The 1020119-nt window shown below is 41.1% G+C and overlaps 7 protein-coding genes, 1 non-coding gene and 2 pseudogenes across 22 annotated transcripts; 9 read left to right on the top strand and 1 right to left on the bottom strand.

The window, feature by feature from the left end:
* Positions 1 to 30235: 30235 nt before the first annotated feature.
* Positions 30236 to 114277, top strand: LOC144260723 (macrophage mannose receptor 1-like). Its single transcript, XM_077809435.1, has 30 exons — positions 30236 to 30296; positions 35717 to 36118; positions 37624 to 37797; positions 44332 to 44496; positions 46804 to 46917; positions 48941 to 49087; positions 52400 to 52582; positions 58232 to 58389; positions 60397 to 60510; positions 61614 to 61729; positions 66956 to 67104; positions 68467 to 68666; positions 69262 to 69383; positions 71543 to 71630; positions 73002 to 73146; positions 75152 to 75193; positions 75287 to 75450; positions 76635 to 76702; positions 78646 to 78746; positions 83268 to 83410; positions 86463 to 86577; positions 90735 to 90904; positions 93659 to 93761; positions 94600 to 94829; positions 95771 to 95936; positions 101351 to 101500; positions 105134 to 105250; positions 111146 to 111313; positions 113592 to 113633; positions 114027 to 114277. Exons 1-30 carry the CDS (start codon positions 30236 to 30238, stop codon positions 114275 to 114277), a joined length of 4368 nt encoding a protein of 1455 aa, XP_077665561.1.
* Positions 114278 to 128589: 14312 nt separating this feature from the next.
* On the top strand, positions 128590 to 183904 carry LOC144260724 (macrophage mannose receptor 1-like). The gene is made up of 30 exons (XM_077809436.1): positions 128590 to 128650; positions 129645 to 130046; positions 131853 to 132035; positions 133272 to 133436; positions 133759 to 133872; positions 137764 to 137907; positions 138726 to 138908; positions 139119 to 139276; positions 143944 to 144057; positions 146212 to 146327; positions 147410 to 147558; positions 149272 to 149471; positions 149894 to 150015; positions 152339 to 152426; positions 154611 to 154755; positions 155564 to 155599; positions 155700 to 155869; positions 157115 to 157182; positions 161382 to 161482; positions 164556 to 164698; positions 166880 to 166994; positions 167581 to 167729; positions 168921 to 169023; positions 170319 to 170551; positions 174163 to 174328; positions 175783 to 175935; positions 179460 to 179576; positions 181762 to 181929; positions 182902 to 182943; positions 183660 to 183904. Exons 1-30 carry the CDS (start codon positions 128590 to 128592, stop codon positions 183902 to 183904), a joined length of 4353 nt encoding a protein of 1450 aa, XP_077665562.1.
* Positions 183905 to 193495: 9591 nt separating this feature from the next.
* On the top strand, positions 193496 to 232883 carry LOC144260199 (macrophage mannose receptor 1-like; annotated as a pseudogene).
* A 5107-nt stretch (positions 232884 to 237990) lies between these two features.
* On the top strand, positions 237991 to 299409 carry LOC144260200 (macrophage mannose receptor 1-like). Its single transcript, XM_077808755.1, is given in 33 exon segments — positions 237991 to 238051; positions 245170 to 245571; positions 246515 to 246688; positions 248926 to 249033; positions 249036 to 249089; positions 250006 to 250119; positions 251678 to 251824; positions 254196 to 254378; positions 255125 to 255282; positions 255700 to 255795; positions 255797 to 255814; positions 260402 to 260517; positions 262345 to 262493; positions 272096 to 272298; positions 272634 to 272761; positions 275164 to 275273; positions 277762 to 277884; positions 277887 to 277915; positions 278858 to 278925; positions 279937 to 280035; positions 280883 to 281027; positions 281187 to 281301; positions 283923 to 284108; positions 284524 to 284605; positions 284700 to 284775; positions 286734 to 286836; positions 289318 to 289550; positions 290480 to 290645; positions 295174 to 295326; positions 296243 to 296359; positions 297462 to 297629; positions 298803 to 298844; positions 299195 to 299409. Coding segments are annotated over 33 exon segments (4341 nt in total).
* A 45346-nt stretch (positions 299410 to 344755) lies between these two features.
* SLC39A12 (solute carrier family 39 member 12) lies at positions 344756 to 379263 on the top strand. The gene is made up of 13 exons (XM_077809440.1): positions 344756 to 345028; positions 350103 to 350384; positions 353287 to 353494; positions 358046 to 358248; positions 361559 to 361730; positions 364158 to 364330; positions 366065 to 366217; positions 367460 to 367570; positions 369811 to 369871; positions 373499 to 373657; positions 375678 to 375865; positions 377128 to 377203; positions 379190 to 379263. Exons 1-13 carry the CDS (start codon positions 344756 to 344758, stop codon positions 379261 to 379263), a joined length of 2133 nt encoding a protein of 710 aa, XP_077665566.1.
* Positions 379264 to 419457: 40194 nt separating this feature from the next.
* CACNB2 (calcium voltage-gated channel auxiliary subunit beta 2) lies at positions 419458 to 830135 on the top strand. 5 transcript variants are annotated; one of them, XM_077809441.1, is made up of 14 exons: positions 419458 to 419562; positions 434481 to 434573; positions 686424 to 686543; positions 768734 to 768856; positions 773456 to 773592; positions 780767 to 780843; positions 786142 to 786275; positions 789826 to 789906; positions 790267 to 790325; positions 793459 to 793568; positions 808287 to 808438; positions 809479 to 809574; positions 824465 to 824650; positions 829641 to 830135. In XM_077809441.1, exons 1-14 carry the CDS (start codon positions 419458 to 419460, stop codon positions 830133 to 830135), a joined length of 1968 nt encoding a protein of 655 aa, XP_077665567.1. The 5 variants fall into 5 exon arrangements, with proteins under 5 accessions (XP_077665567.1, XP_077665569.1, XP_077665568.1 ...); XM_077809443.1 differs by lacking the exon at positions 786142 to 786275 and adding an exon at positions 786422 to 786441; XM_077809442.1 differs by lacking the exon at positions 786142 to 786275 and adding an exon at positions 786887 to 786948.
* Positions 830136 to 837142: 7007 nt separating this feature from the next.
* On the bottom strand, positions 837143 to 893657 carry NSUN6 (NOP2/Sun RNA methyltransferase 6). Of its 9 annotated transcripts, none has more exons than XM_077808183.1 (12): positions 893524 to 893657; positions 890692 to 890791; positions 889528 to 889683; positions 888043 to 888122; positions 886600 to 886709; positions 882449 to 882602; positions 875060 to 875141; positions 863827 to 863946; positions 847113 to 847257; positions 845178 to 845326; positions 842871 to 842996; positions 837143 to 840018 (listed from the first exon to the last, which is right to left on the bottom strand). In XM_077808183.1, exons 2-12 carry the CDS (start codon positions 890764 to 890766, stop codon positions 839806 to 839808), a joined length of 1410 nt encoding a protein of 469 aa, XP_077664309.1. In that variant the 5' UTR covers positions 890767 to 890791; positions 893524 to 893657; the 3' UTR covers positions 837143 to 839805. The 9 variants fall into 9 exon arrangements, with proteins under 9 accessions (XP_077664309.1, XP_077664317.1, XP_077664310.1 ...); XM_077808191.1 differs by lacking the exon at positions 893524 to 893657 and adding an exon at positions 893054 to 893511 and having other exon boundaries at positions 890679 to 890791; XM_077808184.1 differs by lacking the exon at positions 893524 to 893657 and adding an exon at positions 893108 to 893188.
* A 195-nt stretch (positions 893658 to 893852) lies between these two features.
* ARL5B (ARF like GTPase 5B) lies at positions 893853 to 918065 on the top strand. Of its 3 annotated transcripts, XM_077808193.1 has the most exons (7): positions 894589 to 894715; positions 897685 to 897976; positions 905421 to 905481; positions 906805 to 906952; positions 912544 to 912627; positions 914395 to 914546; positions 916900 to 918065. In XM_077808193.1, exons 4-7 carry the CDS (start codon positions 906809 to 906811, stop codon positions 916946 to 916948), a joined length of 429 nt encoding a protein of 142 aa, XP_077664319.1. In that variant the 5' UTR covers positions 894589 to 894715; positions 897685 to 897976; positions 905421 to 905481; positions 906805 to 906808; the 3' UTR covers positions 916949 to 918065. The 3 variants fall into 3 exon arrangements, with proteins under 3 accessions (XP_077664320.1, XP_077664318.1, XP_077664319.1); XM_077808194.1 differs by lacking the exons at positions 894589 to 894715; positions 897685 to 897976 and adding an exon at positions 893853 to 893983; XM_077808192.1 differs by lacking the exon at positions 897685 to 897976 and having other exon boundaries at positions 894549 to 894715.
* A 14713-nt stretch (positions 918066 to 932778) lies between these two features.
* Positions 932779 to 932917, top strand: LOC144261697 (U2 spliceosomal RNA; annotated as a pseudogene).
* Positions 932918 to 936549: 3632 nt separating this feature from the next.
* On the top strand, positions 936550 to 936740 carry LOC144261691 (U2 spliceosomal RNA). The gene has a single exon (XR_013345393.1). It is a non-coding gene; the product is annotated as a U2 spliceosomal RNA (small nuclear RNA).
* Positions 936741 to 1020119: the final 83379 nt, after the last annotated feature.

Below are 1020119 nucleotides of genomic sequence, written 5' to 3' on the forward strand. Positions count from 1 at the left end.
TACAGAATCTTTTTAACTGGGATAAGGCAATACGCCGCATTTATTAAGAGTACAATTTAAGCATTAAAATCAGCATATGCTTCCATTCACACACACACACACACACACACACACACACACACACACACACACACACACACACACACACACACACACACACACACACACACACACACACACACACACACACACACACACACCCCCCCCCCCCCCAAAAGGTTCTGCAGCTGAATCTTAGTTACCAGTCTTTAGTGTTGCTTGGTCAATTCCAGTGGCCAGCTGAAACTGCACAGGAGGGAGGGGAGCTGGGCCTCTGTCCAACACATTCAAAGTTCCGATGCTGATGCAGAACGAACCTAAAGTCCCATGGCAATACACCCTGCTTTTATAGTAATAAGTTCCCATACAAGTCTATGGCACAGCGGAGCTGTTAGTTAAGGTTGCTCCCAATCAGGTGGTTACTGGGAGTATCCACAGCTGTTTCTTTTGTCTTGTCATATAACTTGGACAGTGATGTATCCTGTTAGGGTGTTTGTGTATACATATGATTCCATAGGCTTATACCATTCTGGAACATAAGGGAGGAAAATATTATTTCTATGTCTGCTGAGAAGAGGGGGTTAAGGCAGACATATCCTTGGCTCGAATCCAATCCATCTCTCTTTCTGTTAAAACAATGGCTAACAGGTGTTGCTCAGAACACCATAAGGCTATAGGTGTTTTGTCAGCTATGTCTTGCATAGTGGCATAGTAAGCCCAAAATGTATGATTGATGTGGTTCCAAGTGTACCACTGTAGATTTAACATATCCACCCCTGTCTGTACCAACTCAGTGATCTGGGTGTTCTTGCCCTTGTACTATTGTGTGGGGCAAAGCTTCTATCGCACTGGTCTTAGTTTTTAATGCTTCCCGATCCACTGAATTTAATATTCCTGTTCTGGCTCCTACGCCTCCCAATATAGAATTGTCTAGATCTCTCTTCCCATGAAGGGGAGAATGTTTTTGTTTCAAGGAGCCATACCAAGCGTTGAATAAGGGGGTGCTGTATGGTGCACGTTCGGGCCGCGTGGTGGTTAAATTATTCTTTGTCCAATTAACTGTGATGTGTAGCGTTGTTATCATGGGTGCCATGTATGCCTTAACGGGCGGTTGTTTTTTAAGTAAATGTGGGTAGGGTCTTTCCATTATTGGAGGACCATTTAACAGTAGCACTGTTATATTTGCCCACAAAAATAATTTTGTCCTCCCACACTGTAATCATGCGCACCTCTAATGGTCCTGGAGTGAAAGGTGTATGAACCAGGTTCACTGGATTCACAAAAAGGATTAAAATCCATGATTGGCTCCATAGGGGTTGTCACCTCAATCACGCAGTCACGATCCTCATTGGTTATATTGACCCAGGCTTGCAACGTAATTTGTGTGAAGGGCCCATGCACAGTATTGTTATGCATGGGTATTTCCTGAGCCCTGTTCCACTCTGTCCAGTTAAACCATTGTGGCCCCCAATGTGTGTATGTTATCCCTGACCCCCAAAAGCTTATGAAAATAAAATAACATCTTGCCCTTAGCAGGTTTCTGGCTTCTGGACTCCCTTAGGATCCAGTAGTGTGTGAGGGAATTTCTATCAGGAGGAATTCACGTGATCATTGGCAGGTATATAGTTCTAGTCCATATTCAATACCTGTAATAATTAAACACAAATAAATTAGGAAAACAATGTTATCTGTGACACATGAACCCATTTAAGTTTGACATCTTTTTCAATATAGTACACTAGTGGGCTAAGACAGTCAACTGTGGAATAGGGACCTGTCCACTTAGAATCCAGCATGTGATCCTTTTTCCCTAGCTTTCAGTACATTACCTGGTCATCAGCTTCCCATAGATCAGAATTGGTGGCTTTTCGCTTGTACAATTTTGTATTCATTTGTTCAATGGCTTGATTCACCCTATACTGTGAGGTAGTTTTGTCTTCTTGCAATTGTTTAAGCCACCAAAAGTAGTCATGCTGGGTTGCTATAGGGTGTTCTTCAGTGAGGCTGTCATAAATATAAAGGGAAGGGTAAACCCCTTTGAAATCCCCCCTGGCCAGAGGAAAATTCCTCTCACCTGTAAAGGGTTAAGAAGCTAAAGGTAACCTCGCTGGCACCTGACCAAAATGACCAATGAGGAGACAAGATACTTTCAAAAGCTGGGAGGAGGGAGAGAAACAAAGGGTCTGTGTGTCTGTCTATATGCTGTTTCTGCTGGGGATAGACCAGGAATGGAGTCTTAGAACTTTTAGTAAGTAATCTAGCTAGGTATGTGTTAGATTATGATTTCTTTAAATGGCTGAGAAAAGAATTGTGCTGAATAGAATAACTATTTCTGTCTGTGTATCTTTTTTGTAACTTAAGGTTTTGCCTAGAGGGGCTCTCTATGTTTTGAATCTAATTACCCTGTAAGGTATCTACCATCCTGATTTTACAGAGGTGATTTCTTTACTTCTATTTCTATTAAAAGTCTTCTTGTAAGAAAACTGAATGCTTTTTCATTGTTCTCAGATCCAAGGGTTTGGGTCTGTTGTCACCTATGCAAATTGGTGAGGCTTTTTATCCAACATTTCCCAGGAAAGAGGGGGTGCAAGTGTTGGGAGGATTGTTCATTGTTCTTAAGATCCAAGGGTCTGGGTCTGTAGTCACCTAGGCAAATTGGTGAGGCTTTTTACCAAACCTTGTCCAGGAAGTGGGGTGCAAGGTTTTGGGAAGTATTTTGGGGGGAAAGATGTTTCCAAACAGCTGTTCCCCAGTAACCAGTATTTGTTTGGTGGTGGTAGCGGCCAATCCAAAGACAAAGGGTGGAATATTGTGTACCTTGGGGAAGTTTTGACCTAAGCTGGTAAAGATAAGCTTAGGAGGTTTTTCATGCAGGTCCCCACATCTGTACCCTAGAGTTCAGAGTGGGGGAGGAACCTTGACAGAGGCATTCAGGATTAATCATTAACCGCATTGGCTGCCCAAACAGGTATGGCTGGATTTTTGTCCTCAGCCTGTTACTGCTGCGCATGGCAGCTCGGACTAAGGGCACCTTTTCAGGCCAGTTCTTACCGGTGCGATCCACCACCTTTCGCAGTGCCTCTTTAATAGTGCGAAAAGAAAAGGAGTACTTGTGGCACCTTAGAGACTAACCAATTTATTTGAGCATGAGCTTTCGTGAGCTACAGCTCACTTCATTGGATGCATATCGTGGAAACTGCAGCAGACTTTATATATACACAGAGAATATGAAACAATACCTCCTCCCACCCCACTGTCCTGCTGGTAATAGCTTATCTAAAGTGATCATCAAGTTGGGCCATTTCCAGCACAAATCCAGGTTTTCTCACCCTCCACCCCCCCACACACAAATTCACTCTCCTGCTGGTAATAGCCCATCCAAAGTGACAACTCTCTACACAATGTGCATGATAATCAAGTTGGGCCATTTCCTGCACAAATCCAGGTTCTCTCACCCCCTCACCTCCCTCCAAAACACACACACACAAACTCACTATCCTGCTGGTAATAGCTCATCCAAAGTGACCACGCTCCCTACAATGTGCATGATAATCAAGGTGGGCCATTTCCAGCACAAATTCAGGTTTTCTCACCCCCCCACCCCCATACACACACAAACTCACTCTCCTGCTGGTAATAGCTCATCCAAAGTGACCACTCTCCCTACAATGTGCATGGTAATCAAGGTGGGCCATGTCCAGCACAAATCCAGGCTTTCTCACCCCCCCCCCTTTTTTTTCCCCCCAGGGACACACACACACACACAAACTCACTCTCCTGCTGGTAATAGCTCATCCAAACTGACCACTCTCCAAGTTTAAATCCAAGTTAAACCAGAACGTCTGGGGGCGGGAGGGGGTAGGAAAAAACAAGGGGAAATAGGCTACCTTGCATAATGACTTAGCCACTCCCAGTCTCTATTTAAGCCTAAATCAATAGTATCCAATTTGCAAATGAATTCCAATTCAGCAGTTTCTCGCTGGAGTCTGGATTTGAAGTTTTTTTGTTTTAAGATAGCGACCTTCATGTCTGTGATTGCGTGACCAGAGAGATTGAAGTGTTCTCCGACTGGTTTATGAATGTTATAATTCTTGACATCTGATTTGTGTCCATTTATTCTTTTACGTAGAGACTGTCCAGTTTGACCAAAGTACATGGCAGAGGGGCATTGCTGGCACATGATGGCATATATCACATTGGTGGATGTGCAGGTGAATGAGCCTCTGATAGTGTGGCTGATGTTATTAGGCCCTGTGATGGTGTCCCCTGAATAGATATGTGGGCACAGTTGGCAACGGGCTTTGTTGCAAGGATAAGTTCCTGGGTTAGTGGTTCTGTTGTGTGGTATGTGGTTGTTGGTGAGTATTTGCTTCAGGTTGGGGGGCTGTCTGTAGGCAAGGACTGGCCTGTCTCCCAAGATTTGTGAGAGTGTTGGGTCATCCTTTAGGATAGGTTGTAGATCCTTAATAATGCGTTGGAGGGGTTTTAGTTGGGGGCTGAAGGTGACGGCTAGTGGCGTTCTGTTATTTTCTTTGTTAGGCCTATCCTGTAGTAGGTAACTTCTGGGAACTCTTCTGGCTCTATCAATCGGTTTCTTTACTTCCGCAGGTGGGTATTGTAGTTGTAAGAAAGCTTGACAGAGATCTTGTAGGTGTTTGTCTCTGTCTGAGGGGTTGGAGCAAATGCGGTTGTATCGCAGAGCTTGGCTGTAGACGATGGATCGTGTGGTGTGGTCAGGGTGAAAGCTGGAGGCATGTAGGTAGGAATAGCGGTCAGTAGGTTTCCGGTATAGCGTGGTGTTTATGTGACCATTGTTTATTAGCACTGTAGTGTCCAGGAAGTGGATCTCTTGTGTGGACTGGACCAGGCTGAGGTTGATGGTGGGATGGAAGTTGTTGAAATCATGGTGGAATTCCTCAAGGGCTTCTTTTCCATGGGTCCAGATGATGAAGATGTCATCAATATAGAGAGTTGTCACTTTGGATGAGCTATTACCAGCAGGAGAGTGAATTTGTGTGTGTGGGGGTGGAGGGTGAGAAAACCTGGATTTGTGCTGGAAATGGCCCAACTTGATGATCACTTTAGATAAGCTATTACCAGCAGGACAGTGGGGTGGGAGGAGGTATTGTTTCATATTCTCTGTGTGTATATAAAGTCTGCTGCAGTTTCCATGATATGCATCCGATGAAGTGAGCTGTAGCTCACGAAAGCTCATGCTCAAATAAATTGGTTAGTCTCTAAGGTGCCACAAGTACTCCTTTTCTTTTTGCGAATACAGACTAACACGGCTGTTACTCTGAAACCTTTAATAGTGCGATTCATTCTTTCCATCTGTCCTGAGGACTGGGGTCAGTATGTGATATGAATCTTTTGTTTAATTCCCAGAGCATGCATCATCATTGTAAAGATTTCCCCACAAATGCACCCCCATTGGTCTGCATCTATAACCTCAGGGGTCCCATACCTACATACCACGTCTGTATCCTTTCCATCAGCTGCTTTCCACCCATACATCCAATATGGTATCCCCTTCACACAAAAATCACTATCAGCATAGATATACACAGGGGAGCCTTCATACTTTTTTAAAACTTGGTATGTCAGCATGCTGTGCAGACATGTGGTCCTAATGTCCCTGAATAACCTCCTTCTCTAGATTGATAGCATATTTAACCCATCTTTCCCCTTTAATCACCATTGAACTCCCATCAGTAAACCAAACATATCCTTCCTGGCCTACAGTATCCAGTTCCTCAAGAGGGGGTGCTTGCACTAAAGCAATCCTCTGTTCCACAGTGATCTCTGGGCACTTGTGTTTATTTCCTTTTTCAATTAAAGCATGCATAAGCATGTCTGGTTTGGATACTGTTTCAGTAGTGACTCCTCTGTTAACTAGAATGAGTGTCCACTGGGCCATGCGGGTATTAGAAACCTTACTTCCATCAGTTTGCCTGACAAAATATATTTAAGGGAGGTGTGGGTACCTTGAATAGTAATGGGAGCTGTGTCTGTGAGTGATTCAAAGGACTGTACTGCGCGGCAGCTGCTAGGCATTCACATTCACAAGGATCAAAATTTAATTCTGTGCCTTGTAAATCCTTGATTTGTAGGGTACTGGCACTAGCTTTCCTTCTTTATTATTTTGCAGTAGAGTAGCTGCTAGTGCTACTTCTTTAGCAGCCAGACAGATAACAAATAGCCTTCACTTGTCTGGAAAGTGTAAAGCTGGAGCTCCGGCTGCTTTTTGTTTTAAAGTACTTAGGGTGAAATCCTGTTCCGGCCTCCTATTCCCATTGAGTCTTTTTCTTTAACAGTTTCCATAAAGGAAGTGTAATCTCAGCATACTTGTAAATGTGTGGCTGCAGGAAATTGAATCCACCCAACAAGACTCGTAAGGAGAGTACATCTGTGGGGCCTGACATTTCTAGCAGTGCCTTTTCTCTGGTCTACTTGCCTACCCTCTCTCCTGATTACTATACCCAGGTACACTTAGCTGGACTTAGAGGCTGGAAGTTGATTAAGATTTGCCAATTATTACGGTGTTCCCCCCCCGCCCCCGGTAACCAATGTTTTCACATACCCTTCTTTTCCTTGGTAATTTTATTTTGTGCTTAAAATTTATGTTCATCATTTTTTTTCCCAAATGCAGTATTCTCTCTCTCTTTTTAAAAAAACACAATACACAACAATGCTAGCAAAAAGACAAACATAAAACATAATTTTTGTTGCCACAGTAAATCCATGGTATTCTGAGTTGCTCCTCAGCTGGTACCATTTTTTCCTGAAGTTCTGAAAGACAAGAAAAACATTTTTTCTACCCTCTTGGGGGTGTGTGTGTGTCGCAGTTTATTGCTTAAAAACACTTCTTCTTCTTCTTCTTTCTTCTTTTTTTTTTTTAACACATTTTCTTGCTGATTTGTGCGAAAAACACAGGAATTACCCCCATACTTTCCTGTGTTTTTCTTCTATGGGTAGGCCATGTTTCAATGACTTCCACCTTTTAAGGGTTTAGGGTGAATTATCCCACTGTGCAGTTATTAAATTTATGAGGTGATGTACCTCAGCTTTCCTTTTTATACAGCAGACCAGATTTGTAATAGTCTTTCTGCTAGGCTAAGCTTTAAGTTTACAGGTAATAGCTGAGAAGCATTATTACTCTAATGCCTTTTTGTGTGTGTGTGCTCACAGAGTTTTCATATACTTTTATTAAAGTGACAGTGACAATCTGATTACTAAGAGCCATCTTAAGGCTCAGTGTTTCTAACCTTGATTCTTTGTGCACCTTACACCTGCTGTTGCTTCAGAAGGCACTGTCTTTTTACTATATTTTTTTAATTTTTACTGCAGCCCTTGGCTGCCCCTTATTATATCCCTGACTTTGGTCTTTATTTACAAACATATTAAACTTTATAAAGCACTTTGGTACCTTAAGGGTTAAACGCTGAATACCAAAGCCAAACAACACTAATTACCTGTGTGTTGCAAAAAGTGTCTGTCAGTTTTGCAACTTTGAATGAAAGATTCAAATGGATTTTTAGTGGCACTATTTAAAAACAAAACAAAACCAATTCATCTTAAACCTGCAAACCAGGGTTTTACAAACCAGGAGTGTTGGTTTAGGTTCTTAAAAATTTACATTCTTTTTTAACATCCCTTGCACTGTTTTAATTATTTTACACAGCTGTACATAAATTACATTCCCTCTTATATGTTTGGGGGCAGTTAAATTCCAATACCACCCCCCCTTATGTTCTTTAGTAAATTTGATTAAATTGTTCATAGTCAAATGATTTAAATCAGATTATTTCTCTGCCTCTAACATTTTTACAACATTCAGCTGCTTAATTCCTTTCAGCCTCTGCAGAGTTAACTTCTCACTCTCTTACTTAAATCACTTGCTTATCTCCCAAAATGACAGCCCAGATATCACCATTTCAAGTATTGTCCCAGGGATTTGAATTCCCCCTGCTTGTACTTACTACTTCCCTTACTCCTTGCCACTATGCCCCTCAGGGATCCCAGCAAGTTTTCCAATCTCTATCGGTTGCCTGCCAGCTTGTCTGGGCCTGATCCTGCTTTCCTTGCAGAACCGTCCCTTTTCATGGACACAGGTTTTGTTCCACTACCAATTTAGCAAGGAGCCCACACACTTCCTAGTCCCTTTTCTTAAACATTTCTCCCCTCAAAATTGTGAAATCACACAATATCGCTCAAAAAAAATACTACATTGCCCAAACTCCTATATCCTTCAGAGTTTGGTTTAACACAGAAAATACTGCCTAAAACTCTTGTAGCCTTCAGAGTTTATTCCGGTTCAACAGAGAGCAAGAAACTCCAAGTTCTTCTCTTACACAAAATAGTATTTGCGCAAAACTCCTATATCCTTCAGAGTTGGGTCTCACATAGAAAATACTGCCTGAAGTTCCTCTATCCTTCAGAGTTTACTCCGGTGCTCGGGTTAGAGCGAGAATCTCTAAGTTCTTCTCTTCTTTTACTCGGCTCGCTACGACCAAGGGTATGCACACCAAATTCTATAATGATTGATCAGTTTATTTTATGCAAACTCTTATACTTCTACCACAAGCACGGCATCTCTCCTTGTTCCCCACACTACAATTCTCCACCAAAAATGTTATGCTTATAAGAAGCACGTGGAATCTTTTTCAAGGGGATAAGGCAATACACCGGGTTTATTAAGAGTACAATTTAAGATTAAAATCAGCATATGCTTCCATTCTTACCCACACCCACACACCCCAAAAGGTTCTGCAGCTGGATCTTATAGTTACCAGTCCTTAGTGTTGCTCGGTCAGTTCCAGTGGCCAGCTGAAACTGCACAGGAGGGAGGGGAGCTGGGTCTCTGTCGAACACATTCAAAGCTCCAATGTTGATGCAGAATGAACCCAAAGTCCCATGGCAATACACCCTGCTTTTATAGTAATAAGCTCCCATACAAGTCTATGGCACACCGGAGCTGTTAGTCAAGGTTGCTCCCAATCAGGGGGTTTCTGGGAGTATTCACAGCTGTTTCTTATGTCATTCCTCTGGCTCCGCTCTTTATCTTGTCCTTGGGGCGTATGCCTTTGCTTTAGGGTCATCAATCTGCCATCTGGGTGATTCCTCTCGATTTCTCCACTCCCCTCCTGACCATCCGGCCCATCAGTACTGGTCTCTGTTAGCACGTCATACATGTTCACTTACACACAAACAGTAAATAATTTCAAAAGCAAGAATTGTAGCCATAACACTTCTATCCTTCTAAAAACAATCAATAACATGTAAAGCAAAGAATAAAACCAAAATAATTTCTTCTTATTAATTCAAGGCTAACAAAATAAGCAAAATGGAGTACAATTTACTAGAGACAATTTCTCCCCATTAGGCTTTTGGCCTACACCTGTGCATCACAGAACTGTGCAAAACACTGCTAGCAGAAAATAAATTGTTGGGTAAAAAATTTTCCATTCTCTTACCACATACATTGTCACTGTGAGCTCAACATGAGACTAGCAATGGGGTTTCTCAAAATGATCTCTAATAATAATAAATAATTATAACACTTTGCCCTTACTAGCTCCTAATGAAGTCGGGGGAAGACTTGCATTGACTTCAGTGGGAGTTGAAAAACAGAAGGAAGGATGGGGCCTGAAGGCCTTCCATAATGAAGAAGACGAAGGGACTATGCAAGTTAAGTGGTTGAAGAGGAAGGGAAGGGAGATGATGGGCTTCTTCAAAAGGATGGCCCTTCTGTTAAAAATCATTGCTCCTAGATATGCACAGATGCTTGATATACAAGGGGATGATCCAGATAAACCAGCAGTTCTCAGGAAATCAAAGTCCATTTTACAGTTAATGAAATAGGTTGCAAATTCTTTTGCAGAAATTATTACACATGATACACAAATAAATCTGGTCCTGAATGAGTTCAGAATTATGAAATATTCTGTAGCATTAAGAGATTGTCCTTGTATCTAATAATTGTCCCCTCTTAAGCAATGTTTTCAATGAGAATCTTTTAAAAGGTACATGCCAACAATTCAAACAGAATTCTAAACTATATTACAAGTAATATAATTCTGAACACGTAGAGGTTCCATTCTGCAGTTTACAATATCACTGCATTTATACCTGGCTAACTGATAGTCAATAAAAAGTCAGTATTTTTTATTGAATCTGTTCACATTATTTGAGATGAAATGCAGGAAGTAAGTCTGGATTATGGGAAATTTCTTTAAAGAAAACACAAATATCAAACCTCCCATGAATTGTTGGAGTTGGCAAACTATTCTACAGGAAAATGGTATTTATACCAACAACAACTATAAGTTTGTGAAAGAAAAATATCATTGTTACTATTTTACTCTAGTAGGATAAAATAATTTTCTTTTTTTAAATCTGAACTCTCCTGATTAATTTGTGTGGAAAGCTTGGTTTCCTAATGACCTCATGAGGTCTATAAATGTAGGACTTCAAATTTCTGATAAAACTACTCAGTAAGTGTGGGTGGGCCACCAGACATTCCTCTGCAGCCAAAACAAAACAAAGAACCTTTCCTACACTGAGAGTCCTTGTTGGTAGCTTTAAGTATTGCCAAAACAAAGGATATTGGACTTATAAGAACATAAGAACTGCCATACTGGCTCAGACCAAGGGTCCATCTAGCCCAGTACCCTGTCTTCTGACAGTGGTCAATGCTGGGTGCTTCAGAGGGAATGAACAAAGCAGGTAATCATCGAATGATCCATCCCCTGTTGTCCACTCCCAGTGTCTGGCACGAAGAGGCTAGGAACACTCAGAGCATGGGGTTGCATCCCTGACCATCTTGGCTAACAGCCATTGCTGGATCTATCCTGCATGAACTTATCTAGTTCTTTTTTGAACCCAATTATAGTTTTGGCCTTCACAACATCCTCTGGTAATGAATTCCACAGGTTGACTGTACATTGTGTGAAGAAATACTTCCTTTTGTTTGTCTTAAACCTGCTGCCTGTTAATTTCATTGTGTGACCCCCTGGTTCTTGTGTTATGTGAAGGAGTATATAACACTTCCTTATGCACTTTCTCCAGATCAGTCATGATTTTATAGACCTCTATCATACCCCCTCTTAGCTGTCTCTTTTCCAAGTTGAAAAGTCCCAGTCTTTTAAATCTCTCCTTGTATGGAAGCTATTCTGTACCTTTAATGGTTTTTGTTGTTTCTCTCTGCACCTTTTCCAGTTCTAGACTCAGATGATCTGCCTACTGCCTCTGAGATGGATACTTGGATACAAACTCAGGAAACACCAGTAACGCCATATACAATGTAGGACCTGATTCCCAGGTCTCCCTAAGTAGATTTTTCAAGATAGGTTCTTTTTGGCAGCCCTCTTTGACCTCAGTCAAACTGCCATGGAAAGATTATAATTCACTTAAGTGGGAATTGGATCACACGTTGAGCCCTTCCATTAGGAACTTGGGATGGGGTGCATAAGGATAATGAGTAAGGCCCCAAGAAAATGGCAGATATCTTTTAGAAAATTCACAGCAGTGCCACAGATAAAGTAACAACTTTCACAGGATATGCATGGAGCAAAAGCTCACTGCGGACTCAGCAGATGTACTTTATAGCGGCAACACCACAGCCATGTGGAATGTGAGCAGTCATGGCCTCAGCGGGGAGGTGGAATGGCACAGCTGCTAAGTCCTTCACAAACTGCTTCAAATTTTCCAGCAGCAAGGAGGAGGAAGCGGGCAGCCATGTGCATCTGATCTTGTGCTCAGTGAGCCTCTTAACGTGTGGCAGTATCACGTCGAAGCAGCAGTTTCGGGGACTCAGCAACCAGTTTTATGTGATGCTTGGAACTGCTGCTCTGACGCGATGTTGCTGCGCCCTACAAACTGCATCGAGCAGGGGCCCAGCATGCGTGGATGGCAACGTCCATCTCCCTTCTGTTGGAAAAATCACAATATTGGGCTGATTTCTGTGAAACTGTGCTTTTCTCAGGGCCTCAATCACGAGGGCCCTTTGAGGCACACAGTGTTACAGCAAATCTTTAAAAACAGTGCAACTCAGTATTTCATTTAAAGAGTAGTTATCTCCATTGCTTAAAAAGCAAATAAAACTATAGAATTCAATAATAATGGTCCAAAAACCGAGTAGAGTGTATTACTACAATGTTTGGGACTATGACTGTTAAGAAAATTTTAAAAAAAGTCGCTAACATATTAGTTTTACACTTTAGTGAGTCCAGAGGTGATTGTATGACAGCAGAGGTTGGGACCACAGAGAAGTCTTGTAATTGGGGTACTGCTGTCATGGCTTGCATTCCCTCCATGTGCTCATTTGTAGCACCATGTAAGATCCAGTTCAGGGGCTGTTGAGTTTCTGAGCTGATTGCATTAATCTCTGCATTTCGCAGCATTATTCAGGTCCCTCCCTCACTTCTGCTTGCTGTCCACACTTTTGTGTTTCAAACAAGTTGGCCTTTCGGGGGATGCACTTGGTGTTATGGGTAGTATTATGGTGGTAATTATGTAATACTTGGGATTATGGTAGTTTATTCAACATATCAGGTAAAGAGAAAGGTTATAAGGGGGTGATGGTTCAGATTTTATCGCACAGATTAATGATTGTACAGTAATTTAAGCAGGGTGGTATAGCTAAGGCACCAGTCTGGGAATCAGGCAGTCTGGGTTCAGTTTCAGGCTCTGTCATACGTTTCCTTTGAGCTAGTCATATACCTACCTCCTTTTTGTCATAATATTTGCTTACATGTCTGACATGAGTGGTTTAAGTTCTTTGTTATCCTCTGAGGAAAGACAAGCTAAATAAGTGCAAAGCAGAAATATTTTATTTTTATTCTCTAGGAACTTTACCATGCCGATAGATACAGTACTGAAACCATTGCAAGCTTTGGAACTTTAAAAGCAGCACTTGAGGTAGGAAATGCATGTTGTTTTTTATTAATCAGTGTTTGGGTCATTTACAAAAGGGAGGCAGGAGATAAAGGCCAAGGTGAAAAGGTCCTGAGAGGTGCCCCAGGAAATATTAATGTGAATATATTATAAATTGGAAACTATAATGTGTTGGAATTATTCTTTTATAGCCTAGAGTGGAATTTGCTCCTTAATCATCACCTAAGTTAAACTTTGATTATATATTTTAAAAAGGATAGCCTCATATTGTCCTTTTTCACAAAAAATGGCTTTCCTGCCTGTGGAAAAAATACTTACAAAATTCCAAATGCAGGGTTACCCCAGAAAGCTGCACCCTTATGAAAACAGGGTCTGGAGGCTCCCTTCATAGTGGAACCATTGCTACTGAGCCATGTCAGTGGGGTGGGGAAGAGCTTAGGGGGCATGCAAAGCTACTCACCTCCACGGGGTATGTCTGTGTCCAGGTTTGCAGCGGGCTGGCCCCAGGAGGTGGTGCCAGAGGATACCCTGCTATGTGGATACTACTGCAGCACTCTGTGTTCTGGAAGGAATAACTCCTCCCTCTCCTGCTGTGGAACAGGACGGCGCTCAGGTTGTGTTCTGCTGCCCAGTACTTGGGCCTTCATGAGGTTTCCGGCATTTCTAATTTGGATATGCCCCCTCTGCCCCCTTCAGGGTTTGATAAGTCTTGATCTGGTTTTCAGCAAGAAGTACACATGAAGCTCTCATCACAGTACTTTGCATGTGAGTTTCTATAACTAGGAGTATTTCATAAGTGCTATAAATGAATCACCATGGTCCGTACAAATATCAGTTACCCCAAATAATACCCTTCTGCGTGTTTGTTACATTGGTAAACTGAGGCACGAAGCGATTGTGATTTGCCCCAGGACATTCAATAAATTATGACAGAGGCAAGAGTAAATCCTAAGAGTCCTGAATTCCAGCCCTGTGTGCACACATTGGACCACGCTTCTTCCCAGCAAGTGATTGTTGCATAAATGCTTTTGAAATCTCTTGGCTTAGATCCTAGGCATCTAAACTATTTTCTTTTCAGATTTTATGCATGTTCTGAATGTTACCTTTATAAATATTCCCAAGAAAATTCCTGTTGTGTCTGTTACATAGTGGTACTAGTTCTGTTTTGACATCTTGCTTTTAAAAAATGTTTTAAGTATTACAGTTTAGTTCTAGTGATGGAAAAATAGCTGAACAAATAGCAATGATGAGAGCTATGTTCTTCTTATGCACAGATCAGATACAGCCTGGACTGGGACTGTATCCATTTCACTACCCCCAGGAAAGTGCCAGTACCCTAAAGTGGTTCAGTCTTTGTTTATTCAAGCCATGGCATTTCAGTTGAAACTGTAAACCAGACAGACATGCCAAACCCGCAAAAAACCCACAGAAGTTGGGCTTGTTTTTGTCTTAATTGGCTTGTGAGTTGCTTGTTGTCTAGTTTTTGCCTTGTAGCTTGTTGCTTATTTGGCTTGTAGCTTGTTGCTTGTTGTAGCTTATTGCTTCTTTTTTTTTGATCGGCTCCCAGCAAGCAGGGGCTGGGGAGGGGGAGAGAGTCACAGGTGCACAGCGGGCCTACCACAGTCCCAGACTGCCTGCCGGGGGGTATCTAGTCACATAGCGTGTTGGGGTTCTTAGGGATTGGCTTGTTATCGCCTTGTTTTGAAATGGGATTCGCTTGATTTTTGACCTATTGTGAAAGTCGGGGTGCTTATTTACCATGTGAAAGTTGGCAACTGTGAATCCAGAGAGTCATTTGTGGTGATGGCTTCTGTGAGGTGGGCATCTGGTGGCCTGAGGTCACAATCCATTTCTCGTAGGGCACTGACAAGCTGTGAGACGGCAGGTTACTTGGGCAACATAGAGGTGGTTTTGTATTTAATGTGTTCCCACATTTCTTACTAATTTTTGCTCTTTCTGCCAATTTTTGTAAATTTCTGGAAAAGGATGGTGAATTTCCCAGAGCCGTTGATTAATGGACTCTGGCCCAATCCAAAAAGTCTGTGCAGGAGCCAGGGCAGGTGAGTGAAGGAGCAACTCACTGCTGCATCTGCCATCCCCCCTCCTACCTACCCCCTCATCCTCATTTCTCTCTGGCTCAGTGTTGGGGGCAGAGGCAGGGGAGCAAGTTCAAGGGACTGTGTAGATGGGTTTGCAGCCTCTTGGAGCAGTGCTGTCCTGAAGCTGAGTTGTGGGCAGGTGGAGAAGGAAAGAATAAGCCCACCACTCTTACCTCACCTTACCAGAAGTCTCCCTCACTCCCGGTCCACCACATCCTCATCCAGCCCAGGGCCACACACAAAAGCACCCCTCACTCCAGCAGCCTCCTTCATCCTACCAGGTCCAGCCTCCCACCCCAAGTCAACCCTTCTCACACCAGCAACCAATATCACCCAAGTCTTTGCTCTACCCCAACCCCAGGAGCACCAACCCCCCAGGCCACAAACTACCCGAATTCATGTACATTTTTTCAGTTTATAAGCCATAAAATTGGCTTCTGATCTTCATTCCACAATTATCTTTACTTGCAAAAGAGGGTTGGTTGCGGTGGGTCGTTGAATGGGTTTTCAGCCATGTTGTGGGTCACAGACCTAAAAGGATTGAGAAAAACTTTATCAGCAGGAAAATGTGATGTATTTTTTTGTCCAAACTGACATTTTCTGGGGCAAACTGTTGACTTACTTTTTTTGTTTTGGTTTGTTTAAATATTTCAGTTTGGAGATTGGAAAATTCAAAAGAAAGATTTTGTTTAGAGTTGACATTTCAAAATGAAAACGGATTGTATTTCAATTTAAAATATCACTTTGTTTTAGGGTTTTGGAAGTAAAATTGTATTTTTTCATTTTTGGTTTTAGGATTTGGGGGTTTCCCCTTTCTCTCACCCTTTTTACTTTCTGCCCCCGGCCACCTTTTTTCCTCTGGAAGAAGAGAAGGGGGAGGTAAAGTGTGAAGTTGGGTCTGTGTAGGGGGGAAGAACACTTTTCATCTTTACTTACTGCTTTTCACCTGGAAAGAGCTGGAAAACAGTAAGAAAGTGGGGAAACCAGAATTTTGAGTCTATAAAATAATGTATTCTTTCTTAAAGTTTTTTAAACTATTTTTTCAATGTTTCTATTTTTTTCATGTAACAGGCCCCAGTGATTAATAGCTAAATAATACCTTCACTAATCTTTCAGTCTTTTTAATTTAATAGTTGATATCACTGAAAAACTTGCTAAATTTTCTCTGAAAGAAAGGCTCAAGACTCAAGTAAGATTCTAATTTCTACAAAACTGTAAACCAATATGTACACTTACATTAGAAATCATGCTTATTATGAAGTGTTGAGACTTTTTATTGGTCTTAAAAAGAAACACATACAGGAAAATATTATTTCCAAATATTTACACATGCTAGTGAAATTACAAGGATAATTAATATATACATAGAAACTAATAAGTATGATAAACGGCAATATATAGCCTTAATATATAATTACACACAAAAATATTAGAAGAACATTATTAAGGTTTCAAAGTCAAGCCCTCAAAAGTTAGGAAGTGCCAGAATTAAGGTTGCCTATGCAACCGTAGTTCCCTCCCATTGTGCATATGTGTTAGGGCATGGTCTTTAATTACATGATCACATATAATTTTTGCCATAGGACCCCTGTGCACAATATGGACAGTGCTCATTTGATGAGTAGGTATTCAATATTTTGCATTCTCCTCATTGTTCAATGTGTGGCCCCAGGCCTTATTTACTGCACGCTATTCAGACGCTACTCGGGAGATAGAATTATTAATTTCCTCACAGGCTTTTGTATGGTGCCCTTTGCTGTAGTATCTGAGTGCTTCACAAACATTAATAAAATAATTTTCATAACATCCCCATGAGATAATGGGGGATGGTGGTTCCTATTTTACAGATGAGAAACTGAGGCACAGAGAGATTAAGGTCCAAAGTATCCACTAATTTTGGGTACCCAATTTGAGACAACTTGAACCTGTCCCCACTGGCTCCCAGTCCCCCTTCGCAGGCTCTTCATCCAATCTTAGTATGTTGTGTCCCCTACCTTGTCGCTATCTCTTCTTCTGGTCGGTCCCAGTTCTCCCCCAGCTCCTCATCAGATCTCAATATCCTTCACACACACTGGCTCCTAGCCACCCTCCCCCGTTCCTGTTTACCTCCTCATCTCCCAGTTGCATTCCCCCCTGCCAGTCTTTATTCCCAGTCTCCACCAGCAGTCTCTTTGTCTCAGGGCTTGTCTACACTACGGCTTAAATCAATGTAAGTTACGTTGCTCCTGGGTGTGAAAAAGCCACCCTTCTGAGTGACATAAGTTACATCAACTTAGCGCAGGGTGTGGACACCGCTCTGTGTCAGCAGGAGATGCTCTCCAGCTGACATAGCTTCCACCTCTCATCAAGGTGGAGTAATGTGGCTGACGGGAGAGTGCTCTCCCATTGGCATAGTGCGTCTTCACCAGACATGCTATAGCGGCACAGCTGCACCAGTATAGCGTGATAGTGTAGACTAGCCCTCAATCTACTTCTCCTGCTCTATAAACAAATACCCCCAGGTCAGGCTCTTGTCCCCTCTGCATTTGTATCAGGAAACTTTCTCCTCCATGCTGCCTGGGCCCAAAGAGGTCAGTCCTTGAGAGCACAGGAGAGACAGGCTCCCTGCTCTAATTTCTGGTGCCCATTTTGGTCTGATTCTACAGCAGCCCAGAACTGCAATTGCAGGGAAAGTCTTCCTTGGCCCTGGGCTGGAGTATGCCCAGTTTGGACAGTATTCTTCAGGGAATTTAGCTGCGAATCTCTAGCAAGTCTCTACTGAGCATGTGCAAACTGCAGGTTTTCAAGATATTACAACTTGGCCAAATTTGGGTGAATTTTTCACAGGGTCAGTGCAAGGCACATCCTTTACACAAAGGTCATTCTCTTACCAAATTTAAAGTCCCTTCTCCAAAGCACTTGTGTACTAGAGCATTTCAAATAAAAGGTTACCTGAATTTTTTTTTAACATGGTCAAAACAATGTATATTTCACCTTGTTCTCAGAAAAAGCTGAAAAATTTGGCTGAAATTTTCCAAAAATATTCAGCCTGAGGCAGACATCTGGCAAGAATTTTTTTGTGTCCAAATGGTTAAAAGTTTGGCCAAGTTATAAACCACTGAAAACAGAGTCTTATAATGGGAACTATTGAGCAACCTTAATAATAAGTGGTGCTCCCAGTCCTGCCTATAATTTTAGCTCTACACAGTGAAACACTGATGTCTATGTAGATATAAAATCTTATGTTCTTTGTAGCCAGCAGCTACAGAAAAGTGATTAGACACACTGAAGTCTAACATCTAATGTATCCAGGGGCTTGTCTACACTTAAAATGCTGCAGTGGTACAGTTGCACTGCTGTAGCGCTTCAGTGAAGATACTACCTATGTTGACAGGAGGGCTTCTCCCATTGGTGAAGGTATACATCTCCCTGAGAGGTGGTAGCTAGGTTAATGAGAGAATTCTCCTGTCGATGTAGCACTGTGTACCCTGGGGGCTAGGTTGGTTTAACTGCATCATTCGGGGTGTGGATTTTTCACACACCTGAGTAATGTAGTTATACTGACCTAATTTCCTAGTGTAGACTAGGCCTAAGATGGGTGTACCATGTAACCACTAGTTGGAAACAGTGCACATACAAATTTTGTGTCTGATCCTCAGAGGTACTGAGTGTCTCCTGGGAAGTTCTGGTCACCCTGAATTCCCCATGACTCTGGAGGAGTGACACATCCAATGCATTTATATAATAGGTAAAACATAAGTAAAGTAATTATTAGAGCTGTGCAAATGGTCTTCTGGCAATTCTGAAAAATGAAGAAATGCGTTGGGGTTGAAGAGAAAATTAAATTTTTCAAAATTCTCGGAGAATCAAAAAGTAAAAAAAAACAAATAAATTATTTCAGGTCCAATGAAACATCTTTTTCAACCTGAAACACAGTTTTCTGCTTTGATTTTGAGCCTTTTAAACATTAGAAAAAAAAAAGAGGAAATTTCCAAACAAAAAATCAACAAAAATAATTGAAATGTTTAATTTTGAAAAATTCAAAATGAAATGATTTGAGGGTTTTAGAATTTGTTTAGGTTTCATTTCAACTGAAATAATTCAGAAAAATCTACATGAATTCGCAAAAAGTTCTGGTGTTTGTAAATCTGCATTTTTCTCCAAAAAATCATCTCGGAAAAAAATGTCACTTACTGTAATAATGATATCCAGTGTTGGATATGCTGGAGACTGCCATATTGTGGATCTTTCATGTATTTAAAAGGATATAGATTAGAGAGAAGCAGAGGCAGAGATAGAGTTGATTGAAACTCAGAATTTCTGTTCTGCAGGAAATTCCAACATTTTGAATTTTTGTTCTTGTTCCAAATTGGAATGAAAATTTGAAAATTCAAAAATTCCTGTGAAATTAAATTTCACAAACATTTTGTTTTGGAAATACTGAAATGACCTTATTGAAATGAAACATTCCAATACTATTTAGTTGACAAAAATTTGTCAGTCAATTCATTCCTGCGTTTAATCAAATCCATGTTTTTCAAGTGAAAAATGTCAGAAAATTTCCAGCCAGCTCTGAGCAGAGGGAGTTCAAGAGTTCTCTGAGTAAAACACTTAATCTGGCATTGTCCATTAAATTGATGTAACTGCAATTGTAAATACATTCTACTGAAACCCGAGACAGCATTTTCCCTTAGACAATGTTACACATTGTCTATACTTCAAATACTGAAATATGTTAGCATTGCTTGTATTTAGTTTAAATTCCTATAATAAGGGCAAGCTCTTTCTCTTCTTAATTTTTTTCCTTATTGTTTAATATAATAATCCCTTTGAGATGAAACTGAGATCTGTTTCCTTACCCAAATAAATGCCATCTGTCAGATGTGCACAATGGATTGTTAAACAGTTGCTGGTCATGAGAGTGAAGTCGCTGGCATAGATTTTTATTTCACATATGAAAAGGACATTGCAATGTTCTTGCTGTTCATGCATAGCCAATAGGATATGACTTTTTGACTCGTACATTTCTCAGGCATTTTCTTGTCACACAGGAGCATACAAATTGCTATACAGGAGCAGATCTGTTGTCTAGTTAGTCTGGTATCCTATCTGTGATGTTAGCTAGTACCAGATGCTTCCGAGGAATGTGGGAGAAAAAAAACCTGTAACTGACCATTATGGGAAAACCTGCTCATGGGGAAACTTCTTCTTTAATCGACTCAGTTAGAGGTTGGCTTTATATCCTGAAGGATGAGGGGAGTCCACCCTTTACACATTTTCTTATCCTATTTGGTGTAATTGTGGATGGTCTCATTCATATAGCTGTTTGTTCTTTGCTTGAGTTCTAAACACCGTTGGCCTCTGATACCTTGTGGCAATGGGATCCATGGATTATGCTCCAAGTTAAAACTGATGAAAGAAATATATTTTAATTTTGCTGCCTTTAAATTTCTTTGGTAGTCATCTTGTTCCCGTATTATGAGAGGGTAAATAGGAGTGCCTGACTAACCTACTCTATACCATTCACTACTTTTTGTCCATCTATCATGTCCCCTCTTTCCCATCTCCTCTTTAAACTGCCTTTTCATTCTCTTCTGATATGGAAATATCTTCATGCATTTATTCATTTGTCTCATCTTTGAACTGCTTGTATTGCCGCTTTATCTTTTTTTCATATGGGTGACCAGAAGTGAGCAAAATATTCAAGATGAGGGAGCGTTGTTGATGTATATAATGATGTTACATTAATTTCAGTGTTGTTGTCTTTCTATTTCTATTGCATCCTCATATTCACTGACTTTTGATATTTGAAACTCCTGTTGATGTTATGTGTAAGGTAATCTTACAGACACCATTGCTACACTGATAAAACTGTACTGCAGTTTATTATTGATGACTAAACATATAAACACAGTTCATATAAAGTTGTAAGTTTGAAAATTATGGACTATTTACTAGGCCACTGACACATTTAGTGTGTGAAGTAAATCTAGTAACTCTGGGCTTTACTGGAAGGGTACACAAATCCCAGGAAGGGTACAAAAACTGAGCACAGCAAGTGAAGAAACCAGAAGTGCAAGAGGGCTATGGAGAGGGAACCCTTGTTTGTTTGTTCTTACTTTCATAGGCCATCTACAACCTGAATCTGAGAAGTTAGAAACTAGAACTAGATTGTAGAAGCATTTCACAGTCTTTGATGTATTTATGTAGTGTTTAAAACAAACAAAAATGCAAAAGTCTCACTCTCCTCTTTGCAGCAAGGGGATGATGTTGGAAACTACTTTCTTTTTTTTTTTTAAGATCAGGCATAGTGGATAAAATGGGTTGAATTAGTTCAGTCCAAAACGGCTATCTCTGCCCAATGGGATGTTAATGGAGCTCATGATAGCTCAGATATCGCTGGTAGTGGAAACCAGTGCTTTGATTGTCTTTTTCACTCACAGAAATATTTCCCTCGAAATTCTTCTTAGAATGAATGATGTCCCCCATTCAGTAAAAAATGATTTGCTAAAATAAGCCCCAAAATAACATTCAGATAAACTAATAATCCTCCTATCTGGCTTGTACAGGACAGTTAACTTTGGCAGTTCCTGACTCTTCAATTTTAATTTACTTTTAACATAGGGTTATTTTTTATTTGAATTACGTATATAATATACAGACTTGACTAATGCATTTTTCTGTTGACTGTATGTTCCACTACAATGTGAAAGCAAAGTGATTAAGAGCAAATCATCAATGTAGTCCTCTTAGAGGTATAGGCTTAGGCCTGGCATCAAAACATATATCTAGATATACACCTGGGAGACTTGGGAAATAATTATGTTCACACTGAAGCAGAATGGACATTAGGCTTTAGGTCTGGGTATGATTTTAATTATACAGATCTTTCCATTTTCCTGTTGACTGTCAAAAGTCAAGAGCCACTTTGACTTCAGTCACACCTTTCAGCATACTTTGCCAGGGACACTGTCATTCATTGTAAATACAGGCTGTTCCAGAATTAGAGATGGGCTGACCTGCTTCAGAAAAACGTAGGCCCTTCCAGTCCAAACATGATCTGGAAGAGGTGGCTTCCTACGCCCAAGAGAGAGCTGAAAAGTTTATATCTATCTAGAGTATGTGACAAATGCTGTCCCGTCATTACCTGTTTGTTATACCAGACTTGAGGTGTGTTGGTGCCTCCATTTTACTAAAACCTGAGACTCAGTTGGACCCCTTGGTCCTTAGGTAGCTCTCCCAGGACAGCTAAAAAGCCACTTTTGAGCTACATGAATTCAGAATAAACAAGCATGCAGTAGAAGTTGCTCTTTCTTTATCTTGTATTGTCCATCTGTAGGCTTCACACGTATGCCAGTCTACTACAGCTTCTTCATATCCCCTCAGAGTATGAGTTATTCTTCTCAACAAACCCACTGAATGCCATATAGGTGTAAGTTACTTCATCACTTACTTTCATTTCCTCCCCATGTATGTGTTGCATACATGTGGCTAAGTCATGTGTAGCTAGCCTCACTAATTAAATCACCCAGATCTGATCAAGACACTTCCATGGGAATTATACATATTTACACCAAGGTTGAATATAGTACAAAGTGCCCACCCCTCCAATGACCTATAGCCAAACAAATAGCAAGAGTCTCCAGGCTTGAAGGTCGGGTCTCACAAATGTGTACGGCTAGGACAGCTGCATTAGACACTCCTCCCCATTAGGAATGCTCGGAATAGCTCGTTCTAGCAAAAGCTGAATTTTCTTGGACTGCTAGCAGTTGGTAAAAAATGGCAGGATAGTTTAGGAAAATAATTTCCCTCCTCTTTCAAAGAGTCTGTGAATACTTTTCAGATGAAATCTGAATGCATGGGCTTTTCCAGTGTGGTGGATTATGTGGGAAATGCTCATGTCTGTACTGTACGGTCTGTATTTGAGTTAGAGGATAGACTCTTAAGGGCATGGCTACACTTGCAGATGTAAAGTGCTTTGAGTTAAACCCGCCTTCAGAGAACGCAGTAGGAAAAACTCTCCAGTCTCTCCACGCTGACAGGAACAAGCGCACTGGCGTGGCCACATTTGCGGCACTTGCAGTGGCATTGGGAGCGGTGCATTATGGGCAGCTATCCCACAGAGCACCTATTTCCATTCTGGTGCTGTGGCTTGTGGGAAGGGGGCGGGAGGTGTGGGGCATTCTGGGTCCAGTCCCAACGCCCCATGATGCATCAGTTCGCATCCCAGCAATCCCTGTGCTTCCTTCCACATTTGGCGCCATCTTTCAAAGTTTTTTGTACTGCGTGCTCTGTCTTCCCTTTTGGTCTGTGGGAATGGAGCCTGAACTGCTGAGGAGTATGCCGATGAGTCTCGCCAGCACATCACGTTTGGCAGTCGAGTTATTCCTTATGATCCAAAGTGACAGTGAGGGCTCCGGTGATTATATCAACTCGAGTAACGCATATGACATGACATAAGTTTGCTTATGGTATTCACAACGCTGCTTTTGGGCTCGGGAAACGAGCACTGAGTGGTGGGATCACATCGTCATGCAAGTCTGGGATGACGAGTAGTGGCTGCAGCACTTTTGGATGAGAAAAGCCACTTCCATGGGACTGTGTGATGAGCTTGCCCCCACCCTGTGGTGCAAGGATACGAGATTGAGAGCTGCCCTGATCATGGAGAAGTGGGTGGCTATTGCAATCTGGATGCTGGCAATGCCAGACAGCTACCGATCGGTCCCTAACCAGTTTGGAGTGGGGAAGTCAACCGTTGGAATCGTGTTGACGCAAGTTTGCAGGGCCATTAATCACATCCTGCTCAGAAGAACCGTGACTCTGGGTAGCATGCATGACATTATGGCTGGCTTTGCGCAAATGGGTTTCCCTAACTGTGGAGGGGCGATGGATGGCACGCATATTCCAATTCTGGCACCAGCCCACCTAGCCTCTGAGTATGTTAATCTCTATGGTTCTCCAGGCTCTTGTGGATCACTGTGGGCCTTTCATTGACATTAACGCAGGCTGGCCCCAAAAGGTGCATGACACACACATCTTTTGGAACACTGGCCTGTTCAGGGAGCTGCAAGCCTGGACTTTTTTCCCAGACCAGAAGATCACTGTAGGGGAAGTCGAAATGCCCATTGTGATCCTTGGAGACTCTGCTTATCCTTTAATGCTGTGGCACATGAAACCCTACACAGGGAGCCTTAACAGCAGCAAGGAGTGGTTCAACAACAGGCTGAGCCAGTGCAGAATGACTGTGGAGTGTGCTTTTAGCTGTTTAAAGGGCCGCTGGTGCTCTCTGCATGGGAAGCTGGACCTGGCTGATGACAGCATCCCCACGGTTATATCCGCATGCTGTACCCTCCATAACACTTGTGAAGGGAAGGGTGAACGATTCACTCAAGCATGGAACTCGGCGGTTCAACACCTGGAGGCTGAATTTGAACAGCCAGAGAGCAGGGCTATTAGAGGGGCCTAGTGCGGGGCTTCAAGGATTAGGGATGCCTTGAGGGAGCAATTTGAGGCTGAAAGCCACCAGTAATGTCTGGTGCCCTGCACGGGAGTGAAGTGCAGTGGTTCCAATATTAGTAGGAATCTGTGTTTGCTACGCTGACTTGCAATGCCTGTTTCTTTCCTGGGCTAAGGTATCTTTTATTTTATGCAGTAATAAAGAATGTTTTCAAAGCCAAAAAATCCATTTATTGGAAAGAAAATTCATTGATTGAAAAGAAACACAACTTCTTGGGAAACAGAAAGGGCAAGGGAGTGGGATGGAGAACAGTACAATCACAGATTTGCATATGTCCTGTTATCATACTGAGCCTTCCTGTCTGGAGTGCTGTGCAATGCGTGCTGCACGTCAGGATGGCTATCCTGCATGGTGATGGGGGTTGAGTGCAGTGGGTAAGGGTTGTAGTTTTCAGGGCTGGGTGGTGAAGCTACAGGTGTTGGAGGCAGCTGGTGGTGGTAAGAACCTGGATGTTGGGGAAAGTGGGTTGGAGGTGACAGGGGGCACAAGGGAAAGAGTGTTGGGACAAGAACTGCAGCGGGGGGATCGGGCACGATAGTGCTCCACTGCATGGCTACAAGCACTTGAATCGAGTCCGCTTGGCGCTCCATTATGCTTACCAGCCGATCCATGCTTTGCTGCCAGAGCACCGTGATCTTGTGCTGGCAGTCCTCATTCTGCTGGTGGATCCTACTTTCACTGTCCCGCCACTCCTGCACTTTTTGATTTTCATTACTTGAATGCTGCATTACTTCATGCAACATGTTTTCCTTGCTTCTACGTGGCCTCTTTCTGATTCTTTGGAGTCTTTCGGTCGGTGATAACACGGACGGCTGAGATCTCAAGGTTGCATCTGTAAAGGCAAAATGCAACACTTAACAGAGGCAGCATTGTTCAGACCAGACAGAGCAATGATTCTGCCGTACTTAAGGGCAAGCACAGTCTACACAATAGCGTAATTTGCCCATCCCAAAGTGAGCGCACATAACTCATGGGAGCCCCAAAATGGTGAATAAGCACAGGGTCAAGCGTGACTGATTGTTTCACGGGTGTACTATCCTCTGGGTTTCTGTGCCGTGGGGAGAGCCAACAGTGGCAGGGGGCCCCTATACTGAACACTGTCCCCACGTTTTCCACAGGAGTTCGTCCTGGAAGATATCTCGCTGCTGAGGGTGACCTGGGAAGCAAGGGAGGGTCTTCTACTGCAATGCGGCTTCTGCCCTGGCCCATATGCAGCTTGTCTGTGTGCAGCAATGGTCCCCCGCCCCTCGTAGCACAGTGGCGTGGGCAAGTTAGCCTAACTGGGACAAGGACCACAGTGGCTCTCCCGAGAAACCTGCGCAAGCTCATTGCCCAAGTTCTGGATGAGGCCTTTGAAGAGATCACTGAGGCCGATTACCACGATGTGAGAGAGCACATCAATGCCCTACTCTGCATCTAGGCATGCATGCAGCCCTTACCCTCCTCACCCCAAGAGCCCGCACCGAATAACTTCCTTCCCAAAATAAAAGCCGCTTACCAGGAACCTCCTCTGGTGTTTGTCCTTCCCCAAGCACTGGCAGCCATGACTGGCTACCTTCCTCCTGGCTTGAGAACAGCTCCTGGCTGCATGCATGTAGGGATTCCGGGGTATCTTCCTCCAGCTCAGCACCCTCGCTCCCGCCTTGCTGCTCCTCCTCCCGCCTTGTTGAACTGGGCTCTGAAGTGTCCATGGTGGTACATGGAGTGGAGGTGGGGTCGCCCCCAAGTATCGCATCCAGCTCTTTGTAAAAATGGCAGGTCTCAGGGGCAGCACTGGAGCAGGTGTTTGCCTCACGGGCTTTGCAGTAGGCATTCCGCAGCTCCTTCACTTTAACCCTGCACTGCAGTGCGTCCTGGTCATGGCCCCTTTCCATCATGTCCCTTGATATCTGCCCGAAGGTATCGTAATTCTTATGGCTGGAGCGCAGCTGGGACTGGACAGCTTCCTCCCTGCAAACACTGATGAGGTCCAGCACCTCGCCATTGCTCCATACTGGGGATCGCCTGGCACGTGGAGGCATGGTCACCTGGAAAGATTCACTGAGAGCACTCCACACCTGGCTGAGCAAACAGGAAGGGGATTTTCAAAATTCCCAGAGAATTTAAAGGGCGGGTCTGACAGTTGGTCACCTGAGGGCAGAGCAGTAGAGTTCAAAGTGATGACCAGAGTGGCTAGCACAGGCATAGTGGGACACTTCTGGAGGCCGATCAGAGCACACTAACAGACCAGGACATCCACACTGGCACCTTGGCGCTCCAGCGAGGGTGCATCAAACCTTATTCCACTCGCCGAGGTGGAGTACCAGGAGTGCTCTAGCTGCGGAGTCAGAGTGCTCTACGTGCCTTGCCAGTGTGGACGGTAGTGAGCTAGTGCACCCGGGACTCCTTTAATGTGCTCTAACTCACAAGTGAGTACTGCATCTTCCTGTATCTCTGTACAGTGTTGAGCCCACGATGGGCATTCAGCGCACAATAAATAACTAATGCCTGGTGCATAGCCAGAAAGGGAAACTGTACAAATCCAAATAGTTCTTCAAGATGCAGTTTCCCAACTGACAATTAATATACACTATAATCTGGATTTTCAACTATGTGTATTTGACTATTGTCAGTAAAAATATGTCTTGCCAGATGGCCAGAAATACCTGCTTTTCAGGAAGGGAGTATTGTCAGATTTCTTTATGGTGAGAGTTAGTACCCCTGCTTAAGATGCCTAGAATGACCTCCTGCCTATCTCTTTCACACTCGTTTCTCTCCCTCTCTGGGCCAAAGTGTGCCTGATCATTTTGTGGGTGCATAAATGTGAGCGAGATCACAAGGAGGCCTCGCCTCACCCTCCTTGCATGGCCTGTATAAGGGCCAAGCATAATTAAAGTCCCTGAGTGAAATCCTGGCCCCACTGAAGTCAGAATCTATGTCTACACAGCAGCCAGACACCCACAGTTGCCCCATGCCAGCCGACTGGGGCTCCTGGGGCTGGGGCTTCAGGGCTGTTTCACTGCTGTGTAGACATCTGGGCTCAGGCTAAAGCCCGGTTCTAGGACCCTGCGACATGGGAGGGTGCCCAGGCTTGGGCTGCAGCCCATGCCAAGAAATCTAGCTTCAATGAAACAGCCCCAAGTCCTGCAAGGCTGAGTCAGCTGGCATGGGCAAGCCCTGGGTTTTTCTTTGCTGTGTAAAAATACCCTGAGAATGTTGTCATTGACGTTGATGGAGCCAGGAGTTCACTCTCTGTGTTCTAGGAAGCACAGGGGTGGCCCCTCTATTGTCCCCCTGTAGTGCCCTCAAGGGAACAGGGAGGAGATCATCTTTTTGCTTCCCTCCTCCATTCCAGTGCATACAGCGAGACCAGCTTGTAGGGGGCAGTGTGCTGCTCTCCAGGATGTTCACCCTGTGTGCGCTGGGGAAGTCTGCTTCCCAGTGCTCCTGCACAGAGCTGGGGCTCTCCCCTCTCCCCAATGCAGGCTGTGTTCTACAGGCACAACTAAGCTCTCTTCCAGTGATGTTTTCTGAATTCCTTGCAGATCACTGAACCTGGCTGAGTTTACAAAAACCCACCCACCCAGCAAGCAAGCTTGTGGGTGTTTTTTAAACTGAGATGCATTAGTCAGATTAAAATTTCTGTTAACTCTAGAAATAGTCACAGATATAAAAAGAGAAAAATATGTCTTCCTTTGATTTATCAAGGAGAGGTCAGGAGGCTTTGCTGAAGTGTTCAAAAGAATAGGTGCTCTCCTTGAACACTGAAAATTCCTGTTAACTTCATAAGGGGACACAAGGAAAAGAGGATCAGGCCCTCAGTAGTTAGCATTCTGACAAGTGCTTTACAAAAACAACAATAATCAGCAACTATTTTAATACAGTCTTGTAAGATCATGCTATGGTGGCCAGTATTTAAACATGTAATGCCACTGCATAAATCAGTCAATTGACATACCAAAAGCCTGCACATTCATATACTGAATGTCATTTCATTCAAGCACAATGTAATCTACGTTGTATCTTGAAAATTAATATTGCTGACTTGTAGATGGTTAGGGCTAGATTCATCAAGGGACGTAGGTGGTGTGACACTCAGCGTCACATAACCCCTAACTTTTAGGTGCCTGGGAAATCACTGGAATTCACAGAGCCTGAGTTTGGTGCTCCAGCTTCTTATACAATGAATGAAGGGAGACCGGAGATAGGAGCCTAAGATTGGGATACTCAAACCAGCTTCCTGCCTAAGACAGCCAATGGGTGATGCCGAGGACAGAGATGTGTCCCAAGCACTGGCCCTCTGAGGGAATTTGATGCCTAAATTCAGTCTGGAGGAGGCAATTATTTGTACTTGGGATTCTTAGCTGGGAACCCTCTGTTGGGGCCAGGCACCTAAAGTGTTTCTTGTAAGAAGCAGGCAGTAGAGGACTTTCTTTTTAACTTCCAGCCCAGCGGTTAGAGTACTCACTGGTTCAAGTCCCTCCTCCCCCTGAGCAGGAAGAAGATATTTGAACAGGAATCTCCCAAGTCTCACATGAGTGCCCCAGCCACTGAACTATGGGGTATTCTGATACCCCCAATCTCTCCTGTTGAAGCTGTTCCACTTTGGATAAATAATTAGTCATTGGGTCAGAGAGAGAACAAGCGGAGAATGACTCTCTGGTCTGGTGGTTAGATCACTAATCCAGCCCGTAGGAAACCCAGGATCCTGTTCCCCTGCTCCAACGCCTATTTATTCTCTCCCAAAATGGCATTCCATTTTGAATTACCTCTTTTCTTTTCAAAATGTGTTTTGGTTTTTTCCTTTTGTCCCTCACTTCCCTCTTAAATCCCTTCATTAGCTAGATGCTACTGGCTATTGCCCCCAACAAAGCAAAGAAATGTCAACTTTTATCAGGGTTGCTAAGAGAATTGCTGGGACAAGGGGAGTGTAGACATCCCAGAGCCTTTTGTACCATCTCTACTTTCCCCTCCCTGCTGCTTCCCAATGTCCTGCCTGTTTATGCTTCAGTATCACCCCATAAATGCTGTGGTACATACTCTTCACTTTTGCTGAGTGAACCTCTCAAATTTTTTTTTTTTTAATTTCACTTTTCAGCTGTGTTGTAATCTTCCTGTGCTACAAGGAAACATGCAATTTAGAAGAAAATTTTTTCACGCTCCAAGTATATTTATATACTATTAAAGGAAAGGAAGAGATATTTGATACTCTAATGTCTAAAAATCCCATATTACAACCATTTCTATATTCAGGAATAACGAGATTACAAGTCAGCATAGTGAGTATGTATTTGAAGTTTAAGGTTTAGCTGTGAAGGCAGGGGGGAAAATCTGCTCTTTCACTACTGGTTGGACACTTCATGCTCACCAGTGTCCTCTTTTGAGGGCTGATTTCCTTGGAAAATCACTAACAAAGTCCCTGAAAAACTGCCCTCATCTGTCATCACTTTATCACCTGCCTTTCTGTTGGAGACTCTTCCCTCAGCAGAGAAATTAGCTTAGGAAAGCAAAGTTTGAACTGTGAATTCCTGTTATTTCAAAACACCCCATGTGACAGGATATTTCCTTATCATTTAGAGCACAGAGATTTCCCCTGATCCATCAGCCCTTCACAAGTGCTGAGGACCTGCTACCTGGCTCGCTTCAGAAATATCCTCATGATAGAAACCGATTACAGTTCTTCACCTTTTATTTTTGTGGTGGGGAAGAAAATAATCAAACATTTGTGATGACTCTCTCCCTGCTCCTGGTTTTTCTCTCTCTCATTCAGAGTGCCTTTCAGCTGCTTGGTAAGTCTGCTCTGTCTGTGCTGTGAATGTGGATGTTGGTGTGAAAGTGCATCTGTTCTCATGCTTTAAGACACACTTTGTGTTGCAGAGTCTGATCATTCTCTATTTGTTATCAGCCTTGATGTACACATTTTAAACTAATGTGGTAGAAATGTTTGCCCCTCTCGCTGTGATCTGTGGAATCCTCTGTCAGGTGAAGGGAAGGATTTACACGCACAGCAGTGATGAGCGGGAGCAGAGCTGGGGGGAGGGGCAGAGACAGAGACTCTTGAAAAGGCTCCTTCTGGGGGAACAGTTAGAAGCAGTTGTGACCCTGTCAGAGTGTGGACTGTATAATATGCCCCTTCCTATTCAGAGGAGCCATGAGTTGCAAGTCATGTACACAGCTCTGCTGCCACTGCTTTGCTACTTCTAAAGCAATAAAACAAGATCTTATTTTGGAGTTCTGGAGACCGCTCTTCTATGCCCTTCTCCATTATCTCTGCCGTGCCCCCCCCCCCCAAGTTCTGCTGTCTCTACAAGCTCCTCCCTCAGCTGCTTCTCCTGTTCTCCCTCTTGATCATCTGCCCCCCTTCTCCTTTCTCTCTTGGAGCTCTAGCTGCACTCCCTTACCTTTCCCCACAGCACTGAGGGACCAAGGAGGAAATGCCTCTGGATTTCTGAGAGGTTTGAGCCTAGCATCGTGTAACTTTTAGCCCAGCAGATAGAGTCACAACTTCAAGGCACCTATTTCCTCTGTTCTCTGACCTGTTCTTCACTGAAGAAGCTCCTCTCTCACACCCTATGCATTGGCTGAAATGTTTCCTTTATCTTCCTACCGCTAGAGTTGTTCTTTCTATCCCATTCTCTCATTGGTACAGAAGCAGAGTCCCTTCTTTTCCAGTCTGTGCCAAGCTAAGAATTTGAATGGCTTCAGATAGATCAAGCAGCTACGTGTCTGTCGGAGCCTCTCACCAGCAAAGCACAATTCTGATTTCCACTAACAAGCCGCCACTTTGACTAGATCTGTGACCTCTGTGGGATGTGACACTAAACACTATGGGCCTAATTCTGATATCCGTTACACCAGTATAAAACCAATGTAACTTTACTGAAGTCTGTGGTGTTACTGCTGATTTATACTGGATCAAAAAGGTCAGAATCGGGCTCTAAGTGCCCGAAGTTGCTTATCCGACTTTGTCCAGTGGTAGAATCTAGACTAATCCCTGAATCACACCACAGAGGGGATTCGTGCCTAAATAATGTGCTGTAGGGATATGTGGTGATCTCTTACTTAGCTGGCTGGATATTTTTCAGCAGCTGGATTTGGGGGGGGGGAGTTTGGTGCTGTTTTTGTTTTTTTAAACCTATTTCTATAAATATCTGCAGGTTTATTAGAAGCACAACTCAAAACACACGCACAAAGGGGATTCAGAGGTAACAACAGAGGACCAGAGGTCCTCCAACTTTCAAAAGCTGAGGAACCCTATTTTGTGTAAGCCTCCCACTACTCTGTGAATGATCACAGTTTTGTGTAAATTTGTGGTTAGATGCTGATAGACATTTGGCTGCATATGGCTGTTCCCCCTGTGTGCTGGCCCAGCCCTGCGCAGACAGCTGGCATGGCAGACCTTGAGCGAACCGCCCAATGACCACACAATCTGTTAAGGGATGAAGGCACCCAGCCAGGTTTATTGTCAACAAAGCACAGTACTAGTATCCTGCAGACTCTACCTGACCGCTAATACATGTAAGCTAGTAACAATGGACCAGCTCAGTGAACGGTGTGACTTTCCGTTCCTCTCTAGGCCAGACAAAGATACTCCCTCTGAGATGCATCTTTATACCCTGATAAAAACAAGTTAGTTACTGCTCCCTGACATGGCTAGTTATCACCCATCACCTCGTACATGTTGGTTCGATCAAAACATCTCTGTTGTTTACTGTCATTCTGACCTTATCTTTTAGGAGGGGTCCTTGTGTTCCTGTTATCCTTGGGGAATGTTTTTATACCATCCTTGATACTGGGATGTTTTGGTACCACTTGATATCGGGATGTGTTTGCATGAGTACTCTGTCACTAGCACTCCTTAGGAATGTGTATTTCTGCAATATCTGTTCTTGCCAGATTCTGTGAGCAGGTCCTGCCTCATACCAGGCCTCTGATACAAAGGTTTATGTCTTAGGCTCTCTTCCTACTACAATCTTTAACACTGAAAATCTAGGCAAGTTGCATCCACTCCCTTAACTCTCCTACAAAGTCTTCACTGACCCATTGGCTGCTTGGGCCTATCCAGTCTGAGAACTACTATAGTACAGCCTTATTTAAATAGTAGATTAAAAAAATTAATCGCGATTAATCACACTGTTAAACAATAATAGAATATCGTTTATTTAAATATTTTTGGATGTTTTCTACATTTTCAAATATATTGATTTCAATTACAACACAGAATACAAAGTGTACGGTGCTCACTTTATATTTATTTTGATTACAAGTATTTGCACGGTAAAGAAACAAAAGAAATAGTATTTTTCAGTTCACCTAATACAAGTATTAAGTGCAATCTCTTTATCATGAGAGTTGAACTTACAAATGTGGAATTATATACCAAAAAACCTGCATTCAAAAATAAAACAATGTAAAATTTTAGAGCCTGCATGTTCACTCAATCCTACTTTAGCCAGTCGCTCAGACGTACAAGTTTGGTTACAATTTGCGGGAGATAATGCTGCCCACTTCTTGTTTACAATGTCCCCTGAAAGTGAGAACAGGCGTTCACATGGCACTGTTGTAGCCGGCATTGCAAGATATTTACGTGCCAGATGCGCTAAAGATTCATATGTCCCTTCATGTTTCAAACACCATTCCAGAGGAATGACTAGTGACTTCAAATAAGGAAAAGAAAAGGGGTGTTTCAATTGTAAACATTGCATATACCAGTTTACAGTAACTTTGTGTTAACTGCTAGTACAAAAGCATAATAAAAAAATGTATCACTAGTGATGATACTTATACATTTCCTTGTATTGTCTGCAAGTATAACGAATTGGCAAAAGGCAGCAGTTTGTCTCCAGTGCTCATCAGTTTTATGCGGCTTCCTAAAGAGTTGGAAGCCAGAGGACAAGAGAAGGAAACCAAAGAATGGATGAGATAAGTCCAGGTCAGCTTTTTATTGAAACAGCAGGTTATTCATCTCTGGGTTATCCTTCCTCCAAAGAGTATAATTACTTACACCTTGGAGTCTCAACAAAAAATACAATGCAATATATTTTGGAGCTAACCTGGCACCCCCCAAAGTATTCGCAATTTATGTAATTAATTTTATTTACAATTATTTTATTCAATAATTACCAATTATTCTGAATGCCTTAAGTCATAAAAAATAATGAGTCTTTCTTACTGCATATCTGAAAGGGCATTTTAAGTACTGTACCAGCTTTGAATTATGTCATTAACCATCAGACTGAACTGTTAAACAGGGCAATACCAATTTTAAAATTCATGTTAAATGGATCACGGGTGACAAACTCTTGAGCTGTGGGCCAGATCTGCCCAGCTGGATATAGTCTACGGGTCACCATGATAGATTTAGATATAACGTAAAGCACGGGGTGGGAGAGGAAAGGAGAAGGAAATCTCTAACTGTTATGGTTGTGGAGGAAACCTTGAAAATGCAAACTGAGTGTGAACCTATGCATAAGGCCCTTTGTTTTCTGTTTTTACTGCTTTCTACTGAAAATTTCCCAGGTTTTACAAAAGCCGTTATTTGTTATTTTAACCAATCTTCACCCAAATTTTGGAAGTGCTGGAACTCGCTGGACCCAGCTCCCTATCTGGTAATTGCCATCTCTCCTTCTGGAGCAGGGAGCCAGCTCAGAAGAGGAAGAGGGGCAGGAGGCGAGGGTGCCATCTCCTCACACTGTTTCCTCCTCTTTTTCCACCTCCAGGCCCACTCTGGAAGAGTGGTAGCAGCTCAGTTACCTGCATGGCCCAGGTTACCAAGCGGCCATCTCTCCTTCAGGAGCAGGTCAGAAGTACAGAACAAGTCGAGTGCTGCTGCTGTCAATCTCATGCCCACCACGTACACATGACTGGCTTTCTAGCTAACGTGGATAGTTATCAGCATTCAACACAAATAGAAGTCCTTTAACTACTTTTTGAGCTACAATGGGTTGAAAATGAAAAATTGTATCTATGTTTCAGAATATAAGGGATTTTTTTGAATGTTGAAGAAAAACAGAAGAGTGATATTACCCAGAAAACTGTGAAGTTAACATTTTTTCATCAATTTCCAGCCATTTTTTTTTTAAATTGTAAGAAATTCTGGAACAATAGTTCAGGCAGGTGTTAATGACAGTACTCTGTGGTGATAGTTAAAACGTCAACACTGTTAGCTATTTCATTCCGTGTGAAAGCATGTGGGAAAGGAGGATGTGGGGATCACAGATCTGCACAATTTACTTGAGTGATATATCATTTGGGCACCATGAGTGGCTGATATTTGGCAGGTACAACCACTCCCGTTAAAGAAGGAAGCCCAGGGACCTTAGCATAGATTGTCAGGGCATCAGACTCCCCCCCCACCCCCTGAGGGGGGATTTGATAGCTGCTTTCAACTACCTGAAAGGGGGTTCCAAAGAGGATGGCTCTAGACTGTTCTCAGTGGTAGCTGATGACAGAACAAGGAGTAATGGTCTCAAGTTGCAGTGGGGGAGGTTTAGGTTGGATATTAGGAAAAACTTTTTCACTAGGAGGGTGGTGAAACACTGGAATGCGTTACTTAGGGAGGTGGTGGAATCTCCTTCCTTAGATATTTTTAAGGTCAGGCTTGAGAAAGCCCTGGCTGGGATGATTTAGTTGGGGATTGGTCCTGCTTTGAGCAGGGAGTTGGACTAGATGACCTCCTGAGGTCCCTTCCAACCCTGATATTCTATGATTCTAAGGGGAAGCCAGGGCCAAGGAGTCCATGAGTACTTTCAAACCCCACTGAATGGGAGCAATCTCAGAGAGCCCAGAGATTGCGCACAATCATATTTTGAAGAGCTGCACAATCTATGGTGCATGGTGAATGGCTTTTAATGACTTCTGTGGTCACAGCTTTTTTTCTTTTTTTTTTTTTTCCCGCCCTTCCAGTTTGACTGCTGATTTAGGTCTCAGGGTCTGACTCTCCACTGCCTTCCACCTTTTGTATTGTCATTTACACATAGGCAAAATGTGTAAAATCAGAATTAGTAGCATTTTGCGCATACGTTGAATAGGGGAAATGATTACTTAAGGTGCAGGGCACTAGAGAATCATTCCTAGTTTAACTGAACAGTAGATAGGTCTTAACCCAAAGTCAAGCATCAAAAGGCCCTTGCTTGAGTCAAAAAACCTTTACGTCTACCTAAAATCATCCCCATGCAATATTATTGTTGTGGTTTTTTTTGTTTTACAGATACCAAACTATTTTTAATATATAATGAAGACCACAAGCGCTGTGTACAAGTTCTGAGTTCTAGTTCAGTTACAACTGCGAATTGCAACCAGGACAATGAGTCTCAAAAATTCAGGTGGGTCTCTGATCACCAGCTGATGAGCGTAGCACTGAAGTTATGCTTAGGAGTGCCGTCAAAGAAAGACTGGGTTCCAATCACTTTGTATCCGTGTGATAAGGCAAGTGAACTCCAAAAATGGGAATGCAGAAATGAGACCCTTTTTGCAATCCAAGGTGAAGATTTATTTTTCAACTATGGCAACAAACAGGAAAAGAATATTATGCTCTACAAGGGATCAGGAGTATGGAGTAAGTGGAAGATCTATGGAACCAGAGATGATTTGTGCTCCCGATTCTATGAAGGTAATGTTCTGAAAATTAATCTCTTCATTCTGAACTAATTTCTTAGTGTACTTATTAGAGCATTTTGATGCCTATTAATTTTCTTAGTCTTGTAACTGTTCAGTGAGCAGAACTCCCAATGAAATCAACTGGAGTTTTGAGAAGGGTCATTTATTACAGAATTGGGCTCTATTGGTGAACTCACGTTCTAAAAAGCAATTGTGCCAAATAGTAGCACTAATTACACAAGATAAGAATATAACTTTACAAATATAGTATTTAATGCTGCTGCTGTTTGTACGTGTGTAGGAGCGTGTACAGAAACTCTGAGAATGCAAACTCAATCACTGTTATGTAGGCATTCCCTCTTTGGGAATAAATATAGACATATACTCTGTTTATCTTGGAGTTTGTGTAACTGTTCATCTTTTAGCTCCCGGACACTGAAAATTACTGGCTCATTACTTGAGGCAGTTCCCAGAGCGGATATTTGTGGAATATGTAAATAAACTGGATATTTTAATGAATTTAATTGTACAATGTTTTTGTTGATATAAATATATAAAATAATTGTGGCTGCTTCTTTAGGATTTTTTTTTAACACATGAATGATTATGGGTCAGACTCTGATCAATTTCAGATGAACACACAGGAAGGAGGCATGTAAGATTAGCTGCCCTTTCACTGTTTGTCCCAGGGCTGGCTAATCACAGTAGCACTCCCTAGCCCAGGGGCAGAATTAAAGCCCAAGGGAGCACGTTGCTTGAAAGCAGGCAGGAAGGAGCTGGGGTCATGGCCCCACCATCCCTGTGCACTTGACCATTGGTATCTCAAGTGTATACCAGGATGCTCTGGGACAGATTATACTTCCTGAGAAACAGTCTGTCCCAGTACTCCCCCATGGATAATGCTGCTCTGTACCTCCCCCAACACAGGGCTGCATGCAAATCACACACCCACCAGCCCTATGCTATTCATTTAGTTTAGTAAGCCAAATCCTGCAGTCCTTACCAGGCAAAACTCCTTTAGAAATAAATGGGAATTTTAACTAAGAATAACAGAATTTGGGCCATTGTTATGTATAGACCCTTCCAATTCATCATTACATGTATTCTCCCCAACTACTGTAGTCAATAACTGAATTGGTTCATAGAACAAATGTACTTTGTGTTACAGAAGTACAGTAATGATATTCTTAACTGGTAGTAGTAATAGCTCAGCCCTACTGACTTTTTGTATACTTATTAATACTGTACTCTGAAATTTTGAAATAGGAATGCTTGGTTAATTCTGTTCAATGAAAATTTTTAGTTTTTTACTGACACTAAGAACTCAAACTGAATTTCGTCATAGAAAAGGAGACAGGAAGTTTGAGAATAAGGAAATAGAATGTGGTATTATTGGCAACGCATTGCTTGCACAGATTACATCCTGTGGCACGATGTTCTGTCTACCATATTATAACCACAAACTTGGGCAGACATAGGTTCCATATTTCATATTCTTTTATTATTCGATCTCCTTAGGTATGTTTACCTTGCTAGGAAATGCCAATGGAGCACCCTGCGTATTCCCATTCAAGTTTGATAGAAAATGGTATGCTGAGTGTACAGATGATGGCAGGTCAGATGGCTGGCTCTGGTGTGGGACAACTGACGACTTTGATGCAGACAAAAAATATGGATTTTGTCCGCTGAAATGTAAGTTTTGTATGTTTTTTAAGACTTTCTGACATCGCATATTATTTAGCAAATTAATAATGCGGATGTGTCCCTCATTTTCATATCTTTACTGTACTATAAAAAATTTGAATTTTGTTATGTTTTTCACGGCCTTGATGTTCTTTCTAGGGAAGCTTATTAAATACTACATATATGTAGCTAGGACCCAGCTGTAAAAAGTACAGCCTCCAACTGCACCCATGCAAAATTATGAAAGCGTGTATTTGAGCCTGTAGTTATCAGATTTGCTCGTGTAATAGGACAATTAAACACAGATACTGTACTGTGTTTAAGCATGCAAAAAGGTATCTGCATAATTTTGAGCAGTAGAACTAGAAGCTAGGGTGTTGTCTTGAAAATGTGACCCTATGTTGTAGAAAAAGATGCAATTTAAACATAAAATGGTGCACACAGTTTTGCAGAAAACTTCTATTCAGTGTATTATACTCAAGTCTATTACTACTCAAATACAATAGTATGTCAGATTGCCTGGTGTTTTGTGATCCTGTAAGGAAAAAGCCAACTGCAATGTATAGTCACAGTTAAAATAAGGAAGCTTCACTCTAAATTTCCTGACTTTAGTGCAAGTTAAAAACCTTAGTTTTTTATTTAAAATAAAAAGTACAAGATAAAATGTATTTATTTAATCATCCTAATGCACTTACATTGAATGACTGTCTTTTTTTAAAAAAAGGCTGAAGCTTCTTCAAACATTTAAAAAGCTCACTTCTGTGTTGAGAAAATTTCTCGTTTTTATTACCTCAAATGTTAATTGGTAATTGTTTCAAAAGAGTCTCTGAAAAGAGGAGTTGAAAAGGAAATGCCCTTTCATTTTTAACTATGATAAAAACAAGTAATGAATAACTGAGTACATTTTAAAAAAATAATTCCAAATTGCCAAGCTAGATTTCAGAAGTGGATCATTTGGAGAGATAACCAAGTGAGGAACATTATATCTTCTATAGATTTCTATAGGATGATTCAAAAACCCTTTAAAGGGATGATGTGCTTTACAGGATTCTGGAGGAATTTCCATAGATCCCTATTTAGTTGTTATTGAACCCTACGGATTTCAAACTTGGTAATTTCTACAGGACTTGTCCAAAAGGTCCCAAGTCTTTAGAAGGCCTTTATAAACTTGAGAGACACTGAAAGATCACTAGGTACAAGCTACTCCCACTCGTGAAATCAGCTAGATTTACTGAGCCCTTGCTCCTCTGGCCTGCCTTCTTTCCACCGTGAGGGTGCTCTTCCTTTTTTTGGCCCAGTGCTGAGGGCCCTTTTTCCTTGTTGTGTTCTATCAGTAGAGCGTCAGCTGACTGTAGCCAGAGCCAAGAGAAACACCACTGTGTGGTGCTGGGAAAACTGTGGGCTGTGTTTATTCTGCCTTGATGACAGAATAAAACTAGAATCATTTCAGACAGGTTAGGATGTAGAGGTTTAGAACGAAAGCCTCATCTCAGCCTCATTTGTAGCATCATGACAGTGTTACCATAATAAAGTTAAGACTCTTTGAGAAAACCACAACAGTTACAGGTAACCATGCCTTCATTCTTTAAGGCACACTGTGCCTCCTCTTGTCTGCCTTGCATAATTTCCTCACATTGCCTTTCAGAAGAAATAATATTTGAAATTCTTTTTTTCCTCCATGTCAGTAGCAGCTCTCTTAAATTCAGTACCAATAACATTGCAAACCTTAATCCCATAAAGACATCACACTAAACAGGACTCACTTTATGTGTTAATTGCCTAGGACAGGGGTGGGCAAACTTTTTGGCCCGAGGGCCACATCGGGTTAGTGAAACAGTATGGAGGGCTGGGTAGGGAAGGCTGTGCCTCTGCAAACAGCTTGGCCCCCGCCCCCTATCTGCCCCCTCCCACTTCCCGTCCCCCTCAGAACCCCCAACCCATCCAACCCCCCCCCCAGCTCCTTGTCCCCTGACCGCCTCCTCCCAGGACCCCTGCCCCTAACTGCCCACCCGGGACCCCACCCCCTATCCAACCCTCCCTGCTCCCAGTCCCCTTACTGCTCTGACCCCTATCCACACCCCCGCTCCCTGACAGGCCTCCGACCCATCTAACCCCTTACCCCACTCCTTGTCCCCTGACCGCCCCCTCCCGGGACCCCCATCCCTAACTGCCCCCCCAGGGCTCCACCCCAATCCAACCCCTCCTGCTCCCTGTCCCCCCCAAGGGACCCCCAGACTCCTTGGGACCCCACCCCCCATCCAACACCCCCCCGCTCCCTGTCTCCTGACTGCCCCCGCCCCGAACTTCCGCCCCATCCAACCATCCCCTGACTCCCCCCAGGACCTCCCTTATCCAACCCCCCACCCCCGCCCCCTTACCATGCCGCTCAGAGCAGCTGGACAGGCTTATTGGAAAGCCTGAGAGGTGGGCGGGCAGAAGCCATGTGGCTGCAGGGGAGGAGGGACAGTGTGGGAGGGGCCGGGGGCTAGTCTCCCTGGCTGGGAGCTCAGGGTCCAGGCAGGACGGTCCCGTGGGCTGTAGTTTGCCCACCTCTGGTCTAGGATGCTCTAAATAAAACAGATGAGGCAGCATCTTGAAATTGTTAAAATGGTATTTGGTTCTTTGACATAATTCGCGAAAATTCATTCAGATGATTGTTTTTGCAAAGAACTGCATTATGTTGATTGCCTTCATGTTTGCTTCCTGGTTCTTCAGTACTAGAATTAAATATGATGTTTATTTGTTTGGTACATTTTAATTAAAGACAGGCCTGAGCTGCAGAATTCGTATTCAGATCCAGTTTTGAACTCACCATGTTATTGCATACTGTTTGGATCTAGGGTTTACATCTGAGCCTATTTCAATCCTATGGGTGGGAATGCTCTGGCCTAACAACTTCTTTGAGCTGTATTAACTCCTTTGTAACAAAACAATTGATTTGATTTTTTTTCATCCAAAATAGGCTTTCTTGCAAGTCTTGACAGATTTTTTCTAAAATGCCCCAAAGCCATAGTGGACTGTAAATTGATGTTCTTGGGTATCAAAAAAGGTGGTATTCATGGCAGGCTTAGTTATATCTAAAAGCTAAAGAATAATAGCATCACAACAGAGCTTTTTAATCATGGGACAATGTACTCAAATAAGAAAGGGCTATTACTCTGTATTAAACTGCCCTGAGCAGCTATATAAATTGAATGTATTCAGTGCAAGCAACTAAACTATTACGTTTTTTCCATGTAAATTTAGTGCTCATAAAAAAGATGCTGGCTTGACAGCAACGGAGACGACAACTCTGTTCACAGAACAGTCGGGAGTGGGGAAGCTTGTTGCTATTTGTGTGTGTGTGTGTGAGAGAGAGAGACAGACAGACATTTTACAGATAAATAAGACATAGTCCCTGCCCCAAGGAACTTACAATTGAGGTTAGATGGGACATTATGTGGGAGAGCCAGAGAGCACCTCAGGCAATGGGGCTTGGGAAGGAGTCTTGTTATATAGTGTAAGGTCATGAGTGGAGCTGGCTGAACAATTAACCATAAGCAATTAATTTTGTGAAATTGGATATCTCTGGATCCACTCACAAATTGTCTGTGAAATACCTACCATTATTACAGAATTTTTCACTGTTGGCAATTGTTCAGCTGTTTACTGCAAACAGATGTTTAGCCTATGGATTGCTCATGAACAGTTCATTGCAAGTGTATTTGTGATTTGAAACTTGTGCTGTATAACTGGTCACTCAAGTCATATCCTATTGTTTCTTTTCATTCATGTGGATGACCTAACATTTATAAACAGTCAGAGGGACCTGATAAATTTATCTGGGTCTTGGATTCTCTCAGCGAGAGGAAGGGGAAGAGCACTTCAACGGAAGAGAGCTAGGAGATAAGCAGAAGGCAGATTTTGGGACACTTCAGACATTTTTTTGTTTTCTTTTCTACCTGAGACAGCACTGTGTTTAGCCACATATGTGGAGTCCATATATAAAAATAGCTGGGTTCCTTCCTGACTGTGGGAGAGATATAGATATAAGCCAAATTTATTGGCTGTGTAGCAGAATTGTCTCTTGATTTCCTCTTGTAATGATGCTGCCCATGGTGTGACTCTATTAAGCATGCTAACAAAAGTGTCCGTTGTCGTGCTTGTTTTGAGAGTGGTAGCATCTGTATACTGGGAAGTGGACTGAGACCACTGGCTTCCTCTCCGTAGACCACTGAGCCGCTGGTAGATGGTAAAAATGTTACTACTATTACTGATACGGGCTGGAGTTGAACTTGCAATCTTGTGGTGACAGTTTGTGCTGTTGATAAGTCCTCCAGGAAAAGTAGAGAGGACACGCTTCCTGTACTCTCTAAATGCAGTCTTTGGTTTCCCATGACACTGTTCCTGCTTGGAGCAGAAACAAAGAAAGTAGCTACACAGAGCAGCAGAAAGTTTGTGACCTGATTTCTGTACATAGTTTCTGTTCCTAATAAAGGGTTTATCTTGACTCTGGTCTGCTCATTGCTAAGATGCAACGAAATGTTAACATCCCTTGATGTTATATCTACTATATAATTGTGGGGTGCTTGTTCTGACCTGTAAAAGTTCACGTTGCATTAGCTTCCATCAGAGCACTAACTATAACAATAAATATTTGTGCTCACTAATAACTTTCGGAAACAGGGTCTTTAGGGCTGAAATTTTCCATGCTTGGTCTCTGCCCAAAGGTATTTTTTTGTTTTTTTGTTTTTTTTAAAGATTGAGTATTTTTGAGAATAAGGAAAATGTGACCTTATGACTTTTTTGGTAAAATATCTCTGAGGCCCTCAAAGACAAATACTGCATGGACTTGCTCTGGAGGAAATGGCCAGGTTTCAGTGAATTAGAGGTGTTTGAAAATTGCCCACTGAATGTATGCAGCAGAGTTGTGTTTGTTTATTAAGTGTGCACCTTAAGAAAAATGTGTTGTACACGCATGTGTAATTAAATTAGTTTAAACATTAAATCTGCATCATTCCCAGAAATCGTAATCTTCCCCTTCTTCCTGAAGTTCTGGTACTCTGGGTAGCTCCAATTCTAAAAGATTGCTGAGAAGGCTTCTGAGATTCAGGCCTGTGGAGGCTGGAAACCTTGTAATTGAGTTGTTCTAAGGGTATATCTACAATTGGGAGATGTCATTGTAGTCTGTTCAGATCTAACTAGATAAAATCTAGCTTGAGTAACAATGGCATTGAAGCCTGGGCAGCTTCCCTCAGTCCCAGGGTTCAGAACTGAAGCTTTGTTCTGTGACGCTCCTAAGCTCTGCAAGACAAGAGCTTTTGGAAGATTTTAACCATAAAAAAAAATTCCTTTGATTTTCAAATGCATTTTCTTTCCTATCCCCCTGTAGTAATTGTCTTGTAGAAAAGTAGCTGCCAACAGGCCAGAGCATATTAATGCACCTAAATTTTTTTAAAAACACTTCTTATCGTGTCAAACGTATTTTTTGGAAAAAAATAAGTAGTAACATCCGGTATGATTTAATTTTCTTCCTGTTACCTCAAGTCAATACTCGCTGTGCCCCAGTTCAGGGTGCTTTTTTAAACAGAACATATGATACTAAAAAGATTATTCTTTCCTGTATTCATAAAACATCTTGGACATGGTCTTGTTTTAGATACTGATATTAAAATTTGTCAATTTCCAGGAAAATGTATATTGCAACATATATTTTTGTTTCTAGTGTGTCAGGCTAATTTGAAACAAAGCATTTTATATTATCTGCAGGCTACCAGCTCCAATTCAGGAAAAAGTGGAACTGGCTACTGACCTACTGACACTTAACATATACTCTCCTTTGTCTTCAGTGTTGTTTATTGTAATGCTTTTCTCTGATTCGCACACTAAAGTTTTCTGAGCTCTTCTGAGATAGGAAAAGGAAAAGACCCCTTTCTCTCAACTGTTTCACAGCTTACAAATGGAGAGCCTCTGATTTATGCTGCAGGAATTTCAGCTCTTTTCCCATGATCAGCAAACATACAAGTTTCAACTCTTCGAGGCAAGAATTTTAGCACAGTCTAAGGCTCGTATTTTATTACTGAAAAGAAGATTCAGAGTGAGAAAATTAGAAGAAGTTAGGTGATGTAGGCCATTAGGCTCTGTTCTGTCCCATCATCCAGAGGCATTGTCTTGACTTGGAAAAGTGGTCAAGTTGATTCTCGCTTTGCTAACCCGTTCTGGTTAAGCCCTACCTAAGCCCAACCTTTTCCCTCATGTAGATGCAAGCTAACTCCTCAGCATGTTTTTAGCTGGTCATGTTCAAGCCTAGACAGGGGCTTTACACTGCCTGAGTAATTGGCTAAGAGTCTGGCCTATTATATGTAATGAGTAGTTCAGTCAATTCTACTGTCCTGGCTTAGCTATGGACTATATATATTAATACACCTGTGATCCTCAGATCATTTTAGATCTGCCCAGTACTACAACAGTGGTGTTTGTACACTTAGTCTCCATAATTTATTCTATGTTTCATTTGGGTCACTCATAGAAACCAACAATAACATACCTATCTTATCTCTACAGTTAAAGGCATTGACACACTGTGGTATACAGATCCATTGACAGGAGTCCACTACCAGATAAACTCCCAATCAGCCCTAATGTGGCACCAGGCAAGGAAAAGCTGTCAGCAACAGAATGCAGAATTATTAAGTATCACAGAGTTGCATGAGCAAACATACCTGGCAGGTAGAGTAATAAAATGATTACTACTGCAAATGCAGCAGTTTTTTTTATTCTGTACATTTTAACTATTACACTTATATCGCACATTATATCTTTAAAGTACTTTATGCATGTTAATTCATCCTCATCATACTGTGAGGTAAGTAAGAAAATATTCTGAGCATGTTACAATAGCCAGATGACAAACTTGCCTGGGCTGTAAGTGTCTTCCATTTTTTAAGCTTAGAAAAAGGATTATTTTTTCTAATAACTGTATCTAATAATATTTATAGCATATTTTCCATTAAGTTTTTATTTTTGAGTTAAAAATCCTGTCGAACACAGAAATCATGGCATAGGTAGGACCTCCATGGTTTCCTGACACATTAAGTTCTTGATTTATTGAACCTCGTCAGATTTCTTTTAGATTACCAGAATATGAACAAAAACAACAGGGAGTCTGGTGGCACTTTAAAGACTAACAGATTTATTTGGGAATAAGCTTATGTTGATAAAAAACCCACTTCTTCAGATGCATGGAGTGAAAATTACAGAAGCAGGCATTATTATACTGACACATGAAGAGAAGGGAGTTACCTCACAAGTGGAGAACCAGTGATGACAGGGCCAATTCGATCAGGGTGGATGTAGTCCACTTCCAATAACTGATGAGGTGTCAATTCCAGGAGAGGCAAAGCTGCTTTTGTAGTGAGCCAGCCACTACCAGTCCCTGTTCAAGCCCAAATGATTTTTATCCACAAAAGCTTATGTCCAAATAAATCTTTTAGTCTTTAAGATGCCACCGGACTCCCTGTTGTGTTCGTGGATGCAGACTAACATGGCTACCCCCTCTTAGTTGCGAATATGAATAGTCTTGCATCGTATCATCTAGCACAGGGGTTCTCAAACTTAATTGCTCTGCAACCCTCTTCTGACAACAAAAATGACTACCCAACCCCAGGAGGAGGGAACAAAGCCTGAGCCCACCCGAACCCTGCTGCCCTGGGTCAGGGGGGCCAAAGCTGAAGTCCAAGGGCTTCAGCCCAGGGTTGGGGGCTTGTAACCTGAGCTTCAGCCCTAGGCTGTGGGGCTCGGGCGTTGGCTTCAGCCTCAGCCCCCAGCAAGTTTAATGCCAACCCTGGCAACCCCATTAGAACAGGGTTGCTACCCATTTTGGGGTCCCGACCCACAGTTTGAGAAGTGCTGATCTAGTACATATTTAAATTGCATGATTGAGAGCATCAAAGGCATTTTGTTCTAGATATTCTATCACCATGATACTATACTGTTAGTAAAGCAGAAGTAAGTGACCCATATCAGTGCAATGTTTTTTCTGAGACCAATGAAGCCCTATGCTAAAATTTGACATTCAGTAGTCAGTCAAGTAACCTTCCAAAGCCTCAAAGTAAGAGGTAAACTATAGAATAATAGGCTCTAAACTTGCTAATGCTTACACGTGTGAGTAGTCCCATTGACTTCAATGGGACTACTTTTACTGGAAGTTACTTATGTGTATAAGTGTTTCCAGGATTGTGACCATAATCTGGAAATTGATTATGGTGATACTGACTTGATTAGTAGCAGGAGAATGTTTGTAGACCTGAAAGCAGGTGAAACAGAAGAAGGTGCAAGTCTAACTAAAAGAAAAAGACACAGGGATTATTTTTAATGTCTCTTGATAAAATATGAATAGTATTTTTGCATGCTACAATATCTTGTACATTTTAAGCTCTTTAAATATTTATAGTAATGTATTCCTGTTTTTCAATGATGCAGGTTGTGCAAGTGGATGAGTTAATATTTGGTGGTGGAATATTCACTTTTGCATTTCTGACCTATTGTGATTTAAACCATGCAACCCTAATGGAATATTAACATAAATTTTGCATTTTATAGTGTCAAGAGTAAAGTGGTTAGTCTTATCTTTGTGTGCATGTGTTTCTAGCAGGCACACTTAAAAAGGTGATTCAGTTTTAGATGCATTACTCATTCTAGCAAAATTCCCGGTACTTAAAATTGGGCATACTGCTGGAACCAGTAATACCTTTACTACTAAAATGAACTGTAAGTGTCTCCACTGCTTAAACTTCCCATACTGCCAAATAATTTGAAATAAAACTCACTTAATCCGTACAAATTCTGAGTACTCATGCTTTGTGCAGGGTGCTAAGCGATGAATGAGAGTGGATGGTGTTCAAGTCCTCAAGAGACAGGCTGGCTTGAAGCTGCAACAGAGCCCTTCTGCAGCCACTACCCAGTAGACTGGAATAGCATCTGCCATTGTTTTGCACCCCCATGGTGATCTTTTCTGTCTTTCTCTTGGTTATCTAGGATTAACTAGGACTTTGAGTTCTTCTCTCTGGTTTGGTCTTAACAGTTTGAATTTCAACAGTGGATGGCAATGGAGTGGTGGTAGCCCTTTCAGATACTTAAACTGGGTTCCAGGTAAGTATAAATAGGTTTGGTAATCAATTTTAGAGGCAAAATTTTGCTCTTAGATCAATGTAGTGGATTTCAGCTCCAGTATTCTACTCTTCCTATGTACATGGAACTTGTTTAACTTGTGTTAAAAGGAGATGAATGAGGACGTACAACAGAACTCATCTCGTGTTTCTCAAGAACAGAATTCTGCACTTAATAATTCAAAAATAAAAAATAGAAATCATAGCTTCTAAACCCAGAAAAATGTTTGAAAGCTCTATGGTATTTATATTTTGTTCACATGGCATCTAAATTTCCCATATGTCATATCCTATTTCTTGCCTTAGATATAATTAGCAAACTGCTGGTTCTTCATAGAAAACTTTGAACTGTGTTCTTGTTAGAGATGATGTTACTTGTACATTTGTCCTTCTTTTTAAAATATTTGGGACATTTCCATGACCACAGGACTTTCTTTTTTAAGCATAAATATGTTCCAGTGCAGTTAAATACACGAATCAATAGGATATGAATCACTTTATTTTAAGCAGCACAAAAATATTAAGTTCACTGGGTGAAATTCTATAGCATGTGTTATGCAGGAGGTCAGATATGTACAATAGTGGAGAAAGGAATAAATACTACCAGCTGGTGCAAGTACCTCCCTGCTAGTTATATCTAGTACAGGGGCTACACAGGGTGCAATATACTGAGTGCACCACAGAAAGAATCTACATGCCAGCCCCACATAGGTTGGTGGAAGGCTTTCATTGCTTGAGATGGAGGTGTACCAGCGAAGGGGACTGCTCATGGTCGTAAGACTTACATCCACTATATGTGTTTGTAGGATCAGTAGCAGCCTGGCCAAAATAAAATAAAATTAGATAATGAAAAAAACTCAGATTTTATATGGTAAGATGCCAACACATGGAGCTAGCCTGTGCCATTCACAGGAATATGCAGGGTAAGAACCAGTTTTCAGTTGAATTTTCTCATTTATTAAATCAACTTGCTGATTTTTATTTTATTTTTTATTTTTGATAATGACACCCACATCCTAGGGGAATGTGCATCATATAAATGAAAATACTACTAATAAAGTAATTACTGTGATAATAAAATAGCAGCAATAACATAAAACAATTTCAGTTGAGCATTCTCGCACATTAAAAAGTATTGCTTTGCTGTGATATATGAATTATATTCGTATCTACTTGTGTAGATCCTACACCTTTGGTGTTCAAAGGCTGAAGAGAAAAACAGGATTAGTGTAATAATATTAAAGCGGATTCAGGAAAACTTCTAATTTACTGTAGTGATTTAATCATTATACAGGAGTTTACTACTTTTCTCCTATAGGGTCCCCCCCGCGCCCCCCCCCCCCCCCTTCCTGGAAGTTCCTTGTTAGCTTCTAGCACAAATATCCTGTTATTGTCATTTGTTTGGACAAGCTGGCAAGCAACTTTTCAGATTGTCATCCGTTTTTGCAGTCAGCTAATTAATTACCTACCAAGTCTTTAATGTGAAAGTCAAACCATGGACTTGGCCAGTCCACTGCATCTCATTGAACTGGTCCTTTTCCTGGGCCTGGTAGACTGCCTCTTGTGCTCCAGAGTCTATGCATTCTTCTTTTGAAAAGGAAAAAAACAAGTGCCTAACCCTTGCAGTCGTAAAGAAAATCTTCAGAATCTAAACTGGTTAATAATCGGAGTGTGTAGACACCCTGGAAGAATAGCTTTGAGAGGTGTGAACAACCCCATTCATCTCAATCAACTGTTTACTCTGAATTCTAATTATTATCTAAATGTCTGCATTGCTAATTATTTCATTGCTGATCAAAGCAGACAAGAGAAAAAGTTGTTGGCATGATGGGGAAATGATTCTACATGTGTGTATTTTAGTCTGATCCCTGCGGATTCATGTTGGTAAAACAGTATGGGAATGAAATGACAAAAAATTACAGAGTAAGGGCCACAAAAATGTTTTCTTTAGATAGTGATGTGCTTATATGAAAGTTCTCTGGTTTTGTATCTATTTCTCATCAAAGGAAGTCCCGCTCCAGAGCCTGGGAAAATCTGTGCAGCTTTGAATCCTGGAAAAGGTGCTAAATGGGAAAACCGGGAATGTGATCAGAAACTTGGCTACATTTGTAAAAGAGGAAATGCCACTTTAGAGTCTTTCATTATTCCTTCAGGTAGGCTGGTTGATAAAATAAATCAATAATGGCAATTATTTTAAATGTGATGTAATTAGAGTCTGAAAAGATGAGGAAAGAGTAAGAGTGGCCTCAGGACTCTGCAGCTGATCGTGTAAAGGAAGATCTCACCTTTGAGTGAATGGGATTCCACCCCTCCTCCCACGGCAGTCCTGTCCCACCCACTCCCCACACAATTTGCCTTCTCCTTTGGCCTAAATCCCTGGACTAGCAGAAAGTGGCTGAGTTCCCTTTTCCATGTGCAAACAGAAGGGCCCCTCTGTGCACAGTTCCTGGGGGAATGATGTGGCCCAGAGATGTCGTTGTCAGTACCTGAAACAGGTTAAAGTATTTACTTTGAAAAAGGACAATGGAATTGTCTAAAACCTCACATTTTCATTTGCTGAAGAGAATCTTTTGCTACTTGTTATCACATTTGATACCTTGTAAAATAAAACTAAATACACTTAAAATGCTACAGCAACACAACTGCCGTGCTGCAGATGCACCTCTGTAGTGCTTCAGCAAAAATACTATCTATGCCTATGAGAGGGGTTTCTACATTCACTGTAATTAATCCACCTCCCCAAGAGGCGGTAGGTAGGTTGACGCTGTACACTGTGGCTAGGTCAGCCTAGCTATGTGTCTCAGGGGTATGGATTTTTCAAACCCCTTTGAGACGTGGCTATGTCAATGTAGGTTCCCAGTGTAGACCAGCCCTAACTTGCCAAGGCATTTTGGTATCGGGTGGCAATGGAATTTTTTAGAGAGAGTATTTTAAGAAGTATTTGTTTCTTAGAAAGAAGCATGCATATAGATCTAGAACCAGTTGAATGTATGTAGTGAAAACACAAGGCAGCACTGGGCAGGAAAATACCACCTAGCTTTAAAGCTATTCCTTTAAAATCTCTCTTTGTGCCATCTCCATATTTTGTCACTGTTTCTGTTCCCCTCATTATCCCCCCTCTCTTTCCAGAAAAATGCCTAGATGTCTCCTTAAATCCATATGGTTTTGTTTTCAGTGGCCTTTACTGCTAACCTTTTGACCAAAATGGTCTGCCTGAATTTCCAAACCTTTAATAGGTTCCAGTCCTGCAATCTACATATACAAAACAATATGCCTGCATACGCAGGGGTGGTAGGTTTGTAGAATTTTTGGTGGTGCCCAGAACAGGTCCGGGTCCAGGTCCTGCCCACCCCCCACACCTACCTAAGGCTCTGGGAGGGAGTTTGGGTGTGAGAGGGGGTTTGGGATGCAGGCTCTGGGACGGTGCTTGGGTGCTGGGTGCAGGCTCTGTGCTGGGGCAGGGGGTTTGGGGTGCAGGCTCTGGGAGAGAGTTTGGGTGCAGGAGGGGTGCGGGCTCTGGGAGGGAGTTTGGGTGCTGGATGTGGGCTCTGGTCTGGGACGGGGTTGGGGTGCAGGAGGGGGTGCGGGGCATGGGGCATGTGCCTCCTCCCCGCCTCCCTCCACAGGTGCAGCAGCTGTCTCAGCCTGCCCCCAGCTCCGCTCCCTTGTAGCCAGCAGCGGCTGGCAAGGGAGTGCAGTGCGGAGCTGCAGGGGCAGGCAGGGATGTTCGGGGGAGGCGTGTGGGGGCAGCAGGCGAGGCCGGGGGTCGCTACGGGGGAGGTGCGTGGGGGCGGCAGGCAGGGCCGGGGGAGGTGCGCAGGGGAGAGACCGGGCCCGTGGGCCCTGAATTTGGTGGAGCCCGTGCACCACCAGCCCATATAACTCGCTGCCCCTGTGCATACGAACAACAGACATCAGGCCCTCAGCTTCCAAATCTTTTGATGATCTAACCTTTTTTTTTTTAGTCCCTCTCCCACTTCGCCAATGTGTGGTCAGTGTATATTCATATGGAACACTGAACAATTCTTTAATGCTGGCTTTAATTAAATTATGCCTTCTAAAATGCTCCATCCCTAAGGTTGTATCTACACTACAAGCATGGTGGCAGCACAACTGCAGCTAGGCCACTGTAGTGTAGACGCTACAGCAACAGAAGGTAGGTTATACCCCTCATTATAGTTTGTCCACCCCCTCGGAGGAGGTAGCTTGGTTGACAGAAGAATTCTTCTGTTGACTGAATGGTGTCTACACTGGGGTTTAGGTCGGCGTAATGACATCTCTCAGGGATGTCTCTTGAGCCTTGAGAAATGTAGCGAGTTTGATAAAGTATTTGGTGCAGACAAGGCCTAAAGCACTTAAGAATGTACTTAAATTACATGGAAATTAGTGGGACTTAAACACATGTTTAAAGTTGCTTTCCTGCAACTATTGCTTTCCTGAATTGGGACTTAGTGTTACTATCACTCTACTGCCTAGTTTAACTTGTATTCTTTTTTTTAATAATGGTGACATATCTGCTAGTGATCAGTCTTGAGAAAACAAAGAACTTCTGAAAGTATAATACTAATTGATCATCAGAAATAAACTGTCCATGAAATACTGACTCGCACTGCATCTATTTTCCTGGTGAAGGAGCTGCCACTTCATTTCTTATGCTTCAGATTTAGCATCACCATCTCAGCGTAGCAGTAATGTGGAGGAGTAAAAGAAGGGAGACAAAAGTTCCTGACCACAAAGGAATCCCTGAGTAAATGCGATGACAGCAGCAATATGGTGCTGGCAGAGATGCACACAGTAAAGCAATTTACTAAATGTCCATTGGGAGTAAGAATCATGGAAGGAAGCAGGGTGTGATCTTCCAAAGCGCTGTGTATCCTCACTTTGATGTAAAGGGTAGTTGGTGGCACTCGGTGCCTTCGAGGACCCGGTCCCCAGAGAAGGAAGGAAAAAGTGGCCTAGGTCCCAATCCAACGGTGCACTTAAGCACATATTTGACATTAAGCGTGTTGGTTAAAGTCAATGCTGGAGATTATGGGTTGCATCTAGCCAAGCTGTGTATATGGGTTATGGGAGAGCAGAGTGCTCATTACATGACAGTCTATAACTAAGTGCAATCCAAATGATAGTACTGCAAACTGCCCAAACAATTTCAAGTACCCGTGTAGCCCTTTACTTTTGTAGAGGAAGAGGATTTTCATGAACTCAAGGAATATGCTGGTCTAATGCTGCAAAAATCTGTTTTTCCACTAGAGGACCACAGCAATCTAGAACAATAAATAAATAAATAAATAAATAAAAATGGGTGTGGCAAAGTCTGAGGGCTTCAAAGCATTTGGGATGACAGACTTTGCATCCTGACACTGATACGTGGATCAGCAGGAGACTATTAATTCCATGTTTATGTAATTTTCCTCTCCCTTTTTTTTGTACTGGTCTGAAATCTTTCATTGTCATTTTTCCTTCAGAGACTAATGTGCCTATTAAATGCCCTGCTCAGTGGATGTCATATGCAGGTCATTGTTACATAATTCAAAGAGACACCAAAATATGGAAAGATGCCTTAACTTCGTGTAGAAAGGAGGATGGCGATCTGGCTAGTATCCACAATGTTGAAGAGTACAGCTTTATTGTCTCGCAGCTTGGGTACAGTGAGTATTTCTACAGAGCCCTGCCAATATGTATATTGAAAAATGAACAATCTTCTAGTAATGCCCCAAGTACACTAGGTGCACTTCAGAAGTTCCAAAAGCTTGAAAGAATCAACTTGTACCAGAGAGATTCCTTATCTTTAAAAGGGGGAAATCCAACAAAACCAGTAGAATCTTTCAGAACGGTAGAACTTTCCATGTGTGTCTGATGCTGTGTTGCCGAAGAATGACGGCATTGCACCTTATGCGGGGTGGGGAGGACATTGTCCGGCTTGCTGGGGGAGAGGGAATAGCGCTTTAGGGGTGGGAAAGAGGTTCAGAGGCTGCTGCAAAAGGGGAGGGGTCAGTGTGGTGATGCTGACTCATCCCCCAGCAACTCGAAGGCCTGGGGAGTTGAAAAGGGACTAGCCCAGTGGGAGAAGGCTTTTTCCATGCACCAAGTAGAGCAGCACCCTCCCTTCCTCCCCCTGAAGGTGGCAAAATACCAGGTTTGGTCTGGACTTACTGTGGGTGTCTGTGTGCAATATCCTTTCATGGGGGGCTGGGAAGAAATTTTTCTCTCACCACCAGTTTGGCCTAGGTGGAGTGGGGTTTTGTTCGCCTTCCCCAAAGCAGGTTCAGGGAGGGCTTTGTTATGGTGAGCAGGGACGAGAGTTGCAACTGATTATGTAAGTGTGTGTTGGGGTGTCCAGTGCAGGTAATCCATAGGGAAGGGATACAGTGACCCATAGGTGATGGGCATAAGAAGCCATGGGAGCCTAAGCCTCCCCAGACAGCTGGCCTGTCGCCTCTGGAGTGCGCCGTCACTGAAAGGGTGCCCTGGCTGGGGCCCCACTGGCGCTCTGCCCCGAGGCCCTGCCTTCCCTCTGCCTCTTTCCATCCCTGCTCTGCCCACAGGGAGGCCTCTGGGAGGGGGCGAAGAAGCATGAACGGTGGGTTGGGAGGGCTTGGTGTTAGGGGGCTGAGCGGGGCCACAGGTGGAATGTGGGCACGACTTTGGGGGAAGGAGGCTGAGCAGCAGTGGGCCTTGAGGCAGGGCCACAGTCCGGGCGCACCCAGCCCCCTCAAATGGAGGAGTCATGCACCACCCATGCAATGACCCGATAAATGGTTTGGTGAAGAACTTAGGTGTTGGTTATAGGAGCAAAAGGCGGGGTGGTGTTCGGGGCTCCTTTGACTGGCACAGCAGGGAGCCAACCCCCTTTCCATATAGCCCACCTTAACCCTCCTTTGAGGCAGGGGTGATGGTAAGGTCCCAGCTGGGGGACTTGGATGAAAAAAGTTCAGATTCTGTTCTCATTTATTTGCAAGGTGTAATTCAGGGAAACTGTGAAGTCAGTAGGGGTATTCCAGATTTAGGCTGGTGTTAGTGAGAGCAGAATTTTTGTCCCAGAATTTTGCTTTTACCTGTTGTTTAAAGGAAGAGAATGTGTTTCAGAAATTTATCCTGTGCAAAAATGGGTGAAAAGTTGTTTAAGTTAAATCTCAGAATGTTGGAAGCAAAATATAAAAGTATAATTATTATAGATAACAAAATTTTAGTTCAGAAGCTGTGATAAAGTGTTTGCAGTGTGTAGTTGTTAACTACATCAGACTCAACATCTTATTCCCCAGTCCCTTCCTGCCCTCTTCCCTCCACCCAGAGTTGATGCAAATAACTTCCATCTTTTTAGAGACTGAGATCTTTACTATCAATGTATAGGAGTAGGTCAGAGGAAGCAATGTCTGTTGATTAATGTGGACAGGACTGGAAGTCAGAAGATCTGGGGTCTGCTACCAGATCTGCCATGTGTTCACTGAGCATCTTGGGGAAAGTTATTTAATTTCTGTCTGCCTCCATTTTCTCATTTGTAATATAGGGATGTTTTATCGATCTGTCTATGCATGGCACTTCAAATGCACCTGTCACAATAGTATTTCGGCAACTCCCATGGGATTCTAAGCAGAATCGTTTGTTTTTGGTTCATGAATAGATGTTTGATTTTTCTCCTCTCACTCCTGGGCGATGTTCTTCTGAAATGTGACAGGTGTTCAATCTTCCTTTTAAGAGTGTGTGTGTGTGTCTTCCCTCCTGCTGGGGAATTAGATCTTCTCAAGGAAGTATGACTTGCATTTAGATCTAAAGGAAGATAGAAAAGAGGCTCATTTTCATCTTTGATGGGGACAAAATTGATATATTCCTGACAAACATTTAGATTTAGTTAAATAAGCATTTTCCAACAGAAAACTGTTCCACTGGAAAATTTTAGCCTGGGATCAGAAATCTATGCTGCCCTCTGTTACTACCTTAATAGTTTTTTCTTTTGGCAGTAATGTCACTAGGGGTATGTCTACACTAGCAAGTTTCTGCGGAACAAGTTATACCACTTCTATTAAAGCGCTGGAATTAAACCGCTGTTGCGTGTCCACACTGTGCTCCTTGTGACAGTGGAGTGCATCTACATTAGCAGCTCTTGCAAAGGCAAAGAGAGAAGTGCACTGTGGTATCTATCCCACTGTGCAAGTGGCTGCAGGGTGTTTTGGGAAAGTGTTTTGCAGTGCCTCATGGGGCAGGCACAAAGTCACATGATGCAGGTTTCCCAATCCTATTGTTCCATGGGCATCCTACTACATTGCCGCTTTTCAATTGGGGGGGGGGGGGGCAGACTGTGTGACTGGGAGTGTGTGTGTGTATGGAGTTGGGGAGAGACGGTGTGTTTTGGGGGACAGAGAGTGTGTCAGCATGATGTCTTGTAAGTTCAGACAGTGGCAGGAAGCACCCAGTCCAAAGGCAGGGGGAGGGGGAAACTCGGACATCAGCCCCTGCCTCCGTCCCCAGCTCTTTGCACAGCAATCTCTCTTTCTCTCTCTCTCTCTCTCACACACACCTGACTCTGTGTTCAACAGCACAAACATTCCACATGAATGGTTTGTTTTGTGTCCCAGAGCAGATTAGCACAGCATGCAAGGGCTATCAGAAATGGAGCTTTGAAAGGGGAGGAGCACATGTCTCCAGGGCAGCCGAGTTCAAAACAGTGAGCAGAGCAACCACTTGAGGGATTATGGGACACTTCTGGAGACCAGTTAATTGCTTTCTGTGCTGTAATGTGTTTACACCGCCAGTACAGCGCTGGAGCCTGTGCGCTTTAAGGCTTATGACTCTCATCGAGGTGTTTTTTTGTCTCTACGAGAGTCATGAGCCTTAAAGCACAGTCTATGTATATGACAGGTCACAACAAGTGGATACAACAGACGGGGAGCACAAGGTAACAGTGAGAAATTTATGATTCACATACTAAGCAGTGGTCACACAGCACATCAGACATCTAACCATGGTCATGTATTTTGTAGGCATCATAGTTGAGTTGAGTTATAGGAGAGATCTGAAGGAGAATAATGTGGTGGCTTTGTGGATTTTTATAGCTACTCCCCACACATAAACGGGAGCATGGGGAAAAGTATTAAGGTGTTTGTGGGAAAAATGGACTGATAGGTGATAGACTGGCATGATTGTCGGAGTGAAGACGGGTCAATGGCTCTATATCACACAAGAGACGACAGATAGGGTCTAGATAAGATGTGAAGGACTTAAGAAATGAAGACAAATAGTTTTCCTTGGTGTGGAGGCATGTGAAGAGGGGGAAATCTAAACAGCTCCTACTGCACATTGTAGTTGGGAGAGTAATAAAGTATTCTCAAGAATAGGAACGACCTGCGGTATGTTGGGAAACGTGACAAGTATTTAGATTGTCAACATTACAAGATAATGTATAATTTTTTTTTAAACAATGAGAATGAGGACAATTCTGCTTTGCTCATTGTTTGTACTGAAGAGTAGTAACATAAGGAAAGTACGTACCTTGTTTTAAAAAGGCCATTTTTAGAAATTCATGAAAGGCTATTTAGGTTGCAGCAATTTACAAGAAATCTGAACCTGGAAAGCTGAGCTAAAAATAATTAGGAGTCCGGTAGCACCTTAAAGACTAACAGATTTATTTGAGCATAAGCTTTTATGGATTAAATACATCTGTTAGTCTTTAAGGTGCCATCAGACTCCTTGTTGTTTTTGTGGCTACAGACTAACATGGCTACCCCCGATACTAAAAATAATTGTTTTAATAATAATACAGTTTAGATAAATTAGCATTTTGGAGGAAATCTGAGACCCAGCTGTTGTAGTCAGGTTATCTCCCCACTTTGGGGGATGACCTTTCCTGATAACAAAAGTAGACATATGAGGAACAGCCAGCATGGTTTCTAAAGCAGAGACTTACTTCCAGAAGCTGTTTCTTAACCTTCCTGTAAGCGGGGGAATAGTCCCGCTATTGTGGGGAACTTTCCTGGCTTCTGCACTACCTCGGTGAAGTGGGCTAGCGAAAGGATCTGAGTCCTCGCTCCCACTTCCTTTACCCAGTGGCCTCCCTGCCTTTGAGGACTCCCCTTCCACTCTCCTGTCTGGCAGAGTCCTCGTAACCCCAACAAGGCTGGGTCCAGAATTCCTGGGGGCCTTGACCCCCAACCCTGCTGTGGTCACCTAAGACACGGGATAGGGTGTCCCCACTCTGGGGTACTCTCTCTGCACTGGGCACTTCTCTGACCCACTGACCATTACATACAAGTTAAAGCAAATGCAAATTATTTAATCAACAATTAATTTTAAAAAAGAATAAGGAAACATGGGAAAAGTTAAAGGAAACACATCACCCCGCTCTGTGGCAGGGAACATCACAAACAGTGTCTCTGGAATGTCCGGGCTGTTCAGTCTGTTCCTTGTAAGTCCCAGGCCCCCTGCTCAGGCCCTGGCTGTGCTGCAGGGATGCTGTGGGTTGGACACTTGCTCTGGCGGTGGCCACATGCTCTCAGGCTCTAAGTGGTAGGACCCTTCTTCCCACTGTCGCCCCCGCCCTGTTGGGGTTACGATCCAAGCCTGGCCTGCAGAGCCTCTTGGCTGAGGCGTCTCCCTGTGCTGGGCCCGCTGCCCAGGGTCCCCCTCCCTCTCCCCACTGCTCACTGCACCCAGGCCCTGACTGCTCCAGCCCCAGCTCCACCACTCAGTCTCTGCACTGCTGCTGCTGCTCTGCCTCCAGCTCCCTGGGCTGCTTCTTTGGCCCCTCTGGCTCTGGTTGCTGCAGCTCTGCTCCCAGGACAGGTCTGCTCTGCAGGCTGCTTCTGTGACTCTGCTCCCAGCACTGACCTGCTTCCTGGGCTGCTTTTCTGGCCCCTCTGGCTCTGATCGCTGCACCTCTGCTCCCAGGACAGGGTCTGCTCTCTCTGGGCTGCTTTTCTGGTCCCTCTGGATCTGGCACAGCTCTGCCCCCCAGCTTAGCTCGGACCCCTGCTTTCTCCTTAGCTCGGACCCACTCTGTCTGACCCAGGCAAATCCAGCTCACACAGAGGACGGGATCTCCCTGTCCTCCTGACTCCCTGATTAGTCCACTGGCCCTGTCATTCAGGCTGACCTGGAGCATTGTTCCTGGGGGCTGTCAGTCTCAGGGTCCTGATTTTCCATCGACCCTTCCCCCTTTTTAGTACTGGGAGCTAGCAACTAAAACACCCCAACTGAATGTTAGTAAGGGGGTAACATGGGCATAAATTCCTCACTCCAAAATGGAACTGAAAGTTCATACTGTATAGAATGATTATTAGCAAATCTCCTAATTTGATTTTTAGAGCCAGCGGATGAGCTGTGGATTGGACTGAATGATCGTAAAGTTCAGATGTATTTTGAATGGAGTGATGGAACTCCTGTGACATACACCAAGTGGCTACGTGGCGAACCAACCCATGCGAACAACAGGCAAGAAGATTGTGTTGTCATGAAAGGACAGGTAAAGTAATCCAGTTTTCTGTTTCTTGTCAGCCTGTTTTTCTTTTGATCCATTTTTCTGTCCAAGAGCATGGGAATTGGGGGTAATATTATATGAACTAACTTTTGTTGTTCCAAAGGTTTTTAGAGTTACTTTTAGAGGAATCTAGTCAGTGTTTAAATGTGCTATGAAGTTGTTTTAATTAGTTTCATAATAAATGGGCAAGAGAGGCCATACAATGACTTTTCGCAAAGCTTAACTCCTTGTGTTGCTATGGCACTCTGAATCCACTACTCTGAAGGTCTCCTGTGAATTTGGGCTTCAGAAGAATACACCTACCTATTCCTTGAGACACATGAACATGTGTGACTGTGGCTTCCAGGAGAATGGGGGGTGGGGAATTAGTTTAAGACTTGGGAATTTTTCTGCTTTGACTGGGCAGAGGCTGTATAACTTAACAAATTGCACAGATTTATGAACTTCACTAAGAAAATATATTAAGGAGAAATCCTGTTAATAAAAGAGCCCAGATTTTCTGGAAAAAACATTTGGATCCCAGACCTTGGGTTTATGTGGGCTAGATATTTTGCATGAATTTATTATAAATTCTCTGTTGGGTGTGTTCTGTTCATTATATATGCAAGAAAAGGGATTATTCAGTGTATTAAGACAAACTGTTGCAGAGAAATCATGTAACTACTATTGTCAGGCTGCTTTGATTAGGGCTACTTGTTAGCACTACTCCCAGAAAAATGAGGTACAGTGACAAATATGATAGGCAAATAGAAGGAGCTTAGATAAAAGAGTCATGCAGGGCACAGCTATATGACACCAGCAAAAAAAAATTTTTTTTGCCAGATCTATGATGGTGTGAAATACTTGTACTTACCACCCACTGCAGGTTCACCTATTTATCAAGGCAAAAATAGTTTTCAATAGCAAAACCTGCTTTTCATTTAGCAAAATATCTCACCATTGGTGAGGGAGCTAAAGGTGAAAGAGGAGAAATAAATATACAATACAAATCATCTTTTCAGCTGTCCTGAAAGCCACACAAGGCTTATATATGGCAGACCACTTAGGCCTAGAGCTAAAGAAATATGAAGGAAACCTCACCGCTTGCTTCTAGTTTTGACAGGTTTTGAGCTAGAGGATCTGAGTACTGGAATACATTTATACATTTAAAAAACTCTTAGGTCATTTTTTGTAGGTTTTTAAGTCTGTCTCTGGGGAAACAAACAAGTGAAATTTTGTATGTATTTTCATATATGCCTTTGACAGCATTGTCAAAGGAATACTATACTTTTTTTTTAACCTCTCACGTCAGTCTACATCCTGAAAACAGATGCAGTTTAGTGAGACAAACACATTTCATGGCAGAGATCCAACATTTCAATAGGAGCATACCTAAGCACTGTCATCCTGGCAGCAGTATGATCACCTCTGTTGCTTAGGGAATTAATATTTCGATGTTTGCTTATGAAGCCCCTACATTTAAAAAGGCTATGATGGTAAAACCAAACTCTAAAGTTCATAAATTAGCAAAAAGGATTTTGTTTATTCAATTTATATTTGGTCAACACTATCACAGACAGCTGTTTCTAAATGAGACAGTGGTGTGTAGTGGGTGTGTGTGTGTAAATATGTATGCAGTGGGTACATCTCATCCAAAGTATTTAACACAAATGAAATAAATATATATATAATATCATTTGAATGATTACTTTTATTTCTTACTTGTCATATTATATGTATATACACTCACCAAAAAGACCATGTTAAAAAGAGTTGGTCATGTAATTACTTACATTAAATTCAGTAGTCAAAACTGGCTACCGAAGATTCATTTACTCATACTGTAGATGGAATAACTTAAAATAAATCACAGATCTAAGTTTTCCCCTTTCATAGCACTACAAAAATAAATATCCATGAACGTTGTTAATATTAAAGAACTAATGAAATTTCTTTTTGAAAGAGTATAAGGCCCACTTGATGGATAAGTTTCTCTCCTTATGCCATTTTCAGGATGGATACTGGGCAGATCATGCTTGTGAAAAGAAACTTGCATACATCTGTAAAAGGAAACCTTTGGCAGAAGCTAGTGGGGAAGAGGAGATCATTGATCCAGGCTGTCAAAGAGTAAGTGAAAATAAGTTGTGTGAATTGAATAAGCATGGAACAATCGAGACATTAAATACAAACCAGATTACTGTGAGGATAAGGGTGGACAGCCAAAAGTTGGTCTGTGTTGGCTTTACTGGTGCATGTGGCCTCCACAGTCTTTGTAATGTGTAGGACGTATGGCATACGTGGAAGAGTAAGTAGATCTAGCTTCCAGCTTCCCTTTGGCCCATGCTTCACAATTCTGTTTTAAGTACCTCAAACCTATAGTTCCTGAAGAAGATTATCACTTTCCTGCCCTGGAATCAAGTTCTCCTTGCAGGATTATTGAGGTGAAGTAATGCTACCCTGAGGCTGGGGAGAAGGCGTGAGCACAGGCATATCAGAAGCATTTTTAAAAACTCATTTTATGTGACATTTTGTTTCATGAAACACTATGTTATAAAGGGATGTTGTCCCTAGTTAAAAATAGATATAAATAGATTTATCAACAATTTTGTGGAGCCTACACGTGACTCAGAGATTAAAGTATCTGGCTTTGTTATAGTCAAAGTAGCTTTATGAGTCTACCATTTTTCATTAATGTGTATCTTATAGTTGATACAATACACTTTTATATATGTGTATTATACATTTAACATCCAAGTCCTTCTGGGTCTTGTGTGCTACTGAAGACCCACAATGCTTTTGCGTTGAACTAGATCCAAATTTCTGATAGAATATTCCACTTTGCTTCTCCAGTCTGTACATATAACTGAGGCAGTTTTACTGTTGGATAAGCAGACAAAGAAAAGATAACCCGAAGCTCTGCACTGGCTCAGTTTTTATTTATTTAATTTTTTTAATGTCCTTTAGGAAAGAGATATCGCTGCAGGAAAACTGAGTCAGCACCTCGCTGCTGAATAAACACTCCCATGTTCTACTTATTTCAAGGAAATATTTTGCTAACTTATTTTCGATCTCCGCTTGTTGTTCACATTGTGACCCCTTCATTCTTATTGTTTGTTAGTTGCCCCAGGGTCTAACAGTAACTTTGTGTTCTAAAAACAGAGACTAGAAATGAGTATTACATCACACTTTGCCAACAAGCTTGTGTGATTGCCTCATATTTATTTTGACAGGGATGGAAAAGACATGGCTTTCATTGTTACATGATTGCAAGTACGTTTGCATCATTTTATGAAGCAAATCAAACGTGTGGAAGGAACCAGGCTTACCTAGCTACTGTTGAAAACAGGTATGGAAAAGGCCGCTGTTCTGATGGCTTACAGAACCTTAGAAGGCTCAAAATCCTAAAATAGTCTAGATCATCAGAATAAAATTTCCAATGTTGAGCAAAGTCAGAGACGGGCTTGAGGCAGAAAATTAGAATGGGATATCGAACCTCTCAAAACCTGTGTGTAGGTGTGTGGGTGCCCAAATCCAAGGGTGTGGATCAGCCCGCTGTAGAGATGGGTGACTGCCATGAAATTTGAATTCACCATTATATTGGCCCTGGAGAGCAAATTAATCGCTCATTTACATCTGTGCAAACCTATTCCTGTCAGTAAGGTTGCCACAGGTGTGAGTGACTGGAAATTAGTAAACAATTCTGTTGCTGATGTGCACACACAAAAATAGAACTACATTTGCTCTGTCTGAGTCGTGTTGGCTCTGCAGAGCTTACAAGACTAAAAAGCTGAAAAAAACCTATTTTTGTTGCCAAATGAATAGCTAGGGCTCTGAATCCCACACAGGAAGCAGATCTGAGTGAGAAGGGGCTATTTTTATCTAGTTACCTTTTCTGGAGTAGAGCTGCTCTTTTAAAAAAAGTCATATGAGCATTTTCCGGCTATGGCCGAAAGGACAGGAGACATTTGATATGGTTTTAATTAGGCCACAACTTTATTGTTAGATGTTTGGGGCTACCTGGCAGATAAGTGTATAGGGCAGGTAACCCCATGTTCATTCAGGAATTATCCAGGGGGCTCCCCCTCTTTTTCCATGCAGGTCGCCCAGCCAATTCATTGCCAGGACCTTACCATCCACCCCCCGCCTTGTAGAAGGATTAAGGTGGGCTATAAGAAATGGGGGTTGGCTCCCTGCCATACCAGACATAGGAGCCCCAACAACCCTTTCCCCCCTCCCATTTCATTCCTTTAATGAACACCTCATTTTTAAGCCTTTTTCCAAACCATTTATCTGGTCACTCTCTATACTTTCTGCCACAAGGCGGTGCCAGCAATTAGCTTGGCTGCTTTCCCCCCAAACCCAGTTGGGTTCCCAGACATCTCCTAATACCCCCTTTTATATCGGCCAGAACAAATCTGCAGCAAAGGCTGGTAGGGGAACCCCATCATCCCTGAATAATTCTGGTGCCCCAGGTTGTGAAATTGCCAAGCTTCTTATGACCCCAAGGAATTTGGCATCACCCTGTTCACGTCCTCCTTGCCTTGTCCACCTAGATGGTGTTCCAACTCTCTGCCAGACCCTGCGTTAATGCATGTCCAACCATACATTTTTTATTTTCTCCTGGAGAAACAGAAGGATCAGCCTCAAGTCCCTTTTTGGGCATCAATTCAAACCATTACATCCCAAATAGTGGCATCCAAGGCGTGCCATTGTTATATCGGTGACCGCTGATGGGTCCCCACAGCGATCAGCAGTGGCATCAGCTGGTCCAATAACATGCTCCTCCTCCTATGCCAACTCAGGCTTGCCCTGTCACTGGGATCCAGTTGCGAACTCTCAGGGCTACTAGAATGTCTGTTTATGCATATAGAAAACAATCCTGTGTACATTTGGAATGAAATTACAACACATTAATATTGACTCACCACCTGAGGTCGCACACATGTTTTGTACGCTTCCGAATGCCAATGCTCTATTGTCCAAATTGCCTCTTTCCCCATACACAGCTGTATTGCTGCTGTTGTGGCCCTGATTCTGGATGAGTGGGAACCAAATTCCATGGGGCAGAACCAGGCTTACTGCCTTCCCAGACAATAACAGATTCTCCCCAGCCTCCTTGATCAGTAGTTGACTGTTGCAAGTTTAATACACTGGCAGGGACAAGCAGGGATATGTCACACAGTTCCAAGTTCCCTCCTGCAGAGCCCCTACAGAACCCAGGAACTAGCTCGCTGATCCCGAAAGCACCAAAAGTTGCTATCAAGAATGCTTCTTTGAACAAGACTGCCTAGATCTGTGAGAACGTTAACTGTGGCAGAACGATGGGACTCCTCCCTGGGGCCACTGGAATGTGACCACCGCACCAGAAACCTTTGAGTTAAAACCGCTACGTGGATATGGATAACCATTTAGTCCACTGACGAACGTAACAGCTGGGAGGCTATTCAAGATTGTTGAGGACACTGGTTGACAGGTAGCCAGCGACACCATGTACCGCAGCACTTGCTCCTCTGTAATGGGCCATTTGTTGACTGGCTTCCCCACCCCTGTAATTGCATGAATTCATTAAAACTTGTCTCATAGCTCTGCCATATGAGTGCAGCCAGCTGATCTCCACACTACTCTGATAACCATCCTACCCCAAGGTTCCATAGCGTTAGCAGCATCCACTCAGGTTCCTGGCTGGCTCCTGGTGCCAGCTCCCGCAACCGGAGCATCTGAAAATAAGGCAAGGTGTCTGCTATGCGAGTATCAACCCCAGAAATGGTGGTAATGTAATCAATATTCTCCTGGAGCATATTTGAGGACCATCAATTCAACCCATTCCCCCCGGGGGAAAAACCTGCAAGGGCTATACAGGCCGTTGCGTGAATGGCCCTGCCACGCTGCCCTCAATTCGTTCCTGTGGAATCATTTTCTTTACAACATAGCCCATCCACACCCATTACTTCAAAAAACATTTTTTTGTTTGTTTGATATCAAATTGCTCCTAGTCTCCATAAAGAGGATCCTAAAACATGAGCAAACTAACCCCATGTAGAGTTGATTTCTATCTGAAAGTCATAGAATCTAGAATATCAGGGTTCGAAGGGACCTCAGGAGGTCATCTAGTCCAACCCCCTGCTCAAAGGAGGACACAATCCCCAACTAAATCATCCCAGCGAGGGCTTTGTCAAGCCTGACCTTAAAAACCGCAAAGGAAGGAGATTTCACCACCTCCTTAGGTAATGCATTCCAGTGCTTCACCACCCTCCTAGTGAAAAAGTTTTTCTTAATATCCAACCTAAAACTCCCACAGCAACTTGAGACCATTACTCCTTGTTCTGTCATCTGCTACCACTGAGAACAGTCTAGATCCATCCTTATTGGAACCCCCTTTCAGGTAGTTGAAAGCAGGTATCAAATCCCCCCTCATTCTTCTCTTCTGCAGACTAAAGAATCCCAGTTCCCTCAGCCTCTCCTCATAAGTCATGTGTCCCTGTCCCCTAATCATTTTCGTTGCCCTCCGCTGGACGCTTTCCAATTTTTTCACATCCTTCTTGTAGTGTGGGGCCCAAAACTGGACACAGTACTCCAGATGAGGCTTCACCAATGTCGAATAGAGCGGAATGGTCACATCCCTCGATCTGCTGGCAATGCCCCTACTTATACAGCCCAAAATGCCGTTAGTCTTCTTGGCAACAAGGGCACACTGTTGACTCATATCCGGCTTCTTGTCCGCTATAACCCCTAGGTCATTTTCTGCGGAACTGCTGCCTAGCCATTTGGCCCTTCGTCTGTGGCAATGCATGGGATTCTTCCGTCCTAAGTGCAGGACTCTGCACTTGTCTTTTGTTGAACCTCATCAGATTTCTTTTGGCCAAATCCTCTAATTTGTCTAGGTCCCTCTGTATCCTATCCCTATCCTTCAGCATATCTACCACTCCTCCCAGTTTAGTGTCATCTGCAAACTTGCTGAGGGTGCAGTCCACGCTATCCTCCAGATCATTAATGAAGATATTGAACAAAACTGGCCCCAGGATGGAGTCTTGGGGCACTCCTCTTGACACCGGCTGCCAACTAGACATGGAGCCATGGATCACTACCTGTTGATCCCGACGATCTAGCTAGCTTTCTATCCAGCTTATAGTCCATTCATCCAGCCCATACTTCTTTAACTTGCTGGCAAGAATACTGTGAGACACCGTATCAAAAGCTTTGCTAAAGTCAAGGAATAACACGTCCACTATTTTCCCCTCATCCACAGAGCCAGTTATCTCGTCATAGAAGGCATTAGATTAGTCAGGCATGACTTGCCCTTGGTGAATCCATGCTGACTGTTCTTGATCACTTTCCTGTCCTCTAAGTGCTTCAGAATTGATTCCTTGAGGACCTGTTCCATGATTTTTCCAGGGATTGAGGTGAGGCTGACTGGCCTGTAGTTCCCCAGAATCTCATTCTTCCCTTTTTTAAAGATGGACACTACATTAGCCTTTTTCCAGTCTTCCAGGACCTCCCCCAATTGCCATGAGTTTTCAAAGATAATGGCCAGTGTCTCTGCAATCACATCTGCCAACTCCTTTAGCACTCTCGGATGCAGCACCCCATGGACTTGTGCTTGTCCAGCTTTTCTGTCCTTCACGTTCAACCAAATACAATGTATTTTACATGAGGAGATGATGCACAATATCCAATATTACATTTTGGAGGAACACAGAGCAGCAGTCAGAACTTACTTATATTTGGTCTGCGGGTCCTTTAGAATTTCTCATATTTGTTTCTGTAGCGTCTTAGTAGATCTGTATGCAAATTCTACGTGGCATAGATTGTATTTTCCTAGATATGTGTACAAGTGCATAGCACATTTCTGGTACAACTGTAATACAAATAATTAACAGCAAATTCATCTGGTCTTGGAACTAATAACAATAACAAATATGCAAACTTCTTTTAGATGTTTTGATTTTGCAAGACTCTCATCTCTATTGTATTTCCAATGAGCCTTCTATGTATTGCTGACTTTTATTTCTACATCTTCCCAGCCCCATAAGCACACATTGTTTATGTGAGGTTATTAGTTAGCAGATTTGATTTTCATGATTCTTAGTTGAAGTAGTGAATTTTTGTTTCGGTCAATACCACCCTAGACAGCATACTTTTGTTTACTTCTTCTGTAGTATGGCAAACCCTTAATTTGGAGTAGATACTTGTGGTTATTTTAACACCAAGCTGCTGTCTTTCATATAGCACCAAATATTTAAAATATAGAACTACTGTAAATGCTTTAAAATTAAGATTATATTCCACCAAGATCACACTAGGTGCCTTTCTTCCCCTTCACTTATTCACACTACTTCAGTCCTCCTGCATATAATTTTGTTCATTCTACAGAAGGAAAGGGGTGAGAGACATTACAAATTCAAAATATGCCAAATATGGCCTTTGTGAATGATTCCGCTTTATTCAGCTCTGCTGTACAAATAAATATGCCTAAACCACTCATTTAATATCTCTTATACTATAAACGATAATGACATGCAATGTACAAATATTGGTTTAACACCAATTTGACTATTGTCTTCTTTTCATACAGATATGAACAAGCTTTTCTAACTAGTTTGACAGGGCTGAGGCCTGAAAAATATTTTTGGATCGGTCTTTCAAATATACAAGAAAAGGGGACTTTCAAGTGGACCAATGATGAAGCAGTCTTATTCACACACTGGAATTCAGAAATGCCAGGTATATATAGTACTACAACGTTGGTTGGGGGGAGTACAGGGCCCACACTGCAATACTCAGTGTTTAGACTATATATATATATATATTTGTAATTCTCTTAACAATTCATTCTATATCCTTTGCTGGATTGTACATTGGTTGGCAGTTTTCAGATGCTTCTTTGGTGAAGGGTATCATCGTCAGAAATTTTGGTTTGCTACTTTGGTGTGAATGGTGTAAGTGATCTGCACGCCTGCATTATGTTTGCCTGCTGATTAGTGTTGACATGTGATTGTAGACAAACTTGGAAAAGGCTCAAATTGAAATCAGGGTTCTGATTTGCCATTGTAATGGGAAAGACTGAGTTAGTGTTGGAGGTGAGGTGACATGGAATACGTAGTGTGTGGTGGCTTAGAGAGAATGAAGATAGGAAATAGGGGGTGGGGTGTCTTGTGATGTACTTGACCCCATCATAATAAGTATGTTACCAGAGGGAATATAGCTAAACAGTTATATAGTTAGTTTGGGGTAACCTAGCACTGAATGAGTGGGGTCAAAAAATAGAATTGAAAATTAGCCTTGTGAATATTAGCTAAGATATCCTAAGTGTTCATCCTAAAAACCTGTTTTTTAATTTGAAAATATCATGCCATTCTGCTAACAAGCTGTCCCTAGGACATCTTGTTCTGTTAAACCCCAGATTTGTTTAGATCACTTTGTTATCTGAGGATATTTCAATGGATTCAATTCCATCTGTGTGGTTGTAATTCACCCCTTTGCAGAAGGCCAGCCCAATGGCTTGTGCAGCCCTTAAGTTCTGAAAGTAGGGTTTAAGTAGGACTTAGGGTGCTGCAAGACACAATGCTGACTGTTTGCTATGCCCACAGTGAACAAAATTCTGCATTACTTAACATAAGACCCCGTGGTTAGCCTTTATGTTCAAATGCTTTTGATGCGTATTGAAAAATGCCCATTGGCTTTGGTAAATCATACAAGGTATGTGTAAAAGAACTATGGGCCAAATATATACAGACACTGCAGTCATCAAAAGGGACCAAAACCGGGATCAGTTAAAACTGAGAACAAAGCACCAAAAACATAAGCCTCTACCACTTGAGTTCAGAGGAAAACTGTAGTTGTTAGAGAATAGAAGGTTGTGAAGCTGCTAGGGCCAGCCACTAAAAGGTAACAGGATGATATGTATTGACAAAGTATACTAGACATGTATGTACCTCAAATTCACTGAATGACCTTTGTGAGTTGAAAATTATCCATTTGAACATGTGCAGAAATATAACTCGTTTATATTAGGCCAGAACTCAAAGTTTATGACGTTCGAGATGATACACCATTTGGCTTTCACTTCTTTTTATATGTATAAAGGACGAAAGTCAGGCTGTGTTGCCATGAGGACTGGACTTGCCGGGGGATTATGGGATGTTGTGAAATGTGAGGAAAAGGCAAAATTTCTCTGCAAACAGTGGGCTGAGGGAGTTACACGTCCACCTATTCCAACAACAACTCCTGCCCCCACATGCCCGGAAGGATGGGATTCAAACAATCGTATTACTTTCTGCTTCAAAGTAAGTACAGCAAAAATTCTGCATTAATATAGACTCTGTACATGTTTGAAACATAGAAATGCAAAGAACTTAAACAATAATGACTTCCACGCAGACTAGACATGTCTACATTTTCTCTCCCTCCTGATAGGATCTCTGAGAGTTTTGTAAACAGGATTTACAAGATATAGGTAGGGGTCACCTCACCCATCACTGAAATGCAGACACCGTGACACCAGTAGCTATTTAATAATACACAACAATAGGCAAGAGATGCTCGCAACTGCTCCCTTCACTTCTCACCTCTGGTGTTCAAACCCAACTTTTCTTCTCCCACATCTCTAAGTCCTATTAAATTTTAGACTGTTTTTTTCCTCATTGTTTGTATTATAGTAGAGGTTGGTCTCACCAGTGCCCTCTGCTAGCTGTGGCTCAAATGTCTGCATGTCAGATTCTGTGTACAAGGCATTCTGTAATCTGTATAACACATTTTAAATTTTATACCGTCTGCTTTTTGATTTGTTAGATTGACATCATACCATAGGGGAAATAGCTCATGTTTTTGATTCTATGATGCATACAGTATATCTCTGATTTTAAAATATACTCTCATTAGCCTTTTTCAAGAGAACAAAAGAAAACATGGTTGGAATCTCAAGATTTTTGTAGAGCTGTAGGAGGAGATCTGGCCACCATTAATGGTAAAGAAGAACAATATGTTATTTGGCGTTCTGTAGTGTGAGTATCTATCTACCTTATGGTTATTTTTTCACTTTATCCATTAAATGAGAAAAAAATGCCTTTTGATCCTTCCTGCAATAGTTGGTTTCAGCTAAATATTCATACTTTGATACAATATTTGTCATCCAATTTAAAATATTTTAGAATTGTAATATTTACAATTAGTTAGGGATTCCAAAAGTGTAATGAATTAATGAATTGGTGTACTTTTGTCTGCGTATTATTTGGGAATTTATAAAATTGCCACAGAGGTAATTTGGTACAACATATGAAAATTTATGAAGAAGGAGAAAAATGTTCACATAAAACTGGTCAAGATTTTTATTGTTCCCTAGCTCTAACTAACCAGGTAGCTGAAACAATTTCAAAAAGTTTTGCTCCTATGCAGTGAATGTGAATGCAATTACTTGGTCTGTATTAAGGGAACTCGTAACATAGGGTAATACATTATCAATGTGATCAAATGTATTTTTTAAGTAAAGCAGCGTGCACATCACAGAACAGGGTTTTCTACTAATTGCATCTGGAAAAAATCCCCTTGTATTCCAAAACACCTAAATCAAGTATTATTGGCCAAATTTTCAAAGAGGCCTTAAATTATGCTTGTAAATTTTGTATGTGCAGGTTAGAGCTCTGGACCTGATTCAAAGGCCATTGAAGTCAAAGTCTTATCATTGATGTCCCCAGGCTTTAGAATACGTTGTGAATGCAGATAGGATAGTTACTCAGTTTTCTACTTTACTGCATGTGGAAATGCAAGCTGTGTGTGTAACTTCCAGAGGCAATTTTAGAGACCATCTTAACTTTCCATTATTAAGACACTGTTTTACCACCGTTATTTTCATTAATGATCACTATGTATAATATACTGAGCAATAAACAACTTTGAGTTTTCAATAATTTTACATGCACAAAAATACTGCATTTTTACCTGATTAAAATAAAAAGTTCCCCTTTTCTGCTTCTGTTCTGTTGTTGGCCTTATTGGGCAGGACAGTTTGTATGCAGGTTGATTCCTTTGAAATAAATAAATAGCAATAAAATCCCAACCATATATTTACATTATAAATGCTGACATACAAACTGCATATCTTCTGGTATATGGGAATACAAGTATATTCGATGTATGTACTCCTGTGCTTAAGGAGAGAGATGTTGTTTTGGGTGCCTCACCCCATCCCCATCTTCATTAAAGGAAAAACCAGCAGAGTGTGGGCAGCTGCGAGCTAGTGGGCTGAGTCCATGCCTGGGATATGTGGATTTTATTGTAGTCTTGATCTGATTCATTATGTGACTGTCAAAGATCCTGAATGGATGGGTTGGCTCCATCCATTCAGGACCTTTGACCGTCACACTAGTGCTCCAGTCAATAAGGTTAAAGTACTTTATTGATTCGGCCCCTCCCCAACTTGGGGGAAAAAAGGCCAGAACAACATTAAAACAAACAGTCAAAACTCCCCAGTGGGGAAGTTGTCAACATTTACAGTTTGACTAGGTAAATTTCAGACAATGAGGCCATTTTTTTAATGGTATTTAGCTGCCTAAAGATGCAGGTAGGGACCTAATACGATTTTCAAAAGTGCATAACTTTTATTGCAAGTCTAACTCATTTAGACACTTCTGAAAATCCCACTAGACACCTATGTGCATCATTAAACGCCTAAAAACCTTTGTTAATCTGCCCAAATACCTACTGGCCAGCCCTAGCCCCACTTTGTTCTTGACTCTTTGTTCTCCTCTTTATACCATTTGTACAATTTCTTGCTGCAGCGCAATCACAGTAAAATCACACCTGAAGTTAAACCAGTGAGACTTTATCATGTAGATAAGTCTTCACACTCATTGTTTCAATCAGAAAGTTTCATTGGGCCAATATATGGTAACTCAGCATTTGGGACCTCTCCTATTCAGAAATGTGACTCGGTATTTCAGTGCTATCTACCAGTCCACAGATGATCCTAGCAGTTGTAAATAGTTAATTTTAAATGATCAGGTTACAGATTCTCAATATTCAGATACTTTTCCAACAGATTTTAGGAGTATTTTCACAGAAAGTTTATGAAACTTCTTGATGTGATTTACATTTTTGAATCTTATTTCATATAAAAATGTTTCTCTTGTTTCTCTTTAATCTGTCTATATATCTTGTGTTTTAGGAAAAATGGATACTATCATCAGAAATTCTGGATAGGTTTATACTATTTGAATCCTGATGATGGATTTGCTTGGAGTGATGGGTCTCCAGTGAGTGATTTAGTTATTCCCCAGTTGTTTCCCCCCCCTCCCGACTCTGTAATTCTCATGCTTTTTAAAATAATTTTATTCCTGGTCATATTCCTGAACCCCTATTAAGCTGTCATGTGCAAGGCTGAGAAATAGCTATCCTATAGCCAGATTTTGTGTACAAGACACTATTTTTTTGGCAAAATGTGTTTAAAATAAAAAATGAAGAATAAAAGTGACTAATATGACCATAAAGATAGTCTGTGTACACAGAGGTATAGTCACAAAAGAGAAATTGCTCTGACTTCCCTACAGGAAGGAGATTTTTTTAATGTCTGTTTTTTGCCGGTCCATTTTTGGTGATGAAGGCTTGGTGAAATTGGTGTAGTTGTAAAATATAACAATGGTAGTTTAAAATATTGTCTGTAACACCTAGAGCCATGGATTGCTGCCCCTTTACCCTTCTGTTTTGTAAAAATTAAAAGGAATAAAACATAAGAGGAAATAGCTTACATCTTGTAAATTTACCCTTTTCCAGAGCTAATTTAGTACCTGATCCTGCAGAGTGCTGCACTTGATAGGTCATATTACTTGTATTCCAGTGTAACTCTGTTGAAGCCAAGGTGTAAAACTGAAGTAAATGTAGTGAATTTGGTTTTGTGTGTGTATTTTCCAGTAGAACTGGTTAAAAAAAGTAAAAAGGAAATTCAACAGAACATTTTTCATTTGGAAAATATGATTTTGTTGAAATTTAAATATTTTGTGGGAATATTTTGATTTCAATGCAATTTTAGCTGGAAAAAATTTTGAAAAGAATCTGAAGAAGAGCTCTGGGTAAGCTCTAAAGCTTATCTCTCTCACCAACAGAAGTTGGGCCAATAAAAAATATCACCTCACCCACCTTGTCTCTCTAAAAAGAATAATTTAGACTCTTTGTTTTGTTTCAATAAGGTAAAATGTTTTGTTTCAATTTTGTTTCAGTTCATTTTGTTTTGACTTTTATATTGCATTAAATATTAATGCTGTTATATTTTATTTAATATATTATCATAATATTTCAACATCATAAAAACAAAACATTTTGCCTTCTCAAAACAAAGTATTTTGATGTTCTCAAAATGTTTTGATGTTTCTGAATAATTGTGGGTTTTTTTTGGAATTTCCATTCTGCAAGAAATTTAGAAATTTTGACTTTTCATCCCAATTCAGAATGTGAACAAATTTTGAAATGTCAGAATTTCCCACAGAATAGAAATTCCATTTTTCTGACCAGCTTTATCTTCCATCTTGACACTGGAAATCCAACTTGGGTCTCTCTGGTTTTCCTGCTGCAATGAAGTTGCTATCTCTCTCTATGAAGAAAATAGTAATACAATTATATTTCCACTATAGATGATATATACAAACTGGGCCTATGGAGAACCCAATAATTATCAAGGAATGGAACTTTGTGCAGAACTCAGTGGAGATTCCAGCATGTTATGGAATGACAGGCACTGTGACTATGTATATGACTGGATCTGTGAAATAAAGAAAGGTATAATTACTTCCACCTTTAAATAAGAACAATAAACAAAACACAAGAAATGCATTTTTTGTCTAATTTAAAAAAAATAGTTTTGACTTCAGAATGTCACACGCAAGAAGTGACATAAGAACAGTGTGAGGGTATTAATTCATCAGTCTTCATTAAATTTAGAGATATAGAATATCTAAGGGGTGTCCTGGTATTAAGTCCATGAGTCTGCCTTACTTTTTTTCATGCCCTAAGGAAGAGAGTGTGATTCTTGAATTTCATTCATTTTATTCTAACAGGCACAGCTTTAATATTGAATTTCAAATTGAATTCAAATTTTCCCTTTTCATTTGTTCATGCTTTTCTCCAACAAATTCCTTTTGGATTAATATTTTCTGAGGTTTGATTTAAGTTTACTGGAAAGTTTCTTTTTCCTCGGGTCATTTCAATCATTTTTCTGGGCTTGTAAAATGTGAAAAATTGGTTCTCCTCTGCATCTTCAAATTAGGCCTTTTTTGGCCAGATAACTGAAGCTAAATATTGTAAATTGTGGTTATTTTGCGCATCTCTGTTTTGAGATCCAAGATTCTTGAAGCCAAACTGAAGAAAATCAATTCCATAGTTTTAAAGCCACTGTGCATAAGCAGTAGGATTTTTCTGGCATATGCAGTAGAATTTTTCTATTTCAGCTACTGAACCAAATTCCTTCAAACATGGTTTGATTTTTAGGTCTCAGAAATCTTCAAAACAAATGACATTTGAAGAAAAAAAGGTCAGTAGCTTTAAAGTTATGGCAACAGGTAAACATACCCAGAATTAGGATGACCTTATCAAATGCGTCCTGAATGTGTTGAACTCAAATTTTGGATGGCTGGCAACTTTATTAAGGAATTCTTTTTTCTTATGGCATCAAGCCAAAAGCTCCAAATCAAGGAAACTTCAAGTTCTAGAAGCAGCATACATAGCTAACTTTAAGTATTTCAGTGACTGCTTCAGCAATTGCCTCATCACAGCCTTTTGTTTAGGGAGAGCGTAGAGTGAAGGTCACATTTCAGATGAATGAGAGCAAAAAGTTAGACCAGAAAGATCCGCTTCTGATGGGTAAAGAAATTTCTGGGAAATTCAATAGGAAATGTCACTAAAAGGTTAACACTTTTGAGATTCTATTTACTCAGCAAGGAAAATGACTAAAAACAGATGACATAGAGAGACATCAAGTGTAGTGGAAAGTCATTTTCTGTAGTGCCAGCTATCAGGAAAATCCATTATATGAATAACAAAGCTCAGAGAGTACCTGTGGCCTGCCATTTATGCTACTGAGAAATCATCAGGAAAGTGTTAAACTGCACTGCAGTATATTGTGAGAGTTCTTTTTTCAGCTGGTACTATGCATGAACTGAAAAATTTCACAAAAAAATTGAAAAATTGTTTTCATTTTACAGGATTTGAAATGGACCCGTTGTAAAGCATATTTTTGCAACATTTTTCAAGTGGAAGTTTTATCAAAAACCTTACCTAAATGGTTAACATCTTTCATTTTCTGAAAACCCAGTTTCAGTAAATGAAAAATGTCATAATGGTTTTTGATAATATTTTCTATTTAAAAAAAATCAATTTTTTAAACAAAAACTGAGAGAAAAGGCCATTTTTCAATGAAAAAACTTCATCTGAAAAATGTTAAACCTAATAATACCTGTTGAGGGTTGTGCCTAGTCTGCCTCTTGTCTTCCACTGCACATACTAGTTTGCATACAAAATCAAAACTAAAAGGAGGCGTAGAAGCTTTCGCAGAGCAGGACAAGCATCTGCTGTGCCCCATGCCTCTCAAAACAGTTATAATTCAATTCTGACACACATTAAATTGGTAACTTACAGTGTATTTTGTATATATAAAGAATAACTGGAATCTAGTGCTTTGTTTTCTTTAAACTTTACCATATAAACTTGAGTATGGGCTGGAGTCGGGGGAGAGGTTGTGCTACGTGGCTATGAGATGTATTACATGTGGTTTTATTTTATTTTACAGGAGCAAAAGTAAAACCTGAACCAACGGAGCCTCCTAGTCCCAGTGAGTTTTTTTTAGTAATGTATTTTAATAATTATAATGAGAATAATATGTATGATAGGGACAATAAATATGGCCTCATTATTTACTTTACAGAATATAAAGTCACAGATGATGGATGGATTATACAAGAAGACAAGCAGTATTATTTCAGCACAGAAAGTGTTCCCATGGAAAAAGGCAGGGAGTTTTGCAAGAAGAATTTTGGAGATCTTGTTGTCATCGAGGGTGACAGTGAAAGAAAGATGCTGTGGAGATATGTGAGCAAACCAGGCCTTGCTTCAGCAATTAGTAATCTAGTACAGTGAACATGGTCACAGAATATTTCTCCTAAGAGCCTGATTCACTACTATGTCATTCCAGTTTTATGCCTGTGAAATGAATGAAGTTACATTGTCATAAAACTGCAATAATGCAGTGGTGAATTAGGCCTTTAATTGGCAAACTGGTCAAGAGAGGGACTGTCACTGAACTGTGTTAGCAATTGCTAGTGGATCTTAAACTTTAATTTGAATCAATTTATGGCTATAAATCAGCTTTTTAACAAGAACCAAATTGCTCCACAAAATAACAATTGCCAGAGTTAGCCACTGCTTCACTTGTCAGTCTCAAAAGAACTGAATAAAGTGGAAGTTTTCACCGAAAAGATGGGCAGGATCTGGCCTGAAATTACTGAGCTGCTAAGTTGCTTGACAACTTCAAAATATTCTGAGGCATGGATCCTGCAGAGCTGGAGATCTTCAATGCAGTACTCCAGATAAAATCAAAGCCTCATGGTCTTGTTGGTTTCAGCTTGTGTGTGTGTGACAGAGAGAGAAATAAAAGTGGAATTGCCAACCAACAGGTCTGTCCCCTATCTCTCAGCATTGTATGACTGGCGAAATCTTGAGAGGGAAGTGAGAATTTGGGGCATAGATTGAGACCCAGGGAAGAGCTTGTTTACCCTGAGTGATTAGGAAATTTGGGGTAAATTCTCCTGTAGCCTATGAGTTGGTCTCCATTTTATAAAATCAGCAATGTGCTTATAAGGCAGACTTTCATTAAATAACAATTTTGCTCAACTGACTAAAGAGCAATAGTGAAAAAAGATGAAGGATCTATCTCGAATTTAATCCAAATCATAGGAGAGAGAATGTCCGTCACTAGAAATTTCTCTAGATATTAAATCCAACAACTTTGAAGGGAAACTGAAATAATTACTCATGTGATGGCTACCCTCTTGGTCAATATATTGGGGATTGAACTGGGTACCTCCAGAGCTAAAAGCATGAGCTGCTACGACTTAAGCTAAAGAGCCGAAACTCTATTGCTGTGGGATGAAACAATTTATATCCTCTGTGGATCAGCACAGACGGGGACCTGTAACTCACTCTCCAGGCAGTTACAGTAAAATATTTTTGATTTATAAAGAGGAAAGTGTTTAAGTTTTATCTTTTTGTTTTAGATCTTGAAAAATGGCAAAGAAGATGCATATTTCATTGGTTTAGAACTGAGTTTGGATAAACAGGTTAGGTAAGTAAACAAGCAACATCAAAGCTAGTAACATACTGTAGTGAAACAAGTCTTGTACTGGACAAAGCTGTGATTATAGAGAACTTTAGGGTGAAATTGTGGCCCCGTCAAAGTCATTGAGACTGTTTTGCCATTGACTTCAGTGAGACCATGATGTCACCCTTAGTGTTTCCATTACTGAGGGTTGTAAAAATTTATTCTGAACTAAATATTGGCATAAAGATCTCAGTTCACAAGCATATTTCATTCAAAATTTTTAGAAAATCCCACACTAATTATTTATTATAGCATTTCTATATGATTGGTCACAATAATGGCTACTTTACATTTTCTGTAGCTGGAGGGGTGGGAACAGGGGAATGGAGTTGAATTTTGCTCTTAGTTACGCCATTGCTCTGAATCTTACAAAGTAAAACCACACTGAGGAATTTAAAAGAATATTTATCTATTGATACCGGACCAAATTCTGCCCTCATAGAAGACCAACTTTCCAATGAAATCAGTGACTTTTTCCATTGACTCCAGAAGGAGTTGGGTCAGGCTCTTAAACCCTTGCAAATCCATTAATTCCGTAAGAATATTAGAACATTAACCTTTTTTAAAAAAATAACCTTTTTAAAACAAAAAAAGAAGAAAAGTTCAGTAGTTCTGATGGATTTTGAAAAGTTGTACTTTGCCATTTGTTTTAAGATTAGTAGTGCATCCCAAAAGATATTTTAATTGAAGAGACAGCCCTGAGTTTTGAAGTTCTACAAGATATAAATCTTTTTTTTTAATTTGACTGGATTAGATCAATACAATTTCAGTTTACACCCATCTCTAGTTAACTCAAAAGAAAAAATGATTTTTTTTTAAAAAATAGCTGTTACTTAGAAGTAAAAGAAAAAGTGATGCTGGAGATAAAGCCTGGATTAGGGGGAAATGGGAGTGTCTGGATTCTGCTGTGCCATGCTGATCCCTAGCTTCCATAGTGGTCCTTTGGCTACATTCAGAATTGTCCTGGGTCCCAGGATTGGGAGGTACAGAGGTGTATTACTACTGCACAAATCAGGGGCAAAACTCAGCTGTAACGCAAGGTCTGTGCCTTTGTAGAAACAGTAGGTTTGTTTCTCACTCGTTACTTTTCAACAAAGTTCATAGTTATTTATAAGTACTTACTACCATATCTTCCATCCTTGCAGGGGGTCACCATGTATAATGATCCTTTTTGGCCAGCAGTTACCACATCGTGGTGTCTGAAATATTGCAGTCTTTTCCTGTATTAAAATAGGAAATACTTAACATATTCGATGAAGTGAGCTGTAGCTCACGAAAGCTTATGCTCAAATAAATTGGTTAGTCTCTAAGGTGCCACAAGTACTCCTTTTCTTTTAACATATCTTAGGTTTCTTATGATGGTAACTGTTGACTTTTTCATAGAAATCACTGTATGCACCTTATCATGTCTTTGTAGTTGTGTTTTTTCTGTATTAGTCATTATATAATTTGAAATCAGTCAGTTGTATACAGAAAAATAAAACACAAAAGAAAATAGGCAAGGAGCTAGAATATGAACCATAGTCGCCAACACACTTGGACTGCCTTGTGCTGCTCTAGCAAGGCAGCTAAGCCATGTTTATAGCTGCTTTGCATCACCAGACCTGTGCCTAAGCAGCTGGAATGTGTTAGGAAATATATCCAGATATTTAAAAAGAAAGTTAGTAGATCTATAGATACAGAATAAACACAGGGATAATCAAAGTAAAAATATATAAAACATATTTTCTCTTCTCAGTTAAGTCTTTAGCCTTCTCATAGCATTTAATGTTAATGGAAGTTGGACAAGTAAAGCACTCTACACTAAGTGGTCGATAGACTTCTTCAACATTTTGCAAAATGATTTTTTGTAACATGGAAGCAAATAAATGTATTCATAAATAGGTTCTGTTTTGTCTGATTTTAAGCTGGATGGATGGAACCCCTGTGAATTTCTTAGCATGGGCAGCACATGAACCCAACTTTGCAAACAATGATGAAAACTGTGTAGTCATGTATAAAAACTTAGGTGAGTAATATGACATTTCTAGATTTAATTTTTTTTTTGTGTGTGTAGGTCATTAATTTTTCCTTCTGTGGTTTATTTCTTGCTGCTTCTTCTTTTTTTTTTTTTTAGAGGTATTACAAAAAATTAACTTTCTTCATATGTGTTTGTATTGTATCCAGCACAATGGGACCTAACAGCGGCCACTGGGCATGGCTGCTATATAAATATATAATAATTATTATTATTGTTGTTATTAACTGAGCTAATGTGGTACTAAGAAATTCATGTTGATGACATAAATAACAAAATCTTCAAACCTTTCCATTGCCTTTCATCTTAAGGATATAAGAATGTCCGTGCTGGGTCAGACCAGTGGTCTGTCTTCTGATAGTGACCTGTGCAGGTGCTTCAGAGGGAATGAACAGAAAAGGGCAATTATCAAAGGATCCAGCCCATGTCATGCAGTCTCAGCTTCTGGCAGTTGATGGTTTAGAGATACCTGGAGCATGAGATTGCATCCCTCACCATCTTGGCTAAAAGCCATTGATAGATCTATTCTCCATGAATTTACACATTCTTTTTTAACCCAGTTATATAGTTTTGGCTTTCATAACATCCCCTGGCTGACTGTGCATTGTGTTTTTTTAAAACCTGCTGCCTGTTAGTCCCTTCCATATTCACTTTCTCCACCCCATTCATGATTTTATCATATCCCCCCATCATCATCTCTTTTCTAAAATGAACGGTCCCACTCTTTTTCATCTGTCCTTGTATAGAAACTGTTCCATACCCCTAATCATTTTTGTTGCCCTTCTCTGTACCTTTTCCAATTCTAATATATCTTTTTTGAGATGGAACTACCAGAATTGCACACAGCATTCAAGGTGTAGGAATATTCCTGGATTATGATATTTTCTGTTTTATCATCTCTTTAGCTATCCATCCCTTTCCTAATGCTTCCTAACATTTTTTGCTTTTTTGACTGCCACTGCACATTGAGTAGATGTTTTCAGAGAACTGTCCATAATAACTCCAAGATCTCTTTCTTGAGTAGTAACAGCTAATTTAGACCCCACCATCTTGTATTATTGGGATTATTTTTTCCAATGTGCATTATTTTTCACTTATCAACATTGAATTTCATTTGTCATTTTGTTACCCACTCACCCAATTTTGTGAGATTCCTTTCTTAACTCTTTGCAGTCTGCTTTGGACTTAACTATCTTGAGTAATTTTGTGTTACCTGCAGACTTTGCTACCTCACTGCTCACTCCTTTTCCCAGATCATTTATGAATAAATTGAACAGCACAAGTCCCAGTACAGATCACTGCGGGAGTCCACTATTTACCTGTTCCCATTGTGAAAACTGACCATTTATTCCTACCTTTTGTTTCCTATCTTTTCACCAGTTACTGATCCATGAGAGAACCTTCCCTCTTATCCCTTGACCGCTTACTTTGCTTAGAAGCCTTAGGTGTGGTATTTGCCAAAGGCTTTCTGAAAGTCCAAGTACGCTATATGAAGTGGATCACCCTTGTCCACATGCTTATTGACACCTTAAGAGAATTCTAATATATTGGTGAGGCATGATTTCCCTTTACAAAAGCCATGTTTGCTCTTTTCCAACATATCTTGTTCATCTGTGTGTCTGATAATTCTTTACTACAGTTTCAACCAATTTGCCTGATATTCATTCAAGAGTCCTGACAGGTATATAACCTTTTGGTCCTGGTGACTTATTATTTATCAATGCATTCCAATACTTCCTCAATTGACACCTCAATCTGGGACAGTTCCTCTGATTTGCCACCTAAAATGAATGTTTGGGAATCTGCCTCATGTCCCAAAGACCAATGTAAAGAATTCTCTGTAACAGCCTTGATTTCCTTAAGAGCTCTTTTAGCACCTCAGTCATTTATTGGCCCCACTGATTGTTTGGCAGGCTTCTGGCTTCTGAGCAACTTAAAAAAAAATTGCTGTTTGTTATTGGGTCTTTTGGTAGTTGCTTTTCAGATTTTTTTTTGACTTGCCTAATTACACATTTGCAGAGTGCTTATGGACAGAGTTTATGCTCCTTTCTATTTTCCTCAGTAGGATTTGACTTCCAATTTTTAAAGGGTGCACTTTTGCCTCTAACTGCCTCTCTGACTCTGCTGTTTAGCCACGATGGCATTTTGTTGTTGTTCTCTTTCTGTTTTTGTTTTGTTTTGTTTTATATGGGATGTACATTTAGTTAGCCCCTCTATTATAGTGGTTTTTAAATAGCTTCCATGCAACTTGCAGGCATTTCATCCTTGACTGTTTCTATTAATTTCCATTTAGTAAGTGTCCTCATTTTTGTGTAGTTTCCCTTTTTCAAGTTAAATGCTTCTATTGTGGGTTTCTTTGGTATTTTCTCCGCTACAAGGATGTTAAATTTAATTACATTATGGTCGCTATTACCAAGTGGTCCAACTATATTCACCTCTTAGACAAGATCCTGTGCTCCAACTTAGGACTAAATCAACAATTTTCTCTCCTCTTGTGGGTTCCAGGGCTATTTGCTCCAAGAAGCAATCATTAAAGGTGTGTAGAAATTTTACCTCTGCAGCCCTTCCTGAGGTAACATAGACCCACTCGATATGGGGATAGTTGAAATCCCGCATTGTTACTGGGTTTTCTGGTTTTTTTAGCCTCTCTAATCTCCCTGAACCTTTCACAATCACCATCACCATATTGGTCAGCAGTACATTCCTACTGCTATACACTTACCATTTAAGCATGGAATTTCTATCAATTGAGATTCTATAGTACAGTTTGATTCATTTAAGATTTTCACTATATTTGACCTTATGCTTTCTTTCATGTATACTGCCACTTTCCCACCACAGTGAGCCTTCTCTGTCATTGCTATATATTTTGTACCCTGCTATTACCATGTTCTGTTAATTATCCTCATTCCACCAAGTTTCTGTGATGCATATTATATCAATGTCCTCATTTAATATCAGGTTTCAGAGTAACAGCCGTGTTAGTCTGTATTCGCAAAAAGAAAAGGAGTACTTGTGGCACCTTAGAGACTAACCAATTTATTTGAGCATAAGCTTTTGTGAGCTACAGCTCACTTCATCGGATGCATACTGTGGAAAGTGTAGAAGATCTTTTTATACACACAAAACATGAAAAAATACCTCCCCCCCCACCCCACTCTCCTGCTGGTAATAGCTTATCTAAAGTGATCACTCTCCTTACAATGTGTATGATAATCAAGGTGGGCCATTTCCAGCGCAAGGTAACCTATTTCCCCTTGTTTTTTCCTCCTCCTCCCCCCCCCCCCCCGACATTCTTGTTAAACTCTGGATTTGTGCTGGAAATGGCGCACCTTGATTATCATACACTTTGTAAGGAGAGTGGTCACTTTAGATAAGCTATTACCAGCAGGAGAGTGGGGTGGGGGGAGGTATTTTTTCATGGTCTGTGTGTATAAAAATATCTTCTACACTTTCCACAATATGCATCCGATGAAGTGAGCTGTAGCTCACGAAAGCTTATGCTCAAATAAATTGGTTAGTATCTAAGGTGCCACAAGTACTCCTTTTCTTTTTATTTAATATCAGGCACTCAAGTTCACCCATCTTAATGTTTAGACTTCTAACATTTGCATACAAGCACTTATAATATTTGTCAGTATTTAGTTTTCTGTCTTCATATGATGTAATTGAATGGGACTCTTTTTCATCTGACTTTTTCTTTTCATTTCCTAAGTATTTTATTTTATCAACTTCTGTCCTAGCCTCTATATTTCGATATAGTGTGTCCCCTTTAATAAATACTCCCAAGATCTGTGTCTATCCAAACTATGTGCTCCTCTGCACCTGTTGGCTTCCCCCCAGCCTATGCTATAAAAAAAGACAAAGTTTTCAATTTTACATGCCAACTATCTGGTTCCGTTTTGGCTTAGGTGGAGCTCATCCTTCCTGTGTAGGCGCCTCCTTTGCCAAAAGCTTCCTCAGTTTTGTATAATCATTTACACATATGCAAAATGGGTTTTAAATGCCACCAGACACAATGGTGGCAATGTACACTACTTTGGCAGAGATGTAAAATACTACACAAATTGTGAGGCACTGACTCTTACTGTTAATATCCTTCAAATAATAGCACTGTAACTAATGTAACTATATTGAAATAATTTTTCATGCAACAGACATGGGGTGGGATATATTCAGTGTAGCTGTAGCCATGTCGGTCCCAGGATATTAGAGAGACAAAGTGGATGAGGTAATATCTTTTATCGGACCAACTTCCGTACTTTGAATCGTCCCTTAGAATATGTGCTAACCACTTACGTTAAATAATCAGATCCATCTTGCAGTTAGCTGTAACACTCAGAGTACCTTTCCAGACCTGAAGAAGAGTTCTGTTTGGCTCAAAAGCTGGTCTCTCTCACTAACAGAAGTTGGTCCAATAAAAGATATTACCTTACCCACTTTGTCTCTCATGGGATGGGTATTCATGACAAATGTGAGTCTCACCCAGTTATGTATTTATCTCATATTCAGGATTATGGAATGATATAAACTGTGGTTATCCAAATCCTTATATATGTGAAAGGCACAACAGTTCCATTAATGCAACACTTTCTCCTACAACATCTTCACCGCCAGGAGGATGTCCGGAAACTTGGCTTTTGTTTCAAAATAAGGTACAGTAACATATCCACAATGTGTTTGTATTTTAGACAGAGGAATTATGCATTTTTATATTTATTATTATGATACAGTACTGGAGAAAGAGGGCTGGATTTTCACAAAGAGAGGCCTTAGGTCTGCATACGTTATTCATTAATTCATTATTCTTTGCATGCAAAGGGGATTATGGCACGCATGACATGTTCATTTGTGATGAAATTGTATGCAAGCAACTTTCTTTACAAAAATATGCACCATTTAATGAAAAACAGGGTCTGATTTTTTTCAGTTATTGGTTGGTTGAGCTATTCTGGTAATTAATAAAACCATATTTAAATCCTTTAGGAAATAAATCAGGGGATATAAGCAGTGTAAGTTGCTGTAAGTCTTACGTACCTTTCACACGGGAATGATCCTGGTAGAATTTAATGTGTATATTTAACTGAATTTCCACTTTTTTCTGATTGATGCTTTTTTTGGAGATTTATTAGATAACTGAAAGTGAGTGTCAGCATCAGCCCTGAGTAGAGCATATGAAGAAGCCCATCAGAGTGTATTAGAGAAACGGTTCTGAACAGTAGATCATTTTGTTCAACAAATAACTTCTCTTCAGAATCCCTGCTCCCATTCCTCCAGGGGCTTAATTCATTCTGCAAGAGACTATGAATGTAGATGTTGTGTATGACTTTTAATACATTGGATTTTTTGTGTGTTTTTGTTTGTTCTTTTGCTAAGGTGGTGTTATATTACCTCTCCATGCTGATCCAGTGCGGCTTTACACATGTTATGCTAACCCAGTTTTCTGTGTCAGTGTTAGGACATTCAGCAGAGATAGAACTGGAATTTCAGGACCAGATTCTGATCTCAATCGCAGAGGTGTAAATCCAGTCTCAGTGGTGTTTCTTTGGATTTACACCGGTGTAACTGAAATCAGAATCTGGCCCTTAGTGTTCAGAATCGTGAATGAACGCCACGAGCATCAGGAACTTGTGAAAGCAAAGTCATTAGTAGTGTTGCCACAGCTGTATCCTAACAACTGCAAAGTCAAATCTCTCTAATAAAGATTTCATAAGCCTGATAGGAAGAATCTCCTATTCTGGTCCTAAAAGCACTACTGCATTCAAATTCATGTGGCAAGTGTCAATATACTTCCTATCCATTAAGTAAACTACCTGATAATTACTATCTCTAATTAGATGAATATATGAAGTTGGGAGCTTTCTCCAATGAGACCCAGAATCATACTTTTAATTCACACAAGTAGTCTTCACAACTTCTATAACAGTAATTTCCAAAGTGAATTCAAGACAGATTTCTTCCTTCTATCAAGTATCAAAATAGAATCTGTAGGAATACTGACAATGGAGAGCAGAGAAGTCACATGTCCAGTATTGAAATCTGTGAGGCAGCCTTGTGGCCATCAGTATCTAAATTCACCAAATTCTACATGTTGGTCATCTAATCTTTAGCCAGTACCACTTTTTGGCACAAGTCGTCTCCATATCTCAGTGCTCAGGGGAAGATAGAAGATACATATACTACCTTATTTTGGATGTCCATGTTTCAAGGATGATCCTGCTTCCCTTGCTGGAAGCATACTGGTGTAAAATCCCATTGTAACAGATCTGTGGAACTTAGTATGGTGAAGAATAGGAAAACTTATGTATGTTTACTTGAAAATGTCCATCCTGAAAATAATAAGATTCACAGATCCAGTCCACCCCGGAGACAGAGTTGGAAATTCACAAACAAAGTTTCAGGTTTGCTTCTTTAGGGAAAATTACCTCCATGTTCCACAATAGGAGAAACTATGCTTTCTCTTCCAAGTATAGTTAACACAATCAGTAACGTATGAACGCAAAATGGAATTACCCTGACCCTGGAAGTTGTATCAGTTGGATGGAACTTCAAGAAACAGACTTCGGGGGGGGGGGGAGAGAAGAAAACCTGGATTTGTGCTGGAAATGGCCCACCTTGATTATCATACACATTGTAAGGAGAGTGATCACTTTAGATAAGCTATTACCAACAGGAGAGTGGTTTTGGGGTTGCAGGGGGGGGGAGAGAAAACCTGGATTTGTGCTGGAAATGGCCCACCTTGATTATCATACACATTGTAAGGAGAGTGATCACTTTAGATAAGCTATTACCAGCAGGAGAGTGGGGCGGGGGGGGGGGGGGGAGGGAAAACCTTTTGTAATGATAAACACCCATTTTTTTCATGGTCTGTGTGTATAAAAACATCTTCTGTATTTTCCACAGTGTGCATCCGATGAAGTGAGCTGTAGCTCACGAAAGCTTATGCTCAAATAAATTGGTTAGTCTCTAAGGTGTCACAAGTACTCCTTTTCTTTTTGCGAATACAGATTAACACAGCTGTTACTCTAAAAGAAACAGACTATTTCTTTGCTGCCAGTGACTGACAGGTCTAGCTCTGTCCCCAAGTTCCAAGCAGGCTGAAGTACACATTGTAGCAGATCTGTTGACATTATTACTTGAAAAAAGAATGTTTCAGGTCAACACAGATACTTTTTCTGTTCCACAATGTACTACTAGGACTTCTTGTGCAAATTTCAGCCTCACAGACTACCAGACATTTCTTTTAAAAAATGTATTTATTTGCATTTTATCACAAAAATCACTGCTTTGTTCTGTGATTCAACCTATGCTTTGTATCGTTAAAGACACACACACAAGCTGGTTTCAATCATTGTGTAGCTCACCAAATATAGGCAGCTGGCCTATAAAAGCAGCCAGCTTCTGCTTTTTGTTTAAGCTGATTTCAAATCAAATCTGGTTAATACATTTTCTTTAACAACATACTTTTTTGGCATCCATATTTTTACTTTTCACTTTATAATCAACTGCATCACCTCAAAAACCTCATTCTAAATGGGTTTTTTTCATAAACTTTTTGTAGAACACAGTTTAGCATTCCTATGGTGATGCAAAGCTTTCACCTTCCTGCTTGAACATGGCAGTCATGTTAATTCAAAAAGAATGGCTTCCTATCTGCAGGGAGTATTGCAGCAAGTAAAATATTTACATGATTTATTCTTATTTCAGTGTTACAAAATGTTTGGCTCAAATGAAGATGAGCAGCTGTCGTGGCATGCTGCACGAACAGCTTGTATGAATTTAGGCGGAAATCTAGTTACCATCCCAAATGAACAAGTGCAAGGTACTGTACCAGATATCATTCAATTAATGTAAAGAATTATAAATGCAAGTTTAAAGTGTAAATCTTCAGCAGCAGTATATATTGTACTATTTTTTGTCGGTCACTGATTACATATAGAATTAAGAAAAATTTTAGTTACGTGAGAGAAATGTATATTTGAAAGCATATACTGTAGATATGAGTGCCGCTATATATTTTTTAGTAGTAACAAAAAGCTGCTAGGACCAAGTTACCATTCTATCTGGTTGGGGGACTGATTTGATTACTGTGTTTGAGATTTGTTATACGCAATTATTGTTATTTATCTGACAACTTTTAAAGATTGTCACCTGTAAATTTAATCAGTTGAGAATTTTCCTCCAAGTCACCCCCTCCCCTTCTGACTTTTTTGCTTCATAATGACTGTAATGTTGCTAGCTTCCCAATCCATTGTGCCAGAAAAGTAACACCGGGACTGTGTGAAGTTTCTAACAGCAAAGCATTTTTACAGCTGAAGTGACCCAAAACTGATACGAACTCTCCTGCTGCTGAGGACAAGTCCATCTCAAACTGCTTCAACTCCTAGTGTTGCTCCACTGGAAATAAGTTACTTTGCACTTCTTTTGGGGGAGCTACAGGGTGGGACAGCACATGCAGAAAACAAAAAGAAAGTGAAGCAGGAAAATGTGACACAGTCAGAGAAAGGGAAAGAGTTGTAAATGGATTAAAACACATAAGAAAATGTGAGAAATGCCCACACCAGAGGCACTAGAATCCAGGCGGTGCCTCCCTCCCTCCCCTGCCATGTGGCTCTGGGGCAAAATTGCAGAGAGCAGCCAGCCAGAGATGGGAAGCAGCTAAAGCAGGGACCTGTGGACATTGCAGTCAGAACTGCTGAATGTTCTGTGACTTTCTCTGCCCTGTGCTGATTGGCTAATTGCTCCAACCATCCCTCTCCCTCCTCACACTTCACTCCATACCTGCCCTGTCCCCCTCCCCCTCTTCCCTTCCCTTTCATTTTCATTTAGCTGCCCCCCCAACAACAACTTCCCCCCATCTTCCTGTACCATCGGATGCCTCTTGTTTTATACTTAGATTGTTTAAACTTTTTGGGAGAGGGATTGTTTTTTTGTTCTGTGTTTGTACAGCGCCTAGCACGGAGGAGTCCTGGTCCATGATGGCGGCTCCGAGGCACTACAATAATACAAATAATAAAGAACAACAACAAAGATAGGAAAAATGACTTTGAAAAACAGCTACTGCACCAAAGCAATAGATATGAAATTATGAAATTAAAAGAGCACAAATGGACAGACAGAGCCATAGTGAGAGAAGTAAATGAGGTTATATTCTGATATGTTCACAGTTATGTTACTGTAAAATCAGAGTAATTCCATTACCTTCATACTAATGTATGATTTTCCATGGTAGAGAAAATCAGACTCCCAGTGCGGAAAAAATTAGGGATCAAATATGACTGATCAAAATGTGGTTGAATTCCCTCCAAGGGAAACATTCCTATTGTGACCACATTGTACAGATTCCTGAAAGGTTGCTTATGCACAAGGGTTGAATTCTAGGTAAGAAACATACGAACAGTAGAACTGGTGGGACAAACCAATATTATTACTGGCAACAGAAGTGTGCAAGGAAGGGTTGATTTCCCATTGCACTTCCCAGCAGGACAACAGTACTAAGGTTTGGCACGCAAACCTACAGGTTTTAGTCCTGGCAGGATAAGGCACAGGTGATGTTCATATTAAGAAAATTTTGGAGGACAACCAGCTGGGAGAACAGAGAAACAAAAATGGTTATTAATTCAATGAGAAGAGTAAGCTCCTGGCTGAAACTCTACAAGCTGGTTAAGGTTAGCTTTGTGATAATCACCTGTTCCTGACCAGACAAAAGAACAGAGCTGAGGCTTGTGTACGCTACAACTTTAAGTCTGTGACAAGTTAGTGAGATGGTTGGCTCTAAATTTGGTTTATGTCTGCACAAAATATGATTGATGCTGTGTTTGTAACTTTGGCAGTCAGCCATGTTTCAGTCTTGCCAGGGGAGGATTTTGGGCCATGGTTGTCTTCCAATAACCAGAACACTATTATTTTGCTGAGTGGATGACAGCCATTTATCTGTGTAACCAGTTTGGTTGGTCCTCTTCCTTTCCAGCTCTCTGTGCAGTAGGGCAACCCAAAATACTTTGCTGATCATGCTACTCATGCCGCTGTTTGTGCATATCCCCTCTACATTCTATCACTGGCTGAGGCAGTTTGGGGTACCTACCTAGATTTTTCCAGAATGCAGAAATACAAATGTGGGTAGGCAACGTGGCAGGCGCAGATGCACGAGTGTGGTTGGCACATAGTTGTGTTTTCCACAAAAGAGCATTTACATTTAACTCAACCATATTGTAATCAGCTTAGGTGGAAGTATCAGCAACTGGTATAAAAACATGAAGGAACTTGTAATGTGAATGGGTCCCAGTGGTCCCCCAAGCAAACAAGGGGCAGGGGAGTGAGGGCAGTCAGGGCAGCATATGTTTCAAACACAAGATACTTGTTGACCCTAAAGCAAATATTTTTGATCATTTCCAGAGATGTGACTTCTAGCTTCAGTGCCAGCCGCAGCATCTCTTAAGTAAACCTTACCAACAAAGATTGATGCGCATATATCACACCTGTTCTTCATAAACTCTGCTGGCTTCCCATTTGCTTCAGAGCAGATTTCAAAGTCCTGGTCATAGGCTATAGGGCACTTGATGGAATAAGACCTAGGAACCTCAGAGGGGCAGCTTTACTAATCTGCTGTTGAGACTATTACTGTACTTGGAGAGTCAGACATACATCCAGTGGTGAGCTGGAGCCAGTTTGCTGGAACCAGTTGTTAAATTTAGAAGCCCTTTTAGAACCGGTTGTCCCACGCTAAAAGGGCTTCTAAATTTAACAACCAGCCAAAAGCGGTGCCTTAGGCACCAACTCCGTGGCTGGAGCACCCACGGGGAAAGTTTGGTGGGTGCCTCCTCCCCTGAACGCGCTGCCCTGTTCTCCTTCTCCGCCCCCCCCCAGCTTCGCGCTCAGGCCCAGGGAGGCGGAGGCGGAGCGGAGGTGAGCTGGGGGGCAGGGGGGCACAAGGAGGGCTGCCCACGCTGCAGCAGGGGGGCGCAGGGGAACTGCTCCTCGCCCCAGCTCTCCTCTGCTTCCCTGGGCCTGCTCGTGAAGCCACCGCTTGCTTCTCAGCCCTCCCAAGCTTCCTGCGCGAACAGCTGATTCGCGGGAAGCCAGGTGGGTGGGGTGGAGAAGCCAAGCGGGGCGGCACGTTCAGGGGAGGAGGCAGAGGTGGAGTGGAGGTGAGCTGGGGCTGGGCGCGGGGTGGGGCAGGGAGCTGCCTGTGGGTGCTCAGCCCCGGAGCACCTACCGAATCGGTGCCTAAGGCACCACTTTTGATGTGATCAGTGCGGGGAGCAGCTGCTACCCCGCCCTTAGGAGCCACAGGGACCTGCCAGATGCTTCCTGGGAGCTGCCCTAGGTAAGCACCACCGGGACTCCCCACCTCGCCCTCCGGCAGGTCCCTCTGGCTCTTAGGGGCGGGGTTGGCACCCACTATGGTGGCCCACGAGACACTCCTGCCCGGTTCTGGGGGCAGTCAGGGGACAGGGGAGGGGGATGGATGGGGCAGAGGTCCCGGCGGAGGTGTCAAGGAACGCGGGGGGTTGGATGGGGCAGGAGTCCCGGGGGGAGGGTGGGCCACGACCCCCTCGTGGCGTGAGGAGGGAACTGGTTATTAAGATTTTGGCAGCTCATCACTGCATACATCTGTGATAACTTGTACAAATAAAAAAATTGTACATCTGATTCCTTGCTCACCAAACTAACAACTTACCCTCCCCAAAGTGCCTTTCCAATTTTGTTCAAAATAAAAATCTTCCCATCTTGTTCTTTTTAGTTGTTTTTCTGTTTCTTTTAACTTAACGTTGAAATAATATCCATTTCTTTCACTTTCTCCACAAGACATTCATCTAAATTTGCAAACTGTCAGATTAGAAGATTTATAAGATTCAATACTACAAGAATTTTTTGGACCATGGCTGACCCAGTTCTGGCCACATCAGCAACTTCTCCGATGAGAAAAAGCTGTGTTCTACTACCCTTCATGTAAAATGTTTTTCTTCTTACTTTCAGCCTTTCTCACCTTCCATTTAAAGGATTCTGTGGTTGATGCTTGGATTGGATTAAATGATATAAACCATGAACTCAAGTACCTTTGGACAGATGGAAGTGGAGTCTACTTTACAAATTGGGGCAAAGGTTTCCCATCTGGACAAATGGCATTATATTCATATGATAGCCAGGTGAACATCAATTACAAATTGTTAAATAACTGTACCATAGTTACTGCTCAGTTTATTTCTGACATAGCGAAGACATTTACTGAGGCTAGAGCTGTGATACCGCAGAATTCAGGTCTTTCACAAGTGCAAAATGCATTTAAATCTTTGACCAAATATAGTTAGCAGAAGCCTGCTTTCAGAAGTTTATGGTGCTTGTCATAAATTTTTACACTGATGATTGGCTCAGCTTAAAAAAAACACATTATTACATCTGTACAGTAGGAATCCAAATAAAGGAGCAGCAAGTGAAGTAAGAGCAATTTATTACAGGACATCCAGTAAGAGCTGCACAAATAGGGTGTGTTGTGAAGGATTTCCAGCAGGATTAAGCTGCTGAGCTAGTTTAATAAAGGGCCTGGACTGCTATGTTGCAAGGAGGAGTCAGCCCTGGTTGAACCAAGTTTCAGGAAAGAAGAGCAGCTTTAACTTGTGCACGTCTCCATGGCACCCCTGCCTTGTGGTGTTTGCTTTGGGGATAAAAACTGAATTAGTGCATCGCTTTTATCATTCTGACAGTGGTCCTCCCTAGCTGGCATTCTCCCTTTTGGGGCTTTGGGCTCCTAAGGGAGTACAGGTTGCAGGGCCACTTGCACAACAACATCTTCTCTCTCTCCTCCAGACGGGCAGAGATGCTGCTGCTGTGGGGGAGAGGCATGTGTTACCCCAGCTTCTGTAAATAACCATTTGACTTGTCAGAAAAAATCGCTTCCTATATTTTCTCAGCATTCTAGAAAAAGACACATTCCATCCATCAAGTTCATCTCTCTGCTAATGCAAGATTATTTCATACTGTGTGGTGGAGTTACAGTAAGTCACTCCTTGGATAAGGAGTTGATCCGCCAAGGATTGCAGTAGGGGCAGGATCAGGCTTTAAAGTTGTAATGCAATTTCAATATAACCTTGATTTTGGCACCTTATGCACCTCTCCAACTTCCTGAAAACAGCACCTTGCTATCAGAAATTCTCATGTGTTATCCTGAACAGATGGAGAAGTGTTGGAGAAATTCTGAAGTTTATCAGACAAGGCATTTTTAAAATATGTCACTATGGAGGAAAAATATTTTTTCTTTTCTGAAAAGTGTACTGTTTTTATAAAGTCCTGTCCTAAGAGTGGCAAGGTCTGTAAGGTTTCATTAGTTCTAAATGAGAAATAGTTCATATGCAAAACCACGTGGTGGGGGAGTCTCAGAAGATTGTTTGCTTGGGGTAAGCATCAGAATGTGAACGTTTCTCTGACACAGCTACAGAGTACAAAAAATGCCATGCGCAACTTTTCAAAAATGTTTGCAGACGTAAAACATTTTTATGAAACACTGTGTGTTTGTTATAGGCTTACAGAAGCTCTGTGGATTTGGAAGTCAGGGGAATGGAAATGCCATCTCAAGTCAGGCATCTCACTCTCACCAGTGGACGTTCTTGAAAATCTGGGCCTAAGTTAGGGTTACCAACTTTTGAATTGCACAAAACTGAACACCCTTGCCCTGCCCGTCCCCGAGGCCCTGCCCCCCTGTCACTCCATTCCCCCCCTCGTCGCTTGCTCTCCCCCACCCTCACTCGCTTTCACTGGGCTGGGGCAGGGGGTTGGGATACAGGAGGGGGGTGAGGGCTCCGACTAGGGGTGCGGGCTCTGGGGTAGGGCCAGTAAATGAGGGGTTCAGGGTGCAGGACAGGGCTCTGGGCTGGGGCAGGGGATTGGGGTGTGGGAGGGGGTGCAGGATGCAGGGTCTGGAAGTGACTTAGGGTGTGGGAAGGGGCTTTCAGGGCTGGAGCAGGGGGTTTGGGATGCGGGCTCTGGGTGGTGCTTACCTCAGGTGGCTCCCAGGAAGCAGCGGCATAACCGTCCAGCTCCTAGGCAGAGGGCCCAGGGGGCTCTGCGCACTGTCCATGCCCACAGGCACTGCCCCCGCAGCTCCCATAAGCCATAGTTCCTGGTCAATGGGAGCTGCGGAGCTGGCGCTCAAGGTGGGGGCAGTGTATGGAGCCCCCATGGCCGCCCCTGCGCCTAGGAACCGGACATGCCAGCTGCTTCAGGGAGCTGCATGGAGCCAGGGCAGGCAGGCAGCCTGCCTTACCCCTGCTGCGCCGCCGACCGGACAGTTAGCGGCTGGTCAGCAATGCCAACCAGAGCCACCAGCATCCCTTTTTGACTGGGCATTCTGGTTGAAAACAGGAGCCTGGCAACCCTAACCTAAGTGTTTCTAGTTTGGCAGTCAATATTTTGCACAGCTGCAACTATGAATTTGAAAGAGGGAGAAAAAAATTCAGAAAAGTGCACTGCTCCTTGCCTGTCCAGAATTTCTTTGGAACAGACTGCGATACCCATGTGGAGGGATCAAGCCACTTTTTCCTTCCATGACCAACTTCACCCAAGACCTCCCTCTGAACTTTCCTGTGGCTTTGATGCCCTCCATATTATACAAAATGGGGATCGGAAGAGAATAGAATTTCTGCTCTTCCCCCTTCTCGTAGCCCCCCACAATTGTTTCACCAGATTGACCAGGGAAAAACCACAGGAAAGTTAAGAAGTAAGGGCAATACGAGGGGAACAAAAGCACATAGAAGTCACCAGCATAATGCCAGCATTACTGAATCTTAAAATGACGCAGGAATGAAATTTAAATATATTCATGTCTACAGATGTGAAAGGGGGAGGAGGTTTTCTCACTTGCTTCTGATTTATTTATTAACTGATTTGTGTATCCTTTTTCCCCCTAGGCTGACTGCGTCTTTATGAAAAATAGTCCTGTTAAGGAGGCAGGGAAATGGGTTGATGAAAGCTGTGGCAACAACAAAGGCTATGTTTGCCAAATTAACAAAGGTGCATTTTTCAGAAATCTCGTGCAACATTTTTTGATTTGCTTGAGGACTAAATGCTGGATTTCCACTTGCATTATGTCACCACTATCCTTCACTTCGGTGGCTACGGTTAGAAAAAAGTACTGTTTAAAAATATGAGCATCAAAATCTTGGTCTACACACTAAACCAGCTTTTAAAGGCTTTTCTGCATAGAGAAGTTCAACTCTGATCTGTTCAAAAAGCCAATTTAATTAAACCAGTGCAGACCCCTGTATATGATCACTGCCTATATCCACCCATAAATTTACCAACACCAGGTAAACCAATATAAGCCAGATGTAAATTGATTTAAAAGTGTTCACATACAAGGTTGCACCAGGTTAGCTAAATCAGTTTAAAATCACATCTTTTATTAAACCGAAAACTTGCGGAACTTTATGTGTATACCAAACCTAGACCAATGTAAATTAAACTGATGCAACTCCTGTGTGGACAAGCTCTTACTCCCTGGATATAGTCAGGGTCATAGTTTCCTTAGCCTTTTGTTACTTCACTTCAGCTCTGCTGAACTAGCACAGTAGCGAGCGCATAATTTGGATTCTATGCTAGCCGTTGTGCCATCATCAACGTTGTTAGATGCTGTCAAGGACAGTGTAATCTCTGCCCTCATTTTACACCTGTGAATCCTCACTTTCTTTGGTGGGTTTGCAGAGCTTTAACCAAGACCAGAAGTCAGGAGATAGAGGGGTCTCTTTTATCCATGCCTTGCAATCACATGCAGATCCAGCCACAACGTGGCCCTAACTAATTTTTAAAAACCCCAACGACTTTACGTTCCCTTTTTTTCTTCTCCCTATAGACTCCAAGTTGTACCATTCATCAACAGCAGTCCCCACAAACTTTATCCGTTATGGTAACAGTAGTTATTTGTTCGTCCATTCCAAAATGAAATGGGAAGATGCAAGGAGAAAATGCATACATGAGTCCTCTGACCTTGCCAGCATCTTAGATCCCTACAGCCACTCATTCCTATGGCTACGAATGTTAAAGTATGGGGAGCCTGTATGGATTGGTCTGAACAGCAATCTGGTAAGAACATCTTGCTACTTTTTGTGATAATACAACTCTCACATTCCTTATCTTAATTCATTTTTGATCTCATTAGATTACATAACTGCCCTACTTGTATATAGTATCATTGTTTAAAGGCAGGGAATGTGCTTAACCTTTAATCATTTAATAATTAATCAGTATTAATCAGGTTAAATCACACATTCTCTGGTCTTATTCTTTTTGGCATTATGCTCTATGTTTTTACAGGCAAGTTTTTTCTTCAGGTCATCTCACTATGGCTTTCTTCATATGAACACACTGTCATGATTCCCTTGGAAAAATATCCTAACTTCTTTAGGTGTGCGGTGAAAATGATTTATTTTTATCCAAATAAAATAACCCCTGAATTTATTTTAAACTAACACTATTATTAATATCAGAACTTCTGTGCGGCTGAGATGCTGAACAGCTGGTGAGCTATCCAATTTAATTTATATATATTGTGTTCCTCATTCTGGTATCTGGGGCCTTTACCAAGATTAAAATGAATGACTTTTGCAAACGGTTGGCACAGTCCCTAATTCTGCTTTCTGCACCCATTGACCGCACAAATTAAAGAAACACCAGCGTGAACAATGTCATGTACAACTTCTTCAAAACAAAACTTGGTCACGAGCTAACTGGAGGATGGAGTGATGGTGGATTAATTTGCGAACTTCATATGCCACAGCATAATAAAAAATTTGAGCCATCTACTTTTGTTCTATACTATTGAATGACAACCTCTGACAAAGGACGATGGACAGACTGTAAATATCTATCCACTGGCAAGGGACTGAGTCTTGGTATTTTTCTGTTTCATATCATGCCAGAGATGAGAAAGGTTAGGACAGTGAAAGAATTATTCTCACAAAACTGACTGCAAAGCAATTATGGATATCTGATTCATTGTTTCTATTAATTTATTTTGCTTTTAGACTCATGGACATTATGAATGGATTGATAACTGGAGGTTGAAGTATACTAAGTGGGCCAAAGGAGAGCCGAAACAGAAAATAGGCTGTGTTTATTTGGACCTTGAAGGAACCTGGAAGACAGCATCCTGTGATGAAAACTACTACTCTATCTGTAAATGGTCAGATGGTAAGCAATTGAATGTAACAATGGTAATAATGATGATTACTTATTTATATTGCATTGTGCTAGAGACTGTACAGATATATAGTAAATGACTGTTCCCTTTGATATTCAGTAACTAACAAATAACTGGAGAAAGTCGAGTCAAAGGGACTGAGTTTTGGAACTGAGTTGGGGGAAAATGGTGAGTGGGCACCAGGCCAGCGGGAATGGAAGCCAGTGGTGATTCCTATTTGCTTAGCTACTAAAAAAAGTTCACTGAGAACAATCATAGCTCATAAATCCAAACCCATCAACCGAGTTCATTAGTGTAAAACCAAAGTAGTTAGTAAAGCAGTACATTATTCTGCGTGTCCAGCTGTGTGCATAGGGATTGCCTTGTAAAACAGGGAAAACTAATAGGAAGTAATTCCTTTCAAATAGTGAATGTCAAGTTGCTGACGACCACAGTAAATTGTATGCTGCTTGAGTTAGAGACCATCTCTTCTTGGTCTTACAGCACACTGAGGGTATTGTGAATGTTTAACAGACAGTAGCATAGAACGGTAGAAGAACGCATTGCAGAGGCAGCACAGAGACAGCCTGAAATATTAGCAGTGGCAGAAGCAATACAGAAAAGGAGTACTTGTCACACCTTAGAGACTAACCAATTTATTTGAGCATAAGCTTTTGTGAGCTACAGCTCACTTCATCAGATGCATACTGTGGAAAATACAGAAGATGTTCTTATACATACCAACCATGAAAAAATGGGTGTTTACCACTACAAAAAGGTTTTCTCTCCCCTCACCCCATTCTCCTGCTGGTAATAGCTTATCTAAAGTGATCACTCTCCTTACAATGTGTATGATAATCAAGGAGGGCCATTTCCAGTACAAATCCAGAGTTTAAAAAGAATGTCTGAGGAAGGGGTGGGGGGTTGTAGGAAAAAACAAGGGGAAATAGGTTACCTTGCATAATGACTTAGCCACTCCCAGTCTCTGTTCAAGCCTAAGTTAATTGTATCCAATTATAACATTCATAAACCAGTCGGAGAACACTTCAATCTCTCTGGTCACGCGATTACAGACATGAAAGTTGCAATATTACATCAGAAAAACTTCAAAACCAGACTCCAGCGAGAGACTGTTGAATTGGAATTCATTTGCAAATTGGATACAATTAACTTAGGCTTGAATAGAGACTGGGAGTGGCTAAGTCATTATGCAAGGTAATCTATTTCCCCGATGAGCTGTAGCTCATGAAAGCTTATACTCAAATAAATTGGTTAGTCTCTAAGGTGCCACAAGTACTCCTTTTCTATTTCCCCTTGTTTTTTCCTACAACCCCCCCCTCCCAGACGTTCTTGTTAAACCCTGGATTTGTGCTGGAAATGGCCCACCTTGATTATCATACACATTGTAAGGAGAGTGATTACTTTAGATAAGCTATTACCAGCAGGAGAGTGGGGTGGGGGGAGAGAACCTTTTGTAGTGATAATCACCCATTTTTTCATGGTTTGTGTGTATAAAAACATCTTCTGTACTTTCCACAGTATGCATCCGATGAAGTGAGCTGTAGCTCACGAGAGCTTATGCTCAAATAAATTGGTTAGTCTCTAAGGTGCCACAAGTACTCCTTTTCTTTTTGCGAATACAGACTAACACGGCTGTTACTCAGAAGCAATACAGAAACTGAAAGAAGTTTGAACACAAAAGCACAGGCTTTCTACCTCTTGAGTTATACAGGTATCTTCATTAGCTGTCAACTGTATTAGCATGTGTTAGACTAGCCACTGACTAGAAAATGAGAGAAACGTTTGAATAAGTCAGATGTGTCCAACAGAGGGCAGTGGTGTACACAAACTACATGTAAAAATTAGGGCTCTCGATTAATCGGAGTTAACTCACGCAGTTACCTCAAAAAATGAATTGTGATTAAAAAAATTAATCGCAGATTTAATCACACTGTTAATAGAATACCAATTGAAATGTATTAAATATTTTGGATGTTTTTCTACTTTTTTATATATATTGTATTCTGTGTTGTAATTGAAATCAAAGTGTATATTATTTTTATTACAAATATTTGCACTGTAAAATGATAAAATAAATGGTATTTTTCAGTTCACCTCATACAGGTACTGTAGTACAATTTCTTTGTCGTGAAAGTGCAGCTTACAAATATAGATTTTTTTTTTGTACATAACTGCACTCAAAACAAAACAGTGTAAAACTTCAGAGCCTACAAGTCCAGTCAGTCCTACTTCTTGTTCAGCCAATCATTAAGACAAACAAGTTTGTTTACATTTAGAGGAGATAATGCTGCCCTCTTCTTATTTACAATGTCACCAGAAAGTGAGAACAGGCATTTGTATGGCAATTTTGTCGCTGGCATTGCAAGGTATTTATGTGCCAGATATGCTAAACATTTGTATACCCCTTCATGCTTCGGCTACCATTCCAGAGGACATGGTTTCATCCTGATGATGCTTGTTAAAAGAATAATGCACTAATTAAATTTGTGACTGAACTCCTTGGAGGAGAATTGTATGTCCCCTGCTCTGTTTTACCCACACTGGGATATATTTCATGTTATACCAGTCTCGGATAATGAGTCTGCACATGTGGTTCATTTTAAAAACACATTCTCTTCAGATTTCACAAAACGCAAGGAAGGTACCGATGTGAGATTTCTAAGGATAACTACAGCAGAGGTTCTCAACTTTTTCTTTCTGAGCCCCCCACAACATGTTATAAAAACTCCATGGCCCACCTGTGCCACAATAACTGATTTTCTGTATATAAAAGCCAGGGCCGGCATTAGGGGGTAGCAAGCAGAGCAATTGCCTGGGGCCCCATGCGTCAGGGCCCCCCACAAAGCTACATTGCTCAGGCTTCAGCTTCAGCTCCAGGTGGCGGGACTCAGGGACCTGGGCTTCAGCCCCATGTGGTGGGGCTTCGGCTTTCTGCCCTGGGCCCCAGAGAGTCTAATGCTGGCCCTGCTCGAGGCCACCTAAGGGGCCCTGGACCCCTTGATTGAGAACCAATGAGCTACAGCATTCGACCCAAGGTTTAAGAATCTGAAGTGCTTTCCAAAATGGGAGAGGGACGAGGTGTGGAGCATGCTTTCAGAAGTCTTAAAGAGCAACACTCTAATGCGGAAACTACAGAACCCGAACCACCAAAAAAGAAAATCAACCTTCTGCTGGTGGCATCTGACTCATATAATGAAAATGAATGTGAGTTGGTCCGTCCTGCTTTGGACTGTTATCAAGCAGAACCCATCATCAGCATGGCCGCATGTCCCCTGGAATGGTGATTGAAGCATGAATGGACAAATGAATCTTTCGTGCATCTGGCACGTAAATATCTTGCAATGCCGGCTACAACAGTGCCATGAGAATGCCTGTTCTCATTTATCTCCTGCAAATGTAAAAAAACTTGTTTGTTTGAGCGATTAGCTGAACAAGATGTAGGACTGAGTGGATTTTCAGGCTCTAAAATTTTACTTTGTTTTATTTTTGAATGCAGCTTTTTTGTCCATATTTTGACATTTGTAAGTTCAACTTTCATGATAAAGAGATTGCACTGCAGTACTGGTATTAGGTGAATTGAAAAATACTATTTCTTTTGGGTTTTTTACAGTGGAAATACTTGTAATCAAAACTAAATATAAAGTGAGCATTGTACACTATGTTGTAATTGAAATCAATGTATTCGAAAATGTAGAAAACATCCAAAAATATTTAAATACATGGTATTCTATTATTGTTTAACAGTGCGATTAATCGCGATTAATTTTTTAATCGCTTGACGGCCCTAGTAAAAATAGAACTCTAGTTAAGAGAATTATTCACAAGATGTACAGAACACTAGATAAAAGCAAGAAAAAAGAGCTTGATAGTTTAGCAAGACACAAGACAGAAGCTGAATGTTAAGTCTCTTCCAGTGCTTACTTGAGGGAAGGAGCTTTGGTTCATTACTGAAAGTCTGGTTAGTATAAAACACACAGTAACATCATCTGCTGGAGTCTGGGACTTATTAATTTTTGAGTTATCTGAAGAAAAATAACTGTTTTTCCTGTAAAATAATCTTCTGTTTCCTCAGATCTTGTGGGCAAAAGAGTGTAGGCATTTAATATTGAAGTCATTTGACTTATTTTCAGTGTTCTAGAGTAGTGCATTTTAAATATGGAATAATTGAATGCTCATTAAACAAGTTGAAGATCATCTTCCTTTGGCTAGATTAAGAACAACTAGTGTATTTTTAAATAGTTACGTTTTAATTGTGCAGTGTTGTTGTAGCCATGTCAGTCCCAGGATATTAGCGAGAAAAGGTGGGTGAGGTAGTATTTTATTGGACCAACTTCTGTTGGTCTCAAAAGCTTATTTCTCTCACCAACAGAAGTTGGTCCAATAAAAGCTATTGCCTCACCCACCTGGTCTCTCTAATGTTTTAATTAGTTATTTTTTAATGGAAGTGACAAGCTAAACCCATCTGCAATACATCCCCCATTAAAGGTGAACAAAAACATTTTATTTAAAAAGATTCTAAAATCTATTCACAACCCTGTTCATCATCACAATGCAAAAGCATTATACTTTTAAACAAAATATTTGAAAATCCCCTTCCATTTTATTTACCTGCCAAACCTGGAAGGATTTTGTGTTTTCATCTTCGTAAATTAATAGCATTACAACTGCCTGAAAAGATCATTTTCTCTCATGGCTCGATGATGATTGAAATGATAATAGCTATTGCCAGGGAAAACAGGAAAATCCTGAATTCACATCTAAGTAGATGAGTAAAATAAGAACAGATTTTCTTGATCCAGAATACTTGGTTTTAAAATATAAATGCATTCCTGATATTTAGGCTACATAATATATATTCTCCTACTTGTGTGAGATTTTAAACATTTTCTATTTACTGCAGTTTTTAAGTTAATCATTTTGGCCCTGTACTGTGCTGTTTTCATCTGCTCCTGAAACTTAGCCACTGATGTCAAATGAGCTGCTCTCTTGGTTCAAGAGTAGTATTGGTTTATGGCCTGATCTTACCAAATTTAGGCTCTAATTCAGCAAAGCACTTAACATGGGACTTAAACATGTTCTTAAGCCTGTTTAAGTGTTTGCTCAATAGGGATGGACTTATGAATGTGCCTAAAGATAAGCATGTGCTTAAGGGCTTTGCTGAATTAGGTGCTTAGATCATAAAATGCAACTGTAACACTAGTCATTCACCAGTCTGAGATTTTTCCACTATGGTATAATAACAAGGAATACAGATTTTCAAAGATTATGTTATGATTAAACAGCTGTTATGAGAGTTTCCAGGTGTCAAATTAGTATGTGCTAGTCATGGTAAAAGTGTGTGTGAGAGAAACCTGTTCATTAAAATGTTTTATTAATAACAAACTATGTCCCTTTTTTTAAACAGTTAAAGCCCCCACGGATCCTCCCCAGCTCCCCGGAAAGTGCCCGGAGACAGAACACAGATCATGGATCCCTTTCCGTGGTCACTGCTACTTCATTGAGTCTTCATCTACGAGAAACTGGGCCCAGGCCTCCTTAGAATGTCTTCGATTAGGTGAGTGTCCTTTCAAATTAGAGGTAAAATGCACACAAATCACACATCTATTTTTTTTAATACAGCACTATGAATGAATGTATCAGTGGCTATGAAAGTGCTAAGTATTAGCATAATTTAAAGACAAATTCCTTGTCTGCATTAATAATAAAATCTTTGTTTTTTTCAAATCTCATTTTACATCATTTATACTGTGGGCCTGATTTGCCACTAAAATACGTCAGTTATATGCCAATTGAATGAATAGAATTACAGAATCCTGACTGGGATAATGCACTGGGAAATTGAGACTCTTGTTTACCTTTTGTAATTTAGTTGTCTGGGGAAGTGAATCTTTATGTACAGTCAGTTTCAATGTCTGATTCTCATGTACTAGTTAAAACAGCTGTTGTATTTAAATTTCTAAAATTAAATTAATTCTTTGTTTTTGTTTTGTGGGTTTTTTAATCCTAGCATCCTGCTTATATCATGATTTGTACAATTTTTTTTATTAAAACAAGTTTTTGCCAAAAACTACTTCCTAGTGTCCCTTCGAAAACAGAAATACCCCCCAAATGCACAACTCTGGTTGTAGCATCTTTTTAGGGTTATGACAGGTGTCACCAGGCGGCCTACTTACACACAGTCTTCCAAGTTCTTTTTCTTAACATGAGAGCAAATGTTAAATCTTGGGACAGAATACTGTATGTTGTTAGTTTGGTTATGCACTGTGACAAAGTTCCTCCTCTGCCTTGGTGGGTGCTGCACTTTCTGGCGGATTTGCTCGCCTCAGAGGTTCATGGCAGTCCTCAGTTTGGCTCCTTTTGTTAGTAGCACAAACCTGCTGTTTGCTCTGCTAACCTCATCACTGGCCAGCATGGGGAAAAGGAGGAGAACAATCCCCGCAGTCTCTGCTGACCCACCTAGTGGGTCGGGGACAGGCCAGAGACCTTCCCCTCTGGTGGACCCACAGTCCAGGTCAACTCCTCTTATATCAGATAGGGAGTTGGAGGGTGGGGCGAATCCGGGCCTGCCCTCTACTCCAGGTTCCATCCCAGGGCCCAGTGGACTGCAGCTGTCTACAAGTGTCTCCAGTAACAGCTGCGTGACAGCTACAACTCCCTGTGCTACTTCCCCATGGCCTCATCCCAACATCTTCTTTATCCTCACCACAGGACCTTCCTCCTGATGTCTGATAATGCTTGTACTTCTCATTCCTCCAGCAGTGCGCCTACTCGCTCTCTCTCAGCTTCTTGCGAGTCTCTTGCTCCCAGCTCCTCGCATGCACCTCACTAATTGAAGTGAGCTCCTTTTCAAAACCAGGTGCCCTGTTTAGCCTGCCTGTCCTAATTGATTCTGGTAGCTTCTTAATTGGTTCCAAGTGTCCTAATTAGCCTGCCTTAATTGGTTCCAGCAACTTCCTGATTGTTTTGGAACAGCCCATTCTCTTACTCAGGGGAAAGGGCCGTGCTTAATCTGGGGCTAATATATCTATCTTCTATCACTCTCCTGTAGCCATCTGGTCTGACCCTGTCACAGCACATTTCTGTCTAGAAGGAGCTGTGCAGACAGCAGGAAAATTTGTTCTCTGTCTTGGTCTCTGACTGGAGTCAGTTCTTGATGCAGAGTTGCTACTTGGGAACTAGGCATTGGTATTGGGCTGAAATTCCTGAAAGAAGGGATTTCCTGTCTGTTGTTTGTCCATCTATGTTCAAGAACTGGTCTATGTATAAATCAAACAATTACACAAAGTTCCTCCTCTGCCTTGGTGGGTGCTGCACTTTCTGGCGGATCTGCTCACCTCAGAGGTTCATGGCAGTCCTCAGTTTGGCTCCTTTTGTTAGTAGCACAAACCTGCTGTTTGCTCTGCTAACCTCATCACTGGCCAGCATGGGGAAAAGGAGGAGAACAATCCCCGCAGTCTCTGCTGACCCACCTAATGGGTCAGGGGACAGACTCCACATCACTGATTTCCCCCCTCCCCTCTTCTGGGAAGCCAACCTGCAAGGCTACAGACACTTGCTGCTGCTTGGTAGAGTGCTGTCAAAAGTACAAAAATGTATAGCCCCAAAATGATATAGATTTAATCATTTGTGTGATACACCTAAACTTTTCAAAGTCCGTTTCCTTTTCTGCATTTGTGAAAGTGTTTCCTGAGACTGCCTATAATAATGACTGCAGTATAGAAGACTAAAGATTCATGTGTTTTTATATTTGGGATAAAAAATTCACACTGTCACGCCTCACCCACTGGGCTTCCTATATTTATAATCACTCACCGCCCAATTGGTATCCTGTTAATTCCCCACAAATAGTGGGATTTGTCCTCAATTATAATTGCACCTATGTGAGGGCAGAATTGGGCCCTAAATAAGTAGTAGTACTAAGTGCCTTTATTTTCTGTGATTATATATTACTTCACCTTATTTCTACAATTATATTTTACCTGAGATAAACTTCTCCAAGAATGAGAGCGAAATCAAAAATAGTTAATTGGGGCACCGTCACATCATGTCACATACTATCCACAGCCATTACTACACAGGTGATTCCTTGGTCCCAGCCACAAACTAAAAGAGAAAATGCACTTTATCAACCTTTAAAACATGCCAATCCTTACATCATTATGCTGCTGATTATCTTCCCTGGAATACTGTTGAACACAATGCCAGAATTCCTTGGCCGTGTCAGTACAACATGGAGAGTTAAAAGCTGTAGTATAATGACTAGAGTTACAGGTAGATAATTAACAGGATACTAATTGGGTAGCGAGTGGCCAAAGATGTGGAGCACAGAGGAGTGGGGAGGAACAATGCTGTATCCCCAAATATAAAGATATATGAATTTAAGAAAGGCTGTGACACAGATGAGTTATATAGAGGTTCAGAAAACAATAAAATTATAAATGTGCTAGTTGTATCATATACGGGATGAAGTGTGTATTGTTTTGAGGCTACAGAATTGATATGCATATTCTAATATTTGACTGCAAAAATGATAAACTTCATAAATCTCATGGGCAAAATTAATCCAAACAATGTCACAAAATTTATCCAGGCAATGTCAGTCTCACAACCTAGTGCAAACTTTACTGGGAATTTCTAGTCAAATCGTTTTTGTGAACTCACAGCACAAGTTTTTCCAGATACTAGAAAATGGTGCAGGTTTTTAATCTATTTTAAAACCATGTATCTAACACCAGAAAAGAAACGCTAAGAATTACTGAGCAGCCCTTCTATTGCCAGCTGCTATGAGTTTGAGACATATGTACGTAGCAATGCATGTATTCCAAAATCTTCAGATTTTGGCAATCTTAATCCTTCTATTATTGGCTTTCTACTCTTTTGTGTCTGTGCTGCAGTGCTTTTCTTTTACTGTCCCTAATTTCCAGTGCAAGGCCAAAGGAATATTCATTCTAAATCCACGCCACAGATGATTCATGTGCACTTACAAATTTCATATAATCTGTAGAAACAACCAGGATCTTTTAAAAAATAAATATTTTATACTCTCACAGGTGTAATGAGACTGAGAGGATAGTTGATTTAAAACTGTCACAACACTTGAAAAGACCAGAAAAGGCACTCTCAACAGGGGGAAATGTATTTCATTGTAAACTCATCTCCATAATGATTGTTTCCTGGTGTTTTGTAGGTGCCTCTTTGGTTTCAGTAGAAGATTTGGCTGAAGCCAACTTTCTGGCACACAACATAGAGCCACTTGAAGAAAAATCATCAACTTTTTGGACAGGAATGTACAGAAATGTGGATGGTAATTTTTTTTCCTGTAATACGTATTTCCAAATGAATATTTGTCATAAAGATACACTAAGTGTCAAATATTTCACATTACACTTTGGTGTAAGACATAAACAGATAAAGCAGGAAAGAAGATATTTTATATATTTTACCTACTGTTGTAGGAATGAAGATCATAGGTATGACGAGTCGCTTGATTGTAATAAAGTGGTTTGGAGGGCAAAGTCACTGTAACTGGTAAGCTATAAATGAAGAAATAAGTATCAAGAGTCCTTTCTCGAACAAGGGGTCAGGGTGGGGGAGGCTCTAGACAGAACCAGGAACTGACAGAGTGAACATAGGGCTCTTTGGACTGTGTGAGAGTTGAGCACTGGTGCAAGTAGGTTGCCTTAGTTGTTCAACTAATATAAAAATAATCCATGAATGTACGGCTAAATGTTGGCCTCTTACTTTATCTTTAAATTAAAAGGTAGATCAATCTAATCCCCACACAGAGTCAAAACTCCAGTTTAACTATGGCAGTCGAAGACCAGAAGCAGATCCATCAGGACGGCTCCTACCTTTTTTACTCCAGAAATTCTAAAACATGATTCTTGTGGCCAACTGGGGTGACGATGCATCTGGTTCAAGCAGCTCGTGACCCTCGGAGCACAAATGCAGCATCTTGGGGCTAGAGTTACTGAATCGGAGGAGCATTAAGAGATTAAATTATTTATAGAGATAACAGGCTTACCTACAACTGGCTGTCTTGATCTTCCATTTGAGGGAGTTGGTCTCATGATAGGTGGAAACCAACCTCACTGGAGCAACAAACTCTTTTTCTTGTGACCTATTTTCCAAAGAAGCTATAGGAGGTCTATCATAGAATCATAGAATATCAGGGTTGGAAGGGACCTCAGGAGGTCATCTAGTCCAACGCCCTGCTCAAAGCAGGACCAATCCCCAATTAAATCATCCCAGCCAGGGCTTTGTCAAGCCTGACCTTAAAAACTTCTAAGGAAGGAGATTCTACCACCTCCCTAGGTAACGCATTCCAGTGTTTCACCACCCTCCTAGTGAAAAAGTTTTTCCTAATATCCAACCTAAACCTCCCCCACTGCAACTTGAGACCATTACTCCTTGTCCTGTCCTCTTCTACCACTGAGAATAGTCTAGAACCATCCTCTCTGGAACCACCTCTCAGGTAGTTGAAAGCAGCTATCAAATCCCCCCTCGTTCTTCTCTTCTGCAGACTAAACAATCCCAGTTCCCTCAGCCTCTCCTCATAACTCATGTGTTCCAGACCCCTAATCATTTTTGTTGCCCTTTGCTGGACTCTCTCCAATTTATCCACATCCTTCTTGTGGTGTGGGGCCCAAAACTGGATACAATACTCCAGATGAGGCCTCACCAATGTCGAATAGAGGGGGACGATCACGTCCCTCAATCTGCTGGCTGTGCCCCTACTTATACATCCCAAAATGCCATTGGCCTTCTTGGCAACAAGGGCACACTGCTGACTCATATCCAGCTTCTCGTCCACTGTCACCCCTAGGTCCTTTTCTGCAGAACTGCTGCCTAGCCATTCGGTCCCTAGTCTGTAGCTGTGCATTGGGTTCCTCCGTCCTAAGTGCAGGACCCTGCACTTATCCTTATTGAACCTCATCAGATTTCTTTTGGCCCAATCCTCCAATTTGTCTAGGTCCCTCTGTATCCTATCCCTGCCCTCCAGCATATCTACCACTCCTCCCAGGTTAGTATCATCCGCAAATTTGCTGAGAGTGCAATCCACACCATCCTCCAGATCACTTATGAAGATATTGAACAAAACCGGCCCCAGGACCGACCCCTGGGGCACTCCACTTGACACCGGCTGCCAACTAGACATGGAGCCATTGATCACTACCCGTTGAGCCCGACAATCTAGCCAACTTTCTACCCACCTTATAGTGCATTCATCTAGCCCACACTTCTTTAACTTGCTGACAAGAATACTGTGGGAGACCATGTCAAAAGCTTTGCTAAAGTCAAGAAACAATACATCCACTGCTTTCCCTTCATCCACAGAACCAGTAATCTCATCATAGAAGGCGATTAGATTAGTCAGGCATGACCTTCCCTTGGTGAATCCATGCTGACTGTTCCTGATCACTTTCCTCTCATGTAAGTGCTTCAGGATTGATTCTTTGAGGACCTGCTCCATGATTTTTCTGGGGACTGAGGTGAGGCTGACTGGCCTGTAGTTCCCAGGATCATCCTCCTTCCCTTTTTTAAAGATTGGCACTACATTAGCCTTTTTCCAGTCATCTGGGACTTCCCCCATTCGCCACGAGTTTTCAAAGATAATGGCCAATGGCTCTGCAATCACAGCCGCCAATTCCTTTAGCACTCTAGGATGCAACTCGTCCGGCCCCATGGACTTGTGCACATCCAGCTTTTCTAAATAGTCCCTAACCACCTCTTTCTCCACAGAGGGCTGGACATCTATTCCCCATGTTGTGATGCCCAGCGCAGCAGTCTGGGAGCTGACCTTGTTCGTGAAGACAGAGGCAAAAAAAGCATTGAGTACATTAGCTTTTTCCACATCCTCCCTCACTAGGTTGCCTCCCTCATTCATTAAGGGGACCACACTTTCCTTGGCTTTCTTCTTGTTGCCAACATACCTGAAGAAATCCTTCTTGTTACTCTTGACATCACTCGCTAGCTGCAGCTCCAGGTGCGATTTGGCCCTCCTGATTTCATTCCTACATGCCCAAGCAATATTTTTATACTCTTCCCTGGTCATATGTCCAACCTTCCACTTCTTGTAAGCTTCTTCTTTATGTTTAAGATCCGCTAGGATTTCACCGTTAAGCCAAGCTGGTCGCCTGCCATATTTACTATTCTTTCGACACATCAGGATGGTTTGTCCCTGTAACCTCAACAGGGATTCCTTGAAATACAGCCAGCTCTCCTGGACTCCTTTCCCCTTCATGTTAGTCCCCCAGGGGATCCTACCCATCTGTTCCCTGAGGGAGTCGAAGTCTTCTTTCCTGAAGTCCAGGGTCCGTATCCTGGTGCTTACCTTTCTTCCCTGTGTCAGGATCCTGAACTCAACCAACTCACGGTCACTGCCTCCCAGATTCCCATCCACTTTTGCCTCCCCCACTAATTCTTCCCGGTTTGTGAGCATCAGGTCAAGAAAAGCTCCCCCCCCTAGTTGGCTCCTCTACCACTTGCACCAGGAAATTGTCCCCTACGCTTTCCAAAAACTTCCTGGATTGTCTATGCACCGCTGTATTGCTCTCCCAGCAGATATCAGGAAAATTAAAGTCACCCATGAGAACCAGGGCGTGCGATCTAGTAGCTTCTGCGAGCTGCCGGAAGAAAGCCTCATCCACCTCATCCCCCTGGTCCGGTGGTCTATAGCAGACTCCCACCACTACATCACTCTTGTTGCTCACACTTCTAAACTTAATCCAGAGACACTCAGGTTTTTCTGCAGTTTCGTACCGGAGCTCTGAGCAGTCATACTGCTCCCTTACATACAGTGCTACTCCCCCACCTTTTCTGCCCTGCCTGTCCTTCCTGAACAGTTTATAACCATCCATGACAGTACTCCAGTCATGTGAGTTATCCCACCAAGTCTCTGTTATTCCAATCACGTCATAATTCCTTGACATCACCAGGACCTCCAGTTCTCCCTGCTTGTTTCCAAGGCTTTGTGCATTCGTATATAAGCACTTGAGATAACCTGCTGATCGCCCCTCATTCTCAGTATGAGGCAGGAGCCCTCCCCTCACAGACATTCCTGTCTGTGCTTCCTCCCGGTATCCTGCTTTCCCACTTACCTCAGGGCTTTGGTCTCCTTCCCCCGGTGAACCTAGTTTAACCTATCATTCCTTAGATGCTAAAGAGATTACCCCTGGAAGGCAGAAGGGGTTACAATCATTAGACATGGCTGCAGTGGCTGAATCTTCTCTCATTAGAAACATTGATACTCTAGCTGAGTATGTGAGGATTGTCTGGGTATTTGCCTAACAGACTCAAAGATGGCGAATTTCAGGAGGCATCTAGACAGACCCTCTTCTGACTGCTACATTGGACCCCATAGTCACGGTAGACATTGGTACCAGTGATCAAGAGCAGTGGATACTACAAATCCTGGAAGCTAAATTTAGAGGACTAGGAAAAGGCCTAAGTAGAGGACCTTTGAGGGACTTTCTCTGAAATACTTGCAGTTCCGTGTGCAGGGCCAGCTTGATAGGAGAAATGTTAGAGTCTCACTGTCTCCCTGTGCAGGTGAGGAGATGTTTAAACGTATTAGACACTGGAGAACACTCTGAGGAAGGGAAAGCCTATATAGAATGGATAGGATCCACCTGCCGCAAAGGAGAATACTGGACTGCTGGCGCAGAAAACGGATGAGGTTTTGGGGGGATTATTTTAAGAGGGAAGTAGGGGGCATCTGAAATCTGAGGAGCACTCAACTCAGACAAAGATATCTTCTAGGGATGTCTGTAACTGAAAAGCATTTCTTTATCCAGCAAAGGATAGGGCAAGAAATACAGCCTAATTGGCAGAGGGAAAGAATGAGCTCATAGAGATAAGTTCCAGAAAAGAAACAGGCATCAGACTAAGGAGCTAAGGAAAAAAACGGATACCCTGAGAAAAATAAAAAACTGATGTAAGAGGCATAAATGCAAAAATAGAAGATCAACATAGAGTTCTTGGCAATGGAAGACATATAACTAGACCTGGGTAAGAGCCAGATTTTCCGTTGTGTGGGAAATTTGGCAATTTTGAATTTTTTTTTCTTTTCCTAAACTGAATGAAAACAAAAAAAAGTAGACATTTCCTGTGAAACAAAATGCCTCCTCTCCAATGTTTGAGGTTGATCAGTATGTTTTGTTCTGTTTTTGACTGTTCTTAGCTTTCATATATAAAAATGAATTTCGTTTTGAAAAGTCACTATGAGGAGGAGGATCAGAGTGTAATAAAAAGGAATAATAGGTTGTAAACTGGTCATTCATGAAAAAAAGGTTTAGAGAAGTAATTGCTTGACATCTTAAGTGACTGATTGCATCTTAAAGCACTTCATTCTAGAGCACAAAGAAGGAGGCTATTCTTGCTTTACGCTTAAGAAACACACAGGAGCTGATTCAAGAACTAACTATACTAAATAGTGACTATAATTAAGTTTATCATATTCAGGGAAATAAATGTACCAAAATCTAGCACAGTGACGCCAAGCAGGGGATTTCAAAGAAATGAGGAAGCTGGTTATAAAACCTTCAATTCAAAAGTAAGGAAATCTGTAGACTCAGCATGAAAGTTGTTTAAACACTATTTAAGGGCAATGAAAGAGGCATATCTGTAATGAAAAGGAAACAGCAAGGCAAACAAACGAGAAGTCCCAGTATGGCTAAATAACAAAGTTTAAGAAGTTTATTCAAGTAAACAGATAATCTGTCAGAAAATGGAAATTCAGCCCTGCTGAAGCCAATAGAAGGGAACATAAACTATGGCAAATAAAATGAAAAATGGAAATTAGAAAGGTTATGTGGGATTTTGATGAGTAAATAGTCATAAAAATAAATAACTTGTAAATCACAGAAGATAAGGACATTTCAGAGAAGCTAAATGATTTCTTTCCGTCAGTCATCACCACAATAAGAATAACTAAACAAAATAATAAAACAGAGGATATTACGAGGGATACCTTCCCTGAGTCTGCTTTTCTCAAGTAATCTACGAAAGTCGTGACAGGTTGAGGCTTTGAGACCTTCACACCTCTCTAATGAACATACCTCTTTTGGGGGGCATTTTTCAAAAACTATAGAAATGTGAAATTCTCTGAAGTGCCCTTGAATTTTTTATTCTGGTTGTCAAAAAGTGAATGACTATTAAACAACAGCTTAATGTTCAGTGTATTTCTAATTAACACTAGGACAGTGGTTGTGGCTAGACAACACTGCAGTGGATTTTGTCAACTGGAATGTTGGAGAACCCTCAAGTCAACAAAATGAGCACTGTGTTGAAATGTATGCAAACTCTGGGTACTGGAATAATATTTATTGTTCTTCCTACAAAGGATATGTTTGTAAAAAACCAAAAAGTAAGTGATGAGTTTAATGTATTGTGTTTATGGATTTGTTTAGCTAGTAATGTTTATAGTATGCATGCTCTTAATAGATATGTGCTGCGTGGGGTACATTTGTGATAGATATCCTTTGTGGTTTTATACACAATACAGAATTCACACATATACAGTATGAAAGGAAAGGGTCACGCTGTCGAAAAGTAGGTGCATTCAAAAAATGGACAGCCAAGCTCTGTTTCCGAAAATGCATGCCTGCAAATCAGGAAATTTGTACTTACACTTGCAGAATTGCCCGTAGAATTACAATAATTGTGTGTGTGCAATTGCATGGGCGCTGTTAGGGTTGCATTTTTTGCGCACAGAATTTGATCCATTCCTGAAAATTTTGTTCTCATGAAAAAATGCTTATATCTTAACCTAAAGCTATTCTGTATGTGTTTCTCTCTCATACACACACACGTGCGCGCAATCGACACTCTTTGCTGCTGCTTATATCAAATAAATATTCATTAGTTTCACTTCTTAGTATTGCAATATTCTTTCCTGAAGCATGTTAGGGGAAGATGAGTGAGCTGGAAAAGGAAAAATTGATCACGGAAAAGCAAATAGCATTGGTCTAAGTGTACAAAATTTAGAAAGTCCTTGAAATAATGGAATGTGCAAACTCAGGAACAAATCAGAAGCAAGCCTGTCCTGTGGGCTCGAGTACATATACTCCAGTACCCTGGTGTCACTGGTAGTGTTTAGAAAGCTCTGTGCTTTACCATTTCCACCTCTTGGGTGTCAATATTTATTTTCTTCATCCTACTTTGTGAAGATGGTGCCCGTTGCCCTATTAAGAATGGCTGCACAAATTAAAGTAACATGAGTACTACCTGGAAAATTCACCCATTATTTAAATGGAATCTTTTTTTGAGAAGCCAGACTCTTGAATTAACTTATTTTGTATCATTTCTGTACATCTCCAAGTGACGTGATTTTGTTATGAAGCAGAAATACGATGAACAATGTTATCTTTGCTGTCCTTCTGATGCAGGTCAACCAGGAAGCAATGGGCATTTCATAAGAGTGCCTATTTTTGCAACATTTCCTGCTCAATTCAATTTTTCAACCAGACAAATTCAGCTGAATCATTTGAGATTTGCCGCAACCAATCCTACCTCCCAAAGGTGCAAAAGGAGCCGAGTATGTGGCGAGAGCATTTCTCCCACATTGCATTGTAACGGCAAGTTTCTTGTGAACATGCACCAACTGTTGCAAAATGCATTCCGTATTTGAAATGTGCCTAGTTCCTCTATATGAAGTGAGGGAAATCCCATTATTCTTTTCTAGAAAGCTGCTCCTGAGTACACAACCATCTGATTTTCTCCTGACTGCTGATGAAAGATGTTTTTTATATTATACAAACAGCCTTGCAAAATTGTCACAAAAATGTAACAGACCATCCACAAAATCTACTCACCTGTACTTCAATGTGATGATTAACAATAGAAAAACAAATGATATTTTATTTACCTATCAAAAATAAATAATAACCCTAGGTGGGTGAATAAGTGGAATTTTGCAAGGCTGTGATAATTCTCCATTTTACAGTACAGAGAATTAATATAACCTGTCAGCATGTTAAATTTAAGCCTGCTTTTTCTTGAAGAGGCTGTACAACATAGATCTATAACTGCAGTCTTCCTTTAACTGAATATTTTCCATTGCACATGTTTACATAATTTCTACCCAGATTATTGAAAACCCTGGAAATATTTCCATTCTGTGTATGCAGTTGAACTTTATTTGATAAATAAGCAAAAAATATTGGGGTGTTAAAACTAATACAAAGATGTCACATAGGACCCAATCCTGCAAACATTTACTGCCAGGCCTAGTCCTTACTGTGACTTCTTTAGAATAGTAATCGCTGTGCCCAGTTGTAATCATATGCAGGATTAGGTTTATAGGCCACATTCCTACAAGCTGCTCTGTGAAGTGAAGTGCTGCGTATGCAGCACTCCATGGACTTCACTGTGGCTCTGCACTGGTGCAGGGGTCTGTCAGTGTGGAGCTCACAGCAGAATCGTTTCAGCTTCATTGCATGGTTTGTAACTACATTAGATTCATTTATCACATGTTGCTACTGATAAAAATATTGTATTTATTCAATACCAGAAAGTCCATGGCCCTGTTTAGGCAAAAAATGGTCATTTTTACAGTATATACTAGTATGTGTTAATGTACAATTTTCAGTATATAATAAAGACTTTTAATGATTCTGAGTAACTGTTTTTCTTCTGTTTTAAAGCTGTTGATGTGCAATCAACTGAGAAGCCCCCAGACAAGAAAGGTAGGGTTACTTTCTTTCAAATAAATGAAGAAAAAGCCCAAATAAAAGCATTAGTATATATTATACCAGATTGTCATATTTTATATCATAATGTCACATATATTTTTAGATGTTAAATGGCTATCAAATGCATTTCCTCAATAATAAAACATCCATAATACTCCATTTATGTCCAAATGCAGAACTCTTCCCTAAAATTGGATTGAAATGTTGTGTTAAGCTTTATTCATATGCTTTCTGATTTTGCCTTCTGCATTGTCAGTCACTAATTATCTGGAGATGGTAAAGCATTCATGCATAAGAATAAACTACTATTTCTAAGTACAGGATTGTGTTCTATGATCAGATGCCAAGTACATGATTTCTAGTTAACTGCTTTGCATTCGTTTACAGCAGTGAAAAAGGAGGAGAAGATTCCTGAACCTAGTCACAGCAAAACTGGGATTGTAATTATTGTGGTGATCCTTATCCTAGCAGGAGTTGGCCTTGCAGGCTATTTCTTCTACAGGAAAAGAAAGAACCACATGTCAACAAATGACAGCTTTGAGAACAACCTGTATTTTAATACTGACGCAGTTCCTGGAACTAGTGACACAAAGGATCTTGTGGCCAACATTGAGCGAAATGAACATGCTACTCTCTAGTCTGATAAATTAAAGATGGGCCTTGTTTTAATAAAATTATGCAACTGGGTTACCTGAAGGTTTAGGACAAAGCTATTTTCTCCTGTGCAAACCCTGTAGCAGTCACTTTTTCAGTGTCTGCATATTTTTTTTACGTACTAGCAGCAGCAATTACTTCATTTCATAATCATTCTATAGTTGTATAAGATTCCAGAACTACTTTAACAAGAGCATTTCTCATGAAAAATATAGCGCTGACTAATTATGAAATGGAACAAATGGATACACTTAAAAGAATGAAAATGAAACACAAGCCACTGTGAATAAGTCTTCAAAGCATTTGTTTCTTCACCATACCTGCATCACCCTCATGAGTGTCGGGCTTCACATCAATGCAGTCTCTCCAAACTGCTCAGCAAGCACTTGTCTCATTCTGTTAATAATGCACATATTCCTGGAAACCTCACTACAAGGGTTTGGCACTGGGTAGCTGATGGCACTGTATTTGAATACATCCCATTTAAAAAAATGCTGCATATGGCATAATTTCAGTTCCTGTAATCTCAGACAATATACAGAGCCAAATACGCAGTTCCCCTCCATCTCACACCCCCTCAGGGGCTACCCATAATCGGGGTGCAGGCCTCTGGAGTCCAAGCAATGTGACTGGCAGACACTACCAGCACCTTTTACTGGCCACAGAAGGGGTTTGTCTGGGTAGCATGATGATGAGACCTTGGCAATACCTTTCTGCGTACCAGCATAGATGTCATTGGTTGGAGGATACTGGCTATGCATATTCTAAAGATGCAGTAGCAATGGACAACTCTCATGATGCTCCTCTTGAAACACTGCCACTTAGATACTTTTTCTCCATAATACAGCTTAGCCTTGTAAGAGAGATCTTGGCCTATACAATGCAATAACTTTGCTAATGCACCTGTCATCCCTATTGCTCTAGCAGATCAGCTGTTTCTTTCTATAATGTTTTAAGAGTGAAATATTTCAGAAACTTTAGCTTCCCAAACGATCATTTTATAATCTGATTTTTGTATATCTTGTAAAATGTAAATCATGTGTGCATTACATTTTTTTCCTCACACAGATATGAATGTGTGAAAGGAAAATTTAAATGTTTCCTTCATTTATGCATTCAACTTTAGTTCTGTGAAATAAACAATAACAGACTGTGACTTTTTAATAGTTTTGCATTTTTAGAGTACGTAACTCACTATTCACATTGAAACCAGTAGGAAAAATAAAGAGTTATTCATTAACTAATACTGACCTGGAGCAATACCAGCTTGTGTTGTGATCAAGTAATATTAGTGCACAAGGCAACAGTAAATAAGAGGCAACATCCAGCCACCAAAGCAGAAAAAGAAAATGGATATGCCAACAATTTTTGTTTATCTTGCGCGCATATTTCATTGTGGCCTACTGGGTGGCTCCCTGAAACCTTTGGTGTTGTGTCCAGTCCTCAAATTGTCATATTTCTAACAATCTTATTGCTTATTTCACCTTTCCATAGTTCTTCCCTCTTTCAGAACAAGAGAGCTCTTAGAAGTTGCAGAAAGGCCCTTTTCCAAGCGGTGTCAGGAGTCCTACAGGGAAGGAGACCTGAAGAGAGAAACCTGTACTCTAAGAAGTTAATTTGGAGTGAGCGTTTTACTAGAGAAAGATAGGCCTCTCCTGCTAGAGCCTGATTCAAAGCCACCTGATGTCAATGAGGGTCTTTTTCACTGACTTCAATGAACTTTGGATCAGACTCATGGAGAGCAAGTCTACCATGGAAAAGGTGGTACCAGCCAGAAGAGATTTGAAAGGGATAATAGGAGCAGGAAAAGAAACAAGGCCATCTTTATTTTTATTGTAGTAACATCCAGAGGCCCCCATCAAAATCTGGGACTCATTCTACTACCTGCTGTACTGCAACAAAGGTAGACAAGATCTCTGTCTGATTTGAACCAAGACACAAAAAATGAAAGTGTCAATAAGAGAGAAGGAAGGAGAAGAGGATAAGGAGGGAATTAGCTTCTGTTTCTGAGTGCTCTGAACATCATCCCCACATAGAGTGAATTAGAATATACATGGAGTTGACAAAAGGAGGGATACATTTAGCAAGATTTGTATCCAGAAAAAATGGTTACATGCTCCTAACCACCAGTGAAATTCACCCCATGCAGAGGGCCTGCAGAAGGTCTATGAGCATTTGTGTCCCATCTGAGCCCTCAAGATAGTGCTTTTATCTGAAGTGCAGATGAAAAAGGCATGTTTGGCTATAGTTACTACCGTAGTATCAGGTTTGGGTCTAAAAATACTGAATGTATCATGCCACTATATAAATCAGTGGTACATGTTGATGTAGAATGTTGTGTTCTGTTCTGGTCACCTCATCTCTAAAATGATATAGCAAAAATATAGATATAGAGGTTCAGTGAAAAATAATGTAAATCATTCCATTTGAAGACAGATTAAAAACTCTGGATTGTTCACCCTAGAGAGAGGATGAATGAGAGAGGTCATGATAAAGATACACAAGATAACAAACTTTGAAGAGAAGGCATATCAGGATCTTCTGTTCACACAATCACTATACCAGGACAAGGGCGCATTCAATGAAACAGCAAATTTAAACAGGAATACTTTTTCACACAACACCAGTGTCATAAGATATGATCAAGGCTGAGATTAGCAGGATTCCAAAAGGATTGGATATTTATAAAGACAAAAATATCCATATTCCATCATTATAATAGTATGTAAAAAGACGAGCTTTGGGAAGGCTATAAACCAGTGGTGGGCAACCTGCGGCCACTTGTATGAGCTAGCCAGCAAGAAAGGGGGAGTAGGCAAATAAGGCCAGAACAAAGACTTGCTGCAGTGAGGGGAGAGCAGCTTGTCTTTGCAAGTTAGAAAGACAACCTTTAGCCTGCCCTGAAGGACTACAGCCAAAGGATTGATTTGGGATGTAAGCACACAGCCAGCAAAGGGAAATCAAGCACAGACAGTGCACGGTAAAGAAAAAAATAAAAAGTTTCCCTGTGAAAAAGAAGACCGCGGGGAGGGTGTGAAGTTCTAAAGGAGAGAAATGAAATGGCAACCTTTGTGGGCAATATTAGCGAATTTGATGAAAACCAAAAATCATGGGTGGTACCTCAAACGTTTTGAGCAATGTGTAGCTTGAAATTCTGTTCTCGACAGATGACTTTCAACCGTGCTAACAGTGATGGGTCCAAAGGCATGTGTACTGCTCCATGACGTCTGGATTCCAACTGTGCCTGGAGCTCCCACATATGCATCAGTTACTGCAGCAATGCAGGGACATTTTTCTCGTACCCCATTGATGACAGCAGACCAATATCACTGCCCTAAGAGACATCAGGGAAGTGGAGAGTCAGTAGCACAGTTCATTGCTGCTCTAAGGAAGTTAGCAGAACATTGAGCAATGCCCTGCGTGACTAATGAGTCTCTGAATTACACAATGACCAGATCTGGAAAAAGTTACTGCTGTATCAATTCTTTCATTCAAGAAGACTGTTGAGGTAGGTATTGCCATGGAAACTGCAGAGAATAAATGGACACAAATCTGACATCAAGAATTATAACATTCAAAAACCAGTAGAACACTTCAACCTGCCTGGACACTCAATAACAGACTTAAAAGTGGCAATTCTTCAACAAAAACACCTTCAGAAACAGACTCCAATGTGAAACTGCAGAACTGGAATTAATTTGCAAACTGGACACCATCAAATTAGGTCTGAATAAAGACTGGGAGTGAATGGGTCACTACAAAAACTAATTTCCCCCTACTGATATTCACACCTTCTTGTTAACTGTTTGAAATGGGGCACCTTGATTACACTGGCCTTATTAGCTCTACAAAAGTGATTTCCACTCCTTCTTGTTAGCTGTTGAGAATAGCCCACTTCCACCTTAATTGAATGGGCTCATTAGCACTGACCCCCTCCCCCCACTTGGTAAGGCAACCCCCATGTTTTCATAATGCTGTGTATTTATACCTCTCTACTGTATTTTCCACTCCATGCAAGTGGGTTTTAGCCCACGTAAGCTTATGCCCAAATAAATTTGTTAGCCTCTAAGGTGCCTCAAGGACTCCTCGTTTTTGCTAATACAGGCTAACACGGCTACCCTTCTGAAACCTGGAATTCAGTGTGACATAAGAAGCTCACCTCCTGAATCAGTGAGACAGAGGACCATGGGAATGTAAGGAATTTCTATGTGGCTGTTGTGCACAAACTATGCATGCTGAGAAGGATTACTTGACAGGCCAAGTCATTTGCAGGAAGTGCCAGAAGAAAGGACACATCACTGTGACCTGTCATACAGCTTGTCATAAAAATAAAGGGAAAGGTAACCACTTTTCTGTATACAGTGCTATAAAATCCCTCCTGGCCAGAGGCAAAATCCTTTCACCTGTAAAGGGTTAAGAAGCTAAGGTAACCCCACTAGCACCTGACCCAAAATGGCCAATGAGGGGACAAGATTCTTTGAAATCTGTGTGTGTGTGGGGGGGGGGGGGGAACAAAGGGTTTGGTCTGTCTGTGTGATGCATTTGCCGGGAACAGATCAGGAATGCAAGCCTTACAACTCCTGTAAAGTTAGTAAGTGATCTAGCTAGAAAATGCATTAGAGTTTCTTTTGTTTAATGGTTTGTAAAATAAGCTGTGCTGGAGGGAATGTATATTCCTGTTTTTGTGTCTTAAGGTTTTGCCTAGAGGGATTCTCTGTGTTTTGAATATGATTACCCTGTAAGGTATTTACCATCCTGATTTTACAGAGGTGATTCTTTTACCTTTTCTTTAATTAAAATTCTTCTTTTAAGAACCTGATTGATTTTTTCCTTGTTCTTAAGATCCAAGGGTTTGGGTCTGTGTTCACCTGTACCAATTGGTGAGGATTATTATCAAGCCTTCCCCAGGAAAGGGGTGTAAGGCTTGGGGGGGGGGATATTTTGGGGAAAGACGTCTCCAAGTGGTCTCTTTCCCGTTCTTCGTTTAAAACGCTTGGTGGTGGCAGCATGCTGTTCAAGGACAAGGCAAAGTTTGTACCTTGGAGAAGTTTTTAACCTAAGCTGGTAAGAATAAGATGGGGGTCTTTCATGCAGGTCCCCACATCTGTACCGTAGAGTTCAAAGTGGGGAAGGAACCTTGACACAGCTCAGCAACCAGTAACACAGGGTAACCATAAATCCAAGAAGATGCCTATGAAGACTGAACCTAAGAAAGGATGGAAGTTGGGAATCTATAATGCAGAGGGAGATGAGTTCTAGTGACACTGATAAAGACCTAGAACTGCATATGTTAGAAGCTGGAATCATACATGGCATCTGGCTCACAGCCTTGATCGAGGGAGTTCCTACAAGAATGGAGACTGATGTTGGAGCAGCTGTCCCACTGATTTCTGCATCTCCTATCACCAGACTTTGTCATAAGTTCCCCTGGAAGAAAATTCCACAGTTATGAAGACCTATACTGCAGGAAAGTTCCTCTTAATGGACAATCAGTCATTTTACCCCTACATGTGATTGAAGGAAAGTATCCACCATTATTTGGCAGAACTTGGCTTGCGAAGCATTTGGACTGAGGTGATCACAAAAACGCTTCAAAACCTTTAATAAATACTGGACATACTCTCCAAAGTTTTTGAAAAAGAGCTTGGACAGATAAGCAACATGTCAGTGAAGATCACTGTTAAGTCTGACAGCCAGCCAAAAGTTTGCAAGTTGTGCCTTATCCTCTGAAGCCTCAGGTGGAAGCTGATTTGGACAATTCGTGAAAATTGGAGTCTTGTCACTGATTTCACACAGTGAATGGGCTACACCCATCGTGCTAGTGATCAAGAAGGATAGCTCTGTCCAAATTTGTGGAGATTTCTAAGTGATGCTGACTCCAGTTTTATGTGCAGACCAGTATCCACCATCTCATGTTGAAGATTTGTTTGCTAGTCTTAATGGAGAGTCAAGGTGAGTAAGATAATGTATTTTATTGCGCCAACAGACAGGCCAATAAAAGATATTACCTCACTCACCTTTTCTCTTTAATATCCTGGGACCAACGTGGCTACAACAACACTACGAACAACTCTTAGTGGAAGATAGTGTTTCTTTAAATTGGATGTGCTCAGTGCATGCCTACAAATGAAGATTGACCTGGCCTCTTGTACGTATCTCACAATTAACACACAAAAAAGGCTTATTTTGCTACAACATGTTGCCTTTTGGTATCACTCTGAGCACCTGCCCTGTGGCAGAGAGCCATGGATGAGATCCTGAATGGAATGAACACCATTCATTTGGATGACATCCTTGTTACAGGAAAGCATCAAGAGGATCATCTTCAAAATTTGAATGCTGTCTTGCAAAGTTTTGAAGACCATGGGCTGGGAGTATGTCAAGACAAATGTGAATTCTTCTTTGAGTGCTTGCTCATATCCATTCCCATGTAAGCATGTGTGCCACAAGCATAGTCACATGGGTTATCTGTGAATTAAGGTTGTATCATATGGGAAATGTGGATGATCATTCCAAAATCATTTCAGTCTCTTGCTCTGGAAACTCTTCATGAAGATCATTGTACAGATGAAGGCCCTAGCCCGGAGACACATCTGGTGGCCAGGGATCCATGAAGACATTGAGAGGAAGGCAAAGTGCTGTACCACGTCAGCAAATTCAGCATGACCCTGGTCTGGCTTCTGACTCTTGGTTATGGCCTCAGGCTCTTTGCACACACATTCATTAGAAGGTTATATAGGATGTATATAGTGGGGCTACTCAAGGAGAACACGGGTTTAAAAAGCCTGCTTCTAAGCGACCAGAGGAGCTAGCAAACAGGAACAGCTAACAGGGGAGTTTTGTGAGGGATTTCTCCAGGTGAAGGACAAGTGGCTACGTGACTCTTGGGGTGAGTTTGTTGTCTGTAGTGTGCGTGTTTGTGTTGGTTGTATGCTTGGTGCTTGACTGAAGTACATAGTGTGATCTGTTTGTTTGGAGGACTATGTGCTGAGCCTAGCGGCCTGCTAGGCAAGGGTGAGAGCTTCTTAATGAGGCTTTGATCCCCAAACCCTTTAGTATCCATCAACCAAGGGGTGGGGCTACCCAGGGAGAACAGGAGTTTAAAAAGCCCACTCCTAAGTGAGCAGAGGAGCTAGCAAACAGGAGCAGCTAACAGCGAGTTTAGAAGGGGAGTGAGGAGGGGGCCTAGATACACTTCATAAATATTCTTTAAATTTAAGGCAATAAACACCCCCTAATAAAAACAAACAACAATAAAGAAAGAGCTGCAGGAGTAAAAAGATAATGCAGATGTAGGCAGAAGTCTAGCAACAGAGTGGGGGCTATCCAGTTTATTGCACTGAATGCAGCATGTATGATTACCTGCCTTATGGATTTGTGTGCATTTGGTGCAAGGAGCTCCTGGCCCTCAGAGACTGTGTATGGGCTTTGGAGATGACTGGCTGAACTGGAGGAGCTAAGGGAGACAGAGAGGTCCCTAGATAAGATGTTCAAGGACACTGTAGAATGGTCCCACCCCTGGTCTGACAGCCTCTGTGCTGTTGAGGTGTATGAAAGTCTCAGGGAAGGAGAACATCCAAGTGGAGCAGAGGGAAACAATCACATAGTTGGGACCCTCCTTCCAGACGATGCCATGGTATCCTCTCTCACTGAGGATACCTCCCTGTGGGAGGGAACTCCAGTTATTAGGAAGAGACAGATAATAGTAATGGGGGATTTTATCATTAGAAACATAGCTGGGTTTGCGATGACCGGGAGAAGCGCATGGTGACTTGCCTGCCTGATGCGAAGGTTGCAGATCTCTCAAAACATCTGGACAGACTTATGTGTAATGCTGGGGAAGAGCCGGTAGTCGTGGTACATGTAGCCACTGATGGCAAAGGGTAGTCGTGGTACATGTAGCCACTGATGGCAAAGGGAAGGATAGGAGAGAGGTCCTGGAGGCCAAATTTAGGCTGCTATATAAGAGATTAAAGTCCAGGACATCATGGTAGCATTCTCTGAAATACTTCCAGTTTTACACGCAGGGCCAGTCGACAGGCAGAACTGCAGGTGCTCAGTGCATGGATGAGATGATGGTGTATGGAGGAGGGGTTTAGACTTACTGTATTAGGAACTGGGTAAACTTTTGGGAAAGGGGGAGCCTATACAGGAAGGATGAGCTCCACCTAAACCAAAATGGAACCAGATTGCTGACACTTAAATTGTAAAAGGTCATAGAGCAGTTTTTAACCTAGGGACAGGGGAAAGCCAACAGGTGCAGAGGAGCACATAGTTTGGACAGAGATATCCCTTAAGGGAAAATCTATTAATGGAGATTCTCTATGTCCTACTAAGGAGGAGAGGATGGAAACCTGAAAATATGTGTAGGATCTGATGAGAAACAGTTAAATGAAAAAGAGTCCTATTCAATTACATCATGTAATGGGAGATAAAATATTGTCACTTTTTAGCTAAGTGCTTATATATATTAAAAGATACAGTGTAAAAAGTGAAATCCCTTGAAGTTGCATGGAAGCTTTTTAAAGATAACAAAATAGAGGCTCAATTTAAATGTATACCCAAAATTAAAAAACACTGTAAAAGGAACAAAAAAAAATGTCGCCATGGCTAAACTGCAAAGTAAAAGAAGCAGTGAGAGGCAAGAAGGCATTCTTTTAAAAGTGGAAGTCAAACCCTTTTGAGGAAAATAGACAGGAACATAAACTCTGGCAAAGTTTAAAAATGTAATTAGGCCAAAAAAGAATTTGAAGAACAGCTAATCAAAGACTCAAAAACGAATAGCAAAAAATTGTTTTAAGTAAATCAGAAGCAGGAAGCTTGCTAAACATCCAGTGGGGTCACTGGATGATTGAGATGCTAAAGGTGTACTCAAGGATGATAAGGCCATTGCAGAGAAACTAAATGAATTCTTTGCATGGGTCTTCACCAGTGAAGATGTGAGGAAGATTCCCCGATTTAAGCCATTTTTTTTAGGTGACAAATCTGAGGAACTGTCTCAGATGGAGTAAAGACAACCCAGGAAATTATAGACCAGTCAGCTTAATTTTGGTACCTGAAAAGATAATGGAGCAAATAATTAAACAATCAATTTGTAAGCACCTAGAAGAAAATAAGGTGATAAGTAACAGTCAACATGAATTTGTCAAAATGAAATCATGTCAAACCAACCTAATATTCTTCTTTGATAAGGTAACATGCCTTGTAGTTAGGGGGAAGCAGTAGATGGGGTATATCTCGGCTTTAAATCTTTTGATACTGTCTTACATGACCACTTCTTAAACAAACTAGAGAAATATATCCTAGGCCAGTGATGGGCAACCTGTGGGCCGCACGCAGCCCATCAGGGTAATCTGCTGGTGGGCCGTTAGACAGTTTGTTTACATTTGCATGGTTGCCCACACCTCCCAGTGGCCGCGGTTCACCGTTCCCGGCCAATGTGAGCTGTGGGAAGTGGTGCAGGTATGGCAGATTGGGGTTAATTGAGCCCAGAGGAGTTCTTTAACCCACTTTTAACTAGGGCAAGGAGCAGTTGTGCCACAAGGACTTTATGTGGAAAACTGTCTACTAGAAGCTGGTCTGAGATCACTGACTGAGATCATTTCCTCTAGGCCACAAAACATCAGTCAAGTGATGATACACAGCTGTATCTATGTTTAATGTGTTGCCACATTTCTTGCTAATATGTATTTAATCTTCATTTCCTCATTTTCTACAAATGTGTCCAGATTTTAAGGGAAGGTGGTGCATCTGAGTACTGTGAAAGTAAAGATTTCCTGTCCCCTAGGCAGATGCTGCTGATAGAACATGCTGAATCATTGCTATGCCCAGTAACCTTCTTCCCAGGTCCAGGCTTTAGGGCCCCACTTCACTCAATGGAAGGTAGATTTAGGCTCTGCCACTGCTACCTCCCTGAAGTGCTGCTGCTGGAGACTTGTGCTTCTGGGGTTTGTGCTTAGGGTTGCCAACTTTCTATTTGCAGAAAACCAAACTCCCTTGCCCCCCCCACCCCACCGCTTTTCCGAGGCCACGCCTCCTGCTCACTCCATCCCCCTCCCTCTGTCGCTTGCTCTCCCCCACCCTCGCTCACTCACTCATTTTCAGCGGGCTGGGGCAGGAGGTTGGGATGTCGGGGGGGTGGGGGAGGGCTCCAGGTATGGGCTCTGGGATGGGGCTGGAGATGAGGGGCTTGGGGTGCAGGAGAAGGCTCTGGGCTGAGGCAGGGGGTTGGAGTGTGTGTGTGTGGGGGGGGTGAGGGCTCCAGCTGGGGCTGTGGGTTCTGGGGTGAGGCTTGGGTTTGGGGTGCAGGAGGGGAATCTGGGCTGGGGCAGGGGGTTGGGGTGCAGAAGGAGGTGGGGGGTGCGGGCTCCTGGCAGCGCTTACCTCAGGTGGCTCCCAGGAAGCTGCCGGCATCTCCCTCCGCCTCCTAAGCAGAGGCGTGACCATGTGGCTCTCCTTGCTGCCCGCACCTGCAGTCACCACCCCCTCAGCTCCCATTGGCTGTGGTTCCTGGCCTATGGGAGCAGCTGAGCTGGCACTGGGGGTGGGGACAGTGCGCAGAGCTCCTGTGGCTGTCCCTCCAACTAGGAGCCAGAGGGAGATTCTGGCAGCTTCCCGGAAGTCACTCATAGCTGGGTAGGGAGCCTGCCTGTGCTGCCGACTAGCATAACTATCAGCATAACTTAATGACCCAGTCAGCAGTGCTGACTGGAACCGCCAGGGTTCCTTTTCGACCAGGCATTCCAGTCAAAAACTAGACACCTGGCAACCCTGTGGTGGCAAAATCAAGTATAGGCCCTGAGGTGAAAGACCCCCTAATATTTCTATTTATTTGTTATTAGCATCTCTCTACAGATCCTTGGTGCCTTTTAATATTAGCAACTACTTCTCCAAAAACTAATCAATCTTCAGAACAGGTTCACTTTCTCATCCCCCACTGTATTAATGTGCATTCTGTTACTATAAACCCCCTCTCTTGGCTTCTGTTCTGTTGGGGCTGTCTGGGACACTTGACGTCCTGTGCACCAGGCATGAGAATGGGAGTGATGGCAGAGGTTCTACTTTCCTACAACTCTCCAATTTCCTCCCACTGTCATCATCCAGTTGCCTCTGGTGCAACTTCTGCTGGCTCTGACCCTTGTAGAAGAAACAGAAAAACGCCTGACTAAGGAGATAGTGATTGTACTAGAAAAAGAGGGCCTTAATCAGGGGCCTCCAAAATAACCCAAATTACAATATCATATATATTACACACAAAAGTCATGCTAAAGGAACATTACAATTGCAAAGCTGAGCATTTCAAAGTTACGCAAGGCCAGAACAAAGGTTGCTTGTTCGTCCTTATTTTGAGTGCCTTGGGCATATACATTATGATACAATCTTTAATTACATGTATACATACTACTTTTTCCAGCCACTCATAGTCTCTTCCATCCACTGACTCCCAGTCTCCTGTTCCCTGCCCACCCCCATTTCCCCGCCCAGCCAGTCCCAGGCTCCCCTCCTCTCAGTCCCAGTCATCTTGTCCAGCCCATCCATATTCCCATTCACCTCCAGCTTCCAGTCCAAGCTTCTCTTCCCCCACACCTGCCAGCCTCCTGCCCCATCTATCAACCCCCCCGCCTCAGCTCCTTGTCCCATTCTATTCCCTGGTCCCTCCTCAGGGTGTGAGTCATGCCAGAATGTTCCAGAACACCATTCCAGCACTGCTGGAAGGGGCATTTCTTTACGACCAGCACTATTGCTTATGAATGAGAGTTCTTGAAGTACCAGAAATGCACTGTCCCTCCCTGATCTGGCTCTTCTCTCCTCTGCATTTGTCAGGTGGCTTGCTCCTCCCGGCTTCCTGGGACAGGAGAGAGAACACTGACAGCACAGGACTGAAAGGCTCCCTGTTCTCAGTTCTGGTGCCCAGTACCACCACTACAACCATAGGTGCCAACTCTGTGGGTGCTCTGGGGCTGGAGCATCCGCTGGGAAAAATTAGTGGGTGCTCTGCACCCACCGGCAGCCAAGCTCCCCTCTCTGCCCCTTCTCACCTCCACTCCACCTCCGCCTCCTCCCCTGAGTGTGCCACGTCCCCGCTCCTCTGCCTACCTCCCAGCGCTTGCCACCACCAAACAGCTGTTTGGCAGCGTAGCAAGCTCCGGGAGGGAGGGGGGAGGAGCAGGAACGTGGCACGCTCAGGGGGGAGGTGGGGAAGAGACGGGGCCAGGGTGGGGATTTGGGGAAGGAGTTGGAATGGGGTAGGGAGGGGATGGAGTTGGGGTGGGGACTTTCGGGAAAGGGTTGGAATGAGAGGGGGGCCAGGGACAGAGTGGGGTCAAGCACCCACCAGCGCGAGCAGACATCGGCGCCTATGCGTGCAGCAGCCAGGAACAGCAATTTCAGGGAAAGTCTTGCTTGGTACCTGTAGTCTCAGGATAGATCATGTTTACTGTAGGCAGAATCTTCTTGAACCTTTGCAGTTAAATTCTTCCAAGTCTCTACTGAGCATGTGTGAACTGAGATTTTTCAAAGACTTATCACTTTCAAGTTCCTTCTCCAAAGCCTGGAAGCACTTGAGCTTTTCAAAGAATTTTTTTAATATGACTAAACAATATATTTACCTAACCTTGTTCTAAGAAATGGCTGAACCCTTTTGTTGGAAACTTTCAAATAAAGAAGCAAATAACAGACACCCAGCACAGAACTTTTCAAACCAAATGGTTAGAGTATGGCAAAGTTATAAGCAAGTGAAAATAGGGTCTTATAATAGAAAGTGTCAGGCATCCTCAGTATTAGCTTGTAGCTTGTACTTATTATATATATTATATATTATTATATATTTTAAAGGGAGCAAGTGTTTAGAAAAGTGAGCCACTCTTCTAAAAACTGAGGTTGGTGCATATGGCATTGCTTTAACTCTCCTAATGGAAATTTTTGTTTGGGAATTGCCTCTAATTTTCAAAAATAGGAAAATAAACTTTCTTTCTTTCTTCATAACTTTACCTTAGAGTGAAAATTCCTAATCAAAATGTATTTAGCTGAAAAACTCAGCTAGACAAGGACAGGTCATGTCCCTTGGTCACTGTTCAAAGATAAAGCTCAAAGGAAGGGCTTGTACAGCTTTTAGAACTCTGTAGTCTCTCACCTGAAGAGTCTGAATTGCAAGCACCTGCTTCCAGCAGCCCAATAATGTAAAACTACCTTTACCCTGACCTATATAGGGCCTACCATCTTTTCATAACATTAAATCCCCCCAACTCCTGAAGATTTTTCAGGCAATGCCACTTTGTTGGAGCTCTACGGTTTTTCTATGAGGCAGTGATCTAGCTGCCCTCTACAGCATAAGAACAGCCATACTGGGTCAGACCAAAGGTCCTTCTAGCCCAGTATCCTGTCTTCCGACAGTGGCCAATGCCAGGTGCCCCAGAGGGAATGAACAGAACTGGTAATCATCAAGTGATCCATCCCCTGTCACCTATACCTATTTCCAGGCTCTGGGAAACAGGCTAGGGACATCATTCCTGTCCATCCTGACTAATAGCCAGGAGGGCTATTAGCACTATCACTTGAAACCCCACCAAATTTCTAGATCTGGTATTGTCTGGTATTGTCTGGTATTGTCTCTGTGGGTTCCCTCCATGGCTGCTACTAAGGTAGTCATCAGCCTCGTAGCTCCTGTGAGAGCATGGGCAATGGAGCCACGGAAGGGCCAGTTGTCAATGAAGACAGCTCTTGCTTCTGTAAATTTCCTCTTTTCTGTGAATCTGCAGGGTTGGGAATCCTCAGTCCCTGCTCACTCCAAGGTCACATCAACTTTGAATTTCATATTCTCTAAAAAGTGTAATGTTGGACTAATGCTTTTTCTCTTAAGTTAATGATGCACATTTACAGACTCATCTCTGCTTCCTCTTTCTCCCTCTCCTGGTCTTTTTTACTGTATTCTCACTAGAATGCTGATTGGCTTAGTAACCCAGAAAACTAGCCTTGTGTGACAACCATGTTCCCAGAATTCCACAATGAACTGCAAACATGAAGTGTGTGATTGACATTTCTGTAGAAGAACACACTCTTTCAACCCTAGAGAAATTAGCTTACGGATGCAAAGTTCTTACAATAAATGTATTTCAGAAATGTCACATGGGTCAGGATAGTTCCCTATTTAAAGCTGAGAACTTCCCTTTTTTCATCAACTCTTCCAAACTAAGGAGTACCTGCTAATCTTCTCATTAGGGAAGGATTTTCTTATGAGGCACTGATTAGAGCTCATTGTTGTTTTTGGTGAAGGGAAGAAGGGAATGAAACATTTGCGATGTCTGTCTACCTGCTCCTGATTTTTCTTTCCCTCGTCACAACATCAATTCAATTGCCAGGTAAGTTCCTGTCCTGCCTTTTTTTGAAGTGAGGATAAAAAAGTGCTTCTCTTTTCATCCTTTCCTTAGTTATTTTCTCTTTGGGGCAGAGTGAGATTATTTATTTAGTTATGCTCTATTTATTAGCCCTAATTTAAAACAGCTTCACTCAGTTTTGGTGGCATCTGGAGTCCTCAGATTTCGTTTATGGCATATAATCGGGTTTTAGACCAAGATATGGGTCAGAAACTGTGCGGGTAAATTTGGTCAAAGGCTGGGGGGTAATGCGTCAATGCTAATTCTTTAAGATAAATCAGGTGCCTTTGATACCATTGACCATGAGGAGCTGTTGCTATGCCTACAACCGCTAGTGGGGTGGACTAAGTCGTTTCTGAATGGCATCAGTCCTTTCTTTGAGAGAGGTTCCCAGAAGGTGATGTTTTGATTTTGCTTGTTGGCCCGAAGACTCCCTTGAGTCTCTCAGGTGGGATACTTCATGATTTTGTGGTGATAATTGTGGTGACATGCATTCGATGAAGTGAGCTGTAGCTCACGAAAACTTATGCTCAAATAAATTTGTTAGTCTCTAAGGTGCCACAAGTACTCCTTTTCTTTTTACACTAATTAATGTCTCTCTCTCCTGTCTGGTGGCTGACACAACTATAGAGGCTTGCAATGCAAATGCACAAGTATGACCTCACAATATGGGATACTGATGTACTAAGTGAGATCAATGCATGCAGCAACTTACAAGCACTGAATAAAATCTAAACACTCAGCATATTTTTATACTACTACATTTATTTTAATAATACACACAAGGGAGCCAGCCTAATTCCAGCTACGTATCTGTCAGTATCCAAGTGAGGCATGGGGACCTTGGCATTACCTGGCACCAGCTTTGCCACCATCACAACAACATCTTTCACTGCAGGAGGCTCAAATGTCCAATAAGTGACCAGCTTACCTCCTATTACAGCCTTCGCCATATATTTTTTCTCATTTTGTTTTACAGGTAGTGGAATATTTTTAATACACAATGAAGACCATAAGCTCTGTGTAAAAGCTCAAAACTCTAACTCAATCATAATTGCCACTTGCAACCAGGACGATGAGTCACAAAAATTCAAGTGGGTCTCTGGCCACCAGATTCTGAGTATGGCATTCAAGTTATGCTTGGGAGTGCCTTCAATGAAAGACCAGGCTGCAATCACTCTGTATCCTTGTAACAAGACAAGCGAACTCCAGCAGTGGGAATGCAGAAATGAAACCCTTCTCGCAATCCAAGGGGAAGATGTATTTTTCAGCTCTGCCCATGGAGAGGAAAGGAAAGCCATGCTGTCCAAAGGATCAGGCTCGTGGAATAGATGGAAGATCTATGGAACTACAGAAAGTTTGTGTTCTCAGGGCTATGAAGGTAAAGTTTTGAAAATTAATCTCTTTATTCTGAATGAATTTACCTGTTTAGCTATCAGAGTATTTTGCTTTCAATGCACCTCACCTTACCATCATTCCATGCACAGAACTACGATTGGCTCAATAGCAGAGCTGACTCCAGGTAGAGAATAAAATTGGACCTTTCAAGAACTGACCTTGGCAAGGGCAATTCCAAGTGCCAATTGAACTACATTAATGTTAGACTGCTACATTGTGTCAATCCGTATATAGGGAATGATTATTCTATTTGTACAACGATGAAAATAAAAGATCTGTGTATATATTGGTATCAGCTTGGCCCTTTGTGGAAGAAATGTGGAATTACATTGTATTTAATGTCCTAGGGTTGATATAACTTAATCTATTCAGTCGTTGCCCATGGAACACTACATTAGAGTAACTGGATGTGAGACCCAGCTCTTCCTGAGTTCAATTGCATACATGGTGGGCCAGCAGCATACGAAAAGGAGTTTCACTTTATGATCCCTATTCACTCACTATGTTTGCGTTTATAAGGGGAAAATACATTTAAAGGTGAAGTGAAATAATGTTTGTCAAAATAATAATTAAAAGAAAACCACTTAAATCCTAAGGACCTGAAGTTTAGTGTACAAAGAAACATATTTTAAAATGGATTCGGTAAAAAATAAGTGTTTTTTTTTTCTGCTTATCCCAGAAGTCTTAGCTTTGGAGGGGCAATTTTCACCTACTACTGTTGGTGTGACAGTCTGCTATAAACAGTGAGAGCATGCCTGAGCCTGTTCTTGGCTGCTCCAGCTGTTCTTTCGGCTCCTATGCTTTCAGAGGCCTGGAGTTAAAGTTCAGAGTTCATGTCATTAATTTAACAGTAAAGATCATTTCAATAACGTTTAACTACCAACAAGCAAACATTAGAAGTCAGGTGATTTGGAATTGAGGTTGCATTTAAACTAACCTCGGAACTTTGGAAACTCTTCCCCTTTAGCAACAGCATAAGAAGTGGAAATAATTACAAGAATTTTCTGTATTGAACAGCTAGATTGTAACTAGAGGAGTAAGGGGGAATAAAAACCATCCCCATCAGGTCTCTCTTTGGGCGACCCAACTCTTGGCTCCAGTCACAAAGAAATGAAAGGGGACTGCCTGCCTGTTTATTCCCCTCCCACAGCAAGAGGGCAAGGAGAAGGGTGCGTAAGTAGGAATGGACAGGGCTTTGGCTCCGCCCCACAACTGACCACAGCCATTGCTGCTGAGCTGTGAGAGGGGTTGTCATAATTTGCTGCTGGTAGAAGCCAGCCACAAATTATGATTCTTAGAGCAAAAGGGAAGCAGTCAGTGAAGTAATTATTCCAAATGTAAGATTTAGCTACAGATTTCTAGGGTTCTATCAAATATTCCTTGACTGAAAGAAAAAAAATCCTCACATAATTCAAAGCAGGTATTAAATATATAACGGGTCTGAACATTTTTGAAAATCTGGCCCAGACAGAGTTACAAAGAAATATGGTAGGTTGAAATGAGTATGAAGGCCAGGCTAAAGTTGTTTGGATGAGCTTAACTTTGCACATCTCTACTTGCTAAATAACTCTTTAAAATGTAACCTTAACTGAGAATTTCCTGGCTCCCTCAGCTTTGATTATGACAATGGTTTTAATGTAAGGATTTTTACTATGAAAATTAATTATATGTACTCTCAGCATCAACTCCTGCTTAACTAAGTTATTTGCATGGCATGTGGTTTATGATCAAACATTTTGGTGGACACTGGTTCACAATTATTGCTATCTCTATCCATTTGTTTCCTTAGATATGTTTACACTACTAGGAAATGCCTTTGGGGCACCCTGTGTATTCCCTTTCAAGTTCAATAGTACTTGGTACACTGAATGTACAAACGATAGAAAGGCTGATAACGAACAGGGCTTCCCCTGGTGTGCGACATCTACAGACTTTGATGAAGACTCTCTGTTTGGATATTGTCCATTGAAAGGTAAATTCTTCACATTTAAAAGAAGGGCCCTGATTTAGGAAAGCAGTTTAAGCACATACTTAACCCCCTATCACTTGCAGTCCCTGCCCAGGAGGCTTATTGGGTGGTATTGGGGAGGCAGTGGCCCCTTTTGATGGACTCCCAAAGATTGGTGATGGAGGAGGGAAGAGCAGCCAGGCATTCCCAGAAGCCAGTGGGAGGAACTAGAAGACACGTGTTATGGGGGAAACCAGGGCCTGAGGTTAGCTGTGGGGGTGAGGTGGAGATCAGCATACTAGGCAAGGAGGAAACATGGGGAATTGGGATAGCACATTGGGGGATGGGGCAGCAAACAGGGTCAGGGATAGATGAGATAATGGGTGGGGCAACAAATGTAGGAGCAAGGGCACATAGTGACAGCAGCCGTCTACCTTCAGAAGGTTGGTAATTCCAGGGGCCTTACCCCCAACTTGGACGTTTCTAGCCAGGAATAGAATTTTCCAGTGGGACATGAGGCAGCATTAGCATCTTTATCCCCTTTGCTGGCCTAAGGTGTGGGGAGCAGGTTCTCAACTGGTTGCGAGCAGCTATTCACATCTGTGAGGCAGGGGTGGGAGTTCTTACTGCTGCACAAGCTGAGAACTGAAACTTTCCCTCTGACTGTGTAACATCTCTGATTAAAACAGCGAGGAGTCCAGTGGCACCTTAAAGACTAACCGATTTATTTGGGCATAAGCTTTTGTGGGTAAAAAACTCCACTTCTTCAGATGCATGGAATAAATCTGTTAGTCTTTAAGGTGCCACTGGACTCCTCGTTGTTTTTGTGGATACAGGCTAACACGGCTACCCATCTGATCTCTGATTAGCTACCTTTCCCCAGTATGCAGAGGAAAAGCAGCCAATCAGATGGAGATTTCCTCACAGATCAGTTAAAGGGGTCTGAAAACCTAGTCTACAGGGAAATCCCAATTCATAATGTTGGAAACTTGGCAGGTCTTAAGAGAGGTTCGATGGGGTGAGGCAATGGAAGTGCAGAACAACAGATTATATATATATTTGGGTAGGTGTCAAAAAGTAAGTATTGAATGAATGGAGGGTGTGTAAGTGGGGCAATCACTGTGTGCAAAGCAATCTAAATATATGCAAATTGTTTCTTTATGTTAATTAGAATATACTGGGGGTATGGTTTCAAATCTTGGCAGGTATGATTGATTATATTTTCAATTAACGAATACTGTGCCATTCATCTCTTTACAGACAACATTGACAAAGACTTTTGGACTACAAACCCTTTAACAGGCACCCACTACCAGATAAACTCCAACTCGGCCCTAACATGGCACCAAGCACGGAAAAGCTGCCAGCAACAGAAGGCGGAATTATTAAGTATTACAGAGCTACATGAGCAAACTTATCTGACAGGTAAAGCTAAATAACAAGTCAATCTCTGGCACTTTCTCTACATCTATACACACAGACATACACCTGATTCGGGCATTTTTAGGAAGATGGGAGGGAACAAAGTTTATCCAACAAAATGTACATTAATATGCTCCAAAAATTTATTTCCTCCTTACCAATAACAAGGTGTTGCAGCATCTTTGTAAGATAGATGACTCTACATACCTGATTTTGTCCAAGACATGTAGTTTTCAAACTATTAGTTTTAATTAAAGCTTTGTACAGTCACTACAAAACCAACTCCGTTTAACAAATTGTCATTTTGTTTCTTTTGGTTACTTAGGGCTAACTGGCAGAGTGAATTCTGAACTCTGGATTGGACTTAACAGGTTGAATTCCAATGGTGGATGGCAATGGATTGGTGGCAGTCCATTCAGATATTTAAACTGGGCTCCAGGTAGGTGCACATCTGTTTAATGATGGTCAGTTTATGGGCAAAATTTTGCTCTTATATATGCATGGTGGGTCTGAGCTCCTATTTTCTGCTGTCTCCACATTCACAGAATTCCCACTGATGTCAACGGGACTATAAAAAAGGTAGAACACAAGAGTGCTGTGAGAGTAATTTGTCCTTACTTTGTAATCCAAAATGAAAGAGAAGATTCCCAAACCCGGAAAGCATTTAAAGACTAAAAACCTTTGCATCTTCTTCACACACCTGATTTTCCAGTAGCGATTTTCTTACATACTATTCAATTCAGATGGAAAACTCATTAAAAACATTGAAATACCTTCTGTTTATAAACATTACATACCATACATTGTAGATTTTCATTTTTTTCTCATTTTTAAAAACTATTTATAACATTTGAACAAAGGTCTTCACAGGTCTGCTATATTTTTCCCCAGTTAGATTTATAATCCTGTATCTGACAGGTTTCAGAGTAGCAGCCGTGTTAGTCTGTATTCGCAAAAAGAAAAGGAGTACTTTGTGCCACAAGTACTCCTTTTCTTTTTGCGAATCCTGTATCTGTGACATCATAATCATTTTTCATAAAGCATGTAAACTACTAACGAATCAAACATTTATTTCTTGTAAAGTCCATAATTAAATGACAAGGTAAAACACAACCACCAAATATCATACCCTCGATGCTGTTGCCACATCTGTTTTGAAACATCACTGATCTTTTTCTCTCATTTTCCCCCCACCTCAAAAAATAGTTGTTATAGGAAATTTTGTATGAAATGGTTGAAAACACCTCTATTTTTATTATGTGATTGTCCATATGACAATTAAAATACATTCGTCTGGCAACACATGAATGTATAACTCATAGTATGATTAGGAGTATGTATAAGAACTCATAGGATATACTGTATGACAGCACAAAAATGTTAAATTTACATTTAAGTAGTCCTATCAGTATGCACATCAGCTGATTTTGAAACAATATCAGATGTATAGTCCAACATGAATTAATGTAGCATTCCTTGGCTATCAGAGGGGTATGATGCCCATGCAATGCAGAGGGACATTTGAGAGCTTTTGAATCAGGGGTGTGACCCAAAGCCCATGTCATAACCATACAGCTAAGGGTAGCCTAGAATTCCTCCTTATCTGTAAGGGGTTAAGAAGCTCAAATAACCTGGTTGGCACCTGACCAAAAGGACCAATGGGGAAAGAAGATACTTTCAAATCAGGGTGGGGGGGGGGAGAGAAGGCTTTGTTTTGGTGTGTTCTCTTGGAAAGCAGAGAAGCATCAGGTCAGAAAACTCCTTCTCCTATAAACCAATCCTGAACCAGTCTCTAATATTACAAAAATAGTAAGTAAAGCCAGGCAAGGCGTGTTAGATTATCTTTTGTTTTAGCTTGTGAATTTTCCCTTGGTTAGACGGAGGTTTATTCCTGTTTTTTTTTTTTTTTGTAACTTTGAACTAAGCCTAGATGGAGTTCCTCTGTGTTTGTGAATCTTTTGTTATCCTGTAAAGTTATCTTCCATCCTGATTTTACAGAGGTGATTCTTTTGCCTTTTCTTTAAATAAAATTCTTCTTTTAAGAATCTGATTGGGGTTTTCAGTGTCCTAAAAACCCAAGGGTCTGGTTTACCTATTTGGTTGATATATTATTCTCAAGCCTCCCTAGGAAAGGGGGTGAATAGACTTGGGGGGAGGGGTGCATATTTTAGGGAACAGGAACTCCAAGTGGTCCTTTCCTTGATTCTTTGTCTAAATCACTTGGTGGTGGCAGCATACTGTTCAAGGACAAGGTGGAATTTGTGCCTTGGGAAGTTTTTAACCTAAGCTGGTAAAAATAAACTTAGGGGGTCTTTCATGCCAGTCCCCACATCTGTACCCCAGAGTTCAGAGTGGGGAAGGAACCCTGACAGATGCCCACGCAATGCAGAGAGATATTTGAGAGCTTTTGAATCAGGGGTGTGACCCAAAGCCCATCGAAGTTAACGTGAGTCTTTCCAGTGACTTCAGTATGCCTTGGTTCTGGCTGCAGGTGCATGGTGAAAGGTGAAGTAGAAATACCTATGAACAGTCGGTATTCTTTACAAGTGTCCACATGGTGCAGGCACCACCTCCACCTTCCATGGAGCCCTAGTCTGTGGTAGGAAAGGAGGGGAAACGTGGGCATGGTGAGGGTAACTGGGGCCCAGAACACCAATGGGCAGTAGATACTTTGTGCAAAAATTGCAGGAGTAACTAGAGCAACATCCTTGTAGCAGCCTGTAATCAGGAAGGAGTTGAAGTTTCTGTCACAGCTCTGGTCAAGCTCCCTCTTTCGAAACTCACCAGGATGCTGTATTTGGGTCCCATACACTGGGCCCATGTGCTTTAAAGCTTTTCTGTGTCTGAGTAGAGTACAGGCACTGCCTCTGGCTCACGGTTTCTCAGCATACTCTCAGGGTGCAGATGATCTTTTAACATCCCCTTCTGAAAGCTGAAATCTCATTGTCCAACTGCCCTTGGCTCTAAAACTCATTAGCTGTTGTGCCCCTGACTTGCTAGCTGCTTAAGCCCACCCTTCCCAGAGCCCCAGCCTTGTGGGCCCTCTGGCTTACCATTTACTTCTTCAGGGATGATATTTGATGCAAACTGACCCAGGCTTTCCAAAATAATTAGCTGTTACTTTAGGCAGCTCAAAAGAAGTACAGAATCATGAAAAATAAGATACAGCTAAATTCCATTTCCTCACTCAGTTTCCTCATCACTCTTGAGCATTCTTTGGGATATGGGTCACTGTTTTCTAAGGAGTCCCTAGCTGTTTTTAAAGGGCTGTCCCAAGACTTCAGTCTCTTTGTTCCCTTCTGGGGAAATACCACTGCTCTAAACCCTACTCCCTGTTGACCTCTTGGAATAACTGGATTATTCCAGGTCAGGTACCTCTGTTAGTATACCCATTGGCCTGCCAGAACACAGTCACTAAAATGTTAGTGTCTTCTTTCTTAGTTAGTTAGTTCTGTATTCTGTTATTCTGTAGCTTCTTCCAGACAGGGTGTGTGATAAATGGCATGGTCCTTGTCAGCCCCTGGCTGGTTTACTACACATTGCAGGTTAGCATTATACATACATAGGGCTCATAAAATCAATGAGAATTCATAATTTCTACATCAATAGATCCCCCAAATCAGGGTAGCCATTTCTCAGATATTAATCTTTTGCCTTAGGCTCTAGTATATTTCCTCAGCATGTCTCCTCCCATTTATGGCCAAAGTGGGATAAGGTTCATAAACTGTAGATGTTCAAAATTTTCAAATCAGCATATTGCCTCTGACTTGTGAAAATATATATATTTGGTCTATCTTTTATATTATAAAAATTAATCCAACTTTCTTCATAAATACAATATACTGAGTTTCCTCCTGGACACTGTTTCCCTGGGATTTCTAAAGGTCAGAGAGAGCAAGTGTGATGAACATCATGATTGACACATTGGAATTGAATCAGGGACCCCCAGAGCTAAAAGTATGGGTTGCTGCAGCTTGAACTAAAGCTTGCTACGTAGGGTTGTAACAGACTCATATTCCCTGCAGATGGGGCTCAAAGGGGGACTGTGACACACACTCACCAGTGGCTTAAATGTGGAACTATATAAGAATATCCAGTTATAGTCGGACTGTTTGGACTAATGGACAATAACTTTATAGCATCAATGTTGTTGGTCAGCCAAATAATTGTCATCTAGTCTTCTGTCCTTAAAGTGATGATTATTAGCAAATAATATGACAATGAATTTGTAAGTGCATGAAGACCCCCAACAGATTACTCCTTTAGTTGGTGAGATGAAGATGTACAGTGTTAATATAGAGATTCTCTGCTTTTTGTCTGTTTCTCAAAGGAAGTCCCTCTCTCGAGTCTGAAAAAATCTGTGGAATGCTACAGTCTCGGAATGGTAAATGGGAAAACCAGCAGTGTGATCAGAAACTTGGATACATCTGTAAAAAAGGAAATTCCTCTTTGGATTCCTTTATTATTCCCTCAGGTAGGCTGGTCAATACAAATAAAAGCTATTTATTCAAACTCTATAGAATGTCCTGCAATGAGCGAAAGATAACAAGTAATGCATCTTTCTACAATGCACATAACCTTCTGTCTCAATTGTCAAAACCAAATTGTTAGGCCTGTTGGTCAGTTGTAAACAGGTGTGGAAGAATTCCATGATGTCAGTTCTCTGAAGGTGTCTCAGTGTTGCTCCACTAAGACCACTTTGAAAAAGTTCCAGGAACACAAGCTCCTCAGAGAGCAAAGGCTCCTGCCCTGGGGGGACTAATCAGGACCTGAGTCCCTTGCATGTATGCTGAAAGCTGCAGAATATATTAGAGGGACAATGTACTGCATCAGGGGTGATCTGGAATGGATCCTGCACCTGGCCTCTGAGACCCATTGGATACATCTACACAGCTATAAAAAACCTGCTGCACCAAGTCTTCAACCCAGGTCAATTCACCTGGGCTCGTGGGGCTTGGGCTGCGGGCCTAAAAATAGCGTAGATGGTTGGGGTCAGGTTGGAGCCCACGTTCTGAGACATCCCACCCCCCTCACAGGGTTTCAGAGCTTGGGCTCCACCCAAACACAACTTCTACACTGCAGTTTTTAGCCCTGCAGCCCAAACCCAGTGAGGCAGAGTCAGCTGGCTCAGGCCTGTAGTGGCTGTACTGTGGGTCTTTCATTGCAGTGTAGATGTAGTCTGTCCTACTCTGGCAGGATGGGTCATAGCCTGCCTATGTAGCTGGAACCCTTCATTCCCACCTCTTTCGCTTGCTCTTCTGAATAATTGTTTGAAACTTTTTTTTCCTTTAGGTGACTTTAAGCCTATTAAATGCCCCAGTGGATGGATCCCCTATTCAGGCCACTGTTATATGATTTACAGAGCACCCAAAATATGGAAAGATGCTTTATCTTCCTGTAGAAAAGAAGGTGGAGATCTGGCGAGTATCCACAATATTGAAGAATACAGCTTTACAGTGTCTCAGCTTGGGTACAGTGAGTATTGCTACAGGGCAGTATTTTACCTGCATACATATTTATAATGTAGCCATTATCAATTCTGCAGTTCTGACAATGATGTTAACGTAAGGTCTTAAAGTCCAAGAAGGCAGATCCACCTTCATTACTCAGTCAGGAATGGACATGAAATTTAATAACACTATTCAAAGATGGGGGCAAATATATAACTGCTTCTTATGTTTTCAGAGCCTACAGATGAATTGTGGATTGGTTTGAATGACCTCAGGATTCAGATGTATTTTGAATGGACTGATGGGACTCCTGTGACATACACCAAGTGGCTACATGAAGAACCATCCCATGCGAACAACAGGAAAGAAGATTGTGTCATTATGAAGGGAGAGGTAAAATAATGCAATTATATCTACTGTTGGCATATTTTCTTTCAAAGGGTACGTCTACACTGCAGCAGGTAGCGTGCGTCCCGGCTTGGGTACACAGACACATGCAAGCTCTTCTCCAGCTAGGGGACTAAAACATAGCAGTGTAGCTGGTGGTAGCCTGGACAGCAGCTCAGACTAGCTGCCTGAGTACAAACCTGCCTGGATCCCCTGGATACGTGCTTGTGTAGCTAGCCCGAGCTGCTGCCTATGCTACCCCCATCTACACTGACATTTTTAGTAAGCTACTGTGTGTCTATCTGCCCCAGCTGGGAAACGTGCTGCCTGCTGCAGTGATAGTGACGATGAAATGCTAAGGGAGATTAGAGAGGCTATCAAAATAAAGAACTCAATAATAGTGGGGGGTTTCAATTATCCCCATATTGACTGGGTACATGTCACCTCAGGACGAAATGCAGAGACAAAATTTCTTGATGCTTTAAATGACTGCTTCTTGGAGCAGCTGGTACAGGAACCCACAAGGGGAGAGGCAACTCTCGATTTAGTCCTGAGTGGAGCGCAGGATCTGGTCCAAGAGGTAACTATAACAGGACCGCTTGGAAATAGTGACCATAATATAATAACATTTAACATTCCTGTGGTAGGAAGAACACCTCAGCAGCCCAACACTGTGGCATTTAATTTCAGAAAGGGGAACTATGCACAAATGAGGAGGTTAGTTAAACAGAAATTAAAAAGTACAGTGACTAGAGTGAAATCCCTGCAAGCTACATGGTCACTTTTCAAAGACACCATAATAGAGGCTAAACTTGCATGTATACCCCAAATTAAAAAACACAGTAAAAGAGCTAAAAAAGAGCCACCGTGGCTTAACAACCATGTAAAAGAAGCAGTGAGAGATAAAAAGGCATCTTTTAAAAAGTGGACATCAAATCCTGGTGAGGTAAATAGAAAGGAGCATAAACACTGCCAAATTAAATGTAAAAATGTAATACGAAAAGCCAAAAAGGAGTTTGAAGAACAGCTAGCCAAAAACTCAAAAGGTAATAACAAAATGTTTTTTAAGTACATCAGAAGCAGGAAGCCTCCTAAACAACCAGTGGGGCCCCTAGATGATCGAGATACAAAAGGAGCACTTAAAGACGATAAAGTCATCGCGGAGAAACTAAATGAATTGTTTGCTTCAGTCTTCACGGCTGAGGATGTTAGCGAGATTCCCAAACCTGAGCTGTCTTTTGTAGGTGACAAATCTGAGGAATTGTCACAGATTGAAGTGTCATTAGAGGAGGTTTTGGAATTAATTGATAAACTTAACAGTAACAAGTCACTGGGACCAGATGTCATTCACCCAAGAGTTCTGAAAGAACTCAAATGTGAAATTGCGGAACTATTAACAATGGTTTGTAACCTGTCCTTTAAATCATCTTCTGTACCCAATGACTAGAAGATAGCTAATGTAACACTAATATTTTAAAAGGGCGGTAGAGGTGATCCCGGCAATTACGGACCGGTAAGTCTAACGTCAGTACCGAGCAAATTAGTTGAAACAATAGTAACGAATAAAATTGTCAGACACATGGAAGAACATAAATTGTTGTGCAAAAGTCAACATGGTTTCTGTAAAGGGAAATCATGTCTTACTAATCTATTAGAGTTCTCTGAAGGGGTCAACAAACATGTGGACAAGGGGGATCCCGTGGACATAGTGTACTTAGATTTCCAGAAAGCCTTTGACAAGGTCCCTCACCAAAGGCTCTTACATAAATTAAGTCGTCATGGGATAAGAGGGAAGATCCTTTCATGGACTGAGAACTGGTTAAAAGACAGGGAACAAAGGGTAGGAATAAATGGTAAATTTTCAGAATGGAGAGGGGTAACTAGTGGTGTTCCCCAAGGGTCAGTCCGAGGACCAATCCTGTTCAACTTATTCATAAATGATCTGGAGATGGGGTAAACAGTGAGGTGGCAAAGTTTGCAGGCGATACTAAACTGCTCAAGATAGTTAAGACCAAAGCAGACTGTGAAGAACTTCAAAAAGATCTTACAAAACTAAGTGATTGGGCAACAAAATGGCAAATGAAATTTAATGTGTATAAATGTAAAGTGTAATGCACTTTGGAAAAAATAACCCCAACTATACATACAATATGATGGGGGCTAATTTAGCTACAGCTAATCAGGAGAAAGATCTTGGAGTCATCGTGGCTAGTTCTCTGAAGACATCCACGCAGTGTGCAGCAGCAGTCAAAAAAGCAAACAGGATGTTAGGAATCATTAAAAAAGCGATAAGAGAATAAGATGGAGAATATCTTATTACCCTTATATAAATCCATTGTATGCCCACATCTTGAATACTGCGTACAGATGTGGTTCCCTCATCTCAAAAAAGATATATTGGCATTAGTAAAGGTTCAGAGAAGGGCCACTAAAATGATTAGGGGGTTGGAACGGGTCTCATATGAGGAGAGATAAAGAGGCTAGGTCTTTTCAGCTTAGAAAAGAGGAGACTAAGGGGGAATATGATAGAGGTCTATAAAAACATGAGTGGTGTGGAGAAAGTGAATAAGGAAAAGTTATTTGCTTGTTCCTATAATAGAAGAACTAGGAGCCACCAAATGAAGTTAATGGTCAGCAGGTTTAAAACAAATAAAAGGAAGTTATTCTTCATACAGCGCACAGTCAACCTGTGGAACTCTTGCCTGAGGAGGTTGTGAAGGCTAGGACTATAACAGGGTTTAAAAGAGAACTGGATAAATTCATGGAGGTTAAATCCCTTAATGGCTATTAGCCAGGATGGGTAAGGAATGGTGTCCCTAGCCTCTGTTTGTCAGAGGGTGGAGATGGATGGCAGGAGAGAGATAACTAGATCATGACCTGTTAGGTTCACTCCCTCTGGGGCACCTGGCATTGGCCACTGTCGGTAGACAGGATACTGGGGTGGATGGACCTTTGGTCTGACCCAGTATGGCCATTTTTATGTTCTTACACATAGCCAGCCTAAGTGATTATTGTGGTTTGACTCATTGTCCAAGAGCAAGGGTACTAGTCTGAAGCCAACGATGTCTGAAGTAATCATGTTTGGAGATTTAGGTTTTGTGAAAATCCAGCTCTTAGGCCCTGATCCGAAAGTCTGCATTGTGAGCGTGGAGGCAATACATGGGTACAAGTAAGGTTTAACATGATGGGTCATGCTAAACCTTAGGCTAAGGCTTTGTCTGCTCTAGGGAAGTCGATTAAAGAGCACTGAGCATCCACTCACAAAATGTGGGATCTTCTTGATGGTAAGACTCTTGGTGCAGGGACTTTCTTACTTGTCTATAAAATATCTTGCACATCTATTGTGCTTTTCTGAAAAATAAATTACAACTTTGGAAGCCCATGTAGCTGGAGCCTCCTAACCAGGAAAAAGAAAAGGAGTACTTGTGGCACCTTAGAGACTAACCAATTTATGGTGCCACTAGTACTCCTTTTCTTTTTGCGAATACAGACTAACACGGCTGCTACTCTGAAACCTAACGAGGAAAGGCACCACATGGTTTGTGCTCAGTTTACAGCCCCTCATCATGGGTACGGTGGAGAGAGGACGACTACATTCCTATTAAATCTCTTATATTTTCACTTTACTTTGTTTTCCCCATCTTTGCTTTGCAGTTTTTAAAGAAAAAACTAAGATTTTTTTCTCAAAAACTCAGTTTGACCCATTGTGAGGTTTTCGAACTGCCACACACCCCTTTTCTTGGTTGGTGCAGCCCATAAGCCTAGTTTACCTTTATTATATTTGCTAAGAAAAAATCTACAAGACCCAGGCCAGTAGGTCCCATAAATCCAGAAAAACATAATGTGTGTGTACATTGGGGACATTCTTCTCCATACTCTTCTACTAGATCCTAACTTGTCCTTGCAAAAGCTCCCATCTCTCTCTTGGATGAGTGTTCTTATTGTCAGGAATGTGTCATGCTGTGGGCTAGCATGGGGTATTATAGTGTCCTTTCAGTCATAGGCCACCCCAGAAAAAACTCCCTCAGGAACTAAGAACTGCTTCAGATTTTACCACATTCTGTTCTGCGTGCAAGGCACACTTCTTTGACTTACCTTTGATAATAAAGACGCAGAGCAGAGCAGAAATTAAAGAAATATTTTTTGAAAATATTTCATAGTTTTTCTTCAAGGAGATAAAAGGAGAGAAAGACTCATACATGTCATGGCAGAGACTAGTCATGTCATGTAATGCACTTCTGCAAAGTGCTCAGATACTGCATTATGAGAATAGAATAAAATGTTGACTTGCTCAGCAGTCACTGAAGCCTTCATAAATGCCATTTAAACTCTGTGCACGCTGAGGATATGCACCCAGCACTAATAAGCTAATGAACTTTTGGACAGAGCAGCAGAGTCTCCAATGGAATTTCAAAGTTAAAGGGAGGACCTTTATTGATGGGTCACGGTAAGGAAAAAGAGAATTGTAGTCATGTGGAATGGGAGTTGAAATGACCCAAACCAAAGCTTAAAGGTGGTCTGGGTTCTGCCTGGAGACAGGTGAATGTTCAGTCTGGTTCTTATTTCCTCTGAATCTTTTTAAGGAAAACCCTAGAAAAAAGGAATAAGGAATGTTCTAAAGACCTAATCCTTCTTCTTCACTGACATTCCTTTCTTTTCTTTGCCATGTTCAGGATGGCTATTGGGCAGATGATGTTTGTGAAAAGAAACTTGGTTACATCTGTAAAATGAAACCTTTGGCAGAAGAATCTGAGGAAGTTGAGATCATTGTCCCAGGCTGCCAGAAAGTAAGTACAAAATATATATATATGGCAAGACATGAAGATCATTTGACTTATTGGCTTCACTCCTTTTAAAATTATGTTGCCTTTTAGGGGGCAATCTACGATAACTGCTTTTGACAAAGCTTGTTGTTCTTACCCTAGCAAATTGTTAATTTATGCACATTGATGATTTTCAGACCACTGGGAAAAAATTGCTCCCTCATTTAAGCAAAACCTGCTCGGAATATCTTTTTCAGTTACTTGTGCCTCCTTTTGTCTTTATTCTCTCTTCTCTGAATTGAGCAGACCTATGCAGTTTTGGTTATTCATGAGTCATCTGCTATATATCACTTAATTATTGTTCCACTGAAAGATTTTGCATCATCCAAATGCACAGCAACAATAATTTTCCTAGAAGTCAGCCTGCAGCCAACATCAATGTCTTTCTGGGACTTGCACAGCTCTGAAGGCCATGAGGTGTCATTAAAGGAGGTTGTGATGGTCTCCCCCTCCCCGGGCTGCCACCTGGCACTGGAGTACCACTGAGCCCTCTGACCCACTGGCCTGGGCTCCCTCTACACTGTGCTGCTGTGACAAGTTGCAAAGCCCTCCCAGCTTGCACTGTCATCAGCATTCATATGGGTAGGGATACACCCAGCTGCATTTACATGCAGGCTCTCTAATCACCAACTTCCCAGCCTGGGACGCCAGAGCAGAACCATCCTGCCCTGGTCAAATCTGACCAGTATATGGGTTTAATACCCAGTCCTCCTCTCCCTCAATGTGAAGAGAACAATGCACACTTGTGGTAACCAAGCAGAGATTTTCTCCAGACACCTTAGTCAAATGCACACTGGTTTGGATTAAAACATAAAATAAGTTTATTAACTACAAAACATGGATTTTAAGTGATTATAAGTGATAACAAAGAGATCAAAGCAGATTACTTAGTAAATAAACAAAACTGCAATCTGAACTTAACACGCTAGATAGGTAGGATATGAATTAGCAGATTCTCACCCTGAGTGATAAACAGGCTGGCAGATTCCAAAGGCACAATCTACCTTGGCTTTGCAGCTTGGCTTTCCCAGGTTTTCATACAGAGGTTAGCAGTCCCTTAGCCTGGGACCATCACTTCCCCCCTGTTCAGTCTTTATTCGTCAGGTGTTTCCAGGTGTGTTGTTGTAGGGAGAGTGAGGTACCCCCAGGATGTCATTTTCCCCCTTTCTGATCTTCTTCCCACTTGCTGAAAAGCTTTTTTTCTGTGATCTGGGTCAAACAGTTCCCATTATGTAGTGCTATCTATGAGAGATTTCTATTGTACACAGTTCCTGGGGTAATCCTGGTGCCTGTGTGTATTTCCTCAATGAGCCATTAACATTGTTTGGCCTTTTTACTGTTGCCCCTGAAAGGCTGCTTGTGGGTGTTTTCAACCTCACAACATGTTTCTGTAACACAGACATAGCCAAATTTCATAATTGCACATACGACAATAGCACACACAATCCAACAAGATATGAATGTCTTGCAGATCAAGACTCTTAGAGTGATACCTCACAAGGCATACTTTGTGCAAAACATATCCTAATTACATGACAGTGGTGAATATTGGGGTGCTAGGGTGTCTCAGATGTTTTGAAACATATTGATAAATTAAACAGTAATAAGTGACCAGGAACAGATGGCATTCACCCGAGAGTTTTGAGGGAACTTACAGAACTACTAACTGTGGTATGTAACCTATAATTTAAATCGGCTTCTGTACCAAATGACTGGAGGAAAGCTAATGTGACACCAATTTTTAAGAAGGGCTCCAGAGGTGATCCCAAACAAAAAGTCATATTTAACAGGCTTTGTATGAGAACTGTGCAGAGGTTGTGGGCATGTATTCCCGCCAACCCCTAGGCAAAATGTGCGACAGTCACACAAACACCACCATGGATTCTACTCCAGCTACTGGAGTTGCAGTCCCTACATACGTCCAGTCAAGGCATTTGTGGCCCCTACCACTGTTTGATTATCACATTATTTTTTTCTTTCATTGTTCCTTAGTTTAACTTCACGGTTGGGTACAACTTTAATATAATTTTTTAGAAGTGTAGTGGACAGTTATTGTGTGCTATGTCATTTCACAATCTGACAATAGCTCGTGTGCATGTCTGCTGTTTATGTTAACAGGGCTGGATAAGACATGGTTTTTACTGTTACTCAGTCGGACAGACATCTGCGACATTCTCAGAAGCAAAGAAAATCTGTGAAGGAAACAAAGGTTACCTAGTCACTGTGAAAGACAGGTATGAAAAAGACTGCCTTTGCTTTCAAATGTGTGAGCAGGATGGAAGACAGGAAGGAGGTTCCAAACTTGTAGTCAGTAATGACTGATGCATGTCAGGTGTCATTCATTGACTGGCAATCGCATTGTGGAGTTGAACAAGATTGCACCAAGCAGTATCACAAGGAACATCAGAAGGCAATTGTACTATCAGTCCTTGTTTTAACAAAAAAGTAAAAGATAGTCAAGCTCCTGTTACTACCTATCTGCAGTACTGCCAACCCCCAAAAGTAAAAGGTCAGCAGTCAGGCCCACCAAAATCATAAGATTGGCTTAAAAAGTAAAATCTGAAAAATAATACATTTTGGGTACTATTTATTTGTCTTCCAGTTTTTGAGTCTTTGAGGTTTAAATTTTCAATCTTTTATCTGGAGGGCTAGAACCTTTTTTATTATTCTATTTAATAAAAGCTGAAATTCTCTCATAACATAATGACTCCAGAAGCTGGGGCTTATCTCACGACTCATGATAAAATTGCAGGAGTTGGGGACACTGTATCTGTCCATATAAGGGATGCATACAACACCCATCACCTTGGTATCACAGCATTTTATGTACTAGAGTGGTACTGTGACATGCTTGATGCCACATTAACTTAGAAAAGAGTCTCAGTCCTGTGACATAAAATGGAGACCATGGTTCTTGAATACCACCTGGGGCAGCTATTCTATGACATAAAATGTTACCTTTGAAAAGTATTAGGCTTTAGCTGAGGAACTGCTTGTAACATGCAAGAAACAAAGACAAACCACAACACACTACAGTTAAAACTACCCTGTTGTGCATTGTTTGTTTGTTTATATGCTGAATAAATAAAATCTGCAAATCAACCCAAGTATTGCAGCTTAATTCTCTTTATTATATAGTACAAAAGAAGAAAGGAATTATTGTAGATTATGAAAGTATCAGCATTTGTTTAGGATATAAATTAATATGCCATTATAATATTGCCAACATTTGCATTATGACTGTTTTCATGAAAAAAAAAAGTATGATAAAATCTTGGTTTAAAATTGATTTGACACTTATTATTCTCCTTCCCAGATATGAACAAGCCTTTCTGACTGTCCTGATTGGGTTCAATCCCATGAAATATTTCTGGATCGCTCTTTCAGATGTTGGGGAACAAGGGACTTTCAAGTGGGCTGATGGTGAAGCAGTTCTGTTTACTCACTGGAATTCAGGAATGCCTGGTATGCACTGCCATGCTGTGGGGTGCATGTTTTGTTGGTTCTCTGGCAGTTCCAAAAAAAGATCAGTTTGGGTAGAACTGAATCTGAATTTTTGGAAAATCGACAAAGTACATGTTTCATTTAACCCAAAACATTTTGTTTCTGGGCATTTTTAAAGGGCTAGGTTCACAAAAGAGCTAGAGGAGGAGCTGGTGCGACCTCTCCCCACCCAAAAGCCACTGGTTAGGGCAGTCACCTGGGATGCGGGAAATCAAGTTCAAAACCCTACTCTGGAGCAGGGATTTAAATCCAGGTCTTCTCCATTCTAGGTGAGTGCTCTAACCACCAAGCTGTAGGCTGTTCTTGGAAGGGGCTTTCACAGTCTCTCCTGTTGAATCTGTTCCTGGGTCAGAGGTAAAGAGTGAGAATGACTTTACAGCATGGTTGTTAGAGCACTCCCCTGGGAGGGTAGAGACTCAAGTTTAAGTCCCTACTTCAATTACTATTTAATCTTCTACTTTCATATGGCAACTTGAAAGTAACATTAAAGGTCAATGTCCACGTTTGTTACTCAAGTTTGTCATTCCGCTGCCATGGAATGAATCAAGGCTATCCCTCCATAGATGGATCATAGAGAAGCAATTCATTAGGTATTCCATGGTTTGGATGTCCTCCTTGTTAAGTGCTTTGGCATGACCAGTGCCATCAACATGGCAACTGAACACTGATCCATGGTCTAAGAAGTAACTCAGCTGACTATTTAATTATTTATACAAATTATAACTACTTCAGTGGGAGAGACAGAGAGAAACCCATCCCAGAATAGTGCATGAACTGATGGTTAGGGCACTCAGTGGGGACTGGGATTCAAATCCCTGCTCCAGAAAAGGGATTTGAATCTGGGGCTCCCACATCCCAGATAAGTGCACTCACCATGGGGCTAAAAGTTATAAGTGGAGCACCACCACCACCTTCTCCACTGGCTATTTTGTGAATATGCCTAAATATCTGTGTGGATTTAGCTTAAAAAAAGGGTTTTGGCCAGAACTATTCAGTGAATTCATGTTACATTTGTGAATTGTTTCAGGTCGACCGAAAATACTTTTTTCAGCAAATAAACTATTTCTTCTGAAAAACTTTGCCCAGTTGTCAGTGTGGGGACAGCACCTCTGGAAATCGGGCACAAGGTGTCACATGGTGTCTTTCTAGACATCTAAAAAGTGAGGGTCTCAAAATTAGAGAACATTTCTGAAGGTCTGCCAGCATAAAACTAAAAAATTACATTATTGAAATGATTTCATTTGTACTAAAAATAAATACATCAGACTGGATATGCTAGAAATACCTTCCTAATACGCTATATGGAAATGCTGCTTTTGATGGACATTAGTTTTCCTTAACTCATTTGTTACTTGGGGATTTGAAGTTGGCTCAATCCAGCTTCTATATTTGTTAATGAAATTCTATATAACTTCTTCATTAAGTCTCATGATCAAAGTCACGACTATTTATTAATTTTCGTATTTATTTAAATCACACCATAGTTGCTGGTGGGTGTATGCATATGGAACACGTAACATTGAGTGATTTTGACTCTGCAGCAAAATTTATAGCCGCCACTTGATACATTTAAAAAAAAATAGAATAATAAGTACATACTTTGGGAAGAGATCATTAAGTTAATTCAAATAAGACTCTTTTAATTAGTTTTGTTTTCTTTTGTGTGTCATGAAGGAAGGGAGCCAGGCTGTGTTGCCATGAGAACTGGAACTACAGCTGGATTATGGGATGTTGTGAACTGTGAAGAGAAATCAATGTTTCTCTGCAAACAATTGGTTGAGGGAGTGACCCCTCCTCCTGTTCCAACAACAACTCCTGCCCCCTCATGCCCAGATGGATGGCATTCAAGTGCCCACAGTAGCTCATGCTTCAAAGTAGGTGTTAAACTCCTGAACACAAAGTACTCATGCTTTCTTATAACTGCATAAAGCAGATAAATTTGAAGAAACACTTGGCTTCAGTTGACCCAACAGCAACTTGCATTTACATAGCTCCTTTTATCCTCAAGGATACCAAGCATTTCCCAGTGGTTTAGGACAGAAAGTGAGGAAGAGCACCATAGTCAATTGAAACTACAGTAGGGATTCTTAGAGACTCAGAGAAGGAAGACTGGATGAGGTTGCAGTAACCAATTTCAAGAGATGACCAGGCATAGACCAACGCTTTGGCAGCAGTCACAAGGCAATGGATGAATGTAGGCAGTGTTAGACAGGGAGACTAAGATGGACCACAACAGATGTTTTTTCTTAATTTCTATGATGCCCAGCACAGTATTTAATTGTACAATTCTCTGTAGCATTTTCAGAATGGACGAAAACATATGAAAACATGGATTGAGGCTCGAGATTTTTGTAGAGCTATAGGAGGAGATCTGGCCACTATCCATAGTGAAGAAGAGCAAAATATAATAAATGGCTTGTGAGTATCTGCATTGCCCTTATTCCTTCACTTGAAATGTATTCCATGAAAATAACACAAAATATCCTTTCCGAAAGAGGTCATTTCAGCTGAAAATCTATATGTCTCTATCATGGTTCTTATTCAAATATAAACATTTGTGTTGCATTAAAAAGAGTGGGGGTGGGCTTTGGCAGCATTTGAAATTCATATTAAACAAAATTGGGCATCAGCTTTCTGATCTGTGCGGATTTCTGAGTGTCATTTGGGAGTTTCTAAAAGTTGGTCCAGAGTTAACTGAAGATAGTACAGCAATATATCCGAACAACAGACATACATTTTTATTATTATTGTTTATTATTTATTAACCATACTCAAGAATATGGTAGGGAGGTGACAGCAAAAGACAGGGCCCCTGCCTTTGGAGATCTTACAGTCTAGACTTTAGATATGATACTGTGAGTGAGGGTGATAAGTAAAGGGTGAAAGCGTTTTAGTAAAATCATGCAGTTACTCAGTTTAGCCATCTGTACATCTTTGTGGTTCTGACTTTTTTCTCATTTTTATTCTCAGATTTTCATACTAATTTTCTATGCATGTGAGATTGCAGACATAAGGTTTTTGAAGGGATTTGAAAGAGGAGAGGGGGTGGCTATGCAAACAGGCATTGAGAGGTGTTTCCATGTGTCAGGGCAGAAGGTATAGGGGAGTGCCAAAAAGGCAGACTCAGATGTACTCTCTGGGGCTAAGTGATGTAGGCTCTTGAAAGTGAGGAAAATTGGTTAGACTTGCTGTACAGATCTGTGGGGAGCTAGGAGTTGATGGCTTCACAGAGGTAGCAGTGGAAGAGATGATTTTGGCAGAGCATTGTGAGTGGAGAGGAACAAAGTGGGTATCAAAACAACTGGCGAGGAAAAGGTTGCAATAGTGAGCTGTAATTAGGACCTGGATCTAGAGTTCACCATTATGATAGATAGGAAGGGATTTTTAAATGAAATTCTGCGGGAAGCAATAGGCTTTGTTGTGGCTTGGATGTTGGGGGAGGAAAAAAGGAAGGTGTCAAAGATGACATTCAGATTGTGGCCCTGCTTACAGGGAGGAGGATGGCATAATCAACTAGAGTGGCATTCTTGGGTACTGCTGAAAATTTGGAACTCTGCATTTTTACCCATGTTGAGCTTATGCAGATGATGAGTCATCCAGGATGAAATGTCTGAAAGACATGGAGGAATGTGACAGTGATCTGTAGGAAATAGATGCAGTGTAGAGATGATCCAAAATGAACAACAACAAGAAAAAGAATGAGAGTAAACATTTCAAATCCCTTTACATTCCACAGGTTTGGAACAATTTTTCATTTATTCAATTTTTTTCATGAAAATTATAAAAAAAATGGTTTCAAAATGTTCATTTTAGAAAAAAATTCATTTTCTCAGTTTTTTTGGCTTTGGTTTTCCTGCCCTCTCCTCCCCGCTTCTCTTTTTTCTTTCCAATAATTTTTTCTCCTCTTCCCAACTTTTTAATTTTTTTGCCACTGGAAAAAGGGAAGGGGGAAGGAAACACAGAGATCTGGAGGAAGGTAGAATGAATGGGATATTTTTCTTGGTTTGTTTTTTCTGATTTTGTTGAATAAATGAAAAGTTTTGGAAAAAAAATTTATTTTGAAACAGGGCCATTTATCCACACAAAATATTTTTCATTAGAAAAATTTCAATCAGATCTAGCTCAATGAGTTAAAGTTTATATTTTGGGCCTGTCTATAATTAAATAAGTGGATGAACCATTTTTAAATAAAAGAGTAGTTCATATTCCACAAGGATCTTTTCTTAGTTAATAAAGGCAAAAAACCAATAGAGAGACTAAGAAAAATATTTAGGCATAGACCATGCCAAGCCTTGTATGAGTGCATGTAATTTAAGGCTCTGATCTGGCATAGCATTAAAGCACATGCTTAACTTTAAGCACGTGAACGTGAGTAGTCCCATACTCACATGCTTACGTTCTTTGCAGGACTATGGCATTAATTTGCATTTACCACTGCATCATTGTAGGTGGTAACTCAGCAGTTGGGGCCTTTCCTGCAAAGCATTGTATGACTCGAGCTACTGCCATGTGCAGTCCCAGTATATTTTGCTCGGGATGCTGGAAATTAAGTAAGTAATTAAATTATCGTGTTAGGGAAGCAAAATATTTCTTATGTCTTTAGTGCATATTAGAGATATTGAATAGGAAACATTCAAACTTATAGACATGCTGCAAGTCCTAAAATGTTTTGTGTATAATGATATGCATGCTTTGATTTATATACCATCCTCTCTATCTATATTTATATATAATATTTTAGGGAAAGAGCTCATGTCCATAAATCATATTGGATGGGTCTGAGTGCCTTTGATCCTGACGGAGGGTTTACTTGGAGTGATGGCTCTCCAGTGAGTAATTCATTGTTTTGTACCAGAGTTGGCTTTCTGAATTTATCCTATTGTTTTTATGCAGTCTTTACTCAACCTATTTCTGCTTCTGCCCTCCTTCCACGTTAAGCTACCCTGTTTGATCCCATAACAGCATTTACATGAGGCAATATATCTGTTACTCACTATTGCAGGATTTTTTACAGTGGCAGTTGATCAGTGATCATCACAATTGTAGCTGCATAATTTAGTAGCTTTAAACAGCTTACTTCAAGCATTATTTTCTTTGCATAAGCACTGAAAGATTTCTTACTGCTTTGGAAAATCTAAAACTTTGCCAGGGCCATGAAGAGATTTCCAACCCTACCAGCTGGAGCAGATGCAGAACTTGGATTCTTTGCAATAGTTGATGTCTAATATTTGGGGCCTTATAGAGAATATTCAGTGTCTTAGTTTGCAGATGTGGCCAAGGAGTGTCTAGTACAAAGTACAAGATTTTGCCTCACTGAAGAGGTCACATTTGGGAAGGGGCAGGAGCCCTATTGCTTGGGATGCTTTCAGCCAGATGACAAAGCACTTGAAAATACTCAATAGGGAACAATCCTGCACTAGGCCCAGGGGAGGATGTGATAGAATGCCGGAATAACAAGGTTTTTTCACCTCTAGCTTCTCTCATTCTCCCTGCTTTGCTGAAAGGTCCTCCTGGGGTGTGGCACTGCTCCCCCAGGGTGCAGGCCTCAGCTTCCTCCCCACTCCATTCTATGTATTAACTTTCCTGTCACTCTTCCAACCCTTACTATTAATATTGTTGAATGTTTATACTGAAGAAGTGCTAGAGGCTGTACAAACAGATGGAATGTGGCCATGATGTTTGCACCCTGGCTCTTGTGGTGACAATGGAACAGATATGTCACAGCTCCAGCAAAGAGAGACTGTTACAGGCAAAAGGCCGAAAATCACTGCACCAAAGTCCCCAGTGTATGCTGGGAACTGTGGCTGAACTGTTTTCAGAGCTGGGCTTGGCTGGATACTTTCTGAGACATCCCAGGATTGCCTCAGTTTTTAAGTTGTTTGTCTGGATTGCTAATGGCTCCTGGAAGGACTTCTGTGAACAGCCTAGTTTTCCATGTACTGAGTAGTATCAAACCCAGAAAGGGGATACTGAGCTCAAAGTGCTTTGGAGGATAGGTTCGTTAATGGCTATTAGCCAAGATGGTCAGGGATGCAAACCCATGATCTGGTATCCCTAAACCTCCTCCAACTGCTAGAAATTGGGACTGAACAACAGGGGATGAATCACTCAATAACTGCCTTGCTCTGTTCATTCCCTCTGAAGTGTCTGGTACTGGCCATTGTCAGAAGACAGGACACTGGGCTCTATGGACCATTGATCTGACCCAGTATGGCCAATCTTATGTTCTGAGTACCTTTCATGGTAGCCCTAAAGAGAGTACATTTGAGTAGTCTAGTCTGGAGATGACTGTCTAGCTATGGTGATCCCTGCATATAAGAGGAAAGGTGCCAACAAAGATGGTAAAAAGGCAATGCCCAAAAGTCATGGCAACCTCATTCCATCAAAATTAACCAATCAAAACACATTGGCTCCACTCATGGATGCTTTATTTCATCCTAGCAACATCTGAATTTGTTACTAAAACAATTTTTGTAACATTGTCAAAAGACTGGAGACTCCCTAATTGGTTCTGTTTGTTTAAACAAAACAGTTTGTACAAGTCTCTTTGTCTTAATCTTTTACTTACTGTTATAAATCATTGTATATCACGGGTCCAACTAAGCTTTTGTTACCTTTCGCCTATTTAATAGCCTGGAATCAGCAAAACCTAAACTGGAACTATACCACCCAATGTTAATCTTGTGTTGAATCATCCAAAGAGACAACCCTCTCCCCCATCCCAACAGTAGCAAAACTAGGCCATTGCCCCACGTTGCTCCATCTTTATAGCCCATGTCATGGCTGGTATCTTTGTTGATAGGGGCTAGGCAGAGCTGGAAGAGTCACAGGGTGTTCCTCCTTCACCTGGCAAGGACAGAGTATGCTGTTTCCCTAATAGTCCCAGCCTTGACTGTCCCCATGGGTGCGAGATTTAAGGGCTGAAATGAAACTGGGTCCCTCTGCCCTTGCAGAGCACAACCATTGTTCTTCTTTGAAAGGAAAATAGTCACAGAGTTGTGTTTCTACCAAAGGTAAACTATGAAAACTGGGCAGACGGAGAACCCAATAATTATGACGGAAATGAAAAATGTGGAATGTTCAATGGATACACTGCCATGCAGTGGAACGATATGTTCTGTGAAACTTTGGGTGACTGGATTTGCCAAATAAAAAAAGGTAGGATGACTTCCTTCTTTAATTTAGAATATTAAACACAAACAGTTGAGTCAGTTTCATGGACTGTTCATAAGGCTACATGCAAACAGAGCAATGTAACACAGTGGGTACAAAGTGGGAGGTGGTAATTCAAACCTCTGAATTAAATTTAGACATACAGATGATCAAAAGGCTCCCTTCCATTATGACTATGACCATGACTTCACTCGCTCTTCTTGGCCTGATGAAGAGACCACAACATAGCAGGGTCACCCAGCTGATAGTGCCAATTTAATGAAAAACTCTTGGCTCTCTGAAGGGGCTGGGAGGATTCTGAATGCTAACATCTGTTAGCTGTTGCAACTTCCAGATTTGATGGAAAGTATTTCAGTGAAAAGATATTGAAACCTAGTGTGTGCTTGAGGACATCAAAACACTTTATTCATTTCACTCTAAATGGAAGACACCGCTTCACTCTAAATAGGAGTCATGGATTTCATCACCTGAAACATGTTTTAGGACACACATTTTAAAGTAGCTTATGGTCTATACTTCGTATTATCAATATCTGAAATCCTACTTTGAGGACATGAATATGTTCTTTAAGCTTAACCATTGATTGGGCCTAAAATGATATTTTGTCGAATATTAAACATTGTCATATGTTCTTATGAATTGTATGTCAATACATGGAAAATGTATTAAATAATGCTGGGGTTTATTTTCTTATTCCACATTAAAATGATAATTACTGTAATAATAAATGTCATGGACAGAACATGCATGAGATATAAAACACATTCAGATTTGATTTTATTTTATTTTACAGGAGCAACATTAAAACCTGAACCAAGTACCACATTTGGTAGGTTTTGTATTTCCTGTTACCAGAAAAATGTTACCATGTAATGATTCTAACCTGTTGTAGAAATACTGTACATGTGTCTTCATTATTTATCTTGCAGAATATACATATAAAGTCAGTGAAGATGGATGGATTATATATGAGGACAAGGCATACTATTTCAGCCATGAAACTTTGCCTATGGAAAAAGCCCAAGAGTACTGCAAGAAGAATTCTGGAGATCTTGTTGTCATCGAGGGTGAAAGTGAAAGAAAGTTTCTGTGGAGATATGTAAGAAACATATTTACTATTTCAGAAATGGGTAATGCAGTGCAGCACACCCAGACACTTCTCACAATCTGCTTCTGAAACATTGTAAAGTGTGCACTGTCATACCATATATCTGCACCACCTTGTCAGGCTCTGAAGGTAACATCCAGCAAGGGTCAGGGCTTGTTTGCACCTGGAAATGTACTGAAATAAGTACTCTGGAACATTTATCTTGGTATATTTCCAAGTGTGGATAAGTCCTCAGCTTCTTTACAAGAAGTTTGAGTAGCAGCCGCGTTAGTCTGTATCCACAAAAAGAAAAGGAGGACTTGTGGCACCTTAGAGACTAACAAATTTACTTGAGCATAAGCTTTCGTGAGCTACTGGTACCTTAGAGACTAACAAATTTATTTGAGCATGAGCTTTCGTGAGCTACAGCTCACTTCATCGGATGCAGTCCACTCACAAAAGCTTATGCTCAAATAAATTTGTTTGTCTCTAAGGTGCCACAAGTCCTCCTTTTCTTTTTACAAGAAGTGAAATACAATGCAAACTAACTGTTGCTAGCTTCTAGAGCTGTTCCCTTTGTTAAACTCAATAACATTTTGACGGAATTAGGGATGCAAAATCTGACCTTGAGTTACTGAGCTATCAGCACATGTAAAAATTTTGAAGTGGTACAACAATGGGATGCAAGGGATCTGCTGAAACCTCATTCCATATAAAATCATGGAGTCACGGTCTTGTTCTGAAAGAGGCTTTTTCTCTGCTATTTTGCAACATAAATTGTGGTGAGGTAGAGGAGGAGAAGGTGAGCCATGGATTTACCATTTTAAAGGATTTTAACCCAGACAACTGAGACTTAGAGTTGGTTAGGAAATTATTTTTTGCAGCAAAACAAAGTATTTGGTATGTTTGTCAACAATGTTCTTTGCAATTTTGTTGAAAATCTTCAGAGAACTCTCCTAAACTCTTTCAAAATGTACTTTTGCTTCATTTTAAAATTTGCCAGCCTGGCAGGTTTTCTTATATCCTACCAGCTTTTCCTCTCCTTCATTTTCATCCTGCTCTACTTTTCTTTTTTACTTTAATATTGGCAATCAGGTGAAGGACTTGTATTCTTCAGATATAATCCATACTATGGCAAAATGCCTCCACCATCAGCAAGTTAACAAATCATTGCTGTCTATGCATGCGGTACAATAGGCACGAAACCAGAATTACATTATGTCATTACATTTAATTAAAATTTTATTTTTGTTTTAGAGCTTCTATTATGACTTTGGGGATTGCCTTTATATTGGTTTAACTGTGAGCCTTGATAAAAAGTTTAGGTAAGTAAACAATGAACATCAGGCTTGTAGAACATAGTACAACAAGTATTGTATTTAGCAAAGCTGTCCTTAAAGGGGTTATTACAGTTTCAATTTCAAAGGGGGGTGGGGGTAAAACTTGTTTGGGGCTCAATCTTGACACAACATTTCCAGAATATAATTTTTTTTATTTAGAAAATAAATAAAAACATGTATTTTATAGAAGTTAGTTAGGGGATAGCCAAGAATATTTAAAAGTTCAGCAATTTTGTTTGATCTGCAAAATTGTTTCTGCAAAGATACCCATCTCAGCTAATCCCCACTCTTGGATCTGTACCCCTGTGCAGAACTCAGTTCCAAATTCTAATCAGTTGATTCTCAGCAGTGAGCCTCTTGCATCACTCCCTCTTACTTCTCAAAGGGTCAGATCTTTTCTGGCTGTGGTTGATTACGGGTCTCTGTTGTGATTCCAACTGGCACTCCTAACCTCACCTCCACGACGCTTCATTATGTGGCTTCTCTGACCCTACATGCTCTTTAGGCTTTGATGTTGTCTCCTTACTGTGTTGAAAATCTTTTTTCTAGTTTCAGATTTTCACCTGGACACTAATTCTCATGTCTTGTGCTTCTGGCATAGTCAACAGTGCTGAGGCTTCATCTCCTTTTATTCAAAACCTGTGCAGCATAGATGGCAGGTATAATAGGCCAGGGGAGGCTAAGCCTCCCCTGCAGTGCAGCCACCAACTCATCAGCTTTGAAAGTGTGGATGCGTGGGCCATAGTGGCCCTGCCTGCACTCTGCCCCAAGGCCTCCTCCTACTTCTTTCCTGTGGCCCTGCCTGCCCTCCACCTCTTCCTATCCCTGCTGCGCCTCTCCCACGAGGCACCCGCCACTTGCCGAGTCCCTCCTCTCCTCCATCCCCCTTCCTTGAGGTGCTGGCCACTCACTGAATCTCTCCCCTCCTGCATGGAGTGGAGGGATGCAGCGAGCAGTGGGCAGTGGAGGTCTTGGGGGAGGGGGATAGAGCGATTCAGTGAGTGGTGGGCGGGGGGTCTTTGGGGGAAGGGCAAGGACTCAGTGAGCGGCAGGCGGGGGCACCTTTGTGAGAGGGGAGATGGAGGAGGAGAGGGACTTGGCAGGTGGGGTGGGTCTTGAGTGGGTGGAATGACTCAGCGAGCTGCAGGTGAGGGGGCCGAGTATGAGCTGAGCTGGGGGTGGAGTGTGGGTGAGGCCTCGGGGGAGGAGGTGAAGCCATGATGCAGGTACCAGGGGAGCTTCCAGCACCTGGGCCAGCCTCCCCAAATGCCAGAGCCATGCGACGCCCATGTTGTGCAGAATGTCTTTTCCCCATGCTGACATTGTTTCCCTGTATATTAGCATTCCAGCTTTGGCTCCAGAGTTCACTATGAGCCATCAGAGACAAAACTTAATATCTGTGAGCTCACATTCCTTACCTAGAAGGTTATTTTCTGGTGGCAATGGTTTCAACATCTAGAGCAGGGATCAGCAACCTTTCAGAAGTGGTGTGCCGAGTCTTCATTTATTCACTCTAATTTAAGGTTTCACATGCCAGTAATACATTTTAACATTTTTAGAAGGTCTCTTTCTATAAGTCTATAATATATAACGAAGCTATTGTTGTATGTAAAGTAATAAGGTTTTTAAAATGTTTAAGAAGCTTCATTTAAAATTAAATTAAAATGCAGAGCCCCCCGGACTGGTGGCCAGGACCTGGGCAGTGTGAGTGCTACTGAAAATCAGCTCCCGTGTTGCCTTTGGCACGCATGCAATAGGTTGCCTACCCCTGACCTAGAGTGAATAAGCTACAGGCTTTGTTGACTTATTTTTTTTCCTACAAAATTCTTCAGTGATTGTATGGACAGCCCCTGAATTTCTTCCAAAAGTGTTGGTTAATTATATTTTCCCATGTCAACGGGGATCCAGGAAGTCCTTCTCTACTCCCAAGGTCTGTGTTTTCATACATCTTTCTTTTTCCATCTATGGCCATGGACCGAGAGACAAAGTGTTATGGCGCCATCTACTGGGACATTTGGTTATGAGTCACAGTCACTCAGAGCCTCATCTTTAGCCACTCGCTCCACTACTCAGGGTGGCTCATTTGTGCAGATGGCTTTATTTGTATGACTTTCTTTAGCATTAATGGAAGTCCACTCATGGACAGTAGCTCCAGCTGCAGTCCTGCCTTTTGGAGCTACTGCTTCGTACACCCACTGTCTGGGCAAATTACTTACTGGAAATTCTGTTTGCTGCAGTCTATTCTTCTGCCATCCTGTATTTCACCCTCCTCCTTGACTGGTTATGTACTGCTACTTGTCACTTGTAACATTTCTCTCAGTTTCTTGCATACTGTTTCTTCCTCTATGGCTCTGGAAGTGTCTCTGACAAGAAACAATATGTTTACAGTTAAGCATTGTGTGTTGCATTTCCTGTTAGAATTTTACTTGTAGAGACATTCATGGAGTTGTGTTGGCTCCAAAACTGGGAATGTTCTGAGCCGGGTACCTTTGAAGAAAAGATACAAATTGCTCACCTGTAGCTGCTGCTTTCTGCTGATATGCAGCCTTGGCAGATTACTTGCCCATCTCCTCCCCAGAGAGCTGAGATTTTTTTTTCATTTTTAATTGCCTTTTATTTTGGGAGTATTTTACCAACCACTAAGATAAGAAGTGATTGTTGCATTGCTGAGAGCAGCATGCATACAGTGAGGGTGTCTGAGATGCCCCCTACTGGAGACTATCATTCTAGACCTGCTTGGGGCCAGTGGATTAGGCCTTTGAGTTGAGGAAACTTCCACTAAATCCACATGTAGGGACTCTGACCCAACAACCTACAGAGATGCCTGTAATTGTTGTTCTCTGGACACATACAAGTAATTATCTCAGCTAGCTGTTTTAGTGATGTGTTGTGATTCATGAACTCCTAGAAAATATGCAGGTGGGGAAATAGAATGCATCGACATGAAATGTATTAGTATATCTATCTAAATAAGGTACATATGACATTCGTTTAACACTGAGCTGTTATAATTTAAATGAATTTAGTTATTATGAACACAGGGCTAATATAAGTTAAAAAAACAAAAGAATATTCTCTACTTGAGCTCCAGGACTTTGGCCATATGATTTCCATTAATACGAATGAAAGTCACACATAAAGCTGTTCTTAGGTGTGTGTGTGTGTGTGTGTGTGTGTGTGTGTGTTCTCTGTGAGCTTCCCAGCTCTCCGCAGATAGTTGGCACAGCAAACCTCGATCGAACGGCCCGATAACCACAGACTCAGTTTGTAGTGAAGGCACTTGGTCGGGTTTATTGTCAACGAAGCACAGTCCTAATGCCCTGGTTCAATGGTTACAGGTACACTAACACATATGTGCCCGTTGCAATGGACTAGTTCAGTTAATGGTGGGACTTTCCATTATTCCCAGGCCAGTCAAAGACACTCCCTCTGAGACTTCATTTTATACCCCACTACAAACAAGTTACATATTGCCCCTCTGATATAGTTAGTTACTGCCACCTGACGTGGGTTGTTACCGCCCATTACCTTGTACATGTTGGTTGAATCAAAACATCTCTATTCATCACAGTTCAGAGTAGCAGCCGTGTTAGTCTGTATTCGCAAAAAGAAAAGGAGTACTTGTGGCACCTTAGAGACTAACCAATTTATTTGAGCATAAGCTTTCGTGAGCTACAGCTCACTTCATCGGATGCATTCAGTGGAAAATACCAATTCATCACACTGTCATCCTAACCTTATCTTTAGGAGGGGACAGTATGTTCTTGTTATCTTTGGGGGGGAGTGTTTGTACCATACTTGGTATGGGGTGTACCACCCTTCTGGAATGTGTTTGTGTGAGTGTTCTGTGCCTAGCACTTCTTAGGAATGTGTGTGTTTCTGCAATATCTGCCCTGTTCTTGCTAGATTCTGTGAGCAGACCTGTCTCTTGCTCACAACCTGACTTTGCTTTATATCAGCAAAGCTTTGACCACTACTTTAGCCCAGGCTTCTGGCCTCCTACCAGGCATCTGGCACAAGGGCTTATGTCTCAGGCTCTCTTCCTACTAAAAAAACCCATGTTCACCAAGCTGCTTTTTTGTTGTTTAGCTAGAATTTCTGTAATGTAAAATCAGATGATTAATGTGGCCTTAAAAAATAAAAATGGATCTATCCAGTAACTACTGCTACATTGTTTCTTTTAGCTGGACGGATGGAACCCCAATAAACTATGTAGCGTGGGCTCCAAATGAACCAAACTTTGCAAATAATGATGAAAACTGTGTGGTCATGTATACCCGTACAGGTGAGTATAGTAATATTTCAGTGTCATAACAGCTTTGCACTGGGTAACATAGGAGTGGGTGTGATACACATGTTTCATGTAAAGTCATCTATTATATTAAGTGGGTTGATACTGAGTGAGATTTTCAGCAGTATCTAAATGACTGTGGAGCACAGATCACGCTAAGACAGTTGAGGCACTTTTTTAAAAATTTGTCACCTTTTGTGGGCATGGCACTGGACTGGGACTCAAGAGATGTGGTTCAATTCCTGGCTTTACCAGCAACTTTCTGTGTGACCATGGGCAAATCAGTTAAACTCTCTGCCCCAGTTTCTATCAGAAAACAGAGACAATCACATTTTATTTCTCCTAAACTTTGTCTTATCTATTAAGAGCATAAGTTTTCAAGGACAGGAATAGTCTCTTACCATGTGTTTGTGTAGTCCCTCACAAAATAGGGCCCCGATCTTGGTTGGGACCTGTACACACTACTATAACATAAATAATTTAATAACAATTTATAAATATTTTATAATACAGAAGATGGGGGAGGAGAACTGATACCTAATATATCCAAGTCACTTTGTCTCTCTGCACCTCAGTGCCTCATGTGTAAAATAGAGATGAGAATAATACTACTACTTCCCTGTATTGCTAGGATAAAGACATTAAAAGTTGTGAGGTGCTCAGATATTATGGCGGGGGGGATCATATAAGAATCTTAGGTTGATAGTGATAGAGATAACATAGTAAAACAAATTGCAAAAGTAGTTAACCTATTGTAGTTCTATAGTAGAAAATGATTTATGTGCCTTTGCAGCTAGTGATGGTTTCATATATTAAATCACCTCAAGAAGCATCTTTAACCCGCATATCAAACTTTATAAGCTTTTCTGACATTGATTAGCATTGTTTGCTCCCTTACCCCACTTCCCTCCTTTTTTTTTCTCCATTCCTTTTTGATCTGCACTGTTCTTGAGTACTGGCTAGCTGTACAAAGCAACTCCCTGATAAATAGGTGTTCCCCTACAGCAGTATCGGAGTACAGCCACTGCATATGTTTGGCTATAGAATGAAAGCGGGCTTGTGGGGTAAGCACTAATTGATACTGCTTCAAAAAGGTTCTGAGATCACTATCCCAAGCATAGGACAATAGTGCTGTGGCTCTGTGGAGGCAAACACTTCAGGAGAAAAGCAGTTACAAGAGGTAACTTCTCTTTATTCTGGGAAACAGGAGGATTGTGTATGAAGTAACTCCTGTTTATGAAGATTGCCTTTAATCCAGTTGTATGTCATACATGGAGACCCTTTAACATCTTTCTGTTAGGGCTAGTCAAAAATTTTCCTTGAAAATTGTTTTTCAGTGGAAAATTGGGGTTTCAATTACACAACATTTTTTGCAAAAAGGGTCTCTTTTCATAGAAAATTTGGATTTTTCATCAAAAAGTGAACACTCAAAAAAAAGGGGGGGGCAGGGGGGTTGTCTGAAAATCAAAATATTTTTATTCTGAATGTTACTGAGATGCCACCTGAGAGTTGTAGTTTGGGAGCTTCATGTCCTTATTCTCCTCTATGGGCGGTGCCCCCAGCCAGACTTCATCTCTACTGATCCACCTGGGCCATGCAATTGTCATGATGCACTTTCCCTTCTCATCAAGAGATGTAGTCTGACCAGGAAGCCTGGCCTATAAAGGAGAATGGGTAGGTGTTCAGATGAAATATTATGCATTTAGGGTTTTTTGACAAACACTTGAAATTTTCCATGGAAATTATGAAAACAATCATTCTTTTTCAACAAAATTTTTCTGGGAGCTGTGACATTGGGGACTACCCAGATCAGTAAGTGGCTCTCTCACCACCCTGCCTTGTAAATTAGGGGCCTTAATACCATGCAACTATGGCTCAGGGCCCTGAAACCAGTAGCCAGCCCTCAAGTGTAAACGTCTCACCCTGGCTTCCACCGGCCTTGTTACTCCTGGCAGGGTGTCACCAACAGCCCTACTGGTCCTGAGTCTTCCCAAATCTGTCCTTCCTGAGTTTTTAACTACCAGACACTTGGACTTTTCCCTTTTGGTTCATCACCCCTGAAGGTGTGAAAAACAGCCCTCCCCCCGTTATCAGTTCACTTTCATACACGCACTCCAGACATTTTGTACAACAGAGACTTACTTGGGAGAAACCTAAACAAACATGTATTTAATAGAAAAATCACAGTTTCAAAGATGAATGAGTAAGAGGAAGCAAACACATACAGTTACACAGAAAATACACATAAAGATGCAAACACAGGCACTACACTTTCTAATCAGATAAATTCCCTTTTCTAGTACAAGTTACCTTTTGCCTTTGAAAAGTTTCCCAGCATGCTCCCTGTCAAAAAGTGGATCCAGCATTTCACATACTGCTTCTCACTTAAAGGTTGCTCCTCAGTTTCTGGATGCCTTTCCCTTCAAATCCCTTCCCTTCTTATATAGTTAGCATTTTTTTTTTTAAATTTTCTCTCAGATTATGGTGATTCAGAGTAGGAGAAATTCCTTCCTTTCTTAGTTTTCCAAGACTGGCATTTTCTTTTCAGTTTCAAGCCATTTCAGTGTTTTCCCGTTAACTTTAATGGCCCACCATTTGCCTTTTCCTGGGTTGTACAGTATTAGGTACTTGGAATACTCTCATCTGCCCCTTCCTGTCTGATTGTTTCACTGCCCTGTGGTGAGGTGGAGGTGAAGTTGCACCAAAGTTACAATTACAATTTTCTCTCTCTCTCTCTCTCCCAATATGCATACATTCATAACCATAGCTTGTATACATATCTTATAGTGACAATCAAGTTCAGAATATTACAAGCTTTCATAAAAGACCTTCCTTGATGTATTTTTATAGCACAATAACATTGTATACAACCAGCTGATTCAACTGTTTATTCTTTGAGATTCATATCCCCTGTTCTCCCCCTAAGGTGTCTGGACCCTAAATGTCGCCGGGGGAAAAAGCCAACAAACTGTACTTTCTATACTGTAATTAGCATAAGAAGGGGTAGATTTTCATTCCAGTCTTCATCTCGTCCAGTAATTTACTTTCCATATTTAATATGTTCCAGGTATGTGGAATGATCTGAACTGTGGCGCTCCAAAACGCTTCATCTGTGAAAGGCTCAATAGTACTACTCATTCAACCGTTGCTCCCACATCACCTGCACCTCTAGGGGGATGCCCTCAAAACTGGCTTTTGTTCAATAACAAGGTACAGTAGCAAACATCTTCCATATATTTTATTTGCAAAAGAAACTGAACGAAAAATTAAATTTTTGTCTTTTATTATTGTAGTATGGGTTTAGATTATCCGAAGTTGTATTCTGATTGTCTGATCAGGCCATTCTGGTGACATTATAGCCATATTGAAATCATCTAAGAAATGAGTTTGTGAGGTACTATAGGTTTTAAATGACTTAGGCCCCAATCCTGCAATCGCTTTGCAAATGCTTACTTTTAAAAAGATTGTATAGCTAACCAAATGTGCGCTATTTTGTCTGTAATTTATACTTGCTTTGATACATGTTCAGTGAGCAAAAGTGCCAGCTGTCAGCATGAACAGAGAATGTAAAGCTGCTTCTTAGCTAGAGTGAATTAGAAGGAAAAAAATCCATAAATCTGTACAAAGCTCCCTCTCTTTCCCAAAAGGATGTATTCAATATTGCAGATATAATGGGTGTCAATTGATTTGGAATTGTTCACTGTTGCACAAAAAGCAGATATTGATGCAAGTACTTTTTGTATCTCCACTGTGAGACAAATGCAGTGCAACTTTATATTCACTCCCCCTTGCCTTGTTCTCTAAGATGCTGGTACCAGTAGATCATGCAGGAGACAGTGGAACTGTACAGAGTTCACTGTGGTGAACGATCACCTACAAGGTGTTAGCAGCAGCAGCATGTGAGAACATTGTCTTCTAGTGGTGGTGCAGCTGTATCATCCTAGCAAACTCAAAGTCGCATTTATACCAACTAACAGTTCTTTGAATACAAACGTTTCAGCACTGTAGGAAGAACTTATTCTTACTACTGTTACGAATTATACCTGAGAGGACACACACACAACCGCTGCGAATTATACCTGGTAGGACACGCACACAAATGCTGCGAATTATACCTGATAGGTCACTCACAGTTCGAATCTAGGCTGAAGCACATAAACAAAGTCCACAACTGCAGAGTTCCCAAAAGACACTAAGTTTATTACCCTCGAGCATGGTGCCCCCCTGCTAGCCAGGAGGGGACCCTGAATACAGATTATACAAAGGTTATATACTTTTTAGCAAAGCATGTTGCCCTCGTGCATCGGAAACCTTAGCCAATAAACAAACCCTTTTCTTATCTACCGCCTATCCCTGCTTGGTGCATTCCTCGTGCTAAACTAGTATGTTAATTACACAGCATGGTCCTAAAGCCATGCATCAGTAACTTTTATTATCAGGGATGGGAGGCCTCACATCAAAGGCCAGGAGATAGGGAGTTAGAGACTGACAAAAAACAGATACTGGGAGTCAAGGCAGGCTGGAGACAAGGAGGAAGATTTTCACAGGGATGCAGTATCTAAGAATCAGTCCTCCTGGTGTATGATGTGCTTGCTTTTAGACAATGGTGGGCCACAAACCAAAATGGAGTCACATGTGCTAACTTTTCCTTAACACTACCCAGTATGTTATGGTCTGAAATGCTCAAACGAACAGAGACTGCGCAGAGGGATATTTGACAGGTTACCATTCAATGACTCATTCAAAATGTATCATCCACGTTCCCTGTCAGAAAAATGCACCGGGGGTACAAATAGTTACACTTTTACCATTGGTTGAAAAAGGATGATGGAAGAAATACAAAAAGTGAAAAGAAAAAACAAACTTTTACTTAAAATGTTCAGGTTAGATTCTTCCGTACTGCAGCTGCAAGAATGGGAAATTTTTTCTTTCATAGTGCTTTTACCTCTCTCCTCTCCCCACACTTTGCACTGGAATCTTCCCATTGGCTGAGGAGGGTTATTTATAGCCAGGAGCAAATTCTTTTGTTATTTCACTTCTAATATGTATATTTCCCTCACCATTTTTAACAGGCCAGAGAGTATTTCTTTATCTTTAGTCCTTTAATTGATAAGATAAAAGCTTTTCCTCCTCTTTTATTATATGCTTATGTTGTTATCTTACAGCCATATTCTGTTCTCCTAACCACTAAATTTCTCACTGGATGCTAAAGGAAAGGAGCTTTTATGTTAGTTATGTATATTTTCTTTCTGTAGATTCATATATTTTTAAGACCAGAAGGGTCCATTAGACCATCTAGTCTGACCTCCTGTACAACACACAAAATTGATCTTGTTAATTTCAAATGTTTTTGATGCGAAATGGCATCAAATTAATACTTTTCTCTTTCAGTGTTTCAAAATATTCGGCTCCAGTGAAAAAGAGAGATTGACGTGGCATGCTGCACGAACGGCTTGTGTAAATTTGGAAGGAAACCTGGCTTCCATACTAAGCGAAGAAGTGCAAGGTGCAATGTATAGGCTTTTTGGTATTAGATGAGACATCAGCTTGTCCCCCTAATATACAAGTTAAAGATGCAAAGCTTCAATTTTTACAATAGAGCCTGCTACTTTTGCTTAAAACTAATAATTAATGGACACTTAAGAGAGATGAGAAAAATGTAATTTTGATGATAACATTTGTGTGCATGCATTAGTGGCTTTCCTAAGTCACCTTTTATAAAGTCCCAGCCTTGGAAGAATTAATAGCAGATAGACTAGTGTTGCAAGTGCTGTAATGCTAAAATTTGACAATTGAAGTTTGTCCTATGATTGTTTTTTTAAAATCCAAACCCACGTGAAATCAGACTGTGCACATGCATAAGCACTATTCAAATTGATTAAATGTTGCAGAATCAGGCTTAGGGAAAATGATAGCTAGACACACCCAATTTCTGTTTTAACTGCCATGGAAACCATCTCAACTGTGAAGTTGCTGGTCTAAAGTGATAAATCCATTAAAACAATCTTGTTTATATTTTATAATTATGATTCTAGCTCTGGATATTCTGGTGTCTCCATGCTTCACTTGTAAAAATGTTTATTTTCCTTCAGCCTTCCTCATCACCCACTTCAAGGATGCCTCAACTGATACCTGGATTGGACTGAATGATGTAAATTCTGAGTACACATTCCTGTGGACAGATGGAAGAGGTGTCTACTATACAAACTGGGCCAAAGGTTTCCCACATTATCGCAGTCAGGTAAATGTGGATTGCAAATGATCATTAAACCATCATTCATTTGATAAGGTCAATCAAACCATATATAACTTGCACAGTTTATTTCTTATGTAGGCTTATTTCTGTTAACTTCTTGCTGTTGAGAGCAGAATGGTCATGCTGCAGAGTTTGAGCTCTTTTACTAGCAGAAAGGGATAGCTATGTCAGCTTACAGTAGAACCATTTTTTCGGAGCTTCATTTTCAAATATTTCTTTGCAAAAGCCCAGAAGTATATTTGGTTGGTGCTTTACTAGAAATAAAGTATTTGTAGATAGTAAATGTCACTCTGGGGTTTTATTTAAACTTCAGTTTTAGCTTTTCTCTATGATACAATATGAATCCAAACAATTGGATGGAATTTGCATATTCTGCAAACCTTACTCAAGTGAATAGACCCATTGACTTCACTGGGACTAGTCAGGAAATTCAGGAAATTCACAAGGTTACAAGATGGTCTGACAATAACTGTGTAACTTTGGAGCCTTGTAAAGGATTTTTAGAATGAATAATAAAATTAAGAGGATGGTGTGTATATATAAATATCAGATGCAGATATGCACTCTTGCTTAAGTTATCATGAAATACAATTGTATGAATAAAATCCTCAAACGAAGAGGAATCTGTGCCTCTTGTTTTCATCTTTCCCCCCCATACACTAACCACTAAACATTCCTTTGAAATTTTCCCCAGCATTATGTCAACTTATTTTAGTAATAAAACATAACTGGGTGTGATTCAATAATAAATGAAATGGCTAATGTGGAATAATGGCTGTAGTTCCATTTGTTGTGCTCTTACTTTATTGTCTTGACTAAGTATGTCTCCTTTTAAGAATAAAAACATATACCAGATAAGTGATCTGAGGAGAAGGGGGTGAGTGGTCACAACAGCACCCTGAACAATAGAGAAGTTGGTTTTAAAGGGCTGCCCTATGGGAGAAGACGTGATTTGGAAATGCCATCACAACAACGCAATATCAGTTCTACTGAAATGTGAAGCAATTCAACAGATGATTAGTTAATGTGGACCAGAGTGGATATAAATAGTGACAGACAGATACATAGGTGATTAAACTACGCAAGATATCTGGGTCTGCAGATCCAGAAGGAAGAGGATTGTTTCTTGTTTGCTGTTTATTTATTCTTACTCATTTATGTATCATTTTCCCCCAGGATGATTGTGTTGTTATGATAAAGGACCCCATTGAGGAAGCAGGGAAATGGAAAGATGCAGACTGCCAAACGAACAAAAGCTACATTTGCCAGAGGAACACTGGTGAGCTCATTCTCACCAAGCATCCAAGTTAATTGCATTAAAAACTTGACTGTGATTTTTAGATTGTCTTTATGGTTTAAATGCTGACTTTCCACATGCAGCACATCACCTTTGGCCTCTAAATGAAATGACAGGTTTCAGAGTAGCAGCCGTGTTAGTCTGTATTCGCAAAAAGAAAAGGAGTACTTGTGGCACCTTAGAGACTAACAAATTTATTTGAGCATAAGCTTTCGTGTTGCATCCGGTGAAGTGAGCTGTAGCTCACGAAAGCTTATGCTCAAATAAATTTGTTAGTCTCTAAGGTGCCACAAGTACTCCTTTTCTTTTTACATGAAATGAATTTCACAGCCTTATGTGTTAACATGTTAACAAAACAAACATGTACACTGATCTCTAATACATGTAGTAGCCTGGCCTATAGACGAGCCAGCATATGCCATGCAGCACCCTGCTCTTACATAGATACAAGAATGGGAGAGCACCAAGGGCCAGAGCTGTTTCTCCTGCAGCCTGGTCTGACCTGGGACCCCTCCTCACAATGACGAGCGGCCCAAAGGGAAGCTTTGTAAGAGCCCCCCTGCTACAACCCACCAGAACCATGAGGAGAGCATGAATTGCTTTGGATGGAATGATTAGATAGGGTGATGTGGAACGAGGTTGTTTTGAAAGGGTTGGATTAGGAGGAGAAGGAATTTTTTAAAGTGTTTAGTGCTCAGAGACAGTAGGGGTGGCTGCTTGGAGTCTGTTGACTGACGTTCTGTGTGAGAGAGGATGGTGGTTTGTGGACTAATTTGGAGGGCAGGGTGAAGGAGGTGTGGGGGAGGCTGAGGGATAGTGTTTGGGCCCCAGATTTTGAAGCCTTGCCTGGATTATATCCCCCCTTCCCATCCCCTCTCTGCCCATTTGTTGTTGGTGGGATGTATTGGCTCTGCTGATCTCCCAAGGGGATGGTTAGTCGGTGGGAAGATTGTGTTTCCACTTAATAAATACAGCTGCATTAAAACTAATCACAATCCAGTGCACAGGGAGCCAAATCAGTATAAATCCATGGGAGAGTCTGGCTCAGTAGTGGCCAGCCAGAGCAACAAGGACCATGGCTTTTTATAAAAGAACTCCCAGTCATGTTTTTTGTCACTGAAGTCATGGCTGGGACGTGCATCCAGTCTTAATTTCTGTTAGTGCTATCACTCTTAAGTGTTTGAATACTGCAGACATTTGTTGTTCAGTGGAACAGTAAGTCCATGTACTACAAAATGACCTTTCCGTGTGTGTGTGTTTGTTTTGTTTTACTACAGACCCTAAATTATATAATCCCCAAACAACAGTTCCAGTCTCAGGCTTTACCCTTTATGGTAACAGTGGCTATTCACTCATCAGTTCCAGAATGAACTGGGAAGAAGCACAAAAAAACTGCAAGGCTGAATACTCAGAACTTGCCAGTATTTTAGATCCGTACAGCCAGTCATTCCTGTGGCTACAAGTGTTAAAGATCGGGCAGCCTGTATGGATAGGTCTTAACAGCAATGTGGTAAGAACATCAAATAAGTGTGAATATGATGCTGATGCTCTTTCAAATCAGACCTCCCACATTCCTTACTCAAGTGTTGTCTGCAGTTATTACCAAGGGCTCTGTTTGATGTGCCTGCTTTTGTCTCATAGTTGAGCAGTGATTGTGAAAGAACTCCCACTGTTCCTGTTAGCATGCTTCAAAAGCAGTTTAAGCTATAGCTAGTGAATGGTGGGAGCCATGGAAATGGGCATGGGGGAGACAGAGACAAGGGTGTGTGAAGAGGAGACAAACTGTGGGTGGAATTATATACCTGTGGAAACACAGTAATGTGACAGGTTTCAGAGTAGTAGCCGTGTTAGTCTGTATTCACAAAAAGAAAAGGAGTATTTGTGGCACCTTAGAGACTAACAAATTTATTTGAGCATAAGCTTTTGTGAGCTACAGCTCACTTCATCGGATGCAGTGGAAAACCACTGAATGCATCTGATGAAGTGAGCTGTAGCTCACGAAAGCTTATGCTCAAATAAATTTGTTAGTCTCTAAGGTGCCACAAGTCCTCCTTTTCTTTTTACAGTAATGTGAGGAGACGAGTAGGAGAGTGGAAGCCATAAAAATGGTGGGGGAGGGAGAGAAGCCATGAAAGAACATGGGGATAGGTGCAGAGGGGGAATCCTGGGAATGGGAGAAGGGACAAACAAACAGCAGGTGAAAGGGGGTGTTTTCCTTTTGAAAAAAATTATTTAGCAAAATGGTTGAAGATCCCAAAAGCCTCAAGGCCTGATTCACTGAAGCTGGTGCCTGATTGATACTGCGGAAGGGCAGGCAGTGTTACTGTTGCTTGCCTTCCTTTGGAATTTCCACTGAATTGGAGCAATTTTAAAATCCAGGGAGAATGACAAGGGGATGCGTTAAATCAGCTTATCCCCTAGCTGTCCGGGCATCACACCATTCCCAGTCCATGCCACCCACTTTGCAGGTCACTGGATCCCCCAACTATTGGCAGAATGTGGGTTACAAGTGGCGTGGGCCACTTCAGGCATCCTCCTTAGCAGACTTCTCTCCACCAGGTGCCTGCAGAAGTGTGGGCCTCGCGCTTTGGAACTCTTTGGGCTGAATTTACTGCAGAGGCTCTGTCACTGCCATTGTCTGTTCCAGTGGCCAGGGCTATAGTGCTACCACATCTGTTTACTTACATTCTTAATTAGCGCTCACACCTGTTCTGTTGGGAAGCTTTAGTCCCTCTGTACTTGGAAGCAGGGGTTTAAATCTGACAGGGGCTGGGACCAAGGCTCTGCTACTTGCCCTCCCCATGACAATCTGCCCAAATTTGGCTGAGTTATTAGCCTCTGAACATCTCAGTTCACGCACGCTCAGCAGAGACTTGTTAGAGTTTGGCAGCTAAGTTATACAAAGATTCCATCTGCTGTGGGCATGATCCGTTCCCTCACTGCGACCATCCCTTCTCCACAGAGCAATTGCATGCGCTCCAGCCCTAGGCTGCAGGGCCGGAGCAAAGACTCTCCCTGCAATGCTTTGCCTGCCAATCAGGGGCCACCGAGGTACCAGGCACAGGAACCATGAGCAGGGAGTTGGCCTTTCTTGTGGTCTCCTTGCTTGGCAGTGAGCAGGAGGGGTAGGAGGAAGCATGGCTGAAATGCACAGGGCTGAGCAGTTGAGCCTGGGGGGAGGGGGACAAAGATACCGGGGTGGGGAGCGGGTGTCGGACTGGGACAAAGAGTTGGAAAGGGTGGGCAATGGAGCTGGGGAAACATGAGGGACTGGAACTGTGTCAAGAAGCTGTGGCAGGGGTAGCAAGGCTGGGTCAAGAAGCTGTGGCAGGGGACAAGGAGCCAAGGGAGGCTGGGGGTGGGGGAGATTGAGATAAGGGTGCTGGGGTTGAAGAAAAAAAAACTAGGATGAGGAGTTCAGGAAGGTGGAGAACTGGAACAAGAGGCCTGGGGAGGGGGGCCAAGAGCAGGCTGGAGAGGCCCAGGGCAGAAGGGGTCAGGTTTGGGGAGGTCAGAGGCAGAAAGTCTATGACCACTACCCAAGAGTCTTGAGCCTCAGCATTCCACTGTCGTCAGCAAATTGTGGCAAAATGGGCTGACAAATGTGTGCCTCTTCTCCCTGCAATTGCTGGCCTACACAGAGGATAACAACCTACTACTACTGTAAGTCACTCGTTAGCTCAGGTAGTGGAGGTCTGTGCTGTGGAGCCAAAGGTTCTAGCCCTACTTATAAGACCAGTGGGAGTCAATATGGTTCCACATGGTGGAATTTGTGTTTTTTCAGTTTGCTTTAAACAAACAAAAAACTAGGAAAGTACATTTAAAAAACGATGAATGTTAAGAATATTCTGTATGCAACCTTAATTTGGACTCTTTGCACCTATGTGCTATCCTATAGTCTTTAATCATATGATCACATGCTATTTTTTTCCCACAGTATCCCTGCTTAATTCAGTGCACAGCCTGGAAAGTGCTCATTGAATGACTTGGGGCTGTGCAGTGTTTGTGGCTGTTGTCTGTAGGACCACTGAGACATATGTTGCACACGTTGGAAGGTGTATGATTGCAAGGATGGTCTCATGGTTTAGGTAATAGAATACTCCCTTGAAGAAATGGATTCTGTCTCTGCCCCAGAGTTCCTGAGTAATGCTGGGCGAGTCACTAAATTAACATTTTCACAGGTGGTCAGTAAGGCCATATCTACACGGGGATACTCAGAGGTTAAGGCAAATCAACTAAAGGTGTGAAATCAATGTGCGCAAGTTAAAGTGCATTAAACCCCCCTGTAGATGCTCTCACTTAGGAGTAAAGTGACCTTAGCTCACTGTAACTTAATCCTCCTTTGAGCAGCCAAGTGGGAGTTTAATGTGCTTTAACTTATGCACATTAACTTCACACCTTTGGCTGATTTGCCTTAACTTTCCTGAGTATCCCAGTGTAGACATGGTTTTATTGTATGTGCCTGTTTTCTGGGTGCCCAACTTGGGATATTTGGGGCCTATTTTGCAGAAGTCCTGAGCACTCACAACTACAACTGAAGTCAATGGGATCTGTGGTAGGAACATATAAAGCGCTTTATAATGCTAAGTTACCTGAAAAATCAGGTCATATGCATCTGTCATGGACCACTCAAAATTAGGGCACACTTTTGACATTAACATCTTTGTGCACAGTTCCTGATCTGTCAAATGGGAATAATAATATCACTTCACCTCATTAATGTTTGTGAAGCACTCAGATACTATAGTGATGAGCACCATAAAAAAGCTCATTAGGAAATGAATAATTCTGTTTTCAAAGCAGAATTTGAGTACTGTGCCATAAATAAGGCCTGGGGACATATACTGAACAATGAGGATGAAATCTAATATTGAATAATTGCCCATTCAGTGAGCACCATCCATTCTGTGCTCTGAAAGAAGCAGGCATCCTGTGGAAAGAAATAGTGTGTGATCATGTAATTAAAGATCATGTCATAAGGCATAAACACAAGGGGGCTGAATTAAGGTTTTATAGACAAACTTATTTCTGACATTCCAGTGCATGAGTTTGTGACCTTAATAGTCTTTTTTTAAGGCAGTTTTTGGATGCAATATTATCTTAATTGTCTTTTGTTTTTAGACTAGTGGCCTTTACAAATGGACTGATAACTGGAGAATCAAGTACTCTAAGTGGGCCAGTGAGGAGCCAAAACGGAGCTTGGCCTGTGTTTACTTAGATGTTGATGGGACCTGGAAGACAGGGTCTTGTGATGAAAATTACTTCTCTGTCTGTAAAAGGTCTGATGGTAAGCAACTGAATTTAGCAATTTTAATTAGTGAGCTTCAAGTTTAAATGCATTCAAGTCTTGATTATGACTACAGTAGAACCTCAGAGTTATGAACACCAGAGTTACGAATTGACCAGTCAACCACACACCTTATTTGGAACTGGATGTACACAATCAGGTAGCAGCGGAGACCCCCCACCCACCCCACCCCCCCAAAAAAAGGCAAATACAGCAAAGTACTGCGTTAAAGGTAAACTGCTAAAAAAATTGAGGGAAAGTTTTTAAAAAAAGATTTGACAAGGTAAGGAAACTGTTTCTGTGCTTGTTTCATTTAAATTAACATAAAGGCAACATTCTTCTTCTGTGTAGTAAAGTTTCAAAGCTGTATTAAGTCCATGTTCAGCTGTAAACTTTTGAAAGAACAACCGTAACGTTTTGTTCAGAGTTATGAACATTTCAGAGTTACGAACAACCTCCATTCCTGAGGCGTTCGTAACTCTGAGGTTCTATTGTATATATAAATGATGAATGTGACCGTTGACGTGTACTCTGCTCCAATATTGGTTTCTATAAAGGAAATAGTCTTTGATACAGTTTCTTGGCGCTTGACAGACGCTAACTAGTGAATTCTAAAGATTTTTCAAAGTTTATTCTACAAACTAATTGGGGCATTATGCCACTTTGTTTTTAGCCTGTAAGCTGTGGACCCACTGTTGCATCCCTTACATATCCAAATACTCTGACATGAATGAGAGTTTTGGATGCTCAAGAATTTCAGAATTAGGCCTTTTCTACTCATCTACAAATCTGTCAATCCAACAGGAAGTATCAATGGAGATTTATTGGAAAGTCTAGTATCAGCTGCCCTGGCTTTTCGGTCCCCCCCCCAGAATAAGGGTCTATTCGCCTGTGGCTCCCAGCTGGGAGAGGGCTCCATTCTCATCCTGGCTTCCAGCCAGGAGTGGGGTCCAGCCAGCCAGCTCTCCAGAGGAGTGGGGTGCAGCTGGGCTCTAGCTATCTGGCTTTCTTGTCAATTTCATGGCTTCAACAGCCGATGTAAGTAACACAGTGTCTACACAGATGCTGTGTCACCCTAACTACACTGACATAAGCCCTACACCTCTTGGGGAGTTGGAGTTATTATGTCGGTGTAGTAGGGCACTTACATCAGTGGGACAAGGCTGTAGTATTGTAGACACTGACATACTTAGGCCAACATGAGCTGCCTTGTGTAGACCTAACTGTGTTGTATAGACCAGGCCTCAGCTAAAGTCAATGCAGTTACCCCAATGTAAAACCTCCATAGCAGAGTAGAGAATCTGGCCCAGATCATGAACCATGAATATCTGAGGTTCTTTTTCATGCTCTCATGGTCAAATTAGTAGTGGCTGCTTATGGTACAGTATATATGTGTTTTCAGTAACATATCTGAGAAGCCTTTATTGCTTTCATACAGCATGGTTTCTTATCAGTTGTAGCCCCTACTGAACCTCCACAACTCCCTGGAAAATGTCCTGCATCTGACATACGCAGATCTTGGATTCCCTTCCATGGTCACTGTTACTACATTGAGGCCTCCGAGATGGAAAGCTGGCCCCAGGCTTCCATGGAATGTGTTCGCTTAGGTGAGTGTCATCTTTAATTAGGACCTAACAGTTTCCTGTAGGCTCATTGCTTATTTTTAAGTGAAAAACTGGGGCACTGTAGGGAAGTGGGTGAGAAGGAAAGAGGTTGGTGGGGAAAGTGGAATTAAAGGAAGCCCTTTCCCCCCTTTCAGAATGAAAAACTGGAAAACTTTACAGTAAAGGTCAGGGTGAAACAAAACAATATTTATCCCTCTGACCCCAACCTTACTCCTCGTACTATCTACCTTTTAGCTTTCCTCAGTTGAAGAGCAGAGCCACCTTGTTAATTGGTTAATCATTCAGTCCTTAATAATTATCTCCCTAATTTGCTCCATGTGGGGATGCTTCCCAAATACTCGGAGTGGTGAGTCAGCCTAAGGCTACTCTCACTTGTCACAAGGCCACTGGTCTGAACCTGGCAAAGGTTGAGAGTGAATGAAATTAGTTGAAAGAAAAGGAGGACTTGTGGCACCTTAGAGACTAACAAATTTATTTGAGCATAAGCTTTCATGAGCTACAGCTCACTTCATCGGGTACATGCAGTGGAAAATACAGTGGGGAGATTTTATATACACAGAGAACATGAAACAATGGGCGTTACACACTTTACACACGTTACACACATACACACTTTAAGGAGAGTGATCAGGTAAGGTGAGCTATTACCAGCAGGAGAGAAAAAAAACCTTTTGTAGTGATAATCAAAGTGGGCCATTTCTAGCAGTTGACGAGAATGTGTGAGGAACAGTGTCGGGGGGGGGGTATTAAACATGGGGAAATAGTTTTACTTTGTGTAATGACACATCCACTTCCATCTCTCCTGCTGGTAATAGCTCACGTTACCTGATCACTCTCGTTACATTGTTTCATGTTCTCTGTGTATATAAAATCTCCCCACTGTATTTTCCACTGCATGCATCCGATGAAGTGAGCTGTAGCTCACAAAAGCTTATGCTCAAATAAATTTGTTAGTCTCTAAGGTGCCACAAGTACTCCTTTTCTTTTTGGGGATACAGACTAACACAACTGCTACTCTGAAACCTGAAATTAGTTGCTGTGTGATTACTGTTTGGCGGTGAGACATGGTGCACTGGCCATTCGGGGTTTGAGGAGGGAACACATATGGGCTAACAGCATCCTGGTCCCTGGAAATAAAAGCCACTACCCTGAACCTGTATCAGGAGGAACCAGGATCAACAAGGATTAAGAGATTTTGTTTACTTATCAGGTGGCATTTGGTATCCTGTCAATTAACTTAGCAGTAGGAGTTTAATCCGCTGACTTTCCAAAGGAAGGAAGCTGGGAGTTCAAGATGCAGGTCTGCAAGGGCTCTTGCTCCAGTACCTGGGAAAAGGAAGTCATGTTTTGGACCCTCTTGGTTTCCTTTTACTTGTTTCAATTTAATGACTGTAAAAGGAGTTCCTGGTCTGTGCCAAAATGAGAGAGGTTCTTGATATTTTATTCTGTTAAAGCCCTAATGAACAGAGCACTTCAAGAAGGGGAGACTTTGTTGTTAGCCACAACCCAGGATTTTATGTGGACTCTGTAAAATGAGTTGGTGGTCTCAGTTTAATACTTCTTAAACAGATGTTGGCACCCTAGTGTGGCAAATCCACCATAAAAGGAAAAGAACCTAGTGCTGATCTCTTGTAATAATTGGGCCTACAAATTTACCCTAATTGTGAGCTCAACTGTAAGAAGTGAGTAAAAGTTTATAAAATATCTCAACAACCTATGACAATAAATGCGAATGGGAAAGGGTACAAGAGGGAGACAGACTAAATTAGTCCAAACAAAAAGGCTTACTGGTACAATTCTAGGACTGTGTTGAGATGATGCCTGGTAAATAAGAGACATGTGGGACTGAAAATCAATTAACCAAAACTAGCATGTTGGTTATTAGGCCTAATTGGTGGATAAAATAATAAGGGGATGGGCTATTCCACCCAGTGCTCCCTTTTGTGGTCCTCAAAAAGAAACTTTTCTGGGAAAAGCTGGCTACCACTATGCTGGCTGTCTGAAAGATTAGAGAAGGGGAAGGAGCAAACTTTACCATCATGTCTGCCACCCACATCGTCTCCTGGGATCCTGGGAGTTACCAGGCCTCCACTGTAGTTTTGACACCCTGAGGGAGACCTTCATAAGACCAGGTCAGACAGAGGGACCCACATGACACTGTGTCACTTCTACCAGCTTTAGCGACATCCCAGCCACGACCTGAGATGTGACACTGTGTCTCCACCCCGCATGTGTCCTTTTCCTTCCCCACCTTATTTCTTTTTCTCTCTCTCTCCATTTTCCTTCTGCTTAATAAGGATCTGGCTTAGCCAGCAAAGACTGCATATTTTGCAACATGCAAATGCAAATGCAATGCTCTGGGCAGCCCAATAGTGGTACAAGTTTGCCAGGTCTCAAAGTGGCTGATAAGACCATGTGTTATGCCTGTGTTTTTCCAGTAGTGAAGTTGCAAGTGAGAGTCAACATCAGATACATAAACAGTATTTTCTGTTTTAGCTGTTCTTTCCTTCACCCTTTTGTTTTGTCTTCTAGGAAACAGAATTAGACTTTAAGAAGAGCCCCGCCCATTTCAAATAACTTTTTCTCTTTTCCCCAAAAAGAAGTTATTACCATTTTTAATACCATCCAAGAGACTGTCAGATGATGGGGGAGGGCAGTTCTTTTTAAAAACTCTCTCCACCTAGAGGGAAGGGTAACATGCGATATGGTTAAAATGGAAGACTTACTTAATACTTTACATTTCGCATGCTTTAACCTTTCCCCTTCTTGTTTTCTGTATCTTTAATAAAAGGTTAAAATATTTTAATGATGTGTTTGCCAAGGTACTGAGGAGTCTGAGGACTCTATATACTAGACCTTGTTTAGCTCTGTTTAATGTTGGACAGTGCAAGATCACGTTAATACCTTTGATTCTTAGGCCCCGCTTATTCCATCTACATTAATACAACAGGATATCAGTATTGAGGAAACGGGGACTATGATGGTAATAAGATCATCCCCTTAATTGGCGTATGATGATATTTCTTATTTCCCAAAACAGCTTCTCTCTTCTTTCTTGTTTTTTTTTTTTTTTTTTTTTATCCCCAGTGCAAGAGGGAATATATATATATATAAAAAAAAATAGCTGCATTTTTCTAATTGTGTTGTCTCCGGCACATTAAACAACAGGGAAGGATTGGGGTTAATTGCAAAAATGGAGCATACAAATACAGCATATTTGGCAAATGTGCTAAAACTAATATAAGATATGTATTGCCTGGAGATAACCAGCATAGCAGCTCAAAGAAAAGGATGTTTTCCTCTAAAGAGCAAACTGCAAGGGCTGTTACTGATCTGTTTCTGGAGCTCTGATGGACTTCAGTGACAAAAATTAATTACAGTCTATCGCTATTTTAAATGTATCAAAAGGGTTAAGAATATGTCATCATGATTGTTTCAAGGGGCAGATCATTTTCTATGGTGAAACATGCTTAAATTATGCTTCTTTATTAATTTATGTTTTGCAGGAGCCTCTTTGGTTTCCATAGAAAATAGGGTTGAAATGAATTTTCTCTTGCACCACTTGGATGTATTTGCAAGTGACTCAAGACCGTTTTGGATAGGAATGTACAAGAATGTGGATGGTAATTATTTAACTTTCAATAGTTATTTACAAATAAGTACTCAAACAGAAGATGGAAATCTGATGTCAAATGTTTAATATTTTTCAGTTATAGTACACAAAAAGGAGAAATGATTCAAAAAGGTGACTGCACGTTTTACATCCCCGTCTCTCTCTTGGAAATAGAAAATATTACATGCCTACAGTATTTCATCCAATTTATTTCATTTCACACTTTTCTTTCATTCCCTTGACATTTAACCAAACTTCACAGCACCTCAGTTTTTGAAGAAATCTTATAGTGTTAAGTATTTATTCAGCAAGAGGAAGATCTGAAAAGTCTGCTAAAGTCTTTTAAAGAAATATATTTCTGTATTTATTGGTTAGCATTGTAATGCTGTTTTGTGCCTATGAAGCCACAGCCTGTTATGGGGCGGGGATACGAGGAGGGTTTCTGTAGCAGCCACTGCTCTTGCTGGTATTTTGTTTGAGCTAGATGCAATATCTTCAGAAGCCTCGGAGAGCATATATAACAGCAGCCTTTGGTATACCATTAATTCCGCTGCAGTGTGAAGTGAGTATTCTGCTCCTTGCTGGCTGGTTGATCCTGGGTGGTGCAGAAAATAGACAGGAACAGGCCTCCTTACCGACGTACACCTTTTGGACCCCCCATTGGATGGTTTCGGCACAGTTGCTGGTACTAGACTTTCCGAGGCACTGGAACTACAGCTCCCAGGAGGCACTGCAACAGCATTTCTGAATCGAACTGTTCAGTTTTCAGTCACAAGTTTTGGCAAAAAGATGAGTTTTCAGTGAAATTATTTTGGTTTTTAATTTGCTGAAAACTTGAAAATTTCCATTAATGAAAACAAATGGATTTTCATTTTCCATCTAGCTCCAAGTCTGGGCACTGGGATTCCCTTCATCCTTGAGACACAGGAAGTAGCACCTAGTCCTGCTGGCCGGGCCTGAGTAAGGGAAGAGCAGAGATCAATAGGTGTATTTTTTAAGTCGTCCTGATACAATCAGGCAGAATAAACGATCCGAGCCAGACCTTGTAAGGGAGCTGATTTCTAGTCTTGGCTCTAATGCAGGGGCTGCTTGAGATCCTTGCATCTGAATGACCACAGAGAATACATTGTGGTGCTCCACCCACTATGCTGGCTCCCAGTGCAAATTCTGGTGCGAGTTCAAAGTCCTGGTCTTCGGGCCTGGTTACACTTTCAGATGCAGAGCGCTTTTGAGTTAAACCAGCCTTCGGAGAGCGCAGTAGGGAAAGTGCTGCAGTCTGTCCACACTGACAGCTACAAGCGCACTGGCTTGGCCACATTAGCAATTCTTGCAATAGCCACAGTGCTTTTCAGATGGGGGTGGGGTGGGGTGGAGTGTGTGGTGTGTATGTGGGGGGAGAGAGAGAGTGGGTTTTGGGGGAGCTGAGAGCATGTCAGCATTCTGTCTTGTAAGTTCAGACACCAGCAGACTCCCCCCACCCCTGCCCCTCTCACACACAGAACTCCACATGAGTGGCTTGCTTCGTCTCGGAGCAGATAAGCAGCCGGCTGTTAGAAATGGAGTTTTCAAAGGGCATATCCGCATTCCTGCAGCGAGTTCAAAACAATGAGAAGAGTGGCCACTTGACTTAAGGGGATTATGGGATGTTTCCAGAGGCTGATCAGAATGCAGTAATGCAACACCTTGTTCACACTCACGCCCGGGTGTTTCAGCCAAGGTGCAGCAAGCGTTAATATTCTCGCCAAGGTGGAGTACCAGGAGCGCTCTAGCCGTGGAGTCAGAGCGCTCTACATGCCTTGCCAGTGTGGACGGGTAGTGAACTAGGGTGCCTGGGGCTGCTTTAATGCGCCCTAACTCGCAAGTGTAGACAAGCCCTTAGTCTTCAAGGCTCAGTGGGCCTGGCCATTCCATTCCCAGTTCACTGAGGCAGCTGCGCTCCTCTAGGACAATGCAGCTAGCAGTGTCCAGGTGAAACCTTACAGACATAAGGCATTCTCAGTTGTGTCTGCCTGGAAGGAGAGAGAAAACGGAGTCCTATAAAATGTTAATGTATTGATTTAATAAATTAATGAATTCACTGCTCAGATACAACAGTGACAGGTGCCATAGAAATCATATGATATTGTTTTAATCTCTAGAAATGAGTGATCCTTAACCTGCCATTTGTTGTTCTGTATTTTTCATTTTAACTTTAGGAGAATGGACATGGGGAGACAACAGTGCAGTAGAGTTTGTAAACTGGAAAGAAAGAGAACCTACGGATGGTTATCATGAACATTGTGTTGACATGGATGCCTCAGATGGGGGCTGGAGAAGCTATTTCTGCTCTGCTGACAAAAGATTTATTTGTAAAATACCAAAGAGTAAGTGATATACTCAGTACAATGGGTTATTAACAATGACTAATATTTATGCTATAAAATCCTTTGCATTGCATATTCTGTACTTGCCTATGTTTGTGGTAGATATTCTGATCCTACTCCCATCGAAATCCCATTGAAACTCCCATTTAAGGGCAATTGCTGAAAGAGATGGAGTGGAACTCAGGAGTCCCGGGCTCCTATCACCCTTATCCTTAGTGCCTTAGAAGAGCAGGCACTAATCAAACCAGGCTCTGTTGGTAGGGAGGTGGAGAGGGTACAACCAGAAGGGTTTAGGAAGGAGGAGAAGCCAAAACAGAGGAGTTGCAGGTGGGATGTGAGGGGAAGAACTTGAGCGGAAGTTAACCGGGGGTGAGAGGACCCAGAATGACAGAGCTACTGCTGAAAGGGAGGAAGGAGATACTGCTGAGAAGCAGCAGTGGAAGGATACTAAGATGTATGTAACTGTGAGGAAAGTAGATGGGAGAATGTGCCTAGGACTCAATGGAAGGAAGAGGGGAATTGTGACCCAGTCTGTTTTTCTGTTGCCCCCTTGAGCTTGGCGTCCTAGACTTAAAAATGCAAATATGAATTTTCAGTTTTCCCCATACTTCAGTGTGAAAAATCTTCAGCTTCTCAAAATGTCATGAAGGCTTGACATTCTGAAGGTGTGAAATCATCCCAAATCAACTGGTAACATTTTTTTCATGCAAAAAAAAAAACAAATATAATTTTTTTTTCCTGGATCTAATTTTTAACTGGAATGTTTTGCTTGATTTGGGTAGATGATTCATTTAGATTAAATTAAAGGTGTTGTCAGATATTTTTCATCTCCATTATTTTACTTTATTTTAAAATGCAGAGTGCCCAACATAGTAATTCTTCAAACAGGATTTATTTACTCTGTGTGACTGTACAATCTGGTGTAAAATGGAGACTTAAAGACTATGAATATCTTTTTTTTTAATTTGAAAGTTACTGAAGTTGAACCAACTGAGAAGCCATCAGACAATAAAGGTAGGACTGATTTCTTATAAGCAAATTAAAGAGAGACCCAAATCAGGTTATAAATTTAAGAACATAAGAACGGCCATATTGGGTCAGACCAAAGGTCAAGTATCCTAGCCCAGTATCCTGTCTTCCGACAGTGGCCAGTGCCAGGTGCCCCAGAGGGAATGAACAGAACAGGTCATCCATTCCCTGTCGCTCATTCCCAGCTTCTGGCAAACAGAAGCTAGAGATACCATCCCTGCCCATCCTGGCTAATAGCCATTGATGGACCTGTCTTCCATGAATCTATCTAGTTCTTTTTTGAATATTTATTTTATTTTCTGAGAAAATTACTATTTGATACCCAGCTGTGTGGATGTTTATTTGAAATGTATTATTGTGATTATTATATCTCCAACCTGACTAAAAAGCAGCTCTCTCCCTTAAAACTCAATTTCATTTTGAATTAAGGTATTTAATTGTGTTTTGACTGGACCTCTGTATGATATATTTTGTGACTAGCGCGACAGAAGTTATCTGTAAACTGTAATGACGTGCAGCCATAAACCTCTGCCTTCAAAAATAAGGTCATTGGGCCTGATTTTCTGTTGATTCTCCACAGCTTACATTGACTTGGAGTTATAGGTGCTCAGAACTTTCGGAAATCAGACCCATTGTCAGACCCTAATATATATCATCATAATCCTTAGGATCCTGAGTAATTGCTTTGCATTCATTTTCAGTACCGAAAACAGATGAAGCTGTTCCTGCACACCACTTAAGTGGGATGGTAGTTATTCTTGTCCTTCTCATTCTAGTCGGAGCTGGTCTTGCAACCTATTTTTTCTACAAAAAAAGACACAATCAGCTACCAACAGATGTCCGCTTTGACAACACTCTTTATTGCAATAGAGATGCTGTTCCTGCAACTAGTGACACAAAGTATCTTGTGGCCAACATTGAGCAGAATGAACAAGCCATGCTTTGATTCACAAAATAAAAATGATTTTGATAAAAATTAATGCATCTGGACTACCTGAACCCTTAAGACAAAGCTGTTTTGTCCGGTTAAAATTGTAGTGCATTTTGCAGAGACCGCATTTGTGTGTTACATACATTCCTTCCATAGTCTTGCAAGATTCTGGATCTACTTGTAGAAGAATAGTTCTGTGAGAGGCTATTTAATAAATGCAGTCACGTAAAAGAACCAAATATGACTTCAAGCCATGTGAAAAACATTCAAAACTATTCCACTGTCTCTACATGTCGCCTGTATCCTTATCAAGCATGAAAAGAGCCAAGCTCATCATGCTGATTGTGAGAATAATCATTACAGACTCTTCAAAGCACTCAGAAAAGCAACTGTCTAGTTCTATTGGAATCCTGCACATCTCACTCCAGAGTTCCAGCACTCCGTGCTGGTGTCATTGTATTTCACTTCAGCATATAAAAAGAGACTTTTTTTGTTGTATAACTTCAGTTCAGATGACCTCACAACAGCTACTCAACATGTTCTCTTATAGGGCTTGATCCACTGAAGTCAATGGGATTCTTTCGACTGACTTTCCAGAACACTAGATCAGGCCCATGCTTGCTGTTCTTTCAGTTCTGCATTCTGCTTTTTGTAATATGTAAACAATAAAACGCTTCATAGGTCTTGAGGTCTTAGCTTCAAGAAATGTCATATAATCTAATGTTTATTCCTTTTGTGAAATTTCAATCATGTTTGAATTCAAATGTATCCCTCTGGAGATGAATGGCTGAAAGCAAAGTGTACATTGCTTTACCTTTTGCTGTAGTTTTGTAAAATAAGCATTAAAAGATAGTTTGTAAAGGTTTTGCATTTTTATTATGCCTTGTAAATAGGAACATTTTTTATGTAGTTCACATTTTTAAAAAGGATATAGACATTTATCAGGTTGGCTGGCAGACATAGCACCTTATGTTGTGTTTTTTAAAACATGCATTTAGTGCTGTAAGTTTCCACAACACTTTACAGAACATAAGTTGGACATGTTCAGCATATAGGCCTTGATCATGCCAACACTTGCTCACCTGTTTAACTTTACATACGTCCCAATATTGAAGATGCTCCTGACTGGAAGCTAGGCAAATTCAAACTGGAAGTAAGGTGCATATTTTAAACAATGAGTACAAGAGTGTCAATGGGAAAAATTAAAATCTCATTAATGCAGTAACACTTACTAAGAACATGTATTCTGTGATGAAGATTTTCAGAATACAAGGTAAGTGTGGCAGAAAAAAATATTCATATTATGGTATCAGATATACATGTGTAATTGGGAAAGGCAGAATAAGTTGAGGGGTAGAAAGGGCAGATGGGATGGTTCCATGCTGGGCAATCACTGTGGTGAAATTCTGGCTCAGTGTAGAAAAGGTGCAGGAATCCCTTTCTGTAGGTGCTGCATGATAGGGGTTGTATAGCCAGGAAAAAAAGGGTATGATTTATGTAAATGTGGGCTTGATCTAAACCACTGTAAACACTCACTGATTTCATAAATATGGAACCTCAGCTGAGTTAACCACATTCTATATATGAAGTGTCATAAACTGCATCCATAGGATGTGTGTCTTTATCCTTGGTAGAGAAGAAAACACAATGGAGCTACCCTCAGAGATGCTGGTGGCATAGAACAGTGTTTCTCAACCTTTTTGATACTGGGGACTAGCTTGCTGCCTTCCTAAACTGTGTCAGGAAGATCTCAGGGCCCGGTGCCAGTCAACAGACTGGTCATTGAGAAACACTGGCATAGACCACGTGCCAAGGTGGCCATTACTAGAGGGTGATGTGTTGGCTGCAAAGAATGCAATATCAAATGTTCCTCATCCTTTCCAGTGTCTGGCCTGGAATTCCACGGTGAGGATTTGACGAGGCCCATCAGCTCGCTGCAGGTACTCTAGACTTGCTTGAGAAGTCCATGATAGTATTTGCACAGAATCAGCCCCTTCTATGTGCGGATCTCAATGTACTTTTACAAACATTAACTAAGCTTCCCAACACCCCTGTCATAAATACAAAAGGGAAGGGTAAACACCTTTAAATCCTTCCTCGCCAGAGGAAAAACCCTTTCACCTGTAAAGGGTTAAGAAGCTAAGACAACCTCGCTGTCACCTGACCAAAATGACCAATGAGGAGACAAGATACTTTCAAAGCTGGAGGGGGGGAAACCAAGGGTTCCCTCTGTCTATGTGTTGCTTTTGCCAGGACCAGAGCAGGAATGCAGGTTTGAACTCCTGTAAAAAGTCAGTAAGCAATCTAGTTAGATATGCATTGGATTCTGTTTTCGTTAAATAGCTGATAAAAATAAGTTGTGCTGAATGGAACGTATATTCCTGTTTTTGTGTCTTTTTGTAACTTAGGGTTTAGCCTAGAGGGATTCTCTATGTTTTGAATCTGATTACCCTGTAAGGTATTTACCATCCTGATTTTACAGAGGTGATTCTTTTACTTTTTCTTCAATTAAAATTCTTCTTTTAAGAACCTGATTGCTTTTTCCTTGTTCTTAAGATCCAAGGGTTTGGGTCTGTGTTCAACTATGCAAATTGGTGAGGATTTTTATCAAGCCTTCCCCAGGAAAGGGGGTGTAGGACTTGGGGGAAAGACGTTTCCAAGCAGGCTCTTTCCCTGTTATATATTTGTTAGACGCTTGGTGGTGGCAGCAATAAAGTCCAGGGACAAAAGGTAAAATAGTTTGTACCTTGGGGGAGTTTTAACCTAAGCTGGTAAAAATAAACTAAGGGGGGTTTTCATGCACGTCCCCACATCTGTACCCTAGAGTTCAGAGTGGGGAAGGAACCTTGACAACCCCTTTGAAGCAAGTATCATTACAAGTGGCTAAAATATAGCCTGTAGTTTGCAGAATGTCGTATATAAGGGACAGAGCTAGGAACTGAGAGAATGAGCCCTAGCTTTGCTGTGTCCTAATATGCTGCTTTGTGCTGGTGGAGATGTACAAAGCTTTTCTACTTGCTGGGGATTCCAGTAGAATTTGGTCTGAGACCACACATTCATTTTGCAACTGTCCGTAAAACACATCTTTCTATATTCAGTTTGTTTCTACATTTTTTTTATAATTTTCTGTCTTTCATCCTCCAGATCTTCACAGAGTCCAGAGAAAGGAACGGGAAGTTTAAATCCTGCCAATTTATAGCCTTCCTCTTTTTAAGTCTCAGCTTTTGCAGAAGCTGGCACTTATTTTTGTTAATCATACAAAGAACCACCTAATATTTTTATTAGGGCTGCCCAGCGATTTAAAAAATTCATCATGGATAATTGCACTGTTAAACAATAATAGAATACCATTTATTTAAATACTTTTGGAAGTTTTCTACATTTTCAAATATATTGATTTCAATTACAACACAGAATACAAAGTGTACAGTGCTCGCTTTATATTTATTTTTGAATACAAGTATTTGCACTGTAAAAAACAAAAGAAATAGTATATTTCAATTCACTTAATACAAGTACTGTCGTGCAATATCTTTATCATGTAAGTTGAACTTACAAATGTTGAATTATGTACCAAAAACCCCAAATGCATTTAAAAATAAAACAATGTAAAACTTTAGAGCCTACAAGTCCACTCAGTCCTACTTCAGTCAATCGCTCAGACAAACAAGTTTGGTTACTTTTGCAGGAGATAATGCTGCCCGCTTCTTGTTTACAATGTCACTTCAAAGTGAGAACAGGCGTTCACATGGCACTTTTACAACCAACATCACAAGAAGTTATGTGCCAGATGCGCTAAAGATTCATATGTTCCTTCATGCTTCAAACACCATTCCAGAAGATATGCATCGAGGCTGATGACGGGTTCAGCTCGATAACAATCCAAAGCAGAGCGGACTGATGCATGTTGATTTTCATCATCTGAGTCAGATGCCACCAGCAGAAGATTGATTTTTTTTATTTTTATTTTTTTGGTGGTCTGGGTTCTGTAGTTTCTGCATCGGAGTGTTGCTCTTTTAAGACTTCTGAAAGCATGCTCCACACCTTGTCTCTCTCAGATTTTGGAAGGCACTTCAGATTCTTAAACTTTGGGTCGAGGGCCGTACCTATCTTTAGAAATTTCACATTGGTATCTTCTTGCATTTTGTCAAATTTGAAGTGAAAGTGTTCATAAATCAAACAATGTGTGCTGGGTCATCATCCGAGACTGTTATAACATGAAATATATGGCAGAATGCCAAATGTAAAACAGAGCAGGGGACATACAATTCTCCCCCAAGGAGTTCACTTACAAATTTAATTAATGCACTATTTTTTTAACGAACATCATCAGCATGGAAGCATGTCCTCCAGAATGGTGGCTGAAGCATGAAGGGACATACAAATGTTTAGCAGATCTGGCACATAAATACCTTGCAACGCCAGTTACAAAAGTGCCATGCAAATGCCTGTTCTCACTTTCAGGTGACATTGTAAATAAGAAGCAGGCAGCAGTATCTCCCGTAAATGTAAACAAACTTGTTAGTCTTAGCAAATGGCTGAACAAGAAGTAGGACTGAGTGGACTTGTAGGCCTTAAAGTTTTACATTGTTTTGGTTCTGAGTTCAGTTATGTAACAAAAAAAAATCTACATTTGTAAGTTACACTTTCACGATAGAAATTGCACTACTACTTGTATGAGGTGAATTGAAAAATACTATTACTTTTTTATCATTTTTACAGTGCAAGTATTTATAATAAAAATAATATAAACTGAGCACTGTACACTTTGTATTCTGTGTTGTAATAGAAATGAATATATTTGAAAATAATCCAATAATATTTAATAAATTTCAACTGGTATTCTGTTGTTTAACAGCATGATTAATCACGATTAATTTTTTAAATTGCAGTTAATTTTTTTGAGATAATCGTGTGAGTTAACTGCGATTAATCGACAGCCCTAATTTTTATCCATGTTATCTTACCTCCCCAGATCATCAGAATTAATATTCCCAGCTACTTTCTCAAAAAAAAGTATCTAATCTTTTCTGAATAGGTTAGTCTTCCATTCCCCTTTGTACAATTTTATCTGCCACTCCCCAGTTACCTTCTGTCATTACAAACAATTGCTCAGAACAGTGAGTCCACAGTTTTTCTTTCCCTAAAGGCATGTTACCATTTTTAATTCTGTGATAGGATGGAAAGGCATGAGCACCAGCAAACTGAGGATTTATTTCCTGCTTAGCAATACTGCAGGAGCAGTGGACTGGGGCTATGAAGCAGTGAAAAACAGAGGAAAGGCAGGAGAGTCTCTAATAAAATAACTCACTGGTAATTTGAGAGAGAGTACAAGCATGTGGGGAAGCGGAGCTCCACATTCTACCTGTCTATCCATCTACATATAAGCCTGTACACGTCATGTCCACTTGTACTGAGCGCCTAGTCCTTAAAGGCTGTAGTATAACCTAAGCAGGCTCTTTTCCCTAGAAAATGTAAAATTCTTTTGTTGTGTTTATTACAACCTGTGAACTCCCACACTTCAAAATAAAGATCTGGTGGAAAAGCTCTGGTGATGAAGGAGGTTTTGCGTGTGTTGCTGTTGTTTCAGAAGCTACATGTGGTGTTAGAATTTGGGGGTAGTGATGGAGTATTCATTGGGGCATCAGTTGAGCAGACCATAAATTCATTTAATCTGACGTATGAACCTATTCAAGACACCCATGATCTCCACAATTTCAAAAAGGTACAGCCATCTCAACCTCCAAAGCCTTTTTCCTCATCAAGAATTAAGGGCCCCAGTCCAATGCCCATTGAAATCAGTGGAAATACTCCCACTGACTTCATTAGATATTGGATTGGTCAGTAAAAGCATTGCTGCTCCAGGGAGAATCTGTGTGATGTTACATTCAGAACCCTCCCACCATTACCTCTGCATGTCTCCCTGGAATAAAGTCTGTCTTGTCCCAGTATACAACATACAATAGGGGAAGTAGTGTAGCCAAGTGGATAGTGCACTAATCTGGAACTCAGAAGGCCAAGGTTCTATTCCTGGCTCTGATGCTGGCCTCTTAGGTGACCTTAAGCAAGTCTCTGTGCCTCAGTTTCCTCATCTGTAAAATAGTGATAGTGACCTCTTTTGTAAGGTGCTGTGAGGTTCACCTATGAAAATCGTTATAAAAGAGTTAGGTATTATTATGGGTATATTTTATATTATAGGCATTATTAAGTCAAATGGGAGGACTTGTCTAAACAGTGAGTTAGTGTACAGCAAGCTGGGGTGCAAATCTACAACATACTAGTGTGTCATGCATTAACTCTCCGTATGGACCTTACTATCCTGCATGCATTAAAAGTTCCCCAATGCGCATTGACCTACTCCCAGAGTAGATCGAAGCACACTATATCACTTTTAATGCATGATAGCAGGATCCACATCGACAGTTAGTGAGCGGCATACTAGTGTGCTGTAGATTTATGCCCCCGCTTGCTGCCCACTACCTCCCCATGTAGCCGAGCCCTCATTTCACCTGAATAAGGACTTATGTTAAAAATTAGTAATAACCCTCAAGATTTGGATATTTTTTAAAAGTCTTATAACTTAGGTCTAAGTGAAAGTGACTAATGCGGGGGTTCACCGAGTGAGATCTTTGTCTTGTTTTGTGAATTATTGATATACATTACTGTCTCCTATGATTCTCGGAAGAAGCCTTCATATTAAATAAAACTGGAGGCACCAGTTAATGATGAGGAGAATAATTTCAAGACTGTCTAGAAAAAAATATCTGCCAGAACTCCAGTTGGGGCTTACGGTGGTGGTGTTTGGTCAATATTTAACAGTGTCCGATAAATTCTTGCGTAATGAGTTTTGCACTGTTGGGTCTAGGAGAAACCCTTAAATGTGAGAGCTTCTTGCTGAGGGTTCTGTAAAACTCAGCAAAGGTTTGAGTTATCTGGGTGATACTGATCAGGATTCTTACTACGGATAGGTGAAACGTTTCAACTGAAACTTTTTTTGGAGAAAAATGCAGATTCGGTGTCCAAGATATTTTTCAAATTCATATTGGTTTCAACTAATGGTTTTTGCCAAGAAAACCCTTAAAATCAGAAAACAATTAACATTTTCTTTTAACATTTCCAAAACAAATGTGTTTACATTTTTGAGCCAAAAGAGCTTTTCATTTAAAAATTTCCTTTAATTTCATTAAAAAGCAAAACAAAACATTTCATTTCCATTCAAACAAAAAGTTTTGTTCCAATCTAAAATTATTATTTTGATTGTCTGAGAATTTTGAAAAATGTTGTTTTCCATTGATGCAAAATGAATTTTTCTTTCAATTTTTGCAGAATTGCCAAAAAAAAGAGAAAAAGAAAAAAAAATCTGTTATTCACATAGCTCTGGTTCTTACTTATTTTTGTTTATGTTCTTATTCAATCAACATATTTTGTCCACAGTTGAAGAGTTCAAATTATATTCTTTCCCTTGCCTAATGTTTATAGTTGCTTGAGTTTCCATAGAGTTATATTATTCAGCAATTTATGCAGTTCCCTTTTTTAATTTTCTGGAGTTCCTTAAGGATCTTTCATTCCTTTTGAGATTTAAGTTGAGCTGTCAAAACAAATAGCTTATGTCTAATTTTTGCATTTAGGTCTCTGTTTCATAATCAAAGCAGAGACTTCTGAGTTTTTCTGCTGGCATAATTTCACTTTAGAATCTAATCTCTCAGCATTTTCCAACAAATACCTGCTATCTGCAATGGGTGTTTTAGCTCATATGACTTTATTTTGTGTTACAGCACTTCTCACCCGAAACACTAAGTGACTTTCTTTCACAAGAGTTTTCTGGTGGTCATACCTACCAGTGTATCAACATTGGCATGTGGAGTCAAGGCAGCTCAAAAATGCTATAAACATACAGTAAGTAGAGTGGCAGTGTAAAGGTGCTGTAAAATGAGTGCAGATAGCCTCCTGAGACTACGGGCTGGTGTAAAGGCTCTTCACCACCACTTTTCCCAGGCCTCTGCATCGTAAATATGTTGACTGTAGCAAGAGGTACGTACACTACTGCAGCTCACTTCTTCCCAGGGCCTACAAGTAGACTGAGGCTGCTCTGAGGAACTTGCAGAGCTCTGCACCTAGAATAGAGGGGGTGAGGTCCTTATTCCTGCTCCAGCCCCTGGATGCCAGGTAAAAGGGTTGACGTGATGTAAAGGGGCCCAAACGCCCCGGTTCTATAAGGGAAGGATTCACCTGGTGGAGACACTTCAGAAGACCTGTGAGGACCCCCTCCCCCTCAAGCTCTGGTGTAGGGGACATGTCAGGGGATAACCTGGGGGTGTGATTCATATGTGAGATGCGAGGCCACAGCATGCAGCACTGTGGAGATTCTGGGCAGGGCTGTGGGTCATAATGTGGCCCTGCAACTCTGCTTAGATGCACTCCTCACAGCTTTTAAAGTTACACCAGCAGCCCTGGAGCAGCCCGGGACTGAATTGTACAAAGCTTAAAGCCACCTTAGGGGCCCCACTCTCCCTGGGCTGTGCATTCTGTGCTGCCCCTCCTAGAGGCACAATGCAGAATCTCACCCAAGGAATGTTACCTTTGCTACACCCCTTCCTCTGCAGCCTCATGCAAAAGAACAAAGTAACTGCAAATTAGGACCAATATTCATGATGAGCCATTCACAAACAATCCCATGCCCATGTGTGTTTGGAAAAAGGATTCAGGGAACAATTCTGACCGATGAACAAATTGTAAAAAAAAAAAATGATTGGTTTGTGCATAATTTATTACGAGAAAAAAATGGCTCAATTAATCTAATAAATGTTTGCAAATATCGTTTCAATCAGTTGTATTGCTGCCTTACTATGGCTTCAGTCTCATCTTATTCACGCTCCTATTAAAAAACCCCTGTACTCATTTTTAAAATGTTTTCAACTTTCTCAATCTTTGGAAAGTTTGAATTTGGATCTGATTCTGGAGCTGAACTTTACAGCCAAATACAGTTTCTCTGAAACATGGGAACATGCAGACTACATCCCAACCTTACCATGCAGCTCTAAATAGGTCTTTATGGGGATGAACTATGGCATGAGAAAAGAGAGATCCTAACTTCTAATTCTTGAAAAAGGAACACCACATGTATTTATCACAGAAATTCTGAAGGATTTCTGTGACTTGGGGTATCATAATTCTCAGTATTAGAAGGACTTTTAAAGCTTATCCTAGAAGGAAAGGGACAAATTGTGCTTTTACTGCTGGTGCAGCATTTGCTCTCTGGAGAGCGGAAGACTTGACAACCTAAACATCTGACCTCTTTTTCACACAAACATGTCCCCAGAAAATCTGCACGGAACTGACACCACTTTGCTTACCGCTTGCATTTCTGTGGAAGAAGACTTTAGCCTCCGTAGGAAGAGATTCACTGACATGATCAAAGTTTGCTCTGTGAATTCCTGGTGTTTCAAAATGCCACACGTGACAGGATATTTCCTTATTTAGAAACTTCCCCTGATCCATCTGCCTTCAGAACTAAGGAGGCCCTACTATGTAGCTCATTTCATATGGATCTTTTAGTTTGTGATAGGAACTACTGACACATCAGAAGAAAGCAATTAAATAGTTGCAATGACTCTCTCACTACTCCTGGTTTTGCTCTCTCTTATCCATGAAACTATTCAGCAGCTGGGTAAGTCCCTGTCCTAGATCTGTTGTAAATGAGGATATGAAAGTGCTTCTCTTCTCATGCTTTTCCTGGGTCACTTTAATGCCCTTTGATGCAATCTGATTATTCTTTATATTTTATTTCTGAAATTATTAATTTGAATGGCTTATAGCAATAGAATAGGGATGCAGCTCTGTGTAACTGAGATGTGAAAAACAACATCTTGTCTGCTTAACCTTAAATGCCTCACAAATGTTCCCTATGGCGAGAGAGACAAGTTCTGATTGAAGTCACCTCTCCTTTACACAGGTGTAATTCCTTTAGCTTCAGTGGAGTTATTTCTGATTGACACTAGGATGCACGAGAGGCGAATCAAAGACTCAAAATTGGATTTGCAATAAAGGAAATGTGTCTGGAACATTATATAGTGTTGCCATGCCTGGAGCAGAGACATTGTCCCCTCAGGTTATGAACAGACCTCTATGTCCACACAATGCCAGCTGGTTCTACTTTGTGGAGCAGGGTAGCATTGGAATTTGACACAATGAGTTTTGAATGTATAAGGAATGTAGGGTTCAGCGTGAAAGATTTGACTAGAAATTGATATTTCTGAAAAATGAAGGTGGAAAGGTTCAGTATGGAGAATTAGAAATACTCTGTAGGAACCTTTCAAAAAAAATAACTGAAATAGGCAATTGGTTGATTTTCAGATTATTAAAAAAGTAAAATCAGACCAGGATAGCACAGTAAATGACAGAGAGGAGGTTAGATACTTTGTTGTTATAATAAAAAAATGATTGCCAGTAATACAACAAATTGCACAGCATTATTATTATTATTATTTTTTACAATAATGACACCAATGAATGGACAATCAGTGCAATGGAATTTGGTCTTAGGATTTGTCAAACTTTAAAATCTGAGTCTCTAAAATGGCGTTGTTGATTTTTATGATATATTTAAAATATATAAATTACCAACGTTGTGTTTCAGGCTGTACAAATGTATAAGATATTACCACAGACGTTAGTCTAGTTAATAAACATACAAAGCAATTTTAACACACTATACCCAGTGATATCATCTGCTTGAAGTTATTTTGATTTCTCACAGTTCATCTTTGAAAGGCTTCTTGGAAAAATGTCTTATGCATTTTATCTGTGCATGTATGTGAATGATTGCTTCTCTCTGGATGCATGAGTGACACCTGATTTCTTTCTCCTCAGTTATCCATACTGCAGAAGAAATTCCTTCTTTCTGCTTAGGTTTAACAGAACGTATAGTTAAGTGGTAAAAATCATGCTTCCTTCAGTAGGAAAAAATCTACTCTTCTGCTTACAAACCCCTCTGGCCAAAAAAATGTTTTTTCTCATGTTGTTTTTCTGAAAGTGGAATATTTTAAATATATAATGAAGACCACAAACATTGTGTACAAGCTCACAGTTCTAGCTCAGTCAGAACTGCCATTTGCAACCAGGACAATGAGTCACAAAAATTCAAGTGGGTCTCTGTTCACCAGCTTTTGAGTGTGGCATTAAAACTATGTTTGGGAGTGCCTTCAAAGAAAGACCAGGTTGCAATCACTTTGAATCCTTGCAACAAGACAAGTGAACTTCAACAGTGGGGATGCAGAAATGAAACCCTCTTTTCACTTGAAGGAGAAGATTTATTTTTTCATTCTGGCAACCGAGAAGAAGAAAATATCATAGTATCCAAGGGAGCAAGTGTAAAGAGCAAATGGAAGATCTATGGAACCACAGATGATTTGTGCTCCTGGGGCTATGAAGGTAAAGGTCTGAAAATTAATCCTTTTATTATTTTGCTAATTTCTTTGTGTATTTATTAGAGCATATGGACTCTTAAGCATTTGACCCCACAATCCTTGACTCAGTTTTGAATATGGATATATTGCAGAACTGGGCCTTGAGTGAACTGACCTTCCAAGTTGGTGGCTAATTTGAGAAAGGTAATTCTATCAAGTAAGTGTTAATAATTACACAAGGACAACTATGTGATTACACTGTAGATGCCGCGCTTAGGGAATGATGACTGCTACAACATGTAGATGAAATTAGATGCTGATCCAATAAAACACTTAAGCATGTGATTTGCTGCATTGGTATCTTAGTGATTGTACCTGCCTTCTTTGACAAAGAAATGTGAAATTACACTGTGTGTAAGTACAAAGAGAACAGGAGTACTTGTGGCACCTTAGAGGCTAATAAATCATCATCATCATCATCTTGTTAGTTTATTCAGCTACTCTGCATGAAAAATTACATTCTGCTCACTGGCTTATGTTTACTGCTTCCATCAAGTTTGGTGGCCCGAAAGGAAATTTTCTCCCATTCTTTCACTGTTTATGAATCTGGATAGAGAGAAGACATTGAAAGATGAATTTATATTTTAAACCAGTTCATATGTAGAACATAAATCCATCTCAAAAAATATTTTAAAAAATGAAATTAGTGAAAACAGGAAGTTCCCTCATTTACCTCACAAGTCAGTGCTCCTGGGAGTTTGGTTTTCAACGGCTGTAGCTAGTGATAGTTGTTACTATATACACTGACCAGGAGAATAATTCAGATGTTTTTCTCTCTAAAGTCCTGATTCAGAAAAGCACTTGAGCAAATGTTTAAATACATCCCTATTCCAGAAAGATCTTGAGCAGGTGTTTAACTCCCATTTGTTCAGTGGGACTTTGACACTTGCTTAACAAGTCAGGCATGTGCTTAAGTGCTTTGTTGGCTAGGGATGCTTTTGTGAGTCAGCATCCCTACAGCTCCTGCACTTCCCAGTTTTCTTTTGATAATAATGGGCAGCAAGTGTTGAGAGACCTTGCCTCATATTGCTATAAAGTTATTTATTTGGGGTCCAATCTTGCAGTCTCTTCTCAGTCACAACACCTACTTGCTATAAGGGGGAGTTTTCTTTGTTAGTTTTAGTATTGCACTCTTCGCCATAGTATCTGAACAGAGTTGGGAGCGTAGAAATTACCACTCTGGATCACGCCCAAAGTCCATCTAATCCAGTACTGTCTCTCTGACAGTGACTAGCAACAAATGCTCAAGAGGAAGGCATAAGAACCCTGTAGAAGGCAGATGCAAGGGGATCTGCCCCACACATTAGGTCTTATCCTGATCTCTAATGGTTAGAGACTGGCTAAAGCCATGAAGCATGATGTGTAATATCTCTTCCAAAATGCTTGTATTTAATTATAGTTTCTGGATATTCTTGTTACCTGTGTAAATATTCAATTCCTTTTTGAATCTCACTAGGTCCTTGGTCTCAGTAGCTTCCTGTGGCAGTAAGTTCTACAGTCTTTCTACCCATTATGTAAAGAAGTATTTCCTTTTATCAGTGTTGAATTTCCTACCTTTTAATTTCATTGAATGTCTCCTTGTTCTTGTGTACGAGACAGGGAGAACAGAAGTTCCTGATCTACTTTCTTTACATCAGTCTTTATTTTATGTACTCTTTCTTATTCATCTCCTTTCTATAGTAAACAATCTGAATCATTTCAATCTCTCTTCATAAGATAATTTTCCAGGCGCTTGATCATTCTTACTACCCTTCTCTGTACTGTCTAATTTTGCAGTATCCTTTTTGACAGGGGATGACCAATACTGCAAAAAGTATTCCAGATGAGGCTGCAGCATTCGTTTATATAAAGTTATTATAATATTTTTCGTCTTATTCTCCATCCCATTCCCTATGCAGCCTAGCATCTTGTTTGCTTTTTTGATTGCAGCTGCAAAGTGAGCCAAGGTTGTCACCAAGCTGTCTACAGAGATGCACAGGTCCCTTTCCTGATTTGATACAGTTAATTTAGACACCCGTGAGGTGTACAAGTCACATTGATGCCTCCAATGTGGATAACTTTGTGCATTTATGTACATTGAATTTCATTTGCCATCAGGGTGCTGTCACAGGGTAACTGACTTTCTGAGAGGGGCAGGCACCTAGCCGACCTAAGACAAGCTCCACTAAAGAGAATGAGCCAACCCAGATCTACCTGTAAGTAGTTAATTGCCTGGATGGCTGGGCTGCAGTTAAATAGCTAAGGAATTCCTGGTTGTAATAAAGGGTTAAGAGGGTCCAGTCAGGAAGGTCAGCAGAACAGAAGAAACTTTCCTGAGGGAAGGAGCTTCTCAGAGAGCTGGTTGGAGAGCCCACCAGAAAAGATGGACTTAGGAAAGGTGCTCCTGTAGGGAGCAGGTTCTGAGAGAGAAGGGCTATGAATGCCAAGTACCTAGGGAGGCCCAGTTTCAGCAAAAGGACCTTCCCATACAGTGGCAGGAGGTCCTGATCACTGGGGAACTGTGTGCTGCTCCAGAGAAGAGCTCCAGTGGTTTGACCTCTGCAGGGGCCCTGTGACCCAAGAAGGAACAGTTCTATTCCTCAGGTGGTGTCAGGAGGCCTGACTCCAGAAGAGGATCCCAAATCAAGATTTTGGATGGAGAAGAGGGATGGATTTGAATGATGCAGACAGACTAAGATTAATTCTCACTCCCCAGCTAGACTCTAGAGATGAAGACTTCCCTGCATGGCCTTTTGGCCTTTGATTAAATAAATGAGACCCCCCACACTGGAAGGGAAACTGTTCACTCCATAAAGCCTCACTGAACTTACTGAGAGCCCATAAGAGGAAACTGTCAGGCACACCCCCCCGCAGCTGCACACTGGCCAGCCAGGGAGTATGCAGGGTGATGCCAGCTTTGACACAAGTTAGCTCCAGAGATGAGGGCATGCTACAACAGCTGCTCAGTCATCTAGCTTTCTTAGGTGTTTCTAAAGTTTCTCACAGTCCTCTCTGGTCCTGACTAACCTAAAAAACTTTGTGCCCTCTGCAAATTTTGCTACCTTGCTACACTGTTCACAAATCATTAACAAATATATTAGGCAGTACGGGACCTAGTATGCATCCTTGAGGCACTGGCCTGTTAACCTTTTGCCAGGATAAAAATTGTCTAATCTTACTTTTTTCTTTCTACCTCCTAGCCAGTTTTTGGTCCATGACAATATTTTGCCTAATAACCCAGGATTAGTTCGTTTCTGTAGTAAACTCTTGTCGAAGGCGTTTTGGAAATCTATAAAAGTTATGTCAACTAGTTCTCTTTTATCCACTAATTTATTGACATGCTCAAAGAATTCTAAGAGATTAATGTACACAATGTTTCTTTGCAGAAGCCCTGCTAGTTAGACGTTACCATATCATGATCTTCCAGGTGTTTCATTGTTCTGTTTTTCATTAGAATTTCAACCAATTTTCCAAGTACACATGTAAGACTTACTGTTCTATAATTGAGAAAGTTTAACATTTATAATCAACTTCTTTTTTTTTAGGGAAAAATACTTTTCAGTGCTTTAATTATATTTGTTTGGGACACTACAATCTTTTCTACCTCAGTAGAAGGTTATTTTCAATTTTAGTTTTACGTTTTCCATTGAGCTGTATATTTTTTCCTGTATTTGCTCAGTGTTCATGGTCACTCAGGAACTGATGATTAGCTGGAAAATTGAATATCAATCACTCAGGCTTAGAGGGTATGTAAAGAAATTAGTCATTTTCATTGACTTCACTTTTTTTCCTTATGTGGTTTAAGTCTGAACATAAAGTCAATATTATTAACTATTTATATTTCATTCAAATTTCAATGTATTTCTCCAGTTTTTTTATATATCCATATCTATATCTATCTATAAAGCTATCTATCTATCTCTAGATATATATGTATGCTGTCAAGCAATTAAAAAATTAATTGCAATTAATTGCACTATTAAACAATAATAGAATACTATTTATATAAATATTTTTGTGTTTTCCACATTTTCAAATATATTGATTTCAGTTACAACACAGAATACAAAGTGTACAGTGCTCACTTTATATTTATCTTTATTACAAATATTTGCACTTTAAAAAACAAAAGAAATAGTATTTTTAATTAATCTAATACAAGTACTGTAGTGCAATCTCTTTATCATGAAAGTTGAACTTACAAATGTAAAATTATGTATGAAAAATAACTGCATTCAAAAATAAAATGATGGAAAACTTTAGAGCCTACAAGTCTACTCAGTCCTACTTCTTGTTCACTCAATCAGTCAGACAAACAAGTTTGTTTACATTTGCAGGAGATAATACTGCCTGCTTCTTGTTTACAATGTCACCTGAAAGTGGGAACAGGCATTTGCATGGCACTGTTGTAGCTGGCGTAGCAAGATATTTACATGCCAGATGTGCGAAAGATTTATATGTCCATTCATGCTTCAACCACCACTCCAGAGGACATGTGACTATGCTGATGATGGGTTCTGCTCAATAACGATCCAAAGCAGTGAAGACCAACGCATGTTGATTTTCATCATCTGAGTCAGATGCCACCAACAGAAGGTTGATTTTCTTTTTTGGTGGTTTGGGTTCTGCAGTTTTTGCATCAGACTGTTGCTCTTTTAAGACTTCTGAATGCATGCTCCACACCTCGTCCTTCTCAGATTTTGGAAGGCACTTCAGATTCTTAAATCTTGGGTCGAGGGCTGTAGCTATCTTTAGAAATCTCACATTGGTACCTTCTTTGCATTTTGTCAAATCTGCAGTGAAAGTGTTCTTAAAATGAACCAACATGCTGGGTCATCACCTGAGACTGCTATAACATGAAATATATGTCAGAATGTGGGTAAAACACAGAGCAGGAGACATACAATTCTCCCTCAAGGAGTTCAGTCACAAATTTAATTAACACATTACTTTTAAATGAGCGTCATCAGCATGGAATTCTGTCCTCTGGAATGGTGGCCTGGAAGGGAAAAGAAGGGTCAGATGTCCCCACAGACACCTGTGGGGGGGTACATATTCGGCAGGGAACTGCAGCGGCAAAAGGAGCAGAATGTGGGGCCCCCAGGTGGCCCCATGGCAGCAGCTCCTGTGGCGCAGCTGTACCGCCTCCAGCCCTTCCACACAGCTCTGTCTCCTGTCTGGGGTCTGCACAGCCCCCACAGATGACAGGGTTCGGGATGGGGGTGGGAGTGGTACCGGTTCATCCATGCCAGAGGAGCCGCCAGCGTGTGGCCTCACGTTCTTTTCCTTTCACCACTGCAGTTCCTGGTGCAGCAGGAAGACAGAGCCATGCCCCCAGGTAATGTGGGATGGGGAGGGGATGAGGAGAGCATGGGGTCCCCAGGCTGGGGGTGGGGAGGGGTCATGTGGGGAGATCACGTGCCTCCACTCCCCCTTTAATTGGTGCTCCCCTCTGTGTCCCTCCCATGAGTCGCCCAGTAGTAAATAAGAAGCAGGTGGCAGTATCTCCCATAAATGTAAATAAACTTGTTTCCCTTAGCGATTGGCTGAAGAAGAAGTAGGACTGAGTGGACTTGTAGTCTCTAAAGTTTTACATTGTTTTGTTTTTGAGTGCAGTTATGTAACAAAAACACCCTCCCCTACATTTGTAAGTTGCGCTTTCATGATAGAGATTGCACTATGGTACTTGTATGAGGTGAATTGAAAAACACAATTTTTTGTGTTTATCATTTTTACAGTGCAACTATTTGTAATAAAAAGAAATATAAAGTGAGCACTGTAATTTCTGTAGAAACACAGTTTGTAGTAGAAATGTGATTTGTAAATGTTAAGTTAGAAAAGTTTTCCTGTCAAGGCTAAGACTGTTTTATAAAATGAGTAGGCTAATTGAGTCTGAGAACTTGGGGAACCGAATTTTTCAAGAGAAGGAGGAACGAAAATTTGCAAGATGACCTGGAATGTGATGCTGTTCGGAAGGCATTCTCCAGAACGTGCTATATACAGTAGGCCCTGCTTACATTAATATATTATCACTTCTGTATCTTTATCATTTTGTCTCCTTAGATATCTTTACATTGCTAGGAAATGCAAATGGGGCACCCTGCGTATTCCCTTTCAAGTTTAATAGCAAATGGTATAGTGAGTGTACAGATGCTGGCAGGACAGATGGCTGGCTCTGGTGTTGTACAACCACAGACTTTGATGCTGACCAATTATATGGATTTTGCCCACTAAAATGTAAGTTCTGCATTAATATATTGTTTGCTACAGCACATTATTTAACAAACCAACACTAGCAAAATGTCACTGTCTTGCTAATGTTGAACAGTCTAACAGATAAAACTTCAGTATATGACTCATTCCCACATCCTGTTCTTCTTTGCAAGGCAGTAATACAAAATGTTGCATATGTGAATAGAAAAGGGTGCAATTTAAAAACAAAATAGCATGCAGTTCCTCTTACTTAAAGTCTTGCTGAAAAGCAGTATATAAGAATGTACCTCATTTACACCTTCCTATATTGTACTAATAGTATGTACATTGCCAAGTATTGTGTAATCCTGCAATGAGACCCTGTAGTAATGTATATACACATGAGAACAGAGTTACAGTTAATGTAGGATGCCTAGTTATGAATTTACTGACTCTAGAGATGTTAATATCTCATGTTGCAATAATCTAGTTTTATGCTTTCTAACTTGTGTGTTTTTTAATAAAACCCTCCATGAAAACCCGTTAGGCCCAACTTGTCTGAACTACTGCAACATTCTCCTTCCTCCACCATCTTCCCCACGTGCAATCTCTTAAAATTGCTGCTGCTAAAATTCTTCCTCTGCTATGGCTCTGCCTACATCAGTCCTTCTCCAAACCCTTTCCCTGACTTACCCTTGACTTTAACATGAACAACCAGTTTCTTCTCCTCACTTTCTCATTCACCACCTTACATCTCAGCTCTCACTGTCTCTCCGTTCTTCCCAAACTTCTCTTCCATCGTTGTGCCTTCTTCCATGATGCCTCTTATCCTTGAACTTCACTCCCTCTCCTATGGATTCAAAATGCTTTTCTATCATGATTCAGATCCCTGATTAAGACACACTTCTTCAAGTCTCCAGAGAGGGTGTTACAAACATCCAGCATAAAGGAATTCCCTCCATCTGCATTGGAGCAAACTGTTTCCACAGATTCACAGCCAACTCCATCATCAAGCCCTTCTAACCCAGTGTCCCCCACTTCACAAGTGGCAATAATTGTCAGATTCACATAATTGCTGGTGTGCTGACATTATTATCTTGTCTCCTTGGCCTACCTGAAATGTTCCCAGATTTCCTGTGGCCCTGGCACAATGATGTTTTACAAAAATATCAGACTCAGTTTGACTCCATAATTAATTTTACCTGGTTAGTCATTGTTACTAGTAACCAGACTGTATCTTTTGTTTCTCTGCAGGTAAAGATACTATCAGATTTTGGAAGATAGATCCTTCAACAGGTTTCCACTACCAGATCAACTCCCAATCAGCTCTAACATGGCACCAAGCAAGAACAAGCTGCCAGCAACAGAATGCAGAATTATTAAGTATCACACAGATGCATGAGCAAATGTATCTAAGAGGTAAAGAAACAACCCCCTAGAAAGCCCTGACTTGCATTCTGGGAATACTAGGCATAGTATTATAGCTACCTCCTGTGATAGTCTTTTTGGAGTGGTGGGATGGAGCGAACTTGTTTCATTTTCAGTGGTTAATGCTACTTCCAAGAGTTTATATAAAGGTGGTTAGCATGGTATGAATGGATGTATGTGCTGATGGTTCCAATAATGTCAAGAAATTTGGTATTTTAGGCTACTTTAGGAATCGTTGTCAGTGAACAGAAGAGCAGTTCTTAACCTCCAGTTTGGAGCAGGGTAATAATGAAATTGACCCTTTGTTAATGTGTTTTACATATAGCTTCAAGGCTGAGTTTACTCTATGGAAGCTTGCTCATGTTCACTTTGCAATTGCTGCCATAAATAAAGGCTTTATTTGCAACTTCTTGTCAAAATCTCAGCATGAAATGTTAATTAGCTTCTTATTAGCCTGTCTGAAATCTCTGCAGCAAATACATGAATAATCCACAAAGTATAATCTTTATTAACTGGTCCTGTCCGAAAATGGAATAGTGCAGCATGTCATGTAATTTCTTGTTTAGGGTTAACTGAAAGTATGGGTTCTGCTCTCTGGACTGGGCTTAACAGGCTGGATTTAAAGAGTGGATGGCAATGGATTGGAGGCAGTCCTTTCAGATACTTGAACTGGGCTCCAGGTAGGTATAAACCTGTTGAATATTTAAAACCAGAATTCTGTTTTCATATTACCACAATGTATCTCAGGTAGGGCTGCCAAGCAATTAAAAACATTAATAAGGATTAATTGTGTGATTGAACATTAATGGAATACCATTTATTTAAATATTTTTTGATGTTTTCCACATTTTCAAATATATTGATTTCAATTACAACACAGAATACAAAATGTACAGTGCCCACTTTATATTTATTTTTATTGCAAATATATGCACTGTAAAAAACAGAAGAAATAATATTTTTCAATTCACCTAAGTACTGTAGTGTAATTTCTTTATCATGAAAGTTGAACTTACAAATATAGAATTATGTAAAAAACCAAAACACCTACCTTCAAAAACAAAACAATATAAAACTTTAGCGTCTACAGCTCCACTCAGTCCTACTTCTTGTTCAGCCAATCGCTCAGACAAACAAGTTTGTTTACATTTGCAGAAGATAATGCTGCCTGTTTCTTGTTTACAATGTCACCTGAAAGTGAGAACAAGCATTTGCATGACACTGTTTTAGCTGGCGTCACAAGATATTTACATGCCAGATGCGCTAACGATTCATATGTCCCTTGATGCTTCAACAACCATTCCGGAGGACATGTGTCCATGCTGATGACAGGTTCTGCTCAATAGCGATCCAAAGCAGCGTGGACCAATGCATGATCATTGTCTGCGTATACCACAAGAAGGACCCAAGACTTGTCATGGGTTTTAATCAGGACCCAACTTTATTATATAGGTGTCTGGGACTACCCAGCAGATAAAGTGTACAGTGCAGGCAAATCCATGCTTATTCAAATCAATTCTCCAGGGCTTCCATGAGCTCCCCTTTGTTTAATCCATGCTTATTCAAATAAATTCTCCGGGGCTTCCACCCCCCCCCCCTTGTTTCCATCCAGGTCCCCCAGCCATGGCTTGGACCTTACCATCCACCACACTCGTAAAAGGGTTAAGGAGGGCTATGAGAACGGGGCGGGGGAGGGAGGGGGGGTGAGGTTGGGTCTCTGCTGTACCAATCATAGAAGTCCCCAACCTCCTCCCCTGTTCTGTTCCATTATCCATTCCTGTTCTGTTCTATTATTACTTCTTTTAAGTCCTTTACCAGGCCATTTATCTGGTCACTGGCTGCCCTCCCTATGGAGTACCTGCACTGAACACCTGCCCAACCTTACAAAATAAGTTGTGACATATGGTCTACCACCTTTTCTTCTCACCAGAAAAGGTCTCCCCAAAGCAGTGTGGACCGACGCATGTTCATTTTCATCACCTGAGTCAGATGCCACCAGCAGAAAGTTGATTTTCTTTTTTGATGGTTTGGGTTCTGTAGTTTCTGCATCAGAGTGTTGCTCTTTTAAGACTTCTGAAAGCATGCTCCACACCTCGCCTCCTCGATTTTGGAAGGCACTTCAGATTCTTAAACCTTGGGTCGAGGGCTGTAGCTATCTTTAGAAATTTCACATTGGTATCTTCTTTGCATTTTGTCAAATTTGAAGTGAAAGTATTCTTAAAATGAATATCCTATTATTGATTCACGTTGTCCTGGAGACCCCGAACAGAAATATAAAAGGCCCTCAGATCCAGGGGGTCTTTTCTAATATGCACCCCCTCTCCCTCTGCAAAAAAGCATCATTCACTGGAGTTAAGTACATCTCTTCAGGAAGGCACAAGAGGTGCTTGATGCTCAAAGACTAACTTTGGCATTAGACTGCACCCAGTGAGAGATTGCGGGGGAGGGGAACTTTGAACTGACGATGATCATTAATAATAACCTATAAGATAATAGCCTGTGCATACAGAGTTAGATATAGATATTTGTTTTTATTTAGATGGTTACATGTGGTTAAATACTCTTGGTAGAAAGTTATAGTGTGTATGTGTATTCGAATAATTATTTTTATTACATATACTTTTAATATATTTAATGTTATTGTAGATAGGTGGAATCCAGTTCCATTCTGGTTAAGTAAAATCCCTGTTATTTTTTGTTTTTGTATTTTTTGACTACCAGGTGTATTACTTTGTCTACTAATAAATAACCTTTTATCACAGTATAACTCACCCACCATCACAGACACACACATACACGTCTCACCTGCTGAATACATTATACCACCACTGTGACAGACAATTGCTAAATCTAGGTCAGGTTTTGGGACAGGGTAACCCTTTCATGTATTTCAAATTATAACACAATACCTTTACTCTGAGAGGTCACTTTACACATGTATAATTTTTACTGTGAACAAAAGCTTGTTCAAGAATCTATAGAAGACTACAATATTCCAGTACTATAAATGTTGAGTTAACTTCTGTCCTGAGAGTACATGGATGTAAGTGAGGGCAGGATCTGGCTCATTAACTATACTGCTAAGCAGTCGTATCAGCATATATTTCGACTTCTCTTGTAAGATATATCCGTTATAATACACTCAGAAATGTATGTGGGCGCCAACCATAAAAATAGATTTGCCTTTCCCATAAATTCAGTTTTTCTTGTTTCAAATCCTATTATGATGGGATTTTTAAGGTCAAAAGGATGATGGAACTGAATGAACCTCGAGTTCAGATGTTTTTCCTGTTCCTTAAACCTGAATACTACATATAGATATTTCTAAGACTGCAAATCTGAGTTTGGATTGAAACTGGGGAAAAAATGAGAATGTCCTGGATAACATTCATCCAGGAACAAGCTCCCCAGACATATTTAAAACTCAGAACTGTTCTTGACATACAGGGAGATTCTCTTTTTTTGTGTCTTTTTTTCAAAGGAAGTCCCTCTCCAGAGTCTGGAAAAATCTGTGCAGCTTTAAATCCTGGAAGAAATGCTAAATGGGAAAACTGGGAATGTGATCAGAAACTTGGCTACATTTGTAAAAGGGGAACCACAAGTTTAGATTCTTTCACTGTTCCCTCAGGTAAGTCAGTCAATAAAAATAAAGTTTGTTGATCTGTACTGTAGCATTACAGGCTGCCAAGGTGAGCAGATACAAAGATAAAATGCACTTTATCTATATGAAATTATGAACTGTTTTCAACAGGCAGGAATTCTTTTCCTAACATACACATACACTCTTCTGTTTTGTTGGCTTTCATTTTGCAACCACTCTGCCCTTTACCCTATTTAAACATCATGGGCTGGATCTTCTGACCCACTGGCACAGCAGTGAGTAAAGATGGGGGAGGAGAAAAGGAACTTAAAATCCACCTTTTCCATAGCATTTCTGCCAAAGCGTCACTGAAATATTCACAAGAGTGAACATAAGAAGGGGAGAAGATGGCTGAAACAAAGTGAATAGTTTTTTTCATAAAGGGGAAGAAAGTAAGAAGTGAAAAAGCAAAGGAAGAAAACAAGTGACACATCACAGAGGTGGTGCACAAGTTATTTTAAGGGAACAGGGCTTTTTCTTGTAATTTTTCCCTATATCCATATCTGGGAAGTTCAGGTAGTCCCATATATGGTCTGATGTTTCTTAGTGAAAGCATCTATTTTAAAAATACTCACTCCAAAGGCATTCAGCATTAGATTACAACAATTTCTGATGTTCAGTTAACTGAGAATCAGTTATGAAATAATATAAAAAAAGATGTCAATACCTACAGATTACTTAGCTGTAATATAGGAAAATCTTACATCTGACATTAAAAATAGTAGCTATATTCAAATGTGTACATCTTACAAATTGTAAAGTGCCCTCTTTTTAAAGTGTTTTAAAATGTTCATATTTTTAATCTTTCATTTGACTATACTGGTATTTTCTATAGCAGATTCTCCATGAAATATTAGACCTGACTTTCAGACTTTTGATAATAATGCACATTGTAGGGAGAGTGGTCACTTTGGATGAGCATCATGCACATTGTAGGGAGAGTGGTCACTTTGGATGAGCTATTACCAGCAGGAGAGTGAGTTTGTGTGTGTATGGGGGTGGGGGGGGGTGAGAAAACCTGGATTTGTGCTGGAAATGGCCCACCTTGATTATCATGCACATTGTAGGGAGAGTGGTCACTTTGGATAAGCTATTACCAGCAGGCGAGTGAGTTTGTGTGTGTCGGGGGGGGGGGGTGAGAAAACTTGGATTTGTGCTGGAAATGGCCCACCTTGATTTTCATACACATTGTAAGGAGAGTGGTCACTTTGGATAAGCTATTACCAGCAGGAGAGTGAGTTTGTGTGTGTGGTTTTTGGAGAGGGGGTGGGGGGTGAGAAAACCTAGATTTGTGCTGGAAATGGCCCACCTTGATTATCATACACATTGTAAAGAGAGTGGTCACTTTGGATGGACTATTACCAGCAGGAGAGTGAGTTTGGGTGGGGGAGGGGGGCGGAGGGTGGGAAAACCTGGATTTGTGCTGGAAACGGCCCAACTTTATTATCATACACATTGTAAGGAGAGTGATCACTTAGATAAGCTATTACCAGCAGGAGAGTGGGATGGGAGGAGGTATTGTTTCATGGTCTCTGTATATAATGTCTTCTGCAGTTTCCACAGTATGCATCCGATGAAGTGAGCCGTAGCTCACGAAAGCTTATGCTCAAATAAATTAGTTAGTCTCTAAGGTGCCACAAGTACTCCTATCCTTTAAACTGTGACTGTTGCTAAGTATCCACTAGGATGTGTTGTGCTGAACTTAAACATGGTTATCTAAGTATTGTGGTTGTTGGTCCCACTTCATCTCACTCATCTCCTACCACTGTAACCCTTCAGTTCTGCATTTTGCTTCTCCTATTCCTCTGCCCATTCTTCTTATTCCTGTTCCCTTTCTATTTTCCTCTCCTTCAGTTTACTTCTCTCTTTACTCATTCCCCTATTTCACATCAGCTATCTCTTCCAATCCTCTACTTGAACCCCAAGTATCCTCTCCCCAAAAGCTTCTATATTTCTGTAACTTAAAAAATATGTTGTACAATTCCACCCCCAACAAACACAGCAAGCTCTAACAACACAGCACATGTCTATCATGATCACTTTGGGCTAAACTGGGTTCCTGGCTTATGCATGGTACGGTGTGAGTGGCAGGAGTATGTACACATACATGTCTTGCATAGCCCACATAAATATGGGAAGACTAGTCATGCCAGGAGAAGTACACACTATAGAGGACTATAGGAAATTACTATCCATCTAGTACAATCAGGGAATGCCTCCAGTACTTTCTTGTTAATTGAGTTTGTCTAGTAAATATTTATCTATTTATGACTACAAAATAAAACCTCCATTGGTACTTTTTTCTCATCTGACTGCCAAAATAAAAGCACATTGATAATGGAACTTTTAGCATTTAGTATTCATACTGTTTTAGCTTCAGAAGAAATTTAATTTAAATTTATAAAATACTACAATAGAACTATGATGCAAGAGAAGAAGGCTCTTCAGAGCTGCAGAAACTGACTGGGGTTGGTTTCAGTTACACTACAACTCACCAGATTTAGGCTTTGCATGTGGAAAAATAATCAAGATTATGTCCATTTTATTTTATTGCATTGTTTTCATATAGTAGCTGGAAAGCAATCGTTTTCCTGTGAGAAGCACTTTTAAAAAAATCTGCATGTTCTCCCTGTCATTGAGGGATAAGATGAATGTTAACAAGAAACCTCTAAGTTGTTTGAATTCACAAAGGTTTTCAGCTCAGGTTTAGCAAAGTTTAAATTACAGATCCTAAAGGTTTGCTAGCCTTCCTATCCTTGCTTTCTTTCTGTGGGAAGATGAATAGCACATGAGTAATTAATATTGTTCAGATATGACAGCTTCCATTTGGTTTGCAGCATTGAATGAAATGTCCAGTTGATTTTTTTCTTTTTCAGTGTTTCAAAATATTTGGCTCAAGTGAAAGTGAGACATTGATGTGGCATGTTGCACAAATGGCTTGTATAAATTTAGGAGGAAACCTGGCTTCCATACCAAATAAAGAAGTCCAAGGTATAATGTGTGAACCCTTTGGTATTAAATGAAGCATCGACCAGTTCCCATAACAATTATAAATGAAGGCAAAAAATATACAACTGCAGTTATACATTCTACTCTTTTGGCCTGTTGTATAAATGTAACAAAAATTTTAGTTTGATAAGAAATGGGCCTTGGGATCATAGTAACATAGAAACTGCCATACCAGATTAGACCAGCAGTCCATCTAATCCTGTGTCCTGTTTCTGAGACTGCCCCAGTCACAGAAGCTTCAGAGGAAAGTGTCACAAACCTCATAGTGTACAGTTATGGAATAATCCGCTCACTCAGGAAATCACTTCCTAATCCCATCAGTTATTGGCTGTAATACAAAAAACTACATTAGGCCCTCAGAAGTTAGGAAATGTCAAAATTAAGGTTGCCTGAAGTTAGACTAGATGATCAGGTGGACGATAAGGTGGATAGAAAGCTGGCTAGATTGTCGGGCTCAACGGGTAGTGATCAATGGCTCCATGTCTAGTTGGCAGTCGGTATCAAGTGGAGTGCCTCAAGGGTCGGTCCTCGGGCCGGTTTTGTTCAATATCTTCATTAATGATCTGGAGGATGGTGTGGATTGCACCCTCAGCAAGTTTGCAGATGACACTAAACTGGGAGGAGAGGTAGGTACGCTGGAGGGTAGGGATAGGATCCAGAGGGACCTAGACAAATTAGAAGACTGGGCCGAAAGAAATCTGATGAGGTTCAACAAGGACAAGTGCAGAGTCCTGCACTTAGGATGGAAGAATCCCATGCACAGCTACAGTCTAGGGACCAAATGGCTCGGCAGCAGTTCTGCAGAAAAGGACCTAGGGGTTACAGTGGACGAGAAGCTGGATATAAGTCAACAGTGTGCCCTTGTTGCCAAGAAGGCCAATGGCATTTTGGGATGTATAAGTAGGGGCATTGCCAGCAGATCGAGGGACATGATCGTTCCCCTCTATTCGACATTGGTGAGGCCTCATCTGGAGTACTGTGTCCAGTTTTGGGCCTCCCACTACAAGAAGGATGTGGAAAAATTGGAAAACGTCCAGCGAAGGGCAACAAAAATGATTAGGGGACTGGAACACATGACTTATGAGGAGAGGCTGAGGGAACTGGGATTGTTTAGTCTGTGGAAGAGAAGAATGAGGGGGGATTTGATAGCTGGTTTCAACTACCTGAAAGGGGGTTCCAAAGAGGATGGATCTAGACTGTTCTCAGTGGTAGCACATGATAGAATGAGGAGTAATGGTCTCAAGTTGCAGTGGGGGAGGTTTAGGTTGGATATTAGGAAAAAGTGTTCGCTAGGAGAGTGGTGAAACACTGGAATGCGTTACCTAGGGAGGTGGTGGAATCTCCTTCCTTAGAAGTTTTTAAGGTCAGGCTTGACAAAGCCCTGGCTGGGATGATTTAGTTGGGGATTGGTCCTGCTTTGAGCAGGGGGTTGGACTAGATGACTTCCTGAGGTCCCTTCCAACCATGATATTCTATGATTCTATGATCACAATGGCTGCATCAATTTCTACTTCCAACTGGAACCTCCCAAGGGCCCCAAAATTTGACTAGCTACTCAGGTCAAAAAGGGGCAGCAGTCTGAAAACATTTGGTGAATAGTAACAAATTATGTAGAAATTGGGATAGGTTTGTGAAAGATTCTGTTAACTGTAAAAAAGGGCATACATTCGTTATGAAAATTATTCAGAATGAATTATTAGACCAGCTCTTCTAATAATGCTGCATTACTCATAAAAGGTCATCAGGTCTTTTTGCAGTGCTGTTGCACAACAACCTCAAACAAAAAAAACCAAAGGCATTGTGCATCTTATTCCTTCATTGGCAATATGAACCGTAAGGATTTTTTTGGGGGTGGGGGTGGGGGGGGCATATTTCAGCATACTCAAAACCTTCCTTTTCGCATTGGTTTTTAAAATTAAAATGTCTTGTTTCTTATAAGTTAATGTTTGAGTAGCGTATATTCCTTATGATTTCACCACCAAACACTATATTCAAGCCATAAAATGTGACATTTAGGGTAGGTGTACACCAGCTGTGCCACCGTAGAGTGTCCGGTGAAGATGCTCTATGCTGATGGGAAAGTTGCTCTGCTGTTGGCATAATTATTTCACCTCCATGAGAGGTGGAAGCTATGTCAGCAGGAGAGTGTCTCCCACCAACATAACACAGGCATGGACAGCGCTTAGGTCGCTGTAACTTGCGTCCCTCAGAGGGGTGTCTTTTTCACACCTCTGAATGATGCAAGTTAGATTGACTTAGGTGATAGTGTAGACCTGCCCTTACTTTCAAGCAGGTGGGATTTTGCAGAGAAATGTTTTTACCATGACCTCAGTTGTGGACATGTGTTCATTTTTTCTGTCTGGAGAAAATCATGTCGAGGTTCCCTTATTTAAAATGTTTGCTTCCTTTCAGCCTTCCTCTTCTACCAATTAAGGGAAGTCATGACTGATACATGGACTGGATTGAATGATATAAATAGTGAGTTATCATTTCTTTGGACAGATGGAAGTGGTGTCTCCTATAAAAACTGGGCCAACGGTGCACCTACGTACAGACGCACATACTCTTATTTTTATTATGATGGTGGTAATGATGATGATGACTATCAGGAGGTAAACCAATCATCATTAAATAGCCATGAATGGCTGTACAACTGTAATTGAGCCATCTTGTGAATGTGCATTATGCTTCAGTTTTTAATTACATGATCATGTACTATTTTTTCCACAGGGCTAGTTTTTTAAGAGGATAGCAAAAGGCACATCCTTAGTACAAAGGCTTTTCCCTAGCCAAATTTCAAATCCCTGCTCCAAAGCACTGAGGCATTAGAACTCCTCAAAGTAAAGGCCACCAGATTTTATTTTAACATCTAGCATCAGTCTCAGAAACAACTGATCTGTTCATGGCTGAAACATTCCAGAAAAATTCAGCCTGAGGCAGACAACCAATGTGGAAAATTTCATCCTGAATGGTTAAATTCTGGCAAAGGCAAAAAGCAACTGAAAATAGGGTCTTGTAACGGGAAGCACCAATCAAACTTAACTATTGGCAAGGCTGCCAGCTATGTCTGAAATATGATAATAGCTACACAGCCTGGGTGTACAATAAGTGATTTTTTTAACACTTCAAGTGCAGTTGTACCCATCTAACACATGTACAGACTAATGTTTTTAGTATGTAATTTTACTAAAATAAGTTTCAGTCTTTTCCTCTTTCCTGAAAATCCATTTTAATGATTTTCTGTACGATCAAAAGTTGGACCTAGATAGACATACAATAGATATTCTAGTCCATCACCCTTATCCGTACAGGAGTCTTTCCTATTACAGCTGATAAGAATTATGCTTTACAAATAACATTTGTTACAAATTTAGCCCCTTTTCTGGTGAGTAAATAATCTGTGAACTCATCATATTAATATTTTTATTTGTAAGTACTTGCTGTCTACAACTTCTGGCACTAGACAGCCCAGAAGTTGTGAAAAGGAAATGAGTCCATAGCCATTCTCTTTCCTCCACAATAGCTAAGAAAGGGGTGGGGCAGTCTTAGAAGGAAGTTTGATGATTGACACATGGGGTTGGCTGGGTGAGGCTAGGTCTGGGGGCCAGGGAAGGAAACGGGTGGAGAGGGAGACAGTGGATGATGGGTGAACTGAAATTGAATGAGAAGCCAGGGGAGAGTGGGACTGACAGGTCAAGAAAACTGGCAACTGGAACCAGTTGGAGGGGGGAGGAGGTGTAGGGAGGGAATACAGATCTAACAAGGAGCTGGGTTGCGTGGGAGATAACTGGGATTGGCTGGGCAAACAGACTGGGACAAGAAGCCAAGGGAGAGGAGGACAAGGAGTCTGGAGAAGGAGACTGGCACTGGGAGCCAGCGGGGACAGAGAGCATGGGCAGGGATAGGTGACTGGAGACTGGGGAGAGATGGGGGACACATCAGGGAGTGGTGGAGGGAACTGGGAATAGCTAGGCAGAGAGAGTTGGAGCAGGATGGGGGAGACATGGACTGGGAGAAACTGGCAGAGGGAGTCTGGAGTGGGAGACTAGGACTTGTACAGAAAGGAAATTGGGACTGGGACCAGTAGCCTGAGGCATGGAGACTGGGACTAACTAGATGAGGAGAATGGGCTTGGGACTGGGAGTCAGCACTAGGACCAGGGCAGGTTGAGGGTTCAAGACTGGGGAGAAAGGAATCTGTGCCCTCTAAAGCACACTCACCTTCAGAGCCTGAAATGGAACTCAAGATCCCTGAACCTCACCAGTCGTCTGCTGTCAGAGGCAATTGCCTGTGGGCATGGGTGAGCAAGAGTGGCAGAATCTGCCTCAAAAACAACAGCTCATCTGAATGCCCACCCTTCCCCTTTCACTTATGTTTAAGGCTACCCTAGATTTTGTGAGCAAAAACACATTTAAAATACCCACCCACCCCTAGCTCTCCCCCCTCCCTGAAAAAAAAATTCAGAAGTTTAGAAGACTATACAAAAATATACACTAAGAGAATTCAACTCCTGGTTTGATGTTAGTGTTGCTGTTGCTTTAGAATTGATGGTATTTTACAATTAATATCATACATTGGTGGACTCCGACAGATTTTGCATTCCATAGAAGCACAGACTGAATGACAGAGTCTATTTGGGTCAATCATAATTAATATTACATATGTTTCTTCCCTTTCCAGGTGACACTGAAAGATTTTGGACTGCAGATTCTTCGACAGGTTTCCACTACCAGATAAACTCCCAATCAGCTCTAACATGGCACCAAGCAAGGAAAAGCTGCCAGCAACAGAATTATTAAGCATCACAGAGATACAGGAGCAAACATACCTGAGAGGTAAAGTAACAAAGTAATCGAGACTGAAAACTCAAGGTGAAATCTTGGCTGCACTGAAGTTAATGGAAAAACTCACATTGATGTCAGTGGGACCAGGGTTTCGCCCACAGTGATTTTTCTGTTTTTGTGTCAATTCTAAATATATCTCAATAGTCTGAGAAACATTTTCAGTGAGGCAGCAGCATTTACGTCACCTTTTAAAAGGATAACACCCCCACCACCGCCACCACTAGCCTGCGGTACAGGAAGAGTGGCCATTCCCCTTTTGGGGAGCATAGTGACATTGGCCATGATAGTTGGTCTTATCTTGCATTCCACGAAAAACAAGAAGCAAGTCCTGGTGGAAAGGTTGTCTCCACATTCTCTGCTTCCTCCCACCACTGTTCAGGAGTAGCCATAACCTGAACCATAGATTAATTTCAAGTATCAGGGGGTAGCCATGTTAGTCTGTATCCACAAAAACAGCAAGGAGTCTGTGGCACCTTAAAGTCTAACAGATTTATTTGGGCATAAGCTTGTTTTACCCACAAAAGCTTATACCCAAATAAATCTGTTAGTCTTTAAGGTGCCACCAGACTCCTTGTTGCTTTTATAGATTAATTTGTTTCCTGTAATCTTTAGTGATTATTTATAACTCCAAGAGAATACATGAAGGCAGTCTCATCCTAATATGGGTGGATTTTACATGCTTCACCTTCCAATAATGCCACATGAAGTTAATGATTTATGCTCCTTGCAGAATGTTTATAAAGGTCATGAAGGAAGCTTCATAAACACCAGATTGAAACAGGACCAGAAGAGAGCTGATGATTCTTTAATGTGCTGTGTTTGTAACTTTCTTCCTTAGTTTACTCCATGGACTCACTTAGAGGATAATTTTGGAATAGCTCTTACCCTAATAAAGAAGCTTTTGTCATCCTGATCTCATCAACCTTTACTAAAGTTTAGTATTGCCATGTAAGATCAGAGAAGTAACCTCTTTCCCAAGTGCTGAAATGAAAAGTTCATTTATTCCTTTTGTTAGCCAGAAATCTCTGTAACCTTATACATATATGCTCACATGTATATTGTGTTCCTATTTTCATCTATATATTTTAGTAGTTGGACAAGCGATATTTTTATTGACTAGTTCTGTCTGAGAAATGTAAATTTCCTACTTTTAGCTTTACTTCTCTTGGTTCAAAGTTTAATTTAATTTCTTTTGTAATTTAGAGATAACTAAAAATATGGATTCTGCTCTCTGGATTGGACTTAACAGTTTGAATTTCAACAGTGGATGGCAGTGGGTTGGTAGCAGTCCTCTCAGATATTTAAACTGGGCTCCAGGTAAGTAAATCTGTTTATAATCATCAAAATAGATCTTCTGCTGGTGTAAAGTTGTATAGGTCCATTGAAGTCACTGATTTACACTAGCTGATGGTCTGCCACATCATTTTTAAGAGTAAAATTCTCAGATGCACATTATAGATTTCAACTCTAGTATTTTTTATCACTACAAGCATGGAACTTGTCTATAGAAATGAAGTATCATTTGGAGTTAATAATCACCATAAAGATCTGATCCAATTTTTTCCTTAAAATGTAATCCAAAAATGAAAAATATAAATTGAAGCTTCCAAAAGCAGCAAAATATTTAGGTTATAAAGGCATTGCGTCTTCTTCACATCTTCTAAATATTATACACCATTAGAGTAAAGCTGATGTTTCATCAAAAATCTTCAACACACTCTATTTAGAGACCAGGGGCCACTGCATCCTTCTAGTTTTATGCCAATGTAACTGGAATAATGCAGTAGAAATCAAGTCCATTGTTGCTTGTATAGTCTATTACATATTTTCTATTTTTTATTTCTAGGGATAGTTGCATGATAACTCAATTGTAACTTGTATGTGTTCATCTGCTCTTGTAGCCTATTCGTTGCTGAAATCAATAATCCAATGCCTGTAACAGGGTATGATTCAGGGGGGAACATAGTGGTTTCCAAACTGCTTCCACAAAATATACTCTGCCCATGTGAGTTGACAAATGAGCAGCTGCTCGTAGTAAATTGTGCAGATGTTCAAAATATGATCATGTGAACTGCTAGGCTTCTCCTCAGTGGGTCTTGAATATACCCCTGGGCTCATTGGGCTTGACTCTTTGATTCAAGAAAAAGAAAAATAAGCGGATCTATCTCCCAGACTCCACCCACTTTTGGCACAAAAATAAGACGTCATTCACAATAACTTGTGTGGATCCATCCTTCCCTCTCCACCCTTTCTGATATGTACAATGAAGTAATCAACAGTGTTGACATTTAAATTATCATTACTGGGTATCTGCATTAACACCACACAGAAATGAACAAGGAAGTTCAAACCACTCAGAGCTATTGCTCCAGGGTCTCTGCAGACACATCTCTGCAGCTTAGGCCAGGTCTGCACTACAGAGTTATGTCAACATAAGCCATCTTGCATCGACTTAGTTGTGCATGTGCCTGCCCTTAAATCTGTCTCCCGCTAATCTAAGTGCCCTGTTGTGGTGAAACAGTAACACCACCTCCCGAAGTGCCATTGAGCCATAGTCAATGTACTGAGGTCGATGCATCATGAGTGTAGACACTGCGTTTCTTTTGTCAACCCTAACAGTCCTCCAGCAGCTGTCCCACAATGCCTGACACTGATTGCTTTGGTCACAATTGTGAACTCCATTGCCCAGGGGTGATGGAGACCGGAAGGCCCCCTGCCCTTTTTTAAGTCCTGCCAATTTTTGAAAACGCTTTTTCCTGATTGTCCAGCTTGGTGAGCAGACCTAGCAGCTCCCACTGTTGTGTGTTGCTGCCCAACTGACCATGCCAGCTAGACACTCCAGTCGTGCTCCAGCTTGGAGTAGACAGGAGATATTGGACTCTTCAGCCTGTGGGCAGAAGAGGCTGCACAAGGACAGCTACTATAGAAACGTGGACATCTCTGAGCGGATTGCACGGGGATGCAGGTGGAGAGGCAAGATAGGGACCAGCAGCAGTGCCAGGAGAGAGCAAACGCTCTGCATCAGTCATATCAAAAGGCCAGGGAGGCCAACAGCTGATCCACTGCCAAGCCACGGACCTGCCACTTTTACAAAGTGCTGCACCCCATACTTGGCAGAGAACCCACCACCGCCAATATCTCCAAGGAGCCTAAGCCATAAGCTTCTGGTGTGAACAGTGAGAAGAAGGAAGAGGAGGAGGATGTGGGACATACGACTAGGGGTTCCAGCCAGGACCTGTTTGAGACTCCAGTCCACTCAGTCCCGGCAGCTGATCACAGGCAAGCCTGGTGCTGGGGAAGGAACCTAGGGTAAGTATGTAATTGTATTTCCCAATACAATGATGTCCTGATGGCAACCCCAACTTAACAGGACACAGCTATCGGCTTTTCATTAATTTACTCACATTAGAAGAGGTAGTGATACAACAAAGAGAGGCAGCATTATTATCTGCTTTTCATTCCCCTGTAAAGTTAGGCAAGGGGGGCAATTCGCAGCAGTTTGTTTCTGTACACAGGCATGTTCCTTGAATCCTCCTGAGAGATCATGAAACTCCCATGGAGATATTCTGCAATCCTCTCCCAAAGGTTTCTAGGGATGGCAGCCTTATTTCTTACTCTGTGGTAGGACATTTTCCCACTCCAGTCATCAATAATCGATCCAGCGGGTGTCGATTTAGGGGGTCTAATGAAGACCTGCTAAATTGATGGCAGAGTGCTCTCTGGTCCACTCGGGTACTTCAGCTCCCCGAGAAGAGTAAGTAAGTCGATGGGAGAGTGTCTCCCGTCAATGTACCGCAGTGAAGACACCGGGATAAGTTGACCTAATCTACATCGACTCCAGTTACGTTATTAACATAGCTGGAGTAGCATAACTTAGGTCGACTTACCCCAATAGTATAGACAAGGCCTCAGTAAACTTCTCTGCAAAACTCTACTTCTGTGCCTCATGCCTGCAGCTGGTTTTTCTAGTTTTGAGCCTCTCGTGACCAGAGATGTCCATCTGTACATTATTTTGTTGTAGTTTTCTATGTGCTTATTTAATTTATAAGAACAACCACAAAAAGTGCCTATCCCAGCCTCTATGTGCCCTGGCTAATATTTAAAGAGCACAAGTCCAACAGTAACCTCCACAATATACGGTATAACTAACAAAATTATACCCTCAAAAATCATTAACAGAGAAAAAATGTCTATTGGGAATTAAGTTAAGGACTCAATAACAGGTTATAGTACTCATCTGGGTGTGCAGGGACTTCATGTAATTTGACTGGCCTTACCCAGGTAGGGCCAATGCTCACAACCCAATTTTTCTCTAGATCTGCAGAGTAGGAAGTGGCTGGAGAACAGATGCATCCAAAACTCATTTGCGCTTATAGAGCCCAGAGGAAGAGAAAAGGTGTGGCTGGTAATGGGAAAATGCTGGACTCAGCTTGATAGCAGACTGAGTGCCACAGCTGGCACTAATGGAAGAACAGAAATTTGGGTCACAACCTTTACTCCCATGGCAGCTTTACATAAGGGAATCTCTGGCTGGCATAAAGCATTCCCCAGTTGCTACTAAAACTGGGTAAGCACAAAGGCAGCAGCATTAAGCCATTTTTGCCCTACCTTTTCAGGCCCTGCAATGAGCACAACCCAGCCAAGGTCTTTGTGTCTTATTTCTATATATATACCATCAGAGGGGGAACTCTGGTTTGGTTTTCTGTTTGTACCCCAAAGTTTTTCGATAGGATTAAACTCTGGAAAGGGAAGAATAAATATTTATTTGTTTAAAGAAAAGGAGTACTTGTGACTAACTAACAAGGCTGCTAACACAGCTGCTACTCTGAAACCTGTATTTATTTGTTTGTTTTGCTTGTCCATTTAGGAAGCAATTTGCCCCACCCCTGTGTACTCATATTTTGAGGATTTAAGTGGTGTCTGTATAGGGTGAATTTCACAGCTGGTTGGAGGGAAATCCATCCTGTCACAAGCACCCAGCTCATTTTCACTTGTGACCTAAAGTAGGTATGGATCCATAGCTCTAGATAAGAACCGCAAATACGATTCATCAAAACATATTTTTTATATTTCTTTGGGTTGTAAATGAGGAATGATTTTCACTTATTGCTTGTCCTGTCCCACTTAAGTTTTGTAATACTGCATTTATTTGTGGGGCAATGGTACAACTATCCGGGCCTGCAAAAATTTTCATTGTTTTTTTTTCCCCCCCAAAACAACAGAAGCTGATTTATTTCATTCCCCAGCAATTCCAACCTCAGACATTATTCATTATGGTAACAGTAGCTATTCAATTGTCCGCTCCAAAATGAATTGGGAAGAGGCATGAAACAACTGCAAGGAAAAATCTTTAGAACTTGCCAGCATTTTGGATCACTATAGTGCTTTACTCCTGTGGTAATATGTGTTGCAGTTTGGAGAGCCTGCATGGATTGGTCTCAACAGCAATGTGGTAAGAACATGAAACAGGGGAGAGGTTTGAATAGTACGCTGCCACTCCAAATAGAGCTTGAACTTTCCTTTAAATTTTGACCTTATCCATTTTATAGGACTTTAATAGGTACACTCTTGATGGTCTCAAACTGAGTATCAGGTTATGTAGGAATCCCTAACTCTTCTATGTCCCTGTCCTTCAAAGCTATCCTGAGAAGAAGCTAGAGTAGCGAGGAAGCCATAGTAGGAGAAAGAAGTAGTGAGTAGAAAAGGGGAGCAATAGAAATGGGGTGAGGAAAGCTGATCAGCAGTTGGAGGGGAAGTCTAGGAAATGTGGTTCAGATGGCAAAGACTGTAGAAAGTTCTTTTCTGTTTCTGAGGAAGCTGCAATTTAATAGATATAGCAAAAGCCTCACTCTTTGCTTGATGGTTGTTTATCCCAGCAGTTATGGCTGTGGTGGGTGCAAAGACAGACGCATTTAGTGTGGATGGGCAGAGGGGTATGTGGTGCTTGTGGAACTTTTTTCTTCTATTTGAGTTTCTGTCTGCTGCAGTTTTTTCAGTAACACAGTTGGGAGTATTACAGGTGGAAGCTTATGGTCTCATACTTTTAAATAGTGATTGTGGTGTTTTCCCAAATTAATGCTGGGTCCCCTTTTCCTTTTTAATAAAAGCTTTATTTTGTTCTACACAGACTCAGTGCTTGCGAGTGGGGAAGTATTTTCTCTGAGAGGTGCCTCAGGGTGGTTTTTAGTTTTCCCAGCTTGCTGGGTGGGGCTCAATCCGGCTCTACTTTGTATTATTAAGAAAAACTCCTAGATACTGAATACAGCCCTTGTTGCTGCTGACTCCGCCTGGCAGAAGGGTTACAAATGCATAACGCACACTGTTCTACATCACCCTCAAACCTGCTCAGTACTCATTTGAATGGTGTCATAATAACAATGGCATATGTGTGTTTCCTGCAAAAATAGGGCTGCATATATCCTCAGGGGATGTGTATGAATCCTCTGATCTGAAACAGGAGCTAGAGTGTAAACAGAGAGTATCGTGTTTGTGTCTATGAGCTGCCATTTGTTAATTCCGTTTGTTTTGCCTTTAGACTGATGGCTATTACAAAAGGACCGATAACAGGAGAATCAAGTATTCTAATTGGGCTAGAAGGGAACCAAACCAGAAAATAGCCTGTGTCTATCTAGACCTTGATGGAACCTGGAAGACAGCATCTTGTGGTGAAAATTATTTCTCTGTCTGTAAACAGTCTGATGGTAAGCAATTGAATGTAATAGTTTTAGTTTGGTGCCCTGGAATTTGAGAGCCTGCACTAGAGGTTGGATTTGGTTTTACAACGATATATACTATTTAACATATATTAACAGAGAGAGAACCCGTGTCTGTCAAGTACATAACCGTATTTTGCATTAATATTGCATTTTTTTCAAACAAGTACTCATTGACACAGATTGCTGTTGCTTTTTGGAACTCAGGAGACAGCTAATGAGTTATAAAAAATTTCAAAGTCATCCCTTAAAGCCAAACTGAACTTGTGCATTATTGGGATAAGTGTCAGTACTTTTAAAGTCTGTAAAATGGAGTCTCTTTATCCAGTTGAATGAATGAACAGGAGTTTATGGGAGCGGCTCTGATCAGTGAAGTCAAATTATTGGAGGAAACATTCTGTTCCTTCAAAATAGGCAACGTGTATACAGTAGCACAAACTTCTATTTTCTGCCCAATAATGCCATTACACTGCAACAGTTGGAGGGTAGCCTGGATAGTTCCATCTGGTTACTCCTATTAGCTACGGGAACAATGACTTCTAGTTGGCTAATGTGCTATAGGATGCAAAAAAATCCCTGGTGGGACAAGCAGAAATATCACACTGTAGTGACTCTATAGACTGCATATATAGGCATCATCTATAATAGAACCCAATCTCTTCTGCTTCAGAAAATCAGATCACTTGAGCTACAGGAGAATCACCATCAGCTATAGCAGCAGGAGGTTTAAAAGTGTGGACAACTCCACATTTTTGGCTCTAAAGTTGGCAGAACAAGCTTTTTGGTGTGTGTTTCAGCTCATGTGAGTTTGCATCCCCAAAGTTTCATTGGAATTTTAGATTTACCTGAAAATATGATTTATGTTTTCATTTTTGCAAGGTTTGCAAAGCTGTACTTATCATCCCTTTGTGAGCCAAATGATAGAATCACATATACCAATCACATAGATTTTAGCAGTTCTGAAATTACATCCTCTAGGCTGCTCTAACCTTTGTGAGCATAGCCAGAGTATGCTGTACTCCAGCCAGGCCTCCTCCCCATGCCTCTGCACCAGAGGCTGTGGGAAGGGCATCCTAGAGGTCATAGGAGTAGTTTATTTGTTTACATACCTGACCATTAGATGGCAGCCCCGAGCACAAGAACACAGAGCCCATTGATCCTAAAATGGATCACTAGGCCCCTGAAGAGGGAGGAATAAGGGATTCTACCACTCTTGGGGATTAGGGGTACTTTAAGAATGGGCTACACATACAAGGATTTTAGACTGATATGTATTTTTGTAGACTGCATGATATGCTCTGTTACTTATGTGGGATCTTTAATAGTCTAAATTTCTTGAGTGTAGGGTTCTTTTCTTTTCTTTTTCAAGGTCGTGCACTGAGCTTGATCTGCATATGCAACTCCCACTAATGTCAATGGGAGGGGCATGTACAGACTGACAGGATTACTGATTTGTGGCCTGACATTATTAATTGCAGAGTATACTGTGTGACAAGAGGCTGCAACACTAATATTTCACAAGTTTAAGATTGTTCCACACAATGTAATGGTTGGAACTGGTTGAAAATTTATGGCTGGCAGCTTTCCTGTTAGAAAAGCTGATTCAATGAAATCTATAGCGCCTACAGAAATGTGTCAATTTTGCTGAAATTTTGTTTTAAAAAAAATTTAAAAATATTTGTTTCAATAAGATTAACTGATTTATTTCAACCTTATCAAAGTCTTGTGTTTGGGCTTTTTTCTTATGAATTTGTTGATATTCGATTATTATTTATTTAAAAAATCAGAAGAAAACAAAATTGCAAACCCCCTCAATTTCCCATGGGATTGAAATCTGAGTTTTGCTCAGCTCTACTGATGATGAAGATTCTAATTTATATAGATTAGATTGTGCTGTTGAGCTGTGATTGGGAGCTTCTGCTGCTTGGTATCATTTTTGAGCTAGTAGTAGCTACTTACAACAACATGCTTAGCAGCTTTTTAAATAACTTTTAAAAATGCTATTTTTGAAGTCATTGTAGTCAATAGCAAAATTCCCTTTGACTTTAGTTTCTTAACTGTTTCTTAACAGTTATAGCTCCTACTGATCCTCCACAACTCCCTGGGAAATGTCCTAAATCAACAAACCACATATCTTGGATTCCTTTTTGTGGCCATTGCTACTTCTTTAATGCCCATAGTACCAACCGGGCTGAATCCTTTACCGAATGCATTCGATTAGGTGAGTATATTCTTTTATTAAAAGGTCAGACTTTACTGTTCACATAAAATTCACATTTAAAAATTCTTAATTGTATTACTAATATGGTAAAACCTTTGTGTGTAAAGACAAAGAATTTTAACATTTAATTTACTTTCCACCATTATTGCTGTTCGCTTGCTTTTTGCATTTCACTCACCTTAGACAATGAAACTAAGCTGATCAGTTTCCCTTGTCATTTATAGTCATCTCTGCTCTTTAGTTCTAATGCATGTATGTACTGCTACAATGCTCTTAGGTTTGGGTTTCTATCATCACATTTCATCATTTTATTTTAAAATCATAAATGCAAACCTCAGTTTTTGGCCGAAACCATTTTATAGATTCATAGATATTTAGGTCAGAAGGGACTATTATGATCATCTAGTCTGACCTCCTGCACAACGCAGGCCACAGAATTTCACCCACCACTCCTGCAAAAAACCTCACACCTATATCTGTGCTTTTGACGTCCTCAAATCGTAGTTTAAAGACTTCAAGGAGCAGAGAATCCTCCAGCAAGTGACCACAGAGGAATTGTGCTACAGGAAGTGTGCTACAGAGGAAGGCGAAAAACCTCCAGGGCCTCTTCCAATCTGCCCTGGAGGAAAATTCCTTCCCAACCCCAAATATGGCGATCAGCTAAACCCTGAGCATATGGGCAAGATTCATTAGCCAGATACTACAGAAAATTCTTTCCTGGGTATCTCGGATCCCACCCCATCTAATATCCCATCATAGGCCATTGGGCCTATTTACCATGAATATGTAATTACCAAAACCATGTTATCCCATCATACCATCTCCTCCATAAACTTATCAAGTTTAATCTTAAAGCCAGATAGATCTTTTGCCCCCACTGCTTCCCTTGGAAGGCTGTTCCAAAACGTCACTCCTCTCATGGTTAGAAACCTTCGTCTAATTTCTAGTCTAAATTTCCTGGTGGCCAGTGTCCTTATAAATTTAGAAACAGGAGCACACGCAAAAAAATTCCCAAACTGTGGTTATATCAATCAAAAGTGGGTTGCACTCATTGCCTGAAAGCTGCAAAATCACATATCAGTAGGACCCACCAGTAATCTGGGGAGGGATAGGAAGAAGCAGCTTTCTCCTTCCTTCTTCCTAATGGTGTTGCCTGTGCCGTGCTCCTTCCTCTCTCAACCACCAACCAATCCAAGAGCAGCTCTTCAACCTCCACACCACTCCATTCCAGGGTAGGGAAAGGAAAAGTGATGCTTCACGGGGTGGTGGGACCATCTGCAGAGCTTCCCAACATCCAGAGCTGCAGGCTGCACAGATCAGGGTAAGGAGGGAGACATTATCCCAGCCCGGGGGAATGAGCCCCTTCATCCCTAGCCCCTATCAAGGCCCTTTTCACCCCAACGCTTTTGGATCTCCAGCCCACAAAATTCCCCACAAACCAAATCCTATAACCATTTGCTGCAAAATACTATGGACTATAGTGAGTTCCATAACACACTTTTGGCTCACTTGCCAAACAAGAATGACAACCATCGGTATATATTGTCTATAAAAATATGCTTCTCCAATAGCCTCAAAATAATACTCTGTTTGTGTGATGTAACCTAAAGTTTTCAAATTATGCTTGCAGTGAAATCCACGTATCTTTATTTTCGATTACATCACTTAGGATCCACACTGTTCCCTCCCCTACAGTCTTCCAACCCGCTGTATTCTTTATTCATACACTCGCCTACACCTTATTAATTGCAGGGGCGTTTATTACAGAACCTTGTACTGTATCAAAAGCCATAACCTGAGACTGGTTTCTATGGCAGGACACAACTTATTTGTTTCCTAATGTTTTGCAGGTGCTACTTTGGTTTCAATAGAAGATTTAGCTGAACCCAAATTTCTAGCAGACACTATAGAGCCACATAAAGGAGGGACAAGTGGGTTTTGGACAGGAATATATAGAAATGTTGATGGTAATTATTTTAGTTTTGATATTTAATCGTACATATTCTGCATTAAATAGACTGAAAGCTGATTAAAATATGTCATAACTTAGGCTGTAATGAATAGAAAATAAAAATTCATCTGGAAAGATTACTAAGCAGTTACAAAAAATGAATTAGACCTATGGTATCTTAATCTGCAAATCTTACTTGGAGGTGTTGATTTCATCTAACAAAAGTATGTCCCATGAAATATTGTAAAAGAGAGAGATTTATGATTCTTCGGTTTGGTTTCAGTTTTAGGGCCCAAGCATGTAATAAGATCCAAATGGGTGGGCCCTTATGCCTGCATGGAGACCTAAGTAATTCAATGGCCTTATGCTTATTATCTACATTTTGTAATAAGTGTCTGAAGAGTTTAACAGGATAGATTGTCTGGGTATACCTCAAGAAGACCAGGAGACTTGTTATGGGTTTCAATCAGGCCGCAACTTTATTACATAGATGTCTAAGACTACCTGGCAGATAAAGTGTACAGTGCAGGCAAATCCATGCTTATTCAAATCAATTCTCCAGGGCTTCCACCACCCCCCTTTCTTTCCATCCAGGTCCCCCAGCCGACCCATGGCTTGGACCTTACCATTCACCACCTTCATAATATGGTTAACGAGGGCTATGAGAATGGCGGGGGGAGGGGGTTGGCTCCCTGCCATACTAATCATAGGAGTCCCCAACCCCCTGCCCTGTTCTGTTCCTTTATCCAGTACCTCCTTTTAAGTCCTTTACCAGGCCATTTATCTGGTCACTGGCTGCCCTCCCTATGGAGTACCTGCACTGAACATCTGCCACAAGGAGGCACCAGCCATTTTCTTGGCTGCCTCCCCACCCTCTAAAGCACACAGTCTGCCCACCTGCATGCGTGGACGCTTCCCTTTGGTCATTTCCCTCCCTCAGTCCATGAGGCTGCCCTGGGTTATGCCTTGGGTTATTAAATACACCACCCTGGGCATTAGCAGCCCCTGTACGTGTGGGCCCCCTTGCCCCTGCTGCAATGCTGACTGCCTTGGGTCCCCTGCCAGCCCTCGGGCTCCATTGGGGCTGCCCTGCACTACAGCTGCTGCCTCTGCTTGTCCCCTTTCCAGCAAAGGCTGCATGCAGACCAAAGGAATTCAATGGCCTTATGCTTATTATCTACATTTTGTAATAAGTGTCTGAACAGCTTAATGGGATAGATTCTCATACACCTCCTGAGATGCACAACACAGTAGGTGCAGTTCATAGGAAGAGGGGACAAAGGTGCCTTTGCGCTGCCCATATTCTTGGCTGTTATGGGGGCCAAAATTAGAGCTGTCCATAGAGGTCTCTCACAGATGCCTATGGACTGTACTGCAGTCCAGAATGCACATAGCTCCAAGTGCTCTGGCATGCCATCCCTTTGCATATCTCCTTATTCTCCCATCACTACCTCCACCATGCCTCCTACTGCTGTCCTGCAAGGGGGCAACATATCACATCATGCATCGCCCTACACTGCTCCTGTGCCAGGGAAATTCTCCCCATCCTCTTGCAGCCCCTTTACACCTCACTTGACCGGTGTGCAAGGACCAGAGCCAGGGCCAAATTTGGAAAGAAGCCCAAAGAGTCGTTTTACTTGCTGTCCTGACCTGTGCCTAAGTTCAGAAAGCAATGCGATCCTGGCTAGAGGATGTCTTCTTTCTGCAGCTGCTGACTAGTTAATCAGTACTGGTCATAAGCTGTAAGGAAAGAATTAGACTTATGGTTACCAGGAAAACAGGATTTTTGGAGAACAAAGAAAGAGAACATTGGAATGGAAGGGAGCAAAATTAGCCTCAGTCTAATGTCATCAGAAAGTTTTCTCCCTCCCTCCCCCCAATACTTCCAGTATTCTTACAATCTTTTAGAAACTATGATGAAAATTTTCAAACCAGGGTACTCAAAGTGTAAGTCTCTATATTTAAGCACTTCAGCAAAATTGGCTTTCTTTTCAGTGGGAGTTGCCTACATATGACTTTAGGTACTTAAATAAAAGTTGCCTAACTTTGTGGATTTAGGTGCCTAATACCCAAGTTTGAAACTTTTGTCCCATACACTTGAGAAATATGGGCATATATCATGGAAAACTAGAAAAGGTCATTCTCTATATCTAAGAATCATAATTTGCAAAGATAAAGGCAGCATTTCCTTTGGAAAAGAATAAAGGGAAGTAAAAATCTATTTGTATGTCATGAAATAAGTACCAGGACGATTTTTGTTTTAATTTTCTTTTTAGAAACTAAGAAAATTAAATATAAATTCAGACTGACACATATTACCCAAGATTGTCTGTAGTGAGTTATCTCTACTCTTTTAATGCATTTTGTCATTAGGGTTGTGGTTATGGCTAGACAAAACTGCGGTAGATTTTGTCAACTGGAATAAAGGACAGCCTTCAAGTAATCAGTTTGAGTACTGTGTGGAAATGTCTACATCGTCTGGGTACTGGAATACCATTCTCTGCTCTTCCCAAAAGGGGTCCATTTGTAAGAAACCAAAGAGTAAGTGATATGTTAAATCATATGACTTGATGCTGATGGTTTTATTTTAGTAGTAATGCCACAGTACATATACTACAAAATACATTCTGTTTGTGCTGTGTGAAATACAGTGTGTCCACATTTCTCTTTGCTGTTTGTGTTTACAACACAAAGCCAAAAATGTCTGAATATTCACATAAGGTAAATACCATAGATTAAAGGCCCTATTCACAAATATCATGTGCAAATATAATCTAGAGCCAGTTTTTCTGCATTTCACATTCAAATATCAAAAACCTCAACTCATTCTATGTGACTCTGTCCATACTTGACACTAAACTGGGAGGAGAGATAAATACGCTGGAGGGTAGGGATCGGATACAGAGGGCCCTAGACAAATTAGAGGATTGGGCTAAAAGAAATCTCATGAGGTTCAACAAGGACAAACGCAGAGTCCTGCACTTAGGACAGAAGAATCCCATGCACCGCTACAGGCTAGGGACCGAATGGCTCGGCAGCAGTTCTGCAGAAAAGGACCTAGGGGTTACAGTGGACAAGAAGCTGGATATGAGTCAACAGTGTGCCCTTGTTGCCAAGAAGGCCAATGGCATTTTGGGATGTATTCGTAGGGGCATTGCCAGCAGATCGAGGGACGTGATCGTTCCCCTCTAGTCAACATTGGTGAGGCCTCATCTGGAGTACTGTGTCCAGTTGTGGGCCCCCCACTACAAGAAGCATGTGGAAAAATCGGAAAGTCCAGCAGAGGGCAACAAAAATGATTAGGGGACTGGAACACATGACTTACGAGGAGAGGCTGAGGGAACTGGGATTGTTTAGTCTGCGGAAGAGAAGAATGAGGGGGGATTTGATAGCTGCTTTCAACTACCTGAAAGGGGGTTCCAAAGAGGATGGCTCTAGACTGTTCTCAGTGGTAGCTGATGACAGAACAAGGAGTAATGGTCTCAAGTTGCAGTGGGGGAGGTTTAGGTTGGATATTAAGAAAAACTTTTTCACTAGGAGGGTGGTGAAACACTGGAATGCGTTACCTAGGAAGGTGGTGGAATCTCCTTCCTTAGATATTTTTAAGGTCAGGCTTCACAAAGCCCTGGCTGGGATGATTTAGGTGGGGATTGGTCCTGCTTTGAGCAGGGGGTTGGACTAGATGACCACCTGAGGTCCCTTCCAACCCTGATATTCTATGATTTTATGATACTTAAGAGTGCAAGAGTACTATTTGCTCTAACATGCTGAGGTGATAAATGGGAGGGGAAAGCAAAACTTAAGAAAGAGCAAGTAACAAAATGTGTATGAGTCTTAAAAAAATATTCTAAGTTTTACAGAATTTAATGGGCCAGTTGAGTATTCCTCCCCAATTCTTGTGCAAATTTAATGTATGCCTCATATGGCTTATCCAAAACTAACTGCATGCAACTTCACTGGCTTTTCTTACAGGCTTTCCTTCCACCTACTGCTGTAGATGTTCCGATATCTTATTTATTACCTAGTATCAGTGACTGCTGCATAGATACATAAGTAATATCAAGATTTGGGTACCCTCCATGAGGTACTTCATACAGTTTCAGACTTTCCCACATAGTTTCACTCTGTGAGCATAGACCAAAGAATGTTCAAGTAATAACTCAGGTTGTTACTGAATTTGAAAATTCTTTAAACATTTATGTGGTTTTTTTCTTTCCTTTTCCAACCTTCTTTAATATTTTTTACCTTTGGAGAACAAGAACTGCATTTAAATGATTTTCTTTTCTTCCTCTTGCCACGTGAAGATACATGATGTACTGTGTTCCAGTGGCAGGGAGGAAGGCCAATTCCGGTTAAGCAATCGCTAAACTGGATCTTCATCCAGAACTCAAACAGAAACCTTTTAAAAACTAGAAAAAATGTTTTGGTTAGCATTTATCTTATTTCTGTGCAACTCAGCACCATCTGCCTTTGTCAGGAAGCAGATATATCAAAATATCATGAGCTATGCTACTCTTGTGGTATTTCTGACTCAACTCAAACAGCAAGTACTAGAAATATGATCCAAAAGCATGATTTCCTGTCCAATTTTGCAACCCACACAGATTGGTATAAGTTCTAAATTTTGTGAGAACCTATTATTAGTCTCTTCTCCTAAGAGGGTGCAATTGCCCCAGACATCAGCTTTTCATGCAAGCAGTAGCATTAGGGCCTTCCAGATGAGTGAGTGCCTGATTTGAGACAACTCTCCTACAATATAGAATCATAGAATCACAGAATATCTTTGGGTTGGAAAGGACCTTAGGAGGTCATCTAGTCCAACTCCCTGCTTATATCATGAGTTCATAACATTATAGACCAATAAAGGCTTACGTTTTGTTGCCAAATATATTGGAAAGTACTAAGTCAGTGCTGACACCTGGTTAGTACTTGTGGGACTGATTGTCACCAGCCCCTATGTGGAAGCACAATGTTGGGTGAACGTGCAAGGAGCCTTCCCACCCTTTTGTTCCCCAAAACAGGGCCCAGCCACAACTGAGACAGAAAGGGAGCATGGCTGTGATCACATCACATGGTGGTATAGTAGGCACATTCCCTCTGCTCTCCTATATGCACTGGAAGGCATTATGCCTCCCTCCAGGATGATGTTTCAGGGTGCTCCTGTTGGAGATGTGCAGGTCTGTATTTCTGTATTCCTGCTCAGGGCTGTGTCTGAAAGATGTAGTCTGCCCTTTAAGAGCAGTGAAATCCCACTGCCCATATTTGAAATCTGCACTTGAGTTCATAATCATCCAGTTGCCATCTAAGTATTGGTAAGTGGTGTTAATTTAACAGCCTGGCAGACAGCACCCTCTGTGTACAGCACAGAGAAATAGCATAAAGCAACTGAGCTGGTATAAATCAAGTGTTTGAGAACTGAACCCTGTAGATGCAAAATTTATGAGCTGCAAATACTGGAGCATGTTAAACTAAAACCTACTATGTCTTGAATAGGCTTTGTACAGTACAGAAAATCAGGGCATTTTTCATGATTCGAACATGCTAGGCCAGATTCTCTCCTGTACTGAGATCTCTTCAGTACAAGAGATTTGGGGCCATCAGGTAACCAGCTATGCCAGGGCTGAGTGGGCAGTTGGTATAGGAGCCTAATATATATCTCCAGCTCTGGAGTCTTTGCATCAGCAGACCCCTCCCACAGGGAGAATTCTCAGCTAGGAAGCTGTGGCCAGATCTGGTATCTTTGCACTGCCTAAGAGGTACAACAGGGAAAGTGGTCAGAACAGCAGGGGTGGGAGACTCTGGCCATTCTTTGTGGATTAGCGTTAAATCAGTTATAAAACATGACTGGTGCTTCACATGTTTTAAGTAATTCCCAAAACTTTTTGGCAGAATGACAATTGCAAATACCTGTGTTCATAGAAACAATGTTTAACTGTGAGCACGTGAGTAATGCCACTGAAATCAATGAGACTACTCACATGCCAGGGTCTCACTGTGCTTGGGTGTATTTGATTATTAATCAAGAAGCAAGTACAGTAAAACACTTTTATCACTGAAGTGTTTGGGTTCTACTACAATGAATGTCAAGTTAAAGTGGGTATCAGATTTTTCATCTTTGTCAGTTTCATTTAGCAAATGCATCTACAATAAATGTATAAAGCGGTATGATGAAAGCAATAATTGTACAGTGTGTGCTTTACTGCATATACAATTTTAAGGGTAAAATGCAGATGTTTGCAGATTTTGACTAAATGTGGGGTTGTTTTTGTTTTTGCATGTGATTGAAGCTCAACCAAGTGAGAATCTAATAACTAACAAAGGTAGGACACTTTTCTCACAAATAACTTCAAAGATAAATCCACATAAGTTCATAACTGTTATTTATTGTGTTTTCTGACATAATTACCATAAAATGCATTTCAGTGTCCTAAAATATTCATATATCTTGTTCATGCTTAAAGGCAGGACTCTCTCCCTCCTTAAGTGGAAGTGAGTTTTGAATAACGTTGGAGTGGGGGGGGGGCGCGGCGGCACGCGGGGTAAGGGTTATTCTTTTTCCATATTCTTCTTTCCATGGTGTCACTTCTTTACAGTCAAAAAAATACCTCTGCAAACTGAAAATATATTCAAACATAAAATACTGCCTTTCTGCTCCCCTGATCCTGGCCAGACAGGGGCTAATTGACCCCCAGGTTTCCCTTAGGCTATAGGCACCTATAAGGACTGTGGCACCGCCTGGGGATCCTGGAAAGTGCCATGTGCTCTGCCCCTCAGCCTGCCCTCTCTCCTCCCCAATATGCCCCTATGTGGAGGCCTCACAGGTGTAAATTGATTAGACCGAATGCTCCGTGCTCTCAGAGCTACACTCAACATAGGACTGTAGGTGGGCCCAAGGGGGTGGGAGAAGAAGGTGACTTTAAGTTCATCCCTAGCATGACTGAGAGCTACCTATGACCCCATGGGGCTGTTGTGGCGTCTCAGGATAGCTGAAGTGCATTGGCACACTGACTGTTTCCTCTTTATCTCAGCCATTTTCTCCATGCTCAGAGCCGGGACGGGATTGACTTAGACAAAATATGGTAGGCTGAGGAAATTCTAGGCTGGGGAAATCATAGACTGGTTGAACTAGCTTTCTGGCCCTTTTTTGCTGCCCAAACAATGCACAGGGGGTATAGGATGGTTGAGGGTACTTCAGAAAGAATTGATTCCTGATTTACATCAGTGTGAGTGAGAAGAGACTCAAGCCAATGTTTTTTTTCTAGTCTACTGCCTAATATCTATCATAACAATTGTCTCTCTAGTAATTATTTTGCATTTATTTTCAGAAGCACCTGCCCACAGCACAATTTGGATTCTAATTATTCTGGTCCTTATTCTAGTTGGAGTGGGCCTCACAACCTATTTCTTATTCACGAAAAAAAGACAAAATAAACTACAAACAGATGCCGGCTTCAATAATGTGCTATTAGAACACAGAGATACTGTAACTGAAGTGAGTGACCCAAAGGATTCTGTGCACAAGAAAGAGCAAAATGAACACACTGTCATCTAGTGTGATAAAATAACTGAATCGCATGTCTGATTTTGAGGAAAAAATTATGTAACTGGAATGTTTTGAGCTCCAGATATTTTGTATACCTACTAGCTGAGGAAATTATCCCTTTTGTAATTTTGAAAAAGTCCTCGAACAATTTCACAAGAGGAAGACTTTTGAACATATACAGTGTGACTAACTAACAAGTATGGCAAATAGACAACTGAAGAAAATTAAAATGAAACACATAGCTGTGTGAATTAACTCGCAGGCATCTTTGGTTTTTAGAGTCTTGCATCACCATTACCCATAAAGAGTGTCAAGACAGCTGAATAGTGAGAATTCTCTCAGCAAAGCAGGTATCCTATAAATGTCACTCGAAAGATTCAGCTGTTTAGACTATACATCAGTTTAACCTTTAAAAGACTGTAGTGTTATTTCAGTCAAGATAACTTTGATATATATAATTTTATATTAATTTATATATATAAATTAGATATATAAAATAGATCAAAATAATCTTACTTTTACACAAATTGTTTTATCCACTTTATTAGTTCAGTATTATAATCTTAGCTTGTGACTTTGTAATACGATTTCTGTAAGCTAATCAAATGTATGTCATGTGTGGATTAAAATATTTTTCTCACAATGTATGAATAGGTGAAAGTCAAATGTAAATGGTTTTCCCTCATTCATACGTTCAGTTTCAGTTTTGTAAAATAAATAGGGCTGTTTATTTTGCTACAGGCTTACATTTTTATAAGATTCTATGACTATGAATGTTTTTGTATCAGCTTCAAATTAACAACATTAAATATGTAAACAAAATGATCTGTTACTTAGATAAGCAATGATGAGCTTAGCATGCAGAGATGCTGATCAAATGAAGCATTAACTTGTGAAATGGATTGGCTGAAACTGTGGGGGAACAATAAAGTATCTACAACATATGCCTGTCTAAAAAGAGAAATAAACAGTAGGGCAGATGCAAAATAAAGCTGTCTGTGCCCATTTTTATTTCAGTTTGACTTGGGTTGTGCATTTCATTATGCACATTCATAATGTTCATTTCATTCATTCATTCATATTCATTTCATTCATTCCATGACTTTCTTTGGAAACTGTAACAATGCTTGAATTGAGATGCTCTGGACCAGTATGACATACCAAGATTTCTTGGTAGCATTCCACCTGACAGCCATACTGGACTCTCTTACCTTTCTGTAAATCTTAGCACATCTGTGCCAGATTGCAGAAAGACCTGTGTCCAAGGAACAAGAGAGAGCGGGATATCAAGTGTCCTGAGGAGAAAAACCTGCGAAACCGAACCCTTCTCAATGCAGAGCCCCTGCTCTAGAACTCCTTTTCTATGCAAACCCTCTGAGCCAATGTCTGGCTACTTTTAAAATATGACAGGTTTCAGAGTAACAGCCGTGTTAGTCTGTATTCGCAAAAAGAAAAGGAGTACTCATGCTCAAATAAATTGGTTAGTCTCTAAGGTGCCACAAGTACTCCTTTTCTTTTTAAAATATGGTACATGATACACCTTTATTTGGCTTTTTCCAAATAATGACATTTTAGTTAGGGTCCTTCATTGTTTGGTGGCTGGGGAGGGGGCTTAGGGCAGAGTCAGTTTCTGTCTCTTTAAGGACCGGGTGAAAGGGTGTGTTTTATTTTCTTTTGTGGTGGCACCTGGGTGACATGGTGGTAGGTACCTAAGGTAACCCTCATGCTAAATAGGTAAAGACAGGTTTCTGCATTTCAAAAATGGGTAGTTATGTTTTTGAGGTGAAAAAGAACATGATTTTTAATCTGGATTTTCTATGGCAGGCAAAGTCAAAGGCCAGATCCTCACGTCACCAGGGTTTGAATCCCCTTCCTCTTGTTTAAAGGAGGTTTGCCTAGAGAAGTTTTGATCCAGATACATGAACAAAACAAAGACAAAGGTGCTCACAAACACACAAGTAGTTTAATGTCCCACAATGAAGAAACAGTAACTTACGCCAGAAATAGAGAAAAAGGAAGCAGCACTTTTAAGTTCTTATGTAAGTTTAGAATACAGAGACCCGTTAGCAAGACTAGTAGAAACAGGAACTAGAAATACTGCGCCATCTGTTTCCTATCAAAACCAATAAGAACGGCCCTACTGGGTCAGACCAAAGGTCCAGCTAGCCCAGTATCCTGTCTTCCGACAGTGGCGAGTGCCAGGTGCCCCAGAGAGAATGAACAGAACAGGTCATCATCAAGTGATCCATCCTCTGTCGCTCATTTTATCAATAATGATAAAATTGCTTCCAATAGACAATAGAAAACAAATATTAGAAGTTCACATCGTAAAGTTCATAACATGAGACATCTCTGTAAGACTTAGAGTAGGAGGGACCCTCATTATTCCTTGGTTTCTGGCCTCAAACCCATTCCTTTTGTCATAGTCATGTACTTGTAAGCTAGTTCTGAGGTGGACGTAGCTTCATTTCAGACCCAGAGATCTACAAAGTGCTTTTTGATCTCAGGTGAAATTATGCTTTCCCTTGCAGCGCATCTTGCAAGAACTGACTTCATAATGGAATTGGTTGAAACTTTCATGAACATTTTTAAAATTTTTAGAAAAATAAATTGTCTACCCCTCAAAATAATTTGAAATTCAAAATATTTTAATGAGGTTGTCTTCATGGTTAAAGCTCATTTGCCCTTAATGTGGGAATTCAACTTATTTGTTGAGTATGAACAACACAGTGTATCCCCCCCTCAAACCCCCAGTGTATGTTACACCACTTATTCTTTGAGCGAAGAATGCATTTTCTGATAATTTAATTTGAAAGGGGACCCTTTAAGAAATCAGCTCTGTTTGTGGCTGAAATCAGTGAGTCTATTGCTGTTCTCTCTCTTAAGCCATATGATAAGCCTCTTAGTATGTGACAGTGTGGAGGCAACTTCCTGCTTAGCTGCCCTGCTGTTGTAAAAAAGGGTGTAGTGAAGCAGTCTGAAGCTGGCCTGGAGTGAACTTGTTGGTAGTCAGACAGGAAACAGCCAAAATCTTAACCTCCGTAGCTATTTTGTTTATCAGCATTTCTTTAGAATTCAGCAGCTTACCCAATGCCTCCCATTTTGCCAGGCTCCTTAAGGATTTTCCTTCCCTCTTGAGTTTATGTTGAGCCGTTATATCAGACAGCTTGTCTAATAAAGCTGTGTGGAGGATGGAAGGTTCATTTTGCAAAGAATTTTGAGATTTCAAAAACTGGCTTTTTTCTAAACTGGAACCACCCCTCTCTCCCCCCAACACCACATTGTGAAATTCTCCACAAAGTAGTCAGGTCAATTGAAACATTTCATTTTGATTCATACTTTTGTTTATTATTTTGTATGATAAGATATATTAATAATGTATCATACAAAACAGAAAACATTTTGAATGACGTTAGTTTGAAATAATTGAAATGTTTCATTCTGAAAATGTTATAATGCAACAGTCTTCTGAAACAGAATTCCAGCTAAGTTGACCTGATTTCTCAAAGCATTTAAATGTTGATGGAATATGGTTCAAAGTTTCTCTAACCAATTCTATTGTCTAATTCTTGCACTTGGACCTCTCCATTTCATTATTGCTGCATTGGTAAATCTGATTTTGGATTTTAATTCATGAGCACACAAATACCTACAGATACCTATCCACCTTTAATTCAAGTTACCGCTTCTCAAGTTACCTTGTACATGAGGAAGTATAACTATGTAGATTAATTGTTGAGTCACAACTCTTCTAGCATGTAGACAGATCCGTAATGTCCTGATTAGGTGTGTCACCACTGATTGCCAGGATCCAGTACAACTTTCCCTTCACCAAAGTGTGTCCTCATTGTTAGATGTGATGCCTTCACTCTCTAGCTGGCTGAATGCCTTTTGTCTTTTACATATTTTTCAAACAATGCAATCTCTAATTGTGAGAACTAATTCACAAAAAATATAAAATAATGCATGCTATTTCCCCTCTTCATCTCCCCCACCCCTGCCTTCCTCATTTCATGCTGGAAGAAATGTTAAACATACTGTGTAAGTTTACTCTTGGCTTGCACAATGTAAACCAGGTAGCAGGTCTGGTGGTGGAAGGTCAGCTTTGTGGAGTTTGTGGTGAATCAAGACAGCACGTGGGATGAAACTTTCAAAAGTACCTAGGAGCCTTAGTCTCTTTTTCAAAAGGAAGCTTTCTCTGGCAAATGGAGAATAAACTAAGATGAAGGCCAGCTGTAATGTTAGTGTTAGAACTTTAGTTATTTCCAAACATTTTGACATTCAGGATTTTGGTCTACAAGATTCTAAATGCCTAATTATTCAATTGCAGCATGGTCTAGGGGATAGGGTACATGACGGCACAGCCCTGATGACTTGCCTTCTCTGCTAAAAAAGGTGTATTTTTTACCTCAAGGAAACTAACGTACATGAGCTATCCTGAGATAAAAACACAGGGAAGAATAGGCATTTTTGTTTTGCCGTGAGATCAACTATGCAAGGTCAACCCCAGGAAGATGTATCGTGCTGACCTGGCTTAGCTTACTTCATGATACAACTAAAGTGCCTTGTCTTCATTTTAATATATCTGATGCATGTTAATTACCTTGAGGTAAAATATATATATTTTTAAAGTAATGACAAGGCCTAGGAGTCAGAAGACCTGTTTTCTATTCTCTGCTCCACCACTGGCTTTCTAAGTATGTTTTTGAGAATTAATGTTCATTTTTTAAGGAAAGGGAACAGCTTTGCTCTTTTATTCTGTTTGCTCCCCGATATCTTCACCAGAGAGTTGATTGACCTGACAGTCCAACAACTGATTCATCGGTAAAACTAAGATATGTCCAGCAAAACAGTATTGATCTGACACTACTTTATTGCCTGCATTTCTCTGGAAGGAAACTTTGTTCTTAGGAGCAAAGTTTACACTGTGAATTTGAGTTATTTTAAAAAGCCACATGTGACAGGATATTTCCTTATTTAGAGCCCAGAGCTTTCCCCTGATCTATCAGCCTTTTGAAACTGAGGAGAACCTGCCACCTAGCTTGTCTGAGAAGGATTTTATTGACAGCAACTAATTACAACGCATCTCTTGGTGGAAAGGAGTTAAACATTTGTGATGACTCTCTCCATGTTGCTGGTTTTTCTCTCTATTATTCATAGTGCTTTGCAACTACTGGGTAAGTCCTTGTTTTGTCTCCGCGATAAGAGAGGATATGAAAGTGCTTCCCCTTCTTGTGCTTTTCCTTTGACATTCTAGTCCAGTCTGTTTATTTTGAATTTATTATTAATCCTAATTTGAGTGGTTTAAAGAAATGGGCTAGAGATGCTTATCCAGATGTGTTGGATCCGTCTCAGAAGAAGGTAAATATTTACGGAAGCAGCAGGGTCCAGGCCTAACAGGGGAGCAGAAGTAACAGCAGAGGCAGACACACTCAGGTATGATCTTGAAGTTTCCTGTAGGATCTGATTTAATCAGCAACACATATCTATATAAAAGAATAAAATGTATTGGATGTGTACCTTCTTCCACTTTAGATGAGCTTGTAAAAGAAAAGATATGACTTGCAAATAAATAATTGAACGTTAAAGTGGGGCTATGTGGCTGTTGTTAGAAATATATAAGCTTGCGTGTAAGAACGTATCAAAGACATAGGCAGAAACTGGTTGTGGGCATTGACACGGGGCAGAGTTAAGGTTGTATGTGCATATTTAACTCTGAATAAGAACTTTCGGGCCAGATCATGGTTGGCCCTGCACTGATGGACTGGGGATGGAGAAAGGGTGCAAGCAGCCTTCCCCTATCCTTCAGTGGACCCCTGCGCAGGGATTGGACACAATATAACTTCTAAGTAGAGCTACTGCTCCTTATTAGCACTGCCAGATGCCATAGCCACCCAAAAGCGTGGCTTAAATGAGGATAGAGCCTGGCCTTCACCATCAGTCACCAGAGTCCATTTAAAAGGGTTGCAAAGCTGCAGCTGAAGTGTGAATTTCACTGGTATCCCAAGAGGAACTAATCATAGAATCATAGAATATCAGGGTTGGAAGGGACCTCAGGAGGTCATCTAGTCCAACCCCCGGCTCAAAAGCAGGACCAATCCCCAATTAAATCATCCCAGCCAGGGCTTTGTCAAGCCTGACCTTAAAAACTTCTAAGGAAGGAGATTCTACCACCTCCTTAGGTAACGCATTCCAGTGTTTCACCACCCTCTTAGTGAAAAAGTTTTTCCTAATATCCAACCTAAACCTCCTCCACTGCAACTTGAGACCATTACTCCTTGTCCTGTCCTCTTCTACCACTGAGAATAGTCTAGAACCATCCTCTCTGGAACCACCTCTCAGGTAGTTGAAAGCAGCTATCAAATCCCCCCTCATTCTTCTCTTCCGCAGACTAAATAATCCCAGTTCCCTCAGCCTCTCCTCATAAGTCATGTGTTCCAGAACCCTAATCATTTTTGTTGCCCTTCGCTGGACTCTCTCCAATTTATCCACATCCTTCTTGTAGTGTGGGGCCCAAAACTGGACACAGTACTCCAGATGAGGCCTCACCAATGTCGAATAGAGGGGGACGATCACGTCCCTCGATCTGCTCGCTATGCCCCTACTTATACATCCCAAAATGCCATTGGCCTTCTTGGCAACAAGGGCACACTGCTGACTCATATCCAGCTTCTCGTCCACTGTCACCCCTAGGTCCTTTTCCGCAGAACTGCTGCCTAGCCATTCGGTCCCTAGTCTGTAGCTATGCATTGGGTTCTTCCGTCCTAAGTGCAGGACCCTGCACTTATCCTTATTGAACCTCATCAGATTTCTTTTGGCCCAATCCTCCAATTTGTCTAGGTCCCTCTGTATCCTATCCCGGCCCTCCAGCGTATCTACCACTCCTCCCAGTTTAGTATCATCCGCAAATTTGGTGAGAGTGCAATCCACACCATCCTCCAGATCATTTATGAAGATATTGAACAAAACCGGCCCCAGGACCGACCCCTGGGGCACTCCACTTGACACCGGCTGCCAACTAGACATGGAGCCATTGATCACTACCCGTTGAGCCCGACAATCTAGCCAACTTTCTACCCACCTTATAGTGCATTCATCCAGCCCATACTTCTTTAACTTGCTGACAAGAATACTGTGGGAGACCGTGTCAAAAGCTTTGCTAAAGTCAAGAAACAATACATCCACTGCTTTCCCTTCATCCACAGAACCAGTAATCTCATCATAGAAGGTGATTAGATTAGTCAGGCATGACCTTCCCTTGGTGAATGCATGCTGACTGTTCTTGATCACTTTCCTCTCATGTAAGTGCTTCAGGATTGATTCTTTGAGGACCTGCTCCATGATTTTTCCGGGGACTGAGGTGAGGCTGACTGGCCTGTAGTTCCCAGGATCCTCCTTCTTCTCTTTTTTAAAGATGAGCACTACATTAGCCTTTTTCCAGTCATCCGGGACTTCCCCCGTTCGCCACAAGTTTTCAAAGATAATGGCCAATGGCTCTGCAATCACAGCCGCCAATTCCTTTAGCACTCTCAGATGCAACTCGTCCGGCCCCATGGACTTGTGCACGTCCAGCTTTTCTAAATAGTCCCTAACCAACTCTTTCTCCACAGACTAGTGGAGAAAGACTATTCTTATTATACCTTATTATTAGTACTAAGTAGCACCTCAAGGCCCTAACTAGCATTGGGGCCACTATGCTAAGCACTTTATAAACACATAATAAGAAATGGTTTCTGTCAATTTGAAGCTTACCATCTAAATACACAAAACTGACAGTGTCAAGGTTCCTCCCCCACTCTGAACTCTAGGGTACAGATGTGGGGACCTGCATGAAAAACCTCCTAAGCTTATCTTTACCAGCTTAGGTCAAAACTTCCCCAAGGTACAAAATATTCCACCCGTCGTCCTTGGATTGGCCGCTACCACCACCAAACTAATACTGGTTACTGGGGAAGAGCTGTTTGGACGCGTCCTTCCCCCCAAAATACTTCCCAAAACCTTGCACCCCACTTCCTGGACAAGGTTTGGTAAAAAGCCTCACCAATTTGCCTAGGTGACTACAGACCCAGACCCTTGGATCTTAAGAACAATGAACAATCCTCCCAACACTTGCACCCCCCCTTTCCTGGGAAATGTTGGATAAAAAGCCTCACCAATTTGCATAGGTGACCACAGACCCAAACCCTTGGATCTGAGAACAATGAAAAGCATTCAGTTTCTTACAAGAAGACTTTTAATAAAAATAGAAGTAAATAGAAATGAAGAAATCCCCCCTGTAAAATCAGGATGGGAGATATCTTACAGGGTAATTAGATTCAAAAACATAGAGAACCCCTCTAGGCAAAACCTTGAGTTACAAAAAAGATACACAGACAGAAATAGTTATTCTATTCAGCACAATTCTTTTCTCAGCCATTTAAAGAAATCATAATCTAACACATACCTAGCTAGATTACTTACTAAAAGTTCTAAGACTCCATTCCTGGTCTATCCCCGGCAGAGAACAGCATATAGACAGACACACAGACCCTTTGTTTCTCTCCCACCTCCCAGCTTTTGAAAGTATCTTGTCTCCTCATTGGTCATTTTGGTCAGGTGCCAGCGAGGTTACCTTTAGCTTCTTAACCCTTTACAGGTGAGAGGAGCTTTCCCCTGGCCAGGAGGGATTTCAAAGGGGTTTACCCTTCCCTTTATATTTATGACAGACAGAGTAGAAGAAAATGATTTATTATTATTCCCATTGTAAAGCTGGAAAACTGAGGCACAGAGAGATTAAATGACTTGTTCAATGTCACACAGGAAAATGGTGGGCAATTGACCCCATATCTCCTGATCCTAGTCCAGTACCTTAGTCAAAAGACCATCTTTCTTCACAGACCTTGATTACTTGGAGTTTTCCAGATCCTGCTCTGTGGTTTCTTCAACATTCTTCACCACAGAGCTGTGATGTTAAAACACAATCTAGCCCTCAGGAGTGGAAATCACTGGGAGCTGTGTGTGTTCTGGAGCTCTGAAAATGAGGCTAATTCCATTTAGATGCCTAAATGTGGATTTAGAACCCTAATTTTGGACACACACATTTGAAATATTTAGTGATCATGTAGCATAATTCCTCTTCAGTCTTAACTATACTTAATAGAATGTTTGGTAACAATAGTTGTCTATAGAGTTCTGTTCTATAAGAAATTCTGTTGTCACACTACAACTGCAGCATGGACTTGTGGGCAATGGACTTGTTTAAAATCACTGATCAGAGGTAGGGCTGAAAGGGCCAGGGTCCATTATACATCTAAAAGAGGTTATTTTTATTTAAAAATTCCATAAAGGTGTATTCAGTATATTCATTTGATTTAGAAAAGTTAAGATAACAAGATACACCTAACATCTATACGGGTGATTCAGGCAATTGACCCCCTTACTCCCGCCCCATCATTAGTTTTTTGTTTTGTTTTAGCTATTTAAAAACAATTTGCCGTCTTACTTCATTCTTCTCAGTGGAAGCTAAGAGGCCCCTGGTACTGACCACACAGGAATACACAATGAAAACAAATAAATGAGAAAAAGGCTTCCTCAGCTGATGCTCAGGCTCTTGGCAGCCTTGTCACTCATTCTGAGAGTTCGGATGGATCCTCCTCAGCTGGGTTGTGGTTTGGGGGTAATTGTTCTGCCTTGTCACAAAGGGGCTTCTGTGGCAGCCGCTCTGCCAGGCCAGGCAGCTGCTCTGCCTCTTCTATTGCTGAATTCCCTTGTTGGAGCTGAGCAGGGAAGGAACAGCCAGCGGGAGCAGGTGGTGGCAACATGTGAGGCAGCTCAGAACTGTCCCCAGGCTCCTCCAGCCAGACTCAACCATCCAGAAAGAACTCCCCTTACCCACCACCGAGCAACCATAGCCCTCAAGTAACAACTTAGCTACCCTCCCACTCCAAAACCCGAACACCCAGCCGTCACCCAACAGCACTCTGTTTACACCCAAAGAACACCCAGATACCCGAATCTCCTATCTACTCCAGATGACCTAACACTATGTCCTGCCCCGTGTCCTATCCTTGACATAGCTTGGAGCAGGGTGTGCTGACCATAAAATGAGATTTATGGTTATATGCAAATTATTTACAAATATAAAAATTAGCTCATTGAATAATTTGTATACAATGCCACACACAAGCTCCTTCAACACTTGTGTAAGCTCCAGAGCTAGAAGGCTTAGGGAGATGGAACACAGCTCTTTCTATAGAGGAAATGCCAGTTCTAGCCTTACCTATTTATGTGAATTGTAATGTTTCTTAACCATACTTCCACATTGTGTGTTTCGTTGCTGTAGTTGGAATTTGCCTATCATCTGATTGTATAAGTTATATTAGACTCTTGCTGTAACTGCACTAATGAAAGGACATAGGAATTTGGATAACAAGCTATTATTTTTGTATGCAGTGTAGCTGTAGCCATGTCAGCTCCAGGATATTAGAGAGACAAGCTTTAATTGGACCCACTGCTGCTGGTGAGAGAGAGACAAGCTTTCAAGCCACACAGAGCTCTTCTTCAGGTCTGGGAAAGGTGCTCCCAGTGTCACAGCAAAATGCAAGGTGGAACAGATTGTTTAGCTAGCCTAAGCAATTAGCACATATTGTAAGGGACCATTCAAGGCAGAGTGGCCTGTTAACACCTCTGCAGTCATGGGACAAAAAGAGAGGGTTAGTGGGTTACAGAGTTTTGTAATAAGCAATAAATGCCGTGTGTCTGTTCAGCCCATGATTTTTACTGTCTAGCAGAGTTATGAATTTAAGCTCCCAGACACTTTTTTTGAAAGTGTTGTGCAGGTTTCCTTTCAGGATGAGGCCTCCTAGGTAAGATATAGTGTGATCGTTTTGTGAGAAGTGTTCACCCACAGGTGATAGGGTATTTTTGTCTTTTATCATTTTCCTGTGTGAGTTCATTCGAGAGCGCAGTGATTGTCTGGTGTCACCCACATAGTTATTATTGAGGCATGATTTAGTGCATCCAGAAAAGCTTCTTGGAAAAAGTGTTTTTTTCGGGACAAAGTTAAAGGAAAAAAGAAAGTTCCATTATAATTATTGCTTTGTTAAAATGTGGTTGTCATAAATATAAAGGGAAGAGTAAACCCCTTTGAAATCCCTCCTGGCCAGGGGAAAGCTCCTCTCACCTGTAAAGGGTTAAGAAGCTAAAGGTAACCTCGCTGGCACCTGACCAAAATGACCAATGAGGAGACAAGATACTTTCAAAAGCTGGGAGGTGGGAGAGAAACAAAGGGTCTGTGTGTCTGTCTTAGTCTTCTTTGTCGGGGATAGACCAGGAATGGAGTCTTAGAACTTTTAGTAAGTAATCTAGCTAGGTATGTGTTAGATTATGATTTCTTTAAATGGCTGAGAAAAGAATTGTGCTGAATAGAATAACTATTTCTGTCTGTGTATCTTTTTTGTAACTCAAGGTTTTGCCTAGAGGGGTTCTCTATGTTTTTGAATCTAATTACCCTGTAAGATATCTCCCATCCTGATTTTACAGGGGGGATTTCTTCATTTCTATTTACTTCTATTTTTATTAAAAGTCTTCTTGTAAGAAACTGAATGCTTTTCATTGTTCTCAGATCCAAGGGTTTGGGTCTGTGGTCACCTATGCAAATTGGTGAGGCTTTTTATCCAACATTTCCCAGGAAAGGGGGGGTGCAAGTGTTGGGAGGATTGTTCATTGTTCTTAAGATCCAAGGGTCTGGGTCTGTAGTCACCTAGGCAAATTGGTGAGGCTTTTTACCAAACCTTGTCCAGGAAGTGGGGTGCAAGGTTTTGGGAAGTATTTTGGGGGGAAGGACGCGTCCAAACAGCTCTTCCCCAGTAACCAGTATTAGTTTGGTGGTGGTAGTAGCCAGTCCAAGGACAACGGGTGGAATATTTTGTACCTTGGGGAAGTTTTGACCTAAGCTGGTAAAGATAAGCTTAGGAGGTTTTTCATGCAGGTCCCCACATCTGTACCCTAGAGTTCAGAGTGGGGGAGGAACCTTGACAGTGGTATAATATAAATTGTTACATTTCTTCTTTGCTTGATTGGCTCTTTGTGTTGTGTATGCACAAGTCACACCTGATATTTTTTTTCCCTTTCCTACTCGGGCTCCTGAAGATACTGCCTCTGTGACTATAAGTGGGGGACTTGAACCCACAATCACTTGCCATGAGTAAAAGGCCCACTCTTGATTCAATAAAGCAACACCCCCACATATGCTTATGGTTTTCCCCTCAGCCTCTCTCCACCCAAACACATTAATTATTCTCATTTTGTTTTACAGATAATGAAATATTTTTAATATATAATAAAGACCTCAAGCGCTGTGTACAGGCTCACAGTTCTAGCTCCATCCCAACTGCCACTTGCAACCAGGATACTGAGTCACAAAAATTCAGGTGGGTCTCTGATCACCAGATTATGAGTGTAGCATTGAGGCCATGCTTGGGAGTGCCTTCAAAGAAAGACCAGGTGATAATCACTCTGTATCCCTGTAACAAGACAAGTGAACTCCAACACTGGGAATGCAGAAATGAAACCCTTCTTGCAATCCAAGGAGAAGATTTGTTTTTTAACTCTGGCAGCAGAGAAAAAGGAAATCTTATGCTGCAGAAGGAATCAGATGTGAGGAGTAAGTGGAAGATCTATGGAACCACAGATGATTTGTGCTCTCAGGGCTATGAAGGTAAAGTCTGAAAATTAATCTTTTCATTGTTCTGAACTAATTTATTTATGTGTCAGAGTAATTTGATTTATATTCATCTGATCGTATAATCAGCCACACTCAGTTCTCCTATGAGACTATGGTAGAGCATGACTGGTGGTTTATACATCCCAATCCTGCAAATACACTCTTCACTTTACACACGAATCATAACCATGATATGATTTGTTCAGCACCATAAAGGAAAAATGTGTTGTCTGTAAAGCAAAAATGGAATTAGATTATTTTTAATTATTAAGTGTAACTCTGTTAGTCTATTCAGCTGCAGTATACGTGCTAGTAAATTGCTTTGTAGTTACTGGATGAGAGGCACAAATTTATCTCTGCTTACTTCATACTTCAACGTTGATGGCCCATTAATATCAGAAAAGAAAATCAATTCTGTGTACAGTTCCTCCAAATGCTTTAAGTGACTTTAGAAGATGAAAAGTCCTTTTAAGGGTGAACTGAAAAGATATTTACTTAAAAATATACAATTATTAAAAATGAAGGTATATGAGGAACACAATTTTTTCAGTTCAAAGAAACTAATCTTAATATGAATTTAGTGAAAATAAGTAGGTGCTTCCACCAGCTCATGAGCATGAGTTCTGAAGGTTCAGTTTCCAGCTGCCAGGATGCATACGTTGAAGTGAACCGTAGCTCATGAAAGCTTATGCTCAAATAAATGTGTTAGTCTCTAAGGTGCCACAAGTCCTCTTTTTCTTTTTACTGAACAAATGTATAAGTAACACAGTGTTTCCTGGACTGTCTTATGCTGCTCTGAGAGTAACAGTGGGCCATCAGTGACCATGCATGCAGTGGCCCTCCCACATGTGATACAGAGGATTAGAGAGTTGGGCACTCAAGCTTCCTTATTTTTATTACTATTTCTATACTGACTTCTATCATTTTGTATCCTCAGATTTGTTTACATTGCTAGGAAATGCCAATGGGGCACCCTGCGTATTCCCTTTCAAGCTGAATGGTAAATGGTATGCTGAGTGTACAGATGCTGCCAGGTCAGATGGCTTGCTCTGGTGTGGAACAACTGCAGACTTTGACACAGACCAATTGTATGGATTTTGCCCATTAAAATGTAAGTTCTGGATGTTGATTTAGAATATATAATAGCACAATATTTAGGAAACAGAACAACACTGTTGAAATGTCACTGACAGCGTCATGTTCACAAGACAAAACTTGAACTGATTTATTTTGCATCATCCTCTACCTCCACCCTATAACATTTCTTACAGGGCACTAATGTAAAATCTAGTGCAGTACAAGGCAGTCATATAAAATATTACCTGTGTGCATCTATAATTATAGAAAAAGTACTCTGGTTAATTGGGGACTGTTATCAACTGCAGTGTTTTGAGCAGCATCTCTAGGCAACTCTAAATTCTACTGTAGTCAGCATAAAACCACCAGTGTATCAGGCAGCCACTATCAGGGTATGTCTTCACTACCCACTGGCTCGGCAGGTAGTGATCGCTCTATCGGGGATCGATTTATTGCGTCTCGTCTAGACGCGATAAATCGATTCCCGAATCGACGCCTATACTCCACCTCGGCAGGAGGAGTAAGCAGAGTTGACGGGGGAGCCGCCGCGGTTCACTCGCCACCATGAGGACAGCAAGGTAACTCAAACTAAGATACTTCGACTTCAGATACGCGAATAGCATAGCGGAAGTTGATTATCTTAGTTCGAACCCCCGCCCCAGTGTAGCTCAGGCCTCAGTTGCCTCAGGGGCTATTTCCCTCACTGCCAGCTATGGATAGCAGTAGTATATCACCTCTCCATCTTTTGCAGGCCAGATGTGTTGGAGTTGCAGGTTGGGTGACCAGATGTCCTGATTTTATAGAGACTGTCCTGATATTTGGGACTTTGTCTTATATTGGTGCCTATTTCTCCCCATCCTCTGACCTGATTTTTCACACTTGCTATCTGGGCATCCTAGACATAGGAGCTGGCTATGCTAGATGTATATCCCCTTGGGAGATGTCAGCAGTCTCCTGCGTGGCACAAAGAGAATGGAATGGGACACAGAACCTGGGCCAACATGAGTAAGGGTTGTAGAATGAGGCCATTACAATCGTCCTGGAAAGCCACATACTCAGTTGACAGCCATATGTAGGGTCAGGAAGGAATTTTCCCAAGGTCAGATTGGCAGTGACCTTGGATTTTTTCACCTTTCTTCACAGCATGTGGGTGCAGGTCACTTGCCAGGATTATCTGGTGTAGCTCACTTAATCATTTCCCGCCATTGCACAGGCCTCCAGCAATGGTGCACCTCGATCCATCGTAGTCTCTGCCTGTAGCACATAGCAGTCTAGTCTCCTGTGGGTTGTAATACTTTGATTTTATTTCAGTTATTGTGCTTAGTGTGCTGGTACTGGGTGTTGGTGGTGGCGGCGGCCTGTGATTTACAGGAGGTTAGACTAGATGATCTCGTGGTCCCTTCTGGCCTTAAACTCTATGACTCTGTGACCCTATTAAAATGGATACACACCTGAGGTTAGAGAGAAGGTCACACTAGGAAGATGAACTATGAATTTGCAGAACATAATGCAAATGCAATCTCAACCTTAATATTGCATCAATGTCATTATTTGCTGTTAATTTCCTTGCTTTTTCAGAATGAGAGAGAAAGTCAAAGACCAGATTCCCCAGTTTTCTCTGACTGTTTTGTGCCACTCCTGTGATGCAAAGCAGCTGTGAATTTGCCTTAACCAGCCAATGAACATCATAGTGCTGAATTTGGGCATAAAACTAAAAACCAGTAATTCCTTCCTGAGGGTGCAATGGCTGTTGGGTCAACTCTAATCCTTCCTTGGCCTGCCTGACCCCACCTCCCAAATATGGCAGCATGGGAATGCACAGGGAGCCACTCAAGAGTTGTGCTTTATCATGTATGAGAGTGTAGATACTGTGGGCATGAACCCCAAATTCTCATCTATTCTCTACTCCTTGTTGTGGAACCATGTTAAATCTATTATGACTAGGGCTGTATAGTGCCATGGAGGAAGGAGCAGGATTTGCACCATTGTATTTCTTTCTTTGGGAGATTGTCACATTTGAGCTATGAAACTGAATATATCAGGTGAAATCTTGGCCCTGTTGAAATCATTGGCTCATCCCATTGACTTCAGTGGGGTCAGGATTTAATCCATGGAGCAAAATAACAGACTCCCACTTTTAAAAAGAGGATTCTGTTTTCTCTGTTGGAACAGCGCGACTTTACAAGTACACTCACAGTTAAATTTTATCATTCATTTTATATGCATTAGTCATAATAAATGGCAACATTGCATCCCACTTCTCTCATGCAGATAATGAAACTCACAGATTTTGGACTACAGACCCTTTGACAGGCATCCACTACCAGATAAACTTCCAATCAGCTCTTACATGGCACCAAGCACGGAAAAGCTGTCAGCAACAAATGCAGAATTATTAAGTATCACAGAGATACATGAGCAAATGTATCTGAGAGGTGAATTATCAAAGCAATTCTGAGTGAAAACGAGTTATTTTTCTGTGTTGGATTGGATCACTAACTTTTTAGTGGTTTAATCAGTATTGTAATTAATAAGCGTATTGAATATTAGCAATATGTGCTAATGTGTAGGAAAAAAACCTAAACACAGAAAGTTATGTTTTTGAAACAAGATGTGGAATTACCATTCAAATGGCTTAGAAAGTATCTGATTCAATTCCCTTTACAGTAAATTCAAGGATTCCCATTGATTTAGTTGGGAGTTGGATCAACCTCAAAGAAAAGTAGTTCAGGAAATGTCCTTGATATGATAACACTGAAGGAAGAGCTATTTTGTTGCATATTACACTAGATACTGCCATTTATAAGCTTACAGTACTGGAAATTCAGCTGTTCCTCATATAGCAATTCCAATACATACAACATTCCGGGAATTTCCTTTCATATAAAGCACCTGACTGGATTAACCCTGTCAGCAGCTCACATAAATATTGTGCACATAAATATAGGCTCTTTTTGAATGAAGCCTTTCAATGATTTTGCATCAAAACTTAGAGTGAATTTAGCAATAAAAATATAATTTGCAGCACTTAATGCCTTTCTTTGCCAAAGCTTATTGCAAACACTAAATGTTATGGTGAATGGCGTCAAATTCAGATCAAATAATATGGTACTTGTATTTTTGTCATCCTCATCTCATAGATGACCAATAACTAAATTGCAATTAATGCTAAATTTTAAATAGTATATTTTAATAACAATTTAGCATATTTACTATGAGTCAACACAAAAAGCATGTTGACTTTTGGAAACCACTAAGCAGACAACTATTAGCCTCTTCAAAACATTGTGGCTGTAAAGTATTTTACAACAAATGTATGATGATGTATTTTCATTTCTTTTGGTTCTTTAGATTTGATTGATAGGATGAGATCGGCTCTCTGGATTGGGCTTAACAGTCTGAATTTCAACTATGGATGGCAATGGAGTGGTGGCAGTCCTTTCAGATATTTAAACTGGGCTCTAGGTAGGGGTAATTTTTAGAATGGTTTTAAGGATGAAAATCTGCAGCTAGAATGTTGAATGGATCTCAGTTACAATTTTGTACTTTTCCCACATATAAATATAGCATTTGTAATGAGAGCCATATGAATAGATCATAGTTGGAGCTGAGCTCCACTTTAAAGATCTGACAGTGGAGTTATACTTTTAATGTGTAATCTGAAAATAAAAAAAAACAGAAATCATCATCTTAAGGAAACCAAGTTCATTAGAAAAGTAAGAGAAAATCCTGTATCAAAAGTAAAATGTAATAAAATCCTATATAGCCTCTGTCAGGGTAACAGCTGGGCTGCATAAGGCATGTATTTAGAGGTAATGTTGAGCCAATTAAGACATCTAACATTCTCTTTGTGCCCCTTAAACTTCATCATTTCCATTTGACAACATCTCAACGTGTCAGCTCTCAGTGGCAGTGGGTTTTAGTCTCTCAGAGTTTTTCCTCCTTATTTTTGAGACTTTCTTCTCGTTTTTATCCTAAAGAGTCTTTGACCATGTGAGTTCCCGTGCATTTACATTCTAGCCCTGAAGTAATCTCTACTGTCGTCATAGTAACAATGATGTGGCTCAAATTCAAAACTCTTGTTATGATCTCAGCTGCCTCACAAACCCCAATTTTATTCAACATTATATTTGCTTCCTGAGCAAATATATTTGATTTTCTTTTCTCAAGCCTCACCAAGTCTTAAAGTTCCTTTAGAGTTGGAGTGTATGGCTACCTACCTTTCCTGACACCATGATTGGAGGAAGGCTCCAGAGTAGTCTGGCCTGCCTATATCTTCCCCAGGACTCCAGGGTTTGTCTGTTCCCTGCTGGTCCCATCAAACTTCATGCCCCACCTCGTTGATTCAAGAGGTAGGGGGGCATTGTGCCTTGGCCTCATACAGCCTTCACCCAGGTTGTTTCTGCATTCCCTTGACAATGGGTCATATAGGTCAGTAATAAAATTCTCTTATTTCCAATAATTTTAGCAAATATGATTTTCCACTTATCTTCTTTTACTTTCTAAACAGTAAATAGAATTTATAAAAGGAATATGAATGTTTCCCCTAAATGCATACAATTTCTCTGTATTGTTAGTGTCTGATTATTCAAACACTGGGGTATATTCTTCTTTCAATACATACATATATAATTCCTAGCATGAGCCAGAATTATGCACAAGAATCAATAGGAGAATATGCAGTGCACAAAAATATTGGGCCAGATTGTGTCCTCAGATTTCATGAGAGAACATGAGGGCAGAATTTGTCTCATTAAGTTGACTGTTAAGCAGTAATATCAGTATGAACTGACCCCAGTTGAATATTACATCAGATGTTATGGAATTCATATTTTATCATACATGTTTAAGGGAACATTGACCAGTAAAGAGCTATTTTTAACACATTTCTTTAGCTACAGTATAAAAATAATAATACCAGTGAAATGCTGAGTCCATAATCTATATGGGAAAAGGTACAAAAAAAATGAGGATTTGCACTGCCTACAAGGAAATTCACTGGTTTTGAATTCATTTCTTGAAGGAAACCCTTCTCTGGAACCTGAGAAAATGTGTTCAGTACTAAATCCTAGAGGAGGTGCTAAATGGGAAAACTGTGAATGTGATCAGAAAATTGGCTATATTTGTAAAAGGAAAAACTCCACTTTGGATTCTTTCTCTCTTCCTTCAGGTAGGTCAGTCAATAAAAATTATAGTAAAAGCTTTTTATTTAAATTGTATGGATTTGGTCTGCAGACATCTGTCACAGAAATGCATTTTTATTTATATGAAATGACAAACTTGCTTCATCCAAGAGTAATTCTTTTTAAAAATCACATATGTTCTATTTTGCTGGTTGCACAGAACAAACCATTCTACCCATTTTCCCTGTTTTAGACACTCTAGGAAGCATACCATTATTTAATCAATCTAAAGTAGGTTGTCTAAACTTTGGCAACTTTTCTAGAACTCAGTGCACACCTAAATTTAAATGATTTATTTTTATTTTATTTATAAAAACAGAGGTTACCATCTAAGCCAGGGGTGGCCAACCTGAGCAGAAGCCAGAATTTACCAACGTACATTGCCAAAGAGCCACAGTAATACGTCAACAGCCCCTCATCAGCTCCCCCCCAACCTCCGTTCCCAGCACCTCCGTCCCACCGGCACCTTCCCCTCCCTCCCCGCAACTCCCGATCAGCTGGTTTGTGGCATGCAGGTGGCTCCGGGGGAGGGAAAGGGGGGAGTAGCGAGGGCACTGCAGGCTCAGGGGAGGGGGCAGCAAGGGGTGGACTGGGGGCAGGGCCTGTGGCAGAGCCAGGGGTTGAGCAGTGAGCACCCCCCGGCACATTGGAAAGTTGGCGACTGTAACTCCAGCCCTGGAGTTGGTGCCTATACAAGGAGCCACATGTGACTCAGGAGCCACAGGTTGGTCACCCCTGATCTAAGCCATGGACATCCTGACATAATTTAACTTCACAAAGAAATAAAATGGATTGTGCTTCCCCGCATAAACCCAATAGGAGTTCAGGATGTTTAGCACCTGCTACAATGTGTTCTGGCCTTCCAAGAATGATTCCCCTTGACTTGAGTGGTCACTGGATCTGGGCCTTAGCAAGCAGCAGCGTGATCACTGGAAGCCCTGTAAAGACTGCAGTATAGGCTCATATCACCTCCTGATAAAGTCAAATGGAATTTGTCCCTAGGTATTAGATCCTGTAACTGGCAAAGGGAAAGATTTACTGCAGCACCACTTTTCTGAGAAAAGAAAGACAGCTATCCTGTCTCTGACAAATTATTTAATGAGAACTGTCATAAATACAAAGGGAAGGGTAACAACCTTCCTGTATACAGTACTATAAAATCCTTCCTGGCCAGAGGCACAATATCCTTTTACCCGTAAAGCGTTAAGAAGCTCAGGTAACATGGCTGGCACCTGACCAAAAGGACCAATAAGGGGACAAGATACATTCAAATCTATGGGGGGGTGGGGGGAGGGGAGGCTTTTGTCTGTCTGTTCTGTGTGCTTGCCAGAGAGAAATCAAGAAAGCAGGCAATACAACTCCATTAGAATTAGTAAGCACTAACAAGGAAATGCGTTAGTTTACTTTTGCTTTGGCTTGTGATTTTCTCTGTGCTGAGAGGAAGGTGTATTCCTGGTTTTATTTTTGTAACTTTAAAGTTTTGCCCAGAGGGAAATCCTCTATGTTTTAAATCTGATTGCCCTGTGAGATTAGCTTCCCTTCCAATTTTACAGAGGTGCTTCTTTTACCTTTTTTCTTTCTAATAAAGTTCTGTTTCTTTTAAAAGTGTGACTGATTTCTCTATTGTCCTAAGACCCAGGGGTTTGGGTCCGTGATTACCTTGTAACCAATTGGTTAGGATATTATTCTCAAGCCTCCACAGGAAAGGGGGTGTAAGGGCTTGGGGGGATATTTTGGGGGGATAGGAACTCCAAGTGGTCCTTTCGCTGATTCTTTGTTAAATCACTTGTTGGTGGCAGCGTACCCTCCAAGGGCAAAGAGTTTGTGTCTTGCGGAAGTTTTACCCTAAGCTGGTAGAAATTAGCTTAGGAGGTCTTTCATGCAGGTCCCCACATCTGTACCCTAGAGTTCAGAGTGGGGAGGGAACCCTGACAAGAACCTATGATGTAGAAAGTAAACATATGCTGAGAGGTAATTGCTACTGTTGCAATAATATGCAAAACATAATTAGATGCAATGCATTATGTGAAAATATTACATCTGGAATTATAAAACATAATGTGTCCAAATTTGCACATTTTGCAATGTTGATGTTTTCAAACTCTGAAGTCCATTTGGCATTGATCCCATTTTTTTCTGTCTTGGTTGAATATGTTTATATTTTCTACACCAAATTCTGTGTATCATAGCAGATAGATCTAATAGCCTTAGATATTTAACTGTAGAATGAGAAAAAAATACTTCCAGTACCTTAACTCTTCTTTTATTTTTAATTAATTTCACAATTAATTTCAAATTTAACCACATTTACTCCAGGCTCTAACTTGAATTGTTCTGAAATATTTTTATTTATTTTAGAGTTCTCTGCATCTAGTAAATGCCCAGAGGGCTGGTTGCCATACACAGGTCACTGTTACATGATTCACAGTGAGCCCAAAATGTGGAAAGAAGCATTGACTTCCTGTACAAAGGAGGATGGTGATCTGGCCAGTATCCACAACATTGAAGAGCACAGCTTTATAGTGTCTCAACTTGGGTACAGTGAGTATTTCTACTGGGCAGTAATGTGCACATGTGGATCATTTTAAATATTAGAAATTTTGTAGCTTTTTAATGGTTTATATTTAATTTATATGGATATTTACAGGTAAGCACACACATAAATATACAGGTTTCAGAGTAACAGCCGTGTTAGTCTGTATTTGCAAAAAGAAAAGGAATACTTGTGGCACCTTAGAAACTAACCAATTTATCTGAGCATAAGCTTTCGTGAGCTACAGCTCACTTCATCGGATGCATACTGTGGAAAGTGTAGAAGATCTTTTTATATACACACAAAGCAAGCTGAAGTGAGCTGTAGCTCACGAAAGCTTATGCTCAAATAAATTGGTTAGTCTCTAAGGTGCCACAAGTACTCCTTTTCTTTTTACATAAATATACATAAACTATGCTGGATGACTGATACTAACTTATCATCGCTGTTAATTTACAACAAATCTTTTGAAGGAAATCACAGCCCCAGTTACTGCAGCATTGGGTAACTGCAGGGGTCACAAAAAGAGCAGCTGATACTGCTGCTAAGTAGAATGATTTGCTTTCCTGGTGGTATTTCCTATCTCTTCTTGAATGAAGGGGGGAACATGAAATAGACATTAAAGTAGACAACATTACCAATTTATCTGGAGTGGCTTTGTAATGCAACGTAACAATTTCAGCTCATCATCATAAAATCCTGCTCCTGAAGATTATTACAATGTAGATAAAAACAGCCGAATTTATGTTCATAGAGCCAACTGATGAGCTGTGGATTGGTTTGAATGACCTCGGGATTCAAATGTATTTTGAATGGAGTGATAAGATGCCTGTGACATACACAAAGTGGCTCCGTGGAGAACCAACACATGCAAACAGCAGACAAGAAGATAGTGTTGTTATGAAAGGACAGGTGAAATAATGCAATTATATCTATGCATTAACATCATATTTTCTTTCTGTTTTTTATTTTTAATTAGATGTCCAAAAACTGGAGAACTTGTTTTAGAATAATACCATATGATGATATCTCTAGTTGCTCAATGAGTTTATGGTTTTAATTTTAGAGAAAATTAGATCAGTATTCAGATATGATAATGCATTTACTTCTCTAGCATATCCAGCAATCCTGGTAACTCTGCACCCCATGGTTCAAGACAACTCAATTCAACAGTTATAGCTTCTTTATAAATCAATTCATGAACTAGCTTCAGGGAAAAATAATAAGCATATTTCTTTTTACTTTTAAAGGAACATTAAAAAAAAAAGCAGTCGTGTAAAGAACTTTAGTTCCTCTTAACTAATAATCTTTTTCCCAAACTGCCTTCAGGATGGATACTGGGCAGACAATGTTTGTGATAAGAAATTTGGATACATTTGCAAAAAGAATCCATTGCAAGACACTCCTGGAACAGTGGAGTACATTTGATTCTGGCTGCCTGAAGGTAAGGACAAAATAAATTACATTTAGATCAGACAAAATCACCCTTGAAATAGCTTGGTATTTTTGTATTTTTGACTAGCAAGTTGCTCGTTTATATTTGCTGATGATTTTCAATCTGAAAAAAATGTGGTCCTTCATTTAAACTAAATTTGATTTGAATTCCTTCACACACACACACACACACACACACACACACACACACACACGCTCTATTTTCTCTCAGTACCCTCTCTGAATGAGACAGAAACTGTTATTGTAGCTTTGGGCATACATGATTCATGTTGGTGTACATATATTTCAACACTGTGTAATTAGCTATTGGGTCTCACAGTGTGGGGATTTCTGAATTGTGTGACATCACTTTCTCAGTGGGTGCAGAATGATGCTGTGTTCTACCAGTGGGAATCTGAATTTTAGAAAGGACTAAGCACTAGAACTGTATTAATGAAACCATTTACTGTGTTTCCTGTTGTTCTTTTTCTTCTTGCATTCATCTCCTTTTGTTTTCCTTAATATATCATAGAATCATAGAATTAGAAGGGACCACAAAGGTCATCTAGTCTAACCCCCTGCCAAAATGCAGGATTTGTTCTGTCTAAGCCATCCAAGACAGATGGCTCTCCAGCCTATTTTTGAAAACCTCCTGTGACAAAGCTTCCACAACCTCTGAGACGTCTGTTCTGTTGTCGTACTGTTCTTACAGTTAGGAAGTTTTTCCTGAGAGTTAATCTAAATCTGCTGTGCTATAGTTTGAATATAGTTTAAATAGCTGTGCTATTGCCTCTTGTCGTGACCTCTGTCATAAATGTAAAGGAAGGGTAACCACTTTTCTGTATACAGTGCTATAAAATCCCTCCTGGCCAGAGGCAAAACCCTTTCACCTGTAAAGAGTTAAGAAGCTAAGGTAACCTCGCTGGCACCTGACCCAAAATGACCAATGAGGGGACAGGATACTTTCAAATCTGGAGGTCGGGGAACAAAGGGTTTGGTCTGTCTGTGTGACGCTTTTGCTGGGAACAGATCAGGAATGCAAGCCTTACCACTCCTGTAAAGTTAGTAAGTAATCTAGCTAGAAAATGCATTAGATTTTCTTTTGTTTAATGGCTTGTAAAATAAGCTGTGCTGGAGGGAATGTATATTCCTGTTTTTGTGTCTTTTTGTAACTTAAGGTTTTGCCTAGAGGGATTCTCTGTGTTTTGAATCTGATTACCCTGTAAGGTATTTACCATCCTGATTTTACAGAGGTGATTCTTTTACCTTTTCTTTAATTAAAATTCTTCTTTTAAGAACCTGATTGCTTTTTCATTGTTCTTAAGATCCAAGGCTTTGGGTCTGTATTCACCTGTACAAATTGGTGAGGATTTTTATCAAGCCTTCCCCAGGAAAGGGGGTGTAGGGCTTGGGAGGGGGATATTTGGTGGAAGACGTCTCCAAGTGGGCTCTTTCCCTGTTCTTTGTTTAAAATGCTTGGTGGTGGCAGCATACTGTTCAAGGACAAGGCAAAGCTTGTACCTTGGGGAAGTTTTTAACCTAAGCTGGTAAGAATAAGCTTAGGGGGGTCTTTCATGCAGGTCCCCACATCTGTACCCTGGACTTCAGAGTGGGGAAGGAAACTTGACAACCTCTGTGGCAAAAGAGAACAACTTTTCTCCATCTTTTTTATGGCAGCCTTTCAAGTATTTGAAGACCACTATCATGTCCCCCCCCTCTTAATCTTATAAACATACCCAGTTAATTCAGCCTGTGCGCACAGGGCTTGCATTCCATCCATTTGAACGTCTTTGTCACTCATCTCTCGCTCCTTTACAGTTTCGTATGGTCATAGCAGTCTGCAGTGCTCTACATAACAATTGTGAAGCCAAGGGGGAAAAGTTTCCCCAGGGGTGGAGTGTTGAGGTGGATTAACTGGTGGCTGATTTTGAGCAGCCAGAAACCAGGGCTATTGGAGGGGCTTAATGGGGGCTATTTGAATCAGGGGACTTTGAAGCAGCATTTTGACACTGAGCCCCAATAATGTGTCTTCCTGTAATCAATTGAGCCAGGCATTGTTTACTTGCCACATTGGATGACGCTTGTAATCATTCCTGCCTGAGCTTTAATTGTAATCTGCAAGTGTGCCGATAGCCACTGTTTATGAATTTCTGCTGCAATAACCCTGTGTCAGTCACAAATAATCACTGTCTTTGTAAGGCTTCATTTTTATTAAACAGCAATATACAGATTAACGTTTCTTACAAGGGACATGACAGTGAGCAGCACTCTCTGAAGTGAGGATCTCATAGCTGTGAGTAAGTCCAGCTGTCATTATGGAAAATGTCCCTGGGGTAGAGTGCAAGAGGTACTGCAACGAACCGGGAATGTGAGAGGAATGTGTGTGTGGGGGGGGGGGGTTGGGGAGGGCAAGGAAGGCAGTTCTGTATGGACTGCAGGGGGAGTCGAGCACACATGTGTTCCACCTGTAGCACAATCAGGGCCCTCAGCATCTCTGTTTGGTCCTCCATGGATACCTGCTCCTGACCCTCTATTATGTACTCCTGGCCCTGTCTCCTCTCCTGGCTATCCAGTGCTAGTTTTTAATTTGTTTCTCTTCATGCTCACTAATGGCTTGATCTGATGATGCAGCACTTTGCAAAACATGTCTTCCTTACTCCTCCTCTTTCACCTCCCTATCTGACAGAGGTGCTCCACTGGTATGTAGGAGCTTACCATCAAGGGCATATCTGCAGAAGCAAAAGAAACAATACACAAAGTCTGTCTTGAATCATTAAAGTTACATATGCCTCTTTCTCACTTTCCCTGGGAAGCATGCAGCACAGCCAGAGCACTAAACATGGTGAGTTCTGACTGGGGAGTGGTGGTGCAAGATGGGACAAAGTGGGTGGTTTCAAAGGGGAGCAGTCCAAGTGTCTACGGACGCTATTCTGAATACTGGGACCATTTTCCATAGGTGGGTGAGATCGAAGCTGAAATCACATGACTGAGGGTAACTGAAGATGTAAGGGTGCATCTCCCGCATGTATGCAGCTTCAGACTGGGTCCATATGCCGCTTTGGTTCCTCCAGAAGTAATTCCCAATTTGTGAGGCAAAGTTTCCTACAACAGTGGAAGAAACAAAGCAGCTCTGCCAAAGAAATTTTGACAGAGGATTGCAAGGTATCTGCAGGAAAGTTTCCTCGAGATTTCTATGGAGGATTCCCGGGAGATCTCAGTGTGCATTAACAAACTAAATAAAGGACACCTCTACTGCATGTAACCGTGCACTATCATAGCAAAATGAGTACTTACCAGAGCTCCCCTCTCCTACTTCAGGCATGCCACAGCTGGATTGGTAGGACTGGCTAGACCCTTCCAGAGTAAAAAAGAGATTTTTGGCTTGCCATGCAACCAGATTACCCTGTCGCCTGTCCCACATCACCCTCCAACTTGACCTCCTCGTCCACCACTTTGTCCTTGGGGTTGACTCCACTGGCCGCTGCCTCCAGTCTGCCCAGAGTATCCACAGGGCTCTTGTCAGTGGAGGTGGGGTCACCACTGAGGATGGTGTCTAGCTCCTTTTAGAAGTGACATGTTTTTGGTGCCGCACCAGAGCAACAGTTGGCCTCCCTTGACTTCTGCCTCAGCTCCTTGATCTTAGCACAGCACTGTTGCATGTCCCTTTTGTGTCCCTTCTCATCCATACCACAAGTAATCTGCTTGTAGATGTCAAAGTTCCTATGGCTGGATCAGAGCTGCAACTGCACAGCACCGTCTCTCCACAGACCCAACAGATCCAGCAACTCCTGAGCACTCCAAGCAGGAGCACATTTGCTAGAGAAAGCTAATATGGTCAGTTGGGAAGATGCAATGTGAGGAAGCAGAATTTCAAAAATTCCTGGGGCTTTAAAGGCAGAAGGGTGCATGTCTGTGTACTTGGTTGCAAGGCAGCTGAGTAGAAACTGCTCACCAGAGCAGTCATGATGGGCATTATGGGACACCTTCTGGAGGCCACTTAGGGTAACACAAGCAACCGCAGCATCTACACTGAAACTGCCTTGCTCTAACTTTGTTGCAAAAAGCTCTGTGCAGCTTGTCAGGATGGTTTTATTATGTTGGCATAGCAGGAGCATTGTTGTGTGTACACTGCCCCACATTTGTCAACAAAACTGTGTAGTGTAGACAAGGCCTTAGTTAACTAGACAGAGGAAACCCTAACCAAATATTCCCATTTGTTTTGAGTTACTGTTCTTTCCACATCAACTATATCAGCACTTCACTACAAAACAAACACTCCCATCTTCTATTTTGATCAAGGACATTGATTAATTCATTAATTTATTTGTTTCTATTGTTGAATAAATTCTCTATTCTGTATGGTTATAACTTTTTTAACTGTAGTAACACCTATTTATCAGCTGTTAATTGTCAAAAGAGGATAATGCATCATCACTTTGATTTGTAGGTTTGTGGATGTTTACTTAGGCTTAGTTACTGTTGTAACTTTATTATTGGATTCCAAATTAATATATCATTTTGCAAGGTTAGAGTATAGTCCATATATTATATCACAATCTGTTACTAATTTATGGTCATTCCTGATTGATGTTGACAGGGCTGGGAAAGACATGGTTTTTACTGTTACTTGATTGGACATACATTTGTAACATTTTCAGAGGCAAAGAAAGCTTGTGAAAGGAGTAAAGGTTATCTAACAACTGTTGGAGACAGGTATGAAAAATACTTTTAAATTTGTGCTTTTTGATGGAATAATCTTAGACCATGCTAAAATACTTAAGAACTTTTCAAAAAAATTCTAGTGTTAAAACAGATAAATATAAATGGTTTGAATTAAAACCAAAAATGTTCTATTTCATGAGAAGTTACTCAGAAAATACATGGGTTTTTTTTCAGACTAAATATTATATTTTGAGATGTTCACTTTTGACAGTTCTCCAAGCCGGTAAAAAGTAAAACCGTTTGCATCTGTAGCTCCACAAAATTACATTTGAGAAGAAAAAAAAAAAAACATTTTCGTTTTGGAAAATTGCATTTCTGCTTTACCAGATACCACCCCATACCATGGCTGTCTCTGCTTTATAAGAGCTAGTGTTCAGTACAGCACAGTTACTCATGCTACAAACTATGTAGCTTAGAGAGGCATTTTTACATAAAAACAAATGTTATTGAAGCTAAATTTTACGAGTGTATCACAATAGCTTGGGGTGCTAGGTCCTTATAAAAAGGGCAGCAATACAAGGATTATTCAGATCCAAAACAAAAATCCAAATGCAAGTTGGTAAATTAAATTGAAGCCTAGGAGGGTTTCCCCTTTTAGCGTGGTGTCAGCATGAGACGATGGCATGATAATGAAGAACAAAGTGGGGAAAATAAGCAGAAGGAGAAAAACACAAAAAAATCAGAATGAGAGCTGGGAGGAAACGAAGGACCTACAGGTGAGAGCAGCAATCCTGGATGAAAGAGAGGGCTCAAAGGGGATAGTTTGAAAGGGTCTGGGAGAATGGAGAAAGTGAAAGAGGGATTGTCATAAATGGCAGGGTAACCACCTTTCTGTATACAGTGCTATAAAATCCCTCCTGGCCAGAGGCAAAACCCTTTCACCTGTAAAGGGTTAAGAAGCTAAGATAACCTCTCTGGCACTTGACCAAAATGACCAATGAGGAGACAAGATACTTTCAAAGCTGGCTGTGGGGGAGAAACAAAGGGTCTGTCTGTCTGTGTGATGCTTTTGCCAGGAACAGATCAGGAATGCAGCTCAGAACTCCTGTAAAAAGTTAGTAAGCAATCTAGCTAGAAACGTGTTAGATTTTCTTTTGTTAATGGCATGTAAAATAAGCTGTGCTGGAGGGAATGTATATTCCTGTTTTTGTGTCTTTTTGTAACTTAAGGTTTTGCCTAGAGGGATTCTCTATGTTTTGAATCTGATTACCCTGCAAAGTATTTACCATCCTGATTTTTACAGAGGTGATTCTTTTACTTTTTCTTTAATTAAAATTCTTCTTTTAAGAATCTGATTGCTTTTTTATTGTTCTTAAGATCCAAAGCTTTGGGTCTGTGTTCACCTGTACAAATTGGTGAGGATTTTTATCAAGCCTTCCCCAGGAAAGGGGGTGTAGGGCTTGGGGGGATATTTTGGGGGGAAGACGTCTCCAAGTGGGCTCTTTCCCTGTTTTTTCTTTAACACGCTTGGTGGTGGCAGCATAGGGTTCAAGGACAAGGCAAAGTTTGTACCTTGAGGAAGTTTTTAACCTAAGCTGGTAAGAATAAGCTTAGGGGGTCTTTCATGCAGGTCCCCACATCTGTACCCTAGAGTTCAGAGTGGGGAAGGAACCTTGACAGGGATATACAATAGCTTAGGGACATTGAAAACTGAAACACCATTAATGTAGCTATAGAGAGGGGATGGTGCCTCGCAGCAGAGAAGAAATATACCTGTTCCAGCACTTGATAAGCTTTTGAAATCGCAGTCATGTGTGGACATTACAAATTATGAGAAAGACAGGTTTAATCTCAGTTTGCCATTTCCTCTTTTTACAGATATGAGCAAGCCTATCTAACTAGTCTGATTGGGCTGAGGCCTGAAAAATATTTTTGGATCAGTCTTTCAGATGTAGAGAAACATGGGACTTTTAAGTGGACCAACGGTGAAGCAGTTCTGTTCACTCACTGGAATTCAGCAATGCCTGGTATGTTTTGTCATAGGTATTTTCCATGGGCTTGTCTACTTTGTGCAGCAATACACCCCACAGGTGTGTGAATTCTAATGCACATTGCAACAGGGCTGTCACTTTCTGAGCAGTCCCTCTTGGTCAGAGTGCCCATTGCAGTGGCCTCCCCTTGTTCTCCCCACTACAGGGCCACTTAGACTCCCCACAGCCTTTCTTATAAGTCCTACCACCCTCCACTTCGGGATGGTTTAATGCCCACAAACAGTCCTGCCCATTAAGTCCCATCGCTGCAATCCAATGGGTCACACTTATCTCTGGCTCTTCCACCATCCACACAGAGCTCTTTTTCTGCCACAGCCCGCTGTTCACAGGGTTGCTTCTCATAGCTGTCTCTCCCTGGAGTTCAGCTTTCTGGCTCTGGCTTCTTGTCTTGCCAGCATCTCCCCTGTTCCAAGGAAGAAGACAATCAATTTATGGTCCTACACCAGAGAGCTCCTCCCAATTGGCTGAAAGAGAGGGGAGCCCTGCCCCACCCTACATTCCATGGCTCCTGATACCGGGCCCTTAACAGAACAGCATCCTGGGGTTTTCCCTGCATCCAACTCCTTATTCCCTGGGACTGCTTCCTCTCTTCAACTACCAGGTCATTTCCTGGGCCTTTGTTCATTCCAGGTCCCCGGAACAGAGTGTTCTGGATCCCCTCTACTCTTAAAGAGCCAGTATACCCTGTTACATGCAGCAACATGAGGCACACTAAGTGGCTCGTGTAGACCCTGCTGGCATGCACTAAAAGTTCCCTAGTGCTGGTCAATGTAGTACTGTTTCAATGTTACTTCATTAATGTGTATTAGGGAACTTTTAGTGCATGCCAGCAGGGTCTACGTGTGCCTGTTAGTGTGTAACATGTTGGTGCACATTAGAATTAAGACCGGTGTGTATTGCTGTGCAATGTAGAGGATCCCCACAGCTTGAATCCATGTTTAAAAGGCTGAATTTTGAAATTCCAGTGAAATTTCATTCTTTAGCAGGGGTGATGTATAGACTGGTTAGCAACTCTCAAACATCTTCAGTGAATGGTGCAGTGGTTACAGGGGTAGCTGCATCTCTGTGCCCGTTACGGTTTCTCTGAGTGCTCCGGCTCAGGTATTAGGTCTCATGCCTTTACCTATTCCAGGGTAGAATTTTGCAATTCTTCCATTCTTTGACTTATCCTGTGCTACAGGACCCAGTGTATCAACTGCTATTACCTTGCAGGTCTGGCTGAGTTGGAGCACCTGCAGTTCTTCCATTGAGGAGATTGTGACCAGTGGTATACAAAGATCAGTTTACAGCTGGGGAAATAGTAAATTTGCCAAAAATGCATTTTGGGGGTTATCCAAACTATTTGGCCGTTTCAAAACAAAGTATTTTGACTTTTCATTCAGAAGCAGAGTTTCATTTTGAAAATTAGGGTTGCAGTTTTTCTTTTTAAAGCGTGGATGAAAAGACACCCATAACAAAAGGTAAAAGGTAAAGGTTTGTTTGCGTCAGGGAAGCCTGGCTGTTTAAAAATAGCCAGAGCTTCGCGAACCAGCTGAGCGGCAGCGAACCAGCTGAGCAGCGGGGACAGCAGAGCAGCTCACAGCAGGAGTTTGCCTGGGACTGGTAAGTATCCGAGTGTGTGTTTGTTTGCTTGCTGAGGAAGTATCCGAGAGTGTGTTTGCTGGGAGGGCAGTGTGAGAGCCTGAGTGAGTGTCTGATTGGCTGCTAGCCTGCAGGGGGCGGGCATTAGGGTGTCTGTTTGTTTGCGTCAGGGAAGCCTGGCTGTTTAAAAATAGCCAGAGCTTCGCGAACCAGCTGAGCAGCGGGGACAGCAGAGCAGCTCACAGCAGGAGTTTGCCTGGGAGTTCGCCTGGAGTGAGCCCAGTGAGGCTTACGTCTTGCAAACTGCTCTGAGGAAGCTCGTAGTAGGAAGGTGATATGGAAGGCGGGGGTTCAGCTGTTGTGACCTGCACTGGATGTGCCATGTTTGTCTTTCTTCCACAGGACAGAAGCGACTTTGTCTGTACAAAGTGCAAGCTGGTCTCCATATTGGAAGAGAAGATTGAAGGTCTGGAGATAACAGATAACGACCCTGCGTTGCATACGAGAAACTGAGGATTTTCTGGACAAAACTCAGGATAGGCTTCTAGGGGCACAAAGCTCTAAAGATATAGAGCAGGTTGCACAGAGGAGCCAAGAGGCCAGTGAAGAAGCTTGGCAACATGTGACCTCCAGAAGAGGTAAGCGGAATGTCCGGGTTCCAGTAACACAGACACAGGTAACTAACCGCTTTCATGTTCTCTCGGCAGGTACCGTTGCGGAGAGTGGACCAGATGATATGTCTGGGGCGAGAAAGCAGAAGGAGACTCCGCTGGTTGGAAGGCATGAGATGCAATGTCCTGAGGTTGGGGGTTCCACGACCACCACTCCCAAGAGGAGAAGGCGGGTGGTGGTGGTCGGGGACTCTCTCCTCTGGGGGACTGAGTCATCTATCTGCCGCCCTGACCGGGAAAACCGAGAAGTCTGCTGCTTGCCGGGGGCTAAGATTCGCGATGTGACGGAGAGACTGCCGAGACTCATCAAGCCCTCGGATCGCTACCCCTTCCTGCTTCTCCACGTGGGCACCAATGATACTGCCAAGAATGACCTTGAGCGGATCACTGCGGACTACGTGGCTCTGGGAAGAAGGATAAAGGAGTTTGAGGCACAAGTGGTGTTCTCGTCCACCCTCCCCGTGGAAGGAAAAGGCCTGGGTAGGGACCGTCGAATCGTGGAAGTCAACGAATGGCTACGCAGGTGGTGTCGGAGAGACGGCTTTGGATTCTTTGACCATGGGATGGTGTTCCATGAAGGAGGAGTGCTGGGCAGAGACGGGCTCCATCTTACGAAGAGAGGGAAGAGCATCTTTGCCAGCAGGCTGGCTAACCTAGTGAGGAGGGCTTTAAACTAGGTTCACCGGGGGAAGGAGACCAAAGCCCTGAGGTAAGTGGGAAAGAGGGATACCGGGAGGAAGCACAGGCAGAAATGTCTGTGAGGGGAGGGCTCCTGCCTCATACTGGGAATGAGGGGCGATCAACAGGTTATCTCAAGTGCTTATATACGAATGCACAAAGCCTTGGAAACAAGCAGGGAGAACTGGAGGTCCTGGTGATGTCAAGGAACTATGATGTGATTGGAATCACAGAGACTTGGTGGGATAACTCACATGACTGGAGTACTGTCATGGATGGTTATAAACTGTTCAGGAAGGACAGGCAGGGCAGAAAAGGTGGGGGAGTAGCACTGTATGTAAGGGAGCAGTATGACTGCTCAGAGCTCCGGTACAAAACTGTAGAAAAACCTGAGTGTCTCTGGATTAAGTTTAGAAGTGTGTGCAACAAGAGTGATGTAGTGGTGGGAGTCTGCTATAGACCACCGGACCAGGGGGATGAGGTAGATGAGGCTTTCTTCCGGCAGCTCAAGGAAGCTACTAGATCGCATGCCCTGATTCTCATGGGTGACTTTAATTTTCCTGATATCTGCTGGGAAAGCAATACTGCGGTGCATAGACAATCCAGGAAGTTTTTGGAAAGCGTAGGGGACAATTTCCTGGTGCAAGTGCTAGAGGAGCCAACTAGGGGGGCGCTTTTCTTGACCTGCTGCTCACAAACCGGGTAGAATTAGTGGGGGAAGCAAAAGTGGATGGGAATCTGGGAGGCAGTGACCATGAGTTGGTTGAGTTCAGGATCCTGACGCAGGGAAGAAAGGTAAGCAGCAGGATACGGACCCTGGACTTCAGGAAAGCAGACTTCGACTCCCTCAGGGAACGGATGGCCAGGATCCCCTGGGGGACTAACTTGAAGGGGAAAGGAGTCCAGGAGAGCTGGCTGTATTTCAAGGAATCCCTGTTGAGGTTACAGGGACAAACCATCCCGATGAGTCGAAAGAATAGTAAATATGGCAGGCGACCAGCTTGGCTTAACGGTGAAATCCTAGCGGATCTTAAACATAAAAAAGAAGCTTACAAGAAGTGGAAGGTTGGACATATGACCAGGGAAGAGTATAAAAATATTGCTCGGGCATGTAGGAATGAAATCAGGAGGGCCAAATCGCACCTGGAGCTGCAGCTAGCGAGAGATGTCAAGAGTAACAAGAAGGGTTTCTTCAGGTATGTTGGCAACAAGAAGAAAGCCAAGGAAAGTGTGGGCCCCTTACTGAATGAGGGAGGCAACCTAGTGACAGAGGATGTGGAAAAAGCTAATGTACTCAATGCTTTTTTTGCCTCTGTTTTCACTAACAAGGTCAGCTCCCAGACTGCTACGCTGGGCATCACAAAATGGGGAAGAGATGGCCAGCCCTCTGTGGAGATAGAGGTGGTTAGGGACTATTTAGAAAAGCTGGACGTGCACAAGTCCATGGGGCCGGACGAGTTGCATCCGAGAGTGCTGAAGGAATTGGCGGCTGTGATTGCAGAGCCATTGGCCATTATCTTTGAAAACTCGTGGCGAACCGGGGAAGTCCCGGATGACTGGAAAAAGGCTAATGTAGTGCCAATCTTTAAAAAAGGGAAGAAGGAGGATCCTGGGAACTACAGGCCAGTCAGCCTCACCTCAGTCCCTGGAAAAATCATGGAGCAGGTCCTCAAAGAATCAATCTTGAAGTACTTGCATGAGAGGAAAGTGATCAGGAACAGCCAGCATCGATTCACCAAGGGAAGGTCATGCCTGACTAATCTAATCGCCTTTTATCATGAGATTACTGGTTCTGTGGATGAAGGGAAAGCAGTGGATGTATTGTTTCTTGACTTTAGCAAAGCTTTTGACACGGTCTCCCACAGTATTCTTGTCAGCAAGTTAAGGAAGTATGGGCTGGATGAATGCACTATAGGGTGGGTAGAAAGCTGGCTAGATTGTCGGGCTCAACGGGTAGTGATCAATGGCTCCATGTCTAGTTGGCAGCCGGTGTCAAGTGGAGTGCCCCAGGGGTCAGTCCTGGGGCCGGTTTTGTTCAATATCTTCATAAATGATCTGGAGGATGGTGTGGATTGCACTCTCAGCAAATTTGCAGACGATACTAAACTGGGAGGAGTGGTAGATACGCTGGAGGGGAGGGATAGGATACAGAAGGACCTAGACAAATTGGAGGATTGGGCCAAAAGAAATCTGATGAGGTTCAATAAGGATAAGTGCAGGGTCCTGCACTTAGGACGGAAGAATCCAATGCACCGCTACAGACTAGGGACCGAATGGCTAGGCAGCAGTTCTGCGGAAAAGGACCTAGGGGTGACAGTGGACAAGAAGCTGGATATGAGTCAGCAGTGTGCCCTTGTTGCCAAGAAGGCCAATGGCATTTTGGGATGTATAAGTAGGGGCATAGCGAGCAGATCGAGGGACGTGATCGTCCCCCTCTATTCGACATTGGTGAGGCCTCATCTGGAGTACTGTGTCCAGTTTTGGGCCCCACACTACAAGAAGGATGTGGATAAATTGGAGAGAGTCCAGCGAAGGGCAACAAAAATGATTAGGGGTCTAGAACACATGACTTATGAGGAGAGGCTGAGGGAGCTGGGATTGTTTAGCCTGCAGAAGAGAAGAATGAGGGGGGATTTGATAGCTGCTTTCAACTACCTGAAAGGGGGTTCCAAAGAGGATGGCTCTAGACTGTTCTCAATGGTAGCAGATGACAGAACGAGGAGTAATGGCCTCAAGTTGCAGTGGGGGAGGTTTAGATTGGATATTAGGAAAAACTTTTTCACTAAGAGGGTGGTGAAACACTGGAATGCGTTGCCTAGGGAGGTGGTGGAATCTCCTTCCTTGGAAGTTTTTAAGGTCAGGCTTGACAAAGCCCTGGCTGGGATGATTTAACTGGGAATTGGTCCTGCTTCGAGCAGGGGGTTGGACTAGATGACCTTCAGGGGTCCCTTCCAACCCTGATATTCTATGATTCTATGATTCTAAAACAGAAAAAAATTATTTCAGGTTGAAGGAAATGTTTCTTTCTACTCAAAATCATTTTTCCCCATCCTTTTCAGGGAGAAAAAAAATGAAAAAAAAGATCATTTAAGTTCAAATGGAAGTGATTTTTTTTCAGATTTTTCAATTAAGTATTCACTCTACTTTCGATCAGACAGCCTTCTTTTTAAAAAAGTGTTGATTTGAACATTGTAGGAGCAAAGCCTTTTTAGAGTAAAAAGGATTTTAAAACAACAAACAATCTTCATGTATGTTTATCATAAATGTCTTGTCTTAGACCCTGATGGTAACCCAAGCAGGCCTAACTTCTTCCAACTCACCCAACAGTTTCTTATGTTTCAGTCTGGTTCCCCTCAACCAACTATTGCCTTGAGAGTGTGCCCCTCTTTCAACTTAGCTATTGTTCTTTTGTTCGTCTGTGTTGCCAGGCTTTGACCCTTCATGGTCCAAACCATTTTGCAGGTTGGCTGAAGAGGAGGCCAAACCATCCAAGCTAATAGTTCTGGCATTGTCTCTTAACAACTCGTGAATGTTTGCTGAGAAGTGGCTAGCTTGAGCCATTCTTTTCTTTCCTGCCTGTTTTCCAAGACAGTTCTCTACTGAGTTAACCCAATATATTAATACAGTAAACATCCCAAAAACGAGGTCAATATATATTATTCATAAAGTATTACAGAGCAGTTCCAAATCTGTCACAAATGGCTTTATTGCCAGTTTTGGTACCACTCTGAAAAATGGCATGAGTGATCTGCTGTCTACATCAGTTTAGTTGGCTTTTTAACCCACCAAGACAAAAAGCCAAAACGTAGGATCAGAATCCCGAAATTTGCTATTGTTTATGGACAAGTATCACAGACCACTAAGTACTAGGGGCCTGATCCTCCTTTGGCCTGCACAATACATAGCCATTTATATTAGGGTCAAGTGGGTGTAAAATGCTGTCATTCTGATCTGGTAGCATTTTCCATTCACTTTTCACTTATTTTTGCACCACTGCAAAGAATCAGGCTCCAGGTCTATGTAGTCCGTATCCCATTCACCTACCATGAACATCTAATAGACTTCTCCTTTCTCAGCTACACTCTCCTTAGCTTCTCTTGGAATTAAAAGGAGTTTCCCTTCTGCATTGTGATTCCAAACTATTTTCTGTTTGTCCAGCTAGCCAGGACCAAAACATTTCTCCTTAATGATGCACTATGATATTGTGTTTTTGAGAGACTAACCAAGACTGAATTATAGACTCATAGAATCATAGAAGATTAGGGTTGGAAGAGACCTCAGGAGGTCATCTAGTCCAACCCCCTGCTCAAAGAAGGACCAACACCAACTAAATCATCCCAGCCAAGACTTTGTCAAGTCGGGCCTTAAAAACCTCTCAGGATAGAGATTCCACCACTTCCCAAGGTAACACATTCCAATACTTCACCACCCTCCCAGTGAAATAGTGTTTCCTAATATCCAACCTAGACCTCCCCCACTGCAACTTGAGACCATTGCTCCTTGTTCTGTCATCTGCCACCACTGACAACAGCCAAGTTCCATCCTCTTTGGAACCCCCCTTCAGGTAGTTGAAGGCTGCTATCAAATCCCCCCTCACCTTTCTCTTCTGAAGACTAAATAAGCCCAGTTACCTCAGCCTCTCCTCGTAAGTCATGTGCCCCAGCCCCCTGATCATTTTCATTGCCCTCCACTGAACTCTCTCCAATTTGTCCACATCCTTTCTGTAGTGGGCCCCCCAAAACTGGACACAATACTCCAGATGTGACCTCACCAGTGCCGAATAGAGGGGAATAATCACTTCCCTTGATCTGCTAGAAATGTTCCTACTAATGCAGCCCAATATGCCGTTAGCCTTCTTGGCAACGAGGGCACACTGTTGACTCATACCCAGCTTCTCATCCACTGTAATCCCCAGGTCCTTTTCTGCAGAACTGCCGCTTAGCCAGTCGGTCCACCGCCTGTAGCAGTGCATGGGGTTCTTCTGTCCTAAGTACAGGACTTTGCACTTGTCCTTGTTGAACCTCATCAGATTTCTTTTGGCCCAATCCTCCAATTTGTCTAGGTCACTCTGGACCCTATCCTTACCCTCCAGAGTATCTACCTCTCCCACCAGCTTAGTGTCATCCACAAACTTGCTGAGGATGCAATCCATGCCATCATCCAGATTATTAAATGAAGATGTTGAACAAAATCGGCCCCAGGACCAACCCCTGGGGCACTCCACCTGATAGTGGCTGCCAACTAGACATTGAGCCGTTGATCACTACCCATTGAGCCCAGCAATCTAGTCAGCTTTCTATCCACCTTATAGTCCATTCATCCAATCCATACTTATTTAATTTGCTGGCAAGAATACTCTGGGATTGTATCAAAAACTTTGCTAAAGTCAAGGAATAACACATCCACTGCTTTCCCCTCATCCACAGAGCCAGTTATCTCATCATAGAAGGCAATTAGGTTAGTCAGGCATGACTTACCCTTGGTGAATCCATGCTGACTGTTCCTGATCACTTTCTTCTCCCCTAAGTGCTTCAAAATGGATTCCTTGAGGACCTGCTCCATGCTTTTTCCAGGGACTGAGGTGAGGCTGACCAGTCTGTAGTTCCCCGGATTCTCCTTCTTCCCTCTTTTAAAGATGGGCACTATATTTGCCTTTTTCCAATTGTCCAGGACCTGCCCCAATCACCACACATTTTCAAAGATAATGGTCAATGGCTCTGCAATCACATCCATCAACTCCCTTAGCACCCTCAGATACATTAGATCCAGACCCATGGACTTGTGCATGTCCAGCTTTTATAAATAGTCCTCAATCTGTTCTTTCACCACTGAGGGCTGCTCACCTCCTCCCCATAATTCCTTAAATATATACTGCAGTCAAAGGTATTTGTAGTTCTTCTTTCACAATCGTTAAAAGGGAAAAAGCCACCTTGTGTAGAGAATGAAAGGAGGATGGAAAGGAGTACTACAGAAAACTGGCTGAAAGATGTTGGCTAGTTTGCAGGGATGTCTTTTGCTGTCCTCAGGTGGTTTCTGTATCTGCTTTCCATGCTTCTATCTATTCATCCATTTTGTTCCTCTTATCTCTTTCTCATTGGGTTAGACACCTTGCATTAAGATTTCTTTTAAATAGTACAGTAAATATGATAAACAGAACCACAGCAAAGTTTGACAAAAACTGGTTGCTTTATGGAGGTGATCCATGGAATATTGTTCCAAATGGCTTTCAGGCTCTGAGACCACATACTGCCAAATAAAGAATGTGAAAGTCAGGTGAGTATGTGGGTGTGTGAGAATTTCAGAAGTTATTTGCAGGATCTTGACCATTTCAAGATGACAGACTACCGGCTACTTGCATTGTCACAGAAAAGACCTAGACAGAGTGTCCTTTAGATACCAATGACTGCTCATGCATTTGAGATTTAAAATTTTTGGAAAAGGAGTTAAGTTGCTGGATAACTCCAATCTCGTCTTTTCAGTTTACATGATTCACTTTGCAAAACTCCTTATTCGAGCAGCCAGATAACCATTACCCAACTCCAATACAGGTTTCACTCTCATAAAACATAATAAAATGAGATATGAAAATTACAGGGGGAACAAAAAGAAAAAAAGTGTGCATTTTAATTTCATTTACATCTCATGAAGGAAGAAAGCCAGGGTGTGTAGCAATGAGAACTGGAAGTGCAGCTGGATTATGGCATGTTCAGGACTGTGAAGAAAAGGCAAAATTTCTCTGCAGACAACAAGCTGAAGCAATGATCTTTCATCCTCCTGTTCCAGAAAAAAATTCTTACTCCAAATGCCCCATGGGTTGGGGTTCAAACGATAACATCAGTTCATGCTTCAAAGTAAGTATTAAATTTCCAAACTAATAATGAACTGGATACATGCAGATAGATACAAAGAAAGTCTAAACTGCAGAGATTCCCAGGCTATGGTACAAACATAACAAGCTAGTGTATAGACTATTTATAGGACTTGTTTCAACTGTCAACTATCAGCAAAACAGCAGACTATCTGAAGATGGCATTCTGTAATCCAATTTAAATATGTTTACTTTTATATGATTAGCTATTTGATTTCTCACATTGTCTTAAATCCCCATACAGGAAAATAGCTAAAATGTCTTTTTTAAATGCATATAGCATAATATACAGTGTTTAATTGTAAAATATATCATTAGCCTTTTGTGAGAGAAGGAAACCAAAAGAAATCATGGCTTGAAGCTCGAGATTTTTGTAGAGAGATAGGAGGAGATCTGGCTGCCATCAATAGTAAAGAAGAACAACAAGTGATACAGCATTCAATAGTGTAAGTATAGGCTTCATAATTGGTCTTCCAATATAACAATATTGCAGTATAACATGTTGTATAACAAAACTAAGAATGCTCTTGGATCCTTCCTAAAATAGTCAGTTGAAAATCTATGAATATGTTTAGTTAGGTTCATTAGAAAAAGGGTTGAGTCAATACACAAACTTCACAGGTTAAACAGAATTGTTATGTACTAATTTCTAAGTGTGGTTGGGGAGCTTCTAAAATTGGTTCAGATGGTACAAAAAACTTAAGAGCAATGGAAAAAATGAATGGCCAATGTTTCCATTTAGGACTCATTTCTAACTACATTTCCTAGAAATCTAGGACAGGAAGGGACCTTGAGGTCATCCATTTCCCCACACTGCGGCCAGACCAAATATATCTAGAGGCCTAGATCAGTGGTTCTGAACCTTTCCAGACTACTATACTTCTCTCAGGAGCCTGATTTGTCTTGCATAACCCCAACTTTCACCTCACTTAAAAACTGCTTGGTTACAAAATCAGACATAAAAATACAAAAGTATCACAGCACACTAGTACTGAAAAAAATCTTACTTTCTTATTTTTACCATATAATTATAAAATAAATAAACTGGAATATAAATATTTTACTTACATTTCAGTATATAATATATAGAGCAGTATAAACAAGTCATTGTCTGTAAGAAATTTTAGTTTGAACTGACTTCCCCAGTGCTTTTTATGTAGGCTGTTGTAAAACTAGGCAAATATCTAGATGAGTCGATGTACCCCCTGGAATACTTCTGGGTACCCCCAGGCGCATGTGTACCCCTGATTGAGAACCACTGCCCAAGACTATCCTATCAGGTGTTTGTTTAACCTGTTCTTAAAAACCTTCAGTGACAGGGATTCCACAACTGCCTTGGTGACCTATCCCAGTATTTAACAATCCTTATACTTAGAATGTTTTTCCTAATATCTAACCTAAATGTCCATTGCTGCAGATTAAGCCAATTACTTCTTTTCCTAACTTTAGAGGACGTGGAGAATAATTGATTCCCATCCTCTTTATAACAGCCCTTAACATATTTGAAGACTGTTACTAGGTTCTCCCTCAGTCTCCTTTTCTCAAGGCTAAGCATACCCATTTTTAAACCTTTCCTCACACTCAGGTTTTCAAAATCTTTTATCATTTTTTGTTGGTCTCCTCTGGACTCTCTCCAATTTGTCCACTTTTCTTAAAGTGTAACACCCAAAACTGGACACAGTACTACAGCTGATCCCTCACTAGTGCAGACTACAAAGGGACAATTACCCGCCATGTCGTACAGACGATATTCATGTTAATGTACCCAATAGCGATATTAGCCTTTTTAGCAACTGTATCACATTGTTGGCACATATTCAATGTGTGATCCACTATAGCCCCCAGATCTTCTGCAGGACTACTGCTTAGCCAGTTATTCCTCACTTGTATTTGTACATTTGATTTTCCCTTCCTAAGTGTACTTGTCTTTGCACTTGTCTTTATTGAATTTCATCTTGTTCGTTTTAGACCAGTTCTCCAATTTGTCAATGTCATTTTGAACTCTAACCCTGCCCTCCAAAGTTCTTGCAGCCCTTCCCTACTTGCTGTCATATGCAAATTTTATAAGCAGACTTCACTCCACTATCCAAGTCATTAATGAAAATATTGAATAGTAGTGGACCCCTCTACATACATCCTCCCAGTCTGACAGTAAATCATTGTTAACTACTCTGTGACTATGGTTTTTCAACAAGTCGTGCACTTTTAGCGGTTTCAGATAGATCTTATTTCCCTACTTTGCTTATAAGACTGTCCTGTGGGGCTGTGACAAAAGCCCTACTAAAATCAAGATATATCGCATCAACTGCTTCCCCTCTACCCATTAGGCCAGTAATCCAGTCAAATAATATTTGCTAAACTATTTTCAAACAAAGTAGTAGTTCATAATCTATGTGGAATTTTTTTCCCCTAAAAGAAGGCAACAATGAAACATTAAAAAATAAAAACAAGCTAACAATTTTTTTTCATCAGCATTTGTCACACAAGGGAATATTTTGTGTTGCTTTGATGATTATGAAAATTAATGGGGGTTAGATGCCTAACTGCACTTTCTGCTTTGAAAATCGCCATCAAAGTTAGTTGATGGTAATTTAGTACTTGAGATGTCTCCTATACAGAGGTGCGTGTCAAGACTTCACTACCATGTACCAGAATATTTATCTACAGATCCTGACACAATTAATTTAACTTATTAGGTTTAAAGTTCTGAGTATGCCTTTAAGCCTCCAACAGATATGAGAGCCTTAAAATTTGCTGAACTGCTGTAAGTACTAACATTGATTGTGTATAATGATGACCTATATCCCGTTATAGTTATGTGTTGTTCTATTTCTATCACACATTTTAGGGACAAAGGACTGTCTTTTCGGCCTTTCTGGATTGGTTTATTTTGCCTGGATCCTGATGAGGGCTTTTTTTGGAGTAATGGCTCTCCAGTGAGTGATTTAGTTTTTAGCCGTATAGCTATCTTTCTAACTTCATCATCCTTGGAGCGACTGGGGGCAGTTCATTAAGGGATATGGATTGAAGATGACTATAATCTTCTAGTAGGCCATCATCTCACTGGTGAAATGATTGGACAGCAATCCCCTCAGAGTGTTCTGGAATCCAGTGGGGCCCATTAGTCTTTAAGATTATACCATCAAAACAAGTGGAAGTAGGGGCTATTGAAGGACCCTGACTACTTGGAGGCAATTATATTACTGTGACAAAGATATACTACAGTCTCTCCAAAATGTATTTAGTTACTGCATGCAGATATATAATGCAGTTCCCTTTCCCCACTTAATTTTTAGCCCCACTTGATATCTCTTCTTACAAAAGCTGAATATGTTGCTTTCATAACACATCCATGTGCTGTTGGCACAAAAAGCAAGAGCCTGGCTTGAAATTAAACCAATTGTGTTTCTACTGTAGATGAGGTATAAAAACTGGTATAATTCTGAACATAGTAATGAGCATGGAAATGAACATTGTGGAACAGTCTAAGGTGCCACAAGTACTCCTTTTCTTTTAGTCAATGAAGAGTTTTCCATGGACTGGATTAACACACACTGTGAACATTTTAACGATTGGATTTGTCAAACAGAGAAAGGTAGGTTACTTTCTATTTTAAATTAGAATATTAGACAAAAAAAAACAATGACCAGTTAGCTGGACTAATTAGATTAAATTGGTGTGACCCTGAGAATCATTCTTTCCATAAGGGGACATGCAGCGAGACTGAGACACAATGGTATCTCACAGCTATAATGAGATGGAGTTAATTCAGACCTTAAAACAATGTCATTAAAGTAATTCATTGACCAAAAACACACACACAAGGAGACAGAAAAGAACAGAAAACACAACTTCTGTCTCTGGTGCTGAGTCTTACCTGAAGTCTCACTGCTGTAGATGCACAGACACAGCACCAGCTGTTATCAGCCACTCTGTGACCTGGTAAACTTCTATCAGCATCAGGTTGTTTAGGGTGTTGCTTTCACTGCCTCATTAGTCACAGGCTCACAAGAGTGGTGCAAAGTGGTGGAGTGGTGTCTTGGTTGCTTAAACTCATCTCTTATTAAACAAAAGGCAAAAAAGAGAGACAGAGAAAAGAGAAGAAATAAGGAAGGAAAAGGACACATGAGATAGGGTCTCACATTCCAGGTTTAGCCAGAAGGGGTGGAGGTGGCAAAGTCATCTGGGTCCCTCTCTCTGGCCCTTTCTGTTCAGCACATCTCTCAGGATCAGGACAGGGAAGCTCCAATGGTGGCACAGTGGATCCTGGTGTCCCAAGAGATGGTAGGGGTGGCAGCCATGCTGGTAAAGCTCAGTCCTTTAACTCCACTCTTCTAATTATTTTGACCCTCCCTCTGAAGTCTCTTTTAAGGACCCCAAAAGGGAATGATGGGCAGAATAGCCTACCACTTCATCATTTTGTCCACCAGTGAAGCCTAATTTCTAACACACCAGTTTTGGTCCATTCATTTCCAGTTCCAGCCTCCTCTGTTTACCAGTCGCAATCTCAGCACGGTCCTTGGGTTGTAGCAGTAGGCCTGTTTTTTGGACTAATTCAGTCTTCCTGGCTTTAACTTTTGATGACTTTCATAATCAACTTTATGTAACAGACTGAGTTGGGCTTTTGTTACTTTGGAGAGCTCTGAGTACAGGCCTCTGCACAACATCCCTCCCCTCCCCTCGGCTTTTAAGAAGGCAGCAAGCTGTCCCGTCCTGTCCTGTCCTTCCCCTGTTTACATCTTTGGAAGGACAATCGAAGTAGGTCTTTGTCTAACAAATCAACCAGTAAGAATGTTCAGTAGACAGGCTACCCCCCCTTTATCCAGCTGTAGGACTCAAAATCGCTGCAGGGCTGAGAGGTGCTAGGCCACCAGCAGTTGTACCTCAGTTCTGGAGCATCTTGAAGCCCTATAGTTAAAGGGCTAGCAGCAGTGGAAGAAATAGCAGAGTTCCATTTCTATTACTGCTAAAGTGGTAGGAGCTGGAGAGTCAATCTGAACATACCAGTGATTTGGAGCATACCACGTTCTGCATTGTATTTTCCCTCTTACTCTTCCCAAAGGCATACTTTAGTTTCACCCCCATAAAACACATTTTATTACACAAATATCAAAGTAATATATAGTGTAAGTCATATGATGGATTGCTAAAATCCAGTACATTGGAGGGATTCATGTTTTCGTTACACTTAAAAACTTGGGGGCTCAAAATAATATTTTGCTGAATGAAAAAATTCCTTTAATATCACGAGCATATGTCAAAAATATAGAAAATTAATTTTTCCTTTCCTTTACAGGAACACCACTTAAACCAGAACAAACAAGCTCTTCTGCCACTAAGCTCCTGTCTATTTCATCTTACCTGGAGAATAGTACAGTATAACAAGAAGAGCCTACCTTAATGCACACTAGGTACAGAACATGGAGTTTCATTATTTATCTTGCAGAATATGAAGTCACTGAAGATGGATGGATTATATATGGGGACAAGCAGTATTTTTTCAGCACAGAAAGTGTCCCCTTGGAAAAAGCTAGGGAGTTCTGCAAGAAGCATTGTGCAGATCTTGTTGTCACAGTGAAAGAAAGTTTCTATGGAAATACGTAAGCAAACACTTTATTACTTAATTCAGCATAGTCAGCATACGTCACATATGTTTATGAAATACAGGAGAATGTGCATTTTTACATGATTTCTTCACTACAGTGTCTAATAGATTTGAAAATTAATTGAAAAAGGACATATATAAGGCAGCTTCTTAACAGAAAATTAAATGTTCAGAATAATAGCTGGCAGATCCTGCTGCTGCTCCACTTATTAGGCTCAAAAGTCAACTATATCTGGTCTTAGTCAATTATACTCCTCAGAATCCAGTGGATGTTTTGCTTGGGTCAGGTGTTGCACAATCAGGCCCTTGAAACTTTCAAAACATTGCAAGTGTGGGAACTAACAGAGTTGCTAATATCATAAAGTCACTATTGCAAAAAAATCACTGCATTAGGCTGGTGCTTTTGGTGTGTGAGAGAGAATATGAACAAACAGAGAAGGGAGATTTTGAAGCACAGTTAATTAACGGATTGATCTAAAAGAAAACATGTAGGTGCTTTTTTACCCTGAACAACCTAAATAATTTAAACTAGATTCTTCCTGAAATTAAGGAAGGAATACTTACCATTCCCGCAGCCTCACCAGGGCAGTAATCTTCCGGGGAGGCATTGTGCAGCACTGCACACAGTGCCCCACAAAGCATTCTCTTAAAATCAGGAATGTGCTTACCAGGCTGGCCTGGATACATTTCTAACTGCTTTGATTATAGCAGTATGGCATCCAGAACTAGCTGGAAAGCATTCGAGCTAATGAGGAAAAAGTTGTATTCTAGCAGATGTGATCCATATTTCCACTGAGTCGCAAGTCATTGTCAGCTGTACAGACAGTCCACAAGATTATTCCAATCCAAATAATTTGAAAAGAATCTGCTTTTCATATCAAATAGTTTTTGTTATATATATGGAAGAACTTAATTAAAATCACATCCTTGTGTTTAGATTTTAAGAAATGGCAAAAAGGAGTCATATCTCATTGGTTTAATTCTGAGTGTCGATCAACAGTTTATGTAAATAAACAAGCAATATCTAGTTTTATTCCATGGAGTAGTTAACATCTTGTATGTAGTGCATTGATTTTAAAGGGACTTGTTAGGGTGCACAATCATCACCAGCATCCCCCCTTGTATCCTGGTGAGCTGTTGTAGTGGTTTTCACCTCCAGCAACCCTGTAGGCCTCTGGGTGCACTTCAGCTTTCCGGCTGAGAAGCAGCTAAGTCAAATCCCTTTTGGGGTAACAAAAGCTCAAACCTAATGTCCCAAAGTCTCTCAACAATCAGCCCTTCCTCGGGGCTCTGTTTTCAGTCTCCTTTCTCAGCTACTTGAGAGTCTTCTTCCCCAGCTCCAGTACTGGACACTGGCCCCTCCAGCTGCCTTCCTGAGGTATCTGTTCTCCTGCAGACTCTGTCTCAAGCCCCTTCATGGGAGTCACTCTGCTCCATGTGTTTCCTCCCTTCAGACTGAACTCTCTCCCTTTGATGATGCCCCCATGTCCATTAACTTATCACCGAATACTGCTTGGCCATGCCCCTCTGGCTGAGAAGCCACTAATTAATTACAGCATAAGTGCAACAGAGGTAACTAATTGGCTATAAACTACTTTCCAGCTAAAATGGGGTTTCATCCCATCACCTGACTCTTAAAAAGCAGTTATAAAAATGGTTTTAGGTAGTTATATGATGTGTTGAAAGGCAAACTCAGTGAATTTAATTATGTATTAAATGACCTGCATCGTAATGAAGGTTTTTTTTTATTGGGAATGTAAGTGCTATGAATACAGAGATAATCACCATGCAAAATAAAATGTGTACTGTATTCTTGACCTTATGTGCAGGGCTTTAGTTACCTTTAATTCTAACGGAAGTTGAGCCTAACGTCACATATGCAAAGTAGTGAATATACTTGTACACTTGTGATATTTCTATCAAATGATTTCTGTAATAAAACAAATGGATTTGCATTGTTTCTTTTGTAAAAACAAAGTAATTTAACCAGTAATTACTAGCCTTTTTGGTTTTTAGCTGGATGGATGGAAGCCCAGTGCACTACGTAGCTTGGGCGAAAAATGAGCCAGACTATGCAAATGCTGAAGAAAATTGTGTGGTCTTATATAAAAACTTTGCTGAGCTACACATTTTGACTTTTGTGTGTGTATATGTGTTTGTGTGGCTATATCTTTTCCCCATATGTTTGTTAACTGGCCTCCTCTCTTTTTATATGTAGAAAAGATAACTTTGGGAAAAACAATGTACCCATAATAAATGATTCTCACTCTTGGGGGTTATATACCACCCAGGCAAATGCAGTGCTGGGCAAAAGTGTAAGCTAAAAAGTTATGAGTAGAACCAGGTGTGCAGGGGAATCCAGCCCACTTTAAAAAGTTTACTGCTCTGCAGACAAATAGGGCAAAATCCAGGTCCCACTGAAGTTGATGGGAGTTTTGCCATTGACTTCACTGGAGCTAGGATTTCACCCCCAGCTGGTAACCAGAATAAGGCTGGCCAAAGAATGGGGAACACAGTTAAGTGCCTAATACACATGTTGAGGTTTGTGTTTAATCCTGTATTTCCTCGAAGTGAGCCACACACTGTCTCTTTTTTAGTTTGAGCTCTTGAGAATAAGGAAATGGGTGCCTAAATGCTTGAAACTTTGGCTCAGAGTACAGGATGACCGTACATTAATTGCTTAACTGTACGTCTCCCTCACATAATCTCTGTTCCCACTTACACTGGAGTCCAGATACCTAAATTGTGCACCACCCAAGGATTAGCAGGCTCAAAGCCTTTGTGCAAGCATTGCAGGTGGGATGTAGTTAATAAACTTTCCAAGTACAGGAACAAGTGACAGTTGACTTGACGCAAAGTCTGTGGCATTCCCAGGGGAAATAAAAACATGGGGAGGTGATAGATTTTCACCAGAAATGTCAAACTCATCCAATGGCTTATTTTCTATATTTAAATTGCTTTCAGGTTTGTGGAATGATATCAACTGTGGTATTCCAAATGCCTTTATCTGTGAAACGCATGGTAGTACTGTAAACTCAACATTTGCTGTGACAGCACCTTCTCCTCCAGGAGGGTGTCCTGAAAGTTGGCTTTTGTTTAGAAATAAGGTATGGTAGCAAACATCTCCAATACACTGTATGTATCATAAGAATAAGGGAAATTCAGATCTGAATTTGAACAATATATATTATAGTTAATACAATTCAATTAGCTTCTATTTTCTTTTCCTGATAAAGTAAATATCTGACTTCCCCCCCCCCCCCCAGTGTTACAAAGTTTTTGGCTCCAGAGATGAAGATAGAGTTATGTGGGTTCCTGCACGTAGAACTTGTGTAAAGTTCAGAGGAAACCTGGCAAGCATACCTAATGAACAAGTGCAAGGTACAGTACATAGACCCTTTAGAGATTAGATGAGACAACAATCAATCCTTGCAAAGAAAAGCGTGCCAAAAAAGGGGAGTGTGTATTATACTATCGCTTCCTGTTATTGTTCAGGTGAAAGAATTAATTGAACCTTCCTTCTAAGAAATATGTATTTTGATAACACATAAAAGTCCTTTATTATACCAGCCAGGCAGATGGAGGTGGCAAACATCAGGTATATTGGTTGATGGTGGTAGTTGTGGTGCTAAAAGTTTGTTCTCTGGGCTTACCCCATATTCCCATGCCACACCACATGGGAAGTGGTTTAGTCTAGTGGTGTACTCGGAAAGAAAGAAAGAAAGAAAGAAAGAAAGAAATGGTGGGTAAACTAACCGAAACTAAACTTAAGCTATGTCTACACTACCACTTACGTTGGTATATCTTATGTCACTCAGAGGTGTGAATAAGCCACACTCCCCGAGCTACATAAGTTACACCAACCTAAGCACTGATATGAACAGTGCTATGTCAGTGGGAGAGCTTCTTCCACCAACATACCTGCTGCTGCTTGTTGGGAGTAGATTAATTGAGTCAACAGGAGCTCTTTCCTGTCGGCTTCAAGGGGCTACGCTAGAGAGTTTACAGCAGCTCAGCTGCTTCAGTGTAGCCTCTAGTGTAGCCATAGCCTGAGAGAGACAAGGTGGGTGAGGTAATATCTTTTATTTCTCCAACTTCTCTTGCTGAAAGAGATGAGCTTTTGAGCTTCACAGAGCTCTTCTCGTGATCCAGTAAAAGATATTAACTCTACATATTGTTATTCTGGAAGGTGTTAATGTCTGCCATCAAGTGGATGTTTGATCTATATAGACAAATACAGACTTTTTAAAGTGGATGGGTACACTAAGAATCCTTCTGTCAGGCTCAGTGAAAGGAACAAATAAGCCCCCTTAATATAGTGATAGCTGGAAACAATAAGAGTCTACTGGCCAAGGCACTGGGCAACATGGCAAATCCTGGGAGTGGTTGCAAACACAGTGGCTAGAGGATTGACTGAGCTGTGTGCATGGGCACCTGGTTATATGGGTCTATGGAAAAGAAAGATGGCAGCTTGATAACCTGAACAGCCCAGGTTACTGAAACACCATCTTTCCTTCTGGAGATGGCCTAGAAGCAGAAGTGGTGGAGGAGACGAGGATGCCATCTCCTCATGCTGCTTCCTCCACATTTTCTGCTTCTGGGCCTGCTCCAGAAGGGGAGAAGGTGGCTCAGTAATCAGGTTGCCTAGCCACTATCTTTCCTTCTGGAGCAAGGAGCCAGGTCTGGGGGCTCCCATGGGATTCACCCAGATTACTGAGCCACCATCTTTCTTTCCAGAGTGAGGAGCCAGCTCCGCGGGTTCCCCCAGGGTCCACCCAGGTTACCAACCTGCCATGTCACATTCCGGAGAAGGGAGCCAGGCCCGTGGGGTCCCCCGGGGCCCACCCAGTTTAATAAGATGCCATTGCTCTTTCTGGAGCTGCATCCTGAGAATATTTGCAAATTTTTCTCCTCCTTGGGGGGGCTCCACCCCCAAGCTCCAAAGTATAGAGGACTTTGCTCCTTATATCTCCACTCAGGAGATGCCAGGACCCCACCAAAAATTTCACAGACCTGGCACCTATGTATGTGTGTCTGTGTGGGGCGGGAAAGGGGGGATGTAAAAAGCTAGCAAACAGCAAGAGAAGCAGTCATGAGGGCAACCCTGGGAAGGAGCAGAGAGCCAGAAATACTTGGACACAGGACTCACTGGCAAGATAAGTGTGGAAGTACTGAGCATGGAAACTACCTGTTGCTGTTGGTTTCTACTGTGCTCGGGGAAACAGGACTTTGTGTACTTTCTTCATAAATAGACAGGATTACACCAAAGAAACCCCTGACTTGTGTCCTCAATTTCTCCTCCTAATGGGAAAAAATCCTGAATTTTAGCTAACTGCTCAGGCCAATGGGCAACAATATTAATCGCAGCTGTTTCAATACAAGAGGAACTTCATGCACCATTCACCTGCCCCTACTGCCATTCATGCTCATCCTTAAATGTAGTGTGTTACAGTGCTATTCATTATGGGGCATCTCAGGGTGCCTTGCCATGCTAGAGAACTTTTAGTGCACCGTAGCAGCGTACATAGAGCGAGTTAGTGCACAGCAAGCTGCCGCACTGCAGAAACACATTTTGGCTTGCTGTGCACTAACTCACCACGTAGACACTGAATTCAGATACATGGATGTTAAATTCAAACTCATGAGTGGACAACAATATGAGCAGGCAGGACCTGGTAGATTTTCAGTGACCTTAGATATGGTGCCGTGCTTTGCCCTTACCCATGTTTCTCCACAGATCCAGGTCTTTTGTCCTCTGAGCCTTTTCCCAGCCAAGAGCCTGTTTTCATGGTTCTGGCCCAATTCTGCTCTGCCAGATACTAATCTAAAGATGTGAAATATTGCATTTACAAGATTATTTAAAATTAAATAATTAAGCAGGGTTTGTATGTTTTTTGTAACTGTGCCCTAATTCTGGACATGCTGGCATCTTCCTTGATTAGAGGAAGGCATGTGCCAGGTTTCCTTCCTTTCCTATAAACATTTATTTGGCTTTATTCCAGCTTTCCTTACTTACCACTTAAAAGATGCCAAAACTGATGCCTGGATTGGATTGAATGATATAAATTCTGAGCTCCACTTTGTTTGGGTAGATGGAAGTGGTGTCTACTACACCAACTGGATTGCAGGTTCACCTGTAGTTGGAGAAATCATCCTATATGATTCTCTGCAGCAACAATCTGCATCAGGTAAACATTAATTAGAGATTTCCAATAAACACTCCATGCATCTGAAGAAGTTGTTTTTTTATCCACGAAAGCTTATGAGCAAATAAATAGGTTAGTTTTTAAGGTGCTACCGGACTCCTTGTTGTTTGAATAAATTCATTGGAGAAGAAAAGGAGTACTTGTGGCATCTTAGAGATTAACCAATTTATTTGAGCATAAGCTTTCATGAACTTAAGCTCACTTCATCGGATGCATCCGATGAAGTGATCTGTAGCTCACGAAAGCTTATGCTCAAATAAATTGGTTAGTCTCTAAGGTGCCACAAGTACTCCTTTTCTTTTTGCAAATACAGACTAACACGGCTGTTACTCTGAAACCTGTCATTGGAGAAGGCAATCCGACTTTAAATAACTTGCTAAATTTATTTCTTATGTAGGCTTCTTTGTTTTCCTAGTGTTCATGTCTGTTGCATTTGGGAATAGAGTGGCAATATTGCAAGGTTCAGGTCTTCTGTTGATGTAAGAGGAGAGTTTAAATGGTAGCATTCATCACTCCCCTATTTCTCAAGTAAGAACAAAGTGAATTTTGAAAGGATGTTCTAAAATGTTGTAGGAGAGATGGGCTGACTTCAGTCACAATGATACAAGAGGAAACTATTAGCGATTTGTTTTGGAGAATATTTTTGAATGTATTACTGACATAAAAAGAGATACCGTCTGTTTTGAAAGAGCTTGTGGGTAACAAAAGAGAAAATGTATCTATGGAGCTGGGAAGAGACCACATGTATTTGACTTTTATTTTACTTCCAATCTTTTTAAAGAATAGTTAGTTTGAAGATATTTCAAAGTCAATAGACATTTCTGAAGTAGCACTGGAAGAAATTAGAAACTGGCAACCAGGTTCATTGTTTTATGGTGAGTTAACAATGGGAAAATCCTCATGCATCCCTGCCAACATTTGAAATAAAAAAATAGTATATTTTAATTAACACAATTTTGCATACACTTGCACAAATATATATTGATTTGTATTGACATATTGCCTATTTACCCCTCTTTCATCCGTTCCATGCATTCAAAACTTACATTTTCACACCACTCTATTCCTAGCCTTTCCACCTACCCACAGACACATTCTCCAGACCCAACTCACTCCACGCCTCTCCCAATTTCTTCTACATTTACCCATCCATTTATTTTTCGCATGCACACACATCCGGTACCTGCCCCTGATTGTTAGCTGTTACAGAATCTTTCCCTTGCTTAGTAAAACAGTACAAATGATCAAAAACAAAAGGAGAGTGTAAAATGAAGGAATATGTCGCTCTTATTATTTTTGTTTGCTACCAATTTATTCACTTTCTGATCCTCCCTCTCACCCGCATCCCCTCACTACATACACACACTTTACACATTTTTGAAATTGGGTGTAAATTATCTATTATGCCATCTTTAACCTGAGGGGATTTTATTTAAAATATCTGAGTTTTTACCAGTCTGATCAGTTGACTTGTCCTTCCCTCTTTGTGAACATTATTATCCAAAGACCTAACTAAATAGGAGATAGAATGGTCCTGACTGTGGTTAATTAAATGAGCAGCATGATCTCATGATATGTAGAACTACCCCATTAAGAACATCATTTTGAAAGGACAGTGACATCACAACAACTGCGGCCTTGTCTACACATACAGAGCAGCACTAAAGTAGTGCTGTAGTGAAGATGCTACTACACTGAGGGGAAAGCTTTTCCCGTCAGCAGTTAATCCACCTCAGCAAGAGGTGGTAGCTGTGTCAATGGGAGAAGCTCTCCTTTTGACACAGTGTTCTCTACACCAGAGGTTAGGTCGGTATAACTGTTGCGCTGGGGCAAAGGCAATGCATGGCGGGGGCATGAGCGGTTACATGATATGCTGCTTGGGTTGTACTGAGCATGCTCAGTGATACTGCTGAAGCCAGCTGCCCTCTCTCTGCTCCCCCACTATCAGCCGTCACGATCGTCTCTGCTCAGGGTGTGGACTTTTCACACCCCTGACCGACACAGTTACACCAATGTAAATTGTGGTGTAGATGTGGCCTAAGACTCAAATCCAAGAAGACAATGATGACTCTGACCGTCCTTTTGCCTTCTATCACTCTACATCTTCCTTTCACACCCCACCAGTACTTTCCTTCACAGTAAGAACGACTAAAAGTTTATTTTAAACATTTCCTTGCCATCTTGTCAATCCCTAAATTTAACTCTGAAATGTAATTGGTAACAAGCAAAGCTGATGGTGTGACAGAATGTTTCTAGTCCTATTTTAGTACATTTGCTTTTTGTATTTAATTCTCTTCTCAAGAATAGTAGTATCTCTCCAGTATCTCCAGAATAATAAAAATGTGAAATTGATAAGCAGGCAGAGGCTAGAGCTGAGGAAGTAGCTGCACTGAAACAGCCACTAGAAATAGCAGCTGCGTGTAAAAGAATGCCACGTGGGAGAAGGTGTTGCTGGATGTAAATAACACACCAAATACCAGCAGAATTCAAATGGGCAAGAATACAGGGACTGAAACTGCCCAGGACTATAGCTCCAGAAGGAGGAAAAGGCTTTCTTCTTTGTTGCTGACATTTTTTTAGTAATTCATATATGCTTTTTTCCCCTAGCTGGATTGTGTTGTTGTGAAAACAGGTCCTGTTGATAAGATAGGGCAATGGAAGGATGAACCGTGTTACGAAGCCAGAGGATTTATATGCCAGATGGACAGTGGTGAGCTCTGTTTCACTAGTTTTGCAAACTAAAAACACATTAAAAACTCATTTTGCAATTGTTTGTGGATTAACCGGGGTTTGTATGCACAGTAGATCAATCCTTTTCTTAAGTGAAATGAATTTCTCTGCCTCAACGATGCTAGTGCACACCATAAAAATAAATATATAGGGTCACATGTTCCCCTCTTTCCCATGGCACAGAAGGGAGCATTCAGAGTAACATTTTGCAAAATCTGTCCAGGTGTCTCTTTGTGCGTAAGCCATGAGTACATGGCATGTTCCCTGAAGCAGACATTCTACCACTGGAATGGAACCAAGGGGCAGAAGTACTGCAGTCCCTAATTTCTCCAAACTTTTGGTACCAGGAGGGTATAGGAATGTGGCTTCAATAGTCTCAGCTTTTTGAAGGGTTTTGACTTTAACATTTAGAGTGCTTTGTGTTTGCATCCCTCAGAGAGTGGATCTGCATAGGCGATATATACTTTAAGAACTACCATTATTAGTAAGTAAGCTTTCAGTTTTTGCAAATAATAATAAAAAAAAGCTAAATGATAATGAAAGCAACTAAGTAGCTAGTAAGATTTCCCAGAATTGGAGTGCTACTTTTCCCTTTTTGTTTTACCATGTGGGGATGTTAATGCTAATGATAAGGGTGTAATACAGTGGCACTTGTTTAATCTAGGCATGGCCTGGGCCAGTGTTATGTAAAGTTCCATAGCAACTGGAGTATACCTCCTGATGGGTCTAGAACAGTCTACTAGTCCTGATCTTCTCTTGAGCAGTGAAATCTAATTGTATCTAATTTAGTTGTGGATCTGTATTGGGAATAAATGACTTCTAGGGATTAGGGAAATGGTACTACACTCACTCTCACTTTTGGCCTACCCAGGTATGAATTCAAAATTTGAGATGTAAACCACTACTGCATTACTCCACTTTGCTTACCAGGCTACCCTCCCCAACCTCAAAATGTAGAGTTTTCAGTCAGAAGTGTTCACTGATGTTTTGAAAATAACAATTTCTCATGAATGTTCAGCGAGGAAGTTTTTTCATTAATAATTAATCATAGAATCATAGAATATCAGGGTTGGAAGGGACCCCTAAAGGTCATCTAGTCCAACCCCCTGCTCGAAGCAGGACCAATTCCCAGTTAAATCATCCCAGCCAGGGCTTTGTCAAGCCTGACCTTAAAAACCTCCAAGGAAGGAGATTCTACCACCTCCCTAGGTAACGCATTCCAGTGTTTCACCACCCTCCTAGTGAAAAAGTTTTTCCTAATATCCAATCTAAACCTCCCCCACTGCAACTTGAGACCATTACTCCTCGTTCTGTCATCTGCTACCATTGAGAACAGTCTAGAGCCATCCTCTTTGGAACCCCCTTTCAGGTAGTTGAAAGCAGCTATCAAATCACCCCTCATTCTTCTCTTCTGCAGGCTAAACAATCCCAGCTCCCTCAGCCTCTCCTCATAAGTCATGTGTTCTAGACCCCTAATCATTTTTGTTGCCCTTCGCTGGACTCTCTCCAATTTATCCACATCCTTCTTGTAGTGTGGGGCCCAAAACTGGACACAGTACTCCAGATGAGGCCTCACCAATGTCGAATAGAGGGGAACGATCACGTCCCTCGATCTGCTCGCTATGCCCCTACTTATACATCCCAAAATGCCATTGGCCTTCTTGGCAACAAGGGCACACTGCTGACTCATATCCAGCTTCTCGTCCACTGTCACCCCTAGGTCCTTTTCAGCAGAACTGCTGCCTAGCCATTCGGTCCCTAGTCTGTAGCGGTGCATTGGATTCTTCCGTCCTAAGTGCAGGACCCTGCACTTATCCTTATTGAACCTCATCAGATTTCTTTTGACCCAATCCTCCAATTTGTCTAGGTCCTTCTGTGTCCTATCCCTCCCCTCCAGCATATCTACCACTCCTCCCAGTTTAGTATCATCCACAAATTTGCTGAGAGTGCAATCCACACCATCCTCCAGATCATTTATGAAAATATTGAACAAAACCGGCCCCAGGACCGACCCTTGGGGCACTCCACTTGATACCGGCTGCCAACTAGACATGGAGCCATTGATCACTACCCGTTGAGCCCGACAATCTAGCCAGCTTTCTACCCACCTTATAGTGCATTCATCCAGCCCATACTTCCTTAACTTGCTGACAAGAATACTGTGGGAGACCGTGTCAAAAGCTTTGCTAAAGTCAAGAAACAATACATCCACTGCTTTCCCTTCATCCACAGAACCAGTAATCTCATGATAAAAGGCAATTAGATTAGTCAGGCATGACCTTCCCTTGGTGAATCCATGCTGGCTGTTCCTGATCACTTTCCTCTCATGCAAGTGCTTCAGGAATGCCACGCTACTTAAGTTTTGAAGACTACAGATGCTTGTTGTTCACTGGCACAAGACAAATCTATGCACCCAAAGTTTATCTTTGCATGTTTTGTTTTGTTTTGTTTTTTGCTACAGACCCTAAACTGTCTCATTCCCCAACAACAATTCCAGCCTCTGACTTTATCCGTTGTGGTGATAGTGGCTATTTAGTCATCCGTTCCAAAATGAAATGGGAAGAGGCACGAAAAAACTGCCAGGAGAAATCCTCAGAACTTGCCAGTATTTTAGATCCCTACAGCCAGTCATTTCTGTGGCTCCAGGTGTTAGAACATGGGGAGCCTGTATGGATTGCTCTTAACAGCAATGTGGTAAGAACAATAAATATGTTGCTGCTTCTCCAGGTAATATTTGAACTCTTCTTCCCTTTTTAAATGGTAGGAGCATCTATTATCACAAGACTGTTTTAGCTGCATCCTTTATGGTCTCACACTGAGCATCTGAAACTTCTATGAAATCCTGTCAGAATGCAAGGATGAGACCAGCAAGATATGAAGATGAGGGAGGCTACAGAATACGTGAAGGAGACAAGCAACAGGCAGTTATGGGTACAAGGTGTGGTGGAAAGACATAAAGCCATAGAAATGGGAAAAGGGAGAAACATAGAGGAGAGCAGCGAAGCAGTGGGTGAGGGCAGCCTTTGAAAGACTTGGTAGGTAAAGAAGCAGACTGTGTGGAAAAGGAAGAGCCACAGAAGTACATGTAGGGGCTGAAGACCAGCAGCAGGTAAAAGAGGTCATTTTTCTTTATACCACTTCTTAAACTTAGTGAACAGTAGTTTAAACTCTTCCTTCTCTGTTGTGTGTTTGTTTATCCCAGTGGGTAGCTCTGCATGTCACACATCTAAGGTTCCCTAATGGCTACTTAAAAAAAATTCCCAATGTAGACTCTTTTGGATTCTTTCTTAAATATACAATTTACAAGTTCTCAGCTTCCTAAAGAATTTCAGCTATAAGGGCTGCAACCTACTTTGTTTGTATTCTTTTATAACCTACTTTATTATTCTAGCTTATTTGTTCAGCACACTTCCCCCCTTGTACAGTTCCATAGTAATGTAGGTCCTATATAAATAATAAATTTATAATGTGACATTACTAATCTTATTATTCCTGTGCTGCTGACAAGAGGTGCTCACTAGTACACTTCAAATTTTAAATTATATATAGATTCTATACTACTTTAATACTATATAATGCTATAATTATGCTAAAAGCCACCCTTGAATTGATTTTGCTTCCAGACCAATGGCAATTACAAATGAATGGATAAATGGAGAATGTGGTATTCTAAGTGGGCCAGTGACGAGCCAAAGCAGACAATAGCTTGTGTCTATCTAGACCTTGATGGAACCTGGAAAACAGCATCTTGTGATCAAAAATTCTTCTCTGTCTGTAAACAGTCTGATGGTAAGCAATAAAATTTAACAATTTGCATTGTGGAGCCTGGAGATTCATTTAAATTCACTGATGAGTTGTATTATAAGCATTCGGAAAAGAACCCAATCCTAAACCATAATACAAGATTTAGAGGCTATCAAGTTCTAAAAACTCAAAATTCTTCCCAGAAGCCAATCAGTTTACTCACTATTAAGGTCACTTTTCAGTTCCTTTGGACCTGAGCAATCATCATGCTCTACACGTAGGTTATTTCAGCATCTGTCCAGGGTAATGGAGCTCAGAAGTATACTCTACATGACCTCGAACTGCAAGCGAATGCAAACATTTCTTCAAAATAAACAAAATTGTTTAATTGATTAAATCTTTTATTATATGAGTTCCTGGACATAAATAAAACCATATTGCTCTACAGTGAGGGACAATATTAATAGTTATGTTTAGTTTAGAATTGGCTTAAATTTTTCTAAAAAATATTTTTCAGTGAGAAATGGGTTTTGTCAAATAGTTCCCCCCCCCTCCTTTTTTTTACAACTAAATGTTTTTTCAAAAAAAATTAAACTAAAATTTTTTGGGGAGGGAAGGAATTTTTGGCATATTTGAAATTTTTCATTGTAAAATTGTGTGGAAATTCCCACCTTCTCTCAGCTTTTTACTGTTTCCCCCCACTGAATAGGTGAGAGGAAAAGTTGAAAAGGTGAGAGAGAAAGTAACACTTTTACTTTAAAGCCTTATTATGAAAAATTTTCATTTTTAACCGTAACACTTTCTTTGCAGTTTTTAATTTTCATTTTAAGTGAGAGAAGATAATTTGCTCCCAGTGGAAAAAAATATAAAATGAGTTTTCCCCACTTTTTTTAAAAATCCCCATACCCTCTCCCTCCCCCCACCAAAAAAATAATGCCCCAAATCAAAAACCCTTGAAGATCGAAGAAAACAAAACTAAACAAAATTATACCTTTTCTAGTTATTTTTATCATTTATCTAAACAATCACTCCCAAATCTACTTGGCCCATTTAATCAATCTGCAAAATAAAATAATAATAAAATAAATAATATGGGCCCAATTACCCCTTGCCATAGAAAAACCCATTCATTTAGATAAGTAAGTTTTATTGTGATTTCAGGATTTTAAACTTCATCTAAAAAAATAATTACAATCTCCCTAACAAAGTTCGGGAAGTTGGGATAGATGGTTTAGTTTTGTGCCATTAGGATATAATGGAAAAGCCAGGTTGGTTGTGGTTTCACAAAATCTTGTCAGACCATTCATAAAAGTAATATAGTTTCTGTGGTCCAGCATCTTCCACAATTTTGTACACCTGGGCTGCTTTCCTCTCTCTGCAGTTCAGACAGAAACTCCTTTTGCTCCTCATTCTCACAGATGTACCTGGAGACAAAAGATTCCCCTAGAGAAAATACTGGAATTGAGGTCTGGGGGGGAAGTTCAGAGGGATCTCAGCCCCCCCAAATCCACTGAATGACAGAGATCGCGTAGGCCTCCACCCAGAGCTGAAGCTAGGGGACAGGATTTCGTATTTCAGAGAGGAATGATTTTCATTGACCACAGACAGGGAAATAGTGAGCCAGGGATACTCCCATGAGCTAATACTCCCAGATGCCATCATTACCAGAGATCCTTTAAAACACAATCTGATCCAGAATGAAAATATCTCATCTTCTGGATATGGGAGTGATAAAAGCATGTTTTCTCAGAAGAAAGGTTCTCTGGGTTCTACTCCATCATCTTCTTCATTGTACAGAAACTCATGGGGGGTATCAGAACCATTCTCAACCTCCAAAGGCTGAAGAAGTGGATGAAGATGGTGGTGGTGATAATAGCCAGAGTCAGTCACAGGAAACTCACCTGTACCCCTTCCTGGACAACATTCTGATCACAGCTCCATTGCAATCAGCAGCACACAGGACCATGTCTAGGATGTTGAATCTCCTCCAGCCACAAGGGTTCATCACCAGTGCCAGGAAAAGTTCTCTGGCTCCATCCAGGAATTTATTTTCTTGCTCCAGAGCCATAGGAGGCCAACTATAGCACTATGCCTCCAACTGCTAGGACTTTAATGTCATGTACATGGATCATGCCATGAAGATAATCACACATCATAAATCTTTAAGCCTTTATACTAAAGGTGTGGGATCACTTCCTGGAACACATGAGAGATCAAGTACGGGTTCCAGCACAGGTGTTCAACACCTTACAGTGATAGTCAGCCCATTACCATGTCCACAAAGGCATGCCCATCTGCCTTCCAGATCTTTTAGTCTTCACAACCAATGCCAGCCTCAAGGACTGCCAAGCTCCCTTGGAAATCCAAACAACCTAGGGCATATAGAACCAGGAAGAAAAGGCTCACAGGATGAACCTCCTAGAGCTGAGAGTGGTGAAGCTAGCTCAACAAAGATTCCAGTCCATCCTAAGTAGGAACCATGTCCTGACTACAGTTGCATATTTCAAAAATCAAGGGGGAAACGAAGAGTTTGGCACTACAAACGAAAGCTGTGGCAATAATAATGTAGGCAGAACAGTTCCTCTTTTCCCTCAGTGATTCACCTCAAAGGGGACCTGAACTAAAAGGTGCAAGGTTCCAACTCTAAGTGTTGCCTGAATCAGGTTTTCAGTCTCATGTTCAGATGTTCGGCCTCCCTTCAAACAATCTGTTCTCATATAGTATGAACAAAAAGAGGCCAAAATACTTCACAAGAGAGGCAGACCTCAGATCCATGGAGACAGATGTTTTATTGCACAGTTGGTCCAGGGCCTACTTAGCGCATTTTGACCCTTGCCACTACTGGGGAAGGTGGTCCAGAAAATACAATGAGAACGGGCGATGGTAATACTGATTTCTCCTCACTGACCAAGGAAACCTTGTTTCTCAAACCTGATAGAGCAGACACTGGACCCCAATTCCAGCTTCAATGGAGACCAGACATCCTCTTGCAAGGTCCTCTTCTTCATCTGGACCTGAAACGGCTTCAGCTAACAGCCTGGCTATTGAGAGGGAAGTACTAGAAGGTCCCATTCTGTTCTCCAGCATCATTAAGACATTGCTTTCATGTAGAAGAGTATCAACACAAAAACACCCTGTCTGGGCCAGATTCAACAACTGGTGCCAAGAGCACAAGGTGTATCCCAGAAATCTGGGAATTCCAACCATTCTTGACTTTCTAAGAATGCATAGACAGAGGCCTTCAGCCCAGCACTATTGCACATCAGCCCTTTGCGCCATTGTACATTCATCCCAACACTATTGTCCGCTCTTAAGAGCATGCTATTCACAGGATTCTTGGGCTCCCTTGCAGACAGGCCACAGGAAGCCAGATTCCTCCAGTCTAATTAGCTAGACTGATAGTCAGTCCACTCTTCCCAAAATGAAACCTTCCACTAGTGTTGAGGGCTCTGACAAGCCATCTCTCTGAGCCTCTGACTTCAATGTCAGCCTTTTATTTATCAACTAAGACTTGTTTTTTAGTATCTGTCATGTGTGCCAGATGAGGTTTGGGGCTGACAGCCTTATCTATACCAGAGCCGTACCGCATGTTCCACAAGGAAAAGCTGTTGGTCAGGACATCAGAATCCTTTCTTCCCAGCTAAATTCGTCCTTCCATGCTTCCTAAGAGGTTGTGCTTCGTTTGTTCTGTCCAAAATGACAATATCCAATGGAAAATGTGTCACACCATAGATGTCCGAAGAGTCTTGAAAATCTATCTCAAGCATACAGAATCCATGAGAAGATGGGGGTCCCTATTCGTGTCCTTCCACCCAATGTGCCAGAGACTCAGAGCTTCCAAGTCCTCCATAATTAGGTGGCTTGACCTGTGTATTGTGGAAGCCTACAAATCATTAGAGGTCCCTGTCCCAGAAGGGATCAAGGCACACTCCACAACATCCATAGCATGGACAGAACAAGCAAGTGCATCCACTTCGGAAATTTGAAAAGCGGCCACTTGGTCTATCGTGAATACCTTCATTATGTACTACATAGTGGACCCTCCAACTTCTGTAAAGGCCTCCTTTGTCAGGAAGGTGCTGAAGGTGGTAGCCCTGAAATAATACAGATCTTTGAGCAAGCTCACAAAAAGGGGGGATTTCTTTCCTACCAAAATTTCATGGCCACTACTTTCCAGACATCCAGAATTGTGGGAGATGCTAGGCTGCATAATGGAAAAATTCTTACTGATAATTTTCTTTCTGCTAGCAGTGTTTCCCATGATTCTACCCACTCTGGGTAGCTCATGAGTCATGGTCATATATTAAGTGGTTAGACCATCTTCCTTGGTCTAACGTAGTTATTTTGTTACTTCTAGAATATTAATAATGCTGTTATGCAAGTTTTACAGCTCGGGAACAACTCATTGGGCAGCAAGCAGCAACAGAGGGGGCATGGTCAGACAATGGAGGCACCAAAACACTGATCTATCTCTGTGAGCTGCAGAGAGGAGAGCAGCCCAGATGTCCAGAATTATGGGAGACACTGCTAGAAGAAAGGAAATAATTGGTAAGAAATTTTCTATTCTTAACAGTTATGGCCCCTACTGATTCTCCACAACTCTTTGGAAGATGCCCTGAATCAGAGGAACACAGATCTTGGGTTCATTACCGCAGTCATTGCTACTACATAGAGTCCTCGTATACAATAAACTGGGCCCAGGCTTCCCGAGAATGCACTCGATTAGGTGAGTGTCATTTTTTTAAAGAGTGAAGACTTAGACACATGTAGAAATAATATTTTTCAAAAAATAGTAATCAAACTTTAGATCATTAAAAAAACAAATTGATTTTTTCAGTGTTAATGCTTTTTATATATTTACACACCTTGGACAACAAAACTAGATTGATTAGTTTCACTGTCTAGTTTTCATGCATTAGAAATTTCAGAGTTGTTAAGTCACCCAGATCAGGTGGAAGACTTTCAGTTTTGGGCACCTCCTCCCAAGCTGGTGAGCATCTGCTAGTGGCAGAGAAGGGAAACTGGGGGAGGGAGGAAGGAAGAAAAGCACTCTAACCCTCATCTCTATGGGTAAGTCTGGGAGAACTGCTCAAGGATAACTCATAGAGACTCTGCCTAGATGGTAATCCCTAACCCACCCATGTTTGCTTAATTGTTCCAGTATATTTCTGTCTTCTAGCCAGATTTTATAATGGATTAAATATCAGACACTATATTTCTGAGTGTTTAATAACAATTTAATCTCAAGAGTGCATACAAAAATTTCCAGTAGCACTGCATATAGTCGCTGGGAAGCAATAACAGTGTTGAGCAAATAGCAAAAATGGAGTATAAACAGGCATTTTACTCTGCAAGTGTGTTAAAAATAAACCTCTAGAATGATTTACACAAATATATGTAATTTAGTCACGAGGAAAAGGGTAATTTTACACTAACAAGCAAAATGCAAGAAGAGCTGTATTGTGCCATTGTAGCCCATGCAGAACTCCCATTCACTACAGTGGATGTTTTGTGCAAAAATCAGTGATATGACACAGCCTCAAGAATTAATTGCTTTCAGTTGTTCATAAAACTTAGAAAAGAAGCTTTTCTCCCAAAAGGCAGATTTGTTTCAATTATGCCTTGTTAATGCTTTTTTTCAGATGCCACTTTGGCTTCTATAGAAGACCATGCTGAATCCATCTTTCTGTCACATAGCATAAAGCCACTCGAAAGTAAAACAAGCAGCTTTTGGACAGGAATGAGCAAAAATGTGAATGGTAATTTCTTAACTTTCAGTATTCAATAATATAAATAGACACATATGGTGTAATATTTCATACCTTAGGAAGTTATAACATATAAAACAGATATTAAGAGACAATATTACACATTTTGTAGTATGTATTTTAATTTATTTATATGCATACAGCGCTGTAACTAAAGTGTTTATTAGATGTCTATAACAAGTTATTTTCCTTACCATAGTTTTCTCCCTATCGTTAACGTTAATCAGCCATTTTATCTTAATTTTAAAAGGAATCTTGGAGGATTAGCTTTTATCCCCCAATAAGACTCTCCTGAAATGTTTTAAAAAACACATATTTGAGTTCAGTATTACAGTTTTAACCCTGTACTGTGCTTTTTGTCAATAAAATTTCTGCTCACTTTAAGATTTTCCTATTGGCAACAATCCAGGTCCAGATTAAAGTGCCAGCCTTGCTTAGAAGATGGATATTTTTCAAATGACTCATTAATCTGTAATAACCAATAGGAATTTAGATCTGCTTGTGAGGAAAGCAGGATATGGGGGGGATGAAGTCAGAAAGATAAATAGCACAATGAAAATATGGAAGGGAGATAGACAAGAATAAATGCTATGTGAGTATATGAGGAACATAAAGACATTTTTTCCCAACAATTATTGCATACACATATCACAGTTTTTCTTCATACTTAAAATGGGAAATAATTATTGTAATGATGTGCTCTGTTTGGCAATTCCTAATCACTGTAGCTTTCTTAGACATAAGTTTGTAATTAATATATTATCCAATACAACATTCAACTATGATCTGATCTGTCCTATAAGACACATTTCCCTGAAACCAAAAACTCTAAGTAAAATGACTCAATCTGGATGCAGACCAGAGAAGGAGAGAGGCTACTTACTAGTACATTTGGTCAAGTAGTGATAGTCTTGGTTTGGTGATTAAATCAAAGCTTAAAATGTCTGGTGGCTGACAGAATGGAGGAGTCTGTTACAAATTCTGGGGCTCGATCTGTTGATATTTCTATTCTGGTATTTTAAATACTTCTAAGCCTTTCAACATGTTCTTTCAGTCTAAACAGTTGACCCCATATATTTCCTTTTAACATTAGGTCAGTGGTTATGGAGAGACAACACTGCAATGGATTTTGTCAACTGAATTGAGGGAGAGCCTTCAAGTTATGGTAATGAGAAGTGTGTCGAAAGGTATGCATCATCTGGGTACTGGAATGAGGCTCAATGTTCTTACAAAAGAGGATATATTTGTAAAAAATCAGAAAGTAAGTGATATTTGCAATATATTGTGGTTCTGGTTAATAATGTGTATAATGGGTGTATACAATAAAATGCATGCTGCACAGTATTATACCAGAGCACAGGCTCTGCTATAGTCAAGATATATACGTATTACAGATATTGTGTGTGTGTTTATATATATATATAAAATATATAAAACCATACATATTGAAGGTGAAGTCAAAGATCACTTCATTAAAGGCCAGATTTTATCCATGTTAAACACAAAACTTCCATTGACTTCAAAGAGATCAGGATTTCACCAAAAATACCACACACACCTGGGTTTAGAAGTAACAAGTTTAGTTTCACCTCATCTTAAATATATATAAAAATATTTTTGTGATGGACAGTCTCCCTTTAATTAAAAGTGTCCCTCTAATTTATGCTAGAATTGGATTTCCCTTCACCATCATCCTACCATGCTGAGGACAGAATTGTGATTCACACCCATGCCAATCTTGTAGCACTACACAACTCCTGTACTGTGAGGTCATTGATAAATAACGTTTATTAAAACATTTGCACTACTTTGGTATTAGAATAGTTTTGGGGGAAATACTAGGGATGACTGAACCAGTTCAAATTAAATAAGAGACAACCAACTGGAGCCTTCCTTCAGAACATGAAATAAACATGTTTTTCTGAGGATTAGAAAAGTGTGGTTAACTTCACATTTTTATATTTCTGTGCATCTTTGCACTACCTGGTGCTTTTAGGAAACAGAAATACCCTAGTATTGTGAGCAAAGATACTCCTGTGGTATTTCTAAGCCAATGGAGGCGTCCATTCAGGCAAGCCTCCAATTTTAGAAAGCACTTAAGCATGTGCTCAAGACCCATAGAGAGATGCTTAAAGATAAGACCATGCTAAGGTGCTTTCCTGTGCTGGAGTCTGATGCAGGAAGTATTGAAATCATGCAAGATCCTGATTTCCTGCCCATATCTCAACTGAAGAGAGTCTGATACTTACCAGAAGTAGACAGCCAAGCGTTCTGAGCTTCACACATTCTTAGCTCCATCTCTTAAGGAAGTTCAGCAGCACCAAAAGCAGAGTATGTGTAAGCCTCAGCTTTTCATGCTTTTGGGATGGCACCATCAGGACCCTCCATGTGAGTGTATCTGGAATAAATATCTTGCTTTATTTCTTTTTGAAAGGTATTAAAACAGTATTGACTGAGAAGCCACCAGAGAGAAAAGGTATGATTATTTTCTTTTTAATTAAAGTAAGGAGAAATCTAAATAGAGTAAAAGCATAATAATTATTTAAAGTAAGTTTCTGGACAGTATAATTATTACTGATAGCATTTAAAAATAATAAATCCATATGCATTATTTGTATCTAAATACAGAAAATTGGCTTTCATTTTTAATTGTGGTGTTTAATATAACTTATTATACTTCTCCTTCATCTCTGTTAGCAAAATATCTCCATATACATATGTTCATAACTTGATTTTTAAAACTGTGATTAGCAATATCAACTTCCACATTCCTGGAATCTCTCATATCATTCTGGTGTCTAGGAATTGCTTTGGGTTTATTTACAGGAGAGGAAAAGGATGAAGAGGTTTCTGGATCCTCCACCAAGGTCACTTGGCTTGTAATTATTCTGGTCATTTTGATTCTAGCAGGATCTGGAAGTGCAGCCTATTTCTATGTCAAGAAAAAAAACCAAGATCACTTCTTACCTATTGTAACTCGAATGAGTGATACAAAAGAATCTGTTGATAACCAGGAGCAAGATGAGCATGCTGTTGCCTAATGGGATAAAATGATTGAATAATATATCAAATATTAATAAAATTATGCAATTGGAATAAATGAAATCTTAGGCCAACATTGCTTTCTCTTACCAAAATAGTAGTCTGTTTCACAATCCCTGCATATATGTATACTTAACATAAATAAAATATACTGGTAGACATGATTATTCCTTTTATAGTCTTGAAGATTTTCTAGATCTACAAATTTCAATGTCAAATAAAACATAGTATGAACTATTTATCAAGTGGGCAGATGCATACATTTCAGAGATCTAAAATGAACCACACAGCAAGGTGAACTAGCATTAAAGCATCTTCAGGTTTTACAGAAATCTGATCTGCCATCATTCGAAGAGACATCCTGTTCATGCAAACAGTGAGAATTCCCTCTGCAAAGCACCCTGCCAACTTCAGTTCAAAGAACCAGCACATTCTTTTAGGACTGTATATCAGCTCTAAATACAAAAAACTCTGAATGAAATCCTGATTCCATTGAAGTCAATGATAAAACCATTGATTTAATGGGGGGTCAGCATTTTGCCCTATGCAGTTGTTTCAGTTAGGATAACTTTGGGATATCCATATCTACATCTCTAGAGAGAAGGAATACAGTAGCTCTGCCTTTATGTTAATTTTCCCCACTCTTTTAGTTCAGCATTATCAGTAATGTGCAAAGACTGAAATATTTACAGAAATCAAATTATAAAATCATATCAAACTTCAGCCACATGAATTAAAATATTTCCCCCCATCAATATATAAATAAATGTGTGGAAGCCAAGTGTAAATGTTCCTTCATTCATGCCTTCAACTCATGGTGTTTGAAATGAGACTGTAATTTTCTATAACTTTGCATTTCTATAATAGTCTGTGAATATGAACATTTTCCTATCAACTTCAAATTAACAATAAAAATCATTAAGAAAATGATCTGTCCATTAGAGAATAATACTTGGGACTGAGTTTAGGATGCTGAGATGCCACTTTTATATGATCTAGTGATCTATTTGTTTGTGCTTTTGGCCTCGTGCAGCATACAGGTCTCTAAATTAGAGAAATAAAAAGGATTCACAAATAATTTGTAATTAAAGTGTTTCCATGTTTCAAGTTGACTTGTTTGTGTATTTCAGTATAGGCCCCCCATGACTTTCCAATCAATTGGATGCTATAACAACGCTTGGCTTGAGATGGTATGGGCCAGTATGGCATACCAGCATTTTGCTGTAATAGGCCTATTCTTGGCTTCTTTTACCTTTCTGTAAATTCCAGGACTTCTGTTCTCTATGGCGTGTTGTAGAATGGCCTTTCTCTAAGTAACAGGAGGGGAGCTCAGCATCAAGGGGTCTGAAGAGAAAAACCCTCAAATGAGAATGCTCATCTAAGAAGGAACTATATGGGAAGCACGTGCTCATCAAAATACATCTGCGGTTGGGAACAGGTTTTCTCTTATGCCACTTTGTGGATATTGTGATTAGTCAGAATACTTGCTTTGTCCCTATGGATAAGTGACAAGACAACCTTGACAGACAGTCCTTTGCTCTGGTACTCCTTTACTCTGCAGTTCTTCTGAGCTCACGTCTGGTCACTCTTCGGGTATGGTGCCAGAAATGTGCCCAAGACTTGAGCTATGAGGGACCCTTGACTTCTTCAGGTTTGTGGCTCTGGCCTGTCCCTTTTGTGGTTGTCATAGAATCTCAGAAATGTAGGGCTGGAAGGGACCTCAAGGGGTCATCAAGTCCAGACCCCTGCACTGAGGCAGAACCAAGTAAACCTAGACCACCCTTCACAGGTGTTTGTCTTACCTGTTCTTAAAAAGCTCCAGTGGTGGGGACGTCACAGCCTATTCCAGAGCTTAACTACCCTGATAGTTAGAAAGATTTTCCTAATATCTAACCTAATCTCCCTTGCTGCATATTAAGCATATTACTTCTTGTCCTACTTTCAGTGGACATGGACAGAAATCAATTGTTCTCCTCTTTATATCAGTCCTTAACATATTTTAAGGCAGTTATCAGGTCCTATCTCAACCTTCTTTTCTTAGACTAAACATGCCCAGTTTTTTTAACCTTTCCTCACAGGTCAGATTTTCTAAACCTTTTCTCATTTTTGTTACTGTCCTCTGGACTGTCTTGAATTTATCCTCATCTTTCCTAAAGTGTGGCACCCAAAACTGGGACACAGTTCTCCAGCTGAGGCCTCACCAGTGCTGAGTAGATCAGGACAATTTCCTCCCATGTCTTACATATGATATTCCTATTAATAGACCCTAGAATTATATTAGCCTTTTTCACAACTGCATCACGTTGTTGGCTCATATTCAATCTGTGATCCACTATAACCCCTAGGTCCTTTTCAGCTGTGCTACCACTTTGCCAGTATTCCCCATTTTGTAGTTGTACATTATTCCTTAAGTGTAGAACTTTGCAATTGTCTTTAGTGAATTTCATCTTGTTGATTTCAGACCAGCTCCAGCTCCTCCTCACGGAGGGTCATTTTGGGGGCTGGCTCCCACTCATCACCCTCACAGTGCACGCAGCCAGGGCGCCCCTGCATACACAGCCCTGGGGTGGGGAGGCTGGAAGCAAGGGCCAGAGAGCAGCAGGGCGTGGGGGGAATAGTAGAGCTCCCAGCTCAGCACGGCCAGGGGAGAAGGAGCACCATTTCGGGAGGGTTGGGGGGAGGCATTTGTCCCTGAGTTTTGGTCCCAGAGGTCTGCTCGCGGTGTACACCCCAGACCCTGGTGGAGCTCTTAACTGCAGTGCTTCACAGTCAGACCCCCTGCTCCAGGAGCCAGGATTCTCTGGCTACAGCTCCCACCTGCAGTCATTTTCTTCCACTAGGGAGGAAGGGGCTGGCTGCCTGCTTGTGTGGCTTTCGGTGCAGACATATGGCAAAGGCAATGAGCAGCCTGAGTGTGGCATGTAATGAGTTCTGCAGAGGAGAGGTGCTCCTCCCAGCTTGCACCCCTGGGGCAGGGAGTCAGTATTCTGTTTATAAACAGAGCCAGGGTGATTAAGACAAGAAAAGGCTGGTAATTAAATTCAATTCAATTCAATTCAATTCAATTAAAGGTCTAGAAGTCATTAGATGAGCCAGTCACTCCAGTTCCTAGATCTGTCAAACAAGAATCCCTCTGTATGGGGGGTGCTGAAGAGAGATCACATGGGATGAGTAGTATTATCAGCATGGAAGAAATACAGCCAAGGTCACATTCAGAAAAGAGGGAGATAGGAGAAGGATAGGTAGAAAGAAGGGCCAGAACCAAGGGAAGGGATAGCAGTGGCATAAAGAAGTTCCTACTCTACCTGTGGTACTTATGAGGCCCCAGCATTGTAGTGTCTGAGCACCTCACAATGTCTAACCTATTTCTCCTCACAGCCCTCTGAGGTAGAGCAGTGCTGTTATCCCCATTGTACAGATGGGGCACTGAGGCCCAGAGAGACTAACAGCCAGATTTTAAATGGTATTTAGGCACCTCGTGGGATTTTCAAAAGCGCATAGATACCTAGCTGCATCTTTGGGTGCCCAAAAACCTTTGAAACTGTCCCTAAGGCATTGGCCTGAGGTCATACAGGAAGTCCATGGGGGAAGTAGGGATATGAACCCAGGTCTCTCAGGGCTAGCAAACTCTCTCTCTGCTGTACTCCACAGACATCCTACCCACCATGTAAGTCCCCTTCAGTTTACACCAACTGGCCTCTCAACAGCTGACTAATATTACAGTAGCACCCAAAGACATTAATTAGTAGTAGTCCCCATTTTGCGATAGGCACCATACAAACCATTAAGAAGGTCCAGTTCTTGCCTCACAGATGTCAATCTAACCCTTATAATTCCATAATGCAGGCAGGTAAGTATTATTATTCCCATTTTACAGCAATGGGAACTGAGATACAGCATACAAACATAGAATGGTGCTTAAAAAAAACATACAGTAGAACCTCAAGGTTATGAACACCAGCGTTACAAACTGACTGGTCAACCACACCCTTCATTTGGAATCAGAAATAAGCAATCATGCAGCAGCAAAACATTTTTTTTTAAATCAAGCACAGTACGGTGTTAAATGTAAATTACTAAAAAATAAAGGGAAAGTTTAAAAAAAAAGATTTGACAAGGTAAGGAAACTGTTTCTGTGCTTGTTTCATTTAAATTAATGTGGTTAAAAGCAGCATTTTTCTTTGGTATAGTAAAGTTTCAAAGCTGTATTAAGTCAATGATCAGTTGTAAACTTTTGAAAGAACAACCATAACGTTTTCTTCAGAGTTATGAGCAACCTCCATTTCCGAGGTGTTCAAAACTCTGAGGTTCTACTGTATGTACAAATGCTAAATAATAAGACAATTTTTTTCTGAACTTTAAAATATGTAATTTTCTTGGTTTGCTTTTAAATATTCTCCTGTGAGAACTACAGCTCACTCACTGTAGTGTTATGTTTAAGAGCCTAAACAGAAGTGAAAGAGACTTGAAAGTGTCAGTTTCAATCCTGTTCACAGTGGTTTCTAGTCTATTATTATTTGTAATAGGGTAAAACACCCCTAGAGTCCCAGGCTCCTGCAGTATAAACTCATGCGGCCTTGCCCTAGTAGGATGTTTCCAAAACTTAAATGATCTGTATAAAGTAACTAGCCTAAATCATAGAACGTAATCTAGATATTTCTACAATTACTTTAATTGTTGTATTCAAGAGTTAGTAACAAAGTAAGACCATACATTAAAATTTTAAACCTAACTAGTGTTCCTTAAGTGACTTGCCACAAGAGGTCAGAACATGTCAGTATTAGAGCTGAGTGGGTCTAATATTTATTTCATTTTCTTTCTTTATATAGGAATTTATTTAAGTTTCTTTCTTTCTATAGATACAGTGCTCCTGTCAGCTAATTTCTAAGTTATTATCTGCAAAAAAGCTGGCGTTTTTCAGGTGCCTAAGTAGTCCCTAGAATCAGAGTTAAAGTTGCCTCCCCCCAAAATGGTGCTCCTGAAAGGTGGTGCTTGGGCTGCGCTCCGCGCTCTGGCCCTTGCTCCCGGGCCTCCCCTTCCACCCTGGGGCTACGTGTGCAGGGGTGCCCGGGCAGCCCTTGATTTGACAAAAACACCAGCTTTTATATTGATGCTAAATTTCCATTTAATACATTTGAACCAATCCTCCCCCACCCCTAAGCACTTCAGCCAAGTAATAAGAAGTAAGAATATCGGACAGCTAAAAGTAAAGTAAGAATGCTATTTAGAGAGATGCAAGATTTTCTTTAGACCTGGGAGAGAGAGCTATTGGAGATGGGTCTGAACCCCATAAAGATAATACATAGGATCAAATCCTGCTTGCCTTATTCATGTGAGTATTCATGCTGAACTAACTGCTGCAATCACTGACAGCTGGGTTTAGGCAGTGGGACCTCAAGACGTGGCATCACAGAGGCTGCAGTAGAGAGGCCATGGCAGCAGAGAAGGCGCAGCGGAGTGAATGGCGGTGCAGTGATGCAGGGTGAATGACAGCAACTGTGAACCAGTTGCAGCTGTGGCATTGTTCGGTGCCTCCCCCTGGAGTGGTAAGTGAACTCACGTAAACGCACATGTGAACTCTGGGTCTTCGCTGACCAAGGACAGCAACTGGGAGTGGGGTGCAGTGGAGGGAGAGGGAAATGGTGTGTTAGAGGCATGTTTGTCAGACTTTCACACCACAAGGTAAGGAACTGAGGAAAGGACACTGCCCTATGTATGCTGGGGTGGGTGCTTTGCTTATGACATCATGCTTTTGAATATGGCTGTGGTGCTTCCCCAAACTAATGGTTTGATTCCCTTTCCCTTTTAATAAAAGTTTTCATTTGTTATACACAGACTCAGTGCTTGTGAGAGGGGAAGTATTGCCTCTTAGAGACATCTGGGGGTGGTTTTAAATTTTCCCAGATTACTGGGAAGGGGCTCGAGCCAGTTCTGTTTGGTATTGCTAAGAGCGGGGGTTCTCAAACTTGGTTCACAGTTTGTTCAGGGTAAGCCCCTAGTGGGCCATGAGATGCTTTGTTTACCTGAGCGTCCGCAGGTATGGCCGCTCGCAGCTCCCAGTGGCTGCGGTTTGCCATTCCCAGCCAATGGGAGCTGCGGGAAGTGTGGCCACGGTTCACCATTCCCGCACTGCTTCCTGCAGCTCCCATTGGCAGAGAACGGCGAATCGCAGCCACTGGGAGCTGCTAGCGGCTGTATCTGCAGACACTCAGGTAAACAAAGCATATCACGGCCCAACAAGGACTTACCCTGAACAAGCCGCGAACCAAGTTTGGGACCTCCTGGCTAAGAGGAACCTCTAGATAGTGAACCTGGCCTTTGTTGCTGCTGACTTCACCTGGCAGAAGGGAACTGAAGGGATTTCTCTTAGAAGTCACAGTGTGGGGTGAGTTCCTTGCTGCTCTTGATAACATCTGAATATGTCTGTGACAAGGTAAACGTGCTGCAGACTAGAAAGGTTAACAGGTCCCTCCCTGCCTGTCATATGGCTGCTTCATATGGCGTGAAGTATAAAAGGAAGGGGAAGCTAAGTAAAGGGAAACCGAGAAAAGAGGTCTGCCCTCTCCTTTCTTTATTGGTTACAGCAAGGAAAGCCTCTGGAATTATTGTCCAGTGTTTCACAATTGATTTGCTTTTGTTTTGTAGACACTAAAACAAGCCCTGAGGAAAGAGCCTTAAAAGACTAATGCGTGGAGCTTTATTTCCCACCCTGGCTGTGAAACTGCCCCCCAATTTATACTGTCTTTGTTTTGAAATTTGTGGTAGTCTCTCCCAGAGCATATTGATGGGGAGCAGATCCTCTGGTGTGTTAACTGTCAGGGCTTCATTAATTTTTATGGAGCTAAGAAAATTTATACTTGCTGAGGAACTGCCCTTGGTTTTTTATCAAATATACATATGTGTTTGTAAACAGGGTGTGCTGCATTCTTCCCTGACAGCTAGCTGGAAGGGGGAGAGACTTGAAGAGCAAACTGTAGTTGCTTAGATATCCAGCATATAAAGTGGTGTGCTGCTTAAAGTGATCAACTTTGGCTGGCATTGGGTTACAAATCACCTTAGTATTGAATGCAGCGGTAGTGAAATGCTGTTACAAATATTGGCAATATTGTGAATAAAGGGGAGCAGAATTGTGCTTAACTTGTCGCAAATGAGGGGGTCACCCTCATCTGAAAGGATCTCATTAAGGCAGGGGCTTGAATGCCAGAGCCCTGTGTAAGTAAGAGGGATGGGGACAGGTGTCCCAGCCAGGAGGTGTGGACCCCCCCGCCCCCAAGGGTCCTCCCTAGACTGTTTTAACCTGTCCCTACCCATTCAGAAAGAGTTAAATAGGTTTCATTAGGATCCTCTTTGTTATTTTAAATGCTCAATCAGAGCTGAAATCAGTTGTGGGAGGACTGTGTTTCTTGCCCTGCTTACTATGAGCTAAAAGTCACTGAGAGCTGAAATCACTTGAGATGGGGCAGTGTTTCTGCCCAGCCTGCAAAGAGCTGAAAATTACTAAGAGACTGATGTGCAGAGATCACAGCAGAGAGGCAGGTGGCAGCAGAAGGTGACTGACAGTTAGCTGGCAACGAGCAGCCAGCAGGGTGGCTGGCAGAGAGGCGCGGTGAGCTGCCAGCAGGAGCAGCAGACGGCTGGCGGGAGCGGCCAGCGAGTGGCCAGCAGGGCGGCTGACAGATAGGTGTGATGAGCCGCCAGCAGGGCGGCTGGTGGAGAAGGGCAGCGAGCGAGTTCCCAAGCAGCAGAGTGAGTAAAGTGCCTCTTTCCACACACACACCCCCGCCCTCGCATCCACCCAGGGTGGGAGGGGAACTTTACATAGTAAGACAGAAACAGTGTCTTGTTATTTTTCCTGTGAGGAAGCTAGTATACTATTGTGGGCTGTAATAACTAATATTTGTGACCAAAATGTTTGCTTCAGTGAACTTTCTCCAGCAAATTTTTTTCAAGTACATCAGAAGCAAGAAGCCTGCCAAACAATCAGTGGGACAACTGGATGTTCAAGATGACAAAAGAGCACTCAAGGAAGACAAGGTCACAGAGAAACTAAATGAATTCTTTGCATCGGTCTTCACTGCAGATGATGTGAGGGAGATTCTCACACCTGAGCCATTCTTTTTAGGTGACAAATCTGAGGCACTATCTCAGATTGAGGTGTCAGTTGAGGAGGTTTTTGAACAAACTGATAAATTAAACAGTAATAATTCACCAAGACCAGATGGTATTCAACTAGGACTTCAGAAGGAACTCATATACGAAAATGCAGAACTACTAACTATGTTATGTTAAATCAGATGGTTAGAGGATAGATAATATAATGCCAATTTTTAAAAAAAGGCTCCAGAGGCGATCCTGGCAATTACAGGCCAGTAAGCCTAACTTCAGTACCAGGCAATTTGGTTGAAACTATAGTAAAGAACAGAATAATCAGACACATAGATGAACATGATATGTTAGGGAACAGTCAACAGGGCTTTTGTAAAGGGAAATCGTACCTCACCACTCTATTAGAATTTTTTGAGGGTGTCAACCAGTATGTGGACAAGGACGATCCAGTTGATATAGTGTACTTTGACTTTCAAAAGCCTTTGGAGAAAGGTCTCACACCCAAAGGCTTTTAAAGAAAGTAAACATGGGATATGAAAGAAAGCCTTCTCATGGATCAGTAAGGGGCAGGGATGCTGGAATAATTTTTACAGTATGGGTCCTAAGAGCTATTGAACCAAACTGTAAACCCTGTATATAATGGAAACCACTTCAAGCCAGAGGGTGTGGCAGCACCCCTAGTTCCAGCACCTATGGTAATGGACTAAAAGATAGGGAAAAGGGTACGAATGAATCGTCAGTTTTCACAGTAGAAACAGGTAAATAGCAGGGTCACCCAAGGATCTGTACTTAGGCCCCTAATGTTCAACATATTCATAAATGATCTGGAAAAGGGGATGAACAGTGAGATGACAAAAATTGCAGCTGATACAGATGAGTCTGTCCTTAATTAACTACCTCCAGCCTAAATCTCCCCTGCTTGCAGCCTAATTAGCTGATTGGGCCCACCTGGCCTAATTCAGCTCTTTCATAGCTAGTGTGGGGAGTCCACCGCATCACATGTATTAAAAAATGAGCGTAAAAGAAGTGGAATGGTTAATTAAAGGTGGATCCCAACATTCATAAGTCAACTTACAACTTTTTTAAAAAATATATTTATATATCATGAAGGAAGACAGAGGAACTGTGTTGTCATGAGAACTGAAAATGCAGGGGATTAGGGAATGTAGAGAACTGTAAAGAGAAAGCAAAATGTCTTTGCAAACAACTAGCTGAAACAGTGTCCTCCTCCTATTCAAGAAGAAATTCCTGTCTCCAACTGCCCCAGAAATTGGGATACAAACAATATTAGTTCATGCTTTAAGGTATTAAATTTACAAACCAATAATGAAATTGATACATAACTGAAGCACACAGAAGTAAAGAGACATAATCTATATTTATATAGCTCCTTCCATCCAGAAGAATCCAAATCCATGGCACAAATATAAGATGTCAGACAGAATATAGATAGGGATCACTGGAGCTGTCATTCCATCAATGAAAGAGTAGATTGTATGAACAGGACATTCTGTAAGCCATGATAAACATGTTCACTTTTATATGATTTGGTGTTTGATTTTGCAGTTCAATGAAAATAGCTGAGATTTCTTTCATAATACAGTGTATTATACTGTGTTATCTTGTAAACTATATTATTTGCATTTTGTGAGAGAAGGAAAACAAAAGAAATCATAGAATCATAGAATATCAGGGTTGGAAGGGACCTCAGGAGGTCATCTAGTCCAACCCCCTGCTCAAAGCAGGACCGATCCCCAATTAAATCATCCCAGCCAGGGCTTTGTCAAGCCTGATCTTAAAACCTTCTACGGAAGGAGATTCCACCAGCTCCCTAGGTAACTCATTCCAGTGTTTCACCACCCTCCTCGTGAAAAAGTTTTTCCTAATATCCAACCTAAATCTCCCCCCACTGCAACTGCTTTAAGATCAAGATTTTTGAAGAGAAATTGTAGGAGTTCTGGCCACCATCAACAGTGATTCCTATAGAAAGAGGTAGTGGAAAAATCAGCAAGGTAAGCATCTGCACTGTATTGTAAATACGTTGCATAAGAATAACAAAAATGCTTTTCTGAAAGTTGGTTTCACTTGAAAAATGTATATATATGAAGTCACATTTATAAAAAACAGGGTCTAGATACTGCAAAACCTTCATGAATTAAACATAGTTTTCATGTACAGATTTCAGAATGTGGTTTTGGAATTTATAAAATTGGAATAGGGTTCTTTTTGACAGCATAGGAAAACTGACGATCAATAGGAAAATATTTAATGTGCCAATGCATTTATTTCTCACATATTTGTAACAATATTTACTGGATCATTTTTTCAGACAAAGGAGTAGTTAATAATCAACACAGGCATTTTCTTTACTTAGAGAATGTAAAAAAAAAAGAAGCAGCAAAGATTTTTTTTTTTATCATTTGCCACCAAGTTAATTAATGATAATCCAATATTTGGGTTTTATTAATTTAGGTGGAATATATGGACCGATGGTGTTAAAGTAGTGCAGTCACTGTCCAACACTAAACAGTGTTAAACAAAATTCAGGGTTTGGTATACAGAGACCTCCGCTTGCTTAGTACCATGGCAAACACACCATTAATAATCCTTTAAACTTTTTTTTATTAAAGATACATAAAAGAAGGAAAAGCAGTTAAAATAGTCAAAATGTAAAGTATTAAGGGAGGTGTTTATTTTAACAACTGTTCTTGTTCCTTTTCCCTTTAGCTGGACAGTTCTTAGAAGGAAAAACTCCTTGTTTGACAGTCTCTTGATGGTATCTAAGGTGTCAATAACTGTCCTTTTGTGTAACAGAGAAAAAGTTAGTTGAGATGAGTTGGAGCTACTGCTGTTGCTGCCGCTGTTAAAATCCAATCCGATTTCATCCCAAGTGGATCGGAATTCAGCTGGAGCAAGTAGGGTCGACAATGTGATCTGGGTCCCTGTCTCTCTGGCCTGGTCAGCGTATCTCTTAGTTTTAGGATGAAGAATGTCCAGGGTCCCAGGAGACAGTGGGGGTGCCAGCCTTGATAGCGAAGGTCACTATAGGAGCCTCCATCTGTTCTTCCTTCTTTTCCTCCTGAAGTCTCTTTTTTTAAGGGTCCAAAAGGGAGTGATGGGTGGAATCACAGAATCATAGAATATCAGGGTTGAAAGGGACCTCAGGAGGTCATCTAGTCCAACCCCCTGCTCAAAGCAGGACCAGTCCCCAATTTTTGCCCCAGATCCCTAAATGGCCCCCTCAAGGATTGAACTCACAACCCTGGGTTTAGCAGGCCAATGCTCAAACCACAGTTATTTTATCTACCAATTAGGCTTAATATCTGACACACCAATTTTGTTTAATTAATTTCTGGTTCCACTTTTTCAGTTTTTACCAAGTATGATTTCGGCATAGTCCTTAGTCTCTCTGCCTGGATCTCTTGCACCTGTTTATAAAATTAATTATTGAGAACAACTTGCCCAATTTAACATCAACATTTGTCTGTGAGTATCATAATGTAGGTGCCATGCACCAGAGTATTAGGTTTAAAACCCTAAATGATCCTTTACATCTCTACCACAGGTAACATATTTTTATAGAGAGTCTTCAGAGTTGTTGATATGATGCAAGTCTGATTGGTCATGATTCTCATTTACACTGTTACCTCACAAACCTCTGGCAGCGTAAACCCTTACTCTGCCAAAGTGGTGAAAAGGGGCCTCAGTATGAATGAGTTGTATGTGAAGACACATATCCTTTGTCTATATTTATATATTATTCTATGTAGAGACAATTTTTTTTAGGGAGAAAGGCCTGTCACTTCAGCCTTTCATTTCTTGAATAAGTATGAGGGATTTTTTTGGAGTTATAGTTTTTTGTTTGTTTTTAATGGTTTATTAAAACCATTAAAGTGAAAACAAAACCCTGCTAAGGTTGTTACATCTAAAAACCAATGTGAGCTGCCAATTATGATGTGATATGCAACAATGCACAGGTATTCTACATTTCAGTCATTTGACACACATTTTGATTGCTTGTGTCACACACTGGCACATTTAAATGTTCAGGCCTTTAATTGCAGGCCATAGAATTTCATCCATGGATTCCTTCAGGGGAGAGAGATTATTATTTTCTAGTATGTAAATCTAGTTTGTAAAGTTCAATAATTTGTCATGGAGCTAGACCATATTTTTTAGAAAATTAGGAGAGATTTTTCAGAAGCATCCAAGGGGCACAAATCCACAGAAGAACTGTGCTCCTAAATCCTTATGCACCTTTGAAAGTCTCCCTTGCAATTTCTGTTGAAAGACACCAAGTGATGATAATTTACTACTTCCCTTGGTAAGCTGTTCCAATGGATAACTATCCTCATTAGTAAGAATTTATCTCTTTATTTACAATTCTAATTTTTCTACCTTCAATTTTCAGACATTGAGTCTAGTTATGACTTTGTGTGACCCCCTAATGTCAGATATTGTCTACCTCTGTTGGTACTTTTATACATCGTAATCAAGTTGCCTCTTTAATTTCTCATGAATAAGCAACATTTATAGAGCTCGTTGAGTATGGTAGGTTTGTTGAAAGATCTTAGAATCCATGACGTTTTTGATTTTTCTCAGTGTGAAAAAACACTTGTGTTTACCTATGGAGAAAGTGGAAAAAAACTAAAATACCCACAAAGGTTTTATGAAATAAAATACAAAACACAAACTACACGATTCATTTGGTAAGTATGTTTATTCCTTAAATATAAAAACTTTGGATGATAAACATGCAATACTTCAAGTGAATCACAAAAACACAATAATCAAGTCTGCAATTTACAAACTAGCTAAGAACTCCTTATTTGATGCCACAAGTGGTTGAGCAAAGCTACACGGCTACCATTGTAAAACCAGCATATCTAGAAATTACATCAGCAAGTTTGTCACCAGGTGAAAGACAGCTAAAGGAGACAGAATATTTGCCCGTTTTTGCCCTGAGCACAGTGTCTGATGTCTGTCACTGACTGAGTCACATATCTGGAGCTGTAAAGAAGATAGAATACTCTTCAAATTAAAATACTGTACTTCATTCTGTTTCCAAGCAGAGGCAATTTGGATTTATCAGGCTATCTACCGCCTGCAAACTTCCACTTGTGTAGACTTCACAAGTGCTGTACTAGTAGAAAAGAATAACTTGGACTCCATGACATCAGTGGCAAAGGAATGTAAAAAAAATGCCTTCATCCGTTGCCAGTCCAGTGCGTCATGATGCATAGAACCATGGAACCAGGGTCCTCCTTAAAAAGAGATCTTTATCACACAGAACAGCTATACAAATAGGTTACCTACACAGCCTGAAAAAAAAGAAAAGGAGTACTTGTGGCACCTTAGAGACTAACCAATTTATTTGAGCATAAGCTTTCGTGAGCTACAGCTCACTTCATCGGATGCATACTGTGGAAAATACAGAAGATGTTTTTATACACACAACCCATGAAAAAATGGGTGTTTATCACTACAAAAGGTTTTCTCTCCCCCCACCCTACTCTCCTGTTGGTAATAGTTTATCTAAAGTGATCACTCTCCTTACAATGTGTATGACAATCAAGGTGAGCCATTTCCAGCACAAATCCAGGGTTTAATGTTGGTGTAGAGGGCTTCTACATCCATAGTGGCCAGGATGGTGTCATCGGGAAGATCACCCACTGAGAGTTACCAAAAGAAACTACAGCATTTGCTCAAGAAACTCCCTGAAAAAGCACAAGATCAAATCCGCACAGACACACCCCTGGAACTCCGATCTGGGATATTCGATCTACTACCCAAGATCCATAAACCTGGAAATCCTGGGCGCCCCATCATCTCAGGCATTGGCACCCTGACAGCAGGATTGTCTGGCTATGTAGACTTCCTCCTCAGGCCCTACGCTACCAGCACTCCCAGCTACCTTCGAGACACCACTGACTTCCTGAGGAAACTACAATCCATCGGTGATCTTCCTAATAGCACCATCCAGGCCACTATGGATGTAGAAGCCCTCTACACCAACATTCCACACAAAGATGGACTACAAGCCGTCAAGAACACTATCCCCAATAATGTCACAGCTAACCTGGTGGCTGAACTTTGTGACTTTGTCCTTACCCATAACTATTTTACATTTGGGGACAATGTATACCTTCAAATCAGTGGCACTGCTATGGGTACCCGCATGGCCCCACAGTATGCCAACATTTTTATGGCTGACTTAGAACAACGCTTCCTCAGCTCTCGTTCCCTAACTCCCCTACTCTACTTGCGCTATATTGATGACATCTTCATCATCTGGACCCATGGAAAAGAAGCCCTTGAGGAATTCCACCATGATTTCAACAATTTCCATCCCACCATCAACCTCAGCCTGGTCCAGTCCACACAAGAGATTCACTTCCTGGACACTACAGTGCTAATAAACAATGGTCACATAAACACCACCCTATACCAGAAACCTACTGACCGCTATTCCTACCTACATGCCTCCAGCTTTCACCCTGACCACACCACACGGTCCATCGTCTACAGCCAAGCTCTACGATACAACCGCATTTGCTCCAACCCCTCAGACAGAGACAAACACCTACAAGATCTCTATCAAGTGTTCTTACAACTACAGTACCCACCTGCGGAAGTGAAGAAACAGATTGATAGAACCAGAAGAGTTCCCAGAAGTCACCTACTACAGGACAGACCTAACAAAGAAAATAAGAGAATGCCACTAGCCATCACCTTCAGCCCCCAACTAAAACCCCTCCAACGCATTATTAAGGATCTACAACCTATCCTGAAGGATGACCCAACACTCTCACAAATCTTGGGAGACAGGCCAGTCCTTGCCTACAGACAGCCCCCCAACCTGAAGCGAATACTCACCAGCAACCACATACCACACAACAGAACCACTAACCCAGGAACCTATCCTTGCAACAAAGCCCATTGCCAACTGTGCCCACATATCTATTCACGGGACACCATCACAGGGCCTTATAACATCAGCCACACTATCAAAGGCTCGTTCACCTGCACATCCACCAATGTGATATATGCCATCATGTGCCAGCAATGCCCCTCTGCCTTGTACATTGGTCAAACTGGACAGTCTCTACGTAAAAGAATAAATGGACACAAATCAGATGTCAAGAATTATAACATTCAAAAACCAGTCAGAGAACACTTTTGGTCACTCAAATCTCTCTGGTCACTCGATTTCTGATCTCAAAGTGACTATCCTTCAACAAAAAAACTTCGAAAACAGACTCCAACGAGAGTCTGCTGAATTGGAATTAATTTGCAAATTGGATACAATTAACTTAGGCTTGAATAGAGACTGGGAATGGTTGAGTTATTATAAAAAGTAACCTATTTCCCCTTGTTTATTCCTTCCCCCACTGTTCCTCAGACGTTCTTGTTAAACCCTGGATTTGTGCTGGAAATGGCCCACCTTGATTATCATACACATTGTAAAGAAACTAATCACTTTAGATAAGCTATTACCAAAAGGAGAGTGGGTTTGTGGGGGGCCGGGGGGGGGAGAGAAAACCTGGATTTGTGCTGGAAATGGCCCACCTTGATTATCATACACATTGCAAGGAGAGTGATCACTTTAGATAAGCTATTACCAGCAGGAGAGTAGGGTGGGGGGAGAGAAAACCTTTTGTAGTGATAAACACCCATTTTTTCATGGTTTGTGTGTATAAAAACATCTTCTGTATTTTCCACAGTATGCATCCGATGAAGTGAGCTGTAGCTCACGAAAGCTTATGCTCAAATAAATTGGTTAGTCTCTAAGGTGTCACAAGTACTCCTTTTCTTTTTTCGCGAATACAGACTAACACGGCTGTTACTCTGAAACCTTACACAGCCTGAGTTTGTCTAATCTAGCTTTATATATAAAGGGTCATATATTGTCTGGAACTCTGTACAGCCCACAGTGACATCTAGTGATTTAATAAAATACTGCAAGTATATATAATTACAGAGAGTACAACTACTGTCCTTTGACAAGAAACAATAATTAAAGTTGTGTTTATACCATAGGTGAACTATAAAAATTAGCAATATACCCCCCAAAATAAACTCTGTGGAGTGGTCAGAACAGTATTCCATAAAAGGGGATGATATGGCACATGGATATTTTCTTAACTGGATTTCTCAAATAAAGAAAGGTAGGTTATTTTCTGTTTTAAATTAGAATACTAACAAAAAGAACTCAGTTAGCTGGACTAATTCGAACTGAAATAGGTGAGAGCCTCAGAATCACTTTTTTCCATAAAGCGAGATGCAAAGGGAATGAAACACAATGGGGCAGAACATGTAGTGAGAGTTGATTCAGACCTCATAATTAATTTCTAAGATTACAAACAAAGGGGCATCTTACTATTATATTTATGGTTAACACATTCTCTTTCTATAGCCTGATGAGAGGTATGGTCTTTTTCCAAAGCTCACGTGCTTAATTTATGAATATGTGAGTGTAACAAAACAGGGACCATCTTCATTTTGTGCTGTTTGTTAATTCTTTGTCCACCTGGCTAGCAGAATTATCACGTACACATCCCTCTTTTGGTTGACATTTGTCCATAATATATGCAGTTAATGTTGGTATGCAAAACACTACTTTTCTCCAGAAGTGTGTAATGGGGGCAGCAAGTGTAGTTCCCTGCACCCTGACAGTTGATTTGCTATGTGACAGTGGGCAAGTCGCAAACTCCAGGTGCTTCAGTTTCTCCTCTCTAATGAAGTGATGTACTGTGACGATTAAATAACTGTTTGTAAATTGCTTTGAAATCCTTGAATTATAAGACCTATTGAAATGCAAAGTATTACAATATTTTATTATTATTAATGATGTGGGACTGGCAACAATTCTCCTAGCTAGATTTCTAAACTTTTTATACAAGCCATCTCCTTATCCCTTCTGAGGAGGTATAATAGCTTACAACTCTCATTTTCTTTCTTACTATTAAGGGTGAAGGAGCTCCCCTGTGTCCCTGATACTACTTTGTCACAGCAAAGTTAGGGCATCATTCACTAATTCTCCATTATTTAATCTTAGATTTTTACCCCTTTTCATTCGTTTTATTTTTCCCATGCAGTATTTTCCAAAAGGTGAAATGAAACTATGCACTCGGAGGCAGGCTGGTCTTGGTGCATCATGGAGTTTTAGTTGCTGAAATTTCTTTAATCTCTCACGGTTTTTCCTAAATCTTAATGCTGGTATATATCATAGCCTTTATATTGTTTTCTTGGGTCTATTTTCCCCTCCCCTTGATTCTTCAGGATTTCAGCATGTAGAAAAAGTTAGCTAGTGGCTTTTTAAAAATTGTCATGAGTGGGGTCACAAGATGTTCATTACGAAAAACATGAGAGATGCCTAAAATGTTTCTGAAAGGATTATGACTGTCTCAGCTGTAGCATCTGCACCCAGATTTTGTGGGCTGTGTTCCCTATGCCAGAAAGCACTGTTGACTTCCACAGTGTTTCCAATAAGAGCAAGGGAGTTTTGTCTGTGCTAATGGGGTGTTAGCTCCCCAACACAACCAGCCTGTCACTTAAGCACTTGCCTCTGGGCTGCGCCAGGCCTTTCTTTGCCATGTAGGTTGATAAAAGGTTTACCTCAGCCCCAGATAGTTCCAAGCTAGTAATTCAATTGTTTCTGCATCAGAGTTAACTTTCCTGATTTGTCCTAGCACTTCTAAATAGCACAGGTAGCAGGACAAGAGATCCTTCTGGGGCCACACTTTGTGCAGAAAAGAAGGATTTACTTACTAGTACTCTTCAAGAGTTGCCTCTGTGCATTCACATCTTCCAAGTGTCACGCTGTGGTATCCAGCCCTGATCACTGGATATCCACAGAAATCCCAGATCCTCTGTTCCCAAAGGAACACTGTACCACAGTTCACCAGTTTTACCTTAGACCAGTGGTTTTCAATCTTTTTGCATTTTCAGACCCCTAAAAAATTCCAAATGGAGGTGCAGACCCTTTTGGAAATCTTAGACATAGTCTGTGGACCGTAGGTGTCTGCAGACCACCTGTTGAAAACCACTGTTCTATGGTGGTAACAACCTTTTGCAGAACCTTTAGACACTGTCTGCAGACCCCCTGGGGTCTGAAGACCAAAGGTTGAGAACCACTGCCTTAAACCACTGCTCCTCTATTACACATAGCATTGGAGTTGAATTATAAAACAAAAGGAAACTTATTTAAGAAAGGACAGAAACTCAAATAAGAACTAGTCTAATAGATCAGAATAAATGTTTACATATAAGACAACATCATAACACACATTCTAAAGCCCAAACTTAACTACAAGTTATCTTCCTGTCTAAAGAAGTTTATCTCACCTAAAGTTCTCGTCAGCATTTTCATCCAAGCCTGGTGGAGATCCCGTTTTTTATGAAGCAAACTTTCTGTCAGTTTACTTCCTATGTGAAAAATGCCAACGTGTCTGTTTGCACCCCCAAATATACCAGAATAGACCTTTGATGTACACCTCAGCAAAGGGTCCCCCCATCCACTGTTTACCTTTTCCTATTAGTTTCTTTCCGAAGTCTCCATCAACTCTTCATTAACATTTGACTTAGAATACTAAGTGACTGCTAAAAGAAAAGGAGTACTTGTGGCACCTTAGAGACTAACAAATTTATTTGAGCATAAGCTTCCATGGGCCACAGGTTGTCCACCACTGTTCTAGAGGTATACATTTTCATTTAACCATATTAAAATGTATATTTTTTGCTTGTGCCTATCTTACCAAGCAATCCAGATTACTCTTTATTAGTGACCTGTCCTCTTCATTATTTACCACTCCTCAATTTTTGTGTCATCTGAACACTTTTTCCATAATGATTTTCTTTTCTTCTAGGTCATTGATAAAAATGTTAAATAGTGTCGGTCCAAGAACCTGTAGAACACACTAGAAACACACCTGCTCAATGACAATTCCCCATTTATAGTTACATTTTGAGATCTTTCAGTTAACTAGTTTTTAATCCACTTAATGGCTGTCATGTTAATTTTATATTGTTCCAATTTTTAATCAAAATGTTGCATGGCATTAAGTCAAATGCCTTACAGAAATCTAAATACATTACACCAACTCTATTACCTTTATCAACCAAATTTGTAATCTCATCGAAAAGGTATTAAGTTAGTTTCACAGGATCTGTTTTTCATAAACCCATGTTAATTGAATATATTACTGTCCTTTAATTATTTACTAATTGAGTCCCACATCAACTGCTCCATTATCTTGCCCAGAGAACAATGTAAGGTTTCAGGCCTATAATTACCCTGGCCGCACAGTTTACCCTATTAAAAATTGGCATAACATTAGCTTTCTTCTGGTCTTCTGGAACTTTTCCCACTGTTTCAAGATTTATTGAACATCAACATTAATGATCCAGTGAGTTCCTTGTCCAGGGAGCTCCTCTATCAGCTCTTCTAAAACTCTTGGAAGCAGGAGTCTGGGCCTGCTGATTTAAACATTTCTAATTTTAGTAGCTGCTGTTTAGCATCCTCCCAAAATACTATGGAATAAAAAGAGTCCTGTCATCATCATATGATATGACCACATCATCTGTATTTTCCCCAGATAAATTATGTGAGGGCAGGGACTCTGTTATTTGTTCACCCATTGTGCAGTGCTATATGTCATACATGTATTATATAAATAAGATTAATAAATTCAAAAAGCTCATGTGGCATTATTTGTCTATTAATGATAGGAGAAAACTGTAGACTAGAAATTTAATATTATATACTGATGATTACTCAAAACTACCATGTAAGCTATTTTAATTTATTTTGCTTTTAGACAGATGATGAGAACAAATGCGTTGATAAGGGGAGAATGAGGTATATTGCTAAATGGGCCAGAGGGGAGCCAAAACAGACCATAGATTGTGTCTATATGGACCTTGATGGAACCAGGAAGACACCATCTTGAGATGAATATTATTTCTCTGTCTGTGAATCATCTGATTGTAAGCAATTGGATTTAACAGTTTCAATTATGGGACATGGAGTTTCTATAACTGCACTAAACACTGGATTTAATTATTGCTATATTAACAAAGAGCTATAATATAAGCCTTTGGGAAAAAAATACTTATATTATGGTTTAGGACTGGGTTCTTTCAAGAGGGAGGTCATTAGTCCAGAATCCTGTTTTGAGATTTGAGGCTATCTAGCAAGTTCTAAAATATTTCATAATTCTTCCATGCAATCAATCAGTGCATGCTCATTCTACAGTCATTTTTCACTTCCTTTTCACAACCTATGAATCTGATCAATTACAATATTCCATAGAGAATATCAAGACTATTAAAGCATTTGTTTGGATGAAGCAATATTTACAGAGCTTCCTCAGCTGGCAGCAGCCCCAAGCAACTCCCACGATGAAGTGGGAACTTTGGAAATGTAATACAGCCTCAAGCTGTATTCCTTCTTATCCAGTAAGCTTTCCTGTGTATAGGGAAGGGGGTGAGGTGCATCTCCTCCCTACCTGTCCAAAGACCACCCATTTCCCTTGTGTGGATTTTTAGATGCAAGCAGCACCATGTGCAAGGTCTCAGTGACATGGGGAACACTATCACAGAGGCCACTGCCCTCTTGCCCATTCATGGCACTATCAGGCCCAAAGTTAGGACAACCAAGAATGAAATGTAATGATTCAGTGGGCTACGTATATTAAGGATGCCAGCTAAACTATACACCTGCAACATCAGAAATAGAACACACTACCTCCTGCTTAAAAATACACAAGGAGAAGATAGGTATCTGCTAGCTCTAAGTCACAGAAGAGTGTATCTAGAAATATACGAAATGCTGCAGTTTCCAGGTGTCTTTTATTGTTGTTGTCATTCACTTGTGAATTCACTGCACATGGCACCCCAGAGGTCACTTGGCACTTGATGTCTGAACCAGCCAAAAAATTAGCAAAAAGCACCAAGCTTCATTCCTTTTTCGGGTAAAATTAGGGAAAGCCACCAAGTTGTGCATGGTTTCAAACAAAACCATAAATTCTTTCTGGAAATGCATGGGAAGAGATGGGTTTTACTTAAAATTTACAAACAATAAGTAAACTTTTGATAAACCTGAGCCAAATTTTGGATTTCAGATCCAGAAACCATGCAAGTTTTCATATAGTATAAGGTTTCATAACAGAAAGTCCATACAGTTGTTTATAGCCTGTTTATAGGCAGGACACCAGAGAATGCCAATCACAAGCACCTAAGTAGGTCTGATTCATACCCAGTAGAGGGCAGTGGTACACATGCAAACAGTAGAACATTACATTACATCACCACTATATCATCACACTTAACCTACAATGCAAGTTAAGTCTTTCCAGAAAATAGGTTTTGATTATTGTTGCTATTGTATATTATAGCATAAATATAACCCCTGCTCCCTGCATGTAAAATCTAAGGAATGGATATAACGGAGACATGATGCACTGGGAGATCCAGGGAACGATATTAATTCACAATAATGTTTTGTTTGTTTTTTCTTCTGATTTTACTCTCTCCTCATTTATAATATTGGGTTAGAGATGTAACATTGCTTAGAGACTGTCGGCATTGCAACATGTTCAAGTGAGTTAAGATACCCAATGAATATTCACTTAACTAAAAAGTCATTCTACCTTATAAAATAAATACATGAGAGTATTTTATCTTTCTTCTTCTATTTATCAAAACAAATATTTCCCTTTGGCAACTATTTTAATAACTGGTAGCCAAAAATATAGACAGCTTGGTTGTTTATTAAACCCCATGTGTGAGTCATGGGAATGAAGGCATGACTTTTTGCTTCAGAAACATAGGTAACTACTCTAGAGTAAATGATAAATCTTCTCTAGCTGTTGGATCGATTAGACTTTGTCTTTTTTAAAAAAATCAAACCAGCTGTAGCTAAAGAATGAGATTGTCACAAACATTTGAACAAGTCTGATTCTACACAGCAGAGGCCAGTGGTGCCGCATATTATAGTATGTGAATTATATAAAAATCTACTTTTTTTTTAAGATCATAATATCAAAATAGAAAAATAAAACATAAAAAATTATTCCAAATTAGAACCTTTTCTCCCAGCTTTCATTCCAACCGTCACAGTGGTTCTCATTAAATTGGACTCCAGATGCAAACTACTTTGTTTTAGCTTTCGTTTCACAAAATCAAAATTTCATTGCTGAGGTTTTAGAGGAACCAGAACTACTCTCATTTTCACCGTAGGCTGCTGGGATGAGATTCTACACTGGACCCCTTACGTATGAGTGCGTGCGAACATGTGTTTGCACACACACATACCCTATCTCGCGTCTCCCTTCTTAACTAACTCATTACTCAGTGAACACCTTGTCAAACTAATCCTCTCATACACCGTTTTATGGGGACTCCTGAAGAGCTTTTGAAAAATCCAAATCTGAAGTTTCTGTGCCAAGGTGATTGGGAGCTATAATGTGGCAAAAACAAAAAAGCATAAAGATTGCACCAAATGTGATTTACTTCTAGCTTTTTAGATGCCCATAATTTAGAAATAGCTTACCCAAATCATCACAGACTTTGCCAAAATGTCCTGTTCTAGTCACACCGTAAGCTTACAAATTTTGAAGTGGAAAGAACTGTACTGATGTTCGATGTGGCGTGGGTGGGAAAATAGGCTTATAATGAAAGCCAATCTCATCTTTTAACTAATGAGAAGTTATTGCCTCTTCATAATCATTTAAAGTTGTCAGACGATGGTCCGGCTATTAACACGTGTTTCTAAGAAGCACATAAGCATGTACTTAACTTTTAAGAATGTGCTTTGGTCACATTGCTTTCATACATGTTTAAAGTTAAGCAAGGGTTTTTGCTAGATTGGGGCCAGAGTGCTCAGCACCTTGCAGGATTTGAGCCTTTAATGTTTGACCAATATGTTTCAGCTAAAGCAAAAGCGGAGAATGTCTTTTCTGGCTTACTGTGAAATGTGAAGCTTGTTTTAACTTTAATCGACCTTTTTTTTTTTTTCCCTATTGAAAAAGAGCCACTACGCACGTTATCTCAAAGATTGAATTTAGATTAATAGAAACATGAAGAAGAAATTCCATATGCCACTCGCCATGAGAGTGTGTATCTCCCTGTTACATGCTGATTGCATTCTGCTTCTCAAAATGACAGAAAAACGTACACCCGCGACACTAAAACCATTTTATCTTTTAATTCTTTCTGCAGTAAAATATCAAATGGGAATAACTCTGTAAGTGGTTTCTGTAGTTTTGATGCAGTTGGTCTGCAGTGAAATGAAGCTTGGCATGTATTACATTTGGATGTGGATCTGGAACTGGGCCTGGACTCAACTCTCTGCCCAAAGGTAATGTGCCTTGGCTGTAACATCATTTTTCAAAGATTAACATTCAGTTTTTAATAAAAAATAATCGGAGTCAAAAGAAACGTAACCTCCTGATACAGATTTTTTTTTTTTAAAGTTTAACCTCCAGGTGCTAAGGCAATTAAGCCACTTACTATGCTTTTCCTTTTAAGCTAATGAGTGCCAATTGATTTATCCTGCTTTGTGTGGTTATTTTATGTTTTTCATTTGGGCTACGGGTTTATTCAAGTGCATCTATTTGCTTTTAAAATCAAAATTAATGGTCACTGAAATAGGCGGTGAAAGCTACTAACTTTGATGTTTATAGCACTCTAACACAGGCTTTGCAGACCTCTGGGACCAGTGCTGACTCCAATACAAGGGGGCCCAGGGATGGCTGGTAGTGAGAGGCTCATGGAGCTACGCCTCACAAATTTAATCTCCTCCCTTTTATTTCTTTAAAGCAAAAAAACCCTTTTGTTGCAGCTGCCTTTCTTTCCCTGTTCTCCCCAGCAGCACAATGGAGAGAGTAGCAGGGAGAGTGGAGGAGAGGCTGGCAGATTCTACCCCTTCTGTATAGCACAGAGAGTGTTGTCACTGGAGGGAGAGGCTCGAAGTTCTTGGCGCCATCCTTACATCAGAACCATCGAGAGCAATCTGGTAGCTGTACTGCAGATGGTGACTTCTAGGCCCAGATCCTAAGGCCAAGCCATACAAAAGAATGCGCTGACTCAACTAAGTCCGTTTCTAAATTGTTTTTGTTAAATTGGTACAGCTCCTTTGTGTGGATTGTCGGATGGTGGACTGGGCCCTTTAAGTGGGACTGGGTTCAGCTGCTCTGTGCCTCATTAACAGCCTCTCAGTGAGGCCTCATAGAGCACAGCTGGTCCCTATAAGAGGTAACAGGAAGCTGCAGAGAGAAGGTGATGCTCAGGGAGAGACAACCAGAGGAAGTTGTGGTAGAGTCTGCAGAAGAGCTGCAATGAGTAGGAGGATCTTGACTAGGGGAAAGAGTTTAGGCTGGAAGCCAGAGCCAGAAGGCTGACAAAGGCTGAGAGCCAGGGGGAGCAAATTTCATGGGATTAGAAAAAAAAAGACACCAGCCAGGTGGGCCTGGGACTGGGAAGGAAAAGTTTCATTAGTGTGGACTTTTGCTGGATTTTAATTTGGGATTTGGAGTTTCATTTTGAGTTTGCTTATAAATTTAGGCCCCAAGGAAGGGTAATTTTGGCCATAAAAAGCCTGTGTGGAGTTCGAGGAGAAAAGTGAAGGGGAAACTGAGGCAGGCTGCCCACAAAGCCACCCATGGCCATGAGTGGTGGGTGGAAGGTGGTTGGTCCTGTTACATGGACACGTAAGTCAGTTTAAGAGTGGCTAATATCACTTTAGATTAAGCTAAAGTTCCAACTTCAAACCAGTTAACTAAAGGTAGAATAAGAGTGAAGAATCAAGGAATGTAAACAGAAAATTCTTCAGTTGCCTATGTACCTATGCTAGAAGTCTGACTAATAGACAAGGAATTTGAAATACTCAAGTATTGAGAAAAATATGATCTAACTGGCATTACTGAACCCTGATAAGATGATTCACATATGGGAATTCCCTGATGGGAATGTTAAAGTCACTGGAGACACCCTATTTAGGAACAATAAAGTGGAAACAAGGGGAGTGGAGGGGCCTTCTACATTCAGAAGTACAGGAGTTGCCATGCTTATAGATCAATGTACTAACTGATAAATCACAAAACAAGATACTGGTGGGGTCTGCTATAGATGAAATTAGAAAAGGGAACAGCTTCCTAACCATATAACTATAATATGCGGGGAAACTGTGTTAATGTGGGGAATTAAAATCTATGGACTCATGTTGTTACTATTAAAACATTCCATTTAAATAGACGATAACTTTCTAACACAAAAATTATTGCAACCAACTTTGGATAAATCTATATTAGCCCAAAGTCTGATGGATAAAGATGAATTCATCACAGAACTAAAAATTGACAGTAGCCTTTGTGCAAGTAAGTGATCATGTCCTAATTTAATTTGTTATGTGCAAACAGAATAAAATCCCACCCAGTAATATATATATACACAGACATACACCAGGTTCTTTTAAAAGGCCAGTTTCCCAGAGCTGAAAACAAGCATGAGCAAAACTAAGTGTGAGTAAAAAGTTAAACATAGCATGTGAATGGCAACTGAGAATTGTTTGTTTTGTTAAATGCCCAAAACCTCCACAATTCTGCAATCACAAAAAAAGGCTTGTTTGGTTAAAAAAATCAACCTGGTTGAAAGTGTAAGCAGCATTAAAAATAATATATATAACATCTAAAAAAGAGGAATCTGGTAGCATTGAGCACAAATCAGTAGTTATGAAATGCATAGCATGGATAAGGGAAGCTAAATATATCAAAGCAAAAACGATGCTCAGTATGGTTAAGGACAACAACAAGGAATTCTTTAAATATGCCAAGAACAAAGAAATCATAGCCACGGCATAGGTCCTGTTGTAATAATTGGGGGCTAGCAGGCCTACTTTAATTTGAGCCTAACTGGTGGAAAGTGGGTAAATGTTCATGAGTTGTCACAATGATCTGTTCTATAAAAGTATTTTAGAAAAGATGTCAGAGACAGAAAGACTAAGTTAATTTAAATAGAGAAGGTCTAATAATACCACCAAGGACTGTGTTAAGATGAAGATTAGTAAATAGGGTTGCCAACTTCTAACCGCAGAAAACTGAGCACACTAGCCCTGCCCCATCCCCGAGGCCCTGCCCCTGCCATGCCCCTTCCCCCGAGGCCCTGACCCCGCTCACTACATTCCCCCTCCCTCAGTGGCTCACTCTCCCTGACCCCCACTCACTTTCACTGGGCTGAGGAAAGGGGTTGGGGTACCGGAGGGGATGAGGGGTCTAACTGGGGGTGTCAGCTCTGGGGTGGGGCTACAAATGAGGGGTTCAGGGTGTGGGAGGGGGTGAGGGCTCTGGGCTGGGGGTGCTGGCTCTAGGGTGTGGCTGGGAATGAGGGGTTTGGGGTGCAGGAGAGGGCTCCAGATTGGGGGGGTGGGGCCAAGGGATTCGGAGTGCAGAAGGAGGCTGTGGGTTGAGGCAGGGGGTTGGGGTGTGGGAGGGGGTGAGGATTCTGGGATGGGGCTGGGGATGAGGGGTTCATGGTGTCGGAGGGGGCTCTGGGCTGGGGCAGGGGGTTGGGGGGCAGGGGGAGTGAGGGCTTTGGGCTGGGGAGTGTGAACTCTGGGGTGAGGCCAGGGATGAGGGCTTTGGGGTGCAGGAGGGGGCTCCAGGTTTGGGAGGGGTCAGGGCTGGGGCAGGGGGTTGGGGCTCAGGCTTACCTCAAGTGGCTCCAGGTCAGCAGCACAGCGGGACTAAGGCAGGCTCCCTGTCTGTCCTGGCACCGCGCTGCATGCCGGAAGCAGCCAGCGGGTCCAGGTCCTAGGAGGGGGAGCCTGGAGGCTCCGCGCACCGCTCTGACCCACAGGCACCCACCCCCCCCAACTCCCATTGGACAGGAGTGGGGGCAGCGTGCATACCCCATGGCCTCCCCCCGCCTAGGAGCCGGACCTGCTGGCAGCTTCCGGGGTGCAGCGCAGTGCCAGGACAGGCAGGGAGCCTGCCTTAGCCCTGCTGCGCCGCTGACTGGGAGCCGCTCAAGCTAAGCCCATGCCCCAACCCCAAGCCTGAACCCCCTGCCCCAGCGGTGCTGACCGGAGTTTCGACCGGATATTCCAGTTGAAAACCGGACATCTGGTCACCCTGCTAGTAAACAGGGAAAGGAGGGGATCAGAAATTAATGGACCAAAACTGGTGCTTCAGAAACTAGGCCTCACTGGTGAACAAAATAGAGGGTGGATTATTCTACCCAACACCCCTTTTTCGGGTCCTTAAAAAGAGACTTTGATAGGGGACTACTATCCCTACTGCAGCTGCGGTGGTAGGATTTTGATTGCGATATCCAGATCCTGGCATACCAGTGGGGATGCTTGACCATCCCCCCTGTGCCAGTGAGGACCCCCAGACTGCTAGATGTAGACGTCATGCTTGGTCTTCCTTGCCATCATGTCCCCTTTTCTATCCCCCTCTATTTTTCTCCTGTCCTATCTCTTAGCTTTTCACCTGTATCTAGAATCAGCTGCACTGCATGGCACCAGCATGATGAGATAAGATAGCTCACCCAGCTCTGTTCAGCCTGAGAGAGGACTGAGGACAGATCAACCACATGATGTCCCCAGGGGTGAAAGTAACTTAAAGGACTTACGGGTACGCCAGAGTTCTGAGCGGGGGGCGTGGCCTCAACCAGAAGAGGCAGGGCCTTTAAATACCCGGCCCCTTTAAATCAAGATTTAAAGGCCCCGGGGCTCAGGCTGTGGCTGGGAGCCCCGGGGCCTTTAAATCACCCCTGGAGCTACCAGCTGCAGAGGTGGCTGGGAGCCCCAAGGCTCAGGGGTGATTTAAAGGGCCCGGGGCTCCAGCCGCCACTACTGCAGCGGAGCTCCGAGACCTTTAAATTGCCACTGGAGCCCTGCCACCCCTACCCCAGGGCTCCGACAGCAGGGCTTGGGAGGCGACTTAAAGGGCCCGGGGCTCCAGCCACTGCACGGAGCCCCGGGCCCTTTAAGTCGCCAGCCTGGGGAAGCTGGTCCGGTCTGGCACAGCATGCTGGCTCTTGCCGGTACGCAATACCGGCCCAGACCGGCCTGTCTTACTTTCATCTCTGGATGTCCCTGACCAGCAAGGCGAACTGGCATCCAGAGCCAAACCAGTATATGTGGCAGATTTTGCCTTTTTGCACAGTTCAGATGACGGTTGCACCTAGTGACACTTAAGGTGGGAAAAATACTGATTTTTGTACATGGTATCACACAAAGGTATTCCTCCCCACTATTGCCTCTTCATACAGATTGACAGGTTTCAGAGTAACAGCCGTGTTAGTCTGTATTCGCAAAAAGAAAAGGAGTACTTGTGGCACCTTAGAGACTAACCAATTTATATGAGCATGAGCTTTCGTGAGCTACAGCACACTTCATCGGATGCATACCGTGGAAACTGCAGCAGATATTATATACACACAGAGATCATGAAACAATACCTCCTCCCACCCCACTGTCCTGCTGGTAATAGCTTATCTAAAGTGATCATCAAGTTGGGCCATTTCCAGCACAAATCCAGGTTTTCTCACCCTCCACCCCCCTACACACAAACTCACTCTCCTGCTGGTAATAGCCCATCCAAAGTGACAACTCTCTTCACAATGTGCATGATAATCAGGGTGGGCCATTTCCTGCACAAATCCAGGTTCTCTCACCCCCTCACCCCCCTCCAAAAACCACACACACAAACTCACTCTCCTGCTGGTAAAAGCTCATCCAAAGTGACCACTCTCCCTACATTATCATGCACATTGTGAAGAGAGTGGTCACTTTGGATGAGCTTTTACCAGCAGGAGAGTGAGTTTGTGTGTGTGGTTTTTGGAGGGGGGTGAGGGGGTGAGAGAACCTGGATTTGTGCAGGAAATGGGGTGGGAGGAGGTATTGTTTCATGATCTCTGTGTGTATGTAATATCTGCTGCAGTTTCCACGGTATGCATCCGATGAAGTGAGCTGTAGCTCACGAAAGCTCATGCTCAAATAAATTGGTTAGTCTCTAAGGTGCCACAAGTACTCCTTTTCTTTTTGTTCATACAGATTGGGATCAGGTTGCTGGGTAAGAGGATTTTTTCCCAATGAACTTCTCATGTCAGTTGTTATTTTCCATACTATGCTGAATATAAGAATTGCTGTGGAGGATTAAACATATGGATTTTACTAGTTTTGAAAGCACAGATAATCTTGCCTCACCACTTACTGGGTCATTCACATGAGATATTTTATGCCAAAATTCATCAATTTTCATAGTGCTCTCGTATTCAGGAAGTGCATCACAGATTTGATCATCGCTAAATTCGGAAAGCAGAGAATCCATTTGTTGCACACTAGTCACATCAGGAAATTGATCAGTTTCACTTATATATCATGGAAAGATGCTGACAAATGACTTAACAGAAGCCAGGTTCTTAAGTACAGGATCTTGTAAGGTGTTGCCTCTTCATGTCATCCAGTGCTTTGCAAAAAAATTGCACAGCTTCAATCAAGAATGTTTTCCACGCTCTTTGTATTGCTCATGTTTTTCCTTGCTGCATAGTTACATGTCTCAAAGCCCACAAGCACTTCAGATGTCAGTAACTGCACAGAAGAGTGTAATTTAGTCCCATAGCATTTTGACTTGCAGCTATCAAAGAGGGTTGCACAGATTTCAAAAGAATATCTTCGTGTAGCATCATTGTTGCTGGGTACAAAAGGTTTGGAGGAGTAAATAGAACTTTTCAAACATGGGCAACACTGCATTCAAAAGCACTAAATACACCTTCGTCAAAAGATTTTTGAAACTCAGACGTATTCTTAGTTCTCGTGGTCCAGCAGCACCTCTTTGCTCTTCCTCATGCAAGGTACTGACAAAGTAGAAATTTAGACAATCCCAAGTAGCAAAGGTACATTCAGTAGTTCTCTCCAAAGACATCCAGTGAGTTTTCACACACTTCACAATTTTCTTCACACTGGTATTGTAAAATGCCTAGTACTCATTCAGTGATGCCACTCCTTTGACACTTCTCTGAAAGTCGTAGTAAATGTCAGTGATCAAATCCTCAACATTCATCTGCAGTATATCAATGCTCTGCCATTAAGTGCATGGTGGTAGGGGCAGCCCACAGCATACACTCCCTGGTTGTTTGTTTGCTTGGTTTTAATTCAAGACCATATACTGTTGTGCTTACCCTGAATGTTTGCAGCATTGTCCCCCAAGTACGTAGCACATTTATTCCAGCCAACATTGTGTTTTGATAACACATTGTTAGTTGCATCAAACAATTTCTGAGATGTATTCAACATGGAATAAATCATATCTAAAACGTCAGCAACAGTAAGGCCAGTTTCTGGATAGTCATATGTACCCAAGATTGGAAAACACTTCTCAATCTCGTCTGAACTAGCATCCTGTGCCAAACCTAAATATTGTTCGTGGCCTTCAGTCACATTCCATATGTTTTCAAGTACTTTAGGGGTGACTGTCCCTTTATAATATGTGTTGTTTTTGTGGAGGCGCACACACCACTCTCGGCAATTTTGGAGCCTGGGAACATTTCTCTGAATAAAGGTCTAACATGATCACTGCTACCAAGAGGAATGTTATTCTCCAAAATAAATCCTGTAAATAAAACTTCAGCTTTGATTATATTAGCACTCATTTTGCTTCAGCGGGGATGGAGGGGTAGCTGACAATGATTTTGACTGTGTCCCAGCCTTGGCACAGCTTGCTTGTTTATCCATAACAATGTGTCTTGAAATATCATTGTATCCTCCATAACCAACAGAAAAATCAGCTCCACATGACAAAAATCAAATGTCAGCCCTCGCCTAGACTTTTGTAGAAAATGATGCTCATGCTGTGCTCACCAAGAGCCCTTAAACTGACCATCTTTTCCGTGTTTTCCTTGGTGAAGCCTCAGTGACTTATCAGTCATCGCTCCTGTCGAGCCTTATCCAGGGCTGGAGTAAGACATAGGCAACCTAGGCTTGTGCCTGGGGCCTAACTTAAGCTCCAGCTGGTCTGGTTCAGATGCTGATGTAGGAACCTCTGTATTTGGCACTGGTGTGACCACTGCTGGAGTACTGTGACCACAATTCAGGAAGGATGTTGCTAAATTGGCAAGAGCTCAAAGAAATCCATAAGAATGATTAAAGGATTAGAAAACATACCTTACAGTGATAGATTCAAGGAGTTCAGTCTATTCATCTTAACAAAGAGCAAGTTAAGGGGTGATAGTTTATAAGTACCTACATGGGGAACAACTAAATAATAGTGGGCTTTTCAATATAGCAAAACAAGGTCTAACATGATCCAATGGCTGGAAGTTGAAGCCAGACAAATTCATACAGTACATTTTTAATGGTGCGAGTATTTAACCATTGGAACCATTCAGCGAGAGTTGTGGTGGATTCTCGATCACTGACAAGTTTGAAATCAAGATTAGATGTTTTTCTAAAAGATACACTCTTGGAATATTTGGGGAAAGTTCTATAGCCTGTGTTACAAAGGAGGTCAGACTAGATGATCACAGTGATCCCTTTCGGCCTTGGAATCTGTGAACTCCCTGTCATTCTGCAATATCCTTTTTTGAGATGGAGTGACCAGTGCTGTGCAAAGTACTGTAGACGAGGTTACACCCTCAATGTATATAAAGTCACTACTGTATTCTCCATCCCATTCCCTATGCAGCCTAGCATTTTGTTTGTTTGTTTTAAATCCAGCTGCACATTGGGCCAAGGTCATCACTGAGCTATCTACAGTGCTGTACAGGTCTCTTTCCTGAGTTGATATAGTTAATGTAGAACCCTGTACTCTGTATGGGTAGTTTCAGTTTTTCCCTCCAATGTGCATTACTTTGCATTTAGCAATACTGACTTTTATTTGTCATCACACTGCCCTTTCACCTAGCTTCATTAGGTCTCTTGGAAGTTGGCTAACTTAAATAACTTTGTCACATCCAGCACATGCTCTCCTCACTGCTAATCTGGCTTCCTGGAATTTTAAATACTTTTAAGTTTTTGAACATTTTGTTTCATTCTCTAAGGATAAATCATCATCTAATCTTCTATTATTCATATATTTCTCTTTAACACTAGGCAAGTGATGATGGCTAGACAACACCGCAATGGATTTTGTCAACTGGAATGAAGGAGAGCCTTTTAATCAGTGGGGTGAGCTCGGTGTCTAAATGTATGCATCATTTGGGTACTGAAATAATGCTTAGTATTCTCACAATACAGGCTATATTTGGTTTAAAATCAAATTGATTACTATATACTGGGTATATGATTAGCAATACCTGTAGTAGATATGCTATGAAATGTATGCTGTACAGAGTATACTGTGAATGTACCTATGTATTATTGATACTGTGTGTGAAGACAGAGTATATTTTCCCATTATACTCTCTGTGTGTTTGTGTGTGTGTGTGTGTGTAAAAGTATACAAAATGTAGTACCTAAGACACTACATGTTCTGTTCTCAAACTAGGTCATCTAAGGCCATCTACTACCCATGTTAAACATAAAACATAAGACGAACAAATTGCAACTGTTACATGTCCCTTTAGGTTAAATAACTATCAGCTGCAATTATACAGAAGACTGGAAAAGTTTGGCTAACTTTCTTTTTTTTAATATTTCTGTGCATCTTTACATTAACTGAAGTTACTAGGAAGCAGAGACATCACAGTACTGTGAGCAATGACATGCTTGTGGTAATTCTGACCTAATGGACACAAGAGATGAAAATCCTCCTGATTTCTTGCCCAACATCTCAACCAAGAGGTTCAGGTACATAGGAGAAAGAGACATCCAAACATTTGAAGTTCACAAGATCTTAGCCTCATCTCTCCAGGGAGGGCAATGACAAGAGCAGCCCTTGCAAAAGGTTTCTGCTTTTCAGGCTTCAGTGGTGGCCACATCAGGACCTACCACATGAGTGCTCCATTCACTCATATCAGAACAGAAACAGTTTCTGACCATTATGCAACACTGAAGGCTTCATTTTAGTTTCTGAATAGGTGGAAACGCTCTGACGGTGAGGAAATAGGTTTATCTCCTTTATATGTATGAAAGGAGAAGGAATCCCTCTGTTCACATTTGAAATCTGCATTCAGGCGGACAGCCATCCAGTTGTCTCCCACATGCTGGGGAGTGATGCTAATTTTTAAAAAATAGAGTGTAGTCATTGTCCAGGATAGGCAAACTGGCGGGGGGGGGGGGGGGGGAGTAGAAACTAGTGAAAGTCATGCATTTGAGAATACCACTCTGAAGGTCTAATTGCTGTTGGCTTCAAATATTGGAGGACGTTTAAACTAAAATGCTATTTCTTGAAGAGGCAGAAGTATATAATGAGCTAGGATTGATGTTTTGTATGAAATTAACATTTATATCTTCTGTCATCTTCTTGGATTGGAATTACTTTCAGACTTGACTGATGTTGCATGTGTTTTTAGTAATTTCCAATTACACTTGCCAGACAAACGTCAAAATATTTCTGTATCTAGAAAAATAATTGTCTGAATATTATATAATCTGATTAGTTAAAAATGAAGGGGAGGGGGTTCTCTTTGGTGTTTTGGCCCACTTTCACTGCCTATTAAGTTCACGTTTTTGTCACATTGTTCATCTTCATTGGTTTCAGTTCATAAATGCACCTACACTATGAACAAATGATTAATTCTGTCTTTGTTGCTGTATAGTTTTGTGTATGATGAAAATACTTACAAACTCAATATACATGTATTTTTTTCCTTTTGAAGGTTAATGAAGTGGAATCAACTGAGAAGCCGCCACAGGGGAAAGGTAGGGGTTATTTTATTTTAAATAAATTAAAGAGAAGCCTACCTAGAGTAAGTGTGATATGCATCCCTATTTGGAGGCCCAGAACACGAGCTATGCACCACCTAAGTCTTACTGAAGTCCTATTTTTGTGGCTGAGTTTCACCCTAGATGCACATATCTGAAGAATTAAGTGAGATTCAAGTGGAGTATAGGTCTCCCTTCAGGGTGACTTCCTTACGTGGGTAAATTTCATCCTTCAAACAAAATTATTTATTGTAATCTTTTGATATTAAAATTATAAAAATCCTATAACATCTTTATGCCTCATTTGTTTGTGAATGCAGGAAATTAGATTTCATTTTTAATTAAGCTTCATTTTATTTACATTTCAGATTTCCCCTTATATTTTGCCCTTATTTTAAAATGTTTCCATGGACTGGAAACATACAGGCATAATAAGCTGCTTTTATGATTAAGATTAGAGGTATTGCTTTCCATTGTCACTGTCACCATGCCTCCATGAGTCACAGCTGAGAATACCAAATTCAGGACAAACTGCTGAGAAATAGGGCAGACACCCCAAAGCTGGTGATTATTCTTCCATGAGATATACCAAACCAGCAACAAAAGTAAACTTCTGTCTCACCACACTGGCTAACAAGAAGACAGAAATGCATCTTCCTTAGGTATTCCAGTCCTGGATTCAACATGCAGACACTAGATTTAAAGATGAGTAGTTATTTAAAACCAATTTCATCACACAAAAGGGTTCTTCTGATCCCAAAGGTCAATATACAACTCAGATCTTACCCAATAATCACACTGTTGCCAATCCTTTAGTATCTAAAATCTAGAGGTTTATTTATAAAAAGAAAGAAAGAAAGGTGAGAGTTAAAATTGGCTAAAGGAATCAAATACATACAAGAATTGAAAATCTCTTGGATCAGGCATAGCAATGATGGAATAAACTGCTGGCTTGTTAAGTCTCTGGTTGCTTCCAAATTATTGGAAGGTCCTCAGTGTCTTGGTTAGAATGCTCCCATTAGTATAAGTTCATAGTACAGAAGTCTGAGCAGGAAAGAGGCAAAATAGAGACAATTCCAGGGCCTTTTGTAGCTTCTGCCATGTGGAGGGAAATCCATTGTTTCAAACAAAGCCCTCAGCACAGCTAATGGAAAATTACAGGTAGCAAGATGGTGTTTGGATTCCCAAGGGCAAGTCACATGTCTATGCATGATTTCACTTAGTCACAGCAGAAGCCATTACCTATACTCCAGATCAGGGGTCCGCAACCTTTGGCACGTGGCCCATCAGGGTAATCTGCTGGCAGGCCGCAAGACATTTTGTTTACGTTGACCGTCCGCAGGCACGGCCCTCTGCAGCTCCCAGTGGCCGCAGTTCGCCATTCCTGGCCAATGGGAGCTGCAGGAAGCAGAAGCCAGCATGTCCCTGCGGCCCGCACCACTTCCCGCAGCTCCCATTGGCCGGGAACAGCGAACCGTGGCCACTGGGAGCTGCAGAGGGCCGTGCCTGCGGACGGTCAACGTAAACAAAATGTCTTGCGGCCTGCCAGTAGATTATCCTGATGGGCCATGTGCCAAAGGTTGCCAACCCATGCTCCAGATGGAACCTTCACAGGAAAGTCCATTAAGTGTAGATAGGCATCCCCCATGGTCGATTGTGAGTTGTGTTTCTTGATGATCCACTTCATTTGAATAGTCCATTCAAGATGTGCAGACTAAATACCTTGTGGGTGCTACCCAGAAGCAAATATATTTGAAATACAGGTCTAGAGCCAATACTCATAAACTTCAAATACAAAAATGATACATGCATATTAACAGCATAATCATATTCAGCAAATCATAACTTTTCTGTTGACATCTTACTTGATACACTTTGTATCAGATTTGTTGCAATTATATAACAGTGGTAGCAACAATAAGCTACAAGGCCATATTTTAATCAGATAACATCACATTCCTAGAATCTCCCATATTCTTTAGCAACTGCTTTGCACTGATTTACAGGAGAGAAAAAGCATGGAGAGGCTCCTGAACCTACTCATAGTATGATTTGGTTTGTAGATATTCTGGTCCTTTTCATTCTAGTAGGAGCTGGATTCAGTCTACTTCTTCTACAGAAAAAAAAGGACACAGCCAACTACAAACAGACGATAGATTCTCTGACACACTAGTAAAATATGGCTTTGCTGTTCCAGGAGGCAGAAATGCAAAGAATTCTGTGGCCAACACCGAGTGGAATGAACAGTCTGTCCTCTAGTGTGATAAAATAAGAATCGTTCCTGAGCTGGATAAAATTATACAACTACAATCCATGAAGCATTAACTCTAAATTGTATTTCATCAGTTAAAATAGTAGCTGGTTTTGTGCCTTCTGTACACATTTTTTAAAATTTCAGCATAAACAGTTATTCTTTTTACAGTCATACTTATGAGGGGATATTTTATGGAACATTACATTCAGGCTGTTAAGTAGAGCAAATAGATAAACAAGACTTAAAAACGAAAATGTAACCCAGTAATTCTCAAACTTTTTCATACTGTGGGACCATTTCTTAAAATGAATCAACTTCTCCTTGGCTCCCTCCTCTCCCAAATCTTCCAACAGCAGCTATAATGCTTGGCTACATGAATAAGTAATATTAGCACAATATCGTGGAGAAAAAGTGTGGGGGGGAGGGGGGGAGGGGAGCTTGCTTTAATGCAATGAGATTGTCTGCTTGCAATGCTTAATTTGTGCCAGGGCTTGCCAGATTAGAAATTAAGCACTGACTGCTTGGTTACATTTCCTTCACATATAGGTGTTGTTGCTGTCATCTCCCTGATTGTAGGAGTTAGCATTTATTATTTAATTTTGATTCATTGCCCATAGCCCTATTGCTCTAAACTTTTCAGGTCATTGTCATGTGGTTCTGTATGCTAAGTCTCCAGTTTAATATTATTTACAAAGTTGATCATGGCTAAAAGCCCTCGAGAAATGTAAGTCCTGCCTTGGGCAACAACTAGCATCAAATCATCGCTGTATAAAGACAGACTCCTTCCTGTTGTGGTAGAAGTATCTTCTTAGATCACATAAGTGCTTCATGAGTCAGACTTTGAGAACAAGTGCTGTAAGGCAAAGCATTGTGGATAAGCACTGGCTTATCCTCAGTTTTTATTAGAGCTGGTTATTCAGTACAAAAGCGACTTATGATGTTTTTGTGAAGTAGCATAAGCTGCACAAAGGAACTTTTGATTTGCTCTCAAACACGTTATGATGGTTATCCCACAGCACTGACTTTCTGAAGATGTTATGCACATTGCTTAAGTGTATTCCCTTTCAGGTGGGAGGGTGAATCATCAAAATATAGGGTTAACCATGGATTTTTCAAATGTAAGCTAATGGTATGTGATTTATTTTTCATTCAAAATACAACTCAAAGCTCTATAATGATATGCTAAATGGTATAATTTTGTATTTGGTATATTAAAACCCCCCTTTCCTGGAAATGTGCCATTAAGGCATAAATAACTTCTGCTAGATAAAACATTGTTCACTAAATCAACTTTCTTTATTTGCTCATTAGAAATAACCTTGTTTGGAAACCTAAGGGAGCAGACACTTATTTGATATTACCAATCAATCAAAACTATGGCACCAAAGTAAACCAAAACCGAAAAGGAGTATAAACTCATTCTGCACATCTATGTAACTTAAATGGCTTTGAGATAGTGCAACCAGCTGGCCTGGTTGTTCAAGGACCATAGTATAATATTTGGATCCCCTTAAAATAATTAACTGTGCTGCCAAAGATGAGGCAATGAAGAACATTAGAACATAATTACCCTAAAAAATGTTGTGTGAACTGAAGAATAAAAATGAGCAGCAACATCCACTTGCAAATGCATGATATTGTTCCCTGCTAGTATAAAAGCCTTTTCAAATAGATATGTGTACATATTATGAGGGGATCATTACAGCTATAACTAAAGTAACTAAACAGTAGTCTCCACAGATAGATTGGGCCATCTTAACACTGGATTTATACCAGTTTCCACCAACATAAATCCTGCTGCAAATACTCATCAGTGGAAAGGCCATCAGAGAGGAAATTGCAGTGGCATCAGTATGTCACAATGTATGTAACTGTAGATGATCTCACTATCCACATACATGGTCAGTTCCTTTATTAATCCTTCTAGGTTCTTGTTCCAATGATATCTTGTGGCAATGAGTTCTACAAGTTAATTTTTCTTTAAAAAAAAAAAGTAATCGTGCCTACCTTTTCTGAGCATGAATCCCCTTTGCTTACCCATGGAGGTATAATAAGGCTCTCTGCACCAGGTTTAATGAATATGGTCTCTTGACTTTATTTTCAGCAGGTCTTCCTCTTTGCCCTTGTTGTTTTGGAGGACATATGTGACATCTGTTCCTCTCCTTGCTTCCTGTTGTTCTGGCTGAGGGGAAATGTTAATTTAATTACTTTGTAGTGAAGCATGTAATAGTGGGATTTGAGAGGAAGAATGGTCTTGTGATTCATTCTCTCTGGAAATATGGGTCTAGTTCCCTGCTCTGTCACAGACATACTGTTTGACCTTGGGCAAATCATTCCTTCTCACTGTCCCTCAGTCTGAACAATGGGGATAATAATACTTCCCTTCTCTTCCTTGTTTATTTAGTTTGTAAGCTGCCTGGGACAGAGACTGTTTTGTACTATCTCTATGTACAGTTACCTAGAGCAACAGGACTTTGATCTCAGTTAGGAATGACTGTAATACAAATAAATAACAACTTGCCTATCGATGAAAAGAAACTTCACTACAAGTGCAAAGACAGTCACCTGAAATACACTGCAGTATTCTTTTCTGCTTCAATATAAGTAGAGATTCCCTATACCTGGTTTGAAAATCTCATCACCTGCTGGCCAGTGGGAGAGCTCAAGAGTCCTGGACTAATACAGAGTATGCTCCAGAGCCATCCATAAATATGTACTTCCTATAAGATGCATGTCAATAGTATTAATTCATTTTAACTCACTGACAAACCTTAAAATATAACTAGGCTTGGAAGAATTAGATTTTTATTGGTAAACGTTGATTTCACTCTATGGGCACAAACCAATGACAAATATTTCAATTTATAATCATCTTAATTTACACACAGGCACAGTAAGAAAAATGCTGCTTGAGAACTTCTTAGAGTTTGATGTAAGGATATTTACTTTGTGAATTTTGACATGGGATGTAGACAATTTGTGTTTTAACGATGATAAAGCATTAACTTTTTCAGAGTAACAGCCGTGTTAGTCTGTATTCGCAAAAAGAAAAGGAGTACTTGTGGCACCTTAGAGACTAACCAATCTCCAGGTCTGCTGTCATTAAATAATTGTCTGACCCACCCACGCCCTGCATAACTTCCTGCAACTGTGAACATTTAATAAAAATTGGAAGCAATGTTTAAACATAAGCATTGATATTATCTGTGGAAATTATAAAAAAAAATAAAAATCAAACTCTGCCGAGCGTAAGTAAAACATATTGGTAGGACTGACTAAACAGGCCAATGAAGTGAATAGCCTAGGGTGATGTTAAAGCGCTGAAATTATTTATGGGAGCACTTCAGGATTAATTTATTGAACAAGATGTGATTTGCATTGAAATACAACTTGTATTGTGTGGAGAATGAAATCCTTTCATATTACAATACACTCCCTATGGATCTAATTACAGCAGACATTCACACATCACACTGATAATGTGGAGGAAATCAGCAGTTCCACAGGGTTCTCTCTTCATTTGATGTAATTGCTGTGATTAGTAAGGGGGCTCAAGGCTCATTTGCGTAGTCCATCAAAATACATTATTCAGTATTTAAGGAACAAGAGTTCAATATCAATAGCAGTTTTCATCAGTAAGTTGCAAGCTACCAACGTTTTTTTTTGCTAAGATGTTGCATAGATCCTCTCCCACTTTGCCATATAAATAAAATTAAGCTCTTTGCTAGGTTGGTGGCACTTACAGGAATGTTTCGGTTGTCTAAGAGCACAGTTCTATAAAGAGTTTTAATATTCCTACATTGTGGAATCATTGATCTTTTGACAACCATTAAATTAAAAGCAGAGTGCAGCTGTAAATGGCATTTAGAAATGGCTAACCTGCTTTTGTTCTCACAACAGGTGTGTAGGTGGGAGAAGTCTTACTAGTTCACTTTTGCAAAAATGAGTTACAAAAAAAAATTCTTGAAGCAAAGAGGGTAGCTGCAGGAACTTGTCGTGCCCCCTATCTGGTTACATTATTTTACATAACTATCCTCTCTCACACTCACTAAAAATAGAAGTTCTGACCATCTTATACAAACCCTTTGGGCCAAAAGGGTGAGAGAGCAGAATTTAGCCTTTAACGCCTGAAACTGGATCTGAATTTCAAGGAACTCCTGGTTTTTGTCACGCTTCTTCAGTCACATGCTTCTATTTGTGAACATCTATTAGAATAGATGTCCAGCACTTTCCAAACCTTTTTCCATGATACCTGTCCGACACTGACTGTATTTTTCCAAGATAGAATATCCCACCTGCCTCACTCTCAACCCTGGTCCTTACTGTGGCCTTGCTATCTGGAGAGATCTCTAGCTAAGTGTGGATCAACAGAATTAGAATAATATCTCATTTATTCATAACTTTTCTATCTTAGATCAGATATGATAACAATTCTTTATAAGAAGCAGCAAACACAACAATCTGATGTACACAGTCAACATCACATGCTATACTAGAAAGTCTTTTTGATTCAGAACATCTCAGTTCTCTAACATCAAAGTATTTAGTACTTAAACATTTTAAATATAAAATGCTATGTACAATGGAACCACAATTTACCCATTACCCAGAGGCTGGCAAGCAGGAAGGAACCCATTTAAGAAACTAAAAGAGTTTGAAAGGCTGGCAGGGTAAGCTATTACAAATAAAATAAAAGGCAACATCCATTGCAGTTCTGCCAAACCTAATTTAAGAACAATTGTGCTAAAGTACAATCAATTAGGCAACAACATTTCCTTCTCTAAAATAAATTATAAACGTGACCTGAAAGCTCTCTGCCACCCATAGCGCTATCCTACAGTAGCTACAGATTCGCTAATTTATATGTATTTGCCATAGTGCCCACGGTCCCTATCAAATTGGGTTTAAACACATGCAAGAGGTGGTTCCTGCCCATTGTTATCAGTGGCACTTTCCAGTAGGCATTATGTTGGTAGTGGGCCTTGATGAGGGATTTGAAGGAAGAGACAGTAGTGGTTTTACAGTCTAGTTCACCGAGGACATTGTATGCGCACAGGGTGGGGTGGTAGACGGCACAAAGAAACTGTGGGGAGAAATGAGCGATTGAGTGGCAGAGGCTGGCATCAAAGTGGACAGGGAAGCTCAGTACAATATTAATTTGATCCACAAGTGACATTGCCACAACACTAGTGCAAAAGTCATTTAATAAGCAGTATGACTTCAATAGGAATTGACTGTTCCTTTGAAAATCCCAGTCTCCATTGCCTATAACATTTATTATCCATTACTCTTTAACATACGGTAAATTTAGTCTTAGTAGCCTAACTTCTACAATGCAAACGTTAATATAATATATTACCAATATTTTTCTCCACATCTCCTTTCAACACCTCTCTGTTATAGTTTGTCAGATCTATACCTCTAAAAATACTGGCTTCTCTGAAAGAGTTAAAAAAAATCACCCTTTGTGTGTATACTCTTATCTGGACAAAACACATTCTCAATTTTAGTTTTTAAAATATGTTCAGAACATCTGAAATCACTGAGATTTCTATGGACAAATTTGACACCTTTTCCATGTTTACTCTCCATGTGAGCCATTCCCAATATTAAATTATGCAGGCTATTTACTTGTTATCTTGACATAGCATATAATCATAGAATCATGGAACTAGAAGGGACCTTGAGAAGTCATCTAGTCTAGTCCCCTGCACTCATGGCAGAACTAATTATCTAGACCATCCCTGACAGGTGTTTGTCTAACCTGCTCTTAAAAATCTCCAATGATGGAGATTTCACAACTTCCCTAAGCAATTTATTCCAGTGCTTAATCACCCTGACAGTTAGGAAGTTTCTCCTACTGTCCAACCTAAACCTCCCTTGCTGCAATTTAAGCCCATTGCTTCTTGTCCTATCCTCAGTGTTTAAGAAAAACAATTTTTCTTCCACCTCCTTGTAACAACCTTCTACATACTTGAAGACTGTTATCATGTCCCCTCTCAGTCTTCTCTTTTCCAGACTAAACAAACCCAATTTTTTCAATCTTCCCTCATAGGTCATGTTTCCTAGACCTTTAATCATTTTTGTTGCTCTTTTCTGGACTCTCTACAATTTATCCACATCTTTCCTGAAATGTGGTGCCCAGAACTGGACACTATACTCCAGTTGAGGCCTAATCAGAGTAGAGTAGAGAGGAAGAATTACTTCTCGTGTTTTGCTTACAACACTCCCGCTAATACATCCCAGAATGATGCTTGCTTTTTTTTGCAACAGCGTTACACTGTTGACTCATATTTAGCTTGTGATCCACTATGACCCCCAGATCCCTTTCTGAAGTATTCACTCCTAGGCAGTCATTTCCCAATTTGTATGTGTGCAACTGATTGTTCCTTTCTAAGTGGAGTACTTTCCTAAATGGAACATCATAGAGATGATGCTGTAGGAAAGCACTGAAGGTAGAGGAAGCACTTACAATTGTGAGTCCTTGTTTTCAGTTACTTATAAATTTCTGAAAAAAATCTCTTTGGGTTGAAATTTCCGTTTGTTCTGAGCACGCCAATGAATGTTTGTGGGTGTTTGGTATAAATCTGTTCACTCTTTTGTGATTTATCAAGCTTAAAATAAAATGTACTTCAATAAAAATGTCAAATATCTTTGCATTTGAATAACTAAAAATTAGGTCTGCTTTTAAAATATTAAAATGTCTAGCGAGCACACAAGTATTTGTGCATGCTCTTGTTTGCCATTACTTTATCTTATTGAAGTGGTTTGTTTGTATTTTGCTTTTCACTCAGGTTCAACTGTCCAGTTTCACTTTTGTTTGTAGTTGGTTTCACTTGCAGGTTCTCAGGAACTATCACAGTGCTGTTGTTAGCTGCTCAGATACTATAGTGATAAGCACAATATAAGAACCAATATAGAATAGAATAGAATTGTCTTTGTGTAGGAGAGGGTTTGCATTTAAAAACATATGCTTTTCACTATTTATGGTAACATTTCTGTTCATATTAAGTTAAATCCAGCCTCCTTCTCCAAAGGTTTTGGGGACCCTAGTCAGGGAGTATCGCTCACTCTGCATCCCCACACAGCAGGTTTGGGAGATAGGACAAGGATGAGCTTAGTAGCTCTGCCCCTATGAAGACCATTAGTCATTGACTTCTCTCTCACCCCTTTCTAGTTCAGGGACACAGGAGTGACTTGGGCTACTGAAACTGGAAGATTGCAGTTTCAGCCACAGAGCAACGTAAGATGACAGGGAGGGTTTCCTTGGCCTTTTTTCCAGTTCAGCATCTGCACCAAGCCCAGCTGTTCAAGTTTGGTGCAGGTGAGAGTTTTGATGCTCTCTGATTTTGTTTATTTTACCAAAGACTTTGTGTGGGGCCAATTCTCCATGGAGAGTGACCCTTTAAGAAAAAATGTGAGTTTCTACAGAGGTGCCAGAAAATATTTCTACTCTGATTTCACATTTGTGCCAGAACAAAGATTTCAGTTAAAACAGAAATTCAGGTTTTCTTCAGATGTTCTAAAACTGCTTACGTATTTTAATAATGTAAAGAAACTGGTGTTCTCATGTGTATTATCTACTATAAAGAATATTGTCAAGCAGATACCATATATCCTGCCATCTGCTGATGTTAATTAGGGAATGTTTACATAAAATGATAACTACCAAAATAATTAGCTAAATACATTCAATAATGTGATGCCTAAAACCTGCCAAGAAGAACATGTACTAATTCCTATCCACCTCCATTGTTACCTTAAGAACAGCTCTCTCCATAGCAACTGAAAACTTTTCAAGGCAGCAATAAACTAATCCTCTCCAGCTTCCAGAGCACCATCAAGGAATTTTAAAAACATCAGACTTTCCAGCAACTAAATACTTTTGGGGACTCAAAAGGCTACAAAGCTAGAGATACACAATCATTCATTTTTTTCTGCTGAAGGTAAGAACACGGTGTTAGAAATGGTTGTATCCCTATAACTGTGATGCTTTTAAATGCTAACTTATTTCTAAATGTTAACTTAAAGCTAAAATAAATTTTGAAACTTCAAAACCTTTCAGAGTGTGCTATACCATGCTAACTTTTATCTGAATGCATTCCAAGTTATAACTCAGCAAAAGTTTTTAGTTTACTCTACTTTAGCAATCTGTTAGCACAGCATTTTAAAAGGGGAAATCAGATCTGTATAATTTTACAGTGAAAAGAAGCAGATGTTGCATGTGGCTATTTAACATACGTACATATATTTCCAAAGGTCTGCTCCTCAGTAAAGGGAAAACTCCTTAGTGGAAAATAAAAGTTAAACTCCTTTACAACTGGCATGCTCCTATATCAAGATGGATTACAGTAAGGACAGATCCTACAGTACGTTAGGAAAGATTTGGCTAGGATAGTTTGGTTTTACTGTTTGGAACACTATCTTTGCATCTAGGATTATTAAAAATGAGAACTAGTTACTTTGGGGACATTTCTACATTTTTCAAGTTGTATGAATTACATAATTATGGCAATTTTGCAGCTCTTTCCTCTGACCATAAAGCATCATTAATTTCCTGTTAAAATGTTTTGGGTTTGTTTTCCCCCCCGCTTTATAGCTAATGTTAATTAATGAAGATGAAAACCACTGTAAGTCATTGCTTGGCATCAGTACTACTGAACTTTTATATCAGAATTCCTGCACAATGCTTTATTTGCTCTTCATATACAAGTACATCTACTAGCCCTTGGGAATCTGTTTCCTAATGGAGTAAAAGAGAAAGCAATTATATTTGTTCCTGTACTTACTAAAGGAGATTATGATCAAATATAGTAACATAACAGGGAAATGAAAAATGTGTATTATACTCAAAACTTTTAATGAGAAGGAAGGGCAGTCCGATTTAACCACTTATCAGTAATTCTACAGAATTTTTAAGGCCACTGTCATCTTTGTTTCCTGCTGTTTCAGGCTGTAAAGTCCCTACAAACTCCCTGTTGTTCAGAAACAGCTTGTCACTGCAAATCAGCTTAGCCAACCAATTAATAAATCCTTTCAAACATATTGCAGTCACTCTAATTAAATGGTTTTTGTTTTTCTTTACCATACAAATTCCTCAGGGTTCAACTTTAAGCTGTGAACTACGAACTACCGTTCAACTCTCAACAGGGACACGCACTTACAGGAAGAAGAGAAAATGTGTTTTCTGACCAAGCATCCAGCTTTTTGGATGGCATGTTCAGCTTTCATATTTGGTGTGGTCACTGCAGAAGCACAGCCTGGGAAAGAGCACAAGCAGGAAAGCAGCTATGCTCCCAGCCAAGGCTATCTGACGGAAGTTTTACGCATTCTCTCAGCTGACAACTACACTGAGCTCCACAAGAATCACTCAAGAAAACTGATCAAAATGCTACTGGAGAGAGCTGAATGTCCACAGTGGATTTATGGGATGCAGGAGGATTGTAATCTGGTTAGTGTATCAATTAATGAAGGGTACATTTAAAAGATGAGTTCAGTGAGTTCTGAAATCATTTATTCGGGTGAAACCATCCTAATGCATATCATGGGCACACACGACATTCATTTTTTCAAAAAAAAAAAAAATGAACGGCTACAATTGTTTAATTGCTAATGATTTATATTGCTTATTTATTCTTGTAAAGAGGGCCCCCCAATACTTCAAGTACACCTTAAAAACTTAATCAATTTATCTTTCACTTATTGCCAGATATTTCAGATATTCATTTTCAGACTAAGGTTTTTCTCTTTACTTCATCCTACAGTTATATCATTAGCTTGAATTTGAAACATGAAAAGAAATTTCCATTGTAGTTAGAGGTGGAGGGGCAGAAATAGGAATGGTTTTGTAAAACGTCATCATTCTGGTTGTTATTTTGCAAAACTCAGACATAGCCCGTGGTTTGTTCAGATCCATATGCCATTTCTCCCAAGTCTGCAAGGTTTAGGGGTGGTTTTGGAAAAATGGTTCTGGTCAAGGGAGATCAAGAGCAGATAAATGACTCTGCAAATCCAGAATCTGGGACTGGAAGAATTCCAGGGTATTCAAATGTTTAGAATCACAGCTCCATGCGGGGGCTCAATCCGCTAGTACATTCAGACTACTGACTGGGCTATTTCTTCCCACTGGTTTGACCATGGAAGGAAAAGGGGAATAGGATGCCAGATTCAGGTAGGAGGGAGACTATGCTGTGGTCGAGGGCCCAGATGGAAGGAAATGTAGATTTGGAAGATGCTCCAAGTTTGGATTGGGACCCCAGAAAAGTTGATGGATTTTGGCTCCAATTAATATTAATCCATCTTGTTCTAGGTCTGGTTTACTTCTAACAGCAGGGAATTATACAGACAGTCATGTGGCTTCATGTCAGAATCAAGAAGCAGCAGGTGGTAAAGGCTAATAATGGGGAAAGCAGACGTTTACTGTGAAAGTAAAATGCTCCCTGTACTCAACAGGACCAATGTATTGGAGAGGAGATTTCAGTCCTCTGTTGTAGAGCACCTACTCATTTAAATAGCCATAGTAACAAATGCTGACATTTTTCATAACTGCCACAGTGTGAATGATCATTGGTAAATAATGTAGGGCTCCATGCTTTCCTACAGGAGTTATTCCTGTATAGAGGAGTGGGAACTTCCTAGGAATTCTTCCATTATGGACCAAGGTTTTCCTTGTGTTTGTGACCTATTTATAGAAAGTGCAGGGATGATGGCAAAGGAGAGATTTTCTGAACCCTTTTCACGGTTTTTGCTGGGCTAGCCTGGGCAAATAGCAAGGTCCATGCAGTACAGTGGCTTTTTTATAAGTTTGAAATCCTGCAAGATGAGCTAACAAGCACCCAAAATGGAGGAAAACTCATGACAGCAATTGTTCATGAAACATCTCCAGTCTTTAGAATCAGAAATTAGCCCTCCTCCTTGGCATTGGAGCTAACTTCCCAAACAGTGGGGGTAGGGAAGCCCCAGATCCCTCCTCCCCACCAACAAAACAAAAAAAAAATGGATCAATCAGACTCACATGTCTCTTCTGAATCTTGGATCCCAGCCATCACAAACCATTGCTTTTTCAGACTATTTAATTTGCAAACAAGACTCCATCCTGCATTTAAATCATTGCCCTGAAGTTCTATATCTTTATTGGACCCTTTCTTTTTCTTTACTAATTGAGCCTCCAAATCCACGGCAATGTGCTTGATGCTCCTTAAGCAGTATCTGGCATTACTCTATCTCCCAAGTGCACAAAAAAGGCATGCCTTCTTCTGTATTGATGAAATCCTTACTAATAATCATTACAAAACAGGGAGTTCAGTAAAAAACACGCTGCTCCCATATTCGGAAAGGGACTTGTTTGTTTTAGAAAATAAGCATTCTGAAAGTAAGGTCATTCAAGTGTTTGTGACTTTAACATGTCGATAACAGCAAAATAACTTGTGATGAATCAATCTATATTCCCCTGACACCTTCTTTAAGTACTCCCAGTGGAGGATCCCACATGTTCTCCAATAACAGCAACTCTTTCAGTGCACCTGCTGCCCTCCCTGGAGCAATTTCCTTTTCAAATTTCTTGCTTGCCTGCGCCAACAACCTTAGTGACTTCAAGTTATCCTTACTAGACCTTGGGATGTAATTATAGAAATCTCTGAAAAGCCTCCACCCCATACAGTATGTGTGTCTTATCGCCCACTGGGTAAATTTAAAAGGATAGACTGGCTTAACATGAGGCCTTTAGGGAAATGAGCTAGAAGAATTCAATGTATTCCTCCTAGTCTAAAACAATAATACACAAAGACAGTCATGTTAATACATGTCATCAGTACAGAAAAAGGTATGCTTTCTTTGTACACTTGGGAGATAGAGTAATGCCAGATGCTGCTTAAGGAGTATCAAGCACATGGCCATGGATTCTGAGGGTCAGTTAGTAAAGGCTAGTATTGTAGATGTTGATAGCCATGTTAGATAGGACACAGGGGCTAGATCCTAATCTAATTTACTCACCAGTGTGAATGTTTAATTTGGCATTGGCACCCACAGTGCATAACCTTTTCTAACATTCCTCTTGGTGTGGATTTAGGTTGGGAATATTTCTATTAAAATGTGTCAGCTCACTCACTTGCTTATAGTTGAGGGAGCATATGAAACCTGAACTCCATAATCTGCATTTGATTCAAGTTTTTGGGGGGTAAACATTCAAGATGCACTAGTACATAATGTCTGTAGCCATAAACATAGTTTCACCCAGTAAACGAGGTTTTCTGGCTGCTTTGAATCATTGGAATGGGGCAAAATAGCTGAAGTGTGTTGGTGAATCTTATCTAGTGACTATGATTTAGGTGCTTCTGTCTACCTTACAGTCATAGATACTGGAACTCGGGGTACTGCCGCACCTCCTGGCTTGAAGTGGTTTCCATTATTTTCAGGATTTAATGGCTCTCAGCACTCCTACTATGAAAATTGTTCCAGCACCCCTCTTTATAGTCCTTGTGATCTGCCATGATAGTGAAGATCAACTCAAGTGCTGAAGCTACTCTTGGATTTAAACAGGAGGGAGCTGTCAGCATCCTTCCAATGGGACCAACTGATATGACCTACAAATCACAACAGGGACAGGATGTTTTCAGGAAGGGGCTTTCTGTTCTGGAACTTGCTCACCCATTTACCCGAGTCTGAGAGCACTTGCTGGTTTTCTAGGCACACTCTAAAGCCTATCTGCTCATAAAGCCTTTTGCCTGAGGTGATATTGGAAGGGGTCTGAGTGTGAGGAGAGATGGTGCCTTATTGGCATTGAGCTATTTTGTTTTTAAAAATTATACCTGCCCTTGGGGGGGAATTCTCCCCTGAGTAGAGAGCAGCACAGACCCATGCATGATTTCTGTCTCTCTTGAGTCCCGTTCTGATGACTTAATTGATGCATAGGCTTTGTGCTGACCAAATTTGCTGATAGCACAATTAATAAATATAAATAAATACAGCTCTAAAGATACAGGGCCCAATTCTGCTCCGTTAGCTTGTAAATGTGGAGTAACTCTAGTGTTTCCTTTGATTGGGATATGATCTAGATCAGTGGTTCTCAAAGCCGGTCCGCCGCTTGTTCAGGGAAAGCCCCTGGCCGGCCGGACTAGTTTGTTTACCTGCCGCGTCCTCAGGTTCGGCCGATCGCGGCTCCCACTGGCCGCAGTTCACAGCTCCAGGCCAATGGGGGCTGCAGGAAGGGTGGTGAGCACGTCCCTTGGCCCGCGCCGCTTCCCGCAACCCCCATTGGCCTGGAGCGGTGAACCGTGGCTAGTGGGAGCCGTGATCAGCCGAACCTGTGGTCATGGCAAGTAAACAAACCGGTCCGGCCCACCAGGGACTTTCCCTGAACAAGCAGCGGAGCGGCTTTGAGAACCATTGATCTAGATGACTTCTTGCGGCTCCTTCCAGCACTACATTTCTATGCTTTGTATGATTCTATCATTTACACTGGGATTTTTCAACCTATGGGTCATGACCCAAAGTTGGGTCGCCAGAATGTTTCAAAGGGTCATGTGGCAGCTCCTGTCGCTCTGGTTCCATGGGGCTTGCTAGGCTCAGTGCCCAGCTCCAGGCATTGTGACCTCTGGGGTTGCAGTGCCACTCAGGTTTATTCCTACTGCCCTTCCATCATGATGATAGGGGAACTGACCAGGGCCAATTTGATTGAGTGAAACAGGTCGCAACACTACTCAGACAGATTTGGCCCAGCTGGCTCCTCATCAGGGGCTGCAGTGCCACAGGATGAAACGTCTGGAGTGGGGAGCCAAGCTGAGCCCAGCCAGTCCCACAGGGCTTAGCCTCTTCCAGGCCTTCCCACTACCACCCCACACAGCCTATTTACTAGGTTGCAACAGGCCATCACCCACCTCCCCACAACCCTCTGGAGCAGGACCCAATCCCCACCCTTGGCCTATTTATTGGGTCGTGACAGGCCATCAATGTTTACAAATGGATCCTGACGCCAAAAAAGGTTGAGAACCACTGCCTCACACTGATATAACTCAGGTCCAAATTTGGCTTTTTCTGCCCTTCATTCTGCAAACCCACACAAGTGCAAGTGGAGGCCTGGCAGCAGTTAAGGTAAGGTTAAGCACGAGCTGTAGTCCTCTGCACTGAGGGCCACAATTAATGCCTAGTGATGTCAATAGGGGTCTTTACATGGACTACAACAGTCTTTGGATCAGGCCCTGAGTGGGAGTAAGTCTCAAATCCTTTGGGCATCTGCCCCCTTGCTCAGAAGCAGGCATGGTTTATGAAAGGCAGCACACAGAGTGATTTGTCAGCCATGCAGCAGCCCTCATTACTGCAAGATTGGATTTCCATGTGCTTTCCCTGCTGTCCCTATTGCTCATCACATTTTACCTTATACACACCCCACTCTGCATCTGTGCAGCCTCAAGACCAGTCTCTTAGCCATAAAGTTGAATTCTCCTACTCTGTTCTCTAATCCTATTTTGAGTAGATTACTAGTGACATATAATTTGAAACTAATTTTCATTTGTTTTAATTATTCGCAGTGCCTTGAACCAGATGCTTTGTTATTAATAGCCGGTGGAGATTTTGAAGACCATCTCAGTGAAGAAGTATTCCAGAGAATTTCCCTCATTCTTCTCTACTATATTATTCATCAAAGAGACATCTGTTCTTCAGAGCTCAGTCTGAGTAACAAGGATTATAAATTTTACCTACACAGCATGCTCAGTTTAAGGCGTGATGAAGACTGCTATTATTTCTCAAGGAATGAAACTGAAGACATTTTGGCTGCAATAAGGCAACATTTTAAAACTCCTGAAAGCCAGGTAAACACATACCTCCAACACTCCAAAACACTTACCACAGATCTAAAGGCTAAAACCTAGTTCTGCCATGAAATTGCAGTCAAATAATGTGGTCCCTAGAGGACCATATCCGCTTGGGACAAATTAGAGCAGCCCCTTGGCTGATCTAGCTTGCACTGGAGCTGGGGATGGAGAATAGAATCAAGTTTCTGTAAGCAGTTCCCTGCTGGTCCTTCACTGTACCACATCCATAAGATACTGGATGTAGCAGGGAATCTGCCCAAAGATGTGGCTGTTCCTTTGACATGCCAGATACATCCGAAGCTAATCTACCTGCCATAGTCAGTTCCTCCAGCAGAAAGAGTCATCCAAAGAAGACTAAACTTACATTTGGAGTGGCAATAATGTATTCGTTATATTTAGCTGTAAACAGCCTTTTAAAATCAGGAAATACACAGCAGGTATAACTCACCTAGTATTTATTGCTATTTATTTATGTCAGTGCCTAGGGACCAACCAAGAATAGGGCTCCATTGTGCCAGGCGCTGTACAAACACAGAATGATAGACAGTGCCTGCCCCAAAAAGTTTGCAATCTAAATAATCTATTTTCCTTACAATGTAGAGTAATCAAAACCACTTACCAGATTTTCAAGGTTAGAGAGTTGTCATAATATATATTGACCTGCTGTGAAAACTTCATCAGCCCTTTGGATGCTACACAACTATGTCCTAGTCTGGTCCTGACTCTCTAATTCTTCTTTTCTTTTCCATCTCGCTGCTCTTTAATTTACACCGCACAGTGGTAGCACACTCAAGGCAAATGGAAGATTGCTAGAAGTCACTAACTATGCAGCATAAAACAGAAAGTCTGCCATTCCTCTTTCTCTTCATGTGCTTTGTATAATCTTTTCCCGTCATAAATTATTCATTGACTAGTACAGTTAGTTCTAAGTCTCACTGAAAGTGCAGATTTTCAGGAACTCAAAGAGTATCTCGGCAGCTATAAAGAGGCATCGGTGGGTATTTGGCATGTCAACACGGAGTAACAATCCATACAGCGCCTTTCGGTGCGGTCTATTTGTTTATGCTGGCAGTGCACTCAGTATGTCTGTTTAGTGTCTGTGATTTCATTGTTCACAGAGAGGAGACTGGGGAGACTCTTTGTCAAAGGTAGTGAAATCATTATAGCCTGTCTAATGCTTTGAATCATGACATCTGTGGCTAGGAGAAAGGGTAGGTGATCCAGGGGAAGAAAACCATTTTGGTCAGTTTTTAAATGTTATGATTGTATAAAACTTGTTTCCTTCTCACCATAGCAACTAATAAATTCAATTTGGTAGGAAAGAAAAGTCTTCAGCTTGTACGGAGATATATTGGCAGTGAATTTGACATTAGAAATACTTGCTTTTCTTCATGGTGCACAGTGGGGTCCTGGTTCAGGATTGGGGCTTCTAAGTGCTATGAAGATACAAATAAAGAATAATAATAATAATAATAATTAATAAATGAATAATTAACCAGCTAGCCACTAGCCAAGGCAGGGGTCACATGTGGATGTGTCTATGGCAGCTGTCTATGTAAAATGGACAAGCCACTCAGAATGGGGCACTTATGAGGCAGCAACACATTTAAGGCAAAATGAAAATCTGGCCTTAAAGGTCTCTCATTCACAGCTGGACATGAAGACCTGAGGTTCATGCACAGAAATGCTCACACATTTGCAGAACTATGTTTGTGCACACCTCTACTGCAATGACACATGCAATTACTGGGATATTTTGATGGCTAAGTACACTTTTGCTCATGCACCTGTGATAGGTACATGTGCAGCTGAACTAAATGGACATGGAGACATAGGCGCACAAGTAGGCATCCACTCATTGGAAATCAATTTCTTAAAATTGATTTCACACTTTTTCTTCTTCATATTACATTAAGTTAGCAGCCCCAGGCCAAAATCAGGGCCTCACTGTGCAAGGCACTATACACATGTACTGTAAGAAACAGTCTCTGCCCCAAAGAGGCTGCAGTGTAACTAGATAAGAGAGACACAATGTCAGAGAAAGTGAATGTTATCACCCCGTTCTATAGATGGGGAGCTGAAACACAAAGGTATTAGGGGAATTGCCCAAGGCTATACCTGAAAGCTGTGGGAGAGCTGGGAATTAAATCTAGATCTACAGTGTTGCAGTCCAGTGCCTTAACCACAACATCCACTTCTCTTCTGCCACTTTTGGGGATTGTACTGGCCACACTCTAGGCAGCAAAAATCTTGGAGAAAAAAATTAAGCAGAAATGGCATGAAAACAACAATAAATAAAAATAACTTGAAGTAGCTAATTGAATGTGGTGTTTTTAACTGCTGCCTCAGGTTTTTCCCTCCTTCCCAAACTGGCTTCCTCCCCATTACGTGACTGAAACGGATCTCATGTTGGTCTCTAACCACCGCTTCATAGCATAATCTCAGGTCCTGTGTTCCATTCTCATTCTCCTTGAGTCTCTTCTACTTTTCACACTGTTGATTATAAACTCTGTCCTAACAACCTATCCGCCCTGGGCTTCTGCAATACTGTGTTCTCTTGCTTCTTTTCCTGCCTATCTGATCATTGACAGAACAAGGAGTAATGAGCTAAAGTTGCAGTGGGGGAGGTTTAGGTTGGATATTAGGAAAAACTTTTTCACTAGGATGGTGGTGAAGCACTGGAATGGGTTACCTAGGGAGGTGGTGGAATCTCCTTCCTTAGAGGTTTTTAAGGTCAGGCTTGACAAAGCCCTGGCTGGGATGATTTAGTTGGGGATTGGTCCTGCTTTGAGCAGGAGGTTGGACTAGATGACCTCCTGAGGACCCTTCCAACCCTGATATTCTATGATTTACACTCGTGACCAAGAACCGCTTAACTGAATTTTTATTCTGTCTGCAGTGTGTTGATGTAAGCGTTCTGGAGAAAGAAGCTGCCATATTGGACAGTGACGGTGCTGATGAAAATACACTTCCTCGCCTGGCTGCTACAATCATTACTCTGGCTCTCCAAGGAGTCTGCCTCGGGAGAGCAAGTTTACCCACCCCAGAATTCTTTATAAAATATATTTTCAGTTCTCTAAACAGCACTAATGAACTCCAAGTAACAGGTAGGGCTGTATATTTCAGGTTTGCCTTTTGTGTCAGTACATTTTAGGTACTTCTTAAATCAGGGTTTAAATCACTGTTTCACCTTTTGTATTTGATAGGTAGAACTCTTATAAATGTAAGAAGAAGGCTGGGAGACAAGCTCCTTCTTTATTTTCAAAATCATTTTGGGCCTTATAAAATAAATATTAATAATCAGATATAAGGTGACCTTAAAAAGAAAAGGAGTACTCATGGCACCTTAGAGACTAACAAATTTATTTGAGCAAAAGCTTTCGTGAGCTACAGCTCACTTCATAGCTCACGAAAGCTTATGCTTAAATAAATTTGTTAGTCTCTAAGGTGCCACAAGTACTCCTTTTCTTTTTGCGGATACAGACTAACACGGCTGCTGCTCAGAAAGGTGACCTCAGTTTGCCTAGGACAGCCATTTCTGGAGATTGTATCAGGTAGATGTAGATTGGGACACAGTGGGCTTCTCAAGGCAGATGAAGTTTGTTCACCCTGTCTTGACTGGATGTTTTCTGATCTTTACTCATAGCTCCTTTATGTATTATTTTTCCCTACCCACTTTCTGACATCACCAACCTCCAGTGAGAATGGGACACATAAAGTCCATTTGGTACAGAAATTCCACTTCAGTTCTAAAAGATCTTTTGCCAGATGCAACTAAACTTAACTATAAATAAGTAGGCCCAAGATTTTTTTAACAGGGCCTAAAATGAAGTAATCTAAACAAGTAGCCTCGTTTTCAACAGTGTTGAGCATCCATCTCCCATTATCATCACTGGGGAGCTGCAGGATGCTCAGCACCTTTGAAAATCAAACCACTTATTTAAGTGCCTACCAGGCCTTTAAGAACGTAACTTTAGGCACCTACTTTTCCTTGTCTGTGGTTCATTGACTAATGGTAGCTCTTTACAAGGATCTGAAAGTCTTTGAAAACATTAATTAATCTGTGTGATGCACCAGTGAGCTAAGTAAGTATTAATATCCCTATAATGTGTCTATTGAGTCACGAGGGGCGAAATGATCCCAGCTACGGTAACACAGAAAACAAGCTGCGTGCATAAAAGAATTCAAGCATCTTAACTCTTAGGCCTGTTCTCTAATTCGTAGATCACACTCACTCCCATTAACCATGGTTATGTAACAAACACTTTCTCTTAAACAATGTCAGTGTAGAACTCATAAAATAATTGGTTCATGACAATGAACAGAGCCAGTTAGAATGCAGAGAGGCACTGCACTATTTAAGTAGCTATCAAGAGTGAAATCCAGATCGGGGCCACTGAAGTCAATGGCAAAACTCCCGTTGACTTCAATGGAGTCAAAATTTCACCCACAGAATCCAGAGGATATTTTTAACCAGACTGGAACAGTGCCAGCAGATTTTAAACATAAACTCATTGGCATTCCTCTTTTAAATTATTTACATTTCAAATATAAACTGGAAAAAAGGGCTAGAATTGGCAGCATATAGGGAAAAATGAAAATAAAGCTGATTACAGTGACAACTTTTAGACAGAAGCTTTAGCTGACTTCAAAAGTATTTTTGCTCAAGAGATGGGAAGTAAATAGAAATCTTGGCATACATTTTTCTTTAAGAAAAAGGTCAACATTTCTTTTTTCAAGCACTGATGGGGGTAATTGTTGTAAATAACAATGAAAGTGAGAAAACAAAGTATTGCCATCATGTAGAAACATTCTTAACACCTATTTGGTAGCTAAATACCCTATCTGAAATTAATTGGTGGGCTCAGCCCAGTTCTTAATGGACAAGTCTCCATTTCACAAAAATCACCACAATGACCGCAATACTGCAAGTTATTCCATGTAGGCCCAGGGCATCCATCCACATAAATAACTTGCAGGATTGTGGCCACTATTTATCAGTACCTTGCTGATGATTTCGGCAAAGCTATGAAAGATTACATGGCCACAAAGGGTGAACTGCCTTCCTATCTCCTAGAGGTGTCAAGACGAAAACATTAATGTGGCAGTGTGGAGAAGTAACTGTTTTCTGTATAGATGACTTCATACCCTAGAGCTGTCAAGATGGGATCTTCACATTTACTGGAGAAAAAGGTTATTAAAAAAGTATTGTTAAATAAATCCTCAGTGCTGATTTTCAATCAATATTACAGCACTGGGGAAGTCCAGAAAACTGGAAGAAAGCTAATGTTGTGCCAATTTTTTTTAAATGTAAATGGAATGACCCAAGTAATTATAGGGCTGTCAGCAAGACCCGGGGAAGATAATGGAGCGGCTAATATGGGACTCGATAAAAAATTAAAGGAGTGTGATGTAATTCATGCATATTAGCATAGGTTTATGAAAAATAGATCCTGTCAAACTAACTTGATATCTTTTTTGATGAGATTACAAGTTTGGTTGATAAAATACTAAGAGTTCTGTAAGGTGTTTTGAGTTAGTACCAAAAACATTTTTTATTAAAAAATTAATTTACACGAGGCAATATTTTAATTGGACCAACTTCTGATGGTCAGAGACAAACTTTCAAGCTTATACAGAGCTCTTCTTCAGGGCTGGGAACCATATGCAGAGTGTCACAGCTAAATACAAGGTGGAACAGATTGTTTAGCATAACGTATTTCAAGGGACCGTTCAAGGTGAAGTTGCCCTTTAACACCCCTCCAGCCATAGGGTGGAAAGAAAGGGAGGGGGAAAAAGGCAGCTCAGGGGAGGGGGGCTACAAAAATAAATGAGCCTCTCCAAGCTCATCATGAGAAGCAAGTTCCCCAAAGACTGGGAGATACCAACTTAAAGCTGCACCTGACCCTGCCAGAATTATAGATGCAAAATCTGTAGACATATTTCCACTGCCATGATGATCAACACCCCCAGCAACACACTTTCAAGATCCATGGCTCCTACACATGTCTATCATCTAGTGCACTAAATGCCCCAATAACAACTATTTGATCAAATCAGACAATCATTATGCTTTTGAATGAACTCACACAGGAAAATGATAAAAGACAAAAACTCTATCTCACCTATGGGTGAACACTTTTCACAAAACATTCACTCTATATCTGACCTCTCAGTCCTCCCTCTCGAAGGAAATCTGCATAAACCTTCAAATGATGAGCCTGGGAGTGTCAATTCACAACTTTGCTAGCCACTAAAAATCATGGAGTAAATAGAGTCACTGGATTTATGGCTTATTACAACAGCCTATAACCCACTAACAGCCCCTCTGCCCTGCCTCCCAAGCTGCCTCCCACTTTCCTCCTTCTTGACAGACCTTCACTTTGAATGGTCCCTTAAAATACGTGGTAACTGCTTACACTAAACAATCTGTTCCACCTTGTATTAGGTGCAATACTCTGAGTACTTTTCCCAAATCTGAAGAACAGCTCCGTGTAAGCTTGACAGCTTGTCCCTCTCACCAACAGAAGTTGGTCCAATCAGAGATATTCCCTCACTTACCTTGTCTTTCTAATATCCTGGGACCAACATGATTGCAACAATAATGCATGCATAAAATTAACATGGCACACAACAAATGGATTAAAAACTGGCTAACTGACAGATCTCAAAATGTAATTGTAAATGAGGAATCATCATCAAGCAGGTGTGTTTCCAATGGGGGCCCAGAGGGACTGATTCTTGGCACTACACTATTTAACATTTTTATCAGTGACCTGGAAGAAACCACAAAATTGTCACTGACAAAGACTGCAAATGACACAAAAATTGAGATAGTGGTAAAAGTCACTTGTTCAGAGCAATCTGGGCACAAGCAAACAATATGTGTTTTAATATGGCTAAATAAATGTATATATCTGGGATCAAAGAATGTATGCCCTACTTACAGAATGGTGGACTCTATCCCAGAAGCAGTGACTCTGAAAAAGATTTGAGCTGAATACAAACTCCCAATGTGATGCTGTGGCCAAAGGGGCTAATGCAACCCTGGTATATATAAACAGGGGAATCTTGAATAGGAGCAGAGATATTGTATTATCTCTGTAATTGGCACTGGTGCGACCACTACTGGAAAACTGTGTCCAGTTCTGGTACCACAATTCAAGAAGGACGTTGATCAACTGAAGAGGATTCAGAGAAGAGCTACAAGAATAATTAAAGGGTTGAAAAATATGCCTCACAGTGATAGACTCAAAGAGTTCAATCTATTTAGTTTAACAAAGAGAAGATTAAGGGGTGACTTGATTGCAGTCTAAAAGTAGCTACATTGGGAACAAATATTTGATAATGGGCTCTTCAGTCTGGCATAGGAAAGTACAATTGGAACAATTCAGCAAGCGTTGTGTTAGACTCTCCATCACTGACAATTTTGAAATAAGATTGCGTGTTTTTCTGAAAGATACACTCTAGGAATTTTGGAGGAAAGTTCTATGGCCTGTGTTATTCAGAAGCTCCAACTAGATGATCACAATGGTCCCTTCTGGCCTTGGAATCTATGAATATGCTATATTTTGACATTTTGAACAATTGTTGTTTCATCTTTCTCTTTAATTTGTATTTATAATGAGGTAACACCACATTTTCTAATAAATTCCTAGAAATAGACCAACTCCTAAGAATGCTGAGGGATGGAAGGACCTGCAACGCAAATGGACAAATGTACAGTCACAAAGAAAGATGTCTTGGCATGACACTCAGAGATGTTGGATATTTAAATATTCCACTCACATCGAGACAAAAGAATGGGGAATATATTAGTGGTTATCATGAAGATAATGAAAACACTGCTGATTCGGATCAGGTTAATTTTTTTTTTTTACTCTCTTGAGTGGATAAAAGATGTACAACTGGCTTTCATTTAGTGTTCATTTTATGATATGAAGATGACACAATTGCCTTCTGATTCAGTGCCATCCTGACAGTTGTTTAGCTAAGTGATTTTATTTTTTTATTTTGAATTCATAGCCCGTCAGTATAATTATTTTCGTTCTGGTGGACTTCAAAAGAGAGTAATGCCAATCAGCCAAGTAGATGTTTAAAGCAAATGTGGCCCCAAAATAACTTTTAAATGAAGGTCATAGGCCAGTAATGATGCCAGGAGTACAAGGAATATAATTCCCCTGGGCAGAAGGCCAATTTACAAAACTGAGCGCTTTTTAGAACTTTTTTGAACTTGAACTTCCAAGACTGTCCTTGAATCAAAGGCTATGCATGCAGGGGAGTTATTCCAGGCATGGCAGTCAAGCTGAGAGCCAAAGTATTTTTGTGTAGCCTTTGAAAGGTATAAAGATACATTTGGAGAGAAGAGATTTGCCATCCTTTTCTGATATCTAGCTTCTATTTTTCATTCCATTTCTCTTCTTACTAACTATTTACATTTTCCTTGACAGATCGTTCCTTTAGAAGAATTTGTATTTAAATGTTATTGCTAATTTTATCTTCTGTTTTCCACATGTCCCTAAGATAGCCATTGTGTTCCATTAGTAACAGATGCTGTTACATGTGAGAAATGGACTGGTTTCTTGCTTGCTTCTGCCAGTTCAATTAAGGGCTGTAATTTAGTTTTTTCAGATATTAGCTTCATATTTTGATATATAATGCCAGAAAAGTAGGCAGTCTTTTTAAAAATCACCTTTGTCTTCAATGATTTTTAAAGTGCATATAAAACTTAAGTAAATAGTAAACTGAACTAATAAGAGCTATAACATTTAGTCACATAAAACTATATAACTCATGTCTATATGTTAATGTATGACTTCTCATTAAAGAAATCTGTGTGCGGGGAAAGGAAAGTCATGCATCTATCTGGTGTTTCATAAGAGAAAATGTAAGCTCTATTTATACTTTTCTGTATTATTCCCCTCAAAGACAATATAGATTTCTTTCATTAATAACAAAGGCCCTTATCTTTTCCTCCTCATGTTAAAAGGCACACAGGGGCCAGGGTTTATGGTAGAAGATGCAAAGTAGTCACCTACATTCATTTGGAAGGGATATAAACCCTTGTGCTTCAGGGCATAAGCCAACTTCTAATCAATGGGAGTTAATAACAGATTTCCCCATAGACAGGTTACGCCGGAACAGCCTGCTGCAAGGTTTCTTGTACCTTCCTCTGAAGCAGCTGGCCACTGTCAGAGTCACAGAACTAAACTAGATAGACCTCTGTTCACAATAGGGCAGTTCCTGTATTCTCCTGCTGGCAGGGCCACCTGTGCTCCTAGAAGACAAGGGTCCACAGGACTCATTGGTGGATTGATAGTCCTTTATTCACTCAAACTGTCACTAAAGTCCAAAGAGAGTTTTGCCTTGGTAAGGGATGAGCAAGGACAGAAGGGTTTCTTCCATTATTGATATTACTGAAGAATAACTAAAACCTTCTTTCATTTACATGGTAATTTCTTCCTAAAAGAAGCCAAATAGTTTTATAAGTTTAACTTATAAATTTTAATTAATAAAACTTATGTATAGGGATCATTTCACCATTAGTGATATGCAGCCACCTTTGGGGTGAAAAGCATAAGCATTTAACAGTGCACAGCAATGGGGACAAGAAATGAAGAGTACCTTTACCCTCTTCAATTCAGGGTGTATGTATGTAGTTAGAATACAACTCCTTGAGCTGGAATGTTGCCAAGATACTGGAATTAGCAACAATGTTCTTATGAAAAGTATCATGGGAACTTTAATAAGTACAAATGATCAGGACCTCCATTTAATGTCTCATCTGGTCAATGGTGCTGTTCCCCTAACATTATACTAGGGGACTGGTTCAGTTCTTCTGCAAAATAAAGAGTGACATCAACTAAGTAACATTTCTGCAGCATCTAATTCCCTCCCTGCCACATATACACACAAAGTACTGACTCAGACAGCAGTATGGAAATCCATGTTGTACCTGAATTGATCCTTATTACTGTCATGTAATGAATGAGTATTAGAATGCAAAATCTTTAGTCACTGTATTAAACCATACCCCTAAAAATAAATCTTAATACCAAAACTAGATTATCTCACCAATACTCGATGGAGATAAAAACAACAGGGCGTTTTCTAAAAGTAGGAGTAAACTCTATGCAATGCTTAATATACCTATGTTATGGTTCAACTAGTAAAACTTTATAACTTTAATTAGCTCTCTGTGTTATGAAGGGCACAGATATGCAGCACAAATACAGACTTCATTGCAATACTACCGCAAACTCTGACTGTTAACTTCCTAACTTTGTCCCAAACACACAAGTAGAAAGCCATGATGTAATGGATGTGGTTTAATTGGGTTGCAATTTTATTCATGTAGCCTATCTGAAAGTACCCAGCTATAAATCATACAGTGGGCAGGTCTTCATTCCTGCCTCACTTGTTTCTACCTATCTGGGAGAGCTGCCATCAGCTCTCTCCCTTCCCAATTTGTTTCAGACTGTTGCTGCGATCCTGCTGCCCTTCCCTCATTTGAGGGTAAAGGAAGGCTGGGGAAAAAGGGATGGGCTATCTCCCTACTGTACCAGATGTTAGGAGCCCAGGTCCTTTTTCCAGCTTCTAATTAAGGCTTTATAACTTCCATTAGCCCTGTATGTTAAGAAGGACACACACACACAGCACAAATATAGACCTCACTGCAAATATCTGGCCTGCTAACTTCTTAACTTCTACTGACTCTTAAAGAGTCAGCACGTGCCCTCTTTGAATACTCACTAGCAGTGAATGCCAGATGCTGTTAATAGTTTTAGCACTAAAAAGTCTTGATTGAGAAATATGCTATACACATATTTAGATATGATAATGGACCAGACCCTCAGGTGATGTAAACTGGCTTCAGTGGAAACTACACTGACTCACAGCAGCTGAGGATCTGGCCCATTAAAATGTGGAAGTGAAGATGATGTATAAGGTTTTCATCAATAAACAAAAACTTCATTATCTTTCATTTTAAAAGATTTCACCGAGGCAGCACAAATGGAAAATGTGACTTTTCTTTGGGATCCACTTTTCGTTTTCTTTAAAGTTCATGATTCCATGTCATTTAAAAAGTCCTGCAAATCCGCATTTAACCTGAGCATCAGACTCCATTAATCGTATCTATATTTAGTAACCACATATTCTTTCCCACATAGGCTTGCTTCTCTGCCAGCGAGCTTGTGAAGATATTTTTACAAAACAGTCCTTCGTCCATTTCTAAGGAGCATTTCAAGCAAATCAGCCCGGCGATCATTCAGCAACTACTGAGCTGTTCTTGTCAGCTTACAGAATCCAAGCAAACAAAGCTGCCACCAACAACTCTGGAAAGTGAGTTATGTTGTCATTGTACAGTATTGCATTGTGCTAATTCAGGTGAAGGGTTGCAGGAGTTTAGCTTTCTGGAGCCTTTGTATTCATTAGCAACTAAAAAACAAAACACCCAGATGTTTATACACCAAAGAATTTCATAGTGTGCATGCTTCACAGTACTATACAATGGGCAATTCTGGGATGCAGCTCCCGGTAACGATCTCTGTCTCTTATCAAAAGAACTCTCATTTGGGCCGATTTTTCTTCCTCCTTAGATGCTTGTCAAAGATACAGACAGTAGGCATAATGGCTATGGTGCCATGGGAGGCCCTCCCAGTAGTAGAGACGGGGGCCTACTTTGCCCCTCTGTTTCTCCAGTTTTACACTGGTATAACTTTATCGGTTTCAGCTGGTATGCTGAGGCATAAAACTGGAGTAATGCAATGATGAATCAGGCCTTGGTGCTGTAACATCTGTCATTTTACACCATGATGTACTGAATTAGTTGTGTTAAGATGCTCTCCAGAAAGTAAATGTGTATGAAAGGTGCCGATTTTCACTCTGTGAAATTTTCACAGCAAAAGTAAAGGTTTTTGTGAGATGTTGTTGTGAAAATAAAAAATAGCAGCTTTTCAGGCTCATCTACTGTCCTGTGCCCAGCAAAAATGAGCACCAGGTTTTGTACACCTTAGCCTGTAGAAAGAAATCAGTTATAAAAATTTCTCAGGGCACATATCAATCCACTCAGTTCCTATGTCTATTGTATTGTGCCTTACTCATCTGGTAAGCTCCACTGGGGGCTAATAAATGTTCCCCATGCATCCTTCCAGCCAGTCATCTGTCTGGGATAGACTGAACTACAATTTTTAGTCAAGATGGTCAAGGATGTAAACCCATCCTGTGGGTGTCCCTAAAGCTCTCATTGCCAGAAACTGGGGCTGGATGATAGGGGATAGTTCACTCAATAATGGCCCTATTCTGTTCATTCCCTCGAAACATCTGGCACTGGCTGCTGTCGGAAGACAGGATACCAGGCTAGATGGACCACTGGTCTGACCCACTATGGCCATTCTTAGGTTCTTAAACTGGATTAATTAGGCTGCTGATGGGAATGGACTGAACCACAGTTCCACATTGTACATTTGTACTGTCAGTGTGCATTGATTAAACAACATGGTAGCTCATTGGCTGGAAGGAGGTTTGTGGACATCCCACTACTACTCAAAGAAGACAGGAACCTACAAAGTAGCAAGAGGTACTGAGACTCCCCAAAAAGAGTTATTTATTTTCTTCAAGCCCCTGTTACTGTAGTGTCTCACACTCTTTCAAATATTCATCCTCAAAACATCTCCATGAGGTAGTGAAGTACTACCATCCACATTTTACAGCTGGGATACCAAAGCACAGAGAGGCTACCTGACTTGCTATGGCCACACAGGAAGTCTTTCGCACAGCTGGGAATTGAACAAGAGTCTTTTACAACTTAGGAGAGCATCCGAACCACCAGACCATCCTTCCTCCTCTAATGGAGATCTCTTTGGAATGAAAGAGACCATGTGTGAGAGATGAAGGCCTTTATGACCACATAGGTCTCTTTGCATGATTAAGGCCTACATTTGGGGAGTCTCCCAAAAGAGAAGACAGGCAAATGACCTGATGTAAGATAAAAGTAGCCTAATGACCTGAACCTAGGACTGGGAGTTTCATTCCCAGATTTTTCTGTTAGTTGCTGGTTGGTCTTGGGTAAGTCATTGAGGCCTAAGTTTTCAAAAGTGTCTGCTAATGTAGTGTTTGGGTGTGTAACTGGCGTTACATAGGATCTGAGGTACTGAGCACTCACAGCTCCTGATGCGTGGAAAAAAAACCATGATGCACCAAAAATTAGTGGACACCTTTGAATAGTTTGTCTTTAATTTCTTTGCGTCTGTTCCCCATCTTGTGACTTACCTACCTCAGAAGGGTGAAAGGTGTGGTATGAATTAGTTAGTTCATTTTGTACAGCAGCTTGAAAATGTAAGCACAAACATGTGAGTAACCTCCCAATCACTCTGTTGAATTCGGAAAAAGAGGCTATCACTCCTGATTGTATCCCTAAAGGAAGTGTGTCCATACTACACAACAAATATAATTTGGAACAGTAGGCATGGTGCGTTTACAGGAGGCCTATGACCTGTCTACTAAGAGAATATTTATCTCTTTAAGGCATGAAATCCAGTGGATTGGGCTTTTTTACCTTCAGATCCTTGGTCAATTAATGTTTTGCAGACCTTGAACCCCCTCTTCCCTCTGTTATGCTGCCTGTCCCTTATATATAGCAAGAAAATGTGGTACAACTCAAGAATTTCCCTCCTGTTTATTCACACAGCTCAGAATAGAGGGCCTCAAGTAATTAGACACTGAATTGTTAAAGCGAGACTTGGTTTTATTTTGATTCCTTTTCCTCAGAGTATGGCTACAGCACAGTTGCAGTTTTACTTATTACTATTGGATCCATGTTTGGTACAATCCTCATTTTCTTCAGCTCCTGTCAAGAAATCTACACACTCATTTTACAGCTGTTTGTGGGTTTAGCTGTTGGGACCCTCTCTGGAGATGCACTGCTACATCTTATTCCACAGGTAACATGCCTGTTTATATTTTCAAAATGAAGTATTTCTATATATATAAAGAAATGCGTACCTAGTGAAGCTGCATTCCTTTGATTTTCCCATAACACGGATTGACAGGAGCTCAGGTGCTCTCATCTTTAAAAAAATAAAGCTGTCCATGAGATCTGAGAACCAGAGGGCCAATACTCTAGTTACACTAGGGGCTGTGTAAAATCAGAAAGAGATTTCAGGTTGGGAAATAAAGAAGCAGAAGCCAAAGAATGATGAATGCTGAAGAAACACAGGTACTGTGTTAATACATAAATACTGTACTTAGTAATTAAAAGAAATGGGGGGGGGGGTTCCTCAGAAAATATATGATAAACAGGTAAGATAGGTCTAGCTCTAGGTTTGTGTGGGACTCTGTGTGAAGCCAATGGATAAGGTCTCAGGCATGCTTCAGTAACACACTCAGCTGGGCTAGGGAACAATCAGGAGCAGGATGGTAGATAGTTGGCTTGTGGTCACTTGTCAGTGGCAGGTGCCAGCGACTTTTCTCAGCTGGTGGAGTCAGGGAGGCTGTACTGCCATGCCTCCCTCCTCCCATCCCGGGGTTGTTCGAATGGAGTTCTGTAGCACAGAACTCATAGAAAACACAAGGCCTTATGCAAGCTGCACACTCCAGATATGCTTAAGGCAGGTCATGTAAGGAAAACTGATTCAGGAGAATGCTGTTCAAAGTTTTCCATGAGCATCAGCAGCCCCAGCCCCAAGTTGCTCTAAAGTTCCAGGGGCTTTCAGAGACATATGGCCCTGCTGTTATGAACTGCAATAAAAACACCTCAGTGGTAGGATTTTCCTTTAAATTTACAACATATATTTTACATACATGACAATGTAAAAGAAAAGACAAGCCTTTGATTAGTTATTCATTTGGTTTTGCTGCTTTTTCTCTGCATTGTACAACTCGAAATAAGTAACTGAAGGGTTCTAACAAAAGGGGGTTTAACAATTTAATTTACTTGGTAAGTTGGACAAAACACACTTCTGATGCTTCTCCATCTTGAAATGTTCGTTCTGGTTTAAGAGATAGTAAAAGTTCTTTGAGGTAGTCCATATAACTAAAACTGGGAAAGACAATCAAAACCAGTAATACTTCTGGAACTAGAGCTGGGAGAAATTTTCAAAAGCACCAAAGGGATTTAGGAGCACCAGGTCTCATTGAAAGTCAGTAGAATTTGTGCTCCTAAATCCCATGTGTGCTTCTGAAATTCTCCCCCTCAACTTTTAAAGTGCTGTGTCCAGTGTATATATCTTTTAAAGTGCCAACTTTCAAATGAAATCAGAACAGTTCCAAGGAAGGTTATTATGTTCTTTCCCAGCATAGAAACTGGAGCAAAGACCATGAGCAGAAGGGTTAATTGATTATTTTCTGTATGAATTTGACTTTCAAAGATGATCTGAACAATTTTTTAAACTGTAAAAGTCTAAACAAAATATACAAAGGAAAATCCTCTTGTCAATACAATTAAATCTGCCTCTAGCAATAATATTACTTTTACTGGCAAGAGATGACAGAAGCATAATGGAGGCCATTAATAATGAATTTCATTACTCTATACTGGTTTTCCAGCACAGCAACTTAAAATACAATTAAAGTCTTGAGAGTGGTAATTAAAGGAAAGTTGAGGGATAAAGCTATTAGAGCTTTCTCTAGCAAAAGTCAAAACAATGTTTCCCCTTCTATTTCACCTCTTTATCTAGATTCTTGGTTTACATAAGCATGAAGCTCAGGAGATGGAACACATCTATGAGGGAAAAGAATATGTTTGGAAAATGTTGGGAATGATTGGAGGAATTCATGGATTTTTTCTGATAGAAAAATGTTTCTTTCTTTTGGTATCACCAAGTGATCAGGTAGAACTTTCTTTTTACCCCTTTTAAAATCCTTTTTGTTTTTGAGATTATAAACTGCACAGTAAATTTATAAAAGTTTTTGGAAAAATAACTGCCTTGTTTACAAGTGAAATGAAGCATAAACTGCCTCTTCCCAAATTGCTCCCATCAGACTGATTTTGCTTTGTACGTACCATTTTGTTTTGGTGCATAAGTTTGATGTGTTTAACTGTAAAAAGGCCAGTTATTTTAATTATTGTATTCTATAAGCAGACTTCCGTGGCTAGCATGAGAACATGCAAAAAGCATGTCTCTCTATGAAAGAGTAATGAGAATTTCTTTACCTAAGCACTGTTTGAAGAGCTCAAAGATTCACATGTTATCCAAGGCTTTTTTAAATGACACTTTAAAGAATTATACTTTAAAATTTACCAAATTGCTTGTAATTTTCTACCCCAAAGGATTTTGAAAATTAGTATAAATGTTGAGCTCCGTAGACTCATGCATTATACTGGTACTGTCTCCTTGTTGGCTGCTATGCTCTCAGTAATTCTATTATTTTATCTCAGTGCGCTTTGTGTTTGAAAATGTCATTAGGTACCAGGATATAATGTAGCACAAAATGTGACCCTTCATTAAGTCTCTGAGTATGGGCATTTGCTGCTGCTGTTTTACAAAGGATGCTTAATCACAGGCCTAATGTAGATATCTAGGTCCCAATCCTGTATTCTTCATGTACCCAAAATACCTCCTACCTTTGAGGAATACAGGATTGAGGCATACAAATTATGTAAAATGAATGGAATGTGACTATTTTGCTAACTATGCCAGTATGTGGGTTTGCTTTTAAGATGTTAAGAGCAAAGCTGAAATCTATTATATAAAGAATAGTGAATAAAGAGAAAGGGACTTTATAATTTTTTTATGTCTTTAATAAACCCATTCAGTTGAGGGCCATCTGAACACTAAACATTAAGTAATTTGTTTATCTCAGCTTGTAACTCTAAACTTCAGCTTTAAAAAAATAATTTCCTATAATACCCTCTGGTTCTCACATATTTTTCTGGTTCAGTTTGCAGTTTTTGGAGCTGAAAGGGCATTAGCAAATGTTTATCACAGCTAGCATTTTTTTTTCAATTGTTTTTATTCTCAAGTCAACAACTTTCATAGGTCAAATAAAAGCTAAATCTGAACATGAAACTGACAGAAGCTGCACCTGTTTTCATCTGGCTTCAGAACTAATTGCAAAGCATCTTCATCCAGCAGGGCCTTTCATTAGTTAATGGGCACTTGGGGCATTCCCATGATCTTCCAGTGGAATCTGAATTAAATGACCACTCAGGCAGAGGCAAATCTACTTCAACCATACAGTTGGTAGGTTACTGATATGAAATGCTTTACTGACTTGATTTCCTTCTTTCTCTGTGTCTCAAAAAATAAACCCAATTAACTTCATAACCGAATAGTATTTTATTGATTTTTAATTTTTATGTTTATTGATTTTTTCCTTACTCCATGACCTCAAAAAAGAATGTATTGTCAGAAATCTGTACATTTGTTAGACCACAATAAGCATTTTCAGACATAATTTATTCACAAATATTTACAAAGCCAATCTATCGATATATCTCAGGTTGATGTAATAAACTTCTTTATATGTCATTTGCCCAGTAGATTTTTAAAACATCTGCTGTCTTCCTGGTTTTCCAATGTAAATCACATCTCAAAGGAGCCAGATCCTTCAGGCCTTATGCCAGCAATACTCCCTTCAATCTTCAAGTTGGAGTAAGGACTGCAAGATAGTGTCCAAAGAGATTACATTACACGTATAATTAGTTACCAGCTGAAAACTTGGACTACATGCCGTCATTTTTCCATTAACATGAATAATATGTAAACAAAACCAGATGGGCTGAAAATAGTGTTTTCCTGTTAGAAATTGTGTAGGTTCCCATTTGATCTATGGAGAGTGCCCAAGCAAGATGTTTGTTTGATAGATACACACACACATACTCAACTGCTTAAATTGATAGGTTTTAACATTTTTGCAAGCACAGTTTGTTCTTCATATTATGTGTAGTTTCAGGATATGCTAATTGTAGTCTTGTTATTTTAGTCAGAGAATCTCAAAATTTCCCATATTATGGTCCACGTCTTAATGAAGAGATGGTTATCAACAAGAGCCATATGATCCGCTATTGGTTCACAGAACACAGTTTGGGAACTGCTGACTGAATGCCTGTAGGCCGACCAGGGAAGATAATTTACTAAATTTTGACCAATATGGTCACTTCCTGTTTCTTCATTAAGTAATTAATCATTCCTTTCAGCTGGCAAACTGCAAGATCATCCTAAAGTTACACATTGATCATACGAACTAATGTGGCTTGGCTTGTTTGGATGAGAGCTCCCCATTTTTTCAGGATCATATGGGTAACAATGAGACAAAACACTGGCTGACAATGGGGAGATATTAAAAAGACTGGGACTTTTCAGCTTGAAAAAGAGATGACTTAGGGGGAGATATGATCAAGGTCTATAAATCATGAATGGTCTGGATAAGGGAGTGTAATTTAGCCTTGGGGTCAAATCTTCTGTCTAGACAAAGTCTAACAAAGCAAAGGAGACACCATGCCACAGTGAAGGAGACATACATCACTTCTCTCTAATCATTTTATCTCCCCTTTTATTGTTTTTTGGAAGGGGTCAGGATGCTATAGCAGTGACTGTGAATGCTGATGAAATAAAGCTTGCTGTGCTACAATTCTGATATAATTAATGAATTGGATACGAGAGAGTTTTCTATTTGCATCTCAAACAGCCCGATTGGCGCATTTTGAGGGATAGAAGGGGGAAATGGGAAGGAAAGAAGTATGTGAGGAAGGGCTGGAAGAGGGAATAGAGTACTAAAATCAGGGACCTTTGTTACCTGATCATGTGTGCACACTGTTGCTACCTACTGTCTCAATATCCAGGTGGCCAAGTATCTTAATATCTGCCTGGTTGCTGCCTATTTGTTTTCATCTCCTCAAGTCTTGCAATTTCACAGAGAAACTACTAAGAATATCTTAGGCCTGGCCTACACCTAAAACTTTCTACATCACTTAGAAGTGTGAAAAATTCATATGCCTCATGTGATGCTGGAGCATGTATCTTATCTTAGTGTAGATAAGCCCTTAGTTATGGACTCCAATCTTCACCATTTTTCTTTCAAGATCCTGTAGCTGCATACACAGTCGTGCGATACAACAAAACCCATTATCCCATGAGAAACTGTACCAAAATGCTGAATTATAACTTAATCGTTTTCAACTGCATTTCCAGCTCAAAAGTTTGTTTCATCCCTGAAATGTGTTTTTCTCAAGGTACCACAGTGCTACTGACTTGTTTTTGTTTGGGTCTGAACTAGACTGTAAGCTCCTGGGGGCAAGGACAATCCCTCTTGTGTGTCGAGTTCAGTAAATAATTCTAATGATAATAATGGTATATATTGTAGATGGCACTAGCTAACTTTTCCTTTAATGAACAGTGAATCTATTTAAGTTTTTACTGTTTAATAACAGCAGATTGAAAGAACCCCTCTATGCTGATCCAATATCGTTCCTTTTAATTAGAGAAGTCCCGAAGACTCGGAGTCTGAAGTTCCTCCAGACTGCAAGGCGACAAGCAGAAAGAGTAAGTATTGATAAAAGGATTAAACAAGCAGCATGAAAAACCTTAAGGCCTGAGATGGGATTGAAAGTGTGAAACTGGCTCAGCTCTGTGTTTTCTGTGTATTACGTCACCACATCTGATTCTGCCTGGCTACATAATTAAATCTCTGCTTAAAGACCTGTTTCCCCAGCCAACCAGACCCATAATTGTAAAGTTCATTAATCTTATACTGTCCTTGCTTCAACGTTTGTTTACCCACCCTTGCAAACTACTTGACTGAAGCCTTTTACTTAAAGGGAAACCCTCATATACTTACCACCAAACATTTTTTTTATAATTGTAGATCTTGCTTGGGCCTTTCCTTATTGCAAAGATATTGAAATTGTCATCGCTTCTCATTTTCTGGCTCTCTCACCACACTATAATTTCCCTTCTGACTCTTTCTGTCTCCTTTATGGTAATGAATCATGGTTATTAAAATCAGTGGTGACTTGTTCCTTATATGGGACTCTGGGCTCATAATACTTCTCAATCTATCAGTAGCTTTAGACTGAACTGATATCCCATTAAATGATTTTGAAATAGTTTTTACTTCTCTATTCTGCTTTTCCTCATTTTAAAAAATAAGAAAAAATGATGTGGACCTAATTCTGCTCTTGATTGCACTCATGTAACCCTGTTGAATTCAACAGAGCAGCACGAGTGCTGCTGGGAAATAGCATTTTACCTAAAATCTATATATTTATCTTATTCTACTCCCCTTTGTCGAGTGGCAATTAATTTCAGGACATGACCCTGAATTCTTGGTAGTCTCACTGTCTTCTGCCAGCCCTTCAGTGTTATTCTCTGATACTGTGGAATTCATTTCCATTTCAGGACATAGATCTCATTTTTGGAAAACTGGATTTCCATTGTTTGAATCTGACCTTCCCTTAAGCATACAATCTAGCCTCAGTTTCACTGTCTCTATCTACTCCATCTGTCATTGGTTCAGTGCTGTTCAGTCATCACTCTCTACTAATCATCTAAAACATATTCCACACAAGGTCAAGATTATCTGCTCCAAGTACAGCATGCCTGTATTTGGGAAAATTTCCCAATTATCTCTTTATCAGTATTCTCTGTTTGATTTCATGTTTTGGTCATAACTATCAATTCTCCTCTGCATTAGAAGTTTAGGAGTAATACTCGATTAAAAGTATGTTTTGAAAAATAATTAACTTTCAAAGGGTTTGTACTGATTTTTTTATCATGATCCCTTCTGTCAATATCAACAACCAATATTATCACTTTGTAGTTGTATTTCCTGATTCACATTAGACTAATCAGAAGTCCTATAGGCACTTAGTGTTAGCCCTGAAAACATTGAACTAGAGCCCTATGCATGAGCAAATGTAAGGGTTAAGCCATTACCTTGTTAGTCAGAACTTCAGAAGTGTGATCTATAGTAGAAATGCTACCAACCAGTAGCTCTATGAAAATTAAAGAGCAAAATTCCAATCCCTGGTTTCATGCAAATAATCAATTGAAATTTGCAAGTTAAATACAAGGTTGTTCAAAGAAGAAGAATTTGGATCCAAATACTCATTTTCTAAGAGGTACTATAAGATGTTTTACAGTCACAGCAGTAAAGTGCATTGACATAATTGCTAATAACCTGATTTAGTTTTAAAATAGAACTAAAATAAATGAGGTTAAAAGCACTCCAATTTTTTCGTGTATGTATTTACTTAAATTTCAGTCAAGTGTGTTCACATAGGTTACATTTGCACAAGCTTTAAAATGCCTAGCACTTCATCAAGTTAACCTGACTCCCCTTTTATACTATAGATAATAGGCTGGAATGAGTTCCAGCCATTATAGTAGGTTTTTTTCAACATCTGTTACTTAAATAAAACAGGCTAATAACATCTTGTGCCAGCCACAATTTCACCCTAGCCGGTGCATATTACAAATCACAAACTTAATGTAGTGCAGCAATCTGTTATTTCGATGTCATTCTTGTCCTGCACTATGGAATATAAACTGCCTATAGTGTTTAGAAAGAGCTATGCAAGCTGGGGACAGCCACGTCTGGCTCTGTGAGGTGGCAGGAAAATCTACCAAGCCTGCCAATATTACTGAATCCACAGAGCTTCCAGGCAACTGGAGAGGATTTTCTCAATACAGTTGTAAGACTTTATTTTCTCTGTGTTTTCTTTTATAATAGTTTTGAAGGCTTCAGTTCTAGGCAGTTTACATAAGAAAAACATCTCTCCCATCTCCTTAAGAACAGTCTCCTCTACAAAAATGTAGAGAATTTGCCCAATATTGCTTAACTGTATTTCAGCGTGCAAGCTACAAGATCACTTGTTTTCAGTGCCTCATCACACACAAGCAACATGAGCTTCAGTGCTAAAGGGAGGTCATGGAAAAATAGTGGAAAGAAAAACAGCTATCTGTATTCATGACTGATGTTACAGACAGGAGTGCTATGAATGAACAAAACAGCTATTAATTGATTAGAGCAAAGGTTAGAATTGAGTATGATGTGATACTACATCAGTGATGATGATCTGAGGTTGATTATGTTTTGGATTCTACCTCCTCTGAAATACAATGCTTAAAGATGAGAACATGAAAACATAATTTTTCCCTTGTTGACAACACTAAAAGAATCATTTACATGAGGCCTGGCAAGGATAAGGCCATGCAGACGCACTTCTCAGTCTGTTGATGGCCTCAGTCTGTTGATGAGCACAGCTGAGCCACATCAGCTAGGCCACCTGATGGATTGCTCCCCCTGACTGACTGAGGAAGCTAGCAGATCTGTCTTGAGCTCAGTGGCAGTGGTAGCTCACAGGCTGCTCAATTCACATGCCTGCAGATTTTCTGCCTCCATGAGCTAACCTTGCTCCAAGATCTGCTTCTGCCCTGCCCATAGCCTCGACCCTGCCCTGCCCCTCGCCTTGTTTCAGTCCTGTTCCTGCCTTGCTCTCACCTTGGAACCAGCCTTGCTTATGTCTTCCCTGACTCCAGGTAATCTGGTTCTGACCCTTGGCTCTGATTTCTGGCTCTGACTCTGTCTTGACATTTGGAGTCTGACTATGGTTCTGATCCTGAATCCGACTCTATCTTGAACGTTGGTTCTAGCATTTTGGACTCCTACTCTTGCTCCAACCACTCTACCAGACTGCCTAAGAGCTGGTCTCTTGACAAGGCCAAATTCTTCTCTTACTTATAGATGTGCAACTCTCTGACCCCCCAGGGTATAAACACCTGCCTTTCAAGACAGAAACGATTTGAGTTGGGAGAGGGGAGGGGGAATCTGAGCTTAGCACAGAGTGAGGTTTAGGAGACACTCAGAAGGTAAATTATTCAACTGGACTCAGACCAACTTTTTGTCTCAACAGTCTACCTAGTAGAAAAGGTACAAAGGAAGCTACTTCCCACTGTTTGCATCTCTGAACTATTCTATTAACTATCTTCTTATGCTGAAAATCTTGAACCCACTGTAATAAGAACAAATTGGGTAGGCTTTTATAGTCCTCTGCTTGTCTTGGCTTTTTGCAACACAAAAACTTTAGTCTATTGGGGAACAAATGTTTGTAGGAACCCGAAAGCCTAGGAAGACATGTTTTTCTTTTTATTCTTGACTTTGTTCCCTAGGCAAAGGAATTAGTTTGTTGGCAATAATGGTTTTGGTGGGTGACAGTCTTCACAATTTTGCCGATGGCCTGGTAATAGGAGCAGCATTTTCATCCTCAACAGAAACGGGTGTTACCACGACGATTGCTATCTTATGCCATGAAATTCCCCATGAAATGGGTAAGCAAATATAAATACACATTATTCCCAAGTGGCTCAAGTAAAGGAGCCATGGCTCTGTGTTTCTGCATTTACAGATACATTTAAGGCTAGATCCTGCCCTGTTCTAACACGAGTGCAGTGGGTGGATGAGGTAAAGAGGGCATGTATCTCCCTTTGTCCCATCCCCTGCATAAGCAGAAGAACAGGAGCTCTCCCTAGTGCTTGGTTACTGCTCCAAACCACATCCCCAAGCATGTATGGTCTGTCAGCCGGTGAGGATGGGGTTGGCACATCCAGTTTATATGCTAGGGTTTGTAGCACAATTTTTCCTGCATGTCATTTTTGATTGAAGCACTGCTGACATCACTCTGCTCCCTGCCCCTCACAGGATCGTTCCCTAATTGGGCAGGGGATGTTCTTTCCACTACATGTTAAATTTGTTTCACTGCAGCACAAAGGAAAGGAAAGAGTAAATAAGGACAGTACAAGCCCTGATCCTTAAAGTCCTTTCATAGTGCACAGCAGGGATCCCAACGATGCTGCGCTCTAGAGCAAGTGTGAAGGGAGACTATGCATGGGCACATAGGCATAATCCTCCACACAGTGGAATTGTCCTCTGTTCCCTTATTCTCAAGCACGTGAGTAAAAAAAGTGGTGAGATGTGGATGCAGAATGGGCATGTCTGAGGAAATATGGGGTTAAATGAGACACTTAACAACTCCCTCCCCACATTGGTCTTACTCCTGCCATTAGGAGTAACCTAATGTGACCAGACAGCAGTGCTCTCAATATTGAGGATGGGTTCCTGGCATTGCTCTTCCTGCTTATTACCTTTGCCATTGCATATGTATGCACAACACTCCACTTCTGTACTGTGGAGAATCAAACCCTTAGTGAACAAAATATCTGGTACCAGTGATGACAAATAATTGAACAGTTTTTCTAGCAGATAGAAAGAAGATCTGAAAAAGAGCTATGTGTAGTTCAAAAGCTTTTGTCTTTCACCAAGAGAAGTTGGTCCAATAATAGACATTACCTCACCCAGCTTCTCTAACTAGCAGACAGCCAACAAGATAAAATAGAAGTTTCATTGGACCTAAACTTTCCCTTTTTCTTCATTGTTTCCTCATACTACATCTTTTCAGAAGTTTGAAGCTATGCATCGCATTGCATTCACACACATATATATGGTGGTAGTTGGATCAGAACTTTGTATTTGTTTCTTTTCTTATGGACTTACAACTCAAATGTTGGATGTATGAATAACTTACCAAAACCTAAGTGTGTGTGGCTGGGGATTCCTGGAAAACATGCAGGTTTATAAAAACAAAAAAAAATGTGACAAAAATATTGAATAGCTGATACTGATATCAGACCAACTGGCATAGTGGAATTACACCAGTGTAAAACTGGTGTGAGATCAGAATCTGGTGCTCAGATACTTGTGCTATGTATTTGTCATGTAGTGGGTTCTTCTACAAGAGAAGTGTCCTGAGGGCTGATTCTGATCCAGTTTAGACCAAGGAAGAAATTTAGGAGTAACTCCACTGAAAACTACGGAATGACACAAGTGTAAAACCTGAGCTGCCACTGTGTTTCTCTTTCTGACATACAGCACCTATAAGTAAAGACCTAAAGCCCATGTTACAGACATAATCACATGATTTCTACGGGCAAGTTCCCAACCAAGAAAGATTTAGAAACTCCGGGAAAGCATGTGACTTCACATTTGCATGTATCCAAGTTGGAAATGTCACAGAACATTGAGAACTAGCGGAGAGTCCTCCCTTTACACTGTATGCTATCTTTAGGAGCAACTGAACAAATATGACTGGATATGTAACTTTCTACTAGCTACACGAATTTACAATCATTTCTACAGAAATGTAAGGGCAATCCTCCAGCATCCAATACTGTGTGTGTGTGTGTAATTCTATCTAAACTATTATCATCGATGTCTTACTGCCTTCCACGTAATCTTGAAAATGCTTTATCAACTAAATAATATCTTTTTCCCCCCTCTATTTTCTCTATGCAGGTGATTTTGCTGTGCTGTTAAGTGCAGGGCTCTCCACAAAAATTGCATTATTAATGAATTTTATAAGTGCCCTAACTGCTTTCATAGGACTTTACATTGGCCTTTCAGTATCAACGGACTCCTGTGTTCAGAACTGGATTTTTACTGTCACAGCTGGAATGTTCTTGTATTTATCTTTAGCAGAAATGGTGAGCACTATAGTCTCTTCTATTACATTTTTCTTTTGAGAACAGTCATGTCATAAATGAATATAAGAAAGGACTGTAAGCTTTTTGGGCAAGGATGGTTTTCTACTCTGTGTTTGTACAGTGCCTTGCACAATAAGACCCCATTTATGGTTGGTGCATAGCCAGTAATGTACTAAACATGATAAATAAGAAAAAGGGAAAAATAAAGGCTATAAAGCGTAAGAAATTAGATGAAATTGAGGGATCTACATTTCATAGTTCAGGAAAGAGTACAGAATAGTTCTAATTCTGATTCAAAATTTGAACCAAAGTGTTTTAAGTATTAAGATCCAGGGCTTTTGGTTTTGCTCTTTATTAAGATTCAGAACTTTAATTTGGAGCCAGACTTTTGAGATAGGGTTTTGATTTTGGCCCATCTCACATTTAAATATTTTTATCAAGTTTTGAAGCATAGAACAACAAATAAAGAAAACACATACAGTAAAATATCATGACTCTAGATCTATGTTCAAATGTTGATTTGGACCTACACATAAGAAGTTGATCAGAAAAGATCCATATGATACCGTTACATGAAAATAATAATAAAAAAGCTAAATTATATGCATCAGGTTCAGTCTCGTGTATTTTCACAGGCTATTGTGGGACATAAAATTAAGATACACTATCCTCAATACTGTGATTCGAGAGATCATGTAGGGTGTGTAAATAGCTTTTAATCTGATGCTAAACATTTGGTGCCTTTGTATCTGATCTAAACCTTATGGAGAAAAATATAAAAGGTAATTTTAAAAGCATAGTTCATGGATTATGCTTTTAATTTATGTACCCGCTAAAGGTCAAGTCAATAGGAATTTTGCCAATAATTTCAGTGGGAGAAGGATTGGTCCCTATATATAGTACAGAAACAAAATAATAAAAACTGCTTTATTCCCATAAAAAAGAAACACTAATTTTACCAAGTGTTTCCTTCCATGCAGTTTCTTTAAAAATATTGAGAAGTTAACACATTTTGGATCCTCATTTGGTAATTCTCTCTAATGTTGGTAAAAGATTCACGACGATAGAATTAGATCAATTGAAGTATTTCACTTTGAATAGTTGTGATAACATACAGTATGTGCTACAGATTTGCAACTATATTCAGAAACTCAGGATTTAAGTCTTTTTTTATAAGAAGTTTGTCAAGTTTTCCCATAAGACTTTTTTTCCCAGAGATGAATATATCTGGCTCTCATTCTGGTATCTTATTCTTTATTTAGCTTCCTGAAATGACTCACATTCAGACACGACGACCCTGGTTGATGTTTCTCCTACAGAACCTTGGATTACTATTAGGTTGGCTTTGCCTCTTTCTTTTAGCTATATATGAACAGAAAATTAAAATATAATGTTTCTACTGGAAATCTCTAAATATCAGTCATGAATTTGTATAGCATTATTTCCATTTTTTCATGCCTGGTATAGTCATTTATAAGTTAAGTCAGTGGGATTTTTGTATCTAAAGTTACGTAGGTAACAATTTCACTTTATTAACTTATTGTTCAGATTTTGTAATTTTTTTAAAACATGAATGTTTAGATTGATGTTTTATTTGTTATTGAGTTTACCAAAACTCTTATGATCAAACTCACAGGAGCTTCTCATTAGTTTATTGAGTCCATTCTAGTTAAATGCTTCAAGTGATCTCTGCTACTCTGATTGAAGAAAAGAATACAAGTTTTTATATACAGTAATCCAACTGAAAAGGAGCATCGTTGAAGAGTTTGAAGCATAAAATCTTGTTACCTCTTAATGCCAAGAATAAATTTCTATGAAACTGAAAAGTATACTCAAGCTGATTTACTGAGTTAAATACACACAATCTCATCCTAATACAATGTGCATTATCTACCTTCTGACGTATTGAAAACAGTTTTGCATCATGTCTTGCTGGCCCTCTGTCGCACAGTTAACAATGGCAAACAAGTGTTAAAGCCTGTGACAATATTAGAACACAGTTGAGCAGTGTCAGAATATCCACTCGTGTCTGCATTGTAAAGGATAGCTCGGTGGTTTGAGCATTGGCCTGCTAAACTCAGGGTTGTGAGTTCGATCCTTAAGGGGGCCATTTGGGATCTGGGGCAAAAATCGGGGAATGGTTCCTGCTTTAAGCAGGGGGTTGGACTAGATGACCTCCTGAGGTCCCTTCCAACCCTGATGTTCTATGATTCTATGTGTATGTTATGCATACTGGCATCTGTGAAAGCCAATCAGATCATTAGATAATGTCATCAGTCAGAAAGTAGTTTATTCATACAAGTACAGTATGCTTTAAATGAAAATCTGTTCCTACTGTCTGAAGTGTACATTGATCCAGCAACCCTCTCTCACTTGAGTGGTTTTACGCAAGTAGCCCCTATTGACTTCAGTGGGATTATTCCCCTCAGTAGACCATTCAGTTAATCTGCAGAATCAGGTAAACAAATTTTGACAATAACGGCCTGACTCTGAGGCGCTGTGTGACTCGGTGAGGTATTTTATAATTAAACTCTGTAATTTATTTAGCATAAGGATTCCCTCCCCTATTTATTTCTTTTCTGTAAACTAAATCACAGACTTGCTCTTTGATACAAAATGCTTATTTCTCTTATTTGCTGAAAGAGGGAGAGCCAGTTACTGAACAAATTATATTCTGTGTACAACCAAATGCACAACTTTCTTCTTTTCTCTGTCTTAGGTACTCATACAGCCCCCATTAACATAGTACTGGAGTGTCTCCCAGTCTTTCATGTATTTATTCAAACATCTCTGAAGTAGGAAAGTACTGTTATCCTCACTTTACAGATGGGGAACTGAGGTACAGGGGGGCTAAGGACAAGATTTGTAAAGGTATTTTAGGCTACTAGGGATGCAGACAGGCACCAGATGGGATTTTCGAAAGCGCCCATGTGCTTAACTCCCATTGATTTCAATAACTGTTAAGTATCTATGCACTCTTGAAAATCCTGCTGAGAATTTATCTACATCTTTAGGTGCCTAAATATCTTTTAAAAACCTGGCCCTGAGTGACCTACCCAAGTTCACACAGGAAGTCTTTGTCAGTGCAGGGAACAGCACCCAGGTGTCTTGAGTCCCATGCTAGCTCCTGAACCACTTGTTCTCAAGGGACATAAGATTCTGATGCTGCCTATTCTGTTACATTAAGTTTGAGAGATTCCAGTTTCATTGAGAAGCTGTGAGTGATGGCTCTCTGTCCCAAGTTTACATTTTCTAGGAGTTTGTGTTTAATTTTCATAAGGTGAGATTTAAAAAAAATGGATCTCTCAATATTTCATCTGCTAGTGATGGAGCTGAGTCACTTCATGACCTTCCACAGACAGTCAGTTCAAGCAGTTTCAGGACACCACTGGAGGTAAGAAAATATATTCTTGTTTCAGGAAGGCCAAGTGAATATTGGAAACATTTGTTATTTCAAAGAGCAGAGCTACTGTATTTTGAGCAAGGCTACCAACTGAACAAGATTTTGCATCATCGTTTGAAGTTGAATATTGAAATGTTTTTCTACCTGTTGTCAAAACGTTTTTGGAAAGAACAAGGTTTATATTTTTGTAGTATATTTTCCAAAATAAAATAATAGTATTTGCTTAAGTACTTGTGTGTGCTAGCAAGATTTGTGATTATAAATGTACCTGCCCTTGCTTAGAAAATATACTCTTTTGACTTAAAAAAAAAAAAACCTCAAATACACTGGTTTCACTGAACAACCAGACATATTTACACACCCTCTACCAAACACAAAATCTGATTTGTCAGAATACTGGATAGCCACCTGGTGTAGTCACTCAGATTCTATGACTGTGATATTTTCAGCAGATGAACAATCCAGTCACCAATTTTCACAACTGTTGACTGTATCACAAGCCTACAGAAGAGGATTTGGATACCTGTAGTACCCAAGAGAGCTGATCTACCTCAACATTTCATTAAGGCTGATCTTTCAGCGGTAATCCTTTTGCACCAAAGGAGACTTCAGTGGATTTCAGGAAACACTGACGATGAAGTATTACTATGATGTAGAATGCTAAACTATAGTTTAAAAAAAGATACTTTTTCCTTGATCATGATTAATATACTGGGTAGATTGATAGGAATTTGCCACATAGACTTCTACAATAAGTCACTCTCATCAAAAAAAGAACCATTCATATTACTCTACTCTTATCTTTTTTTTGTCACGGTGACCTCCAAGAACTGAAAAAGAAACAAGAGAATCCTGTTTCACCTCCATTGAAGGGAGAGTATAAAACTACTGTGGAACTGAACTCATTCTTTTCTTACATAAGGGATGGAGACTGTGTTTTGTCTGGCTCAAATTCTAAATAATTTTAGAAATTCTAAATAAAATTCTGCAGACCTTACTCAAAGACAATGTTTATTGTCTTTAATGGGCTCAGTACTGAAGTCCTTAGATAGTTCTTTCTGAAACAAAACTCCAATTGAATTCAAGGGGTCAGATTCTTCTCTATTACTCCCACTTTAAACTGACAGAGATTCTTCTCCCTTGACTTCTGTCAAAACATCTATCAAGGCAAATCCCAAGTAAATATTGCAGAATGTTATCACTTGTAGTCCTTAAATCAAGACTGCATAGTTTTCTAAAAGATGCACAATTGCACAAACAAAATTTATGGACTTGATGCAGAAATTACTGGATGAGGTTCTGTAGCCTGTGTTATGCAGGAGATCAGACTAGATGATCACAGTGATCACATCTGCCCTTAAAATTCAAGAATCTATAAATCTACTAACTTTGTTAGCAGAAAAGGGTTAATATTTCTTTTGTTCTTCCATACATTCTCAGTTTTCAGCCATTCTTAGGATTAAACACGAGAGGATCTCTCTCTCACACACACATACCCCCACCCCTAACCCCCCACAAAGAATATCTGTTCGGTAGAATTCTTTTTCCTGAAAGTTATATGGCAGAAGAACTCATAAAAAGTAGTTCCAGTTCCAAGCTCTCGGGTCTTCTAAGTGTTGGAGTGTTGACCCTGTTCATCCGTTCTTGTTTATGTTATGCATTACTCACTGGCTTCTAAGATAAATACTACCTTCCTTACAGCAGCTTTCTTAATGCCTTTGGAACATTTCTGGAGTCTATCCTTAAGTGTTAAACACCACTGTCTATTCCATCACTGAACTTTGTGCCTTCAACATGAACTTGGCATCTCTCCAGTGATAGAATAATGTACCAACTTGGCCTATAATGTAAGAAACAGGGTTAATTTTGATATTGTAATATGCTCAAATAAATTGGTTAGTCTCTAAGGTGCCACAAGTACTCCTTTTCTTTTTGCGAATAAAGACTAACACGGCTGTTACTCTGAAACCTGTAATCCAGCAGTTATACATACAAATAGGTTGACATATCTCAGCTTTGCCTCTCATTCTTAGGAAGACTGTCATGACTTTAATAGGGCTGAGTGTTCTTGGGCCTAGGAACCAATGTGCAGCAGTTTTATATCAAAGGCAGAGGAGAGCTGAGAACTTTATAATGAAGATGGGATGTACTTTTTGTCCAGTGTCATTAGTTTTCATTGCTTTACTGTAACCCTCTCATCCCTTCCTCTCAACTTAAAAAGAACCTGCTTCCTATTTTGAATGTATTCTTGTGTTATCTATAGCCAGATGCCTAAGAAAAGATTACACAATGTCTTTAACCAAAACAAGAAAATGCAGTTTAGTTCAACAGGAAAATTAATTGCCCTAGATCCTCAAAGTATTTAGGGACTTAACTTCCATTGAAATCAGTGGTAGTTGGAAGCTGAAATGCCTTTCAAGATTTGGACCTTTGCACCTATCTCCTGCCTGGGGGCACAAAGGAGGACAAAGGTGTAAAAAGCCTCTTCCTCAGATAAGTACGGTAAGAGGTGTAGCTAAGTACCTTACATAGATTTCATAAGATGTAGGGAAGTAGCCTAGATGACATACTGTGAGACTCTTCGAGCCTTAATAATGAACACCTCACCATACCAAATGCTGTGTACTCTCTCCAGGTGGATTCTAACACTTCAGTAAAGGCACACAGAAACCATAAATCAGATTTTGTTCTTCAAAAGATCTTGCAGGAAACTAGTTGGTGTGTTTATTTCAAGTATTTGGCAACTAGAGAGTGCCTGAGACTCCTGAGTAGATCTATCCGTAGAAGCAGATGCTTGTTGATGTTGTGTGAGAAAGTGCTTGAATCTTCACTCTGGCAAAAATATTACCAGAAAGTCAGGAACATTACTACCGTATATGCTTACTGCTCTGAAAGCAGAGGTGTGTTTTACCAAATACCAACAAGCACTGGTGTCAATATAACATTTAGCACCTGTCTAGAGGATGATTTAGTGCTCAGCAAGCCTGTGTGTGAATCTAAAATGCACAAGCCTGCACACTAAGTGGCCATGTGGACCCTGCTGCTGCATGTTCAAAGCTCCATAGTACATTGTGATATGGTGGTGTTTCAAACACAGTTTAAAACAGCAGTAGATCAAAGCACACTACGGAACTTTTAGTGAACAGCAGCAGGGTCCACATAGTGTGTGCCAGGCTAGGGTGCTGTAGATTAACACCTTGACTTGCTGCACACTAAATCACTAAATAGAAATGCCCAGTCTACTCTTATTTTCCTGGTGGTGCCAGTAACATACCTTGGGCTGGATTTCCCAATACATTGCAACTTGTGTAGTCATTTACATAATTGCAAACTGAATGCACAGTGTAAAGTACTACAAAATCATTTTGCTCTAACTTTGCTCAAGTGGAAATGGTTTCACAAGGAGTAAGGTACTGGAGAATCAGGCCCCTTTTGTAAACTACTGGGACAATGAGTACAAATGGCAATGTATTCTAAATTGCACAGTTTTACCATTATGTGATAGGGCAAAGGAAGTCTCATCCTACTTACAGGCAGAAAGGACAAAATCAGACTATGGAAGGATAAGGTGTGTGACCAGCCAGAACAAAGGTGTGTCAAGGAAAAATCTTTCAGCATATTGTGATAGTACAACTGGCCACAAAGAAAATACTGTAGCAAGAATATGTAAAATAAAGCTGCCCTTCCTCATTTAATTCATTCCCAGCAGCATACACAAAATCCACACAAAACTTCTGCCAGTGCTGCTAAAAAAAATCTCCTGTCTGACCAAGTACCATTTCAATATTTTAATTATTATGAAGCAGGCCCTTTTTATAACACTTAAATGAAAGACATGTATTGACAATATGATCCACATGTTCATAGCCATGTATTTTGGAAAATACATATTCATGCCTGATATAACCATAATTTTGTGTATATTATTTATATTTAGTAATTAGAGATGGAAAACACCTTCTCGGAGATATAGTTCTTCCCCCAGCACCTCCTAATACTACTAAATAAATAAAACTACTTTTTAATATGCCATTTTGTACTTGCAATTAGTAAGAGAAAATATGCCATTTCTCTAGACAGCAGAGTGTCTTACTGTCTAGCATAATGGTGTCTGGCATTATAAGAGTGGAGTGAGAAAGTACATGATAAGCTGTTGTAAATTATTTACTGGTGTGTGGTATTTTAACATACCATGAAAATACTTGTGTTGGATTTTAAATTACTAACTGTCCCTCTTCAATTGCAGTTCTCCCCCACGGAGCTATGTCTTTTAGAATAAGATATGATGGGATCCTCTTAAGGTGAAATCAAGTGAGTTTTCTTTTTCTTTCTGTGTTTTTTTTAACCCCCCAAAATTCACTGTGTGTTGAGTTTCACTATAAGTGGGGAAAAACTATCCTGCAAAAGATCTCCTTCCACATACTCCAGCCGTGGTGGCAAGACCATTCTTCCTCACTCCTTGAGTTTGTGCTGACAGCTGTCGATGAGGTCAGGCAACATCTGAAAGAAGAGTTCTTTGCTCCCATAGGAGACTAGCTATAGCAAGAGCAATTCCTGTTCACTTCTTGCTGGTAACACATGAAATAAGGCCTTGTCTACACACAAAACAAGCCCCAGTTTAATTAAAATTGAGTTTAAAAATTGGCACCCCTGTATTCACACCCTACACACGACTGCAAAAATATTTGTACAAAATATGCCTTGTGAAGTATAGGAAAGCTAATAACACACAGGTTATTAATATCGTTCTAAAATGCATGTCTTAATGTTATATGTGAAGTTATTAATTCTCTCTGTATCCTGTTACTAGAACGTGCTTAAGACCAGATAGCCTAGCTTAGGTAATGGTGATAAACAGGTCTGTCCTAGACAAAGGAATGTGAGTTTACCTCAATTGACATGTTTGCAGTAAACACAATCATCAAGCTTAACCTTCAGGGTTTAGCCTGATCCTGAACTTGAAAGGCAGAGAATAAACATGGCTCCTGCACTCCAGAGACTGAATCCCCAGGAGGCCTTCTTGACTTGTAAAACAAAGGCAATCCTGTTGGGAATATGAGGAACAGAGATAAACTCCATCTTTATCCTTTACCTAGGAGACAAGGAAACCAAGTGATTTGATCTCTGTGAGGGGTCCTGGCCACGCTGGCCAGTAAAAATCGGGTAAGGAGACTGTGGATGAAAGAAATCATCTTGTAAAATGACTCTATCTTGCTAGATTAAGTTTTAGACTTTTAGGTGCATGTTTTCATTTTTATTTGCTTGTAACCATCTCTACCTTTATCTCTTTTCCTTGGTATCATTTAATCCATGCCCGTTGTTAATAAACTTGTTTTGCTTTCATTATAAATCATCAGTGCTGTGTAAGTTCAGTAAACTGTGTGCTTCTAGAAAGCTAACAGGTTGGAGTGTTTTACTGTCTCTGTAAAGGCAGTGAACCTAACACTTCTTCTGTGAAGGTCCGGTGAGAGGGACTGGTCCCTGCAGTAGGACAATTCTGGGGAGAATTTGGGGCTGGAAGGGTACTAAGGTCAGCCTACAAGGAGCAACCAGGTTGGGCAAAGCCAGGGTGAGGTCACTTGTGGGCTGCTGGCAAGTTGTTTGGATCAGAGCCCTGGACCAAACCTGCACAGCCTCAAGACAACCAGGGTTACAAGGCAGATTGTGACTAACCCCCTTACCAGCCTGGATGATCCCCAGAAACATCACAAAAGTGAGCTTGTGCAAACCTCTTTGTTGATACTCTTAAATCAATTTAGTGTTATGTGTAAAGACAAGGCTCAACACAAGAAGCTAGAGATTCTTTCTCTCCCACGCTAGACTCTAGATTGTGGGGAAAGGTGCTTTTCAAAACATGAATTTGCTGTTTGATGTAGGTAACATTATCAATCATGTTAATTATGGTAGTGCCTAAGGGCCAGCCGAGAATGGGGCTTCATTGTGCTAGGCCCTGTGCAAACACAGAGAAGTAGATGGTCCCTGCCCTGAGGAGCTTACAATCTAAACAGACAAGATGGACAGGGTGGGGGAAGGAGTGGAACACACAAGTAGAGTGAACAATGTTGTGACAGCAAATGTCATGTTAGTTCCATTTGTGGGAGGGGATCCGCTCAGTGAAAAGAAGAGGGAAGAGAAGGTGGGTGAGGAGAACAGGGCAGGTGAGAAGAAGATAAGAGGGTGAAAAGACTGTGAAGAGGGAAGAGAAGGGTTGGAGCAAACAGTCAATCAACATAGAACAGTCTAACATTTTCACTGGACTGTCCAGAGGTCCCTGCTTCGGCTGTTTCTGGTCCTGTTGACTGGAGTCTCTGGCTGGCTGCTCTCTCCAGCTCTCCCACAGGGTCACTTGAAGCGGGGAGGGAAGGCGCCATCTGGTGCTCCCAGAGTCTATGTATGGGGGTCTTCCCTACACAATTCTGGGTCCATGGGGGCACTAGGGGGAGTAGTGTTCCCAGCTGGGCCGCATTTTACTCCCTCCTCCACCCCCACCCCCATGGACCAATCTCTGCTTTGTCCTAACAGCTACATAACCCGAAACATCCATTATACCTTGTGTGAATCCAGGTGAACACCTTTACAATTGTGTTAGCTGGCTAGGTTGCACGTAGACTCCCTCCTATATTTTTATTCTGTCCTCCCTTTGCGCTCTCCCTCATCACTTCACAGCCATTATGGGCATTGCAGATTCAAAACACTAAGAACAAGGCAGCAGGCTCCTGGGTTTCTCAAGAGTGACAACAGCAAAGGAAAAAGAGACAGCATGTGGCATCCCATTTGGTAGACTAGCAAAAGTAACAGCTATAATATCCTTTTGGTATTATTTTTTTCTCATGCCACATTCCTGCATTATGCTAGTCACGTTCAGATAGGCCTGCCCCCACATTCACAGGGAGTACGTTTCTGAAAAGTACATTTTAAATGGTTAATTGCACAGTAAAAGGGCCCTTTACTCTTTCTGCATTCATTTATGCTACAGAAACTGCCAAATATGATGTAAGGTATCAAACTTGCCCTCTCCCATAATTCAGCTTGGTTGGTGGAGTATGTTCTCCTGTGTTTAAGCCTGATGAGAAATAGACAGGTTTTGTGATGTAAACATATTCATGTTCATTTGATTATAGAACAGCATAAGATCAAGTGTCTGTTAGACTGCTCTCTACTGCTTATTTCAATCAGACATGTTTACTTCTTAACATGTAAATGCATAAATCATGAGCCAGAGTCTTTTTTCCCTCACAGGTTTTTTTTTGTTTGTTTGTTTTTGCTGGTGTAACTCTATTGACATCAGTGGAGTTAGTCCCAATCCACACCAGTTTAAGTGGAAGTAGAATCAGGCTCCTTCATGCCTTTGCAGAGGCTCCCATCTGCACAGTGTGCCTTTTACTTTGATCTGTGATATAAGAAATTCACTCCAGTTCTGTCACATAGCTGAGGACCAGCATTGCCTATGAAGTACTGAAGGTTCTCAGGCATCAATCTGATGAAAAACATATTGCATATTCATTTATCCCCAATGACTATTTAAAACATAAAATATAAACATCTCTGAGATTAATGTACTCAGTTTAGCAAACCTGTATCTGGTTTACATCCCTCAGTCACCACACTGACATTTTGTTAGCTAATTCATTGAGCAACTGATTAGAAAGCCGCAGCAGAAACAAAAATCAGCACTTCACCATTTTCAGCAAAGTAGGAGCAAATTAAATTTGTCCAGTCTAACCCGATCATGTAATATCCCTCTGATAAGTATAACACTCCAGTTCTAGCTGCCTCATGTTATTGTTTTCTGGTGACAGAGAAGCTGGCTCAAATACTCCTGCCATAATTCATCTGCCGTAAGAGAAAAAAACAAGCTGAAAGTAAACTTGCAAATCATACACCATCACACCTCCTTATACTGAATATAACTGAATCTGGGTGGGTTTCAGCTTTGAGAAGGTCAAATGGAACAAAACAAATGCAGCTCCATATAACAAGAGAGACAGACTCGTGTTTGTAGATGCTAAGTATTTTTGGATGCTAAGTAATGACCATTGGTGGCAACACAGCATATCTGGTATTACACTACTTTTTTATACCACTGTCTATTTGCTACAATAAGAATGGTACAAAAATGTACCCACCTGCTGGATCATTGTAATTGTCCAATAGTTCCACTTATACCAAGTTACAACCATAGCGTATTTTAAATTAAAAAAGGGACTGATCATCATCTCCCACGAAAATCCAGTGAGAAAGGAAGAGTTACTCCCAAAATAGTGTATCTTGCAATGACCTGTCCACCACATTATCCCATCAGTTATGCCTCATAGAAGGGGAAGAGGGTGGAGAGACTCAGGTCAGGGAACAATGGGAAACCCAAACCCCATGGATGCCAGACCAGTTGCACATAGCAGTTGTGCCCTCCAGGCACCCCTTATCCCTTAGCAACATGACTAGCTCAAAGTTGCCCTACTGTGGTCATACACTGCTACCCCTTTGGTGCATGGTTAGTGTCACAGTAGGAAAGTAAATGCTGGTCCAATCAGCATTAAAATCCACTGTAAATGCATTACACTTTTGACAAAGGGACATGAGGCACAGAGCAATCTTTCCCTGGTTCTCTTTTAGCCAACCGTGGTACACACAGAGCCCCCTCAATACACAATATTCATGTTGCAGAACTGCTGCAGACTCCGTGGGATGGATGGCGCATTGCATAGGATTATTGCTTAACCCTTTAACACAGGCCCAGCCAGCCACTTCCCAGCACATTATTGCTCCTGTTGGTATCAGAGTTGAGGAGCATTAGGACCATGTGGCCATTTACTTCTTAAATTTTAATCAGGTGAGTAAATGTTTATGTGTGTAAATCCTATAAAATAACATTCCTGAAAAGGACATAGGAATAGAGCTGGTCAAAAAAAACTGTTAAACTGTTTTTTGATGGAAAATGTTGTTTTGATAAAAGAATTTTTTGCAAAAAGTGCCTGACATGCAAAATTTTGACTTCTCATAGAAAAAACAAACAACCTAAAACATAAACATTTTTTTATTCAGAAAAGGTGCCTCCTGCCTGCATGTTCCTCTGTGGGCTGGGCTCCCCAGCCAGACTATATTTCTCATGATGCATGGCAGCCATAGACCTCCCATCCTGCATCCTGGAGATTCAGCAATAGGGGCTGCCATGGTGCATCATGGGAGATGTAGTCTGGCCTGGAAGAGCAGCTCATAAAGACGAATGGGGACATGATAGGGTGACCAGATGGCCTGATTCTATAGGGACAGTCCCGATTTTTGGATCTTTTTCTTATATAGGCTCCTATTACCCTCTACCCCCTTTCCCGATTTTTCACACTTGCTGTCTGGTCTCCGTAGGACATGAGGCACTCAAGCTACAATTCCTATGAGATACTGTGGCAGCATTTCTGAATAGAAATTTTCAGTATGCAGCCACAAATTCACAAATTTTCAGTTTCTGGATGAATTTTTCAGTTTTTCCTTTTATTTTATTTTATTTTTTTTTTTGGCAAAAAGTCAAAAATTTCTGTGGATGGGGGGTAGGGGTCAGAAACATTTTCTGAACAGCTCTACACTGAAATTATTTATTCTGTTTTTTATTTATTATTTATTCTGTAAATTATTATTTATTTATTCTGTTTATTCACACCATGCAGGGTTCAAGCAATAAATAATACTCCTGGTTATTTTAGGTTTTATTTCTAGGTATTGACCGGACAATTACCAACAGTAATAGGATGATATACTAATCAGATGCATATACTTACTTTCATTCGAAAGGAATATAGTAATGTCGTGTGTGTATGATATATAAGTAACATCTTATGTGGATTCAAGGCTCCCCCAAAACTGAGCATTCTTACACCCTGCTCCAAATCTGCTATGGAAACATTCTGAAACATTCCCCTGCAAACTTTAATTCTCTTTCTCAGCACCAGTTGGCTCAGATTCTGAGTCATCTAGCTGGATACGTGTGGATATGTGAAGTAGCTACACATCAATTCACTAACTGAAATTGTTAAATCCACAGCATAAACCATTCTCAAGGAAAATATCTGGCTTTTAGAAATAAACAATCACTTTGCAATTAGTAAGCTTCCTCACTTTCCTGCCTTCACCATATGTCTGCTACACTTTTGTTAACCCCAGATGTGCCCATCAGATAAAATTTTCTGCTTGAACAGGGTCTCTTCTCTTTCTAAAATTGTTCTCAATGGAGCATGAGCTTAAAAATGCTCAGTTACTAAGATATCTGTTTATCTGAGTGAATTCTTCTTCAGTTCGAGCTGTAATACCCTCCAAGCCATAGACTGCTTCAGCTCTAATAAGAACAAAATATAAGTTATACAAGACTAATGTATTACAGCCATGAAACAGAGTCCAGTATATATAGAAACATTATACAATTAATACACTCTAATGCAGCTTGATAAGACAAAACCCTTACTATAGTTGTACTCAAAGTGCTTGATTCACTTCTGTATTTACACCAGTTTTGTACCTGTGAGATTCCATTGATGTCAGTGGACACCAACATAAAACATAATAGAGATTCTGTACTCCAGCATTGGCTCATAGGGGCATTGTTAATAAAGCCACAAGCTAGGGCAGGCCATATTCATGTCTTTGCCAGGGGCCAAATGCAAGAAAGAATCTGGCTCCCTCAAAGGGAACTAATTGGGTATACATAGATTATACGCGCAGGACAACAGTGATAGTTAGCTGTAAGAGAACACCGGACAGGCTGCTGTGTTTTCAGGAAACAAACAAATTATCTGTTGTATGTAGGATTTCAATTAAACTGCAATTATATAAACACTAACAGAAATGTACAATGAAGGAACTGGAGTGGACTGCAAAAGGGAAGCAGAGATAAAATCACGATGGTATGTAGTTTTCCCAGTGGTCAAAACCTACCAAACTACTCTAATGTCAACAAACAACTTCTCTCTGCTAGCTTGGAAACTTCGTTTAAAATAAAGTCAGATTTCTATTGTATGTTTTTATTCCTCAGACTACTCACACTGAGGCACCTATAGTGCCTTAAATTAACCACAGCTGGGCTGTCTAGATCTAATGAGAGCTAATGATCAGAAGAAAGCTGCTGACAGAGTCAGGATCCTGCTGGCTCAAGCTAGAGTGAGAACTCCTACTATTTCTCTTCCTCGAAGAAGAGCTTGCATTTTATAAAGTAGAGAAGAAAAGGACTAAACTAGACTTAGTTCTTTCTTTTATTAGGAGACAGTAGTCTCTTCTCTTAGCTCTAGCTTAACTGTGTCTCTCAGTCAACTCATAATTTTTTAAAGAAGGTAAAGAAAAAGGTTTATTGTTTTGCTCTAGAAAAGAGTTAGAACAATAAACTGGTGCCATAATTTAATAGGAAGAAGAGAAACTCACTTGCCAATCTGTATCAAGTTCACTCGCACACATACCCCAAAAGCGAAGAAATTATCAATGCAAGAAGAGGAAATAGAAAAGAACATGCGGAAAGTAGTTGAGGGAAATGAAAGAAGCTCCTAGTCTCTGCCTTCAGGACTTATGGTCTCAAGTATCCCTTAACGAAGAGAGAGAAGGAAAAGCTCAGAGTGACAGCAAGGAATCTTGTTCTCTGCTCTGCAACTTACTGACAACCCTTCTTTTCTAGGTAAAAAAAATAAAACACAGTTTCTTTAACAATCAGATGACTTGTTTAGAGGCCTATAATGAAACCCTGGCTTGTACATCAATAAGATTTCTTCCACCCTATTTTTAGGTGTCTCTCATTTGGAGCAGGTTCTTCCCACAGGATTCCCAGGTGACTAAAGCCAGCCATGCATGCTTTATGGGAATGGTAAAATATAAAGATGTGCACAAGGTATGCTTATTATATTTCTGTGTGCTCCTGATTACTCATCTGTTCAAAACTCAGAGTTACTACCAGGAAAATCCATTTTTCATCTCAACATTGATCATGCTTTACTGTGGGATAAGGATAAAAGATGCTCTCTCTCATGTGGTATAAACAGCTATTGAAGTACAAACTGTTCCAATCCAACCCTGAAATACTGCATTGTATTAATGTCTAAATCCCAAAGAAATATGTCAAAGGAATTGTTTAATATCAAACCTCTAATACACTTTCTCCTTAAGACTAGAACATTTTTCTTCCCCACAGTGTTTAGTGAGTTTAGCATAAAATTTATTATAATCACGCTAACTTTGTGTTCACAGTGAAATTGTTCAAACTTTGTTTCTTGAAATCTGTAAAATAACAAAATGAAAATTGGGACTATTAAAGATCTCCCTACCTTTTCAACATTGTTATTTCTTCTTCATTGTCAGCTGCAAATTATTAATACTTTCCATTAAAATATGTGATATATTTTAAATATTTTGCATGGTTTATGTTTTCAAATGCACTTGCCCCTCACAAACAACACATAGTGAGAAAGAGAGACCTCAAACACATGTATGCTCAGAAAAATGCTGGAGGTAATAAAAATGCTAGTAAATGTGCACTTAGAAATACTGTACATGTTGTACTAGCTATTTATTTAAGTGATGGGTCAGCTCCAAGATAGTAGAACAGAAAATTAATAGCCATTTTCTGGCAGGAGAGTTAACGTCATTATTATATGCACTGGATAACACATCAAAGACAGATTGTTTCTTTTTGGGATCTCCCAATGAGTTAGTGAGACATTTGGCTGTCATCCTCAGGATTTTTGGAATATACAGAATCTTCCTTTTCAGTAAATATTTACATGTGTTGTTTTATATAAACCACAGTGCCAAGCCCAAATGAGAAAAAGGATTCAGAGCTTCAGAAATATTGGAATAACATTTTACTATTTATCCCACTGTTAAACATTCTTTTCTTTTAACTCTATTTCTGTATCCCTTGTAAGTCTCAGTCTCTCTGGCTCTTAAGATAATATCTTAGGACATCCGGAAGCTGTTCGGCTATTAGCTAGTGAATTCATTTTCTACCTTTAATATACATTCAACTGCAGCTAAGATTTTAGGGTTAGAACCTTCAACTGCGTGGATGAAGATATCCAGTTGCAGGCTCTGGCCCTTAGATAGGGCCTGATCCAAAATCTATTGACATCACTGGCAGTCTTTCCCTGGACTTCAGTAGGCCTTGGTTCAGACTCATATTGCTTGAGTTGCACCATGGATGTAGGTAAATGCAGCCAGGAAATCTCTCACTTGGAAATGTTTTCAGCAGCACACAGTGCTGTCGAAGTAACAGAGAGTAGCATGGTGACAGTGCTGGACTTGAATGAGGGGTGTAGGGTTTCTTTCCCAGACTTCAGAACGTTTCAACAGAAAATTACATCTGGCCTGGAGTGAAATAAAGGTATGACTCCAAACTAGCTGCCTAAAAACCAATTTTGGAGTCTATCAGTTTGGTTAAGATATGAAACTATGTAGCATATGTGCATGCAAACTATATGCTGTGCTGTAATATGCTTCCTGTGTTATATGAAGAAGGCTATTTAGCAGCATTGTACATGTATTAAACAGTACATTGAGCTCTCTGAAAAACAAGAATTCAAACAAATTCAGACAATCATAATACACCAGCCACATTTTACTGCAGTTTTAATAAAGATTTTTCTGCCTGATCACCCAATAGCTGCTAAGAGCCTTAGAACAATAACATGGGAAACATCTAATCACCCTCTTGAGAGGCATACCTCACCACATTCACAGTACTCAGAGCTACGTTCCACTCCTCCCCTATATACTCACACCATTCTGAAATAGCACAAGACCATTCAAAAGCCACTCCTAATAAAGTCTTAGAAACAAAAGATAGTATACAGCTGTATCCATCTCACCACCTTAGGGTAGAGTAAAATTGATATATTGATCCATATTTGCTTGAATCTAAGCAACCCCATTTCTTAAAGGCTGACTACAATATTTAGCATGGATCTAAAGTGTGCATAGTATACTAATTATAATGTTTTGCTGTGGTCACTAAATACGAATAGTGCTGTAAGTATGAAATTGTTTACACTCAATTTTTGCCAGTTTCTTATAGGAAAGAAAAAAGATGGTATCTGAGCCCAAAAAATTCCCTTGGGAAAAAAATAAGTTATAAAAAGGATCTTTCAACCATATAAAATGTGTTCTCTTTAACAAGAGCTGTGTCAGAAAAGGGTTAGCTGTTTAAATGGTCATTAAAACATACATAACTAGGATGAGCTTGGTCTCCTCAATTCAAAGCTCCCAGGTTTATCAATCCAAGCAGTGAGACCTAATTGTATCTTATTCAGCTTGACCATGTCAATGACTAAGCCTTTTCTAATATGCCTGTGTTTAGATCTCAGAGTAACAGCCGTGTTAGTCTGTATTCGCAAAAAGAAAAGGAGTACTTGTGGCACCTTAGAGACTAACCAATTTAAATTGGTTAGTCTCTAAGGTGCCACAAGTACTCCTTTTCTTTTTGTGTTTAGATCGTTTTCTAAAGATAGATCATTCATATAAAGGTCTTATTTTCTAATTTTTGTACACTAGTATGTTGGATCAGATCTAATTCACTAGATTCCTTTAGTATGAAGTTGCAAGAAATAGCCACACATTCAAGAAATCTCAACATGATGAGTCCAGAGTTGGTCTGGCTAAATGCAAGTGCCAATCCACCTCAAACCTTGTGGGAGATTTGGAAATGTCATCACTGATAACATGGGCATATTGCTTCCCGGCCTCCTGGCTAGTGTTTAGTTTCTCAGAAGTACTGATGCTGAAACATTATTCCTGGGAATGGCATCACAAATTTGGACAAATATGATGCTGTGAACACACTCCCTGAAGCTCTGTCACCAATCTGCAGATCCTCCAAGACAACCAGACTCCACAGGGATGCTAAGAAAGCTGGAACTCAAACCACATCAGGCTATATTGAATGAAGTCAGTATGTTGAACCGCATCCTTAATCAAAATGAAAGTCAGTATGGACACTGGTACACATGTGTGTTGTGTTCCCTTCAGGAAACGGCACTAAGCAAGACAGCAGCTACATTCTGCTCTTGTGGAAGTCACTTACTCTTCAAACTTAGCCCAGTGAGAGCACACTGCAGTAATCCAATCTTGAAATGATATTCAGAATAACTGGACATGAAAATATTTCCCTGGTTTTGCTTCCATATACTTCAGTGGGTGTTAGAGAATGCACTACGTTTCAAGGATAGACACTCCTGACTGGTTGTTACAGAAGCTTCAATATAGCTACTGTTTCTTTCTTAGGCAGACATGATTTAAAACAATTAAAGGGAAATCCATACAGAAACCTCTGTCAGAGGACCATGGTCCTGTTCATGCTGCCAGTGGTTATTTATGTAAGGTTTTTCTATAGCACCTGCCAGCACAGTATAGCTTTTCAACATTTTACCTTTCCTGTTAGGTAGACTTACATCTCTAGACTGTTTCTTCTTTTAAAGCTTGCATGAGAAATCCGGGGAACAGTAGAGGCAAAGGTCTCTTGGCGAGTCTACTATTTTACATTTTACAACAGTGAAAGAGAATTAGTTACATCAGCCAACATTCTAAAATCCTCCCCAAACTAAGATTAATTACCAGATCTTCCAGGAAACCTATCATCATCACCCCACTCAGTCCCACTGTCCTTGCCTTGCGGTACATGCTGTAGTTGCCCTTTTAACATTTTATACAATTGCTTGGACCGTTTCAAGGAGTAACACTTAGATTGCTCTTTGAATTAATTGGTTTTACAGTGCAACAAAAAACTGAATGCTGTTTCAGGCTGCAGGAAAGATGAGAACTCTGTATAGTTTCTCTTGATTACAGTGCAGATTCCCTCAATCTGGATTTCAGCTGGAAAGCAACACCACAGGATTCTAGTCTTCCTTTGCTCTCAGTGCGCGGGGATTAGTGTTAATGGAAATGATATCTGAGACTCTCTCCCAATGTCCAGAGAATAGTTTCCTTTACAAACATCACCTCCCCTATTCATGAAATCCTTCTGTGTTTTATTGGGACATTTTGAAATATACAGTTCCCATGAATATAGCCATAGCCACATAAACAGGTTTTTAGTTAAACCATCTTCCACCAAAAACAATAAGCAAATTAGACAGTGGAAACTAGAGGAATGTTATGTGTTGTCTAACTCAACTGCAAATTTCTCATTTAACTATATCTCAACGTCACAGGTCAGTCACAGTATCTGCAACACTGGGGTTCCACTTACCTTGCGTCCACAAACATGACTACTCTTGCACACGTTTATGTGAAGACAGTATACCATCCACCTCCATGAGTTACAAACTGCTTCTCCAAATTGCCCTTTAAAAAATACCTCAGACTCCCAGCTTGCAGCAGCAGCTCTCTCAGCAACTGCAGCTAATGGTCAGCAACAAACCATTGATTGACAAGCACTTGGCAATTCATGTTTTCTGTTAGAAAGAAATGTGAATTCTACACAGGTGTGTCCCCCCTCATGCCCCTAATTATGTCTGTATACTGACACACACATCTCTTGGGGTATTTTAAAAGAAAACAATTTAAGTAGTTTAGTGCTCACAAAAAAAAAAAAACCTGACTCATAGCTCTGTAAATTGAAATCCTCCCTAGGGCATATAATTTGGACAGTGACACTTCAAGTTTTCCCCCACTTCCTGGAATGACTGTGTTTAAGCTGAAAGGACATTTCACTCTCAAAATTCATTCAGTCCTTGGCCTGCCTGGTGAGAATGACATCAGGGGTGCAAGCTGTGATACTGGGTCACAATATTCTTAGAAGCACATCTTTCAGGAGGTAATGTTTTCAGTAATAATATTATGTAACCAGTGAAGTTTGGCCAACTCATTATCATGTCAGATCCTTTGGGTATATGCTGTTGAACCAGGAGACCAGTTCACATGTTCTCCCAGTGTTATCAGTGAAATATCATGGGAACATATTTGTTTCTATATTATTTCTGTTACTGGTCTGACACACAGCCTCTGCTGCTCAGGTACCTTTAGTAGTTACTAGAGCTGGAAAATGCCCCCCCCCACCCCGAATGAAAAATTTCAACTTTGCATCAAATAAGCACAAATCTGTGGCTGTAAACTGAACATTTTTCATGGAAAAAATTGTCATGTTTTGGACAAAAATTAGAATTTTCCACACTGGAAAAAAATCATTTTATTGAAAACCCAATTTTCTATCAAAAATCAGTTTCAAAAGAAATTCTTGATTAGCTTTAGTTATTACTAAAAACTGAAAATTGAGGGGAAATTAGATATTGGGATAAATTGTTTTATGTTTTGTTTATTTGTATCTAGTGCAAGTTGATTGAAAAAAATTCAGTCAAGAATTTCTTAACACAATAGTGGTGGCTGATGGACATTTTCTTTCATCACTGGTATCCTTGGACCCACTGGATGCTATTGATCATAATGTTCTTGTGATACAATTGTTTCTGGAGTTATCTGGAAAGGTTTCAGGGTGATTTTACTCCCTATCTCTCACAATGATCTCTAGTGGTGTTTTTGCTTTGTTATTTTGACTTTTCTTTTTCACATCTCATCCATTTGCTCTGTTGTCAAGCATATTACAGGATTTAATTTTAGAATCTTTGCTTTTCTATGTGCATATATTGCCATTTAGATCTTGCTGACAGATATTATTACTTCTAATGTTCCATTGTTGTACAGATGATACAGACTTACCTAGTGCTTACATCCAATCATACCTGAGCTGTCTCAGTCCTGATGGTTTGGTTGTATCAAGGTTTATGCAGCCAATCTCTCTCTCTCTCTCTCTCTCTCTCTCTCTCTCTATATATATATATGATTGAATTTTTATAAACTTATTTTAGACAGTTGTTGCATTTGACTCCCAATCTGACAATTAACTTTGAGTATAATGCAATTCTACCTTATTCAACTTTAAGGGCTTTGGAGGGTTAATATCTAATCTCAGTAACCTTTCATAATCATTTTGTATCTGTTACCTAGGTATCTTCTTTATTACTTTATATAACATTGCCAGACTGAAACATCTGCTTAGAACAAAAGATATGGAAATGTTAATTAATGTTTTTACTCACTTTTGGATCTGTATGATGTAATTCATTATTTTTATATCTCCTGCATAGAGATGTTAAGAAATTGCATGCAATAATAATATTGTTTCCCAGAATTTTTAACTGGATCCATGTTTTTGTTCACATTATACTTTATAAAATATCTCCATTGGTTACCTGCTTATAAATCTTAAGGTATTTTTGGTTACCTATAAAGCCAACATTATTTACCCATTTGATCTTTGTTTTTTTCTTATGCTTCTGCTTGGGTTTTTTTGCAATCAGATTCATATCTAAGTCCGGGGAGCTGCTTAGTACCTTGGAAAACTGAGCCACCTCTTTTAGGGTGTAGGTATTTAACTTTACGTATGTCAGTTTGAAAATGTTGACTTTAGTTTCTATTCTTGACTCTACCACAGTCTCATTTTCCTGACCTTGGACATAGTTAACTGCTCTGTACATCAGTTAACAGATCTGTAAAATAACACTTATTTCTCAGGTCAGTTGAGATGCTTATTAAATGAATATTTCTGAAGCACTTTGAGATGTTTTGGATGAAAGGCACTACAGAAGTGCAAAGTGTTATTACAGTATATTAGGCCTGAGAGCAAGATGACCTGAAGTAGTTTGGATCACTTTCACATTTTTTTCATCCTCCTGTGCTTAGTTAATGTAAATGACCAGAGGGCATAAACTCATCATTCAGAGCAATACAAGCCTAAAAATGTAGAGAATGAATATTTGTGTATGTTAAAAAATATATACACTTATTTTTGAGTTAGCCTCACTGCTGCATCTAACTGCTCTGGAGTAATATGTCTCAGTTTATCCTCAAATGAAGACACCTCAGTGCTGCCATACAGGAAAGCAGAAAATAGTCATATGAATAACAATAGATTGTAAATAAATAATATATTGGAGTGGGAAAACCAGATTCTGTTCACATGTGTGAAATTACATGCACCCTGTTTAAAGAGGAAATGTGTATTTTACTTCATGATTACATACACACAATCTAAGGAAATTCAGGATAGAGACTCAGCGGGTACCCTTAGCTTCTTGCATGTCTGTCTTTTGACACTAATGTTTAACTATCTAGATGAGCTGTTGAAAATATGTTCATCTCTTACTGCTGAACTCCTTGGATAGGAGGAAGTAGATCGGTTTCTTTCTCCTTCCTGCTCTTCTAAGTATCAGTGGGAACCTGGGATTGATATGACATATATGGCTCTTGGATAATCAGAGCAAAATTATATCATTTGCAACAATTTAGGCCTTGTCTACACTAGATAGGGTTTGCTGTTATATCTATACCTGCAAAACCTCCTAGCGGAGACTGAGCTTATACTGGCAAAAGAGTTTTTTTTGCTGGTACAACTTCTATTAGTTCCTCAAGCAAAATAATCAGTGAATGGATTTTTCGTTTTGTTTTGGGTTTTTTGTTTTTTATTTTTTTGCTAGCATAACTGCATTTAAACCAGGATTTTTCTGGCATATCTATGTTCTTGGTTTTTTTTCCCCATATTCTGACATAGCTATACTGACAAAATTTTAAGTGTAGACCAGGCCATAAGAAGCAGTTTTATTATGCTAAATTACTTTAACCCATGTTTTCAAATATGTTATTTTCTTATGAACAATGACATCCTGATTTGGAGGGAATGAATTGATTTTGAGTCTTTGACACAACACTTGGAGAAATACCAAGCTAAAGAGGGAGCTTTTCAGAGACAAAAATGGCAGTTAGGCATTCTACTCCTATTGGTTTTCAGTGGGAAATTGGCACCAAACTGCCCTTTGTACCTTTGAATGTCTCCCCCAAATTGTCTAGTACCAAGGCTATTTGCTTCAAAAGCACACTAATATATATATATATAATAATTGGGAAGCAGGTTTCAAAACTGATGAGATTAATAAAACGTTGTATAGCATAAAGTTTGGTCACAAACTGCTAAAATGTTGGTCTATACCAACTGTCTTCCTGTGGTTACCTGCCATGTTGGTTTCTTAGTTGTTGTTTTAAGATGGGTTTCTTTACCTTCCAGTCACGGCCTTTTACTCTTCATACGAAGATGCTGGTACAATATAAATCAGTATCAGATTGAAAAGAAAAACTCTTTGGGGAAAAAGTGTGACAAAATCAGTAAGGGCAAAATTGCAAACCTCTTGCTCACATTGGTAAAAGTAACTCATATTGGTACAAGTAACTCAGATGAATAGTCCAAGTGAAATCAGTGATGCTACACATATAAGTACAAACTCACCAAAGTGTGCAATTGGTTCACAATCTGGTACTAAATATTTACGCAGTTGTTAGGGTCCCTAATTTGAGCTAATATAAAAAAATATTTCGGTGTACGTCTGTTTTGTATTTTACATATTTTGGGTCGACCCATAGCCAGGAGTTTCTTCTTTTTGTTACATGGGTCCTTGCACATGTTTTAGGTTAAATGGTCTTTCTGAAGGCCTCAGAATAGAACATTTTTACAATGGTATTTGTTAATGAATGTTTGATAAGTGCTTTGAGATCCTTGGATAAAAGGTAATATGGAAGTGAAAATTGCTTTATTGCAATAAATTAATGACCCCAGTTGAGGTGTATCTGATTTGAAAAAAGTCTCAGCTGTGTATTGGGATGAGAACTATGGAGCTGAATACCGTGGAACCTAATTAAAATGAGTTTAGAAAGTCTGATAACGTGCATGGGACTCATGTCTAAGGACTGAGCCCTATCCTTGTAGCATTAATTTATTATAGACTTCATTGACTAATCCAGGACAAACACAATTGGAGAGATGTCCTGTCAAATGCTAAAGTAACAGGAAAATATATCTCTTGAAAAAGTGTCTGGTCCTGGTTCCTTTACATCAGTCTTTACTGTGGATAGCCCTTACTCACACAAATAGTGCCACTGAATTCAAAAGGACTACTTACAAGGGTAAGGGTTTCAGGATTGAGTTCAAAGTCCCCATTCCTGGAAGTGAATGCAGTTTGCTCTTTTCCCCTCTTCTCAACACAGTCTGGACACCAGGGCACAACAGTGGTCATGTGAAAATAGGACCCTGCTGAGATAATTCTACTCAAAAGCTAACAATGTTAAAGATTTAGTTGGAAAACACCTGCTATCGTCAGCAGTTTTTAGATATGCCTTTCATGTGATTTTACTACTAAGTGAATTTAAGTTAACAATTTCAAAGAGATCTTGTCAAGCATCTTAGGACAAGATACACCTTAAAATTGCCTTTGACTAGTTAGAATGTCCCCCGGGTCCTTTTTTAAAAAAATCTACTGGTTTGAAGCCAAGTTGAAACAAAATAATAGCTGCAGTGTTGGGGGCTCTGCGGTGGCTGTGTCCCTGGGGAGCACAGGTTACCAAATGCTGTTTTCAAAGCTGTGATAATTGCTTTAAAAGTGACTTTTCTCATGGCAAGTTTTACAAAGTAGACAAGGTGTCAAATGTAAAAATTGTAAAAGTCTGCAGAAATGAGGTAGTTTAAAAATTATTGGTGGTGGTTGGTATTCAACTAATCATTGCCCCCCCTTCCCACCAATTTGCCCCGTAACCATAAATAGTTTTGAAAATAGGCTCCATTATGGCAACTGCTCTCTTAAGGACTTATTAAAATGTGTACTGATGAACAGATAAGTACTGATGGCCTGGCAGTTCTTACCCACATAAAAAGCAATTATGAAATCAGTGGGAGTTTTGCATGAATATGGGCTGCCAGAGCTGACCCTGAATTTGTAAGAGAAGCTCAAGATAAATCAACTAGTATATGGAACAAACATTGGTAGTTCATCCCTCTCAGTGCCCCTGTCCAGGATCAGCATTATATTCTCCATTAGGTAAAACATTTCAAGCCTTGCCCATCCTGACTATCTAAAATTTATTTTTTTCTTGTCTTTCATGCTATAATGAGGGAAGTAATATATTACCTTCTTTGGAGAATTAAAGCTCTTCACTGAGAGTCTGTTGCTCCCGTCCTTGTTGCCATGGAGCTCTTGCTCTCCATTAGCCTCACATGCAGCCCAGGATTTAGCTTTGCATTTCACACTCAACTTTATCCAATTTGTCACTAACACATGCACTTAGTGACCGGCTCATAGGTATAAATCCCCAAATGTCAAACGTGGATGTAAATAAAAAACAAACAAAACCCCTACTATGAGACAGTCCTTGTTAAGAGAATCTTAAGATGCATGATAAGTTTTCAATTTGTTTTCCAGTAGAAGTTTGTGAAAGAGCTGCAGTTCTAACGTTCTTTCATTATGAGGTTGAACATTTTGGTTGAATTATTTTTTTTTGCACACCTATTCAGGAAATTGTGCTGAGGGTATCATATTATGGTTCACAGCATTGGCACCAATTCACATGCTACCCATTAGGTGTAGCTCTGTATTATTTGTTTATTTTTTATATCTTACGTATGATAGCTGGGATGGCAAGGAAAGAGGTGGTGTTCAAAGTCAACAAATAAATACATTTTTTTTAAAAAGAAAAGGGAAAATAGGCAATCCATGCCAGAAGTTTGTTCTTATTTGCTCATTAGTGTAATCGAGTAAACAAGTACTATCTTTATTTCAAGCTTTGTTTTAAGCAGTGAAAACACAAAACTTACAAAATGGACAAGGACAAAACTGGACAGCAAAAACTTTTTTTCAAGCTTCTAAAAAAGGATTTTACATAACGCAGACTTCATAAATATTCTATAAAGAGTACTTGCCAGTATAGTTTTAAGTACATGCAAGTCAAAATAATGCTAAGGAGCCCCTTTAGCCTCCAAAAGTAAGGCAGTTCTGATTGAAGGTTGAGACAACTTCCTTTCTGTGCATGTTCCTGGGCACATAATATATATCACTAATTTTATGATCCACAGAGAATCATACTGTATGTTTTGTTATTGGTAAAGCTAAGGTCTGAATCCAAACCATAGTTCCCTTCTGTTTGAGGGCAGAGTAACTGAGAAGTACAAGCATCCTAACCAGGGCCATCCCTGCCCATAGTAAGCAGCTGTGTGGGGCACCAGGAAATTTGGGGCACCGAATTTCCTGGTGCCCTGCACAGCTGCGTGCTGCTCCAGCCCCTCCTCCGCCTCTTCCCCGTGGCTCCCGCCCCTGCTCCGCCCCAGCCCTGCCTCTTCCCACCCCTGCTGCACCCCAGCCCCACCCCCACTCCCCTGACGACTGCAGCAGGGGTCGGGCCTGCACTCGCCGGCAGTAAATAGAGCGACACAGCCCCAGCCTTGTCCACTCCGCCGGCAAGTGCTGGGGGGCAGTTTCCCCCCTGTCTCCAACCCCTTCCCCCATGGAGACCAGCCCCCACTACCCACGGAGACCTGGGGCCCCACACAGCCCCCCAACAGGGGAGGGGGGGCTGCGTAGGGCACCAAAATGGCTAGGGACAGCAATGATCCTAACCAAACAAGTCTTTTTATATAAAGGGTCAAACTCTGCTCTTATTAAAATCCAGGGGAATTTTACCATTGACTTTCATATAACAAGGATAGACCCCCCGCATAGCTAATTAGATCATGACTGTAGGGGAGGAAGGCAAAAAGCTGAACCATGCACCATGGTAATGTATCCAGAAGGCCAAATTTTCCATTTTTTTTCAAAAGCTTTTTTTCTATCTTGCAGGGGAGATGTTTTTTTTTGTGGCATATAAATGACTTTATGTCAGGGGTCGTATTGGGCTTGTACACAATGGTAAAGCGTACTAGCACCTCTCAACTGCTATCTTCTCCTGAATTTCAGCTATGAATTTTTTATTTTTTTTACGTAAGCATCTAACTGTTATGGTTGTGAAAAAAATCTCAAAAATATGAACACAGAGGAGTTGGTTGAAATTTGTCATCAAAAGATTGTTTTAAATAAAAAAATGACTCTGAACAAAATAAAATTGTTCATTTTGGTCAAAATTTTCTATTTTTTGGCAAAAAAGAAAAAAAAATGGAAACCAAAATCCAAACATCTTTCAGTCAGAATTATTGTTTTTTGAAAACTGAAAATGTTGATCAAAAACAGCTTTCAAAAATGCACGCAGAAAAACTAAACTTTTCACAGGAAATTTGGGGGGGTTTTTTAAAAGAATTTTTTTCTAAATTTCCTGTGGAAAAATAATTTATTTCTTGAACTGCTCTAGAACTGAATGTAACTGATGCTCTTGTAGATGAGAATTGTCCCATTCAGCTCAGTCAGGTGTTAACTGAGACGCCCTGTCAACAGCATTAACTATTGCATTCCTCATGTTAGAAAGGAGAGCAAGGATCACGAATTTATACAAATTATTGTGATTGAGGTCTCATTTTGGTTCCACAAGTGGGTCACATTTGGGAGATATTGCAGCTTATTTTTTCTCCAATCAAGAGGGAACAAAGCTGGGTATGTCTACACAGGCTACGGCAGGGAGTCTCAGAGCCTGGGCTGATAGACTCAGGCTCACAGGGCTTGTGCTAACACACTAAAAATAGCTGCATAGGCATTGTCACTTGGGCTGGAGCTCAGGCTCTGAAGCCCACCCTGCATCCCTAGGCTTCAGAGCCCAAGCCCCAGCCTGAGCCACAATGTTTACACAGGTATTTTTAGTATGCTAATGTGAGCCCAAGTCTGTTGACCTGGGCTCTGAGACTCTTTGCTATTCGCTGTGTAGACATCCCGGCTGAGGGGGATCCAAGGTCATGTTGCTGAGGAGAGCACACAGAGCATGCTTGACAACACTTTGAACATCTGGATAATCTACTGTGAGTTTTCCCTCATGTTGGTGACTCATGTAGGCAAAGCATATTTTGTGGGCAGATCATAGAAGAAAGCCATCAGTGTATTTCCCCCACATTTGACTCCTGCTGTAAGCTCTTTGGGGGCAGGAATCCCTTCTTAAGTTTCTACAGCACCTAGCGCAATGATACCCCAGTCCCAAGTCTGGCAGCACTGCGCTATTGTGAATCAAATATTTATTTAAAATCAAGTGCATTGTTACTATAAATTGGAAGACTCGAGTCAGTAAGGCCTGGGGCATACAAAGGGAAATGTTTAGGCTCAATTATGAAGAGAACAGAAATATACTGAGTCTAAATGTAAATCTCTGAATATAGTCAGCCTAACAATTTAAAATTCTCTCTGGGGAACATGAACTGTGTGCAATCAGGAATATTCCTTTTTTGTGTGTGTGTCACATTTGAAAGGCAATGAAAAGGTGCTTAGTGCCTGCTGTGGATTTGCAGTATCATCCACCTGACTGTCTGCTAAAATTACGTTTTTTGTCAGCATTTTTGCCATCACATAGTATGCTTAATCTCTTATCCCCACCAGTCTCTCCTTCACAGAATCAGTCATAAGTCTAGGCTGGAACTCTTACTGTATCTCATCAATGCTCTGTAGATTAAAGTGAACCGAGGATATAATAAACAAAAGTTGAAAGTACAGATCAGTTTATTAAAAGCTGTCTGTGCTACTTTCAATTTTACAGTGTGATAAAGATTTAAAAGTAAGGTTGCCTGACTGTTTTTGTTCAGTTGTGTAATGTGAAAGCTTAAGTAAGGAGAAAAGTATTAAATACAAAAGTAAGGGAAACATCTTTACTTTACTTTCAACAATCTTTACTTCTCACTTGTCAGCTGCTACAGAAACAGTCATCAAGGAAGAAAATGTATTATCTGAAGTCTGAGACACAAAACCCAGGTGACTATTGGTGAATTCTTGTTTTTCACTGTATTGCATTTATTAGCTATAAAACATTTTAAGAGGTATTTGGCACAGCGACTTTGATAATTAGCCCTTCATTTCTGCAGACCTCCCAAGGCCCTGACCTAACAAGGTCATTCATTAAGCTTTTGATTAATTTTAAGAACGATGTTAGTTCCATGGAAATCAATGGTTAAAGTTAGGCACATGCTTAATGATCTTGTTTAACTGGAGCCCAAATGTTAAACTCTTGTCTTTATTCACATATGAAAATGAGCTGGGTATTCTCCTTCTCCTCCCCCTTTCTGCACAACAAAAACCAGGTTGTAATAAATCCTGTACTTCTCCTTAGCATATGAGCAATGTGCCTCAGGTGGCATGTGACCAGGATTCATCACCGAATTTGGTCCACTGGTTGAATCATTAGCTTCCCTGGCTTGGGCTGAGTACTGACAGGGAGTGTGACATGAACACTGATCCATGCTCCCCAATCCTGCACTGACCAGAAACAAAGATGGAAGATTTACATATGCACAAAGGATCACATACTTTGCTGGACAAAGAGACTCTCCACTGGCTGCCTTTGTTACACTACCTGCCTTACTCCTCTAAGGATATGTCTATACTACAACATAAGCATAGGGTTAGTGGGACTTGGGTCAGCTGACTTGTGTTAGGGAACCCTGGGCTTGAACATCTACATTGTATTTTAACCCTAGGTTAAGAATATTCTGCTCCATGCTCGAACCTAGGGCTCTGGCATCCACACTGCAGTGCGGAGACCTGAGTCAAAGTAGCCACATCCCAGAGTCCCTAGTGCTCCCCCCACCCCGAAATGTGGCCACTCTATCCCTAGGAACATGGTGCACTGTGCAAAAACTTTACTTCTCACCCTGCATGTTACAGGAAGCTTGATCTGCCTGCCAACACAGCCTGTTGAGCAGTCATTTTGTTCCGTGCACTCCCAGCCACCAGAGCGAGCAACATGGAGGAGGCATGTCTTGATGAACTTCTGTTGCTTGCACTTTCTCTCGTGTGTCAGGAAACTGGCGGAGTATCCATGAGGCATTGGTGGACATTTTGGCAGCATTTACTGTCCCACCAAAGGTACCTGATGGATTTCCTGATGGAGCTGCAGGAGGAGGAGGAGACAGAGAAGGAGGAGTATCCTGTTATCCTACTCTCACTGGTAGATGCTGCTCAGTGTAATTGGAATACCTGCTGATGATCCCTACGTACACTGCTGCTTCTGGAGCAGAGCCACGAGCATAGTCTGGTGGGACCACGTTGTCATGCAGACCTGGGATGACCATCACTGGATCCAGAACTTTCACATGAAGAAAGCAACATTTCTGGACTTTTGTGAGCAGCTTGCCCTGACCCTCCAGAGTAAAGAGCTACATCTGAGGTCACCCTTGTCAGTTCAGAAGAGGGTTGATATAGCTGTCTGGAAGCTGGCTATCCTGAACTGCTACAGGTCCATTTATACCCACTTTGGGATTGGAAAGTCAACTGTGGGTGAAGTGGTGTCAGAAGTAACTGAAGCAATCAGGCATGTGGTTTACCTGAACTTGGCAGACAGTAAAGATGTTCCAATGTCTTTGAGAGAGTGGGGATTCCTAGCTGTTGCAGGGCTATTGATGGGACTCATCTGCCCATAGTTTGTCAAGCTCAGGGAACAATGAGTACATAAACCACAAAGGGTACTACTCCATAGTTATGCAGGCCCTTATGGATTACAGAGGAAGATTTATGAATGTCAGTGTTAGGTGTACAGGAAAAGTTCATGATGTCAGAATATTTTTTACTGCTTGGGAGTCTACATTCATGATAGGCTCGGAAACCATTCCCACCAAATGACATTGACATAAACTGAGTTACTGTCCTCCAGTAAAAGCAGCAAAGAGTCCTGTGACACCTTATAGACTAACAGACGTATTGGAGCATAAGCTTTGGTGGGTGAATACCCACTTCATCGGATGCATGTAAAAAATTTTAAAGCCGGTTTAGAACTGGTTGTTAAAGGGGTGGGCAAACACCGTCCTGTCCAGCCCACCTGAGCTCTCGGCTGTGGATGCTCCCCTGAGAATCCCTTTTCAATTTTTACTGACCTGGCAGCGCTCCGGGTCTTCGGCGGCACTTCTGCGGCGGGTCCCACACTTACTCTGTGTCTTTGGCGGCACTGAAGGACCCGCCGCCGAAGTGCCACCGAAGACCCGGAGCGAGTCAAGGAACCAGTTCTTCAGCTTTTGGTAGCTTATCACTGTCCACCAGCCTGCACTTCTGCCGGGAACTGGGGTTGGGGTGCTGGTGCTTCTCCTGCCCACCCTGTGGCTTCTGCCAGAACTCCAAGTTTCCGCCGCCCTGTGGCGGATTTCTGCTGTGGCGCTCATTTTTCTGTGGCCCCTGCCCTTGGACCCTGTAGGCCCATTGGATAATCCACCACTGGCATGACCCAGTGGAAGAGGGGAATAGTACCTCTATAAATGTTCTTGGGCGGGGGGGAGTGGCTCATGTATTTTGGGGGGCAGGCAGTGCTTGGGAGTGGGGTAGTCTTGATTGCCATGCAATGTAAGTTTGAATGACATGATGAACACAATGAAAAATGAATTTGGTTGTGGTTATGGGGTGGGAGGCACAATGGCTGTACAGATGGAATTTATTGAAATTAGAATTGCTGTATCTAGGTAAATAGAGGAATGCGGTTTGCTTTGTAATGCTTAATTACTTATTAATATGTTTTTAATTTTATTATCTCCAATCATGATTGTATGATGCGATGCACTGATAGCAACAAGCTTTCTTGAAAACGTAACATGGTTTATTTGTAATCGGGTCTTAAAACATTAAAGCACTCAAACGGACTTGGGCAGGCTAGCTGCTATTACAAAACCACACACCCCAAAAGAAAGGACAGGAAATCATTAATACTCAGCACAATCCCCCTATTGCTGCATGTCCCCTGGCCCGAAGTTCTCCTTTCCCTTCTTTACACGTTTACCCCTCACTTGGCGGCAAGGGAGGGAGGTGGAGATTTACACCAGAGACGGGTGGAAGAAAAAAGGCTGCATGGTGTTTAGTTGCTGTGCCCAGCCGCTCATTAGTCCTGAATGTATAGGCTGCCCCGACATGGAGTTGTCTAAGCTACTGCTGGGCTGAGGGTACATTGCCGTGGTGTGTGGGAGGCAGCAGGAGCCACTGTTCTAGCATCCATTAGACACAGGAGCTGCTGAAACAGTTCTATCTGTTGATCTCTCTTCTCCTCCCTTAGCCACCATTCCTGTTCCAGAAACTGCTTTGCAAGTGCCAGCCCCCTTGCTTAAACACTGTCATCCACCTGAGCGGCGAGCCTCAGCTTTTCCTCCTGCTTCTCAGCACACCATTATTCCAGGCTTTCAACCCTCTTCTTCTGGTTCTGAACCTGCTAGTCTACCCTCTCAAGAACATTGACCATAACTTTATCATGGAAATGCTTCCTTTTGGAATGATCCATGAGGGTACATCCACGCAATGTGCAGCAGCAGTCAAAAAAGCTAACAGAAATAAATGTTGGGCATCATTAAGAAGGGATAGATAATAAGACAGAAAATATCATATTGGCTCTATGTTAATCCATAATAGGCCCACATCTTGAATACGGCATGCAGATGTGGTCATTGCATCTCAAAAAAGATATATTCGAATTGGAAAAGGTTCAGAAAAGGGTGACAAAAATGATTAGGGATATGGAACAGCTTGCATATGAGGAGAGATTAATCAGACTGGGACTTTTCATCTTGGAAAGAGACATCTAAGAGGGGATAGCATTGAGGTCTATAAAATCATGACAGGTGTGAAGAAACTAAATAAAGAATTGTTATTTACTCCTTCTCATAACACAAGTACTAGGGGTCACCAAATGAAATTAATAGGCAGCAAGTTTAAAACAAACAAAAGGAAGTATTTCTTTACACAATGCACAGTCAACCTGTGGAACTCTTTACCAGAGGATGTTGGGCACCTGGCATTGGCCACTGTCGAAAGACAGGATACTGGACTAGACAGACCTTTGGTCTGACCCAGTATGGCCATTCTTATGTTCTTATGAACGTCACGCCAGGGATCAAGTTCCAGAAGAACAGCAGGTAGTAGAGGTTAAAGGTCCTGAAATAGGATAAGAACAGAGGGTTATTATTTAAAGTAGCTCTGGAGGAGCAGAGAATTCATTACTGTGAAATCTCAAGGACACAAAATGTACCTAAAGTGAACCTACACATATTGTGAAAGAGATGCTTCAGTCCTCACACTGTCTCTTGCATTAGCCTTGTTAATCGTAGTTACAGAAGTTCAAAGGCAATGGTAAATTTAAAATTAAAACCTTTATTCTGTTTCACAAAAAAATTTAAAACCAATTTCCATATGGGGGCAGGAGTGCACGGGGCAGGTGTGTATAACTGTCATGTGTGGGCATTCCTGGCGCTTTGGCTGAAGTTTACAATTTTACTGGCCTTACACCAGAGATTCACCAAAATCTGGCTGTGCTCATGTGATCAGGAAGCAGTTCACTTTGCACAAGACTTGATGGGTTTGGTCTCCATTGCAGACCCTGGAGGATCTCTGATAGTGTGCTTGCAGATCGGTAATGAGAAGAGAATGGGTTAATGCTGACCTGAGCTATTGCCGTTTACAAAGGGGCGTGGTTTTCATTTTTAATAGAGTGCACTGCAGATTCTTGGTATAGAGAGGACTAAGGAAGTTGGGCCAAGGAATTGTGGGATACATCTGGATGACTCCTGGTACCTAAGTCAAGCTGGCACCATGTCTACAGTGCGAAGCAATAGGGCTCAGGCCCGAGGTCCTGGCTCAACTTGAGGTTGGACCCTCCAGGCCTGCAGGGTCCTGAGCCTCTGAGTACAAGCCCTGGGTTAGGGCAATTGCAGTGTAGATGCAAGGGGGAGGGAGGTTGCCTTAAGCCCAGGCTTACATCACAGTGTAAACATACCCTCTGCATACATAGCTACAATGCCAGTACTTTCAGTACCTTGCTTTCATGACCACCAAATTTCTCATACATTTTTAGAAAGAGTAAAGGTAGCTTTATATGGTCCCTGAACTGTTGTTTGAAAAAAATCAAATCTTGAAAGTGTTGTCTCTTCTGTTATTGTCTTCTACTAGCTGCCCTTGCCATTTCACAAGATTAGAAATGTCCTTATATGAATACCCAACATTTGTCCATTATAAATATTAGATAATGTATGTAATGTAATAGGGTTGGCCCCTCTGCTGAGCAGTAGCAGATGTGGATCTGGCAGGTTGGCTTCCCAGAAAAGAAAAATCAATGGTGCAGAGTCTGTGTATATTGTAAGTGGACCTTGGCTTTATTTTCACACTCAGCCTTATCCTGGAATGGAGGTAGTCACAAACAGCATGTAGGCAGTCCCTACATTCAGGAATCTCTGCTCATCATGCCTGGTTCCCACAGAGCAATTCACTGCAATCACAGAACAAAGCAGAAAGCATTCACACAGCTCCCTTTATACAGAATGTTGTATAACCAAAACTAACACAGCATGTCTGCTTAAGACTAAACATTTGCTTTCATGCTAATAAATAGGACTTGGAAGACTTTGTGTAACAGTACCACTTCATGACACATACCATAATGTATAGTTTGAAAACGTTTATCTGTATACAATTGTCTGGACTAACTCCATGTACAATGGACAAAGGATCTTGTATTTATATAACTTGTACATTTTCAGAGCTATTCATTTATTATAAATATATCCTACAGCTATAAATATTAAAGGTTAGTCAAAAGAAAATATATTTTGAGACTGACTAGAGGATAAATGCTAACAAATGTAATCTAGCACCAGCTGCATATGTTAATGTGTTTGATGGGTACAGTCCCCATCTTCACTTTACTACTATCTTAATAAGAGAGCATCTTTACGCAAGATCCTTTTGAAGTTAATGAAACCAGGAGACAAATGTAGAGTTCAAAGATACTTGCTCTGTTTCTCTTCTTCTGAGGTCCTGTGTTTTCTACAGAGCACGCACCATCTGAAAAATGGCTTCACAGAGGACCAGTAGAAAAACTGATGGCTCTTTTGGTGCCATCTAAAAAGCAAAGGCATAAAATCCTGAAAAGCAAGAAGTTTGAAGTGAATGTTGATCTTTCAGATAAACTTGGCTGAGAGATTAATCAAGCAGAATGACAGCCTAGGATGGGTGTGTGTGGAGTGACCAGACAGCAAGTGTGAAAAATAGGGATGGGGTGGGGGGGTAATAGGCACCTATATAAGACAAAGTCCCAAATATCGGGACTGTCCCTATAAAATCAGGACATCTGGTCATGTCTGGTGCAGGAGGAGGAGGAGGAGAGAAGAAATAAGGGTTGCCTACCACAATGAAGTCTAATTTGCCTGACTAAACCAGCTTTTACTGAGTCTGAATGTGTGGTGCTCCGGATATATACACACTTAAAAGTGCCTACATAGAATGTTGCCCTCTGTGATTTTTTTTAAAAAAGGAAAACACAGCATGTGACTAACATAGTTAATTCTAAATCATATTTCTTCAACCATGTAAAAGGCTTTAAGTCTTTGAAGACTCAGGACTTTTTCTGGCAGTAGTGCACACTTGAAACTTCCATCTAGGCTGGGAGTTGCAATGTGAGCACTTGCTGGGTCAGCCCTGAGCCCATGGCAAGTCTGAAATATTTCAAAAGAAACCATTTAAGTGATCCAAGATAATCAAAAGTTCTGAAAATATCTTCAATAGTGAAAGCACCAATTTTAGCATGGTTAGAGATCTCAAAAATGGCTGAAGTTTGGTAGGTGGGAAAGGGAGCTTTAATTACTTTTACAGGCCTGTCCACTCCCTCCACCACTGCCAGTAAAAGAAAGTCCTGGGGCCATATTTCAAATCCATAACCCATAAGTGTTTGTATGGGAATCGGATTCTGAGAACTATGTTAATCCATTCCAAGCATAAAGTGTGACCGGTTTGTCCAATCAAACAGCTCAGATTTCAAATATAAAATATTTGCAATAAACTACCAGCAAATGAGCACAAGCTAAAAATAACCTGCAGAACTTTTCGGCTGAAACATTCTGAAAAATAAATTTAAGTTTATAGCGTTCTGTTCCTGGACAGTAAATGCACACAAAAAAGGGGGGAAATTAATTGAGTAAATTATTCATGCACCATTCACCCAGATTAAGTCATAACTTCCCCACTGCATCATGCTTCTGAGAAACTTTCTTTCAACGGGGAAAACAGCATTCCAATGTCAAGAATCCCTCATACAGAATGTCCTGCCAGGAGCTACCTCCAGTTTGTAGGGAAAATGCTTTAGCTCAAGCACCTCTATTTATCTCCATGAGAGTATTATGGTATGGGGAGAGAGGCTATTTCTCAGCTAATCAGATCAACAAACCTATAAAGGCTTTACTGAAAGCCAACATCTTCTACGCATCTGAAAAATCTGTGGCAGCCAGTATAGATCTTGGAGGACTGATGTAATGTGCTTCTGCTATGAAACTCCACTTAATAAGTAGAGTGTGGTAATCTAGTTTCGTTTTCACAATGGTCTCAAGGGGAACTCTATTGCAGAAATCTAATCTGGAAGTGAAAAATGAATAGATAATTGTGGCAAGGTTTGCACTGGAGGGAAAAGGATGAATTCTTCTCACCAAGCATATAGGTAAAGAAATGCTCTTGATCATACCCACTACCAGAGCATCTAGAAGCAGTCCAGGATCTAACAGCATACCTAAGCTGTGCACTTACGTTACAAATGATGGTTACACTTCCTCACAGATTGTAGCTTGAAGCCACCTCAACCTCTTCACTTCTTCATTGACCAATACTGGATGAAACAGAAAGACACAGTGTTTTTTCCCCAAAACCACTGTTCTATTTCCCCTGAGTAGACAACTCAGTCCAGCTCCTAGCTACTTTTTCTACAGAGTAACATGAATTTTCTTCAAAGTGTAAAAAATCTGACTCCACAGTGACATAGATGCAGTAAGGTTCACTAAACTCCCAATCATTCAGAACAGTGCAACTGTGCAGGTGCAAAGATAGAAGCAAAGAGACTTATCTTCACTTCCTGCATAGATAGCGCAAAAGCAACAGTCTTAAATCTGTACGCCACAAGCAGCTGTACCCAGCAAGACAATTCTCTACGAGCACTGAACCAAGGGGGTAACCTATAAGGGCCAAGCCTACAGAGAGGGTGTTTAGGGATCACAGTATGACTAACAGAGAGCACAAGATTGTTAATTGTTTGATAGGACTTGCAGGAAAGGTTGAATGTTTATTCTTGGAGGGTGAAAGGGCTTTTCTGCTCCTTTGATTTGTTAGCTGAGTTGATTTATTTCCTATATATGATTATTTTCATCCTGCTGGTTGATTATCATTGTATCTATAATTTTAAGGAAGTTTTAGGGTGCTTGGAGTTTTTGTGGGGTGCTTTTCATTGTCTAAAACTAAATGCATTATTGATGGTTTAATAGGATCTTTTAAGTGGGCAGTTGGAGCAACAACCTTCATGGACACCAGAGATTGGGGGACAAAGGGCCATTGTTCTTAATTTTTTAAATGGGGACAGTGTCCCCATCATGTACTTTTGTACCAGATATGGACTGGTCAAAGAGCTTGTTTATACATGCCAGATGTATTCATCATAAGCTCCTTTAACACTCTGCAAGATATGGCTGAAGTGTATTTAAATAAGGTATTTTACACACAGTGCCACCTAGTGGCTGAAGAGTATAATTAAGTTTAGCATTCCATTACATCTCCCCCTTTAAGTTCTACATTCTTACCATTTATAATATTTATACTTTCACTGTCTCTAAATTGTACTGTTTTCTAATTACACAATCTGAACATGTAACAACTTGCTGATATGGCTGTCCATTAGTTGCAATGACTGGCTGTGCTCAGTTTGGAATACTTGAGTCATCTTCTTTGTGTTCCACATCTGTCACCATTAGAGTTTGCTCTGTCAGTTGTTCTTTCTGAGGAACAAACTGGTGATGTCAATGATTTCTGCTGAACCTCCTGTAGGTCTTGATCACATATGATCTGGGTGCCGAATTATTTTTCTTTAGGAGAGCTGGAGTTGTCCATCCTTTTTTTCCATACAGTTGGATACAAACTTGGTCACCAGGTTCTAGACCCAGCAGTTCTTTTAGTGGTATCTACTATAAAAGCATTCATAGGCTCTTTTTGTCCTTTTATCCAGTTTGGCTACTCTTTTCACATCTGGACACTTTGCAAATAGATTCATTTCCAAAGTTGGAACAGCAGTTCTGAGTTGTCTTAGCATCAGGAGTTGTTCTGGACTATATCCAGTAGTAACTATTGGTGTTGATCTGTAACTCAAGAGCAAAGAATGGATCTTCCTGCTGTAGGATTTTCTTGGCTGTCTATACTGCTCTCCCAGCCTCTCCATTCACTTCTGGGTAATGTGAGCTGCTAGTAATTGGATCAAAATCATATTTTGTTCAGAATTAATTAAATTCTGCCACAGCGAATTGTGGTCCGTTTTCTGTCACTAGTTGTTCTAGAATACAGAAGTGAGCAAAAGTGACATGTTTCTCAATAACATGACATGTTATGTCTTTTAAGTACATTATTTCTATATACCTGGAAAAATATTCCACTATGACCAGGTAATTATGTCCTCTGAATTCTCATAAAACGGCAGGTAGCCTCTTCCAACGTCTCTCTGGTAGGAGTGTTTGTACACTGTATGGTTCAGTATTGTCTGAAGTTGATTTGTACTGGATCTCCTTTCAAAAGTCCAATACCATCAAATCCTACATCAAGTTCTTCCACCTTTCTCATTAGACCCATCATGGCTGCCACACCGTGACTTGATCCTGTGAATGCACAGCTTTTGTCTTTATAAGTTGTTTCTGTGTAGTGAACTGGCCCTTACAGTTCAGAATATCTGCTGGGAAAATCGGAGTTGTGTCAGGTGATTTTCACTCTCGAGGGGGTGGGGACTGAATGTGATTGTTAGCCCCTTCTGAGATGACTGTGATGTCAACTCCTGAGTCAATTTTAAAGTCAGTTGTCTTGCCATGAATATTCAATTTTACTTTCCAAGCAGGTTCTGTGGCCTCATGTGCTATAGATCCCCAAAACAATGACTCTTGATTGTCAGTAATATCAGTCAACTCCCTGACTGCTTTAGTGTGGCAAAAAGTTTCAAAATGTCCACATTTCATGCATTTATTACACCATGCATCTCTGGCTGGACATGCACCATCTCTTGGGATATGATTCCCCACACCTTGTGCATGTAGACTGCAATTTGTCCCTCTCAGCCTGGGAGTCCTCTCTCCTTGCCTCAGGGATTTTATGATGATGTCTTTTCACACACACAGTGTCTGTTTACAGTTTCTAAGCTAGTTGCAGATTTTTCAAGTCTGTCAAGTTGCTTTAGGTTTTGCTATCTCACCAGTTCAGACTGCTTTGCTCTCTAGACAGCTGTGGATAGAGCTAAATCTCTCTTCAGTTGTAACTGCTGTGAAAGTTTTTATCTGTTAACCCACTAACCAGCCTGTCTGTGATACTTTCATGTGTTGCATTCCCCAAATCACAGTTTTCAGCCATTGTATGCAGAGCTCTTATAAAACATAATTTTGTGATATAAACATGCTCTTTCATAAACCACATTTCTCTGATGTATAAGGTATGCCCCAAACATAGAACCCTTTCAGAGTCAGTTCTGTGGCTGTTTTCAGTAAGGTCACGGGATTTAAAGATATTCTCTGCCTGCTTCCGTATCTCATAAATTAAAGAAGATACTTGTATATCTCCAGCTTCTCTGTGGAGTTTGTTTGCAATTCAAAATCTTGCAAAATTCTGTTTCCAGTCTGTCCATTGCAAAGGTTTGTCAAAGCTGAAGTTCTCTGGGGCATTGAATCATTGCATGTTGCTAGATCTTGCAGTCTTTGTTGCTGTTTTCCTTCCAACTGCAACTTTTGTTACTGTTTTCCTTTTGTTTCTGTTCTTAGTTCACTCCTGACACCATGTCATGTACTTCTGCATCAGTTATGGACTGGTCGCAGAGCTTGCTTATATACACCAGATGTGTTCATCATAAGATCCATTAGTGCTCTGAAGGTATGGCTGTGGTTCATTTAAATAAGTGGATGAACAGGATACTATAGTTTAGTATTTCATTACAACCCCCACTTTTGAAAAGCTCAAGTTGGCAGGGGCACAATGAGGGATCCAAGCCCTACCTTGGCCCCTGAAAAAAGCTGGGTATGATGAAGGCGGAGCTCCTTCTCTTGGCTCAGTTGCCCCCTCATCAAGGAAGCAGGGCATTCAGACCACTTTTGAGTGGCAATGCACCTCCATGCACCACATCACAATGGCACTGATTCAAATTTGGCCCAGCTGCCCCTCTGTCATGACTGAGGGGTGGCCAGGCCAATGATGACGAACTGCCCCTGCACTTTTGCAATCCTTCCAGTGCCACTGCCGCCTTATCCATTGTGTTGTCTGTCTGGAACCTCACTAGTTCTATCAAAAAAGATCACTCATCCAGTCAGGACAGGTATACCCCAAACCTCAAACCACAGGAGACAATGGCTGGCACATGACAGCGGTCATTTCTATCCCTCCAATTTCCACTTCTGTCCCAAAAGCTGGATCCAGAGTATGCCCAGCCTTATGCACAGATTACTGCAGGGAGTTGCAGACATCAACCATTATCATGGCAGACATAAAATTTGGAGTCAGTCCATAAGAATCATCATATACATGGTAAATGAAATCACCAATAATTTTATTAATCTTGGTGATTTCAGCACCACTATACTGAGAAACCTGATCATCCCTGATAGAGTTCATGTGTGGTGTTGGTGTATAGGTTGTCCCACTCCAAATCTTTTCCTTTCCCCATCCTCTGACGTATGTAGCATCCATATTTCTGCTGGTGAGATGGCAGAGTGAGAACAGTGACATGAGGAATTCTGTGAACTTTAAAAAAAATAAAATTATGGGATGGAGGAAAGGGAATCATGGGCTCTCATAATTCCCTGGATGCAGTGCATTGTGGGATACCAGCACTGCATCCAGAGAATTAAAGGTCCCACAAGGCATTGAGCTGGACTGTGCCTCAGCAGACATGGGGATGCTTAGCCACAGTGTACCATGTCTTCTACCTTTTGACAGATATGGCAATTTCCTACAATAGAACAATCTTACTGAATTAAATATCTTGGAAGTCCATTGTATTAAATGCAAAAGTTGTGTTATTGTGGGCTAGAACTGTACATAACTTCTCTAGGGGGTGGTTGGGTTGTGAATCGTGGGGAGTGTTATGAATTTCAAAGGACTATACTGAACAAAGTGCCAGACAAGAATGGACTTTTGGGACAAACAGTATTTGAGTGTCCACCTGGGGAATTTTTAGGTGGAGGTGAATGCAAATTCGCACCTTGGGTTATGCAAAATCCCAGCCTTTTGAAGCTACACACTAAGGAGAAGACCATTATCTGCCAATTAACTGTTCCTGAAGATCAAAGGCCCAAGAAGCATAAAAGACAGAACTATTTGTGACTGTGCTTGTTCTGAGCTGAGGCTGTTATGAACTTGTAACTACAGAAAAACCCCTTGGTAGAGTTTCAAGGACTGACTCCTACCAGAGCAGAGTCCTTGTTGGAGTTGTTGGGGTGTGTGTGATCTCTGGTAAGCTTATTAATGTGCATGTAGGTTCGCTTATTGTTTTTAATAAGTTTTCTCTATAATGCTTTCACCTTAAGAATAAATGTACTTGCTTATAAAGGGCTGTGTAGTAAGTTATAACTGCTGGCAATTCATTATTCATGAGCCTTTGGCAAGAAAGCTAAGCACAAATGTGGCCTGTTTAGGCAGTCTGGATTGCTGGAAATATCATAGTGAAGGTGATGTAGGAATTGTGTGCTTTCGAAAAAACCCTGGTCAGGAGGGAGAGAAATGCAAGTCTCTTCCCAAAAGAGGTAAGAGAGCTGGAAGCCTGGAGTGAGTGCCCTTGGTAGAACATGGAGGGGGAATGCAGGTGCAGTTGCCATGAACTTTGACATGCCAGACACAACCTCTGGTAGTGAGGATGCACAGCACCAGCAAAAGCAGCCAGATGTGCACAGGCGTTAGCAACATAGCAATGATGGTGGCTGCAAGCTGGCAAAAGTTCTAGTGGCAAACTTTTCTAGTGTAGAGGTGGTCTGAGATGCCAGTTGCCTCATAAAATCAGTATCACTGTGGGGGAGGAGTTATCTTCCTGTAGTTTACATCACCTACAAACAGCAAATACTCCCTGATCTTCCTTTGTCGTACTTTCAACTGTATAGCTGTCTAGAGATGGAATATGCCACCAAGGGTCCTGCATCATCATCCAGGTCTGCTTAGATATGTATAAGTTTAGTTGGTGGGGGAAAGGAGGAGGGCATACTGTGCGTTCATTAGCTGCCTTTATACAAAAAGTTGAAAATGTATTTGGTCATTCGTATTCCACTTAAATAGAGGGAACATGTTTGCGAATAACGTTAAACAGGAGATGGGGGATCCCGGGAAACTGAGGACACTCGCCTCTCGAATGCAGCAATGGCCAAGCTGTGGCATACGCCAAAGGAAACTCGACCTTTGGGTCTCGTGGCGTTTAGGACGTGATCTGTGCTATCATTTACAGAGGATAGAAATATGAGGAATGTTTTAATTGCATCCATTGTTTTTTCTTTTGACAGCAGTCGTGTCTTCAGGCCGCAAACTCTTTGGGAGAGGGGCTCCCACGTCCCGTGCAGTGTGGGGCACAGGGGCTGCACTTCAGCAATGCCCATAAAAGGAAGGCCCGGTCGCAGCGAGGTGCCGCATCTGTCCCGCAGGCCAAGTTTGCCCCGGCTTCGCAGCCACTTTAGAAAGTCTCCAGCCCGTGGGAGGTGACAGATGTGGCTGGGTGTGCCGGGGACTGGGCTGCATCCAGCCCTTACCAACCTGCCTCATCGGCCTCAGTGTTAAGCCCCCCGCCCCCAACCCGTCAAGAGAAACTTTGCTGGCGGCGGGGGGGAGGGGGGGGTCAGCGATTGCCCGCCGGGCGCCGCCTTTGCAGCCAGCCTCCCCCGGCCGCTCGGCGCGGCTCGCCCCTTGCCGGGGAGCTCGCGTGGGTGGGAGACGGTCCTTGCCGGTCCCAGCGCGCCTCCCCGTCTCCTCCCCCTCAGCCTGGCGGCGGCGGTGCCCGCTCCCCGCGCCCCAGTCTCCAGCCGCAGCCCGGGCGAGGCGAGCGGGGCAGCCGCGCGGAGTCCCAGCGACCCTCCCTCCCTTCGCCCCCTCCCGGCGGCCGCCGCCTCTTCCTGCTCCCCGCCCGGCGCTGAAGGCTTCCCGATGGCACGGCGCTGAGGGCAGGCAGCGGCAGCGGGCGGTGCCGGCGCGGGGCTCTGCACTGATTCACTGCGGGGCTTGCGTGGGGCGAAGCCGGCTGGTACTTTTCTCCAATGGTCCAAAGCGACATGTCCAAATCGCCTCCCACTCCGGCGGCGGCGCAGGAGCTGCAGATGGAGCTGCTGGACAACCCCCCACCCGCCGCAACAGCCGCGCAGGTACCTGGTGGGGTGAGGGGCTTTTCCGGGCCTGGGGTCCCTGGCTGTGCCTTCGGTGTCTGCCGGGTCCCTTCAGCTCTTCTCCGGCTTCCGTCTTCCTCCCCGCTCAGGACCCTGCTGTAATAAGGGGCAGGGGGGGCTCTGGGGGGAGGGGGGCACTCTCCCCAGTCCCCGCAGGGACAGATGTGCAAAGCTAATCCGATCCCCTAGCTCGTAAGCGTGGCCGTCTGCGCTAGAACATCCATCCTTCACCCTCAGAACAGAGTCCTCGCTGCAAAGAAACGCTTTTAAACGAGCCATAGGAGGTCCCAACCCGTCTGAGCTAACAGAAAGCCTCAAGGAGATTAGGAGAGGAACAGCTGGATTTCCCAAACTCCTTACCCTCCAGCTTCAATTCCCATTTAGAAGGGAAGTTTGATAGCTCTTAGAAGAGATCTGAGATCCGTTCCCCCCCCCTTAAAATGCAATTTAATTAAAACATATTCATGCAAGGAAGTGTTCAGTGAAATAGATATTTTGTAAACCTTGTCATTTTCTAAAGAGTACAGATGAATGTAAGAACACAGTACTATGACTGTTGTTCAGTGCCTTCCTTTCTAAAGCAAAGGGTTATTTCCCCATCTCTAACAACCTGTTGTATCTGGTGCGACATACATGTTGCTTACAATATTACTCTACAGCCTGTCTCCCCGCTCACATACAATATGTGTCCATAGATTAGGAACCCCGCTTTATAGGAGAAGACAGAATTTATGCCATATAAAGCAGCAGGAGTAAGGACCCCGGCTGGGATAAAGATGTTCCTGACCTTACAGATTCTAGCTTCTAGAATAAAATTAGGAAGCTGGGTGTACCATCTTGTCCCCCCGCAAGGATGCTGTTAAAGTAAAATATATATTGTATGCAGAGTGTGCGTGTTTGAGATAGAGAAATGGAGGTTAACACATCTATTGAAAGGTTTCAGAGTAACAGCCGTGTTAGTCTGTATTCGCAAAAAGAAAAGGAGTACTTGTGGCACCTTTAGAGACTAACCAATTTATTTGAGCGTAAGCTTTTGTGAACTATAGCTCACTGCCACAAGTACTCCTTTTCTTTTTACATCTATTGAAGATATTGCATTTTGAGATAAAGCTTTGGTTTAGTATGTTAATGTTGTATAATATCTCTCTTCGCTTTACCTTACATGTCTGCATAGATTCATTTTGCTATTTTTAAACCCAGTGTGTGCTAATATCTGATTGTGTACATTTGAAATAATGAACACTCTGGTTCTCTTTGGGGTGATACCTTTCTGTTGTTGTCAAAACTGTTTCTGATCCTTTATTTTAGTTGAAAAAGCGGTCCATTAAGTATCACAAAAATGTTGGATTAGAAATGTTGTCACATGAAAATGGTGTCAGTCTGTCTAATTGACCTTTATTGGAGATCATTAAAAATGAATAACAATTCAGCTATTGAGAAACCAGTCCATGTTAAAAAAAAAGAAGAAAAAGTGTATATTTTTTCTTTTTGCTTATGAATAGGGCCCTACCAAATCAATGGCCATGAAATACACATCACGGACCGGGAAATCTGGTCTCCCCCTGTGAAATGTAGGTCTTTTGTGTGCTCTTACTCTGTACTATACAGATTTCACCGGGGAGACCAGCATTTCTCAGATTGGGGGTCCTGACCCAAAAGGAAGTTGCAGGGGGGTCACAAGGTTATTTTAGGGGGGTCATGGTATTGCTACCTTTACTTCTCCACTTCCTTCAGAGCTGGGTAGCCGGAGAGCGGCGGCTGTTGGCTGGGCGCCCAGGTCTGAAGGCAGTGCCCTGCCAGCAGCAGCACAGAAATAAGGGTAGCAGTACTGCAACCCCACTACAATAACCTTGCAAACCCCCCATAACTACTTTTTGGGTCAGGACCCCTACAATTACAACACTGTGAAATTTCAGATTTAAATAGCTGAAATCACAGAATTTATGATTTTTAAAATCCTCTGACAATGAAGTTGACCAAAATGGACTGTGAATTTGGTAGGGCCCTACTTCTGAAACTACAGTCAGAAATGTAGCAGTGTAAGCATATGCTTTGCAAGCCTTCCCACACAGTGGTGCCCTGGCACCTAATTCCTGACCTACAAATACTTCTGTTCTTCTGGTCTCTGCCCTATCCTGAGCAGAGACTGACAACTGTACCAAATTCTGTAGTGGTTTTCTGATGTGGACAAATGTCCATTATTGGTCACAAAATTCATTCTGATCTGTGGTCTTAACTAGGCATAAAAGAATCTCTCTTTGGAGGTGAACGGCTAGTTCACCAACAACACCCTGCATTATTTGTCTCTCGGGTACAGTACAGTACTTGTATTCTGTTTTATATAATTGGTTTCTGAATGGCTAGAGCACAAATGGTGGCTTTTTTGTGTGTGTGTGTGGTAAAGATAGTGAAGCTTTTGAGTAAATGCAAGGAGCAAATTGCACTTCTCTGTACCAAAGTCCATCATTGCCTTTAGGCAAGTATACTAATCATATGTAATCCTTTTGTATCAAAGAACATTATTGGAATAGAACACCTCTTTGTCTGAATATTAATATTCAATTAATTCCTTAGCATTTTATTGCATTGAGAGACCATTATCCTTTTTTCCATTATTTCTAAAAAATTAATACAGTAAAAACTTGATTTTTTAAGTAAAAATTAAGCTATTATAAGTAATCACAGTGAGAAAGAGGCTGAATATAGGATATGTGATCCATCACTTACTGTACTACATATATTCTAGTAATGCCCATTTACCCACACGTTTAAGGTACTTGGGACTACCATATTTTGTGATACTACTAGAAGTATTCCATGCCAATATTCCCAGTGGTGAGGTCAGAGAACCTTTCAAGTTTTATGCAGCAGTGTCACTCCTTGAAGTGCTTTAGAAAATACCATTCTACAACTTAGCTTGACCTGTATGGATGTGACCAAACTTTGTAACCAGATTCAAAACTGTGTCCTATCCTAGGATTCTGCCTATGCTAGGCATATTTTTTTCTTTTTGGTTATATATCATGTTCTGTATCGTGGATCAACAAAGGCTGGCCAAACCATGCTATAGCAGTTTAAGGAACAATTATACTTAATAGTTTGTTTCCATATTGTTGAGCCACCGACATCCTCTGTAGTTAATCTGTTGCAAGGCTTTTATATTATGGTTTTCCAACATGGTTTGCAAACAAAACAAAAGGCCCTGGAGACATTGATCAAGGAAATTATGCTTGAAACCTGCTAGTCCCTGTCCCAAATAGCATGATATGTCTTAGGTGCTGTGCAAACACAAACAACCATAAAGGAGCTCTGATTCTGACTGGGACTTCTGGGAGAGTGCTACTTTAAAATAAATATTAAACATAGTAATAACTAGCACACTCTGATCCTAGTGTAGATAAGATTTTAGATAAAAGTTTAGGTCTCCAATCTATAAATGGCGATTCTGTATGTCCTAATAAGGAGGAGAGGATGGAAGATGATAAAATACAGGTAGGATTTGATGAGAGACAGTCAAAAGAAGAAAAGTTCCATTCAATTATATCATGTAATGGCAGGCAGCTAAAAAGTGACAAGTTTTTTAAGTGCTTATACACCAATGTTAGAAGTCTAAATAATAAGATGGGTGAATTAGAGTGCCTTGTATTAAATGAGGATATTGATATAATAGGCATCACAGAAACTTGGTGGAATGAGTATAATCAATGGGACACAGTAATACCAGGGTACAAAATATATCGGAAGGACAGAACAGGTCAAGCTGGTGGGGGAGGGGCACTATATGTGAAAGAAAGCATAGAATCAAATGAAGTAAAAATCTTAAATGAACCAGACTGTATCATAGTATCTCGACAGCTAGTAATTCCATACCTGAATTATAAGAATATAAGAATATATTACGGACCACCTGACCAGGATGGTGATAGTGACTTTGAAACGCTCAGGGTGATTAGAGAGGCTATTAAAAGAAAAAGCTCAATAATAAAATGGGGGATTTCAACTATTCCCATATTGACTGGGTAGATATCACCTCAGGCAGGGATGCAGAGATACAGTTTCTTGACACCTTAAATGACTGCTTATTGGAGCAGCTAGACCTGGAACCCACAAGAGGAGAGGCAATTCTTGATTTAGTCCTCAGTGGAGCACAGGATATGGTCCAAGAGGTGAATACAGCTGGACTGCTTGATAATAGTGACCATAATCAATGTTCCTCTAATTTTTGACAGGCCATGTGTGCAAAAAATTTCTTCTGTGCAAATTGTTGTGCTTCTGTGCAAATTTTTGCGAGCGCGGTGTTTCGCTGTGTGCACGGGGTTTAGGATCTGTGTGCGTGCGCACATGCGCACAGCTTAGAGGGAACAGTGACCATAAAATAATTAAATTTAACATCCCTGTGGCAGGGAAAACACCACAGTGGTCCAACACTGTCGCATTTAATTTCAGAAAGGGGATCTACACAAAAATGAGGAGGTTATTTAAACAGAAATTAAAAGGTACAGTGCCAAAAATAAAATCCCTGCAAGGCGCATGGAAGCTTTTTAAAGACACTGTAATAGAGGAGGCTCAACTTAAATGTATAGCCCAAATTAAAAAGCATAGGAAGAGAACCAAAAAAGAGCCACCGTGGCTAAACAACAAAGTAAAAGAAGCAGTTAGAGGAAAAATGGCATCCTTTAAAAAGTGGAAGTTAAATCCTAATGAGGAAAATAGAAAGGAGCATAAACTCTGGCAAATGAAGTGTAAAAATATAATTAGGAAGTCCAAAAAAGAATTTGAAGAACAGATAGCCAAAGACTCAGAAAGTAATAGCAAAACATTTTTTAAGTACATCAGAAGCAGGAAGGCTGCTAAACTACCAATGGGGCCATTGGACAATCGAGATGCTAAAGGAGCACTCAAGGACGATAAGGCCATTGCGGAGAAACTAAATTAATTCTTTGCATTGGTCTTCACGGTTGAGGATTTGAGGGAGATTCCCAAGCTTGAGCCATTCTTTTTAGGGGACAAATCTGAGGAACTCTCCCAGATTGATGTGTCTTTAGAGGAGGTTTTGGAACAGATTGATAAACCAAACAGTAATAAGTCACCAGGACCAGATGGTATTCACCCAAGAGTTCTGAAGGAACTCAAATGTGAAATTTCAGGACTACTAAATGTCGTCTGTAACCTATCATTTAAATCAGCTTCTGTACCAAATGACTGGAGGATAGCTAATGTGACGCCAATTTTTAAAAAGGGCTCCAGGGGTGACCTTGGCAATTACAGGCCAGTAAACCTGACTTCAGTTCCAGGCAAACTGGTTGAAACTACAGTAAAGAACAAAATTGTCAGACACATAGATGAACATAATTTGCTGGGGAACAGTCAACATGGTTTTTGTAAAGGGAAATCATGCCTCACCAATCTACTAGAATTCTTTGAGGGAAAGCATTTGGCAAGGTCCCTTACCAAAGGCTCTTAAGCAAAGTAAGCAGTCATGGGATAAGAGGGAAGGTTCTCTCATGGATTCGTAATTGGTTAAAAGATAGGAAACAAAGGGTAGAAATAAATGGTCAGTTTTCAGAATGGAGAAAGGTAAATAGTCAGTGATGTCTCCCAGGGGTCTGTACTGGGCCCAGTCTTATTCAACATGTTCATAAATTATCTGGAAAAAGGGGTAAACAGTGAGGTGGCAAAATTTGTAGATGATACAAAACTACTCAAGATAGTTAGGTTCCAGGCAGATTGCGAAGAGCTACAAAAGCATCTCTCAAAACTGGGTGACTGGGCAACAAAATGGCAGATGAAATTCAATGTTGGTAAAGGTAAAGTAATGCACATTGGAAAACATAATTCCAACTATACATATAAAATTATGGGTTCTAAATTAGCTGTTACCACTCAAGAAAGAGATCTTGGAGGTCTTTGTGGATAGTTCTCTGAAAACATCCACTCAGTGTGCTGCGGCAGTCAAAAAAGCAAACAGAATGTTGGGAATCATTAAGCAAATAAGACAGAAAGTATCATATTGCCTTTATATAAATCCATGGTTCACCCAGATCTTGAATACCACATGCAGATGTGGTCACCCCATCTCAAAAAGATATATTGGACTTGGAAAAGGTCCAGAAAAGTGCAACAAAAATTATTAGGGGTATGATTAGCCGTATGAGGAGAGATTAATAAGACTTGTACTTTTAGCTTGGAAAAGAGACGACTAAAGGGGGATATGATAGAGATCTAGAAAATCATGACTGGTGTGGAGAAAGTAAATAAGGAAGTGCTATTTACTCCTTCTCATAACACAAGAACTAGGGGACACCAAATTAAATTAATAGGAAGCAGGTTTAAAACAAACAAAAGGAAGTTTTTTTCACACAATGCACAGTCAACCTGTGGAACTCCTTGCCAGAAGATGTTGTGAAGGCCAAGGCTATAAAAGGGTTTGAAAAAGAACTAGATAAATTCATGGAGGATAGGTCAATGGTTATTAGCCAGGATGGGCAGAGATGGTTTTGCTAGCCTCTGTTTGCCAGAGGCTGGGAATGGGCGACAGGAATGGATCACTTGAAGATTACCTGTTCTGTTCATTCCCTCTGGGGCACCTGGCACTGGCCACTGTCAGAAGACAGGATACTGGGCTAGATGGACCTTTGGTCTGACCTAGTAGGGCCATTCTTATGTTCTTATTTTTTTTGTCTGAAATTTCTCACAGGAAAAATGTTGGTTTTCTGAACAAGTCTAATTTTTTTTTTACTGAAAGAGCAGCTACAACCTCTATACGTGGCAGGGGAAACCATGGAGCCACAGCAGGAAAAGTCACGGACAGGTCACAGCTTCCATGAATTTTTGTTTATTGCCAGTGACCTGTCCATGACTTTTACTAAAAACAACCATGTCAAAATCTTAGCCTTAGTCATGAGCACCCATAACTCCATAAGTGGGAGCTTGGGGTGCTCAGTACCTGTGAAAATCAGGCCCTTATTTTTCCCCTTGACTTCCTATTTCATCAGCTTTTCACAAACAAAAAGCCAAATAAATGAGAACATATCAGTTTAGCAATCAAGTAATTTTTAAAGAAGATAGGTCCACCTGGTTATTTATAGTAAAAGACAGAGAGCAAGTATCAATGCTTTGCCATTCTTCCATGGTAATTTCTTGATCTGTCTGATCCTATTTTTTAATGAGTCCACAGTTCAGCTTCTGCTTCCAAATTGATCTTTTTTTGTGTTTGTGTGTGAAGTCCAGAGACTAAATCCCTAGCACTATTGCCATACCAGACCAGAATACTGTCTCATCTAGTGCAGTGGTTCTCAAACTATTTACCATTGTGGGCCGTATCCAATGCTACCTGTGTGGCCCTGAGAATGTCACATGGGTCTCAGCTCTGTGCTGATTGGGCTGCAAGTGGCCCATAGGGTGAGAACCACTGATCTAGTACATTATCCTGTCTCTAGCAGAGACCAGAGTGGGATACTTTTAGAGGAAGGTTCATTAAATCCTGTAATTGGCAATTATGAAATAACCTGCTGAGAGGGGAAATATCTTATCTGAAGTGAGTTCCTTCCTAATTATTTCCTTCTCATCTTGCTCTTTCTTTACCTCCTTCTATGTTATCTGTCAATTAATTTCCTAGTGGCTTGACAAATTGTAAATGAAAACAAGTTCCTTCTTCCTTGTTTTCTTTTTTTCTTAATCTCTTTCATATCCTTTTACAAAGCCTCAAACTTCTAGCCATATTGTGATGTCTTTGTTGTGGCAATACGTGCTCCCTTCTTTCTATTTCAAGGAGCTTCTGTCTTCCACATTTCAGGAGTTCTTGCTTTTGTTTCTAATTTGTATACTTAGGTTATCCTCTAATATAAGAATTCCGAGTGTGTGTGAATGTGTAATGTTGTCACGAGGCTAAGCACATTTGATTTCAGGTCCTTGCAGTAGTTCAGTTTCGATTGTTGGAGAGAAATTGATGTCGTGGCATGAGTATTGAGTAATTTGTTTGTTTTTCCACTTTGTGAATATTCTCTACAAATGTGTACAAGCATCTTGTTATTCTTAAAGCAAGATAGATCCACTGGCACACATGGGGCAGAACCCCAGCTTAGTCACCTGAGCAGTCACCAGCTGTCCTCACTGTTTTCTCTCAGGTCTCCACCCATCATCCATCTGCCATGGAATCTTCCCCTCTTCATTGACATATCACCCTCTAGTGAGGAATCAGAAGAGCAGCAGCAGATTCAACCTGCCTTCTACTGACCAGTTACAGCTGAGTCAATTTACCCCATATATACATACCCCATTTCACCTATTCTTTAAATATATTCTTCTATTGCAAAGCCTTAATTTGTTAATATTAACTCACAAACTAACTTTATAATTAATAGCCAAAGAGATCCTGTTACTCTTAATTTAATAGAATTATTGTTTGTATTTAATCACTGCTTATTATGGAGCTATTGAAGGTTTTATTCTCATCTGTCAGTATTCCTCAACCGCCAGCTCCAACATGGCAGTGCTTGAATAAAATAGATTAGAATTAGGGGAAGGTGAGACCAAATTACCCTTTTTAGGCTTCCAGCATGGTCACCAGCATGAGGCAGTGTTTTCCACTCTGATGGCTGGAGGTGGTAACCTCCTTCCAGTGTTGCATTCTTTCATGGTAGAAAAAAATGTTAATAGCCTTAAATATAAAACAGGGCAGATTTCAAGAATTATTTCTCTTTTGATTCCTCCCCAAACTTTTGAGGGGTTCAGCCTGCATCACCCTGCTCTTTGTCAGCAGTAGGCTTATTTTGAATGCCCAGTCTCTACTGGAGGCATTTGTTTCTCAGTTGTATATGGTATGCCATCAATTGTTGCCCTTGTTGTTTAGATTTTCCCTACTGTTGGGTCCATCTGAAGCTCTCTGGTGATTTCAATCCCTACTTTTCTTTAATGCCTGCTCACTGCCTTCTAGAGGTCATATTCCTGGTTTCATTTTGAATGGTAGTCTCACTGCCCCTTTGGGTCTTGTCTTAGACCTTGTCTTCAGGACTCCACAGTCCTCCTTAGCTAAGGCTTCACCATAGTTCTCCTGCTCTCTGCTGGTGTCTCTCCCTCAGGCCTTCTATCTGACAGGTGCAGAGACACACCCCTCTCCGCTGCACTCTCCCCCCCCTCGCTCCGGGCTTTCCCACAGCTTGGTCTCTCATTTCTGCTCTCCTGTTTGAGTCAGGAAGCCTTATATGAAAATTCCTATTGGGCACATGAGTGGGAGCAGGCAGGATCAGACCTCCAACAACAGCTCCCAGTCTTAAAGGGCCCAAGGTCCGTAAGAGGCTTGCTGGGATGAGCACATGTGCCCTAAGACCTAGTGCCTCTGTTACACATTCCTTTCACTCAGACTGAAGGCAGAGAGGTCTGAATCTATGGTGGGATGAATCTGATGAGCAGCAGACTCACTACGTTCCATTGTCACCTCTGGCATGCAGTAGGTCAGCAGGAGGGAGAAGATTCCCTTGCAGTTAGGGAGATGGTTGGTCTGAGTGAGGAGAGCAGGCCCAGTTCCCTCTCCTGGCTAAGAGGATGAGGGTGGCGGAAACTCTTTGAAAGTGTCTGTTGTGGAAAGGGAGCTGGCCCTCTTGAGATGCAGCAGCAGAGCAGAGGTAGCCTGGGATCTGGGAGACTGATGAGAAGCAGAGCGCCCCAGAAGGGAGAGGCTGTTGTTAGCAGCAGTAGTGGCAACAGCATATTGCAGGCTGTCACAAGGCCGGTGGGGAAGGAGCAAAGGCTTGACCCTGCATCCAGGTTTCTGAATAAAGAGGGGCTTGAAGGGGTCTAACAGGGGCACTGAAGCAGCATCCCTCCAAGCGACTTGTAAAAAGGACAGGAGACTGTGGGGTGAGGCTTTCAGCCTAAACATTGCTTCAGGGAAAGCAGTTTGCACAGCAACTGGACACCTGCATGGAGGAGCCCCCAAAGAGATATCTTTATGGTATTGAACTCTAGCATGTTGGGAACTACTGACTGACACCCTATTGCACCTATTGGGGGCATTCCAGGTACTGTGCCTGAGTTGGCTTAATCCTCTTTCATAATCCCCCCTATGGACTAAGGAGGAATTGTGATGTTTATCTTTTGTTGTAGTTTAAGCTGTTGTATGTGGGATATTTGTGACCTTCTTTTCTGCCTGCCTTACTAAACAATTGCTTTTGTCTGAGCTGCGTGTCTGAGTGCTTACTGGAACTCACCAGGTGCTAGACCTATATTGCGTACTGACTGAAGTGCTTGCAGCACTTGCCTCTGAATCGTGGTATGGCTAACATGCTACTGAATATCAGAGAGGGTTTGATATACCGCAGCACTGAACAACCCCATTTGGTGGGGATGATTACAGTGGCAATGGATTGTTCTTGAACTGAGTGGTAGTATTCGGTCAGCATGTCCTGAATTTTCCTTAGGTTCTGTTATCTAGTGCATGTGCACATTTAAGTCTCTTGGTCTCGAATCTTGCTGCAGGGGGAGGAAAGATCACTTGGTGTGTTCTGTCTGCGGCTTCCCTTTGTTTCCCCGTCAGAAATCTGCGGGGAACATGAATTCTGCACACATGCAATAACACAGAATTCCCCTAGGAGTAACGTTAGTGACTCTGCTTGTTGAATCCTTCTTTGAGTCTTTGAATGAGGCAAACATGTCTGTTTTTAAAATTTGAGCTCTGCCTCTAACTCTTTAATATAAGTCTTAATGACTAGCACTGTATTCTCCATTATAGGCTGGGGATCAGCTACTACTGAGAGCATTACACATGCTGCTCTTTTTTGCCTTGGTGTAAAATACAAATGAATGGTAGCTGATTGTTCATAGATATGCATTTACGATTTACCATAGATTCAAAGGCCAGAAGGGACCATAGTGATCATCTAGTCTCACCTCCTATATAACAGAGGCCATAGAACTTTCCCCAAAATAATTACCTGAACATATATTTTAGAAAGACATCCAATTTTGATTTAAAAATAGTGAGGGAGAATCCAGCACAACTCTTGGTAAATTGTTCCAGTGGTTAATTACTGTCACTGTTAAAAATTTACACCTTATTTTCAGTCCACACTGACTGGTTTTCTGGTTGTGGATTGAGTAATTTGATGCCATTAGATCCACTTTTCCAGGTGCAATTTAGTGCAGTATTTTTCCTTTGGTGATCAACCATGTATTCTGTTTATGTCATGTACTTTGGAGAATTAAGTATTGTGGATGCAGGCTTGCTGTGCATTGGACACAGCAGGGATCTTGTTAAAATCATAGGGTTTCATTGTGGAAAAATGAACACTCTTCAGCTCCTAATAATTTAGAAATATTTGTTCATATATATGAAACAGTATTAATTTTCAGGGAACCAGTATGCATGTGTAAGACGATTAGTATGATTTTCATGGTTTATTAGATAAGATGGATTTAAATAAATGGTGAGTGACTTATTTTTAGGTAAAAGTGAGAATGAAAAACATGTCTTCATCACTTTTCTTCTTAAAGAGTGTGGTAGATGAAATTTTTTTACAAAAAATACTTGTAGTTAAAAAAAAGTCTTACACAGCCTGACTGGTATTTTAGGAAGCAACAGAATTTAAACGTGTGTGTGTTGTGTTTCTTTGTCTATAGCAACGGAGCCCATTTTCAAAGAACTTTACACACCTAAGTAACTAAGTAATAAAGCAAGCTAAGGTCCCCATTCTATATAAACACTTAAGGGCATGCATAACTTTACTTGTATCAGCAGTCCCATTGAGTCAATGAGACTGCTCCCATGATTGAAGTTATACCCATAATTAAGTGTTTGCAGGATTGGAGTCTTACTAATTGCGAAATGAATGCAATTACTTTGTGCCAGATTGTTGCTGACTACATGCAGATATTCTTGGGTAGTATTGAGGAGCATTGCCTTTGCACATATAGCATACAAGCCCATATTACAGGGACTGTTCCCTACACAAATACTACTGTGTACCAGCCTATGGAGCAGGCTGCCCTGGTGGGAGCATGCTGGAACATTCAGAAGTATGGTAAAACATATGCAGTACCTTGGTGCATTGGGTCCAAGAAAGGCTGCCCACCTTGCCACTTACTTAGGCCAATAGCTATGTGTCACAATTCAGCCTGTTATTTGTAATTGTTCAGTTATAACCAACTGTTATATACTTCTTCCTGGAATATAAACAAAATGTAGATAAGATACCTAATTTTAATACTGAAATTTCCAGTCTAGTATTATGTACATTGTGAAAAATCAATTTACTATTCTTCCAAAATTGTAACTCCAGAAACAATTGTTCATGCAAATAAAGAGCTTGATCTTGCACAACACAGCTGTGAGGAAATGCACATGAAGAGGCAAAATATAATAAAAGGACAGAATCACTGTTCCCAAACCTCAAAATTTTATTATGATATTTTGTGTTTTTCTTAAATCCACAGCTCCTGGAGTCATGTGATTATGTGAGAATCTCAGCTCTCGTTTAAAAACAAAAACAAAAAAGCAAATTGCTAGCCCTCAAAGTTTGGAGAAAAGCTTGAAAATTTGAACCCTAAGGGCTCAAACACCAGAGGGCAATTAAAAGGAACCCAAAATATATTGACTTTAAAATCATGAGAATTTTAAAAATAATCTCATGACTGACTCGTGATTTTTGAATATTTGGGGGGCAATGTTGCAGAGAGTATTAGGAAATCCGATTCTTTGTTAAGAAGTGCTGCCATGCAGTTACAAACTTATACATTATTAGTAGCAAAAGTAAATTTAAGGGGATTATGTGGCCCACCACCTCTTTAGCATGATGAGGATACCTGTCAACCTCCAGAAACAACAAAGAGTACTTGTGGCACCTTAGAGACTAACAAATTTATTTGGGCATAAGCTTTTGTGGGCTAAGACCCATTTCATCAGATGCATGGAATGGAAAATACAGTAGGAAGATATATATACATAATACATAAAAAGATTGGGAACTTACTAATTCTAACGAGACAATTAAATTAAAGTGGGCTTTTATCAACAGGAAGAAAAATCACTTTTGTAGTGGTAATCAGTGTGGCCCATTTCAGTCGACAAGAAGGTGTGAGTAACAGTAGGGGGGAAATTAGCATGGGGAAATTAGTTTTTAGTCCTTGTAGTGACCCATCCACTCACAGTCTTTATTCAGGGCTAATTTGATGGTGTCCAGTTTGCAAATTAATTCCAGTTCTGAAGTTTCTCATTGGAATCTGTTTTTGAAGTATATCATCCTCCAGTTTCCTCAGATGCCCAAATCTTTCCTCCTTTTATTTTGTTTTGTTTTGTTTTTTACTCTGTGCAGAGTTTACAGTATCAGACAAGAGACAAAGACAGATACAGATAAATATATGGGGAAATAAAAGGAAACAATGAGACAATATTGGTCAGCATGGTAGGCAGTGGTATCAGCACACCAGAGGCTGTTGTCATATTTTTGTAGGCATCATGGCAAAGGAGAGTTTTAAGGAGGATAATGAGGTAGTTTTTTAATGTTTATGGGGAACTCTCAGATGTGAGGGGTAGCATGGGAGAAAGAACTGAGGTGCTCGTTTGAAAATTTAACAAGTGGGTGATGGAGGCTGGCATTATTGGCTGATTGGAGGCAGGAGTTGACATCTTGATAGTGAATGAAAGATGATAGATTGGATGAGGATTGACTGCGAAGGGCCTTGAAAGAGAGTACAAGCATCATAAGTTTGATGTGATAGAGAAGAGGGAGCCAGTGGAGGGATTCAAAGAGGGGGGTGAAATGGTCAAAGTGCTGGGCTAGAAGAATAATCTTTGCAGCTGTACTCTAAATTGATCTGAGCAAGGCAAGATTGCATTTGTCAAGGCCAGAGAAAAGGATGTTGTAGTAATCAAGATGTGAGATAATGAGAACCTGGAGAAGAGTTTAGCTGTGTGGATGGATAGAAAAGGCTGTATATTAGTGGTGTTATGTAGAAAGATTTAGACATAGCCTAGATGTGAGGACCTAGAGAGAGGTCCAAGTCAACGATGATGCACAGGTTATGGGCTTGAGTGACAGGCAGGATAGTGGCGTTGTGTACAGTGACCAAGAGGGGGTGGCTACTGAACAGAAATATTAAGTGAATATGTCTTCCTTTTGTGCATTATTATTGACAATTCTATCATGTCCAACTAGTAATGAATCAATACCATTGTTAGGACTCCTTTTGTTCCTGATATATTTAAAAAAGCCCATTTTTATTATCTTTAACTCTGCTGACTATAGATTTTACCTGGCGTTCTTTTGCTTCCATTATCAATTTTCTACAATTCCTAGCTTTTAATTTATGTTCATTATTATCAACTTCCCATTTTTTCCATTAGTTATATTTATTATTTATTTATTATGGATGCTTTCACTTCCCCTCTAAGTCAGGCTGGTTTATTGACCAGTATAACCTTCTTTTTCCGTTGTATGATTGTGGATTTTGTAGCATCTACTAAACTGTTCTCAAACAGTTCCCAATTATCATTCACATTTTTCTGTTTCTTTCTCCCAGTTGGTTTGGCTCATAATTGGGACATACTGTAGACTTCTCCAGCAACTCTCTTATTAGGAAGTACATTTACAGTAACTATAAAATAAAATAAAACCATACTTCATTCTGACTTTTGAACATAATATTACATTGTACTAGTTTATAAAATTGCTTCAGGAGAGAGAGAACCTTTCAGGGCTTGATTGTGCAAACCGTATTCATGTTGGTCAGCACTTACTTATGCACGTGTCCCATCAATTACTTACATAATTGCTCACCAACTTGACGAAGCTTGCCCAATTGAGCCCCGAACAGTCAAACATGTCATGTTACATCAGTAATGTTTGTACTGGAAGTTTCTGTGTAAGGGAAATTAACAGTATTCCTGTTTTATTTTTTTATAGTCTTACGGAAAAGGCGCTAGAAGAAAAAACCGATTTAAAGGATCAGATGGGAGTACATCTTCTGACACTACCTCTAATAGTTTTGTACGTCAGGTATGTTATGCCTTTTTTAGTTTGTCATTCAGTTTTCAAAGGATACTGCAAACTTTTTGGTGTTCAGGACAGACTAGACAGACTTTTTCTTGCAGTATTAGGGCTCAAGGCACAGTGTGGTGTTATTAGACACAGAACATAGTAGCTTTCCGTTAGTCTTGTTTGCCGTTGCCAAGAGCAGTATTTACTTTCTTTTTATCACAGAGATTCCATGAGGTGATTAAGGCTGTAGGGGGCAGGGGAGACTGGTGGGAGGACCTGGAGTGACAGCTCTAGCAGAGACATCATAGTCCCCCCAACCCCTGGGGATTCCTTGCTTAAAATATTGCTGTGTGAGGCAGCATTAACTTAGATGCTTTTCTCATTCTCAACCCAGTGTTATTTCAGGAGCCCATCTGGAAAGGAAATCCTTGGCAGCATGGGTCTCACCAGACTGCCATGGGGCTGGGAGAGGGCTGTAAAGGACAGAGAACCAGTGCAGAGTCATTCACAGTATGTGAATCTCCCAGATATGTGCAGATTTCAGAGTGGATTCATTAGTTTTGATGGAATAATGCCAGAGAAATTCTGATGGGGAGCCTGTGGTTAGATGTTGATAGATGTTTGGCTGCGTGTGTGTTTGCTCTGTGTGCCGCCCCAGCCTTGCGCAGACAGCTGGCACGGCAGACCTCGATCAAACTGCTCAATGACCACAAGGTCCGTTAAGGGGTGAAGACTCCCGGCCAAGTTTATTGTTGATGAAGCATGGTACTAGTATCTTGCAGACTCTACCAGTCCACTAATACATGTATGCCCATAACAATGGACCAGCTCAGTGAACGGCAAGACTTTCTGTTCCTCCCTAGGCTAGACAAAGATACTCCCTCTGAGATACATCTTTATACCCGATACAAACAAGTTAATACTGCCCTTCTGACATACTTACTATAGTTACTGCTCCCAGATGTGGCTAGTTATCACTCATCACCTTGTACATGTTGTTTCGATCAAAACATCTCCATTACGTACTTTCATCGTGACCTTATCTTTTAGGAGGGATCGGTGTGTTCCTGTTATCCTTGGGGAATGTTTTTGTTCCATCCTTGATATCGGGATGTTCTGGTACCACTTGATATTGGAATGTGTTTGCGTGAATACTCTGTGACTAGCACTTCCTAGGAATGTGTATTTTTGCAATATTAGCCCTGTTCTTGCCAGATTCTGTGAGCAGGTCATGCCTCATACCAGGCCTCTAATACAAGAGCTTAAGGTTCAGGCTGTCTTCCTACTACAGAGCCTTGTAAAGTTTGCAGTATTTAGTGTGGGTTTATTGCGTATGGGTTGATTTGGCCCACAGAGTAGTGAAAACCACAGTGACAATAAAGTGTATCCAAGGCACAGTGTATTCTGTACCTGCAAGTTCACCTTTTGTTGCAGAATTGTGCTCCAGAAACTCAGTGTCTTTAGATAAAAAGTAGCTGTTATGGTTGAGGACAGAACCTTGAAAATGTGAAGCAAATGTTAACAATGCAGTGACATGTGCCTGAGTCTGAAGAGAGCCTGCAACAAAGCTCTGATAAATGAATTTTCCCATCTATTTCATTCAAGATTTTGCAGGTGCAGAATTTAGCATTTTTGCTGCAGAATTCACCATTTTACTGCAACAAGGCATGCACCTTTTTGTTTTTTGTCTCCTTTGCTTGCCAGATTCCCTTGCTTTTTCCTATACTTGAATGCAAAATCTTAGTTTCGTGTCAGACTGCAAGTCTGATGAAATTAGAGTATGTATTGAGATGGAAGTGAAAGCCTTATGAAGCATTGGAGAGTGTTATCGGCAGTGTTCTAGTGAAGGTGGAGAAGAATGCAAAAGGACGGCTTCCCCCTTAACTTCCTGTGTCCATAATTTTAAGATTTTCAGTTAATGGAGTGCCTCCTGCTGCAACCTTAAATGCCACTAAAACATAGTTTTTGTTTGTTCATTTCTTGGGGTTTTTTTTATACTGTTTTGATGTACCTCAGTGTATGACTTGCCAGAGCCAGGGAGAAAGGGAACTGCCCCTGCCTGAAAATCAGAGGGAAGAACTGTGTTGATGGAGCTGCTTCTGACTATGTGAACCCTCCTGAAGAGTATGAGAGACTGGGGTGTGTGTCGGTAAATTCTTTGTAACATTGTATCCCTGGCTTTTTTTTAACCCCCCCCCACAACTTTACAAGGAAGCACACTAAGAGCAATCCTCTGTATTTAGTAGTGACAACATAATCCGTCAGCTAGAGGGAACATTCATAAAGGAATCTGTGTCAGCACTCACTTCCCGAAACACTCTGTAGCCTCTTATGTACCTCTGGAAGTTGGGTACAGCCAGGAGCAGCTTCAGCAGCAGCGTGCACACGTGTGCATTAACTTCCTCCTTCCCTGCCAGTATGAGACATAACTCTCAAATTTCAAAGATGCCACTGTGATAGCTGCCCTCTTGGCAACACCAGGGGTTGAACCAGTGACCTTCATAGCTAAAGAAATGAGTCTTTACTGCTTGTGCTAAAGAGTCAGGTTCCCAAGCTGAGAGTTGTCACAAACTCACATTACTGTGGATTGGACATCCAGGGTGGGAGTGGGGGAAGACATATAACACACATTAACTTTTGGGTTACTCAAGTAAATAAATGACAAATGCATAAAATGTAAAAGCTGTGTATTTTGGTCATTCACACCACAATTTACAGATTATCTTAGTGTTTAAGTGGAAACCTGCTTTGAACTGTTTTTTTTTTTCACTGTGGATAGTATGTTCCAGTAATGGTTGTAGTATTCTCCCCAAAAAATGCAGCAGCTCTGAATAACACACAGAAGAATTGTTTGAGTCATAGCAGGTGTGTGGGAGAAGTGTTTCTGCATGAGTTTGCTTACTGCAGAGTTTCTTTCAGAGCTCAGGATTGCACCCTGGGCAAGCAGTCCTGCTCTGACTCTCCTTCCTACTCGGCCAGCTTGATACCCTAGCCCAGTGGTTCCCAAACTTGTTCCGCCGCTTGCGCAGGGAAAGCCCCTGGCGGGCCAGGCCGGTTCGTTTACCTGCCGCGTCCACAGGTTCAGCCGATTGCGGCTCCCAGTGGCCGCGGTTCGCCACTCCAGGCCAATGGGAGCTGCTGGAAGCAGCGCGGGCTGAGCGACGTACTGGCTGCCACTTCCAGCAGCTCCCGTTGGCCTGGTGCAGCGAACCGCAGCCACTGGGAGCCGCGATCAGCCAAACCTGTGGACGCAGCCAGTAAACAAACCGGCCCGGCCCGCCAGGGGCTTTCCCAGCACAAGTGTCGGAACAAGTTTGGGAACCACTGCCCTAGCTCAAAGAGGAATCGCTAGCAGCATTACTGCCATTAGATGCAAAAGCACAGCAGACATAGGATGTCAAATGCTGATAGCACGTTTAGGCAATAGGTGCAACTTCTCTCCACTGCTTAAGTTTGTGTGTGGTGTTCCTAGAATATCACAGATACATATTACAGGATTTCTTTCTGTACTTGTATCTTTCGTATACACTAACTATTGTTTTCCCTTCTGCACCAGTAGTTACTTTTGGGGGCACAATGAGATTAATTATTCTTATTCTAACATATGAAGACCTGTTCCATTTGCAAAGGATGAGCAAAGGGCTAGCAGCCCAGCATTTGGAGGTAGCATCTGGAGGTTGGGTGGACCTTAGGTTAAGTGTATGGTTATGTACAAATTGTTTTGAAATATGCAAATTAGCTCTTTTAATGTCACACATGGAGTGCCTCGAAACTTGGCCTATAAACAAGTTCAGGGCTACAGGGGCTGGACAGCCATAAGGAAAGCCCCTCCTTTAGATATTAGATGGTATCTTCTCAATGGTTGTTTTTGCCTGTAATTGTCTCGCACTCGGCCACAAGCAGGGAAGGACAGAATGAAGCCATGGAGAAGAAGGGCATTTTTAACATGAGGTAGTTTTTGAAAATTGTCTCTAGGACCCCTATGAGGCAGAAAGGGGCCATTGAAGAGTTTATGGAGACCAGTTGGATGGGATATACATTCTCCAGCCTTCTCCCCTCCAGTCAGTATAGCCTAGTGAGTTTCAAGTCACTTTCCCATGTCCACAGAGCAAGTCAGTGGCTGAGCTGGGAAGTATACTAAGGAGTTCCTATATTCATCCACCACAACACTATACCTCTAATTGCTTTATCCATTTTCCCACTACAAATTTTTGTATAGTTTAGTCTATAGATATTTTAACAATAGACTTAAAAACCAGTACATAGAAAATATTCTTTTAATTGTTGTACTAACACTCCGTGTGTAAATTCTAGTCTTATGTTACACACATCAGATGCCATTGAATTTGGTCCAGAACTGGTTAATGTTGCCTGATTAAGAAGATGTTTGAGCTGAAGACTGTACATTGCCATACAGTGCCCTCAATCTGTGAGTTTGGCAACCCCCACTGGTGGCAATAGAATGTAAGTATACAGGAATCATTGCCTCTTTATGGACATTAATTTTAGGGGGGGTATTCAATTTTATGTATTAATTTGGGGTTGTTTTATTTAATTTAAGGTGGTTATTCCCACTAGAAAGAATAGCTAAGGTTTAGAACAGTGGAAAATCTGTGAGATTTTAAGATAATAAAATTAAAGATACTCCAAAGTATAATATTTTAATTTGTTTAAAAGAATCAGATTTTCATATACATATTAATTATGTAAAGCTCCAACCCTACCATCTGATATTTAATGTGGGTTAAATGCATCCCTTGCATTGCTCCAGTGAAATCAATGGAGACACATGAGGGATGAATTTGGCCTAATAAATAACCCAGTAGTAGTAGCCTGATTGTGCATCAAAAACTGAACACAATCAAGCAAAGCAAGCCAGCAGTGATATTTTCTTATGCTATCCTGTTGAAATCAGTGCTAGTACACTGCACCTTAAAAATATTAAGACATTATTTTGAGATATGAAGAGTAAAAGAAGTTCAGCAGGGCTGAAAACTTCCTTTAATCTCTATAATCACCGTTTAAGCTCTTAGGGGCCAGCAACATCTCTTTATTATGTATTTGTAAGTGCCTAAAATAATGAGTACCCGATTAATGACTGGGCCTGTAGGTACTACTGTAATACAAATAATAAAGAACAATAGTCATTTTGTCTCTGACCTGAAGAAGGGGCTTTTAAATTTGTATATTATATATATATACACACACACAGTACAGATATATTATACACAAAAAACTTCATTAAAAGTACATTATTAAGGTTGCAAAGTCAAGCACTGAAAATTTGCGAATTGCTAGAAGTAAAGTTATTTATTCATATGCCTCACTTCTGCATATGCATCATGATACAGTCTTTAATTACATGACTACATACTATTTTTTCCACAGGATACCTCCTAATTCAGTGCCCAGAATAGATGGTGTTCTCTTAATGAATAGCTATTGAATATTTTTTTTTCTCCTCATTGTTCCATGTATGTCCTCATGGCCTATTTACTGCATACTATTCAAACATGCTCTGAGAAATCATTACTAATTTTCTCATGGGCTTTTCTGTGGCGCTCATCTTTACAGTATCTGAGTGCTTCACAAACGTTATCTTCACAACATCCTTGTGAGATGAGATGATGTATCATTCCCATTTTACAGATGAGGAAGTGATGCACACAGAAATTAAGGTAATAGATTTCCATTAATTTTGGGTGCCCAATATGAGACGCATAGGACTGGATTATTCAGAGTAAAGTGCTATATAATTCCACGTACATGTTTAAAGCACAGGTCCCACTGACTTCAGTTGCAGTTATAAGTGCTCAGAATTTCTGGAATTCACACAATTAGGCCTGGTATACACTAAAAAGTTAGGTTAACCCAGCTATGTCACTCAGAGGTGTGAAAAATCCACAACCCTGAGCAGCGCAGTTAAGCCAACCTAAACATGGGGGTAGACAGCAGTAGGTTGATGGGAGAATTCTTAATCAGAGAGGTGGATTACCTATGCTGATAGGAGAACCTCTCCCATCGACATAGGTAGCATCTACATTGAAGCGCTACAGCGCTCTCGCTTGTAGCGTTTCAAGTGTAGGCAAGCCATGAGTGATACAATTTGGTTTTTGTGAAAAGTTTGTTTGGAGTCATGTAATAATAGTAGTAGGGTTTTCAAGACTTGAGTCAAATGCTCTATTATTATTGAATTAAAATCCCTTTAATTAAGGTTGTTTTTACCTCATCACCATTTGATCAGAGAGAACCAATCTGGAGTGGTTTTTTGTAACTTTTATTTAAGAGCAGAAAAAATTATAAGGGTAACTAATTTCTTATTCTTATCTAAAGTACTAAAGAATATGAAAATTATATTGATTACAGTGTAAATCAAGTTAGTCCAATCAAGGCCTTAACAATACAAATTAGAATTAGTTAATTAAAATTATAATAATTTAAGACTAACAATTGGTCGTCATTACATGAGCACAATCAGTAGTTTATTTAGGAGTTTATTTAGGAGCTTATACTTTCCTTTGCGCAAACAAGGGGTTAAAGTTTACATTGTTATGTATTGGGGTATCTTGTTCTATGATAATAATATCTGCTTTGAACCCAGGTTAATTAATGCCCATTCATAATTTGTACTATGGGGTTTATATGCACATGCTATTAATAGACATATACACACACACACACACATCGGCACCTAAAAAAGGTTAGGGCAAGTCTTCCCTACAGGTATTCAGATGTCCTGTTAAGGAAACAAAAGGAAAAGGTACTCAGAAAAGAAAAAGGATCTGCTCTTCAGTTTAAGAGTCATTCAGGAACTGCAGTTTGGGAAACTAGGCAATGTCTTCTGGTTCAGGTTCTGTCACATTAGTGGGTGATATTCTCTGATCAACTGGCAGGTCTGCAATGTCTTTGTCCCTACTTTAGAAGGGAAAGTAGGGATATCAGCCTCTGTTTGTCATCATGGTGACCTTGAGAGGAGCAGACTCACTTTCTTGTTTATCTGGTTTTTATGAGTAAAAGTCAACCTGGCATCATACCAAATGACCTCCCCAACAATATTCTGACCAAATCAGGAGACCACAGGTTTCTCACCTCAACTGTACAGTCCAGTCCTGAAGTGAGGTCAGTCTGACTTTTGTTCTGCCGTTGGAGCCCTCCTTCTTAGGGTACTGTTTCTTTGTCACATCCACGGGTGTGGTTTTTCCAAAAGCAATTGTAGTGAATAACAGGACATGAAGAATCCACCAAAATGGATTTAAACTTCCCTTATTTAGGTGAACAGTCCTGAATGGCCTCCTGACTATTAGGGCCTGGCACCTTCCTGGTCATAATGTATGACTCTTTGTCCTTTGGCTTAGAAAAATTGTTCCCCACCCATTCACGTCTCATGCTTACATTTTCTCAAGTCAGACAGGGCATCATGAGCAAAGTAAGAAATTACAGAACCGTTGCCCTATTGTGAACACTGAGGAACTAGGTGAAAGATTATATCGCTTTATCAAATCTCAAAGCCAAGATGCTTCAAAAGCTGCTTGTTAAATTCATTAGCATAAACGTACTGAAAATATCATAAAATAAAGTTTATTCTTCATGTCCATACTACTCTAGGCTTATATGTCATATATCTTCCCCACTCCACAGATGAAATGAGAAAGCTGCTTAAGAATTTCTCCTTACATTATTACACAATATGAACTTTAAGCATATCACATTCGTATTTGAAATTAAGTTCATAACTAATTTCTTATCCTCAAACTAACAAATATTCTAACACTTAAATTTAAGCTAACAATTCATTTTATCTGTTATTGCTTCCGTCAAGTGACTTTGCTCTAGCATTTGTATCCAGTTCAGTACAGACATTTTCTTTCTGCATTAACTCATTTGTCTCTGGGTCTTCTGTCACCAGTAATGACAGAGATCTCGCAATTCTTTGACCAAGATTTTGTAAGGGACAGATGAGGAGAAAAAGAACTTGTACTCTATCCTCACACCTTGTAATTTTTCAAAACAATATAATATGAAGGAGAAGTGAGTGAGTAAACTGGATGCTAGGGCCAAATTTAGGGATAGGAATGCATTATCTGAACTCAGGGCATGTATGTCTTGTCTGAATTTAAAATCTGAAACATTCATCTCCTCAGAGATTACAGTTACTTCCACAGCATGGAAGTCCTTACTATCTAGCAAAGTGGAGTCCACGGGGAAGGAATGTCCTCTTCAAGTTTCAGTCATCTCAACATTTGTTTCATGTAGCTTGGGGTCAAGGTGATAAAGGACTTTCACTCCCAATTTAACTAAAACTCCCTTAGGGACTGTGTAGCTTGGGACACGTGGTTCTGAGGAGAGCTTCTTAGGTACCATGGGTTATAATGGCTTTTTTCCCCAGAATGAACACTGACCACAGGGCCCCCCACTAGTTCTACTTTGTTTTTAATCAGATCTTTGGCCTTTGTCAGGATAATCTTGCATTTCTCTGGGTTAATATCTTTCTCTAATCCATATATGACCTTTGTAGTGTTAACGAGGAATGGTTTGCCTGTGCAAACCCAATGAATCTCTTTCACAACATGACAGAGGTTCAAATGGGGAACCAGGTACTGTTCTGGGTCAGAAGCCCTGTACTCCACTATAGGTCTCATTTTGCAAGTATTCCACATTTGAAACTGATTTACTCTTTTATGCATTTACAGTCTTTACAAAATGTAAATTCAGCAAAAATGCCACTTCCATTCTTCCTACATTCACATAAATAGGGACAGCACTCCCCAGATAGTAAGCTACATGCACCTGGTTAGGCAGGATGCCTTCTGGGTTAATTTTCTGGGGGGGATTAAACCACCACCATTTTTGGAAACAGCATCACATAGGAACTTTGTGGCAGACGCAGAGACAGCATTCAGTTCTCCAGGATGGCATTCAACTGCCTTAACCATCTCTTCTCTTGCAATTCCGTCTCACACTTTTCAACTTGTGCAACAAATGAGGCAAGGGTCCTACAGATAACAGCCCCCTTAACTACACAACCCTGATTCATCGCTGAAGCAGCTTCACCCCTGTGCACTGAAAGAGGCAAGGGTCCTCTGTAAAAAAAATAGTATGTGATCATATAATTAAAAACACTATCAGAATGCACAAGGGGGCCAAATTCAGGTTGCACAGGCAACCTTAAGTCAGGCATTTGGTAGCTTTTGAGTGCTTGAATTTGCAAACTTAATGTTCTTTTATCATACTTCCTGTGTGTAATTTCCTAGCTTTTAAAAAAAGAAAACTGAAACCTGCCCCAGAAATTCCATTAATTGCATCATACTGACACCTATATGGGTCATCAGCAGGACTGGAACCTTTATATCCACCACACAGACTTCTGCCACCTGAACTAATGGATTAACTGATAGCAATAATAGCTTGTCAGCCTCTACATAGACAAGCACTAGAAGGGAATGAGAGAGTTTGCCAGTGGGTATTGCAAATATTTTCTGCCATCAGAGGAATAGTGAGACTCAGGAATCTTGGGTTTCATTTGAGATTTTGGAGAGGGGCATACTCTTATGAGGTCATAGAATCCTTCTGCCTGTTCCCTCCAACCTTGACCCTTTCTGCCCTGTGCTTGACCACCTGTCCCTTTCCCCATTCTTAGCTCCTTATCCCAGTCCCATTGTCCTGGCCTGCCTAGTCCCAGTCTCCACTCCCATGGCCAAGTGAGTACCAGTTTGCCCACTCCTAACTTCTTATTCAATCTGTCTCTTCCCTCCGCTCCCACTGTCTCCCAGTTCCAATCTCTTCCCCAAGTTCCTCATCCAATCTCTGCAACATATTAGCTCCATGAAGATGAGTATTACAGTTTCCCTCCTGGCTCCTCTCTTCCCAAATACATGGAAAGGCCAACCAGAATTTAGCCTCATATCTGAATGTAGGAAGAACAATAATATTTTTGACAATGTTTGTCTCTGCTGTACATAAGGTTAAGTGGTCTGTTTACAAGCAAGAATAATTAAAAACTTCTATACTTACAAGTTATTTTTTCTGTAGGTTTTGGTTTTACCGTTCACAAAATTCAGTCAATAACTACACACTAAGACAAATGTCTTTGAGGGAAAGCAGAAGGATAATAAATTAATGACATCATTTTTTATAGTTATGTTTGTGACTGAACACAGTGTAACAGGCATCAAGCCAGTATTTAAAGGCTGAAAACAGATTTATAAAACCTTCAATATATCAGTCTAAACAGGCCTGGTGTCTGCAGTCTAAATCACAATTTAATCTGTCTTTGCAACGCAATTTTAAAAAAAATTAGACTGTCTCTGTGGTTAATCATTAAGATATAAAATAAAATCTGAACAAAGATGGGTCCCAGAAATGCAACCACAAAATATGTGGTACCAACAGAACATGGTATTTGTTTAAAATATCATTGATTGAAAGTGCCATACCATTTTCTGTCAGATGTTTTGTTCATTCCAGTTTGCCTGATCTGTATTTTGCAAACTCTTGGAGTGAAAGTATTATTGTACTCCAGTCAAAACATTGGTCAGTACAGACCAGATTTCGTAGACTCTGAGACTTTGAGGCCAGAAGGGACCATAATGATCATCTAGTCTGACCATCCGCACATTGCACATCACAGAATCTCACCCACCCACTCCTTACCACCACTCCAATAGACCCCTAACCTCTGGCTGAGTTACTGAAGTTCTCATATCATGATTTAAAGACTTCCAATTACAGAGAATTCACCATTTACATCAGTTTAAACCTGCAAGTGACCTGTGCCCCACGCTGCAGAGGAAGGTGAAAACCCCCCAAGGTCTCTACCAATCTGATTCGGTGGATTCCTTCCCGACCTCAGATATGGCAATCAGTTAGATCCTGAGCATTTCAACAAGCCCCAACAGCCAGACACTTGGGAAAGAATTTTCTGTAGTAACTCAGAGCCCTCCCCAACTAGTACCCCATCATCGGCCCTTCGGGATATTTGCCACTAGCAGTCACAAAACGGCTGCATGCTATTGTAGGCAGTCTCATCATACTATCCCCTCCATAAACTTATCAAGCTCAGTCTTGAAGCCAGTTTGGCTTTTTGTCCCCACTGTTCCGCTTGGAAGGCTGTTCCTGAACTTCACTTCTCTGATGTTTAGAAACCTTCGTCTCATTTCAAGCCTAAACTTGTTGATGGCCAGTTTATAAACATTTCTTCTTGTGGCAACATTGGTGCTTAATTTAAATAACTCTTCTCCCTCCCTGGTATTTATCCCTCTCAAGTATGTATACAGAGCAATCATATCTCCCCTCAAACATCTTTTGGTCAGGCTAAACAAGCCAAGCTCTTTGAGTCTCCTCTCATAAGGTATGTTTTCCATTCCTCTGCACCTGTTCCAGTTTGAATTAATCTTTCTTAAGCATGGGAGACCAGAATTGCAGGCAGTATTCCAGGTGAGGTCTCACCAGTGTATTGTATAATGGTACTAACACTTTCCTGTTTCTACTGGAATTACCTCACCTGATCCATCCTAGGACTGCATTAGCCTTTTTCATGACCATGTCACATTGGCAGGTCATAGTCATCCTGTGATCAACCATTACATCCAGGTCTTTCTCCTACTCTGTCATTTCCAACTGCTAAGTCCCCAGCTTATAGCAAAAATTCTTGTTGTTAGTCCCTAAATGCATGATGTTGCAGTTTGCACTATTAAATTTCATCCCACTTCTATTACTCCAGTTTTCAAGGTTGCCCAGACCTTGTATGATATTCTAGCCCTCCTCCGTATTGGCAATACCTCCAAACTTTGTATCACTGGCAAATTTTCTTAGTGCACACCCACTTTTTGTGTCAAGGTCATTAATAAAAATTATAAATAAGACTGGTCTCAAGACCAATCTCCGAGGAACAACATTACTTCTGTCTTTCATAGTTAATCTTTGAAACAAGCTGATTATAACTCCAAAACTCAAAAAGCTGATGAAAACTATACATAATACAGTTTTCTTTAGCTCCCAGAAAACCAAAAGACTAACATTGGCTAATGGTATGGGCTGAAGTGTGTTTATACTGTTAAAGTGAACTAAAATGGGACTGTAGGGTTCCATCTTTATTGCTGCTCAATGACTCTTTTGCTCAGTTTACAAGATGTTCCCTCTTTCCCCCTCCCCTGCCCACCTCCTCGCCCTTCACATTCATCCTGGGATCTGAAAATCAGGTTGGGTTCTTTCAGGCTCTGACATCACTAATAATGAGGATCCTGAATATGGAATTTAGTTTACAATTCTGCTAATCCTCACAAACTACAAAAAGATCCAATTCACTTGCCCAGAGCTTTATACGCTCTGTACTGTTAAAAAGACGAAAAGGCAGAAAAATAAAATTTGTCAGTGAAGTCAACAAGTAAGGTTCACAATACATTTGGGGAGTGGATCTGCTGTGTAAGAAAAGTCAATTTTATATAGCATTTTATTAAACAATTGTTTCAATATAATGGTATCCTAAGACTGAAAAAGGTGAACAAGTGGGAACATCATCCCACTCTGGACTTCTCTATTTGTGCACTCTGAATGAAGGGTTTAAATAGCACATACTATTTTCTGGGGGCCCTCTGCACAAGGGTCAGTTTCATCCCCAGTGTACAATAGCAGGGACTGTCACATAATTTGAATGAAATTTTACTAAGCTGCTATTTCATTCAAATAAAACAAAGTTGTCATTCTCTCCTTCCTACTGTAGTATTTGGTATGCATCTCAGGAAACTTGCCAGGTACATAATGGAGCCGGGGTGCAGATGTCCTTAAGGAAACAGACAAACTGAGACACAGAAGACTGGGTCACACAAGCAAGCAACAGATATTAACATTCCCCTCTAAGCAGTTTTAATTTAACATACATCTGTGGATCCATGTTGTTTTCACTGACTTTTGCAATACTAAAAAGCCCTATCTTCAGAGAGTTATGCTATGTTTGACGGCACTCCCACTGTATCATGTACACTTCAATAGACCCAGGCCAGTTGGGTACAGCAGAGTAGCCTTATTGGGATCAAGGGGTACAGCAGAGTAGCAGAAGGCAGATATACAGGCCACGGGATGAACAGTTTTCTGTTCCCTGCCTGACCAGAGCAGGGGCTGCTCCAGGCTAATGAGAACACCTGACTCCAATTAACCTGCAAAGAGTCAGGTGAGGCCATTAAGCAAATGTGACCACCTGACTCTAATTAAGGCCCCTCTGATAATATAAAAGTGCTCACTCCAGTCAGGGAGAGAGGAGCGGAAGTGTGACTGAAGTGCTGGTTAATGAAGATACCATCAAGTTATTGGTAAGGGAGCCCTAAGGTAAGGGTGAAGAAGGGAGAAGCAGGAGAGCTGTGGGGAAGTGGCCCTGGGAAATGTAGCAACTCTGGCAATAAAAGGTTGGCTGCCAACAGCTGCTACCATTAGGATCTCCAGGCTGGAACCTGGAATAGATGGTGGGCCTGGGTTCCCCTCAACCCACCACTACAGAAACATCTCCTGGGAGGGGAAAACAGGCCCATGTCAGGACAGGAGGCTAAACTGTTTTGGCATGAGGCTGTAGGAGCAACAGAGACTGTGGGAACTCTTTCACCAACCTCCATTGCTGGCTTATGATGAAAAGGGCTCAGTTGACTGTATCCCTGGCCCTAGAGAGAGAAGGGCTACGTGGAGGGTTGTAGTGAGCCTCTGAAGCTAGCATAAACCGCCTGGAAGCGCGGGACCCACGGGGACAAGGTTGGAGCTCTGCCACAACACATATGCTTTCCTTCAACATTAGGCACATGTGTCTTTTCTTACCAAACAGATATCTATCTATTAAGGAAAATATCTCTCTCCAATAGTGATTACATACAGAATTTGTATGCCTTTCCTAGACTATCTCATCTTAAGAACAGGATACAACTGGGTGGCTAAGTGGTGAGTAACTGGTCCAGACAGGGACCTTTGTCACCCTTCTGCTAAACTTTTTAAGTTGTCACCTATAATTCTAGTACCTAAAGCCATTTAATAGCATTAGGTGCTGTCATAAATATAAAGGGAAGGGTAACCACCTTTCTGTATACAGTGCTATAAAATCCCTCCTGGCCAGCGGCAAAATCCTTTCACCTGTAAAGGGTTAAGAAGCTAAGGTAACCTCGCTAGCACCTGACTCAAAATAACCAATGAGGGGACAAGATACTTTCAAATATGGAGTGGCCTGGGGGGGGAGGGGGAGAGAACAAAGGGGTCTGTCTGTGTAATGCTTTTTCTGGGAAGAGATCAGAAATGCAAGCCTCCCAACTCCTGTTAAATTAGTAAGTAATCTACCTAGAAAATGTGTTAGATTTTCTTTTGTTTAATGGCTGGTAAAATAAGCTATTCTGGAGGGAATGTATATTCCTGTTTTTGTGTCTTTTTGTAACTTAAGGTTTTGCCTAGGGGATTCTCTGTTTTGAATCTGATTACCCTGTAAGGTATTTACCATCCTGATTTTACAGAGGTGATTCTTTTACTTTTTCTTCAATTAAAATTCTTCTTTTAAGAACCTGATTGCTTTTTCCTTGTTCTTAAGATCCAAGGATCTGGGTCTGTGTTCACCTGTACCAACTCGTGAGGATTCTTATCAAGCCTTCCCCGGGAAAGGGGGTGTAGGGCTTGGGGGGATATTTTGGAGGAAGATGTCTTCAAGTGGTCTCTTTCCCTGTTCTTTGTCTAAAACACTTGGTGGTGGCAGCATACTGTTCAAGGACAAGGCAAAGTTTGTACCCTGAGGAAGTTTTTAACCTAAGCTGGTAAGAATAAGCTTAGGGGGTCTTTCATGCAGGTCCCCACATCTGTACCCTAGAGTTCAGAGTGAGGAAGGAACCTTGACATGGTGGCAGAGCGGTGGGATCATTTTGAATGAGAGATCATTTTGAACCAGAAGCACAGCAGGATTTTAAAAGGTTTTGTAAAAGGTCATTGCAGCTGTTGATTCTGTGTCTCTGCCTGGGGGACAGAGCAGCAGGCATAACAAAAAGATTTTTCTGTAGGCTGAGAACAGCTATCAGAGACAAAAGGTATCAGGTTACAGCACAGCAAAAGTTTACAAGCCAGGTTTTTTTGTTTTCTTTCTAACTCTTGGGTGTAAAGTTAGTTTAAAAACAGAGGTTAGGATGACAGAATGTAATGTTCAACAGAAGCTGGAATTAGCCAGATTTGAGGCTGAGGAAAGACAAAAGGAACATGAAAGATGGGTAGAATTCAGAGAGATGGAAATGGAGGCAAAATAAATGGAGGAGAGGGAAAGAGAGGAAGAATGAACTGGAGAAAGAGAAGGCAAAGGCTCAGCAGAATACACTGATAACCCTAACAATCCTTCCCCAACAATCCACAAATGGGAGCGACTATGTCCACAGGATGATGAATCCAGTGATATTGCTGAATATTTTCCTAACATTTGAGAGACTGTGCACACTCCATAAAATTCCTGAAGCTCACAAGATGACCACATTGGTCGCAAAATTGACTGGAAGAGCTCTGGACATATTCAATAAGATGCCTATTGAGGGGGCTTCTGATTATAATTCAAGGATTTGGTTTTAAAGCAATTTCAAGTTACACCTGAAACTTAGAGTAAAATTTAGAAGCCTTAGGAGAGGGCCTGGACTAAATAATGTGGCTTATGTAAACCAGATTACATATCTGTTTGATAAATGGCTCAACAGACAGGCTGTAACTAACTTTGGAGGAATGCGGGATTTGATGATACAGGAGCAATTCCTGAATATGTCCAAGGATGATATAAAACAGTGTTTATGGGATAAGAAAATGGACTCAGCAGGAAGACTTGCTTCTTATGCTGATCAATATGAGCAGTCCGAGAGGCGGGGCAAACTGGAACAAAACAGGTGGAGGGAGAAGAGAGGAACAACCCTGGTCGCAGTTGGAGTGGATACCAGAAGGACAACCTCAGACCACACCCTACTACCGGGGCCAGCCCAAGACCCCAACTACACTCCAAGGAACACTCCAGACACCTTTTCATCCCACCACACCGTTCTCCAGCAACCCACCTTGCCCCAGTGACCAGTCAGCTGGGCGATGGACTAAATGTAACGAGCCGGGGCATGTAAAGGCCAACTGTTCCAAGAACCCCAACAGATTACAGTTCATTGCACCGGAATCACACCAGAGGTCCTCAGGCCCAGATACCCTCAGAGCGGAGGGAAACTGTGAGTGTGGGTGGGAAGAAGGTCACAGCATGGAGGGACACCAGAGTACAAGTGTTGGCTATCCATGCTTCCTTAGTGGACCCCAATTTAATTGACCCAGAGGTCCAAGTAACAATTCAACCCTTCAAGTCAAACTCTTTTGACTTGCCTACAGCCAAGTTGCTGGTCCAGTACAAAGGCTGGTCAGGAACATGGACTTTTGCAGTCTGTGATGATGGCCAATCATGTGAAGCTAGCCAAGAGGGTGGGAATGATCACCCACAGCCAGGCTAAGCAAGCTGTCACACCTAGCTCTGTTCCAGAAACTTCTACCAGGACCCGGTCAGAGGTGGTGGAACCAGACCCCATGCCAACATCTGCAACAGCAGTAGTGGATCCAGTCAGAGACCCAGACAAAGCCAGTCTCAGAACTGGAACCGGTGAAAGAACCAGAACCATTGCCAGCACTGAATCCAATATCTGCAACCCCAACACCACAGGGCCTCACCGAACCTGCACGGGCAGCAGCAGATAACTCTACACAAGAGGCTCAGTCAGAGCCTGAACCCCAATGTAGTGCACCAGTGGAGAGCAGTTCACAGTCCATAGAAACAGCCCCATCACCTGCATCACTTCCAGAGGGACCAAGCCCAGGCTCACAGCTCAATGAGGAACTGTCTCCAGCATCAAGCGGACAGTTCCAGACCGAACAGGAAGCAGATGAAAGCCTCCAGAGAGCTTGGACGGTGGCACAGAACAACCCACCACCTCTTGGCTCTTCTAATCGATCCAGGTTTGTTGTAGAAAGAGGACTTTTATACAAGGAAACTCTTTCTGGTGGACACCAGGAAGACTGGCATCCTCAGACAGTTGGTAGTTACAACTAAGTACCAGGTAAAGCTCTTAAGCTTAGCCCATGATCATCCTAGTGGCCATGCTGGGGTGAACAGAACCAAAGACCATTTGGGAAAGTCGTCCCACTGGGAGGGAATGGGCAAGGATGTTTCGACCTATATCCAGTCTTGTGAGGTGTGCCAAAGAGTGGGGAAAACCGCAAGACCAGGTCAAAGCCCCTCTCCAGCTACTCTCCATCATTGAGGTTCCATTTCAGCGAGTAGCTGTGGATATTCTGGGTCCTTTTCTGAAAGACACCCAGAGGAAAAGCGGTACATACTGACTTTCATGGATTTTGCCACCCGATGGCCAGAAGCAGTAGCTCTAAGCAACAACAGAGCTAAAAGTGTGTGCCAGGCACTAACAGACATTTTTGGTCGGTTGGCCCTCTGACATCCTTACAGATGCAGGAACTAATTTCCTGGCAGGAACAATGGAAAGCCTTTGGAAAGCTCCTGGGGTAAGTCACTTGGTTGCCACCCCTTACCACCATCAAACAAATGGCCTGGTGGAGAAGTTTAATGGAACTTTGGGGGCCATGATATGTAAATTCGTAGATGAGCACTCCAGTGATTGGGACCTAGTGTTGCAGCAGTTGCTCTTTGCCTACAGAACTGTACCCCATCCCAGTTTAGGGTTTTCACCATTTGAACTTGTATATGGCCGTGAGGTTAAGGGGCCATCACAGTTGGTAAAGCAGCAATGGGAGGGGTTTACAGCTTCTCCAGGAGCTAACATTTTGGACTTTGTAACCAACCTACAAAACACCCTGCGAACCTCTTTTATCCCTTGCTAAAGAAAACCTACAGGATGCTCAAAAAGAGCAAAAAGTCTGGTATGATAAACATGCCAGAGAGCGTTCCTTCGAAGTAGGGGACCAGGTCATGGTCTTAAAGGCACTCCAGGCCCATAAAATGGAAGCATCGTGGGAAGGGCCATTCATGGTCCAGGAGCGCTTGGGAGCTGTTAATTATCTCATAGCATTCCCCACCTCCAACCGAAAGCCTAAGGTGTACCATATTAATTTTCTAAAGCCCTTTTATTCCAGAGAATTAGAGGTTTGTCAGTTTACAGCCCAGGGAGGAGATGATGCTGAGTGGCCTGAAGGTGTCTACTATGAAGGGAAAAGTGCTGCTGGTGTGGAAGAGGTGAACCTCTCCATGACCCTTGGGCGTACGCAGCGACAGCAGATTCAGGAGCTATGCACTAGCTATGTGCTGATGTTCTCAGCCACCCCAGGACTGACTGAATGGGCATACCACTCCATTGACACAAGTAATGCTCGCCCAATTAGGGTCCACCCTTACCGGGTGTCTCCTCAAGCCAAATCTGCTATAGAACGGGAGATGCAGGATATGCTACAGATGAGTGTAATCTACCCCTCTGGCAGTGCATGGGTATCTCCAGGGGTTCTCGTTCCCAAACCAGATGGGGAGATATGTTTTTGCGTGGACTACCATAAGCTAAAGGCTGTAACTTGCCCAGACAACTATCCAATGCCACGCACACATGAACTATTGGAGAAACTGGGACGGGCCCAGTTCATCTCTACCTTGGACTTAACCAAGGGGTACTGGCAGGTACCGCTAGATGAATCCGTCAAGGAAAGGTCAGCCTTCATCACACATGTCGGGCTGTATGAATTTAATGTGCTCCCTTTCAGGCTGCAGAATGCACCTGCCACCTTCCAAAAATTTGTAGATGGTCTCCTAGCAGGATTGGGAGAATATGCAGTTGCCTACCTTGATGATGTGGCCATCTTTTCGGATTCCTGGGCAGAACATCTGGAACATCTACAAAAAGTCTTTGAGCGCTTAAGGGAGGCAGGACTAACTGTTAAGGCTAAGAAGTGTCAAATAGGCCTAAACAGAGTGACTTACCTTGGACACCAGGTGGGTCAAGGAACTATCAACCCCCTACAGGTCAAAGTGGATGCTGTCCAAAAGTGGCCTGTCCCCAAGTCAAAGAAACAGGTCCAATCCTTCTTAAGCTTGGCCGGATATTACAGGCGATTTGTATCACAATACAGCAAAATCGCCACCTCATTGACAGACCTAACCAAAAAGAAATAGCCAAATGCCGTTCAGTGGACCGAAGAATGTCAGAAGCTTTAACCAGCTGGCCTTGTGCTAAGGGCCCCAGACTTTGACAAACCATTCCTAGTAATCACAGATGCGTCTGAGTGTGGAGTGGGAGCAGTCTTAATGCAGGAAGGACCGAATCAAGAGTTCCATCCTGTCGTGTTTCTCAGCAAGAAGCTGTCTGAGAGGGAAAGCCACTGGTCAATCAGTGAAAAGGAATGTTACGCCATTGTCTACGCTTTGGAAAAGCTATGCCCATACATTTGGGGATGGTGTTTCCACCTGCAAACCGACCATGCTGCGCTACAGTGGCTTCATACCACCAAGGGAAATAACAAACTTATTCAGTGGAGTTTAGCTCTCCAAGATTTTGATTTCGACATCCAACACATCTCAGGAGCTTCTAACAAAGTGGCCGATGCACTCTCCTGTGAAAGTTTCCCAGAATCAACTGGTTAAAATTGTCCTTGAGATGTGGAAAATATTCTTAGTCTTTATACAGTTAGTAGTATATTTAGAGGTGTATGTGTCTTATTAACTATTTTTTTTTCTCCTAGAGCTCCAGGAAGAATCACAGCCAGCAGTTCACCCTATCTGTGATTTGGGGGGGAGGGGGTCATAAATATAAAGGGAAGGGTAACCACCTTTCTGTATACAGTGCTATTAAAATCCCTCCTGGCCAGAGGCAAAACCCTTTCACCTGTAAAGGGTTAAGAAGCTAAGGTAACCTCGCTGGCACCTGACCCAAAATGACCAAGATACTTTCAAATCTGGGGGGGACAAAGGGTTCTGTCTGTGTGATGCTTTTGCTGGGAAGAGATCAGAAATGGAAGCCTTCCAACTCCTGTTAAGTTAGTAAGTAATCTAGCTAGAAAATGCGTTAGATTTTCTTTTGTTTAATGGCTTGTGTCAAGGTTCCTTCCCCACTGTGAACTCTAGGGTACAGATGTGGGGACCTGCATGAAAAACCCCTAAGCTTATTTTTACCAGCTTAGGTTAAAACGTCCCCAAGGTACAAACTATTTTACCTTTTTGTCCCTGGACTTTATTGCTGCCACCACCAAGCGTCTAACAGATATAACAGGGAAAGAGCCCACTTGGAAACTTCTTTCCCCCCAATCCCTACACCCCCTTTCCTGGGGAAGGCTTGATAAAAATCCTCACCAATTTGCATTGGTGAACACAGACCCAAACCCTTAGATCTTAAGAACAATGAAAAAGCAATCAGGTTCTTAAAAGAAGAATTTTAATTGAAGAAAAAGTAAAAGAATCACCTCTGTAAAATCAGGATGGTAAATACCTTACAGGGTAATCAGATTCAAAACACAGAGAATCCCGCTAGGCAAAACCTTAAGTTACAAAAAGACACAAAAACAGGAACATACATTCCCTCCAGCACAGCTTATTTTACCAGCTGTCATAAATATAAAGGGACAGGTAAACACCTTTAAATCCCTCCTGGCCAGAGGAAAAAACCCTTTCACCTGTAAAGGGTTAAGAAGCTAAGACAACCTCACTGGCACCTGACCAAAATGACCAATGAGGAGACAAGATGCTTTCAGATCTGGAGGGGGGGGAACCAAGGGTTCTCTCTGTCTGTGTGTGTGTGTGTTGCTTTCGGTGGGACCAGGGCAGGAATGCAGATCTTAACTCCTGTAAAGAGTTAATAAGCAATCTAGTTAGATATGCGTTAGATTCTGTTTTGTTTAAATGGCTGATAAAATAAGTTGTGCTGAATGGAATGTATATTCCTGTTTTTGTGTCTTTTTTGTAACTTAAGGTTTTGCCTAGAGGGATTCTCTGTGTTTTGAATCTGATTACCCTGTAAGGTATTTACCATCCTGATCTTACAGAGGTGATTCTTTTACTTTAATTAAAATTCTTCTTTTAAGAACCTGATTTTTTCATTGTTCTTAAGATCCAAGGATTTGGGTCTGTGTTCACCTGTACCAACTGGTGAGGATTCTTATCAAGCTTTCCCCGGGAAAGGGGGTGTAGGGCTTGGGGGGGGGGGGGGGAAGATATTTTGGAGGAAGACGTCTTCAAGTGGTCTCTTTCCCTGTTCTTTGTCTAAAACACTTGGTGGTGGCAGCATACTGTTCAAGGACAAGGCAAAGTTTGTACCTTGAGGAAGTTTTTTAACCTAAGCTGGTAAGAATAAGCTTAGGGGGCCTTTCATGCAGGTCCTCACATCTGTACCCTAGAGCTCAGAGTGGGGAAGGAATCTTGACAGGTGCTAAAAGCAATATCCATATTACATTTCTTCAGCAGAGAGTGTTTTGAGAGAGGTACATGAAAAAGTCACAATTAAAAAAGAAAATAAGAAGCCTGGCAGGAGATGGGGTAGGGAGAAAAGAAAGATGAAGAAGAGGTAAAAAGGAAAAACAAAAAAGGCAAAGAAAATATACCCTACATCAAACAGGATAATTGCCCTGTACAACACAAACAAGAACTGCCACCAGAATAGCCAGGCCAGGTATTGGGAGCAATGGGACAAGGTTCAATCACCTAATTTTAAGTCAAGAAAATACATCAGTTTGACTCTTAATTTTTACATTTATCCCCTGCTTTCCATGCTTCTTCCAACCCCTCCTACCCCTATTTTTTTCTGCACTAATTCTGGAAATTAACTTCAAAACTTAGTAGCTGTGAGTAGGAGGGAGGGGATGTGTATATGTGGGTGCATACTGGAGAGTTTTGAAGGTTGCTATATAAGATGGGTTGTCATGGTTCCTCCCCCACTCTGAACTCTAGGGTACAGATGTGGGGACCTGCATGAAAAACCTCCTAAGCTTATCTTTACCAGCTTAGGTCAAAACTTCCCCAAGGTACAAAGTATTCCACCCGTTGTCCTTGGAATGGCCGCTACCACCACCAAACTAATACTGGTTACTGGGGAAGAGCTGTTTGGACGCGTCCTTCCCCCCAAAATACTTCCCAAAACCTGGCACCCCACTTCCTGGACAAGGTTTGGTAAAAAGCCTCACCAATTTGCCTAGGTGACTACAGACCCAGACCCTTGGATCTTAAGAACAATGAATAATCCTCCCAACACTTACACCCCCCCCTTTCCTGGGAAATGTTGGATAAAAAGCCTCACCAATTTGCATAGGTGACCACAGACCCAAACCCTGGGATCTGAGAACAATGAAAAAGCATTCAGTTTTTTACAAGAAGACTTTTAATAGAAAATAGAAGTAAATAGAAATGAAGAAATCCCCCCTGTAAAATCAGGATGGTAGATATCTTACAGGGTAATTAGATTAGAAAACATAGAGAACCCCTCTAGGCAAAACCTTAAGTTACAAAAAAGATACACAGACAGAAATAGTTATTCTATTCAGCACAATTCTTTTCTCAGCCATTTAAAGAAATCATAATCTAACACACACCTAGCTAGATTACTTACTAAAAGTTCTAAGACTCCATTCCTGTTCTGTCCCTGGCAAAAGCAGCATACAGACAGACACAGACCCTTTGTTTCTCTCCCTCCTCCCAGCTTTTGAAAGTATCTTGTCTCCTCATTGGTCATTTTGGTCAGGTGCCAGCGAGGTTACCTTTAGCTTCTTAACCCTTTACAGGTGAGAGGAGCTTTCCCCTGGCCAGGAGGGATTTCAAAGGGGTTTACCCTTCCCTTTATATTTATGACATGGGTGGATGGTACGAGGCATGTTAAAGAAGTATGGGCTGGATGAATGCACTATAAGGTGGGTAGAAAGTTGGCTAGATTGTCGGGCTCAACGGGTAGTGATCAATGGCTCCATGTCTAGTTGGCAGCTGGTGTCAAGTGGAGTGCCCCAGGGGTCGGTCCTGGGGCCGGTTTTGTTCAATATCTTCATAAATGATCTGGAGGATGGTGTGGATTGCACTCTCAGCAAATTTGCGGATGATACTAAACTGGGAGGAGTGGTAGATACGCTGGAGGGCAGGGATAGGATACAGAGGGACCTAGACAAATTGGAGGATTGGGCCAAAAGAAATCTGATGAGGTTCAATAAGGATAAGTGCAGGGTCCTGCACTTAGGACGGAGGAACCCAATGCACAGCTACAGACTAGGGACCGAATGGCTAGGCAGCAGTTCTGCGGAAAAGGACCTAGGGGTGACAGTGGACGAGAAGCTGGATATGAGTCAGCAGTGTGCCCTTGTTGCCAAGAAGGCCAATAGCATTTTGGGATGTATAAGTAGGGGCATAGCGAGCAGATCGAGGGACGTGATCGTCCCCCTCTATTCGACATTGGTGAGGCCTCATCTGGAGTACTGTGCCCAGTTTTGGGCCCCACACTACAAGAAGGATGTGGATAAATTGGAGAGAGTCCAGCGAAGGGCAACAAAAATCATTAGGGGTCTGGAACACATGACTTATGAGGAGAGGCTGAGGGAACTGGGATTGTTTAGCCTGCAGAAGAGAAGAATGAGGGGGGATTTGATAGCTGCTTTCAACTACCTGAGAGGTGGTTCCAGAGAAGATGGTTCTAGACTATTCTCAGTGGTAGAAGAGGACAGGACAAGGAGTAATGGTCTCAGTGGGGGAGGTTTAGGTTGGATATTAGGAAAAACTTTTTCACTAGGAGGGTGGTGAAACACTGGAATGCATTACCTAGGGAGGTGGTAGAATCTCCTTCCTTAGAAGTTTTTAAGGTCAGGCTAGACAAAGCCCTGGCTGGGATGATTGAGCAGGGGGTTGGACTAGATGACCTCCTGAGGTCCCTTCCCACCCTGATATTCTATGTGTAGTCTACTAGCATGTGTGGGAGGGCACCGTGGGATAAAGTGGAGTGGAAGTTGGAGGCTGAGGGGGAAATTGGGATAGCTTTGGGAAAATGTTGCACCCCCTCACCTTCTGTCTCTCTGGCCTGTGCCTTTGCTGCCATTAGGTGTTTCTTCTGTCTACTCCTTGATCCTTTGGATCCAGCAGAGAGCTCCGGGAGAGGGAAAGTAGAAGGGGCTGTCGGGCTGCCTTACTCAACAGGCATCACAGTCAACCCTTGTGGCTGACAGCATTAGCAATTTCAGGTATTTCTGCAGCCCAGATGGAGGTGTCACATCTCAGTTGGGCTATGGACTATGACAAGGATGCTGAATGCATGTGTTATGTGAGATGTGTGCCACTTGGCAACCCTGCTGATGCCCTGCAATGGAAGAGAGGAGCCACCCTGGCTGGTCAGGGATTGGGATAGGTGTGGATTCTTTTAAACCATTGTTCTAATGAATAGAGGTGATAAACTTTCTTTGCAGCTTTATTTAATACATAATAAGAGACTGATTCTTAATCATCCGCCATGCTCCAAAATGGGAGCAGAGTGGCTTTGTGCATCACAGTTGATGTGGAGAGAATTTAGGTGTCCTACCCAAATATCTGCATAATGTGCAAATACCCTCTGCTACACTTCATATACAAATTAAGTTTGCATCATGTGTAAGGAGAAACAGAAGTGCAGTGCAGAGGAGGGGGCTGGCTCTGGGTGGACCTTATGTCTGATCTGGTAACCCATATTCTGGTGTTCAGTACCTATTTTGTATATGTGAGGGAGGGAATAATTATTCCTGCACATTAGTGGGTTTATCTGTTATATACCTGATGTAACCATCGTTCAAGGTGGGAAGTAGCACTACCATTTTACTCCCTTGTTTGTTTTATTCCCCAGTCACTGCAGGATCTGTCTCTCACGTACAAGGGTTTCCTTACTTCTATTATTTATTGTCAGATAAATGAAAGGTACTGTAAGATTCATTAAAATTCAAACTTACAGACCCTGTTTAAAATCAGGAATGAAACAAGCTACCTAGATTTAATTGCAGCTAGTGCCAAAACCATCAGCCTTGCAGAAATAGTTTTGTTTACTTTTTTCTCTGGAGAAAAAAAAATGTAATCAGCCTTTTTTTCCAAATGTCTCTTTAGCAGCAGTGTTCCTATATAATTTTTATTAAGACAGCCTAATAGAAAGCAACATTTCCTCAAACAATGTAGGCTGAATTTTTCAAAAAACACTTTTAAAAAGTTGTACTTAAATGGTTAAGATTGTAAGTCCCTAGCAAAATACAAGTTCAAATTTTAAGTTTACACAGAAATACATTATAAATACAGTTGTTTACTTAGTTCCTTCTGCAAAGATGTGAGTCTGAGATTCTTTGCCTTTTAAAATTATCAACATCTTTAACATTGAATTCAGGCCTAGTTTAATGAAAACTTCATGGTTTTCTGGGATATGTGTTAATGTGCCATAGTAGAAGATGCTGGTGCACTGGTCTAACACTGTTAATATTCTCATCATTTTTAAAATGAAAGCTTAATTTCTGGATCCCAAGATGGCAGATTCCAGAAAATATATACCAGTTTGCTGCTCTCCCAGAAGCCAGCCCTGTTTCACCCCTACATGAAGTCTAGCCATTTTTGGTCAGATACTATATTGGAAAGGAGGAAAGTGCATTGCAATTGGCCATATGGGTCCACTGGATCTCTTCCAAGCAAGTATACTCTTGTTTGAATGCAGGAGTGTTTGCTCTTAAGCATCACTCATTGGAAATGGAGTATATGCCAGGGCCATTTCATGCCCAGTCTGCCATGCAATTGCCAGTTTTACACTTACAGCACAGAGATACCTTTCTGTATATTTATTTAACCTATTTCCAATCTCAATGTGTTCATGAAAATCTTAGCATTATTTTTGCTTTGATTCCATTCAGGCTTTTATGTACTGGGTTATGAGGTTCATTTAAAGCCTATTTGTGTATATAAATAAGTATATACACATTATTTATACTTAACATGGAGATGTCAGTTGGAGTGTTATTTTCCAGGAAACCTCATGACAGATGTGGAGTACATATATACACACAATATTGTACCATTTGTACCATATGTTTTGTTTTTTACATCAGTATCTATCCTTTGTGTATAAGTTCAATTAATATTCCACATCAGCAAATTAGATTGTGCTCTACTAATTAAGTTGTAAATAAATTTAAAGCCATTATTGTTAATGAATTTGAAACTGCTCTGTTGCAGCTTGTTCTGCACAATGTTATCCTTTTTGTATTATCTAAGTTTGTATATTTAATCTACAACTGAAAGCGGTTCGTGTATTTAATTTACAATTAAAAATGTAGTAGGAATAAAAACATTCCACTTTTGAATGTAAGGCCAGGTACAGAAAATAGGAAGCATATTTTAAAAAAAGTGAACACTTGCCAACTGCTATCTCATAATTAACATAAAATTTCCTGTTTCAAATATTACATAGGGAAATATTGTGGTTCACAATGTGAGACTAGAATTCATGTTAACAACCTTGTTCAGAGAAATGTTATTTAGGTTAAAGGGAAGAAATCCAGGATGTGAGAACTTCAAAACACATTATAAAATTATTAGTACCCAACTGTGTGATTACTTAAATTTCTATTGCCATTGAACTCAAAAGGGCCTTGTATATGAATAAGGTGATCACAAGCACATAGCAATTGTCTTATAAATAAACAATAACAATTAATGATGGTGATACTGCCCTTCATTTGAGCTCTCTCCATTATCACCTTTTGGACAAGTGGTGGCATTTATCACTGGTCCATTTCGGGGAAGGAGCAGAGCTGCACAAGCAACATGGGGAGGTTTTCTGCCTCAGACCAGCAAATTGCGATTACTTTACATTGAATGCATAGTTGTTTGTTCTAGCTGTCTTGTTCAGGTACATGTTGCATAATATGAATAATGATATCACATATTGGACTCTGAAGTGATTGGATACAGACTATCCTTAATTATAAGTGTCATTATTATTAATGTATTAGCTACCTGCTCTGTGCCAAGTTGTGGTCCCCTGACTTCAGTGGGACCTGCATTTAAGATGATCACAATTTGGCTCCATATGCTTTATATGTTGCTTATTTTCTTTAATTCCCACATTCTTGAATACTTTCTCATAAGCACAGTGCGCACAGGAAACTGTATATCCTTTGGATGGTGCAACAGCTCACTCTAAGCCTGTGCATGGTGGGCATTGTGTCATGGCCTTGCTTCCTCAACACCCATTCTTCCCTACTTTGGGATGTAGCATGCTCTTGGGGAATTGTTCCTGTAGTTTCCTAAATGCAGGGATTGCAACTGGGACAAGCCTTGGTCCAGGGTGGGAGGAAAAGGGGATGAGCACCCAGTGAGTACTGCCCCAGTCTTCATACCATAAAAGCCTGTCACAATTTAACCCTTCTTTCACAAATAAAAATCAATATTATGTATCATTATGTCATCTCAGCTGGTTCCTGGCTAACATGGCATAGTTTATCTGGAATTGGACATATCTATAGTTCGGGTGCAATTTGTTAGTAGACCCAAGTTACTGTTTTTGACAACTATTTCTGGAATACCTCGTAGCAGATAACTTGCTCCTTTACCAAGTACTGTTCTGTGAAATTAAACAGGATCATCTGTTAACATTGCCTTGAGGGAAAAGTCTGAACAACCAACATTGCCTTCATTTTCTCTCATCAACAAGCAGTGTTTATTCTTAATTAATATTGTGTACAAGTCACCAATGTTTCTCGTGGAACCAAGTTAAAAGAGACTCCATAAAATGTGTCCAAGAGAAATAACAATTATTCATCAAGTTGATGGGTTCAATGACACTAGAGTAATGGCTGGCTAAAATATTTGACAGTGTATTTATTAAACAGCTGAATTTCTTCATATTTTATAAATCCTATGTTGACTTCAGAATATCTTCAGTTTATATTTACAGAGAGAGCAGTAAAACCAAAATGAGATTAAGTTAGGCCAGTACTGTAATTTTTGTTACAGACACATGTTCTTAGCATCTTTGCGAGGGCAGGGGTGCCTGTGTGCAATACTCTTCCTGATATTATCCCCTGGTGACCTCACTGTGAGTTCCCACTAACCAGTATCTATTCACTATATTTTTAATTTGTTGGTGGAAGGAAGCTTCTTACATAAACATTTCATTCACACCGCTCTTGAGTATATTTTTTATTCAAGAAAAATATAAATCTTTCTTTAGCTGAATAAATGCTTTAAAAGTATATTTAATTCCTCCTATTTTAAGAGTGCCAGTTGCCTGTACTGTCTTTAACTTAAGCACATGTTCAACAAACACATTTACTGAAATACTGTGCTTTCACAAATATATTTTAAAACAGTGTAATGTACATGACTGAAATGAGATGAAGGAAATACAGCATAATGAAACTGAAATTTTAAACTGCAAAATTAAGTAGAATTACAGGATGCCCTCTCTTGTTGGTTGGACTACATTGTTTAATTATATAGCAGGAAACTCACACGTCTCTTTTATTTACTTTCAGTTTGTGCACTCAGTCTATAAAAATGAGCATTAGGCTTAGATAATTTTAATAAAAATGACTGAGCCCTGTCTAGATTAAAACTTCTAGTGTTGCTACCACCAGTGGAGCTGCACCAATAGTGAATTTTGGCTACGAAGCTTACTAATATTAAATGACCCTGTGATAAAAATGCCTGAGCCATGTCTATGATGCACCTTTTCCACTGCTACTCGTGCAGAAGTATAACTATGATGTTTTCTAGTACAGACTGGGCCTTTAACAGAAGGCCACTTTCCACTGTTTTGTTAGTTCTTTTCATGAGCACACATGCTATCTTTCACTTGTACGCTATTCCCTCACAGTTGTACCACACGGGACCGAACCCCAAAATGGCAGAACAGGTTTGGAGAGAAATTGATCTTTGTCCTTAAAACCCCAAGAGAGTTCTATCCAGTATCCAGATTTTCTTAAATTGACATTACAGGTTAGTCAGGTTATATTTCGTTTTAACTGGCACTTCCTCAAGTTAAAACATTCTCCATCTATAGCTCAGTTTCACTTGTAAAGGTGTGGAATTCTTTCTGACCTTTGAAAAGAAAAATGAAAAGTCAAAGAAATGATTTCTAATCTGATCTTTAAAACTAAATTTCCATGAATCACTGTATGTGAAGGGCAAATACATTCTTACTGACAGGAAATGCTTTTGGGAAAGTTAGCTTTGCTCCATATAGTTGAATGACCACATAATTGAATGCCACTGTACCACTTGGAAATTGGGGTGGGGGATTTGTTAATGTGTTCTGAATGAGAAAAGAAAGGTGAGATCAAAAGATCAAGGGGAAATTAGTCAAGAGTGAAAAATCAAAAAAATAAAGGGAACGTTTGTGTGTTAAAGTCTTCTCCCAGTAGTAGAATAATATATAATACTTCATCACCTTACAATTACTATGTTCAAAATGAATGCACTGATGACCACAGTGAAAAGATACTTTACTATCTACTTTTCATGTTAGCTTTTCATGTACAATTTTTGTCAATTAAAGGAAAAACATGTCCTAGTTATTTTTAATTTTTCCTTCTCCCTAAGGACATATTGTAGATGGAAATTATATATATGTAAACTTCTAGACTGACATCCTTTCTATCATCATTTGAAGAGTAACTCTGGTTCCACTGCGTAACTTGTCCTTAAATATTAATAATATGTATAAAGTGCATTACAAAATAATGCACTTTATGCTGATTAAATTGAATCATAACAAGACCAATGCAGAAAAGCCAAACCCTCCCTAACATGTGCTCAGTCAATAATGAATTGCAATTAGAAAGTGGAGACCATAATAAAAACACATCCCTGCCAAATCCCTTGTGACACAAAACTGTAGCTTGACCAGTTTTTCTGGCTTTGTTTAATGCCTCTGCTAGGCCAATTTCTATTTCCCAGGAAGATTTCTATGAATCTTTACGTGCAACTAATGTGTTTCAGTGCTCAGTATACATTCAGTGAGGCCATGTTTTTCTACAAAAATCTTTCCTTTCAGTCATGGCTTCACTATCTAATATGATGTTTTATGTTTTAGTACCAAATAGTCAGTCTATGCTTTCTAAGGTACAGGTTGTGTCCGATTAACCATATTGGTTGTATTTTCTTGATACTAATAAAAAGGATAGATCAGGCGGTATGGTGTTTAGAGTCTCGTTGATTAGAAATGCAAGTTCAATGTATATCTTTTGATAACTTTTTTTTTTCTTATTAGAGAGACAAGGTGGGTGAGGTAATATATTTTAGTGAACCAACTCTCTCTAGTGAGAGAACAAACTTTTTTGAGCTACTCAGAGCTGTTCTTCAGATCTGGGAAAGGTACTAAGTGTGTCAAAGCTAAATACAAGGTCAAACAGACAGTTTAGCATAAGTAGTTAACACACATTTGGAGGGACCAGTCAATGTGAAGTGGTCCGTTGACACCCTGTAGTCATAGGACAAAAAGGGGGCTTAGTGGGTTCCAGAGTGTTGTAATAAGCCATAAATGCAGTGTCTTTATGAAGACCATGATTTTTAGTGTCTAGCAAAGTTATGAATTTAAGCTTTCAGTGTTGTCTTTTTAAAGTTTGTGTAGGTTTCCTTTTGAGGATAAGGACTGATAGGTCAAATATAGAGTGATCATTTTGTGAAAAGTGTTTACCCACAGGTGATACGGTGTTTTTGTCTTTTATCATTTTTCATTTGAGAGAGTAGTGATTGTCTGTCTGGTTTCATCCACATAGTTGTTACTGGGGCATTTTAATGCTCTGGGTGAGGTATACCACATGTTGCGATAGGCATGTGTAGGACCCATGGATATTGAAAGGTGTGTTATGGGTAGTGTTGATCATTCTAGCAGTGGAGTGTGTCTGCATGTTTTGCATCTATTGTTCTGGCAGGGTCTGGTACCACTTCGAGTTGCTCTGTCCTTGTCTTTGGGGAGCTTTCAGAGATTAGAGGGTTGTTTGAAGGTCAGGATAGATGGTTCAGGAAAGCTTTCTTTCAGGAGAGGGTCCCCATCGAGTATGAGTTGTAGTTGTTTGATATTATCCTGCAAGGGTTCCAGTATCGAGTGGTACGAGATAACTAGGCACACACCATTGGAGGGAGTTTTATTTCTGTATTGAAACAGGTATTTTCTTGTGACATGCTGAAAATGAAACCCTCATCAATATTATGCTGGAGGCATTGGTGGCTGCCGCAAATGTGTCTTTGATCTATGGGCAATCACAGACCTTGCTGATATTGATGGGTGTGCTACCACTTTCCCTGCAGATTAAATGAGAGAGCAATTACATGTCCTTTTGTTTAGTGATAGTTAAAGGCACAGACCAGCATGGCAAGGCCTGAGTAGAAGCTTAGCCATCTGGTATCGGCATTTCCCTGGAGACTGGTTGCAAATACAGGAGCTAGAGCAGTGGTTCTTAATCTATTTACTGTTGTGGGTCACATATGCAGCTCTCTGTGTGTTTTGTGGGCCGCATCTACACAATATAAATAATATCTGTGTGGCCCTGAGGATGTCACATGGGCTGATTGGGCCACAGGTTGAGAACCACTAAAGTGTTGATTTGGTGCAGCTGTCGCTCTGTGTGTGAAAGGAATTAGGAAGTAAGCAGATAGCAGGAGAAGCAGTGTGAGGGCAGTCCTAGGAGGAGACCTAGATAGAATGTTTCTTTTGGGTACACCACTTGCTGGAAAGGTGGTCTTGGAAATTGTGTGCAAGGGGACTGCCTCCTCTTTGTTCCAACTGTGTTCAGGGAAACAAAACTTTGTATACACTCTTTGTAAATAAACAGGTTTGTACCAAAGAAGTACCTGACTCATATAATCAATTTCTCATCCTAACGGCAACAACCCTGTGAGGCCCCGAATATTGGCTAGCTGCTCAGGCCAAGAGGTAACAATCTGCATTTTTTTGTGCATGTTCCTTTTGAAGGACTGTATAGCTCAGAGGTCACATTTGTACAGGAAAATGGTTGCCATGGTAATATGTACCTATACTGGAAGCTGATAGCAATGAAAACTCCAGACAGGAAGTTGGATCTCCTTCAGGCAGAATGAATTTAAGCACTGTTCTTCTTGAATCATGTTCTTTTTTAAAAAAAAAACCCACTGCTGCAACTGAAAACTCTGTTGCTGAGCATTTCCAGTGCTGTGCTGTTCAAAAGTTGTGCCTTTTGATTTCAGTGCAGCAGTATTGAAATAAGCTGTGTAGCATGGGTGGGCAAAACTTATGAATATATTTTAACTAAAATTAGTGCAGAATTTTTTACAACTTTATCTTGTATGATTTCATTTGCAAAAGATCAGTGGTTGAGAAGTGTTAAAGAGATTGGACATTGTTTATGTTGAAATATGTGGACAGTTGAAAATGTACTTTTCTTTGAAAATTTCTGATGTGATATGTCCCCTAAAGATAGTCTAGTTAGTATATCTCTGAACTGTGAGCCAGGAATTTCGAATTCTAATTCCACCTCTGCCTGCAGAGTCGTTAATAATGATTCGCATACAGATAGTACTAGTAATAAACATTTAGTTAGGGCTCATCCTCCCTATGAGATAGGTAGGTAAAATCATTCCCCATAGTTTACAGATTGGGAAATCAAGTCTTAGAAAGAAGAGGCCTGATTTTTTTTTTCAAAAGTGTTGAGGACCTGCAGTTCCTGTGGTCTTCAGTGGTACTTTTGAATACCATGCTCTTCTGAAAATCAGGCCAAACGTGACCTTCCCAAGGTCAGGAAGCCTGTAACAGAACCAGGATTAGATTTCAGTTCTCCAGACTCCCGGGCCCATACCTAACTGACTAGACCACAGAGTCTGTAGGCAACTTGATTAGGGTAAGAAAGTGGCTCTGAACCACTGCTCATGCTCTTGGAGGGGTTGAGCCAAAAGCAGCCACAGATACTTCAGGAGCACTGAGACAGGCTGGGCTTGACTGGCTCTTACTACACCTTTTGCAGAATACAGTGTGTGTTCATGACCCTTAGCCTTTTCAACATCTCTTTTAAAAAAATGGTTAAAAAAGAACAAACAGTTCTTTTGAAAGAAAGTCCCTGTTTACCTTCACTGGCCATATTTTTCAGTAATCTGACTGGAGTATAGTAGCAAAGAAACATTCTGTTAGAATAACTTTTATTTAAAAAAAGTTAATCTCAAAATTTTTGCTAAAGATAATGTCAGAGTAAATTAATAAAGAGTTAACTGTAGAGTATACATTTCACCAACAACAATTCATCTGTGTGAGGACTAGAATCCAAAACCGAAAATCAAATTCTGATCACTGTGTTCATCCATATTCAAATCCCTAGTTGTTTTAATCTTTTTATTTTCCCCATCAAATTTTCAGTTGTCGTACCGTCCAAAAGAATACATGCCTCTTGATTTGATGAAAGTCCAGTGTTTCAGATGTTTCTTTTGTGGATCATTTTCTTCAAGAATGAGTTCTGAGCACACAGAGGTTCTTGTGATGGGCTTATTTATGCGAGCCTTGGTTGCATAGCTATGTGGGTTTGGAAAAACTCCAGTTTAACTGTGTTTTGTCTTAACTGTGATGTATTATTGTTGTTATCTTTTGCAGTGTCACAGAGCATATTTTTGAACTGTATTCCCAATTCTTTAGTCTGATGCATAGATTCCTAGATTAATAGATTCCAAGGCCAGAAGACATGACTGTGATCATCTAGTCTAACATCTTCCCCAAAATAATTCCAAGAGCAGTGGTTCTTGACCTCTTTCATTTGCAGACCCCTAAAAATTTTTGAGGTTTTGGACCCCTTTGGAAATCTTGGACATAGTCTGTGGAACCTCAGGGGTCTGTAGAACACTGGTTGAAAACTACTATTCTATGGTAACAACAACCTTTTGTGGACCCCTTAGACAGTCTGCGAACTCCCAGGGGTCCGCAGACCACAGGTTGTGAACCACTGTCTTAGAGCATTTCTTTTAGAAAAACATCCAGTCTTGATTTAAAAATTGTCAGTAACAGAGAATCCACCATGACCTTTGGTAAATTGTTCCAATAATTAATCAATCTGACCATTAAAAATGAATACCTTATTTCTGGTCTGAATTTGTCTAGCTTCAACTTCTAGCCATTGGATTGTGTTATACTTTTCTCTGCTAGAATGAAGAGAACTATTATTAAATATTTGTGCCCCATTCAGGCACTTATGGACTGTAATCAAGTCACCCTTAACCTTCTCTTATGTTAAGATAAAAAGATAGAGCTCCTTGAGTCTATCACTATAAGGCATGATTTCTAATCCTTTAGTCATTCTAGAGACTCTTCTCTGAACCCTCTCCAATTTATCAACATCCTTCTTGAATTGTGGATACCAGAAGGGGACACAGTATTCCAGCAACAGTCATACCATTGCCAAATATGGAGGTAAAATTCTGTTCCTACTGGAGATTCCCCTGTTTATGCATGCCAGGATCACATTAGCTTTTTTGGCAACAGCATCCACTGGGAACTCACATTTACTGATTATCCAACATCACCCCCAAATCTCTTTCAGAGTCACTGCTTCCCAGGATAGAATACCCCATCCTGTAACACTGGCCTTCTTTCTTTATTCCTAGATGTATACACTTACTTTTATGTGTATTAAAATGCATAGTGTTTGCTTGCATCCCCTTTACCAAGCGATCTAGATCACTCTGTATCCGTGATCTGTCTTCATTATTTACCACTCCTCCAATTTTTGTGTCATCTGCAAACCTTATCAGTGATGGATTTTGTTTTATTCCAGGTCATTGATAAAAATGTTAAATAGAGATAGGGCCAGGAACCAATCCCTGCAGGACCCCATTAGAAACACACCCACTCAATTATGATTCTCAGTTTACTGTTACATTTTGAGATCTGTTAGTTAGCCAGCTTCTAATCCATTTAATATGTGCCATGTTAATTTTATATTCTAGTTTTTTAATCAAAATATTGTGCAGTACCAACTCAAATGCCTATCAGAAGTCCAAGTATATTATATCAACAATATTACTGTTATCAATCAAACCTGTTTATCTCACCAAAAAAGGATGTCAGGTTAGTTTGCCAGGATTTATTTTCCATAAACCAGTGTTGAATTGCATTAATTACATTACCCTCCTTTAATTCTTTTATAATTGAATCCTGTATCAGCCACCCCATTATTTTGCGTGGGATCGATGTCAGGGTAACAGTTCTAGAATTACCTGGGTCATCTCATTTACCCTTTTTAAAAATTGGCACATTAGCTTTCTTTCAGTCTTCTGTAACTTCTCCAGAGTGCTCCAGAACTTATTGAAAATTCACATTAATGGTCCTGCAGCTCCTCAATCAGCTCAGTGAACTCCTCAGCTAGCATGGCACATAATAGACACAAAGGTTCTTGTGCCACTTACATGTATGTCTCCTGGTGCTGGTTCTGTGGCTTTACATTATTGCATGCTGATTACAAAGGGAAACAGACATTATTAGTTACATTTATTGTTTTGGCTGATTTATTGTCTAATATGGATTGTATATGATAAATGGTGGTGAATGCAACTTGTTTGTATGTATAAAAAAGCTTTTCAATTGATAAATCCAGAAGTGAAATAAAGATCAGGAGGAGGTTGTTAAAAATATAAGTAGACCTCATTCTTAAAGTGATGTTTGTTCAAAATCCATCCTGGGATATATAACTTTGGGGATGATTTCAAAGGGTAACTAGTATAAATTTGCAAAAAGAAAAGGAGTACTTGTGGCACCTTAGAGACTAACCAATTTATTTGAGCATAAGCTTTCGTGAGCTACAGCTCACTTCATTTTCTTTTTGCGAATACAGACTAACACGGCTGTTACTCTGAAACCTAGTATAAATTTGGTAATTTTGTGCATTAGATTTGTGTAATTAACTTTAGGGATTTTCTCTTGCACAGGTTATTGATGCTTTGAATTAGGCAAACAATATTTAAAATGCTGCCATGCAAATTGTGAAGAAATTGAAGCAAATGAATGGGTTTAACCACCTGTAGAGTAATTGCATATTGAAATTTGAATTGGAAGAATGACCTAATGTCTCACCTGATACAGAATAGTAGTGAGATCTCAACCCAAAACCTCAGAGAAGCATAAGCAGATGACACACAAGCAAAGAGGAAGAGGCACATTCATCAGGTACAGAGTTGATGGAAGAAGTCATGAGTCATGGTCCCCTGGCCTTCCCTGTTCCAGCGCCCCTGCACTACAGCTATGGACAAAATTGCTTGGGCCACTCAGCTCCCCCACTCAGTGACTGGCAAGAGGCCAGGCCCCACTCTCTTACCCTGGTGGTGGCTCCTCCAGGCCCACACAGCAGCTGAACTGGCCTTGCTAAGAGGCCAGGGCAAAGCAGAGCCAAAAGCACCTCTGGCTGGGGGGTGAGCCTGCCTCTCCCTGCACTCCTTGCTCTGGCCAGCAGGTGCTGCTCTGCCCTGGGCTCTGGCTGATGCTGCTGGGCCTGATCCGGTGGGGGTGGGGGTGGAGGGGGTGTGATACCACTGGGCCCGACCCTGCACCACCCCATTTTTGCACTCCCCTTGCCAGCTGTGTGCCCAGGGTAGCTGCCCCTCTCACCCCACCCTTGTTACAGCCCTGGAAAATTGTGGTAACTGGACTTTTGGTGTCCGGTCTATACTTCTGACTGGAGACTGTACAGGTCCCCTTAAAACTAGACTTTCCAGTCAAAAACCGGACACCTGGCAACCATAGCCTATATGTATGTAGATCAATCATTGCTGACAGGTCCTGTAGCATATAGACCCGAACAGATACAAAGAGAAACACTTAAGGATAACAGTGGCACGTAGACCTCACAAAGGCTATGCAAAAAATGCAGCTGCATCCTTAGAAAATCAAGTTTAGCTGATTCCTCTAGGATCAATGGAAATTTACCAGGAGTAGAACAAAAAACTCTACATGACCAAGAGGGGGTTAAATAAAAAAACACATAGGAATAGTCAGCCAGCCAGACAGGAAGAAGTATGTGGTAGACAAGAGCAAGGTCACAGAAGCTGGGTAAGGGGCTCTAGGAGGGAGAGGTGTCCCAGCATCTAGCAATGTCATGGGGCAGGAGGGCCTGCTTTCCTGAGTTCAGATAGCTCCAAGGACTCTGGACAACCCAAGCGTTATGGACCCTAGCCCAAAAAATGCTGTGGAATAGTGAGGAGCTGAAACAGGGACATGCGTTTAGTGTTCGTTTTCTATGGTCCGAGCCTCATTACCGAGAAGAGATAACAGACTGGGAATCAGTGCCCAGGAAATGTGCCAGCAAGGCCAAGACAAGAGCTAGTGCTGGGGCCTGCTGAGGCTCTAGAAGCTTGACACACCACAGGGGATCCAGAACAGCAGAGGCTTGGATCCTCTCACAGCAGTCCTAGTGGTTGGCTGCAAAGGGATGTTCTCTAGGATCTGTGGCACACAGTATTGAGCCCACTCATGGCTTTATTTTGGTTACTTTTATTTATTTTTTTTTTCACAAATCTTCATGTAATTTACAATTTCAATTTGCATTGTTAGGACAAGCACTGTTGTTTTGAAGGGAAGGAAGCTGACTGGAGATGCAAGGCTGAGTCAGGAGAGAGGCGGGGAACTTTAGGGCTGACCCTAATAGGTACTGTTTGAACCTCAGGAAAGTTTAAAGACCTTAAGAGCACGTGATTCTAGTTACATGGATACACTTGGAAATAGCGTACTGCTTATAGTGGGAGAACATGTTCTGCTAGAAAATTGGTAAACTGTTAAAATGGGAAAACTAACAGAACTAATTTTCCAGTGTAAAAACATTTTTTATTTTATAACTAATATAAAAGCTTCCCTTATAAGTTACTATTCAGCAAAGCACTTAAGCATGCACTTAACTTTAAGCAAGTGCATAAAAGCCATTTACTTCAAGTTAAGCACTTTTAAGTGTTTTGTGGCCAGTGGTTAGGGCATTAGCCTAGGACTTGAGACCGGAGTTCAACTCTCTGCTCTGCCACAGACTTCCCATGTGACCTTGAGCACGTCACCTAGCTTCTCCATGTCAGTTTCCCAACTGTAAAATAGGAATAATAGTATTTCCTTATTTGACAGTGGCATCATGAGGATAAATTATAGGTTGTGAGATGGCTCGGATACTTTGTTAGTGGACGCCTTATAAGTACCTAACATAGACAGATTGATAGAACTGGAGCCATAATCAATATATATAATCAATAGAGAGTATATTAATTTTACCTTGCAACCAGTAAACTCAAAATACCTGTGTGACAGATATGATGAACACAGACATATCTTGGGACTATTTTAAATGTTATCTCTATCTCTGTGAGCTAGAGTTTGCAAGAAGGCTGGTTGTGGAGGGTTACTGAGCTCTGTTCAGGAACTAAAATCAGTGAGGGGTAATCACTGCAGACCCTGTAACAGGTAAAAAACTGCACAGGAGTAACACCACCTGCGATAAATTGCCTGTATTGGTTCAAGAGACCCAGAACACGACTAGCTTGTGGTAGGGCCAGTGTGAACTCATTGGGGGTTGGTGTGGGGACTCACTTTGGTCCAACAAACTGACAAGAACCTACAAGCAGACCCTGCTGAAGAGTTTAAAAGACTGGAACTTGTCAGGGGCCTCAAAGGACAGACTGGGACCTCTGGTAAGCTTAAGGATGCATTTAGAACTTATATTTTATTATAAGTTTTGTCTGTAATGCTTTTCTACTACAATAACTGTACTGCACTACAATAACTGCCCTGCGTAAGACTGTCTGGTCTCTGGTAAAACTGTCTTAGCCATTGAGAGAGCGAGCGAGCGCAAAACTATAGGTGCTGAACTAGGCTGCTGGGATAATTACAGTGAATTACAGGAGGCTTCAGCCTAAAATTCTGGTTTGGAGGGAGAGGGACACGGGTCCCTGGCCCGAGAGGTGACGGCTAGAAGCATGAGACCCAAGTGATCATCTCCTGAGCAGACCACAGCAGAAAAGTGGGCTCTTGGGTCTTAGTGCTCAGAGGCACAGTTCCCCGAAACTCTGACAACCAGGTTCTAAGTAAAACAATTTCTGCTTTGTAACCAGATGAATTTTACCTCTGTACTTAGTATAGTAGGGATTTCTAACAAGAGCTGACTGATATTGTTACCAGCAATCTGTTGTTTGTTAGGTCTCTAGGCACCATAAATGAGTGATTTTGAAGCATTTGGGTAAACACTTCCTGTTCCTTATTTGGAGTATCCCTACTCTCTGAAAGCACATCAGCTAGTTGCTGCTCACATTGCAAACATGCATACTTTTAATGGAAAGATAGCACAGATTGCATTCTATCCTATCTTGAAGTATCTTTTTCTCTTACTTGCTTTTCTGTGAGAAAAGGAGAAAATGGGGATAAATTCTGCCCTGATTTTTACCCAGTACAATCCCACTGACTTCAGTGAAGGCTGCAGGGGAAACAGGCAAGGCAGAATGTCTCTCTTTGCCTACAGCAATAGCATTAACATAATTTACATAGGCTGTTGTGAGTGGAGATTTGGGTCATATTTTCCTACAAATTTCCCTCTATATATACTGGTTTCAGAGTAACAGCCGTGTTAGTCTGTATTCGCAAAAAGAAAAGGAGTACTTGTGGCACCTTAGAGACTAACCAATTTATTTGAGCATGAGCTTTCGTGAGCTACAGCTCACTTCATCGGATGCATACCGTGGAAACTGCAGCAGACTTTATATATACACAGAGAATATGAAACAATACCTCCTCCCACCCCACTGTCCTGCTGGTAAAGGCTTATCTAAAGTAATCATCAGGTTAGGCCATTTCCAGCACAAATCCAGGTTTTCTCACCCTCCACCCCCCCACACAAATTCACTCTCCTGCTGGTGATAGCCCATCCAAAGTGACAACTCTTTACAAAATGTGCATGATAATCAAGTTAGGCCATTTCCTGCACAAATCCAGGTTCTCTCACTCCCTCACCCCCCCTCCAAAAACCCACCCCCATACACACACACACTCACTCTCCTGCTGGTAATAGCTCATCCAAACTGACCACTCTCCAAGTTTAAATCCAAGTTAAACCAGAACATCTGGGGGAGGGGGGGGGAGGGAAAAAACAAGAGGAAATAGGCTACCTTGCATAATGACTTAGCCACTCCCAGTCTCTATTTAAGCCTAAATTAATAGTATCCAATTTGCAAATGAATTCCAATTCAGCAGTTTCTCGCTGGAGTCTGGATTTGAAGTTTTTTTGTTTTAAGATAGCGACCTTCATGTCTGTGATTGCGTGACCAGAGAGATTGAAGTGTTCTCCGACTGGTTTATGAATGTTATAATTCTTGACATCTGATTTGTGTCCATTTATTCTTTTACGTAGAGACTGTCCAGTTTGACCAATGTACATGGCAGAGGGGCATTGCTGGCACATGATGGCATATATCACATTGGTGGATGTGCAGGTGAACGAGCCTCTGATAGTGTGGCTGATGTTATTAGGCCCTGTGATGGTGTCCCCTGAATAGATATGTGGGCACAGTTGGCAACGGGCTTTGTTGCAAGGATAGGTTCCTGGGTTAGTGGTTCTGTTGTGTGGTATGTGGTTGTTGGTGAGTATTTGCTTCAGGTTGCGGGGCTGTCTGTAGGCAAGGACTGGCCTGTCTCCCAAGATTTGTGAGAGTGTTGGGTCATCCTTTAGGATATGTTGTAGATCCTTAATAATGCGTTGGAGGGGTTTTAGTTGGGGGCTGAAGGTGACGGCTAGTGGCGTTCTGTTATTTTCTTTGTTAGGCCTGTCCTGTAGTAGGTAACTTCTGGGAACTCTTCTGGCTCTATCAATCTGTTTCTTTACTTCCGCAGGTGGGTATTGTAGTTGTAAGAAAGCTTGACAGAGATCTTGTAGGTGTTTGTCTCTGTCTGAGGGGTTGGAGCAAATGCGGTTGTATCGCAGAGCTTGGCTGTAGACGATGGATCGTGTGGTGTGGTCAGGGTGAAAGCTGGAGGCATGTAGGTAGGAATAGCAGTCAGTAGGTTTCCGGTATAGGGTGGTGTTTATGTGACCATTGTTTATTAGCACTGTAGTGTCCAGGAAGTGGATCTCTTGTGTGGACTGGACCTACTGACCGCTATTCCTACCTGCATGCCTCCAGCTTTCACCCTGACCACACCACACGATCCATCGTCTACAGCCAAGCTCTGCGATACAACCGCATTTGCTCCAACCCCTCAGACAGAGACAAACACCTACAAGATCTCTGTCAAGCTTTCTTACAACTACAATACCCACCTGCGGAAGTAAAGAAACAGATTGATAGAGCCAGAAGAGTTCCCAGAAGTTACCTACTACAGGACAGGCCTAACAAAGAAAATAACAGAACGCCACTAGCCGTCACCTTCAGCCCCCAACTAAAACCCCTCCAACGCATTATTAAGGATCTACAACCTATCCTAAAGGATGACTCAACACTCTCACAAATCTTGGGAGACAGGCCAGTCCTTGCCTACAGACAGCCCCGCAACCTGAAGCAAATACTCACCAACAACCACATACCACACAACAGAACCACTAACCCAGGAACTTATCCTTGCAACAAAGCCCGTTGCCAATTGTGCCCACATATCTATTCAGGGGACACCATCACAGGGCCTAATAACATCAGCCACATTATCAGAGGCTCGTTCACCTGCACATCCACCAATGTGATATATGCCATCATGTGCCAGCAATGCCCCTCTGCCATGTACATTGGTCAAACTGGACAGTCTCTACGAAAAAGAATAAATGGACACAAATCAGATGTCAAGAATTATAACATTCATAAACCAGTCGGAGAACACTTCAATCTCTCTGGTCACGCAATCACAGACATGAAGGTCGCTATCTTAAAACAAAAAAATTTCAAATCCAGACTCCAGCGAGAAACTGCTGAATTTGAATTCATTTGCAAATTGGATACTATTAATTTAGGCTTAAATAGAGACTGGGAGTGGCTATTTCCTCTTGTTTTTTCCCTCCCCCCTCCCCCAGATGTTCTGGTTTAACTTGGATTTAAACTTGGAGAGTGGTCAGTTTGGATGAGCTATTACCAGCAGGAGAGTGAGTTTGTGTGTGTATGGGGGTGGGTTTTTGGAGGGGGGTGAGGGAGTGAGAGAACCTGGATTTGTGCAGGAAATGGCCTAACTTCATTATCATGCACATTGTGTAAAGAGTTGTCACTTTGGATGGGCTATCACCAGCAGGAGAGTGAATTTGTGTGGGGGGGTGGAGGGTGAGAAAACCTGGATTTGTGCTGGAAATGGCCTAACCTGATGATTACTTTAGATAAGCTATTACCAGCAGGACAGTGGGGTGGGAGGAGGTATTGTTTCATATTCTCTGTGTGTATATATAAAGTCTGCTGCAGTTTCCACGGTATGCATCCGATGAAGTGAGCTGTAGCTCACGAAAGCTCATGCTCAAATAAATTGGTTAGTCTCTAAGGTGCCACAAGTACTCCTTTCCTCTATATATACTGTATATGATAGATGTAAGAATCTCTTCACACATGTACTACTGTAATTAGGGTTGCCTACCTGGTAATATTTAAAAATCGGACACTCCAGCAGGAGTGCCGGAACCCCGCCCCCATCCACTCCTCTTCTCCCCCTCTCCCCGTCACTGGCTGCTATTCCTCTCCCACCCCCACAATGCCCACCCAGGTCAGGAGGGATTTGCCCACAGAGCCAGGATTGGAAGTTGCAGCCACCCGACACAGGCAGGAAGTGGCTCTGGCTGAGTAGGGGCTGGCATGGATGATGACCCAGTGCCTCCCCTCCTCCAGTAACCGGACTTGGGTGCCCAGTCCCTTTTTTGACCAGACTTTCAGTTGAAAACTGGTCACCTGGCCATCCTAAGTCTGTAATGCAACCACTTGTGGGTAGAACACTGAAGAATGTAATGTATTCTCTAATCTTATTCACATTCTGAATTTATGGGTCACTCACTGCTCTGGAGATTCAGCTGATAAAAAACATTCACACCTCTCATTAATCTAATACTACAAATCCCAAGAAACATTGCTGTGAGAGGACCTGTCATTCAGATGGTGTGAGGTGGGTTATTCCTTTACTCATAATTCTGCAGTCCACATGGTAACAGTTCTGGATTTTATTTTCATACAGCAGAAAATACAACACAGGGATTCCGTTATGGAGTCAGAAAAGTGGGGTATTGGTTCTTAGAGCTCAGGAGTTTTGAAAGCATGCAGCTTAATTCTGTAAATCACACCATTCATTGACATATTAAAACCAAGCTTGAGGCTCTTTTCAGTAATAAAATTTTCCCTACTCCTGCAAAACAAAGCTTGGAAATTGGCCACAGCCAGCTGACTCGGGAAGATATCAGCTGGTCATTACATTACATTACTTGTCAGTGAGCTGCATAAGTACAAATCCATTATCCCCTTCCTTATTTGTGACTGTTCTGCCCAGAATCTTCCTCCCTTGCAGATCCTTGTAGCAAGGCTTAAGTAGTGTACAGAGCCGTTTGCTACTGAATTTCCTCTATAATGAATACTATTGAGGCAGTAGTTTTTTGTGAATGGAATAAAATGGGAAATCTGTCAGAATTTGAGTCATGTCCCAAATGTTCCTGTGCTTGTAAATAAGTAGAAAAATTCTGCATTTAATACATTGCTGAGATGTAATAGCTAAACATTATTCTGATAAAAATAAGTCATTATAAACAACAGATTTCTTTGAAGATTACATTTTTATCCAAGCATCATTCTCCAAATTTTACCTTTATATAGGCTGCTTCTGAAGTTTCTTTTATTACTGTACACCACTTGATTCAGTCTGTAAACAGTAGCATAACGTGTCATATAAGTATTCTTTGTAGCAATGACAGGTTTCAGAGTAGCAGCCAATGAAGTGAGCTGTAGCTCATGAAAGCTTATGCTCAAATAAATTTGTTAGTCTCTAAGGAGCCACAAGTACTCCTTTTCTTTGTAGCAATGTTTCTAACTTAGGTAACACTTCTAAGATTTAATGGATGTGTACTCTTGTTATTCTCTTCACTAGTCTTATGAATTAAAGTAATAGCTCATTTGTAAAATTGTTTTTACTGGAAGTAATTTTGTTTTACCTTTCTGGTTAGAATAGTCCAGCAGTTAAGTCTTAGCATTACCTTAGGTTTGCTGGTACACAGATTACTGGGCTATTTTGAGGGGAAAATGGCTTGAAGATACATCCCCAAACAAAGGATGTGTGTCATTGCTTCTGTACCCTACATTTTGAATTCTTTATACCATGAGTAGTTCTTTGACTGGCTCTGCATACTCCCACTTTTGGCATCTAATGGTAGAACCAAGCAGGCCATTTAGAGAGCACATGCTGCTGCTGCTCCTCCTCCTCCTCCTTTCAGAGTTTCCAAACATTAAAAGGGCCAGGCTATATAAGATGATACTCCACCCTCTACTGCTTCAGTTCCTTCCAACCGCTGTGCCAGACAGAAGTGAACCACTCCAGTCCTTCAGATCTGGGGTTTTATTCCATGTATAGTGCTGTGATAGTTACTGTTCTTCGTATAGTTTTTAGAATAATGTGAGGCCAACCCGCACCCAAACCAGGGCTGCTAACTCAGTTGCCCCTCCAATTCCTCCAGCATCCAACCAGCCCAATTCTTGGACCAGCATCTAGTGGCTTTGATGGTCTCTCTTACCTCTTAGAGGCCAGGACTGGCCTTTTGGCATTTCAACAACAGCTTGCTGGAGGACGTGGGCTTCGTGGCCTCCTTCTGGGAGTTCTGGCTGGCCTGTCAAGGGGAGAGGCACACCTTTCCCTAAGCGCAGCAGTGGAGGGATGTACCTGACTCTTCTGCCAGACTACACACAGGGGGCCAGCTGGCAGAGGGATGCGACTATAGAGCAGCTGGAGTGGAAGGTCTTGAACCTGGAGAGGTGCCTGCAGAGTGTGCTGGGAGAAGCTCGACGAGCTCCAGGCCCTCTATGACCACATCCACCTCCTTCAGTAGATGGATTGTGGGTCCCACTTCTACACCCTGGAGAAAAAGAGGGGGGACCAAGAAACACATCACCTGCTTCCTAGCAGAGGACAGCACTCCCGTCATGGGTCTGGTAGAGATGCAATGGAGGGCTAGGGCCTACTATGCTAACCTTTTCTCCCTGGATTCAGATGATGCCTGTGAGGTCCTTGGGATGGGCTCCTGACTGTCAGCATGGGTGACCAGGACTAGCTGGAGCTGTCTCTCGCTTTCGCCGAGTTCTTGGAAGTCCTCTGTCTGATGCCCACCAACAAATCCTGGGCATCGATGGGCTGACCATGGAGTTCTAATGCATGTTCTGGGACATCCTTGGCCTGGACCTCACCATTGTCTGGGCTGAGTCCTTAGAGAGCCAGGTGCTCCCCCTGTTGTGCAGGTGGGTTGTGCTCGCCCTGCTGCCCAAGATGGGGGACCTCCGCTACCTTCAGAATTGGAGTTCTGTCTACAAGCTGCTCTCTGCAGCTGGGGTCCATGCTGGTGGATGTGGTTAATCCTGACCAGACCTAAACCATCTCGGGCTATACCATCTTTGATATTCTTTATCTGTTCTAGGACCACCTCCAGCTTGGGTGTAGAGATGATCTGTCATTCACCCTCCTGTCCCTGGACCAGGAGAAGGCATTTGTCAGGGTGAACCAGGTTATTTCCTGGGAACTTGGTGGATTTTCAGCTTCAGGCCCTGGTTCATGGGCTTTATCCAGGTACTCAATGCCTCTGCAGAGTGTTTGGTCAAGCTCAACTGGACCCTTCCTGAACCTGTCATCTTTGGTCGAGGGGTGCGTCAGTGCTGGCCACTGTCTGGCCAGTTGTGCTCCCTGGCCATTGAGCCCTTCCTCCATCTCCTCCGCAATAGATTGGCTTGCGGAGCACCAACCCTGTCAGAGTTGTAGGTGGTCCTGTCAGCATGTGCTGATGACCTGCTCCTTGTGGTCTTGGACCCGGTTGACATGGCAAAGGTGGAGGCATGCCAAGCATCTACTTAGCAGCCTCCTTTACCCAGGTCATCTGGGTCAAGAGCTCTGGCCTGATGATCAGGGATGGATGGGAGGTGAGCTCCGCAGTCAGGTCCATGTCTTCCACCTCTAGGCTCTGCAGAGACTCCTTTGTGGTGTAAATAGTCTGGCGTGGAGTGTGCTAGCACATGCCTTCCTCCGCTGCCTCCGAGGGTTCCAGTATGACTGGCAGCTCTTTTACCTCCATCCAAGAGGTCTTCCACGAGACCTGTCCTAGCTGCCGTTCTTCTACCAGGACCTCCTTGGTGACTGTGTCCATGATGGCCATCTCCTTGCAGAGCCCCTGCTACACAATCCCCATCTCGATGTGCAGGTGGTGGAGTCTCTCATGGTGCGCCGAAGGTTGGTCCTGGCAGGTGCCACCAGGATTGGAGACCTCCTAGACTAAGATCAGAGGGACTGGGTGGACCTTCTGGTGCTCGGCCGACACACAGGACTCTTCAACCCTTGTGTCCCCCAGCGTATAATCCAGGAGGTGAAGGCAGCCTTACCACCCGCCTCTCGGACCTGCCTCAAGTAGGCCCTGCAGGAGGGTGCTCCCCACCCTCCTCTCACCTCTGGACCTTGCCATCGGGCTCCTGGTCAGCAAACCTCCATGGCCACCCCCTCCACATCACCTCAGCTGGCTATATGACCTGCAGCTGGTCTGTTTCTGAATCACACCTAGGAAACAGCTGTACATGTCTGTTCTTCATACCCTTCACTTTCTCACCCTCGTGTCCTACCTTGACACTAAGTGATGGGACCTCCCACCATCTGTGAAGGGTAAGGAACCCCTGTGGGCCAGTCTGTATTCCACACTTGTCCCCTGGCTTGCCAGAGATATTAGTTGGTGGCTCCTTCATGAAGCTGTGAGCACGGATGTGTACGTGATGCAGTTCAGCCCCCTCCCTTCTGCTTGCCCTTTTGTGGTGTGAGGGAGGCCATGACACACATCTACCTCGACTGCACCAGGTTGCAGACCCTTTTCTGGCTTCTCCAGAACCTTCTCCTCAAGTTCTCGCTGCACTTCTCCCCACATCCAGTGCTGTATGCATGCCCCATTCATGGCCCCATGAAGTTGCAAAACTTCCTCGTCAGCTTGCTCCTGGCACTGGCTAAGGTGGCCATCCACCATATCAAGAGGAGGATGCTGGACAGGGAGGTGCTCTGCGACTGCGGAGTCTATTTCCGCTCCTCCCTTAGGTCATGTATCCGGGCAGAGTTCCTCTGCACCACATCCAGTGGCTCTCTGGATGCCTTCAAGGAGCAGTGGGTGCTGTCTGGGGCTCTCTGCTCTGTCTCCCCCTCTGGATACTTGCTTTTGACCCTGTAATCTTCACTCCCATCCCTGGTTTCTCATTTGTTGTCCCCAACTTTAGTTGAGCCCTGGGTTCAGTGGCTCCTCCCCTTAGGCTTGGGTAGTGGCCTTTTAGATGTGGGTGGGCTTATGCTCGTCCACTCTTTGGGAACTCAGTAGGTGCACTGATTTACCTTTCCAACAGAGCCTGCAATGACTCAGGCTTCAGGCATGCAGGAGCAGCCTGTCCCTCAGCAAAGGCTGGGTCAGTGAGCCTGGGGGCCATCTATTTCACAACCCTGCCAAAGCTGCAAGCCAGTCTGTGCAACAGCACTACCCAGCCAGGAACCTGCCTGCTGCCTCATAGTGTAACAGACTCTCTAGACTGCCAGCCTGCTCTTGATCTGGTTCCTGTTCCTGCCCCAGCCTTGCCAAACCTGTTCCCGTCTGCTCCAGCCTTGTCCTTGCCCTATTCTGACCTTGCTTCAACCCTGCTACTGACCCCACTCCAGCCTGGTCTCTGCCTCCTGATGCCCCTCAGACTCTGACCACCTGGCTTCAACCTTTGGCCTGTATCTGGACTCTGGATATGGTATCGATTTGGCTTGTCTTTGGACTCTGATCTTGGTTTTGGCCCAGCCTTGAGCTGACCCTATGTCCAGCTTTGACCTCTGCTCCAACCACTAGGCCAGACTATTGTGAGGCAGTGCCTGATAAATAGTAATAAGTGTAGATAGTTGGTGTAGTTTGTAAAGTTGGTTTCATATGATAGCAGAACTGCAGAAGATGAAGCTGGGCTTTAAGAGTTTTGCATTAGATGAACACATTAGGCGTTTTAAGTGCTTGGAAAAAAGCCACGCTCCTTCTGGGTGCTCTAACTGCTGCACTTTCACTCCCAGAACATGCAAGGACAGGGCAGAACAGACTTCTGCTCTTTCTGTTAAGCTGTCTGGTTCTGGAGGGTCTTTGGCTCTGAAGATTGAGAGGCCTGTTTTGGCTCCAGTGGCTTCCTCCAGCAAGGCTAAGTTGTCTGAGATTTCCAAGTCATTGGGATCTTTGTAAGTGCAGGTTCATGATCTTTCAGTTAAGGCTTTGAAGGCAACTTTAGTAGAAAAAGGGCCAACTGCCTACTAAGGAACATAGAGCCATTTTGATTCTGACTATATCGGTCCCGAAGAAGAACGCTGAGGGAGAAGACAGTCACTGTTAGCAACGCCAGATCCCACACATTACACTTATTGGATCCATCTGATTCTGACATAGCCTCTACAGCTCCACTTTGAATCCATTTTGGTTTCCACTTCGAAGTCCAGAGTTGTGGAGCTGTGTATTTCTCTGTATCCTGGACTCCTGTTCTGGGATCATCCTCGGATCTAAAAAGGATGTTAACAGTGGGAGCTGATGTGCGTTTTCCTTCACTGGAGCATTCTGAATGACAGGAAGCTGGCTATGAGGAAGACAGTCTGCTTGGATTCTGCAATCTGCTTCTTCACCTGAATACAGGACAAGAGCAGTGGAGATTGCTAATCTTTCTCTGGATCCATCTATGCCTTTTCCTCCAAAGAGTCCTATGGATCTTCAGGAAGATCTTTCACATCTTTTTGCTCTTTGACTACGGTTCTGTTGCTGTCTCTGGTGAAGTCCACAGCAGATCCAAGGTCAGACCCTACTTTAGAGAAGGCTAGAGGAAGAATTAAGAAACCTGATTAGTTCCTGGGTTGTGTTTCCGGTAGGTTTCTAGATCCCAGCTACTGGTCAGACCGGCAGTCCTGATCTTTATGTCCTTATTGGATTCCACCACAAGAATTTTTGGATCATTGTCTTCATAGATGGAGAGGTGATATCGTCTTATAAGGATCTGGCGGCTCAACAGTCCTTGGATCTGGTTCCTCTGGATCCATCGGCAGATGGTCGTACCTGATAGCTTCTTTTCTTTGAGTGATCCAATCCACCTTCAGTGCTCTAGGATTACTCATCAACAACATGGATAATGTAACTCCATTAAAGGAATACCACTGAGGGAAAAATCTCTGAGAACAGTACACTGTGCACACACATACCGAAAGTGGAAGGGACACTTGCAACACATCTTAAAGAACAACAGTTACAGGACAGATTAACTTTTTTTTGAGCAGGAACAAATGGATACTCACTTTGATTCTGATTTATCACCTCATGAGCATGTAGGTGTAGATTCTGCTTCCTCCCTTTCTGAGGATGCTTTGCAGTTCCATGACCACATTTGGTAGCCACATTGAATTTACCTTTGGTGGCCCTGGAGGAAACCTCCCATCTAGTATTTAACATTCTTTGGGCTACATTCATGACTAGAATGTTGCTCCCTATCCTGGATAGTCTTTTACAGCCTGCTAACACTGTTTGGTCAACTCCTGCTTCCTATCAACATATTTCCAAGAAACCAGACAAACTGCATGATTTCCCCATGAAGGGTTTTCTTATTTTTATACATCCTGTGCCAAATTCACTGCTTGTGGGAGCTGCAAATAACAGGCTTATGTCTGGCCAAGCTCACTTCACTCTGCTGATACAGAGGGGAGAAAAACTGATGCACTTCGGAGAAGTTTTTTTTTTTTTCTTCCTCTTCTGTGGGAATTAAGGTGGCTAATTATCAGGTGGTGATGACCCATTACCAATTCCACTTGTGGGAAAGGATGTCTGTCTTTGTCCTTGTCCAAGATTTGCCAGATGATAAAGCTTAAAGCTATTTTGACAGAAGGTCAGTGTGGCAAAGCGTGCCCTCCTCAGAGCATTGTTTGATGCTTCAAACTCTTCCACTGGAGCACTGTCATCCACAGCTGTCTTGAAGAGGCATACTTGGCTTCATTCCTCTTCTCTGGCCATGGACTCCAGAATTAAGGTGGACACTCTCCCTGTCAAAAAGATGGTATTTTCACCAAATAAGACTGATTAATTTTTGGAAAAATTAAAGGAAACTACTGCTTGTTATTTAGGTCTTTATTCCTTGATAAGGAGGAGACCTTTTACTCCTCTTCAGCTTCAAAGACACTATTAACCTCAGTCATCTGCTTATTTTTCCTCAAATCAGAGATGTCAGAAACAACACCAGTAATCTCCATCTTCATTCTAGACCCAGCATAAAAAGAGGTCTGGATCTAAAAGACCTAAGATTAAACAATCTGCTTCATCTGCTTCACCTTCCTTGAATACCAGGCCTCAGATTTGATGGGAGGTTTGAGAGTAATGGATCAATCAGACAGGCTCCATCTCTTCTTGTATTTGGGGACAGAATAGCCCAATTCCTCAACAAATAGAGGCTGATTACATTGGACTTGTGGGTATACTAGAAATTTATAAAGAGAGACTGTCATTAAAAGACTGCCCCCTTTCAATTCTCCCTAGCCTTCCCTTTTCAGGAAACCTTCTCGTGAGGTTATTCTTCTTATGTAAATACACAAGCTGCTCCAGATAGGAGCTGTTGAGGTGGTACCATAATGTCTGTGGGGTCACAGCTTCTATTCAAGATTCTTCCTGGTACAGAAAAAAGATGGGGGGTCTCCATCCAAATTTCAATTTAAGAAAATTGAACACATACATCCAGAAGTTCTGGTTTCGTTTGTTAACCTTGCTTACATCTATGAATTGGTTTGCCACTCTCGATTTATAGCACGCTTATGTTCATATCGCTATTCAATATGGTCATTGAAAATACCAGGGTTTAATGGTGGTAGGATGCCATTTCCAGAATAAGGTGCTCCCATTTGGCCTGCCTGCAGCGCCAAGTGTCTTTTCAAAATGCCTCATGAGCTAGAACATCTGAGAAAAGAGGGTGTTTTTGTTTACCTATCTCCAGAGGGATGGTTTCTAAAAGCTTCTGCATGTGAGGTTCTGTAACTTCACAATGTTTTACAATCTTCCTTTTTTCAGGTCTGGATCTGCTTTTCAGTGTTAAAAAAATAAATCAAATTTCTGTTCAACAGAGAATTTTATTATAGATTCTGTAATACCAGGGAAAGCTTTTCTTCCAGAGGACAGGCTTCTAAAATAGGGAAAGTGGTTTTGCAAATTCAAGCCTGCCAATGCTTTTCTTGGCATCTACCATTTATGTAACTTCATTTGCTTGTGTCAAAATGAAATCAATGCAGCACTGGATATCTTTAATCTACAAATCCAATATGGATAATTTTCAAACGTTTGTCACCATGCCTCAAGATGTTCTAAATTCACTGAGGTGGAGAACAGATAGATCAAATGTTCTCAGGGGTATCCTGTTCAATTTACCTTCACCATAAATTAAAATGCTTCCAAGTGAATGGGGAGCCCACTTAGATTGGTTTACAATCCAGGGTCACTGGGCTTTTAGAGAAAAGAGTTTACGCAAAAATGTATTACTGTACAATTAAGAACCATTTATTTGGACCTCGGATCCTTCCTTCCTCATATAAAAGGGATGGTTGTTCAAGTAGTAATGGACAATACAACCACCGTTTATTACGTGAACAAAGAAGGGGGTCCTCATTCTTTCCAGTTATGTGCCAAAGTGGTCAAATTATGGGAGTGGTACATTCTTCCAGTGTCCCTGCATTTAGAAGGCACGGCACTATGCTAGGAGATTGTCTCAGCAGGGACACTTCTCAGATTCCCAAGTGGCCCCTGAAGAATCAAGTAGGAGAAGATGTCTTCTCCTGTTGAGATTGGCCTGATGTAGACCTGTTTGCTACAAGGATCAACAAAGAGTGTACTCTCTTCTGTTCAAAAAAGGGGAGAGTCTATCTCAGATGCCTTCCTTCTGTATGCCTTTCCTCCCTTTCCATTAATTCAGAAAGTGGTGAAGAAGATGGGTCAGGACAGCATAAAATGATATTGATGGCTCCAGGTTGGTTGAGACAGCAATGATGTGTGGGCCTCTGTCAGGTCAGATAGCTTTTATATGTGTCTCTCTGTGTCTCCAGATCTCTTGTCACAACAACAAGGCAGGATCTTTGATCTGAACTCTGTCCCTTCATCTGACACCCTGGGTTATTAGACTTTGCCTAGTCTTGAACAGTTCTATTCCTTGTTGATACAGAATATTGGTACTGGTTAATTATAGAAAACTGTCTTCTAGAAACTGTTACTATTTTAAATGGTCTAGATTTTTTGCATGGATGCTGGGAAAATCTGATTCTCCAGTTTCAGCTTCCATACCACATATTTTGGAATATTTAATGTACTTAAAAATTGAAGGATGAACTAATACTACTTTAAAAGTTCCCCTGATGGCTTTTTCAGCATATCATGTTTTGGTCGATGGTAGATCGCTGTTTATATGTGAATCTGTTTAAAAGGTTTATGAACGGGTTATCTAACATGTATCCTCCTTTAAAGGTCCAGTCCCATCTTGAGTTCTCGTTCTGGTCTTATTGTGCTTTTGAACCCCTGGCAGAGTGTTTCTCATTTTATTTGTCTATTAAAGCAGTCTTCATTATTGCTACAAGGTCAGCCAGAAGGGTGAGTGAATTGCACACATTGATGGCTAACCTGCTATTTATGGTTTTTCATAAAGATAAGGTGGATCTTAGACCTGATCCCAGGTTTGTACCAAAAATAGTATCTGAATTTCATATTAATCAGACAAGTAATTTGTCTGTCTGAAATTAGCAGTGCTCCAGTCATTATTTAATTAGGACTTTTGTTCCCACCTCCTGAATTTTTCAGCACCGCTTGTCAAACTGCCCATAAATGGAAATATGCAGAGCTCCTTGAAGAAGAAATGAGAGTTACTAACTTGTCACCAGGTTTCTTTGAGATGACTCTGCATAGTCACACGTCTTGTCCACTTTCCCTCTTTCTTAGAGTCCTGTTATTCCCTTCTTTGTCAGAATCTGATTGTGGTCTTTCTGGGTTAGTGTTGGAAGGAACTGAGGCGGTAGAGGGCACAGTGCCCCCTTGTATAGCCTCACTCTTGGAACTTTTGGAGATGCTGAGTGGAGGGATAAGGAGGTGTGCATGTGTGCTCTAATGGGCACAACTTGGAAAGGGTTCTACCATTAGGCACCATCAGGCACTGCAATACCCATAAGGGTAAATATGCAGAGTCATCTCGAAGAACTCCGGTTACAAGTAAGTAACCTTCATTTCTCAAAGAGTAGGCCAGGTTTTAACAGCGTGTCCCTTAGCCCACCACCTTTCTGATTCATGTTTGTGAATTTCCCTCACACTGGTGAAAGAATAACATCCTAGTGGCAACTACAGCGATAGCTAACCTTATTAGGAAAATATTTAGCACCTTGAAACAAGGACCGCCAGTACCATGTGATGAATGAGCTTTCCATGGACTGCCAGCTAGTGTTACATGAACAGTAGTGTGGTCCGTGGAAACAGCAGTTTTAAAACCACTCCTTTATATTAGTGGGTTCTCTTTCTTAGGTCTAGTTATTTTGTATAATTACCCTGAAATCAAGGAAAAATACTCCATTTCTATTGCCACAAATTCAGTTTTTAATTTGTGGCCTGTAGTATTTGATTGCTGGAGGGTAGGGATAGGGTCCAGAGTGACCTAGACAAATTGGAAAATTGAGCCAAAAGAAATCTGACGAGGTTCAACAAAGACAAGTGCAGAGTCATGCACTTAGGATGGAAGAATCCCATGTACCGCTACAGGCTGGGAACCGATTGGCTAAGCGGCAGTTCTGCAGAAAAGGACCTGGGCATTACAGTGCATGAGAAGCTGGATATGAGTCAAAAGTGTGCGCTTGTTGCCAAGAAGGCTAACGGCATATTAGGCTGCATTAGTAGGAGCATTGCCAGGAGATCGAGGAAAGTGATTATTCCCCTGTATTCAGCACTGGTGAGGCCATATCTGGAGTATTGCATCCAGTTTTGTTCCCCCCACTACAGAAAGGATGTGGACAAATTGGCGAGAGTTCAGCGGAGAGCAACGAAAATGATTAGGGGGCTGGGGCATATGACTTATGAGGAGAGGCTGAGGGAACTGGGCTTATTTAGTCTGCAGAAGAGAAGAGTGAGAGGCAATTTGATAGCAGCCTTCAACTACCTTAAGGGATGTTCCAAAGAGGATGGAGCTAGGCTGTTGTCAGCGGTGGCAGATGACAAACAAGGAGCAATGGTCTCAAGGTACAGTGGGGGAGGTCTAGGTTGGATATTAGAAAAAACTATTTTGCTAGGAGGGTGGTGAAGCACTGAATGACTTACCTAGGGAGGTGGTGGAATTTCCATCCTTAAAGCCCGGCTTGACAATTTAGCTGGGGTTGGACCAGATGACCTTCTGAGGTCTCTTCCAACACTAATCTTCTATGATCTTTATTCTGTGAGTTAGAATCCACTTGCTTAATTAATACCACTAACCTTGTTGATGTCCTTCAATCATCAAAAATCTGATTTTAATCTTGCTTTAATTTTTTTGGGGAGTAGCAGATTTTCATGTAGGTTTTTTCCCTTCTAGCTTCATTGTCCATAAATTCTGTGTGATGCTTTAGAAATTGCCAAACAGTGGTCTGGAAAATTCCTAAGTGGCTGCCAGGGCTTTATTTTGTTTCACTGTCTTTCTTCCCGAAGTACCTTGAAGAATTCTGCCATTCTTTGTTGTTCATGTGTGTTTTTTTTTAAATGGGTGATTTTATTATTTTTACAATCATGCATATTAATAGTTATCTATTGTTCAGTATTTTTGGTTATCAAATTGAACTTTGAGTTTCTCTCTAATTTAAGGGCACATTGTGTCCATGTATCATTTCAAATAAAGATTCTTTTATCCCTTTTACTGCAGACAAACCACAGGATGATCCATATCTTCTATCCTTATCTAAGGCTGCTGGTATTCGTGGTAACCTAACAGAGAACATCATTACCTTTCAAGGATATGTGTTGAAGTTTTGGGGCAAAGTGATTTTTTTTTAATGTTCTGTTTTGGACCCACAATAGGATTCTGGTCATTCCATGATGCTTTTAAGAGTGTTCCTATTTTATCTGCAAAGAAATACAGCAAGAAAGTTATTTCTATTTTTATTCTAGTGAGTCAAATGCTATACATTCTGATTGCGTTACAAAGCAAGTCTAATTCTAATGTGACCCTAGGTGTGTTCAATAAGACGTTAATAAAATATATCCCACTGACCCACGAAGTGGGGAGTTCTTTTTCATGATGGAACACTGCATAGAGAAACTATGGCTTCTGTGGGCAGTACTACCAGAAGTTTTGGTTGGTTGCAGAGTACTCTATTTTATTTAGATTGGGTAAATTTAATAGGTAGGTTCCTGTCAAGTTTTTAATGTAACTCTAAATTGAACACAATTCTGGCAACCCTGATTTATAACATGGTAGGCCAGATTCCTTTCCATTGAAGTTGCAGGGTGTAATCAAGGGCAGAATTTGACCAGATTCTTTATTGTTGTTGCTGTTGTGCTTACGCTTCTGTTCCCAACTCTGAGTTTTGCTCCATTTTCCGCTGGCACTTTGCTTCTGCTGTGGACTATTTGGGAACTATAACGCCAGTCACTACAGATTTAAAAAAGTGTTCAGGGCAAACAACAGAGCACACAAATGTTGGTATCCATTCCAGTAAGTTTGCATGATTTGAACCAGTTGACTCCATCTGGTCATTCCCACGTTTAAGGCTTTCTTCTAATATTATCTACTTTGTTTGTATCTTAAATGACTGAAATGCTTTTAAAAATACATTGAAATAAGTTTGAGGCTAAACCAATAGAATATAGTATATGAGTAAAGTTAAATTGCAGGCTAAAAGTATATATTTTAAAACAAATATTTCCTGTTTTGTTTACCTGCCAAGACCTGAGTTCAGGTTTCTGTGGTGTTAGGTTTTTGTTTTTTGTTTTTGTTTTTTTTTGCAAGAGCTGATGCTATCAAGAACACTAAAGTCTTGTAAAGAACACAGCTCCTTGTGCTACTTTAAGTGTGAATGATGGAATCAACTCTGGCAGAAAAAACTCTGGACCCTAAAACTCCTGCTGAAGAAACAAAGGACCCTCAACCTGAGAATAGGCAGGTAAAGCAAACTGAAATTTAAATTTACTTTTAAACTTATTTTAAAAATAAGTTTACAGTATCATATCTTAATAATTTCAGATCTTGAATAGTTCTTGTTTTAACTTATACTTTTAGAAAAACATTTCACTTAAATGTTATGGATTCTGTACAGTGTTTCCATAGAGGTAAGAGTGCCGATGACAATACCATAGTAGTGGCTTTTTCCGGGTCAGTCATTACACGCTATATGAGCCCTCATGCTTTTTATATAGGCTGCATGAGGCTAGTATATATTTCCACATCCCCCTCTAGTTTTCACTTGGGGAGGAGCAGGACAGGGTGTAATAAAAGTAGCCTTATGCTCTCCAGCATGGTGGTCATCATATTTGGCCAGAGGCTGTCACTAGGGTAGCCATCCATTGTGGGTAAACTGGGTTCATCATAACTTCAGGCAGGCTTTGAAACACCAAAATTCTCATTTACCTGCAGACCTGTATGCTCTGCCTCCCACAGTTATGCTAGAATTGAGATTGCCTTTTTCTCTCAGCTCTACCTCCTGCTGTCCCTGTAGCAGTTTGTGTGTGTTCGAGGGGCTGTGCAGACAGACATCTGTTACACATGCTGGGGGAGAAGGGAGTTAGAATACATGTCAGGGTCCTCAAGATCCTGCAAAAATGAGGAGCTCCTACCCCACAGAACGTAGGAGTAGCTTGGGCTCCATGGGAAAGGGACATTTATAATACAATAAGAAGATCAGGAATGTTTGAACTTTTGGAAGTAACAATGCAAGAGTCTTAGAGGTTTTGTTCAGCAGAATGCCTTTAACCAGTATGTCAGCAAAATTTTAAAAAATCTCATACTTTTTGCCCGCCTTGTTGAGCTTTTGTTTTTACTGTGTAGAGGGAAACAAAAGATATGGTAATAACTATAAATAGGGGGCACTTGCAACCATGACAGTCTGCAATTTAGAAACTCAGCAGCATCATTTGGATGTTACACTGGAGAAGAATAGTGCTTTTCTTGCCCTTTTACTTAAAAAATCATTAATACACAGCTATTGTGGTAAATCAAATTCTGTAACATTTGTTGAATTTCTCTGCTTGATCAATGTATAATTTATCAAAGAGATTAATTTTATTATAATTTCATCTAAGTTAGAACTGAGAAGAAATGTTAGTAATATGTCTGTTTATCTAGTTATTATTTCTATAGTGCTTTATAATTAGGCTTGCAGAATTAAATTTGTTTTAAATAATTTCAGCTGATTTATATTTATTTTAAAGCTTTTTTATATCGATTAAAATTCAATTTTGCAAATTATGGATTTTAAGCATTTTTTTAGTTATCAATTTAAATTTTTACAGTTGCAGGTAATTATGGGAGGGTCAAGTGGTGGGACAGTCAGGCAATTTAATGACAGACATCAAAATTCAAAATTATAAAATTAACAGTTAAGACACAAATTATCACATGGCAAATTATACAAAGTAAATATCCCTAAATTGAATTCTTAAGTTCTCAAGCAGCATTTTTTCCCCTTTGCCTACCTGTCTAGTTTGATTATCGATGGAAATATTGTCAGTTTGCATGTGTACACTGAAATCAGCTTTTACTGACACCGATAAAAATCTAATCCTTTCAAGCCTATTTAAGATGTAAAGTGCTATACAGTACAACTGCTTATTATTACAATGGTTTAGTGATTATTGTAATATTATACTCACTGGTTTTGTTGTTTACTGCAGTGTATATGGGTTGTGATAGTTTTACACAGCTGTGCAATTTGTGCAGGTTATTCCCTAATTTCTTCTCACTAACCTCACGAAAGCATATGTGCCATTGTTATAGCTCTCTTTTAGCAGAGCATATAGCACTGTTCTGCTCCACAGCTTGCACTTACAATAGTGCAGAATGCAATAGTATGCTTGTTTAATGAGCAGAAGTGATCATATTACATGTGTCCTATATTCTTTACACTAGTTTGCAAAGTGGCAATTGACGTGAAGTTGGCCCTGTTGGTCTTTTTAATACTTAATAGAATAGAACCTTGGCTATATTAAAGGCCTACTGACTGAGTCTTGACTGCTTTCTTTGCTCTGTCACTACCCACCACATCTACCATGGTGGTCCACAGGATGCAAACTACCCATATAGCATTCACCTCAATAAAGAACTTGCCACTTCTAAACAATATCTGGAAAAAGTCCCTTTCCTGACCAGAGTTTTAGGATGCTTTAATTATAGTTTTAAAGCCTATTCTTATCAATGCTTCAGACTGTACATGCAGCCATGTCCTGGTATATGTGCATGTCATGATTTAAAATAAAGTTATCAATTTCTATGAAATATTACTGATATCAAAATTTTGATAACTTATTTTTGCTTCTTGTATATGTAAATCAAAACATTTATATTTCATATAGCTGTCTTTGAAACCGTTTTACTCTTATGGTTTAAAATTCATTCAGAGGAGTGTTGAATACAGTAATGTTAACATGAGCATTCACACAAAATTGATAGTCAAATGTACCTCAAAAAAGCTTTTTAAAAAAGATGAGATATTCATTATAATAATGAATACATTCTATTTAATTTACCATAATGATTTAATCAAAAACTTGCTGATTTAAATCTTTGGTATTTGTAACATTATCAGAAAGATGATTTGGCTTAATGATGCAGCATATTGAGAACAAACGATAACAGATGTAAATGATCAGAGATGTGAAAATGAGAACTGTGGGAGATTCTTAATTTACGTTCTTTACTAACCTGTCCTATTGAAAAGGTAAATTTCAGAGGTTTGCATAGAATTACCTTATATACTCGTTCACAAGCCGAATTTTTTTAGTAAAAAAGGGAAGCACTAGACAAGGGGGTCAGCTTATGAACGGGTATAGAGCGGGAGGTGGGACACAGCCCCCCCTCCCCCCCAACAGAGGGAGCAAGGAGAGGCAGCAGAGCCAGAAGGGAAGAGGCAGGGCCAGAGTCTCTCTGCTTCTGCCCACACTGCTCTCCCCCCAGCCTCCGAAGCAGCTGCAGCTCCGGGGCTGGCAGGCTGTGGCCGTGCTGCCCAGCCCGCTGGAGCATGCTGTGGCCTTGCCGCCCGGTCTGGCCCGCTGCAGCCACGCTGCCCAGCCTGCCGGAGCAGCTCTGGCCAGTCCAGAGACATCCTCCCCTGGCCCTCCCCTGATAAGGTGGGAAGGGATGGAATGGGGAGAGTGTGGGGGTCCCAGTCTAGTAGTGGGGTCATGTGGGGGGTGGTCACAGGGGTTACTCCCCTGACCCTCAGCTTCTCCCCCCCAAAAAATTTCCCCACCAGTTGCTGTCCCAGCCCGTCAGGGTAAGCAGCTGGTGTGCCGGGACACTTTGTTTACTTAGGTTTACCTCCGTGCCTGTGGACGCTTGAGGTAAACAAACCATCTCGACCCACCAGTGGCTTAACCTGATGGCCTGGGAGCCAAAGTTTGCTGACCCCTGAATTATAGGGTTGGCTTATGAATGGGTCATAAAAATTTTCCATTTTTACTTATCCATCTTGGGGGGCGTCAGCTTATAAACGAACTGGCTTATGATAGAGTATATACCGTAGTTAATAGTATAGTTAAATACTGAATGCCCTGAATAACAAGGGACAGAGGCATTCAGCGCACATATTAAACTAACCTTTTAAAAATCTTTTTTGGTTATGCAAAAACCTGCTGATGAGCTTCCAACTGCTGTGACATCTCAGCAACTAGAACCTTGTTAGGAACAGTGGAGCTAGTTACCAATATTTAGAAAAAAAATTAAAACCATTCTGTTGTACTTTATCACTGCTACTTACCTTACAGCATGTTAGCCAGTTCTTTTGCTTCTGTCGCATTTCCGGTAATTCTTGTGTCCCAGAATGGTGCATTCTGGAATGTTGTGGTGGTAGGAATCAGCCTGAGGAATTACATCTTGGAAATGACAAAGAAATAATAAAAGAGAAGGTTAGCTGAAAATAAATTACGTCTAGTACTTTTCTGGCCCTTGCTATTTAAAGCATTGAGCACATAATTGTGTGGTTAACTAAGTTTCCAAAGAAAGCCTATGCAATTCACAATCAACATGAACCATGTGGTTGAGAGTAAGAGGTGGAATTTTTATTCAGACACTTAAAGTGGCTACATGAATGTGTGCACACAGATGGATTGTTAGCATGCCATTATCCATTTCATATGTGACAATGCAGAATTTGTGTCTATCATTTAGGTGGCAGTTTTGAAAGTTGGTCTAAAAATACTGGACTATATTTTTCTAGTTTATATTTAACAGAAAAGTTAATTCTCAAGCATTGGAAAAGAATGTACTGTAATTCCTTTTGAGAGAAATAAAAAGGCTCTGTCTCTTTATTCCACAAAGTTAATTAAAAACTACATTATTTCTTCTGACATTTCTTAGCTTCAGTACTTATCCTAGTCTGTCTTAAATACAGTGCAGTGATGTTTTGTTAGTGTTTTAGTGTGACATAAATAAAAGTAAAAAGCCATTTATAAAGACTGAAGAATGCTATTGTTAACAGTGCAAAATGCTCAATCTATGCTTTTAAAATATTTCTGCCTTTTTAGGAATGTCAAGAGGGAAACTTACAGCGTATTCTGGAAACTTAAGCACTTCCATTATATAATGATGTGCGTGTAGTTCTTGAACTTTTTAAAATGTTTGGTTTATGAACTTTTCAAATTGATATAGAGCAGATTCTGCTTGATGCTAGAAAGTAAACAAAAGTTACAACCTGCAGTTTCATTAGATGTCTGGACTAAGTACAAATCACTATTAATGCCATTCATCTTTTGACCTTTATGTTCTAGGGGGACATATGATAGATTTATGGACCCACAATGTCTTTGTTAGACACCATTGTGTAATGTGTTTTGTCTTAAGTGAATGTAATATTTATGAAAACTATTAGATTAATAGTCCTGGAAACTGAAGACTCTTATCTACAGCACAATCCAGCATGGGCAGCGGCAATCCCAGTTTCACACAGATAATAGTGATTTTGAGCACTAATAATCTAGTTTGAATGAACATTTAACTAAGAAGTGAAAGGGTTATCAAAGGTAAACAGAAGCCCCTGTGGGCAGCACAACAAGGCGGTTTCATGGGGGAGGGTCTAGACTGAAAAAAAGACATGGGACCCAGATGGCAGGCAGATACCTTTCTGCAATGGACAGATTCAGAGGCCTACATCGAGGGACTTCTGTCCCTATGCTGAATGGCCTTGTCTCTTAAAGTGCCCATGTGCCTACATAAGGGAGAGTGGGATCCTGTCTCCAGACTGAAGCAACTCTGTGCTGATTCTAGGGATAGCTGCTTACCTCTGTCTATCTCCGAACAACCCGACATGGTTGCCAGCTTATTCTTTGGTGTCTCTGGTCCTGTTGGGTCTCCATTAGGTGCTGTAGATTTCCCTGGCTGTTTGGTCCCTGAATAGAGCTGCCTTACTCCTCACTTTCTGGCTCTTAAGATCTGTCTTGGATACTACCTGGAAGCATTTCTTTGTCTGTTCTGCTTGGTTTGCCTCTTTCTGTCCCTCAAAAGGGCCTTGCTAACTGCTATTCCACTAGCCAGTCCAAATAGGCCTCACACAAATAAGCTAGTATTCTGCCTTGGATTGGCTCCCCTTTGAGGCACAGATTGGTTCATTTACAATCTACCTGGTGGAATGTTCTCTGCTCAGGTGGGTCCTGCTCTCTATGCTTCTTTCAGGCATTCACAAATAGAAATGACTCTTAGAAGGATCTCAGGTCTAAATCTCTCCAGGCTCATCCCCAATTTTTGTAAAATTATCTTCTTCAAGGAACAAAATTCCATGTCCATACCCAAAGATAGCTCCTTCGCTATGAATTCCTGATTCCTCTTAGAAGCTCCACATATTCTTTAGGATCTTTTTATGATTGAGATAAAAGTTGGGGTTAATATTTGTTTTCCTTGGGAGCAAAATTGTTTGTAGTGATGGACGTCACCCATCTGAAACAGATTACTTTCTGTTCTCCCATCTTGAGGAGCACTCGTACCTGTCAGAACTCTCGAAGTCCATTAAGACTGCGTGCCTCTGTTAGGTGCAGTGTTATTGTAGCCATGTAGGTTCCAAGTTATTAGAGAGACAAAGAGGGTGAGATTCTATCTTTTATTGGACCAACTTCTGTTGGTAAGAGAGACAAGCCTTCACGCTTACACAGAGCTCTTCTTCAAGTCTGCAAAACATACTCAAGGCATGTCTACATTTAACACTGCATGGGCACAGCTGCATTGCTGTAGTGCTTTAAAAAAGACACGAAGCCAATGGAAGAGAGCTCTCCTGTTAATCCACCTGCCTGAGAGGCAGTAGCTGTATCAGTAGAAGAAGCTCTCCTGCTAACATAGCAATATCTACATGAGGGTTAGGTTGGTATAAGAATGTCACTCATGGGTGTGAATTTTTTGGAGCAATGTAATTATACTGATATAGGTCTGTAGTGTAGACCAGACCTCAGTGTGTCGCGGCGAACTACAAGGTGGAACAGATTGTTTAGCATCGTAGGGTATGTCTACACTATGAAATTAAGTCGATTTTATAGAAGTCGATTTTTCGGAAGCGGTTTTATACAGTTGATTGCGTGCGTCCCCACTAAATGCATTAAGTCGGCAGAGTACATCCACAGTACCGTGGCCAGCATAGATTTCCGGAGCAGTGCACTGTGGGTAGCTATCCCACAGTTCCCACAGTCTCCATTGCCCATTGGAATTCTGGGTTGAGCTCCCAATGCCTGATGGGGCAAAAACATTGTCGCGGGTGGTTTTGGGTACATGTCAGTCGCCCCTCCCTCTCTCCCTCCCTCCATGAAAGCAGCGGCAGATAATCGTTTCGCGGCTTTTTTCCTGGGTTAACCGCACAGACGCCATAGCACTGCAAGCGGGAGCCCACTCAGCTCACCTTCACCACTGCTGTTGTGGCCAAGTCTACTGTGAGGGCTGCTGTGATCCAAGTAGCCAATGCAATCATTGACATTCTGTTATTATGGGTAGTGACTCTGGGAAATGTGCAGGCTTTTTTAGATTTTAGGTGCATCATATTCCTGTCCTTTGTCACTGTTGAAGTCTTGCAGGCCCACATTCCACATGAAACAGCTCCAGGGTTCCTGCTCTTTTGCCTCGGCCACACAGCAGCAGCTCCTGGCTGCCTTCGCATCAATGGTGAACGGCTCCACTGCTTCCGCTGCAACTCTGCAGCAGATGGTGCAGTAGGGCTGCTAGCCGTCCTCATCAATGGTGTTTTGCTCGCTCCACCGCTTCCACTGCAACTCTGCTATCCTGATCTCCTGTGAGCTGGAGGCTTCTGCCTCAGGCTGCTCTCTCAGCCGGCAGCACCGTGCAGTTTCACCTACCCCAGCCTACCCCTTGCTCCCATGGCTCATGAAGCCTGGACAGTAGTAAGGAGCAGTTCAACTATAGGCTGAGCAAGTGCAGAATGGTGGTAGAACGTGCCTTTGGATGTTTAAAAGCTTGCTGGCATTGTTGGTCAGACCCCAGCGCAACCAGCATTCCCACTGTTATTGCTGCTTGCTGTGTGCTCCATAATATCTGTGAGAGTAAGGGGGGGACGTTTATGGCAGGGTGGGAGGTTGAGGCAAATTGCCTGGCGTCTGATTTTGAGCAGCCAGACACTGATTAGAAGAGCACAGCAAGGCACACTGCATATCACAAGAGACTTTGAAAACTAGTTTCATGACTGGCCAGGCTACGGTGTGACAGTTGTGCGTGTTTCTCCTTGATGCAAACCCGCCCCCTTTGGTGATTTTAATTCCCTGAAAGCCAACCATCCTCCCCCCTTCAAAATCAAGTAACTATTGTTTTGAAACCATGCATTCTTTATTAAATAAAAAAAATTGAGATAACAGACAAAGAAACTGCCAGTGGTTTTGGGTATGTGTCGTCAGTGACCATTCCCTCGCTCCCTCCCTCCGTGAAAGCAACAGCAGACAATCATTTCTCGCCCTTTTTCCTGGATTGCCCGCGCATACGCCCTAGCACTGCAAGCGGGAGCCCTCTCTGCTCACTGCTGCAGTTGTGAGCATTGTAAACACCTCACATTTGCCCTTGGAGATTTTGGCATATGTATTGGCATTACATCTTTTGGAACAGAGTTCTGATAGCACGGATTTGTCTCCCCATACAGCGATCAGATCCAGTTCCCCCCGGCTTTCAGGGGACTGCATGGTCACCTGTGCTGATGAGCTCGCCATGCTGGCCAAACAGGAAATGAAATTCAAAAGCTCCCGGGGCTTTTCCTGTGTACCTGAGTCGTGCATCTGAGTTGAAATTGCTGTCCAGAGTGGTCACAATGGAGTACTCTGGGATAGCTCCCAGAGGCCAATACCGTTGAATTGCATCCACACTACTGCAAATTCGACCCAGTGATGTCGATTGTAGCGCTAATCCCCTTGTTGGGGAGGAGTACCAAAATCTATTTTAAGAGCCCTTTAAGTTGACAAAAATAGCTACGTCATGTGGATGGGTGCAGGGTTAAATAGACCTAATGCTGCTAAATTCGACCTAAACTCGTAGTGTAGACCAGGGCATAGTTAATACACGTTTCAAGGGACCTGTAACAGATTGTGCTCACCACCGTGGCACCTCCTGCTGGTTGTTCTGGGAATAAGCCCTCTTATGGTGTCTCACTCTCCGTCACTGTTTCCACTGTCTGCGGGGACCCGCATTGCTCCCGGAACGCGGCTTGCTCTTCAGGGTCAGCCCTCCCGCTGTGCCCCAACTCCATTGTCTCCCCCTGTCTGGGGGAACCGGCAGTCCTTTGCCCGGCCTTTCGCTGCAGTGGTGAACTGCAGCCCCTAGTCCAGCCCCTCACTCAGGAGCAAACTGCAGTCCTTTAGCTGACCACTTCCCTCAGCAGGCAGTGGGGCAAATGGGGGGCTCAGGTCCACCCGCCACTCTGGGCTCTGACCCAGGGACCCTATAGCTGGCAACTGCTCACTGCCTCTCTTTCCCCTCTGCCACCACCTGATTTCCCTGGGCTACTTCCCCATAGCCCCAGCACCTACTCAGCCCCTGTATCAAGTCCACAGTCTGGGAGCCAGCCAGGCTGGAGCTCCGCTTGCTCCCTTGACCCTGCCCAGCACTGCTCTGTCCCAGGTATTTCTCTACAGCCAGTCCTTCTCCCTCAAGCTCCAGGGAAAGACTGAGCTCCTCTCTGCCCTATAGCCTTCTTATAGGGCACAGCCTGGCCCTGATAGGCTGCTTCCAAGCCTCCACTTGATTGGCTCCCAGTAAGCCTTTCCAGGTTTGGCTGGGGCTCTGCTCAGCCTCTCTGGCTTGATTTAACCCTTTCCACGCCAGAGTGGGGCAGCTGCCCCACTACAGGACCATTCAAGGTGAAGTGGCCGGTTATCACCCCTCCAGTCATCAGGAGGAAAGGAAGGGAGCGGGGAGCCACTTCACCTAGAATGGTCCCTTTAAATACATGTTAACTACTTCTGCTAAACAGTCTGTTCCATCTTATATTTATCTGTGACACTTGATGTAAGTTTCCCAGGTCTGAAAAAGAGATCTGTGTGAGCTTGACAGCTTGTCTCTCTCACCAACAGAAGTTGGTCCAATCAAAGTTATTACCTCACCCATGTTGCTTCTGTTAGGGGAATTCATGTCCCAATTTTGTTGGGATACCTCATTCTCTGAGGTTTCCTACTGTTTTTGAGGGAATTGTTCCTCTGATTGGGGTACTGCTTCCATCTGGATTTCTAACTACTTGTGCTGGTATGTATGGTAGGGTTACTGTATGTACCTAAAATGTAGAATCTCCTACTTATCCTGATTAGGTTTTACAAAAGCAACGCTATTTCCTATTTTTTGTAAACTCCTTCGTCGTTGAGACTCGAGTAAGCAACTGAAGATGAGATCTGGAGCCTTATTGGGAGGGTGCTTTTGTTATCTGTGAATGAGCAGACTGCTGTGAGACAGAATATTCCACCAATCAGCCGTTGCCTCTTCTAGACCAGATTTCCCCCCTGTAGTCTGTACCAATAAACTACTGCCAAAACAAATGCACACAGATGGCAGGGCCTCATCTTAAAATAATAATAAAAATGCTTTATTATTTCATCTGGGCATTGTGCTCGAAGCTCTGTGTGGGGCCTGAGTAAGCTGCTGGAGAGGTGTGAGTCATTACTGATAATGAGTGGTCATAGTTTAGGCAGATATAAGAGCTGTGACTCAACAAACTTTTTGAGCGGTGATCATGAAGAGAGCAGCAAACAGGTTTCAGAGGGAAAGGTAACAAGGTGCCTTAACACACAGCTCACAATAAGTTAAGGAACATAATAGAAATATAGAATAGATACCAAAGGATATAATGTGGATTATATGCATGGTTCCAGTTTCTGAATAAAAATTAGGAAAGTTACATTTCAGTAAAGAGCAATATTTTTGGAGAAGATGGAGAAACTTGAGCAGCAAGCAGCGCCAGCCTCTTCACCGTGGGGGAGCTGGAGGTAGGCTAGACAGAAAATTGGGGGGGCAGGGGCTGCGCAGAACTGCAGAAGTAAGGATGGCACTGCCGTATCATGCCACGCTTACTTCTCCACTGCTGCAGGCAGTGACGCTTCCTTCAGAGCAGGGCGCATGGCCAACAGCTGCCGCTCTCTGGCTCTGCAACTCTGAAGGCAGCGCCACCGGAGAAGTAAGGTTGGCAATATCATACTATGCCACCCTTACTTCTGTGTAACTTTTTACCTTTGTACTGAAAGGGGTGTCTATGGGGAGGCAAAGGCAAATTTTGGGGTGTCCATAACTCCTGCAAGCTTCCCCCCACAACAGTGCTCCTGGCAGCAAGTGAAGCTGCTGAGAGAAACTTGGAAAGCCAAAGTAAGTGGCATATAAAGGGAGAGATAATTGCAGGCAAAGGATGGGTTAGCTGTGGAGAAGCTAAAGGAAAATGGAAAAAATTGGCAACTAGAAAAAGAAATAAAAACAGCAGCAGGAAATGGTGTTAAATATAAGCTTTAGATTTTCATTCATCAGTGTTCTTATGCATTCACGATGGTAGTGCTTCTAATTTTACACTACAAAAATGTCTCCAACTCTTTTTAGCACACATTTTTCTCTTGTGGGCCAAGTAACATATGCTGATAAATGCTTACAGATTTTTACAGATATGTACGTTTTTTCCATGAAAATTACTGAAGAAAGTGTATTGTGTAATATAATTGATGAATAAAGTCGATATATATAACTAATACAGTCTCCTTGTTTAATTTGATAACAAATAGATTTTTGTCCAGGTTCTATATTACTTTTGAACTCAGAATATCTTCTTCAGCAGTGTCAGCCAGCTAATGTTCTTTTACAGAGAATTCCACAAAAAACAGCTGTCTTTCAAAATTGGGTGCCAGGTACCCTTCTTCTTGTTCTTTTAAGATGCCTCCTTTCATAATGTCCTCTAATTTCCATTGTTCCCCATGGGAGTAAAGGTCATGCTGCCCTCAAGGAGATGGTAGCCCTTGATTGAACAGTGGGTCAAATCATTTATTATACATTACCTTTAATATAGTCATAGATTTTAAGGCCAGAAGGGACCATTATTGTCACTTGATTTGACCTGCATAAAACAGGCCATAACATCTCATTTGGTAATTTCTGCATCAAGCTCATCATTTCTGTTTGAGCTATAAGATATCTTTTACAAAATATTCACTCTTGATTTAAAGATTTCAAAAGATGGTGAATCTACTACATTTACATAGGTAAATTTTTCCAATGGATAATTACCTTCACTGTTAAAAATTTGCATCTTTATTTCTAGTCTTAATGTATCTAGCTTTAGCTTCTAAACATTTGGTCTTAGTATGCCTTTTTCTGGTAGATTAATGAGACATCTACTGTCAAAAACCTTTCTCCCATGTATGTATTTGTAGACCATGATCAAGTCAATTCTTAACCTTCTCTTGGATAAAGTAAATAGATTGAGCTTCTTTAATCTCTCACTACAAGGCATGTTTAGCAAATCTAAAAAACATTCTTATAGCACTTTTCTGCAACTATCCCACCTCGCTAATAACCTTTTTGAATTGTGAACACTAGAACTGGACACAGTATTTCACTAATGTCCTTATTCAAATCCATAATGCCACTTCCTTTCTTCTACTTGGTAATCTCCTGCTTATGCATCCAAGGAGCACATTCAACTTCTTAATGACAGCATCTCACAGGGAGCCCATGTTCAATTGGTTATCTATCATGACCCCTAATTCTTTTTCAGAATTGCTGATTTCCAGGATACGTCCCCACCGTTTTAGAAGTATGACCTATATTTGTTTTTCATAAATATATGACCTGGTATTTGGCTGTATTAAAATATATATTGTTCAAATAAACCCACTTTATTAAACGATCCAGGTCGCTCTGCATAAGTGACTTGTCACCATCATTATTTACCACTCCACAGGATTGTGTGAACATAAGTCACAATAGGATGAGGATATTATGAGTGGTGATTATATATGCCGGTTTCTAATCATACGTACTATATAGTGAATAATTTTTTCAGATACTGCATTTTCTGCTGAATGTTGTTTGTTTATCAAGGTAATATGCATCCAGAGCCATAGGAAAAAGAGGATTTAAAGGCGAAGTTAAAATAAAAAAAACAAAAACAAAACCACAAGCTGTCTGCTTGTGGAACACGCCCCCTAGCTGAGAGGGAAAAATAGTAATAAACAATGAGCCTGGCTAGAGACGCCAACTGATTACGTCTAAAACACTTAGAAACATTGCTGGGGATGAAGTATAACACTGTACTACTTCATAGTATATGGCAACATCTGGAATTGGGGCATGTACGACTACAGTGTGACTTTACAGTCTGAAACGTAGCCCACATGCTCCAAATATTTCCATACAGCTCCTGTAAGCTTAATGAAAAATTAATATAATTTCCCAGTAAGGTGTAGATTTCTCTTGATAGCCAGTTATTGCCGCCTAGAGTAGCAATAAACTACAGTACTGGGTCTTTCCTGCAATAAATTGCCTTGGAAAAACATGAGTACGGTGTACAAATATTGGACATTTTGGACATTGTCCTGTGCTGCTCAGGAGGCCACAGTGCTGTCAAATGCACAAAGTAAACAAATGGCAATAAGAGAGAAAACACTTTTTTCTTTCAATGATAGTAATTTTAAGTGATGCCTGTGCCATTTTATCTTAAAAACAAAGAAAAATCAGACCAAGTTGTTTAAGTTTACTGTGTCCTTTAAGAATATTCCACATAAATTGTAAATAAAACAAATTATTAAATGAAGTATGGTAAAATAGTCAGTTGTACTTGATCATATTTTACAAGAGGTTTTGAAAAAAATGTTTTCCGGTCAGGTTATCTTTACATAACATTTTGAACATTTTCATTGCTGATGCATTGTTGAATAATAGCTTCTAAATTTACATCCAGATACATCATTATCTAGAAGTTAGCTTGTAGTGGAAGTGCTCTCTAAATGATTTTCCCCCCTTTCATCACTAAATATGCTCACCCAAAACTGTCTTAATATAAATATTTTGCTGGTGTCAAAGCACTATTCAAATAAACTTTCTAATAACGTTTGTAGAGTTTGACATCACAGAAGAGTTTGTTATATCACAGAGGTGGGATTTGATGAGATTGACACATCGGAGTCAAACTTCCTAAGAACAGGTTGAAATGTTTAGGTAGGGGTGTGTGTGTGTGTGTGTGTTACACTATTTAAAACATTACATTTTTGTAGTATATTTTGCTGGTTATTATAATGAAAATAATGTTAGAGTGAAGGTCATTTTGTAATGCATTATTATAATAGACTGTGTTCCCCTTAAGGGCTACAGAAAATATCATTAGGTCAACTATAGTATTTTTTCCTGACCTATGAATTTACAATTATATGCGGTTGCCATTCTGTTGTTTTTTTAAATCCTTGCTTCTCAGCAGACAGCTAGCTGGTCTAGTAATGTTGCCTGGAGAAGCACTGGGAATTCCCTGTGGGACATGCATTATCTTGTTGGCGTTTGTACTGCACCTAGCACAGTGATGCAGAAATCCCAACTGGGGCCTTTGTGTGTTGTTGTAATATAAATGTTTACTACTAATAATCAGGTGGGAGTATGAACTCATACTTTCCCAATTTATTTAATTTCCTGGTCTGACTTTTACCCCACAAATATTGTGTGACCACTGCTTGGTTTTCAGGAGTTGACAAAGGAACCCTTCTATGTCAGTCTGGAGGTCTAAGCAAGTGATCTCATACCTTCCAGGGGAGGTTCTCACATCTTTCCCAGTACAGGTACAGTGGCTAAACTGGGCTGGTTATCCTATCTCTAAACCACATTCCTTTATCGTAGGTAGGGAGAGAATCCAGGATTCCTGATCACCTGAGTTTTTCATGCTGACTAGTGATTAGTTGTGTAATCCAGTAGGAAAATGTGTCGAGTCCTCCTCCAGTGGCTGGTCTACAGTGGGGCCAGCAATTGCTCCTGTGGTTTAAGTAATAGGGTCTAAAGAAGGAAGCTAAAGGTCAAGGGGTTCAAACCCTGCTTCTGATTTATACGTGGGGATGGTATGGTTGTCTGTGACTTTTGCAATGAAAAAGACCACTTCAAAACAGTACTTTAGAAACTCTGATCATCTGTACATGATGGTGTGAATCACCAACATTCAGTTTCTTCTTCAAATGATTTCACACATTCATTCCACTTCAGGTGTGCACGTACACCCAGTATACTGCTGTTGGAGATTTTTCCCTCAGCGATACCTCTTAGACCTTGCTTGCTACCAGGCACAAGGACATTGCTCCAGTGAATCTTTCCTTGGAGATATCAGGGGAGGCTCCACCGCAGCCAGGTGTGGCTTCATCCCCTCATCACCTGATGAGGTGGTGGTGTCAGAAAGATCTTTGTTTCTGCCCGGTGATTAGTGAGCCCATCATGAACTTTTAAAGAGGGAGGTTTCCACCTTGGATATCCAGGTGGAAGTTAGGGAGAGGCCTCACAGACTGGTTGACATTTTAGGTGCTGTAGAACGTTTTCAAGTGGCACTTTCAATTAATGAAGCTATTCTGGAGTCCACTAAAGTGTCGTGGCAGACTCCATCTTCCCTTACCCCCACAGCAAAATGGGATGAACACAGGTATTATGTCCCCTCACAGGGGAGCATATCTTCAGCCACCTCACTCCGGGATCACTGATGGTCTCAGATGCCAATGAGAGAGAGCACGAGGGTCAGCATGCACCTACCCTGAAAGCAAAGGATGTAAAAATACTTGGTCTCTTTGTCAGATAATTAAATTTAGTAGCTGGACAGCAGGTTAGCATTGCTATCTGCAGGCATTGCTGGAGTGTTATGATTTCCAATTCTTGAACAATATCTTAAAATTTAAGGACAGATTGCCAGAGGACGCAAGGCAAGAGGTCCTCGCTGTTGTGGATGAGGGTTAGTTGGTGGGTAGGCTCTTACTTCAGGCTGGTTTTGATACCATCAACTCTGCAGCCAGAAACATGGTTGGGTCATACTTATAGCTCCAGATATAAGTTTATATTTATTTTACAACTTATAAGTATATAAGTTTACATTGAGGAAAGTAATAATGCAGTATAAAACATTTCAAGTGGATCGAGATACAAACAGATAAAATTGTCTGCATAGGAACACTCCTTTAGGAGATGCCCTGAAAACCATCCCCATCTTAATATTTAAGTTTTACTTCAGTGGCTTGTGAGAAGAAGAGTGCAGATACCAATTTAGTCATTCATTTATCCAAATGCTTAAGTGTCAAATGCTAATAACTATGCATCTATGTTCAGGGATACGTGAATGATTTTGAATTATTACTGCCCTTTCAGGATGTGCATTGCTTGGTAGATTGAAAAAGTTTGACAAGTTTGAGTAGCAAGTGTTATCAGTAATGAGGATCACATTGCCCTTATGCACATATTTCTAAAAGCTTTTATACTTTTACTGGTATTCTGTACCAGTCTTGAGAATGCAACATTTTAATATAATCATAAATGTCACCAAGAGCCACTTACACAACTTCCCAGTGCAGCATGAATTTAAATGTTCAATGACTTTATTGAGAACGTTCTGTACATTTTACAATGCAAAACTTTAACTGCTGTTACACAACTTACAAATATTTCAAACATGACAGCAATCTTCTAATTTTTTAAATTTTTCTGTTCCGTGTTCATGTTTTGAAATGGGTTTTCTTCCTTAACTTCATTTTCATCTTCCTATAAAACAAAAAAACCCACATTACTTGAACTACTAAAAAGATATACATTCTGCAGAGTTGTTCATATGTTCTAAAAAAAACATAAAAAACCCCAAACCTGCCCATACCTTTCTTTGTGATTCTTTTACATGACTGATAAACCCCGAAGTTACAATAAGTGCACAATTCTAAAGTTTAGAAATTTGATGTTAGTCAAAGTTAACATAGAAAATGGTAACAGATAGCTGCAAAGATTTTAAGGAGAGCTCATCACCAGACTCTACAGCAAAACAATTTATTGGTAAGCCCAAATTTTTACCAAGAGGGTCGACTAATTTAGCTGCTTTGAGACTTATTATTGGGCCCTACCAAATTCATGGTCTATTTTTGTAAATTTCATGATCATAGCATTTTAAAAATCTTGAATTTCATGGTTTCATATATTTAAATCATGAATGTCACAGTGTTGTAACAAAGCATGAATATGTATTTAAAAACAGCAAAATACAAATATGTAAAGCCCTTGAGTTAACAAAAACAGGCAAAAGAAAAGTTCTGGTTTCAAATGTTATTAATTATCTGACAGTAACTCAAAAACTATTGTGAAAAGCTGAGCATTAACAGGTCACACTCTTTACTTACTGAGTCCATGGTTGAAGTCAATGGAGCCTCCTGCAACTGTGCCTTTCTTTATTCCCATGTCTGCACTGAAAGCACCTGTCTGTGTTTATACACAGCTCTTTTGCATCCACAGAGTTCACTGGAATTGTCAGAGAGTGGCTGAGCTAGCCTTGTGAGATGAGGGATTCTGCCTTCCACTGAGTTCCAAATCTATAGCACAGGCAAAATATAGTCCACTTCTTTTGCAATACTTTTGTAAGCAAGGTTTCAGAGTAACAGCCATGTTAGTCTGTATTCGCAAAAAGAAAAGGAGTACTTGTGGCACCTTAGAGACTAACCAATTTATTTGAGCATAAGCTTTCGTGAGCTACAACTCACTTCTTCGGATGCAAAATAAATTCCTTAGTCTCTAAGGTGCCACAAGTACTCCTTTTCTTTTTGTAAGCAAGAATCTCCAGCCTACATTTCTTGTCAAAGCCAGGAACTGCATTAAGCGAGGTTAAATCCACCATCAATAGATGCATGTTTGCAGGGTCAAAAACATGAACAGCTTTTAGGACCCTCCTGCAGGTTGTTGAAACTTTTGAGTTGTCTTTTTTGTGCATTGCTTGACTCTTCCCCGTAACAGTAACATTGTCTGAACTTCTTTGCCATGCAAGAAAACACTTGCTGAGTACTGGCATTTAACTCAGTGTTGTCAGTGATTTTTGTTAGATTTTTGTTCGTCCATTACTTTGTTGTAAGCTTCATGGATTGTGACATGTCGAGATTGGAAGGAAGTGATTAAGTCCCTCAGTTCTGTTGCAGTCTTGGAAACAAGCTGAACTTCCTTGTTCAGCTGAGCATCGTTTAGAAGGTTGAAAGGTCTGTTAAAACCTGCATTTTTGGTGTCCGTGTGAGCTCTTCTGAGACGAACTCTGAATAGTGCTTCAGGTGAGCTGCATGATATTGTACAGCCCAAAATCAGGAATTCCGATGAGTAATTACTGGCTTTGGGGGAAGTGCAATTTTTTGTTCTCCGATTTCAGTCATTTCGGTTGTGTTTACGATGTTCTGCTTGTATCAAAATTTGCAGCGAGGGCAGTGTTTAAAGATCTTTTTATGGAGCTGACCAGTTTATCAGCTTTAGCAAACTCACACCTTCACAGCTTACTGACAAGAGAAATTACATGTAATATGGACAGCATTTCACATTAGACCATGGAGAACAGATTTAAAAGATTTCATCATGTAAGTTGCATTGTCGCTTATGAAAGCAGATACTTTGTCGAAGTCCACACCATGTTTTGAAATGGTTTAATTATCAATTGACAAACTGTACTTAATTAACAGCATCCATGTGAATGTGGTTTGTGAGCACTGTTAGCTTTCTTGTCTGTACATCTTCAGCCTTGTCAGAAATAAAATCAAACGGAACATGCAGAACATAACTGTCTTGCTCATCAATGGATTAATCAGAAATCATTGCAAAAGACTCACATGAGTTAATTAGAGACTTCCTTTCCTCAAAATGTATAGCAAAAACCTTTGAAAGGTAGCCCTGTCGTAGCTTATTCGCACTTGGTAAGCAATCGGCGTTTTGTACATTCTGTTGAATGAATTCACACAGCTTTGGGTGATCAAGTTTTTCCAGTGGTATATTAGCACTTGCAAATGCAGCCACAAGTTCCATTGTAGCTAGATGATGGTTCTCAGAGATCTCTGTCAACTTCTTAAAAAGAGATTAAATTGTTTTTTGTATTTACCTTTTCGTTTTCCAGCCCTCTTTCTGTTTCGATGGCTTTTGGAGTCTAAGTGGTGCTGAATTGTTGCTTGCCGTGTGATCCACCAAAACGTTGCAGCTTGTACAAAAGCGTTTGCCACCATCTGCATGTAGAATTTGGTTTCCAAACTCTTTCACACAATCCACTGCAGTAATGATTGTAGAAGTCTTTTATTTACTTTGGACACTTATTTTAAAATAATTTCACTTGTCCCAGATGCCCATATCTACCAATTGGTGAGTTGAGCCCTGAGTGTTATTTGCTGCTGTAAAGTGTCAGTCAATAAATCCTGTCAAGTTCATTACCTTTCTATTTTTTATATTGAAACAAGCTAATAATCACATCTGGAACCTGTATATATAACTGCACTGGATTTTACTTTAGGGTAAAAGTACACAAAAGGCCAAATTTCAGGGGGGTAAACCAGATTTCAAGGTCCAATACGCATTTTTCATGGCTGTGATTTAGTAGGGTCCTACTCATTACACACAAAAAAGAAGCTACTAAAACATAAAAGGTGAAATTTGATTATATTTAAACTTTTCTAGTGGATGCTATTTCATACTTCCCCTTGGTTCTCAACTGGAGGTTTCCACTAAATTGCTTTTAAAATTCAATAACTTTCATCACTGTTCTAGTTACAGTTGCTTCCTGTCTTGGTTGAAGGCTCACCTTAGATCCCTGAAGATGCAAGGTTTATGGTCAACCCAAGACTTAACTTTACATATATGTGTCAGAGAATTGAAGGCCATTCGGCTAGCCTGTTAAGCTTTCATTCCTCATATAAAGGAAAGAAATCTGCTTCTACTTCCAGACAATGCAGCGGCCGATGTACTATGTGAACAGGCAAGGAGGAGCCAAGTTGTCTCTGCCATGCCAAGAAGCAATGAGCTGTGGGACTTTTGTATTGCCAGCTCAATCCACCTCAAAGCTTCTCACTTTCTTGGCATCCAGAACAATCTGACAGACCGGTTAAGCAGAACTTTCACCATGAATGGTCTCTCCACCCAGATGTTGCCAGGTTCATTTTCCAACCACAGGCTTGTTTGCAACAAGTCAATAGGAAGTGTCAGTAGTTTTGTTCTTGAGCGGGTCACAGACTAGGGACCTCATGGATGCTTTTCTGTTGCCCTGGGCATTCAGATTCCTGTATTCATTTCTTTCGGTTCCATTCCTGTCCAGAGTGTTACTGAAATTCAGGCAGGAGCATGCTTGAGTCATACTTATAGCTACACAATGGCTTCAGCAACATTGGTTTTGCACTCTGCTGATCTTCTCAGGCAGAGCTCTTTTGAAACTACCACTGGACCTAGACCTGATCTCTCAGGATGGCAGTCACCTCCTCCACCCCAAACTACAGGCCATCCATCTCACAGCCTGGATGCTCCATAGCTGACACCTCAAGAGGTTTGTTCAAAAGGAGTTCAAGACATACTTTTAGATAGTAGAAAACCATCTATTAAATATGCTTTCCTGGTGAAGTGGAAGAGATTCTCTGTCTGGTCACAACAGATAGAGGTTTCCCCTCTCTGAGCTCCAATACATCATGTTCCGGACTATCTTGAAACAACAGGCTCTGGTTGTTAATTACATCAGGGTCCACCAGCAAGTACCTGGGCTTTCCACCCTCCGACTGATAATTGTTCTCTTTTTTCCAATCCTATGTCAATCGGGTTTTTGAAAGGTATGGACCAGTTATATCCCCAGATAGAGGATCCTGTTCGTTTGTGGGACTTAATCCTGATGTTGACAGAGATAATGGGTCCTCCCTTTGAATCTTTGGCTACCAGTTCATTGCTACATCTCTTGATGAAAGTAGCCTTTTTGGTGGCAATTACCTCAGCCAGGGGAGTAGGTGAATTATATGCGATAGTGTCTGGACCTCTGTGTATAGTATTCTGCAATGACAAAGTCTGCCTACGTCCTCATCCGAAGTTTCTCACCAAAGTGGTGTCTTACTTCCATAAAAAGCAGGCAAAGTATCTACCCTTTTTTCCCCTGAAGCCTCATGATCATAAGGATTAGGAGATATTCTACATTTTGGATGTTAACAGTGTGCTAGTGTTCTACTTAGATAGGACTAAGCTGTCTAGATCGTTCTTGCAATTATTGAGTGGAATTGCATACAGAATGAAGGGGCTTCCAGCGTCTTCTCAAAGAATCTCATCCTGGATATCCTTCTGTTTGTACTTATGCTACAGATTGGCCAATGTAGCTTCATCAAGCAGAGTACTAACACATTCAACAAGATTGCATGCAGCCTCTTTGACCTTTCTAGCTCAAGTGCCTATCCTAGAAAGTTGTAAAGGGCAACTTGGTCTTCAGTGTATACCTTTGCCTCACACTATGCCATTTCTCAGCAACCTAGAGATGATGCCAGATTTGGACATGTGGTCCTTCAATCATTATTCAGGTAGACTTCAATCCCACCTCCAGACTCCCTGCTTGTGAGTCGCCTGAAGTGGAATGGACATGTACAATCACTCAAAGAAAGAAGAAATGGTGACTAACCTGTTCTGTAACTGTTCTTTGAGATACGTGGCGCATGTCCGTTCCATAATGCTGTCTCCTTCCCCTCTACACTGTCCCATAAGGAAGAACTAAATCGAGTTGGTGGCGGTGCTGCTGGGGCACAAGGCAGCAAAAACACATGTGCCACCCCAATTCGTGCTTCAAACCACAGTGTGCTGGCATGCACACGCTTGAAGGGGAATAGACACATGCAAGGTATCTCACAGAACAACAGTTACAGATCAGTAACCACTTTTTTCACATTTCAATCATTGTCAAGGATTTTGCTGGTTCAACTCGTAGGTCCATGTGGATGTGTTGTCTGTCCTCCACTGTTGCCAGTCTATAGAGGATGTGGGGCTCAAAACATTATTAGAGACTTCAGCAGTGTCAAGGCAGAATAATTCCCCAAATGCGTGGACTGTTTATAATTTATATAAACAGACAGTAAATTATATATAGTCTGTTTATATAATTGATGTATAAGCATAAAAGGCCACTATTAAAAGTTTTTTTGCAGTAGAGTGCAAGTTTGATGTAGGTGAGGTACATATTGCTTTTTGGTGTCTGTTGGAGGTGGAAGTGAAAGCCCTGTGGAGCACTGGAGTGCATTATTGATAGTGTTCAAGGTAATATATGAAGGTGGAAAGACATTCAAACAAGGTACAACCTAAGGTGTGTAAGGATGTCAGAATCTTGCCTTAAATGATGGAGTTGGGTAAAAATTCTTTCTTCTTGAATCAACCCATTTGAAAGGCCATGGAAGTAAGATAAAATACATCCTACATAAAAAGGAAGAAAAAATCATATAAATATTACTGTTTTGTTTCTAAAATGTGTTTATCTAATTTTGAGTGTAGGAGACTTCTTTTTTATTATTGCGATCACAAAAAAAACAAAGCTGAATTCATTACATGGATTCAAGAGAAATATCAAGATAAAAAGAAAGAAAGAAGTGGTCACATAAATCACAACTGAGCAGAGAGTACAGTGAACACATAATACAAAACAAATGAGAGTTCATAGGATCATAATGAAGAGTGTTGGCTTTTCAGTTGAAGCCATTGTCTCAAAATTAGTGATGATATCTATCATATGAGTTGTTCTGTAGGGTAGTCATTTTTTCCAAGGCTAAGATTTCCCACATTTTTATAAGCCATCAACAGAGTGAGGTAGCATTAGGATATTTCCAGCCCACAAGTATAGTCATCTGAGCACCTAACAACAAGAGATGAAGTTGCATATCATGAGCAATGCTAAAAGAGTAGTAGTTTAGATTTCTTTTATATTTTTAATCACACTGCTGAATTACCTGTATGTATAATATCTGTTTGGGGCATAATTACAGTATATGTGTAATGGTTTTACCCTTATGTTACTGATTTATACTCTCAACCCTAATTCCATCATAATGTACTTTTAATCTGGGAATGCATACTGAGCACTCTGGAACTGCCACAGTCTCTGGGAAGGTGGGCAGGAACCAAGTGGCACAAAAGATTCCGCAATGTAAGTGCGGGAGGGGAATTCTTTTACATTGGCCCTGTGGAAAGTCTTCTCTTACAAAATGTATTATGAGCTCTTTCACACCTACATGTGGCCAAGCTTATATTTTTAAGGGTTTGTCTAAAAAAATACACACACTGATAGAATTCTGTGGTTCAGCTCCTCTCTTACCACTGGTCTATTCGACCTACTTGGCAATTTTGGCGTGGAGGATCATCCTAGTGTAGAGAAATCCTCTGATGGCACAGAATTGCAATTGTGGTTCCTATACCTTTCTTGCCCTGCTGTCTGCTCAGGGGGTATGACAGGGGAAGAAGGTGGTTTTGAAATTATTAAATACAGTTATTAGACATTTGAATTAATTTAAAATTAATCATATTAAGTATTGAAAAATGTCTGCTACCACTGTGTGCTCAATTAATGTTCTAGAAGTCTTTGTTTTGCTGAACGGTTAATGTAGTTGGATTAGCCATATCAAAAATCATATTGAAAAGCTGAATTCACAGATCAGTCCTTTGCTTTATTTTCTGTTCATGATGAGTTTATCTTCATCTGAAGGCATAAACAATGTCTTTTGATGCGTTTGAACTCAGAGTTCTCCATATACATGACTGGAGTGCATCACACACCTATGGATTCTGTACAGGGAAGCATGGAAAAGGATGGAGAGAATGGGCTTCCTGTCAGGCTTTCTATTACCTCCAAGACTGTATATTCCCCTTCCTGGGGGAGCCATGCTGCTACATAGCTGGGAAGGCTTATGGGTATGGGAAGCACAGGACTTCCATGTAGATGGTTCTTGATTGCTCCTGAGATCCACAGGTGTCAAAGGATAAATCTCCTGCCACTTCAAAAAGGGATTGAGGGAGCAATTAGGTGCTCAGATGTCCTTCACTGAAAGAAATATGATTTTAAATTACTGATGAGAAGTTAGAAATAACTTATCCTGTGTTTGAAATATTTCTCTTTGTTCAAATTGGCTCTATTTAAATACACAGATATATAGCAAAAACAGACTGAGATTTAAATAGTAAATATGTGAGTAAGCAGACAAGGTTTTGTGGTGTTATATTAGTTTGTAAAATTAAACTTCTGAAAAATATTTTGTTTAATTCTAAAATTGTTAACATGCCAGCAGTCTATTAAAAATTGTATTCTGTGCATATTTTGCTAAAGTAGTGTATTATAAGCAGTCTTTTTTCTTTGTTTCTTGATTTTGAACTTATTTTGATGCTATATTTTATCAAACCAAGCGGGAAATTAAATAGCAGATTGAGAACCTGTTATATGAGGTTAATATTCTATCAAAAGCTGCTGTTACTACATAGCTGCTTTTACTACATAGCTGCTTTTCTGTGTTGCCATCACTGGCACTTTTATCTGTGTTGCTCTCAAGATTAAAAATATTGACTTTTAGAAAAGAGAATTGGCTTGCATTGCTGATGTCAAATTAACCTGACAACAATATGTAGGTACCATTAATATAATGTTCCATCCAGCATAAAAAAAAGTGAGCAGCACAACTGCCTCCCTGTTAATAGAGAAAAACTGTAATTGAAAGTGTATTTGCAGTTTTCTCCTCTTCTCATTTTCTCATCTTCAACATCTTTCTTTCACTATTAGGAGTAAATGATGAAGTGCTGGATTAATCTTTATATTTTAGAAAGAGGCTGTTTAAGCATAACAATTCTGAATGACATTTTACAGGAGCAATTCTGTGTAGGACATCATGAGAAGAAATACATTTGTATCCATTTTGCAATGTTTGAATCTTGAGAATGAAAATAAAGTCAGTAGTTAATTTATTAGCACTTGTTTTTATGAACATCCACTGAAGTAGGAAACACATTACCTTTTATAGGGGTGACTTTTTATATTTAGAGGTGATTGTATTATAATTATAATAGTAATAGTAATTGAATCATTGAAAGACATTTTCACTGAAGCTTATGTACCATAGCTAGATATCTTGTGATATCACTTCAAAATCTAAATAAGATGTGCTCATGTTATACTTGTTAAATGTTAAAGTCCTATATGTTTTAATACATAAATAATCATCCACTATGCAAAGTTGCTCATTTTGTGTCCCACGCTATGAATCCTTTGATTACAGATGGTCTATCTGATAGTTGCTATAGAAACTAAACCATTTTACTTCAGTCTCTTCCTGTTGCTATGGTGTACTGAGAGCTGCTATGTGTAAAGTGCCATTTAGATTTCTTGTGACAGTCAGTAACAGAGAATATAGAGTGCAGCCTAACTAACCATGTATAGCGTAATATGTCACACTAATTAGTGCTATCTACTAACAACCGTTGGATACAACAGGTAGGCAGAAATTAATTGGAAAGTTTATTGTAATTCCCCAGATACTGCTTTTTTTAAATAGCTGGTGCCATTGTTTTTCGCTATAGAGAATAATTAAATTCATAATTAGAAAAACTTTACCTTTTAAGGACCAAATTTTTCCCGACATGCCATATCTCCAAGCCTGAGTAAGCAGGTTTTGTATGAAACCTACCAAGAGACTCCGAAGAAAGAACCTTCCCCAAAGGAGCTTTTCAGCAACCATGCAACTGCTTCATGGTTGCTATTGTAGTCTGTAGCTGGTAGTAGCAGGTGTGGCCTACTATCCACCCTTGTGATCAAAGCAGATGAGCCAGTGGATCTGTATAGTAGGGATGTAAAATATTAAAGGGTTAAATGGTTAATCGGTAAGCATTAGTCTTACCAGTTAAACCACCCTAACCGTTAACCCCAGCCCCAGGTCAGCCTGCTGACCCCAGCCGTGCTGGCCTGCCGACCCCATCCCGAGCTGCGCCTCCTGGAGGAGCCTCAGCTGTGCTGACCTGCCAGCCCCAGCTACGCCTCCCAGAGCAGCCTCAGCCACGCTGGCCCGCCGACCTCAGCCCCAGGCCAGCTGGAGCGAACCTAGCCCCAGCCCTGAGCTGGCCGGAGCAGCCCCAGCCCCCCTCCCATTAATCAGTTGATGATTAAACAATATGATTTTAATTGTTTAAACGGTTAGCTTTTTAAACGATATTTACATCCCTACTATATAGTTTATAGATGCATTGTCCATGCTCCACCCATCTCCCACTTAGTTGTGCTCTGTGTCACATAAGATTTGTGGAGTTCTCATGTGGTGGTGTTTTGCATCCTGTGTCCCTTACCTGGTTTGACACTGACTCAAAGTCTGGGGAAGTATGTGTATAATTTCAGCATCTCAGTAACTTTAAAAAAAAAATAAGTAAAGAGCTGTGAGGAAATACTTTTTAAGATAATGTAATGTGGTATTTTCTTTATTGAGGCCAAAGAGGCAGAGTGTGACAGAGAAGGTAAAGAAGCAGTTTTACATTTCTGAGATGTAGGTGCACACGGTTTTCTATCAGGGAACATCCATGTGTCAGGACCAAAAGAGATATTTTTGTGATTGCAGAGGGTGAGTGGCTGCATCCCTAGCAAACTGTAGATTCCTGGAGTTTAGCTGCCTGTAGTCTGGCTTTTGTTGAGTGGAATCTATTCAACATTCTATTTTGACTTAGACATAGAATGCATGAAGATAAAGTGCATTTCATAGTGCTCTATATTGTCTTCAAGTTTCAGCCCTACAAGAGTTTCCATATTCTTCATTCCATTTTGTCCTGCACAAGGAGAAGGATGAACAGTAAACAACATTTAGCCAAGTGTAGCATTATACAGAAGTGTGGTCATCCACCTGCTTTGGAGATACATTTCTCAAGTGGGGAAGTGATGCAGTCAGGGATATGTCTGAGGTGAGATTTCCAGTGAGAGGCTTGAGTCATTTCTGAAGAAGGACAATGAAATGATGGACCCCTTCTCAGTTACATGTGAAATTCTTCTAATATTATGTAACCTCCACTAGATGTGAATGACTTTTACACCACAAGTGTAGCTTGTCCTAGAAAAAGAGATTTGGGAAAACTGTGTTTTGATAGCATCACTCTCTTTTTTAGATGATCAGAGAAGAAATCAATAATGGAGTCTTTTGAGTGGCTTATGCCAGCTTTATGTCACCCAGGGAATCCTCCTATGTCTGGAGAATCCCTTCTTGCCCTGGCAGGCATTGTTCTGGCCCCCATTGTGCTTCTCTGATGGCATAAGGGGACAAAGCTGTGGGCTAGAATCTGGTCCTTAATGTCTCCATTTTCACATTCATTGGAGATGTAAGAAGAGTGATCATTGAGATTCTCCTGATTCTCTTGTCAGTTACCCAGTCATACAGTGTAACTCCCTTGAATTCAGTAGAATTATTCTTGACTTCGTCAGGTGTAAGTGAGATCAAAACTATTCCCTGCTCAGTTTAAGTGAGAAGCCTAATGACAATTCACATTTACTGTATTATCTTTTTAAGTTTTGTAAAGCTCTTAGGCCTGATCAGTCACATAATAAGTATAGAGAACTTGGTACGATAGATGGAATTGTCTTAGATAGCATTTCCAATGCTGAAATTAAATAGGGCATGTCCAGTATTAGATACCATCTAAGTAACTGGAACAGGGGATAAAATGTTGCTCCTTTCACCTATACTTTCCACTCTCATTTTTCCCTCTGCCCTTTTTGTCTTAGGTTCCATTATTTCTCTTTCTGCTTGTGAGTGAGCTTGAAACTAATTACTGTCAAATTTTTCATAATTATTTGCTTTTGAAATTTTGCATATGAAGTTGAAGCTGGATAACATGGGCCATGCTGGAGCATAGAACTCTCTTTATATATGCACCATAGAGCAATTGTGGTGATTTACATATAAACTGTACCCTTTCCAATGCACATACATAGAAATAACTTTTAAATGTGTTTAAATGCACACACAGAAATATATGCCCAGAAATACAAAGCCTTTGGATACCTTCTGCTCAGTGAGAGGGTCAAACCAGTTTAATTGAACTCAGAATGGAAACAGAATTTGTCCCAGACTTTAACTAGGATGTGAATGTTTTTCCTGTTTTCTTCAAAGTAAGTTCCAATAGGATATGTGACTTTAGGATTTCAATGGGCCAAATTCTACTCTTGGTTTCACAGATATGAAGAAATGCCATTGAAATCAACAACCTCGTTCACTTTTTATTTCCAATTAGAACTTAATATCCTGTCTCTAGCCCTTGAATACACATCTGCACCCACACTGCAAAGAACAACAGTTACAATAACAGGTAAGTGTAAGCGGGGGAATAGTCCCGCTCTTGTGGGGAACTTTCCTGGCTTCTGCACTACCCCAGTGAATTAGGCTAGCGAAAGGATCTGAATCCTCGCTCCCACTTCCTTTACCCAGTGGCCTCCCTGCCCTTGAGGACTCCCCTTCTCTCTCCTGTCTGGCAGAATCCTTGTAACCCCAACAAGGCTAGGCCCAGGATTCTTGGGGGGCTCGACCCCCAAACCTGCTGTGGTCACCTAGGACGGGGCTAGGGTGTCCCCACCCCGGGGGTACTCTCTCTGCCCTGGGCACTTCTCTGACCCACTGACTATTACATACAAGTTAAAGCAAATGCAAGTTATTTAATCAACAATTAATTTTAAAAAGAATAAGGAAACATGGGAAAGGTTAAAGGAAACACATCACCCCGCTCTGTGGCAGGGAACATCACAAACAGTGTCTCTGGAATGTCAGGGCAGTTCACAGTCTGTTCCTTGTAAGTCTCAGGCCGCCTCCTCAGGCCCTGGCTGTGCTGCAGGGATGCTGTGGGTTGGACACTTACTCTGGCGGTGGCCACACACTCTCAGGCTCTAAGTGGTAGGACCCTTCTTCCCAGTGTCGCCCCCGCCCTGTTGGGGTTACGATCCAAGCCTGGCCTGCAGAGCCTCTTGGCTGAGGCGTCTCCCTGTGCTGGGCCCGCTGCCCAGGGTCCCCTTCCCTCTCCCCACTGCTCACCGCACCCAGCTCCAGACTGCTCCAGCCCCAGCTGCACCACTCGGTCTCTGCACTGCTGCTGCTGCTCTGCCTCCAGCTCCCTGGGCTGCTTCTTTGGCCCCTCTGGCTCTGGTTGCTGCAGCTCTCCTCCCAGGACAGGTCTGCTCTGCAGGCTGCTTCTGTGATTCTGCTCCCAGCACTGACCTGTTTCTTGGGCTGCTTTTCTGGCCCCTCTGGCTCTGCTCGCTGCAGCTCTTCTCCCAGGGCAAGTCTGCTCTCTCTGGGCTGTGCCTCTGGCTTTGGGGCTGCAGCTCTGCTCCCAGGACAGGGTCTGCTCTCTCTGGGCTGCTTTTCTGGTCCTTCTGGATCTGGTACAGCTCTGCCCCCCAGCTTAGCTTGGGCCCCTGCTTTCTCCTCAGCTCGGCCCCACTCTGTCTGACCCAGGCAAATCCAGCTCACATGGAGGACGGGACCTCCCTGGCCTCCTGATTCCCTGATTAGCCTGCTTGCCCTGTCATTCAGGCTGTCCTGGAGCATTGGCCTCTCCCCATTGTTCCTGAGGGCTGTCAGTCCCAGGGTCCTGATTCCCCATCGACCCTTCCCCCTTTTTAGTACCGGGAGCTAGCAACTAAAACACCCCCACTGAATGTTAGTAAGGGGGCAACAGTCCCCTTACATAAGTAACCACCTTTTTTTGCAAAAATCCTAAAATGGACTGTGGCCCTAGTTCTGGTTTTAAGCATGTGAGTAGTAGTCCCATGGATTACTTGCATTTAAAGTTAGATGCATGCTTAAGTGCTTTGCTGAATCAGCGTTCAGATGAATATGGGCCTTATCCTAGAGAGTGCAGACATAACTCAGCATCCTGAAAGATTGGGTTCATAATAATCATTTCACTCTAAACTTGGTTTCATTTTAAATGGTCCTATAGAGAAGTTGTCCTTTCTGTGTCTGTCTGTAGAGCTGTCTCCACAATCATTCTTTATGTTCTTCTTTGAGTATTTGTGCTTGTGGATCCCACTCTAGGTGCACGTGTGCTACATGCATGCGAGATGGGAAGATTTGACTATCCATGTTCATTCAGCTACGCCTGAGTGCTGCACATTTTTGTGCCTCCCTCCAGCCAAGAACATAAGTGGCCGCAGCCATCCCTCAGTTTTCTCTTCCTGCCAGTGGTGGTGAGATAGTACCAGGTTGTGCTGACCTGGCAATCTTTAAAATGTACTCTTTTTGTTTAAAAACAACAACCCTCCTCCTCCCCGCCCCCCCCCCCCCCCCCGCACCTCCCTTTCCTGTTTTTGGCACTCTGTGCCACAACTGCTTCAAATGGCAGATTCAAACCTTGCCTGTCTTGTGATGGATTTGTTCCCCTCACTGAAGAAGGTGCACAAAACCCTGCAGTATGCAGCTGTAGGATAAATTGTCTGCTAATTTCACCTTGTCCCCCTAAGATAGAGTGAGTTAAAACCTGAAGCACAAGTTTTTATATCCTTTCCAAAACGCTTTTTAAAATATAAACTATAACTCTTTTACGAAAGCCCATACACATCTTGTATTTTGTTTTTGGATTACCTACATTTGTCTTCCTTTCTACTGAATGACTGTTGTGTTTTGTGTGAGTCTGTAATCCCAGTCTAATGCTCTATAGGAAGAGTACAAACACCATCTTACTATATCCCTTTTTGGAAAAAAAATAAGAGATGAGTTTGATCCACAACATTTGCATTAACACACACACTTCCCTGCAGTTCAGGGATGTTTGTGTCCAGCATTTGATTCAGGTACATCTTTTCTTTGTTTAATTTTTAAATATTTAAATTTACATCAAAGAGAAAAATTAGCTTTGTTGCAGACAAAACAGCAAAATAAAAAGTGACAGCAAAGATAAGAAGCTCAGGGTAACTACATCTTCTTGACTGTGAATGGTCTGGGGGCAGGGATTGTTATTCATGTTGCAAGAGTGTACAGTGTGCCTACAATGGGGCCTCAATCCTTGGTTGGGATTCGTAGGTGCTTCTTCATTATAAATAGAGAATAGAGCTTATTGGGAACTTTTCAGTGAAACAGTTTTCTGTTGAAAAATGTCAGTTGATCAGAATGAAAACTTTTATGTGAATGTGCAGGTTTTGATTAAACTTTTTGCCAGGAAAAGTTTTCAGGTTGTGTGTGTGTGTGTCGGTCCAAGAGCCAGGTGGTGACTGCACTAAGAGGGGATGTGGAAGAACTCAGGTTCAAATCCTTGGCCTGAATTAGGCAAGCAGGGGCTTCAAGCTGCGCCTCTCACAGCCCAGTAAATGGTCTCTGGGTTATTCTGGAGTGGTATTTCTCTCCCTCCCTGATTTTTCATTAAAAATCAGAATGGTCTTCGTTTTGTCCCAGTGCGAAACAGGATTTATTTTTTTAAATCAAGAATTGTTACAGGAGGGGAAAAGCATTTCCTTCCCAGCTCTAATGAAGAATAATAACAAGACTGAGAGAACTGCTGCATGGCCATCATGTTACCTCTTGCCTACTACGAGCATCCGATTAAGTGAGCTGTAGCTCACAAAAGCTTATGCTCAAATAAATTTGTTAGTCTCTAAGGTGCCGCAAGTACTCCTTTTCTTTTTAGTAGTAGGAGTAAGGTCCAACAGGAGAAGACACATCTGACTTCCTCATTTGGATAAGGATTGGATTTTGGTTTGTACTCCTTAGATGTGTCCAGTCTCTTCGCACATGTCACCCACTGTACCCTGTGCATATTAGTAAAGAAACTTGATGTGCTTGTGTCTTTCACCCAGTGCAGAGGATCACACCTAGTATGTAAACTTACTAGTAGTCCTGAGTAACCCCTGCTTACACTTGTCTTGAAGCATAACAGCCTTTTATTGCATGAAGGCTTGCAGGACTAAGATCTAAGTAGGAACTGAGTACAGAAGCTGTCTTTACAGTGCCAAGTTGACTTTTCCCTTAACTTTTCGATACAGTGCAAACAGTTCCTACCTCCTCAGTGCTTGGTCCCACATTACCACAGTGTGCTGGGTATTAAGCACTGTGGAAGTGGGATATACCCTCCAGTTTATTTCTAACCCCACTCTTCCTTCTCTTCATCTCTCTTCAGGGACTTCTCTTAGGAGGAGCTCTTAATCCAGAAGGTTCAGTTTCTCTTTCAGATGGGAGCCATAGAGGAGGTTCTGCAGTGTCTCAAATGGAAGAGATTCTATTCCCATTATTTCCTAATCCTGGAAGCAAAGGGAAGTCAGACACCTATTTTAGACCTGTATCAGCTCAACAAACATCTCAGAGAGATAATGTTTCTCATGGTCACCCTGGCTTCCATTATTCCCTCCCTGGAGACTGGTATGTCACCCTTGACTTAAGAGAGACCTACTTTCAAGTGTCCCATATATGAAGGTCAGAATGAGAGTGCTTCACTATGAAAGTTTCTCAGGTTCATAGTGAAGCATGCTCATTACTAGTTCACTATGCTACCTTTTGGCCTGTCGGTATATGTCTGTGGTAGCAGCATTCCTGAGGAGACTAGCCGTGCAGGTCTACCCTGTCCTTACCTGGATGACTGGCTAGTCAAGGGCAGGTCCATGGCTCAGGTTGTCTCCACTGTTCAACTCATGCAATCAACCTTCAAACCTTACTTATCAGTGTAAACAAATCTACCTTTTGTCCAGTGCAGAGGATAGAGTTTATGGGAGCAGTGCTGGAGCTTTCCTTCCAGACACAAGATTCCAAACCAATTTCGTGTCTGGAAGACCTCAAGAATTATCCAGTCACAATTGTATGAGGCTCCTTGGGTATATGGCTTCATGTACATATGTAATACAACATGCTGTGCGGCATCTCAGGCCTCATCAATGTTGGCTGCCTCTGTTTATTCACTATCGTCTGAACACTGTGCTCACAGTGCTCTCGCAGGTAGTGTCTTCTATAGATTGGTGGATAAAACCTGGGCTTTGGCTTTGCCCTCCCGCCCCCGCCGAGGGCGGGGGGCTCAGACTTTGGCTTTGGCCCCCCAACCTGAGGCAGCAGGGCTTGGGCAGGCTCAGGCCTTGGTCCCCTCTCCTGGGGTCATGTAGTAATTTTTGTTGTCAGAAGGGGGTTGCAGTGCAGTGAAGTCTGAGGTCCCCTGACCTAGCAACATGCTCCTTACTACACCTTTCTCTGAATGTGGCTTTCCTGGTAGCTATAACTTTGGCCAGGAATGTGGCTGCATTGTGGGCTCTGACGTCTGAACCACCTTATACAGTGTACTTAGACCCTCATCCGATGTTTCTCTCTAAAGCGATATCAAAATTTCATAATAATCAATTTACCTATCTTCATTTTACCCAAGACCACACACCAACAGCTACACTCCTTAAATGTTAGAAGGGAATTGGGGTACTACATAGGACTAAACCATTTTGATTATCAACCCAACTATTCATGGCCATAGCAGGCAGAATGAAGGGTCTCCCAGTTTCTTCACAACAAAGTTAATCTTGGATAACTTGCTGTATTTGTTATGATCTGGCAGGCATTTCCGTGCTGGCAAATTCACAGCATATTTTACAAGATTGCAAGAGGCCTCAGAGGCATTGCTTGTGCAAGTCTCTATCCAAGGCATTTTTAGAGCAGCAACCTGGTCTTCAGTTTACACCTTCACATCCCATTATGCTATCATTCAGTTCTCAAGAGATGATGCTAAATTTGGACAAGTTGTACTCCAGTCTGTGTGTCTATGAACTCCAATCCCTCCTCCTGCTTATGAGTCACCAAAAGTGGAATACATGTGTGCAATACTTGAATAAGAAAAAATGGTTACTAACCTTTTGTAACAGTTGTTCCTCGAGATGTGTTGCACATGTCCATTCCACAACCACAGTGAAGAGGACAGGTCATTGATACAGAACAATCTGGATTGCTTGGTAGGCTGAATGTACGCAAATAATATGCATTTGAGTAAGGTCAAAAGTAAAGTTACACATCTAAGAACAGAGAATGTAGGTCATACTTACAAGATGGTGGACTTTATCCTGGGAACAAATGACTCTGAAAAAGACATGGGTGTCATAGCAGATAATCCGCCGAACATGAGCTTCCAGTGCGATGCTGTGACCAAATGGGCTAATGCAATCCTTGGATGTATAAACAGAGGACTATTGAGTAGAAGTAGGGAGGTTGTATTACCTCTGTATTTTGCACTGGTGTGACCGCTATAAGAATACTATGTCCAAAATTCAAGAAGGATGTTGATAAATTGGCAAGGGTTTAGAGAAGAGCCATGGGAATGATTTATGGATTGGAAAACATTCATTTTAGTAATAGACTCAAGGAGATTAAACTATTTAGCTTAACATAAGGAAAATTAAGGAGTGATTTGATTACAGTTCCTCTACCTGGGGAACAAAAAATTGATAATGGGCTCTTCTATTTAGCGGTGAAAGGTATAACATGATCTAATGCAGGGGTCTCAAACATGCGGCCCGCAGAATTATTTCCTGCAGGCTGCCAGAGCTCCCCTCACCCCCCGCCTCCACCCCAGTGCGCCGAGTCCCTGCTCCTCTGCCCACCACCAAACAGCTGTTTGGTGGTGCTTAGGACTTTCCAGGAGGGAGGCGGGAGGAGCGGGGACAGAGTGCACTCAAGGCAGCAGGCGAAGGTGCGGGTGGAGGAACGCTGCGAACGCAGGCTGGAGGACTCAGGAGGAGCACAGGGTGGCCGCACAGCCGGCCGGAGAGAATTGGTGCTTGAAGGGGAAACCACCACTTCTCTCCAGCTGCCCCTGCTCGTCCTGAGTCCACCACCCGTGTTCGCAGGGCCGCATTCCAAAAGGGCTTTAGAGCTGCAGCTCAGGGCCCTGCGGCCCTTGTGATCCGGGCGGCCCTGCCTGGCCAGGGGAAGCTCCCAGAATCGCAGCCATGGGGGTGGTGCCGCGCTGCATGGAGCCACCTGCAGCCCCCTTGAATCAAATGGGAGCTGCCCCAGGTAAGAGCTCTGCCCCGCCTGCATGCCTCAGCCCTGTGACCCCCCCACACCCTAAGTCCCTAACTCCTGCCAAGACCCCGCTTCCCCACCCTGAGCCTCCTCCCATACCCTAACTCTCTTTCTGACCCTGAACCCCCACCCTGAGCCTCTTCCTGCACCCTAACTCCCTCCCAGACCCTGCACCCCAAGCCCTGAGCCCCAGGAGGAGAATGGAGAAAAAAGAATGAAAAACGGGGGAGGGAGATGTGGGGGCCCACAAATGAAGCTGAGCACAGGGCCCCACTAACTGTAAATCCACCACTGTGAAAAGGTGTCAGTGTTGCGGCCCTTGGGCCAATGTACTAATTCTCATGTGGCCCTCGTGGTGATTTGAGTTTGAGATCCCTGATCTAATGGCTGGAAGTTGAAGCTAGACAACTTCAGAATGGAGATAAGGAGTGAACTTTTAACAGTGAGTGTAAGTAAACATTGGGACTATTTACCAAGGGTTTTGGTGAATTCTCCATCACCGGCTATTTTAAAATCAAGATTGGATTTTTTTTCTAAAAGATATGCTCTAATTCAAACAGGAATTAATTTAATGAAGTTCTATGGCATGTGTTATACATGACTTAGACTAGCTGATCATAATTGTCCCTTCTAGCCTTAGAATCTATGAAAATCAACCTGGAAACCAATAGGCAGTCAGTGCAGATGATGAAAAGCAAGACTATACCACTGAATTCTGTACTAGCTGCAGTATCCAGATACACTGAAGGTGTAGCCCCATGTAGTGCACACTGCAGTCGTCTAATCTTGAGATTACAAAGATATGGATGACTGGTACGGGGGGGAAAGAAGTGCAATCTCATAGCCATACATGGAAAAGTGTTAACTTGGCTCTTGCTGCTCCCTGGACCCCTAATAGAAACTGGAAGCCTAACCAGACCTCCCAATTCTGTTGTATTCCCTTCAGTTTACCCCTGCCCAGTCCCACCCCACATCCTTGTGACCCTAGCCAAGGAGGGCTGGATGCAGCTCCCTCCAAATAATTTTAGATCTGTTCCCTGAACTGAGTGGCTTTTAGGGCTGAGCATGCTGCTTGTGAAGGGTTCTTAACCCCAGGTTTAGGACTCAGACTCGGAGTTCCTATGTAGCATCACTCACATTAGCACTGCCAGTAGACCTAGTCCAGATATACATTTTGTTACTGGAAATAACAAAGTGCTGAGCAAAATACATCTCTAGCCTCCCACAAAGATACATGAAGGCAGGAATCCAGAATATGTGCAGATAGCCAAGAGAGACTATTTTTGTAAGTGAAGTATGGTACAGATTGAGTTGGCTATCGAAGAGAAGAAGTCAAAATGTCTTTAGATGGTACTTTTTAAAAAATCTTTGTAGTGCATTTTTTCCCATCCCAGAATCTGAGCTGCTTTAATATTGTGAAAAAGAAGTTTTAGGATTGAACACATGATCTGGGGGAACAAAACAATATTCTTGTTACTGAAATTTTGTTTTAAACCCTGCAAAAAAGCACTTGGATCAAAAAACTGCTTTTACCTTCTTCAGTGCATATTGCAATTAATATCAAAGCCAAAAAGTGATGTAATATTTTTGTCTTCAGGGAAGAAGATTGAAAGTGACAAGCTGTTTTGTTTTTTATTGTTTTACAGTCATTTGTATTTCTACTTCCAGTACATAATATCTAAAGGTATTTAGGGTGATTAACATCTGAAGGATCTGTGATGCCAAAACTAAATGAGAAATGATCATTTCTATAATTAGTAAGGTTCTAAAATCCACCATCTTTTTTAAAAAGGTGTAAGCACAAAAGAAAACTGAGAGAGATCCAGATCAACATATCTGTTGTAAGGCATCAGATACCACAGGGATGGAGATAGTATAAATACCTGACATATAATAGATGAGACATTAAGGTTTGCTCTTCTGTGAAAAAGAGAGCTATCCATAAATAAAGAGATACAACTCCAGTATTAGTGATGGTTTAGATGATGGTACATGGTGAAAACTAGATAAGAAATAACTGCTAAAATTAGCTATTACTTTTTTTTTGTCCTCTTTCTATTCCTCAACCCTTTGTACTAGCATAGCACTTACTTATATAAAAAGTTGATTCTGTTTTTAGCTTTCACATAGCAGTAAATGTAGTACTGTGTTTCTGTTCCTAAGGCTCATGTACACCTTAACAGTGTGAAAGAGAATGTACATTGGGCTGCATTAGTAGGAGCATTGTCAGCAGATCGAGGGAAGTGATTATTCCCCTCTATTTGGCACTGGTGAGGCCACATCTGCAGTATTGCATCCAGTGTTGGGCCCCCCCACTATAGAAAGGATGTGGACAAATTGGAGAGAGTCCAGCAGAGGGCAATGATTTGGGGGCTGCGGAACATGGCTTATGCAGAGAGGCTGAGGGAACTGGGCTTATTTAGTCTGCAGAAAAGAAGAGTGAGGGGGAATTTGATAGCAGCCTTCAACTACCTGAAGGGGGCTGGGTGGGTTCCAAAGAGGATGGAGCTAGGCTCTTGTCAGTGGTGGCAGATGACAAAACAAGATGCAGAGGGGGAGGTCTAGGTTGGATATTAGGAAAATCAATTTCACTAGGAGGGTGGTGAAGCACTGGAGTGGGCTACCTAGGGAGGTAGTGGAATCTCCATCCTTAGAGGTTTTTAAGGCCTGGCTTGACAAAGCCCTGGGTGGTATGTTTTAGATGAGGTTGGCCCTGCTTTGAGCAGGGGGTTGGACTAGATGACCTCCTGGGGTCTCTTCCAACCCTAATCTTCTATGATTCTATGATACAGCTATTCCTGTGTGTGATTTTAGAGATAGAAGGTGGATGAGATAATATATTTTATTGGACCAACTTCTGTTGTTGAAAGGGGTAAGCTTTTGAGCTACACAGAGCTCTCCTTCAGTCTGGAAGACTTATTGAGAGTGTCACAGCTAAATACAAGGTGGAACAGATTGTTTGACATAAATAGTTAACTAATATTATAAGAGACTATTCAAGGTGAAGTGATTGTCTAGGTTCATGCTAGAGTTGCCAGGCATCCTGTTTTAGACTGGAACACCTGGTCGAAAAGGGACCCCCAGTACAGCTGACTGGGCCGCTAAAAGTACGATTGGTCGCAACACCAGGGGGGCCAGGCAGGCTCCGTGCCTGGCTTTGTGTGGCTCCTGGGAAGCGGCCGGCATGTCCCTCCAGCTCCTAGGTGGAGGGGAGGCCAGGGGGGCTCAGCATGCTGCACACACCCACAGGCCCTGCTCCAATCGCCGGCTCTGCAGCTCCCATTGGCTGGGAACCATGGCCAATGGGAGCTGCCGGGGCAGCGCCTGCAGGGGAGGCAGCGCATGGAGCCCCCTGGCTGACCCTCCACCTAGGAACAGGAGAGACATGCTGCCACTTCCTGGGACCTGCGCAGACTTCCTCTGTCTCTGGGAAATGCTAGGGCTGCCTGAGGTCAGCACTGCCTGGAGCCTGCACTCCGAACCCCATTCTGTACTCCAACCCACTGCCCCAGCTCAGAACCCTCCTCTGCACCCAAACTCCCTCCCATAGCCTGCACCCTCACCTCCTGCTCCAGGCCTGAGCCCCCTCCCGCACTCTGAATCCCTTAGCCCTAGCCCCACCCCAAAGCCTCCACCCCCAGCCTGAGCCCTCACCCCCCTGCACCTCAGTCTCCTGCTCCAGCCCAGATCCCCCTCCCACACCCTAAACCCCCGCCCCAGCCTGGTGAAAATGACTGAATGAGTGAGGGTGGGGGAGAGGGAGCAACAGAGGGAGTGGGGATGGAGTGAGCAAGGGGTGGGGCCTTGGAGAAAGGCAGGGCGGGGTGGGGCCTCAGGGAAGGGGTGGGGCAAGAGTATTTGGTTTTCTGCAATTAGAAAGTTGGCAACCCTACTTTACCCTCATAGTTGTTGTTGGGGCATTTAGGGCACTGGATATTTGATTTTATCATTCCTGAGCCAAATTCATAGAGGATCGAATTGATATAAATTAGATATTCTTAGACCAACTTATACCTTTTTCTAGCTCATTAGCATGTACGTTAAATTATTTAGGTTAACCTAAAAGTTAGTAAAGTGGGTGTACTGGAGTCTAACTAGCACCAACTTACACGTGACCTCTGAGTTTGATCCCAGGTGTGTTTTCATATAACATTGCATTTTGTCAATAATGCTAATATTTGGGGTTTTTTTTAAATTAACAAAGCTATTGACCTTCAGAGGAGTGTGTAAAGCAATGTTTCCTTCTCCCCATCTCTGGTAGCTGGAGTAAGTTAAAAGTCCATGGGCATAAAAAGTAGGCATTAATCCTGATCTTCTGATTTCAGTAGGACTACATGTGCGATAACATACAGCTCAGTTCAAGGGAAATAATCGGGTTCTTAAACTGTGAATTCTGCAGAGCAGGAACACGTCTTTGTGTTATCTCAGGCACCTCACACACTTACCAGGATTATAAAATAATTAAGAATAACAACAGAGAGTCATGGGTCAGTGAGTATTTTATCTACATAATAAGATTCCAGGATTGTCACTCTCTGTGTAGCTCTGAAGCCTAGAATGTCTGAAGAGTCATTGTGAAGATATGGAAACAGCTACAGCATGGCTGAGAACTCTTTTTGTTCAGAATATCACCAGGTTCAGTCATCACTGGGATTCACGGTCTGTTACTGTCCAGTTTATAAATTCTCAGCCATTCTGAATTTACAGATTATATCTGTGTGGCAGCATGGCATGTATATATGCTATGCCAAGAGTGCTAGACCATTGTGATATCAGAGATAAGTCAACCAATCACCACCCATACTCTACAGCTAATTTGCATGTAGCAATTTCAGCAATAGTATAAGGGAGAATTCATAGATAGTGCATTACTTGGTCCAACTACCACAGTTCAACACACAACAACACAACCAGCACTCTCAATAACCCTAAACACTCACAGCCCTGAACAGCAGCACACATCCCTCATTCTCTTTTTATAGAATATCATCAAGTTCAACCATCAGTGGGCCCCATGAGAACCAGATGGAGTCCAAGGGTTCTGTTGTGGTTTTTTACCCACACGACTGTATGAATTATACTTGTGTGACAGCATGGGCTTTCAGCTACTTACCGATATATACATAGTAGAACTTTAGAGCCAAAGTTCTCTAATGTTTCAGTTACAGCTATTTCTTATATGGTAAGTAATGATCAAGTAATTTGCAAAAAGAAAAGGAGTACTTGTGGCACCTTAGAGACTAACCAATTTATTTGAGCATAAGCTTTCGTGAGCTACAGCTCACTTCATCGGATGCATACTGTGGAAACTGCAGAAGACATTATATGCACAGAGACCATGAAACAATACCTCCTCCCACCCCACTCTCCTGCTGGTAATAGCTTATCTAAAGTGATCACTCTCCTTACAATGTGTATGATAATCAAGTTGGGCCATTTCCAGCACAAATCCAGGTTTTCTCACCTTCCGCCCCCCCCCCCCCACACACACACAAACTCACTCTCCTGCTGGTAATAGCCCATCCAAAGTGACCACTCTCTTTACAATGTGTATGATAATCAAGGTGGGCCATTTCCAGCACAAATCCAGGTTTTCTCACCCCCCCCCCCTTTTTTCCAGAAACCACACACACGTTCTGTTATTTTCTTTGTTAGGCCTGTCCTGTAGTAGGTGACTTCTGGGAACTCTTCTGGCTCTATCAATCTGTTTCTTCACTTCCGCAGGTGGGTATTGTAGTTGTAAGAATGCTTGATAGAGATCTTGTAGGTGTTTGTCTCTGTCTGAGGGGTTGGAGCAAATGCGGTTGTATCGCAGAGCTTGGCTGTAGACGATGGATCGTGTGGTGTGGTCAGGGTGAAAGCTGGAGGCATGTAGGTAGGAATAGCGGTCAGTAGGTTTCCGGTATAGGGTGGTGTTTATGTGAAGAGTTCCCAGAAGTCACCTTCTACAGGACAGGCCTAACAAAGAAAATAACAGAACGCCACTAGCCGTCACCTTCAGCCCCCAACTAAAACCCCTCCAACACATTATTAAGGATCTACAACCTATCCTGAAGGATGACCCAACACTCTCACAAATCTTGGGAGACAGGCCAGTCCTTGCCTACAGACAGCCCCCCAACCGAAGCAAATACTCACCAACAACCACATACCACACAACAGAACCACTAACCCAGGAACCTATCCTTGCAACAAAGCCCGTTGCCAACTGTGCCCACATATCTATTCAGGGACACCATCACAGGGCCTAATAACATCAGCCACACTATCAGAGGCTCGTTCACCTGCACATCCACCAATGTGATATATGCCATCATGTGCCAGCAATGCCCCTCTGCCATGTACATTGGTCAAACTGGACAGTCTCTACGTAAAAGAATAAATGGACACAAATCAGATGTCAAGAATTATAACATTCATAAACCAGTCGGAGAACACTTCAATCTATCTGGTCACGCAATTACAGACATGAAGGTCGCTATCTTAAAACAAAAAAAACTTCAAATCCAGACTCCAGTGAGAAACTGCTGAATTGGAATTCATTTGCAAATTGGATACTATTAATTTAGGCTTAAATAGAGACTGGGAGTGGCTAAGTCATTATGCAAGGTAGCCTATTTCCCCTTGTTTTTTCTTACTCCACTCCCCCCCCCCCCCGACGTTCTGGTTAAACTTGGATTTATGCTGGAAATGGCCCACCTTGATTATCATACACATTGTAAGGAGAGTGGTCAGTTTGGATGAGCTATTACCAGCAGGAGAGTGAGTTTGGGGGGGGGGCGGGGGGGAGAAAACCTGGATTTGTGCTGGAAATGGCCCACCTTGATTATCATGCACATTGTAGGGAGAGTGGTCACTTTGGATAAGCTATTACCAGCAGGAGAGTGAGTTTGTGTGTGTGGTTTTCGGAGAAAGGAGGCGGTGGGGGAAAACCTGGATTTGTGCTGGAAATGGCCCACCTTGATTATCATACACATTGTAAAGAGAGTGGTCACTTCGGATGGGCTATTACCAGCAGGAGAGTGGGGTGGGAGGAGGTATTGTTTCATGGTCTCTGTGTATATAATGTCTTCTGCAGTTTCCACAGTATGCATCCGATGAAGTGAGCTGTAGCTCACGAAAGCTTATGCTCAAATAAATTCCTTAGTCTCTAAGGTGCCACAAGTACTCCTTTTCTTTTTGCGAATACAGACTAACACGGCTGTTACTCTGAAACCGATCAAGTAATTGTATCTGAGCATTTCACAATCTTTAATGTATTTATCCTCACAACATCCATGTGATGTAGGGCAGTACTTTTATCCCCATTTTACAAATAGGGAACTGAGGCACAGATAGGTTAAGTAATTTGCCCAGGGTCACACATGAAATCTGTGGAGGAGCAGGGAGTTCAATGCGGGTCTCCCAAATCATTAGCTAGAGCCCTAACCACTGGACCATTCTTCCAGCTGTATAAGTCCGAAGTAAATCTATTGTTGTTCTTAGAGTTATTCTGAATTTACAAGAATTTGTAACTTAGATCAAAGAAAAGGAGTACTTGTGGCACCTTAGAGACTAACCAATTTATTTGAGCATGAGCTTTCGTGAGCTACAGCTCACTTCATCAGATGCATACCGTGGAAACTGCAGCAGACTTTATATATACACAGAGAATATGAAACAATACCTCCTCCCACCCCACTGTCCTGCTGGTAATAGCTTATCTAAAGTAATCGTCAGGTTATGGACAGTGGTCAGTTTGGACGAGCTATTACCAGCAGGAGAGTGAGTCTGTGTGTGTATGGGGGTGGGTTTTTGGAGGGGGGTGAGGGAGTGAGAGAACCTGGATTTGTGCAGGAAATGGCCTAACTTCATTATCATGCAGATTGTGTAAAGAGTTGTCACTTTGGATGGGCTATCACCAGCAGAAGAGTGAATTTGTGTGGGGGGGTGGAGGGTGAGAAAACCTGGATTTGTGCTGGAAATGGCCTAACCCGACGATTACTTTAGATAAGCTATTACCAGCAGGACAGTGGGGTGGGAGGAGGTATTGTTTCATATTCTCTGTGTATATATAAAGTCTGCTGCAGTTTCCACGGTATGCATCTGATGAAGTGAGCTGTAGCTCACGAAAGCTCATGCTCAAATAAATTGGTTAGTCTCTAAGGTGCCACAAGTACTCCTTTTCTTTTTGCGAATACAGACTAACACGGCTGTTACTCTGAAACCTGTCATTATGCAAGGCACTGCATTTAGCCGTATGAGTGGAAATCTATCAACTGCATGAAAAAACTTGCACAGATACAGACAGACATCATCTTCCTTTCCAAATGCAAACAGATGGACATCGTACCAAAAGGACTGAAGGTAAAAAATCCATTACAATCTACATACCACACAGACTATGCTGACAGCTTGTGCCACACGCTCTCAAAGAAACTGCGGAATCACCTGATCAACATCCTCTACAGCAAACAGGGAAAGATTAAGAATGAGCTCTCAAAAATGGATACTCTCATAAAAAACCAACCTTCCACACAAACTTCCTCGTGGCTGGATTTTACTAAAACTAGACAAGCCATTTACAACGCACACTTTGCTTCTCTACAAAAGAAAAAGGACACTAAACTTTCTAAACTACTACATGCTACAAGGGGCCACAGCAATGGTTCCCTCAACCCACCTAGCAATATTGTTAACCTATCCAACTATACTCTCAGCCCAGCAGAAGCAGCTGTTCTATCTCGGGGCCTCTCCTTCTGCCCCTCCACCCCCATGAACATGATACAGTTCTGTGGTGACCTAGAATCCTATTTTCGACGTCTCCGACTCAAGGAATATTTCCAAAATACCTCTGAACAACATACTAATCCACAGAGGTCTCCCTACCAACACTACAGAAAGAAGGATTCTAGGTGGACTCCTCCTGAAGGTCGAAACAGCAGACTGGACTTCTACATAGAGTGCTTCCGCCGATGTGCACGGGCTGAAATTGTGGAAAAGCAGCATCACTTGCCCCATAACCTCAGCCATGCGGAACGCAATGCCATCCACAGCCTCAGAAACAACTCTGACATCATAATCAAAAAGGCTGACAAAGGAGGTGCTGTTGTCATCATGAATAGGTCGGAATATGAACAAGAGGCTGCTCGGCAGCTCTCCAACACGAGTTTCTACAAGCCATTACCCTATGATCCCACTGAGAGTTACCAAAAGCAACTACAGCATATGCTCAAGAAACTTCCTGAAAAAGCACAAGATCAAATCCGCACAGACACACCCCTGGAAACCCCGACCTGGGATATTCTATCTACTACCCAAGATCCATAAACCTGGAACTCCTGGGCGCCCCATCATTTCAGGCATTGGCACCCTGACAGCAGGATTGTCTGGCTATGTAGACTCCCTCCTCAGGCCCTACGCTACCAGCACTCCCAGCTACCTTCGAGACACCACTGACTTCCTGAGGAAACTTCAATCCATCGGTGATCTTCCTGATAACACCATCCTGGCCACTATGGATGTAGAAGCCCTCTACACCAACATTCCACACAAAGATGGACTACAAGCCGTCAGGAACACTATCCCCGATAATGTCACGGCTAACCTGGTGCCTGAACTTTGTGACTTTGTCCTTACCCATAACTATTTCACATTTGGGGACAATGTATACCTTCAGATCAGCGGCACTGCTATGGGTACCCGCATGGCCCCACAGTATGCCAACATTTTTATGGCTGATTTAGAACAACGCTTCCTCAGCTCTCGTCCCCTAAAGCCCCTACTCTAGTTGCGCTATATTGATGACATCTTCATCATCTGGACCCATGGAAAAGAAGCCCTTGAGGAATTCCACCATGATTTCAGAAAGAAAAGGAGTACTTGTGGCACCTTAGAGACTAACGAATTTATTTGAGCATGAGCTTTCGTGAGCTACAGCTCACTTCATCAGATGCATACCGTGGAAACTGCAGCAGACTCTATATATACACAGAGAATATGAAACAATACCTCCTCCCACCCCACTGTCCTGCTGGTAATAGCTTATCTAAAAGCCATTTCCAGCACAAATCCAGGTTTTCTCACCCTCCACCCCCCCACACAAATTCACTCTCCTGCTGGTGATAGCCCATCCAAAGTGACAACTCTTTACACAATGTGCATGATAATGAAGTTAGGCCATTTCCTGCACAAATCCAGGTTCTCTCACTCCCTCACCCCCCTCCAAAAACCCACCCCCATACACACACAAACTCACTCTCCTGCTGGTAATAGCTCATCCAAACTGGCCACTCTCCAAGTTTAAATCCAAGTTAAACCAGAACATCGGGGGGGGGGTAGGAAAAAACAAGAGGAAATAGGCTACCTTGCATAATGACTTAGCCACTCCCAGTCTCTATTTAAGCCTAAATTAATAGTATCCAATTTGCAAATGAATTCCAATTCAGCAGTTTCTCGCTGGAGTCTGGATTTGAAGTTTTTTTGTTTTAAGATAGCGACCTTCATGTCTGTGATTGCGTGACCAGAGAGATTGAAGTGTTCTCCGACTGGTTTATGAATGTTATAATTCTTGACATCTGATTTGTGTCCATTTATTCTTTTACGTAGAGACTGTCCAGTTTGACCAATGTACATGGCAGAGGGGCATTGCTGGCACATGATGGCATAAATCAAATTGGTGGATGTGCAGGTGAACGAGCCTCTGATAGTGTGGCTGATGTTATTAGGCCCTGTGATGGTGTCCCCTGAATAGATATGTGGGCACAATTGGCAACGGGCTTTGTTGCAAGGATAAGTTCCTGGGTTAGTGGTTCTGTTGTGTGGTATGTGGTTGTTGGTGAGTATTTGCTTCAGGTTGCGGGGCTGTCTGTAGGCAAGGACTGGCCTGTCTCCCAAGATTTGTGAGAGTGTTGGGTCATCCTTTAGGATAGGTTGTAGATCCTTAATAATGCGTTGGAGGGGTTTTAGTTGGGGGCTGAAGGTGACGGCTAGTGGCGTTCTGTTATTTTCTTTGTTAGGCCTGTCCTGTAGTAGGTAACTTCTGGGAACTCTTCTGGCTCTATCAATCTGTTTCTTTACTTCCGCAGGTGGGTATTGTAGTTGTAAGAAAGCTTGACAGAGATCTTGTAGGTGTTTGTCTCTGTCTGAGGGGTTGGAGCAAATGCGGTTGTATCGCAGAGCTTGGCTGTAGACGATGGATCGTGTGGTGTGGTCAGGGTGAAAGCTGGAGGCATGCAGGTAGGAATAGCGGTCAGTAGGTTTCCGGTATAGGGTGGTGTTTATGTGACCATTGTTTATTAGCACTGTAGTGTCCAGGAAGTGTATCTCTTGTGTGGACTGGACCAGGCTGAGGTTGGTGGTGGGATGGAAATTGTTGAAATCATGGTGGAATTCCTCAAGGGCTTCTTTTCCATGGGTCCAGATGATGAAGATGTCATCAATATAGCGCAAGTAGAGTAGGGGCTTTAGGGGACGAGAGCTGAGGAAGCGTTGTTCTAAATCAGCCATAAAAATGTTGGCATACTGTGGGGCCATGCGGGTACCCATAGCAGTGCCGCTGATCTGAAGGTATACATTGTCCCCAAATGTGAAATAGTTATGGGTAAGGACAAAGTCACAAAGTTCAGCCACCAGGTTAGCCGTGACATTATCGGGGATAGTGTTCCTGACGGCTTGTAGTCCATCTTTGTGTGGAATGTTGGTGTAGAGGGCTTCTACATCCATAGTGGCCAGGATGGTGTTATCAGGAAGATCACCGATGGATTGAAGTTTCCTCAGGAAGTCAGTGGTGTCTCGAAGGTAGCTGGGAGTGCTGGTAGCGTAGGGCCTGAGGAGGGAGTCTACATAGCCAGACAATCCTGCTGTCAGGGTGCCAATGCCTGAGATGATGGGGCGCCCAGGAGTTCCAGGTTTATGGATCTTGGGTAGTAGATAGAATATCCCAGGTCGGGGTTCCAGGGGTGTGTCTGTGCGGATTTGATCCTGTGCTTTTTCAGGAAGTTTCTTGAGCAAATGCTGTAGTTGCTTGTGGTAACTCTCAGTGGGATCAGAGGGTAATGGCTTGTAGAAACTCGTGTTGGAGAGCTGCCGAGCAGCCTCTTGTTCATATTCCGACCTATTCATGATGACAACAGCACCTCCTTTGTCAGCCTTTTTGATTATGATGTCAGAGTTGTTTCTGAGGCTGTGGATGGCATTGCGTTCCGCATGGCTGAGATTATGGGGCAAGTGATGCTGCTTTTCCACAATTTCAGCCCGTGCACGTCGGCGGAAGCACTCTATGTAGAAGTCCAGTCTGCTGTTTCGACCTTCAGGAGGAGTCCACCTAGAATCCTTCTTTCTGTAGTGTTGGTAGGGAGACCTCTGTGGATTAGTATGTTGTTCAGAGGTATTTTGGAAATATTCCTTGAGTCGGAGACGTCGAAAATAGGATTCTAGGTCACCACAGAACTGTATCATGTTCGTAGGGGTGGAGGGGCAGAAGGAGAGGCCCCGGGATAGAACAGCTGCTTCTGCTGGGCTGAGAGTATAGTTGGATAGGTTAACAATATTGCTAGGTGGGTTGAGGGAACCATTGCTGTGGCCCCTTGTAGCATGTAGTAGTTTAGAAAGTTTAGTGTCCTTTTTCTTTTGTAGAGAAGCAAAGTGTGCGTTGTAAATGGCTTGTCTAGTTTTAGTAAAATCCAGCCACGAGGAAGTTTGTGTGGAAGGTTGGTTTTTTATGAGAGTATCCATTTTTGAGAGCTCATTCTTAATCTGTCCCTGTTTGCTGTAGAGGATGTTGATCAGGTGATTCCGCAGTTTCTTTGAGAGCGTGTGGCACAAGCTGTCAGCATAGTCTGTGTGGTATGTAGATTGTAATGGATTCAACAATTTCCATCCCACCATCAACCTCAGCCTGGTCCAGTCCACACAAGAGATCCACTTCTTGGACACTACAGTGCTAATAAACAATGGTCACATAAACACCACCCTATACCGGAAACCTACTGACCGCTATTCCTACCTGCATGCCTCCAGCTTTCACCCTGACCACACCACACGATCCATCGTCTACAGCCAAGCTCTGCGATACAACCGCATTTGCTCCAACCCCTCAGACAGAGACAAACACCTACAAGATCTCTGTCAAGCTTTCTTACAACTACAATACCCACCTGCGGAAGTAAAGAAACAGATTGATAGAGCCAGAAGAGTTCCCAGAAGTTACCTACTACAGGACAGGCCTAACAAAGAAAATAACAGAACGCCACTAGCCGTCACCTTCAGCCCCCAACTAAAACCCCTCCAACGCATTATTAAGGATCTACAACCTATCCTAAAGGATGACCCAACACTCTCACAAATCTTGGGAGACAGGCCAGTCCTTGCCTACAGACAGCCCCCCAACCTGAAGCAAATACTCACCAACAACCACATACCACACAACAGAACCACTAACCCAGGAACTTATCCTTGCAACAAAGCCCGTTGCCAATTGTGCCCACATATCTATTCAGGGGACACCATCACAGGGCCTAATAACATCAGCCACACTATCAGAGGCTCGTTCACCTGCACATCCACCAATGTGATTTATGCCATCATGTGCCAGCAATGCCCCTCTGCCATGTACATTGGTCAAACTGGACAGTCTCTACGTAAAAGAATAAATGGACACAAATCAGATGTCAAGAATTATAACATTCATAAACCAGTCGGAGAACACTTCAATCTCTCTGGTCACGCAATGACAGACATGAAGGTCGCTATCTTAAAACAAAAAAACTTCAAATCCAGACTCCAGCGAGAAACTGCTGAATTGGAATTCATTTGCAAATTGGATACTATTAATTTAGGCTTAAATAGAGACTGGGAGTGGCTAAGTCATTATGCAAGGTAGCCTATTTCCTCTTGTTTTTTCCTTACCCCCCCCCCCCCGATGTTCTGGTTTAACTTGGATTTAAACTTGGAGAGTGGTCAGTTTGGACGAGCTATTACCAGCAGGAGAGTGAGTCTGTGTGTGTATGGGGGTGGGTTTTTGGAGGGGGGTGAGGGAGTGAGAGAACCTGGATTTGTGCAGGAAATGGCCTAACTTCATTATCATGCACATTGTGTAAAGAGTTGTCACTTTGGATGGGCTATCACCAGCAAGAGAGTGAATTTGTGTGGGGGGGTGGAGGGTGAGAAAACCTGGATTTGTGCTGGAAATGGCCTAACCTGACGATTACTTTAGATAAGCTATTACCAGCAGGACAGTGGGGTGGGAGGAGGTATTGTTTCATATTCTCTGTGTATATATAAAGTCTGCTGCAGTTTCCACGGTATGCATCTGATGAAGTGAGCTGTAGCTCACGAAAGCTCATGCTCAAATAAATTGGTTAGTCTCTAAGGTGCTACAAGTACTCCTTTTCTTTTTGCGAATACAGACTAACACGGCTGTTACTCTGAAACCTAACTTAGATCAGAATCTGGCCCTTAGCATTAGTGTTTCCAGTAGGGCTAGTCACACAAGGTCAAGCAACCCACCCCTACCCATCAACACCAGCAAACACACGTGATGGACAGAAGAGGTTAGGAGTTTTTTTTTTCTTCACTTATTTTTAATCTATATTTTGAACTTTCCTCTAAAAATGTGTCTTCATCTTAATTACTGTGCCTTATTCCTTCCTTAGAAGAAAATTATTATTCTACTGTTGCTATTTTCTGTTGTCACTTCATACCTAACTCAATTATAGTTTCAGGATTCAAAGCTGCAGCTTCTGAGGAATGTACAAATATTAGCAGCATATCATGCAGTGCAATATGTTTTATCTATTGTATATGTATCTGGAAACAGCAAACAATTTTAACTGAATTATTTCTCCTGCTGGGACATATAGAGTATAACAAGTTAAACACAAAATGCAGTGAACCACACTAGTCTTTTATATTATTAAAATCATTCTATATAAATGAAGCTGTTGTGAAATACTCCGTTCTTCTTCGAATGCTTGCTCATGTCCATTCCATATTAGGTGTGTGTGCTAGCCACACGTTGCCGGAAGTTTTTCCCTGAGCAGTATCCATAGGAGACCGCTCTGGCGCCCTCTGGAGTGACACCCGCCATGGTGTGGTATAAGGAGCGCTGCCGGTTCCCCCCACCCTCAGTTCCTTCTTGCCACCAGCGACGGTGCTGGCACGTCTGCTGCTTTAGCTAGCATTGTTTCGTTCTCTGTTCTTGCGAACTTTGAAATACTTTCCTTTGCGGAGGGTAGGAGACCTTCCCCTCAGTCTTTGTTGGCTTCTTGACTGGAGGTGTGCCAGCTCGTGGATGGCACCAGGAGAGCACTTCCTGACCCCAAATACGGCAATCAGTCAGACCGTACTGGCCAGACACCTGGGAAGTAGGGTTGCCAACCCTCCTGGATTGGCTGGGAGTCTACCGGAATCGACATCAATCTCCCAGTGACTATTGAAAGCAATCCGGGAGATTTTAGTAGGCTGCTAAAAGTCTGGTTGTGGCGCAGTGGGGCTAACGCAGGGTCCCTACCTGCTCTGGCTCTATGCAGCTCCAAGAAGCACCCGGCATGTCCAGCTCCTAAGCGCAGGGGCTGCCAGGGGGTCTCTGCACGCTGCCCCCACCCCAAGCGCCGACTCCTCAGCTCCCATTGGCTGGGAACCATGGCCAATGGGAGCTGCGGGGGGCAGTGCCTGTAGGCAGGGGCAGCGTTCAGAGCCATCTGGCTGTCCCTGAGCCTAGGAGCAGGACATGCCGGTCGCTTCTGGGAGCGGTCTGAGATAAGTGCTGCCCGGCGGGGCCCACACCCCTCACCCCCTCCCGGACCCCAACCACCTGCCCCAGCCCTGAGCCCCCTCCTGCACCGAAACTCCCTCCCAGATCCTGCACCTCTGCCCCAGCCCTAAGCCCCATCCCTAAGGTTGCCAAATCTCTAGGATTGGCCTGGAGTCTCCAGAAATTAAAGATTAATATTTAATTAAAGATTATGTCATGTGATGAAACCTGAAGGAGTATGTCCAACCAAAATTGGCAACCCTACCCCTCAGCCCCAGCCCGGAGCCCCCTCCTGCACCCCAAACCCCTCATCCATGGCCTCACACCAGAGCCTGCACCTCCTCTCACACTCCAACCCCCTGCCCTAGCTCGGTAAAAGTGAGTGAAGATGGGGGAGAGTGAGCAACGGAGGGAGGGAGATTGAGTGAGGGGAGGCGGGGCCTCGGGGAAGGGGTGGGGAAGAGGTGTGGCCTTGAGGAAGGGTTAGGGCGGGGCAAGGGTGTTCAGGTTTATGGCAACTCTACTGGGAAAGAATTCTTTGTAGTAACTCCTCATCTAGTGTCCCATCTTTGGCTGTTGGAGATATTTGCTAATAGTAGTCGCGGAAGGGCCATATGCCTTTGTACCATCCCCTTCATAAACATTTCAAGGTCAGATTTAAAACAAGTTATGTTTTTTGTCCCCACTACTCCCCTTGGAAGGCAGTTCCAGAATTTCACTCCATCTAATTTTAAGCCTAAATTTATTGATGACTTGTGAAACTTCTTAGCTTTTACAATAGAGGGTGTAGACCAGTGGTGGGCAACCTGCGGGCTGCACGCAGCCCGTCGGGGTAATCCGCTGGTGGGCCACCAGATTGTTTGTTTACATTTACACAGCTGTCCGCAACTCCATTTGCGGTTCCCGGCCAATGAAACCTGCGGGAAGCATCTGAACACATAGCAGGATTGCGTCTTTTATAAATATTTGCTGGGCTCTCCAATGTTTATTATAACTTAAAATTTTTTTAGCTAGCTACATTGTTATAATCCCCAACTTATAGTAATGTAAAATGACTAGTACCTAGGAATAAGAACTGATTTGTGATGGGACAGAAATCAAATCCAAATCCAGTGCAGTAACTGTTTTACTTTCCAAAAGTGCACTGTAAACTGCATTATAAGACTTATTTCAGTTTGGTTTGTTCCACAGACATTCATTCAGTCCTAACTTGGAAATCTTTCTTTGATTTTCACTTTAAAAATTACCCAAAAAGAAGAGTATCAAATTTTAGGATGTACAATGGTCATCTCTTCCCACTTTGCTGTAATGGTTGTGATCAAAACTCTCACACAGTTATATCAGCTATCCCTAAAAAAGATCCTGTGAGGAGGTGCCTTTCCCTGCCTGCTTATAAACAAAGTCCACACATTGTGAAGGGTCAAAAATTCACTCTCTCTTTCTGGGGTTTGACTTTTATTAAGAGATAGTAATAATAATATAAAGTTCAGCTCCAGCCATTTTCCTAGTCTTGGCTGTTGCTAGGCTTAATATCTCAAGAATGCTAGGCTCACCTACTAAGTCCTCTCTCTCTCTCTCACACCCATTCCATCTCTCTGATATCAAGGTGGGGGTAATGATTCAGTTGCCTCCATGAGTCAGCAGAGCCCATTTAATCCACTCTCAGCAGAATCAGCACCTGCTAACAGGGTAGATTGCTTCAGTCAAACACTGCTGGCTCAGTACGGGCCCCGCTCAATGCAGACCTTTTACCACATTTATTGTATTCTCTGTCACACTCCTTTGTGAGGTGCAGCTTATCTCCAACCTGTTGCTGGCCAGGTTTGCTGGATGGTGCATGAGAGAGCATAGTCAGGGTTCTGATTCTTCCCTGCCCCTTTTGAGCACCTTGCACGTGCAATGAAATAGGCAAGAAGCAGTGCCTACTCTTCTTTGAATTCCAGAAAAGGACTTTTGCCTGGACATTATATGGGCAATGCAAGACGAGAAGGTGAGTTATATCCTTTCCTCTGCTATGAACGCATGTAAAGGCCAGGCAGAGTCTGGCCCACAATATACTTACAGTGAGTTTGAGGATCGATTAGAATGGTATATTTCCAGTAATGTAGTAAGCATTGCATTATTATTATGACTGTTAGTATTATTGTTATTGTTTTATTTTTGTTGGGGTAGCCCCCAAAAACTCCAGTCAAGTTCATGCTTCCCTGTGCCTAGGCACTGTACGAATGATTAGGAAGACATGGACTCTGCCATGTAGAGTTTAGTATTTAATTCAAAAGACAACGGAACAAGTGAATGTGACAGACAGTAAAGGGGGGAAAGGAGACGAGAGAAAGATGGTCACAATAATTAGATCACATGATTTATGTGTTTCCAGAATATATACTATAATGCAATGACAGGTTATTGGGTTTGATTCTGTGGAGTTATGTAGTAGGGAAGAATAGTGCCCTCAGCTTCAAGAATTACTAGGCAAAAGCCTATGGCTTGTATAATGCAGGACAGAATAGATGATTACAGTAGTTCATTGTGGCCTTAAAATCTGTATATCTATGTGATTATATAGGTTAACTATTGCATAGCTTTATGGGTCTTCCATGTCATCTAAAAGTTGCCCAGCCCAGCTAAAAATTTCATAAAACTGAAAGAGAACTTTATATTATTTATATATTCTTGAAGTAATTCAATATTCTTGCCAGACTGTAGTCAGTGTCACAAGTAACTCTTCAGGTTTTTTGAATCACAGTATACTTTTTAATTTTGCTGAATGTTTTTGGTGAAACTTTTTGAATTTCCCAAATGTATGCATTTCAGCTCTAGTTAAGACAAAATACTTAAAAATTGGCTGTTGTTTTGTGGTCAAACTTTGCCACCTAGTGGCAAAAAACAAATAGAACAGTTCATCCCGTCATAAAAGAGAAGAACACTGCCAAGTGCCATTGTGTGTTAGAATAATGCCTCTTTGTAGTAAATTTTCTATCATTACTCTCAGAAACATTAGGAAACAGTGATAATAAAATAAATAATAAAATAAAACTTTGGTCACTCAATTTTATCCTCCTTACATTTTATTTTGCACATTTCATGTATGAATTGTTGCATACAAAATTGAAGAATACTAGACAATTCAGATTTTTATGGAAGGCAATGGAGTTCTCATTTTGGCATGTAGAGATGGGAGGTGGCATACCCTAGCATGAAAGGAAAATGTATGAATCCTATTAGAACCATCAGAGCAGAAAAGAAGTAGTTTTAGGCAGCCACAAACCAAATTTTAAATAAGGTTCACATTTATCATGTAGTACTGTAACCTGTGTGGGAGGAGACCCATCCTTATGTAGATCTGACTCTTAGTGTGTGGAAGGAGGGGTCCATTGCATCTGCAGTACCATCTCTTCTCCTCCTAATGCCTCCTCCTAAAGAGCCTACCAAATTTGTGCTTTGTGGAAAAGAGGAGCTGGGATCAGGAGGAGGAAAGCTGGTTTCTCTTCCACCTCACTTCTGAAGTCTGCTATGGAATCTCTGCAAAGTGGAATATAGCCCTAGGTTGTAGTCTCTTTTGTGTGGTGATTACTTTATTCCTGGGAAACATCGTTAAATAGAGGTTCTGGGGCAGCTGCCAATTTATAGCTAAACTTCCCACAAGCGAAAGAGAGAGGCAAGAGATCCCATGGCCAATGCAGAATCCTGGGACCTCCCTGTGGATGGTCCAGTTTCCTGCAGATCCTCCACGTTTGGAGGAAGAGAGGCTGGCTCTTCCATGGGGAGAGCAACCTCCCTCAGTAGAAAAGTATGGAGGAAGTTCAGCAAGTGCTTCTTCAGCATGTTCTTCTTCCAGACTCCCTTTCATGGCTGTCTTTACAGGAGGCAATGGAGCCTGAGCCTGAGTTTGTTTTTTCTTCGTTTCTGGGTTTGACATTGTCTGATATTTTTGGCAACGTAGCCTATGAATAGGTGGAACAGGGAGAAGGAAACTTTACTTTTAAAATAATTGTTTTAACAGGAACACAGAGATACTTTGTTTAAAAATGCAGCTCTACCCACATTGTAAAAATTGAATTGTCTAATTTTTGTTACAATAAAGGTAGTTTCTTTAATCTAATATACTGTTGGAAATTTCATGTGAAATGTTGAGTGGTGTTATGAGTCAGTGTACTAGTCACTGGTTATCTGGTTTCTAGTTATTTTGGTTTGCAGTAAAAACACACACCCACACCGCACACCACACCTCTTGGAAAATTCCATCTTGCATCTCAACCAAAAAATTATACAGATAACAAGCCCAGTGACTTCTACTTGAAGGACCTAATACAGCATGTAAAGGTTTGCATAATAGCAGAAAGGCTTAATACAGAAAATTATACAGCTGTGTGGGTGTGACAGATCAGGATAGTTCAAAGAACTTCTACGTGGGTCATGTATGTCATCTTTTTCCTTGTCTTTGTATTTTGTTTTGGTGTTCTGTCTGAAACATAAAAATGAGTTGTGATACAAAGAATATGAAATATTAAACTCATTGGAAAATGTAACGGCTCCTGTAGTGCATCACTGTGATGTAGAATTGTTCTGGAAGTAAGCCTCAGGGCTTGAGTTTTAGAAGCTGACTATTTTGCCCATTTTGTAGCTATTGAGCCTGTTGTATAATCAGAATAGACATCTGCCCAAGTCTTCCCCTTTCCTAGGGGCAGAGCCTAGCTCTGCTGCAATATTTGGCAAGTAGTTAATGGAAAAGATTTTTTGGGGAATGCCCTGAAAAGGCTCATATCTTTCCATTTATGTTGGGTGACAAAACCTTTTGTTTGTTTTCTGTGTTATTCTCCAGCACTACACAACAAAACACAAACATTTATCTGATAGGTAATGAGCCATTAACTATGCAACATGTGCCAGCAGTTCCACCCTCACTTGCTCCATCCCAATTTGAATTGTGACAAGCTGTCACTTATACAAAATATATCTGAATCGCCATGCATTTTAAACTATAAGCAAATTGCTCAAAAGGAACATGTTAAATAAGCTGTCATTTAGGCAAATGAAAAGCAAAGCAGGAAAAAAATGTGATAGGCTGCAACAGTCTAGACTTCCCACTGGCTCCATCACTCAGTCATGTTTCATCCTTGCAGGAGTTGCCATGTTTTCTGATTATGTGCCAAACCAGACTTCCCAGGCTTTCTTTCCACTGGACTCAATATTAGCTGAAGGCACCTAATTTAGAAATTATTTCTCTTAGTGGTATTAGAATACCTACAACTGGTTTGAGATTTTAAAGAATTCTGTGTTTGGGTCATGAAGGGTTTAAATTTTTCTGTGTTGTGAGAGACTGAAAATAATTAATATCCATCTACATGTTTCATTGCACCTAATAGCAGGAAAATGTTTCTGACCAATCATCAGAGGAGCTCTTAAACCTTCTAGCATAGCAATTATCAGCTCTTCAGTTATTCATTCTGCACATTAGGGAGAGCTGACTTGCAGGTCTCTCAGCGGAATTTGTCCTCAGGCCAACGTTTGCAGAACTGCCCAATGATTTTGGATGCCCAAATTCAAAACAACTTGGGCCTGATTTTCAGAGGTGCTGAGTACTCAGAACTTTTTTTGACTACGTTCATTGGAGTTGTGCTAAACAGGTCCCAAAAATCACATCCAAAAATTGAGACTCCCAAGTCTGGGGCCACTTGGAAATTTTTACCCCAGCAAATATGACAAACCAAGAAATGTCAGTGATGACAGCATATTTGACGTGACCTTGTGGAAAAAAAAAAAGTGAAATCCATTCAGAATTTGATACATTTTTAAACATTCTGACTTTTAAAAGACAATACACAACCACAGTTTGTTGAATTAGAGCAGCAAGCATTAATGATTGCGACACTTATTGTGAATTACTGAACTTTGCAAATTAGCAAGAAAGTGAAAAAGCACCAAAACTAAGCATATAAAATCCACTGTAATACACTTGATACATTTATTTTGTCAGCCATGCTTCTATGGGTGAAACTCAGCAATGATTAATGGCTCTTGTTGTTATGGGGTCTGTCCCAGCCGTGTGAGAGTTTTGTAACTCAAATGTACAGATTTTACTCTTAACATGAATTTGTTGGAGTGCACTAGGCCTTCATGGCCCCCTGCTGGAGGCCCTGCAGTCCTACTACACCATACCCAGGAAGGGAACAGTGAAGTGAGTCCTCCTAGCCTGCCTAGAGGGGCTGCCCTGAAGCAGCCAGCCAGAGGCCAGCTAGCTCAGATGAAAGGAGTTGCAGGGCCTTAGATGGGACCAGTAGGAAAAGGGAGGGTATGCTATTCTGGTCAAAGGAATTTGAGGGACAAACAGAGTTTGGCTCTAGCTGCATTTGCTTAAACTGGGAGAGAGAGGCCTTGAGAACTTTAGCCCTGAGGTGAGGTGTGAAGATAAAGGGGGCAAGCAGGAAGAGGCCCAGGGAATCAGCAGCAACAAACTGAAATGAGCAGAATGTGGCTGCTGTTTATGGAGGGCCTGGACTGGAACCTGGAGTAGTGGGTGGTCCTGCGTTCCCCCACTGGCCACCAGTGAAGTGGTGTAAACCCTGAGAATGGGACAAGACTCATTGGGAGCGTAAACCCCAAGAAGGGGACAAGGCTTGTTGGGAAGAAGAAATGAAGGGCTGAATTTAAAGGGCCCAGAGTTGGCGCTGAAGACCCTGGTGAGGGTAGACAGATAGCAAAGAGTCCAACAAACTACCCCAGAAGGGGTTTATTTTTGACTGTATGACCTGGCTGAAGGGCTGAACTACTGAAAACCCATTAAGTGAAGTTGACAACATACAGGGGGTGCCAGGAGTGGAAAAAAGTACTACAATATTGCATGCAGCAGCCAGAGGCACTTGAGGTGATTGTCCCCCATTACGAGTAGTAGAGATTAGCACAAGAATATTGCTGTCATCTGTTCATGAGCATAGGAAGGTTCAAATGCTACATATTTTACTGCAATTTTAATGACTTAATTTTAATAACATTCTACCAGCTTTAATCTGACAGATTCTTACTTGATAGATAAGCCTAGAGTTTGTCTACATCCCCAGTGCCATACTTACCGCCTGCACTATCTACTTGTTCACTCTTTCTTTGAATGTAGTACTCTCCCATGCTATGTGTTATGTTGTATCTTGAGTCACATCTCATAATGAATGACATTTAGCGTGCTAAATTCAAATGCAAGAGGACAACAGAGGGCATACAGGGTTTGTCCAGGTTCCCACATAATCCCCAATTTCTGTGATGCCTTCTTACTTTTCTCTAGTGGTGGAGCCCCACAGATGATTCTGTGGGTCTAAGTTTTCTTAGGTTCTTGGGCTGCTGCAAACCAGGATTCTGATAAATTGGTTATCTGCTTAATTGGTTACTGAAGACCCTGGGCAAGGAATCAGGGATAAATGAAATTATATTTAAATGGATCTCCTCTCCAGGGGATCAGGAAGGTGGTAAGGAATTATAACTCATTTTCCCAATGACTTTTTTGTGTGGAGTGTAGCAGGATTTTATCCTTTCACTCCTCTCATTCAGAATGTATGTGAGGCCATTAAGAAAGATAATTAAGTAGTTTGGGCTGCGGTGCTTTGAGTATGCTGGCATCCAGTATATCAATCCATCTCATCAGATCCAGACTGGAATTATGCAATCAGCTTACAGAATGTCTGGCCAGTATGAGGCCTTGGATGAGGGTGAGCTCGCTGAAACTATACCCAGAAAATGCAGATTGGCTGGAGGAGCCAATGTGAAGAAACTGCAAAGATAATACTGACCACCTCTGGTGGTAGTTTTTGTTGTGTGTGTGTGTGTGTGTGTGTGTGTGTGTGTGTGTGTGTGTGAGCTTGTTTGTTTTTATTTACACAACTTCTAAAGTAAAGAAACCCAAAGAAGGGGAATACAGATCTATACATCCACATATCTCATTCACTATCAAGATGTCAGCTCCTACCTCTGACTGGCCCATGATGCCACCTGCCATAGTCCACTAACTACATTTTCAAATATCAGCTTTCTTCTAGGCTGCTCCACAGGCTTGACTGGAGCTCCTTGTAAACATCTGCGAAGCTACCACATTATCCTCCTTCAAAACCCTCCTTAAAACTTGACAGCAGTTAGGTAATGGTCTCAGGCTCAGCACACTAACAGCCTATCAGACTTTTTTCTGTAAAATGATTGGATTTTGTTCTGGTAATGGTACCGGGGACCAAATGTACTGCCTTTGCAAATCCATTAATGCCAGCAGAGCTTTAATGGAGATGAATTTGACTCAGAGGGTTTTGTGTCCCCAAAAGTTACTAAAAGCAAATGGTTTAGTGGAAGGCAGAGAAATATGTTCTTTTCAGTGTATGGATTAAAGGTACTTGTTCTCCTAAAGGATCTTATGTCATCAAGAGAAAAAAGAAACAGATGAAACCAAGCTTAATGTTCTTGGTAACGGTCAATGTACAGATTTATTGCCTTATTCTAAATCAATTACTTAAATGTGTAAATGCTCACTAATGAAAGGGCTGAACAACTTGGGTCTGTAATAGATTCTGTACCCCTTACTTGCAGTCCTATTTGCTAAGTTTCAGAATGATTTGCAGAAATGCAGAGAACTTTGTCTTCATCCTGGGAATTTTAAACTTATTACACTATTTTGTTTTCCATGGGACAATTAATTAATAATCTTGTAATCACAACAGATATGAACCCATCTAATGGGTCTGTTACATTGAAATTGCTGGCATTGACTACACTTTCTTAGTAAATTACATGAATGTTAAAAAATATTTTTAAAAAGAGTGCATTAGACTTGAAGCATAATGTTCACAGAAGCATTCACAGGGAACTGTTGTGTTTATACTTTTCCATTTTTAAAAGTTACTTAGGACAATTTATTGCATCTCATTTATTTATATATAATTTTCAGTAGTGAGATGTGACCACCTTCTGAGTTCTTATTTTTCTTATTAGTTAACACTGTTACTTCATTATTAGTGATTGGACTATATTAGTTCTGGTCAGTTGTAACAGCTCTGTTTCAACAGAGCAGATCTGAGGTAGAAGCGTAAGTGGTCACTTATTTGACAGAGACTGTGCTGGCCCACTGTGAAACGATTGCCAGGAACTGAATAGCAGTCTGTATGGTGTGCCAAGGTCCCTGACTCAAGGCCTTTTCCGCTACCTGGCAGGATAGAAAATAAACCTTGACCAAAAGTTTCAAAATTAGGTGCCTAAAATTAGGTTTCTAAATCTAGATTTTCTTCCTAAATGTAAAAATGTCCTGATTTTCAGAGATGTTGAGCACTTGCAGCTCCCACTGATATCAGTTATTTTCTATGCAACTCTATTAATATTGGTGTTGTACCCAGGATGAATTTGGCTGAGAGACAGAACTGATCCCATTGATATCAATGGGGTCTGTAGGTTCTCAGCTCTTTGGAAAATCCACTTACTTGCATGCCTAAATATATGATTAGGTACCAAACTATGGGCACCCAATTTTCAAAATTGATTTGTTGGCTTCAGTACACACACCCTCAAGTCCTCCTTTATTAGTGTGGCCAAATCTCCATTACTTCCAACCAGAAAGAGAACTTTCCCCAAACCACTCAGCCAATTCCTTTTTGTCTACTTGTGATAGACTGCTGACAGCTAGTAGCTGAGCCAGCACTCTGATCACTTAAGCATTAACTCCACCAGGAAAGGCCGGCTGGAGGAGCAGAGTAATTAATTGCCTAAATAAAGTGGGGGTTGATGAGCCAAGAGCTAATTATCCCACCAGCTGGGGACGCTAGTTAAAAGCACAGGAAGGAAGTACAAAGGGGAGGAGATGCTAGCAGATCCCATGGGAAGCTAGGTCTCTGGCTGCTGAGCTTGCTTCCTCTCCATGGAGAAGGGGCTGAAGGACACTGTAGTTGGAAGTGCTGCACAAGGACTGTGATGGGGACTCACAAAGTGTTGACAAGCAAGAGGCATTGTGAGGGACCTCAGAGTGGAAGAGGAGCCTGCCTTGTCACACTACTCCTTAAGTGTTCCTGCTTCCCTGGAGTCCCCTTCTTTCAATCTCTATGGCAGTGGTTCCCAAACTTGTTCTGCCGCTTGTGCAGGGAAAGCCCCTGGCAGGCCAGGCTGGTTTGTTTACCTGTCGTGTCCACAGATTTGGCCGATCGCGGTTCCCAGTGGCCACAGTTCGCTGCTCCAGGCCAATGGGAGCTGCTGGAAGTGGCGTGGGCTGAGGGACGTCCACGCAGTGTACAGCAGCAGTCAAAAAAGCAAACAGGATGTTAGGAATCATTAAAAAAGGGATAAAGAATAAGATGGAGAATATCTTGCCCTTATATATATATATATATATATTGCCCTTGTATAAATCCATGGTACGTCCACATCTTGAATACTGCATACAGATGTGGTCCCCTCATCTCAAAAAAGATATACTGGCATTAGAAAAGGTTCAGAAAAGGGCAATTAAAATGATTAGGGGTTTGGAACAGATCCCATCTAAGGAGAGATTAAAGAGGCTAGGACTTTTCAGCTTGGAAAAGAGGAGACTAAGGGGGGATATGATAGAGGTATATAAAATCATGAGTGGTGTGGAGAAAGTGAATAAGGAAAAGTTATTTACTTGTTCCCATAATAGAAGAACTAGGGGCCACAAAATGAAATTAATGTGCAGCAGATTTAAAACAAATAAAAGGAAGTTCTTCTTCATACAGCGCACAGTCAACCTGTGGAACTCCTTGCCTGAGGAGGTTAGGACTATAACAGGGTTTAAAAGAGAACTGGATAAATTCATGGAGGCTATTAGCCAGGATGGGTAAGAAATGGTGTCCCTAGCCTCTGTTTGTCAGAGGGTGGAGATGAATGGCAGGAGAGAGATCACTAGATCATTACCTGTTAGGTTCACTCCCTCTGGGGCACCTGGTATTGGCCACTGTCAGTAGACAGGATACTGGGGTGGATGGACCTTTGGTCTGACCCAGTATGGCCATTCTTATGTGCCCTTAGATTGTTGCAGGTGGAGGTGAAGGGCTGGAGTAGTGTGGGGAGGGATTCTCAGTGTACAGCTTCAGAAGGGAGCCATGAAATGTGGGATGGACTTTCAGGAACTCGGGTAACTACAATCTAAATGTTACTGGGTTGATCAGAATCTCAGTCTTGAAAAGCCCCAGATATTGGTGGTCCAATTTGGCCCAGGTGTGAGTTGATTAAGATTGCAGGTGGACAGCCAGACCTTGTCTCCTATGGCAAGGTCAGGGGCAGCCTGACAGTCCTGATCAGAGTGATATTTATATACTTCCTAATTTGCTTTTAAGTACTTCTTGAGTTCCTTGTGTAATTGGAAGGGATGGGTAGCTAGATCTGTGACAGCGGATCCTGGGGAGTTTGTGAGGATGTTCAGATGAAAGCCATAGTTGGCACAAAAATGGGTTTGTTGGGTAGAGGAGCGAGTGATATTATTGTAACAACTCAGCATACGGCAGCAGAGACAACTAGTCATCTTGATGATAGTTCAAGAAGCAGCACAGGTATTGTTCGAGAATCTGGTTGACCAGCTCCTGTCCATTAGTGTGTGTATGGTAGACAGATGAGAGGAGGAGCTCCATCTTTACAAATTCCCACCAGAACCAGGAAACAAACTGAGAACTATGGTCTAACTCTGTGCCTGATGCATTCCATGGAGATGATAGACATTCTCCAGGAAGAGGCAAGCTGTTGCCTGGGCAGTAGGAATGGCAAGGCAAGGATGAAGTGTACCAGTTTAGTTAACAGATCATCTACAACTAGGATTGTTGTTTGACCCGGGGAATGCAGCAGTTCCACAATAAAGTCAAGGGATAAGGTAGCCTATTGTTGAAGCAGAATAGGCATGGGTTGGCTGAGTGGTTCTGAGTGGGGTACTTGGTCCAGGCACACAGGTCAGCTTATGCTCAAATAAATTGGTATGAAGTGAGCTGTAGCTCACAAAAGCTTATGCTCAAATAAATTGGTATGTGTATAAAAAGATCTTCTACACTTTCCACAGTATGCATCCGATGAAGTGAGTTGTAGCTCACAAAAGCTTATGCTCAAATAAATTGGTTAGTCTCTAAGGTGCCACAAGTACTCCTTTTCTTTTTGCAAATACAGACTAACACGGCTGTTACTCTGAAACAGGATCTTATGTAAATCTTGACTGAGGTGTGCAAGTCTGAACATCAGAAACTCCTTGCAATTAGGCTTCAGGTGCTGAGGTGGCTGAAGTGCCTGCAAAGGACATGTCACAACATAACTTAAGAACCTGTAGCCTTTGTTGTTCCTCTGGGATGCAGAAATGGTCCTTCTGGTAGAGAACCCTACTTTGCAAGTGGTGAAGGGGTCTTTCAGTAATAAGGCAAAAATTAACTCCATTAGGCTGTTTTATTTTTCTATTAATGAAGCTGGTGCCTTTAGAATTGTAGGAGTCTTCTCACCTGGTTCTAGGTATTCAGACTTATGGGACAGGGCATCAACCTTCCCATTTCTTGCTCCTGGGCGATAGGTGACTGAAGTCAAACCAGCTAAAGAAGGGTGACCAGCAGATCTGTTGTTGGCTGAGGTGTCTGGCTGTTAAAAAATACTCCACGTTCTTATGGACGTGGAATATTATCTGTGGACACTTGAACAGGGAATCTGGCACCCTCCATAGGTGGTGATATTCCTCGAATGATGCCCTGATAGCTATGAGTCCCTTGTCCCATATACCATAAATCTTCTCTGCTGGGGCTAGCTCACAAGATTAATAGGGACATGGATGAAGTCGACCATCAGCACCAGCTAGCTGGGACAGTGCTACCCCAAGGGTGATATTCGATGTGTCTGCCTCCACTGTGAATGGTTTTGTGGGATCTGTGTGAACCAAGATGGGTGCTGTGGTGAACTTCTTTTAGCTGATGGAAGGTGGTTTGTCATTCAAGGACTGGGTGAGCTGGACTTCTTTTTATATAAGTTCAGTCAGAGGAGCAACTGGGCTGGAAAAGCCCTCAATGAACTACCTGTGGAAATTAGTGAAGGCTACAAACTGTTAGATCCTGCAGGTACCCTTTGGTGTGGCCCAGTCAGAGATGGTTGCTACCTTGCATAAGTCCATGGTTAGACCCTTTGGGGAGATAATGTAACCAAGAAATTCTTTTGTATCCTGATCAAACTCTCACATTTTGGGTTTTGCATATAGATGGTGTTAGCAAAGTCTTTCTAGGATGCGTATATAAGTTGGTTGTGAGAAGCCTGATTGTTGGAAAAGATGAGGATGTCATCCAAATGAGGATGTCCGTGCCTACATAATGGTCTAGCATATCCCCAAAGATATAGTTTATGAAGTGCTGAAACATTGTTGGTTATTTCACAGGCTGAACAACGTGACTAGGTACTCAGTGTCTGTAAAGGTGGTCTTCCACTCATCTTCATCCCTAATTCAGACGCTGCAAAGGTCCAACTTAGTAAAAAACTTGGTGGAGTGGAATCTTTCAAAAAACTCATTAATGAGAGGTAGGAAGCATTGATTTCTAATCACAACCCTGTTTAATGCTCGATAATCAACATAGGGCATTAGAGATCCATCTTTTTACTTTACAGAGAAAATTGGAGCTTCAGTGAAGATGTGGAAGGACAGTTAAACACATTTTGTAGGTTTTCCTAGAGGTAGTCATGGAGAGCCTGAAGTTCCATCTCTTAAAGGGAGTAGATGTGGCCAAAAGAGACTTCTGCTCTGGGCTGGAGGTTGATGGAACAATCTGTGATGGGGTGACAGTGTGTCTGCATTCTCTTTGTCAAACACGTTGGCAAAGAGGTAATATTGAGGCAGTGAACCAGGCAGTAGAAGGTAACAAGAATTCCTAGGAATTAGCCTGCTCAGACTCGGGATTTTGAGGAAGGCAGCCATAGAGGGCTCCTTGTGTATGGTCCCCATAGGTGAGTGCCAACACTTCTGTCTCCTGAAAACGTGGTGAGCTGAACTATATCGTGCCTGCCCACCAACAAACATGTGAGTTGTGGGTGGTGAGCCAGGGCATGCCAGAGACTACTGGAGAGCACTTATGGTGCTCACATAAGCCTAGATTGGAGGGTCTCATGCTGACCCTGGAGAGTAACACCTTCCAAGGGTGTGGTCTGGTAGATAACTGGGCAGATAGATTTCACCAAGTCCAGAGAGTCCTTGTGTTGGATGGGGATCTGATGTACTCATGCAAAGTCCAGGTCATGAAACTTCCTGAGGCTCCCAAATCCACCAGTGCCTCCAGGTAAACCTCAGACATGGTAGGTGTCGGACATGCAGAGGGAGTTGGAGATACGTATGCTGGGTACTGATAATAGGAGGAGACGCCAACCCAGCCCAGACCCCTCTGTTGGGGCTGGGATTTGGCGTTTCCTGACCAGGGTGCAGACCAGACGTAGGCTGGTCAGCCTGACATGAAGTGTCCCAGTTTTTCACAGTCTAGGCCTAGCCCTGATGCCCAGTTCTGATTTTTCTCTGCATCAGAGAGGCGGGGCTGGGCTTGGTCAAGCCGCATGGATCCAGGCTGTGAGGAAGGCACTGAAGGTAGACGGACCAGAGAAAGTAGGACTAGCATGAGTCTGGAAGCTGATCTTCTTTCTTGGTGGCTCTCCATGCAATTGTCATTATGCATTATATTATGTTTCGTCTTTATGCCGAGGTCAGTCAGGGTGCCCAGGGAACCAGGAGCTCATGATGTCGTCATTTAAGTGGAGGCAGAAATGATAGCGCTGCGCGGCTTCATTCCATTCAATATCTGCTAGCAGGTGATGGCGCTTTGTGGCATACAACCGGCCAGTGCCCCGTGCTGCAACACCCAAGGAGCAGCCTCATCTGTATGTTCAGAAGTAGGTCTTTTAAGATCATAGCCATGACCTGAATGAAGTCTTCAGAATGGCACATGAGTGGGCTAGCTTTCTCTAGGCATGAGGATGTGCAGGTCAGAGTCTCTCCAGTCAGCAGACTGACAATCAGTCCCACCCTAAATTGGTCAGTAGGGAATGACTAAGGGCACAGCAGAAATAGGAGGCAAGACTGACTGAGAAACCCCCAAAATGTGCCCTGATCACCATTATACTTATCAGACAGGGGAATCTTTGGCTCATGGTGAGTGGGGGTTGGAGTCGGGGGCGGCACTGCCTGTCTACGCAGCACCATGTTCTGTGCCCGTAGCAACCTGTACCTGCAGAGTCTGTAAGGCACCCACTATCTCTGGCAGGGAAACATTGGCCTGGGGGAGGGTTCCATAATAGCTGCTGGGCTATGGGCCCCTTGTCAGCTCTTGTTCCGCTCTATTCTAGTTTTGGGCTGCTCAAACTGCCAGGAGACCAGATCATAGGCTGTTCGGCCTAGTGATCAGAGCCAAACGTCAGAACTGGAATCCGAAGGCAGGAGCAAGGCTGGGACAGGACTGCAACAAGGCTGGGTGCAGGGCAGAGGCAAGGCAGGACCAGGGCTTGGAGTGAGGTGAGCACAGGGAGGCAGAGAATCCATGAGCTTGTACATTTAGCAGTCAGCTAGCTGCTGCTGCTGCTGGTCTTAAGAACTGGCTTACTAGCTGCTTCAGGCAGGGCGGTTCATCAGGCAGCCTTATTGATTTGCTGCAGGGCCTTACTCCTGACACTTTGCCTCAGTACAAAAAAGATAAACTTGTACATTATTTTAATCTGATTTTTTTCTCTCTCTCTGCTGCTTAATAGCTTTATTTTAAACATACCTTGTACTCTACATTTTACCATTCTAGTTTTTAGCAGTGATTTTAGCAAGGTGATAGAAGAGTTAATTTTTTCTTCAATATTAAAAGGGATGTGAGTCACTTGCTCATTTGTTCAGAGAATGTGGTACTGGAGACATCTGAGAGTCACAGGACAGTGCCACAAAGTACTGAAGGACTTAATTTTCAGCCATGACATGCCTATTAAGCCTTTTCAATGTTAGAATATTCAATCCACCCCTGGAGAATGATTGCTTAGAGATGGATAGTAATCATAGACAGGATAATTTAATCTGACAAGAGTTCACACATTCCCTATCTCTCTTGTTAATATATGGAGAATAACTTTTTATTATTTCTCTATCTTCAAGATCAATATCGAAAGTGTGGTTAATGAATTATCTAAATAGTTAATGAACTCAAACAGTGTTTTAGGCAATGAAAAGTGCTAATATCTAAGTCTAAATGTATACACTCGGCTTGGTGTGTTCTCGCCAATTCTTGTAGTCAGAATAGCAACAGAAGAGACTGTGCAGCTGCAGTGCCTCAGTGAGTACGGTAGGGAAGGCCACGAAGCAGTCCTGCCTACGATTCATGTGAAACACCTACTGCACGACAAAGCATCTGACAACTTGGAGGGTGGTTCTGTGATCCAAAGAATCCAGAGTGAATTAAAGTCTAGACTTGGTAATTTTTCAGGATAGAGGAGGAGGGATAAATAACAGATCAGATATGCCCAGTATGGTACAGAGGTAACACTGAATCAAGGATGCTCTTGGTAGTTTATGCATTGTGAGGAAAGCTATAAGAGCAGCAGCAGCAACAGCAGTGGCAGCAAGAGACCTTCAAAAAGCAGGGTATTGCAGTAGCCTGAGATGTAACGATCCTGTTCTATTTGAGTCTTCCTAAGTTCTGAATGGTTGATAGGAACATTATGCCATCTGTAATAAGATTTATAGGAATAGGCATGTGTTTGTGATGGAGGGATACTGAGGAAATGGATACAATTCTGTAAATATACATTCATCTAAAAAAGAGGAGTTTCATCTGCCTTCAGGACGAGTTAAAAAAATTACTTGGGAGCTGGAGGCTGTATGTTTTCGCTACCTGTTCCCCTTACCTGGGGCTGGAAAGTGAGGAGAAATGGACCATGTCTTAGAGGAAACGAGAAGACAGACTGAAGCTTGGTGAAACTATACACTGATTGTTTTCTGCTGTCCTCTTCATGCAGTGCTGTGGGCTTGTACACCGTCGGCGAGTACGGGTTTCCTATGTAAGTTTCAGATTCATTTAGAATGACAATGACTAGGAGTTGAACATATCATTAGTGTTTTTGATGCTGCAGTGTCCATCATTCAAATATTTTAATACATGTCTGAAGGACCCTCCAGAACACTTCTCATCTGTGCAATGAGTTTTCTCAGCACAGAAGTACAAGAACAGTTCTAACAGGTACAGATTTCCTAAATGTATTATAAATGTTTTGCGTCTACCTAGAGTGGAATGATGACAATAACTTGTAATGTCAAAAGATTAGAAGTCTGACCTTTCTGACACTTTTTTTGGGTAAAACCAAAGGCAGTTCTGTTTTTATTGGTGGAAGCTCTATGTATGTGGGGACATTAGGAAGGGATGTCTGTATTTACCTATATATTATGTATATTAAAAGTCCATTTAAGGTTATAAGTAACAACTGCAGACCAGTAAAAATTGAGTTTCAACACAATCAAAATATTCATGTAGAATAGATCTGCTTTTCAGCATTGTTCCACAGAGCAAACAGTAGCACAATGACAAAAGCATATCATGACAGTTTAATCAGTCTGGTGTTTTTCAAGACAGAATAGTGTAATATTCTTGTTTGACAAATCTGCTCTGTATTGCAAAATGGCTGGCTGAGTATTAAATTCCACAAGGAAGGCTATCATGAAAACTAAGGTATTAGTAATAAAAAAAATTGAATGATAATTGAAATGTGTCTGAACTACACTTAGGTGACATGATAGTCTCTTAAGTAATGCATTTATGCTTTAACATTCCTCTTCTAGCCTGCTATTCAGTTGTCAGAGAGATGTGATAAGAAGCAGGAGGTTTATGCAATCTGGCCAAGCTGCAGTACTGAATTGCTTAACATGTTCAGCAAGCAGCTTGTATTATTGCTTGTCACACAAGAAAATAGAAAATATATTAGGAGAAATAGCTCTGCTGTTCCTCAGGTGTGGGCAATGTATTTCTCTGTGACATGAGAGTGTTTTATATGAAATATTTTATTTATGATCACAGGACAAACAAGGTCAAAGACAGTTGTGATCTAAATCAAAGTTGATATAGGGGATCAGGCAGAGAAAATAACAAATGCATTAAAACCCCCAAATCTATTTGTCTAATATATACTGCAGAGGTACAAAACATTGCAAATGTAAGTGTATTAGTAATTGTTTGCCATGATTGATTTGACTTCAAATGTATTTTGGTTTTTGTTAGTGCAACAGTTGACATAATGAACTGTATTAATAAAAGAGCAGACAGGTATTCTAAGTTCTTCTGCATTCAAAGTCAGAATTAAAATAGCATCATTTTCTTTGTTTGTTTGGAATAAATAATACAAATTAGCAATATATACATTACTTCAAACATCTCTTTAATATTAAATAACATGAAATATAAAAACAAACACTGGAGCTTTTGTTATGCACATACTGATTTGATTGTTTATCCAAATAATCATAGATAAATCTAACTATTCTTACTCTTTAATGCGGAAGTTAAAATTTAAATTAAAAAAGTGCTAACACTCTGGAGTCTGTTCTCCTTTCTCTGTTTAACATCCTCCCATGTTAGTGGAAGTTAGGCTCACATACAAAAGGAGAGGATCTAGAGAACTCCCCCGCCTCCACAGTATTATTGTCATTTAATACTTGCACACGCTGTTCTGCATTGTTTGGACAGAACAGTAAAAGTACCCTACTTAAACTATATTTAAGAAGCTGGCATAATATGTTGGCTGAATAACAATTAAATTGACTCCGTTTTAGTTTCAAACTTCTGATTTCTGGCAGTCTAATACCGTAACACATCTAAAACTCCCTTAAATCCATCATTGTTTTTAAATTTGGGGTTGGAGGAAGAGGGATCTTTTGGATGAAGTCCTTGAAGTCCTGTTTCCTCTGCTTGGACCATATCTCATGGCACTTCTTGCCCCACTGTACTTAGCCAAAATACCTATCCTCACGGTACTGCAAGTACCCCATGCACCAGTTGCCTACCATCCTTCACCTTCATGGTGGATGTGTTCTGGTGGTATAGGCAAAAAGTATAGGTGTCCTCCATCATTCAACATAAGACTGTCTGGTCAATTACTTAAGCCAGTTCACCAAGGTCTCCTTCCCAATAGATTTACAGTACTCAACCCTTTTAACCTACTTCCTGACTAATTTTAGTAGCCCCAGGATATGATTAACACACCTAACTACCTAACATAACTCATTATGACAAACTGTATAGATTGAGCACAGTTCAAGAGGCTTGCACACTTTCTCTTTTTATGTCTGTAACACCTAGCACTCAAAGGCATTATGAAACCAGTAACTGCGGTAGAGACATACACAAACTTAACTAAGATTGTGAAATAACCCTGATTGGAACCTGTTACAAAACAAGGACCCCACTCCACCTCTGACAGTCATTAAAGCACATACTCAAGTACACTTCCTTGCTAGTTAGATGCTCAGTTTCAGGAAATAATCAATTGACTGATTTGGATGATCACCCAAGAAAAACTTATCAGCAAATCTTTGCTCAGCTGTCAGTTTTCAACTCAGTTACTGTTCATGGCAGGAATTTACACTGCAAACACATATGGAGCAAAGGACAGACACATCTGTAGTCTCTCCCTGGTGCACCAGAGCGCAATCCAAATTGCTAAAAAATGGAATGCGACAGTAAAAGGTGCCCATACAAGATAGGTACTAGATATCACCAAAAGGGCTTCCAGGTGCCTGGCCCAATATCTCACTCTTCTGCCTTCCAGGTGTCTTTGGCTTTTGGGAAGCAATGAACTTAAGGAGGCAGGCCATTTAGTCCCATTTCTTCTGGGTGCTCCAGCTTGTTTTCTCTTCTTGGCATTGCTGGCATCGGCCAATCAGATAGTGACCCATATTTCTGCTGAAGATTCAAAATGAGAGTTGTCCTTTCTCTCCATCCAATCAGGGAACAAGAACCTTTGAGTTCTTGCAACTGGGTCTGAAGTTTTCCAGTCTTTTTGTGCAATGTGTCTTGTCACACCAGTTTATATAAGACAAGTTAGGCATAGCTGTTGGTTCAGCCATCTTAGGACCCACATTGAATACTGTCTGGTTTGCTCCAGTAAGCAGCTTACCTCTTTATATCACTTTCTGTGAGCCCCTCTGAGGTGCATCCTTTGGCCAACTTTGCACATTGCTTACTCAAGTTGAAAGCTGCTAGCTGCTGAACTGTCCAGCTTAAAGGTCATAGTTTATAAAAAGTCATCCACGTTCTTTGTTGGTTTTTAAACTTACTTTAACAGTCCATTGTACAATGCAAAGGCATGTCAAGAACTGGTTGATCAGATTTATAAATATTTCTTTATGTCTGACTGAGCTGTGTCTATGCATTATTGACCAAACAGTTATGTTTCTGATTATTCCATTCTGTAATCAAGTGTCCTTGTAGCACTTTGGTTGCAGTTCCTCTTATTTGCTGCACAGCTTCGATGCAGTTGACCATGCTCCTCCTCTTGAATTCTCCCCTGGCTTCCATGACTCTGGCATCTCCTCTCTCTTCTTTCTCCTCTCTTCTCTGGGTAATCTGATCCACAAACACAAATTCAACTATCATCTATATTCTGAAAACTCACATATCTATGACTGCTCCAGACCTGTCTCCTTCTGTCCAAACTAAAATCTCAGCCTGTCTGACATCGTCTCATAGATGTCTAGTCATCAGCTCAAGCTAAACATGGCTAAAACAGCTCTAATCTTCCCCACTCCCACCCCCACCCCAAACCCTGACCCACCTCCTCTTTCAATTATTGTGGACAATAACATCCTTCTACCTCTCACTTGGGTCCATAACCTGGGCATCATCTTTGACTTTGACCTCTCTTGGTCCTCATATTCAGACTATATCTAAACCTTGCAGTCTTTTGACATAACATTTCTGAATATAACTTTTCCTATCTAGCCAGTCTGCTAAAACTCTCATCCTTGTGTTTCAATTACTGCAACGTCTTTTTCTTTGGCCTTAATAGTGCAGCCTTGCCCTGCTCATATCTATGCAGAAAGCTGCTGCAAAGACATTCTTCTAGCCCATTGCTTTGGCCATGTCAGTTCTTACTTTGAATCCCAGCACTGGCTTTCCCTTCTCTATTGCATCAAATATAAGCTGCTTACATCATTATTTAGGCCCTTCATGGTCTATTGTCACCCTATGTATCATCTCCCATTCACTATCAAAATGTGGACCTGCAACTCCTTGGGCAGTTGCAAGCTTCCATTGCCCACTTGCTAAATTTTCAAACATGCATCCTTGTGCTTTCTCACATGTTGCCCCTCATACTTGGGAGGAACTCCCCATAAACATCTGTTAATTTAAATCACTATCCTTCCTCAAAACTCTCCTTAAAATTGCATTGCTGTGATACCTACAAAACTTGACAACCATTAATTTGCTGATGTTTTGATACCACTGTCTATCATGTATTGTCTCATTGTTTCCTTGTACTCCCCCTCTATCTGTCTGTATCCATCTCTTGTCTCTTGTGTTATACTTAGGTTGTAATCTCTTGGGGGTATTGTTCTGTTCTGTATAGTGCCTAGCACGTGAGGTTCTGGTCCATGACTGGATGATCCTAGGCACCATGGTAATACAAATAAATAGTAGTAATTTAGATCAAATCTAGTTTAACATCTATTTTCAAACAAAAAGTGTATTTTAAGATGCCCCATGTCAAGACTTGCCTGCTCTGCATGTTGCATATAGAAAAACAAGAGACAGAAGGGTGAAGGGGCAGAACAATCAAACTAACAAGAAGTGTGCCATTTCTCTCTGAAAAAAATGCCTCATGGTTAGTCACCATCTTCTTTCCCTTGGTTTTCTCCATTACAGTTGAATACATTAGCATATCACTTGGGATGTCATCCATTTATTTTTCTCTTATTATATCCAGAGAAAAAGTTATGTGATTGGTTTCTTCTTAACTATAAGAGTTCTGATGCAAAAGTACTCATATACACACAGATTCTGGCTGTGTCTGCACAGACACAATGGGAGAGAAGCAGTGCTGGAGTTTTGTTTTTATTTTTTTAAAGGAAAAAATGCTGTAATGCAGGGCAGTGGGAGGCCCCAAGGGGGACCAGAGGGAGAGCTGGTGGCTGGGGGGACATAGTGGAGCAGGGGGTGACTTCCACCCAGAGCCCAGTCCAGCCCTGCTACCTGCCTGGCTTCTTCTCCCTGCCATGGGGCTCTGTTGTCCAGGTGGCTCTTCAATCTGGCTCCTGACATCGCATGGCTCAGGCTCCACTGTAGGCTCCCCTGCCTGGCCATGACTGCAGCATCCCCGACTCCCTCCATGATGACTTGCTGCCAAGTGCCCTGTGACTCTAAGAGCATCCCAATGCCGGAGGGGGAAGTGTCCACGGGTATCAGTCCTTGTGTCACTGAATGGAAGGGCTGGACAACTTTAGTCCTGGTGAGAGTGCAGGACTTCCCTGAAGTGATGGTGTGAGGTTGAAGCTACTGTTAGTGGAGCTAAGATGATCTGGGATAGAGGATCATACATACAGGAAAAGATCCTCAGCTGCATGCCATGGCCCCATGCCACTCCCGGAAGTGGCCGGCTGCTGGCACGTCTCTGCGGCTCCTGGCAGGGGAGGGGAGGCGGCTCCGTGTGCTGCCCCTGCCCCTAGCACCTTCCCTGCAGCTCCCATTGGCCGGGAACTGGCCAATGGGAGCTGCGGGGGTGATACTTGCCGGCACGGGGAGCCTACACGTTGCACCCCCTCCTGCACCCCAGCCCCCTGCCTCAGGTCAGAATCCCCTCCTGCACAAAACTCCCTACCAGAGCCCGCACCCCTCACCCTCTCCTGCACCCCAACACTCTGCCCCAGCCTGGAGCCCCCTTCTGCACCCAAACTCCCGCCCTGAAAGAAACTAATGTAACAGCTGTTCTAAGGTAAGAAGTAGGCTATTTTGAATTAACTATATTCTACATGTTTTAAGACTGAAATGTAACCACAGAAATGCTTTATGTTAATTAAAAGGCAAATTTAGTATAGCGTTAATAGCCTCGATGCCATAATTGCGATCATTTTGTTTTAGGAAACACATTTGTATGCAGGGGCCCCACAAAATCTAAAAGCCATGGGCCCTCAGGTGAGTTAATCCGGCCCTGCTTAAGGCACTCTAACTGCTGGACATTGTTGCTTCTTTCAGGGCCCTGGGCTGGAGCCTGGTGGTGTGGGAGGGCCCGGGCTCCCATACTAACCACCTTGTTCCAGAGGACACAAAAACAATCACTACCAGACTCCCCCTTGGGGAAACGCAGAGAGGGACAGACTTTGCAAGCTCCACAGCTGGGATTGAACGCCTGCAGGGGTTGCTATACAGACTGAAGGTTCTACTTTCTCTCCCTCAGCCCTTTTGCAGGGGATGGGGCCCAATATCTTCCTTGGAACTCTGTTACCGCAGAAAGGGATACAGATAATTGATTAACACCCACCAAAAGGCAGACCACCCTGGGAGGTGTCAGTGGCCATTGTGGGCAGGTGAGTAGAGACCTAGTAGCCTAACCACTAGGTGACACCACCAGAGTGCTACCATCACACCATGACCGCTCTAATAATTACTGTCCATTTTAAACATTTAAGGGTAGCTAGCAAAGCTTTTGTAAAATATAAAGTAAAAAATAAATCTCCTTGCCTCTTGCCCTTTCTATGTTCTTGATACTTTCCCAAGATGACAATTTAATCTAATTTAATTAACTGGTAAAAGAAAACTTTTTTTAAAGCTTTTACCGGCTTAACATAATTAAATTGAGCACACTTTCTTTCTTTCTTGTATTTAGTTGTGCCTTTTTCTTTTATTTGTACAATCTTATTTCAAAATGTTTAATAAATATTGTGATACTGTATGCTCTGAAGTTCTCTGATCTTTATATTTTTGTAATTAATTTTAAAACTAATGGTTTGACATAGCGCTGAAGGTTTTTAAATTCCAAACCAGTAGCAGTAGCCACAGCACATATTTTCTGAAGCAAAATACGTTAAAACTACTCTTCTCCCTCCCCAATTACTTACCAGCTAAACACTGTGCTAATGTTTCTATTCGTAGAGGTGGTGATATTACTAACCCGTAAATCAGTGCAGGGAGTTCAAGGATGCTCAACTAGTAATTAAATTAATTACATCATGTCTGGCATGAAAACTTAGAGATCTGAACTCAAATCCCTTCAGGAAAATACAGATTTTCAAATGTCATGTAAATAAAGGATTTGTGATTAGTTACGTACCTACAGTACTGTGTGTTCTGTTATTGTTCTGTTAGAAGCAGCAATGTATGGGGTTGGCAGGGGTAATTATAAATTGTTGGATGCCAAGTAATTTTATTTTTAAAATGAGTAAAAATATTTAGTTTAGAGAAGCAAGAAATGGTAGGCCAGCTCTTACTGATTGTTTCTGTTACTGCCAATTCAGTAGTGTGGCTCCCAGTATTCAATCACACTTATTAACCATATCTATCATATTATTTAAAGAAAGAAAAAGAAAACATTAAACAAAATAATATAAATGATAAATGAGTTATTTCTGTTGCAATTTCTTCTGTATGTCTTTTTCTGGAGAGCTTTTAACAGAGATTACACCTTTGAGAGTGAATTGCCTCTGGGAGTACTTTTCTCTTAGTAAGTTAAGACCCCAAAGTATGTTGCTGCTGTTCCAAAATAATCATAAATTCTGTTTTAGTATCTTATTAGACACTAAATTGTTGCTATATGGGTAAAAGAATTTGTTATTAATAACCTAAACAGTTTATAACTGGGCAACACAAGCATTCGTAACTAAATCCTATGAAATTGAAGAAAATATTTGCATAAATTACTTAGATGAAGCCAATTAAGGAGCTGTCTTAAGAAAGACCAATAATAAATATTAAGAATCTTAAATCCAAATAAGCCCACTGTTTATCTGTTTACCAATATTTAGCTCTTACCGCCTCTCCAGGAATATGTGGTTTTACCACTTGATGATTAATAGGTGAAACTTAAATATTAAGTTACAATAGTATTTCAGTATCCCAATAAATTCATGATTAAAGTTTAAACCTAATCTCTTGACAGTGCCTTAGTTGGCTTTCTCTCACCGATCCATGTTGAAGTTTTGGGGAGGTTTTTCTTGAGTTGGGTTTTTTTTTAGTCTTCTCTGTTTTCTTATCTGTCTGTGGCAGCTTGCTTGTACAGATGGACAGGATGAGTTGTGGAGTGCTTGCAGAGTGGCAGAGTGTGTGTGGGGGGGTAGGAAGTGCACACTTCAGAGTCTTTATGAGATTCAACAGTTTGTTCATTTGGGTCTTTTGGTGGCCTCTATGGCTTTATGAACATAGAGATCCTGGTAAAATCTCATGTCTGGAAACCTAAATCTCTTTTCCAGATCATACCTAGTTGCTTCATTATTAGCCTTAGCCCTGCCTCTAATTGCAACTATCACCTCTCCATTCTGTAACTTTCGTTTAACTGAAAAATGGCAGAAGTATTCCAGGATGTTGATGATAATGATACTCAGAAATTCTGTTTCCTGTCCAAATCAGCCAGAAAATTAACTTAACCTTAGCATAAATGCTGGATCATTTTACAGAGCTCCTATACCTTTTGAGTTTGAATGTTCTAGATAGCAAAAGCTAAGTATGTTGAGCTTGCTGGATTGTTAGGGGCTGTGCCTCCTCTTAGTTTAAAAACTAACTACCCCTCAGTGTGGAGGGGAGTGGGTCTGACACTTTTTCTCTAGGTGGAACCATACTGCTGTTCCACTTATGTTGACTTAAAAAGATTATAGAGCTTGTTTAATAGAGGCAATAAACGATAAAGCTTGAAATTCAGAATTTAACTTGTGTATGCATGGGTACACACATTTTCAAGTGCACACACATTTATAGATCGTAACAGCAATAAGGAGTATAATTTTATAAAGAGATTCTAATTTTTATATCCCTTCCGGAAAGAAAATTTTTGGAAGTGGTGCTTGGGAACTTGAACTGTCAAAGCACTGAGAATGTCAATACTTTTTTTGGAGATCTGTCATATTGATTCTCACCACAGTGAAATGTCTACACAGGTATTTTGTCCCTTCATTAGCCCACTTGAAATCCCCCTGTGTTCTCTGTTTGAGTGTCTATAGATCGCTGTATATAGAAACAGTAACACTGACTTGCTCCAGTATTATTCTATTTTTTATAGAAGAACACACAATACTTAGTCCCTTCCTCAAAGGGATCAGTCTAAGGGCAGACAGGTGGACAGGAGCGAGGGTAGGGGAACATGAGTTAGGTTATTTTTAATATAGGTCAAATAGTCACAATTAGATATTATGCTAAATGCTTCAGTTAACTTAGAAAATATCCTGTAACACATACAGAAGATCTGATGCAAATAGCAGAGTATCACCTTGTACGTAAATCTTTGGAATTCCTCAGTCCAAATTTGAAGCCCTTAAATTTATCTTAGATATTGCTTGTGATAATGGCTTCATTAGAGCCCATGGCAGCATGGGGTGAACTCCTATGAATTTAAAATAGTTTGACCACTAAACCTCTCATGCATAGATATCTCTATGTAGTACTTTCATCTACTTCTAGAACTTGTTGCAAAATCTAAATTTGCCAAAAGTCAAAGCAATGAAAAGGAGAATTGCAATCAAATGCTTTTTTAGTATTGATTTAGGATTTTTTAGAGTATTGTTTGTTTACTTCCAGTACAGTTTTAGTATCATTAGTAAATTTAGTAAAGTTCAGTAATGTCAATCATAGTCATCCCTGGGTTCACCCGCTATCTTCATTAAAGTTACATTTTGTTACACTTGTTACAATAGAAGTTTTCCATGCTTCCTTCTCATGAACTATATCAGTTAAGGTAGTTTCAGCTTAGTGCCAACATTTGTTTTCCCCAATATTTTGCAACTAGCTTTGCCTGCATTGCTGATGATCTTTCCTATTGCTACCTGTCTTTGAAATGGGTGAGATTATTTAACTTGTCATCTTTCCATTTGCAAATGCTGTTATATCACCTCACCCATGCCACCATGGGTTGGGATCTCATCAAAAATCATTAGCTAAGCAGTGTAAGACTGGTCAGACTATGGATGGAAAACCTCCAAGGAAAGCCAGGGTTTTACAGGAAATGCTATTGTTGAATGCTAGATGTCTCTTCCCTCCAACTTGGTACTAAACCAATGCTCCAACAAGGTGGGGGTATCACTAAGATCCTGACCACTTGAGGTTATTAAAGATCACATGGCGCTTTTAATCTGGTGTCCTGACCAAATTTCTATTTAGATAATTGTTTTGTCTACATGCATAAAATTCCTCCTTCGGTTTCAAATGGATATGGCATTTCCCATAAATTCTTGTTTTGGTATTGCTGTTCACTCTGAACAGCACTCCAGAGGTGACTGCATTACAGGAGTCAGGGAAATGATCCCTATAAATGTACACTGTTTGTAAATGCTTGTATAAAGCACTTTAAATTAGCGAGTTGAATAAACCTCAAAAATGTGTGAAACAAATGAACCAATAGTAAACAGCATTGCATTTAAAATAGAAAAAAAAAAAGACAGAGAAGATGATAAAAACCAAAGAACCCAGAAGTGAACAATGGTGTAATCCAAGGAAGATCACCAAGCCCGAATCTACACTACAAGCTTATGTTGATATAACTCCATTGTTCAGGGGTGTGGATAATCCACACACCTGAGTGACACAGTTATACTGACTGAACTTCCAGTGTAGACAGCACTATGTTGATGGGAGGGCTTCTCCCATCTACATAGCTACCACCTTTCGGGGAAGTGGAGTACTTACGCTGATTGGAGAAGCCTTCCCCTCGGCATAGGTAGTGTCTTCACTGCAACGTTGTAAGTGTAGACAAACCCGAATGCAGTTTTTTTTCTTTTCTCCTATAAACTATTGATGCTTAAAATGTAACCTGGAGTGTGAGTGGATTCACAAGAAACCTCTCTTCTCTATGTGCAAAGTCTGGTAACAATAACAGTCCTTGATCTATGGCAGAGGAATACTGAATGAAAATGCTTCCCTTTCCATCAGAAAAATGACATGACTATAGAAAAAATCTCAACTTTCCTAGGATGTCTGTAAAAGCAACATAGGCCATCTCTACCATTAATAGAGAAGTGCATTGAGCAGGTCAGAAGAAATATATTTGATAGCAAAAATATGGGTAGAGAGAAAACATGCATGATTGATGATAAAGAAAAGACAGTTTGTGTCCATTAGAGAAAATTGTTCAAGAACAGTTCATCCATGTATAAATCTGAGTTCTGTAAAACTGCAAGGTCAGTGAGAAATAAAGTGATTTTGCTGATTAAATGATGGTCACACATATTAAACACAGTCCATGGGTACTTTAACTTACACGCTTGCATCCTCCAAGATTCAAAACACATTAAAGAATGACATACATTCAAATTCACTACTTGGGGGCAGTTTCTCTATTTGCAACAGTCTGTAGAGAACATGTGATGTCCAGATACTAAGAAACTTCTAGGGTGCACACCAAATACTAAAGAGAGTCAATAGTAACTTTGAAAAAAGAAGCTGCATCATGTTGGCATTAAAATGGAGCAAAACATCTATAATATAAAGGAGAAATTATTTTACCACTGATTGCTTTCTGGCTTCTGCTCATAAAAACAGATAAGTAACTCCTGATGTATAGATTAAGCAGGCTAGAAGCCAAAGAGAAACTGATTTTTGGCACCATTCAGCTAATCTAGGAGTGCCTCCTTTCATAGCTGTGTCCTCTGAGTATTTTCCAAACTGAAAAAATTGTTAACAACAAATGTAAAAAAACTGCCCATATTTCTATATAATGGTCTGATTAGACAGGAGGAAATGATCTGCATCAGTGGAATCCAGGACCCCAGTAAGAATTGGTTGTCAGAAGATTTTTTTAGTTCTTGGGAGCTGTTATTGCCCATTATGTTTCAAAGAGGGGAAGGTGAAAGGTGCCAACTACTGATAGCTGAAACTTGTCTCACTCAAAAAAGAGAAACCACCTGGGTCCCAAACCAATTAACTGAACTAGGGCTTGAGTAACTTCTAGTAGATTTCTGTGCAGAGGATGCATCTCCAACAGAAATGTCCACCCAAGCAAATATATTGTGTATGTGTGGAAAAGGTGTGTCAGGAGTATCTCTGTAGTCTCCTGGCACAACTCTTCTACTGTAATCTGTTTGTTCAAACAGGAAATTTGCAGTAGCTTGAGAATCATGGGCCATAATGCAGCCAAAACAGGACATAAGAGGTGCACAAATTTGCTGCTATGCAAGAGCAAATCCATTGTGATATTACAGATCAATCTAAAAGCCATAAGGCCCTTCATTTTTCCTTCTCAAAAAGAACAAAAAGCAGTTGGTATTTACCCAGCATTTATATACTCTGCCTAAATAAAATGTTACTGTCTTGTACACATTTTGATTGTGCCATAGGTTGCTTTTTTTGCTTTAGGGTTCAGATAGAAGCCGTTTCTGAATGCAGGTTGGAGGTTGCATTTACAGGCTGAGCGAAGGGAGCCTTCCACTATTGGGATGAACATTGCCTCTGCACTTACTGCATTGCCTTTCCCTGCCTCTTGTCTTCTGACTTAATGCCACTTCTAAAAAAAAGAGGCCTAAAGAAAAAAGCAGGTTTTACTGCCCAAAAGGGGAAAGACTGCCATAATGCTGCCTCTTCCCAGCGAGGCAGGAGACTGGAGAGAGCAGTGCTAGGATAGGGTGCTAAAACAAGCTTCCCATTAGCTTGTATTCTTCCTTGTCTGCATATAAGAAGCAGTTACCCATTTGTTCTGCCCGAAGAAATTGGCACCCAGAAATCAGAATATAGTAAAGTCCTAACATAAGACAGATGTTGAGTCCTGTTGAGGATAATTAGGCTTCTGTTAAACCATGGAAGCTGTAAGAATTCTCCTATCCTACCATGTTTGCATTTCCAGCCTCCAAAAGTGTACTGTCCCTGTCCCCATTCTTCCAGTTGATGAGAGGCTGTGACTCCCTTCAGAGTCTTAACACTTCTTCCAAGGGCAGACAGATTGCTGCAGAGAGATGGACTGCACTTCCTTCTGGCATGTGCTTTTCTCAGACAATATTATCCATCAAATCCAAAAGTAGTAGTACTAGCCAGGCCTGCTAAAAGAACATTTAATTCACTGCACTAAAGATGATGTAACTTGCAGACCTTCTCCAATTCAATATCCCTGATTAAATTGGATTGCCTTTGGCAGCCCAAGAGTTTATATATGTAAATAAAACACACTGAACTTTCTTACTTAATGGATTTTCATTATTTCCTATTGTACTGCAACAACTTCTTTCCTTCTCAAAACCTCACTGACCTCATTTAATTGAACACTTTAAACCAGCAGTTTTCAAGCCGTGGTCCATAGGGTTCTTTCTGTAGATCTGTTTAGAGCTGGCTGGTCATACTGTATTTTGTCATCCTTGCTTGTAAGTGCTAAAACACAAGAAATGACAGAAATACATTAAATAACTTCCTTTAGCATATAATCAGTAGTTGAAATTGTCATGGTAATGAGTGCTTATGGTAAGGTGGGGTCAGGGGTGAAAGTAACTTAAAGGAATTACCGGTACGCTGGAGACCTGAGCAGGGGGCAGGGCCTTGACCAGAAGGGGCGGGGCATCAACTGGAAGAGTCAGGGCCTTTAGAGCCCTGGGCCCTTTAAATGAAGATTTAAAGGGCCAGGGGCTCCAGCTGCGGTAGAGGCTGCTGGGAGCCATGGATCCTTTAAATCACCTCTGGAGCTACCAGCTGTGGAGGCGGCTGGGAGCCCTGGGGCTCAGGGCCATTTAAATCACAGCGAAGCCCCTGGTCCTTTAAATCGGCGCCCGAGCCCCGCTGCCGGAGCCCCGGGGCTCCTGGCCACCTCCGCTACCCGGGGGCTCCAGCAGCAGGGCTCTGGTAGCAATTTAAAGGGCCCAGGGTTCCAGGTGCTGCCGGAAGCCCTAGGCTCTTTAAATCGCCATCTGGGGAAGCCAGTCCAATATGGCACACCAGCTCATGACGGTACGCCTTACCGGACCATACCGGCTTACTTTCACCTCTGGGTGAGGTAACCATAAGACAAATAACAGAAAAATTTAAGGATGAGAAGACAACATTCTTGCTAGTATACCATTAAATACAAACCAATGTTAATGCAATTATTCAAAACAATAGGTACACAGAAACATAACTGATCAAATTACTATAATTTATCAAAGGTAAAGACATGTAGGATGTGGCAGGTATACAAAAGCCTCAGTAGAGAAGGCTTTATAGCGTAACTGATATAGCTTCTTTCCCCATATATTTTATAAAAGTTGTTCTTTAAACCTGGTAGTATAAACATGTATAAATTAGTTTACCAACATTTCCCAAACTCACAGCAATCACTGAGAGAGAAAAAAACACACATTTATTTTGTGAATACCAGAACCAGAGTATAGCTAGTTGATCTTAATAATCATTACATTTAGTTATAATGCTTTTTATTACTTTTATACCAAGACCTGATAAATTATTTTGGGCTTCCATTTGAGGTTGTCACGATGTAACCCTTTCTACCTCTCTTATCTGTTTCCACACTTGATTTATTAAGTGACACTACCGGGTGAGTTTAAAATCTGTTTCTTCCTCACAGTCTCCTAAGCATTCTTCTATACCTTTTGTTTACTTAAAGACATTATGGAGTTAAAATACCACTGAAATGTAAATTTAAATCAACTATTTTTAATTTTTTCTTTTGAACTTAAGCTATCTGTAGTATTCTACTTCTATTGCAATTCAGTGTTGATCTCAAAAGTTAGAAAATATCAGAATTAAGGTTGCTTGTGGAACTTAATAAGGCTGATGTCCTGTGGAAAAAAAATGTGACCATGTAATTAAAGATCGTGCATAATGCATATGCACACAGGAAACCTTAATTATGTTGTGTCATGACTTTTTGAGTGCTAGATTTTGCAGCCTTAATTTTTTTATAATGTAGTGTTTTGGACTCTGGTGCATTGCATAAAAAAATCAACTAAAGTAAGGCTCAGTAGCTGTAAATTCCTGTGTATGTAAGAATGAGTTTTATCTGTTACTTGAGCATGTATCTGGCAGACCTCAAGCAGCTGGTGCTGGGAGCTTCTGTGAAAATTAGTTAATATTGCAGCAGCTCAGATGGAGAAAACTCAAATGCCAGCTGTTTTTCAGCTTGTTTGTATGAGACAGAGTTTAATAGAATAATCAGGGTCAGATTTTATCAGGTAATGGTTTAGTCTTCATGACAATATAGAGGTTGTAAAGCAGACGACTCTTAAATAGGTACTAACACAACAGTTCTGTTTTTAGGATTGTGCTATCTAACCTTCATACTAAATAATTAGTATTACCATCAACTTTATTTGTGAAAGTTATGGGTTTATTAAGCATATGTGGACAAAGCTTATTTGAAGCAGATAAACTCTCTATCTCATTCTATAACTCGTGTTCATGAACACAGTTGCATTCCATGGTTCTAATAGAAAATTATATTTGATATTGCATCTCTTTCAGGAGTACCACCAACTTAGATATAATAGTTTCAATAGCTAGAAGATATTTATGGCTGACCACAGCAAGAATCGTTGTCTTTAATTCTTCTGTTTCAAACCAAAATCTTTTTAAAATTAAGATAAATTACTTCATGAAAATTCCTCATGAATACCTGGCTCTTGGACTCTCTAAATAGGGGGAACAGCTGTCTTCTGAGCACTGAGTAAACTTAACAAGAGTCACATACATTGCATATGATACATTAACTCTATAGTGGCTAGACGTTTTGGAGTGTTTTATGCTAGGTGTGTGGTTTTGAAAATGTCCTTAGCTGTCCTTTATAAAATATGGCAGTGGTGACTATTTTCAAGTTTATGAACCATCTATCTAGGTAGTCCCCATAAATAAGATGCTTAGGTCAGGAATAGGCCATTCTATTTGTATTAAAATTTTGCCTCATAGAAATTCAATTGTAGCATGGAAATATATCTTTACCAGAGAATACAAATGTTCATTCACAGCAGATGCCATTTTATCTGTATAAGTACACAACATGCAATCATGCAAATACTTAGCTGCAGCTTTTTAGAGAAGACCACCAACTCTTCTCTTATTCACTTATTTGCATAGGGTACTGCTAAGTACATTGAAAAAATAAAATAAAATAAAAATAAAATAAAGCCTCTGTTTTATGTGTTTTAATGTCTTGTCCCTTCCCTTTCTCCCTTTCCCAGCCCAGTATAGAGGTTTCATTTTATGGAGCTTGACCTTTGAAGAAGAGGAATTCAGTCTTAAGTTGCCTCCTAGTGGTTCTTCTGCCACATAGAGTTTTCAAGTGATACAGGGCCATCAAAAGGTGGTATTCCTAAGAATCCACTGGTTTTCCATGTGTTTGAGGCTCCTTCCTGCAGCCATGAATTTGTTAATTTTGCTTTCTTGTGAACTAGGGGGTTAGGGTGGGGAAGTAGTTATTATTTCCAGTCAATTAAACAAGGCTTGTCTATGTAATATGTTTCCATTAGTGAGAATCAATCACAGAAAATGAGCAGGTAAAATTAATTTTCCATGTGTTCAGAGCTGGCCTCTTTATAAAGTAGCCCTGAAGTTAACCCCTCTGAATTTTTTCTCTTCTCAGTGCAGAGGAATTCCTTTCATAATTAGTCTCTGGGTCTTCTATTGATGGATATTTGACTCTTATACCTGGACATTTGCTTTCATTTTATGGCCAGATTCAGCCCCAAAAAGATTACATGATCATTGTAATGTTTAGTGTAATCTAATAAAAAGAAATAATGCTTAATCTGATACCAAAGTCTGTAGTAACCCTGCTGCAGAATTGTGTATGGATCAGGTACATGAGTGTGTGCTTTCACATGCTCACATACACGCTGTGCATATTACAGACCACACATTTTATCGCCTTCAAGATGAATGGCAATTCAATCCTTAACTTGATACTGCTAATTGACTAGTATATGGGGATGGACAGTGCTGTATTTTTGTGATGTGTAGTTTACAGATATATTATTGGAATATACACAGTAGCAATATTTAACATAAAAACAGTAGTGCCATATCAACATACAATGAACATGTATTCATAAGGTAAGTACTGTACTGATAATTATTTTCTGATATGAAGTGCATATATATATATTATGTGAACTGTTCAATAAAAATTAACTGACAAATATACCATAAACAATAAGCATACAGACACTTAGGTCCAAAATTTAGGTGCAGCTGAAATCCTACGGTCCCCACTGAGCTGTTACTTAACCCTGCAGATGCCTAAAATCTCTAGGCAACTACATTTTCACTCTAAAAGTCCCCTCAATACCTAGATGATAATGGTAACATTTTCAATAATGCAGAAAATGCAGAAGTGCTCAATAAAATATTTCTGTTCTGTATTTGGGAAAATAGGAGGAGGAGGGAAACAGATGATGTAGTTATATTGTATGATAAGACTCTATCCTTTCCATATGGTATCTCAGGTGGATGTTAAACAGCAGCTATTAACATTAGATATTTTTAAATCAGCACGTCCAGATAACTGGCATCTAAGAGTTTTAAAAGATCTGGCTGAGCAGCTTGTTGGAGCATTAATGTTGATTTTCAATAAATCTCAGAACACTAGGGAATTTTCAGACGACTGGAAGAAAGCTAATATTGAGCCAGTTTTTTAAAAGGGTAATGAGATGTCTTGTTTATTATGTGTTTATTATATATTTTTATAGTTAATTATAGGCCTGTCAGTCTGGTATTGATCCTGAGCAAGATAATGCAGGCACTTATATGGGAGTCATTTAAAAAATGTTAAGAAGGTAATATAATTAATGGCGATCAACATGGGTTTATGGAAAACAGATCCTGTCAAACTAACTTGATATCTTTTTCCATGAGATTATTAGGTTGATAAAGGTAATAGTGTTGACGTGACATACTTAGGCTTCTGTTAGGCAGTCTATCATGTGGTACCAAGTTGTTTGATTAAAAAAAACCTAACCAGTATAAAAATAACATGGAACACATTAAACCAATTAAAAGTTGGATAACTGATAGGTCTCAATATGTAATTGTAAATGTGGAATCATTATTGAGTGGGAGTGTTAACAAAGAGAAGGTTAAAGACTGACTTGACTGCAGTCTGTAAGTACCTACATGGGGAACAAATATTTGACAGTGGGCTCTCTTCAGTCTGACAGAGAAAGGTATAACATGATCCAAGGGTGGAAGTTAAAGCTAGACAAATTCAGACTGGAAATAAGGTATACATTTATAATGGTGAGAGTAATTAACCATTGGAACAATTTATCAAGGGTCTTAGTGAATTCTTAATCACTAACAATTTTAAAATCAAGTTTGGAAATTTTACTAGGAATTATTTGGGGCAAGTTCTGTGGTCTGTGTTATATAGGAGGTCAGAATAGATGGTCATAATGGTCCTTTCTGGCCTTGGAATCTATTAATCATTGCCATCTGCTTGTGGCTAGGTTAGGTGGCTCCCTGCCTAGCATCTGGCCTTTGTGTATCCTATCTCTTCCCATACACTTTATAGGGAAAGCTGGTACCTAACCTTTGTGGGTTCCACTGAGTTGCTAAAGTTTAGACAGTGCAAGGCTCAGCACTGCAATACCTAAGTCCCTTTTTGGAACTGGGTCTCAAAATATAATGTATCTGAATATGTACTTCAAACCGGAAAAAAGTGTGGCCTAAGGAGCTGGGCAAATGTCAGTTTTACTGTTGCTGATCAGTAAGAAAACAGCTTTCATCAGTGGGCAGTGCTGAAGTGCTCAAAGTCTGACTTATAGTTTAGGGTAGAAGTGCCTACATACAGTTTGGCCATGCTAGGGATTTTTGTGCTGTGTTTCATGTCTTGAAAGTTGTTGCCTATGTATCCTCTTTCGTGGGAAATACTGAGGAGAATGAAATTCATTTCAGTGAGCAACAAAAGGCCTAAAGATATAATTTACATATCTGATTTTAAAAATCATAGTTTTACATAGTTATAAATCAGAACTAACTTATCTGCAGTCAGTACCGTTACACTTGTTTTTAACTGCTATGAGTGTAATCAGGCCTAATCATTTTAAGAGCTGCTTTAAAGTAATTTTTATTATAATTAAGATTCAGTTATCTAAAATATGGAGGGAATTTATTAATTAAGCAGTTTAGTTTGGTTGCATGTGGTCATTTTAATTGTACTGGCTTTTCCACAAAGATTTAGCAATTTCCACCTTTCATTGGGAATTTTAATCTTTATTGTCAAACGGGGAATATTTATCATACTGTTTTGAGTACAAGTGCTATCCAGTTTCCCAATTGAAAATTATTAGTAGACTTCCATGGAAATTATTATTATTATGACTTTGAGCAGAATGGAGAGAATTAACCCTTGGATTTGTTCCAATTAATGTACATCTTGACTGTAGTGAGGCAGAGTGGCCTCCCTCCAGACACGAGAGTGAGGAACCACTACACTCTCCCTGGAGGGTGGAGCCAAATCTGCACCACGTCTCTCACTGGAAGTATGAGGGCGGGGCAGGAAGTATAAAAGGAGAGCTCTGGAACTCAGTTGGTGCTGGACCACCGGAGAGAGCGGACATCTCTTCCAGGGAGCTGAGCCTTCTATAGGATCCCAGACCAGCCCCCGAGCAGAGCAGCACCCTGCTGCTGGAGAAGATGGAAGATCCCAAGCAGTGTCTGAACCGGCTGCCACACAACTGCGAGTTGACAAGATGGAACACTAGCTCAACAGAGCAACACTAAGAAAGTGGGTAAGAAGTAGTGCTGGGGAACCAGACCTTGATGCAGTTGTGCTGCTGGGAAACAAGGCAGTGTGTTTCAGTGGTTTTCCCGCTGACCCAGTTGTGGGATTGCTTGCCACTGATAGGGCCCGTTAATTGCTGTCTTCCCCAGTCAGGAGTCTGTGAGCTATAGACTGCTCATTGCTCGGCCCTGGCCAGTGAGGCCCGAGCCCCACTACCGTTGACTCATGCAATGCGGCATAGTGGCCTTCCTCCCCACTTCAGAGCAAGGGACCATTACACTGACATATCAGAAATCCAAATGACCCATAACTTGATGAGGAGCAGACCTGTCTAGGCAGAGGAGGAGCAGTATTAATATGTTAACTGTATAAAGCCTGAAGTTCTGTTGTCATTATGCATCTGGTAACCTTATATGACATGATGAATTGGTTCATGTTTTGTTGGCAAGTGATTCTGCTAGAGGCAAGAATAGCAGAGGGGTAATAGGTTTCAGAGTGGTAGCTGTGTTAGTCTGTATCAGCAAAAAGAATGAGGAGGACTTGTGGCACCTTAGATACGAACAAATTTATTTGAGCATAAGATTTCATGGGTAAAACCCATTTCATCAGATGCATGCAGTGGAAACTACAGTAGGGGTAATAGGCATTTCTGATGTGTGCCTCATTGCAGTAGGAATGGGGATCCCACTGGTAAAAATCAGTGCTAGTGTTATGTCTTAGAACTTTATAGGATGAAGTTATTCTGTATATCATATGCTGAGGAGCAGTTAGAAGAAGAAGAAAGACCTATCAAAGATCTCTGCATTCAATCTGAAGGCCTTTGTAAACAAGCAAGGTGAATACAGGTCATGAGACTGTATGCGTCTGTCAAAGATCCTACCTGTTTAAGTTACATCACTTACTGCAAGCATTCAAGGCAGGTTGCACATTAGCTTTGATTTTATAGTTCTGCTTGATGAAATATTGGGGTATAGTTTTGAAAGTCCAACTCAGATCTTTTTATAAGATGGAGGACAAAATGGACCTTTTACTTCATAAATTGTATGTTCTTTTAAAGGATGCTTGTGCAAATAGCAAATACAGCTTACAGATATATTTGTCTGTGAGGTGCACTGAAGCAAACCATTTAAATCTGCTGCTTCCTAAGAAAATTTCCTCTTCTGTAATACATGTACAGTCCCATAATGTAGCCAAAGCTAACATATCAGACAGCCAAAGTATAGTACTACATTTTATCTCTTTCCACATGGGCCAAGTTACACTGTGGCTTAATCCTTCTCTTAAGGTTAGAAACCTTTTTTCATTTATGATACAATTCACTGTATCATAATAGAGACAAAGTGGGTGAGGTAATACCTCATATGGGACCAACATCTGTTGGTGAGAGAGAGAGACAAGATTTCAAGCTTACACAGAGCTCTTTTTCTGAGGTGAGAATACCCCTAACTGGAGCTGAATTATGATAGGCTGGGGATTGTTTGAAGGCCAGAAGAAGGGGTTCAGGAAAGATTTCTTTCAGGGTGTTGTCCCCACTGAGAATGGGTTATAATTGTTTAATGATACCCTGTATGGGTTCCAGTGTGTATTAGAGTGAATCATTTTAAAAACATCTAAGTGTGCAGGACACCATCCAGGTAAGTACAGTCTGGGTATATTCAGAATTTGCCCTATCCTGTTTAGGCTAGAGCTCTAGAAAAGTTCAACATCATGATGATCATAAACTAAGAACTCCTCATAACTCCTCTTGTGTCGTGGACAATACAGCTCAACTTTTCTGTCTGCCACATACAGAGGACACATGGTTCTTTAGAGCTGCCTTAACAGCAACAAGGTTCATATTGGCGTCCTGGAAGGATACAACCTAAATAAATAAATTAAATTTTAAAATGAGCCTAGCAACAACCTGTGGACACCTACATGCTGGAATTAACCAAATGTGAAATGCCTGTATTTGCATAGCTCAAGAAATTAATATGTTTGAAGATACATGCATGATTAAGTGCTTTGTGGAATCAAGGCCTAGATATATATGTTGAGTAAATACTAAAGTGAAGTTATTTGGCAAGTCCTATCAGATCTATGTCTTCTCGTCCATTACTCAGTGTATCGATTGCATCTCCTTCATGGATTTTCTAGATGTCAGTTAGCTGGTCTTAACTGAATGTTGCATAGTTGTGTCCTTGTTTTGGTTCTGAAATTCTTTCACCATTTCAGCTTGGTTGTGTGTTCCATTTCAGCAGTTTCTTTTTCTACTTTAGATTTTGTTTCCTTCATTCCAGGATTTCACAGTAAACTCAAGAGAAATATTTCTATATCCTGTGACACTGTAACATTATAATATTTTCTTAATTTTGTAGTTAATAAGCATTCTATGTTCTCTATGCTTAATTACTGAAAATGTGTAATGCCACTGTATTTAAATAAGGCTCTGTCAGCTTACATAATAACATCTTTAATTTAGAATAATTTGAAATAATATACGTCAATTCTTATGGGTTTATTATTTGTATAGACACAGTCAATAAAGTGCTACAGTTCTCACATTAATGCTCAGAACTAATGCTTTACATTGTTATTCCGAACCTTTTAATAATTTTGGTTCCACATCCTATATGGGTAGTAGTTATCAGATATATGCAAAGTGTTAGCAACTTAATAATATTTTTGACATACTGTGCTTTCCTGTGAATCCCCAAAATCTTTAGCTAACTTGTCCATTTGGAAGTGATTTGAGACATCCTACTATATATTCATATAGCTATTAAAACAGGGATTGCTGAAACATTTGCCTCTCTTTTTAAAAGAAACTACCATCTGGGTTACCCATGTTGCACTGTTTCTCTTTAAACGGACTGTTCCTAATGCTGTGGTATTGTGAGGTGAAGCATAAATGGTTTTCAGATGGTACTGGCCTGCTTGCTGAGTGAGAAAGGCAGAGGTCTTCCTGTATAATCCGATTTCAATCAACTCACACTAATCAGTACTGATCGTTGCAAAATTTAGCCTGAATCTGCTTTGGTAATCTAGATTGACAGGAGGTAAAACTAAAGGGACAGAAGGGCAGATAAACAAAGAGAAACAAGCAGGGACACTGATTTTCAGCTCTTGCTCTCCCTTCTGGGGATTCTCTCTCATCTTCTAAACAAATGTTATTCGTTGTTAGGCTACCAGGCTTTCAGTGTGGAGTCACATCAACAACAGGTGCACTATGAGTCTCTGAAGCAGCAGCAGCAGACGCTATGTAGTGAGACTGCGCAGAAGGTAGCAATAGGTATGCTGTACCTGCTGGCATACATTATTTATTGAAACTGAGATCTAATTCTTATTATCCTTCTGAAGAGTCCTGGAGTCCTGGAAATATTCACGCACAGTAGCTCTTACATGATGCCACCAGCAGCCAACCATCTCTTCAAGGTCCTCTGAATGCTAGTTGCTTCCAGTATTTGTCTTAATTCTCTTGTAAGCTCTAGCCTCAACGCTTTTATTAAAGCTTGGTGAGTAATTGGGCACAGTATTTTCACAGCAGAAGGAAGAATGCATTTGTGATATTAGGTATTTGTGAATTTAGGTTTTTAGCTTTCTGAGAGAATAGTCAACTTTTGGACTCGATGGATATACAAAAGTACACACATCTCTGCAGCTGAATATATATATTTGTATATCTCTATATATTACAGAGATATTTGTCTCTGTCTGACTGGATAGTATCTTAAGAAGAAAAATGGCTTTTTTGATTGTTACTTTGCCTGATGCTCAGTGTGCTTGTATCATCCAGGCTAAGGGACTTTATACATTTGGCTAACAAAGACATTTGGAATATCCCTCCATCTGACTTTCCATGCTGGTGGGGCTGTTGTTGGTCATCTCAGCACTGCATGTTGCCATGCTAAAAACACCCAAGGGTAAAAATGTGTCCTGGGTAAGTACAAAAAGTTATCAAAACCTCTAAAAATGTGTGTGTGTGTGTCCGTGTGTGTGTGTGTATATATATATATATATATATATATGAAATGTAGACAAGGAACATTGAGAAATTGGATTGTTACAATAATTGTTCAATGGTTCTTTTAAGAAAGGTACTAACATATTACATTAAAATGTTAAATATACAGATATTTTTAAAGAATTATGACCATGACCCAAATTGTAAATATTTTGACTGATTGTTTTCTTCGTTTAATGTTGCTATGAGCTCTTCAGCATAAAATACCTATCCTAATTCTAGATAGTACAGGGCTGGTGCTGCTTACATTGAAATCAATTGCAAAACTCCCATGGACTTCAGAGGGTAAAGGACCAGGTCGTAAAAATAAGAATTAAAAATAATCTTTGTAGAGTAATTATTTTAATTAATAATGTTTTCATTTCTATTTTTTACTTGGTGTGTGGTTTGTAATTCTAGGTTTTTATATGACATATATAAGCTCTCTATTTAAAATGCATTTTAAATAAATCATAGGAGTTGGTTCCAACACATAAATAACTGCTATGTTGTAGGAAAGACCTATATACGGAGATTGAGTTTGTTGGATAAAAACTTCTGTGTTCAGGAACATCCTTCTGAAATTTTTTCCTTATTTAATTTTTATTAAAAAATAGAAACATTCTTTCCCTCACTCCTTGCAATTAATTTCTTTATCAAATACCAGGATTAGGCACTGTAAAATGTAAAATAAGAAATATATTTCTAGAGTAACAATGACCTTTTGTAAACCTAATCACATATGATTATATAATACTATCAGTGCATAGCAAGCTGTACAGAATAAGCAGCACATAAAACTATTTGATTTCACACAAACCTTGCCATGTCAACCACTATTCATTAGATGGTTTTAGGTTTTCTGCAGGTTTTAGGTTGGCTTCGTGAGGTTGAAATCTAAAAAAAACCCTAATCACTTGATTCATTTGTATTACCCAAGCCTACATGGCCTTGTATCTGATGCCTGGAGCATTCAGTAGTAAAGAGCATGGTCATCTGACAGGATACACCTCTGTATCTTTTATATAGAATCTACATGGTGAATATCAATGCTCCTTTAAGTTTCAGGTTATTTTGAAATCAACAAAATACATTTTAATATACAAGATTATGTTTAAACATGGTTGATATACTACTTTTGTTTGTGTTCCATGGTTTAGACATATGGTATAAGAATTGCTGAAATATGTTTCTCTTTATTGAATAAATTTGTAAGTCTTATTGTCTAAGTTTTATAGGTCTTTATAATACCTACTGCTGTTGATCAGGTTGGAGAGCTCCAAATTAGGCATCCTGGAGTGGGAGAAACTGTAGTAGATTATCTTCCTTTCTCAGAATATTTATTATACCAACAGGAAAAATAGTGATTAGAAATAAAACCAAAAGGCAAAGAATCACCAATCTATTTTCATAGATTCATAAATACTAAAGTCAGAAGGGATCATTATGATCATCTAGTCTGACCTCCTGCACAACGCAGGCCACAGAATCTCACCCACCCACTCCTGCGAAAAACCTCACCTATGTCTGAGCTATTGAAGTCCTCAAATCGTGGTTTAAAGACTTCAAGGAGCAGAGAATCCTCCAGCAAGTGACCCGTGCCCCATGCTACAGAGGAAGGCAAAAAACCTCCAGGGCCTCTTGCAATCTGCCCTGGAGGAAAATTCCTTCCCGACCCGAAATATGGCGATCTGCTAAACCCTGAGCATATGGGTGAGATTCACCAGCCAGATACTACAGAAAATTCTTTCCTGGGTTTTATTTCTTTTATTTCTTGAAATAATACACAAAGCCACTGTAATTATGAAGTTGTCTATAACTGGAAACTAAATGTAAGCAATCACTGTAAGAGGACGAAAGTTTGAGTACTCATTTCAATTGTTCAATACGTAGATGTTTTACCTTTTGAGGGGAATAGCCCTTTCAAACAACTTTTATAGACCTTTATAACAGTTAATTGTTTCGATTGAAATTCTTAGGTATTTGTATAATAGGATGAATCTAACCTGAAAATGGGAAAAAATGGCATCATATGTGCTGACAATAAGAGTAAAATCTAAGGACAGATATACAGTATCTAAGGTGCTTGGCTTCCATTCAGTATTATCTCTGGTTTCTGCAATTTTTTCCCTCCTTCAAAAACATTCCCAAATTTTAGCTGGATTGATAAGTAAAGATAATACCTGCATAAACACCATTTAGAATAGAACTTCTGTGTGTGTGAAAGGGAGACACAAAGGGGAGAAAAAGAGATTCATAGGTCTGAAAAAGACTTAATCCGTGTATGTAACTCGACTGTATGTTCACCTCTTTTCCTTGTGGCATGCACATTCCCCTGCTCCTCATCACCTTCCTAATCAATGCAGAATAAACAAATTATACAGTGATAGGTAAAGAGGCAGAGGTATATCTTGATGTCCGACTAAATATCAAATTATTTTAAAATCAATATTTTATGAGGATAAATATGCAATTACTAACACACTATTGCCAATACAGGCAAGTAGTAACCTTTTAGCTCTGAAAATTTCTCATCTTTAGACGCAGTGTGTCTAAATCCTGCATTATTGTCAGTGGGAAATGAAGGCACCTAGAAAGATCAGACCCTCAGGCAAAGTTCTTATTAGGCTAAATCCTGACAGGTGCTGAGCACTTGCCGCTTGCAGTGAGTTTGGTATTTGTCCCAATGGAAGTTTAGCCTACATTCAAGTCAGTGTAAGTTTTGGTGGCCCAAGGATTGAACCATGAGTACAGTGTACAGAATTTAGGCCCTACTCCAGCAAAGTACTTAATCATATGCTTAATTTAAGCATCTGGGACAATTCGTCTGTTGAAATTTAAGCATATGTTTAAGTGCTTTGTTGAATCAAGTCTTAATGTGTTACTCCTTAAGATTTGCATTTTCCCTGTATTGTTTGTACTATTTGATTTTTCCCAGTGTCGCTAGACTACAAGTCCTGCAAAGCAGAAACCCTGTTATGATTGTATATCTTCATGTTCATTCAAATGATTACTACTGCTACAATTAATATTTCCCCTTCTAAAGCTTGAAATTGCATAACTGGAGGTCTGCTCCAATGGCAAATCTTCACTTACTACAGTGTTTTATGGATCAACAGTTACACAAGTCCTGATCTTGGAACCAATGCCAAACACTGCAGCACTGTTGGTCTGAGGGAGCAGTGACTGTTTTAAGACCCATTATCTCAAGAGCTAGAAGTTAATTCTTTGTACCTTGGAAAGTTGGGAATTTGTCAGCTTCCTAATGGTTTGAACAGCATTTTTGTCAAGCTTGGCAGCCCTTGAGATACCATAAAATTGCCTTGTTTTGATACCGTCTTTCCATTTTCACTCCTCTGAAGTCCAAACTTGTTTTAGTGGTCTTGAGGATAGCTAGAACTAGTGCTGTGAACCATCTGAAACTTGAAACCCCAGTTTTTAACCTGTATAAAGAACGTATTCATCTCTAACTCCTATAGTTTATGAGAATGTTGCAGCAGAAATCTTGCTAGCACTGCAGTGTGAGTTTTGCGGAGCTTGTTGGGGAGGGGGGAAATCAAGGCTGATTCTGACAAAATGTAAAAGCATGGTTGTCATCTAATTTATTAATGATTCCCTAAAGATGCTCTGTCACTGATCTACAGAATGCTTGCTTTTAATTAGCCCTGAAGAGTCATTCCCTTTAATTGAGTCCAGTGGACTTCCAGTGGACATTTAGAGAAGTCTGTCTGACATCCTCATTATTACTGCTCATCGTCTTCCATGTATGAGCATGAAGGAGCTTGTCTTTTTTGTGAGAGATTTGGGGCGGGGGTGGCACTTCTGGGTCAGAGTCTCTATTACAGAGAAATGGGCATGATTCGGTCAGCTGAGCTGGGATGAGGTGCTGCAGCAAAAGAGCGTTAAAGGCTTCTAACATTTCTGTATTGCATTTCTATGTTGATTCTAAAGGCTCTTAGATTACAATTATGGAACAAAACATAGCACATTTATTGTATGTGGCTGAAATTTCCAAAAAATAGTGTCTTACCTGAGGAGGTTGGGGGGTGGAGTATGTGTGTGTGTGAGAGAGAGAGACTTTTTTTAAGTTTAAAGATGCTGTTGAATTCTGAATACTAATGCTAAATCGTATTAGTTTACAATAGGTCCCTTATCCAGTTACAATTAACACAAAATATGTAGCCTTTTAATTGTTCCTTGATATTTTTTAAAAAATAAACACCTTATAGTTTTCCACAAAAGAAATGCAACTTTTGGAAACTCCTATAGTGTCTAGGCATAAGATGATTTTCCAGAGTTCCGTATTTAACTTCTCCTCCATCTAAAACTTCTCTGGCCGCACAAGCCCTCAGAAGGTTACAGATCTTGGCTCTATGTCAGGCCTATTCCACAGAAAAGTGTGTCTGACTCAGAAATCCAAAAATAAATTCTCAGCTCTCTAGCTGAAAGCTGTGGAGCCTACTTGATGTTCTACTGCTAGTGCTTGGGGACAACAATCTCCAACGTGTTGTCATAAAAAGGAAAAAAGTCAGTCTTCCTCCAGCTAGAATAACTCTTCTTCCTCTGAGGATAGGCAAAGGGTGGATGCAAAACCGGAAGCACTATTATTTCCAGAAGTGAGATAGATGTACCTTAAAAAAGGGGCTTGAAAGTGTCTAAACAGAATTTTTCAATTTTGTGTAACATTTAAATTGACTTTTCAGTAGTTGCCAGTTACACAGACAAATTCTCTTGATGAACAAAGTACATGTTCCCTTTACCCCTTTTTATGGTTTCTCTTGGTCACATATCTAATATCGCACAAACTCAAAGTGTGTGTGTTTATAGATGAAGGAATATATAATACTGCATTGATACAGGAAGCAAGCTATACAGGGATGGGGTCTGTTACTTGCTTGCTGAAGTGCTTAACATCTAAATGCATGTAAAGTTAAAAAAAATACAAGACACTGTATATGATGGAATATAGTAATTGCAGCCAAAATATTTCACTGAGCAGATGACGGGTTTAGAAGATTTTTGAAAGAGGCATGGGAGACATTTTGGATACATTGATTGATTGGGAACCTGTTACTAATGTATGGAGCAGTTTGAAAGAAAAATGCTGAAGTGTAAATTGGTTGAAGAAACAGGGAGAAGATGAGGGGAAAGTATTAGGAGGGAAGGGAAGGGTGTAAAAGGAGATGTTGAAGACGTGTGGCAAAAACAGAGTTATGGAGAGCTTTAAAAATAATGGCATTTGAATTTGATGTGGAAGAAAAGAATGAGCAAATATAGAGATACAAGGAAAAGCAAATGGTTAGAACAGGAGAATAGGAAGGTTCAGAGGATTTGCAGTAACTTGACACAGAAGGCACAAAGCTCATCTGCTTATGTTCTAATCTATACCTTCCAGTTTTTCTCTGTGAACCTTGGGGTAATTTCCCTTTGAATTATACCACTGAGACTCTCTTTGTTTTCAGTGGGAGCTGCGTGCACGGATCTGAGGGACATTTGGCCTTCCTTGGTGCATATAGCTTAGTTAAATAGCGTGGCCTGATATGGATCTGGGATGAAATCAGGACCCTATTGAAGTCAATAGGAGTCTTGCCAATGACTTCCACAGAACCAGGATTTCAACCAGCCAGGATCTGCGGCTTTTTGGCAGTGGTACTGATCAGCAGCCCACTGATGTTTTGAATAAGATAATCCTTAGTATATTGAGCTATCAACACCTGTGTAGGACCCTGATCCTACATTAAGTGGGTTAGCAAATGGGACTTTGCACAGATTTAGCAGTTCAGGCTTGTGGATAAAATTGCAGGATTGAGGTTTAAGGTTAGATCTTTAAAAATATGTAATTAGATTTTTTTTTAATTTCTAATACAGGAACAACAAAATTTAACTCTTCATTGTAAAACATCTGAGTGTTGGTTGTAACTGCTTACTCTTTATGTTTTTGTTTAAGAGCTTGTCAAAGCTAAATCCCTGCTCTGGCACTTCGAGTGCAGAAGGTGGGGGCCTGCAAGGATTTTAAAAATTAATATTTGCCACTCCAGGCTTGTATTAAACTCCCAAGGTTACAGCTTTTCTCTGACCTTGGCTTGGTAAACGCTGCCACCACTCACATGCAAAAAAACCCCTTGGACCCAGGAAGAATCACTTGGGAATTCCTCCCTGTGGGGTACCCTCAAGCCCTTTCACCCCTCCTTCGGGGAAGAGCTGAGAAAGAAAACAAAGGAAATTAGCTATGGCTACCAGCTAATCCAACAGCATGCACAAACCTCTTAGGACACCAAAAATCAAATCCTGTTCTTAAAAAAGGTAAACTTTATTAAAAACAAAAAGGAAGAAAATACATCTGGAACTTAGGCTTTTGCTAGTTTTTAAAAGAGCAATTCCAAAAATTAAGCACCCAAAATATCTTTCTTGGGGGTTCAGCTTAAAGGATACAAGCAAACAAAAGCATCTGGGGTTAGCACAGAGGAGATCCACAAGCCAAAATAAAGAAATAAACCTGATCACGTCTATCTAAACATTCCTAATTTACTTACATATTTGGGGGGTTTCAAATAAATAATTGTAGGTATGATCTGATGATTTCTCATACCTGGCTTAAAGCTTTACACAGCATTCCTGCTGCCTTCTGTTCCCCTCTTTCCCGGAGGGGCACATCAAACACAAAGGGAAAGCTTCTTTCCCAATTTTAAAAAGTTCTAGCCTTCCCACTGGCTCTTTTGGTCAGATGTCCACTCCTTTTCTTTTACCTGTGGGCTTGTTAACCCTTTACAGGTAAAGCAAGCAGAAAAGAGACACCAAGAGGGATTTTACAGCTAACTGGCTGGCTGGGTATCCATAAAAGGGAGCTACCTCCGCTTCATTTGTCACAGAGCTAAAAATGTCAGCAATGCTATCATAATTGTCTGTTGACCAGCGTTAGACAGGCTGGAGAGTAAGTGAGGCTGAAGATAGGTGTTATCTTATGAGCATTGATTTCTTGAGGTGATGACTGAAGGATATAACTTCCCCAGTATATTTTTACTATATAATAATATATATGACAAATAGTGGGACAATTCAAGGAAGCCCCTGTATTACAGTAAGGAACTGTTTGCAGCTCCTGGGTCATATGGCAGCTTGCCCCGTCGTGAAGAAGCTGGGAGTGGTTCACCCACACAACCCTATATACCATCAGTGTGCAGCACAGACACACAAGCTGAACCGACACTGCTAACAGAATCTCTGAGCAAGAGCTCAAGAAGCACATGTGCACCTGATGTGGAGCACATAGGAACAGACATCTCAAAGAACCACAGTTACTGGACAAGGTGAGTATCCTCTTCTTCCAGTTTTTAATAGAGAAGGTCAAGTTGGTCATCAGAACGGCTCTGCAGATGGGTCATGATGCAGCGAATTCTGCAGCATACAGCATGGCCTTTGCTATCACAATGAGGTGCTCATCCTGGTGACACTCTTCTGGCCTCCCTCAAAGATGCAACAGACAGTCCAGGACTTACCTTTTAAAGAGCCATTGCTCTTCTCAGAAAAGATGGACAAGACCCTGTGTAGTCTCAAAGACTCTAGAGAAATCCCTGGACATTTACACCCCAGCAATGAAACAGCAGGTCTTCCATCCTCCTCAGTCCCAGTATTTTCAGGGGGTTCCTCCTTGACCCCAAATCCTGCCAAGGAGCAGAGGTTATGATGACGACCACCATCACCCTCTGCTATCACAGCTGCTGGTTCATCAAGGCAGGTGACATCTTCCAGGAGCTCATTTTGATGGCAGATCAAGAGTAATCTGCCTGTTCCAAGAGTGACATCTTTTTCTTTTCCAACTTTTGCAAACCTCCTGACCCAATTCTGTCATGCTTGGGTCCATATCACAACAGATTGGAGGGCTCTAAGCACTGTGGTGGGGGGATATATGCTCCATTTTATTTGTACCCGCACTCTATTCTCCTTCCCTATTCCTCTTCAGGGACCCCTCTTATGAGACAGTATTACTGCAAGAGATACAATCTCTTCTCCTTGTAGGAGCTATAAAGGAGGTCCCTCCTTTGTTCAGGGAAGAGAGGTTTTACTCCAGATACTTCCTGATCCTGAAAGCAAAAGGGGGTGTGTGGTGGGGCAGTGCCCCACCCCCAGGCAAGATTGGGCTACAACAGGCAAGAGTGGCTGCGCGGAACTGCAGCCAATCAGAGAGGGCCTGTGGGGGAGCCAATCAGTGCCGAGCAGAGGGCAGCAAATCAGAGCCAGGCCAGAGCTGGGACCCAGAGTAGCGGGTGGGCCTGGGTCCCCGCCTTCCCCCTTGTACTACATCTGGCTGAGGAGGAGCCTGGCCTGATACAGGCTGTGTTGTCCCCTGCGACAAAGGAGCTAGACTTTGAGGCTGCAGTTGGCCACTAGGGTGGGTGTAGATCAAAGACTGCTGATAACACCAAACCCCCTGAAGGGGGTGAGACCAGAGCAGTGGGCACTGCCAGAGGGCAGTGTCCTGAAGAGGACGCTGCTGAGCGGGGAGCAACACAGGTTCCCAAATCAGGAGAGCAGATGAAGGGCAAGGGACTACGTGCAAAAGGTGCTCCATGACTGGACAGAGCTAATTCCCGGAGCAACCAGCGGGAGGCACCAGTGGGGGCGAGTCTTGACACCGTCACAAGGTGTCAGGCCTATTTTTAAATCTAAGGCAAATAAGCAAATTCCTTTAAAAAAAAGGGAAAAAAAAGAATTGAAATTCTGGATGGTCACTCTAACTTCCATTATTCCTTCCCTGGAGCTTGGGGACTGGTATGCTGCTCTCAACTTAAAGGATGCCTACTTTCACAATTCATCAGCGGCACAGAAAATTTATGAGATTCACCATCAGTGGCCATCATTATCAGTTCACATTCCTCACCTTTTGTTTCTTGGCTGCCCCCAAGTGTTTTTTACATAACATATGTTGATGGTTGTAGCATTCCTCCGGTAGTCCATGTTTTCTTTTACTTGGACAATTGGCCTGAACCTAATCTTAACAAAGTTGATTGATTCCCCACTTTGAGCCTCTAGTGATGTGCTCTCTGTTGCATCTTTCAGTGAATACAGCCTTTTTAGTAGCCATTACATTGGCCAAGAAAGTAGGGGAGTTAAGGGCATTAGTATCATATCCTTCATATGCTTTTTTGTATGCAGATAAAGTCTACCTTTGTCCCCATCCAAGTTTGCTTATGAGAGTGGTCTCTGTTTTTCATATCAACCAAACAATTTTCTTCACAATCTGCTTCCCAAAGTCTCACACTGCACATTATAGACATTAGAAGAGTGTTCGCGTTTTATCTGGAGTGGAGTAAATCTTTCAGGTCTTCATCTCAGTTGTTTATTGCATAAGTGGACAGAATGAAGGGCAGCCCAGTTTCCATGCAAAGGATTTAGTCATGGATATCCTTTTTTGTGTTGCTTCATGTCAGTCAACAGGTAACATGAACACACGAGATAGAGCAATGTTTCTCAATGACCAGTCTGTGAGAGCTCCCTGACACAGTTTAGGAAGGCATGAAGTTGGTCCTTGGTCTCAAAAATGTTGAGAAACACTGAGAGAATACTGGGTGATTTGACTAGATTCCATGCAGCCTCTGCAGCATTTCTGGCTCATGTGTCCATATTCAACATTTGCAAAGTGGCAACTTGGTCATTATGTCACACATTTCCCCCCCCCCCCCCCCCCGCCACTATGCAATCTGTCAACAATCTAGAGATGATAAATTTAGACAAGAGGACTACTTGTAAGTTACCTGCAGTGGAGTGGACATGTGCAATCACTTGAAGAAAAAACAGTTACTATCATTTCCATAACTGTTGCTCTTTGAGATGTGTTTTGCATGTGCATTCCATGACCCATCCTCCTTCCCCTCTATCAGTCATTCTGATCGGAAGAAACTGAGGGGAGTTAGGGACAGCTCCGCCCTGTATGCCTGCACAGTGTCCGCAAGATAGCGGAGTGCACTTGGGCCACCCTGAAGGATACTGATAAGGGTAGAAACTCTCCAACAGCTGTACACTGAAGGGCACAAAAACCTACAGAAAATGGACATGTGCAACACATCTCAAAGAACAACAGTTACAGAAGGCTTGGTAACCACTTTTTTACGGTGAAACCTGTGCGAAGTAGTTGGTGTTAGTTTTTAAAGCAATGAGTTGGAAGGCCAAAGTTTCCAGTGTGATTTCATTTCATCTTTAATTTTTTTTAGAATTTCCTTAAGTATACAAACAGTAGCTTACTGTTATGTGATATACAATTTCATGTTCAGAAAAGTAAACCAACTAAACCATGAAATGATAATATCTGCTATAATAAAATAAGCCAGTTACATATACTTTCCCACATGATAATGAGAAATACCAGGAAACATTTTTTTTCCACTGCCCCTTTAAAAGTTCATCAGCCAAAAACGAAGCCCACATTCTACAGTGGAAGGAGAACATATATAATTTATGCATGTATTAAGATATTGCACTAACACTTGGTTACAGTTGGCTCTTACTGAAGTCCTTAAGAAATAATCCTTTAACAATAAATTCAAATATACTGTTTCGGTATCACCACATGTAAATCTGCATATGGAAAAAAAATCTTACATGGAACAGCAAATCACTATCTAGCGCTATGTATTAACCACTTGGGGTATACTTTAGCAAGGCAGATCTATGTCTTCTTTATGACACACAATTACTAGCTGCCTTCTATGGGAAGCAATCTCACAAAAATAAAACAGTAGAAAGCATTATGGGCAAGAAAATTGATGTCAGAAAAAAATATAGTCTATGACGTTGTGACCAGCTGCCTAGGATAGGCCACACTCAGGCAGACACTCCCCAAAACCTGGTGGTTTATTCTATAATTAGATTCACCAAACCAGTAGTGAAAAGAGCTTCTGTAACACCACTCTGGTTAACAAGAAGCTAAACGCAGTCTCCTTTTGGCATTCCAGCCATTGGTTCCCATCCAGACAAACTGGTCTAATATAGTGAGAGGTTACTGAAAACCCATTCATCATATATGAGGTTCTACTAGTCCCAAAGGATCAGACCCTAACCCCCAGGTCAATATGTATCTCATAGTTTACTAAGGATTGGCTGACAGCATGATATCTGGGTAAAACATCTTATTAAGAAAAGAACAGAGTTATACAAGATTAAAAGATCATATACATACAAATGATTGCAAAGTCCTTAGATCAGGTTTATAGCAGTGATGGAATAGTCTGCTAGCTTGTAAAAAGTCTCTCTGGTAACTTCCAGAAGATTGGAGAGTCCTCAATCCATTGTTTAAAATATTCCTTTTAGTTGTAAATCCACAGTCTAGGGAACTGGAGCAGTAATGAGGCAAAATGGAGATGCCTCAGGTGTCTTTTATATGCTGTGCCATGTTAATAGAAATTTACAGTTGCAACCAAAGTCTACAACCCCTGTGTATAGAAAGTTACTGACAAACATGGAGTCTGATGTCCCATGTCCACATCACATGCCCTTACATGTTTTGCTGAATCACAGGGGTCATCATTGGCTCTTTGCTGTCTGAGGTGTCTTCAGGAAGAGCTATCTGGAGACTTGATTCTTCTTAATGGCCCATAAAGCTTGAATAGTCCATCAATACTGGGCTAGTGAGACAGGATGTAAACTAACTTGTAGGTGTCCCTCCCCCACAAGTACAAACACATTTGAGGTACAAATACAGGGCCATTATTCATAACTTCAGATACGGTGATGATACATGGATTTAACCAGGATATTCATACTTGACAGATTTTAACTTTTCCATTGACACCTTACATGATACACTTTGTACCAAATTTAGTGCAGTTGTGCAACAGCGGTAGCAACAATGAAATAAACGGTCATCTTCAGTCAGACAGCATCACAGAGGTACATCAAATTTAGCTATCAGAAGAATTTTCTTTCTAATTCTTCATGAGTGAAAACCAAAAAGGTTTAGGTGCTGTCAGTAAGAACAGATTCAAAATAGTTATTCCTGAAAAAGATGGGGAATCGATGTATCCCTAACCCCCCCAACACACACACACCGTCAAGTTTGAAAGTCAGAAATGCAGAATTTGATTCAAATCATATCAATGTGCCTTACGTGTAGATTATTCAGAAGTCTCCACTGTTGAGACTTTCCATTTCCTCTGCCTTATGAATTCTTGTACTTCCTCAGGGCTTCAGTAAGTAAAAATTTGGTAATTGTAACAAATCAATTTTGTTAGATACAGCATAGTGAATTTCAGTTTCCTCTCCAGAAGCTGTTGTTTCACTTCAGCAAATCCTTGGCCACTATTCAAGGTAAATCCCAATCTTAGAGTAAGTAAACATTAAAGTTTCTATCTATGTGCCAGATGGTAGACTGATACTTGACAGCAATAGATTCACAGACTCCGATATAATTCTAAGGATATTGAGGTTTGTTGGTAGATTTTTTTTCTACATAGTTTTTCTGGTAGATATTATTGTAATAGCTGTCCCCCCTCCTTAAACCATTGAGCAAGGAAAATCTCCAGTTTTAAGGCATTTTAAGTATTTTAAAGCACTCTCACAATTCTTAAGTTTTAGTTCAGTTTTTTTTTATTCGGCTCTCTACTTTGGAGCTTCACTGTGCTGGAAGATACACTGCGAATTTTAAATTTAATTGGTTGAAAAGAATGAATTGAAAACAGCTTCAGATACAACTTCCCCGAGCTTCTCAATGAATTTCTGTGGTTTTACAATCATGTTTTCCTATTTTCCTCTCCTCTGTTGCTGAATAAAAGACCCATATATACAACAGGGGGAAAATGACTGACTCCGCAGAGAAAACAGTGGAAATACACACGTTGTCTAAAGCATAAAGTAATCAAGTTGAAAAAATGAGAAGATATTTTTTGTTTAAGTTCACAGTTTTAGTACTTTTAAGTTTGTTTGTAACAATTATGAGTAAAGGCTTCTCAGACAGAAGTAAGATTTTTAAGTTATCAGTCTCTCTTAAAACAAGAAGTGAGGATTTCATCACAACTAGTATATTGCAGCTAATTTAATCTGTGTTTTATAACCTCCAGGAAAAGGATTACACTTTGTTCCTTATTGCAGTAATATGCAGGGAATTCCAGTATTTTTAATAGATAAATGCAATGATGCAAAGTAAGAAATTAATCAGAGATGCTAATTCAGTTTCCCATCCTGGGCTGAGGCTAATGAATGCCCCGTCTTTACTAACTCTCCCTTAGGCTAAAGAAGGAATCCTTAGTAGAAAAGGGATTCTGATTTTAGGATAGTAGTGATCTCTGAAGTTCAACTCTTGCCCCCAGTGTGCAGTTACCTCCAGGGCGAACAAGGAAAAAGCCTTAGAAATCCAGATCCAAAAGCTCCCAGGGAACTGGAAGATCTGAGCTGTGTTTATCTGAGCTTGTGCATAGCTACCCACCTGCCTGATCTTCAATTAAAGATCAATGAGCCAGATTCTCTGGTAAATTGTGGCCTCTTTGCACTGCACTACCATCATAATCTGGTTCTAAAGATGGTCCAACTCAGCAAGGAAAAGGAAGACATCATCAGTTGCTAATGATTTATCTATATAATTACAAAGATTCATTCATGTGCCTCTGAGTATAAAATGTATTGTCTCAGTACACTACATGTATTAAAAAGGTGAAACAGAACTTCAGCAAGCACTTTGCCAGCTATTTCAGTGATGGCAATTGGGCCTCTCTAGGATCACTTTCTAAAGCCCATACACTTAATGAAGCCATTTTGTTATTTTTCAACTTACTCTTCATTTCAAAGCTATCAGCCTGCCAGAAAATTCAAACTGTTCCCAGCTCAGGAGCCAACAGAGTTGCAGGAACCATAAAGTAGGGCTGTTTCCTTTGGCTTTTTACAAAATGATAAAAGAATAAAGCAGGATCTGTAAGTGACTTTCCAGCTTTCATCTGAACAAAGTGTCCTATCTATTTCAAGTGTCAGCATCTATATCACATTCTTATTGATGTTGTGTAAAGGATGAGGCATTATCTCAGAATATTTGTCATTAAAAATAAATCAATTCACCTCTTTCTAAAGTCTGAATATGCTGTGATTTTTCATTTAAAGATGGGACTTTTTAACAATGTCTGCATTTGTGGGACTTGTACAATAGTCACTGTTTTCTTCCAGTGGTAACAACTCTGTCAATAGGGTGTATGCCAGCACTAGGGAAGAATTGGAGATAATGTGGGTATACTGTATCTGAAATAATTTGGGTAACTCCAAGCATGTGGCTAACTAGCTACAGTATCTCTTTTCTCACTTACACTTGAGATTGCCAAATGACAAGTGTAGGATTCATTGGGTCTGGATACATATCGTATTGGGCCCATCCATTCCACTATTAAAGCTCCTTGTTCAGGTAGCTTATTCTTTGACAGAATAAACTGACATTTGGGAATGTATTATACTTCCAAGCCAAGGAAATTCCTCAGGATTTCAAAGATGCAATCATAATTACACTATACAAAAATAGAGGCAACAAATCTGACTATTGTAACTACCAGGGTGTATCCCTGCTATTTGTAGGTGGTAAAATCTTTGCCTGTATTTCGCTCAAACAACTTGTGAAAATCGTATCAGAGACATTTCTATCAGAGACCCAATGTAGGTTGGAGCAGCACAGACATTTTTGTTATGAGACCAATTCAGAAAAAATAATTTGAACAAAACATGGAACTGTGTGCCATCTTCATTTGATCTGAGAAAAGCATTTGACACCCGTGAGCAGAAATGGCCTAGAAAATTCTAGATAGGTTTGGGTGCCCCATCAAATTTGTTAATATCATAAGTCTATTCCATGAAGACACATCTGGTCAAGCTCTCTCAGATGGTGGCCTTTCTAAATCATTTCCCATATCTAAAGGGATGAAACAGAGTGTTGGCATGGCCCTTTATGGTCTCTTCTTTTGCAGCCATTCTGAATGGACAATCTTCAAAATAGAATATACATAAGGTACAGAACTGATGGAAAACTCTTCCGTCTCCAAAGACAAAAGTTCTTAAGGAACTTGTGTGAAGCTCTTTTTGTGGATGATTATGCTTTACTTATTCATAGTGAAAGTGACCTGTTTATTGTTGACAGGTTCTCAGAGGCTACTAAACCGTTTCAACACACCGTCAGTCTGGAAAAAAACTGAAGTCCTCTTCTAACCAGCTTCATCAACCATTGTAACTGAGTCAAACATCACCATTGATAGTATAGAACTGAAGAGTGTCAATCACTTCACATATCTTGGCAGTACCATCTCAAGTGATGGTTTCCTGGATAAAGAAATACCAAGTAGAATACGAAAGTTTCTGGAAGACTTTGCCATGGGACACGCAACCCGCACACTATCAAACAGTCAGCAAAACTGATGATGTACAATGCAGCAATGATAGCACCCCTTTTATACAGGTGTGAAACCTGCACAGTTTACCACAGATGCATTAAGCAACTGGAAAAATTTCACATCTGCTGTCTCTGCTCTATTCTGAAGGGCCACTGGTGAGACAGTCTCAAACATTAATATCCTCGAGAGCATAAACAACCAGTGTGGAGGCAAAGATCATCAAAGCTCAGTTAGATGGACAGGTCATGTTATCAGAATGGTTGATGATAGACCCCTGAAGGAAGTGTTCTACGGTGAGCTGAAACTCAGAAAGCACAGGAGGGGTGACCAACAAAAGGCTTTTAAAATACCCTTAAGCAGAGTCTCCCCTGATGCAGCATATATATTGATAATTTCAAAGACATAGCCAAGGTCGCATCTGAAAGGAGAGCAATTATCAATAAAGTTTGTAAATACTTTGAGGAAGACAAATGTGGAAAACTGATCAGAAAAGAAGGCCAAGAGTCATGCAAAGTCTTCAGTTGGAACCTCATGAGAACAGACATGATGTAGTGACATCATCATCAGATACGATAGACAGCCGTACATAATTCTGAGTCTCAGTAGGAAACTGCTCTCATCAACTGTCAATGAGGAGTCCTCAATATTTGAGAACAGTACAAGATGACACTTATATCAAAATAAGAGTACTTCAGGACACCAAGGAATCCTTAGTGATGAGAAAGGATTAGATTTATAATTAAGAGAACATAACAAAATGTGCTCAATGTTGGCCTTGGCTTTTGATTAAGGCAGTGAAAATTGTGCAGAATAGAAAAGTACAAGGTACTGAATACATACGAAATAATACTGCTTTGGGCTTCTCAGCTTATCATACCTAGACATTCATATATATGCTCAATTTCAGTAAACAGCTTTAAGTACTATATACTGTATCCAACTAGCTCGTATGTATATGCTCTGGTTTTATGCTCAGTATAAGTATTTCCTCCTAACCGTTTTACTATTACTATGTGTTCTCTGTCTTTTCATTATTTTTATCCAGACTGTCGCACTACAGTGAAGTGTATTGCAATGATGTCAGTAGCACAGGATGACTTTATTATGATTCCCCATTGCGATGCTTTCGAAGCCTTTTTTTCCTCTGGCTGCTCCCTGTTGAACTGACATTTAGGAATTTGCTACTTCTATTATAATTCCTATGATAGTATTGTTACTGGACTTGATTCTTCTCTCATACTGGTATACTTCACGATTAACTCTCTTGAAGTCAGTGGGGTTACATTAGTGTAAAACTAGAATAAGAAGGGAATAAGGGCTACAGATTATAAATTAACTGGTGAAGGCATTGTGAAAAAATAAAGAAGAATCCTGGGTGAAGTTCATGCCAGTCTCCAAATACTTAGGCATTAGGGTTCTACCTAGATGTAGTGGTGGCCACAGGGTGCAATGCTGCCTCATAGCACTTGTGTGGCTACTATTTCAGCCTATATGGTGGAATATTGACTGCAGCTTCTGTGCTATTCGCACAGGATACTGTGGACACTGAGGCCACATAATAATCTTTTTGCAGCCCCTCTCATACTCCATCTCTAATGTTTCTTTATCCTGACATAGAAACCCTTCTCAGCAGATAGACTTCCTCACATGGCCCCTAAGTGGGATTTAGGCATGGAGGCCATCATTTGCCAACACTCCACCCACGGGTGAATTTCACTTCACAGTTGTAATGCAGGGCTGAACTGATCTTAAATTAATAGTGAAATGTAGTTTTAAAAGCTAGTTATTGCAGCATATTACTCACAAATAAACCAAAGTCCCTAAATACATGGTTATACTCTGCTGATCGCAATTGTGAAAGAGTTTAATGGAATTCAACTCCTGCACCTCTGTGGAACTCTCTTTACAAACTAACCCAGGAAAATTCATTCAAACAAAGCTATACAAAATAGGGCCCAATCTGCCTGAGTCTCTGCATCCTTGCACAGCACGAACCCCACTAAGAGTGCACAGCTGAAGCAGCAATTTGGATTCTGCCTTCTGGACTCAAGTGTGATTTTAGTGATGCAATAGGCCTTATTTGCTGTCTGTCTGCAGAGGGGTAAATTTCAGCTTCTGTGAGAAGATGTTGTCCTTTATATCATCACTATGGTGTTTATGGCCATGACCATTGCAATGGTTAGAAGGCATGGTCCACAAGTTTATGTGCATACAAATATATTCTCATTTAGGCCCCTACTCATGGCCCCATTAAAAAAATAATCTTACTGCTGACAAGAAAAGGATCTTGAAGGCGGTTGTACATTACAGTAGTCTAAGACAGGATACGGGTGCACATTTAAACAGCTATTGCAGGTAAATTGAATGCTCATTTGGAGGGAATTGAGCCTATTTTAAAGCACTTGCTAGATTTTGGACCTTACAATCAAAAATTCTCATGCAAAGAATCCCTGAAATTCTGAATTTAATGTTCAAATAGCATCATCAAGACACTCACTTGTGCTGGGATGATACAGCTGCTGTAGTCTTTTGTGTGTCTGTGTGCGCTGGATTTGCAATCACAGTCTTAACTGCAATTTCCTTTTACGTTTTGGATTTAAGACAAATAATACTTTGAGACTTCTTTGTATGAGATATATTTCTAAATGTTTTAAATGGAAGAGCAGCTGTATTGTTTTTAAGCTCTTGTTTTTAAGACTGGAGTGCCCTCTGGCATACTACTGAAAGAAAGTTTTAAAAAGGTGTACTTTTGTCTATAAAAAACAAATAATCTAGGTCAGTAATCTAAACCTGGAATGAGTACTTTTGAGAAGTTATGTTGCCATTCTCTACATGCTGAACCCATAGAAAGCTAGTTAATGTTAATCAGAACTAAAAACTATTTTTTCATTTACATCTAAGACTTTCCATTTCCTCTTGCACTAATTTACTTCATTTTATTGTTGCTTAGGGAAATGCAGATTGAATCCTCTGGGAAATGTGGTATGTTCCCACACTAATGGAAAAAAACTGTATTCTTGTAGTAGCTGGTTTTCAAGGAACTTCTGTTTGTGGTTACGTCACGAACAATGAATACATTGGCTTGGGGAATTAGTGTCCTGTTACTGATGATGTAAATTCTTCTCCTTTGTAAGTACTGAAGTTTTCAGGGAAAGAAATGAAAATCTTCTTAATAATCAAATGTAGTAATTATAGGTGATACTTATATTGCCCCATACATATCTGTAGACAAGTTAGTCTTGATAGACTATAGAATACTGCTGTCTGTTTCAGTATCACGATTGGTTTTCAGAAGTCAATGTAATTTAAACAAGGTTGTAGTCACACTAAGGTTGTGTATTTTTAATTACTAAAAAATTGTACAGAAAATTGAATTGTCCTTGAAGAGTTATTCTTCCAAATCTGGAGACTAAATGCTGTCACTAAAATGTGACAGAAGGGCTTTAATTACGGAGTTGCTACTGATGCCTCCATAATACACACAAGTGATCAGATAAATGTTAGAAATTGTAATAATCTCACTGTACATTGAATGAAAAGGATAAGTGTCTCTAAAATAATTTTTCTGTCAAGTTTTAGCTTGTTAGTGAGGGAATGGTGTTGGTGTTGGTTAAAATTGTATTTTAGGGCCAGGTTTCCCAGTGGTTTTCTTAATCACATCTGTAAAATCTGTAGATATTTCTCCATTTGCAGGTACCAAGGTCCAGATTCTCAAAGGTATGGAGGCACTGACTCCGATGGGAATTAGGTGCCTAATTACCTTTGAGAATATGATCCCCAAAGCCTCCACCTGCAGGTCCCACTGAGGTCAGTATCTCTGAAAATCAGCCTCACCATGGATAATCCATTCCACATTTGTGCATAATTACCTGTTTGACACAGGCATTTATGGGACTTTTCTCCTGCAAGCTCTGCTGATGTAATCAGTGAAGCCAACAACAACAACAACAAAAAGACTGTTACAGAAGATTCTTGGTGGAAGAGAAACCAATGAACTGTAGCAATTTGGGAAGAAAACTGAAGACTGGTTTGGTGCCCACAATCTTCTCTTTTAGAGAGTTGGCCAATCCTAAATTTCAGTGAAATAAGGAAAAGGATGGTACTGGAGTACAACTGACGGCATCACTAAATATTAAGAGAAGAAGATTTTGAATGCATATGCTTTTGGTATCCCACATGTTTTAAGAAGTGACTGTTTGGATTAAACAAACTCTATTTAAGTAAAAATAGTTTTGGAACAATTCAGAGTTAGAAGAGCTTGATAGGCACCTTTCAGCTGGGTTCAGAAATAGAAGAGCTTGATAGGCACCTTTCAGCTGGGTTGGAAGGAGAAGGAGACATGCTGATAAATTTAAAACCCCCAAATTCATCTTGAATTATAAGATAACTGACAATAGAAAACAATAAGAATAAAAAAGGTACTTTACCTCTAGTTAAACATAATTATTACACATCTGTGTCACTGGCAAACTGAATTTCATTACACCTTTATATTTATAAACCAATTTTCTAGGACACTTAAGGTTTGTCTACACCAGTGGTTCCCAGACTTGTTCTGCCGCTTGTGCAGGGAAAGCCCCTGGCAGGCCGGGCTGGTTTATTTACCTGCCGCATCCGCAGGTTCGGCTGATTGAGACTCCCAGTGGCCGCGGTTCGCGGTTCCAGGCCAATGGGAGCTGCTGGAAGTGGCGGCCAGTATGTCCCTCAGCCGCGCCGCTTCCAGCAGTTCCCATTGGCCTGGAGCAGTGAACTGCAGCCACTGGGAGCCGCGATCGGCTGAACCTGCGGATTCAGCAGATAAACAAACTGGCCCGGCCCGCAAGGGGCTTTCCCTGCACAAGCGGCGGAACAAGTTTGGGAACCACTGGTCTACACAAACAATTAGACCACATATGCACTGCTGGCACTGCATAGTTCTGTAAACCAGTTTGGTAGACCTCCTTATCTAATCCTTTTTTTTTTAAATGAGACTATGCCAAAGTGCTCTTCTGTAGGCTGTACAGAGTTAGACTGTGGCAGCCTAGTGTGAATTAGACTTGCACCCCAGCTTGCTGTGGTCTAATTGTTTATGTAGAGTTAATAATGGAAGGACATTTGGTTTTTTTGGTTCATACTTTTTATTAAGGATGAATTTTATTATGGGTATGTCTATGCTTCGAACTTGAGAGATGTGCACAGAGGCTCAGTGGTACCAGCTGCCAAAAAGTGTGTGGTGTTCTGTAACAGCAACTCCTAACGGGCTTGTCAAACTTACTACATCTAGCACACCACTTTCATAGTATTTATCCATTTAAAATATTGCGTGAGGTCTCTAATAAAACTTATGTCATACTGATCCTCATAGTCATTGCAGTATGGATGGATGGATGATTTTGAAGGAGTTATGTATATGTACTGAAAATAAGCTTTAAAGTTTGTGTCCAACGCAGAGCTGACAAACAGGTTTTGGGTCCAACAAAGGATGTTGATTCACCTGTCTGTCAGCCAAGTAGATTACGCACTCTAAACCAACACAATGGACAAGGGGAGGGGAAGCCAACAAGAAAGCAAGACACTGGAAACAGAACTGAACCACAGGCGATCATCCGACTCTGGGGACAAAACAATGAACACACTATTTTATCCTCCACTAAGGAAGCAAAAAGGCCAGCTCTTATTGCACTCATAAATGGGGGATTCCAGCCATGTTGGTTTGAGAAGCTGGGAAAGAAACTTTGACAAGGGCTTCAGCCTGTTCAAGTAAAGTTTGGACGCATGTTATACTTTTTGTTTTATATGTAACCATTTCTGTTTCCATCATTATCCTTATTCACTATCTCTTACTTCTGAGCCTTTGACAATAAATTTATGATGGTTTTCACTATATCTGTATCCCAGTGTTGTGATGTTATATTGGAGCTGATCCTCAGTTGAACCAAACAAGCTGGTGTGTGCTTTGTTCCTTTAGGGATAGTTTACTTGGTGATTTCTGTGAGTGTCCAGTGGTTATGGGCTGGACACTGCACGGGGATCAGGCTTTGGGATGCACCTATTGTTAACCAGCATGGCAAAGTAAGGGCTGGCAGAGCCCTGAGGAGATTGTTTGGGTGGCTACCAGACTGGTGGTGTCAGGGGGCTAACATCCAGTTAACCACCTCTTGCTGGAGGCAGGGGGGTAACAAGGTGACTCACAGTCCTGAAATGGGATCATACTCCTGCTGCTTGCACTATGACAGCGACGCTTCTATTTTTAGTGCTGTAGTTCAATTGGAGCTATCGCTGGTATGTCTCCTCGACCTGGAAATTACTCCTCCAGCTTGAAGTTTAGATGTACCCAAAGGATTAATAAATGATTGACTAATCTCTATGGAGTTTTATGGCGTCTAACAGGTTTATAGGTTGCTTATAATCTTGACGTACACAGTCTTTGATACTCTATGGTTTTGTGCATATAACCATTTATATGAATCACGGCTGTAATGTGATTATAATGTCTATTAGTAATTTATTAAATCTTTGTACACTATGTATAAATGTAGCCTTTATACAAAATGTGACTGTCATTTGTATTGAAGTAGCACTCAAAACTCCAATCAGGACTGGGGTTCCTGTGTTGGGCACTACATTGATACATAAGTAGGAATTTGCCTCAGTCCTTCACCCCCATGGCAGGTGGCATTCTGGGGTGAAAGACTGCAAGTGCTCCAGCCTGGTATAATGTTCTTATTTTCCATGTTCCAATAAATGTCTTATCCTTTGAGTTCATCACGTAATTTCCTGTTCTGCATATTATGTCTGTGTTTGTTCCTGAGTAGCAGCCGTGTTAGTCTGTCTGTGCAAAAAGAACAGGAGTACTTGTGGCACCTCAGAGACTAACAAATTTATTTGAGCATAAGCTTTTGTGGGCTACAGCCCACTTCATCGGATGCATAGAATGGAACATATAGTAAGAAGATATATATACACATACAGAGAATATGAAAAGGTGGAATAAAAGGCTAATTAATTAGCCTTAGACTAATTAATTAGCCTTTTACTCCACCTTTTCATATTGTATATATGTATGTGTGTGTGTATGTATATATCTATATATATATATATCTTCTTACTATATGTTCCATTCTGTGCATCCGATGAAGTGGGCTGTAGCCCACGAAAGCTTATGCTCAAATAAATTTGTTAGTCTTTAAGGTGTCACAAGTACTCCTGTTCTTTTTGTGTTTGTTCTGACAGCATACTTTTTGCCCCACTGCCACAGTTTCTGAGTGGTGAACGTGGCCCTAAACATAACTGAGCCAGCATACTTTTCTTTCTCTTTCTATTCTTCATTCAGTTTTATGGTCCGATATTTAGCAAATGTTCGACCATGACTCCTTGGCTTTGTGATTGACCAGTGTGTCATAATCCATCTACAACACTGCTCTAAGCTATCCACTAGTTTGCTACAGCACTATTTTTATCAATGTTACACTTTGCAAGTTGTTTTGTCAGCTTTGACATAGAAAACTTTGTGCACCTGGAAAGCCAGACTTGCCCTTTCCATGCCAGTTATCACAACTAGCTACTCTGAGTAGGCACAGCCAAGGCAATGTCTTAGGGTGAGGTCCTGAAGTGCACATGCAGCTACTTCAAGCTACTAGTGAGAGTTGAGTGAGTCGCCAGGACCAACTGCAAGCAAACGAGCCCTTGTGGGTGCAACTGGCTACTATGCAGAGGTACTACCTTTTGAACTCACCCTTTATACTGTCAGGGGCAAATTCTGCTTTCGGTTGCATTGGCATAAGAGAGAGCAGGTTTTGGTCATTAGTGTATAATGTGCATGAATGAACACCTTTTAATCTGTTTACATATATAAATTATAATGGGCCAATGCAAGGAGCAAATGCACATTGTTCACACAAATTCATAACAGGGAGTGCTGGAAGGGAATGGGGGCTTATACAGCATGCTCCAGCTCTTTTCCCTACCACCGAGTCCAGGGACAATCCCCTGTGTGAACAGCCCAGAAGATTTCTAGTGTGCAAGACCTGCAAGAGTAATATGGAACAGTCACTCTAGTTAGTATATTCCTTTACTCTCTACTTATATTTCTTTAGGGTTTGTTAATGCTGCTAGCCTCATCTTGAAAATGGATCAAATCAAACTCCAGATTCAAATACTCCAGAACTTTGGTACATTTGAATACAAAGTAATGGGTTCTGGCTTATCTCAATTTGAAAGGTTGTAAGATCTCATAGTTCTACAGAGAGACTCATCTAAGCTTCCCCAATTATGTTTTCTGTTGTAAAAGCTAACACAGTTACAGAGCTATATTTTAGCCAGCACTGCTTTCTTGCAGCAGACTGTTTATTGCACTATGGGCTTAAAATGTATTAAATAATTTTAGCTTCCCTACTTCAACCACTGTATATTACACTAATGCCTCAAGGCTATTTTCCTGTGCTTTACAATTTGCCTTCCTATGTAAAATGGTAAATTGTAGCCAAAGCATCTACTGTACAGTGCTTAATCCCAAATACTCTTAGCTTTGGGGTGCAGGTGAGAGGGTGGTTGGGTGTACTGACATAATTTCTGGTTTTCTGAGATACCTTCTGACTAAGCAATTATCTAAGTATATCTGGAAACTCAAGAGATTACTGATCCAAAAACTTGCCGAGATTATTAGTTCAGAGGTAAAGATAGATTTTTAAAATCTTTCTATGAAAATCTGAGATAGACACAAGATGGAATTAAACTAAAGGGTCATATACTGTATCTGATCATTCTGCAGAGCACCCATTTATTTCAGTGTGATTTGACTGAAAGAATACACTTGATTTATTTAGGGTTGTTTTTTTTTTAAAGTGCCCATCTAGATTTATTTACAGTCCTAAATGTTCAAGACTGAGCATGAGACACACATCACCTTTTGTTTAAAGCTGGATTTTAGAAGATAAGGATTTTTCACTAACAATAATTCTGTTACTTGGAACCTATACCACATTATTTATGATTTTTTAGCTCCAAGTGGTGTGTGTGGCATTCTACAGGCAAATGAGAAAAGTCTCTGTCTTGAGCAGCTTACTATCTAAATAAAGACTGTACTGTTTTAAATAGGATATTTTAACTGAAGTATTTAAATGGTCTAGGCCTGGAGAGTGCAGGAAGGCAAAGGTTATCTGAGTCATTGTCTTCCTTACTCAGTAGCAAGTTTTCAGTGTTGATTTATTCTGAAGAAATTCTATCACACAGAGAAAAGGGGCCTGATTCCCCATTGTCTTGACCTTGTGTGGTCATTTACATCACTGCAAAGAAAATGCAAATGGTGTAAAATGTAGTAGATTGGAATTTTATTTCCAACAAATAAATGTAACATTTTATTTCCACTTGCACTTACTCTGCACTGAAAGCCATCCAAGAGGCAGGACAACAAAGAATCAGAACAAAGTAATTTTAAGAGTGCCAATTGTTCATTCAATATTTTAAAATGTTGTAATTATTTATCAAAATTTGGAGTGCAGTGTGATAAAGGTACCTGTAAATGATGAGGCCAGTTCAGCCTTGGTGTTAACAGGTGCAGCTCCCCTGTCATATATGAATTTGACCCAATGAGCTTAGCATGACCATGGTTGCCTTCTGCACTGATTCAGGGCTTCAAGCAGGCACTTCTTCAGCTTAGGCACATGAGGCACAGCTTAACCAAAAAATTCAGAAACCAATTGCCAATCTCAGAAGCTACAAAGCATGTATATTAAATAAGTGAAAAATCCACAACAAGAAGTGCTTGTGATCTGTCAGGTTCTTCTCTGTAAATCCAGGGCCTGAAAATGTGGTTGCTGCAGGTGAGACTCAGTTGGGGGTATAGAGAATAGTGCCTCAGGAAGCTGGCTTGTTACCATGGCAATTTACCCCAACCAGGAGTCACTCTATGAGGGTGTTGCTGTGGTAACCATGGTTTGATGAGGCTACAGAAGGATGTAGCAGTTAAGGCTTGTTCTGATACCCTACAGGGCTATAGAAGATCCCTTCCACCACTGACTGTGGACCTGGAGGAGACTCCCTACATGGCTGAGGGGTCCAGTTTCTGCTGCAGCTGTCCTGGCTTGGTGAAGCAGAAACCTGCAGCCAGGTTTGCAAAGAGGAGGACGAGTCCCTGGCTGTGGAGGAGGAAACTCCCATTATGTGGACATTTCCTGCAGGGATAGCCCCCCACTCATGACTGGTTATCAGCAGGCCCTTGGCTGTGCAGGGAGCCTGAAAATCTACACTGCAATTAAATAGCCCCTTAGTCCAAGCCCTGTGAGCCTGATTTACCTGACACAGGCCAGCCACTGGTTTCTAATTGCAGTTTAGGCATACCCTCTGTATGCTGTTGCTTGCATTGCTGAACTGAGTGCACACTCCTGCATATAATGTGAAACTTCTCTGCATAGATGCTGAGCACTATGAAAGAACAAACCCTTAAATACACTGGGCCAACAATGAACTATATCTGCTTGTAGATATTAAAACATATATAACAAGCATCTATGATAAAAGAATGTTATGGTTGCAAAGTCAAGCATTCAACTTTAGGAAATGCCAGAATTAAGGTTGTCACAACTTGTGACTGGTGACCATTGTGGATAAAGGCTGACAAGCTCTCAGAGGTGAATGAGACCCAGGATCTGGCTGATGAATCTTTGGACATAAGGAAACTGGAAACCTAAAGTCTTCACAGATTGAGGTCCTCCTTGGACCCCTTTTCCTTTTCATGGGGGGCAGAGAGGAGGGAGAGAGGGTTTAGAAGTAAGTTGACGACTAGGGGTTAGGCTGAAGAGGGTCTACCCCAAGTTATTGGTTATAAGGTGGGAGCCCTTAACGCCACACTAGACCCAATTAAATGTGAAGGACATAAATCCACACCATGTAGAGGTCAAGCACAGGAGTTTATTGCATACAGCACTGACGGAGTATCCCCTTGCTTATTAGGCTCACAGACACTCTCAATCAATGGATTACAATGGAATATATGGATTTTCTATGGGCGGGGGAAAGTGACGTGGTAGGCAGTCCCACTTCCCCGGATAGGTCTAGCAGCAAGACATGATAGCACAGCAGCCAATGGTCAAAGGTTATATAATGTCTCCACCCATGGTCTCAAGTTGACAAATTAACATTTAACATTTAATTAGTACTTTAATAAATGTATTAGTATAAAATATATTTGTTGAATTCTGATTTGGGGTCCATAGGAATGAAGTAGCTCCTTTGATTGTCAAACAGATACATATCTAGTATTTGGCAATAAAGATAGTCTTTCAAGTTGTTCATTTGTGTTTTGAGGCAGGCATTGGACCCTGGGAAAGGGAGGTGGGAGGAGGCCATATCTTATACTGACATGCTTGAACCTTTCATAAATTCAAGGTTAGATGTGTGCGAAGATCATCTCCCTACAGAAGAAACTAACACAACAGAAACAGGGTTTCTTTGTTCTATTTGCAACTTTGAATGAGACACAATTATGGCCCCCAACATCTGGCATTTTGCTGACCAGGAATATCTGAGCAAAAGCAAGGTTATCTTTGGTTATTCTGCTTTCTCTTAGCTATTGCTAGGCCTCTGACCTCTTGACCAAACTCTGGACTTTGGGCCTGTACACAAATCTATATACCAGGTTATTACATCAACAATGGATGTTAACCCTTCAAAATGCCTGGTATATGACAAGGAATAGGTGTAGGTGGATAACTCCCCTTGCCATTGTTACATTAAAGTTGGGGCCTGCTGCTTGAATCTGTCTTTGTGCCTGTCTTTCATTCACTTTTGTGTCCTGATCAAAGCAAGAACTGTATATACTGAAGTTAGAGAGCAAGGCCTCTGGTGTGAGTTTAGCTAATGTATCTGAGATGAAGTGAGTACTTTACTGTGTGTAGGATGGGTTAAGGACTTGAGGAAATTGACTCATTTTCAGAAACTTGTATCTCGACTAGCTCCCAGAAATAATCTTGGAAACTGGCAGTGCAGATGTGTATTCTTGCTATATTTATCAGTTGTTTTCCCAACCGATAAACAATTGATGAAAATGGCAAGAATTCATGTTTGCACTGCTGGTTTCCAAGATTTTATTTTGGGGTGCTTGTTGAGATATAAGTTCCAGAAAATAAGTAATTTTCCTCAAGTCCTTAGAACTAATGGTGGTACGATAGGTTATCAGGACTGAGCTACAGCCAGCTAGCCCTGGTCCAATCACCAATCTCTTGTAGACATTTACAGCCTCCACTAACAATGTACAATATCTAACCATTGGTGTTAGTCAGCCAGAGTGGACATGGATCCAACATCCAGATTTTGTCCTGAAGTGTTTCCAGGAACTTCAGAAACTTGTCAAACAATGCTGGACAAAATTCAACCAGAAAAGATGTGGTTATTCCCTCATGATATTACTCTGAATCCACAGTAGCAGGCAACTCTGTCTGAATCTGATCAACATAATCTGTAGTGATTGAAGATTATGCAATTAAATTCACTAGTATTGTCCATGGTTTATGCTTTTTTCAAGGTCAATATATTTCAGTCTGAAACTGCTGCATAATAAAGGTTGGGATTACACTAACCATAAAACCATTCCATCATGTCTTTTAAGAACTTCAAATCAAATGATAAGTATGTTTGTGAAGTCCCCATAGTATAGTGTGTTAACAGAAGTATAGTGTTCCTCTTCTGATTTTCACAAATCTGTTTTATATGCCATTGAAAGAGAAAAGCTAAGATCATCAAATTTAATTAAAAATAAACAGGCATATGTAAATGAAGGGCCTGGGTTAGTACAGTGATGGGCTATAGAAAACCCTAAATATAGGATAAAGATGAGAGAGGTTTGGAAATTTTAAGATCATTCATTCTGAAGAAAGATGGCAATCATTTTCCAGTTTGCTGTCTGATCCAGAAATGTGTTTGCGTCATTCCTTCCTAACAGAGGGCTTCAATGACAGGAAACTACGTTTTCAAAAGAACACTAGTTGATCTCACGCTTTCAAGACCTAAGTGATTGATTGCTCATTCTGAAATGTGAATTATGGGTAAAATTTTTCAATAGTGATTGAGGTAGTTAGAAACCCATGTCAGTGGGAGATTGGCTCCTAAGTTCTAATGTCATTTTTGAAAATCGGACTGAAGTAATGTCTTCACTACCAAAAAGGTGGTGTTACGCTGAGATATCTAACTCAAGACAGCTATCTTGCTGTAAAATCCTAGTGGCGGCAAAGCACACACAGTTTTTACTACTATGTAACATGGGGAGGTAAACACTATAACCCTGACCCATGTGTGATCTGACATAGTTACACTGAGGTTAAAAACTACAGAGCCTTGTCTCTGTTATGATTTTACAATGTGATAACTAATGCATGTTAACTATGTCACTGTAAAAACACACTTTTTTAGCATTTAAAATATAACTTTAAGGTTCTGTGTCACTTAGGAATTTTTGAAAACATTACTGTATGTGCTTAACCATTAGTTACCACTGTTACCATAACTTTACACTTCCTTGGTAATTTTGGGAGTTACTTCACCCTGCTCTTCTCTATAGACCTCAGTATATTGTTATAAATCCCGTGCAGCTCCCCTGAAAAAGTGCCTTTTACACATAATCTCTCTTCCCCCCTCCTCACCCCCCCCCCCATAACCAACAGGGGCTTAAGAAAGATGCATAAGGTTTTGGTGTAATGTAATGTTTTGTTTCCTGCTGTGGATAACTATAAAGACTTTACTTGTGATATGCTCAGAATCTAAAATGTATAGAACCAAACCTGACAAACAGCACTAATAGTGCAAAAGAAAGGAGCATTCAAAAAGGCTTCCAGCAGAATATTGCTTTTATCTTTATTTGTTCACAAATGAGCAGGGAGAACATAGGTCACAGATGACAACGCTTTAGAATTAGTATTTCACTGTTACCTGTTTTGTATATTTTGATACGTTTTTAATGTTTCAAACAAGTCAGAACCAATGAAAATGCAGAGCTTATTTTGGTTCGTTGCTCTGCATGCATTCTCTTTGCATGTTGCTGTATTTTGGTTTCCTAGGGAACTACTGTTGGATGTAACAAGATTGGCTTTGTTCTTGGACATTTGTCAGAGTTGTGAGCAGTTCTGACTGATTGATTGTGTGTGTATTATATCTGCAATAGTTGAATACTCAGCAGTATGTATTTTTCTGTTTGCCAGATGAAAGAAATCTTGAACATTAGGTTATTGTACATTTAAAGAGTTTGTTAGATGTCTTTGACTTAGTTTAGTTGCCATGCTGCAAACATAATTCTCTTTGTTGAGCTCAAGGATTTTTAAGATGTAATATGTAAGCAAGTGTTGAAATAACATGCTGAAAATAGACCACATGGTCCATATCCATCACTGGTTGAAAATCAGGGACCTGCATCTCTTGGGAAGTGAAAGAAATGCAGCTGCAGACTGATTCTCAGGCCATTTATCACGTATTGCCTCTGGTGTATCTTTATTTACTGCTACAAATTGACAGGACTCCTGTTTTAGCCCAAAGCAGCTGTTGCATACTTAATATGAGCTTGAAGCATAAGTAGCCCATTCATAGCCTCATCCACTGTTTGTCCATTTTAAGACTTCTTCTCCACCCTGTTGTCCATGGCATGGTTCAAGAGTGTGCACATGGTTCAGAAATTTGTGCAGGACTCAGGCTGATGGGGCCACCTGGTATAGTATGAAAAGTCCACTCTGTGCAGTCAAATGCAGAATCAGCCCCTTAAAATAGTGATTATTTTCACTTGTTGTGATGTATGATTGTGGAAAGATAAGTTATACCTTCTTAGAATCACTGGAAGCAGTGCATGCTTTTATCCTTCCATATTTTACACTGTCCCAGTTCCAAGATGAATTTCTAGTCATCTTACACTAAAAATACGTTTGAGTTTTTTTAGTAAATTTAAATAGATCAGTATGAATTTTACAGTCATAAGAAAAATTAATAAAATCTCAAACTTGGGGAGGTTAGAATCTCTAAGACACAATGTGGTCTTGGGTATGCATCCGATGAAGTGAGCTGTAGCTCACGAAAGCTCATGCTCAAATAAATTGGTTAGTCTCTAAGGTGCCACAAGTACTCCTTTTCTTTTTTCTTAAAAGCTGCTTCTACCCCACCACTTTAAGCTTCGTATGCCCCATTTCTCCCTCTGCTTTATAAAAATTTTTTTTTCCTCTGCTACACAGAAACACTTTCTGCTCTGATATTTCTCACCCCTTTGCAAGAGTGATACCTTCCATTATTGATATGCTTCAAATTTAATTTTCCTGGAATGTGTTGTGATATAACTCTATGGTTTTTGTCTCAGATACAATATGTTGTTATTAACCTGGCAGAATTTAGAAAATAACATTTCAATAGAATGTGGTAATTAATTTACTTGGACAGTTTAAAAATGTTTGTTTGATCTGTGGTGAAAATGAATACTTGGGTATTGATCAACCTCTGCTATTCTGCTGCTCATTCAGATGTACCAGTGTTTACCCAGAAATCTCTGTAATTTCAAGAAGCTTCTAGCATTGTAGTGCACACACATTACACTCAAATACATTTTATTGTATGATAATTATCTTGACCTTACGTCTAAGTGATCCTAGCAGTGCACTAAAATCTGTGCAACCTTTAAAACTGAACAGGGTGTAGTTACACATCTGTGATTTAATCCACAGTTATTGCTATCCTGCTGAACATTAATACAGTGGGAATGAGTGGAGACATGGCTGTGCAAAATAATTTTTAGTTAGTTTTTTTGTCTAATTTATGAGTTTTCTTACTAAAGATATGTATAAGGCAATAAGAGAGCATAATAAACTTATAAACCAGTCATAACTTCTATCATATAGTTTGGATGTTTTTCAAGGATTTCCAGACTCCTTTTTTTTAGTTTACAAAAAGAAGCCAAAACCACATAATCTGAGTGATCAATAGAACAAGAAACTGAAATTTCAGTATTCTGACAGGTCAGAAAGTTACATATGGGATTGTTTTATATAATACAGGACAGGTGACAACCAGGGGAGTTATTTCAGAAAAATTCAGGGGGAAGAGAGCACAGTTGTGTCAGCATATAGAATGAGGAGTCCGATGGCACCTTCAAGTCTAACAGATTTATTTGGGCATAAGCTTTCGTGGGTAAAAAACCCATCTGAAGAAGTGGGGTTTTTACCCACGAAAGCTTATGCCCAAATAAATCTGTTAGACTTGAAGGTGCCACCGGACTCCTCGTGGTTTTTGTGGAAACAGACTAACACGGCTACCCCTCTGATACTTGAGCATATAGAACATTATATGAGACTGTATTATATCCTGCAAAATTGGGGTGGGGGAGCAGCAAAAAGGGGAGGACATAATGGAGCATGTAGACCTATGAAAAGTTGAAGGGGGATAACTGCCCCATGGTGACAACCCTTATTGATGAATGAAAGTATGTGCAAACAAAACCATTTGGTTTTGAATGGCACTATTATGCTCTGGAGAGACAGGGATGAAAGGAAGTAACTGACATATAGGTCAAGATTGTGGGAGTCCAGCTCAAGCAATGTGTGCATAAATATAATATAACTTATTTGTAAGACACACAAATGAAGAGTAAGGAGAGCTATAAAATAAGCCATCTGTGATTATGTATAGTTTGTGATAACCCTGGCTATGCTCCCACTCAGAGGACTGAATCTCCTTAGTCCCCTGTGTGAGCTACTTGTATTGCAGGTACCAATGTGGTGGGGTAGGGAGAAGAGCAGCCACTGCCAGGTGAACTCCTCCTCCTATCTGGGGTACGGAGAAGGTGGAACTGAGCCAGCAGAGAGGAGGAAGTATGCTGTACCAGGCAAAGAGCTAGCACAGCTTTATTCCTCCATGAAGCAAGGGGAAAGCAGGGCCTGAATTTTGACACTGAGAATCACAATTCAGTTCCTGCTTTGCCCCGAGACAATTAGAGCTACAAATTACCCCTTATTCAGAGTGGATTACAAAGTGCCAAACCATTCCTAAAGGACCATGGGCCTGATCCTGCAAATCCTGTATTCCCCCTTGTGGTACCCCAAGGACACCCACTCCAGGCTCCCAGCTACTCAGTCATCACTTCTCTTGGACAGTCATCACCACTCTTTCCCTCCTGAGTGTTGTGTTAAATTTGTACAACTCCCTGATTAACACTGTGATATTCCCAGCAAGCCACGTTGCCTGTGCAGGTCAGTATCTGCACTTGGCTTTCTCTGTAGAGGCTATGAATTGCATAATTGCCAGCAGTTACAAGTTACCACACAGCTCTTTCTAAACAAGCACATTTATTCTTAAGATGAAAGCATTACAGAGAAAAATATAAAAAACCTACCCACATGCTAAAAACCTAACCAGTCTGGGGTCACTGCAACCTTGGGCTGTAGTAGGTGTCAGTCTTTCAAAACCCACAATTGGTTTTCCCTGTGGTTACAAGTTCATAATTGTCTCAGATTCAGAACTGGAAGAGAGACTGAACAGATCAGCCTGTTTCTTCATATAGCTTAGGCCTTTGATCTCTGCTTTAGGAACAAGTAATCAGCAGATGATGGTCCTCTCCTCAAGGCATAGCTTCAAAAGGCTGGGTTTTTGTGGAACTAGAGGTAGGGGAATTTGCTTTAACCCCTCCTTAGATATTCCCCAATGTCATGAGCTAGCATGCCTTTGAAGCCAGCTGGGGTCATGGGTGAGGCTCTCAGTCAGCCTCTCTCCTGACTTGGCAACCTAAGAGCAAATTAGTGATCCCAGTTGGGTGTAATGGGGCTTAATTAGAAACTTAATTAGAAACTGACCCCCAATTAGTAAAGTTCTGCACCTGGGCTGTGATTAATTGCCTCCTGGCTTGAAGAGGTGGAACTAGGCCTTAAATAGAGCTGAGAACTCAGTAGAGGGGAGGAGACCCTGGAGGGAAAAACAAGTGGAGTTCTCCTCTGAGAAGAGCTGAAGGAAGATAGGCTGAGAGACCTACTGGCAGCAGAGTAAGCTCCTGTGGTAGAGCCTTGGGCTAGGGCCTTAAAAGGAGAAGAGACTAGAAGAGCAGCCTAGGAGTAGAGTTACCATATATCTGGGTTTCCCTGGACATGACCTCTTTTTGGTCCTTTGATTTCTGTCTGGGTGGATTTTTGAAACATGAGTAAATGCCCATGATTTTTGGTATGGGGTTTTGCCACCCTTAATTCTGTGCTGCTGCTGGTGGTGCTGCTTTCAGTGCTGGGTAGGTGGAAAGTGCCAGCTGCTGTATGCCACCCTTGAGCTTCTCCTCCCCCTGGCAGGGCCCTCTGTTTGGGGACTTGAAATATGATGACTCTACCCAGGAGGGGCAGAAGAGCTAGTTGTTATGAGAGAAGTTTTGCAGCAGGGGGATCCCTAAGTAAAGCTGTTAGAATCTCTGGGGAAAGGAGGCAGTAGGGGAATCCAGCTGGAGAAGAAACAGGAATTTGGTGGAGCCTGACAGCAACAGAAAGGACTCTTAGTTTGGATTATTTGATTTTTGAATTGGAGTTGGACCCTTTAGTTAACCCCAAACGGGGACTGAACTGTGTGTGACTTGACTGGAGGGCTGAGCCACAGAAGACCCAGGAAGGGAGTCCAGAGAAGGGACTGGCCAGGACTTATCCTTGAGACTGAGCAAGTGGCCAACAGAGGGAGTGTGGGAGGCAAAGTCCTCTGCAAGGCTGTGTCTGGCACAAAGGGCTGCCCTAGATGTAAGGATGTGCATCTACACCCAGGAAATCCACATCTAATTTATCATCCCAAAAGTCCATTCTTGTCTGGCACATTTTCAGTGTGGTCCTTTGAGCTCTCAGGCCTCACATCACATCTCCCCCCCCTTGAGAGGTTACATGAAATCCTAACCCACAATAATATATAAACTTTGTATTTAATAGTATGTGCCCCAAAGATATTTAAAGTTAATTCAATAAGTTTCCCAAGGATATGCAGGAAATCACTATATCTGTCGTGGTCTCATTGAAGTCAATGAAATTATGCCTAGGGAGAATACTTGGGTAAGGATTTGCAAAATTATGTTTTACAATTCCACAAAATCTAGGTTTCTACTTCAATCTCTTTGGTCACTCGATTACAGACCTCAAAGTGGCAATTCTTCAACAAAAAAAACTTCAGAAACAGACTCCAATGACAGACTGCTGAATTGGAATTAATTTGCGAACTGGATACAATTAACTTAGACTTGAATAAAGACTGGGAGTGGATGGGTCATTACACAAAGTAAAACTATTTCCCCATGTTTATTCTCTCCCCCCCCCCCCCCCCCTTGTTCCTCACATGTTCTTGTCAACTGCTGGAAATGGCCCACCTTGATTATCACGACAAAAGGGTTTTTTTTCCCCCGCTCTCCTACTGGTAATAGCTCACCTTACCTGATCACTCTTGTTACAGTATGTATGGTAACACCCATTGTTTCATGTTCTCTGTGTATATAAATCTCCCCACTGTATTTTCCACTGCATGCATCTGATGAAGTGAGCTGTAGCTCATGAAAGCTCATGCTCAAATAAATTTGTTAGTCTTTAAGGTGCCACAAGTACTCCTTTTCTTTTGCGGTCACAGACTAACACGGCTACTACTCTGAAACCTGTCAATACTCTCAGGGTCACTTCCTGAGCAGAAGATAAAGAGCATTCTGTGTTGCTCTGGTAGGGAGGTGCAAAGATGGCCTTAAATCATCTACATTGGGCTAATCCCATGAGGTAATTTAAAATTGCCCCAAGGCTGCTCTACATTGTGCCATCTGCCTATGGGATGCCCTAGCCATGCCACCTTTTCCTCCTCCACACACCTCCAGCCCCTTTTGCTTGGAAGCCAATAGTCTGGTATCATACAAGCTGCTACAGCAGCTCTGGGCCATCCGCCAGTGGCTGAAGCTGCTCATTTTGGGCTGATTTGCACTGGGTGAGCAACATAAAACAGACTTACTCAACTGAAGAATAGGGGCTCTAATATTTTTATACTGGTCTGTCTCCGTGACACTTTTTGTAAATGTTCTGCTTTCATATTAGAATTTGAAAGTCACATTTCAGATGCAGAGGAAAATTAGGGAGATGTTGCCCTTGCAAAGACCACGCTGCCGAGGAACAAATGTTGATCCATTATTGCCCTCTTCAGTGCAAATGTACGGCCTCTTGACATATGATTGCTAATAGACTCTGACACCAGTCTGGAGGTGTTGGCTTGTCCTTTGGGAGAAACCTATTTGCTCACTCCCTAGACTAGTCTGCTAAGCACATTTTAGTTACACATTTCCTTCATATGTGTATGGTCCCTTGAGTGTTTGTTGTACATGCACCACACAAGAATATTAATCAGTGTTTTGTTAGTTTTCCAATGATACCTTACGTGAGACATATCCGATACAGTTTATGATGGTAATAAATTGGGATATGCTGAACTGGTCAGACCTGCTGAAACTCACTACCAGATACCAGTGAGCCCCTTGCACTCGGATGCTGTCAGGATCACAGGCTATGCTTCAGAATGCTAGGGAATCTTGAAATGATTGAAAATTACATTCATATCATTCAATGACATTCTTTAGACCTGGGAACGTTTACTATTTTTGAAGAAATCAGAATGATCCATTGCTAACTTCTTACATTATTAACAGGACTCTTAGAAGTATCTCTAAAAAGATTAATGCAGCCAATTTAATGACGATCACAGGGAAGTCATGAATAGCTTCTTTAAAGAAGAAACTAGGGTAGATGAGGTGCACTTAAATTTGTGATTAAACCTTTATTAAGATATGGAGAACTAAGGCAACATATGAGAACTAGCATGGCAGCAGTAGTACTACCATTCCAAAAAGGTTGTGTGTGTGTGTGTGTGGTGGGTAGGATGGAAGGGAGCAAGGAATAGGAATACATTACATCTTGCAGCTCAACTGTCAGGGCAATATACAGGTTAGTAGATACATTGTAAGGCAGGGACATAGAATCATAGATTCGTAGGACTGGAAGGGATCTTGAGAGGTCATCTAGTCCAATTCCCTGCACTCATGGCAGGACTAAGTATTATCTAGACCTTCCCTGGCAGGTGTTTGTCTAACCTGCTCTTAAAAATCTCCAGTGATGGAGATTCCACAACCTCCCTAGGCAGTTTATTCCAGTGCTTAACTACCCCGACAGGAAGTTTTTCGTAATGTCCAACCTAAACCTCCCTTTCTGCCATTTAAGCTCATTGCTTCTTGTCCTATCCTAAGAGGTTAAGGAGAACATTTTTCTCCCTTCTCCTTGTAAACAACCTTTTTATGTACTGGAAAACTGTTATCATGTCCCCCCTCAGTCTTCTCTCCTCCAGACTAAAACAAACCCAATTTTTACAAACTTCATGTTTTCTAGACCTATGTTGACTCATAGTTAGCTTGTGATCCCCAGAGCCCTTTCTGCAGTATTCTTTCCTAGGCAGTCATTTCCCATTTTGTATGTGTGTGTTACCAGCAACCCCTTACTGGGTGTCTTTTAAATTGCTGCACTTTCATAAAGTGAATTCTGGTAATAATTGGGCCAGTGTTTCAAAAGCACCTCCCATTTGTATATGTACAAACTTGCATGCAAATCTGTTTGCACATGCAGAATCCACCATCTAAATTCCACAGTCTACTGCAAGTGGTTGCACATGCAGATGGAAGACTCCTGGAAAAATGTGGTTTATCTTGAAGATTAACTATCTCACAACCCTTCTGTGTGCCCTTTTATATGCCATCTACTTGCATGTTTTCTTACTAACAATTAGTTTATTAATTGGAAAGTTGATTTCTCTGAATTTCAGTTATTTTTTTTCTGAAGGTATAGGGGAGCAGATGTGTTTGATTTATGACTTTATAGTACTGCAGAAACACAAGTTTACAGTACTGCAGAAACATGAGTCTGTGATTCATTTGCTAACATGTTGCAAATGCTACTATCAATAGTTCATAAATTGTTATAATAATGCAAAATTATATACCTCTTCAATATTTTTTCTTTTTACATTTATTTATTTGTAAATTATTTGATTTAAAGAGATAGCTGTAGAGCATCACAGAGACTAAATCTAAGGGCATACAGATTCTGATGTCAATGGGTACCACGAATGTACGTAAATTATTTGTTATTAACATAAGAACATAGGGAAGCCATACTAGGTCTGAGCAGTGGTCCATCTAGCCCAGTATCCTGTCTTTCAACACTGGCCAGTGCCAGATGCTTCAGCGGGAGTGAACAGAACAGTGTAATTTAATGAGTGATCCATTTCCTATTGTCCAGTTCTACCTTCTAGCAGTCAGAGGTTTAGGGACACCCAGAGCATGGGGTTATGTCCCTGATCATGTTGGCTAATAGCCATTGTTAGACCTATCATCCATGAATTTATCTAATTCTTTTCTTAACGCAGTTACTTGTGGCCTTCATACATCCCCTGGCAATGAGTTCCATAGGTTGACTGTGCATTTGTGACACTGGTTTGTGTGTTATGAGAAGTGGTAAATAACACTTTTTTGTTCACTGTCTTCACATCATTCTTGATTTTATAGACCTCTATCATGTCCCCCCTAAATTGTCTCTTTTCTAGGCTGAACGGTCCCACTCTTTTTTAATCTCTCCTCAGATGGAAGCTGTTCTATACCTCTAATAGTTTGTGTTGCCCTACTCTGCCTACTCTATGCTTTTTCCAATTCTAATGTATATTTTTTGAGAAGGGGTTACCAGAATTACATGCAGTATTCAAGGTGTGGGAGTACCATGGATTTATATAGTGGCATTATGATATTTTCTGTCTTACTACCTATCCCTTTCTTAATGTTTCCTAACATTCTGTTAGCTTTTGTGACTGCCACTGCACATTGAGCAGATGTTTTTAGAGAACTGTCCACAACGACTCCGAGATATTTTTCTTGAGTGGTAACAACTAATTTAAACCCCACCATTTTGAATGTATGTATAGTTGGGATTATGTTTTCCAATGGACATTACTTTGTATTTATCAGCATTGAATTTCATCTGCCATTTTATTGCCCAGGCACCCAGTTTTGCAAGATCCCTTTGTAACTCTTCGCAGTCTGCTTTGGACTTAACTATCTTGAGTAATTTTGTGTCATCTGCAGACTTTGCCAACACACTTTTTACCCCTTTTTCAAGATTATGTGTGAACATGTTGAACAACATGGGTCCCAGTACATATCCAAGAGAAGACCTTCCCTCTTACCCTATGACTCCATACTGTGGTGAGGGACCTTGTCAAAGGCTTTCTGGAAAATCCCAGTACACTCTATCACCTGGTTCACTCTTGTCCGCATATATGTTTGACCCCCCTCAAATAATTCTGATAGATTGGTGAGGCATGATTTCCCTTTACAAAGTCATTCAGACAAATCATGGAAATAGAACATTCCAAAGTTATATTAGTAGTCTATTATTACACTGGCAGTGGAAAATCAAGCTTGTTTGTGGTAAATCAATTTGTAGCTGGCAGACATACAAGTGAACCGATCTTACTACAGAGTTTGGTGTGACATCATTAAACATGACTAGACATAGATGACTTATGCTGTTGCTAAGTCACATATTCCGGAAGCTAGAATCATTGTGTGTTGGTATTTTAGTTTGAATCCAAGACTGTGTTCCTTTTGACCTTTTTATTTTATATACTGTCAGTAGTAGATCTGACTATGCTCATATTTCCTTGAACCTGTCCTTGGATTGCCAGTTTCAGCTATAATATAATTATTGTACCTTTTTATTTTCAAAGCTCTGTATAAACATTAGGTACTGCTCACCACAACCTTGTGAGGTAATGATTATTTGTTCCCATTTGAAATGGAACAAGTAGCAAGTTTTAAATTATATTTTAAAGAATAAAATATACCCATTGTTTGTTCAGCAAATTGTTACAGAAGAAAAACATGAAGTATACTATATATATTACTATATGTATACTATACAATTTGTCAAGTATTTTCATACCAATCTCCTGTTATTTATGCCACTTCTACTATCTTTAGATGCCTTTTACCGGATAGTTCCTGTTAAATCTTTGCTTTTATTGGAAAAATATGAGGGCAAGTGAATCAACCTTACAATTAAAATGTAAATTTTTTGCAGTAAAATTTTAAAAATGCAGAGAATACAGAAATGACCAACGTGAATAATTTTGCTTGTTGCCGGTATTCCCTTAGAACATGGAGACAGGTTCTGGCAGCTGTTTGTGTATGTTAAGAGGGGATGGCATTTATCTCTCTTGTTAAATCCTTGATTGACGCAAACTGCCTAAATCTCCTTACAAAGAAACAATCATTGTGAAGCATGCTAGGAAGGGCAGGCAGGAGGCAACTCATTCTGATTGAGAATGTCTCTTATCTGTAGGAGGAAATCTGTACATATCTATGATAATTGCTTGTATTTGTCACCCCACTTTATACTCTCCCTACCACACCCCGAATTGGAATATTAAATCAAGGCCTTAATCCTACTTTCCTTGCACCCCCCCCGCCCCGCCCCAGTAACAACTGAATTTGATAGGTTTCAGAGTAACAGCCGTGTTAGTCTGTATTCGCAAAAAGAAAAGGAGTACTTGTGGCACCTTAGAGACTAACCAATTTATTTGAGCATGAGCTTTCGTGAGTTACAGATCCGATGAAGTGAGCTGTAGCTCACGAAAGCTCATGCTCAAATAAATTGGTTAGTCTCTAAGGTGCCACAAGTCCTCCTTTTCTTTTAACTGAATTTGGTGACTCTTTAAGATGTGCAAGGACTTCAGTTCCCTAAAGTGTGATTTTTTTTTTTTTGCTTGCTTTCTGGCTGACAGAAAGATGAAGAATAAACTATGAAAATAAACAGTAAAATAAAATCCTTAGGTGTCCTGTTCTGCATTAGGAGGCCCAATAATTTTGAGCTAATTGATTTACCTTTGAAGGGAAATGTTATTCTGCTACATTTAAATCAGTCACTCACATACAAACAAGGACAAAACAAATTACGTTGAAAATGTATTGCATTACTTAACAACAAGAAAACCTTGCAGCCTCAGTTTAGGAAATGTTTAAATCTTGACATTTTTGCAGCGATAACATGACCTGTTTCATTATCTGGCTTGACCCAATTTGGCAGGCTTGATATATATATATATATACACACACACACACACACACACACACACGCATACATATACATACACACACACACTTTGGAATACTCTGACAAAGAGGCTTGTCACCAAATATCTTGTAAATCAAATAAAATCTGAAGATATGAGAAGTACTATGGGCCCCAAACAACCTGATTGTTACAAGCACTTGAATAGATACTCATACAAACTCACCACTGTGATTTAAAAAGCTCATTTTTACACAGATGACCTAAAAGATTTTACTGGTGAAATAAATAAATAAGTTCACAACAAATAAATTTCCTGTGACCAAATCTACTGTATGTCACAATAAAAAAGTAGAGGGGGTTTTATGAAAATGCAACAGTGTTCCTGGGCAGGCCTCATCTTAATGTGGAACTGGCACTGTAGATATAAAAAACTAAAAATGTTTTGCTGTTAATTTACAGCTGCCCATCTGGTTTGATGCCATGCCAATGGGAACAAAGTTAAATTTGCATGATTCCTTATCTCCTGAGTACTTCAGAGAAATCAGGAATCTTGTGAAATTCCAGACAGCTGACATAGGAAGAGGGCAGGTTAAGAGGAGGAAAGTTGAGGAATGCAGAGCAAAGAAAGAAAAAAAAAATAGTTACAGAGAAAGAGAACACTCGGTTAAAAAGAATTACATTTTAAAAAATGATTCTGAATAATTTAATTTTTCTTAAAAATCCATTGGATTTAAAGAAATCTGGGGTGAAATCTGTGAGTTCAGCCATTGACTTTAATAGATTCAGCCCCTGGGTTCAAATCCTCAGTGATTACAAGTGAGAATGAGTTTGGCAGCCTCATCCTACATCCCACTTGTCCCTGTTGTCAAACCACCATGCAGTTCTGTAAATCTTTGCCTTTACTGGCAGCATAGACTCCAGGCCTAAGAGCTGAAGTAGCAGGGTGTTGCATGCTGTCACTGAGGTGAACAGGAGAAATATACGTCGTTCCTGAACAAGCACTGCCTGCAGCAACAAAGTGTGTTTGTCTCTGACTTTCATGTGATAAAAATAAAGGGAAATGGATTAGCATTATTTTTAATTTAAAACAAGCTTACAAAATTTCTTCAGCTCTTAATAATTTAGGGAAGGGATATAGCATACAATGTGGAGAGAGAGCTGAACTCTGTTTTTCATTACAGTCCATACAATATTTCCTGTTGTCTATCTCGCTGCTGTCCGTGGGAGGTCTCCTCCAAGACCCCGGGTAGAATATAGCCTTTATGCAATAAATTAGATATTTAGCTATTTTCATTATTTATTTTTTGTTCATTATTTTATCATCAAATTCAACATCAATCAGGGAGATAAGATACCTGTTTAGGCACATGACTTTCTGCACTTTGTTGTATTTCCTTTCCTGTTTCTGTTTCTCTCTCTCTTTTCCTAGTGTATAAAATTTGCTCAATTGCCTTTATAATTCACACTGTGTGTCTCTACAGTTTACTTAAGCGTCCTCCTCATGGATTAAATCTGTCCAAGGTCATGTCTGCTGTATACTAGAAATGGCGTGCAGTAGCTGTGCTCTTCTGCAAGCTTCCTTTCAGCCCCCTCTTGTCTAAATACTGTCCATACACCCAATCTGGGACACACAGTCATCCTCTTAATTACCTTCTCTGATTACTTTCTGATTCTTGACTTCTCTCTGTGGCTAATGCACTTAGATTTAATATGCATGATTTATTCTGCTACTGAAATCTCTTGTGTCCATAGAGGAGACTCATTTCAATGTTAGATAATAAACTAATGAACAGATTCAAACCTGGTATAAAAGGGTGTATTTGACTCTACTCTAAGCTGATACACTTTACTATGACTTTTTTAAAGGATGAGGTAAAATCCATTTTTAGTGTAAGTCTACTGTGGAATCCAAATAGTTTGAAATGTTAAATATATGACTCAAGATAAAGGCATATTTTATTTAATATTAGTTAATTATACTCTGTATACTGACTTTTAAAACAGGTAATGTTAGTATAGGAATATGATGGGAATGGAAATGGTGTTGGTCATAATGAGCCAATCTTGACATCTTCGGGAGTTTTGCCTGAGAGGATGCTGCAGAAATAGTCCCAATTTGAGGAAAGTAATTTTTATTTGCTTTCTTAGCCTAAAGATAAATTAATGATAATGGATGACATCAATAATCTAGACTGTGTGTAACTGTGGAACAAATGGAAAGGGAAAGTCCTGCATTTAGCATGAGCTCATTATGTAATCCAGCTCCACCTGACTCATAAAATCAACTAAGAATATTTGTGATTTTTATTTCCTAACTCTCTTCCATATATTGCCAGACTTTTACAGAAATAAATAACTGATAAAGGTGAGCTAAACTGAAGGAGAAAAGGGAGTTAGCCTGGAAATTAGCAAATACCAATGGTGTTCAAATTTTATTTAAATGATTTAAATGCATAATTTGTCCAAAAATCACATCTTAACACTATGTGGGCTGCCTAACTGGCCTAATTTATAGCATGCGAGTGAATTGCTACACATTACATTAAGTTATTAAGTAGGAGAACCTTGCCCAGAAGAGGCCAGAGAGGTTTAGTCTTAATAAATTAACTTTGAACATTGAGGTCCCTGCGTGAACCAAATTAATTCTGTTGTTTCTGAGAACAATACTGTGAAAAAATAGCTTGTTTTGCCCATGTTGGAAAATGTAGGTGACCTCTTTGAGAAGCACAAGATCTCTCCCATGGTTTGGACTTAAAATTTGGCAGGGGTGTGGCCTTTGTATCAGGGATGTGCCGTTTGCTGTTCCAATTGAAATTCATCAAAATTTGGCCAAATTATAAATCTTTGAAAGATTGCATTTCACACATACTTGGTAGAAGTTTGCTGGAGATACTCAGCTAAAATCTCCAAAGATTCCATCCTCGCTGAGCATACTCAAGCCTGGGGCTGCATGGGGCTCAATAGCACTTTCCCTGCAGTTGCAGCACTAGGTTGCTGTAGGCTGTGTTGGGACCTGGTACTAGAACTGAGACCAGGGAGACTGTCTCTTCCATGCGCCCAATTTTCCACCCCCTCTAGTACCCAGACAGTGAGGAGGTGGAAGCTACCTAATTGAGGTAGAGAGGTGACAAGAGTTGCACTGGCGGGGATGGAGTAGATTGGGACAAGGAGCCTAGGGAGGGTGGATGACACACAACTGAGACTGGAGGTTGGTGCAGAGTCAGGGGAGGGAAATTATGATTAGGAGTTGGGGTGCGGGGGAGACCGGGACTGGCTGGGCAAGGAGCATGGGACTGGGAACTAGGGGAGAGCAGAGAATTAATAGATTCTAGATATTAAGGCCAGAGGGACTGAGTAGATCATTTAATCTGACCTCAGAGGAGACTGGAACTAAGAGATGGGGAAGGAAACATGGTGTATATATGTGGGTGGGAAGGGATAGGAGCCAATGGTGAGGAGGGGGACACTGAGATTGGACAAGGAGCCAGAGGTGGATATTGGGACTGGCTGGGCAAGGAGATTGGGATTAGGGATGACTGGAGTAGGGTGAAGGAACTGAGGGGAGACAGATCCGACAAGCAGCTAGGTCATAGGGGTGAGCTGGGATTGGCAGGGCAAGCAGACAAAGAGCAAGGTAAGTGTGAGGGAGGTCTGGGGAAAGGAGATTGGATGAGGAACACAGGGAGGGAGACTGGGACTGGGGTGCAGTGCACAGGGATGGAGCAGAAAGGGTCAAGCACGGGGAACCTTAATTCTGCCATTTCCTAACCTTTCAGTGCTTGAACTGCAACCTTAATAATGGTTCAACACAGAGATTTTGGTTTTTGTAACATACTGTAGCTTGTCTAAATTTGTTACACTCTCTTATAGGAGGACAGATGCATTTTTGCCATCTCTTCCTTATTTTGTAATAAAAGGTTGTTACAATTTATTACATTATATTGAAAAAATGAGCTGTTACACTTTAATCTGAGACATTCTATGTGCTACAGATCTTTTCAGTGTACATTTTAACTGGAGAGCAACTGCTTCACTATCAACAGAAGAAAGTGGTGTCAAACTGTAAACCACAAAACAATGCCTTTCAGATTAATATGAGGGGATTATTTCATTACTTCCATATCCTTATCTGATAAAAATAAATGTGAGTTGTGAATTGTCAGCCTGTTAAAGGATGATTACTTCTATATTGTAAGATAAGATCTATCTGAAACTCATTATTCTCTGATAAATGATTTTCCAACAAAGATTGTAAGTAGAACACAGACAACCATGTCAGTCATCCATTTTTTATGGCATAGATGGAAGCACAATGAGGAAGCCCCTCTTTGAACAGTGGCAGGCGCCACATAGCTGAGTTAGCAGATACTGTGGGGCAGACACAGCACCCTCCAGCTATCGAGCCTCAGCTCTTTATTGGGTAAAGGTTGCCGCATCCTAGAGCGTGGATCTTGTTACTACGCATCGCAGGTTGCACGTTAAACTATTCTGCATGGACAATCTACTGGTATCAATAGTTTCCACCTTCCAGGACCTCACCATCATCATTCAACAACCCTTCACCAAAAGACTTGTGGCATGAGTTTTGTAGGTGGTGCTGACAGGCCCTAGAAGTTGAAAGCCAGTAGCCAATGATCTCCATATGAACGGGCAAGGTGTGAGGGTCATATGACTCTTGTTCAGTGATGGGAACATGAGGTCCTACTTAGGCAACCAGGGGGCTCTATTCAGAGAAGCCCATCCTGCTTCAATTTGAGAAGGCCCCTGTAAAAGTTGGGGTTAAAAAGGCTCACCTCTCACTGATTCCTGGCTGGTTTCCCATGATCAGCGGGATCTCCCTTTTTAAGTGGGAGAAACAATCACAAAAACAGACAGAAACTGACAATCAAATGCTAGAATATTGGCACACTACTTGACTTAAAGGAAAATGGAGCTCTCAGGAGAACTGCATTAATCGCAAAAGAGCTACACAGGTACCAAGTAGATATCACTGCCTTATCCAAAACTAGATTACATGACAGTGGTGCGCTTAGAGAAAAAGAATACACTTTCTACTGATCAGGTTGAACGCCAGTCTTTGCTGGGTAGGTCTCGCAATAGCAAACTCCATCTTTAATAAACTACCACAGCAACTTGTGTCAATATCTGAGTACTTAATGACATTGAGGGTACTACAGTCCCACAACCACTTTCTGACAATAATAAGTCCTATGCCCCAACAATACTTGCTCCAGAAGAAATGAAAGACTCAGTTCTTTCACCAGGTGAATGACACTCTAAGAAACATACCCAGCAGTGACAAAATCTTATTATTGGGTGACTTCAGTGCTCGCTTTGGAGATGATTATACCACTTGGAACAGAGTCATGGGGAAATTCTGAAGTGGGTCGTTAAATACAAATGGAGAACTACTCCTAAGACTCTGCACAGAGTTTGACTTTGCTGTTATGAACACCTTTTTCAACTTGCCAGAAAAGTGGTTCTATTCCTGGTAGCACCCTCAGTCAAAACAATGGCACCTTCTGGGCTATGTGATCACTTGTCGTAAAGGCCTGAAGGATGTTTACATTACCAGGGCTATGTGAGGCACAGAATGCTTTATGGATCGCCAACTTATCCATACTAAACTGAGTATCAGGATTCATCATCCTAGATTGAAAATTGCTCCAAAACTGAACCAACATGTTGATGTTTCGAAACTTTGCACAGAAGAGGAGAGAACCCAGTTAGCAACTTCCATTCATGCTGCACAATTAAATTGTGCCATGCAAGAGTAAGCAGAACAGTTGATGAAAGGTGGGACACTTTTCAAATGTCAGTGCTATCAACAGCTAAAGTAATCCTTGGTGTTCCAACTCAACAAAATGTGGACTGGTTTGATGCAAATGACAACAATATTCAAGCACTCCTTGTGGCCCATTGAGCCATACACCAAGTTGAACAGAACAACCCTTCCTCTCTCGCGGCTGTAGAAGCCTTCAGGAAATCAAAATCTACAGTGCAGAAAAATCTGTGGGAGACGGATGACGCTTGGAGAAATAAAACAACAGAACTACAAGCTCTTGCTGATACTAATAACACTAGAAGTTTTTTTCATGAGTTAAATTCCGTTTATGGACCACAATAACTGTCCAATCCTGTCCACTGGTGGCACCCTCCTGACTGAGCACAGTATGATACTAGAAAGTTGAGAGGAACATTTTGTAACTCTACTCAATCATAGCTGAGCGCAAATGATTAAATAGTGGACTCAATCAAACAAAGATCAGTTCAATTTGAACTCAAAGATCTGCGAACATTGGAGGAGAATAAGAAAACACTTATGTAAATGGCAAACAGAAAGGCAGCTGGAGCCAAAGAAATCCCAGCTGAAGTGCTGAAACACAGTGGGCCTACACTTCACAAAGCTTTGCTAGACCTGTTTACTTTTGCTGGGAAAACGAAGTTTTATTCCAGGATTTAAAAGATGCCAAAATCATAACAATCTACAAGTGCAAAGGGAACAAATGTGACTGTGGCAATTATCATGGCATTTTGCTCTTCTTCATCACTGGTAAGACCCTGGGTAAGCTCTTGCTGAAAATGCTTCAGGTTATTGAAGATGATATACTCCCTGAATCCCAGTGTGGTTCTCGTTCATCACGCAGCACTGCCAACATTATATTTACCTTACACCAGTTACAGGAGAAAGCTGCTGACCAACGAATGCCCTTGTATGTTGCCTTCGTCAACCTTAGTAAGGCATTTGACTGTGTTGGACACTCTGCTCTCTGGTGCCTTCTTGCAAAGTTTGGTTGGCCAGACAAACTAATCAACCTTAAACACTACTTCCATGACAACATCCATGCTGATTCATGTGATCCCTTTCCTGTAGCCCAAAGGGTTAAACGGGGCTGTGTGCTTGCCTGTACATTATTTACTTTGTTCCTGGTTGGAGTGCGAGAAGTTGCCGCACAGACGACCACTACAGGTGTCACTCTAACAACAGGTTTCAGAGTAGCAGCCGTGTTAGACTGTATTCGCAAAAAGAAAAGGAGTACTTGTGGCACCTTAGAGACTAACCAATTTATTTGAGCATAAGCTTTCGTGAGCTACAGCTCACTTCATCTGGTTAGTCTCTAAGGTGCCACAAGTACTCTAACAACACAATTCTATGGCAGACTTCTAAACCTCCACCAATTCAAGGACAGAAGAAAATCCCAGCAAAGTCAAGCAATGGACCTACTGTATGCCGATGACTCAGCATTTGTTGCCCTTTCCTATAATGACCTGCAACATTTGTTGAATTCCTTTGCCCATGCTGTATCCCTTTTTAGCCTCTGTTTTAATGTAAAGAAAACACAAATCCTGTAGCAACCATCTCCTGGCACTAACCCATCACTTCCATCACCACCAGAAATAAAATTGAATGGCTGCCAATTAAACAATGTCAAGTCCTTGTGCTACCTATGTAGCACAGTTAGTGATGAGAACAGTATTGACAACGAACTTTCAGCATGCTTAAAGTCAGCTGCCGCAACTTTTGGTTGTCCACAAAAAAGACTATGGACAAGACGGGGGGTCAAAGTATCCACAAAATGCCAAGTTTTACAGAGCTGTTGTGCTTCCTTGTCTTCTATACTCGGTAGAGACCTGCCCACTTTCTCGTTGACATATCAAAAACGTAATGGTCTGCAACAACGCCACCTGTGCAACATAATGGGAATCAAATGGTCTGACAAAATCACCGACAATGAAGTGCTATGGCTGACAGCCATGCTAAGCATGGAAGCCATGCTAACATAGAGGTAAATGACCTGGGTCGGCCATGTTATACATATGTATAACAATTGACTGCCTAAGGGAGTTCTGTTTAGTGATTTTGAAAAAGGCAGTAGGAAGTATGGCCATTCCAAACTCCGCTACAAGGATTGCATCAAGGAGCACATACAGTCTGCTGGGCTGGACTTAATGACCTGGGAGGATATGGACCATTACAGGTGAGCTTGGCACGCCGCTTCTAAGGAAGCAGAATAAGCAACATAATATCATTTTGCCACCTTGGTCAACAGTAGGAGGGATCGTAGACGCCAGCTTGCCCTGACATGTTTCCTGAACCCTACATGTAGAAACTGATTTCCGGTTCTAGTCAGACTTGAATACGAGTGACAGTCATTTTTATTATGTAATCTGATGTTCCTTCTCTGATAGCACAGACACATTAAACCAGAGGTGGGCAATGTAAGCATGCAGCCCGTCAGAGTAATTCGCTGGCAGGCCACAAGACAGTGTTTCCATTGACTGTCCGCAGGCATGGCTGCCTGCAGCTTCCAGTGACCGTGGTTCACCGTTCCCGGCCAATGGGAGCTGCGGGAAACGCCACTTTCTATCGACTAAATAGATATATGGACACAATTTGCTTTGTGTCCCGTCAGCATAGTGTGTCTTCACCAGATGTGCTACAGCGCGCACTGTTGTAGTGCTCTAGTGTAGACTTGCCCAGAGTGACCCCATGTACACATGGCCTTAGAAAATTCTATAGCTGTCTTCACTGCACAGTTAACTCAAATGATCTATACTCCAGTTAGTTAGCCTAGTTTGAGTGAGAGTGGCCACACTGTGAAATAACACTCTATGTACTGTGAAAAAGTCAGACTGGACAGCTATCAAAGAGTGGTGGAAGGCAAATATATCAGCCCTAATATGGTAAAGGTTCTTTTCCCATATCCCTTTTCCCCCAAGCTAAAAAGAGGTTACTTCAGGTCAACTAGGAACACCTGAGTCCAGTTAAGGGCTGCATGTGAGAGAGTGGGAGGAGAGATAAGCTGCAGGAGAGCTAGTGGCCGCAAGGAGAAAAGGCTTCTCCTGGGTGGAAGGCTGCTTTCCTTAGTTTAGAGGAAGCAACTGAACCAATGGACTGGAGAAGGACTGACATCCAGAAGCCAGCATAACAAGGCAACACACCAGAGACAGGGCAGGGAAAGAGATTCCCTTTTTGTGTTTGGCTGGAGAATACTGCTAGGGCTTACCCTGAGGTCCACCTTGTAAATATTCAAAAATAGAACCTGAGAGAGGAATAACAACTCTCCTGAGTGGGACTGATTTACTCCAGGCCCCACCACCAGAAGGGGAAACGCGGAGGCCGGTGATTCAAAGGAGATGTATTGCCACACTATACCGTCATTATTAGCAGCACAGAGTGATGGTGTTACTAGCTGTTGAGTTGTGCTAACTCCAACTGGAGTTTATGTCCCCTGACAGGCCCGCCAATTTGAGTTAAAAGCACCACCACAGTTGAGGTATAGGCTTTTGTGTGTGGATGGGATGTAGTGTTGCCCCTAATTTATTTTTACAAGGAAGACAAGCCCTTAAATTATATATAGTAGTTCTTTATTGTGATCCTCAGAATGAATGATTTATATGTGGAGTATAAACTGTTGGAGCCTATGCTCTGCTATGCCACTGTCTCAGTGTGTGATCTCAAACAACTAATTTATTATTAAATTATAGTACAATTAGTGAGTTATCTTTTCTGCAGTTATCACCCTCAGAGTGTGTAACAACACACCTTGTGGGGCATAAGAACAAATTATCACACACTCAGTAATTACTGTATACCATGGCTATGCAGAAGGACTACTGTACTATTCCCACCGACATCTCGCTAATAGGTTGGAGACTGCGTCTGGTTGCTAAAGGTCCAGGGCCTGTGGTCGGAGCAGGAAGCTCCACTGCATATCAATGTCCTCGAGCTTTGGGCCATTTACAATGCCTGTCTCACTTTCCTAGACTGCATCCAAGGTTTGGTACTTCACATACTTTCTGACAAAACCACCCTGATCTATTATGTGAATAGGTAAGGGTGAGCACACTCCAGGGTGCTCTGTCAAGAGGTGATCAGGCTGTGGCAGTTCTACATCAATGAGAGTATCACTCCTATAACCAGTCACTTGCCTGGGATCCAGAATCATCTCGCAGATCATCTCAGCAGGAATTTTTTTCCTAAAGCCCAGTATTCTGAGAGTTATTTTTGCAGCATTGGACATCCCAACAATTGACCTGTTCACTACAGGGACAACCAGAAATGCTGTCTATTCTGCTCTCGAGGGGGCTTCAGTCCAGGTTCCCTAACCCACTCCTTCCATTTCAGCTGGCAGTTGGCTCTCCTATACACTTTTCCTCCAATCCTGATCATTCCACGGTCATCCTCAAACTGAAAGCAGATCAGGCCAAGCTTATCCTTGTCACCCCAGCATAGCCGAGGCAGTGCTGGTTTTCTGACCTTCTCGTTTGATTCAGCCTCCCATATCCCTTCCTTTCCATCCCAACCCACTCATGCAGAATCATGGTCACGCTCTGCATCCCCTGCTCAGCTCTCTGCATCTCACAGCATGGCTGCTCCAAGGTTGAATGAGGAGGAAAGCAATGTTCAGTGGCTGTTCTATAGGTCCTACTCAATAGTAGCCCCTCAATGTCCTGGACTTCTGAAAGTTTGGATCTGCATTTAAACTTTGTGGCTTATCCCAGTTTGACTCGTGTAAAGAAATACACATTAGGAGTTTGATCTTTAGAGGTGCAGTGTGCATTCAGCTCCAATTGACTTCGGCTGGAGCTGCAAGTGCATAGTCCTCTGACTTTGAGGGACATTTTGCTTTGTTGGTTATGTATCCAACATACCACGATAAATACTACATTCTTTTTTACATTTAATCCACATACTCATTTAAAGAGTAGGGCTTCAATCCTGCAAACACTTAAGCACATGAGTACCTTTGTGCAGATTGATAGAGCCAGAAGAGTTCCCAGAAGTTACCTACTACAGGACAGGCCTAACAAAGAAAATAACAGAACTCCACTAGCCGTCACCTTCAGCCCCCAACTAAAACCCCTCCAACGCATTATTAAGGATCTACAACCTATCCTAAAGGATGACCCAACACTCTCACAAATCTTGGGAGACAGGCCAGTCCTTGCCTACAGACAGCCCCGCAACCTGAAGCAAATACTCACCAACAACCACATACCACACAACAGAACCACTAACCCAGGAACTTATCCTTGCAACAAAGCCCGTTGCCAATTGTGCCCACATATCTATTCAGGGGACACCATCACAGGGCCTAATAACATCAGCCACACTATCAGAGGCTCGTTCACCTGCACATCCACCAATGTGATTTATGCCATCGTGTGCCAGCAATGCCCCTCTGCCATGTACATTGGTCAAACTGGACAGTCTCTACGTAAAAGAATAAATGGACACAAATCAGATGTCAAGAATTATAACATACATAAACCAGTCGGAGAACACTTCAATCTCTCTGGTCATGCAATCACAGACATGAAGGTCGCTATCTTAAAACAAAGAAACTTCAAATCCAGACTCCAGCGAGAAACTGCTGAATTGGAATTCATTTGCAAACTGGATACTATTAATTTAGGCTTAAATAGAGACTGAGAGTGGCTAAGTCATTATGCAAGGTAGCCTATTTCCTCTTGTTTTTTCCTACCCCCCCCCCAGATGTTCTGGTTTAACTTGGTTTTAAACTTGGAGAGTGGTCAGTTTGGATGAGCTATTACCAGCAGGAGAGTGAGTCTGTGTGTGTATGGGGGTGGGTTTTTGGAGGGGGGTGAGGGAGTGAGAGAACCTGGATTTGTGCAGGAAATGGCCTAACTTGATTATCATGCACATTGTGTAAAGAGTTGTCACTTTGGATAGGCTATCACCAGCAGGAGAGTGAATTTGTGTGGGGGGGTGGAGGGTGAGAAAACCTGGATTTGTGCTGGAAATGGCCTAACCTGTTGCTCACTTTAGATAAGCTATTACCAGCAGGACAGTGGGGTGGGAGGAGGTATTGTTTCATATTCTCTGTGTATATATAAAGTCTGCTGCAGTTTCCACGGTATGCATCTGATGAAGTGAGCTGTAGCTCACGAAAGCTCATGCTCAAATAAATTGGTTAGTCTCTAAGGTGCCACAAGGACTCCTTTTCTTTTTGCGAATACAGACTAACACGGCTGTTACTCTGAAATTTGTGCACATGAGTATTCCCATTGAGTTCATTGGGACTATGCACATGTGTAAAAGTCCCCACACATAAATATTTGCAGGATTGGGTCCTTTGTTTGAAAAAACAGTGCATTTTTTGAAGAAGCTGTTTTCACAAACGAAATAGTATGGTTGATACTCTTTGTAAAATCTTATAATTTAAAAATGGCCACAGAATGAGATTTTCAACCTAGTTTGAGTTGTAGTGTTTTCACACATAACCCCTCTTAATATATCAACTGCTAATAACTGTGCATAGGAAACAATAAGTTTGATTGCCTATATATATGTAGGAATACTTTTCAATGATTGTTTCCTTCTTTAAAAAAATGTTACTTCTGGATGGATAACCAATTATTATATATTTACAGGAGGTCAGGCAACAAGTCTGTCATTATTTAGCATTCTGTCCTAAGCCTGCTCCAAGGCATGCACCTGAAATTAATAAAATTTTATATTGCTCCAACAAGCATGCAAGCTCCTTTTCTATGATAAGAATGGAGGAAACCCTCCCACCCTAACTTATTAATCGATGTTGATGGGGTTCACTGCTGAGCTGTAACCGAGTATAGGAACTGAATTAGATCAATAGCTGAGAGAAATTTCTGAAGAACAGTAAAGCTCTGTGTAGGCAAAACTGGAACTTTAAATCAGGCCTTAGAAGGAAAAAGAACTCAGCTGATGGCTAACAAAACAGACTTGGTCATCTTTAGTTTTTACTGGTGCGTTTGTTTTGTTTCTGAGATTTTGCTCCTGTGAGAAGTATTCCTTCTGGCAGGTCTAGTCCACACTGAAGTAGTCTGACATGCATGACAGATGTCTGATGTCTCCTCAAACGAAACACATTATTCCTGGGGTAAGCAAATGGTGAAGGAATGAAGGACAAATGCTCAGTGTGCTTTCATTTTGAAAATGAAATATTCAGGCTTGTTAACAAAATTAAGTTAACTGCAACTAAATTGTTTCACTTTTCTGTAATGGTTTCTCTCATCTAGCAGTGTTGAAATCTTGTTTATTAAAAATGGCACCCTTTTTACTAACAGTCCTAATTCTCTTTCTAAAGTTCACTTTGCTGAATAGTTGCTGAATCTTTGTTATTTTGAGAAACTGCAAATACTTTGTGTAGTTGGAGGAGGATGCAGGAGCTTACAAGAGGCTATTGCTGAGAGCACTTCTGTCTGGAACCGTAAGAAGTGTAGTCATAACAATTTAGCCTGTGTGTGTTCTACATTTTTTAGCATTGGTTTTACTTAAACACTTTACTATATATCTTCTTCCATATGAGAGCAATGGGACTCTCTACTGGCAATAACCTTGAAGTACGCATTTTCTTTCTAGACTGAAGTTGCACTTTGTATCTTTTTCGTTCAGATTAGATTAGTTTATAATAGGATCATGAGTGTTTATTTTATCCATAGTTAAGGAGGGTTTTGTTCCAGATTGGAAGATCCAAGCCAGAGCTATGCTCTGAAATAAAAGGTAACAAGGTATCAAATATTTTTACAGTATTACAGTTTGTTCTGTATTGTAGTTTTTTCAGCATAGAAAAGAGGGGATAGATATTTTAAAAAGCAGGCACTCATTTCAGCCGAACATTAAAAAAATGGCTCCAAGTTCCTATTTCATTTATTAGAGATTTAAATAATGTTGGCAATATAACATAAGCATCAGAAGAATTTTTCAGGCTCCAGTGTCTTTCTTCTAAAGCCCAGTAATGCTTTGTCTTGTGTAATGGCTGCATGGCTATGTCTCTTTCCTCAGTGAAGAAACCAGGATGGAGAGTTGCTTTTAGTGGATTATTTAAGAATAGCTATACAAGAGATGATTTGTTGTTACTGTTTAATTTTCACACCATTTTCTTACTGTCTATTACTATTCTTTATCAAAGGTTAAATGTTTGCATTTGACAGAGTAGAGAAATGATGGGCGATCTGAGGACATAGTGCCCCTGAAATTGTTTTACGTGTAGATGTAAAGGAGTGCACTTACATGAAAATCAACTACTATACTTGTAGTTTTAGCCACCTTTAGAAAATGCTTGCAAAGTTTCTAAAGATACTTGAAAAATACTTTTGTTTTGGTTGAGAGGAAATTTTAAAGCAAAAATATGATTTTTTCAAATGTGAGATTTTAAGCAGTGTGTTCACAGATATACTCATTTCTGGGTGTAAAGATCCATCGCCTACATCTCCGTTGTTTTGCACCTGGCTTAGAGATGATCTTGTGTGCCTTCCCTTTTACACAGGTGTAAATGATTTCACAAATTGCAAGGCAGTAGAGAACCAGACCATCAAAATGTGCCTAAATAGAATGAATCTTTTGAGTGCAAACCACATTTGCCAATGTGACTAAAAAAATGCCAGTAAACCTATCGGAAGTAGTTATTCCACATCTCTCCATTTTTCAAAAGCAAACAGTATTTGTTGAAAGTAACAAGGCATGAATGTGTTTCAGTGGTTTTTATTATAGTGTGTCCTACCCTCACTTCAGTTCTTAAAAATCTTTGTGTGTCATAGAGAATGAAGTGTTGCTTCTAAGCTAGAGCAATGAGAAATTCAAAAGTTTGTTTTACATTCTGTGGGTCAGTTGACTTTTATTAAAGTGTTCTTAAATTCAGTGCACATTAATACAACGTTTTACTACATGTCTTGTCAGAGCATTTTTTTTTTTTTAAGATTCTGATTTGGTACTGCACCTGTTTGGAGATCTAACAATCTAAGTAAAATTAGGGATAGGGAGAGGTTTGAGGAAAATGTATAGGAGTTTCATGAAACATTTTAAATTTCAAAAACTCATTTGGAAATGTTTTTTCTTTAAGGAAACTACTTAGTGTATACCTTCAAACAGATATTGACCACCACTTCTGCAGTATCCCCTAACCCATCTGCCCACCAACTTTTAATAAAGTTATATCTGGATACAGCTAGTCCATAGCTTATTTGCGATATATAGTAGTCCATGAAAGTATCTCTCCCTCTTGTCACACTAAAGCAACAGCACAAGGGGCTGGGGAGGTGGAGGACAGGTAAGAAAGAGTGGAATTTGGGCCAGAAAATGCATGACTGTATAGGCTTTCTGGACCTCTGCCCTGTGGTATGGCCGCATTAGGGGAAAATGAGGCTGTTTCAGCCATGGATCTGAAGTAATTTCTGTGGAACAGCTCACTAATTACTCCACAAGCTTGTTGGGGTGATGTGCAACCCTTTCATAATTCCCCAGCACCCATTCCAGCTTCTTGGGCTGGGTGCTGGGCATAGATTTTGCTCCTAGATGTGGTGATAAGATGCCTAGTGGATTCTTTAGCCTTACCTGACCTGAGAGTTTTGGCTGTAGATATTAATTGTGCAAAGCCACATTCTTATTGGCTGGTTGGATTTTTGGTGATGTCATATGTGTGCATTAGCTTGTAACAGTCCATAGACCTCATCACTTAAAAGGAAAAAAAACTATGTTTAGTGGGTGGAGAAAAAGTAAATGGGAGTAGAGAGTAAGACTAAGAGATGCAGTCTGAGGTGTGTTCTTGCTATTTCTTGATTTGTACACTTTAGTAAGATGACCATTAATGATAACTTTTGGAAAAACTGGCACTTATGTTGCATCACAGTTAGACACAATACATAATTCCACACAAATTCCAATTGACCGTTTCATGCATGTGAGTACCTATTTTGCATGTGAATGTGCATTGCATCCATATCTATATATTTTGTCTAATTTAGGACATCCTTTGTAAAAAAAAAATTGACTATTATAGCATCAGTCAATTAAAAACTTACATATTGCACAACCACCAGCATAGTAAATATTGAGATACAGAGGATTAGGTAGTAGTAAGAATCTGTAGAAGCAGACTCAGTAGTTGGTCACAGTACACTGAAGCTGTCACTCTGTCCTTAAATTACCGATTGTGGATAGGAATTGCAGAGGATTCCAGGCAGAGTGGCATCCCATGTATATATTGCCACAATATTTATCCTTGGTTTTGCCAGTTTACATAAGACCTTTAGAGGATTTAACACACTTTCCTTTATTTATACTTATAACATTTAGTGGAACTTATAATGGTAGTTGACTATCTTTTATTTGTTTTGCAATTTGCAACAAGCAAGGCTAGGAATTCTTAAAGAACAATGGGCTGAAGTCTGTTCTGTGCCTTTCAAGATGCACAGCCCAGGAGGAGGGAAGACCAAGGTGGATCTAAGTCAGTTTTGTACTGCCTGGATTCTCCTTATGTCCGGAGACAGTGCAGCCCTGCTGTAAGTTAGTGTAGCCACTGAACTGCTCTAACTTACAGCAATTGTCTTCACTGCAGGGGAGAGCTACTGAAGACATCAAAATCACTATAATGCTCATTCCAACTACACAGACGTTTGTAACTTTTGTCACTCGATAAAATTCCTTCAATTTGTGATCCTAAAAGTCCATTCTTTTACTCTACTATTTCTCTGAGTGGCTTCATGCACAGGTGGCTTATAATGTGCATTTCAGGGAAATTTGTGTTTATATTACAGTACTGACTGCATGGATACTATAGCGATGGTGGTTTTGTGGAAAAAGTAGCATGAAAACTATTAGGGCTGCTGATTGATCACCGTTAACTCACACGATTAACTAAAAAAAGTTAATGCAATTAAAAAAATTAATCGTGATTAATCACACTGTTAAACAATAGAATACCAATTGAAATGTATTAGATGTCTTGGATGTTTTTCTATATTTTCATATACATTGTATTCTGTGTCGTAATTGAAATCAAAGTGTACATTATTTTTATTACAAATATTTGCACTGTAAAAATGATAAAGAAAAGGAATAATATTTTTCAGTTCACCTCATACAAGTACTGTAGTGCAATCTATTTGTCGTGAAAGTGCAACTTACAAATGTAGATTTTTTTTTTGTTACATAACTGCACTCAAAACCAAAACGTAACATCAGAGCCTACAAGTCCACTCAGTCCTACTTCTTGTTCAGCCAAGTTTGTTTACATTTACAGCAGATAATGCTGCCCTCTTCAAATTTACAGTATCACCAGAAAGTGAGAACAGGCATTTGCATGATACTTTCATAGCCAGCACTGCAAGGTATTTACGTTCCAAATATGCTAAACATTCGTATGCCCCTTCATGTTTCAGCCACTGTTCCAGAGGACATGCTTCTATGCTGATGACGCTAGTTAAAAAAATGTGTTAATTAAATTTGTGACTGACCTCCTTGGGGGAGACTTGTATGTCCACTGCTCTGTTTTACCTGCATTCTGCCATATATTTCATGTTATAGCAGTCTCAGATGATGACCCAACCCATATTGTTCATTTTAATAAACTTTCACTGCAGATTTGACAAAACACAAAAAAGGCATCAAAGAGAGATTTCTAAAGATAGCTACAGCACTCAAGCCAAGGTTTAAGATTCTGAAGTGCCTTCCAAAATCTGAGAGGGAGGAGGTGTGGAGCATGCTTTCAGAAGTCTTAAAAGAGCAACACTACAGAACCTAAACCACCAAAAAAGAAAATCAGTCTTCTGCTGGTGACATCTGACTTAGATAGTGAAAATGAACGTGCATTGGTCTGCACTGCTTTGGATTGTGATCGAGCAGAACCTATCATCAGCATAGACACATGTACCCTGGAATGGTGGTTGAAGCACGAAGGGACATATGAATCTTTAGCACATCTGACATGTAAATAGCTTGTGACGCCAGTTACAACAGAGCCGTGAGAATGCCTGTTCTCACTTTCAGGTGATATTGTAAACAAGAAGCAGGCAGCATTATCTCCTACAAATGTCAACAAATGTGTTTGTCTGAGCAATTGGCTGAACAAGAAGTAGGACTGAGTGGACTTGCAGGCTCTAACATTTTACATTGTTTTATGTTTGAATGCAGTTTTTTGTATATAATTCTACATTTTTAAGTTCAAATTTCATGATAAAGAGATTGTACTACACTACTTGTATTAGATGAATTGAAAAATACTATGTATTTTGGGTTTTTTTTACAGTGCAAATACTTATAATCAAAAATAAAGTGAGCACTATACACTTCGTATTCTGTTGTAATTGAAATCAATATATTTGAAAATGTAGAAAACATCCAAAATTATTTAAATAAATGGTATTCTATTATTGTTTAACAGTGCGATTAATCGTGATTAAATTTTTTACGTGCGCAACAGCCTGTCATTCAATGTATAGTTTTTAGGGCTAACTGGACAGATGGCTGCATCTATTGTTGGTTCTATTATTTAATATTTAAAACAAGCCACTGGGCATAAAAATAGTTGACTGAATTTGTTTTATTTTCACTTGAACTGATCATTAATGATATGCTGCATGTGCCATATTTTAGTCTAGTTTGTCTTGTTTAATTTTCAGCACATTTTGGGGCTGAAATGATGCTGAGAGTTTGACAGTTTAGAGTGCTCATCACTTAAAACTTATTAGCTGTCTGGTAATAGGAATTTGTAGGTTCCCAGCATTAGAGAATAAATCCTGTTTGCATCTTTGCTAATAATTCCAGTCAAAGATAAGTTTTCCTTTGAATGTGTTCCTACTGACCAAAGGACATTAATATTAAATGTTTTAACAATAATGGTACATATAATCACTTTTTAATTTTCAGACTTCTTAACCTTGGATGTTGGCTCCAAGCCCAACCAACCTCTTTGCTTCCCTCCTCCATTGCTTTGACTTCCAGGATAACTTGTTTATACCAATCACAACTTTTAAATTTCAAAGTAGAAGGTGTTTTTAAACTGTATTTGAATGTTTTTTTTAAACCATTGCATGCTCAAACATCGTCAAACATTTTACAGATTGCCGGAGAACCAGTTCTATATAAATAACTTAAGGAATTTCAGTCTCTCATTGAAGATCATATTTAAACCTCATTTGCACAAATTAAGTAGAGGGAGGGTCATATTAAAACAATGACACACTTATTCCTGGGTAATAATAAATACAAATATTATTCTGGTATTCCAATAAGTAATACTGCTATACTGTTGATTGTATGATAGGATTTGAATGTCACATAAAGAAAATATGTTTTCAGACAAACTTGGTTGCGTTGGTAAGCACATAAAAGTCAGGAAATAGTTTATAAACCTCTCAAGTATCTTTCACTTTGAGGGACGTCAGTCAGTTTAGACCCAGTTACCTATTTTCCACACACAGCTGATGCCCTATCACTTCTACTGTTCAAAAATGTTTACATCAGAAATATGAAAGCAAAAATCGTATTTACTCACTGCATGAAACACACAGCATATTAAGATTTTTACATTAATAATATTGTGTTTCTCATCATGGGCTTTGTCACACATTGTGTGATCGCATTTGTGAGGAATTAACTCTTTTTCCTTTGAATTACATGATCACATACTATTTCTCAAACAATATATGCACTGCACAGCGTATTGTTTATCTGTCTAAATGTCAAACATGTTTTGATTTTTTTCATGGGTTCCTATTCTGGTACACTTGCACTGTTTTAATTGTCATAATGGTCCAGTGTAAATGTTCTGAATTTGATGTATGTAATAATATCTCTGAATTTGATGTATGAAACAAAAAGGTATGTGTTTAAATTATTTAAACACCATCAATGTACAGTACACTTCCTCTTTAGCCGTCATCACGGCCTTCCTAGGGTGCAATCCAACGGCTCAGTCAGTTCACTGTGAAGGTAATTTAGATACAAACTTAAATAAGTCAGGAAAACTTTCAGTATTACTCTGTTAAGATGGTGTGGTCTTCATTTATTTAAATACTGTTCACTGTACTTGTCATATGAAAGACTTTTGTGAATTCTGTCTTACATATATAGACTAATACAAATTCTTATTAAATACTTTATACATGCATATGCAACCATAACCTCCTTTTCTGACTTTTGAGTGCTTATCAGTGCATTTGTAGAATTTGCATAATGTAATTTTATATAAAGGATTTACAGTAATATACATGAAGAGCTATACTATAATAATATTTGAACTATTAATAATTCATTTAAAAAAACCTTCTGAGTTCTGATAGTGTATGATAGTGATGTCCGTGAGTCTATTTTTGTCTTTCTACTTCTGAGAGGATGCAGTTAGAACTGTTTTAAAACTGAATTTCTAGTCCATTGGGAATTCCATCGTTTCAAAATTTTCTTTTGTCCCAAACTGGAACAAAAAGTCAAAGTTTCCTGCAGAATGAAATTTTGCCCCCACCCCCCCCAATAAAAATGGTTTTAGTAGGAATATCAAAATTAATGACGTTATCAAAGTGCTTCATTTTGGTATATTAGTTTATAACGGAATATGAGATTTGTATATTATAAATTATAATGGTTAACAAGAAGCACTTAGGTAATTTTTTCATCGAAAACGTCAACAAAATTGATGTTTTTGCAAAGTGTTTCAATTTTTTTAATCAGAATTTGTTTTCTAGTGGAAAAATTGTTCAGTTGGAAAATGTTACACCGGCTCCAGTTGTAATGTTTCCACACAGTATGTCAGCTTCAATGTAATAAGTAAACTTCTATTTACAGTCATCACAAATGCTGAAAAGTTTCACAGAGCAAAACACAGCAACTTGCTCTCCAGCTCCAGAAAGTACTAGTTTAAGATGATCAAATTGATGGTTTGAGTTAGAAAATAATTCTCTGTGTCAGTCTATTTTAAATACAAAAGTAGCTTTACCGTTTGTACTAGAGATTGGTTTGGTATACTTCCAGGTGTTGGTATGAGCAGCATGATAGACGACTTAGATACAGTGGTTGTGATTATTTCCTTTCTAATTATGAGATGTCTCAAAATCCAAACTCTTGGTAAATATTGATATCTTAATGGTAATCATTGTGTTAAGGCTGTCTCGGTCTCTCTTGTTGAAACTGTTCCACTTTGTATAAATAATTACATTTCCTTGTGCCAGAAAGCAAGAGAGAGAGAGTGGTTAGGGGACCCATCTGGGATGTGAGAGAATCAAGCTTAAGTCCCTGCTCTGGTGAATATTTATTTATACGAAATGGAACAGTTCAAACAGGGGAGACTGAGAGCACCCATCCCCACATATCAAGTAGCCTGGTGGTGAGGGCACTCACCTGGGTTATGAGTGATGTGAGTTAAGGTCTCTACTCCCTTGTCCCAAGAGGGCGCCCTAACTACCAGGCTACTTGCTATAATCCCTCTCTCTATTTTTGAGAGAGATGTGGGTTTCATTTGCTAGGGCCTGGGCTGACCTGGCTTAGACGCCTCACTTCAGGGGATGTTTCACAGCTGCAAGTCCCAGATGGAGATAGGTGCCTCCCTCTGGCCCATTAGTCAGGAGCCTAAATACCTTTGAGGGCTGACTGACTGAAAGGGCTTTCCTCTGAATTTGCTTCTGGATACCTTAGGCAGCTTCCCATTTAGCTTGCTGGCTTTTGATGATCCTTTCCTTAGGCACCAAACTCTCCCATACAGTGCATGTGGAACCTGGGCACGTAACTCGGGATTGAGCATTCCAATAGGTGGCAGGGTACCTAGGGGTCAGGTGTTGCAGTGCCTAAGTACCTTTAGCACAGTATTACTGACCCTGAAATTAAAAAATCTTTCCCAAGAGGAGAGAGGGATTTTGTGTAATATCCAGATCTTGGTATCCGAAATGTCTTGGCAGCAACAACCAGGCAGCTTGCACTCGAAAAAAAATAAATAAAAAATAAATTGGATACAGGGACCCACACACCAGTTCCCACCTTGCCTTCTTCTAGTCTTTCCTGCATTTGTGATTATTAACAGATGTCTAACAATTTTGGGACAAAGGTGGTAGTGTTTATCATCATCCCATATCACTTTTCAGCAAAAGAACTCTGCTAGTGGCTTGCAACATGCTGCATTAGTTCTATAGAAGAAGGATTACTTGTTGATCATGATATATCTATTACACCACAAATTGTTTAATGCTAAGGATAAATGACTCCAGTTAGCAAAAACACTTGCTTTCTTAGGAGTATGTTTTCACAGTAATGTATGGGGAATTATGTTCACAGATCCTATTGTTGAGAGTTATGTATTTGGCTCCCTATTGACTATGTTGAAAATGAATGCCCACTGCCAGGTGGCACTCATAAGCTCAAAGAGTGAATAGGACCATTACAAAGGATATGCTCTGCTAAGTCCCACTTAATCTCTATTCTGAGGTATGAAGTGGGACTTAAGTGGTAGATAGGCCTCTCTGCACAGGAGCGAATTTCACCCAGAGTTCACATTTCAGCAGTGTCTTTTAAAATAGGCAAATCTGTGTTATCCAAGAATTAAAAAAAAAAAATGCCTACAATGCAGCCAACATTACTTCACATTGTCAAATGTTCAAGCCTCAGCATTGCTGGGGGGTTTAAAAGCATATTGTGAATGGGAAATAAGAGCTGAAGATATAATGAGGCCAAAGGCACTACAATATTTAGTGAGAATTATCTTAAACGAAAAGATTATTGTCCAGAAATGTGCAATGCTAGCTTGTGCCAAAAATACATACATGAATAAAAGGAAGAGAGAGAGACAGAATTCCTTCTGGGACCTGCTGTCATTGCCATCCTCAACAGATAACCTTTTGTTTCTGGAATGAGGAGAACAGAATGCAAGGCTATTACAACTAAAGGTTACAAACACTTTTAAAATATGAGTTGATCCCAATCATTCCTCACAATTTGGGACTTGGTACTTAAATCATTACCTTGTTTAATAAACACAAATGTTTTTATAAAAGTTGGGGATTAAAGCCTTTTCCTTGTGAGAAAGAGACACAGCGCTGACAGTTTGATGTCTCAAATATGGAGCTTGCTGGAAGTCTGTAAAGAAACTAGGTTACCTGCAACTCTAGTGCGCTCCTTAACAAATCCTGGTTGCTCACATTAGCTGGTATTCACAGCTGTACTTCCAAGTAATCCCCACAATTTATTTGGCGCAGTTCACGCAAGGACATTGGGAACTAGGGATCCCCAACAGAATCCATTAATCTCAACATTTGGGGAATTTTTGTGGATGGGTGGGTGGATGTGATTATGAACAGTTGACTAAACTTCACTAAGACTTGTAAATTTAACTTCTGTGTTGGAAGCTAATACAGTACAGCAGCTCAGCCACAATGTGGTATGACAAAAAGGGTCAAACCATTGTACTATCCTCTCACAGACTATTTTTTCCCAGATAACTTTTCAATTTAAAGAGCTTGGTGGTATTTGTGTAATGCCGACAGACCCCAGTCGTCAGCAGGTGGGATAGAATCTGCGACCTCTGGAGTGTAAAGCATGAGCCTCTACCACATGAGCTAAAAACCAACTGGCTGTTAGCTAAGGCTGTAGAGCAGACTCATTAATTGCTCTCTAAGTGGTCTTGGTGAGACTAGATGGGACAGAACACCACACCCAGAAGGTGTGTGGGTTACATATGCAAAGACTGGTTCCCGTATTCCAGTTTTTGGGTTCAAAAGTGTATGTACTTCTTATAATATAACCTTTTGCTTGGATACAAAATGACCCCTATGTTTGCAACAACAGTCTCTACAAATCTTTGTGGTGTTAGTTTTGATTGGCTTAGGAATGGGGTGGTGGCACTCTTGCAACCCCTATATTTTGGGCCCTGAGGAAAGGCCTTAGGGGTGCTCCAATTTATATTCAGCTGCCTATGTCTCAAGGAGAAATAGTTTTTAGAACTGCAGAACTGGAATTAATTTGGAATTCATTTGCAAACTGGACACCGTTAAATTAGGGCTTGAATAAAGACTGGGAGTGGATGAGTCATTACACAAACTAAAAACTATTTCCCCATGCTAATTTTTCCCCTATTGTTACTCACACCTTCTTGTCAACTGTTTGAAATGGGCCATCCTGATTATCACTACCAAAGTTTTTTTTTCTCCTGCTGATAATAGCCCACCTTAATTGATTAGTCTTGTTAGAGTTGGTATGACAACACCCATTTTTTCATGTTCTCTGTATATATATATTCATGTTCTCTGTATATATATCTCTTCCTACTGTATTTTCCACTGCATGCATCTGATGAAGTGGGTTTTAGCCCACGAAAGCTTATGTCCAAATAAATTTGTTAGTCTCTAAGGTTCCACAAGGACTCCTCATTCTTTTTGCTGATACAGACTAACACGGCTACCACTCTGAGAGTTGCAAGAGTAGTTTTACAGCACAAATAATATGGGGATAATCCCCTGTGGCCAGATCTGTCATATTTATAGCCCCTTTATGCTCTCACAGTGCTGCAAAGTGGCCACAATAAAACAGGCAATTAGGCCCCACATCCTTGCAGAAGGTGTCAAATCTGTTTGTGACATGTTATCATTTGGATTGAATGTATTAGCATCTTGCTGTAAGGAGAATGGCAGCCACTTACAGTATGTGACTTCCCATGACATTGCAAGAACACTATCATGTTATCTCCTCCTGCACTACAAGATAACATGTGTCCCCAGTGTATGTATATTTTTAAGCTGTGAAGCTTCTGTCGTTAACGTTATCACTGAAGTATCCTGAAATAGAAAACTCCAGGCAGGTTGGATTGTGTTGGAGAATGGTTACCATAATAACCAAAAAAACAATCTGTGCGTGATAAGCAGATTCAGTGTTTAAAAATAAAGTTTAAATAGTATTCCAGTAGCTCCACAGGGATTTATTACATTTAATTCTGTTCATTACTTTGAGATCTTCTTTGTAATTTAAAAATGTGTTCAGGCCAAGAATTTTATATCTAATAAACATTAATACATTTCAAATTACAATAATTCTTACCAATCTCAGCAGCCATATCTGAGGCATATACCATTCCTAAAATAAATTTACAAACTGGCCAAATTGTGTGTGGACTTATATTGCAGATGATGGCGTTTGTACATAAGGCCAGATATAATCTCAGTGCTAAGGGAGCTCAAAGAGTCCTTGAGATCAGTGCAGAATACCTCTGTGAGCCCCTTTGGGGCAATGCTCTGTGCATGCCATGCCATGCCATGGGATTGTACCTTAAAGGCACTGCCTACTTCCATTTTTTCTGAAACAACTCTGCATCCGCAACTGTGGTGAAGGAGAAAGGAGGCTATAAGCGAGAATGATTTGCAACATGGTCACTAGCGAGGACTGCTACAATAGGGGGCAAATTATGTACAACTTAATGGCTGCAGTTTAACTCTGATCTGCACCTCTTAACATGCTGTGTGAGTTTGCTGAGGAGTGGAAGGCAGACTGTCTTGAATGACAGAAAAATAATGCAAAAAAGAAGAAAAAGGGGGAAAATATTGTTGTAGTGGAGCAACAGGTGACAAGTGAAACACAGTTTCCAGGGCCTGCATTTTCCTATCGAAACTGCTATAGCAAAGTTACATCATATCACACTCAGGCGACGATTCCCAGCTTGCAAAGCCACTTGCCCTCACTCTTATCGAGCTAGCATGCTAAAAATAGTGGCATAGTTGTGGTAGCACAGGAATTGGCAGCGGTGGCATGGACTAGCCACCCCAAATACAAATCCACCTGAACACCCTGGGTACATAAAACACCAAAAGACCCTGGTTGTTGGTGGGCAGGATTGAACCTGGGACCTCTGGAGCTTAGTGTATGAGCCTCTATTGCATGAGCTAAGAGCCACATGGCTGTTAGTGAAGGTTGTAGCAGACTCATTAATCTCTAAGTGATCTTGGTGCCACTCGAGGGGACAGAACATATTCAGGGCAGCTTGCCCATGCTGCTGCTGCCTGTGCTACCATGGCTACATTATTTTTAGCAAGCTGGGAATCACACCCCTAGCTTGCAGGGTAGACGTAGCCTCAGTTGATACGGAATGAGTAACAAAGAAATATATTTACATAAAGTATAATTTTGAAGCCAGTTTATATTTTTCACTCAGTTTTGAACCTTATTCATTAGTATAGACTTGTATGGCAATGCCAAAAGCCTATTATTAGATATATTTTAATCTCAAGTGCATGGGAATTTGTTCATATTAAAAAAAAGAATATTAGTCCTAATGTTCATTTTCTTGTTCTCTCATGTAGAAGTTTCCTTTATTTCTTCCTGTAATGCAGTCTTATAGAGCTTTCAGTGGTTCTGCAGTTGCGGTAGCAGTGAAAGTGATATTGAATAGAGACTCCGGGTAAGCTTCATAGAAAAAAGGTTTTGAGCCCCGATATTTGTTCTAATCTATTTAGTCAGGAGTTTACAATTTGCTGATTTAAAAAAAATTAAATGTATTTGCAATCAATTTTATCTGTCCAAATAATAGAGAGAAATTCCAGGGTTTCGGTGACAGTGGTGTTGATGAGTTGGTTGGAGGTGGTTGAGTGGGGAAGGCAGGTCATGCACAAGGAAAATCTTGGGCTCCTCAGATTCCCATTTTGGGGTGAGATAAGTTCTCATGAGTTCTCTATTGCGGGTAAATGAAAAGTCATCAAATCATAAATAATGTTGCTGAAGGTCTGTTCTTAGGAGACGTAAAAGATGTTTACAGGAAACCAATTTTGTTGCTAACTACACAAGTGAGAGTTACGAACTGTTGACATTCTTCACTAACTTGAATCTGGTTTAGGTACTAGAGCTTCAATTGCTTTCCATTCAAGTTCCTGTAGGAAAAAATAGCATGTGCTGTTGAATACAAGTTGAGCGCTTCATGTTTATTGAGCAGCGTCTGTTTAGTCTATTAACCTTGACAGCCATGTCAGCGATTTTTCAATTTGTTTTTCCCAAAGGCACTATGTATTATGATATACAAAGTTATTTATATTGTAGGGAATTCATAGCCATGCTACATAGACATTGGCCAGGGCTTAAATACCAGGTCCTTCTGCTAATCCAGCTACATTATTAGATCATTTGGAAAGTCAACATGAGGCAGGGAATGGAGATTGGTACACATGGCATAACTTCAGAAATGACAGCCTGGGTTTTGAGCCAAATATTTTTAATAGCATTTGACATTTTTTTATGTTATGAAGGGAACAAAATCTACAGGAACATACAGAGGAGACAAAGGTAGTGAATTTGTGCACATATGGAGGTGGGGAATGTTCTTCAACTGTTCATGGATTTTTGTTCTCTAGAAGTGCCATTGGCAACCAACCTTTAATTAAGTTATTGTCCTTGTCCCAGTCCCATTATCCTTGTCCAGCGAGTCCCAGTTCTCCCCTCACAACCCAACTCCTTATCAGAGCTATCTCCTCTTCCTTATTCCCCCCCACATTTGTACCTCCAATCTCCTTGTCCAGGCAGTCCCTGTCTTCTCCTCCTCCCTCTAGCTCCTTGTCTAATCTAAGTTTCTCCTCTTTTTTCCCCCCAAGCAAATGGGCTTCTCGTCTCCCACCAATGTTTCCCTCACCAGCACACACCCTCACCAGATCTCCTTGCCCGCCCAGGCTGCCAGTCCCAGTTTTGCCACCTCCTCATCCATCTTTGGTCCCAGTTTCATCAGACTCCTTGTCCCTTTCCCTCTCTTCAGTCTGGCTTTGGTCCTCTCTGTATTCAAATGAGATGGCTTCTTCTTCCAGGCTGCCCGGACTTTAGCAAGGAGGTCTCTGAGAGCAGAGGAGGGGCAAGTTCTCTGCTCTTAGTTCTGGTACCCTGCCCCACCCCAATCCAGAGCTGCTGGGAGTCTGGCTTTGTCCCTATAGACATGGAATGGGCATGCTGAGTTGCTCTGTGGGGATGGTGCATGTGCAGTCTGGTCAGCACAAGGAGCTGTGAGAAGCTCAAGCATGCTCAGTGAGGATAGACTCTTCTGAGGTTCAGCTCTAGTAAGTCTCTACTGAACATGTGTGAATATGATACACTTTTCAAACTCAGGGTCTGTCCTTCAAAGGCACAGGATTCTTTATTACTTCAGAAAGTACAAACACCTGCAATGCACAGTGCAGAGTGATTTGGGGGTCTGTTTGAAACAGGGTTCCACCTGAAATGTCTCAAACAATTAAACACTGATGGACAATTAGATTCCATAGCCCAATAACAGAAAGCCACGTGGCTGACATTTTTCTTCTCCTTTACAGTACTTAGTATCCAAGGCCTGGCCTAACATGGAGTAAAACAACAAACTGCGCCTGATTTTCTGTAACCCCATATTCCTAGTACTTTTAACCATTTTAAACAGGGCTCAAATTAAATTGCCTGTCTCCAGGGCACAAGTATTTCCTCTTTCAATGGTTACCCATTCACTACATAAATATACTTCAGGGGCCTCTGTGCATTCCCACTAGTGGCATAGACAGATAAAGGAAACTAATCTAAACAGGAGGCTAAGATCTGTCAAACAGAGGGCATGAGGTTCCTAGTGCTCTTTGCCTTGTGTGGGTAAGGGTTGCACTCCTTTATATGTACTCAGACATTGGCCATTGACATCAGTAGGTGGTATTTGTGCAACTCCAACAGATGCTGCTTTGGTAGGGGTTCTTGGATTTGACACCAGGGGGTGCCATATCCCACAAGTGTGAAAGTACAGAGGTGACTCTAAAGAACAAGAGTTACCAGTAAGCAGCCTGTATATCTCTTTTGTACTGTGCTTGTAAAGGATATTTAATAAGACTTAAAAAAAAATAATCGTGCCCCCCCCTTTTTTGTATTAGCTACAGAATGATTTCAGTGGGCCAAACTCTGAAGTCCATATTCATTTGTTTCTCAGTTCTTACTCAGACAAATTGTAACTTTAATGAGTTTGCCTAATGAAAGTTTGTCTGAGTAAGAAGTGAATGCATGGCTTTAGGCCAATCCCAGTGCTGTAAATTGGGACACTTTCCCTTAATGTTGAGGCAATAGGTGTGATTTTCTGTTATGATGTGATGGCAGTTTGATAAAGATAAGTCACACTGTTCGTATTTCACTAATAGAACACTGTAGAATCAACCCACATTTGAATCATGAACTTTGAATGTAAGTAATAGAGACCACCCTAGTAAGGAAGAAACAGTGCTGGGGGGTGAATTTGGCTTTCATATACATTGATGTAGGTCCCCTGAAGTCAACACAGGGCTGAATTTTGGCTAGCTCAGTTAGTTTGCAAATTGAAAAGTGTCTACTCTTCTTGATTTCTTGAAGTTAAATTGTTTCCTCTCAATAATATTTTGAGTGCTTCATCGGAGTCCAGTATTTACTCCAAGAGTCTATACATGCTTACTGAAAACAAATCAAGTGTCTGTTCGTAATAAAAGAAATAGAAATGGTACTTCATTGATATCACTGAGCTCTCTCTCATCACAATACGTCACTAGAGTTCTGGTTACTTTTCACTACACTCCTTTTGCAACCAATCAGTACAAGGTCAGCAACATGTGATTAAGAACAGAACCCTAAATGAATACCCCAGCTCACCCCCTGCATTGCTCTGCCTGTAGGAATGGATTAACCTAACACATCCTAGCTGGTGGCGCTGCTGCTGCTGCTTTTCTTTGTGGATTTTTTTTACTGGTGTAGCTTGCCAGACCATTTCCTTAACTGCTTACAGCAAGAGGGTTTGTTTTTGGCTCTGAGAACAATACTTAAAGAGCATTTTGGGCGTGGGAAACAAGTACTGAAACTCTATTCCAGCTGTAGAAGCTGTATCGCTTACACAGACACTAAAGATACGCTTCGCTCTTACTTTGGGACTTAATGGACATGTAAGATCCTGAAGGTGCAGATATGTATCTTTATGACAGTGAAGATTATGAAGTGGTAAGATGTTAATTAAATGTGCTTTTATTGAGTTGAGTATCTTTCAAAAGTTAATATACAGCTTTGAATTTCTGATCAATGCCATTTTGTTTTTGTACTTGCATAAATTACTGTAATTTTATTCATAATTCTTCCATGGTCTAGCTGTTACAAAAATTAGATTTAGCATAAAAATTGAAATAGGTACAAATTGGTAGATTAAAATTAAATTGCCTTTATTTCTGTCATGTTGGGTGAGGTATGTTAGTACAACTATAAATATAGATTTGAATCCTTTGAATAATATGGGCCAAATTCAGCACTGTGCTCAACAGCACTGTACACATGAATAAGTGGAGCAGGATTTGGCCCATAGCATAACTCAGTACAGCTCAACTGACTTCCAAGTATTTGTACCCACTTCCAGCAGGTCTGGATTTGGCTGTATGTGTGTAGAAACACTGGAAAACAATTTTGTAGAAAACTTCAAAACATTTCAGTTTAATGCCTAAATCTGCCTTCCAAACAGTTTATTTTAAAAATGGAATGAGATTTGGCACCCTTTCTGATAAATCTTTGTGTGAAATAAAATTTAAATAAAGATGTAGTAAGATGAAATGGGGAGCAAAATGAAAAGAGTCTCTCCTATGTTATCTGCTACTTTTATGGGATAAGAAGTCTGCATATTTTACAGACTGAGGCCTTGATGCTGCATTGTATTCAGCATTGATGGACATCTGTACACCCACAGAACTCACAGCCGGATTGGATCAGGATTTAACAGGCTTTAGAGGAAGATGATACAACCAAAATCCTTTTTATAAAGAAAGCTATCCTACAGTACATCCAAATAAAGTTCTGCATTACAAGTGGCAGGGCAGATGCTTTGGTTTTGATTACTCAAGTTACTTAAGTGTACTGTTCTTCTGAAGTCTGAAAGCTCCATTTATTATGCTCTGGATACTTCCACAATCTCAAGGAATTAATTTGATTATTTAAAATGCATTGTTTTTCATTTTTCTTGATTCTAAGTAGATATGCTTTTTTGTGTGTGACAGTTATATTTTAGTTTATTCAAGCATTATAGGAAGACAGATGAGAAGATCATTTAAAAGCAGTGCTTAACATATTGAACTGCTTTAAGTCACACAAAGATTCACAAACTCTAACAAAATAGATTGAAAAGAACTTGTAGCAGACAAATCAGTTACAGAAGAAGCCATTGTTCCACAGTTTGGAGTAATATTGTGCCCAGTTATAACTAGATTGGGCACAATTCAATTTTTTTTTTTTTGTAATTTTGATGGGTAATATTGAATGTTTATTTTTAAGCATTTTCAATTTTTATCTATATAAAGTTTCACGGTTACTGGAAATTATGGGGGGGGTGAAATCAGACAATGACATCAGACATTACATTTTGTGTCAAAACAGGCAAAATAAATATTCTTACATCAAACTCTAAAGCAACATTTTTCTTATTTTGCCTATCAGTAAACTTTGATTGTAAATGGCAATATTGTTCCATCAGTTTGTGGGTACTCGGGGAAATCAACTTTTACCAGTATGTACCAAAAAAATCTAATCCTTCTAGGCCTAGTTATAGCATGCAGTATTCTTGGCTAAATTGTTAGTTTTACAAATGATTTTGGAAAGTTTCAGCATTTAATTTTAGTCATTATGTTATTGATCCATTAGTAACTAGAAAATTGAACAAATAACCTCTAGTGCTAGTTGTAAGACATTAGAGGGACTGACTTTCCACTCTCTTGCATTTTGGGTAGTCCTTTACAGTACAAAGTAGGTACAACATGATATGATTTTGGTAGCATTTTACACCCTTTTTGTACTCTCTTTGTACAAGTGTAAATTACTATACAAGGTGCCAGGTAGTGGAGAATGAGGCCCAAAATGAATAAGCCATTTTCTGGCTATACTGAAAGGACAGGAGACATTTGACATGGTTTTAATCAGGCTGCAACTTTGTTATTAGATATCTGGGTTTATAGAGCAGATAAAAGTGTACAGAGCAGGTAACCCCATGTTCATTCAATAACTTTCCAGGGGGCTTCCACCAGCCCCCCCCCCCTTTTTACAACCAGGTCCCACAGCCAATCCACTGCTGGGACCTTACCTTCCACCTAGGAGGGTTAAGGTGGGCTATAAGAAAGGAAGGTTAGCTCCCTGCCGTACCAATCATAAGAGCCTCAAGCCCCAAAATGCACACCTCATTCCGTGCCTTTAACCAACACCTCCTTTTTAAGTCCTTTACCAGGCCATTTATCCGGTCACTGTATACCTTTCCTATGGGGTACCTACACTGGACATCCGCTCCACACTTACAATGACATATAGCCTAACTCCCTTCATGCCACATGTCAACAAAGCCTTCCCCGAACCTGCTGTAGGAAAGGTGAAAAAACCTCAACTCTACCTAGGCCAATCTGGGGGTAAGGGAAAAATTCCTTCCCAGCCCTGCTAAAAAGGGGTGGCTAGTGCAATGCCCACAGCAGGTCTAAACCAAACCTAAAGAGGATGGGTGGGTGCTGCCTCAGCTGGTTCCATGTGAAATGGGGTTTCACCACATGGGTTGCCCCTTTTAAACTCTTCCATCCCTTTTAAATGCTCTCGGATTTCACAAGATGAATCAGTGTCACCCCTCTTCCCCTTTTGCAGCAGTTTGACCTCTCTCCTCCCCCCGCCATAAAACACTGTTCCCTTCATTCAGCCACACAGACAAATTGCCATCTCCCCCCAACCTCCGCTTAAAGGTGCGGTGCCGTTGTGGTCATTGTAAGGGAATCCTGAGAATTTTCTTACTGTTAAGTAAGGATTTAGGAATACAGTTGAGATTTTGGACCCTAACCGAATGAAAGCCAAGTATCCTCTTTAGGTGTATGTAGGAGGATAAGGGGAGGGAAGGAAATCTATTCAATTCCCTGAGATTTGGCCAGGGAGAGAGATGAAAGTCATAAAAAGCAACTACATTTCAATATTTACAGTGGGGTATTGCTTGAAGGAAGCTTGAAATGTTACAGAAATAGTAGATTGCTATTACCCTCAGAGATTTGTTGTGGATAAGTGAGCAAGCTCATGTCTGAAAGATTGAGTTCTTCAATTCCAGAACCTAAGTTACAAATTGTTGCTGAGTTTACATGGGCAAACATATTTTTGACAAACTTATATGACTCATAGACTTTAAGTTCAGAAGGGACCATTATGTTAACCTAGTCTGACCTCCTGCGCAACGCAGGCCACAGAATCTCACCCACCCACTCCTGCAATAAACCACTCACCTATGTCTGAGCTATTGAAGTCCTCAAATCATGGTTTAAAGATTTTAAGGTACAGAGAATCCTCCAGCAAGTAACCCATGCCCCACGCTGCAGGGGAAGGCGAAAAACCCCGAGGGCCTCTGCCAATCTGCCCTGGAGGAAAATTCCTTCCTGACCCCAAATATGGAGATCAGCTAAACCCTGGGCAAGCTTCACCAGTCAGATACCCAGGAAAGAATTCTCTGTAGTAACTCAGATCCCACCCCATCTAACATCCCATCACAGGCCATTGGGCCTATTTACCACTAATAGTCCAAGATCAATTAATTGCCAAAATCATGTTATCCCATCATATCATCTCCTCCATGAATTTATCAAGGTTAATCTTGAAGCCAGATAGGTCTTTTGCCCCCACTGCTTCCCTTGGAAGGCTGTTCCAGAACTTCACTTCTTTGATGGTTAGAAACCTTCAGATAATTTCAAGTCTAAACTTCCTGATGGCCAGTTTATATCCATTTGTTCTTGTGTCCACATTGGTACTGAGCTTAAATAATTCCTCTCCCTTCCTGGTATTTATCCCTCTTATATATTTATAGAGAGCAATCATATCTCCCCTCAGCCTTCTTTTAGTTAGGCTAAACAAGCTAAGCGCCTTGAGTCTCCTTTCATAAGACAGGTTTTCCATTTCTCGGATCAGATTTATGCAGAACTGTAAATTTAAAATTATTTCATGCATGACTTTATCATTCCAGTGGTATTTAGGCAGAACTCCTAATTGGTTCTGACTTTGTAATTGGGTGTTTTGCTTAAAAATCATGAAGTAATTGGACATTGCACACAGCAAATTTCTAGAACATGATGTACTGATTCAGGATTCTTAATAGGCAAGTGAGTATCTAGTTTTCTGTATGAATCTGTAGTTTATGAAGCCATATGTTCTGCATTGAGGAAAAGACAGTTATGTTGTCATCCCACACAAACAATTACCTATGAGTCGTTACACAACAAAGTGTAGCCAAAAATGTGACACACAGAATCTGTAGATTTTCTTTTAAGTTTGGTGTTTATTTCAAATAATGTTAAAACATGAGTCTGAGGTATTCCGGTAGTACATGTAAAATTTGATTCTAACATACAAGACCTGAGATTAATGATAAAATTAAAGACAACAAGATTGAAAACATTAAGAACATAAGAATGGCCATACTGGGTCAGACCAAAGGTCTGCCTAGCCCAGTATCCTGTCTTCCGACAGTGGCCAATGCCAGGTGCCCCAGAGGGAATGAACAGGTAATCATCCAGTGATCCATTCCCTGTCGCTCATTCCCAGCTTCTGGCAAACAGAGGATAGGGACACCATCCCTGCCCATCCTGGCTCATAGCCATTGATGGAGTGATCCTCCATGAATTTATCTAGTTCTTTTTTGATCGCTGTTATAGTCTTGGCCTTCACAACATCCTCTGGCAAGAAGTTCCACAGGTTGACTGTGCGTTGTGTGAAGAAATCCTTCCTTTTGTTTGTTTTAAACCTGCTTAGCGTAGCTGAATTTGAGTAAAAAATTTTCAGTAAAATGAAGTTTGTATAGCTTTTATAATGTATCTTTAAGATAAATTTACATGAAATTACCATAGATAAATGTGTTTTGTCTGTTCTTACAGAAATGGACACTTCTGGGGTGAAATTCCGATTCCAATGGCAAAACTCACATCAACTTTAATGGGGCAGGATTTCACCCCTGTAATTCTATTCTTTCCCTTAGAACAGGAGCTCTATTCTTTCCCTGTATATTATTAAAATCTCAGTCTTTTTCAGTCTCTTTCCCTGTCTCTTTCTGGATGACTTTCTCTTTTTCCCGTTTCCCTCAACTTTTCTTGGAGCTCTACTTGTTTAATCTATGCAGAATAAGTCTCAGATACCTGACAGGAGATTGTTCTTTCTGTTGTGAGCCGACATGCTCTTGTGGCTAGAAGGACAGAATATTGCTCGAGGATCAATTTCAAAAGATAAACCAGGGGATTATGGCTACTCTCACTATTCAGGAAAATTTAATTTATCGCCTCATGCCACATTTGACAAATGATACATTGTTAAAATCCTCAATAACACTGTACGAGCATTCATTCCTCACTTGAGTTGCTCAAATAAATTTGTTAGTCTCTGAGGTGCCACAAGTATTCCTTTTCTTTTTGCGAATACAGACTAACACAGCTGCTACTCTGAAATCTGGCCTGACTGTGACACCCTATACTAGGAAAGAAAACGTAACAACTGAAAATGTACCTGTTTCCTCCAGAATGCAGCAGTCCATTTACTAAGCAGCACCAGATGCTGGAGCCATCTCTCTCCCTTGCTCCAATCCCAAATGAATACAAACTTGTGTTCACAAGGGCATGGTACTAATCTTCATATATCTGAACCAAGTGAGTCCAAACTACCTGAAGGACCACTTCTTTCTTTATAACCAGGGACAGTTCAGTTGTCCACAACAAGGGTAAGTTTCATAAGAGTTGACATGAAGACAGAGCTCTTCTGTGATTGACCTTTGGCTATGAAACTCCTTCAGGAGATAAGAATGATCACAAATCTGTCTTCAAGTCTAAATGCAAGACCTATCTCCTGCTGTCTTCTCTTTCCCAAAACATCAGTGAAATGCAAACTCTAATACTTAATGACAAATATTCTTCTCTGCCATTGGAAAAGCTACAGAGAATCAGCTTACAACAGACTACCTGTGTCTTTTTTCTAAGGTGATCAGAGGCAATGGAGATAGGGTTTTCTTTTAAAAAAAAAATGTAAATGTTGGAGAGGTGTCTCAGAGCTGCTTCTGATTGCTGTGTTTTATTGGGTTTTTTTAGGAAAATCATTGGGTTATATTTCCTTTCGTGTCTTCTGTTATCAGATATGCTTCTCTTAAGGTAAGCTAGGGTTAGGTATATATGACAATTTGTTATTTGCCTCTAACTCTTCATTAATTTCAGAACAGATAGAGGCAAATGAGAGAAGAGCACTGTATATGCCAGTTCAGAAACCGAAGTAAGGAAAAAAAATAATTTACCTCCTAAAACTTGAAGTGATGCTCATTACCTTTGTAAAGCTTCTGCAGTCTAAATAAAGAACAGTGGTTGAATTTGGATTGTACTAATCAGAGATATGGCACTACATTTTACCACTGAATATTACTGTTCATTTTGTAACTTACAATTCATGTGTGTAGTTAGAAATGAGAGGTTAAAATTGAATATGTTTAGTTTTCTAATTAAATAATTTGCTTAACAAATATCTGTTTCCCTTCAGCTATTTTACATGTCAGGGCAAGTGTATTGTTAGCATTTTTCATTTAAAATGCACATCTGCAAACTACTCCGTTGCCACCTTCATATGATAGAAATTTGGCCCCTTTTATGTCTGAATGAGGTCTAATTAGATAATAACTAGAACTTTCCAAAAGAACAGTTTTTCATCAGAAAATGCTGATTTGACTAAATCAAACTATTACATGTGAACATATCAATTTAGTCAAAATTTTCAGTTGGAAATTATCACAACATTTCATTTTTCCTGCATTGTTTCCACTTTCATATTCCATTAGTCTATATTGTAAATACCTTAAAAAACCCTCCCAGCCACCTAACTCCTTGACAATGCAGTATTGTTCCATTTGTTATGTCCAGTTTGATTTTAAATGTGCTAGTTGATGGGACTTCTGCCACTTTTTGGGAGATTATTGCGTAGGCTAAAGGATCTCACTCTCAGGAAGGTACACGTGATATTCAGTATAATTTTTCCCTTTCTTAGTTTCATCCCATTACTAGTTACATTTGCTAACTATTTCCTCTCCCTTCTTGGTGTTTACAATCTTCAAATGTCTGTAGCCATCTTTGAACTCTCTTTTTAAAATAATTCCTCAAATTGTTGAAATTATTCTAGATTTACACTGGCATATCTGACAGTAGAATTTGTCCGTCTTATTTTTGTTCAAATTGTCCTTAAAAGGAATAGTACAAACATCTTTATCATTTCAGTGTTAACTTTGATTCATGTATTCAAAATTGTATTTTATGGGGCATGTTAGCTTTAGTCATATTTTTCCCAAGGTCAGTGTATGTGTTATCTGCTTTGTAAATTCAGATTTTGTAATTTACAACTCTCCTGCGACAGGTTTAACTGTAGTCTCCATAGTTTTCAAAACCCTTCTAACTTATCTGTATTAATAAGTTGGCCTGATTTTGTTTGAAGATAGATTATTTCTTTTTTCCAGACTCTTCAAATCTCCACAATTTGCACATATTCCTCTTATACGTCAGAAAGTTTCTCACACAACAGCAAGTAAACAATGCTGATGGATCCCAATTTCATGTTCTTTAAGCCACACTGGAGAAGTTGCTATTACCTTCCTTTTTTACTTCTTTTTTTTTTGGTGGAAATGTATGATAATCCACCCAATGCATTTCAAAACCGATCCTAAAATAAGAATTTGGATGTGACAATTTTCAGCAGTCAAATTATATGCCACTTTAAACCCCCTACCTTTTGAGCCCTCTTAATTATCCAGCAGTACAAATGACAAGAAAGTAATAATTCCATTCTCACTTTGCTGAGATGTGACAATTTATAGGGCATATTTTGCCATGAGAAAAGGAAGATTCACATCTCTCTCTTTTTTGCTATTGAAGAAGTCTAGAGGTCAGATATTGTAGCACTTGATACATTTTAATTCTCATCTTGAGTCAACCTCTAATTAACAAATTAATAAGTTAAGTGAAAACAGGGCAAAGAGGTTAGAAATAATCAAGTCTAAAAATGGGAAATACAGAGAAAAGAACTCTGTCCACCCCTCTGTTCATCAGAGGTAATCTGTCATTATCATGCAGATTTAAAAAAAACTGTAAATCGACTGAATTAGAATTCAGGATTGTTCCTTTAGCCTAATAAATGAGCCTGCTCATTTGGATTGCAGGTTTCATCTTCATAGCAGAAATCTGTTTATTACCTGAGGCAGAAATCTATAAATGTCTAAGCTTGAAATTTTGGAATGACTTTTCAGTGTTCATCTTATTGTATAACCTAAGGCAATGGCTTCTAATACTATGTTATATGATGCAGCTGAAAATAGATGTGTGGAATATGTAAAGGACACATGAATGTAATTTGAATGGCAGAGCATGGTCCAGTGAATTAAGCATAGAATTGGGAGCCAGGAGCATCAGAGTTAAAATCCTATCTTTACTACTGAATGACTGTGTGGTCTTAGACAAGTCACTTACACACTCTGTGCACTTCCACATCTGTAAAATGGGGGTGGTATTTGGTTATCTCTGATAGGATGTGAGTTTTAATTAGTTAATGGAAATACAAATCTGTATACATAGCAAGTGCTGAATACTATTGTTTGGAAGCTGGGTTTTCTCCAAAAAAATTTTTATAAGTTTTTGGGATATGTACAAAGTGAGATATATTGAGTATACAAAACAGGATGTATGAGCAAAGGGACTGTGTTTGAAAGACAGATAGATTCTAACATGTGGAGATGATTCTATAGAGAAGTGAATCCTATACCCATGGCAATTCCTTGCGCTATCTAACAGGGCATCCAAGTGCTGGATTCCTCCCTGTCCATTCCTGCTGCCATTGGACAAAAGTGGGGGAGGGAGCATGATGGGCCAAATGACTGGCTGTCTTCTGCCAGGGTTGTGGGCTGCTTCTCTTTGCTGCTGTTTTTTCCCCATATGACAACAGGTTGTGTGGTTGTTTTCCACCTTCCATCTGATATCCAGAGGTCTTGTTTGGGGATTTAAATTACACTTATTGCGGTATTGTTGTGGTTGGTGTATTAAAAATGGTCCAATGCAAGGTCATTGTAACTCAATTGTCTCTTTGGGCATGGGCCTCCAAGTCACATGTTTCAGTTTCCCGTCATCTCATCTCTCCTACCTTAGGCGTGGAAGCAACAAGTTGGGACTCTGGCTTCCAGCTAGGGTACCTATGTAGGAGTCTGGGCATAGCAGGGGCAATGCCCATATACCTGTTCTCACGTTTGTGGAATTCAGGGCCATTGATGTCCAGATGAAATCCACATTGCAACAGCCCGACAGGGTAGTTGAGGGGAATGGTTCCCATTGCTTAAGGGCTTTAATACAGTTTCAGCCTCTGCATTTAACTGTACTATGGCTGTATGCATCTAATTTATTTCTGTGACCACATAAACAAGCATTTATAGAGGATCTCATTTTATTCCAAAACAAAATGGGCCAGTTTCTTCTACCTTCATCCAGCTGTAAGCTGTGGAGGCCCAAATGTCTACACTCAAAACTCCCACTGACACCAATAGATTTTTAAGCTCTGGTAAGGTTTATATGAGTAGGTCCAGTATATTTCTTCCAAAACAGCCTCTGAACCTAAGCAAGAAGTGTCCTAAACTTGATATCAATCAAAAATATAATGTCAGTAAACTGATATATAAATACGAATTCTTAAGCTAGGTCACAGAGCCCTTGCTCTGTAAAGTAACTTTCCAGCTCTGGAATTTCCTGAAAACAGATTATAATTCTACTTTTCAATGAAATGAGAAATGACACTAAACTAGGAGGAGAGGTAGATACGCTGGAGGGTAGGGATAGGATACAGAGGGACCTAGACAAATTAGAGGATTGAGCCAAAAGAAATCTGATGAGGTTGAACAAGGACAAGTGCAGAGTCCTGCACTTAGGACGGAAGAATCCCATGCACCGCTACAGACTAGGGACCGAATGGCTCGGCAGCAGTTCTGCAGAAAAGGACCTAGGGGTTACATTGGACGAGAAACTGGATATGAGTCAACAGTGTGCCCTTGTTGCCAAGAAGGCCAATGGCATTTTGGGATGTATAAGTAGGGGCATTGCCAGCAGATCGAGGGACGTGATCGTTCCCCTCTATTCGACATTGGTGAGGCCTCATCTAGAGTACTGTGTCCAGTTTTGGGCCCCACGCTACAAGAAGGATGTGGAAAAATTGGAAAGAGTCCAGCGGAGGGCAACAAAAATGATTAGGGGACTGGAACACATGACTTATGAGGAGAGGCTGAGGGAACTGGGATTGTTTAGTCTGTGGAAGAGAAGAATGAGGGGGGGATTTGATAGCTGCTTTCAACTACCTGAAAGGGGGTTCCAAAGAGGATTGTTCTCAGTGGTAGCTGATGGCAGAACAAGGAGTAATGGTCTCAAGTTGCAGTGGGGGAGGTTTAGGTTGGATATTAGGAAAAACTTTTTCACTAGGAGGGTGGTGAAACACTGGAATGCGTTACCTAGGGAGGTGGTGGAATCTCCTTCCTTTGATATTTTTAAGGTCAGGCTTGACAAAGCCCTGGCTGCGATGATTTAGTTGGGGTCTGGTCCTGCTTTGAGCAGGGGGTTGGACTAGATGACCTCCTGAGGTCCCTTCCAACCCTGATATTCTATGATTCTATGAGAATATTCTAGAATCCTGTTAGGTGACTAAGGGCCATGTCATCCCACTGCATCCCAATGGAAAACCAGGGACAAAGAACAAACTTCACTGAGAACTCTGCTGTTCACCTCACAAAGATTCCTTTGAATTGTTCTGGGTCAAGATTTACCTACCAACAGAGCAGGTAGGGGGTTTGGCTGTCTGAACCTGTGGATATCCCAAGACCTAGGTGGAAATCCAGCACATCCTGAAGTATCAGCAAAAGCCCAGTGCCTCTGTTTTGCTCCCTAACCCTGCTCTACATTACCTGGATTATCCTCAGGATTTATGCTGCTATATCCTTTCAGCCAGTGGCTCTTCCAGAACATTCTTTAGGGGGCTTCCTGAGGTAATAAAGATGCAAAGTTAGACACAGGTTAGATATCTCTGAAACAGTCATGGGAAAGATGCAGGGGGAAGAACGTACCTTTAGGGAATATACATTTTTAATATAAATACATCAAGATTTCCCACTTGGGTATACCTGCGCCAGTGTAATTCAATGGAGCTACTCCTGATTTACAACAAATTAAGAAGATATTCTGGCCCATTTTTCTGTGTATTAGTTATCTTCTTTTTAGGAGATGTGTGAGAATTATTTTGTCACCAGTTGTTTTCAACCATTTCCCCCCACTGCACTGACCCCTCTCCAGGAAGCACCCACTGTTCTCACCCTGTATACTTTTTCTAATTAAAAGAAAAAAGGTGGTGTGTCCGCACTTTGGCTGTGGAAGGTTTTCTTCACAACAATAAGATCTACAGGCTTTATTTTTAAAAAAGAAAAACAAGCTTTGAAGAACACTTGAGAGGTATATATCTCTGCATTCCCCGTTTCACCCCATCTCTCCAGCTAGTTCACTGAATCCCACACCATCCTCTGGTTTGGGAAACAATGATCTAGAGAAATCAGCATAGGATTAGGAGTCAGGAACTCTTGGATATTAATTCTACCTATATCAATGACTATCTGTGTGGCCTTGCAAAAATCATTTGATCTCTGTTTCTGTTTCTCCATCTGAAAAAAAATTTAATAAACTACCTGACAGGCTGAGATGATTAATCAGTAAAATACTTTGAACTCGTTAAGTGCTATAAGAAGATGTCTGTTGCTTAAACCAGGGATCAATGGTAGAACTACCCTTGTGAATTTTTTCCGTCTACTTCATGACTTTGACCCAGAATTTGTCAATAATTAGATATTAGATACTTAATCAGGTACATGTGTGGATTTTATTATCCTATACAATACATTATACACAGATGGGGGGGGGGATATTTTTTCCTTCAGAAACCTTACACGCCACAATCATATAACATTTTCAGTGACATAAAAAATCATCATGCCATATATCTGATCTTACAAAGAATAAAATACTTCTATCTGGTGCACATGCCAGTATTCTCTTTAATAGGTAAGGTTCTGTTTTACAAGGGTGCAAAAAAAAAGAAAAATAAAAAAACAACAACCCAGAACCAGTTTGCAAAGTCCTGTATCTTTGTGAGTCAAGTCAAGTTATCTTGGCCAAAACCAAACGTGGTTGGGCTCTACATAATAATAAGTTTGCTTTAGAAAATACAGAGGTATTCAAGATGAGTATGAAAAAGAGTATGTTTGGATCTGATTGGGTAGACTTTACGTGTTTTTGAAATTATATCATTTGCTCACTTATTAAAACAGAGAAATGTATGGTTTGATCAGGTGGGCAATTGTAACCCCTGTGCCTAATAGGGAAATATCTCTTTAAGACCCATTGTGGGGAGGTAGGAGTGCACTGTGTCTGGGTCATTGTTGCTAGGCTGATTAAGCATTCCACATCCAGAAGCTTCTGGAATGCGGTGTGTAGTTCTGGGTCTGCTCCAATAGGTTTCCTGTTGCTGGAGTCAGATTTCAAGAGGGCAAGCAGACAGGGCAGCTGCTTTGCAGAGGGCCATGCGTCCTGTGTGAGTTTGGAGAAGCTGAGCCCAGAAGCGGAAAGCAGGCTGTTGTCCCTAACTCTAAAGCATTTTGTAGCAGGGTTTTCTTTAAATTGATATACTTAACTGAGTGGTTGGTTAATCAGTTAGCTGACTGGCTAGCAGTGATTTCAGCAGAGGAAGAGTCTGCATGGATTCCAGCTGAAAATTCCTACAAGCAAGTGGAGGGAAAATGTTGTTTTAGACTCAGCAGACTGTATAGATTTGGTGATCAAAGACTCTAACTGAGACTTAGGTGAACAAAACCTAAGCTTTTGGGAATTTTCAGTTTCTTCTCACTGTATTTTTGTAGGGACTGAACTGTTCAGATTATAGTTTGTTTTTTTTAATTTATGTTTATGTATAACTGTGAAGATAATGTCTGTGGATTATAAAATAGCCATGTCATTCTGTAAAAATTAGATTATTTGTTTCATCGTAAGTTTTTATAAAGTTATTTAATTAACTTCATTTCTTTAGTTTCTTTTGGGACTTGAATGTGGGGCGGTTGACTCTGTGCAATCCTTCCTGAAAATCCTTAGATTTCCTGAACTCTGGGTCTCCAGCAACTTTTTATGGGAGTTGGGGTTTTTATAGGCACTGAAGATGGGAAATGAAATGCCCTGTAGCCCACCCAAAGGTTACACTTGGCGCCCAAACAGACAGGTACTTCAGGATTGCTCAGACCTCACCTCTGAATTCTTTTGAGGAATATTGCAGTTAGTTATAAAATAATGTGGTGTTATTGAATATAATTGAATTTGTGCACTATATTAACATTATTAAGATAATGGAAACTTGCACAGAGTTAGGGTTAGATCCTATAGAACCATTTTGGTCACTGATGTGCCTCCTGTTGATAGTACAGCAGAAATTAAAAGTCTATTGGAATCTTTGGTCATGTGACTAATATGAGGCGGGTGAAGGGAGAATGAAAAGATATGATTCTCTGTGAATTTGAAGACTGTTTCTGTGATGCACATAGGAAGGAAATGTGTGTTGCAGAAGCTAGGGCAGAAATGGGATGTGATTCCTATCCATTTTGAAGTTTTGCCATTTATACCCACTAGTTCTGTGCCCAGAGTACCCCAGTGCAGGAATCAGGGATATTTTGTGTATTCTGACAGAGGGTTCAAGACTGAGACACAGGCTGTGGTTTCACCTGTGAGTGATAGACAGACTAGGTGGTTAACAGATGGTACACCAGTTATAGACCGCGGTCCAGTAGAAGCCTCTACTCCTGCTATGACATGCAACATCTTTTGTTAGAGAGAGTGCTGAAATCTGCCAATGTAACTGTGACTGATGTGAAGTTTAAACTGAAATGTTTTTCAGGTAATTCACCCAGACCCAATGGAGAAGTAGATTATCTTACTTGGTGAGCACAAGCCAAAGAGATGATGGGAGACAGTGAGATTTCTGACAAAGTCAAAAGAAGGAAGATGATTAAAAGTTTATTACCCCCAGCATTGAAGGTGGCCTTAGGAGCTGGTAGCAAGGCATCCACTGGAGAATACTTTGAGATTTTAGAGAAGGCATATGGAAGTGTCATAAACACATCTGAGCTTAAGGCTCAATTTTCTGAAACTCACCAACACACTAGAGAACCACCTTCTGCATACCTGACTAGACTACATACATTAGCCCAAGAAATTTTGGAGGCTGGTGCGCTAAAGATACTGAATTGGACACTTATATACCAGATCAGTTTTTTCATGGTTGTTGGCATAGATCCTTATTAAATACACTCTTTTAAAAAGGGATTAATTGTAGTGGTAGAAAAAAGAGCGTCTTTTATGCCACACTCCTTTTTGAGGTGAGATCCATTGAAAGGGAGCACTCTGATAAAAGAGAAAACTTCAACAAGAACTAGAAGAAAAAGGAAAGCCATTGAGTAGGAGTAACTTGCAGTTGATAAAGGCATATGAAAATACTCCCAGTGCGCATGAAGAAGTCACTGCAGTAGACTGGAAGGAGAAATACCTGCAGGCTGAGCAGCAGTTGGTAGGACTGCAGTTGCCCCAGCCAAGTTCTGAAACATCCATTTCAGATACACGATTTCCTCAGAGACCCAAAGAATTTCATAAACAAGCAATACCAAAATTTAACAGAAGAAATCCTTTATATTTTAACTGTGGGCAAACAGGACATTTTCAGAATGAATGTCAGAATTTTCCTAACCCCAATTTAATACATCAGCAGCTGACTGGTAGGCATTCAAATCAGAGCAAGTTTGAGCTAGGAAGAAAAGAAACTAACAACTCTCAGAGCAAGGCTGCTAGTCAGTGGGTTCAGGAGACAGATGTTAATGAGTGTCAGTGATGCCATCTGGCAGTTAGTGGGACCTGCTTCTTGTCATGGCTATGTATACCTAGATGGAGTAAAGAGTACCTGCCTAATAGATACTGGTTCTCAAGTTACTTGCATATGTGAAACTTTCTATAATGAGCATTTATCTTATTGAAAGTTATAGTCAGTTGGCAGTATACTTCAGATAGAAGGGGCAGAAGGGCAAATGGTTCCATACCTGGGATATATAACCTTGAAGATACGTATCAGAGGGGTAGCCATGTTAGTCTGGATCTGTAAAAGTGGCAAAGAGTCCTGTGGCACCTTATAGACTAACAGACGTATTGGAGCATAAGCTTTCGTGGCTTATGCTTTAATACGTCTGTTAGTCTATAAGGTGCCACAGGACTCTTTGCCTCTTGAATATACGATTCCCAAAGTTTGTCTGTGGGACTAACAAACATCATGAGGTACTAGAATTGGTTTGTCCAGACCAATGTATAATTAAACAAGTGTCGGCATTACAAGTGGGGGCTTGTCCGGGATTTCAACTGGGAAGTCTCTGAAGCTCGGGACACAGCTTCCTCAGCTAGGGGAAGTATGTAACCCACACACCTCCTGGTGTGGTGTTCTGCCCCATCTAAAGTGGCACCAAGACCACTTAGAGAGATTGAGTCTGCTCTACAGCCTTAGCTAAGAGGCAGTTGGCTTTTAGCTCATGCGGTAGAGGCCCATGCACTAAGCTCCCGAGGTCCGTGGTTCGATCCCACCTGCTGACGACCAGGGTCTGTCAGTGTTGCACAATGGCTAATGTCTTTTTAAGACAAATATTTCTATTCATGATTCACTAATTAGTTCCAAATTAATTCACAGTTTTAAGTGCAGTGCTAACGGCATCCTATTGCTGGGTGAACTGATTCAGTAAAATAGGAACCACCCTGAACTTTTGTGTAAAAAATATATTTGGTCAGTTTTCTTTAATTTTACCCGCTTCATTTTCAGTCACCTCTGACCAGGACTGAGAGCAAAACTGTGGAAAAGACCTTTATGAAGGCGCAAGCACAACTTAGATTCGGGGTTGCAGCTTCAACTTATAGTGCAGTTGTACCATGTGGGTTAAGGCCAGGCAAGAATTGTGGATGAGAGAGCCCTTTTTCTGCAAATAAATAATGAGGAGCTAACTAGATGTCAAAATTCATTGTGACCTTTTCCATCACATTTGTCAAATCAATACATTATATGGGTCACTCTAGGTTATTAGTAAATAATTGGATTCAAAATTTTTTAATTTACATGAAAGGAGAATAAACCAAGCAACTTTTTTCTGATCGGGAATTTCTGAAACCAATATGTACTCAGAATATTTACTTTGTATCTTTTCTCATCTTGCCTTGGAATGGGATTTTTTGTTTGTTCCTTTGACTTTTTCATGCTCAAAGACAAGTGACTTAGTGATAGGACCTACTTCTTTGTCTTGCGAGCTGTCTGTAGTTTATCTTGGTTACCTTCAAAGTGATAATTTCCAATTGTGCAGAACATTATCTATGTTAACTAAATAAAGTAAAGAGTGCTTTCATTTATTCCAAAGAAACAGAGAGACCAAGCAAAGATAAAGACAGTAGTCCTTGTCTTACTTTTAATTGCTGGGTATGATTTATTTCCTAAAATGATATGTATTAGTTGTACTAACCACTGGGAATTATTAAGTGGACAAAAAATATGTGGTTGAAAAGGCTTCCTCTGTTGGTCCATGTATCTGCCAAGAAAGTAGATTGGTTTCTTTTTTGTGTAACAAAGCTCCATTTCAGAGTAACAGCCGTGTTAGTCTGTATTCGCAAAAAGAAAAGGAGTACTTGTGGCATCTTAGAGACTAACCAATTTATTTGAGCATAAGCTCCAATGAAGTGAGCTGTAGCTCACAAAAGCTTATGCTCAAATAAATTGGTTAGTCTCTAAGGTGCCACAAGTACTCCTTTTCTTTTTGCGAAAGCTCCATTTGGGTGTCAGTGTATTTTCTGTTGCACCGCTGCATGTATTTTCACTCCTAATTCCCAAAACCTCACAGTCAATGCTTTAGGGAAGTTATATTAAGAACAGGGTTCTGTCAGAGGGTGCAGAGATAGTATCGAGTTTATGCAAAAGGCAAAAGTAAGGCAATGATTTGTGTATAGAAAAATAAATTGTTTCCAGGCTTTTGTGAACTTCTTAGGACTTGGGACCTGGTTCTGCCTTCGGATACTTTGACTTAACTCTCTTTGAATTGAATGGGAGCTGGACCTGTGTAACTAAGGCAGTGTTATGGGGAAAAGGTACTACTAATGTCCTGAATGTTTTGATTCCGCAGTGAATCAACTCTTAGGATGAAACTCTCCATAGAAAGAGCTTGTTATGCCATGCAGTAGCCATACACAGTCAGTAAAGGGATTGCGTCGGTTAAAATCCTCTCCTTTGTGTGTGTGTGCGTCTTCTCTTTTGTTGCGGAGCAACTGCATTTCTAGGCTGCCTTTTGAGACCATGTGTGCAGTTTTGCAGTAAGGGATTTCCAGGGATAAAACCCACGGGCTGAGATTGGAAAAATGAAACAAAACGATGTGTCAAGAACGAGAATCCTGGAAAGACACAGTATAGGAAATAGCTGCTTCTTGGTGACTGAGCAATGGAGCCTTAGTTGAGGTTTCTGCAAGACCACCTTAGTTCAAATAAACCTTAGTTCAAATAAACCTAAAGGAGCCTTAGTTGAGGTTTCTGTTTATGACCACCTTAGTTCAAATAAACAAGACTTTGGTACAAGTTTACTAGAAAATACCTTGACTCTGTCAGTGATTTCTGCTCCAACTGGAAAATGACTTACAAGGCCCCAAAATCTACACTGCTTGCATAAGGCAATAGCAAAATTGGGTTATCTTAGTGATAGTTTCTATTTTTAAAAGAACAAGGTGTTCTGATTCTAAGTAGATTGATATAAGTTAGCTGTAAGGATAGATAGCAGAGTTTGTAGGGAATTTTCTATCTGAATGATTTTGGGGTGTTTTCCCCCCAAAACACAGTTTTTCCCCTTGAAAAGATTTCCATTTTCCAGCCAGCTCTAATAAATAGGTCTGCTAAACCTTTTTGTGATATGTTTACAAGATCTAAACTATAGTTCTGTTGTCACTCAACACTGACCTTCAGAAAATATATAAAAGATGTGTTCATCTATTTTATATATTTAGCAAGACCGCCTGCATCTTACCTTGTGAAGAGTTCTCTACTGTAGATTTTAAACTAACTCTGGGCAATTGGCATGCCCTTAGGCCTTGGCAGTTGCCATGTACTATTAACTTGTTTTAAATTACGTATACTATATGTTACTTTCAGATCCAAATATAACTGACTGAAAATGAGTACTATGAAATACAAAAGGGAAGAGTGGAGAATTTTACTGATTTTTTTTCCATAAGAACTCTGAATTCCTCTTTCAGCAAAGAAAGGTGGTCTTGTCATGTCTTATTAACAATTTCATTGCAATGTTAGATTCTTTTTGGTAAGTATTCTTCACAGATTAATGTTCTAATGAAGAGTTTGTAGGGAGGAAAAATGAGGAAATTTGGGTGTAATGACTGGTGAAATTACAGTAACATAGGACCCTATAATTATAGAAACTTCTTACTGAGAAATGAGTAAAAGCCTTGAGGGGTTTCACTTTTCATGTTGAAGTTTCTGTACACTGTCATTTACAACACAACAGGTTTCTGATCTGAATTCATACATTGTAATGCTAAATTAGCATTAGCACGAGTGGTTAGCACTGGAATTATTTGGCATTTTAAATAATGATGCAATCTATTGTTTTATGATGTACAATATCTGTTTATTGTGGTGGTTAATATTTAAACATCAGCAAGCCAAATAGTCTTTAACAAGCATCTTTCTTTGTAGGATTTCTACCTTTCTTTTCAAATAATTTCTCCCTTTTTGGGGAGGGGGGTGTTCAGAAGTTGCCAATGCACTTTGGGTAATGAGTGATTTATGAAGCCTATTCAGAAGAAATTATTAAAGAAATATTTTAAATTATGTTAGCAAGCACAATGAGCTAGGTGCAAATATCGAAGAAAGGAGAGTCCTTGCATAGATGAGCTCATAATCTAAGGACAAAGATCTAAAATATCTAAGAGAAATAGAAATGGGGAATGGGAACAACAGTAGGCCTTTGGATCTTGTTATACTTTTGTCTGCTAGTTTGAAGAACCCATTTTCTTTGATACCCATTATCAACTTTTTGTTCTCCATGTAGATACCTACAGACTATGATCAAGTCACCCCTTCACTTTCTTTTTGATGAGCTAAACAGATAAACTCAAGGAGCTCAATCACTATAAGGCATATTTCCCATCCTCTAATCATGCTCATGGCTCTTTAACTTTTCAACATTCTTCTTGAATTGTGGAAACCAGAACTAGACGTAGTATTCCAGCAATGGTTGCACCAGTGCCAAATATAGAGATGAAAACCGCTCCACTTCTATTCAATATTCCCCTGTTTATACATCCATGGATTGCATTAGCCCTTTTGGCTCCTACATTACGCAGTGAGCTCATGGTCAGCTGATTAACTACCAAGACCCCAATGCCTTTTTTTTTAGTCAGTATGTCTTCTTTGCTAGCATTCGGTATTGTTGCAACAAATAATTAGGCAGACAGCTGAACGTGAACATTTTAACACCCAGAAAACTCACTGCACATTTCAATTTGAGAGTCCCTGTTCCATTTTAATAGACTTGAGCATTTCAGACTCTCTTTAAAATGTTCCATCAGTGAGGTAAGAAATAACACATGAACCTTTTTTCCCTTTTATGTTTTTCTTTGTATTTTCTTATTGTACCTTATTTGCATTCTGATGTCCTATCAAATTAGCATATATTGATGGAGATTGTGGTTATGAATCTTCATTAGATGACACCTTCCTGAGTTCAACTTTACTGAAATCTGTAGTTCAGTTCTTTAATCTTCTTTCCTTCTCTTCCTTTTAATGCTGCATTTAAAAATTCTGTTTTCATTTGCACCTGTGTAAATCCAGAGCAACTCTGTTGATTTCAGTGGAGTTACACCAGATTTACTTTGATGCATTTGTGAGCAAATTTGATCCTATGTGATTAACAGAAATGGTGTACTATCAGTAGGGCCCTAGCAAATTCACAGCCATGAAAAACACGTCATGGATTGTGAAATCTGGTCTCCCTGTGCGAAATCTGGTCTTTTGTGTGCTTTTACCCTCTACTATACAGATTTCATGGAGGAAACCAGTATTTCTCAAATTGGGGGTCCTGACCCAAAACGGAGTTGCAGGGGGTTCGCAAGATTATTTCAGGGGGGTTACGTTACTCCCACCTTTACTTCAGCGGTGCCTTCAGAGCTGGGCTGCCGCAGAGCGGCTGTTGTTGGCCAGGCGCCCAGCTCTTAAGGCATCACCCTGCCGGCAGCAGCGCAGAGGTAAGGGTGGCAATACCATATCATATCAGCTCTGAAGGCAGAGCCACCACCATCAGCAGCACAGAAGTAAGGATGGCATGGTATGGTATAGCCACCCTTACTTCTCCGCTGCTGCCTTTGGAGCTGGGTGGCCGGACAGTGGAGGCTGCTGACTGAGGGCCCAGCTCACCAGGCAGCAGCCTAGAAGTAAGGGTGGTCATACCATACCATTCCATCTTTACTTCTATGCTGCTGCTAGCTATGGCTCTGCCTTCAGAGCTGGGCTCCTGGCCAGCACCTGCTGCTCTCTAGCTGCCCAGCTCTGAAGGCAGCACCGCGGCCAGCAGCAGCGCAGAAGTAACAGTAGCAGTACTGCCCCCCGCCTCTCCCCCACAATAACCTTGTGACCCCCCCACACAACTTCCTTTTGAGTCAGGACCCTTACAATTACAACACTGTGAAATTTCAGATTTAAATAGCCGAAATCACGGTATTTATGATTTTTAAAATCCTATGACCGTGAAATTGACCAAAATGGACCGTGAATTTGGTAGGGCTCTACCTATCAAATACGATTTTCTACAGCTGTCTTGAGTGATTTGTGTTTTAAAATCTATCTTTAAATACCCGCCTTTTCACCTATTTGTAATTATATTTACTTCGTAATACATGTGAATTGTCATGACTGTATGTGTGTGTATAAGTATAATATAACACACATGGGTTAGATTGGGCTCTTAGGCTCAGCCCTGCACATGAGAGGTGAGTAGATGCATTACCACAAGAGGAATACCAGGACGGAATTATGACTCAGTCACAAATTCATCCCTGCTTTCACCTTGCTCTGGAGGGTTATGTCACTCTTTTTCAGCACATGAAGGTGTTGGAGCCACCCTCCTCTCATTCCTGTCCACATGCTTGTGGGCGCAAAGGGGAGGATTGGGCACGTAGCCCCTGCTCTTGCTGCCGTCTCTTGGAGCTGCAGTCTGGGCAACCTTTACGAAGTTCACTGGCAGGATGGGGAGTACTAACTACTTCCTGTTCCCCTGGGGGGGGCAGCACTGGGTTTAAGTACAATGTAACCCATACAGTGTAGTCCAATAAAAAGCTAACATTTATGAACGATTGACACACTACAATATGTGAGCTAGCCCAGTGTTTCCCTATTTTTTGACTAGGAAAGGTCTGTGATGATCTGGAAAAAGGGGTAAACTGTGTTGTGGCAAAATTTTCAGATGATACAAAACTACTCAAGATAATTAAGTCCCAGGCAGACTGTGAAGAGCTACAAAAGGATCTCTCAAAACTGGGTGACTGGGCAACAAAATGGCAGATGAAATTCAATGTTGTTAAATGCAAAGTAATGCACATTGGAAAACATAATCCCAACTACACATATAAAATGATGGGGTCTACATTAGCTGTTACCATTCAAGAAAGAGATCTTGGAGTCATTGTGGATAGTTCTCCGAAAACATCCACTCAATGTACAGTGGCAGTCAAAAAAGCGAACAGAATGTTGGGAATCATTAACAAAGGGATAGATAATAAGAAAAACAATATCATATTGCCTCTATATAAATCCATGGTACGCCCACATCTTGAATACTGCATGCAGATGTGGTTGCCCCGTCTCAAAAATGATATATTGGAATTGGAAAAGGTTCAGAAAAGGGCAACAAAAATTATTAGGGGTATGGAATGGCTGCTGTATAAAGAGAGATTAATAAGACTGGGACTTTTCAGCTTGGAAAAGAGACGACTAAAGGGGGATATGATAGAGGTCTATAAAATCATGCCTGGTGTGGAGAAAGTAAATAAGGAAGTTATTTACTCTTTCTCATAACACAAGGACTAGGAGCCACAAAATGAAATTAATTGGCAGCAGGTTTAAAACAAACAAAAGGAAGTATTTCTTTACACAGTGCAGAGTCAACCTGTGGAACTTCTTGCCACAGGATGTTGTGAAGGCCAAGACTATAGCAAGGTTCAAAAAAGAACTACATAAATTCATGGCGGATAAGTCCATCAATGGCTATTAGCCAGGATGGGCAGGGAAGGTGTCCCTAGCCTCTGTTTGACAGAATCTGGGAATGGGTGACAGTGGATGGATCACTTGATGATTACCTGTTCTGTTCATTTCCTTTGGGGCACCTGGCATAGGTCACTGTCAGAAGACAGGATACTGGGCTAGATGGACCTTTGGTCTAACCCAATATGCTTGTTCTTATGTGATATCACAGCTACTGTGTTGTGCAACTATTGTTTAATGTTGGTGGTTCAGTGCCCACCATGTACAGAAAAGAGAAAGAACACCACTCTGTGTCTGTTACACATGGGCCTGGCCCTTATTTTCTCTCAATCTGATTCTTTAAATTGTTTAAATTGTTTTTTGTAGGTACTGCCACATAACATTAGTGAAGATGTCTAAAACATATCCTACATAGTGGTCTGTATATGAGTTGACACATGTCAAACTGAAAGAAACCCACTTCCACATTTATTTTGAGTAATCTAGCAAACGAATGCTCTATCTCCACTTGGATTAAGCGCCTTGGTTTTGTGCATAATTACCATAACAGTGACACAGATAAGAGTAAAAGTAATACTGAATGGCTGGTAAACTGGAAATAGGAATTATACAAATAAACAGATATCTAATAAGAATAAAGTCTCTTCTTGTGGAAGAGAAGAGTGAGTTAATGGAGACTTAAGATTCAGTTTCTTAGCAGTCAATATATGGTAAAACACACATATTAATACGAAAGACTCACTGATACAAACAGTGATCAAGTTATAGTCTTTCATTCCACTAAAATAATTTATTGCTGTTCACAAAGGATCATGAACGGACACTCAAGATGGTCATTGTAGAAGTCAGATGATCCAGAAAATGACCTGAGCAGAGGATTGAAAAAAATATAGTTCTCTTTGGGGTGGGGTTCTTTTTTGTTTTGTTTTGTTTGGCAAATGGATTAGTATATGTTAACAGTTTCTTCTGAGTGTGGTAGACTTTACAAAACTAACTGATGAGGATTAATGGAGAGAGGTAAGATGTTTAGCATGTGGAAATACTTAGAATGGGGAAGTAAAGAGCAGCAAAAAGTAAAATACTTTTACAACCATTCTTTAAAAATCAAGAGACCTTATCTAAGTTACATCATCTGTAAATGTTCTGTTCTGAAAAATGAAATACTGAAGATCAGCAATGCTCTCATGCTTAAACAAGGAGCAAAAAAATCAGACATCAACAATATTTATTAAATGTTGTCATCAGAACTAGATTTAAAATATCAGACTAGAGAAAGGAACTTGAAAGAGTGTTTCTACATAAAAAAGAGAATATAATATTTGTAAAGAACAGCAGCAAATAAAGTAAGTTCTTTCTTTCTTTATAGTTCTCCAGTGTAGACAATGTTCAGGGTTAAATTTTCAAAGAATATATTTTGAAGCATGTGGGAAAATGTAATTAAATGATAGAGGTTGACAAGATCCAAATTTCCCAAAGTTTGGGGCATTTGGATCTGAATTTAGATCCAAGTTTGGCAATTCTGAATGGGTTGTTGAAGCAAAACAAAACTTCATAGAATAATAGAATATCAGGGTTGGAAGGGACCTCAGGAGGTCATCTAGTCCAACCCCCTGCTCAAAGCAGGACCAATCCCCAACTAAATCATCCAAGCCAGGGCTTTTTCAAGCCTGACCTTAAAAATATCTAAGGAAGGAGATTCCACCACCTCCCTAGGTAACGCATTCCAGTGTTTCACCACCCTCCTAGTGAAAAAGTTTTTCCTAATATCCAACCTAAACCTCCCCCACTGCAACTTGAGACCATTACTCCTTGTTCTGTCATCAGCTACCACTGAGAACAGTCTAGATCCATCCTCTTTGGAACCCCCTTTCAGGTAGTTGAAAGCAGCTATCAAATCCCCCCATCATTCTTCTCTTCCGCAGACTAAACATCCTCAGTTCCCTCAGCCTCTCCTCATAAGTCATGCGTTCCAGTCCCCTGATCATTTATGTTGCCCTCCGCTGGACTCTTTCCAATTTTTCCACATCCTTCTTGTAGTGTGGGGCCCAAAACTGGACACAGTACTCCAGATGAGGTCTCACCAATGTTGAATAGAGGGGAACGATCACATCCCTCCACCTGCTGGCAATGCCCCTACTTATACATCCCAAAATGCCATTGGCCTTCTTGGCAACAACGGCACACTAATGACTCATATCCAGCTTCTCCTCCACTGTAACCCCTAGGTCCTTTTCTGCAGAACTTCTGCCGAGCCATTCAGTCCCTAGTCTGTAGCGGTGCATGGGATTCTTCTGTCCTAAGTGCAGGACTCTGCACTTGTCCTTGTTCCACCTCATCAGATTTCTTTTGGCCCAGTCCTCTAATTTGTCTAGGTCCCTCTGTATCCTATCCCTACCCTCCAGCGTATCTACCTCTCCTCCCAGTTTAGTGTCATCTGCAAACTTGCTGAGGGTGCAATCCACACCAGCCTCCAGATCATTAATGAAAATATTGAACAAAACCGGCCCGAGGACCGACCCTTGGGGCACTCCACTTGATACCGGCTGCCAACTAGACATGGAGCCATTGATCACTACCCGTTGATCCCGACGATCTAGCCAGCTTTCTATCCACCTTATAGTCCATTCATCCAGCCCATACTTTTTTAACTTGCTGGCAAGAATACTGTGGGAAACTGTGTCAAAAGCTTTGCTAAAGTCAAGGAACACCACTTTCCCCTCATCCACAGAGCCAATTATCTCGTCATAGAAGGCAATTAGATTAGTCAGGCATGACTTGCCCTTGGTGAATCCATGCTGACTGTTCCTGATCACTTTCCTCTCCTCTAAGTGCTTCAGAATTGATTCCTTGAGGACCTGCTCCATGATTTTTCCGGGGACTGAGGTGAGGCTGACTGGCCTGTAGTTCCCAGGATCCTCCTCCTTCCCTTTTTTAAAGATGGGCACTACATTAGCCTTTTTCCAGTCGTCCGGGGCAAAGATAATGGCCAATGGCTCTGCAATCACGTCCGCCAACTCCTTTAGCACTCTCGGAAGCAGCGCATCCGGCCCCATGGACTTGTGCTCGTCCAGCTTTTCTAAATAGTCCCGAACCACTTCTTTCTCCACAGAGTGCTGGTCACCTCCTCCCCATGCTGTGCTGCCCAGTGCAGTAGTCTGGGAACTGACCTTGTTCGTGAAGACAGAGGCAAAAAAGCATTGAGTACATTAGCTTTTTCCACATCCTCTGTCACTAGGTTGCCTCCCTCATTTAGTAGGGGGCCCACACTTTCCTTGACTTTCTTCTGGTTGCTAACATACCTGAAGAAACCCTTCTTGTTACTCTTAACATCTCTTGCTAGCTGCAACTCCAGGTGTGATTTGGCCTTCCTGATTTCACTCCTGCATGCCCAAGCAATATTTTTATACTCTTCCCTGGTCATTTGTCCAATCTTCCACTTCTTGTAAGCTTCTTTTTTGTGTTTAAGATCATCAAGGATTTCACTGTTAAGCCAAGCTGGTCGCCTGCCATATTTACTATTCTTTCTACACATCGGGATGGTTTGTCCCTATAACCTCAATAAGGATTCTTTAAAATACAGCCAGCTCTCCTGAACTCCTTTCCCCCTCATGTTATTCTCCCAGGGGATCCTGCCCATCAGTTCCCAGAGGGAGTGAAAGTCTGCTTTTCTGAAGTCCAGGGTCCGTATTCTACTGCTCTCCTTTCTTCCCTGTGTCAGGATCCTGAACTCAGCCATCTCATGGTCACTGCCTCCCAGGTTCCCATCCACTTTAGCTTCCCCTACCAATTCTTCCCGGTTTGTGAGCAGCAGGTCAAGAAGAGCTCTGCCCCTAGTTTGTTCCTCCAGCACTTGCACCAGGAAATTGTCCCTACACTTTCCAAAAACTTCCTGGATTGTCTGTGCACCGCTGTACTGCTCTCCCAGCAGATATCAGGTTGCTGTTAACCATACATGTCTCAAAATTTTGTCATCCCTGGGATTTGATTATTCACTTCTTCTTTCCAGATTTTCCGTTTGCCATCCATGTTCCATTTTGTCTTTCAGACTCTAAACTCCTGGGAGCAGGGACTGACATTTATTCTGTGATTGTGGCAGTGCCTAGCACAATGGGGCCTAACATGGTTGTAGTCTTCAGGCACTACTGTAATACAAATGTTAAATAAAAGTAACAGAACATGTGGAAAGTTTGGATCTGGTTCTGAACTGTGCAACTTAGGCCCATTTCTATAAGGGATTGTTTTTTAAATAGCCACTAAAAACGCTAAAGCTTGCAGGTGCACTTTAGAAAGCCCTTTGAAAATTTGTTAAAAATACCCCTCTGAAGAATAGTCAAACACCAAACTCACTTCTCTGAAATACCAACTCATACCACCATTGGTGCCACCATTGAATTTGGCCCTAAAACTTCATATGTCCATGTTAAAAACAAACCTGTAAATGAATGATCTGCTATTGAGGTCATGAATTTGAGCTCCACAACCAGCTGAACTGTTTTCCAAAAACATGTCCGTCATTGTCATGAACAGCCAAACAGGAGTGGAGACTTTATGTTTGTAAATATGTTTGTCCAATGCATTCTGCTCCTTGCTTGATCCAAGGCCTCTGCAAACTCAAAGGCTATTTTTAAAAACTCTCATTTCATCCAGCTGAAGGCTGAATTAACTGCTATGGAAGCTATTAATGTCCAGCTGGGTCTGTCTGACAAATTTGCCAAAGTCATTTTAAGAGTAAAAGGAGAGTAGTTTCCTGCATAATATCTTATTTCTATACCACATGGTTGCTCTAAACTTCCCAACTGTTTTAGTTTCAGTGTGTATATCACTTAAAAGTGCTTTGTGGATGGAGCACTGAAGGTAGAGGACAATTAGTTTGAGAGACCTCCGGTTCTGTAAACATACAGAGGACTCCGTTGACCTCCATAGAAGTTGATTACATTCCTTCTGTAGTCATAGTGGGAAAGTATGATTTTGAGCCTTCAGGTGTAAATGTGAGTGTAGTGGGTGTTTTGTCAAGTTCCCCAAGGTCTGTGCCAAGGAACTGAGACTGATGATGTGACTAGGCTTTGTGGTTACCAAGCTATGGAGCATTAATGGCCAATACCAAAGGAGCCAAGAATTTTTGAAGAATAGCCCTTTAATTAATATAGGATCTCTCTCTTTTCTTTTTAACTTCAGTTTAGTTTACTTAACAAATTCAAAATGGCACGATTGAAATAAACGACTTGGTATTTTTTCGAAAAACATTGATCCCTGATTATTTAGTTCTAATATAAATAGAATGTATAATTTCAAAGTAATATCACATTAATGAAGATGTTAATGTGGCATTCCTTCAAATAGTCATTCAAAGAAGTTATATTTCCTAGATTTCTAGAAGAATTTATCGCAGATCTGCAGTTCACACATTCACCACCTGTGGCCTCTTTGCCCAGCAGTGGGAATGATTGACAACTTACCTTAAGAATTCCAAGCATTGCCCCTGATTTTCCATATAATGAAGCAAATTGCAGCTACCATCAACTTTAATAAGGAGTTTTGTGGTCCACAGATTTCAGCTTGCAATGTTGCAAGTTAATCTGACCGGCTAGAATTGAATGTTGGCACATGTAATCTCTAAGGGACATACATCTATGTTAAAGATGAATATGACTGAGGGTCCATGTTTAGTACTCTGTGGATTATATTCTGGTCATTGCTGATCTATGGGGAGTTAGCTGAGACACGGCATTTCATTTTGCAGCAACTGAGGACTTGAATAAATTTATCTTTTTGGTTTTAATATTGTTTTTCAGCATTAAATGAATAAAGACATAAGGAAACATACTACAACATGCTATTTTATGATGAATAAATATGTTTAAATGACAAGTGTATTATATTTGAGTAGGGAAGATGGGAAGAAAATGTCTAAAACCTTTCTCAGACCTCCAAAGTTTCTCTTTCACCAACAGAAGTTGGTCCAGTAAAATATATTACCTCACCCACCTTGTGTGTGTGTGTGTGTCTCTCTCTCTCAAATAGTGACTTTCTGTACCTCGTGAGAACACTCTGATTGTGTGGTATCCAATGCAAAGTTTGTCATGTTGGGTGTATTCGGAAGGCTCATGATGCACTGAGCATTGTTGTTATAGTGATGTTATAGTATTTGTTGTTACAGCAATGTTATAGTAATGTTATAGGTTATAATTTCATGTATATATTTGAGTTATATAGTTATAGTTATGAGGCTGAAAATGTGTCTTCATGACTTAAAATAAGCCCACGCAAAAACTCTCCAAGAGCAAAGAGGCAGTTCACACCTCATCAGGGCACGTATGGGACAAACCCAGCCCAGCCTCACAGGAACAAAGGATGCTGGCCTAGGCAGCAACAAAAGGTTCTCTTGGACTCTCGAGTGAGTCACCCCCCTTCCTTTGGTCAGTTTGGGACTGCAATGAGGTAATGCTCACCTGACTCTGAAGCGGGGGAGGGCAAAACCAAGAGGGAATAAAGAACATGATAAAAGGGAGAGGCGTTTGTCATGCTCTTCCTCTCTCTACCAGCTACATCTACAGACACCACCACCAGCAAGCGACTGAAGCACTGATGAAAGGGGAGAGCCTGGCTGAAGGACAACCAGCCAGTTTGTGGTGAGAAACATCTAAGTTTGTTAGGGCACTGAAAGTGTTAAGATCAGCTTAGAATGCGTTTTGCTTTTATTTCATTTGATCAAATCCGATCTGTTATGCTTTAATTTATAATCACTTAAAATCTATCTTTATAGTTAATAAATCAGTTTGTTTATTCTACCTGAAGCAGTGCATTTAGTTTGAAGTGTTTCAGAGACTCCATTGGGATAACAAGCCTGGTACATATCAATTTCTTTGTTAAATTGATGAACTCATATAAGCTTTCAGTGATCAGTGGGCATAACTGGACACTGCAAGATGGAGTTTCCTAGGGTTATTGCTGGGACCGGAGATATTGTCTAGTGTCATTCAATTGCACAGTCCAAGAAGCAGCTTACATGCCAGAGGCTGTGTATGAACAGCACATGAGTGGGGGTTCTCACAGCAAAGCAGGGTAAGGCTGGCTTTTGGAGTCAAGGATTGGAGTGATCTAGCGGATCACCAGTATGGATATCACCAGTGGGGAATGTCACAATATATTTGAGAGAGAGAGAGAGAGAGAGAGACACACACACACCAATCGAAAACCAGACACCTAGCTACTCTATATCCAGGGTGTACTGGGGTATCAGAAGACATAAGAAAAATGAAAAAGACCGACTCTCAAAAAATCATCTGATCAAGGAGTATCTACATGCAAGTAAAGCAAATAGAAATTCAGCAACATGATGAAACACTTCAAACATGAAGGAATTTAATAAGACAGCCATAGCCTGCAGGCAGAGGGGGAAGTACCAACTCCAATGTGGCCATGGTGGAACTACAAATTCTTGATATGCATGGGTTCATACTCCAAAATAATACCTTAGATCTGAAATAATAAATGATACAATGTTGAAGTGAAGATCTAAGAAAGGGAGCATGAGTCAGTGTAATGATGAATAAGGGAAGCGCTGATTTACCTGTCGTGGGGGGGGGGGAGAACAGAGGATTTGACCTTGAGATCTGCCCAGCACCAGATGGATTCCTGTAAATGCTGATGCTAATAACATCCAAGCAACCAAAGAGACCATGGTAACATCTAGCACTAGAGCTGTTCTATATTCCAGGAGAATGGAATGTAAACCACCTGCACCAGGACAAAACCTGAGTGGCTGGGCTCCAGAGGAGCTAGGGTAAGGCTCCAGCCTGCTCCCAGCTTTAATAACCCCAGAGGACAGTATACTTCTCTCTGCTGTGATGAATAGCCTCTTGGCCTGCATCGGTACAGATCCAATTGACCTTAGGCCCACTATTTTCCTGGCTTGCCCCCACCCTTTGGACCTCTGTCCCCCTGTGCTGGGGGCACAGAAGTTCTTCTGTTCAGAGTTCCAAAGTCCTGTCTGTAGCAACCTTGAGGTTCAATAAATAACAAACCAGTGAATGAGAAAGTATTATAACTTTTTAATAAAACAAACTGGGAGCATCTCTGGTGAACTGCTGCACACAGCCTTTTCCTATGTTCATAATAGTGTCCCTTATGAGACAGTGTCTCCAAATTATAATCTTCTACAGACATATCTACACTGTTCTCCACGTTTTTACAGCAAATCTATGTCTCTCTGTGTTTGCAGTTAGCAAAATAATCTTGTTTAGCAGCATGATTTGTACATGCAGCACAAAATTAAGCTGAATCAATTGTAACATTTTAGGAGTGTGGAGGAATTGTGGCCAACCTTGGACACAGCCAGCGCATTACACGAACTCACTGGCCCAAAAGGAGAAATTAGCTCTCTATGCACAATTTTAGCAGACCCAGCTCAGTTGAGCAGACAGCCTGACTAGTTGGGGCTGAGGATTCTACTTCCCAGCTCTCTGATTTTTCATGGGGATCAAAGACCATTTATATTGCCTTTTTATAGTGTTGCCCAAGGAGAAGAAAAGCTAATTAAAAAAAAGGTAATATCACATTCTGGAATGGAAAAATACTATGTGTTCACAAAGGAAGCACATTAGAATTGCTGTGGAAATTATAAATTTGAATTGACTCTTGTGATTTAAAATTTCAACATTAATGCTATAGTAACAGAACTTTTTTTTCTTTTCATTTTTAAATACCTTTTAAGGTCTGATTGTGTGGCTAGATATAGACGGGAATTAGAGGCAGCGTGGAGTTGCACCTATGGGAGCTGTAGGAAACAGTCTTCCTGAAGCAGGTACAATACCCTTGGGACTCCTGAGAGCACAGGGAGGGCACAGCCACTGCACCACCCTTTGGCTGTATTTGGATGAGGATTCTTCTTAACATTGCCAACTGTTGCAGCTGCACTGTTGATGGTAATGATGGGGGAACTGATACCGGCCACTAGTGTATTAAGGCCTAATTTGAATGTGTCCAGTTTGCAAATTAATTCCAGTTCTGCAGTTTCTCATTGAAGTCTGTTTTTGAAGTTTTTTTGTTGAAGAACTGCCACTTTTAAGTCTGTTATTGAGTGGCTAGATCACTACAAATAGTGTATTAAGCAAAAATATCAGGGAGTAGCCATGTTAGTCTGTATCCACAAAAACAACAAGGAGTCCAGCGACACCTTAAAGACTAACAGATTTATTTGGGCATTAGCTTTCGTGGGTAAAGAAGTTGAATCTGAAGAAGTGTTTTTTCACCCACGAAAGCTTATGCCCAAATAAATCTGTTAGTCTTTAAGGTGCCACCGGACCCCTTGTTGTTTTTGTATTAAGCACAGTGTCACCTAACACCCTTCAGAGGAGATACAGGCAATGCAGTTAAAACCACTGATAGCTTGGTGTACTACTCTTCTGCCATTGTAGCCACTAGTGAAGCTGTATCAGTAGTAGCAATGGTGAGAAATTTTAAGAAAATAAACTAATGTAGACAAGGACTTTAAGATGTATAGAACCTCTGGTACTTCTCCTAACAGACAAGACTATCTAAAATATTCAAGATAGAAATGTGTATTTTATTTTATTTTTATTTCCTTGTGTGGGTGCTTTTTTTGTGCCTTTCCTTAACATAGTAAGTGCTTTGGTTGTGAAGTCTCCCTTGCCCCCACCCCATTGTTAATTAGAAAAATTAGCCTAATATATGTATTGCATTTGCGGTAAGCAAAACATTTCTTGAAGAGTAGTTTCCTGGATGTCAGTTCAAAGGCAGCTTCATCAGAATTCAAAATTGTAACTATTATAAATTTGAGAGAAAAGTTTTTGAAAGTTAAGAATTCTCCCTTTCTTTTAAACTACTAATTTAGGGTCAAAGTATGTTACCAGTTACACCAGTAGTGTAAATCCAGAGTATCCCAATGGCTGTAGGGGAGTTACTGTTTTTCACAGACATAAATAAGAGCTGAATTTGGTCCTTAGACATTCCCAGCCATATGCCTCTAATTCTTTAAGAAGGTCTGACTTACAATACCAGATTTCTTGTGACTGCTGTTCTCAGCTGGAATTTCCTATTATCCTGCCTTTTTCATGTAACTGAATTTAAATCAAAGGCAGACACTTCAAAGTCAGCTAGACTGAGATTTTCTTTTACACTTAGGTTGTGCATAGCTGCCTGTGAATTTGTGTCATGAATGTCCTAGTTAATCACACAGAGCTATGTCAATCACTTATCATTTTGGGAAATTATTATAGGTTATGATTGACTAAACCAAATTAAAACTAATGCACAAGTTCAGGGTCTTAAATATATTTTTGACCTTTAGCATCCAATATTTGTGTGTGTATGTGTGTATTGCAATTATTCACTGCTTTTCTTACCTACTGGTTTCCTAGTGTGGGCAAATGCCACAATTAGTAGGTCAAACTCTTCTTGTACATCAGAGTAAACAGAGTAAATTGGTTTTATTCTAGATTTACATTGTTGTAACTGAGATCAGATTCTGACTTAGTGTTTTAAATTGAGAATGAGGAGCATGTATGACAGAACTGGATTTTCTGAGAGAGAAATGTAGTTTGATATGTGATAAAAATAAGACACTGTACCAGCTATTCCAGATTTGCAGGGACCTTGCTATTTTCCAGCTGTTTACCCTTGAGATGTAAAATGGCAATTTGACATAGACTAACAACACAGTGTGATGTGAGCATCTGCGTAAAAGGCTGTATATATGGAGCATGCCCAGTGATGTGAAAAGCCTCTTACCCCACCCCCATCTGATCTCTGAAGAGATGAAATGAACTTTGTACTTGTAAATATCACTGAATACATTTTGCACCGGATTTTAAAAGGTTCTCTTCTAAGTACTATTCATAACAGGCAAAAAAAAAAAAAAAAACCAACAACAAAGACCTTTTCCTGCATTGAGTTGAAACATCTCTTACAATATACTTGAACCAATATACTGGGGTTTTTTTTGTTTTTGTTTTTCATTATTAAAGCCTTTTTTACTGGCATTGGAAAATTTAAGTATTTACTTGCACTAAATACTTAAGAACAGGGTATCTAAAAGCTTGAAGGGCAGAGGGAAGAGAAGGAAGGAGCTTGCAGCAGAGCATGGATAGGAAAGGAGCAGTGATTCTGCGGTGCTCAGTGTGCACATGTTTTGTGAGAATCAGTGCCGGGCGCTGCAGCTGCGGACAATAACTGAGCTGTCTGGCTAATGAAGGCCACCTGGATCAGGCTTCTGAAAAGAGCCAAAGGAGGACGGCTGAAGAATTCTGATATCTGTGTAAGCCCTATGTTTTCATTGTTAGCATATTTATTTATTAATTTTACAGTAAGGGAAAACAGTTGCTTTCATTCTGATTGAATTAGCAGCATTCTCTTCTTGTGATTGTATGATGAGACAAAAATCAGAGCTGGAGCTCTTCTGGTGTTCTGACTAGTTCCATTGTAGCAATACTTACACACAGGTGTTGAGTTGAGACATATTTAATCAGGTGGAACTTGATTTGTGGTCATTTGCATGTTTTTGCTAAAGGGCTGAGATGGATTTGAGCCATGTTCATTTCTGATGGGAAGAGTGTTAGGTGCCCTAAAATTAAAATGGAAGGCATGGGTTAAAGCTCTCTGCAGTGATCTTGTGTAATAGTAATTGTTAATACTGACTTGGCATTTTTTTATTGAATCTGTTCCCTTGCTGGCATTAAAATGTCCTTGTTTATGGTTTTTATTTTTATGGAGCTATCCTTGAAACTGTTGTATGTCCTTCAGCCCTGCACTGCACCACTGCCATTGCTCTACACAGAAACCAGCTCTGCTTACCAAAAAGCAGACTAATTAGAATGTGGCGATAGGGCGGGAAATAAACCCCTGGAGAGAGACCTGACTTTTGGATGGTCTCCAAATTTGAAACCATTACTTAAAAATTTTTCTAACTGATTGTCTGTGCTGCTGTATTTTTCTTTTTTCTTTTCCAGGTATTTCTACAAACGTACAATGAGAGAAATGATACGGGAACACTTCACCCTTTTATTGCACATGCTGCATCTATTTGTAACATTATGTCTCCTTTTCCTGTGCAGGGTTCAGCGGACTCCTACACTAGCCGTCCATCCGATTCAGATGTATCACTGGAGGAAGACAGAGAGGCAGTGCGGAGAGAGGCAGAGCGGCAGGCCCAGGCACAGCTGGAAAAAGCGAAGGTAAGGCACTTCTTCACATCACAGGTTCACGAACCTGTTCTTTTTCTAAGAGCTTGTTGTCTCATTTGTTTACCTGTAGAAATGTTTTTCTAAATATTTTTTTAAAAAATACCTCCAAGGATCTCTTGTTAAGGAAATTACATAAGTTTTTTGAAATTGCACTTATCAAACAAACTGATTAAAGACAGAAACTGCCATTCTTGATTGCCCTGTCTGTATTAGGAGACTCAGTTTGCTTTAAAAAAGAGTTTAGTTACTTAAAGAACTGAACTAACTTTTGTATTTTGCTATATAACCTATCAGTTCCTAGTACACAGGGACAAGTCATGAAGACCCTTTTTATAATCAATGGGGGTCTTGCCGGAGCATAATTTGGCCCCATAAATCATGTTTATCGTTCAATCATAGAAGTTCAGCATTGGAAGTCCAGTTTTTTTATCCGTCATGTACAGGATTGTTTCCTACATGGCATGTATAAGTAAAGACAGGCAGTTACACTGGCCCATTTTGTTTAAGAGGATTTTATTGGTTTCCTTAACAAGAAAACAATTTTACTTACCTACTAAAGTAGGGGCAATCAGGATTTCAGAACCCCTTGTAAGAAGTTTGAGGCCCTTACAGAAATTCTACTGTACTTCCATGCTCCTGGCAGGTAGTGGCAAATTAATAAACACTAAATGAGGCACAGATCTCACCAACATGCGTATGTATTTTCCATTAGATGCATCTGCAAAAGCAAAGTTTTCTAGTCACAATACTACAAAAGTATGTGTGTGTTTCTCTCTGCTATGCATTTTAATTTTTTGCATCAGTTGTACTTATGATTAAAAAACAAATATATATATATTTAAATATTTAATATATTTATATTAAAAAACAAATATATATATGCGTCCTTGTCTGTTTTTCCTCATTCTTTTATCTTTTTTTCCTTTCCTTTTTGCGGTGTCTCAAATCTTGGTGCGTCATTTCCAATGTATTTTTCTTTCAAGGTCTCTTTTTCCTGAGTTTAATTTTTTTCTCTCTTATTCATATGTGGTTTTAAGAAGTTTACTGGAATCTAGTCTTTTCATTCTTTCTCACCTACTTTCTCTCTGTTCCCTCTCTCATGTCCTTTTTCCATTTACTTCTCTCCTCCATTTCTCTGTTCCTTCTTTCCTGTGATCTTTCTGTTCCCACTCTTTCCTCTCCCACTTTATCAGTTTCCTTATATATTCACCATCACCTCTGATCATTTATGGTAGCTCAGTTTTAGAAAGTTCTTGGGGTCACCTAAACCTTCACGAAAGCAGGAATTCAGATTATTGAGATACACTTGATTAGAGAGAACTGGTCAGTTCAGACAGTCACCAGGGTGCACAGAGTGACAGCTTTCTGAAGGCCAGAAGGCTCAGACAAAGAGGGAAGGAGGGGATTACCAAGTCTTTTTTGAGAATTATAATTTTATAAGATATCTGATAAGAATTCCCAAACCACCTTTTTCAAGAGGTGCTGGAGTCTGCTGGTCTTCGGGATTCCTGGATAGCTCTCTGCAGCCCCACTCCAGCTGCACTTCTATGCTATGCAAGTGCAGTTTCATTTCCATAACAGAAACAGTAAGTCTAGTTTCCGCCTCCTTCTCTTACCCGCCCCTTAAAAGATGCTCGCTGATCTCTGGATAACAGGAGTTTTGGTTAACCACAGAATAGTATGTCAGGGTTGCTCTAGTTTGATTGTTTTGGTTTAGGAGTTACAAAGCAAGTATTACTGGAAAAAGTAAAAAAAATAATCAGGATTATTAGTAAAATAATTTAGCTTTAAAAGAAGAGTTCAAGTAATAACATCTTCTAGAATAATGAGTGGCATTAGAACACTTATTCCTAAACTGATGCATCTTTTAGCGATGAGTAAATCTATGTGAATGTTGCTATGGGAATTTGGCTTAGCAATGCTGGCTTGACTGCATGGACAGCCCTTATGAAATATTCATGATCTCTAGCACAGCTGCCATAGTAGTTTACAGAGGAACTGCCAGCAGACCTTCACTTTTAAAAACTGTATTTCCGTACATCAAAACAATATTCTCACTTCAGTTGGCAGAGGAATAGTCACCAGGTCTGACTCTGTCTCTGGCTGTGAGACAGCTTGTAAACAGTTGAAATGTGAGGGCATTGCTACAATCAAGCTGTTATAACAAAGGTGTTTCAGTAATATGTAAAACACACACAAACTGACGTTTTAAATCATCTGTGCATTAAAAGGGATTAAAGCATACACTGGAGAAACAGTTTGTAATGGCTACGTGGTTGTAGGATATAAATTGTTGTATATACGTGTTGGCTAACATTTAAAGTAATCTACATTTTATGATGTTCATCGCATTCATTTAAAAAACTATTTCTAAAAACAAATACCAGAATAGCTTAAATCTAGTTGCATATCTCTGAAATATTACAGGAAATATTTTGCTACTTCCATTTATGGATGAGTGGTTCACTTCCTTGATGAATAATGAAATTAATGAAACAGTAAGTTAGGTTCACATTATTTCACTGTTCACTGAACCAGGCTGCAAACACTGGGTATAGATTCCTGATTTCCAAGTGTGCCTGTCTTTTCTTTGTCTTTATGTGCTATCAGTCAGGAGCAAGTGACGCAGCTGCTTTTAACTTTTTTCTCTTTCAGATTGTGAGTGGAAATGTTGATCCTAAATAGAATTCTGATTACTTTATTTGTCATAGGAATTAGAAATGGATGACATACATGAATAATGCAAAAAGAAAAGGAGTACTTGTGGCACCTTAGAGACTAACAAATTTATTTGAGCATAAGCTTTCATGAGCTACAGCTCACTTCATCGGATGCATGCAGTGGAAAATACAGTGGGGAGATTTTATATACACAGAGAACATGAAACAATGGGTGTTACCATACACACTGTAACAAGAGAGTGATCAGGTAAGGTGAGCTATTACCAGCAGGAGAGAAAAAAAAACCTTTTGTAGTGATAATCAAGGTAGACCATTTCTAGCAGTTGACAAGAACGTGTGAGGAACAGTCGGGGGGAGGGGAGGAATAAACATGGGGAAATAGTTTTACTTTGTGTAATGACACATCCACTCCCAGTCTTTATTCAAGCCTAATGTAATGGTGTCCAGTTTGCAAATTAATTCCAATTCAGCTGTCTCTCGTTGGAGTCTGGTTTTTTCGAAGTTTTTTTGTTGAAGAATTGCAACTTTTAGGTCTGTAACTGAGTGACCAGAGAGATTGAAATGTTCTCCGACTGGTTTTTGAATGTTATAATTCTTGACGTCTGATTTGTGTCCATTTATTCTTTTACGTAGAGACAGTCTGGTTTGACCAATGTACATGGCAGAGGGGCATTTCTGGCACATGATGGCATATATCACATAGGTAGATGTTCAGGTTCTGATTATCACTACAAAAGGTTTTTTTTCCTCTCCTGCTGGTAATAGCTCACCTTACCTGATCACACTCGTTACAGTGTGTATGGTAACACGCATTGTTTCATTTTCTCTGTGTATATAAAATCTCCCCACTGTATTTTCCACTGCATGCATCCGATGAAGTGAGCTGTAGCTCATGAAAGCTTATGCTCAAATAAATTTGATAGTCTCTAAGGTGCCACAAGTACTCCTTTTTCTTTTTGCGGATACAGACTAACACGGCTGCTACTCTGAAACCTGTCATTATGAATAATGCAGAGGCTGAAGGGAAAATGACAGAGAATTAAGAGTAGATATAAAACTGTCAAAGTGTTTCATGCACCTTAGGAAAACAGTTTAACGAACATCCATGTTTCTTCCTTACAGTTGAGAGGAGAAACGTCTTAAAATTGTAGAAAAAGATGTACCAGTGAGGCATATGAGGACAACTGGGTAGTAGCTTTGGACTTTGAGTAACATAGAACTGTGTGCCCAGTTAATATGAAGCAAGTATGTAAAGATCTGATTGTAGTACTGATTGCAGCCTGAAACAATGTCTAAGGTGAAAGTTTGACAGGCCAGCAGTCTTTGCCCTAAACACTCTGTTAACCTTTTCTTAGCAGGATCAATATTTTGTTAAGTGGATCACTCTGGCAGGTGGTTTGTTACCTAATTTTGACATAAGGAAGGTGAGAGTAGCTATTTAGGTGAGAGATAATCTAGGGTGTGGGCTGAGCAATCCTGAAGGAAGAACCCCAGTAGTAGCTGAGTCTGAGCAGAAAGTTTGTGCTGAACTTTGTTACCTTATTCTTTTCATTGTTGTTGATTGGAAAATATGAACCCAAAAGACTCCAAAGTCAGAACGTAAATTTTAAAAACCCAAACAATATAATTTTTTTAATCTCATGATTTTTATGGAGTTAATCATTATTTTTGAAGGCTTGGGGTTGACAGTACTGAGAGAAACAAAACATTGCAAATGACGGGCCATTTTTGTCCAGGCTCTTGCAAATACAAGATGAATTATTATGTATACAGAAAGCAAGTGTGATGAGATGGAAAACTCAGGTGAAAATGGGAGAGGTCCCCCTAACTTTAGTGTCATATATGGACTAGGGTATATTTAGGAAGAAGAAACATTTATCATATAGCTGCTTGTCTTTTCCCAGTGCCAGTGAAGTAAGCCCCAGTGCTCCATTTTTCTATTTATCCCACAGTGTTTCTGTTATTTTGCATGAAGCCCTTGGAATAATGCACTTCCTGAACCGGTCCATACAACTACTACCCTTCGTCTTATTTGTCTTCAATAAGTAGATCAATTTTTTTCTGTGATGGTGATGTTTTTAAGATTATAAATTCTATGGGGCATGGACTATTCCTTTCAAATGTTTTTATAGTTCCTAGCATACCTTCAGCACTACCTCAGTTGAAATGATTAATAGTAATTATTTGTAATAGAGCAATACCTAGATGTCCTGGTCAAGGATCATGACCCCATTGTGCTAGGCACTAAACAAACATAAGAAAAAATTGTCCCTTTCTCAAAGGACAGACAGTCTAAATAATAAGATTTTTGCACTGTGACCTCTATTTTTAACATTGCTCTGTATGAGATTGCACAGGAGAACCTAATTTAATGTATATGTATGAAAAGTTTAGAGGCTTATATATAATTTAAATACCAAAATGTATTAACGCAAGTAAGGCTTTGAAATGTGTTGCTTCTGGGTGAAGTATGTGAAAATATCACATACAGTGCTAAGAAAAATGATTTATAGCTCTGACTGTACATAGCCTATTGTAGAAATATGTGCCTGCCTTTGAAGACATGGAGAAAAAGCAGTAACTTAACAAAAAATATCCTGTAATGATTGTATAACAGGAGTTACAGGAAGCATTTGATATATTAGGACAAATTCTTACTTAAATGTGCCAAAAGGTTCTGTAAGTGAAATAAAATGAAACCTTCCCCAACAATGCATCTGTATTTTAGCCTATAATCAAGATGTACCTTTACCTATTTCTGAGGGATACAGCATCTTCAGAGATAATAGGACTTAGTAGTACAACAAAGCCTCTCAATCCTTTCATACAAACTCTACAGAGTAGGATGTCTTGTTCTTCCTCCTCCTTCCTTCCTTCTCTCACTATCTATCTGTTTCTCTGCCTCGCCTTGCTGGAGATGTTTATCTATACTGGCAGGTTTTGAGAATAAGGCAACCAGTCACATGCTATGTGTTGTGTTTCAACAGCTTTCTGATGGAATAAGTTCTTTTTATGTGATGCATAGTCATTATGACAGACTAGGCATTTCTGTGGGGTAGGGGTTGGGGAAGTGGAATGTCAGTGTATGCAAAACTGGACATAACATATCCACTCTTTGTATGATCACAAAGTTCATTGTGTTAGCGCATCCCCATAGCCGTTTAAAATGTGAGGATATGCACATCCAACTTTTTTAAAGTCTGTGTGAATTTCAGCAGATATACATGGGTATTACAGATAAGTTTAGTTCCAGACTTCTCCATGTATCTGTGTGTCATCTATCAGCTTTTCTAAAGAGTAAAGCACTGTAATATTTAAGCACTTTTGATCTGTTCCAAGCCTCTTGACTTAAATGAGATTTATACCTGGCCCTGAGTTATTTACTTTAGTTAATCTCTGCAAGGGTGTACTGAAACCCAGAACTTGTCTCACTGCTTTCAGCAGTTGGCCCTGCTGTCCTAAAGACACTGTACTTTAACAGATTATAAAAATAAAACAGTAAAGCTTGTCCTTTGCCTTTATTTAGGAGTTATATGTTAAAATAAGGGTTCTAGTTAAGGTTGAACAAACATTCATAATTTAGGGGTGTAAAAAAAATTAGAAGAATGTTGCAATTATCCCAAAAATAAAAATCAGAGTTAAAATTCAACTTAAGAAATACAAGCATGTTTAAGTGTGGGAATGAACAGGTATGGCACCCACACAATCTTAACTCTGCCCTATAGGGAAAAAATTATGAAAAAAATCTAATCTGTCTCTAAAAAACAGTTTAATGTAATTAATCACTGCAGACCACAGTTAACAGTTGTTTGGATACCTTAACATGTTTGTATTTCTTTTAAATTTAACCTTAACTCTAAATTTTTTGAGTATATAATATTTGTGTGGTGATTACAACAATCTTGTAATATTTTTACCGTAAATTACTTACATGTATTTTCCATCTTAATTCCAATTTAATGTAGTTTTCTGTCTGGGAATTTCCTTGGATAGTTTTTATTATAAATTTCGTATTTACCTTGGATTGTAACCTTCATTGCAAGAGCTATCTCTTTATGTGTTTGTACAAATATATAACAAGTACCACTGGTGGGATTGGGAGCCAGACAAATGGGGAAGGTGAAAATGGAAGGCATTTTGAGAAAGAGAGGTTAGAATGTAAGAAGGTACAGAAGATGTGGAGAGGGGAAGATAATTGGGGATGTGAAGTGCTTAGGGGGGGCATCCATTTCCCCCATTGATAATATCCATGCTTAGAGCAAGACATTCACCTTTATGCAGCAGGGAGTACTACTTCATTTAAGTGTATGCATCGGTGTAGAACTAGCTTCTGAGAAAGCACAGAAGTTTTTGTTAGAGGGAGATGTTGCCCGATAAGTGGAGCTGGTAGCATGTGACCATGGAGTCTTTAAGAGCAGTAATCAGTTGAGCTAAGTCATCTACCTATGAGAACACGTGGCAAAGTCCCTCTCAGGCCACTGACTCTTTTTGGAGCAACAGAATTGCAGCATACCAATTAACTGTAGAGGAGGAGGGGTGATTAGTTGAGTCATCTCTGATGTCACATTGGCCCAACTTCATAGTGACATGAGCTGTTGACGAGACTCTGTCCATAATCAGTAACTGTAACTGTCATTAATAATAGAGCTTCTCAAAACATAGTCAAAATTTGTGAATATTTTTTTTAAAAAAATCTGGTCTCAAAAAGAAATAAACATAAGAATGACCATTCTGGGTCAGACCAAAGGTCCATTTAGCCCAGTATCCTGTCTTCCAACAGTGGCCAATGCCAGATGCGCCAGAGGGAATGAACAGAGCAGGTAATCATCAAGTGATCCATCCCCTGTCGCCCATTCCCAGCTTCTGGCAAATAGAGGATACGCACTCCAACCTTGCCCACCCATCCTGTCTAAAAGCCATTGATGGACCTCCATGAATTTATCTAATTGTTTTTTGAACAAATATTTGCTTGTTTAAAAATTGCTGAAAATTTTTAAAAGAAACTTATATAAATTTAGAAAAATGTTTAAGTTTTGGGTATTTCTTCCTTTTCATCTCCTTTTTTACCTTCTCCATTTTGCCCCTGGAAAAAAAAAGTGGAGGTCTGGAAAGGGGGGAAACAACAAATCAAAAAAGCTGCTGTTTTTGTTTTTAGTTTCATCAGGAAAAGAGCAAAACTTTGTGCGGAAAAGAATTTTTCATGAAAATCTATTTTCAAAAATGCTGTTTTGACCAGGCTTTAGTTATTAATATGATTACAGCCTCATTTCTTCCCATTTAGCCTATACACAAGATTTCAGCAAGTTTTAACTATATGCAAAGTTTGAAGAGTGTGTTGTCCCATTAAAAAGATTCAGGCCAAAACTGGATTGACATCAAATGTGTCCTTTTAATATTAATTCATAAACTAATAGATTTACTTGTATATTCTTAGAAAATTCATTTTGTGCCCAAGTATGTGTGGTATGCTGGAGAGGATGTACTGGGTCTCTCCGACAAAAGAGGTAAAATCCCTGTTTCAAGTGCAAAACTCAGCTTTAACTGAGCTGTGACTTGTGCCCTCCATTATATAGGGAATGGGTATAAATCTTTCAAAATATCTGAAGATTCAAAGAGTCGTCTAAAGAGTTCTGCTGCTGTTGGCTCTTCTGCCACACTTGCACTCTATACTCTGTGTAAAAGTGGTATAGAACAGTAGCTCTCAACCTTTCCAGACTACTGTACCCCTTTCAGGAGTCTGATTTGTCTTGCATACCCCCAAGTTTCACCTCACTTAAAAACTACTTGCTTATAAAATAGGACATAAAAATACAAAAGTGTCACAGCACACTATTACTGAAAAGGAAGGTACTTCCTCATTTTTACCATATAGCTATAAAATAAATCAATTGGAATATAACTATTCTACTTACATTTCAGTGGATAGTGTATGTAGAGCAGTATAAACAAGTCATTGTCAGTACGAAATTTTAGTTTGTACTGACTTCGCTAGTGCTTTTTATGTAGTCTGTGGTAGCACTCGGCAAATATCTAGATGAGTTGATGTACCCCTGGAAGACCTCTTCGTCCCCCCAGGGGTACATGTACCTCTGGTTGGGAACCACTGATAGAGCAAAAAGCAGAATATTATTTTCAGCTGACTTTCACCTGTATTTGAGAAAAGTATTCAACATCAGGATCTGTTCCTCAAGCTTTACCTCTACTCATGGCTTGACATGTTCTTTCAATAATGTAACTTGTGCACTTTGTTTAAAACCAGCCAAAAATATTGTGTGTGATACAGAATGACAAATGCACAAGCCAACTATTTTATACCTATAATGTGTACCCCAAGGTAAAGTTTTCAAGGTAAATGCAGTCTAACAGATCTGAACTGAAATCCACACAGTGGGCTGTAACAGAATGCAAGAGATAAAGGAGATTGCTTTCTCCTCTGTAAAGATGAACATAGGCCTTTTTGTCACCTGCATGAGTTTTGCTGAAGTGAACCATACCAGTTGATTCTGTTCATACAATTTTGGGTCCACCAAATTCACTTTTGTTTACTGAATCATGCTAATCTCATACAAAATCAATAAGTTTAATCAGATCCATCATGAAACTAGAGTTTAACAAAAATCATAGTGACGAGTTTTCTAACTTTTGCTGCATCTGAGGTCTGGGGATTAGGAGCCACCTCCATGGCCTCTGTTAATGGGAGTATAGGGCTCCAGTCACAGCTACTCCTTTGAGGTGGGAAGACTCAATGGAGTAGGAGCCCACCTGTATGGCTTCTTGATATGTGAATTGATGATTGCAACACTATACTATAAACTGACTCATTTACTTGAAGTGTTACACTTTATTTTTTGGAGAATCTGGGCTGACGTGTGTTTGTAAAGACACCAGAAAGCAGGTAGGTTTCATGTAGTTTGGATTTTTAATATAAACATTTTGCCTTTAGCACTGAATGCTAAATAATACACTTACATAATGCTGTGATAAAGATTAATTAATTTGTGCAGACCTTTGAAGATGTAAAGTAGTAATAGGATAGAAATGGCAACTTTTTGTTATGTAAAACTTTGCAGTACCAAAACATCCAGGGACTGCTCCGGATGTCGCTTAAAAAGGTGTGAGAGATGTCAAGCAGTCCTCTATTTTCAACCACTGTAACAAAAACAAAGGGGGAAAACTTCTTCAAAAGCAGGGCTGCGAATCTCACCTTAGCTGCTTTGATTATTCTGACTGGAGGGGTCAGAGTGCTCAAGTGGAAGATAAGGTTCCCAGGCTGCTTTCTGGTTCCATAAATGTACTATAAACTGACATATATGAAAATGGACTTTTAAAAAACCTTATTAGATTTTAACATCGAGCTTCAGATAACATTTACTAATGCAAAGCACCTGAGCCTCAAATCTAGCTTCTTCTATTTTGCCTCTGGCTTGCCCATGAGGGTTTTCACTTAGATTTTCCAATTAAACTAAAAATGAAAAGAAGCATTTACAAGTGTGCCATTCTAAGAATCAACCGCACATGTTGCTCTTGGGAAATGCAAGTACACTAATAAGAGACAGTATTCTGTAAGACATAAATTATAGTGCTGTAGTTATGAAGTCAAATTTGAACTGAAAGTATTACTACTTGAAGAGTTGTTATAAAGAAACATATATGAAATTAATTCCAATTATTTCATTATTTAGATTCCCTCCCCTCATTTTTTGCACAGAGTCCCATGAGCATACACTATTGTGGGTCCCCTCCCCCAAGGTTTCTTATACGTTTATTCCAGCTCAGACACCATACAGAGCCACTTCACACTGTGGAAATGTAGTATTGTATGTAGGAGTCTGAGGCTTACTTTCTTTTAGATTTTTACACTGCCAATAATTCAAAATTAAATCTGAAATTTTGCATCTTCTTACCTTTTTAATCTGCAACTTTCATAGACTGACATTAAGCCTAGAGTTGGATGAAGCTTTCAGGCCAAACTAGCAGAAACTCCTGAAAGTCCATGACTGAGGAGTAGGTCAGATGGATATTCCATGCAGATGAAGGGAAGACTGGGGAGCAGGGCAAATATAATGAGTTTTTTTTAAATAAAACGGACTAAATTTGAGTTGGTTCAGACAGTTTTATTCAGTGCTTTGCTTGGAGATTTTTTTTGTGTTTGAACTTTGCAGGTTCTAGATCATATTCCAAGTTTGGGAGCTTTAATTCTGTTTTGATATGCTTTAGCCCTGAACTGTGATACTCCGCACTTTTGATCCCTCTGAATTTCTGACTGGAAAATGCCTTCAACCCCCATTCCCAGTGACAAGCCCTGAGCCTCTCTCCCCTCTCTCCCCTTTGAGATGGATTCCCCTAATTCTCCCACTCTTTAGATTATGTCCCTGGTTGCACACCCCCTGTATAACAGCTATTGTTGCTCAGCAGTTCTGACACTGCACCCCTTCAGCCTCAGCTCCTCTCTTTATCCACAAGTTCAGGGGCTGAGGTTTTTATTTATTCCAAAGGTCTTTGTTCCAGTTTTCCCACTAGAAGGCTCCTTGAAGTTACAACTTGGGACCTTTCCCTGGTAACAATAGACAAACTCTGCATGGTCAGAGGTAAACTTCAAAGGAATTGACACATGCATTGTCTCTTTAGTTTAGTTTAAAATTGGAAGCTTATTGTCTCCTTTTGGTGCTCTTATGCTGTCTGCTCCTGTTCCTAGCAACCCCTTTTTAGTCATACAGCATCCAATACAAACAGATGGAACATGTAATATTCATACAATATTACAGGTATCTTCCATGTCCTTCACAAGGAGATCATCTAATATATTTTTATATTTAATGAATACATGGGTTCTCTGATACATGATGATTAAGTAACACTAGGCATGGTAAATGTGATCTTGTGCAAGCCTTCCCTGTCTATCTTAATCCTAACCTAAAACTGTTGTTCTAATATGACTAAGTCTTTTTCAGAAAATCATACCAAATGTACTATATCATTGGGGAGAGCTCATGTTCGGGAGATGTTATTTCCTTTAGGGCTAACCCATGTAGGTGAATCCAGAATTGCAGAGATGTAAGCCAAGTGCATAAACCTACTGTTGCACCTTATTCTCAAATCTGTGAATGACATTAGAATTTGATACTGCTTATTAATGATATTTAGCATAAATATAACCCTTTATATCTTCAAAGCATCGTACAAACCTTAATTAGAAGTATGAAAAAGTTGACTGCTTCATTAAATGGAATGCTTAATATGTTTCCTTCATGTGTGTATTCACAATAAAATAAACATTTTTTTAAAAAATCCGTAATCATAATTTCTTTGAATTTATATTGAGATATTATAGAAAACAGTGCCCTGTTTTTGCAATCGATAGTGCTTAAAAGCTCAGATACAGTACTGTGTTAAAAAGATATAGTTAGATTTCTGTGTCCTGCAAACTTACATGTACCCATTGCCATAGTATCCAAATCCAGATCTCCTAAATCTCTTGTTTTTTAGCTGCTTTCTGAACTTTTCCGGCCTAGAACCTTAAAGTCCTAAGTGCTTTGCTCAACATTGCAAAGAAAAACTGGCAGAGCTGGGAATTGAAACTAGTTGTCCAGAGACCCTGTAAAGTGCCTTAACCATACAAGATCATCCTTCCTTAGTTCAATTAGTTTGAATAATGAACTGTCTTGACGGGGGGGTTGAGAGAGAGAGGTTCAAAGGATTTCAACATCATTGTGCCTCTTTAACTAATCTGTGTACCAAGTAAAATAAATGTCCAGCTTTCTTTATATACATGCTTAAATTTCAGCATACCCAATGTGATAGATAGATACTTACATGCTATGTCTTGTTTGCTTAATCACACAATTACTAGTATGTTTACTTGTCTTCATTTTGTGTTTTTGTTTTTTCCTACCAGAGTTAGGAGCTACTGAAGGAAAAAACAGAATGGAGCAGATGAACTGATCAGTATTTGTTGAGCACATTACTGTACCTCTGTCTGGTTTGTCTTGTGTACCCCTAAGTTTCATCTCACTTAAAAACTACTTGCTTACAAAATCAGATATAAAAATACAGAAGTGACGCAGCACACTATTACTGAGAAATTGCTTACTTTCTCATTTTTACCATAGAATTATAAAATATATCAATTGGAATATAAATATTGTTACTTACATTTTAGTGTATAGTTTATAGAGCAGTAGAAACAAGTCATTGTATGAAATTTTAGTTTGTACTGACTTCGCTAGTGCTTTTTATGTAGTTTGTTGTGAAACTAAGCAAATATCTAGCTGAGTTGATGTACTGTAAGAACTCTGGGTACCCTCAGGGGTATGTGTATTCCTGGTTGAGAATCACTGAGAGAGACCATCAAATTTAAAGCCCTGAAGTTGGTGCCAGAGAAAAGGTATATGAAAAGAAACATGTAACCCCACAGCTATCTGGTTGTAATAGTGTCACGTATTACTGCGATGTGTATCCCAGTGTTCAACAGAGCATTGCTTTATTGAGTGGTGTATTAGAGGAAAAAATAAAATGCACACAATCAGTGGTATCGGTCCTACTAAGTAACTGAGATGTGTTAACTTTTTTTTGTGTGGAAGTCTATTTGTTTTGTTTTATTATCTTTTATAATGTTATCATTTAAGAGGGAACAAAATGATGATGAAAAATACATTGTTACTGAGCCTGAAGTAATAAATGAAAGGTTACATAAGCACAAGTTTACCTTAATTAAAGGAGTACAAACCTCATGCATCAGTTGTTGAATACTCAGTTTGGTTTAAACAAAAAAATAATTTTAAATATGGCCTCCTAGATTGCAGGTTGTGCAGAGATGTGTACTTTCTGTGGGCAGTTACTTGTTTTGAGTGCACAAATGGCAGGCTTTTGGCAAGCAAGCAATTTTTCAGGGATAACATAAGCCTGGAAAATAGGCCCCGAAACTTTGTTTTGGTAAAATTTTATAATTATATCTCAATAGCATCATCCAGTGATGCTGTGTAAGACGTAAATGTAGGGACCTAAATAGGCTAACAGCATTCCTTTTACAGCAAATCTTGCATTAATTTGATTTTGACACATCTTACAATGCTGAGGTCAATGCCAAAAAGGAAAAATACAAAATGTTTTTGCAATCCAGAATAGAAAGTGTTTTTATTAGAGAGTTTTTTGTCATATTGCAGAAATCTTGAAATTTAACAGCATATATTGTAGGTTATACTGATAATGTACATTTTTCTTGGATAAAAAGGTTTAAAATTTTTCACAATAGGAATTTGTCATTATCTTAAAAAGAAAAGGAGTACTTGTGGCACCTTAGAGACTAACCAATTTATTTGAGCATAAGCTTTCGTGAGCTACAGCTCACTTCATTGGATGCATACTGTGGAAAGTGTAGAAGATCTTTTTATACACACAAAGCATGAAAAAATGGGTGTTTACCACTACAAAAGGTTTTCTCTCCCCACACCCCACTCTCCTGCTGGTAATAGCTTATCTAAAGTGATCACTCTCCTTACAATGTGTATGATAATCAAGGTGGGCCATTTCCAGCACAAATCCAGGGTTTAACAAGAACGTCGGGGGGGGGGGGGGGGAGCAAAAAACAAGGGGAAATAGGTTACCCTGCATAATGACTTAGCCACTCCTAGTCTCTATTCAAGCCTAAATTAATTGTATCCAATTTGCAAATGAATTCCAATTCAGCAGTCTCTCGCTGGAGTCTGGTTTTGAAATTTTTCTGTTGTAATATCGCAACTTTCACGTCTGTAATCACGTGACCAGAGAGATTGAAGTGTTCTCCGACTGGTTTATGAATGTTATAATTCTTGACATCTGATTTGTGTCCATTTATTCTTTTACTTAGAGACTGTCCAGTTTGACCAATATACATGGCAGAGGGGCACTGCTGGCACATGATGGCATATATCACATTCGTGGATGTGCAGGTGGAACGAGCCTCTGATAGCGTGGCTGATGTTATTAGGCCCTATGATGGTGTCCCCTGAATATATGTGGGCACAGTTGGCAATGGGCTTTGTTGCAAGGATAGGTTCCTGGGTTAGTGGTTCTGTTGTGTGGTATGTGGTTGGATACAATTAACTTAGGCTTGAATAGAGACTGGGAGTGGCTAAGTCATTATGCAAGTTAACCTATTTCCCCTTGTTCCCCCCCCCCCCCCGCCCCAGACGTTCTTGTTAAACCCTGGATTTGTGCTGGAAATGGCCCACCTTGATTATCATACACATTGTAAGGAGAGTGATCACTTTAGATAAGCTATTACCAACAGGAGAGTGGGTTTGTGGGGGGGGGGAGGAAACTGGATTTGTGCTGGAAATGGCCCAACTTGATTATCATACACATTGTAAGGAGAGTGATCACTTTAGATAAGTTATTACCAGCAGGAGAGTGGGGAGAGAAAACTTTTTGTAGTGGTAAACACCCATTTTTTCATGCTTCGTGTGTATAAAAAGATCTTCTACACTTTCCACAGTATGCATCCGATGAAGTGAGCTGTAGCTCACGAAAGCTTATGCTCAAATAAATTGGTTAGTCTCTAACGTGCCACAAGTACTCCTTTTCTTTTTGCGAATACAGACTAACACGGCTGTTACTCTGAAACCTGTCATTATCTTGCCTTTTACATAAATCTAGTGTTCCCAATAGCTTTGGTGGTTGTTATTGTATACAACATTTGTTATTTTTAGTGTTCTTCACCTAAGGACCCTAATTTATTGAAGACCCCAGAAAATTAACCACTCCCCATTCCAGTTAGCAGCAAATAAATAGCTTAAATGTGCTGCTGTAAGTATATTAAGGAGTTTTTTTTAATTAGAAGAAGGTGCACATTTAAATTGTAGCAGGAATTCTTTCATGTAACCCTGGTTTTAGTTATTATTTAGTGTTGTTTAAAGTGGAAGCTGGGCAAATATACACAATTTTAAATACTGGCATCTGTTACTGCTGCTAATGTCTTTGTTAAACAATTCAAAATAAGTGGCACTGTTAATCAAAGCAACTTTTAAAATTATTCTATATGCAGGTGTTTATGTATTAGATAAGGAAGAGTAAATGAGGTTTTAAAGAATCAAGATCAAAAAAACAAAATTTGGCATCACTTCAGATATTCTGATGATGATTGGTTTAATTAACAAAGAGTCTAATGTGAAAAATAGAATGTTTATTTCTTAATCCCTGGAGCAGATTATCATATTATTTGACTAATGAAATTCATTCTACTTTCTGTAAATCAGAATTTAGTTTCTCCAAGGAGTTCCAATAAAATAAAATGTAATTGTTATAAAACATTTGATATATAGAGCGATGCAAATCAGAGGGGAAACTTCAAAGGAGGCATGGAAAGAAAATACTGGAAAAGTCAAAAATACAAAATATATCATTTTAATTTAAAAAATAGTTTAAAAGAGCTAAATATTATTCATAATTATTTAGCTACCACTTATTAACATTCTCCTGTCATTTTGAAGGACATTATAGTTTATGAATGTTAGATGGCATTACTAATTTCAGATTAAAACAGTATGCTATGGGGTGATAGATGCTTTTAAAGTGACATTATTTTCACTTCATTCCAAAATAACCTAGTTGTGATTGCCAAACTTCTGAAAAGGGTTCCACTTCATCTGCACAAAGTTCAGATGCTGATCCAGATGCCAGTTAACCACATATTGTGGTCCCACATTCTCACTGAGGGTCAAAATCCAACTTGTATTACATAACTGATATAGAAACCACCAGGTCCAATTTTCCAAAATATAAGGAACCATCAGGGAGAGGGGGTGTCCGAGCCTGGCTGTGTCGCCCAGCAGCGAGAGTATGTGGCCAGCAGAAGGGGAACCTGGGCCCTCACAGCTCCACTGGGTTCCAGTGAGCGCTCTGTGACTGGCTGGGTGGATATGCGAAGTAGCTGCCCCCAAGCTTGCTCCCTGGGTCACTTCCTACCTCGTTCAGCCCATTACAAAGTCACAAGGATTGGTGTATGACCTTATGGCAGGGGGCTCTCATTGACAGCTGTCTGGAGGCTCTTCTTTACTCACAGCCCCCTGTTCCTGCCAAAGGCCCCGTTTCTCCACAGGTGCCTTTGGCAGCTCTGCAGTGGTGTCTGGTCCAGATGGTGTAGATAGGGTTGCCAGGTGTCCGGTTTTCAACTGGAAAGTCTGGTTTTAAGGGGACCTGTACAATCTCTGGTCAGAAGTATTGACCGGACACCAAAAGTCCGATTACTGCCATTTTTCAGGACCATAACTAGGGCAGAGTGAGAGGGGCAGCTGCCCCAGGTGCAGAACTAGTGGGAGGGTGCAAAAATGGGTGGCACAGAATCGGGCCTACCGGTGTCAGCTGGCACCCAGGGCAGAGCAAAACCTGACAGGTAGGAGCAGGGAGTGCAGGGAGGAGCCAGCCCTCCCCCAGCCAGAGGTGTTTAGTTCCGCTTGCCCTGACTCTTGGGCAGGACTGGCTCAGCTTCTGCCATGGGCCCAGAGTAGCCTCCACCAAATAAAAGAGTGGGGCCTGGCCCCTTGCCAGTTGCTGAGCAGGGGAGGATCCCTGGGAGGAGCTGAGCAGCCCAAGCTATTTTGACCATAGCTGTAGTGCGGGAGCACCAGAACGGGGCAGGGGGCCAACACTTTTTACCTGCCTTAAAGGAGAGCAGGTGGGGGGAGAGTGGGAGGCACCATGTCATCAACCCGCGCCAGCCCCAGCTCAGCCAAGGCTGCCTCCTACCTGCATCTTGTGGGCAGGCAGAGAGCAGGCTCTACGTCAGGCTGCAGCTCCCAGTCCTGGCGACACGGAGGGGGAAAAGCCGTGAGCGAGAGGAGGAGGAAGAAAATGAGTAAGCAGGGGTGGGGCCTTGCAGGGAAGAGGCAGAGCAGGGGCGGGGGAGGTGTCAGTGCTCCTGCCGTAGTGTCCAGTTTTGAGAAATTGGAAAGTTGGCAACACTCGGTGTGGAGTTCCTGCAGTCTCTCTGCAGGAACTACCCACACAGGACTACTCCCTTGCTCTGTCTGAGCAGGGCCGCTCCCTTTTGAACTCCGCTTCCATTGTGAGCATGCCCAGTAGGTGTGGCTAGGTGGAGCCTTCTGGGCCCAGAGCCCTTCTGGGCTCGTTGACCCTTGATTCCCCAGAGTGGGGCTTATACACCCCATCACAGGAAATTATCTTGATTTCACTACAGAAAAAGTAAGGACCACAATGAGATTACAGCGATGTTTATGGGCTGACTGCAACTCTTCAGGTTTTCTCCAAAATACTCTTGCAAGCAGTCAACTTTATATATTTTGAGTGGATTCACATTTTAAGTATTACCCTATTATGTTTTTTCCTCTTTCATTTCTTCTTCCCTCCACCTATCCTTTTTTTGGCTCACAAATTCTTCAATTTAGATACACTGAACCCTCTAATCTCAATGCAAGGCCTACTCCGTTATTCCCTTGTCCAGGCTCATGAGCTCAGCTTCTAGCACTGCAGTCTGTCTCTATGGTAACAGACAGGCAGTAGTGCAGAGAGAGGTGGGGGAGCTGCTGTACAGTAAGTCTGCCAAGTATAGAGAACATACAGCAGGCTTTGCAGGGAGAGGACCTAGTCTGTGCAAGACCCAAGAGTTGTCCCTATTCTTGTGCTCAGAGAGGGGTGGGGGGGCTTTGCATAAAGGCCTTGAGTAGCAAGGATGCCAACACAACAAATGCGTAGCTGCTTCTAAGCTATGGAAGAGATTCTGCCTCTCAAGTCCCAAAGCTAGTTGTGAAGACTGAACACTTCTAAAGTCATCCTCTACTCCATTTATCCTTGTTTCACTGCAGTCCAATCAGTGGGTTCCTGCTTAACTCTGGCCTTATTCAGTTCTTCTGCCAAGTTATTACATTTGGGGGAAAATTCACATTTTAAGTTTTAACCCCCTGTTGAGTGGGGGCAGAGTTGAAATTGAGTAGGAACTTCTCCTTTGGACAATGGTGAAAAATGATGAACTTCCCTTTTGGCAAGGAGATTGTGGGATGGCATTAAATGTGCAATTGTCATAATTCTACATTTATACAATTTAAAGTCCTGTTCAGTTCCTCACATTTTACTTCGTGTTCTTCATTTTTCTTTTCAATCTTTTTTTCCTCTTTGCACTTTTGCATCATTTACCTGTTCTATTTGTCTTTGTTTACTATGCCATTCATCTAAGTGCAAGATGGTGTTTGTCTACAGTGTATTCCTTTACTACTCTAATCATGTTTAGACTCAGTTTATGATACGTGTTTCAAAGAGATGGGCATTTATGATCACCTAAGCATTAGATGGATGATAGAAGTTTTCATTTTTCTATTATCAACATAAAAATGAAATGTGAACATATGCATTGAGAAAGATTTAATATAAATAATACATTTTTTAAAATTACACATTGAGTGGACTGTGTTTGTCATATACGGACAAGAAACCAGTGCATTTGAATGAATGAAAGGAAAGAACTGCATTGCAAAAGAAAGATGGACTAAATTAGCCAGCAAACATCTCTGGTGGAAGGCAAGACTTTGCTTACTCTCTAGATTTTTTTCCTTCTGAGTTTGGTCCATTTGTTTGAGTGCTTTTTTTTTTTTTTTTTTTTTTGGTCTTTTGCCTCTAAGAGGGAACTGATCTAGTGTTGCTTGACTTGATGATGCACTGAGTTCTGTGACAACAATAATAAAGGGTTTCCATTTATGCAAGAGCTGTTTCACTGTGGCTCATAGTAGGGTAGACTTAAGAACCATATTCTCCTCAATATCGTTGTAAAGTATGTATTCAGTGATTGCTACTTCTTGATTAAGAATACTTGAATTCTGTGGCAGACAGACCTTCCCTTGTTGAATGTTTTCTTGAAGTGGAAGGTTTATGTATTTCATTGGATTTAGGTTTCAGAGTAACAGCCGTGTTAGTCTGTATTCACAAAAAGAAAAGGAGTACTTGTGGCACCTTAGAGACTAACCAATTTATTTGAGCATGAGCTTTCGTGAGCTACAGCTCACTTCATCAGATGCATACCGTGGAAACTGCAGCAGACTTTATATATACACAGAGAATATGAAACAATACCTCCTCCCACCCCACTGTCCTGCTGGTAATAGCTTATCTAAAGTAATCATCAGGTTAGGCCATTTCCAGCACAAATCCAGGTTTTCTCACCCTCCACCCCCCCACACAAATTCACTCTCCTGCTGGTGATAGCCCATCCAAAGTGACAACTCTTTACACAATGTGCATGATAATGAAGTTAGGCCATTTCCTGCACAAATCCAGGTTCTCTCACTCCCTCACCCCCCTCCAAAAACCCACCCCCATACACACACAAACTCACTCTCCTGCTGGTAATAGCTCATCCAAACTGACCACTCTCCAAGTTTAAATCCAAGTTAAACCAGAACATCTGGGGGGGCGGGGTAGGAAAAAACAAGAGGAAATAGGCTACCTTGCATAATGACTTAGCCACTCCCAGTCTCTATTTAAGCCTAAATTAATAGTATCCAATTTGCAAATGAATTCCAATTCAGCAGTTTCTCGCTGGAGTCTGGATTTGAAGTTTTTTTGTTTTAAGATAGCGACCTTCATGTCTGTGATTGCGTGACCAGAGAGATTGAAGTGTTCTCCGACTGGTTTATGAATGTTATAATTCTTGACATCTGATTTGTGTCCATTTATTCTTTTACGTAGAGACTGTCCAGTTTGACCAATGTACATGGCAGAGGGGCATTGCTGGCACATGATGGCATAAATCACATTGGTGGATGTGCAGGTGAACGAGCCTCTGATAGTGTGGCTGATGTTATTAGGCCCTGTGATGGTGTCCCCTGAATAGATATGTGGGCACATGAAGAAACAGATTGATAGAGGCAGAAGAGTTCCCAGAAGTTACCTACTACAGGACAGGCCTAACAAAGAAAATAACAGAACGCCACTAGCCGTCACCTTCAGCCCCCAACTAAAACCCCTCCAACACATTATTAAGGACCTACAACCTATCCTAAAGGATGACCCAACACTCTCACAAATCTTGGGAGACAGGCCAGTCCTTGCCTACAGACAGCCCCGCAACCTGAAGCAAATACTCACCAACAACCACATACCACACAACAGAACCACTAACCCAGGAACGTATCCTTGCAACAAAGCCCGTTGCCAACTGTGCCCACATATCTATTCAGGGGACACCATCACAGGGCCTAATAACATTAGCCACACTATCAGAGGCTCGTTCACCTGCACATCCACCAATGTGATATATGCCATCATGTGCCAGCAATGCTCCTCTGCCATGTACATTGGTCAAACTGGACAGTCTCTACGTAAAAGAATAAATGGACACAAATCAGATGTCAAGAATTATAACATTCATAAACCAGTCGGAGAACACTTCAATCTCTCTGGTCACGCAATCACAGACATGAAGGTCGCTATCTTAAAACAAAAAAACTTCAAATCCAGACTCCAGCGAGAAACTGCTGAATTGGAATTCATTTGCAAATTGGATACTATTAATTTAGGCTTAAATAGAGACTGGGAGTGGCTAAGTCATTATGCAAGGTAGCCTATTTCCTCTTGTTTTTTCCTACCCCCCCCCCCCCAGATGTTCTGGTTTAACTTGGATTTAAACTTGGAGAGTGGTCAGTTTGGATGAGCTATTACCAGCAGGAGAGTGAGTTTGTGTGTGTATGGGGGTGGGTTTTTGGAGGGGGGTGAGGGAATGAGAGAACCTGGATTTGTGCAGGAAATGGCCTAACTTGATTATCATGCACATTGTGTAAAGAGTTGTCACTTTGGATGGGCTATCACCAGCAGGAGAGTGAATTTGTGTGGGGGGGTGGAGGGTGAGAAAACCTGGATTTGTGCTGGAAATGGCCTAACCTGATGATTACTTTAGATAAGCTATTACCAGCAGGACAGTGGGGTGGGAGGAGGTATTGTTTCATATTCTCTGTGTATATATAAAGTCTGCTGCAGTTTCCACGGTATGCATCTGATGAAGTGAGCTGTAGCTCACGAAAGCTCATGCTCAAATAAATTGGTTAGTCTCTAAGGTGCCACAAGTACTCCTTTTCTTATTGGATTTAGGCAAGACTTTCAAAAGGTTTAGCAAACTGATCCATATAGGCACAAAGATTGTGTGTGTCTACCTGTCTGTCTGTCACAAAATTAGGGCCCTGAATCAGTAGCTAGTACAGTGTTCACGATTGAAATGTCACCATTTGTCAAATTTATGGCATAGTAATTCCTGAGATACCTAGAGAATGAAATAAAAAGGGCACAATTACTTTTTAATAGCTCCCACAATGTGCTGGTCACTTTCCAAATGTTTGAGAAGGGATGGTCTCTTTTCCAAAGTTAAGTGTGTGTAGGTAGTTACTTTTTTTTGCTGGTGGGGGGGTGGGAAAGAGATGGACTGTTACAACTGAAATCACTGTGTATGGGGTGAGGGAGAGGGGTCAGTTTGTCTCACAAAGTGTGTGTGGGTGTGAGAGAGAGAGAGAGAAATATTTACTCCTGGGGGCATTCTGTGCCACTGTGCAGGCACAGAATTCTTGTTGTTTGCAGATTTATTTGCATCCCTGCAGAAAAATGACTCCTTGTTAGTCCCTAAGTGCATGACCTTGCACTTTGCACCATTACATTTCTTCCCACTTCTATTACTCCAGTTTTCAAGGTCTTCCAGATCATCTTGTGCAATATTCCAGTCCTCCTCCATATTGGCAATACCTCCCAACTTTGTGTCATCCACAGATTTATTAGCACAATCCCTCTTTTTGTGCCAAGATCATTAATAAAAATGTTAAATAAGGTTAGTCCCAAGACCGATTCCTGAGGAACTCCACTACTAACCTCCCTCCAGCCTGACAATTCACCTTTCAGTATGACCCGTTGTAGTCTCCCCTTTAACCAGTTCCTTACCCACCTTTCAATTATCGTATTAATCCCCATCTTCTCCAATTTAAGTAATTTCCTATGTGGAACTATATCAAGGGCCTTACTGAAATTCAAGTAGATTAGATGCACTGCATTTCCTTTGTCTAGAAAATCAGTTACCTTCTCAAAGAAAGAGATCAGATTGGTTGGCGTTATCACCTTTTGTAAAGCCATGTTGTATTCAATCCCAATTACCACTATATTCTTAACTACTTTCTCTTTCAAAATTTGTTCCAAGAACTTGCATACAACTGAGGTCAAACTAACAGCCTTGTAGTCTCCTAGATCACTCCCCCCCACACACACACATACCTTAAAAAAAATAGGGACTAGTTAGCAGTCCTCCAGTCATAGAGTGTGACCCCCAAGATTATGCATTCATTAAAAGCCCTTGCTATTGGGCTTGCTATTTCATATGCCAATTCCTTTCATATTCTTGGATGGAGATTATCCATTTCCCTCCCCAATTTGATCCCATTAAGATGCTTGAGTTCAACTTCCATCTCACATATGGTAATTTCTACTTTCATATCCTCATTTCCATTAGCTACCCTGCCACTACCCATAAGCTCCTCACTACCAACATTAAAAAACTAAGGCAACTTATTTGTTAGGTGTTGGGCCATGCCTAGATTACCTTTAATTTCCACCCTATCCTCAGCATTTAGTGGTCCCACTTCTTTCCTTGTTTTCCTTTCATTTATATGACTAAAGTACAGTTTACTATTGGTTTTAATTTCCTTTGCAAAGTCCAACTCTGTTTGGCTTTTGGTGGTTCACACTTTTCCCATACACTTTCTGACCTCCAAGAGGTAGCTTTTCTTGCTGAGCCTTGTAGGCTTCTGCTTTCTTTCAATAACCTATTTGAGATGCTTGTTCATCCAGTTCCATCTGCAACCCTTCCCCTGTGACTTTTTTTCCCCTTTAGCTTGGGATGCAGGCTTCAGATAATTTCTGCAATTTTGATTTAAAGTCATTCCAAGTCTCCTCCACATTCAGATCCTTGAGTTCTTCAGTCCAGTCCACTACTCTAAATGCTTTCCTTAATTTTTTTTTGAAGTTTGCCCTTTTGAAATCAAGGACCCTAGTTGCAGATCTATTTTTGTTTATCCTTCCATTTAGTTTAAACTGAATTAACTCATGATCACTCGAACCAAGGTTCTCTTCTACAGCCAATTCTTGTATGAGGTCCTTGCTACTTAGCAATAGTAAATCTAAACTGGCATCACCTCTTGTTGGCTTGGTGACTATTTGTTGAAGAAATCTGTCAGCTATCACATCCAGGAATATCTGGACCCTACCATTATTAGTAGCATTGTCCTCCAATTTATATCTGGGAAATGAAAGTATCCCATATTCTTACAATTTCCAATAGTACATATTTCATTAAAAATATTAGAGGTCTCTCTATCTGTATCCAGATTGGGTCCTGGTGGTCTGTGGCATACTCCTAGCACTATACCAGAGGAACCTCTCTTAGCCTTCTTCCCCAAAGTGATTTTGGCCCAAACAGATTCTGTTTAATCAATTTCATCACTTCTAATTTCTTTACAGTCTGTCTTGTTAATAACATACAACGCTACTGCCATATGTAAATAACATTACCATTATTTCTGTCTTTCCTGAACTGCATGTATCCTTCAATGCCTGTACTCCTGTCAAGGATCCTTCCCCACTCTGAACTCTAGGGTACAGATGTGGGGACCTGCATGAAAACCTCCTAAGCTTACTTTCACCAGCTTAGGTTAAAACTTCCCCAAGGTACAAATTAATTTTATCCTTTGCCCCGGGATCCAGTGCCACCACCAAACTTTAACTGGGTTTATTGGGAAACGTAGTTTGGACACGTCTTTCCCCGCAAAATCCTCCCAACCCTTGCACTCCACTTCCTGGGGAAGGTTTGGTAAAAATCCTCACCAATTTGCATAGGTGACCACAGACCCAAACCCTTGGATCTGAGAACAATGAAAAAGCAGTCAGTTTTCTTACAAGAAGACTTTTAATAGAAGTAAAGGAATCACCTCTGTAAAATCAGGATGGTAGATACCTTACAGGGTAATTAGATTCAAAACATAGAGAATCCCTCTAGGCAAAACCTTAAGTTACAAAAAAGGTACACAGACAGGAATAGTCATTCTATTCAGCACAGTTCTTTTCTCAGCCATTTAAAGAAATCATAATCTAACACATACCTAGCTAGATTACTTACTAAAAGTTCTAAGACTCCATTCCTGTTCTATCTCCGGCAAAAGCAGCATACAGACAGACACAGACCCTTTGTTTCTGTCCCTCCTCCCAGCTTTTGAAAGTATCTTGTCTCCTCATTGGTCATTTTGGTCAGGTGCCAGCGAGGTTAACTTTAGCTTCTTAACCCTTTACAGGTGAGAGGATTTTTCCTCTGGCCAGGAGGGATTTTAAAGGGGTTTACCCTTCCCTTTATATTTATGACAACTCCAGTCATGACTACTACTCTACCATGTTTCTGTTATCCCTATCATTTCTGGTTTCACTCCCTGCACGAGCAGTTCTAGTTACTCCATTTTCTTACCCAGGCTCCTTGCATTGGTGTACAGATGTCTTAGTAGTTTCTGCTTGTCTTTGCCCATATTCCTCGCCCGATTAGGTAGTCTTTCTACTACCAGCATGGACATTTTCTGTCCTCTTGGTGTCCATTCTCCTACTTTCTGTTGTTCCTTTCTCTGTTGCTGTATCCTCTCTTACTTGATGTTCCTCCCACTCAATATTAGAATCAGGCATGGAGATTACATGAGCACCTCCCAAACGTCTCTCCCAAATCCCTAGTTTAAAGCTCTTTTAATCAGTTGTGCCAGTCTCCATCCCAGAAGTATGTTTCCCTCCCTACTCAGTCATAGAATCATAGAATATCAGGGTTGGAAGGGACCTCAGGAGGTCATCTAGTCCAACCCCCTGCTCAAAGCAGGGCCAATCCCCAACTAAATCATCCCAGCCAGGGCTTTGTCAAGCCTGACCTTAAAAACCTCTAAGAAAGGAGGGAACCCATTCCTGTGCTTCACCACACTCCTAGTCAAAAAGTTTTTCCTAATATCCAACCTAAACCTCCCCCGCCGCAACTTGAGACAATTACTCTTTGTTCTGTCATCTGCTATCACTGAGAACAGTCTAGATCCATCCTCTTTGGAACCCCCTTTCAGGTAGTTGAAAGCAGCTATCAAATCCCCCCACATTCTTCTCTTCCGCAGACTAAATCCCCAGTTCCCTCAGCCTCTCCTCATAACTCATGTGTTCCAGTCCCCTAATCATTTTTGTTGCCCTCCGCTGGACTTTTTCCAATTTTTCCACATCCTTCTTGTAGTGTGGGGCCCAAAATTGGACACAGTACTCCAGATGAGGTCTCACCAGTGTCGAATAGAGGGGAACGATCACATCCCTCGATCTGCTGGCAATGCCCCTACTTATACATCCCAAAATGCCATTGGCCTTCTTGGCAACAAGGGCACACTGTTGACTCATATCCAGCTTCTCGTTCACTGTAACCCCTAGGCCCTTTTCTGCAGAACTGCTGCTGAGCCATTCGGTCCCTAGTCTGTAGCGGTGCATGGGATTCTTCCGTCCTAAGTGCAGGACTCTGCACTTGTCCTTGTTCCACCTCATCAGATTTCTTTTGGCCCAATCCTCTAATTTGTCTAGGTCCCTCTGTATCCTATCCCTACCCTCCAGGTTATCTACCACTCCTCCCAGTTTAGTGTCCTCTGCAAAGTTGCTGAGGGTGCAATCCACGCCATCCTCCAGATCATTAATGAAGATATTGAAAAAAACTGGCCCCAGGACCGACCCTTGGGGCACTCCTCTTGATACCGGCTGCCATCTAGACATGGAGCCATTGATCACTACCCATTGATCCTGACGATCTAGCCAGCTCTCTATCCACCTTATAGTCCATTCATCCAGCCCATACTACTGTAACTCACTGGCAAGAATACTGTGGGAGACTGTGTCAAAAGCTTTGCTAAAGTCAAGGAATAACACGTCCACTGCTTTCCCCTCATCCACAGAGCCAGTTATCTCGTCATAGAAAGCGTTTAGATTAATCAGGCATGACTTGCCCTTGGTGAATCCATGCTGACTGTTCCTGATCACTTTCCTCTCCTCTAAGTGCTTCAGAATTGATTCCTTGAGGACCTCTGTCCATTAATGCCTCCCAGAGGTCAAAACACCCCAAAGCCCTCCTCATAGAATCACTGCCTGAGCCATCTCTTGATCATCATAATCTTGTCTTGCATTAGCTCTCCTCCTATGGGAACAGGTAGAATCCCACTGAGGATCACCTGACCCTCCATTTCCTTAAGCCTTTTCCCAAGCCTGGCATCGTCTCCTTTGATATGTTCCAGTGAGAATCTAGCAGTATCATTTGTTTCCACATGAAAGATAATCAGTGGATTCTTTCCTGCTCCCATTAGTATCCTCTTCAGCCTCAGGTCCACGTCCCATATCTTGGTTCCCAGACACAGTACATCCTTCTGTTCTTCAGATCAGCTCTGGTGACAGGCCTCTCTGTTCTTCTTAGTAGAGAATCCCCAGTCACATAAACCTGCCTTTTTCTGGTGCTGGCATGATTCTCCAGCCTTCCTCCTCTTGTCCTTACTGGCTGCAAGTCCTCCTGTGTTTTGTTCTCACTTGCACTCTTCTGTGAATCATCCTCTACCCTCCTGGGACCCCAGATTCTGGCTATCTCCATTGTCTCTTCCACTCTTTCTATAGGACTAACCTCTCTTCTCTTCTTCGTTTCCCTCCCATGTTCTGTTACTGCCTGCTGTGCCTCATCTTCATTTTCCAACTCAGCAAACCTATTCCTGAGCTCTCTTTCTCCTTCACTAGCTGGTCTTTTCCTCTGCCTGGGTCTCAGAGTGACATGTTTCCACTGGCCAGCAGCCTACCTCATCCCACAGCCTACCCTCATGTTTCTCCAGTCCAGCATCTGCAAATCTTGAATTTTCTCTTCAGCCTCCTCTCACCTTCCCTCCATCATCCGTTCAAATCTCATTCAAAACTCAGCCGTAGTTTCTACGTGCATTTCCAAACCTCGGACCTTCTTTTCCATCAGATCCATCAGGCAGCACTTTATACAGACAAAGAACCTTTCAGGATAATATGCATCCCACGGCTTCCACACCCCATCATCATCACTGTCTCTTTCATTTGTTGAGTCACGACCATTGCTGCCTCTCTAACTGTGATAGCCTTTCCTCCTAAGTTCCTGTCGGAGAACCCCCCCCCCCAAAAACAAAAACAGAACACGCCTACTCCATCCCTTTACAAACGCCCCTGTTTTCACCTCTGGCTGGTTCCTTTGCTGCTGGCTGGCTGGCTGCTTGGCTGCCTTTGTAGGCCCCTTAATCAGGGTGCCCCCCCAATCAGGGCTCCAGTGTGATCAGAGGCTCTGCTTCTCTCCCAGTGCCTGCCCTCTACCAGCCTCTGAAAACAAACCAACAAGCAAACAAACTCTCACGGACTTACTCTGCCACTAAGGAACAAGGGCTTCCCTCCTTTCTCCTTCAACAGATCTCCTTCAAACTTCCTGGTCTTCAGTTTGGCTTGCTGGCTGGTATGCTACTGCTCCTGCATAATTTCAGAAATATTAATAAATATTTATTTGAAGATTGGAGACACATTGTGAACGGAGTATTCTGTATTGTAGTAGATAAGATCAGGTTGTGGGGTGCATTATTGGCATCTGAGGGCTTTGAAAAATATAAGTCATTCCTATAATATGCACCATTACTAGTTTTTTCACTGTGTATCTCATCTTGCACATGCTGACATTCATAAACAATCTCCTCACCAAATTAATGCCAGTTGTATAAAGGGTGATTTTTTTTTTTTTTTAGTGCTGTCTGAGGATTTCTAGGAACTTCTTGAAGGACCTACTCTAGAAGCACATGTTCCAAAAGATGTGCCACCCTGGAGCTGCCACTTTGAGCTTTGACTGACTTTATTGTGATTTTTGCATCTCTTGGCAGTCAGTTTCTCCTGAGTCTGTTTTCCATTTTTTAGAGACTTATGCTTCCTTTATTCTTATTTGAAAAGAGGGCAGGATATTTCCTCCCTACATACACATACACACACACACACAGGAACTTTCAGGGAAGAAAACTGCTTCTTTCATGTTTTGCTTTACAGAAAACTAGTGGAAACTCACATTGATTAGTTAGACTGAGCTGCATTAAGCTCCATGGATAATGCTGATTAAGAGTAATTTCTATAAATACATATTTACAGATAAGCCCCCTTCATCATACTTGCTTGATGGTGGGTGACATGTTTTTTTTTCTTGTTTTGGTTTATATTTGATGTGTTTGACTATTCAATGAACACAACCCATCTAACCAAATCTTCTGTAAAGAGGATCCTTCTGATCCTTTAACACTGCTTCTCTCTCTTTCTTAGTTCAGTTTTCTTCTACTGTACACAGATGTTTGGTCCCTTTCTTGTCTAACTATAATAGTCCATTATAACACAAAACTGACACCCACACATCACCCAAAGAAAGAATCCCTTTTTTCTTGTCCTTCCCAGAAATAAGAGCTAGCAGAGGGAAAAAAACAAACAAACAAAAAACAAACCCACCAGCTAAAAACCTGTTCACCATCCTGCAGGGGCAGAATTTATTGCAAGAACTTTGTAATGTATTTTCAAGCCAAACAACTACAAAAAAGGAGCATCTTATCCAGGTCAGAAAATGAAATGACAGAGGAAAAGTGCAAACAAATTAGCCCACAAGGTCAGACAAACAACCTTTTTCAGGCTTTGTTTTTTGCAAAAGATATGGCTCAGGTGTGGTTTGAGAAACATGAGAATGTTTGAGTCAGTTTTTTTTTTTTTTAATTCATTCTTACCTTATGTTTGGAAGTGTACTGTACAGGTCAACCCCCTTCTGACATTTAGGCCCACACTGCTATGGATACCTATTTATTTGTGTATAACGGGGAAAAAAGAGATGTTTTTTAAATTGAGTTACACTTGTTTGGTCTGTTTGGATGATCTATTCTTTGTAGCAATAGAAGTGAATTGGTTGGTGACTGGAGTTGTGCAAATAATGGATGTTTTGTTCATTCACAATTCAGGAGAGGGGGGAATTGTTTCAGGTCAAATTAAACAAAGTTTTTGTTAGATTTTGAGCATGTTATAATATTTCTGGTTTTTTAAATAAAGTTAAGGGAATTTTGAAACAATGTTGTTTTGAACAAAAACATTTAAAAAAATTTTTTAAATATTTTGACCAAAAAGTTTGGCGAAACTGACACACATTTGTAAACATTTTGGTGGTGTTGAATCCTGAGGTTGTTGTTTTTTCCACACAAAAAATTGGCCAAAAATCTTCAGCTACTTTAGTAATCTTTTTCCTCATGCAGATAGCTGCCTGCAGGATTGAGGAGTATGATACTCAGGGTGAATAGACTTAAAGCTGAGAGCATTATTCCAAAGAAATAGTTTGACTAATTCCAAAAAGCAATAGACCACCAAACCTATACCCTAAGGTAATGAAACATCCCACTTTGCTGAGATTGGGTCTTCTGAGGCCTCCCAATGTTCCAGCTGCTTCTTTTGATGTTGAGTTTTTTACCTGAATACATGGAGAGAAAGACAAGATATAAAGGAAATGGATTAATTAGGCTCCAATTTAATTATTTAATTTACCTGGGAACTAACCAGCAGTAATTCATATAGTGCAGGTCATGGTAGGCACAGGGATCAGTGTCTCACCTGAGCCTCCACCCCCACGGGCTTGCCTACCAGTTCAGGTGATGCCTTTCCCCTCCCAATTTCTGACAGAGGGGGACTCTTAAAGGAGACAGTTTGGTTTTGTTTTATTTCTTTTTTTTTTCTTGCCAGTTTAGACACAACTTCCCCATAATGAGATTGCAAGGTTGTATTTCTCCAGGCCAAGATGCGCTCTCCAACCTAGTGGGTTCCTTGTCCCCATAGCACAGCTGTGCTATCCTGCTGCACAGAAGATCCTTGGCCTCACTTGCTAGGAAGCATTTCTCTCCACCCCTCTCACTTTCCAGGCAATTCATTTTTCCAACAGGAAATATCCACTCACACTGCACAGCTAAGAGAGTTAAGGCAGCACAGATACTGAACAAGAATCCTCAGAAGAGTGGCTCCACTTTCAACTGTCTGGAAGGGCCAAGCAGTTTTTGTCAGGCTATTCCTGGCAGAGATATTTGGTGAAGATGGAAAAGATGTGGGAAGAAACATATGGGAGGAAAGGGAGGGGGAGGAGGAAGAGAGAGAGTGTGGAGAAACATAGGGAAGGCGGGTGGGGGAGGAAGCCGGGGGGCGGGGGGGAGAGAGAGAGAACATGCAGAAAAAGAAAATCCAAGGAGGAGGTCAAGGTATAGAGCAGAATATGGAGAAGTCTAAATAAAAATTATGTAGGTCTGTTAGGGATGGAGTAAAAAATATAGTGAAGGGACTGAGACTTAGGCCTGATCTACATTAGAAAATTAGGTCGGTGTATCGACATTGCTCAGGGATGTGAAAAATCCACACCCATGAGCAATGCAGTTAAAGCAACCTAACCTCCAGAATAAACAGTGCTAGGTCCGTGGGAGAATTCACCCATCAACCTAGCTACTGCCTCTCAGGGAGGTGGAGTACCTACGCCAATGGGAGAAGCCCTCCTGCCAGCAGAGGTAGCACCTTCACTGAAGAGCTACAGCACTGCTGCTTCAGAGTTTAAGTGTAAGCAAGCCCTAGGAGAAACAGTGGAAGAGATTCAGAGGAGCAAATACTGTTTTCTTCCGCCTGGTATTGCCATTGTCAGAAATCCAAAGAACATGAATCTAGCACAAAAATGGAGGGTTGTTTTTTTTTTAAAAAATGGGTTTCTTTTTCCTTCTTTTTAGCCTTTAAGGTACAGTTGGGACACATTCTCAAGCTCTTCTCTGTGGCTATGAAAGTTAGAACTGTACCTTTTTTCATTTTTATTAAATGAAAGCTTGAAATTCTCGCATAATGGTATGAATCCAGGAAGTGAGACTTTAAGGAAAACACCAAATGCTGCAAGACTCATAATAAAATCGCAAGCATTGGCTGTACTGCCCACCTACCTGGCAATTTGTGTACTGTTCTCCATTTAGAAAGTGGTTAGCTGGTGGTGATGGAAGGGGAGGAGCCCTGGACATTCCTGTTCATTTCAACAGCAAAAGCACTCCAGAGTATCACCACCACATTTCCATCCTCCTTTGTCCCTGTGTTTTCACCTTAAAAAATCGTATCATTTGAATAAATTCAGGTTTAATGATTTATGAGATGGGCTGTCTTTAGCACACTGCTAAATTATTAGAGTTTAAGGTTTATAGGAATTGAAGATGCTGGATGACACATTAAATCATGTCTAACATTTAGAATGATGACTGTATCGGGTTCCATTTTATGGCAGAGATCTCATTGTTCCTGAAGCAAGTTAGTTTCTTCACAAAGGTGCTGGAAATGGAAGTTTTTGTTCTACAAAACAGATTTAGTCAGCACAGGGAGCAGTAGTGCTCTTGAACTAATAAACCTCTGATTTAAATGGAGGGGATTGGTGGCTTTGTATTTTAAGTGAAGCATTTTATTTTTTAGGCCAGATTTGTTGACATTTAGGGCATGTTGCAAGGTCTGTCTGTTTTTCTCAACTTTCTCTGAGAGAACAGGCTGAAGAGGATATGAATTGTTTCAGGGCCGGGGGAAATTTTTGTTGATGGTTCAGGAGTTCTGATATTGACTTTTTTTTCAAGTTTTGTATGTATTGTCATAAAAAAACCTCCAGGTATTTAGAGATTTTGATAGATTTTAAATAAATGAATTCACACAGTAGGAAGATTTTTGTTCAGAGAAAGCCTGTTGCTATATGTGAAGCAATGATGTAAATGAGGAATTGAATATGCTGAACTGTGTGCAGACTCTTAGATAACACAAGTGTAACACTGCTTGGATTTAGTCATTGCTATCAATTTCTCTTTCATAAATAATAACACAATAGTCAGTCAAAATGTATTGTAGAAGGTATCATTCTATTTTAAATGATACTGTACCAATGGTTGTCACAAGAGGACCACCTTGAAGGACTGTCTGTTTACATCTCTTGTGACTGTGACCTGAATAACTTATGCTTAAATTATGGCATAGATTTCAGTATCTGTGGTATAGTAGCTTCCACTGCGAACTTCCAGGTTGATTCAGTTATCAGCGTATGCAAATATTTACATATCCTTCATTACTTTGGCCTTTACTTTGGTAAAGTGCTTTAAACTCTCCAGCCCCTCAACATGTTTATCTCTGATGGGATGTTTCTTTTTTAAATGGTCAAATTTGAAAGATTTCATTAAAAATACAAAACAGTTGTTCCTTGTTTGACATGGCTCTGTTTTTTGGGTGTTTGTTTTGTTTTGCCCTCATCACTGCCTCACATAATTTGTATGATTGCTCATCTTAGTACGGGACTCTGGTGATGAAGGTAATTTTTCTCCATTTTAAAGAGGGGAAAGTTTCATCTTGTACCTTATCTGATTCTCAGAAGAGATCATAGAGGATTCTCACTCACCAACCTCCCCTCTGGGATCTAGCCTTTCACATGATATTTTTGCATTTAAAGCTGTATATGTGACTTCTTAATTATCCTGTATGAGTTTGGTCATATTTGACCAGCCATTATGATGACTTCAGGTAATGTTCAGTCTTCTCAGTATTGTATGTTCATACACAAAGTAATTTATGACTATTATAGAATATTATAGAGTCATAGGGTTAGAACGGATCGCAAGGGTCATCTAGTCTAACCCTCTGCCAAGATGCAGGATTTGTTGTGTCTAAACCATCCAAGACAAATGGCTATCCAGCCTCCTTATGAAAACCTTCAGTGAAGAAGCTTCCACAAACTCCTGAGGCAGTCTGTTCCGTTGTCCTACTGTTCTTCCAGTTAGGAAGTTTTTCCTGAGATTTAATCGAAATCTGCCATTCTGTACTTTGAAGAACCCATTGCCTCTTGTCCTGCCTTCTGTGGCAAAAGAGAACAACGTTTCTCCATGTTTTTTATGGCGGTCTTTCAAGTATCTGAAGACCACTATCATATCCCCCCACTTGATCTCCTCTTTTCCAAACTAAACATACCCAGTTCCTTCAGCCTTTGCTCATATGGCTTGCATTCCATCACTTTGATCATCTTTGTAGCTCACTTCTAGATCCTTTCCACTTTCTCTACATCCTTTCTATACATGGTGACCAAAACTGGACACAGTACTCCAGCTGGGGCCTAACCAGCACTGAGTAGAGGGGTATTATCACCTCCCGTGACTTGCATGCTATGCCTCTGTTAATGCAATCTAAAATTGTTTGGTTTTTTTTTTTTTTTTGCAACAGCATTGCATTGCTGACTCAATTTGAGATTTTGATCCACCAAAACTTCTAGATCCTTCTCAGCAGTGCTGCTGCCAAGCCAGTTTTCCCCCATTCTGTATTTGTGCATTTGGTTTTTCTTCCCTAAGTGTTGAACCTTACATTTGTCTTCGTTGAATTTCATTTTGTTCTCTATAGCCCAGTTCTCTAATTTATCAAGATCCCTCTGAATTTTAGCTCTATCCTTCAAAGTGCTGGCAACCCCTCTACTTTTGTGTCATCTGCAAACTTGATCAGTATGCTCTCTATACCAGGGATCTCAAACTCAAATTACCAGGAGGGCTGCATGAAGACTATACATTGACCCAGTGACTAACACTGGCCCTGCCTCTTCCCACCCATTCTGTGCCCCCCTTCCCTGAAGTCCCCACCCCAACTCCATCCCCACCCCTGCCCCGCCTCTTCTCTGCCTCCTCCCCGACCATGTGGCTCCCCGCTCCTCCCCCTCCCTCCTGGAAACCACTAAGTGCTGCCGAACAGCTGTTTGGCGGCGGGAAGCGCCTGGAGGTTGGTAGAGGAGCGGGGACGAGGCGCGCTGGGAGGGTGGCGGGGGAGGGGAGCTTGGCGGCCGCAGGAAATAACTTGGCGGGGGGGGTGTGGGGAGTGTGGCGTGTTTGAGACCTCTGCTTATTCCTACATCCAGGTCATTAATAAAGATGTTAAACAACACTGGACCCAGAACTGAGATCTCCCTGCAATCCGACATCCATTCCATTAATAGTTACTCTTTGTTTGTGGTTGTTTAACCAATTATGTATCCACTTAATGATAATTCCACCAAGTCCGCATTTCTCCAGCTTACTTATCAGAATGTCATGTGGGACCGTGTCAAAAGCCTTGCTGAAGTCCAGGTAGATTATGTCCACCACATTCCCACTATCCACCAAATCAGTTATCCTGGTTTGGCATGACTTATTCTTAGTAAATCCATGCTGGCTGCTAGTGATCACCCCTTCTTCCTTCAGGGTTTGCAAATTGAATGTTTTGTACATTGCTCTAGTAGCTTACCAGGTATTGAAGTCAGGCTGATTGGTCTGTAGTTTCCCAGCTCCTCCTTTCCACCCTTTTAAAGATGGGCACTATGTTAGCCCTTTTCCTGTCATCCATGAGTTTGTAAATATTATTCCCAGTGCCTGCAAAATTTCTTCCGAGGAGACTGAAGGACTTAACTGGTGATAAACATCCAGCCCCACAGATTTGAACTCTCTGGCATGTCTTTACTTATCCCATTCTGCATCCCTTCCCCTTTATTAGTTATGACTATGATTACTATTACTGTTAGTTACAAAGATTAGTAGTGGAGGATACTAATCTTGAATTGAAGATGCTAATCCTGCTGGGACAGAATTAATTCTATTGACATATACTTGATTGGAACAATAATTACTAAAGAAAGTTAAACAATAGTACTAAACATATTTATTGACTCCAAGATTAATTGACTTCACACCTTAAAGGGGGATGAACAGACAAATTTCTTTTCATTTTGAACTCTATAGACTGCTACAATAAGTATAATTGAACATCTTCTCATCTTCTCACTTGATTATCAGGTCTATTTACAATGCAATTGTGAGGGTTTATAAATTAATCATGTTTCAAAGCTGAGTGCCTCTTCTGTTTCTAGAACTGAAGGTTAGTCATTCACCAAGCTGCTGTCAAATTAGACCTTTAAGGAATAGTTCTTAACTAATAGTGCTTTCACCATAGACTATTGCATTTCAATGATTTGTGCGTAGTGCTTCCACTGTACCTGGAATTTTCTGATCTACCATGGAAATTATCTGCCAGTTGTATGTCCAAAGTAGCACTCTAATTAGATCCTATCTTCCTAGTGGATCAGAATGAAGCTACTTAAAGAATCTGGAAGAAGTTTTAAAGCTGAGAAGAACAACAACGTTTGAAAAATTGTATTTCACTGTAAAAAATCAATCCTAATAAACTGACTAGAAGAAAACAATTAATTAATTCCAAAACATATTGTAACAAAACATACGTGTGTGTTCTTCAAGTGGTTCATACAGGTTTTCCAAGTTTCTATGGAGAGTTTTCCATAGCAATACCCACTGGGGTAGTGCATGCACTTTAGCCTTCTCATGGCCCTTTTTGAGACTATTTATGGGTGGCATTGTGCTCCCTTCCCTTGGTTCCTTCTCACTGCCCGAGGCCTGAGTCGCAGCTCTCATATGCAGTTAGCTTTTGTCCCATATTTGGTTTGCTGTTAGTTTTTTATAAGGGTAGTTGTAGTTTTATAGTACAGTAAAAGCTGTGTTATCTGGCACTTTACCAGCCAGAAGGCTCTATAAACCAGCATTTCTGACCTTCATTGAAAGTCAGGTTTATAGTCCGCTTGGCACAGGGCTGGCAGGCTTCCTACCTGGCTCTGCATGGCTCCCCAGAAGCAGCAACATGTCCCTGCTGCTCCTAAGCAAAGGAACGACCAAGACAGGTGCATAGTGCAGGAGTGGGCTCGGGGCAGGGGGTTGGGGCACAGGAGGAGGGTGCGGGGTACTGGACTCACCTCGAGAGGCTCCCTGCAAATAGTAACATGTCCCTGCTGCTCGTAGGCAGAGACGCAGCTAGGTGGCTCTGAGGGCTGCCCCCACCCTGCCCTGAGTGCTGGATCCACAGCTCCCATTGGCTGGGAACCTCGGCCAATGGAAGCTGTGGGGGTGGTGCCTGCAGTAGTCGTCTATTCCAAGTGCAAAAGAGACTCCCCTGCTTCATAAGGATGGACTCAGAACATTGCTGGCATTCCTCCAGTGCACCTGGTAGAGTTGGGCCTTCGTCCCTCGTCTCCCCAATAGTGAGACAGGACTGTACTGGTATCATCTTATCCAACTCCAGCACGGTCACAACAACAACTGTTGAGTCCTGTACCAACAGATTCGATTCCAGCACCAGTCCTGTCAGCCGCATTGATGGCACAGGCTTTTCAAGTGATGTCTGACCTGCTTTTAACCTTTCTGTCCTGGGTTCTCCAATGGCTCAAGACTCTTTAATTGAAGATATGCCTTCAGCCATTTCAGGTCCCTCCAAGTCTGCAAGGAATCCACCGATGGCACTGGTATGGACCTCAGCTCAGAGAGACGATAAAGATGCTTCCTTGGCACCAACTTCAGTACTGCTGTTTGCCAGATTAGTACAGTCAATGACTTCAGTTTCTGTGCCAGAGGTTGGCTGGCACCTCCAGCTGTGGCACTGAATCATTCCATTATTAGGACAGTGGCACGGGAAAAAAGTTCTCTATTACATCCTTGTCATCACCCATCTCTGATTGTCTCCGCCCCAGAATGAACAAAGAAATCCACATTACTTCCAACACAGAAAGGAAGCAATGGAGAAAGAAAACTACAGGCGCAGGTTAGACAGAGCCAACACAGGAACTACAGCGAAGCCTGTGTGGGTTGGAAGAGCTATTAGTTTGAAGATTTGTTTGGACTTTCATTTGGACTTGTTTGTGCTACCTTGGAAGGGATTTAGAGTTTTATATGATTTGGCCAGAGGGCCGAGCCACAGAACACCTGTGGGGGCAAGGGGGAGTTGGGAGAAGATGCAGGATGAAGAAGGCCATTGCAGGTCTGAGGCAGAGCCCAGGGGGAAGAGAGGGAGGCGGAAGGGAGGACCTCGTGCAGTGATGCAACCAGGACGGGAGGGCACCCACTAGTGGAAGATGCACTACTACAGAACAATATAGATCTCTCTTTTACTTTGTCAACTACAACTTTTAGGAGACCAAACTGTTACAATTACTGGCTTTACAAAGGTGTCACAGAAGACACGTTTCACAAATCTGTAGTCAACGAAAAATCAATTTCATTGTCCTTTCCTGAAACCTGCAGTTCATTTGCCAGCAGATTTATCAGGACAAACAGTTGGCAATTTGAAGCCACACTAGGAACCGAGAGCAGAATTTGAACATAAGTCTCCTATGTATACTCTATTTTATCTTTAAGAGCTATGCCAGAGGTCCCCAAACTGTGGGTTGTGCCCCCTAGGGGAGTATGGAGGAATGTTTGGAGGGTGTTGTGGGTCCCTAGCAAGCCCCCATAGTGGGCAGGGAAGGCGCACCACCCAGCCCCAGTCCACTCCCATCTCTGCTGTGGTACCGCCTCTAGCCGTTGACCTGGCTCCCGCAACAGCCCTGCCCCCAGCCTTAGCCCCTGACTGCGGCCTGGCTGCAACTCTGCCCCCAGGCCCACTCCTGGCCCCAGCCTTGTCCCCCTTACCCCTGTCTGCATCTCTGTCCCCCACGGAGCCATGGCCCCGCTCCCGGCTCCTGAGGGGTGTGGAGAGGGGTAAGGGGGGCATGACCCTAAAAAGTTTGGGGATCACTGAGCTATGCCTGCTTCTGGGTAGGAAAGCATGTCCTCTAGTCTCATTCTCTAGTATCATCAAAGGTTTGCTCTTTCAGAGTGCAGGAATAATAATTGTTTCTATTAGGCTAGGATGAAGGAAACTTGGGGAGACTCTTTTTGTTCAGTATTCTGAAAAATTATTCTATAATGACATAGTAGCGGCAATGTGGGATTCCATGTTTGTGTTTCAATGGCCTCTTATCAAATGCACATAGTTTACAAATAAGTGTTTTCCCGCCCTAAGTTAACTTAACTTACTTCAGAAAGTTTTTTCTCTGGGTTTTGTATCTCCTAAAATAAAGATTCTGCAGCTGGAATTTAACTACCAATACTTTTGATGATGGATGATCCAGTAAAGCATTCATCCCACTCTGTCGTAGCCATGCTGCCTCTGTAGTGTTAACAAGACTAAAATATTGTAAAAACTTATTTTTGTCACAAAAGTAAGTAGATATGACTGAGTAAACCCAGGGAGTATATCTATTAAATTGGAAGAGTCCTATTTACTGTAAGTACTTTGGTAACCATGATCACACTTACAATGTTTTTTTTTTAAATCTTTTAAACTGTGATTAATGTGATTTATTGTAAGCTTGTGTGTCTGCATGCATGTGTGATTGTGTGGATTTTTGTGATACACTGCTGAAAATCTACTGTTGCAGGCTTTGGAGCTTTTGCAAATACATTTTAAAATGTACAAAATTAGAAGAGACAGAACTATTAATGGAATCCTTTAAGTAATTTTTAAAGTACTTACTTATTCAGATGTATTTGCAATCTCGCTATCAAAATTCTTTATGTGACGTACAACCATTAGAATTGCAAACATTTCTGAAATGTCTTTTTTCTTATTTTTTAAACATGCATGTTTTAAGAAACTTCTCTGAAATGACGGACTTCCAACTTTTAGCCTTGATCAAAGTCAAACATTGTTCTATATTTGATAAAATATTCCACATACACAGACTTGTTCAAGAAATTTTTTTTTCACCACCAAAATATTTTATAGACTAAAAATGGCTTCACTTAAAATTTTAAGTTCAGATTTCCTAATGTGATATTCCAGAATTTACTGGACAGCCAGGCTCTCTGATACTTCCATTTTTTTTAACCCTACTTAGTACTTTCATTCATTACTAATTTAAGACTGAAGGGTGACCTTCTCAGATCCCAGCTAAACTAGTAGCATCTGTTTAAAACATCTACTAGCTCTAAAATTGATTTAACTTAAAATGGGGTTAACTTTAAATGCCTATTTAGTGCAGCAGTGGCAATGATTACTTAACTGATTGAATTTAACTATGATATTTTTGTCTGAGAAATAAATCTGTCACAGAGTGACTTTTCAGAATTAACTGAAACTTGTTTCAGGGAACTCTTGATTGAAACATGTGATCTCCTTTGGCTCCACTTTGTCTGTAATGTTTTATACTTTTTACACTAGGCTATGAATCTCCTAAATTGTTCAGAGATTAATTGAGCTCTTTCATACCTTATTGTGATGGTAATCATTTGAGCTCCGTGGCTGAAGTGGAAATTTTAAGTTTGCATGGTAGTATATGCATTTACAATAGGTTAAATATAGTTATGCTCATCTAAGAGACTGTGATTGTTCTGTAGGGGCTATCCAGTTTTGTCAACTTTCTTCTTGAGGAGTGAGTAGCATAGCCAATGAAATTGGCATTAGCCATACAAATATTTGGGTGTAAACATATTTTAATTATCACCTTGAACCAGATCATGCCTTCATGTGTTAAACCTGCTGGCAAGAGGGGAGAGTTAGCAGAAACAACCTCTGTAAGGTTCTTCCATCAGGATGATAGGATTTGCCCCCTTCATAGAAGAAACATTTATCGTGGGGGATCTGCCAAATGGTGGCTGCCTGGGCTTCTTCCATTGTTGGCTGGCCCTGCGATTGCCATAATGGTGGATTCCACTATATGGGGAATTGGTTGAGAAGGTTAAATGGCCTAAGATTTAGTCCAGATCAGTGTAAAATGGATGAAAGCTGCATGCAGAGAGGGAACTAGGGTAATGATTCTTCACCTGTTAAAGATTATAATTTTGGGGGGGCCTATTTAGTGAGACTAGATTTTTTTTTTACCAGCTGTTGCCTTCTGGAGAATTCACTGGTCAGGTCTAATACTAATGGTTTTGATCTGCCATAATGTATAAAGCTGGTGAAGTAAAATATACTCTGCTGCTTGCGATCTCAAACCTGGAAAGCCTTATCACATGCTATTTAAAGGAACACAATATTGTTGATGCAAGTATATTGACATTCCCTCTGAATGCAAATCAGATGAAATATTGGACTTGGTATAGTCTAAATGCTGAGTAGTTACAGAGTTGGTCTCAGGTTGAGGACACGAACATAGAACTGTGTTTTGTAGGCAGAACGCTTAGGTATTCAAAATGGATATCTGTGGGTGAGGCAATCGTATTATTCTACCATCTGTTAGGGAGACTGCTCCGACTTCCAGTAAGAGCAAGAGTATTTTATTTCAAATTTAGCTTTTGAGGCAGTACATAAAGTAAGAGTAAAGAGAGAAGGAGGTGCAGTTTATGATCAGACCAAATGAGGCATGTTTATTTTCTTGGTACACTCAGAACTCAAAGTTATAAGCAATGGGGTTGGGATTTATATGGAAGTTGCATAAAAAAGACCCTTGCCCGGCTTCAGGATCTGCTAGCACAGCCCACTGTGCCCATGCTGAGTCCCATTCAGTGAAATTCCGGGGGCCCTGAAGTCAAAGGGCTGCTGCTGTCTATACTAGTTGGCATTTCTAAGGGCTGACAATTTCATGCTCAGCGAAATTGTGGTGTTGTAGTCCAGCTGGGAGGTGACAAAGGGATGTATTACTGTGGCCAGATTATTGTCCATCAGTCTCAGTATGCACACATCTGCCGAGAGCGCCATTTCATGTAGAGACCATGAGTTATTGACTTTTGGGAGAGTACCACCACTTATCCCCTCTTTATGAGCCATGCAGCCAAAACACCCCAGGAGGCACTTGAGCCCATCCAAGAGAGAGCCAATCCTAAGGCCCCATGTAATAAAAGGACAGTCCCTTCTCTTAGATAATGACTCTACACAAGAGGTGAAGGAAAATGAATGCATGGGAAAGAGAGGAGATGGAAAGGGTGATGTAACAGTAAAACAAGCAGGTAATGAACAATAAACTCTTGACTAATTTTGCCACCTGCCAAGCTATTGTCAGCTGGTGGGGTCTTGTAGTAATCATGCCAGAGGTAAGTCTTAAGGTCAAATCTCTTAGTCCTGTGTATTACAATGGAGTTAAAAGGTGTTCCCCTGTTTTCTTCCAAAATATCCCTATTTATAATTTTAAATGGTGCCAGCATGCATTCCATTGGCTTTGTAGTGATGTGACATTTAAACTCTTGCTTTCTATTTATACTATTTTAACGTGTTTATACACTACTTATTTAACAAATTATACAGTACAGAGAATTCACCAAGCAGCGTGTTAAACACGTAGAGAAATACAATTTTCTTTTTTATATCAACTACGTGCTGACAAACATGTAGAACATATTCTGTAGCTTCTTAAAATGCAACAGTCTCTGCTTCCTTACATTCTTTTAACCTATGCCCTTAGTAATACACACATAGTTTTCTTGTTTAGCCCTTGTAGCAATTATGTATTCCATTTTAGTGCATGTTTGCATGTGTAACAGTTTGTGAGTTTCTTTTAAATATGGAAAATTCTTTGATCCATTTTGGAAAGCATATTCACTGTGAGGGTTTACTATAGATAATTGTGACAGCAGTTGAACATTTCAACGACTCAAATATTTACATATTCACAGAGCATTTTTCACTAAATAGTTAATACTGATTTAAATACATGTTCTGATGAAAAATGTTTGTGTCACATGATTCTGTGCTAGCAGCCCTAAGGAAATATTGGCAAATCCAATTATCTTACCTTTTAGAGGGTGCTTTTTTCAAGGGGGTCAGAAATCCATATATGTATGTGCATACTGTAACACAAATAAAATATTTACATTACGTGGTTGTTCAAGAATTCATACATTCAGTAGCAATGGTCAGGCAAAATATGTTCAATGACTGACTGAGAGCTGGAGCCCAAAATTAAAGGGAGACGTTACTAGTCAAAGAACCCAACAAAACAGTTCTCCATAAGGGTGTTCGCTGAGGTGTGTAGGGAAGAAGGTATTGTTTGATCAAACAGGACATTTTCTGTATCCGGCACAAATGGATTTTAGTTTGTCAGTCAAGGGTGTGACTTTTATACCCTCCTGTGTACATAGGAAATATCAGAGCTCTGGGACGATTCTAAGGTGCTCTGGGCTCAGATGCTAGTAATATGCAGATGAACCAAAGATATCTCACTTCCTTCTGGAGCAGATAGTGCCATCACGTAGCTGATCAATATCTGAAGGAAATAAGTTCCTGATTGAAAAGCTAAACTCAACATCAGAGGTACAGATTGATGCTGATGCTGGTGGTGATGGGGAATCTTTGACTGCACTTTCCACTGAAGATGTCTGCCCTCTGTTCATCCAAATACCCACCTGTCTTGAATTCTGCCAGGCTCATTGCTGGTCCTAGAGACACAGATAACAAAAGTAGCAAGAAACGTCTACTCCTGACTTCTGCTAAAAGAAGACTTACATCCCTCTTTCATGGTCATTGACCTAGCCACAATAGTCTTTGTCTTTGCCGCTTCAACCCTGGACCTTAGCGATGCTCTCTGGGTCTGACTGTGAAGGCCAAAAAAAAAGCTGTTACAACATGCAGTAGGTCATCTCCTAAGCAAGACAAGTAGATGACAATGCATCATGCTAGAACAAATAACAGAAATATTTAAAATGCAAGACTTGGTGGTAATGGGGGATATTAACAACCCAGACATTTGTTAGAAAAGTAATACAGCAAAACACAAAATGTCCTCCGTACATTCCAGCAGCTTATTGGATAACTTCTTGTTTCAGAACGTGGAGGAAGTAACCAGGGGAACAGCCATTTTAGACTTAATTCTGATTAATGGGGGACCTGATTCCAGGCCTGAAGGTTGAAGGCAATTGGGTGAAAGTTACCATGAAATGATAGATTCCACCATTAACCGGGGGCAGGGCTACTCAGGAAAACCAGGGCTTTAGAAAGTCTGCCCCTAAGTGACCAGAGGAGCTAACGAACAGGAGCAGCTTACGGGAGTTTTGTGAGGGAGTTCTTCAGGTGAAGGAGGAGCGAGTACGTGACCTTTGGGGTAAGTTTGGTGTGCGTGTGTTGGTGTGGTGTGCTTGCTGCTGGACTAAAATATACCGTGTGGTCTGTTTGTTTGAGGGACCGGGTGTTGACAGTGTATGTGCTGAACTTAGTGGCCTGCTAGTCAAGGCTGAGAGCTTCAACGCTTAACCAGAGGGCAGAGCTACTCAGGAAGACCAGGGCTTTAAAAAGCCCGCCCCAAGTGACCAGAGGAGCTAGCGAACAGGAGTGGCTAATAGGGGAGTTTTGCAAAAGAGTTCTCCAGGTGAACGACTTGGAAAAGGGCAACAAAAATGATTAGGGGTATGGAACGACTGCCGTATGAGGAGAGATTAATAAGACTGGGACTTCTCAGCTCAGAAAAGAGACAAGTAGGAGGGAATATGATAGAGGTCTATAAAATCATGACTGGCATGGAGAAAGTAAATAAGGAAATGTTATTTACTCCTTCTCATAACACAAGAACTAGGGGCCACCAAATGAAATTAATAGGCAACAGGTTTAAAACAAACAAAAGGAAGTATTTTTTCACACAACACACAGTCAACCTGTGGAACTCCTTGCCAGAGGATGTTGTGAAGGACAAGACTATAACTGGGTTAAAAAAAGAACTAGATAAATTCATGTAGGATAGGTCCATCCGTGGCTATTAGCCAGGATGGGCAGGGATGGTGGCCCTAGCCTCTGTTTGCCAGAAGCTGGGAATGAGAAACAGGAATGGGGCACTTGATGATAACCTGTTCATTCCCTTTGGGGTACCTGGTATTCTAAGGAAAGGAAGGAGTGAGAGCAGCTAAATAAGGACATTAAAATACCAGCAGTGGCCAAGATGGTACTCCATACCAGGTTACATTATCACCTTGCAGTGTTAAAGCCACCATGAGACGAGGTTTATTTGTAACGTCCATAGGAAGGAACTCCAGGAAGATGAGAAATCAGCATGTTCAAAGACCCATTCTATTGTCTTTTCTAATGTCCCATTCAGGCAGATCACCTACTGTGTGGTGGACATTCCCCAAGTACACACACAGTTGTAACTGTCACATAGTCAATATTCCTAACTTCAGATACAGAACTGATACATGCACACAGATGTATTCAAGTCAGCAGGTCCGAACGAAATTCACTCAAAAGTACTTAAGGAACTGGCTAAACCAATCTCAGAACCATTAGCCATCATCTTTGAAAACTCATGGAGGATGGGTGAGGTACCAGAGAGCTGGAGAAAGGTACTACATTTGCCTATCTTTAAAAAGGAGAACAAAGAGGACCCAGGGAAGTATAGACTAGTCAGCCTAATTTTGATACATGGAACGATACTAGAATAAATTACTAAGAAACCAATTTGTAAGGATTATAGGGTAATATATAATAGCCAGCATGGATTTCTCAAGAACAAATCATGCCAAGCCAACCTAATTTCCTTCTTTGACAAGGTTACTGGCCTAGTGGATGGGAGGAAGCTGTAGATATATCTTGATTTTAGTAAAGCTTTTGACACAATCCCACATGACATTCTCATAAACAAACTAGGAAAATGTAGTCTAGATGAAATTATTGTAAGGTATTGAAAGGACATATTCAGAAGCCATTACTCTACATTTGACCTTTCAGTCCTCATCCTCAAAGAAAACCTGCACAGCACTTTTGAAAGACGAGCCTGGAAGCTAAGTTTATAACTTTGCTAGATATTAAAAATTATGGACTGAATAGAGACGCTGGATTTATGGCTTCTTACAGGATTCTGTAACCCATTAACAGTCTCCCTCCCCCTAGCTATTTTCCCCCTTTATGACTGGACGGGTGTTGACAGGCTACTTCCCCTTGAATGGTCCCTTGAAATATGCGTTATCTGCTTATGTTAAACAATCTGTTCCACCTTGTATTTAGCTGAGTTATTTTCCCAGACCTGAAGAAGAGCTCTGTATAAGCTCGAAAGACTGTCTCTCTGACCAACAAAAGTTGGTCCAATAAAAGATATTACCTCACCCACCATGTCTCTCTAATACTCAGAGAGTAGTTATGAATAGTTTACTGTCAAACAAGGAAGATAGATCTAGTTGGGGTCCCACAGGGGTCTGTCCTTGGTCTAGTACTAATGAATACTTTCATTACTGACCTGGATAATGGGATGGAGCGTATGCTTATAAAATGTGTGGATGACACCACATTGGGAGGGGTTGTAAGCACTTTGCAGAACAGGATTAGAATTCAGAGTGATCTTGATTAAATTGGAGAATTGGCCTGAAATCAACAAGATGAAATTCAATAAAGACAAGTGCAAAGTGCCGCACTGAAAAAGGAAAAATCAAATGCACAAATACACAACAGGAAAAGACTGACCAGCCAGCAGTATCGCAGAAAAGGATTTGGGGGTTACAGTGGATCATGAGTTGAATATGAGTCAACAATGTGATGCAATTCTGAAAAAGGCTGTCATTCCTGAGTGTATTAACAAGAATGTCTTACGTGAGACACGGCAGGTAATTGTTCAGGTCTACTCAGCCCTAGTGAGGCCTCAGCTGAAGTACTGTGTCCAGTTTTGGGCACCACACCACATTTTAAGGAATATGTGGACAAATGGGAGAGAGTCCAGAGGAGAGTAACAAAAATGATAAAAGGTTTAGAAAACCTGATTTATGACAAAAAAGGCTAAAAAACCAAACTGGACATGTTTAGTCTTCAGAAAAGAAGACTAAGTGGGGACCTGATAAGTCTTCAAATATGTAAAGGCCTGTTATAAAGAGGACAGTGATCAATTGTTCTCTGTGTCCACTGAAGGTAGGACAACGTTAATCTGCAGCAAAGGAGATTTAGGTTAGATATTATGAAAAGCTTTCTAAGTATTAGGGTCATTTAAGTACTGGAATAGGTTACTAAGAGAGATTGTGGAATGCCTGTCATTGGAAGTTTTTAAGAACAGATGAGAAAAAAAGCCTGTCGGGATGATCTAGGTAGAGCTGGTCTTGTCTCAGAGCAGGGAGATGGACTAGAAGACTTCTTGAAGTTCTTTCCTGGCCTATATTTCTGTGATTTCATCAACCAATTCCCATTTGCCCTGTGTTCAAATTATTGTATAGTGTTAATTTAAATCTTTTGTTTATTAATTTAAAGTTTTGGCATCGCTTCCTTCACTCAACATATTGTAGCCATGTGTATTATGACATAAATGCATAAATTGCAGTTGGAAATCTCACTGTCCAACTGCTAAATGTTCAGAAAGGACTGGAGTGCTGATCCTTGGAAGGCAGCCAAGGACTTTATATAATAATTATAGAGCCAGTGGGAAGACATAAAAATGGTAAAACAGCCCTTTTAAATGCTTTAAACGGGTATAGTTTTAGATCTTGATCAACAATTCCTATCTGCTGGCCATTAATCCTTTGCTTAGTGACTACTTGCAGAGGCCTGTGTGTGTGTACACACACACACACACACACACACACGTACATACAGTAGTCTGTGTGTTTGTGTGTAATATAAAAATAGCTATGTCATACAAGGGTATAATGTCATTCAGCCAAATTCTCTGCTAGTGTACATGCTTTAAGTCTGTGATGCTGCACCCATATACACCAGCAGAAAATTTGGCCCACAGATTTTGGGTGACACAATAACCAAGAAAAACTCTGGAATTATACCGATTTTGACCATTTGATGCTTTCCCTCTCCATTTCTTAGAGTGCAAACTAATGTCGTTTCACCGTTGTTGTATTCCTTGCTGTCGTAATAACTCTTATTGCAGACTTCCAGGAATGAATTTGAATGAACTAGTCATTGAACTGAACTATCTGAATAAGCTGAAATGAAGAAAATTTTCTTTCTATATCTTCAGAAAAAACTTCTGTTGTCAAAAGCAGTGTTAATGCTTCAACAAAATATGGTTCCAGATGCTTGGCCAGTGCCTTCCACTAGTTCAGAGGTTTGATTCTCTTTGAAGCTTTGTAGTAAACATGTACCGCTTAATATTTTTTAGATTTAATGTAAATGATGTTAATAGAGTATAAAAAATGTAGGCCTCAACATAGGTTGTCAATTTAAATTTAATTTTAAATAGGTTTATATTTAAAATATTAAAATTTAAATACAAAATTCAATTAAAATTTGAATTTAATTTGAATAAAAAAGCATGATTTTAAACGAAATAATGGATTTTTATCCACCTTGAGTTAAAGCCATCTTTATGCTGCCCTTCTACAGCCAATGATCATGGCCCAATGGCAAATTCAGATATCACCTAGAATGCTGTAAAACCTTGCAGTTACTCTGTATTTACACTAACATAAATGAAATCAGAATCTAGTTCTAGTTCTACTGTGAAGAAAATGTAGAAAAGCCTAGAACTGATGCGGAAAATAGCATCAGTCACTGTTTTGACAATGTGCCTGTAACAAGTTGGTGGTTGTGTTGGAGCTAAGAGAATTTTTCATAAATCAGCTTTCCTTTCTTGCTGTTTGCACACAAGGCTGCACACCATCCATCACATCCACTTTTCAAATACACTTGTAACTTCATACTGACAGTAAGGATTTTTTTCCTCTCTCATGGAATGGCTGTATGTTTTCTCTCCAAATGTTCCCAGTGCATACTCAATTTAGGGGAAAGCAGAAAGAAAGAATCTGACAAGCTACAAAGCTTAAAACAACAGACAATATATTTTAAACAAGGCAAGATGATACTACTTTTGAGCCTTTAATTATTGCTTCCTCTGGTGAGCATACATATCTAACGATGGCACACAAATTGTATACCTCCCGCTGGGGCTTACCACAAGCTAGAGCCAATGATGCCACTACTGTAGTAAAAATGAGGCTTATTAGCTAGTGTTTCATCTGCTGGGTGTAAGACTAACTGTGTAGCAGCTGTAAATCATATTCTTTAAGATAGCATCATTGCAGGATTTTCACTCTTGAGTCTCACATTGCTAGCATGAAACATTCTCTGTCTCATGCTCGGAGCAAGGGATCCACGAGCGAGACATAATAAAGCAGGGTTACACGTAAGTAATTTTCACCTTTTGGAAAAGTAGCTATTAAACATTCCATTCTCTGGTGGGGCGGGGGTGGTTTTAAGCTGGGGGAAGGAACCCTTCATCGATATCTAGGCCCAGATCACAGGCTGCATTTGGCACGGCTCAGGAGGAGGGTGGCTAAAGAGGTGGCTTTTAGTCACTGTTATTTTCACCCTGCCCTTTTCTCGATCTTGTGACCACACTGATCACTCTGGCTTGAGTCAGAGCACCCTTAGGACTACTCAAACTTAATTCTCATTCTCCAGGGGACTTTCAGGCAGCCAGGGCTCACTAGGACATAGGGCACTCTGACTTCATCCCAGCTCTCCTCTAATGGAGCCAGGTGAACATTAGTGTAGGAACTTCTGTTATGGTCTTAGGCCTTCTGGGCAGTGCTCCACACAGGGGAACTCCTCAGGCAGCTGGATCTGCTAGCCTTCCAGCTCCCTTGCAGAGCCAGAGTTGAGCACAGCAGCCCAAGTAATGACCAGGCTCCAGTACCAAGAAAGCAGTGGGTACGTCCCAATGAGTTATAAAAGTGTTAAAGTTCAATTGACCTGCAGTGTTGTTGTAGCTGTATCAGTTCCAGGATATTAGAGAGGCAAGGTGAGCGAGGTAATATCTTTTATTAGACCAACTTCTGTTGGTCCATCCTTTCAAAAGATGAGCCCAGGAGGTTAAATTCATAACTTTATTAGACACTAAAAATCTTGTACTGAACAGAGACACTGGATTTATGGCTTATTACAACAATCTATAACCCACTAACGCTGCCTGCTTCCCCGCACCCCCGTCCCTCGCACTCCTTTCCTCCCTATGACTTGAGGGGTGTTAACAGGCCATTTTACCTTGAATGTGTTCTTGAAATATGTGTTAACTGCTTACGCTAAACAATCTATTCCATCTTGTATTTAGCTGTAACACTCTGAGTAAGGCTATGTCTACACTAGCACTTTTGTCTGTAAAACTTTTGTGGGTCCGGGTGTGAAAAAAACAAAAGTGATATTAACAAACATACAAATATCACTTTTCACAGCAGAATTAGTGCCCCATTTCCACCTTTACTTCTGCACTGCTGCTGCTGGTGGCGGGGCTGTTTCAGAGCTAGGCGGTCTGAAGTCAGCGCTGCCGCCAGCAGCAGCAGAGAAGTAAGGGGGGGCCGGGGTGCTAGGTGGGCTGTGAAAGGTGATATCTGTATGTTTGTTAATATCACTTTTCACAGCCTCTCAGCTCTGAAGGCAGCTCTGTGGCCAGCAGCTGGCAGCAAGTGCTGCCTTCAGAGCTGCGCATCCGGGAAGTGCCAGCTGCTGGCCGGAGACCCAGCCCTGAAACAGTGCCGCTGCCAGCAGCAGCAGCACAGAACTGCAAAAATAAGTGTGGTGATGTCATACTATGCCAGTCTTATTTCTGCATAACGCTTGACCTTTGCACTTGGAGGACTGGCTATGGGTGGGATAAGGCAAATTTTGGGGTGGCTATAGCCCTGCAGGGGCTCCCCAGCACCGCCCCAGCTGTGTGACTGTTAAATGATAAATTACCTTTTTTTTTGTGCTGATCTCAGTATCCTGATTGGTCTGTGGTTTAACGCAGCTCTACAACTACTGGACAATCAAGACCTCTAATGTTGTCTAAGTCCCATCTTTGTTGTCTCAAGACAACAAACCTGCATGCACGATACTACAATCCCCAGAGTCCAATTTCCTTAAAGTGGTGAATAAATATTAGGAACGATGATTAGGGATTGGTCCTGCTTTGAGCAGGGGGTTGGACTAGATGACCTCCTGAGGTCCCTTCCAACCCTGATATACTATGATTCTATGATCACTGTATTGTACATTTACAATAGTTTTTAAAGTAAAAACACTACATTGTGACAGGTGAATAATTTTCTAAAATGTTAGATTTAAATTATGTATTTTATAGCTGTTGCTCTCTGTTTCATGTACTTGCAACCCACATGTAATAACCTTAGGGGGTCGTGACCCCCAGTTTGAGAGCCCCTGGTTTAAGAGAAGTGGAGAGAGGCTGGGAGGTGAGGAAATTGGACTCAGAGGGGAGACTAGGACAGGCTGAGCAGAGGAGACTGAGTATGGGATGAGAGGCCTGAGGAGTGGAGACTGGGAGTGGGTTGGCAAGGAAAATGGGACTGAGTCAGGAGCCGGGGTGTACGATGGATGGGAGAGGGACAAGTTGGTGAGGATGGGACAGAAGGAGTCAAGATTGGGGGGAACAAGCAGAAGAGCCTGTACCCATTAGAGAACTCTCCCTTCTAGAATCTGGAGTGGAAACAGAGGTTTCTGAGTCTCACCATTCCTCTGCTGTCAGCAAATATCTTTGAAAACCATTGACAAAGTGTATAGCTTCAACAAAACGTGGCTCATTAAGTGAATACCACCCATTCTGCCAACTGAATGAGACAGTGATCCTGTGGAAAAACCTGTATGTGATCATGTAACTAAAGACAGTATCATAATTTATATGCAAAAGGGAGCTAAATTAGGGTTACACAGAAAATCTTAATATTGCCATTTCCTAACTTTTGAGTGTTTGACTTTGCAACCTTAACATTCTTTTAATTGTTGTGTGTGTGTGTAATAGTATATAGTGTCTCTATAATACAAATGTAATTGGGTCAGATACCACATCTTCTTTCACTTTTGGGAAGTGCCTCACATACCAGAAACAAATACATTAATAATTATTAATAATATTGTATAGTTACTACTGTGATTGTAGGATGTCTCATTTGAGCTTGCACAATGCCATCAATTGAAAAATGAAGTAGACACATCGTCCCATGTTTAGAATTTAGTGTTCTCTCAAATGATCTGCCATTTCCTGGCCATTCTTCTGGATTAGGAGATAATTTAACATCTGCTTTTTGAAATACACATATATATTCATGTAACATCTGCAAAGTGGTAGAGTGATCTAGTAGCAAAATGTAAAACTTTTACCAAGCAAAGGTTTTGCAGTAAAAAACTCAGCCATTGTGCTATTCCATTATTATTTCTTAAAGAATGGCAATGCATCGCATATTAGAAAAATGTGAAAAATTGTAAGAACAAGAGCCTCTGACTCTAGCAGCTGTGTAGACCAGGCTGGGTTAATTACTGAAAATATAGTGGAAAAAGGTATTTAAAATATGGAATCACATATAAACCCAATAGGCATCATGTTGAAATTAAGAAACATTGATATAACGCTGTACCGTAGCATTTTTCATGAAGTGTTGATAATCTTCATTTATAATCACAGATAAACTAATGCCCTCTTTTTTTAAAAAAAAAATAAATACTAGCTTCCCTGGGCTATATTTGTGGTTTGGATTTATGTCCTTTCTGCAGAATTTTTTCCCCATGAAAAGTCTAAAAATACGTTATTGTAAATCTTTTTTGTTTGTGAACCTCATTTTTAGCCACACACACAAAAAAGTTATGAACCAGTGAAATGCTATCTCATAAGCATAAAATGCCCTCCCTTGTGACATTGAAAAGTGAACTTGAAATCCCAGCAGATTATTTTTGTTACAGATGACAGCTTTCATCTGCTGTTTTTTTGCTGCTAGAATAAGCATGTTTTCAGTAAGCACAAACAGACTTAAAAGGAGACCTCTATCCTTCAACCTTGCTGTTTCAAATAGTTTCTGTTAATTCCCCAAGTAATTGATATAGGAAGACACACCTTTTTGGCATACTTATTACAAACAGAACATTGCTGCAGATGAGTATTGACTGATGGTATTATACTCTAATAAAAACCAGACCCTGCTAGTATGAGGCTGCTTTGTGTGCGTCACTGAAGCTATTTCAATCCTTGCTGCCTCCTGAGCTGAATGTAAACCAGCACTGGTGACTCTGTTTTTGCAGTGTTGTATGCAGTGTTTTTATAGCTGTGTTGGTCTCAGAATATTATAGAGACAAGGCGGATGAAGTAATGTCTTTTTATTGGACGAACTTCTGTTGGTGAAAGAGAAAAGCTTTCAAGCTGCATGGAACTCTTTCGGTCTGGGAAAGGTACCCAGAGTGTCACAGCTAACTACAAGATAGAACAGAAAAGGAGTTAACTTGTTGCAAGAAATAGTCTTTGTAAATATATTCGTAAAGCTGATGCTATTGCAAAGGAGACTAGAAACTGCTATTACACGACTAAAAAGATATAGCATGGCACCAGCAATGCAAACTTCCCTATTCCATCTTACCAATGTGCCTCAATCATGGGAAAACAGCTAGGTTTAATAAAATGTCAGTTCCATTTCCATGACTGTTCAGTTTATGGCCTCTCTACTCAGGATACCAACAAGGAGGCTAACTGGTGGTGGGGTCTCCCACAGTATTCTTGCCAGCAAGGTGAAAAAGTACAGATTGGATGAATAGACTATAAGGTGGATAGAAAGCTGGCTAGATTGTCGGGCTCAATGGGTAGTGATCAACGCCTCAATGTCTAATTGACAGCCAGTATCAAGCGGAGTGCCCCAAGGGTTGGTCATGGAGTTGGTTTTGTTCAACATCTTTATTAATTATCTGGATTTCACCCTCAGCAAGTTCGCAGATGACACTAAGCGGGGCGGGGGGGGAGAGGTAGATATGATGTAGGGTAGGGATAGGGTCCAGCGTGACCTAGAAAAATTGGAGGATTGGGCCAAAAGAAATCTGATGAGGTTCAACAAGGACAAGTGCAGAGTCCTGCACTCAGGACGGAAGAATCCCATGTACCACTACAGGCTGGAGTCCGACTGGCTAAGGAGCAGTTCTGCAGAAAAGGACCTAGGGATTACAGTGGATGAGAAGCTGGTTATGAGTCAGCAGTGTGCCCTTGTTGCCAAGAAGTCTAATGGCATATTGGGCTGCATTAGTAAGAGCATTGCCAGCAGATCGAGGGAAGTGGTTATTCCCCTCTATTCTGCACTGGTGAGGCCACATCTAGAGTATTGCATCCAGTTTTAGGGCCCCCACTACAAAAAGGATGTGGACAAATTGGACAGAATCCAGCAACAAAAATTATCAGGGGGCTGGGGCACATGACTTATGAGGAGAGGCTGAGGGAACTGGGATTGTTTAGTCTGCAGAAGAGAAGGGGGGGGATAATTTGATAGCAGCCTTCAGTTACCTGAAGGGGGGGTTCCAAAGAGGATGGAGCTCAGCTGTTCTCAGCGGTGGCAGATGACAGAACGAAGAACAATGGCCTCAAGTTGCAGTGGGGGAAGTCTAGGTTGGATATTAGGAAAAACTGTTTCACTAGGAGGGTGGTGAAGCACTGTAACAGGTTACCTAGGGAGGTGGTGGAATCTCCATCTTTAGAGGTTTTTAAGGCCCGGCTTGACAAAGCCCTGGCTGGGATGATTTAGTTGAGGTTGGTCCTGCTTTGAGCAGGGGGTTGGACTAGATGACCTCCTGAGGTCTCTTCCAACCCTCATAATCTATGATTCTGTGTTTGCTATAATGTGGACATCTTCTCACTGGCAACTGTAACATTTACCCTTACAAGGAACCCTCAGATGGTGATGCTCTATGGTCATTACCAGCATACATCTACTGTAAATTGGTACCAACAGTTCTCTGAGCCATCCTGTCACCCTACAAAGGTGCATTAACCAGAAGTGTGAATGGCTCGGAATGATTAGCATTCTTCCCTATTTCCCTATATTTACTGGGAAGTAGACAGTAAAAAATTAGAGGTAGACTCAGAGCAAGTTCTTTGGTTCAACCACCAAACACCACATAATTTAGCAGAACCAAACCCTCTGGCTGATCTCTGTTTCTGTAATCATCATCCCAAAGGGCTGTAGCCTCACTGCAGATTGAGCACCACCTGGATCAGTGCCTAGCTAGGTCCTTGTGGTAGTCCGGCTGGATATTCAGTTTATGTCCATCATTGTCAATATTATCATGTCACCAAAGCTTGTAGCAACCATGTGTTTGTTCACCACATTGTGGCATTCCTTGGTAATCAAGATTCGGAATTTGTTGGTCTTCTGTCCTAATAACGTCTGTACCTAGAAAGCCGTCAAACCAGTGCTGATGGAGTTGGCTGCTGGGTTTGGCTTTGAGTATCTTCATCATCGACAGTGCTAGAGGATGCTCGAAAGATGTGGATACTTATATAGCCACAATTGCTGCCATGTTTCGGGCCTTTCAGTGGCCTCCATGGGGACATCATGACATCAAGCTTGTTGTGAATCTATGGATGTATAGACTCAGTTATACTGAATTGTACAGCAGTGAAATGTGGGCATATTAAATGTCAGCATAAGATTAAGACCAGATCTGTTTTTATAACGGGCCAAACCAAATCTTTGAATCCAAGTACCCTGCTCTTTTGGAAAAGTGTGGATCTGGCTAGGCAGTTAGTTGTGCTGAGACTGCTGCTTATTATGCTAAACATGATTGTTTCACTGTTCTCTTGTCCTCCCTACTGTTTGTTTAATCCAAGCACAAGTCTTGCACAAAAGGTTACTGTTACAAGACTGGATCCTCAGGAGCTATGGCAATGCAAAATAAATTAGTATGGATGTACTAATGATTTTAGCTTAGTTAAAACTGAGTTGTATTGACTTTTGCAACAACTTTATGTCTGAAGAATACAGTGCATTTTCCAAAAAAATTACAGTAGGCACTGAATAATAATGAACTACTTCAGAGAAACTCACAAAGAATTGTATTATTTTTAAATGGCTGACTTGTAGTAGTGACACCATGAGAGGGGAAAATGAAATAATCTAACGTGTTTAAAAATCAGTCTAATCTGGGACCACAAATACTGACGTCCCTTCATCATATTGTTACTGAATGAGGCACTATAGGACAGAGTTAAGGCTGTTTGGGTGCACTAACTTGATTTCCAAATCTTGGTATATTTAGATTTCTTTTAAATTTATCCCTTACTCTTAATTTCCTGGGTCTAAAATGCTTATTTAGGGAATAATTACAACATCCCTGTAATCTTTTTTTATTCTAGATTAATATGTTCTATCAATCTTAATATGGATATAAGTTATGTGCTGAGGTCTATGTGGTGTCATATTGTCATTTCTTTGTAGTTTGGCTGTCATCCTGCAACCTCACGCCTAACAGCTGGGGTGAACACCTGTCCATATTTGGGGGGGGGCAGTCCCAAAATGTACATTTAAGTCCTGAACCTAGGTTGAATGACTCCAGGACAGCATTTGTCCTGAATTCCCTGTGGCTCCGCTCTGTGCGTGCCTGAGACTCAGGGTGGTGCCAGCCTCTTTCCAGTGGGGAGGGCTGAGGTGGGCCTTAGTCTCCCCTCGCCACAAGGCCCCTCCCCCTGCTCCTCCTCTTACCCTTGACTCCCCATTCCTGGTCAAACCAGAAGCCGGAGCCGAGCAGTAGTAAGAGACGCTCAGGGAGCCTGGGCCATTGTGGGGAGCCACGGACCTTCCACTTGCCCTGGGAGACACACCCCAGGGAACAGAGACACTGACGGGGGCTGTTCTTGGGCACCTTGGCATCCTGCCCAGGGCAGGTGTAGGCTAGGGTGATCAGGTGTCCGGTTTTTGACCGGAACACACAGTTGAAAAGGGATCCTGGTGGTGCTGTCCAGGCTGTTGACTGTCTGGTTGGTGGCACCGTGCAGCAGGGCTGGCAGGCTCCCTGCTATCCTCTGTGCTGCATGGCTCCCGAGAAACAGCCAGCATGTCCCTCCTCCTGGTCCTACGTGTAGGAGCAGCCAGGGAGCTATGCAAGCTGTCCCCATCCCAAGCACCGCCCCCGCAGCTCCCATTGGCCTGGAACCAGGGCCAATGGGAGCTGTGGGGGTGGCGCCTGTGAACAGGGCAGCACGCAGAGCTATCTGATCACACCTCCACATAGGAGCTGGAGGGGGGACATACCACTGCTTCCAGGAGGCCCCTGCCCTGCATCCCAAACCCCTGCCCTAGCCCTGATCCCCCTCCCACCCTCCAAACCCCTCAGTCCCAGCCTGGAGCACCCTCCTACACCCCAAACCCCTCATCCCCAGTCCCACCCAGAGTCTGCACTCTCAGCCAGAGCCCTCACACCCCACCCGTGTCCCAACCGCCTGCCCCAGCCCAGAGCCCCATCCCATACACTAAACCCCGGAGTCCCATCCTGCACCCCAATCCCTCATCTCTGGCCCCACATTGGAGCCCTTACCCCCGCTGCACCCCTGCCCCAGCCTGGAGCCCCCTCCCACACCCTGAACCCTTCATTTCTGGACCCACCCAGGAACCCACACCCTAAGCCCCGATCCCATACCTCCTCCCACACCCCAATCCCCTGCCTCAGCTTGGAGCCTCTTCCCATATTCTGAACCCCGCGGCTCCATTTCCCAGCCTGGAGCCCCCTTCTACACGCCAAACCCCTCATCCCTGGCCCCACCCCAGAGCCCGCACCCCCAGCCAGAGCCCTCATCCCCTCCCTCACCCCAGGCCCTGAGCCAGACCACTGAAAATGAGCAAGTGAGTGAGGGTGGGGAGAGCGAGCGATAGAGGGAGGGGGGATGGAGTGAGTGGGGAGGGCCTTGGAGAAGGGGCAGGGGGTGGAGTGAGCGGGGGGCGGGACGGATTAGGGGCAAGAGCAGGGCAAGGATGTTCAGTTTTGTGCAAGTAGAGAGTTGGCAATCATATGTAGGGTCCAGGGCTCCTCACAGTGGTCCGGGCTCCCTGGGCAGCTTTTAGCACTGTCCGGCTCTGGCATCTGGCATGGCTGAGGTCTGGGGGGGAAAGAGGAGGAACAGGGGGAGGGGTGCAGAGCTCCTGCATGTATCCCGTTTTTGCATTTTGAAAATGTGCCCCCCCCCCCCACTAACAGCATGCACAAAGCATGGTGATAACCTGATATAATGTATTGTTATTAATGTCCTATTTGTGTTGCAGGAATACATAGAGACTCCAATCATGATCAAGATCTCATTGTGCTAGGTGCTTTGATAATATATATGAAGACCTGATCCTTGCTCTGAAATTATTAATGTTTAGTGCTATATATCACAAATTTACCTTTATTTGCTTTGGGATGTCCCTCAAGCTTCTTCTTACTCTCCAAGAGTGAGATCCCTTCACAAATGCTATCTTGAGATAAAAGCCAATAGTACTTATCTGTGATTCTGCTTCTGTGAAGAGACGTTGCAGGAGTCTCACTCACTGCACACCTCCTCCCAGAGTTTAAAGGTATTTTTTTTTTAGAATTTTTTTTTTTGCGCCTTATTTCTTTTTTTAATTTATTTGAAGCATATTTTGGACCACCTTTTGGTCATTTTAAATGCATCAAAGAAACTAACTGGAGCCTGTGGGGAGAAGGCATATTATAGTCAGTAAGTCCCTGGCTTTTGCTCTACCTGCTATCACTGCTCTCCAAGATCAAAAAAGTTTTAAGAGCTAGGGGAGGCCCATTAGTGTCATGCTAAAGACCCAAGATGCAGAAGTGAGATTTGCAATAGGAGATCTTCAGAGAAGCAGAATTACAGATAATTAATTTTATCCTTTTGTGGGAGCTCACCTGATTATATACTAGTCTGAATTTTGTTTCAGGGTCCCTAAGTAGACTGTTCAGGTCTATCAGTGATGCAAGAGTCCTGCTGTAAATTTCCTGTGGATATTTTTGTATACTAAGCTATCCTTGCTGTATATTGAACAATCAAAGTATAAACCAATGAACCAGAATGATGGATTTAAATTTTAGCCTTTAAGATTTCCTTGATTTATTTTGGTTTCATGGCATTTGGCAAACAGGAGGGCAAGAATTAAGATAAGTAAAATCATGTGGAATATGATTAGCTGCCTTTTTATGATCATATTATTTCTGGAATACCAAGTCCTACTGCATATACATGAGCTTGGAGTTCTTTTTCCAGTAGGTAATTGTCTGAAGTAAATGATCCTCAATGGTACTGACTTTACTAAAAGTGCTGATTGACGAGGCTGACACATTAATTAGTATTCAAGATAAAAACCTGTTATCTATTGCCACATAAAGTGTGTGTGGTGGTGGGCAGGGGCTTTTAAAAATGGCTTTGACCACTGGATATACAAAAATCTGATTAGAGTCCTATACTGCATCAGTTTTATATACCAGTTTCTCAGTCATCAACAAGGTTAAAATTAGGTAATATACCTTAGTCCAGTGGTTCTCAACCAAGGATCTGGGGCCCCCTGGGAGGCTGCGAGCAGGTTTCAGGAAGTCCACCAAGTAGGACGAGTGTTAGATTCACTTAGAAAGCCTAAGCCCTGCTGCACAGGACTGAAGCCCAGGGCTCTGAGCCCCGCCACCTGGGGCTGAAGCAGAAGCCTGAGCAACTTAGCTTCGCGGGGCACCCTGTGTCATAGAGCCACGGACAATTGCCCTGCTTGCTACCCCTTAGTGCCGGCCCTGGTTTTTATATGCAGAAAAAAAGTCATTGTGGCACAGGTGGGCTGTGGAGTTTTTATAGCATATTGGGAGGGGCCTCAGAAAGAAAAAGGTTGAGAACCCCTGCCTTAGTCTGTGGCTACTCTCAAGGGGCACTATTATTGTTTTCTGTCATATCTTTGGTGTGAGCCATTCTTTATAGTGCTCTACCAGCTCTAGCTTGTGGTAAGCCGCCGTAGGAGGTATGCAATTTGTGTGCCATCATTAGATGGGTATGCTCACTAGAGGAAGTAAAAATTAAAGGCTCAAGAGAAGTATCTTGCCATGTTTAAAATATATTGTCTGTTTTAAGCTTTGTAGCTTCTCAGATTATTTCTTTCCACTTTCCTCTACATTGACTATGAACTGGGAATGTTTGGAGAGAAACAGTCATTCCACAAGAGAGGGGGAAAAGTGGATGGGATGGATGGTGTGCAGCCTTGTGTGCAAACAGCAAGAAAGGAAAGCTGATTTATGATAAATTCTCTTAGCTCCACCACAACCACCAACTTGTTACGGGTACATTGTCAAAACAAAAAGAAAAGGAGTACTTGTGGCACCTTAGCGACTAACCAATTTATTTGAGCATGAGCATTGTCAAAACAGTGACTGATGCTATTTTCTGCATGAGTTCTAGACTTTTCTACATTTTCTTCATCGTAGGAATAGAACTAGATTCGGACTTCATTTATCCTAGTGTAAATGCAGAGTAACTGCAAGATTTTACAGCATTCTAAAGGATATCTGAATTTGCCATTGGGCCATGATCATTGGCTATGGATGGTCAGCAAAAAGATGGCTTTAATTCAAGGTGGATAAAAATCCATAATTTTTTTTCAATTCAGGTTTTTTGTTCAAATTAAATTCAAATTTTAATTGAATTTTGTATTTAAATTTTAATATTTTAAATATACATATATTTAAAATTAAATTTAAATTGACAACCCATGCTGAAGCCTTCTTTATTATACTCTATTAAAATCATTTACTTTAAATCCAAAAAATATTAAACAGTACATGTTTGCTAGAAAGCTTTAAAGACAGTCAAACCTCTGAACTGGTGGAAGGCACTGGTAAAGCATCTGGAACAATATTTTGTTGAAGGATTACCACTGCTTTTAACAGAAACCTCTTCTGCAGGTGTAGAAAGAAAATTTCTTCATTTCAGTTTATTCCAAAAGTTCAGTTCAATGACTAGTTCATTCAAAATAAAGAAGCCCGTTAGGTGTTGAAAAAGCAAGAAGCTTGTTTTCCTCTTCCAATCAATGAATAAAAACTAGATGTGAGAAGGTGAGATCTACTAATTCTAAGATCTTGAAGGACATGATCATGAGAAACAGTCAGTTCAATTCACTAACTACAGGTAATACTTTGTTGATTACATCAATTAGTTTTAAATGCAAAACATGTACTGATAAACTTAGAAGCTTCTCAAACCAATCTGCCTCCCTAGGCAAAACTTCAGTGTGCTGCCCCTTCCCTGCCACAAACTTCTTAGAGGGCAGGGATCTGCTCTCCATCTGCCTCTCCCCACCCAGCCACCCTCTCCTGGGCTCCACCACCACCATCCTTTGCCAGGGACTGCCACAACCATTCCTGTGGAGCTATTGAGTGGAACACAGGCACCCCCACCTGCAACTCCAACCCATCCCAGCTCACAGTCTCTGTACCCCCCCAGTCTGCCCCCTGAACCTTTCCAGATGAGCTCCTCGCTGTCGGGCTCATAGTGCAGGGCAGCCACAGTGAAAATCCAAGGCAGTGGTCCCCAGCATCCTGGCAGGGAGCTGCTTTCTGCTCCTCAGAGCCTTTGCTGGGGGCCACCCCCTTCCCAGGACAGCCCTGCTAGCCTCATCCCCCACCATGGCCCATGGAAGGAACCAGGAAAGGTCCTGAAATGTGCCCCCTTTCCAGCTGCTCAGCTTGCTCATGCCCAGAGCAGCCTCTGAATAACCTTTTGATAAACTTATTTTTTCTTATGTATCGATCATATTTAAGATAATTGTATTTAACTAATAAAAATACCATTTAAAATGCATTTGTGTATCTTCAATTGAATTTTAATTTCAATCCAAATAAAGCTTGGCACAAATCACAAGTAAAACAAATAATCATTTAGTAAAAAATAAATGCATCATCAACCACTTTCTAACACAGTAAAAATTTTAAAAAGAATCTGAATAAATATAAATTAAGCTATAATTGCTTAAATAAAAGCATATAGAGACAGTGTATCTTTGTTACAAAAAACCCCACCAAGTCTAGTATAACTTCTTTCTTTAGGTGCAAGTTAACATATTTTAATGGTTACCAACCAATGAGAATCAGCCTTTTAGGATGATTAACTAGAAAGTACAAATGCAAAACAAGATTAAAATTGAAGATTTAAATCAAAGTTTCCTCCTTGCTGATTTAAATCATGACTAAAATAAGTTATTTAAATCAATGCACTCCTCTGTAGCTTATTTGTGTATTCCCCTTATTCCTGAGGTCATGCTGGAATGGGGGCAGTCTGATGTAAAAGTGCTGCATCCAACACAGAGGAATTCTATATTAGATCTTTTTTTGACAGACTAAGAGGAAGTGATCACAGAACTAAAAATACTGGTAATTTAAGTAGTCATAACCTGATCATATTTCTAATCTAGAAACAGAATAAAGTCAGATCAGTTTATATAATGTATGTATATATATACACACACACACACACACTTGATGCTTTAAAAGGCCAAATTTAATAAAGCTGAAAGCAATTATGAGCCAGATCAGCAACAATTTAATCAGAAAAAATGTGAATGATCATTGGGAATGGCTTAAGATCACTTTACTGGATGCCTCAAAAGCCACAATTGAGGAAGGAGGCTATATTGGTTTTAAAATGACCAGGTTTAGAGAGGATAGGAAGGCAGCTATACAATTTTTTTTAAAATGTATAACAAATGGAAGAAGGGAAGTTAGAAGCTAGGTATTGTAGAAAATTGATAAGGGAAGCAAAAGGACACAAGGCGATCAGAGTTATGGACAATATGGAGTTTTAAAAAACTATTAGGAACAAAAAGGACTATCGTTATTGTTAGGATTCATTACTGGATGGAAATGGTGGAATTATCAATAATAATGCAGAAAAGGCAGAAGTGCTCAATAAATATTTTTGTTCTGTATTTGGGGGAAAAACGTGATGTAAACATATCCTAGGATAATGCTTTCCATTCCACTAGTATCTCAGGAGGTTGTTAAACAGCAGCTACTAAAGTTAAACATTTTTAAAGCAGCAGGTCTGGATAACTTGCATCCAAGAGTTTTAAAGAGCTAGCCGAGGAGCTCGGTGGCTCATTAATGTTAATTTTCAATAATTATAGGAGTACTGGGGGAAGTTGCAGAAGACTGGAAGAAAACTAATGTTGTGCCAATGCGTAGGGTATATGAGAACCTGGATAAACAGTCTGACTTTGATCCTGGCAAAGCTAATGGAGTGGCTGATATGGGATTTGATTAATATAGAAATTAAAAGAGGGTACTGTAATTAATGCAGTATGGATTTATGGAAAATAGATCCTGTTAAACTAACATACATATATATAATTTTTAATGAGATTACACATTTGGCTGTATAGGTAATAGTGTTGGTGTAATAGACAGACTTCAGTAAGGCATTTGACTTGGTGTATCACATGACATTTTGATTAAAACTAAAAATATATAAAATTAACATGCCACACATTAACTGGATTAAAATGGCTAATGGGCAGGACTCAAAATGACAGGTTTCAGAGTAGCATCCGATGAAGTGAGGTGTAGCTCACGAAAGCTTATGCTTAAATAAATTTGTTAGTCTCTAAGGTGCCACAAGTACTCCTTTTCTTTTTTTAGGACTCGAAATGTAATTGTAAATGGGGAATCATTGAACAAGTGTTTTTTATAGTGCTTTGTAGTGTCTGTGTGCTATTTAAATGATTACTCATAGTTTGTAGATGACCCAAAGTAAATGGTAAATAATGAAGAGGACAAGTCACTTATATAGAGCAATCTGGATCACTTGGTAAGATGGGTGAAAGCAAACAGTTTGTGTTTTAATATGGCTAAATATAAATGTATACCTCTAAGAAAAAAGAATGTAGGCCATACTTACGTGATGGGGAAATCTGTCCTGGGAAGCAGTTACTCTGAAAAAGATTTGGAGATCATAGTGGATAATCAAATGAATAAAAGCTCCCATGGTGATCCTGTGACCAAAAGGGCTAGTGCAATTCTTGGATGCATGAACTGGGGAATCTCAAGGAGGAGCAAAAAGGGTGTTTTAACTCTATACTTGGCACTGGTGTGACTACTGCTGAAATACTGTGTGTCCAGTTCTGGTGTCCACAATTCAAGAAGGATGTTGATAGATTGGAGGGGTTCAGAGAAGATCTGCAAGAATGATTAAAGTATTAGAAAACATGCCTTATAATGGTAGATTCAAAGAATTCAATCTATTTAGCTTAACAAATGGAAAGTTAAGGGGTAACTTGATTACAGTCTGTAAGTACCTACATGGGGAACAAATATTTGATAAGGGGCTCTTCAGTCTATCAGAGAAAGGGATAACATGACCCAATGGTTGGAAGTTGAAAGTAGACATGTTCAGACTGAAAATAAGGCATACATTTTTATGAGCGAGGAAAATCATTGGAACAACTTACCAAAGGTCGTGGTGGATTCTCCATCACTGACCATTTTAAAATCAAGATAGGAAGTGTTTCTAAAAGATATGTTGTAAGAATTATTTTGAAAGTTCTATTACACAAGAGGTCAGACTAGATGATCGCAATGATCCCTTATGTAATTTTTCCCCCCCTATTTACACTCATGGTATGGTAATTGCTCACCCATTTCGTGCACAGACCTCTATTTAAAAATCTGACTTTTAGTGTTTTCTGTTGTGATTTTTTTTGTTAGCATATATACATTCTAAAGATAAGGAGGTCCCTTGTCAAATGACAGCATTTCTCTTAAAAAGATCAAATGGAAAACTGTTTAACATCTGGTAGCATCTGTCCTTGTAGTCCAAACTATGGATTAACTGCGTGCTAAACTGTCATCACATTTTCAGAGAGATTTAGAAAATGAACAGAAAGTACTTAACTTCTCTGACCCTTTCTAATTTTAGAATTGTAGAATACAGAGTGAAATGCTAGATGTTGTGTATTTAAATTATACATGGATTAAAAGAGAGTGAAAGACAAATATTTGGCATGATATATTGGCATACTATTTTTACCATAATAAGGTAAGCAATTGCATGAAAATATGGTATATTGTACTTTACCCTGTTAGTATCATAAATTACAAAAAGCAACAATGTTGAATATCATGGCTCTATCTTTTAAAATGTTAAACTCAGGGACTAATGTTTTATCTGTGAAGAAATCAGTGTTTGACCTTCATAAGTGAATTAGAGTTTTGAATTTTGATCACAAAAATATTAAATGAATTTTTGCAGTCAAATGTTTCTTTATTTCCTACTCAAAGTTCCACAGGAACTGCCCTGATGGAGAAGTAAACTGAAGAGAATTTTTAGCTGCTGAATTTATCTCCTTTGGAATTACTTTTAATTTTCTCCTCTGCCTGACAAGTGAGATGTTGTTGCCCTTTAATAAGAAATCTTTAGAGCATTGCTAAGAAGTATGTCCAGGGCAGTAACTTATTGAAGATTCCTAGTGGTGATAGTGCAGCATGAGTTAGTGGTTAGTCAGCCTATAGTACTCTTTCACTACTACAATATGAGTGAGCAAGACACTCATCTGAGCATTTTTGTACCAGAGAATAAATGTTTTAGAAAAGAGATAACATGCATGCCTGCCTAGGTTAGTGCTTGGTTTTGATTTCTCCTTAATATTTCTGTGCTTGCTTTCAGATCCTTTCTTACATGACTGTTCAGTAAAACTTCTTTTGAAAAAACTAATTTTTAACAGAAGTGAATGACATATTGTGTGCTGTGCTATTTAATGATGAATTATTACTCAGGATTTGGCAGTGTACCCGTAGTTATTTCTCTATTTTCTGCTGTGAAATGGATAATGGTATGTAAAAAGGCATTGCCGCAGCTAGTCTACATAAAGAGACCATTTTTAAATTCAGGACAGTCAGATTTTTATGCATTTTATTTTTACAAAATGGTAATTTATAACTTAATCAGAATGTTACTATTACTGTGAGGTATTTTTACAATAGCCACTGATTATGAATTGCTGAATTCATTGCATATAGGACTGCTCTTTCTCCTGTACATAGCTCCATGTTAAATAACTTGCTTTTTAAGCAAATGCCAACTGCAGTCTAAGGATAATTAGAGTAGTAGTATCATATACTCGGTTTGGTCTCTGTGAAGAGGACACACACATATTTTCCTCACTCTAGAAACATGGTGGCACTGACACAGTGACTCATGCAAGCAGAGACTCTGGAATATTCCTGGCCATAAAGGCCACTTGGAAGCATACCCGGGAATATATATGGATATTGATCGGTAGTCTACTAATGCTTAGCAAGTATTTTTTATTCTAACCTGTTTTAATGCTCAGTCTGAGTAATATGGCCATTTTTATAGTAAATATTTCTATTATAGAGCTAGTCAGTCTCTCCTCACTGTGTGTCAGTTTAGGATGTTCAGTGCATGAGAGTGTGTAGATACATGGCCTCTTCTCCTTCTGTCCCATTAAAGTATACAGAAAGACCAGATCTCGCATTCTCCTGGGCACAGAGACTGTAATCATCTCTGGCCCTTGAGTGGGTAGGGCTGGCAGGTGTCTGGTTTTTGACTGGAATGCCCAGTTGAAAAGGGACCCTGGCGGCTCCGGTCAGCAGTGTCAACAAGGCCGTTACATGAGGTCCACGTGGCTTCTGGAAGCGGCTTCCAAGTCCTTGCGGCCCCTAAGCGGAGGCACGGCCAGGGAAGCTCCCTGTGCTGTCCCCGCCCCGAGTGCTGGCTCTGTAGCTCCCATTGGCTGGGAACCACAACCAATGGGAGCTGCAGGCGCGAGAGCAGTGCGTGGAGCCTCCCTGGCTGCCAATGCGTCTGGGGTAGCAAGGACCTGGCAGCCACTTCCTAGGAGCCACAGTAAGCGCTGCCAGGACCCCGCACCCCAACCCCATGCCCCAGCCCGGAGTCCCCTCCTGCACCCAAACTCCCTCCTGGAGCCCACACCCCCGCAACACCCAAGTCCCCTCCTGGAGCCCACACACCCCTAACACCCGAGACCCAAGCCAGAGCCTGCACCCCCAGCTGAAGTCATCACCTCCCCCCACACACACACCCCAAACCCTTGCCCCATCTCTGGTGAAAGAGAGGTGGGGGGGAGAACAAGCAATGGAGGATGTGGGGGATGGAGCAAGCGGGGGCAGGACCTCAGAGAAGGGGCAGGGGTGGGGTGTTCAATTTTGTGCCATTAGAAAGTTGGCAACCCTATGAGTGGGTTGTTCTCCTATGCAATAGGATCAGGGACCATGTGGCTCTCTGATAGGCCTGAGCAAGCCAGAAAGCATGAAAGTAGAGCCAAGCTAAAGATCATGCTTCACTTTAGTAGTGGTGTGCAGTGGAGATATAGCCCTAGAGTGAAGCTCTGGGGATTTTGGGATCTGCAAGACAGTGGAGGTGCACACCTCTGTTTGGGAATGTGAAATCTAGCCTCCTTGCTGCCTGTAAAGTGGAACCAAAACAACTTTAGTTCGAGCAGGACCCTCTACACTTTTGGTAATGGGGCAAGATTTTATGCTCATTTTGTGCCAGTGTTAATCTAGTCAGTTTAGACTCTGGATTTACATACATATAATGGAAAGTAGAATTTGGCCATCTCTTATTCTGTGTTGCTCTAATACAGAGCCAAAGAGAATTCAACTAATATTTTGAATATTTTTCTGTTAATAAAGAAATAATCCAAGACATCTTTATAGTGTATGGTTTAAAACAAAATAAAAAAAGTTTGAGAAGAGAGATTATTGTGATGGTATAACCTACAGAGCACAAACAATTCTACATCCAAGTCTTAAAATGACTGATTGGGAGGACACCAAGAAAGTAACTATTTTATGTTTAATAGAGGCCTGTTTCCTAGAGGTCATGATCATGTCAGAATTAAACTTGCAAAGTTAAACCTGCGTATTTAGCCAGATGTGGCTAACATGGGGCTTAATGCAATGTGCTATGTGCACACACTATACAATATTATCAGCTGTTACATTGTTTGCCAGATGCACAAAAAGTAATCTCCTTTTTACAAATACAGTGCTGAAAAATGAAAAGTGAAGTAACCTTTTTCCATGCTGAAAATGTTCTATTAACAGAGTACCTAAGTTATGCGTAAATGTTGTTCTTAAATGAGATGCAAGTAAATAATTCTAAATTTACTGTGCAACGCTTAGTCACTGATGTGCTACCAAGGAGGTTAGTGTCAAAGATATTTTACTGTACTTGAATCACATGTAAGAAAGCATTTAATAGCTCAAAGTACTAATTGCTCAAAGTACCCACAAAAAATTATGATTTCACTTATTTTTTCACTATTGTGTTTGTAAAAAGATATTGTTTGTTACAGAGAATTGCCTAGTCTCTCAGCAACAAATGGTTGACTCCAGTTCTACTTGCCTGTTCCTTAGCACAGGTGTTCAGAGAAAGTGCTATACAAATGGCTTTTGGGGAGACAGAGGGTAAACTTTAAGGACAAAATAATGCTGCTTTTCCTGCTGAGTAATTTCTTTGTCTTACATGCTGTGATGGGGTGTGACTCACCACTGCGGTGGCCCCCTGCTGGATGTCCCAGGGATCAGCTCTGCTAGCCAGTGCACCCTCTTCTGGTGCCATCTTGCCACCATCACTTCTGCTGTAGGACCTTGTCATCCTCTTCATGACACAGTCCTTTGGCTCTGCCACACTCTGTGCTCCCCCATTCCAGGGGACTTGCAGTCGGCTGTCCAGCCACTTCCCTCAGCCCAATGTCTGGCCACTTCCTCAGTGGTGAAGGGGGAGCGGGCAGGCCCATCCACTACCCCAGGTCCCAGCCCAGGGACCCTGTAAATAGCCACCACTTGCTGCATCCCCGCCAACTCCCTTGTAGATCTCCCTGGGCCACTTCCCCATGGCCCCACCTTTGCCCTTGCCTCAGGGCCTGGGCCTCAGCCTGCAGATGCCTTTAGCTCCCTCAATCTCTGCCTGCAGCATTGCTCTGTCCAGGGTGCTTGCTGCGCCCGGCCTGCAAGGCAGCCAGTCCTCCTCCCTCCTCAAGCTTCAGGGAATGACTGAAACTGCTCTGCTCTGCAGCCCTTCTTATATGGGCCAGCCCGGCCCTGATTGGCTGCTCCTCACAGTGCCTCTCTGATTGGCTGCCTCTTGCACAGCATCCCAAGGGCTCTATTAATCCCTTAGAGCTGAGTGTGGGGCAGCAGCCCCATCACACATGCATATTACCTAAGTCAAAAGTGGGGATTTGTAAAGCAGTTTGGAATCTGTCTGAAAAAATGTTATATTACAGGTAGATATTATTGTTAAGAGAACTGGAAAAGTAAAACTGAATGGGCCTGATTCTCTAGTCCAGTACTTTCTGGTGCTATCCTGGTGTAACTTAGTGGATTTCGGTGCAGTTCCACTGGCATAAAACCAATGTAATGGAGAATGTGGTCAAATATGTGTATCCTAATACCATATTAGTAACAACTAAAGTAATGGATGAGATACTTCCGTTCTAATCTTCTACTTTTCAGTGGTTAATACACACCTTTTTTAGGGACCAGGTACTAAGTTTTTCATATTCTTCTTAGGGTGGGACTGTTCAGTAACCCTAGACCTCAAAGAAGATGGTCCTTGTGATGGGGATCTCTTCCAGCTCCACTCTGCTTGTAATACTGGGGGAGCATTTGGAAAGGGGTCACTGACGAGCTTTCCTTCAATGGCCAAGGGGATTCCGAGACCATCTCAAGGCTGCCTTCATTAGGATGTAGTTAAGATACTGCTCCTTCAATTTCTTTGTCCTGGTCTTAAAACCATAACAAATGGAGTACCTGTCTCCAACATGACCCTCACTTAGGACTTGAGACCACGCAAATGATGGTCACTAATGGGCATAGGTTTTCTGTGGCCTGCGCAAGGTTTAAACCCTGGGCACCTTAGCATAGGCCCTCCCAGTACGAGACAGGGCCTGGAGGCCCTGCTACATAGATTTTTACATGAAAGCTAAAATAATCTAAAGAAATAATACTAAAAAAATAATGAGACAATAAAATGAGAAACAAAAAAACAAATTTTAAGCTAAATGAGTATCACTAGGTAAGTAGTTTAGTAGGAACACCGAGGCTCTGACTACCAACCACAGATGAAAAGAAAGAACTGAGGGAGGGGTGATTCCACTCTATATGCTCACTTCACAGCATGTGGAACTTGGTAATGGGCAGGATCACCCCTAAGGCTACCACTAGGGAAACATCTCTAGCACCAGGGCATGAGGTACACCGTGTAGTGGACATATACAACACATCTGGAAGAACAACAGTTACAAAAAGGTAAGTTGCTATTCTTTCAAGTAGTATCCCTATGGGTGCTCCACTCAAGGCGTGCTTGTGTTCTCTGCACCTTTGATCAGAGACTTTTCATAGCAGCAACTGTTCAGCTCATACATATGTGCCAGTCAGCCTCATGCCACTGTTATATAGCACTGTGTGGGCGAACTGCCCTCAGTTCCTTCTCAACCACCTTGGCCTGAGACGGGGCTCTGACAGTTCTCCCCATTGAAATTATCTCAATGTGTCCCAGTTTTTATTCTAGTAGCTAGTTTATAGTAGTTCTTAGTATTAGTGTAATTAGTTAGTAAATAGAGTAGCTTTAGCTTCCTAGTATATATAAAAAATTGTATTAAAATTTTCATATGTATTATATAGATATACATTAGTTAGTAGATATTCTTATTCACTGCGGGGTTATGCCTGGTTCTCCTGGTTTCAAATATTGTCTGTTGTCATTGTCATCATCATCATCATGTTCCTATTATGCCTCTGGCGTTTAGGGCAGCGACGAAGCTCCTCCACTCCTGTCTGTTTCTGGCAAGTCTTTCAATGGTTCCCCAGCTGTGCCCCAGGTTTTTCTGCTTGGCTTCCACAGCTCTTTGCCATGTTGTTTTTGGGCGGCCTCGTTTTCACTTGCATTCAGGTGTCCATCTTATTGCTACTCTGGTGATGTAATCAGTTTCCATCTGAAGCATGTGACTGATCTATCTCCAACGCCTCCTGGCAATGATGGTGCTCAGATTCTCTTGGCTGTCGTACCAGGAGGCAATCCCAGTAAATGACTGGCACTCCCATTGCCTCAGGGAATTGCAGGGAATCCCAGAAGTGTAGCTTCTGTCTGGCATTGAAGTCTAGAACCATAAAAAACAGGGAGATCAAACTTTGTGTCCTTATGGAGAGCTCGCTGCCCTGGCTTCTGACCCAGGGAAGGGGACACTCCCGTCTTCCCCAGTACATTGTTTTCTGAGCAAGTCTGCTTCCTCCACTATCTCTGAGCTATACACTAAGGGCATCTAAGAGGAAGACCCAAAACTCCTCTCAAAAGTCTTCCAAAGACCATGTCCCAAGTTCACCAGGTAGGGAATCTACCTCAAAAAAGCACAGGTTGTTCATGTCTTCAGGTACTTCAGCACCATCTGCTCTCTCCAGTCCAGTACCCATGAGACTCCTGGTTCCTCAGGTACAAAGTGCACCACGAGACCAAAAGACAGCAAAACCTCGGGCCTGGAGAGATCATTGGTACTGTCACCGGATCCAGGTTGCACGAAGAGTTATTCCTCTGCTTCCTTGATACTGAAGAAGCCCGTTCAGGCTCTGACTGCACTGCCCTCAGAGCAGCCAAGACTCATGATATTGTCAGCTCCCTTGGCCACTGTTACCTCAGTGGAAACCATGGCATGCTTGGTACCACAGGAGTTTCATTTTCCCTGAGACCTGGCTGTATCTGAGATGTCCAGTTCACCACTGCTTGGCTCCAACATATTTTTGCTACTCAGTGGGCACTTCTTCCAAGACCACAAATGGAAAATTAATTCCAATGTGTTACACAACATATTCCAGCAATGGGGCAACCCCAGGGAGACTTTATCACTGTGGTGAACAACAAGAGATGTGCCCAGCTTTGCTCCAGAGGTAGGCTGGGTCACCAGTCCCTGGGGGATGCCTTTCACCTTCATTGGTTGTCAGATCTACTGTACACATTCCCTCCAGCTCTTCTAATAGCCAAAGTTCTACTCAAAATAAAAAAGAGCAAAGCCAGAGTCATCCTAATAATTCTGACCTGGCCCAGACAAACATGATTTCCTTACCTGATACACCAGATCACTCTCCAGGCTTCTCCTCTCCCAGAAAGGCAGGAAGATCTTTCACCTCAGTCTAGAGTGCTTTAACTCAAAGCACGGGGAGAGGGGGTATCAATAGTTCACAGGATTAGAGACAACCTGCTCAGAAGAGGTAAAAAGAGTACTAATACACAGCAGGAAACAGTCTACTTGCCACACATATTCTCAAAAATGGACACAATTTGTCTGTTGGTGTGACCTCAAACATATTCCACTGACTACGTCATTGCTGCCAGATATATTGGACCATATCCTAGCATTAAAAAGTTGGGGCTATCACTGAGTTCCATTAGCATCCACATGGCAGCCATCATGGCTTTCCATTCTCCAACAGAGGATTATTCTGTTTTTGCCCATCAAACGACAGGAGTTCCTCAGGGGGCTCAGAAATCTTTTTCTGCCAGTCAAGCATCCTATTCCTCAATCTGGTTCTTAAATGCCTTACAAGACCACCATTTGAAGTGGTGGCTACCTGTTCACTCCTCCATTTATCAATGAAAACAGCATTCCTGATAACCCTCAACTTAGTGTGTTGGATTGGGGAAATAGGGGCCGTTATGGCATGTTCCCCATTCACAGTATTTATTAAGGACAAAATCACATTGTGACTATGCCCCAAACTTTTACCTAAAGTTTCCTCTGAGTTTCATATTAGCCAACCCATTCATCTGCCAATCTTCAACCCTAAACCTCACCTCATTAAACAAGAGGCAAGGTTGCACACCCTTGACATCAGGAGAGCTCTGGCCTTCTGTCTGGAAAGGACTAAACTCTTCAGAAAGACCCCCAAATTGTTTGCTCACAGATGGATCAAAAGGGTCTGCAATCTCTAATCAAAGACTTTCTAAGTGGATATCCATCTACATTAATTCTTGCTATGAATCTTCTAATATTCAAGCTTCTTTAGTAAGAACTCACTCTACAAGGTCCATTTCCACCTCAATGGCATTTCTCAAAAATGTGCCATTGTTGAAATATGTAAAGCCATTTCTTAGCCTTCTGTACAGACCTTTTTTGAACACTATGAAATAACTCACGGCTCTGCTTTTGATACTGTGTTTGGCTCGGCTGTACTCTCTTCTGTACAGGACTCAACTCCAGAGCCCACTCAGCTTAGAGGGAACTGATTGATAGTCATGTAGAGTGGAGTACCCATAGGGACACTATTCAAAGAAGAGGAAGAAATGGTTACTTACCCTATGCAGTAACTGTGGTTCTTCAAGATGTGTGTCCCTGTGAGTTCTCCACTACCAACCCTCCTTCTGCTCTGGAGTTCTCTGGAATAGGGCTTTGCAATAGAGAAAGAACTGAGGGCAGTTTGCATGCACAGTGCTATATAACAATGGCACAGGGCACAAAGCTGACTGGCACACATGTGTGGGCCAAACGGATAGTGCTATGAGAAATCTCTGATGAAAGATGCAAGGGGCACAAGTGCACTTTGAGTAGAGTACCCATAGGGAGACACATCTCAAAGAACCACAGTTATTGCACGTTTTTCTTTTTACTTCTACTGCTGCAAAGCAACCAGTTCATGTCAATTGCCTCTCAGCTAGACAATAAAGGAGAAGATGTATGAGTGTTTTTAAATTCATCAGTATCATTGAAAAACTGTCTTCTAGGATATCACGTTATAATCCAATACTTCATATTAAATAGTGGGTGTAATTACGATGCATCACTTTCCTTTTGTTAGTGTTTATAGCCTCCTCTTTCTTCACTGGGCTCTTGATCCAAGTCCTTTAGTTTCCTTCAATAGGAATTAAATCAGACCCTAAATTATCAGACAATTGTAGATCCTCTACCATCGATCTTCTCATGGGGAAAAATCTAGACCAGGAAGAATATACTTTTTATTTTGACATAGCTGATCTGTTTTAAATCCTCCTTCATGGTGGTCTATGCCCTCCAACTGCTGTCTTCCTTGCTGATGCTACATCTTTGATGCAGCTTTTGTGGTGGTACAAAAGACAAACAGCAAGTTCTGCTGATGGTTAATCAAGAGCCAGAAATCCTTTTGATATTCCAGGACAGTGGTTCTCAACCTTTCCAGACTACTGTACCCCTTTCAGGAGTATGATTTGTCTTGTATACCCCCAAGTTTCACCTCACTTAAAAACTACTTGCTTACAAAATCAGATATAAAAATTCAAAAGTGTCAGAGCACATTATTACTGAAAAATTGCTTACTTTCTAATTTTTATCATATAATTATACAATAAATCAAGTTGAATATAAATATTGTACTTACATTTCAATTTATAGTACATAGAGCAGTATAAACAAGTTATAGTCTGTATGAAATTTTAGTTTGTACTGACTTCGCTAGTGCTTTTGCTGTAGCCTGTTGTAAAACTAGGCAAATATCTAGACGAGTTGATGTACTTCTTGGAAAACCTGCGTATCATCGGGGGTACATGTACCTTGGTTGAGAACCACTGTTCCTGGGTATTAATCAGTTAAATATTAAGAGTGAAATCCAGGCACCATTAAAGGGCCTGATTTTGCCACCCTTGCTTACACTGAGTAAAGACTTACTCTGTGGCTAGTCCCCTTGATCTCAATGGACTGCTTTCTGAAGAAGATGCTACTTAGCATGAGCAAGCGTGACAGAATCAGGCCATAAATTGTCTTATGCAGAAGTTCTCACAATGAACAAGCAGGAATCAACAGGAAAATGTTCACATGCTACGTATGCTGTCCTAGTATTAGTGATGGGGGGGTGTTTCTATTAATTAAGGAAAGAGACCATTTTTCTTTTTATAGTTTTTTTCAGAACCGTATCTTAGATAATTAGTGTTTATAACTCTAACATATTATTGATGTTTCAAAAAAGGAAATATTCCCACATCTTAGACAATACCTTGTAAAACTGATTCGATAGTTACAAGTGGCTATTTCAACAAGCATATTGGGTTTTAAGAAACAGACTGATATTTGTTTGCGTTTCATTCCAAACTGATCCTTGAATGCTGAGGGCTCATCTTAAATTCCTTTTTCTTTTGTGACAGACAAAGGAATGCAAAAGATATGTTTAATGATTTTATAGTTGTATGATTGTCAAGTTAATTAGTGATTTCTGGCAGCTTGTTGACAGAGAAGAAAAAAGAGAAAAAAAGGCACATGAACTAGGGTGCTGTACATAATTCTTAAAATGCTCACCATCAGAAAAGGCATATGTATTATATATTAGCCCTTTGCTGTTGAATATCTCTTCCTATGTTTGTCCCTTTTGGAATCAGATTCCTTCAAAAGATCAACAGGTTCCATTCTGTAGAGTGTAAAGGATATAGACTGGGAATGATATAAGCTATATTGGATATAGCAATTCAGACTTATTCCAGGAAAGAAAAGATAAACAAATAAACTGGGTTAGTCTCCAGTCATTTCACAGTACTTTCTGGGGCATGTGGCCTTGAAAGACCAGTAGTTGAAAGTACAATTTTAGTTTTATATCATTAGCTGTGATTGAAAGAATAACTGAGGAACATTTTGGATTCTTCAAATCTACCATTTTAAAAGTTGGCACATTTAGGTCAAATTGGAGTGACATGGAAAAAAACAGGTGTTAGGTAGTTCTGACCCTACACCTGGTTTTTTTCCATCTCACTCCAATTTGACCTAAACGTGCCAACTTTTAAAATGGTAGATTCGAAGAATCCAAAGTGTTCCTCAGTTATTAGCAGAATTGTTACTTGGAAGGTGCAGGGCAACAAAAGAATCATACAGACAAGTAGAGCTACAGAAAGAGAGATAAGGATTGAGAAGGTGGGCTGGTAGGAATTAATGCAATAAGAGGCCTGAATTAGTCATCTGAGTTATAAAAATGGATCATGAAAGTGCAAAAGATCAGAATTTCATAGTGGTTTTGTGCACTTCTTTGAACACATGCCTGTTTTCAAATCTCATAGGCATACTTCTTGTTTGACTTTTACATTGAATCCAGTGAAGCAAGTGCAAGTTACATAAAAAACTTTTTACCGTTTAAGTGAAACCTGAAGTTTCAACCAATTATTTTCACACCTACTCATGCATAACTTCACAACTTCCTTTTACAATATAGGGAAAGACAGTGGAATCTCTTTACCCTAGCTGTCTTGTCCCCACATTTGGACTTGTCATCCCAAGTCAACTAGTTGGAATATTTCCAAATATCTGATAAGGAGAAATAATTCCTAAATGATAGAGTAAAAGGGAATATCGTTTGCTAGTCTTTCACTCCATGTGGCTGGTTTAACCACAAGAGTGAGGAAGTGACTATACAAGAGTTGATGCATTATTCATTTGTTGCTATTGTGGAAGGTTGTAATTTGCTTTAACAGCCGAATGAACTATTTTGGGCAACTGTTGCAACTACTTTCACATACTGTTGGCATGAGTAAGGAAGAACTGCTACTGGTATGGGTAAGAGGAATGCTGATACTGTCCCTAGATGGTAAATTCTGATCTTCATAGAGTGCTAACGGGTCTGTAAAAATGGGCTACATATTCTTGTCTTTGGCTAAGGTCCCATCATTTGTGAGGTCTGTTCCAAAGAAAATGTAAGTTAGTTTCACAATGAATATGAGTACATGCCAATAGGCTGTGTTATCTAGACTGTATTTTCAACATACCCCATGTGGCTTTGTGTTATAGCCTCATGAAAATGACTAATATGAGGATTATGCTCAAATAATCATTCACCGTCTTCACTTGGATGATTGAAATAGCTAATTTTTAAAACTTCAAACTTGGCATACAGCTACGTCTTCTATGATTTATAGTCACTTTGTGAAGTTTGGGGGAAAATGTGTCAAGAAATTATTAAGGGTTAGGTATCATAACCCTTAACTATGTTGAGTAGTACTTCTTCAAGTAGCCTGATAGTTATCATTTTCCTTACCAGTTCAAGTATGCACATATTTAAGTGGTACCAATTTCAGCCTTCCAATGACTGTAGACATCCAGGCAGCAACTGCTGGTTTCCCATTTATTGTAAAGGTAGCATCAGGAGGAGTCCAGCAGAGGCCTTTCTTTGAGCCCCAGTATGCACAAATTTTGCTTTAATTATTGAGTCTAATGATCTCACTTTAACTCCTACTATACATATGCATCATTATACTGCACATTGACATAAATCCCAACCGATGACCCCACTTCCTATATTTACTGCCAGCGGAACTCCCTATTAAAACCCAGCTATAGAAACAATCCTGGCACCCCATCCCTCGTAAAGAAGCTCACGGTTTCGTCCTTCCAACTGCAAAACTCTTTCCAGGATGCCCATTTAGATAAGTTGTGCTATTGCAGTTACATTAAGATCACATAAAGGTGCCATTTTTTTCCTTTGGAAAATTAAATTTTAAAATTCTACATTATTGCAACAGTACAACTGAGATCTTAAACGTACAAGACTCTCTCAAAAAACTAAGTGATCGGGCAACAAAATGGCAAATGAAATTTAATGTGAATAAATATAAAGTAATGCACATTGGAAAAAATAACCCCAGCTATACATACAATATGATGGGGGGCTAATTTAGCTACAACTAATCAGGAAAAGGATCTTGGAGTCATCATGGATAGTTCTCTGAAGACGTCCACGCAGTGTGCAGCGGCAGTCAAATGGGATATTAGGAATCATTAAAAAAGGGATAGAGAATAAGACGGAGAATATCTTATTGCCCTTATGTAAATCCATGGTACGCCCACATCTTGAATACTGCATACAGATGTGGTCCCCTCCTCTCAAAAAAGATATAGTGGCATTAGAAAAGGTTCAGAGAGGGCAACTAAAATGATTAGGGGTTTGGAACAGGTCCCATATGAGGAGAGATTAAAGAGGCTAGGACTTTTCAGCTTGGAAAAGAGGAGACTAAGGGGGGATATGATAGAGGTATATAAAATCATGAGTGGTGTGGAGAAAGTGAATAAGGAAAAGTTATTTACTTGTTCCCATAGTATAAGAACTAGGGGCCACCAAATGAAATTAATGGGCAACAGGTTTAAAACAAATAAAAGGAAGTTCTTCACTCAGCGCACAGTCAACCTGTGGAACTCCTTGCCCGAGGAGATTCTGAAGGCTAGGACTATAACAGGGTTTAAAAGAGAACTGGATAAATGCATGGAGGTTAAGTCCATTAATGGCTATTAGCCAGGATAGGTAAGGAATAGAATCCTTAGCCTCTGTTTGTCAGAGGGTGGAGATGGATGGCGGGAGAGAGATCACTTGATCATTACCTGTTAGGTTCACTCCCTCTGGGGCACCTGGCATTAGCCACTGTCGGTAGACAGGATACTGGGCTGGATGGACCTTTGGTCTGACCGAGTATGGCCGTTCTTATGTTCTTATGTTCTAAGACCTGAAATAAAGTTTCCATGGTAACTCTGCTACTTTGAACTTTTACATTTTAATTTACAAATAATTGAAAATACTACATAAGCACAGTACAGTCCCCCTAATTGCCACTTTGCTGATGTGCAAACCAGTAATTCTCACAAAAAGAAACATCTGTTTTACTCCACTTCTCAGCAAAGATACCATAGCTAAGGCCTGCAGTGAAGCATTATATTACTGAGACTCCATTACTCTTGCAAAACATCATGTACCCCACAGCCTATGCAGCACATTAGGCCTACATTAAGCAGCAGAGACCCTTCTCCCCCTTATGGCCCACCTCCGTTTCCAATCCAAACAACATAGAATAATATCTATACCAAGTATTGTTTATTTATTTTTATATTAAATCCTATTATTTTATACTGCTGCAATGCCAGTACTAATACGTAAAGCGATAGTACAATATGGCAGAGAAAACCTGGATATGGCACTAGGGGCTTTTTGGTATCCAGGTAAAAGTATCAGGTGATTTTGGTTTCAGGCAGCTGACGCTTTTGCTGTGGGGTTAGGATACTTTGCCTTTTTTCGCTTCTCTTTTTTGGGCAGAGACAGTGGTATCTTTATACTTGGGATGCAGTGTGTTGAATTGTTCATCCATCACCCTAGCAACACTTTACAGCAATTAGCTACTCGCTTTAACTTACCCCAATTCTTGTCTCCAAATCTAGAAGTGTCTATAAGTCATGTTTACTTTGTGCTTCTGCTAAAACAATCAGCAGTGAGATAGTTAATGCTGACATTGAAACTGTCACACAGATGTGTTAATACTCTATTAAGATGGATAGGGTATCAGTTATCTCCAGTTCACACTTTGAAACTATTTTAGCAACTAGGAGGACTAGGGAGTTTGAGGCAGATCTGCAGCACTAAGGGAACAGAGAGCTGGCCTGTCAGGGCTTTTGGGGACTTCTGATATCAGGGGAATTTCTGAGTGGCCCAAAACCATGGTCTGGAGCAGCAGGAGGTGGACTCCAATGTACCCTACGCTACAAGGATTCTAAACCAGCAGAACAGGCCCTAGGAGACTGCTGTAGGTGGCATAATTTAGGCTGTTCTAAATTATTCAGGGCTCTGGTTAGGGCTCTGGTTGGGTCAAGGATCAAGGCAGAATCACCCTGGGTCTTGCAACAAGCATAGTTTGACCTGACCCCAAGGATCTGGCTCTTTTTCCCTCCCCTTTTTAGATTAAAGCTTCGATTTTGGATAATAATTTGGAGAAATTTAAATGAAACCCACAATTATTATTTAGTGAATTACACAGCAGCCTACAGACCATCTATAAGTAAACTATGCATTATCAAAAATAATCAAAAGTAAGCTGCACCTGTAAAATTAAATAAACTAATTATTTTATTATGCCATTTCTTTGATTGTATATGTTATTTGTTCATTTACTTACAAAATCAGAAAAGTCTATACTCTGTGTTGAATTGTACTTCTGGGGGAATTCTGCACCAAAAAAAAAAATTCTGCAAAATTCTGCATATTTTATTTGTAAAAATAATGCAACACAATCCTGCTGGTTTCAATTATTTAGATAATTTATTTAAACTACAATGCAATGAATGGCGAATGGGAGTGGGGAGCATTGGAGGAAATCCCTAAACCTCCTTTGTCTAATAGTAATGTAGCTAAGTTTGGTCCTTTATTTCTAGTTGTTAGTCAACAAATATATGCAGCCATATGTTCAGTGTTACATCATAGGCAACAGAAGAGCAAGTGAGGGCTGGGGAATAAATTCACGATTTATATTGGCTACTGACCATCTCCAGAAAGGTCAGTAGCAAACAGTTCATGGAGCACATTTTGATAGGAAACTTTTTCAGTCCAAAAATTTAGACCAGTTCTAATCACTAAAGCACTATAAGCATTTATAAGGCCATACTGTCCTTTACGCCAGTCTGGCAATGTAAAGGAGCCTTAAAACTTTTACACCTATTTTATACTCCTGGGGGAATTCACAAAGACAATGGGAACAACTCTCTAAGCAGGCAGGCTGATACATTCTGCTCTACGTGAAGGGACAGAGCCTGTCCCAAGCCTAAGCTCTGCCCCTCCATGCCAAGCATGCAACAATAGCAAGCGAGAAGGACAGAGTGTCTGGTGTGTCTCTCTCTCTCGCATGCATGACTGCCCAGCCCCCCGTCCTATGATTTTCGTCTCTACTGGTGGTCCGGATCCCTGAAATGACCTGCCTAAGCTGTCAGGGCGGGATGTGTGACTGCTCTTGCAGCTTCCCTTTGCTTCCCCATCAGAAGTCATTTTTCTGTGGAGAAGCAAAGAAAACTGCAGGGTACATGAATTCTGCACACATGCAGGGACACAGAACTCCCCCAGGAGTAGTCATTAACACGAATGAGTTTCTACTACCTGGATAATGTTTGCTTTAACATTGCTTTGGGAATCCACATTTTTTACTTTCATGACTTGGGTTTTTAAAATGTGTACATTAATGTTGCATTTACATAGGTTTTCTTACATTTAATTGTTTGTTAACAATGGTTGTTGTATTTTGTCACTTAGTCTCACTGTACCACTAACCTTAAAGTATGGTTTTACTCTGGGAAGTGACTAGTAAAGTTGGCACCTTCTTACTCAACAGATGTGCTCTCTAGGCCTGATCCTGTACCATTGACTTAAATGAGCTGTGATACAGCATGGCCAGTGGGCATCAGGAGTGTGATAGAGGGGATATATGTAAGCCCCAGGATGATGAGAGCCTTATTCCCTGTAGAGGGAAGAGAGGTTGTTATAGATTAATTAGAGCACCTGAAGTCAGTCACCTGATAAAAAAACCCCTGCTTCAATCAGACAGTTGGAGCAGAGTGGTTTGGTGTTGGAGCAGAGAGCAGTTTGAAGGAGAGCAGAGTTTGGATAAGTGCTGTGGCAGGCCAGAAGACCAAGACCCTAAGTGGCGGCCAGTACATTCCTCGGCCTGCGCTGCTTCCGGCAGCTCCCATTGGCCTGGAGCAGCGAACTGCGGCCACTGGGAGCCGCGATTGGTCGAACCTGCGGACGCGGCAGGCAAACAAACTGGCCTGGCCCGCCAGGGGCTTTCCCTGCACAGGCAGTGGAACAAGTTTGGGAACCACTGCCCTAGGTAAAGGGAAACCCGGCTTGTGCAGAGCAGAGGGACTCTACAGACACAAGGGGTTGGGAGAAACCTGGCCCAAGCAGAGAGAGTGCAGGAAGCCCCACAAACTGAAGGGCCGGAGGGGGAAGTAGCTCAGGGGAAGGAATCGCTAGTTCAAGTGGTTTGCCACTATCCCTAGGGCCCCTGGGTTGGGAACCGGAGTAGAGGGCGGGCCCGGATCCCTCCCTCTCCACTCCCCTTCTTTGAGATACTAGTGGGACAGTTAATACCCCAGATCAGGGGCGAGAAATGGCTCCCTGAACCCTCCCCCCGCACAAGAAGAGAAAGTGCAGGACCCATCATAGCAGTGCCGGCAATTTGCCACAGAGCATAGAATCAAACCCTCTTTGCATATTTAAGGGCATTTCATCTCAAAAATATTTTAATGCATAATATTATACATAAGCATAACACATAATAGCGTAAGTGTAGACTGCAGATCTGCTCACTTTAAAATAAGTTTTCTCTAGTATTTTCTCCTTTTTCCACTGCAAAGCCAACACAGCTATGAGAGAGTTCCAACTGCAATCAACTTCTGATCATGGTTAAATTTGCAACCCTCTTGTAAGTGAGGGCAGAACTAGACTGAAGAATGTTTTAGTGGTGTTAATGCATTAGCTAAAATGAACTTTGAGATCCAGAGTGAGTCTGCAGTACTAGTGGCTAAAAATACATCCTTTCATTCATAAAATGAGAAAATATGTAACAATTGAGATAAAATAAACATGGAACTTCAGAATGCTGTTTTTATACAGGTACTTTTCAGTGTAGGAAACACTTTAAGCTACTTTAAGCACCAAGAGAAGAGTGCTGGGCTATTTAATAGATGGAAAAGTCTTGGGGTCATGTAATTCTCAATGTAATACTGTGATGGTGAGCTTTTAAGGACATGTTGTACCTAATGTATGCTGTAAATGGACATTTTGACCTAAGATTTCAGTAGCGACAAGCTACTTCGGGTGCTTCAGTTTCTGGATGCCCAAAATCACTAGTCATTTTAGAAAATTCAAATTATATTTCTACATGAACATTACTAACGATTCTATTGCTTTGAAACTGAATGTCAGCTGTTTTTCTCAAGTGAAATTGTTAGAATATACCTGTTATAGTCACATGGTGAACAAAAAATATTTTGAGTAGAGCAGTTCTTATATTTCATAAGTTTTATGGCATGTGGTTTTTGCTGTGTTAATTGGGAGAATTAACTTCCAGGAAGATATATCAATATCTCTATATCTGACTCTATAGGATTGAGAAAGAAAATGTTCAAAATCTGCTTACCTTTTACCCTGCAGACAAAACCTGTTGCATTTGCAGTCCGGACAAATGTCGGCTATAGTGCAGGACATGATGATGATGTCCCAGTTCCAGGCATGGCCATCTCATTTGAAGCAAAAGATTTTCTCCATGTTAAAGAAGTAAGTAAAACTTGCAGCTGTTTTCACTATTTTATTAATAATAATAACAATAATAGCCCTTAACATCAACATAGCACTTTACATTTTCAAAGCACTGTACAAATATTACCAAAATGGAACAATGCAACAGGATTTATAGCTTCCTGGAAATATTGTGCTCACTGTATATGATCTCTTGCACATTCTGTTTTCAAGTGCATAACATTTGAAAAGAAAATGATGATGTTCTCTGATGATTGTATCACTTTTGTTGGCTTTAAAACAAATCTAGTTCTGCAATCTGCACGTTCAATTATGTAATCTCTGCAGGGATTCACTGTCCTCACACTATAGGGATTGGTTCTGATTTAGCAGCCAACAGTTACTTCTCTCTAATGCTTGTGAAAAAATTCCTTGGCCCTATTTTTTTTTCCTGGAGTACCTTCATTGATTTCAGTTAATTATATTATATCATAGACAGCATTTAAATATATTGTTATAAGAAATTAGACAGTAAATAAACAATGTAATAACTATCAATATGCTTATGCTAGCCTCCCAAGTGACTATTTAATCACGTTGTCTGTGCCATTTGTCTATCCTTTCTCCCAATCAGTTTTTGGAAAATTTTTACACAGGCACGAAGGAAGTTTCATACCCACAAATCTTCCTTCTTTCTCCCTTTCTTGCAAGAAAAAAATGTGGAAGGTCAACATCTGAAGTAAATAATTTTAAAACTTTCTCTGGGAAGCCACCTGGTACAGGCTTCTGTTGCTCTCTTCTGAATCTATTTCCTGAATCTAAGTCCCCAGCTCCCTGGCAGTGTGCCCCAGGGTGTTTTTGCCCCAAGGTGATCTTCCCAAGAGCCCCCAAAATTGGACACTTGTGACAGGGCACAACAATTCCTATTACTCACTGATGCAGTAGTCTTAATAAACAAATTTCTGTTTATTGAGGCTGCAGGATAGCAGTAAATGGGAGGTGTTTATGCACTGTTGTTATTGTATAATGATTTTTTGTCCAGGCTAGTTGTAACCATAACTGCTATGCTTTTGCAAAATTGCTTCTTTGGTCTCATGGTTGACTGCTGAAGTGATCTGCCTCCTGTGAAATTGTCATTAACTGTGGAAGAGGCAGAAAAGCTGGGAGTCAGCATAAAAATGATTGGAACAATTCATCTGTACATGTGTAAAAACATCTCGAGCTTCTTTGAAATCATCCGAATTTCACTCCTGCGGAGAGACAAGGAATTCAGTTGTTGTTATTAATGGTAGTATCTATGAGGAGGGTAGGTGCTTTTCCCAGCATTCATGGAACAGTCATCCCCAAAGGAATTCTCAATGGATAGACAGAAAGCTAGACAGAGATTAGGGAAAGGGAACAATAAATAGAGATTTTAGTCCATTTTACATTGGTGATTAATGATTAATTTTCCCGTGAAACATGAAACACAAATAAAAGGGAATAATTCAGATTCAAAGGGTGCACGATGAAGAAAAAAATCTTGTCTGAAATCCTCTATAATTTATCCTATGTAATATCTTCAGTGACACAAAGGGATTTGCATTAAGAATTTTGAGGAACAGAATCATGGCAACACTTCAGCATTTTTCACATACACCCACAAAATGGGATTGTAACTAATACTGTCATACAAAACTGCAATTTCAGTTTTAATTGACTTCACATGTGGACAGAGTTGGCACCGGGGTTTGTTGCAGGGTTTGGTTCCTGGGTTGGTGTTTTTGTTGTGTGGTGTGTAGTTGCTGGTGAGTGTTTGCTTCTGGTTGGGGGCTGTCTGAAAGCGAGGACTGGCCTGTCTCCCAAGGTCTGTGAGAGTGAGGGATCGCCCTTCAGGATAGGTTGTAGATCCTTGATGATGCATTGGAGAGGTTTTAGTTGGGGTCTGTAGGTGATGGCTAATGGCGTTCTGTTACTTTCTTTGTTGGGCCTGTCTTGTAGTAAGTGACTTCTGGGCACCCTTCTGGCTCTGTCAATCTGTTCCTTCACTTCAGCAGGTGGGTATAGCAGTTGTAAGAACGCTTGATAGAAATCCTGTAGATGTTTGTCTCTGTCTGAGGGATTGGAGCAAATGCAGTTGTATCTTAGAGCTTGATGTAGACAATGGATCGTGTGATGTGGTCTGGATGAAAGCTGGAGGCATGTAGGTAAGTATAGCAGTCAGTTGGTTTCCAGTATAGGGTGGTGTTTATGTGACCATTGTTTATTAGCACTGTAGTGTCTAGGAAGTGGACCTCTTGCGTGGACTGGTTCAGACTGAGATTGATGGTGGGGTGGAAATTGTTGAAATCCTGGTGGAATTCCTCAAGGGTCTCCTTCCCATGGATGCACATGATAAAGATGTCATCAATGTAGCGGAAGTAGAGTAGGGGCATTAGGGGATGAGAGCTGAGGAAGCATTGTTCTAAGTCAGCCATAAAAATGTTGGCATATTGTGGGGCTATGCGGGTACTCATAGCAGTCCCACTGACTACTGGTCCTGTCTCTGAGGAGTGATTAGTATCTATTGCTCCTGAGTAAGGAAGAAGAACCCAATCGGAAATTAACCTCTCCAGTGGTACAATTCTCTACATTGAATTAGTAACAAATTTCCTCTCTACCAACATCAGCTTGAATTCTGTAAATATGATATAAGGTGAGGTAAAGTACACCTTTCTATACCAAAAACCACCCATATAGTCACTCTTTGGTTAGCGGGTGGTGTTTCAGTGCTTTCATGTCTGGTCAGGATTCCCCCAAAGAAGTTGACTTTAATTCCTGTTAGTGTTTTATTCAGTACTCTGCCAGGGTTGCTGATTCGGTGCCCTTTCTGGCCACACTCCTTTGGCCAGTGCTGTTTGCTTTTACAGTGACCTCTTATAGTCTCTCACACCTTTGCACTGCCACGGACAGGACTCATATCCTGCTGCCAAGGCCTTCTACTAGTGTTTGTAATATTGAAGTAATTTTAGCATGTTGTTATTGGTCACAATGTTATGAAGTCCCTTTTTAAAATTCTGTTACAGTATTTGACTGTGATACATTGCAGCAGTGAATTCTTTGGGCTGAGTGTCCACTGACTTCTGTGTGAAGAAACATTTTCTAAAAATATTCATTGCCCTTCTGTGGCTCTTTCCTATCTCTACCACTGGAAGATATCACTATATCATATTGTCTTTAAAGAGTTAATCTTTGGCAGGAAGTTCACGTTTGAAGTTACTGTGCATCCTACAAAGATACTATACAGACCCTTACTTCCTGTTGATTCACCTGTTCTCTCATTCACAAAGACAGGAGCCAGTGGCATGAATGCAGCATTATGCAGTCAGGCTAATTACAGAGCATCAGACTTGTGTTTACTTGCTAGTTAAATAAGTTAACTTAAAATTTGTCTCAGGCATCACAAAAATTCCACAGAAGTGACCAAAATTGAACACAGTACTCCAAATAGCAGTGTGTGTCATTGTTCCATTCCCATTATATTCTGAATTACCTTTATTTCCTTTTTAAAGGTACCCAGGCATACTGTTTGCTCTTCTAACTCCTGCACATTGGTTAATATTATATTGAATTACATTTTGTCTCATATGCACCAAAACTTCAAAATCAGTCAATTAACTTTGTATTAGATAAAGAAAATTCAGTCCAAAATAAACTCATACTTTCTGTTCATAAATGATCAAAAACACCTGATAGCATGTGCACACGGTTCCCAGAAAGCTGAACATGGGACCTATCCAATGCTGGAACAAAGTTAGTCTAATGGGTGAGGGATAAAAAGTAACAGCTCTTCTTTGCCGAGCTGTGTGGTAGTGGAAGCTGATACGAATGAAGCGTGGCTCTAACTGATCTGTTCACTGTTACATGTATGCATAAAGTGACATTCTGTTAACTGGGATGTCTTGTATGCTAAACCTACTTTGTAACTTTTCCGTTCATACAAAAATATCATAAAATATTTCTCAATTTTTGTCTGTTCATGTGGATGTGGATATGTTACAGTTCATTAGAATATACCATACAGATAGATCAGGAATAAGGACGGAGGGCGGGGGGGGGGGGAATGGCAAAGTCTCAGAGCATATGATGGAGCAGAGGGTGAGTTTTGCAGAGTAGAGTTTTATATGCCAAGTAAAGAGTTGGAAGTCATGGGCTATGTCCAGGAAAAATAAGCCTCAAGAGACAGGCTTTGAAGTGTTAGGAAGTTGCGGGGGCGTTACAGATGGTAGGAGCAGAATGGAAGAGGTATCTATTGTCCACTGTAGAGAGAGACAAGGTGGGAGAAAAGGAGGAATGCTGGTATTTGAAAAGCATAGAGAACAACCTGTAAAATGGAAAGGGTTGAATTGGAGAGGTGGAGGGGAACTCAAATTGATGGAGAATCATGAAGACTAAGAGAGAGAGTTTGTGCATTTTAATTGTTTGCAAGTTATAATTATTCTTAAAAGTATTTCTGAAAATTCCCAGGACTCTTCATAGCCATAATAGTCTAGTGCAGTGACTAACTGGAGAGGAATTATACAAAAAAGAATTGATTGCAAATTGAAAAAAAGAGACTAAAATGAACCAATAATATTATTTTGTAATACATGTATTTTTTTCATTTCTTTATATCTTTAGAAGTTTAACAATGACTGGTGGATAGGACGGTTGGTAAAAGAAGGCTGTGAAATAGGATTCATACCAAGTCCAGTCAAATTAGAAAACATGAGGATACAGCATGAACAAAGGGCAAAGCAAGGAAAATTCTACTCCAGGTAATAAAAATAAAGGCAAATTTTAAAATATCTTTGACTGTGATGTATAATTTAGGAATCATAACTGTAGATTCAAGGCATCCAATATTTCTTTATTGTTTTCTCTTCAGTTAATATAATTGTTAACTCTGAAAATTTTGAATTAATTAAGGAACACTGTCACAAAATAATAGTTTTAGTGGTCTGGTTTCACTGCTACTGTTAAGAAAAAGCAGGGAATATTGGTCTAAATGAGGACAATGTGCCACTCTCATTTCAAAGCGATAGAGTTATGCATTAGCCACACAGTAATTCTAACTAGTCTGTGTCAGCATTTCCAGTGTGAATCCTTAATTTCAGGGGTGTTCAAGTCATGTAGAGATATCACTGGTGCTGAATTTTAGCTATCAAGGTCTTAACCTAAAAGTTCACAAAATGTTTTAAAATATGAGTTCATCCAAAACTCATTCTGTACTTTAGCTTTCCTTAAAAGTTAATGGGGACTCTTGAAATACATAAAATAGATAAACAAGGGCAAACAAACTATGACCTGAAACAATTAAAAATATTCAATTAATATGAATCTCATATATGTAAGGAAAATTGTTGTTATGGTGTGAGTTAAAAATATTATCAGCCTTAACTTTGCATGTTTGATTTTCAGAGATGAGTTTCACAATTGTGTGAATCCAATTTGTATGCACATATACAGTTGTGTGTGCAAACTGGGTACTTGCACATAGAGAGGGCCAACAAGATAACTAACTGTGCACATATATCACCACTGCAAATGCAAATTGGTATCTGTGTATGCAAATTTGGTGTGCAAAAGTGCAGTTTACTTACAACTGAAAATCAGACTCTCTGAATTTCTTAGCATTTTGTAATTTGTTTTCACAGCTTTATAGCTATTTCCAACACTAGTTTAGTTTAGAATTCACAGAGAATGGTGAGATAGACTTATGAACTGAAAGCAGAATCTGCACTTCTGGAAATACTTTTTTCTCAAGGAAAATGCTTTCCTATCTCGGACTACACATACTTGTCCGCCTAACAAAATGTTTTTTTCTCTGTCAGTACAACTTTTACAGTACATCTTTATATTGGATGTTGTGTGCCTATTATCACTGAGGTCTGACTATGTGTTCAGCATTGCCTAAAATTAAACATACAATATCTCCAAGTATACCTCAGTATCAAGATGCCGTAAGGATACACTATCTACTGTAGTATATCTAGTGCCGTGTTTATCCTCATAAGTATGTCAACAAATTTTGTGGCAAATACCACTCATCCCTTCTCTCGTATAAAGGGCTCTAATTGCAGTAAAACGTGTGTGTTTTCACTATTTGTGGGTGGGTTTGCAGAGAGCATGGATGGAAGCTGAATGTCATGGACGCCCTTTGTGCTCTGTTTTAAAGGGAAGCATTGCTGAGGATCAGGAATGCTGTGAGAGCACAGGCAACTGTAGACCTAAGGTAGCAGCAGTGGCCATGGAATAACTGTTGTGTAACTCCACAGTCTTGAGTGGGGAGAATTCATTTCCCTCAAAACCACATAGAGCTCTTCAGCACACCAGCCTGGTGTTGACCAAAGCATTTGTCTCTTCCTGATTTTAAAGCTCTTCATTCTCCTGAAGTTCTGGCTGACATTGCTGCTATCTTAGATTGGTATACTTATTTTATTCTTCATATAGGAAAAAAAATACCAGTGATAAATTCAGTCTCTTATAAGAGGACACGGCATTCATATTTGCAATGGAAATGTAACCTTTTTCACCTACATTTTCAGATGCAGGTTAAAAAGTTAATGGGAGTCAAATGGCTAAAATACCATATGGTTCTCAGGAAATGTCAGGATTTAAATATAAAAACTAGCCTTTATCTGAATCTCACATCGTCTGGAGGCAGCCAATCAATCATGCAGCAAGAGGGAGAATATATAAATAAGGCTCTTCCAGAGGTACATGCTAGAACTGATCATCTCTTTGTAGCTCTGATGTCCCTGGCACATGGCAAATTGGAATTTGCATTGCATAAAGTTCTGAGTGCATTGAACAGCCTCCTCAGTAGACGGTGAACCAACCTACTCAGCTGTTCCAGTGGCCAGTAGCTGCCACTCTTCACTTGTCTTCTCTCTCCAGGCAGAATTTTAAGCTTCTCTCAGATAATGCTGTGTGCCAGTTTTGCAGCTGTTAAATTCAGCTTTGATTGCTTGTTGCATGTACTTTTCAGGTCAAGTAGCAGTAGTAAATTTACCTTGTTACTTTATTTAAATTAAAAAAAATATTTCTTGAAAGGGTCTGGCAGCACATCAAGGTTTCAAAGAACCAAGCAGTGGTGATACACTACTTACTGTTGTCTCTCTTGCCTTTTTCTTGTTATCTTTTAGTTTGGGTCTCATTTTGAGTTTTGTTTTGTTTTGTTACCTTTGCTATCCAGGCATGTTGTCTTGTGTCCATTTTTCTTTTGTAGATACGGAAAATAGTCCTGTGGCTTCAAATATTTCCAGTGAGTGCCTGGTGTACTCAGCATACTGGTTTACATTCCTGTATTTGTGTCATTCACTGTGTTTGTAATGCCTTGGCAAGGATCACTATGCATTTGGATGTAGGATCTTCTCCAGGATATCCCCTTCAGCTATCAGATATTAGGGCAAATACCTTGTGTTGTGTCTGGGCTTGTGATGCTTGCTTAAATCCAGAGCTAAGGCAGCATGAAAAGCCTTGAAGGAGGAGTCTTAGACATAATCAGATGTGAGTGTAGTTCTCTCACTGGGCCACAAGCTTGTCTGTCAGAAACTGGCACCAATATGGCCTGAAAGGTCCAGGAGGAGTGCTTCAACATCCTGGGTGTCTTTGGAAGAGAAGGAAATGACCCTCCCGCTGAGGACCTGAACTATCCTGGGTTTTTTTAAATAAGAGGATAGATTAAATTGAGGTGTCTGAGGAGTTTTCAAGGACTCAAAAGTGGATGTTACGGTGTTTTTGGAAATGCATGCCCCGGAGATCTGGAGATAATGCTATCACATCTGGTTCTAGATCAGATTGTGATTAAATGTTTCTGCCAGTTATAGTTTCCATAACGGTACATGTATAAACTACTAAAGAAATTACTGCAGGTTCCATCTTATTCCTGATGGATATACGTAGTACCCATAAAAATCCACAGAGCTAACATACATCCTTCAGAACTCTTCTTGAAACTCTCCTATTCCATGATGTCTACCAACCCCTCCACAAAACAAAACAAAACAACTTAACAGTGACTAAACTCCTGGTCCACTGTCTATCACGTTGATCCATATTTCCTTATTGTTTCCTTGTCTTCCCTGTCTGTCTGTCTCCACCCGTTGTCTCTTGTCTTATACTGAGATTGTAAGCTCTTTGGGGCAGCTTTTTGTATTTTCGTTTTGTGTTTGTACCCTAGCACAATGGTGTCCTGGTTCATGCCTAGACCTTACAGGCACTACAGAAATACAAATTAGTAATAACAACAACAACACAGGGGCCGTGTTAGTCATGGTTCAAATTAAAGCCTTCTTGACACCGAAGTGTAGCATGATGTGAACCGGGAAGGGACAATTCAGCAGTCAGCAAGTGTTCAAATGTTGAGCTCAATTCTGATTTCAGTCAAGTCAAGCCAAAGTAAATACAGGCAGAGTTCACTGAGGAAAGTAGAGTCACTCTGGATTTACCTTGGTTTAACTAAAGTCAGGATGCAGTCCATTGTAATATGTTTGCAGTACCAAGGCACACTGCCACAGAAGATTCTTAATTATATTACCCCGAGGTTTCCATAGTTTCAGGCCAGACAGTGAGGAAGTGTCTCCTTATATCTGTCTGTCATGCCATCCAAGACTAACTTAATGATGGTTCAAGGACAGTTTGTGACACCCAGGTGGCATATGTAAGTCCTTTGCGCAAATTACAGTGAACATCGATGTGTTCACTTCGGCAGGAGGTGGCTAGATTGTCCTCTAATGGTCAAGTTAGATTTAATTACCTTTCCTGTCTGAGATGGTGGGGGCCAATCCTATGAGTCTGAAAGTTTTGCCATTACCGACCAAGTCTCTGAATTTCATATCTTGATCTCTTTTGTCATGGCTCCTAGAGGGCACAGACTAGTTAGCTAGATAGCTCAGATGAGATTTCTGAATCCCTAGTTTCTCAGGAGGAATCTACCAAAAAGATATACAAATTCAAATGGACCAGTTTTGTGGCTTAGTGTAAAGAGGGGCAAATAAACGCTTTATTTGCTCTACTCAAAAACTGTCTTATCTTCTAACCCCCAGTCTGGGTTAGAGACATCTTCCCTGTGAGAATTCTTAGCTCTGATGTGGGCTTTTCATAAACATGTATAAAGTACATTTGTTTCTGTTCAGACTCTGCTGAATACTGTGCTTGTCACTTAAAACATGACTGTAACCACTTACAGTTTTACTATATCTAGTAAATGTGAATGTTGAGAATGGATTGAGAGCAGCTTATCAGAAAGCCTCTTGCATTTTAGAGTTGTAGCCCCTCCCGCAAAGTGTTCAAACCTCCTCCCTGGTGCTTCCTACTTGGCTTCTCCCCAGTCCTCCGATGGAGTAGGTCCTGGGTTCTTTGTCTGATGCTCAGTGCCTCCACCCAAGATGGCTCCTTACTGTGCCTGAGGGTGTTGTCCCTTGGGAAAACGAATAATGCTGCTGATGACCAAGAAGTATAAAACCCAGTACATAAGAAACAATGAAGTACATCAACCCAAACTCCAGCAATGGAATTCCACACCAAAAAGTAACAGTATTACACAGGGGACTTTATAGGGAGCAGGAAAATACAATCTGAGGAAGGAAAGGGTTAGGGTTAACTAAAAAGTATTCGACACTAACCAACAAATTTTCCACCTCCCAACACTCACAGCTCTCCCCAACCCCCAGCTCCCTCCCTGGCACCTTCCCAGGAAAATGATATGCTGAGAGGTTGAGTCCTGAGGTGTGTGCTACAAAGCTGTGAATGTTGGCCAGCGTAAACAAAATGGGTTCCCTTAAGGTGTCTCCACACCTCGGTGGGGCAGAGTCCTCCTCTCCTGGCTCCTACCAGGCTCGCATGCTGCCTGGCCTGGAGTCCTGTGGAGGTCTCAGCTGGCTCTTTTTAGTTGACACTAGATCGGGGCTCTTCCACGCTGGACACAGTCTCCACAGAGCTGGAACTGCCTGACCCATGCAACTTTCCCACTGCAGTTCAAAAAGACTCCCCTTGTGGGGAATGGGAGGTAATCAGAGATTAGCTGAACTGTTCTGCTTCTTACTTTTGCAGGTCCCAGCCAGGAAAATCACCAAAATCAAGCCTGCTTGGTCCTAAAACTGCACCAAAAAGGGGGAGGAGGGGTGGCTGGCAGGCAGTGTGAGAGTCATGGTGTCATGATGATGGGGGACCTGTGTTTATGACACTGGGTGGGGCATAATTCGGGGGGTGGGGAGCGGGAAGCAGCTCCAGAGTCGAGCGGGATAAAAAACCCAGATGTAACTGCATGAAAACAGTTGCCCAATATCAAAAATAAAAAAGCCCAAAGTCACTTGCTATACACTAGTTTCGCTCACTGTCTCTCTAAGTTAGGCTGGCCCCCTCCCACTGAGTGGCTGAGCAGCCCTAGCTCATCATTTCCCCCATAAACTGCTTGCCCAGATCACACCATGTAAAAGCCTCTGTATTGGCCTCAGCGGGAGTTTCTACTCCAATCCTTCCCTACCCATGACTCCAAGTGTGCCGGGAAATTGTGTCAGAGGGATCTGGCAGCCATTCCAGTTGAAGTCCCTTGGGTAGGATCACCTACAGCTAACAAACTCCACGTGGGGGTTACAGAGGGTCAGGCTCCAGTTGCTGATCCACTTTATGCTACATTTCTAAACGATAAGCTGGTATTGCAGATCAACCCTTCATTCCCAACAAAGGTAATCTTAAAGTTCTATTTTAATCAGTCAGTTATTCTGCAGATATTATTTTCATGTCCATCTTGGAAAAGTTGTTCTCTACAAGCTTTATGCTGGAGAAAACTAAACCCCTAAGAAAATGTAGCCATCTTTTTTCTTTTACATAAACATTTAGGAATTGCCTTGGACCATTAGTCCATCTAATCCAGTATCTTGTCTCTGATGCTATTTACTACCAGGTTCTTCAGAAGAAGATGCAAGAAATCCTATACTAAATATTTATGGCACAAACTGCTAATAGGGGAATGTTCTTCCTAATCTCTGTCAATTAGTGGGGTTGTGCCATGAATCATAAACCAGTTATCCAGTTAGTTGTTCTATTTTTCTAGGTAAATAAAATTTGTTTTTTTAATATTGTTACTGAGTGAATCTAGTTTCTATTTGAGGCAAGTGTTTGTTTTGTTAATAATTAACAAGCTTCCAGAAACATCTCTGGAGATTCTTAGTTTCTGTATAATTGGGATACTATTGTAATTTACACTGTTTTGAAGAAAAGGAACATTTCTTACCTGTAATGCTCTCTCTATCTCTCACCCCCCCCCCCCGCACACACACCCCCCACACACACACCCCTACACACAGCACCTTTCCATCAGAGTTTTTGGATTATGTTGTTTTGATTGTTAGTTTATCTGAACATTTTAAAAAGAAGTGAGAAGTAACAGGTATTGACCATTGGAAAGCCAAAGCAAATACCATAAGAGGTATACATCTGGTGATGAGGCATTTCCATTCAGAACTTTGAGCTGTGGATATTCCAACCTTGCATTTGCCAAAGGTACTAGTTCCACATAGTGATGATCAATTGTTGTGTGTGCTTTTGAAAATAATATTTTTTCTTCCTTGAGAACTACTATCAGCAGTTCTGAGAGAAAGTATATGAAGGCAAAAATTTTAATCTGTATGTCCAATGGATTTACTGAAAAAGTGTTCATATTAAGATCACAATGAAAGTAGGTATATCTTCCTAGTAGATATAACTACCAGCAGAATAAATCATTAGGCATTAAAACTGGACCAATATGGAAACAAATTGACGTGTACAATCCCTCAGTCCCCAAAGTGTGCATACATTTTATTTAAAGTGTAAATTTACACTGAGAGCAGGAATACTGCCTGTCTTTGTTTAGTGACCCATCTGATAGTTTGAAAGAGAGAGAATGAATACATTCTTGATTTACTACTGATAAGACTTTTAACACTGATTTCTTGTGTACTCTAGTAAATCAGGAGGAAATTCATCATCCAGTTTGGGTGACATAGTACCTAGTTCCAGAAAATCAACGCCTCCATCATCTGGTAAGTAGGTCACTAGCCTTTAGACAACCTGTTTATAGAATTGTGTTTAGTCATTTAAGATTTACACTACTTTGTGTTATACTTTTTAAACTGAGTTGGAGAAAGGGTCTTCCTAACTTTTAGTCTCCTGTAGCACAGTGGCAGGTGGTTGTCACGTGAGACTGGTTTGCGTCTGTGCTGGAGATGAGGGAATTGGACAAATTCGTTCTTGCCTCTGCCTGGCTAGTTCATGCAGTGATATGGTTGTTATCAAATCTGTTCAACTGCTGTCTTGATTTCACTATGACGTTATGTTATAAAATCATGGGGGATGTGTGTGTGTGGGGGGGGGGGGGGATTAGGCTGGAAAAATAAGGTGAAATTAAACCTTTCCAGAACTTGTGCCCTTCTAAAGTTGTGTGATTTGTCAGCTGTTGCTGTTTTATACTAGGACAGTCAAAGTTTTCTCCTGAGCAATTCCTGATGTGTGAGGATAATCTTCTAGTACCGGTAAGAAGAAGGTGCTGAGATGAATCAGGAATATCTTATCCTACAAACACACCACAAACTACATAATTTTATAACATCAGGAGCTTTTATTTGCACAATTTTGATAGGTTTTACAAAGCAGATCATGACTCAATTCTTGTAGATTTGTTTTACTTTCTTGATGCAGAATTCTTTTTAATAAATGCTTCTTTGCATTTAGAGCACCAACAGACACTTTTGAACTTAGTTTAGGTTATGATCAAGTGGCATTAAGCAATTGCACTTATGAGTTTCACCAGCATGCTAAGAATAGCTAGTTTAATTAAAAGAAACTGGGACATGACCGGTTATCTTGAACAGAATCCTAACGAGTTTGTGTGCAAAAAGAAAGAAAAAGAAAGAAAGAAAGAAAGAAAGAAAGAAAGAGAATTTGGGAGTTTTCATTGTTATGTCAGTTGGTTGAAAAGAAATATTTCTTTTATATTCAAATACCTAAACTTCCTAAAATATTTTTGTATAATTTTAACTACTAAATTAAGAGATAGAAGTGTATTAAAGCCCTAGCACTGTGTTAAGGGATACTGTGTTGCTGGATGTTTTATCTTTTGGATGAGTGAAAAAACAGAGGTACATAGTACTTGCAGTCAATAAGAACCTCATGTCACTCTTTAGTCTTGTCTACACAAGCAAAAAGAGTTTGTTTTCCAATCAAGTTAGCTTCGATGGCGCCTAGGCTACAATACAACCAGCTAAAATGATCAAATTATGAAATAAGATAATTTGATTGAAAAACACACTTTTCTTGCCTGTGTAGACATGGCTTTGTAATAGTAGTAGTGTTAAGCCTGATGTTTTAGCTAATTTCACTTCAGTTCCCTACTTTAACATTTCAACTGAAAAAGTTGTTCTTCATGCCAAATTCAACAGAGTATTTAAGTACATACTTAGGTGCTTTGTTGTATGAGGACCCTAAACTATATTGATGTGCACTGTTAAGGCTTCCACTTTCCACCCAGAGCATTTTGTTGGTAGGCAGTGTGATCTGTGTATAGTTTTATAGCACTTGGGCTTTGTCTGTAGTGATTAGTGATATTTCAGGATGAAACACTTTCTATACTACAAATATTTGTACAGCAGATCAGCAAATATATTTCCATTTATTTGAAATATCTCATTTAATGATCACAGAATGTTTTACGGAATTTGGTGGTAAGAGAACTGAAAATGAAGCCAGAAAATTGAATTATTATTTGAGATATAATTTGAGACAGAGATGAGCTAACCTGGTTATCAAAAACGTAAACGGGTGTGTGGAGGAGCCCCAACTTAGCTGGTATTTTCCTCCATCCTGAGCCTATTGAGCACATGGTCCCTGCCCCTGTATTTAAGCATTTCTTTAAACAGAGCTTTTAGGAAGCAGTATTTCCAAGAGTTTAATTTTACTGTGCTTGACTCCTCCATATTGAGGCTTGGGGAAAATAGTCATGAATAGTGAATAGCTGCTTGCTGGTATATCTTAATATTTTGATTTTTGCATATTTTTGTCTAAAATATACTGACAGGGGAACTTATGCGTGAGTTAGGCATGGCAGTGGACAATGCATACCACCCCATTCCACTCTCGTAACGCACCTCCAACACTCCTGCTATTCTGTTGCTGGTCGTTCTGCTTGGGAGAAATTGACAACTGTACCAAAATATGGACTAATTCCATGATGTGCAGAAATGAGAACTAGGATGAGTTAATTTCACTTTTGAAAAAAAACCAGTATGTTACCAGGCTGACTAGTTTAAACCTGCAGTGCAAAAAACAAATGCCAAACAAAATGAACAAATACTGAAAAATGAGATACTTTATCTTTCTGGACCAGTCTGATCAGTCCATGAAAGCCTCATAGCCTACATAATAAATGTGATGGCAACTTAGTATGATGACCAAACAAAAAGACCCAAAATCACAATGATGATCAAGTACATTAGAACAACAATAATAACTGCTATTGAAGAAGGGGGACTAACATGAAGATCAAAGAAGAAAAATGAAAGCAAAGAACACAACCTTAAAATGACAAATGCAAAAACCAACAAGCTAATTTTCTTATGTACAATTTGTCAGATTAAAAAAAAACAAATTATTTTGCAAAAATGAAAAAGACTTTTGAGGGGAGGGGAGTTTTTAGCTTGAAATATTTCATCCATCTCTGGTAATACCCTTGCTTTTCCTGAAGAGTCTTGGAACGTCAAAGCCTGTATGTTGTTTGAGATGGCCATTGCATTTACTTATGCATTAAGGAGTATATTTTACTACTTAGTCAATGGCTTTTCAGTTACTATAGATGCCTTGTATTATAGAAAAATTCATCTTAATTCTCTTTGAAAAGGTGTCTTTATCGGAGTGGTGTAGTGATTTAGTTAAACATACTCAGAATAATTTGCATAGGAATGGGTGTAGCAACTGGTGGTATCTTCTTTCCTCCCTCTGCTCAAGACTAGGCTCTGGGCAGTTCCACAGCCACAGATCTGTGGTTCGTCCCCCGTTTGGCTTCCTGCTCTATAGTGTTGTGGTGAATGCTATTTAAACTCTCTTGTTCGGCGTTTATTACACTTTTTTTATTGTTTCAAGTTTTGTTTCTTACTGTATTTTTGGATGTATTTATTTATTTTGGTCTGTGGTGAGTTAAGAGCTGTCTGGTGCACTGAGACCCAGATACCAGAGGGTGCAGAGCTGGAAAGTGCAGAAGCTCAAGATTTGTCATCTGGGCGTCCAACCCATGCCACAGCACTTGAACCAGTTAATCAAAATATCTCCTGTAGCAAATATGTTCGTAGTAACACAGGAACTGAGAGATAATTGCCCTTGTTTCTACTGAGTTACTCCATTTTATTCTTATTGATCTTTATACTATGTAGCACACTGATTGTATTATACAGCTAATAATTGCTGTTTATAATTTGGGAGGGAAAATTTTGGAGGAAAACGTTGGGTTTTTCTGTGGCTGTTATAGGGGAATCAAAGTGATGTCAGAATGAAAATCTGGCCAAATGATCTTCTGGGGAGGCCATGTTTAAAGTATCTATTCAGGAAGTTGTACCTCAATAAGACTCTTGGAGATTATTGCGTGAGAACTATACATGCTCAGGGAAGTAGTTCCATGCTTGGGTGTCCCTCTGAATGACAGAAGGTGGGACTGGACAACAGGGGATGGATTACTCAGTAATTGCCCTATTCTGAAGCACCTGTCAGAAGATGGGATACTGGGCTACCTGGACAAGGAGAAAATGTGTGCTACTCAAACAGAAGAGATGACTGGCCCAAGTAACTCTTAAATCAGAAGCTGCACATAGACTGGCTGATCCAGCTGTTTACCGGTCACATAACTTGGTGGCTAGTACTGCTGCATGGATCAGTGCTGTTCCACCCACAAAACAGCAGCATGGAGATCACCTAGGTAGATTTATAATCACGGTGATTATTTATGGTTTTAGCTAAAGTCTACACTTCTTCTACCACTAATGGACCTTGTAGGCCTTGAATTAATTCAATTCAGCGTACTGCCTTATACAAGTGTTTCCGAAGGTTGTTTGTTTGTTTTTGTTTGTTTGTTTTAGAGAGAGACAGAATCTCGAGGTATCTGTCAGAGGGTAGGTAAGATCTTCCCAGGACATGGATACACAATTTTTGTGGATTAATTCCCTGTGTCCATTTGTCAGCAGTGGAGGGTGCTCATTGGAGACAAGTTTAACACAATACCCAAGGTTATGGTAGACTGCTCTATGTGAGGGTGCCTAAAAAAGTCTAGGATACTTTGTTGCAGATATAGCTAGCAGACCTCTGTTGGCCATACATTGATGAGAGCTCAGTTTTTCATTCTCCTTTGCATTCTAGAAACCATTTAGCACTGAGTCCATTAATGTTTTTATTGTTTACATTGTCACGAATCACTAACTTGCTGTAGGATGCACCATATATTTATGCTGCCACCTCTGTCTGATGCATATGATTTCCTTTTGGAGAAGGGGGTGGAGTAGCAATGGTTTATTGTTGCCACTTCCATCTTGCCCTCCCCACTTCCTCACTTGATCTTTTCAGCAGAATTCAGCATGTCTCCATGATAACTAGGCTAAGTTTTCTTTCTTCCCCTTGCCATTCATTTAAGTGTTCATTAACATTAGATGTGTTTTATTATTTCTAATGAATGTATCTTGTGCCTACTGTACATTTTTTATTTAAATAATGTGATTTTAAAAGGTAGTGCCAATTATATTCTGCACTTAGATAATTGTGTGTAACTGAGTATCTGAGGCAGATTTTGACTCATGGAATTAAAAACTTCAGACAGAAAAATGTTCTGTGTTTCGTATCCTAAGTACATAATACTAAAATCTTAATTCAAGATAGCACATTTTGAACTAGAATTCTGTAAAATAAATATATAAATAAATAATCTAGATACTGTAGGTCAAATTCTGTTCTTTTACACTGATGTAAATACAGAGTAACTCCACTGAAGAACTCCAAATTTGTTTCAACATTACAAAGAACAGAACTTGACCATTTATCAGTTTTGTGAGAGTAGACCTGTGGATGTCTGACTTAATTCTGGAAAAGGGAATTTGAAGAAAATGTTACAGTAGTTGTTACAGATATTGCCTTGTGTGTTTTCTAATCCTAATGTTTTGCACCTTTAAATTTTTCCCTTTAAGTTTTTACTGTGTTCTGTAGTCATGGTTGATTTTTTACTTCAGGTAGTTTAATTTTCTTTTTTTCTTTTTAACCTATTTCTCCTCTCCCTACCATCTGATAATTTTGAATTGTTTGTCTGTATATAGCTATAGACATAGATGCCACTGGCTTAGATGCAGAAGAAAATGATATTCCAGCAAACCATCGCTCCCCCAAACCCAGTGCAAACAGTGTAACATCACCCCACTCCAAAGAGAAAAGAATGCCCTTCTTTAAGAAGGTAACACCAACTTCCAAGCTCCTATCTGTCCACCTGCTCACCTGCACTGCGTCACATTTCTAGTCCTGTTAACTGTCTGCGTCCTTTGACAAGTCAATAACATGCATGCTTTTGTTATTCTTTGTTTCTTTTCCATGCTGCTGTAGCTAAGCAGAAGCAGAAATCGGTAAGTTTACATTGACATGAGCTTTGTTTATCCTGCCACTGGCATCATTAGCATTATTACCCATAATCTATACAAGACAATCATTTTAGAACTAAGGAAGAAACAGATCAACTGATGATTGATTCCATACATTAAAACAAACATGCTAGGTACAGTCTGTGACTCAGTGAAACACTATTACAGTACTTATCCTTTTTGATGGAATAATAGGCACAATGGGAATTTCTTTAAACATTCAAGGAAGTAAAACATTGACAACTCCATATAATGCACCTTTCTGGTGCATGCTTATTCTATCTGTCTGTCTCTTTTTTTCAAGCTTTTTAACTTACAATTCAGTCTATTAAAACTATTATTAAAATCTAATCAAATACTCAACTTGTACTTACAAAAAAAACCCCTTCAATTTTAAATTTAGTCAGTATTTAAACTTCTAATCCACTAGGTGCAAAATCTGCAGATGAGCAAGACCAGTGGAAAACTGCAGACTTGTTTTGGCGGTCTACTGTGAGTTTTTCCTATTGTCATATATAAATTCTCTCCCAATGTTCTTACCTTCTCCTCATCAATCGGATTGTAGCATCTTAACTATTCAAAATGGGACTGGTGGTCCTCTCTAGATCCAGTGCCTGTCCAAAAACTGGCCAACAAAGGTGCTACTGACTTATGCTGTTGGCATCCCTTGACTGGGACTCTAAGATGTGCTTATGATGCTGCTTGGATACGTTGTTTATCAGCAAAATATTTAGCAGCTACGATACTAGGCTAGCTACTATAATTCTACTTTCTTTTTAATCCTCAATTTTTTCTTAACGTCTCTTCCTTGGTTTTTAATTACAATCCTCTATGAATAGGTAACACTGTCATACTGCTTATAAGCACTGCCAATATGCAGTGTTGCCAATTCTGTGGATGCATCCAAGCTTAGTGGTGCAAAAATTCCTCCTCTATCTTCCCTTTTATGTTTCTTCAAAAAATAGTATTCTTCTCCCCCATCAAAAGGTCCTTTTGCTTGCTTCAGTGAATAATTTTCTTAAATAACATGGCTGATATTCTCAGTCCATTATAGAATGCCTGGAATGGAATGGGAGTTTCTTGTGTTCTGAATGATATTTTAATTAATCATAGTTGTAGCTATCAAAAATGCAAATAGTATGCAAAATTAAGACATCTGAATCTCTTTCTTGGCTTCTGTCAATGTAAGCCTCTCCACAAGGCTTAACCTTTGTCTCTAGAAGGACCTGTTAAGGGATGAGATTCTATATGCTTATTTATTCTTTGGCTTCTCTGATTAGAATCTCAGAATCATTTCCAGCTGTGGTGGGTATTTTCTGTAACATGTGGACAGTTGTCTATTAAAAACTGGATGGACACCCCCAACTAGTTTCAGACAGTAAAAATCACTTAACCATCCAATGGTAAAATCTCTGCCAACACCAGTCTGGGACAGATTTCAACCAGAGACCTAGAGGGGAAAATTTCTGTAGCTTGTTCCCTGATATTGTAAGGGATTGATCCCCCAAACTCTTTATTAATTTTAATAACTGATGCTTTCATCAAATAATTTTGTATAGTTTTTTCACTAATTTTCTGCTGACAAAAGTTAATTTTAGCTGGTAAAGGCAAAAATAAACTGCGTTGCTGCAATATAGATTTTAAACACCAGCATTCCATCAAAGAAGGTAATTTCTGTATCTTCCCTAATTTTCAGGTAGCTTGTTGAGTAATAGCATCAGTGTTTAAGCTTTTGTGGATAGTCAGCCACCTTATAAGAAAGCTCTACTGCATTTTAACCTCGACCTCATAAACCTTTACAGATCTATTATGGATTTTTCTTAGGGATTGTCACTGTAATGCATGCATCAGATTATTTACATTCCTAGTAACAAAAGTTGAAAGGGTATATTTTCATAATTACACAACATAGTTACGGGGCTTTTCTTCAGAACATCTTAAGTAAGATCCTGCACTGTGTAAATAAGTTTTCTTCACATGCTTATGATGCCTTGGGCACTGATATTCATTCTTCTTATGTTACCAATTATGTGGTGAACCTAGATGTAACGAAACAAAACAAAAAAAGATTCAGCCACAAGCCACAAGATTGTTTTCCATGTTTTAGACTGCTTTAGTCTGCTGCTTGTGTGGCATTTTGTGCTGTTGCTGTATTAATGTTTGTCTCTATTTTTTGTGTTTGAAAAGGTTTTTAACTGTTTTTTTATGTGATTAACCTTGGGACATGTTGAGTCCTGAAATAATTAACAATGACAATATCCCATGGTGGTGACTGATGTATTTGTACTATGTAGGCCTTTGAAAAATAGATCTGGCATACTTCCTTTTAAACTTTTTCCAGGTTGGTGGATTTGAAACATGTTTTTTTTTTTCCCCTAAAACAAACAAAAAGCAGCCAAAACTTTATTTTTAAAGTTGCCTGATAAGCCAGTTTTGGTAGTCTTGGGGATGTCTTGTGCAAACAGTTTAGTTCAAAACTGTTTGATTCCTATTCTTTACCATGAATATTAATTTATATGATTTTGGCAGTCTTCTGACAGATGCATTATTTATACCAATATATCTTAAAGAAAATTTATTCAAACATTCATAAATTGTGCATGATACATCAGTAAGTAGCTTATTAAATAGTATGTAACTAACATAACCCCTTTCCTTGAGAGCTTCTTATAGAAGGAGCATTGCTGTTCTCAGCTGTGTTTATTTAAACTTTCTGTAAATACTAACACGACCAGTCGTTACTGTGATTTCATATGCCAATGATGGTAATACATATTTTAGAATTTGTGGGTGTGACTATGGAAGTTAGAATATAAGCACTTCCATGGGAATTTACAGTGATGTCACTGTGGTTTATTAAGCAGGAGACTGATATATATGAAAGAAGGGCTAGGCAATCCTTCTCCCCTTTTTTTGTTTGGTTTGGTTTGGTTTGGTTTGGTTTTGGTTTTCTTCCTTCCTGTAGTGATAATAGCTTTATTAGATTTTATAATGGACTTAATAGGGTTTTGAGAAGAACCTTCTGTCCTTACTCAGATGTCACAGCCCTACTGTTGGTCATGCAAAGTAACTTTCAGAAACAGCACATACCATTAACCACTCAGATTGTGTGTGGCTCTTTCTAAAAGGGCCAGTTCCCAATGAAATAGGGAGAGAGGGAAGGGGTACAAATGTAAGCTTTTTCAACAAAAATCCTCAAACTACACTTCTTGTACTGCATGTCTCTTTGCAGGAAGAAGCAATGAAAAATCAGTGAATCACCAAGTCTCCCTTTGGTGACACTGCTGGAAATTCAGAGTTACTTATATTGTAAATTAATACCATTCTCTGTGCATGCTGAGATTCTTAAAGTGTTTTCCATTTATGCAGACAGAGCACATCCCTCCCTATGATGTAGTGCCTTCTATGCGACCAGTAGTTTTAGTGGGGCCTTCCTTGAAGGGATATGAGGTAAGTGATTGTCAGTGACTATTTTCAGGATGTAAAAAAGACGGTCTGTCTTTATTTTCCGATTTCAGATTAAGAGGGAATGATGTTGAACAGAATCAATTAATGCCACGGGAAGCTCAGGCAAAAATATGAGAGACTATGGGATAAATGCTTTCTTATTTTATATTTTTGCTTATCAGAATTCAGACAAGGGAAGTTAAAGTATTCAGATTGTAAATGTGCTTTTCACACCATGCCACCAGGAGTCACAAGTTTTTAGTAATCTTTAGAACACGAATTAACCAATTTTTCTAAGTCATTAATGCCACGTAGTATTTATTTCATATGCAGAGTTTTAATTTGTTGCTTATTTGCTTTTAGGTGACAGATATGATGCAAAAAGCATTATTTGATTTTTTAAAACACAGATTTGAAGGGCGGTAAGTATTATGGAATCTCTATTTACTTGAATATAGTTCTTATTTTGAAATTAACGGGTCCCTGAGAAATAACATTCTAACCAGGACACAAATGGAAAAAAAATTTGATAATAGGGTGCAATTAATGTTAGAGCACCTCTTGTATGCAGTAACTTGTGGTAGGGAATGAAAGCTTCATGAGCAGAGAGCATTGTTGCTGTATGGGGATGGGAAAAGTCCAAGAGACACACATGCATATTATTGAAAGTAAGGTGAAGATGGCGGTTTGTGGCCAAAGGTGGCAACTGAAATCCAAGTGGCTAACCACTTGCCCAAAGTTTTACATGCGTGGTAAAGACATGAACTGAAAAAAATTCTCTTTGTTTAAATTAAACATTGTTTAGTTTAAATTACATGAGTGATACCTTCTCTCCTGGAGAGAAATGTTTGTATAGCCAGTAGCACAAGGGGGTCCTGATTCTGATTGGGGCCTCAAGGCACCAGTGTAATACAAGGATTAAATAACAATTCACTTCTTGTAGCAGTGAGACATACTGTTCTTTGAATGTTAAGCATCCAGTGTTCAGTGAAGTTAACTGGAATATTGACTTGATTAGTTGTTGAGTCAGACTCCAAATGAATATATATAGCAAGGCACCTGCCTTCTGAACAGTGGAAGAAATAAAGTGGAAGAAACCAGAAGAGAGGCATGTTTGTATTCTTTGATGAATGCTTTAGCTCAGGGGTGGGCATACTTTTTGGCCCAAGGGCCACATCTGGGTGGGGAAATTGAATGCAGGGCCATGAATGTAGGGCTGGGGCAGGGGGTTGGAGTGTGGGAGGGAGTGCGGGGTGTGGTGTGCAGGAAGGGGCTCAGGGCAAGGGGTTGGGGCAGAGGAGGGGAGTGGGGACTACAAGGGTGCTCAGGGAAGGAGGTTAGGGTGCAGGAGGCCAATGGCCAATGTGGGTACCTCCCCCGGCCAATGGGAGGTTCGGGGGAAGTACCCACAGGCAAGAGCAGAGCACGGAGCCCTCTGCCCCCCCTTCCCACGGGGCTGCAGAGACGTGGTGCTGGCTGCTTCCCGGACCAGAGTGGGGCCCGCAGCACAGGTGGCAATCCCACGGTCCAGATCCAAAGCCCTGAGGGGCCAGATCCGGCCCACAGGCCGTAGTTTGCCCATCCCTGCTTTAGCTGAACAGAGGTTGAAGTAAAAATGTGCCGTCTCTCCAAGTGCTGCCAAATTGTCTGGAGAAAACTTGACATTTTCAATTAAGAGCTTCGGCTTTGTGAGATGCTGGACAATACAGAAAATTGTAATCATACTGTCTTCTAGGATCAGTCATCTGGCATACCATAGTAGTCATCCTTTATAGTAGTGAAGTCATCAAATAATGGATATGTATCGTTCAGAAATTGTAGTGACAAAATTTTAAGTATTGCAAGTAGAAACAAGAGTTGGAACATCTTTCCTTTTTTGCTAAGTTCCTTGTTCTGTAAGTTTTTTGAGAACAGAGTCTTCATGGTGTGATACATTAAAAAAATCATCATGGATGAAACAAGATGTTTTAAAATAATATAGAAATCTGACTTTATTCACTGTTGAATAATTACACCTGGGAAACAAAAGGGACAGTTTATTCTCTATAGCACATAGGAAGGAAACTGACAAACACGTAAAATTGAAAACTTGTTTTGCAAAATATAAAAATTTAACTTTTAGCAAATGGATATAACAAATCTAGTAGTGCAAAGTAGATTTATGTTTTCCATAACTACTTGGAATAATCTGTACAATGTTATGCCAAGAATCATGGCATTTGGCTTTGCTTTTAGCTGTTAAGCAGACCATGGATATGTTTTTAAAATGTCTCTAATTTGTACTGTAAAAATAATTCTGTTTTCATGTATAAACTCTGGTTCGCTGCATTTGATAGTTCAGGATTTTACACAGATACATACACATATCAGAGTAAATAGAGCTATTTGGTGAGATTTTAACTTAACTGCATATGACTTATCCTCCAAGGGAATATGCCTTTTAGTTCTTAGCAAAATCATTTCCTCCCTCTTAAATGGCAAATAGAAGTATAAATGGGAGGACGGGGGAGAAGAAGAAATGGGATCAGCCTGATTTCAATCTCATCTTTGGAAGAATGTGACCTCTGTGTAGTCCTGGATAGTCCAGAAAGTTTGAAGGTGGAACCAAGCCAAAGGATGTAAGTTGACTGTAGAAACCAGAAGAAGCTGAGCTGTTTTCATAGGAAAAAGAAAATACAAAAGGTTATGTAGCAGGTCACTGTGACCAACTAGAAGTAATCATTTCTAATTGGATCAGCCTCACTCACAGTCCCAAAATGGAGTCTGCCAGGGACTCAGCCCATGGTTTTCATTGGCTTTTCTACCCATACTTTAATTTCTCTACAGTTAGATCATTTGAAATTTGATAGTGTATTGCGGAATCTGTTGTGACAGTGAAATGTAAAGCTTGCTCCCTGTTACAAACTTACCCAAGAAAACTGAACCATTTGATATAAAAATCACAGCCAGGGCTGCAGCATACACTAGTCTAGGTACTTAGTCTTCTTATCACTTCTGTAACTGTATAGATATTGCTATTTATGTTACACATGAGGATCAATATTCCAAACAAAGATTAGGGAAAATGTTTTCTATGTGGCAGATTTTACGTTCCCATGGAGATACCTGTAGGAGGGAGCTTGAGAGGGCACAAAACTCTGCAAAGGTTATCTTGCTGTATTTCTTTCTAGCCATCTCATCTTGGAGTGTGGAGAAAGCATGAGGTGTAACCTGCTAACTGTGTAAATCCTAAGAGCCCAAGGGAAAGACAACTATATGTTTCACAAAATTCTGGTTCCCACTACCTTGGCAGTGTGGCTCCTGTAGATGGTGACCAGGCTGCCATTAGGTGTGCAATCATACTGTGCAAACAAAGAAAGGGATACAGGTGCAGCACTTCCATCAGTACTACTTGAAGCAGTATTAATTAAGGTTTAGATAATCCACTCTTTTATCTACTCCTTACCTCTCCTCTCCTTCTGGTCCTCGCTACCTTTTAATATTAATTGTCTGACTTTTGTTCCCACTTTCCTGCATGATGAGTAACATACAGGTTTTTGTTTGTTTGTTTTACAGTATATCAATCACACGGGTCACAGCAGACATCTCGCTTGCCAAACGCTCCGTATTAAATAACCCTAGTAAGCATGCGATAATAGAACGGTCCAACACAAGATCAAGCTTAGGTAAGTAGTGTATCTAGTGATAATAACCAGAGATTGGCACTATAGTACAGTACTCCCAGTTCATGTCTATAACAAAAATCATCTACCTTCTCTGCTGTGACAGGAGCACTGTTCACAATAATTCCAGTCATAAAGCCAACAAATCAGAGGTCCTAGAAATGTGAAGTCATTTCTGAGAGCACTGCCTGAAAAAATACTTACTGGTACTGGGCTATCCTTCTCCCACTGGGATTAATGTTAGTTTTGGTACTGGCCTCATTGGGAGTAAGAACTAGCCCATAATGCAGATAAAATGTGGGGATATCCCTTTGGATAAGTAAAGATGCAGTTTCACAATACCAGCATTAGGTGGGTTCTTCAATAATATGAGTATATATTACAGGTATCCCAGCAAAAATCAGACTCTTTTACTAACCTTGAAGTTTTCCTTTTCAATATTGAATACTCTTGGATCTGAGCAACTTAATTAAAATTAAATGCAGAAAAAGTACATTTTTGTATTGTTATGGCTGACATAAAAACTGAAATAGCCATAATTCATATTCAGCCAGATTCTCAGCATGCCAATTGGTGTATCTCCTTTGACTTTAACTTCACCGATATACACTAGCTTGGGATCTGGCCCATTGCACTTCTATATGTAGTGAGGCTAAGATGGAAGATCAGCCTTAAGTCTCACTTTCTTGATTTTGACTTGTTTGTGTCACAACTTTAATTATATTTACAATAAATCTAGTTTATTGTATTTATTTTCTGAAAAACTTAAATCAAGATTAAGATCTCCTCTAGGAATTATCTGGGAAAGTTCTATGGCCTGTGTTATAGAGAAGGGTAGATTAGATGATCATGATGGTCCCTTCTGTCCCTGGAATCTATGAAACTGTGCATAGACAATAGAAAATGTCTTAGTTATTAGAGACTAGAATGGCTTTTGAAACTGTTCTGGTGTTTTTGGTGAATATACTTTTAATAATCAGTTTTGTAAACAAAGAGTCTGAATAAATATGCATTTTGCTGGTTATCTTAACATTTATAGTTGTGTAGCAGTTGGACTTTTTAGAATATATTCCTGTAACTAAGAAATGGCTACATGAATTGCTTGAAAATTTGCTTTTGAAAACCCATCCTTTGAGATCTTGGATGGCAAGTAGAGCTGGGTGTATAGTAAGAAAACTTATTTACACAACATTGTGATGATTTCTAAATAAATTTCATTTTGACTGTGTTCACATGCCTTCTTATTTGCTTTGTGCAAAGTGTTGTTCGTGTGAACATTCCTGTGATGGAATTTCAGGCCTGTGGCTAAAATTGCTTTTATCATTTAATGAAAAGATGAAGTTAAATTTGTTTGGAGCCAAAGTGAAAGTTGATTATATAGATTAGGTCATCCAATCATGGAACACAAATAGTTCATGGTGATTGGTTGAACAACGTGAATATCATAGAATTAATATCTAATACTTGAAGAATAATCAGTAGGCAAAAGAGTACCAAGTTGAATAGGCTAAAATGTGTTTGAACATGTGAAATTCTTTGATGGATATTTTACTAAGTGAAAATCTGTAAAAAATTCAGTCTATTTATTAAGAGGAAAAGGGATAAATTTGCTGAATAAATAGTTCATAGTGAATTGTTCACCCAGCTCTAATGACAGACTTCAGCGTGTAGCACCTCAGCATCTCTTCTTTCTACTCACTGTGGAAGTGCTGACATAATCTCAGTTGCAGTAACACAAATGGGTGTGTGTGTGTGTGTGTGTGTTTGTTATATAGGCTGGGCTGGTAGCTCCATCTATTATTAAGGTTCCCTATCACTTCTAAGTTGTATCCAGTTGCTTATAACTTTGCCAAACTTTAACCATTTGGGATGAAATTTTCCATTCAGGGTATCTGCTTCAGGCTGAATTTCAGTCAAAACAGTTCAGCTGTTTCCAAGAATGAAGCTAGGGAAAGATAAATTTTTCTTCCCTCTTAAAATTTTTTTTTGGCAACCTTTCCTTTGAAATGCTCTCGAGTCCCATGCCTTGGAGCAGGATTTTGAAATTTGACAGAGAGGGCCTTTGTGTCAGGGATGTTCCTTTTGCCATTCCTTGCAAAATCTGCCCAAATTTGGCCAAGTTATAAACCTGCGAAAAATCACAGTTCATACATGCTAAATAAAGACTTACTAGAACTTTGCAGCTAAATTCCACAAAGATTGCCAGAACCCAGTATGCTCCATCCCAGGGCTAAGCAGGACATTCCCTGTAATTGCAGCTCTGAGTTGCTGCAGGCCAGGCCAGATCTGGACACTGGAACTGAGTTGGGAACATGAGGAGTCTGTCTCTCATGTACTCGCAGTACTGGGCCCAGGCAGTGTGGAGGAAAAAGCTGCCTGATTGAATGATTGGAATGCGGAGAAGACAAAGAGCTGGACTTGGGGTTGTTGGGTGGAAGACCGAGACAAGGAGCCAACGGAGTGGGGAAGAGACTAGGGCTGGAGGATAGGGGAGGAAGATGGAAGCTCTAACTCAGATCTGAGGTATGGTCTGAGACTGGGAGCCAAGGAAGAAAATGATGAGGGGACTCAGAGCCTCTGGATTGGGTTGTGGGGGGAGGGGGGCAATGAGATTAGATGATGAGCCAGGGGAGGAGACTGGGACTGGTTGGGCAAGGACACTGGGAAGGGGAGATGGGTCTGAGTGAGAAATCTAGAGGAGTGAGACTGACTTGGTGGACAAGGAGAGTGGGACTGGGATGAGAACCCTGTGGAGTGGAGACTGGGGCTGCTTAGATGAGAATAGGAGAATGCAAGCAAGGAGCCCAGTTTGGGGAAAAGATGGGACTGGGACAGATTGAAGGGATCTGGGAAGAAGGGTTTAAGTTTGGAGGAATGGGCAGAAGAGCCATGCCCACTAGAACACACTACCCTCCGAGGCCTGGAATAGGACCCAAGATTCCTGAGTCTCACCACCCATCTGATGGCACACACTGACAACATATGTCTCATTCCCCTCTAAAGTGTTTGTCCACCTAGAGGATAACAAGCTGCTACAGCTATCACTTACTCTGTTCTCTCAAGTGGCAGAGATACGTGCGTGAACCTAAGGTTCCAACCCTGATGATGATGCCACATGATGGAATTTCTGTTTTTTTCAGTTTGCTTAAAATAATAAACCTAGGAAACTGCACAGAGATTTTATATTAAAAGAACATTATTAAGGTTGCAAAGTCAAGCACTCAAAAGTTAGGAAATGCCAGAGTTAAGGTTGTGCATGCAATTTAAATTTAGCTTCCTTGGTCGTTCTGCTGACGCTTGGTACTGCTGCAATTGTAATAGCAGAACTGCATCAGTCACTGAATCCATTCTTGATCTCCTTTCTATGGCAGGGCTACAATTATTTGTATTTGGTCATTCTGCGGATATAAAGAGATTACTTTCACTAGACTTAATTGCAATGAAATTTGATTTTTTTAATTAAAACAGCAGCATTTTAAAATTTTAATTTCCTATATTTTTAATCATGATAAACAGCTGTATATGTAGAATTACAAACAGTATATTAAGGGGTGAATTTTCAAAACAGCAGACCCATTTTAACAGGTTCAGTTTGCACCAACAAAATGTGTAGCCAGACCTGGCTCCTGAAACTCAATTAAGGACATAATTTGCATCTGTCAAACTGCCCTATGGGAATATATCAAGTAGTTAGATGGAGAAGGGACTCTGATTTGTGCCCAAATTAACATTTAGGGTATAAATTGCACCTACACCAAGTCCTCTGAAATTGTACCACTAATTTTAATATAAATATTACTCAATTACATCATGGAATCAGCCACCAAAATAAGCTCAGAGAACCTGCTTCAATATGGGCAGGAGCGACCCTTTGACCACACACCCTTAGTTGTCTTCTACAACCCCACACTGGAACCCTTACAGGGTATCATTAAACATTTACAAGCCATACTTGCAGACATATCTCCATTGCTATGATGATCAATGCTCCCCACAACACACTTTCCAAGATCCCTGGATCCTACACATGCCTATAACAACAGGTGGTATACCTCATCCGGGGCACTAAATGCCCCAACAACAATTATGTGGCTGAAATGAGACAACCACTATACTCTCAAATGAACTCACACATAAAAATGATAAGACAAAAACACCTTATCACACACGAGCAAACACTTTTCCCCAAACAAGCACTCCATATCTGACCTCTCAGTCCCCATTCTCAAAGGAAACCTGCACAACCCCTTCCAAAGATGAGAGTTACAGTTTAAATTCATAACTTTGTAAGACACTAAAAATCATGGACTCAATAAAGACACTGTATTTATAGCTCACTACAACAACCTATAACACACTAGCCCTCTTTTGTCCTATGACTGCCAAGATTTTAACTGCCCGTTTCACCTTGAATGGTCTCTTACAACAAGTGAACTCCTTATGCAAAACCAGTGGCTCTCAACCTTTCCCGACTACTGTACCCATTTCGGGAGGCTGATTTGTCTTGTGTACCCCCAAGTTTCACCTCACTTAAAAACTACTTGCTTACAAAATCAGACATAAAAATACAAAAGTGTCACAGCACACTAGAACTGAAAAAGTGCTTAGTTCTTCATTTTTACCATATAGTTATAAAATAAATCAATTGGAATATAAATATTGTACTTAATTTCAGTGTATAGTATATAGAGCAGTATAAACAAGTCATTGTCTGTATGAAATTTTAGTTTGTACTGACTTCACTAGTGCTTTTTATGTAGCCTATTGTAAAAATTAGGCAAATATCTGGATGAGTTGATGTACCCCCTCGTTGAGAACCACTGTGCTAAATAATCTGATCTGTCTTGTATTTAGCTGTGACACTCTGAGTACCTTTCCCAGACTTCAGAGTAGCAGCCGTGTTAGTCTGTATCCGCAAAAAGAAAAGGAGTACTTGTGGCACCTTAAAGACTAAGACATTTATTTGAGCATAAGCTTTCGTGAGCTCACAAAAGCTTATGCTCAAATAAATTTGTTAGTCTCTAAGGTGCCACAAGTACTCCTGTTCTTTTTCCCAGACTTGAAGAAGAGCTCTGTGTAAGCTCGTGCCCTTGTATCTTTCACCAACAGAAGCTGGTCCAATAAAAGATATTACCTCATCCACCTTATTATTCAATTAGTCACATTGTTTTTTCCTTCCTGAAAAACATCAATCTTACCATAAAGATTTACTTTACTGTCTCTTAAAAGGAAAGAAAAATATCAATAAAGAGGGGAAAAGCTGCTATACTTGCAATCTCAATAAAAATCTGTTTCCACTGGGGAAATAAATCAGCCTTTTGTAAGAATGATTTTCACCAGACCACTGAGTATAGGGCTGCACAGCAGTTAAGTGTATAGTAGAAGTATATTAGCTTTGCTATGAGACCAATAGCAGATTTAACATGTTGAGCAGAGAGAACCAAGCTCCCCACTCCCTCCAAATAGAACATGTGGAGTAAAGAACTGCATTTGAGGGATTACAAAGATGTTCATTTTAGACCTCATATTGTTCAGTCTTCCTTGGAAACTGCCTGAGTAAGGGGTATGTAAAAATAAAGATTTGAGGATTTGTCTTGTTTGAAACCAAAGTGACAGCTAAAAATCTCTGTTTCTGAGTATTTTAATGCTAACTAATCTATCCAAGAATGTTAGCAAAATACTAACTAGTGCCAACATTTATGCAAAATGATACAAAGGGAAAAATAAAGTTTTACTCAGCTCTTGTGTGAAAGCTTGCTTTTGTGTGTTAAAACAGCTGCATACAGAAGGGAAATATTTGCTTGCCAGTAATTTCTATATGTTTATGTGAAATGCCAATAGTTAGTCAAATTTATACTAAAACGAAGGGGCAGTTCATTTGCTAATTGCTTGAAATACCTAAAAACAAGTTTATCTTTTTGAAAAAAATACTCTTCACACAAAGGAGGTAAAGTACATGGTAAAAACTCACCAATATGAAATTCATTCCAAAATTGGCATATACATGGCTATTTGATTCTACATGTGTATATGACATCTGCAGAAGCTGCTGAGTTAGCTTTGCATTTTTTGCTGCTTTTCTTTGTTAGTATTAAGCACCCAAACCTTTTTGTTGGTTGTTCCTATGTATGTGACATTTCTAGCTGCTCTTGTTATAACCTTATCTCATGCTGTATACTTTGTACAAGAACCTGATTGTCTTGGCTTTTTCCATTCTTTGCTTCATTAATGCCCTCCCTTTCCAGATGTTTTGGGTATGTATATAAGCTTGCAAATTATGTTTCCTGCTGTTTTTGTGTTCTACATTTTAGTGTGCCTCACAAAGCCACTGTCTGTTTCCAATAACTGGTATTATAATGATATACAGAAGTCTTAGCTGTATTATGCACTGATTTTTTTCTTGGAGATGTCATTTTCTTTATTTATTTTAAAATGTTAAAAATAAAGTGGAGGGTGACAAGTGAACTATAAGGGTTAGATTTTCAAATGTAGGTGTCTAAATTGTATGTACAAGATCTGCATACACTAGTTCAAACCAGAGAATGTTCATGTAAAAATACAGTTCTGAATATGATTAATTGATCGTACATATGATCGTGAACCCATTTATCTGATTTGTAACAGCCTGCCTGTGGTTATATGCACACAATTTGCATATATAATTTAAGTGCCTAACTTTGAAAATTTGACCCTAGGAACTTTATAGAATTCCTTGGTATTTTGCTAGTATCCTGTAGATAGTATTCTAAAGAGTGAAACATAAATGCTTATAGAAGCATAAAATGAAACTGTTATGGATAGTTAGTCCAAAATTCAACCATCATTTTTCTGAATCTATATGCAAAGCCAACAGAATGATTTGAACAGTCATATCCATTAAATTCTTCGCTATTATGCTATTGGAAGAAGATGTTAGCGTGGTATTCAATGTGTTTAATAATTTAATTATGACCTCTTTATATGGTTTCTGTTCCAAAATAAATACTTCACTGCTCTTAAAATAAATGTAAACCAAAATGAAAAAGGAATGTTGGATGTCCAACACACTCACAAAGCTCTTTGGCTTAGCTATTGAGTGCATGTAATAGGGACTGGGAAACAGGATTTAGGGCTTGTCTATACTTGAAACACTACAGCAGCACAGCTGCAGCTGCACCACTGTAGGGCTTCAGTGTAGACACTGCCTACACCAACGTGAAGGATTCTCCTCTTGGCAAGGAGCAGTAGCTAGATGAACAGAAAACATTTCTCAACCTAGTGCTGCCTACGTGGGGACTTAGGTCAGTTTAACTATGCCACTCAGCGGTGTGGATTTTTCACATCCCTGAGTGGCATAGTTAAGCTGACCTAATTCTCTAGTGTAGACCAGATTTGAGACAGAAAATATATTTTGGTTTCAAGCTACCAAAGTTTTCTTATCGTCCAGAGAAAAAAACATGGCTTTAAAGGTAGGAAAATATCTTGACCATCTCCTTTTAAATTAAGACTTTTTGAAGATACTGGCCAGACCCTAAGTAGTAGCCAAGAAACTCTCTACATAACTCAGATTTTGAGGGCGCTCTCCCAATCCTGGGGCTGCCTTAAGCCAGAAGAATGCTCTTACCTGTAGCAGTTTTCCCAAGGAGCCAATCTGGCAGCCAGCAATTGCTGAGGTATAACAAAGCCCTGGCCACACCCCTGGAGAGGTGGGATAGCTTAGAGATCTCTGAGGCCTGGGATCTCTAAATTTCTAGCCCCCACTCAACATCAGAATACTCAAGTCTTCCATTAAGCTGCACCAAACACAGCTCAGGATCAGGATCTGTGTATAACTGTTACTTGTGTGCACACATTAAAGTTGTGTGTTGAACCCTAACTCACCCATATTCTGACTTCTGAGTATTTAACTCTACAGATTTAATAACATCATTATTTTGAATATAATTTCATGGTTTTTTTTTTTTCCAAGAAAAAGTGGAGGTGGTTGGACAAGAATAAATGTCCCCAATTCAGTAAGTTACAGATACCAGGCAGCATCATATCACCCAACTTTCTGTTAGCACTAGAGGCCAAGTCTATATTCATGTAGCAATCTTTTTACACCTAAAAGAGGTATGGTGATACCATACCTTTTTATTTTAAACATCAGTAATTTTAAAACAACAAATCAAATTTTTTTTCATTTAAGTTATATATTTTAGGTTTCAGTGAGATCTATGTATCAAGCTACATTTGAAGGAAAATCTGATCAAAGTTTTACAATTATGAATATTCCTATTTGGCCAGTTGGAAAAATACATACATGACTATAACAACACATGCATTACATTACACCTTTCTAAATGCCCACTGCAGTAGTTACACTATATAGCTGGACAAGTTTTCAGTTTAGTTGTTTTAGAGCCAGATTCTGCTACCTTTACTCATGTTGAACCTCACTCAGTGGGACTGTTTGTGGAATAAGGTATAACGGGAGGTGAGTAAGGATATCACCATCTGGCCTGTAATGAATACTTTACAAAAATGTCTTCACTTTCCTTACTGCTTCTCGGTAACATGCTTGATCATTGTATTTAAACAATAAAGTTTGTGTTTTAGCCACTTAAATACTGTAATGATATGGTACAAGTACTTTCAAAGTCATGACTATTTACAGTAAACAAGTAGCCACTTATTTAGGTGCCTAGATATGGATTTCTGAGCCTAATTTTAGGTGTCCATGTTTCTATATTAATCCATTGTTTCCAGAATTTGCTAAACTACACTATTAACATTCACTTGGGTTCAAACTAGGAAGTCTCATCCAAAGTGGATTTTTGTTATTTTGTTTAAAAAAAAACAAAGGGGGAAAGGTAGGTATGTCCTTGTGCGACTTACCATTTTTAAATGAATATTTGCTGGTGATTAATACATATTGTTCACTGAACCCTTTGTATTCTGATATTACACCAATTATGGTGGTTGAATTTCTGTGGCAGAAGTTATTTGATTATAAACAGGACTTGATTTTATAGTTACATTTTATGCAGAACGCCCAAAATATACTGTTAGTTTTAAATTTATAGATATTTCAGTTATATTTGACTGTTTAAAAAATCATTTTAATAGGACAATCTTAGTAAAATTTACTGTCTCTTAAACTGGTTTACTGTTTAGTCTGTACACATGTTGAACAAAATGGTCATCCCTCCCCCTTTTTCCTGTATAGGTCGCTACTCTTCTCAATAAATGCTAAAGACCTATCTGGCTTCAAGACTAAGCTTGATAAGTTTATGGAGGAGATGATATGATGGGATAGGCTAATTTTGGCAATTAATTGGTCTTCGACTATTAGGGGTAGATATGCCCAATGGCCTGTGATGGGATGTTAGATGGGGTGGGATCTGAGTTACTACAGAGAATTCTTTCCTGGGTGTCTGGCTGGTGAGTCTTGCCCACCTGCTCAGGGTTTAGCTGATCGCCATATTTGGGGTCGGGAAGGAATTTTCCTCCAGGGCAGATTGGCAGAGGCCCTGAGGGTTTTTCGCCTTCCTCTGCAGCGTGGGGCACGGGTCACTTGCTGGAGGATTCTCTGCACCTTCCAGTCTTTAAACCATGAGTTGAGGACTTCAATAGCTCAGACATAAGTTGGGGGTTTGTTGCAGGAGTGGGTGGGTGAGATTCTGTGGCCTGTGTTGTGCAGGAGATCAGACTAGATGATCATAATGGTCCCTTCTGACCTTAAAATCTATGATTCTATGATTTTACCATTTTGGTGCAGCAACCTTTTTTCTAAGCCACACTATTGGCTAGGCCTGGTTTGATTGTGGTCTTTCCCCAATAGAATGCTAGCTTTTATTTTTTTTCATAATTCATTAGAAACCAGTGGCCTTGATTCTCTCTGTTATACTGTTGTAAATCAAGGAGTAACTTGTTTGAAATCAGTGTGGTTACACGGTGTAAAACCTGTGTGAGAACAGAATCGGGCTTCCAGTATCTCCTCTCTTTCTGAGTCAATTTGAAAAATATTATTGTCAAAAGTCACTAGTATGAGATGTTACTGATCATTCTAACATGACATTTATGCTTGTGCATAAGTTATGAGACTGTTCATACTGTTTTCTCTGCAGTATAAACAGCATTTGTAAGATCAGTGGCTGGCTGTTTTTTTCCAGAAGAATAGGGCTGATTTGATTGTATAGCTGATGAAGTTAGGATAGTAACTTAAAGACCTGATGCTTCTAAAAGAGGGTATGTTAATATCAGCAGAAGACAAAAATGATAATAGTTAAAGATACGTCAACAGTTAGTAAGCCAGAAAATATAAATAAATGGCTGCAAGAGAAAGGTCAAATAGAGTCTGGTATTTGGATGTTGGATGATTTATGGTTGGTTAGTGTAAATTGACATTTAAATGTGCACACACCAGTACGGTCAATGTAGCCCTATTCCGTCTGTCATCGGTTAATTCTTGGAAACACATGCCATCCTTAGTTGTTGCTGCTGAAAATCAAAATACTTTGCTTCATCTAAACAAAACAGCTTTAGGTTTGTAATTCAATATTCATGGTCCAGATCTTGCAGAGTGGTAAGATCGCTCAGGGTATGTTTGCACTGCAGCTGGGAAGTTAATTCTGTGCTCAGGTAGACATACACATGCTAGCTTTGCTGGACTTAGCACTCTACAAATAGCAGTGTGGCTACAGCTGCTCAAGCTAGCTGCCTGATACATACCCAGTGATTGGGTGAGATTGTATTTAGGAAGCTAACCTGAGCAGCCTCCCTTTCCACCGTGGCCACACCTTTATTTTTAGCATAATAGCTTGAGCCAAACTAATGCGTGTAAGTCTACCCGAGCTGGGACTTACACCTCCCAGCTGCTATGTAGACGTACCCTTTATGCCCACTCCCTTTCCAGAGGAGCCTGAAAGCTGCTCTTGCCATCCACAGAAGGATCCTCCTGAAACATAGTGCCAGTGTAGCAACTTCTGTGTCAACCCCCGTTCATAGTGCAAGTGTAGGTGGTATTACTGGGACTTCCTTACATCCCCAAAATACTCTTGGCAGCTGTATTGGCCTCTTGGGGCTGTTAGCAGCCCGAGTAATTTAGTGCAGACTTCAAGGACTTATTCAGACTTACAGGAATGCAGTGGTTACCTTTGCACACCTCCTCCATATCTGAGCCCATACATTTAAACTGTCTTTAATAATTCCTTTTTTTCCCTATTACTTTTGCTGGATTTTCTACTTTGTGTCAATATATAAAAAAAATGGCTCAAAGGTTTTGATTACCTTTTTTGAAGTAGAGGTAAGGCTTATTAAATAAAAAGAGAGAGAGACAAAAGTCTCTCATGCTGGAGTTAAGGCTATATGCACAAGTATATAACCTCACATATTGTGGCTTTGAAATCCCTTAGTTAAAAGCTAAGGCCAAAATTTTTAGATATGGATTCTTAAACATAGGAATTTAAATCTATTTTAGACACACAAATAACTAGCCTGATGTTCAGAGGTGTTGAGCAAATGCAGATCTTATTGGCTTAAGGGGGAGCACAGAACCTCTGAAAATAATGCCAATTGCATAGATATCTACATCGATACTTAGGTGTCTAGTTGTCAGTACTCACCTGAAAATTTTGGCCCAAGTGATATCAAGAGTTACAGAGCACCCACACTCATAAGAAAACAGCAGCCATAATGTTCAGACTGTGAAATCAGCAAAGCCTCAGGTCTTGGTTCCAAAATGTTATGATTTCAGAAATTTCCTTTATAGACTTCCAGGACTAATTTAATTTCTCTTTTGGGAGAGATCATTCTAGCTCCAAGGACACTGGTCAGATCCTCAACTGGTATAAATCTTCATGCAGACAAAGGGTCTAAACCAGTTTGCACTAGCCAGGGTCCTAGCCTACTATCTTCTTGAAGCATTTTCCCTTTTGAGCATCATTATTTACTAAGTAGCTAGGGAAGCCTTAACTTCATTCCACTGTGTGATTGCTTTTCTCATAATCAGAAACCTGCTTTGAAACCTTTGTTTTTGAAACAGTTTGAGTTTAGAATGAAGCGGATGTCAGAAAATCTTTGATATCTTCACTCTTTGAAATAAGTTGTAAGAAGATGGCATGTGGTGGCAAAGGAAGTTTCCATTATTCTAGCGCTAAAGTCAATGTGATTCCTTTCAGACATATTGATTATGCTGCTCTCAAGGTCATGTGGCCTTCACTTAATAGTTGTGTCTTTTCTGAGTGCTTGTAAATTTTTCTTTTAGGACACTGTCCCTTTTCATATTTCAAACGATGAAATCTGATTCTGATGGAATCTTGAAAAGAATAGAAATATTACATCATACAAAAGGTCTAATATATTGGCAGGTGCAAGTAGTAATTTCTTATAATATAATTCTTTCTGAACATGCTGGTTGACACCAAGAAATATTTTGGGGGGATCTGGAATTAGCATATGACTCTTCAGCTAGTCTGAGGGTTTCAGGTCAGGTTGGTTTTGTCTCTTATATGGTACTTTTCCACTTGTTCAACTGCCCTTGAGCTGTACTATATTTGATAGTAATTATGTCACAATTTTGTTGTTTTATCACTTTTTTGGTGTTGCTGATAAACATATAGCCATGAACAGATGAATTCCATGCATCAGCTGAACTACAATACTCATGTATGTTGGATTTAGCAGCTCCCTGTTGCCATTATAGATTGTGGGCTGTACTAGTTACCACTGAAATGCTCTGCATCTGTTCCACACGTTTGAAGGATGATTCCATTTTCCCACCCCAACATCTGTGTCGTTCTCTCAAACAAAGCTCTTCTACTGCAGCTTTGCACAGGAGACCACACATTTTACTTTGATTAATTTGTTGAGTTCCTAGAGAAGTGAAGGACTATCCTGTTCCACAGTGATAACGCTGTAACGCTGATAAACTAGTTACAGTCTTAAAAACCAGCAAGTGTGGTATGGTCTGAGCTGTCACCTGCTGCCTCACACTTTACCTTTCGGCCTGACGAGTGAAGTCTTGGATCTTCTCCTTGGATAGAAAGGCTTTAACTGAGCAGTGATTAGCTGGGGTATTATGTACTTTGGTTGGCTGCTGGAAACAAATTGGGATTTTTGGTAACTTATGAACCCTAGGTTTCAGAGTAACAGCTGTGTTAGTCTGTATTCGCAAAAAGGAGTACTTTAGCTCACGAAAGCTTATGCTCAAATAAATTGGTTAGTCTCTAAGGTGCCACAAGTACTCCTTTTCTTTTTATGAACCCTAGTGACTCTAAGAGTGACACATTGATCTTTTGTCACCCTCCAAAGTAATGCCATTCACCACAGAATTATCCAAGTAGAGGAATGTGTGTGCTCCTAGCCCATTCAGGCTGGCTACATTTCCCAAAGCATTTAGTGACAACTCATGCTGCTAACCCAGCTCAAAAGGCAAACACAAAATTGATAACATAACACTATATTTTAGTGTTTGGATAGTCCCTTTGTGTGCATGTCAGCATCCACTAGTTTCTTACCCTTTTGGATTTAGCTTATTCTAGTTAGTTATCTTAAATAGTGGTGTGGAATGAGCACAGAACTAGAATCCCATTCCCATTTGAGTTATGATCTTGGCTCCAACATTGACTTCATCCGTAGGTTAAGCAAATCATTTAACCTCTGACTCAGTTTCCCTGTCTGTGAAATAGGGAAAATAATTAGAACTTGGCAGAGAAAAGTTATCTTCTTAGAAGATTTCACTATTTTGAAATTAGGGGTTTTTTTTTCAAAAAAATTTGAAATTCTCCATGGAGAGGGATGGAGGCCCAGCTCTGGAGCAGTCCTCCTAGGAGCTGCCTTGGAATCATGGACCTGTGAAGCCCTTGGTCCCTAGAAGCCTGTATATGGGCGAACTGGCAAGAACCAGACAGGTTTCTGTCGGAAACCTGTTTGTTTTCTCAGGAACTGCATTGAAATAAACTATTTCCATGGAATGTTCTGATTTTGATGAATCGACAAATTCCAATGAAAAACTGTTTTGTCATATATTTTTCTGACCAGATCTGATAATAATCCTTATCTACCTCAAAGGTTATTGGGAGGATTATTAGCATTATTTTGAATTTTTTGTTTTCAAAGTACTTTACAAATATTGACCAATATTTTCAGATCTAGTGCCATATTACGTATAGGGCCCAATTTTGAGAGATGGTAAGCATTGATAACTTATGTTGAAGCAAATAGAAATTATGGGTGCTTAGTACCTTAGTACCTTATGAAAAACAAGTCTCTTTCAGGTGCCTCACTATAAATTTAATTGTGTAGCTTCAGGCACTCAGGTTTGAAAATTATGGTCATTAAATATAATTAGAGTCTGCGCTGCAATAACTTACAAATAAGGAATCTACTGAGTTACTGTAGTAAAATTGAGGGATTCATATTTCAAACAGGAGATCATAATGCTGCATACACCTCTTTGCTATACACACATGGATTTGATCTTAGAAGAAGGTGTTAAAAACTGCATATTAGTAGTATACAAAAGCATGAAGGTGAGACTGGTAAAGAGTATGACCTTCAGAGAACATAAACTGTAGGCGGAATGTTCTTGCTAAAGATATGTTTGCTTCAGTAGAATGCCAGTGACATTAACAATTAACAGCTCCTGCCAATCTACTCATATGTTGTGGGAGCTGCATGCCAATCTACCTCATTTTTACATTTGTTAGAATTAATTTCTGTTAAATATTTTCATAACTCTAATTTTCTACTTATCTGCAGCTGAAGTTCAGAGTGAAATTGAACGGATATTTGAATTAGCAAGGACATTGCAGCTGGTAGTACTTGATGCTGATACCATTAATCATCCAGCTCAACTAAGTAAAACTTCTCTGGCTCCCATTATTGTATATGTAAAGATTTCTTCTCCCAAGGTAACTATCTTACTGCGCTTAATTCTGTTTCAATCCACTCATTCTTTGAGACCTGTGCCACAGGTACAAAGAGACACAGGTTCTGAACTGGGTGTCATTGAAGATCAATGAATTGCACTTTTGAATTATTTCCCTTTGGATGGGAAGATACCATTAAAAGGATATAATCTCAATCAGTGGGTTACAAAATCACTTTTTTGCAAAAGAGAGATAGCTGTAGTTCTAGTGGTTACTTAAGTTAGAACTAAGGGAAACAGTTCTCTTGTTTATTAGTATTTATGTAATGTTGCTTTACAGAGTGTCAACAGTTTGTTAGAAGCTTTGCAGAAATATGAGCTAAGGTCCTTGTCCCAAAAACTTTATAATCCAAGTAGACAGTATAGAAATGAAGATAAGGGAGGAGATGTTCTGAGCAGCAGGACAACTGATCAGTACAGTTCAGCACACACAGTATTTAGTTCTGTAATTTTTGTTCAGTTTATTCTTAAGATGTTCAGTCATTTAATTGACCACCATTTCGCTGTGTGGGGATGCCTACATTTATAGTCTTCTTGGAACAAGTACATCCTGAAGAGATGTTGGAAGGAGAAAGTTGAGGCCTGGTAAAGTGGGTCTGGAAGAGCATTCTCAAGAGTCTCATTGCAAATGGTTACATGGAAGAAGGCACACATGAGAACAGGAGGACCAGAAGGTGTCAGTTAGTTCAACTTGGGCAGAAAAAGAGAGAGAAAGGGAATAAAGAGAATGAGAGCAGAGAGGTAGGCAGGAGCGAGGTTGTGCAGGGCCTAAATGGCAAGGCATAAAGGCTCTTAAAGCCAGTGAATGAGACATTATTTGATATGTTAAAAATTACACAAGAGAGTTACTTTTTTGAAGAGTACACAAATACATTGGGCCTAATCCTGCTAACAGTCAAGTCCTTGGCAAATCTCCCATTGAATGGAACGGTTTGGTCCTATTCCCACTATCTGACTACTTCTTGCTTCTGAATTCTTTCTTTTCCCACCCACTATGTATTTTAACTGTCTTATTTTCCACAGGTTTTACAGAGGCTAATAAAATCTCGAGGGAAATCTCAGGCTAAACACCTTAATGTTCAAATGGTGGCAGCTGATAAACTGGCTCAGTGTCCTCCAGTGAGTTACTGTTGATGCATTACTGATGTGGAAATGTAGACTCCTGTTCAAAGTGACTAGTCTGTCCTTTGTTTCCAAGTAATAGGTTAATTGTGTAACATTTGTTGGTGCTTGCCACTGTTTGTTCATATTTCACTTGTCATTTTGCACAAAACTCCATTTGAGATCTCTGCATGGCGTAATGGTCAAATATATTTCTTTTTCAGCAATATGATTAATCCTGGAGATATATACGTACTGAGCCACCAATATTTTTACATCATCCATAGCTGAGGAACTAAATTACTTCAGTAACTCTTTATAGGTTATTGATCCAAAACTGAACTGATTTGGTTTATGACCAAAAGTTGCCTCTGGCAGTGTTCCCTCTAATTTTTCCCACACATGTTTGGAATGAATTTTGTCATGTGCACTGATATCGAGGTGATGTGTGACACATCCCCTTCATATTGCTGTACATAACAAAATTCTTGTGGTGGGGTTGGAGACGAGGGGTTCAGCGTGTGGGAGAGGGCTCAGGGCTGGGGCAGAGGGTTGCGGTGCAGGGGTGTGAGAGTTCCAGCTGGTGGTGCGGGCTCTGGGGTGGGGCCGGGAATGAGGGGCTCAGGGGTGGGGCACAGGGTTGGGGGATGGGCTGTGGCTGGGGATGAGGGGCTTGGGGTGCAGGCTGCCCCAGGGCTATGGTGGGGAGAGAGGACTCCCCCCCAGCTCTCTCTCCCCACAGCAGCACCTGGGCTGGGGGCCGGGGGGAGAGGCAGGTTGGGAGCCACAGCCAGTTGGGGGCTGGGCTGAGTTGCGGCCGGTGGAGGGGCACCCCTCCCCTGGCCATGGCAGGTTGGGGGACAGGCTAAGTTGGGACCAGGGCCAGGGCTGGGTTCAGGCCGCCCCTCACCCGGCCATAGAATCATAGAATCATAGAATATCAGGGTTGGAAGGGACCTCAGGAGGTCATCTAGTCCAACCCCCTGCTCAAAGCAGGACCAATCCCCAATTAAATCATCCCAGCCAGGGCTTTGTCAAACCTGACCTTAAAAACTTCTAAGGAAGGAGATTCTACCACCTCCCTAGGTAACGCATTCAAGTGTTTCACCACCCTCCTAGTGAAAAAGTTTTTCCTAATATCCAACCTAAACCTCCCCCACTGCAACTTGAGACCATTACTCCTTGTCCTGTCATCTTCTACCACTGAAAATAGTCTAGAACCATCCTCTTTGGAACCACCTCTCAGGTAGTTGAAAGCAGCTATCAAATCCCCCCTCATTCTTCTCTTCTGCAGACTAAACAATCCCTGTTCCCTCAGCCTCTCCTCATAAGTCATGTGTTCCAGACCCCTAATCATTTTTGTTGCCCTTCGCTGGACTCTCTCCAATTTTTCCACATCCTTCTTGTAGTGTGGGGCCCAAAACTGGGCACAGTACTCCAGATGAGGCCTCACCAATGTCAAATAGAGGGGAACGATCACGTCCCTCGATCTGCTGGCTATGCCCCTACTTATACATTCCAAAATGCCATTGGCCTTCTTGGCAACAAGGGCACACTGCTGACTCATATCCAGCTTCACTGTCACCCCTAGGTCCTTTTCCGCAGAACTGCTGCCTAGCCATTCGGTCCCTAGTCTGTAGCGGTGCATTGGATTCTTCCGTCCTAAGTGCAGGACCCTGCACTTATCCTAGTTGAACCTCATCAGATTTCTTTTGGCCCAATCCTCCAATTTGTCTAGGTCCCTCTGTATTCTATCCCTGCCTGCCACTGTATCTACCAATCCTCCTAGTTTAGTATCATCTGCAAATTTGCTGAGAGTGCAATCCACACCATCCTCCAGATCATTTATGAAGATATTGAACAAAACCGGCCCCAGGACCGACCCCTGGGGCACTCCACTTGATACTGGCTGCCATCCAGACATAGAGCCATTGATCACTACCCGTTGAGCCCGACAATCTAGCCAACTTTCTACGCACCTTATAGTGCATTCATCCAGCCCATACTTCTTTAACTTGCTGACAAGAATACTGTGGGAGACCGTGTCAAAAGCTTTGCTAAAGTCAAGAAACAATACATCCACTGCTTTCCCTTCATCCACAGAACCAGTAATCTCATCATAGAAGGCGATTAGATTAGTCAGGCATGACCTTCCCTTGGTGAATCCATGCTGACTGTTCCTGATCACTTTCCTCTCATGTAAGTGCTTCAGGATTGATTCCTTGAGGACCTGCTCCATGATTTTTCCAGGGACTGAGGTGAGGCTGACTGGTCTGTAGTTCCCAGGATCCTCCTTCTTCCCTTTTTTAAAGATGGGCACTACATTAGCCTTTTTCCAGTCGTCCGGGACTTCCCCCGATCGCCATGAGTTTTCAAAGATAATGGCCAATGGCTCTGCAATCACAGCCGCCAACTCCTTTAGCACTCTCGGATGCAATGCATCCGGCTCCATGGACTTGTGCATGTCCAGCTTTTCTAAATAGTCCCTAACCACTTCTTTCTCCACAGAGGGCTGGCCACGTACTCCCCATGCTGTGTTGCCCAGCGCGGCAGTCTGGGAGCTGACTTGTTCGTGAAGACAGAGGCAAAAAAAGCATTGAGTACATTAGCTTTTTCCACATCCTCTGTCACTAGGTTGCCTCCCTCATTCGGTAAGGGGCCCACACTTTCCTTGGCTTTCTTCTTGTTGCTAGCATACCTGAAGAAACCCTTCTTGTTACTCTAAACATCTCTTGCTAGCTGCAGCTCCAGGTGCGATTTGGCCCTCCTGATTTCATTCCTACATGCCTGAGCAACATTTTTATACCCTTCCCTGGTCATTTGTCCAATCTTCCACATCTTGTAAGCTTCTTTTTTATGTTTAAGATCCTCAAGGATTTCACTGTTAAGATAAGCTGGTCGCCTGCCGTATTTACTATTCTTTCAACACATCGGGATGGTTTGTCCCTGTAACCTCAATAGGGATTCTTTGAAATACAGCCAGCTCTCCTGGACTCCTTTCCCTCTCATATTATTGCCCCAGGGGATCCTACCCATCAGTTCCCTGAGGAAGTCAAAGTCTGCTTTCCTGAAGTCCAGGATCCGTATTCTGCTGCTTACCTTTCTTCCCTGTGTCAGGATCCTAAACTCGACCAACTCATGGTCACTGCCTCCCAGATTCCCATCCACTTTTGCTTCCCCTACTAATTCTTCCTGGTTTGTGAGCAGCAGGTCAAGAAAAGCTCTCCCCCTAGTTGGCTCCTCCAGCACTTGCACCAGGAAATTGTCCCCTACACTTTCCAAAAACTTCCTGGATTGTCTGTGCACCGCTGTAGTGCCCTCCCAGCAGATATCAGGGTGATTGAAGTCGCCCATGAGAACCAGGGCATGGCAGGCCATGGCAGGTCCAGGGCTAAGTTGGGGCTGAGGGAGGGGCTCCATGATAAGTCCCAGCCAGGTGGATTTCCAGGTGGGTATAAAATGAATTGGTGGCTTCTTTGTATTTCCTACTGGGCAGATACTATCACAGTTGGCTTCACCTGGATTTACTTGCATTCTTACTAATTTCAGCAGAGAAGTATATGAGATCATACTATTGATTTGCACTGTATCCTTGGGCAAGTCATGCAAACACTTAGTTTCTCCATATTTAAAACAAAGATGATAATATCATGCTCAGCTACTCACTATTAGAGCTGAGCAAATTCGGGGACTAAAACAAAAAATCAGAAGAAAACAAATCCTCAGTTCAGTTCAAACCACAACAGACTTTTTTTGTTTTTTGGTTTTTGGGGAGGCAGTTGCTGAAACAAAAAAAAAACCCCAAAAAGTGCTTCAAGTTGAACAAAATGTTTTTGATTTTATGTTTCATTTCAGGCCATTTTCAGGTGTTCAAGTTGGCTCTGTATATCCCCATTTACGGGTATTGTGCCACTTTGTGGTGCCTAATGGTAGAACCATCTCCAAGCAGTGTATATTAGAGTGCCCACGTGGCCCCTCCTGCCTCTCCCCTCAGCATCTCCAATTGTTCTGAGGATGAGGATCTATAAGGATACACAGTGCTCTCTACTACCTCAGTTCCTTCCAATCACTATGCCAGATGGACACAAACTGCTCCAGTCCATTCAGATCTGGGGTTTTCTCCACTTCTTAGTGTCTTTATACTTGTTTAGTGTAGTTACTTAAGTTAGTTAGTAGTCAGTTCTGGGTTACAGTGCAGCCGAATTAAAAAAAAAGAAGGTGGGATTCAAGAGATATGCTTTGTGCCCAGCATCTGATGACCATGACATGCTTGGGAGAGGGCCACTCTCCTGGATGTTCCATCTGACAGACTTTCACACCCAGAGCTTGCAAGATGAGACACAACAGATTGCAGGTGCTTCTACTTAAGGAGGCCTTTGAGGCTAAATACTCCAGTCTCAGGCGCTTGTTGGATCCGAAGTCTAAGAGGCCAGCCTTTAATCCTGTGACTTACTCCAGCAAGTTGAAGCAGCTTAAAGAATCCAGGAAATGGGACCCTTCGTCTGGTCAGGCTCCAGATCCTGCTGCTCAAGCTGTAAGGTCTCCAAAGGACCTGTCAATAAAGAAAGGCAGACCACCTGCTATGGAACCAAGAGGTACATTGTCAGCTCTGGCTGTATCAGTTCTGAAGAAGGAGGCAAGGGAGAAAACAGACACTATTAGCGGTGCCAGATCCTGCATGTCAAATTTGTTGGATCTGCTCAACTCTGACATGGCCTCTACGGTTCCAGCTCCAAAATCCAGGCTGATTCTAGCTTCAGTTTCCGGGCACCAAAGAGGTGGAGCTGAACATTTCATTAGATTCTGCACCATCCAAATTTTTGGCTCAGCTTTGACATATGCTTTAGATCCAGGTTCATCTTTTGATCCAAAGGAGACTTTTACTTTGGTGGCTGATATACGCTGTTCAGCTTCTGATTGCTGTTCAGATCTGAGTGAGAGGGTCTTGAAGAAGAGTCAGGCTTCATTGCTCTGCTCACCACATGGGTTCATTGCTGTCTCCAATGCACTCCATCATGGATCCGAGGCCAGATCCACATTTAGATCAGGACAGAGGAAGAATAAAGAGACTTGTTTCCTCCCAGTTTGTGTCTCCTTTTGCTCCTCTTCCTCCAGGTATGTTCCCAGGTCCCAGCTGCTGAGAAGACTAGCAGGCCTGGACACCATGGCCTTACTGGGTACCACCATGGCCTTACTGGGTGCCTTACTGGGTGCAGGAATTTATCAGTTGTGCTCTCCTTATGGATGGAGAGATGATGCTTCATCTGTAAAGGATCCAGCAGCGGAGAAGTCCTCAGATCTGGTTCTGCCAGATCTGTCTGCATCTCAGACAGTGGTTCATGTTACTCTGTCTAAAAAGGAAGATAGTATGCTCTTGTTCAAAAGAGTAGTTGACACAGACTATGATCCAGATGACCTGATGTCAGCAGATGAGCATGTGGGAGTGGCTTCCACCTCTTTCCCTTCTGAGGAAGTTCCATGACTAGGGGATCACATGGCATCCATGCTGAATTTACCTTCAGTAGCTGTGGAGGAAACCTTCCATCTGGTGTTGGTCTGCTGCAGCTGGCTAAGACTCTCTCGTCCACTGCTGTCGTTTGCCAGCCTATTTCTAAATTGACAGTCAAATTATATCAGATACCCTCAGAAGAGTTTTCATATTTTCACTCCCCCCCCTTACCTAAGTCACTGGTGGTGGCTGTTGCCAGTAGTAGGTTGAGGTTTGGACAAGCACGTTCCATTCCTGGTGGCAGAGAAGGACAAAAGATTGATTCCCTAGGGAGAAAAGTGTTTTCCTCTTCTCGTGTTGATATTAGGGTGGCAAATTATCAAGTAATTATGGCCTACCATCAATTTCATCTATAGGAAAAGATTACATTGTTTGTGCAGGATTTGCCAGATGACAAAAGGACATACAATTGCATTTGCTAAATGGAGGGTGAAAATGTGGCAAAGAATGCTCTTAGCTTCATTTGATGCCTCAGACTCGCCAGAGCTTTGGCTTCTGTGGTTATTCTGAGGAGACGTGCTTGGCTTCACTCCTCTTCTCTAGCTCTGAGTAACAGAATTAAGGTGGAAGATTTCCCCTTCAAAGGGGATATTCTTTTCAGTGGAAAGATGGATGAGTTACTGGGTAAAATGAAGGAGACAAAATCGATGGCTCATTCTTTAGGCTTGATTTCTTCTACTTAGGAGGAGACCAGCTACTCCTCCTTTCTGTATCAGAGACAGTATAATCCACAGTGTTCCTTGACTTATTTCTTGTGAAATCAAAGACGTCAGCAAAACATCCGCAGACTATGTCTTTCCAGAGCCAACAAAAGGAGAGGTCTTTTAAATCAAGGCCTAAATCTAAACAATCTGCTTCCTCTCTATCATCATCATTGAACACCAGGCCTCAGATTCTTCCTTTCCGCTGTTTGGAGACAGGTTAGCCCATTTTTATCAACAAATGGAAGCTTAGTGTATCGGACAAACAGATCCTTTAAATTATAGAAAAGGGCTGTGACATAGCGTTTGAGAAACTCTACCCCCTTTCAATTCTCCCTATGTTTTCATTTTCAGGGAACCTTCTCATGATGATGTTCTGCTCTCAGAAGTGCAGACATTGCTTCTAATATGGGTTGTTGAAGATGTATCCAATCACCTGAGGGGTCAGGGTTTTATTTGAGTTACTTTCTGGTACAGAAAAAGGATGAGGAGGAGGAAATGGGCTTATCTGATTTTAGATTTAAGTAACCTGAACAAACACATTTGGAAGTTTCAGTTCCATATGTTAACTCTGGCCTCCATAATCTCTTTGCTTTCAATTATGGAATGGTTTGCATCTCTTGATTTAAAAGACACATATTTTCATATTTCAGCACAGTCATCAAAACTACCTTCATTTTGTAGTGGCAGGACATTATTTCCAGTAAAAGGTGCTCCCATTTGGCCTGTCCACAGCACCAAGAGTATTACTAAGTGTCTCTCTGTGATAGCGATTCATTTGAGAAAGCAAGTTATTTTTGTTTTCCCATATTTTTGAAGCTGCTGTTTGTGATCCTCTATTAAGCCACATTGCCTATATAACCACCCTTTTTTCAGATTTAGAGCTGCTTCTGAATGTCAGAAAGTCAGATCTCTGTCCAGCTCCGAAAACGTTATTCATTGGCTCCATGTTGGACTCAGTAGTAGGGAAAGCCTTTCCACCAGAGGACAGATTTTTAAAAATAGTGCAATATGTTTTAAACATTCAAATATGTCAGACTCAGAAAGTAATCCTCCTGGGTTTCATGGCAGCTCCTACTTGACTTTATTTGCATATCTTAGAAAGAGACCAATGCGGCATTGGATGTCTAAAGTTTACAGGCCAAATCTGGACAGTCTTAAAATGTAAGTCAACATGCCTCAAGAAATGCTGGACTTATTGACATGAGGTCAGTCAGAGTAAGTGTCCTAAGAAGCATCCACTTCAATCCCACTTCGCCGTCAGTGAGGATAACTTCAGTTACATCAAACAGTGGTTGGGGGATACATCTGAGTCCTCTTTACAGGTCAAGATCATTGGGCTACTCAAGAGAAGGGCATGCATATGACCTTGACTGTAAAGATGACTCAGACGTGTGTGATATATATATTATATATATATAAAATTAGAATTATCCTTGTCCTGTCCTGACCACTCTTCCTCACCACTTTCTGAATCAATGGAAAAGGGGAAAAGCATATAGAAGGGCCCTTCACCGTTGCAGACTGAAAGCATCCATCTACTATATATATATATAAAATGTGTGTGTGTTGGAGTTAAGAGCCATTCATCTGGCCCTCAGATCATTCCTCACTCACATACACAGGAAGCAGTGACAGATAATACATCAACAAATAGGAGTGCTCACTCCACTCAGCTGTGTCCAGAGGCAATCAGATTATGGGGCTGATGAACTTGACATGATAATTACCCAGTGGCCCTGCATTTAACAGGAGAGAACAGCATGATTCCAGATAGTCTCAACAGGGATAGTTCTTGAATGAATGGTACACGAAGGATCAGTTGACTCAGAGCATCTTTTCCATTTGGGGTCAACTAGATGTGTACCTGTTTGCTACAAGGTTCAACAGGAAGAATTGCATCTTCTACTTGAGAGCAGGAAGAGACAGTCAGTCCATCTCTGATGCTTTCCATCTGCAACGGTGAAGGCCCCCCGCTCGTGGTCTGCCACGAAGCTAACCAATGCTGTGTGGGTGAACGCCCCTCAATTCCTTCTCAACCACCCCTGGCTAGAAACGAAAGTATTAGCAGTCCATTCATCAGATCATTATATCTCTCTTAGCACTTCAATAGTTAGTTAATCCCTTTCTTAGTTGTAGGGCTTTCTTTATTTTCTTTCTTTTGGAAATTTTTTTTTTTTTTTTAGTTCTCCCCCTTTGTCTGGGGTTTGCCCCAGCACAGGGTATGCCCAGTTCACCGAGCTTTCAAAGTTGCCTCTATTGTAAGGAGGCCATCCCTGTAGTGGATAAACATTTCGGCTGCATCTGTTGCCTCGGGGAAAGCCACATTTCCCAAAAGGGTGGTTTCTGCCAACAGCTGAAGTCCAGGTCTCGAAAGGACCGAGAACTTTAGACTAAAACTCCTTCTGAGGCAGCTCTTCAGCCATCCCCAGATCTAAAGATCTCATGGTTCTGACACACAAGAGTCTCCTTTGCTTAGTACCAAGAGTTCCAGTACCAAGTTTACTTTGGACATGGGAATCTCCACCGGTACCAAGACATTCACCTCCATTATCTGGTTGCCAGTACCAGGTGAAGTCCACCCCTTGTGATAGGGTTTGGAAGCTCCTCGACCTCTTTGGAATGAAGGCCTATTCATCTACCACACTGAAATTCAGAATTGCAAACTATCAAGCTCTGACAGCAAAATATGACTACATCAATTATGCCAGTTAATGTGTTTATTGGTCAGCTCCTGGAGTCACACCATGAACAGGTTAGGGCCATTATTAGTGAAAGACAACTGGTGGCCAAGACAGCACTCTAATCAGCACTCGATGCAGCCAACACAACAGCCCAGTCCATCTCTGCAGCAGTGTTTATGCAGCGAGTGTCCTGGATGCACCTATCTGGCTTCCCTAAGGAAGGACACACTACAATAGAAGACCTTCTCTTTGAAGGCAAATTGTTTGCCAAGAAGACTGACACATATCTCCGTATGCTTAAAGATTCCAGGCCTACTCTCTGGTCTTTAGGGGTTTATACACCTGGACAAAAACCAAAATTTAGTCTGCAACCTCAGCATAAATCCCACACACCACATTTTCCAACTCAACACTATTATGAGACTCAAAGGAAAAAATCCAGATTTTCCAAGCATAAACCATCAGGCCCCTAGTCTTCCACTTCACAATCATCCACCTCAAAACATCAGTTTTGACATCTTGGTTGGAACACCGACAGACCACTCCCTTCAACACTAACTGCAGCTGACCAACCCATCACATCCATTTAGGTACCGTTCCACAACAACTGGAAACAAATAACATCTGACCAATGGGCTCTGGAAATCATCAGCAATGAGTACTCCATCCACTTCACTTCCTTCCCCCCTCCCCAACCAATACCCTTCCCCATCCCTCTTCAGAGACTCTCTTCCCAAGAGCTTATTATGACAAGAAATAGATCACTCCTCTGTCTAGGAGCCATATGAGTGATATTAGCACCTACGAGGTAAAGGTTTCTACTCTCATTATTTCCTGATACCCAAGAAGAAAGAAGGGTGGAGACCCATACCAGACTTCAGAACACTGAACAAATGTGTCAAAGCTCAAAAATTCAACATGGTCACACTAGCAGCGATTATTCCATCTTTGGAACAAGGAGATTGATTCTCAGCCCTCGACCTACAGGATGCCTATTTCCACATATTGCTCCTACTTTCCCACAGACAATTCCTCAGATTTACCTCGGGCCATTACCAATACAAAGTACTCCCCATTGGGCTCTCATCAGTTCAGAGAGTATTCTCCAAGGTCCTCTCAATAGTGGCAGCTCACCTAGGGGATTATGATCTACTCCTACCTGGATGATTGTCTCCTGAGAGCCTGCACCTCCAACGAGGCCCTCTGGGTCATCTAAACTTCGGTAGACTTGTTCACGGTGCTGGGCCTACAGATCAATGTCCAAAAATTGTGTTCACCTCTGTCCAGCACCTAGTGTTCATAGGAGCTGATCTCGACTTGTTACAAGGGAGGGCACTCCTGCCACAGCACAGGTTCCACACACATTGGCCACACTCTTAGAAGCAGTACAAACCAGTCATCAGATATCAGCCAGATACTGCCTCCAACTTCTGGGGCATACGGCTGCAGGCACGTCTGTGATATCTCATGCCAGACTTCATATGAGGTGCCTTCAGATGTGGTTCAGCTCAGTCTACAGGCTGAAAAATTCAGACTAGACAAACCTCTGTCACTGCCCACCAAAGTCAAACACACCTGGACTGGTGGAAAGACCCAGCAAATGTCTGCATGGGAATCATGTTCTCGCAAACTTCTCCATTGATACTTCTCACCTCCAAGGCATCGCTCAAAGGTGAGGCATACATCTCAACAATCTTACGACAAAGGTTTAGAGGTCATCCATGGAGATTTCTCTTCACATCAACCTCCTCAAACTCAGAGTGATCAGGAATGCTGCACCCACTTCCTTCCGCTAATCAAGGGTACACACACCAGGGTCTTGGCAGACAACAGAGGATGCATGTACTACTTAAATCACCAGGGAGGCACCATATCACCCTCCCTTTGTGCAGAAGCACTAAAGCTATGGAACTGGTACATTTCGTACAGTGTCATAATAGCAGCAGCCTATCTTCCAGGAGTACAAAACACAATGGCGGACAGTCTCAGCCACAAGTTCCCACACGACCACAAATGGGAGGTAACTCAGCAGTACTACATGACGTATTCAGATGGTGCGGGAAACTGACTATAGACCTGTTTACCACTTACTTGAACAAGAAATGTCCACATTACTGCTTCACAGCAGGAATAGGACAACACTCCTTAGGAGAGGCTCTCCTTATTCCATGGGAAAAGGACCTTCTCTATGCCTTTCCCCATTCCTTCTACTATCGAAAGTCCCATTAAAAATAAAAAGAGAAAGAACAAATGTTTTACTGATTGCTGCCTCCTGGCTGAGACAGGCATGGTATCCTTACTTGTCACAACTCGTGGCATGCCTGCTGATCTCTCTCCAACCCACTCCCTACCTCCTCTTGCAAAACGAAGGACACACTCTCCATCCCAAATTGTGGATACTCCGACTCAAGGCCTGGCTCCTTCATGGTTCCAGCACACAGAAAGATCCTGTTCTGTGGAGGTACAGGAAGTGTTACTACACAGTAGAAAATCAACTTCCTGTTGTACTTACCTGCAAAAGTGGACCAGGTTTCAGGTTTGGTGTAATTCCAGACAGATTTATCCGACATCTGCTACTCTCCCAAAGATCCTAGATTATATACTGACTCTCAAGAAATCAGGACTATTTCTCAGTTCACTCAAAGTTCACCTAGTATCCATAGCACCCTTCCATCAACAAAAGAGGGATACTCAGTGCTCTCACACCCAACCACAAAGCAGTTGATCAGGGTATAGTAAAACTTTTCCCCCAACCTAGACATTCCACCCCATCATGGGACCTAAACTTAGTGCTAAAGAGGCTGACTAGGCCGCCCTTTGAACCTGTGGCTGCTTGTTTGCTCACATACCCGTCTGTGAAGACAGACTTGCTGGGGCGATCAATTCAGCGAGAAGAATAGGGGAACTAGCGGCACTAGTAGCACACACCCCTTATACAATATGTTTTGGGGACAAGGTTATTCTCGGCCCTTACCTGAAATTCGTCCCCAAGGTGACCTTGTCTTTTCACATAAACCAACTGATTCACATTCCTTTTACCCCAAGTCTCACCGTGATAATGGGGTGGCTATAGTGCACACGCTAGACGTTAGGAGAGCCCAAGTCTTTTACCTGGATAGTACAAAGGCCTTTAGAAAATCTCCTAAGCTTTTCCTCTCTGTTGGATTATCTAACATATCTCCCCTTTGGAGGGAATCCTGTCCCTCCTTGGGAACGTAATGTGGTTTTATCTACACACATGAAGCAACCTTTTGAACCCTTGGCTGAGTGTTCTTTGTATTATTTATCTGTTAAGATGGTATTCATTACTGCCATAATGCCAGTCAGAAGGGTGAGTGAGTTAAATGAATACCTTGATGGCTAAACTACCACTTATGCCTTTTCACAAAAGTGAGGTGATTCTTAGACCTGGCCCCAGGTTTTTGCCAAAAATAGTTTCTGAATTTCACGTCAATCAGACAATTAATTTGCCAGTAATTTTTCCAAGGCCACATACAAATAAAGGTGAATCTTTTTACACTCTTTAGATGCTCTTGCATATTATTTAAATAGAATTAAATTTTACCAAAAAATCTACATTATTAATCTCTTATACTAAAAATTGTAGGGGTCATGCTGTGTCTTCCCAGACTATTTCTAAATGGATTAAACAATGTATTGTTGAATAGTACATGTTACAGACATCCCAGTGCCTACAATGGTACAATCTCATTTCACTAGATCTTTGGCAGTATCTTTTGCTTGCATTAAGCAAGTCACTGCTGCTGAGACTTGTAGGGCTAGAACTTGGAGTTCAGTGCACACTTCTGCTAAATAGTATGCTCTTGATTTGGCTTCAAGGGCTGATGCACGATTTGATAGATTGGTACTTCCATCTCTATTCAGTTAGGATTCTGTTCCCTCCTCTAGGTTATTTGCTGCACTGCTTATTAAACTATCCATAAGTGGAACTATGCAGAGCCACTCAAAGAAGAAATGTTACTTGTAACCAGAGTTCTTCAAGATAGCGCTGCATATTTACACTTCCTGCCCTCCTTCCCTTCTTTCTCAGAGTCTTTTAATTCCTTTCTCTGGGTTGGCAGTGGAAGGAACTGAGGCTGGAGTGGGCTCTGTGTCTCCCCCGCACTTGCCCTCCATATGTTGGGAGACGCTGAGGGGAGGAGTAGGCAGGGGCATGCAAGCCTCTAAGTGGACACTGCTTGGAGAAGATTCTACCATTACGCATCACAAGGTGGAACAATATCCATAGGTGTGAGTATCCAGAGCCAACTCAAAGAACTCCAGTTACAAGTAAGTAACGTTCATTTTTTTCACCTTTTTATATATATAAAGCTAATTTTCAAAATGAAAATGAAGCATTTTGAAATGGCCTACATAAACTGTTTCAAATTTTTAATTTATTTTTTCACAATTTTAGTTTGGCTTGAACTATTTACCAAATTCAGCCGGAATTTGTGAATAGTTAGTGACCTAAGAAATGCATTTCTCAGCAAATTTACTATTTACTCACACAAATGTTGTGAGGCTCATTATTATGAATATACTTGATTGTTGGGTTTACTCTGTACCCCAAACCCCTAGCATGCCTATAGTGCCAGTAGCACACCCGGTGTATTGTGTCCCAGAGGCAAGCAGCGTAGCTGCTTCAGCAGCTAAAAGCCTTGTAGGCGCTACCCCTGGTGAATCTCATGAAATGTTCGGACATGTGGCTAAGAGAGAGGTTTTTACTAGAGCTGGCAGGCAAGCGGAAAGGTCGCAAATACCCTAGAAAGAGAAGCTTAAACAGCTGCAGTTCAGAGTGAGCAATAGCCATTCCTGTTTGGATCTCTGGGGCAGTCCATTTGAGAGTTAGGGCTTTCCAGGCTTAGTGCTGTTTGGATCTCCAGTCCAGTCTCTATTCAAGCAAGTAAGCATTTGCAGGCTTGCAGGCAAGCTCAATTAGTGTCTCTCACTGGGGATCCTTCATGCTGGCTCTCAGCCCAGCTGCTGCTGCTGCTCCCCTGTAAGTCCCACACAGACCTGTACCCAGCTGTGATACGGGCAGTCACAGCTTGTTCCGCATGTGGCTCTGTCCACAGTTCCTGGGGCTTCTCTCCAGCTCCCTGCGTGCCATGTGGCTCCCACTCCCAAAATAGCCTTGCCACCTCCTGATTCAGGATCTTTTCCCTTACCTGGCCTCCGGAAGGAGAAGTGCCATGGGGAGGGGACTGATGGGAACTGTAGTCCTTGCTTCGTCAAGAGGAAGGGGATATACAACTGGGAAGAGCTAATGGAAGCTCTAGTCCCTTGCTTTGCAGATCCATCACTATACCATAATATCAAGAGTTTGCTAGGCACTGCATAGGCACGTACAAAGACAAGGTCCCTGCCTCAAAGAGCTTAGAGTCTATATGGGGCCCGCCCAACTGCAACTGAAGCCGATAGAAGTCATTCCGTAGGTTTTAAGTGGGAATGGGATATAGTGGTAAATTAAGAATGAGTTAGTTAATATCTTTTTAAAGATTACAATCACCACATAACTGCTAAGTATTATTTGTTTTGTCTATTATTGTTATCAGTTTTGTCTAGCTTTCTCTGAAGTATCACTAGGTATAGGGATTCCAAAATGTTCTTTGGTAGCTTGTTCCATCATCTCTTTAGTCCAACAATTAAAAAGTTCTTCTACTGTTTAACTTCTGTTTCTATATTTGAGTTTTAAAATATATTTGCAATACCAATTCTGCCTTCCCAGATTACATATATCTTTCCAAGTGTCGATCATTCAGGCTTGCCATGGAAAGTATAATCTCACTATTATGTACAGATTACTTTTAAATCAATTGGAGGTGGGGTTTTTTTTTTTTTTTTTTTTTTAAAGTTCTGTCACAAAATATTCAGGACATGAATATTATGAATCTGGTTTATTTGTGTTGTAATAGTAAAAGCATTTTCTAATGTGGTCTATCATCAGCACCTTCTGTGGTTTTATATTGGCTCCGAAGGTGGCTGTTCTCACTAAAATGTCTCCTTCACAGGAAATGTTTGATGTAATTCTGGATGAGAACCAGCTTGAAGATGCCTGTGAGCACCTGGCTGACTATCTGGAAGCCTACTGGAAGGCCACCCATCCTCCTTGCAGCAATCCTCCCAACCAGCTCCTCACTCGCACACTTGCAACAGCCACTCTTCCTATCAGCCCAGGTCCAAACATAAATTTACAGGTATAGTTTCCTCTCTCTCTCTTTTCTCTCACCGCCATTCACTTCTGCAAAGGGAGGGAGACTTGCCAGGGCACACAGTGTGAATTCTGATAACAGAAGTTGCTAAATGTGTTTCACTGGGAGCCGGAAATTGATAGAGCAGAAGAGCTCTGCACTTAGGAAAAATCATTTGCTTTTTATAATGTAAATACTTGAAGACAGACACTTTTCTTGTGATCTTCATTGTATTCACATGAGCATTTGTTTCCTTACTTGCTGATTTGCAAGACATCTTTGGATTCCAAAGGGTGAAAGGGCCTGGCTGAAATGTATGGTGATGGGAAGTGGAATTTCCTCATGCCCAGAACAACCACTGCTGCAGTAACATACTTACCAGCCACCAGCATTTTTATAACTCTTCATATATGATTCAGTCACAGTTATACAACAGGATTAACAGTAATACCATGCATGTCACTGCCTCTGGTAACTTTCAAAGTGACTAATATCCCAGAGCCCTGCCTAAGTGACTGGGCTGTGTGTGAGAGAGTTCCACAGGGACAAGTTGGGGAGGAATCCATCCCTCCACCTCCACAGGCAATGGAGTGGTAATGGAGTCACTTTATAGCCACTACACTACTGCAGTCATGAGGATGAAGTGGCCCCTCCATGGCTCAGTTATCCACTGGCCATCAGATCACACACTTCCCTCATCGTACCCTCCTTATATGCTAGCATATTATGCCAGTGGGAATTTGAGATCCAGTGTGTGCTAGCCAATGGAGCATTGGATGGGGAATCAAGATGTAACCCACCTACCTTCTTGGTGTGGTGTTCTGTCCCCTCTAGTGGCACTGAGACCACTTAGAGAGAGAGCTACAGCTCACTTCATCCGATGAAGTGAGCTGTAGCTCATGAAAGCTTACGCTCAAATAAATTGGTTAGTCTCTAAGGTGCCACAAGTACTCCTTTTCTTTTTGTGAATACAGACTAACACGGCTGTTACTCTGAAACCTGTCACTTAGAGAGAGAGATTAATGAGTCTTCTCTACAGCCTTAGCTAATAGCCATATGGCTTTTAGCTCATGCAGTAGAGGCTCATGCATTTAGCTCCAAAGGTCCCAGATTCAATCCCACCCATCAACGACTGGGCTCTTTTGGTGTTACAAGGAGACATGGGTTCTGTTCCCAGCTCTGTCACTGACCCGCTGTGTGACTTTAAGAAGTCACTTCATCTCTGTTTCCACTCCCACCCTTTGTCTGCCTTGCCTAATTAGTAACTCTTTCTTCCTATTGTACCAAGCACAATAGGGCTCTGATTTTGGTTGGGGACTTCAGATGCTTCTGCTGTATGAATGATAAGTGGCATCCTGATGCCCTGTATCTTTGGAGCCACGTTGGATCTGCGGAGGTCATGGAGAGGATTAGAGTCACATTTGCCTCAACTAAAATAGCCGATTCTTCCATCCCAATTTCAGACTAAGATTTACTTATGATCAGCTTCTGCATTTTCGAGGCCGTCCCTACGACTGACAGAAACATTTCCCTGGGTCTGGCGACACAGCTGATGTTAAAGTGCTGCCGTGACAGTGCTTTAACGTGGCTGTGTAGTCACGGCTCCGGTGCTGGGAGAGAGCTCTCCCAGCGCTGTAATAAAACCACTTCCATGAGGGGAATAGCTCCCAGTCCTGGGAGCGCAGTTCCCTGCTTTCAGCGCTGAAACTTACATCAAAAGTTTATATAAAGCTCAAAGTTTCAGTGCTGTAAAGTGCCATTGTAAGCAAGACCGTAGAAAGAATGGGTCCCTGCATTTAAAATTTCAACTGCTGAAGTGTTTTGTTTTTTGTAGCTCTTGCAAATATTTTCCCTGCAGTGAAGGCTTTATTTTAATAGAGATTTCCCAGTGAAATTGCAGACTTGGCAGGCTCTTCCCTGCAAGGAAAATCACTTTAATGCAGTCTGTAGGATATGTCTCTCTTCACAGAGCATCCTGGGGAAAAGAGAGAGTCTGCCCCAGCTAGCTCCTGCCTTTGTTTGTCCCCAGGGCTGAAAAACTGCTCTGAATTAATGTGTGCTGGAAGAGCAGTCTAGGTATTGAAGTTACCCAGCAGTGTTATATAGTGTGCTAGGTACAACTGTATAGCTATAGTATTGCTCAAGCCTTTTTATGCCCTTGAATGGCTATTTCTATGTTCTACCAACCTATGTTAGTGTACATTGATTTTTAACCACCCTGTTCAAGGACCATAATGGGTTATTAATTTCACCTGTCTGAACTCTGTGATCTCTTCTTATAAATTCACAGGTTTTTATTTTAAGTACTAAAAATAAAACTATCTTTACTCTTTCACGGTTTTGTTCGATGGTTTATTAATCCTGAAGTGCTGAGCAAAGGTGGTCCCGTTTAAAATCTGGAACCTTAACTTCCTTCTGCTTCATCATATGAAGATATATTTTAAGCAGAGGTGGGCCAAAGCTGGAACCTCATATCTGAGCCTCTAGAAAGTTTAGGAATGGAGTGAACTTGCATTCCAGTCTCCAGATCTGAACCCACTGTTAGGATACAAAACTAGGAGGGCCTGTTTTCCCTTTCTTGTTTTGATGCAGCTAAAATCTTACAAGAACTGAAAGATTTCAGCCTGAAATCTCTGAAAAGAGCTGATATCATAATATTTCCATCTTTTTGGACAGAACTCTTCTTAGAACAGTTCATAAGACTTCAGCACTCCTGAAACAAAACCCAAATCTTAGTCCTAATTTGACTTTGATCCACAACCCCAAAATTTAACCTAAATGTTAATCTGGATCCAAATGCTTCCTCTTCAGTCCATCTGTAATATTAGAGGCCAGTTCTCACTATGGAGGTGCCCATGGCTTCAATTAGATTTTTTTTTTTTTTTTTTTTTTGCACTAACAATTTCTGAAGTTGGAACAGGGGGAAAGTATAGTTTCCTTAGCCCTTTGTTTCCGGTCAAAGCAGACCAACTGGATCTGAATTCATAAAACATTCTTTTCTTCAGAGCAACTAGAAGTTTTGCACTTGCTCTTAAACCACAGCAAATTGCTGTCTGTGAATTTTACTGATCAAAATTCTGTAACAGTGATTGTATTTGACATTTTGACCATTTGGGAATTAAAATATCCCATATAACTGTTCTTATTTTGTGTGCTTTAAAATCCATCCTTGTGACAAACTTTAATTTTTTTCATAAATTTAGAGCAGATCATTAATTCAGACTATTTCCTTTACTTTTTAATTTATTCTAACAGAACATAATAAATATGTATTTTTTATTCAGACACCAACTCTGGGCATTTCTTTCCACCCACCTTGCTGAATAGTACTAACTATTCAAGTTCATATTTAATACACCCCCCTCCCAAAAGGCCAACATCAGCTAAATAATGACCAAAACAGAAACAAAATACTTCCTTAGTAGAGCCTAGAGTCTTGTGTTGACAGAGACAGGATGTCAGAAACTCATGAATCTGAACAACACAAGTGATATAATCTCCAATGTAATTTGGCAAAGCAGATGCAATTATAGCTTTTACTGTACTCGGATAAACAGATGTACTACTGTGTTAAATTCTACCTATATAATAATAATCCAGGATTTTTACGTTGTGTGTCACCCTGAAGCCAAGAATGTCTGTTGAGTCAGTGTGAAGCAATTGGAAACAGTTATAAGCATGGTTGAGAGCTCTTTTTGTTCAGAATACCACCCAGTTCAATCATAATTGAGGTTCATAGTCTGTTACCATCCAATTTTTAAATTCTCAGCAATTTGTACTTTACAAATTATACCGGTGCAGTGTATAGTAAGGCATGTATCTATGCCATGCCAAGAGTCCCAGACCATTGTGATGTCAAAGATCACTCAGTCACCATCCTTACCCTATAGCTAATTTGCATACAACCGTTTCATTGCTTGAATGAGGGAGACTGCTGAGAAGGTGGATTACTTGGCCCAACTGCCACACCCAGGCAACAGCAAGGGCTTTGAACTACTAGTTTGATTTAACTTTGTACCTGCAGTGATAGCTTCGTATTGAAGTTCCCAGCTAAAGGTGATCAAGGTCCTTTTGGCAGGACACTGTTTCTTTCTTAATTCTGAAATTAATTCTCAGCAATCATTTGGCTGTTGTTTTGGGACAAATGCAGGTAAATGTAACGGAACCCCAAAACTGAGCTAAATAATCACAATTGTTCATTTTGCAGTGATTTCAAACACTGTGCTGACGAAGACTAGGTTTGATTGTACTGGGTAATTCTTATTTCACTCTTATGTAGTAGCACTACGTTAGGAAATTGTTTGTGAGAATATCATTGTCCCTCCATTTTCCTTGGACTTTGACCTTATAGTTAAATGATTATTGCCAAGTGTCTCATCACAATGAGAGAACTGAAATTGTTACCAAAAAACCCAGAGGGGCAATGATATTATTGGTATTATAATACAAGTATGAGCAATACCAGGTTAAGCCATATCTTAATTCTTAAAATAAAACCAGAGGCCAAAATCTTGGCCTTCCACTGCTATATCCACCCCTTCAGCATTCACCCAGCTGTGTTTTAAAGACTGTCTCCAATGATACCTGTCCTCAAAGAAGTTTCTGATATCCTCTGATACCTACCCTCTCTGAAGCTGACATATCCTCTCTAGCTCTTCTGAATTCCTAGTTCTGCCCCTGCATCCTCCATGTTGTGACTGCAGTTGTTGCTAACTGGAATGTTCAGAAAATAAAGATGTTGCACAAGCCATGAACCTACCACAGAACAAACTGACTGCTACCCCGCATCCTGCTTGGGATGGAAGGGCTCACTTGTATTACAATACAATATGTTCAGTAAAAGTTTAATTCTAACAATTTCTGGATTAGATTCACAGTGAATTGTCGTGTATGTAAATTACTGCTTTTATTGTTTTTAGCTTAATTTGTATTGAGGAAATGTCTTTAAATATGTGCCTATGATTGCAAATTTACTGTCTATTGTGACACTAACCAGGGCTCTCAAGGAGATCAGAGGAATGACCATTCAGCCCCAGAACGAACTGGCTCACAAGTTGAAGAGGAAGCACGGATTGAACCCATGAAGAAATTTCAACATCGTTCATCTTCCTCAGCACAACACCATAACCACCGCAGTGGTGTTAGCCGAGGCCTATCTAGGCAAGAAACGTTTGACTCAGAAACCCAAGACAGCAGAGATTCAGCTTACATAGAACCAAAGGAAGAGTACTCACATGAGCATGGAGACCACAATGATTCTCACAGGGATCACAGTCATAGAGACGAGTCACATGGGAGCAGTGATCACAGACATAGGGAATCAAGGCATCGCTCAAAGGAAAGGGACCGAGAGCAGGACCACAACGAATGCAACAAACAACGCAGTCGTCATAAATCAAGGGACCAATATTGTGACAAAGATGGGGAAGTGATATCTAGAAAACGCAACGACACAGGAGACTGGAGCCGGGATGTATACATCCGCCAGTAACTTTTGCCTCTGGCAGTTTTGTGTTTCTTTGAAGTCTTGTATAACAACGCCCCTTGAAAATATCTTTGGGTTCTTCATTGCAGAACATATGGTATCCTTCTGTGTGCTGATTTGCATTGCTGTTGCTTGCATAGCAATAGCATGAAATAGAATATTCATATACTTCTTTTTTGGATTAGTGCTATATAAATTGGCATAGTACAACTGCAGAGCTCCTGATGTTGTACTGTGCTTTTTTCAAGCTGTTTTTTGTAGCAGCCACTTGAACAATATCTGTTGCCATCAAGGTGGTGTTAGTGTTTTAAAACAAGGTACAGTTGATGTTTAATAACCTCCCGTGTATTCAGCAAGCCAGAATCAGCACATACAAAACTGAAACTCATCTGTTTTGATTTTTAATTTGTATGCACTTGATTTGCATATTGATTTAAGAGCCACTATCTGTTGCTTGTACCTCTGGTGGACTCCATTTGGGGACAGAATTCAGTCTTGCCTTACACACAGGGAATCATAAAGTCAAAATCTATTTTCTATGTACTGGTACTGTGTACTGTATATACAGTTTATAAATGTTATTTCTGCAGACACCTTCTTACTATATAAGTTTGACCACACTGTTTTAGAGTCCTAATGCCAAGTCAGCAGATTTGCTTTTGAATTACTAGCAACTGGAACTAGCCTCCTTCAGGAAATTTGTAAGAGTGTTCAATCTAGACATTTTTTCTTCTATAGCTGAAAGCTTGTACTTACTGTAAATATGAATGAATGAATGCTTGAGATAAAAGGTTTGATTCCTATATTTTATGCTGTCCTTGCAAACTTATTTTTCATTTTAAATTGATAACTAACCTAGCACTATAAATTGTTCTATACACTTCACACAAATTGTAATGGACACGCTCTAATTTTTGTCTTGTTGTCAGAATGGTGGAGCATACATCATGGTGGGCGGTGCGTGTGTGCGTACGCACATGCAGAAGTTCAGTGTGTCTAAGAGGATCTAGTGAAGGAAATAAGAGATGACTCAAAATTCCAACCAGTAGTTTCTTTATTCTAGCTGTTATTTTCAAAATCTGAATTGCAGTCAGGGAACATGAGGCAGTTTATTGCTACGCGTAATTGGGAAAGCATAAATCTGCTGGCTGTTTGTTGAGACTCCAGGAGAGTAAAAACACAGGCAGATGTTACTGTAAGTGTTTCACTGGAAATGTAAAATCTTTGTGTTTTAGAGTATTTGTTTTAGTAAGAAAAGTTTACACAGCTTGTGGAGAGTTATTTTGTTGGAAAATAAATTTTTTGGTAGCTTCTCCACTTTTTTCTACACTTGCCACTTACTCTGTAGTCCTACTTTGCAGCCAGGTCTGTGCTCCTCCTTCAGCCAAAAGTGTGTCTGCCAGTAAGAGCCCAGAAAAAGGACTGTTATAACCAAAGGTTCAATCCGTTATGAACTCACTAGCGAAACGTGTTGAAATCAAATGGAGTGACAACTCACTATGTTGTGCACCGAGTACCTGTTTTACTGGTAAGTGGGACACAATGTATTACTTTTCGGCTTCAGATCCCATGCCCTGCCTAGATTAAATTCTGTTCTGTCACAGATAATGATTTTACTAGTTTTAAGAATCAAACACTCCCCGTGCTTGTAAGTAGCACAGATTATATAAAGAATATAGAATTGGGGTCATACTTATTTATAACTGTGCATGTGTTTATATATTTTCTTGCAAAAAGGTGGATATGGGAATTGCCTGACCAAGTATTTTAGATCATTATAGTGAAATGTGTAAGAAATACATGAGATTCATTTAAAAAAATTCCATTCCTTTATTCCAGGTCTAGATAATTATGTTTCCACCCTTTGGGAAATATTTTTTCCCTAAAAAAGACTTTGGAGTATTTTTTTTATAAATAGAGGGTGAAATTTTCCTGTCGGGTATCTGATCATAACTCCCGTTGCTGTCACTCATAGGCATCCAAGAACGGCATTTGACTGAAAGTGTGCGCTGGGGGAAGGGACGGTAAGGGTCTCTTTCTAGAAACAAAGTTCTAAGCATTTGTATACACTTTAACTACCTTGCTAGCAAAATGAAGATAGTTTGTAGACCTGTTACACTACTAAATGACTTTGTACAAATGGTGGCTGTATATGTACATGTTGGGGTCTTTTTTAACATGGAGCTGTATCAGTTCATCAGTGGGAACCCATGTTGCAAGTATATTTGCTGTTTGAAATGTTTCAGATCATTGTTATATATCCTTGCCCTCAACATTCCGACTCTAGCAATTTTACCAGCTTGACGTTACTGAGCTGCGAATGGTAATTCTCTCACCTACTCCAGCTAGTATGTCAGTTAGTTCCTGCATAGAAACTACCTGTGGCTTCCACCCTTGGCAGTCAAAACCTAGCCTTTTATTTTGACTTCCATTCCATGTAGGTTTTTGTCCTCAAAATATTTCTTAGAGAAAGTTTTTTGCAGCATTTGAAATCTCGAAGCAGCTATAAATGGCAACTTTGCCAGTTTGTGCATCTCTTTATATCAGGGGTGGGCAAACTTTTTGGCCTGAGGGCCGCATCGGGTTTCTGAAATTGTATGGAGGACCGGTTAGGGGAGGCTGTGCCTCCCGAAACAGCTAGTCATGGCCCGGCGACCCCTGCCCCCTCCCCCCCCCCGTGCATTCCTTGAACTAGCAATTTCATTTTCTTATCATTCTGCACATGCCAGTTCTCCCCCAGTGAGAAAGTGGGTGTAGTACGGCCTTGTCACTGTGCCTCTTCCAATAGCAGCTGCTGGCTACGATACTCTACTGTTGAAAAGCATTTGGCACGTGGAAGTATTGACCAGCATGTTTTAAAATACTTCAACTTGCGGAGAGATGAAAGGCTGCGGTAGTGAAGTACTTTTTCCTCGATGGTTAGCCACTTGCAAAGTTTGGTAATATTTATTTCTATTGTGATTGTGCCAGAGGTCCCAAGCCACCTCAAGGCCCTCGTGTATATGCCCTGCACAAACCCACAGTAAGAAACAGCCGCCCTACCCTGCCAAGCTAAAAAGATAAAGGGATGGGAAGCATGATAAAACATGCAGCAACCTGCCCAGGAGAGGTGATACATGTATCTTGCTAGTTCCCTATTTTTTTGCCCTCAGGACAATCAGCATAGGCAGGGTGAAGGGAAAGGGATACAATTGAATTTATACAGTGTACATGCACATTTTGTTACATTTCTTTCTGTACGTCTTTTTTAAATTAATACACACCAATGCTAACCAACCGCCCAGTTCAACCCAACTGCTATCAGTTGTTCAGTTTCTTGTAGACACCATGGAAGAATGCGCTCTTGAGAAGCGATTTGAAGGCGGAATGAGGAGTGGTCATTCAGATCAGAGCAGGGAGGGTATTCTGTGCATACAGACCAGTGCGTAAGAAAGAGCAAATATATGTATGCAGGAAGCTAGGATCAGGATGGGGATGAGGGTGTGGAATGACAGGAGGTTTAAAAAATCATTTTGCAGTCCATCAGTCAACTGACTAATCATTATCCAGGAAAAGATAGTATATGAATCTGTTAAAACCCCAGGATGGCGTCACTTGTTTTTTTTTATTTACAGTCTCTGGAGTTTGGTAGTGGAGAAGAGGGGTTTTGTTTTGTTTTGAAACTGTAGTATGTAACTACTCAGTTTCACTTCTTGATTTGGCCCTATTTAACCAAAGCAAACTAGGGCAGTGGTTTACACCATGAGATGTAGAAAGACTTGCAAAATGCTGTGGAAGAAGCTCATTTTTGCCCACACAAGCCGAGCGTTTGGCTTTTTTGTAGGTGAGGCATGAGGAGGTGAACCCCCGTCCCCCCAAACCCAGGGTCAAAGTGCAGAGCAGCTGTAACCTCTTCCCTCCCCCTCTGATGTGGCTACTCATCTACAAACCGTGTGGTGTCAGAGTCTTCCCCAGCCCTACTAATCAGAAGTGAATGTCACCCTGTTGAACAGCTGTGGGGCAGTATGGATTTTACTGCTAATCATTTCTAAGCTTTGTTGGTTTGTTAGTCACTGAAACTGGCTTTCAGAACATGCCACTCCTGCTCATTAGCCAAATTTTAAATCAGTAGATAATTGATTTCACAGTAATGCATTTTCTGTCAACATAATTTATTTATTTATTAATATTAATAATTTGTCATAAGGTCTTTGCCTCCTATATCATGTTTCAGGAAGCAACATCCTTTAGTTTTTCCTTTTCTGTAAGTTCTCTGATATCTTTTTACCATTGTGGTCTGAGCCCCCAGTAATTCAGATTGAATGGATTATGTCCCAGATACCATTGGCATATTCCTCTGAATCTTTTACAATCTTCACTTTACTCTGCTCCATCCCTCCCCTCAGGAGAAAAGTACATCGTAAGCAGCTCTGCCAAGGTAGGCAAGGAATGGAGAAGTTGCTTTTCACACTGTGAAGTAACATTCTTCTATTATACATTCTGCCTGTATATCTCACATCTTCCACCTAATTGTGAGGGAGTGAAACATTTTGTGAATGTAATATGCATATGCCATTTTCTTGTGAATACTCTTAATACTAATATTGCTTTGATTCTCACAGTCAAATTCCCAGAACGACTCTTCTAAGTTACCTTCCAATTTTTACATAAGAACTGGATTGCATAGGCACATACGGTCACCATTTCTTTCTATAGCACAGCATTGTAATAGTGTGTTCCTAGGCAGCAAACAAATCTTTAAAAAGCCAATGGGTTATACAAGGTGTAATATCAGATCAAAATTTCGTTCCTTTAACTAATACATATTTTGTTAATCTGATCACCCCTGGAGAGAGATAGATATAGGTGTGTGTGTGTGTATCTATATATCTTTCAACAAATTATAATAGTATGAACCAAATTTGGTGCTAAATTATTTAATGAAGGTTAGAAAAGTTGTCATTCTTTAACAGTTTTTCTAGAAGTCTCAATCAAAATATATAACCTAGAACAGTGGTGGGCAACCTGCAGCCCATTAGAGTAATCTGCTGGCAGGCCGTGAGACAGTTTGTTTACATTGACCTTCCGCAGGCAAGGCCACCTGCAGCTGGCTGCCACTTCCCACAGCTCCCATTGGCTTCCTGCAGCTCCCATCGATGAAGTGGGTTATAGCCCACGAAAGCGTATGCCCAAATAAATTTGTTAGTCTCTAAGGTGCCACAAGGACTCTCGTTTTTTCATGATACTTTAGGTACTTACCTTTACATTGATGAAGATGAATTTCTAGAGTTGGTACTGTTGTAAGACTTTTCCCCCCTGCTTATCTCTAAGCATTTCTACAAACAGGAAAAACTGCTCTGAGACTTTGTTTTTAAAGGGCTACGGTCAGGTAGTTTAGACACATGATCTAGGTTTTGTAGCAAGAATCCTTTTTCATTCAATGTTTAACATCTTCATTTGGGATTTTAACATTCTGCACTAGGTAGTGCATAAGCAACTAGAAAGTAAAACCTACTATAACCAAGCCAGTCTGTCACCATACAGAGAGTGACTGATTAAAAGGGAGCACAATATATACATTTATATTCTCTCCCACCTCTCATTCTCTGTATAGTAAGACTGGAAAGGAAAAACACGTATCCAATAGGATTTTGACTCTAAGTGTCCCTTTAATGTCTTTGGCAACAAAGCAGAAACAGTTACAGTTGTATAACTTCAAAGCTCAGCACTCATTTTTCATGACAAAAATACTAAACCAGCGTCATGCAGCCATTTACTTTCTTTTTAAATCTCAGCCAAAAAAAATGTAATTGAAGTGTAGATTTTTTTTAAAAAAATGTTAATTATTAAATGACACTATTTTGTTATTTGTTTGATTATTCAGGATATTTTAAAGCACTTGCTAATGCTTACAAAAAATTCAGAGTTGCTTTTAATACAACTTCAGTAGAGAACGTAAGAAAAAAGGTAGTTCGAGTCAACTGACCACACGCATCCATCCATCCCACATCCCCACACACTAGAAGTTAGGGGAACCAAATCCCTTTTGGTAAATTATTTTTCTCTTATAATACAAAGACACTATAAAGGAACAATGCTGTGTCAGAGTAACTGGGAGAGGCAGTCTAGGAGGAGAACAGTTGGGGACCAGAAGCTTGATGTTGACACTAGACTTCTGTAGTTCAAAGCAGAAGGGAAAATCGCCTACAATTTTCATTAATCCCTTTGGATCAGGAAGAACTTGTAGATGGATATGAACGGTAAAGGAATCTGGCCCTTGGCATTACATGGTGGGGCAGCAGTGGAAATAATGGAAGCTGGGGTTGTTAATAATTTAGTTCCTGAGAACTCCTATATAGGTCAGTTGAGATCAGCTTTGGCACAGCCTGTTCTCTGCTTTAGAACAGAGATTTGTTTGTTTTTTAATCCATGGAGGAAAGACCACAGCAGGCCTGACACAATTCAACACTGCTGCCTTTTTCAAATTCATGGTTGCACAGCACAACTCCTATTATTAGTGCATATTGAAAGCAGCAACTAAGAAGTTCCCTGCTCTTCTCAATGTACGTGTGTTAGAATACAGCCCATAGTGTCGTAATTGACTGTTACAGGATTTAAGTCCAGGCATTCCCCTCAAAAGATGATGGTGTCTTTTACTAGCACTGACATACAGGTGCAACTGCCAGCTAATAAATCCTATTACTAAGTAGTCGTGTGGCCATGTCTAGAGTCGGAAAACAGGTTGTATTTTAAAATGGGTTTGCTAGCTAACACATTGTAAGTAACAGGACTTCACAAAGGACTTTGCACCAAGTGTACTTAGGGCTAACCATGTTTAAAAGCATTGGTTCTGCTAGTTATGATTAATCCTAGGGGTAGATATTTAAGGTAGAGAAGAGCTTTCAAACTGATTCCTTTCCCCCTGTGAGGAATGGCTATCACTTACAGATGATGTATGAGATGATAAACATATACTATAAACAACCTTAGCTAAAAGCAGAAACTAAATCTAAGAACAAACCACACTGAGTAACAAAATTATATAACCTTTACTAGGTTGTTTTAATTGTAAACCAAGCAGTAACATCTCAGGTAGAAAACAGATTGACGTGAACTCAAAACTATTTGACTTTTACAGAAGGAAATACCAGTCATGCTGTTCACTCAAACCAAATACAGTTTTACTTGAATATTCAAACATTTTGTAAGTAATAGTTTTAAACAATCAAAAACAAGGAAAAAAAACTCCGTCAATCCCTGAATTTAGGTGGTTTGAACTGCACCCACCATTTTCATTCCTACACATTGCCAGTTCCAGCAATATTCCTTGTATTGGAAATGAGGACGACTACATGAAGCTGCAAGCCCTTACACCGTCTACGTACACCAAATAGCTGTAGGCATTCAGGATTAGTATACATTTTTGCAGGTTTATTAAAGTAAACTGTTCTCATTGCCATCTTTTTTAATTCCCTTCTCAATTAGGACCTGATGCCTCCTGATCAGCTAGGGTTTAAGCCATTTGCAAGGTGGATTACAACGTTTTTTTCAGACGGCACTAAGCACTGATTTCAGTCTCCAGCAGTTTGTGATATATTAACCACCACATCAATGTTTCAAAGGAGACAGGGGAGAGAAAGCAGCTAGTTACCATGATGTCACTGATGACTTGGAGTGGAGCGTATGCTTACAAAAGTTGCGGATGACACCAAGATAGGAAGATGTTGCAGGCACTTCGGGGAAAAGGATTAGAATTCAAAATTACCTTGTAGAACTGGTCAGAAATCAAAGTACTTCACTTAAGGAAGAGAAAAAAAAATGAGGAATAATTGGGTTGGTGGTGGTCCTGTTGAAAAGGAGCTGGGAATTATAGTTGATCACGAACTGAATGTGAACCAACAATGTGGTGCAGTTGTGAAAAAGGATAATATCCTGGCTTGTATTAACAGTAACATATATGTAAGATATGGAAGATAACAGTCCTGTGCTACTCCATAGTGGTCGGTCTTCAGCTGGAGTACTATATCCAATTGTGGGTGCCAAACGTTACGAAAGACATGGATAAATTGGAGAAAGTCCAAACAATAGCAACCACAATAATAAAAGGTTTAGTGCACTGGACCTCAAACTGTGGACGTCACACAGAGGAATGTGTGGGGTGGGGAGAGCCTGGCAGGGCCCAGGTCAGCCTCAATGGGCAGAAAGACAGTGCTACCCTGTCCCGCCCCAGACTCAGCAATCGCTTTGCATCCAGCTGCTGGCCCCAGCCTTGATCCCTAGCCAGGGCTCCACGCCAAGCCCTGTCCCTAGCTCCCTTATTCCTGTGCATCCCCCGTCGAGTTGCAGCCACGCTCCCAGTGCCGGGGGGGACAAGGGTAAGGCCGTGACCATGAAAAGTTTGAGGACCACCAGTTTAGAGAATCTGACCTGTGAGGAAAGATTTTTTTAAAAAACAGCCTGTATAATCTTAAGAAAAGAAGACTGAGGGGGGAACCTGGTAACACTTAAAAATATGTGAAGGGTTGTTAGAAAGAGGATGGTGTTCAATTGTTCTTGTACTTTCCATGAACATGGAGACGTAGTGGGACTAGGTAGATAGAATGTTTTCCCCAATAGCTATAAAGATAGTTAAATACTGGAACAGGCTTTCAAGGAATGTTATGAAGTCCCATCACTGGCAGTTTTTAAGAACAAGTTGGACAAACACCTATCAGGGATGCTGTAGGTTTAACTGGTTCTGCCTCCACGCAGGGACCTGCACTTGATGACCATGAGGTCCCTTCCAGCCCTATATTTCTATGATTCTGTAATTATAGGATTGGATCTCATAATCTGCCAGGTAGAGACAGGAATGTGATACTATGTGCCATGAAAAAGCTGAGATTTTCACCATCCCACTGGCATAGATTATAGCCCTCATGGTGTAAGTGATATTGGACTTTAAAACTGCCTCTGGTCAATCAGTCCAGCTGTGCTGTTACTGAACTGATCCAGGCTTAAAAATGGCAAGTTTGAGCTTGAAGCACTGTATCTTTCATTCCCTGAAGTGAGAGGGGAAGTATACATATGCTGCTGTAAAATACATTCTACAAAGCCTATGTGTCTGTAATATGAATAGAGAATCTTGCTTGTAGTAAAATAAAGGAGATGAGATGTTATAATTATTAATTTATGAAACAGCTCTTTGTGAAATGTGACTATTTCACATCACTATTTAATGATGCAGTAATTTCTAAATTCCCCATAGAAACTATCATTCTTGAAAAAAATTGACTATGTTTTTCAATGTATTTAATCTGGATTTTTTTGCATTTTATAAAATTTAAATTTCCATAGCAAAACCTGTTCCTATGCAATACTATATACATTAAACCAACAAGCTAAAACAGAAAACAAGCAGCAATCTTAATGTGCAATACTGTACACATTAAGTCAACAAGGAGTAATGTGAATCCATTTACTTTTCCTTCCGCCACACTGACCTACTATAAATACAAAAACTAATGGAGACTTAAAAATGAATCAACATCTCCTGCAACTGTGGCTCTGTCCCAGCAGAACAGCGGGAGATGTTACTGCTTCTATAGCAACCATGTCATCAGCCTGTTGGCTTGACAACAATGCATGAGAAGAAACAGTTAACAGCTTGACCAGTCTTAACTCAAAAGGGGTTTTTTCAGGTTGTGTTGCTAAATGTCTATTTGCTGTTCAATTTAATAAATTTTGCAATAAAAAACCCTATGCAGTCTTTATTTGCCAGCAAGATCAGGTCTTCTTCCCTAGAGTCCTGCAAAGAGTTCACATCCATTCCTTGTAACGTCACACTGGATGGATCAAACCTCTGCAGCAGCTTCAGCTGATCAAGTGACAGTCCAGCTCCCCTCATGCCTTCTCCTCCAATATGTGGGTCCTTTTTTAAGTGAGAAAGTAAAGCAGTTTATTTACATTAGTCTGCATTTACTGTTGTTTTGATTAATTAAAAACACACATTAAAATATGAACTCAACAAAAAATTATGTACAGGAGGATGCAGTGTAACATACTGGTAGAATAATTTTAATTGAACATCTTTAGTATATTTAATATACAATTTCTATATGAGCCAAAGCCAAGCTGATCCTAGCTCTTGGAGTTTGTTCGGTTGTAGCCCGTTCATAAGGAAAAGGAAAGAGGATCTTAGCTCATGCTATGGGAGAGCTAGTTACAAGAAATCATAAAATGTCTATAGAACTATTGTGGCAATGTACCCTGTTTAATGTCACTCCCTAATCTGAAAAATTAGACCCAAAAGACTAGTACTTCATGCACAGAATACAGGTGGTGACCAAAAAAAAAAATCTATACACTATTCAACAGGTACAAGAAGGCAGCACATTTAGTCTTAAAGTGACAGAAATGTAATCCCAACTCTAGATCAGTTGGTATCAGAATTAGAAAAAAATGTTTCTTATTCAGCTGAAATAGCAAGTGTTTAAACACACTATGTGCCTGCTACCTATACAGCTCCATGGGAAACGACAGTGAGTCAATGGGGAATGCTGTTCAACTTCATGAGTTTCAGAGTAGCAGCCGTGTTAGTCTGTATCCCCAAAAAGAAAAAGGAGGACTTGTGGCACCTTAGAGACTAACCAATTTATTTGAGCATAAGCTTTCGTGAGCTACAGCTCACTTCATCAGATTGAGCTGTAGCTCACGAAAGCTCATGCTCAAATAAATTGGTTAGTCTCTAAGGTGCCACAAGTACTCCTTTTCTTTTAACTTCATGAGTGAAATCCCAATACTGAAGTCAATGGGAATTTTGCCATTTACTTCAATGAGAATTTTGCTTTATAATTTATCAGGATTTCTTTTTTCTGATAGTAAACAAAGCATTTCATTTTGGATATGGTAGGTATAACCTGGAAACTCCCAGGAAGTGGATGGCAAAGACGACTGTACTCATATCAACAGGTGACAGAGGAAACGTGGGCATGTGATAACCTTCAGCACAAGCCCCAGCTCTGTTAAATGTTGGATAGTATGTCTTTTATTTTCGTCTACTGCTAAACACAACCAGCCACTCTTATTGTCATACCACTATCCCAAACTCTCATTTTTTAACATTTCAATTAAAAGATGCACCAATTACTTGCTCTAGGTACATTCACTACATGCACAATTACAATATTTACATGCTAAACCAATATCAAATTGACTTTTCCTCAACCATATAATCCAGTAAATTTAACAATTAATCTCCTTAACACCTTGCCTAAGTGGAAGCCTAGGAGAACAGAACTATTGCTGGTCTGATGATAAAGTCTCTCAAAGTACTAGTATAAACAAGAGAAGTATCTTAGAATAGCCGAATCCAAAGATCGCACTTATTTTTATACCCCTACTATCTGCAAATATTGGCTCTGAAATGAACTAGATATTGTAACAGAACTATTTCAGCTGACATGTCCGTGATTCTATGGATAGATGTCCTATACCTCTAGCACAATGACAATGCCTTTGACTAATCGTGGTTCTCAACCTGCAGCCCAATCAGCCCAGAGCTGCAGCGCGTGTGACATTCTCAGGGCCACACAGGTAGTACTGGATGCAGCCCACAACGGTAAATAGGTTGAGAACCACTGCTGTGCCAGGGTGACTTGCATATACAGTATTAACAACCAACTTTGTATTCTTCCCACGCCCCACCCCACCCCACCAGCAGTTTTTTACATTTTCTTTCATCCTTAACATGATTCTTATAGCCATTTCAATAGCATTCGTTAAATTTATTTTGCCCCTCCTGTGAGGTACTGAAATAAAAGAACAACAAAGAAGTATAAATATGCATTAAGAACAAAGAGCTACAAGGAAAATGCTAGCCTGTCATGAACTATCTATGATCACTCTCTGTTTTAAATGACTGACTGGTGTACAGATACATGAAACCACTGCAATACACTGGTGGGAGTATGACTGTAAAGCCATTTAATCTCCCTTCAGTGAATTGCAATTAGATATATGCTGATTCACTATGAAAATCACCACCTGTTCTATAGCTCTCAACCTCTCATGTTACCTAAGGTGAAATTGGCTAGTTGTTACAAAGCACATTTCTGCAACAGCATACAGCATCTAGAATGCTAACAGAAAGACTTTGTGAAAGACCATTTTCCTGGTCAACACTATGTTGTCACTTACCGGTGACAAGACTTTCCTGTTCCTCAAATACTTTTACTTGCAAGTCCATTTCTATCTATGGATGTTACATACCAGGAGTTTCAGTATTTGCTAATTAGTAGATTAAAATTTATTTTATTGTATTCTTCTGAGAAATATCTTACCACACAACGGAAAGGAGTAGAATCATAGAATATCAGAGTTGGAAGGGACCTCAGGAGGTCATCTAGTCCAACCCCCTACTCAAAGCAGGACCAATCCCCAATTTTTGCCCCATATCCCTAAATGGCCCCCTCAAGGATTGAGCTCACAACCCTAAGTTTAGCAGGCCAATGCTCAAACCACTGAGCTATCGCTCCCCATTATTCACAGCCATTATTGTAATGACACAGATCAAACAGATGTAAAAAAAAAAAAAAAAAATCCATATGCTGTTCAGATCTGCAGCAACTAAAAATGCCTATATGTTTTAGGAAATCACATAAACCATTTCTTCACTGTTTCCAGAGTAACATTCTACAGCAGAATTCTTCGCCATATTGCTTAAAATTCCAGTGCTGAAACTTGCATACCGAGTTGCACGTAGTAAATTGAAACTGTTCCTACCTGTGACTGAAGCTGGAGGCAGGGAAAAGTTTCCAGGGCCCAGGCAACTTGCTCCTCATTTTCAGACAGTGTAACTGTACATGTACTATACACCAAAATGCCCCCTGGCTTCAGCAATTTCACTGCCTAGAAAGAGATTGTGGTTCAGCTTTCATGGTGTAAATATCTTCAATGCAGAATTACTTTGAACAGTATAGTAAGTTTTCTTAAAGGTTAATTATGATTTGCGTATTTATTTGGAACCTTTATGGTACAGTAGGTAAATGTAACACTTATTTAGGCCAGAATCTTTCTGTCTAGGACTCAGGCATCCTGTTAATTGTATAGACATTTTGTCCCTTTCAAGGGATGTAATATAAGTTCTAACATTTCCAAGTTTACTTCTGGAAGAAAGATCAGTTTTTGTATTACAGAAGCCTACCAATTAGAAAGCCTTTCCTGCCCTATTAGCATTAGAGCTTGTGCATCTTCCTGGGCTGAGGGAAGTGACCTCTCTCCTCAAGATCTGTAAAACAGCCCTCTGGAAAGCTCTGTGTAACTCATACAGATGTAGGTTTGATCTGTTTTCATCAGCTGAAGCCAAATGTGGACACAGAGTCTTTCGATCAATGACTGACAGTTGATGTTGTTCCCACATATTATGACACTATGATTATTAGTCCATCTTCTGCTGAAACTGGTGGAAGAAAAGGATTAGAAAAGAAAATGTAGTTTCCTATTACTTTACTGTACTTTAATTACACCAGTTCAAAGACACAATGAAGAATCTTTACATATCTACAGATGTTCTAAGGCTGTAAGATTAATAGTACCTGACACATGACACAGTCTCCCTAGGAAAAGCAGAAGTCTTTTGAAAGAGAGGAAAACAACTGATCTTGTTTTGTAAATATCTGAAGGATTCTAGACAAGGATTTAAACTTTCCTTCCTCTCTTTGACTCAGTCAGCTGTGAATATGGAAAAACTGAGCTGAACACAACTTCTGTTTTCTCATCTTGTTTTGAGCAAGGCAGTATACAATGGAGAGATCTAAAAGAAGAGGTATCTTGAAAGTAGGAACCAGAGCACCAAGACTTCCTAGTATTCAATTGGCTCTGCTTACGGTCTATCCAAGAGATGAACATCCCTCAAGTGTAGACTAGTTTAAGATAAGAATACAAAAATGTGAAATCCCCGAACATATTTGATGATACAGGAAATAGTACAGTTCTCTTCAACTTAAGAAGAGATGAGTGGGTAAATCCATTGCAGTAGGGGGAATATCAACTGGTGTTTGAAATTTTTATCAGTGAGGTGTACTTGTCTACCAGAGGGTGCATTGCCTTTCAGGGGCAAGTCTGGGCCAAACACATTCCTACTCCAATCCCACCCCTTTTAGGTCAGGTATTCTGGGAACTATGGCTAGAAGCAAGGTCTGCTGGAAACGGGGGCAGGATATATGAGCAGAAGCATTTTCCAAATGAGAGAGAGAGACCAGGAATAATCTAATCTATTATACGTCTCTCTATGATAAGGAAGGAGCTGGAGAAGAGCACCAGCTTGCTGGTGGGGCTCACCCAGGATGCTATGGGTCTCTCTATGGTGAGGAAGAGTTGAAAGGAACAGAAGCTTGTTAAGGAGAGCTCTCCAGGGACTGTACCAAGCTTGGTGATGATTCCCTGCTGAGAGGAAGCTACAAATGAGCCTAAACAGGGCAATGTGAATCAAGGAGCCTGTGACAGGACCTGAAAGGAGTCTTACGGACTATGCAGAAAACTCCTGGGAAGAGGTGGAAGAAGTTATAGGACAAGACCTGGGGCAAGAAACAGCAGCACAGGCTTGAGACCTAGTTATTTAGAGGCCTTGGCTTACATAGAAGATGAGAGAAAAGCCCCTGCCCTTTCATTCTCTGATCAAGAGGAATGACCAGGGAAGACCCTGGAGAAAAGCTTTGTCTAGCTCAGGCTGAGCCCTGCACTAAGGGCTAGGGGAAGGCAAAGGTCAATCAGTGGTGCCAGTGCCCAGGACTGAAAGCCTGATCCAGGGAGCAGTAAAGAACTGGTGTAGATCCTACAATCAAAGGGAAGGAGTCAGCCCAGGAACAGGGAAGCATTATTTTAAAGAAGGCCTTCATTTCGGACTTTTATTTGCTCTGGATGGAAGACTTTTGTTTCTCTGGACAATACACCACAGCATCCAAGTACCAGAGAGCCAGGAGAAACTGAGGGACGACTGCATTCAGATGAGGTAAGCTGCACCCATGTAATCCTTAACTGTAAAACTATTTATGTGCAGTTTTCTTTAACTGCTTAATGATTCATACATACCATGCTGAAAAGCTTGCGTTGCAATGGCTGATAAGAAGTCACTTCTTTTAGAGTCCAGGAATAGGCCATATTTGGTCTCTGTCCCATCCCACTACAAGGAACATCAAGAAGAATTCGATCAAATGACTCTGCTGAGAATGGAGGGCCTTCTGCAAAAGGCAATTGACATTTTTAAAAACTGCAGCAAAACCAGTTAGTTATACATAACACAAAGCCTTTGTTTCTCTTCTTGAGACTTCACCTGTAGATAGTGGCAAGCTGTCACTGATTGCCCGACATGAAGTGTTTGAGGGTTTGCGCTCTATATACTGTGTCTGCAAAACTGACCTAATCTACAGGAGCAACACAGCTAGTAATGACTGAGTAGATTTCATTACTGAGAAGGAAGCATTTTACTTATCACTATCTTTACAACCCTGTGAACTTAAAACAATTTGAAATCAATCTTGGCTTTAGCATTTCTGAACCCTAATTTAATGTATTGAAAGTACAATATTAAAAAAAAAGTGCCAATGAAAACAGGACTTGGTGGTAAGCTCTGGAATGAGACACAAGGTGGCTCCAAAAATTACAATAAGAATACTATTCAGAGTTGCTTGTGTGGAGGAAGGGAATTTGCAACTCCCTAACCTGAATCTGTCCCTTCTCGTGAATCCTGCTGGGCTGTACAAGTTCTTACAATACCAGGAGTAGGGTGACTCCTCAGCTCAGGATCTCAGAGACAAGAGAAACTGGTTCCCCATGTACATCTGGGAGTAGACAGTGAGGGAGAAAGTTGTGTCTACTCATGCCTACCAAAATTTCAATTTAGATCACAAGTGAAAATGAGTTGGTGGCTTCATCCTACAACTAGCCAACCATATGCCAGCACTCCCCAAACTACTATATTTTGCAACTATCTGGCATGACTGGCAGCTGTTGCCCAGGCGAGACTGTGGACTAGAATACAGAGCATTTTGCAAGACTTAAGTGTAGAGATGTGTAGTAAATCCTGAATAGATTTTACATGTGCTATGCCTGGCTCTTTCCACTGCTGCTGCTTCCTCACCTGAAAAGCACTAAATACCACCTATTATAAAATACATATATATTTGTTGAAAAACTTTACGAAAATACTACGTTTGACCTTGGAAATCAATCTGACTGTAAATTATGGGGGATTAACAAGGACTGCCCCACATGAGAAAAGTGCCTGAATTATGCAACCAAACACTTAGTTTTGCGAGCTACTGACCTTTCTGAACTAGCAGGAAAAGGCAATTAACAGTTCCTTTTGGAAAAGATACAATTTAGTTTGCATAGCAAATGAAAAAGAATCAAAGACAAAATATACCATTTAAAAATTTCCATTTTGGGAACAGAACCAGAGTCATCAATACAGCAAGTCAGAAAAGCAAATGAAATAAAAATAATGCTCTAGGCTCCTATAACACTTTCCATCCGTTTCTGTCAAATAGCTATACAAACATTAACAAACTAAGCTTCACTGTACTCTTGGGAGTTAAATATTAATATCCCTATTCTACAGATGGGAATTCAGAGGCACACAGAAGCTAAGTGATCTGCCAAAGTCACTTATGTGATAGAGCTAACAAAACCCCAAAAATTCAGAATGTGGGCTTAAATGCTATCATGAAGAAAGGCTTAATAGGCAGTCTCTCTGATATTATCTGGAGAAGGAATGAATGCCTCCTTAAGTACATTAGGCTGCAATAAGGACGGACAGTTAAGAGTTTTGCATGTGCACTACTGAGAAACTGATACTTGCAGAAGGACAGAAAGTAAAAGGATATCCACAGTGCTGAAGCACCCTGGGGATGTGCCAAAGTTTCAAGAACTTTGGATATTGTGGCAGGATTAACAGCACTAGCAAAAATATGATTATCATTTTCTTTTAAAAGACAATATCAAAATTCTTAAAATCATTTACTTTACCTTGTCCATCTTCTCTCTTCCCGATGGCAAGTGCCTTAGTTCCATCACAGCAAAATGCTTTAATACAATTCAGCTGCAACAATGCTGCATTCTGCTTGATTTTTTTGACTTTGTTAGCTATCTTGTCCATGGCTATCACTTCACCCTGAAAAAGTGAAGTAGTGCACCAAATGATCAGTAGCTGCAGCAATACCTGTTATCTTTCATTTAAGCTCCAATTCATAACACACACATTTTTCTCTACTTTAAAAATAAATTCTGATGAGAAAATTTTAATCTAAGTTTTGTGGGGTCATTTAAATGAGAAGAAAAAATGAAAATGATTCATGCATAAACATTTTTCCTGTTTTCTGATCATCTCTACAACTGGTCAGAAAATGTTCATTGAATATTTGACTAAAAATGGGGTGGGAAGGAAATCTGTAATGTTTTCATATTTATCAACCAGCTTTTATTAATATTTTAATGGACCCCCTTCCCAAAAGTGTCTATATTATCTGATGTATAACTGTAATATACTGATGTTATAATATTAAAATAATGTTTCAAAAGTATATCAAGATTTCACGCAAACATTTTAGAAATGTAAGTTATTTATTAAATGTAACATGGAAAATGATAAATGTAGGGGGGAAATGTACTTTACAACCAGAAAAGGAAAGCAAAGCAGACAGATTAGAGAAGCCTATTTTATACATGTTCAGGAAGTACATTGATTTATATAATTCCAATTCAACAACTGCATTCTCCTGAAGCTTTATTCCTGTGGTTTGAGGTTGGTAGAGTCTCTGGATTGAATTACAGTTACATATAATAAGAGGAACACTTTTTTCCTTATAAATCAAAAATATTTCATGTCCAAGAGTTGCAGATGAGCACTAAATTATGAAAATTGTTTCAGATGCAAAAACTATAAATGGAAGTAAAATCAATGGCAAAGGCACATTGCTATATAGAAACTCTTCATCACCACACTTGTAAATTTCATGGCTCTACCGACTGAATGCCTAATGCATGTTTGCAATTTTCCTATATTGAAGGGCTGGCCACCTCCCTTAGCGCCACATTGATTACTTCAAGCAGACGGTCCCATACAGCAAATTGTGTGGCTTTTTAAAGTACACACAACTAACCACTGCAAAGCCCTACTGTGAATGCACAGATAGCGACTGAAGCGCATTCTATTGCAAATTGTAAGATCTATTTAACTCACCTCATATTTTATATGTAACTCCACTCCAGTCAAAAATGACAATTCAGCTAATAAATGTTACATTTTCTCTGAAATTACTAAAATAGATTCCCCACTCTCTCTCACGTAAAAGAACAATCTCATAGCCCTTTCCTTCAGACTGAAAATGCCTTGGTATGGGCAAGTCCTTACTCCTCTCTCCCCATACTTTTTTTTGGCAGGACAAAGTGCTTGTGTGTTTTTTCTCCTTTGTCTTTCTCCAACTGTTAAATTTCATGCATCCCTTTCACATAGACTTTCTCCTTTTGTCAGACATACAATTTTCATTAAGCCTTCCAACATTAAACACTCACATTGCCTTCAGGCCCTGTTGCATCTGATCCATTCTCCCACATCAATTACTAACCTTTTATAATTGCTGTTCTTTAAGATGTGTTGCCCGTGTCCATTCCACCTTTGGTGTGCATGCACCCTGTGACAGGCATTGGAAATTTTTCTCTTAGTGGTACCTGTTTGGGCAGCTTGAGCACCCTCTGCTGTTGTGTTCCACTGCGTGATGGTAAAGGACCCATCTACCCCTGAGCGCCCTCAGTTCCTTCTTGCCAGACAACTCCAATGCAGAGGGCTAAGTTAGTTGTCTGGGTAATATGAAAATTAGACACCACTTTAGAGAGAAATCTCAGATGAGAGCACGAGTACATCTTATCCTTAAAAAAGCTTGTATAAGGCAATTCAGATGTCAGTGCATGCATTTTGGCCACCCTCCTGACTAAAAGTGGTTTTCCTGATGGCTATCGCTTCAGAGACAGGTGCAGAAAGAAGCACATTGCTGAAGGGTCCACAGTGGCCCTATGATTTTTCACAAAACTAGGTTCAAGTCCTAGGAGGGACAGGTTCTCTTATTTGAGAGTACAACTTTTCCTGGCCCTTCACAAATCTGAATGTCATATCACCAAAAAATCCAGAATGGTTATCCATATGAAGATGGAAAACTGACATTGTTGCCAGCTGAACTTTGATAAAAGAAATTGCCAACCCCTGCTGTTTTAGGTGCAATAGATAGTCCAGGACCTGCTGGATAGAGGACTGCTTTGACGAGAGCAAACGGGAAAATGCCTCTGTTATGAACATAAGTAGCTCTGGTAGAGGACTTTCTACTATTTAACAACTTATGTCGAACTTGCTCTGAGCCAGACTGCTCCCTAGGATTTCGCCATGGAGCCTTCAAGCCATTAAATGAAGGGCTTGGATGAAGCAGCCGATCATGATCTTCGAGATCAAAGTCCAGGTGCAATGGGAGTGAAACTGGAGCTGCCATTGACAAATCCAATAGAGTGGAGAACCAATGCTGTTGAGGCCATGTTGGGGCTATTAAAAACTGTTACTTTCTGTAACTGTGTTTCTTTGAGATGTAAGGCAGATGTACAGTCCAGGTAGGCGTGCGCGTGCACCGGAGCCACAGACTTTTGCCTAGCAGTACCTGTAGGGGCGGGAGGTACTCCTGCCTTGTGTCTGTAGCCCCTTTCCTTGCTATATGAGGCTGTGCCACCCCAACCTCCCTCTGTTCCTTCACGCCGAATATCCTGGGGAAGACTCCAATGGAGACAGGACAGGGGATGGGTCCTGGAATACATGTATGCATCACATCTTGAAGTAACTTTCCTCCTTGTCCTCCTCCATCATCTTCTCCTTCTCCTCCTTGCAGATGCAGACACGTATTCCAAGTAGATGACTAGCAAGCAGTACCCCCATCCAGAGGCGGAGCTCAGAATCTAAGTAAGGATCACAGGACCATTCAATGGTCCATAAATGTATGGATGGATGACCATGTGGCCGCCCTACGAACATCCAATATGAAAATGTAATTGAGGAATGCTACTAAAATTGCCCGTGCTCTCATTGAGCATGCCGATATCTGCTGAGGAGGCACAGCCACTGTTATCTCATAGGCAGTCTTGATACAAGACGTTATCCACCTAGAGATAGTCTGCACAGAGACCACTTGTTCCTTCATGCAGTCTGCATAGGATACGAACAGACGAGGCAAAGAAAAAGACTGTTCAGTCAAAAGGCTAGACAGGTCTAATGTATGGAGGTGTTGCTCCTCTGGGGAGGAATGTGGCTTGGGGAAAAATACTGGTAAACACACCACCTGGTTCAAATGACACTGAGACCATCCTGGATACAAACTTTGGGCGTGGCCAGAGCGTAACCTTGTCCCTGAAAAACTGTGTGCAAGAAAGCCCCGCCATCAGGGCCTGCAGCTCACCCAACCACCTGATAGAGGTAATAGCTATCAAGAATTCCATTTTCTGAGACAGAAAGGGCAGCAGACAGGAAGCAAGGGGCTCGAATGGAGGCCCCATTAAAGCTGTGTTTGGTTCCCACAAGGGGACTGGAGGATGCAAGTGGAGAAGTACTTGCAGAAATCTTGTCACCATGGCATTGGAGAAAACAGATTTCCCTTGGATAGATGGATGAAACACCGTTATTTTCTGCCGAGTGCACTTTTACAGAACTGAGTGCTCAGCCCAATTCCTGAAGGTATAGCAAGTACTCCAAGATGTCCTGGATAGATGTCTCTGCCGGATGGGCCCCACAGGCCAAGGACCACATGGAAAACCTCTTCCACTTCACCAAGTAGGCTGTTTTAGTGTTCTTTCTCCTCGTTCAGCCATGCAGCAGCCATGCCACAAGGTGCAGGGAGCTGAACACCAGATGCCGTGTGCAGCCACAGTCCTGTATTAGAAGGTCGGAAAGGGGAGGAAGCGGATGGGAGGCTGAACTGACAGAGTGAGGGGGGTCTAAGAACCAGCACCGTCTCAGCCACAGTGGGGTGATCAGGATGAGTCTGGTTCAATCTGCCTTGAGCCTGAGATAAGAGGAAATGCGTACAGCAGGGTTGACTGCCAGTTGCAGTGGAAAGCGTCGGAGAGGGAGCCTGGGCTGAACCCCTCCTGAAAGCAGAATAGGTGACACTTCCTGTTTTTCCTCGTTGCAAAGAGGTCAATCGTGGTGATACCATGTGTTGTGAAATCCATCCAAAGGACCTCTGCCTTCAAGGACCATTTGTGGCTTGGGGAGAAAAACCTGCCGAGATGATCCAGAAGGCAGTTCTGGACCCCTCCTAAATGGACAGCTATTGAGGCGATGTCTTCTTCGATGCAGAACCTCCACAGGTTGATCACCACCAGGCAGAGCGAGCTGGAGTGGGCTCCCCCTTGTTTGTTCACACAGTACATTGCGGTGGTAGTCGGTGAGTATGTGAACCACTCAATGCCTGATATGGTTTCAGAAGGCACAATATGTGTTGTGGATGGCCTGAAGCTCTCGCACATTGATGTGGACTGTGGCCTCCTGTTTCGACCACAGGCTGTTCATCCTCATTGAGTCCAGATACACCCCTCAAGACAGAGGGGATATATGTTGGTAATCACTGACTTGGCTGGAGAAGGTTGAGCAAGGGAGACCCTTTTGCACACAGTGTGTGGGGACTCCCACCAGCGCAGGGACTCCAGAGTGATGGAGAAAGGTGAACCAACCTATCCAGGGAATGCAGAATAGGGCAATAAATTGTCCTGAGCCACATCAAATGGCAGAGGTGCTTAATGACTTCTTTGTTTCGGTTTTCTCCGAGATTGGTGGTGATTGGACATCTAACATAGTGAATGCCAGTGAAAATGAGGTAGGAACACAAGAGGCTAAAATAGGGAAAGAACAAGTTAAAAATTACTTAGACGAGTTAGATGTCTTCAGGTCACCAGGGCCTGATGAAATGCATCCTAGAATACTCAATGAGCTGACTGAGGAGATATCTGAACCATTATCAATTATGTCTGAAAAGTCATGGGAGACGGGAGAGACTCCAGAAGAGTGGAAAAGGACAAAGATAGTGCCAATCTATAAAAAGGGAAATAAGGACAACCTGGGGAATTACAGACCAGTCAGCTTAACTTCTGTACACAGCAAGATAACGGAGCAAATAATTAAGCAATCAATTTGCAGACATCTAGAAGATAATAAGGTGACAAGTAATAGTCAGCATGGATTTATCATAAACAAATCGTATCAAACCAACATGATCGCTTTCTTTCACAGGGTAACAAGCCTTGTGGATGGGGGGAAGCAGTAGACGTGGTATATCTTGACTTTAGTAAAGCTTTTGATACCGTCTCAAATGACCTTCTCATAAACAAACTAGGGGAAATGCAACCTAGATGGAACCATTATAAGGTGGGTGCATAACTGGTTGGAAAACCGTTCCCAGAGTAGTCATCAGTGGTTCACAGCTGGAAGGGCATAATGAGTGGTGTCCTGTAGGGATCAGGTCTGGTTCTGTTCAATATCTTCATCAGTGATTTAGATAAATGGCATATAGAGTACACTTATAAAGTTTGTGAACGATACCGAGCTGGGAGGGGCTGGAAGTGCATTGGAGAATCAGATTCAAATTCAAAATGATCTGGACAAACTGGAGAAATGGTCTGAAGTAAACAGGATGAAATTCAATAAGTGCAAAGTGCTCCTTTTAGGAAGGAACAATCAATCAGTTGCACACAAGCAAAATGTTAAATGACTGCCTAGGAAGGAGTACTGTGGAAAGGGATCTGGGGGTCATAGTGGATCACAAGCTAAATATGAGTCAACAGTGTAACACTGTTGCAAAAAACAAACATCATTCTGGGATGTATTAGCAGGAATGTTGTAAGCAAGACACAAGAAATAATTCTTCTGCTCTACTCTGTGCTGATTAGGCCTCCACTGGAGTACTGAGTCGAGTTCTGGGCACCACATTTCAGGAAACATGTGGACAAATTGGAGAAAGTTCAGAGAAGAGCAACAAAAACGACTAAAGGTCTAGAAAACATGACCTATGAGGGAAGATTGAAAAAATTGGGTTTGTTTAGTCTGGAAAAGAGAAGACTGAGAGGGGACATGATAACAGTTCTCAAATACACAAAAGGTTATTACAAGGAGGAGGGAGAAAAATTGCTTTTCTTCACCTCTGAGGATAGGACAAGAAGCAATGGGCTTAAATTACAGCAAGAGAGGTTTAGGTTGGACATTAGGACAAACTTCCTAACTCAGGGTGGTTAATCACTGGAATAAATTTCCTAGGGAAGTTGTAGAATCTCCATCATTGGAGATTTTTAAGAGCAGGTTGGACAAACACCTGCCAGGGATGGTCTATATAATACTTAGTCCTGCAATGAGTGCAGGGGACTGGACTAGATGATCTCTCTAGGTCCCTTCCAGTCCTATGATTCTATGAAGAGGGCAAAGATGCAATCTGGGGAGTTGGACCACCTGGATGCAAGTGGATATGTAATTCAGCAGGCTCAGACAAACACGGATTGTTGTGGATGCTTGTGATTGCAGACTGACACAACTGTCTAATTGCCTAGAAAACATTGGTCGGCAGGAACACCCTTGACCTCATGGAATCTGACAGGGCCCCAGTGAACTCTGTTTGCTCAGTGGAAGCCACTGAGCTGACTTCACAGTGTTTAGAACAAATCCCACGCGCTTGAGTAAATGTAGCATGGTGCTGATGTGGGCCAGAATCTCCTAATTGTAGCCGCCCTTCAGCAACCAGTCGTTAATGTAGGGGAAGATATGGATTCCCTTCTTCCTGAAATACAGCATGACCAACACCATGGATTTGATAAGGACTTGGGGGTGGGGGAGAGAAGAAAGGCCAAACAGGAGAACGGTTTACAGAAAGTGACAATCTCCTATCATGAAGTGAAGAAACTTCCTGTGACTTGATAGAATGGCCACATGAAATTAAGTGTCTTGAAGGTCCAGAGCAGTGAACCAGTTCTGAGACAAAGCAGAGAGGACAGCTCAGAGCGACCATGCAGAACCTCACATATGTGACGAATTTGTTTGAGTCCGCGGAGGTCAAGGATGGGCCTCATTCTGCCCTTGGATTTTGGTATCAGGAAATACCAGGAGTAAACCCCGTAACCCCAGTGTTTTGCGGAACCTCCTCCCCCAACTTCCAACGCAAACAGAGAGCTGATCTCTCGGAAGAACAATGTCTTGTGAGCGGGGTCCCTGAAGACGGATGGGGAAGAGGGGTAGGGAGGGGGCGTGGAGAGGAACTGGATGGCATAACATGATCTGATGGTGTCTTGAACCCAGCTGTCAGAGGTAAATCAAGACCTGGGCATTGTAAAAGCGGGCCAGCCTATCCCCAAAGGAATGGGGGGACAACGAGGGAGGACCAACAACTGGAACAATGCTCTGGATCAGTGAGTCAAAATGGGCACTTAGCAGGCGCAGAGGGAAGGCACACAGACTGGCCAGGCCCTGAGCTTGACTGCTTCCTCTTGTGAGACCTGTTCCGCTTCATGCGGTAGTCTCTCTGTCTTGAGGGGAAGGACTGCACAAAAGGATGCTGCAGCCTGTACAGCTGTTGTTGCTGAGCCCCACAGTGACATATACACCCCCAAAGACCTTTTGGTAGCCCTTGAATCCTTAAAAGATGCAGGGTTTCATCCATCTTGTATTTCAACAGGTGAACCTTGTGTTTGGACAAGTCCTCGATTGCTTGCTGGACATCCAGAGAGATCCTTGAATTCTGAAGGCAGGAAGCCCTCTCCTCACAGTAATTGCTGAGGCCATCACCTTGCCCAAAGTGCATGTAACATGAAGGGCAGACTGCAGAGATGTTTTGGCCACCAAGTAGCTTTCAGTGAAAAACACCCAAAATTTCTCACTAGAAGCCTTTGGCAATTGCTCCTCAAATCTGGCCATAGCCAACCAATTAAGAAAGCCATACCTGGCCAGCAATGCTTGCTGGCTTGCAATCCTCACCTGTAATGAAGAGGAGGTGTATATCTTTCTGCCCAAGAGGTCCAGGCACTTAAGGACTCTGTCCTTGGGGTTGGACTTGAACCTGCCCTGCTGGGCTTTGTCTTTCACCACTGTGATCATCAGGGAGTTTGGGGCTAGATGGGAAAAAACACTCATATCCCTCCACAGGCACAAAATAGCGCTTCTCTAAGCACTTGACACTAGTGGTACAGAGGCTGGTGTAGCCCAAAAAGCTCTTGCAGGCTCGAGGAGCACCTTGTTAACTGGAAGGGCCACCCTCCCAGGGAGAGAGGGCTGTGTTTATGAGTATTCTCCTGCAGAAACGCTGCTTGAAAATCTGACAGGGCCCTGGCAAACTCTGTTTGCTGAGTGGGAGCTGTCAAACTATTTTACCTTTTGCCTTGGACTTTATTGCTGCCACCACCAAGCATCTAAACAGATATATAACCAGGAAAGAGCCCGCTTGGAAACGTCTTTCCCCCCAAAATCCTCCCCAAACCTTACAGCCCCTTTCCTGGGGAAGGCTTGATAAAAGTCCTCACCAATTTGCATAGGTGAACACAGACCCAAACCTTTGGATCTTAAGAACAATGAAAAAGCAATCAGGTTCTTAAAAGAAGAATTTTAATTGAAGTAAAAATCACCTCTGTAAAATCAGGATGGTAAATACCTTACAGGGTAATCAGATTCAAAACATAGAGAATCCCTCTAGGCAAAACCTTAAGTTACAAAAAGACACAAAAACAGGAATATACATTCCATTCAGCATGGCTTATTTTCTCAGACATTTAAACAAAACAGAATCTAACACGTATCTAGCTAGATTACTTACTAAGTTCTAAGACTCCATTCCTGTTCTGTTCCCAGCAAAAGCATCACAGACAAAAGAGAACCTTTGTTTCTCCCCCTGCTCCAGCTTTGAAAGTATCTTGTCTCCTCATTGGTCATTTTGGTTAGGTGCCAGCGAGGTTATCCTCACTTCTTAACCCTTTACACAGGTGAAAGGGTTTTCCCTCTGGCCAGGAGGGATTTTAAAGGTGTTTACCCTTCCCTTTATATTTATGACAGGAGCCAAGGTTGACTTCACTCTGCTTGAATATGGAGGAATGCGGCGACCCGGCATAAAAGGTCCTAGTATGCCTTGAAGTCCTGATGGATAGAAAGGGAGGACAGACTAGGCAGCACCGCATTTCCAGGGACAAGGACGAGGCTGTTGGCTCAGCTATAGCTGGGTCCTGCTTCTGAGGTAGTCTCCAGATAGGGAAACTCCAGTGGCTTCACAGGAAAGGAAGCCATGGGTGTCTGGACTCACAACTGATCCGTAGCCATCAATGCTGCATGAGCAGGCAACCCCTCTTTTGACTTGGATGACAAATGAGACTTCTGGGAGCGAGGAGCTTCCCACTGAGCCCAAGGGGGCCACTGGTATGGGTAAAACATTGGTGGCCAGTAGGTGCCAGGCTAGAGGCCTCCATCCCGACCTCAGAGCGCATGCCATCTCTGGTGGCCGCACTGGTGAAGTGGAGTGGGAGGACAAGGATCCCAACTCTGAAACAGAAGAGTCCCAGGACTTTGGAGACACTGGGGGAGTGACTCCAGAAGGAGCCAACAAGCGAGCTGACTCATCCATGGCCCAGAATAGGGTCAGAATCGACACTCCTGATGTAGTCGGCACTACCAGTGCCAAAAATGTCAATGAAGCAAGCAAGGTCGGTCCCAGTGCAAACAGTGGTAACAGAGCGTGTTGACATCGGGTGTTGTGAAAACCTCCACAGAACCAACTGTGGTGTTGAATGTTCTGGTGACAAGGAAAGGCCCAGTATTGAAGAACCTTTTACTACTTCTGGTGCTGGGTCCATACCAATCACTGGGAGGGGTGCTTTCTGGTGCAGTGCTGAAGGCCTGAAAGGTTCAGCAGCACGCTCTGACTGGGGGGCCATCGTGCTCACCAGCTTCACAAAAGCCTGGACCAGTGGCATAGATAGGATCGAAAGGTAGAGTACGTCTGCCACAGCCTGATACGCCCATGTCACAGACACTGTTGGTACTGGCATCATTCCCGTTGGTCCTGGACTCAGACACCTGGAGGCCAGAAATGGAGTGGACGATACAAGTGTCTGCCCTCCCTACCATGAACCAAAAGAGGGTCAGAGGTGCCCACACATCCCACACGCCAGAGTCGGTCCTGTGCTGGTTCATGCTCTTCTTAGGGGAGACAGAAGAGTCCCCCCAGGCCCTGGAATGCTCACCACTGCTCTTATGAGACCTCTTATTTGGTGCCAATGATAGAGAACAACTCTTGTACCTCTTCGGAGAACCCCTGCCCTAGAACAGGAGGCAGCAGCACCTTCCAAGCCAGAGGGTGATCTGCAACCTGAGGAAGGCCTCAGTACCAGGTCAGATGGCATTCAAGGAGATGCCAATTAAGGCGAAGGTTCCGCATCACCCAAGTCCTCTTCTTGAATGATCTACAGATCAAACAGCACTCTCTAAGGTGGGCTTCACCAAGACAGAGCAAGCACCTTGTGTGGGGGTCACTATAGGGAATTGCCACTCCACACGAAAGGCAGTGCTTGAATGAGCACTACCGCTACCCACTATGCTATACTCTATAACTTTTACACTAACACTAACTAAACTATTAACTATGTACAGCGAACTAGCCTAAGAGGATGAATTGCAAGGTTTTGAAAACAACCACCACACAGAGCTCCGACTGCAGCAGACAGGCCATGAAAAGGAACTGAGGGGGATCAGGGCAGTGCGGCCTCATATAGCCAGAAACAGGTCTACAGACATGAGGTGCAACTACCACTCCTCTATGGGTACTACTAGGCAAAAAAGTCTCTGGCTCTGCTGCGTGAACACAGCTACTTGGAATACATGTCTGCATCGACTCAAAGAAGAAATATAACTTGGGCCTAGTCCAGCTTGCTCTTTAGCAGTGCTAAATTGGGTGATTGGAGGAAAACCATAGTACAGCTTGTTCCTCCAGGGTAGCAGGAAAGCATCTGTGATGGAACTGGGACTGAGGCCTTGTAGGGAGCAAAACTATTGGCCATTTCCTGTTGGCCTTGTTTGCAGATAAGTCTATCTAAGAAGTCCCATACTATTGGAAAATTCTTCTGGCTGCAATCGGGCAGAGAGACTTTTGGAAACTCTTAAATTATCTGTTTAGTTGGTCTGCCAGCTCATTTTGCACTCCTGGAAAGTAAAAGGCTTCCAGATTGATTGAACCAGCAAAGCAAAAGTCCCATAGGCGAATTGGATCCTGACAAAGCAAGAGCAAGCTCCCCACCTGTTGAGGTAAAATATCACCACAGTATTGTCTGTGAAAACAAACAGGGTTTCCCCCTTAACATGCAACAGGAAGGCTTGACAGGAAAGGCGAACATCCCTTAGCTCTCTGCCATTGATATGAAGAGAGAGATCCATTGAAGACCACAAACCTTGAGTTTGGAGAGAGCCCAGAGGAGGCTCCACACCCCAGGGCAGATGCATCCGTCACCAGCATCAGCAAGGCTGAAGGGGGGGTCTGTCCACCAATCTAGTGAAGTCAGTACTTGCAAGCACATGGTGAATAAACAAAGGCCAGCCACCTTTGAAGAGCCCTGAGATGCAGCCTGGCATGTTGGACTATATATGTGCATGAAGCAGAATTTCCCCTCTCGGTGGTCTGCTTAGAGGTATTATGCCTCCTCTGAGGCACTGAGGAGGGTAAGCAGTGTTAGGACTCAGGCAACGTTGGAGGAGCACTCCTAACAAACACCGAAACACTTGGTGCCGAGTCTGACCAACCAGGCTCAGATACAGATCTTAGGGCCACCTCAGTGTACAAAAAATTTAGCCTGGCTTCTCTGTCTTTCCTTGTCCAAGTCTTTAAGTCTTTGCGGATCTGGCAATGATCCTGAATATGAGCTTCTCTAAACACTTCAAGCAGTTTGAGTTTGGATCGCTCATGGATGTCGACCTACCACAAGAGATGCAGGGCTTGAAGCCTGGTGACCAAGGCATCCCTTGTTACTGAGTAATGGAAAAAAACAAACAAACCTGGGGCCGAAAGGAAAACTTACACTACCCACATTACCCAAGTACTAACACTATAAATCTAGAACAGTATTTCCTGGTGTGCTGTCAGGCCTGAACAGGTGCGCTGTGACATTTTTTTAAAAAACTAGATGAGAGAACAAAAAAAGTTGCTTATATTTTAATTAGTGTTGGAGCCAGATCACATTCTGTACTTTTGCTCTCCAGGATTATGCCCCTTTCAAATATTATGCATGAGTCACATTCCATTCCCCAATGCGAGATTAAGATAGCAAATCTGAGTCCTGCGGAGTGGGGGCAAAGGAAGGGGAAAGAAGGAGGGGAAGCTGCCTTCTGATTGGCCATCTGTCACACTACCCCATCTCCTTTGGGGCAGAGCAACCAATCAGAGCTCAATCTCCCTCTCCTTCCCCCTCCCCTCCTGTGAGCAATGGGGTGGCTCTTCTGCCCCTCTCTGCAGCTGCCGGCCAAAGGTGGTGGAAGAGCCCCTGGAGCTGCCCCCCCCCCCCCGATGGGAAGCAGGGACCCCCGCTGCAACCACTCAGGATTGGGAAGGGAGTGGGGAAGAACACCAGAAGAAGCAGATGTGAGGCAGGGGGGCTGAACTGGAGGGTGGGGGCTAGGTGTGAGGTGGAGGAGCCAGGGGCAGCAAAACTGGTGTGAGATGGGGATGGGGGCAGAACTGGTGGGGGAGCTGGAGGGGCAGAAGTAGTGGGGCAAGGTGGGAGCGGGACTAGCGGAGGGTGAGAACTGAAGTGATACGGAGTGGGGGGCAGAAGTGATTTGGAGACTAGCAGCACAGAACTGATTTGGAGGTTAAGGGGCAGAATTAATTGCTGGACAGGGAACAGTTAGATGTAGGATGAGAACTCCTGCAGTAGGACCAAAATCCTCATACCTAATTCATTTGGGAGCATGGACAGCTCTAACACACACTCACTCTCTGGGGAAGGGCGGGGCAGTTCACAAATCGGTAGACTGAAAAAAACAATATACTCTCTTTGTAAATAGCTACATGTTTTGGGGGTCAATCTTCTGATTTGTTGACGTCTGACATTTATTTTTTGATTTCTAGATATTGGCAACGCTGAGTGGGACTTTATATTGCATTTAAAAATAGCGGAGAAAGTTGGGAAGACTATTTTGGGAATGAGAAGAAATGATTAATTATTAATTGCTTGTCATCCCAAAATATTATTCTCAAGTGTGTGTCACTTTCTCCACTGAGCATGCTTTTGTCAGAGTTCTTATATTTAGCTTTAATGTTAGTTTCCACTCTTGAAAATGTTAATTCTGGCACAAAAGACCGATCACGACCTAATGTTAGCTGCCATGATGTTTTGATTTTTAACCCTATTAGCCTCGTTCTGGATTGGCTCACGAATATTCATGAGACAAAATTAGGAGTGGCCTATGATAGACGCAATGTTATGCTACACTCATATGAACTTGAGTTACAGGAGTCACATGGTGGTGTGTTTTTCAAATCTTACAAATCTCAAAGTTATAGTGATGAATTTTGAATTAATGACCCAAAAAATGGACAAATATTTGAAGAAAAAAGAAGATTTTGGTAGTTCCACATCTACTTGCAGTGATAAAACTGAACACGAAACAAAGGAAGTTAAAGTGGTGAATCGACACTTCTGTGAGACCCATCTGCAATTTGGATTGCCGTCTATAGGAGAACCATCTTGCTCTCTTCCAAAATGTCTTGTGTGCAAGGAGAAACTCTCAAACCATGCCATGGTGCCACATAAGTTAAAACAACGCCTTACAAGCAAACATTCATCCTTTGCCAAAAAGGACATAATTTTTTTTAAAACGTTTGAGAGATCAGCATGAAAAGTAAACGCGACTGATGACAGACTGCACAACATTTTATGACAAAGCACTGGAAACAAGCTACATGATCACTGAGCTTGTAGCAAAGGCAAGAAAGCCACATACAATCAGAGACATTAATTTTACCAGGATGCTAAGAAATCAGGAGAATAATGTTAGGTGCACATGAGTCAAGGAAATTGAAAAAGTTCCCCTTTCAGACAACATGGTAAGTCGCCTCACTGATGACACGTCAGGTGATACTGAGATGATGCTCCAAGAAAAATTAAAATCAAGCAGAAAATGTAATGTAAAGTACGTTAATGGAGATACTATCAAAGAAATTTTTTTGTTTCGCAAAGAACTGCCAGGTCACACGGCTGGAGAAGAAATATTCAGTGTGACAACAGTCTACCTTGAGGAAGGAGAACTCCACTGGAAAAATTTTATCAGTATTTGTACTGATGGGGCATGCTCCACGATTGGCAAAGTGAAGGATTTGGAAGCAAGGTCTGGGATCAAAACCCAGATATGTTGGTAGCTCAGTTTCCTGCACCATGAAGCTCTCGTCGCTGAAACACTGCCAGAAGAAGTCTTTAGTATTAGATGGCGCAGTAAAGATAGTGAACTTTATACAATTGCAGCCCTTAAAATCATGCCTTTTCTTCTTGATGTGTAAGGAAACAGGAGTGGAACACCAGAGTTTACTTTTGAAGTATGCTGCCTTTCCCATGGAAAAGTTCTCTCATGCTTGTAAAGCTGAGAGGGGAGATCAAAATGTTCCTAACTTCTGAGAAATCAATGTACATGGACTTGATTGCTGACATGACATGGCTGATATATTCTGCCACCTCAATGAACTGAACAGGAAAATGCAAAGTAGAAACAAGGATCTTCTCTCTAGCACAGATAAATTGCACGGGTTTAGGTCTAAGCCAGGGGTGGGCAAACTACAGCCCACGGGCTGCATTCGGCCAGACAGCCGTTTTAATCTGGCCCTTGAGTTCCCGCTGAAAAGTGGGGTTTGGGGGTTGCCCCGCTCTGGCTCCTACGCATAGGGGCAGCTAGGGGGCTCCGCTCCACACACTGCCCGCACCCCAAGTGCCGCCACCGTAGCTCCCACTGGCCACGCCTCTGCATAGGAGCCAGAGGGGTGACAGGACGCTTGGAGCCTGCATCTCTGAGCTACCCCCCTGCACCCCAACCCCCAGTCTGATTAAATGTTTTTTTTGTTATTTTTTTTTAATATATATTTTATATATATTGTGGTCACTCATCACAGACTGTGAATCTCAGCATGCATCACTGCTTTATTAATCGAATTTAGGGCAGCATTTTGGAGTTCCATTCCACATCAGATAGTGCGAGGCTCGGATCTCTGACCTAGAATTTGGCATTTGATGCTGCTCACTTCCAAAGACATACTAAAAAAGAAGTACCTCAAAGATAAAAAGGTAATACCAAAAATCTTGATATATAATATCGTTAGCTGAGGTTTCTTGATTGGTTCAACTTTTGTATTATTTGTTGTTCCTCATATAATAAAAAAAAATTATTTGGCATCTTGACGTGAATGTGTGAGTCAACTGAAAATACTTCTCACAGTCTGTACAATATAGTTAACGATGTTAGAATGTAACATAATTAACTGTATTGTACAGACTGTGAATGGCAAAGGTGGGAATCGGCTCAAACCGAGACAATAAGAGGCAGAGTTCATTTGGAGACAATATGGTGGTATGCCTCAAAATAATTAAAGGTGTGCTGCAGCAGAGAAAAGGTTGCGAACCACTTATCTAGAAAACTATCTACAATTAATTTACAATGCACACAAATACTAAGAGCACTTGCTAAGGCAAGCCAAGTGATTCCAGTGACCATCACAAGAGGTAAGAAGGAACTGATGGAGCTATGGCAGTTGAGCCCTTTATACCAGTGCACAGTGGTGCACAGCAGCAGAGGGTGCTCAAGTCACCCAAACAGGTACCACTAAAGGAAAAATTTTCAATGATTGTGCACGGGATGCACACATACCAAGAGGGGAATGCACATGTGAAATCACTCGAAGAACAATGACCTTACTTAAATACAGTATCATTTATACATTATACATTAAATCTCACCAGGGAATCTTTAGTGCATGCCATCAGGGTTTACATGGACCAATTAATGCACAACACATTAATACACTTTAGAAATCACACCCCTCTACTCAGCATTACTGATCTGTGTAGACAAGCCAGTAGACACATATTTCCAGTGTCTATTGGATAAACAGTGATTTATTGATTTGCATTGGGGTGTTTTAACAGTGTTAATCTGTTAAAATCAGAAGCCCTATTTAGATCTTATTTTATTTGTCTCCAAGACTGAAAAACTCCTTGGGGCAAGGACTTAGTCTTTTTGTGTTTTGTAAAGAGTTGTGGAGTCTTAGGGCATTTTAGAAATAACTCCTTATGCTTCCCATACATCATCAGCTTCAAGGCTTGTGTACATTTCTCAACACTGCCCTACACATTATTAATGCTTCTGCTAAACAAAGATTAGAACACTTTTTAAAAAAATTTTGGTCACAAATGTCCACTAAAACCAGATCAGTTTGAGGCAAATAAGGTTCTATTTGTAATAAGTGACTATGTGATAAGACAGACCTGTATTTATTTCAATAATTCTGACATGCGGCAAAGTAAGCAGCATGTTCAAATATAAATGGTTTGCTATTCTGTGTTATCTGTGGATATCAATAGATAAGCGAAGTGAGTCATGCTAGTGAAATGCAGGTCAAACCTTCCTTACTTGAGATAAAAAATGCTCAATGATTTTTCTTACCTGGTCATGCATTAATGTTGCAAGATGAGTTGTTTTTCCCCCAGGTGCAGCACACATGTCCAGAATTCTCTCTCCTGGCTGAGGGTTTAAAACATGGCTTACAACTGCAGAGGGCAAGTTCTATTATTAAAACAAAAAGTTTGAATTGATGCTTTAAAACAGTTTTATTTCAGGGATAACAAACGAAGGGAATATATACTGAAAACCATCTCATCAATCAGTGAAGGCACTTATATTTTTGTTGCTCTCTCTAGTACAGAGCTTGAATAATTTCAATTTAAATACTTCATATTAAGCGTATACCTATATTTCACTTTACATCTCTGGTCGTTTTTCTCCTAAACTTAAGCATTAACAATTGAGGTGCTGGGCATTTCCTGGGGATTCATGACTAAGGCAACCATAAAGCTAAATAAAACAGGATGATACTGTGACTGACTGTGATACTATAATGTGACTGACTGTTGCCCTGTAATACTATATTGACCTGGTCATTACGATGTTTACTGTATGAATGTATTTGTTTAGCTTAACGGAGGGCTGTAAAGAAAGCAAGTAGGAAGTAGAATAATGGCTCAGAACAAAACACCCCACAGCAAACATTTGAGGATTTGTATGGAACAATGGCAGAGTTGTTAGCTCTGGAGTCTGCCTCAATCTCCTGCAGAGCCTAATGACCTGGTTTTGAGAAGCAGGGCTGAAGAGCAGGAGCTGACAGAAACAAAGGAAATCTGATTGGATACAAAGTGCCTTGGGCTATGTCAGCAAAATTTATGTTGCTCAAGGGGTGTAAATAAACCACCCCCCAAGAAACGTAAGTTACACCGACATAAGCGCCAAACCGTGGACTGCAGAGGTGGTTTTATTATGCCGATGGGAGAGCTCTCTCCCATCAGCATAGAGCGTCTTCACCAGAAGCGCTGTAGCAGCGCAGTTGCACTGGTGCAGCTGAGCCTCTGCATGTGTAGAAAAGCCCTCACTCTCTCTATGCGGGAGGCTAGTTGAGAAGCTGAACAGCCAGGCTGACACTCAGCACCCACTGGAGTGCCTGAAGAAGTTAGACCTGCCTAGGCCACCCTTAGGGATAGCAAGCCTAGAGACAAGATAGATTTGTGTGTATACTGTTTGTTTTAAAATCCCTTTTCTCTAAAAGCTTTGTTCCAACTGGTAAAATAAACCATAAGGTGGCTCTCTAGTCACTATATACACACCACTGATCACAAGGGAAGAATCACAGCCAGAGCTGCTGTACAAGCACAGTTGATACACAAGATTCAGTAGTCCAGGAATGGTATGGAGTGGGAGAACTGGAATTCCATCTGAAGACAGGTGAAGGCAAGAAGCCTGACACATGAGGAGGCATGCTCAGAGAAACCAGGAAGGAGACAGAGATGTGGCTTGTTTTGGTATAGACAAGGTGTTTGTTGATTAGCCAATCAGATTCCTTAATCTGAATACTAACCGAAATTTAATTTTTTTACAAATGTAAACTACAGCTCCAAAGCTAGAGCTCCAATGCTAACATTAGATCTCAAACACATGGTTTAAGGCATTTGCAAGCAGGATTTGCACTGCATTAACAGAGTACATGTACTGGGGAGAAGAGAGGGTTACTCATCTTGCGCAGTAACTGAAGTTCTTCGAGATGTGTCTCCCATGGGTGCTCCATTTTAGGTGATCGAACACTCTGTAACTCTAGTCGGAGAATTTCGACAGCAGTACCTGGCTGGGCTGCACACGTGCTCTCCCCGTCTTGCAGCAGCTGATTAGCGCCGTGCAACCGCCCCCTCCCCCCCCCCCCCAGTTCCTTCTCTTCTGCAGAGGACTAATTAGAACTCCAAAGTAGAGGGGAGGAGGAAGGGTAGGGGACCACCCACGGGACACACATCTTGAAGAACCTCAGTTACTGCACAAGGTGAGTAACCCTCTCTTCTTCTTCAAGTGATGTCCCTATGGGTGCTCCACTTCAGGTGGCTGTAGAGCAGTGCACCTCAGGTGAAAGGAGTGGATCGGAGTTAATTCTGAATGGACGACAGGACTGGGCTATGTGGACCTTTGGTCTGACCAAGTAGGACCACTCTTATGTGGAATGTCACCTCTTGCCTATCCTTATGAAGTTTAGGGAAGAATGTGGAAAGATGGATTGGCTGGTTGAGGTGAAAAGAAGAAGAGACTTCAGGCAAGAATTTAGGGTTGGGGGTCTCAGTCACCTTATTCTTAAGAAAAATCGTATATGATGTGTCTGCCATAAAGGCCCCTATTTTTCCGACACACCTTGCTGATGTGACGGCTACTAGAAAGGCTACTTTCATGGAAAAATGTAGTAGTTAACATGTAGCCAGAGGTTTGAATGGGGCAGTTATCAGAGATCGAAGCACTAAGGTGAGGTCCCACGGAGCAGTTGGGGCTCTAGGTTCTGGGTAGAGGTTACGAACGCCCTGCAGGAATTTTTTAGTAGTTGGGTGTGCAAAGACTGAAATGCCATCCACCTTGTGGTGGAAGGTTGTAATTGTAATGAATTCATTGAGAGACCTGATTTCTTAAGGTAAAGATGTAGTCCAAGACTATGGGCAGTGTAGAATTGGTCGCTTCCGTTTCTTTAGGCACCACATGTGGAATCTCCTCCATTTGTGGAGGTATGTCGAGTGTGTAATTGTCCGTCTGCTGTTTAGCAAGATTCCTTAACTTCTTTGGAGCAGATCATCTCCTCACCTTGAAACCACTGAGGAGCCAAACTCTCAGACAGAGCATCTCCAGGTTTGCAAAGTTTGGCCTGCATCCTGAGAAAGATTTGGAAAAAGTGGAAGGACTTGCGGTGGACATGCTGACATCTGTTGTAGGCATGGATACCATGTTTGCCTAGGCCATGCTGGAGCTAATCAGGATGACTTTGGCTGGATCAGATCTGATCCTGTGTGTGACTCTGGGCAGTAGTGGGATGGGAGGGAAGGCATACAGGAGAGGTGCATCCCATGTGATGAAAAATGCATCTCCTATGGATTTTGGTCCCAGACCCACTCTGGAGCAAAACATTGGAGATTTGTGACAAATAGGTCTATCAATAGGAATCCCCATTGTTGAAATATGTTCTAAACCATGGAGGTGTTTATTTTCCACTTGTGGTCGTGTGTGAACTTTCAGCTTAGAGCGTCTACCACGATACTCTGAGATACCGGTAGGTAGGTGGCTGATACATTGACGTTGTGTTCAATGCATAACGTCCACAACTTTATGGCCTCTGTGCATAGGGAGTACAATCTCGCTCCTCCCTGTCTGTCTGTCATGATCTGTATGGTTTTGTTTTCAACTAGAGGCATGAAGTGCACCCAGGTATTATGAACTGTTTGCAGTTTCAGAATGTTAATGTGGAGTGTTGATTCCAAAGGAGACCACTGCCCTATGCTATGAGGCTGTCTAAGTGGGCACCCCATCCCAGTAGGGAGGCATCCATTGTAATTACCATTTCGGGAAACGAGGGGAGGTTTAGGAAGGGGATGCCTGTGTACACGTTATGCAGGTGAGTCCACCACTGTAACGAGTTCTTGAACTTCACTGGCATGCTTAGGAGTTTGTACAGTCTGTGTTTGTGTGGAATGCACACTGCCCTGAGGCAAGCTTGCCCACAGCGCACACTTAGTCTGGCATGATTTACAACATGAACACCTAGTAGACGAAGACAGGTCACCGCCATGTGACCTAGCTGACGAAGGCAGGTCCCAGCAGATACTTGTAGACTGTGTATCATGGTATCGATCACGTCTGTCAGGGCAACAAATCTCTGAAGTGGTAGTGATGCTTTCGCCTCTATAGAGTGTAGGTAGGCCCCAAGAAAGTCCAGTTGTTGAACTGGTGTTAGTGTTGGCTTTTGAAGGTTTATTTACAGACTGAAATCTATGAAAAGTAACATTGTCTTTTGCATGGCTTTGACGGCTTCTTCTTGAGTGTGAGCCTTGATCAGACAATCATCTAAATACGGGTAGATCATGACCTCTTGCTTGTGTAGGTGGGCCGCCACTACTGCTAGAATTTTGGAAAACACTCGAGGGGCCGTGGAGAGACCAAAGGGTAGTATCGTGTATTGGAAGTGGTCCTGTCCCAATACAAATTGGAGGAATCACCTGTGTATTGGGTGCATGGTGACGTGAAAATATACATCTTGCAGGTCAAGGGCTGCAAACGATTCCCCTCATTCCAATGCAGGAATTATTGTTGCTAAAGTCACCATCCTGAAATGTGTTTTGACGAATTTGTTTAATTGTATTAAAAAAATAATGAGAATAGAAGCTCTTCCCTCCATGTTGTACTGGCCTTGGTTCTACCGTGCTTAGTTGCAGAAGGTATTCTATTTCCTGTCTCAAGAGTGACTCATGAGAGGGGTCCCTGAAGAGCGACAGGGAGGGAGGATGGAGAGGAACTGGATGGGGTAGCCGGTCTTAATCTCTAGTACCCATTTGTCAGACGTGATAAATACGCCAGAATGGGTAGAAGGGTACCAGATGGTCTGTAAACAGATGGTTGGTGGAGTGTGGCGTTAGCGACAGTAGTTGGGGGAGGTCTGTCAATCCCGTGACCAAATCTTCAAATTTGTATTTTGGAGATGGGTTGCTGCGATGTGGATGGCTGTGAAGAATTTGATCTTCGTTTGGGTGGTCTTTGAGGATCATACTGACTCTGGTTCTGTGTGTACAGAGCTTAAGACGTTGTGACGTAGAATACTTGCCCTGTTTGCATTTTCTTGTAGGTGTATAGATGCCTCGAGATCTAAGAGTGACTCAAGTTCTTTAAGGAGTGAAGTGACTCGTCAATCTTCCTGGAAAACAGCTTTGGACCTTCGAAAGTAAGATCCTCTATGGTTGATTGCACCTCCCTTGGAAACCCCAACAGATGCAGCTAGGAGTCCCGGCACATTACTATGGCAGTTGCAATGGTCCTCACTGTCAGCGGAATCCAATGTTGTCTGAAAGGCTGTTCGAGATATAAGGTGGCCTTCAGAAATGAGTGATGCAAACTGCTCTCTTTTTTCCTCTGGTGTAAGTTCAATAAAGTCTGCTAATTTTGAATATGTTGGTGGGCATATTTTGCCAAGAGAGTTTCATAATTGGCAATTCTAAACTGCAATGTTGCTGATGAGTAGGCCTTGTGGTAGGCCTCCTTATGATGAGGTGTGGACCTGGAATAATGTTGCCTTATGAGGAGAGATTAATAAGACTGGGACTTTTCAGCTTGGAAAAGAAACAACTAAGGGGGGATATGATAGAGGTTTATAAAATCATGACTGGTGTGGAGAAAGTAAATAAGGAAATGTTATTTACTCTCTCTCATAACACAAGAGCAGGGGCCACCAAATGAAATTAGTAGGCAGCAAACAAAAGGAAGTATTTTTTCACACAATGCACAGTCAACCTCTGGAACTCTTTGACAGAGGATATTGCGAAGGCCAAGACTATAACAGGATTCAAAAAAGAACTAGAAAAATTCATGGAGGATAAGTCCATCAATGGCTATTAGCCAGGATGGGCAGAGATGGTGTCCCTAATCTGGGTTTGCTAGAAGCTGGGAATGGGCGACAGGGGATGGACCACTTGATGATTGCCTGTGCTGTTCATTCCCTCTGGGACACCTGGCATTGGCCACTGTCAGGAGACAGGATACTGGGCTATGTGGACCTTTGGTCTGACCAAGTAGGACCACTCTTATGTTCTTTTGTTAACAGCACCCACCACAAGAGAATTTGGTTGGGGCGGGGTGGGAAAAAAAATTCTAGCCCCTTTGAAGGGACATAATATTTTTTGTCAACTCTCTTACACATAGGTGGGATAGTGGCAGGGGTTTTCCAGATGGTTGTGGTGGGCTCCATAATGGCTTTGTTTATGGGCAAAGCAATTTTGGAAGATGTCAACGTGAGGAGTATGTCCAAGAACTTATGCTGGGATTCGGTAACCTCTTTAAGAGGGATTTGAAGTGTGTCAGCTATTCTTTCAAACGGTTCCTGAAATTGTTTGAAATCATATCCGGTAGTAGGGGGCAGAGGCATGATGGTCTTGTGAGGTGAGGAAGACAAGGTGGTTATAGGAATAGCCTCCTGGTCTAACTCCTGCTTGGTTTCCTCAAAAGTCTGTTCCTGGGAGACGTCGGGTGGTCCTACTGGCTTTGGCGAGGAGTGTCTATATATTTCTCTGCTGCATGGTGGCTTGGGAAAATATGGCCTGTATGCTGCCTGCAGGTCCTAGAACAACCATTGTGGTGGGAAAGGCACAGGTGGGGTTCCCCATGGGCGTCCATACCACCCTTTTATGTCTGGTCTGGGATGGTGTCTAGGGTGCTCTTGTGGCTCAGATCTGATACTGGTCTGCAGGGACGAGGAATGCTGAGATGAAGAAAGTTCCCCCTCCTCATCCTCCTCTTGCGGGGGAGGCAGATGCAGCTGGTGGTGTGCATGGTGCTGAAAGCATCAATGCATTGTCAGTACCAAGGAGAAGGGACTCACTTTCCAGTACCACTGTCAGGTCCTTAGGTGCAAGGCACTGCTGTATTCTCAGTACCAGAAGAGGTACTTGCATTTGTTGCAATGCCGAGAATTGCTGCAGTACCTGGGGGTAGTGCAGTGCTGTAGGGATAGGCATCTACATTGACTGCACAGAGGACTTAGGAGGCTTCAGTGCCGATGCATCAGTGATGTGCAGTAGAGAGTCAGGAGGTGGCACTGGTGCCTTAGAAACTGCAGAGGCACTCGGTACAGAGGATTTTGTTGTTGCCGCCGGTGCTGTAGTGGAAACGGCAGTCTCTTCTCTGCCTTCCTTTTTGGAGCCTGCCTGCTTACGGTCTGTGGCTTTAATGGTAATGATAGTACCAAAAGCCCCTGCCGACTCATAGGTACTTTGCCACAGCTTCTTTTTAGATGCAAGTTTGGTAGGAGGAGTGGAAGCTCTCCTATTTGCAGGTCTTTTAGGAGACAGGTCCTTCCCACACGAAGCTGAGGAGGGGGATCTGTCAGAAGCCACCTTCAGTGATTAGTCACCAGGAGAAGTTTGCGTTCCTGAATCTGAGGCAGAATGGAGGGACTTCTCCATGAGAATAAGCTTACATTTGAGGTCCCTTGTTTTCCTGGTGAGGGTCTTCAGATTATGGCAATGAATGCACTTTTGGGGTACATGTGTTTCCCCCAGACCTGTGATATATTGCGAGTGTCCATCAGAGATAAGAACTGCCTCACAGCAGGGGATACAACATTTAAATCCAGGAGATCCTGGCATTTCAGAGGGACTATCCTGTGACGGGATGAAGTTATAAAGAAATATTTATTTATTTTTTATATGGAGAGAAGAAAAATAGAAAGTCTTAACCTACTAGCCTGGCGGTTGAGAAAGGTCGGGGGGGGACACACGGCCACGCAACGCTAATCAACTGCTGCAACAGGCACGAGACAGGGAGAGCGCAGGTGCAGCCCAGCCAGATACTGCTGTCGAAATTCTCCAGCTAGAAGCACAGGGCACTCAATCACCTAAAGTGAAGCACCCACAGAGAAATCACTCGAAGAAGAAATAATATGCTGTCTTAAATTATATGTAAATATTTTAAAATATTGTCTTCCAGCTCAGTTAAAAATCTGAAAAAGAACTCAACAAAATTGCGTGTATGCTTTATTGTCCAATTGACATCCACAGCTGTGATAGAGTACTGGTATTTGATCAGATAATTTGGTATTTGGAGCCAATCTTTAGAATATACAGACATCTTCTAAGAAGTGCTGAATACCCACAACTCTAACTGAAGTCAATGGAAGCTGCAGCTACTTAGCATTTCTGAAAATCATGCCCCAAGTGTCTAAAGGTGGTGTGCTGGGCTCTACTATTATGGTCACCACTTTTGCAAGACTATGACAAGTTTTGTACAAAATATGCCTTGAGAAGTATCACTTGAAAACAATCTGCTGAACATTACTGTGTTAGTAAAATACGTGTATCAACATTGTATGTAAAGGTACATACATTTTGTATTGATACATGCTGTATCATTTTGCTGTAACATGCTCCAAGCTAAGAAAAGGAAGCTCAAACCAGTTTCTCAGGAATAAAAGGACAGACCAACACCCAGGCAGGTGTTGAAGAGCTATCACCTGCTTAAGCGGCCACTCTCCCAGTGGGGGAAAGGTATAAACAAGAAATTTACATTTCACCATGTGGAATGGTTCAAACCTCATGTCCACTGGAGACTGCTTGTCACCGGCACTCCAACTGGGGGTAATCCTCAAAGAGGGGAGAGTGAGAATAAGAGGGGAGAGTGGTATAAGAATGACAGATGGCGGCCTCCATTTCATCTCTCCACCCCATCTCTGCTCATAGCAGCTACAACGCTCAAAAGATAAAAATCATCACTGAACTGGGGGAAGGGTGGTCGTAGCTGGAAGACTTTTCAGCTAGTACAGACTGCTGTAGCATGTGGTCAGACTTTTGCTTTTAAGTTTACTTTGCTTGTTAAGACAGATATTAGCTTGCATTTTACTCTTATTTTCTTTGTAATTACTTGTAATCATTTAACAACTATCATTCTGTAGTTAATAAACTTATCTTATTGTTTTATCTTAACCAGTTTGTTTGGGTTAAAGTGTGTAGGAAACTCTATTTGGGATAACAAGGTTAATGCATTATCATTTTCCCTCAGTGAAATGATGGACTTTCGATGAGCTTGTACTATTCAGAAGACTACTGACCAGTACAAGATGCATATTTCTGGGGGACAAGGCTGGGACTAGAAATTGCAGGTGTCACCCTGTATGTAATTCATGAGCGACTGGTCAGAGTGCTCATGTATTTAGCTGGGAGTGATTCTGCATGCTGAATGCTGTGTGAACAGACGAGGAGTTGATATTTTGACAGCACAGCAATGTAAAAGGCACCACAGGCTAGAGAATTAAGGGGACACAGCTGTTTAACAGTCCAGATTTTACCCTGGGTAATGTCACAATTGGGAACTCTAGAATTAGATTCACCCTTGAAAATGTGGAACATGAGGTACAAAAATAGAGGACTGATTCTTACTAGAGAAATCACAAATGATAGCGCACTGCTGCAGGATCTGTCAGTGTCATAGCAGACACAGCTATCACTGGCTACGTTTTGAATTGTTTCAAAAGCATCTGTCTGAGAGTTATACATTATACAACCAAAGTTATAAAACTATTTCAGACTATCAAAGGCAGAACAGCTATGAATGATGGTTTAATTGGGCTGAAGTTTTACATTAGCACGGCAGCTCAGAAACACACTGGAAACCATTTTTATCTTTTATTTTAAAAACAAGGTGTCAGAAGTAATCTTCATTTTGTTTTTAAACTAGAGAACAATCTTTATGTAAAATACTGTACCAAAATTAGAAAGAGTATTAATTCCTTGGGAACTAAATCTAGTTGAGATCTTGGTCTAATTACATTCTGCAGTTTGATAAACAGAAATGAGAATTACTACTTATATAAGATAGTGTTTGCTCCCCATATTAAAACAAAAAACAAACCAACAACAAATAAAAGACTGCAGTTTTATCATCCCATATCTCACTATGAGCCTGGTATGCCAATTTCCCTGAATGAGTAGTAGTTTATAATATAATTTGTTAAAAAACAAAACAAAAGAAACCCCACACACCACAACCCCAAGCAGTCTTCCCCAATGATTAAAAGATGCAGAAGTATATTTCATCTGTAGTACCAAGACGACAATATTTTAAAATTAAATACTTTTGATGGTAAGAATGTATTTAAAACTACAATATATTAAAAGAACAAGGTCCCATTGAAACCAACAATGGAAAAATTAAGGCTGGAACATAGTCCTTAAATCTCCTGCACTATGACTAGATATTCTCACAAGCAAGATGTCACTTATACTTTGGAACTTCTGCGATATGGTACAATGTAGTGAATTACATATGGAACACAATGCTTTTGTTGGTTCAAGACTTTCCATATGTTTTGTTCACAGCAGAATTTTTGTAAAGGCCAAAACAAGTGATGGGTTTGTTTTTAACTAAAGATAGCCTCCTGACTGAATAATCTGCATCACCACAATAGGAATTTATGTGATAAGAGACTCAGATTCCAGACTAACCACAAGAGCTCTTTTGTAGATTCCAGCAGAAGCCAAAAACACTACCCGGAAGATTCGAAGCTGTGCAAAAAGAGTGTGTATATATATCAGCAAAAGGAAAAGGAGTACTTGTGGCACCTTAGAGACTAACCAATTTATCTGAGCATAAGCTTTCATGAGCTACAGCTCACTTCATCGGATGCATACTGTGGAAACTGCAGAAGACATTATATACACAGAGACCATGAAACAATACCTCCTCCCACCCCACTCTCCTGCTGGTAATAGCTTATCTAAAGTGATCACTCTTCTTACAATGTATCCTCCTTACAAGGAGGATAATCAAGTTGGGCCATTTCCAGCACAAATCCAGGTTCTCTCACCCTCCCCCCCCCCCCCCCAACTCACTCTCCTGCTGGTAATAGCCCATCCAAAGTGACCACTCCAGCAGGAGAGTGAGTTTGTGTGTGTGTGTGGGGGGGGGTTCTGGTGATCACTTTGGATGGGCTATTACCAGCAGGAGAGTGAGTTTGTGTGTGTGGGGGGCAGGGTGAGAAAACCTGGATTTGTGCTGGAAATGACCCAACTTGATTATCATACACATTGTAAGGAGAGTGATCACTTTAGATAAGCTATTACCAGCAGGAGAGCGGGGTGGGAGGAGGTATTGTTTCATTGTCTCTGTGTATATAATGTCTTCTGCAGTTTCCACAGTATGCATCTGATGAAGTGAGCTGTAGCTCACGAAAGCTTATGCTCAAATAAATTGGTTAGTCTCTAAGGTGCCACAAGTACTCCTTTTCTTTTTGCGAATACAGACTAACACGGCTGTTACTCTAAAACCTATATATATCAGTTTCAGTATGTCTGAAACAGATACCTGTAAATGCTTTATTCTATCTATCTATTGGGGAGTCAAGATGGGTGAGATAATATCTTTTTTTGGATCAACTGCTGTTGATTAAAGACTCAAGCTTTCAAGCTTACACAGTGCTCTTCTTCAGATCTATATCCAACTTCCGTGAAGAAAGTACTGAATTAGGTGTTATGGAAGCACTCTGAAAATGGAATTCCTCTGGAGTCCTAATGAACAACCTGAAGGATATTTATTCTTCTGAAAATTGTACAGCCCCGTTTAGTAATGCACTTACCTGCAAAAACAAATAACTGGACAGCACATTGTCCAACGACGGACTAAGGTAGACTGGGTCTGTCATTCTTACACCTATTCCTCTGAAAAGCAAGAAACTCATATTAAATCTGATTCCACTAAATTATCTGCTCTGTTCTAAAGTTCTAAAACTACATTTTGCCATGGAAATATTCCTTTGTTCTCTTAATAATCACCTTTTCACAAGATATTCAGAAAATTTCTGAGTGACTCAATTGATACTACTTTAGCCAGTGATGGTCTGCTTTTTGTTTTTCAGCAATAGTGATATTAATGATAAAGGGGCACATTCCACTTAAATCACCAGGGTTATACTTATTTAACTGTGAACAGAATTTTGCATAAGTGAAAATACATAAAAATCAACTCAAATAAAATAAACCTTTTACAATTTTATAACCCAAGCTAATGAATACCCTTTGAAATGTCATCACATTGGATTCACCAAATGGGTGATCTGCAAAGTAAAGAAAATATTTCTTTGTATTTTGCACATTAAAAAATGGCCAAAAAAGAATGGTTTCCTCATATGTAAAACTGGCATACTACTAATTTATTTACGTTGTAGCAGTGTTGTGAGGATTAATTAATATCTGATCAATGACTTGAAAATGTGAAGTGCTATACAAATGTTAGGTTTTACTACTATTATTTATTAATATGCAAATCTGAGAAACTCTAAAAAGCTGAAAGAAGAACGTGAGCAGGAGAATCTGAGGACTGGAAGGGACGTCGAGAGGTCATCTAGTCCAGTCCCCTGCACTCATGGCAGGATTAAATATTATCTAGCCCAGGGGTGGGCAAACTACGACCCAGGAGCCGCATCTGTTTTAATTTGGCCCTCGAGTTCCCACTGGGGAGCAAGGTCCAGGGCTTGCCCTGCTCTGACATGCCAGCCTGGGAGCAGTGTCAGAGGCTTGCACCGCTCTGCACGTGCCGTGGCGCCACACTGCTCCCAGAAGCAGCGCTATGTCCCCCCTCCAGCTCCTATGCGTAGGGGCAGCCAGGGGGCTCTGCATGCTGCCCCTGCCTCAAGCGCTGCCCCCTCAGCTCCCACTGGCCTGGAACCACAGCCAATGGGAGCTGCAGGGGTGGCGCCTGTGGACAGGGCGGTGCACAGAGCTGCCTGGCTGCCCCTCTGCGGAGCTGGAGGAGGAACATGCCGTTGCTTCTGAGAGCTGCTTGAAGTAAGCGCTGCCCGGACCCTGCATTAGCCCTGATCCCCTTCCTGCCCTTCAAATCCCTCAGTCCCAGCCCAGAGCACCCCCCTGCACCCCAAACCCCTCATCCCCAGCCCTACCCTAGAGCCCGCACTCCCAGCCAGAGCCCTCACCCCCTGCCCCGCACCCCAACCCTCTGCTCCAGCCCAGAGCCCCCTCCCGCATCCTGAACTCCTCATTTTTGGCCCTACCCCAGAGCCCACACCCCCAGCCAGAGCCCTCACCCCCTCCCATACCCCAACCTCCAATTTTATGAGCATTCACTGCCCGCCATACAATTTCCATACCCTGATATGGTCCTTGGGCCAAAAAGTTTGCCCACCCCGATCTAGACCATCCCTGACAGGTGTTTGTCTAACCTGCTCTTAAAAATCTCTAATGATGGACATTCAACAACCTCCCTAGGAAATTTATTCCAGTGCTTAAACACCCTGACAGTTCGGGAGCTTTTCTTAATGTCCAATCTAAACCGCTCTTGCTGCAATGAAAGCCGCTTACTTGTCCTATCCTCAGAGATTAAGGAGAACAATTTTTCCTCCTTATAACCACCTTTTATGTACTTGAAAACTGTTATCATGTCCCTTCTCAGTCTTCTCTTCTCCAGACTAAACAAACCCAATTTTTTCAATCTTCCCTCATACGTCAAGTTTTCCAGACCTTTAATCATTTTTGTTGCTCTTCTCTGGACTTTCTCCAATTTGTCCACACCTCTCCTGAAATGTGGCGCCCAGAACTGGAGAACAATACTCCAGTTGAGGCCTCATCAGCACAGAGTAGAGCAGAAGAATTATTTCTTGTGTCTTGCTTAAAACACTACTGCTAATATATCCCAGAATGATGTTTGTTTTTTTGCAACAGTGTTACACTGTTGACTCATATTTAGCTTGTGATCCACTATGACCCCCAGATCCCTTTCCGCAGTACACCTTCTCAGGCAGTCATTTCCTATTTTGTATACATGCAACTGATTGTTCCTTTCTAAGTGGAGTTCTTTACATTTGTCCTTATTGAATTTCATCCTGTTTACTTCAGACCATTTCTCCAGTTTGTCCAGATCATTTTGAATTTGAATCTGATTCTCCAATGCACTTCCAGCCCCTCCCAGCTCAGTATCATTCGCAAACTTTATAAGTGTACTCTATATGCCATTATCTAAATCATTGATGAAGATGTTGAATAGAACCAGACCCAGAATTGATCCCTACAGGACCCCACTCGTTATGCCCTTCCAGCATGACTGTGAACCACTGATAACTACTCTCTGGGAATGGTTTTCCAACCAGTTATGCACCCACCTTATAGTAGCTCAATATAGCTTGTATTTTGCTAGTTTATCTACAGTACTGGAGAATCATAATGTCCTATATATTAAAGCCATCAACATTGATTTGCATGGAAAAACAAAATGTGTAAAGTTAACATAGGCTCTACAGGTTTAGATTTCATTAAGTGGAGATAAAAATATTACTAAGTAATCGCAACAAAAAAAGAGAAATGGCACAAATGAACCTGAAAACAAAACTGTTAAATAACTGCAGTCAGCAAGAATGAATCTATTTTCCTAAGTGCAGCATGCAGACAAAGAAGAATTGAGACAGAAAAGCAAATATGACAGACTCAAGCTTTAGTGTCCTATATTCAATTTTGCCATATTGTCATCTGAGGTAGGTTTCACACCAAAGTTTTTTGTAGATTGTGTTTTAAATCAGGCACATATGTTTGATGTAACTATATGAAAAAGAGCTGTTCTGCAATACTGGACACACTTTACATGTTAATTCTATGCTGGAGGGAAAAAGCCCAAATCAGTTTCTTTGACAGCAAAAACAAAGACGCCAAGCATGCTTGAAGATAACAAATAATTTGGCAAATAGTGTTATAAACAGATTTCATTAAAGATAGTCAACCTAAAATACAGCTCCTTTAAAATTGAAAACATCTGTTGTTGGAAGGTGGTGGAAAGGGTGAGACTGCATTTCTGGCCAAACTAAAGCAAACTTAGTGGTTGCAGTAGGACAGTTTATCAAAGCTGCATCCTGCTTATTAACTTGGCAAAACTCAATGTGACAATGTCAAATGCTAGTTAAAATAAACCCACTTGTTTCCTGACCAATAATGTCTTCAGAATTCACTAAACCAGTATCTACAACCCATCCTGCAACTGTAAACTGAGAACTGGAGCATTAATAAATATTTATACTATGGTAGCACCTACAAACCCTGCTCAGCATCAAGGCTCCTTTGGGCTAGCTGCTATAAAAGCATAAACATAGTATGATTTAGGACCAGGATGGTGGCTATCTTAGCCCTCCACAGATGTGCAAGTGGAAGAGAGGACACAAGGAGCTTTCCATGCCTCTTTTGAGGGGAGGGCACAATCTCACTGGCAAACCAGAAGCATTAGCTTCCCAAAAAGCAGAGTGGGTGGGAAGGGCCACGGCAGGGCTGACCCAATGTAAGGCTGGAAGAGATCTTGAGAGGTCATTTAGTAGAATCCCCTGCACTGAGGCAAAACTAAGTACTGTATACTTAGAGAAGTGTTTGTGTAATCCAGCGTTTCTCAAACTCGGGTCCGCGGACCCCTGGGGGTCCATGAGAGTACTCCAGGGGGTCCGTGGGTCCACGGATCAACTCAACTCCTACCCCTCCCTCCCAGTACCCCGGCACACCGGGAAACAGCTGTTCAGCGGCGTGCAGGAGACGCTGGGAGAGAAGGGGAGGAGCAGGGATGGGGCTCACTCATGGGAGGGGGCGGAATCACGTCCAGGGCCACTGGCCCCTCTGAACAACTCTTCCCCCTCCCTTCTAATGCCTCCTTCATACCAGAGAAGAGCTGTTCAGCGGGGTCCAGGAGGCACTGGGAGGGAGGAAGGGAGAGGAGCAGGGAAGGGATGTGCTTAGGGGAGAGGGTGGGAAGAGGAGGGGCAGGGTGGAGCAGGGGCAGGAAGATAATGGAGTGCGACCTGAGGCTAAGCAAGGATCCTGGGGGTCCACAAAAAATTTTAAATCAAAATCGGGGTCTTCGGGTTGCTAAAGTTTGAGAACCGCTGGTCTAACCTGTTCTTAAAAAAACAGCATTGATGGGAATTTCACAATCTCCCTTAGGATTCTATTCCAGTACTTACCTATCTTTACAGTTAGAAACTTTTCCCTAATATCTAACCTAAATCTCCCTTGCTGCAGATTAAGCCATACTTCTTGTCCTAACTTCAGTGGACACAGAGAACATTTAATCACAATCTTCTTTATAGAACCCCTTAACATATGTGAAGACTTATCAGTTCCCCCCTCAGTTGTTTTCTCTCAGGACTAAACATACCCAGTTTTTTTTAAGCTTTCCTCATAGGTCAGGTTTTCTAACCCATTTGATCATTTTTGTTGCTCTTTTCTGGATTCTTTCCAGTTTGTTCATACTGGACACAATACTCCAGTTGAGGCCTTACCAGGGCCATATAGAGAAGAACAATTAACTTCTGTTTCTTAGATATGACACTCCTGTTAATACACCCCAGAATTATATTAGCTTTTTTTTGCAACTGCATCACATTGTTGGCTCATATTCAATTTCTGATCTACTATAACCCTCAGATATCCTTTTCAGCAATACTACCACCTAACTAGCTATTCCCCATTTTGTAGTTATTCATTTGATTTTTTGCTTCTGAAGTGTAGTACTTTGCAATTTTTTACTGAATTTCCTCTTATTGATTTTCAGACCATTTCTCCAATCTGTCCTGATCGTTTTGAATTCTAATCCTGTTATCCAAAGTGTTATCAACCCATCCCAGCTGCAAATTTTATAATACTCTCCACTCCAAGTCATTAATGAAAATACTGAATAGTACCAGTAGTAAGCCAAGGACGGACTCCTGTGGGACCCCACTAGATATGTACTTTCAGTTTGATGAGCCATTGATAACTACTCTTTGAGTACAGTTTTTCCAATCACTTTATAGTAATTTCATCTAGACCACACTTCTCTAGTTTGCTTATGAGAATGTCATGTAGGACAGTGTCAAAAGCCTTACTAAAATCAAGATATATCACGTCTACTACTTCTCCCATCCACTAGGCATCTAACCCTCTCAAAAAGGGAAATTAGATTGGCTGCCAAGATTTGTTTCTGACAAATCCAAATTGGTTATTACTTATAACCCTATTATCCTCTAGGTGCTTACAAATTGATTAATATTGTGTTCTAATATCTTTCCAAGTACCAAAGTTATACCGACTAGTCTATAATGCCCCAAGTCATCTTTGTTCCTCTTCTCAAAGCAGGCAAACAGTACCTTTCTCTTGTCCTCTGAAACATCGCCCCTCCAACAATTCTCAAAGATGATCACTAATTGTTCTGAGATTACTTCAGCCACTACTGGGTGAATTTCATCAAGACCTGCCAACTTGAATACATTAACTTATCTAAATATTCTTTAACCTATCCTTTCCTTATTCTAGAGTTTGTTCCGTCTCCCTGGCTGTTAATATTAATTGTATTAAGCATCTGGTCACAATTATTTTAGAGAAAACAAGCAAAATAGACACTAAACACCTCAACCTTCTTGAAGCTGTTCATTATTAGCTCTCCTTCGCTGCTAAATAGAGGACCTACTCTTTCCTTCATCTTTCTCTTGTTCCTTCATCTTTCTCAATATATTTATAGAACCTCTCTTTATTGCCTTTTAAGTCCCTTGTTAGGTGTAACTCATTTTGTGACTTAGCTTTTATGATTTTTGTCCCTGCACGTTTATGCTATTATTTCATATTCCCTCTTAGCAATTTGCCATTTCCACTTTTTGTAGGATACCTTTTTGATTTTCAAGTCATTAAAGAGCTGATGCAGCCATATGAACCTCTTCTCTTCCTATATTTCCTTTTCATCAGGATAGTTTGCTGTTGTTCCTTTAATATTGTGTCTTTAAGAAACTGCCCGCTCTCCTCAACTGTTTTGCCTTAGATTTGTTTTGCATTGGATCTTATCTACTAGTTCTCTGAGTTTGCCAAAGTCTGCTTTTTTAAAATTCATTGTCCTTATTCTGCTGGTCTCACTCAGTTCCTTTCCTTAGAAATCAGGAAGCCTATCACATCATGATCACTTTCACCTAAGTTGCCTTCCACCTTCACAACTAATATTGCCTGTTGGTCAAAATCAAGTCTAAAGTGACTGTGCTCCTGCTTACTTACCCACCATCTAAAACAAGTTGTCCCCAACACATTCCAAGAACTTACTGGACATTGAGTTTTGCCATATTATTTTTCCAACAGATATCTGGATAGTAAAAGTCCTCATTAATACCAGATCTTCTTTTTTGGATCTTTCTGTTGTTTGTTCTAGAAATACCTCATTCACCTCCTCCCTCTGATTTGTTGGGCTGTTTTTCCCCTCTTTTATCTTCACTTAGAAGCCTTCCACTGGCCTGCCCCTAACCTCCTTTTGGACCTCAGAACAAGTGGGTACATTCTTGACAGGTACAATGCAACCTTTCCCCCCGCCTCTTTCCTGAACAAGCTATACCCTCCGTCCCCCGTCCCCCCTGCAATATTCCAGTCATGAGATTTATCAAACCAAGTCTCTTTTGCTTGTGCATTAAGACTTCCAGTTCTTCCTGTTTATTTCCAAAAGTTCTTGCATTTGTGTACAGTCATCTAAGATGTGCACACTCCCCCACGGTTTTCCCTCTTGTTACTCCTATGTATTGTAATTTTCCATTCCCCACTTCCCTCCTAACTTTCAGCCCTCTGTTAAGGTCACCTTCTTTTATACCTAACCTGAAGTCTTTTGTCACCTGTCCCCTTGGAATCTAGGTTACAGCCCTCTTTACTAGGGTGGTGAGTCAGTGTCCCAACATGCTCTCTCTCTTCTTCATCAGGTGGAGGAAGTACATGCTGCACCCTTTCAAGGGGTCATAGAGCAGCTGTTGTAATGTGCACTCCTGAGAAGTGCAGAAGAAAATTTTAGTCAGCCAGAATTTTTCCCAAAGCTCCCACTGCCTCAGTGTCCCTTTTCACATGCCTCCAATGTAATGTCTCGTTCAAAGCCACAATCTGACTTTATGTGAATTACAGAATATTTCTAAATTCCTAGCTTTTTCCCCTCAAAAAAGAAAATAAGTGCAGCTTCTTAATCCTCATTGCAGTTACTATGGACTTACTTCAGTGAGCCACTTGAACTGAAGATTTCACTGCGACTCAATTCTGAAATCCCATTTCCAATAAAAAGTTTGGTTCCCAGAAATTCTTTGGCGCCTCTTTTACACTTCCCTTCAATATCAGAGTATACAGAGACCACATCTCCAGCTTTCATAACTAGGGAAAGAAAGATATTTTTTAAAAATTTAAATCTGGCAAAAGAACAGTGCCCAACTCATCTGGAACTTCTGATGGGCCATGTACTTCAACCCCTTGCATCATAGCAATATTGATTTCAGATCAAGACAAGCTTTGAGTATCTCCACCGTTAGCCAGTCCACAAAGTCACCTGGCAGTCTTCTCATTGCCTAATTATTTTCTGCACACAAAATATGACAGAGAAGCCACCTCTGTGTAAAGCATTTAGTTGAGCAAAGTACTTAAGCATGTGCTGATCATAAGAAGACAAGTAGTCCCACTGTCTTCAAGTATCTTGTTGCACTGGTGCCCAGAAGAGCTTGAAGAACACTTTGGTCTCTGGTACAGGAGATTCTGTTAAGCCTGTTTGGAGTAAAGCAGTAAGAAAGCATGGTCTACATGTGGACTTACTGAGCTCTGCCTCTACTTGTAAAAGCTTCATTCTGAGAGCAACTATTATTCAAACTACCCTTAGAGATTTCTCCCCAGATGCTTTTCTAGGATCTTTTTATTGAAGGGCCTGGCTGGCTGTACTAGAGGAAAACTACAGAGGCAAGACTCAGCTTTTGAACTGGGAATGAACGTGGCTTGTGGGTTGTGTTTCAGAGATCTCTTTCCTATGACCAAGGGGCTAGATTAAATGTGCCCGAAGGAAAGAATCATTTTATTATGGAGACATGCTTTTAGAACTTTTAAAAACTGTATTATATTTGTGATCAATTCTTGTAGCCAGAAATAGCTTCTACACTAGATAATTTTCTTCTTGGGATGTCTACAATACCCAAAACACTGACACTCCATGTTGCTACCATCTGCCTTATATTTAACTTTACCTCCCATCAAATTATTTGTCCATCCTCACTTGTAAAGCCAAAAGATTTTTTCCCTTGTTGTCTGTCTCTTTAGAACGCAGCAGCAGTATGTTAAATTTTTAGTTATAACTTGCAATATTCGTGTTTTCTCACCCATTCAGGCAGCTACATTGACTATCCTAAAGCTTAAATTTAAATTTGTCAAACTAAGCTTAAAGATCTTCAATCACTGATTCCTCCTTATCTGTTTCAGAGTAGCAGCCGTGTTAGCCTGTATTCGCAAAAAGAAAAGGAGTACTTGTGGCACCTCAGAAACTAACAAATTTATCTGAGCATAAGCTTTCGTGAGCTACAGCTTGACGAAGTGAGCTGTAGCTCACGAAAGCTTATGCTCAAATAAATTGGTTAGTCTCTATGGTGCCACAAGTACTCCTTTTCTTTCTCCTTATTTGTATAACTTGATCAATGATTAAGTGGCCCACTTATGCACTACCATTCATGTCCTGTTATACCATCTGTGCTGAGTGCAATTTCTAGATACAGGGCTTTATTGTACCTCACCTCAGGCTGGCAGCATACTCTCCACTTCATTTTCCTATCTGTAATTCTTCTAAAATCTTTTTAAAGTCCTGTTGAAGTATGTTTCCCTTTTATTTGATGCTGTGTGCTAATGTACAGCAATGATGATAAATCACTAGCTCACCCAGTAAGTATTTTGCATATTTATGAGTAGAACTGTACAAAATAAAAGCAGTTTCAACAACTGTTGCAGCAACTTACTTGTTTTCTCATAAATGCCTAGATTCAGGAAAGCATACATATTAAGTCAATGGGACTTAAGCACATGCTTAAAGTTAACCACGAGTTTAAGTACTTTTCTGAAGAGGACTGAATTTTAGCACATGCATAAGTGCTTTTTTTATTCAGGGCCAAAATTTACTAGATCAGCGGTTCTCAAACTTTAGCAACCCAAGGACTCCCATTTTGATTTAAAAAAATTTTGCAGACACCAAAGGCCCCCCCAGGCCCTGCCCCCACTCCACCACTTCCCCCAAGGCCCCTCCCCACCTCTTCCCACCCCACCCCTGCCCCTCATCTTCCCTGCCTCTTTCCGCCCCCTCCCCCGAGCATACCCCATCTCCGCTCTTCCCCCTCATTCCCAGCGCCTCCTGCACGCCGCTGAACAGCTGTTTCCCAATGTGCAGGAGGCGCTGGGAAGGAGGGGGAGACACTGAGGGAGGGATGGGGAGGAGTTGATCAGCAGGGCCCGCGGATCCCCTGTAGTACCCTCAAGGACCCCAGTTTGAGAAACGCTGATCTAGATGGAAAAAGAAAGACTTGTGGTTAACACAGCCATAGTCACTACCATGATAACAAAGTGAATCATCTACAATTATATTATAAAAGTTAGTTTAATCTTTAAAAAAATAAATAGCACAAATTGTTTCAATATGCAGCTGAAGACTAAGCCCTGTTCAATAGCATATGTAGAAGATTATCTTCTGGCTCACTGGCACTGGGAGAGAGAGACACAAGGGTTCGCATGATAACTTCAGAATCTCCATAAATTAGATATGAGAAAGATTTTTCTCACCAAGAAATAACAGAAGTCAATACTAAGATCTCAGTTCAGGGCAACTGCACCTGTATTCCCCTCAGTGGTCCAGCAAGGGCATCCACTCTCAGGCTTCCAACACCCGAGCTGTGGCCGCTCTGGTGTGGAGACCCGCATGTCACCCACTTCTGACCAGGGTATGTCCAGGCTGAACAGTTCCCTGCCTTCACTGTGTTACTCCCAGCAAAGACAATCTGCCAAAATCTGCTCGATTTTTCTGATAACGGAGTGATTGGTAGATGAAAGCTACCACCTGTTTCTTTCTAAGGAAGCCTACTTTATTCTTAAGGTAAAAAGCATTACAGAGAAAACATATTAAAAACACAGATGCTAATAAGCTTACCAGATTTCATTGCAACTCTAAAATGGGCTCCGTCAAGAGCAGTTTTTCATCACCCCACCCTAAGTGTTTCTTTGTGGTTACAAGTTCATCACAGATTCACCTCAGAACAAGCACACTCATGAGAAATTTAATCCACCCTTTTATATAGGGCAGGGGTCTTTGATCTGGAGATTTCAGAAGCAGGTAATTAGTATACAATAGGTCTCTCTCCCCAGATCTTATCTTCAATGTGTTGGCTTCAGAGGGGAAAACCTGCATTCCCCTCACTTCAAGGAACTTCCTAGAATATCCGCGTCACAGATATTGTTCCAAAAAGACCTTTGAATTTTCTCATACCTTCCAGAGATTGTATTAATTTTGTTTTCCTGCTATAGAAATTCCATACAATTTCACAGTAGTACATAAACATTTGCATTTTTAATATAATCTACCACAAAGGTATTAACCCAAATTCAATAAGATTTAATTCAATTCAATTCAATAAGGTACATTCAGGATATTGTCAATCTGTCACACTAGACCATTATAACATCAAACATGCCAATTTCAATGTCAAGGGAAAGCGAAACAAAAAACAAAAACTTCAGTTCTCCTTTACATCTACTTTCTTATGTTCCTAAGATATCATGAAGTCAATGTGTCTTTGTTTGCCATTTTTTCAAAAGCTAACAGCTCCTACTTTAGTGGCCACTAACTACACAGAGGTATCAATCATGTGCCCCATATTTCCCCTTGGTTAGATTGGGAAGTTACTAAATTGAACGTGCTTTTCTTAGGCAGTATTAAGGGTAAATACTGACTTTAATAGCAACAACTGAAGCTTATTAGAAAATCTACAAAATTAATCTCTCCAGTATACACCAAAATGACATAACTTTTCAGTTTGGTCAGGTTATATCTCACTTGAAAACATCTGATCTTTGTTAAAAAAACCCTCTTTTTCAAGTCAAAAGAAGAAGAATGTAAAAATATCAATGACAGACAATCCTGCTGTTAAGAAATTGAAGTCTCTAAAAAGGAGAGAGAACTGAAAGCAGCACAGAAGAGGAGAGGTAGCATGCACCATTTTGTTATAAGTATTGCACAAGAAAAATCATGAAAGTTTTACAAACAAAAACAAAGTAAAATAGATACTAGATGTCAACTGGAATGGATGGTTGCTTCCCCCCCTCTAAATCCTACTGGAATATATTAGAGAACCCTTACATTTTGAAGCAGATATGATTCCTGGAACAAAGACATGCGCTCCTCGTAGCACTGAATTCCCACACTGGGCTCCAACAATGACTTCAGATGATTGCTTTTGTAGATCCTTCCTGAGGATACGAAGTGTAATTTCATTACAAAAACCTGCTGACAGTCTATTTTAGAAAAAAAGTCAGTTCATACATGCTGTTTGAGAAAGGGTGATGGATAAATATGCACCTACTGTATATCAAACTTACAAGATGCAGTTCAGTCCTGTTAAAAGTAAAGAATAAAACCAAGTGGCAGTCCTTGGAAAAATGCAGATTCAGCCCCAAAACTGCTGCTGCCAAAAATCTGATACGAATATACAAAATCAAGTTGTTAACAGATGTGAAAATCATTCTTCTCCACTTTCTCTGCCAGTAACAACTTAGTGTTCAACCAGGATGGTCAAAAAGTGATCTTTTAAATTTAATAACTGCCATAAATCTTTATTACAACAAACATTTGAACACAATGCAGGGAATTTTGCTGGTAGCTACTGTATCCAGATTGGTGATAAGGAAAGTAATGGCTCAGACTTATCAAGGACAAGTACAAATAGTGGATTATTTAGAGATTGGTACATCAAAGGAGGATTTAAGATCAGTGCAGGACAACAAATAATAAAGTACTGTCCAACACTGTAAAAGAGAGACAGCAAATACCACAATACAATGTACAGTTTGTACACACTAGTATTGTTTATGATCCCTATAATTTAAAAGCCCACTTGACAGAGTCTTGGTAAACTCAAAATTGACAATTGTGTGTAATTTTGAAGCCTCGTTGTAAGAAAGATCATTTAGATTATCCTTCTAACTGTGAAGTTAAATTAAGCAATGAAAAAACTTCCAAAAGTGGAAACAATGAGGGAACACTAAAGTTGTCTAAAATGAAAACTAGAAAAAAAAACAGCTTAAGTATGAATACTGTAGGACATCAGCACAGGGGAATAAATGTGACCCTGAAATTCCTATTTAACATTATCATTTATGCTACCTTCCCTAAATACACTCATGTGAGTCTTGTACATGCAAATGTTCTAACGGAGGAATATTGTGCACTACTGCAAGACCCTATACTTTGAAGTCCTGAAAAATTCCCTAGTCCTTCAGCAGAGATAATCTACCTCCTCCTAACATACTCTGCCACACGGCAATTGCTGTAGGGAAAACTAATAGGAAGTCCACTATCATAAATGGAGAAAGAAAAGATTATGGTCTTTTAAAATATAACAAAATTCTGAGGGAGTTTGAAAGATCAAAAATTTATGTTATCTAGGACAAGTACTGCATATTTTGGCTTAAAAAACACTTGCAACTTTTTAACAGTGTCTAAGTTATCAAAAATGGGTTAATGTAAAACCTGTCGTGAAACTCAGTAACACAAATTAGTTGTTAAAGTCTGAAAATTACAAACCTGGGTCCAATGACAGGAATAAGTAAGATGTCCTGGAGCTCTGGATGCCGAAGAACTGGAACACTAAGACCTTTAAACTGCTGTTGAATTTTTTAAAAAATAAAAACATTAACAAACAACAATGCTTTAAAAAGTACTTTATTGTACTTGGAATTAATTATTTTTCAGTTCACACTTTATATCTATGAATGGTAGAATCTCTTTAATGGATGAGAAGCTGGGAAATCCGACATTAGGAAATGCTGTATATTATAAATACTCAAGCTAAAACACAGAGATAAATAAGTACATTCAGAAATGCCAAGACCACACTAGGAGTCATTGACAAGATTCATTTCTCTGTATCTGTGTTTTTAGCAAAGCATTTCCCCTTACAAAGCAAAAAATTTGACTAAAATACCAGTTCCAGATTCCTAGAACAAGTTGTATGATAAAACAAGCATAACTCATTACCCTCCTAGCAAATAGTTAGAGTAGCGCCAACTGCTTTCACATTACAGAAATGTCTTGGCCCCGTCATGCAGTTGCTGTCTGTAAACCCACCAACATCAATAATTTATTTATAGAAGAACCGGATCTCCTCAGAAAGACTGAAAAGATATGGTAGGATTTCTAAACAATTTACTTTCAGACTTTCTGGCTTACAATTAATTATCTCTGTCAGATAAAGACAGTCAAAATAAACAGAACAAAAAAAAATCAAAAAATTAACTAAACGTCAAAGCATTTTGTTACACCATCAGGCAGGAATCGCTCAAGTTATTTGGATACTCTGTTTCTTTCAATTTCACAGACTTCTTAAATAAGACATTGCAACATCAGTTCATTTTTCTGTCACCTTTTATTAAAAGCAAGCTCTATACTTGTTGCATATATCTTCTCAGACTACTAGTTTCTATTTCTGTTGTCTTGTCTAGATTGCAGTGCCTTCCTTCTACGTTTGTAAAGCATTTAGCACAAAGGGGCCAAGCCAAAATCCTAATTAGGGTCTACAGGTGCTATTATAATACAAATAATCCATGAGTATTATATGGTCCTTATTTATAGATTTTAAATTTCTGAAGGAATGTGCACGTTTCGAAAATGCAAAGGAAGAAATTCTCTGACTCAATCGCTGGTATTTTTTATTAGACCTTATCTACAATAAAACTCAAGTTCTTTAGAACTTTGCAAAAAAAACCAAACATGTCTTTTCTCCTGTTGATGAAAGCACATTTGGTTTAGGGCACTATGAGTATTTTTAACTTCCTTTAGTGTATCAGATATTGATTAGTATTGGACTTAACTCACAGACTCTACCTATGTTTCCATTTGACTCTGAAAGTGCTAATAGGATTTTCATCCCGGCACCAAACTGAAAGTAGGCACACTCATCAAGTTTAGGAATTGTTTCCATTATTTGAAAAAAGGCTCTTGCAATCAGCTAGAAAACCAGAAATCTTGCAGCTATCTTTAGTGATAACCAGGACACAAAACTGCACAAACCTTGTGGATCTCTTCAAACAGCAGATTTTTCACTTGTTTCACTGAAGCCAAATGAGTGTTAACTCTAACAGTTGTGAAAGCTGGAGGATGAGATAGACAATTTAATAGAGATTCATATTTTCTCTCTGCTTCCAGTGTGCCTAAAGCGCTTATGAGCTAAAAGAAAAAAAGATATATATTAGTAATAAACAGCTTCAGGCAGTAGTACTTGTTGTAGTCAAAAAGTTTAAATCAACCATTATTTTGTGTATGTCATGTAATAGACCCTCAGACGCATATGCAGCTCCCACTGACTTCAGTGAGAATCACATACACACACTTGAGATCAGAGTCTGGCTGCTGAAAAGACCAGTCTATTTATTGAGCAAGAGTATTCTAAACAAACTGATATTGGAACAGGCATTAGAATTAATCTTAATTGATTTGATATTGCTCTATTAAGTGGCATTCATAGTTTGCTGTACAAAGCAACAGGTATACAGAGACAAAAAAAGCAGACTGCGACTCAAAGTTGTGATGAGTTTGTGTGATGGATGAAGACGGCTTGAAAAAAAATGTTTGTTTTTTTTTTACAATAGAAATTCAGGTAGTTTGTCTAATCTGTGGGAGGTGGTGGACTTTTTTTTCTTTTTGATGGGGGGATGGTGGTAGTGATAATTGTTCTTGGAAGACTTTAAAGAAGACTAGATTGTGATACCCCAAGATGAGTTTTCTTGGAACTTATTAATTAAACATTTATTAACAGTATATTCAGTTTATTAAAAGTCCCAAGAAGTTTAAAAACAAATTTTCGTATTATACCTATATTCATACTTTTAGAAATCACACATTAGACTAGCCCTTATAACTTCCAGATGGAATTAACAATCCTAGGCCCCAATTCTTCAATGAGCAGTGTACAGTCAGACTCCTGAATCCACACAGGACCATTGAAGTCAATGATGCTCTGCATGGAGCTCATTACAGGATCAGAGCCCTTTGCTGAAAAGATCTCTCTAACTCTAAATACTAAAGATAAATGCCTCTCACAATAAAAAGTGTATCAGTAATTTCATATAAAAAATAAAGTTAAAAGAATGTAATGGCTGCACAGTTCAACATTCAACCAGTGAAAGGCAAATCTGTTTACACAGGCTGACTGGCTGAGTTACCTTTATCACATACCTCCTTATTTCTAAACACGTTCCCAAGGTATTCTTCAACTTCCGGTTGCAGTAATATTTTTGAAAAAAAAGACATTTTCCTTTATAGTGCAATAGCCTTCCTGGTAAACAATAGCAATAAACAAATTAATGTTTTCATTATTAAAGATATTTAATTTGCATAATTGCTAATTAAATAGCCAAATGAAAAGGGTTGCAAAAAAATTCAGGTTGTGTTGTGTATGATATTATTCAACAGTACCATAAGAAAATGTATGGGACATTAGGAGGCACATAATTAGGTGTATTGTGTGAAAAGACATTATCTCCTCCAGGTTTCTCACCAATGTGAATATTTCATCAAAACAGTAAGAAATTTTTCAAAACACTGATTTTTGATTTTTTTAAGTATTACGGCTCACAGTAAAGTGAATGGACTTGCATAAGTTACTAAAACCCAATGCAACTTTTTACAAGATGTATCTCTAAGTTATGAGTTACGGTGGTGTTTGTACTGGCTAGATGGTGCAGCTGCTAACTGTATTTTAACATGTTAATTAACTATTAGAAATTGCATTTTACACAAAGACTTAATTCTAACAATCCGATTAATAAATTGGTTGCCACCATAGAGGGATCAGTGATGATAAAAAAAAAAATCTTCAAATTCATGTAAATTGTTTTATCACAACTACAAAGATAAGATACATGCTTTAATTGTGGGGAAGACTGGAAAGGGTTACACAGTGAATGGTTTTAAGATACCATTGTGTGATCTTTCATTCTTTCTGAACAAAGTATTAAATGTCTTCTCAATTCAAATAAATGCACATAATGATATACAACTATGTTTCTGGTATAGTGTAGATGTAAATAACGGTTACATTTGATATTTTTCAAATGTTCTGTCCAAAGGTGTTTGCCAAATGTTAACTAGAAGATCTACCTTCCATTTTCCTATGCTGTACCTTTGCCCTAAAGTATGCATCAGGGACCCTCCACAACATTCTCCCCTCCCTACCCAAAGTCCAATCCAATCACCCTAGTATGTGCTTAATATATTTATTTATATTCTGCTTTCCTCAAATTTAAAAATGCCAACATGTATAACAATGAGTAACTGCACTGTAGACGTCAGGGGAAAGCTAGAGGTTTGGGCAGCTGCGAAGGGAACATTTGGCACTTAGGAAAGCATCTGAGATATCTAGGGTTTTTGTTTGTGTCAAGGAAGCAGTCAAGGCTTTTGGTACAAGAAAGGTGATACATCACTTCTGGGCATGGGCAGAGGAGACTAGATTTGGTGGGAGTGTAAGAGGGAAGTTGAATTGCTCATTCCCCACTTTAGCAACCCTTGAAAGGAATGAGCAGCCTCACTGCACCCAGTCCCTGTATCTGTATCTAGCACTATGTCTCAATGTGACCAATAAGCACGCTGCCTCGATGTTTCTACTAAACTTAACCACAGTATGCATCCGATGAAGTGAGCTGTAGCTCACGAAAGCTTATGCTCAAATAAATTGGTTAGTCTCTAAGGTGCCACAAGTACTCCTTTTCTTTTAATCACCACTGAAAGTTAATGTTGCCATTTAAAGAAGTCTATTCATCATACTTCAAAATTGAAACATGACGAATAAACTTCTTTTAAAAAATAAAACTTTTTTAAAAATGCATTCTCAAAACACAGTTAAGCACCAATTTAAAACAAAACTGCAATTATGAAGTAATTTATACAATAACATTACTTGTAGAACTCAGGCCTACACTTAATAGTGTTATGGTACGAACATTGTACGTAAAGATGCTGATATGAATATTTTCATGGTTTAAGTGACCTAAAACTTCCAGACACATCTCCATAGAAAAGTGGCAATAAATCTTACCTGGTTTAGCATCAGGTATAGTATTTCATTATGATGTGCCATTGGCAAAATGGTTTGCTTTCACTCCCTATATGTATGGTATGGACTGCATAAACTGCCTCCAAAAACAGGCCAAAAAAGTAAGGAAGGGTTCACTTAATTAACATCAAAATGTGCAGCTATAGTGAAACTGCTCCGCTATGTGACAAGACAGAAGTGTTTGTATTGCCATGTAACCAGTTACATTGATATTTTCATATTTGTAATCCCTTACAGGCTATTTGTTCAATGGCCAGGTTTTCAGGGACCTGAAGATGCATCTGGGCAACAATTTTCAGAAGTGCCTTGGTGCCCAACTCCCATTTAAATCGAAAGAGGGGGGATACCTCGGTGTTCATCTGCCTCTTTAAGTGCCTAAATTTCTCAGAAAAGCCCAGTGAGGAGGGAAGTGTGCGGGGCAGTTCCTCCCGTCCAGACTACGGACCGCAGGGCCCTCCCTACAGAGAGCAAGTAGGGCTCACGTACCCACACTGGCGCTACCCGGGCCGGCGTGGCTAAAGCAGCAAGGATTTTCGGTACCTACGGCTCCGGAAAGGCTGGCACAGCTCGTGCACCGGCTAACACCAGCACCGGCTAACACTGCCGCGCAGAGCGGCATCCCCCTCCCCACCCCAGTGGCTCTTAGTCGCGCCCAAACTCCGGCGGCTCTGGGGACGCCTACTCCAGACCGTGCCCCGCAGCGCCTCTGCTTAGGCCTGCCAGAGCAGCCGCAACGCCCGTCCTCCGGGCAGGAGCCGCGCCGCGCGGAGAGTCTGGGAAGGAGACGGCTCGCGGGTGGGACGCGCCTCTCCTCGGTGAGGCGGAGGCTCCCGCCTCCCGACCGCGCTGGCCCCGCGGCGCTGTTAGGGGCGTAAGGGGGGATCCTGCTGCCCCTTCAACAGTGACTACGGAGCTTCCCCCCGACAGCACTCCACGTCCTTGCACACCCGCCCTACCTTCGGCCGCGGTCCCGCCTCTTCCGGGGTACGGCGGAAAACTCCGCCCCGAGCCTCCCTTGGGCTTGGTCAGCTGCGCTCATCCGCCTTCCACTGACTGTCAGGCCGGCAAAGGGTGGGGGGGCTGCGGCGAGTTCTAAGCGCGGCGGGAGATGCCCGCTTGGCCGTTCCCGCCGCCTCAGCCCTCGTCGGGGAGCGCGCGAGGGCGCCGCTCGGCTCCAGCTCACAGGAGAACGGGGCACCGGGGAGAGGGCTGGCTCCTGTGGACCCACGAGCCCCCTGAATCGCCCCTTTGGCTTCCCGGGGACAACTCACGTGTGCACGGCCAGCCCCGTGCGGAAAGCTCTGTCCGAGCGTTACCAGAGCAGTGCCCCCCCCCACGCCCCCGCAGTGCGCCACAGGAATAAGAACCAGCCGGGCGGCAGCCCCCTGGATGCCTCGCGAAAGAGAGGCACAAGAGGTGAAACAGGGACGGCCGGGAGAAGCGTGGTATTTTCTCTGCGCGGGTTGTGACGGAGCTGTAGCTCTCTATGGCGCGCGGCATTATTTAGCCAGCCAGGGAACCTCAAACCAACACAATCAGCGCGTGGGTCGGGGCCCAACCTGCAGCCGGCACATTTCCCCACCAGCAGCAGTTACCGCCCGGCGCCGCGTCCGTTACCCAGCGGTTACGGGCCGCTGGGGCTTCGGGTGAGGTGCTCAGCCCCCCGCGGAACCCCGCTGACCGCGGGGGGACAATGGCCGGGGGCGTGCAGTAGCGCAGGCTTCCCGGCGGAGCGGTGTCCCCTGACGCTCCGCTGCGCCCAGGGGCACTAGGACCGCGGGCCGTCGGAGAACGCAACACCCAGCCCCACGGCTCAGGGTGACGCCACGTACTATTTTTTTCACGTCAGGGAGGAGGGCACGTACGTAATGGCGTGCGGAGTCACGCAGTGACGCAAGGCGGTTGGGGAAGGCATTGGCTGCAGTGGCTGGCTGGGGAGGCGGGTTTGAGGGTGGCTCCGCCTACTTGCTTCTTTGGGCTCTGTTCTCTTGCTCGGGACCAGGCGCGGCCGCCGCCTTCGAGTCACCAGTACCGGCTGGCGCCCCTTTGCGTCGTGGGGACTCTCGGAGCGTGACGTCGTCCGGCCGCGGCCGAGCCTAGCCATGGGCCTGATATTTGCTAAGCTGTGGAGTTTTTTCTGTGACCAGGGTGAGCGGCGTTCGCCGGGGGCGGGGCTGTGCCGGCTTGGGGGAGCCGCTGGTCCGTTGGGGGGCTGCCGGGGAGGGAGGCATGGGGTCTCGGCTGTGATGGGGAAGGGAGGCCCCTCGAGTGTTGAGGGAGCAGGTGGGGGGAGTGTATCTGTGTGAGTTGGGGGGGGGAGTGCCTGGAGTGTGTGTGAATGGGGGTCGTAGGCTGGCATCGAAGCGGGGGAGGTTAGTTCAGTGCGGGGTTGGCTAATGCACCCTATTCTCTCAAACTTACTTTTTCATCATTGCAACAGCAGAGACTTTCAGGGTCTCACTAGCTACGGTTCCTCTCTTCTTCTGAGTCCTGTTCTGTGAAACTGTGCATCCAGATTGCGGTCAGCTGGGAAACAGTGCTGTTAAGATAATGTAATGTTGGCTGTGTCAGACTGAAGGGGTCAAACTTTCTGTGTCTTTGCAAAGTAAGCTGTTATGGGATAAGGAAGGTTCTCTCATGGATTGGTAACTGGTTTAACAAAAAGGAAACAAAGGGTAGGAATAAATGGTCAGTTTTCTGAATGGAGATAGGTAAATTGTGGTGTCCCCAAGGGTCTGTACTGGGACCCGTCCTATTCGACATATTCATAAATGATCTGGAAAAAGGGGTAAACAGTGAGGTGGCAAAATTTGCAGATGATACAAAAGTACTCAAGATAGTTAAGTCCAAAGCAGACTGCAAAAAGCTACAGAAGGATCTCTCAAACCTGGGTGATTGGGAAACAAAGTGGCAGATGAAATTAAGTGTTGGGAATTTTTACAGAATGTTGGGAATCCATTAAGAAAGTGATAGATAATAAGACAGAAAATATCATATTGCCTCTATATAAATCGATGGTATGCCCACATCTTGAATATTGTGTGCAGGTGTGGTCGCCCCATCTCAAAAAATATATATTGGATTTGGAAAAGGTTCAGAAAAGAGCAACAACAATGATTAGGGGTATGGAACAGCTTCCATATGAGAAGACAGTAAAAAGGTTGGGACTTTTCACCTTGGAAAAGAGATGTCTAAGGTGGGATATGATAGATGTAAAATCATGACAGGTGTGGAGAAAGTAAGGAAGGGTTGTTTATGCCCTCTCATAACACAAGAACTAGGGCTCACCAAATGAAATTAATAGGCAGCAGGTTTAAAACAAACAAAAGGAAGTATTTCTTCACACAGTGCACAGTCAAACTGTGGAACTCTTTGCCAGAGGATGTGGTGAAGGCCAAGATTATAACAGGGTTCAAAAAAGAACTAGATAAATTCATGGAGGATAGGTCCATCAGTGGCTATTAGCCGGGATAGGCAGGGATGACGTCCCTAGCCTCTGTTTGCCAGAAGCTGAGAATTGCCGATGGATCACTTGATTACCTATTCTGTTCATTCCCTCTGGGGCACTTGGTGTTGGCTTCTGTTGGAAGACAGCTTATTGTGCTAGGTGGACCTTGGTCTAACGCAGTATGGCCATTCTTATGTACGTTTAGAGTTGGGTTTACTTTTTTGGGGGAGGGGGTGGTCCATGATCTTTCCAGCTCCCATAAAATATTACTTTCTTACATAAAATTGCTGACAGGCAAAATATGAATGTTGTTAATTCTATAAAGCTTGTATACACGTATTTGTAGTCCCTTGATTTTGGGGGATTCCATTTAAGTAGCATAAATTAGTTGCACATCTGATACTGATTTGTTTTTATTGCTCACAATAAGCCGTTTTTTAAGTGTTGTTTGGTTAATTATTTGACTTGGTTGAAAGGTGCTAGTTTAATATGTTTACTTGGTTTTTAAATGCCAAGTAAATCAAAATTGCAAGACTCTAATAAGCTGTTGTAGTGAAGAGTGTGGTTCTTGCCCCTAACATAAGTATCCATTTTTGAGGCATAGGTTTAGAAGGCTTAGAGTGAAATTCTGACTCCATGGAAGTTGATCAGAACTCCCGTTGACTACTGTGGGGTCAGGATTTCACCCACTGGGTCATTAAGATACCTTAAATTTGCTGTTTAAAGCGAATTGTGAAGCCTAATCAAAATAACTGTTTTCTCTGCATGGTTCATTCTAACCTTTTCCAAAAAAACACTTTGTTTTTTATGTAAGGCTCAGGTTTTGTGTTGCATGGTTTTAGTAAAAAGTCATGGACGGGTCACTGGAAATGAGCAAAAATTCATGGCAGCGTATGACTTGTCCCTGACTTTCACTAAAAATATCCCTCACACATGTATTTGAGTGAAGTGCTATCAAACTACCAATATATATGGAAATACACATTTTAATATACTGCTTAATGTCACATGTCTCTGATCACTAACAGATAACTGTACTCTGGTAGAGGTGACTAGTTTAGAATACTACATTATTATTGAAAGGTAAGAGAAATCAAGCATGTATTAAGGAAAAACAGGAAATAAAGTTGTTACGATATTGAATCAGATAATATTGTGATGGAAGTAGTATATAAAGTTTGCACAGCATGTTTAACTTAATTCTGTCAGGCACTATTTTCTCCTAAAATGTGCAGACATTCAAATTAGCAACAGTGGTCTAGCTAGGGAGGAGCCCAAACACCTGGAACTCCTTTCTTCTCCTCACAACAAAAGACATTGAGCAAAACTAAGGGCATGTCTACACTACAAACTTAGGTTGACTTAAGTTGACATACAGCCACCACACTAATTAAGTCGGTTGTGCATGTCTAGACTACAGTCCTTGCGTTGATGGAGAGTGTCTTCATTAGCAGCTCTTGCGTCGATGTAGAGAGCAGCACATTGTGGGTAGATATCCCACAGTACAACTCGTCACAGGTGGTTTTGGGAAGGGTTTGCAGTGCCTCGTGGGAATAAAACATTCTTGCATAGGTGACTGGGAACATGGCTCGAATATCCCATGATGCAGTTTTCTCCCTCTCATGATTTCATCTGCATCCCATAATATTTTGTGCCTTTTTTTCAAAAGGCTGGCATAGCCGCATATACACCATCTCTAGAGAAGCAAGGACTCTACACAGCTGTGCTCTGTTGTGGTGAGCGTTGCAAACCCTATGCACCTTATCCTTCAGTATTTCCAGAGCCACAAGAGAAACTGCCCTGTGGAACATGGCAGTGTCCTTCAAGTAACAATGCTGTAAGCCATGGAACAAAACAGTTCATGGTTGCTGTTGGCAGTTGCACAGCAGCTGAACATGATGGAGCGCTGTTTCTGGACCCGAGAAACAATCACTGACTGGTGGCATCACATCGTTATGCAGGTATGGGATGATGAGTAGTGGCTGCAGAACTTTTGTATGCGCAAGGCCACTTTCTGGAATTTGTGTACGGCGCAGCGACACTAAAATGAGACTTGCTCTGACTGGAGAAACTAGTGGCAGTCGCTGTCTGGAAGCTTGCAATGCTACCGGTCAGTGGGGAATCAATTTGGAGTTGGGAAGTTTCCATTGAGATTGCTGTGGTCCAAATATGGAGGGCCATTAGTCATCTTCTGCTAAGAATGGTTGTGACTTTAGGCAATGTTCAGGAGATATTGCATGGTTTTGCTGCAGTAGGGTTCCCTAACTGCAGTGGAGCGATAGATGGCACACTCATCCCTGTCTTAGCACCAGACCACCTTGATACAGAGTACATAAACGGAAAGGGAACTTTTCAATGGAGCTGCAAGTGCTGGTGGATCACCAGGTGCGTTTTACCGTCATTAATGTGGGATGCTCTGGGAAGGTGCCTGACACCCGCATCTTTAAGAACACAGGCCTGTTCAGAAAGCTGCAAGCAGGGATTTCCTTTCTGGATCACAAAATCACTATTAAAGATGTTGAAATACAAATATTGATTCTGGAACATCCAGCCTTACCCCTTATTCCTATGGCTTGTGAAGCCGTACATCGGACACCTGGACAGGAGCACTTCAACAATAGGTCAGCAAGTCCAAATGGCAGTTGAATGTGCTTTTGGCTGTTTGAAGGGTCATTGGCACAGTTTGCTCACTAGGGTAGACTTCTGTGGAAAAAAAATATCCCCATGGTGGTAGCTGCCTGCTGTATGCTTCATAATATGTGTGAAGCAAGGGGAGAGAAGTTTTCACAGGGCTGAGGCTTGGAGGTGAATAGGCTGTCTGCTAATTTTGAGCAGCCAGATACCAGGGCTATAAAAGCTCAGCATGGAGCAGTGCATCTGAGGGAGGTTTTGAAAACCCATTTTATTAATGACACACTGTGACGTGTTGCTTTTCTGTTTTTGCATGTGAATAGTCTGAACTTTGCCATGACTGCTCTGTGTGTGTAGTAATGTAACATTGGAAATACACTTCTTGCTTTTCTCTGACAGTGACTCCCGGCACTCACCAACGAGACCCGCCTCCCAACCTAGTGCTGGGGAGACAACCCCACAGTCCATTCAGCTCCTGGCCCCTCCAAAGGCACTACCGGGGTGGGGTATGTGGGGGGTACGTACTCGATGCCCGGGGAATGGGCTGCAATCCACCAACTCATCCTGCATGGAGGGCCACTACAGTGGTGGTTATGACTGAGGGGAGTGTGGCCTACTGCTTACAACGTGGAGGGGATAGGAGCTCCTGGGTTCTAGCCACAACTCCAGCTCTGTGTGAACTCGTTCACACACCCAGTGCCTAAGTTTCCCTAGCCATCCCTCCTCCCCCAGTGCTTTGAATTAGTAAAGATTTCATTTTTAAGAAATGGACTTTTATTGCACACACATATAAACAAAAATGTGACATCGAATTAAACCTTGGAAATACAGGAGGGAAATACATTCATCTTTTGTTCAAAAACAAACTGGCCTTACCTGTCACACATCAGTGTATGTGCAGCTGTGAGTCTGTACACCATCCCCCAGGGTTGAGTGGAAAGGATATTGTACTGGCCCCCCATGCCTAGTGGAATGTGTGTGTGAGGGGGGAGTATGGTGATTTTGGAATGCCATTCTGCAGGGGCTGAAGAGCTTCAAAATGTCTCTCCTGGAGGTCAACCAGACACCTAAACATGTCTGTTTGTTCCTTCAGAATCCCCAACATCTCCTGCTGCATGCCACACTTATTCTCCTGGTCTTTTGTCCTGCTCATAATGTCCTTTCTTTCTTTTTTTTTCTTCCCTGTAAGAGCAATCCTCCACACCCTCTGGTCAGTGTCCACTGTCCCAGAGGCATTCATTATCTCATTAAACATGTCATCGCGCGTTCTCTTTCACCTTCGTCTTATCTGGGAGAGCCTCTCTGATGGTGTGGAGGAAGAGTTGAAGGCCACACTTTCAGCTGTAAAACATGCAAAGCACAAAGGAACAATTGTCCATGCAGACCTAATCTCCAGTGCAGATTTGCTATACAAAAGTCACTCCCCAGAATCCACGCAAGTGTGAAGCAGAACATTTTCATTTCTACAAGATATTTATTGAACCAGTTTGCTGTCCCAGCCGTGATGAGTATAGCTGGGGGACAAGGGCGCTAGAATGTCTGCAGAAGAGGGGGGCAGCCCACGATGGGATCATAGTGGCCCAGGGGCCATGCCCCTACCCTTGGTAATGTGGGCTTAGTGTGGGGGTTAGGGACCGGCATTTCCCCTCCCTCCCCCCGCCCCCAAACTGCAAGCCTTGGCAGTGGCATCACTGGGGATTGCTTGCTATAGCCACCACAACGTAATCATTTATCCCCCATCCCCACCCGTAGCCACTGCTGCTCTCTGGCACCCAAGGCACCACCCCCTGCCCAGTCTAGAAGCTGGATCCAGGCAGCGGTAAGAGCCTCCCATGGAGCCCGGGCCACCTCTGGGATGGCCCAGACCCTCCACCTGCCCCGGTCAGAGGTATGGGGTGGCCCATGTCCCCGCACCCTGCCTGCCTGAGGCTTGCAGTTTGTGGACGAAATGGTGACTCCTGCCACCCAAACCACAACCATGTGAAACAGTGGGCGGTCATGGCCCACCTGATTCCAGTGACCCTGCCTCATGGTCACTTCAGGTTCTGGAGCCCCGGTGGTGGGGGAAGAGGTGAAAAATCATGGCGGGGGAGCACATAGTGTTTGCCGCTTGAGTAATTGAAATGAATACTACCACAGTCTCCCGTAGGTGATCCTAGCTGATATTACACTCTTGAGGGTAACAGGTGGCAAGGGAACAGCTGCTGCATGCATCCAGGTACAGACCAGGTCCTTATGCTGCTGGGCTGTGTACTGTGATGATGCCTACCAAATTAATACTGGAGTGGCTTGGGAAAGTGTCCTACTACAGTGGAAGAAATAAGGCAGCCCTCCAGAGAAACCTTCCACAGAGGATTGAGATCTCTATGAAGGATTCCTGAGACATCCCTCTGTATGTAATTCGCAGATCACCCTCTGCCTAGCTGGTCCAGACAATGAGAATCAGCTGCTTTACTTCCACTGGTTATTTAAATAAAAAGAGCAAATAAGAATATGTGATCCCACCATATTAATGCTAAGTGCATACTCACTAGAGGTTCCTTCTCTGGCATCACGCTCGGCCACGCTGCATTGCTGCGATTGGCTGGACTGCTCTGGGGTTACAAACCGTTCCTGATTCTCTGGGACAGTGGATCCCCTACTTGCCTGTCTCCCATCTTCCTCCTCCAACACCACCTCCTCAATCTTGCCTGCAATGGCCTGAGACTCTGACTCTGAGGTATCCACGTGGCTCTTGGGGGTCATGGTGGGGTCACCGCAGAGTGTAGCCTACTGCAGCTTGTAAAAGTGGCATGTCTGCAGTGCTTCACCATGGTGACTGTTTGCCTCCTTTGCCTTCTGGTAATCCTGATGCAGCTCCTTTACTTTCTCTTGGAACTGCTTGTAGTCCTTGTAGTCCTTCTCCAACATACTCCAAGAAATCTTCTCGTAGATGTCCATATTTCTACAACTTGATCTGAGCTGTGCCTGCACAGCTCTTCTCCCCATACACTCAAGGGATCCACCACCTCCTGTGTTCTCCAGGTCAGAAGTGCTTTTGGATCATGGAGCTGGCATACTCAGCTAGGCAGACAAGCTTTTTACCACAAACAAACAGAAAATGGGAATTCAGAGTTCCCGGTCCTTTAATAGGGAAGGGGCTGTTTCCTGTGTACCTGGGTAAAATTGATATGTACCAGGCTTGTTATCCCAAGGGGAGCCTCTGACACACTTTACACCAAATGCACTGAATCAGGTAGAATAAACAAACCAATTTATTGGCTAAAAAGATAGATTTTTAAGTGATTATAAATCAAAGCATAACAAGTCAGATTTGGTGAAATGAAATAAAAGCAAAAAGGATTCTAAGCTGATCTTAACACTTTGAATGTCCTTACAACTTAGCAAAAAGAAATGGAGTACTTGTGGCACCTTAGAGACTAACCAATTTATTTGAGCATGAGCATCTGATGAAGTGAGCTGTAGCTCACGAAAGCTCATGCTCAAATAAATTGGTTAGTCTCTAAGGTGCCACAAGTACTCCATTTCTTTTTGCGAATACAGACTAACACGGCTGTTACTCTGAAACCTTACAACTTAGATGCTTCTCACCACAGGCTGGCTCTTCAGCCAGGCTCTCCCCTTTGATCAGTGGTTCAGTCGTTTGGTGGTGGTGGTGTCTGTAGATGTAGGTGGAAGAGAGAGAATATGGCAAAATGTCTTTCCCTTTTATCATATCCTTTCTTTCCTCTTGGTTTTGCCCCCACCCCGCTTCAGAGTCAGGTGAGCATTACCTCATTGCAGTCCTGAACTACCCAAAGGAAGGGCATGACTCCCTCCAGGGTCTAACAGATTCCTTTGTTGTTGCCTAAGCCAGTGTCCATTGTTCCTGTGAGGCTGGGCTGGCTTTGTCCCATCTGTGCCCTGACGAGGTGTGAACTGCCTCTTTGTTCTTGGAGAGTTTTCACATGGGCTTGCTTTAAGCCATCAGGATACATGTTCACCCTCATAACTATATACGTGAAAGTATAACCTATAACATTACTGTAACAATTACTATAACATCACTGTAACAACCAGGCTCAGAGCATTATGAGCCTTCTGAAGACACCCAATGTGACAAACTTTTCATTGGATACCACACAATCATTCTATAAAGATGAACATGGGCGTGTAGGGTGTCCCCCCAAGGTACAGAGTGTCACAGACGGTCCACATCTATTTGTTCCTTATACAGTAGATGTGATAAATATTTAATAGTCCTAGTTGAATATTTTTAAGAAAAGTAATTTAACTTTCATAAAAATTAAAATTCCAAGGCATATCAAAGATTATAACACTTTTGTTATAAATCTAACAAGTATGTACCATTTTTTCAGAGTAAGCTGTAGCTTTCCATCCATGTGATGTTCTGAATATGTGGACTAAAATTTTAAATATGCCTTGTTGAAGCATATATTGGTACCCCATAGTTAAGTCTGAGTTTTAAATCTGTTGTAACTCTTCATTTGCTCATAGTTCTGCTCTGTTTTGAACAGAGTAAAAATACCTTTGCTGTATTTTCCAATCCAACTTTGCACATGCATAGTGGAAAAATCAAAACAGAAGACTTGTGGTAATTTAACCTGCTTTGTAGCTGCCTTTGTCAATGTGTTTTTTTTTCTTAGTGTGAAGAAAATAGTTGCCATTTTAAGGCTACGAATAGTCTTATCTATGTACAGTAGCATGAAAAAGTATTAATGCATCATTTGGCATATCACTGTTTACTCCTGGGGGAATTCTGCACCACTGGGCATGCGCAGAATTCATTTCCTCCGCAGATTTCTTTACTTCCCTGTAGAAAAATGACTTTCTGACAGGGAAGCAAAGGGAAGCTGCAAGAGCAGTCATGCACCATCCCCTAGCTGCGCAGGTACATCGTTTCAGGAACCCGGAGCAGCCAGCAGAGAGGTAAATCACTGCAGGGCTGGGAACACCCCAGCCAGTGGCTTCTACCCTGAGCCGGTATCAGCTGCTAGTCCCAGCTGGGCTGAAGGCAGAAGAAGATGGGACTTCCTCTTTCCCTGCAAGGAGCGTCTGGGGCTGTGTCAGACCCACCCCCAGAAACCTCCCTTAGCTGCAGGAAGCTCAGCATCCTTTCTTGGTTCCTTCCCCCATCTCTCCTCAGCTGTGGGGGGAGGGGTCACTGTATGGGGAGCTGTTCCCCCATCTGCCCAACTGCCGTGCATCTGGACCTCCCATACCCAAACACGCCCACCAAGCCTCACCCTGTACACTCAGAACCTGCCTAGCCCTCCATACGCAAATCTCACCCCACTGAACCTCACCTCCTGCACCCAGACCACTCCCCACTGAGCTCCCTGCACTCAACCCCCCCCCCGATGAGCCCTTGTCACTGGCCCCCAATTAGCTGCACCCAAATCCCCATCCTACCAAGCCCCCCACACCCAGACCTCTCGGCTGAGCCCCAACCATTTTCACCTGGAAGCCCCTGCAGAGTACCATTGCCCCTGCACCTGGAATGCCTCCAACGAGCTCTGTGTATCTAGCTCCCCCACACCTAGACTCCCCACTGAGCTGCCTGCACTCAAATTGTCTCACAGAATCCTCTCACCTGGATCCCCCCACACTGAGCCCCTCCACACTTGTATCCTGCCTGGCTGAGCTTGCCTGCCCTACACCTGATAGTTCTGGGGCAGGCCCAGAGCTTAGGCTGCGTTAGGATCATTTGCAGCCTCACCTCTGAGTCTGTGTCCCTGGGGTGGGGAGGCTGCAGGGTGATTTCCCAACTTTGTGCAGCCAGTGGCCTGTGCTCCCCACTGCCATGCTGGATTTATTTATTGACAAATAAAACTTACAGAATTTTGAATTATTGTGTGCAGAATTTTTAATTTTTTGGCACAGAATGCCCCCAGGAGTAACTGTTAAGTTGTCAAGCGCTTGGGGTTCAGGAGTTGCCGTGCTAAGAGTAGAAAGTTATACTTATCCATTTAAATGTGGCATCTTCATAGCCTTAAATAATTTATCAATATATGCAATCCATAAACTGAGGCATCTCATTCAGTGTTACATGGTGGGTTAACATAGTATTATATGCAGTCTTTAGATTTACCTTGATTGAGTTGCAAGAAAATTAGTTGAGTTGCCAAGTTCTTCAATTTGCCTGCTGTAAATATTCAGCTTTAGTTTTTGATCTGTTTTAAATATTACTAAAATACTGGTCATTCTGTAATTGTGTTCTTAACTTGAAGTACCTATAGTCACACACACACACACACTTTTTGGCTTGCTTTGTAGAGCTAAGTCTTAAATTACATACAGTCTTTATATTTGATTTAACTTCGGAATATAAAATGTACAAGAAATTTCACTTTGGCACATATTCTAATTATTTTCATGCAAACTGAACATATCTAAAAACATTTAAGTAATAAGTACATTGGCAGAACCAAGTTTGCACAGTCAGCGAGCAGTCTTCATGTTCTTATGTCTACTTTATTTCTCAAGCTTACTTTTATATTAATGCTACTCTTTTGCATGAAACAATTGTTTTTTATTAATAATCATTCCTTTAAAATAAAACTTTACCATGGACTTAACTTATGTTCCTTGTAAGTATAATAACTCTTTCTGGAGAAGATACTGGTTTGTGGGTTTTTTAGTCAGGAGTCTTCCATACTCTGTGCAGGCTGTTCACCTAAAACAGGCAAGGCAGCCTTGCCTTTTTTTAATTTCAGAAAAGTGGTTAATGTATCTTTGGCTGCTCACAACAGTTTACTTTTGTTTTTTGTGCAGAACACAAAGTAATAATAGTGGGACTTGACAATGCAGGAAAGACCACCATTCTTTACCAGTTGTAAGTATATGAGCTATTTAAAACTTCTGTTTGTTTAATACTTTCTTTCACAATTAATGTATGAGACCTGACTGAAAACTCTGGGGTACCCAGAGCTTAGCTCGTCCAAGGAAGGTATTTGTCATTCAATAATACTTAAGTTTTGTGTGTATAGTAATAAAATAGATACAGATGTTGAATTGTTTAGAGCTGAGCTTCATGTGAATCAGATACTCAGCACAGAGTATCACAGAGTGCTCTCGAGGACAAAAAATAAATCTCTGCAATTGAGATCTTTGGTAATTGATGAGTGGTAAAATCCTTTCACGCATTGGTGAAAGCTTCCAAAAAGAAACTTAATTTAAAATTTGTATCTGCCTTTATTTTTAGTCAGTTTGCAAAACCCACGTACAGACCATTATTTCCAAAAGAAGAAAAAATTATCATCTCCCCCGTAGTCAAAGGCATGTCACTGGTGGAACTAACAGTTCCTTCAGAATAATATTTCATCATGCTGCCATGGCTCCTGCAATAAATGGCTATGGTCTGTAGCTGTAGTTAAAAACAAAACAAACTCTTCCTTACCTCGCGAGTATAAAGGATAAATGTATAAATACTTGGGAAGCACACAATTACTGTGATGATGAAAGTGGTATATACATTTAGATAGAAAGAAAGAAATAATGTTTCCCCAAACCCTTTTCTTCTGTACTCTACATTGACAAAATAAACCATTGTTTTAAAGTTGGTACTGAGGTATTTTCAGCTGCAGATACAGAATTTCTTTCAGAAGCTATTGTGAAATCAGACAACCTTTACCTTTTCCACGTGCTTTGACAACTTTATCTTCAGATTATTCTAGCAAGATTCAAAAATATTGTCTCTAGTGATGGTTACCTGTTGTATCATGGCAACTTTTGTTTTGAAACAAGTAAATTTTTTAGATTTTTACTAATATTAACAAAGTGTTAATCAGATTTAAACTTCACTTTTCTGTACCGGACGTTCATGTGTAATTGTCTGCATATTTATCCCTATCTATGGTATGTACTACTACATATGCAGATAAAAGGGCAGTCTCTTCACTCATTGATTGTAACTCATAACATGCACCCAAATTGAATAAATCTTTTATAGAAAAGATGTCTCTATATAGCTTTAATACATTATTATTTTATCTTTAATAAAAATTTAGATGAAAAAGACTGTTTTAAATAATTGCTTTAAGGGAATGAAAAGGATATACTTTTTGTTATACAAACTTGTCACAATATACGACTGATACATTAGGAAGTTTCAAGATATTGCTAATTAGTTTTTGTGGTGTGATGTTGTTTCCATTAGCTTAATGAATGAAGTGGTCCACACATCTCCAACCATAGGAAGCAATGTTGAAGAAATAGTCGTAAAAAATACCCATTTCCTTATGTGGGATATTGGAGGACAGGAGTCATTACGGTCATCGTGGAATACCTATTATTCAAATACAGAGGTATGTGAAGTTGCTCCCAAAGTGTAAAATAAAGCAAATAAATACAGATTTCAGTCCTGATAGCTTGGGTGGAGATTACATTAATAGGATATGGAAGAATTTACCCATATGTGAGGACAGAATTTAGGCCCAAATGCAGTAGATGATATAAGGTCATGGCTCTGTATTTTCATTAAATCAAGCTTTCAGATTAGTGGTTCTCAACCAGGGGTCCGCATAATCCTGCGGGTACACAGCGGTCTTCTGGGGGTACATCCGCTCATGTAGGTATTTGCCTAGTTTTATAACAGGCTACATAAAAAGCACTGGCAAAGTCAGTACAAACTAAAATTTCACACAGTGACTTGTTTATATTGCTCTATATGCTATACACTGAAATGTAAGTACAATATTTATATTCCAATTGGTTTATTTTGTAATTATATGGCAAAAATGAGAAAGTAAGCAATTTTTCAGTAATAGCATGCAGTGACACTTGCTTACAAAATCAGAAATAAAAGTAATTTTTAAGTGAGGTGAAACTTGGGGGTATGCAAGACAAATCGGACTTCTGAAAGAGGTACAATAGTCTGGAAAGGTTTTGCGCCACTGTTTTAGTGGAACAAAAATTGTGTTTCAAGTGAACAGAGTAATTCTTAATGTATTTTAACTCCAGACCTAGATCTGCACATCTGAATATGTGTATTAGCATAGATACTTCAGGATCAGGAGATATTTTAGTGTTTTTTTTGTTTTGTTTTGAAATTTGTCACCTGCTGCTTAGGCACCCTGTAATTGAGTAGTACAGTACAAACAAAGATACATTATGTATGTGTTTAGAATGCCTTGTAATAAACCTCTATATGACGGGATGCTGGGCTTGAAGGTTCTGAAGCAAAAAATACTTAGAATACTTTTCCATCCTATTCTAGACAAATGATATTATTTGTCCTCTGGGATTAACAGTCCAGTTGGGCCTGCCGGTGTGTGCACAGCTTGTATTTTAGATTTCAGTGGTTTTATAAGAGTTTTGTTTAGCTCAACGCAGGTTTTAAGTGAAACTGTTTTCTAACTTGTTTGAGAAAAATAAGAGCGATATATACATCACATTTCTCCACAGTGAATGCAAAACTTAATTGGGGATGGAGACCGCAAGCGAATGGTTTAGCTTCTGTTCTCATGCGTAGTAGTGTTTTTGTGAAGCAGTGACAGTAGTGGAAAGAGAACAAAAGTTTTGCTATGCAGCACTGTATAAAAATCATCAGCAGCTGCTGCTGCATTTATTTAGGGGACAAAAGTAACGCCAGCTGAATGGGAGGAATGATATAGCAATAAAGCTGCCATTGATAGAAAGGTCAGAGGTGACTTCAGCTGACCAATGTATTGTTTCCACTTTGGTTTATAACACTGCAAAGATGAACATCTTTGGGTTTTTTTAATTGCTGACCCCTAATAAGGCTTGTGCAGCATGTATTAAATCTCCATAACTTCAGTTTGCATGTGCAAACCTCAGTCATCTATCACAAAGATCTTCAGACGTTGATATTTAATACCTTAATAAACATAGACAGAATAGTTTAAAAAAGAACAAAAACATACACTACCTTATTGTTGAATAGCCATTCCACTTTCCAATAAGCTGCCTTCCTGCTACCTAAATTCGTTTCTCTGCTAGTCTTTGCAGCAGGAGTTCTTACACATCACTTCCTCAGGCTAGCACTGGAATCCTGCTTCACCCAGAAAGACGGCAGCAGAGCCCTGGGTGCTGCCTGTCTTGCTTCAACAGTTCGCTGGTGCTACTAACAAAGTAGTATAGATTGCTCTCCTCCCTTTCAAGAAATTGCAGTCCTTGCACAACACTCCAAGACTTAGAGGGGCTGGAATTTGGGGGAAGAGCCTGAATCTGTTAAAGACTATCCCAGATGATAGCATGAAGTCACGTAGCCAGCTTGCGTTCTACCAACAGCTTCACACAGGGGAGCCACTATGATGCATTGTTTCTTTTGTGTTCAAATGGAACCTTTTCCCAAGTGTGTGTAGTTTATAGCAGATATGACAGTTTACTGTATTATGATGACTGGTAATCACAGTGCGAAGGTCCGATATAATAGGACACAATGAGAAGGTGCCATTGTGGTAGTTGCATTTTTCATTCACATTTTGAAGAATTGTATGTAGAAGGTGTTTTTTTTTAAAAAAAATAATTGTGGTCCATGTCTACAGATAACTAGTTTATCAGACAGTTATTCTGATCTTCAGAATTATAATTACATATGTTAGTATTCTGTCCACTCCAGTTTTACTTCTATTTGTACAGTCCTAAATAAATCTATGAATCTATAGCCATATATAACCACAGTTTTAATGTGTAGCTAAAACTAAATGTGACCTTAATGAAACAGTTTTAAAAATAGTCCCAGTTTAAGGCCTTTCTAGCTAGTTTCTCAGGTGGTAAAAACTATGATTTTACTTGGTAAAAGCCACCTCTTGTGAATATTGGTTTCAGAGCCCGGGTCAGCTGACTTGGGTTTGTGCTACGATGCTAAATAACATTGTAGATGCTCTGGAGCCCAGGCTCTGAGACTGAGCAAGGTGGGAGGGTCTGAGAGCCCAGGCTCCCTTCAGTCCATAGTGGAGCTCCTTCTTCGTTCAATGGGAGGTTTGCCCAGAAATTGAGTGTAGAGCTTTATGTGGTGGTTAACTTTTTAATTCTTTCTTCTATTCAGTATCATTCAGTGGAAAAATGTTCCCATTTAAGACCATGTTATTTCTACTCTTCCTTTTCCTTCCTCGGGCTTCTCTCTCTCTCTTCCCCCGCTGTTTTCCGTCTCTCCATTTTCTTCAGTGCAGCCACTAACTTCGCCTGTCAGTGGGCTTCATTCCCAATTCGTCTTTTTTCCACCACAAAAATGTGAAATAGTTGATGACACTTTATATGTCAGCATTGTTGGGATTTCCTCTCTAACATGAGATTAATGGCAGGAGAGATCTGGTCTATGGGTTGCAAGTTTGACATCACTGGTCTAGAGATTCCAGTTAGAATAAGGGCCCTTAAGCGCTATGTGAATGCAAAGCTCAGGCCTCCAACAAGCACTGAGATCTTTTCTGTGCTATTGGCAATTAAATTTTTTTTAAGCCCGGATACTAACAGGTGAAAATGTATTTTACGGTGCATTTGGGGGAATCCAACCTTAGACATTTTCTGATACGTAAGGCACACTGACTAAGTGATCATTGCTCTGTGCCTGGCTTTCAACTATGCAGTCACCAGGGGTCAAATTTCCATTATGCACATGACTAGCAAGTTCACATCTGACTACACATGTGTAATCTGGGATTTGCATGCACTTGTGTAGCAGGGTATGTACAATAGCCAGAACGCACGAGACAATCTTGGGGCTGATAATCCAACCTTAGATCACCAGTAAAGTATACTATTTTATTTTTATATAGATATATTATCTATATCATATAGGGCTGCCGATTAATTGCAGTGAACTCATGCGATTAACTCAAAAAAATTAATCATGATTAAAAAAATTAATCACACTGTTAAACAATAGAATACCAATTTAAATTTATTAAATATTTTGGATGTTTTTCTACATTTTCAAATATATTGATTTCAATTACAACACAGAATACAACATGTACAGTACTCACTTTATATTTGTATTACAAATATTTGCACTGTAAAAAATTATAACCAAAAGAAATAGTATTTTTCAATTCACCTTATACAAATACCTAATCCTGAGAGCATTCCGTGCCTTAAAATATTGTGTGCATAATTTTTAAATTATGCGAAATTCTGCTAATTTTATTTGTCAAAATAATACTCCATAATCATGCCAGTTTCAATTATTTTGGTAAGTTATTTCAAAATACCTGTCAGCAAGTATGTCTGTAGCAATACAGACACACACACAAATTCCCGCAGGAATAGAGTTAAAGAAACCCCTATGACAGCCCAGTTCCTGTTTCTTCCCCTCCTCCTGCTCCCTGGGGCCAGACACCCACAATCCTGCCCCCATAGAGCCCAGGGATACAGAGGGAGAAACAGCCTGATGCTCAGTACTAGGCTTACATGGAGTTTCCTGCCCGCCACCCTCTCTTTCTCTCAAGGCACGCTGGGAACTGCAGCTGCCAGGAACCCTCTAGCTCCCTTTCCCTTCCCCCCCAGTAGCGTCTTCTATGGGCGAGCTGGGCTCTGCTGGATCCCTAGTGGCAACTAGCAGCACTTGAAGCCCATTTCTGTGGGGGAAAGGAAATTCTGCGCGCACATTAATTTCTTCAAAATTCTGCATTGTGCAGTGGTCCAGAATTCCCCCCGGAGTATACACCTGTCGGGGATGATCTAGATAGTATTTAGTCCTGCCATGAGTACAGGAGCCTGGACTAGATGACCTCTCGAGGTCCCTTCACGTCCTGTGATTCTATACATTCTGTTCTGCCTGAGGGGACAGAGCCTGCCCCACTCCTACCTCCTCAGAAACACCCTGAAGCCCTGCCCCTCCATGCCGAGCATGCTGCAATAGCAAGCAAGAGGGACTGGATGTCACGCTGTCTCACATGCACGACTGCCCATCCCCGCTCCCCCCCGCCCCCCGTGGTGATTTACATTTCTACCAGCTACTCCAGGCACCCAAGCCGACCTGCATGGCTGCCAGGGAGTGGCACCGTGACCGCTCTTGCGGCTTCCTTTGCTTCCCTGTCAGAAGTCATTTTTCTGTGGGGAAGCAAAGAAATCTGCAGGGGACATGAATTCTGTGCATGCACAGTGACACAGAATTCCCCCAGGAGTAAAATACCATAGTGTAATCTCTTTATCATGAAATCGCAACTTACAAATGTAGATTTTGTTGTTGTTACATAACTGCACTCAAAAACAAAACAATGTAAAACTTTAGAGCCTACAGGTCCACTCAGTCCTACTTCTTATTCAGCCAATCACTAAGACAAACAAGTTTGTTTACATTTACAGGAGCTAATGCTGCCCGCTTCTTATTTACAATGCCACCTGAAAATGAGAACAGGCATTTGCATGGCATTTTTGTAGCTGGCATTGTAAGGTATTTACATGCCAGATCTGCTAAACATTCGTATGCCCCTTCATGCTTTGGCCCCCATTCCAGAGGACATGCTTCCATGCTGATGATGCTCATTAAAAAAGTAATACGTTAATTAAATTTGTAACTGAGCTCCTTGGGGGAGAATCGTATGTCCCCTGCTCTGTGTTTTACCCGCATTCCGCCATGTATTTCATGTTATAGCAATCTTGGATGATGACCCAGCATGTTGTTCATTTTAAGAACACTTTCACTGCAGATTTGACAAAATGCAAAGGTACCAATGTGAGATTTCTAAAGATAGCTACCGCACTCGACCCAAGATTTAAGAATCTGAAGTGCCTTCCAAAATCTGATTGGGACAGAGTGTGGAGCATGCTTTCTGAAGTCAGATGCGTTGGTTAGGAAAGTCCAGGTCTGATATGCATAAAGAACATTTACTAACCAATAAGTCTCTCTTGCAAAGTTCAGACTACAGAAAATACATAGATGGAACCTTTTTACATGTAGTCTGAGAAAGCCTTTTTCTTTTATTTTCCCTAGTTCATCATTCTTGTTGTTGACAGCATTGACAGAGAACGACTTTCTATCACAAAAGAAGAACTTTACAGAATGTTGGCTCATGAGGTATATTTAAAAACTCAGTATTCCAATACATTTGGATTGTAGGCTTCCTTTTTTGTTAGCACCCAAATAATTATAAACATGAAGACTTAACCTTTTACAAAACAAAGTCGTTTCATTAGCATAGGTATTGATGTACATTAACTGTGCTTTTTAAAAATTTTAGATTGTCGGTGTCTAGACAAGAACAGTCAGAATATCATGAAAAATACATGCTCCATGTTCTAACACTCTTAGGAGGGTTCATTCTATTGTAACAAGGTAGCAGTTTCTTTTATAAAAGTTATACAGATTATAAAAAGTTTTTGTATGTTTAACTTCATGCTGTCTGACTTGTACTGTTTTTCCTTCCTCTGTCTTACAACTACAGTTAAAAATGAAATTTTGAAGACGCTTTAAAGCTTCTAAAACAAGTTTTGAGATTAGTTTTCACTGCTGCTTGCATCCTATTAATGTAAAGAATCATAAATAGTGTTATAAATGCTTAATCTTTGGATGATGCTTGCTTCCCTTCTGATCTAAAATGAAGTTTAGCTATGAGCAGTACTCAGTGTTATCTGAGTGGTTCATAATCTATTTCTAAAAATGAAAGGAAATTGTCTGTAAATGGGTCAGTTCAATAAAAATAGTTTTTGCTCTGGGTCTGGGGGTGTAAAATATGTTATAAAATGGATGGAAAGAAGTCTTTTGTTCAAAATCTTCCCCATGATTTCAAAATGGATCCCAATATTGCAAACACCTATTCAAATACTGCCTCAGCATTGGTGGGGAAGGGGGCGGGGGGAGGACTACATGACCTATTAGGGTGCCTTTCAGCTCTACATATCCATGATTCTAACTTAACTCATTTGAGTTGTCCTGATGACTGACTTCAGTCAGACTAGTCTATAAGTTAGGACTACTTGTGAGAGTATGGATTTGCAGCACTGGACCTTAACTTTGCTTTTTGTTTCTTCAAAGCATCCAGACATAGAAATGGATCTCCACTAATCCTAGCAGATTAATTGGTATTGAACTCTTAAAATTTGATCTAATGGTTTCTTGGTTATGAAATGTCTTTTTTATCTCTTGCCCTGCTCCAAAAAAATCTGCTGTTCCTATTTTTGTTGCCTTAGTTACATGGAAAGTTTAGACAACATTCTAAATGACTCACATCTAACTTAAACTATTCAGACATTACTAGTAAGTACTGCCCTTTACTCAAAAGTGACAAAGGTCTTAAGATATGAAGTGGATTTGTTAAAGAAGTATAGTTTCTTCCTTTCCTGTCCTTATAAAATTTCTAAACATTTAATTTTATTTAAAAAAAAAAAAAAAGCACCTAGAGTTGGAAGTAATTTCAGCGGAATGATGGCATGTTAACTCTTCGACTCTGTCATTATCTCACTTAAAGATTTCCAGAATGTTCCTCCAATAGTAATATAATTGTCTGAACATACTGAGCTGCTTTAGAAAATATATTATTTATTGTGTCTTCAAATTAGTCATCAGTGAAGCGTGGCAAGACCAAAGGACCGAGAAGTGAAGCAAACCCTAATTTGATGCCTGAGGAATGTTAGTTAGAACAGCTTTCTAAATGAATCATTGTTTGTCTTCCACTATAATTTATTGTTGTAGAAAGCCTCTCAAAGTTAAATGTTACTGCATAATTTTAATATAGAATGACTTTACTGTAACTGTCGGAAAATATATTTAACATTATATAACCTTTTAGATTTGTATCATAACATTGGCATCATAAGTACTATACATATTCTGTCTTGCTTCCAGGATTTACGGAAGGCTGCAGTTCTCATCTTTGCAAATAAGCAGGACATGAAAGGTTGTATGACAGCTGCTGAAATATCTAAATACCTCACCCTTAGTTCTATAAAGGATCACCCATGGCACATTCAGTCCTGCTGTGCTTTGACTGGAGAAGGGTAGGTGTCACATTACATGTGTCTAAGTTCAAGAATGTAAAATAAATGGAAAACTGTGTGATTTAGAAGCTCATTGGCACCGGTCTAGATCTTTTGAAATAGGATTTTTCTTATTCTCACCTTTGCAGACATAATGACACCTTAAGTGTATCTTCCCCTTGGCTAACCTCTGGATCTTCCTTACAGCTGAGTCCTCCAGCTTTAACTGATAGCATTTTTCAGCCATTTGAAAGAATGATGCTCTACGCTCCTATTGACTCTCACTATGTCGACTGGCTAGCCTACTTGCTCTTTGCTTAGTGTCTGTAATACCCGGGTGACTGCTTCAACTCTCTATACACTAGGGCAGCAACTCTGACTTGACCAGAGGGTAAAGAATATAAATAGGGTGTGGCTTTCAGCCTCACTGTGAGGATCACTTATGAACACCATTTTCTGTTGTGTAGAAGCCAACAAATATTTTAGTGCTCCTGGAAATCCCTACCAGGAGACTTCCACCCTTTCATCCTGGAATGTCTTTTTAATATGCAGTCCTATCAGACCTTATTTTGACTTTTCAGATGTATACTCAAAAAGACATGTTTGCCAACATTCACAATGGCATGAAGACCTACTTTGTTACTGGTGTAAAACCTGTTACCTATATGCAGTTGATGTAATTGACTTATTAACATTTAAACTTCTATCTCAGTTATGCCAGCAAAGTTACAAAAATTTAAAACTGAGCTTTCCTCAGACTCCTTGCCTTCACAGATGAGACATTCTTGGTGTCTGACAGGAGCTAACCATGGGTTTTTCTTTCAGATTCAGTTACCCAGTTTTCCTAAGTGCCCTAAACTTCCACCTTGATTTTCAAACAGCCTCATCATTTGTAGAATTCATTTTGTTTCAGCAGTAAAATAGTAGAAGAATATTCTGTGATAATGCTGCCTCAGGGCTTCAAAAGTAGTGGATATAGCATATCATTCAGAAGTTTTAAAAAAAAAAAATCTTCCCCACAATGATGAAATGTGAAGTTTACTTTTCAGATACAGCTGAGACTGTCCTGTGAAGTGAGTGTCTGTCTGTACCTCTATCACTTACCCTGACCTCTTATAATGGAAGGTGCTGACCCATTTTTGGTCTATTAATTTTGGATATTTATTTCCAAAAATTAAGCCACTGACTTGTCCAACTAGCTACTATTATTTTTGCTAAAGGCAACTTTGATGGGTAATTCATGAGGATTTGGTTTTGTGTAAATAGATATACATTTTCAGGTCAAATTATTTCCTTTCATATTTAAATTGGTGATGTACTTACTGTAACTTTGTTCTTAATATGGAATCTATGTAATTCCACATTCTCATTTCAAAATTTATTGTAGGTAAACATTAATTAAGCCAGTGCCTTTTTCTTTAATGTACTCAAAATACAATTTTATTTGTTCACTTAATTTGAATCATTTGAATACTATTTAAAAAGGCTTTCTTTAATGAAAAGGAAGGATCACTCTCTCCTTGGCCCTATTACGTTACCAAAATTAAAGCTGTTAGTGGATCATACTGTGTAGGGTTTGACAGTATATTACAGCCAAAAGAGAAATGTCACTGGCAGTTGTATATTGATGGATTAAAACAACGTTGGTGCTTCTTAGCTGTCAACTTTTGAGTTTTAGCCAGACATGATTTTGTGTTAGCCTCACCCTGGCATTCAGTGAAGATCTAATGTAAGCAGCATTTGAAATGTGATATTTGTGTTAGCCCTAAGGCAACAGTTATCAAACAGTGGGTCGGGACCCCATTTTAATGGGGTCGCCAAGGTTGGCGTTAGACTTGCTGGGGCCTGGGGCCAAAGCCCAAGCCCCACTGCCCCGGGCCAAGGGCATCAGCCCTGGGTGGCGGGGCTCAGGTTACAGGCCCCTGCCTAGGGCTGAAGCCCTTGGGCTTTAGCTTTGCGCCCCCTGCCCAGGGCAGCAGGCCTTGGACGGGCTCAGGCTTCAGTCCCTCCTCCTGGAGTTGTGTAGTAATTTTTGTCGTCAGAAGGGGGTCACGGTGCAATGAAGTTTGAGAACCCCTGCCCTAAGGCCTGGTGGTAAGTCATCTGTACTGCTATGTGGGAAACCCATTAAGATTTTTATATCTTTCCTTTCACTCCTTGGATGATATGTTTTGAGAGTAGCATGTTTTGGCTCTGGAAGGGAAATTGAAGCTGGACTTTCTTTCATGTGATTGTATCTTTTTAGCTTTAAAAGAAATCCTACCTAGGCCACGTGCACCTGTAATTGATGGCGAAAGATGATGCTTTTTGGTAGGATGACTTATGTGAGAGCAAATGGTTAAGCTTCATTGCGACCTCTCTTATTAATTTTCAGATTATGCCAAGGTCTGGAATGGATGACCTCCCATATCGGAGTGAGATAACTTGTTGCAAAAGAGACTGCATCTATTTATTCTGTGAACATGAACATTTTCCTGGTACTTCTGGTTGCTAAGGGAGCAACCATGTTTAATTTATAACGACAAAAACCTCTGAGCAGCACTTGAATCAAGTGCAGCTGAACTGAAACACAAAGTATTTTTAACTTTTTTAATGCACTACTCTTCCACAGGATGAACATATGAATCTGTTTCAGTATCAAAGTTCTCCTGGCTATTCTAATTTTTCAGTGGTTGCCTTGTAAGATATCTTTCATCATGGAAAATATTTCACACTTGATTTTTGTAATGATGCAAACTGTTTCTGTAATTTACTACCTTAAATTTCTTCATTAACACTGGGGAAAAAGTGAGTAGATTGACGTATACCCTAGCATAACTTTAATGATTTCAAAAGATTGGGCTATCTATGTTCAGATGGCCCAATTGCAGATATGGCTATCTCCAAGGCAGGTTTTAGGTATGTTAAGAATTGTAATAGTCAGCATTGAAACAGTTATTTATAGGTTGTTGATATGCTTGGGGTTTTTTTTGGTTTTTTTTCATATGTGTAAGTGAATTTCTGCCTTAAAATAAAACATTCCCTTTTTTATTCCCATGTGAGGTAAGTAGTTCTGGGTCATATTTTTACCTGAAAACACAACTTTGCAGGGTGGATAAAAATCAGAGTTATTATTTAATTAAAATGCATTTTTCTTTTTAAAAATGAACCAGTTTAAATATTTAAAATTGACAACATATAAAGAGCTAAACTTAGTGTAATCTTTTAAAATCACTTAAAGAAAAAAATTCTGCATCCTATATCCAGAACACTTAAATCGTTCTATTTAATTAAGAAACAACTTTAAAATGCTGTTTTGTATATTTGTAATTTAATTCCAATTTCCAAATACAGCTTGACACAAATCCAGAGCAAAAAACATCTAGTAAATAAATGCTTCGTTCATCATTTTCTAACAATGTACAAATTAAGAATCTGAACAAATGTATGTTAAGTGATATAATTGTTTAAATGAATGTGTATATAGAATATCCTCCTGATTTAGCAAAAAAGTACCAAACTTAATGTTGACTATTTTGATTAAACATGTTTTAATGGTTATACCAATCAATAAGAATGAACCTTACTTTAGGGGAGAAACTAAAAGTACAAATACAGAACAAGATTAAATTCCTACTTGCTGATTAACATAAGGGACCAATGACTTTGATTTAAATCAGTGCAGCTTACAGCTTTATAAACTACGACCATAGTAAAACTGCAGTGAATATACTGAATGTGAAATGTACTGATATGTTGCACTATATTTTAATAATTCAAATTTATAGTGAAAATATTATAGACACTGTTTTCCACAAGGACACTTATCAAATCTGACCTGGTTCTCATTCAGCTGCGTGATCTAGAAGAAAGTAGTCCTATGCTGAAGCATACTAGAACGAAACATAAAATGAAATTTTTTGCAACACTTTAGCATCCCTACAGGGCAGACTTAATTTTCTCAGCCGGAGAGAAAATGATTAATAAGCATTCTTGACAATAGAAATAGAAAATCCACCTCTTCATTTCCTACATCAATTTTCATATTGTTAGCCATTGTCACACTCACAATGTTACTTTAGAAATGAAGGGTTTGGTCTGGCAAACACACTCAGGTATAGGGTTTTGCTACCTGAGTTGTCCATTTGGGTTTAAAAAAATATCAGTTGAAAGCCCTACCGCATGTTAGAATATCTCAACCATCTTCAATTTATGCTGTTCATAATGATAGTATTCAGTACGTTACAATTCACCTATCCGTAGTGAATGTAATGCTGGTACGGTTTGCAGTTTAAAAATATTTCTTAGCAGTTAATATATTGGCTGTAAGGAATCCTCATTCCGCATTTCAGTGACATAAAAAACTGTACAACAGTCATATCTTAGAAATGGAGTTATAGGTGTTTCCACGTAATCACTTTTAATTTTCATTAAAAATTATGAAAGTACAGTTTGTTGTAATGCAGTATATTACCTAAAGTGTGGTGCATGCCACAGTATTTTGCTTTTCTCAGACGAAAATCCATTATTTAACAAATAATGAGCCTGATTTTTTAAGAGAAGCATCAGTGCTGCTTTGTTCACCAACACTTGTGAATGTGCACATGCAAAATGCATGCACATACATATGACCAGTATCTGAAAATCAGGCCATATTTAAAAATAGTTCTTATGAATCTTAAGCTTTTCTGTTATTTATAAACAAAACTAAGTTGATTAAGATTAAATTTTACATTTCTACTCAAAATACTGGGTTTCCTTTTGTGAGGCTTTCCCACGATGTTTACACTGTTACAGCTAGTATTAAATCTCACCTACTTTTGTTTTTTTTAATTTTCATCAGAATTTTTTACTTAAAGATTGTAATGGAAAATGGGCCTGTCAGCAAGCAGGGGTTCTTTCCAACTCTCAAATATACGCTGCCATACCCAGTCTCTTTCAAGGAGGTTTATTTTCTTAATAGAAGCAAGTAAACAAACAGAAAAACAGTCTTTTAAGTCAGTTCTCGCTTTCAGGTTTCATCTGTGCCCTCTCGGGCCTCTGGCAGATTCCCAGTTCTGACCAGCTCTGTTCCCTGTCTGGGACAGCAGCCTCAGGGCTCTCTCGCTCTGAGCACCTGGTCCCTTGCCACAGGGGACCTACCACCAGAGTTAGCTCAACTCCAGTGTGGCTCTCCCCCTATGCCCCCCCCCACACACACACTTTCTTCCTTTCACCTTCGTCCTTTCCACTGGCAGTGCTTTATAGGCTAATGTGTAGCTCAGCCCCCTTTAACTGGATGATTGGACTCACCTGCCCTGATCCAGGGGAGCTGGGCCTAGTCTATCTACAGGGGTCAGCTACCCTATGACAGAGACCTTCTTACATAATTAGTACTAGACAAAGTAAGAAGTATGTAAATTGTCATTTGGCATAAAGTATACTCCTCCTCTTCCTCCAAGGTAAGCTTGTGTCTTTTCAATAATATGGGGCAAATGAACATCTCTGTATTAGGGGAAAACATTACCTTTTTCTAGAAAAAAGAAGGTATTCACCATTTCTGTCACACCATTTATCATCCTGAGAGAAGTTAGAAAAGTAGGTCATTTTTGGTTGAGAGAATGAAAAGGCTTCATTTCACCCTTCCCCGTAATGCACATGCAATATAGTCTGTTTGAATGTAAGCGTTTTATACCAAAATGATGCATTGGCATCTCTGGATTTTTAAGTAGTTCATTAGCTTTTGGTAAACTAAACTGTTCCATCAGACTAAATATGTGTATTTTGCCCTTATCTTTATCTCCCATCTAGGTTTCTTTTATCAGGGTCCTTGGCCATTTTTGCAGTGAATTAGTATTCCTGTTTATATTCTGGTAGCACCTAAAGGCTTCGCCCAGGGTTGAAGCCCCATTATCCTAGGCAACCCCCACCCCAAGGGCTTGCAATTGAAAAGACAAGATAGACAAACAGAAAAGCAACTTTCCAAAAATACAATTTCTTCTCAATTTTCCATCAACCTCTGCTGCCTCTGCCTTTCCTGATCCTCCTGTCCTGCAGGCAGAGGAGTTTCAATTCCTAGCAAAGGGATTCTCCCCTAAAATTGCTAGATTCTTGGGTAGCAGATAAAAAGCAACAAATGAGATTTACTCCAGTATGTGGGCAACCATTTCCAGTTTGTGTGGTAAGAGAGATTTCTTCTAGTGCTTGTTCATGTTGATTCCATTCTAGGTGCGTGCGCACCCATGTGTACAGTTGTCGGAGACTTTTGCCGTAGCGGTATCCGAAGGGTCTGCTGCGGCACCCCTTTGAGTGCTGCACTCATGCGGCAGTATATTGGGCACCGCCGAACTTACGCCACTCGGTTCCTTCTTACCACCCATGATGGTTGGTCAGAGCACCTCATTTTGCATTGCAAGAGCATTAGCAGTTCTTTACAGTCCATTGTCTTCCTCTTTGTATATAGTTTGTAGGTACTTAGCCATTAAGGTAAGTGTTAATTTAGTTTGGTAGTGAGTCCCGGCTGGGAATTCGCCCCGGATGCCCTATCACGGCACCAGTCTCCAGCCCCCCCCGGTAGCACTCGATGAGCAGGCACTGATCCTCGCCTCGCTGTTCGCCAACCAGGGTCAGTTGGCAGACACAAACCACAACTACTCCTCCCTGGTTGCTAGAAGGGCAGTGGTCCAAGTCCACTTGGCTGCTATCTTGGCCTTCCATCTGCCATTCGAGGGTAGGTCGGTTTTCGCCCAGGACATACGTGCCAGATGCCTCAAACGCCTCTACCCGCACGTCAGGGACCCCATTCCTCCGTGGAACCTGAATCTTGTGCTGTCGTGGCTCATGGGACCCCCCTTCGAGCCTCTGGCTTCCTGCTCTCTCCTTCCCCTTTCTTGGAAGGTCGTGTTCTTGGTGGCAATAACATCTGCCTGCCAGGTCTCAGATTAGGGCGCTCACCTCGGAACGTACCTGTACGATCTTTTACAAGGTGCAGCTGTGGCCACACCCGGCTTTCCTGCCCAAGGTGGTCTCACAGTTTCATATGGGCCAGGACATTTATTTACCAGTACTTTTTCCAAAACTGCATAAGTCAGAGGAGGAGCATAGGTTGCATTCCCTAGATGTCAGGAGGGCACTAGCCTTTTACGTTGAAAGAACCAAGCCATTCCCCAGGTCAACGCAATTGTTCGTCACGGGGGCCGACAGGATGAAAGGTCATCCAAGAAGAAATTCTTTGACCGGATACTGGATCACTGGCTGCATTCGCTGCTGCTACGATCAGGCAAAGGTGCCACCTCCAGTGATTGTAACCGCCCACTCAACCAGGGTGTAAGCCTCTTCAGCAGCTTTGCTGGCCCAAATGCCTATCCAGGACATCTGTAGGGTGGTCACCTGGTCATCCATCCACACGTTCATGTCCCAGTATACACTTACCCAGTAGGCCCGGGACGATGCTGGCTTTGGCAGAGCAGTACTGTAAGCCACTGTACTGTAATTCTGTTTTTGTAAAAATGTTCCTAAGGTTTCATTATTGTTTCAATGCAGAATGAAAACAACCTTTGAAACCTTGAAAGTTGCCACAAAATGGAATTCTTTTCCTCCAGCAAGCTCTACTAGCAGATTTTATGAGCATAGGACTTAGGCTGTTTGTGTTCCTGGAGTAATGAAAGAATTACCTGCATCTAAGGTCAAAATGAGTGGCTCGTTAAAATGCCTCAACACTGTATATCAGCATGAGGGTTAAGCCCCTCAGCTAGCACTGAAGGGATACTCCACCAGATACAACTGTGTTTCTTGGGTGCAAAACAGAGGCCATGTGTCTCGATCTGCTGGGGCTGTTGGCTGATCTTTGTTTCAGCAACCTCCACTTAGCGGATCTAGATTCCTCCACAGGGTACACATGGGGGCATATGGAACTCCAACCTCCTTCTCAGGTAAGGCCTCACCCTACTGCTTGTCACATCCGCAAGGTAGTCTGTACAACAGCAGGATGGGAGAAGAGGGGAATGCTTGACTAGGAGTTTACTCATTGGTGAAGGAATGTATGCAGGTATTCCTCCCATCCCTTGTGTTCTCTCTTCCTTTAACTGTGTTTTTTTCTTTTCTCTGGGAATTCTGAGTCTAGGGATGGGAGGTAGCATGTGCTCAATCCTTGGGCTTTCACTGTTCTTCACCTCCTTGCTTCCTGGTAAATGACACCATGACACTAGATGTTCTGTATGGGACTTGACTCCAACTACCTCCTTCACCGATGTGCACGTTGTCCTTTTCCTCATTTTGTAACCTTTCCAAACTTCATTCTAAAAACCGCTGCTCCAAACTTCTGGCCCTTTCCATGTTTTCTCTTGGAAAAGGTAGGCTGTTTTTCAAGGTTTGCAGCTAGCGGAGGGCATTCCAGACCTGGTTAACCAGCCCCACTGCACAGCATCACTGAGAATAGTATGGTACACTGTCTTTTTTAGATACTTGGTACCATAGCCAATGTACCACAGCTCAGAAGCAAGCAGAAGGCTCTGAAGACTTCATCCTTTGGGTGGGTTCCCTTTAAACACACACACATCTGGTAAGTGACAGAATTCTTTACTGGAGTTGGCAGAAAAGTGTGCAGCAGCTTGAACAGTTACAATAAAAGAGAAGGGGTTCCTTCCCTAGAGGCAGCCTAGGGTAATTGAAAGGGTGCTAGGGTAATTGAATCTCATAGATCTTCTCAGATCTAGTTCCTAGGCTGCCCCTTCCTGGGCTGCCTCCCTCTCATGCATGGCAATTAAGTACTGGGCTGTAGGTTGCACTGGCCAGCGTTTAGTCCCATAGCCTCTGGTCCTGCATCCCTCTGCAGGGTCATCTTCTTGTCCTGCTGTAGAGTCACCTCCACATCCTACTTGCCCTCAGTTAGATGCAACTTGATTCCCTAATCAGTGCTAGGCTTTTCATCCAGCCTCCTCATATCAGCTCTTGGGCTTCCTGCTGATTGGCTTTCCCTCCATAGATTGCTCTCTGGATGCCGCTTGCATACACAAACAGCTTTCTGGCTCTCCCCCTCAAAACAATAGAGGAAAATAAAGCAAATGACAAAAATAAGGAGGAACTAGTTCATATTTTCTTTGTTTATAATATGTGTTTATTTTGTGCATTTGACAGCGCTTTGCATATAGTCACTTCCACTCTTTCCCTGTGTACGGTCAGCCAGTTTCCTCAGTTGTTTGTGGCTCTCTCACACACCAACGGGAGAGAAAAACACTTATAAATGTAAGTTTATAACCCATCAGAACTGGCAAGGGAACACGGGAGCATTTGTAGTATAACCTGACTCAAATTGAAACTCTTGATGTCCCTTAAATGCAAAGCACTTTTATGGGTGTAAATGGCAAGGCAAGCGGGGGATGGTGGAGAGCAGGAGGAAGAATTGTTACTTAACCACTGATCAAGTAATTAGGAATTCTTCTACTGACTGCACATCTCCATTCCACTCTAGGTGTAAGTGCACTCCAGGGCACAGTTGTTAGCTTTTTCCCTTGGTGGTTTCTGTTGGGGCAGCATGAGTGCCCTCTGCTGCCTCCCACATTACGTGCAGACGTAAATGGCATAGTCACCACAATCCCTCTCAGTTCCTTCCTACCACCCGTGATGGTTGTTGAAGCTCCCTTTCCTTGTTTCTGCAAGTCTTTTAATCTACTGTGCAAATAGTACCTGTTTTAGTTTCTGTATAGTTCGTGTAGTTTTAAAAAAAATTGTTGTTTGTGTGGCTCCGGTACCCAATGTGAGGAAGGAATGTCATGCAAGATAACTGGATAGCTTGCAACTCCTTGTTAGTTATGTGTAGACTGAGATCTTGGGGAGACCAGAGAAACCGCATCTGTGCAACTGCATCCAACTGTGCTCTCCATACTCAGGCCCAAGGCATTCATGACTAAGGTGAGAGATCTTGAGGTGGGGTGACGGGAACACCCTTACAGACATTGTCTGGATCAGCCCACCTATCTAGGGAGGATAAGATCCAATTTGGTATGTGCACTAACGTGTCTCTATGGGGATTCCTTGATAAATGCACCTTGGCCAACCAGCCTTGTAGCAGTTCGGAATGCAGCCTGGTGTATTGAACTACATAAGTGTATGCTGCTATGTGTCCCAGCAGCCTTATTTAGTTTCTTAACATGGTGAAGGGTAACCTTTTAAGTCTACAATGATACTTTGCATTGTCTGAAACCTTGGCTGAGATAGGAAGTCTCTGGTCATTGTAAATTCCAAGCCCCCCAAATAAATTCTGTTTTCTGTGCCAGAGGAAGGACTGACTTCTCTGTGTTGATCAGCAGGCTGAGCTTATCAAATGTGGATCAGATTATGTTTATGCTGGATAACACCTGCAATCTGGATTCACCTAAAATCAGCCTGTCCTCCAGGTAAGGGAAGATGTGGACCCCTAACTTCCAACGGAATGCTGCTACCGCAACCATACACTTAGTAAAAACACATGGGGCAGCAGAGACATCACAGGGGAATCCTTGCACTGATAATGACAAGAGTGGACAGTGAATATTAAAAATTTTCTGTGGCTTTGATTAATTGCCGTGTGAAAGTAGCCATCCTTCAAGTCAAAAGCCCCATACCAGTCCCCTGGCTCCAGGGAAGGAATAATGGAAGCTAGAGTGACCACCCAGAATTCTGATTTTTTTAGGAACTTGTTTAACAACCTTAGATGTAAAATAAGCCTGAAACCCCCTTTTACTTTCAGGATCAGGAAGTATTGGGAGTAAAACCTCTTTTGCCTAAACAAAAGAGGGACCTCCTCTATAGCTACTACAAGAAGAAGCGATTGTATCTCTTGCAGTAACAGTTCTGTGAGAGAGGTCTCTGAAGAAGGATGGAAAAGGAGGAAGGGGGGTGGTAAAAATATATTGGAGTGTGTATCCCACTTCCACCATGCTTAGAACCCACAGACCTGTTGCAAGGTGGGCCCAAGCATGATAGAAGTGAGATAGGAGGTTTGCAAAAACTAGGAAAGAAATAGATGGCACTTTTAGAACTGCTAGTCTGCTCTTGACTAGCCCATCAAAATGAGCTTTCAGAGGATGCCACCTGCCTCGATGAACCAGCATCTGCAGAGGATGATAGTTATTGTCTTTTGTAACCTGTTCTCCTTCCCCTTGGGATATCCTGGTCTCAAGGGGGCAAACCCCTGAAATTGCTGGGACTTGTGAGGACAGAAGGCCTTCTGCTTCACTTTTGGGCAGTGATGAGCTGCCAAAATCTTAACTGGTTCCCTCCTTACCCCACGAGGGGGTCGTGGCCCATCCCCGCCCCCCGGGGACTCCTAGCCCATCCAACACCCCGTGTTCCTTGATGCCCACCCCCTCCCCCGGACCCCTGCCCCATCCATCCCCCTCCCCTGTCCCCTGACTGCCCCCAGAACTGGGCAGGAGCGTCTCATGGGCCACCGTAGTGGGTGCCCACCCTGCCCCTAAGAGCCAGAGGGACCTGCCAGGGGCTGAGGTGGGGAGTCCCAGCAGTGCTTCCTGGGAGCTGCCCCAGGTAAGCATCCGGCAGATCCCTCTGGCTCCTAGGGGCGGGGGAGCATAGCTGGGGGGGAGCAGTCGCTCCCCCCACTGACCACATCAAAAGTGGTGCCTTAGGCACCGACTCTGTGGGTGCTCCGGGGCTGGAGCACTGCCCGGCCCCAGCTCACCTCACCTCACCTCCACTCCGCCTCCTCCCCTGAACACGCCCTGCTCTGCTCCTCCCCCTCCCCCGGCTTCCTGCGAATCAGCTGTTTGCACGGGAAGCCTGGGAGGGCTGAGAAGCAGGCGGTGGCTTCACGCTCAGGCCGAGGGTGGCGGAGGTGAGCTGAGGCGGGGAGCGATTCCCCTGTGCGCCCTCCCCCCCCGCCCGAGTTACCTGCTGCGGCGCGGTCAGCCCTCCTCGTGCCCCCCCGCCCCAGCTCACCTCCGCTCCACCTCTGCCTCCCTGGGCCTAAGCGTGAAGCCACCACCTGCTTCTCAGCTCTCCCAGGCTTCCCGCATGAACAGCTGAGTCGTGGGAAGCCCGGGGGGGGTAGGGGGGGGTATTCGGGGAGGAGGCAGAGCGGAGGTGAGCTGGGGCCGGGCACGGGGAGCTGCCGGTGGGTGCTTTGCACCCATCAAATTTTCCCTGTGGGTGGTTCAGCCCCGGAGCACCCACGCAGTCGGCGCCTAAGGCGCCACTTTTGACTGGTTGTTAAATTTAGAAGCCCTTTCAGAACCAGTTGTCCCACTATGGGACAACTGGTTCTGAAAGGGCTTCTAAATTTAACAACCAGCTCTAGCGAACCGGTGCAAACTGGCTCCAGCTCACCACTGCTTTTGGGGTGTAAATGCTTAGGGGTGTTAGGATTGCTGTAGAGTCCTTGGCACTACGCAGGGTCTCTTCCATTTTTGCCAAAAAGAGCAATGACCCTTCAAAGGGGAGGTCTGATGGTTGAACCTCTGGCAGGAGGCCAGAAGATTGTAATCATGATGAGCACCTCATAGTGGTGACAGAGGCCATGCCACTTGCTGCATTATCTGCTGCCTCCGGACCAGCACGCAGATCCATTCTGGCAACCAACTTGCCTTCCAAGATCAATGTCTGAAACTTCTGTTTTGCATCATGTGGAAATTTGTCTTTGAACTTTGAAACTGTCTCCCACAGGGTGAAATTGTAGCACCTGACCAAAGTTTGTTGGTTTGCATACAAAGTTGTAACTGGAGTAAAGCTTCCTCAAATAAGTCTAGCTTTTTTGCCTCTGTTCTTTGGGGTTGATGCCTGGTGCCCATGTGTCTGTCTGTCTGTCTCTATCATTGGCTGCCAACATACACTACTAGGGAGCCCAGAGGGGGATGATTACAGAGATGCTTGAATCTCTGAGAGAAAATGTAGAACCTCTTCTCTAGCGTTTTTGCAACAGATGGCAGGGAAGCTGCCAAAGAACCTTGGTAAGCCCCAAGATAGCCTTATTAATAGTTAGAGCTATCCTAGCTGGGGCTGCTGTTGACAAGATGTCTACATGTCTGTAGGACTTTTCCTGGATTGCTTCTGGGTGGATGTAGGGCCAAAGCCGCCATCCTCAACAATTCCTGATGAGTCTTGAAATCATCAGGAGGCAGAGAGAGAGGATCTATCACAATTGCCTAATCAGAGAAAAAGGAAAAGATTGCCAATGGTGCTGGGGACTGGTCCAGTTCCTGCTCTTCTCCTGGGTGCTTGTGAGAGGAGTCCTGAATCTGCTCCGTGCCAGGCTCGGTACCAACCGTAGGATGTTTGCAGCCTTGATGCTCCTGATGGCCAGTAGGTGGAGTCGGATGAGGGGATGCTCTTGCCAGAGGGGGAAATTCCAATGGGTTCCAAAAGGCCACTGATACGGCCCATCTCCAATTTCTCAGTATGCCCCCTGTTGACACCGATGCTGAAAGCAGGATGGACAAGAAGTATATTGCAGATGGTGAAAACAACGAGGTTGGGACACAGAGGAACCCACTTCACAGTCTGAAGAAGAAGAATCCTCTTCTTGCAGGGATAGTAGGGATGTATCTCTCTCTACCAGTGAGGTATGTTCAGACTCTAAAGAAAGGGTCGCTGAGTAGATCATCTGTGGCTTTTCCCTAGACAGTACCATATTAATTGGTACACTAAATAGCTGATTCTGATGGACCTGCACAGTGTGGCGAAGTCACTAATTTTGGTACGTAGGCACCAGGCAAGACTCTTAAATTGCTAATGATGGCAGTTCTGTGAGATTTAACAAGTTTCTTGCAGCCTCAAATGCTTCAGAAGTAGATGGTATTGGGAAAGCATTCTATGATACTGGGGCGTGAGGCAATGCCAATAATGGTAGACTCCCAACACACCTCCACTTGGGACTGCTTTGAGTCACCTGCACTATGCAATCACTTGAAGAAGAAATGATTACTAACCTTTCCATAACTGTTGTTCTTCAAGATGTGTTGCATATTTCTATTACACAACCTGCACTCCTTCCTCTCTCTATGGGAGTCTTTCTGTAGGAAGGAACTGAGAGAGGTTGGAGCGGGCTCTGCCCTCTATGCCTACATGCAGTGTGCAAGGCAGCAGAGAGCACTTGTGCTGACCTGACAGATACTACTAAGGGGAAAAAACTCTGAGAACTGGGCACGAGCATGTACGCACATCTACAGTGGAATGGACATGTGCAACACATCTCGAATAACAACAGTTATGGAAAGGTTAGTAACTGTTTAATCTAGGAAGGTAAGGCTCAAATTTAAAGAGCTTAGAGAGTCATTTAATAAGTGGATGAAAGTGCAGAGATGCAAGTGAGCTGTCCTGATGCTGAATTGTGATGTCATAACAGTACCTTAATATCTCAGACATAACACCACCACCTGACACCCGCCTCTCCCCCCAACCAATTATCCTCTTCTTTGGCTACTGGGAAGAAGACAAATTTCAGTCATGCCTTTTCTTTCCTTGTGCAGGGGGGGCGGAGAGTGAATATTTTGTACTGTGTCAAGTGTGTCAGGCAGTAGGGGGTGCATTCGACTCCACCAAACATCCAAGAAAAGCAAAACGACTGCTGTGTTGATCAACCCCCCTGTTCTCTGATGGCCTCTCTTCCTCTGAGCAGCAAGGGTTGGGAGAGGTGGTGACTGAGTAACACTGGTGAAAGTGAGGGTTAGTTAAGTGAGGTGATGTTTAATTCTGTTTTACACATTCAATTTAAACTTTATTACAGAGAACTTTTCTAGATTTAGTACAAATGGATGGTAGGGAAGCTCTTATGCACTTGGATTCCAAGTGTACCGTTACATCACTTAAATGGTGATTTACCCCCAAAATCACAAAATATTCAAGTGAGGCTTATTTTTGTATTACAGATTAGGGTTAAACATTGCTATAGAAAAATGTCCTGGCTATAACTGTTTCTCTCCTGGGTTTCTTGTAGCATGCAGAGGTAATTCTTCATCTGCTAGTTCATAAGTGTCCTCTAGATGGCACTGAAGGATTTTGTTTCCTTTTGTAGGCGCTGCATTTAGCCAGTGATCTACAGCACCAGTGTTAGGGACATATCATTGTCTACTGTCTCAATAGAAGAATTGGCCAGCTTTCTTTATTTTTAACAATTTATCAGGTCAATATATATTGCTGTCCAAACATGGAATATACACTCACCTTTCTGTTTAATAGAAGGGCCACGGGGGAGAGAGGGCAGAGAGCTCCTCTTCCTTCCTGCAAACATGAGCCTGATGTGTTTCTCAGGTAGTGGGGCTGCAGCTGGCCTTTCAAATATCTGGTCAGTGAAGATTATGTGAGTTAGCAGCTTCTTGTCTGAAAACGAAGAAGGCAGTGACTCTTGAATAGCAGATGTGGGAGAATTTTGCATTGTAGCTTGAAATGCCCCCAAACTAGGGCGATCATATTTCCCAAAGGGAAAATAGGACACCCCCAGCTGCTTGCCAAAACAACCCTCCCACCCCTCCCCCCAGGGCTCTTGCTGGTCGCTGGAACCCTGCCTGCCCCCTACATGCTGGAATGCTGCTTCCACCCACCTTCGCAAGGGACTGTCATCTCTGCTTGCCCCCTGCGTACGTTCCTCCATGCCGGACCCCACTTCTTTGACAATAGTGGGCATTTGTCCTGTTTGCTCTCGCCAACTGATCAAGTGAGCAAGAGCAAATGGGACAAATGTCCACTTTTGGGGGGGGGGGAGGGAGTCATTGGGACAGTCAGGACAGGGCTTAAAAAAGGGGCTGTCCTGGCGAAAACGGGACATATGGTCACCTCATCCCAAACCTGTTCAAGTGAATGATGATCTGTGAAATTTAAGGATACTTGAGAGTTATGGGGAAAGTGTGGAGAGATTGATGGGGTTGGTTAGGCATGATATGAAAGTGAGAGGGAACGGAGAAGTTCTTGTGGACAAGGGGAAAGGTGCGGTGAGGAAGTTAGCGAAACTAAGAAGGATGGAATGAGAGTGAAGCTTTTGGAGGAAAAAGAGGCAAGATGAAAATGGAGCAAAAGAAAGGGAAAGAAGGAAGAAGAAAATTGAGGAATCATAGGTGAACTATTTGTAGTTTAATGCTGAAGTGTTTCAGTAAAATACGTGACTGATAGTAGCTACATGCAAACCCACATGTGTGCACTTATTAAGAAAGAAAGATAGTTACACACTGTTTGAGCTTGTGTTAGGTGGTGGGGTTTTTCTTGCACTATTTGTGTTCATCTCCTTCTCTGGATACTTTCCTAACCATCCCCCTACAGGGTTAACTTCTCTGCTTGGCGTTGAAGGACGCTTCTAAAGGGCAGTTTTTGTTGTTTTTGTTTTGATTTTTTTCAGGTAGGAGAATGCAAATTACTGTTTAGTAGGCCGGTCAAACAGTATTGCCATTCCACTGCTGCTAGACCAGCCCTGAAGAAAGCCCAGTGGAAGACTGAAGGCAGTTTGGAGACAGGATGTTTTGATTAAAATTAACAAAAACACTTGGAAAAGGGAGCATGCTTCTTTCGAGGAGAGGGTTGATGAGGAAAGTAATTTAGTAATGGGTCTTTTGGCTCAAGAAGCTTGAAAATCATTGATCTAACTTGAGAAAAAAATTCTTTATCATTTGTGGTTAGAATTACATTTCTCTGTGCCTTTTTTATTTCTGCTAACTCCTCTTTGAGATAATGCTAACCAAAATGACCTTTGTCCCTGAGCAGATGCTTTCAACGAAATGTTTCCAATGTTGCCCGATTTTGCTAAACATCCCAGGGCCAGATTTAGGGCAGGTGACCCAAGTGACTGCCTGGGGTGCCAGGCTTGGGGTGCTGTTCTTGTTGTTAGTGAAAAAAGGGAAATGTATCGTCTTCTATGACAGGGATAAATGATGCATGCACATTGTGTATCAAAGTTGAGAAATGGGCTACAAATCAATAAAAAATAAGGTATTCAAAAGTTTAACAAATGGAGACTGGGGGTGACAAAGATGCGCCTCACCTGGGACACCATTTGGCCTAGGGCCAGCACTGATTGCTCCTTTGATTTTGGAGACGTGTAAACTACTAATTAGATGTTAGAAGGCTGTGACAGTCTTAGGCCTAGTAACCTTTTAAGTGGGTCAAAAATTGGTCAACTTTGCCACTCTTATCACAGCAAAATGAAAGTAACCAAACCCCCTGCTATGTATGCTTACTACTAAAAAAGTGAAGATGTACTATGCATTGGTGCGTGTGTCCGATTAAAAGGTTGGTTTGTAGTAAAACTTCTCTCTTAGTACATGGGGGGAAAAATGCTTCCGCATCTATTAGCAGTCACTGAGCAATGCCTGGAATAGCACTGTTGCCAATGCGCAATGCTGCCAGCATCCATTAATTGTGTCTCTAATTTCTACTGCAGTGTAGAACACATTTTCCTATGCTTATCTAAATGCTGTTTTAGTACCGTACATACTGTACTGGCAGTGCCAAATGCTGCTAATTTATCATTAAGTAATACAGTATTTATCAGTAATGTTTGCAATTAGAGCACGCATAGCAGAGTCAAAGTGGTTCAGCGAAAGGGTTTAATGGTTCATGACTAAAAAACAGCAGTCTGGACCCAGTAGTTTCTAGAGGGGAGATTTCTCTTCTGGAATTCAAATTACTTTTAAGCACTTCATGGGGTGGGGGTGAGGAGAGTGGAACAAAGAGCAAATTATGTGCATGTTCATATTCAGCTTTTCTCTCAGGAATGGCTTCTCTGACACTGAGGAGCTGACTGGGCTCAGATGCTGTGGCATGCCATGCTTAGTGCTTCTCTAGCAGCCACATCAGCTGCTGGAAAAAATGTAGGATTTCATTAAAAAAAAAAAAAGTTTCAAGTCTTGTAGATTGCATTGCTGATATTCTGAGTAAGAACTGATGCAATGCTATCCTATGGCAGGTATAAAGAAACTGCCCCTATTGACCTAAATGTGTTGACCCCAATACCCAATAATGACTGTTTAAATGTCAAAACTATTTAACTGCTGATTACTTTGGTAAAAACATTCTGCAGTTGTGCATGGGGCTTGATATTGAAGTTGGGTTCTCAAACTGGGGGTTATGATTACCCTCTCTTTCTTTATGGCTGAATGGAATGAAATCCTGGGCCTTTTTTCTGTTGGAACATGGGGTCTTGGTTTGAAAAAGGTATTTCCCTCAAACTTGATTCCTGACTGATACTCACATGAAACGATCAGTAAGAAGATATTGTAGTTGTCATTCTGTCTGGAGTGGTTCACAACCATGAGTGCCTACCTCAGGGCAGACTATTAAAAATAGGGAAGACACTCCAAACTGGTGGTGCATTCTGTAATTAGATTTCTCGGCTCTATGAGCTAAGATCAAGTGTACAATCTGTTCTTGTCAGTTTATTCTCTTTTGATGAACACTTGAAACACCTGCTCTGAAGATGGATTCTCTTGCTGCCATTTTTGAAAAATCCAGCACGTCCCCGTCCCCAGAAGGATCAGCGCCCCACGGCACATAACTGCTTGGGATCCTGTCACCAGAAGAGCCTCGGACTGACCTGCGAACTCCAACCACCGGAGGAGCCAGAGCCATGCCTCGGACCACCCTACAAACTCCAGACGTCACTGGAGGAACCAGCCCCGCCACGACACCAAAGCACCAGGCCTTCATCACCAGATGGACCAGCACGGCCCCCAAGTCCATTCTGCGGGACGCTGCCTGCGGGAGATCTCACGCTCCAGCAGCAACCGCCTAGGCAGCAGCCGCTCATAGAAGGACTGGCGGTGTCCCAGCAACCCCCGAGCCGGACTGCATCTCTCTGACCACCAGCAACGCCGCCATCCTGCGAGAGATTCCTCCCCAGCACCCAACCGCAGGGAATCCTGACCCACAAGATAGACGGCGGGCCAACCATGCAGCAGGCTCCAAGCCTGCACCAGACGAGGTCGAGGACCCTGAGGACCAGCGGCCGATGGTGAGGGCTACCACTCCGTGGCAGACTGCCTGGATCGAGGAGCTACAAGTGGCAGCTTCCTCTGATGACTTCGACCTCCTCATAGACAGGCTCACCGAAGAACTGTCTGAGGAAATCACTCCCAGGAGGAGTTGGAACCAGGAGAGTGCCCTGCCTGCCCACAGAATGCCTGCTCCAAACCACACCACCACCACCAGAAGTAGAGATGCCAGCCGGCGCTATGATCCAGCAGCGGCTTCCAGGATCCAAAAGCTGTACCGGGCGAACCACTCCAAGGCCATGAGGGAGATCCTAGACAGGCTCTTGCCCTACTGCACGATCCCGTCTGCGCATTTCTACAGCTACTTCATGGGTGTATTCGCCCGCACAGCCCGGAACGACACGCAGCGCCCAGAGCGCCTCCGCCCCTGCCCCGTGTCGACGACGCGGGCGCCCTGGAGACTGACCGTACGCCCAAGGAAATGGTGGCCCGACTCTCAAAAACAAAAAACACCGCGCCTGGGAAAGACTACTTCCCCCTGCAGCCTTCTGAAAAAGTGAGATCCTGGCTGCCTGGTCCTCACCACGCTCTTCAACCAGTGCAAGCGATTCTGATGGACTCCCAGCTCCTGGAAGAAGGCCATGACAGTGCTGGTGTACAAGGAGGGCGAGCGGGATGACCCCAGCAACTGGAGGCCCATCTCCCTCTGCTCCACGATGTACAAGCTCTACGCCAGCTGCCTGGCATTGAGGATCACGAAGTGATCGGTGAGCGGGGGAGCCATCAACTCCATCCAGAAAGGCTTCATGTCCTGCGAGGGCTTCTATGAACATAACTTCATCCTCCAAACCACCATTAAAATGGCCAGAAGGGCATGGAGGCAGTGCGTGGTAGCGTGGCTCAACCTGGCTAATGCCTTTGGGTCCATGCCCCCCACCACATCTTTGCCACGCTCCAGGAGTTTGGGATGCCAGAGAACTTCCTTCGTGTGATCCGAGAGGTGTATAAGGGATGCAGCACCACCATTCGCTCGATTGAAGGGGAGACCACTGAGATCCCGATCCGCAGCAGAGTGTCCCCTCAGCCCCATCATCTTTAACCTCGCCATGGATCCGTTGCTACGAGCGATCTCCAATGGCACAGATGGCTTCAACCTCCATGGTGAGAGGGTGAGTGGAGGCTTACATGGATGACCTGGTCCTGACCGTGGATGATCCAGAGAGCTTCCAAGGTATGCTACATGCCACCAGGTGAGCTGCTGACAGGATGGGGCTCCGCTTCAATGCAAAGAAGTGTGCAACTCTCCACATCGACAGCAGCAAAAAGGGACTCAGTGAAGACGATGGGGTTCCAGATCGAGGGCGAGCCCGTCATCCCCCTGGCAGAGGGGCAGGCGTACCAGTACCTCGGCACGCCGACAGGTTTCCGTGTCTGGCAGACACCCGAGGACACCATCCAGGAGATCTTGCAGGACGCCGCCAAGATTGACGCCTCCCTGCTAGCACCGTGGCAGAAGATAAATGCCCTGAACACCTTCCTGATGCCCCACATCTTGTTCATCCTAAGGGAATCCGCCGTGGTGAAGGTACCCCTCAACAAGGCAGACAAGATAGTCCGGCAGCTGGTGAAGAAGTGGCTGTTCCTTCCCCAAAGAGCCAGCAACGAGCTGGTCTACATCACCCACAGGCATGGCAGTGCCAATGTCCCCCGCATGGGCGACCTGTGTGACATCGCGGTGATCACCCACGCCTTCCGCCTGCTGATGTGTCCTGACACCATGGTATGGAAAATCACGGCAAACACCCTCCATAACGCAACAAAGAAGCCGATCGGCAGAGCCCCCTCCAACCAAGACATCGCCACCTTCCTGAGGGGTTCCTTAGATGGCGAATTTGGACAGGACGGGCACGACATCGCTTCACTGTGGTCCCATGCTCGCAACGCCACGCGTTGCCTGGGGAAGCGCATTGGCTGCTGCTGGGAGTGGTGCGAGGAGTGCCAGGAGCTGGGAGTCCTGGTGCCGCAGATCAGGTCCGACGACAACACAATTGTCACCCCGAGCGCCAGGGGCCTGCTGGAGAGGACCCTGAAGGCAGCCATCCACTCACTGTACATGGAAACCCTGAAGTGTAAACCAGACCAGGGTAAAGCCTTTGACCACTTCCTCGCCAGGGGCAGCTTCACCCGTTTCCCCAACTGGCGGTTCGTCCACCATGCCAGGCTCAACTGCGTCCAGCTCAACAGAGCCGTCCACCATGGGAACCGAGACAAGCATTGCAGGAAATGTGGCTACTCCAGCGAGACCCTGCCCCACGTCCTGTGCAGCTGCAAGCCCCATTCCAGAGCCTGGCAGCTGTGCCACAATGCCATCCAGAACTGCCTGGTAAAAGCCATCGCACCGCGCCTGGGGGAGGTCGTCGTGAACTGCACCATCCCCGGTATTGACAGCCAGTTGCGAACTGACGTGGTAGTCACCAACGAGACCCAGAAAAAGATCATCCTCGCTGATGTCACAATCTCCTTTGAGAACAGGACGCCGGCCTTCTGCAAAGCCCGAGCCCGTAAGCTGGAAAAATACGCCCCCCGGCCGACACCTTGAGAGCGAAGGACTACGAGGTGCAGATGGATGCCCTGATCGTCGGAGCCCTGGGTGCCTGGGACCCCTGCAACAAGCGTGTGCTGCGGACCTGTGGGATCGGTTGACACTACGCATGGCTCATGCGGCGCCTCATGATCTCGGACACCATCCGATGGTCCAGGGACATCTACATCAAACACATCACCGGTCACCGACAGTACCAGGTGTGAGCTGGAACGACATTGTGCATCAACTATGAGAAAGGAACTGAGAGACTTTTTCCGTTGGACCCTATGAACTGGAACCATAAACTCACTGAACATTAAATCTCACCAAATGAGGGTAAATCCATCCTCATCATCATATCCACTCATTATACTCCACACCTGAACATAGCCATTATATGACTATATACCCTCATATCTCAATGTCTGTACTTTGACCCGTTAACCTTTTACCCCCAATCGGGGATATTGCAGATTATGTATTCCTTACGCCACCCGATCCTAAACCAAACTTCGCACCCCTTGATAATCTGTACATTATTCCCTGATAACCAGAAACTTCTATGCTTAAACTCTGTACCATTTTTTTATTTTAACATTTTAATAAAATTATTAAATCTGTTCTTATCAATTTAATATCTGATATGTCCTTTATTTGAGGATTGTATATTAAACTGATTTTTGGAACGGGGGATGGACTAGGAGCTTGCTCTGTCCACCCCATGCATCGCCCTGGTATTGCACTGCCTCCAGGAATGGAGGGGGAAAAAAAGTGAACTGCTAGATTACATTGCAGTCTTACCATGGAACGGCAAAGAGTCCTGTGGCACCTTACAGACTATCAGATGTATTGGAGCATAAGCTTTTGTGGGTGAATACCCACTTCATCAGTGCATGTAGTGGAAATTTCCAGAGGCAGGTATAAGTATGTAAGCAAGAATCAGGCTAGGGATAACGAGGTTAGTTCAATCAGGGAGGATGAGGCCCTCTTCTAGCAGTTGAGGTATGAACACCAAGGGAGGAGAAACTGCTTTTGTAGTTGGCTAGCCATTCCCAGTCTTTGTTTAATCCTGAGCTGATGGTGTCAAATTTGCAAATGAACTGAAGCTCAGCAGTTTCACTTTGAAGTCTGGTCCTGAAGTTTTTTTGCTGCAGGATGGCTACCTTTAAATCTGCTATTGTGTGTCCAGGGAGGTTAAAGTGTTCTCCTACAGGTTTTTGTATATTGCCATTCCTAATATCTGATTTGTGTCCATTTATACTTTTATGTAGGGACTGTCCTGATTCAGGAATGTAGGGACTGTCCTGTATTCATACATAGTTTTCTTTAAAAGGACCGGAGCTGAGCTGCAGAAAGACACTAATCCTCTTATTCTCATTAGGAGTTGATTTACAAATATTAAAGGATTTTTTTTTGCCTCTAAATGGCTCCATTGTTCTTCTTTTTGTAATATCAGAGACTTGTACAGAATGGTTTATAGGAGAAGGAGTTTTTGACCTGATGCTTCTCTGCTTTCTATATTGCCACCCAGGCAACCTGGAATTAGTGATAAATGGTGATTTTCCCCCAAAATCACAAAATATTCAAGTTGCTCCATATCCCAAGAGACCAGTCACTTACCCCAGATCAACTTGTATCTTAAATCTCACACCAAAGACCATTCCTGTAGCCAGTCCTGTAATTAACTAAAGATCTATTAACTAGGAAAAAAGAAATGAGTTATTTACAGGTTAAAGCAAGCAACCATGTATAGACAAATGAATTTCAGGCTGTGATTCAAAAGGTGACAGAAATGTAGTAATCTGTCAGTATGGAATGCCTTTGTAAGGCTTAACCCAAGTCAGCCTCAGGGATCTCTGCTTTTTTGGTTCTTAGCTCCAGCCTAAAGGTCCTAAAAGCAAAGAAATGAAAAATCTTCCTTCTAGCTATTTCTATTTCCCTCTTCCAGAATTCAAACGGATGGGATGAGCCCTTCCACATGTACTTCTCCATGGATGGATGAGGCAATTGACAAAGCTTTTGTCCTACAATGGCCCACTTAATTTTGATAAAAAGAAAAGGAGTACTTGTGGCACCTTAATTTTGATAGTCCTCCTGGAGGGGCTGGGGGAGCCACTCTTCCCATCTGAGTTCACAAATTCAGAGCAGGCATTTTTACAATTATAAAACAAACTTATATTTTACCTTGTAGCATGTAATACGGAAAATTACTTGTAAGGTTAATGCATGCTGCAATTTACAAGCATTTTATAGAGTTGTCACTGTGTCTCTGTGGGTCACAGCCAATGTTCCCTCTGATTTTTTCCATCCATTTGCAGAATAAATTTTATGTGCATTGAGGTATGTGTGGATGTGTGCCACCAGTAGAAACAAATAACCTAGATATAATATATATTTTTAAAAAGTTACCATAGAGATAATTACTCCAGCCAGGTCAGGTTGGGCATTTTAGAACTCACTACTCAGAGAAATAAATTTAAGTGTAAGAGAAGTAAAAATTATGAAATGCATAGACCAATAAAAACACTGAAATAACACACTTTGAAATAATAAAATTACAGAAAATGTATGTGCATTGCAGGAGGTACCAAGGAGTAACACCAACAACAATAATACAAGTATATGTTGGGAGGTGAGTGTGAAAGAGACAGTGTGTCCGAATGTGACACAGACACTGTGTGATGTGTGTGTGACAGACTTGTAACATAGAGACTGTGTGTGTGCTGGCTGCGGGGAAAGTTTCTGAGAGATGCTGTGCGCGGTCTCCTTAAGACTCTTATGGAAAGCTCTCCTGCTCTGTCCTGAGCCCTGTTGTCTCCCTTCCCCTGCTCTGCAGAGATAGGGTACGTAGGCAGGAGAGGAGAGAGGGAGGGGGGCATGTGAGACAGAGACTGTGTGAGCTGGCTGCTGGGGAAATCTCAAGAGCAGTGCCCTGTCTCTTTAGAAAGGCACTCACTCACTCAGCGTTCACTGCAGCAGCTCTGAGTCCTGAACCAGGCTGTGTCCCCTCTCCCCTGCTCTGTGGCTATGGGGTACATGGATGGGGAGGGGGGGGAAGGGGACACCCTGACATCACCACCTTCCACCCACGCAGCTTACAGGGAACACAGGTCACAACTGAGAATACCAAATTCAGGACAAACTGCTGAGAAATAGGGCAGACACCCCACAAAACCGATGATTATTCTCCCATAAAATATACCAAACCAGCAACAAAAGTAAACTTCTGTTTCACCATACTGTGTAACAAGAAGTCAAAAAAACAGTTTCCTTAGGCATTCCAGTCCTGGATCCAACACCCAGACACTAGATTTAAAGCTGAGTGGTTATTTAAAACCAATTTCATCAAACAAAAGGGTTTTTCTGATCCCAAAAGACCAGCCACATACCCAGGTCAATATATAACTCTTCTTAGCCAATAATCACACTGTTGCTAGTCCTTTAGTATCTTTATAAATAAACCTTTAGATTTTAAAGAGAGAAAGGTGAGAGTTAAAATTGGTGAAAGGAATCAAATACATACAATAATTGCAAAGTACTTGGATCAGGCTTGTAGCAGTGATGGAATGAACACCTGGCATGTTAAGTCTCTGGTTGCTTCCAAGTCATTGATAGGTCCTCAGTCCCTTGGTCAGAATGCTTCCATTAGTATAAATTCATAGTCCAGAGGTTTGAGCAGGAAAGAGGCAAAACGGAGGTGTTTCCAGCGCCTTTTATAGCTTCTCAAGTGAAGAGAAACTTATTGTTCTCACACAAACGAAACCCCCAACAGTTCTCATGATACATTTAAAATCTGACCTATTTAGTATTATGCATCCTGAAATTTGTATTCATAGATCATAGCACAGTAAGCAAAAAAGCAATAAGTCTTCACAACTCCACTCTCTTATAAAAATCATGATTATTTTGTCAGCATTCACATATGTTGAGACAATATTAGGGACACAACAGCCAACTGTCCTGATGTGAAGGAAAAATAGGAAGAATAGCAAGAAGCCAATATAGCTTCATCAGGAGCTCTTTAATTACCTGACAATCAGAAAGGAATTCTACAAAAAGTGGAAACATGGACAGATTGCTGAAGAGGGGTACAAAAGCATAGCGCAAGCATTCAAGGACAAAATCAGAAAGTTACAAAATGAGTTACCCCTAGCAAGGGACGTAAAAGGCAATAAGAAGAGGTTCTATAAATACATTAGCATCAAGAGAAAGATGAAGGAAAGTGTAGGTCCTTTACTGAGTAAGGAAGTAGAGCTAATAATGGACAACATAAAGAAGGCTGAGACGTTTAATATCTATTTTGCTTCAGTCTTGACTAAAAAGGTAAATTATGAACAGTTACTTTACACAATTAATATTTACAACCAAGGAGAAGGCACACAAGCCAAAATGTGGGAAATAACGGGTTAGAGAATATATAGATAATTTAGATATATTCATCTGGGCTTGATGAAATTCAGGTTAGGAACTAGCTGAAGCAATCTCGAAATCATCCGTGATTATTTTTGAGAACTCCTGGAGAATGGCTAAGGCCTAGAGGACTGGAGAAAGGCAAACATAGTACCTACCTGTAAAAAGGGGAACAAACAAAACCTGGGCAGTTATATAGACCCTGGAAAGACACTGGAATATATTATTTAAACAATGAATTTGTAAGCACCTTGAGGATAACTGGGTGGTAAGTAATAGCCAACGGATTTGTCATGCCAACCCAACCTAGTTTCCTTTTTTGAGAGGGTTCCTGGCCTAGTGATTGGGGGAAGTAGTAGACATGAGATATCTTGGTTTTAGTAAAGCTTTTGGCACAATCCCATATCACATTCTCATAAGTAAACTAGGAAAATAGGGTCTAGATGAAATTACTGTGAGGTGGGAGAACAATTGGTTGAAAAAACCTACTCAAAGGATGTTTACCAATGGCTCACTGTAACAGTGGGAGGTGATATCTAGTGGGGTTTTGCATGGGTCTGTACTGGGTCTGGGACTATTCAGTATTTTCATTAATAATGTGGATAATAGAGTGGAGAGTATGCTTATAAAATTTGCGGATGACACCAAGGTGGGAGGGATTGCAAGCACTTTGGATAACAGGATCAGAATTCAAAATGACCTCTACAAATTGGAGAATTAGTCTGAAATCAACAAGATGAAACTCAATAAAGACAAGTGCAAAGTACTACACTTAGGGGAAAATCAAATGCACAATTACAAAATGGGGAATAACTGGGTAGGTGGTAGTATAACGGAAAAGGATTTGGGGGTTATAGTGTATCGCAAATTGAATATCAGCCAACAATATGATGCAGTTGTGAAAAAGTCTAGCATAATTCTTGTGTGTATTAACAGGAGTGTAGTATGTAAGCTTTAGGATGGTTCCAGTCTACTCAGCACTGGTGAGGCCTCAGCTGGAGTAGTTCATCCAGTTCTGGGCACCATACTTTAAGAAATTTGTGGACAAACTGGAGAAAGCAACAAAAATGATAAAAGGTTTAGAAAACCTGACCTATAAGGAAAAGTTTTTAAAAAATGGGCATGTTTGGTTTTGAGAAAAGAATACTGAGGGGGGAACCTGATAACAATCTTCAGATATATTAAGGGCTGTTATAAAGAGGATGGAGATCAATTGTTCTCCATGTCCCCTGAAGGTAAGACAAGAAGTAACGGGCTTAATCTGCAGCCAGCGAGATTTAGGTTAGATATTAGGAAAAACTTTCTACCGATAATGATAGTTAAATTCTGGAATAGACTTCCAAAAGTGATTGTGGAACCCCCATCATTAAGGGTTTTTAAGAACAGGTTGGACAGGGATGATCTAGGTATATTTGGTCCTGCCTCAGTGCAGGTTGCTGGAGTAATGACCTCTCCTGGCCCTTTACAGCCTTACATTTCTGTGATTCTATGATTTTGCGTGGTAGGTGCCTCCTGAAATGTTTAAGACAGACTAATTCCATGACAAGAGGAGGAGATAATCACAGTAGGGATCAGAAAGAGGGACAGCAGCAATAACATTACATGGCTACTCAGTGAAGGCTAATGCACAGCATAAGGGAACACAATTCCCCTCCCCTTCCCCTTCCTTTGTAACTTATTTGTATCCCATCTTGCTTCCGTCCTTCCTTTTTTTTTCTTTGTACCTCCTTGTCCCTCGCTTCTCTGGCCACAACTCCCAGTCTTTTCTGGGAACTACCTCTCCCTTTCCGTATCTCCAGTAGCTCTTCTATTGTTGGGTCCACTCAGTTCTTTCTAATTAAAACTATTCTCTCTCAACCTGGACCATGCCGTGGGATGGGGTGAATATGGTGGTGAGGGACTGGAAAGCTAGCGGATGACAACAGCAAGTGTGCTGGAGGACTATCGTTTGAAAGGCTATTAGGCAGGGATTGATTCTCTGATAATATGAAGAACAAATATTTTAATGTTGAGACTGTAGCAAATAACACCTTCCTTCCCTGCCAAAAAATCCTCAACACCAACAACTTTCTGGCTTTGCAAAGGCCAGTGCCATTAATTTAATCATTATCTGAATTCATTCTTCAACTGGGCAGCACATGTACAGCTGTTGTAATTCATTATCTGTAAAGTACTTTGAAATACAGCACAAGAAAAAAAACCATATAAATGCAAATAGATATCCATAATTCACTATATATTTTCTTTGTATTCCATAACCTGTGAGAAAAAAAAAACTTTCCATTTTGCTGAAGTACTTTGTCTGTTTTCCTCTGGATCTTCCTAGCATTGCATAGTCATGAAACAGTTCAGAAAAAATAGCACTATTGAAAAGAATGATGAAAATGACCAAGTTTTACTCTTATACATAAATTGTAGTGCAATGGAATGTTGTCTCCAAAATCTCTCTCTCTCTCTCTCTCTCTTACTATTACTTCCACAGAGTCCCTGCCGGGGGTGCTATTGCCTCACCAGGTTCCAAACCTGTATTTTGCAATGTAGAGGAGCAGGCCAGTTGAATTAGTTCAAGGAGGTTACGGTAAGGACAGGTTCAGTTGGGTGGAAAAGCTTTGTGATCTTGAATCTGTTTCAGCTGCCCACTGAGAATGCTGTGGATAAGCTAATGAGCAGCTTCTTGAAATCTACTTTCCCTCCCTGGTCCTGTGGTGGTTGCTATTAAACTTTGCTATAGGAGCAGTTTATGCATACAGGGTGCAGGATTAAGAGACTGCTCAACAGACCAAACTTTGTGCGGCTGCTTTTGCGACACTCAGCTCATCTGCAAGAGAACGTGTGTCTAGGCCTAGAGTCAGCAGCAGAGCACCTGGTAGATGAAATAATGGATAGAAAGATAGAAGATGAGGAGTGGTATATGAAAGTACTAAGATTTTCAAAAGTGACACGTGTTCTGGGGTGCTTTGATTTTTGGATGCTCAACTTGAGATGCCTTACGGCGCCCTGATATTCAGAGAGTACTGAGCACCTGCCCTGTGGAAATCAGTCCCCTTTAAGATGTCTCAAGTTGGGCACCTAAATACTGAGGCACTAAAATCACTAGTCACTTTTGAAAATCTTGGTGACTGACTAAAACTAACTAATAAAGCTGGGAAAACATTTTTATTTGAAAGTTGTTTCACAAAAAATGGCCTGCATTTTTCTAAACACCATTTTTCATGTGTGTAGAAAATGCCAAGTGTTTTGATGAGAGAGAAAAAAGTTGATTCCCCTGCCCCTGCCATTTTTCCTTTCTCCCCTCTCCCTTTTTTCCAGTGAAAAAATGGAGAAAGGAAAAAATGGGGAGTGTAGAGGAAGGGTTGGCCAGGGAGAGAGAGGTGGTAGTGTTTGAGGAGGGGGAAAAGACCAAAAGGATTTTTTTTTCTGAAAAAACAGAATATTTATGGAAACTTGCTTTTAAAATACACACCCTAATTTTAAAAAGCGCCAGTGAAAAACTACTAGCTTCTAATCCCTATACCCTTTTGAAGTAGGTGAGTATTATTCCATTTGACAGACAGGAAACTGAGATAGAAAATTTAATTGGCTTATCCAAAATCACAGAGGCAATTATTGTCAGATGCTGGGACTGGAGCTCTGGAATTCCTGGCTTCTATTCCTGTGTCGAGGCCTCTCTGTCAAGTTTTAAATAACTACAGCAAAAACAGCATAAAGCATGAGAGTGGAGTTTATTTTACCTTGGGGATAGGATGTCTCTGGTAAGAGTTTGTAAATATATCTTTCATAAGTGGTATAACTGGAAGTTTGGGGTAGATTTCAGGTAAAAATGGTGTCTCAAACAGAGAGCTGTCATTTACTCCGTGACTTTTTGATGACAAAGTGTAGTCCAAAGGAGCGAAATAAAAGAAACAAATGCACAAAACAGTGAACATTAAAAAAAATAAAAAAAGACAAGTAGCCTTTTAAATATAGTTTGCTGCAGTTTGCCTCTGACATGCTTTTTTATGAAAGAAAATGGCACTACAATTTATGTTGGTCTGCTATTTGTTTCATTTTTGGAGGGACCATTGAACTGAATGGATGAAGGGTCAAACTTGGTGTGCTGAACTTTGCCATCTCCTTCTGCTGTTATTCGGAGTTTCCAGGTCTAAACATCTTTCATAAATTGACTCCATGTCTCTAAAAGCTTCTTTCCTCAGCTCATCCTGGAAAGGAAATATATTTAAGAACAAGTTGTAAGACAGCAGCTACTTAACAGTAGCAATTTTCTCTTCAGTAAGAAGCATAATGTGCATCTGCCCTGGAGGAGAATTAGGCAGCAATTATTGTAGAATCAAATCCTATTTCCTATGCTGGAATAAGCACAGTATATGGTATCTTTTGGGACTTGGAGCAGAATACAAAGCCCATCAAAACTCATTCCTCTCATAATGCCATCTAATTGAGACTAAATATGCCCAGCGTTGAGCTGATTGGCAATTCCACACACTGATGATTCTTTGCATGCTTTGAAAGGATTCCTTCCTGTCTGCTCTGAATTAATTTCTGAATCCTGTGTCTTTTCTCCCTTTGACTTGAGTTGGGCTGAAAATGGAATCTTGTTCTGACACAAATTATATATTCCAGGATAATAATTCAAATATAGTGCCTTCCACTTAATTCAATTGCTGGTCCAATCAATTATTCTATTCATTCAGGAACCAGATAGTTTCTGTTGGTCTCTATAAAGCTTCCACAAATGCTTTTAATAAAGGTTAACCAAATATATATTTAAGTAAGGAGAAGAAGAAGAAAGCACCGCTGACTCAATGATCAGACCTTCACCCGTGCTGTAATCTGTCTCTGATTTAGGGTCTGATCCTAGAGTATCTGGGATCAAATATAGTGTTATGCTGAGCACCTGTAAATCCCACAGAACTCACTGGAAATTAAAGGAGCTCAACAATTTTTATTTGTATGGGCCCCAGTCTGGGGCTTATTGTGCTAGGCATTGTACAATTAAGAAAGAGTCCCTGCCCTAAAGAGATTACAATCTAGGATTTGGTCCATTGACGTTACTGACAGTTGACGGTTCTTGGCATCTAAGTGGGTGGACTCCTAGGTTGTAATTTTCTTGAGTAGGGACCTCTTTGTTTTCTTTGTACAGAAAAGTACATACTGATGGAGTTTAATAAACATAGCACATTGCCTTGCCTTGCATCTCCCCACAGATCCTCAGGATATAAACACAAGCATAGAGGAAATGTTGCCTAATTCATAAGCAGTATGAGAAGTAAAACCTGTTTAAATCTCCAAATCTACCCTTTCTGTGTATTTTTAGCATACGTAATAATAAATGCTATTCTGGTGTTACAAAAATGTAATCAATATGATTAAAGTGTAGTTGATCATTTTAAATTGAATAAGTGGATTGAATTTATAGGTACTTTATTTTTAATGCTTAACATTGAAGTAAAAAAAGCAAGCAGAGTGAACATTTAAGGCAGCTAAAATTACACTTAAAAGCATTGGGACGTCAGACAAAACTCTCCTAAATTAGACTCATATATGTATTTTGTTCCAAAGGAACTAATCAATAAAATCATGGAAGCGGCATGACCACCCGGTAATTGACTGCATCTACAGTAGCATCTATGACCGTGCTTTAACGTGGCTGCATCGTCGCGGGTCCAGCGCTGGGAGAGAGCTTTCCCAGCACTGTAATAAAATCACCTCCGTGAGGGGAATAGCTCCCAGCACTGGGAGCGCATCTCCCAGCGCTATCGCACTATTTACACTGTCACAAAGTCGCTGAGTAGATGCCAGATCTCTGCTTGAGACACCATGTTTTTCCACACCCCTGAGCAAAGACAGTTTCAGCGCTGTAAGTGGCAGTGTAGACAAGAGTTAAATGTTCAAAGGAAAAGAGGATAAGCTGAGCTGACAAGATCAATTATTACCTTACTGTGCCCCCTTTGGTAACCTCTGTTGTCATTTAAAACAGTTTTAATCAGAACTTGTTAAAGAAAATATTGTAGGGGAGTAGGTAGGTTGGGGATAAACTTTTTTTTTATAGAATTCTTGCTTATTTCTTTTTAAAATATGCCATTATAGCACATTTCCACTTGAGTGATACATAGAAATTGTATTAATTCCATCTGTAAATGCACTTCACTTCCAAGGTGCATTTGAATAGATAACAAAATTTCTGGATGAGATTTTAACTTGTTTGAAGCCTAAATTTTGGTAGCTTGACAGTGAAATGACCTTGCTTGATGAGCTGATTAGTCAAATATTTGCATTGTACAGTATTGTATGTAGGCAGATCCTCATTGGTTTTGTGATTAGTATTGCAGATGGAACCGTTATGCAATGGAAACAAATATAAATGTAAAAATCCTGTAGTGCAGAACTCAGAAACTTAATTTAATCCTAATTAAGAGGTCAAGCCTACAAGACCCTGAGCACTTTCTGAAAGGTGCTGAGTACCCTCCACTTGCATTTTACCTCATCTCTCTGGAGTTGCTGTGCACCTAGCAGCTTAAGTGATTTACCTTTGGGGAGGTTAAAATAAAGTTTATTTGGGTTGTCCCCAATTAAGCCATTTTGCAGGAGGTGGATTTAGGAGACCTAGGATTCTCCGTACCCAGTTTCTAGGGTTCCATTATTCATCTCAGTGCATTGGGATTTACGTGCACAGTTGCTATGGGCAATGATGGGAAATGTGCATTTCTGTACTTTTGTATCAAGATGAGAATGACCATGTTTCCCCTATAATGGATCACATTTTTATCTGTTCCTGATGTTCTCGGACATAACTAAAATACAAGCAAAGAACTATGAAGCATACTATACATTAGAGGGAATATTTAAATTATGCATTGAAATTTTGAAATATTGTTAAAGAACAGAATGGAATGATTGATGTCCAATTAATACACATCAATCATGTCAGTATTTAGTATTTTAATATGTTATTTTTTTATAGTTGGAAAAATACATAGCACATCATGGTTTGAGAGTCTCTTCAAGGAGAATTTATTTGCTTATTCAAGGTATTGAGTCACTATGAGTTTGATCCTCTGTGCTTCTGTGTGCTCTCAATGTCCAGGATAGTCAATAGGATTTAAGGGCAGCCAGCAACTTACAGAATCATTGCCTCTAATGTGTAACTTTAGACCTCTCATTGATATTCATCTCTTGCTGCCTTCCAGTAGACGCTAATAGGGTTTTTAGTTATCTGCTAAAGCCTATGATGATCAGTACAACAACAAAACTACACTTAGACAGCGTGGGTCCATAGCAGTGAGTGTCTGTGACCACAATGTATGGCTTTATTCCAGTTGTCTAAGAGCTCCACAGGGTTATTACTGATCTGGTGGTTAATCACTAGTGATCGTGTGACCACCACCACTCTGTAACTGGGCAGTGTCCCCTCCTGACCTCAAGTCTGATCTTCTGAGCTTCATGTGCAGGGACTTTGTCTCTGAGGTGGGCAATGTGACCAAAAAGGGCCAGCCGGTGGCGTTCAATGATAACTCAATCCTTTTGAGCCAGTTCTCAATGGTACATCCCTATTACTGATAAAGTCAAACCATGTTATACCCAATGGTTGCCACTGGCAATGCATATGAAATGCCTCCAGCCCCCTGATGTCTTGTTTAAGCAAGATCCATCATATAAGAGGGTTGTATGCAGGTTTGATAAATCCGTATATAGCCACAGACAACCTTTTGTCACTGAAACACGAGAGATTTCTCAGATGAGAATTCTCCTGTTTTGGAGAAATAAAGAAGAGCGGTGACAAATATATACAACCCACCCCATTTCCCCAAAAATGTGAGTAGGTATCACCCACCACTGTCCCAAATTTAGGATCCGATCTTATATGGAAAAATACTGGAAAACAAAACTGTGTGCCAAATAATTACAGATGGCTGGATGCAATGGTTCTGTTTCATTGCCTTTGTTGGGCGTGTTAAAGTTATTAATCCACAGGCCTGGAACTGGTGTGTTCATTTGTATGAGAGTATATTAAAGTTTCACACTTATGTGTGTGTATATATTTTTGATCCTGCTTAGCTTTTTGTATTTTGTCATAGACTAGTTTCAAACTCAAAGGTAGCCACGGCACTCACTTTATTTAGCTCCTAGAGTCACTGAAAAACAATTAATTTAGTACCTAACATTTGAGCTAATAATGGAGGATGGAGCTATATAGTGCAGGTCTGTGTACAAATCTGTTACATTTCAGTCATTCAGTTTGATACCATTTGTAAATAACAGTAGAATCCTGTCTGCTGTAACTTAGTGGGTCTACTTTGAAGCATACATACTTATACTAGGGATGATAGACTGTAATGGAGATCAAGGTTTAGCAATTATACTTTGAATTCACCAAACTAGATCTAGTTTCCAAGTTGTATTTTCCTGTCATTTAAAACCATGTTTTTTGCTTTTAACAAGAATGATACAACCAAAGAAAATATTTCCCCAGCTAAAGGGGAAGCCTTTGCTTTAATCAAGGATAGAGAAAGCCCAACTCTGGTAAAAGCAGGTGCCCAATAGATGGTGTGTAAAGTGAGTGCACCATTTATCCTTAAAATGTTGGTCTCCATTTCTGCTCCTCTTTTTCAGTGTTGATTCCCCCCCGCCCCTTCTACTCCATTTGTCACCCTATGTTTTTTCTTTTTTGTTTCTGCTTCAAAAGCCTCAAAGTGGGACATACACCCAGCAAATGTGCTGATCTATTTCAAAGCCACTATGTTGCAATGGGGTTGAAATTAGACACAATAATGTTGACCATTCCTAATAACCCTTGAAGTGGTAGCAGAATGCCATGTTTCATGTAAATTGTCTACGCTATAAGTGCTTCAGAGATTTTTCTAGTTAGATGTTTTTACAGGTACACACTTCATTTGAACTGTCCCTCACCATCTAATATCACTTTACAAACTTAAGACCAGAATAGATTAAAACAATATATATATATTTTAAAATACTCAACATACTCACTCCATCCTCACTCTTAAACTTACGTGCATGTGTGCACACACACACACAGAAGGTGGAGGTTGAGAGAAAATGAATTTAAAATATTGATTTCTATCCAGTCGGAGAGGACTTTAACCCAGGATATTCAATAACTGTGGATCACACCATATTGTAATCTGATTTTGTTATGTAGGTGACCTCCAGTAGAGATCAAAGAAGCCCAGCTCTTTAGTACTGATCTATTTCAGTCAGTGTATGATGCTGTGTAAAGATGCCCTGCTTAATCACATTGTGACGATTTAGTATCTTAAAGATTGATAAGGCTTAACTCTTTTGACTACTATTGTTCTACAAGCAAATATATTCACTAGCTATCTACCGTGACACCTAGTTATTTTTCCTTGAAACTATAACTAATGTTATTTTAATTATTCCATCTAATCTGCATTACTTTGCCCTTGATTTCTTTGAGTTTCATCTGCCATTGTGTTGTTCTTGTTTTGTTAGACATAACCCAACTTTGTTAGATCCTTCTGCAATTCTTCATAATTTTCCCTAGTCTTCACTAAGCTCCATAATTTAGCATATTTGATAAATGTTGCCACCTCACATTTCCTCTTCCAGGTTATTAGGGAATATACTGAACAGCACCCTCCGAGCACTGATCCTAGGAAGATCCCTATAAAGATCTCAGGAGAAAAACCTGTGGATAAAATACTGTTACAAGGTATTAGAAATACTCTTTTAGCATGTGTGTTACAAACCTGTTCATTAGAAGATGACATAATTTGGGAATTCTCTTTCTATGCCTCATTTGTAGTTTAGTTGGCAACTATCCTTTTGTGTATGTATTTTACCACAAATGGTTACAGTAAGATGGGTATCTTTATTTACTAACCTGCCTCAGACCTGCTGTGAAATACAATGTTGATACAATTAGTCATTATGGAGTCTTTATTGGAAAGCTGACATTTCTTTTATCAGTCAGTCATGAAAATGGACTCAGAGGATGAAAGATTTTATCAGTTTAATTGAAGAATCAGCTCAAAACTTAGTTGATGTTGGGTAGCTAATTTAGCCAACAGGTTTATGATAGTAAAATATGCTTTGAGTCATACAGGCACAATGTGTAGTTTACAAAGATGTACAGAAAGATCCTTCAAGCTGTCAGTGTTTCAGGCTTCAAGACACTACTCATATTGCTCTTCATGCTTTCATCTTGTTACCTTGAGAAAACTCTCTTAGGTTTTAAAACTCAGCAAATTTAAAGCCAGCAGACTTTGAGATCTGAATATCTTGGAGGCAATAAAAATTAAAATAGGGAGAACAACATATTAAATGCTACAAACCATGAAAATTATAGATGTCAAGAATCTTCAAAGTCAGGCACATGGTTGTAGTGCAGTGACTGAGAGAATTGGATATGCCATGTCAACCACCCTTTCAGGTTATGAAGTCTTGACCATTCACCAGCTAACCTGAGAGAATCTGTAGCTGTGTAATAAGGTTCCATCTGGCAGATGCACGGTTTATTCTGTTTATATGTAATGTTGCAAATGTATAGCCTAAAATTCCTTCATTTCTGAAGAATCCTCCAGTGATATAGGTAGTTACTGTTACTGATCGGTGGTCTTCCATTATCTAACAAATATATTCCTTTGTATCAATTAATCACACTTTCCAATGTACAATCAGTAACAAAATATACAGAAGCCTCATGTAGACTTAACGTCTCTTACTAATGGTGTGACACCCATAAGCTTCAAAAACCCACTGTTTGTTAATGAGGGAGAGTGGGGGGAAGCCACAGGTTAAATAAAATAAACATATTTACTTTACACTTGTAATATTTCTTGCTTAAAAAGTACTAATATCTCCATTACATGTGGAATGATTTAGGTCATGCATTTGTGACTTCTCACCCTTGAAGGGTAAATATACTGTATTAAAAATAATGTCTTAAATATATTTCAGTGGGTTAAGGAAGAAACACCAACATTACCATAGGTCATATGGTACTACTGTTTATGTCTTTATTTGTATATGGAGTAATGGTCATTTTGAACCTTAGCAGATTCTCAGCTCTGGTGTAAGCAGAGCAGAGCCAAATGGCACTAATTTCATGTTTTGCCTCTGACACTAAAAATACTGCTGCTGGCTGGGTTATATTAAATTTGAGTGCCAAAAATCCTATATATAGCCCCTATATAATCCTATATATATAGCCCCTGGGAGGCTAATATGAGGGGGAAAGGAGTCCAGGAGAGCTGGCTGTATTTTAAAGAAGCCTTATTGAGGGCGCAGGAACAAACCATCCCAATGTGCAGAAAGAATAGCAAATATGGTAGGCAACCACCTTGGCTTAACAGAGAAATCTTTAATAAGCTTAAACACAGAAAGGAAGCTTACAAGAAGTGGAAACTTGGACAGATGACTAGGGAGGAGTATAAAGATATTGCTCAAGCATGCAGGGGTGTAATCAGGAAGGCCAACTCACAATTGGAGTTGCAGCTAGCAAGGGATGTGAAGGGTAACAAGAAGGGTTTCTACAGGTATGTTAGCAACAAGAAGGTGGTCAGGGAAAGTGTGGAACCCTTACTGAATGGGGGAGGCAACCTCATGACACATGATGTGGAAAAAACTGAAGTACTCAATGCTGGAGGGTAGGGATAGGGTCCAAAGTGACCTAGACAAATTGGAAGATTGGGCCAAAAGAAATCTGATCAGGTTCAACAAAGACAAGTGCAGAGTCCTGCACTTAGGATGGAAGAATCCCATGCACTACTATAGGCTGGGGATTGACTGGCTAGTGGCAGTTCTGCAGAAAAGGACCTGGGTATTACAAATGGACGAGAAGCTGGATATGAGTCAACAGTGTGCCCTTGTTGCCAAGAAGTCTATTGGCATATTGGGCTGTATTAGTAGGAGCATCGCCAGCAGATTGAGGGAAGTGATTATTTCTCTCTATTCAGCACTGGTGAGGCCACATCTGGAGTATTGCGTTCAGTTTTGGGTCCCCCCACTATGGAAAAGATGTGGACAAATTGGAGAGAGTTCAGTGGAGGGCAATGAAAATGATTAGGGGGCTGGGACACATGACTTATGAGGAAAGGCTGAGGGAACTGGGCTTATTTAGTCTTCAGAAGAGAAAGGTGAGGGGGGATTTGATAGCAGCCTTCAACTACCTGAACGGGGGTTCCAAAGAGGATGAAACTTGGTTGTTGTCAGTGGTGGCAGATGACAGAACAAGGATCAATGGTCTCAAGTTGCCGTGGGGGAGATCTAGGTTGGATATTAGGAAACACTATTTCACTAGGAGGATGGTGAAGCACTGGAATGGGTTATGTAGGAAGGTGGTGGAATCTCCATCCTTAGAGGTTTTTAAGGCCCGGCTTGGCAAAGAGCTGGCTGGGATGATTTAGTTGGTGTTGGTCCTGCTTTGAGCAGGGGGTTGGACTAGATGACCTCCTGAGGTCTCCTTCAACTCTAATCTTCTATGATTCTAATAGGCAGGGATGGATGTGAGGAAGATAATTTGTTCTGTTTTTAAGCAAATATAGTAGTACATGTGGTTGGCTTTTTGTGAACAATTTAAATGTTCTGTTCCCCACTCAACTGAAAAAAAATTGTTAAAAAATATGACCTAAACTTAACACAGGGTAGGAAATTTACATAAGAGGCAAACCTGCATGCAGCTGCATCTGTGAAGCCACTAGGCTCCTGTCAAGATTCCTTCCCCACTCTGAACTCTGGAGTACAGATGTGGGGACCCGCATGAAAGTCCCCCTAAGCTTATTTCTACCAGCTTAGGTTAAAAACTTCCCCCAAGGCACAAAATCTTTGCCCTTGGACTAGTACAAGGGTACACTGCCACCACCAAGTGATTTAGACAAAGAACAGGGAAAGGACCACTTGGAGTCCCTATTTCCCCAAAATATCCCCCCAGCCCTTACACCCCCTTTCCTGAGGAGGCTTGAGAATAAACAAGATGAGCACAAACAAGCCTTGGATTTTTAAGACCCCAAAAAACCCAACCAGATTCTTAAAAAAACAGAACTTTATTAGAAGAGCAAAACAAAGATAAAAGAAACATTCTGTAAGATTAGAATGGAAGATAATTTCACAGGCAGTCAGATTCAAAACATAGAGAATCCCTCCAGGCAAAACCTTAAGTTACAAAATGACACACAACGAGGAATACACATTCCCTCCAGCACAGCGAATTTACAAGCCAAAACAAAGAAAACCTAACGCATTTTCTAGCTAGATTACTTACTAACTTTACAGGAGTTGGAGGGCTTGCATCCTTGATCTGTTCCTGGCAAAGGTATCATACAGACAGACAAAAAGCCTTTTTCCCCCCATCCTCATTGGTCATTTTGGGTCAGGTGCCAGCAAGGTTACCTTAGCTTCTTAACCCTTTACAGGTGAAAAGATTTTGCCTCTGGCTAGGAGGGATTTTATAGCACTGTATACAGAAAGGTGGTTACCCTTCCCTTTATTTTTATGACAAGTGATTTCTTCCTGGAGCTTTAGGAGAAAACAGAGTTAATAAGACACATGCATCTCTAAATATACTACTAACTGTATAAAGACTAACAATATTTTCCATGTCTCAAGGACGATTTTAACCAGTTGATTCTGGGAAACTTTCACAGGAGAGTGCATCAGCCACTTTGTTAGAAGCTCCTGAAATGTGTTGTATGTCAAAATCAAAATCCTGGAGAGCTAAACTCCACCGAATAAGTTTTTTGTTATTTCCCTTGGCAGTATGAAGCCACTGTAGCGCAGCATGGTCGGTTTGCAGATGGAAACGCCGTCCCCAAACGTATGGGTGTAGCTTTTCCAGAGCGTAGACAATGGTAACATTCCTTTTCACTGATTGACCAGTGGCCTTCCCTCTCAGACAGCTTCTTGCTGAGAAACACGGCAGGATGGAATTCTTGATTCGGTCCTTCCTGCATTAAGATTGCTCCCACACCATGCTCGGACGCATCTGTGGTTACTAGGAACGATTTGTCAAAGTCTGGGGCCTGGAGCACAGGGCGAGACATGAGTGTCGCTTTAAGCTGTGAAGCCAGTAGGCTCCATTGATGGCATACGTGCTGTACTTAAATGTCACTAGAATTGAGTTATATTAGATTGTTAAGGAAATAAATAGAAGCTTGCATATTATTACAGTTATGTATTTTTGAATCCCCAGAAATGTGTTCAAGCCATTTAAGACATAATACCTGCCCTGAAGAGAGGACAATCTCAATTTAACTGTTACGTGATAGGTGAGGGCCAAAGACAGGATGGGGAGGAGATAGACAAGGTTCACAATAATATAATTCTTACTTAGAAAGGTATATGTACTGGATGGTTTGGTTTTATTTTTTCTGCTATTGGATACTTCTCCCCTTCACTTTTCACAGTGAATGTTTATTCAAAGATTTCTTTGTAACAGTGAATGTTATCTAAAAATATATGAAGGAAATGTCTGGAGAAAGGTCTGAAGGTATAACATAAGCATCAAAAAGCCTTACAGCAGTTAGAGATTTGCAAATGCAATTCTCTGAGGTTTAAAAGACCTCAGTGTTGTGATTAAATTTAGCTCTTTTGAGGAAACTGGAGCAGAAAGTATATCAAGAGAGCGCCTTGCAAGGGCTTACTTAACTTACTTAGTAAGTTGGTGTACCAGCTTGCATTCAAATTTGACTTCGGTCAAAAGGTAAAATTTAGTTTTTCTACTTGTCCACAGTAGACATTCATCTATATGCCATAGTCACTTTGCAGTTTGGCACAATAGTCCTATGAAAAACTTTCAGATGCTGTCTGCCATGTGCCTGATTCTCTAGCCAGTAGAATCAGTCCTGAGTAAATTGGTATCATTCATCATCAGCACAAAAAAATTAGCAATTAAAAAAAAAGTGTAGCAAAGAGAAATTGGAGCTTATTACATGGTTGGTTCAATGAGTAACACATTTGTGTGACATAACTATCTCTTTTTTCCCATCAACGCAAGCGACTTGCTACTCCAATGAGATTCCAGTTAGAAGGAGCAATAAAATAATAATGTTATTTTAGTCATTCAGTCAGGAGCTTATCCTATCTCAGTAGATGAAAGTTCTTTTAATACTCCTGCATAGAGTCAAGTAGTGCACTTAGCCTGTTGGTCCCTCCTGGGAGCTGGCCTACATTTAGGATCTGATTCAAAGCCCATTGAAGTCTGTGGGAGTCTTGCCATGGACTTCAAAAGGCTTAGACTCAAGCCCTTACTGCATACATTGTGCAGATATTATTTAAAAGACACTTTTGAAAGTATCTCTCACCAACCATATGATATTGGTAAACTTTATTTATTAAAAATCAATTGGCAAGTTTTGGTGCAATATGATTTAGAAGCAGTTACTGTGTCCAGATATGATGAACAGCAATATTCAGTTTTAGTGGGGAGGCTTTTTAGATATTTGTGCATGTTCTTTCCTTTGGTATGTCATGTCCTGACCCAAAAGAGAGTCTAAAAGACTGAGCACTTTATTAGATATCCTCCTGTTTACCCAGGCTTCCAGTTACCTTTTGTCTCATGGACATTCTATGCTGACATCTTAAAAAGGAATGGCTTGTTACTGTGTAATAGGGCCAGATCCTCCATAGGTGTAAATCAGTGTAGCTCTGTTGACTTCACTGGAGCTAATCAACTTACATTAGGGTGACCAGATGTCCCAATTTTATAGGGACAGTCCCAATATTTGGGGCTTTGTCTTATATAGGCACCTATAAACCCCCAACCTCCTGTCCTGATTTTTCACACTTGCTGTCTGGTCACCCTAATTTATACCAGCTGAAGATCTGGTTTAAAATTTTCAAAAGCATCTAATTTATGAAAGTATTTATCTATTTATGAAAGTAACTTGGGAATTTAGGAGTCAAACTCTCATTGAACGTCCAGTTGACTTTCAGTGAGAATTAGGGTCCTAAGTAATTTTCAATAATGGGACTTAGTCACCTATGTTACTCAGACACTTGAAAATTTGACCCCGGTCCAAAGTTTGGAACACCATGCCTGTTTTTCTGCTCAAATTGTGAAGCTCAGAAAGTGGCATGGTTTGAATAGTAATTCTATGTGACATGTTTGAGCCTTGCTGGCCCATAGAAGGTTATTTGTGTATCTGTGTCTCCCACAATGGTGCAGCAGCCTTTTGCCAGGTTGCCAGGCCTGCTTCAATCACTTTCTAAAGGAGTACCTTTTTTCACCTGCTCCTGCATACTGTAATCTTCCCCATACAGCATAGCATAATTCATAACCCATGGCACAACTGTTGTATTTTTAATAAGTTCAATCATTTTTTCAATTATCTGGAATGAGTGAAAAGGGAATAGAGGCAGATGTTGGAGGACATGCTAGTTTCTGAAAGAGGAAGCATAGTGTCCCTTTGAAATTTGTACTGGCTACCTTTGGGAAAAGGGCTGCCTCAGAGGACTCTTTCATAAACTGCTGTAGTTCCTTCCAAAAAGCTGCTTGTCATGCAGATGATCATAGTAAATCCAGGTAGAGCTGTTCGATTTTTTCAGGCTATACAAGAGCATTATAGTATTGCTAAATGAACAAGCTCTCAACTGGCTAACTTAGCTTTTTCTAGCAGGTAGTAAAAGGTTCTGGAATTGAGACAGGGGAATTAAAACAAGAAACTAATAATTATAGGGGAAGGTAGGGGTGTGTGTGTGTGTGTGTGTGTGTGATAGGAGAGGAGGGGAGGAAGAAATGACCAAGAAATGAATTATTTAAATGTTTCTAAAGAGGTAGCAAGTTAAAATTCCTCAGAGAACAAGAGTTCCGTAGTTACAACTTCTTAAAGTTTAAAACATAAATACTTTATTATAAGGTCTCTCTCATGCTTAACATCAGCCCATGTGAAACATAACTTTTTTCTGTTATAGTCTAAGATCTCTACAATATCATTATTTCCACTGAGATGGATTCACTGATGGCTGTGCAGAGGAAGCTAAGCACTACCTTGTGAAAGACTGGAGTTTAACAACAACCTAGTATTCACTCATTCTGCAGGCCATGGACGCAGCTGTTGATTCACATTATTATTCACTGGTTAATCACCATTGGGGCGCTCTGTGATGTTAAAGCGAGACCCTGATACAAAAAGCTGCCAGACAAACAGATAAGATAAAATGCACTAGAAGATCCAGAATTTTTTTCTTTTAATATTGGGGTATAGAGGGAGCAATTGACTGACTTGGGGGATTTTCAGCTGGGCAGATGAGCAATTATCTGAATCAGGGAGAGTTCTGGTGCATTGGGAGGGGCATGTCATTCCAGGAATAGGCACTGATAAACAAGAGGAGGCTCTTGAGCTAGCTCCTTTTCACAGCTCCAACTTTGGATCCCACAAAGGACAATCTGCTTTAATTAAGCCTCTAGCCCTTTTAGTTGAGGAGGGTTCTGAAAAAATAAACTGATGTAAACTGATTCCTGGTGTTGAAAGAAACAAGCAACTGGGCCCCACTTCTGCAGAAGAAGTCTGGGGAACCTAAAGATATCCCTTGCCCTGTCCTACATGTTAGAGCTCATGTATTGATATAGATTTCAAATGGCAGTAAGTGCCAATCCCTAATGGGGCCATATGATAAGAATAGATCCTAGAACTCTTGATTACAAGGGTTGGGCTATGACTACTTAAACCAGTGGGCCCCAACTTTTCTGTGGGAATAGCATATTCCTATTCCCAGAAGACTGTGGCAGGCGCCGGACACCCCGCTGCTGAAATGCCGCCCAGAAGCGGCAGCGGCAACAAGCGCTGCCACCCAAATGCCGCCAAGAAACGCCAATGCTTCTCGGTAGCATTTCGGTGGGTGGTTCTCCTGCAGCTGCGCTCGGCGGCGGCATGTTGGCGGCGCAGTGTCCTGCGGGCTCACACAACTGCCCTGGCAGGCGCCATTGCACCCATGGACACTGCATTGGGGACCCCTGACTTAAACCATGTGTAACCCGGAGTGGGATGCCCCCTCTGAGTTGTTTTTCCAGTCTGCAGAGAGCATCCCTTTCAAGTGACAAGCCCATGGCTCCACTTCTCTTTGTGGTGGGATCCTGGGATCCATGTTAGGCCATTGCTTCACTTTCCTGCTTGGCTTCTTTAACAACCCCTTTTGATCTAACTCCATAGCAAGAAACCCATCATTAACAAACACAGAGAGGTATGCACAGTTGTGACACTCTGTACCTCAGGGGAACACCCCACACCCCAATGTTCATCTTTATAAAATGATTGTGGTATCCAGTGCAAAGTTTGTCAAGTTGGGTGCCTTCGGAAGGCTCATGATATGCTAAGCATGGTTGTTATAGTGATGTTATAGTAATTGTTACGGGTTATAATTTAATGTATGTAGTTATGATGCTGAAAATGTATCCTGATGGCTTAAAATAAGCCCAGGCAAAAACTCTCCAAAAGCAGAGAGGCAGTTCACAGCTCATCAGGGCAGGTATGGGACAAACCCAGCCCAGCCTCACAGAAACAAAGGATGCTGGCCTAGGCAGCAAGAAAAGAATCTGTTAGACTCTTGAGGGAGTCACCCCTCTTCCTTTGGTCAGTTTGGGACTGCGATGAGGTAATGCTCACCTGACTCTGAAGAGAGGGGGCAAAGCCAAGAGGGAAGAAAGAACATGATAAAAGGGAGAGTCGTTTGCCATGCTCTTTCTCTTCCACCTACATCTACAGACACCACCACCATTAAGTGACTGAAGCGCTGATTAAAAGGGAGAGCCAGGCTGAAGAGCAAGACACCAGCGTGTGGTAAGAAGCATCTAAGTTTGTAAAGGCACCAAAAGTGTTAAGATCAACTTAGAATGCGTTTTGCTTTTATTTCATTTCACCAGTCTGACTTGTTATGCTTTGATTTATAATCACTTAAAATCTACCTTTATGGTTAATAAATCTGTTTGTTTATTCTACCTGAAGCAGGGTGTTTGGTTTGAAGGATGTCAGAGACGCCCCTTTGGATAACAAGCCTGGTACATATCAATTTCTTTGTTAAATTGATGAACTCATATAAGTTTGCAGTGTCCAGCGGGCATAACTGGATACTGCAAGACGGAGGTTCCTAGGGTTGTGTCTGGGACCAGAGATATTGTCTAGTGTCATTCAGTTGCACAATCCAAGGAGCAGCTTACATGCCAGAGGCTGTGCAAGAACAGCTCAGGAGTGGGGGTTCTCACAGCGGTGCAGGGTAAGCCTGGCTCCCAGAGTCAAGGATTGGAGTTACCTAGCAGATCACCAGTCCAGATAACACCAGAGTGGAACGTCACAACAATATTCATACAAAATGAAATTGATACTTCCCAGTTCTCCACACTATGCCTCCCATAATATACTCTCTCTCTGCACAAATGCTTCCTGACTTCTTGTCAGAGGAAGTTTTGCCACAGATTGAGGGCAGTGTATAGGCCTATGGGTTTGCTGTAATGCAAGGTTATATTTACCTTATAAATTAATGATACGTAGGAGTCAATTCCATGTTCTCTTACAAAAACAAAAACTCAAGTGAAAAAAAAATCTTTAAAGTGCAGCTTTCAGTTTTAGGCTTTAATTCAAATTGCTAGAGACTATTGCTTCCTGCAGCCCAAGTAATTTTACAGATTGGAATGCAAGGTGAGATTGCTGAAATGTTATTTCTTAACATGTCACGTTAGAGATTTTATCTGCATTTTGTAATGTTCTAAGAAATTGCTGTTGCTAGCAATGAAGAATAGCTATCGAGGCAATAGAGATAAAAGAAACAATAAGTCATGTTTTCCTTTTCTTTCTATTCCTCCTGGCTGGTGAGTAGATTTTCCACAGCAAGTGAATATTTAATACATGTTAAAGCTGCAAACAATTGCTTGACCAGTTCTCAAGAGTAAGATAAATAGAAACATATTTACAGTGGTGTATCTGAATTTAAAATTCCTCATTGTATTAATGGGTTCTACTCCCTGCACTGCCACTAATTTACTCTGTGAATGTTGCTTTACTTCTCTGGCCCTGTTCCCCCATCTGAAAAATAGGGGATAACTATGCTTGCCCATCTTTGTAAAGTGCTGAGAGAGCTGGGGTTGAAAAGTGCTATAGAAGTGCTAATAGTGTGTTGTTTAAATCTGTATGTTTCGTCCTCCCATCCCATCACCTCAGGAGATCTTTCTCTCAAATCTCATAGTTACAAGATGCCAGTTGCCATAATGAACGGTAGGTTACACGTTCAACTGATTACCTTGCCAGCAAGTGTAGACTAAAACATCAGGAGGGGATAGTACATATATCTTTGAGGTACATAGCCTGACAGTGGGCCAGTTCTGAGGTCCTTAATCAATTTCCCCAGTGTCTGTACTTTGGCAAGTGAAGCCAACAGGAGTTTTGCTTGAGTACAGACAGAGTGAAAACTGACGACATTTCTGTGCAGGAATGACTTTCACAATGACATGGAAACAGAGGTTTAATGTGATGTTTCCTCTGAATTCCCCTGGCTGGACAAAGACTGGCACCTCATCTCTCTCATCTCATGAAGTCGCTTGGGGCCCAGATCCTCTGGAGGCAAGTCATTTATATACACAGGTCTCTTGATTCCACACTGCTGTCTGCGCTGTTAACTTCCATTCGCTCTTGGACATGGCTTTCCCTAACTCTAAGCTGTTCTTGAAGCCCCTGCATCCAGAAAGCATACTAACTGCAAAGAGGCAATAGTGTGTAAGTTACTGCCTAACTTATTCTGTCCATAGAAATTTACTCTACTTTGGTCTGTGTGTGGGTTGAATTTGAATAAAATGTATCCTCCATATCTACTGATCTGGTGTTCTGAATAAAATTGATCTGCCTGAATAACAACATTAACATTAAGAACTCCGTAATCATATTTGCCATTGGAGAGTAAGCTGACTCATCCTATTGCTATGCTCTTTAGTGAAAGGCTTTGAAAGGAACGATTACTACCTTGCTAGATGTAATCATCCCCAGGCTGCAATTGCTTCTCCTGCTCTGAGTGAATTACTGAAACCCCAACACCACCATTTCTGTTAATAAAAAGATAGTCACCCTTTTAATGGGCAGTGCATTGGCTTTTAATTTTCTTTCCATTCATTTATGAGGCTAATATTCCATTTATTCTTGGTCCTGCTATTCACATTTAAAGATGGGCAGATTGTTAAATCTCAAATGGTTCAATTCAGTCTTGGCTAAGTGCCCAAAAGTTTGGTTGTACACAAAAAACTTTCACAAACTTTTTGGGTTCTTCCCTGCAGCCCTCAATAGTTCTCACAGTTCGAATGTTCAGAGGCCTGGATCTGATCAAGTTCTCCTCTTATCTTTCTATGAGAGATGTCACTAGTGGCTCTTTCTCCCTGGGTGTCCTGAAATGAGCATATGGATGGTGACAGTAACAGGCACGTTTTCACCTGAAAATTGTTCTACCCTTCCTCCAGCTCCTTAAAAGTGCCCAGGGCATATGAAGATCTGATCCTAAATCCTCTTGGCTGCGGTCAATCTGGACGGGTTCCATGGGAGAAGTGTGTGCTGAAATATGCCATCTAAGAAACCTTCTGAGTGGTACAGCGGAAGCAATGCTAAAATTCCCATTCACTTTACTGAGGACAAGGAGTGCAACAGAATTCAGCTTCATTTTATCCTTCAGTGATAAGGAGCTGTGGGGCTGCAAACTTCAATGAGGAAGTAATGAGGACAGCTGTACAAATACAAAGTACCAATTTAAAATGTTAAGTACGTGTTAGAGAGACCAAGGCTGGTATTGCTTTGTAAACCTCCAGCTCCTCTGATTTTTAAACTAAAGCATTTTCAGTAAAACTACTCCATCCACTCTAAAGAGCTAACAATTTTCCTACTGTTTGTTTATTTCTTTCCTTAATGTCCTCACCTTGTTGTGAATGTGCATATTTTATTGCAAACTGAGCTCTCCTCTTAAGAAACAAAAAGTAAGGCAAGTTCTTAAGTACTGCCACTTAACCTGGGAGAAAAGGCGTACTTGTGGCACCTTAGAGACTAACCAATTTATTTGAGCTAAGCTTTCGTGAGCTACAGCTCACTTCATCGGATGTGCATCCTATGAAGTGAGCTGTAGCTCACGAAAGTTTATGCTCAAATAAATTGGTTAGTCTCTAAGGTGCCACAAATACTCCTTTTCTTTTTACGAATACAGACTAACACAGCTGCTACTCTGAAACCTTAACCTGGGAGGTTATTTAGTTTTGAATAAAGCTTTGAATCAGCTTTGACCTTTTAAAAAATGATTTGTTCTCTATTTCCCAGATAGCCGTGGTTTTGCCACAATATTTATTTGCATCACTATCAAAAAGAGCCACAAGTCTGTGTATATCAAATCTTACTGTTGAATCAAAGATTCCTACTCTATAAAATCTTTAATCACAGTTTGAATGTAAACTTTGACATTGTGTTAAGCAATAAATATACGATGAAGCTTAAATGGCTGTAAGCAAGGAATTTTTTTGTAATTTTGTGTGATGTGCAACAGAGGGGTCCACACCACTGGACTATTCCAGATGGTTTTGTTTTTAATGGGGGAGGGCTGAGAAAACCACTTGAGTCCCTTCAGTGCAGGGCTTTGTTTTATTCAGACATGTTTCTGGGCCCTAGATAGCCTGTGTTTGTGTACATGTACACACACACACAAAATCCCAGGAGCACTGAAGGCTCTAATTTGCTGTGTCCAAATCTAAACTTCTTGGTGCTTTTGTGCCCCAGTCAAAATATATCTCTTTGATCTAAGAAGCAGGTCCAAAATCCTGCTATGCTTGAAGCCAAAGAAAATTATGCGACTTGGAGCAGCTTCAGGCCCAATATTGTATGTTACTTTTGGTTCTGATCCTCAAAAGTTCTAATTTAGAATGGTATGGTGAACGTCAGAAGTAGGATATGATTGGATCCTTCTCTCTTCAGTCCTCACAAAGCACAAATTGGTCAGATGACAAAGCACAGGGCTTATGCTGTTTAAGGTTTTGTTATCTGTTTTATTTCTGGTTGTGCTAAGACAGGAGTGAGTGAAAACTCTAACTGGTTTCGTAAACTGTGGAAGGCTTCAGTCCATGCCATGCTAAAATTGCTTTTTCTTGTTGATAGGAAAGTGCTTCTATACTATATTGCTACTACCGCTGACTATATCTCTGTAATTTCCATTACATGTATTCTTCCCCAAACAACATTAACAGTATGTTTTGGAAAAGAGAGAGCACCTTTTAACTTAACAAAGGCCAGGAATTTTAACATCTTATCAAGTTTCAGCCTTCCTGCTCCACAGGCAATTTTTAAAGGACAGATATAAGCCAAGTACTGCATGAGATCATTCAGAGGCATCACTGAAGATGAAAAGAAAGGTAAGGGATTTTCAGGTTGCAATGCTAAAAGACGGTAAAGATTTTGTTAACTATTCTCTTGTAAAAAGTAATGAGAAAATTAAAACTTTAGATCCTTTATGGAAATTTTAGAGCTTTGAAATGAAGGAAAGATTTAGCTGAAGGGTCTTTGTTAACTTATTAATGTTAACATGTAATATATAGATAATAGGGCTGTCCCCAGGGCTGGCATTAGACTTGCTGGGGCCTGCGGCTGAAGCCCAAGCCCCATCGCCTGGGGCCGAAACTGAAGCCTGAGGGCTTCAGCCCTGGGTGGCGGAGCTCAGGTTACAGGCCCCCATCTTTGGCCCCCCTGCCTGGTATGGTGGGGCTCAGGCTTTGGCTTTGCCCCTCTCCCTCTGGAGCTGCGGGCCTCGGGCTGGCTCAGGCTTGAGTCCCCCATCTTGGGGTCATGTAGTAATTTTTGTTGTCAGGAGGGGGTCGTGCTGCAATGAAGTTTGAGAACCCCTGAACTAAACTAATATTCTTGCTTGATTGAGAGGAGCGTTAGACTGAATAAAAAGAAACAAATTATGCTTATGAATAACATCATTTTACTCAGGCAAAGCATACACATCGCTGTTTGGGTACATTAGACTAAGAAAGATGCATATATTTAATTTCATAGTGTCTATCACTGGATAGTATGAGTCCCATTGTTTTAAAAGTTTAATATGATACTAAAAAGCACATGTGCTTGGAATCTTACAGACGTGGTTTACCACTTTTATTTTCAGATTGAAAAGTCACATTAGAAAACAATGCAGCTGGGCTAATTCAGCTGCTCCTCAATTTTTGTAATATGCAGCCATTTCACTGTGATGTCTGAATCTATCATTCAGATGGGACATCTTAGGTAAATTATAGGTAGGGCCCCATGTATTTTGGTATTATGTGGCTGCACAGATGGATATATAATTTACCTATATTTAGAATGCTGCATAAATTATGAATTATTGGTATTACAGTAAAAAGAAAAGGAGGACTTGTGGCACCTTAGAGACTAACCAATTTATTTGAGGATAATCTTTCATGAGCTCTAGCTCACAAGGTTCCTTCCCCACTCTGAACTCTAGGGTACAGATGTGGGGACCTGCATGAAAACCTCCTAAGCTTACTTTTACCAGCTTAGGTTAGAACTTCCCCAAGGTACAAACTATTTTATCCTTTGCCCTTGGACTTCCACTGCTACCACCAAATGTTTATCTGGGTTTATTTTTATTAGGAAAGCGTTGTTTGGAAACGTCCTTCCCCCCAAAATCCTCCCAACCCTTGCACCCCACTTCCTGGGGAAGGTTTGGTAAAAATCCTCACCAATTTGCATAGGTGACCACAGACCCAAGCCCTTGGATCTTAAGAACAATGAAAAAAAGCATTCAGTTCTTGAAAAGAAGAATTTTAATAGAAGTAACAGTAAAAAAGAAGTAACAATAAAGAGAATCACCTCTGTAAAATCAGGATGGTAAATACCTTACAGGGTAATTAGATTCAAAACATAGAGAATCCCTCTAGGCAAAACCTTAAGTTACAAAAAGACACACAGACAGGATGCATGCATCCAATGAAGTGAGCTGTAGCTCACGAAAGCTTATGCTCAGATAAATTGGTTAGTCTCTAAGGTGCCACAAGTACTCCTTTTCTTTTTGTGAATACAGACTAACATGGCTGCTACTCTGAAACCTGCTATTACAATAACACTGAGAGACTTTAATCAGAACAGGGACCCCAACTGTGCTGAATGCTATCCAGGTCTATAGGAAGAGAGAGACAGTACCTGCTCTGAACAGGTTATCATGGTAATTTAGCTGTTTTAAACTTTTCTGGCTATCATTTTCTGGGGGAATGATTGGATGATCTAAAATGGGGGGTGCCAAACCTCCTTCTGTCTAGAGGGTCAAATTACTTATTTAATTAAGGTCCCTGGGCCAGATTTATAAAGTTAGGGCTTTGTATTATAAAGGGATGTCTCTCTATGGGAAGTACCAATAAAAACTTTCAAACTAATGGATATTAGTTAGTGTGGACCTTTCACTGGAAACAATGGGAAGTTTATGCAAAGACCAAAGTAGAATGTGTCCCATATATAGTAACAAATCTTTTCACTGGTAAAGTTATTGTTGTGTTTTGAATCACTCAGTGAGGAAAACTATACTAGATACTTCTAGGACCTCTGCTGTTTCTGCCTTTTGTTTATTTGGGCTTGCAGTTACTTGATTTATGCACACAGTTATGGTAATTGTGCAAATTAGATGTACAGATGCTCACCTAAATTACTTGAAAATTTGTTTCTTGAAGTATTGTCACTGAGTTTAAAAGATTGAAATCGGGTCAAATTTCAAGAAATGGTTTAGATAGTTTCAGGTGCTAAACTTACATCCTTCTGCCAATTTTTTGTATTTTTTAAAATATTTTTTCCTATTAATTCAAACATTTTTCCTCTTCCTATTGCTGTGTGAAAGAATCACACAAATAAATGAAAATGACTGACTCTACCAGGGAAACAGTGAAACTGACTATAAACAAAATGCTGCCGCATGCCCTTTATAAACTGGAAAAATATACAGAAAACATTTTCTGTTCTTTGTCATGTTAATCTTGGGTGTTACTTGTAACAAGTAAGTTTTTTTTAAAATAAAAAAACCCTTCAAAAAAACCCTTCAAAAAGTCCCTTTAAGTGTTAACATCTAATTGAGATGAATGAATGCAGTTTTCCTCTTTTTTACAATAATTGCTTTATGCTGTCTGAGGACTCAAGGAGAAAACTTTACATTTGTTTTTCATCACTCAATTGATGTTTGTGAAGTTACTGATCTAACTATAAGTGGTAGAAAAGAGCTTAGATTCTGCAGAAATTGGAACTGCCATGATGCTTATATTGATATTATATGACAAATATGAATTTTGGAGAGTTTTAAAATTTACTCTGACTTCTTCAGTCCTTGACATCAGCCAGCTGCTCCAAGGCATCACTCCCCTTGATAAACACATCAGTTGGTTTTGTCTGCTAAAATGATCAACAGTTAAAACAGTTTGGTGACATGTAACTTGTTACCGTTAGGTTTCAGAATAAAAAAAAAAAAGGACTGCTTGCCCTGTGAAAAATAGTGGGACTAAATAAAAAAGCTTAATTGATTTGTGACTCTCCTTTGTACCATGAGACAAATTGAACCAAAGTGTCTTAATAGTTAAAGTGCAAAATAAAATACAGGTAATCAAAATGGAATTCTCTTTGATTTTTACTCCAGTGGTACATGTAAGAACCTGGGACCATGAGGTTTCTGTGCTGCTGACACTTCCACAGGAGGCTTGGTCTGGGCCTTTGTGGGAGGACCCTGTGAGTGTGGGTCCAGCAGGAAGAACCACGCAGTAGGACCTGAATGGCAACTCCTCACAGCCCACTGATTGGCTGGCACTGGTACTTAAGCTGGGAAGCCATGACAGGGAGTTGTCTGAGCAATAATACAGACTGAATGCTTGCCTTCCTTGGTCCAGACCATGTGTGTGTGAGATCCCAGACTCCGGCTTCTGACCCTGCCTGGTTCCTGGTGCCTGGCTGTTGGTTTAAGCTCCAGCCTATCTTGGACTCTGACTTCCCGGTGACCAGACCCTGCCAGCCTACTGATGCCTGACTCTTGGTTTGCCCTCTGGCCAATCTTGGATCCTGAAGCACTGGTACCCAATTCAGCCTGACTCCTCTTCTGACTACTTGATTTCACTGCCCACAACCCAGTCATGACAGTATCAGAGAATTCAGACACAGTGCTGTCAAATCAGAATTGCTTGAGCAAGCAATTCCCAAGTCTGCTTTTCTTCATCTTCAGAACCTAAGTGATGTGCTAGCAAGAACTATTAGATCAACCAGTGCCCAATTCCAAGTGGCACACCTAAGGCATTGCTGCTTGCAATTGCTTGCTGCTTAAGCAGAAATGGGCTTAAACTGGAACTTTGGATGTGAACCCTCCCTGAATCTGAGGTAACTTTTAAATTACAGCCAAATTTACCATCTTTGGCCCGTTTCTGGACTGGATCGGAAACATAACCTGAATACAAACACCTCCGAAGATAGGGGAAATGCACATCTGCGCTCAAACTTGGACTTCTCTCTAGTACAATGAAACTACTGTAACATTTAAAACTACAAAGCTGATAGAGAAAGTCTCACCTGGAGATCTACTTGTGGTCCCACGGTTCCAGGCTGTACCCTGGGGATCCCATCACAACCAGTCTTCAGTTATCTTGCTATTTAATACTAGCCATGAATTTCCTTGATCTGAAATAATGCACTGTGACAAGCTCCCACCCCAGGGGAAGGGAAGGAGAACAGTATTCTAGGAGAACAGTATTTCTTAGTGTTTCACTATGGGTCTGATTTCAGTCTGCATAAAACTGTTTGTTGTTGGGGAAAGTATTGTACCAGCTGATGGTTTGCAGTGCCATAATGATGCAGATAACACGTGGACAGACTTTCATTATTTACAGCTACTATGATTTCAGTGTTTTCAAACTGAATTCATTGATCCATTAGTTATGGAATAAATTATTGATATTGAAAGTATTGCACTGGGAAATCCTGAATTTATAATAGTTCTTTTTCCTTAAAATAATTCTTGTGCATTTGAAGTTGTTTCCCTTAACTATGCAATTCCTATGGCTTCAGGGACATGCTCATTAAATTAAATTAAAAGATTCTAAGATTTATTTGGTCACCTAATTTAATCACATGAATCCAAATCGTACTTCCATTACAGAATATATCATAAATGTTGGTGTCTTTAACTTGCTATCTGCATATAATTATTGGAAAAGTCAGCAGCTAGACCACTTTTCTGGTCTTCTTTTCCAGTTTAATAAATTTCCTTGTATTGAGCGTCATTGGCTACTAATAAAACAGTAGGTTGATATTTTGGGGCTTTGTTCCAACCTGTCTATATATATACATTAAATTCACCAACAGTCTGATTCAATACCTATTATAGTCATTGAGAACCTTTTCACTGACTATAATGGGAGTTGAATCAGGCCCCCAATTTCATTTATAAAACACTCAATTTGCGAATATCTGAAGGATGAAGGTAGCAGCCAAGCACAAATCATGTCAAACCAGCTTGATTTCCTTCTTTGACTGGGTAGCTGGCTTGGTGGATAAGGGGAATGTGGTGGACATAATATATCTGGACTTCAGCAAGGCTTTTGACACAGTCCCACATGACATTCTGATAAGTAATCTGGAGAAATGCAGGCTTGGTGGAACTACTGTTAAGTGGATTACATACTTGGTTAAACAACCACAAACAAAGAGTAACTATTAATGGTATGATGTCAGATTGGAGGGAAGTCTCAAGTGGGGTTCCACAGGGATCTGTTCTGGGCCCAGTGTTCTTTAACATCACTATTAATGACCTGGATGTAGGAATAGAGAACATACTGATCAAAATTTGCACATGACACAAAGCTGGGGGTGGGTGGGGTGTTTGTGTGTGCACCAACCGTTTGGAGTATAGAGCTAAAAATCAGAGGGATTTTGATAAATTGGAGAACTGGGCTATTGACAACAAAATGAAATTCAGCAAAGACAAATGTAAGGTGCTAAACTCAGGGAAGAAAAACCAAATGCATGAATACAGAGTGAGGGAAAACTGACTTGGCAGCAGCACTGCTGAGAAAGATCTGGGAGTTGTGGTGGATCACTACCTCAACATGAGTCAGCAATGCAATGCTGTTGCAAAAACAGGAAATGGAATTTTAGGTTGCATTAACAGAGGCATAGCATGCAAGTCACAGGAGGTGATGGTACGGCACTATTCGGCACTGGTTGGGCCTCAGCTGGAGTACTGTGTCCAATTTTGGTCACCATGTATAGAAAGGATGTAGGGAAAGGATCCAGAGGTGAGTGACAAAGATGATCAAAGGGATGGAATGCAAGCCATATGAGCAAAGGCTGAAGGAACTGGGTATGTTTAGTTCGGAAAAGAGGAGATTAAGGGGGGACATGATAGTAGTCTTCAATTACTTGAAAGGCTGCCATGAAAAAGATGGAGAAAAGTTGTTCTCTCTTGCCACAGAGGGCAGGACAAAAGGCAATGGATTCAAACTACAGCATAGCAGATTTAGATTAACTCTCAGGAAAAACTTCCTCACTGAAAGGACAGTAGGACAATGGAACAGACTGTCCAGGGAGGTTGTGGAAGCTCATTCACTGCAGGTTTTCAAAAGGAGTCTGGATAGCCATCTGTCCTGGATGGTTTAGACAAAACCAATCCTGTATCTTGTCAAGGGGTTAGACTAGATCAGTGGTTCTCAATCAGGGGTACGCAGAGGTCTTCCGGGGCTACCTCAACTCATCTAGAGATTTGCCTAGTTTTACAACAGGCTACATAAAAAGCATTAGCGAAGTCAGTACAAACTAAAATTTCATACAGACAATGACTTGTTTATACTGCTCTATATACACTGTACACTGAAATGTAAGTACAATATTTATATTCCAAATGATTTACTTTCTCATTTTTACCATATCATTATAAAGTAAGCAATTTTTCAGTAATAGTGTGCTCAATAATAGACACTTTTGGTTTTTTGTGTCTCATTTTGTAAACAAGTAGTTTTTAAGTGAGGTGATACTTGGGGGTACACAAGACAGATCAGACTCCTGAAAGGGGTCCAGTAGTCTGGAAAGGTTGAGAACCACTAGACTAGATGATCCTTGTGGTCCTTTCCTTATTCATTCTCTAAATAGCTTAGTTGTTATATCTATCTATATAGTATTTTATTGATTATAGAAATAAATTAATTTTATTTTGGCATTGACTTCTGCAGTGGCAGTTGAATTGTAAAGACAAATTCTGAGGGATCAAATTGACCTCCTGTTCCTGCTGGGCATTCGCATTGAAGCCAGTTAGTACTACATGGCTCTCAATGAATGCATTTGGCCAGGATTGTTCTGTTGTTTTTAACTATTGTATGCATTTGTGTTTTACAGAAAACTGTGGAAATTGTGTGAAATATAAATTTGATAGTTATTGGGGGGCATCCTAAACAAAGGTCTTATTTGGATTTATAGATCCAATTGTAAAACATACAAACATCTGCATTTAGAACTTTGGTATGGCAATTTTTATAGTTCTCAGTGTTTTGGTTATTAGCCAAAAAGCTTTTCACCAATTTGATAATGAGGTACTAAACAGCTTGTTTGCACTTTTTATGGAGAGTAATGGCACTCTTCTGTCGTTAACTGGATAAAATATTTCTCCATATGGTTAGACATGCTAAACGAGGTCTTTCCATTATCACAACACAAATTTAGGCTATTATCTTTAATAGTAAGACAAAGTGAGAAGTATGGAACACTGTTAAAATGTTTCATTTATAAGAGTCAGGTTTATATTACTGTTGATCATTTGGAATGAAAATACAAATTACTGGTATGTTATTAATAAAGAAAATATGAATTTATTCCCTGCCAGAAAAAGTTGTTAAACTGGGACAATTAACAATAGTTATGAGTTCTATGTTACTAGCTCCTAGCCCCATTTCAGGTGATTAATTTTGACATTCTCTCTGCTTAACTTAGAAACAAGTTTATCTAGTTTCTCAAAGAAGATGGAAGGAAACTGACAAAAGCCATGCAGCTGTAGAGGATGTTCTCTGCTGTGCATGCATACTTTCACTGATGTTGTGGATGAAACACTTAACACTTGGCACTAAGAATTTTTGATTTATAAACGGACAAATCACCTGCGTAGGCATAGTTTGACTTCTGTATTTGGAGGGAGCGGTTCCAGTCAGGCCAACGGGGCCGTGTGTGTGTGAGACAAATTCTTTGCTTGCCCACAGGAGCTCCATTTCAGATTGGTGGGGAGGGGGATGGACTTTACCCGTGATTCCAGATTCTACTTAGGCAACTGAAAACTCTAGTGTTTTATCTGACAAGACCATTGTGTCTAATTCCTATATCAAGAAAGAAAATTAAATAAATATTAGACCCACTCAGCTCTAATGCTAACAAGTTCTAACATGTTGTGGCAAGTCATTTATGGGACCCTGATTAGGTTTAAAATTGTAATGTATATTCTTACTCAGATACTTTTACTAAAGTCAGAAGGGACCATTGTGATCATCTAGTCTGACTTCCTGTACATTGCAGGCGACAGAACCTCATCCACCCACTCCTGTAATAGACCCGTAACCTCTGGCTGTCCTGAAGTCCTCAAATCATAGCATAAAGACTTCAAGTTACAGAGAATTCACCATTTACACTAGTTTAAACCTGTAAGTGACCACTGCCCCATTCTGCAGATGAAGGTGAAAAACCCTCACGGCCTCTGCCAATCTGACCAGGGGGAAAACTCCTTTCTGACCCCAAATATAGCAATCAGTTAGACCCTGAGCATTTGGGCAAGACCCACCCAGGCAGATATCTAGGAAAGAATTCTCTGTAGTAACTCAGAGCCGTCTCCATCTAGTGTCCCATCTCCAGTCATTGGGGATTTTTGCTACAGGCAGTCACCGATGGCCACACACCATTGTAGGAAGTCCCATCATACCATCTCATCCATAAACTTATCAAGCTCAGTCTTGAAGCCAGTTAGGTTTTTTGCCCCCACTGCTCCCCTTGGAGGCTGTTCCAGAACTTCACTCCTCTGATGGTTAGAAACCTTCACCTAATTTCAACCCTAAACTTGTTGATGGCCAGTTTATATGTATTTGTTCTGGGGTGCACATTGATGCATAACATAAATAACTCCTCTACCTCCCTGGTATTTATCCCTTTGATGTATTTATACAGAGTAATCCTATCTCCCCTCCGCCTTCTATTGGTTAGACTAAACAAACCAAGTTCTTTGAGTCTCTTCTCATAAGATAGGGTTTCCTTTCCTCAGAAGGGAGTAACCCTTCTCTGTACCTGTTCCAGTCTAAATTCATCTTTCTTAGGACTTGTCTACACTGGCAATTAACAGTGCTGCAACTTTCTCGCTCAGGGGTATGAAAAAACAGTGTAAACAGTGTCCCAGTGCTGGGAGCTACGCCCCTTGTTGAGGTGGGTTTTTTTTAGTGCTCTCCCAGCACTGTGCCGTGACCACACAAGGCACATTAAAGTGCTGCCACGGCAGCACTTTAGTGTTGCCAGTGTAGACTAGCCCTTAAACATGGGAGACCAGAACTGCACACAGTATTCCAGGTGAGGTCTCACCAGTGCCTTGTATAATGGTACTAACACTTCCCTATCTCCACTGGAAATACCTCGCCTGATGCACCTCAGGAATGCATTAGCCTTCTCACATTGATGGCTCATGATCATCCTGTGATCAAGTAATACCTCCACCTCTTTCTTCTCCACCATCACTTACAACTGAAAAGTCCCCAGCTTATAGCAAAAATTCTTGTTATTAGTCCTAAATGCATGACCTTGCACTTTGCACTATTAAATATCATCCCATTTGTATTACTTCAGTTTACAAGGTCACCCAAATCATCTTATATGGTATTCCGGTCCTCCTCAGTATTGACATTACCACCCAACTTTGTGTCATCTGCAAATTTTATTAGCACAGTCCCACTTCTTGTGCCACGGTCAGTAATAAAAATGTTAAATAAGGTGGTCCCAAGACTGATCCCTGAGGAATTCCACTACCTTCCTCTAGTCTAGCCTGAGAGTTCACTTTTCAGTATGACCTGTTGTAGTCTTCCCTTCAACCAGTTCCTTATTTACCTTTCAGTTCTCATCTTAATCCCCATCTTCTACAATTTAACTAATAATTTCTCACGTGGATCTGTATCAAATGCCTTACTGACATCCAGGTAGATTAGATCTACTGCATTTCCTTGACATTTTCTTGTCATGGCTACACTGGAAACTTCAAAGCTGTCACGGGAGTGCTCCCTCAGCAGCACTTTGAAGTGCAAGTGTGATCGCCTGCGAGTGCTGGGAGAGAGCTCTCCCAGTGCTCCTGGTAATCCACTCCCATGAGGGGCTTAGCTCCGAGCTCTGGGAGCACGGCTTCCAGCGCTCGGAGCCTGTTTACACTAGCGCTTTAAAGCGCTCTGACTTGCTGCGCTAGGGGGGTGATTTTTCACACTCTTGAGCTAGCAAGCTAGAGCACTATAAAATGTAAGTGTAGCCAAGCCCTTAGCATGGATCTTATCGCACAAAATGACAAGAATACAAACAAACAAACTTTGCCAGGTGGGAATAACCATTTATCCCTTTTCGCAGTTTTCAGTCCAACCCCCATCACCAGATTTTAGAAGCTGAACTTGGTGCTATACTTTAAATGCATTTACAATGTGAAGCTGGATATAAACTTTTGCCATCTTCCTTTGCTATCGAAAAGATTTTTGTTTATGGGAACAAATGAGACACTCCTGATAAAAATTCCTTCTGCAAGTAAACATGCACCTTGAACTCAGAGTTTATCAGAGACTAATGGGAAAGTTTGCTGGAACCTTTGATTAAAACACAGGCATTTGTATTGTCTGCCCAGTGCCCACTATTAACTGTATGTGAAGGGAAAGTATGAATATATAAGAAAACCTCAAGAGCCATGTTGGATTTGATTCAGATAAGCACCAAACCCTGGATGCTTATCCAAACATCCACACCTCCTAAGTGTGAAAAAGTTCCTAGAGATTTTGTAAGAAGAGACTTTCTTGCAAGACTGCCAGAACTTCTTCCTTCATGTCAAGCCATAAATACAAGAGAAGCTGCTCTTGGTGTTTCTTATGGTATTTCATCCCTTCCTATTCCATTTGGAACCACAAAATGCACAGACTTTCATTAAAATGAAAATGAATGGAGGAGTTGCAGGGGCACGGATTTCATGCAACAGTCAGTATAGGTTCAAGTCTAGATAGGTAAAGATTTCTTATTTTTCCCCAAAAAACCTGTTCACCCATCCCTCCCTTGACATACGACTCATACTATCTCCCATCTTGCCTAGTGATGAGATCTATCCCATCTTTTCCTGCATTTCTCATCTCTTCCCTGAATTTTAAATTTCAGGAGACAATGCTTATCAGAATGCTATAATCAATGAAGTATTGCTATCCCCAAGCCTTTAAAAACCATCAGAAAAACATCTGAGTCAAAAATCATCAGATTGGCTTAAAAATAATAAAGTTAAAATAAACAAAATTTGAGGTTCTTTGTTCGCCTTCTACTTTTTGATCCTTTAGACTTGAGTACACTCAGTTCACATTTTTTCAAGCTCTTCTCCACAGCCAAGAAAGCTAGAATCTTAATTACTTTTTAAAATGAAAGCTGGGATTTGCATGCAATCTCTGAAGACCACCACGAAATATTGTGAGACTAGTGATAAAATTGTGATAGCTAGCAATGCTGTTAAAGGAGGCACACAAGATGTTTTATTTTCAGATTATTTATAAAACAAGATTTCAGAAGTAGACCCCCTCAAATGTTTATATTTATCCATGTCTGATAAGGATGTGGGATAATGCTTCATCAAACCATCCTGCCTAATTGAAAATAGGTGTTAGATGAAAAGGTGATGTGGCAACATGTTTTTTAAAAAGTAGTCTATCCTAAAACAGATTGCATATGTTCATGGTTCTATGGATTGTATGTAAAATAAGCAGCATAAAACATCAGGCTAACCTTCTTTTATAAATATGTATTTAGGATTACAGTATGTTGTGCCAATGGCCTCTCGGCGTATCCTAGAGAGGTGTGCAGAGCAGCAGCTAGAATATTAGGGCTGGGGAAAAAGAAAATGAGTCCCTCATTATATACTCATGTAATTTCAATATAAAACCTGGCACGGAAAATCTTTCACATAAGAAAACACATCTCGTGATTAGGAACAACTCTCATTTTCTGTTTATTGTAGCAGCTATGTAACTGTAGTGGCACAAAAATGGTCTTTCGTGTAACCAAAAATGTGCCTTTGGTTTTCAAGTGCATGCAGGTTTCAGAGTAGCAGCCGTGTTAGTCTGTATTTGCAAAAAGAAAAGGAGTACTTGTGGCATCTTAGAGACTAACCAATTTATTTGAGCATAAGCTTTCGTGAGCTACAGCTCACTTCATTGGATGCATAAAGTGGAAAATACAGTGAGGAGATTTATATACACACAGACCATGAAAAAATACACATTGTAAGGAGAGTGATCACTTAAGATGAGCTATTACCAGCAGAAAGTGGGGTGGGGGGAGAGAAAACCTTTTGAAGTGATAATCAAGGTAGTCCATTTCCAGGAGTTACTTTCTCCCCAGTCTGGAAAGAGCTATTGTGAGTACTGTGAGGAGATAGCATGATCAGCTCTGGCTGCGGTGAAAGCACCTCACGTTTCTGCTGTGTGTCCTCCAGATGATACTTGGACCAGGATAAATGAGGTCTAGAGGGAGCTGCAGCTAGCACCCATGGGGGAGCCAACTGAGATGTGAGGGTCCATGAAGGTATGGAAAATAAGGGGTGCAAATTAGTTGGATCCATGGGAACTCCTCCAGCCCCTCTTTACCACTAAATAAGGTAACAAAAGAAATTAGCTAGAAAATGCATTATATATTCAAATTGGTGCCAAAACTCGTAGGCATCTGATTTTGAGCAATGCCCACTTTATTCTGTGTCTTCTCTGAGTCTGACCTCTTCTAAATCTGCTTGCTGTTGTACTTTCCTAGAAGGGCACAATGGCCATTTCTCTGAAGTCTCCATGAACCAACATATGGAAAACAAGTGCCAAAAGGTTGTGTGACTGGCACTCTGTACCTCACTCCTACCTCTTGGGGTATGTCTACACTGCAATTAAAAACCCCCGACTGGCCCATGGGGCTTCGGCTAAGGGGCTGTTTAATTGCAGTGTAGACATTCTGACTTGGGCTCTGGAGCCTCTGCTCTAGAACCTTGCGAGGTCTACAACCTCTACACCTCAGTTAAACAGCCCCTTACCCGAGCCTTGTGAGCCAGAGTCAGCTGACATGGGGCAGCTGCAGGTGTCTAATTTCAGTGTAGACATACCCTTGCAGATTTGGTGTTCTGGCTTGGACAGGCACCCCTTCTCTCCTCCCCCCTAAATCCCAGGATCTTTCTTCATTCAAAATTCTCTCAAGTAGAAAAGCTTGATTGGGCTCTGAGCTCCAAAACAGGATGTTTAAAAGACAAGAGAGGTGCAATGAGGAAGGACTGTAGAAAGTTTGGGGTTAACCAGGAGAGAGATGAAACCTAAGAAGAAAATTGCCACGAGGAGGATGCTGCTAGCCCATAAGAGGGTCATAGAGAAGAAGGGATGTTAGTCCGTATCTACTGGGCTAGATGAATTACGTATGTGATACAGCATGGCCAGAAGGCAGCAGGAGAGTGATATAGGAGAGCTAGTAAGTCCCAGGATGAGGAGAAGCCTTATTCCCTATAGAGGGAAGAATGGTTTCTGTAGATTACTTAAAAGCACCTGAAGCCAATTAGAGCACCTGAAGCTAGTCACCTGATAAAAAACCCCTGCTTCAATCAGCCAGGGGAAGGAGTCGGAGTAGAGAGCAGTTTGAAGGAGTTGAAGTAGAGGAGAGTTTGGAGAAGTGCCATGGCTGGCTAGAAGACCAAGACCCTAGGTAAAGAGACACCCGGCTTGTGCAGAGACAGAGGGCAGGAAGCCCCACAAGCTGAAGAGCAGGAGAGGGAAGTAGCCCAGGGGAAGGAAGCACTAGTTCAAGTGGTTTACTACTATCCCTAAGGCCCTTGGGCTGGGACCCGCAGTAGAGGGTGGGCCCGGGTCCCTCCCTCTCCACTGCCCTTCTCTGGGTTACTAGTGGGACAGTAGATACCCTAGTTCAGGGGCAGGAAACTGTGCCCTGAACCCCGCCCCCACAAGAGGAGGAAGTGTGGGACCCATCATAATCGTACTGGCAATTTGCCACATGTATATTAAATTTGATTCTGAAAGAGGAATAGTTCAGCTAAATGCTTCTAACTATAGTTTTTAAAATGTAAATTAAGACTCCTGCATTCTAGAGATAAACAATTTTATTTCCCTCTGGGTCAAAACACTGAGATTAATTTTTCAAGAAAAGCACAAAGTTAGCCTCACATTAATGTTTTATTCATGGTTACATATTCAAGCTTTAAGGACCACAGTTAGGTATCTATACTGCTGCTCTGGCTGATTTCTAAACCACAGAACACAGTGAGCTCCACTAGAGGGTTCACAAGCTATTTAAAGGGATATTGCCCAATTCCTATACATGAGACACATCCAATCCTGATTTAAAGACTTCAGGTGACAAAGACTCTACCATATACCTAGGTAAATTGTTCCAGTGGTTAATTACTGTCATTATTAAAAATGTGCTCCATATTTCCAGTCTGAATTTGTCTACTTCAGTTTCCTGCTAGTGGATCTTGTTATGCCTTTTTCTGCTAAATTAAAGAACTCTCTACTATCAGAAATGTTATTAGGTAGGTTCTTGTAGACTATGATCAAGTCTACATAACTTTCTTTTGGTCAGGCTAGGTAGGGAGAGCTTCTTTGGTCTTATTGTAAAGCAGGTTTTCCAGACCACAAATCATTCTTGTAGCTCTCTTCTGAATGCTTTCCAATTTGTCAACATCCTTGTTAGTGTGGACATCACAACTGGACATGCTGTGCTTAATTTTTAATGAACGAGGTTCTGGGTCTCAAGCAATTAGGTGCTGGGGTTCACATAATTTTTTTACTTTCATAACTGATGTGGCTAGCCCAGAGGTGCTGTGGCTATGAACTGTGGAGCCTACAGGTGACAGGGCTCAGCCCTGGCACAAATTAAGCACTGTGGACATGATATTCCTGGAATGATCTCACTAATGTTGTACGCAGTAGTGATAACACCATTTTACTTCTATTCTAACATACTGTGTAGACGTACAGTGCTGAGCGTAATGGGAAACAAGTTTGGTTGGGGCTTCGAGGGCCTACCATAATACAAACAAATCATAGTAATCTGAAAAGAGAGAGAAGAATGGATTCAGTCAGAAAGCAGCACAGACTGCAACCCCACAGCACCATGGCAGAATGGGCTAGACTCAGCTTCAAAATTAGGGACCCATAATATTAGGGACACTTTAAAAGCACTCTCAGAACAAATTTAATACTTGTTATTACGTGGTTATTAATCTTTAATAAATGTTTCAATACTCAATTTCTATTTAAAAATACAACATGTATTATTCAGTCTAAATGAACTGCGTGATGACTACTGTGATTTAAAACATCATGCAGACAGAATTTATCAAGTGTGTAGTCCATGTGACTTTATTTTGAATTAGTTTTAATTAAAAAACACAATCTGTCTGTGTAAAAGTATCCTGTAAATATTGCCTCTCACAGGCATTTGCTGTTGCTGGTGGTCAGAAACTGCATTAATGGAGCTTCCCTTACATTATGGAGGTATAGTTCTGTACTGCTTTGAGAATAGCAACATCCATATGTTTTCCCCTAACCTTCTTCCCTAAGGTAGAGCTCATCTGTTAAAAGGCTGTGAATTCTGACTGCTTTCCCTTCAGAGGGCTTTTTTCTAAAAAAAAAAAAAAAACCTTGATTGCCTCCTGGGGAGAAGATGAAAGGCATTGTTGTAAGAGACCTGTATAGTTAACATGGAGGCTACACTTCTGTGGATGAAGTGACCATGATGTATTTAAAAAGTTGAAAGAAAAGGAGTACTTGTGGCACCTTAGAGACTAACCAATTTATTTGAGTACCACAAGTACTCCTTTTCTTTTTGCGAATACAGACTAACACGGCTGCTACTCTGAAACCTGTTAAAAAGTTGAGTGACAATATGGCTTTGATTCGTTAAAGGCATTTCTAAATTTTTCTTGCCTTGCTGGCAGATGTCATCAAAATTCTATCAGGATGTCCTGTATTAGAAACAGCTGTATACTTGCCAGAGCTCTTTACTGACTTGGCTCATTCCTGTCAAACTTGCCTTTTGTAGTGTATAATGCAAGATTTCTTTGTACACAAAATGCTCAAAGAACTAGAACACACAGAATGCCATCCTTCAGAACTCAGTGTACAAATTTGTTAAAATTGTTAGTGGTTTTCATTGGGCTTCAAGTAAAGTGGCATTGGTTCAAGTTTTCTTTCTCTAACTGTTCAAGAAATGCATGGATAGAGCTGACTGTGAATAGTACTGAGCAAGCTTGGAGCAGCAGTGGCAGTGAGTAGGAGGAATAAGAGGTGCTGATTCTTATTAAGTGTCTTGTCAATTCAGAAGGTGCATAGGTAGCCAGAGACCTGCAGACTGAAACAACAAAGAGAAGGAAACACAAGCAGTCAATTAAAATATATGGAAGCATTTAAGTTTCAATATTCTATGTTGCAAAGATTCTTTAAGTAGTCATGTTTGTGAGAGAGGCACCACTGTGTAGTGGCAAGAGCAGTCGGCTGGGAGTCAGGAAACCACAATTCTAGTGCTGGTTCTGTCATTTACCTACTTGATGCAGTTGGGTAAGTTGCTTATTAATCTCTCTATGCCTCCAATTCCGCAACTGTATATTAGGAAAATGCTTACTCTACTTTATAAAGCGCTCTGAAATACCTGGATAAAAAATGCTATGTAAAATCAAAGTTTAATCAGTTTTTTTTATTATGACTTATTTATTCACCTTATATTCAAGTGGCTTGAATAGCCACTTTGTGGTACTTGCATAGTGTATTGAGACTAATTCCTTGGGCTGTGGACAACTGCTGGTGACATGCAGTTCTGGGGCCTCCCCTTTGGGTAGCTATGAAATCCAGAGATGCTTTCAAGAGAGAGTGAACTTTCTATTCAGTCATATAGCCAGGATCACCTCTGTATAGGTTACGTAAGCATTTGTATAGCCAGATGAGCATTTTTCATTAACGCATTCATCAACAAAGTACACTTAGCACTGCATTTCAGATCCTGTGGTAAGTGACATCTGTTTTCTCTACTGAAAGATCATGAAAACACTGGGTCTTTTGATTTTCTCTCTTTGTAGTTGGTTTATTCAGCACTGTATAGGAGAAATAATTTCTTTTGTCAGCTCTGCATATTTATATTTTCTTTTATTTTTCAGTGCGCTTCATTACATCCATTTTTACCTGTATTGCCTTGCAGCAAGAAGTCCCCAGGTGATTCTGGAGAAGAATGATGGTTCAAGTCACAGTCCAGTGACAAAGCAGCAGGATGCCAGTGGAATGCAAATTACAGAGAGTGGGAAACACAAATTCTAAGGAAGTGGATATAAAAGAAGAGAAATATAAGTCCAGAAATACCATCTACTCTCTACCAAACAAATATCCATTGTAATTCTATGTATAATACCTTGTTTTTCTGTAGCACAGCTTTCATCCTAAAGGATCCTAAACTGCTTTGCAAAATACATATACAAGAATTGCTTCACTGACCACTGCAATGTGGTTTGCTCTGGGGCTGTAAGCATCAGCTGTTTACCAAGAGCTCAAGATGTGAAAAAGAATGTTGTGTCTAATTGACGCAGCAGGAGGAATTGATTTAGCTAGAATGTAATTTAAAGCTGTCTTAATTTTCTCCTTAGTTAAGTTAGAAAATGGCCTACCTGTAGATGTGAGATCATGTTTGATATGACAAGCAGATCACATAGTATGCAGATTTCAGAGTAGCAGCCGTATTAGTCTGTATCCGCAAAAAGAAAAGGAGGACTTGTGGCACCTTAGAGACTAACAAATTTATTTGAGCATAAGCTTTCGTGAGCTACAGCTCATTTCATCGGATGCATGCAGTGGAAAATACAGCGGGGAGATTTATATACACAGAGAACATGAAACAATGGGTGTTACCATACAGATTGTAAAGAGAGTGATCAGGTAGGGTGAGCTATATAGTATGCAGAGTATGCTTCTGTTCCCCGAGTGGACCATTCAAAACTCTTTGACTCAGGTTCCTGGTATGAATACTTGTGATTCTGAAATTGAAACTGGCTCTCCACAAATACTCAGCCATTTTTATATGTTTCAGTTAATATTCCTGTTATCAAATGGGTTTAGTCTCTGAGAGGGCTGTTAATATGAGAGAGATCTTGAATCAAACTCTATTAATTGAGGAGCCAGTGCAGAGGACAGAACATCAGCATGAGGCGCTCATAATAACTTGAATACTTAATCAAAAGTCTGCTGTCATCTATATTGACTGGAGCTGGTTTAGGACATGGAAATTCATTACTAGATATGATCTGAAATATTCAAGACCATGAATGAGTGGAACACCTATTTAACAATCGAGACACAGATATATTCAATAGAGGCGCAAATTCTGTGCATTTCTTTTCTCTGTCTGACAAACATCACCTCTGTTTTCCTTGCAATTAACTGAGTTTCAGATTCTGTTGGACACTTGGCTTTCTTTATTGGGTTGACTGGGCAATGCTTTGATTTTTAAATTTTACAAATTTTAAATTTTAGCTGGGTTCAGCTTTCATCAGACGTTCTTCATCTAGGTTCTGATAATTGCTAGGTACTGGGAGATCCTATTCACAACTAATGTAAAGAGAAGTAGTGCTGGGTACCTATGACATTACCCAGGGTACAATCTGGACTGCTGAACAACAGTATCCCCTCAGTTCACCAACCTGGGGGTCCCTTTTACACTGCTTCACTGTGAGAGTTACTAGAATCAAAGAATCATAGAATATCAGGGTTGGAAGGGACCTCAGGAGTTCATCTAGTCCAACCCCCTGCTCAAAGCAGGACCAACACCAACTAAATCATCCCAGCCAGGGCTTTGTCAAGCCTGACCTTAAAAACCTCAAAGGAACGAGATTCCACCACCTCCCTAGGTAACGCATTCCAGTGTTTCACCACCCTCCTAGTGAAAAGTTTTTCTTAATATCCAACCTAAACCTCCCCCACTGCAACTTGAGACCATTACTTCTTGTTCGGTCATCTGGTACCACTGAGAACAGTCTAGATCCATCCTCTTTGGAACCCCCTTTTCAGGTAGTTGAAAGCAGCTATCAAATCCCCACTCATTCTTTTCTTCTGAAGACTAAACAATCCCAGTTCCCTCAGCCTCTCCTCATAAGTCATGTGTTCCAGTCCCCTACTCTACTACTCCGGGTCTGCTCACACACAGCCTCCAGCATGTAAGTTACTCCCAGTTCTGTTCTATGAGTGCTATAGCCAGCCACCCTTGAATTACACTGAAGAGCACCACCAGCAAATTCCCAGTCCCAGACTTTCTCCAGAAATGTATGTCTTGTACTGTCCACCCCCTCCTGAACAATACAAGCTCATATAAAGTTTGTCATATTATTAACAGGAAATTATATGCACAAATCCTGTTATCCCAAATGGAGTTTCCCAAACATTTCAATCCAAACACACTGATTTAGATAAAACAATAAAACAAATTTATTAACTACAAAAGATAAATTTTAAGTGACTACAAGTTATTTATATTTTATTTATTTATTTGGTGTATGCAATCTGGTCAAGCCAAGCCACAGAGTTCTTATCAACAATGTTCAAGGCACGAAGACCTCCAGGAAGTTGAGTCATTTTGCAGTCCTCAGCAATGTGTGTCATTGTTTGTGGCTGCCCACGTTGATATAGTGGTCTATCTCTAAAATGCCAATGAAATTCTGCTGCAGCACAAATTCCATGTTTTGTCACTTTCTCTGTGGACCATGAAGCTTGCCATGCGTCTTCTACGGTAAATCCATCACATGGTAAACTTATCCGCAGTGGATGCCATGAGGGCAGATGACCATGTCTTAGTAATACCATACAGAGGAATCCTATAGCTTTACGTGCAATGTTGTCACACATATTTGACCAGAACAATATTGATCATCAAATTATAAATTTTCAAATGATACCTCACAAGTCATTCTTCGTACAAAATTTATCATAGTCTGGTGAAAGGGGCAAACATAGGGTACAGACTGTCACAGTATCATTTTAATATTTGTTGTCTCACTAGCTCTCTTAATGACTTGCTATAGGTTTTAAAGAGGATGGGGAATGGGGAATGGACTGAGCTTAGTTTCAGCCTGAGAGGGAAGATTTCAGCATTTCAAGGCATTTCTTTGACCATGAAGCCTCTTGGAAGTGCCATAGGAGTATTTGGTTATCACCACTATCAAATGCCACAGAGAGGTCTAGCAAGGTGTTTCTTCACTGTCTATGGACAGGATGAGATGACCCAACAGAGCAACAAATGCTGTCTCTGTACTGTCATTGAATGGCTTTCAGAATAATGGCTGTTGGGTGGTGTATTCCTCTACTAACTTCTGAATTTTAGCTTGCTTAGAAAAGGAAATTACACACTGGGAGTTAATTTGTGAGTTTACTGGTATGATGGTTTCTTTAGCACCGGTAAGAAATACTTTCGCTTTTCCTGGTGGAATTCTTTCTTCAAAGGATATGTAGATGCTCTCTTTCGTAAGGGGTCCTAGCTGTGGTGAGAGAGACAGTTGGTGGCCTTGAATCCTGTTAGTGCTTCCATGACTGCTACTAGTGAGAATGGGCTGAGTTCTTGGGAAAAGGTGGGGGTTTTTTTTAGGCCTTGAGCTTGGTTTGTTGTTCCTGGTATTTTATAAGGCCAACTCAGATGTGAGGGAAGAGATTTTCTCTTAATTGAAATGGTGATTCCTCACCCTGGGGTTGAGTCAAAGCAGTTTGAGTTCATGAGAAGGAGGATCTTTTTGATTCCTTCACAGTATTGACATGGGTACATGAAAATTCCTTTGGGTCAGTGTTTTTTTTCCCACCACTGACTCTCAGATTTTCTTCCTTCCTGTTTTTTTCTGTTCTGGGTCATCTATCCAGGTAGTGGGCTGGGAGAGGGGGCTTTGGTCCCAGGCTCTCAATAGACAGAGAGTGGCTGTTGTGGTAGTGTTAATTTTTCCACTCCCTAGTTGGTAAAGTTTGCTTTGTTTTACAGTTTGGTGGGGGTCCATGCATTTTCAAGAGCTAGCATGGCAAGAGCATCATCTTCTGTGAAGACAGGCAAAGCTCTGATTTCCAGAAAAGTAGAGGTTGGTCTGTCCAGGACAAGACTTAGGCACCTAGTGTAGGTTCCATGGGACTAAAACCCAGGTCTGCAGAGGCTGGGTTGGCTGACATTCCCCCATCGCTACCTGGAGGGCACAGAGTGGATGCACAGTCACATCCAAGAAGCACTGTGGCGATTAGGAGCCACAGGCAGTAATATCCAAAGGATCCAGAGTGACAGCACTCTGCCACCTTCTGATTGACCAAGTGCACTATTTAACCCTGTAGTTGTCTGGGCAACCACACAGACTTCTGGCCTGCTGTGAGTCCAGATTCCAGCTTGCTTCTGATCTCCAGTCTCTGACGCCAGCCTGACTCTGACCCTGACTCTTGCCTCCTGATTTCCAGCCTATAGCCCCGGCCTGACTCTGACTTTTGCTTATTGATCCTGGTTCTAGTGATTACTACAATCCCTGCTCACTGAATACCACCTCATGGCCATCCTTGACTTGTGGACACCAGCCCAGGTGTGACAGGTAGGCCAGAGTGCCTGTGCTCCATTGTATAGGATGCCCTGGATCTCAATCACTGTATTGTACAGGTCTACATTGTACAATCTCAATCACTATATTGTAGACCTACTAAGGTCTGTAGCTTGTGTGCTCCACATAACGCATTCATTCAATACCTGTGTTCTGTCAAGTTTTGTCATGTAGCACTGGTCTGGCTGCCTAGCCCAATGATTTCCACAGAAGGAATGTAACTCTCATCAGCCCTTTGGACAGGTCTGAGCTGTCACAAAATAAATCTAAACAGTGAGTTAAATAAAGTTGACTGAGGTTGAAATTTGCCAAGGTGGATGATGGGAGTTGTAGTCTTCTTCCCAGGCTGTCAGATATTGCAAAATATAGCTGAACACAGAGTAAGGAGCTGACCTGTGCTTCATGGCTGGTGGGGGAAATGGAATGAACATTGAAAGGAGACAGACCATCTGCACAGCTGGCTGGGGATCCACAAGTTTATGGTCATGGTTCCTCTAGGGAGAACCCCTTGGCTACCCTTTTTGTGGGTGTACCGTCTGCCTTACTGTGTCCCTGCCAGCCCTGTGGGGTTAAATGTGGCTCAGAGCCATGCATCAAAACCAACATGGATTTTTGATTTTGTTCTCCTCCATACATTTTTACATGGGAGGGGAGCATATGGCCCTGTGTACGTGTTATGCCAGGAATGTAACATCATGTATTTGTCTTGCCTGGATAAATTTGTATTTGTCCTGCTACTAATTCAATCCAATATGTTTGTTCTGACAGAAATTAAATGAGTTTGTCCTAATAGACTCCTATGTGTACACTGCCAATAATTCAGTCCCTACTTTTCTTGCCAGGAATCAATGTGCTATAGGCAGTGATAAGCTGCCAAAATGTTAACAACTGGTTCCTTCCTCACCCCACGAGGGGGTCGTAGCCTGCCCCCCACCCCCAGGACCCCTGCCCCATCCACCCCCCTCCCCTGACTGTCCCTGGAACCGGGCAGGAGGGTCTCGTGGGCCACTGTAGTGGGTGCCCACTCTGCCCCGCCCCTAAGAGCCAGAGGGACCTGCCAGAGGGTGAGGTGGGGAGTCCCGGTGGTGCTTACCTGGGGCGGCTCCCAGGAAGCATCCGGCAGGTCCCTCTGGCTCCTAGGGGCTGGGTAGCGAAGCTAGGGGGGGAGCAAGGGGAGCGGCCACTCCCCACATTGATCACATCAAAAGTGGCACCTTAGGCGCTGACTCTGTGGGTGCAGAGCCCCCCCCGGCAGCTCCTCGCCCCGCACCCGGCCCCAGCTCACCTCTGCTCCCCTCCGCCTCTGCCCCCACCCCTGAACGCACCGCCCCGCTCTGCTTTTCTGCCCCCCCTGCTTCCTGTGAATCAGCTCTTCACGCGGGAATCCTGGGAGGGCTGAGAAGAAGGTGGCAGCTTCGTGCTCAGGCCCAGGGAGGCGGAGGTGAGAGCTGGGGTGGTGAGTGGTTCCCCTGCGCGCCCCCCCCCCCCCCGGGTTACCTGCTGTGGTGCGGGTGGCCTTCCTCACGCCCCTCCCTCCCCCCGCCCCTGCTCTGCACCCACCAAATTTTCCCCGTGGGTGCTCCAGCTTTTGGCCGGTTGTTAAATCTAGAAGCCTTTTTAGAACCGGTTATCCCTCGTGGGACAACCGGTTCTAAAAGGGCTTCTAAATTTAACAACTGGTTCCAGCAAACTGGTGCGAACCGGCTCCAGCTCACCACTGGCTATAGGTTTGCAGTGCCAGGATCAGAGGCCTTGGCTTCTACTGTATATTAGTCCTGCCAGAAATAAAACTCCTGTGTTTTTCCTGCAATTGAAGATTAAATGGGTCTTCTAGGAATCATTCATGTTCACTAGGGAACTTGTCTGGCCAGAAATAATAGAAACATCTTCCTAGGCAGAATTCAGTCCCATAGGTTTGTCCTGTTGGGATTTGTATAATATTTCTCTAAAGAAGAGCACATGTGGCAAAGCTACATTTTAAAGCTGTCTTTTGCCTAAAACTGAAGCAGCGCTGGCTGAAATTGATTCAGTGATGATGAAAGGAATTGCAAGCATACAAGTTTGCTGGTATTGTACACCACCTTCCCCCCCTTATAATCAATTGCCAGACATAAGTGCCTATATACGTGAATCAAAGCTACATGTATGTCATTCATCATGGACTTACACCATTTGTTTCTATGCCAGGTACCACATATTTACAGTCTTCTGACTCTGAAATGTGACTACCTTTGTTATCATATTTTGTTGCTGCCAAACAATACCCAAGACTGCAGTAGTTTGTACCTTTTAGATGATTTATTTAATTCACACCCTCTCTTATGATTTTGACATGGAAGACAGAGACTTTATGCCTTTATCATCCAGCTGATCACTGTGTATGATTCACAGCCTCAATCAATTCCACATACAAAGGAGAATAAATGAGGCGCAAATTACACATTTCTATTTTGCCCCTTGGACATGTGGCCAGGCAAATTGATTTATGTCCCTTTGACATATGCTATGCACCCCATTGCTAATCATTTGTATGTAATGACAATGTTCAAAGGGGTGGGGGAAGTTCTTTGCAGTTGATCTGATTCCATGGGCATCATAAGAACCTAGTTAAATTCAGTGTAAATACCTAAAGTTTCTTAAGTCTAGTCACTAAACCACTGGAATGGGGATGAAATGGGACCGATAAATAAAGTTAAATAGAAACTTGTAATATGAAAAGTTTTTTTTCCTAAAAATATTTTTAATCTAAATCTTATTGCATATTAACAGAGACTTATAAGATATAGAACATCCAGTACAATGTTGTAGCTTGGGAGCCTCAGTATGGTTGGTAATTAAATCCCAAGACGTGAGTGTCTGCAGCCAGTTGCAGGAGCTCTTCTTATAAAACAGTAATAAGTGTATATCTTTAGGTGCACCTGGATATATCTTCTACTAGCCTGTACCTGTGACAAGGTGTGAATTCAGCCTTGTCTATAAAGGGTCATCAGGTTCCAAATAGATGATCTGGGGGGAGTTATAAAATGAAAGGGGAAACTGATGCAAAGGGAGCTACCAGTAGGGAATAGTGCGTTCTCTCCCCTCCCACGGCCTGGAGATAGAAGTGCTTGTTTGAGGGGATTTTGTTTAGTTTGTGGATACAAAGCAAACCATGAAGCAAAGGATATGAAAACGCCTGTAATGGTTACTTTCCCCCCGTTTCTTTATTTGATGAGTTGGCAGACTGGCCTGCAGGAGCCATGACTCAGGTTTTTATTGGACTTCAGACAGGAATACCTCCAAATCTCTCTCAACCCTCAAGCACAAAACATGGCAACATTCATAGCTCATGGAGGGATGAGGTGCTGTTTTAAAGAGTGCCATGCAGATTCTTCATAGCCCTTGACTCTTTCAGACAATTATGATTACTGCATGGGCAGAGATCCCCAGGTTGGTATTCTCTAAATGGCTTAATTGCACTTGGACCTTCTCAGACAGGCCATGGTGCTACTCTGGCTCACGTATTCAGGAAACTAGAAGAGGCCTTGGAGGTTGTAATCCACTGGTACAAAAGAGCATACAATTATTTGAAATGAAATTGGAATCCCCGTGCGAAATGTTAATATGAAATAAAAAGTTTAGCATTATCATATGCATTTAAAGATGGAAACCGTGACTCTGATTGCATTCTTTCACTATCTGAACCGGTGGCAGAGTCAAAACGGACATGTGATACAATTAGAAGATCTGATCATTTAGCCGCTGCATTATGCAGAAGGTTTCCAGTCCATCTAATTTCATTTTTTTAAAGTGCTGAGTGAGGCTTATGGCAACAATTAAAATACAGACTTATGAAAAAGTATATGCATTAGCATGATGATGTTAGTTACATAAAAAGCTCTTCTCAGAGCATTAGCGTCTGCTCCCTTTTTCTGATTTTCTGCGTGATCACATCTTGCTGCTTTCTGTTTGCCAATAGTTTTCGGAGTATGACCAAAGAGAGAAAGGGGCAAAGTATCCACCTCCACTACACTTGCTTTGGCTTTCAGCCCCCAAAGCTCGGGAGTTTCACTTTCTGAGGCTGTTTAGTTCAGGAGGTGTCACTTTGGATGGGCTATCACCAGCAGGAGAGTGAATTTGTGTGGGGGGGTGGAGGGTGAGAAAACCTGGATTTGTGCTGGAAATGGCCTAACCTGATTATTACTTTAGATAAGCTATTACCAGCAGGACAGTGGGGTGGGAGGAGGTATTGTTTCATATTCTCTATGTATATATAAAGTCTGCTGCAGTTTCCACGGTATGCATCTGATGAAGTGAGCTGTAGCTCACGAAAGCTCATGCTCAAATAAATTGGTTAGTCTCTAAGGTGCCACAAGTACTCCTTTTCTTTTTGCGAATACAGACTAACACGGCTGTTACTCTGAAACTCCCCATAAGTTTCACTTTGATTTTTTTTCATTTGAACAAACTCACAAGCTCAGCCAAAAGTGTTTTAATTGTTCTTGGTTCCAGAGGGAAACTGTGCAAAACTATGACACTTAGAATGGTTTCCATCTTGTATTGTAGTATTATGTGTGCTTAGGGCTCAATTCCACCCTAAGTGAGACAGCTTTCCTCGAACTGGGCCCATACAGACTGTTTTTCAAAGCTGCTGAGCTCCTGAAGTTTTCACAGACTTCAGTAAAAGCTGTGGGTGCTCAGCACCTTTTGATACTCTAGAGCAGTGGTTCTCAAACTAGGGCCACCACTTGTTCAGGGAAAGCACCTGGCGGGCCAGGCCAGTTTGTTTACCTGCCGCGTCCACAGGTTCAGCTGATTGCAGCTCCCAGTGGCTGCACTTCGCCGCTCCAGGCCAATGGGGGCTGCAGGAAGCAGCGCGGGCCGAGGGATGTGCTGGCTGCCCTTCCCGCAGCCCCCATTGGCCTGGAGCGGCGAACCGCGGCCAGTGGGAGCCACGATTGGCCGAACCTGTGGATGCGGCAGGTAAACAAACCAGCCTGGCCTACCAGGGGCTTTCCCTGAACAAGCGGCGGCCCTAGTTTGAGAACCACTGCTCTAGATAATTTTGGGTTTAATGCCCTTTGGTGGTGATGGGTCTTGCTTGTGAGAGATCCAGGGATTGGCCCTTCACTGTTACAATAGAAGTATGTAACTTGAAAGAAGCAATAATTCCCTCCTTATTTTGCCTGCAGAATGCCAGGTCAGTTGTAAAAATTAATAGCAGCCAACAGAAAAGTGTATATGAAATAAAACACTCTACCTCAGAAGCAGCCCTATTCCCCGGCCTCCAATAGTAACACATAAGTCTTCTTTCTGCTTAGGCACAAAAACCCATTAAAAAACACAGGTGAATGAATTTTTGTCATTTAAAAACTGAGGATTGTAGATGTATGCCATAAGCATTTGTCTGGCTGGCAGTCTGGAAAATGCTAGTGTCCTAAGGGTTAAGATTTGATCTGTAAGAATGCATGCCCTCTGAAAAGGAACAAGAGAAAAGTGGTGTTACTTTTTTTTTGTTAAGAAAAGAATTTAATTATTTTCTGCATGAAGCGTTTACTTCGGTCAATAGGAGCAAAATATACTGCCCCAGGAGGAAGCTGAATGTGAAAATTCTGCTTTCTGCTACGACTGCATGTTTTGGGAATTGAAAGCTTCCTGGGCATTCAGTATCTTTCATTGATAAGAAATGAATTAAAATAAATAAATACAGATTGATGAAGAAATGGAAAAAATGGACTGCTTGGTATACAGTAATGTACAAATGAACTTTTAATCACCTTATTGACTTTTAAAACATATCAAATGGACTACTTTTTTAATCAGTTAATTTAACACTCCCCAGTATGGTGGAGTAATGTATGAACTGGAAAAGGTTCAGATGAAAGTGAGTCTCCAAAATCATGCTGTAAATCTCATGAAAATAGGCTCTTTGGATCTCTAGTTCATCCTGCTGCAGGTGGATGTGGAAGTTACCCAAGAAACACTTTCTTCTTGGTATTTTGACATGTGCTCTTCCAGCCTTAGTCAGAATCAAGAAAGGCACAGGCATGTGAAAACTTCAAATGTTTTACATTTAAACAAGATTTTGGCTTGGTTCAGATGGGCCCCAACCAACCCCCCAGATCTTGATTTGGAATTAGATTTGAGCTGCAAATTCTCCTCTCCTTAATGACCTGAATTGGGACACTGCATCCTCTCCTTAATAAGCTGAATTGGAACACTGCATCTAAACACTCTGATAGTTGGAAAGTTTTTAAACTTTTATTTGAATTGTAGCTCCCCTTGTTTGGGAATGTAATCATCTGCTGAACTGAGCTTTAGTTTCAATGCACATTGTTTTCACTGGACACTGTTTGGAGTGAAGTAAGTCTGTTCCACTCTCTGGTGACGCTCTACTGATATAGATACCCAAAACCATCAGAAAATCCATGTTCTGGCACCCACCTTATTCCAACTTGAAGAAGAAATAGGTTAACTTGCCTCTTGTGGGAGCCTCCTGTTATTTCCTAAACTGGCTAGACATAGAGGAGAAACAATGGTGGTGTTCTCCATTACTTCCAGTACAGAGGGTGGTGGGGAGGGCTGTATTCTCTGAGGTGCTGGCTGGAATGGCTGGGACTAATGGCTTGCCCTGCCACTAGTCCTTGGCACAGGATAGGTGACTGGTGAAGAGAACCTCTGAAAATGCCTGCCTTGCTTCTATCAGTGTCATGGCTCTGGGGTTTTTACCTGCTGCAAACCCAGGTTCTGAGGGAATTTGTTTTATAATGTGCCACGTTGGGCTGCACTAGGCTCTGGTGTGCCAGGCAAATGTAATGTCAATAATCAATTTTTTTTTTAATTTCACTTAGGAAACAGTAAGTTGTCTAATTTAAAGCAATGTAAGAAGCATTTAGATTTGAAATATTCAGTTAATTTGCTTCTAAACATATAGGGTAAGAACCTCAACTGCTGCAAATCAGTGTGATTCCACTGAAGTCAATGCAGCTATGACACTTTACACCAGCTGTTGTTCTGGCCAATTGAGTCTAGACACTATCTTCATCTCCATAGCAATGAGCGAAGGGTGGGTAAATTCTATGCAAAACTGGAAACAATGCAGCAAACCAAATGGAAATTTTTATTACATCCTGCATACTTAAGAATTCTGATTTCTTCTTATTCAGAAGGATTACTATTTCCCCCCATTGAGTTAGGGTGTTGGAGGGCTACTTGATTGGTTGCTTAAAGGCTAATCTTAGGAACTGCAAATAAAGGCATGTTAAAGACAGAAGGTATTTATCTTTGTTCTACCAATATCTGATTAGAGGAAACATTAGACCTTATTTCAATGCCGCTATCCACTTTGTACTGGTCTTCTCTTTTTATTAACCTGTTTCAAAGAAATGTTTTATTTAGGCTGAGTAACATATCAACATCAGAACAAGACCAAGATCATTTTTGTTTCCAGTCAAACAACCCTCTGTGCATATAAATGACCAGAATAAAATTCTATACTGCACAACCCACATTCCTACCTTGTTGATAAGTTTGTCTGTTGGGAATGTTCTTTTGCTTACTCTGCTTACTTTCTCTTGCCTTTTGAGTAGTGATCACAACTCTCGTTCACATATCACAGTCCCAGTTGTTGTTGCAGATTTTATGATGTTGCAACCCTGAGGAAAAATACCGAACCAAAGTGAAAAATGATTCTTCATATATATATTCAGATTTAGGTGATCAATATATTTCCATTTATTTAATGCTATTGGTTATAAACCTTTTTATATAGTCTGTAAAGGGAAGTCAAAGCTCAAGGATTTGCATTAACCTTAACATTAAGTTTAATGTTTCTAGTCTGCTGAGGCCTTCAAGTACATATTGGCTATGAAACTCTTCAGGAGCTATAATAAAATATTATTTATGCTGTGAAGAAGCAGACTGGTGTGATCACTGGACTGAAAACAATTTGTAGGAGAAATCCCAGCCCAAAGTTAAACACATTTCTAAAATGATTTAACTTAAGTGAAACCCTAAAAAGTGACAATCAACATGGTATCGCTTCCCTCAACAAACTTGCTCTGGTTTGTGGTATTGAGTCAAGTGGGACTGAAAGCAGAATTTCCACCAATGGAGAAGGACAGATGAGACTTAGCTTGAAGAAGCTTTATTAGTAGTAGTGATGGTTGAGACAGAAATAGCCCAGGTTGAATTTGCAGGGTTAGCAATTAGAAAAAACTACTTTTTATGTGAAAACGCCTAAGAACATAAGGACAGCCATACTGGGCCAGACCAATGGTCCATCTAGCCCAATATCCTCTCTTCTGACAATGCCAGGTGCTTCAAAGGTAATTAACAGAACAAGGCGATTATCAAGTGATCTATCCCCTCATGTCCAGTCCCAGCATCTTGCCGTCAAAGGCTTAGGGACGTTTAGAGCATGGAGTTGCATCCCTAACCGTCTTGGCTAATAGCCATTGCTGGACCTATCCTCTGTGAACTTATCTAGTTCTTTTTTGAACCATTTATAGTTTTGGGATTCACAACATCCCCTGGCAACGAGTTCCATAGGTTGACTGTGTATAGTGTGAAAAAGTACTTCTTTTTGTCTGTTTTAAATCTGATGCCTATTAATTTCCTTCGGTGACCCCTGGTTTTTGTTTTTGTGTGAAAGGCTAAATAACATTTCCTTATTCACTTTCTCCACAACATTCATGATTTTATAGACTCTGTCATAACTCCCCTTAGTCATCTCTTTTCCAGGCTGAAAAGTCCCAATCTTTTCAATCTCTCTCTTCATATGGAAGCTGTTCTTTACCCTTAATAATTTTTGTTTCCCTTCTCTGTACCTTTTCCAGTTCTAATATATCTCTTTTGAGATGGAGCAACCAGAACTGCATGCAGTATTCAAGGTGTGGGCGTACCATGGATTTATATAGCAGCATTATGATACTGTTTGTTATTATCTATCCCTTCTCTAATGGTTCCTAACATTCTTTTACCTTTTATGATTGCTGCTGCACATTGAGTGCATGTTTTCAGAGAACTATCCACAATGACTCCAAGATCTTTCTTGAGTGGTGACAGCTAATTTAAACCCTATCTTTGTATATATATAGTTGGGATTATGTTTTCCAGTATGTATCACTTTACAACACTGAATTTCATCAGCAATTTTATTGCACAATCATCCAGTTTTGTGAGGTCCCTTTGTAACTCTTCACAGTTTGCTTTGGATTTAACTATCTTGAGTAATTTTGTGCCACCACATGGTTTACCTCTTTTTCCAGATCATTTATGAATACGTTGAACAGCATTGGTCCTAGTACAGATCCCTGAGGAACACTGCTATTTACCTCTCTCTGTTCTGAAAACTATTTATTCCCACCCTTTTTTTCCTGTGTTTTAGCTAGTTACTGATCCATGAAAGGACCTTCCCTCTTATCCCATGATGGCTTACTTTGCTTAAGGGCCTTTGGTGAGGGACCTTGCCAAAGGGTTTCTGAAAGTCCAAGTACACTATATCAACAGGATCACCCTTGTCCACATGTTTGTTGACCCCTTCCAAGAATTATAATACATTGATGAGGCATGATTTCCCTTTACAAAAGCAGTGTTCACTGTTAGGGGGCTTATTCCTTCACCCACTTACTTCCCTGGTCCTTCTCGCATGAACAGAGAGCAACAATACCCGAAGTCCAAAGGTGCAAACAATTCGATGTTTATTGGGGTGAACTTCCAGCAAGCATGATTCCAGTTTCCTTCCTTAGTATCCTCCTTCCCAGCTCTGACACCACAGAGCCTTACACCTGTGTCCCTGTTCCCATTCCTACCCTTAGCCAAACATGATTCCAACTTCCTTACTCCCATTCCCTGTTCCCATTTCCCCCTTTAGCAAAACATGATTCCAATTTTCTTACCCCCATTCCCTGTTCCCATCTCACACACCCACATGCCCACCCACACCCAGTCACTTCCTCATTGACTACAGATTATATAGTAAAACTTGAGTTCTGCTTAGCTATACCTTAACCAATCATTTTCCTGAAATTTAACTAACCAATCCTAACATTGTAACATGATTATGTAACCAATTATATCCCACCACCTTAATTAGTTTACACCCACCAAAATTAATTATACAGCAGACAAGAACAATCACAGAACCAGACAGAGATTATACAGACAAACAATAGCAAAGTGGGAACTACAATGACAAGACAACACAGAAGCGAGGATTTCACATCCCAGCTATTGATAAGTGAGTTCTTGCCAGACAGGATGCTATCAAACTAAGTTTCCTTTTACATTTTCTAGGCACTTCCCTTTCTCTGGAGATGATAGGAACTATCAGGACAGGATTGTATTCCTAACAGCCGAATAGCACCTTATTTCAGTGTGACTAGTTTGGAATGTGAGGATGTGACTGTTTGCTTCCCAGCTTATGGCTGCCTCTGCTGCTTAGCCAAAGGCCTTAGCCTAAGAACAGGGCCACAAACTGTCACAGTAAGAGAAGGCCCTTACACCGGCAGACAGTGATTTCTTTCTTTTATACCTCTAGAACTAGCCAAGCGATAAGAATTCACCTAAATTCTTAGAGTATAGGCCTTTACAGACAGGCCTGAATATCTATATCCTAACATTCACTCTTCCCCAACAAATCATGTTCATCTATGTGTCTGAAAATTCTGTTCTTTACTACAATTTCAACCAATTTGCCTGGTACCAAAGTTAGGTTTACTTGCCTGTAATTGCCAGGATCACCTCTGGAGCCTCTTTTAAAAATTGGTATCACATTAGCTATCTTTCAGTTATCTGGTACAGAAAATAATTTAAGTGATAGGTTGCATAATACAATTAGTAGTTCTGCAATTTCATATTTTGAGTTCCTTCAGAACTCTTGGGTGAATACCATCTGGTCCTGGTGACTTATTACTGTTTAATTTATCAGTATGTTCCAAAATCTCCTCTACTGACACCTCAATCTGGGACAGTTTCTCAGATTTCTCACCTAAAAAGAATGGTTTAGGTTTGGGAATCTCCATCACATACTTTGCAGTGAAGACTAATACAGAGAATTCATTTAGCTCCTCAGATTTGATAGGGAGTCATGGAAATATAATAAACATGGGATTGCACAATAATACTTTTACTGACACTTTTCAGAATAGACTCACACTTTAAAACAGTCTATCCTGCATTATCTTGTCATTTATAAGTACACATGTGCTTGGTGTCTATGTTACCCTGTGATGGGTATGTAAACCCCACACTGGACAACAAGAGTTTAAGGAACTACTCTGTGCTCAGCCAACCCTGTCCTAGCATACTTGTAGGAAATACACCAACTGGGGAATGTGTTAAAAGGCAGGAGAACAGCTCACCTGGGAGCAGACCAAGGAAAAGTACAGACCAGCAACCTGCAGCTCCAGCAGAGAAAAGCTAAGGGAAAGCAGAATCTCTTCCTAAAACCTGCCCAAAGATCCCTCCCTGAGGGATGGGAGGTTCTGCTTCAGAGAAGGGCCTGAGAAGGAAGCATCCCCCTCTCCCTCCCATGTGAACTCTGGGTGTGTTAATTCCCTTTGTTTTGTTTGGACTTCCCCAGCAGGGGAAAGCTTTATGACAGATATGGCCTGGCAGATGGATCATACTATGGGAGGAGGCATTTGCCATCCCAAGAGAAAGCTCCCACATGACGTGCAGCCACTGAAAGGTGCCTTGTGGTGAGCAGACACCCTTCACACTTACTAAACCCAGATGGCAGCCTTGGGACAATCACAGGGAGGTGGTAGAAAGTGGCCCAGAAAGGGCAACATTTAGCGCCCCTGGCTGTCAGATCACTGACAGCCCTCAAAGGGCCTTAAGTTAGGGCCCAGTGGGAGTGGGTGGGACAGGGTTCCCCTCCCAACCGCTGCCCCTGCAAGTCATGGGTCTAATCCGTGACCACTAGGTGATGCTCCCCTCCCAACCACACCCGAGCACCATCACATACCTCTTTGACAACCAGGTCAGATTGGAGTGACTATAATTTTCAAAACAAGACAGGTCATGTTAGCTTTTTCTGCCTTGCTCCCCTCTCATCATGCACGTTCTTTTACCCTCTCTCCTGTGGTTCTCAGTTTCCCTCACTAATTTTTATACAAGCCTTACCTTTTTCCTTGCTACTCTGCAGCCAGTGTGCATGCATGCGTGTATTCATTTTTTTCACTTTCTCCTTTGCTTCCTGTTCTGAGTGTTGCCTAAACCCTTCTTAATCTCCCTTTAGCCTATCGGTAGTTTGAAATGCTTGGTTGTTTGGCTTTGTAAAAAAATAAAAATAAAAAGGGGCCCCTGTACAATGCTGTCAACATCCATGATACAGGATATAAGAAGAACATACCAATAGCATTTTTCCCACCAACAGAACTGGGCCCCCTACAAACACCCTTCCCCAAACCTGCCTCTTTCCGTGACCAACAGATCTTCACCAATTTTATCCACCTCCCTCACAGTTCTCCTTTACTCCTTCACCAGGTCTCTTCCTTCCTTCACTAGTTCTACATTCTTTATTATTATGGAAATATAATGTATACATATTATCAATTTCCCCCCTGTGGCCTTTTTGCTACATCAGCCAGGTTTGTGTCAAGAAGACAGTGTGATACTGTTCTTGACACCACATTAGTACTGTGTGAAACTTGACAGTTTTGGCTCAAGGGGCTCATATGAATGTATTTTTTCCAATTTCAATTCAGTTGTGCCTGAACCCCTGAAATTCAAAGTGAAAATCAGTCAAAACAGCCAGGTTCGCCTGTTGTCTGTGCAAAAACATAAACCAGCCTAGTTTGCTTGGAACTGGGTTCAGTATAACCCCATGGAAGTCAATGGAGTTCTCCCTACAAAAACTGCTGCAGCAGAGTGCAGAATCAGGCCAGTTGTCTAAGTGCTGGAAACAAGGATATCTTGCTAAACAAAGTGGGGTTCCCAGATTCTGGGGTATTTCAATCACTGCCTCAAAATTAAAGAAAAAAGAGGGTTTAATTGGACAACAAGAGAACCAAACCAGATGACCGGTGATATTGGAATTTGAGTTACAGTGTGGTAAAAATGGATAGGCAGGCCCCTTATCTGGCTTTATCATGTATATATGGGAACTGTCTTAGGCTTTGTACAGCAAGGTCACAGAACAGCATTATCCAAACACTGGCATTGTATTTTTTTTAATATAGCCTGATCAAAATATAGAAGCTCTTTAATGCTAGTCAGAACAAAAAACATCTTTTGTGATTAATGGACCTGTGATTATAGGGGAACTTGTGAAACCTTTTTTAAACATTAATGAGGCAGAAATGTGATCTTAATATGATGTGACATTCATGCACTTAGTCAAATTGCTCCCAAGCCTCTGAACCTTACCTTTGGAAGAAACTTCAGTGTGTGTTTTCCATAGCATTACCATAAGACACCCTGAGACCTACATCACTTGTAACATAGAGAAGTCATCAGATATAGTTTGCATTGTGCGCTTTGATTTTCAAGTGTTTCATTCTCAGATGCCAGCCGAGATAACTTTAATAGCTTGCGCGATTTGTGTTGCTGTGAGTGAGCAGCTTTACTGCTGGGCAAAAAATGATTTAATCTCAGTCCATATTCTTCCTACTGATCCACATTCTTTAGGGCAAGCCACACCCGCACCAAGATGGAATCACAAACTGTTATGTTGCCGAGTATTCCAGTTCTTCTTTTGCCTGGAATATTGAGTATTCCCCCCTCCTTTTTTTCCTTTCCAGTTGGTCTATCTGCTGTCCATTATGCCTTTTATCACCCTTCCCTGCTCCTTCCATACCTTTCTTTCCTTCTTTGTCCTTCTTGCACACTCTTTCTAGCCTTTGTTTTGCCTTTTTTCCAGTCCTACTAGTCTTCATCTTTCTTTTCCTTCCTCCCCAATTGCCTTCTCCTACATGATTCCCTTACCTCACCAAGTTCTTATTGTTCCTCTTTCCTAAGCTTCTCCTCCTTGCTCTGTGCCCCCAAATCTATTTTTGTCCCATGAGTTTCACACCCTATCCATTTCCTCTCCTGTCTAGTTCCCCTTCTTCTATTTCTCTCCCCCAATAGACTAGGAAAGATGGTCTTGTGGCTAAGGCACAATACTAAATTTAACCGGGATTCGACTCTTAGTTCTCCCACAGTATTCCTTTGAAACATAGGGCAAATTGCTTACTTTCTTTGTGTCTCAGTCTCCTAAAATGGACATGAGAATCCCTGTGTCACGGATGTATGGTTCAATTTATTAATGGTTAGAAAACATTTTGAGCTCCTGAGATGGAAGGCTCTATATGCTGTAACAAATATCATTATTATTTTTCAAAGGCTCTGCTGTATACTACAGCTGGACAATCAGTTTCCACATTATTGGACCAGCTGGTTCAGCACTGCTGATTAATCTCTATCTCCCAGCTCTGCCCAGGTAGCTCTCTTGTTAGAGGTGGTCTGCTCCTACAGTGTTTCTTTTCACATGGGAAGTACTATATCAACTGGAGGCAACGAACTACAGTTGTCAGCATTTTCAGTTGAAGTTTGACAGTAATTACTGTCACAGTGTTCCCCGTGTTGAGTGTAGGATTAATGCTGTGGAAGGGGCAAAACTGCAAAGACGGAGATGGCCACCTTGCATAATAGCTGATCCTGTGGCATGGGGTTTACCTGACCAGCATTCCCATAAGGCATTAGCAAGTGCAGCATATTGACCTGCTCCACCTGTCTTGGAAAACTGAAGAGGCATCTCTGCAAACTGGGGGAGCAGAACAGAGGATCAAAAATTGAGCAGGTGGTAACCTTAATTTTGTGCATGCTGCTACAGATCACACAACTCAAAGAATAACCAGTAGTGTGGGAAGGAGGGGTGGAGAATCTCTATTTAAATTACACATATATAAAGATTAGGGCTGTCAATTAATCACAGTCAGCTCGCGATTAACTCAAAAAAATTAATTGCGATTAAAAAAAGTAATCATGATTAATCTCACTGTTAAACAATAGAATACCAATTGGAATTTATTAAATATTTTCAGATGTTTTTCTACATTTTCAAATATATTGATTTCTATTGCAACACAGAATACATAGTGTACAGGGCTCACTTTATATTATTATTTTTATTACAAATATATGCACTGTAAAAATGATAAACTGAAGAAATAGTATTTTTAATTCACCTCATACAAGTACTGTAGTGCAATCTCTTTATCATGAAAGTGCAACTTATAAATGTAGATTTTTTTTGTTACATAACTGCTCTCAAAACCAAAACAATGTAAAACTTTAGAGCCTACTAGTCCACTCAGTCCTACTTCTTGTTCAGCCAATCACTAAGACAAGCAAGTTTGTTTACATTTACAGGAGATGCTGCTGCCTGCTTCTTATTTACGATGTCACTTGAAAGTGAGAACCGGCGTTCACATGGCACTTTTGTAGCCAGTGATGCAAGGTATTTATGTGCCAGATATGCTAAACATTCATATGCCCCTTCATGCTTTGGCCACTATTCCAGAGGACATGCTTCCATGCTGATGATGCTCATTAAAAAATAATGCGTTAATTAAATCTATGACTGAACTCCTTGGGGGAGAACTGTATGTCTTTGGCTCTGTTTTACCTGCATTCTGCCATATATTTCATGTTATAGCAGTCTAGGATGATGACCCAGCACATGTTCATTTTAAGAACACTTTCACTGCAGATTTGACAAAATGCAAAGAAGATACCAATGTGAGATTTCTAAAAATAGCTACAGCACTCGACCTAAGGTTTAGGAATCAGACGTGCCGTCCAAAATCTGAGAGGGACAAGGTGTGGAACATGCTTTCAGAAGTCTTAAAAGAGCAACACTCAGATGCAGAACCTACAGAACCCGAACCACCAAAAAAGAAAATCTACCTTCTGCTGGTGGCATCTGATTCAGATGACGAAAATGAATATGCGTCAGTCCACTCTGCTTTGGATCATTATTGAGTAGAACCCATCACCAGCATGGACACATGGTTGAAGATGAAGGAACCTATGAATCTTTAGCGCATCTGGGACGTAAATATCTTGCGATGCTGTCTACAACAGTGCCATGCAAACGCCTGTTCTCACTTTCAGGTAACATTGTAAACAAGAAGCAGGCAGCATTATCTCCTGCAAATTGTAACCAAGTTTGTTTGTCTGAGCGATTGGCTGAAGTAGGACTGAGTGGACTTGTAGGCTCTAAAGTTTTACATTGTTTTATTTTTCAATGCAGTTATTTTTTGTACATAATTCTACATTTGTAAGTTCAACTTTCATGATAAGGAGATTGCAATACAGTACTTGTACTAGGTGAATTGAAAAATACTATTTCTTTTGTTTTTTACAGTGCAAATATTTGTAATCAAAAATAAATATAAAGTGAGCACTACACACTTTGTATTCTGCGTTGTAATTGAAATCAATATATTTGAAAATGTAGAAAACATCCAAAAATATTTAAATAAATGGTATTCTATTTTTGTTTAACATTGCGATTAATTGCTTGACAGCCCTAATAAAAATCCTTTTACCAGTGGATAACATGTGAACTTTGCATTGTTCTGGATTGTTGTGATAGATGGACAAAATCAAGAAATTGTCTTGGTCTTGATTTAGCAAAGCCTCACCAGTCAGGTTGTTTAGCAAAGCAATGAGTTTTTTCAGTCTGGATCTTATATTACTCAAATCTCCATGTTTGGGGGTTCTGGTTTGGCTGGTCTGTTCATTGTCTCTGCATGCTGAAAGGTCCTGTGCCAGAAACAGTCTGTGGTACGTCAGGAAAATTCATGCCTCAAAAGCATGTGTATCTGACATATAATTATTAATTATGCTTATATTGTACCAACTTCTGTTGGTGGAGAGACAAGCTAGGACTACCTTTCCCAGACCTGAAGAAGAGCTCTGTGTGGCTCAGAAGCTTGTCTCTCTCACCATAGAAGTTGGTCCAATAAAAGATATTACCTCACCTACCTTGTCTCTCTAGTATCCTGGGACTGACATTGCTACAACTACACTGCATATATATAATTGGGGTTGGCAGAATTATATTTTTATTGTTTTATAATTTTGGTGGATAGTATTAGTGTTTATTTTTAAGCTTTTTTTTTTTTTTACTTTTATCGATTCAAATTTTCAAAGTTGAGGGAAATTATGGGGGGAGATCGGCAAATAATTATTTAATGATATTAGATATTGAAATTCAAAAAGTTAGTTTTATAACCATTAAAATACAAATTCCCAACATTAAACATAAAAATATATATCCTTAAATCAAACTCTAGTAAGTTCTCAAGCAGCATGTTCTTACTTTGCCTATCAGTAAAATTTCAATATTTATTGATGCAAATACTTTTTGGTCAGTTTGTGTATGTATAGCGTAATTCACGTTTACCGACATTAACCAATAAAAATCTAATTGTTCCAAGCCTATATATAATGTGCATGTTTTGGTGTGATTTTTATTACATAGAGAAACAGATAATCTGATATAAGTGTTTTGGTAGCATATACGCTAGTGCTGGCTGGAAAACAAGAAGACTATGGCATGAAAAATGTTGCGATTCTGATATTAGTTTTGTTCCACATCTAACCAAAAAAAAAAAAAGAGAGCGAGACCTCCCAGAATGGCCAGTAGCCTTGTCACTAGAGCACTTACTTAGGCTGTCAGAGACCCATACTGAACAGCGTGCTCTGTCTGATCCAGGACTTAAACCCATGTCTTCCACAACTCAGGTGTGTGTCCTAAACACCAAGTCATTGGCTATTCTGGGATGGGGCGCTTTCTCTCTTTATCAATAGCTAAATATTTTTTCTCTATCTTGCACCACAGAGAATTTATTAGCATTTTTCAATGAAAAAAATTTTTGTTGAAAAATCCCTGATCATCTGTAATACATGCACACCCAAAAACCTGTTTAGTAGGAGTCAGCTACTGAAAATGGCTGTCATGATGCCACTTCCACTGAAATCTGTACAGAGACCACTCTGCTTATCTGCTGTAACTTCACACTGTGAAGAGACATGAGATGCAGCAACCTCATATGCATGTGTGCCTATGTCTGGATCGAGAAATGGTGTGTGTGTGTGTGTGTGTGTATTTATCTATATATCACTTTAGTTACAGCTGTAAGGGTCATGAAACCTCTGTTCAATTCTGGCTACAGACTAGTTGTGTGACCAAGAGCAAGTCAACTTTTTGCCTCAGTTTCTCATCTATACAACTGGGATAATACCCACATGTTTAAATCAGCAAAAGGGCACTATGATAATACTTCACATTTATATTTATTATTTGTAAGTCTGCACTAACTTTTTTCAAACATATCTCTTCGCTGTGTCTTACAAAATTGGTGGTAGCATATACAGTACATTGCTATTACCCTGGAGTCTGGACTCTTTCAAATGCAGGACATGTTTCTACTTTACAGCAATTTTTCTCATTAATATTCTGAACTTTTAAGACTGGTAGAAGCAGGAATAAGTCAGACCACCAATATCAGTATGTAGGAAGTTATAAGTGCTTTATTCAAATACTCATAAATGCCAATAATGGTGTCCTTGAATCTAGGAGTGCCTGCTTAGGGCCACTCAGAATACTCTTTATGCAGAACTTAAAATTATCTGCAAAATCTATTATTCAATATATTTAAACTATTGTTTAGCGATGCATTTAATGCTTCTATCAACTTCATCACTATACAAGGTCCAAAACCCAGACACATTTATTCAAATCTCCCTGCATGTTGAGGATTTGGATAAAATGGAACCCCGATCCAAACCACTGATTGAGCTTGACTTTGCGAAGAAAAATTTTGTGAGGTTTTACTCACACCATGTGTAGTTTTATTTGTATCTATTAGATATGAAAACGGGTAAAACCCAGAACCACTTATCCAGAAGCCCCAAACAAAAACCCTTTTACACAAAGGTTTGCAGAAAAACTCCTTCTTACATGATTGAGCCAAGCAGATGTTTACAGTTCCATTCACTCCATCTCTGCAAAATATTGAGCAACTTCAACTCCCCTGGATTTCCATGGGAGCCAAGGACACTCAGCACAATGGGGTCAATACTGTGCTCACAGTCAGACTTGGCCGCACTAGTACTTTGCATGCTGGATGCGGTGCTTTTGGGTGCTTTATCTGTGCTACAGTTGTTCAAACTCTTTCCTGCCGCCGTTTAATATAGTTCAATATAGTAAGGAGAGTCTGCAGTGGCAATACTACACGGAGGGTGAGGAAAAGTTTCCTTTTGCTGTAGAGGCTTATGGGTATGAAAAGCAGAGGCTTTGCTGTCAGGAGGAGTTTCACACAGAAGCCAGAACTCACTGCTGAGATGAGAGGAAGAAATTAAGAAAATACAAAGAGGTGACTGAGGGAATTTAAGGTAATGTACAGTGAGGTATAGATTTTACTCCAAGAGGCATTGTTAATTGAAGATGGTTTAATAAGTTTTATGTTTTTCTTTCCCTGCTGGATTGATCTTCAAGTGTGTCTCTTTTTGTTCCAGTTCTACTTTCAAAGGTTACTTTATGTAGCATTAATCAAGGAACTCCAGAGTGTTTCTGATCTCCAAAAGGAGTTTGTTTTCTGTAGAAAAAAGTAAAAATTTTAAAGATGAGGAAGGGAAAAGGATGGAAAAATAGATGATAGAAAGAAACAATGAAAGCTGGGAGGCAACACAGGTCAGATCCTTCGTGGATATAAATTGGAGTGTCTCCACTGAAATCAATAGAGCAATGCCAGTTACACTAGCAGAGGATCTGACAGACAGAGAAGACCAAAACTGCATGACTTTGTGATGAGTATATTATTTTTCTAGGGAAGGCCACTTGTTTGAAAAATACCTCATGGTTCTGCCACAAAGAGACTGACTTCATTCCAAAGGGAAAGAGTTTGTTTTGATTGGGCGTTTTTGTACTTAAAACTACTTAATCACATAGTGGCAATTTTCTTCCACTGCTCCTGACACCTTTAGTGCATTCTCTTTTCTTACTGTTGGTTTCCTGCCATTTTAATTGTGTGGAATTTATGACTCTTAAAAAGAGAGCCATAGCCATTAATGTTTAACTGCAGTCTGAACTCAATGCTATGGAGTCCCGAATCAGAGCTTGTCTATCTGGAAAAGTTGCATTGCTTTAATACAAGATATGGATTTTTAAACCAATTTGGTTAAATCTGACCAAAAGGCTATGTGAACACTCCTATACTGGTTTAAACTAGGTTTACTTCAATTTAGTTTGGGGGCATGTCTACACTACAAACTTAAGCTGACTTAAGTTAAGTCAACATCCAGCTGCTGCAGTAATTAAGTCAGTAGTGTATGTCCACGCCACACTCCTTGTGTCAGTGGAGCGCATCCTCCCTAGTAACGCTTGCATCGATGCTGAGAGCAGTGCACCATAGGAAGCTATCCCACAGTGTAACTCGCCGCAAGGGGTTTGGGGAGGGGTTTGCAATGCCTCTTGGGACCAAAACATTTTCACATGGGGGACTGGGCACATGGTTTCAAAATCCCATGATGCAGTTTTCTCCCCCATACCCCTGATGTCAACTGCAACCCATAATATTTCATGCCTTTTTTCAAAAGGCTGGCATAGCCTCGTGTACGCCATCTCCTGAGACACATGGATCCTGCTCAGCTGTGCACTATTGTTGTGAGCACTACAAACACCACCCACCTTATCCTGCAGTATTTCCAAAGTTGGAAGAGGAGCTGCTGCATGGAACATGACAATATCCTTCAAGCAGCCCTGCTGGAAGCCATAGAACGAAACAATTCCCAGTTGCTCCTGGCAGTCACGCAGCAGCTGAACATGGGGAAGCACTGGTTCTGGTCCTGAGAAACAAGCACTGACTGGTGGGATTGCATCATTAGGCAGGTATGGGATGACAAACAGTGGCTGCAGAACTTTTGTATGTGCAAGGACACTTTCCAGGAATTGTGTGCAGAGCTCTTCCCAGCCCTGTGGTGCAGCGATGCTAGAATGAGTCAAGCTCTGACTGTGGAGAACCAGTGGCAATCACTGTATTGAAGCTTGCAATGCCAGACTGCTACCGGTCAGTGGGTAATCAATTTGGAGTTGGGAAATCTTCAGTTGGGATTGCTGTGATCCAAGTATGGAGGGCCATTAATTGCCTTCTGCTAAGAAGGGTTGTGACTCTGGGTGATGTGCAAGAGATACTGGATGGTTTTGCCACAACGGGTTTCCCTAACTGCGATGGGGCGATGGATGCAACACACATCTCTATCTTGGCACCAGCTACCTTGCTACAGAGTACATAAACAGAAAGGGATACTTTTCAATGGGGTTGCAAGCACTGGTGGATCACTGAGGGCATTTTAATGACATTGGCTTGGGATGATCAGGGAAGGTGCATGACGCCCACCTCTTTAAGGACACGGGTCTGTTCAGAAAGTACAAACAGGGACTTTTTCTGAAATTCAGAATCACCATTGGTGATGGTGAAAGGCCAGTAGTGATCCTGGGAGACCCAGCTTACTCATTGCTCCCATGGCTCATGAAGCTGCACACTGACCACCTGGACAGTAGCAAGGAGCAGTTCTATCTTAGGCTGGATGTGCCTTTGGCAGTCTAAAGGGCCACTGGCGCAGTTTGCTTACCTGGTTAGACAGCAGTGAAAGCAATATCCTCATGGTTGTAGTTGCCTGCTGTGTGCTCCATAATATCTGTGAAACAAAGGGTGAGAAGTTTCCACAGGGATGGGGAGTGGAGGCGGATAGGCTGTCTGCTAATTTTGAGCAGCCAGATACCAGGGCAAAAAGAAGAGTGCAGCATGGAGGACTGCTTCTGAGGAAGGCTTTGAAAACCTGATTCAGTAATAACCCTCAGGAATGTGCGTTGCTTCTTGAGTTGTGCCTTCCTATACTGTGAACCTTGCCATGCCTGCTAGGTTTCTGTCTCCAGGAAATCCCCCCCTGTGTTTCCTCAGTTTTCCTATACCTCCTCTTCTCCACTTTCCCCCTGGTGTGAAATAATAAAGATTATTTCATTCTCAGGCCATGGACTTTTCTTGCACAAACATATTGGAAATGAAAGATCAGAAAAAGAATGTAACCTTGGACAGTCAGCAGAATATCATTTGGAGGGGAAAAACACAATCATCCTGTCTTTTAAATAGAGTGGCCTGGCCTGTCAAGGATCACTGTATGTGTGCCTTTTATTACTAGTACCGTCCCCCAGTGTTGAGTGGAAGGGATATAACATTTCTCCCCTCGGCTCCTGAAATGTTTGGGAGAAGGGGAGGGGGGATATGGCAATGCAGGAATTCTGTTCTGCAGGAATTGCAGAGGAAATTTAGCCTCAAGGTGTTTCTCCTGAAGGTCTACCAGACACCTCGACATGTCTGTTTGTTCCTTCAGAATCCCCAGCATCTCCTACTGCGGGCCATCCTCATGCTCCTGGTCTTCTCTCTCCTGCTCGCAATATCCATGTTCAGCTTTTCAGAGAAAGAAATCCTCCCCGCTCTCTGCTCAGTGTCAGCTGTCCCAGAGGCATTCATAATCTCATTAAACGTGTCATCACACGTTCTCTTTCACCTTCTTCTAATCTGGGACAGCCTCTCCGCCAGTATGGAAGATGAGCTGAAGAGCACACTTTCAGCTGTAAGACATGGAAAGCACAAAGCAATCATTGTCAGTGCATACCCGGGGTCTCGTGCACAGTATAATATAATAATCACTCCCCTTATTCCACTGAAGTACAAGGCATAACATTTTCATTTACACCAGCTATTCATTGAACCGGCTTGCTGTACCACGCATGGCAAGTATGGCCCGGGGACATAGGTGCCGGACTGTCTGCAGCATTGGGTGGCCAACCCGAAGAGGGAGCACAGGGGGCAGTGGGCCAATGCCACCTTTCTTTTTTAACATGGACATTGTGTGGCCACTGTTGACCCTGCCAAACTGCAAGCCTTGACAGAGGCAGTGTCAGGAGTGGGCTTGCAGCTGTGAGAGTGCACAAGTAAATTTCTCTTCCCGCAAAACCTCCCAGTGCCACTGGAGCTAGCTGTGGCCCAAGATTTGCAGCTTCTACACTCAGTGCTGACCCCTGTCACCGAAACAACCGGCATGTCTGGAGAACCATTGCCTAATACAGCCACCCAAACCAGAGGGGAGTAAGGTCAGTGTTATGATACCAGCCACTGATCCACTCACAGATCCATATATTGCAACTAGATTCTGAGGAAATAAGGGCAAGGTGTATCTGAGAGGGAAATACTACAAGCAAGTTAAGCTTCAGAAGAGTGCACTGGGACCAAGTTGGAGTTAATGGAGTCTATAATTGATTTTAGCAAACCAGCTCTTTGATAGAGTGGAGACTAAAACTAGACAGAGAAAGATGCAACTAATTGAACAATATAATTTGATGCTTGAAACAGGGTGTGAAAGTCACTGAGTGGTAAATTAGGGTTTTAATTGAAGAGTAATTAGTATGTTTGTTTGCAAACATATTCTGATTAGGGCTTTAACTGAAGAGTAATTAGTGTTTTTGTACCCAAACATAGTCCAGATATTCTGAGTTCCTATTATGGCTGTCTCATATTGTGGATCTTGAATATTAGTTTTATACATTGTTTGAATTTCAAATATCTCACTATCTCTGTTGAAACAGATGTATGCTGGTTTTCTGGACAATGGCCCTGATACCATGCCATGTAAATCAAGGAAGTTTTGCCATTGAGGTCAATGGGAGCTAAATATTTTTTTATCAGGTTATAATTCAGCAATAAACCCTAAGGCTTCAGCTCTAGAAATGTGAGGTTTAACACTTTGAAATGATTACCATTTAGATAATCACGAGTAGCCATCATTGATCGTATCTTTGAAACATAAACTGTAATTTTGCCATCAGCAATGGAATTTTAATCTTTGAAAACAATGTAAATACTTAGACAGATGTTTATTTAAAATGATGTGCTCTGGGCTATATATTAATTGGTTGTACCACCCTCAAAAATCCCTGAGGACTTTCTAAAGTTGAATTAAGACTGTAAAACAGTTTCCATTAGAGAAATAGAATCTATAATTAGAGGGAATTTGCACACACATGATGTCTGACCAGGAAGTTTCCCCATTAGCCATGTACATGCATATACACCTGTATGCATGTAATTTTGTACACCTAACTTTGAAAATTCACCTCATTACATGTTACAAATACAGACGAATGCCAGTGAAAATATTTACAAAGGCTTCCATGTTCACTGGTTAACTCTTCCTTTTTTTTTTTCATTACATTTAATTCAAATTAGCAGAAACCGGCTAATTTATTTTGTAGTTAACATGGTTTTTTTCTCCTTTTAATTTTAATTAGCTTTTAGTGGATAGGTTTAGAAAATTCAATCACTGGTGACAAAAAAAAATCTCCATGATAGCTGAGAACAACAGATTTTCCTCATAGACATGTTATTGCGCAATTGTCTATTACTTATATTTTACCTTTTTCTCTGAAACATCTAGTTTATATACACTTTTGGACAGGATATTGGTCCAAAGGGACCATAAGTTTAATCAATGTGGCAATGCTTGTGTTCCTTTGTGCCCTTCCTTAAAAAATTGTGATGGTATCATTGTTACCTTATTTTGTCTACTATAGACAAAGACTATGTCTGATGATCACTAAAATACAGGAAATACTGGAGGGTGTCCTATGCCCTTTGTTATACAGGAAGTTAGACTAGATTACCATAATGGTTCCTTCTGACCTTAAAAAAATCTATCAAAGTGTTATTATTCTGGCATACACATAGACATTATTCATTGCTCAGTATTGTTTTCTGCTGACCTTTGCCCTGCTTTTCATCTTTTGATTTATATTTTCATAAGTAAAGTCCAACCTCAAATTACTACAGCTCTGTGTGTGTGTGTGTGCGTGTGTGTTGTGTAGACAGTCTCCAGAAAACAGTTTAAAAATTTGTTGAAAGATCCTAAAACTGTAGAACGGAAATCACAATGTGCAAATCTGTTCTGATTAAACAGGAACCTAAAGGCCCTATCCAACATTAGGGCCCCATTGTGCTAGGCACTGCACAAACACTGTAAGAGACCATTCCTAACCCAAAGACATTACATTCTCAATGGAGAAGACAGATGGAAGGTAAGAAGAAAGGGGGACAAAATAAAATAATAGGGTTAGAAGAGATCACAAGGGTCATCTAGTCTAACTCCCTGCCAAGATGCAGGATTTCTTGTGTCTATACCATCCAAGACAGACTCCTTTTGAAAACCTCCAGTGAAGGAGCTTCCACAACCTTCGGAGGTGTCTGTTCCATTGTCCTATTGTTCTTACAGTTAGGGTGTTTTTCCTGAGATTTAATTTAAATTTGCTATGCTGTAGTTTGAACCCATTGCCTTTTGTCTGGCAGGAGAACAACTTTTCTCCATCTTTTTTTATGACAGCCTTTCAAGTATTTGAAGACTACTGTCATGTCCCCTGTCAATCTCCTCTTTTCCAACATTCCCAGTTACTTCTGCCTTTGCTTGTATGGCTTGCATTCCATCCCTTTGATCATCTTTGTCACTCACCTTTGGATTCTTTCCAGTTTCTCCACATCCTTTCTATTCATTGGTGACCACAACTGGACACAGTACTCCAGCCAAGGCATAACCAGTGCGGAGTAGAGTGGTACTATCACATTCCATGACTTGCGTGCTATGCCTCTGTTAATGCAACCTAAAATTTCATTTGCTTTTTTGTAACAGCATCGCATTGCTGACTCATGTTGAGGTTGTGATCCACCATAACTCCCAGACCTTTCTCAGCAGTGCTGCTGCCAAGTCAGTTTTCCCCCATTCTGTATTTGTGCATTTGGTTTTTCTTCCCTAAGTGCAGCACCTTACATCTGTCTTTGCTGAATTTCATTTTGTTGTCTATAGTCCAGTTCTCCAATTTATCAAGATACCTCAGAATTTTAGCTCTATTCTCCAAGGTGCTGACAACCCCCCGTCCCCAGCTTTGTGTCATCTGCAGATTTGAGCAGTAGGCTCTCTATTCCTATATCCAGGTCATTAACGAAGATGTTAAACAACACCAGACCCAGAACAGCTCCCTGTGGGACCCCACTTGAGACTTCCCTCCAATCTGACATCATTCCATTAATAGTTGCTCTGTATTTGCAGTTGTTTAACCAATTATGTATCCCCTTAATGGTCTGTCAAGCCCGCATTTCTCCAGCTTACTTATCAGAATGCGATGTGAGACTGTGACATAAGCCTTGCTGATGTCCAGGTATATTATGTTCACCAAATTCCCCCTATCCACCAAGCCAGTTACCCAGTCAAAGAAGGAAATCAAGTTTTGTCATGATTTGTTCTTAGTAAATCCATGCTGTCTGCTAGTGATTATCCCTTCACCCTGTAAGTATTCCTAAACTGAATGTTTTATACATTGCTCTAGTAGCTTCTCAGGTATCAAAGCCAGGCTGACTGGTCTGTAGTTCCCTGCTCCTCCTTCCGCCCGTTTTCAAAGATGGGCACTATGTTAGCGCTTCTCCAGTCTTCTGGGATCTCTCCTGTTATCCCTGAGTTGGCAAATATTATTGCCAGTGGCTCCAAGATTTCTTCAGCTAATTTCTTCAGTGCTCTCAGGAGAATAGTATCCGGCGCTGAATTTATTTCAATTGGTCAGAAGACCTCTGACGTCTTCTTTACGTATCACAATCTGCATCCCTTCTCCTTTATTGTATATGGTAACTTTGCTCTGCCTTCTCATCATCTTCTGTAACCACCTCATCTTCTCCATTGAGCAGTGGACCCACAGCATCCTTAATCTTTCTTTTTTGTCTGACATACTTGAAGAATCCCTTTTTGTTGTCACATTCCTAACCAGCTGTAACTCATTCATTGCCTTGGCTTTCCTGATTGTGTCCCTACATGCTTGCGCTATTCCCACATGTACTTCCTTGGTGACATGCCCCTCCTTCCATTTTCTGTATGTGTCCCTTTTGGTTTTTAGATAGATTAAGAAAAAAAGCTCCTTGTGCAGCCACATTGGCCTCCTGTGGCTCTTTTCTCTGCATTGGAATAGCTTGATGTTGAGCCTCTAGCGAACAGGAGCAGCTAACGGGAGTTTTGCGAGGGAGTTCTCCAGGTGAAGGAGGAGCAATTATGTGACCCTTGGGGTAAGTTTGTTGTCTGTAGTGTGTGTGTTTGTGATTGTGGTGTGCTTGCTGTTTGACTGAAATATACTGTGTGGTCTGTTTGTTTAGAGGACTGTGTGCTGATCGTGTGTGCGCTGAGCCTAGCGGCCTGGTAGGCAAGGCTGAGAACTTCTTAACGAGGCTTTGATCCCTAAGCCCTTGAGCATCCATCAACCCTTAACCGGGGATGGGGCTACTCAGGAAGTCCAGGGCTTTAAAAAGCCCGCTCCTAAGCGACCAGAGGAGCAAGGGAACAGAAGCAGCTAACCAGAGTTTTGTGAGGGAGTTTACAGGAGGGAGTGTTGGGGGGGGGGCGGGCTAGATAAACTTAACAGTCTTTAAACTAAAAGCCAGAAACACCCCCTGATAAAAAAATTCACAAAGGAGTAAAAAGATAATGCAGGCAGAAGTCCAGCAACAGAGTGGGGGTGTCAAGGTTCCTCCCCCACTCTGAACTCTAGGGTACAGATGTGGGGACCTGCATGAAAAACCTCCTAAGCTTATCTTTACCAGCTTAGGTCAAAACTTCCCCAAGGTACAAAATATTCCATCCGTTGTCCTTGGACTGGCCGCTACCACCACCAAACTAATACTGGTTACTGGGGAAGAGCTGTTTGGACGCGTCTTTCCCCCCAAAATACTTCCCAAAACCCTGCACCCCACTTCCTGGACAAGGTTTGGTAAAAAGCCTCACCAATTTGCCTAGGTGACTACAGACCCAGACCCTTGGATCTTAAGAACAATGCACAATCCTCCCAACACTTGCACCCCCCCTTTCCTGGGAAATGTTGGATAAAAAGCCTCACCAATTTGCATAGGTGACCACAAACCCAAACCCTTGGATCTGAGAACAATGAAAAAACATTCAGTTTTTTACAAGAAGACTTTTAATAAAAAATAGAAGTAAATAGAAATAAAGAAATCCCCCCTGTAAAATCAGGATGGTAGATATCTTACAGGGTAATTAGATTCAAAAACATAGAGAACCCCTCTAGGCAAAACCTTAAGTTACAAAAAAGATACACAGACAGAAATAGTTATTCTATTCAGCACAATTCTTTTCTCAGCCATTTAAAGAAATCATAATCTAACACATACCTAGCTAGATTACTTACTAAAAGTTCTAAGACTCCATTCCTGGTCTATCCCCGGCCAAGACCAGCATATAGACAGACACAGACCCTTTGTTTCTCTCCCTCCTCCCAGCTTTTGAAAGTATCTTGTCTCCTCATTGGTCATTTTGGTCAGGTGCCAGCGAGGTTACCTTTAGCTTCTTAACCCTTTACAGGTGAGAGGAGCTTTCCCCTGGCCAGGAGGGATTTCAAAGGGGTTTACCCTTCCCTTTATATTTATGACAGGGGGCTATCCAGTTTATTACATACCCAATGCAGTATGTATGATTATCTGCCCTATGGGCAGGTGGCATATGTGTGCATTCGGTGCAAGGAACTCCTGGCTCTCAGAGAGTGTGTATGGGCTTTAGAGACCTGAATGGCTGTACTGGAGGAGCTAAGGGAGACAGAGACGTACATAGATGAGACTTTCCAGGACACAGTATAACGGTCCCACCCCTGGTCTGACAACCTCTGTGCTGTTGAGGAGGATGAAAGTCTCAGGGAAGGAGAAGAGGGAAACAATCCCATAGTTGGGACCCTCCTTCCAGATGATGGTGTGGTATTCTCTCACACTGAGGATACCTCTCCAGGGGAGAGAACTCCAGTTATTAGAAAGAGACAGGAATTAGTAATGGGCAATATGATCATTAGAAACATAGATAGCTGGGTTTGCAATGGACGGGAGAACTGCATGGTGAATTGCTTGCCTGGTGTAAATGATGCAGATCTCTTGAGACATCTAAATAGACTTATGTGTAGTGCTGGGGAGGAGCCGGTGGTCATGGTACATGTAGGTACCAATGACATAGGGAAGGGTAAGAGACAGGTCCTGGAGGCCAAATGTGGGCTGCTAGGTAGGGGATTGAAGTCCAGGACCTTTATGGTAGCATTCTCTGAGAAGCTTCCAGTTCCACATGCAGGGCCAGTTAGACAGGCAGAACTGCACAGTCTCAATGTGTGGATAAGATGATGGTGTAGGAAGAAGGGGTTTAGATTTATTAGGAACTGGGGAAACTTTTGGGAAAGGGGGAGCCTATACAGGAAAGATGGGCTCCACCTAAACCAAAATGGAACCAGATTACTGACACTTAAAATTTAAAAGGTCGTTGAGCAGTTTTTAAACTAAGGGTTGGGGGAAAGCAGACAGATGCAGGTGGTTCGGACAGAGACATCTCTTGGGGGGCAAGGGGATCTATTAATGAAGATTCTCTGTGTCCTAGTAAGGAGGAGAGGATGGAAGATAATACAATATAAGTAGAATCTGATGAGAAACAGTCAAATGAAAAAATCCCATTCAATTACATCATGTAATGGCAGACAGCTAAAAAGTAACATGTTTTTAAAGTGCTTATATATCAATGCTAGAAGTCTAAATAATAAGATGGGTGAACTAGAGTGCCTCGTATTAAATGAGGATATTGATATAATAGGCATCACAGAAACTTGGTGGAATGAGGATAATCAGTGGGACACAGTAATACCAGGGTACAAAATATATTGGAAGGACAGAACAGGTCGTGCTGGTGGGGGAGTGGCACTATATGTGAAAGAAAGCATAGAATCAAATGAAGTAAAAATCTTAAATGAACCAAACTATACCATAGAATCTCTACGTATAGTAATTCCATGCTCTAATAATAAGAATATAGCAGTAGGGATATATTACTGACCACCCGACCAGGATGTTGATAATGACTGTGAAATGCTCAGGGAGATTAGAGTGGCTATTAAAATAAAAAAACTCAATAATAATGGAGGAATTTCAACTATCCCCATATTGACTAGACACATGTCACCTCAGGACAGGATGCAGAGATAAAGTTTCTTGAAACCTTAAATGACTGCTTTTTAGAGAAGCTAGTCCTGGAACCCACAAGAGGAGAGGCAATTCTTGATATAATCCTAAATGGAGCACAGGATCTGGTCCAAGAGGTGAATATAACTGGACTGCTTGGTAATAGTGACCATAATATAATTAAATTTAACATCCCTGTGGCCAGGAAAACACCACAGGAGCCCGATACTGTAGCATTTAATTTCAGAAAGGGGGTCTACACAAAAATGAGGAAGTTAGTTAAACAGAAATTAAAAGTACAGCACAAAAAGTGAAATCCCTGCAAGCTGCATGGAAACTTTTTAAAGATACCAAAATAGAGGCTCGACCTAAATGTATACCCCAAATTTTAAAAAAAAAACTCTCATAGTAAGAGAACCAAAAAAGTGCCACTGGTTAAACAACAAAGTAAAAGAAGCAGTGAGAGGCAAAAAGGCATCCTTTAAAAAGTGGAAGTTAAATCCTTCTGAGAAAAATAGAAAGGAGCATAAACTCTGGCAAATAAAGTGAAACATATAATTAGAAAGGCCAAAAAAGAATTTGAAGAACAGCTAGTCAAAAGTAATAGCAATTTTTGTTTAAGTCCCTGCCTGGGCCTTTTTCTTCAACAGGGAGGATGGACAAGAACACTACTTGCACCCCAAACTCTTTTATCCTTCTTCTCAGAGCCATGTAATCTGCAGTGATCTGCTGAAGGTCATTCTTGGCAGTATCACTAGTGCTCACACGGATAAGTATAAAGTGGTAGCGGTCTGAGGGCTTGATGAGTCTTAGAAGACTCTCAGTCACATCCTGAATTCTAGCTCCAGGCAAACAGCACACTTCTCGGGATTTATGGTTCAGATGGCAGATGAATGACATTCCTAGGATGGTTTCAGAGTTGCAGCCGTGTTAGTCTGTATCCGCAAAAAGAAAAGGAGGACTTGTGGCACCTTAGAGACTAACAAATTTATTTGAGCATAAGCTTTCATGAGCTACAGCTCACTTCATCGGATGATGTATCCCATGCCTTCCGGTCGATAGGGTCTCCTTCTAATCCCTTCCCTTAGATGACTCTTCCAAGGCATTCTCAGCGGCAATCCATGTGCAGAAAGCCTGAAAGTGGTTGCTTACCTCTATCAGTGTTGAAGGTATATCGGGTCTCCTCCTCCTTCTAATGGAAGAGACATGCTGCCAACTTTGCTCCTTGTTCTTCAGTCCCCCTGGCACTGCCCTTTCTGATTCTTCTGCATGCTGTGCCCAAAGTACCAAATCCTCACTTCTATCCAGGAAGTCTTCATTTTCTTTAATGCAATGCACGATTGATACTTGGGTCTCTACTCCTTTAACCTTTTTTTTCAATATGGAGACCAGCTTTCACTTTGTATAGATAAATTTGCTTCTATCCTCCCGGAAAAAGACAAACATGGTAGATCCTGTGCAGGTCACAACAGCTGATCCCCTACTATCCATATTTTCTACCTTGTAATGTATCAAGAGCCTTTTCAGATGGTGTATTTATTGCTCGTACAAGAAGAAGATTGGAAATTGAGGCATAGAAAGGTTTAAATGACTTGACCAAGTCTGTGTGAGAGCAGGGAATTGAACCTAGATTTGAGTCCCAGTCATTGCCTTAATCACAAGACCATAATTTGGATAAGGTTTGGAGGGATGTGGACAGTGTTAGGAAATAGTCACTCATGACCTGTAACTGTGGCTCTGTCATGGACTTACTGTGTGGCCTTGGTCAAATCACTTCTCCTCTCTTCTCAAGTTCCTCTAGCTACTTTAAAAAGATAATTACTGTAATATCTGTCTCACATAGCGTTGTTGTGAGGTTTAGTTAGTATTAGTTCAGTACTTTGAACACGTTAGAAGTACTGTTATGTGCGGTGTATTTGTAGCTATGTCAGTCCCAGACAGGGCTTAAATTCTCATAGAGTATATTTCCTGGAACCCACCCAGACTCTCCCTCCATTCTCCGCCTACCAGACAAACAAAAAGCTACTCAAGGAGCCTCCACATCTGTATTATGTTGTTTTTATACATATTTTCTTCCCTGACTTTGCTCCTGGGATCAGTTGCAGTGTGTCTTCCTTTCCCAATCCAGGATCTCAAATGTGACTCAGCATGGAACATCATGAGAGATGATCCTGCCAAGCTAATGAAAAGTAGCAGTGATATGGTCTGCACTTTCAGAGATGATCGCAAAGGGGTCATGATTATATTTATGTGCGAGAAATCCTATTCACATTCACTTGATGTTATCAGTATGATATTGATGCACTTTGCAAGAAATTTTATGGAATTGCCTCTGGTGACTGTCATTCTACTCTCTGCTCTGACGCACTTCCACTCTCTTGTCCAATTGCAACCTACAGCAGAGAGCCTGGACTTCATGTTGTCCATGGAGTATGTCGGCGTCGTGGTCCCAATTCCTATGATATAGAAATTTAACATCAGCAAACAAGTTGCTCATCCATTCTGTCTACGAGCCTATACAGCACCTGTTTTGCCAAACTTCTGTAGAATTGGGATTGGTTGATTGATGTGATGCCCCTTACATTTGTGTTCAGTGTGATACCCTGAAATTCCATCACTGTTTCGGCTTCTCACACAAACCTCTCTGGCTCTCCTGGTTCTTGCAGTCTCTGCTCAAAAACACAATTCTGCCTCAGAATTTTGTGCTGTGCACCTTGGATTTCCATGGACTGTACCTCAAGTGACAGTTCTGCTCACTCTCTTAGAGCATCAGAAAGTATGCCCAGGTTGAGTACAAATGATGTAGATGTCAGGTATTTCTGTAGTCTGCTGAACATGTCTTTTTCTTTACCTTGTGCTTCTGCTCACTGCTGAAATGAAGAAACAGAGCACGGTAATTTTTCCAGACTGCTTTCACTGCACGGCTACTTGGTGCAACCCATGGTGTTCCCAGAACATGCCCAATTTTCAAGATTTCTACACACAAAGTTGTCACGCATTCTTGAAGTTCCCTTGTGCTTTTAGGGGAGGCATGGCACAGATAGAACAGTTTGTCCATAAACACTTTAAAGTGGTTGACTGCATGAACATCCTGCACGATGTGAACAGAGAGTTCCAATCGATGGCTAGAGCAGTGCCAGACAATTATGTTTGGAAAATGCAGCTGTATCAAAATTTTCCAACCTAGCATGACTGCAGCTCCATCACAAGCAAGAGCCGCCAAGTGCTCCTTTCAGTAAGCCTCTGTGAATCCCACCGCATCCAATATTTGCAGCAAGACTCTGGCACTGGTTGAGGCATCAGTGGCTGGAAGTTTGATCAGGTCAACAATCATGTTCATAGGCTGCTCCATCTCCTCTGTTGCAAATTGTATGTAGATAATAAGAGTGGCCTGGCTCAAAGTAGTTGATCCATCAATCCTTGCTGCAATTTTGTACTTACAAGATATTATATTTTTAAATATTTTTTCTTAGTTTCCTCCGCAATGTGCTGCTATATGCTAGTGCAGGTGACATCTGAGTGAAGAATTTGGCCCACACTTAGTCTGTTTAACTACGGCAGAATGCTGTACAGAATACTCTGCATGTAGCTTCAATATGCTGTGACTGCCCTTGCATGTGATATGCTATCAATTTATCTTTCTCTGCCTCACTCTGAATACTTTTTGAAGCTTTGTGACTCTCTCAGACTTTGTGCTCATATATTTTTTCCCTCAGAGACTTCATTTGTTTTAATTTGCTGTCCCCATAGCTTGAAATATTAGAATTAGTCCAAGCTTTAACAATCTTCAAGCCATGACCTCTGCTCATAACTCCAAGAGCCTGTACTTTAGTGCAGATGCTGCAACCCAGCTTACTTTTCTAACACTTAGCCCTGTTTTTTTTCTTGAAAAAAATCTTTATTTTTTTTTGTCTGTCTGACCAACAGAGCAGTAGGTCATTCCCGCCACATTTCGGTTCGACATCATGTTCTTGCTAGCCAGCGATACTCTGTACTGCTGCTTTATCCTGACAAACAACACTACCACTAAATTCCCCTGAATCAGACAGTTTCCTCTTTCTTGTGAATAAATTAGTGATTTTATTTTTTTGACTCATGTTGGGAAATTGAGTACTGGACACAGAAATTAACCATACACACAAAACAGGTGTGATTACCCAGTGACCTTTGCCCCCGTGGACTACATCAGAAAGACGCACTTGTTTACATTCTGTGTCAGCCGCCCATATCTGTGGTCTGCCAGCCTACAAAGAACTCCTGCTGCTCTCCATATATAGTATGTAAATATGATAATTTGTTAGAATTACCACAAAAATTAATGGCACAGTACTCACAAAAGTAAATTGTCACATAATTATTTTTATTAAAGCTGCATTTTGTATTGTTTACACCAGGGGTTCTGTAGTGAGGTGGAGTGGCCTCCCTCTGCCGCTGACAGGGAGGAACCAGACCAAGCCACTACACTTGGTGGAGAATTTGGGCACCAACCCAACCCCTGAGATTAGGGACTGAGAATGCCACATAGAACCCCCCCTACATGCAACCATCTCTGATCGAAGCACTGATTGAGTGGCTGGTGGAGAGCCCAGCAGCAACAGCAGTGACCCAGATGCAATAGCAACAGCAACTTGTGCAGAAACTGGGGGCTCAACAGCAACAGTCAATCCAGGAACTGGAGGCCCAGTATCGGGAACAACAGCAACAGTGCCTCCAACAACCGGCTGCCTTGCTGCACGGCCCTGGTGACCCTTGTCCAGCCAAGGCAAAAACCCCAGCTGTGCTCACAAAGATGGGATCTGACGATTCATAGATTCATAGAAACTAAGGTCAGAAGGGACCATTATGATCATCTAGTCTGACCTCC

The sequence above is a fragment of the Eretmochelys imbricata genome, chromosome 2, assembly GCF_965152235.1.
Source record: "Eretmochelys imbricata isolate rEreImb1 chromosome 2, rEreImb1.hap1, whole genome shotgun sequence".
Lineage (NCBI taxonomy): Eukaryota > Metazoa > Chordata > Testudines > Cheloniidae > Eretmochelys > Eretmochelys imbricata.

Bases quoted from the DNA above. Each gene is read 5' to 3' on its own strand.
- LOC144260724 (XM_077809436.1), top strand. From the start codon at position 128,590: ATGTCTGTCTACCTGCTCCTGATTTTTCTTTCCCTCGTCACAACATCA. The intron at 130,047-131,852 runs GTAAAGTTTTGA...TTGTTTCCTTAG, and splicing joins GTGTTCTCAGGGCTATGAAG to ATATGTTTACACTACTAGGA. The intron at 174,329-175,782 runs GTAAGCAACTGA...GTTTCTTATCAG, and splicing joins TGTCTGTAAAAGGTCTGATG to TTGTAGCCCCTACTGAACCT.
- NSUN6 (XM_077808191.1), bottom strand. From the start codon at position 893,186: ATGCCGCTCTGCGCGGCAGTGTTAGCCGGTGCTGGTGTTAGCCGGTGC. The intron at 888,123-889,527 runs GTTTGTGCAGTT...AAAATTCAACAG, and splicing joins TGTTTGAAGAGATCCACAAG to CAGTTTAAAGGTCTTAGTGT. The intron at 882,603-886,599 runs GTAAGGGTTCTC...TTCTTTCCCTAG, and splicing joins AATCATATCTGCTTCAAAAT to TTATGAAAGCTGGAGATGTG.
- ARL5B (XM_077808192.1), top strand. From the start codon at position 894,670: ATGGGCCTGATATTTGCTAAGCTGTGGAGTTTTTTCTGTGACCAGG. The intron at 906,953-912,543 runs GTATGTGAAGTT...TATTTTCCCTAG, and splicing joins CCTATTATTCAAATACAGAG to TTCATCATTCTTGTTGTTGA. The intron at 912,628-914,394 runs GTATATTTAAAA...TCTTGCTTCCAG, and splicing joins ACAGAATGTTGGCTCATGAG to GATTTACGGAAGGCTGCAGT.
- CACNB2 (XM_077809441.1), top strand. From the start codon at position 419,458: ATGGTCCAAAGCGACATGTCCAAATCGCCTCCCACTCCGGCGGCGGCG. The intron at 808,439-809,478 runs GTAACTATCTTA...TATTTTCCACAG, and splicing joins TAAAGATTTCTTCTCCCAAG to GTTTTACAGAGGCTAATAAA. The intron at 809,575-824,464 runs GTGAGTTACTGT...TCTCCTTCACAG, and splicing joins AACTGGCTCAGTGTCCTCCA to GAAATGTTTGATGTAATTCT.
- SLC39A12 (XM_077809440.1), top strand. From the start codon at position 344,756: ATGTGTTTTCTGACCAAGCATCCAGCTTTTTGGATGGCATGTTCAGCT. The intron at 361,731-364,157 runs GTGAGTTATGTT...CCTTTTCCTCAG, and splicing joins GCCACCAACAACTCTGGAAA to AGTATGGCTACAGCACAGTT. The intron at 373,658-375,677 runs GTAAGCAAATAT...TTCTCTATGCAG, and splicing joins TGAAATTCCCCATGAAATGG to GTGATTTTGCTGTGCTGTTA.
- LOC144260723 (XM_077809435.1), top strand. From the start codon at position 30,236: ATGACTCTCTCCCTGCTCCTGGTTTTTCTCTCTCTCATTCAGAGTGCC. The intron at 52,583-58,231 runs GTGAGTATTTCT...TTTGATTTTTAG, and splicing joins TGTCTCGCAGCTTGGGTACA to AGCCAGCGGATGAGCTGTGG. The intron at 78,747-83,267 runs GTGAGTAATATG...TCTCATATTCAG, and splicing joins AGTCATGTATAAAAACTTAG to GATTATGGAATGATATAAAC.